This window comes from Astatotilapia calliptera, chromosome 13 (assembly GCF_964374335.1).
Source record: "Astatotilapia calliptera chromosome 13, fAstCal68.1, whole genome shotgun sequence".
Classification (NCBI taxonomy): Eukaryota; Metazoa; Chordata; class Actinopteri; order Cichliformes; family Cichlidae; genus Astatotilapia; species Astatotilapia calliptera.
In genome coordinates this window covers 10435171-11538893 of record NC_137434.1, presented here as the reverse complement: position 1 = coordinate 11538893, position 1103723 = coordinate 10435171, and the positions used below count along the sequence as shown (strand labels likewise).

Here is a 1103723-nt window from a genome sequence, read left to right as displayed (position 1 = left end):
ACTGCCCCTTCCTTTCTATGGCGTTATTTTTGTGCCACTATTCTGAGCGCACGTAAAAAAAAATGCAGGTGCAAGTGTTGCATTTTGAGGAGAAATTTATTTTGAGCGAAGAAAAGGTAAATTTGAGTGAACTAAATTCATTGCTGCGTGCAAAAAATGTATTTCAGTGTTTGCTATTATCTAAACACACACACAATAGCAGCCCCTGTCGCTCAGTTTTTGCACTTGTGCTTGTGTTGCTTGCGCTCTCAACATTTCTGCCTGTGCACGCTCAACTCTTTCTGTACACCGTTATATTTGTGCCACAAAACCAGCCAATCACAGACTTGGATGCAAAAAAAATCTGATTGCCTGTTTTTTTGTTTTTTTGCAATGCATTTATTGAATAACAAAAACACGGCACAGTGCAGACGTCACAAACAGACAAGTGCAGATGACATAAAGGAGCACAAAAAAGGACAAATCTGATTGCCTGTTCTGGTCTGCAATCAGCTCGAAATGACGAAATGCAATATCCCAGAATCCATTTCGTCCAAAAACTCAAATGAGGCAGTGGCGGAGGAACACAGAGTGGCGGAGTTTGAAATATTACTCTTTCTGGGTCACAAAATAAACTTTTTTCTTTTTACTTTTGTAAAGTAACCTAAAATTATTATTGCCTCAAAGGGATTTAGTATTTTGCAAGATTGTTATTTACATACTTATTTGTATAACACTTTTAACAAAATACTCGTGTTACCTTGTTTTGTCTAATTCATACTGGCTGCAAGATTTACCCACGGTGGTACCACAGGGGCTGTGCCAAGAAGCCCCGCAAGACCAAAAAAAACCCCATTTGTTTGTGAAGCATGCTGGTCAGAAAGTTAGGGTCGCTGTCAATTTTTCAATGTTTTTGAAATGTTTCTTGTTTTGTATCGTTGTCTCCTATAATATTTATTGGTTGTTTATTTGTTTATTAATTCATTAATTTATGTTCGTGTTGCTGTGTGTGTTTCTGTGTTGTTCACAACATTAGAGTTCAGCTTTGATTGCAATTTGTTTGTAGGATTATTCAATTATTTTGTGTTTCCTAACATGTTAGCATAGTTACTGTATGCAAAGAATTAATATATATGTTGTTCCATGGTTTACTGGTGTTGAGCTTCCGCTGTACCCCCTGTTTCTGGTCTATTTGTTAGTTTATTTTAACTGGTGGTTTCTTCTTTAATTGGATGTAATTGTTATTTGTTTTTGGTTTTCGTTTCAATTAATAAGTGCTGTATTGGAATGACATTTTTATTACCGTTGTTTTGTCTTTCCTATTACTTGGTGTTCCTAATCCTTTTTTTGTATTATTTTTGAATTACAACATTTTTGAAATTTGACTTTTTATGCACAGGTTGAAAATGACATATTATCGGTATTAATGTTCTTTTAAAAGTTATTCAGCAGTTCTTGGAGAGTGTTTGGGATATAATATGTCACATGTAACCCTTCTGGATGATATCCAACAAGTTTGAAGCAGAAATATTGTTTCAGTGACAAGTTATAGTCCACAATCACTTTTTGGCAGGTTTATTGTTCCCTTAATGGTAATTTAGCAGTTCTGAGGGACTGTTTGAGATGTAATATTTGACATATGACTGTTATGGCCCTGGCCATAATCTGTTTTGGTGGTTGTTTTGGTGGTTGTTTTCTTTGTCTGTGCCTTTAAGTCTTTGCAGGTCCCTGAGTGGATGAGCAGACGGCTGCCGATTGGTCTGCCGATCATGGGTCGCATTCAAAATCCCTCACCAGCAGTTGTCCTGGGGCAGCCACTGACAGGAGCAGCAGCAGACCTGACCCTGGCCCTGGCCTCCAAAACCTGAGACATTTGTGCGACCTTCTGAGTTCTGTATATAGTGTGTACATTAGTTTTCATTGTAAATAGCACATTGTAAATAGCACTGGAACAGAAGGGGTGAGCTGCCTTATTGTTTTCCTTGCACTGTTTTCTCCTGTTTATTTCAGTTAGGGAGTGTAGCGCTTGTCTTTTGTTTGATTTCACATAGGGTTTAGATAGCACCTCCTCCTGACTTAGCTTGTTTTGTTTGTTATTTTGGCCTTTGTTCACCCCGGAGCTTCATTTTTGCAGTGTAGAAAAATAAACCACCATTCACTAAGAGATTGGTTTTCCCTCTGTGTATGGTTTTGGGGACCAGGGCGGGGCAATTTTCCAAACCTATGTTGCATCCCTGTACCCCTAGACTGGGGCGTAACAATGACCCTTCTGAATGACATGCACCAAGTTTGAAGCAGAAATAGTATTTCAGTGACAAGTTATAGTTCACAGTCACTTTTTGGCAAGTCGAAAATGGCATATTATGGGTATTAATGGTCCTTTAATAGTTATTGAACAGTCCTTAGAGATTGTTTGAGATATAATGTGTCACATGTAACCCTTTTGGATGATACCCAACAAGTTTGATGCAGAAATATTGTTTCAGTGACAAGATATAGTCCACAATCACTTTTTGGCAGGCTGAAAATGGCATATTATCGGTATTAATGTTCTTTTAAAAGTTATTCAGCAGTTCTTGGAGAGTGTTTGGGATATAATATGTCACGTGTAACCCTTCTGGATGATATCCAACAATTTTGAAGCAGAAACATTTTTTCAGTGACAAGATATAGGCGGCAATCACTTTTTGGCAGGTTGGAAATTGCATATTATCAGTTTTATTGTTCCTGAACAAGTTATTCAGCACTTCTTGGAGAGTTTTTGGGATATAATATATCACATGTAACCCTTCTGGAATATATCCAACAAGTTTGAAGCCGAAATATTGTTTCAGTGACAGGTTATAGGCCACAATCATTTTTTGGTAGTGCTAAAATGCCATGTTCAGTCGTTATTCTGAACAAACAAGAAAGAGTCATGGTGATACTGGCACAATAGGTCTTTATTGTTTTAACTACTATTCGACAGTCTTATAACAAATATGAACAACAAGAGTAGACATCAGGGCTGGACTGGGACAAAAAATCAGCCCGGGCATTTTGACTAGAGACCGGCCCACCAGGTATTATAGGAAAAACCATAAAGCCTTTGAATGAAAACAAACGTCGTTGTGACAGTGATGTACACTGTCTTGTTGGTACATATGTATCAATCTAATAAACTTAAACCTACACCATCCTCCCTATTCTGGTATTCTAAGCAGTACTTAGCCGAAACCCAAAGACTGCTTGGTTGAGTTAACTTCCTGAACTATCTACAACATATGGTGGAAACCTGAAATTAAGACAGAGAAGACTAGAGGTGAGACATGACCATTACTGAATATTAAAAATAATAAATGACAGATTTAGTGATATTTTCATAAACTATTTATTTACCACATCAATAAACAGCATGGCAGGGCAAAATATTTTTTCTAACATGGCAACCTTTTAAAAGTGAAAGGAGACAGAAAGACAGGTGAGAAAGAATAAAACTTAACTGACTTGTCGATGGCATTTTACACAAAGTACTAGTACAGTATCTAGAAAATGTGGGAAAATACTGGCATCATGTACAGTACTTTCTTCTGAAGAAATTATGTTGGGACCCTGAAAAAAACTTACTATGTACAATAATGGATTTCTATAAATTTGACATCGGATGAAAACTTTGGTTGTAAGATTCGGATAATTATTTGTTGAAAGCTAGAAATTTTAAATGAGAATAAGAAAGAAAAGTATTTCTTTGTGCCCCCTTTCCCTGTTAATGCTCTACCTGGCCCCATGGCAAAACTTTGCTAGACCCGCCCCTGCACAGTTACCAGCTGTCAGCTACATAGAAAAGGTGTAAGTTGTCTCTCAGAAACAGTTCATGGCTTTCCTTCAACCCATTCATGTCACCTAAAAGGTAAAACCTGTTTCTCCATCACCTGTTCAGCGCTGATGATTCAGTAAGGACATCTCCTGGTTTCATCTTCATGTTTCCCTCTCACCAGATAACCAAACCGATATCATGGCCAGCAGCTTTTACAGCTGTGGCTCCAACAAACATCAGCTGTTACTAGAAAGTGATATTAAATAAATTCTAACAACAGCTTATCAGGTTTAAAGGCGCTTCTGCTGTTTAACACGACCTCTGCTAGTTTCCTCTTTCTGGCGCAAAGCGGGAGATAAACAAGCAAGAGAGACGGGACTTGTGGCAGAAACGCCGATCAGCTGATCATTGATCAGTTTCATGATTGAAGTAGCAGCAGGAGAGGGAGAACGAGAGAAGAAGAGGCAGCTGTGCAGCAAAGACACAGAATAACTCCAGCTTTTTGTCTTTTTTTTATTGTAGCTGAAGTACGGGACAAATCGCTTTTATTTTCAGCTCAATACAAAACGCATAATATTAACTCTGAATACCAGAGGATTCCGTTTTTTATGGCACGGTTGGCTCTACTAACTAACCATATGAATAAAATAAAGTTCACCAGTAACATCATAGCACCCACCCAACTGTACAGAAACTCCATCATGCTAGCTAGTACACAGTACGAGTTACTGTAACTGACTGTAAAAAGTTAGCACAAGGAAAATAAACTCCACCTAAACTTGGTTTGACCCAGATAGACTGCAGGTCATAACTTCTTACCTGAAGCTCATTTCACCTGACAGTCGGACTGGCGGCCGCCTTGCGTCTCTCCACCTCCAGTCCTTTCCCCCATCCACCTGCTGGCCTCCACCACTTGCTAATTTGACTGAATGTGTGAAAGCTCCACCATAGCCACTACCAAACAACTGAGTTATTTTTACACGTCTGCCAGCATCTGTCCAATCCGCCACCTTTCACTGTTTACACAGTTAGGAAAAAAAGACAACAACAACAACAAAACATTGGGCCATTTAAAAGGCAAAATGAGCATCGGCCCACCGGGCAAATGGCCGGTATACCCGATGCCCCACAGACAGACTGAGGCCCCGCCGCTATTTTTGAGTGCAAAAATGTGTGGTCTCCAGCTAATGGAAAAGGCTGATCGCGTAGTGCTCTTTAAATAGAACAATTTGCCCCATTCTCTTCGCCCGTCATGTGGCCACATGTGGCGGGCTAGCAGGCTAGCAACATACAGGCCCGGGTTCGAGCCCTCGGCTCACTTCCCTCTGTATGTTCACCTGCTAGGGGGAGGTCCAGGCGGGCGATCTTGGAGTGAAAATTCCAAGGGATGACCCCTCGTAGCCTGGGCTTCCCCTGACTTTTTTTCTTTGCTTTGCTTTTTTTCATTTACCTGCCAGCAACAAACACACCTCCTTGTTGTCATGGCTACCAACGACCACTCTTCTTGTGCCAACAAGTCTTTGCCTGACAAAACATTATTTCCTATGTTTCCCTGGCTTTTTTGCCTTTTTTATTTCTTGTGTTTTAGACAAAAACAAAAGAAAAAGATCTACAGATTCAGGCTTTTCTTTACCTGTGGTAGTCGGGTAGAATGACGTCACTGACACTATTTAATATGAAAACAAACTTTCTCAAACAAAAAACAAAAACAAAAAAGGAGTGGGTCGGTGTGTCATCTTTACCGAGCACCATACATGTTTTGCTTCACATTCAAATTATTATTTTTCCTTTTCAAAAATAATTCAGAGAGAAAAAAAACAGAGAAGTCAAATATATCAAATTTGCACGAATCTTCTAGTGAAGGTGCCTCCTCCTTCTGACCTTAGGGTAACTAATTTCTCAGACAGTGACATGACAGTGCGCTGGGAAGCTGCAGCTGATGATGATGTTTCTTACCTCACTAAGTGGAGGCGACCTGAGACAGGTGGGGAAGAACTATTGGATTGTTGGGGTACATATTATGAAGTAAAAAAAATACAATATCTCAATAAACTGTTGTCCTGTGTCTTAAGGAGTATGAGATATCACTGTCTGCACTCTATGGAGATGGAGCTCAGAGTGAAGCTGTGGCCATACGCTACAGCACCTGTGAGTCACACATTTTCTGATCCTGAACGTTTGTCAAACTCAGGAGGGGAGAGCCTGAAACCATTTACCTAAGTCACATTAGCAGCAGTGTTCAGCCTAAAAAATAGACAAGTTAAAAGTCATGCATCCATATTATTTGTTTATTTATTAAATTATTTTCGAGACACTGTTAGTTGTTAGAAGCCAGTGTTTTAATGACAGGACATATATGACAGTAATGAGACAACCTAAGATATCCAAGATTAGCACAAAAACACAAATAGAATCACAGAAAGCGTGTTTCTCTCCCGTTAGTCTTTAGGCCCAGTTACCTTTTACTTTTCTGTGGTCAGTAGCCCTTCATGTCATATTCTGTCTCTATGTACAATATAGCATTACTAATACAAGAACCTATATGTAAATGAACTTCATTGTGTAATTGATGGCAGTTCTCAAAGTACTAGTCACTTAAAGGTTAAATTTCACATCGAAATTCTCATATTATATTCTATTTGAATGTTTAAAAAGAAAAATATCACAGTATTTATGCTTTCACTGAGCATATACCTGCATCAATGATGAACTCTCAAGGCTGAAAAGTCCTGGCTTTGGTCAGCCACGGTCCACGCACACGCACACGTCACCAATCCCTGACTGCTTGATCATAACAGCAATTGGGCTGCTGGGAACATGACGGGCGTTCTTCTTGATGTTAACAAGGTGCTCACCAATCTCCCTGGGAACAAACGAGATTCCTAAGACAGACCGACAAAACAGATGTTAACAACGCTTATTCTTGTGTGTGCATGCAGCCCGTTTCAGTTGCTCCTGCTTCTTTCTCCACGCTTTAACTTTTATTACTTTCCCCCTCTGTCTTTTACTTAAGGGTTAATAAAGTATTTGGATTCTGATGAGTCTCATTGTTTAGCAAACTTCTCACTTATCAGACGGACACTCACCAATGTGAGCGTTACGCAGCATCTTCAGCAGGCAGGGCTCCTCTGGGCCTGAGGGTGTTGTAAGAGGGGCTGTCAGCTGGCTGAGGTCACGCTCGCCTATGTCCAGTGGAATATCTGCAGCAGAGCCCGCCTTCAGTGAAGTATGTTGGCTGGAAGGCTTTCAGGCCCGTCTTTGCCACTCCAGGGTCAGAGACCTTCACCTTGTTTGGATGACAGCCTGCTCTGATATTCATCTGTGGGCACAAACACCAAAACTCAAGAGACTTTTCAGTGAGAAGAAAAGGCAAACCTTGCATGCCAGAGTGAAAGTGAGAGTGTGTGAGTGCATACTCACCCTGAATGGACTCTCAGGGATGTTAGCGTCTCCCCAGGAGACCATCACAGTGTGCTTCACAGGCTTACGTGGGGTGCAGGTGTATGTGCTGTTGCTATTATCCTTAACCTGGACATCCACAGAATTGACTTCACCATCCTGTGCAGAAGACAAGGGATTATAGTTCAATCAGATTTAACACACTGTATTTTTCGGACCATAAGGCGCACTGTCGATGAACAGGTCTGGTTTCATACATGAGGCGCACTGGACTATAAAACGCATTAAGCGAAACAAAACAGCCAGATAAGTCAAACTTTACTCAACTCTTTCTTCTTGCTTCCTCCACTTCCGTACCATTGATTCATTCATGTTGAAATCTCTCGCAGCTGCTCTATTCTCATGTTCTACTGCGTGACTGACAGCCTTGAGTTTGAAATCCGCTTCGTCAGCATGTCTCTTAACAGGTGGCATTTTGGGGTCATGATCCACACACAATACAGTAATATTATGTTGCAGCACAGTACGTATCACTCCGCCAGGCTCCTGACTACGTAGCCGTAATGCTCCGACAATCCATCAAGCGGTGCGACTTCGTAGCTTACCAAAGTCGTACTAAAACATTTTTTGACAGATTTTTAAGCGCCGTGTATTACATAAAATCGGTTCAAGGTCAGTAAGCACAACCACAATTCATACATAAGGCGCACTGTCGATTTTTGAGATATAATTAAAGGATTTAAAGTGCGACTCATAGTCCGAAAAATACTGTACATACAATATATTTAACATATTTGTGATCATATACAAAGCCAGATATACCTGGGCTATAATTTTCAGAGGAGCTTTTCCTCCTTGCTTGGCATCAACTGTGAGTTCACTGGGTTTTCCAACAGCCAGACCACTGCTCTGTAGGCCTGGACCGTGCGCCTTAACCTAGAGAAAACTCTTTTAAACAAACAATTAAAAAAGGAACAAGTCAAAGATCTACTATAGCCAAAAGATCATTTACAGACTATAGCGCTGTGAAAAAATATTTGCCTCCTTTCTGATTTCGTATCTTATTCCATATTTGTCACACTTACACGTTTCAGATCAATAAATGTTAATATTAGACAAGAATGTCTAATATTAAACGGCAGTTTTCAAGGGGAAAAAGCTATCCAAACATACTTGGTCCTATATGAAAAAGTAATTGCACCGAATTAAATAAATTCTAACAACAGCTTATCAAGTTTAAAGGCGCTTCTGCTGTTTAACACGACCTCTGCTAGTTTCCTCTTTCTGGCGCAAAGCGGGAGATAAACAAGCAAGAGAGACGGGACTTGTGGCAGAAACGCCGATCAGCTGATCATTGATCAGTTTCATGATTGAAGTAGCAGCAGGAGAGGGAGAACGAGAGAAGAAGAGGCAGCTGTGCAGCAAAGACACAGAATAACTCCAGCTTTTTGTCTTTTTTTTATTGTAGCTGAAGTACGGGACAAATCGCTTTTATTTTCAGCTCAATACAAAACGCATAATATTAACTCTGAATACCAGAGGATTCCGTTTTTTATGGCACGGTTGGCTCTACTAACTAACCATATGAATAAAATAAAGTTCACCAGTAACATCATAGCACCCACCCAACTGTACAGAAACTCCATCATGCTAGCTAGTACACAGTATGAGTTATTGTAACTGACTGTAAAAAGTTAGCACAAGGAAAATAAACTCCACCTAAACTTGGTTTGACCCAGATAGACTGCAGGTCATAACTTCTTACCTGAAGCTCATTTCACCTGACAGTCGGACTGGCGGCCGCCTTGCATCTCTCCACCTCCAGTCCTTTCCCCCATCCACCTGCTGGCCTCCACCACTTGCTAATTTGACTGAATGTGTGAAAGCTCCACCATAGCCACTACCAAACAACTGAGTTATTTTTACACGTCTGCCAGCATCTGTCCAATCCGCCACCTTTCACTGTTTACACAGTTAGGAAAAAAAGACAACAACAACAACAACAACAACAAAACATTGGGCCATTTAAAAGGCAAAATGAGCATCGGCCCACCGGGCAAATGGCCGGTATACCCGATGCCCCACAGACAGACTGAGGCCCCGCCGCTATTTTTGAGTGCAAAAATGTGTGGTCTCCAGCTAATGGAAAAGGCTGATCGCGTAGTGCTCTTTAAATAGAACAATTTGCCCCATTCTCTTCGCCCGTCATGTGGCCACATGTGGCGGGCTAGCAGGCTAGCAACATACAGGCCCGGGTTCGAGCCCTCGGCTCACTTCCCTCTGTATGTTCACCTGCTAGGGGGAGGTCCAGGCGGGCGATCTTGGAGTGAAAATTCCAAGGGATGACCCCTCGTAGCCTGGGCTTCCCCTGACTTTTTTTCTTTGCTTTGCTTTTTTTCATTTACCTGCCAGCAACAAACACACCTCCTTGTTGTCATGGCTACCAACGACCACTCTTCTTGTGCCAACAAGTCTTTGCCTGACAAAACATTATTTCCTATGTTTCCCTGGCTTTTTTGCCTTTTTTATTTCTTGTGTTTTAGACAAAAACAAAAGAAAAAGATCTACAGATTCAGGCTTTTCTTTACCTGTGGTAGTCGGGTAGAATGACGTCACTGACACTATTTAATATGAAAACAAACTTTCTCAAACAAAAAACAAAAACAAAAAAGGAGTGGGTCGGTGTGTCATCTTTACCGAGCACCATACATGTTTTGCTTCACATTCAAATTATTATTTTTCCTTTTCAAAAATAATTCAGAGAGAAAAAAAACAGAGAAGTCAAATATATCAAATTTGCACGAATCTTCTAGTGAAGGTGCCTCCTCCTTCTGACCTTAGGGTAACTAATTTCTCAGACAGTGACATGACAGTGCGCTGGGAAGCTGCAGCTGATGATGATGTTTCTTACCTCACTAAGTGGAGGCGACCTGAGACAGGTGGGGAAGAACTATTGGATTGTTGGGGTACATATTATGAAGTAAAAAAAATACAATATCTCAATAAACTGTTGTCCTGTGTCTTAAGGAGTATGAGATATCACTGTCTGCACTCTATGGAGATGGAGCTCAGAGTGAAGCTGTGGCCATACGCTACAGCACCTGTGAGTCACACATTTTCTGATCCTGAACGTTTGTCAAACTCAGGAGGGGAGAGCCTGAAACCATTTACCTAAGTCACATTAGCAGCAGTGTTCAGCCTAAAAAATAGACAAGTTAAAAGTCATGCATCCATATTATTTGTTTATTTATTAAATTATTTTCGAGACACTGTTAGTTGTTAGAAGCCAGTGTTTTAATGACAGGACATATATGACAGTAATGAGACAACCTAAGATATCCAAGATTAGCACAAAAACACAAATAGAATCACAGAAAGCGTGTTTCTCTCCCGTTAGTCTTTAGGCCCAGTTACCTTTTACTTTTCTGTGGTCAGTAGCCCTTCATGTCATATTCTGTCTCTATGTACAATATAGCATTACTAATACAAGAACCTATATGTAAATGAACTTCATTGTGTAATTGATGGCAGTTCTCAAAGTACTAGTCACTTAAAGGTTAAATTTCACATCGAAATTCTCATATTATATTCTATTTGAATGTTTAAAAAGAAAAATATCACAGTATTTATGCTTTCACTGAGCATATACCTGCATCAATGATGAACTCTCAAGGCTGAAAAGTCCTGGCTTTGGTCAGCCACGGTCCACGCACACGCACACGTCACCAATCCCTGACTGCTTGATCATAACAGCAATTGGGCTGCTGGGAACATGACGGGCGTTCTTCTTGATGTTAACAAGGTGCTCACCAATCTCCCTGGGAACAAACGAGATTCCTAAGACAGACCGACAAAACAGATGTTAACAACGCTTATTCTTGTGTGTGCATGCAGCCCGTTTCAGTTGCTCCTGCTTCTTTCTCCACGCTTTAACTTTTATTACTTTCCCCCTCTGTCTTTTACTTAAGGGTTAATAAAGTATTTGGATTCTGATGAGTCTCATTGTTTAGCAAACTTCTCACTTATCAGACGGACACTCACCAATGTGAGCGTTACGCAGCATCTTCAGCAGGCAGGGCTCCTCTGGGCCTGAGGGTGTTGTAAGAGGGGCTGTCAGCTGGCTGAGGTCACGCTCGCCTATGTCCAGTGGAATATCTGCAGCAGAGCCCGCCTTCAGTGAAGTATGTTGGCTGGAAGGCTTTCAGGCCCGTCTTTGCCACTCCAGGGTCAGAGACCTTCACCTTGTTTGGATGACAGCCTGCTCTGATATTCATCTGTGGGCACAAACACCAAAACTCAAGAGACTTTTCAGTGAGAAGAAAAGGCAAACCTTGCATGCCAGAGTGAAAGTGAGAGTGTGTGAGTGCATACTCACCCTGAATGGACTCTCAGGGATGTTAGCGTCTCCCCAGGAGACCATCACAGTGTGCTTCACAGGCTTACGTGGGGTGCAGGTGTATGTGCTGTTGCTATTATCCTTAACCTGGACATCCACAGAATTGACTTCACCATCCTGTGCAGAAGACAAGGGATTATAGTTCAATCAGATTTAACACACTGTATTTTTCGGACCATAAGGCGCACTGTCGATGAACAGGTCTGGTTTCATACATGAGGCGCACTGGACTATAAAACGCATTAAGCGAAACAAAACAGCCAGATAAGTCAAACTTTACTCAACTCTTTCTTCTTGCTTCCTCCACTTCCGTACCATTGATTCATTCATGTTGAAATCTCTCGCAGCTGCTCTATTCTCATGTTCTACTGCGTGACTGACAGCCTTGAGTTTGAAATCCGCTTCGTCAGCATGTCTCTTAACAGGTGGCATTTTGGGGTCATGATCCACACAGTAATATTATGTTGCAGCACAGTACGTATCACTCCGCCAGGCTCCTGACTACGTAGCCGTAATGCTCCGACAATCCATCAAGCGGTGCGACTTCGTAGCTTACCAAAGTCGTACTAAAACATTTTTTGACAGATTTTTAAGCGCCGTGTATTACATAAAATCGGTTCAAGGTCAGTAAGCACAACCACAATTCATACATAAGGCGCACTGTCGATTTTTGAGATATAATTAAAGGATTTAAAGTGCGACTCATAGTCCGAAAAATACTGTACATACAATATATTTAACATATTTGTGATCATATACAAAGCCAGATATACCTGGGCTATAATTTTCAGAGGAGCTTTTCCTCCTTGCTTGGCATCAACTGTGAGTTCACTGGGTTTTCCAACAGCCAGACCACTGCTCTGTAGGCCTGGACCGTGCGCCTTAACCTAGAGAAAACTATTTTAAACAAACAATTAAAAAAGGAACAAGTCAAAGATCTACTATAGCCAAAAGATCATTTACAGACTATAGCGCTGTGAAAAAATATTTGCCTCCTTTCTGATTTCGTATCTTATTCCATATTTGTCACACTTACACGTTTCAGATCAATAAATGTTAATATTAGACAAGAATGTCTAATATTAAACGGCAGTTTTCAAGGGGAAAAAGCTATCCAAACATACTTGGTCCTATATGAAAAAGTAATTGCACCGAATTAAATAAATTCTAACAACAGCTTATCAAGTTTAAAGGCGCTTCTGCTGTTTAACACGACCTCTGCTAGTTTCCTCTTTCTGGCGCAAAGCGGGAGATAAACAAGCAAGAGAGACGGGACTTGTGGCAGAAACGCCGATCAGCTGATCATTGATCAGTTTCATGATTGAAGTAGCAGCAGGAGAGGGAGAACGAGAGAAGAAGAGGCAGCTGTGCAGCAAAGACACAGAATAACTCCAGCTTTTTGTCTTTTTTATTGTAGCTGAAGTACGGGACAAATCGCTTTTATTTTCAGCTCAATACAAAACGCATAATATTAACTCTGAATACCAGAGGATTCCGTTTTTTATGGCACGGTTGGCTCTACTAACTAACCATATGAATAAAATAAAGTTCACCAGTAACATCATAGCACCCACCCAACTGTACAGAAACTCCATCATGCTAGCTAGTACACAGTACGAGTTATTGTAACTGACGTTAGCACAAGGAAAATAAACTCCACCTAAACTTGGTTTGACCCAGATAGACTGCCGGGCCCTGTTTCAGGAAGCCGGTTTGGAAAACTCAGAGTGAAAAACGACACTCACGGTTGAGTAACCCCGAACTGTCCAACTCGGAATATTCCGTTCCAGAAAGGCTGATAACAATTAGTTCAATCAAGGCGGAGTTGCTTTAACCCCAAGTGAAGCGCGCGGACGAGGATACATAAAGCCCTGATAAGCGGAGCACAGATTAAGCGAGTCACCATGGAGACGGAGGGAAAGAAGGCGCGGTCAATGTATTTTACAGCGCTTGAGGCCGAAATTCTGATGGCAGCATATGCCGATAACATGCAAATTCCGCGGAAAAAAGTAACACAGCGACAGCTGCAAAAGAAAGTGAGCATGCATGGCAAAACATAGCCGACAGAGTCAATGCGTGAGTGTTAATTTAAACATTGATCGAGGGATTTCCACCCATTTAACACGTTATTTTATCATATGTTATTTTATACATTTTATTTTGTGACGTGATGTGAGCGCAGGTGCAACCCAACAGGCCCCAAACGTGCCTGGCAGCAAGTAAAAATGAAATATAAAAATATAGTCCAAACAGGTAAGGTGTAATTGTATTATGAGCCATAGTGCTTGGTCTGTTTGTCCGATGTAAATCAATTGCAGTTAGAGGCTACATTAATTTTCTGTCTGTAAGCACTTATTGAAATTATCTGAGCACATTACAAGTACATATTTGCTTACTCTGTATGCTCAAATGTGACCCGTTATAGCCAACAGAAAAAAAGCGGAGGCCCGAAAAACAGATGGGGGTCCTCCACCACCACCACTCACAGAGGCTGAGCAGTTGGCCCTCAGCCAAAACAGTGGGCGCCCTGTGGCCGAAGGCATCTCTGCGGGGACATCCTCTGAGGCAATAACCCCGCAAGACACAAGTGCCTACATAGGGGGTAAATTCAAAATAATACATGATGTGCATACATCCTTTCTTCACAGTCACCTTCGCAGTGCTACTCATTCATTTGATAAACTCTTTACCATAATGGATTATTTTGTAGTGAAGTTATTTTCCTACTGATTTTGCCTTGCCTCAGTCTTGGTTGTCTTTGAGAGCATAATGACAATGAAGTGTAAGGTGCTTGGTATGTTTGTTAATTGCCATTTGGTCCCTTGTAAGTTATAAGTGACCTGTATAAACCTCATATTCTATCAGTTGATGGTGTACTGCATCTGGTGCAGCCTCCTGTTGAGCCAGACCAACATGCAGTTGTGAGTAATACTCCACAGATTATATGAGTTTACAGTAGAACAGCAATGTTGTTTATTTCTTTACTACAGGAAAATAATGAAGAAACATTGACAGCTGTTACAGAGGAGGAAGCAACAGAGACACTTTATGAGGTTTACATCTTTTAATACTTTGTGTACAGGAAATACAGGCGACCAATAAAGCCAGTTGAACAAAAAATCTGTTTATTCTTCTTTCAACATGTTGAGGTGATGGGTCAAAGGAAATGATTGTGACATATGGTGTCTCTGACTGCTCTTCCATCTTGTATGTCCGTGGGAGGGTCAGGATGTTCATGGTTTGGATCACTGCTGATGTTTGGTTCAGAAGGACAGTGTTCTCCTCTAATTGTGGCAATGTTGTGAAGAATCACACATGCCACAATAATGTCACATGCCCTTTCTGGGGTGACCCTGAGTCTTTGCAGGCACTGGAACCGGGCCTTAAGCATTCCGATAGTCATTTCAACTCTGGCTCTTGTCCTGCAATTAGCCAGATTATATCGCTGCTGTGGGCCCGGTTCAGGGTCAGGGTAAGGGGTAAGCAAATAGGGTAAACATGGATACCCCCTATCACCAAGCAAGTAGCCAGTGAACTCTCCTAAGACAGAAGGATACACTTCAGTTCAAATGTCCCTGAAGCAATTGGTCTTTATATATTTTAAAGTATTTTCAACTCACCATGTCCAAATTTTGTGCTCAGTGTACATTCACGGAATATTTGTGAGTCATGGACAGAGCCTGGCCACTTGGCTTCCACATTTGTGATAATGTTGGCAGCATCACATATGATCTTCACAGTGCAGAGAACACAAATTAGCATCCATTACTATGATGAAATAATTTGTTAGTTTGAAATGCTACAGGGAACTATGTACCTGTACATTAATGCTGTGGAAAGACTTCCTGTTCACATAGTCTCCTTCATTTACTGAAGGAGCAATAATTGGAATGTGAGTACCATCTATACAGCCAATCACGCCTGGGAACCCTGAAAATAAATGTAAAATTTAAGTAGTAGTTCAAGTATCACCACATCATAAATTAAGTTTTGTTCATCCTGATACCTGCAATTTTGTGGCATCCCTCTTTGATAAATCTTGTGGGTCTATGACCGGGGAACACCACACACGAGTACAGGAGACGTTTCAGTGCAACTGTAACATTCCTGACTGCCCGACAGACGGTAGCCTTGGAAACGTGCTCAGCGTAACCAATATTATACAGAAAGCTCCCGTTTGCAAGAAACCGAAGTGCAATACAAATAATATGTACAGAACTGAGAGCATGTCCGCGATGTGTCACATGCGTAATATATGGCCTGAGGATGTTATCCAAATAAATTATAGATTGTGCTGAGAAACGGTAACGTTCGCACAGGAAATCATCAGGTAAGATGTCCAGACGCGCTCGAATCACTCTCTCCCGGCGGAGAGCTCTGCGGAGAATTTGGGCTTCGATATCTACCGGCTCTTCAAGGAAGGGACACGCCATGTCTGAGACTTCCTACTGTCAGGTTTCCGACAAAGGGGCGGAGACAGTCAGGGTTAGTTGTGGTAAACCTGCTAGGGGGCAGGTTAGCTTCACGGCGTGTGTCGTCATAGTGACTCACTCAGGCTGCAGCTGAACTCGCTTTGTGAAACCGAAAACCCAGAGTTTTCGTTAACTCAGGGTATACTTACTCAGTTTTTCCACTAAACCGGCTTCCTGAAACAGGGCCCCGGTCATAACTTCTTACCTGAAGCTCATTTCACCTGACAGTCGGACTGGCGGCCGCCTTGCGTCTCTCCACCTCCAGTCCTTTCCCCCATCCACCTGCTGGCCTCCACCACTTGCTAATTTGACTGAATGTGTGAAAGCTCCACCATAGCCACTACCAAACAACTGAGTTCTTTTTACACGTCTGCCAGCATCTGTCCAATCCGCCACCTTTCACTGTTTACACAGTTAGGAAAAAAAGACAACAACAACAACAACAACAACAAAACATTGGGCCATTTAAAAGGCAAAATGAGCATCGGCCCACCGGGCAAATGGCCGGTATACCCGATGCCCCACAGACAGACTGAGGCCCCGCCGCTATTTTTGAGTGCAAAAATGTGTGGTCTCCAGCTAATGGAAAAGGCTGATCGCGTAGTGCTCTTTAAATAGAACAATTTGCCCCATTCTCTTCGCCCGTCATGTGGCCACATGTGGCGGGCTAGCAGGCTAGCAACATACAGGCCCGGGTTCGAGCCCTCGGCTCACTTCCCTCTGTATGTTCACCTGCTAGGGGGAGGTCCAGGCGGGCGATCTTGGAGTGAAAATTCCAAGGGATGACCCCTCGTAGCCTGGGCTTCCCCTGACTTTTTTTCTTTGCTTTGCTTTTTTTCATTTACCTGCCAGCAACAAACACACCTCCTTGTTGTCATGGCTACCAACGACCACTCTTCTTGTGCCAACAAGTCATTGCCTGACAAAACATTATTTCCTATGTTTCCCTGGCTTTTTTGCCTTTTTTATTTCTTGTGTTTTAGACAAAAACAAAAGAAAAAGATCTACAGATTCAGGCTTTTCTTTACCTGTGGTAGTCGGGTAGAATGACGTCACTGACACTATTTAATATGAAAACAAACTTTCTCAAACAAAAAACAAAAACAAAAAAGGAGTGGGTCGGTGTGTCATCTTTACCGAGCACCATACATGTTTTGCTTCACATTCAAATTATTATTTTTCCTTTTCAAAAATAATTCAGAGAGAAAAAAAACAGAGAAGTCAAATATATCAAATTTGCACGAATCTTCTAGTGAAGGTGCCTCCTCCTTCTGACCTTAGGGTAACTAATTTCTCAGACAGTGACATGACAGTGCGCTGGGAAGCTGCAGCTGATGATGATGTTTCTTACCTCACTAAGTGGAGGCGACCTGAGACAGGTGGGGAAGAACTATTGGATTGTTGGGGTACATATTATGAAGTAAAAAAAATACAATGTCTCAATAAACTGTTGTCCTGTGTCTTAAGGAGTATGAGATATCACTGTCTGCACTCTATGGAGATGGAGCTCAGAGTGAAGCTGTGGCCATACGCTACAGCACCTGTGAGTCACACATTTTCTGATCCTGAATGTTTGTCAAACTCAGGAGGGGAGAGCCTGAAACCATTTACCTAAGTCACATTAGCAGCAGTGTTCAGCCTTAAAAATAGACAAGTTAAAAGTCATGCATCCATATTATTTGTTTATTTATTAAATTATTTTCGAGACACTGTTAGTTGTTAGAAGCCAGTGTTTTAATGACAGGACATATATGACAGTAATGAGACAACCTAAGATATCCAAGATTAGCACAAAAACACAAATAGAATCACAGAAAGCGTGTTTCTCTCCCGTTAGTCTTTAGGCCCAGTTACCTTTTACTTTTCTGTGGTCAGTAGCCCTTCATGTCATATTCTGTCTCTATGTACAATATAGCATTACTAATACAATAACCTATATGTAAATGAACTTCATTGTGTAATTGATGGCAGTTCTCAAAGTACTAGTCACTTAAAGGTTAAATTTCACATCGAAATTCTCATATTATATTCTATTTGAATGTTTAAAAAGAAAAATATCACAGTATTTATGCTTTCACTGAGCATATACCTGCATCAATGATGAACTCTCAAGGCTGAAAAGTCCTGGCTTTGGTCAGCCACGGTCCACGCACACGCACACGTCACCAATCCCTGACTGCTTGATCATAACAGCAATTGGGCTGCTGGGAACATGACGGGCGTTCTTCTTGATGTTAACAAGGTGCTCACCAATCTCCCTGGGAACAAACGAGATTCCTAAGACAGACCGACAAAACAGATGTTAACAACGCTTATTCTTGTGTGTGCATGCAGCCCGTTTCAGTTGCTCCTGCTTCTTTCTCCACGCTTTAACTTTTATTACTTTCCCCCTCTGTCTTTTACTTAAGGGTTAATAAAGTATTTGGATTCTGATGAGTCTCATTGTTTAGCAAACTTCTCACTTATCAGACGGACACTCACCAATGTGAGCGTTACGCAGCATCTTCAGCAGGCAGGGGTCCTCTGGGCCTGAGGGTGTTGTAAGAGGGGCTGTCAGCTGGCTGAGGTCACGCTCGCCTATGTCCAGTGGAATATCTGCAGCAGAGCCCGCCTTCAGTGAAGTATGTTGGCTGGAAGGCTTTCAGGCCCGTCTTTGCCACTCCAGGGTCAGAGACCTTCACCTTGTTTGGATGACAGCCTGCTCTGATATTCATCTGTGGGCACAAACACCAAAACTCAAGAGACTTTTCAGTGAGAAGAAAAGGCAAACCTTGCATGCCAGAGTGAAAGTGAGAGTGTGTGAGTGCATACTCACCCTGAATGGACTCTCAGGGATGTTAGCGTCTCCCCAGGAGACCATCACAGTGTGCTTCACAGGCTTATGTGCAGGTGTATGTGCTGTTGCTATTATCCTTAACCTGGACATCCACAGAATTGACTTCACCATCCTGTGCAGAAGACAAGGGATTATAGTTCAATCAGATTTAACACACTGTATTTTTCGGACCATAAGGCGCACTGTCGATCAACAGGTCTGGTTTCATACATGAGGCGCACTGGACTATAAAACGCATTAAGCGAAACAAAACAGCCAGATAAGTCAAACTTTACTCAACTCTTTCTTCTTGCTTCCTCCACTTCCGTACCATTGATTCATTCATGTTGAAATCTCTCGCAGCTGCTCTATTCTCATGTTCTACTGCGTGACTGACAGCCTTGAGTTTGAAATCCGCTTCGTCAGCATGTCTCTTAACAGGTGGCATTTTGGGGTCATGATCCACACACAATACAGTAATATTATGTTGCAGCACAGTACGTATCACTCCGCCAGGCTCCTGACTACGTAGCCGTAATGCTCCGACAATCCATCAAGCGGTGCGACTTCGTAGCTTACCAAAGTCGTACTAAAACATTTTTTGACAGATTTTTAAGCGCCGTGTATTACATAAAATCGGTTCAAGGTCAATAAGCACAACCACAATTCATACATAAGGCGCACTGTCGATTTTTGAGAGATAATTAAAGGATTTTAAGTGCGACTCATAGTCCGAAAAATACTGTACATACAATATATTTAACATATTTGTGATCATATACAAAGCCAGATATACCTGGGCTATAATTTTCAGAGGAGCTTTTCCTCCTTGCTTGGCATCAACTGTGAGTTCACTGGGTTTTCCAACAGCCAGACCACTGCTCTGTAGGCCTGGACCGTACGCCTTAACCTAGAGAAAACTATTTTAAACAAACAATTAAAAAAGGAACAAGTCAAAGATCTACTATAGCCAAAAGATCATTTACAGACTATAGCGCTGTGAAAAAATATTTGCCTCCTTTCTCATTTCGTATCTTATTCCATATTTGTCACACTTACACGTTTCAGATCAATAAATGTTAATATTAGACAAGAATGTCTAATATTAAACGGCAGTTTTCAAGGGGAAAAAGCTATCCAAACATACTTGGTCCTATATGAAAAAGTAATTGCACCGAATTAAATAAATTCTAACAACAGCTTATCAAGTTTAAAGGCGCTTCTGCTGTTTAACACGACCTCTGCTAGTTTCCTCTTTCTGGCGCAAAGCGGGAGATAAACAAGCAAGAGAGACGGGACTTGTGGCAGAAACGCCGATCAGCTGATCATTGATCAGTTTCATGATTGAAGTAGCAGCAGGAGAGGGAGAACGAGAGAAGAAGAGGCAGCTGTGCAGCAAAGACACAGAATAACTCCAGCTTTTTGTCTTTTTTTTTATTGTAGCTGAAGTACGGGACAAATCGCTTTTATTTTCAGCTCAATACAAAACGCATAATATTAACTCTGAATACCAGAGGATTCCGTTTTTTATGGCACGGTTGGCTCTACTAACTAACCATATGAATAAAATAAAGTTCACCAGTAACATCATAGCACCCACCCAACTGTACAGAAACTCCATCATGCTAGCTAGTACACAGTACGAGTTATTGTAACTGACTGTAAAAAGTTAGCACAAGGAAAATAAACTCCACCTAAACTTGGTTTGACCCAGATAGACTGCAGGTCATAACTTCTTACCTGAAGCTCATTTCACCTGACAGTCGGACTGGCGGCCGCCTTGCGTCTCTCCACCTCCAGTCCTTTCCCCCATCCACCTGCTGGCCTCCACCACTTGCTAATTTGACTGAATGTGTGAAAGCTCCACCATAGCCACTACCAAACAACTGAGTTATTTTTACACGTCTGCCAGCATCTGTCCAATCCGCCACCTTTCACTGTTTACACAGTTAGGAAAAAAAGACAACAACAACAACAACAACAAAACATTGGGCCATTTAAAAGGCAAAATGAGCATCGGCCCACCGGGCAAATGGCCGGTATACCCGATGCCCCACAGACAGACTGAGGCCCCGCCGCTATTTTTGAGTGCAAAAATGTGTGGTCTCCAGCTAATGGAAAAGGCTGATCGCACGATGTGCGCGTAGTGCTCTTTAAATAGAACAATTTGCCCCATTCTCTTCGCCCGTCATGTGGCCACATGTGGCGGGCTAGCAGGCTAGCAACATACAGGCCCGGGTTCGAGCCCTCGGCTCACTTCCCTCTGTATGTTCACCTGCTAGGGGGAGGTCCAGGCGGGCGATCTTGGAGTGAAAATTCCAAGGGATGACCCCTCGTAGCCTGGGCTTCCCCTGACTTTTTTTCTTTGCTTTGCTTTTTTTCATTTACCTGCCAGCAACAAACACACCTCCTTGTTGTCATGGCTACCAACGACCACTCTTCTTGTGCCAACAAGTCATTGCCTGACAAAACATTATTTCCTATGTTTCCCTGGCTTTTTTGCCTTTTTTATTTCTTGTGTTTTAGACAAAAACAAAAGAAAAAAATCTACAGATTCAGGCTTTTCTTTACCTGTGGTAGTCGGGTAGAATGACGTCACTGACACTATTTAATATGAAAACAAACTTTCTCAAACAAAAAACAAAAACAAAAAAGGAGTGGGTCGGTGTGTCATCTTTACCGAGCACCATACATGTTTTGCTTCACATTCAAATTATTATTTTTCCTTTTCAAAAATAATTCAGAGAGAAAAAAAACAGAGAAGTCAAATATATCAAATTTGCACGAATCTTCTAGTGAAGGTGCCTCCTCCTTCTGACCTTAGGGTAACTAATTTCTCAGACAGTGACATGACAGTGCGCTGGGAAGCTGCAGCTGATGATGATGTTTCTTACCTCACTAAGTGGAGGCGACCTGAGACAGGTGGGGAAGAACTATTGGATTGTTGGGGTACATATTATGAAGTAAAAAAAATACAATATCTCAATAAACTGTTGTCCTGTGTCTTAAGGAGTATGAGATATCACTGTCTGCACTCTATGGAGATGGAGCTCAGAGTGAAGCTGTGGCCATACGCTACAGCACCTGTGAGTCACACATTTTCTGATCCTGAACGTTTGTCAAACTCAGGAGGGGAGAGCCTGAAACCATTTACCTAAGTCACATTAGCAGCAGTGTTCAGCCTAAAAAATAGACAAGTTAAAAGTCATGCATCCATATTATTTGTTTATTTATTAAATTATTTTCGAGACACTGTTAGTTGTTAGAAGCCAGTGTTTTAATGACAGGACATATATGACAGTAATGAGACAACCTAAGATATCCAAGATTAGCACAAAAACACAAATAGAATCACAGAAAGCGTGTTTCTCTCCCGTTAGTCTTTAGGCCCAGTTACCTTTTACTTTTCTGTGGTCAGTAGCCCTTCATGTCATATTCTGTCTCTATGTACAATATAGCATTACTAATACAAGAACCTATATGTAAATGAACTTCATTGTGTAATTGATGGCAGTTCTCAAAGTACTAGTCACTTAAAGGTTAAATTTCACATCGAAATTCTCATATTATATTCTATTTGAATGTTTAAAAAGAAAAATATCACAGTATTTATGCTTTCACTGAGCATATACCTGCATCAATGATGAACTCTCAAGGCTGAAAAGTCCTGGCTTTGGTCAGCCACGGTCCACGCACACGCACACGTCACCAATCCCTGACTGCTTGATCATAACAGCAATTGGGCTGCTGGGAACATGACGGGCGTTCTTCTTGATGTTAACAAGGTGCTCACCAATCTCCCTGGGAACAAACGAGATTCCTAAGACAGACCGACAAAACAGATGTTAACAACGCTTATTCTTGTGTGTGCATGCAGCCCGTTTCAGTTGCTCCTGCTTCTTTCTCCACGCTTTAACTTTTATTACTTTCCCCCTCTGTCTTTTACTTAAGGGTTAATAAAGTATTTGGATTCTGATGAGTCTCATTGTTTAGCAAACTTCTCACTTATCAGACGGACACTCACCAATGTGAGCGTTACGCAGCATCTTCAGCAGGCAGGGCTCCTCTGGGCCTGAGGGTGTTGTAAGAGGGGCTGTCAGCTGGCTGAGGTCACGCTCGCCTATGTCCAGTGGAATATCTGCAGCAGAGCCCGCCTTCAGTGAAGTATGTTGGCTGGAAGGCTTTCAGGCCCGTCTTTGCCACTCCAGGGTCAGAGACCTTCACCTTGTTTGGATGACAGCCTGCTCTGATATTCATCTGTGGGCACAAACACCAAAACTCAAGAGACTTTTCAGTGAGAAGAAAAGGCAAACCTTGCATGCCAGAGTGAAAGTGAGAGTGTGTGAGTGCATACTCACCCTGAATGGACTCTCAGGGATGTTAGCGTCTCCCCAGGAGACCATCACAGTGTGCTTCACAGGCTTACGTGGGGTGCAGGTGTATGTGCTGTTGCTATTATCCTTAACCTGGACATCCACAGAATTGACTTCACCATCCTGTGCAGAAGACAAGGGATTATAGTTCAATCAGATTTAACACACTGTATTTTTCGGACCATAAGGCGCACTGTCGATCAACAGGTCTGGTTTCATACATGAGGCGCACTGGACTATAAAACGCATTAAGCGAAACAAAACAGCCAGATAAGTCAAACTTTACTCAACTCTTTCTTCTTGCTTCCTCCACTTCCGTACCATTGATTCATTCATGTTGAAATCTCTCGCAGCTGCTCTATTCTCATGTTCTACTGCGTGACTGACAGCCTTGAGTTTGAAATCCGCTTCGTCAGCATGTCTCTTAACAGGTGGCATTTTGGGGTCATGATCCACACACAATACAGTAATATTATGTTGCAGCACAGTACGTATCACTCCGCCAGGCTCCTGACTACGTAGCCGTAATGCTCCGACAATCCATCAAGCGGTGCGACTTCGTAGCTTACCAAAGTCGTACTAAAACATTTTTTGACAGATTTTTAAGCGCCGTGTATTACATAAAATCGGTTCAAGGTCAGTAAGCACAACCACAATTCATACATAAGGCGCACTGTCGATTTTTGAGAGATAATTAAAGGATTTTAAGTGCGACTCATAGTCCGAAAAATACGGTACATACAATATATTTAACATATTTGTGATCATATACAAAGCCAGATATACCTGGGCTATAATTTTCAGAGGAGCTTTTCCTCCTTGCTTGGCATCAACTGTGAGTTCACTGGGTTTTCCAACAGCCAGACCACTGCTCTGTAGGCCTGGACCGTGCGCCTTAACCTAGAGAAATCTATTTTAAACAAACAATTAAAAAAGGAACAAGTCAAAGATCTACTATAGCCAAAAGATCATTTACAGACTATAGCGCTGTGAAAAAATATTTGCCTCCTTTCTGATTTCGTATCTTATTCCATATTTGTCACACTTACACGTTTCAGATCAATAAATTTTCATATTAGACAAGAATGTCTAATATTAAACGGCAGTTTTCAAGGGGAAAAAGCTATCCAAACATACTTGGTCCTATATGAAAAAGTAATTGCACCGAATTAAATAAATTCTAACAACAGCTTATCAAGTTTAAAGGCGCTTCTGCTGTTTAACACGACCTCTGCTAGTTTCCTCTTTCTGGCGCAAAGCGGGAGATAAACAAGCAAGAGAGACGGGACTTGTGGCAGAAACGCCGATCAGCTGATCATTGATCAGTTTCATGATTGAAGTAGCAGCAGGAGAGGGAGAACGAGAGAAGAAGAGGCAGCTGTGCAGCAAAGACACAGAATAACTCCAGCTTTTTGTCTTTTTTTTATTGTAGCTGAAGTACGGGACAAATCGCTTTTATTTTCAGCTCAATACAAAACGCATAATATTAACTCTGAATACCAGAGGATTCCGTTTTTTATGGCACGGTTGGCTCTACTAACTAACCATATGAATAAAATAAAGTTCACCAGTAACATCATAGCACCCACCCAACTGTACAGAAACTCCATCATGCTAGCTAGTACACAGTACGAGTTATTGTAACTGACTGTAAAAAGTTAGCACAAGGAAAATAAACTCCACCTAAACTTGGTTTGACCCAGATAGACTGCAGGTCATAACTTCTTACCTGAAGCTCATTTCACCTGACAGTCGGACTGGCGGCCGCCTTGTGTCTCTCCACCTCCAGTCCTTTCCCCCATCCACCTGCTGGCCTCCACCACTTGCTAATTTGACTGAATGTGTGAAAGCTCCACCATAGCCACTACCAAAGAACTGAGTTCTTTTTACACGTCTGCCAGCATCTGTCCAATCCGCCACCTTTCACTGTTTACACAGTTAGGAAAAAAAGACAACAACAACAACAACAACAACAAAACATTGGGCCATTTAAAAGGCAAAATGAGCATCGGCCCACCGGGCAAATGGCCGGTATACCCGATGCCCCACAGACAGACTGAGGCCCCGCCGCTATTTTTGAGTGCAAAAATGTGTGGTCTCCAGCTAATGGAAAAGGCTGATCGCGTAGTGCTCTTTAAATAGAACAATTTGCCCCATTCTCTTCGCCCGTCATGTGGCCACATGTGGCGGGCTAGCAGGCTAGCAACATACAGGCCCGGGTTCGAGCCCTCGGCTCACTTCCCTCTGTATGTTCACCTGCTAGGGGGAGGTCCAGGCGGGCGATCTTGGAGTGAAAATTCCAAGGGATGACCCCTCGTAGCCTGGGCTTCCCCTGACTTTTTTTCTTTGCTTTGCTTTTTTTCATTTACCTGCCAGCAACAAACACACCTCCTTGTTGTCATGGCTACCAACGACCACTCTTCTTGTGCCAACAAGTCATTGCCTGACAAAACATTATTTCCTATGTTTCCCTGCCTTTTTTGCCTTTTTTATTTCTTGTGTTTTAGACAAAAACAAAAGAAAAAGATCTACAGATTCAGGCTTTTCTTTACCTGTGGTAGTCGGGTAGAATGACGTCACTGACACTATTTAATATGAAAACAAACTTTCTCAAACAAAAAACAAAAACAAAAAAGGAGTGGGTCGGTGTGTCATCTTTACCGAGCACCATACATGTTTTGCTTCACATTCAAATTATTATTTTTCCTTTTCAAAAATAATTCAGAGAGAAAAAAAACAGAGAAGTCAAATATATCAAATTTGCACGAATCTTCTAGTGAAGGTGCCTCCTCCTTCTGACCTTAGGGTAACTAATTTCTCAGACAGTGACATGACAGTGCGCTGGGAAGCTGCAGCTGATGATGATGTTTCTTACCTCACTAAGTGGAGGCGACCTGAGACAGGTGGGGAAGAACTATTGGATTGTTGGGGTACATATTATGAAGTAAAAAAAATACAATGTCTCAATAAACTGTTGTCCTGTGTCTTAAGGAGTATGAGATATCACTGTCTGCACTCTATGGAGATGGAGCTCAGAGTGAAGCTGTGGCCATACGCTACAGCACCTGTGAGTCACACATTTTCTGATCCTGAACGTTTGTCAAACTCAGGAGGGGAGAGCCTGAAACCATTTACCTAAGTCACATTAGCAGCAGTGTTCAGCCTAAAAAATAGACAAGTTAAAAGTCATGCATCCATATTATTTGTTTATTTATTAAATTATTTTCGAGACACTGTTAGTTGTTAGAAGCCAGTGTTTTAATGACAGGACATATATGACAGTAATGAGACAACCTAAGATATCCAAGATTAGCACAAAAACACAAATAGAATCACAGAAAGCGTGTTTCTCTCCCGTTAGTCTTTAGGCCCAGTTACCTTTTACTTTTCTGTGGTCAGTAGCCCTTCATGTCATATTCTGTCTCTATGTACAATATAGCATTACTAATACAAGAACCTATATGTAAATGAACTTCATTGTGTAATTGATGGCAGTTCTCAAAGTACTAGTCACTTAAAGGTTAAATTTCACATCGAAATTCTCATATTATATTCTATTTGAATGTTTAAAAAGAAAAATATCACAGTATTTATGCTTTCACTGAGCATATACCTGCATCAATGATGAACTCTCAAGGCTGAAAAGTCCTGGCTTTGGTCAGCCACGGTCCACGCACACGCACACGTCACCAATCCCTGACTGCTTGATCATAACAGCAATTGGGCTGCTGGGAACATGACGGGCGTTCTTCTTGATGTTAACAAGGTGCTCACCAATCTCCCTGGGAACAAACGAGATTCCTAAGACAGACCGACAAAACAGATGTTAACAACGCTTATTCTTGTGTGTGCATGCAGCCCGTTTCAGTTGCTCCTGCTTCTTTCTCCACGCTTTAACTTTTATTACTTTCCCCCTCTGTCTTTTACTTAAGGGTTAATAAAGTATTTGGATTCTGATGAGTCTCATTGTTTAGCAAACTTCTCACTTATCAGACGGACACTCACCAATGTGAGCGTTACGCAGCATCTTCAGCAGGCAGGGCTCCTCTGGGCCTGAGGGTGTTGTAAGAGGGGCTGTCAGCTGGCTGAGGTCACGCTCGCCTATGTCCAGTGGAATATCTGCAGCAGAGCCCGCCTTCAGTGAAGTATGTTGGCTGGAAGGCTTTCAGGCCCGTCTTTGCCACTCCAGGGTCAGAGACCTTCACCTTGTTTGGATGACAGCCTGCTCTGATATTCATCTGTGGGCACAAACACCAAAACTCAAGAGACTTTTCAGTGAGAAGAAAAGGCAAACCTTGCATGCCAGAGTGAAAGTGAGAGTGTGTGAGTGCATACTCACCCTGAATGGACTCTCAGGGATGTTAGCGTCTCCCCAGGAGACCATCACAGTGTGCTTCACAGGCTTACGTGGGGTGCAGGTGTATGTGCTGTTGCTATTATCCTTAACCTGGACATCCACAGAATTGACTTCACCATCCTGTGCAGAAGACAAGGGATTATAGTTCAATCAGATTTAACACACTGTATTTTTCGGACCATAAGGCGCACTGTCGATGAACAGGTCTGGTTTCATACATGAGGCGCACTGGACTATAAAACGCATTAAGCGAAACAAAACAGCCAGATAAGTCAAACTTTACTCAACTCTTTCTTCTTGCTTCCTCCACTTCCGTACCATTGATTCATTCATGTTGAAATCTCTCGCAGCTGCTCTATTCTCATGTTCTACTGCGTGACTGACAGCCTTGAGTTTGAAATCCGCTTCGTCAGCATGTCTCTTAACAGGTGGCATTTTGGGGTCATGATCCACACACAATACAGTAATATTATGTTGCAGCACAGTACGTATCACTCCGCCAGGCTCCTGACTACGTAGCCGTAATGCTCCGACAATCCATCAAGCGGTGCGACTTCGTAGCTTACCAAAGTCGTACTAAAACATTTTTTGACAGATTTTTAAGCGCCGTGTATTACATAAAATCGGTTCAAGGTCAGTAAGCACAACCACAATTCATACATAAGGCGCACTGTCGATTTTTGAGAGATAATTAAAGGATTTTAAGTGCGACTCATAGTACGAAAAATACGGTACATACAATATATTTAACATATTTGTGATCATATACAAAGCCAGATATACCTGGGCTATAATTTTCAGAGGAGCTTTTCCTCCTTGCTTGGCATCAACTGTGAGTTCACTGGGTTTTCCAACAGCCAGACCACTGCTCTGTAGGCCTGGACCGTACGCCTTAACCTAGAGAAAACTATTTTAAACAAACAATTAAAAAAGGAACAAGTCAAAGATCTACTATAGCCAAAAGATCATTTACAGACTATAGCGCTGTGAAAAAATATTTGCCTCCTTTCTCATTTCGTATCTTATTCCATATTTGTCACACTTACACGTTTCAGATCAATAAATTTTCATATTAGACAAGAATGTCTAATATTAAACGGCAGTTTTCAAGGGGAAAAAGCTATCCAAACATACTTGGTCCTATATGAAAAAGTAATTGCACCGAATTAAATAAATTCTAACAACAGCTTATCAAGTTTAAAGGCGCTTCTGCTGTTTAACACGACCTCTGCTAGTTTCCTCTTTCTGGCGCAAAGCGGGAGATAAACAAGCAAGAGAGACGGGACTTGTGGCAGAAACGCCGATCAGCTGATCATTGATCAGTTTCATGATTGAAGTAGCAGCAGGAGAGGGAGAACGAGAGAAGAAGAGGCAGCTGTGCAGCAAAGACACAGAATAACTCCAGCTTTTTGTCTTTTTTTTATTGTAGCTGAAGTACGGGACAAATCGCTTTTATTTTCAGCTCAATACAAAACGCATAATATTAACTCTGAATACCAGAGGATTCCGTTTTTTATGGCACGGTTGGCTCTACTAACTAACCATATGAATAAAATAAAGTTCACCAGTAACATCATAGCACCCACCCAACTGTACAGAAACTCCATCATGCTAGCTAGTACACAGTATGAGTTATTGTAACTGACTATAAAAAGTTAGCACAAGGAAAATAAACTCCACCTAAACTTGGTTTGACCCAGATAGACTGCAGGTCATAACTTCTTACCTGAAGCTCATTTCACCTGACCCCTCGTAGCCTGGGCTTCCCCTGACTTTTTTTCTTTGCTTTTTTTCTTTTACCTGCCAGCAACAAACACACCTCCTTGTTGTCATGGCTACCAACGACCACTCTTCTTGTGCCAACAAGTCATTGCCTGACAAAACATTATTTCCTATGTTTCCCTGCCTTTTTTGCCTTTTTTATTTCTTGTGTTTTAGACAAAAACAAAAGAAAAAGATCTACAGATTCAGGCTTTTCTTTACCTGTGGTAGTCGGGTAGAATGACGTCACTGACACTGCTTTAATATGAAAACAAACTTTCTCAAACAAAAAACAAAAACAAAAAAGGAGTGGGTCGGTGTGTCATCTTTACCGAGCACCATACATGTTTTGCTTCACATTCAAATTATTATTTTTCCTTTTCAAAAATAATTCAGAGAGAAAAAAAACAGAGAAGTCAAATATATCAAATTTGCACGAATCTTCTAGTGAAGGTGCCTCCTCCTTCTGACCTTAGGGTAACTAATTTCTCAGACAGTGACATGACAGTGCGCTGGGAAGCTGCAGCTGATGATGATGTTTCTTACCTCACTAAGTGGAGGCGACCTGAGACAGGTGGGGAAGAACTATTGGATTGTTGGGGGTACATATTATGAAGTAAAAAAAATACAATATCTCAATAAACTGTTGTCCTGTGTCTTAAGGAGTATGAGATATCACTGTCTGCACTCTATGGAGATGGAGCTCAGAGTGAAGCTGTGGCCATACGCTACACTCAAAAAAATGAACGGGATGAATTGTTCAGTTTAAAATAATTATTTATTTTCATTTTACTTAAAATATATGTCTTTGTTGAGTTAAAATATGTTTTTCTAATAAAGTCTACATAATTGTGTCTATTATTGTCTGTACAGAAGACTTGAAGACATAACATTTAATTTAAGTTAATTAGGATTGATATACTTCATATATCCACAAGGTGGCAGTAATCCAACAACAGAGGTCATAAAAAACCAAAGAATAACAGGCTTGGGCCTGCTCATGCGCAAGACTTGAAATTTATCGAAAAAACGTTGTTTTGGCGGCAAGCTGCAGTTGGATTTTCATTTGTGAGAGGTAAGACCACGTCTTTCTTTGACTATGTTGTCTAGTATCTTCATATTGAGCATGGTTATATGTTGTGTTTGTCGCACAAGACATGTTACATATGTTGTCTATGCTTGTGCTGCGTTAGTTTTACTGGGTCTTAGACAAGTTAGAGATGTCAGATATTTCATCCTGTCATCCAAACAAGGGAACCGAGAGACCATTGGAAAGTTGGTGTGTATAGGTATACATCTAGGGCGGTATTTTTGTGCCTCTATTCTGAGCGCACGTAAAAAAAATTTTTAAAAAAAATTCAAGCGCAAATGTTGCATTTTGAGAAAAAAATTCTTGAGTGAATAAAATTTTAATTTGAGCGAACCAAATTCATTGCTGCGTGCAAGAAATGTATTGTTTGCAATTATCCATCTACACATGAATTTGGACACGACGTGACCCCCTCTCACTCAGTTGTTGGTATTAGTGATGGGTCGTTCGCGAACGAAATGGCTCTTAGAGCCGACTCTTTGACGTGAACGACGAGAGCCGGCTCCTTATCGCGAGCCGTGACGGCTCGTGGGGTTTTTTTTTTCTCTCACCCTCTCTCTCGCACTTTTTTCCGCTTCACTCTGCACGCGAGCCTTGTGCTTTACGCTGGGCAGAGGGGGGAGGGGCGGTAGTTACACTCAGTAGCACAGGAACAGAGCCAGAAGGAGAGAGAGAGAAAGAGAGCCAGGGACAACAACTTCACATTAGAAAGGTATAGTAATCATCCACAACTATTTTCGGTTGCAGATGATAAAGGATTCAGAAAGTGCGGATTCATGCGGGCCCATATGACAGAGAATGTGCATGTTCTTTTTGTTTTCATATTATAATTTATATTTAATTGTGTTTTGCAGTGTTTTGTGTTGTTTTCACTTTAAATTTGTAAAAGGAAACAGCTGAAAATTTAAATAGTTAAAAGTTGAAATGTGAATAGTTGATTTTTGTATTATATGATTTATTTATTACATTTTATGTGGCGTGAATAAATAAAAGTATATTTACAGTGGTCCCTAGAGACAAAGCACATACAAACTTCAAATCACGTACGAACTCTGAAGCATGTACAAACTCCAAAACACGTAAAAACACGTACAAACTCCAAAACACGTAAAAACTCAGAAGCATATAAAAACTCAAAACACTTACAAAAGACAACAGAAGTGCTCCAGGATGCTGGGCGCAGTGTTGAGCTTTTGTTATCTTGTGGCTACACAATCCAGCAAGTACCAACGACCGGATTTGGTGTGTGATAGTAACAGGTAGATGAACTTTTTTTTAAATTATTTGAATATATTTGAGTGCCTGTGTATAAATACACAAACAATACACACATGCGTTCAATTGTGTAATTTAAGTGATCTAGTAGCTCTGCTTTGGAAGTTCAGTTCATGCTAGAAATGTGTTTTGGAGTTTGTACGTGTTTTGTCTCTAGGGGCCACCACATATATTTATATATAAACAAATAAAACCACTTTTTTACGTTAGTAATTCCTTTTGTGCATAATTTTATATTATTGTGAATAATAAATTAATTAAAGCAACAAAACAACCTGAAGAGCCGGTTCGGAGCCGAAAGAGGCGGCTCTTTTTAGTGAGCAGAGCAAAAAGAGCCGGAAATCCCATCACTAGTTGGTATTTGCTCTTGCTCAGATCTCTGCTCTCCAAACTCGATTTAGCTACATTCTGGACCGTGTTTCTGGAAAGTAGTAGCTAGCAAGCTGATTGGAGACTGTAGCAGCCAATCAGAATTTTAGCATCCAAGTCTGTGATTGGTTGGTTGTGTGGCACATTTAAAACGGTGTACAGAGAGTTGAGCGGATCTGATCAAGAGCAAATGCAAACAACTGAGCGAGAGGGGCTGTCATTGTGTGTGTATATGGATAATAGCAAACACTGAAATACATTTCTTGCATGCAGAAATGAAATTTTTTCGCTGAAATTAAACTTTTCTAAGATCAAAATAATTTTCTCCACAAAATGCAACATTTGAGCTTGCATTTCTTTTTTTTACTGCACTCAGAATAGATGCACAGATGAAGTATGTCCCTCATAGAGCAAACCTGGGAATAAGATGAGATATAATAGTACAAATGATAAAATTTAGTGTGCCTGTTTATCCCAGGTTATTGTAAACAATTGTATTAACTGCTAACATGTTAATATCCTTACTTTGCGGAATGTGTAAGACACATTTTTAATGTTTCTTTGCTTGTTAAAGTGATTAGCTAAAGGGGTTCTAGGATATTTTTCCACTTGCTTTATTGAGATTGCTTTATTGTAATTTGAGAATCACACAAATGTCTAATAGCATAACAATGATAGCATGAAGTTGTGACATTTAAAATCCAAAAATTGAGGGCCAGAAGCCACTGTGACACCATTGTTGTGCTCTATCAGTCATCTGTATTATATGAAAATGGTCTGTAAAGACAGCATGTTTCCTAGCAGAGTTATACATATCAACATGGTTATAAATTAAATTTTGTTAAATAAACACTACATTTTTTTTAAATGAAATTATTGACGAAAAATAACTGGACAGACAGAAGGTCAACAGACCTGATAATTTTTTCCATAGAAAGTTGGCACATGGCAGTGTCAATCTCTTGCTTTTCTTCTGAGTAAGCTTTTATTTACTTGTAATTCAATCAATAATTTTTAAGTTTTTTCCTGGCCTTTACCTGCTCCCTCTTATACTGATGTGGTGTATGTGGTATGCCTGTGCTTGCATGTGGTATGTGAACTGTCATACTTTTTTCAAAAAAAACTGTTTTACGAGTTAAGTTTTGTTTACTTTACTTTTATGTCTTCTCCAGATCTGAATGTGGCAGTGTAAAGGTTGCAGTGCAAGGACCTCAACTAGGGGCCAATTACTTAAACATTATAGATTAAAACATCCAGATTATGGGCACTGGCGCCCATATCCTTGCCCATATATTAGTTGTCCATGCACATTTAAGTCATGGAATGCACTCAGGTCCCATTTTTGTAGGATTCATAACAGAGAGAAATCACAGAAAACATTGTCACTGACCACATTCAGCTGCCATGTTTGTGGATTCTCTGAAGTTACCTCTGAAAAGGAGTATTTTAGTCACATAAATTTGCATCTGAAAGCAAATGAAACGGTCCCATGCGTGTTCAAGGGTTGTACATTTATGACAAACATCTATGGAACATTCAAATCACATAAAAATAGAAAACATCTTGGTTATTCTTACAGTGACTTTAAAGGTGGAATAGTAACAGTAAGAGACCGTTTTAACAGGCCAGCTCCTGAAGGGGAACATGAAGACAGTGAAGTATTTGACGAAGGCCAGGTGGAAGTGCAAGACTTGTCTCAGACTGGGATCTCTAAAAGTGATGAGAGGATGATAGAAGAGAAATTTGCAGTGATGTTGCTTAAGCTGGAAAATGTACTCCATGTTCCAAGCAGTGCAGTGGATGAGTTTTTGCAGGACTTGCACTTCCTGATGAGTTCTGCATCCCTGACTGCAATAAATGCCATAGTTACAGATTTTTGTACAAAGCAAAGTCATATTAATCTTAATGTGAAAGAAATTGAGGATTTGGCCTCTGCAGTCTGCATCTCTAACCCTCTGACAAAAACACTTGGACATATGGGTACACTTGGAACTGCTTTTAAGCGGAAACAGTACTTCAGCAAAAAGTTCCATGTCGTTGAACCAATTGAATATATTTTGGATAAGGAGAGCAACCACACCTACCAATATATACCATTACTGCAGACCCTACAACAGCTCCTAACAAAGAATGGTATAGTAGATGACATAGTAGAAAACTACAATGCTCAATCCAAGGAAACTGAAAGTATGCAACAAGAATACAGATCATTTCAAGATGGAGAATTTTTCAAACAAAATCAGTTCCTGTCTGCTGATGAATTGAGAATTACCGTGATGCTTTACATTGATGATTTTGAAGTATGCAACCCTCTCGGTACTTCAAGAAAGAAGCACAAACTTTGTGCAGTGTACTGGATATTAAGCAACTTATCCCAAGACCAACACTCCTCTTTGTCATCCATCTACTTGGCAATACTGTGTAAAAGCAGCTACGTCAAGGAATATGGGTATGAAAAAGTGCTTGAACCTCTTTTGTGTGATTTGGCAGTCTTGGAGGAGCATGGGGTATTTGTCCCACAGATTGGAAAAAATATTAAAGGCATGGTACAGTGTGTAGCTGCAGACAATCTAGGTGCTCATGGGATTGCAGGTTTTGTGGAGAGCTTTTCAGGAGAGTATGTTTGTCGATTTTGCACAGGACGCTTCAGCGACTTTCAGACCAAACCAGTACTTTCTGGAGAGTTTACTCTTCGATCCAAAGACCTGCACAAAGAACATGTCAAACATGCAGTAGAGAGTGGAAAGCATTGTGTTGGAGTAAAAAGGCCATGTGTGCTGACGGAAAATCTTTCTCATTTTCATGTGACAACTGGATATCCACCTGACATACTCCACGATCTTTTGGAAGGTGTTGTTCCAGTGGAACTTGCACAGTGTCTGGGTATGTTCATATCCAAAAAATACATCACTTTGGACTCTTTAAATAAAGTGATTGTCAGTTTTCCCTATAAGGGAAAAGATAAAACAAACCGTCCACACATTGTTCCACGAACATTGTTAAGAAAAAATACAATAGGTGGCAATGCAGCGGAAAATTGGACTCCGTTAAGATTGCTGCCCTTCTTGATTGGAGATGTTATACCTGACGGTGATCCAGTGTGGGAAATCATTTTGGATTTAAAGGAGATAGTGGAACTTGCTGTTGCCCAGATCCATACAGAAGAATCAATTGGATATCTTCAGTTCAAAATTTCTGATCACAGACAGAAATATCAAGAAGCATTTCCCAACAAAAAACTTCTGCCAAAGCATCACTACTTGGAACATTACCCTCAGATGATCCGATGTTTTGGTCCTCTTGTTGGATTATGGACAATGCGATTTGAGGGAAAACACAGTTTTTTCAAGGAAGTGGCTCATCATACCAAGTGTTTCAAGAATGTTGCTCTAACACTGTCAAGGAAACATCAAATGCTGATTGCCTATCACTTACACTCATTACATCCACAGAAATCTGGAGTTGAAGTGTCAAGTGCATCAAGAGTTCCACTTGAGGTTCTGAAAGATGACATTTCTCTGCCTATCAAAAAGATGTATCCTGACATGACAGAAGTAAACATGACTAAAAGTGCAGACTATAGAGGGATCAACTACAGAAATAGAATGATCGTTATCTGTGGTTTTACTGATGGGCTGCCTGAATTTGGAGAGATAATCAGATTATGTGTTGTTCAGGGTACACTGAATTTCATTGTCAGCAAGTTTTCGTCTTGGTTTAGGGAGCACTACCGGGCCTTTGAACTGCAACCATGTACAAGTGGCAAAATGTCCCTGATAACATATGATGAACTGGCAGAGAAGTACCCATTAAATGACTACTTCATTGGTCCCCTTCGAATGGTTACATTGAAAAGATATCCTTACATCAAAAGCACACAATGAATATGTGAGTAAACAGCTGTAATTAATACCTTACTCAATATGCACTTTAATCTCACTGGCATAAGCACCTAAAGTAGCATCTGGCTTTATTGTGATGTTCAGCCACTAACTCCTTGTGACTTGTTGAATCTAACAGTCTGTTAGGCCCATCAGTACATCTTCTAGACAAGAAAACCTTTAATCTGTGTTTATGTTGAGATTAGCCAGAATTTTTCTCACTTCTCTGTTAAGTACCGTTGTGAAACATGTTGACATCTCAATTTTAATACTTTCAATTTTGTACGTAGTTACTGGATTTATGTTCATGTATATATATTTTTTCTTTTCTAGACTGAAGCACGGAATCGAATGATGGCTGAACCAGTAAAACTGCGGATCATCCTTGGTTCCAACAATACTGAAAAACTGACGATAGCATCGGGCATGCCAAAGTCTGTGGAGGATCTTTCAGATGAGAGCAAACGTCAGTTTGATATTCAGGGGGACATTAGACTCCAGTACATGGACAGTGACTTTGATAATGAGTTTATCAACCTTAAACGAATGGATGATATTCAGGACAAGAGCACAGTGAAAGTCATCTGTCTGACTGATGCTTCAGACTTTGGTGAAGTTGGGATGAACCAAAGTGGGGAAGAAACGTCACTATCATCTTCTGACACACTATTACTTTCATCCTCTGACTCCGAAACTGCTCGATCTCAGTGGCCTGCAGAATTCCAAATACCAAAGTTTCCGTATGACGTGGAGATGCAACTTCAAAGTGCAAACCAGGCTTTCATATCAAATGGAATTCTTCTGAACCCAGGACACAAACTTAAGTCAGACATTTTAGAAGCTCTAGCTGAGAAAATCATGACGTTTAAGGCATATCCTTCAAACTTGGAAATAGAATCTGTTGCTGAAGCTTTAATCAAAGCACATCCATGCTTAAGAGAACAAGGATCTTTCAGTGGTTTCTACGGATGGAAGATTAGCCTCAAGTACAAGATGGCAAATTATAGGACAAAGCTTAGAAACTTGGGGTGCCCAGAAGTGAGCATTAATTCCCTCAAGCACAAACCAACCGATCGATGTCACCCAGCATATGCTGTCAAAAAACCTAGAAAGGCAGAGGTAAATTTTTGTCCTCCTTATCCGGCTGGAGAGACCCAGGACAGCCTTGAAAGGGAGAGATTGGCATTGCTAACTGAGGTCAAGAAGAAGCATAATGAGATAGTTATCAAAGAGAAGATGGCCAGGACCTTTGCATACAGGAGGCAGGAACTTGTCAAAAACAATCCCATGATCGCCGACTTCAAGATCAGATGGCCAGGACTATTTAGTGTGGCTGAGGTATGAATCTTTATAAATAACAATAAAAGCTGTAATGGCTCCAGTAGTATGTATATGTGTACGTATAGTATATATAAATATAGTTACAGTACAGTATGTTGTGTTTGTTGACATGTTTTTAGGTAGAAGCAGAATTTGTAAGGATTACTACTGCTCCACTGGTTCCGAGGTTTCTTGCACAACTTGACCAATACACTGACCAACTAATAAAAGTCTTCAAGAATAAAGGAGGCGCTGCAGGGAGGAAAATCAGGCAAATTTTGGCCCCAGCCACACAGGTGCGTTTTTCTGTTCGCAGCAAAATGTTATGGCATTATAAGATCACTTTCAAATTTAAACAGCTAGTGTATAGTACCTGCAAGTTCCATTTTGGTATGCAAAAAAAGATGCCGTATTAGTTTGTCTTTCCCTCTGTTGCTTAATATGGATATGTATAATATGGTGGAAACCCTGCCCACATGTTAAATATTCATGTGATCATTAATTGGTCTTGTGTACATGTCTGTGTCAGCAGTGGATATGTCATTCATTTTGCATATACTGTCAGTTTGTGTCATTCTAAAGTATTTCTGTTTTCTCTTTCTGTACCTCTGTCACTCTCTCCAGAATGAAACTATTGAAAAGAGGAGGGAGTGTGTCCTCAGGGCACTACCTCTTTACCTAAATGAAGACCCAAGCATCCTCTTTAAAGAATACCTGGTTGGTAATTTTAGCGTAGTCTTTATCTGTATTAAACCAAATCTTGAATAACTAATGTTGTCACATTGTTATAATTTGCATGGAATCTGTTTAAATGCTTTGGGGAAATGTTAGGAGTTTTCCTGTAATGCAACTCAGGTCAGAATAAATGACACTCAGACAGGTTTGCAGGTTTAACGTGCACATGGGTGAGAGTTCAAACGGAGACTCACACTCCGCAGCAGTCACCACCCTTTATTTATACTCAAGCATGTTTGCGTCACAGTCACATGAATGGAAGAGATAACATATAACAGTAGAGACTTCATCACATGCAGGAAGAGATAACATACAATGGCATAGACTTCGTGCTGAGCTTGCACAGTGTAACTTCTCTAGTAAAAAGAGCAAACACATCTAGAGAACCTCAAATGAAATGTACTTCTATACATAAACATAATAAAATCTTTCAACAGGAATCTTTATGTATACACACATTTCAGGAAGAGTTATGCAATGTAATGCAATCCAATACTAAAAAGTTAGTAATACATAATACTTAGAGGATGCATATATATATAATGGTGATTCTATTTAGTATTTATTTATTTAACATTTTTTGTTAAAACTGTAGTCGAAAATAATGGCGCACCAGGGTGCAGAATCATTAGTCTTCCTGATATTGTGTTTATTTCATTAAAGGGTGACTTTGGCTTTTTTTTTTTTTTAAGGATGCATTTTTCTGTGTTTTTGTGTCTAATTCCCAATGCGATGGGTTTTTGTTTTACTCTCTGTTTTAAAGGATTCTGATGCTACAGCTGTTCAAAGGGAGCTGGAACAAATTACCCTTGGTATCTTCACCATCAGTGTTGAAGGAGGTGATGCCAACACTCCTCCAGCTGATGTGGGTATAACCATCGAGGGTGTTGAAGTTCTGCATGACCTGGGAGACATGGCCTCTGCGTGTGCGGTCTTAATGGGTGTGATATATGCACTCAATCTCAGTTATCCTCGGGAACTGAAAGCTTTCTTTGAGGTACTTCAGAAGGTCTTCCTTCATCTGGATGCCAGCAGACTCTCAACAAAGGTACAGATGCTCAAGAATAAACTGTATGAATAATCCAACCCTTCTTTTATTTGGATGAATGTTCTGTCAGATGGACAGAAGTTTTTGGGAGGCGAATAAAATGGAAATTTGGTTTAAAAAATGTTGTTTTTTTTGGTGGGGGGGGGGAACCAAAATTTGAGAGAGATTTAAAACATTTGTTTGTAAACAATTGCAATTACAGAGATTTTACTCTTTTTGGGGGCGGGGGGGTTTAGGGCCTACTAAAAGATTATTCAAAGTATTTAGATTTAAATGGTTTCATTGAGAGACGATACAGGATGAATGTGCATTTTGCCGCATTTTAAAAAAGAACAATTCTTTCCATGTTAAAATGTTTGCCACTTGAGTTTTTTCCCTATACAGTGGTAAAATAAATGCTGTCAGTGGCAAGTGTTAAATGAGTTCTGTTAAGCTGCTGCAAAAAACTGAAAACTGGCAAGCTGTTTTATTGTCAGATCATAATGTTTGCATATTTTATTCAAGTTTTATTTGGGATGGTGATATCATTTTGGGAATATTAGTAGACTATTTGTTTTTATTATTATTATTATTATTATTACTTTTTTTTAATCTAACCTGGTGACTGGAACCTGTTTATTCTGTTCTTCACAAATTTGTCATGGGATGCCGTCCAGGATTGTGGCTGTTAAGGTGAACAGTTCATTTTGATTTGTTAAAGGTTTTGTGGTCAACCTATTATGTGATCTTAAATGTTTTTTCTTCTGTTTCTGGCAGAGACATTTAATTTAAAATCGTTATTTTTATGGTGCATCTGTGTGCATACTATTAGTTACTAACCTTAATGGGTTAATAATGTGTGGTGCAGCTGTTTTGTTAAAGAAATGTTTAATGAATGTCTTGGCAATAAAGGAAATTAAAGAAAATAAGTGGCTTGTATTAAATTCATTTGTGTGGAACCTGTTGACAAAATAGATTTGTGTAAAACTAATTAGTAAAGCACAATTTTGCTGAAAATATAATATTTTAATTAATCTAACTTAAATTTAACATTTAAAAACCACAAACAAGAAATGTGTTCACAAAACGAATCTAATCTATCTAACCTGTAAATACATAATTTATGTCCATACAACATAACTTGTTTTAGGTGGTCTTAAATATTGCTTGTTAATTAATCCTAAATAGATTTATAAAATTGGCTCACTTCAAAAGGATTGTTTTACTGTAATGCAAGTTTATTAAATTAGATGACCTAAAGATTTTTGCTTTAAACTAACACAATTCAATTTCGTGGAACCTGTTGACAAAATAATTTTAATTAAAGTCAACGTTTCATTTTTTTGAGTGTACAGCACCTGTGAGTCACACATTTTCTGATCCTGAACGTTTGTCAAACTCAGGAGGGGAGAGCCTGAAACCATTTACCTAAGTCACATTAGCAGCAGTGTTCAGCCTAAAAAATAGACAAGTTAAAAGTCATGCATCCATATTATTTGTTTATTTATTAAATTATTTTCGAGACACTGTTAGTTGTTAGAAGCCAGTGTTTTAATGACAGGACATATATGACAGTAATGAGACAACCTAAGATATCCAAGATTAGCACAAAAACACAAATAGAATCACAGAAAGCGTGTTTCTCTCCCGTTAGTCTTTAGGCCCAGTTACCTTTTACTTTTCTGTGGTCAGTAGCCCTTCATGTCATATTCTGTCTCTATGTACAATATAGCATTACTAATACAATAACCTATATGTAAATGAACTTCATTGTGTAATTGATGGCAGTTCTCAAAGTACTAGTCACTTAAAGGTTAAATTTCACATCGAAATTCTCATATTATATTCTATTTGAATGTTTAAAAAGAAAAATATCACAGTATTTATGCTTTCACTGAGCATATACCTGCATCAATGATGAACTCTCAAGGCTGAAAAGTCCTGGCTTTGGTCAGCCACGGTCCACGCACACGCACACGTCACCAATCCCTGACTGCTTGATCATAACAGCAATTGGGCTGCTGGGAACATGACGGGCGTTCTTCTTGATGTTAACAAGGTGCTCACCAATCTCCCTGGGAACAAACGAGATTCCTAAGACAGACCGACAAAACAGATGTTAACAACGCTTATTCTTGTGTGTGCATGCAGCCCGTTTCAGTTGCTCCTGCTTCTTTCTCCACGCTTTAACTTTTATTACTTTCCCCCTCTGTCTTTTACTTAAGGGTTAATAAAGTATTTGGATTCTGATGAGTCTCATTGTTTAGCAAACTTCTCACTTATCAGACGGACACTCACCAATGTGAGCGTTACGCAGCATCTTCAGCAGGCAGGGCTCCTCTGGGCCTGAGGGTGTTGTAAGAGGGGCTGTCAGCTGGCTGAGGTCACGCTCGCCTATGTCCAGTGGAATATCTGCAGCAGAGCCCGCCTTCAGTGAAGTATGTTGGCTGGAAGGCTTTCAGGCCCGTCTTTGCCACTCCAGGGTCAGAGACCTTCACCTTGTTTGGATGACAGCCTGCTCTGATATTCATCTGTGGGCACAAACACCAAAACTCAAGAGACTTTTCAGTGAGAAGAAAAGGCAAACCTTGCATGCCAGAGTGAAAGTGAGAGTGTGTGAGTGCATACTCACCCTGAATGGACTCTCAGGGATGTTAGCGTCTCCCCAGGAGACCATCACAGTGTGCTTCACAGGCTTACGTGGGGTGCAGGTGTATGTGCTGTTGCTATTATCCTTAACCTGGACATCCACAGAATTGACTTCACCATCCTGTGCAGAAGACAAGGGATTATAGTTCAATCAGATTTAACACACTGTATTTTTCGGACCATAAGGCGCACTGTCGATGAACAGGTCTGGTTTCATACATGAGGCGCACTGGACTATAAAACGCATTAAGCGAAACAAAACAGCCAGATAAGTCAAACTTTACTCAACTCTTTCTTCTTGCTTCCTCCACTTCCGTACCATTGATTCATTCATGTTGAAATCTCTCGCAGCTGCTCTATTCTCATGTTCTACTGCGTGACTGACAGCCTTGAGTTTGAAATCCGCTTCGTCAGCATGTCTCTTAACAGGTGGCATTTTGGGGTCATGATCCACACACAATACAGTAATATTATGTTGCAGCACAGTACGTATCACTCCGCCAGGCTCCTGACTACGTAGCCGTAATGCTCCGACAATCCATCAAGCGGTGCGACTTCGTAGCTTACCAAAGTCGTACTAAAACATTTTTTGACAGATTTTTAAGCGCCGTGTATTACATAAAATCGGTTCAAGGTCAATAAGCACAACCACAATTCATACATAAGGCGCACTGTCGATTTTTGAGAGATAATTAAAGGATTTTAAGTGCGACTCATAGTCCGAAAAATACGGTACATACAATATATTTAACATATTTGTGATCATATACAAAGCCAGATATACCTGGGCTATAATTTTCAGAGGAGCTTTTCCTCCTTGCTTGGCATCAACTGTGAGTTCACTGGGTTTTCCAACAGCCAGACCACTGCTCTGTAGGCCTGGACCGTACGCCTTAACCTAGAGAAAACTATTTTAAACAAACAATTAAAAAAGGAACAAGTCAAAGATCTACTATAGCCAAAAGATCATTTACAGACTATAGCGCTGTGAAAAAATATTTGCCTCCTTTCTCATTTCGTATCTTGTTCCATATTTGTCACACTTACACGTTTCAGATCAATAAATGTTAATATTAGACAAGAATGTCTAATATTAAACGGCAGTTTTCAAGGGGAAAAAGCTATCCAAACATACTTGGTCCTATATGAAAAAGTAATTGCACCGAATTAAATAAATTCTAACAACAGCTTATCAAGTTTAAAGGCGCTTCTGCTGTTTAACACGACCTCTGCTAGTTTCCTCTTTCTGGCGCAAAGCGGGAGATAAACAAGCAAGAGAGACGGGACTTGTGGCAGAAACGCCGATCAGCTGATCATTGATCAGTTTCATGATTGAAGTAGCAGCAGGAGAGGGAGAACGAGAGAAGAAGAGGCAGCTGTGCAGCAAAGACACAGAATAACTCCAGCTTTTTGTCTTTTTTTATTGTAGCTGAAGTACGGGACAAATCGCTTTTATTTTCAGCTCAATACAAAACGCATAATATTAACTCTGAATACCAGAGGATTCCGTTTTTTATGGCACGGTTGGCTCTACTAACTAACCATATGAATAAAATAAAGTTCACCAGTAACATCATAGCACCCACCCAACTGTACAGAAACTCCATCATGCTAGCTAGTACACAGTACGAGTTATTGTAACTGACTGTAAAAAGTTAGCACAAGGAAAATAAACTCCACCTAAACTTGGTTTGACCCAGATAGACTGCAGGTCATAACTTCTTACCTGAAGCTCATTTCACCTGACAGTCGGACTGGCGGCCGCCTTGCGTCTCTCCACCTCCAGTCCTTTCCCCCATCCACCTGCTGGCCTCCACCACTTGCTAATTTGACTGAATGTGTGAAAGCTCCACCATAGCCACTACCAAACAACTGAGTTATTTTTACACGTCTGCCAGCATCTGTCCAATCCGCCACCTTTCACTGTTTACACAGTTAGGAAAAAAAGACAACAACAACAACAACAACAAAACATTGGGCCATTTAAAAGGCAAAATGAGCATCGGCCCACCGGGCAAATGGCCGGTATACCCGATGCCCCACAGACAGACTGAGGCCCCGCCGCTATTTTTGAGTGCAAAAATGTGTGGTCTCCAGCTAATGGAAAAGGCTGATCGCACGATGTGCGCGTAGTGCTCTTTAAATAGAACAATTTGCCCCATTCTCTTCGCCCGTCATGTGGCCACATGTGGCGGGCTAGCAGGCTAGCAACATACAGGCCCGGGTTCGAGCCCTCGGCTCACTTCCCTCTGTATGTTCACCTGCTAGGGGGAGGTCCAGGCGGGCGATCTTGGAGTGAAAATTCCAAGGGATGACCCCTCGTAGCCTGGGCTTCCCCTGACTTTTTTTCTTTGCTTTGCTTTTTTTCATTTACCTGCCAGCAACAAACACACCTCCTTGTTGTCATGGCTACCAACGACCACTCTTCTTGTGCCAACAAGTCATTGCCTGACAAAACATTATTTCCTATGTTTCCCTGGCTGTTTTGCCTTTTTTATTTCTTGTGTTTTAGACAAAAACAAAAGAAAAAGATCTACAGATTCAGGCTTTTCTTTACCTGTGGTAGTCGGGTAGAATGACGTCACTGACACTGCTTTAATATGAAAACAAACTTTCTCAAACAAAAAACAAAAACAAAAAAGGAGTGGGTCGGTGTGTCATCTTTACCGAGCACCATACATGTTTTGCTTCACATTCAAATTATTATTTTTCCTTTTCAAAAATAATTCAGAGAGAAAAAAAACAGAGAAGTCAAATATATCAAATTTGCACGAATCTTCTAGTGAAGGTGCCTCCTCCTTCTGACCTTAGGGTAACTAATTTCTCAGACAGTGACATGACAGTGCGCTGGGAAGCTGCAGCTGATGATGATGTTTCTTACCTCACTAAGTGGAGGCGACCTGAGACAGGTGGGGAAGAACTATTGGATTGTTGGGGTACATATTATGAAGTAAAAAAAATACAATATCTCAATAAACTGTTGTCCTGTGTCTTAAGGAGTATGAGATATCACTGTCTGCACTCTATGGAGATGGAGCTCAGAGTGAAGCTGTGGCCATACGCTACAGCACCTGTGAGTCACACATTTTCTGATCCTGAACGTTTGTCAAACTCAGGAGGGGAGAGCCTGAAACCATTTACCTAAGTCACATTAGCAGCAGTGTTCAGCCTAAAAAATAGACAAGTTAAAAGTCATGCATCCATATTATTTGTTTATTTATTAAATTATTTTCGAGACACTGTTAGTTGTTAGAAGCCAGTGTTTTAATGACAGGACATATATGACAGTAATGAGACAACCTAAGATATCCAAGATTAGCACAAAAACACAAATAGAATCACAGAAAGCGTGTTTCTCTCCCGTTAGTCTTTAGGCCCAGTTACCTTTTACTTTTCTGTGGTCAGTAGCCCTTCATGTCATATTCTGTCTCTATGTACAATATAGCATTACTAATACAATAACCTATATGTAAATGAACTTCATTGTGTAATTGATGGCAGTTCTCAAAGTACTAGTCACTTAAAGGTTAAATTTCACATCGAAATTCTCATATTATATTCTATTTGAATGTTTAAAAAGAAAAATATCACAGTATTTATGCTTTCACTGAGCATATACCTGCATCAATGATGAACTCTCAAGGCTGAAAAGTCCTGGCTTTGGTCAGCCACGGTCCACGCACACGCACACGTCACCAATCCCTGACTGCTTGATCATAACAGCAATTGGGCTGCTGGGAACATGACGGGCGTTCTTCTTGATGTTAACAAGGTGCTCACCAATCTCCCTGGGAACAAACGAGATTCCTAAGACAGACCGACAAAACAGATGTTAACAACGCTTATTCTTGTGTGTGCATGCAGCCCGTTTCAGTTGCTCCTGCTTCTTTCTCCACGCTTTAACTTTTATTACTTTCCCCCTCTGTCTTTTACTTAAGGGTTAATAAAGTATTTGGATTCTGATGAGTCTCATTGTTTAGCAAACTTCTCACTTATCAGACGGACACTCACCAATGTGAGCGTTACGCAGCATCTTCAGCAGGCAGGGCTCCTCTGGGCCTGAGGGTGTTGTAAGAGGGGCTGTCAGCTGGCTGAGGTCAAGCTCGCCTATGTCCAGTGGAATATCTGCAGCAGAGCCCGCCTTCAGTGAAGTATGTTGGCTGGAAGGCTTTCAGGCCCGTCTTTGCCACTCCAGGGTCAGAGACCTTCACCTTGTTTGGATGACAGCCTGCTCTGATATTCATCTGTGGGCACAAACACCAAAACTCAAGAGAGTTTTCAGTGAGAAGAAAAGGCAAACCTTGCATGCCAGAGTGAAAGTGAGAGTGTGTGAGTGCATACTCACCCTGAATGGACTCTCAGGGATGTTAGCGTCTCCCCAGGAGACCATCACAGTGTGCTTCACAGGCTTACGTGGGGTGCAGGTGTATGTGCTGTTGCTATTATCCTTAACCTGGACATCCACAGAATTGACTTCACCATCCTGTGCAGAAGACAAGGGATTATAGTTCAATCAGATTTAACACACTGTATTTTTCGGACCATAAGGCGCACTGTCGATGAACAGGTCTGGTTTCATACATGAGGCGCACTGGACTATAAAACGCATTAAGCGAAACAAAACAGCCAGATAAGTCAAACTTTACTCAACTCTTTCTTCTTGCTTCCTCCACTTCCGTACCATTGATTCATTCATGTTGAAATCTCTCGCAGCTGCTCTATTCTCATGTTCTACTGCGTGACTGACAGCCTTGAGTTTGAAATCCGCTTCGTCAGCATGTCTCTTAACAGGTGGCATTTTGGGGTCATGATCCACACACAATACAGTAATATTATGTTGCAGCACAGTACGTATCACTCCGCCAGGCTCCTGACTACGTAGCCGTAATGCTCCGACAATCCATCAAGCGGTGCGACTTCGTAGCTTACCAAAGTCGTACTAAAACATTTTTTGACAGATTTTTAAGCGCCGTGTATTACATAAAATCGGTTCAAGGTCAATAAGCACAACCACAATTCATACATAAGGCGCACTGTCGATTTTTGAGAGATAATTAAAGGATTTTAAGTGCGACTCATAGTCCGAAAAATACGGTACATACAATATATTTAACATATTTGTGATCATATACAAAGCCAGATATACCTGGGCTATAATTTTCAGAGGAGCTTTTCCTCCTTGCTTGGCATCAACTGTGAGTTCACTGGGTTTTCCAACAGCCAGACCACTGCTCTGTAGGCCTGGACCGTACGCCTTAACCTAGAGAAAACTATTTTAAACAAACAATTAAAAAAGGAACAAGTCAAAGATCTACTATAGCCAAAAGATCATTTACAGACTATAGCGCTGTGAAAAAATATTTGCCTCCTTTCTCATTTCGTATCTTATTCCATATTTGTCACACTTACACGTTTCAGATCAATAAATTTTAATATTAGACAAGAATGTCTAATATTAAACGGCAGTTTTCAAGGGGAAAAAGCTATCCAAACATACTTGGTCCTATATGAAAAAGTAATTGCACCGAATTAAATAAATTCTAACAACAGCTTATCAAGTTTAAAGGCGCTTCTGCTGTTTAACACGACCTCTGCTAGTTTCCTCTTTCTGGCGCAAAGCGGGAGATAAACAAGCAAGAGAGACGGGACTTGTGGCAGAAACGCCGATCAGCTGATCATTGATCAGTTTCATGATTGAAGTAGCAGCAGGAGAGGGAGAACGAGAGAAGAAGAGGCAGCTGTGCAGCAAAGACACAGAATAACTCCAGCTTTTTGTCTTTTTTTATTGTAGCTGAAGTACGGGACAAATCGCTTTTATTTTCAGCTCAATACAAAACGCATAATATTAACTCTGAATACCAGAGGATTCCGTTTTTTATGGCACGGTTGGCTCTACTAACTAACCATATGAATAAAATAAAGTTCACCAGTAACATCATAGCACCCACCCAACTGTACAGAAACTCCATCATGCTAGCTAGTACACAGTACGAGTTATTGTAACTGACTGTAAAAAGTTAGCACAAGGAAAATAAACTCCACCTAAACTTGGTTTGACCCAGATAGACTGCAGGTCATAACTTCTTACCTGAAGCTCATTTCACCTGACAGTCGGACTGGCGGCCGCCTTGCGTCTCTCCACCTCCAGTCCTTTCCCCCATCCACCTGCTGGCCTCCACCACTTGCTAATTTGACTGAATGTGTGAAAGCTCCACCATAGCCACTACCAAACAACTGAGTTATTTTTACACGTCTGCCAGCATCTGTCCAATCCGCCACCTTTCACTGTTTACACAGTTAGGAAAAAAAGACAACAACAACAACAACAAAACATTGGGCCATTTAAAAGGCAAAATTAGCATCGGCCCACCGGGCAAATGGCCGGTATACCCGATGCCCCACAGACAGACTGAGGCCCCGCCGCTATTTTTGAGTGCAAAAATGTGTGGTCTCCAGCTAATGGAAAAGGCTGATCGCACGATGTGCTCTTTAAATAGAACAATTTGCCCCATTCTCTTCGCCCGTCATGTGGCCACATGTGGCGGGCTAGCAGGCTAGCAACATACAGGCCCGGGTTCGAGCCCTCGGCCCACTTCCCTCTGTATGTTCACCTGCTAGGGGGAGGTCCAGGCGGGCGATCTTGGAGTGAAAATTCCAAGGGATGACCCCTCGTAGCCTGGGCTTCCCCTGACTTTTTTTCTTTGCTTTGCTTTTTTTCATTTACCTGCCAGCAACAAACACACCTCCTTGTTGTCATGGCTACCAACGACCACTCTTCTTGTGCCAACAAGTCATTGCCTGACAAAACATTATTTCCTATGTTTCCCTGGCTGTTTTGCCTTTTTTATTTCTTGTGTTTTAGACAAAAACAAAAGAAAAAGATCTACAGATTCAGGCTTTTCTTTACCTGTGGTAGTCGGGTAGAATGACGTCACTGACACTGCTTTAATATGAAAACAAACTTTCTCAAACAAAAAACAAAAACAAAAAAGGAGTGGGTCGGTGTGTCATCTTTACCGAGCACCATACATGTTTTGCTTCACATTCAAATTATTATTTTTCCTTTTCAAAAATAATTCAGAGAGAAAAAAAACAGAGAAGTCAAATATATCAAATTTGCACGAATCTTCTAGTGAAGGTGCCTCCTCCTTCTGACCTTAGGGTAACTAATTTCTCAGACAGTGACATGACAGTGCGCTGGGAAGCTGCAGCTGATGATGATGTTTCTTACCTCACTAAGTGGAGGCGACCTGAGACAGGTGGGGAAGAACTATTGGATTGTTGGGGTACATATTATGAAGTAAAAAAAATACAATATCTCAATAAACTGTTGTCCTGTGTCTTAAGGAGTATGAGATATCACTGTCTGCACTCTATGGAGATGGAGCTCAGAGTGAAGCTGTGGCCATACGCTACAGCACCTGTGAGTCACACATTTTCTGATCCTGAACGTTTGTCAAACTCAGGAGGGGAGAGCCTGAAACCATTTACCTAAGTCACATTAGCAGCAGTGTTCAGCCTAAAAAATAGACAAGTTAAAAGTCATGCATCCATATTATTTGTTTATTTATTAAATTATTTTCGAGACACTGTTAGTTGTTAGAAGCCAGTGTTTTAATGACAGGACATATATGACAGTAATGAGACAACCTAAGATATCCAAGATTAGCACAAAAACACAAATAGAATCACAGAAAGCGTGTTTCTCTCCCGTTAGTCTTTAGGCCCAGTTACCTTTTACTTTTCTGTGGTCAGTAGCCCTTCATGTCATATTCTGTCTCTATGTACAATGTAGCATTACTAATACAATAACCTATATGTAAATGAACTTCATTGTGTAATTGATGGCAGTTCTCAAAGTACTAGTCACTTAAAGGTTAAATTTCACATCGAAATTCTCATATTATATTCTATTTGAATGTTTAAAAAGAAAAATATCACAGTATTTATGCTTTCACTGAGCATATACCTGCATCAATGATGAACTCTCAAGGCTGAAAAGTCCTGGCTTTGGTCAGCCACGGTCCACGCACACGCACACGTCACCAATCCCTGACTGCTTGATCATAACAGCAATTGGGCTGCTGGGAACATGACGGGCGTTCTTCTTGATGTTAACAAGGTGCTCACCAATCTCCCTGGGAACAAACGAGATTCCTAAGACAGACCGACAAAACAGATGTTAACAACGCTTATTCTTGTGTGTGCATGCAGCCCGTTTCAGTTGCTCCTGCTTCTTTCTCCACGCTTTAACTTTTATTACTTTCCCCCTCTGTCTTTTACTTAAGGGTTAATAAAGTATTTGGATTCTGATGAGTCTCATTGTTTAGCAAACTTCTCACTTATCAGACGGACACTCACCAATGTGAGCGTTACGCAGCATCTTCAGCAGGCAGGGCTCCTCTGGGCCTGAGGGTGTTGTAAGAGGGGCTGTCAGCTGGCTGAGGTCAAGCTCGCCTATGTCCAGTGGAATATCTGCAGCAGAGCCCGCCTTCAGTGAAGTATGTTGGCTGGAAGGCTTTCAGGCCCGTCTTTGCCACTCCAGGGTCAGAGACCTTCACCTTGTTTGGATGACAGCCTGCTCTGATATTCATCTGTGGGCACAAACACCAAAACTCAAGAGACTTTTCAGTGAGAAGAAAAGGCAAACCTTGCATGCCAGAGTGAAAGTGAGAGTGTGTGAGTGCATACTCACCCTGAATGGACTCTCAGGGATGTTAGCGTCTCCCCAGGAGACCATCACAGTGTGCTTCACAGGCTTACGTGGGGTGCAGGTGTATGTGCTGTTGCTATTATCCTTAACCTGGACATCCACAGAATTGACTTCACCATCCTGTGCAGAAGACAAGGGATTATAGTTCAATCAGATTTAACACACTGTATTTTTCGGACCATAAGGCGCACTGTCGATGAACAGGTCTGGTTTCATACATGAGGCGCACTGGACTATAAAACGCATTAAGCGAAACAAAACAGCCAGATAAGTCAAACTTTACTCAACTCTTTCTTCTTGCTTCCTCCACTTCCGTACCATTGATTCATTCATGTTGAAATCTCTCGCAGCTGCTCTATTCTCATGTTCTACTGCGTGACTGACAGCCTTGAGTTTGAAATCCGCTTCGTCAGCATGTCTCTTAACAGGTGGCATTTTGGGGTCATGATCCACACACAATACAGTAATATTATGTTGCAGCACAGTACGTATCACTCCGCCAGGCTCCTGACTACGTAGCCGTAATGCTCCGACAATCCATCAAGCGGTGCGACTTCGTAGCTTACCAAAGTCGTACTAAAACATTTTTTGACAGATTTTTAAGCGCCGTGTATTACATAAAATCGGTTCAAGGTCAATAAGCACAACCACAATTCATACATAAGGCGCACTGTCGATTTTTGAGAGATAATTAAAGGATTTTAAGTGCGACTCATAGTCCGAAAAATACGGTACATACAATATATTTAACATATTTGTGATCATATACAAAGCCAGATATACCTGGGCTATAATTTTCAGAGGAGCTTTTCCTCCTTGCTTGGCATCAACTGTGAGTTCACTGGGTTTTCCAACAGCCAGACCACTGCTCTGTAGGCCTGGACCGTGCGCCTTAACCTAGAGAAAACTATTTTAAACAAACAATTAAAAAAGGAACAAGTCAAAGATCTACTATAGCCAAAAGATCATTTACAGACTATAGCGCTGTGAAAAAATATTTGCCTCCTTTCTGATTTCGTATCTTGTTCCATATTTGTCACACTTACACGTTTCAGATCAATAAATGTTAATATTAGACAAGAATGTCTAATATTAAACGGCAGTTTTCAAGAGGAAAAAGCTATCCAAACATACTTGGTCCTATATGAAAAAGTAATTGCACCGAATTAAATAAATTCTAACAACAGCTTATCAAGTTTAAAGGCGCTTCTGCTGTTTAACACGACCTCTGCTAGTTTCCTCTTTCTGGCGCAAAGCGGGAGATAAACAAGCAAGAGAGACGGGACTTGTGGCAGAAACGCCGATCAGCTGATCATTGATCAGTTTCATGATTGAAGTAGCAGCAGGAGAGGGAGAACGAGAGAAGAAGAGGCAGCTGTGCAGCAAAGACACAGAATAACTCCAGCTTTTTGTCTTTTTTTTATTGTAGCTGAAGTACAGGACAAATCGCTTTTATTTTCAGCTCAATACAAAACGCATAATATTAACTCTGAATACCAGAGGATTCCGTTTTTTATGGCACGGTTGGCTCTACTAACTAACCATATGAATAAAATAAAGTTCACCAGTAACATCATAGCACCCACCCAACTGTACAGAAACTCCATCATGCTAGCTAGTACACAGTACGAGTTATTGTAACTGACTGTAAAAAGTTAGCACAAGGAAAATAAACTCCACCTAAACTTGGTTTGACCCAGATAGACTGCAGGTCATAACTTCTTACCTGAAGCTCATTTCACCTGACAGTCGGACTGGCGGCCGCCTTGCGTCTCTCCACCTCCAGTCCTTTCCCCCATCCACCTGCTGGCCTCCACCACTTGCTAATTTGACTGAATGTGTGAAAGCTCCACCATAGCCACTACCAAACAACTGAGTTATTTTTACACGTCTGCCAGCATCTGTCCAATCCGCCACCTTTCACTGTTTACACAGTTAGGAAAAAAAGACAACAACAACAACAACAAAACATTGGGCCATTTAAAAGGCAAAATTAGCATCGGCCCACCGGGCAAATGGCCGGTATACCCGATGCCCCACAGACAGACTGAGGCCCCGCCGCTATTTTTGAGTGCAAAAATGTGTGGTCTCCAGCTAATGGAAAAGGCTGATCGCACGATGTGCGCGTAGTGCTCTTTAAATAGAACAATTTGCCCCATTCTCTTCGCCCGTCATGTGGCCACATGTGGCGGGCTAGCAGGCTAGCAACATACAGGCCCGGGTTCGAGCCCTCGGCTCACTTCCCTCTGTATGTTCACCTGCTAGGGGGAGGTCCAGGCGGGCGATCTTGGAGTGAAAATTCCAAGGGATGACCCCTCGTAGCCTGGGCTTCCCCTGACTTTTTTTCTTTGCTTTGCTTTTTTTCATTTACCTGCCAGCAACAAACACACCTCCTTGTTGTCATGGCTACCAACGACCACTCTTCTTGTGCCAACAAGTCATTGCCTGACAAAACATTATTTCCTATGTTTTTTGCCTTTTTATTTCTTGTGTTTTAGACAAAAACAAAAGAAAAAGATCTACAGATTCAGGCTTTTCTTTACCTGTGGTAGTCGGGTAGAATGACGTCACTGACACTGCTTTAATATGAAAACAAACTTTCTCAAACAAAAAACAAAAACAAAAAAGGAGTGGGTCGGTGTGTCATCTTTACCGAGCACCATACATGTTTTGCTTCACATTCAAATTATTATTTTTCCTTTTCAAAAATAATTCAGAGAGAAAAAAAACAGAGAAGTCAAATATATCAAATTTGCACGAATCTTCTAGTGAAGGTGCCTCCTCCTTCTGACCTTAGGGTAACTAATTTCTCAGACAGTGACATGACAGTGCGCTGGGAAGCTGCAGCTGATGATGATGTTTCTTACCTCACTAAGTGGAGGCGACCTGAGACAGGTGGGGAAGAACTATTGGATTGTTGGGGTACATATTATGAAGTAAAAAAAATACAATATCTCAATAAACTGTTGTCCTGTGTCTTAAGGAGTATGAGATATCACTGTCTGCACTCTATGGAGATGGAGCTCAGAGTGAAGCTGTGGCCATACGCTACAGCACCTGTGAGTCACACATTTTCTGATCCTGAACGTTTGTCAAACTCAGGAGGGGAGAGCCTGAAACCATTTACCTAAGTCACATTAGCAGCAGTGTTCAGCCTAAAAAATAGACAAGTTAAAAGTCATGCATCCATATTATTTGTTTATTTATTAAATTATTTTCGAGACACTGTTAGTTGTTAGAAGCCAGTGTTTTAATGACAGGACATATATGACAGTAATGAGACAACCTAAGATATCCAAGATTAGCACAAAAACACAAATAGAATCACAGAAAGCGTGTTTCTCTCCCGTTAGTCTTTAGGCCCAGTTACCTTTTACTTTTCTGTGGTCAGTAGCCCTTCATGTCATATTCTGTCTCTATGTACAATATAGCATTACTAATACAATAACCTATATGTAAATGAACTTCATTGTGTAATTGATGGCAGTTCTCAAAGTACTAGTCACTTAAAGGTTAAATTTCACATCGAAATTCTCATATTATATTCTATTTGAATGTTTAAAAAGAAAAATATCACAGTATTTATGCTTTCACTGAGCATATACCTGCATCAATGATAAACTCTCAAGGCTGAAAAGTCCTGGCTTTGGTCAGCCACGGTCCACGCACACGCACACGTCACCAATCCCTGACTGCTTGATCATAACAGCAATTGGGCTGCTGGGAACATGACGGGCGTTCTTCTTGATGTTAACAAGGTGCTCACCAATCTCCCTGGGAACAAACGAGATTCCTAAGACAGACCGACAAAACAGATGTTAACAACGCTTATTCTTGTGTGTGCATGCAGCCCGTTTCAGTTGCTCCTGCTTCTTTCTCCACGCTTTAACTTTTATTACTTTCCCCCTCTGTCTTTTACTTAAGGGTTAATAAAGTATTTGGATTCTGATGAGTCTCATTGTTTAGCAAACTTCTCACTTATCAGACGGACACTCACCAATGTGAGCGTTACGCAGCATCTTCAGCAGGCAGGGCTCCTCTGGGCCTGAGGGTGTTGTAAGAGGGGCTGTCAGCTGGCTGAGGTCAAGCTCGCCTATGTCCAGTGGAATATCTGCAGCAGAGCCCGCCTTCAGTGAAGTATGTTGGCTGGAAGGCTTTCAGGCCCGTCTTTGCCACTCCAGGGTCAGAGACCTTCACCTTGTTTGGATGACAGCCTGCTCTGATATTCATCTGTGGGCACAAACACCAAAACTCAAGAGAGTTTTCAGTGAGAAGAAAAGGCAAACCTTGCATGCCAGAGTGAAAGTGAGAGTGTGTGTGAGTGCATACTCACCTTGAATGGACTCTCAGGGATGTTAGCGTCTCCCCAGGAGACCATCACAGTGTGCTTCACAGGCTTACGTGGGGTGCAGGTGTATGTGCTGTTGCTATTATCCTTAACCTGGACATCCACAGAATTGACTTCACCATCCTGTGCAGAAGACAAGGGATTATAGTTCAATCAGATTTAACACACTGTATTTTTCGGACCATAAGGCGCACTGTCGATGAACAGGTCTGGTTTCATACATGAGGCGCACTGGACTATAAAACGCATTAAGCGAAACAAAACAGCCAGATAAGTCAAACTTTACTCAACTCTTTCTTCTTGCTTCCTCCACTTCCGTACCATTGATTCATTCATGTTGAAATCTCTCGCAGCTGCTCTATTCTCATGTTCTACTGCGTGACTGACAGCCTTGAGTTTGAAATCCGCTTCGTCAGCATGTCTCTTAACAGGTGGCATTTTGGGGTCATGATCCACACACAATACAGTAATATTATGTTGCAGCACAGTACGTATCACTCCGCCAGGCTCCTGACTACGTAGCCGTAATGCTCCGACAATCCATCAAGCGGTGCGACTTCATAGCTTACCAAAGTCGTACTAAAACATTTTTTGACAGATTTTTAAGCGCCGTGTATTACATAAAATCGGTTCAAGGTCAGTAAGCACAACCACAATTCATACATAAGGCGCACTGTCGATTTTTGAGAGATAATTAAAGGATTTTAAGTGCGACTCATAGTCCGAAAAATACGGTACATACAATATATTTAACATATTTGTGATCATATACAAAGCCAGATATACCTGGGCTATAATTTTCAGAGGAGCTTTTCCTCCTTGCTTGGCATCAACTGTGAGTTCACTGGGTTTTCCAACAGCCAGACCACTGCTCTGTAGGCCTGGACCGTGCGCCTTAACCTAGAGAAAACTATTTTAAACAAACAATTAAAAAAGGAACAAGTCAAAGATCTACTATAGCCAAAAGATCATTTACAGACTATAGCGCTGTGAAAAAATATTTGCCTCCTTTCTCATTTCGTATCTTGTTCCATATTTGTCACACTTACACGTTTCAGATCAATAAATGTTAATATTAGACAAGAATGTCTAATATTAAACGGCAGTTTTCAAGGGGAAAAAGCTATCCAAACATACTTGGTCCTATATGAAAAAGTAATTGCACCGAATTAAATAAATTCTAACAACAGCTTATCAAGTTTAAAGGCGCTTCTGCTGTTTAACACGACCTCTGCTAGTTTCCTCTTTCTGGCGCAAAGCGGGAGATAAACAAGCAAGAGAGACGGGACTTGTGGCAGAAACGCCGATCAGCTGATCATTGATCAGTTTCATGATTGAAGTAGCAGCAGGAGAGGGAGAACGAGAGAAGAAGAGGCAGCTGTGCAGCAAAGACACAGAATAACTCCAGCTTTTTGTCTTTTTTTATTGTAGCTGAAGTACGGGACAAATCGCGTTTATTTTCAGCTCAATACAAAACGCATAATATTAACTCTGAATACCAGAGGATTCTGTTTTTTATGGCACGGTTGGCTCTACTAACTAACCATATGAATAAAATAAAGTTCACCAGTAACATCATAGCACCCACCCAACTGTACAGAAACTCCATCATGCTAGCTAGTACACAGTACGAGTTATTGTAACTGACTGTAAAAAGTTAGCACAAGGAAAATAAACTCCACCTAAACTTGGTTTGACCCAGATAGACTGCAGGTCATAACTTCTTACCTGAAGCTCATTTACCTGACAGTCGGACTGGCGGCCGCCTTGCGTCTCTCCACCTCCAGTCCTTTCCCCCATCCACCTGCTGGCCTCCACCACTTGCTAATTTGACTGAATGTGTGAAAGCTCCACCATAGCCACTACCAAACAACTGAGTTATTTTTACACGTCTGCCAGCATCTGTCCAATCCGCCACCTTTCACTGTTTACACAGTTAGGAAAAAAAGACAACAACAACAACAACAACAAGAAAACATTGGGCCATTTAAAAGGCAAAATTAGCATCGGCCCACCGGGCAAATGGCCGGTATACCCGATGCCCCACAGACAGACTGAGGCCCCGCCGCTATTTTTGAGTGCAAAAATGTGTGGTCTCCAGCTAATGGAAAAGGCTGATCGCGTAGTGCTCTTTAAATAGAACAATTTGCCCCATTCTCTTCGCCCGTCATGTGGCCACATGTGGCGGGCTAGCAGGCTAGCAACATACAGGCCCGGGTTCGAGCCCTCGGCTCACTTCCCTCTGTATGTTCACCTGCTAGGGGGAGGTCCAGGCGGGCGATCTTGGAGTGAAAATTCCAAGGGATGACCCCTCGTAGCCTGGGCTTCCCCTGACTTTTTTTCTTTGCTTTGCTTTTTTTCATTTACCTGCCAGCAACAAACACACCTCCTTGTTGTCATGGCTACCAACGACCACTCTTCTTGTGCCAACAAGTCATTGCCTGACAAAACATTATTTCCTATGTTTCCCTGGCTTTTTTGCCTTTTTTATTTCTTGTGTTTTAGACAAAAACAAAAGAAAAAGATCTACAGATTCAGGCTTTTCTTTACCTGTGGTAGTCGGGTAGAATGACGTCACTGACACTATTTAATATGAAAACAAACTTTCTCAAACAAAAAACAAAAACAAAAAAGGAGTGGGTCGGTGTGTCATCTTTACCGAGCACCATACATGTTTTGCTTCACATTCAAATTATTATTTTTCCTTTTCAAAAATAATTCAGAGAGAAAAAAAACAGAGAAGTCAAATATATCAAATTTGCACGAATCTTCTAGTGAAGGTGCCTCCTCCTTCTGACCTTAGGGTAACTAATTTCTCAGACAGTGACATGACAGTGCGCTGGGAAGCTGCAGCTGATGATGATGTTTCTTACCTCACTAAGTGGAGGCGACCTGAGACAGGTGGGGAAGAACTATTGGATTGTTGGGGTACATATTATGAAGTAAAAAAAATACAATATCTCAATAAACTGTTGTCCTGTGTCTTAAGGAGTATGAGATATCACTGTCTGCACTCTATGGAGATGGAGCTCAGAGTGAAGCTGTGGCCATACGCTACAGCACCTGTGAGTCACACATTTTCTGATCCTGAACGTTTGTCAAACTCAGGAGGGGAGAGCCTGAAACCATTTACCTAAGTCACATTAGCAGCAGTGTTCAGCCTAAAAAATAGACAAGTTAAAAGTCATGCATCCATATTATTTGTTTATTTATTAAATTATTTTCGAGACACTGTTAGTTGTTAGAAGCCAGTGTTTTAATGACAGGACATATATGACAGTAATGAGACAACCTAAGATATCCAAGATTAGCACAAAAACACAAATAGAATCACAGAAAGCGTGTTTCTCTCCCGTTAGTCTTTAGGCCCAGTTACCTTTTACTTTTCTGTGGTCAGTAGCCCTTCATGTCATATTCTGTCTCTATGTACAATATAGCATTACTAATACAATAACCTATATGTAAATGAACTTCATTGTGTAATTGATGGCAGTTCTCAAAGTACTAGTCACTTAAAGGTTAAATTTCACATCGAAATTCTCATATTATATTCTATTTGAATGTTTAAAAAGAAAAATATCACAGTATTTATGCTTTCACTGAGCATATACCTGCATCAATGATAAACTCTCAAGGCTGAAAAGTCCTGGCTTTGGTCAGCCACGGTCCACGCACACGCACACGTCACCAATCCCTGACTGCTTGATCATAACAGCAATTGGGCTGCTGGGAACATGACGGGCGTTCTTCTTGATGTTAACAAGGTGCTCACCAATCTCCCTGGGAACAAACGAGATTCCTAAGACAGACCGACAAAACAGATGTTAACAACGCTTATTCTTGTGTGTGCATGCAGCCCGTTTCAGTTGCTCCTGCTTCTTTCTCCACGCTTTAACTTTTATTACTTTCCCCCTCTGTCTTTTACTTAAGGGTTAATAAAGTATTTGGATTCTGATGAGTCTCATTGTTTAGCAAACTTCTCACTTATCAGACGGACACTCACCAATGTGAGCGTTACGCAGCATCTTCAGCAGGCAGGGCTCCTCTGGGCCTGAGGGTGTTGTAAGAGGGGCTGTCAGCTGGCTGAGGTCAAGCTCGCCTATGTCCAGTGGAATATCTGCAGCAGAGCCCGCCTTCAGTGAAGTATGTTGGCTGGAAGGCTTTCAGGCCCGTCTTTGCCACTCCAGGGTCAGAGACCTTCACCTTGTTTGGATGACAGCCTGCTCTGATATTCATCTGTGGGCACAAACACCAAAACTCAAGAGAGTTTTCAGTGAGAAGAAAAGGCAAACCTTGCATGCCAGAGTGAAAGTGAGAGTGTGTGTGAGTGCATACTCACCTTGAATGGACTCTCAGGGATGTTAGCGTCTCCCCAGGAGACCATCACAGTGTGCTTCACAGGCTTACGTGGGGTGCAGGTGTATGTGCTGTTGCTATTATCCTTAACCTGGACATCCACAGAATTGACTTCACCATCCTGTGCAGAAGACAAGGGATTATAGTTCAATCAGATTTAACACACTGTATTTTTCGGACCATAAGGCGCACTGTCGATGAACAGGTCTGGTTTCATACATGAGGCGCACTGGACTATAAAACGCATTAAGCGAAACAAAACAGCCAGATAAGTCAAACTTTACTCAACTCTTTCTTCTTGCTTCCTCCACTTCCGTACCATTGATTCATTCATGTTGAAATCTCTCGCAGCTGCTCTATTCTCATGTTCTACTGCGTGACTGACAGCCTTGAGTTTGAAATCCGCTTCGTCAGCATGTCTCTTAACAGGTGGCATTTTGGGGTCATGATCCACACACAATACAGTAATATTATGTTGCAGCACAGTACGTATCACTCCGCCAGGCTCCTGACTACGTAGCCGTAATGCTCCGACAATCCATCAAGCGGTGCGACTTCATAGCTTACCAAAGTCGTACTAAAACATTTTTTGACAGATTTTTAAGCGCCGTGTATTACATAAAATCGGTTCAAGGTCAGTAAGCACAACCACAATTCATACATAAGGCGCACTGTCGATTTTTGAGAGATAATTAAAGGATTTTAAGTGCGACTCATAGTCCGAAAAATACGGTACATACAATATATTTAACATATTTGTGATCATATACAAAGCCAGATATACCTGGGCTATAATTTTCAGAGGAGCTTTTCCTCCTTGCTTGGCATCAACTGTGAGTTCACTGGGTTTTCCAACAGCCAGACCACTGCTCTGTAGGCCTGGACCGTGCGCCTTAACCTAGAGAAAACTATTTTAAACAAACAATTAAAAAAGGAACAAGTCAAAGATCTACTATAGCCAAAAGATCATTTACAGACTATAGCGCTGTGAAAAAATATTTGCCTCCTTTCTCATTTCGTATCTTGTTCCATATTTGTCACACTTACACGTTTCAGATCAATAAATGTTAATATTAGACAAGAATGTCTAATATTAAACGGCAGTTTTCAAGGGGAAAAAGCTATCCAAACATACTTGGTCCTATATGAAAAAGTAATTGCACCGAATTAAATAAATTCTAACAACAGCTTATCAAGTTTAAAGGCGCTTCTGCTGTTTAACACGACCTCTGCTAGTTTCCTCTTTCTGGCGCAAAGCGGGAGATAAACAAGCAAGAGAGACGGGACTTGTGGCAGAAACGCCGATCAGCTGATCATTGATCAGTTTCATGATTGAAGTAGCAGCAGGAGAGGGAGAACGAGAGAAGAAGAGGCAGCTGTGCAGCAAAGACACAGAATAACTCCAGCTTTTTGTCTTTTTTTTATTGTAGCTGAAGTACGGGACAAATCGCTTTTATTTTCAGCTCAATACAAAACGCATAATATTAACTCTGAATACCAGAGGATTCCGTTTTTTATGGCACGGTTGGCTCTACTAACTAACCATATGAATAAAATAAAGTTCACCAGTAACATCATAGCACCCACCCAACTGTACAGAAACTCCATCATGCTAGCTAGTACACAGTACGAGTTATTGTAACTGACTGTAAAAAGTTAGCACAAGGAAAATAAACTCCACCTAAACTTGGTTTGACCCAGATAGACTGCAGGTCATAACTTCTTACCTGAAGCTCATTTACCTGACAGTCGGACTGGCGGCCGCCTTGCGTCTCTCCACCTCCAGTCCTTTCCCCCATCCACCTGCTGGCCTCCACCACTTGCTAATTTGACTGAATGTGTGAAAGCTCCACCATAGCCACTACCAAACAACTGAGTTATTTTTACACGTCTGCCAGCATCTGTCCAATCCGCCACCTTTCACTGTTTACACAGTTAGGAAAAAAAGACAACAACAACAACAACAACAAGAAAACATTGGGCCATTTAAAAGGCAAAATTAGCATCGGCCCACCGGGCAAATGGCCGGTATACCCGATGCCCCACAGACAGACTGAGGCCCCGCCGCTATTTTTGAGTGCAAAAATGTGTGGTCTCCAGCTAATGGAAAAGGCTGATCGCGTAGTGCTCTTTAAATAGAACAATTTGCCCCATTCTCTTCGCCCGTCATGTGGCCACATGTGGCGGGCTAGCAGGCTAGCAACATACAGGCCCGGGTTCGAGCCCTCGGCTCACTTCCCTCTGTATGTTCACCTGCTAGGGGGAGGTCCAGGCGGGCGATCTTGGAGTGAAAATTCCAAGGGATGACCCCTCGTAGCCTGGGCTTCCCCTGACTTTTTTTCTTTGCTTTGCTTTTTTTCTTTTACCTGCCAGCAACAAACACACCTCCTTGTTGTCATGGCTACCAACGACCACTCTTCTTGTGCCAACAAGTCATTGCCTGACAAAACATTATTTCCTATGTTTCCCTGGCTTTTTTGCCTTTTTTATTTCTTGTGTTTTAGACAAAAACAAAAGAAAAAGATCTACAGATTCAGGCTTTTCTTTACCTGTGGTAGTCGGGTAGAATGACGTCACTGACACTGCTTTAATATGAAAACAAACTTTCTCAAACAAAAAACAAAAACAAAAAAGGAGTGGGTCGGTGTGTCATCTTTACCGAGCACCATACATGTTTTGCTTCACATTCAAATTATTATTTTTCCTTTTCAAAAATAATTCAGAGAGAAAAAAAACAGAGAAGTCAAATATATCAAATTTGCACGAATCTTCTAGTGAAGGTGCCTCCTCCTTCTGACCTTAGGGTAACTAATTTCTCAGACAGTGACATGACAGTGCGCTGGGAAGCTGCAGCTGATGATGATGTTTCTTACCTCACTAAGTGGAGGCGACCTGAGACAGGTGGGGAAGAACTATTGGATTGTTGGGGTACATATTATGAAGTAAAAAAAATACAATATCTCAATAAACTGTTGTCCTGTGTCTTAAGGAGTATGAGATATCACTGTCTGCACTCTATGGAGATGGAGCTCAGAGTGAAGCTGTGGCCATACGCTACAGCACCTGTGAGTCACACATTTTCTGATCCTGAACGTTTGTCAAACTCAGGAGGGGAGAGCCTGAAACCATTTACCTAAGTCACATTAGCAGCAGTGTTCAGCCTAAAAAATAGACAAGTTAAAAGTCATGCATCCATATTATTTGTTTATTTATTAAATTATTTTCGAGACACTGTTAGTTGTTAGAAGCCAGTGTTTTAATGACAGGACATATATGACAGTAATGAGACAACCTAAGATATCCAAGATTAGCACAAAAACACAAATAGAATCACAGAAAGCGTGTTTCTCTCCCGTTAGTCTTTAGGCCCAGTTACCTTTTACTTTTCTGTGGTCAGTAGCCCTTCATGTCATATTCTGTCTCTATGTACAATATAGCATTACTAATACAATAACCTATATGTAAATGAACTTCATTGTGTAATTGATGGCAGTTCTCAAAGTACTAGTCACTTAAAGGTTAAATTTCACATCGAAATTCTCATATTATATTCTATTTGAATGTTTAAAAAGAAAAATATCACAGTATTTATGCTTTCACTGAGCATATACCTGCATCAATGATAAACTCTCAAGGCTGAAAAGTCCTGGCTTTGGTCAGCCACGGTCCACGCACACGCACACGTCACCAATCCCTGACTGCTTGATCATAACAGCAATTGGGCTGCTGGGAACATGACGGGCGTTCTTCTTGATGTTAACAAGGTGCTCACCAATCTCCCTGGGAACAAACGAGATTCCTAAGACAGACTGACAAAACAGATGTTAACAACGCTTATTCTTGTGTGTGCATGCAGCCCGTTTCAGTTGCTCCTGCTTCTTTCTCCACGCTTTAACTTTTATTACTTTCCCCCTCTGTCTTTTACTTAAGGGTTAATAAAGTATTTGGATTCTGATGAGTCTCATTGTTTAGCAAACTTCTCACTTATCAGACGGACACTCACCAATGTGAGCGTTACGCAGCATCTTCAGCAGGCAGGGCTCCTCTGGGCCTGAGGGTGTTGTAAGAGGGGCTGTCAGCTGGCTGAGGTCAAGCTCGCCTATGTCCAGTGGAATATCTGCAGCAGAGCCCGCCTTCAGTGAAGTATGTTGGCTGGAAGGCTTTCAGGCCCGTCTTTGCCACTCCAGGGTCAGAGACCTTCACCTTGTTTGGATGACAGCCTGCTCTGATATTCATCTGTGGGCACAAACACCAAAACTCAAGAGAGTTTTCAGTGAGAAGAAAAGGCAAACCTTGCATGCCAGAGTGAAAGTGAGAGTGTGTGAGTGCATACTCACCCTGAATGGACTCTCAGGGATGTTAACGTCTCCCCAGGAGACCATCACAGTGTGCTTCACAGGCTTACGTGGGGTGCAGGTGTATGTGCTGCTGCTATTATCCTTAACCTGGACATCCACAGAATTGACTTCACCATCCTGTGCAGAAGACAAGGGATTATAGTTCAATCAGATTTAACACACTGTATTTTTCGGACCATAAGGCGCACTGTCGATGAACAGGTCTGGTTTCATACATGAGGCGCACTGGACTATAAAACGCATTAAGCGAAACAAAACAGCCAGATAAGTCAAACTTTACTCAACTCTTTCTTCTTGCTTCCTCCACTTCCGTACCATTGATTCATTCATGTTGAAATCTCTCGCAGCTGCTCTATTCTCATGTTCTACTGCGTGACTGACAGCCTTGAGTTTGAAATCCGCTTCGTCAGCATGTCTCTTAACAGGTGGCATTTTGGGGTCATGATCCACACACAATACAGTAATATTATGTTGCAGCACAGTACGTATCACTCCGCCAGGCTCCTGACTACGTAGCCGTAATGCTCCGACAATCCATCAAGCGGTGCGACTTCATAGCTTACCAAAGTCGTACTAAAACATTTTTTGACAGATTTTTAAGCGCCGTGTATTACATAAAATCGGTTCAAGGTCAGTAAGCACAACCACAATTCATACATAAGGCGCACTGTCGATTTTTGAGATAATTAAAGGATTTTAAGTGCGACTCATAGTCCGAAAAATACGGTACATACAATATATTTAACATATTTGTGATCATATACAAAGCCAGATATACCTGGGCTATAATTTTCAGAGGAGCTTTTCCTCCTTGCTTGGCATCAACTGTGAGTTCACTGGGTTTTCCAACAGCCAGACCACTGCTCTGTAGGCCTGGACCGTACGCCTTAACCTAGAGAAAACTATTTTAAACAAACAATTAAAAAAGGAACAAGTCAAAGATCTACTATAGCCAAAAGATCATTTACAGACTATAGCGCTGTGAAAAAATATTTGCCTCCTTTCTGATTTCGTATCTTATTCCATATTTGTCACACTTACACGTTTCAGATCAATAAATGTTAATATTAGACAAGAATGTCTAATATTAAACGGCAGTTTTCAAGGGGAAAAAGCTATCCAAACATACTTGGTCCTATATGAAAAAGTAATTGCACCGAATTAAATAAATTCTAACAACAGCTTATCAAGTTTAAAGGCGCTTCTGCTGTTTAACACGACCTCTGCTAGTTTCCTCTTTCTGGCTCAAAGCGGGAGATAAACAAGCAAGAGAGACGGGACTTGTGGCAGAAACGCCGATCAGCTGATCATTGATCAGTTTCATGATTGAAGTAGCAGCAGGAGAGGGAGAACGAGAGAAGAAGAGGCAGCTGTGCAGCAAAGACACAGAATAACTCCAGCTTTTTGTCTTTTTTTTATTGTAGCTGAAGTACAGGACAAATCGCTTTTATTTTCAGCTCAATACAAAACGCATAATATTAACTCTGAATACCAGAGGATTCCGTTTTTTATGGCACGGTTGGCTCTACTAACTAACCATATGAATAAAATAAAGTTCACCAGTAACATCATAGCACCCACCCAACTGTACAGAAACTCCATCATGCTAGCTAGTACACAGTACGAGTTATTGTAACTGACTGTAAAAAGTTAGCACAAGGAAAATAAACTCCACCTAAACTTGGTTTGACCCAGATAGACTGCAGGTCATAACTTCTTACCTGAAGCTCATTTCACCTGACAGTCGGACTGGCGGCCGCCTTGCGTCTCTCCACCTCCAGTCCTTTCCCCCATCCACCTGCTGGCCTCCACCACTTGCTAATTTGACTGAATGTGTGAAAGCTCCACCATAGCCACTACCAAAGAACTGAGTTATTTTTACACGTCTGCCAGCATCTGTCCAATCCGCCACCTTTCACTGTTTACACAGTTAGGAAAAAAAGACAACAACAACAACAACAAGAAAACATTGGGCCATTTAAAAGGCAAAATTAGCATCGGCCCACCGGGCAAATGGCCGGTATACCCGATGCCCCACAGACAGACTGAGGCCCCGCCGCTATTTTTGAGTGCAAAAATGTGTGGTCTCCAGCTAATGGAAAAGGCTGATCACACGATGTGCGCGTAGTGCTCTTTAAATAGAACAATTTGCCCCATTCTCTTCGCCCGTCATGTGGCCACATGTGGCGGGCTAGCAGGCTAGCAACATACAGGCCCGGGTTCGAGCCCTCGGCTCACTTCCCTCTGTATGTTCACCTGCTAGGGGGAGGTCCAGGCGGGCGATCTTGGAGTGAAAATTCCAAGGGATGACCCCTCGTAGCCTGGGCTTCCCCTGACTTTTTTTTCTTTGCTTTGCTTTTTTTCATTTACCTGCCAGCAACAAACACACCTCCTTGTTGTCATGGCTACCAACGACCACTCTTCTTGTGCCAACAAGTCATTGCCTGACAAAACATTATTTCCTATGTTTCCCTGGCTTTTTTGCCTTTTTTATTTCTTGTGTTTTAGACAAAAACAAAAGAAAAAGATCTACAGATTCAGGCTTTTCTTTACCTGTGGTAGTCGGGTAGAATGACGTCACTGACACTATTTAATATGAAAACAAACTTTCTCAAACAAAAAACAAAAAAGGAGTGGGTCGGTGTGTCATCTTTACCGAGCACCATACATGTTTTGCTTCACATTCAAATTATTATTTTTCCTTTTCAAAAATAATTCAGAGAGAAAAAAAACAGAGAAGTCAAATATATCAAATTTGCACGAATCTTCTAGTGAAGGTGCCTCCTCCTTCTGACCTTAGGGTAACTAATTTCTCAGACAGTGACATGACAGTGCGCTGGGAAGCTGCAGCTGATGATGATGTTTCTTACCTCACTAAGTGGAGGCGACCTGAGACAGGTGGGGAAGAACTATTGGATTGTTGGGGTACATATTATGAAGTAAAAAAAATACAATATCTCAATAAACTGTTGTCCTGTGTCTTAAGGAGTATGAGATATCACTGTCTGCACTCTATGGAGATGGAGCTCAGAGTGAAGCTGTGGCCATACGCTACAGCACCTGTGAGTCACACATTTTCTGATCCTGAACGTTTGTCAAACTCAGGAGGGGAGAGCCTGAAACCATTTACCTAAGTCACATTAGCAGCAGTGTTCAGCCTAAAAAATAGACAAGTTAAAAGTCATGCATCCATATTATTTGTTTATTTATTAAATTATTTTCGAGACACTGTTAGTTGTTAGAAGCCAGTGTTTTAATGACAGGACATATATGACAGTAATGAGACAACCTAAGATATCCAAGATTAGCACAAAAACACAAATAGAATCACAGAAAGCGTGTTTCTCTCCCGTTAGTCTTTAGGCCCAGTTACCTTTTACTTTTCTGTGGTCAGTAGCCCTTCATGTCATATTCTGTCTCTATGTACAATATAGCATTACTAATACAATAACCTATATGTAAATGAACTTCATTGTGTAATTGATGGCAGTTCTCAAAGTACTAGTCACTTAAAGGTTAAATTTCACATCGAAATTCTCATATTATATTCTATTTGAATGTTTAAAAAGAAAAATATCACAGTATTTATGCTTTCACTGAGCATATACCTGCATCAATGATAAACTCTCAAGGCTGAAAAGTCCTGGCTTTGGTCAGCCACGGTCCACGCACACGCACACGTCACCAATCCTTGACTGCTTGATCATAACAGCAATTGGGCTGCTGGGAACATGACGGGCGTTCTTCTTGATGTTAACAAGGTGCTCACCAATCTCCCTGGGAACAAACGAGATTCCTAAGACAGACCGACAAAACAGATGTTAACAACGCTTATTCTTGTGTGTGCATGCAGCCCGTTTCAGTTGCTCCTGCTTCTTTCTCCACGCTTTAACTTTTATTACTTTCCCCCTCTGTCTTTTACTTAAGGGTTAATAAAGTATTTGGATTCTGATGAGTCTCATTGTTTAGCAAACTTCTCACTTATCAGACGGACACTCACCAATGTGAGCGTTACGCAGCATCTTCAGCAGGCAGGGCTCCTCTGGGCCTGAGGGTGTTGTAAGAGGGGCTGTCAGCTGGCTGAGGTCAAGCTCGCCTATGTCCAGTGGAATATCTGCAGCAGAGCCCGCCTTCAGTGAAGTATGTTGGCTGGAAGGCTTTCAGGCCCGTCTTTGCCACTCCAGGGTCAAAGACCTTCACCTTGTTTGGATGACAGCCTGCTCTGATATTCATCTGTGGGCACAAACACCAAAACTCAAGAGACTTTTCAGTGAGAAGAAAAGGCAAACCTTGCATGCCAGAGTGAAAGTGAGAGTGTGTGAGTGCATACTCACCCTGAATGGACTCTCAGGGATGTTAGCGTCTCCCCAGGAGACCATCACAGTGTGCTTCACAGGCTTACGTGGGGTGCAGGTGTATGTGCTGTTGCTATTATCCTTAACCTGGACATCCACAGAATTGATTTCACCATCCTGTGCAGAAGACAAGGGATTATAGTTCAATCAGATTTAACACACTGTATTTTTCGGACCATAAGGCGCACTGTCGATGAACAGGTCTGGTTTCATACATGAGGCGCACTGGACTATAAAACGCATTAAGCGAAACAAAACAGCCAGATAAGTCAAACTTTACTCAACTCTTTCTTCTTGCTTCCTCCACTTCCGTACCATTGATTCATTCATGTTGAAATCTCTCGCAGCTGCTCTATTCTCATGTTCTACTGCGTGACTGACAGCCTTGAGTTTGAAATCCGCTTCGTCAGCATGTCTCTTAACAGGTGGCATTTTGGGGTCATGATCCACACACAATACAGTAATATTATGTTGCAGCACAGTACGTATCACTCCGCCAGGCTCCTGACTACGTAGCCGTAATGCTCCGACAATCCATCAAGCGGTGCGACTTCGTAGCTTACCAAAGTCGTACTAAAACATTTTTTGACAGATTTTTAAGCGCCGTGTATTACATAAAATCGGTTCAAGGTCAGTAAGCACAACCACAATTCATACATAAGGCGCACTGTCGATTTTTGAGATAATTAAAGGATTTTAAGTGCGACTCATAGTCCGAAAAATACGGTACATACAATATATTTAACATATTTGTGATCATATACAAAGCCAGATATACCTGGGCTATAATTTTCAGAGGAGCTTTTCCTCCTTGCTTGGCATCAACTGTGAGTTCACTGGGTTTTCCAACAGCCAGACCACTGCTCTGTAGGCCTGGACCGTACGCCTTAACCTAGAGAAAACTATTTTAAACAAACAATTAAAAAAGGAACAAGTCAAAGATCTACTATAGCCAAAAGATCATTTACAGACTATAGCGCTGTGAAAAAATATTTGCCTCCTTTCTCATTTCGTATCTTGTTCCATATTTGTCACACTTACACGTTTCAGATCAATAAATGTTAATATTAGACAAGAATGTCTAATATTAAACGGCAGTTTTCAAGGGGAAAAAGCTATCCAAACATACTTGGTCCTATATGAAAAAGTAATTGCACCGAATTAAATAAATTCTAACAACAGCTTATCAAGTTTAAAGGCGCTTCTGCTGTTTAACACGACCTCTGCTAGTTTCCTCTTTCTGGCGCAAAGCGGGAGATAAACAAGCAAGAGAGACGGGACTTGTGGCAGAAACGCCGATCAGCTGATCATTGATCAGTTTCATGATTGAAGTAGCAGCAGGAGAGGGAGAACGAGAGAAGAAGAGGCAGCTGTGCAGCAAAGACACAGAATAACTCCAGCTTTTTGTCTTTTTTTTATTGTAGCTGAAGTACGGGACAAATCGCTTTTATTTTCAGCTCAATACAAAACGCATAATATTAACTCTGAATACCAGAGGATTCCGTTTTTTATGGCACGGTTGGCTCTACTAACTAACCATATGAATAAAATAAAGTTCACCAGTAACATCATAGCACCCACCCAACTGTACAGAAACTCCATCATGCTAGCTAGTACACAGTACGAGTTATTGTAACTGACTGTAAAAAGTTAGCACAAGGAAAATAAACTCCACCTAAACTTGGTTTGACCCAGATAGACTGCAGGTCATAACTTCTTACCTGAAGCTCATTTCACCTGACAGTCGGACTGGCGGCCGCCTTGCATCTCTCCACCTCCAGTCCTTTCCCCCATCCACCTGCTGGCCTCCACCACTTGCTAATTTGACTGAATGTGTGAAAGCTCCACCATAGCCACTACCAAACAACTGAGTTATTTTTACACGTCTGCCAGCATCTGTCCAATCCGCCACCTTTCACTGTTTACACAGTTAGGAAAAAAAGACAACAACAACAAGAAAACATTGGGCCATTTAAAAGGCAAAATGAGCATCGGCCCACCGGGCAAATGGCCGGTATACCCGATGCCCCACAGACAGACTGAGGCCCCGCCGCTATTTTTGAGTGCAAAAATGTGTGGTCTCCAGCTAATGGAAAAGGCTGATCGCACGATGTGCGCGTAGTGCTCTTTAAATAGAACAATTTGCCCCATTCTCTTCGCCCGTCATGTGGCCACATGTGGCGGGCTAGCAGGCTAGCAACATACAGGCCCGGGTTCGAGCCCTCGGCTCACTTCCCTCTGTATGTTCACCTGCTAGGGGGAGGTCCAGGCGGGCGATCTTGGAGTGAAAATTCCAAGGGATGACCCCTCGTAGCCTGGGCTTCCCCTGACTTTTTTTCTTTGCTTTGCTTTTTTTCATTTACCTGCCAGCAACAAACACACCTCCTTGTTGTCATGGCTACCAACGACCACTCTTCTTGTGCCAACAAGTCATTGCCTGACAAAACATTATTTCCTATGTTTCCCTGGCTGTTTTGCCTTTTTTATTTCTTGTGTTTTAGACAAAAACAAAAGAAAAAGATCTACAGATTCAGGCTTTTCTTTACCTGTGGTAGTCGGGTAGAATGACGTCACTGACACTGCTTTAATATGAAAACAAACTTTCTCAAACAAAAAACAAAAACAAAAAAGGAGTGGGTCGGTGTGTCATCTTTACCGAGCACCATACATGTTTTGCTTCACATTCAAATTATTATTTTTCCTTTTCAAAAATAATTCAGAGAGAAAAAAAACAGAGAAGTCAAATATATCAAATTTGCACGAATCTTCTAGTGAAGGTGCCTCCTCCTTCTGACCTTAGGGTAACTAATTTCTCAGACAGTGCGCTGGGAAGCTGCAGCTGATGATGATGTTTCTTACCTCACTAAGTGGAGGCGACCTGAGACAGGTGGGGAAGAACTATTGGATTGTTGGGGTACATATTATGAAGTAAAAAAAATACAATATCTCAATAAACTGTTGTCCTGTGTCTTAAGGAGTATGAGATATCACTGTCTGCACTCTATGGAGATGGAGCTCAGAGTGAAGCTGTGGCCATACGCTACAGCACCTGTGAGTCACACATTTTCTGATCCTGAACGTTTGTCAAACTCAGGAGGGGAGAGCCTGAAACCATTTACCTAAGTCACATTAGCAGCAGTGTTCAGCCTAAAAAATAGACAAGTTAAAAGTCATGCATCCATATTATTTGTTTATTTATTAAATTATTTTCGAGACACTGTTAGTTGTTAGAAGCCAGTGTTTTAATGACAGGACATATATGACAGTAATGAGACAACCTAAGATATCCAAGATTAGCACAAAAACACAAATAGAATCACAGAAAGCGTGTTTCTCTCCCGTTAGTCTTTAGGCCCAGTTACCTTTTACTTTTCTGTGGTCAGTAGCCCTTCATGTCATATTCTGTCTCTATGTACAATGTAGCATTACTAATACAATAACCTATATGTAAATGAACTTCATTGTGTAATTGATGGCAGTTCTCAAAGTACTAGTCACTTAAAGGTTAAATTTCACATCGAAATTCTCATATTATATTCTATTTGAATGTTTAAAAAGAAAAATATCACAGTATTTATGCTTTCACTGAGCATATACCTGCATCAATGATGAACTCTCAAGGCTGAAAAGTCCTGGCTTTGGTCAGCCACGGTCCACGCACACGTCACCAATCCCTGACTGCTTGATCATAACAGCAATTGGGCTGCTGGGAACATGACGGGCGTTCTTCTTGATGTTAACAAGGTGCTCACCAATCTCCCTGGGAACAAACGAGATTCCTAAGACAGACCGACAAAACAGATGTTAACAACGCTTATTCTTGTGTGTGCATGCAGCCCGTTTCAGTTGCTCCTGCTTCTTTCTCCACGCTTTAACTTTTATTACTTTCCCCCTCTGTCTTTTACTTAAGGGTTAATAAAGTATTTGGATTCTGATGAGTCTCATTGTTTAGCAAACTTCTCACTTATCAGACGGACACTCACCAATGTGAGCGTTACGCAGCATCTTCAGCAGGCAGGGCTCCTCTGGGCCTGAGGGTGTTGTAAGAGGGGCTGTCAGCTGGCTGAGGTCAAGCTCGCCTATGTCCAGTGGAATATCTGCAGCAGAGCCCGCCTTCAGTGAAGTATGTTGGCTGGAAGGCTTTCAGGCCCGTCTTTGCCACTCCAGGGTCAGAGACCTTCACCTTGTTTGGATGACAGCCTGCTCTGATATTCATCTGTGGGCACAAACACCAAAACTCAAGAGAGTTTTCAGTGAGAAGAAAAGGCAAACCTTGCATGCCAGAGTGAAAGTGAGAGAGTGTGTGAGTGCATACTCACCCTGAATGGACTCTCAGGGATGTTAGCGTCTCCCCAGGAGACCATCACAGTGTGCTTCACAGGCTTACGTGGGGTGCAGGTGTATGTGCTGTTGCTATTATCCTTAACCTGGACATCCACAGAATTGACTTCACCATCCTGTGCAGAAGACAAGGGATTATAGTTCAATCAGATTTAACACACTGTATTTTTCGGACCATAAGGCGCACTGTCGATGAACAGGTCTGGTTTCATACATGAGGCGCACTGGACTATAAAACGCATTAAGCGAAACAAAACAGCCAGATAAGTCAAACTTTACTCAACTCTTTCTTCTTGCTTCCTCCACTTCCGTACCATTGATTCATTCATGTTGAAATCTCTCGCAGCTGCTCTATTCTCATGTTCTACTGCGTGACTGACAGCCTTGAGTTTGAAATCCGCTTCGTCAGCATGTCTCTTAACAGGTGGCATTTTGGGGTCATGATCCACACACAATACAGTAATATTATGTTGCAGCACAGTACGTATCACTCCGCCAGGCTCCTGACTACGTAGCCGTAATGCTCCGACAATCCATCAAGCGGTGCGACTTCATAGCTTACCAAAGTCGTACTAAAACATTTTTTGACAGATTTTTAAGCGCCGTGTATTACATAAAATCGGTTCAAGGTCAATAAGCACAACCACAATTCATACATAAGGCGCACTGTCGATTTTTGAGATAATTAAAGGATTTTAAGTGCGACTCATAGTCCGAAAAATACGGTACATACAATATATTTAACATATTTGTGATCATATACAAAGCCAGATATACCTGGGCTATAATTTTCAGAGGAGCTTTTCCTCCTTGCTTGGCATCAACTGTGAGTTCACTGGGTTTTCCAACAGCCAGACCACTGCTCTGTAGGCCTGGACCGTACGCCTTAACCTAGAGAAAACTATTTTAAACAAACAATTAAAAAAGGAACAAGTCAAAGATCTACTATAGCCAAAAGATCATTTACAGACTATAGCGCTGTGAAAAAATATTTGCCTCCTTTCTCATTTCGTATCTTGTTCCATATTTGTCACACTTACACGTTTCAGATCAATAAATGTTAATATTAGACAAGAATGTCTAATATTAAACGGCAGTTTTCAAGGGGAAAAAGCTATCCAAACATACTTGGTCCTATATGAAAAAGTAATTGCACCGAATTAAATAAATTCTAACAACAGCTTATCAAGTTTAAAGGCGCTTCTGCTGTTTAACACGACCTCTGCTAGTTTCCTCTTTCTGGCGCAAAGCGGGAGATAAACAAGCAAGAGAGACGGGACTTGTGGCAGAAACGCCGATCAGCTGATCATTGATCAGTTTCATGATTGAAGTAGCAGCAGGAGAGGGAGAACGAGAGAAGAAGAGGCAGCTGTGCAGCAAAGACACAGAATAACTCCAGCTTTTTGTCTTTTTTTATTGTAGCTGAAGTACGGGACAAATCGCTTTTATTTTCAGCTCAATACAAAACGCATAATATTAACTCTGAATACCAGAGGATTCCGTTTTTTATGGCACGGTTGGCTCTACTAACTAACCATATGAATAAAATAAAGTTCACCAGTAACATCATAGCACCCACCCAACTGTACAGAAACTCCATCATGCTAGCTAGTACACAGTACGAGTTATTGTAACTGACGTTAGCACAAGGAAAATAAACTCCACCTAAACTTGGTTTGACCCAGATAGACTGCCGGGCCCTGTTTCAGGAAGCCGGTTTGGAAAACTCAGAGTGAAAAACGACACTCACGGTTGAGTAACCCCGAACTGTCCAACTCGGAATATTCCGTTCCAGAAAGGCTGATAACAATTAGTTCAATCAAGGCGGAGTTGCTTTAACCCCAAGTGAAGCGCGCGGACGAGGATACATAAAGCCCTGATAAGCGGAGCACAGATTAAGCGAGTCACCATGGAGACGGAGGGAAAGAAGGCGCGGTCAATGTATTTTACAGCGCTTGAGGCCGAAATTCTGATGGCAGCATATGCCGATAACATGCAAATTCCGCGGAAAAAAGTAACACAGCGACAGCTGCAAAAGAAAGTGAGCATGCATGGCAAAACATAGCCGACAGAGTCAATGCGTGAGTGTTAATTTAAACATTGATCGAGGGATTTCCACCCATTTAACACGTTATTTTATCATATGTTATTTTATTTGTTATTTTATACATTTTATTTTGTGACGTGATGTGAGCGCAGGTGCAACCCAACAGGCCCCAAACGTGCCTGGCAGCAAGTAAAAATGAAATATAAAAATATAGTCCAAACAGGTAAGGTGTAATTGTATTATGAGCCATAGTGCTTGGTCTGTTTGTCCGATGTAAATCAATTGCAGTTAGAGGCTACATTAATTTTCTGTCTGTAAGCACTTATTGAAATTATCTGAGCACATTACAAGTACATATTTGCTTACTCTGTATGCTCAAATGTGACCCGTTATAGCCAACAGAAAAAAAGCGGAGGCCCGAAAAACAGATGGGGGTCCTCCACCACCACCACTCACAGAGGCTGAGCAGTTGGCCCTCAGCCAAAACAGTGGGCGCCCTGTGGCCGAAGGCATCTCTGCGGGGACATCCTCTGAGGCAATAACCCCGCAAGACACAAGTGCCTACATAGGGGGTAAATTCAAAATAATACATGATGTGCATACATCCTTTCTTCACAGTCACCTTCGCAGTGCTACTCATTCATTTGATAAACTCTTTACCATAATGGATTATTTTGTAGTGAAGTTATTTTCCTACTGATTTTGCCTTGCCTCAGTCTTGGTTGTCTTTGAGAGCATAATGACAATGAAGTGTAAGGTGCTTGGTATGTTTGTTAATTGCCATTTGGTCCCTTGTAAGTTATAAGTGACCTGTATAAACCTCATATTCTATCAGTTGATGGTGTACTGCATCTGGTGCAGCCTCCTGTTGAGCCAGACCAACATGCAGTTGTGAGTAATACTCCACAGATTATATGAGTTTACAGTAGAACAGCAATGTTGTTTATTTCTTTACTACAGGAAAATAATGAAGAAACATTGACAGCTGTTACAGAGGAGGAAGCAACAGAGACACTTTATGAGGTTTACATCTTTTAATACTTTGTGTACAGGAAATACAGGCGACCAATAAAGCCAGTTGAACAAAAAATCTGTTTATTCTTCTTTCAACATGTTGAGGTGATGGGTCAAAGGAAATGATTGTGACATATGGTGTCTCTGACTGCTCTTCCATCTTGTATGTCCGTGGGAGGGTCAGGATGTTCATGGTTTGGATCACTGCTGATGTTTGGTTCAGAAGGACAGTGTTCTCCTCTAATTGTGGCAATGTTGTGAAGAATCACACATGCCACAATAATGTCACATGCCCTTTCTGGGGTGACCCTGAGTCTTTGCAGGCACTGGAACCGGGCCTTAAGCATTCCGATAGTCATTTCAACTCTGGCTCTTGTCCTGCAATTAGCCAGATTATATCGCTGCTGTGGGCCCGGTTCAGGGTCAGGGTAAGGGGTAAGCAAATAGGGTAAACATGGATACCCCCTATCACCAAGCAAGTAGCCAGTGAACTCTCCTAAGACAGAAGGATACACTTCAGTTCAAATGTCCCTGAAGCAATTGGTCTTTATATATTTTAAAGTATTTTCAACTCACCATGTCCAAATTTTGTGCTCAGTGTACATTCACGGAATATTTGTGAGTCATGGACAGAGCCTGGCCACTTGGCTTCCACATTTGTGATAATGTTGGCAGCATCACATATGATCTTCACAGTGCAGAGAACACAAATTAGCATCCATTACTATGATGAAATAATTTGTTAGTTTGAAATGCTACAGGGAACTATGTACCTGTACATTAATGCTGTGGAAAGACTTCCTGTTCACATAGTCTCCTTCATTTACTGAAGGAGCAATAATTGGAATGTGAGTACCATCTATACAGCCAATCACGCCTGGGAACCCTGAAAATAAATGTAAAATTTAAGTAGTAGTTCAAGTATCACCACATCATAAATTAAGTTTTGTTCATCCTGATACCTGCAATTTTGTGGCATCCCTCTTTGATAAATCTTGTGGGTCTATGACCGGGGAACACCACACACGAGTACAGGAGACGTTTCAGTGCAACTGTAACATTCCTGACTGCCCGACAGACGGTAGCCTTGGAAACGTGCTCAGCGTAACCAATATTATACAGAAAGCTCCCGTTTGCAAGAAACCGAAGTGCAATACAAATAATATGTACAGAACTGAGAGCATGTCCGCGATGTGTCACATGCGTAATATATGGCCTGAGGATGTTATCCAAATAAATTATAGATTGTGCTGAGAAACGGTAACGTTCGCACAGGAAATCATCAGGTAAGATGTCCAGACGCGCTCGAATCACTCTCTCCCGGCGGAGAGCTCTGCGGAGAATTTGGGCTTCGATATCTACCGGCTCTTCAAGGAAGGGACACGCCATGTCTGAGACTTCCTACTGTCAGGTTTCCGACAAAGGGGCGGAGACAGTCAGGGTTAGTTGTGGTAAACCTGCTAGGGGGCAGGTTAGCTTCACGGCGTGTGTCGTCATAGTGACTCACTCAGGCTGCAGCTGAACTCGCTTTGTGAAACCGAAAACCCAGAGTTTTCGTTAACTCAGGGTATACTTACTCAGTTTTTCCACTAAACCGGCTTCCTGAAACAGGGCCCCGGTCATAACTTCTTACCTGAAGCTCATTTCACCTGACAGTCGGACTGGCGGCCGCCTTGCGTCTCTCCACCTCCAGTCCTTTCCCCCATCCACCTGCTGGCCTCCACCACTTGCTAATTTGACTGAATGTGTGAAAGCTCCACCATAGCCACTACCAAACAACTGAGTTCTTTTTACACGTCTGCCAGCATCTGTCCAATCCGCCACCTTTCACTGTTTACACAGTTAGGAAAAAAAGACAACAACAACAACAACAACAACAAAACATTGGGCCATTTAAAAGGCAAAATGAGCATCGGCCCACCGGGCAAATGGCCGGTATACCCGATGCCCCACAGACAGACTGAGGCCCCGCCGCTATTTTTGAGTGCAAAAATGTGTGGTCTCCAGCTAATGGAAAAGGCTGATCGCGTAGTGCTCTTTAAATAGAACAATTTGCCCCATTCTCTTCGCCCGTCATGTGGCCACATGTGGCGGGCTAGCAGGCTAGCAACATACAGGCCCGGGTTCGAGCCCTCGGCTCACTTCCCTCTGTATGTTCACCTGCTAGGGGGAGGTCCAGGCGGGCGATCTTGGAGTGAAAATTCCAAGGGATGACCCCTCGTAGCCTGGGCTTCCCCTGACTTTTTTTCTTTGCTTTGCTTTTTTTCATTTACCTGCCAGCAACAAACACACCTCCTTGTTGTCATGGCTACCAACGACCACTCTTCTTGTGCCAACAAGTCATTGCCTGACAAAACATTATTTCCTATGTTTCCCTGGCTTTTTTGCCTTTTTTATTTCTTGTGTTTTAGACAAAAACAAAAGAAAAAGATCTACAGATTCAGGCTTTTCTTTACCTGTGGTAGTCGGGTAGAATGACGTCACTGACACTATTTAATATGAAAACAAACTTTCTCAAACAAAAAACAAAAACAAAAAAGGAGTGGGTCGGTGTGTCATCTTTACCGAGCACCATACATGTTTTGCTTCACATTCAAATTATTATTTTTCCTTTTCAAAAATAATTCAGAGAGAAAAAAAACAGAGAAGTCAAATATATCAAATTTGCACGAATCTTCTAGTGAAGGTGCCTCCTCCTTCTGACCTTAGGGTAACTAATTTCTCAGACAGTGACATGACAGTGCGCTGGGAAGCTGCAGCTGATGATGATGTTTCTTACCTCACTAAGTGGAGGCGACCTGAGACAGGTGGGGAAGAACTATTGGATTGTTGGGGTACATATTATGAAGTAAAAAAAATACAATGTCTCAATAAACTGTTGTCCTGTGTCTTAAGGAGTATGAGATATCACTGTCTGCACTCTATGGAGATGGAGCTCAGAGTGAAGCTGTGGCCATACGCTACAGCACCTGTGAGTCACACATTTTCTGATCCTGAATGTTTGTCAAACTCAGGAGGGGAGAGCCTGAAACCATTTACCTAAGTCACATTAGCAGCAGTGTTCAGCCTTAAAAATAGACAAGTTAAAAGTCATGCATCCATATTATTTGTTTATTTATTAAATTATTTTCGAGACACTGTTAGTTGTTAGAAGCCAGTGTTTTAATGACAGGACATATATGACAGTAATGAGACAACCTAAGATATCCAAGATTAGCACAAAAACACAAATAGAATCACAGAAAGCGTGTTTCTCTCCCGTTAGTCTTTAGGCCCAGTTACCTTTTACTTTTCTGTGGTCAGTAGCCCTTCATGTCATATTCTGTCTCTATGTACAATATAGCATTACTAATACAATAACCTATATGTAAATGAACTTCATTGTGTAATTGATGGCAGTTCTCAAAGTACTAGTCACTTAAAGGTTACATTTCACATCGAAATTCTCATATTATATTCTATTTGAATGTTTAAAAAGAAAAATATCACAGTATTTATGCTTTCACTGAGCATATACCTGCATCAATGATGAACTCTCAAGGCTGAAAAGTCCTGGCTTTGGTCAGCCACGGTCCACGCACACGCACACGTCACCAATCCCTGACTGCTTGATCATAACAGCAATTGGGCTGCTGGGAACATGACGGGCGTTCTTCTTGATGTTAACAAGGTGCTCACCAATCTCCCTGGGAACAAACGAGATTCCTAAGACAGACCGACAAAACAGATGTTAACAACGCTTATTCTTGTGTGTGCATGCAGCCCGTTTCAGTTGCTCCTGCTTCTTTCTCCACGCTTTAACTTTTATTACTTTCCCCCTCTGTCTTTTACTTAAGGGTTAATAAAGTATTTGGATTCTGATGAGTCTCATTGTTTAGCAAACTTCTCACTTATCAGACGGACACTCACCAATGTGAGCGTTACGCAGCATCTTCAGCAGGCAGGGGTCCTCTGGGCCTGAGGGTGTTGTAAGAGGGGCTGTCAGCTGGCTGAGGTCACGCTCGCCTATGTCCAGTGGAATATCTGCAGCAGAGCCCGCCTTCAGTGAAGTATGTTGGCTGGAAGGCTTTCAGGCCCGTCTTTGCCACTCCAGGGTCAGAGACCTTCACCTTGTTTGGATGACAGCCTGCTCTGATATTCATCTGTGGGCACAAACACCAAAACTCAAGAGACTTTTCAGTGAGAAGAAAAGGCAAACCTTGCATGCCAGAGTGAAAGTGAGAGTGTGTGAGTGCATACTCACCCTGAATGGACTCTCAGGGATGTTAGCGTCTCCCCAGGAGACCATCACAGTGTGCTTCACAGGCTTATGTGCAGGTGTATGTGCTGTTGCTATTATCCTTAACCTGGACATCCACAGAATTGACTTCACCATCCTGTGCAGAAGACAAGGGATTATAGTTCAATCAGATTTAACACACTGTATTTTTCGGACCATAAGGCGCACTGTCGATCAACAGGTCTGGTTTCATACATGAGGCGCACTGGACTATAAAACGCATTAAGCGAAACAAAACAGCCAGATAAGTCAAACTTTACTCAACTCTTTCTTCTTGCTTCCTCCACTTCCGTACCATTGATTCATTCATGTTGAAATCTCTCGCAGCTGCTCTATTCTCATGTTCTACTGCGTGACTGACAGCCTTGAGTTTGAAATCCGCTTCGTCAGCATGTCTCTTAACAGGTGGCATTTTGGGGTCATGATCCACACACAATACAGTAATATTATGTTGCAGCACAGTACGTATCACTCCGCCAGGCTCCTGACTACGTAGCCGTAATGCTCCGACAATCCATCAAGCGGTGCGACTTCGTAGCTTACCAAAGTCGTACTAAAACATTTTTTGACAGATTTTTAAGCGCCGTGTATTACATAAAATCGGTTCAAGGTCAATAAGCACAACCACAATTCATACATAAGGCGCACTGTCGATTTTTGAGAGATAATTAAAGGATTTTAAGTGCGACTCATAGTCCGAAAAATACTGTACATACAATATATTTAACATATTTGTGATCATATACAAAGCCAGATATACCTGGGCTATAATTTTCAGAGGAGCTTTTCCTCCTTGCTTGGCATCAACTGTGAGTTCACTGGGTTTTCCAACAGCCAGACCACTGCTCTGTAGGCCTGGACCGTACGCCTTAACCTAGAGAAAACTATTTTAAACAAACAATTAAAAAAGGAACAAGTCAAAGATCTACTATAGCCAAAAGATCATTTACAGACTATAGCGCTGTGAAAAAATATTTGCCTCCTTTCTCATTTCGTATCTTATTCCATATTTGTCACACTTACACGTTTCAGATCAATAAATGTTAATATTAGACAAGAATGTCTAATATTAAACGGCAGTTTTCAAGGGGAAAAAGCTATCCAAACATACTTGGTCCTATATGAAAAAGTAATTGCACCGAATTAAATAAATTCTAACAACAGCTTATCAAGTTTAAAGGCGCTTCTGCTGTTTAACACGACCTCTGCTAGTTTCCTCTTTCTGGCGCAAAGCGGGAGATAAACAAGCAAGAGAGACGGGACTTGTGGCAGAAACGCCGATCAGCTGATCATTGATCAGTTTCATGATTGAAGTAGCAGCAGGAGAGGGAGAACGAGAGAAGAAGAGGCAGCTGTGCAGCAAAGACACAGAATAACTCCAGCTTTTTGTCTTTTTTTATTGTAGCTGAAGTACGGGACAAATCGCTTTTATTTTCAGCTCAATACAAAACGCATAATATTAACTCTGAATACCAGAGGATTCCGTTTTTTATGGCACGGTTGGCTCTACTAACTAACCATATGAATAAAATAAAGTTCACCAGTAACATCATAGCACCCACCCAACTGTACAGAAACTCCATCATGCTAGCTAGTACACAGTACGAGTTATTGTAACTGACTGTAAAAAGTTAGCACAAGGAAAATAAACTCCACCTAAACTTGGTTTGACCCAGATAGACTGCAGGTCATAACTTCTTACCTGAAGCTCATTTCACCTGACAGTCGGACTGGCGGCCGCCTTGCGTCTCTCCACCTCCAGTCCTTTCCCCCATCCACCTGCTGGCCTCCACCACTTGCTAATTTGACTGAATGTGTGAAAGCTCCACCATAGCCACTACCAAACAACTGAGTTATTTTTACACGTCTGCCAGCATCTGTCCAATCCGCCACCTTTCACTGTTTACACAGTTAGGAAAAAAAGACAACAACAACAACAACAACAAAACATTGGGCCATTTAAAAGGCAAAATGAGCATCGGCCCACCGGGCAAATGGCCGGTATACCCGATGCCCCACAGACAGACTGAGGCCCCGCCGCTATTTTTGAGTGCAAAAATGTGTGGTCTCCAGCTAATGGAAAAGGCTGATCGCACGATGTGCGCGTAGTGCTCTTTAAATAGAACAATTTGCCCCATTCTCTTCGCCCGTCATGTGGCCACATGTGGCGGGCTAGCAGGCTAGCAACATACAGGCCCGGGTTCGAGCCCTCGGCTCACTTCCCTCTGTATGTTCACCTGCTAGGGGGAGGTCCAGGCGGGCGATCTTGGAGTGAAAATTCCAAGGGATGACCCCTCGTAGCCTGGGCTTCCCCTGACTTTTTTTCTTTGCTTTGCTTTTTTTCATTTACCTGCCAGCAACAAACACACCTCCTTGTTGTCATGGCTACCAACGACCACTCTTCTTGTGCCAACAAGTCATTGCCTGACAAAACATTATTTCCTATGTTTCCCTGGCTTTTTTGCCTTTTTTATTTCTTGTCTTTTAGACAAAAAGAAAAGAAAAAGATCTACAGATTCAGGCTTTTCTTTACCTGTGGTAGTCGGGTAGAATGACGTCACTGACACTGCTTTAATATGAAAACAAACTTTCTCAAACAAAAAACAAAAACAAAAAAGGAGTGGGTCGGTGTGTCATCTTTACCGAGCACCATACATGTTTTGCTTCACATTCAAATTATTATTTTTCCTTTTCAAAAATAATTCAGAGAGAAAAAAAACAGAGAAGTCAAATATATCAAATTTGCACGAATCTTCTAGTGAAGGTGCCTCCTCCTTCTGACCTTAGGGTAACTAATTTCTCAGACAGTGACATGACAGTGCGCTGGGAAGCTGCAGCTGATGATGATGTTTCTTACCTCACTAAGTGGAGGCGACCTGAGACAGGTGGGGAAGAACTATTGGATTGTTGGGGTACATATTATGAAGTAAAAAAAATACAATGTCTCAATAAACTGTTGTCCTGTGTCTTAAGGAGTATGAGATATCACTGTCTGCACTCTATGGAGATGGAGCTCAGAGTGAAGCTGTGGCCATACGCTACAGCACCTGTGAGTCACACATTTTCTGATCCTGAACGTTTGTCAAACTCAGGAGGGGAGAGCCTGAAACCATTTACCTAAGTGACATTAGCAGCAGTGTTCAGCCTAAAAAATAGACAAGTTAAAAGTCATGCATCCATATTATTTGTTTATTTATTAAATTATTTTCGAGACACTGTTAGTTGTTAGAAGCCAGTGTTTTAATGACAGGACATATATGACAGTAATGAGACAACCTAAGATATCCAAGATTAGCACAAAAACACAAATAGAATCACAGAAAGCGTGTTTCTCTCCCGTTAGTCTTTAGGCCCAGTTACCTTTTACTTTTCTGTGGTCAGTAGCCCTTCATGTCATATTCTGTCTCTATGTACAATATAGCATTACTAATACAAGAACCTATATGTAAATGAACTTCATTGTGTAATTGATGGCAGTTCTCAAAGTACTAGTCACTTAAAGGTTAAATTTCACATCGAAATTCTCATATTATATTCTATTTGAATGTTTAAAAAGAAAAATATCACAGTATTTATGCTTTCACTGAGCATATACCTGCATCAATGATGAACTCTCAAGGCTGAAAAGTCCTGGCTTTGGTCAGCCACGGTCCACGCACACGCACACGTCACCAATCCCTGACTGCTTGATCATAACAGCAATTGGGCTGCTGGGAACATGACGGGCGTTCTTCTTGATGTTAACAAGGTGCTCACCAATCTCCCTGGGAACAAACGAGATTCCTAAGACAGACCGACAAAACAGATGTTAACAACGCTTATTCTTGTGTGTGCATGCAGCCCGTTTCAGTTGCTCCTGCTTCTTTCTCCACGCTTTAACTTTTATTACTTTCCCCCTCTGTCTTTTACTTAAGGGTTAATAAAGTATTTGGATTCTGATGAGTCTCATTGTTTAGCAAACTTCTCACTTATCAGACGGACACTCACCAATGTGAGCGTTACGCAGCATCTTCAGCAGGCAGGGCTCCTCTGGGCCTGAGGGTGTTGTAAGAGGGGCTGTCAGCTGGCTGAGGTCAAGCTCGCCTATGTCCAGTGGAATATCTGCAGCAGAGCCCGCCTTCAGTGAAGTATGTTGGCTGGAAGGCTTTCAGGCCCGTCTTTGCCACTCCAGGGTCAGAGACCTTCACCTTGTTTGGATGACAGCCTGCTCTGATATTCATCTGTGGGCACAAACACCAAAACTCAAGAGACTTTTCAGTGAGAAGAAAAGGCAAACCTTGCATGCCAGAGTGAAAGTGAGAGTGTGTGAGTGCATACTCACCCTGAATGGACTCTCAGGGATGTTAGCGTCTCCCCAGGAGACCATCACAGTGTGCTTCACAGGCTTACGTGGGGTGCAGGTGTATGTGCTGTTGCTATTATCCTTAACCTGGACATCCACAGAATTGATTTCACCATCCTGTGCAGAAGACAAGGGATTATAGTTCAATCAGATTTAACACACTGTATTTTTCGGACCATAAGGCGCACTGTCGATGAACAGGTCTGGTTTCATACATGAGGCGCACTGGACTATAAAACGCATTAAGCGAAACAAAACAGCCAGATAAGTCAAACTTTACTCAACTCTTTCTTCTTGCTTCCTCCACTTCCGTACCATTGATTCATTCATGTTGAAATCTCTCGCAGCTGCTCTATTCTCATGTTCTACTGCGTGACTGACAGCCTTGAGTTTGAAATCCGCTTCGTCAGCATGTCTCTTAACAGGTGGCATTTTGGGGTCATGATCCACACACAATACAGTAATATTATGTTGCAGCACAGTACGTATCACTCCGCCAGGCTCCTGACTACGTAGCCGTAATGCTCCGACAATCCATCAAGCGGTGCGACTTCGTAGCTTACCAAAGTCGTACTAAAACATTTTTTGACAGATTTTTAAGCGCCGTGTATTACATAAAATCGGTTCAAGGTCAATAAGCACAACCAGAATTCATACATAAGGCGCACTGTCGATTTTTGAGATAATTAAAGGATTTTAAGTGCGACTCATAGTCCGAAAAATACGGTACATACAATATATTTAACATATTTGTGATCATATACAAAGCCAGATATACCTGGGCTATAATTTTCAGAGGAGCTTTTCCTCCTTGCTTGGCATCAACTGTGAGTTCACTGGGTTTTCCAACAGCCAGACCACTGCTCTGTAGGCCTGGACCGTACGCCTTAACCTAGAGAAAACTATTTTAAACAAACAATTAAAAAAGGAACAAGTCAAAGATCTACTATAGCCAAAAGATCATTTACAGACTATAGCGCTGTGAAAAAATATTTGCCTCCTTTCTGATTTCGTATCTTGTTCCATATTTGTCACACTTACACGTTTCAGATCAATAAATGTTAATATTAGACAAGAATGTCTAATATTAAACGGCAGTTTTCAAGGGGAAAAAGCTATCCAAACATACTTGGTCCTATATGAAAAAGTAATTGCACCGAATTAAATAAATTCTAACAACAGCTTATCAAGTTTAAAGGCGCTTCTGCTGTTTAACACGACCTCTGCTAGTTTCCTCTTTCTGGCGCAAAGCGGGAGATAAACAAGCAAGAGAGACGGGACTTGTGGCAGAAACGCCGATCAGCTGATCATTGATCAGTTTCATGATTGAAGTAGCAGCAGGAGAGGGAGAACGAGAGAAGAAGAGGCAGCTGTGCAGCAAAGACACAGAATAACTCCAGCTTTTTGTCTTTTTTATATTGTAGCTGAAGTACGGGACAAATCGCTTTTATTTTCAGCTCAATACAAAACGCATAATATTAACTCTGAATACCAGAGGATTCCGTTTTTTATGGCACGGTTGGCTCTACTAACTAACCATATGAATAAAATAAAGTTCACCAGTAACATCATAGCACCCACCCAACTGTACAGAAACTCCATCATGCTAGCTAGTACACAGTACGAGTTATTGTAACTGACTGTAAAAAGTTAGCACAAGGAAAATAAACTCCACCTAAACTTGGTTTGACCCAGATAGACTGCAGGTCATAACTTCTTACCTGAAGCTCATTTCACCTGACAGTCGGACTGGCGGCCGCCTTGCGTCTCTCCACCTCCAGTCCTTTCCCCCATCCACCTGCTGGCCTCCACCACTTGCTAATTTGACTGAATGTGTGAAAGCTCCACCATAGCCACTACCAAACAACTGAGTTCTTTTTACACGTCTGCCAGCATCTGTCCAATCCGCCACCTTTCACTGTTTACACAGTTAGGAAAAAAAGACAACAACAACAAGAAAACATTGGGCCATTTAAAAGGCAAAATTAGCATCGGCCCACCGGGCAAATGGCCGGTATACCCGATGCCCCACAGACAGACTGAGGCCCCGCCGCTATTTTTGAGTGCAAAAATGTGTGGTCTCCAGCTAATGGAAAAGGCTGATCGCACGATGTGCGCGTAGTGCTCTTTAAATAGAACAATTTGCCCCATTCTCTTCGCCCGTCATGTGGCCACATGTGGCGGGCTAGCAGGCTAGCAACATACAGGCCCGGGTTCGAGCCCTCGGCTCACTTCCCTCTGTATGTTCACCTGCTAGGGGGAGGTCCAGGCGGGCGATCTTGGAGTGAAAATTCCAAGGGATGACCCCTCGTAGCCTGGGCTTCCCCTGACTTTTTTTCTTTGCTTTGCTTTTTTTCTTTTACCTGCCAGCAACAAACACACCTCCTTGTTGTCATGGCTACCAACGACCACTCTTCTTGTGCCAACAAGTCATTGCCTGACAAAACATTATTTCCTATGTTTCCCTGGCTTTTTTGCCTTTTTTATTTCTTGTGTTTTAGACAAAAAGAAAAGAAAAAGATCTACAGATTCAGGCTTTTCTTTACCTGTGGTAGTCGGGTAGAATGACGTCACTGACACTGCTTTAATATGAAAACAAACTTTCTCAAACAAAAAACAAAAACAAAAAAGGAGTGGGTCGGTGTGTCATCTTTACCGAGCACCATACATGTTTTGCTTCACATTCAAATTATTATTTTTCCTTTTCAAAAATAATTCAGAGAGAAAAAAAACAGAGAAGTCAAATATATCAAATTTGCACGAATCTTCTAGTGAAGGTGCCTCCTCCTTCTGACCTTAGGGTAACTAATTTCTCAGACAGTGACATGACAGTGCGCTGGGAAGCTGCAGCTGATGATGATGTTTCTTACCTCACTAAGTGGAGGCGACCTGAGACAGGTGGGGAAGAACTATTGGATTGTTGGGGTACATATTATGAAGTAAAAAAAATACAATGTCTCAATAAACTGTTGTCCTGTGTCTTAAGGAGTATGAGATATCACTGTCTGCACTCTATGGAGATGGAGCTCAGAGTGAAGCTGTGGCCATACGCTACAGCACCTGTGAGTCACACATTTTCTGATCCTGAACGTTTGTCAAACTCAGGAGGGGAGAGCCTGAAACCATTTACCTAAGTGACATTAGCAGCAGTGTTCAGCCTTAAAAATAGACAAGTTAAAAGTCATGCATCCATATTATTTGTTTATTTATTAAATTATTTTCGAGACACTGTTAGTTGTTAGAAGCCAGTGTTTTAATGACAGGACATATATGACAGTAATGAGACAACCTAAGATATCCAAGATTAGCACAAAAACACAAATAGAATCACAGAAAGCGTGTTTCTCTCCCGTTAGTCTTTAGGCCCAGTTACCTTTTACTTTTCTGTGGTCAGTAGCCCTTCATGTCATATTCTGTCTCTATGTACAATGTAGCATTACTAATACAATAACCTATATGTAAATGAACTTCATTGTGTAATTGATGGCAGTTCTCAAAGTACTAGTCACTTAAAGGTTAAATTTCACATCGAAATTCTCATATTATATTCTATTTGAATGTTTAAAAAGAAAAATATCACAGTATTTATGCTTTCACTGAGCATATACCTGCATCAATGATGAACTCTCAAGGCTGAAAAGTCCTGGCTTTGGTCAGCCACGGTCCACGCACACGTCACCAATCCCTGACTGCTTGATCATAACAGCAATTGGGCTGCTGGGAACATGACGGGCGTTCTTCTTGATGTTAACAAGGTGCTCACCAATCTCCCTGGGAACAAACGAGATTCCTAAGACAGACCGACAAAACAGATGTTAACAACGCTTATTCTTGTGTGTGCATGCAGCCCGTTTCAGTTGCTCCTGCTTCTTTCTCCACGCTTTAACTTTTATTACTTTCCCCCTCTGTCTTTTACTTAAGGGTTAATAAAGTATTTGGATTCTGATGAGTCTCATTGTTTAGCAAACTTCTCACTTATCAGACGGACACTCACCAATGTGAGCGTTACGCAGCATCTTCAGCAGGCAGGGCTCCTCTGGGCCTGAGGGTGTTGTAAGAGGGGCTGTCAGCTGGCTGAGGTCAAGCTCGCCTATGTCCAGTGGAATATCTGCAGCAGAGCCCGTGTTTCTACTCTGGTCGAAAGAATCCACGCTTCGTACTGATGTCCACAATTCTTTTATTCCTCTCACAATCATGGAGCACCGTGAAAACTAGAAACAAGTAAAATAATATCGATAGCACATATGACATTCATCTCAGCCACTTATTTCCTTTCACAAGGTGCACAAGTGTTAAACAAATAACAGCATAATGATTTTTTACCGTGTACGCCTTGTAAAACCAGCAGTAGAAAAGTTGTATATTCCGAAAAGTCCGCCGTGTTACCGTTCTGTCTTGTCTCTCCCGCGCACAACTTCCGGTTCCCGCAACTCACAGGAAGTGACTACTTCACAATAATATTTTAACAGAAACATTTCTTATAAGCAGGATATATCACTGGATTCATAGATTACCTTTCCTACTGCAAATGTACACAAGCATGAGAAGCAAATAAAGAAAACAAATAGAAAACAATAACGATCTCAGATTCACTTTGGTGTTGTCATGGCAACCCACACAAACATTTCAGCGTCAGCTACACTCCCACCAATTACCTTTGATTATTACAATTGAGAACGTAAATACACTTGCATTTCTCATTATATCAATGGTAATTCCCAAGCGCCATGTTGTTGTTTTAAACATTCTTGCATTGACATAAACAATATTCTTTTCTCAACAAATGAATTCAACAATATGAACAGTAGATTTTACATCTCCATAACATGTGAATGAAGTACAGCATAATGACAACTTCTATTTTAGAAGGGAAATCTAATCAATGAATGACATTTTTCCCATTTAGCTGTTTTTCACCAGGACCACTAATTTCTGAATGGGTCTCTGAATGATTGAGGGTTGGACGAGGCGTTCGCCTCCCTTTCCTAACTTCCGATCACCAGTCTGGATTGTCACCTTCCGTACAAGTCCATCATCATCCTCATGTGCTTCCACAACCCTAGCAAGTTTCCATTCATTGCGAGGAACATCTTCCTCTTTGAGAATCACAATGTCACCCACCTCCACATTACGTCTTGGTGTATGCCATCGCTGTCTCAGAGCAATATTGGCCAGGTATTCCTTTCTCCATCTGTGCCAAAATTGCTCAATCAGATACTGTACCCTTCTCCACCGTTTCTTAGCATACAGGTCCTCCTTGACAAATTTACCTGGAGGTGGAAGTGGGACTGAGGATTTCATGGTGATCAAGTGGTTCGGTGTGAGTGGCTCCAAGCTTTTGGGGTCATTGATGTTATTCAACAGTGAGTGGGCGGTTATTCACGATGCACATAGCTTCATAAAGGAATGTCCTCAATGAAGCATCATCCAACCTTCCCACACTGCAGGCAAGGACCGTGCTCAGTACGCTTCTCACTGTCCGGATTTGACGCTCCCATGCGCCTCCAGCATGACTAGAGTGGGGCGTATTCATCTGGAAGTCGCACTGATTTTCTGCTAGGTATGCAGTCACTCTTTCCTTATCAAGTTCTTTCAGAGCCTTTGCCATCTCGTTTCTTGCCCCCATAAAGTTAGTTCCTTGATCGGACCTAATGTGCCTAACAGCTCCACGAAGGGCAATGAAGCAGCGCAAAGCATTGATGAATGCGTCAGTCGTCAAATCCTCCAACATCTCTATATGCACTGCCCTTGAGCAAAAACATGTGAAGAGGAGGCCGTACCGTTTTTGATCTTTGCGACCTTGTTTGGTGTGAAAAGGACCAAAGCAGTCCATACCACAATAAGTGAATGGTGGTGTGGGATCAACACGGTCACTAGGTAGATCTGCCATCCATTGCTCCTCTGGTGGCGCGCGGGTTCTCCTGCACTGTACGCACTGCCTGATGTATTGGGCTACAGCCTTACTTCCACCAGTGATCCAGTAACCATTGGCTCTCAGGGCATTGAGGGTTTGTCCTCTGCCTTGGTGTTGTATCTTGGTATGATGGTGTGCAATGATGAGGTTTGTAACAGCACCATCTTTAGGAAGGATCACTGGGTGTCTTAACTCAAGAGGCACAGATGCCTTCCTCAGTCTTCCTCCTACTCTCATTATGCCATCTTGGAGAAATGGGTCAAGCTGAAAGAGTTGGTGGTTGCAAGGCAGCCTTCCTAGTTTCTGGCTGAGTGTGTTTAACTCCTCTTGAAAGGCATCTTGTTGTGCAAGCTTGACGAGAGTCTGTGCAGCTTGCTTTCTCTCTTCCACGCTTAAAGGCTCAGCGGTCCTGATCCTCTTTGCCAGCCGCTGGATACGAGCAATGACGTTGACAGCTGTAGTCCATCTTGAGAACCGCAGCAGACGCTTCTGGATGTCAAACTGCCTTGCTACATCAACCTTCAACACCTGAGTAGTCCTCACCTCTGGGTCTCCCACCAGCAAATCTGAAGTAGCCTGTTTTGTGGCTATCTCTCTTTCCCATAGAAAGCTGGGACCAGAGAACCAATTTGACTTGATGAGGTCAGCTACTTTGAGGCCTCTCGAGGCATGATCAGCAGGGTTTTCTCCTGTGTCAACATAGTACCATTTCCGTGCATCGGTGGTTTCTCGAATTCTCTGCACGCGGTTTGCCACGAACACATGGAACCTTCTTGCTTCATTATTGATGTAACCAAGCACGACCTTTGAGTCTGTCCAAAAATATTCGTCATCAACCTTGAGTTCTAGCTCCTCTCTTAACATGCTGCTCACAGATGCCGAGGTTACTGCTGCAGTTAACTCAAGTCTCGGTATGGTAACTATTTTGGTTGGTGCAACCCTCGCCTTGCCCATGACCAAGGAGCAGCATACCCTTTCTCTGCTTACCACTCTGATGTAAGAGCACTGGCCATACCCTTGACTGCTTGCATCAGAGAAATGATGAAGCTCGACTCTTTGAATCTCGCCAAGGCTGTCAGGTATGAAGCATCTTTGAATTTCAATTCTTTCCAGGTTCTCCAGATCCTTCATCCAAGTCTCCCACCTTAACTTCAAGCCTTTGGGTAGTGGCTCATCCCACCCTGTGCCTCTCTGACACATCTCCTGCAGCACTCTTTTCCCTTCAAGAATGACTGGGGCTAGAAACCCCAAAGGGTCATACAAGGAGGCCACAATTGAAAGAATCCCTCGGCGCGTTGCTGGTTTCTCCTCAAGTGACACCTTGAAGGAGAAGCTATCATTTTCAACATTCCACCTTATACCTAGCACTCTTTGAACTGGTAAATCCTCGTGATTAAGATCAACATTCTTTACCTCCGTAGCACGCTCTGCAACATCGACAGAGTCAAGGACCTCTCGGCTGTTGGAGAGAAATTTGTGAAGGTGCAGCTTTCCTTTGGCACACACGGCTTGGGCTTCTTTGACCAGTTCAATTGCCTTACCCACCGACTCTACACTTATGAGACCATCGTCGACATAGAAATGTTTCTGGATGAAGTTAGCTGCGGAGGGGTACTCTTTCTCACATTGGCTGGCAAGGTGCTTCATGCCATAATTGGCGCAGCCAGGGGATGATGATGCTCCAAACAGGTGAACCTTCATGCGGTACTCTCTGGGTTCAGAGTTTGTGTCTCCATTTTCCCACCAGAGAAACCGCAGGTAGTCTCTATCATCCTCGCTCACATGAAACCTGTGGAACATTTTCTCCACATCACACATGACTGCGATGGGATGTTTACGGAAGCGGCACAGCACGGCTGTTAGGCTATTTGTGAGGTCAGGTCCTGTTAGCAGATGGTCGTTTAAGGAGGTGCCTTCATACCTTGCAGAGCAGTCGAAAACCACTCTGATTTTTTCTGGTTTTCTGGGGTGGTAAACTCCTTGGTGTGGGATATACCAGACTTTCCCCAGCTCTGCTTGGTTTTCCACTTTCTCTGCATCTCCATCCTTGAAGACACCTTCCATAAATCTCACGTAGTCTATTTTGAATTTGGGATCTCTGTCCAGCTTCCTCTTTAGATGCTTCAGCCGTACTAACGCCAGCCCTTTGTTGTCTGGGAGATGCGGACGTGCTTTGAAAGGGAGAGGCATCTCCAGGTGACCATCCTTATTTTGTTGGATTCTGTCTTTCAAGATCTGCAGGAAGCAAATATCTTCTTGAGATATGCTTCTGTCACCAGGTTTTGTGTCTGCAAAATCAGACTCCAGGGCCTTGATGACAGCAAATGGTGTTATGGGTGGCACCTCTCTGACAGACACTCGATGACAAAAACCAGTCACATCTTTAGCCTGCACACGCTGTGGTGCGCTTCCCACAATGCTCCAACCAAGATCCGTCTCAATAGCATAAGGCTCATAGTCACCCCCAGTGACGACCCTTCTTGGAATTAACGCTCTGGAGCAGTCGTATCCAATCAACAATCCAACACCACAGTCCATCAACGGGGGTATCTCCTGGGCCATGCTTACAAGGTGTTTCCATTTGTTGGCTGTCTGGCAAGTGGGAATATGTGTGCGGTCAAGGGGAATGAAGTCCCTTGTGTAGGCTGGAGGCAAACTGATGGAAACATTAGAGGAAAATCCTCTAACTTTGAGCTTGCATACTCTTTGACTCTTCACGACTGAGTCTCTCCCCATCATGGTGGAAAGTTTAAGTTTCACTGGTTCCATTGTTGCTTGTAGCTTTTCGCACACCTCCTGATCAACAAATGTGTGACTGCTTTGAGTGTCCAATAGTGCATACACTAGGGTTTCAGTGTCCGGAGCACTAAGTGTTGAGATCCACACTGGGACTATCATTGATGTACTCCCACCTTCACCTCCACTCACACAACATGATAATGACAACGTACTTTCTTCAACTGCGCCTTGTGTTGATGCTGCTGTAGAACGATCTTCATGCAATGGCGTTGGGTGACTCTTTCTGCATATGCCACACATGGCCCTGTTCCTACAGTCTTTAGAATTGTGACCCTTTCTTAGACATGCAAAACACAACTTATTTTCAAGTATGCATTTTTTCTTATCCTCTACAGACATGTCCATAAGCCTCTTGCATTTATGTATGGAATGGTTCTCACTACAGCAAATACACTGGCCATTATTGGAATTTTGTGTTGGTGTGGTCCATTTCTTTGGTTTCCCTGCATCTCCCAACTTGATTTCACCAGGGTCAGACTTGGCGGTGGAGCTTGATGGAATCGGGGGTTTCACATTTGTGGCAAACGTGTTTGCTTTTGAACGCTTCATCTCTCTTGCTGGTGCCTCTGCAGAGTGCCTTAAGGCATGTAAGGATGACACTGGATTGCATGCGATGCGTGACTCCTTAGAGATAAAGGAAGCAAACTCATGAAAGCTTGGATAGTCGTTGCCCCGATCTAGCTGCTCTGTGACATAACGGTTCCATCTAGATGTCACCCAATCAGGAAGCTTGACTAGTATTTTCTGATTCTCCTCACAGTCGTTAAGAACCTGTAAGCCCTTTACGTGAGGCATGGCATTACTACATGTTTGGAGGAAATCACTGAAATCTCTTAACTTGAGATATTCCTTTCCACCAATCTTCGGCCACCCATTTAGCTTATCTCTGAAAGCCCGCTGCACTACAAAGGAATGGCCATATCTAGCATTTAACCTATCCCATGCTTGTTGATAGGCTTCTTCATCTTTTCTGTAGAAGCTGCCTTCAAGAGAGGATTTTGCCTCACCTGCTATGTACTTTTGCAGGTAGAATAGCCTGTCTGCAGGGTCAGAGCATCGTCTCTCTATGAGGGCTTTGAAGCTTATGCTCCATTCTGTAAACTTCAGAGGATCGCCCGAGAATACAGAAGGTTCTGGAGTTGGCAAGCGAGTAAGAGCTAATGACTCTTGTAGCGATTGGACCAATGTCTCGTTTTGCACAACCTGCCGTTCTTGATCTGGGATGTGGTGAGCGAAGGGGTGTGCATCACTCACTTTGCTGAATGGAGGACTGCGTGTCCCATCCCTTCCCTCTTCTTCAGTGTAGACATTTAGCTTTGCCTGAATTACATCAATGTCCCTCTGATTTTCAAGTTTTCTCAACTGCTGACGTTGAGCTTCGATGGCAGCTTCCATATCAATTTCGGCTTTCTTTGCAGCCAGCTGAGCAGCCACTTCCGCTCTCATAGCTGGAATGCTAGGTGACTCTGAGAGATGGTTAGAATTGTGACAGCTGGGTGCAGTAACTCTGGAGGCTGTGGATCCATATATGGACCTAGCATATTCATTATCAAGTAGCATGCGTAACCTTGATCTTTCCGCCACCGTGTCAAACTCACCTTCATCTTCAGTCAGACGTACTCTCATCAGCTGCAGCAAGTCGGCCGTCACGGCTGAGCATGCATCGATCTTTCTTCGAAATTCTTGACTTGGTGAGGTTTGGAGTCGAATTCTGTCATACTGTTCCTTTAATTCAGACTCAAGCTTCTCAGCCTCATCCATCATATCATACATGTCACTCTCAGAGCATACTTGCTTTAACTTTGTGCGAATGTCTCTTACGTTGCTTTTCCATTTCTCGTATGTTGCTTTGAACCTCTTCTCCTTTTGAGTTAACTCTTGATCTTTCAGTTCCTGCATTTTTGGCGTTAATCGCCTTTCACGAGAGGATTTTCTTGCTTTTGTCTCAGATTTCTCAGACACTACACTTTTTTCCTCTTCCAAATCCCCTGCATCTTGTACTTCTGACATAACATCAGGGTGACTATGACCATCTTTAGACATTTTCAGACTTTAAAGGGGGTATCTTATGAAGAGGACAAGATAACTAAGGTAATTACAAGAATGGATGTAATAGGCGGAGAATTATTAAAATTAACACAAAGGAACCTTAGCTTAGATTCTTACGTATGACAGCAAATAAATTTTCAGTTTCAGCCTTCATGAAGCTTGCAAGCAACAGGTAAGAAAACAACAATAATTTCCAGAACTTCAACAGATTGTCCTTTTTTTTTTTTCTTTTTTTGTTTGTTTTTTTTTTTTTTTTTTTTTACACAATCCGAAATTTGAACACTATTAATTCCTTGTCCATTACAGCAAATTTGTAGCTCATGTTCTATCCATCAACTCATGAGGCATAATAACTGCGCAATATAGCCTGAGGACTCACGCTTTAGCCTGAAACCGCTTCTTGGAGTGTCCGCTGAATCTGCAGCTCCCGATTGGTTGTCACAAAATGCAAAGCAACGTGTCCACTGAAGCCTGTAGCTCGCTGCAGGATGAGAAGCAACCGAGACCTGTAGCTTGCTGCAGGATGAGAAGAGCTTTGCACACCGAAGCCTCCAGATGGATTGGGACACGTTTTCACTGTTTCTACTCTGGTCGAAAGAATCCACGCTTCGTACTGATGTCCACAATTCTTTTATTCCTCTCACAATCATGGAGCACCGTGAAAACTAGAAACAAGTAAAATAATATCGATAGCACATATTCTGCTGCCCTCAGGTGAATGTATGGCTATTCACCCTATGCAGCGAGCTTAACATAAGAGGAGATGGTTCCAGGAACGACAGGACACATCGCTTTGTCTTTGTGTCTTTAACTGAAGACCGTTTTTTCCTCTTTTAATTTGTAAGACTGTGAACATACAGTAAAATAATACGTAGCATCAGTATCAACATATTTTGTAAACAAAACAGAAGTTAGCAACATAGCTTTCCTTATGCTTTACATTCATCATTAACATCTTCCCTTATACGTTCAAATAACCTTTTAAGTAACATGAAAGTAACAATCTTACAGAAAATGAAGTTAGACATTGCTTACTTACAGATTATGGCTCAACAAACTCCCCAACGATGTAAACTGGGCTTAAAGTTGTGCAGCTTGTTTTCTGCTCCATGCATTTTCTCACACTGCCCGCGTGAACTTTGCCTGCTGCTTACAACACATCACCAAAGGGGGCAGTGTAGCGCACACCAAACGACCAAAGAAGAAGCCACAAACTGAAGGGGTAATACTGCCCACTATTGGGAAACCTGAGAAATGCGCCAGCCAAAGAAACCCAACAAAGTAACAACCGAGGGGCAGAATACTCCCCGCCTGACATCCATGGAATGTCACCCTCAACTAACATGTAAAAGGCAAGTGACATACAATGAAACAAAGTTTCTGCTCCTAAGTACAATCCTTAGACACCAATAGCACAACCTCACTTATAGGCCTTATGTAGCACTTGTTTTCACCCTTGCGGAAAATCCTCACCTCTATCTTCCTTACAAGCCCATCCTCACTGGGAAAGGTTTTGGTGATAAGTCCAAGTGGCCAGTTGTTCCTATGTTCGAGTGTCTCTCTTAAAAGAACAACATCTCCTGTTTGTAGGTTAGGCTTTACTGTTTTCCATTTGCGGCGGTCCTGAAGTCCTGAGATGTATTCTTTTTTCCATCGTCTCCAGAAGACATCAGCGAGATATTGTACGCGCCTCCATTGAGCTTTTAACAGATCCCTGTTTCCAAACTGACCTGGTGGGATTGGTGGGGTCGTAACCTTTTGCGTGAGCAGCATGGCTGGGGTAAGGATGACTGGGTTATCTGGATCTGCAGAAACTGCTGTTAACGGACGAGCATTCACTATTGCAGTGACTTCAGCCATTAAGGTCACTAGTATTTCATGGGTAAGCTTTGCATTCCTGTGTTCTAGGAGCATTGCATCAAGGATTTTGCGTGTGACCCCAATCATTCGCTCCCAGGAGCCAGCCATATGCGACGCATGTGGGGGGTTGAATAGCCATTTGCAGCCAGAGTCTTCAAGAAAGCTGTTTAGTTTGCTGTTGTAGCAGCCCTGTTTGTCTATTTGCAGCTCTTTGCAGGCACCCACAAAATTTGTCCCACAATCGGACCTAAGAAGTTTGACTGCACCTCTGATGGCAAAAAAACGACGCAGGGCATTGATGAATGATGACGTGTCCATTGATTCTATAACTTCAATGTGAATGGCCCGTGTACTCATGCACGTAAATATGACTGCCCATCGCTTTGCATCCGCTTGCCCACCACGCGTTTTTCTGACAGTGACAGACCAGGGACCGAATACATCAAGCCCTACATGTGTGAACGGAGGGTCAGTGGACAGCCTATCCTCTGGTAGCTCAGCCATAATCTGTTCCTGCTGTCTGCCTCTTAGTTTTCGACATGTCACGCAGCTGAATATCATTTTGCTTATTGCTCTTTTTCCTCCCACAATCCAAAAGCCTGCAGCTCTGACTGCTCCTTCAGTAAAATGTCTGCCCTGATGGCATACTTTCACATGGAAGTGTCTTATAATGAGCTGGGCAAGGTGGTGTTTGGCAGGGATGAGGATCGGATTTGTTTCATCTGAAGTCAACTGTGCTCGTCTTAGTCTCCCACCCACTCTGAGGATTCCATTTGTGTCAAGAAATGGGTTCAGTTTGCTAAGTGGGCTTGAACTTTTGAGGGGCATACTCTTTTCAAGCTGTCTTATGTCTTCTGCATAGACTTCTCTTTGGACAGTGCGAATGATAATGATCTTAGCTTGATCGAGCTGCTTTTCAGTTAAATGCTCACTACAGCTGTGCCAGCCCTGACAGGTGCCTTCTATGTTCTGCTTAAAGGACTGAACAATGTGTCGGAGTCTAGATATAGCCTTCAGTAGTACATTCCAACTAGAAAACCTTTCGAATCTGGCACTACTGAGAACATTCTTTGCAAGAGTGGTAACACAAGTAGTTACCTCCTGACGCAGTTCGTTGTCAGTCTCTGGGTCTACAAGATCAAATGACTCTGCCTGAGACTGACCTGTTTCTGACTTGGTAAGAAAAGCGGGTCCACTGAGCCATGTGGAGGTAGAAAGGTGCTCAGCAGGTAATGCGCGCGTGGCATGATCAGCAGGATTTAAGTGAGTGGGCACATAATGCCACTGGTGAGCTTGTGTGGATCGCCTGATGCGTTCCACTCTGTTGTGCACATAGATGTAAAAACGCCTCTTTGTGTTGAAGATGTAACCAAGGACTACTTTGGAGTCTGAATAGAAGCTCACCTGATCAACTGCGATGTCCAGCTCATCCACGACCAACTCTGCCACCTCGACAGCCAGGACCGCTGCACAGAGCTCAAGTCTGGGTATGGTGATGTCTGGTCTTGGGGCAAGCCGTGCCTTGCCGAGAAGGAAGCCCACTTCATTATGACCATCTCTGTCTGTGAGTTTAAGGTAGGCAACAGCGGCCACTGCCTTGGTAGAGGCATCGCAGAAAACATGGATTTCCTTAGTTACTGCTGCAGAGAGTGGTATTGAGGTGAACATTCTGGGAATATCAAGTTGTTGTAGATGTTTGAGGGAGTGTTTCCACTGTTGCCACTGTTGTAATTTGTCTTTAGGGAGTTCAGTGTCCCATTCACAAATGTCAGTGGAAATGTCTCTGAGTATGACCCTGCCCTCTACAATGACAGGGACAGCAAAGCCGAGTGGGTCGTACACACTATTAACGACTGACAATACTCCACGCTTGGTAAAGGGCTTCTCATTGACGGTTATCTGGAACCTGAACAAGTCTGTAGACAGGTCCCAGCCCAAGCCCAAGCTTCGCTGCATGGGTGTCTGCCCAAGGTCAAGGCCCTGCATGTCAGCTGCAAGGTCCTCACTTGGAAAAGCGTTTGTGATGGTAGGACAGTTGGATGAGATTTTATGCAGGCGTATGTTACACTGAGCCAGCATCTTCTGAGCCCCACAGAGAATGTTGATGGCCTCATCAGTGGAAGGAAATGATTTTAGTCCATCATCCACATAAAAGTGGCGTTCAATGAACTCTCTTACATCATTGCCGTGTTCTTTTTCTCCCTCCATCGCTGTTCGTTTCAGTCCGTAAATGGCCACTGATGGGGAGGGGCAGTTCCCAAACACGTGGACTCTCATCCTGAATTCCTGTACTTCTCCATCCAGATCATGGTTTTTGAACCACAAGAAGCGAAGGTAGTTGCGGTGGTCTTCTCTGACAACAAAATTGTAAAACATTTGCTCCACGTCGGCCATGACTGCATATGGGTCGGACCTGAAACGCATCAGAACTCCCACAAGAGTATTATTGAGATCTGGCCCTTTTAGTAGCACATCATTGAGAGAAACATTGTTGTATTGCGCACTTGAATCAAAAACCACCCTAATTTTTCCTGGCTTCTGAGGGTGATAAATGCCAAAACTAGGGAGATACCAGCATTCTTGTTCTGGAGCTAAAGCTGGAGCTGGTTCAGCGTGGCCCTTACTGAAAGTTTTGTCTAAAAACTCAATGTAATGTTCTTTCATTTCAGGTTTCTTTTTCAGTGTTTTGCGAAGCGTCATTAAGCGACTGAGGGCTTGGTCCCTATTGTTGGGTAAACGCTGTCTGGGGGAGCGGAATGGGAGTGGAGCTACCCAATTGTTCGCCTCATCTTTAGTAAAGTCTCTGTGCATAATTTCCAGGAATAATGCATCTTCTACTGACAGAGCCGTTTTGTCATCATCTGCTGTTTGCTGGAAAATGTGTCTGCCTACTTCTGCTTGTGTCTTCTCGAATTTAGGACAGCTTTCTGTGTATTTGTCTTTTATATAGATTTTGCTTGCACAGGGGCTAAGGAAGGTAGGGCGCCCGTTATTCAGAATGTCTGTCTTGAAAGAGTTTACTGTGGGTTTGTGGGCACCTGAGAGGCAGACATCGCCTACAACCACCCATCCCAGATCGAGGCGTTGGGCATAAGGTGCACTGTTTGGACCATTTACCTGACTGCGAATCTTGTGAGCTTGGATGATGTCCCGGCCCAAGAGGAGGAGAATGTCCGCGGCTGGGTCCAGAGGAGGGATCTGTGAAACGAGTGCGTGTAGATGAGGGTGAGCTGACACAGCCTCCTTGGTGGGTATCTCATCTCTATTATCTGGAATGTGATCACATTCTGTTAGTGTGGGCAGCACCATGGACACTTCCCCATTTACATCCTGAATAACGAAATTAGTTGCTCTGCGTCCTCCAGCCTCTGACAAACCTGCACATGTTTTCATGGTGTATGGGAGCATAGTGCCTTTTACATTAAACATGTCGAAGAAAGCAGACCTGGCTAAGGATGAGTTGCTTTGATCATCCAACATGGCGTACATCCTCTTTTTCTCTTCAGGATTTGTGCGGGGATACACGTCGACTAAACAAATCTTAGAGCAGGATTTACCTTTTAGACCTGGGCCACACACCTCTGTGCAAGCAGTTGTGGTTACAGGGCTTGAAGGATCAGACTCCCCGCCGTGGATTTGAGGCAGGAGGTTAGAGTCCTTGGTTGCCCACAGAGGTGGACCAGCATGCATGGCAGACACATGAGCGTCACTATTACATTCCGAGCATTGGATAATGGCTTTGCAATCGTTAGCTCGGTGACCTGTGGAAGAACAACACTTATAACAAATAGCATGTTCTTTGAGGATGCTTTTCCTTTCATCTAGTGTTTTTGACCTAAAACCCCTGCATTTGGCAAGTGAATGGGGCTTGTGGTGAATAGGACATTGTCTGTCTGGGTTGAGAACTGACGTTCGAGTTGTGACATTTGTTTGACTAATATCTGTTCTGTTCACTGCAACCGCACCTCTGTATTTAGTTGGTTTCAACAATGGCTTATCAGGTTTTGGAGCTACTATGTTTGGACTTTGTAACATAAAGCTAGGATCTGTTTTCATTTCTGCATAATCATTTATAAACTGAACAAAATATGAGAAAGGTGGGTAAACTGCACCGTTGTCCCTTTTGTATTTTGTCCCCTGTTTCACCCAGGACTCCTGGAGTCCGTAGGGGAGCTTTTCCACTATCGGGTTTATCCCCCTTGGGGTGTCCAGAAAGCTAAGGCCGGGTAGATAATTTTCACTTTGTGCATACTCTAACTCCAACAGGAGATCTGCAAGCTCCTGCAATAAGTGAGTGTCCTTATTAGATATTTTTGGAAAAGACTGTAAGCGTTGGAAAAGTGACGCTTCGACTACCTCTGGAGAACCAAAACTTTTGTCCAGGCGTTGCCACAAACGTTGAAGACCTGCGTGTGGGTTGTTCACATGGACCGCCCTGATCCTCAGCGCATGTTGTAGTGACTCCCCGCTGAGCCACTTCGTGAGAAGGTCAAGCTCTTCGCTGAACTTGAGGTTGAGGCCTTCTATGGCGTTGCGGAAAATGGACTTCCAGGACAAGTAAGACTCAGGACGGTTGTCAAAAACCTTGAATCCCGCTGTCAGCAGATCACGACGTGCTAGATAGGCTGTGAGATCTGAGAGTTCAGTCTTTGGAGGCAATGAAGATTTAGGCTCGGTTGAAATGTCAGTTTTTCTGTTTATAGGAGGGGACTTTGGTTGCTTCTGATTTACAAAGTCAGTGAGATGTTCACCTGGAGAGGAGGCAACTGGTGGTTGACTCTGTCGTAGATGCTGAGCGTCGTTATTACCAACCAGTTGTCCTGTATCAGGCTTTCCGTCTTCATTAACTACCAAGCTGCTGTTAGCGAAGTGAGCGTTCACATAATCTTGAGCGCGTCTGATGGAAGGAGGTGTTTTAGAGGAGACTCCTTGTTCTGTGAGGTCAACGGCGTCATGCTCCTCATCGGCTGCCGCTTCCAGGACATGAGCTGCGGCGAGCGCTGCTTCAGCCTCACCCTCCTTCTTTAGAGCGTTTAGTGTTGCCTCGATGCGTGCCTTCTCAACCTCCATGTCGATCTGGCGTTTGGCGTACTGTGCTCTAGTGCGGGCGGCTTCTGCTTCTGCTCTGGCTCGGGCTGCAGCTTGACTGGTGGATGAACGACGTGAAGAGCGTGAAGAGCGTGAGTGGCACTCTGACCGGACCACCATCTGGGAGAGAGGCGGTGACGCCTCAGGCTGAGACATCTTGGGTGCTTGATAGGTAGATAATCTTCTTACTCTGCTGCCCTCAGGTGAATGTATGGCTATTCACCCTATGCAGCGAGCTTAACATAAGAGGAGATGGTTCCAGGAACGACAGGACACATCGCTTTGTCTTTGTGTCTTTAACTGAAGACCGTTTTTTCCTCTTTTAATTTGTAAGACTGTGAACATACAGTAAAATAATACGTAGCATCAGTATCAACATATTTTGTAAACAAAACAGAAGTTAGCAACATAGCTTTCCTTATGCTTTACATTCATCATTAACATCTTCCCTTATACGTTCAAATAACCTTTTAAGTAACATGAAAGTAACAATCTTACAGAAAATGAAGTTAGACATTGCTTACTTACAGATTATGGCTCAACAAACTCCCCAACGATGTAAACTGGGCTTAAAGTTGTGCAGCTTGTTTTCTGCTCCATGCATTTTCTCACACTGCCCGCGTGAACTTTGCCTGCTGCTTACAACACATCACCAAAGGGGGCAGTGTAGCGCACACCAAACGACCAAAGAAGAAGCCACAAACTGAAGGGGTAATACTGCCCACTATTGGGAAACCTGAGAAATGCGCCAGCCAAAGAAACCCAACAAAGTAACAACCGAGGGGCAGAATACATATGATATTCATCTCAGCCACTTATTTCCTTTCACAAGGTGCACAAGTGTTAAACAAATAACAGCATAATGATTTTTTACCGTGTACGCCTTGTAAAACCAGCAGTAGAAAAGTTGTATATTCCGAAAAGTCCGCCGTGTTACCGTTCTGTCTTGTCTCTCCCGCGCACAACTTCCGGTTCCCGCAACTCACAGGAAGTGACTACTTCACAATAATATTTTAACAGAAACATTTCTTATAAGCAGGATATATCACTGGATTCATAGATTACCTTTCCTACTGCAAATGTACACAAGCATGAGAAGCAAATAAAGAAAACAAATAGAAAACAATAACGATCTCAGATTCACTTTGGTGTTGTCATGGCAACCCACACAAACATTTCAGCGTCAGCTACAGCCCGCCTTCAGTGAAGTATGTTGGCTGGAAGGCTTTCAGGCCCGTCTTTGCCACTCCAGGGTCAGAGACCTTCACCTTGTTTGGATGACAGCCTGCTCTGATATTCATCTGTGGGCACAAACACCAAAACTCAAGAGACTTTTCAGTGAGAAGAAAAGGCAAACCTTGCATGCCAGAGTGAAAGTGAGAGTGTGTGAGTGCATACTCACCCTGAATGGACTCTCAGGGATGTTAGCGTCTCCCCAGGAGACCATCACAGTGTGCTTCACAGGCTTACGTGGGGTGCAGGTGTATGTGCTGTTGCTATTATCCTTAACCTGGACATCCACAGAATTGACTTCACCATCCTGTGCAGAAGACAAGGGATTATAGTTCAATCAGATTTAACACACTGTATTTTTCGGACCATAAGGCGCACTGTCGATGAACAGGTCTGGTTTCATACATGAGGCGCACTGGACTATAAAACGCATTAAGCGAAACAAAACAGCCAGATAAGTCAAACTTTACTCAACTCTTTCTTCTTGCTTCCTCCACTTCCGTACCATTGATTCATTCATGTTGAAATCTCTCGCAGCTGCTCTATTCTCATGTTCTACTGCGTGACTGACAGCCTTGAGTTTGAAATCCGCTTCGTCAGCATGTCTCTTAACAGGTGGCATTTTGGGGTCATGATCCACACACAATACAGTAATATTATGTTGCAGCACAGTACGTATCACTCCGCCAGGCTCCTGACTACGTAGCCGTAATGCTCCGACAATCCATCAAGCGGTGCGACTTCGTAGCTTACCAAAGTCGTACTAAAACATTTTTTGACAGATTTTTAAGCGCCGTGTATTACATAAAATCGGTTCAAGGTCAATAAGCACAACCACAATTCATACATAAGGCGCACTGTCGATTTTTGAGAGATAATTAAAGGATTTTAAGTGCGACTCATAGTCCGAAAAATACGGTACATACAATATATTTAACATATTTGTGATCATATACAAAGCCAGATATACCTGGGCTATAATTTTCAGAGGAGCTTTTCCTCCTTGCTTGGCATCAACTGTGAGTTCACTGGGTTTTCCAACAGCCAGACCACTGCTCTGTAGGCCTGGACCGTACGCCTTAACCTAGAGAAAACTATTTTAAACAAACAATTAAAAAAGGAACAAGTCAAAGATCTACTATAGCCAAAAGATCATTTACAGACTATAGCGCTGTGAAAAAATATTTGCCTCCTTTCTCATTTCGTATCTTATTCCATATTTGTCACACTTACACGTTTCAGATCAATAAATTTTAATATTAGACAAGAATGTCTAATATTAAACGGCAGTTTTCAAGGGGAAAAAGCTATCCAAACATACTTGGTCCTATATGAAAAAGTAATTGCACCGAATTAAATAAATTCTAACAACAGCTTATCAAGTTTAAAGGCGCTTCTGCTGTTTAACACGACCTCTGCTAGTTTCCTCTTTCTGGCGCAAAGCGGGAGATAAACAAGCAAGAGAGACTTGTGGCAGAAACGCCGATCAGCTGATCATTGATCAGTTTCATGATTGAAGTAGCAGCAGGAGAGGGAGAACGAGAGAAGAAGAGGCAGCTGTGCAGCAAAGACACAGAATAACTCCAGCTTTTTGTCTTTTTTTATTGTAGCTGAAGTACGGGACAAATCGCTTTTATTTTCAGCTCAATACAAAACGCATAATATTAACTCTGAATACCAGAGGATTCCGTTTTTTATGGCACGGTTGGCTCTACTAACTAACCATATGAATAAAATAAAGTTCACCAGTAACATCATAGCACCCACCCAACTGTACAGAAACTCCATCATGCTAGCTAGTACACAGTACGAGTTATTGTAACTGACTGTAAAAAGTTAGCACAAGGAAAATAAACTCCACCTAAACTTGGTTTGACCCAGATAGACTGCAGGTCATAACTTCTTACCTGAAGCTCATTTCACCTGACAGTCGGACTGGCGGCCGCCTTGCGTCTCTCCACCTCCAGTCCTTTCCCCCATCCACCTGCTGGCCTCCACCACTTGCTAATTTGACTGAATGTGTGAAAGCTCCACCATAGCCACTACCAAACAACTGAGTTATTTTTACACGTCTGCCAGCATCTGTCCAATCCGCCACCTTTCACTGTTTACACAGTTAGGAAAAAAAGACAACAACAACAACAACAAGAAAACATTGGGCCATTTAAAAGGCAAAATTAGCATCGGCCCACCGGGCAAATGGCCGGTATACCCGATGCCCCACAGACAGACTGAGGCCCCGCCGCTATTTTTGAGTGCAAAAATGTGTGGTCTCCAGCTAATGGAAAAGGCTGATCGCACGATGTGCTCTTTAAATAGAACAATTTGCCCCATTCTCTTCGCCCGTCATGTGGCCACATGTGGCGGGCTAGCAGGCTAGCAACATACAGGCCCGGGTTCGAGCCCTCGGCTCACTTCCCTCTGTATGTTCACCTGCTAGGGGGAGGTCCAGGCGGGCGATCTTGGAGTGAAAATTCCAAGGGATGACCCCTCGTAGCCTGGGCTTCCCCTGACTTTTTTTCTTTGCTTTGCTTTTTTTCATTTACCTGCCAGCAACAAACACACCTCCTTGTTGTCATGGCTACCAACGACCACTCTTCTTGTGCCAACAAGTCATTGCCTGACAAAACATTATTTCCTATGTTTCCCTGGCTTTTTTGCCTTTTTTATTTCTTGTGTTTTAGACAAAAAGAAAAGAAAAAGATCTACAGATTCAGGCTTTTCTTTACCTGTGGTAGTCGGGTAGAATGACGTCACTGACACTGCTTTAATATGAAAACAAACTTTCTCAAACAAAAAACAAAAACAAAAAAGGAGTGGGTCGGTGTGTCATCTTTACCGAGCACCATACATGTTTTGCTTCACATTCAAATTATTATTTTTCCTTTTCAAAAATAATTCAGAGAGAAAAAAAACAGAGAAGTCAAATATATCAAATTTGCACGAATCTTCTAGTGAAGGTGCCTCCTCCTTCTGACCTTAGGGTAACTAATTTCTCAGACAGTGACATGACAGTGCGCTGGGAAGCTGCAGCTGATGATGATGTTTCTTACCTCACTAAGTGGAGGCGACCTGAGACAGGTGGGGAAGAACTATTGGATTGTTGGGGTACATATTATGAAGTAAAAAAAATACAATATCTCAATAAACTGTTGTCCTGTGTCTTAAGGAGTATGAGATATCACTGTCTGCACTCTATGGAGATGGAGCTCAGAGTGAAGCTGTGGCCATACGCTACAGCACCTGTGAGTCACACATTTTCTGATCCTGAATGTTTGTCAAACTCAGGAGGGGAGAGCCTGAAACCATTTACCTAAGTCACATTAGCAGCAGTGTTCAGCCTTAAAAATAGACAAGTTAAAAGTCATGCATCCATATTATTTGTTTATTTATTAAATTATTTTCGAGACACTGTTAGTTGTTAGAAGCCAGTGTTTTAATGACAGGACATATATGACAGTAATGAGACAACCTAAGATATCCAAGATTAGCACAAAAACACAAATAGAATCACAGAAAGCGTGTTTCTCTCCCGTTAGTCTTTAGGCCCAGTTACCTTTTACTTTTCTGTGGTCAGTAGCCCTTCATGTCATATTCTGTCTCTATGTACAATGTAGCATTACTAATACAATAACCTATATGTAAATGAACTTCATTGTGTAATTGATGGCAGTTCTCAAAGTACTAGTCACTTAAAGGTTAAATTTCACATCGAAATTCTCATATTATATTCTATTTGAATGTTTAAAAAGAAAAATATCACAGTATTTATGCTTTCACTGAGCATATACCTGCATCAATGATGAACTCTCAAGGCTGAAAAGTCCTGGCTTTGGTCAGCCACGGTCCACGCACACGCACACGTCACCAATCCCTGACTGCTTGATCATAACAGCAATTGGGCTGCTGGGAACATGACGGGCGTTCTTCTTGATGTTAACAAGGTGCTCACCAATCTCCCTGGGAACAAACGAGATTCCTAAGACAGACCGACAAAACAGATGTTAACAACGCTTATTCTTGTGTGTGCATGCAGCCCGTTTCAGTTGCTCCTGCTTCTTTCTCCACGCTTTAACTTTTATTACTTTCCCCCTCTGTCTTTTACTTAAGGGTTAATAAAGTATTTGGATTCTGATGAGTCTCATTGTTTAGCAAACTTCTCACTTATCAGACGGACACTCACCAATGTGAGCGTTACGCAGCATCTTCAGCAGGCAGGGCTCCTCTGGGCCTGAGGGTGTTGTAAGAGGGGCTGTCAGCTGGCTGAGGTCAAGCTCGCCTATGTCCAGTGGAATATCTGCAGCAGAGCCCGCCTTCAGTGAAGTATGTTGGCTGGAAGGCTTTCAGGCCCGTCTTTGCCACTCCAGGGTCAGAGACCTTCACCTTGTTTGGATGACAGCCTGCTCTGATATTCATCTGTGGGCACAAACACCAAAACTCAAGAGACTTTTCAGTGAGAAGAAAAGGCAAACCTTGCATGCCAGAGTGAAAGTGAGAGTGTGTGAGTGCATACTCACCCTGAATGGACTCTCAGGGATGTTAGCGTCTCCCCAGGAGACCATCACAGTGTGCTTCACAGGCTTACGTGGGGTGCAGGTGTATGTGCTGTTGCTATTATCCTTAACCTGGACATCCACAGAATTGACTTCACCATCCTGTGCAGAAGACAAGGGATTATAGTTCAATCAGATTTAACACACTGTATTTTTCGGACCATAAGGCGCACTGTCGATGAACAGGTCTGGTTTCATACATGAGGCGCACTGGACTATAAAACGCATTAAGCGAAACAAAACAGCCAGATAAGTCAAACTTTACTCAACTCTTTCTTCTTGCTTCCTCCACTTCCGTACCATTGATTCATTCATGTTGAAATCTCTCGCAGCTGCTCTATTCTCATGTTCTACTGCGTGACTGACAGCCTTGAGTTTGAAATCCGCTTCGTCAGCATGTCTCTTAACAGGTGGCATTTTGGGGTCATGATCCACACACAATACAGTAATATTATGTTGCAGCACAGTACGTATCACTCCGCCAGGCTCCTGACTACGTAGCCGTAATGCTCCGACAATCCATCAAGCGGTGCGACTTCGTAGCTTACCAAAGTCGTACTAAAACATTTTTTGACAGATTTTTAAGCGCCGTGTATTACATAAAATCGGTTCAAGGTCAATAAGCACAACCACAATTCATACATAAGGCGCACTGTCGATTTTTGAGAGATAATTAAAGGATTTTAAGTGCGACTCATAGTCCGAAAAATACGGTACATACAATATATTTAACATATTTGTGATCATATACAAAGCCAGATATACCTGGGCTATAATTTTCAGAGGAGCTTTTCCTCCTTGCTTGGCATCAACTGTGAGTTCACTGGGTTTTCCAACAGCCAGACCACTGCTCTGTAGGCCTGGACCGTGCGCCTTAACCTAGAGAAAACTATTTTAAACAAACAATTAAAAAAGGAACAAGTCAAAGATCTACTATAGCCAAAAGATCATTTACAGACTATAGCGCTGTGAAAAAATATTTGCCTCCTTTCTGATTTCGTATCTTGTTCCATATTTGTCACACTTACACGTTTCAGATCAATAAATGTTAATATTAGACAAGAATGTCTAATATTAAACGGCAGTTTTCAAGAGGAAAAAGCTATCCAAACATACTTGGTCCTATATGAAAAAGTAATTGCACCGAATTAAATAAATTCTAACAACAGCTTATCAAGTTTAAAGGCGCTTCTGCTGTTTAACACGACCTCTGCTAGTTTCCTCTTTCTGGCGCAAAGCGGGAGATAAACAAGCAAGAGAGACGGGACTTGTGGCAGAAACGCCGATCAGCTGATCATTGATCAGTTTCATGATTGAAGTAGCAGCAGGAGAGGGAGAACGAGAGAAGAAGAGGCAGCTGTGCAGCAAAGACACAGAATAACTCCAGCTTTTTGTCTTTTTTTTATTGTAGCTGAAGTACAGGACAAATCGCTTTTATTTTCAGCTCAATACAAAACGCATAATATTAACTCTGAATACCAGAGGATTCCGTTTTTTATGGCACGGTTGGCTCTACTAACTAACCATATGAATAAAATAAAGTTCACCAGTAACATCATAGCACCCACCCAACTGTACAGAAACTCCATCATGCTAGCTAGTACACAGTACGAGTTATTGTAACTGACTGTAAAAAGTTAGCACAAGGAAAATAAACTCCACCTAAACTTGGTTTGACCCAGATAGACTGCAGGTCATAACTTCTTACCTGAAGCTCATTTCACCTGACAGTCGGACTGGCGGCCGCCTTGCGTCTCTCCACCTCCAGTCCTTTCCCCCATCCACCTGCTGGCCTCCACCACTTGCTAATTTGACTGAATGTGTGAAAGCTCCACCATAGCCACTACCAAACAACTGAGTTATTTTTACACGTCTGCCAGCATCTGTCCAATCCGCCACCTTTCACTGTTTACACAGTTAGGAAAAAAAGACAACAACAACAACAACAAAACATTGGGCCATTTAAAAGGCAAAATTAGCATCGGCCCACCGGGCAAATGGCCGGTATACCCGATGCCCCACAGACAGACTGAGGCCCCGCCGCTATTTTTGAGTGCAAAAATGTGTGGTCTCCAGCTAATGGAAAAGGCTGATCGCACGATGTGCGCGTAGTGCTCTTTAAATAGAACAATTTGCCCCATTCTCTTCGCCCGTCATGTGGCCACATGTGGCGGGCTAGCAGGCTAGCAACATACAGGCCCGGGTTCGAGCCCTCGGCTCACTTCCCTCTGTATGTTCACCTGCTAGGGGGAGGTCCAGGCGGGCGATCTTGGAGTGAAAATTCCAAGGGATGACCCCTCGTAGCCTGGGCTTCCCCTGACTTTTTTTCTTTGCTTTGCTTTTTTTCATTTACCTGCCAGCAACAAACACACCTCCTTGTTGTCATGGCTACCAACGACCACTCTTCTTGTGCCAACAAGTCATTGCCTGACAAAACATTATTTCCTATGTTTTTTGCCTTTTTATTTCTTGTGTTTTAGACAAAAAGAAAAGAAAAAGATCTACAGATTCAGGCTTTTCTTTACCTGTGGTAGTCGGGTAGAATGACGTCACTGACACTGCTTTAATATGAAAACAAACTTTCTCAAACAAAAAACAAAAACAAAAAAGGAGTGGGTCGGTGTGTCATCTTTACCGAGCACCATACATGTTTTGCTTCACATTCAAATTATTATTTTTCCTTTTCAAAAATAATTCAGAGAGAAAAAAAACAGAGAAGTCAAATATATCAAATTTGCACGAATCTTCTAGTGAAGGTGCCTCCTCCTTCTGACCTTAGGGTAACTAATTTCTCAGACAGTGACATGACAGTGCGCTGGGAAGCTGCAGCTGATGATGATGTTTCTTACCTCACTAAGTGGAGGCGACCTGAGACAGGTGGGGAAGAACTATTGGATTGTTGGGGTACATATTATGAAGTAAAAAAAATACAATATCTCAATAAACTGTTGTCCTGTGTCTTAAGGAGTATGAGATATCACTGTCTGCACTCTATGGAGATGGAGCTCAGAGTGAAGCTGTGGCCATACGCTACAGCACCTGTGAGTCACACATTTTCTGATCCTGAACGTTTGTCAAACTCAGGAGGGGAGAGCCTGAAACCATTTACCTAAGTCACATTAGCAGCAGTGTTCAGCCTAAAAAATAGACAAGTTAAAAGTCATGCATCCATATTATTTGTTTATTTATTAAATTATTTTCGAGACACTGTTAGTTGTTAGAAGCCAGTGTTTTAATGACAGGACATATATGACAGTAATGAGACAACCTAAGATATCCAAGATTAGCACAAAAACACAAATAGAATCACAGAAAGCGTGTTTCTCTCCCGTTAGTCTTTAGGCCCAGTTACCTTTTACTTTTCTGTGGTCAGTAGCCCTTCATGTCATATTCTGTCTCTATGTACAATATAGCATTACTAATACAATAACCTATATGTAAATGAACTTCATTGTGTAATTGATGGCAGTTCTCAAAGTACTAGTCACTTAAAGGTTAAATTTCACATCGAAATTCTCATATTATATTCTATTTGAATGTTTAAAAAGAAAAATATCACAGTATTTATGCTTTCACTGAGCATATACCTGCATCAATGATAAACTCTCAAGGCTGAAAAGTCCTGGCTTTGGTCAGCCACGGTCCACGCACACGCACACGTCACCAATCCCTGACTGCTTGATCATAACAGCAATTGGGCTGCTGGGAACATGACGGGCGTTCTTCTTGATGTTAACAAGGTGCTCACCAATCTCCCTGGGAACAAACGAGATTCCTAAGACAGACCGACAAAACAGATGTTAACAACGCTTATTCTTGTGTGTGCATGCAGCCCGTTTCAGTTGCTCCTGCTTCTTTCTCCACGCTTTAACTTTTATTACTTTCCCCCTCTGTCTTTTACTTAAGGGTTAATAAAGTATTTGGATTCTGATGAGTCTCATTGTTTAGCAAACTTCTCACTTATCAGACGGACACTCACCAATGTGAGCGTTACGCAGCATCTTCAGCAGGCAGGGCTCCTCTGGGCCTGAGGGTGTTGTAAGAGGGGCTGTCAGCTGGCTGAGGTCAAGCTCGCCTATGTCCAGTGGAATATCTGCAGCAGAGCCCGCCTTCAGTGAAGTATGTTGGCTGGAAGGCTTTCAGGCCCGTCTTTGCCACTCCAGGGTCAGAGACCTTCACCTTGTTTGGATGACAGCCTGCTCTGATATTCATCTGTGGGCACAAACACCAAAACTCAAGAGAGTTTTCAGTGAGAAGAAAAGGCAAACCTTGCATGCCAGAGTGAAAGTGAGAGTGTGTGTGAGTGCATACTCACCTTGAATGGACTCTCAGGGATGTTAGCGTCTCCCCAGGAGACCATCACAGTGTGCTTCACAGGCTTACGTGGGGTGCAGGTGTATGTGCTGTTGCTATTATCCTTAACCTGGACATCCACAGAATTGACTTCACCATCCTGTGCAGAAGACAAGGGATTATAGTTCAATCAGATTTAACACACTGTATTTTTCGGACCATAAGGCGCACTGTCGATGAACAGGTCTGGTTTCATACATGAGGCGCACTGGACTATAAAACGCATTAAGCGAAACAAAACAGCCAGATAAGTCAAACTTTACTCAACTCTTTCTTCTTGCTTCCTCCACTTCCGTACCATTGATTCATTCATGTTGAAATCTCTCGCAGCTGCTCTATTCTCATGTTCTACTGCGTGACTGACAGCCTTGAGTTTGAAATCCGCTTCGTCAGCATGTCTCTTAACAGGTGGCATTTTGGGGTCATGATCCACACACAATACAGTAATATTATGTTGCAGCACAGTACGTATCACTCCGCCAGGCTCCTGACTACGTAGCCGTAATGCTCCGACAATCCATCAAGCGGTGCGACTTCATAGCTTACCAAAGTCGTACTAAAACATTTTTTGACAGATTTTTAAGCGCCGTGTATTACATAAAATCGGTTCAAGGTCAGTAAGCACAACCACAATTCATACATAAGGCGCACTGTCGATTTTTGAGAGATAATTAAAGGATTTTAAGTGCGACTCATAGTCCGAAAAATACGGTACATACAATATATTTAACATATTTGTGATCATATACAAAGCCAGATATACCTGGGCTATAATTTTCAGAGGAGCTTTTCCTCCTTGCTTGGCATCAACTGTGAGTTCACTGGGTTTTCCAACAGCCAGACCACTGCTCTGTAGGCCTGGACCGTGCGCCTTAACCTAGAGAAAACTATTTTAAACAAACAATTAAAAAAGGAACAAGTCAAAGATCTACTATAGCCAAAAGATCATTTACAGACTATAGCGCTGTGAAAAAATAAACAAGACCAACCGAACCAAGTAGAAGGCAAAAAAAAAGTCACACTTACACGTTTCAGATCAATAAATGTTAATATTAGACAAGAATGTCTAATATTAAACGGCAGTTTTCAAGGGGAAAAAGCTATCCAAACATACTTGGTCCTATATGAAAAAGTAATTGCACCGAATTAAATAAATTCTAACAACAGCTTATCAAGTTTAAAGGCGCTTCTGCTGTTTAACACGACCTCTGCTAGTTTCCTCTTTCTGGCGCAAAGCGGGAGATAAACAAGCAAGAGAGACGGGACTTGTGGCAGAAACGCCGATCAGCTGATCATTGATCAGTTTCATGATTGAAGTAGCAGCAGGAGAGGGAGAACGAGAGAAGAAGAGGCAGCTGTGCAGCAAAGACACAGAATAACTCCAGCTTTTTGTCTTTTTTTTATTGTAGCTGAAGTACGGGACAAATCGCTTTTATTTTCAGCTCAATACAAAACGCATAATATTAACTCTGAATACCAGAGGATTCTGTTTTTTATGGCACGGTTGGCTCTACTAACTAACCATATGAATAAAATAAAGTTCACCAGTAACATCATAGCACCCACCCAACTGTACAGAAACTCCATCATGCTAGCTAGTACACAGTACGAGTTATTGTAACTGACTGTAAAAAGTTAGCACAAGGAAAATAAACTCCACCTAAACTTGGTTTGACCCAGATAGACTGCAGGTCATAACTTCTTACCTGAAGCTCATTTACCTGACAGTCGGACTGGCGGCCGCCTTGCGTCTCTCCACCTCCAGTCCTTTCCCCCATCCACCTGCTGGCCTCCACCACTTGCTAATTTGACTGAATGTGTGAAAGCTCCACCATAGCCACTACCAAACAACTGAGTTATTTTTACACGTCTGCCAGCATCTGTCCAATCCGCCACCTTTCACTGTTTACACAGTTAGGAAAAAAAGACAACAACAACAACAACAACAAGAAAACATTGGGCCATTTAAAAGGCAAAATTAGCATCGGCCCACCGGGCAAATGGCCGGTATACCCGATGCCCCACAGACAGACTGAGGCCCCGCCGCTATTTTTGAGTGCAAAAATGTGTGGTCTCCAGCTAATGGAAAAGGCTGATCGCGTAGTGCTCTTTAAATAGAACAATTTGCCCCATTCTCTTCGCCCGTCATGTGGCCACATGTGGCGGGCTAGCAGGCTAGCAACATACAGGCCCGGGTTCGAGCCCTCGGCTCACTTCCCTCTGTATGTTCACCTGCTAGGGGGAGGTCCAGGCGGGCGATCTTGGAGTGAAAATTCCAAGGGATGACCCCTCGTAGCCTGGGCTTCCCCTGACTTTTTTTCTTTGCTTTGCTTTTTTTCATTTACCTGCCAGCAACAAACACACCTCCTTGTTGTCATGGCTACCAACGACCACTCTTCTTGTGCCAACAAGTCATTGCCTGACAAAACATTATTTCCTATGTTTCCCTGGCTTTTTTGCCTTTTTTATTTCTTGTGTTTTAGACAAAAACAAAAGAAAAAGATCTACAGATTCAGGCTTTTCTTTACCTGTGGTAGTCGGGTAGAATGACGTCACTGACACTGCTTTAATATGAAAACAAACTTTCTCAAACAAAAAACAAAAACAAAAAAGGAGTGGGTCGGTGTGTCATCTTTACCGAGCACCATACATGTTTTGCTTCACATTCAAATTATTATTTTTCCTTTTCAAAAATAATTCAGAGAGAAAAAAAACAGAGAAGTCAAATATATCAAATTTGCACGAATCTTCTAGTGAAGGTGCCTCCTCCTTCTGACCTTAGGGTAACTAATTTCTCAGACAGTGACATGACAGTGCGCTGGGAAGCTGCAGCTGATGATGATGTTTCTTACCTCACTAAGTGGAGGCGACCTGAGACAGGTGGGGAAGAACTATTGGATTGTTGGGGTACATATTATGAAGTAAAAAAAATACAATATCTCAATAAACTGTTGTCCTGTGTCTTAAGGAGTATGAGATATCACTGTCTGCACTCTATGGAGATGGAGCTCAGAGTGAAGCTGTGGCCATACGCTACAGCACCTGTGAGTCACACATTTTCTGATCCTGAACGTTTGTCAAACTCAGGAGGGGAGAGCCTGAAACCATTTACCTAAGTCACATTAGCAGCAGTGTTCAGCCTAAAAAATAGACAAGTTAAAAGTCATGCATCCATATTATTTGTTTATTTATTAAATTATTTTCGAGACACTGTTAGTTGTTAGAAGCCAGTGTTTTAATGACAGGACATATATGACAGTAATGAGACAACCTAAGATATCCAAGATTAGCACAAAAACACAAATAGAATCACAGAAAGCGTGTTTCTCTCCCGTTAGTCTTTAGGCCCAGTTACCTTTTACTTTTCTGTGGTCAGTAGCCCTTCATGTCATATTCTGTCTCTATGTACAATATAGCATTACTAATACAATAACCTATATGTAAATGAACTTCATTGTGTAATTGATGGCAGTTCTCAAAGTACTAGTCACTTAAAGGTTAAATTTCACATCGAAATTCTCATATTATATTCTATTTGAATGTTTAAAAAGAAAAATATCACAGTATTTATGCTTTCACTGAGCATATACCTGCATCAATGATAAACTCTCAAGGCTGAAAAGTCCTGGCTTTGGTCAGCCACGGTCCACGCACACGCACACGTCACCAATCCCTGACTGCTTGATCATAACAGCAATTGGGCTGCTGGGAACATGACGGGCGTTCTTCTTGATGTTAACAAGGTGCTCACCAATCTCCCTGGGAACAAACGAGATTCCTAAGACAGACCGACAAAACAGATGTTAACAACGCTTATTCTTGTGTGTGCATGCAGCCCGTTTCAGTTGCTCCTGCTTCTTTCTCCACGCTTTAACTTTTATTACTTTCCCCCTCTGTCTTTTACTTAAGGGTTAATAAAGTATTTGGATTCTGATGAGTCTCATTGTTTAGCAAACTTCTCACTTATCAGACGGACACTCACCAATGTGAGCGTTACGCAGCATCTTCAGCAGGCAGGGCTCCTCTGGGCCTGAGGGTGTTGTAAGAGGGGCTGTCAGCTGGCTGAGGTCAAGCTCGCCTATGTCCAGTGGAATATCTGCAGCAGAGCCCGCCTTCAGTGAAGTATGTTGGCTGGAAGGCTTTCAGGCCCGTCTTTGCCACTCCAGGGTCAGAGACCTTCACCTTGTTTGGATGACAGCCTGCTCTGATATTCATCTGTGGGCACAAACACCAAAACTCAAGAGAGTTTTCAGTGAGAAGAAAAGGCAAACCTTGCATGCCAGAGTGAAAGTGAGAGTGTGTGTGAGTGCATACTCACCTTGAATGGACTCTCAGGGATGTTAGCGTCTCCCCAGGAGACCATCACAGTGTGCTTCACAGGCTTACGTGGGGTGCAGGTGTATGTGCTGTTGCTATTATCCTTAACCTGGACATCCACAGAATTGACTTCACCATCCTGTGCAGAAGACAAGGGATTATAGTTCAATCAGATTTAACACACTGTATTTTTCGGACCATAAGGCGCACTGTCGATGAACAGGTCTGGTTTCATACATGAGGCGCACTGGACTATAAAACGCATTAAGCGAAACAAAACAGCCAGATAAGTCAAACTTTACTCAACTCTTTCTTCTTGCTTCCTCCACTTCCGTACCATTGATTCATTCATGTTGAAATCTCTCGCAGCTGCTCTATTCTCATGTTCTACTGCGTGACTGACAGCCTTGAGTTTGAAATCCGCTTCGTCAGCATGTCTCTTAACAGGTGGCATTTTGGGGTCATGATCCACACACAATACAGTAATATTATGTTGCAGCACAGTACGTATCACTCCGCCAGGCTCCTGACTACGTAGCCGTAATGCTCCGACAATCCATCAAGCGGTGCGACTTCATAGCTTACCAAAGTCGTACTAAAACATTTTTTGACAGATTTTTAAGCGCCGTGTATTACATAAAATCGGTTCAAGGTCAGTAAGCACAACCACAATTCATACATAAGGCGCACTGTCGATTTTTGAGAGATAATTAAAGGATTTTAAGTGCGACTCATAGTCCGAAAAATACGGTACATACAATATATTTAACATATTTGTGATCATATACAAAGCCAGATATACCTGGGCTATAATTTTCAGAGGAGCTTTTCCTCCTTGCTTGGCATCAACTGTGAGTTCACTGGGTTTTCCAACAGCCAGACCACTGCTCTGTAGGCCTGGACCGTGCGCCTTAACCTAGAGAAAACTATTTTAAACAAACAATTAAAAAAGGAACAAGTCAAAGATCTACTATAGCCAAAAGATCATTTACAGACTATAGCGCTGTGAAAAAATATTTGCCTCCTTTCTCATTTCGTATCTTGTTCCATATTTGTCACACTTACACGTTTCAGATCAATAAATGTTAATATTAGACAAGAATGTCTAATATTAAACGGCAGTTTTCAAGGGGAAAAAGCTATCCAAACATACTTGGTCCTATATGAAAAAGTAATTGCACCGAATTAAATAAATTCTAACAACAGCTTATCAAGTTTAAAGGCGCTTCTGCTGTTTAACACGACCTCTGCTAGTTTCCTCTTTCTGGCGCAAAGCGGGAGATAAACAAGCAAGAGAGACGGGACTTGTGGCAGAAACGCCGATCAGCTGATCATTGATCAGTTTCATGATTGAAGTAGCAGCAGGAGAGGGAGAACGAGAGAAGAAGAGGCAGCTGTGCAGCAAAGACACAGAATAACTCCAGCTTTTTGTCTTTTTTTATTGTAGCTGAAGTACGGGACAAATCGCGTTTATTTTCAGCTCAATACAAAACGCATAATATTAACTCTGAATACCAGAGGATTCTGTTTTTTATGGCACGGTTGGCTCTACTAACTAACCATATGAATAAAATAAAGTTCACCAGTAACATCATAGCACCCACCCAACTGTACAGAAACTCCATCATGCTAGCTAGTACACAGTACGAGTTATTGTAACTGACTGTAAAAAGTTAGCACAAGGAAAATAAACTCCACCTAAACTTGGTTTGACCCAGATAGACTGCAGGTCATAACTTCTTACCTGAAGCTCATTTACCTGACAGTCGGACTGGCGGCCGCCTTGCGTCTCTCCACCTCCAGTCCTTTCCCCCATCCACCTGCTGGCCTCCACCACTTGCTAATTTGACTGAATGTGTGAAAGCTCCACCATAGCCACTACCAAACAACTGAGTTATTTTTACACGTCTGCCAGCATCTGTCCAATCCGCCACCTTTCACTGTTTACACAGTTAGGAAAAAAAGACAACAACAACAACAACAACAAGAAAACATTGGGCCATTTAAAAGGCAAAATTAGCATCGGCCCACCGGGCAAATGGCCGGTATACCCGATGCCCCACAGACAGACTGAGGCCCCGCCGCTATTTTTGAGTGCAAAAATGTGTGGTCTCCAGCTAATGGAAAAGGCTGATCGCGTAGTGCTCTTTAAATAGAACAATTTGCCCCATTCTCTTCGCCCGTCATGTGGCCACATGTGGCGGGCTAGCAGGCTAGCAACATACAGGCCCGGGTTCGAGCCCTCGGCTCACTTCCCTCTGTATGTTCACCTGCTAGGGGGAGGTCCAGGCGGGCGATCTTGGAGTGAAAATTCCAAGGGATGACCCCTCGTAGCCTGGGCTTCCCCTGACTTTTTTTCTTTGCTTTGCTTTTTTTCTTTTACCTGCCAGCAACAAACACACCTCCTTGTTGTCATGGCTACCAACGACCACTCTTCTTGTGCCAACAAGTCATTGCCTGACAAAACATTATTTCCTATGTTTCCCTGGCTTTTTTGCCTTTTTTATTTCTTGTGTTTTAGACAAAAACAAAAGAAAAAGATCTACAGATTCAGGCTTTTCTTTACCTGTGGTAGTCGGGTAGAATGACGTCACTGACACTGCTTTAATATGAAAACAAACTTTCTCAAACAAAAAACAAAAACAAAAAAGGAGTGGGTCGGTGTGTCATCTTTACCGAGCACCATACATGTTTTGCTTCACATTCAAATTATTATTTTTCCTTTTCAAAAATAATTCAGAGAGAAAAAAAACAGAGAAGTCAAATATATCAAATTTGCACGAATCTTCTAGTGAAGGTGCCTCCTCCTTCTGACCTTAGGGTAACTAATTTCTCAGACAGTGACATGACAGTGCGCTGGGAAGCTGCAGCTGATGATGATGTTTCTTACCTCACTAAGTGGAGGCGACCTGAGACAGGTGGGGAAGAACTATTGGATTGTTGGGGTACATATTATGAAGTAAAAAAAATACAATATCTCAATAAACTGTTGTCCTGTGTCTTAAGGAGTATGAGATATCACTGTCTGCACTCTATGGAGATGGAGCTCAGAGTGAAGCTGTGGCCATACGCTACAGCACCTGTGAGTCACACATTTTCTGATCCTGAACGTTTGTCAAACTCAGGAGGGGAGAGCCTGAAACCATTTACCTAAGTCACATTAGCAGCAGTGTTCAGCCTAAAAAATAGACAAGTTAAAAGTCATGCATCCATATTATTTGTTTATTTATTAAATTATTTTCGAGACACTGTTAGTTGTTAGAAGCCAGTGTTTTAATGACAGGACATATATGACAGTAATGAGACAACCTAAGATATCCAAGATTAGCACAAAAACACAAATAGAATCACAGAAAGCGTGTTTCTCTCCCGTTAGTCTTTAGGCCCAGTTACCTTTTACTTTTCTGTGGTCAGTAGCCCTTCATGTCATATTCTGTCTCTATGTACAATATAGCATTACTAATACAATAACCTATATGTAAATGAACTTCATTGTGTAATTGATGGCAGTTCTCAAAGTACTAGTCACTTAAAGGTTAAATTTCACATCGAAATTCTCATATTATATTCTATTTGAATGTTTAAAAAGAAAAATATCACAGTATTTATGCTTTCACTGAGCATATACCTGCATCAATGATAAACTCTCAAGGCTGAAAAGTCCTGGCTTTGGTCAGCCACGGTCCACGCACACGCCCGTCACCAATCCCTGACTGCTTGATCATAACAGCAATTGGGCTGCTGGGAACATGACGGGCGTTCTTCTTGATGTTAACAAGGTGCTCACCAATCTCCCTGGGAACAAACGAGATTCCTAAGACAGACTGACAAAACAGATGTTAACAACGCTTATTCTTGTGTGTGCATGCAGCCCGTTTCAGTTGCTCCTGCTTCTTTCTCCACGCTTTAACTTTTATTACTTTCCCCCTCTGTCTTTTACTTAAGGGTTAATAAAGTATTTGGATTCTGATGAGTCTCATTGTTTAGCAAACTTCTCACTTATCAGACGGACACTCACCAATGTGAGCGTTACGCAGCATCTTCAGCAGGCAGGGCTCCTCTGGGCCTGAGGGTGTTGTAAGAGGGGCTGTCAGCTGGCTGAGGTCAAGCTCGCCTATGTCCAGTGGAATATCTGCAGCAGAGCCCGCCTTCAGTGAAGTATGTTGGCTGGAAGGCTTTCAGGCCCGTCTTTGCCACTCCAGGGTCAGAGACCTTCACCTTGTTTGGATGACAGCCTGCTCTGATATTCATCTGTGGGCACAAACACCAAAACTCAAGAGAGTTTTCAGTGAGAAGAAAAGGCAAACCTTGCATGCCAGAGTGAAAGTGAGAGTGTGTGAGTGCATACTCACCCTGAATGGACTCTCAGGGATGTTAACGTCTCCCCAGGAGACCATCACAGTGTGCTTCACAGGCTTACGTGGGGTGCAGGTGTATGTGCTGTTGCTATTATCCTTAACCTGGACATCCACAGAATTGACTTCACCATCCTGTGCAGAAGACAAGGGATTATAGTTCAATCAGATTTAACACACTGTATTTTTCGGACCATAAGGCGCACTGTCGATGAACAGGTCTGGTTTCATACATGAGGCGCACTGGACTATAAAACGCATTAAGCGAAACAAAACAGCCAGATAAGTCAAACTTTACTCAACTCTTTCTTCTTGCTTCCTCCACTTCCGTACCATTGATTCATTCATGTTGAAATCTCTCGCAGCTGCTCTATTCTCATGTTCTACTGCGTGACTGACAGCCTTGAGTTTGAAATCCGCTTCGTCAGCATGTCTCTTAACAGGTGGCATTTTGGGGTCATGATCCACACACAATACAGTAATATTATGTTGCAGCACAGTACGTATCACTCCGCCAGGCTCCTGACTACGTAGCCGTAATGCTCCGACAATCCATCAAGCGGTGCGACTTCATAGCTTACCAAAGTCGTACTAAAACATTTTTTGACAGATTTTTAAGCGCCGTGTATTACATAAAATCGGTTCAAGGTCAGTAAGCACAACCACAATTCATACATAAGGCGCACTGTCGATTTTTGAGATAATTAAAGGATTTTAAGTGCGACTCATAGTCCGAAAAATACGGTACATACAATATATTTAACATATTTGTGATCATATACAAAGCCAGATATACCTGGGCTATAATTTTCAGAGGAGCTTTTCCTCCTTGCTTGGCATCAACTGTGAGTTCACTGGGTTTTCCAACAGCCAGACCACTGCTCTGTAGGCCTGGACCGTGCGCCTTAACCTAGAGAAAACTATTTTAAACAAACAATTAAAAAAGGAACAAGTCAAAGATCTACTATAGCCAAAAGATCATTTACAGACTATAGCGCTGTGAAAAAATATTTGCCTCCTTTCTGATTTCGTATCTTATTCCATATTTGTCACACTTACACGTTTCAGATCAATAAATGTTAATATTAGACAAGAATGTCTAATATTAAACGGCAGTTTTCAAGGGGAAAAAGCTATCCAAACATACTTGGTCCTATATGAAAAAGTAATTGCACCGAATTAAATAAATTCTAACAACAGCTTATCAAGTTTAAAGGCGCTTCTGCTGTTTAACACGACCTCTGCTAGTTTCCTCTTTCTGGCTCAAAGCGGGAGATAAACAAGCAAGAGAGACGGGACTTGTGGCAGAAACGCCGATCAGCTGATCATTGATCAGTTTCATGATTGAAGTAGCAGCAGGAGAGGGAGAACGAGAGAAGAAGAGGCAGCTGTGCAGCAAAGACACAGAATAACTCCAGCTTTTTGTCTTTTTTTTATTGTAGCTGAAGTACAGGACAAATCGCTTTTATTTTCAGCTCAATACAAAACGCATAATATTAACTCTGAATACCAGAGGATTCCGTTTTTTATGGCACGGTTGGCTCTACTAACTAACCATATGAATAAAATAAAGTTCACCAGTAACATCATAGCACCCACCCAACTGTACAGAAACTCCATCATGCTAGCTAGTACACAGTACGAGTTATTGTAACTGACTGTAAAAAGTTAGCACAAGGAAAATAAACTCCACCTAAACTTGGTTTGACCCAGATAGACTGCAGGTCATAACTTCTTACCTGAAGCTCATTTCACCTGACAGTCGGACTGGCGGCCGCCTTGCGTCTCTCCACCTCCAGTCCTTTCCCCCATCCACCTGCTGGCCTCCACCACTTGCTAATTTGACTGAATGTGTGAAAGCTCCACCATAGCCACTACCAAACAACTGAGTTATTTTTACACGTCTGCCAGCATCTGTCCAATCCGCCACCTTTCACTGTTTACACAGTTAGGAAAAAAAGACAACAACAACAACAACAAGAAAACATTGGGCCATTTAAAAGGCAAAATTAGCATCGGCCCACCGGGCAAATGGCCGGTATACCCGATGCCCCACAGACAGACTGAGGCCCCGCCGCTATTTTTGAGTGCAAAAATGTGTGGTCTCCAGCTAATGGAAAAGGCTGATCACACGATGTGCGCGTAGTGCTCTTTAAATAGAACAATTTGCCCCATTCTCTTCGCCCGTCATGTGGCCACATGTGGCGGGCTAGCAGGCTAGCAACATACAGGCCCGGGTTCGAGCCCTCGGCTCACTTCCCTCTGTATGTTCACCTGCTAGGGGGAGGTCCAGGCGGGCGATCTTGGAGTGAAAATTCCAAGGGATGACCCCTCGTAGCCTGGGCTTCCCCTGACTTTTTTTCTTTGCTTTGCTTTTTTTCATTTACCTGCCAGCAACAAACACACCTCCTTGTTGTCATGGCTACCAACGACCACTCTTCTTGTGCCAACAAGTCATTGCCTGACAAAACATTATTTCCTATGTTTCCCTGGCTTTTTTGCCTTTTTTATTTCTTGTGTTTTAGACAAAAACAAAAGAAAAAGATCTACAGATTCAGGCTTTTCTTTACCTGTGGTAGTCGGGTAGAATGACGTCACTGACACTATTTAATATGAAAACAAACTTTCTCAAACAAAAAACAAAAAAGGAGTGGGTCGGTGTGTCATCTTTACCGAGCACCATACATGTTTTGCTTCACATTCAAATTATTATTTTTCCTTTTCAAAAATAATTCAGAGAGAAAAAAAACAGAGAAGTCAAATATATCAAATTTGCACGAATCTTCTAGTGAAGGTGCCTCCTCCTTCTGACCTTAGGGTAACTAATTTCTCAGACAGTGACATGACAGTGCGCTGGGAAGCTGCAGCTGATGATGATGTTTCTTACCTCACTAAGTGGAGGCGACCTGAGACAGGTGGGGAAGAACTATTGGATTGTTGGGGTACATATTATGAAGTAAAAAAAATACAATATCTCAATAAACTGTTGTCCTGTGTCTTAAGGAGTATGAGATATCACTGTCTGCACTCTATGGAGATGGAGCTCAGAGTGAAGCTGTGGCCATACGCTACAGCACCTGTGAGTCACACATTTTCTGATCCTGAACGTTTGTCAAACTCAGGAGGGGAGAGCCTGAAACCATTTACCTAAGTCACATTAGCAGCAGTGTTCAGCCTAAAAAATAGACAAGTTAAAAGTCATGCATCCATATTATTTGTTTATTTATTAAATTATTTTCGAGACACTGTTAGTTGTTAGAAGCCAGTGTTTTAATGACAGGACATATATGACAGTAATGAGACAACCTAAGATATCCAAGATTAGCACAAAAACACAAATAGAATCACAGAAAGCGTGTTTCTCTCCCGTTAGTCTTTAGGCCCAGTTACCTTTTACTTTTCTGTGGTCAGTAGCCCTTCATGTCATATTCTGTCTCTATGTACAATATAGCATTACTAATACAATAACCTATATGTAAATGAACTTCATTGTGTAATTGATGGCAGTTCTCAAAGTACTAGTCACTTAAAGGTTAAATTTCACATCGAAATTCTCATATTATATTCTATTTGAATGTTTAAAAAGAAAAATATCACAGTATTTATGCTTTCACTGAGCATATACCTGCATCAATGATAAACTCTCAAGGCTGAAAAGTCCTGGCTTTGGTCAGCCACGGTCCACGCACACGCACACGTCACCAATCCTTGACTGCTTGATCATAACAGCAATTGGGCTGCTGGGAACATGACGGGCGTTCTTCTTGATGTTAACAAGGTGCTCACCAATCTCCCTGGGAACAAACGAGATTCCTAAGACAGACCGACAAAACAGATGTTAACAACGCTTATTCTTGTGTGTGCATGCAGCCCGTTTCAGTTGCTCCTGCTTCTTTCTCCACGCTTTAACTTTTATTACTTTCCCCCTCTGTCTTTTACTTAAGGGTTAATAAAGTATTTGGATTCTGATGAGTCTCATTGTTTAGCAAACTTCTCACTTATCAGACGGACACTCACCAATGTGAGCGTTACGCAGCATCTTCAGCAGGCAGGGCTCCTCTGGGCCTGAGGGTGTTGTAAGAGGGGCTGTCAGCTGGCTGAGGTCAAGCTCGCCTATGTCCAGTGGAATATCTGCAGCAGAGCCCGCCTTCAGTGAAGTATGTTGGCTGGAAGGCTTTCAGGCCCGTCTTTGCCACTCCAGGGTCAAAGACCTTCACCTTGTTTGGATGACAGCCTGCTCTGATATTCATCTGTGGGCACAAACACCAAAACTCAAGAGACTTTTCAGTGAGAAGAAAAGGCAAACCTTGCATGCCAGAGTGAAAGTGAGAGTGTGTGAGTGCATACTCACCCTGAATGGACTCTCAGGGATGTTAGCGTCTCCCCAGGAGACCATCACAGTGTGCTTCACAGGCTTACGTGGGGTGCAGGTGTATGTGCTGTTGCTATTATCCTTAACCTGGACATCCACAGAATTGATTTCACCATCCTGTGCAGAAGACAAGGGATTATAGTTCAATCAGATTTAACACACTGTATTTTTCGGACCATAAGGCGCACTGTCGATGAACAGGTCTGGTTTCATACATGAGGCGCACTGGACTATAAAACGCATTAAGCGAAACAAAACAGCCAGATAAGTCAAACTTTACTCAACTCTTTCTTCTTGCTTCCTCCACTTCCGTACCATTGATTCATTCATGTTGAAATCTCTCGCAGCTGCTCTATTCTCATGTTCTACTGCGTGACTGACAGCCTTGAGTTTGAAATCCGCTTCGTCAGCATGTCTCTTAACAGGTGGCATTTTGGGGTCATGATCCACACACAATACAGTAATATTATGTTGCAGCACAGTACGTATCACTCCGCCAGGCTCCTGACTACGTAGCCGTAATGCTCCGACAATCCATCAAGCGGTGCGACTTCGTAGCTTACCAAAGTCGTACTAAAACATTTTTTGACAGATTTTTAAGCGCCGTGTATTACATAAAATCGGTTCAAGGTCAATAAGCACAACCACAATTCATACATAAGGCGCACTGTCGATTTTTGAGATAATTAAAGGATTTTAAGTGTGACTCATAGTCCGAAAAATACGGTACATACAATATATTTAACATATTTGTGATCATATACAAAGCCAGATATACCTGGGCTATAATTTTCAGAGGAGCTTTTCCTCCTTGCTTGGCATCAACTGTGAGTTCACTGGGTTTTCCAACAGCCAGACCACTGCTCTGTAGGCCTGGACCGTACGCCTTAACCTAGAGAAAACTATTTTAAACAAACAATTAAAAAAGGAACAAGTCAAAGATCTACTATAGCCAAAAGATCATTTACAGACTATAGCGCTGTGAAAAAATATTTGCCTCCTTTCTCATTTCGTATCTTGTTCCATATTTGTCACACTTACACGTTTCAGATCAATAAATGTTAATATTAGACAAGAATGTCTAATATTAAACGGCAGTTTTCAAGGGGAAAAAGCTATCCAAACATACTTGGTCCTATATGAAAAAGTAATTGCACCGAATTAAATAAATTCTAACAACAGCTTATCAAGTTTAAAGGCGCTTCTGCTGTTTAACACGACCTCTGCTAGTTTCCTCTTTCTGGCGCAAAGCGGGAGATAAACAAGCAAGAGAGACGGGACTTGTGGCAGAAACGCCGATCAGCTGATCATTGATCAGTTTCATGATTGAAGTAGCAGCAGGAGAGGGAGAACGAGAGAAGAAGAGGCAGCTGTGCAGCAAAGACACAGAATAACTCCAGCTTTTTGTCTTTTTTTTATTGTAGCTGAAGTACGGGACAAATCGCTTTTATTTTCAGCTCAATACAAAACGCATAATATTAACTCTGAATACCAGAGGATTCCGTTTTTTATGGCACGGTTGGCTCTACTAACTAACCATATGAATAAAATAAAGTTCACCAGTAACATCATAGCACCCACCCAACTGTACAGAAACTCCATCATGCTAGCTAGTACACAGTACGAGTTATTGTAACTGACTGTAAAAAGTTAGCACAAGGAAAATAAACTCCACCTAAACTTGGTTTGACCCAGATAGACTGCAGGTCATAACTTCTTACCTGAAGCTCATTTCACCTGACAGTCGGACTGGCGGCCGCCTTGCGTCTCTCCACCTCCAGTCCTTTCCCCCATCCACCTGCTGGCCTCCACCACTTGCTAATTTGACTGAATGTGTGAAAGCTCCACCATAGCCACTACCAAACAACTGAGTTATTTTTACACGTCTGCCAGCATCTGTCCAATCCGCCACCTTTCACTGTTTACACAGTTAGGAAAAAAAGACAACAACAACAAGAAAACATTGGGCCATTTAAAAGGCAAAATGAGCATCGGCCCACCGGGCAAATGGCCGGTATACCCGATGCCCCACAGACAGACTGAGGCCCCGCCGCTATTTTTGAGTGCAAAAATGTGTGGTCTCCAGCTAATGGAAAAGGCTGATCGCACGATGTGCGCGTAGTGCTCTTTAAATAGAACAATTTGCCCCATTCTCTTCGCCCGTCATGTGGCCACATGTGGCGGGCTAGCAGGCTAGCAACATACAGGCCCGGGTTCGAGCCCTCGGCTCACTTCCCTCTGTATGTTCACCTGCTAGGGGGAGGTCCAGGCGGGCGATCTTGGAGTGAAAATTCCAAGGGATGACCCCTCGTAGCCTGGGCTTCCCCTGACTTTTTTTCTTTGCTTTGCTTTTTTTCATTTACCTGCCAGCAACAAACACACCTCCTTGTTGTCATGGCTACCAACGACCACTCTTCTTGTGCCAACAAGTCATTGCCTGACAAAACATTATTTCCTATGTTTCCCTGGCTGTTTTGCCTTTTTTATTTCTTGTGTTTTAGACAAAAAGAAAAGAAAAAGATCTACAGATTCAGGCTTTTCTTTACCTGTGGTAGTCGGGTAGAATGACGTCACTGACACTGCTTTAATATGAAAACAAACTTTCTCAAACAAAAAACAAAAACAAAAAAGGAGTGGGTCGGTGTGTCATCTTTACCGAGCACCATACATGTTTTGCTTCACATTCAAATTATTATTTTTCCTTTTCAAAAATAATTCAGAGAGAAAAAAAACAGAGAAGTCAAATATATCAAATTTGCACGAATCTTCTAGTGAAGGTGCCTCCTCCTTCTGACCTTAGGGTAACTAATTTCTCAGACAGTGCGCTGGGAAGCTGCAGCTGATGATGATGTTTCTTACCTCACTAAGTGGAGGCGACCTGAGACAGGTGGGGAAGAACTATTGGATTGTTGGGGTACATATTATGAAGTAAAAAAAATACAATATCTCAATAAACTGTTGTCCTGTGTCTTAAGGAGTATGAGATATCACTGTCTGCACTCTATGGAGATGGAGCTCAGAGTGAAGCTGTGGCCATACGCTACAGCACCTGTGAGTCACACATTTTCTGATCCTGAACGTTTGTCAAACTCAGGAGGGGAGAGCCTGAAACCATTTACCTAAGTCACATTAGCAGCAGTGTTCAGCCTAAAAAATAGACAAGTTAAAAGTCATGCATCCATATTATTTGTTTATTTATTAAATTATTTTCGAGACACTGTTAGTTGTTAGAAGCCAGTGTTTTAATGACAGGACATATATGACAGTAATGAGACAACCTAAGATATCCAAGATTAGCACAAAAACACAAATAGAATCACAGAAAGCGTGTTTCTCTCCCGTTAGTCTTTAGGCCCAGTTACCTTTTACTTTTCTGTGGTCAGTAGCCCTTCATGTCATATTCTGTCTCTATGTACAATGTAGCATTACTAATACAATAACCTATATGTAAATGAACTTCATTGTGTAATTGATGGCAGTTCTCAAAGTACTAGTCACTTAAAGGTTAAATTTCACATCGAAATTCTCATATTATATTCTATTTGAATGTTTAAAAAGAAAAATATCACAGTATTTATGCTTTCACTGAGCATATACCTGCATCAATGATGAACTCTCAAGGCTGAAAAGTCCTGGCTTTGGTCAGCCACGGTCCACGCACACGTCACCAATCCCTGACTGCTTGATCATAACAGCAATTGGGCTGCTGGGAACATGACGGGCGTTCTTCTTGATGTTAACAAGGTGCTCACCAATCTCCCTGGGAACAAACGAGATTCCTAAGACAGACCGACAAAACAGATGTTAACAACGCTTATTCTTGTGTGTGCATGCAGCCCGTTTCAGTTGCTCCTGCTTCTTTCTCCACGCTTTAACTTTTATTACTTTCCCCCTCTGTCTTTTACTTAAGGGTTAATAAAGTATTTGGATTCTGATGAGTCTCATTGTTTAGCAAACTTCTCACTTATCAGACGGACACTCACCAATGTGAGCGTTACGCAGCATCTTCAGCAGGCAGGGCTCCTCTGGGCCTGAGGGTGTTGTAAGAGGGGCTGTCAGCTGGCTGAGGTCAAGCTCGCCTATGTCCAGTGGAATATCTGCAGCAGAGCCCGCCTTCAGTGAAGTATGTTGGCTGGAAGGCTTTCAGGCCCGTCTTTGCCACTCCAGGGTCAGAGACCTTCACCTTGTTTGGATGACAGCCTGCTCTGATATTCATCTGTGGGCACAAACACCAAAACTCAAGAGACTTTTCAGTGAGAAGAAAAGGCAAACCTTGCATGCCAGAGTGAAAGTGAGAGTGTGTGAGTGCATACTCACCCTGAATGGACTCTCAGGGATGTTAGCGTCTCCCCAGGAGACCATCACAGTGTGCTTCACAGGCTTACGTGGGGTGCAGGTGTATGTGCTGTTGCTATTATCCTTAACCTGGACATCCACAGAATTGACTTCACCATCCTGTGCAGAAGACAAGGGATTATAGTTCAATCAGATTTAACACACTGTATTTTTCGGACCATAAGGCGCACTGTCGATGAACAGGTCTGGTTTCATACATGAGGCGCACTGGACTATAAAACGCATTAAGCGAAACAAAACAGCCAGATAAGTCAAACTTTACTCAACTCTTTCTTCTTGCTTCCTCCACTTCCGTACCATTGATTCATTCATGTTGAAATCTCTCGCAGCTGCTCTATTCTCATGTTCTACTGCGTGACTGACAGCCTTGAGTTTGAAATCCGCTTCGTCAGCATGTCTCTTAACAGGTGGCATTTTGGGGTCATGATCCACACACAATACAGTAATATTATGTTGCAGCACAGTACGTATCACTCCGCCAGGCTCCTGACTACGTAGCCGTAATGCTCCGACAATCCATCAAGCGGTGCGACTTCATAGCTTACCAAAGTCGTACTAAAACATTTTTTGACAGATTTTTAAGCGCCGTGTATTACATAAAATCGGTTCAAGGTCAATAAGCACAACCACAATTCATACATAAGGCGCACTGTCGATTTTTGAGATAATTAAAGGATTTTAAGTGCGACTCATAGTCCGAAAAATACGGTACATACAATATATTTAACATATTTGTGATCATATACAAAGCCAGATATACCTGGGCTATAATTTTCAGAGGAGCTTTTCCTCCTTGCTTGGCATCAACTGTGAGTTCACTGGGTTTTCCAACAGCCAGACCACTGCTCTGTAGGCCTGGACCGTACGCCTTAACCTAGAGAAAACTATTTTAAACAAACAATTAAAAAAGGAACAAGTCAAAGATCTACTATAGCCAAAAGATCATTTACAGACTATAGCGCTGTGAAAAAATATTTGCCTCCTTTCTCATTTCGTATCTTGTTCCATATTTGTCACACTTACACGTTTCAGATCAATAAATGTTAATATTAGACAAGAATGTCTAATATTAAACGGCAGTTTTCAAGGGGAAAAAGCTATCCAAACATACTTGGTCCTATATGAAAAAGTAATTGCACCGAATTAAATAAATTCTAACAACAGCTTATCAAGTTTAAAGGCGCTTCTGCTGTTTAACACGACCTCTGCTAGTTTCCTCTTTCTGGCGCAAAGCGGGAGATAAACAAGCAAGAGAGACGGGACTTGTGGCAGAAACGCCGATCAGCTGATCATTGATCAGTTTCATGATTGAAGTAGCAGCAGGAGAGGGAGAACGAGAGAAGAAGAGGCAGCTGTGCAGCAAAGACACAGAATAACTCCAGCTTTTTGTCTTTTTTTATTGTAGCTGAAGTACGGGACAAATCGCTTTTATTTTCAGCTCAATACAAAACGCATAATATTAACTCTGAATACCAGAGGATTCCGTTTTTTATGGCACGGTTGGCTCTACTAACTAACCATATGAATAAAATAAAGTTCACCAGTAACATCATAGCACCCACCCAACTGTACAGAAACTCCATCATGCTAGCTAGTACACAGTACGAGTTATTGTAACTGACTGTAAAAAGTTAGCACAAGGAAAATAAACTCCACCTAAACTTGGTTTGACCCAGATAGACTGCAGGTCATAACTTCTTACCTGAAGCTCATTTCACCTGACAGTCGGACTGGCGGCCGCCTTGCGTCTCTCCACCTCCAGTCCTTTCCCCCATCCACCTGCTGGCCTCCACCACTTGCTAATTTGACTGAATGTGTGAAAGCTCCACCATAGCCACTACCAAAGAACTGAGTTATTTTTACACGTCTGCCAGCATCTGTCCAATCCGCCACCTTTCACTGTTTACACAGTTAGGAAAAAAAGACAACAACAACAACAACAAAACATTGGGCCATTTAAAAGGCAAAATGAGCATCGGCCCACCGGGCAAATGGCCGGTATACCCGATGCCCCACAGACAGACTGAGGCCCCGCCGCTATTTTTGAGTGCAAAAATGTGTGGTCTCCAGCTAATGGAAAAGGCTGATCGCACGATGTGCGCGTAGTGCTCTTTAAATAGAACAATTTGCCCCATTCTCTTCGCCCGTCATGTGGCCACATGTGGCGGGCTAGCAGGCTAGCAACATACAGGCCCGGGTTCGAGCCCTCGGCTCACTTCCCTCTGTATGTTCACCTGCTAGGGGGAGGTCCAGGCGGGCGATCTTGGAGTGAAAATTCCAAGGGATGACCCCTCGTAGCCTGGGCTTCCCCTGACTTTTTTTCTTTGCTTTGCTTTTTTTCATTTACCTGCCAGCAACAAACACACCTCCTTGTTGTCATGGCTACCAACGACCACTCTTCTTGTGCCAACAAGTCATTGCCTGACAAAACATTATTTCCTATGTTTCCCTGGCTTTTTTGCCTTTTTTATTTCTTGTGTTTTAGACAAAAAGAAAAGAAAAAGATCTACAGATTCAGGCTTTTCTTTACCTGTGGTAGTCGGGTAGAATGACGTCACTGACACTGCTTTAATATGAAAACAAACTTTCTCAAACAAAAAACAAAAACAAAAAAGGAGTGGGTCGGTGTGTCATCTTTACCGAGCACCATACATGTTTTGCTTCACATTCAAATTATTATTTTTCCTTTTCAAAAATAATTCAGAGAGAAAAAAAACAGAGAAGTCAAATATATCAAATTTGCACGAATCTTCTAGTGAAGGTGCCTCCTCCTTCTGACCTTAGGGTAACTAATTTCTCAGACAGTGCGCTGGGAAGCTGCAGCTGATGATGATGTTTCTTACCTCACTAAGTGGAGGCGACCTGAGACAGGTGGGGAAGAACTATTGGATTGTTGGGGTACATATTATGAAGTAAAAAAAATACAATATCTCAATAAACTGTTGTCCTGTGTCTTAAGGAGTATGAGATATCACTGTCTGCACTCTATGGAGATGGAGCTCAGAGTGAAGCTGTGGCCATACGCTACAGCACCTGTGAGTCACACATTTTCTGATCCTGAACGTTTGTCAAACTCAGGAGGGGAGAGCCTGAAACCATTTACCTAAGTCACATTAGCAGCAGTGTTCAGCCTTAAAAATAGACAAGTTAAAAGTCATGCATCCATATTATTTGTTTATTTATTAAATTATTTTCGAGACACTGTTAGTTGTTAGAAGCCAGTGTTTTAATGACAGGACATATATGACAGTAATGAGACAACCCAAGATATCCAAGATTAGCACAAAAACACAAATAGAATCACAGAAAGCGTGTTTCTCTCCCGTTAGTCTTTAGGCCCAGTTACCTTTTACTTTTCTGTGGTCAGTAGCCCTTCATGTCATATTCTGTCTCTATGTACAATATAGCATTACTAATACAATAACCTATATGTAAATGAACTTCATTGTGTAATTGATGGCAGTTCTCAAAGTACTAGTCACTTAAAGGTTAAATTTCACATCGAAATTCTCATATTATATTCTATTTGAATGTTTAAAAAGAAAAATATCACAGTATTTATGCTTTCACTGAGCATATACCTGCATCAATGATGAACTCTCAAGGCTGAAAAGTCCTGGCTTTGGTCAGCCACGGTCCACGCACACGCACACGTCACCAATCCCTGACTGCTTGATCATAACAGCAATTGGGCTGCTGGGAACATGACGGGCGTTCTTCTTGATGTTAACAAGGTGCTCACCAATCTCCCTGGGAACAAACGAGATTCCTAAGACAGACCGACAAAACAGATGTTAACAACGCTTATTCTTGTGTGTGCATGCAGCCCGTTTCAGTTGCTCCTGCTTCTTTCTCCACGCTTTAACTTTTATTACTTTCCCCCTCTGTCTTTTACTTAAGGGTTAATAAAGTATTTGGATTCTGATGAGTCTCATTGTTTAGCAAACTTCTCACTTATCAGACGGACACTCACCAATGTGAGCGTTACGCAGCATCTTCAGCAGGCAGGGCTCCTCTGGGCCTGAGGGTGTTGTAAGAGGGGCTGTCAGCTGGCTGAGGTCACGCTCGCCTATGTCCAGTGGAATATCTGCAGCAGAGCCCGCCTTCAGTGAAGTATGTTGGCTGGAAGGCTTTCAGGCCCGTCTTTGCCACTCCAGGGTCAGAGACCTTCACCTTGTTTGGATGACAGCCTGCTCTGATATTCATCTGTGGGCACAAACACCAAAACTCAAGAGACTTTTCAGTGAGAAGAAAAGGCAAACCTTGCATGCCAGAGTGAAAGTGAGAGTGTGTGAGTGCATACTCACCCTGAATGGACTCTCAGGGATGTTAGCGTCTCCCCAGGAGACCATCACAGTGTGCTTCACAGGCTTACGTGGGGTGCAGGTGTATGTGCTGTTGCTATTATCCTTAACCTGGACATCCACAGAATTGATTTCACCATCCTGTGCAGAAGACAAGGGATTATAGTTCAATCAGATTTAACACACTGTATTTTTCGGACCATAAGGCGCACTGTCGATGAACAGGTCTGGTTTCATACATGAGGCGCACTGGACTATAAAACGCATTAAGCGAAACAAAACAGCCAGATAAGTCAAACTTTACTCAACTCTTTCTTCTTGCTTCCTCCACTTCCGTACCATTGATTCATTCATGTTGAAATCTCTCGCAGCTGCTCTATTCTCATGTTCTACTGCGTGACTGACAGCCTTGAGTTTGAAATCCGCTTCGTCAGCATGTCTCTTAACAGGTGGCATTTTGGGGTCATGATCCACACACAATACAGTAATATTATGTTGCAGCACAGTACGTATCACTCCGCCAGGCTCCTGACTACGTAGCCGTAATGCTCCGACAATCCATCAAGCGGTGCGACTTCATAGCTTACCAAAGTCGTACTAAAACATTTTTTGACAGATTTTTAAGCGCCGTGTATTACATAAAATCGGTTCAAGGTCAATAAGCACAACCACAATTCATACATAAGGCGCACTGTCGATTTTTGAGATAATTAAAGGATTTTAAGTGCGACTCATAGTCCGAAAAATACGGTACATACAATATATTTAACATATTTGTGATCATATACAAAGCCAGATATACCTGGGCTATAATTTTCAGAGGAGCTTTTCCTCCTTGCTTGGCATCAACTGTGAGTTCACTGGGTTTTCCAACAGCCAGACCACTGCTCTGTAGGCCTGGACCGTACGCCTTAACCTAGAGAAAACTATTTTAAACAAACAATTAAAAAAGGAACAAGTCAAAGATCTACTATAGCCAAAAGATCATTTACAGACTATAGCGCTGTGAAAAAATATTTGCCTCCTTTCTCATTTCGTATCTTGTTCCATATTTGTCACACTTACACGTTTCAGATCAATAAATGTTAATATTAGACAAGAATGTCTAATATTAAACGGCAGTTTTCAAGGGGAAAAAGCTATCCAAACATACTTGGTCCTATATGAAAAAGTAATTGCACCGAATTAAATAAATTCTAACAACAGCTTATCAAGTTTAAAGGCGCTTCTGCTGTTTAACACGACCTCTGCTAGTTTCCTCTTTCTGGCGCAAAGCGGGAGATAAACAAGCAAGAGAGACGGGACTTGTGGCAGAAACGCCGATCAGCTGATCATTGATCAGTTTCATGATTGAAGTAGCAGCAGGAGAGGGAGAACGAGAGAAGAAGAGGCAGCTGTGCAGCAAAGACACAGAATAACTCCAGCTTTTTGTCTTTTTTATATTGTAGCTGAAGTACGGGACAAATCGCTTTTATTTTCAGCTCAATACAAAACGCATAATATTAACTCTGAATACCAGAGGATTCCGTTTTTTATGGCACGGTTGGCTCTACTAACTAACCATATGAATAAAATAAAGTTCACCAGTAACATCATAGCACCCACCCAACTGTACAGAAACTCCATCATGCTAGCTAGTACACAGTACGAGTTATTGTAACTGACTGTAAAAAGTTAGCACAAGGAAAATAAACTCCACCTAAACTTGGTTTGACCCAGATAGACTGCAGGTCATAACTTCTTACCTGAAGCTCATTTCACCTGACAGTCGGACTGGCGGCCGCCTTGCGTCTCTCCACCTCCAGTCCTTTCCCCCATCCACCTGCTGGCCTCCACCACTTGCTAATTTGACTGAATGTGTGAAAGCTCCACCATAGCCACTACCAAAGAACTGAGTTATTTTTACACGTCTGCCAGCATCTGTCCAATCCGCCACCTTTCACTGTTTACACAGTTAGGAAAAAAAGACAACAACAACAACAACAAGAAAACATTGGGCCATTTAAAAGGCAAAATTAGCATCGGCCCACCGGGCAAATGGCCGGTATACCCGATGCCCCACAGACAGACTGAGGCCCCGCCGCTATTTTTGAGTGCAAAAATGTGTGGTCTCCAGCTAATGGAAAAGGCTGATCGCACGATGTGCGCGTAGTGCTCTTTAAATAGAACAATTTGCCCCATTCTCTTCGCCCGTCATGTGGCCACATGTGGCGGGCTAGCAGGCTAGCAACATACAGGCCCGGGTTCGAGCCCTCGGCTCACTTCCCTCTGTATGTTCACCTGCTAGGGGGAGGTCCAGGCGGGCGATCTTGGAGTGAAAATTCCAAGGGATGACCCCTCGTAGCCTGGGCTTCCCCTGACTTTTTTTCTTTGCTTTGCTTTTTTTCATTTACCTGCCAGCAACAAACACACCTCCTTGTTGTCATGGCTACCAACGACCACTCTTCTTGTGCCAACAAGTCATTGCCTGACAAAACATTATTTCCTATGTTTCCCTGGCTTTTTTGCCTTTTTTATTTCTTGTGTTTTAGACAAAAACAAAAGAAAAAGATCTACAGATTCAGGCTTTTCTTTACCTGTGGTAGTCGGGTAGAATGACGTCACTGACACTGCTTTAATATGAAAACAAACTTTCTCAAACAAAAAACAAAAACAAAAAAGGAGTGGGTCGGTGTGTCATCTTTACCGAGCACCATACATGTTTTGCTTCACATTCAAATTATTATTTTTCCTTTTCAAAAATAATTCAGAGAGAAAAAAAACAGAGAAGTCAAATATATCAAATTTGCACGAATCTTCTAGTGAAGGTGCCTCCTCCTTCTGACCTTAGGGTAACTAATTTCTCAGACAGTGACATGACAGTGCGCTGGGAAGCTGCAGCTGATGATGATGTTTCTTACCTCACTAAGTGGAGGCGACCTGAGACAGGTGGGGAAGAACTATTGGATTGTTGGGGTACATATTATGAAGTAAAAAAAATACAATATCTCAATAAACTGTTGTCCTGTGTCTTAAGGAGTATGAGATATCACTGTCTGCACTCTATGGAGATGGAGCTCAGAGTGAAGCTGTGGCCATACGCTACAGCACCTGTGAGTCACACATTTTCTGATCCTGAACGTTTGTCAAACTCAGGAGGGGAGAGCCTGAAACCATTTACCTAAGTGACATTAGCAGCAGTGTTCAGCCTAAAAAATAGACAAGTTAAAAGTCATGCATCCATATTATTTGTTTATTTATTAAATTATTTTCGAGACACTGTTAGTTGTTAGAAGCCAGTGTTTTAATGACAGGACATATATGACAGTAATGAGACAACCTAAGATATCCAAGATTAGCACAAAAACACAAATAGAATCACAGAAAGCGTGTTTCTCTCCCGTTAGTCTTTAGGCCCAGTTACCTTTTACTTTTCTGTGGTCAGTAGCCCTTCATGTCATATTCTGTCTCTATGTACAATATAGCATTACTAATACAAGAACCTATATGTAAATGAACTTCATTGTGTAATTGATGGCAGTTCTCAAAGTACTAGTCACTTAAAGGTTAAATTTCACATCGAAATTCTCATATTATATTTGTTGGGGGAAAACTCTGTAAAAGACCCAGGAGAAATAAAGACACAATGAGACAAAGTTACTTTCTTTATCAAACGTGTACACGGGTGAGCTGCGAAGAACAACTCACACCATGCACAGTGGCTTGGTAATTTTTATAGGCACAGAGCACAGAGACAGTGAGAACAGGATAACAAATAATAAACAGATAAAATAAAACAACTCCATATATGGTGCTAGTCTCGTCAGCAGAGAGCTAGGGAAGATAAAACAATCTAAAACAATATGTCCCAGAAACAAGATGTGTTTGCTGGGAAAGTCTAAAAAGATAATTCTAAACTAATCTAACCATAGGCAGAGGGCAGACAAAAGGCATCTTTGTACATTTAAAAGAAGGTAAAGAAACATAGAATCATTTTTCCTGTAACATTCCCTCCTGTTTTAACTTATTTTAAATGTATACAACAATTGTCTGTGAAGGTTATTTATTAAGTATCTTAAGCAATTTTTTAATTTTCAAAATGTCAGCATAGCAGAAATGGAAGTCATTTGGTCTAAAGATTAAAACAAAATAAAATAATAAAAAGAAAAAGAAAAACATAGTAAATGAAAATCATAGTAAATGAAATAACAAGTGGAATAAACAAGAAAAAATAATAAAACTAAAACTACAAAAAATAAAGGATAAAAACCTTATATTTTAAAACGAAAACTACAAAAAATAAAAGGATGAAAACTAAAATGAAAACTTTGTATTTAAAAATGATGAAAACCTAATATGTAAAATGAAAACTTCAAAAAATACAAGGATGAAAACCTTATATTTAAAATGATGCAAACCTTAAATTGAAAACTTTATATGTAAAATGATGAAAACTTCATATTTAAAATGAGAACTTCAAAAAATAAAAGGATGAAAACCTGCATAACCTACTAATGTTTTAATCAGTGCGTGATCACTTGACAAGTCATTTTTAATCACCACGTCATTCATTAGCAGTTATTACAAGTTCTCCTCTAACAGAATTGCAACGGGATGCTGTTCTTCTTCAGGCACGGCAACATAAGCAGTCATTGTAGTTGTTATCATCTTTGAAATCATTACTCTTAGACATGGCGGTGTAGCTGCTCCAGATGTGTGGTCAGTGACATATTTCTGCAGAATGGTCAAATTCTGCAAAGCTTCATAAATGTCTCCGCTTACAAACTCCTCCTTGTGATGCTGTTAGCAGGTCTAGTGTCAGTCTGTTCTGCAGCACCATCGTTCTGATGGCCTGCTGTTCTCCTGCTAAGGTGGTTCCCAGGGTCTTAGTCAAGTTGATGTGTCGTAGCAGAGCATATCGGTTGATTTCCACATGATCCCGCACCTCGGCAACTCCAATGCCGGGGATCAAGCTCTGTAAGAATTTCACTCCTCCTCAGATGCGAAACTCTGGTTCCTTTACTGCTTGGTGCCGTCCGTGCACATCCTGTCTGGTAATGAGTCTTTGTTTGTAGTATCATTCGGTAGCTGTAGTTGGAGCGACAGTTGAGGCTCATCAGTGTCGCGTTACTGGCACAGGTTTCGTTGAGTGAACAGTCCATACACTTCCTCTCGTTCCTCGGTGGGCAGAAAGTGTATATGTTTTTGCATAGCAGTCAGTTTTATTATTCAAGTAAGCTGTAGTGTTCATAAACTGCCACCAGAAATTAGTGGCATAGCCATGGGGAAACTTGGTGTACTTTCCTTTGTCATACAGTGTCTGCCTTTTCTTCATATAGCGTGACTTATTGTCCCTCACGGAAGCAAAGATGAGGAGCCCGGCCATGGTCAGGGCCGCTGCAGTTGTTAAGAGCCACCACCTCATGACGACGGGACACACCCTCCTGTCGCGAGTAGACCCCCCGGCCAGGAGAGCTGACCCCTCCACCGGGCGAGATCACAACAAGTGGGCAAGCCTGCCGTCAGCTGTGTTTAGATGGCTTCACTTACTGGCTCTGATGGATGCAAGATGGTCGTTCCGCTATTTTGCAAGCTCCAGTTTTTCCTTTGGAGCACTTTGATCAGAACCCAGTCACCGGGCTGTGATCTGCAAGACACTTGATAGACATCATTACATTCTTCGTCATTTACAATCATCTCTTTATTTTCCTACAACTTAGACATACATTTTGCTACTGAAATTGTATCTGCCTTTTTCACTGGGTAGATTTCTGGCCACTTTGAGAATACATCTATAACCACTAGGGTGTATTTTTACCCTTGGCATTCATTTAGCTCAATAAAGTCCATATGGATTGTGTGGTCTCAGGTTTCCCTGAGCATTATATTTTTGACACTTCATGCACGTTCTGACAAATTGTTTTGCTGAGGTTTCAAAATTTACAGTGTAGAATTTACAGTGTAGAAATGAGAGTTGACAATACTGGTCAGTCCCCCCGTTGACAAATGCGTACAGCCATGAGTCACTAATGCCGCCATTTTGTGGAGGAATTTTGGCAACACTGGCTTGCCATAACACATCATTAAGTCGTTTGTCAGAACTGCACCGTGTTTTAGCCATTTTGCCTGCTCTGCTGTGCTTGCTGCTTTTGTTCATTTTTCAACACATCCAGTGGAATCTGATGTGTGTTTACTGCCATCAATGTGATGTTTGTCTTTTGTGCCGCCTATTTTGCTGCTCTGTCAGCAAAATTGTTGCCTGTAGTAATGAAAGAGTCAGTAGGCTTTGTAAGAGGTTGGCATGCTGAACCGGTTTTCCAGTTGGTGTAATCATTCCTCTGTTATGCCAAATTTTTTGCAAAATGATGTACAGCAGAGAAAACATACTGGCTGTCTGTATGTATATTTATTAGTTTGTCTTTGTGTATTTCACTTTCGCGTATCACAGCTATCAGCTCAGCGCTCTGTGCAGAACATGAAGAAGAGAGTGATTTTGCTTCTATTATTTTACTATCTGTGGTTACTGCGTAACCTACACAATTTCGGCCTGTGCTGTAAGGTCAAATAAGTTCTTAAGTGGCTGCCTCAAAACTGTTTTGCATTATTTCTCTGTGGCCTACTCCTACAATCTCGTGTGAAGTGACCTTCCTCTCCACGGTTCTAGCAGGCGTTGTCTCTATGTTATCTGCTGTTTCTGCGTGGCTGTCTGCAGCCTTGGTGTTTATGACTTTGCTCGCCTCTCTGTTCCTGATAGCCACCTGCGGATTAGTGTTTTAGCCTGTTGTCAACACGTCAGCCTTATTTTTAAGTTACAGAATGCTTCTTCTTTTTTCTTGGTTTGGGAGAATAGATGCAACACTACATGTTCACGTAAGGCAATTTTAAGTAATTTCTAGTTTTTCAAACAATTCATGGATCTCACACATTTCAAACTTTCAAGTTAGGGTTGTTTCCCATATATATATATATATATATATATATATATATATATATATATATATATATATTTAACTTTGCACTGCTCACAGCTCATAGCTCACAGCTCTAAACCTAGGCATTTTTCAATCATATGCCTAATCACTATGTGTCACTGTGATTCTCAAGTATTGTCACAAGTTCGTTTAAATTCGTTTCCAAAACCAACAAAATAATCAAACAAAAACAAAAAACATAAACGTGTCAGGACACAAAAGAGAAAGAAAAATGCTGCCACCCGAACAAGGCAGAAGTCTGCATATGTTGGCTTTTAATATCATGCAGCTTGTAACATGGTAGACTAATGTGCCTGTGTTAATTCAGCTCCATATTATTGTGTGAAGTTGCACTGGGTTGGGAGTGGTTTTGTGGTTGTCACATTTTTGGTGAGCCAATGGCTGGAATGGGGTTGGACTAATTAGAGGCAGGTGTACTTGATTGCACTGATCTACATATAGCCCACACTACAAACACTGCTGTGTTGTTTTGTCTCTCTGTGCAGTCCAGGGCCTATTATATGCCACAGCCTAAAGGCAGCAGAGTTCCAGAGGCTTGAGTGACCACTGACTATATGCTTGCAGGGTGGTGGGTCTCCAAGGACAACTTCTAACCCTGTTAAACTTGGCCGTGTGGCATAGCTGGCTCTGGCCTTGGGACTGTGTGTTTTTATACAATTCATAAGTGGGACACTGGACTGTTTTATCTTTTATCTCTTGATATATTTTTTGTCAATAAATTATCTTTTAGAATTTTATTGACTGACATCTTTTTCCCACGACTGAGACGGTTGGTCAGACCTAGAGTCTTTCTTTGGGTGTGTTACAGCAGCTTCTGCTCTAAAAGAAACAAATAAATAAAAAGAAAAGAAAATGTGGAACATGCTCATCAGCTTAGCAGTGTCTACATATTTAATTCAGCTTCTCAATCCTGTAGTTTTAGCTGTTGTCTACAGGGTTTTGCTTATTGGTTGTTATTATAGGTGTGCTCTATATCTCAGCAATGTGTCATTCTAGGATGATAGGTTTCAAGCTGGTCAAGTGCCTCTATGCACTTCATTAGTTTAGTTATTCTCTGTATTGTGTTCATCTCACATGTCATTACACTGAGTTTCAGCAAACCTTAAGCTTGATGCAGACTACTGCTTAACAATTATCCACCTCACATCATAACCGATTAAGGTGCCTCTTCATATTAATATTATGTCATTGTTAATATTATCCTCTTTGTCTTATATGACAGCAATAGCATATTATAATATTTTATCAGTGTGTACCACTATACTACTACTGAGCCAATTTGATAGTTAGGATCATCTTATTCAGCAAACAGATAATTTTGAATTCATCCAATCTGCGGTCACATTTGTTCTCTCTGTTGCATGGCGGACCAGGCAGTTCTATTATAATATATTATTTATATTTTATTTTGTATCCATCAAGGGCTTCAGATGACCTGCAGAATCATCCTTTTCCCAGGGTGGAGACAGTTACCTTTTCACACACTGTCCTTGGCTGAACAATGACACAGCCTTAATATACTTTATTTATGTTATTAAAATATTTTCGTGTGAATTATTTGCTTTATATTCATTTTATACATTGTGGGCATGGTCATCATGCCAACTGTGTTTCATTGATAATATCACTTTACAGGTTGTTATCCTTGCTATTATTAATTTCAAATACTCTAAAGATAATTTCTACTGTAATTTTCCCTTTGTTTATCTTTATTTCGTACTTTTTATATTTATATCTACTCAGTGGGGTCTGTTTTCAACCCTTTTAAACTACCTCAAACTACTTTGATCTCTAGTTTTCACTTAATAAGGGATTATTATGTTCTTCCTGATATGGGTGTTGCTGCACATGCGGCTGCAGGAATGAGTGATGGTTTACTAAAAGGATTGTGGACACTGCACAGTGTCTTGTCTTCTGGTTTTACTAAACTGGCAGTTGGATTCTGTTCTTCTGACTGTTTATATTTTGTTTTCTTAAATCTCTCTCTGTTTTTGTCCGGCGTCTGGACTTTTCTTTTCTCACCACTGCTCGTCAGCAGGAATGAGTTTTAATTTCACTTGCTTGATTACCCATCTTATTTATGTATTTACTTATTTTTGTTTATTAAGTAATATATACACGATACAGCTGCTATCACCTTCGCTGGTATTAGAGACGAGAGTGGTTGCTCACACGCCCTTCTACTTTCGGACTATTTCCAAAAGCGGTGTGAACTTTACGAGACGGAACTCGACCGTTCTCTCAACTCACCAGCACGTCAGTGAATAGCAGTAAAAGAAAAACACAGTAGGAGCAGCTCAGTCTCTTATTGGACCGTGAAAATTCAGCTTGCTCCGTTAATTAAAACAATACATACACACACACACACACACACACACACACATTCACATTCACACCTATTCGCGCGATCGGAACCCTTATCATAAGGGGAGCTGCCAGTCTTTCTGTAGACGAGCTACTTATTCCCTAGACCCTGTCTAGACCCAGCTGGGGGAGCTACCCAGAGCTCCAAACCTAACCCACAGAAGTGGGGAGCTTCCAGTCGACGAGCTCCAAGCTACCAGCCGACGAGCTACTTTAAACCCACAGAGGTGGGGAGCTTCCAGTCGCGACGAGCTACTTTCGCTATTTTAAATTCCCTGAATTTAAAATACGCTTTTACGCAAGATTGTGTCAGTGTGTCTGTATCTACCTGGTCGGTGTCGCCGGGTCTGGTCCACCTCGATCGGGCCCCACCACCGTGGGTCGCTTTCTAAGACGTTGGCCAAGACCCGAATTTAACGCTCTTGGTCTTTTATCACACACCTAGTATGTGAGCTGTCGACAGGCGAGCAACGTGGACTGGTCACGGAGATGGGACACGATGGAGGCGCTCCGGCTCCGAAGGACCAAGAAATGTTGGGGGAAAACTCTGTAAAAAACCCAGGAGAAATAAAGACACAATGAGACAAAGTTACTTTCTTTATCAAACGTGTACACGGGTGAGCTGCTAAGAACAACTCACACCATGCACAGTGGCTTGGTAATTTTTATAGGCACAGAGCACAGAGACAGTGAGAACAGGATAACAAATAATAAACAGATAAAATAAAACAACTCCATATATGGTGCTAGTCTCGTCAGCAGAGGGCTAGGGAAGATAAAACAATCTAAAACAATATGTCCCAGAAACAAGATGTGTTTGCTGGGAAAGTCTAAAAAGATAATTCTAAACTAATCTAACCATAGGCAGAGGGCAGACAAAAGGCATCTTTGTACATTTAAAAGAAGGTAAAGAAACATAGAATCATTTTTCCTGTAACACGTACTAAAACATTTTTTGACAGATTTTTAAGCGCCGTGTAGTACATAAAATCGGTTCAAGGTCAATAAGCACAACCAGAATTCATACATAAGGCGCACTGTCGATTTTTGAGATAATTAAAGGATTTTAAGTGCGACTCATAGTCCGAAAAATACGGTACATACAATATATTTAACATATTTGTGATCATATACAAAGCCAGATATACCTGGGCTATAATTTTCAGAGGAGCTTTTCCTCCTTGCTTGGCATCAACTGTGAGTTCACTGGGTTTTCCAACAGCCAGACCACTGCTCTGTAGGCCTGGACCGTACGCCTTAACCTAGAGAAAACTATTTTAAACAAACAATTAAAAAAGGAACAAGTCAAAGATCTACTATAGCCAAAAGATCATTTACAGACTATAGCGCTGTGAAAAAATATTTGCCTCCTTTCTCATTTCGTATCTTGTTCCATATTTGTCACACTTACACGTTTCAGATCAATAAATGTTAATATTAGACAAGAATGTCTAATATTAAACGGCAGTTTTCAAGGGGAAAAAGCTATCCAAACATACTTGGTCCTATATGAAAAAGTAATTGCACCGAATTAAATAAATTCTAACAACAGCTTATCAAGTTTAAAGGCGCTTCTGCTGTTTAACACGACCTCTGCTAGTTTCCTCTTTCTGGCGCAAAGCGGGAGATAAACAAGCAAGAGAGACGGGACTTGTGGCAGAAACGCCGATCAGCTGATCATTGATCAGTTTCATGATTGAAGTAGCAGCAGGAGAGGGAGAACGAGAGAAGAAGAGGCAGCTGTGCAGCAAAGACACAGAATAACTCCAGCTTTTTGTCTTTTTTTTATTGTAGCTGAAGTACGGGACAAATCGCTTTTATTTTCAGCTCAATACAAAACGCATAATATTAACTCTGAATACCAGAGGATTCCGTTTTTTATGGCACGGTTGGCTCTACTAACTAACCATATGAATAAAATAAAGTTCACCAGTAACATCATAGCACCCACCCAACTGTACAGAAACTCCATCATGCTAGCTAGTACACAGTACGAGTTATTGTAACTGACGTTAGCACAAGGAAAATAAACTCCACCTAAACTTGGTTTGACCCAGATAGACTGCAGGTCATAACTTCTTACCTGAAGCTCATTTCACCTGACAGTCGGACTGGCGGCCGCCTTGCGTCTCTCCACCTCCAGTCCTTTCCCCCATCCACCTGCTGGCCTCCACCACTTGCTAATTTGACTGAATGTGTGAAAGCTCCACCATAGCCACTACCAAACAACTGAGTTCTTTTTACACGTCTGCCAGCATCTGTCCAATCCGCCACCTTTCACTGTTTACACAGTTAGGAAAAAAAGACAACAACAACAACAAAACATTGGGCCATTTAAAAGGCAAAATGAGCATCGGCCCACCGGGCAAATGGCCGGTATACCCGATGCCCCACAGACAGACTGAGGCCCCGCCGCTATTTTTGAGTGCAAAAATGTGTGGTCTCCAGCTAATGGAAAAGGCTGATCGCACGATGTGCGCGTAGTGCTCTTTAAATAGAACAATTTGCCCCATTCTCTTCGCCCGTCATGTGGCCACATGTGGCGGGCTAGCAGGCTAGCAACATACAGGCCCGGGTTCGAGCCCTCGGCTCACTTCCCTCTGTATGTTCACCTGCTAGGGGGAGGTCCAGGCGGGCGATCTTGGAGTGAAAATTCCAAGGGATGACCCCTCGTAGCCTGGGCTTCCCCTGACTTTTTTTCTTTGCTTTGCTTTTTTTCATTTACCTGCCAGCAACAAACACACCTCCTTGTTGTCATGGCTACCAACGACCACTCTTCTTGTGCCAACAAGTCATTGCCTGACAAAACATTATTTCCTATGTTTCCCTGGCTTTTTTGCCTTTTTTATTTCTTGTGTTTTAGACAAAAACAAAAGAAAAAGATCTACAGATTCAGGCTTTTCTTTACCTGTGGTAGTCGGGTAGAATGACGTCACTGACACTGCTTTAATATGAAAACAAACTTTCTCAAACAAAAAACAAAAACAAAAAAGGAGTGGGTCGGTGTGTCATCTTTACCGAGCACCATACATGTTTTGCTTCACATTCAAATTATTATTTTTCCTTTTCAAAAATAATTCAGAGAGAAAAAAAACAGAGAAGTCAAATATATCAAATTTGCACGAATCTTCTAGTGAAGGTGCCTCCTCCTTCTGACCTTAGGGTAACTAATTTCTCAGACAGTGCGCTGGGAAGCTGCAGCTGATGATGATGTTTCTTACCTCACTAAGTGGAGGCGACCTGAGACAGGTGGGGAAGAACTATTGGATTGTTGGGGTACATATTATGAAGTAAAAAAAATACAATATCTCAATAAACTGTTGTCCTGTGTCTTAAGGAGTATGAGATATCACTGTCTGCACTCTATGGAGATGGAGCTCAGAGTGAAGCTGTGGCCATACGCTACAGCACCTGTGAGTCACACATTTTCTGATCCTGAACGTTTGTCAAACTCAGGAGGGGAGAGCCTGAAACCATTTACCTAAGTGACATTAGCAGCAGTGTTCAGCCTTAAAAATAGACAAGTTAAAAGTCATGCATCCATATTATTTGTTTATTTATTAAATTATTTTCGAGACACTGTTAGTTGTTAGAAGCCAGTGTTTTAATGACAGGACATATATGACAGTAATGAGACAACCTAAGATATCCAAGATTAGCACAAAAACACAAATAGAATCACAGAAAGCGTGTTTCTCTCCCGTTAGTCTTTAGGCCCAGTTACCTTTTACTTTTCTGTGGTCAGTAGCCCTTCATGTCATATTCTGTCTCTATGTACAATATAGCATTACTAATACAATAACCTATATGTAAATGAACTTCATTGTGTAATTGATGGCAGTTCTCAAAGTACTAGTCACTTAAAGGTTAAATTTCACATCGAAATTCTCATATTATATTCTATTTGAATGTTTAAAAAGAAAAATATCACAGTATTTATGCTTTCACTGAGCATATACCTGCATCAATGATGAACTCTCAAGGCTGAAAAGTCCTGGCTTTGGTCAGCCACGGTCCACGCACACGCACACGTCACCAATCCCTGACTGCTTGATCATAACAGCAATTGGGCTGCTGGGAACATGACGGGCGTTCTTCTTGATGTTAACAAGGTGCTCACCAATCTCCCTGGGAACAAACGAGATTCCTAAGACAGACCGACAAAACAGATGTTAACAACGCTTATTCTTGTGTGTGCATGCAGCCCGTTTCAGTTGCTCCTGCTTCTTTCTCCACGCTTTAACTTTTATTACTTTCCCCCTCTGTCTTTTACTTAAGGGTTAATAAAGTATTTGGATTCTGATGAGTCTCATTGTTTAGCAAACTTCTCACTTATCAGACGGACACTCACCAATGTGAGCGTTACGCAGCATCTTCAGCAGGCAGGGCTCCTCTGGGCCTGAGGGTGTTGTAAGAGGGGCTGTCAGCTGGCTGAGGTCAAGCTCGCCTATGTCCAGTGGAATATCTGCAGCAGAGCCCGCCTTCAGTGAAGTATGTTGGCTGGAAGGCTTTCAGGCCCGTCTTTGCCACTCCAGGGTCAGAGACCTTCACCTTGTTTGGATGACAGCCTGCTCTGATATTCATCTGTGGGCACAAACACCAAAACTCAAGAGACTTTTCAGTGAGAAGAAAAGGCAAACCTTGCATGCCAGAGTGAAAGTGAGAGTGTGTGTGAGTGCATACTCACCCTGAATGGACTCTCAGGGATGTTAGCGTCTCCCCAGGAGACCATCACAGTGTGCTTCACAGGCTTACGTGGGGTGCAGGTGTATGTGCTGTTGCTATTATCCTTAACCTGGACATCCACAGAATTGACTTCACCATCCTGTGCAGAAGACAAGGGATTATAGTTCAATCAGATTTAACACACTGTATTTTTCGGACCATAAGGCGCACTGTCGATGAACAGGTCTGGTTTCATACATGAGGCGCACTGGACTATAAAACGCATTAAGCGAAACAAAACAGCCAGATAAGTCAAACTTTACTCAACTCTTTCTTCTTGCTTCCTCCACTTCCGTACCATTGATTCATTCATGTTGAAATCTCTCGCAGCTGCTCTATTCTCATGTTCTACTGCGTGACTGACAGCCTTGAGTTTGAAATCCGCTTCGTCAGCATGTCTCTTAACAGGTGGCATTTTGGGGTCATGATCCACACACAATACAGTAATATTATGTTGCAGCACAGTACGTATCACTCCGCCAGGCTCCTGACTACGTAGCCGTAATGCTCCGACAATCCATCAAGCGGTGCGACTTCGTAGCTTACCAAAGTCGTACTAAAACATTTTTTGACAGATTTTTAAGCGCCGTGTATTACATAAAATCGGTTCAAGGTCAATAAGCACAACCACAATTCATACATAAGGCGCACTGTCGATTTTTGAGATAATTAAAGGATTTTAAGTGCGACTCATAGTCCGAAAAATACGGTACATACAATATATTTAACATATTTGTGATCATATACAAAGCCAGATATACCTGGGCTATAATTTTCAGAGGAGCTTTTCCTCCTTGCTTGGCATCAACTGTGAGTTCACTGGGTTTTCCAACAGCCAGACCACTGCTCTGTAGGCCTGGACCGTACGCCTTAACCTAGAGAAAACTATTTTAAACAAACAATTAAAAAAGGAACAAGTCAAAGATCTACTATAGCCAAAAGATCATTTACAGACTATAGCGCTGTGAAAAAATATTTGCCTCCTTTCTCATTTCGTATCTTGTTCCATATTTGTCACACTTACACGTTTCAGATCAATAAATGTTAATATTAGACAAGAATGTCTAATATTAAACGGCAGTTTTCAAGGGGAAAAAGCTATCCAAACATACTTGGTCCTATATGAAAAAGTAATTGCACCGAATTAAATAAATTCTAACAACAGCTTATCAAGTTTAAAGGCGCTTCTGCTGTTTAACACGACCTCTGCTAGTTTCCTCTTTCTGGCGCAAAGCGGGAGATAAACAAGCAAGAGAGACGGGACTTGTGGCAGAAACGCCGATCAGCTGATCATTGATCAGTTTCATGATTGAAGTAGCAGCAGGAGAGGGAGAACGAGAGAAGAAGAGGCAGCTGTGCAGCAAAGACACAGAATAACTCCAGCTTTTTGTCTTTTTTTTATTGTAGCTGAAGTACGGGACAAATCGCTTTTATTTTCAGCTCAATACAAAACGCATAATATTAACTCTGAATACCAGAGGATTCCGTTTTTTATGGCACGGTTGGCTCTACTAACTAACCATATGAATAAAATAAAGTTCACCAGTAACATCATAGCACCCACCCAACTGTACAGAAACTCCATCATGCTAGCTAGTACACAGTACGAGTTATTGTAACTGACTGTAAAAAGTTAGCACAAGGAAAATAAACTCCACCTAAACTTGGTTTGACCCAGATAGACTGCAGGTCATAACTTCTTACCTGAAGCTCATTTCACCTGACAGTCGGACTGGCGGCCGCCTTGCGTCTCTCCACCTCCAGTCCTTTCCCCCATCCACCTGCTGGCCTCCACCACTTGCTAATTTGACTGAATGTGTGAAAGCTCCACCATAGCCACTACCAAACAACTGAGTTATTTTTACACGTCTGCCAGCATCTGTCCAATCCGCCACCTTTCACTGTTTACACAGTTAGGAAAAAAAGACAACAACAACAACAAAACATTGGGCCATTTAAAAGGCAAAATTAGCATCGGCCCACCGGGCAAATGGCCGGTATACCCGATGCCCCACAGACAGACTGAGGCCCCGCCGCTATTTTTGAGTGCAAAAATGTGTGGTCTCCAGCTAATGGAAAAGGCTGATCGCACGATGTGCGCGTAGTGCTCTTTAAATAGAACAATTTGCCCCATTCTCTTCGCCCGTCATGTGGCCACATGTGGCGGGCTAGCAGGCTAGCAACATACAGGCCCGGGTTCGAGCCCTCGGCTCACTTCCCTCTGTATGTTCACCTGCTAGGGGGAGGTCCAGGCGGGCGATCTTGGAGTGAAAATTCCAAGGGATGACCCCTCGTAGCCTGGGCTTCCCCTGACTTTTTTTCTTTGCTTTGCTTTTTTTCATTTACCTGCCAGCAACAAACACACCTCCTTGTTGTCATGGCTACCAACGACCACTCTTCTTGTGCCAACAAGTCATTGCCTGACAAAACATTATTTCCTATGTTTCCCTGGCTTTTTTGCCTTTTTTATTTCTTGTCTTTTAGACAAAAACAAAAGAAAAAGATCTACAGATTCAGGCTTTTCTTTACCTGTGGTAGTCGGGTAGAATGACGTCACTGACACTATTTAATATGAAAACAAACTTTCTCAAACAAAAAACAAAAACAAAAAAGGAGTGGGTCGGTGTGTCATCTTTACCGAGCACCATACATGTTTTGCTTCACATTCAAATTATTATTTTTCCTTTTCAAAAATAATTCAGAGAGAAAAAAAACAGAGAAGTCAAATATATCAAATTTGCACGAATCTTCTAGTGAAGGTGCCTCCTCCTTCTGACCTTAGGGTAACTAATTTCTCAGACAGTGCGCTGGGAAGCTGCAGCTGATGATGATGTTTCTTACCTCACTAAGTGGAGGCGACCTGAGACAGGTGGGGAAGAACTATTGGATTGTTGGGGTACATATTATGAAGTAAAAAAAATACAATATCTCAATAAACTGTTGTCCTGTGTCTTAAGGAGTATGAGATATCACTGTCTGCACTCTATGGAGATGGAGCTCAGAGTGAAGCTGTGGCCATACGCTACAGCACCTGTGAGTCACACATTTTCTGATCCTGAACGTTTGTCAAACTCAGGAGGGGAGAGCCTGAAACCATTTACCTAAGTCACATTAGCAGCAGTGTTCAGCCTAAAAAATAGACAAGTTAAAAGTCATGCATCCATATTATTTGTTTATTTATTAAATTATTTTCGAGACACTGTTAGTTGTTAGAAGCCAGTGTTTTAATGACAGGACATATATGACAGTAATGAGACAACCCAAGATATCCAAGATTAGCACAAAAACACAAATAGAATCACAGAAAGCGTGTTTCTCTCCCGTTAGTCTTTAGGCCCAGTTACCTTTTACTTTTCTGTGGTCAGTAGCCCTTCATGTCATATTCTGTCTCTATGTACAATGTAGCATTACTAATACAATAACCTATATGTAAATGAACTTCATTGTGTAATTGATGGCAGTTCTCAAAGTACTAGTCACTTAAAGGTTAAATTTCACATCGAAATTCTCATATTATATTCTATTTGAATGTTTAAAAAGAAAAATATCACAGTATTTATGCTTTCACTGAGCATATACCTGCATCAATGATGAACTCTCAAGGCTGAAAAGTCCTGGCTTTGGTCAGCCACGGTCCACGCACACGCACACGTCACCAATCCCTGACTGCTTGATCATAACAGCAATTGGGCTGCTGGGAACATGACGGGCGTTCTTCTTGATGTTAACAAGGTGCTCACCAATCTCCCTGGGAACAAACGAGATTCCTAAGACAGACCGACAAAACAGATGTTAACAACGCTTATTCTTGTGTGTGCATGCAGCCCGTTTCAGTTGCTCCTGCTTCTTTCTCCACGCTTTAACTTTTATTACTTTCCCCCTCTGTCTTTTACTTAAGGGTTAATAAAGTATTTGGATTCTGATGAGTCTCATTGTTTAGCAAACTTCTCACTTATCAGACGGACACTCACCAATGTGAGCGTTACGCAGCATCTTCAGCAGGCAGGGCTCCTCTGGGCCTGAGGGTGTTGTAAGAGGGGCTGTCAGCTGGCTGAGGTCAAGCTCGCCTATGTCCAGTGGAATATCTGCAGCAGAGCCCGCCTTCAGTGAAGTATGTTGGCTGGAAGGCTTTCAGGCCCGTCTTTGCCACTCCAGGGTCAGAGACCTTCACCTTGTTTGGATGACAGCCTGCTCTGATATTCATCTGTGGGCACAAACACCAAAACTCAAGAGACTTTTCAGTGAGAAGAAAAGGCAAACCTTGCATGCCAGAGTGAAAGTGAGAGTGTGTGTGAGTGCATACTCACCCTGAATGGACTCTCAGGGATGTTAGCGTCTCCCCAGGAGACCATCACAGTGTGCTTCACAGGCTTACGTGGGGTGCAGGTGTATGTGCTGTTGCTATTATCCTTAACCTGGACATCCACAGAATTGACTTCACCATCCTGTGCAGAAGACAAGGGATTATAGTTCAATCAGATTTAACACACTGTATTTTTCGGACCATAAGGCGCACTGTCGATGAACAGGTCTGGTTTCATACATGAGGCGCACTGGACTATAAAACGCATTAAGCGAAACAAAACAGCCAGATAAGTCAAACTTTACTCAACTCTTTCTTCTTGCTTCCTCCACTTCCGTACCATTGATTCATTCATGTTGAAATCTCTCGCAGCTGCTCTATTCTCATGTTCTACTGCGTGACTGACAGCCTTGAGTTTGAAATCCGCTTCGTCAGCATGTCTCTTAACAGCTGGCATTTTGGGGTCATGATCCACACACAATACAGTAATATTATGTTGCAGCACAGTACGTATCACTCCGCCAGGCTCCTGACTACGTAGCCGTAATGCTCCGACAATCCATCAAGCGGTGCGACTTCATAGCTTACCAAAGTCGTACTAAAACATTTTTTGACAGATTTTTAAGCGCCGTGTAGTACATAAAATCGGTTCAAGGTCAATAAGCACAACCACAATTCATACATAAGGCGCACTGTCGATTTTTGAGATAATTAAAGGATTTTAAGTGCGACTCATAGTCCGAAAAATACGGTACATACAATATATTTAACATATTTGTGATCATATACAAAGCCAGATATACCTGGGCTATAATTTTCAGAGGAGCTTTTCCTCCTTGCTTGGCATCAACTGTGAGTTCACTGGGTTTTCCAACAGCCAGACCACTGCTCTGTAGGCCTGGACCGTACGCCTTAACCTAGAGAAAACTATTTTAAACAAACAATTAAAAAAGGAACAAGTCAAAGATCTACTATAGCCAAAAGATCATTTACAGACTATAGCGCTGTGAAAAAATATTTGCCTCCTTTCTCATTTCGTATCTTGTTCCATATTTGTCACACTTACACGTTTCAGATCAATAAATGTTAATATTAGACAAGAATGTCTAATATTAAACGGCAGTTTTCAAGGGGAAAAAGCTATCCAAACATACTTGGTCCTATATGAAAAAGTAATTGCACCGAATTAAATAAATTCTAACAACAGCTTATCAAGTTTAAAGGCGCTTCTGCTGTTTAACACGACCTCTGCTAGTTTCCTCTTTCTGGCGCAAAGCGGGAGATAAACAAGCAAGAGAGACGGGACTTGTGGCAGAAACGCCGATCAGCTGATCATTGATCAGTTTCATGATTGAAGTAGCAGCAGGAGAGGGAGAACGAGAGAAGAAGAGGCAGCTGTGCAGCAAAGACACAGAATAACTCCAGCTTTTTGTCTTTTTTATATTGTAGCTGAAGTACGGGACAAATCGCTTTTATTTTCAGCTCAATACAAAACGCATAATATTAACTCTGAATACCAGAGGATTCCGTTTTTTATGGCACGGTTGGCTCTACTAACTAACCATATGAATAAAATAAAGTTCACCAGTAACATCATAGCACCCACCCAACTGTACAGAAACTCCATCATGCTAGCTAGTACACAGTACGAGTTATTGTAACTGACTGTAAAAAGTTAGCACAAGGAAAATAAACTCCACCTAAACTTGGTTTGACCCAGATAGACTGCAGGTCATAACTTCTTACCTGAAGCTCATTTCACCTGACAGTCGGACTGGCGGCCGCCTTGTGTCTCTCCACCTCCAGTCCTTTCCCCCATCCACCTGCTGGCCTCCACCACTTGCTAATTTGACTGAATGTGTGAAAGCTCCACCATAGCCACTACCAAACAACTGAGTTCTTTTTACACGTCTGCCAGCATCTGTCCAATCCGCCAATTTCACTGTTTACACAGTTAGGAAAAAAAGACAACAACAACAACAACAACAAAACATTGGGCCATTTAAAAGGCAAAATTAGCATCGGCCCACCGGGCAAATGGCCGGTATACCCGATGCCCCACAGACAGACTGAGGCCCCGCCGCTATTTTTGAGTGCAAAAATGTGTGGTCTCCAGCTAATGGAAAAGGCTGATCGCGTAGTGCTCTTTAAATAGAACAATTTGCCCCATTCTCTTCGCCCGTCATGTGGCCACATGTGGCGGGCTAGCAGGCTAGCAACATACAGGCCCGGGTTCGAGCCCTCGGCTCACTTCCCTCTGTATGTTCACCTGCTAGGGGGAGGTCCAGGCGGGCGATCTTGGAGTGAAAATTCCAAGGGATGACCCCTCGTAGCCTGGGCTTCCCCTGACTTTTTTTCTTTGCTTTGCTTTTTTTCATTTACCTGCCAGCAACAAACACACCTCCTTGTTGTCATGGCTACCAACGACCACTCTTCTTGTGCCAACAAGTCATTGCCTGACAAAACATTATTTCCTATGTTTCCCTGGCTGTTTTGCCTTTTTTATTTCTTGTGTTTTAGACAAAAACAAAAGAAAAAGATCTACAGATTCAGGCTTTTCTTTACCTGTGGTAGTCGGGTAGAATGACGTCACTGACACTGCTTTAATATGAAAACAAACTTTCTCAAACAAAAAACAAAAACAAAAAAGGAGTGGGTCGGTGTGTCATCTTTACCGAGCACCATACATGTTTTGCTTCACATTCAAATTATTATTTTTCCTTTTCAAAAATAATTCAGAGAGAAAAAAAACAGAGAAGTCAAATATATCAAATTTGCACGAATCTTCTAGTGAAGGTGCCTCCTCCTTCTGACCTTAGGGTAACTAATTTCTCAGACAGTGACATGACAGTGCGCTGGGAAGCTGCAGCTGATGATGATGTTTCTTACCTCACTAAGTGGAGGCGACCTGAGACAGGTGGGGAAGAACTATTGGATTGTTGGGGTACATATTATGAAGTAAAAAAAATACAATATCTCAATAAACTGTTGTCCTGTGTCTTAAGGAGTATGAGATATCACTGTCTGCACTCTATGGAGATGGAGCTCAGAGTGAAGCTGTGGCCATACGCTACAGCACCTGTGAGTCACACATTTTCTGATCCTGAACGTTTGTCAAACTCAGGAGGGGAGAGCCTGAAACCATTTACCTAAGTGACATTAGCAGCAGTGTTCAGCCTTAAAAAATAGACAAGTTAAAAGTCATGCATCCATATTATTTGTTTATTTATTAAATTATTTTCGAGACACTGTTAGTTGTTAGAAGCCAGTGTTTTAATGACAGGACATATATGACAGTAATGAGACAACCTAAGATATCCAAGATTAGCACAAAAACACAAATAGAATCACAGAAAGCGTGTTTCTCTCCCGTTAGTCTTTAGGCCCAGTTACCTTTTACTTTTCTGTGGTCAGTAGCCCTTCATGTCATATTCTGTCTCTATGTACAATATAGCATTACTAATACAAGAACCTATATGTAAATGAACTTCATTGTGTAATTGATGGCAGTTCTCAAAGTACTAGTCACTTAAAGGTTAAATTTCACATCGAAATTCTCATATTATATTCTATTTGAATGTTTAAAAAGAAAAATATCACAGTATTTATGCTTTCACTGAGCATATACCTGCATCAATGATGAACTCTCAAGGCTGAAAAGTCCTGGCTTTGGTCAGCCACGGTCCACGCACACGCACACGTCACCAATCCCTGACTGCTTGATCATAACAGCAATTGGGCTGCTGGGAACATGACGGGCGTTCTTCTTGATGTTAACAAGGTGCTCACCAATCTCCCTGGGAACAAACGAGATTCCTAAGACAGACCGACAAAACAGATGTTAACAACGCTTATTCTTGTGTGTGCATGCAGCCCGTTTCAGTTGCTCCTGCTTCTTTCTCCACGCTTTAACTTTTATTACTTTCCCCCTCTGTCTTTTACTTAAGGGTTAATAAAGTATTTGGATTCTGATGAGTCTCATTGTTTAGCAAACTTCTCACTTATCAGACGGACACTCACCAATGTGAGCGTTACGCAGCATCTTCAGCAGGCAGGGCTCCTCTGGGCCTGAGGGTGTTGTAAGAGGGGCTGTCAGCTGGCTGAGGTCAAGCTCGCCTATGTCCAGTGGAATATCTGCAGCAGAGCCCGCCTTCAGTGAAGTATGTTGGCTGGAAGGCTTTCAGGCCCGTCTTTGCCACTCCAGGGTCAGAGACCTTCACCTTGTTTGGATGACAGCCTGCTCTGATATTCATCTGTGGGCACAAACACCAAAACTCAAGAGACTTTTCAGTGAGAAGAAAAGGCAAACCTTGCATGCCAGAGTGAAAGTGAGAGTGTGTGTGAGTGCATACTCACCCTGAATGGACTCTCAGGGATGTTAGCGTCTCCCCAGGAGACCATCACAGTGTGCTTCACAGGCTTACGTGGGGTGCAGGTGTATGTGCTGTTGCTATTATCCTTAACCTGGACATCCACAGAATTGACTTCACCATCCTGTGCAGAAGACAAGGGATTATAGTTCAATCAGATTTAACACACTGTATTTTTCGGACCATAAGGCGCACTGTCGATGAACAGGTCTGGTTTCATACATGAGGCGCACTGGACTATAAAACGCATTAAGCGAAACAAAACAGCCAGATAAGTCAAACTTTACTCAACTCTTTCTTCTTGCTTCCTCCACTTCCGTACCATTGATTCATTCATGTTGAAATCTCTCGCAGCTGCTCTATTCTCATGTTCTACTGCGTGACTGACAGCCTTGAGTTTGAAATCCGCTTCGTCAGCATGTCTCTTAACAGGTGGCATTTTGGGGTCATGATCCACACACAATACAGTAATATTATGTTGCAGCACAGTACGTATCACTCCGCCAGGCTCCTGACTACGTAGCCGTAATGCTCCGACAATCCATCAAGCGGTGCGACTTCGTAGCTTACCAAAGTCGTACTAAAACATTTTTTGACAGATTTTTAAGCGCCGTGTATTACATAAAATCGGTTCAAGGTCAATAAGCACAACCACAATTCATACATAAGGCGCACTGTCGATTTTTGAGATAATTAAAGGATTTTAAGTGCGACTCATAGTCCGAAAAATACGGTACATACAATATATTTAACATATTTGTGATCATATACAAAGCCAGATATACCTGGGCTATAATTTTCAGAGGAGCTTTTCCTCCTTGCTTGGCATCAACTGTGAGTTCACTGGGTTTTCCAACAGCCAGACCACTGCTCTGTAGGCCTGGACCGTACGCCTTAACCTAGAGAAAACTATTTTAAACAAACAATTAAAAAAGGAACAAGTCAAAGATCTACTATAGCCAAAAGATCATTTACAGACTATAGCGCTGTGAAAAAATATTTGCCTCCTTTCTCATTTCGTATCTTGTTCCATATTTGTCACACTTACACGTTTCAGATCAATAAATGTTAATATTAGACAAGAATGTCTAATATTAAACGGCAGTTTTCAAGGGGAAAAAGCTATCCAAACATACTTGGTCCTATATGAAAAAGTAATTGCACCGAATTAAATAAATTCTAACAACAGCTTATCAAGTTTAAAGGCGCTTCTGCTGTTTAACACGACCTCTGCTAGTTTCCTCTTTCTGGCGCAAAGCGGGAGATAAACAAGCAAGAGAGACGGGACTTGTGGCAGAAACGCCGATCAGCTGATCATTGATCAGTTTCATGATTGAAGTAGCAGCAGGAGAGGGAGAACGAGAGAAGAAGAGGCAGCTGTGCAGCAAAGACACAGAATAACTCCAGCTTTTTGTCTTTTTTTTATTGTAGCTGAAGTACGGGACAAATCGCTTTTATTTTCAGCTCAATACAAAACGCATAATATTAACTCTGAATACCAGAGGATTCCGTTTTTTATGGCACGGTTGGCTCTACTAACTAACCATATGAATAAAATAAAGTTCACCAGTAACATCATAGCACCCACCCAACTGTACAGAAACTCCATCATGCTAGCTAGTACACAGTACGAGTTATTGTAACTGACTGTAAAAAGTTAGCACAAGGAAAATAAACTCCACCTAAACTTGGTTTGACCCAGATAGACTGCAGGTCATAACTTCTTACCTGAAGCTCATTTCACCTGACAGTCGGACTGGCGGCCGCCTTGCGTCTCTCCACCTCCAGTCCTTTCCCCCATCCACCTGCTGGCCTCCACCACTTGCTAATTTGACTGAATGTGTGAAAGCTCCACCATAGCCACTACCAAACAACTGAGTTCTTTTTACACGTCTGCCAGCATCTGTCCAATCCGCCACCTTTCACTGTTTACACAGTTAGGAAAAAAAGACAACAACAACAACAACAAAACATTGGGCCATTTAAAAGGCAAAATGAGCATCGGCCCACCGGGCAAATGGCCGGTATACCCGATGCCCCACAGACAGACTGAGGCCCCGCCGCTATTTTTGAGTGCAAAAATGTGTGGTCTCCAGCTAATGGAAAAGGCTGATCGCACGATGTGCGCGTAGTGCTCTTTAAATAGAACAATTTGCCCCATTCTCTTCGCCCGTCATGTGGCCACATGTGGCGGGCTAGCAGGCTAGCAACATACAGGCCCGGGTTCGAGCCCTCGGCTCACTTCCCTCTGTATGTTCACCTGCTAGGGGGAGGTCCAGGCGGGCGATCTTGGAGTGAAAATTCCAAGGGATGACCCCTCGTAGCCTGGGCTTCCCCTGACTTTTTTTCTTTGCTTTGCTTTTTTTCATTTACCTGCCAGCAACAAACACACCTCCTTGTTGTCATGGCTACCAACGACCACTCTTCTTGTGCCAACAAGTCATTGCCTGACAAAACATTATTTCCTATGTTTCCCTGGCTTTTTTGCCTTTTTTATTTCTTGTCTTTTAGACAAAAAGAAAAGAAAAAGATCTACAGATTCAGGCTTTTCTTTACCTGTGGTAGTCGGGTAGAATGACGTCACTGACACTATTTAATATGAAAACAAACTTTCTCAAACAAAAAACAAAAACAAAAAAGGAGTGGGTCGGTGTGTCATCTTTACCGAGCACCATACATGTTTTGCTTCACATTCAAATTATTATTTTTCCTTTTCAAAAATAATTCAGAGAGAAAAAAAACAGAGAAGTCAAATATATCAAATTTGCACGAATCTTCTAGTGAAGGTGCCTCCTCCTTCTGACCTTAGGGTAACTAATTTCTCAGACAGTGACATGACAGTGCGCTGGGAAGCTGCAGCTGATGATGATGTTTCTTACCTCACTAAGTGGAGGCGACCTGAGACAGGTGGGGAAGAACTATTGGATTGTTGGGGTACATATTATGAAGTAAAAAAAATACAATATCTCAATAAACTGTTGTCCTGTGTCTTAAGGAGTATGAGATATCACTGTCTGCACTCTATGGAGATGGAGCTCAGAGTGAAGCTGTGGCCATACGCTACAGCACCTGTGAGTCACACATTTTCTGATCCTGAACGTTTGTCAAACTCAGGAGGGGAGAGCCTGAAACCATTTACCTAAGTGACATTAGCAGCAGTGTTCAGCCTAAAAAATACACAAGTTAAAAGTCATGCATCCATATTATTTGTTTATTTATTAAATTATTTTCGAGACACTGTTAGTTGTTAGAAGCCAGTGTTTTAATGACAGGACATATATGACAGTAATGAGACAACCTAAGATATCCAAGATTAGCACAAAAACACAAATAGAATCACAGAAAGCGTGTTTCTCTCCCGTTAGTCTTTAGGCCCAGTTACCTTTTACTTTTCTGTGGTCAGTAGCCCTTCATGTCATATTCTGTCTCTATGTACAATATAGCATTACTAATACAAGAACCTATATGTAAATGAACTTCATTGTGTAATTGATGGCAGTTCTCAAAGTACTAGTCACTTAAAGGTTAAATTTCACATCGAAATTCTCATATTATATTCTATTTGAATGTTTAAAAAGAAAAATATCACAGTATTTATGCTTTCACTGAGCATATACCTGCATCAATGATGAACTCTCAAGGCTGAAAAGTCCTGGCTTTGGTCAGCCACGGTCCACGCACACGTCACCAATCCCTGACTGCTTGATCATAACAGCAATTGGGCTGCTGGGAACATGACGGGCGTTCTTCTTGATGTTAACAAGGTGCTCACCAATCTCCCTGGGAACAAACGAGATTCCTAAGACAGACCGACAAAACAGATGTTAACAACGCTTATTCTTGTGTGTGCATGCAGCCCGTTTCAGTTGCTCCTGCTTCTTTCTCCACGCTTTAACTTTTATTACTTTCCCCCTCTGTCTTTTACTTAAGGGTTAATAAAGTATTTGGATTCTGATGAGTCTCATTGTTTAGCAAACTTCTCACTTATCAGACGGACACTCACCAATGTGAGCGTTACGCAGCATCTTCAGCAGGCAGGGCTCCTCTGGGCCTGAGGGTGTTGTAAGAGGGGCTGTCAGCTGGCTGAGGTCAAGCTCGCCTATGTCCAGTGGAATATCTGCAGCAGAGCCCGCCTTCAGTGAAGTATGTTGGCTGGAAGGCTTTCAGGCCCGTCTTTGCCACTCCAGGGTCAGAGATCTTCACCTTGTTTGGATGACAGCCTGCTCTGATATTCATCTGTGGGCACAAACACCAAAACTCAAGAGACTTTTCAGTGAGAAGAAAAGGCAAACCTTGCATGCCAGAGTGAAAGTGAGAGAGTGTGAGTGCATACTCACCCTGAATGGACTCTCAGGGATGTTAGCGTCTCCCCAGGAGACCATCACAGTGTGCTTCACAGGCTTACGTGGGGTGCAGGTGTATGTGCTGTTGCTATTATCCTTAACCTGGACATCCACAGAATTGACTTCACCATCCTGTGCAGAAGACAAGGGATTATAGTTCAATCAGATTTAACACACTGTATTTTTCGGACCATAAGGCGCACTGTCGATGAACAGGTCTGGTTTCATACATGAGGCGCACTGGACTATAAAACGCATTAAGCGAAACAAAACAGCCAGATAAGTCAAACTTTACTCAACTCTTTCTTCTTGCTTCCTCCACTTCCGTACCATTGATTCATTCATGTTGAAATCTCTCGCAGCTGCTCTATTCTCATGTTCTACTGCGTGACTGACAGCCTTGAGTTTGAAATCCGCTTCGTCAGCATGTCTCTTAACAGCTGGCATTTTGGGGTCATGATCCACACACAATACAGTAATATTATGTTGCAGCACAGTACGTATCACTCCGCCAGGCTCCTGACTACGTAGCCGTAATGCTCCGACAATCCATCAAGCGGTGCGACTTCATAGCTTACCAAAGTCGTACTAAAACATTTTTTGACAGATTTTTAAGCGCCGTGTATTACATAAAATCGGTTCAAGGTCAATAAGCACAACCACAATTCATACATAAGGCGCACTGTCGATTTTTGAGAGATAATTAAAGGATTTTAAGTGCGACTCATAGTCCGAAAAATACGGTACATACAATATATTTAACATATTTGTGATCATATACAAAGCCAGATATACCTGGGCTATAATTTTCAGAGAAGCTTTTCCTCCTTGCTTGGCATCAACTGTGAGTTCACTGGGTTTTCCAACAGCCAGACCACTGCTCTGTAGGCCTGGACCGTGCGCCTTAACCTAGAGAAAACTATTTTAAACAAACAATTAAAAAAGGAACAAGTCAAAGATCTACTATAGCCAAAAGATCATTTACAGACTATAGCGCTGTGAAAAAATATTTGCCTCCTTTCTGATTTCGTATCTTATTCCATATTTGTCACACTTACACGTTTCAGATCAATAAATGTTAATATTAGACAAGAATGTCTAATATTAAACGGCAGTTTTCAAGGGGAAAAAGCTATCCAAACATACTTGGTCCTATATGAAAAAGTAATTGCACCGAATTAAATAAATTCTAACAACAGCTTATCAAGTTTAAAGGCGCTTCTGCTGTTTAACACGACCTCTGCTAGTTTCCTCTTTCTGGCGCAAAGCGGGAGATAAACATGCAAGAGAGACGGGACTTGTGGCAGAAACGCCGATCAGCTGATCATTGATCAGTTTCATGATTGAAGTAGCAGCAGGAGAGGGAGAACGAGAGAAGAAGAGGCAGCTGTGCAGCAAAGACACAGAATAACTCCAGCTTTTTGTCTTTTTTTTATTGTAGCTGAAGTACGGGACAAATCGCTTTTATTTTCAGCTCAATACAAAACGCATAATATTAACTCTGAATACCAGAGGATTCCGTTTTTTATGGCACGGTTGGCTCTACTAACTAACCATATGAATAAAATAAAGTTCACCAGTAACATCATAGCACCCACCCAACTGTACAGAAACTCCATCATGCTAGCTAGTACACAGTACGAGTTATTGTAACTGACTGTAAAAAGTTAGCACAAGGAAAATAAACTCCACCTAAACTTGGTTTGACCCAGATAGACTGCAGGTCATAACTTCTTACCTGAAGCTCATTTCACCTGACAGTCGGACTGGCGGCCGCCTTGCGTCTCTCCACCTCCAGTCCTTTCCCCCATCCACCTGCTGGCCTCCACCACTTGCTAATTTGACTGAATGTGTGAAAGCTCCACCATAGCCACTACCAAACAACTGAGTTCTTTTTACACGTCTGCCAGCATCTGTCCAATCCGCCACCTTTCACTGTTTACACAGTTAGGAAAAAAAGACAACAACAACAACAACAACAAAACATTGGGCCATTTAAAAGGCAAAATTAGCATCGGCCCACCGGGCAAATGGCCGGTATACCCGATGCCCCACAGACAGACTGAGGCCCCGCCGCTATTTTTGAGTGCAAAAATGTGTGGTCTCCAGCTAATGGAAAAGGCTGATCGCACGATGTGCGCGTAGTGCTCTTTAAATAGAACAATTTGCCCCATTCTCTTCGCCCGTCATGTGGCCACATGTGGCGGGCTAGCAGGCTAGCAACATACAGGCCCGGGTTCGAGCCCTCGGCTCACTTCCCTCTGTATGTTCACCTGCTAGGGGGAGGTCCAGGCGGGCGATCTTGGAGTGAAAATTCCAAGGGATGACCCCTCGTAGCCTGGGCTTCCCCTGACTTTTTTTCTTTGCTTTGCTTTTTTTCATTTACCTGCCAGCAACAAACACACCTCCTTGTTGTCATGGCTACCAACGACCACTCTTCTTGTGCCAACAAGTCATTGCCTGACAAAACATTATTTCCTATGTTTCCCTGGCTTTTTTGCCTTTTTTATTTCTTGTGTTTTAGACAAAAAGAAAAGAAAAAGATCTACAGATTCAGGCTTTTCTTTACCTGTGGTAGTCGGGTAGAATGACGTCACTGACACTGCTTTAATATGAAAACAAACTTTCTCAAACAAAAAACAAAAACAAAAAAGGAGTGGGTCGGTGTGTCATCTTTACCGAGCACCATACATGTTTTGCTTCACATTCAAATTATTATTTTTCCTTTTCAAAAATAATTCAGAGAGAAAAAAAACAGAGAAGTCAAATATATCAAATTTGCACGAATCTTCTAGTGAAGGTGCCTCCTCCTTCTGACCTTAGGGTAACTAATTTCTCAGACAGTGACATGACAGTGCGCTGGGAAGCTGCAGCTGATGATGATGTTTCTTACCTCACTAAGTGGAGGCGACCTGAGACAGGTGGGGAAGAACTATTGGATTGTTGGGGTACATATTATGAAGTAAAAAAAATACAATATCTCAATAAACTGTTGTCCTGTGTCTTAAGGAGTATGAGATATCACTGTCTGCACTCTATGGAGATGGAGCTCAGAGTGAAGCTGTGGCCATACGCTACAGCACCTGTGAGTCACACATTTTCTGATCCTGAACGTTTGTCAAACTCAGGAGGGGAGAGCCTGAAACCATTTACCTAAGTCACATTAGCAGCAGTGTTCAGCCTTAAAAAATAGACAAGTTAAAAGTCATGCATCCATATTATTTGTTTATTTATTAAATTATTTTCGAGACACTGTTAGTTGTTAGAAGCCAGTGTTTTAATGACAGGACATATATGACAGTAATGAGACAACCTAAGATATCCAAGATTAGCACAAAAACACAAATAGAATCACAGAAAGCGTGTTTCTCTCCCGTTAGTCTTTAGGCCCAGTTACCTTTTACTTTTCTGTGGTCAGTAGCCCTTCATGTCATATTCTGTCTCTATGTACAATATAGCATTACTAATACAATAACCTATATGTAAATGAACTTCATTGTGTAATTGATGGCAGTTCTCAAAGTACTAGTCACTTAAAGGTTAAATTTCACATCGAAATTCTCATATTATATTCTATTTGAATGTTTAAAAAGAAAAATATCACAGTATTTATGCTTTCACTGAGCATATACCTGCATCAATGATGAACTCTCAAGGCTGAAAAGTCCTGGCTTTGGTCAGCCACGGTCCACGCACACGCACACGTCACCAATCCCTGACTGCTTGATCATAACAGCAATTGGGCTGCTGGGAACATGACGGGCGTTCTTCTTGATGTTAACAAGGTGCTCACCAATCTCCCTGGGAACAAACGAGATTCCTAAGACAGACCGACAAAACAGATGTTAACAACGCTTATTCTTGTGTGTGCATGCAGCCCGTTTCAGTTGCTCCTGCTTCTTTCTCCACGCTTTAACTTTTATTACTTTCCCCCTCTGTCTTTTACTTAAGGGTTAATAAAGTATTTGGATTCTGATGAGTCTCATTGTTTAGCAAACTTCTCACTTATCAGACGGACACTCACCAATGTGAGCGTTACGCAGCATCTTCAGCAGGCAGGGCTCCTCTGGGCCTGAGGGTGTTGTAAGAGGGGCTGTCAGCTGGCTGAGGTCAAGCTCGCCTATGTCCAGTGGAATATCTGCAGCAGAGCCCGCCTTCAGTGAAGTATGTTGGCTGGAAGGCTTTCAGGCCCGTCTTTGCCACTCCAGGGTCAGAGACCTTCACCTTGTTTGGATGACAGCCTGCTCTGATATTCATCTGTGGGCACAAACACCAAAACTCAAGAGACTTTTCAGTGAGAAGAAAAGGCAAACCTTGCATGCCAGAGTGAAAGTGAGAGTGTGTATGAGTGCATACTCACCCTGAATGGACTCTCAGGGATGTTAGCGTCTCCCCAGGAGACCATCACAGTGTGCTTCACAGGCTTACGTGGGGTGCAGGTGTATGTGCTGTTGCTATTATCCTTAACCTGGACATCCACAGAATTGACTTCACCATCCTGTGCAGAAGACAAGGGATTATAGTTCAATCAGATTTAACACACTGTATTTTTCGGACCATAAGGCGCACTGTCGATGAACAGGTCTGGTTTCATACATGAGGCGCACTGGACTATAAAACGCATTAAGCGAAACAAAACAGCCAGATAAGTCAAACTTTACTCAACTCTTTCTTCTTGCTTCCTCCACTTCCGTACCATTGATTCATTCATGTTGAAATCTCTCGCAGCTGCTCTATTCTCATGTTCTACTGCGTGACTGACAGCCTTGAGTTTGAAATCCGCTTCGTCAGCATGTCTCTTAACAGGTGGCATTTTGGGGTCATGATCCACACACAATACAGTAATATTATGTTGCAGCACAGTACGTATCACTCCGCCAGGCTCCTGACTACGTAGCCGTAATGCTCCGACAATCCATCAAGCGGTGCGACTTCATAGCTTACCAAAGTCGTACTAAAACATTTTTTGACAGATTTTTAAGCGCCGTGTATTACATAAAATCGGTTCAAGGTCAATAAGCACAACCACAATTCATACATAAGGCGCACTGTCGATTTTTGAGAGATAATTAAAGGATTTTAAGTGCGACTCATAGTCCGAAAAATACGGTACATACAATATATTTAACATATTTGTGATCATATACAAAGCCAGATATACCTGGGCTATAATTTTCAGAGGAGCTTTTCCTCCTTGCTTGGCATCAACTGTGAGTTCACTGGGTTTTCCAACAGCCAGACCACTGCTCTGTAGGCCTGGACCGTGCGCCTTAACCTAGAGAAAACTATTTTAAACAAACAATTAAAAAAGGAACAAGTCAAAGATCTACTATAGCCAAAAGATCATTTACAGACTATAGCGCTGTGAAAAAATATTTGCCTCCTTTCTCATTTCGTATCTTGTTCCATATTTGTCACACTTACACGTTTCAGATCAATAAATGTTAATATTAGACAAGAATGTCTAATATTAAACGGCAGTTTTCAAGGGGAAAAAGCTATCCAAACATACTTGGTCCTATATGAAAAAGTAATTGCACCGAATTAAATAAATTCTAACAACAGCTTATCAAGTTTAAAGGCGCTTCTGCTGTTTAACACGACCTCTGCTAGTTTCCTCTTTCTGGCGCAAAGCGGGAGATAAACAAGCAAGAGAGACGGGACTTGTGGCAGAAACGCCGATCAGCTGATCATTGATCAGTTTCATGATTGAAGTAGCAGCAGGAGAGGGAGAACGAGAGAAGAAGAGGCAGCTGTGCAGCAAAGACACAGAATAACTCCAGCTTTTTGTCTTTTTTTTATTGTAGCTGAAGTAGGGGACAAATCGCTTTTATTTTCAGCTCAATACAAAACGCATAATATTAACTCTGAATACCAGAGGATTCCGTTTTTTATGGCACGGTTGGCTCTACTAACTAACCATATGAATAAAATAAAGTTCACCAGTAACATCATAGCACCCACCCAACTGTACAGAAACTCCATCATGCTAGCTAGTACACAGTACGAGTTATTGTAACTGACTGTAAAAAGTTAGCACAAGGAAAATAAACTCCACCTAAACTTGGTTTGACCCAGATAGACTGCAGGTCATAACTTCTTACCTGAAGCTCATTTCACCTGACAGTCGGACTGGCGGCCGCCTTGCGTCTCTCCACCTCCAGTCCTTTCCCCCATCCACCTGCTGGCCTCCACCACTTGCTAATTTGACTGAATGTGTGAAAGCTCCACCATAGCCACTACCAAACAACTGAGTTCTTTTTACACGTCTGCCAGCATCTGTCCAATCCGCCACCTTTCACTGTTTACACAGTTAGGAAAAAAAGACAACAACAACAACAACAACAAAACATTGGGCCATTTAAAAGGCAAAATTAGCATCGGCCCACCGGGCAAATGGCCGGTATACCCGATGCCCCACAGACAGACTGAGGCCCCGCCGCTATTTTTGAGTGCAAAAATGTGTGGTCTCCAGCTAATGGAAAAGGCTGATCGCACGATGTGCGCGTAGTGCTCTTTAAATAGAACAATTTGCCCCATTCTCTTCGCCCGTCATGTGGCCACATGTGGCGGGCTAGCAGGCTAGCAACATACAGGCCCGGGTTCGAGCCCTCGGCTCACTTCCCTCTGTATGTTCACCTGCTAGGGGGAGGTCCAGGCGGGCGATCTTGGAGTGAAAATTCCAAGGGATGACCCCTCGTAGCCTGGGCTTCCCCTGACTTTTTTTCTTTGCTTTGCTTTTTTTCTTTTACCTGCCAGCAACAAACACACCTCCTTGTTGTCATGGCTACCAACGACCACTCTTCTTGTGCCAACAAGTCATTGCCTGACAAAACATTATTTCCTATGTTTCCCTGGCTTTTTTGCCTTTTTTATTTCTTGTCTTTTAGACAAAAACAAAAGAAAAAGATCTACAGATTCAGGCTTTTCTTTACCTGTGGTAGTCGGGTAGAATGACGTCACTGACACTGCTTTAATATGAAAACAAACTTTCTCAAACAAAAAACAAAAACAAAAAAGGAGTGGGTCGGTGTGTCATCTTTACCGAGCACCATACATGTTTTGCTTCACATTCAAATTATTATTTTTCCTTTTCAAAAATAATTCAGAGAGAAAAAAAACAGAGAAGTCAAATATATCAAATTTGCACGAATCTTCTAGTGAAGGTGCCTCCTCCTTCTGACCTTAGGGTAACTAATTTCTCAGACAGTGACATGACAGTGCGCTGGGAAGCTGCAGCTGATGATGATGTTTCTTACCTCACTAAGTGGAGGCGACCTGAGACAGGTGGGGAAGAACTATTGGATTGTTGGGGTACATATTATGAAGTAAAAAAAATACAATATCTCAATAAACTGTTGTCCTGTGTCTTAAGGAGTATGAGATATCACTGTCTGCACTCTATGGAGATGGAGCTCAGAGTGAAGCTGTGGCCATACGCTACAGCACCTGTGAGTCACACATTTTCTGATCCTGAACGTTTGTCAAACTCAGGAGGGGAGAGCCTGAAACCATTTACCTAAGTCACATTAGCAGCAGTGTTCAGCCTTAAAAAATAGACAAGTTAAAAGTCATGCATCCATATTATTTGTTTATTTATTAAATTATTTTCGAGACACTGTTAGTTGTTAGAAGCCAGTGTTTTAATGACAGGACATATATGACAGTAATGAGACAACCTAAGATATCCAAGATTAGCACAAAAACACAAATAGAATCACAGAAAGCGTGTTTCTCTCCCGTTAGTCTTTAGGCCCAGTTACCTTTTACTTTTCTGTGGTCAGTAGCCCTTCATGTCATATTCTGTCTCTATGTACAATATAGCATTACTAATACAATAACCTATATGTAAATGAACTTCATTGTGTAATTGATGGCAGTTCTCAAAGTACTAGTCACTTAAAGGTTAAATTTCACATCGAAATTCTCATATTATATTCTATTTGAATGTTTAAAAAGAAAAATATCACAGTATTTATGCTTTCACTGAGCATATACCTGCATCAATGATGAACTCTCAAGGCTGAAAAGTCCTGGCTTTGGTCAGCCACGGTCCACGCACACGCACACGTCACCAATCCCTGACTGCTTGATCATAACAGCAATTGGGCTGCTGGGAACATGACGGGCGTTCTTCTTGATGTTAACAAGGTGCTCACCAATCTCCCTGGGAACAAACGAGATTCCTAAGACAGACCGACAAAACAGATGTTAACAACGCTTATTCTTGTGTGTGCATGCAGCCCGTTTCAGTTGCTCCTGCTTCTTTCTCCACGCTTTAACTTTTATTACTTTCCCCCTCTGTCTTTTACTTAAGGGTTAATAAAGTATTTGGATTCTGATGAGTCTCATTGTTTAGCAAACTTCTCACTTATCAGACGGACACTCACCAATGTGAGCGTTACGCAGCATCTTCAGCAGGCAGGGCTCCTCTGGGCCTGAGGGTGTTGTAAGAGGGGCTGTCAGCTGGCTGAGGTCAAGCTCGCCTATGTCCAGTGGAATATCTGCAGCAGAGCCCGCCTTCAGTGAAGTATGTTGGCTGGAAGGCTTTCAGGCCCGTCTTTGCCACTCCAGGGTCAGAGACCTTCACCTTGTTTGGATGACAGCCTGCTCTGATATTCATCTGTGGGCACAAACACCAAAACTCAAGAGACTTTTCAGTGAGAAGAAAAGGCAAACCTTGCATGCCAGAGTGAAAGTGAGAGTGTGTATGAGTGCATACTCACCCTGAATGGACTCTCAGGGATGTTAGCGTCTCCCCAGGAGACCATCACAGTGTGCTTCACAGGCTTACGTGGGGTGCAGGTGTATGTGCTGTTGCTATTATCCTTAACCTGGACATCCACAGAATTGACTTCACCATCCTGTGCAGAAGACAAGGGATTATAGTTCAATCAGATTTAACACACTGTATTTTTCGGACCATAAGGCGCACTGTCGATGAACAGGTCTGGTTTCATACATGAGGCGCACTGGACTATAAAACGCATTAAGCGAAACAAAACAGCCAGATAAGTCAAACTTTACTCAACTCTTTCTTCTTGCTTCCTCCACTTCCGTACCATTGATTCATTCATGTTGAAATCTCTCGCAGCTGCTCTATTCTCATGTTCTACTGCGTGACTGACAGCCTTGAGTTTGAAATCCGCTTCGTCAGCATGTCTCTTAACAGGTGGCATTTTGGGGTCATGATCCACACACAATACAGTAATATTATGTTGCAGCACAGTACGTATCACTCCGCCAGGCTCCTGACTACGTAGCCGTAATGCTCCGACAATCCATCAAGCGGTGCGACTTCATAGCTTACCAAAGTCGTACTAAAACATTTTTTGACAGATTTTTAAGCGCCGTGTATTACATAAAATCGGTTCAAGGTCAATAAGCACAACCACAATTCATACATAAGGCGCACTGTCGATTTTTGAGAGATAATTAAAGGATTTTAAGTGCGACTCATAGTCCGAAAAATACGGTACATACAATATATTTAACATATTTGTGATCATATACAAAGCCAGATATACCTGGGCTATAATTTTCAGAGGAGCTTTTCCTCCTTGCTTGGCATCAACTGTGAGTTCACTGGGTTTTCCAACAGCCAGACCACTGCTCTGTAGGCCTGGACCGTGCGCCTTAACCTAGAGAAAACTATTTTAAACAAACAATTAAAAAAGGAACAAGTCAAAGATCTACTATAGCCAAAAGATCATTTACAGACTATAGCGCTGTGAAAAAATATTTGCCTCCTTTCTCATTTCGTATCTTGTTCCATATTTGTCACACTTACACGTTTCAGATCAATAAATGTTAATATTAGACAAGAATGTCTAATATTAAACGGCAGTTTTCAAGGGGAAAAAGCTATCCAAACATACTTGGTCCTATATGAAAAAGTAATTGCACCGAATTAAATAAATTCTAACAACAGCTTATCAAGTTTAAAGGCGCTTCTGCTGTTTAACACGACCTCTGCTAGTTTCCTCTTTCTGGCGCAAAGCGGGAGATAAACAAGCAAGAGAGACGGGACTTGTGGCAGAAACGCCGATCAGCTGATCATTGATCAGTTTCATGATTGAAGTAGCAGCAGGAGAGGGAGAACGAGAGAAGAAGAGGCAGCTGTGCAGCAAAGACACAGAATAACTCCAGCTTTTTGTCTTTTTTTTATTGTAGCTGAAGTACGGGACAAATCGCTTTTATTTTCAGCTCAATACAAAACGCATAATATTAACTCTGAATACCAGAGGATTCCGTTTTTTATGGCACGGTTGGCTCTACTAACTAACCATATGAATAAAATAAAGTTCACCAGTAACATCATAGCACCCACCCAACTGTACAGAAACTCCATCATGCTAGCTAGTACACAGTACGAGTTATTGTAACTGACTGTAAAAAGTTAGCACAAGGAAAATAAACTCCACCTAAACTTGGTTTGACCCAGATAGACTGCAGGTCATAACTTCTTACCTGAAGCTCATTTCACCTGACAGTCGGACTGGCGGCCGCCTTGCGTCTCTCCACCTCCAGTCCTTTCCCCCATCCACCTGCTGGCCTCCACCACTTGCTAATTTGACTGAATGTGTGAAAGCTCCACCATAGCCACTACCAAACAACTGAGTTATTTTTACAAGTCTGCCAGCATCTGTCCAATCCGCCACCTTTCACTGTTTACACAGTTAGGAAAAAAAGACAACAACAACAACAACAACAAAACATTGGGCCATTTAAAAGGCAAAATGAGCATCGGCCCACCGGGCAAATGGCCGGTATACCCGATGCCCCACAGACAGACTGAGGCCCCGCCGCTATTTTTGAGTGCAAAAATGTGTGGTCTCCAGCTAATGGAAAAGGCTGATCGCACGATGTGCGCGTAGTGCTCTTTAAATAGAACAATTTGCCCCATTCTCTTCGCCCGTCATGTGGCCACATGTGGCGGGCTAGCAGGCTAGCAACATACAGGCCCGGGTTCGAGCCCTCGGCTCACTTCCCTCTGTATGTTCACCTGCTAGGGGGAGGTCCAGGCGGGCGATCTTGGAGTGAAAATTCCAAGGGATGACCCCTCGTAGCCTGGGCTTCCCCTGACTTTTTTTCTTTGCTTTGCTTTTTTTCATTTACCTGCCAGCAACAAACACACCTCCTTGTTGTCATGGCTACCAACGACCACTCTTCTTGTGCCAACAAGTCATTGCCTGACAAAACATTATTTCCTATGTTTCCCTGGCTTTTTTGCCTTTTTTATTTCTTGTCTTTTAGACAAAAACAAAAGAAAAAGATCTACAGATTCAGGCTTTTCTTTACCTGTGGTAGTCGGGTAGAATGACGTCACTGACACTGCTTTAATATGAAAACAAACTTTCTCAAACAAAAAACAAAAACAAAAAAGGAGTGGGTCGGTGTGTCATCTTTACCGAGCACCATACATGTTTTGCTTCACATTCAAATTATTATTTTTCCTTTTCAAAAATAATTCAGAGAGAAAAAAAACAGAGAAGTCAAATATATCAAATTTGCACGAATCTTCTAGTGAAGGTGCCTCCTCCTTCTGACCTTAGGGTAACTAATTTCTCAGACAGTGACATGACAGTGCGCTGGGAAGCTGCAGCTGATGATGATGTTTCTTACCTCACTAAGTGGAGGCGACCTGAGACAGGTGGGGAAGAACTATTGGATTGTTGGGGTACATATTATGAAGTAAAAAAAATACAATATCTCAATAAACTGTTGTCCTGTGTCTTAAGGAGTATGAGATATCACTGTCTGCACTCTATGGAGATGGAGCTCAGAGTGAAGCTGTGGCCATACGCTACAGCACCTGTGAGTCACACATTTTCTGATCCTGAACGTTTGTCAAACTCAGGAGGGGAGAGCCTGAAACCATTTACCTAAGTCACATTAGCAGCAGTGTTCAGCCTAAAAAATAGACAAGTTAAAAGTCATGCATCCATATTATTTGTTTATTTATTAAATTATTTTCGAGACACTGTTAGTTGTTAGAAGCCAGTGTTTTAATGACAGGACATATATGACAGTAATGAGACAACCTAAGATATCCAAGATTAGCACAAAAACACAAATAGAATCACAGAAAGCGTGTTTCTCTCCCGTTAGTCTTTAGGCCCAGTTACCTTTTACTTTTCTGTGGTCAGTAGCCCTTCATGTCATATTCTGTCTCTATGTACAATATAGCATTACTAATACAATAACCTATATGTAAATGAACTTCATTGTGTAATTGATGGCAGTTCTCAAAGTACTAGTCACTTAAAGGTTAAATTTCACATCGAAATTCTCATATTATATTCTATTTGAATGTTTAAAAAGAAAAATATCACAGTATTTATGCTTTCACTGAGCATATACCTGCATCAATGATGAACTCTCAAGGCTGAAAAGTCCTGGCTTTGGTCAGCCACGGTCCACGCACACGCACACGTCACCAATCCCTGACTGCTTGATCATAACAGCAATTGGGCTGCTGGGAACATGACGGGCGTTCTTCTTGATGTTAACAAGGTGCTCACCAATCTCCCTGGGAACAAACGAGATTCCTAAGACAGACCGACAAAACAGATGTTAACAACGCTTATTCTTGTGTGTGCATGCAGCCCGTTTCAGTTGCTCCTGCTTCTTTCTCCACACTTTAACTTTTATTACTTTCCCCCTCTGTCTTTTACTTAAGGGTTAATAAAGTATTTGGATTCTGATGAGTCTCATTGTTTAGCAAACTTCTCACTTATCAGACGGACACTCACCAATGTGAGCGTTACGCAGCATCTTCAGCAGGCAGGGCTCCTCTGGGCCTGAGGGTGTTGTAAGAGGGGCTGTCAGCTGGCTGAGGTCAAGCTCGCCTATGTCCAGTGGAATATCTGCAGCAGAGCCCGCCTTCAGTGAAGTATGTTGGCTGGAAGGCTTTCAGGCCCGTCTTTGCCACTCCAGGGTCAGAGACCTTCACCTTGTTTGGATGACAGCCTGCTCTGATATTCATCTGTGGGCACAAACACCAAAACTCAAGAGACTTTTCAGTGAGAAGAAAAGGCAAACCTTGCATGCCAGAGTGAAAGTGAGAGTGTGTGAGTGCATACTCACCCTGAATGGACTCTCAGGGATGTTAGCGTCTCCCCAGGAGACCATCACAGTGTGCTTCACAGGCTTACGTGGGGTGCAGGTGTATGTGCTGTTGCTATTATCCTTAACCTGGACATCCACAGAATTGACTTCACCATCCTGTGCAGAAGACAAGGGATTATAGTTCAATCAGATTTAACACACTGTATTTTTCGGACCATAAGGCGCACTGTCGATGAACAGGTCTGGTTTCATACATGAGGCGCACTGGACTATAAAACGCATTAAGCGAAACAAAACAGCCAGATAAGTCAAACTTTACTCAACTCTTTCTTCTTGCTTCCTCCACTTCCGTACCATTGATTCATTCATGTTGAAATCTCTCGCAGCTGCTCTATTCTCATGTTCTACTGCGTGACTGACAGCCTTGAGTTTGAAATCCGCTTCGTCAGCATGTCTCTTAACAGGTGGCATTTTGGGGTCATGATCCACACACAATACAGTAATATTATGTTGCAGCACAGTACGTATCACTCCGCCAGGCTCCTGACTACGTAGCCGTAATGCTCCGACAATCCATCAAGCGGTGCGACTTCATAGCTTACCAAAGTCGTACTAAAACATTTTTTGACAGATTTTTAAGCGCCGTGTATTACATAAAATCGGTTCAAGGTCAATAAGCACAACCACAATTCATACATAAGGCGCACTGTCGATTTTTGAGAGATAATTAAAGGATTTTAAGTGCGACTCATAGTACGAAAAATACGGTACATACAATATATTTAACATATTTGTGATCATATACAAAGCCAGATATACCTGGGCTATAATTTTCAGAGGAGCTTTTCCTCCTTGCTTGGCATCAACTGTGAGTTCACTGGGTTTTCCAACAGCCAGACCACTGCTCTGTAGGCCTGGACCGTGCGCCTTAACCTAGAGAAAACTATTTTAAACAAACAATTAAAAAAGGAACAAGTCAAAGATCTACTATAGCCAAAAGATCATTTACAGACTATAGCGCTGTGAAAAAATATTTGCCTCCTTTCTGATTTCGTATCTTATTCCATATTTGTCACACTTACACGTTTCAGATCAATAAATTTTCATATTAGACAAGAATGTCTAATATTAAACGGCAGTTTTCAAGGGGAAAAAGCTATCCAAACATACTTGGTCCTATATGAAAAAGTAATTGCACCGAATTAAATAAATTCTAACAACAGCTTATCAAGTTTAAAGGCGCTTCTGCTGTTTAACACGACCTCTGCTAGTTTCCTCTTTCTGGCGCAAAGCGGGAGATAAACAAGCAAGAGAGACGGGACTTGTGGCAGAAACGCCGATCAGCTGATCATTGATCAGTTTCATGATTGAAGTAGCAGCAGGAGAGGGAGAACGAGAGAAGAAGAGGCAGCTGTGCAGCAAAGACACAGAATAACTCCAGCTTTTTGTCTTTTTTTTATTGTAGCTGAAGTACGGGACAAATCGCTTTTATTTTCAGCTCAATACAAAACGCATAATATTAACTCTGAATACCAGAGGATTCCGTTTTTTATGGCACGGTTGGCTCTACTAACTAACCATATGAATAAAATAAAGTTCACCAGTAACATCATAGCACCCACCCAACTGTACAGAAACTCCATCATGCTAGCTAGTACACAGTACGAGTTATTGTAACTGACTGTAAAAAGTTAGCACAAGGAAAATAAACTCCACCTAAACTTGGTTTGACCCAGATAGACTGCAGGTCATAACTTCTTACCTGAAGCTCATTTCACCTGACAGTCGGACTGGCGGCCGCCTTGCGTCTCTCCACCTCCAGTCCTTTCCCCCATCCACCTGCTGGCCTCCACCACTTGCTAATTTGACTGAATGTGTGAAAGCTCCACCATAGCCACTACCAAACAACTGAGTTCTTTTTACACGTCTGCCAGCATCTGTCCAATCCGCCACCTTTCACTGTTTACACAGTTAGGAAAAAAAGACAACAACAACAACAACAAAACATTGGGCCATTTAAAAGGCAAAATGAGCATCGGCCCACCGGGCAAATGGCCGGTATACCCGATGCCCCACAGACAGACTGAGGCCCCGCCGCTATTTTTGAGTGCAAAAATGTGTGGTCTCCAGCTAATGGAAAAGGCTGATCGCACGATGTGCGCGTAGTGCTCTTTAAATAGAACAATTTGCCCCATTCTCTTCGCCCGTCATGTGGCCACATGTGGCGGGCTAGCAGGCTAGCAACATACAGGCCCGGGTTCGAGCCCTCGGCTCACTTCCCTCTGTATGTTCACCTGCTAGGGGGAGGTCCAGGCGGGCGATCTTGGAGTGAAAATTCCAAGGGATGACCCCTCGTAGCCTGGGCTTCCCCTGACTTTTTTTCTTTGCTTTGCTTTTTTTCTTTTACCTGCCAGCAACAAACACACCTCCTTGTTGTCATGGCTACCAACGACCACTCTTCTTGTGCCAACAAGTCATTGCCTGACAAAACATTATTTCCTATGTTTCCCTGCCTTTTTTATTTCTTGTGTTTTAGACAAAAACAAAAGAAAAAGATCTACAGATTCAGGCTTTTCTTTACCTGTGGTAGTCGGGTAGAATGACGTCACTGACACTATTTAATATGAAAACAAACTTTCTCAAACAAAAAACAAAAACAAAAAAGGAGTGGGTCGGTGTGTCATCTTTACCGAGCACCATACATGTTTTGCTTCACATTCAAATTATTATTTTTCCTTTTCAAAAATAATTCAGAGAGAAAAAAAACAGAGAAGTCAAATATATCAAATTTGCACGAATCTTCTAGTGAAGGTGCCACCTCCTTCTGACCTTAGGGTAACTAATTTCTCAGACAGTGACATGACAGTGCGCTGGGAAGCTGCAGCTGATGATGATGTTTCTTACCTCACTAAGTGGAGGCGACCTGAGACAGGTGGGGAAGAACTATTGGATTGTTGGGGTACATATTATGAAGTAAAAAAAATACAATATCTCAATAAACTGTTGTCCTGTGTCTTAAGGAGTATGAGATATCACTGTCTGCACTCTATGGAGATGGAGCTCAGAGTGAAGCTGTGGCCATACGCTACAGCACCTGTGAGTCACACATTTTCTGATCCTGAACGTTTGTCAAACTCAGGAGGGGAGAGCCTGAAACCATTTACCTAAGTCACATTAGCAGCAGTGTTCAGCCTTAAAAAATAGACAAGTTAAAAGTCATGCATCCATATTATTTGTTTATTTATTAAATTATTTTCGAGACACTGTTAGTTGTTAGAAGCCAGTGTTTTAATGACAGGACATATATGACAGTAATGAGACAACCTAAGATATCCAAGATTAGCACAAAAACACAAATAGAATCACAGAAAGCGTGTTTCTCTCCCGTTAGTCTTTAGGCCCAGTTACCTTTTACTTTTCTGTGGTCAGTAGCCCTTCATGTCATATTCTGTCTCTATGTACAATATAGCATTACTAATACAAGAACCTATATGTAAATGAACTTCATTGTGTAATTGATGGCAGTTCTCAAAGTACTAGTCACTTAAAGGTTAAATTTCACATCGAAATTCTCATATTATATTCTATTTGAATGTTTAAAAAGAAAAATATCACAGTATTTATGCTTTCACTGAGCATATACCTGCATCAATGATGAACTCTCAAGGCTGAAAAGTCCTGGCTTTGGTCAGCCACGGTCCACGCACACGCACACGTCACCAATCCCTGACTGCTTGATCATAACAGCAATTGGGCTGCTGGGAACATGACGGGCGTTCTTCTTGATGTTAACAAGGTGCTCACCAATCTCCCTGGGAACAAACGAGATTCCTAAGACAGACCGACAAAACAGATGTTAACAACGCTTATTCTTGTGTGTGCATGCAGCCCGTTTCAGTTGCTCCTGCTTCTTTCTCCACGCTTTAACTTTTATTACTTTCCCCCTCTGTCTTTTACTTAAGGGTTAATAAAGTATTTGGATTCTGATGAGTCTCATTGTTTAGCAAACTTCTCACTTATCAGACGGACACTCACCAATGTGAGCGTTACGCAGCATCTTCAGCAGGCAGGGCTCCTCTGGGCCTGAGGGTGTTGTAAGAGGGGCTGTCAGCTGGCTGAGGTCAAGCTCGCCTATGTCCAGTGGAATATCTGCAGCAGAGCCCGCCTTCAGTGAAGTATGTTGGCTGGAAGGCTTTCAGGCCCGTCTTTGCCACTCCAGGGTCAGAGACCTTCACCTTGTTTGGATGACAGCCTGCTCTGATATTCATCTGTGGGCACAAACACCAAAACTCAAGAGACTTTTCAGTGAGAAGAAAAGGCAAACCTTGCATGCCAGAGTGAAAGTGAGAGTGTGTATGAGTGCATACTCACCCTGAATGGACTCTCAGGGATGTTAGCGTCTCCCCAGGAGACCATCACAGTGTGCTTCACAGGCTTACGTGGGGTGCAGGTGTATGTGCTGTTGCTATTATCCTTAACCTGGACATCCACAGAATTGACTTCACCATCCTGTGCAGAAGACAAGGGATTATAGTTCAATCAGATTTAACACACTGTATTTTTCGGACCATAAGGCGCACTGTCGATGAACAGGTCTGGTTTCATACATGAGGCGCACTGGACTATAAAACGCATTAAGCGAAACAAAACAGCCAGATAAGTCAAACTTTACTCAACTCTTTCTTCTTGCTTCCTCCACTTCCGTACCATTGATTCATTCATGTTGAAATCTCTCGCAGCTGCTCTATTCTCATGTTCTACTGCGTGACTGACAGCCTTGAGTTTGAAATCCGCTTCGTCAGCATGTCTCTTAACAGGTGGCATTTTGGGGTCATGATCCACACACAATACAGTAATATTATGTTGCAGCACAGTACGTATCACTCCGCCAGGCTCCTGACTACGTAGCCGTAATGCTCCGACAATCCATCAAGCGGTGCGACTTCATAGCTTACCAAAGTCGTACTAAAACATTTTTTGACAGATTTTTAAGCGCCGTGTATTACATAAAATCGGTTCAAGGTCAATAAGCACAACCACAATTCATACATAAGGCGCACTGTCGATTTTTGAGAGATAATTAAAGGATTTTAAGTGCGACTCATAGTCCGAAAAATACGGTACATACAATATATTTAACATATTTGTGATCATATACAAAGCCAGATATACCTGGGCTATAATTTTCAGAGGAGCTTTTCCTCCTTGCTTGGCATCAACTGTGAGTTCACTGGGTTTTCCAACAGCCAGACCACTGCTCTGTAGGCCTGGACCGTGCGCCTTAACCTAGAGAAAACTATTTTAAACAAACAATTAAAAAAGGAACAAGTCAAAGATCTACTATAGCCAAAAGATCATTTACAGACTATAGCGCTGTGAAAAAATATTTGCCTCCTTTCTCATTTCGTATCTTGTTCCATATTTGTCACACTTACACGTTTCAGATCAATAAATGTTAATATTAGACAAGAATGTCTAATATTAAACGGCAGTTTTCAAGGGGAAAAAGCTATCCAAACATACTTGGTCCTATATGAAAAAGTAATTGCACCGAATTAAATAAATTCTAACAACAGCTTATCAAGTTTAAAGGCGCTTCTGCTGTTTAACACGACCTCTGCTAGTTTCCTCTTTCTGGCGCAAAGCGGGAGATAAACAAGCAAGAGAGACGGGACTTGTGGCAGAAACGCCGATCAGCTGATCATTGATCAGTTTCATGATTGAAGTAGCAGCAGGAGAGGGAGAACGAGAGAAGAAGAGGCAGCTGTGCAGCAAAGACACAGAATAACTCCAGCTTTTTGTCTTTTTTTTATTGTAGCTGAAGTACGGGACAAATCGCTTTTATTTTCAGCTCAATACAAAACGCATAATATTAACTCTGAATACCAGAGGATTCCGTTTTTTATGGCACGGTTGGCTCTACTAACTAACCATATGAATAAAATAAAGTTCACCAGTAACATCATAGCACCCACCCAACTGTACAGAAACTCCATCATGCTAGCTAGTACACAGTACGAGTTATTGTAACTGACTGTAAAAAGTTAGCACAAGGAAAATAAACTCCACCTAAACTTGGTTTGACCCAGATAGACTGCAGGTCATAACTTCTTACCTGAAGCTCATTTCACCTGACAGTCGGACTGGCGGCCGCCTTGCGTCTCTCCACCTCCAGTCCTTTCCCCCATCCACCTGCTGGCCTCCACCACTTGCTAATTTGACTGAATGTGTGAAAGCTCCACCATAGCCACTACCAAACAACTGAGTTATTTTTACAAGTCTGCCAGCATCTGTCCAATCCGCCACCTTTCACTGTTTACACAGTTAGGAAAAAAAGACAACAACAACAACAACAACAAAACATTGGGCCATTTAAAAGGCAAAATTAGCATCGGCCCACCGGGCAAATGGCCGGTATACCCGATGCCCCACAGACAGACTGAGGCCCCGCCGCTATTTTTGAGTGCAAAAATGTGTGGTCTCCAGCTAATGGAAAAGGCTGATCGCGTAGTGCTCTTTAAATAGAACAATTTGCCCCATTCTCTTCGCCCGTCATGTGGCCACATGTGGCGGGCTAGCAGGCTAGCAACATACAGGCCCGGGTTCGAGCCCTCGGCTCACTTCCCTCTGTATGTTCACCTGCTAGGGGGAGGTCCAGGCGGGCGATCTTGGAGTGAAAATTCCAAGGGATGACCCCTCGTAGCCTGGGCTTCCCCTGACTTTTTTTCTTTGCTTTGCTTTTTTTCTTTTACCTGCCAGCAACAAACACACCTCCTTGTTGTCATGGCTACCAACGACCACTCTTCTTGTGCCAACAAGTCATTGCCTGACAAAACATTATTTCCTATGTTTCCCTGCCTTTTTTGCCTTTTTTATTTCTTGTGTTTTAGACAAAAACAAAAGAAAAAGATCTACAGATTCAGGCTTTTCTTTACCTGTGGTAGTCGGGTAGAATGACGTCACTGACACTATTTAATATGAAAACAAACTTTCTCAAACAAAAAACAAAAACAAAAAAGGAGTGGGTCGGTGTGTCATCTTTACCGAGCACCATACATGTTTTGCTTCACATTCAAATTATTATTTTTCCTTTTCAAAAATAATTCAGAGAGAAAAAAAACAGAGAAGTCAAATATATCAAATTTGCACGAATCTTCTAGTGAAGGTGCCTCCTCCTTCTGACCTTAGGGTAACTAATTTCTCAGACAGTGACATGACAGTGCGCTGGGAAGCTGCAGCTGATGATGATGTTTCTTACCTCACTAAGTGGAGGCGACCTGAGACAGGTGGGGAAGAACTATTGGATTGTTGGGGTACATATTATGAAGTAAAAAAAATACAATATCTCAATAAACTGTTGTCCTGTGTCTTAAGGAGTATGAGATATCACTGTCTGCACTCTATGGAGATGGAGCTCAGAGTGAAGCTGTGGCCATACGCTACAGCACCTGTGAGTCACACATTTTCTGATCCTGAACGTTTGTCAAACTCAGGAGGGGAGAGCCTGAAACCATTTACCTAAGTCACATTAGCAGCAGTGTTCAGCCTAAAAAATAGACAAGTTAAAAGTCATGCATCCATATTATTTGTTTATTTATTAAATTATTTTCGAGACACTGTTAGTTGTTAGAAGCCAGTGTTTTAATGACAGGACATATATGACAGTAATGAGACAACCTAAGATATCCAAGATTAGCACAAAAACACAAATAGAATCACAGAAAGCGTGTTTCTCTCCCGTTAGTCTTTAGGCCCAGTTACCTTTTACTTTTCTGTGGTCAGTAGCCCTTCATGTCATATTCTGTCTCTATGTACAATATAGCATTACTAATACAAGAACCTATATGTAAAAGAACTTCATTTTGTAATTGATGGCAGTTCTCAAAGTACTAGTCACTTAAAGGTTAAATTTCACATCGAAATTCTCATATTATATTCTATTTGAATGTTTAAAAAGAAAAATATCACAGTATTTATGCTTTCACTGAGCATATACCTGCATCAATGATGAACTCTCAAGGCTGAAAAGTCCTGGCTTTGGTCAGCCACGGTCCACGCACACGCACACGTCACCAATCCCTGACTGCTTGATCATAACAGCAATTGGGCTGCTGGGAACATGACGGGCGTTCTTCTTGATGTTAACAAGGTGCTCACCAATCTCCCTGGGAACAAACGAGATTCCTAAGACAGACCGACAAAACAGATGTTAACAACGCTTATTCTTGTGTGTGCATGCAGCCCGTTTCAGTTGCTCCTGCTTCTTTCTCCACGCTTTAACTTTTATTACTTTCCCCCTCTGTCTTTTACTTAAGGGTTAATAAAGTATTTGGATTCTGATGAGTCTCATTGTTTAGCAAACTTCTCACTTATCAGACGGACACTCACCAATGTGAGCGTTACGCAGCATCTTCAGCAGGCAGGGCTCCTCTGGGCCTGAGGGTGTTGTAAGAGGGGCTGTCAGCTGGCTGAGGTCAAGCTCGCCTATGTCCAGTGGAATATCTGCAGCAGAGCCCGCCTTCAGTGAAGTATGTTGGCTGGAAGGCTTTCAGGCCCGTCTTTGCCACTCCAGGGTCAGAGACCTTCACCTTGTTTGGATGACAGCCTGCTCTGATATTCATCTGTGGGCACAAACACCAAAACTCAAGAGACTTTTCAGTGAGAAGAAAAGGCAAACCTTGCATGCCAGAGTGAAAGTGAGAGTGTGTGAGTGCATACTCACCCTGAATGGACTCTCAGGGATGTTAGCGTCTCCCCAGGAGACCATCACAGTGTGCTTCACAGGCTTACGTGGGGTGCAGGTGTATGTGCTGTTGCTATTATCCTTAACCTGGACATCCACAGAATTGACTTCACCATCCTGTGCAGAAGACAAGGGATTATAGTTCAATCAGATTTAACACACTGTATTTTTCGGACCATAAGGCGCACTGTCGATGAACAGGTCTGGTTTCATACATGAGGCGCACTGGACTATAAAACGCATTAAGCGAAACAAAACAGCCAGATAAGTCAAACTTTACTCAACTCTTTCTTCTTGCTTCCTCCACTTCCGTACCATTGATTCATTCATGTTGAAATCTCTCGCAGCTGCTCTATTCTCATGTTCTACTGCGTGACTGACAGCCTTGAGTTTGAAATCCGCTTCGTCAGCATGTCTCTTAACAGGTGGCATTTTGGGGTCATGATCCACACAATAATATTATGTTGCAGCACAGTACGTATCACTCCGCCAGGCTCCTGACTACGTAGCCGTAATGCTCCGACAATCCATCAAGCGGTGCGACTTCGTAGCTTACCAAAGTCGTACTAAAACATTTTTTGACAGATTTTTAAGCGCCGTGTATTACATAAAATCGGTTCAAGGTCAGTAAGCACAACCACAATTCATACATAAGGCGCACTGTCGATTTTTGAGAGATAATTAAAGGATTTTAAGTGCGACTCATAGTCCGAAAAATACGGTACATACAATATATTTAACATATTTGTGATCATATACAAAGCCAGATATACCTGGGCTATAATTTTCAGAGGAGCTTTTCCTCCTTGCTTGGCATCAACTGTGAGTTCACTGGGTTTTCCAACAGCCAGACCACTGCTCTGTAGGCCTGGACCGTGCGCCTTAACCTAGAGAAAACTATTTTAAACAAACAATTAAAAAAGGAACAAGTCAAAGATCTACTATAGCCAAAAGATCATTTACAGACTATAGCGCTGTGAAAAAATATTTGCCTCCTTTCTGATTTCGTATCTTATTCCATATTTGTCACACTTACACGTTTCAGATCAATAAATGTTAATATTAGACAAGAATGTCTAATATTAAACGGCAGTTTTCAAGGGGAAAAAGCTATCCAAACATACTTGGTCCTATATGAAAAAGTAATTGCACCGAATTAAATAAATTCTAACAACAGCTTATCAAGTTTAAAGGCGCTTCTGCTGTTTAACACGACCTCTGCTAGTTTCCTCTTTCTGGCGCAAAGCGGGAGATAAACAAGCAAGAGAGACGGGACTTGTGGCAGAAACGCCGATCAGCTGATCATTGATCAGTTTCATGATTGAAGTAGCAGCAGGAGAGGGAGAACGAGAGAAGAAGAGGCAGCTGTGCAGCAAAGACACAGAATAACTCCAGCTTTTTGTCTTTTTTTATTGTAGCTGAAGTACAGGACAAATCGCTTTTATTTTCAGCTCAATACAAAACGCATAATATTAACTCTGAATACCAGAGGATTCCGTTTTTTATGGCACGGTTGGCTCTACTAACTAACCATATGAATAAAATAAAGTTCACCAGTAACATCATAGCACCCACCCAACTGTACAGAAACTCCATCATGCTAGCTAGTACACAGTACGAGTTATTGTAACTGACTGTAAAAAGTTAGCACAAGGAAAATAAACTCCACCTAAACTTGGTTTGACCAAGATAGACTGCAGGTCGGTGGAGGTGCGCAGGTGCGCGTAGTGCTCTTTAAATAGAACAATTTGCCCCATTCTCTTCGCCCGTCATGTGGCCACATGTGGCGGGCTAGCAGGCTAGCAACATACAGGCCCGGGTTCGAGCCCTCGGCTCACTTCCCTCTGTATGTTCACCTGCTAGGGGGAGGTCCAGGCGGGCGATCTTGGAGTGAAAATTCCAAGGGATGACCCCTCGTAGCCTGGGCTTCCCCTGACTTTTTTTCTTTGCTTTGCTTTTTTTCTTTTACCTGCCAGCAACAAACACACCTCCTTGTTGTCATGGCTACCAACGACCACTCTTCTTGTGCCAACAAGTCATTGCCTGACAAAACATTATTTCCTATGTTTCCCTGCCTTTTTTGCCTTTTTTATTTCTTGTGTTTTAGACAAAAACAAAAGAAAAAGATCTACAGATTCAGGCTTTTCTTTACCTGTGGTAGTCGGGTAGAATGACGTCACTGACACTATTTAATATGAAAACAAACTTTCTCAAACAAAAAACAAAAACAAAAAAGGAGTGGGTCGGTGTGTCATCTTTACCGAGCACCATACATGTTTTGCTTCACATTCAAATTATTATTTTTCCTTTTCAAAAATAATTCAGAGAGAAAAAAAACAGAGAAGTCAAATATATCAAATTTGCACGAATCTTCTAGTGAAGGTGCCTCCTCCTTCTGACCTTAGGGTAACTAATTTCTCAGACAGTGACATGACAGTGCGCTGGGAAGCTGCAGCTGATGATGATGTTTCTTACCTCACTAAGTGGAGGCGACCTGAGACAGGTGGGGAAGAACTATTGGATTGTTGGGGTACATATTATGAAGTAAAAAAAATACAATATCTCAATAAACTGTTGTCCTGTGTCTTAAGGAGTATGAGATATCACTGTCTGCACTCTATGGAGATGGAGCTCAGAGTGAAGCTGTGGCCATACGCTACAGCACCTGTGAGTCACACATTTTCTGATCCTGAACGTTTGTCAAACTCAGGAGGGGAGAGCCTGAAACCATTTACCTAAGTCACATTAGCAGCAGTGTTCAGCCTAAAAAATAGACAAGTTAAAAGTCATGCATCCATATTATTTGTTTATTTATTAAATTATTTTCGAGACACTGTTAGTTGTTAGAAGCCAGTGTTTTAATGACAGGACATATATGACAGTAATGAGACAACCTAAGATATCCAAGATTAGCACAAAAACACAAATAGAATCACAGAAAGCGTGTTTCTCTCCCGTTAGTCTTTAGGCCCAGTTACCTTTTACTTTTCTGTGGTCAGTAGCCCTTCATGTCATATTCTGTCTCTATGTACAATATAGCATTACTAATACAAGAACCTATATGTAAAAGAACTTCATTTTGTAATTGATGGCAGTTCTCAAAGTACTAGTCACTTAAAGGTTAAATTTCACATCGAAATTCTCATATTATATTCTATTTGAATGTTTAAAAAGAAAAATATCACAGTATTTATGCTTTCACTGAGCATATACCTGCATCAATGATGAACTCTCAAGGCTGAAAAGTCCTGGCTTTGGTCAGCCACGGTCCACGCACACGCACACGTCACCAATCCCTGACTGCTTGATCATAACAGCAATTGGGCTGCTGGGAACATGACGGGCGTTCTTCTTGATGTTAACAAGGTGCTCACCAATCTCCCTGGGAACAAACGAGATTCCTAAGACAGACCGACAAAACAGATGTTAACAACGCTTATTCTTGTGTGTGCATGCAGCCCGTTTCAGTTGCTCCTGCTTCTTTCTCCACGCTTTAACTTTTATTACTTTCCCCCTCTGTCTTTTACTTAAGGGTTAATAAAGTATTTGGATTCTGATGAGTCTCATTGTTTAGCAAACTTCTCACTTATCAGACGGACACTCACCAATGTGAGCGTTACGCAGCATCTTCAGCAGGCAGGGCTCCTCTGGGCCTGAGGGTGTTGTAAGAGGGGCTGTCAGCTGGCTGAGGTCAAGCTCGCCTATGTCCAGTGGAATATCTGCAGCAGAGCCCGCCTTCAGTGAAGTATGTTGGCTGGAAGGCTTTCAGGCCCGTCTTTGCCACTCCAGGGTCAGAGACCTTCACCTTGTTTGGATGACAGCCTGCTCTGATATTCATCTGTGGGCACAAACACCAAAACTCAAGAGACTTTTCAGTGAGAAGAAAAGGCAAACCTTGCATGCCAGAGTGAAAGTGAGAGTGTGTGAGTGCATACTCACCCTGAATGGACTCTCAGGGATGTTAGCGTCTCCCCAGGAGACCATCACAGTGTGCTTCACAGGCTTACGTGGGGTGCAGGTGTATGTGCTGTTGCTATTATCCTTAACCTGGACATCCACAGAATTGACTTCACCATCCTGTGCAGAAGACAAGGGATTATAGTTCAATCAGATTTAACACACTGTATTTTTCGGACCATAAGGCGCACTGTCGATGAACAGGTCTGGTTTCATACATGAGGCGCACTGGACTATAAAACGCATTAAGCGAAACAAAACAGCCAGTTAAGTCAAACTTTACTCAACTCTTTCTTCTTGCTTCCTCCACTTCCGTACCATTGATTCATTCATGTTGAAATCTCTCGCAGCTGCTCTATTCTCATGTTCTACTGCGTGACTGACAGCCTTGAGTTTGAAATCCGCTTCGTCAGCATGTCTCTTAACAGGTGGCATTTTGGGGTCATGATCCACACACAATACAGTAATATTATGTTGCAGCACAGTACGTATCACTCCGCCAGGCTCCTGACTACGTAGCCGTAATGCTCCGACAATCCATCAAGCGGTGCGACTTCGTAGCTTACCAAAGTCGTACTAAAACATTTTTTGACAGATTTTTAAGCGCCGTGTATTACATAAAATCGGTTCAAGGTCAATAAGCACAACCACAATTCATACATAAGGCGCACTGTCGATTTTTGAGAGATAATTAAAGGATTTTAAGTGCGACTCATAGTCCGAAAAATACGGTACATACAATATATTTAACATATTTGTGATCATATACAAAGCCAGATATACCTGGGCTATAATTTTCAGAGGAGCTTTTCCTCCTTGCTTGGCATCAACTGTGAGTTCACTGGGTTTTCCAACAGCCAGACCACTGCTCTGTAGGCCTGGACCGTACGCCTTAACCTAGAGAAAACTATTTTAAACAAACAATTAAAAAAGGAACAAGTCAAAGATCTACTATAGCCAAAAGATCATTTACAGACTATAGCGCTGTGAAAAAATATTTGCCTCCTTTCTCATTTCGTATCTTGTTCCATATTTGTCACACTTACACGTTTCAGATCAATAAATTTTAATATTAGACAAGAATGTCTAATATTAAACGGCAGTTTTCAAGGGGAAAAAGCTATCCAAACATACTTGGTCCTATATGAAAAAGTAATTGCACCGAATTAAATAAATTCTAACAACAGCTTATCAAGTTTAAAGGCGCTTCTGCTGTTTAACACGACCTCTGCTAGTTTCCTCTTTCTGGCGCAAAGCGGGAGATAAACAAGCAAGAGAGACGGGACTTGTGGCAGAAACGCCGATCAGCTGATCATTGATCAGTTTCATGATTGAAGTAGCAGCAGGAGAGGGAGAACGAGAGAAGAAGAGGCAGCTGTGCAGCAAAGACACAGAATAACTCCAGCTTTTTGTCTTTTTTTTATTGTAGCTGAAGTACGGGACAAATCGCTTTTATTTTCAGCTCAATACAAAACGCATAATATTATGGGGCGCCGTTTGTAAACTGAAACATGCCGAAATTAACAGCAACATTTTTCCACATTTAGCTCTAAATCTTACAAAAACATGTTTTTTCGAGTCATTTTTTACAACATTTAGTAAAATATTTGTAACTTTTCATATTTAAAACAGGATTTTAAATGTTAAATCTAAATGCTAAATGTTAAATCTAAATGTTAAATGTTAAATCTAAATGCTAAATGTTAAATGTAAATATTATATTTAAATGTAAATGTTAAATGTTAAATGTAAATATTATATTTAAATGTAAATGTTAAATGTTAAATGTAAATATTATATATAAATCTAAATGTTAAATGTTAAATCTAAATGTTATATATAAATCTAAATGTTAAATGTTAAATCTAAATATTATATATAAATCTAAATGTTAAATGTTAAATCTAAATGTTAAATGTTAAATCTAAATGTTATATATAAATCTAAATGTTAAATGTTAAATCTAAATGTTACGGGAAACTAAATATTTAGCTAATATGCAAATTTATTGTACGGGTCAACGGAAATACCAAAATAAAAGCTTCAAGAAAACCTCCCGCGCTAAAGTGTGCCGGTCGCGGTCAGGTTCTGTGTTTGCGCTCCTCTTACGGTCACTTTTGACTGCCATGAGCTGCTTCGACTATTCCCTACCAGCATGTCCAGCGATTTAGCTGAAAACATTGGAAGAGCCGTTTTGTCGGCCATCCAACGATTCAGCGGTAATGCACCCTCGACCTCACAAACGCCGCAGCACTTGGTAAGTTTATTGTATAGCATTTTGGACGGGTTGATAGCAGTGTTAGCAAAACTAGCAAAGCTAAATTACTTAGCTAGTCCTCAATTATTTCATTTGGTAGGCAGCAGACAGAGATCGAACATCATACAACTCTATTTATTTATTTGGTAGGTAGGTAACAGTCGTTCTTGATGTAAATGTTTCCTTAGGAATCCAGCAATGCACCTGGACCAAGTAGACCTGCCGTCTCCACTGGGATACCATACTGCACGGTAGGCCTTCTTACACATATCATTTAGCTGACTAATTTTTGTTTTTTCTTTGGTGTAATATGTCACCTTAAATTAAATCCTGTCAAAGTAATGATTCTGATTCTACATACATTTCATCTTCTTAGGGGTCCATCACTAGCAGTGTCACATCACCACCAACAACATTCACAAGTTTTACGTCATATTTTATTACTGTTTTTGCTCTGAAGTGTCTTTTGATTGCTCACTTTCATATTTTAAAACTATTGATAAAATATTACTCTAGCTAATCTGTCACAGTACAATTGCCTCAAATTACCCATCTTTTGTTATAGAATTGTGCTCATTGAGATTTTCTGTGCCGTGTTCTAGGATGGTTACCAAGGAAGGCTTCAGATTTCCAAAGAGGAATTGGAAAATGTTCTTTCCCTGAAAACATCTTTTACTGAAGCTGCATCTATCCTTTCCATCTCCAGGCCCACTCTGTATAAGTTACTGCAAGACTATAATATCTCAGAGTCAAAATTCAATGTAATCAGTGACCATGAGTTAGATCAGATAGTGTCCCAGATAAAAACTGAACATCCAAATGTTGGAGAAGTGATGCTGATGGGTCATCTGCGTTCCAAAAACATAGTGGTTCAAAGATGGCGCGTAAGAAAGTCACTGCGGAGGGTGGACTCTGCTGGTGTTCTATCCAGGAGAAGAACTGCAGTTGCTCGGCGAGTATATTCTGTGCCTCATCCAAATTTCATATGGCACATAGATGGAAATCACAAACTGATTCGTTGGAAGTTTGTTGTTCATGGTGCAATAGATGGATACAGCAGGATGTTGATGTTTCTTCAGTGCTCCAGCAATAATCGAGCTGAGACTGTGAAAGCCCTCTTTACTGCAGCTGTTGGACAATTTGGCAGACCCCTGCATATCAGGACTGATCACGGAGGAGAGAATGCTCAGATTTGGGAGGACATGCGAGCAAGCAGGGGTGAAAGCTCTGTCTTAATGGGAAGTTCTGTGCACAACCAGAGGATTGAGCGTTTCAACCGAGACTTAAACAACAACTGTAGCCGCATTTATGCACCTATATTTTATGAATTGGAATCACTTGGTATCCTAGACTTAGAAAATGCAACAGACCTATTTTGCCTTCATTATGTGTTTCTACCACGAATCAACCGCACTTTGAAGGAATTCAAAGCTGGATATAACAATCACTCTGTTTCCACTGAAGGTAATAGAACTCCCATCCAGCTTTTTGCCTGCGGAACTCATGTGTCTCATCGTCACAACCCAGAACTTTCTACAGCAGAGGTCTCCATACCCTCCTTGTCAAACTCTGAAAGTAGGTTTGTCCCATTAAATGACAGCGATTTACAAGAGCTATATACAAGCATTCACCCTTTTGAAGAAGACAACAATAATGGTAAAACATTGTTTCAACGAACACAGCAGTATATTTTTAACAAACTTGTAAATGTGTGACCTCAACCACAGGATACCAGCGATGTTCTAAAGAGTGATGACACTTAATATTCTTAAATGCTGTACAGCAAATGCAGTTTTTGTACTACTGCAGAAGCCCCTCCCCTCTAGCAGTGATGCCTCCTGCCACATAAGGACTCAGAGTTAATGACTGACAGTGACTCATAGGCTATTCAGAAGGCTACAACCACTTTTAGTTTATGGGTAAAACCAGTTATTCAGATTGAAGTAAAGATCAAATTCACACTGTAATACAGTATAACAGTGAAAATTATCAACACGGAACAGTCAGTCTTTAAATCAATTCACAAGATTATCTACAGTATTGTTTTAATCATTGTAAAGTTGCAATAGTCTTAATAAATGTTGCTGTTAGATGTCTAAGTAATCCTGGCTTGTTCTACAAAGCATGTTTAGTATACTCTGTGCATAAACTGTTTTGAAGTGTCCTTGTTTAAAAAAGAAAAGCTTAATAAAATTGTATTACACCAGTGACTTTATTGATTTGTCGTTGAAAATACAGAGTTAGCATTTTTATAAATCTATTGAAGCTTTGAAAATTATTACATTTCAACATTAAATGCAGTCAGAATTTATTTCAACTATCTTGTATGAAGCAAAGTTACTTGAAACTACAATTAATGAACAGGATTAGAGTTAACAAACCCACCATTTTAATTTCACTTTTTTTGGAACATGTTTAGATGGTGCTGAATAAAGCTCCATTCATGAGTGCTACTAAGAAGCAGTAATGAAAAGCATCATCATCAGCCATTGTTGTTTCATTCACAAAAAGCTGAAGCTCATTTGCACATGTGTGTGCAATCGGGAGATGTTTGCTTTCATCGTGAATGAATGTTATTTTAGGAGCTGGTTGAAAACCTATGGCTGGAACCTTGCTGCTCCCGGTGGCAAAAGCCAAGATGTGACCAGGCCTCAAAGCCTTCACAAATGCCTCTTCATCCTTGGTAAGAGTCCTTTCTCCAAGTGAGTCTCTCAGCTCTTCATCTAAAAACAAAGAAAAACCACCGTTAACCTGGGGACACTAAAATAGTTAAAGCTTGAGCTAACAACTAAATGATGGCTAATGTTTTTATAAAAAATACAGAGGTTCTGTCTTTGCCTTGCTTGTCAGTTGTAAGCTATCATACATCTTTATTCCTGTTTTGTGTGCGCGCATGTGACATAAAAAGACAAAGTTTTACTTTAGTGTCCCGAATTGTTTCATGGCCAGACTACATTATGTGAATTTCTGCTTACTTTCGACACACTGGAGAAATTCCCGAAATTTGACCACCATCAGCTCCTCTCTAACTCTTCTGTTGCTCCCAAGGACAGAATAGCTTGGCCTGAGAACCCCAGCAATTAAACTGGCTGTCAGATCTTTGTCCTCCCCCGATAGGTCAAGCAGAACACGCAAACTGGGGTTCTCTCTCAGGAGTGATAAAATCTAGACAGAAAAGTTTAAATAATGGTTAAATTCCAGTTTTAAATATAAAAAGTAGCTCACTCTAAATGATTATAAAATAATGACCAATTGATACAGAAAAAAAATATAAATCTCACTCCATAGTAGGACAAGCCATCAGTTAGTTGATCAAAACAGCTTTGCCGTTGCAGAACTGCAAGGTATAGAGCTGCATTTTTCACAAACAGATCTTTATTGGCCATGGTGACTGTGAGTGGAAGACCTTCAACTTGATATCGCCATGAGTCGCAGCAGCTGACTGCTTCCTCCAAATCATGTTGAGTTGTTGCATTTACAACCTAAATATTTAAGAAAAACACTTTAAATGTTTGTTTTTTACCAGTGTACACAAATACTGCAGATGGTTCATTTTAATTGGACTCGAAACGTTTTTGTTTTGGTTTATTTGGCTGTATTTCACCAATATTTTTTTTTTTTTTAACAAAAAGGAAACAAATTGAAAATATAATACATGGAATTGCCTCTAATAACCAAAAGTGTATTTATTATATATTATAAAAGAAGACCAGAAGACTTGTGAATATAGGAAATATTACAATATTCTTGTTATAATATTGCAATTCACCTTTTTCAGATTCTCTCTTAACTCAGGGTCACCTATATCATCCGGTGTTAGGTGTACTTGAAGAATGTCTCCTGACACAATGTAGTCTACTACATGTGGAGAGAGAAAGGCAGGTGCTTCTCCACCTTGCACTATTATCGTGGACAACATCCTGCCAATGGTTCGATATACTCCATTTTGCAAGTGTAGGATGTTAAATTTCAGTGTGCATCCATTTGGTGTAGCTGAAAAATAACACACAAAAAAGTATATTCTGTACAGACCCCAAACTGATATCTTGAGATTGACAGACAAAAATGTATTACTTTTTTTTTTTTTTTTACTGTTTCAGACACACAGAACATAACAGATTTATTATCTGTAGTCATTTATTAACTTGTTAATGTTCTGTCAAACAATGTTCAGATCAGGTGGTTGTTGCGTTTGTAACATTATAAAAACGAGTGTCGTCAACAAGCCTTTAGGCCTTGAGTAAGTAAGTTAGTTTGACTGTGAAATCCTATTACCTTCAAAAGCACCACTGTCCTGAAAGATGGCCTTCACCAGTAAACGGAAAAACTCCCGCCTTGGCCCCCCAAGGTCAGCAGCATCTTCCTCTGTATCATGTTCATCGCTTGCAAATGTGACATAAAGCATCTCACAGCTTTCTGCAAACTTGGGTCTCTTGAACTGACGCAAAGCAGTCGACCACACATTGGCTCGACTGATATGGAGTTGTCTTGTTCCTGGTGTAATGACTTTCTCACTATGAGCTCTAAGAAGACCTTCAATTTCTTCTTTGCTGAGCTTCTTAAAAGACCTATATAAAAAAGGGACAATGACAAACAGATCTTGGGGAAAAATGGAAATTTGCTGTACATTTGACTCAAGTGCACAGAGTTACAACATATAATTATGTTGTGATAGTCCATATTAAATTAGTCAGAAATGAGCAATTACCTTTGTAATTGTGTAACTGCAAAAAAATGATGCAAGTAAAGATGCAAATAAAATATTCAATTATCAAAGGTTACTTTCAAATCTTACCTTGAAATATGAACTTCACTCTGTCTATCAGACTCTTCTAGGAGGCTACGCTGAATTGCCTCTTCAAGAGCTTCATCTTCCTCCAGAAAAATAGGGCTAAGTAGATAAGAGATATTAGAAATCATAAAACATGTCAGCCTTGAAGAATTTCTCACACTACATCATTAAAAAAAAAAAAAAAATTAAATGTAAATCCTAAAGTTGCAGTCATTCAGCAAAAAAAACCCCAAACATGCAAATTGGAAACTTGCATCAAAACAATATCCTAAACAACATCTAAAATGAAGGATTTCTTTAACCCCTAGACAACAGCTTACACAAATTCTGCCACATTATATGGAAACATCTGCTGTCCCTCTGCCTGTCCCTCATTTTCACTCTCTTGAATGCAGCTCTCTGTTTCCTGATGCTTGGCCTCACTTTCACCTGGTGTTGTAGACAACGCATGATGCACTGAACAAAGGAAAGAAGGTCAGCATGACTTGCTTCATAATGTTAACAGCCTTTATATATCCTTATATTAGTTTAAGTGAAAGTTGGGCACATATTCCTCCTTGGCTGTAATCACCTGTGATAATTCGTAAACATTAAAATGGTAAATGGCCTGTATTTGTATAGCACTTTTACTAGTTCCCCCTAAGGACCCCAAAGCGCTTTACACACCCAGTCATCCACCCATTCACACACTGGTGAAGGCAAGCTACAGTTGTAGCCACAGCTGCCCTGGGGCAGACTGACAGAGGCGAGGCTGCCATATCGCGCCATCGGCCCTTCTGGCCAACACCAGTAGGTGAAGTGTCTTGCCCAAGGACACAACGACCGAGACTGTCCGAGCCGGGGCTCGAACCGGCAACCTTCCGATTACAAGGCAAACTCCCAACTCTTGAGCCACGATCGCCCCAATCGGACAAATTAACGATGCTCTCATCAAACAAACCCCCCAGGAATTATTACGCACTGCAGTAACAAAATCTAACTGGTCATCGAGCTTAGAACCTCACTAGGTTTTCATTCACATCACATACCTCGTCTTCTCCGGCAGACTGGACTTTCAAAGTCACTATCAGACAGCTCTTCTGGTTCCTCCTGAGGGAAAAGAAAGCATGTTCTACATAAAATCAAATACAGTTGCACCAAATCACTGGTAACACAGAGGCACATGGCTGCACTAAAAACTGTTTACACCTGCTGAAACTGCAATATTAATTAATACAATTAATAAAATTATGTTAAGGGAACAGACTCACTTTTTAGACAATAAATATTTCTGCACTGCAATATAAAATGTTTACCTGTGCAGGTTTTTGTATCCCTGCCATTATATAGAGGCAGGTGGTGGAACAAATCGAGCCAACTTCTTGGCCACCCCAAAGAAAACTGCTAGAAACATTTGGTTTCATTAGTCGTTTACATCCTCTAATTGTACTCAAATACTCAAAAGGGAATGTCTGGCCAGTTGACAGTGCAAATGTTCTTCTGAAGATTGCTGCTATTTCTTCTCTAAGTTGTGCTTCAGACCAGTCAGATGTAAAGGAGATCTTCCCAATAAGGCCATCTTGTGCTAGTTTTGCTCGTGAATCTCCTCTCGGTATGAGAAACGTTGATGTTGAAGACAAGGGCAAGCACACAACATCTTTTGTATAGTGTTTGCAGGTCTTGTTTTTTCTCACAAAATGTGAGCGCGTAGCATGAGCTTGAGGAACTGATGGAAGAGGAACCTGAAATGAATTCAAACACAGATACAGATAGACACCTATGCATTACAATACATCCGTAAGGTTTCTGTTATCTGTTCATTAAAAACAAACAAACAAACTGTAGACTCAGACCATCTTACTATTGTCTACCCATTACACAGAAAACTGAACCTTTTGTATCTTGTAGATTAGCATTTGGTGATTGTTGGTCAAGTTGGTGATTCAGTTCCCAGGTGCTCTAATCTAGAGCTCCCAATGAGTTTATCCGACTATGACTGTGTGCGAATGTTGGACAGAAAAAGTGCTTGTATTAATCTGTGCATGTGAATGGGTAAATGAGATCTGTTGTATAAAGTGCTTTGAGCACTCAATTAGAGTAGCAAAGGCCTGCAATTAGGTCAGTGTGTATTTGGACCCTAACAAGTTTTATTTTGTTGCCCGTTTACTGAAACATATTCCAATCAAAATTATATCATGGACATGATGTGCAGACTAAGCTTTAATTTAGGGTATCCATATTAAAATGATGATGTCATTACCAATTAAGCAGATAAAAGGCCTGGAATTGATTTGAGACGTAGTGTTTGCATTTTGAAAATTTTACTGTGAACAGACAACATGCGGTCAAAGAGAACATAACAGAAAAAAGAAAATTAAGAAATTAATACAGCCACTACAGTGACCATCAAAACGATGAAAAATATTGACGTAAAATTTATTTTGCGACACCACAGAACAAATGATAGCGTATAATATGAAATGATAGATGTTTTCATATCGTCATATCGAACAGCCCTAATACAGAGGGTTCACTGCAAGGTGCAAGCCACTCATAAGCCTCAAGAATAGAAAGGCTAGAATGGACTTAACAAAAAAAAAAAAAAAAAAAAACATCTAGTAAAAGCCAGCTAAATTTTGGAAAAACATTCTTTGGACAGATAAAACCAAGATCAACCTCTACCAGAATGATGGCAAGAAAAAAGTATGGAGAAGGGTGGAACGACTCATGATCCAAAGCATACCACATCATCTGTAAAACATGGCAGAGGCAGTGTGATGGTTTGGGCGTGCATGGCTGCCAGTGGCACTGGTAGTGTTTACTGAATATGTGACACGGGACTGAAGCAGCTGAATGTGTTCAGATACATACTTGTCTGCTTAAGTCCAGCTAAAAGTAGTCACATTGATTGGGCAGCATTTAATAATAAAGATGGAAGATGACCCAAAACATACAGTCCAAGCACCCCATGACTTTAATAAAGTAAAGAAATAGAATATTCTTGAATGGCCAAGTCAGTCACTGGATTTTAACCCAATTGAGCATACATTTCAGTTGTTGAAGACTAAATTTAGGACAGAAAGGCCCACAAACAAACAGCAACTGAAAGCCAATGCAGTAAAGGCCTGGCAGAGCCTTAGTAAGGAGGAATGCCAGCATCTGGTGGTGTCCATGACTTCAAGACTTCAGGCTGTCATTGCCAACAAAGGGTTTTGAATAAAGTAATAGAAATTATCATTTTATTTTCAGTTATTTAATTTGTCTAATTACTTTAGAGCCTCTGAAATGATAGGATTGTGTTTACAAATTAATTTTTCCCTCTCACATTTTTATGCATTCATTTAGTCCAACCCACTGAATTAAAACTTAAAGTCTGCACTTCAACTGCATTGGAGTAGTTTCATTTTTAATTCATTCTGGTAATGTACAGAAGCAACATTAGAAAATGTGTCTGTATCCAACTACTTATGAACCTGACTGTATATCAAAACCAGTCAGCTAAGATAAGATAACATACCTTTATTAGTCCCACAAGGGGAAATTTCATGATAAATGAATTAAATGATATGTGTAAGAAGGCCTACCGAGCAGTATGGTATCCCAGTGGAGACGGCAGGTCTACTTGGTCCAGGTGCATTGCTGGATTCCTAAGGAAACATTTACATCAAGAACGACTGTTACCTACCTACCAAATAAATAAATAGAGTTGTATGATGTTCGATCTCTGTCTGCTGCCTACCAAATGAAATAATTGAGGACTAGCTAAGTAATTTAGCTTTGCTAGTTTTGCTAACACTGCTATCAACCCGTCCAAAATGCTATACAATAAACTTACCAAGTGCTGCGGCGTTTGTGAGGTCGAGGGTGCATTACCGCTGAATCGTTGGATGGCCGACAAAACGGCTCTTCCAATGTTTTCAGCTAAATCGCTGGACATGCTGGTAGGGAATAGTCGAAGCAGCTCATGGCAGTCAAAAGTGACCGTAAGAGGAGCGCAAACACAGAACCTGACCGCGACCGGCACACTTTAGCGCGGGAGGTTTTCTTGAAGCTTTTATTTTGGTATTTCCGTTGACCCGTACAATAAATTTGCATATTAGCTAAATATTTAGTTTCCCGTAACATTTAGATTTAACATTTAACATTTAGATTTATATATAACATTTAGATTTAACATTTAACATTTAGATTTAACATTTAACATTTAGATTTATATATAATATTTAGATTTAACATTTAACATTTAGATTTATATATAATATTTAGATTTAACATTTAACATTTAGATTTATATATAACATTTAGATTTAACATTTAACATTTAGATTTATATATAATATTTACATTTAACATTTAACATTTACATTTAAATATAATATTTACATTTAACATTTAACATTTACATTTAAATATAATATTTACATTTAACATTTAACATTTAGATTTAACATTTAGCATTTAGATTTAACATTTAAAATCCTGTTTTAAATATGAAAAGTTACAAATATTTTAGTAAATGTTGTAAAAAATGACTCGAAAAAACATGTTTTTGTAAGATTTAGAGCTAAATGTGGAAAAATGTTGCTGTTAATTTCGGCATGTTTCAGTTTACAAACGGCGCCCCATAGCCTTGCGTCTCTCCACCTCCAGTCCTTTCCCCCATCCACCTGCTGGCCTCCACCACTTGCTAATTTGACTGAATGTGTGAAAGCTCCACCATAGCCACTACCAAAGAACTGAGTTCTTTTTACACGTCTGCCAGCATCTGTCCAATCCGCCACCTTTCACTGTTTACACAGTTAGGAAAAAAAGACAACAACAACAACAACAACAACAACAAAACATTGGGCCATTTAAAAGGCAAAATGAGCATCGGCCCACCGGGCAAATGGCCGGTATACCCGATGCCCCACAGACAGACTGAGGCCCCGCCGCTATTTTTGAGTGCAAAAATGTGTGGTCTCCAGCTAATGGAAAAGGCTGATCGCACGATGTGCGCGTAGTGCTCTTTAAATAGAACAATTTGCCCCATTCTCTTCGCCCGTCATGTGGCCACATGTGGCGGGCTAGCAGGCTAGCAACATACAGGCCCGGGTTCGAGCCCTCGGCTCACTTCCCTCTGTATGTTCACCTGCTAGGGGGAGGTCCAGGCGGGCGATCTTGGAGTGAAAATTCCAAGGGATGACCCCTCGTAGCCTGGGCTTCCCCTGACTTTTTTTCTTTGCTTTGCTTTTTTTCATTTACCTGCCAGCAACAAACACACCTCCTTGTTGTCATGGCTACCAACGACCACTCTTCTTGTGCCAACAAGTCTTTGCCTGACAAAACATTATTTCCTATGTTTCCCTGGCTTTTTTGCCTTTTTTATTTCTTGTGTTTTAGACAAAAACAAAAGAAAAAGATCTACAGATTCAGGCTTTTCTTTACCTGTGGTAGTCGGGTAGAATGACGTCACTGACACTGCTTTAATATGAAAACAAACTTTCTCAAACAAAAAACAAAAACAAAAAAGGAGTGGGTCGGTGTGTCATCTTTACCGAGCACCATACATGTTTTGCTTCACATTCAAATTATTATTTTTCCTTTTCAAAAATAATTCAGAGAGAAAAAAAACAGAGAAGTCAAATATATCAAATTTGCACGAATCTTCTAGTGAAGGTGCCTCCTCCTTCTGACCTTAGGGTAACTAATTTCTCAGACAGTGACATGACAGTGCGCTGGGAAGCTGCAGCTGATGATGATGTTTCTTACCTCACTAAGTGGAGGCGACCTGAGACAGGTGGGGAAGAACTATTGGATTGTTGGGGTACATATTATGAAGTAAAAAAAATACAATATCTCAATAAACTGTTGTCCTGTGTCTTAAGGAGTATGAGATATCACTGTCTGCACTCTATGGAGATGGAGCTCAGAGTGAAGCTGTGGCCATACGCTACAGCACCTGTGAGTCACACATTTTCTGATCCTGAACGTTTGTCAAACTCAGGAGGGGAGAGCCTGAAACCATTTACCTAAGTCACATTAGCAGCAGTGTTCAGCCTAAAAAATAGACAAGTTAAAAGTCATGCATCCATATTATTTGTTTATTTATTAAATTATTTTCGAGACACTGTTAGTTGTTAGAAGCCAGTGTTTTAATGACAGGACATATATGACAGTAATGAGACAACCTAAGATATCCAAGATTAGCACAAAAACACAAATAGAATCACAGAAAGCGTGTTTCTCTCCCGTTAGTCTTTAGGCCCAGTTACCTTTTACTTTTCTGTGGTCAGTAGCCCTTCATGTCATATTCTGTCTCTATGTACAATATAGCATTACTAATACAAGAACCTATATGTAAATGAACTTCATTGTGTAATTGATGGCAGTTCTCAAAGTACTAGTCACTTAAAGGTTAAATTTCACATCGAAATTCTCATATTATATTCTATTTGAATGTTTAAAAAGAAAAATATCACAGTATTTATGCTTTCACTGAGCATATACCTGCATCAATGATGAACTCTCAAGGCTGAAAAGTCCTGGCTTTGGTCAGCCACGGTCCACGCACACGCACACGTCACCAATCCCTGACTGCTTGATCATAACAGCAATTGGGCTGCTGGGAACATGACGGGCGTTCTTCTTGATGTTAACAAGGTGCTCACCAATCTCCCTGGGAACAAACGAGATTCCTAAGACAGACCGACAAAACAGATGTTAACAACGCTTATTCTTGTGTGTGCATGCAGCCCGTTTCAGTTGCTCCTGCTTCTTTCTCCACGCTTTAGCTTTTATTACTTTCCCCCTCTGTCTTTTACTTAAGGGTTAATAAAGTATTTGGATTCTGATGAGTCTCATTGTTTAGCAAACTTCTCACTTATCAGACGGACACTCACCAATGTGAGCGTTACGCAGCATCTTCAGCAGGCAGGGCTCCTCTGGGCCTGAGGGTGTTGTAAGAGGGGCTGTCAGCTGGCTGAGGTCAAGCTCGCCTATGTCCAGTGGAATATCTGCAGCAGAGCCCGCCTTCAGTGAAGTATGTTGGCTGGAAGGCTTTCAGGCCCGTCTTTGCCACTCCAGGGTCAGAGACCTTCACCTTGTTTGGATGACAGCCTGCTCCGACATTCATCTGTGGGCACAAACACCAAAACTCAAGAGACTTTTCAGTGAGAAGAAAAGGCAAACCTTGCATGCCAGAGTGAAAGTGAGAGTGTGTGAGTGCATACTCACCCTGAATGGACTCTCAGGGATGTTAGCGTCTCCCCAGGAGACCATCACAGTGTGCTTCACAGGCTTACGTGGGGTGCAGGTGTATGTGCTGTTGCTATTATCCTTAACCTGGACATCCACAGAATTGACTTCACCATCCTGTGCAGAAGACAAGGGATTATAGTTCAATCAGATTTAACACACTGTATTTTTCGGACCATAAGGCGCACTGTCGATGAACAGGTCTGGTTTCATACATGAGGCGCACTGGACTATAAAACGCATTAAGCGAAACAAAACAGCCAGATAAGTCAAACTTTACTCAACTCTTTCTTCTTGCTTCCTCCACTTCCGTACCATTGATTCATTCATGTTGAAATCTCTCGCAGCTGCTCTATTCTCATGTTCTACTGCGTGACTGACAGCCTTGAGTTTGAAATCCGCTTCGTCAGCATGTCTCTTAACAGGTGGCATTTTGGGGTCATGATCCACACACAATACAGTAATATTATGTTGCAGCACAGTACGTATCACTCCGCCAGGCTCCTGACTACGTAGCCGTAATGCTCCGACAATCCATCAAGCGGTGCGACTTCGTAGCTTACCAAAGTCGTACTAAAACATTTTTTGACAGATTTTTAAGCGCCGTGTATTACATAAAATCGGTTCAAGGTCAATAAGCACAACCACAATTCATACATAAGGCGCACTGTCGATTTTTGAGATATAATTAAAGGATTTTAAGTGCGACTCATAGTCCGAAAAATACGGTACATACAATATATTTAACATATTTGTGATCATATACAAAGCCAGATATACCTGGGCTATAATTTTCAGAGGAGCTTTTCCTCCTTGCTTGGCATCAACTGTGAGTTCACTGGGTTTTCCAACAGCCAGACCACTGCTCTGTAGGCCTGGACCGTACGCCTTAACCTAGAGAAAACTATTTTAAACAAACAATTAAAAAAGGAACAAGTCAAAGATCTACTATAGCCAAAAGATCATTTACAGACTATAGCGCTGTGAAAAAATATTTGCCTCCTTTCTCATTTCGTATCTTATTCCATATTTGTCACACTTACACGTTTCAGATCAATAAATTTTAATATTAGACAAGAATGTCTAATATTAAACGGCAGTTTTCAAGGGGAAAAAGCTATCCAAACATACTTGGTCCTATATGAAAAAGTAATTGCACCGAATTAAATAAATTCTAACAACAGCTTATCAAGTTTAAAGGCGCTTCTGCTGTTTAACACGACCTCTGCTAGTTTCCTCTTTCTGGCGCAAAGCGGGAGATAAACAAGCAAGAGAGACGGGACTTGTGGCAGAAACGCCGATCAGCTGATCATTGATCAGTTTCATGATTGAAGTAGCAGCAGGAGAGGGAGAACGAGAGAAGAAGAGGCAGCTGTGCAGCAAAGACACAGAATAACTCCAGCTTTTTGTCTTTTTTTTATTGTAGCTGAAGTACGGGACAAATCGCTTTTATTTTCAGCTCAATACAAAACGCATAATATTAACTCTGAATACCAGAGGATTCCGTTTTTTATGGCACGGTTGGCTCTACTAACTAACCATATGAATAAAATAAAGTTCACCAGTAACATCATAGCACCCACCCAACTGTACAGAAACTCCATCATGCTAGCTAGTACACAGTACGAGTTATTGTAACTGACTGTAAAAAGTTAGCACAAGGAAAATAAACTCCACCTAAACTTGGTTTGACCCAGATAGACTGCAGGTCATAACTTCTTACCTGAAGCTCATTTCACCTGACAGTCGGACTGGCGGCCGCCTTGCGTCTCTCCACCTCCAGTCCTTTCCCCCATCCACCTGCTGGCCTCCACCACTTGCTAATTTGACTGAATGTGTGAAAGCTCCACCATAGCCACTACCAAACAACTGAGTTATTTTTACACGTCTGCCAGCATCTGTCCAATCCGCCACCTTTCACTGTTTACACAGTTAGGAAAAAAAGACAACAACAACAACAACAAAACATTGGGCCATTTAAAAGGCAAAATGAGCATCGGCCCACCGGGCAAATGGCCGGTATACCCGATGCCCCACAGACAGACTGAGCCCCCGCCGCTATTTTTGAGTGTGGTCTCCAGCTAATGGAAAAGGCTGATCGCACGATGTGCGCATAGTGCTCTTTAAATAGAACAATTTGCCCCATTCTCTTCGCCCGTCATGTGGCCACATGTGGCGGGCTAGCAGGCTAGCAACATACAGGCCCGGGTTCGAGCCCTCGGCTCACTTCCCTCTGTATGTTCACCTGCTAGGGGGAGGTCCAGGCGGGCGATCTTGGAGTGAAAATTCCAAGGGATGACCCCTCGTAGCCTGGGCTTCCCCTGACTTTTTTTCTTTGCTTTGCTTTTTTTCATTTACCTGCCAGCAACAACACACCTCCTTGTTGTCATGGCTACCAACGACCACACTTCTTGTGCCAACAAGTCATTGCCTGACAAAACATTATTTCCTATGTTTCCCTGCCTTTTTTGCCTTTTTTATTTCTTGTGTTTTAGACAAAAACAAAAGAAAAAGATCTACAGATTCAGGCTTTTCTTTACCTGTGGTAGTCGGGTAGAATGACGTCACTGACACTATTTAATATGAAAACAAACTTTCTCAAACAAAAAACAAAAACAAAAAAGGAGTGGGTCGGTGTGTCATCTTTACCGGGCACCATACATGTTTTGCTTCACATTCAAATTATTATTTTTCCTTTTCAAAAATAATTCAGAGAGAAAAAAAACAGAGAAGTCAAATATATCAAATTTGCACGAATCTTCTAGTGAAGGTGCCTCCTCCTTCTGACCTTAGGGTAACTAATTTCTCAGACAGTGACATGACAGTGCGCTGGGAAGATGCAGCTGATGATGATGTTTCTTACCTCACTAAGTGGAGGCGACCTGAGACAGGTGGGGAAGAACTATTGGATTGTTGGGGTACATATTATGAAGTAAAAAAAATACAATATCTCAATAAACTGTTGTCCTGTGTCTTAAGGAGTATGAGATATCACTGTCTGCACTCTATGGAGATGGAGCTCAGAGTGAAGCTGTGGCCATACGCTACAGCACCTGTGAGTCACACATTTTCTGATCCTGAACGTTTGTCAAACTCAGGAGGGGAGAGCCTGAAACCATTTACCTAAGTCACATTAGCAGCAGTGTTCAGCCTAAAAAATAGACAAGTTAAAAGTCATGCATCCATATTATTTGTTTATTTATTAAATTATTTTCGAGACACTGTTAGTTGTTAGAAGCCAGTGTTTTAATGACAGGACATATATGACAGTAATGAGACAACCTAAGATATCCAAGATTAGCACAAAAACACAAATAGAATCACAGAAAGCGTGTTTCTCTCCCGTTAGTCTTTAGGCCCAGTTACCTTTTACTTTTCTGTGGTCAGTAGCCCTTCATGTCATATTCTGTCTCTATGTACAATATAGCATTACTAATACAAGAACCTATATGTAAATGAACTTCATTGTGTAATTGATGGCAGTTCTCAAAGTACTAGTCACTTAAAGGTTAAATTTCACATCGAAATTCTCATATTATATTCTATTTGAATGTTTAAAAAGAAAAATATCACAGTATTTATGCTTTCACTGAGCATATACCTGCATCAATGATGAACTCTCAAGGCTGAAAAGTCCTGGCTTTGGTCAGCCACGGTCCACGCACACGCACACGTCACCAATCCCTGACTGCTTGATCATAACAGCAATTGGGCTGCTGGGAACATGACGGGCGTTCTTCTTGATGTTAACAAGGTGCTCACCAATCTCCCTGGGAACAAACGAGATTCCTAAGACAGACCGACAAAACAGATGTTAACAACGCTTATTCTTGTGTGTGCATGCAGCCCGTTTCAGTTGCTCCTGCTTCTTTCTCCACGCTTTAACTTTTATTACTTTCCCCCTCTGTCTTTTACTTAAGGGTTAATAAAGTATTTGGATTCTGATGAGTCTCATTGTTTAGCAAACTTCTCACTTATCAGACGGACACTCACCAATGTGAGCGTTACGCAGCATCTTCAGCAGGCAGGGCTCCTCTGGGCCTGAGGGTGTTGTAAGAGGGGCTGTCAGCTGGCTGAGGTCACGCTCGCCTATGTCCAGTGGAATATCTGCAGCAGAGCCCGCCTTCAGTGAAGTATGTTGGCTGGAAGGCTTTCAGGCCCGTCTTTGCCACTCCAGGGTCAGAGACCTTCACCTTGTTTGGATGACAGCCTGCTCTGATATTCATCTGTGGGCACAAACACCAAAACTCAAGAGACTTTTCAGTGAGAAGAAAAGGCAAACCTTGCATGCCAGAGTGAAAGTGAGAGTGTGTGAGTGCATACTCACCCTGAATGGACTCTCAGGGATGTTAGCGTCTCCCCAGGAGACCATCACAGTGTGCTTCACAGGCTTACGTGGGGTGCAGGTGTATGTGCTGTTGCTATTATCCTTAACCTGGACATCCACAGAATTGACTTCACCATCCTGTGCAGAAGACAAGGGATTATAGTTCAATCAGATTTAACACACTGTATTTTTCGGACCATAAGGCGCACTGTCGATGAACAGGTCTGGTTTCATACATGAGGCGCACTGGACTATAAAACGCATTAAGCGAAACAAAACAGCCAGATAAGTCAAACTTTACTCAACTCTTTCTTCTTGCTTCCTCCACTTCCGTACCATTGATTCATTCATGTTGAAATCTCTCGCAGCTGCTCTATTCTCATGTTCTACTGCGTGACTGACAGCCTTGAGTTTGAAATCCGCTTCGTCAGCATGTCTCTTAACAGGTGGCATTTTGGGGTCATGATCCACACACAATACAGTAATATTATGTTGCAGCACAGTACGTATCACTCCGCCAGGCTCCTGACTACGTAGCCGTAATGCTCCGACAATCCATCAAGCGGTGCGACTTCGTAGCTTACCAAAGTCGTACTAAAACATTTTTTGACAGATTTTTAAGCGCCGTGTATTACATAAAATCGGTTCAAGGTCAGTAAGCACAACCACAATTCATACATAAGGCGCACTGTCGATTTTTGAGAGATAATTAAAGGATTTTAAGTGCGACTCATAGTCCGAAAAATACGGTACATACAATATATTTAACATATTTGTGATCATATACAAAGCCAGATATACCTGGGCTATAATTTTCAGAGGAGCTTTTCCTCCTTGCTTGGCATCAACTGTGAGTTCACTGGGTTTTCCAACAGCCAGACCACTGCTCTGTAGGCCTGGACCGTACGCCTTAACCTAGAGAAAACTATTTTAAACAAACAATTAAAAAAGGAACAAGTCAAAGATCTACTATAGCCAAAAGATCATTTACAGACTATAGCGCTGTGAAAAAATATTTGCCTCCTTTCTGATTTCGTATCTTATTCCATATTTGTCACACTTACACGTTTCAGATCAATAAATTTTCATATTAGACAAGAATGTCTAATATTAAACGGCAGTTTTCAAGGGGAAAAAGCTATCCAAACATACTTGGTCCTATATGAAAAAGTAATTGCACCGAATTAAATAAATTCTAACAACAGCTTATCAAGTTTAAAGGCGCTTCTGCTGTTTAACACGACCTCTGCTAGTTTCCTCTTTCTGGCGCAAAGCGGGAGATAAACAAGCAAGAGAGACGGGACTTGTGGCAGAAACGCCGATCAGCTGATCATTGATCAGTTTCATGATTGAAGTAGCAGCAGGAGAGGGAGAACGAGAGAAGAAGAGGCAGCTGTGCAGCAAAGACACAGAATAACTCCAGCTTTTTGTCTTTTTTTTATTGTAGCTGAAGTATGGGACAAATCGCTTTTATTTTCAGCTCAATACAAAACGCATAATATTAACTCTGAATACCAGAGGATTCCGTTTTTTATGGCACGGTTGGCTCTACTAACTAACCATATGAATAAAATAAAGTTCACCAGTAACATCATAGCACCCACCCAACTGTACAGAAACTCCATCATGCTAGCTAGTACACAGTACGAGTTATTGTAACTGACTGTAAAAAGTTAGCACAAGGAAAATAAACTCCACCTAAACTTGGTTTGACCCAGATAGACTGCAGGTCATAACTTCTTACCTGAAGCTCATTTCACCTGACAGTCGGACTGGCGGCCGCCTTGCGTCTCTCCACCTCCAGTCCTTTCCCCCATCCACCTGCTGGCCTCCACCACTTGCTAATTTGACTGAATGTGTGAAAGCTCCACCATAGCCACTACCAAACAACTGAGTTCTTTTTACACGTCTGCCAGCATCTGTCCAATCCGCCACCTTTCACTGTTTACACAGTTAGGAAAAAAAGACAACAACAACAACAAAACATTGGGCCATTTAAAAGGCAAAATGAGCATCGGCCCACCGGGCAAATGGCCGGTATACCCGATGCCCCACAGACAGACTGAGGCCCCGCCGCTATTTTTGAGTGCAAAAATGTGTGGTCTCCAGCTAATGGAAAAGGCTGATCGCGTAGTGCTCTTTAAATAGAACAATTTGCCCCATTCTCTTCGCCCGTCATGTGGCCACATGTGGCGGGCTAGCAGGCTAGCAACATACAGGCCCGGGTTCGAGCCCTCGGCTCACTTCCCTCTGTATGTTCACCTGCTAGGGGGAGGTCCAGGCGGGCGATCTTGGAGTGAAAATTCCAAGGGATGACCCCTCGTAGCCTGGGCTTCCCCTGACTTTTTTTCTTTGCTTTGCTTTTTTTCATTTACCTGCCAGCAACAACACACCTCCTTGTTGTCATGGCTACCAACGACCACTCTTCTTGTGCCAACAAGTCATTGCCTGACAAAACATTATTTCCTATGTTTCCCTGGCTTTTTTGCCTTTTTTATTTCTTGTGTTTTAGACAAAAACAAAAGAAAAAGATCTACAGATTCAGGCTTTTCTTTACCTGTGGTAGTCGGGTAGAATGACGTCACTGACACTATTTAATATGAAAACAAACTTTCTCAAACAAAAAACAAAAACAAAAAAGGAGTGGGTCGGTGTGTCATCTTTACCGAGCACCATACATGTTTTGCTTCACATTCAAATTATTATTTTTCCTTTTCAAAAATAATTCAGAGAGAAAAAAAACAGAGAAGTCAAATATATCAAATTTGCACGAATCTTCTAGTGAAGGTGCCTCCTCCTTCTGACCTTAGGGTAACTAATTTCTCAGACAGTGACATGACAGTGCGCTGGGAAGCTGCAGCTGATGATGATGTTTCTTACCTCACTAAGTGGAGGCGACCTGAGACAGGTGGGGAAGAACTATTGGATTGTTGGGGTACATATTATGAAGTAAAAAAAATACAATATCTCAATAAACTGTTGTCCTGTGTCTTAAGGAGTATGAGATATCACTGTCTGCACTCTATGGAGATGGAGCTCAGAGTGAAGCTGTGGCCATACGCTACAGCACCTGTGAGTCACACATTTTCTGATCCTGAACGTTTGTCAAACTCAGGAGGGGAGAGCCTGAAACCATTTACCTAAGTCACATTAGCAGCAGTGTTCAGCCTAAAAAATAGACAAGTTAAAAGTCATGCATCCATATTATTTGTTTATTTATTAAATTATTTTCGAGACACTGTTAGTTGTTAGAAGCCAGTGTTTTAATGACAGGACATATATGACAGTAATGAGACAACCTAAGATATCCAAGATTAGCACAAAAACACAAATAGAATCACAGAAAGCGTGTTTCTCTCCCGTTAGTCTTTAGGCCCAGTTACCTTTTACTTTTCTGTGGTCAGTAGCCCTTCATGTCATATTCTGTCTCTATGTACAATATAGCATTACTAATACAAGAACCTATATGTAAATGAACTTCATTGTGTAATTGATGGCAGTTCTCAAAGTACTAGTCACTTAAAGGTTAAATTTCACATCGAAATTCTCATATTATATTCTATTTGAATGTTTAAAAAGAAAAATATCACAGTATTTATGCTTTCACTGAGCATATACCTGCATCAATGATGAACTCTCAAGGCTGAAAAGTCCTGGCTTTGGTCAGCCACGGTCCACGCACACGCACACGTCACCAATCCCTGACTGCTTGATCATAACAGCAATTGGGCTGCTGGGAACATGACGGGCGTTCTTCTTGATGTTAACAAGGTGCTCACCAATCTCCCTGGGAACAAACGAGATTCCTAAGACAGACCGACAAAACAGATGTTAACAACGCTTATTCTTGTGTGTGCATGCAGCCCGTTTCAGTTGCTCCTGCTTCTTTCTCCACGCTTTAACTTTTATTACTTTCCCCCTCTGTCTTTTACTTAAGGGTTAATAAAGTATTTGGATTCTGATGAGTCTCATTGTTTAGCAAACTTCTCACTTATCAGACGGACACTCACCAATGTGAGCGTTACGCAGCATCTTCAGCAGGCAGGGCTCCTCTGGGCCTGAGGGTGTTGTAAGAGGGGCTGTCAGCTGGCTGAGGTCACGCTCGCCTATGTCCAGTGGAATATCTGCAGCAGAGCCCGCCTTCAGTGAAGTATGTTGGCTGGAAGGCTTTCAGGCCCGTCTTTGCCACTCCAGGGTCAGAGACCTTCACCTTGTTTGGATGACAGCCTGCTCTGATATTCATCTGTGGGCACAAACACCAAAACTCAAGAGACTTTTCAGTGAGAAGAAAAGGCAAACCTTGCATGCCAGAGTGAAAGTGAGAGTGTGTGAGTGCATACTCACCCTGAATGGACTCTCAGGGATGTTAGCGTCTCCCCAGGAGACCATCACAGTGTGCTTCACAGGCTTACGTGGGGTGCAGGTGTATGTGCTGTTGCTATTATCCTTAACCTGGACATCCACAGAATTGACTTCACCATCCTGTGCAGAAGACAAGGGATTATAGTTCAATCAGATTTAACACACTGTATTTTTCGGACCATAAGGCGCACTGTCGATGAACAGGTCTGGTTTCATACATGAGGCGCACTGGACTATAAAACGCATTAAGCGAAACAAAACAGCCAGATAAGTCAAACTTTACTCAACTCTTTCTTCTTGCTTCCTCCACTTCCGTACCATTGATTCATTCATGTTGAAATCTCTCGCAGCTGCTCTATTCTCATGTTCTACTGCGTGACTGACAGCCTTGAGTTTGAAATCCGCTTCGTCAGCATGTCTCTTAACAGGTGGCATTTTGGGGTCATGATCCACACACAATACAGTAATATTATGTTGCAGCACAGTACGTATCACTCCGCCAGGCTCCTGACTACGTAGCCGTAATGCTCCGACAATCCATCAAGCGGTGCGACTTCGTAGCTTACCAAAGTCGTACTAAAACATTTTTTGACAGATTTTTAAGCGCCGTGTATTACATAAAATCGGTTCAAGGTCAGTAAGCACAACCACAATTCATACATAAGGCGCACTGTCGATTTTTGAGAGATAATTAAAGGATTTTAAGTGCGACTCATAGTACGAAAAATACGGTACATACAATATATTTAACATATTTGTGATCATATACAAAGCCAGATATACCTGGGCTATAATTTTCAGAGGAGCTTTTCCTCCTTGCTTGGCATCAACTGTGAGTTCACTGGGTTTTCCAACAGCCAGACCACTGCTCTGTAGGCCTGGACCGTGCGCCTTAACCTAGAGAAAACTATTTTAAACAAACAATTAAAAAAGGAACAAGTCAAAGATCTACTATAGCCAAAAGATCATTTACAGACTATAGCGCTGTGAAAAAATATTTGCCTCCTTTCTGATTTCGTATCTTATTCCATATTTGTCACACTTACACGTTTCAGATCAATAAATTTTAATATTAGACAAGAATGTCTAATATTAAACGGCAGTTTTCAAGGGGAAAAAGCTATCCAAACATACTTGGTCCTATATGAAAAAGTAATTGCACCGAATTAAATAAATTCTAACAACAGCTTATCAAGTTTAAAGGCGCTTCTGCTGTTTAACACGACCTCTGCTAGTTTCCTCTTTCTGGCGCAAAGCGGGAGATAAACAAGCAAGAGAGACGGGACTTGTGGCAGAAACGCCGATCAGCTGATCATTGATCAGTTTCATGATTGAAGTAGCAGCAGGAGAGGGAGAACGAGAGAAGAAGAGGCAGCTGTGCAGCAAAGACACAGAATAACTCCAGCTTTTTGTCTTTTTTTATTGTAGCTGAAGTACGGGACAAATCGCTTTTATTTTCAGCTCAATACAAAACGCATAATATTAACTCTGAATACCAGAGGATTCCGTTTTTTATGGCACGGTTGGCTCTACTAACTAACCATATGAATAAAATAAAGTTCACCAGTAACATCATAACACCCACCCAACTGTACAGAAACTCCATCATGCTAGCTAGTACACAGTACGAGTTATTGTAACTGACTGTAAAAAGTTAGCACAAGGAAAATAAACTCCACCTAAACTTGGTTTGACCCAGATAGACTGCAGGTCATAACTTCTTACCTGAAGCTCATTTCACCTGACAGTCGGACTGGCGGCCGCCTTGCGTCTCTCCACCTCCAGTCCTTTCCCCCATCCACCTGCTGGCCTCCACCACTTGCTAATTTGACTGAATGTGTGAAAGCTCCACCATAGCCACTACCAAACAACTGAGTTATTTTTACACGTCTGCCAGCATCTGTCCAATCCGCCACCTTTCACTGTTTACACAGTTAGGAAAAAAAGACAACAACAACAACAAGAAAACATTGGGCCATTTAAAAGGCAAAATGAGCATCGGCCCACCGGGCAAATGGCCGGTATACCCGATGCCCCACAGACAGACTGAGGCCCCGCCGCTATTTTTGAGTGCAAAAATGTGTGGTCTCCAGCTAATGGAAAAGGCTGATCGCGTAGTGCTCTTTAAATAGAACAATTTGCCCCATTCTCTTCGCCCGTCATGTGGCCACATGTGGCGGGCTAGCAGGCTAGCAACATACAGGCCCGGGTTCGAGCCCTCGGCTCACTTCCCTCTGTATGTTCACCTGCTAGGGGGAGGTCCAGGCGGGCGATCTTGGAGTGAAAATTCCAAGGGATGACCCCTCGTAGCCTGGGCTTCCCCTGACTTTTTTTCTTTGCTTTGCTTTTTTTCATTTACCTGCCAGCAACAAACACACCTCCTTGTTGTCATGGCTACCAACGACCACTCTTCTTGTGCCAACAAGTCTTTGCCTGACAAAACATTATTTCCTATGTTTCCCTGGCTTTTTTGCCTTTTTTATTTCTTGTGTTTTAGACAAAAACAAAAGAAAAAGATCTACAGATTCAGGCTTTTCTTTACCTGTGGTAGTCGGGTAGAATGACGTCACTGACACTATTTAATATGAAAACAAACTTTCTCAAACAAAAAACAAAAACAAAAAAGGAGTGGGTCGGTGTGTCATCTTTACCGAGCACCATACATGTTTTGCTTCACATTCAAATTATTATTTTTCCTTTTCAAAAATAATTCAGAGAGAAAAAAACAGAGAAGTCAAATATATCAAATTTGCACGAATTTCATGGGCCGGCAGGTGGCGCAGAGCATTTGCCGGTGTTGTGCCTAAAAGTGATTGTCTGCCAGAAAGTGATTTCCGTCCGCGGGAGCGTGCGCAGCCTACTTGCACTAACACTTCCGCGTTCTATGTAGTCCTGCCCCAGTGCTTCCGGTGCGGTTAAACCATGGCGACGTTCTACACTCGATGCCTACAAGAGCTCCCAAAATTGAACATCACCGATGTTCATCGGATTTGCAGAGTGACGACTACCCCCGCCAGCAAATTAGATAAAGGATTTAAGTTATATGCTGCATCATATATACACAACTACGAAGGTAAGAAAACGTAAATTAACCGACAAAGAAACGCTAGCTAACGTCAAATGCAAACACTACGTTACTCCGCTATGTCCTTCATTTGATGTCAGTTCTCTACATTACATGTTTTCTTAAACGGTGTTTTATGTCGTCCTAAACTATAGTTGAGGTTTTTTTAACTAATGTCACTTTTGTTGTTAGACACTGTTATATTAGCGTTAGGTAGTTGGCTAACTATGGAGGTAGTTAACTACCTAATGCTACTCTTGCTAAGTGTAAAATATATATGTTTAAGACATGCTGAAATGAGTAATACAGAAATAATGCTAATGGTACTTGTATCTGTATTCAGTGTCCAATAAAGACAGGTTGTCAGGGGAGGTCGGTGTGAGAGCCCTGTGCTACAGGTCGATGAGGAAGAGTGAGGCACCACACAGACTAAGTGTAGGCAGGAAGCTGTGTAAAGTTGTTAATCCCCGTTCTGTGGGGTTCAGTTCATTTAAGCATTAGTTAAGTTCATTCCTAAAGGCCCATCAACTTGAATGTTTTCCTTGTCTCCCTGCTTTATCACTCCTAATTTGACTAGTCAGATAGTTAAATCAACGTGTGTTTGGGTGATCAGAAACATTTGACAACAAGTTAATACTGCAAATATACACAATCTAAGTTATTACAGTTATCAAGCATGGTTAAGTTGTTTTAATAGGGAGAGAAGGAAACACTAAGCATTCAGGAGGGTACGTAACCATAACACTGAACTATGTTCCTGTTCAGCTCTTCCATGAAGATGTTACATTTTTAATTTTCGTTCTTTCTTCTTAGATTAAGCTTCTGGATTCATCGCCGGTGATACTGACACATAGCCAGTGCTCCTGTGTGGCAGGCGCTGTTATGTGCAATCACACAGTGGCATTGCTCTTCCAAACAGCACACTACTCACAACTCAGAGTGCCGGTTGTCCCCCCTGTGCATAGCTGCACGGAATCTGAACAGCAATGGCACAAGCCACGGACAGTGGTAATTTAAATGAGGTTAAAGTTTTTGAATTAGTCCGTGTTTACATATGAACAGCAACACCATCCATAGTAAATGTGTCTTCTGTTAGGGTGTGAGGCCAGGACCCATCAACTCCATGGTCTTCACTAAGCCGGTACCAAATAGGATGGCCCAGACTGGAGTACGGTAATTACATTTGTAAAATTTGGTTTCATGTGTTACAAATGTATGTTGCTATTTTTTTCATACATACATGTGACAGAATAGGTATTAATTTACATACAACATTACACTTTCTGAAGACTGCTAACTCAGTCATGTACATCCCAGTCTCTAACTTATGCACCACTGTTTTACACCTTTTAGTTTTTAGTTTAGTTGTTGTTCAGTATAATAACCTTCTCCCTTACATTATTGTCATTGATGTTTTCTTTAGGAGTGGCTTCTACAGAGGCATGGTGGGTCCGTTACCAGATCCCTGCTTGTTCAGAATAACGGAGGCATATGCAAAATTTAATATTGAGGACAGGCCACTTGTGACCACAATGAACATGAGACCTGACAAGCCCCTTGTGGAAAGTGCCTTTGGGCTGGTGCAGGAGGGCAGTGTTCTGTCATATCAGCAGCCGGTTTTGACAACCTGGTACATCACACTACACCGCGATGCACCACCAACACCGCACTTGCCTCTGGAGGGGTATGACATCTTGCCATCAGATTGTGTGTTTGTGTGCTCAGAAGAAGAGCTTCTGCATCTGAAAAGCTTGTCTGTAACTCTGGAAATGGCTCACAAAATAGAGGAAGCTACACGTGAGCAAAGCTCTTCGTCTGAGTGGCATCAGCTCCGCAGGCCCAGAGTGACTGCCTCTAGGTTTCGGGAGGTGTGTCACGTCAGAGGCCAGAGCTCGGCCGAGTCACTAGCAGAGCGTATATTGAAGGGAACAAGGCAGACAGCAGACATGAGGAGAGGAACTGAGATGGAGCCTGCAATAGCAGCAGAGTATAGTAGGCTAATGAATGTTAACTACTCACCCTGTGGTCTGGTCATTCACCCCATTGCTTGCTGCATCTCCTGATGGTGTTGTTTTTGACCCCAATGAATACCCCTAGTTTGGCTTCGTCGAATTCAAATGTCCCAATGTACAAAACTTTATTGACTGCAAATATGTGCAGATGGAATGTGGTACCCCTAAACTAAAAAAGAGCCACGCATATTACTGGCAAGTGCAAGGACAACTGCTCATCAGTGGGATGCAGTGGTGTGACTTTGTTGTGTGGGCACAAGAGGACTACCTAGTGCAAAGAATATACATGGATATAGATGTGCACAATGCAATCAGAGAAAAGGCAGACTATTTCTTTTTTTACATATATATGCCAAGATACCTGTGTTTGGAAAAAATGAACAGTGAAAACAGCAAAAAGAAAAACAGATCCTTCAGGCTGGCTGGAACAAAATAACTGATGTTTTATTTTCAATATATTTCATGAATTCTTTTGTTGTTACATGTTACTTCTATGTGACATCAATAAACTGTTATTTAAGCAATGGCATCAATTTAATTTTTAAAAACACACATTAAAACATTGAATTTGTGCAGAACTTATTTACATGGTAAGTATTTAAAACTCCATGCCTAGCATACTGATATACATTTAGACAATAACACAACTGAACTGTAGAAAATGACAAATGGTATTTTTGATGTTACAAAAGTTCAATGTCACTTATGGTTTTAAAACGATTTAGTGATTTACTTTATAATTTTGATAAATAGTTTTGTTGAATCTGAATAGTAATAATAGTAGTATAATTAAACAGTATTATTAACATTAAACATTTGCAATGAATTTGAATTATCAATAACTGAAACTCAACTATCAGCACTCAAGTACCAGTTCTGTAATCAAGTATTGTCAGCTGAGAAGGAAGAAATTCAACTGTAGTGGCCTCAGCTGCAGGTCATTTTCCATAAGTTACTTGTACTGGCACTGGTGTCTTGGGAAAAATCCATCTTGTCTCACTTAACCCATTTAACTAATGCTGTGTTCTGGTAATTTGACAGCATACATGCCACTGCAAACAGTTGGTTGATATTATAAACATGTGACATGGTAATGATGCTATCAAAAAGTTTGTTCTGTTTGATCCTCCTAATGACTCGCTCCACATGTACCCTGAGTCTGGCTATGGCCTGCGTCTCCTTAACCTGGTATGCTGGCATCTGCTTCTGCTTAGATAGAAAAGGTGGGCAGTACACTTTGCATTTACAACAATCAGTGATTAGGAAGCCCTTATCTACCATCACTGCCATGTCTTCAGTCAACTTCTCAGCAATGCCTGATTGTTTGAATAGTTCCTTGTCACTAACCGAACCAGCATACAGATTAGAGATGAATGTCACTGGACCATGTGGAGCTATGCCAACCAGGGCTTTCATCGTACAGTGGGATTTGTACGAAGAGTACATTTCACTTTGGAGAAGTGGTGAGGATGGTGTCTGACACCTCAGCTCTGTACAGTCAAGGATCATCTGGGTGTCTGAGAAATCTTTGAATTCCTCAGGGAGGTAAGCTTGCACTTCTTCACGTGTAAGCCAGATGCACTGAGACCCCAGTGCAGTGGCAAGAAAATTTGTCCATGTTGCAATAATGCGGCTCACTGTGGACTGGTGCATGTTAAATCGGTGTGCCAGGTCCCTCTCCTTCAAATGTTTTGTAATGGTTAGGCATACCATACTGTACCATGGGGTAAACAATGGGTTTGCCCGTCTCTCTTGCTTGTTTATCTCCCGCTTTGCGCCAGAAAGAGGAAACTAGCAGAGGTCGTGTTAAACAGCAGAAGCGCCTTTAAACTTGATAAGCTGTTGTTAGAATTTATTTAATTCGGTGCAATTACTGTTTCATATAGGACCAAGTATGTTTGGATAGCTTTTTCCCCTTGAAAACTGCCGTTTAATATTAGACATTCTTGTCTAATATTAAAATTTATTGATCTGAAACGTGTAAGTGTGACAAATATGGAATAAGATACGAAATCAGAAAGGAGGCAAATATTTTTTCACAGCGCTATAGTCTGTAAATGATCTTTTGGCTATAGTAGATCTTTGACTTGTTCCTTTTTTAATTGTTTGTTTAAAATAGTTTTCTCTAGGTTAAGGCGCACGGTCCAGGCCTACAGAGCAGTGGTCTGGCTGTTGGAAAACCCAGTGAACTCACAGTTGATGCCAAGCAAGGAGGAAAAGCTCCTCTGAAAATTATAGCCCAGGTATATCTGGCTTTGTATATGATCACAAATATGTTAAATATATTGTATGTACCGTATTTTTCGTACTATGAGTCGCACTTAAAATCCTTTAATTATCTCTCAAAAATCGACAGTGCGCCTTATGTATGAATTGTGGTTGTGCTTACTGACCTTGAACCGATTTTATGTAATACACGGCGCTTAAAAATCTGTCAAAAAATGTTTTAGTACGACTTTGGTAAGCTACGAAGTCGCACCGCTTGATGGATTGTCGGAGCATTACGGCTACGTAGTCAGGAGCCTGGCGGAGTGATACGTACTGTGCTGCAACATAATATTACTGTATTGTGTGTGGATCATGACCCCAAAATGCCACCTGTTAAGAGACATGCTGACGAAGCGGATTTCAAACTCAAGGCTGTCAGTCACGCAGTAGAACATGAGAATAGAGCAGCTGCGAGAGATTTCAACATGAATGAATCAATGGTACGGAAGTGGAGGAAGCAAGAAGAAAGAGTTGAGTAAAGTTTGACTTATCTGGCTGTTTTGTTTCGCTTAATGCGTTTTATAGTCCAGTGCGCCTCATGTATGAAACCAGACCTGTTCATCGACAGTGCGCCTTATGGTCCGAAAAATACAGTGTGTTAAATCTGATTGAACTATAATCCCTTGTCTTCTGCACAGGATGGTGAAGTCAATTCTGTGGATGTCCAGGTTAAGGATAATAGCAACAGCACATACACCTGCACCCCACGTAAGCCTGTGAAGCACACTGTGATGGTCTCCTGGGGAGACGCTAACATCCCTGAGAGTCCATTCAGGGTGAGTATGCACTCACACACTCTCACTTTCACTCTGGCATGCAAGGTTTGCCTTTTCTTCTCACTGAAAAGTCTCTTGAGTTTTGGTGTTTGTGCCCACAGATGAATATCAGAGCAGGCTGTCATCCAAACAAGGTGAAGGTCTCTGACCCTGGAGTGGCAAAGACGGGCCTGAAAGCCTTCCAGCCAACATACTTCACTGAAGGCGGGCTCTGCTGCAGATATTCCACTGGACATAGGCGAGCTTGACCTCAGCCAGCTGACAGCCCCTCTTACAACACCCTCAGGCCCAGAGGAGCCCTGCCTGCTGAAGATGCTGCGTAACGCTCACATTGGTGAGTGTCCGTCTGATAAGTGAGAAGTTTGCTAAACAATGAGACTCATCAGAATCCAAATACTTTATTAACCCTTAAGTAAAAGACAGAGGGGGAAAGTAATAAAAGTTAAAGCGTGGAGAAAGAAGCAGGAGCAACTGAAACGGGCTGCATGCACACACAAGAATAAGCGTTGTTAACATCTGTTTTGTCGGTCTGTCTTAGGAATCTCGTTTGTTCCCAGGGAGATTGGTGAGCACCTTGTTAACATCAAGAAGAACGCCCGTCATGTTCCCAGCAGCCCAATTGCTGTTATGATCAAGCAGTCAGGGATTGGTGACGTGTGCGTGTGCGTGGACCGTGGCTGACCAAAGCCAGGACTTTTCAGCCTTGAGAGTTCATCATTGATGCAGGTATATGCTCAGTGAAAGCATAAATACTGTGATATTTTTCTTTTTAAACATTCAAATAGAATATAATATGAGAATTTCGATGTGAAATTTAACCTTTAAGTGACTAGTACTTTGAGAACTGCCATCAATTACACAATGAAGTTCATTTACATATAGGTTATTGTATTAGTAATGCTATATTGTACATAGAGACAGAATATGACATGAAGGGCTACTGACCACAGAAAAGTAAAAGGTAACTGGGCCTAAAGACTAACGGGAGAGAAACACGCTTTCTGTGATTCTATTTGTGTTTTTGTGCTAATCTTGGATATCTTAGGTTGTCTCATTACTGTCATATATGTCCTGTCATTAAAACACTGGCTTCTAACAACTAACAGTGTCTCGAAAATAATTTAATAAATAAACAAATAATATGGATGCATGACTTTTAACTTGTCTATTTTTTAGGCTGAACACTGCTGCTAATGTGACTTAGGTAAATGGTTTCAGGCTCTCCCCTCCTGAGTTTGACAAACGTTCAGGATCAGAAAATGTGTGACTCACAGGTGCTGTAGCGTATGGCCACAGCTTCACTCTGAGCTCCATCTCCATAGAGTGCAGACAGTGATATCTCATACTCCTTAAGACACAGGACAACAGTTTATTGAGATATTGTATTTTTTTTACTTCATAATATGTACCCCAACAATCCAATAGTTCTTCCCCACCTGTCTCAGGTCGCCTCCACTTAGTGAGGTAAGAAACATCATCATCAGCTGCAGCTTCCCAGCGCACTGTCATGTCACTGTCTGAGAAATTAGTTACCCTAAGGTCAGAAGGAGGAGGCACCTTCACTAGAAGATTCGTGCAAATTTGATATATTTGACTTCTCTGTTTTTTTTCTCTCTGAATTATTTTTGAAAAGGAAAAATAATAATTTGAATGTGAAGCAAAACATGTATGGTGCTCGGTAAAGATGACACACCGACCCACTCCTTTTTTGTTTTTGTTTTTTGTTTGAGAAAGTTTGTTTTCATATTAAATAGTGTCAGTGACGTCATTCTACCCGACTACCACAGGTAAAGAAAAGCCTGAATCTGTAGATCTTTTTCTTTTGTTTTTGTCTAAAACACAAGAAATAAAAAAGGCAAAAAAGCCAGGGAAACATAGGAAATAATGCTTTGTCAGGCAATGACTTGTTGGCACAAGAAGAGTGGTCGTTGGTAGCCATGACAACAAGGAGGTGTGTTTGTTGCTGGCAGGTAAATGAAAAAAAGCAAAGCAAAGAAAAAAAGTCAGGGGAAGCCCAGGCTACAAGGGGTCATCCCTTGGAATTTTCACTCCAAGATCGCCCGCCTGGACCTCCCCCTAGCAGGTGAACATACAGAGGGAAGTGAGCCGAGGGCTCGAACCCGGGCCTGTATGTTGCTAGCCTGCTAGCCCGCCACATGTGGCCACATGACGGGCGAAGAGAATGGGGCAAATTGTTCTATTTAAAGAGCACTACGCGCACATCGTGCGATCAGCCTTTTCCATTAGCTGGAGACCACACATTTTTGCACTCAAAAATAGCGGCGGGGCCTCAGTCTGTCTGTGGGGCATCGGGTATACCGGCCATTTGCCCGGTGGGCCGATGCTCATTTTGCCTTTTAAATGGCCCAATGTTTTGTTGTTGTTGTTGTTGTCTTTTTTTCCTAACTGTGTAAACAGTGAAAGGTGGCGGATTGGACAGATGCTGGCAGACGTGTAAAAAGAACTCAGTTCTTTGGTAGTGGCTATGGTGGAGCTTTCACACATTCAGTCAAATTAGCAAGTGGTGGAGGCCAGCAGGTGGATGGGGGAAAGGACTGGAGGTGGAGAGACGCAAGGCGGCCGCCAGTCCGACTGTCAGGTGAAATGAGCTTCAGGTAAGAAGTTATGACCTGCAGTCTATCTGGGTCAAACCAAGTTTAGGTGGAGTTTATTTTCCTTGTGCTAACTTTTTACAGTCAGTTACAATAACTCGTACTGTGTACTAGCTAGCATGATGGAGTTTCTGTACAGTTGGGTGGGTGCTATGATGTTACTGGTGAACTTTATTTTATTCATATGGTTAGTTAGTAGAGCCAACCGTGCCATAAAAAACGGAATCCTCTGGTATTCAGAGTTAATATTATGCGTTTTGTATTGAGCTGAAAATAAAAGCGATTTGTCCCGTACTTCAGCTACAATAAAAAAAGACAAAAAGCTGGAGTTATTCTGTGTCTTTGCTGCACAGCTGCCTCTTCTTCTCTCGTTCTCCCTCTCCTGCTGCTACTTCAATCATGAAACTGATCAATGATCAGCTGATCGGCGTTTCTGCCACAAGTCCCGTCTCTCTTGCTTGTTTATCTCCCGCTTTGCGCCAGAAAGAGGAAACTAGCAGAGGTCGTGTTAAACAGCAGAAGCGCCTTTAAACTTGATAAGCTGTTGTTAGAATTTATTTAATTCGGTGCAATTACTTTTTCATATAGGACCAAGTATGTTTGGATAGCTTTTTCCCCTTGAAAACTGCCGTTTAATATTAGACATTCTTGTCTAATATGAAAATTTATTGATCTGAAACGTGTAAGTGTGACAAATATGGAACAAGATACGAAATCAGAAAGGAGGCAAATATTTTTTCACAGCGCTATAGTCTGTAAATGATCTTTTGGCTATAGTAGATCTTTGACTTGTTCCTTTTTTAATTGTTTGTTTAAAATAGTTTTCTCTAGGTTAAGGCGCACGGTCCAGGCCTACAGAGCAGTGGTCTGGCTGTTGGAAAACCCAGTGAACTCACAGTTGATGCCAAGCAAGGAGGAAAAGCTCCTCTGAAAATTATAGCCCAGGTATATCTGGCTTTGTATATGATCACAAATATGTTAAATATATTGTATGTACCGTATTTTTCGGACTATGAGTCGCACTTAAAATCCTTTAATTATCTCAAAAATCGACAGTGCGCCTTATGTATGAATTGTGGTTGTGCTTATTGACCTTGAACCGATTTTATGTAATACACGGGGCTTAAAAATCTGTCAAAAAATGTTTTAGTACGACTTTGGTAAGCTACGAAGTCGCACCGCTTGATGGATTGTCGGAGCATTACGGCTACGTAGTCAGGAGCCTGGCGGAGTGATACGTACTGTGCTGCAACATAATATTACTGTATTGTGTGTGGATCATGACCCCAAAATGCCACCTGTTAAGAGACATGCTGACGAAGCGGATTTCAAACTCAAGGCTGTCAGTCACGCAGTAGAACATGAGAATAGAGCAGCTGCGAGAGATTTCAACATGAATGAATCAATGGTACGGAAGTGGAGGAAGCAAGAAGAAAGAGTTGAGTAAAGTTTGACTTATCTGGCTGTTTTGTTTCGCTTAATGCGTTTTATAGTCCAGTGCGCCTCATGTATGAAACCAGACCTGTTCATCGACAGTGCGCCTTATGGTCCGAAAAATACAGTGTGTTAAATCTGATTGAACTATAATCCCTTGTCTTCTGCACAGGATGGTGAAGTCAATTCTGTGGATGTCCAGGTTAAGGATAATAGCAACAGCACATACACCTGCACCCCACGTAAGCCTGTGAAGCACACTGTGATGGTCTCCTGGGGAGACGCTAACATCCCTGAGAGTCCATTCAGGGTGAGTATGCACTCACACACTCTCACTTTCACTCTGGCATGCAAGGTTTGCCTTTTCTTCTCACTGAAAAGTCTCTTGAGTTTTGGTGTTTGTGCCCACAGATGAATATCAGAGCAGGCTGTCATCCAAACAAGGTGAAGGTCTCTGACCCTGGAGTGGCAAAGATGGGCCTGAAAGCCTTCCAGCCAACATACTTCACTGAAGGCGGGCTCTGCTGCAGATATTCCACTGGACATAGGCGAGCTTGACCTCAGCCAGCTGACAGCCCCTCTTACAACACCCTCAGGCCCAGAGGAGCCCTGCCTGCTGAAGATGCTGCGTAACGCTCACATTGGTGAGTGTCCGTCTGATAAGTGAGAAGTTTGCTAAACAATGAGACTCATCAGAATCCAAATACTTTATTAACCCTTAAGTAAAAGACAGAGGGGGAAAGTAATAAAAGTTAAAGCGTGGAGAAAGAAGCAGGAGCAACTGAAACGGGCTGCATGCACACACAAGAATAAGCGTTGTTAACATCTGTTTTGTCGGTCTGTCTTAGGAATCTCGTTTGTTCCCAGGGAGATTGGTGAGCACCTTGTTAACATCAAGAAGAACGCCCGTCATGTTCCCAGCAGCCCAATTGCTGTTATGATCAAGCAGTCAGGGATTGGTGACGTGTGCGTGGACCGTGGCTGACCAAAGCCAGGACTTTTCAGCCTTGAGAGTTCATCATTGATGCAGGTATATGCTCAGTGAAAGCATAAATACTGTGATATTTTTCTTTTTAAACATTCAAATAGAATATAATATGAGAATTTCGATGTGAAATTTAACCTTTAAGTGACTAGTACTTTGAGAACTGCCATCAATTACACAATGAAGTTCATTTACATATAGGTTATTGTATTAGTAATGCTATATTGTACATAGAGACAGAATATGACATGAAGGGCTACTGACCACAGAAAAGTAAAAGGTAACTGGGCCTAAAGACTAACGGGAGAGAAACACGCTTTCTGTGATTCTATTTGTGTTTTTGTGCTAATCTTGGATATCTTAGGTTGTCTCATTACTGTCATATATGTCCTGTCATTAAAACACTGGCTTCTAACAACTAACAGTGTCTCGAAAATAATTTAATAAATAAACAAATAATATGGATGCATGACTTTTAACTTGTCTATTTTTTAGGCTGAACACTGCTGCTAATGTCACTTAGGTAAATGGTTTCAGGCTCTCCCCTCCTGAGTTTGACAAACGTTCAGGATCAGAAAATGTGTGACTCACAGGTGCTGTAGCGTATGGCCACAGCTTCACTCTGAGCTCCATCTCCATAGAGTGCAGACAGTGATATCTCATACTCCTTAAGACACAGGACAACAGTTTATTGAGATATTGTATTTTTTTTACTTCATAATATGTACCCCAACAATCCAATAGTTCTTCCCCACCTGTCTCAGGTCGCCTCCACTTAGTGAGGTAAGAAACATCATCATCAGCTGCAGCTTCCCAGCGCACTGTCATGTCACTGTCTGAGAAATTAGTTACCCTAAGGTCAGAAGGAGGAGGCACCTTCACTAGAAGATTCGTGCAAATTTGATATATTTGACTTCTCTGTTTTTTTTCTCTCTGAATTATTTTTGAAAAGGAAAAATAATAATTTGAATGTGAAGCAAAACATGTATGGTGCTCGGTAAAGATGACACACCGACCCACTCCTTTTTTGTTTTTGTTTTTTGTTTGAGAAAGTTTGTTTTCATATTAAAGCAGTGTCAGTGACGTCATTCTACCCGACTACCACAGGTAAAGAAAAGCCTGAATCTGTAGATCTTTTTCTTTTGTTTTTGTCTAAAACACAAGAAATAAAAAAGGCAAAAAAGCCAGGGAAACATAGGAAATAATGTTTTGTCAGGCAATGACTTGTTGGCACAAGAAGAGTGGTCGTTGGTAGCCATGACAACAAGGAGGTGTGTTTGTTGCTGGCAGGTAAATGAAAAAAAGCAAAGCAAAGAAAAAAAGTCAGAGGAAGCCCAGGCTACGAGGGGTCATCCCTTGGAATTTTCACTCCAAGATCGCCCGCCTGGACCTCCCCCTAGCAGGTGAACATACAGAGGGAAGTGAGCCGAGGGCTCGAACCCGGGCCTGTATGTTGCTAGCCTGCTAGCCCGCCACATGTGGCCACATGACGGGCGAAGAGAATGGGGCAAATTGTTCTATTTAAAGAGCACTACGCGCACATCGTGCGATCAGCCTTTTCCATTAGCTGGAGACCACACATTTTTGCACTCAAAAATAGCGGCGGGGCCTCAGTCTGTCTGTGGGGCATCGGGTATACCGGCCATTTGCCCGGTGGGCCGATGCTCATTTTGCCTTTTAAATGGCCCAATGTTTTGTTGTTGTTGTTGTTGTTGTCTTTTTTTCCTAACTGTGTAAACAGTGAAAGGTGGCGGATTGGACAGATGCTGGCAGACGTGTAAAAATAACTCAGTTCTTTGGTAGTGGCTATGGTGGAGCTTTCACACATTCAGTCAAATTAGCAAGTGGTGGAGGCCAGCAGGTGGATGGGGGAAAGGACTGGAGGTGGAGAGACGCAAGGCGGCTGCCAGTCCGACTGTCAGGTGAAATGAGCTTCAGGTAAGAAGTTATGACCTGCAGTCTATCTGGGTCAAACCAAGTTTAGGTGGAGTTTATTTTCCTTGTGCTAACTTTTTACAGTCAGTTACAATAACTCGTACTGTGTACTAGCTAGCATGATGGAGTTTCTGTACAGTTGGGTGGGTGCTATGATGTTACTGGTGAACTTTATTTTATTCATATGGTTAGTTAGTAGAGCCAACCGTGCCATAAAAAACGGAATCCTCTGGTATTCAGAGTTAATATTATGCGTTTTGTATTGAGCTGAAAATAAAAGCGATTTGTCCCGTACTTCAGCTACAATAAAAAAAGACAAAAAGCTGGAGTTATTCTGTGTCTTTGCTGCACAGCTGCCTCTTCTTCTCTCGTTCTCCCTCTCCTGCTGCTACTTCAATCATGAAACTGATCAATGATCAGCTGATCGGCGTTTCTGCCACAAGTCCCGTCTCTCTTGCTTGTTTATCTCCCGCTTTGCGCCAGAAAGAGGAAACTAGCAGAGGTCGTGTTAAACAGCAGAAGCGCCTTTAAACTTGATAAGCTGTTGTTAGAATTTATTTAATTCGGTGCAATTACTTTTTCATATAGGACCAAGTATGTTTGGATAGCTTTTTCCCCTTGAAAACTGCCGTTTAATATTAGACATTCTTGTCTAATATTAACATTTATTGATCTGAAACATGTAAGTGTGACAAATATGGAACAAGATACGAAATGAGAAAGGAGGCAAATATTTTTTCACAGCGCTATAGTCTGTAAATGATCTTTTGGCTATAGTAGATCTTTGACTTGTTCCTTTTTTAATTGTTTGTTTAAAATAGTTTTCTCTAGGTTAAGGCGTATGGTCCAGGCCTACAGAGCAGTGGTCTGGCTGTTGGAAAACCCAGTGAACTCACAGTTGATGCCAAGCAAGGAGGAAAAGCTCCTCTGAAAATTATAGCCCAGGTATATCTGGCTTTGTATATGATCACAAATATGTTAAATATATTGTATGTACCGTATTTTTCGGACTATGAGTCGCACTTAAAATCCTTTAATTATCTCAAAAATCGACAGTGCGCCTTATGTATGAATTCTGGTTGTGCTTATTGACCTTGAACCGATTTTATGTAATACACGGCGCTTAAAAATCTGTCAAAAAATGTTTTAGTACGACTTTGGTAAGCTACGAAGTCGCACCGCTTGATGGATTGTCGGAGCATTACGGCTACGTAGTCAGGAGCCTGGCGGAGTGATACGTACTGTGCTGCAACATAATATTACTGTATTGTGTGTGGATCATGACCCCAAAATGCCACCTGTTAAGAGACATGCTGACGAAGCGGATTTCAAACTCAAGGCTGTCAGTCACGCAGTAGAACATGAGAATAGAGCAGCTGCGAGAGATTTCAACATGAATGAATCAATGGTACGGAAGTGGAGGAAGCAAGAAGAAAGAGTTGAGTAAAGTTTGACTTATCTGGCTGTTTTGTTTCGCTTAATGCGTTTTATAGTCCAGTGCGCCTCATGTATGAAACCAGACCTGTTCATCGACAGTGCGCCTTATGGTCCGAAAAATACAGTGTGTTAAATCTGATTGAACTATAATCCCTTGTCTTCTGCACAGGATGGTGAAGTCAATTCTGTGGATGTCCAGGTTAAGGATAATAGCAACAGCACATACACCTGCACCCCACGTAAGCCTGTGAAGCACACTGTGATGGTCTCCTGGGGAGACGCTAACATCCCTGAGAGTCCATTCAGGGTGAGTATGCACTCACACACTCTCACTTTCACTCTGGCATGCAAGGTTTGCCTTTTCTTCTCACTGAAAAGTCTCTTGAGTTTTGGTGTTTGTGCCCACAGATGAATATCAGAGCAGGCTGTCATCCAAACAAGGTGAAGGTCTCTGACCCTGGAGTGGCAAAGACGGGCCTGAAAGCCTTCCAGCCAACATACTTCACTGAAGGCGGGCTCTGCTGCAGATATTCCACTGGACATAGGCGAGCTTGACCTCAGCCAGCTGACAGCCCCTCTTACAACACCCTCAGGCCCAGAGGAGCCCTGCCTGCTGAAGATGCTGCGTAACGCTCACATTGGTGAGTGTCCGTCTGATAAGTGAGAAGTTTGCTAAACAATGAGACTCATCAGAATCCAAATACTTTATTAACCCTTAAGTAAAAGACAGAGGGGGAAAGTAATAAAAGTTAAAGCGTGGAGAAAGAAGCAGGAGCAACTGAAACGGGCTGCATGCACACACAAGAATAAGCGTTGTTAACATCTGTTTTGTCGGTCTGTCTTAGGAATCTCGTTTGTTCCCAGGGAGATTGGTGAGCACCTTGTTAACATCAAGAAGAACGCCCGTCATGTTCCCAGCAGCCCAATTGCTGTTATGATCAAGCAGTCAGGGATTGGTGACGTGTGCGTGGACCGTGGCTGACCAAAGCCAGGACTTTTCAGCCTTGAGAGTTTATCATTGATGCAGGTATATGCTCAGTGAAAGCATAAATACTGTGATATTTTTCTTTTTAAACATTCAAATAGAATATAATATGAGAATTTCGATGTGAAATTTAACCTTTAAGTGACTAGTACTTTGAGAACTGCCATCAATTACACAATGAAGTTCATTTACATATAGGTTCTTGTATTAGTAATGCTATATTGTACATAGAGACAGAATATGACATGAAGGGCTACTGACCACAGAAAAGTAAAAGGTAACTGGGCCTAAAGACTAACGGGAGAGAAACACGCTTTCTGTGATTCTATTTGTGTTTTTGTGCTAATCTTGGATATCTTAGGTTGTCTCATTACTGTCATATATGTCCTGTCATTAAAACACTGGCTTCTAACAACTAACAGTGTCTCGAAAATAATTTAATAAATAAACAAATAATATGGATGCATGACTTTTAACTTGTCTATTTTTTAGGCTGAACACTGCTGCTAATGTGACTTAGGTAAATGGTTTCAGGCTCTCCCCTCCTGAGTTTGACAAACGTTCAGGATCAGAAAATGTGTGACTCACAGGTGCTGTAGCGTATGGCCACAGCTTCACTCTGAGCTCCATCTCCATAGAGTGCAGACAGTGATATCTCATACTCCTTAAGACACAGGACAACAGTTTATTGAGATATTGTATTTTTTTTACTTCATAATATGTACCCCAACAATCCAATAGTTCTTCCCCACCTGTCTCAGGTCGCCTCCACTTAGTGAGGTAAGAAACATCATCATCAGCTGCAGCTTCCCAGCGCACTGTCATGTCACTGTCTGAGAAATTAGTTACCCTAAGGTCAGAAGGAGGAGGCACCTTCACTAGAAGATTCGTGCAAATTTGATATATTTGACTTCTCTGTTTTTTTTCTCTCTGAATTATTTTTGAAAAGGAAAAATAATAATTTGAATGTGAAGCAAAACATGTATGGTGCTCGGTAAAGATGACACACCGACCCACTCCTTTTTTGTTTTTGTTTTTTGTTTGAGAAAGTTTGTTTTCATATTAAAGCAGTGTCAGTGACGTCATTCTACCCGACTACCACAGGTAAAGAAAAGCCTGAATCTGTAGATCTTTTTCTTTTGTTTTTGTCTAAAACACAAGAAATAAAAAAGGCAAAAAAGCCAGGGAAACATAGGAAATAATGTTTTGTCAGGCAATGACTTGTTGGCACAAGAAGAGTGGTCGTTGGTAGCCATGACAACAAGGAGGTGTGTTTGTTGCTGGCAGGTAAATGAAAAAAAGCAAAGCAAAGAAAAAAAGTCAGGGGAAGCCCAGGCTACGAGGGGTCATCCCTTGGAATTTTCACTCCAAGATCGCCCGCCTGGACCTCCCCCTAGCAGGTGAACATACAGAGGGAAGTGAGCCGAGGGCTCGAACCCGGGCCTGTATGTTGCTAGCCTGCTAGCCCGCCACATGTGGCCACATGACGGGCGAAGAGAATGGGGCAAATTGTTCTATTTAAAGAGCACTACGCGATCAGCCTTTTCCATTAGCTGGAGACCACACATTTTTGCACTCAAAAATAGCGGCGGGGCCTCAGTCTGTCTGTGGGGCATCGGGTATACCGGCCATTTGCCCGGTGGGCCGATGCTCATTTTGCCTTTTAAATGGCCCAATGTTTTGTTGTTGTTGTTGTTGTCTTTTTTTCCTAACTGTGTAAACAGTGAAAGGTGGCGGATTGGACAGATGCTGGCAGACGTGTAAAAATAACTCAGTTCTTTGGTAGTGGCTATGGTGGAGCTTTCACACATTCAGTCAAATTAGCAAGTGGTGGAGGCCAGCAGGTGGATGGGGGAAAGGACTGGAGGTGGAGAGACGCAAGGCGGCCGCCAGTCCGACTGTCAGGTGAAATGAGCTTCAGGTAAGAAGTTATGACCTGCAGTCTATCTGGGTCAAACCAAGTTTAGGTGGAGTTTATTTTCCTTGTGCTAACTTTTTACAGTCAGTTACAATAACTCGTACTGTGTACTAGCTAGCATGATGGAGTTTCTGTACAGTTGGGTGGGTGCTATGATGTTACTGGTGAACTTTATTTTATTCATATGGTTAGTTAGTAGAGCCAACCGTGCCATAAAAAACGGAATCCTCTGGTATTCAGAGTTAATATTATGCGTTTTGTATTGAGCTGAAAATAAAAGCGATTTGTCCCGTACTTCAGCTACAATAAAAAAAAGACAAAAAGCTGGAGTTATTCTGTGTCTTTGCTGCACAGCTGCCTCTTCTTCTCTCGTTCTCCCTCTCCTGCTGCTACTTCAATCATGAAACTGATCAATGATCAGCTGATCGGCGTTTCTGCCACAAGTCCCGTCTCTCTTGCTTGTTTATCTCCCGCTTTGCGCCAGAAAGAGGAAACTAGCAGAGGTCGTGTTAAACAGCAGAAGCGCCTTTAAACTTGATAAGCTGTTGTTAGAATTTATTTAATTCGGTGCAATTACTTTTTCATATAGGACCAAGTATGTTTGGATAGCTTTTTCCCCTTGAAAACTGCCGTTTAATATTAGACATTCTTGTCTAATATTAAAATTTATTGATCTGAAACGTGTAAGTGTGACAAATATGGAATAAGATACGAAATCAGAAAGGAGGCAAATATTTTTTCACAGCGCTATAGTCTGTAAATGATCTTTTGGCTATAGTAGATCTTTGACTTGTTCCTTTTTTAATTGTTTGTTTAAAATAGTTTTCTCTAGGTTAAGGCGCACGGTCCAGGCCTACAGAGCAGTGGTCTGGCTGTTGGAAAACCCAGTGAACTCACAGTTGATGCCAAGCAAGGAGGAAAAGCTCCTCTGAAAATTATAGCCCAGGTATATCTGGCTTTGTATATGATCACAAATATGTTAAATATATTGTATGTACCGTATTTTTCGTACTATGAGTCGCACTTAAAATCCTTTAATTATCTCTCAAAAATCGACAGTGCGCCTTATGTATGAATTGTGGTTGTGCTTACTGACCTTGAACCGATTTTATGTAATACACGGCGCTTAAAAATCTGTCAAAAAATGTTTTAGTACGACTTTGGTAAGCTACGAAGTCGCACCGCTTGATGGATTGTCGGAGCATTACGGCTACGTAGTCAGGAGCCTGGCGGAGTGATACGTACTGTGCTGCAACATAATATTACTGTATTGTGTGTGGATCATGACCCCAAAATGCCACCTGTTAAGAGACATGCTGACGAAGCGGATTTCAAACTCAAGGCTGTCAGTCACGCAGTAGAACATGAGAATAGAGCAGCTGCGAGAGATTTCAACATGAATGAATCAATGGTACGGAAGTGGAGGAAGCAAGAAGAAAGAGTTGAGTAAAGTTTGACTTATCTGGCTGTTTTGTTTCGCTTAATGCGTTTTATAGTCCAGTGCGCCTCATGTATGAAACCAGACCTGTTCATCGACAGTGCGCCTTATGGTCCGAAAAATACAGTGTGTTAAATCTGATTGAACTATAATCCCTTGTCTTCTGCACAGGATGGTGAAGTCAATTCTGTGGATGTCCAGGTTAAGGATAATAGCAACAGCACATACACCTGCACCCCACGTAAGCCTGTGAAGCACACTGTGATGGTCTCCTGGGGAGACGCTAACATCCCTGAGAGTCCATTCAGGGTGAGTATGCACTCACACACTCTCACTTTCACTCTGGCATGCAAGGTTTGCCTTTTCTTCTCACTGAAAAGTCTCTTGAGTTTTGGTGTTTGTGCCCACAGATGAATATCAGAGCAGGCTGTCATCCAAACAAGGTGAAGGTCTCTGACCCTGGAGTGGCAAAGACGGGCCTGAAAGCCTTCCAGCCAACATACTTCACTGAAGGCGGGCTCTGCTGCAGATATTCCACTGGACATAGGCGAGCTTGACCTCAGCCAGCTGACAGCCCCTCTTACAACACCCTCAGGCCCAGAGGAGCCCTGCCTGCTGAAGATGCTGCGTAACGCTCACATTGGTGAGTGTCCGTCTGATAAGTGAGAAGTTTGCTAAACAATGAGACTCATCAGAATCCAAATACTTTATTAACCCTTAAGTAAAAGACAGAGGGGGAAAGTAATAAAAGTTAAAGCGTGGAGAAAGAAGCAGGAGCAACTGAAACGGGCTGCATGCACACACAAGAATAAGCGTTGTTAACATCTGTTTTGTCGGTCTGTCTTAGGAATCTCGTTTGTTCCCAGGGAGATTGGTGAGCACCTTGTTAACATCAAGAAGAACGCCCGTCATGTTCCCAGCAGCCCAATTGCTGTTATGATCAAGCAGTCAGGGATTGGTGACGTGTGCGTGGACCGTGGCTGACCAAAGCCAGGACTTTTCAGCCTTGAGAGTTTATCATTGATGCAGGTATATGCTCAGTGAAAGCATAAATACTGTGATATTTTTCTTTTTAAACATTCAAATAGAATATAATATGAGAATTTCGATGTGAAATTTAACCTTTAAGTGACTAGTACTTTGAGAACTGCCATCAATTACACAATGAAGTTCATTTACATATAGGTTATTGTATTAGTAATGCTACATTGTACATAGAGACAGAATATGACATGAAGGGCTACTGACCACAGAAAAGTAAAAGGTAACTGGGCCTAAAGACTAACGGGAGAGAAACACGCTTTCTGTGATTCTATTTGTGTTTTTGTGCTAATCTTGGATATCTTAGGTTGTCTCATTACTGTCATATATGTCCTGTCATTAAAACACTGGCTTCTAACAACTAACAGTGTCTCGAAAATAATTTAATAAATAAACAAATAATATGGATGCATGACTTTTAACTTGTCTATTTTTTAGGCTGAACACTGCTGCTAATGTGACTTAGGTAAATGGTTTCAGGCTCTCCCCTCCTGAGTTTGACAAACGTTCAGGATCAGAAAATGTGTGACTCACAGGTGCTGTAGCGTATGGCCACAGCTTCACTCTGAGCTCCATCTCCATAGAGTGCAGACAGTGATATCTCATACTCCTTAAGACACAGGACAACAGTTTATTGAGATATTGTATTTTTTTTACTTCATAATATGTACCCCAACAATCCAATAGTTCTTCCCCACCTGTCTCAGGTCGCCTCCACTTAGTGAGGTAAGAAACATCATCATCAGCTGCAGCTTCCCAGCGCACTGTCATGTCACTGTCTGAGAAATTAGTTACCCTAAGGTCAGAAGGAGGAGGCACCTTCACTAGAAGATTCGTGCAAATTTGATATATTTGACTTCTCTGTTTTTTTTCTCTCTGAATTATTTTTGAAAAGGAAAAATAATAATTTGAATGTGAAGCAAAACATGTATGGTGCTCGGTAAAGATGACACACCGACCCACTCCTTTTTTGTTTTTGTTTTTTGTTTGAGAAAGTTTGTTTTCATATTAAAGCAGTGTCAGTGACGTCATTCTACCCGACTACCACAGGTAAAGAAAAGCCTGAATCTGTAGATCTTTTTCTTTTGTTTTTGTCTAAAACACAAGAAATAAAAAAGGCAAAACAGCCAGGGAAACATAGGAAATAATGTTTTGTCAGGCAATGACTTGTTGGCACAAGAAGAGTGGTCGTTGGTAGCCATGACAACAAGGAGGTGTGTTTGTTGCTGGCAGGTAAATGAAAAAAAGCAAAGCAAAGAAAAAAAGTCAGGGGAAGCCCAGGCTACGAGGGGTCATCCCTTGGAATTTTCACTCCAAGATCGCCCGCCTGGACCTCCCCCTAGCAGGTGAACATACAGAGGGAAGTGAGCCGAGGGCTCGAACCCGGGCCTGTATGTTGCTAGCCTGCTAGCCCGCCACATGTGGCCACATGACGGGCGAAGAGAATGGGGCAAATTGTTCTATTTAAAGAGCACTACGCGATCAGCCTTTTCCATTAGCTGGAGACCACACATTTTTGCACTCAAAAATAGCGGCGGGGCCTCAGTCTGTCTGTGGGGCATCGGGTATACCGGCCATTTGCCCGGTGGGCCGATGCTCATTTTGCCTTTTAAATGGCCCAATGTTTTCTTGTTGTTGTTGTTGTCTTTTTTTCCTAACTGTGTAAACAGTGAAAGGTGGCGGATTGGACAGATGCTGGCAGACGTGTAAAAATAACTCAGTTCTTTGGTAGTGGCTATGGTGGAGCTTTCACACATTCAGTCAAATTAGCAAGTGGTGGAGGCCAGCAGGTGGATGGGGGAAAGGACTGGAGGTGGAGAGACGCAAGGCGGCCGCCAGTCCGACTGTCAGGTGAAATGAGCTTCAGGTAAGAAGTTATGACCTGCAGTCTATCTGGGTCAAACCAAGTTTAGGTGGAGTTTATTTTCCTTGTGCTAACTTTTTACAGTCAGTTACAATAACTCGTACTGTGTACTAGCTAGCATGATGGAGTTTCTGTACAGTTGGGTGGGTGCTATGATGTTACTGGTGAACTTTATTTTATTCATATGGTTAGTTAGTAGAGCCAACCGTGCCATAAAAAACGGAATCCTCTGGTATTCAGAGTTAATATTATGCGTTTTGTATTGAGCTGAAAATAAAAGCGATTTGTCCCGTACTTCAGCTACAATAAAAAAAAGACAAAAAGCTGGAGTTATTCTGTGTCTTTGCTGCACAGCTGCCTCTTCTTCTCTCGTTCTCCCTCTCCTGCTGCTACTTCAATCATGAAACTGATCAATGATCAGCTGATCGGCGTTTCTGCCACAAGTCCCGTCTCTCTTGCTTGTTTATCTCCCGCTTTGCGCCAGAAAGAGGAAACTAGCAGAGGTCGTGTTAAACAGCAGAAGCGCCTTTAAACTTGATAAGCTGTTGTTAGAATTTATTTAATTCGGTGCAATTACTTTTTCATATAGGACCAAGTATGTTTGGATAGCTTTTTCCCCTTGAAAACTGCCGTTTAATATTAGACATTCTTGTCTAATATTAACATTTATTGATCTGAAACGTGTAAGTGTGACAAATATGGAATAAGATACGAAATCAGAAAGGAGGCAAATATTTTTTCACAGCGCTATAGTCTGTAAATGATCTTTTGGCTATAGTAGATCTTTGACTTGTTCCTTTTTTAATTGTTTGTTTAAAATAGTTTTCTCTAGGTTAAGGCGCACGGTCCAGGCCTACAGAGCAGTGGTCTGGCTGTTGGAAAACCCAGTGAACTCACAGTTGATGCCAAGCAAGGAGGAAAAGCTCCTCTGAAAATTATAGCCCAGGTATATCTGGCTTTGTATATGATCACAAATATGTTAAATATATTGTATGTACCGTATTTTTCGTACTATGAGTCGCACTTAAAATCCTTTAATTATCTCTCAAAAATCGACAGTGCGCCTTATGTATGAATTGTGGTTGTGCTTACTGACCTTGAACCGATTTTATGTAATACACGGCGCTTAAAAATCTGTCAAAAAATGTTTTAGTACGACTTTGGTAAGCTACGAAGTCGCACCGCTTGATGGATTGTCGGAGCATTACGGCTACGTAGTCAGGAGCCTGGCGGAGTGATACGTACTGTGCTGCAACATAATATTACTGTATTGTGTGTGGATCATGACCCCAAAATGCCACCTGTTAAGAGACATGCTGACGAAGCGGATTTCAAACTCAAGGCTGTCAGTCACGCAGTAGAACATGAGAATAGAGCAGCTGCGAGAGATTTCAACATGAATGAATCAATGGTACGGAAGTGGAGGAAGCAAGAAGAAAGAGTTGAGTAAAGTTTGACTTATCTGGCTGTTTTGTTTCGCTTAATGCGTTTTATAGTCCAGTGCGCCTCATGTATGAAACCAGACCTGTTCATCGACAGTGCGCCTTATGGTCCGAAAAATACAGTGTGTTAAATCTGATTGAACTATAATCCCTTGTCTTCTGCACAGGATGGTGAAGTCAATTCTGTGGATGTCCAGGTTAAGGATAATAGCAACAGCACATACACCTGCACCCCACGTAAGCCTGTGAAGCACACTGTGATGGTCTCCTGGGGAGACGCTAACATCCCTGAGAGTCCATTCAGGGTGAGTATGCACTCACACACTCTCACTTTCACTCTGGCATGCAAGGTTTGCCTTTTCTTCTCACTGAAAAGTCTCTTGAGTTTTGGTGTTTGTGCCCACAGATGAATATCAGAGCAGGCTGTCATCCAAACAAGGTGAAGGTCTCTGACCCTGGAGTGGCAAAGACGGGCCTGAAAGCCTTCCAGCCAACATACTTCACTGAAGGCGGGCTCTGCTGCAGATATTCCACTGGACATAGGCGAGCTTGACCTCAGCCAGCTGACAGCCCCTCTTACAACACCCTCAGGCCCAGAGGAGCCCTGCCTGCTGAAGATGCTGCGTAACGCTCACATTGGTGAGTGTCCGTCTGATAAGTGAGAAGTTTGCTAAACAATGAGACTCATCAGAATCCAAATACTTTATTAACCCTTAAGTAAAAGACAGAGGGGGAAAGTAATAAAAGTTAAAGCGTGGAGAAAGAAGCAGGAGCAACTGAAACGGGCTGCATGCACACACAAGAATAAGCGTTGTTAACATCTGTTTTGTCGGTCTGTCTTAGGAATCTCGTTTGTTCCCAGGGAGATTGGTGAGCACCTTGTTAACATCAAGAAGAACGCCCGTCATGTTCCCAGCAGCCCAATTGCTGTTATGATCAAGCAGTCAGGGATTGGTGACGTGTGCGTGGACCGTGGCTGACCAAAGCCAGGACTTTTCAGCCTTGAGAGTTTATCATTGATGCAGGTATATGCTCAGTGAAAGCATAAATACTGTGATATTTTTCTTTTTAAACATTCAAATAGAATATAATATGAGAATTTCGATGTGAAATTTAACCTTTAAGTGACTAGTACTTTGAGAACTGCCATCAATTACACAATGAAGTTCATTTACATATAGGTTATTGTATTAGTAATGCTACATTGTACATAGAGACAGAATATGACATGAAGGGCTACTGACCACAGAAAAGTAAAAGGTAACTGGGCCTAAAGACTAACGGGAGAGAAACACGCTTTCTGTGATTCTATTTGTGTTTTTGTGCTAATCTTGGATATCTTAGGTTGTCTCATTACTGTCATATATGTCCTGTCATTAAAACACTGGCTTCTAACAACTAACAGTGTCTCGAAAATAATTTAATAAATAAACAAATAATATGGATGCATGACTTTTAACTTGTCTATTTTTTAGGCTGAACACTGCTGCTAATGTGACTTAGGTAAATGGTTTCAGGCTCTCCCCTCCTGAGTTTGACAAACGTTCAGGATCAGAAAATGTGTGACTCACAGGTGCTGTAGCGTATGGCCACAGCTTCACTCTGAGCTCCATCTCCATAGAGTGCAGACAGTGATATCTCATACTCCTTAAGACACAGGACAACAGTTTATTGAGATATTGTATTTTTTTTACTTCATAATATGTACCCCAACAATCCAATAGTTCTTCCCCACCTGTCTCAGGTCGCCTCCACTTAGTGAGGTAAGAAACATCATCATCAGCTGCAGCTTCCCAGCGCACTGTCATGTCACTGTCTGAGAAATTAGTTACCCTAAGGTCAGAAGGAGGAGGCACCTTCACTAGAAGATTCGTGCAAATTTGATATATTTGACTTCTCTGTTTTTTTTCTCTCTGAATTATTTTTGAAAAGGAAAAATAATAATTTGAATGTGAAGCAAAACATGTATGGTGCTCGGTAAAGATGACACACCGACCCACTCCTTTTTTGTTTTTGTTTTTTGTTTGAGAAAGTTTGTTTTCATATTAAAGCAGTGTCAGTGACGTCATTCTACCCGACTACCACAGGTAAAGAAAAGCCTGAATCTGTAGATCTTTTTCTTTTGTTTTTGTCTAAAACACAAGAAATAAAAAAGGCAAAACAGCCAGGGAAACATAGGAAATAATGTTTTGTCAGGCAATGACTTGTTGGCACAAGAAGAGTGGTCGTTGGTAGCCATGACAACAAGGAGGTGTGTTTGTTGCTGGCAGGTAAATGAAAAAAAGCAAAGCAAAGAAAAAAAGTCAGGGGAAGCCCAGGCTACGAGGGGTCATCCCTTGGAATTTTCACTCCAAGATCGCCCGCCTGGACCTCCCCCTAGCAGGTGAACATACAGAGGGAAGTGAGCCGAGGGCTCGAACCCGGGCCTGTATGTTGCTAGCCTGCTAGCCCGCCACATGTGGCCACATGACGGGCGAAGAGAATGGGGCAAATTGTTCTATTTAAAGAGCACTACGCGATCAGCCTTTTCCATTAGCTGGAGACCACACATTTTTGCACTCAAAAATAGCGGCGGGGCCTCAGTCTGTCTGTGGGGCATCGGGTATACCGGCCATTTGCCCGGTGGGCCGATGCTCATTTTGCCTTTTAAATGGCCCAATGTTTTCTTGTTGTTGTTGTTGTCTTTTTTTCCTAACTGTGTAAACAGTGAAAGGTGGCGGATTGGACAGATGCTGGCAGACGTGTAAAAATAACTCAGTTCTTTGGTAGTGGCTATGGTGGAGCTTTCACACATTCAGTCAAATTAGCAAGTGGTGGAGGCCAGCAGGTGGATGGGGGAAAGGACTGGAGGTGGAGAGACGCAAGGCGGCCGCCAGTCCGACTGTCAGGTGAAATGAGCTTCAGGTAAGAAGTTATGACCTGCAGTCTATCTGGGTCAAACCAAGTTTAGGTGGAGTTTATTTTCCTTGTGCTAACTTTTTACAGTCAGTTACAATAACTCGTACTGTGTACTAGCTAGCATGATGGAGTTTCTGTACAGTTGGGTGGGTGTTATGATGTTACTGGTGAACTTTATTTTATTCATATGGTTAGTTAGTAGAGCCAACCGTGCCATAAAAAACGGAATCCTCTGGTATTCAGAGTTAATATTATGCGTTTTGTATTGAGCTGAAAATAAAAGCGATTTGTCCCGTACTTCAGCTACAATAAAAAAAGACAAAAAGCTGGAGTTATTCTGTGTCTTTGCTGCACAGCTGCCTCTTCTTCTCTCGTTCTCCCTCTCCTGCTGCTACTTCAATCATGAAACTGATCAATGATCAGCTGATCGGCGTTTCTGCCACAAGTCCCGTCTCTCTTGCTTGTTTATCTCCCGCTTTGCGCCAGAAAGAGGAAACTAGCAGAGGTCGTGTTAAACAGCAGAAGCGCCTTTAAACTTGATAAGCTGTTGTTAGAATTTATTTAATATCACTTTCTAGTATCAGCTGATGTTTGTTGGAGCCACAGCTGTAAAAGCTGCTGGCCATGATATCGGTTTGGTTATCTGGTGAGAGGGAAACATGAAGATGAAACCAGGAGATGTCCTTACTGAATCATCAGCGCTGAACAGGTGATGGAGAAATAGGTTTTACCTTTTAGGTGACATGAATGGGTTGAAGGAAAGCCATGAACTGTTTCTGAGAGACAACTTACACCTTTTCTATATAGCTGACAGCTGGTAACTGTGCAGGGGCGGGTCTAGCAAAGTTTTGCCATGGGGCCAGGTAGAGCATTAACAGGGAAAGGGGGCACAAAGAAATACTTTTCTTTCTTATTCTCATTTAAAATTTCTAGCTTTCAACAAATAATTATCCGAATCTTACAACCAAAGTTTTCATCCGATGTCAAATTTATAGAAATCCATTATTGTACATAGTAAGTTTTTTTCAGGGTCCCAACATAATTTCTTCAGAAGAAAGTACTGTACATGATGCCAGTATTTTCCCACATTTTCTAGATACTGTACTAGTACTTTGTGTAAAATGCCATCGACAAGTCAGTTAAGTTTTATTCTTTCTCACCTGTCTTTCTGTCTCCTTTCACTTTTAAAAGGTTGCCATGTTAGAAAAAATATTTTGCCCTGCCATGCTGTTTATTGATGTGGTAAATAAATAGTTTATGAAAATATCACTAAATCTGTCATTTATTATTTTTAATATTCAGTAATGGTCATGTCTCACCTCTAGTCTTCTCTGTCTTAATTTCAGGTTTCCACCATATGTTGTAGATAGTTCAGGAAGTTAACTCAACCAAGCAGTCTTTGGGTTTCGGCTAAGTACTGCTTAGAATACCAGAATAGGGAGGATGGTGTAGGTTTAAGTTTATTAGATTGATACATATGTACCAACAAGACAGTGTACATCACTGTCACAACGACGTTTGTTTTCATTCAAAGGCTTTATGGTTTTTCCTATAATACCTGGTGGGCCGGTCTCTAGTCAAAATGCCCGGGCTGATTTTTTGTCCCAGTCCAGCCCTGCCTAAAATTAATGTATATTTATTAGGGAAAAAAACATAGATTTTTCCATGTGACAGTGAGAACATTGAGCTTAACAAGTAAGGTCCAGTTATTTGTTTTAACAAACATTTCTGGCACATCCTCAACATCCTAACACCAAGACTTTAATATTTGAGACTGCTGTTAAGCAGGTCAAGTCAGAAATGAAATTTCATGCTCATCTGAGGCTACAGATATACAAAACCCAATTTACTTCACACCAGCTCATTTCTCATATGTAGGAAAAGGTAAGTTCATTAAATGAAACTTAAAGGCTCTTTGGCTCACGTCTTCATCTGGATGGTACAGCATAACCAGGTTAAGACAAATGCGTCATCTCTACAAAATATATTTGTGAGTGTTTTTCAGTGTTTTCAATTATTTGTTTTAATTTTATTTTTCATTGTTCACTGTGGCCTGGTAAACATTTTATCAATATATATTTCACAAGGCCATCGTTAAATATTTACAAGAAATCAGGCATTATACAGTGTGTAAACCTCAATCCAGTGTGATTTGGATGCTCACCAGAAAATGTAGCCAGATATCAGCTGGGTTTAGATACATTTCAGATAAGATAACCTTTGTTAGTCCCAGAGTTGGGGAAATTCAAATTATTACTGCAGCAGAGTACACAAGGCAGGAACAAATGAACACATGCAGCATACCTGACATCAATAATGCTATGCAAAAATAGAAGAAATATAGACTAAGAAATAGATATGTACTTATATATTTAAGTCTATATATCTATATCCATCTATCTATATATATCTGTATCATTGATCTGTATACATACATGTACATATATATGATGCAATAATACAGATTACTATTAGAAGAAGAATGAAACATTTCATAGTGCAGTGTTTGGGTGTTAATAGTAGCAGGTATTTAGTATTGCACACTGATATATGTAAAGAGCCCAGTGTGTGTGCATATGTGGTGTACATTCACTGCTGTTGTGCAGTGTACAATTTGACAACAGCTAGAGGGAAAGGCCTCCAAAATGTCCCCTTTGCACACCGTGGGTGCAGCAGCCTGTCACTGGAGGGACTGCTTAGTGTTGTCAGAGTGACCTGTATGGGGTGGGAGCTGTTATCTGACAGAGATAACTACCTCCACTGGGTCAAGAGGGCATCCCAGAACAGAGCTAGTTTTCGTGATCAACCTTTTCAGTTTCTTCCTGTCCCCAGCAGACCACACTATAAAACATGGACAATACCACCAAAGAGTCCTAGAAGGTCTTCAGGAGCTCTCCCTGCTCCCTTCCAAAAGACTTCTCTGTTGCAAATACAACCGTCTCGTCTCTATCCTTTTGTGTACATGGACTCTCTGTTGTTACTCCAGATCAGTTTATTGGTCAGATCACTTATATGAGTCAGCTATCTTAATGCCCATTCTCTGGATGTTCACTGGTGTAGGTGGAGTCCACTACCTGCTCCTTGGTTTTCGGAGTGTTGATCTGGAAGTGGTTCTGCTGGCACCAGTTGGAAAAAGTCCTCAGTCAGTTTCTCTGTATTCCCTGTTGTCCTGTTGTCAGTAAAGTACACAATGAGGAGATGCTGTCATTGCCCACTCATTGTTTCAAAATAGAGATAGCCTACATAGTTCATACATATGAGAGACTGTTATGAGTCAATTAGGAGAAAGCGTTAAATGAGCTGTGGGCCACTGCTGGCACTGTCATCACATTGGAGGGTCACTTTAGTTTTCAAGTAGTATAAAAACAAACAAGAAAAACCCCACAAATATTTCAGAAAATGTAGTGTTTTGTTTGTTTGTCACTGAATAGTGTTGGAATAAAGTGTGAAAATTGTGAAGGATTAAAATATTCCAAGAGCTCAAATTACTTCACCAAAACATGTTTCAATCATATTTTATCAACACAAATTTCACAGGTTTATTGAATATGAATAACTCGTGTAATTCAACTCAATTGTTCGAGCTCGTGCCAAAGCAAAACATCTGTGTGCAACCAATGTCGACTATTAACGGTTGGCGCCGCTTTGGAAGCAGAAACTGTTGGTTTGAAAGCCTTTAGTGTCTCCTTGTGGCGGGACTCTTATACTGCACTGCAAGATGTCGAGCAGTGTCAGCCGTATGCTAGAAAGTGATACATTAAAATTTCTGGGGTCACCATGAAGAGCTTACGTCCTTTCTTGGTCAGTGTGTAAAATGTGGCACAGCAGAATGAAGAATACTGATGGGCAGGGCTGGACTGGGACAAAAAATCAGCCCGGGCATTTTGACTAGAGACCGGCCCACCAGGTATTATAGGAAAAACCATAAAGCCTTTGAATGAAAACAAACGTCGTTGTGACAGTGATGTACACTGTCTTGTTGGTACATATGTATCAATCTAATAAACTTAAACCTACACCATCCTCCCTATTCTGGTATTCTAAACAGTACTTAGCTGAAACCCAAAGACTGCTTGGTTGAGTTAACTTCCTGAACTATCTACAACATATGGTGGAAACCTGAAATTAAGACAGAGAAGACTAGAGGTGAGACATGACCATTACTGAATATTAAAAATAATAAATGACAGATTTAGTGATATTTTCATAAACTATTTATTTACCACATCAATAAACAGCATGGCAGGGCAAAATATTTTTTCTAACATGGCAACCTTTTAAAAGTGAAAGGAGACAGAAAGACAGGTGAGAAAGAATAAAACTTAACTGACTTTTCGATGGCATTTTACACAAAGTACTAGTACAGTATCTAGAAAATGTGGGAAAATACTGGCATCATGTACAGTACTTTCTTCTGAAGAAATTATGTTGGGACCCTGAAAAAAACTTACTATGTACAATAATGGATTTCTATAAATTTGACATCGGATGAAAACTTTGGTTGTAAGATTCGGATAATTATTTGTTGAAAGCTAGAAATTTTAAATGAGAATAATCTGTTCAGCGCTGATGATTCAGTAAGGACATCTCCTGGTTTCATCTTCATGTTTCCCTCTCACCAGATAACCAAACCGATATCATGACCAGCAGCTTTTACAGCTGTGGCTCCAACAAACATCAGCTGATACTAGAAAGTGATATTAAATAAATTCTAACAACAGCTTATCAGGTTTAAAGGCGCTTCTGCTGTTTAACACGACCTCTGCTAGTTTCCTCTTTCTGGCGCAAAGCGGGAGATAAACAAGCAAGAGAGACGGGACTTGTGGCAGAAACGCCGATCAGCTGATCATTGATCAGTTTCATGATTGAAGTAGCAGCAGGAGAGGGAGAACGAGAGAAGAAGAGGCAGCTGTGCAGCAAAGACACAGAATAACTCCAGCTTTGTGTCTTTTTTTTATTGTAGCTGAAGTACCCAAAGTGTCGGCTGTAGCCCCCTGGGTGGGGTCACGTAATAATAGAAATTCTGTTTGAAATTACTTACAAGTTTGCACAGATACATGTTTAAATAAATGTATTTTATTTATATAAAAAGTGAGTTAAAAATTAAAAAAATGGAGATGGTTAAGATTGTGATGTTTCTCTTTACTCTGACCTACATTTACTGCTCTTGTAGTAAAATATGTGTCTCAATGATTGGACTTAACACTTTGCACATGACTCGGTAGCATTAGCGCTTTATACCGACCAGCCTGTGTTGTTTGCTTTTTGAATAAATTTTCAAGGAAAAGCATCAGTCTCTCTTGTATTGATTGCAGATTGGGTAGGTCCTTGCAGATTCTCTGGTTTTTAAGTGGACTTTTTATGTTTTAAAAATGGAGTTCATCATTTGGTTTTCTCTTACATATTTACACTGACCTGCTTACTATTGCTCAGGTTATCTGTTGGGAAAATCTGCTAATAGACTGGTTGTCTTTTAAAAGATCCTGGGAACTTCTGCAACTTCATGTAACGGTAAAAAGTGTGACAACCAACCCCAGTCTACCCCATACAAATGTGTTTTTTTTTAAAAGATATGTAATTAATTAATTATTGGGATGTTTTTACTTTTTTTTTTTTTAATGCACAAGAGTCCATGAAATGCTTTTAGCTAATGCAGCATTACATGTCATTATTAAAAACCAAAATGCAGGTGAATAATATAACAATGGGTAGTCTGCTAGAGATTCAATAAAATAAGACAGGCGCACACATTTATAGCTTGGTATGTGAACGCAGAACAAAGAGGAAGTGGCACCTACCTGGCAAACTAGAAAGAATGAGTCTTGTTAAGGATAACCTTTTGCTCAGGGGGAAATTAGTATTTTATGACAGCACCCAATCCAAAATGCCTTCTGGGATGTTTATTCAAACTGTGGTGTATTTACCACAGAATATAAAAATCTCCTATATTCTTCAAAATCAAAAAGTCCAGGTTACAACTCACAAATAAAAAATTAAAAACTAAATAAGTCAACATGTATAAAGACAATAAAAAGTTCAAAATCGAATCTTACCCAACCCAGCACTGCTGGATGAGCGCATGAACAGCAGGCATGTAACTTGAATAGCTCTAATGTATTTCTACTTGATCTAAGTAGGTCTAGGTCATGCTATTTTCAGTTTTGGCTGTATTTTGTTGAAAAAAATTGTTCACTCCATACTAATTATTTGAGCTTTCCTTACTTGTTATTTTGCAGATAAACTGCATTGTCATACATACAGCGACGCAGGGATATATAATCATTTAAACTCATCAAAAGCAAACAGCAACAGCAAATTCAAAAGCCCATGAGCCACGCATCCGAGTCCCAGTTATATATAGTTTAGCATTTTAAAAGCTTTCTCTTTTGATAAACATGGTGGTGATTTTAGTTTGTGGCAGCAGCTAAAGCTTGGCTGAAGCAGACAGTGAGACTGGAAAAGAAAAAAAAAAAATCAAGACGTTGCAGTGATCCAGGGAAAGTAAACCTGAATGAAACGCTCTGGTGGGATCCTAAGTGAGCTGTGCATAAATAAATCCCTGTAAACCTCAACAGACTGACCCTTTTTTTAAATCCATGCTTGTGTGGCGAGACGAGGTTGGGATATAAAGTAAATACTCTTTGCAGTTTTAAAGAACGACAACGCCACCCTGGGAATTTCACCCAGAGAATACTGAAAGTAACACTAAATCACCAGAAAGGCACTTAGGTTCGCTATACTCAGTCCAGAGACGAGGTTCAATGATCAACAAATTCACAATTTATTAATAATTATTTAAAACACCATATAAAAGCACAATCATAAATATTCAAATATGCTTAAAAAGGTATTCAGAGCTGAGGCTTACCAGTGGAGGGGCAGGGATGCCACACACAAACTAAAGAAAGAAAACACACCCAAAACACAAGTGCAACAGACTATCACACACACTCACACTAATAAACTAAACAAGGCAGGTGTGTACACTCAAGGGATCCCACCACCAAGGCACCCTAGTCTCCTCCACGTCGGCACTCCGCATCTGAATAAAAGAAACAAAGAAAATGTTAATATATTACAACAAACTAATGTGTAGCACCGGGGGATAACCCAACTGCAGGACCACACTGGTGATCCACAGCTAGAAAAAGGGCCTCCCACCAGTGGCGTAACAGAGAATCCAAACTACAAATCAAAAAGCAATAAAACAACATACAATCTGAATAAAACTCTAAAATCTGGAGCAAACGGAATCGCCGTACTGCTCCAACTTGCCGTCCACACGACGATAAGTTAACAGTCAATCAATATGCACGCCAGCTGACTCCGATAACCGGCATGCATATGGCCGTTGTCCACGCCGACGTCCACTGTAAAAGCTGACAGCAGCAGGGAAAGAATTCTCACAACGGGAACAGACGGTAAAAGCACAGCAAGGCAAAACAGCAGCACTTCAGTTCGCGTAGCTTGGCGCAAAACTAAGGCCCACACTTCCTGCAAAACATAATAAATAATTACTATAAAAGAACAATAGAAGGCAGAGAGCGTAACAAAAGTTGATTACGTACCAAGTAAGCCGGGTCACAGAACATAAGCAGAATAGCTCAGAGGAGGCTTCTATAGCTACGACCAGCCGCGATGGAGACTTTAGAGTAACCCACAAACGATCTCTACCACACCGAGGAAGTCAGGTGACCAAAAAGGAGATCACAGGCAAGCGATGCAGAGACACTCAAATGGCCACTATTTATACCAGCGCCCCCTAATGGGCCAGGCTGAAAGTGGGTTGGACCGAGGGATAACATTCATCCTGCCACACTTGACTGCAAGCGTTTATTTAACACGTTCCCGTCTGCTTAAATAAAGTTGGGTTTTTTTGTTTATTATTCGGCCTGTCATTGCTCACAGTTGAGGTAAAGACGGTTAATGAAATACCGACTGTTATTTGTCCGCGAGGAAGTAGCTAATCCCCTGCTGACCTCTCTGTGCTGCAGACCGTGCGGAAGCGCTGCTCGGTGTAGCACCTGTGAGCCTCAGGACCTCCGTATCTGGCATCCATTAATTTAGCTTTTTAGTTTTAGGATGGAGGAGCTGAGGTGCAGCTCCCCTGTGCTTAAGTTGGACCTGAACAACTTCGACTCTCCCGGAGCAGAGAGCAACCGACACGTCTTAACGAACTCTCGCTCGCTTGAGTCTTGCGCTCGGCTGGGTGTAAAACCGGTTCAGCTTTTAATTAAATCTCTAAACGACTTCACTGCTGAGCAACAGGACACGCCGTTTGAGACAATGAGAGTCATGCATGAATCTTATGAAAAGGAGAGGCTGAAGACTTTACAAAAGTGCGGCCAGGAACGGCGGAGGATTATCCAGGCGGCCGGGGACAGGCGGCCATGCTGCAGTAAAGCCTCGGGCTTGGAGGTGTTGCCTGACACCAGACTGGAAGAGCGCTCAACAGAAATGCCCTATGCAGATCTCTGCTCTGAAGAGAAGGCTGTTAGCAGGTCCTCCTGCTCTGCTCCTAGTAAAAGGGATCCAGAGAGGAGCACATTGTGCAGCTTCAACCTGGGAGACCTCATACACTCCCCAGCTACCGAGAAGAAGCTGAAGAGGCTCACCAAGAGCATCCAAAAGCAGATGTGTGTCACAGTATCGGAGAGAGACCAGAAGATAGCTGCTCTGATGCTGGTGAAGCATGAGGAGGAACAGGCTCGTTTGAAGCTCAGCCAGCAGGAGGAATGGGAGCGACAGGAGGCCCGCAGGCAGGAGGAGGCCCAGCAAGTTCAGGCAGAAAAAAGAGGAGGAAGAAGCTGAAACGGAGTATGAAACGCTGGAACGAGGAGCTGGAGGCCCGCAGGAGGCTGAGGGAGCATCGAGAAAAAGAGAAAGCAGAACAGCTTAAGCAGGAGGTGCTGCTGCAAGAAGACCGATGGAGAAGGCTAAAAGAGGAGGTGGAAGTGTACCGCAGGGCAAAGATGGAGGGTACACAGGAGGAGGCGGAAGAGCGCAAACGCTACCAGGAGAAGCTGCTGACCGAGAAGGAGGAGGCGGGGAAGAGGGAGCGAGAGAGGGAGAGACAGGTGGCAGCGGAGAAGGAGGAGAAGGTCCTGAGGAGCAAGATGCTGAAGGAGAAGGAGGAGCGGAAGAGGCTGCAGGAGGAAAACCATAAAGAGCTGCTGAGACACATCTTGCTGAAACACCAGGTTGAGCTGCAGGGGGAGGAAGAGGAGGCGCAGAGGAGGAGCACACTGGAGAAGAAGTTGCAGCGCTCCTGCCAAAGGCGTGCCAAGTCTGTAGAGGCACGACTCGAAGAGCTTCGGGAGCGGGCTGCCCGGGAGGAGGAGATGAGTCAAAGAGTGCAGCTGAGGGCCGAGCTGCAGAGCGTCCAGCAGCTCACACACAAGCAGATCCTGGTCCAGCTGAGCCAGAGACGCATGGAGAGAGCCGCCCTGCACGCCTCAGCGCAGCACAGACGCAGAGCTCAGAAAACCCGGCAGAACAACAAACACAGGCAGCTCTGCCACCAGAGGCTCAGAGAGGAACTACAGAGAGAGGAGGAGGCGGCGAGGAGAGTCAGAGAGAGCCGCATTTCCACAAAGGAGCAGAAGAGGGAGCAGCTGAGAAGGCAGCGAGAGCAGATACAGGAGGAGGCACAGAGGCTGGCTCGGGCCTCCTTTCACATGAGGGAGAGAGTGAGGCAGCAGACGCACAGCCGGACCTTTGATCAGATGGCGCTTGAGGCTCAGCTGACTGCGTCTTTAAACCGCATGAATCTGTGAACTCTATTCAGACTCTGTTTTGCACCTGTACACTCACCCAGAGCTGCTTAGAAAAGGATCTGCAGTCAAATAATAGCTCCAGAGACTTGCAGAAATACTGAGACACATCACTGTTCTCTGCACTTTGAATGTAAATGAATTTAAATTCATTATAAATGGTCCCCGAGATGCAAGGGCCCTTGAACATCATATCAGAGCTGTTCTTAAAAATCATTTTTGGCCATTGTAATGACAGACACATGAACATTTGGTGATTTTAATAATCCAAAAAGTCAACTTTTTATTTGATAGAGTGCAGTAGCTGGGATACAGTTTCAAAGACTTCCAAACGGTTTCATTTCATTTTATTTAGTTGAGGTTAACTGCTTAGATCAGCAAGACCTCTGAGTGACCTCCTGTCAGGGTAAACTTTACAGGCACCATTGTTTCCTCAACCATTTGTGTTCAGTACTTCACAGCAGTGTATTCATTTATATTTGACCCCTGGCTAGTTCTTAAGCCTGAGATGAGATTGATTGTGTAGCAACACATTATATGCAACCCACATTCAACTAGTGACAACAAATATAACCATCCGGCACTTAAAGATTGATGGCTAGAGCGTTTAGCTGTTAGTAGACTTCAAATAAGAGGGGAGGGGATAGTCTGCAGAGGTTGGAAAGGAATCAAAGTGCAGTCCTACTGCAATGCTCTGAATGAGCTATGAGGACACGAGGCAAGAGTTAATGTTTGCTAGACCACGGTGTTGCCTGTTTTCCTGTTAGTCTGACTACTGTGTGTTATAAAATCTTTATACCACTTGAAGATTTTTATTACGTGCAAGATTCAAACAGAACAACGCTGTATCACTTTAATGCTAGGCCATAACAGATGTTTGATTTCACCATTAGCAGCATGATCATGTGTGCCACATTTTTAATAATTACATGAACTGTAAACGGGAGCACTTCCTGTATTCAAATTGGGGTCACATGTAGGACAAATCATCAAAGAACTCCAAGGAACTCTCTTTTCAGACAATAGTAAAGAAATCTTTATTCTCATGGCATGGTGTTCAACTTAAAAAAAAAACAAAAAACTCCAGCAAATGAGCCCTGATCAGGGAGTTCATAAAAACACTGGATTTTATTCTAGTGGTGTTCCACCAATGGCAAGCTTCCACCGAGGGTCAGAGTGGAATTTTCCACCAGTAGGAGGAAACAGGAGTCATCAATATTTATCAGACAAACAAAAATTAAATAAGCAACACTAGACAGCATCAACCACAGACAGTGATTTAAGGCATTCTTGAAGACAAAGTTTTTTTTAAAGTAGTTAAAATCCAAGTCCTCGGTTGAATCAGGGTATTTGGTGGCCTGTCATTTATAAACCCAAAAACCTTCCTTTTGGCTAATACTCCTTTGTCATGTCTTCTGTGGTCACTTCCAAAGGTTTGTAGAGCAGATGGGTTACATTGATGCAAACCTAATTGGTCTCTAACCTGTGCATGTGTTTTCATATGGGTTCATACATGAACTGTGTTTAGAGCTTAATGAATAAAGGACAAATTTAAGTGTAAAATATCTTAACTTTGGTTTACAATACAAAAACTATGAAATTAAAATTCAATCTCAAGATATTTAGTGTAGCTGTTAAAAGGGGAATTCTGCTCCACACGTTAAACATAAGTAAACAAGCTTTAGGTCAGTCGATGCAGCAATGTACAGCGTTGTGTGACGAAAACAAAAAAGAATCAAGTATAAAGTAAATAAATAAGCCATTATAAAACCAGAAGACATTTCACGTGTTTCAATATTTCACATGTTGCACACACTAAAGGAGCTGAAAGAAGGAAAGTAAAGGTAAAAATTGCTCTAACTGGCAGTGAGTCAATAAAACATCTGTAACCTCCAGAATCTGCTTGATAGTTCTTGATACGTACCTCACCTGCTGCCAGGAACCCGTCTCCGTCTAACGTATCACCTAACATGAGAGTTGCTGGACCAGTTTACCGGTTGGTCTTCTCATTTGGCTGCAGTTATTATCACTTCACATTGAGAGGTTCAAACCTTTGCCCCTTTTCTGTGTTTGGATGTTCTCCGCGTGTCCCTGGTTTTGTCCCAGCCTTATTCCACACTGCACAAGCATGAATGCTCAGTCAGAGAGATGATTCTAAATTAGCGTTAGCTGCAGCTGTGAGTGCGAACAGTTGGCCCGCGCCTCTGTGATAGCAGACAGACGGTAACCTGTCCAGGCTGCCTCTCACTCAACACGATCCCCACCATAAACCAACTCAGACAAACAACATTATAAAAAAAACTTTGTAGTTTGTATTATTGCACATTTATAATCTGAAAATCCGGCCATATTTTCAAACTCTTAGCCGTAAAATATAATAATATAAAGTGTACGCCCTAGAGACCTTATTTTCTAGGTGAGAGAGTATCGAATTATTTGGTTGTTCCTGTAAATCTATTCACCTTTCAGGATATTTAATACCTCAACATACCTTCAGCGGACCGTGGCAACAAATGAGAACTGTTTCTGCTTCCTCTGAATGGAAACTCAATTCAGCTATGAAACTATATTAGTTACCCGATTCTTTATCACCTCCCGGAAAGCTTTTTGACACCCAAACAATAGCCTGACACAAATCCAAGTTACACTGAAATAAGAGGACCAAGGTAGACTCTGTCAAAGCCTATTTTGTCCTCTGATCATTGTGGCATACAGTACAGGTGCTCAGAGTTTTCCTTTCACCCCCTTTTAAAATAAATTGCCCTCATGTTTTCTTTTAGTCATCGTGCAGTCCGAGGGCCAGCAACATCGGAAGCCCCACACCGATGATGAGGGTGAGGCTCTCCAGGAGCCCCAAGTGTCTCTGCTGGTGGGCTTCGGCTCCAGACTGCTGCTCGGAGTCCAAGGGCAGCTCATCAGTCCTGCTGCTGCTGATCTCAGGGAGAACATGCACCGTGGCCACATAGAGAAACGTCCCCGCTGAGAAGAGCATTCCCACTCCCGTTGCACTGAGCTGATTCTCAGATGAGCTTCCAGACTGCAGACACAGCACACATCAAGTTAAATAACTCAGACCCAGCAACCGTCTAGTCACTGGGATTTAATGCATCTCCTTTCAAGCAGACACGACAGTCAGATTGTGCTTTCTTACTGCATATAATATGAAGTAAGTGGCAATAGCAACTATAGGCGCTGCAGCTGAAAAGGCCAGTAAGTGTCCCTGAATGAACTTCTTCTCGAGGCCTCCGTGCATCAGAAAGGAGACCAAGCCAAAAGCGGCGGGCGCCTAAACAGGAGACGGGAAAGACGGTCAATGGCATCGTGCTGGTCACCCAGACATCTGTTCATTTCAATGAGCCGTTCTCTCACCTTGTGCAGAATCACAGCAAAAAACACTACAACTTGTACTGTCACTTGACCTGTAGCCACAGCAGCACCCAGAGCAAATCCATCAGCTAAAAGCAAACAAAGAGATTATTACTCTATGGTACAGCTACTTCTTTTATGTGGATTTGTATAGGTCTCCGGTCTTTAAGATCTGCATCATGGATGATTGTTGTTTGATTTGTGACTGCTGTCAAGCTTGGTTGTCCCCGTTTAAATAACTGTAAAGTTAGATCCTGCAGGCTGTGCTGCAGAATCACATGCTGAGTCACACGGGGGCATAAGGAACGTTTCCTTATAAACTTTCCACCCCTGTGACCTCGAAGCCAGTGAAACAGTGCGTCTCAAGCAAAAGCAAGAGAATAAATATGCAGAGGAGAGGTTTGGCTGTGTCACGTACCTGCAGCGTGAATAACCAGGCCCAACGTGGCTGTGAAGTGGACGCTGTTGGACAAACAAGTCGTCTGGTCTGAAATTAGACATCGCACACGCTGAGGTGGTTAACAAATCTGTGGAGGCAACACTCTGCAATGTAAAGCTGGCGTGAGAGTTCTGATAACTTGCCGCGTGTGGAAAGGTAGCTTCCTATCTGATCGACGACAAACATGAAGGTGAACCCGAGCGTCAAAGCCACCCCAATGAGGAACCGAGGTGGGCCTCTCTCTGCCACGGTCCCATTTTCTTTACTGGAATTTAGACCGGATGACACATCAGAGGATGACGCTGGAGACGGAAGATGAAGAACAGAAAGAGCTTTTGATGAGCTTGTTTTTGTTGTTTTTACAGAGAGCAGCTTTTTCATCTGCCACCTGCCTCATCAATCATCTGGAGGCTACAATCAAACACATGCAAATTTGGTGGGTTAGCACACCCACATAAACACAAAGCTTGCACAGCAACCATTCTGCTTCGTTGTCATGTGCATGTTTGAGCTTTCCTGCTCACCTTTCCACGAGTCTTCCAGCAAACCCACTCCCTCTGGGATGGTGATGGCCAGCGCTGTCCCACACAGCAGACCTGCCCCCAGGATGGAAACGAACTGCAGGCTTTTCTAGGGTTAAGACACGTGATTTCAGCAGATGACTGAGATTCCCCTCACAAGTTCTAGTTGTTCAACAAGTTTCCAAAACAACAGCCTTGCACATTATGAAGGCACGACAAATAAGACAAGATGAAGTAGATCCAGACAGTCCGCTATAAACAAAGACTGTGGGAAATCACTTACCTCAGACAGTCTGAACAACAGTGGGATGAATCCGAGCAGAAAGGAGCCTACAAACATCGCCACAGATATAAATGTAATAATCAGCCCTCCGTCCATGGCGACGACTTCTTCCTAACACAAGTATTTACCCGGTTCGCCCCTTTGCTTTCATTTCAGCGTTAGCTCCTACTGAGATCCGGGACGGTGTGCGTTCTCATTGGGTCGCTGGAGTTTAATCTCTACCATCAGACAACACCAGAATGCTGTTCTGCCTTTCCACGTCGCACCGCCGTGGCCGCCCCCCTCGTTTGCTACACAGCTGCTTCCCAAGCAGCAGCACCAAGTGTCCGACAGCGAGAACTGCAACCTGAGTGGAAGCAAAACTCCATTCCTCTGTGCCCCAGTTAAACATAACCCAGGCCGGTTTTGACAGGGTGGGTTAAAAGGTATTTTCTGGAGAGGTTTTACGCGCCCATCCCACACTGTAGGACAACAAAGGCGTTAATTGCATCTTTTAGGGCTTCGATTGCGCAATTGTTCACCACCCGTTTTCAGTTTGGAGTAAAATCTCAATCTCAACAAAGTACTCCCAGACCACACTAAGTGGACACTATAAAGAGCACAGTGAGTGTGTTAAAGACGAATTCCTTCACAACGCGAGGCTCCTGATGGAAGAAGAGGGAGTGTAGGTCACTGGCAGGACAGGTTACATAAGAAGTCGATACACTCCTTTTTGCATACCATTAATATAGTTTAGTACGTAAGTAAAGTTTGTAAGTTTTATGTCAATTGCTATTAAAATAAAGCACTGTGCAACAATTAAAACACGCTATCAAAAGAGAGAGTAAAACACAAGAAAATGTATAGAGGGCCACAAGTGCCAAAATAAATTACATACAAATTAAAGAATTAAATTTCATTTATTCATTGAAATTGGAAATAATTCTTATAAATGAAATGAACAGATGTTTAATTATTTAAATATTTATTCATTTTCAATTTAAATTAATTCACTACACATTTAATTAATATGTTATTTTCTGTATTGGCCTGCCATACAGTTCAAAAGTGAGAAACAGATTGAGACAGAAAGGTGCTTTAGTTTGAGTGTTTCAGAAATGGCTGAATAACCATCTCTGGGGTTTACAGAAAATGGTCAGAAAACGAGAAGTGAGCAGCAGTTCTCTAAATGAAAATGTTTTGTTGATGTCTGAGTTCAAAAGGAGAATGACCAGGCTGCTTCGAGCTGACAGGAAAGCAGTAGCAGCTAAAATAACCACACGTTACAGCAAGCACAAGACCAAAGTGGGCGTCACTTCTGTCGGCTAAGAACAGGAAACTGAGGCTACAGTTTGCACAGGCTCACCAAAATTGGACAATAAAAGAAGGAAAAAAAAAAGTTGCCCGCTGGCGAGTCTTGATTTCTGCTGAAACATTTGGATGGTAGAGTTAGAATTTGGCATAAACAACGTGAATGCATGGACCCATCCCGTCTCATATCAAAGGCTCAGAGGTGGTGGTGGTGTATTTTTTTGGGCACACTCTGGTACCAACTAATCCATTTAAACAGCACTATCACGTCAACACGGACCAAAACCTTTGAGTAATGTTTCCAGCACCTTGCCGAATCTGTGCTACGAAGAATTAAAGCAATTCTGAAGGCAAAAGGGGGTCCAACCCAGTACCAGTGAGGTATAACTAATGAAGCTGCTGCTAATTGACCAAATAAACCTGCAACAGCAAAACCCCGATTGTATAGAACTGAACACAAATTCAGCTTTCATGTGCAACTGAATAAAATAAAATTATAATATCAGAAAGATATTACTTTAAATTCCTCTACCACTGGACGATTGAACAGAAACTCTTATCATCAACTAAGCTGATTAAACACATTTATTGTTGAATGAACTCAGGGGAAGTACAGAATATGTCTGTACAGACAGACCAATGGAAAGAATGATAAACGAGTAAGTCGAATGTTGAGATATGCCATTGTTACTCTCAATATCTAGAATGATCTAAACCTAAAAAAGGCAAAGCACAAACAGAACAAACAAAACATTGTGACTGTGCACTTTTTGAGATGCAGAGACAAACAAGCCCACAACCTCCGTTAGAGACCTGCTGTTTAAAAAAAAATTACAACCCCATTATTTGCATTAAGTTTATACAGATCTTACAAAGATAGTACAAAAGAAAAATCCATCATTACAGAAATCACTGAAACCATGAGACTAACAAACGTAGATCTATAAGCAAATTAAATACAAGAGCACTGGGCTGGACAGCAGTAAGGTTGAATACAGTATAAAACATCTGGCTTAGTGAGAGAACCGTCCCATTAAAGTTGCTTAAATACAGAACCACTCGTATCCTACCTTTATCTCACCAAATACGATATATTTAACTACATCCAGTGCTTAGTGGAGACATGGAAATGTTAGTTGAACTGAGATTAGAGTTACTGGAAAAGATGTGTTACCTGTGCTGACACATTCAGACAGTTCAAGCCAGCTCAGAGGTATATTTAAAAAACAAACAAAAACCAAACGAAATCACCTAATCGTGATACAAAGAGCACAGGAATCAGCGGTGTCATACAATTGTCTTGTTAGTACCATGATGATGAACCTATACGTGGTACAAATACACCAAGATGTGCCCTTCTCCATCAGTCATACAAGTGGAAGATCAGTTAGCGCACATTTATTTTGTCTATGGTTCCAAAAGCTGGTACAAAACGTGTTTTAATATGATCCCATATCATTAAGTCAACAGACAGCAGTTGTGCTTTGCCTTTTATCATAAATGTTCTTCATTTTTTAAACATTTCATAGGGTAGCTCGTAGTGTTGCAATGTTGTTAAAGTATTCTGATTAGAGTTGCTGCGTTTCTTGATCAAATGTGGTCTTTTAGAGCATGTCTATATGCTCACAGACACTTCTGGGTCAAACTCGATTCCTTCACAATCCCCTCTTTCCTATTAAAGACAAGTACGACACAAAAAAAAAAAATCTGTAACTGTTATAGTTAAATCTTGCCCATTATTTAGTGTTATCGAAGAAAAGAAAAAAAAAAGAAAAAAAAAAAAGAACAGTCTACACCCCTAATCTCTCCTCATTGACTACAGAAACTTAAAATAAGCTATCGGCATGATAAAGTGTCTACATAAACATTGACATTAAAGAGGGCCTGACAGGACAAAAGAAGAAAAATGGCAGCCACCTGAACTAAAACTTAATTTCAAGCAACTTACAGGAAAACGTAAACAAAAAGGAAACGAGAACAACGCGTACAGAAGCACAGTCAGCATCATCTAAAACTGACCCGGGGAAGGGGGAACCAAAAAGGCCTTTCTCTCCTTCCTCATAGCTAGACCTTCCACAGGCTCTCAGCTCTGGTCCTTCTGCAGCAACCGTGCAAAGGTTTCCTCCCTTTTTATTTGGAGGCAGCATTAGTAGCAGCATTCCAACTGCAGTCCCAACAAAAGGTTCAGACCCAGAAACTAAGATCATTATCAGTGTAGTGTGCTGAGACATGAATTATCTTCTTCCACAGCTTAAAGGGTGTGTAAAGCATGACAGCGTTAAAAACTCCATGCCTACCAATAAATACATGTCGAAAAAAAGGCTATTTTACAAATCCAGAGATTTTTTTTTAATAGCTGTACAGTGTCAAAGCTTCCTGGAGTGTTAAGTAGCATTTTTTTCCCCAGTTTTTCAAGGCTTCTATGGAACTGGAAGAATCATGTGAGACCATCTCATCTGGACTGATAGCACTATCTGGCATAAAGGCTGCTCCCATCATCTCATGCGCTCATCTCTCCTAATCTTCTTATTTTCTGAAAACATCTAGTGCAGTTAGCAATTATGGGAGAAATCTCTCCACGTTTTTGAAGCTGCATGCCATACTGCAGTACCTTAGTGAAAGTGGAGCGTACTGGTCCTGTCATTCGGGTGCAATACCAAGGTAACTCCCCTTACAAGACAAGGCAATGATTTCCTTATGCATTAATGTCTTCTTTCCATTGGTCCAGAGAAAGCGACTGGGGTGTGCCTCAGTTGCGTCAGGAGCACGAAGATGTTGCTACCCTTTCGATGCCAGAGTAGATTCCTTCTCCAGTAGGTACACATAGGATACGGCCTGGCGAGGCCCAGTAAAGGAAATGTGAGAGTCTTTGTGCGACAGTCCGTTTAATTCTTAGTAGACAGGGCAGGGTGCTTATGTTAGTGGAAGGTCCCCCAAGGAGGATGAGATGTTTCGGAGAACCGTTGGTTCAGTTCCTCATTTAATTCACTCATTCAGTGGGCTCCTAAAGTGACTTGGCTTTCTATTCCCAGGTGCAATCATTGCCGCACTTCATTATCAATTAGGCTGTCCTCACCAGACTGAAAGGCTTCATTTAAGCCATTGTCAACACTGATTATTTCCTCGTCTTGTGAGGACCCCTGGCCGTCGTCCTCACCGCTGCCAGAACCAGTCTCATCTGAATTTGGCTCTTGTAGTACCTCAGCAATGTACATTTGCTGTAGGGGACAGTCAGAAATAAAAGAGTATTACAGTTTGGTACTCATCTTTATGTTTCTCTACAAGGTTTTTTGTTTTTTTAAGGCTTGGTTCTACAGGTTCTACCATATGTGTGTGTTTTTCCTAATTTATCCTTAACTGAAATGTATTGTTAAACAAGAAGCATGCTGATTATACTCCCTTTGTCTCTTCCGTTTAACCTTGTCAGGGTTGTGGGCGGGGCTGGAGCCCATCCCAGCTACTATAGGGTGAGAGGCAGGGTACACCCTGGACAGGATGTCAGTCTGTCGCAGGGCTAACACAGACAACTATTGGCAATTTAGTGTTTCCAATGAACCCATCTCCACTAACTGCATGTCTTTGGACTGTGGGAAGAAGCCAGAGTACCCAGAGAGAACCCACGCAAACAAAAAAAGACCCTTGCCTGATGGTGGAATTGAACTCAGGGCCTTCTTGCTGTGAGGCAACAGTGCTAACCACCATGCTAACACGCTGGCCTACTGATTAACTGTACCCCACTAACTGCATGTCTTTGGACATGCAGGGGACAACGGGAGTATATCTCTTTGGCAATCGTGGTCTTGGATAGGTAGGTTTCTTAACAGATTCTGTTTGATGCATGCATCTTGTCTTCATATATGGATGTGTTTTGCCATCATTAAAAATACTAGCACCTGCCACTGCCACCCTTCAGCCTCCTAACAGATATAGCTACAGTATCAATTTCAAAATCAAGCAAGTTAGATAATTTTGGTTGTACAGCCTGCTGTAGTGAAGTTCTTCACAATCTCACCCCATCCATAATTCATCTGTAAACTAACATTGCTCCACATGCACTGAAAAAGCACAATTGTGCATTAAAACTATATGTTACCCATCTTTGTCCTTTGTTTTTGACTTCAGCTACTAAAGGCTTTGGCAGAGCATCCTGCTTTTTAACAGGATGCTCTGAGGTTCATGTTGACATTGATAAACCACTGAATACATACCGCTGCCTTGTTGGCAGCAGAAGGACACGCTGAGTCTCCATTTTCCGATCCGTCCACAGCCTCTGTTTCAATCTGACAGAGAAAACACACATTGAAAGTAGTTGAGCATGAGACTAGAGTAAAACACTAGAATGGCTAATCAGCATGATTCTAAACAGCAATACGCTATAAAAAGTGACCATCTACCAACCTTGTAGTTGTGAGCGCTGAAATATTTAAAATACCCAAAGATGACGTGACAGAGGCAAATGATGATTGTGATGATCAAAACCACAAATGTAAACATGGATGTTGCGGCTGAAAACCCTGGAGGAAAGAACCGGGAGAGACATTTATTGCACTGGGATCTGTCTTTCATAAATAACACCAGGCATGTGTTAAGGACCAGAGTGGCCTCTAGGTGGAGTCGTTTTCCTACCCGAGCGAACAGTGGAGAAGAAGAGAAGCCAAAACAGGCAGAGGATAGGAGCAGCCACCACTTGGTTTACAGCTCCAGAATGGATCTTCTTGTCCAATTTAGATGGCAGATATGCATAATACATGTTGTATCTGTCTGCTAGGTGTTTTAGCAGCATGTACATCAGCCCTGCACAGGGAACAGAGGCAAGCCAATCAGTAAAGCTAATCCAATTAGGCCTGCCGATAAGCCACTGTATAAAGAACTGAATCACTGCATGCTGTCTGTCCTCTACATGTTTATCCTGCTGTAATTTAATCAGCAAACCATGTTAAAGTGAAACAGGAGCAAGCTAGCGGGGCTATTAAACAGCAGAACTCACCGAAAGGGACTATGATTGGGCAGGTTATGCTGTAGGTCATAACCACAGTGAAGACACACATCATCCAGGCATAAGCTGCCCCAAACTGGAACTCATAAGCCTGGTGCTATAAAGAGACAACAAGCCAACTTAAAACAAACATTTTAACTACCAAATGTGGCTTTTTTTTTTTTTTTCTTTGAGTAATAATCGACAGTTGTTATAAAAAGGTTGGATTACATAGTTTTCACCATTGTATTTCAGCACACAGTACAAACATAAAAGTGGCAGTGAAACAACCGCAATCACACCAGGCGATTTAAAATATTACTCAAACATTTGATCCAATATGAAAATTGTCAGAGAAAATTTTTCTAACTAGTCAAGTATCTCATGTCAGCAATACTCCAAAAGCCCAAGACATTTATGTAAATATCTTTTCACATTAAGAGCACTGCACATAGTGCATCTACCCTTCTGTGCCCTTATTCCCATCATATGGTCTCACTAACCCTTTTGACATTCTTTCTGTCAGCTGCAGAGCGAGCCAGACAGAGGCGGATCATGTACATCAGTAAACCAGGAATCCTCAGCAAGTCCATGGCATTACCGATGAATGCAGATGCTATGACATAGTTTACAAAGAAGGCTCCATTGTCAGGAAGGAAAACACACCTAAAAAGCAAAGAAAAAAGAAGCAATCATCAAAAATACTAAAATGAGCTTTGAAAATTATTGCAGGATTCAGTTTCATTACAGATTAATTCAAGATGTTTTTGGTATTGCTAAAGGACTGATATAAATATTAAATACATTCAAATCACATACTGCTCTATATATAATAGCATAGCACTGTGCCGTACACTACTCACTCAAATCTTATTTTAGCTTCCTGCAAGAAACTTTTGTCAAAAAGCCACCGGAAGAAAACATCCAAACTGCAAAGAAACAGGAAATGAAATTAATTATCTGAAATATTTCAGATGCTTGTACTGCTGGGCAGCGCAAAATAAAAACATACTTTACCTGGTGAGTCCAAGAGAGGGCAACAACAGGACCATAAAGATCAAGAAAGTGTAGCATTTATGCATCGTAGTCCTGTTTTCTCCTGACCTATACAACCAAATAAAAAAGTGAACACATTAATTTATGCAATACACCAAATCACTTTAAACTTAAAATAAAGACTACATAACTCAAATACTGTTGACCGCAGAGAATTTAAACCGTACCGGGTCCAGTGCCTTTCGAAGAAGGCAGAGTAGTAGACGACAGTAGGAAGTAAGGCAGAGAAAGACCACAGGAGGAGGGTGGGGAAGAACTGGGTGATGATTGGATTCTGAGGAACAGATCAGACAGACGAGGATATGTTTATGTAACTAAACAGGTGAATTCATGTGCTTCTGTATTAGGATGCAGACTTGTTATGCCTTGAACTCAAATGCTAAGAGAAAAACATGAATATGCTTATAACTTAAAATTTAATCAAGCATTCAAATTTTGGGACGCTCACATTTAAGTACTCCACTGGTTTGGTAACATTGAACTTGTCCATGGTGGAGATGATAATGGCAGGAGTGGTGAGAAAGAAGAGGAGGATGAAGAGGATACTGTTGATTAACAAGCAGCGGAGCCACCACTTCAATCCTCCCAGTGACAGATGATCCCTGTGGGATAAAGGTTATACAGCGGTTAGACTGACACAGTCTGATGACCTGCAGTTACGGACACAGCTGGCTGGTAAACTGATACTGCAGCTTAAAAAACAATAGCTCATCTGGAGTGAGGTAGTATTTTTTTTGAAAAATGGACTCATTACATCCCAAGCAGCCCTACTGTGGTTTTGCTGTGTGGGGGTGTTGTGTAGATCTCACCCCACTAAGCAAGCCACAGTTGCTTAGTAGCAGATGTGCCTTGGCTGATTTTCTTAGAGTAGAACGGCTGATAAAATAAAACCTCAGTTTTAGTTCCCTTCCACCCACCCTGTCTTTGTGACTTCTATTTCACCCAGAAACCTTATTATTACTTCCCCACATCCCGTCGCCTTATATGGGTAAGTAATGGTACTGAATCAAATTAATCAGTTAAGAGCGTTATGAATAAACAGTTACGAACAGCAGCAGCACTTGTTACTTAAATGTGTTCCTACCAGTAAACATTTTGTGGATCAGGGGCATAGGCGATGGTCCATTTTTGTGTATGCAGTTTGCCGCTGAATATAGAGCTTCTGGGCTCACGACGGCACTGACAGCCATGACACTTGCAGGCATTGAAGTCCTTTAAAATTCTGGGAACAGAGATCGTTGGGTAATGAGCCAAAGAGCTTGTCAGTTCAAAAACAATGCAGCAGACACATATACATTTATTTTCCCATGAGGGTAAGCGTACGTACATTGCAGCTGTGCCTTCATCCTCGAAGGTGACAAAAGCCATTCCTAAAGGTTTCGAGTTGATCTTCTCCCTCTCCTTCCTGCATTGTTCTTTTAAGCTTGCCTCCAAACGGGTATAGAAGCTCACTGCCTCTTCCTATGAAAGACAAAAAAAAAAAAAAAAGTGATGATATTTTTTAATGGTTTACTGGGATACACTGGGATTACTGTGTGAATGGGTGGATGACTGAATGTGTCAAGCGCTTTGGGGTCCTTAGGGACTAGTAAAGCGCTATACAAATACAGGCCATTTACCATTTACCAATGTGAAACTGTTGCATTTAACCAGTAAAAGCCATTTAGTGTGTTAAGGGGTTACACAGTCCCATAGCTTCATGAAGGAGCAGTGGAAAAACCATGAATTTTTAACCTGATCAAAAAGATTCAGTTCATACCCATACCTATTCAACTGATCTCACTACAGAGTCCACACTTCATACATTATGTTTCGACATAAGCTACACCAGTATTAGAATGCACTGTTTTAAGGTAAAGTTATACTCACCTGTTCACACCCTTTAACGATACAACAGCACAGGTGTCCACAGGGCTTTGGGTTGACCATGGTAATCTTCCCCTGTGTCTTCAGGTCAATAAAGAATTTCTTACTGCGTTCTGTCTTTTTCCTGAAATTAAGGCATCAGCAATTAGGATTACTGAAGATCTTCAAACATGCAAACACATATTTGGTTAAAACATTGTTACCTTTCAGTGCTAAGATACATCAAATTGGCTACATCGTAACAGAGACGAGTTTCCAGTACACGACAATTATATGCCTTCCTGTGAACCAAGGGCAGAGAAGGAGACAAAATGAGTCCATTTTAAAGTACAACGATTCATAACACATTCCTTATATCAGCACAGGGACTTTTCAAATATTACAATACCATCTGCAAGTCAAAATACCAGGGACACATATACAATTGCAGTTAATACTGTTTGGTCAGGTAGGATCTGAGCCAAACCACCCCAATCTCAATCTTAAACCACTGTGGCACGTGTCTTACTTAATTCTGCTCATCTGCCTTCTATTACGGAGAATTACACATACAGTCCTGCCATTGTCTGATCCTAACCTTAAAAGCCTTAAAAACCCTAACCCTAACAGAAAAAGGAATGGTTCTCATCTAACTTAATAGAGTTACTGCAAAGCAGCCATGACACCAAAGTACTGTACCATTTATATACACAGATAAAGTCTCATTATAGTTAAAATTAACCGTGGAGCTGGGGGCAAAATCCTTACTCAAAGTGCTGGTTTATCTCCTTTTCTTCTGCATATTTGGAGATCCCATTTATGAATAAAGTGCGTTTAACCTACATGGAGATGAAAAAAAAAAAGCGACAATCACTAACACCACACAGACTGACGTGTATCCAAACATGGTTTTCTGAAACCGTGCCACCCACCAGGTCATCCTCCTTGTATTGCATTTTGGATGTGTGCCGTCTCATGCTGTACACCGTGAGTAACAAGTAAAGAAATGCAAAGATGGTGTGCAGCCACAGTAGTGCGTTACTTGAAAAACAGAATGTAAAAAGGATTTGATTAGTGGCACAAAGGGAAGACCCAATTAACTTCTTTAATAGCATTTTATGCAGTATAAAAGGGACGCTCCGTTACTCACTCTGCTCCGAGATTTCCTATAGTGGTTCGCCCAAAACTATAGGCATTGTTTTCTGTGGAAAGAAAAAGCGAAGCAAGAGAATCACTTGATTGAAAAGCAACCTCTGCACAGAACACAGCAAGGAAATGTGGAAAGTGGTTTTAATTGGGAGAAAAGTAAAAGGATCATTTTTTTTGTAGGAAAAAGAATCGTTTGACTACTGACCTTCCAAAAATCTAAAAAGTGCTTATACCCTAGTGACCAATTACCTGTTAGTTTAGCAAATGACTATCCTCGCACAAGTGAAAGAACATAACTGGTAACACACAACATTGGTCTGCAGTAACATATAACACCAACAACTGCATTGGTTCTGTGCATTATAGGTTTTCTAAAACAGTCACAGAACTGCGCAGATCTATGCAGCAGAGAAGGTTGTCAAAAGGTCAACCCCGCCCCCCAACAAAAAAAAAAAACCCCAACAAGAACCCCAAATCAGAATAAAGATAAAATACCAAAAACCAAAGGAAAAGAAATAAAATAAACAAAAGCAGCAAACTGGTCAAACATTTAGAGAAAAACTATCGTAAATATTTAAAATAAAATGTAGCCTCTTAAATGTTACTCTTATTCACCTAGCAGATTTCCAGAAAAGTTCACTGGCAAGATGATGCCAACAGAGAGCACGCCCACCACTACTAACAAGCCAATGATGTGGCGCTGAAAGGACAAGTAATACACTGCATCGTCACCGCACTTTTCCCTTATCTCGTCTTCCCTTTAGAAAGAAAACAGGGGACACCTTGATCATTATTCAGAACAAAGAAAATTGCAACCTTTTATATAAAATAGACTTTAAAACAGGCTGACTCACTTGATCCGGAATATAGAAGTTAACCAATCGCAGAACCCCTAAAGAAGAACAGCACATATTTCACAATGTTGTACCAGTTTTCCTGTTTTATTATTGTTACTATTATTATCATCAAGATTATGCAGCAGCAATAGCACACTTACTGTGTCTCTATGATCAAAATCCACCGAGCTAGAGACTGATGTGAGGCGCTCATAGCGTTCATGCATGTCAGATGTAGTAGGAGAAACCATGCTATATGAAAAAGACACAACACACAGCATTTGCATGACATTACACAACTACCCAACATCACCATATACCATACAAGGATATTAGCTCTAGCTTTCAGGACAAAGGATAAACCTTCAGTATGGCAAAGGTAATGACACAAAGCAAACACGCTGTGAAATGATCTGAAGAGATTGACCCAAGGTAATGCTGTGTGTGGTTCACAGCAGATTTAAGGTGGTAAACCAGTAAACCTCAGAAACAATCTCTGCAGCCACATCTCATGCAGTGTTAGGAGCTAAGCGCTACAGGTTATTTGCACCGTTGCTGTCAGAATAAATGGTGCAATAAAAATGACACGGCAGAAACCATTCACAGAGGAAGAAACAGAAACAAAGCAACAATCCAGAGACAGACTTGGGGAGTTCTTCCAGCAGAGCCATAGGTTGTCCTTGCTAAATCTATTTACTTTATACGAATTTAATGCATGCCCCTGAGAGGAAATGGCAATTGATTTTACATATATCATTATGAAGAGAACTCAGACTCTGCTGGAATTATTATTTTACTTAGAGTTCAATACTACTGTAAAAGATGACGTCACCCGGGATTCTAAGAAATCTGATGGAATGAGTAAGGAGCCTGACGCTGGAAAAATCAGTCCTCTTGCACATGCCAGGTCTAGTACACAGGTTACACTGTAGGTGCTCCATGTTAGGGCCTGTCTATGAATAACCACAGATCAGGGAAGTATTACCTTTCCCCGCAAGCATCCTGTGTGTCTTGCTCATGCGGTGTGCTCACACAGAAGAAGCCCGTGCTTCATAAAGAGGTCAATACACAGATTAGCAGACAAAGATCCGATTAGGACAGTGAGAGAGGACAGGGACACCCAACGGCAAAAGCATGAGAGCGACAAAGAGAGGAGAATGAGTCGGAGCCTGGTGCTAGGAAATGCCTGAAGAAGGAAAATGCCAAACCATCAAGAGTTTAAAAAAAAAAAAAAAAAAAAAAGAGGAAAAACACGAAGAAACCAGTGTACCCTGAGCAGAGAGTAATTATGAGTAAGACGGTCTACAGAATGTCAAAAGGAAAGAAGACAAACTCAATGATAATGAGAGATAACATACAATTCCTGTTCTTCCAGACGACTGTAAAATGTATCCCTTTTTCTTCTATAATAAAAAAGAAAAAAAAAAGTAAATCAAAGCCATTCAGTTTAGTTAAGAGGAAATCACTCTGTTGGGGAAAAAAACAAGGGAACTGGTTTAGAGAAAATCTGGGTAGGCATATTACACCACAAACATACCAATGAAGGTTTCTGTTCACACTAGGATACATTATCCAGCCATACACACGTGTTCAGGACCTGGGCCCTATTTCAGGAAGCCGGTTTAGATCAACGCGGAGTTGCTTTAACCCCAAGTTAAACGCGCGCACGAGGATACATAAAGCCCTGATTAGTGGAGCACAGATTAAGCGAGTCACCATGGAGACGGAGGGAAAGAAGGCGCGGTCAATGTATCTTACAGCGCTTGAGGCCGAAATTCTGATGGCAGCATATGCCGATAACATGCAAATTTTGCGGAAAAAAAGTAACACAGCCTCAGCTGCAAAAGAAAGGGAGCATGCATGGCAAAACATAGCCAACAGAGTCAATGCGTGAGTGTTAATTTAAACATTGATCTAGGGATTTCCACCCATTTAACACGTTATTTTATTATTTTTTATTTTATTTTTTATTTCATACATTTTATTTTGTGATGTGATGTGAGCGCAGGTGCAACCCAACAGGCCCCAAACGTGCCTGGCAGCAAGTAAAAATGAAATATAAAAATATAGTCCAAACAGGTAAGGTGTAATTGTATTATGAGCCATAGTGCTTGGTCTGTTTGTCCGATGTAAATCGATTGCAGTTAGAGGCTACATTAATTTTCTTTCTGTAAGCACTTATTGAAATTATCTGAGCACATTACAAGTACATATTTGCTTACTCTGTATGCTCAAATGTGACCCGTTATAGCCAACAGAAAAAAAAAGCGGAGGCCTGAAAAACAGGTGGAGGTCCTCCACCACCACCACTCACAGAGGCTGAGCAGTTGGCTTCCACATTTGTGATAATGTAGGCAGCATCACATATGATCTTCACAGTGCAGAGAACACAAATTAGCATCCATTACTATAATGAAATAATTTGTTAGTTTGAAATGCTACAGGGAACTATGTACCTGTACATTAATGCTGTGGAAAGACTTCCTGTTCACATAGTCTCCTTCATTTACTGAAGGAGCAATGATTGGAATGTGAGTACCATCTATACAGCCAATCACGCCTGGGAACCGTGAAAATAAATGTAAAATTTAAGTAGTAGTTCAAGTATCACCACATCATGAATTAAGTTTCGTTCATCCTGATACCTGCAATTTTGTGGCATCCCTCTTTGATAAATCTTGTGGGTCTATGACCGGGGAACACCACAAACGAGTACAGGAGACGTTTCAGTGCAACTGTAACATTCCTGACTGCCCGACAGACGGTAGCCTTGGAAACGTGCTCAGCGTCACCAATATTATACAGAAAGCTCCCGTTTGCAAAAAACCGAAGTGCAATACAAATAATATGTACAGAACTGAGAGCATGTCCGCGATGTGTCACATGCGCAATATTAGGCCTGAAGATGTTATCCAAATAAATTATAGATTGTGCTGAGAAACGGTAACGTTCACACAGAAAATCATCAGGAAATGATAAAATGTCCAAACGCGCTCTAATCACTCTCCGGAGAGCTCTGCGGAGAATTTGGGCTTCAACATCTACTGGCTCTTCAAGGAAGGGGCACGCCATGTCTGACACTTCCTACAGTCAGGTTTCTGACAAAGAGGCGGAGAAAGTCAGGGTTAGTTGAAGTAAACCTGCTAGGGGGCAGGTTAGCTTCACGGAGTGTCGTCATAGTAACTCACTCAGAATTAATCTAAACTCGCTTTGTGAAACCGAAAACCCAGAGTTTTCGTTAACTCAGGGTATACTTACTCAGAGTTTGCACTAAACCGGCTTCCTGAAATAGGGCCCTGGGATGTAGTAACCACTTTGTTTTTGCAGCTGTAACAAAACATTCATCATATGTAATCCCCGTTTTTGATTGTCCAACTTTCCTGGAGAGGTAACAGCCTCTTTTCAAAACATGAAAAAAAGACAATGATCTGAAGTCAGCACAGTGTCGTGGGACAACAAACTACATTTCCTGTCTGTTACAAAAGTGTTCCATGCTGCCACCCCCCTCCCATCCTCCCACCATGCTGCAACCTCATCCTCTGCTCACATGCAGCTGCAAAAATAGTCTAGCTGCAACATCACACAAACACAGCAGGGGGGACATGGGTAATGGAGCACTGTGTCATGTAGTTCCCAGAGTTCACAGTCAAAGAGGTCTGAATTCAGTCTCTTAATCCGATCCATTTAATTTTATGGTGTAGCCCTAAAATCATTCTTTGTTAATAGGCATCTATTTGGCTGCTTCCAAAACTTTTCTAGTTAAGCATCCTAATTTATCTGGCAATAATACATCATCATACAATAGCATGAACTACAGTCTTCCGGGCTTAGATGTGGACATTAATGTTGATGAACTAGGGGTACATAAAGTACCAATAGTTTAATTATTTTTTGCTTCTTTGTCAATTTCAGGCTTTTTCCTTATAATGTCAAAGTGGATAAACTATGTATTGAAGTACAAACCATCACATGGCAGACTGAAAGGGTGCTTTTCAAGGAAAAAGTGCTGAAACTGACTTCCTGTCTGGGCTAAAATCTTCACGATGTCTGCTTCTGTCAGAGGAATTAGCCTCCTCTTCGGGGTCAAAAAACATCCAAAAGGAAACGATGGCAGGACTTAAATTACGACCCTTGTAGGGCTAAATGATATAATTAATATTTTTACAAACAAATCAATTCTCTGTTTTCAGGCCTAATCTATTAGGTTATTTTATTATGATTAAAATTAGTTTAAAAAAAAAAAAAAAAAGCTTGAAAACTAGTTTGAAAAGTTGTAAAATGTAAAAATCAAATCAGCAATCCTGCGGAGCAGGTGTGTCAAACATAAGATCCAGGTGCTAGAATTGACACGGCCCAATGGAAGGCTGGAAATGTGAAAGATGGCAAAAGGTTTTGGACTTTTATCTCCATTTTCAAAGGTTTTGCAGCTTTTCCTATTGATAGAGACCTCCCTTTATTCACGATAAACCAAAGGGATTAAGATACACAATTATGTGACAATAAAGTTTCTGTCTATATAAATCTTTTTTGAAATTTTACTATTTTTTCCTTATAGAACCACATTTCATGAATTGAATGTGTAGTTAAATATCTTTACACTGATAGAGTGAGCCAGACACAGTATTACACTCGGAGCTGGGCCAAATGTCTAAAGGTAAATAAACCGCAGATAAAGAAAGCTGGATACACAGCAGAGTCAAATCTCTTGCAAATTATCCAGTTAATCCGTGCCCACAAACACACATAGTCATGATTTCACCATTTAAAAAAAGGCAACATTACAATCCAACTGTGTACACGGATAACCAAAGTCTGGCAAAGTCCTAAGCTGCTCACACCTACGCTAACAAACAAGCCTTGCATGAAACTTTGGTCCAAACCCCAGCAGAAAAATCAGGCTTGCTGTTTGCCATTTGTAAAGTTACACCTAATTTAGTATAAATATTTGGTGCATAAAATATAGCATAACCATACCAGTATAAATAATTTTGTAGTTAAATAAGTGTAACACAATGAGTAGGTTAATAATTTAAAAATCTGTAGTTTAGAGAACGTGGTAACAACTCAAAGTTCAACCCTGTGAACAATGTTTTCAGTCTGTTTTATCCACCAAAAGGTAATGAATATGTTTTTCAGCTCTGAAAAACATGAATGTGAATACATGAATGTTTTCCATTATCAACTACATTAAATACTAGGGGTGCAACGATACACAAAATTCACGGTTCGGTTCGATACTTTGGTGTCACGGTTCGATATTTTTTCGATACAAAAAAAATGTTCATGCATTTTTAATTTGTCATTTATTAAAATTATAAATATATATTTTAACTCAAAAGTACAGTTTTTAGATTTAACCCTAACCCTTGTGCGTGTTTTTTATTTTGACAGCGAATGCGCACCTGCGGACCACTTATGTGCAGCCCTGGTTATTTAGCTCATCATATCGCAGCCACAGAAATTCTTTTGTCCATGAAACCATAAAGCTGCACTTTCTTTTTGCCTTATAGTCTGATTTGTCATAACTTCTCTGTTTTGTGGTAAGCTTTTCTTTGGCTGTCACTTCTTCGCCCTGTCCTGTCTTATTTGGCTCAGCAGAACTGAAATGCTTTTACACACGCACTCACATAAGCTCAGCGATTCTCTGCGCGATCAACCTCTCACATGTTTAAGCTTGCTGTGGGAGATTTCACTTGTCATGTTTGCATAGTAAGCTAACGATTAATAAGACAATGTCAGAGGAATTGGTGCACAAATTGTCATCACTCACAGATCAGTGCTGTCGCTCTCTATACACAGTTCGCACGATTGCAAAGTGAAAGCAAAAAAACAAGCGCAAATTCAAACGTGATTTCAATATGTCACATATTGACAGTGGCTCACCGATGCCAATGACATAATTACCCAGCTACATTTCTGAAAGAATGCAAAAGCATTGACATATATTTTTCCTACAATAGCCCGACGGGCAGGGCAGAGATAGATTTTGGTAGCCCGACTGAAAAAAATCGCTAGCTCCGGGACGTCGGGCTAGCGATATTGCGAGCCCTGTATCTGATTGAGGAATCACTCATCTTTGGAAAAGAGAGTTTATTACAGAGAAATGTCTCTTTCCAAAATAAAAGCTATACTATCCGCTTCTTCTGGGCTATATTCTCAGCAGCATAAGGAGAATCATGCTGTCTAAATGACTCGGCTAAAGTTAGTAGCATGCTTGTTGTTTTTGTCTTTGCACTAGGATGATGTCGGTGTAAATGTGCAGTCATATTCGTTGTGTTCCCACTAGTGCTTTCAGGTTAATCTCGTTGAAATGACCTTAACGCCACAACACGGCAAATCTCCGTTAACGAGCTACCGCCGATCGCCCCGTGCATGGGGCTAGACGGCCAACACGTTCACGAGCTAACTGCGCTAACACACTAGTTCCCACCCATGTAATTGAGCATTGCATGGCACATCCAACATACTGTTTTACTTGAGTCCATGACTCGCTTACCTTCGGGGTCATACATCACATGAAAACCAAAATAATTCCAAACGCCAGATCTGAATGAGGTTCAATTTGCCTGTTGCAAGGAGAGCTTAACTTCTGTCTCGCTAGCTTGCCCTGCGCTCTTCCTTCTGACTATGCTGTCTGTGTTGAACGCTCAGTGGATCTGCGCTGGACAGTGCAGCCTAGGCGGAGTAGTCGAACGCAGATTCACTGAGCGCTCAACACAGACAGCATCGTCAGAAGGAAAATTGATAAAATAAATTACAAATGTTGTATTGTTCGATACATATGCGTACCGAACCGAAAGCACTGTATCGAACGGTTCAATATCAATACGAATATCGTTGCACCCCTATTAAATACATATTTTTAGAAGACCATCGTAATACCTGGTTACGTCATCCAGAGATATGAATAACCATTACCAATCATGTTAATCCATTAAATGTACGATAAAATGAGGTTAACAGCTTTGTTGCTAGACTGGTCCAGTCTAGCAGACCAGTGTGTTCTTATTACCTTTCGGCATCAGTCACTAGAGCGAGGCGCCCATAGTCCCATGCCACTTTTCTCAAGATAGAGAACACAAACAGCAGACCCTAAAAGCACAAGAGAAAGAGCAGGTCAACACCTTCAGTACCTTTATTTACATTACAGGGACCTACTGAACTAAAGTTGCATAAGTGCTTCGGGCTATTTATAGTTTAAAAACACTTTCCTGGAACTATTTTTATTTCAGTTCTTAGAATTGTAATGACAACACAATACACAATATTAAAGAGCCCACATGTGATGATGAGGATAGCATTATGCCTTACGTAAAAAGGTGCTCATAAATAGTAATGTTATGGTCCATATGAGTGACAGAAGTACTCACCAAGAAGCACATAAAGTCAAGGGCAAGGACAGTAGGCACCCCACCAAAGGGCAAACCCTGGAGTACAGTACTCCTAATTCGAGCAGAGTAACACATTTCCGTAGATTTATTGCGGGATGGTGCCGGCGATGTTCCAATGCAGTTCACTGTCACCCCCCAGAAGGTTAGTATTAAAATCAGTACCTTGTACATCACTGCAGCATGACAAGAACCTGTAAAAAGAAAGATTAATTTTAATTTATTTATTTTTTACACAACTACATACACTGAAATCAGTGTATGTAGAATAAATAAAAACCGATTGGGAACTTAAATGAGTCAAAAAGATCTCTGGACTACGGAGCCAGGCAGCATGTGAACCAAACCTCCTCACATCTACAGTACAACCAAGTCCACCTGTAAACCATTCTCCCTTCTTCCGTCTATGTCAGCTACTTTCAGAAGACGACATCAGTGTCTGCATACCCAGTAAATGATCAGAAATGGAAGGGGGACAACCAGAAAGGCCCTGTCACACAAGATAATGTCATTTTATTTCCCATTTTAATGACCAGCTGGTGTTTCCGTCATGTCAATAATCACATGTTGGAGAGGCAACTTCTGACCGCACAACAACTGAAATCCTGCTTTTAAAACATAGTACACTTTCTGTTCCCTCTTTACAGACACTTTTGGTGTTAATGACACATATTTAACTTTGTACTGAATTCATGGGAAACAACTGTGGTAAGCACAAATTATACTCTGCGCATCTTGGCAGTCAGCTAGCAGACATTTCCTTTTCATTCCAGCAACAGTAAAGAGACCAACACTGTAATCGCACGAGAGAATTGTTTCTAGACAACATCAAAGTCAGCGTTTACGTCATTAACATGAGTCCAGTCAGGCTTAAAAGATCTGGCCTACTGGGATAAGCCTACCAGTAGCAAAATTTCTCTAATCCATTTCAGAAGGAAACAAACAGCTGACTTAAAAATCTACTTAAAGGATAATGATGAAAAGATACTGACATGTTTAAAAGTCTGAGCGTTATAATGAATTATGGGAGAAGTATTTCAAATCCCAAAAAGGATTTTACTACAAACATTTCAAAGTGAGTTTAAGTTTAGCTTAATTTTCCTCTCTAGCACACAGAAAAATGATGGATTACTTCAGACTACTTAAGGTAAATATTTGCTGACCCAGAAAAAGGATAACATTTGTCTAGAAATAAAAGTAAATTACTACTACTGTATCAAATATTAGGGCCATCCTAATAAAACACTAGCCATCCATTCAGTGCTTTTACCCTCTGAGACTTTAACATATAGAAGCTCTGGACCCACCATGCTACAGAGTCGTCATATAAATGTAAAAGTATTACAGCATTCTGGCTGGCAGGGAGGACACAAAACATCATTTTTAAACCTAATTAAACAGGGCAACACATTTAGAAGACTGGTTATTTCACACATACTAACCAAAAAGCTGTTCTGAGAAGAGCTGGAGAGGGCGTTTTCATTATTGGACTGCTATACTTGTGCCCTTCTACCCACTATTATCAGCAGCAACCACAATGCTGCTCATCTGCCATAACACTAAGTCATTTATCCGCTCCCTGGAATGCTGTGACTTCACTCAAGAGGGACGTAGCCGGAGCTGAACAATACGCCGATAGAGACCACAGAGTTCAACTGGACCGGTCTCAACCCAATGAGGACACAACGCACATGCCCACGGTACATTCAGCAACACTGAACCACTGCAAAAGCAGACACCAGCAACTTAAGTATATCAAGAAGAACATACTGTAAGACCTGATACACACATTATATTATATATTATTTGTGATAGTAAGCCTAACAAATCAAGTATTAATTGGATTCTAGAGTGATGTCATCCACCATAATATACAAATCCCACAACTGTATAGATTTACACATCTGACAGTTTAACCAAGTACCGAATGTATTTTGTTATGTAATGTAGTTTAAAATAATCTGAACTCATCCAGTTGTGGGTTGAATCAAATATTGTTGGAAAATGCAAAAAGTTGACAGTTTTTAAAAAAAAGCTTTGAAGTAGAAAGTTGTTGTTTTTTAACAATACAGTAAAACTGCAATAAAGAATTTTCTTTTTATGCTTATTTTTGATTATACTATACTAAAAAGGTATTTTGGGGTTAAAAAAAAAAATGTTTTAATGGTGTTACTAGGGGTTCACGCCTGCCTGCCTCCCCCCCCCCCCACACACACACAATATTTTGGTCGCTACCGTCATCTTGTCTCCTTAAACCTGCTTTCTTACCCAATTATCTGCATTCACATCACACTGAGGTGTCTGTAAACATAACTTCCCTTCCATTTAGTATTTCTTGTTAAAAATGCATTGACTACACACTGGAATTTCATTGCATTACGTTTCTTATCAAGCAAAAAAAGACTGATGATTACGCCGATATACATATTTGAAGTGCATTTCTACATTGCCTCTAGAGACGTCAAAAGTAAAAAGAAATATTAACTTATCGACAAATGATCATCAAACATCAAGCATTTTATGTGTATTAATTGCTTTTAAATGGATTTTAATGTCTGAACGCATTGTAACAGATTTTTGGCTATAACAGTTGTGATTGATATGGAGAAAGGATGTGGCGCTCACATGTATTCCATGAGGTCATCGTCTTAATCTTTATTTTCCACCTTCCCTTTACTGTAAACAGTGTGTAACATTAGCTAACACCAGCTTAGGAATAGAGTCTGTGTACATCGACCAGCAGCTTCTTCACATTAGCACAGTGAAACTTGTGGTTGAAAGTTCAAAGGATCAGTAGCATCAGTAATAAAGTGCTTGTGTTCTGTAGAGAACATACAGTGTGGACATTTCTTACAATGATAATGCAAGGTTACTTTTTATTTCATGAAATCCAAAAAAACCCAAACAAAAACAAAACTATAACTGGCGCAATTGTTTCAAACCCAACATGTTACTTAGTAACCCAAGCCATTTTACAATCTGCATTAGGAATGTGCACTTACTCATCCTTGCAAATCACTTCAAGTCATAACCTAGCCCATCTATTCTGTTTAGGATCTATGCTCAGATATCCCATGAAGTGAAGTTCAAATATTGGGCACTGTGAGGGCCCAGTTTATGTTTGATGGTTCATGGGTGAACTACTAATACATTTTAGAGTGCAGCCTTCCTTTTAATGTCAGTATCTTCCCTAATGACACAGTATTTTCATCTGCAAAAACAGAAAATTTCCATCCCTATGATTAACAAGTACAGTACTGCTTCCTATTCTCTCTAAATATACCTTTGGCAACTGTGGCCAAAGGGCAGCATTTTAACTTATCTGTATAGAGCACTCTTTCCAGACCATCCTGTGTTGTTTACAGACATATGCGGTTTTTTTGCTCTGCCTCACAGGGATATTTTGTTTGACAGCTCTACTGCAGACATTTCCTTCAAATTTGTTACTCATATGAATGATTCAAAGAAAACAGAAGCCTAAAATTGCCTTTTTAGACCAAAACTTGCGACACCAATCAATAATAAGAGTTCGGTTTTTCCTGCATGGAGTCATTTTTGGCACAATTTGTTAGACCCAAAGCAAATCAGCTCCATTGTAATAATGTTTTAACCAGTTTTATTAATATAATGTATAGATTTCAGTCAAATAAGCAAACAATGTGTCACCACTACATGGTCCTTCCAAGCCAAACATTTAACATTGATATAATTTAAGCAGAAGACATTGACTGAAAGAATGACAGATAAATAAACTATAATGAAGATGATATACAACCTCAAACTTAATCCAAAACCTGGAGGTTTGTTTAATTTTTGTTAGTAAAAAAACTAAAAACGAATTATACTTGGAATACACAATAAGGAACTTTAATTTGCAATATTTCCTTAACCAATAAACCAATGAAATTTTCATCAAGGGCTGATTTTTCTTGCTTTTGGATTGCAACTAACATCAAATCCAAAGAGCATTTGAATTACTTAAAATTTGAACAGCGCCATCACTGTGTGATCATAGCATGACTCAGCGTTGCATAAATATTGTACAACCTTTCCACCTGACGCTAGTTGTCATGGTACCATCAGTCTGGCTTGCTTCCTCCAACTACAAATATGAGGAGGGTGAATGTAATGGGAGGATAGTCAAAGCTTTTCCATCTGAAGCTCGATGAAAATTCACTCTAGACCATTTGTCGCAGCTTAAAAGAAAGAAAAAAATTCTTTGTTTCAATTTCTCAGATACTATAGCCATTTAATTAGTCAGCAATAATCACAGGAAAATCTCTACTGCAACAAATGAAATGAAAACAGACAAACAGACTTCCTAATTCAATTTGATGCCTTAATACAGACACATACGCACACCCTTTTTTTTTTTTTAAAGGCCACATTCATCTTAATGCACAATGTTGCAAAACTCTCATATTTTACATGTATAATTAGCAACAGCACACATATTTATGCCATTACCGCATGCAAGTCATTTCTTCTTTAACCATCCTAAGTCAAATATTTGAACAGGCTTTTTTTTCCCTACCTGTGCTTTAAAACACTGGGTTAGGTCGCAGATTTGCAGCTGTCAAGTAACACTGGCTTACTTTGCCAGCTAAATATAGTGAAATATAACACATGGTGGACACACATGAGGCGCTTGCAGGAAGCTGAACTGGTTTTGGTCAACTCACAATAAGTTGCTATGACATGTGACTTGAAAAAACAAAAACTGTTATTTCATTTGTATTTTTTTACGAGTGTTGGTTCAAAGCAGTCACCTTGTAAATTATTTCCTGGCGCTCATAACAGCAGCACTCAATGTATACAACCAGTGAACAAGTACTTCTTATGCATGTCATTCCAACTGACTTTCTGCCATCAGCTTTCAAACACTGCGTGATAAACTTATCAGCAATGTGAAACTGGAAAAACAAAGAATCCGTGCACACCCTGTAAGAAAACTGCCAAGGGAACCTGGCAGAGACAGCATTTCCACAACTGCTCATTTATTCAAACTCTACTTTTGAATCCACTGATACTTTTTCCTCTTTGTGATCAAAAAACCTCCTTTACATTTTAATGAATTTGTGCTCTGCATTAAGACAATTATCAGACTTCACAAGAGCTTTCCAATAACGTTGATGGCTGATAATGCAGAATTGCATCTATTTGAATTGTTAGCCAGTAAATCATTGACAAACACACAAAGGCTCAGCTTTGATTATCACAGATTTTGACAATGTCAGGCTGATTTCATAATGTCTTCAAGCATTAAGTTACAGTGAAAATGCATAAATTCAACAACAAAGATAATTTGCTATCCTAATAAAACTAGACAACAAATTGCAGCTGATGCTATATTATAGAAGACTACTACACAGTACAACCGAGCCTTAAGAGTTACATAAATCCAATGAAATGCATTATGCCTGTAAAAGTAATCCAGCTACTGTAATTTAATTCCAATTTAAATAAAAATGAAAGGAGGCACATGTTCCAATCTACTGAATTCACTGATAGGACAGAAAATCTGTTTTTAAAGTTGTAGTGGTTGTAATGAGGTTTAATGCAAAGGGAAGGTTATCCATTTCAGTGTCATTATTAATTCAAGACTGGGCAGCTGGATGGAATTTAAGGCATCCATTTGCATTCAGACTGAAAGGTGCTTTTACGTATATTTTTCATATTTATGGAAGCAAGGCCTGGCCAAAGAAAGGCTTGTATTTCACAAAGCAGTTAAAATAAGGCATTTAAGAAGGAGAAGAAAAATGGAAGGGCCCTTTGTTTTGCAGCTTATATGAAAACGGTATCAGTGGCAACATGTCAGAGGTATACTTTTTCAAAGGTTTTCCCCATTTATGCTTATTCATGCTATTGCACCACATTATGAGCAAACAATACGCCTGGTAGCAGCCTGTGCTTTCCCTGTATAGGCTACGCACAAGTATAGCATTTAGTTTTATATCCAAGCTACCACCAGCCATCAGTTCGTGAAGAAGCCAAAGTCAGAAGAGCCAGTAGATTTTAGCTTTTTACTATGATGCAAATCCCAAGACAAAGCGATTAAAACCACCTTGATGGACATCCGAGTAATGTTCGGAATTATTGATCTTCTATTGATTAGCTAAACCCTTGTCAAACTACTGCCTTTGAACACGCAGCTTAATGTCACGACTGCAAATTAAAGCTTCATTGTCCAACGCCTCCAAGCACAAGCAGTCTCTGCGTAGCCATGAAATTATAAGGAACTCCAAATATTCTTAAAAGCTTTTATGACGAACACTCTGGCATGTCTCCATTGATCCACCAGATCGTGGAAAAAAAGAAAAAAAGATCATTAAGAAACTGGCTTGGTCTTGGGCGTGTAGTGCGAGAAGGGCAACTGAAATAAAACCAACCTTAAAGCACATTTTTTAACAAAATAATAACTATCAACGAGGTTAATTTTTGTTTCATAACTTCCATGAACTGTGTAAACAACCAGCTCTCAATACAGCTGAGGCTAGTTAGCCTGACGCTAATAGTAACTGCATGTTTACCCTCTTATTGTTTGACAGGAGCTTACGATGGGCTTTCGATACTGTAAACGACAAAGTAATATTTTTATTTTTTATTTCTGCGAACTGCTGGTATAAGTTTACTGATAAGAAAATCAACTTACCTTGATATGCTACGCAGAAGGGACAGAAACTTTAACAAATTGCTAAGGTGAGCTAGCAATCAATTCAGCTAACGTAGCCCCGTAACGTAGCAAATAACAGGTGGAGAGTGTCCAGCATTTAAAGACCGTCGACTGATTTCGACCCAGTGACTGTGTGCCCACCAACAGCCAGCTGGAAGTAGTTTGTCGAAGTGTCAGTACTAAGACAAAAGTTACTATCACCGTCTGTGAGCCGGTTAAACAACTATCGCTAACCCAACCAGTTACACTGGAGGCAGCCCGGGTTGGAGCGTGTCTTATGCAGAAGTAGATCACATAGGCATAGTCTCCATAAGGGAGCGCTTCACCGTGTAGCTTCTATTCTGTTTTATTTCTACAATTCCGCTGGCGCCTCTCTATGACGTAAATCAAATGACAAACAAGCTCCGTTTTTGTGTTTAACCTTTTCCTTTTTGTGAGGACTGTCTGTACGGAAATGAAATGGTTCGCAGTAATACGTATAAAACTAAATAAATAAAAACATATTTTCTTAAGTGCAATAAGAATTATTTAACAACAACATGATAACGCATATATCTGCTAGGTCGGTTGGTGGTCGCCTGCTGATGACGCCATACTTTTGACATTGGCATAGGGCGTAATTAAAATATAGGTAACGATTAGCGAGACATTTGTTTTAAACTTAAAGCTTCTTTCTATAATTATTATATGTGATATAGTATTTGTTGCAAAGACTATAAAGAAAGAAGTGTTCGGCTCTGTTATAAGCTTTAGTCTGGCTTCCATGTGATTGTTAGCTAATGCCTTTAGCTTACTAGCTGCTAACTACACACTATTTCTCTTTTCAGCGGACATAGTATTTGCTGTAATTATGGCTCTTCCCTGGCTCTCAAGATCCCTTTCTGGGCTACTCATGGAGACGGCGTCCCTAAATTGTCAGAGGAATTTCAGGTAAAATTCTTAGAAATGTTGTATTGTGTCCATTGTTAGACCATCTAAAGAAACCAATTCAGCAAAAATAATCCAGTTGACCAGAAAACGTAGCATTTTTATTGCAGCTTTAAATATATTGCGTAATGTGCGTATGTGACACCGCAGTGCTGTTTTTAAACTCTTATATATTTAAACTGCATTTACTGTAAATCTAAGTTTAAGACGTGGATGGAAACCCGAATAAACTTTTGAATAGTGAATGTCTAAAGTCATTAGTAGTCAAGCTGTAGTGCTGGGTTTTATGAGCTGATTATTTTCAGACATGCGGGAAAAAAGGATGTGAGGTTTGTTTGTTTTTTGTTTTTTATTATTTGAAGGGAAGGTCCTTCCATGTGTGAGTATTTTTCCCTATTCTTCTAAAGTCACATGTAAACAGTTTTCCTGAAATATATGCAAGAGCTGGTCTCATAGGACAGGCTGAACACTTTCATTTTACAGCAGTGGCGTGCCCCTCAGCCTCAATGTCCTATTATACAATTGAATTTTCTAATTCAGTTATCCGGTGCAGTTTGTGTCCTAAATTACCCCCATGAGCCAGCCCTGAATCATTTCTTTATTAAGTGCTTATGGAGCAGTATAAGAGGCAACTTGTTCAATTTACAATATCACATGATATTTAGCTTTATATTTTAGTAGAAAAGTGGATTACTTGCATACCTGCTGACTGAGAGATCTAAGTGACTGTCATGGTCAGTGATGCTTGGTAATGAGTAATGAACTTAACTCCTTAAGTTGGACAGGACTAATATACTCTTTGTCTTGTCAGTGTATCTGCTGTTGCTGCAGCCATTCAAAAAATGACAAGAGTACGTGTAGTGGACAACAGTTCTCTTGGAAATACTCCATATCACCGTCCTCCGAGAGTGATCCATGTCTACACCAAGAACGGCGTAGGAAAAGTTGGTGACAGAGTGTTACTTGCCATTAAAGGACAAAAGAAGAAGGCGCTTATCGTTGGACACAAAATGCCTGGAGAGCGGATGGCTCCACGCTTTGATTCTAACAATGTTGTACTCATTGAGGACAATGGGAACCCCACAGGAACAAGGATTAAAGTCCCTGTACCCACACATCTACGTAAACTAGAGGGAGATTACTCTAAAGTATTGGCAATTGCCAATTCATTTGTCTAACTGTGTCAAATATGTGAACATTTTGTGCTCAAGTTGTCTTCAATAAACTTTAAACGAACAGATGTTATTGCAATTGTTTTTGGTTTTTAACTTGGTACTGCAATTAGGTCAAATCTTTATAAACATGTCTTTTTTACAGAAGCATCCCAAAGCTTACAATAAATACAGGCTTTACCTTTAAAGCATAGACACTTCTTGTCCAGTAGCCAAAGAGAATGTGGGGCAAACTTGTGTTGTGGAAACAATGGAAAAATATCATGAGCCTTTGAATATTTATTGACGGCACGAAATACATTCGTAACACATGACTGGCACATTTTACTGGTTGTTCGTACCATGATTTTTTTTTTTCTGTGTGTATAAGGCAATCATCAGTATCATGTGATTCCTGTAAAGGTCACTAAAAGTGAACGGATACATTATTAATGTGAGGCAACTTCTCAAGCAGCTTCAACTATAATGCAAGTGCAATTTAGTTAAAAAAAAAAAAAAAAACAAAACCTAAGAGGTGAGTGGCTTCAATTCATCAACGTCATGTTAAACAGGTTCAACTCAGTACATATTAAATGTTTCAAGTTTGTCACTGACATCAGATTGGCTCCGTAGTGACACCTACAGGTGTAAGAGTGAAACTGCTGACTCAACACTAAAACTAAAACAAGATTTAAACAAATGAATGCACAATTACTGAGAAACTAAAGCACTTTTAGAAATAGCACAGAAACAGATTCTCAGACAGACTTCAAAGAATGAAATTGTCAGCAGAGAGTGACATCAAAATTAAAACATGTAAAACCAACTCGCAGTAAACATTGCAGCTAGTGATTTTCTACATGCACATGGCCATGCTCTGTAAATAAAGATGACACATTTATATCATATGGTGACGGCTACATGCTGTAGCTTTGCATAGATCCTAAAATATGTCCAGGATGCACCACGTTGGCTTTGCTGGACTTTGGTTTTCTGTTACACAGCTATTTTGCAACTTTTATTTAAGCTGAGGTGGGATGTGTAAAAGGATCTGAAGGTTTCTAGGGCAAAAGGGTCTTCATAGCTCCAGCTTCACGGCAGTCTGCAGGCACTGTGCCCTTACTCGATACACCTTAACAGAAGGTTCTCTTCAACCACACATGGTCAGATAAAGCCACTAGCAAGGTAACAAATAAAGTTAGACAAACAGAAAAGTTTGACAAAAGGATACTGGATACATTTTCTTTTTAAAACAGCACTCACCTCTGTCAGGGTCATCTCTGCCTCTCCTGATCCTGCCTCGTCAAATTTTCGGAAAGACCCTATTAATTCAAAGTTTTCATCATTTATTGCCACTGCATTAATAATGAAATATGGTGCCACTATGCTGCTTTTATTTCTAATGTGTCTGTCAACATTACTTACTAAACATGGCTTCAAGCTTAACCAAGCAGCATATGAAGCTGTCAAAGTCAATCATCTCATTCTCTGCATACCGGGCCACCAGAATCTGGTGGAGTCGATTATTCAGCTTGAAACCTACATAGAGTTTAAAACGGGTTAGTATTCACTTAGTGGTCAGTGTTACGTCCCTCTGCAGACTACTTTATAGCATAATTAGGTATGCCTTGCTACTGCCAGGTTGGATCTGCTTTTGCCTTCAGAGTTGCTTTAGTTCTTAATAGCACAGAGTCAAAATGCTTGAAACAATTCATCAGAGATTTTGGTCAAAGAACTTCTGCTCACTGGATATTTTTTTCTGTTTCTGACCATTCTCTGTAAACCTCAGAGACGCCATGGCTGTTAACCTATACTTGGTTTAACAAGCAGGCAAGCCAGTGTGTAGCTGTGTCAATATGATGCTTTGATATGAAAAATTATACCTGCTGCTTCCACAGCAAGTCGCATCTCATATGAGCTCATGGCCCCTGACTTGTCGAGGTCGAATTGTCTGAAAACGACCTGAGAGAAGGAGACGGTAACATAAATAGAAATACAGACAATCTAAGTATAACGTTCCTGTTTTAATCGCTCTTACCAGCCACTTTCGGATCTTGTTCCAGAGGATCTGAAACTCCACAAGTCCTAAACGAGCACTACCATCTTTCTAGGAAACATTTTGTCAAGGGGCCAAACAAATCACATGCTAAAGGCACAATTTAATGCCTAAAATAGTCAGTTTTGTAAGATTTAGGTGTGATAACACCAGAGGATACATCCATCAGGTTCACCATGGTCCTACAAGACTCCATACTGAAGCCATCGGTCTTCAGGTCTTTGTCTGAAATGACAAAAAAAAAAAAAAAAGACCTTCTTCAAACCATCTGGCTAAAAAAAGACACACAGTTAAAGGGAATGGGCACTACAGTGGAATCTAATACAGTAATGGGAGATGTATTAGTAATATGTGAATTGCACCCAAAATAAAGAGAACACTCACGCCGGGCGACGACTCTGTTTAGAATAGTCCTCAGCTCATGAATAGAAATCTCCATGTCCTGCAAAACAATGAAGGACAACTAAACTTTGCAACTAAGAGCAACTTTACTGGCTTTGTTCCTATCATGAATACTGCAAACGCAACTATTACCACTACATATGGTGTTTTATCAGATAATTATATAAAAGTAGTATGTAGGTGAAAAGATGCTAAGCAGTAAGAGAGATCTTTTCAAAACCTACCTCTCCTGCAAGTTGAGCAAACATGGCCTTAAAAGAGTCATCAATGTCATCTTCAGTTATTTCTTCCTGTAGGAAAGCAAACCATGGTAGGTACAGGGTGTAAAATCAAAAAGCCTTAGCATTCTTGCAATACGTGTAATAATTTAAAATTTCCAACTGATGTATACGTACATCCTCTCCCAAATCGGCAGAGACTTCATCATCCAGCTCTCTGCAACAGACAAACTCTATTGGTACAAGGCCTCCTTTTCCACACATTGTAATGGGTGAAAATAAATAACAAAATACAAGCGTAAACATACTCGGTCTCTGACTGCTTCTCAGTGAACACCCTTAGGACAAAGTCGGCCTCTTTACCGGCCTCAAAGGTGGAGGGAACGATGAGGTACTCTCCTGGAGGCAGACGGAGCCGTGTGCTCACCTCCCGGAGGTTGATGAAGGTTTCCGAGCGAGCACAGGAGGAATGGCTCAAAAAGAAATTCTTCTTCAAATGGACATTTTGGCAGCCTCTGTACTAAAGGCAGCAGCAAGCAGAACACTGGTTCAAATACATATGCAGGCTTTTAGCTCCATTTACTGTAATCACAGACACACATGGTTCACATTACACTAAGAGTAATGGTAATGAATTTTTTTTAAAAAGTAGTAAAGTGATGCTCTGCTTACCTCTTCTGGAATCTGCAAAAACAGGGGAAAGAGTTTAAGGAATGAGCATGAGGATCCTTTTAAACATACAAACAAGGCAAAGGGACAATACAGATTTTCTCTGTTCGCACCTCATACAGAGCAAAGCCAATGGTGTGCATGTCTTGACCTTGACGTCGATATCTGCGCCGGTCTTTCTGCATGAGGGCTACTAAAAAACTGCACGCCACCTCATCGTCCTCTGGGTCGTCGTCCTCCTCCAGCAGCGTGATCTTATACTGAGGGTTGATCCAAAACGTGTCTGCACAGACGGGACATTTATGTTAGCCTGCTTCATGGTCCAACAGTCACTCACCTGCGGAAACTGTGTACACTTGATTGTAAAAGTCATGTTTGTGGGGTATACACAGTTAGGACTCACTGGGATGGTTCCTGCAGCCCCCGGCGGTGCTCCCTCTCCTCCACGTGCCGTAGAACTTGATGGTGTTCCAGTGGCTCAGGCTGTCGTCACTCAGAGCATCTGGAGTCAAGTTGCAGATCTCTAGTCGAGAAAACTGCCTGATGAAATCACTGAAGGACATCCTGGAAGATGTAGTTGTAGCTTTCCTTAAACAGCTAGTTCAACACTGTGCTTTTTCACTCACTATAAGAGTTTGATGATCAAATTTGCAGCACTCTCATATCTGTGTGTTAATGATAAACCTGAAGCTGGGAAACAGTAAGCCTAGCACTATAATAGATCAGAAGGAAATAATTAACAGCACATTATACTCGTAATTACAGCTGTACAAACAAACCAGCTGGGTTTTTTTTACAAGATAACACTCCAGCAGCAAGTCACTGCTTTTAAGTTGTTTTTGGATGGAATAAAATCACATTTATATCTTTACAAAATGGATTTAAAGGCAAAGATTTTCTATCTATGGTCAGAGTCAGTTTAGTGTTTACTCTTAAACTTTGATTGTTTATGCTGAGTTTTTGCTAAAAGCCTTGTTGTAGCTTATTGTTAAGACAAAGACACAATATTCTCATCCAGGCAAAAATATCTGTCTGTTTCTTTAAAATCATCTAGTACCAAAACTCGCCATCTTCCATCTGCAGATGCAAGTCTTCTCGTTCAGAAGGGTCGATCTGATCCCATTCAGGAGAACTACAAATGACAAGAAAAGCAGGCGAGAACAATTAGTGAAGATGGTGCACTGTATTTGACCCTTCCTGATTTGTTATTTCTTTTAAATATCTGTCATGTTGACATGTTTCAGATCAAACTAAGTTAAAACAAAATGCCATTTTCAAATCATGATTTCGTCCATTAAAAGAAAAAATGCTGCCTGGTCCTTTGTGAAAAATTGCCCTCCTTGTTAAATCGTGAATTAATTGTGATTATCCACTTTTTTTGGAAAGCTGAGTTCAATTTCATTAGCCACACACCGGCCTGTTTGCTGCCAAACCTGCTGAATCGAGAGACCAAATAGACTCGCTGTAAATGATAGAACCATGAATTCTGCTCTACCTGAGAATGTGTGGCCATCAGTTCATGCTCTAAAAATCAAGCATACTTGGATTATGCACCAGGACAGCAATCTGAAACACCTCTGAATGGCTAACAGAAAACAAAGTGGAGTGGCCTATTCAATGTCTGGACTTTGAATCAGAGTGAGATGCTTTGGCATGACCTTAAACAGGGTGTTTATGCTCAAAAACACTCCAACGTGCCTGAATTAAAGCAGTCATGCAAAGTAGAGTGGGCCAAAATCCTTCGCAGTGATGTGAAAGACTCATTGCCAGTTATCCCAAAGGCCTGATTGTAATTATTGCTGCCAAGGTCAGCACAACCAGTTACAGTTTAAGGGGCAATTACCTTTTTACACAAGGTCAGGTAAGTTTGAATGACAAAGTTTCAGTTTCCATAAATGAAATCATAATTTAAAACTGGATTTTGTATTTTCTCAGATTATCTTTGTCTAATACAACAAAGTGTTTGATCCAAAACATGTAAGTGTAATAAATATACAAAGAACTAAGAAATCAAGATTATTATCATTATTAATATTACTCATATTTGAACACACTCACTTGTCACTCCATGCACCAGTCCACTCCACCTGGCCCCAAGGGTTACGTATTCGGATGAGGCGTTCGGTGTTGCCATGGAAATTAACCTACATAACAGCAGAATGACAGAAAAATTAAAACCACAACTTTCACGGTCAGGCAGAGACTAAAAACGATGCCCAATCCAGCAAACAACAGCAAACAGACCTCCTTCAGCCCAGTGACTGAGTAGGCGTGGCCTTTCACAAGCTTCTTGAATGTAACAGCCTCCATGTCAAAGGCACTGGTGATCTGTATTTATATAAAACATGATTAGTGCATCTCAGTATGAGCCTTTTAGCATGGAAAGAAACAGGGGTGCTTTTAATAAAATGTGTTCAGCACTTACATCGATGGAGCAGCCCAGCAGGGAGCCTCTCTCCAGCGCTTTGCCAATTATCCTGTAGAGATCTCTTGGAGCTCGGCGGAGCTCATACATCTCAGACACACCACCAGTGAAGTCCTCAAACCCTTCAGTGGTGCTCCCTCCAGACAAAGCCTCATAGGAGCCATTCAGCCTGATAGCACATCAAGAACACACTTCACATTGATTGCCGTACACAACAGCTCTTCAGATTATGGCTTGCTGTTAAATGCTAAGCGATGTAGCGGGCAGACACCTACTTAGCATAAGCTTTCTCCAGGAGTGCACTCCAGAATTCATTACCCTCAGCTGAATGGACAAACATTAGCTCCCCGTCCTTTACTGGCAACCTGTCATCAATCACGACATCTACCCATTCGCCAAACTGCCAGAACTGCAACACAGAGCAATAATCAAGAACTCCATCCAAATGAAGTGCTTGCAAAGAGAGATGATGTGAAATTACCTGAAAGTGGAAGATTCCTGCATAGTCATCTTGGAAGGACTGACCGTGTGGGACAACCCGATGAAGAAGCTTCTCATTCAGCGTGAGAGAAGCAATGGCTGCTAAGAGCCAGCAGTCACCTGCAATTTAAAAAAAAAAAAAAAAAGCTTTAGGAACCTCCATCCATCTGTGGCGTCCTGGTTTTCATGGCAGATTCAGCATTAATGACTCACCCAGTGCTCCCTGACAGATGTCTGTTCTGGTTGCACCACCAACGATGAACTGAGGGTCTTGTGTTAGTTCCTATGGAGAAAAAAAGAAAATAAGTTGTTCTGAGAAATATTTTTGGAAATCAAAAATCAAACAGTCAAAGATTTGAACATTTTTTAATCTACAGTCATTGTATAAAGAAAGCACACCCTCTTTAAATTCTGAGGTTTTTATGTATTGGGACATAATAAAAACAATACAGCCTTTAGCATGTCTGAGAACAACACAGAAGTTGACTGTGGAAAACCCTTACTGCTTCACTGAAGCAAGTGTGTTAAAGATAATGCTAAGCAAGAAAGATACAGGTGCTGTTTGTCAATCTGGGAAGTGTTAGAAGGCCATTTCCAAATGAAATGTAGGGCATCATTCAACAGTGAGAAATATTACTCTCAAGTGGCAAACATTCAAGGCAGTCACCAATCTTCCCAGGAGAGGAAATCTCGCCAAATTCACCCCAATGTCAAATCATGCAAGTTAAACTGCAAAAACAAAAAACCCCAAGAGCTACAAACTCTACTGACCTCAGTTAGCATGTAAAATGTTAACGTTCATAACAGCACAATTGGCAAAAGACTGAAAAAGTGTGGCTTATTTGGAAGGGTGGCCAGAGGAAAGTCTCTTCTCCGAAAAAACAAAACAAAGGACGTGTCAGCATGGCTTAAAATTGCAAAGTTGCATTTGAACAAATCACAAAACTTTGAAACAATATTCTTTGGACAGATGAGACCAAAGGGGAGATGTTTGGTCTTGATGCACAAACCCAAACACAGCATATCGGCACAAACACTTTGTAGCAACTGTCAAGCACGGTGGTGGAGGAGTGATGATTTGGGTTTGTTTTGCAGCTGCGGGACATGAAGCTATCTGTCTGACTGTTAATGCCTGGCCCAAACTGGATCCAGCAACAGGACAATGATCCCAAGCACAGCAGCAAACGTCCAGACCTCAACCTGACTAAAATGCTGTGGTCGGTCCTTAAAAAGCTGTGCATAAACAAATACCAGCAATGAACTGAAGCACTGCCATAAAGGAAAGTGGGACAAAATTCCTCCTCAGTGATATGAAACTAATAAAGTCATAAAGAAAGCAAAATGTTATTGCTCCTAAAGGTGGCACTACAAGCTAATGAATCATGGGCAGTGCTTAGTTTTTCAAACACTGTTTCTTCGTAACGGCGTCATCTTTACTGAAGAATAACATTGTGTAACGCATTGCGTGTTGCTGTTCATGTGAGGATGTATTTATTTAATTCCAAGAACTGGAGAGGACTAGATAATGTTTATGTCCTGATATGTAAAACCTTAGAAAAGACGGTGTGTTTTCTCGTTATCATGACTATAATGTTTGACGCATCATATCATTTATGTGCCAACTTCCTGCACTGTAAACAAATGTCCCGGGGAGGGAGCGGTCAGAGAATGTGTTACATGCCAACAGCTGCTGTGGTCAGAGAAGTCCCTGTCTCTACTTGTCTTATTCTGTCTGAGCTGGCAGACATGAAATGAGAAACTGCCATCGATATGTTTGCTGGCAGGTCCAGTCATGTCCAGCGACAGACAAAACAGCACACAAGTTGTGAAATATCATATGAGATGGGCCAAAAGCAATAAACTTTTAATTGTCTTTATATAAATGTCTGCAAAATAAATGTTATTTTTAAATTTCAGACTCTCATATAAGACTACAGACTACGGTGCCTGTGCATCCTCTCGGTTAGCTCACCGTGGGCCTCATCCACTCCACATCCTTTGTTTTAGAGGAATAGGGGGCAAGTTCCTTAAAGCCCAGAGATGGAGGCTCGGCAGGGAAATAGGGGTCTTCAAACAGGCAGCCTGACTCCAGACATTCCTGCTCCAGTGCCTCGTAATCCTGGCCCGCAAAGTGCACAGCTTGGTCCTTGGAACCCATCCCTTCCGCCCGGAGCCTGTTGGCATATATGCTTGCAGATATCCCTCCAACTGAATACATGCTGGTGCAAGATAAAAATACAGAGTTGGTGGTTGGGTATGCACGGTGTCATCTATAAATAGCAGCAAGCTAATCTGTGACACACTCATGTCTAAGAGTTATAATACAGCAATCAAAACCTGCATTCAGCTAGCTGGGAACCCTTTGTGACGCAGAAATTCAGCATTATGATGTTAGCTTGCATCTAGCATAAAAGTGAAGGCTGTAGGCTCTGAGAACACTGAGGTCTGTCAAGTCATTTATTATTATTATTATTATTGTCCCTTATAGGTAATGTAAACAACTTAAAAAATAGGCATTTCAGATTTTTTTTTACATTTCATATGCAAAAAAATAACAATTCCTTCACTTAATAAAATGCATTTTTTCAAAATTTTTCAAAATGTTTAAGAATTGTTTTTCTGAGTGTAGTGAGGTGCAAAGTGACCAGATTTATGACCTCAGTATTTCCTCATTCCAGGTTACGGCCCCACAGAAAGCAAATCCTGCGAGTTTCCCTGGTAAAACCTGTCATAACTCAGTTTTTTCATTCTTAGTTTAGCTCCAAGTTCATTTTGTATTATCATGAAAACCAAATGATAAGTGATGGCATTAACAAAGAATAGTGACTATGGGTAACTGTGTTATAAGAATCACCACCCTGAACCCAGAGCAGCAAAAGAAGAAATGTGATACCTTGTCTGTATTTGCAAGCTGAGAGGGGGAATCAGACAAAAACAGAGAGAAAGGTTATTCACATAAGCTGCTTTTTTTTTTCTTAAATCAGATACACAATACAAGGTAAATGCAGAGTTTAAAATTGATTGGGGGGGAGCGGTGTCTTATTTTCCAGGCTATATTCAAATCTTCAAGGAAAAGAAAAAAACCTATGCAAGGAAATCATGAGTTCAAAAGACGTAAACTTCCCTTAGACTTGAATTTGGTACCTCATGAATCAGTGCTGACTAGATCCTTTGGCTCTCTACTTGCCTCAAAAGGAATCCAAATGAGCCAAGTTAGGTAAATAATCTGGGCGCTGAAAGTTGGAAGGGTAACTGGGCTGGAGCTGCAGTGGTGAGGGGGCCAGGACATTCGTGAGAAAAATGGTTAGGTTGGAGAATGAGCTGGTGTGCAAAAACAGGCTATGCTTTTGGTAAAAACAACCCGCAGACAGGAACATTGTTTAAAGGGCCATCGTGCCCCCGCTCTGAGGCCCCACTCCCCATTGAGCTGCGGGAATTCCTCTCTGCTCTTTCAAAGACTGCTGATCACAAGGATCTTTTTATTTCCTCCAAATAAAGTAATCAATAGGACTTCAGCAGCACCCTAACAAAAAACAACAGTCTGTCAATAAAAAAATAAAAACAAAAAACAGAGGAGCAGTATTAGTGTCTGAGTAATGCACGTTTGCTCCTTCAGTTCATTTGTGATTTCACAGGCCCCAGACTTAAAAGTGACATTATGTCATTACACAAATGGTTTAGAGCACCTGTTCAGAAGTGTGCTGCAGGCCTGTCTTTACGCGCACCCGCTTTAAAGATTTCTGGTAACAGCAGAGCACATTCACACTCTCATTTAACCCTGGATAACGCAGCTGAATTAAATCTGTGATCTCAGAATTAGACGGCTGTTATTTGTCTTGACTCTTGCGAGAGATAAAGCATGCATTAAATCAAATCAAACAAACCGCACTGTGGCCTGCACTTCACAAGGCACCGTTAACTTCAAGCTCTCCAAATAACAAAGAAATAAAACGCACAAAACGACACTCACCGCCGCTTTCACGCTAATTTCCAGCTCCTTGCAAATGAACTGGATACAGTAGTAAACTGTATAAATCTGGTGGAGACACTGGTTCCGTTGGATCGCAGGTCCAGGCCAAGGTCCAACCCCTCTGCACCGTCCACACTGCTGCACCGCCCACGCCCCTACAGGAGGAGGGGCCACCGCTCACACCCACCACACACTGCCGCTGGAGGCGCTAAAGATGGCAGTTAACCATGAACAAAACACTTACATTGGTCAATATCACGCTATGAAAATATGAAAGGCTGAAATTACAACTGACTGCAACATTATTCTGTAATACTGTATAACACCGTCAAATTTAGGCCTAAATAGAAATCTTCTTGATTATTGTACCTGACTATTTTGAGCTATTAGCCTAAAACCTGGTATATTGGCACAGTGTGAGGTGGGTCCTGACAACCTGAGGGCAAAAGTAGAAGTGGCAGGCCTAAAAACTATCCTTGGGAGAAGAACAGTATCTGAAAGTCATCTCTTTAAGAAATAGGAAAAGGTTAATCAAAGACCTGAGGCAGGATTCATCTGGCCCTTCAGTTAAACCATCTGTTTTCTGAAGTTTTATCAGAAAATTAAGTTTTTCCTGTCAAGAAAAAAGAAAGGAAACGGAGACAGAGGCTGAGATATGACAAATTACACAAGAACCGGACTAAAAACCATTAAGAATGGAGTGATGAATCCAAAATTTGGAGTTTCTGGTTCAACTTTTGATTGACATGTACAGACAAGGTTCAGGAGAGGTTGCAACAGAGAGCCTCTGCAGCCATCTGCGGCTCTGTCATTGTTTTCGGATATTTTTCTGCCAGTAATGTTGGAGATTATGAACACAAAAAGTGCCATCAGATTTTGATCCACCATGGAATACCATCTGGAAAGCATCTGATTAACAGTGACTTCGTATGGCAATTATCCTAAACGCAGTGCCAGCGCAGGAGAAGCATGATAAATGAACTGCAGTCAAGTCAGAGCTCTCAAGTCTCTTTAGTCAGTTTCTGTAGTTGTCATTTTTTAGGGCACATTGTCTCATATGCTTACAGTACATAACCCTCTGCCCTGCACTGACTTCAGGTTGTCTTTCTAACAATGAAGAGTTTATTTTGATCATTACATCAGTGCTTATCTTGGGTTAAGAGTAGATGAATAAAACACTAACAATCATGCTTTTCTGAAAAAGGTAACCAAATATTAACCAAATAGTAACCAAATATTAAATACCCAATAATAGCTGAACCGCACTCTTTAAGTGCGAGCTAAAGAAACACCGAAATACAAACAATGTGTAAATGCAATCCTAAATGATTCTGTCTTCAGTTCTCGTGTTTATATTCAAAAGGTGTTTATAGGACCGAAAGCAAAACTACATTTGTGAGAGTTTAATATCATCGCTATAAAGGTTAATCATAAGCTTGATAACACCAAATAATTATTACCAGGGAGATAAAGTGTTATAAATGACTACAAAGATTAAGGTACAAATATAGCTGGTGTAAATATGATCTCATCCTTTGTTCAGGTTCAGGTATTTGAACTGGCCTGTTTTTAACGGAAGTTAAAAATACGCGACTATCACAGTGCCTCCAAGTGGCCAAAAAAGCTAATATTGCAGTTCAAGTCTGTGAATCGGCCGAGGCCTTTGCAGAGAACTAAAACAACATGTCATAAACACACAAGAACTGTTGTACTTATAGATGGATTCGATTTATTTAGCTGTAAGAGTGTTGGTTTGTTGTGTTCTGGTAAAGCAATGTTGCAGTAAGATCAACATTACATTTTGCTGACACAAAGACAGCAGGTGAAGTCTGTTTGTCAAAGGTAACAGACATCATGTGATTAATGTCCTGTTTTTGAGTCCGCCCCTGGAAATCTGTATTGTGCCTTCTTCCTGTTTTTGTCTCTCATGCAAAACTTTTGGTTCAAAGTAGCTGCAACAGGGAGCTCAGTGCAGTCCCACCCTGTGGTAAATAATAATGAATTATTATGTCTGAAGGCTATGCTTGTTTTTGACGCTCATTTTCCATGTTATGTTTATAAACAAGACAGTGTAAACACAGCGGTTAGGGGTTTATGATGCAACGTTCATGAGCTGCTTTTGCTCCAGTGTTGGATAAGATTTAAGATGGAAATCGTCTCTTAAAAGAAGTCGTATGTATTCAGGTGTCTGTTTTCCTGCCTTTCGCACATGAATCGTGTTCTGTTAAAAGAGAAAAAAACAACAACAACAACTCGTGCCAACAGCTTGCAGTCAGTGTAACTCCTGATCAAACTGACTTCAGGAAGTGTTTGACTGAAGCTTAACTTTGCTGTGCTCTGCATGGAGGATGTGATGAATAAGAGTATATGTTTACACGCAATTGGATCTGTGCATCAACCAGGCTTAGTGTTGCAGTGTCATTTAGATCCCAGTTGTTTTCAAGCTCAGTTTGATGGTTGCTTTATTCTATATGTTTTTAAGAGTCCCTTTCACAACTCTTAACTATAGTTACCACATGTAATCACGCTTGGAGAGAAAACATCTCTATTTTTTGGGTTATGGTACTTCTATAGATTATTACAGAATGTGTAAAAGTCCAAATTTAAAGTGGGAGGCATACCTATCTCCACCATACATACAGATGAGATTAAAATGTAGGATAAGAATGTCCCTTGGGTGTAGTCCGTATTTGTCTTTCAGTTGTGGTCACTGCCATATTAGTGCAGATTTGCTTAGAGCTGCTGTTGGCTGCTGTTTGCCTCACCTGTCCTAGCAGCCCCACCCTATTTGTCACCTGACCCCGTGTTCCAAGAACCTGAGAGAGCTATAAAGAAGGCTGACACAAAGGTACTTCGGATTGTGTTCACCTGGCGAAAGATTTGTTCATCAGTGAAGCCTGAAAGAAAGGACAAAGAAGGACATTTACTGCGACCGGATTCTTGTGACGATGACATCTACAGCAAGTCGACTGGCCCGTCAGCAAGACAGGGAATTGGGCATTGGCACCAACGCACAGGCAGTGAAATTCTACAAGCAAGATTATGAGGCTCTGCGGCAGCAGTGTCTGGAGACCGGCCACCTGTTTCAGGACGATCGCTTTCCTCCTGAGCCTAAATCACTGGGCTACAACCAGCTGGGACCATACTCATCAAAGACTAAGGGCATCGTTTGGAAGAGGCCAACGGTAAGAGGCCAACAAAGCAAACAATCATTTTTAACACAAACATATCATATTTACAAGATTTTCATTATTTTATTCATTAATCTAATTATACTGTACTTCCCATTACTGAAGGATGTTTTGCTTTCATTGCAGGAGCTTTGTTCCAACCCTCAGTTCATTGATGACGGCGCTACAAGGACGGACATTCGGCAGGGAACTCTGGGTAAGTGATGACAGCTCAATAATGAGGTGAGCTGTGTTTTTTAGACATTTGTGAGTAGCACAATGGTTGTTTGTTGGTTGCAAAGCTGCTACGCTGTTGAGACCAGCACATGTTGCCCATGACCTCAGGGCATGTAGTCATATATCTGTCCTTACCGTGCAGGTGACTGCTGGCTCTTAGCTGCCATAGCTTCTCTGACTTTGAACCAGGACATTCTGGCTCGTGTGGTGCCTCCTGACCAAAGCTTTACTGAAGGTTATGCTGGGATATTTCACTTTCAGGTCAGGAAACTTTTGCTCCACTTGCTAATTTTCTTATCTGGTTTTGTTAATAAATTCTAAATACAATTACACTTTTGGTAAGAAGTGACATACATATAATACTAATTAGATTACACTCTGCGGTACCTTGTGGCAGTTCAAACAGATTTGTACTGTCATTCAAAGCACTTCAGTTAACTTTTTTGACCAAAATGCTTATTCCCACCTCTGCCAACTACTGAAGGGAAGATCAGTCCAGATGTGACTGCATCGATACAAATGCTGGTATTGGTATCAGATTGATACTAGGATCAATACTGTTTATATCCTCTTAGTTCAGTTTATAGCCAACTGTATGGTGTCAAATAAATTATGATTTACTTTTGGCTATGAAAAAAATATACCTTAGACATACACTATTAAACATGTCTGAACCTTTTTGTGCTGACTGTATATGTTATTTATAGCCTATTTAAACAACAGAGGTTGAGCCAAAGACCTTGTGAAACAAGCACATTTACATTCAGTGTCTAAAAAAATTGTTTGTGTTTTGTGGATTACTATTTGTAAAATTAACTAGTATAAATCACAAAGATTTAGTGGTCCTTAAAATGTCTTCAGAATTTGAAAACTAATGATGATTCATCTCATAACTCTCAGCACGCAGATCACCACTACAGTTCCCTTTTTAATTTGAAAGTATCAAAAATACTGGCTCCGTATTTACTTGCTATCAGATCGGCACCAAATTTTGCAATATCACACAGCACTAGTGTTTGGATAAGTTTTAACAGGCCCCAGCGCTTACTACATGTCACAATGTTGACAGTGTTGACAACCTGAGGGCATGTCCAGGTGATGCGCTTGCTAACACCCCCCCCCCCCCCCCCCACACACACACACACACATACACACATATACAGTAAAAATGTATGAGAAAGCATTTAGAGAAGTTACTTATTATCTGCCTAGTTAGATGATAGAATAATCACCCCCGAGGAAAAAAGTCTCCTTGCACTTTTACAAGACGAGTGTGTATTTAATGTTTTCAGAGGTTTAGGGTGCTTTGGGTGTGCAAACAGACTAGGAAAGTGTTTTAAGAACCTGTCCGTTCACCAGATCATGTATAACCTGTCACTAAGAACCGACCAGAAGCTCGGGTAACAGTGCTAAGTTAACAGTTCAACAAACTTGATCTCAAAATCTTGTTCATTAATAAAAAAGCACTCACACTTATCAATGTTTTCTATCAGTTCTGGCAGTTTGGTGAGTGGGTGGATGTGGTGGTTGATGATCGTTTGCCCACCAAAGATGGAAAGCTGCTGTTTGTTCACTCAGCGGAGGGCTCAGAGTTTTGGAGCGCACTGCTGGAGAAGGCCTACGCTAAGTATGGATAGCTCTTCATATATTTTTTTGCTTCATCATAATGGCGTGTATGTGTACACATATACATTTACACTACCCATGTTCCTTTGTGCCTGACAGGGTGTATGGCAGCTACGAGGCTTTGACAGGAGGAAACACTATTGAGGGTTTTGAGGATTTCACCGGAGGAATTGCAGAAACATACAACCTAAAAGAGGCTCCAGCAAATCTCTTTCACATTATTCAGAGGGCCCTGAGCCTGGGTTCACTGATGGGTTGCTCTATTGATGTAAGTCTTATTTGCATCATGATTTGCATTACAGTTTGCACATAAGCATGACATCAGTCTGATAGACATTATCACACTGGATTTAAATTTCGCTGTTTTCAGATCACCAGTGCCTATGAGTCAGAGGCAGTTACATCTCTAAAGCTTGTAAAAGGACATGCATACTCTCTCACCGGTGCAGAGGAGGTACGCGGATTATATAGACTGTGAACTGGTATTCAAATTAAAAAAGAAAACAAAAAAAAAAGCGTGCACTACATTGGATTCCTATTAAATGTGCTTTATTCTTCAAGGCTAATTTTAAAGGGCAACAAGTGCAGTTGGTTCGCATCAGGAACCCGTGGGGTGAGGTGGAATGGACAGGCCCTTGGAGTGATGGGTGAATATTTATATTTTGTACATATAAAGGTTGTGTGAGGAGCTCAGAATATAGCCACTGGTTCTCTACATTGATGGAAGTCAGTGGCGGTGGTTCGGGACATGTGATTTGGATCCCACCTAGATGCTTCTTAGGTGAGATGTTTCTGGCAGACACAAGGCAACCTTGAGATATTATATCTCTCAGTTGGCCTGGGAACACCTCTGTGCACCAGGAATAAGTTAGAGCTGGATAAGTGGCATGGATGGATGCTTGGTTGGATGGATGGATGGATCATTAGCTACTATTTATTAATACTAGGATTCTTCCTAATATCAAAATTAGATCCAGTGAATGGAGCCATGTCACTGAAGATGAGAAGTTGAAGTTAAACAATGTGGCTGAAGATGGAGAGTTCTGGTAATTCTACATGCTTCTACATTATACTGACTGAAAATTACAATTTTATGATAATAGAATAATATCAAAAAGCTCTTTATGATCAAAACTGCTTTAAAAAAGCCTTCATTGAAGAATCGTGTAAAAGTTTCTAAAACAAGCCAAAACGATCAAAAGAATGACAAACCATCCAGGTATTATGTTGCAAAAGACATCATCTCAAGTTGAGTTAAAGCTGGACTGTATGTAATACCACTTTGAACAACAACATAGAAAGAAAAATATTTTAAAACTGTAATCCTGTTCAAGCTGGTCAACTACTTTCCGATAAAATGCTGCCACCTTGTGGTTTCCTTAAATCGTGCAGAGGTTTTGGACAAAAAGTACCTTTAACATTAAGACACATGCTTTAAAAAATGATCCGAATATTATCTTAAGGAGAAATTGTTCTTCTCAGGATGTCCTACTCAGACTTCATCAGGAATTTCTCCAAGCTGGAGATCTGTAATTTGACCCCAGATACACTCACTAGTGATGATGTGGGTCACTGGAACTACTGCCAGTTTGAAGGGATGTGGAGGGTCGGCTCCACTGCTGGCGGCTGCCGGAATCACACAGGTTAGAATGAAATCAAAAACCTTGTATGTCTGAATAAGAACTCCTTTCATGGTCCAGATTATAAAAATTATTATTATTTTGACTTGCTGTCCAGCCACATTCCCATCCAATCCTCAGTTCCTGTTGCGTCTAGAGGATGTGGATGATAATCCTTTGGATGGGAAGCACGGATGCACCTTTCTGGTGGGGTTGATGCAAAAGGATGGACGACGGCTGATGAAGGTTGACCCCAACCTCGAGACAATCGGTTTTGCCATTTATAAGGTACCTTAGCTTCATTTCATATTGCTCATAAAATCACATACTTTTTTTGACAGCTGACAAATTTTCTAAGATATATTTGTTTCCTTTCTTGCAGGTTCCAGATGAGGTTTGTATGTCTACTTTCCTTTAACTCTTTCCTTCTCTTTTAAGCTGAAATTTGAAAAAGAAAGTGGAAATCACAAGAATCACAAACATAGCTCGACTGATTGCATTGAGAGGAGCCTGACTTTCTGTATCTGTTCAGTACAAAGGTTGCAAAAATGTCCGCCTTGGGCCTGACGTCCTGCTGCGTCAGAAACATGTAGCCATGAGCCCCAATTTCATCAACACACGGGAAGTGTGTGGCCGCTTCAATCTCCCACCGGGAGAATATGCCATAATTCCCTCAACCTTCCATCCCCACAAGAACGGCAGCTTCATTCTCAGGGTGTTCACAGAAAAAGAGGCTGCAACCAGGTATCTGTAATGTGACAAGCAGAATAATTCCTCAGATTTCAGCACTTTACTTTCTACTGCCACTGAAGTTGAAAAGCAAAGCTAAAGCTAAAAAAGTAAGCTTTTTAATCAGAAAGACTGTGCTAAAGGTGTGTTTCTCTTTCCTCAGACGACTGGAGCAGAAAATTGATGCTAAGATAAAGGAGGTAATAATGTGACACCTGACAGCTGTTCGTGCATAAAATAAAACTGCTTTTTTGAGACTTACTTTTCTTTCTTCGTTACATCTGAAACTGAAGCATATATGCCATCCTGAAACTTAAATGCTTAACATTCATGGTCCAAATTGATCAGTTCGTTGTTTTTATCTTCTCTGTTTTTCTCTCACAGGACAAGGTATCTGAAAAGGATGTAGATCCTCAATTGAAGCAACTCTTCAAGCAGCTGGCTGGAAATGTATGTTGAGGGACATAAGAACCTTTTATTACTGTTATTTGGCTCTGAAGTTAATGACTGCCACTTTTCAAACAGAACACGGAGGTGTCCGCCTTTGAACTGATCAAAATTTTAAACAATGCAGTTTCTCAGCGTGAGTACAACAAAAGTTTAAAGCACTCTTTTTTTTAAATGAATTAATAGTTGGAGTGAGAAATATGTTGTCATTTTCCTGCAGGGTCTGACATTAAAACTGATGGATTCAGCCTTGAGACAGGTCGCCTTATGGTCAGTCTGCTGGATGTATCCTATTAAGGAGTCGACTGCAATTTTTTTTAGGTTTAAGTAATCGTATAATCTGGAAGTTAAAGTACATAAATAACTGATGGTGAGCTTCATAGTAACCTTGACATTGTCCAGAAAGATGAAAGTGGGAAGTTGGGACTGATGGAATTCCAGTTGATTTGGAAGAAAATCCAAAAATACTTGGTGAGATTTAAATAGTTTCAAATCCATGCTGCTTATCCTTGAACACATCTGTGTATATGTTAACGCAAGGCATGGCTTCTTGGCTCATACAGGAGATCTTCAAGAGTCATGACACAGACAAATCTGGTACCATGAGCTCCCATGAGATGAGAGATGCTGCCAGTAAAGCAGGTAACTTTAACCATCCAAAAAGTCCCGCTTTTGTCCCGTCAGTCCACAGAATGTTTTCCTAAAGTCTCGGGGATCATCAAGATGTTTTTGGCAAAAGTGAAACGAGCCTTTGTGCTCTTTTTGGTCGGCAGTGGTTTTCTCCTTGGTACTCTCTCATCGATGCTATTTTTGCACAGTCTCTTTCTTATTGTTGGATCATGAAGGCTGACCTTAACTGAGACAAGTCACACCTGTAGTTTTGTTGTTCTGGGTGCTTTTGTGACCTCCTGGATGAGTCCGTGGTCACTCCTGGGAAATGTCACCGCTGTTCCAAGTCTTCTTCATTTGTGAATAATGGCTCTCACTGTGGTTCACTGGAGTCCCAAAGCCTTAGCAGTGGCTTTGACACCCTTTCCAGACTGATAGATGTCAATTACTTTGTTTCTCATCTGTTCTTGGGTTTCTTTTGACAATGGCATGATGTTTAATAATTAATAATTAACACTTATGAACATAGATTCATTTTAGTGGCCAACAGGTGCATCACCTTTTGACTGCATTAAGTCTGACCTTACAGAAGTTTGTGGATTCAAGTCTTATTTAATGGTCCCAACAGTCAAAAAGAGCATAAAGAGAATGCTTTAGGGTGTGACTACACTGTCACTCCTTGTGGCATTGTGGCTATAGGATGATATACATATTAGAAACTGCCAGGTCTGATACGCTTGTGAAAAACCAAGAAATTCACATTTCAAAAGTTGATTTTTCTGGGATTATATTGTATTTGACTACTGAGACTTACACAAACAGACAAAAGCATGTGTGTGCATATTAATGTTTATCTGTGTTTTAATTTGTGTGACATGGAAAAGAAGTGATAGAACTATATCAGCCAGTTAGGGGACTGCCGCCTTGTATGTACTATTCAGGTGTACTGTTCCACAGGAACTAAACATGCATGGGTGAGGCTGTGTAACACGACTCCTAAGCTATTGTAGAGTTTACGTATATATGAAATCTTTTCAACACTGTACTTCCCCAGCATCAGATCTTCCTCAAATATATGGAGATAAGATTACGGTTCCCTGGATATGTCCACTTTTAAAGTTCTGTCCGGGGCATCCGGGTGGATTTTTGAGATTAATGAAAATGTCCCGGTTTTTCTATGGGCCTACAGAGGACCCATATGTGTGACGTCATCGACGAGCTGCTGCTTTGTGAGTGGTTGTTCTGCCTCACAGACGGGACAGAGCGCGCCTCTTTAAAAGTTTAAAAGATGCCAAAGCGCAAGTGCAGCTTTTCAGACGAACTGCAAAAGAAATTTCCCTTGTCCCGACCCAATACTGGTAATTTTTCTTATACAGATAAGGCCTTATTTCTGTACCATTATTTAATTCCAGAGGTTTTTAAGTTATTTTTTTGCACTTGTTGACTTGTAAATGCCTACATGACATTTTTTTATTTCACCATTCATTAACAGCACACAGAAGGCATCGTTTAAATATGTTTTTAAAATTTTTCTTTAAGCAAACAGTATCATTAAAGTTCTTCATGACTGGGCCAAGTGTCCTCTTTTTTGGAAATCAAAATATGGTCACCGTAGATAAGATGGAAATGTTTTTGTTTCCCAGGGTTCCAGATCAACAGTGCTGTGCTGAGAGCTGTTGTGAATCGTTACGCTGATGCTCAGTATGCCATACACTTTGACAGCTTTGTAGGCTGTCTCTTTAAACTGGAAATGCTCTTTAGTAAGTGTCACTAAACACAGCAACATCACTTCTACATGTTTTATCGCTGTCTGAAATTTATTTTTGTCTTTGCTGCTTTACCAGAAGTGTTTAAGACCCTGGAAAGGGATGACTCGGGCAAGATTGAGCTGAACATGCAGCAGGTGTGTAGGAATATAACAAAGGCTGCTGGTTTTTCAGCACTTCTCATTCGGACCACTAGCTGCATAATGTTGTTTTTTATTGCAGTGGCTGTGCCTGGCAATCTACTAGCCCTGACAGCGACACAACAAGGACCCCTTTCAGATGTGAGCACAGAGAAAGATCAGCTGATCAACAGAGAGTTCCTTTATTTCTGATTTACTTTTCACACAGTATATTCCAAATGCTAAAGTCCCTTTGGGCTATACTATGACTGACATGTATAACATGCCATGTTAGTTGGTTTTTCTGCAAATATTTCTGTTCAGTAGGGAAAAACTTGGTAGTCTTGGTGGGTATTTTGCTTTTCATTTCTTACAACTTCTGTCAAGCTATAAAAACATGTTAAAAATAAAAAATAAAACAAACTAAGAAACTATGGCATCTGCACTCTTTTTTGTTACAAGTCAAATGTTTAAATTACTCAGCAAAATTCAGAAGGTGGTCTGTGACTGAAACTGCTGAGCTGGAACAAGTTTTCTGGCATGCAAAATAAAGGGTGTGGTGACAGGTGAACTGCACATATGACACTCTCTCACAACAAGAGAGATGCAGAACAAAGTGGCTGCACGAGCTCCTCTGAGATGCGAAATGCTGTCGAGAAGTGCAAGATTTCACCCTTTTTGTTTCTCTACCGTTGCCTTAACATTTAAGAGGCTTTCAGAGATTGGAAAGGTCTGAAAGAGTAAAGACTGAAGCAGTCAGGTATGTTTTGCCTTTGTTTTTTTCCTCAGGTTTCACAATCAAAAAACCTCTGAATTACATAATTGTGGCCACTACACTGAAGCAAATCCCACCATTGACTTTGACAACTTCCTGTGCTGCCTGGTTCGCTTGGAGTCTCTCTTCAGGGAGTTTCTGTCCTCATGATCATATTTTTGTCTCACTGACATGAGACAAAATATTTCAATGTTCACTTAACTTCAACAGACTCCTTTAAAACTTTGGACAAGGATGGGACAGGTCAAATAGAGGTGAATTTTTCAGAAGTAAGAACTCATCTGCTACAGATTTAATCATGAGTCTCTACACTGCAAAATAAAATACCAACCATCGTTGTAATTTGATGCCATATAAATAAAACTGAATTAAACTCAACTGAACTGAAGTGAATGGATGGATAGATAGTAACTTGTGCCTGTTTTTGTTTTTTAATCCACAGTGCATAAATGTTGTAGAGGACCTCAGCTGAAGAATTCAAGCTTGTGCTAAAAAGTCATATATATATATATCTACACATTTGTTTGTTTGTGTTTCATGCAACTCAATTAGTTGATGGAAACTTTGTGTGAGAATCTGAAGATTTTAAATCTGCAAACATAGCACAGTGCATTTGCTCAAAGAATCTTTATTCGGGTAAAAACAACAACAACAGTCAGTTGTTTCTTTTTCCACTTTTTGTCCTTTAAAAACTAGCATGAAATAAATGTGATGTTTCGAGGAATATGCTTGAAATAACTTTTCAATTTCACACTTTTGCTTTTTGTTGATCAGAATTAGGCAAATTCATTTTTGATGTAAATCATTCTTTCACTGTTACTTTTGCCTGGAAATTATGTCTCAGGTCTATATGACATTCTTTCCGTTTACTTTGACAGTTTGGTTTTGATGCCAATTCCTTTTCAGCATTCACAAAGTCGTTACGCAAAGTAAAACCATTCTCATCTGCAAAAAAAAGAAATTGGATTCACCTTGGAAAAGTGCTGACCACACCCGACAGCAACAGTACAGCACACTTGAATAGACTAGAAACTTAAACCAAGGTCAGAAGAACAATGGTTTTTGACCATGCAAGTGTGGAATTACTGTTTAGAGATCAAACCAAATCCACCCAGATGAAAACAAACTCTCCTGAAAAACAAATGTAAAAATTTGGAAATGTAATTCTAAACCGCACCGTGCAGTGGGCCTGCATACATGCATCAAATAAGGCCCAGACAACTGCGACTGCAGCTTTAGAGCTGTATAGTCACTGTATATATCATATGTTCTTCCAGAGGCCTAGCCAGAGGTGGCAGAGCTAGCGATCAGGATGGACAAGACTGGAACTGAGTATATCTCAAGGACAGCTTCAGTTGAGCGGTTTGGAGAGAAAGGCTGAGATGTTTTGGACATGTGCCGTGGAGAGTATAGCGTGTGTAGCCTGGGAAACTAGTTGCCACACAGGACACAATAGCAGGAGTTCTTGAAGTGATTTAATGGCATACAGATAAGATACGAAAACAAAAAACACAAAACATCCAATGAAAAAATATGCCTGTGGCTACACACATAATCAAACTAATGCCAAACCAAAACCACGCGATCACGCGACACACTGGAGATTGCAGACTATGTCTTTCTACACATGTAAGGACATGGCGGTCTCTAGCACCTGCAGGTGCCGATCACTAATAACAACTACAAACATATAAACCATCTCATTAAAATGTTGCTTTATAACTTTTTTTTATTGACACAACAAAGTCTCAACACATTCCAAGCACATTTACTAGGAACTCTGTCCGTGTCGTTGGGAGAGAAAGCCGACATCTCGCAGATTCTGATGCATTGGGTCCGCGCTTTGTGTTCACGTCTTTGTGTGGAATCAGTTTACCTGCTCTGATTTGCTGTTTTAGCTGTTTGGTGGTTGTAAAATCGATTTGAATTGGAAAATCGATTATTGAAACCCAACCCTCGTAGAAACTACTGTTCTTGGCAATTCTGCCACCTCATGGCGGAGGTTTGTAACATCAAGTAAATGTACCTAACAAACCCCAAATTAAAACCATTTTTAAAAACCAAAAACAGATTCAAAAGAACATGATGAGAGAAAATGTTTACGGGCACTCTAACATCCCAAGAGAAAACCTATATATCTCAATTATTAAATTACATTTTAACCACTCGACTACATTTGGACCGTGGAGGTTGAGGATGGAGCTGCCAGGCCGAAGGAACAAGATGAAGAACACAGAGAAGATTCATAGATATAGTGAAGGAGGACATGCAGAAGGTTGGTGTGATAAAATGTAATGCTAAGGATAGAGTGAAAAACAGGCAGATGATCGAGTGTGGTGACCCCTAAAGGGAACGGCCGAAAGAAGAAGAGGATACTGACAAATGCCATACATACAACAGAAAAGCCCAGCAGTGTCAACCATGTTAGTACCCATGATTTACCAGCAGATGTCACAGTTCTCACAGATTTGGTTACCGGCTGTTCTGACGTGGGTTGTGGCAAAACTCCAAATATGCTTGCAGCAGCATGAAATATTCAACTCACAGAGAGCTATGCAGCAGCCATTTCCTGCCCTGTGTGGTTCAGGGTTGTATTTCCTCTTTTAAAACTTTGAGAGTGGCTGCTGCTGGCTGCCTTCAGCTCTGGCAGACAGGCCTTGCAAAAAAATTAAAACCAAAAGAAAAATCTCAGGAACACTGATGAAAGAGTTTTCTGTGCTCAGTTCGATCACACCTTTTGCTAAACAGCTTCCCAACTGTGGGATAAATATAAGTCTTGTTCGAGACACAAATTCTGATGTTAGGCGTTGTACTTATTGCACACCCTGGCTTTTTGGAACAGACGTTAGTCCGGATGTGGGGCGGGACTCTTGACTCTGTAAACCACGAATCCACAGAGAGGAAGAGAGGCCACTGTGCTGCTGAAGCAGAGTATCTGCATTTAAAAATAGTGTCTGAGGTGCCATTAAAAGGACAGGCCTGACAAAAGCACCGTGCCCTTTATCTATAAAGGATTAGAAAAGAAAAGAATGAAAAAGTTATCTACTGATACGATAAGATGCTGACAGAGAAAGTATGATTTACTACATGAGTTACTGAATGTATTGATTGGAGACTCAGTTTTCTTCTGGCACGGGTATGATTTTAAAGTACACAAAAACAAAAACTTTCAGTAAAGTTATTCTGACAGGACTGGAAGCCTTTTCAAATTTGCATGAATCTCATTTGGATTTTGTCCTGTTATTTGTGATTAAACACTACTGGGATGAATTTATTCATTGTAATCTAAATTAATCTTAAATACCTCGCTCTGGAGAGGAGCTTGTGTACTTGAACTTCCCCCTGGAATCAATTGTCCTATCTAGATCAAGAATACTACTTATCCTAATCTAAAAAAAAAAAAAGTATAAAACATAAAAAATAAATGTGAACATTACATTTGTCTCTGAATTGCAGTGGGCATGTAAGGCAGTAGGGCAAAGAAAAGTAGAGAGATACTCAGTGAAGTACACCCTGTAGCCTGGACCTGTCGTTTTAGCACATTACTTGCTCAAAGAGTCATGGCGCAGGCCTCGTAGGGGCCAGTCAGGCCCCTCCTTCCTTTTACACTTGTATGTCATGTGCATATGATTACACTTCTTTTACATGTAGGTCAATGCGACAGAGAGAAACACAGGGCTTGTGGTGCTATGACTTTAAGAGCAGCGGTGCAACTTTTCTGAGCTATTAAAAACAAAACTGAGTCATCACCGAGTCACACACAAAAAAAAAACCTTTAAGAAACGAAGCCGGCAACTCAACATTTACACTAACATGCTCTTCTAAACCGGCCCTCACGAGTTGCAAATATGCATGCAGATATAAGTGTGGTTTTGGCCTGAAACAGTCATTTGTGTATCTCACAGCTCACTGTGCAGAAACAGTCTGGTTTCCACAGGTAGCTAAATAAGTTCTTTTGACACATCTCTTTGCTCATCCTACCTATTACCATATAAGGCCATAGAAATCCATCTGAGCTGCAGATGGCTTAAAAAGTGTAGACGCGGTTGTTCTCCATATATGGACGTCATGTGCCGCTCCCGTCTATAACACCTGGGAGCCTCACCTGAGAAAGATAAAAGATATCAAGCTTAACAAGACTAAAGCGCATAGAAGTAAAAGTAACAAAGAAAACAAAAAACACTCACGTTGTGTGAGGCACTTAAGCACACGCACACCTTTTTTGTGATTTAAGCTTCAAATTATAATTGTGATTAAATGCAAATGCTGAGGTTGCAGATGAAACTGTGTCACACCTGGGAACGGAGGGCTGGGCCGCCTTCTGGAGGTGTGCTCAATTCAACAGGGCTCCTCCTCTATGAGTCAACCTGCTCTCCTTCCTTATGACCCCTCAGCTTTTTAACTGCTGCTGCCATTTTTCTCTGCTGCCTGTTTCCGTCACACATCAGAAGCAAAATGGTGAGTACCTCTCACAAAGAATTATGCTAGGATTTTTTTTTTTTTTGCTTGAGCTGCCACTCTTGTGTGATTTGTGCGCTCTGCTAAACAATGCAGCCTTAGAAGTGATGACAGCTTTAAGCCTCCTTTTAAAACCAAATTTGGAGGGAAAAAGGAGGAAAAAAGTGAAAACTGTGTGAAATTGGTTGTCGGTAGAGCAACGGTGTAAGGCTTACATGTGATTACTGTGGAGTGGAAGGAAATAAGAAGATGGCTTGCTCTTGGTGCAGAAGGTTTGTTCATTCATGGTGTGGCTTTGCCTCCAAAATGGAGGAAGCTCCGTTCGTGCTTCAAACTTGTTGAGAGAGAATCCCTTGGGGCGGTGTTTCTTGTGCTAACTTGTTCCACAATGACTGGAATGTGACAGATTCAAGGCCTTAAACTGGGGAAAGAATAGCAACACCCTTTGGCACATTGCTGCTTAAAGAAAGTTGGTTAAATGTTTGCACATTTTAATTGCCTGAACAGCACGTCTCACCAAAGCTGAACTCTTTTTGAAGAGCTTCCTGTTTCTTCATCTTTCATTTCTGCTTTTTCTCTCGGAACAAACTGTCGAAGTTGAGAATATCTGCAGATGTACGACCCAAAGCCCAATTTATTTTAAAGTGCTCATTTTGCATCTTGGTATTTAATACAATTACTCCCAATACTTAACTTTATAAATCCCATTGTTTAAATGAGAGGCGTGTCACAAATCTACATGTCTGTAGTAGGAGCAGGTGTGTGTGTGTGTGTGTGTGTGTGGGAGGTGTTTTTTCCTTTTTATAATATCTTGTCTTTTTACCAGGCATCTGGAGTTAAAGTCACTGACGCCGTTAAGGACCTCATCAATGAAATGAAAGTAGTGAAAAATGATGCTGACCAGAATGAACGCGTAAGATTGGTGATATTCAAAATCGATGACAGCGAGGGCGCCATCGTCGTCGATAAAATCTACCGTCAGAAAGACCTGGCAGACAAGGACGATGTCTTCAAGTTCTTCATCAGCCTCCTGGATTCTAAAGTCTGTCGCTACTTGATGTATGACTGCCACTTTGAAACAAAGGAATCAAGTAGAAAAGAAGAACTGGTCGCTGTGATGTGGTAAGTCCTCAAATTTCTGCTGAGTGTTCCCTCCACTTTTACATGTTATTTCTTTTTATTTTTATTTTATTTTTATTTTTTTGCCTGCACCCAACTGATCTGCAGGAAGTAATAAAAGAACTAAGCATGATGTCTGGATTCTGATGCTTTTGAGAGTCTGTCGTTTCAAGGAGACGTTTGCACGAATAGGAAAAATGTTTAAGCAGTCTGTTTTGGACACACGGATAATGGCTTCTCTTCATTAGGGCTCCTGATACGGCACCAATCAAAGAAAAAATGAAATACGCTAGCTCCAAAGATTCCCTGAAGAAGATCCAAACAGGTTTGTGTTGGTTTTTTGTGTTTTGTTTTAATTTTTTAGAAAATGTTTTAACATGCCACGTTCTTATTTACGTGTATTTACTTTGAAATTCTATGATATTGTTAACACAAGCTGGTCTTTCCCTTTTTGTTTTATTTATCTTTTCTAACAGGAGTCAAACACATGCTGGAGATGAATGACCTTTCAGATTATGGAACCAGGGAAAGTTTTGCAGAAAGAATGGGAAAAGGTGTAGTCAAGCTTGAGGGCCACGCTGTGTGAGATCACTGAATTAAGCAATAAGGAATAAATAAATGAATGAAAAATATATATTTTTTGCTTTGTTTCTTTGTTTCAAAATGAGGTCAATTAAACAGATTTGAAATGGTACGTCAAAGGTGATTTTTTGGGGGTGGGGTTGGGAGATGGTTGACAAAGCTTAAAGTAGGGGGGAGGCTTGGGCTCTGAATGGGATTTTAATAGTGTTAACACAGGGACACAAAACGATCTGGGCACACAGTCGGACTGTGAAATCAACCTTGTTCAGATGGTATTTTACTCATTTTTGGTTTTGTAGGGGGGATTTTTTTTTTTTTTTTTGACTCTTGGTACCTTGAAATTTCTCCTTTTTCCCCCTGTGTAAATACAAACTTCATGAATCCCTGCATTTGTCAGTATATGCCACTTGTCTTCCTTTTTTAATATTTCTCCACAACAAGAAAGCAAACGTGTGCTGTAAAACAACATTAACAACCTACTGTAGTGCCAAAATGGCTGGGATTTAAGTTTGACAGAAATATTCCTAGGGGTGTTTCTTTGACGGACACCTAGAGTTATAGTACAGGGAAAAACAAATCACTGGAATTGCTGCACTGTTGATGTGTTGTCAAATAAACTCAATGCAATGTTTGTGTGATCTTCTTTGCCTCTTGTTTTGATTTACCGGTGCAATTATGATTTGGTATCAACTATCATATTTCAGTGTTCAGGATATGACTTATAAATATTACAGGTAGAAAAGTGGGTGCTTTTAAGAGGTGGGAGTAACTTAAAATGTATAATCAAGAGAGCTGGAGCCTGGATGTATAGCAAACCGAGCGATATTATTTGCTGATTACTAGTTGTAGCATCACATCCCTAAGAACTGCTCCTTGCATATTATGTCACGTCCTCGTAATTCAAAAATGAGTCGTCTTCGACTTTAAATTGTCGAGATTTCCCACAGAAACAACATGTGAATGTTTCTGAACGTCATGAGACTTTCGGGGATCTCGATTACAAAATATAATCCAGTTCCGGCACTTGATTTGTGAAAACAGGAAGCAGTTTTTAAAGCCGTGTGGGAGCACCGCCTGCCCCCCTCCCTGTCTACTTACCAAAAAATGCATGCACCACAGTGGACCTGAAACACAGGCAGGTGGCTCTTCGAGTATTGGGGCTAAAAGAAACCATCGCACTAGAATTTGGCGGGGTTTGATACGACACTGGATGAACAAGAGGGGCGCTCTGGTCGGTTCGTGATTGGCTGTTTTGCTTTCAGGGAACTAATGACGCACGGCGATTTAGAAAAAGTCGCGCGGCAGCGACGCCTTTTTTTTTTTTTCCTCTAAGTGATTTACGGCAGTTGAGTAGTTTAACAGTCCTCGGAACTTTGACATCTCTTATTGAAAGCGCAATTAGTGAGGCTTTGACTACATTTAGATTTATATTTTTCTTTTTTATTTATAAAGAAGTCGCACTTTGAGCTTTCTCACTTTACTTGAACTAAAAATGAAATTAGTCTCTTTTTCAGAGACTCTACTCTCCGTAAAGTCCTTGAAGTGGTCATAAAGGAAACAGCCAAACACTCTTGGGGGAATTCTAACAGTTTTATTGAAATTAAAGCTTTAAGAAAATACAGTGGCACCTTTTTCCCCCCTTAAAGGTGTCTTTAGTCTGAGCACTATGGCTGGATTTCACATCTGCATTCAGTTGTATGACAAATGTACACGGAGCATGTTGCTGTCTAACAGGACTTCCTGGTAGATAGCAGTAGTCTTTCTCCACATAGCAATGGTTTGGCAAACAGCTTTTAAGCCTGACACAATGATTTAGAGTGTAGTGGTCCTAAGCCAAATGTCAAAACTTATCACATTCTTCTTTCTTACCAATCTTTCCTTAAAGATAATTAGAGGAAAAACAAAGAATTGGAGTTTTCCTCTATAAAACCATAAGGTCCTTTACAGTAGTGCAATGCCAGGGACTACTGTTGTGAGAATCGGTGCAACATAAATAAAAACTCTATTGAATGCCTTAAGGTAAATGTACTGTGCAGGACACATGACTGAAGATGTGTGGTTTTTAATCACACCGGAACTAAAAATGTGCCATTATGCTTCGCTTCCTGCCAACATTGACTGCATTGCAGCAACAACACACACGCACTGAACACCATTACAGAGTGCCAACACTGTAGTTTATTCATTCATACAAATTCAGATTCAATGTGTGTTAATGGCAACCAGCTACAGAGGAAAAGCAGGCCCTGCACTGATGAACCACATTATGTTCCCATCATTCAACCACATAGAAAAGACATACAAAGTAATTGCACAGGTTGATGCACGTTTGACGTACATTCGGTTTCCCTTTTAACACTGAACTATGGGGGAATGTCAGAAATAGAAGGCAGGGGGATAAATAACTTCTGACATAGCCAGAGTTGTTGAGGGAATGTGGGTTTTAATAAAGATTGCAGCAGGATTATCTCCTCTAATCTTAGTTTGAAATGTTTTTAAAAATATCAAATACTTGATTCCTACAGCTGCAATAAATGCAATCAACTACAGTACAAGAAAAGAAATTTTTGGAATGCATAACTATGGTAATTATAAGGCATATTTGGCAGTTTTGTAGTGTCTGCAGTGAACTTCCTCTCACACAGACGTTCCTTCCTTCAGTTCCACGTATTCTCCCTTGAAAAGAAATATGAGAAATGGTAGCATGAAGATATGTAAGAACAAAAGGTTATGAGCGTACACACTGGGAGTGCATTTACTCACCTTGTTCTCCAGGTGCTCCTGTAGTGTTCTCACCGTCTCCCGCTCTTTGGTTAGCTGCTCCCGAGTAGCTTTAAGAAGCTGCTGGAGCTTAGTGGCTGCCTGGCCCAGGTCTTTGGACAGTTTCTTCTCCTTCGCCAAGCGCTCCTGTTCAAACAACCAGGAGCAAACATGACACCAATGAACTAAGGTAAAAAAAAAAAAAAACACTTTGAAAGAGCTTTACATGTTTTTATAAACAGATGTATTCTTTTTTTATTATATATTATACATATTTGCACATCTTGTTCTTGCTTATTCATTCCATGTTCTATATCAAGTCAAGTGACTTGACTCATGACCTCTTTATACTCTCTTTTGCTGCACTATTCTGAGCCAGGTGATGTATTTTCATTCTGCACTGTTTGGTGTGTAGACTGCATGACAATCAAGTTTCTTTTGTTAGAAGCAGGGCCACTGTCATCCTGACATACTTTGCAGGGTTAAAGATTTATAATAGACCAGCACTCATCCATCCTATACTGTAACCCTGCCACACACTCACCTATGAAATACTACAACCCTATTCATGTAATATGCTCACACTATGCTCGCTATATCTGTATGTTTATGCACAGTTTCAACCATATCAGTAGTTTTTATAATAATAATAATAATAATAATAATAATAATAATATTATTATTATTAATAATAATAATATGCAGTAATGCGGACGCTGCACCGGTCAGTCGTGGTGAAGAGGGAGCTGAGTGTAAAAGCGAAGCTCTCAATTTACCGGTCGATCTACGTCCCTACCCTCACCTATGGCCACGAGCTGTGGGTAGTGACCGAAAGAACGAGATCGCGGATACAAGCGGCGGAAATGAGCTTCCTCCGAAGGGTGGCTGGCCTCTCCCTTAGAGATAGGGTGAGAAGTTCGGCCATCCGGGAGGGGCTTAGAGTAGAGCAGCTGCTGCTCCACATCGAAAGGAGCCAGCTGAGGTGGTTCGGGCATCTGGCAAGGATGCCCCCTGGGCGCCTCCTGGGCGAGGTGTTCCAGGCATGTCCCACCGGGAGGAGGCCCCGGGGCAGACCCAGGACACGCTGGAGAGATTATATCTCTCGGCTGGCCTGGGAACGCCTTGGTATTCCCCCGGACAAGCTGGAGGAGGTGGCTGGGGAGAGGGAGGTCTGGACCTCTTTGCTTAGGCTGCTACCCCCGCGACCCGACCTCGGATAAGCGGATGAAGATGGATGGATGGATGGAATAATAATAATAATAATAATAGATTGCATTTATATAGCGCTTTTGAGACCCTCAAAGCACTTTACGATTCCACTATTCATTCACTCTCACATTCACACACTGGTGGAGGCAAGCTACAGTTGTAGCCACAGCTGCCCTGGGGCAGACTGACAGAAGCGAGGCTGCTATATCGCGCCATCACCAGTAGGCAGACAGAGCTGGAGATCGAACCGGCAATCTTCCGGTTACAGGATGAGCTTCCCAATGCCTTGAACCACGGTCGCACTTTTTGTTTAATTTAAACAAAACAAACAAACAGTGGTTGCTATTTTCTAACAAAACGCTATTGTAGCCATTGCGCACCTTCAGCTGAGCTACGTCTTCAGTGTCGGATTGTGGCGACTCTGAGGAATCCTTTAAAAGATCCAGTTGAGCCTGAAGTTCTGCTACAGTTTTTTGGGCCTGAAAGTTGACAGCACACATCTCTGTTATCCACTGCGAACTTAAGAGAAACGTAAAGGTGTAAGAAGAACATAAATACTGCACAGACTGTAGCTGATACCTTCTCATACTCTTCTGAGAGCTGCTGCCTGTGGGTTGCCTCCCCGTGCAGCTTCTCTGCCGTCTGGCTCAACTCGTTCTGGACCTGGCGGCAGACAGAGGCACACTATAAATACACATACACACACACACACACTAATAAGCAGCACAGTGATGCGTAAACAAACATTCTTTTGTTAAATTGCCAGCACTGTGCACACACCAACATACATAAATCAAAAGCTGCTCAACCTGTGGACCGAGTTAGTACTTTCTCTCGCTGTTTCTAGGTGAAAGACTAAAATCAAACACGAGGTTTCTGGGCTTTTAAACATATAAACAAATATCAGGAAACAAAACAGAGGTGAGCATGCAAGTGGAGAATCAGCAGCAGTTAAGAGTTAGGCTCACTCTGTTAGTGCAAGCAGTGGTTAGCATAAACAGCTGCCCTGCTGGAGGAGTACTGGACGGACTGGAATTACAGCCCCACTATATCGGAGTCATCAGGACTTGTTTTTCATGGAAGATCCGTCATTTAGGAGAAGGAAATGACTAAATGTGTTTCTAATTCACATGACAACACACATCTGGATCCTTGCAAATTTAATTCGATGTCCTATTAAATGGAACCAAACCCAATTGTGAAGGAAATGTTAAAAAAAACAAAAAACAAAGGAGATTTATTTAAGCCGTTCATGTCACTGTCCAGTACTCTCTAACAGGAAGTGAAGGGTGACATTTGCACCCTGACCTGAGTGGGTTGAGCCTCAGCCGGGCCATTCTGTTCTTGCTGGGCCCGCAGCGTGATCTCGCTCAGCTGCTCTCTGACCTGAAAAAGGAAGCCGCCGCTCGTCACTGTTTACGTAACCTCCATCCATGAATCTCTCGCTTGGCACTCATAAGTCAGTGACAGCTTACTGAGCTGGTTCTGCATGTGAAGTCATGAGTCGCATGGATTCCTTAACGAAAATTCCCTCCTCTCAACTCAAGTACACTTTCATAAGAATGCTTTACATATTATTGGCTAGACGATGGGAAAGTGAGTCACGGCGGTGTAGTCACCTGTGCGAGCTCCTCCTTGTGTGCCTTGGCCTCCTTCCGGGCCAAATCCAGCTGGCTCTGACACTCCGACAGCTGCAGCTTCAGCTGAACGCAGAGCAGAGCACAGGCAGGAGCCAATGTTAGTGTTGTTGTTTTAAGTGGAACAAAATATGTAAATGAACACATCATTTTAAATATGAACAGATAACTCAGCAAATTTATTATTAGATATTCTCCAGCTTAACCCCTTAACTCTTGTGTATCATATTTGATAAAGGAAGCTTTTGTACGTTTTTGAGACTTCTACATCAGTGTGTTACATTTGCACTTTAATAAATGCATGGAAGTTGTTTTTTAACTAGTCAAGAAACCAGGTGTATAGCCTGAATGCAAGAATAAAGGTGAAACTATGCCAGTAATATACAAGTTTCTGTCATTTAATATAAATATAATACAATTCTAGTAAGCCTGCTAAAGATCTTAGCTGCTTGTGTACCTGCTCCATCTCCTCTGAGATTAGATGACTGTCTGTCTGCTTTTCCAGCTGGGCTTCCAGAAGCATCATCTGCTCCTTCAACTGTAGAGAAAAAAAAAAAGACAACTTAAAACATGCCAACTTACCCCCAGGAGGTGATTTAAATAGAGTGGAGAAATCCTCACCTGTTCTATACTTTGGTTTTCTGCTTCCAGCTTACTGACTTTCTGCAAAGCCTGGCAATGTAACAAGATACCGTAAATTAGTTTTGAAAACCCCTGAAAGTGACATTGTTTTTAAAGTCAAGATAAAGATAAAATTTTTAGTAGGTATTATTAGTCACCTCTTTCAGCTGTTCCTCTGAGTTAGCCATCTTGGATTTCCATACGAGCTCTTCCTCCTCCACACTCTTCTGAAGATGTTTCAGCATTCCTTCCTAAAGGACAAAATGGAGAGATCTATAGATGGACCATATCAACTTTGTAATCCGTAATTCACCACTGGATTTTAGAAACGTACAGTTTCAGCCAGTACTGTCCTGTACTGTTCACATTCAGCCTGCAGGGAACCATGGCTTTCCTCCCCCTCCTTCAGTTTCTCAAGCAACTCCTATAACAAACCACAAACATTCACAACCTCTTCTGCCAGGTTACTTTAAACCAGTATGTGGAAACAGTGTAAAGTGGCTTACTGAATGTGCTGTGTTTGACTGAGACTCCTGGCTCAGAGCTCCCTGAGCGTTCTGTGTAAACACTTTTAACCAGTTTAACTAAGAGGAGAAAAAGTAGGCATAAATGAGTCACAGGCACATTATCACCTGTTTTGGAATAAAAAGCTCATTCAGCAACTCTCCCAGTGAAATCCCCCTTTCTTACCTGCTCTGTCTCTACAGGTATCTGTGGGAAAAGTGTCTGGAGAGCTTCTTTGGTTTCATTTTGAAAAGCTGCCAGTTCTGCCGCAGTGTTCTGTTTAAGCAGTGAACGACATTATCAGTAAGGTGACTGGCAGCAAACTGGTTTCCGCTGATAAGCCACCAGCAGGTGAAAAGACTTACCGCGTGAGTGGCAACCTTCTCTTTTGCTACCCTCAGTTCATCTTGTAATGACGTGACCAGAGCATCCTTTTCAGTCAAACTATTAAAGCAAACAAAAGACAAAACGGATGTAAATAACTGACCTAATTTTATGCGAGGCTGATCTTTACATGTGGCAGACTTATTAACCTGTGTGTACGATTTGCCTGTTAAGGCAGAACAGCAACATTTAAGTGCATTACCTGTTCTGTAGTAGTGCAAGCTCTGCAGAGCCATCTGACTGCTGAAACAGGAACAACATGCAAATCAATTTTTTTCTTTCTGGGCAGCTCTAAAAGCAGAATCATGCACATCGACAGGAACGCTTACTTGTGTGTTCTTCAGTGTCACCATTTCTTCTTTGAGGTTTTTGAGTTCATCCTGAAGTGCTGTGACCTGACTGGCATCTTCACTAAAAGGTTACACAATTTACACAGAGGTATAAATCATAACAAAACCAACCTGCACTTTCTATTAGCCCAAGATAATTATAAAGCACCTTACCTCTTATTTCTTTGCTCAAGCTCAGCAATAGTGTTCTCCTATTGAAAGGGAACATTATTTGCCATTAGCCCATTTTTTGCGATCTATATTTATCCTGAGAAACTGAGAAGTGATACTTTTTGGTAACAAATTAAATGTCAAATGCATGCAGTGCTTACAGCAGCTTCCTTCTTTATCTGCAGTTGCTTCAGTTCCTCGTGAAGCACATTTAACTGGCTCTCTCTCTCTTGCAAGCTGTACATAAGGGCGTGATATTTAGAAAGTGAATAAACCAGCATTGGATGTGATATTGATTTATGAGAGAGGAAGAGTAAACACCTACCTGATCTTTAGACGTTCCACATCTTCAGAGTTCACCTGGAAAATGTAAAAATAACAAACATCTTTAGGTGTGACTACATACTAGTCAGCAATTTTAGGTGTGGTTACGTATTAGTCATCTCTTTCATAGAGGTCAAACTTAAAATACTTTTACCTGTTTGTTATCCTCCTCCTTTTTATTCTGACTGGCCTCCAACAGGGAGTTGATTGACGCCACCTGCTGTTCAAGCTGTCTTTTCTCTTTCTTTGTCTCCTCCAGCTGGACAGTGAAGGCATCCACCTGAGCAGAACGCTCCTTGAGCTCAGCCTCCAACTTCTTAACACGTACTTGAAACTCTGTAGAAATAAAAACTTGCACGTTAATCTTTAGCTTTAAATACTTTGACTAAGACTTGTCTAAGATTAATTTTTCTATTTAAACTACTGACATAAAAAAATGCCAACACTTAAATATGATAGCCTTTGCTCACTGACCTGAGAGTGTGCCACTGTCCTGTTGGGCCTTGTCCAAAGTTGCCTGCAGGCTGCCATTTCTACTCTGTGTTGTTCTGAGTTCCTCACACACCTCCTCCAATTTCCTCTGCAATGCCTGTTCTTTCTCTGCGTGGCTGGTCTGAAGAAGAAATTAAGTTGTTACAAACAGCAGAGGGCAGCAAAGTATCACTAAAACTTTTCTTGTAACTGACAGCATTGAGTCATATGCATCCTTAAAAGTTCCACAAAAAGAAAGAGCCAACAGAAAATGTCACAAAAAGAAAAAATATTAACAGTTACATTAAACAGACATCTTATTTCTAAGCTAAGCAGTTCTTTCTACGAGCATCACAGGAGGAGATTTGATTTGGAAATGACAGAATTTCCTTTGTCTCCATGTTGTTGATAGTCACAGTCCAAAAAAATATAACTCTTTCATCATGTGAGCGTGATTTGTTGCATAATATGTACAAAGACTTTAGACTGCTGGGAGGGCAGTAAGTAAATGATTAAACAAAAGGCACACTTGACTTGTGAGAAGTGCTGACTCACTTGTTCCACATTACCAGTAATAGCTCAGAGCAGCAGCATTCCATGAGTGGGACTGTGTGGGCTGATAGTGCATAAAACAAGGAAATTAACAGACCAAAACACACTGTTGTACTTCCTGCCTGAAAACTGGAAATGGTGTCACGTTTTTATGGCCGATTACAACAGGCTGGGGAGGAGCGATGCTCGGACATGAACGCATTCCAGCTGGCACCTACAGCCCCCGTCATTGTTACAGCTGCATTCCATTCTCGGCCCTAGGCTCTATGATTACAAGGCAATTAGACGTCCCTTAACATTAGAGAGTCTAGAGATTGGTGGGGAAAGGCCTAGGCTTGCATTTTGTAGATGCTCAGACACCAACTCGCTGCAGAAACAAGATTATATAAAAAAAGCTAGAATAAATGTGGTCCCATAGCAAAACAGACAGGGAAAAAAAAAAAATCAGGTCTTATGTAGTGATAATAAAGATAATGCAGCCAACCTGAAACTGTGAGAGCTCCTTCTCAGCAGCAGAGACCTTGGCCTCCAGCCCTTTCCTTATGTTCTCATCTGCAAGCACACTCTCCGTCTTCTCTCCGAGTTCCTTGGTTAACTTTGCACATTCCTGTCGCAGCTTGGCCAGCTCTGCATTTTGTCTGAGGGCAGAGGGGAGACAGACATCAGCTCAAGAGTAAAGACACATGCCTTTCAAGCCTGAGTCAACCTTCAGACCTGTTATAAAAAGAATCTGAATCAGTACACACTGTACTGAAGTTAAAACTTAATGTATTTATAAAGAGGTAAAAATCTCTTAATGCCCCATACTAGTCCAGTTACCGTGTCAGCGTTTGGTAAAAACTCACTTGCTCTCGGCTTGACTCGTAGCCTGGTTGAGCGCATCACGCAGGATGGAGTTCTCCTGCTGTAGGCGAGCAAGTTGGGCATTGGGGCCTTTTTCCAGCTGGTCCTGAAGGCTTAGGATCTGCAGTCATTTTTAAGATTTTTTTTTAATGTTGCTAAAGAAACCATTAAGCCTGGTGCTACTGCTCTTTCACAAGAGTAATGTTTAATGTGTTTCAAGAGTAAACTAAATCTTCCTTTCTAACAGGAGTCAGATTACTCAGAGAACCATAAAATAATACAACGCAAACACAAATATACCTGTTTGATTTTTAAATTCAATGTAATGTGTATTAAACTGACCTTTGCATTGAGTCTCTGCGTTTGGGCTACGTGGTCCTGGTAGCTGGCCTGCATGCGAGCCTGCAGAGCAACCATTTCTTGCTCTCTCTTACTCAGCTGAGAACTCAGCCTCGTCTCTACGCTGGCCACCTTGGCCTTCTCAGCAGACAACTCCTGATAAATGGACGGCACAATCAGAGAAAGGATTCACGTTCATTGTGTTACAACAAGTCACTTAAGAATGAAATCTCACCAACTGTCCATCAATCTCACGAGAGAGGAGAGGATTATAAATTTTGGAACATATTATTGGCTTTACCTCTCACTTAGCACCTACCAATCAGGTTTTTAAAAAATATATCATAATACGGTGTAAAACAGAGCAGTGGCTACCAAATCAAAGTGAAACTACTGCCCCTGCATCTTAAAGATTTTTTTCTCTATTGTAACCTGATAAAGTTAGCTTCCCAATAGTGCCACCCTCAGGACAAAAGAAGACTAGTGCGGCTGTCAGTGCACAGTCATGGCAACAGGATATTAGTCCTTTTAATTTAGTTTCTTTATCTGCTGCCACAATGCCAAACCACACTTTCAGGCTTAGTTATAATAAGGATTTAAATGCAGCTATGATTCTCGTCCATATTATGAGTAATAATAGTCTCACTGGGCAGACCTGCTGTTTTTGAGACTCTTCTATGTCTGACCTTGGTGAGCTCTCGAAGACGATTCTTTACTGCAGAAGCATCCTCTTGCTCTGCTGCCAGCTGTTTCTCTCGCTCGTCCAGCTGCTTCTTCAGCATGGCCACTGGGTCTCCTTTCTGAGTGGCCTAAACACACAAACAAACACACAGAGAGATGCAAAAGAATGAATCTTTCTTCAACTCTCAAATGTATTCAGTGAACTATGTTCTTTTGTGAGGCTTTTCCTTCACTGACTCTGCTGTTCCATACCTTGTGCCAGGTGTCCTGGATGATGCCAACTTTCTCAGACAGAATCTCGATGAGCCTGTGTGCCTCTCCCTCACTGAACACCATGCTGCTGATGGTTGATACCAGGGCCTTATAAGGCAGGTACAGCGGAGCATCGGCAGAATCCACTGCTGCAACTGCAAAGGCAAACACAGAATAATGCAGAAGAATTAAATAAACTCAGAATTAATTAATATCTAAAATAAGGTGGTCTAGACAAAGGTGACTGAATTCTCTCACACCGCCTTAGGAAAAGGACAATGCTACAACATGTCCTTTGGGTCTGGGGCCCTGGGCATTTTCAGATGGCAAAATAATGGGGCATTGTGGCACCAGGCGGAGACAAGCCTCAGGCAAGTGAGAAAGCCGACCCCACCTCTCTTCTCATTGTCAGCAGCACTGAGAGGCTTTGTAAGTTAACAAAACAGAGCAACAGTGTTTGGACAAGCTGGTGTGCTCTCTGCCCTCCAGAGCTAAGTGCCAGACGTTACCCACCACTGCCATTGGCACTATTTCCACAAGTCCACAGCTCAAGTTCATCAGTACTGACAAGTTATTCCTGACTTAGATTGTAAGTATGTGTATGCAAGCCAACTCTTAAACATTAAACTCTCACTACAACAACCAGTGTTATGGCTAATGTAGTTCCTGCCATTTCCATTGATTTAAATGAGAAGGTCTATTATAGAAACTGTAACAGTAACAGCAGATAGCTGCATAGCATAATAGCAGGCCTTTGCGTTGAGCAAACAATGTCTTGTTTACATTAAAGAATAGCTGCTTGTAGAGTTAATCAAAGAGCAAACAACCAGCTTCCCAGAAAAAAATGTCGATATCTAAAACATATGAAGGGTTACCAAGGAAGTAAAGACAGTGAGTACTTCTCATTTTGGAACATGTACAACATTAGATCTTCTGTTTTACACTGATGTGAACTCATTCCTCCTCCACCACCACTGGAGATGGACCAGTCCCTTAAATGTGCCTCAAAAAGAGCAGGGAGGAGGCTTCGAGAGGAGCTTAGAGCAAGGAAACACGTGCATCCTAAAAAGTATTCTGTATGCACACACAGAAAATCACCAGCACTGGAACCAAGGATTCCCATTCATCTCTCCCTCACATCTCTTTGGAAGAGGTAAAAGATGCCAGAAAGACATATGTGAGGGAAATGAAGGGACATATTAGCATAATAAAAAGCAGCCAGTGCAGCACTGTGGTCATATCTGAAACTAAAGCTGCGGTTTCTGTAGAGCTATGTGCATTGTCATCTACCGTGTGTAGACTGCCTGTTTCGGAGCCATTCCTCTTTCTTTAATAACTTTAAAATTAAACTATAGAAATATTAAAATAAGATTAATAATACTACATTTTGCAACATCTAGTACACAGTAATCAGAGATCTCTAAAATATAAATGCTTACCAGGCTCAGTCTTCTTCTTTGATGCCTTTTTCTTGGGTTCTTGTGCTTTTGCTGCAACAGAGGGAGCCTGCTGGGATCCCACCGGGGGCACAGCCATCACTGGGACATCTTTAGTGACAGCCTCCAGCACCGGAGCAGTTTTAGATGGAGCTGGTACAGACTTGGTTGGTGCTGGAGCAGATTTGGATGTGACAGGGGCAGGCTTAGCTGATGCAGGAGCAGCAGAAGTGGAAGATTTGGTTGAAGAGGACTTGGCTGTTGTAGAAGTTGGAGCAGGAGCAGACTTCGTTGAAGCAGGTGGAGGAGCGGACTTGGCTGAAGCAGGTGAAGGAGCGGCCTTGGCTGAAGCAGGTGGAGGAGCGGCCTTGGCTGAAGCAGGTGGAGGAGCGGCCTTGGCTGAAGCAGGTGGAGGAGCGGCCTTGGCTGAAGCAGGTGCAGAGGATGGAGCAGTTACCTTCGTTGGGGCAGAGACTGGAGCCTGGGTTACGGCAGAAGCTGCAGAGGACTTGATCGGTTCAGACACAACTACAGATGACTGGGTTGAAGCTGGCTCAACCTTTGCCACTTTCTGCTTCTTCTTCTTCTCTTTAGGTGAAGGTGCAGGTGAGGGCTCAGGAGCTGGGTTTGGTTCAGCAGCAGACTTGGGCTGCATCTCTGCTGCAACTTCAAAAGTGGAGACAGGCACAGAAACAGAAGGAGCTACAGTTGGCGCAGTTACACCCTCACTGACTATGTCAGCGTCAGTGTCGGCATCGCCTTCAGAAACGTCTTCAGCTTTCTCCTGCTCTGGGATCTTCCCATTGGGCTTTTCATCTTTCTTCTTTCCACGGTTCTTCTTCTCAGACACTTTGTCCTTTTTCTTTTTCTCAGTGCGAACAGACTGTGTCTTACCCAGTTCTCTGCGCTGTTTAGCCAGGGCCTCCTCATAAGAGGTCTCCTTCATGGAGAAGGTGGAGACGAGGGCAATCCCAACAGCAGAGATCACCATGAATCCACCAAAAACCATAATCCCAAGGGTCTGGGGGTCATAGATATCCATGGCTAAATTTTAGTAAACCTGGAAAATAAAAATAAAAGGGGGGGGGGGGGGGGGGATTCACTTTGTCATTCATACTCAGACAAAATTGTAATATTACCAAAGAAAAAAATGTAAGTAACATTAGCTGCTTTAGCAAAGCAACTGATCAGACAGAATTACCATTAATGCTCTTAGGAGAAACAATCCTAGCTTTTACATCAAACGGCCTCAAGGTGTCACTGTCAAGTCCAATAACTTGTGGCCACAGAAAGCAGAACAATAAATCTTGAACTCTGAAACCAAATAGTTGCTTACTTTCGGGTTGAATGCGTTTTTCTCACATTTATTTGCATCTCATACAGTCAGTTTAACACTGAATGCAAGAGCGATAACCTCAGACAAAGTGTCATTTAAAGCCATTCACTTTTTTAACATTAGAATTATCATTTTGATTACTGCATTTTTATAACAGAACAGGTCCATACTTTTGGGCACGATATCTTCTGAAGCAAAATCAAAAACTTTTTTGAAACAGATGCTCAAAAAATTGATCGATCATATCAAAAATGGTTACAAACCAATGTAATACACACAGAAAATGCAGAGATTTCCATAAGCTGACTTGTGGTTAAAGTAAATGCCTTCAAGAGTATTCAGCTTTTTCTTCAAGGCTCTTAAAAGTTCTTCTCACAGACCAGAACATTTCACCTGCAGGGTGAAATGTTGGCTGACTGTTTTTTGCGGGTCACTAAAACACCTTGATTTATTCTAGCAGAATTATCATTTATATCTGGAACAGATATGTTATCTTAACAGAAAATGCATAAACACAAGAAGCCAACACATGTAGAGGTTTATTGTTTTAAAACAAAGCAACGTGACACGGAAAGGAAAAGTGCAGAATAAGAGTCCAGAGTCCCTGTTCATTGCAGGGTCTATAAGCTAGACTCAAAGGGGAAGGTACGGCCCTGCCTCCTATCTGTGATGTCACACACCAGCGCATCTTTACTCAGGCTGAACTGAAGAAGAGGACTGAAAGAAAGCCAACTCGACCCCAACTGTTATATAGAAGTGCACCTTTGTTACGAAAAACACATCCCTCAGACAGAGCCTAAGATATCTGACTTTAATTCATGGCTATAGTGGTTCTCATAGAGGGTGTACTGAAGATATTTAAACTGTCTTCAGATAAAAGGCGTGAAATTGAATAAGTCGTGAAGGTTTTAAAAAGATGTATATAATAACAGCTTACTTGTTCCCCATAATCTAATACACACACATCGACTTCAATAACTTCAAAGATAGTTTATTCAAGCTAATCCTAAAATTATCCCAAAACCACAAGTGAAAGGGATTATTCAAAGTTTACAAACCGTTATGAGCACCCTATTTCTCGTGCCGCGCATTAAAGCACAGTGATGTGCAAATGCTCCAAGTATTTCATTTATTTATTTATTTTAAATTTTATATGGTTTTAATCAATACTTACCAGCTAGCACTGCAGCTAACACTATGAATCAATGAAATTGGCTAACGTCCTGCACAATAAGCGTCGCTTACGCAACAAAAATGGACAACACAAGCTGTAATAAAAATGCAGACTAAACAGTTAGCGAGAAAAAGGTCTAAAATCATTTTAAATAACTTCCGTCTGGTCTGTTTCTATGGCAGTAGTTTTCTTAGGGGCTAACAGTTAACAGCTTTCCAAGCTAGCTAAAGATGGTTCAATGAATAAAAAAATTCCAAGAATCCCACGCTTACCCCGGCGCTGATAACGCTACGTCTGCTCGCTTCAAAGGGAATATACTGAGGTCGAGTTATAGATGAAGTGGCTTTTGAGCAAAGCTACCTATATTTCCAGCTATCTGGCTAACTTGTCTTTTTTTCCAGTGCTCTCCTCCTGACTCCGCTGGAGAATCCTCGGTCTGCTGTGAAGTCGTGGCACTTTGAGCTGGCTAGACGCGCTGGCCCCATGCCCCAGATAGCTACCATAAATCCACAAGGTTTCTGATTGGCTGGAATGTTCTCAAGACGGAAATGAGGCTGCTGGGAGTTGTAGTTTACTGCGGTCATGGAAAAAGTTCGCACAGTGAGATGGTTTTTCAGTCAAACAAAAGCGATTTGTTTGAAACGGAGAGTAAGTAAGTAAGTTTCCTGTTACTATGTCTTTTAACTGCGCTCATTCTGGAGGAGGGTATGCTTTGTAAAGTTGAGAAGAAACACTTTTTTACACTTAAAAGCGCCTTTTTTCGTTTTTGAGGACTGCCCTGTTCTGGCAAAAGGAAGTATTCAAAATATCCACATATTTAAACAAAGTGCTCTTATTTGTAAGGCCACAGCAACTTTGAAAGGAGTAGGTCTATGGGAGGTATCTTTTCTTTAATGCAAAGTACAGTGTAACCTACTGACCTCTTCTTTTGTCAAAGTATTTTTGCTGTGAGCAGGACTTCTGCTTTTCACCACTTCCATTTATATTTTTCTACACTTTCACAATTTTGTGTCAAGAGAGTTTCAGATTTTTCCAATACACAGATACACAAGTGCACATCAGGGTCTTTTCACATCCCATAATAAGCCTTTCTGAAATCCTTGACACAACCACTTCTCAAAGTCCTTTAAAAAGCAGTTTGAGAAGTGGTGGCACTTGTTTGTTCAGGTAAGCTCGCAGATTGTCCTTGTCATTCTTCAGCAATTGTTTTGACTTTGAGATGACGGTGTGTTACTAATGCGAGCATAAAAGCAAACGATTCCCTGAGCAGGGCAGGGTGGACGAACCCAGAAAAGGTTTGGTCATAACACGCACCTTGCTTTGAGTCCTTTTGATGTTTTGTTAATGATGGAATTCCATTACTGAAGGACGAACATGCACTGTCCTCCAGACATTCCTTCACACTTTCACACCCAAGATGTGCCAGTCCCCTGTGCTTCTGTGTCAGGGGGCAGGCAAGGAGGCAATGTTAGATATTTATATTGCTGAGGGCCAAAATCGAAGTGCTGCTTTCTCTTCTTACTCTCAGAAGCTGAGAAGAATTTCAGAAATCTTTGCAGGACCAGGAAGAAGCATCCTAACCCGTTTCAATAAGGAAGCACAGATGATCCAGTTACGTCAATAAGCCCTGCAGGTGCGGTTAAAAAAAAAAAAACATTCAGAGAGTACATTCTCTTTATGGGGAGGTTTTCATGCGTCATGGCTCTGAGTCCTACTGTAAGGCTTATATCAGCATTTATGATGATTTTCTGGTGACCACTGCTGAGCTCTGAGCCATGAGGCAGGTGCTTTCACAGGCTCACTCAACCATGAACAAAACCAAAGTGAAAAAAGACTATATGACACAGCAGACAAACGTACACCTGAAGCAGTGTCCCTTTTTTCTCGCGCTCTATTGTGCTTTCTTAAAAAATCCTGGGCCTGATTATGTAATAGTGCTTTGCATGCCACTGAGGATTAAAAGTGGAATATAAAGATGGTACTGAATAAATTATTACTGGCAAATCACTAACAATCTATCCAGAAGTTCTAAGAATGCACAAAACCCATTTCTTATCACAGCCTGTAAATGATCTAAGTTTGCCTAGGAGGAGATACAGAAATTCACAAAATCATCTAACTACAGTCTATCTTTGAAGCAAACACCATTTATCTTTTTTACACCGGTTTACGCAGCCAAATTTCACACAGTGCGTCCTTTTCTCCAACGGTTTTGTTTCTGAGGTGACTTATCAGATCAGTGGAGCTGCACAAAGAGAACATGAATAGACTAAATTTAGGACTGATACTTTTCTGTTTCATGTAGCTGTGGTGAAGGGACTTTAACCCCACATAAGCAAATGTCTCTTCTTTGGCAACCTTAAACACACGTCTACGGTTGACATCTATGCCTTTTTTTTTTTTTAATCTCATCTTGTTCCAAAGGCAGGTCTTGCTTTAACTCTTTGATGCTGCACTTCTAAATCCTGTTTGCTCTTACCACAGCTGGCAGGCTCCTTTGTTTGTACTGATTATTTGTTATAATGTCATTGGCTACAGTCAGCTGTTTTAACCAATCAGTGACTAGCGCGAACCTTACAGGTCACTGTGACTGAAAGACTGGGGCTGTCTAATATTGACAGATCCCCCACGGATGTATGAGTAGACTCTACGTGCATTATCATTGCAATTCTGCTTTTCTACAACTCCAACAGCAAAAGCTTCGTTAAAGAATCTGTATTATCTATTAGGATGTTCATCATAATAATGGCTTTAAATTTTTTGGGTTTAAAAAAAATAAATAAATATTTACTGAGTGCATTGCATACTAGCAATAAGTCCTTGACCTGTTACACAAAATATTGGTAGTTCTACCTGAGCTGTACGTTGCTTTGTGCAACTGCTAAAGTAGGTCACACAGTGAGCACGTTGGTCATGGTAATTCCCATAAGCCCCCTGGCATTTCCTCAAAGGTTACCTAATACACGATACCGTCCAATTGCAGGATCCACTGTGGTCGATGGATTTAACACAAACGTGCATACAGCTGTGTGTAACTTCAAGGACACCGTAGAAATGCTGACAGTGCCACCTAGAGGTAGTAGTGGAAGAGCTTCAGGCTCTTGGTACGTGAGTGGAGAATAGTAAGGATCGAAGTAAGAGACTGCATGTGTGGCATAAAAACAAAAAACCAAGATGAAATTTGGGAAAGTAGGGTTTACTAAACAGCCTTAATAAGAATTTTATAAAATGCTAATGTTCTGTATGAAAAAACATCATGTGAAGGAATTCACACAGCTGGAATCCATTAGAAATACATTCAATTTCTTAAAAAACTATAATGCATTTTTAACACTTCACCAAGCCTGGTCGTGATTGTAAAGTAGTTTTCAGCTTAGTGCATCTTTCATTTTTATTCCATTTTATTTTTTTCCAAACAAACTGTTGAGGGGATCAGGAAAATATAGGAGGTCTCCGTGAAACTATCAGTAACAAATCGGAAAAAGTAAATAAAGATAAAATAACCGCAAACTGAAAAGGAATAAGCAATGGACACAGCGGGAGTAAACAGGCAGGTGCAGCGACAATGAGTGTCTTTAAATGAAACCAAAACTATAAATGTATACTTTTCTATGCTCTATGCTCAAACAGCCTACTATTTGACTCCATCCCACATCTTTGATAACTGTGAGATTTCAGGCCACGTCTTACAAACCAGAATGCGGGAAACCAATCCAATTCCTGAGGAGAAGTTCAGCTATTTTCGTACACTACGATTTTCTGTCTTATCTTCTATGTGAGTCATGAGTTTTCTTACTAGAGGGTTGGTTTGGCTGTTCACTAATCTCAGAGCCCAGGAATGCAGAGCATGAGGATGTTTTTTTCCAGGCATCGGTTTTGTTTCTGTAAAACTGTTTAATTAACAAAAAATAAAAGCCCCAAAAGAGAAAACACATAAATCATAAATCAATCAATTATGTGGAAATGATTATCTAAGTATTTTAAAGTTGTGTAAAAGTATATATAAAGAAAGAGGTTAGAGTGGAGGAAATGAAGGCAGAAACATGATCGAAAGGCAAGAAATATAATATGTGTTTAAGGTAAAAAATCAAAACAAAAAACCCCCAAAATGATTTGATGCTGCAAAAATATATGGAAGACCTTGATGTTGGGCCGCCACATTCTCTTCTGGAGCCATTCACATTGAGCTAGACTTCCTTAAATTAATGGAAAAGGTTGGACCACAGACCAGAGGACAGGGACTCTGTAAACATGAAGACACTGTGCATACAAGACACTTAATCTTGTGCAGGGTTTAAAAGTGGCATCAGATCCAGGCGAGAGCGGGCACAGAGCTGAGATTCATGTCCATGCAAGGCCCCCTCCCCCGGGGACGCCCAGTTTCCGTTCTTTGACTGGTCACTTTGTGATGGCAGCACAGGAATACTTCAGCGCATCAGTTGCTCTTGAGCAGCTCGATGCAACCCTGCAATAGAGCCACGCTGTTCTGTGGACACAAAAGCAACAGAACATTCATTGGGCTTGAGCAAAGCTTTGTATCACATGCTTGTAATGACATGTAAGCTATTTATAACTTTTTTTTTTTACTTAAATATTTGTCTTTATTAAAATTTTGCCATTTGTCTCTTGGAGCGTTGAAGGGAAAAGATGATAGTACATATGCATCTTCCTTTACTTTGCTGCTCACCTTGGCGTGCTTTATCTCAAGCTCAGCCATCTCTATGAAGTTCTTTCTGAAGGCCACGACTCGTCTGCCCTTGAAACTGGTGAGTTCTGTCAGGATAAGATTGCGGAGTTTAAAAAGAAAATGTCACTTTAGACACAAAGAAACGAGTACAGAGGCAGTCTGCATCGGTTACGCATGAACACACACACCTTTCTTCCCAGATTCTGAGAGCTTGTCAAATTTCTGCAGGCACTGCCGCTGGTGTTCCTCCGCCTGGGGAATATCCTTGCTCTTCAGTCGGGCCTTATCCAAAGCTTTGTTAGAGTTCTCGTAGTCAGCCAACGCCCGGGCTCGTCTGTACAGAAGGTCCTAAAAACCATGTTAGAAATAGTTTTACGAGATGAATAAAAGTTTGGCAGTAGACCTAAAGAAGCCGTTCAACATGCAACATTTTACAATATTCAAATTGTTACTGTTATAAAAAGGCATGGACAATATTGAGTTTAATTCACAGAAAGCAGGAAGTGCATTCCTCATCTATAGTTTCTTTCAACTCTTTCACATACTGAGGAAAGTAGTTTGCGATTACTTGTGCTTAGTGACATGGTGTGCTCTCCTGCTGAAAGTGGCCATCAGAGGATGGGTTCCCAAAGAGTACCAAGAAAATATCCCTCGCACCATTACACCACCAACAGCCTGAACCGCTGATTCAAGGCAGGACGGATCCTTGCCTTTATGTAGTTTACACCAAATTCTGGCCCTACCATCTGATGGTCGCGGCAGAAATTGTGACTCATCAGACCAGCCTACTTTCCAGTCATCTATTGACCGATTCGGTGAGCCTGTGTGAACTGCAGCCTCAATTTCCTGTTCTGAGGTGACATGAGTGGCACCCACTGGAGCTTTCTGCTGCTGTTGCCCATTTGCTTTAAGGTTTGATGTCCTGTGCATTCAGAGATGCTCTTCTGCGCATCTTAATTGTAAGGAGTGACTGTTTGAGTAACTCTCTGGGTTACCAAGCCATATTCACCGGGGGAATTCCCACTCGTGGGATATTTTCTCTTTTTAGCACAGTTTTCGGTAAATGCCAAGATGGTTATTTGTTAATATTAATGAGCAGTTGAACAGCTGCACCTTATAAAGTGGCCATTAAATGTATATAGAGTGAGAGATACAGCGACTGGGCACAATGGTTATAAATCTGTCCAAGCTGTGTGAAGACAGAAGATGAACATGTCTCACCTTAGCAGCTTGGATGTCTCTCATGTAGTATCTCAGCAGCTCTGTGAGTTTTAGGTCCTGGTCAGACGCCACTCTTCCCTCCACTTTCTGCAGAGACAATATTATGTTCAAACTAAACCAGAGCAGAGTAAGTGTCACTGCTTGTTATTAGTTAAAGCTCTACTTACTCTAAACTTCTCAAACAAGTCTGACAGCTTCTCAAGATTTCTGCAGGAAAAAAGAAAAGAAATCACTACAATGTCACACAGAGCCATGCTCTACATCTGTGTAATAACACATATTTCACGTGTTGCACTCACTTCTTATTTGCTGTCATATCATCAGCTGCGAGACTGTTCAGAGTGGCAGAAATGTGAATATAATCATCTGCAATATCTGTAACAAGAGAAATATCAAAATGTAGAAAATTGCACACATAAATTAAATCATCCAAACCGAGTAAATGCTCTAAGATAAACATGACATACTTTTGTGTGCACGGGTCATTTTCTCTGCTTTGGCAGTGGAATCTTTGATCTTGCTGTAATAGTCAAGCAAGAAGGTTTTTTCCTGCTCAAAAAAGTCATCAACTTCCTGCAGGCGAAACAGAAAGACACAAAAGTCATTAAAGAAGTGGCTATAATGCTTCACGTGGGACACTATCCAACATTAACTGCAAGCAGACTGTGCATAAGTCTCACCTTTACTCCTGAGATAAGGACTTCATCAGCTGACTTTACCATGTTTTTAAAGAATCCTCCAAACATTTCCTTTGCATTTTTTCGCCTCACACTGAGCTAAAATGACAGAATTTGAACACAGTAATCAATAATTCTGTAATTTATTAATGAGAACTTTATATATGATGCTTTGAAAAATAAGGACTGAAATAAGGCTGCAATGATTCATTGAGTACCATGTAAGTAGTTTGACATGGAGCGTCTACACACGTTGAAGAACAGAAGCGGAGCTGTTATCGTTAGCGACCACTGCACTCCCTATTAAAACCTTTATTAGGAAAAAGCTGGCGGGAGTCCCTCATCAAACTGCTTGTTCAACAAAGCTCCAGTGTAAAGAAAAGAGAACTCTGTAGCTGCCCCCATTCACCGCCATTTGTTTTACACAGGATTTATTTACAGTAAAGCTACAGAAGTTAAAATAAAAGTGTATGTGTGCAGGTGAACCGTTAGCTTAGTGTGACATGATGTTTAAATTATGCAGCTGCTGAAGGCTGATGGCAGCTGTCCTACTTTCTATCACAGCGATACCTGCAGCAAGCAGGGGTGTGTCTAAGGGGGAGCATGGGGTGTACTAGACAATATTTGTTTCAGGGCTTAAATGACATTATTCTACAGACTTAGATTACCATAAATATAAAAAATTATTTATGAATTCAATTGTATTAAGTGCTATTAAAATTACAATTTCTAAAATAAAAACCAATGAGCAGTGATATTATGATATTTCTTTTTTGATTATTTGTTATTCCTCATTAATAATGACAGAAGTATTTTTATCCAATTAATTGATGGGACAAACTACATGTTTACTTAAATAATCAATAGTTCAAGCCCAAGACTTTAGTATTATTTGTGAATCTACCAACATTTCATTACTTTGCATAGACATTTCTAAAAATTGTATACAGAATATTTAACACTTATCTGAACTCTATGGCTGCTGCTACTGACAGACCACACAGATAAGTGTGCTGATCACAGCAGGATGCAAACCATGTGTCATAAACTCTACTTCCTCTCTTTCCAACGAATAACCCGTGAAAGGAAGTCAGCACTAAGAGGAACTCACATCCTGGTCATACTCCAAGAAAATCTGGAAGTTTCTGTCTTTGCTTAAAACAGGGTGAGAAGACAGTCTCTGCAGGAAGATTTCATGCACTTGGACAGTTTTCTTAAAGACGGCCAGGTATTCACTAAAAAAATACAAAACAGAATATATTACATGGACATTTTTGGTGAAGTGGACAATATTTTACATACGTAGCTTGCTAATAGAAATCTAGCATGCCATGAAGATAAAAGGATACAAAGAAAAATCCAGTTTTTTGATTTGAGTGTCACACTCACGCCTCCAGCTCCTGTTTCATTTTAGTGTACTCCTCTTTGGTCATAGTGGCTTCACCTTCCCCCAGCTTGTGCATCTTGTCTCTTGGGCTGTCAAAGTCAGGCTTCGGGGGTGCTGGTGGAATCTGTGAATAATGAATCAGGAAACAAATAAATTTTCACTGATAGTTAAATGGTTGTGAGGCTTCAAAAAAAGAGAAAAAAAGTCTATTTTATACTTTTGGAATTTAAGTTTGCGTTTATGGTTTCTGTTGGTTTCTGAGTGCAAACGATTTAAAAGTTAAGTTGAACTGTGAAATCAACAGCTTCTGTCTCTGGGTGTGAGCCATCTCTGTAAATAGTTCTACGCACTATTAGGCCAGCATAATCCTCCGTCTCCACCAGAGTGTCATGTAACCAGATGAAATCTTCATGCTGCCTGGGAACAGAGAAATCCGGCTTCTGGAAAGAGCTCAGTGTGGTCTGGGAAAACAGTTAATAGCACTTTGTAAATATTACTGACAACATATCAGCAAACACTATTATAGAAGGGATTAAAGGCTAGGATTAAGTTTAAACGTTGTTCTTTCTCACTGTTGAGACACAAACATTCTTTTCCTTTTTACCTTTGTATGAACTGTAAACTTGACTTTGTCTCTTTCACAGAGTGCATCGGGAATGTCAATAAGAAGAGAGGCATCATGGTTTAGGTCCACAGACACAGAGCGCAACTGAGGAGAAATAACAGACCAAAAAACATAAACACATTGCTTTTGTGTGTGAAGTCATTTGGTTTTTAAACATTGCTTTTAGGACATATTCAACAGTTCTTGCCATTTTTGACTTATTACCCCCGATGTTTGGTTTGTGTAGCTCGACAATAAGACAGGCAGAGCTTATTGAATCCTGTATTTTTAAAAGATGGCTTAATAATACTCATCAAAAGACTGAGATTTTGCATTTGGAAAACGAGAAGTGTCCACAGAGAATCGTATGTGTCTACCAATACACATTCTTTCAGCTCGATTTGGTAATCAACAGACCTCAATAACTCTAGGGTCACTTCGCTGACTATTTCTTTGTATTGGATATAAATATTTTATGCAACGGGCACAAACAATCTCATTTGCTCATATTTCATATTTCCCAACTGCAACAGTACCAGTAAAAACTTGCCACTAAAGCACTTCTACAAATCCTCAGTGGCTGCAACTTCACAATATACAAACATCTCTGAGGCATATTGTAAGCAGATACAGTGCTGAGCCCAAAGCATTCATCCTGATTCAACACCCAACATGGAATTAAGATACAAACCGAATGAAAGCAACTATGAAATCTACTGAGCTCAATCTATAGACATTATCAATTTTAAAAAAGAACTAAACATTTTATCTAAAATGCACAGGGATTCAAGACAAGTGTACAGAACTGTGCCTCCAGATGCGCTAGTCCTGCTTGAGCTTAAAAACTAGGCCCACACCCTTGGTAAATAAAGAGTAAACATATCTCATCATTTACAGTCTTGCTGGACGAAGCGACGTGTTACACTTTACTGACAGTTTATAAGATATAGCCATCTAAAATTCCTGCATTTCCTCAGGTTTTGTTGCAACTTGTGATGAGGTTTTAATGCTACTTTGGTATTTTTTATTTTTATTTATTTTTTAGCAGTCTAACTCGACTGACATAAATGGTATGATTCAGCAGCACCACAAGCTACATCTGTCAAAGTTACTGTGAGGTTTAATTAGCATCTGTCAAAACAGCAGAAAAAAAAACTTCACATACAGACCACACTGCGATGCCAGTGAGCTTTGTGCTGCACAGCAGCTGAATACACCAGTTTGTTGGACACAAAAAACAGCAGAAGCGCCACATTCATGACATTGGTGCCTAGCCGAAAATTACCGTCTTTTTATTATAAGCGTTGAATTACGCGGAGGAGGTGGGGGAGTCAGAATTTAGCACCGGCTAAGCGACTTTTCTGTCGCAATGTGTTGCATGTTTAGACGCGTTCGCTGCAACAAATTTTATTAGAAAACAAAATCCCCACCCCAACCAGGAGTTTTAAAATACCGTTCCTGACAGTCTCGTCAATAAACTGTTGGCTAGCGTTAGCCGGAGGCTATCGTTATGTAGAACGAAAAGAACTCAATAACTTAGCCAGAAAGCAATCGTTAACGTTAGCTGTCTTGGTGCTGACTATTAATGCAATTTTTATTGCTACGAAAGGTTTAACCTACCTTTTCTTTACTGTTTTCATCTATTGATGTCATAATGGCACTCAAATCGAAAGAATGCCAGGAAGACGATCACTAGAATAACACAACTATTTGCAGGAAGCGAACTCTCTGGTGGCTAGTTAGCTACCAAAACGAACTGTCAAAACGTTTTTTCGCCCACATCCCAGTGACGACAAATTCAATCCCGCCTCACATGAATATGACTGGACAGTGTAGGAATTTACAAACGCTACGATTGGCTCTTCGCTTACTCAATCGCATCACACTCCTGTAAAAAGTTTTCATAAAGCACGGGCATTGTGATAACTTATTTTTTTATAAACAGCAGTGTCACACCTTTTTAAGTAACGGACAGTTGCGTACTAACGAACAAAAAAAGTAAAAGGACAGCTCAGTCAACTGTGCGGCAGAGTAAATAATTCGACGGATGTATTTTGATGTTACACCGCACATTATGGGTAACGTAGTTTATAAGGTCGCAAGTTTATTCGTTGAAAGCACCGCTCGGAACTCCATTTCCCAGCTACAGGATATTGTGTAACGAAAAGGCGCGTCGTTCAGAAACTGTCCGATTTGTTTGGAGTCACATGAGAACATGTTGGGGCAAGTACCACCGGTGGTGAAAATAAATACAAAATCCTTAAATATACTTTGAAGCTTCAGGCCCGCTGTAGTTGCCTGTAGTAATTTAGCCAATAAGATATCGCCTTGTTGGCCAATTGTGTGAAAGTCTCCAGAATGTTCACTTTTAAACGAGTTTTATGCGTCAGAGGCATCATTGTACCTCAAAGCACCTCCCTCCCCGTGAGCCACTTTTCTGCTTATCATTGTTTACGATCGTCAAAAAGACGCAGTCCGTACAGTTCAGTGGACACAGAGCGCTACTCTTCTCTCGTGAAGTCCGTCATGTCGACCAGGGTCAGTTCTCAAACTCCGGAGACCCTCCAAGCGGAAGATGACCAAATGTATGGACCTGTTGTCAAAGCCCAGACTCCTACAATTGCAAAGACGAGGGTACCTAAAGTCCTTCATCCATTCTTAGACTGTCAAGAACCTATAGAAACAGAAGAGCCAGAGTCAGGACCTCCAGCTCGGATTTTGTTAAACAGAGGGCAAGGCAGGTCTCTGGTACCAAGCGTGACCCGCATCCTTCAGCAGACCCTCTCCCCAGACCAGATCTTCTACCTGGAGAGGTGGAGGAAGAAAATGATTGCGGAGCTTGGAGAGGAAGGCTTCAAAGAATACAGCCAAAGTAAGATATGAAAGACTTGAGTTATCTTAGTGTGAATGTGGTGAGATCAAATGAAAAAGTGACTCTGTCTTTTTGTTGTACTTAAAAACAGATTTATTTAGGCAAGGGAAGCTTTTCCATTCAGCCTTGGAGGATGTTCTTACTTCACATGCAACATGGAAGGATAGAAGTCCTTCAGAGTATCCACCTGAGGTACAGGGATACATGCAGAGTGTCTCTGACATCCTGGAGGACATCCGAGCGGTGAGAGCTATAGAAAGCACCGTACAGCATGAAACACTGAACTACCTGGGAGTTGTGGATTGCGTTGCTCGCTACAGGTGAAAAAACTGATTTCCAGACCTCTTTTCCACACCAGGCTTGAGTTATTTATCTTTTTTTAAACTAATTTCCTTAACTTGACTCATTCAAACTTTTTCCTGCAGGGGTGTACTATGTGTTATTGACTGGAAAACTTCTGATAAACCCAAACCGTTCCTAAGCAACACGTACGATAACCCTCTTCAAGTGGCGGCCTATGCTGGGGCTTTGAACAGTGATGCCAACTACAAGTACCAGGTGATCTACTAAGATAAATGATGTGATTAGCTTGTATTTTTTTTACAAAGGTTGCACTGTTCAAAATATATCTTTGTGATTACTGTGTGCTGCTGATCTGTTCCTGCTGCAGGTTGAAAATGGACTCATTGTTGTGGCATACAAGGATGGCTCTCCTGCCCATGCTCACCAGCTCAACTCAGAGCTGATGTTGGAGTACTGGAAAACATGGCTGCTACGACTCGAAGAATTCACAGAACAAAGGTAAAGCAGTCAAGAGCAGTTTCTCATTTTACTACATTTTGTCACATTGTATATAAATTTTACAATATATGTATATGAAGTAATTACAGTTACAAAAATCACAAATGCCACCAAAAGATTGAGTTTGTGTCTGGATGCTGGACGTTAAGCACTGAATTACATTCTTATGCTCATTTGTAGTGCAAATAATTTCATGTTTTTTCCTTCTTCATTTCAGATCCAGTGCAGAAAAGAGATAAGCTGTAGAGACAAAAAAAATCAAGCATATTCCAGAGCAATAAGAGGGCCAAAAAAAAGAGCTATTAACCCATAAATCTAGCTACTATATTTATTCCAACTATTTTCTAACAGAATTTGCTCACGTTGTGACTGTAACTTATTAACAGAAAAAGGTGTAGCATAATTTTGTTTTACTTCTACTCTGTCCCTCATTGAAATATTTGAAATTCATTTACTCTAAACCAGGCTTCCCTGTAAGAGGGATCTTCAGTGAAGCCCAGGTTTGTAAAGAGCCTGTAGGACACAGCGTTCTCCTCTTCTATGAAGCTGTAAACTGGGTAGCCCAGTGCATGATTCCTCTTGGCCAAGCTGCTGACCAGGATTTTGGCATAGCCTTTCCCTCTGTGCTCTGGCAGCGTGTAAAGCATTCCTATAGCGCCTGATGCATAGGTCAGAATCCAGGATACAGGCTTTCCTTCAGCATCCAGCACGCAGCAGGAGGGGAAGTTTGCAATCATGTTGCGGATCAGACCAACGGCCACATCGTCCTTTCCAAACTTCCACGTTTGGCTCACCAAGCCAATGTGCGATTCATCAAGAGAGCTGACTGAGATCCCTGAACTGACATGGAACAGAGCAAAGCTTGTATTATTATCAGGACGTAAAAGTTATAATTATGCGTATGTGTAAATAATACCTGTCAACAGGAGGAAGCCTGCTCACATCTTCCAATGTCATCAAGTAACATTTTGCCACTCTTTTACAGGGTACACCCTTTGCTGATGCCACTGCTTTGAATATCTCAGTGTGGGAAACACTGGTTCCTTTAACACAAGTAATCAAAACCTTATACATGTGAACCTGTTTTTGTCTTAAAACATGATTTATTAAAGATTAACTTGCTCCCAACATGGGAAGTGCAAAGTTTAACCATAGATGTGTCCCAACTTTTTTTGTTTTGCAGTGCCATATCTTTCTATCACTAAATGACATACCATAACACTTTGAACACAATGAAAGACAATACCATTTTGAAAGATATAATTCCACTTTGAAGGTAGAAGTACATAAACACCAGGCATTAGGATGACTTTTCATTGGCTGGTCTAATTATTTCATTGAAAATCACTTGCAGTAATAGACTTCAGTGACCATATGCAGGGCTGCAGTGTGGGAGCCAGCGAATAAACAGTTTGAACTGATTCAGTAACAATGCAAACAATAAGAGAGCTTGTTGCCATTACCAACACAAAAGTACTTGCTCCAGTCAAAAACAGATGACTTGCTGAGGATTTCTTCTAGAACAGCAGCATCAGTTGCAAAAAGCAGTGTATCTTTGAAGAGGTCACTCTTCTGGAAGAAAAATAGACACGTGATCTGTATTGGCATTTAAACAATGTATTGTGTGCACGCAAGCCCCCCCTGCACAGACAGTACCTGTTCACCGTGTGGTTTGCACATAATGACGCGGAACTGTGGCCACTTGTCCACTAAAACCCGGCGTACAGGGTCGGATCTGACTCTGTTTCTGATCACCAGGAAACCGTAAACCTTAAATTAATTCAGTAGTTGGTTATTTGCAGTACATTCAGCTCCTTGTAGAAATAAACATATAACAGATTTAACCGAGCATACTTGCTGCGACATGGGTAAATATTTCTTCAGCTCGTTTCCCGCTGTTTTTAACTGATCTTCGGACAACTCAAAAGCCATTTTTCTCCACTCAGGAAAAAATGAAGCGTACAGTTCGGTAAATCGCGGAAGTGATCGGAAGTCGGGGGTCTACACGACGACGGAAACGTTAGCTGGGATTGTTTCTAAAGGCTGAGGTTGTGATTCGCACTTTCGAGGCTTAAAGTTGAAGAGGAGGCACAAAAAACCCGCCCCCACATAGAAACTTGTTGATTAACTTTCAGATTTGTGACGTTTAAAGATATTTTGAATGTACACGACCGCTTTATTAGGTACACGAGTGATGTTTCTGTCATGATGTTCCACCATGACAGAAAGTGGCCATTATTTAATTTTTTTTTACAATATTCACAGATTTTTAAACTTTTTTTTTCAAGCACATGTAGCCTAAAATGCCATGTCCCTAGCCGTCTATGTTTAACTTCAATTACCAATATAAGTTATATATAAAAATAAACAAATAAAAAAATATAATATTCTACACCACCAACATCTAGTGAGCAGCAGCTATCTTGTTGATGCCCGAGGTTAAAGGGATATATCCAGCCTGCTTTGATTTGATTGGATGAAAGAAATGATTCAAATAACTCATTACAGTCACAGTATGCAACATGCAACACATCAAACCTTGAAGTAGATGGGCAAAAAGACCCCACCGGCTGCCACATGTGACAGCTCAGAACAGGAACTAAGCCTGTCCACTGAGCAGTCTGGAGGTCACAGTGGAAACACCCACAGTGTACTTTTTGACTATGCTGAGGAGTTGAGCTTGTCTGTAGATTAACTATACAAGGATTAATTTTTAAACATGTTCAATGGATCACAGAAATATTGCAACACTGTCATTTAACTGTTAATAATTACACGTCAAATGGAACTCCGTGAAATTTAGACAGCACGGCCTCACGAAACTGGAGGAACATCTGGGCTTCAAACACCGTGTCTTTCATGTTGTTGGCTGATGTTTGCTACACACAGCTGAACAAAAAACACATAAAATTCAGTGTTGTTGAAAGGTTTTATGAAAACAGGGATTTTAAAACCTTTTTTTTTCTTTACAGCTTTCTACAGGTTGTGTCAGCTCTCCAGTTTGACCAGTTTAAGAAGCGTTTTAGCTTCTTCCTCATTACACACTATTTCCTCCCTTTACACCTCATTGCAAACAGACATTGAGGTGTGTGTTAGGTGGTCTGTGCTGTATGTGCGATAGTAACTCACTGTTCTCTGAGTGTGTTTTGGCTTCCTTCCATCAAAGGCTGATCATATTTTCAGCAGTGATGTGAGATTGGATCTAATTTCTCTGCTGAATTCTAAAATATTTGAACAATATTGTAAGCAAAAATAAAATTAAACATTTAAGCCTGACCTCTATCAGTTATTCAGAATTTACCAGACATGTTATGTCAGTTTGGCTTAGATGGATTTAATTGATCTCTGATTATGTCACACACCCCAGCAGGTCACCACAGAAGCTCGACACGCAGGTTTCATATTAGTACATTAGAAAACACACACAACACTTATTACTACATACAGTAGTGACCTAAGCCATCATTAGGTCATTAGTGTAAAAAGATGCATAAAAATGGAGGCTGGTCTCCTATCCTGAGGAGGTGAGGAGATCAGACTCCTGCTGATCTCCTCTCTGCACAATCACACAGAATGCCCTGCACCATATAACCTGCAGCTGTAATGGATGCTTTCCAAAAAATAGAGGCTTTTTAAAAATAAATGAGACTGATGAGAATGCCCAGACTTCTTCAAGCTGATAGAAAGGTAACTCAATAACTACTCATTACATCCAAGCATCCTGCACCGCAAACCTTGAAGCAGATGGGCTTGTGCGGCACAAGACCACACCAGGTGTCACTCCTGTCAGCTGAGAACAGGAAACTGATTTGATGCTATCCTTTCAATATTCCAGCATTTTACTGGCAAGGCATACCTAAAAAGAAAAAAAAGATTACAGAAAAAACAAAACAATGGACGACTTCTTGCACAGCAGAGGAGTAGGGGAAGTTGCTGACACATCTCCGGGAGTGTATGTGTGAGAAAGGGGACACAAAAGACACATTGAAGGCAACAGTGGCATGACATTCGTGACTGCAGGCTGAGTAAGCTGAAATCTATTGTGGTTCTTGTTCATACTGAGACATAGCAGGCTGTTAGTGGGGAATCAATGTAAATAGTTATTTAAAGCACATGAAACTCCCTGTGGACTCTGCTGTGACCGAGATAAATATCTCTTCTGCTCAGTTTCAGATATGATATGATCAAATATGATCTTTTGACAGTTCCAAAGACATTTGTGCGCTCATGTAAATCAAATCAGTGTGTGAAACTCTGGAAATCGCGGAAGTGATGTGAAGTGGACGTAAACGCTAACTGGACTTTTCCTCCAGGCTGAGGTTGTCGTGATTCGCACTTTCAAGACGTATAATTGAAGAGAACGTACGATAATCATTGTCACCACCACCACCAACGCTCAACGTCCCTGTTGCTCATTAATTTTATATTTGTAAAGTTTTAAATACAGTCACAGTTTGTTTGGTTTTTCCTGGAGACCACGGGTAAATCCAGGTGTAGCCTCTAATACTTCACCAAAACACTGAGACCCTAAACCCTCTCTCAGGAATCTGAACCCTTTATTTTAATGATAAAAAAAGAAAGTGGACTTTAAAAAGTGCTGTACCTAAACCTAGATTAACCAGGTGAAAATAAATGAGAACACGCAAGTACAGCGTGTGCGTGTTTGTGTTTGTGCGTGAAGCAGTAATAAATGACACCAAGATAACAATTAAATGTCTTTTACTTTGGAGAACCATGGATAGTATTACTTGCAAATTAATGCGCATCATACGTGGGAAAGACATCCAACAACAGACCACTTCTTTATTGAACAGCAGAAGAAAAGGAGAAGTTGTGAAGGATACACTTTTGCTAATCATTGTTATACAAGCCAGCAAACATCAAGAGCGACTTTCATTGTTCTTTTTGTTAAATCTTCTGGCTCCTGTGTTGTTTGATTGTAAGCCTCATTGCCTGGGGAATCATTTTATTGGGTCACCTTACTGAATTTGGTGACCCTGCTTTGGCTTATAAAGCTGCCAAATAAAATAAATTTCTTCCACCTCATTACTCCGCTTATAACATAATTAACCCCGCTCAGCTGTCCTCACCAGCAGATCACATAACTGTCTCATATTTACTCAGATGGGAACATTAACTGGTTCCTCAAGCCTTGGTCAACAGACAGGAGAGAACCTTCCAGTCTTGCCTACCTCATGGTTACACAGACAAGTTAGCTTTATTTGCTCCCCTCAGTTTTTAATGAAGTACTAAACTGTCCCCATTTTTAGAAGCATATTAGCTTCAGTTTGAAATGTTTGTACTTAATTATACTGTTAGTTGTTTTTTATGATTCACAGCTGATTTAGCTAGATAAATGCAAAGGGTTGTGTCAGGAACCCAGGAAGAAAGTCTTTATGCAGATCGGGATAATTCCACAATAGAGTGGCCAAAACTCGGATTGAGGTTAATGATCCGGTGTGGTGACCCCCTTAAACTGTTGTGCAGGTAATGTGATTGATTTGATTGTTTCTTAGCAAAATGTTATCAATGGTGGGGACTGATTCTACTTAGAGAAGATTATTTTTGGAGTTGATCCAGGAAGTTGTGGAAAGGTTCTTTACTATTCTGAAATAGGGGAAAATTGGACATTTCACACCATATTATGACAAATATATCAAAATGAAATTTGGAGAAGTTAGCTTGAAAATAATGCTACTTACAGGTGCCCTTTCTGACCCCAAAGCAAGCCCCAAGGAATTAGTGTCTTCTCCAAGAAATCACATACTCACTCAGATCCAGATGTGGATCCTACTGGATCCAAACACTCAGAACATGCATGTAATTATCATCTTTATCTGTGGTACGCAGTCTGGGACTGCTACGTTTGTATTATTTTTGTCAATCAACGCCTACTTCACTTACTCTTTGATTTTTACAGTCCAGGTTTAATGCAATTTTTCCAGGAGATTTACTGTACACTTAGAGCCCATACAGTCAAAATAGATGACAGACCAGAAGTGAAAGTGATCACACCTTTTATAAACGAGAGAAATGTTCCTGGGCAATAAGAGGGCCAAATAAAGAGCTATTAACCCAAAATTCTGGCTATCGTCTTTATTCCAACTATTTTCTAAAAGACTGAGTTCACCTTGTGACTTTAACTTATGAACAGAAAAAGCTGTAGCATTTTTTTTTTTTTTTACTTTTATTCTGTGCTTCATGGAAATATTTGAAATTCATTGACTACAAACCAGGCTTCCCTGTAAGAGGGATCTTCAGTGAAGCCCAGGTTTGTAAAGAGCCTGTAGGACACAGCGTTCTCCTCTTCTATGAAGCTGTAAACTGGGTAGCCCAGTGCATGATTCCTCTTGGCCAAGCTGCTGACCAGGATTTTGGCATAGCCTTTCCCTCTGTGCTCTGGCAGCGTGTAAAGCATTCCTATAGCGCCTGATGCATAGGTCAGAATCCAGGATACAGGCTTTCCTTCAGCATCCAGCACGCAGCAGGAGGGGAAGTTTGCAATCATGTTGCGGATCAGCCCAACGGCCACATCGACCTTTCCAAACTTCCACGTTTGGCTCACCAAGCCAATGTGCGATTCATCAAGAGAGCTTACTGAGATCCCTGAACTGACATGGAACAGAGCAAAGCTTGTATTATTATCAGGACGTAAAAGTTATGATTAAATATTTGTGTAAATAATACCTGTCAACAGGAGGAAGCCTGCTCACATCTTCCAATGTCATCAAGTAACATTTTGCCACTCTTTTACAGGGTACACCCTTTGCTGATGCCACTGCTTTGAATATCTCAGTGTGGGAAACACTGGTTCCTTTAACACAAGTAATCAAAACCTTAAATGTGTGAACCTGTTTTTGTCTTAAAACATGATTTATTAAAGATTAACTTGCTCCCAACATGGGAAGTGCAAAGTTTAACCATAGATGTGTCCCAACTTTTTTTGTTTTGCAGTGCCATATCTTTCTATCACTAAATGACATACCATAACACTTTGAACACAATGAAAGACAATACCATTTTGAAAGATATAATTCCACTTTGAAGGTAGAAGTACATAAACACCAGGCATTAGGATGAATTTTCATTGGCTGGTCTAATTATATCATTGAAAATCACTTGCAGTAATAGACTTCAGTGACCATATGCAGGGCTGCAGTGTGGGAGCCAGCGAATAAACAGTTTGAACTGATTCAGTAACAATGCAAACAATAAGAGAGCTTGTTGCCATTACCAACACAAAAGTACTTGCTCCAGTCAAAAACAGATGACTTGCTGAGGATTTCTTCTAGAACAGCAGCATCAGTTGCAAAAAGCAGTGCATCTTTGAAGAGGTCACTCTTCTGGAAGAAAAATAGACACGTGATCTGTATTGGCATTTAAACAATGTATTGTGTGCACGCAAGCCCCCCCTGCACAGACAGTACCTGTTCACCGTGTGGTTTGCACATAATGACGCGGAACTGTGGCCACCTGTCCACTAAAACCCGTACAGGGTCGGATCTGACTCTGTTTCTGATCACCAGGAAACCGTAAACCTTAAATTAATTCAGTAGTTGGTTATTTGCAGTACATTCAGTTCCTTGTAGAAATAAAAAATATAACAGATTTAACCGAGCATACCTGCTGCGACATGGGTAAATATTTCTTCAGCTCGTTTTCCGCTGTTTTTAACTGATCTTCGGACAACTCAAAAGCCATTTTTCTCCACTCAGGAAAAAATGAAGCGTACAGTTCGGTAAGTGATCGGAAGTCGGGGGTCTACACGACGACGGAAACGTTAGCTGGGATTGTTTCTAAACGCTGAGGTTGTGATTCGCACTTTCGAGGCTTAAAGTTGAAGAGGAGGCACAAAAACACCGCCCCCACGAATAGCTCACATAGTAAATGATGTTGATTAACTTTCAGATTTGTGAAGTTTAGAGATTTGGTGCCACCATGTAAGTCCCCATGACAGAAACTGTCCATCATTTGTTTTTTCAATTTGACAATAATTACAGATTTTAAAAACTTTTTTAAAGCAAATGTAGCCTAAAATGCCATGTCCATAGCTATCTAGTTTTTTCTTGAGTTACCAATATAAGTTATGTATTAAAATTAATATATGGATAAATAAAATAAATAAATATAATATTCTATACAATTTTTAAATGTTTAAAAGTATTTTAAATCTGTCGTGTTGCTGAATTGCCTGAGCCCCCCCTCCTAATTCCTTTCGATTTGTTCCCCTCGTTGGTCATCTAGTCATACAACTTACAGCGAGTTTTTTTGTTTTTTGGAGATAAAAATCATCTACCAGAACAAACTTGTGTGTCGTTGTTTCATCAAAACAAAAATTTCATGTTTTACAATATTTCACAAATGCATTAAAGGAAACATGTCCACACTGTTACCCATATTTACCGTATAAAAACAGTATAAACTGATATTTTTTTTTGTAATTTTGATCATTTGGTTGATAAACATGTTAAAACATTTTTTTTTTTGGTCTTCATGTGCTCGAAAAAAGAAAACATCCAGTGAGCAGCAGCTCTCTTGTTGATGCCCAAGGTTAAAGGGGAATGTCCAGAATGCTTTAATTTGATTGGAAGACAAAATGATTCAAATAACTCATTACAGTCACAGTATGCAACATGCAACACATCAAACCTTGAAGTAGATGGGCAAAAAGACCCCACCGGCTGCCACATGTGACAGCTCAGAACAGGAACTAGGCCTGTCCTCTGAGCAGTCTGGAGGTCACAGTGGAAACACCCACAGTGTACTTTTTGACTATGCTGAGGAGTTGAGCTTGTCTGTAGATTAACTATACAAGGATTAATTTTTAAACATGTTCAATGGATCACAGAAATATTGCAACACTGTCATTTAACTGTTAATAATTACACGTCAAATGGAACTCCGTGAAATTTAGACAGCACGGCCTCACGAAACTGGAGGAACATCTGGGCTTCAAACACCGTGTCTTTCATGTTGTTGGCTGATGTTTGCTACACACAGCTGAACAAAAAACACATAAAATTCAGTGTTGTTGAAAGGTTTTATGAAAACAGGGATTTTAAAACCTTTTTTCTTTTCTTTACAGCTTTCTACAGGTTGTGCCAGCTCTCCAGTTTGACCAGTTTAGGAAGCTAAAGTTTTAGCTTCTTCCTCATTACACACTCTTTCCTCCCTTTACACCTCATTGCAAACAGACATTGAGGTGTGTGTTAGGTGGTGTGTGCTGTATGTGCGATAGTAACTCACTGTTCTCTGAGTGTGTTTTGGCTTCCTTCCATCAAAGGCTGATCATATTTTCAGCAGTGATGTGAGATTGGATCTAATTTCTCTGCTGAATTCTAAAATATTTGAACAATATTGTAAGCAAAAATAAAATTAAACATTTAAGCCTGACCTCTATCAGTTATTCAGAATTTACCAGACATGTTATGTCAGTTTGGCTTAGATGGATTTAATTGATCTCTGATTATGTCACACACCCCAGCAGGTCACCACAGAAGCTCGACACGCAGGTTTCATATTAGTACATTACAAAAACAAAAGACAAACAACACTTTATTTTTATAGAAATAATTACAGTGTAGGCTATAGCCGTCATTAGGTCATTAGTGTAAAAAGATGCATAAAAATGGAGGCTCGTCTCTCTAATCCTGAGGAGGTGAGGAGATCAGACTTCTACCCAGGGGTCTCGAACACCAGTCCTTGAGGGCCGGTGTCCTGAAACTTTTCCATGTGTCCCTGTTGCAACACACCTGAATAAAATTTGTAGATCATTAGCAAGAGTATAGAACTTGACTGAATGCTGAAGTGGCAACCCCTTATCCTACTCAAGTAAATTTAAATAAATGTAAGTGTTTGGAAAAATGTACTTCTAAAATTACTTTTATTGCACTGTGTTCATTCACTCACAAGCTGCTGTAGCATGCATTCAAGTTCTATAGATTCTCGCTAATGACCTACTAATTGTACTCAGGTGTGTTGCAGCAGGGACGAATGGAAATGTTTCAGGACAGTGGCCTTCTAGGACTGGAGTTTGAGACCCCTGCTCCTGCTGGTCTCCTCTCTGCACAATCACACAGATTGTCCTGCCCAATATAACCTGCAGCTGTCGCTGTTGAGGCATTTTGAACAGAAGTTCAATAATGGTGATGCTTTCCAAAAAATAGAGGCTTTTTTAAAATAAATGAGACAGATGAGAATGGCCAGACTTCTTCAAGCTGATAGGAAGGTAACTCAATAACTACTGATTACTTCCAAGCGTCCTGCACCCCGAACCTTGAAGCAGATGGGCTTGTGCAGCAGAAGACCACACCAGGTGTCACTCCTGTCAGCTGGGAACATTTCTGCTTTCTTCTGGAGACCAAAGGAAAATCCTGGTATAAAATGTAATACTGCTCACGCAATACAATAAGTGGAAGAATGTCTGAAACACTTTCTGAGCAATGTGAAACTTATATTTTGAATTATTAAAACAGAAAATGGGACGTTAAACAATGGGTGTGCTGACAATTTTACAGCAATTCAAGTAAGAAAGAGAACATATTTCTGTGAGGTATGAATAAATTACAGCAAGATATGAAAAAATAGCTTTTGGAGACACATTTACTATTAATCTCAGTGGTGTTTAAAATAAAGGGATCGGCTCATATGAAGGAACAGGCAACCACAACAATGGACGACTTCTTGCACAGCAGAGGGATAGGGGAAGTTGCTGACACATCTCTGGGAGTGTATGTGTGAGAAAAGGGACACAAAAGACACATTGAAGGCAACAGTGGCATGACATTCGTGACTGCAGGCTGAATAAGCTGAAATCTATTGTGGTTCTTGTTCATACTGAGACATAGCAGCCTTTTAGTGGGGAATCAATTAGCTGTATCAGACTGTTTTGTTAATCCGTACAATAGTGGTCTACAATCAGTTTTTAAAATCGTTTATCTCTTTTATTTAATCTTTTGGCTCCTGTGGTGTTTGATTGTAAGCACTCAGTACCAGGGGAAAACATATTATTGGGTTACCTTATTGACATTGCTTTGGCCTACACAGCTGAATCCTGCCCTCTTTAACAGCCAAATAAAATAGTTTCTTCTCATTAGTCTTCCAATAACATAATTAACCTCACTCACCTGTCCTCGCCGTGTTACGAACTTGTATGTCCGAGAGATCACAACTACCTCATATTACTTATTTATTCTTCCCCTCAGCTGTGGACTCTCCACTCTCTACAGACACCCCAGTCTCTCTGATATAAGTGAGAATGGTGTGAGAATATGAGAAAAATAAATTAATTTTATTTTGTAGCACAACCCACTATAGTCCTTGTGCCAGTCTCATGTCTGGATAAATGAGTAGGACTGTGTCAGGGACCCAGGAAAAGTTTTGGCCAAGTCTTTATGCAGCTCAGAATAATTCCATACCAGATTGGTCAAAGCTGGGATGGAGGCAAATCATCCGCTTTGGTGATCCCTTAAATGGAGCAGCCAAAAGAAGAATAGGAAGATACTGGCTCAGAGTGTGAATCATTGGAGCTCAGTTTAATTTAGATATAACTTTTAAATTCTGTCCTATAATTTTATCTTTTTTTTTCTTTTTATGTTATGGCTGTTGGGAGTTGGCCCAACTTAGAAGTGATGGAGTTGATCCATATCCAGGAATTCTCAGAGGGATTTTTTTGACATTGTGAAAGGGAACATCTCTGGGCATTTCATACTATATTTCCATAGATCATATTCTGATCTAGATCCTATCAATTTTATAGGGATAATAAATAATAAATGTTAACAATTCTGTTTTTATTTGTGTTTCATTCATTTTATTATATTTTTACACATTTATGAACCTGATAAAAATGAGTACAGTTGTTTCATGAAGCTAATCCAAAAAATTGAACTCCAACCATGCAGCCCTGTAAGAAGGATCCTCAATGAAGCCCATGTTTTTAAAGAGCTTGTAGGACAGCACATTGTCCTCTTCTATGTAGCAGAACACCGGGTAACCCTCAGCATGGAGTTTCTTGGCCAAAGTGCTGATCACGATTTTGGCATAGCCTTTCCCTCTGTGCTCTGGCAGCGTATACAACATTCCCAGAGCACAGTAATCACATACGAGTATCCAGGACACGGGCTGACCCTGGCTGTCTGTGATGCAGCATGATGGGAAGTTACTGATTAGGTTTTCAATCTTCCTGTAACCCTTCTCGTCTCCTCCGAACTTCCAGGTTTTATTCACCAAGTCAACGTGGGAAAGATTAAGAGACGAAATCCTCGACTCAAGCTCACTTAAAAAAAAAGAAAAGAAAAGTTGTTGAGAAGCAATATAATTTACATTGCTCTGAAGCATATTTCATGTGACATATGCTTTTCAGATTATACCTGTTAATCGCTGGCATGTGCAGATAGTTGGTGTCTTGCAAATACAGAAGGTGTACTAAAATATCAGTTTTGTATTTTACTCTTCTGTCACAAGACACTTGTTTGAGGACTGGTGCATGGGAAACATCAAGTCCTGTTGGACAAAAATAATTTACATTGAATACTTTGTTTGTTGTTCCTTCCTTGCAAGAGGTTAAACAGTAATTTGTAAAAACAGCAAAACAACATAAAAAGGTGTAACTATCATTAGGAAAATCACCATATGACCATTAAATAATGCTGATCCAGTGCTATCAATGAAGCTGTTGTAACTTACACTTCTTTAGTAATAATGGATCACACTGTACAAAGTGTGTTGTGTCTATAAAACTGTGTAAATAGTAACAGCTGTCAAATGTAGTGACGTAAAAGCCACCATATTTATTTCGTGCTTATTTTCTGCAGTGATCTGAGCTCACCTCCTATCATGAAATAAGTGCTCCAATCAACTGCATTCTCGTCTGTCAGCATTTTCCTCAAACTCTGTTCATCCGTGCTGTAGTATGTCACTTTTTTCATGAAAATCGAGGCACGCTTGTTCTGTGAAATTAACAAAAGCTGTCACCATCATGCGACATGGAAAGATTTCAGTCTTGAAAAGCTATCCACAGTTTTCCGACGGGATTTAAACACACCTCGGGGTCCGGTCTGCAGATGATAACTTTAAAATCAGGCCACGCATCGACCACAACTTCCAGTGTAGTCGGTTTGTTCCTGTTGATTCCGTACAGGAAACCGTACACCTGAAAGCACGAAACACTTTTAAGCGCTGCTGAGGCTGTAAAGCACAAAGACACGCGGTTTATGTCGCAGATACCTTATAACTCTTCGGTAAGTGTTTGAGCAGAACTCCTTCAGCGACCTGCAGCTCGTCTCTGCTCAGGACCTTCATGTTTGGATAGTTGCACAGTTTTCTGACACTTTAACCTTTTCAGGTTAAACTGCGATGGCAATGATGACAATCAATGAAATGTAAATAGTTATTTACAGCACATGAAACTCCCTGTGGACTCTGCTGTGACCGAGATAAATATCTCTTCTGCTCGTTTTCAGCTGTTTTAAATATGATCTTTCGACAGTTCCAAAGACATTTGCGCGTCTTTGTAAATCAAAGACAGAGTGTGTGAAACTCTGGAAATCGCGGAAGTGATGTGAAGTGGACGTAAACGCTAACTGGACTTTTCCTCCAGGCTGAGGTTGTCGTGATTCGCACTTTCAAGACGTATAATTGAAGAGAACGTACGATAATCATTGTCACCACCACCACCAACGCTCAACGTCCCTGTTGCTCATTAATTTTATATTTGTAAAGTTTTAAATACAGTCACAGTTTGTTTGGTTTTTCCTGGAGACCACGGGTAAATCCAGGTGTAGCCTCTAATACTTCACCAAAACACTGAGACCCTAAACCCTCTCTCAGGAATCTGAACCCTTTATTTTAATGATAAAAAAAGAAAGTGGACTTTAAAAAGTGCTGTACCTAAACCTAGATTAACCAGGTGAAAATAAATGAGAACACGCAAGTACAGCGTGTGCGTGTTTGTGTTTGTGCGTGAAGCAGTAATAAATGACACCAAGATAACAATTAAATGTCTTTTACTTTGGAGAACCATGGATAGTATTACTTGCAAATTAATGCGCATCATACGTGGGAAAGACATCCAACAACAGACCACTTCTTTATTGAACAGCAGAAGAAAAGGAGAAGTTGTGAAGGATACACTTTTGCTAATCATTGTTATACAAGCCAGCAAACATCAAGAGCGACTTTCATTGTTCTTTTTGTTAAATCTTCTGGCTCCTGTGTTGTTTGATTGTAAGCCTCATTGCCTGGGGAATCATTTTATTGGGTCACCTTACTGAATTTGGTGACCCTGCTTTGGCTTATAAAGCTGCCAAATAAAATAAATTTCTTCCACCTCATTACTCCGCTTATAACATAATTAACCCCGCTCAGCTGTCCTCACCAGCAGATCACATAACTGTCTCATATTTACTCAGATGGGAACATTAACTGGTTCCTCAAGCCTTGGTCAACAGACAGGAGAGAACCTTCCAGTCTTGCCTACCTCATGGTTACACAGACAAGTTAGCTTTATTTGCTCCCCTCAGTTTTTAATGAAGTACTAAACTGTCCCCATTTTTAGAAGCATATTAGCTTCAGTTTGAAATGTTTGTACTTAATTATACTGTTAGTTGTTTTTTATGATTCACAGCTGATTTAGCTAGATAAATGCAAAGGGTTGTGTCAGGAACCCAGGAAGAAAGTCTTTATGCAGATCGGGATAATTCCACAATAGAGTGGCCAAAACTCGGATTGAGGTTAATGATCCGGTGTGGTGACCCCCTTAAACTGTTGTGCAGGTAATGTGATTGATTTGATTGTTTCTTAGCAAAATGTTATCAATGGTGGGGACTGATTCTACTTAGAGAAGATTATTTTTGGAGTTGATCCAGGAAGTTGTGGAAAGGTTCTTTACTATTCTGAAATAGGGGAAAATTGGACATTTCACACCATATTATGACAAATATATCAAAATGAAATTTGGAGAAGTTAGCTTGAAAATAATGCTACTTACAGGTGCCCTTTCTGACCCCAAAGCAAGCCCCAAGGAATTAGTGTCTTCTCCAAGAAATCACATACTCACTCAGATCCAGATGTGGATCCTACTGGATCCAAACACTCAGAACATGCATGTAATTATCATCTTTATCTGTGGTACGCAGTCTGGGACTGCTACGTTTGTATTATTTTTGTCAATCAACGCCTACTTCACTTACTCTTTGATTTTTACAGTCCAGGTTTAATGCAATTTTTCCAGGAGATTTACTGTACACTTAGAGCCCATACAGTCAAAATAGATGACAGACCAGAAGTGAAAGTGATCACACCTTTTATAAACGAGAGAAATGTTCCTGGGCAATAAGAGGGCCAAATAAAGAGCTATTAACCCAAAATTCTGGCTATCGTCTTTATTCCAACTATTTTCTAAAAGACTGAGTTCACCTTGTGACTTTAACTTATGAACAGAAAAAGGTGTAGCATTTTTTTTTTTTTACTTTTATTCTGTGCTTCATGGAAATATTTGAAATTCATTGACTACAAACCAGGCTTCCCTGTAAGAGGGATCTTCAGTGAAGCCCAGGTTTGTAAAGAGCCTGTAGGACACAGCGTTCTCCTCTTCTATGAAGCTGTAAACTGGGTAGCCCAGTGCATGATTCCTCTTGGCCAAGCTGCTGACCAGGATTTTGGCATAGCCTTTCCCTCTGTGCTCTGGCAGCGTGTAAAGCATTCCTATAGCGCCTGATGCATAGGTCAGAATCCAGGATACAGGCTTTCCTTCAGCATCCAGCACGCAGCAGGAGGGGAAGTTTGCAATCATGTTGCGGATCAGCCCAACGGCCACATCGACCTTTCCAAACTTCCAAGTTTGGTTCACCAAGCCAATGTGCGATTCATCAAGAGAGCTGACTGAGATCCCTGAACTGACATGGAACAGAGCAAAGCTTGTATTATTATCAGGACGTAAAAGTTATGATTAAATATTTGTATGTGTAAATAATACCTGTCAACAGGAGGAAGCCTGCTCACATCTTCCAATGTCATCAAGTAACATTTTGCCACTCTTTTACAGGGTACACCCTTTGCTGATGCCACTGCTTTGAATATCTCAGTGTGGGAAACACTGGTTCCTTTAACACAAGTAATCAAAACCTTATACATGTGAACCTGTTTTTGTCTTTAAAAATGATTTATTAAAGATTAACTTGCTCCCAACATGGGAAGTGCAAAGTTTAACCATAGATGTGTCCCAACTTTTTTTGTTTTGCAGTGCCATATCTTTCTATCACTAAATGACATACCATAACACTTTGAACACAATGAAAGACAATACCATTTTGAAAGATATAATTCCACTTTGAAGGTAGAAGTACATAAACACCAGGCATTAGGATGACTTTTCATTGGCTGGTCTAATTATATCATTGAAAATCACTTGCAGTAATAGACTTCAGTGACCATATGCAGGGCTGCAGTGTGGGAGCCAGCGAATAAACAGTTTGAACTGATTCAGTAACAATGCAAACAATAAGAGAGCTTGTTGCCATTACCAACACAAAAGTACTTGCTCCAGTCAATAACAGATGACTTGCTGAGGATTTCTTCTAGAACAGCAGCATCAGTTGCAAAAAGCAGTGCATCTTTGAAGAGGTCACTCTTCTGGAAGAAAAATAGACACGTGATCTGTATTGGCATTTAAACAATGTATTGTGTGCACGCAAGCCCCCCCCTGCACAGACAGTACCTGTTCACCGTGTGGTTTGCACATAATGACGCGGAACTGTGGCCACCTGTCCACTAAAACCCGTACAGGGTCGGATCTGACTCTGTTTCTGATCACCAGGAAACCGTAAACCTTAAATTAATTCAGTAGTTGGTTATTTGCAGTACATTCAGCTCCTTGTAGAAATAAAAATATAACAGATTTAACCGAGCATACCTGCTGCGACATGGGTAAATATTTCTTCAGCTCGTTTTCCGCTGTTTTTAACTGATCTTCGGACAACTCAAAAGCCATTTTTCTCCACTCAGGAAAAAATGAAGCGTACAGTTCGGTAAATCGCGGAAGTGATCGGAAGTCGGGGGTCTACACGACGACGGAAACGTTAGCTGGGATTGTTTCTAAACGCTGAGGTTGTGATTCACACTTTCGAGGCTTAAAGTTGAAGAGGAGGCACAAAAACACCGCCCCCACGAATAGCTCACATAGTAAATGATGTTGATTAACTTTCAGATTTGTGAAATTTAGAGATTTGGTGCCACCATGTAAGTCCCCATGACAGAAACTGTCCATCATTTGTTTTTTCAATTTGACAATAATAATTACAGATTTTAAAAACTTTTTTAAAGCAAATGTAGCCTAAAATGCCATGCCCATAGCTATCTAGTTTTTTCTTGAGTTACCAATATAAGTTATATATTAAAATTAATATATGGATAAATAAAATAAATAAATATAATATTCTATACAATTTTTAAATGTTTAAAAGTATTTTAAATCTGTCGTGTTGCTGAATTGCCTGAGCCCCCCCTCCTAATTCCTTTCGATTTGTTCCCCTCGTTGGTCATCTAGTCATACAACTTACAGCGAGTTTTTTTGTTTTTTGGAGATAAAAATCATCTACCAGAACAAACTTGTGTGTCGTTGTTTCATCAAAACAAAAATTTCATGTTTTACAATATTTCACAAATGCATTAAAGGAAACATGTCCACACTGTTACCCATATTTACCGTATAAAAACAGTATAAACTGATATTTTTTTTGTAATTTTGATCATTTGGTTGATAAACATGTTAAAACATTTTTTTTTTTTTTTTTGGTCTTCATGTGCTCGAAAAAAGAAAACATCCAGTGAGCAGCAGCTATCTTGTTGATGCCCAAGGTTAAAGGGGAATGTCCAGAATGCTTTAATTTGATTGGAAGACAAAATGATTCAAATAACTCATTACAGTCACAGTATGCAACATGCAACACATCAAACCTTGAAGTAGATGGGCAAAAAGACCCCACCGGCTGCCACATGTGACAGCTCAGAACAGGAACTAGGCCTGTCCTCTGAGCAGTCTGGAGGTCACAGTGGAAACACCCACAGTGTACTTTTTGACTATGCTGAGGAGTTGAGCTTGTCTGTAGATTAACTATACAAGGATTAATTTTTAAACATGTTCAATGGATCACAGAAATATTGCAACACTGTCATTTAACTTTTGATAATTACACGTCAAATGGAACTCCGTGAAATTTAGACAGCACGGCCTCACGAAACTGGAGGAACATCTGGGCTTCAAACACCGTGTCTTTCATGTTGTTGGCTGATGTTTGCTACACACAGCTGAACTAAAAACACATAAAATTCAGTGTTGTTGAAAGGTTTTATGAAAACAGGGATTTTAAAACCTTTTTTTTTCTTTACAGCTTTCTACAGGTTGTGTCAGCTCTCCAGTTTGACCAGTTTAAGAAGCGTTTTAGCTTCTTCCTCATTACACACTCTTTCCTCCCTTTACACCTCATTGCAAACAGACATTGAGGTGTGTGTTAGGTGGTGTGTGCTGTATGTGCGATAGTAACTCACTGTTCTCTGAGTGTGTTTTGGCTTCCTTCCATCAAAGGCTGATCATATTTTCAGCAGTGATGTGAGATTGGATCTAATTTCTCTGCTGAATTCTAAAATATTTGAACAATATTGTAAGCAAAAATAAAATTAAACAGTTAAGCCTGACCTCTATCAGCAACACGTTCTCACTCCCAACTCGTCAAACGTGTGACGCATGGTCAGGCTCCCTCTGCTGCACTTATGGACGCGCAGGGTACCCCTCTCGCGTCGGGAATTGACGTGAAGGGTCCTCCGATTGAAGAGATTGCCGGGAAGTGCCTGTTGTCGGTATATTTAGACATTTTCCAAATCACATTGTAGTGACGTATACAGAACACAATAAATTATATAATATAAACAACTACCTGAAAAACAGGTAGAACGATACTTTTGTATCGTTTATTGCATTTACGGAGGGAGTGATGTATGCTGGGTAATGGCACAGCTAGCGACTGGGTGACTTTATTCACCCGCTTCGGCTGTTATCAGTCCATACATTAGCGTTATTAGCACAAACCAGTCCCATAGATATGGGCCATCTCCTGCTAGATTGTTCAGAAGGTTGTTCTCATCCATCCAGATGGAGGATCACTAACAGGAGCGTGGGAAGACTCCAGAATCCACTCTGGCTGGAATCCGGTGGATATGCAGTGTGTACAGGTAAGACCATTTAAACGGACAGCATTTATAGAATGACTATTAAAAGTCAGCGAGTGTCAGTAATGTTAATGTGGTTATGTTAGTAATACACCGAGTGCTACTATAACAGCTTTAAGATGCATTTGTAGATATTATTACGTGTTTTACCGTCTTTATGGTGCTAGCTTAAAGTTACGGTGTAAACGTTAGCTTATATTGGAGTAAAGCTGTTACTGGTTAAACGATGTTAGCACAGAAATATTAGCTTCTGTCATGACTGATGAAGTTACCAGTTAATAAAGTTTTCAGTAAAGTGTTTAATCGCAGCCACAGATTGACAGCAAATATCTCGATTAGCTTCAGTGCATCTATAATAAATATGTGCAAGTTTCAGTGCTTCGTTTAAACTGTATGATACTTATACTGACCCAGGGTCAGTGTAAAATACAATCCTAGCTGTGTGAACAAAGCCTGGCTCCTTTAATCCTGCATGACAAACCTCAGGATGCAGGTTATTATTACTCTTTCCTGCTGGCACACCTGTCACACCTGAGAGTCAGCTAGAAACTTACAGTGACGTGGACATCATGCAAAGACTGCCAGACTCTGTAATACTGCAAATGATCAGTGACTCAGGTTAACACTAAACTTTAAACGGCACCTCTGTGTCTCTGTGTGCTGAACATCTAGGATTGAGTCAGGCTGCATCAGCTGAAGCTGTTATTTGTATATATCAGTATTTTTTATTCAGGTGTGGGGAAAATACGTAAGACTGCAGTGAAGCGATGCACCAGAGTAATCCCTGGCCAAAGGTATCGTACTTAAATCAGACTACTGATCCAGCCACATCAGCCTTTTGTGAGGTCTGTTTAAAGTAGACTAAAAGTGAACTGCAGGTTCCTGAGAGGTGGACTGTGAGCACAGAAACACATGTTCATACATACAGCTGCAGCAAACTTACATTAATTTTAAATAGATTTGTTACTCTGATGTCTGTCTCTGTGTTAGTCCTCTGACAGACTGGTGACCTGTCCAGGTGTGCTCTACCTGTGACTACTGGGACAGGCTCTAGCCTCTGTAATAGAAATGTTCTGTTATTCTCATTTTAAGTATTTAAGTGCTTATGCATATGCTTAGTTGTGACACTGTTATAGACTGTTCAGTGAAAGTTTCTAAAACTAGATGAACTTACTTCAGCGTCAGCAGTTTGAGAAAACAACTCCCTTTACAGGTGCTGATAAGGCCAAGGGCACAAAACAGCTTAACCATTGATCCGTTGAAGTGTGGTAGGATCAGTTTGTAACTTCCTCCCTCTTCCTTGGAATGCATAAAGGAGCAGGAGCACAACTTCTGTGGCAGCGCTGACATGACTGAACTGTGATGTTTGATGTGTGTTGGCGCAGTAATAAATAGCTTGATCACAGCTCTTTCTGTGTTGCAGACTTTATTTCAAAAATTCCATGTTGGATATTGTGTATCTCGTGTTCTCTGGGCTTTGTTGTCCTCAGTCTTTTTGCAGGATCAGAAAACAAAACCAGGAGGCGCGTAAATGTTTCTTTTCCATGATGTTTCTTCAAATGTTTCTTCTGGATGATGATAAGACTGTGACACAGGATGCCACCTTTGGTCTTGTGATGAAGCAAAGCTCAGGAAGAAGTGTGATTAAATGGTACCCACATGTGTGCTGCTGAGAAGGATGTACAGGGGCACCTGCAGCCAAATCCAAGCTTCAGCTTAGTTGTAGTTGCAGAACGCTATAGACTGAGACAGCTGAGGCATCAAATGTTTGATTAAACGGATGAAAAAGAGAAGTTTCTTCCCTATAATTATCACTTCTTAAAATCTGTAGCAACTTCAAGTCTGTCAGCGTGCTGAGCATGCTCAGAATGTGACAATATATTTTTGTTCAATATTTAATTTCTTTCAGTTGCAATTGTTAAATGAAAAAAAAATAAAAATATATTCTTATAATTTAGCAAACTAATTTATCAAAAGAAATATACATATATCTGTATTAGTTTTAATAAATTAATTTGACAGCTGTATTGAAAATACCATATTGTATTCATACAGAATCAGTTTGGTATCATTGTTTGTCTTTTCACTGATTGTTGAAACTAAGAGTTGCTTTGATCTGTTTAGATCTAAAGTATCCAAAGTTGAGCTCTGATGTTTCTTCACCCTTGTGTGTGTGATATGTGATTCCTACATGCTGGCAGAGCAGCAGTTTGTGCTCACAGATGGTGACGGTGTGGAGAGACGGTGGTGTTTCCTCAGAAGAACCAGCAGAGTCACTCACTGACTGATGCTCGTCTGCACTGCACAGAGGAAATCAACTGACCGAAGTTTGTCCAGTGACGTGTTATGAATGTATATTTGTTTTATGCTTACAGTTATGTTTTTCTTGACAGAGGCTCTGCAGAGGTTAGACAAAGCAGAGAAAACATGTGCTTTACATTTTACTGTGATTTATTGAGATATTTGTTGCCTGATGTTCAGCAGGAATGGAGAAATGGAATCAAAGGGAGATGTTTTTGCTGTTTTTGTAATGATGTAAGTAAATCTTCAATATTATTTATTTGCTTGGTTATATTAGGAGTGTTTCTGAGTGAGGGAGAGAGGAGTCATCATCCAGGTAAAGTGACGTGGATCAGTGGATACACTTGTCTCCCCTTTAAAGGAGACACTCTTAGAGAGAGACGATTAGAGTCATCCTTAAATGTTAGTGCTTTCAAATACACAAACATTTTTAAAGGACAAAAATGAACATCCAACTTTGACTGTAATACAAAATAAATCTTTGCATGTGTGTTTTCAAACTCTCAGATGGGCAGCATATCAGTCTTGGACTGTCTAACCTGCCGGAGCAGCACTGAATGACCACCACACATGAGCATGTTCCTGCAACATTCAGCATCTGATCCTTCATCTGTGTGCTGCTGCTTTTGGTAAGTAGAGTTACCCAACTACAGTAACTCTAAACACATGCCATCCATTTCTAACGGCCTGGTTACTTCCTGTCAGTTACTTTAGAAACCAAGTGGTCACCTGACCTAACACTGTTTCTTCTTCTTCCCCTTAATGTTCAAGTGTCACATGTCAAACAGCTGGAGAGGAAACTACACCAGTGTACTGGGATGTTTCACCAACACGTGCCAGATGCTGTTCCTTCATGGTGACATCACCAGAGACAGCCCCACCCACCTCAGGACCTCGCCATTTATAATGATGACAGCGAGCAGAACTAAGACTGTAAAAATCCACGACCAGAATTTTTCTTTCTAATTATTAATGAATACTGAGAGCCTCTTTCTGTGTTTTGTCTGTTTTGTTTTTTTTACCTCATTTGTTACTAACAAAGTTCACCAAACTCACACAGTTTACATTCTGTATGTTTCCATCTTTACCAGCCACTCTAACTGCATTTAAGAAAATGATCCTTAGAAATCGTCCTTTTTCTCTTTTGTAATTGATGATAATTCAGTGAATATACTGCGCTGCTTCCTTCTATTGCGTCACACATTGCTTTATGTTTTTCAGTGTCCAGTTATTTTTTACTGCTGTTTGAATTCTCTGTATGTTTGACCCTGTAGACTGTTTGATGGACTGCTTGTCTTCCTATTTGTAACCGCCGCCTGTTTTTTAATAAAGATTTGGATTTCTGACTTTAACACAGCCTCTGCGTGTCCTCCCTTTGTGTCCTCTTCCTCTGTGAATGTGTTGCATGTGTCACAGATTCCTTTTATTAACAGCTTTCCCACAGTGAGTTGCATCAGCATTCATTCACAGCACATTTCAGAAGGATTCAGATTAATACAGTGATCTTACAGTCAGAATGATCCTGACAGAGTGCCACTGTAAATGATCTTTCATCAGGTCAATTTTAAAGTTCAGTATTTCAAAGCAGGAGTTATGAAGACTCATACTGGCATTAGGACTAATAATATGTACTCACAAAGTCAAAGTTTTTTAATTATGCTAAAATATTGGAAGACAATCAACTTTTAGTGTTTTCTGCATATTAATTATTCTGAAATAGAGACGGTGACCCTAACTGTACAGAAGCACTAAACAACTGACAATCTAACAGACATCATTGGTCCGAGCTGTCATGCACAGTGAGTCTGATCCTTTGCTGTGAGAGTCTGACAAGCATGTTTCTGGTCAGTTTGGAAGAAATAATATCACAATGTTGATCTTTCTTTCCAATATTCCTTCTCTTTTACAACATAAACTGTGATCAAAGGTACTTATGTTCACAGCATGTAATAATACTGACAGTCCAGGGCATTGTGGTCTGTTGAGCTAGGGTTAGGGTTAGCAATTCAGACATATGTAATCAATATTAAACGTCTCTGACGTGGGCCACTGTCCGCAGTGTTGGGAAATCCATACCACGCTGGAACGAGTCAAGGTAGGTGAGCATCCACGAGAAGACAGCAGATGCATCCTACTAATACTGACAGGACCAGGAGACTCCAGAAACCCAGCATCTTCTCTTCAGTGCCATCCTCGCCTGTCACCCTCTCTGCCCGCAGCTCTTTGAGTATGGGGTAGATAAGGGCGCAGAGAAACCCTTATTACTAATTTGTATTATAATTCAATTTTCATGAAATATTCATATTCAGTATCGGTCCTTTTATATTATAACCACGTATCCACCCAGGCTCATGGTGGGGCAGGGCTCTGTTCTGGGATGCTTGAGTACAAGGTAACGTACACCCTGACCAGGTATCCAGTCTGTCAGAATTGTTTTCAATATTTGGTTCAAAAACATGAGTGACAACAAAAATCCAACTAGGATTCTTGCATATGATGAATGAAGTCTGTCTTTGACTGTATTGTCCAGCTGATCCATCAAACCCCCAGCAGGTGAACCTTATTCATGACATAACACGGCAACAATGTAAAAAATGAAACAGCAACAGTCTAAATGTAAAGTGCATTCTAAACTCCTCTTCAATGAATCATATGCAAAGAGTCATTCAGGACTGTAAAACGTGAACTACAGAACCCAGAGTCTTCATCATTAAATCTCTGGTTGCTTCATTTTTCTATCCTATATCAGATACTTTAAGGTTATGTAGCGCCTCTACTCAGGACCAGTACACTCTCACTTCAAATAGAGACCCTAGACATCTTTCTAGGTTCAGGAGGAGGTTTTGTTTTGGAGACTCACAAAAGGAGTTGGCTTGGAAGTGAATAACTGGGACCTTTATTGCCTCAGTACCATTTATACACATATACAACACAATAACCCAAATTGCACACTAATAGTGCATTTTTAAAGGTGAAGACATGTAAAACAAAACAAAATAAAGACATTTAAATGGAAGATTTATACTGAACAGTATCAGAGCTCTTTGGAATGAATGAAACAGATTAAAGTGTTCCTGTTGTGAAGTTTGAATTGTCCAGTCTGAATTGTCCTTTAAAGTCGTTGAAAACCCAAACAGGTGTACTGTAGGGGAATTGTCAGTGTGCAAACCCTATTATCCGGGTAGGAAAAGTAGTGCATAGGGCTTATCTGTAATCCAGGGTTGCTTGAATCAGTTTCTCAGGCAAATCCCACAATCCGATCGCATGGCTGGCCACACCATTTCACGATCATCCAGGATCTCATTTGGGCTGTTCTCGCCGTCAGTGGTTCTCCAGAATTCTTCTAGTAGTTCAAAAAAACCAATCGGGATTTTCAGACACAAATAACTTGACAGACGTTATTCCCTTTGTGGTCAGAGTTCGGGGCCAAGATACTTTTTCCATGCGCTCCGACACGTACTTGACCGCCATCAGAGGGAAGATCTCACAGGAAGAGAGAGGTAATACTTCCTGCGCACTAGACGCAAGGTCGTCAGAACACAAGACTGCATCACAGCGCCCCCTTGTGACAATAACAGGCTATAGCCTTAGATTACAAAAAGGGATTTTGCAGCCCTGTATTTCACATGGGTTACAGTTAGGTTAGGTAAACTTGCATTCTCATGGTGAGGCAAAATGCTTTATGTGTGTGTGTGCGTGTCATGAACGGCTATAAAAGGCCTATAATTAAAGAACAAAGCGGGGTTTGAGTTCGAGTTGCGGCAGACTGTCACTACTTGTAAATGGAACGCAGCCTTCCTGCGGCGGACAGCTAATAACAGGAATCGGACGCGGTCCACCCAAGTCCACAGCAACCACCATAGCAACCGCCTAGCATGACCTTAGAAACATATTCTGTCTTCATAACTATCAAAAACATGAAATGATTTGCAAAGTGTTTAAGTGTTACAGCTGCAGAGAGCTATGGCGGTATCTTTGGAAGCTGTTTACATAGCTAATAATATACGATGTAACCATGGAGACAGTCAGTCACGTGAGGTAGCGGGGCATGTTTACTACAGTGAATAAGGTGATTGCGTGCACAGCGTCCACACGCTGCACAGGGTAAAGACATTACTTCAATATTGTTTTATATTGATACAGTGGGGCAAAAAAGTATTTAGTCAGCCACCGATTGTGCAAGTTCCCCCACTTAAAATGATGACAGAGGTCAGTAATTTGCACCAGAGGTACACTTCAACTGTGAGAGACAGAATGTGAAAAAAAAAATCCATGAATTCACATGGTAGGATTTGTAAAGAATTTATTCGTAAATCAGGGTGGAAAATAAGTATTTGGTCACCTCAAACAAGGAAAATCTCTGGCTCTCACAGACCTGTAACATCTTCTGTAAGAAGCTTTTCTGTCCCCCACTCGTTACCTGTATGAATGGCACCTGTTTGAACTCATCATCTGTATAAAAAACACCTGTCCACAGCCTCAAACAGTCAGACTCCAAACTCCGCCATGGCCAAGACCAAAGAGCTTTCGAAGGACACCAGGAAAAGTATTGTAGACCTGCACCAGACTGGGAAGAGTGAATCTACAATAGGCAAGCAGCTTGGTGTGAAAAAATCAACTGTGGGAGCAATCATCAGAAAATGGAAGACATACAAGACCACTGATAATCTCCCTCGATCTGGGGCTCCACGCAAGATCTCATCCCGTGGGGTCAAAATGATCATGAGAACGGTGAGCAAAGATCCCAGAACCACACGGGGGGACCTGGTGAATGACCTGCAGAGAGCTGGGACCAAAGTAACAAAGGTCACCATCAGTAACACACTACAACGGCAGGGAATCAAATCCCGCAGTGCCAGACGTGTTCCGCTGCTGAAGCCAGTGCATGTCCAGGCCCGTCTGAAGTTTGCCAGAGAGCACATGGATGATACAGCAGAGGATTGGGAGAATGTCATGTGGTCAGATGAAACCAAAGTAGAACTTTTTGGTATAAACTCAACTCGTCGTGTTTGGAGGAAGAAGAATACTGAGTTGCATCCCAAGAACACCATACCTACTGTGAAGCATGGGGGTGGAAACATCATGCTATGGGGCTGTTTTTCTGCCAAGGGGACAGGACGACTGATCCGTGTTAAGGACAGAATGAATGGGGCCATGTATCGTGAGATTTTGAGCCAAAACCTCCTTCCATCAGTGAGAACTTTGAAGATGAAACGAGGCTGGGTCTTCCAACATGACAATGATCCAAAACACACTGCCCGGGCAACAAAGGAGTGGCAACGTAAGAAGCATTTGAAAGTCCTGGAGTGGCCTAGCCAGTCTCCAGACCTCAACCCCATAGAAAATCTGTGGCGGGAGTTGAAAGTCCGTGTTGCTCGGCGACAGCCCCAAAACATCACTGCTCTCGAGAAGATCTGTATGGAGGAATGGGCCAAAATACCAGCTACTGTGTGTGCAAACCTGGTAAAGACCTATAGTAAACGTTTGACCTCTGTTATTGCCAACAAAGGTTATGTTACAAAGTATTGAGTTGTATTTTTGTTATTGACCAAATACTTATTTTCCACCCTGATTTACGAATAAATTCTTTACAAATCCTACCATGTGGATTCATGGATTTTTTTTTTTCACATTCTGTCTCTCACAGTTGAAGTGTACCTCTGGTGCAAATTACTGACCTCTGTCATCATTTTAGGTGGGGGAACTTGCACAATCGGTGGCTGACTAAATACTTTTTTGCCCCACTGTATATATTTGCCTTCTGTTGACCATCACCTCAGGTTCACCATTACAGTTTCAGCAGACAGATGCACACTGTCTAAATATGAACACATTCAAAAACTCATGTCTCAGAAATAAGCACAGCTGTTCATGTTTGTCATTAGAGTTTTATTTGTAAGAAAATTATGAGCTTCATATTGTGTATCAAATAAAAGAACATTTCACAGATCCGAGTCAACAGACACAGGTAACAGAAATGTCTCTAATGTAGACATGTACAGTGTGGTGTAAGCATTAAAAGATCATAAAGGAAATACTAACATTCATGTGAAACTAATTGTAATAAAAAATGAGCAGGTGCTTTATAGATGTAAAAGAAAGAATCTGAAAACAACACTTTTTTGGTCTAAGTGATCAAAGTAGAAAACAGAACTGATGTTCAAGAACAAACCGTAGCTGCACTAATATTACACATCTCCATTGTTGTGGTGAACAGACATGTTGCTTTTAAAACCACATGCAGTGTGTGACCATGACTGTTCACTGAGACCATGAACGCCACTTCGCTGAAGCCTTCGCCTTCTTCTTCTTCTTCTTCTTCTTCTTCTTCTAAATTGGAAGCAGAAGGAGCACGAGCTGCTTTGATCTACTGAAAGGAAAAAGCAGAACATCTGAGCTGAAACCATTAAGACAGGAACAATCATTCAATGCAGTGTCTCAGGTGGCTTAGCCTGTTACAACTGTTGATACAAGCTAAATACGGTTAACACACAGTGTCAGGGAGCTCCAGTGTGGGAACTAGTGGCTTTAGGTTTGTAGTCATTTAACTTTCATCCATTCATTCATTTAATTCAGGAGGAAGAAATGTCAGGTTGATGCAGGCTGGTTACATGCATTTGGTCCCATGCTGTCTTTAACTAAATGACTTGGTTCACTTTATGGCTGGGCTGTATGTGGGGTTATATCATGTTATTTGGGCAGGAGTACCTGTCCCCTGTTAGACTTAGAAAGTTTCTCCATAAGTAGAGTTTCTAACTCTTCTAGCACATCTGTGGCTGACAGCTTTTTGGTGGCTCTTTTTACCCCACACTGGTTGTGAGTGTGTAAATAGCCCCACTAGTTCTTTTGGGTTGCAGTTAACTTGGGAGGAAGAGGTAGGTCTGCCATGACTAGATGTATAACAATTATCTGGGATACATAAATTTCATAATGCATGCATATATCTCTATAAACCTGCCTGAGGGCTGCCATTTTTTTACATTCAGTTATTTCTTTGTTGAATCTAAATAATGAATGTGTTACAGTTAAACTGACACTGATCAGTGTGAATGGCTCATTGGGACACAGAAACCTTTAAATTAAACCCTATCACCTGATATCGATTGTCAAACAATATCAAAGCTGTAAAAGCTGTTTACAGTCAGAATTTATAAAACTATGATTGTAAATTAATTCAAACAAGTGAGCTTTTCTCTTTGTGCTGAATATCAACACTGTGATTTCTTAGACTGTAAGCTTTACTTCAGCACAACCAGTTGTAGAAGCTGCCACTCCAAATGTCTTTTGATAACAAGAAAAAAATACCTTTTCAGTCCACGGCCTGAAGTTCTTCTCCGACATCTTCTGCCATCAGCTTTGTCTGCTGGTTTGAAGACAATAAACCACAAAAAAGATGATTTAGTCACTTTGTCTGCATCATGCAGCTCGAATGTGTCGTGTAACGATGTTGAATAGCCGTCGTTATCCCTCTGCTGTGTCAGCAGGATTGTACTGTACAGCATCTCATTGATATGTGAGGAATGCTAATGTAAACAGACTTACATCATTAAAACATAAAGGACAGGAGATATTTAGATATTTTTATATTTATATTACATTTTATAGCTGACGGATATTACTAAATAGATAGAATTTACTAAATAGCTGGATGAACATGAAAAATATGTCTATAATCACAAATGACCATGAGAGCCAGTAGAATTAATTCAACTGGACACTCGAAAGACGTCCTTAAATGCTCTTTAAGTGGCAGAACAAACGAACAAACACTTAATTGCTTACTTGAGATGAAATCTGCTCAGCTACTTTGAAAACAGCTTCTAACTGGTTCCTCCTGTAACAGGATGACTGCTCAGGGGTAAGGCCATCATGCAATCCAGCAACCTTTATGGTTCTGCTTTGATTCACCAGGAACTATTAGGGAAACCTTCCAGCGCCTCCTGTGAAAGACACAGGCATAAACACACAAACATTTATTAACATGTTCCACAGTCTTCCAGTTTGATTTTCTCATCCTGTGGACAACAACGTACATGGATGCAGGTTTATTGTTGACTTTTGTAAGGTTTATTTAGTGAACATATCCAGCTGCAGCTCCACTGTGATCCTGAGCTGGATAAGCACTTAAGAAAATGTGTCAATAAATGGACATACATCAACTTACTATATTTATCCAAACAGACGGGACCAATAATGCTTCACTGAGTTAGAGACTTTAATGTCTCTTCTATGTAAGAAGATCTCGTGCTGATATACCAGCAAACTTGACAACAAAGGTTTTTCAGACTGCATGTAGCTGTCCTCTATGTCAGCTCACACATTTACATTCATGTCACACTTATTTCTGCTTTCCCATTTTATAATTATTACTTACATTTTGATTAGATACCTTGAGTTTGTAAATGATCAGATTACATAATTGGAATACAATGTATCCAATTCAGGGTCGCGGGAGGATGAAGCCTATCCCAGCTGATACAGGACAAAGACAGGCTGCCAGTTTATCGCAGGGCTAACACAATATGTGTAACAGAAAATCCACTTAAATGTTTGATATTTCTTATAATAATCATAATTATGACTATTATTTAAAGGTTTCTTTATAAATACATTTTGATTTTTTATAACCTCTAAAATATAAACCTGAGCTGTTTCAGATTCTGACCTCTGACCTCACTGCAGCTCCCTCTTGGAAGTACGTCTGCTTCTTGTCTTCCCCCAGTGTTGACCGCCTGCCCTTGATATCACGTACTGTACCTGAGGAACAAAACAGGACAAACACTTGCCTTCATTTAAGAAGTACATTCATACAGAGGTAATCTATGGAAACACACTAGTTCAACCTTTGGGAGGAATCAGTTCCTGTGAAACATTTCTGTAAATGAACATCATGTGGAGAATGAATGAAATGAGTTCTTCAGGTGACTCAGCAGTCCCACACTGACAAATGAAATCTAGTTAAACTATTAAGCATATTTGCTCTTCTGAAATCTGTGTTAAACAACAACAAACATAAATTAGTAACAAAAATACAGCTGAGTAGAGGCTTTACAAACCACCAGCAGCCATAATGCTAAATTTTAATCTTCAAATGTTTCTGAGCCGTCTTCAACCTGCTTTTAACACATTAAAGTCCCACAGTCAATGCAGCCTGACTCAATCCTAGATGTTCAGCACACAGAGACACAGAGGTGCCGTTTAAAGTTTAGTGTTAACCTGAGTCACTGATCATTTGCAGTATTACAGAGTCTGGCAGTCTTTGCATGATGTCCACGTCACTGTAAGTTTCTAGCTGACTCTCAGGTGTGACAGGTGTGCCAGCAGGAAAGAGTAATAATAACCTGCATCGTGTGGTTTGTGATGCAGGATTAAAGGAGCCAGGCTTTGTTCACACAGCTAGGATTGTATTTTACACTGACCCTGGGTCAGTACAAGTATCATACAGTTTAAACGAAGCACTGAAACTTGCACATATTTATTATAGATGCACTGAAGCTAACCGAGATATTTGCTGTCAATCTGTGGCTGCGATTAAACACTTTACTGAAAACTTTATTAACTAGTAACTTCATCAGTCATGACAGAAGCTAATATTTCTGTGCTAACATCGTTTAACCAGTAACAGCTTTCCTCCAATATAAGCTAACGTTTACACCGTAACTTTAAGCTAGCACCATAAAGACGGTAAAACACGTAATAATATCTACAAATGCATCTTAAAGCTGTTATATTAGCACTCGGTGTATTACTAACATAACCACATTAACATTACTGACACTCGCTGCCTTTTAATAGTCATTCTATAAATGCTGTCCGTTTAAACGGTCTTACCTGTACACACTGCATATCCACCGGATTCCAGCCAGAGTGGATTCTGGAGTCTTCCACGCTCCTGTTAGTGATCCTCCATCTGGATGGATGAGAACAACCTTCTGAACAATCTAGCAGGAGATGGCCCATATCTATGGGACTGGTTTGTGCTAATAACGCTAATGTATGGACTGATAACAGCCGAAGCGGGTGAATAAAGTCACCCAGTCGCTAGCTGTGCCATTACCCAGCATACATCACTCCCTCCGTAAATGCAATAAACGATACAAAAGTATCGTTCTACCTGTTTTTCAGGTAGTTGTTTATATTATATAATTTATTGTGTTCTGTATACGTCACTACAATGTGATTTGGAAAATGTCTAAATATACCGACAACAGGCACTTCCCGGCAATCTCTTCAATCGGAGGACCCTTCACGTCAATTCCCGACGCGAGAGGGGTACCCTGCGCGTCCATAAGTGCAGCAGAGGGAGCCTGACCATGCGTCACACGTTTGACGAGTTGGGAGTGAGAACGTGTTGGCCAGTCTTGCCTACCTCATGGTTACACAGACAAGTTAGCTTTATTTGCTCCCCTCAGTTTTTAATGAAGTACTAAACTGTCCCCATTTTTAGAAGCATATTAGCTTCAGTTTGAAATGTTTGTACTTAATTATAATGTTAGTTGTTTTTTATGATTCACAGCTGATTTAGCCAGATAAATGCAAAGGGTTGTGTCAGGAACCCAGGAAGAAAGTCTTTATGCAGATCGGGATAATTCCACAACAGAGTGGCCAAAACTCGGATTGAGGTTAATGATCCGGTGTGGTGACCCCCTTAAAGAAAGCACCTTAATGAACAATACGAAGCTACTGAGTACAAATCAGTGCAGCTCTGTTTTATTTAAACTTCTCCTTTAAATGCTTTAATGTTATCAAAAGTTTACATCATTGTCTCTGTTGTGCAGGTAATGTGATTGATTTGATTGTTTCTAGGCAAAAAGTTATCAAAAGTGGGGATTGAGCCTATTTAGATAAGATTACTTTTGGAGTTGATCCAGGAAGTTGTGGAAAGGTTCTTTACTATTCTGAAATAGGGGAAAAGTGGACATTTCACACCATATTTTGACAAATATATCAAAATGAAATTCAGAGAAGTTGGCTTGAACCAAAAGCAAACCCCAAGGAAACAGTGTCTTCTCCAAGAAACAGACCAGAAGTGATCACACTTTTATAAATAAGAGGGTTGCATTCATTTGAATACTATTTTTATAAATGAAGAAGGCGCAACGTGATACAAATGTTGGACGTACATATAAAAGATGTTGACTCTAATCTGAAAAATTGAACTCCAACCATGCAGCCCTGTAAGAAGGATCCTCAATGAAGCCCATGTTTTTAAAGAGCTTGTAGGACAGCACATTGTCCTCTTCTATGTAGCAGAACACCGGGTAACCCTCAGCATGGAGTTTCTTGGCCAAAGTGCTGATCACGATTTTGGCGTATACTTTCCCTCTGTGCTCTGGCAGCGTATACAACATTCCCAGAGCACAGTAATCATACACAAGTATCCAGGACACGGGCTGACCCTGGCTGTCTGTGATGCAGCATGATGGGAAGTTACTGATTAGGTTTTCAATCTTCCTGTAACCCTTCTCGTCTCCTCCGAACTTCCAGGTTTTATTCACCAAGTCAACGTGGGAAAGATTAAGAGACGAAATCCTCGACTCAAGCTCACTTAAAAAAAAAGAAAAGAAAAGAAAAGTTGTTGAGAAGCAATATAATTTACATTGCTCTGAAGCATATTTACAGTCATAGTGAAAAAATGTACAGTCTCCTTAAAGTCTAATATTTTATATATAACTACATAATAAACATCATTTGGTCTTGATTAGAGCTTAAAATAAGGTAAATACAACCACAGATCAACAAAACATAAGATAATACACTGTGTCGTTGTTTATTGAACAAATACCGAGCCAAAATGCAGAAGCAGTATGTGAAAAACTAACTATACTATTACTATTGAACCTGATCTCGCTGCAAAACATGTAATAAACATGCCGGTCCACCGTGTCCATTTGTCGCTTTGCCTCTCCAAGCCATGAAATGTACATGCATGTAGAAGTTACGGTAAGTTGCAGTAATCTGCAGTAAGTGTTTAAAAAGAGAGTACTAACACATTTACATCATGTAAATACATACTAGCCGACTACCTTAATAGTTTCTGACGATTAATGACCCTGCAATGTACTTAATACATTTCAAATTTTGGAAGGGCTAAGTGTGAAATGACCACAGTGGACTGGCGTGTTTTTGCCTTCATACTGGGTTTTACTATTTCCACTGAATGAGGAAGGTAAGCAGCAGTCAGATGTTGATAATCAAAGTATCAGAAGAAAGTGTGTAAACCTCTATAAAAGCAGAAGCTTGAGCAGTTTGCTGGTAAGGTGCCAAGTAGGAATAATATTAAAGAGGCAATTATTAAAACCCATTAGTCTGGGAAGCCAAAGGACTGGGGCACCTTGCAGTCTTTGAGTAGACCACTGTATATTCCTCTGTATATTAAAGCATTGTAGTGTTACATGTGGCGACATCTGGCTGACAGCTAAAGACTGGCCTAAAATGGGTCATCCAACATGATAATGATCCCAAGCACAGCAATAAATCTACCACAGAATGACTGAAAAGAACAGATGGAACAAAGTCCAGACCTCAACCTGACTGAAATGCTGTGGCAGAACCTTATTACACAGCTTCTGTTTTATGGCTTAGTTTCTGTTAGGTCATGACAGTGTAATATGTTGTGTGACCTAATTTTAAGACTTGCTAAAGACAGCCATTAAAAAAAATGCCGATATGTATAACCTTACAACTGACACAGGATGGTCTTTTTTAACGTGTTTTTAAAATCATAACTTATACACAGATATAACTTAAAGTGCATCTTAATTATCAAATTATACCTGTCAACCACTGGCATGTGGAGATGGTTGGCGTCTGGCAAATACAGAAGATGCACCAAAGTATAGACTTTGTGGTTCACTCTTCTGTCAGAAGACACTTGTTTAAGCATTGGTGCATGGGAAACATCAAGCCCTGTCGAATGGAAAGTATTCACATGAATTTCTTTCTCTTCTTTTTCCTCGCAAGAGGTTATCCAAGCAGTTTTGTATTTAATTCAGGAAAAATGTCCACATAAATATTTAACTTTTTATTAGAATATTGTACAAAGTGTGTTGTGTCTATAAAACTGTGTAAATAGTAACAGCTGTCAAATGTAGTGACGTAAAAGCCACCATATTTATTTCGTGCTTATTTTCTGCAGTGATCTGAGCTCACCTCCTATCATGAAATAAGTGCTCCAATCAACTGCATTCTCATCTGTCAGCATTTTCCTCAAACTCTGTTCATCCGTGCTGTAGTATGCCATATTTTTCATGAAATTCAGGTCACGCTTGTTCTGTGAAATAAACAAAAGCTGTCACAATCACGTGACAAGCGAAAGATTTCCGTCGAGAAAAGCTATCCACAGTTTTCCGACGGGATTTAAACACACCTCGGGGTCCGGTCTGCAGATGATAACTTTAAAATCAGGCCACGTATCGACCACAACTTCTAGTGTAGTCGGTTTGTTCCAGAGGTGGGACCAAGTCATTGTTTTGCAAGTCTCAAGTAAGTCTCAAGTCTTTATCCTCAAGTCTCAAGTCAAGTCTCAAGTAATGTCAGGCAAGTCAGAGTCGAGTCTCAAGTCACTGGTGTAAAAGTCCGAGTCAAGTCACAAGTCTGAAACTTTGAATTTCAAGTCCTTTCGAGTCTTTAAAAAAAAAAAACGAAAAAATAATGTTGCAGTTATGCTAAATGTAAATGTTAGACCATGTAATTTTAAAATCTGTGTTTTTCTCAACACATGACAAAATAGTGAACTTAGAAAATATACACAAATTGTGAAATTGCACCTCTTTAAAATGCAGCTCAATTAAACCTAGCTCCAAGAATAATTTTCACCGACAGTTCTGAGATAAGCTGCATGTTATTCTTGGATGCGGTTGTAGGACCGGCTTTAAAATCGCATGACAAAAATATCATACACATTAAAAAAAACTGCATCACCAACGTAGCCTGGACAACATTTGCTAGTTAGATGAAGTCAGCTATCTCATTGTAGCATATTTATATGCATATTTATAATTATACGCTTCTTGGAGTGAGCGCATACACTCGTGAAGTTTAGTAACTTCAGGTCACTGCAACAAGCCCAGGTACAGTTTACCGACGGATGGGTGCAGGACCTTGAAATGCACCGTGTAGAAAGTAAAGACCATCGTACGTATCATAAGTTTACCAGTCTCACAAATTGTCGTCATAAATACACAATCGTTAACCGTTTATTAATAGGACCTTTGAGCTCAACGGTAATTAATTAGTAGTGGAAATAATTTCTGGTACCCATCACAGAAATGTAGCAGTGACAACAATATTGTATGCTGTAATCGTACTGGGCAATTAGTGATACAAAACAACTGTTTTATCCTGTGAATAAAAGTATATGTTTTTGTCAGTGTACCATAATAACAGAAGCGAAACGCAATATTGTGTCAGGATAATTTACTATTTATGCACAATAAATAAAGGAGCATAGCGCAACAATTTCTGTTCAGCGCCAGACTTGCTTGTAACCTATATCACCAATTATGTTATGAAAATGACGTATTAACTACTAAAAAACTCTGACCTTCGTGTAAATGCTTGGAGCAGACTAACCTGTGAGCTGGAGTGTTCTGGGACGTTATATTTGATCTTTGAATGGCTGCAATCCAGGCCATCTGTCGCCTCTTTGTTACTTCGGAAACATGGCTCGAACAATTTCTCTTCAACGACGTAATCCGATAACAACCGATCTCTTTACCCGTCGGCTTCCCGTGGCTGTCATGCGACCGGCTATTGCAGTTAATAATACAACAGCTTCTTGACATTTTTGTGTTTCTTTTTATCGCTGTGTGACTGATTTCAATTGAAAGCCTGCGTGCGCTAGTACCGCTTGCCACGAGTTCCCAGAATCCTTTGCGGTTCTACCCGTGAATGACGTCACATTTTCAATCTCTATATATGCATGTTAAATTTTATATTTGGGGTAAAATATCAAGTCTTTTCAAGTAAACCGGTTCAAGTCCAATTCAAGTCCCAAGTCATTGGTGTAAAAGTCCAAGTCAAGTCACAAGTCTTAGAACATTTTTTCAAGTCAAGTCTAAAGTCATAAAATTAATGACTCGAGTCTGACTCGAGTCCAAGTCATGTGACTCGAGTCCACACCTCTGGTTTGTTCCTGTTGATTCCGTACAGGAAACCGTACACCTGAAAGCACGAAACACCTTTAAGCGCTGCTGAGGCTGTAAAGCACAAAGACACGCGGTTTATGTCGCAGATACCTTATAACTCTTCGGTAAGTGTTTGAGCAGAACTCCTTCAGCGACCTGCAGCTCGTCTCTGTTCAGGACCTTCATGTTTGGATACCGGAGTTTTCTTACTAATGCACTTTAAACAACCTGCTGTTTTTAAAACATCCCAATCCACCAAAATGGAGAAACCTTTATAAATTATTAACAGTTTAGGCAAAGTCCGTAGGGTTACGATATGACCGCATTGCTCCGGTTGTGAACTTGTGAAATAAACGTAGCAGGCCACTTCCTGTCATAAAAAATAACTTTAACGTTAACTCTAACGTTAATTCACCGCCAGAAGTTTTTTTTTTAAAAAAATGTTTGTTTTATCTGTTAGCGTGTTTATGGAGTGTTCAGGAAAAATATGAAATCTAAAATATATTTTTCCAGCTCAACAACTTAAAAGTGGGACAAAGACTGTGCTTGCGTGGGACAATGTGACGTAGATGAGTGCTGACAGGTGGTGTGAATTTTGTGTTTGGAGTTTAGCACTCGAAATACAAATGCACATCTCAGCTCTCCCTCTGTAGTTGAATAAGCCTAAAGTGAGTTTTCTTTTCTTCACTGAGTTCAACCACTTACAAGCAGTCTTTATTTGTTGTAGTTCCATCATATTCTGCACAGCTTATCTTATTGGTCACTTTTAATGGTTTAATTTTGACCTGCACTTGACCTGTGATCTGAACCCTCAGATTAAAGAGACTTTCAACAGGCTTCTGGATTGACTTTAACTGAGATTAATCAAAATGTAAGATAGTGTCTCAGAATGCAGGGCAGGTGGGAAAAGGGTTAAACATGCAGTGTAGTCCTACATAAAGTGGGAACCCTGGTCACCCAAAGTCCAATATGTTTTATAGTGTTAGACAAAAACTCCCCTCTTTTCCAAAGTGATTAAAAGTGTAACTGCTCTATCCACCAACTCCTTATAGATGTTGAAAATAATGTGAATGGCATTTTCTGTTGTCAGTCATGTCTGTCCCAGATTTGTTCACATTCTCCTTCCTCTTAGTCAGTGGGTAGGTATCCAGAGAACTCATCACCATCAACAACAACAAAGAAGCTCTATTGAGCTAAAACGTCATCCTTGTGTGCATTTACCACACGGACACGTTAAAGTTTGTGTGCAAGTTTGACTTTATTTCAAAACTGAATTATCTGGAAAAAAAAAAGCAGCTCATGATCAGTTTGACTACACAACAGTTTGTTATTTGCTTGGTTTACTGATGAGGCAAAGTTGCTTCTTTAAAAATCGGGGAGACCTAGTTTGTAACACTGGATAGTGGATTTTGGAAATTTAAAACAAGTTTGATTAGTTAAGCAGTGCAGTAGTAAAGTAACTCAATGGAATTAAGCCATGGGCGGCTCCACACTTCGAATGTGCACTGGTAGGGCTGAAAGGAAAAACAGACAATACATTTAACATTAGGATCTTTCAGGTGGTGTTATTTACACATATAAATGCTTTAGGTTTTTTTTTTTTATCCAATAGCATAATGTCTATTAAGAACATGAGTATTTAACGATCAGATTAATATGCATTACACACTCAAAGGGATTCACAGCAACATCGCGACAAGAGGGCAGCAGAAAAGTTCTCTAAAACTATGTCAAGTATGCAGAAAAACTGATTTATTATTATGAAATAAAAAACAAAACATAGAAACATCAGAAATCAATTTGTTTCAGACGATCACTTTTCAACAGGACACCGGCCTTCAGCTGTAAAAAGATCTGCGTTGAGCAAATCACTTCCAGTGTGAATGCAGCTTTAGTTACAAGGCTGCTGCATGATGTTTAAGAACAGATCAAATATCTTGCTTCTTTTGAGAAGATGCCATCAGTACCTGAAACTTTGCCTGATCTGTGTGGATTGCACACACTTGATCGACGCCATACTTTCTGCAAGGGGTCTTTACCATCTTCACAGTTATGACGTACTTCATGCCAGCGACCACCTGTAATGGGAAAGAAAATTGAATACAAGACTTACAGCAAATGAACCCCTCCTCCTTCTCCTCTTTAAACACCCCTACTGTCCCCTGTGAGCCAAGAAGCTCACCAATGACTAGAGAAAACACAAACATCAACACATTGCTACGGTAGCCTTGCCTCAGGTTTCAAGAGGAGAGCCAAATAAACTTTTAAAAAAACATGACTCATCAGCATATTAACCAATCTTTAGCAAAGATGTGCTTTTGTCGGGTTCCTTTTTTTTTTAAAACCCACACTGCTCTTTTGTTCGGGCGGGCCAATGGCTGCCTCAACACAAGCATAAAAAACATTTCCGACCTACTGTTAAAGCTAGGATGAGAGGATGAGAGGATATTAACGTGACAAATTACGAAGCCAGCCATATTTGGGGCAGTACCAACGCCATTAAGAAGGCATATAGCAAGTAAATTGTATGTAACAGCCTCTAGGACTTTAGTTTAGTAGTTAAAAGTGAAACCTTTGAAGGGCGCTTCGCAGGCCTTTTCTTAAGGGCTCACATCACTACGATGGTTTACTGGATTGCTTTCCCCTAAAGAACAATTCAGTTATTCACGAATCTGACCGTTACTCACCTGTGACTGAACCTTGATCACTTCTACCACTTGCCTGATGTACAAGTCGTTGCTGTCTCTGTTGTGTTGGATGACGGCGAAGTGGAGAGCGTTTTGCACGTCTTCATTGTTGATATCAGCGTCTGTCAAGCCCCCGACCGGGGTCCCATACCCAACGGCCAAAGCGGCCGCAAGGACAGTCAAAGCGACCTTCCACATCTTGTTTCTGTTGCCTAACAAACACACAGGAGACGAAGTGAAACACTCCCCACCGTGCCCTCCCAGTTATATCAACATGAACATCACTGTGCCGGAGGAGTGGCACATCTGGCAGAGATCTTGCAGCCAATCGGCAATCCCCACAGCAGAGAAATGTGACTACTATGGAATGTTAGGGTTGAAAATGATTAAATAAAGCTGTTTTTATTATTTTTATATACACAACGCAATGTGCTCATAAACGAATTGGCGCTCTGGGTTTTGAGGGTTAAAACAACTTGTCCAGTTGTATGTCTGGGCTGAAATATTGAGAATGAACATAGAGCGCTTGAGGGTTTTTGCTACATGCTTACACGTCACACTAGATAATGTTTAGAAGGATATTCTCTCGCCAAAGGGAGTTTGAACAGAATGTCCTGAACTGGATATATAGAATCAGTAGTAGGATAATAATAAAATAATCAAGGCTAGGCAGGGAGGTGTTTTCGTGTCTGTCTCTGCCATTCCTCGAAAAAAGAGCAAACAACGGGATTGGGATGACCGGATGTAAACAGAAGAAGAAGACAGACATAATAATTATTTGTTATTGTTGGGTTACAAAAACTGTACGACCCGATCAGGGTTATCCTTCGTGTGAAGACAGATGGCTGTGTTCACATCGAGGTCCTTGTAATTCCAACTCCAGAAAAATCAGGTGGCGAGAAGACAACTGTCCCCAAACCTCAGTAATATAAAAACAAAACTAGATCTCATTGATTTACTGTAAAAGGACTTAAGAAGTGAAAGTTATCAGGAATTATTCCAGTGTGTAAAAGAGGGTAAATTGTTTGGGAGGATTTGAGTTTGTTTGTTTTTTTGTCCAGTTCATACTCCAGACCAGTTGATGGCAGTAATGCCCCATCTGTTGTTTGCCAACCGCCAATAACATTTAGAAGGAGAATAATAGGAAAAGTCCAGCAGCAGAGATCACGTATGATCCAGGCTGTTGCTGTGAACTCGTTCAGGCTCTTTGCGTCTGCACAAACAGCACTCAACTGCCCACGGTTAGCTGCGGAAATCAAACAACTTATTTGATTTGATTTCTGCACATGCAACTTTTGAAGCGCTGGGCAGCGTTAACAAAAAAAATGGGGAAAAAAAGCATTCTTGACCTCTGTCCCATTGTCCAAGTCCATAGTCACCTGTGGACGCCCACTCTTGGAACAGCATGATGCAAAAACTGCAGATTTTGGAGTAGGGACGCACTTAACTCTACACTTTAGACGAGTCGGAATTGAACCCTAACCCTCACTAGGCACAAGACACTTTAACATCCCACTCGCACGATGTACACTTTCAGATTTTCAATTGAAAATTTCCAGATTGTTATAAAATTCACTTACTTACTGTACATAATGTCCTCTTTTTGTATATAATTTACTTACTGTATATAATGTTCTATTTTTTGCACAGTCGAGGAGCGTTTCAGGACACATTTCACTGCTTGTTGTACTCGTATAACTAGGCATGTGACAAATAAAGAATCTTGACTCTTAAATTTGGGTCCTTTCCTGCTTGCCGCACACAGACGTTTCATGACAGACACAGGGTGTACTATCTTTTTGGGTTTATTTTTAAATCATGACTTATACACAGATATAACTTAAAGCGAATCTTAATGATCAGATTATACCTGTCATACGTTGACATGTGGAGATGGTTGGTGTCTGGCAAATACAGATGCACCGAAGTATAGACTTTGTGGTTCACTCTTCTGCCAGAAGACCCTTGGAAAACATCAAACCCTGTCAAATGGAAAGTATTCACATTAATTTCTTTCTCTCCTTTTTATTAGGTTTATTTAGGTTATCCAAGCAGTTTGTATTTAATGCAGGAAACATGTCCATATGATTATTAAACTTTTTATTAGAATATTGTACAAAGTGTGTGCTCTGTCTATAAAACTGTGTAAATAGTAACAGCTGTCAAATGTAGTGATGTAAAAGCCACCATATTTATTTCGTGCTTATTTTCTGCAGTGATCTGAGCTCACCTCCTATCATGAAATAAGTGCTCCAATCAACTGCATTCTCATCTGTCAGCATTTTCCTCAAACTCTGTTCATCCGTGCTGTAGTATGCCATATTTTTCATGAAATTCAGGTCACGCTTGTTCCGTGAAATAAACAAAAGCTGTCACAATCACGTGACAAGCGAAAGATTTCCGTCGAGAAAATCTATCCACAGTTTTCCGACGGGATTTAAACACACCCCGGGGTCCGGTCTGCAGATAACTTTGAAATCAGGCCACGTATCGACCACAACTTCTAGTGTAGTCGGTTTGTTCCTGTTGATTCCGTACAGGAAACCGTACACCTGAAAGCACGAAACACTTTTAAGCGCTGCTGAGGCTGTAAAGCACAAAGACACGCGGTTTATGTCGCAGATACCTTATAACTCTTCGGTAAGTGTTTGAGCAGAACTCCTTCAGCGACCTGCAGCTCGTCTCTGTTCAGGACCTTCATGTTTGGATACCGGAGTTTTCTTACTAATGTACTTTAAACAACCTGCTGTTTTTAAAACATCCCAATCCACCAAAATGGAGAAACCTTTATAAATTATTAACAGTTTAGGCAAAGTCCGTAGGGTTACGATATGACCGCATTGCTCCGGTTGTGAACTTGTGAAATAAACGTAGCAGGCCACTTCCTGTCATAAAAAATAACGTCGTTAATTCACCGCCAGAAGTTTTTTAAAAAAAAAAATAAAAAATGCGTGTTTGTTTTCTATTGCGTAGGAAAAGATATAATGAAATCTGCTAGCGTGTTCATGGAGTGTTCAGGAAAAATAAATATAAAATATAGAAATATTTTTTCCACTTCTTGTATCGCAACAACTTTAAAAAGTGGGACAAAGACTGTGCTTATCTGGGACACGTAGATGACTGCTGGGAAGTGGTGTGTTTGGAGTTGAGTGCGTGAAGGACAAATGCACATCTCCCTCTTCCTCTGTAGTTGAATTAGCCTACACTGACTTCCATCTCTTACCAGCAGTCTTTATTTGCTGTAGTTCCATCATATTCTGCACTAATCTGCATAGTTTGTCTTTTATTGGTCACTTTTAATTTTGAGTACAGGGCGCCAAACCTGCACTTGACCCATGATCTGACATCAAGCTTCTGCGTTGACTTCAACTGCTCTATCCACCAACGTTTAGGTAGACTGAGAGCAGTGGGAGAGAGGTTAAACAAAGCTCCTTATAGATGTTGAAAATAATGTGAATGGCATTTTCTGTTGTCAGTCATGTCTGTCCCAGATTTGTTCACATTCTCCTTCCTCTTAGTCAGTGGGTAGGTATCCAGAGAACTCATCACCATCAACAACAACAAAGAAGCTCTATTGAGCTAAAACGTCATCCTTGTGTGCATTTACCACACGGACACGTTAAAGTTTGTGTGCAAGTTTGACTTTATTTCAAAACTGAATTATCTGGAAAAAAAAAGCAGCTCATGATCAGTTTGACTACACAACAGTTTGTTATTTGCTTGGTTTACTGATGAGGCAAAGTTGCTTCTTTAAAAATCGGGGAGACCTAGTTTGTAACACTGGATAGTGGATTTTGGAAATTTAAAACAAGTTTGATTAGTTAAGCAGTGCAGTAGTAAAGGCAGCAAATACTAATATTAATATATTTATTCCACCTACAGGAAAGTGCATTGCAGTCTAAGAGAAGATTATTCTGACACAAAGGTAAGATTTCCCAAGCGTTCTCGTTCTAGCGTCCCACGTAGATCTCAGTGTTGGCATTCATTCTTCAGTAACTCAATGGAATTAAGCCATGGGCGGCTCCACACTTCGAATGTGCACTGGTAGGGCTGAAAGGAAAAACAGACAATACATTTAACATTAGGATCTTTCAGGTGGTGTTGTCAAATCATGTCAAGTACGCAAAAAAATTTTTTTTTGATTTATTATGAAATAAACAAAACATAGAAACATCAGAAATCAATTTGTTTCACATGATCACTTTTCAACAGGACACCTGTCGTCAGCTGCAAAGAGATGTGCATCGAGCAAATCACTTCCAGTGTGAATGCAGCTTTAATTACAAGGCTGCTGCATGATGTTTAAGAACAGATCAAATATCTTGCTTCTTTTGAGAAGATGCCATCAGTACCTTAGCCTTTGCCTGATCTGTGTGGATTGCACACACTTCCTCTACACCATCCTTTCTGCAGGGGGTCTTTGCCATCTTCACAGTTATGACGTACTTGATGCCAGCGACCACCTGTAATGGGAAAGAAATTGAATACAAGACTTACAGCAAATTAACTCCTCCTCCTCCTCCTCTTCCTCTTTAAACCACCCGTGAGCAAAGAAGCTCACCAATGACTAGAAAAAACACAAACATCAACACGCTGCTACGCTAGCCTTGTCTCAGAGTTCAAGAGGAGAGCCAAATAAACTTAAAAAAATTAATAAATACATGACTCGTCAGCATATTAACCAATCTTTAGCAAAGATGTGCTTTTGTCGGGTTCCTTTTTTTCCTAAACCCACACTGCTCTTTTGTTCGGGCGGGTCAATGGCTGCCTCCACACAGGTACACAGAACATTGCAGACCTACTGCTCAAGCTAGGTTGAGAGGATTAGGGAAGATTAAAGAGGCCAGCCATGTTTTGGGGAGTACCAACGCCATTAAGAAGGCATATAGCAAATAAATTGTATGTAACGACCATCGGACGGCCACTAGGACTTTAGTTTAGTGGTTAAAAGTGAAACCTTTAAAGGGCGCTTCGCAGGCCTTTTCTTAAGGGCTCACATCACTACGATGGTTTACTGGATGGCTTTCCCCTAAAGAACAATTCAGTTATTCACGAATCTGACCGTTACTCACCTGTGACTGAACCTTGATCACTTCTGCCACTTGACTGAGGTACAAATCGTTGCTGCCTCGGTTGTGTTGGACGACGGCGAAGTGGAGAGCGTTTTGCACATTTTCATCGTTGATATCGGCGTCTGTCAAGCCCCCGACCATGGCCCCATACCCAACGGCCAAAGCGGCCGCAAGAATAGTCAAAGCGACTTTCCACATTTTCTATCTTTTGCCTAACAAACACAGGAAACGAAGTGAAACACTCGCCCACCGTGCCCTCCCAGTTATATAAACATCGACGTCACCGCGCGCGAGGAGTGGCATATCTCGCAGCGAATCGGCAATCCCCGCATCAGAGATCGGGTCTGATCCAGGCTGTTGTTGCGAACTCGCTCGCACTCTTTGCGTCTGCACGACTAGCACCCAGGTTCCCGCGGTTATCTGCAGAAATCAAACTACTCATATCGAAAACAAGGTATGTTTAATCTCGCTCGGATTTAATTTCCACACGCGACTTTTGAAGCGCTTTGCTGCGTGACAAAAAGGGGAACAAAAAAAAAAGCCTTCTTGACCTATGTCCCATTGTCCAGGTCTAAAGTCACCTGTGGATGCCCACTCCTGGAACAGCACGATGCAGAGACTGCAGGTTTTGAAGTAGGGCGGCACTTAACTTTACAATTATACGGACAAATAAATAGATTGTTCTTTAAGTTTCCCCTAATATTTCCCCACACTTTGCAGGGACACTTTCTTTGGCTTGAGTGCTGCTCAGCAGCAGCAGCTACTGATCGGCTCAGCCGTGGCAGCAGGTGGAATAATGGCCTACATAGTGTACAAAAGAAAAAAACCAAGAACCATTCCTTTAGGGGACGGATGGTGGGGAGTGGGGGAGAAGACACTATCAGAAGATCAGAAAATCTACCCTTTTCAAGTGGAGACCTCAGACAAAGAGATCGAGGTAGGTTTGAGCTGGTAATCCAACTTCTGAATGAACAATATTTGGGCACAGTTATGCAAAGCAATCTTCTTGATCAACAGGATCTCTATGAGCGCATCGACAGGACACGCTACGCAGATCCTTTAGAAGATGGCAAGTTCCACTATGGCTTCAATTCCACTTATCTGAAGAAAGTTGTTTCCTATTGGAGACACGAGTTTGACTGGAAAAAGCAGGTGGCAGTGCTCAACAAGTATCCACACTTCAAAACCAAAATAGAAGGTACATAACAGCTCAGCAGTGAGTATACTGGATGTACGTCAACCCACACAGATATTTGCGCAATAATCAATCAGCAGTTATTATTAAAGTTGTTGTTTTGCTTTTCATGTGTCAGGACTGGACGTGCACTTTATCCATGTGCGTCCACCACACCGCGAGAATCAGAAGGTTCTGCCTATCATGATCGTTCACGGCTGGCCCGGCTCCTTCTACGAGTTCTACAAGATTCTGCCGCTTCTCACGCAAAGCCACGACGGTGTTGTGTTTGAGGTCATATGCCCGTCTATCCCTGGCTACGGTTTCTCAGAAGCCTCTCATAAACAAGGTAGAATACGTCTACTAATTCTAAATAAATCTGGCGGAAGATATTCACAAATGTGTCTCCACTGCCGCTCCAGGGTTCAACAGCCTCGCCGCCGCCCGGATTTTCCTGAAGCTGATGGAGCGTTTGGGCTTCTCTCAGTTCTATCTGCAGGGAGGGGACTGGGGCTCGCTCATCACCACCAACATGGCACAGATGAAGCCTCAGTGAGTGCAACAAAAACAGAAAACATGCCACAGGTTACTCGCTGGAACAGAAAGTCCCTCGCTCGCTTTGTGTTAATGGAAACATTGTGACAGTTCTTACTGGAACTGTGAAGCATTGTTTGCACTGTGCGGACAGATTTACAAAAAAACAAATGGCTGTGCAAATTCCTGAAGAGTGAAGCTGATTTAATGTGAAAACTGGCACTAACTAACTCGCTGTGACCTTGGTAACGTTTTTTCTCTCGTCTTTTTTCCCCCCCACCATTTCTCTTTTGCAGGTGCGTGAAGGGTCTCCACCTAAACATGTGTATGTCAAATAGGGGTTTCAAAGTCCTGTTGTCCTTGTTGATTGGCCCGTATCTGCCCTTCCTGGTTGGTTTGAGTCGGGAAGATGTTCGCCGGTTGTTCCCTTTCTTTGAGAAGAACGTCTTTGAGATGCTGAGAGAATCGGGCTACTTTCACATTCAGGCCACTAAACCAGATACTGCAGGTGTGACCATAACACAGTTTAGTAAGCTCAGTGTTTCTGATAGTCACAGTGACTGGATTAAAAGGTCAAACAGAAGCTAATGTAAGAGAATCGACCTTAAATTTAGTGATTTCAGCTCTTGATACCGCTTTGTCGTTGCAGGCTGTGGGGTGAATGACTCTCCTGTAGGCTTGGCAGCCTGGATTTTGGAGAAGTTCTCCTCCTGGGCCGATCTGAAGAACAGAGATCTGGAGGACGGTGGGCTGGAGAGGTACAGTTTCTAAATTCTAGGACTGTGGAGATATTTAAATTAACAATTTGATCAATAATTGATTTTATGCAAATATTTTAGTTTTTTAAAAATATTGGTAGGTGTCCCTTTTCCCGACACTAGTCAACAGGGCAAGGATCGACCTAGATCGGTGCAGCTCTAACAATTACGGATTATTGTTTTTCATTCAGCAAGATTTGTGATAGCTGCTGGTTTGTGACTGATAAGAAATTGTGTCATCTGTGCAGAAAATTCAGCCTGGATGACCTCTTGACAAATGTCATGATCTACTGGACCACAGGCTCCATCACCTCGTCCATGCGCTTCTACAAAGAGAATTTGGGGAGTAATCTTAACAACAGAGTGGATTTTAAGTACGTCACTGTGTACTCTCCACACTACACATGAGTGTTTTACCATGTCATGTGATGCCTCTAATTATACATTATATATTTTTTGTTTTAGGACAGAGATTTTTGTGCCCACTGGCTTTGCAGCCTTTCCTAATGAGCTCATGCACTGCCCCAAGTCATGGGCACAAATTAGGTACCGAAACATCCAGTCCTACACTTTCATGCCCAGGGGTGGCCACTTTGCAGCCTTTGAAGAGCCCCAGCTGCTTGCTGACGACCTGTTCAATTTTGTCAAGAAGGTGGAGAAGTCCTGAAGCCCTCAGTGAACTCGCAGACCAGTTATAGCACATCTGTCCTTTATTATTTCAAGCAGGAGACATACAAATCCTTAAGTTGAACATTTTTACACCACGCAGCATCTTATCACTTGATTCGTGACACTCAAATCATTTGCAAGCTTTTGATATATGTAAACATGCTCAGATGACACTGGCATAAAGAAGTCTTGGTCATTAAAAATGTATTGCACTAATAGTGTGTGTATTGCTCTGTGTTAAATGAGGACAAACATTCTTTTAAACGATCATTTGTAAAAGAAAAGGGTAGCACACCATACTGTTTATTTCACTATTGTTTGAATGAACATACTCTGAAACAAAAGAATACGTCGAAATTGATTAAAATATGTACATTTTAATAAAAAACACAAATGTTTAAAGTTCCCTTGGATTGCTGTTAACATTTACTGTAGTACACAAGCACCAGAAAGAAAGTGCTACACTCTAAAGACTTACTGTCCAACTTTTAGGGTCAGTTACTGAAGCCCTTAATAGTCACAGGTGCCTGAAACCACACATAATCCTCCCAGTCTGACCCTTCCGCCCTTGGTTCCTTGCAGACGTTTGGATCGCTAGACAGAACGATGATTTGTTTTTTTACACGAGTTGGGACTTTAAATTGGAGTTTGGGTCGAAACCAGCCTACACCACAGTCCCTGTGAGCCAGCACCAAGACTGTGGTGGGCATTAAGCGAACAGGTCTGGTGTCAGACAAAAGGTCAGCCACAAACAGTGTGCGGAAGATCTGCCTCAAGCACGATGACACCCGTAGACACAGATTCCCACCGGATGATGCCAGGGACTCCATGTTTATCTCGTACAGCTCTTTGGGGAGGACAAGCGAGCCACCCATTAACAGGAGCACACGGGGCACCCTGCTGAGGGAGAACAGCACCTCCAGATGCTGCAGCACTTCCTCCAGCTCCTGAAGGGTCTGCTGACACTTGCGCCAGTCCATGTCTGCTGAATGCACCGGTCTTCGATTCACTACGTCTTTATCCTGAAAAGCAAAAGAGACACCAAACATGTCGTGTTAATCTCACATCACCAACATTTCGTCAACTGAACAGCTGGAGGCATCTACCATAAACTTTTCCTGTTCACCTGCACCGACGCTTGCTGCTTCCTCTGGGAGTATACCAACTGGTCATACGTCATGGGCAGCTGCTGTCTTTGATAGAGGATGCACTTGAGGATCTCGCTGACGAAACGACAGCAGCCTTCCTGAGTTACAGTCCCCGGGAAGACCACGTTCACGCAGCCTTCCTCCTGTGCCCTCCTCACCACCTCGGCATCTCTGTCCTCTGCATCACTTTGTATACTGGCAGTCACTTTAATATGTTTAAAACCTCCCTGACAAGAAGCGTTATCCTCCTCTGTGTTATCTGGAAAAAACAACAACAAACAAACAAAAAATCAGCTTAACATTTATCTGAAAAGCCCATCTACTATACCACTAGATTATATATTTGTAGACTTGTAGGATGTGTTGGTCTGCAGCATTTCTGATGTAGCTGATAGAGCTGGGCTAAACAATCCCAATATCCATAGTATCGGATCACTACTAGTGTGAGAGTCCCGTCAGTTCAGTGTGTAAAACTGAATTATATTAAATAATTTTTTAAACCCTCAAACATGCACCATGAAAAATGCCTGAACGTCTTTGAGTTGACTGTCACGTCTGTTTTATTTATGACCTACAGCACATTTAAATAACAAACTATTTGCTTCAATTTCAAAATACACCAAAAACAGAAAGGTGTGTTTTTGGTGTATTAAATAATTATAGCAGAAAGTTAGAAACAAAAATCAGTGATTTAATGGTCGTTAAATGTGTTCATTTGCATATTGACGATAATTCATCTGATAAATCATGACACACTGCTCTCCCTACAAAAGTTGCCTCTATAGGTTAAAAGTATTTGCAAAACTGACTCTGTATTTACTCGGTACCGAGTCGATACCAAAATGTACAGTGTAGAACAACAGAAGTAGCTCTAGCTGTTTTCTCCCTTGAAATCTAATTTACATCAAGAAAATAACCACAAAGTACTAATATCCTTAGACCAAAACCTTAATATAGTTTAAGAAACGTGATCACAGCAGTGGGTCTACTGTGATCACCCCCTCCCTCGTTGGGGAACACATGCACTCACACCGGTTATGTCACCTACTTTGATCGGCGGGTATAGCGGTGTTTTCCTTATCGTCAGTGTCGTTCACGCAGTGCTGTCTAGAAGAGTCGTCTTTTAACTTTACAGCATTTTTACCCTTCAAATGTGTGTTTACGGGACTTGGGGAACGTTGTTTGCTGATTTCCGGGGAAACTCGGCTTGAGTTTGGGTCTTCGGATACAGCTTGGACCTCAGGCGGTGTCTTCGGTGCCTCCGCTATGCTAATATCCTTTTCCGAGGAGAAGGAAAGGCGTCTCTTTATCCCGAGGTCTCTGCTTTTATCAGTGGACACATTTTCCGTGTCCTCGGAGTTTGATATTATTTTTAATATGCTCGAGTCTTCTGCCATAGTTTTGAATATCCGCGCCGGGTTACGTCTTTTTTTCCCGGTGCATCATGGGAAATGCTCGTCAAAGGGAAAAAAAGCCACATTCACGTCACATATAAAAAAATAGAAAAACAAACGATGACTTTAAACTACCGACGGCCTTCTTATTGGTTCCTCAAACAAAACACCCTTAAATGCGTTTATTCTTACTGATTATAATTTCAAATAAGGCGTCAATTAAACTCCTTTAACTGTGCTAGCGTGTAACAGCTCCTTAAGTGGTTAAAGTAACTCAACGTATTTTTTCCCCTGACCATTTAAATAAACATTTTATTGGCTAAAATAAACTGAACTCCTGAGTCTCATTTGGAGCAATTACAACTGCCTCATTCAAATCACCTTAGGTTCACCTCTAGCCATTTAGAAAGTATTGGGTTTTATCAAATAAATCCTGCGTGTTTTTACATTGAATTTATTTACTGTTTTATTTATTAGATATTTAAACTACTTGAAACTCAGTTAAAGTCTCATTTAAATGCATAAATATTGACTGATCCTCATTAAAAAAAACATCAGACAGTCACGTTATTTGTAAAGGTGAGCAAAAATAAAATAATTTAGTTGGGGTGCACCCTAGCGGTTAGTTTGTGCAGTACATGGAGAAAACAAGGGCAAACCTCAGGTGTGATAATTAGCAGTGAAAACTTCTACAGATATCCAAACGTTTCTTTTAAAGAAGCACAAAGAAAGGTGGGGGAAGCGGCTGGACATTGTTTTGCCAGATTTCTTTTTAAAATATTAATAATGACTTCAGTGCGAGTAGCAGTCCGAGTCCGTCCATTGAACAAAAGGTAGGGAGAATGACTTCTTTTATTATCCAACAAGCTTTCAAAATGGGCTGTCTGTCACCCCCATACACTTTTCACAGAGAAAAGCAGTTATCCTCGAAGGTGATAATTCATATGAAGGAGAAGACAGCAACCATTCAAAAGGTATAGGTCTATTATCACAAAATGAAACGCACTATACTGCAGTAAATGAAGTTATTACTGAAAGTCAGCGGTACCTGCGTTTATAATTTTAGCCCACAGTTCGAGGGGACGAGCTCAAGGGCGCAGGGAAAACCTTTTCATATGATTTTTCATATGACTCATTTGACAGAAGAAGTCCCACGTTTGCATCCCAGGAGAAGGTATCTGGATTGTTCAATATCTCACCTGTTTAGAGATTTTATATTCCTTGTGAATTTTTAGTGGGGGTTAACGACCACGACTTTAGTGTGAAAGAACTGTTTTCCTCATTTTTAAATAATCTTTTCTCTGCTGCCTCAGATCTTCCGAGACTTGGGGTTTGAAGTCCTGAAAGCTGCATTTGAGGGTTACAATGCCTGCGTGATTGCTTATGGGCAAACAGGCTCAGGGAAGTCCTACACTATGATGGGTCCTTCAGTAAGGTCTTCTATTAACTTGGCAAACATTGTAACAAAAGTTTAAATGGAATTTATTGATGATTTGTGTGTGGTTTTTTTTCATTAAAATGCATTATTTATTTATATATATATATATATATATATATATATATATATATATATATATATATATATATATATATATATATATATAAAAGCTTCCAATCTACTGGCAGGTGACAAATTAAAAAAAAAAAAACAACCTTAAGTGCCTTTGTGGTGTCCCGGTACCTTAATATTGTTTCAAGTCTCTCAAAGTTGAATTGAGGGACACCATGGATCTCAAAGATGCTTATTTGGTGCTTTCATTATGATGACAGGGATGGAGAGCTCTGTCACACACATCAGTCCAAACTTTCACATAGAATTAGTTTGAGAGCTGGTGACTGTAAAGGTCACGGCGTACGGTACTATTCACATTCATTTTCACACTGTTTCTGTGAGTCATCGTGCCCTGTGGATAGGGACTGAATCCCTTCACTGTAGGAGTCAATGGTTCAAGTCTGTTCTTTGACATGCCATCAATAATTGTGATAAGCCCTTTTTGAAGGTGCATGCCTTTCATTCAGTTTTTTTTTTGTCCTTTTTTACCAGAATAATGTGAATAATTTGTGGTGAAAAATTGCATTTCATTCTTTTTAGTTTTGTTTTTATTCGAGGTACAGGGCCTATTTTTCATGCCTCATTTCAAAATGCATGCCGAATGTGACCTGTAAATAAACCCGACCATAATCAGGGAATTATGGGATGTCACAGCTCTTTACAGATAACACTGCAGTAGTGCTAACCCCACTGTGCACACAGCACTGACTTCTCGTCGCATTAGAGGCTGGCTGATAGCGGCCTCATCAGGTGTGTTTGTTTCTCCTTACTAATCAGAAAATTTGATGAGGCCAGCAACCCACCGCTTTTTTTTTTTCCCCTCACCTTGCGCAGCAATGGGAATTTCACATTATCAGTGAGGTTTCAGCTTGTCTACCAGGAGACTTTTGCAAGGTCATCACCAGAGCTGCTGTCAACATCCCAGATAATTATATATGGCTTTTAATGCTTACTATCTGTTACTTTGTAATTAAAACAAGGGGGCATGTAGCTCAGACTGGAATTGCTTTTATGCTTCAGTAATTCTATATCAGGATGAGCTGTTTGTGTTATTCAGCAGACTTTGCATATACTGAGTTGTGGTCATGGCACAGCATTACATAGTACGACACCCAAATTAAAAGAGCATAGCAGGAGCATAATTGTCATTTTAAAGTGTCTGTATCATTTTGTTTCCTTTCTAATGTGTCAGCACGATAAAGGTTTAATCCCACGGATCTGTGAAGGCTTGTTCTGGGAGATATCTCACAGGAGCAAGAGCGATGCCGTGATGTTCCACACAGAGGTCAGGTAAAGAACCATCACACTTAACTCAGAAATCATATTTCAGTAGAGAGAAACTTATTTTTTGTCAGTGATGAACCTTCAAGTTTTTTTTTTTCCTTATTATTTTTATAGCCTCTGACAGTGGACTTGTTTCAGGTTGTCCTGACAGACTTCAGTGTGGCATTGGATACCGCTGACCACAAAATGTTATTAGAGATTAAAACACAGCATTGATAATAAAGACAATGTGCTCCAGTGGTTTAAATCTGTCAGATTGTAATTTGTGCATGTAAATTGGGAGTCTTTAACACATGTAGCTTGGTCATTGTTCCACAGGGTTCTGTGCTGGGACCATTTATATTTACATTATATGTGCGTCATTAAATTGCTTCAGCAGTATCATTAGAAGGCATAGCATAGGTTTTCATTGCCATGCAGATGGTACCCAGCTTTCTTTACCCATGAGACCAGATAACAAAAATCAGTTATTAGGGTTAGCTTAATGACATCAAGACCTGGGTTACATTTAAATTTCTTCTAAATTCAGACAAACCCAGTGTTGCAATATTTGGCCCTAAAAAGGAATCTTGTAGTCCTTCACTGCAAAAATTAAATATGTTGGACTGCTTTCTGACATTTGTGTAATATCTCTAAGATTAGAAAGATCCTGCCTCAGAGTGATGCTTAAAAAAAACTAGTTCATGCATTTATTACTTCTAGGCTGTACTGCTGTAATTCATTATTAAGTTGTTCCAAAAATTTCCACCAAAAACTTCAGTTAATTCAAAATGCTGCAGTAAGACTACTGGCAGGGACTAGAAAGCACATTTCCTCTATATTAAGTTCTCTTCAGAAGTGAATTTAATATCCTTCCCCTGACATATAAAGTCTGAAATAATGAGGCCCCATCGTATCTTAAAGACTTCACACCATCATATTATCCCAATAGAGCATTCTGCTCTCAAACTGGCTCACTTGCTGTTGTTAAGTTTCTTAAACTGGAATGGGAGGAGGTAGCACCTTAGCTTTCAGGCCCCTCTCCTGCGGAGCCAGATCCCAGTTTGGTTCCGGAGACAGTCACCCTCTCTACTTTTAAGATTAGGTTTAAAACTTTAATTGTTAAAAAGGACTTTTTCCTTCCCACTGTCACAAATTGCTGCTCATAAAGAGTCGTCTGATTGCCGTGGTTTTATTCAGAATACTGTAGGATCTTTACGGTTTAAAGCACCTTGAGATGGCTCTTGTCAATTGGTGCTATATAATTCAGCTTGAGTTGAATTGAAATGAAACTTTATATAAGCATTAATCTCAGAGAGAATTGTCATCCAGTTTGAAGGGAAACAAATTTAAAGAGGTGGTTCTGCTTTGCTGGGCAGGTTAATTATCATGCAGAATGTGGAGAACGAAGGATATGAAGCAAAAACGTGTGCAATGCTGTTGTTTCACAAGAGACATGGAGGCCAGTGAATTAAAAAGACTTTGGGCATTAAACAGTTTTATAAAACTACTGGTGTTGCTGGAGAGCATCTGGATACAGACTTTTTCCTGTTGTTTATATGAAACTATGTACTTTGTGCAAAGGTCTACTGTTTTTAGCCGATGGTAACTCAACTCAGAAGTCAGAGTGATGTATCCGTGATGATTCTTATTGAGTTGTTCTTGATTGTAGAATATACATGAGCCAGCAGTAATAAAGGGTAAAAAAACCCATTCCTGTTCATCATTATTCTCACTTTGCTGGAACAGTCACATCATTTAGAAAAATTGAAAGGCCTAAATGTAATGAAACCAGAAAAAGGCACAACGTTTTATTGCTATAACCCTGTAATGTTCAAAATCCCAGATGAAATCTAGTCTCATCACAGTGTGTTTTATGTCCCAGCTGTTCCCCTAAATTATTATGTTAGGAGATTAGATTGCTGCTTTTAAGTCAAACTACTTTGAAATCATTGTTTTGCCATCTGTTTGCATGTGCACTGCTGGCACATTATTTGCATTTAAATTAACTCTGTAATTGGATTTTATTTGATCGCGTTTGCATGTCTGTGTTTTTTTATTTTTATTTTTTATTTTTATAGAATATCTTAAAAAGACTCAGGTACAACATTTGACAATTAACACATCTGTACTTGTTCTGTTTTTTTTTTTTTTTTTTTTTTTTTTTTTTTATAAGCGAAAGAAGCTGCAGAGCTTGACTTTGTGTTTTTTTTCCCTCAGAATACATCAAAATAAAACAACATCAACAACAAAATGCTAAGTTTGCTGTCTGAGTTCTCAGCCCTGTGCTGGGAAAAAACATACACGGCTACATGAGCAGGGCATGGTTCCTCCCATTTTATTACTGCCATGCATGCTTCTCTAAAGCCTAATTACTTTATGCCCCACATTGTTTGTTTTTGAATCAGACACTAGTCCCATTGCGTCTTGCACAGATGCACCATAACTTTGATTAACCTCATAGGACCTGCCGTCCACATATGTGGACATCACATTTTGGGTTATTTAGACCAAAATACTCAGTTTTGCTCTACAGGGGCCTGATATCCACTTACGAGGACATTATACTGCTACTGTTCTATCAAAATTTCAAATGAATATCCTCATACGTGGCTCTCATTTTTCTCAGAAACAAATTGGGTAAAAAAAAAAAATTTGGTAATTCTTTGTTTTGATATTTATCAGGTCCCAATCAGCCCAAATATCAAAGAAATTAAAAATGCATGCCGTGGAAGAGTTCAGGTCTTAGGAGGTTAAAGCACTCTGTCAAACCTGCTTTCCATATTTTTCATTATTTCTTTTGCCAGTACATGCAGAACGCCATAAGAAGAACCATTTGGCCTCACTGTGCATCTCTTTTCTTAGAGAGTTAATAGTAACTTTATTGGTATTTGGCATGCAGATTAACAATGAAAACAGATATTCCATTGCATCTTTGTCACCTTTTTTAAAAATAAATCATGGTTCTACATTGTATTTTTATCTTTGTACCAGCTATCTTGAGATCTGCAATGAGCGGATGCAGGATCTTCTCAAAAAGAGAGCATCACCTACAGATGATGGGGGCTTGAGCGTGAGGGAGCATCCTAGGCATGGTCCCTATGTAGAGAGTAAGACTGTTTTTATCCTGTATTCTATGTCCATCCTAGCTGTGTTTGCATAAAATCTGATGCAAAAAATATATATAACTCATAGATCTGTCCAAGCATTTAGTACAAAGCTACAGTGAAGTGGAGGGCCTGATCATTCTCGGCAATGCCAAGCGCACCACAGCCAGCAGGGGAGTGAATGACTTCAGCAAGCGCTCTCATGCCATCTTCACCATAATGTTCACCCAGGTGAAACACAGTGCTTGATGTTTGAATTTGGCCAAAGTAAAATGTTTGCTAGAGATCTGTGGGTGTTAACAAAAGCCGTCCCCCAAAACCGCTGAGACTTTTATGAGATAATGAGACCTGATCTGTTGTGGTGTTATTTTTCACAAGCTTTCATTTTCTCTGTTTGTGATATCACTTGTATACGGAAGTATATTCTTCTGTGATATTGCCTTTTTTGTTTCCTGGGACAGGTGTGGTGTGATGCAGAACCGTTATACGAGACGGTGAGTAAGATCCACCTGGTAGACCTGGCAGGCAGCGAGAAAGTTGATCCCACACGCACAGTAGGAGGCAGGTTGAAGGAAAGTGCCGACATAAACAAATCTCTGGTCACATTGGGACATGTGATCTCAGCTCTAGGTAAAGGCAGTCAGTCATTTTGCTGTGGAATTACTGTTTGGGACCTATTTACAACCCTATTTTTTTTTTTTTTTTTTTTTTCTTAGCTGTCAAATCAAACTCTTTACATAGAAATCTATATGAAAGATGGATGTAGCTGTGCAGCAGAAGGGCTTTTAGACCTATACTTTTTACAATGGCCAGCAGAGGGCGACTCTGCTTATTTTTTTTAAATGAGGTTTATTGTTGAGATGTTTGTGGGATGCTTCCTTGTAAAGACTTTAGATGGGTTTATGTCTCAGTCTTTACTTTCTAATATTAATACTAATATTTGTTTTGCAAATGACAGTCAATTACAGGATAAAAAAAGGATATTAAGCAAGATATGCTTAGACATAACTTCACTGACCAGTGAGGGATATCACATTGGCTGAATTTATCTTTTAAGTAGTCAAGTAATTTAAAACACAAACAACACAAAATAAACGACCCTTGAAATTATGGTTGAAATGCATATTCCATTGATAATTAGATGCCTTTTTCTGAAGAATACATATTTAGTAGTGAGCATTTAGTTCTCAGAATTTATATACAACTTGTGGATGAAACATTTTACCTTTCTAGTATTTGACTGAGTACTTTTGTTTTTGATACTCTCAGCTGACCTTGGTGTAGGAGTGTCAACAACAAAACAGATCTTCATTCCTTACAGAGACTCTGTGCTGACATGGCTGCTAAAAGACAGCCTGGGTGGAAACTCTAAGACTACTATGATAGCAAGTATGTATTACTTAATTCTTACCTGTTTTTGATATTGGAAGCATTATTAACCACATAATTCTTTTATTTTCCATCTTCTGTTTTCACACTCCTCATGAACATGTCCTCTCTTGATGACCCCCCCCCCCCCCCCCCCCCCGGCAGCCATTTCTCCTGCTGATGTGAACTACATGGAGACCCTGAACACTTTGCGTTTTGCCAGTCAAACTAAAAACATAGTGAACTCTCCCACAGTGAACGATAATGGCAGTATGAAGGTGATGAGGGAACTGCAGTCAGAGGTTACCAAACTCAATCAACTACTAAAAGAAGCCACTCAGGTCCTGCATATGCTCACATTCACAGGAGGCATAAACATCTTATAGTGTTTCTTGTTCAAAGCTTATTTTGTAGGTTGTATTGTTTTCTTGCTGTTACTTTAGGTTGGGCATGAGGTGCCATTATCCTCTGTGGATGTAAAGGAGGAGCTGAATGAGACAAAGGTGAGTCATCCTCTGCAGAATAGAAATGAAAGGCATTTTGAAGTTCCCTTTTGTAAATAATAAACCTGTTATTTCTGCAGTCCCTCCAGGCAGTAGCATTGACCAAGAACAGAAGCAGCACGTGGAGGGAGACACTGAATATTCTGCAGGTACAAAAATGATTCATTCATGCATTTAAATATGAACATCTGCTTGAGAATCCTCGGGGCCAATTTACCATTGGTGTGTTTGACTCACAAATGCCAGCGGGTTATATTTGATTCTTGGATATGAGCTAGAGGATAAGACCGGAGAGAAGTACTTGTTGCCCTGCATTGTTCCATTGAATAGGTTTGTTGTAGTTCTTCCATTTAATCAGATGTACAGACAGCCCAAACCCCTGTACCTGCTTTTCTTTTGCACAGAGTTGGGATAAACACTTTAGAATAAAATGTGAAGCAGTTTAAGAGTAATGTTAAGCGCCCTTGCTGCTTGCCTAATTTTCTATGTCCCTCTTTGGAATTATTTGTGTTATAATAAATTATGTTAAGAAAGATATAAAAATGATTCCACTTAAAGTTTGGAGCAGAAAGATATGTGATTAGAACAGGAGGACACAGAGTATAGAAAAGGTTTTTAACACTATTAATCAGCAAAGCAGCAAGCTCCCCAAAGCAGTCTTAGTAGGTTTTACTGCTTGCAGTGAGGAGATCCTGCCAGCTGGTGTCACTGCAAGTCTTGTGAATAACTGCTTCACAGGGAGTAGACTCAGTCTAGCATTTAAATAAAATTTTTACATCTATTTGGATGCAAGTGGCATCCAAAAGGGGAGCTCGTATAATGGTTGTAAAGTTGGGTTGCAACAGTGTTTGGGGAGCCTTACAAAGAGAAACAGAACAGATATGTCTTCTCCCTCAACAAATATGACTTTTCTGAGGCAAAAATGGGGTGGCAGCAGCTTCGAAAGACTCCAAGGTGAAACAAAAAATGGCAGTAATGCCAGCCGAAAGTGAAACTTAACTCTGTTCCTCTGCTGAGTTTATGCCCGACCTCCCAAAAAACACCAAATATCATTTGTTTGGGTCTCCTTGTGTTCAGCCAAGAAGCGTCTTGCATTATGCATTCAACCGTGAAGCGTGCCAGTCATGAAAAGTATGGCGTGACCTCTTGTCTCTGTCATTATACATGCTATTAATGCATTCCTTTTAGTGGTTTTTCATGGCGTTAAGCTATTTTGTTGTTGTTTCAGATTTTGAATGATGTCTGAATATGTGTGTGTGTCAGCCATTAGTAATGCAGCAGCAAAGTAAGAGGTTTACTTTGCTTTTATGAGGACATTGTGTAAGAATTTAAATACCATACACATGAATGTCAGCTATATGTGTACGGTGAATAATTAACATTCTATTCAGATGGTGGTTAGTAGGTGACATTTAGTGGTTTGACAGCCCTTTTATTCCCGGGCATGTATCGGAACTCATTAGCTTCTGTCACGGATCCTAATTAAGAGGTCTTGATTATTGACATATGGTACTTTCATTTCTGTCTGTCCAGCATGTTAATTAGAGTTACTATGGTATAAATCTGTTTGCATATTCGAGCAGTGATAACTTTATGCTCAAAGGCAACATCACCCATCTTATTTTTTTTTTTTTTTTTTTTTTTTTAAACAGCTGTGCTCATTCATGTAGACACATTGTTTAAAATGCATGATACAATGTGACACCTAGGTGAAAAGGCCAGTGCACTGGTGACCGGTAGGCACATTTGTGTTGGTGAAACTCTAAGTGTTTGATGATTGACTTTATGGATTTGACATTTGTCTTCTTGTGCATTTGCATTCTGCCTGGGTGCAAAATGATAAGTGGGATTCCTGCATGGAATGCTGCAGATATTAGAGGTGGAGTCTGTACTAGGATCAGTACAGAGATGCACCTCAAGTGCAAATGGAAGATGGTCATTTTAAAATTCAGCAAAAGCACCTAAGGGGGGAAAAGCTTTAGCTATAAGGTTGAATGCAGATGCAGTATGGCATCAACACGTTTCATATGAGGAAAAAGGGTTGGAAATGGGTTTTATGTACATTACCTGTTCTCTATATCTAGCATATGGTTTTTAATTTAAGAACCATCTTCTCCACATCTCCAAGTTTCATATATTTTGTGTTTAATTCAGGTCCTCCTGTTGCTGAAAGCTTGATGAGAATTTCTGCTCAGGCCTTAAGGAGACAAGTTGACCAAGAGCGGTGTAAACAGAATTTTGAATTCTGTATTCAAAGCAGATTTAGAATGCAAAGTTATTCATCGTCAGCTTCCCAGATTGGTTACAGGGCATGTGGGAAAGAGAAAGTAATTAATATGAGATGGATTCCGGAGCAGCCTCTTACCAGACGGAGGCGGCAAGAGATTGAGAGAACAAAAAAGGCAGGAAGAGGGTAAAGTTAAATGTTTTACTGCAAGGAGGCTGGTGGGGGTGGGGGGAACCTTAAACAAAATTATAATATACACACACACGCACAGATATTTGTAAGTAGTTCCTACTTCATGAGCAGAATTGCACCCTGCTCCCCCAGCCAACCTTTTGGGTCCCCTTGTAACACAGTGTTGTGGGAGGGACTTCTATTTCAGTAAGATAAAATGAACCACGGCTTTTCTTTGATCGTCGTAGTCTCTGCATTTCCCAGACATGCTACAATCAGCACAACAGCACAACTTAAACCCCGCTCTGAGCCTCGCTATGTTTAATGTGAATTTTATTTGTAGTGTCAGCAGTTAACACAATGTAATTATTATAGCATTTCACAAGCTGTATAAGCCTTTCTTCACATGTGGGCAAATCTTGGCACAAAACTGAACTGATTTTCCTTCTTTTTCATACTGAGCATAGTTAAAACAAACAAAGGTGTTCTTAACTGACTCCTGACAAATCAGCTGATGACAGTGCTAGCTCATTGCATTAATGTACACCTGCAATCCGCCAGTGTTAATTTTGTCAGCAAATTTTGATTCAGTTTCGATCATAGCCTTTTGTTAAAACGCCTTTTTAGTCGTACTTGAGGCATCTGAATTCTTTTAGTTTACCAGAGATCATGAGATCATTGATTATGAAGTTGATTCAGTTGATTTAAAATATAAAGTGTTTAAGTTTGTTCTGCTTTGACCTGTGAGTGTTGTTCCACAGGGTTTACAGGAAGACTTATTTTCCTTGACATCAAACGCAAAGTGTCCATATGACTTGTCTTCCTCCCCAGTGTTAATATTTTGTTGTTTTTGTGAGAAACTTTGAGCATGGGAGTTAGTTGTACAGTTTACAAATAGCGCCTGGGGGAACTAACCCGGCCTGCCTTTCTAACACAACTTAATTAGTTCTGATTGGATCTCATTTCTCCAGAATATTTTAATTTCATTTTTACTGTCGATGACTTCATAATAGTTTTTGTCTCTTAAGGATTAGGTTTTATTTAGTTATCTTTATTTTGAAGTTATTGGAGAACACGCAAGCCACTTTGCAACCTACCTCAACTCCAGGTACTGCAGGATTGTCTCTGACACTTGCTTGCTCCGTTCTGTGCCAGGTCTTGCTGCTGCTCTCCCCACCTTTTGCTTTCCATTTATGCACGTGGAAGGAGGAGAGGGCCATACTGCCAAATATAAATTATGCAGATGGAAATAACAATCTGTTTTTATTACAGCGGTCCTGACTTCACCTCTACACTCTTCTTGCTCTGTCCCTAAAATCAGTTAAACTTGACATATTGGCAAGATAACAGTTAATGTCGCTGCAGTCTCCTTGAATCGGTGAAAGTTCAGCATGTTATGTAAAGCATTGCATGTGACGGCTATTGACTGCATGCATGAATGCATGACCACATGCTGATGGCTAGAAGGCATATCAGGCTAATAAAACAACAGTTGATAACCAGTTGGTTGAAATTGAGCTCTCACATGTAGTATGCTCCCAGATAACAAAGCATATTAAAAATAAATCACTTTTAATGAGGTGCCAGGTCTCTTTGATTCTTATTCAATTCTTAACTAGCATTCATTGCAAACAAAAGGCTTTATGCCATTTGAAAACGTGCCTTTCTTTTACATGTCATTTTAACTTTTAAAAACATTGCAATCTGGGATTCAACCTTTTTAATGTGACAAAGAAATCTAAATGCCATTTATTTTTTCATAGACTGTTTTGGCAAGTTGCTCCACTTGACAAAGAAGTCGGAAAAGTCGATTGGTTGACTGTGTTTTGAAATGCATATTGTCTAAGTCGGGAACCTGACCTGTCAAAGTGCTGTAAAGTCCATTAAAATTCTACCCAACCACAAATGATGGCTTTTAATGGAATCCTAAATGCTGCCCAAGACTGGCTGCTGGTCCAGGCCACGGTTAATTACAGTATGTTCACCAGCTGCCTGAGTCTGAACACAGAGTGTGTCCTTGCGTTACACACAGAGTGACTGGGTGTGGTGAGGAGCCAGTGTGTGAATGTGAGGGGAAAATAAGAGGATCTCATCTGTTCCTGGTGTCTGAGGAAAGTGGACACAGTGCATTAATCTGCCAGGCTGCTCCTCACCTCCTAATGAAGTCTGTGAAAAATCCCTTTTAATTAAGTACAGGGGCTGTGGTCGATGCCTCTCCTTCTTCATTAGGAAAAAAAGGATTTCTTCCATCTCGCAACTGCCGATGAGAGAGGTGGTGCTGGTGGTGGACGCGTCTCTCGCTTCACGGTCCAATCTATTCGATAGAGCAGCAGGATGAGGTTGAAAGTTACTTTTCCTAATCCGTGGCAATGTGAGGCAATGGTCCACCAGTTTAACAGGAGGATACTTGTCATAGGGCACTCATACATGGGTAGACTCTGGGTTATTCAAGAGCAACAGCCATTACACTGCAAGGAAAAGGTTAAACGCTTAGAGAGCTGAGTTTCTCTCTTTATTGCTCAGTTCTGTGTCATTTAAACCTACAGTTCATCCGAAGCAAAGTGTTAAATTTCTTGTTTTATAATTTGCAAATGAACTGCTCTGTGTATTTACTCAGTCAGCAGCTTGTCAGGTCTTTTCTTTAACTGAACCATACCTTTTTAGTCAAGTAAAGAATGGAATTATACAAAGTAAAATGAATATCACTGCCTGACAGACACGTATGCAGTATAGCTGCCTGACTAATGCTGCAACATTTCCTCTGCAACAATTGCTGGAGGCAGTGAAGCGGAATATGAAGCAGATCAGACTTTTAAGTGTAGCTTTCCTGAGCTTTAGAAATGGCTTTTGAGGATTAAATCGATATTTCTACCTATCGGATTTCCATAGAGAACACTATCAAATTATTATTTAGCAGAGGTATCCTTAACAGATTTTTACAGTAAAGTAAATTCTTATTTTTTGACTTCTGATTTAACTTCTGATTTATCTACAACTACAGAGCAGTAATGATCCATAAGTTAAATGTGGTGATTTCTTTAATGCTGTTCACTAATTGATTTGTGATTTTATTTATTTTTTATTTATTTATTTTACATTTGTGCTGACTCATGCAATGTTTTATGGTGGAAAAAAAAAATCTAAAATAAGCACAGGCATTCACTTTAGTGTGACCTTCCATACAACACTGCTTTGGGCAACACTGTAAATTGAAATGAAAGCAGTGGAGGTTTGCCATCTTCAAGTAACGGCAACATACTTTACAAGCTCTATAGTATTTTGATTGCCATGTACCACTAAAGGCAACAGCACATGTTATAACGTGTGTGTGTGTGTGTGTGTGTTGGGTGAGCCGTATTGCGTCTGTCGCACTCACTGATCACGATGTACAGTTTGACTCTCGCCATGATAATCTAAATGATTTATAGTGTCTCTCTTGCCGGTAGCCAATCTGCTGTTTCATGGTGACACATGGTTGGAATGCTGCAATTCTGCTTGGCCTTCAGGCAAGGAAGAGCAGTCATAAAGAATTCAGCTTTCTGCTGGTTGCCATTAATTGTCTGTCAGCATTTTTATTTTATATTGTATGCCACTCCAGCTACAGGCTATTAAATAAGCTTTTTGTCTTGTGGTATGTTCTCTTGTTCTCTGTAGGAGGAGACGGTGACTCTGAGGAAGGAGGGGAGTGGAGTGGTGTTGGATTGCTGTTTGCCTCACCTTATCGGTGTTGGTGAAGATCTGCAAAGCACTGGAATCGCCCTCTATTACTTGAAAGTGAATAGTTTATTTGAGCTTCATATTTATGCACTACTCTTGATTTAATCGGAAAGTGTCTCAATTATTTTGTCACACAATAACTTTTTGTGTATTTTTATGATCTTCTAATCTATAGGAAGGCAGAACCATAATTGGCAAAGCATCATGCACCCAAGATATTGGTGAGTTGGGGTTTTAACGACATGCTTCTTACTTCAGATTGGCAGCTGCTTTCTTATACTGACTTTCACAATTGTACTGTAGTGCTCCATGGGCCTGGGCTCCTCAGTGTGCATTGTGTGCTTGAGAACATTGCTGGGACTGTAACCCTGTTCCCTCAGGATGGTGCACTGTGCTTAGTCAATGGCTCTGTGGTCACCGATCCTTGCCAGCTGACTCAGGGTAAGCAGTTCTGTAATATTTAATGTACTCTTGACATTCTTTAATGAACACTGGTGCTGGAAACCTATAAGAAAAAAGATTTCTCTCTCTCTCATTCATACATAATCCTTTGGCTTGTGGGAGCCAATACGACTTTCATCCATTTTGAATGCAGTTATATATGATCGCTGCATCACATCTTCAAATGAAATCCACTTTATCTCCCCGGTTCTCCTACTGCCGTGCACTCGGGGCATGAGCGGATTCTGAACACAGCTCTCCATAGGGCAGATGCCATTTCTTTTACTAAACATTTTGAAGGGCGAGAGGCCCCGGACAAAGCTCCAGACAAAGCCCCAGGCCCTCCATTTAATTGGCAGATGGAGTTGATAGGGCCGACAGGTTTGAAGTGGGCCAGAACATTAACCTTTCAAAGGACAGAGGCAAGCTGGGCTGGAACTCTGGCCCCCCTGAGCCGGCACTTCTTGCCAGGGCTGGGAGCTTTCACTGTTTCCTGCTTCCACATCCCCGTTGCTTGGCTTTTGAGAGATAAAAACTTTAAACAGAGCCAGGCAGCACAGGGCCTGGCTATGCTAGTCTCTTTCATAAGCATTTCAATTTATCCAATATCCCCTTCAGAAATGGCTGCATCTGAACCTATTTTCTTGAACAAATGATAGTAATTTTCAGCCCAACAGCAGCTGGATTCCATCACAGGCCGCTCTCTCAGGTACTTTGTCACTCGTCAGAAGTCATTAGTAGAAGCAAGATTAGTAGTCGCTCTGCTGAGAGAGGAGAAGGAAAAGCGGGAGAGACCTCGTGAAAATCTGTGGATATGGCCACATGAACGTGAGTCTGATATATATAAACCCCAATATCACTTCAATTCTATAGCTTTACAAGACTTCTCAAGTTTCCTTGGACCATTTTCTCTGGTAAATTATCGCCCTGGTCTTGTCCACTGCCAATCATGTTGGGGATTGTGTTCCTGATGGCAATTCATTAACTCACCAGACGAAACTGTGTGGGGGATTTTTGTGCTTTCAGTCGAGTTTCTCCAGTGTTCAGTGTAGATATGGGTCACTGCTATCCCACAACAAAGGGAAGATTCTCATGGCAACAGAAAAATTATGCAGACTGTGCCACACCTCCAAAGGTTTCCTGGCAGATTTGTCACCGGCATCTGTCATTGACTGTACCAGTTTTCCCTATGAATCACATTTTTTTTTATTTTATTTATTTTGTGCACCAAATAGTAATGAAGTTCATAATGACTAGTTAATTGGTATTTTCCCATTTTCTTTTCATGTATTATCTCTTTGGGCTCCTTTTAGGTGCCATCATACAGTTGGGAAAAGGAGCCACACTCTGGTTTAACCAACCGACTGCTTCCCAACTTAGACTGAAATACCAGGTATGGTAAAATACTAAAAACCACCGCATGCAGAAAAGATCCCGAGTCTTCTACTACTAGACTTTTTCTAAAGTGTAGTGTCTCTGGGGGGGGGGGGGGGGAGTGCCTCAGCTGCATTTTCTGCTGGTAATGTTGTAAAAGCAAGTAAACATGCTCTTTGTTGCCATAACTACCTGCTGTAATGCCTGCTACCTTTGACAAATATTACTCATATTGATATCATGTTCAAAATCTACATGAGAAAGTTCCACCACATCACCAGTGGGATCCATATGGCTTTGTTTTGATCAGAATATTAACTATGAGCTTTTCAGTTGGTGCAGGTTTTTGCTTGTTTATATAAAACTCTTTTTGTTTTTGAATAATTGGCTCATATCATGGACAATATGTTCCCAACTTTAGAACTTTCTCACGCTAGAAAAGCCTCCTGCTGTTCCTGAAAGGAGGCCAGGTGCAGTGCCTTTCAAAGCTGGCTGCTATTCGTCCTTTTTGCAACAGCTTCCTCTTGGCTTTTAGTATTTTTAAAGAAGCATTGTGTGAAAGCACAAACTCCCTCACACTCTTGGATACTGCAGGCACTGTTTTCTCTGCAGTAATATATCAATGTAAAGCATTCCTGATTTAAAATCTATTGAAGGCATATTTTTAGTTGGTGATAAAATAAATGTAAGAAGACTTGGATACATTTCATCCAGTATTAAAGTAGAAAAAGTTGACGCTATTAATCAATTAAAAAGTTAACGAGGATTTACTCGACAACTGCAAGTCTGCCACAGCATTTGTTACTGTTCAAATTTATTACGGTTAATTCAACTGTAACTAAAAACTGAAACTGGGTGTGAAAAACATCTCAGTTAATGAAATAAAACCTAAACATTTTAACAATATGGCTTTAAGTCTCATTTATCCAAATGTTGTAATGTAAATGCAACATGCAGAATATGCAAGTGCTCAGCTCTTATCCTCACTGTTCTGAACATTTTTAAACTGCATATAGCTACAGTCAGCAAATACTGATGCTAAATTAGTTTAAACTGAATGAAAAATAAATACCAGTAAATTAAAAACAACTCTAACATCAACACTGTGGCAACAAATAAATTGTCTTTTAAAATGACAGAGCAATCTCTCATTTACTTTTTATTTTCCATATATATTTAGTAGGGGTGCAACGATACACAAAATTCACGGTTCGGTTCGATACTTTGGTGTCACGGTTCGATATTTTTTCGATACAAAACATGTTCATGCCTTTTTTAATTTGTCATTTATTAAAATTATAAATATATATTTTAACTCAAAAGTACAGTTTTTAAATTTAACCCTAACCCTTGTGTGTGTTTTTTATTTTTGACAGCGAATGCGCACCTGCGGACCACTTATGTGCAGCCCTGGTTATTTAGCTCGTCATATTGCAGCCACAGAAATTATTTTGTCCATGAAACCATAAAGCTGCACTTTCTTTTTGCCTTATAGTCTGATTTGTCATAACTTCTCCGTTTTGTGGTAAGCTTTTCTTTGGCTGTCACTTCTTCACCCTGACCTGTCTTATTTGGCTCAGCAGAACTAAAATATATATCTGTCTGTGAAGGTTCTCAGTCATCCAGGTCATCGTAGTCAAATATAAATCCTGCTGCTTTTACACACGCACTCACATAAGCTCAGCGATTCTCTGCGCGATCAACCTCTCACATGTTTAAGCTTGCTGCGGGAGATTTCACTTGTCATGTTTGCATAGTAAGCTAACGATTAATAAGACCATGTCAGAGGAATTGGTGCACAAATTGTCATCACTCACAGATCAGTGCTGTCGCTCTCTATACACAGTTCGCACGATTGCAAAGTGAAAGCAAAAAAACAAGCGCAAATTCAAACGCGACTTCAATATGTCACATATTGACAGTGGCTCACCGATGCCAATGACATAATTACCCAGCTACATTTCCGAAAGAATGCAAAAGCATTGACATATATTTTTCCTACAATAGCCCGACGGGCAGGGCAGAGATAGATTTTGGTACCCCGACTGAAAAAATCGCTAGCTCCGGGACGTCGGGCTAGCGATATTGCAAGCCCTGTATCTGATTGAGGAATCACTCATCTTTGGAAAAGAGAGTTTATTACAGAGAAATGTCTCTTTCCAAAATAAAAGCTATACTATCCGCTTCTTCTGGGCTATATTCTCAGCAGCATAAGGAGAATCATGTGCCAACAGCTGTCTAAATGACTCGGCTAAAGTTAGTAGCATGCTTGTTGTTTTTGTCTTTGCACTAGGATGATGTCGGCGTAAATGTGCAGTCATATTCGTTGTGTTCCCACTAGTGCTTTCAGGTTAATCTCGTTGAAATGACCTTAACGCCACAACACGGCAAATCTCCGTTAACGAGCTACTGCCGATCGCTCCGTGCATGGGGCTAGACGGCCAACACGTTAACGAGCTAACTGCGCTAACACACTAGTTCCCACCCATGTAATTGAGCATTGCATGGCACATCCAACATACTGTTTTACTTGAGTCCATGACTCGCTTACCTTCGGGGTCATACGTCACATGAAAACCAAAATAATTCCAAACGCCAGATCTGAATGAGGGTGGGGAAGGTCCATGTTGTAAGGAGAGCTTAACTTCTGTCTCGCTAGCTTGCCCTGCGCTCTTCCTTCTGACGATGCTGTCTGTGTTGAGCGCTCAGTGGATCTGCGCTGGACAGTGCAGCCTAGGCGGAGTAGTCGAACGCAGATTCACTGAGTGCTCAACACAGACAGCATCGTCAGAAGGAAAGTTGATAAAATAAATTACAAATGTTGTATTGTTCGATACATATGCGTACCGAACCGAAAGCACTGTATCGAATGGTTCAATATCGATACGAATATCGTTGCACCCCTAATATTTAGAGCTATGCTGTGAAATGAACAGTGTACAATTAGCATTGAGTCCTTTTGACATTTTTGTCTTTTACATGGTAGCAGGCATTGGGATTTATTTTACGCTGATCAACAGAAAAAACATCTGAAAATCTGAATCATTATGCTTGAGTTATTTCACTCATGTGGCCATTTGTAGCTAGAAGTTGAATGTGGAGTGAGTCCCGGTGTGTTACAGATTCTTGTTAAAATCCTGTATGGTGCAGCTGCTGCTGAGTAGGTTTCCAAGGTTCATCTATTCAAGATATGACAAAACGTCTTTGTCGCAGATTTACTCAAACCACCTCAAAAAGGAAAAGTAAGGTTAGTTATTTAAAAATGCGAATACAGTGTTTTACCTTCTCTATGTAAAATAAAGACTATTCTCTGTGAGCCTCTATATGAGAAACACTAGGGGAGCATGTTAACAAAAGGAGCTCTGAAACCATTAGATGACGCTGAGAGACTGTAATGTTGCTTGGCTGCTCACTACTCAAAGCTTTATAGCACAGTGAAATCATGTCATGACACTGAGTGGACATTTTCAGACCTAGTCTCCAAGAAGATCATAATGTTGCACTTGGCTACACACAAGTGTTGAAAATGTAACTAAAGCATACACGTATTCCACAACTTCTCTCTCAACGTTTGTGTTTAAATGTCACATTTTTGGTTTTGGACAGTTAAAGAAATGTCAGATGCGGTCCACCCTAATGTAGTGGAAAGGTGGACGAGGGCTGAGTTTCTCAGGCTGTCCATGGAGCACTTAAGGCACCATACACTGAGCCTCTTTAACATTGAAAACTATATTTGTAGCTTGGTGTTTTCAGCCAAATAAACTGGGGGATGAATAATTTTATAAGCGTGATTGATTATCAACCCTGGTGCTTTGCACTTCGAATGAAAGGAGTAGTACAATGTTAATGTTGCTAAAATGATCACACTAAGAAATTGGAACTTTTATTAAAGTATCAGTGCTCAGTAAAGTTACGAGATGAAAAAAAAAGAACTTTGTCAGTGAATGGACTGTCAAGCCTGCGACTTTGAGCACCCTGTGCTTTATAGCATTTCATGTTGTAAAATTGATTCACACACCATTTTAGACACAGTTGTACTTCTGGCTTTTGACAGCTCTCTGCTCTTTGCATTATTGAAAGCGGCACGCTATTACAGCCAAGTAAAGCACCGGCATCCAGGCCCCACTGTGGTTCCAAGGAGACTCTTTAACATTCATTTTTAACATCGCTTCTAAATGAGATGGTCTCAAGAGTTTCACTTTCGCTTAGTCTGAATATGTGCTAGCACATCTAGACTGTAGCCTGTATCTGTTGTGTAAAAATATATATATATTTTAAAGTGTTCTGTCTGAATATTAATACAGTTTTACTAAATATGGAAATTTTATTGAAGAATGAAATACTTTACGTACTACCACTTTATTTTAGCCATGTGCGATGGATTCATACGGTATTTTTCTATTACCTGTTTAGACATTTCTGCAAACACTAAAAATGAAGACGCATCAACTAAACCTCTGGTCAAATGCAAATGTAACATAGGCAGCTGTCACTTGTTTCTTATACCGAGGCAGATTTCAGTGCTGTGTCATTCTGTTGTCTGCAGAGTGGATTGCCATCTGTGTTCAGCCCATCTGTGACCGACTCGTCCAACTCTACTGAGAATTTGTCCAAGGCGATGGTGCAAAATCAATGGTAAGACATATGCAGACATGTGTAATGGCTCTCTGCACTTTGTGAGCCCAGCATAACTGCATTCATTCCACCTCAATCTCCGCAACGTGCCTGCTTATTGAGCAGCATTCGTTGGGCACACAGACCAAATCAAAGACATAAATCATGGCACCATTTCTGTGAGGAGAGGTGGGAACATACAAAAAGCCATTCTGTAGTGCTTATTGCTGAGCCCATGGAAATCGGAGCAGGCAGCTCTCCTACAACCAAGGGCATGTCCGAGAATGGCACCTTGTTCACTAGGTAGTGACCTGCCCAGTGTCCCATTTTCAAAATTACTGCAACACACTTAAAGTTCAGCTCCCCTGAAAATTCCCACAATACAGTTAAAAAAAATAAAAATAAAAAAAAAAGTGGGGGGGGGGGGGGGGTTTACTAATGTTCATTAGTAGTTATGCAGTTTCCCTTGTTTTACTCCATCTGCAGCAGATTCTTCTCTTTTTAGGCCTTTCCCCCCCCCCACTTTCCTCTCTGTATCATCAGTAATGAATGATCCAAGGGGTGTTTGATTTATCTATTTTTAAAGTACAGTTCACTTGCTTCAAACCGTTCTGTCTTCTATCACATTTTTGGCATTTATTGGTATTTGATTTGTGAATTTGGTAGAGTAAAGACTGTTTTAATGAGCAGCAGTGATGAAAATAGCAGCCTCTTTTCTAATTTTGAATAGCTAACCAGGTTTGAGGTTTGACTATATGCCAACAAAAAAAAGGTACTTGCACTGCAGCCCCCCCCCCCCCCTTTTTAAAATTTTTTTATTTTTTTATTTTTAAACAATAGCGTACCATGATGTTTATCAGCGTTTGGTAAGGTGAAATCTTCATGCCCTGCCACTCCTTTGAAATTGTGAGTGTTGATTGATGCCAGTGTCTCAGTGTTCAGTGAATTAATGTCCAAAATCTTATTCACCACCTACTAACACTGAGCGTTTTGAGAGACATCCCTGGTCTCATGATCTGCTAACCCTGATGTTTTACAGCATGTGGAGCTGTCTGACACATAATTTCCTTCACACCGCAGTATCCCCATCCTACTCATGTGATTAATACTGCTTTCAGTCTGACACCTGCTTCCCGATCCACTGGTCTGGTGATGTTTGATTTAGATATGAAAGGGTGAATACACATGTATATGGGTTACTACACGGCTTATGTTGGCGGAATAGTGTCTTCATTATCCTACATCAGAAACTTGGTCTGTTGCTAAAGGGAGAAAGGAAGTCAGTCGTGGTGAGTGGTGGAGATAGATTGTCAGTGTTCATAGCAGATCAGAGAGAGACTGTCGACAGAAGGAAAAACTCATGCAATGCATATGAGGCACATTGCAAAATAAACTTTGGTTATTGGGTTCTGCTCTGGGTGTCAATTAACACACATCATAAAATATTAAATGATGTATTCATTGTATTTAACATCGCCTCCTCTCACCTGGCAAAGTGCCCATATGCACTGTTTGAGCATAATGGTTCAGTGAAGGACTTTTTCGCTTTGTATTCAGATATGTGTTCAATCTTTTTTTCTACTTATTTGCATAGCAGAATCTCCCTCGCAGCAAGGACAGAATGGATCTCACTTTACTGAGTCATTTTGGAAATGATCCTGAACAATAAATAAGAGCAAATCATTTAAATTCAAATGCTGGCTTTGGAGATCTGTTGGGGTCTGGGAATGACAAAAGCCATCAGTGAAAGGACTCGCAGCTACTAGGGGAGGTGCTCTGTTGCACCAAAAGCAACCTGCCTGTTCAGTGGGGTTGCACACTTTTGAGAGCGCTAATAATTTGGGCAGGAAGAGGCTTAATGCATCACCACAAATCGTTTTGTTTTCCTCACCTGGCTTTGCCTCCAAGAATAAGGTAAAATCACCTCTCCAGATGTTGTGACAAATCTGCATAATAACATTTCAAACTCAGTCCTTTCATTGATATCGAATTCCTAATTGAATATGATACAAAATTAGATGACTTTGTAGCCAGTTCAGATGTTTGAAGACTAAAATTACTCGCGGGTTTTTAAAAAACAGCAAAAATGCAAAATCTCTCTTCACTAGCCTTTTCAGGGATTTGGAATAAATATTAGAGGACAATATGAAATGTGCATTTGGAAGGCATGTACACTCTTTCCGATTTCAGATTTGTCTTTAAAAACGGTCTAATTTAATTTTCCCTGTTAATCAATCTACACATGATTCTGCACAATGTCAAAGCAAGAACTGTTCATGTGTTTTTATAATTTAAGAAATACTGAAAATATTTAATTTACAGGGTTATTCAGATCCTTTGGGCTTTGATTCATCCTCCTACCAGCAGTCCTTGAGATGCTTTTACAATTTAGAGTCCATTTGTGCCTGATTGTATTCATCGGACATGAAAGGTTTTTATGAAAGATCTCACATTTGATGGTTTAGGTCTTAAGTTTTAGGGCAAACTGGGATACAAGGTCAAAGTATACACCTAAATCTTGTGTAAAGGCACAGAACAGGCTATAACAAGCTGTAGTATTTATTATTCTCCAGTGGAAGAAGTTTAAAACCACTAGTTTGTCTTGGCCAACCAGGCAAGTGGGGTAATGTGGGACAAATGTGCTTGGTTAGACAAGCAGCCAGGAAGACGGTGGTCACAGTGAATGTTTCAGAGTTTGTATGGAGACAACTGTCATTGCATCACTTCACCAATCAGTCCTTTATGGTAGAGATGGAGAACTTGGTCCTAACTGAAAGGAACGTAACAGCCTGTTGTGAGGTAAAATACAGCCGAATGCCACGAGAACCAAAGTCCTTACTCACCATCTATTATGGGGCCAACTGTTTATAATCTAACAAAATGGCAAAATACAGCCGAGAAAAACCAAGTGTCAGTGGAGTCTAGTAGCCCACACAACAAAGGAAGGATATAATACGGTAGTCACACAAAGATGGTTATCAGTGGTAGGTCTGTACAGCTGTAGAATATTAAGGCACTTTATGATTATGTGTGCACTTTAACATTGTGGTCAGCTAAGACTGGGAAAGTGCTATATAAATGCTGACTATAATAGACTTATTAAGATGTCATTAAGACCTGAGGTGAAGGGAGTAATTATGGTTGCTTATTCTGTTAAATGACTGGGTGTAAAACCATTTTAGCCTTATTCTTTCATCTGCAGTTGTGGCAGTATTAAGTATCAAGAGCAATTAAAGAGAAAAACAAAAATAGAATTTATAACTGTAAGCAGGCTAAGCTGTTTCACTAGGAATGGTGATGTTATGAGTTTGGTCCGTATGTGATATCGTTCTTGTTTGTCTCTTCCCAAAACCAATTTGTTCTGAAGCAGATAAGGCCTGCAGCATAAGTTACCCTGCTGTACCCCTGTTAGCACAATGGTAACTTAGTGTACCGAAAACCTGTGGTTGTGATTTATTTTATTTTTTTATTTTATTTTTTATTCCCCCCCCCCCTTGCTAGACCCCAAATCCTTTGTAGTACAGGCTTCTGAACTGGTGATTCTCATCCAGTCACACTGAACTTGAAAGATTCGGGAGAGATGAACGAGTCTTTCAAACTAAAGGTGTGTCAGTATGCATAACGCTCATAGCTTTGTGTGTGGATTATTGAAGAAAAATGGACTGTATCCATGTGAAGATGTAGAAAAATTCAAAGCGTCTGAGAACTTTCCAAATGCACTATAAATGTCATGACTTGAGCTTTCAGTATGTAGACATAAGATGGATATTCCTAGGAGAGGCAGGAAAAGGGCCATGTTGCCTGTAGAGGCCAGGTCATATGCTTTCATATTGTGTATAAATCTATGCCCATAAGACTCACTTCTTCCCTTGTAAAAGGGACCCCACTGTGTTTGATTCATACTTTATTAAATGGACTGCGTAGCAGAGCCACAATTTTGAAGTCCAAGTTGAAATGCAGCCATTTCAAACCCAGAAAGTCTGGACTGTGAGCGCTTCCAGCGATGGAACCAGCCAACTGGTGTTTGACCCGAAACAACATTTAATGGCCCCCTATGCTCTGAAAGTCCCTTATCTGACAACCCTCTCAGTATCCTCCATCTCTGGTCAGAAGGCCAAGTGCCAGCATTTTTCTCTCTTCCATTTTTGACCGCTGACAAGCTGCTATTACGAGCTTACATCACCTGAAATGGTATAATTTCACTGGTTAAAGTTCCTCACTTTGGGAGCTCCTGTGTAACTTAACACTTGTCTAGCTCTGAATGTCAGTCTTTTTATTCTTTGTTCTTCTGTTCACTTTAAGTCATTAAGTCAACAATGAACATCTTTTAAAAATGGCCGCACAATGTATTTTTACCTAGATTATACTATGAGATCTGATGCAGGGTGCACGTCAACTGACCTAGGACTTCGTATATCACAATTCATAAAATCTGTGGTGGTGTCTGTATGACTACGTGGGTGGAAACAGAGCTTAGCCTGTGGGTTGGATAGCAGCAGGTCCAGGAAAACAGTGGGGAACGCAATCAACACAAGGATTAGGAGGCCATGGAGGAACAGAGGGAAACAACAGGGAGGCAAACTGTACTTTGTGGTGGTGTTAATGAATCAGTTTCTGTGTACCGATTTTATGAAGCCATGTCACAGAACTCTGAGCCTCTGCATGTGAGCTACAATTTGTGAACAGCAGGAAACACTGATTGCAAAAATGTGGTCAGCTTGGGAATCCCAGTACCTGTTTTCTCTTTTTTTCTTTCCTTTGGTGAGCAAACATCGCAGAGTACAGGACATCCTCTCTACTGATCCTCAGGATCTGCAAAAATCCTTTAATCATCAGCAGGACCTGCACTGTGTCCCTCTTGTTGATGCTGTCAATGCTTTACTGCTCCCGCTTGCACCCTTCATCAACCTGCTGCTTATATACAAATCTCAGCCAAAGCCAATGTTTACTGTCAGAAGTCTTTCTCAGCTGTATATTTGGTTTCTGCTCCTCCCTCTGGAGTGCTGAGTATTGTATGTAAATCCTCAAATCAACATGCACAGATTCTATTTAATTTCACAGCTAGTCGAGTGGCTCTAATCTCATCCAGCCATTTGGGCTGTTTGCTTTTCAAATCTAATGGATGGGTTTTGTGAGGATAGGGTCGGGAGGGTATTGCAGCCTTGTCTTTTCTATGCAAGCTGATGTCTCCAGTGTGACACTACAGCAAATAATTAAATTGCTTCTTGAAAACAAAGACCCTAGCAACACATATAAGCATATAACTGCAGCTGTATTGTGCTCCCACATCCTCCCATTGACACAGTTTTTGAATATTGTTTATGCTTGCTGTCTCTTCAGCCAACACATCCATCCGGCTAAAAATGCAGAAGTAATGTCCAAAGCCTCAAGCGTCTGTCTTGCCCCTACCCCAGCAAGAACGTTTGCGACTACAGTATGTATGCATATTTTTATATTTATTTATTTTTTTTGTGCAGTTGCCAAAAAGAAAATCAAACTTAAGATAATGGAGGGATTTAGTCATAAAGCTGCTGCTGATTTCTGCATGGAATTAGATATGACTTAGTTGTTTTGTTGTTTGTTTAAGGAAATGTATTAAAGCTAAAACACAGTGTGCCAATAGTGAGACTTGGATTTGCAGTTTTTGTTTAATGCAGTGCTATATCGTCGCTGTACAACTGAAGTTCTAGTCCCTTTTTAGTGTCAGAGCAAATGTCAATATCCACCCCCTCTCCAGCCAGGCTTAATATAGATTTTTATGAGCCATGAAATACTTTCTCTTGCTTTTTTATTATGCACATATTTAATGCCTATTAAACTTTCCTTTAGAGGTTTCAAAGAAAATGACACATTTCGTGAAAGCATTTTGCAATGAGAGTACACTTGTTCTATATTTGCTTCTTAATGCGGTGTTCTTCAGTTTGTTTTCCTATGCATGTCTCGATTCAGATATAAATGAATACACATGTTTTAAGGAGAGTTTATTGAAAGTCATTTTTAAAAATGTCCTTTTGTTTTCCACATACTCAATGTAAACTAGGACACTGGGCTACCTAGAAGACGTTTCATCTCACACGGTAGTTTTGAATCGGATGGAGAGAACCTGCAGAATGGAGTAAGCGCCAGGGATGGCCAGGAGCGGGACTTGTGTCATAAATCAGGGCCTGGGCTCAGGTCTGAGAGGAAAGCTCAAAGTGGGACTGAAGTTGCAAGCTGTAAGGGAGAAGAGGGCTGGTCAGGGGATGCCAACCTCCAGCAGACAAGTGTCCTGGGCCTGGGTGATGGATGTGGCACAAAGCCAGAGGGAAATGCTAATGAGATCCAAGATGATGGCACTGACTGCTACAAGGGGAGACCTCGCTCTGGTGGGAGCTCATTAAGTGGCATGTCCCACCTGCAGAGCAGCAGAGGAACCAGCTCCATGTCTATCCTCCCACAGAGCAACACTCATTCTCAGCTTGACACAAAGCCTCTTGACAGTCACACAGGCTTTTGTCCACCCAAAGAAACCACCATCACGAAGGAGTGTAGCTGTGGAGAGATGGATGAATCTGAAAATTTAGAGAAGATCCCTGGAGTGTGTGCGACAAAGGCTGCAGCAGCTGCAGTTCAGAATCTGAAGCTGAGCTCTTTGTTCAGCAGAGTTTTTTGGATTGTCCAGGATGCAGGACGTCTGCTTTGGAGCTCTTCCACTGTATTGCAGCAAGTCACAGAATTCAGATTTCAACCTGTTGGGGCTCGTTGGTCAAACAATTTTATCTCTCTGGTAAGAGAAAGCAGTGTTCTGTCTATTTTAAGGGACAGCCATGTCTTCTCCACATTTAGAAGCAGCTTTATCTTCTCTCTATTAAAGGACAGTCACATTTTTTCATTGGTGAAAGAGCTGCCTCTCATACAGCAGGTCCAGATGGATATAATTCAACTCCTTCAGTCTGAGGAGGCTGCTCAGATGATTCAAGGCTGCATTAATCCTGAAAACGCACAACTCCCTGTCCCGACACCAACACAAACCCTGAGTAAGGCTGATGAATTGCCAAATGATGTACAGCTTGTCTCAGGGGATATCTTGAAAAGGAATGAAAGTATGTGGGATATGGAGTCAACACGAAACATGGTTGATGGTAATGTGAAACAAGGAGATGAACTTATTACAAAGCGGTTGCAACTGAAGCACAGCAGTGTGAAAGAGGTTACCTGTGAACTTAAAAACTCAAAAACAGTTCAAATTTTCATTCAAACGTTGATAAAATTTCCTGATTCCCTTGCAAACCTGCAAAATCTGCCACCCCAAAGCATGATGGACCATCTACAGTCTGTCATCTCCACTTCAGGCCTCCCAACTCAGAAGATTCTTACTCTCTACTGGCTGAACGTAGCTAAATGCAACAAACCAGAGCCGCAGTCTGCCCTCTTGATCCTGATGGAATCTGCGCTTTACACACTAACCTCTGAATCTGGTCTCTTAGTTTTGTTCCATCACCTCCCTTTGTGTCAGTTGAAGGACATTCAGATAGGCCTAGCAGGCCAAAGTCTGCGTTTGATAAGTGCTACAGAAGAAAGCGTCCTTGTTGTCTATACCTACAGTCAAAAGCATACTCAGTTGTTGTGTAGGGCCATACTTAATATCATCTGCCCTGGGGACTGCAGGGTACCTCGGCACCCACTGCTGCATGGAAACTTAGCAGAGATGTCTCTAGGCTGGTGGGTCAGTGTACCTGAGCTGCTGCTGGATGCTGGTTTAAGGGTTTGCTGTCAATTTCAGAAGAGTCTTGCCGATCTGATATACCTTCTTCATTGTAATATGAATCACGAAACCACTCTGGGAGAGGTGCAGCTGAAACTTTACACAAGTGTAGCAGTGCATATCAGTCCTAGTACCCACAGTAAGCACGTGGCTCAGTTTTTACTTACAGATACACACCTCGGTCTGGTACGAGAGGATGCTGTCTGTCACTCACTTTCACACTCTGTCACCACAGCTCCCTGCCGTCCCCACTTCCACGGCTTAACTCTTCGGTGGTGCTCGGATGTTCGCTGCATACTGGTGCACGACGAAAACGAGAACCGGCCTGTCAGGCTGGATGTAATCTTTGCAAAAGCACAGGGCAGGGGTCACCCTGAAAGCGTGACTAAGGCAGCTACCCTGAGTGCACATGCTTTAAATTCATCTCCGCATGCAGAAGTGTGGAAATTAACTTTCAGTTGCTCCGCTGAGGCCGCCCGCCTGATTAATCACTTGTCAAATGTCTGATCAAGGACTGAACGGCCAGTAATGAACAGCCCAGCTTGAAAACTCACTCACAGGGAGCAAAAGTGCATCCCAAGCAGATAGTGCAAAGAATCATTTTTTTTCACTATGAAATTATAATGAAAATGTGAATTTTGAAGTTTGCTTTTTTAAATTTTGTGATATTAATGTTGCGTGACTTTGGCACTTGGAAGATTTTATCTTTAAAACGCTTGAATTTCTTTGTTCTTGCATTGATGTCTTTAGAAAATAGTTTGAAGGTCTAGCACTGAAGATCAAAGAAGTGTGCTTAGCAGTTTCATTTGTTTTAATAGACATTGTAATGTTTTTGAAGCCTTTTAAATGTCTCGTGACCAAATTCTTAAGATGACTTGCATTGTTTGTGTATTTATTATTCATTTTCAAAATTCTAATATTTTAAATTTTTCAATAAATCCCTGCATATGTTAAAGTAAAATCGGAGTTTGGTTTTTTTACCACTTAAAATGCAGATGAGCTCTGATGGTTGAGACTTGAAATGCAGACAGCAAAAATAGCTTGATGCATTTTATTGCTTCCTTTAAAGTCTGTCATTTTGTCTTCCTATCATCTCTTTTTGGCTCTTTTTGACTCATTTTCACTTTCGGCCCAGTCTCTTTACTTTGCATAAACCTGTGCCCCCACTGGATGTAAGAGTCTCCACTGCAACTGAGCAATCGGTTTCTGAGGTCAAGTTGTATTTGTACTACCTGTACAATTGGTCAATGGTTTTACTTCTGCCAGTCAACACTGCACTTGATGACAAGCCTTGTAGAAGAACTAAAATTACAGATGGGTTGCTCATGCTGTTTCTCCGGGAAAGAACTCGAGTTTAAATCACATTTCAAGGGTTAAAGCCAAAGATTGTGCTCCTTTTCTTGACTGAGTGACCCCATCCAAGAAGGAAAATTGCAGGGGCAATATAGTGCAATCAATCCCCTTGTCTGCTCCAGCATGAATGATGGAGATTTGGGCTCGACTCAAACTCCTCACACCTTGTAGCAAAGCGGATTGGACCAGAATGAAAGCTCGGGGATGTAAAAGATTTTCTCCCTTTTTGCTTGACAGTTAATTAGCATTCAAACGATCTAGTGTATATCAAACTTTCTTGCGAATAAAACGCAAAAGGCAGACTGATCATAATCTCATGTATTGAAAATGAGGCTTGTTTCTTACATGCCACACAAAGATTAGTGTTGAGGATTTTCATTTTCACATTAGATCAAGGCTAATTTATTGCAAATATTGTCACAGGTTATGACTAGTTTACATTAAACTGCAAATTGAGACTTTCCTCTTGCAGATTAGTTAATAAATTCTGCCAAAATCTGATAATGGCTTTAAAATAAATTCTCCATCCAGTATCACATAACACTTATTATTAAAATTTGGGGAACTGTACTCATTATTGTGCTTTTCATGTTTAATGTGGGCTGGTTTCCTCCTCGCAGCATTTGGCTGACATCTGAATAACCTTGCATCTGTATTGTGCAGGATGCCTCTTTTGGTTTTCATGTAATTATTCAGGATTGACAGTTGAGAGGCAAGTTGCATCTGGATAAATTTTCTTTTTTTAATCACGTATTTTTCTGTTAATCATGAAACACGGCTAATCTACTATCGCTGCGTGTTTGTCTATCAATGGACAGGAGCGCTTGTTGTGCACAGCCTGGTTAAAGGAAGCACTCACTCTGACAGCTGATACTTTCCCACTGACAGGCTTTGAATGTCTAGTGATTATAGTGTGATGTCCTACTGGGTTCTCCGGCCTTAAAACGCACCACGATTGACGGCACATAACAGTGTAATTTGTTTACCACCTCCTTTAGAATCATGAGAACGTGACCTATAGGCAGTTTGGACACTGCTTAGCTGTAACGGGCTAAATCTTTAAGGCTATTTTGATCTTTCCAGCCCCACAGTAGCCCCAGTAGTTCGATTGAGTTGTTTTGTTTTTCAGATTTTGGAGACTCGTTTTTACCCTACTGCATGGTGCTAAATTGGTCCTGAGGATGTTTATATAATTTTTTTAATAATTAAATTTGTTTCTCTCTGACAAACTGCCCCCATCTCCTTTAGTTTCTGTTGCCTGGAGAGTCTGTTTCCCACTTACAAATTAGGATACTCTTGAATAAGAAAACATCTTGTTAAGCCAATAAACAATCTGTTGGAGAAGCTGGTTTGCAGATTTAACCTGGTATTAACAGCGTGCCTTTGGAAAACAGGCTAACAGATCAGCATCGAATACTGATAAAGTTGGTGTTTTTTGTTTTTTTTGGGGGTTTTTTTTTTATTGCAAACCAACCTGTAAAACCTTGAAATAAATACAGTGCCAACTGTTATTTTCCAAAGTGCTTTTAAAAAAAAGAAGGTAATTTACAATAACCTTAAACACAGAGGATCAAAACTGTATTCATGTCTACCCAGTGATGCAGACATGCATAAAATTAGGCGAGTACAGGATTTGATTTGCCTTTCCTTGGCTCTAGTAGGAGTGCTACTGCAAGCATGCGGTGCTTGAAGGCCAGACATTTCTTTACCCGTGTACTCTGGTGATTTTTAAAGCTGCTTGTTTGGCTACTTAAGCATTTTCTTAAACTAAGAAGAAAAAACACATCCATGTTTCACTATCACGTTTCTAACTTTAACTATACACCTTCCGGTATGTAAGTCTGGGACTTTCTTACTGGGCACTGACTGACTTAAATTGGTTGTGGCTGGTGATATTACTCTGAACTGCTCAGGCTAGCTGCTAGCTACCTCAGTGCAAAAGTTGTAATGACACAATGATGTTTGTAATATCAGGGCTGGTTGTCTTTTGGTTGTTAATACACCTTCATGCTAGCATGCTGATGATTTAATGATGGGTATGAGGTATATATCTTAGGAGTATTTAAATTTGTGCTGCACACGCTCACTATTAAATGGCTAAATAATAAATGTCTGACTCTGATCATCTGTCAAGTCTTCCAAAAAGTTATGTTTTCACTTTAAGTCTTTGACTGTTCTGGACTCGAGCTTTTTATTATGCTGGGTTTTATATCAAAGGGAAGGTGAAGCAGGTGTGGGCGGATTTTGAGATCACATGTATCCATTAAATGGGCACAAGTAACAAAATGCGATTCATGGAACCTGCTTAAGTAAAGTTTCTTATCCTTGGCTTAAGTTCCCTTAAGAGAAAAATCTTGAGACTTTAGTTCAGTGAAAATCATTAAATTTGTTTAACTTTTTTTTTTTTTTCAATAAAAGATGCTCCATTTATAATGTACATTAACATATTTACCCAATCACTCATCTGCACCTCAGTGCTCACCATTTTTTCATGTTATTTATCCTTGGAGGACTTCTCATTGATCTGATACTTTGAAAAAGTAGCTTAAAACACTGAACTTTTTATAATTAACTCAGTGTGGGCGTGTGAAGCAGTGGGAAATCTGGATATGTTTAGTATATTTAAAAACAAAAAGTCCTTTCAGTGCCATTTTTGAAGGGTGACATTTTGTTTTTCAAGTTCAATCCAGCTGAGTGATGGTCTGTGTCCAGTATGTGCATCCATGCTTGTTTAAATTCATGTCACTCAATAGGAGGGCAATGTACTTAACTCTGTCACCATCCTGCCATCTAATGAAGTCTAGTGTTTGCCTGTAATGGCAGGTTTTATCCAGGCTTTTGATGGAACATGTTGGGAGGGGGTGGATCTCAAAGGAAACGGACACAATGGTGACCTGAATGTCACTGGCAACTTTCGACTGCGCTCATTTGTGCCTGTGTGTCCGCGGGCCATAGAAAACTCTCTGCCCTCTAGAAGAATGAGTTTGTCACACAGTGTCATTTTTAAATTGGGCTCCATTTCTCCCTGCCCACCCCTGCTCGGTTTTGGACCTCACATGAGCTTCATTAGCATTTGCAGGAACTGCGAGACATTTACCACCATGGATTGTGACAGATTTCACAAGCTCAATTTTACTGTTGCCCCAGGGGGAGGGAAGAGACAGTGCTCGCCATCTGTTGATTGTGACTGTACCCGGCACTTCCATAAGAGGCTTCCTTACCGCCATGGCTAATAGTCCAGTGACAGTTCTGGTCTATACACAAGAAGTGGAAAAACACTTAAAGTTTGATTTAACCAGACCTCCAGGCAAAAGCATGAATTTTGGGTTTTTTTTAAAAAAAAAAATCAGCTTTTCATTGAGCTTATAAAACATGCATTCTTAATTTATTAGATGTCAAAGTTAATTTTAAAGTTTGCGATGAAATGTGACATTTAAATTTGACTTGTAAAAGCTAGCATTTCAGTCACTGCTCACTCTGATAATATTTAAGGCTAGAAAACTGGCAGTGGAGCGAAAACGTTTAATTTAGTCTTGATTTCTGTATCACGGCAGTACAGTTGAACTTTATGGTGTGTAGTTAAACTGTTGGCCACATGAATAACCAAGCTTAGCCCCTGCTGATCAAAATGACTGGCACAGGTAACAGGAGAGAGACTTTAGAGCTTATCAGTGCTTGCGATGGCATAACAAAACAAACACCGTAGATGTTAATATACGAGCTCAAGAAGAACCGATTAAACACTTATTGCCAAAATATTCCTCAAGTGACTATTTAAGATGTTCATCTGTGTTTTTAATTGCTCCAGGGACCATTTTTGTTATACAGTAAGCTCATTTAGTTTTCAATACACAAATAAAAAGATTACTCTCACTGCTAATTAGCTTCAACTTAACGATTTTCTTGTATGGCCACCTTTTGTGCAACTCTTCCCCCCCTAAATGTGCCGTGTACAAGCTGACATATTAAAACGGCGGCCCAGATCATATTTTTCTGCTGCTGGCAGTGAAGTCTTTTGAGACCTTGAAAGTTTCTGATCATGTTCTAATAAAAGGAGATGGAGGTGCTGTGCAGCGGGTCACAGAGAAGAGGAGCTGCTCTGAGTGGCTGCACTTTTAGAGGAGTTTCTGAAGACTCTCATAAAAGTTGGAAAAAGAGAGATTTTCAGATATTCATGAGTAATGGTTAACTGAAGAGCTTTGCACATATAAGACAAAATAAATGAATATAAGGCAATGAAAAAGAGCGTTTTAGAGGGTAAATTATATGGGCTTGCAATGATCACAGACATTTGAAGTGTTAATGTGTGTCTCTTATTAGGAGTTTCCTGTTGTGTTTGGTGCGTGGAAAATGATATTTCACACGCGTGCCCTTCAATAAAGCTCGATCGCATCTCTGCGGTTTATGAGTCTCCAGTCAAAAAGTCAGCTCGTTGTAAATAAGCTGAGGGATTAGTGAATGATGAGAAGAATGGCTGACGGTCACATGGTGCAGCTGTCTGTATGTGTGTGTCATGTCAGCATATTTCATTTGGAAAGATGACACTTCTATTTCGACTTCTAGATTCATTAGCGGGCAAACGTCAGTGTCGTTGCCATTATAATGGTGATTCAATCTGGGCTGAAGTCAGTGGAGCACTGGTGGGTTAGCATAATGTCCATAAGAAGAGGCAGGGATGTCCTTTTAACTGGATTTTTGTTTGTGTCGCGCTGCATCTGATTGAAGTAGCACGAAGTTGAAACAGCCCTGTTTGCGTGTCCAGGCAATTCTGCGGTGGCTTCATGTAAACCACCCAAGAATAAAGAATGCGCTTTTTTGCTATTCGTGTTTGTTATGGATTTTTCTATTAGTGAAGTCTGAAATGCTATGCTCAGTGGAGCCTTTCTGGAGCATGGTGATCTGACCTTGAGGTCTCTGCTCGGGAGTCTCATTTGTGTCTGTGGAGATGGGACAGGATCTCGCTGTTCATTTCAGAATAAATGAAGGCGAAAGATTTGTGTTTATCCTGCTGGAAATAGAGTAGACTAGTGTAAAACTATAAATGCTGTACTGCCCCTTAGGAACACAGTCTTCAGTACTGCATGATCGTAGTTCTGGTCAATAACTGTATTCATCTTCTTTCTCCCAGGTACAAAGATGCAATAAAGCTTACTGCCTTGGTGGCTGACGAGTGCAAACCTGGCCTCGCAAAGATCTTAACATCAGCTGGTTCAGCTACAAATGTGAATTAAGGAAGACACTGAACGATGTGATAAATACTATCGTCACGCGTACGCCAGTGGCGAGGACTGTTGTTCAATGACGTGATTTTAAATCGGGCGTATAGCTCAGTTTCATGGTCCAACAATATACATGACTAAAGTATAGCTGGGAAAAATACAGGTCATCAAATAATGAGCCACCAAGCAGCCAACTGCAACAACACTGATAAATCTGTGTCATGGCTCCTACGGGGCGGTAATTGAAACAAATAATAAAGCCACATATTAACAAAAGAGATGAGTGATCTACTTAATTATTTCCAAAAGAAATTGAGTTAATTCATTACCAATGCAAGAGATGCTGATAGTAGTGCTTTATAATTTAGCTTGACAAAATTATGATTGCTTTTTTTTCTATTAAACCGTAACTGTCCTCCGCTGCTGAGCAGGTGAATTAGATTTTTTTTAATGTAATTACACACTGAAGGGGGGGAAAAAACGTTCATAATGGTATTGATCAAAAACCTTATCAAAGCTCTGCTGTTGTCATTTACACACTGCGAGTTGGAAGAGAAAAAAAATCATTGAGGCTGTAAGTAAAGGATTATCACCTTGCAGTGCCACAAATTAGCACTATCTGAAACAATCGTTCGCACTAAGTGAGGCTGGCACTAGCAGATGAAGTGGCATGGTGGTGATGACTGCTATCACCAAAGCTTTCTGCTGTGGGGCCCTGACAAACACGATATTTACGACAAGCCCTCTGACAAACAGGACAAGGCTGTTTTCCAAACCTGCTGCATTTTACTTTTATGGGAAGCGGGGTGAGAGTGGTGACAGAAGGAGTGGGTCTAGACTGCTGATGCTGGCGATGTGAGCTCCTTCTCCACACCTACTATTTCCAGTCTTCCAGCTTCCAGCGTGGTGCTATTAATCATACTCCAGAAGTTAAGTGTTACTGCAGGCATTGCTGTGTTATAAATTGCATGGGAAATGCATAATTAGTTTGCAACAAATCTATTTTACATTCCTACTGTATTCAGTTGGGGATGCATTTTGTTGCAAATGTTTTTCTGCAGGGATAATGATTGCTACTGGATAGCAGAAGTATTGCTGGCTCACCTGATGCAAATGAGACCAAAGAAAAAGGGAGCAAAATAACATGCTTGACCATTCAGCATATCTTGGAGGTCCTTCGTGTTTTCAAATGATTGCACTGTGCCAAACAGGAAGTGTGTTTACACCCAGTAAATCCCACTTGGCAGGATGCTAAAGGGATGTATGTTCCTGTTCTCTACAGTGTCATAAAGCCAAACTAAACTGACTCTTAGCCAACAAAAGCAATTTTCTGCAGGTCACACGCGCACAGTTTCTTGATAACCTTCTCATTCCTCCTTTAACTTGACAAGCTATGTCCACCTCCAAGTCCTCACTAGGTTCATTAAGGTCTGTGTTCCATGTTTCATCTGACGTGTGCTTGTCTTAAAGCCGAAAGAAGGAAAGCCAACACATTCACTCGTTATTCTCCGTGTCCTTAACCCATGCAGTTACTATTTCTGTGTAATTGGTGCTGGTGTTGCTTGTGCCTCCGTTTAATTTTTTTTTTGATACGGCGCTGCTGTCTCAGTGGAAGGAACAGGGTGCAAAGTGTCCCTCAATACAGGAGGCAAATTACTCCTCCGAACACCCGTGTACATCGCAGAGCTGCAGTAAAGGCAAAACAATTTGTCCAACATGAATAGGCTCCCCGGAGACTGTCTTAAGTGTTAAATGACCTGGGTGAACCCAATACTAATCCACGACTGGGAGTTATTCAGGCTTGGATGGCTAACACTTATACCCTCCGTGCAGCCGTTTGAAGACTGTTTATGCAAATTCAAGGTGATCTGATTTTTTTTCATGGCTTAGTTTACTGTCTCTCTCAGCCCCCTGGAGACTCCTGCAGTCACTTCTTCTTATTCCTCTAGCTCCTCGCCTAACCACTCGCGTCAGTAGGAGTGGGTATGAATAAAATGCAATAAAGGTGCTTCACATATAATTAAGCTTCTTGAGTCATAGTTGAAAACTTTCAGATTTATTGGATTCTTAAAACACCCGACTCCAGTGTCAAAGGGCTGGAGGATGTTGATAGAACACCAAACATGTCTGCCTACTTTTGTTATGCATATTCTCTGAATGTGTTTTTTGTATCCACACAGAAAGTGCTGACACGTTTGTGAACAGAGAAATCAATCTGCAGACTTGAGGCTATAAGAAAATATCAAGAATGCGTTTTTTGTCCCCCCCCCCCCCCCTTTTTGGGTCCCCATTAAAGCTGAGCATGTAGTGCACTGTGTGCCAAGTACCCTTATTAATACAGTAGGGGGCACCAGTGAGCCGCGCAGGTCTCTAGACTTGACTTGCTGCCTCTTCTCCCTCTCCCTTCTCATAAACATGATTGTGGTCTGCCCTCCAGACATCTGCTTGGTTGTAAAAGGAACAAATAAATAAAAACAAAGGCCTGTGAATGACGCTCCAAGAATTTATGTTCCATGCAAACATATATTCAGTTTCAATATTTTAATCCTTATTGGAACATTTATTGTTTGTGTCAGCGTTTGTGTTTAAGTGCATCTGCGTTGTGTTATGTCTTTGTAAAATGAAAGGAGGACGTAGCCTGCGAGGAAGGAAGAGGACTCAGGAGAGGAAGAGTGGAGCGAAGCTAGGAGAGAAGGTATAGCATGACAGCCAGTCACTGTACAATACAGAGAACAGATCATTAATTAATGCTGCTGAGAGTGTGAAGGGAATCGATTCGCCCCCCTCCCCTCAGCAGGACATGCACTAGTACCCTCATCTACCAGCCATGGTGGGTAGTAGCTTGGTGGAGGCAGGGGAATCGACACCATCCCTGTCAGTTCACCTCCGTTTTAATCACTTCTAATTGTTTCCAATGGCATGCAGTAAATATCCGGCAGGAAGAATGCGAAACATTCATACCCCCTGGTTCTTCTCATCAGGTCCTTTTCTTTCATGTTTTTGTGTGTGTGTGTGTCCTATTCGTCCTATTCATTTACTCCCTCGGTAAGTGCCGGATGCCTTGATTAAAGTAGTTGTTTCATAAGTGTGTTGTTTTTGTTGTGTTCTGTTTTGTTCTGTTTTGTGTGTTCACTGAGCCTGTGTTATCAGTTCACATCGAGGAGGGTGTGTGTGTGTGTGTGTGTGTGTGTGTGTGTGTGTGTGTGTGTGTGTGTGTGTGTGTGTGTGTGTGTGTGTGTGTGTGTGCACTCCTGTCAGGGGGTGACAGCTGGCTCTTTCTGCCCCCGTCACAAAGAGGCTGTGACGACTGGAGTGTGACCAGCCTCTCGCCCCCCTGCCCGCTTTACGCCCCCCCCCTCCACCACCCCAACGGCCTGGCCTGCCCTGCTACTTTGTTTGCGGGCCTCTCTCTCTTTAGATCCGCACTGCATATGGGTCTGGTCAGCCATGGAAACCTGCTCAGCCCAATTAGAAGCAGCCGCCAGCTGGGCTTCCCCTCCATTCTTCCAGCCCTCCTCTCTGGCCCTGCCACGTCCCTCTCTGTTCCTCTCCAGTGCCTTCACGCTCCAGCATCCCACAATCTGAGCCTCTCTCATGCCCGTAATCATGCTAAGCTGATGGGCACGCTGTCCCTGGCGCGTGGATGGAAGCAGCGATTTGTGACACATCTCCTCTCTGTGGACGCCGTGCACACACCCATTCCGTTTGCACATACCAAGACAGACAGACACAAATGCACGCCGTGGCAAGGGGTCCACAGTCTCCCCTGCCAGATGCTGCGTTTTGTCTCTGGCCTTACCAGCTGTTTGGAACATGTGGGTGTAGAAAATAAAGGAATGGTATCGAGTCCATATCTCTGTGGCTCGACTTTAGTGAGGATCACGCTGCTTAACTCTCTGGCTCCCGGACAAGGGTGCTGGAAGAATTAGGTTTCAGTGTTTGGAGCAATCAGGGCTCAGTAGTAACTGTGGAATAAAGGCTTTCACTTTTTCAGTACAGATTTCCTGTTTTATTTAAAGAGTTCTGCATTCTGGACTTGTATTCATTCACTTAGCATTTATGATTGCAGATTCTGCGGTCATTCTGAATTCGAGAGCTTCTTTCAGCAAGAAAAAAAAAGATATTTGAAGACGTTTCCTTTCTCTAATGGCTCTTAGTTAATTTCAGCTTCCTTACATGCAGTTCAGGGACTTATTTTATGCAAAACAGAGAAACATTAACACATGAAAAAGAGCTTTCATGCTGACAAATTTAATGTCAAACCCTGCTCTGGATGTTTTGACTATATTATTACCGCTGTCTCAAAACTGAGCTATTTTCTGGCTGTCAGACAGATAAATAGGCTTTGGCTGTGGCAGATAGTCATTCTGAAGGTAAATCCATTGTATACTAAATTATCAAATATATAACCGGTAATGTCAGAACGAAAGGTCAAACAAACGACACAAACAGACACACGGCTATTAATTTCTTTAATGGCAGCGCATTCTTTTCATAACTCTAGAAAAGTAGTAGCTAGTAGTATTCTTATTTTGTAAAGAGTACTTTTCAAAATTGTTTCAGTTTTCTCTCCTATTTCTTTGTGGTCATCAATCACTGATACAGGCCTGATTGCACATGAAGTGGCTGGATCCCATTTTGAGGTGTGACAGGGGCCTATTTTGCACCGGTGGCAGTGATGGCTGTGTGTCAGAGCTCGTGACAGGATGCTCTCCGCCCCGTCTCCTGAGGTTTGAGAGTTTGAGGGGCCACTGGCCCCTTTTGTCCTCCTTTTGTAGATGGTCTCCGACACGGCTTGTTTTAGGCGGAGGCAAAGGCAGTAATTGATTTCTCTCTCGTCTCTGATTCCGCCTGTGGCTCTCGGGCGCCGGCTGCATCTCTCCTCTGAGAAACAGATGAATAAAAAGACAGAGCGTGAAGTTTATAGCCAGCAGTCACAGCGCTGACAGATGGTCAAACCTCACGTTATCAGGACCTGATAGAAGTCCCGGAATGTGGTGGTTAGCTTCTGAATTGGCTTCTGAAAGGATCGGTCATATATATTAGAGCAGAGAGTATTGAGCCGTGAAGAGCTGGAGCGATGGGAGATATTGAGGTGCGCAGATGCTGAAGGTGAAAGAGGCCCAAGCTTCTATCTGACAGACTACATTAATAGATCGGTGAACTGATACATGCACAATGAAATGGTACGATGAATAAACCGATTCAGCTCCAGAAATTTAATTTTCATTCCTTCTGCTTCAGCCTCTGTGCGTGTATGTGTGTGGAAATGTGCAACATTGGGACGTGTTTAAGATTCATCCAAGTAAACTCTGAAATCTTTTTCATTTTCATAAATCTGGCATGAACAGGCAGAATTAACGCATGTTGACTGTCCAATCTAACAATCATACGCTCAACAAAAGCAGATTCAACTGTTTCCCCGAGTTTCCATAATACTAAAAGAATCAGCAGAGCATTCATCATAATTGTGACCTTGTGTCGTCCTGTCAACAAGACTGACTTAATCAATTGCAAAAGTTGTCAGCTGTGGCAGGAGGCGTTTAGCCTGCTGACAAGAGAGAGATGGGTTGCATGGACTGTCTGCAGACACTCCAGCCTCCCTCCATTAATGTCATTGTCACATCTCCGCACCGACAGACCCAAACTTTGTTAGGCAAGTTGCTCTAATCCCCGTTCTTTCATTTCTAAATAATAAATGAGCCAATTAACACCGAATGAGAAAATCTCCCTGTATTTTGCAGTCTGAGGTGTTTCTTGAGTCGCATCTAGCAGAGAAGCTGTGGCGTTCTGTGACAGAAAAGCCTGAAAGGAGGCATTTGGTGTCATTTTAATCAGCTCGCTTGAATTGTTAGCACCTCTCCAGGAGGCTCGACAATTTGACAATGATGCTAAATGAATCATATTTATTAATCGAGTTTAATGCTATGCATCATCAAAATAAATCAACAGCAGTGTTAAGCTCCCTGAATTGTTTTCCCATTACTGTCGTAGTAAACAAATGAAAAGTCTCACTTTTAATGAAATGTGAAGAATATATTTTGAGTTATTCAGCTTAACGAGAGCGAAGCGTTAAAGAGGACAAAAGACGACGGTGCTTAAAAAAGCAAAGGGGACACTGACAAATGTCCTTACTTGCTGTGCTTTACCCTCCACCCTCCCCTGCGGTAGCTCGGGATGATGACTGCTAGCGCGTCTGTAACCATCCACACTTCACTGCTGAATGACTCGTTGCGAAATGGCACATTTAAATTGCATGCTGTGCTGGAGTGATTTTTCTGCCTACCTTGATGCCTATTTTGTTATGGAAATTCATGATACATTAACATAACCAGCAGGAGTTGGGAACAGAAAATAATGAATCCTAGTGGGAAGGAACAGCGGCCTCCACCCTTATCTGTGAATTAATAAACACCCATACAGTGTGCACCTAAGGGTCACACCACGTACACATACTTACCACAGCAGATAGCTGTTTCTCACTGTTAACTTTCCACAGAGAGAAATGAATGCAATGGCGGCCCTGTAATAGGGAAAGGTGGCTTACAGGTGGTGGGTTCAGAGAGGAGCATGTCACCTCCACCACCTAATGGTCTGATATATCTAATTTGCCTTTCACAGCAAAGCAGCTCCTAGTCAAAAGTTAAATCCAGCAGTAGTGTACTGTTACCACGATCAGTTGGAGGTGTCATAACCACACTGCTACTCACCTGTGAAGTGTGAAATGGTTGTAGTGCACTATTCCAGCCGTGCATTTATTTATTTCATCATCACATGCAGTTTATTATTACATCAGCCTATCATAACTTGACCCTTTTGCGCATTTTCTCCGCAAACGGTGCCGCGGAAAATTGGACAGGATGACTGGAGCGTCCCATTCACTTTTCCTCTCTTCATTCACCTGAAGTTACCAACCTGATTCTGGATGCATACTACAGCCTGTTGCTACGGCAACAGTTCTCGGAGGCACCAGAGAACCCCGAAGGTTCCATCAGCGGTGACAGGCGAGATGCGAGATGCTGAAATGCTCGAGCAATCAAGCTTATCTGCTTCTCAACGAGATGTAATCTCAAATTTGTTGGAAAAAATAATTAAGTAAGCGCAATTCTTCGCAGCACTGTCAACAATCAGCTGTGACAACAGGAGAAAAAGCACGCAAAAAAAAAGAGGCTGGAATCGGTGTTACATTTTAGACTCATTTGTCAGTGCAAGTTTGTGGCAACTTTTTTGGCAACCGAGAGTGCTGACAATGGCCAACATGCTGCCTGGAGTGGTTAGGTTAATCACACAGGCACAGGACTCTGCCAGCATTCGAATAGCTCTTAAGATGGTGACTCGTTTTGTTGATTAGTGTTGTGAATTTGCCCATTTGCAACAAAAAACTATGTAATATTAACACACTTGTAGTTAAACTGGCAGCGCTAGTTACCATATTTTAGTTTTCAGGAGAATTATTAAAACAGATCCATGCAAATAAACACAAAAAATAATCAAGATTCATTTTCATACAGAGTGGGCTATAATGTTACTTGGTTTGATTGAGGCCTTGTCTGTAGTACAGATTTAGTATTCCTAATAAAGCCTGGTGTTGAATTACCACAATGGATTTAGTCACTACAGCAGCAGTATTTTTATTTATTCAGATAAAATGCCTACAGCACATTTCTGTTCATTTCTCAGGAAGGAAGCTCCGACTCCTCCTCGGGTTTAGATTTGAAAACGTTAGCATGAGCAGCACAGTTTAATGGCCAGAGATATCAGAAACCACTGCTTTATACTGTGATGCCCTGATAGCAGATAATACTGATAGTAAATGCACCATCACTGCTCGAGCTGTTTGGTGTCACATTAAAGTCGGTGAAATTCAGCCTCTAAGTACACAGAAGCCGATGAAAGAGCAAAGCCTGAATTCGGAGGTGCAGTCATAACTTTGCTCACAAAAAATAAACCCAAACAAACAGACCTTACCTGATTTAAATTTTGAATGTGGCACCAGCTGTTTGCTTCACTCGTAGAGTGTTCATAGAGCAAACAGCAACTTTTATGTCAACTGATCTGAGTCTGCAAACGAGAGACCAAAATGCAGACATAAGTGTCCAGACCAACAAGGTGGTGCGTTGGGTTAGAAGGACTCATAGTTCTAATACTGTAACATCTGCAACTGATCTGAGTGTCTCTGTCAGAGCTCAGTTATGTCACAGCAAGAGGGCTGATGGTTCAAGTTTCTGGATGTTTTTAGCTGGTTTCTTCTGCCATGGGACGAAAACATGTTAGTTGCCATTTGTGGCCCAGGAGACTCTTGCAAAAGACTTCCTGAATCTGAAGATTTTCACTTTTTGGGTAAATAAAGGTTTTTACCAGTCCTCAAACTGCTCTATTGTGTCACTACAGCTGCTGGTGCCTGACTGAATATGAGAAGTGGGGTTTCTGCCACGCTTTGACTGACATAAACATGCACACATCAGAGTATAGTAGGCAGAGGTAAGTAGTGAGATCAGCTATTAACCTGATAATGTAGTTCAGCACAGTGGAAAACCAGTGGAAACGCCCACATTTTAGACTTGAAATCTAAGTTTGAGAAATAACCTGGATCCTGTTAAAACAGTATTGTTTGTCTCAGGATTGGCACCGTTTCCACCTGACAGGGACATGCAGATTAACCCATCACACAAATGTATATATTATTATCTGTTTAAGTGTTTGCACATGTAAATGACACCTGACTTTGTAAAAACTGGCAAATGAAAAGTAGAGATTTAAATTGAACCCCAACTTGCCTAATGTTTTCTTAATGTATCCTTTTCAGTCTCTGTATACTTGAGTCCATTCATATTAGATGGCCAAGGTGAAAACCCCGGTCTCCCCTCTGCTTGGCTTGCAAGTTCTCGATCTTTCCGTGCATTGATGATTCATTCCCACACTTAGTGGTAACTTCAAGTTACAGGTGGCAGGTTTGGTTTTTTTTGTTTTTTTGCCATAATGAATTTGAACATCAGCATAACCAAACAGCTCAAAAAGTTAGAGCATAATAAAGCTAATGCATTTATTAATGTCCAGTGTAATTACTGAGGATTTTTAGAGCTGCTGCTTTTTCTTTCATTAGGCTTTCAGGGTGTTATTATCTGGTTTAAAAAAAAATCAACATGGAAAAAAAATATAATTACTTCTGAAATTGTAAAAAGGGGAGCAACATTTTTGTCATTCCTTTCCTAATAGCACTTAGTTTATTAGTGCTGCATAAAGAAATATTATCATTTAAATTTCTTGTTTCAGTGTAACTCCCTCGCAAAGGGCATACTGCACTCAAACAAGCTACATGCATTTATTCACGTGTTCCAAATAGAGGGTTGGTTCTCAACATAAAAGCTTTGACCTATAGGATAATGACGACAACGTGCAGCTAACGATGCCAATTTAACTAACGCTCATCAGCAGACGTTGCTGATGGGTGTCCAGTTAAACACGAGGCTGTACATTAGTCCTGACGGCTTTTTTCTGATCTCGCCTGTAAACAGCTCGAGCCATAAAGCAGCAAAACAAGTTAACTGCTGCACAGCCGCGCCACACGCATTCGTTTCACAGCCCAGTGAAATTACTTATTTTACACTGAACCAAGCAATGTTTTGAAAACGGCAGTGGAATGAAGTCAGGTGTGAACACCACCCCTGTGAATTATAAAGATGATGGGAAAACCATTAGAGACATGCTCTGCCCAGCCCTAATTTACTGCTCAGTGAGGAGCAGGGAAAACAGAGAGAGACTTGTACAGTTTCACTCTAAAATGTGCCCGATGAGTGCTGTGACATAACAAAATCACTATAGTGACAAAAAGCAGATAATGAGACATGTGAAAGTTACTAAAGACTTCTACAGTTTAGCAAAGGAAATGGCAATACAGTAAAAAAAAAAAAGTAAGTGAATCTTTTTATTATTGTGCCCAAATTTCACTGCTGTGTTTCCGTTGCTTCACAGCAGTGAAATGTTACTGTTGGGCTTTCTTGTAGGTCAGGGATGAAACTGCCTTTTCTGTCAGTGAAAACAGTTTGACTACACCTTTAATCCCTGTTTAAATATGACAAAAAATATTTCTTAGGTTTCTACATGAAAGGGCTTAAACTAAAGAAAAATGTGTAAATTATTCTGGTGGCTCTTTTTTTAAAAAAAAAAAACTAACTTTTCTTTAATTTACATGTTTATCTATTGCTTAATTACTTTGATGGTATCTTATCTATCTTATCTCCTATGCACGGTCTTTTTCAGCATGAAAAAGCTGTAAAACTTTTTAAAATATATTTTAAAGTTGAAATTTATGCCTTCTTTCACATTTGCCAATGCCATCCTGTGGGCTGAACTGGAGTCTTTGCTGGGCTCATTCTGGCCCCCGGGCCGTATGTTTGGCACCCCTGTTGAAGGTCCTGGTTCTCACTTTCCCTCTGCAGTATGTGTTGTACCTGTGCAACCTGAGTTCTCCCATCCTTCTTGCACGATCGTGCAGCCAAAAAGTGATAAGAAGGTGATGACGCCAGCGGCCTCCCTCTGGCCCTCTGCAGTCCGCGCCTCACTCCTCAGACTGCCTGCCAGTTCTGTGCTTGGTTAGAAAGTCTTACAAAGAAGCTGCAGCGATGAGCAGACACTTTATAGTATTTTGCGCTGAGGGGCTGAAGTGGATCCATTAAACTCTGAATTTTAATTCATTTCACTTTTACGAAGCACATTCAAATTAAAGTACTTTAAACTGTAAGTTCAAGTTAGCACTAATTGTAAGTTTAATAGAAACTATGAGCAAGTACACAAACCTACACTGGTTATTAGCATGAGTACCGTGGTGGCAGCCATTTCTGACCACAAAAAGCTGTGCACATCTATATAACTATGTGTAACCTCACCGGAATCCACAGGGGTAGGTTACATGGGTTTTCCACAATCCCTATGGTAGATAATAGCCTAGCTTTTATCCTTTTTCCCAAGGCAACTTTTTTTCAGAAGATGCCAGCTCATGCAGCAGTCTCCTAGGGACTAGGTTTATGCTCGCCTCGCTGGACGCATTTACATCTAATATTACAAATATAATCATTTTAAAAGCCCAAACACAACAGAAATTCTCCATCAAGAGAAATTCAGTTTCCGAGCGATGATTTAAACTTTTCATAAACCGATCATAAGAAAAATGATTTAACCTGATTACTTTCCAAGTTTACATAAAAGCAACATATGCTTCTGTTTTTTTTAAATAGTGACAGCTTCCAAGCCAAGCCGGTCCTGCTCCTCTTCAACAATTAGCAGCACCATAGTAACAGGAACTGCTGTGTTTAAAAGATGATTGATTTGACCCATATTTACAGAGCTGATCAAACGCGTAAAGCGAGATGAATGGTATTGAGAAAAACAAATGCATGAGATATGTGTTACTACCATTTGAAGGTTGGAGCTGCAGGTTGAAGCACCGTGACCATCACCAGCAGCCTCCAACGCTTTGCTGTGGAGCTGAATGGACAAGGCAACCCTCCTGCGAAAAGCATTCACGGTGGATTCAATGATCTCGTTCCACATGCAACTGCTTCCCCCCCTCGGAGCACTCGTTTTTTTTTTTTTTGAAGGCCACTTCAGACACTTTTCAAAAATTTTAATTTGCACATTGGAGTTGTACCCGGGGTTGTTCGCCACTGCCTAAATTATTTTTTTCCCCTCTATCTTGTCACTTTGAAGGAGAGTATAAATTTTTTATTGCTTAAACAAGATAAATCCCCTGCTGCCACCTCAAAATTTTAATATTCTTCAACTTGGAGGTGGGCGTGTTCTCGATGTGTGCTCACGAGCTGCAAGTCTCTCAGGACTGCACCCGCCAGTCCTGCTGCTTCTTGCTGAAATTTAATTGAATGGTACTAATGGGTGTCGCTTCCCATGCGATTAACGTGGAACATAAAACAACCTTTGGCTAAAACATGAGTGACGCTCATACCAACAACTTCAGACCTGACTGTGTGCTTTCTTCGGTTCCCAGCCGGACATCCCGTGTGTGTGCAGCAGGTCGGATGAACAGCTGTCTTCGCGCATTGTCATCATGCTTAGAGGTGGTTAAATTGTGCGTTGTGATTTCTGCAAATTTCGGTAGTGAGTCATCATCATCAGTTTTAATGACCACTAAATCACTATCATGCTAGTATCGATCGACACCAATATCAGCGTTGATATGTTAGGGTCCCTGGCTCGTTGACCCAGTGTTTTGTGTTTTTGGTTCTTTGATTTTGTTATTTCATTATTTTCTAGCTTTGCTTTATGGGTTTTAGGATCATTCTTAGTTTAGGTTCTCTGGGTGGGGTTTGGTTAGAGTTTTAGTGTTTTGGTTTTCTGTCTGTGTTCCATGTTGCTGTCTCCCCTGTCTGCTGTATCCCCACATCCAGTCAGTGTCTGTGTCTGCCCTGGTTCCACGTCTCTGTTCCCTTTGTTATAGTGCCTGCCTGTGAGTCTGTGTTATGTTTCCTGTTTTACTTTGGAAGTCCATGTCTGATGTTAATGTGTCTGGTTTTGCTTCCCCTGGTCTCGTTAGGCCTGATTTGTCCCAGCTGTGTTTCCCTCCTTTTACTCATTCCCTGATTGCTCCTTCTGTGTATTTAAGCCCTGTGTTTCTCTGTGTCCATGTCGCGATCTACTGTTTACCTTGCTGTGGGTTCTGTCATTCCTCCAGTTTAAGTTTATTTTGAGTTTTTTCAGTTATGTTATATTCTGAGTATCACATTAAAGCCATTTTGAGTTCACGACTGTCTCCGGAGTCTGCACCTTGGGTCCTATTCCTGTCTGCACACAGCCACACCTAACATGATATCGATATTAGGATTATCCACCCACCTCTATACTTTAATCAATGAGCTGCTCAGTCTTCTCTCTACTATAACTTAAGTATCGTTGAGAATTTGCTACATCACCTGAAGAAGCATATTATCAAGTTGATAATTAGAGCACCAACAGAAAGCCAGATAAAGAGATTGAAATCATTATTCGTCTTTCTGTTTTGTTCTTTTCGTCACGAGGGGCCATCACCACGGGACAAACATGCTTTTTTTTTTTGGTCCGACAGCAAACGGAATCTGCATAACCGTCTTGTGCTGGTGGAGTTTAATCGACATATTCTCACATGTTCAAAGCAAACCCAGCAACACTGCAAGTCAATTTCCTTTCAACATTTCAGTGGCTCTCGCCGCCTTTGAAGACAGGCATCCATAATGAACGGCGTCAATTTTCATCCCAATTAGAGTGTTTATCTCGGCTTAGTTCACCTATAGTGTTGCCTTTGCCTCTTGTGAGGACGATGAATTTTCATGAAGGACAAACTCTGCACTTCAGATAAAAACAGCTTATCTAGCGCTGGGATTTAAAGCTTTAAAGCTGTTTTTTTTTAACACTTTTTTTTTCTCTCCAATTTGTTTGCGGTGTGTTAACAGCTATTGTGGCACTGGGTTGCTGTAGTGTAGCGAGAGAGTTGGGAGAAGGTGGGTGGAGTTATAAGAGAAGTGGAGAGAGCTTAAAGAAGGCGAGAGAACATGGTAATTCATGGTTATATAAGAAGAGGTCCTCAGAGCTTTCATTTGTAAAATGGAATGAATGGAGCGAATCACATCAGCCCACAGCAGCTTAACGAGACGCTAACTCCTACACATGTCAATCAGCACAACTGTAACACACACAAACCACCCTATCGTGTGTGTTCATGATTTATTGGAGTGTGAAGCAGGTGTAGTAGCTTTACCTGTTGTTGCAGAGCTGCTTAACATCAAAAATCGTATGTAAGCAAGAAAATCCATCACTGTTTGTTATAAAGTAGGACAGAAGTGGGGGTTTTTTTTCTAACTAGTTTGTTATTTTAGCGTTGACATATTTTGTATGCAAAGGAGCGAGCGCGCAGCAGCGAGTCTGTGCTGAAGCCGTTTCCCCCGACACTACCTACTGCTCAGGTTCAGGGAACCCTCTGCTCCGACATGCAACATTTAAATGAAGACATTAAAATTTAAACAGTCTCCATTCCGGGGACAATCACTGCTGACATCTGCTTGGCATGCGACAAGTTAAGGAATACAAACACGGTGGCTGCTAACACCATGTGAAACTTTCTGGTTTTAAATTTGCCTTTCCCAGCAGATGGGAAACCTGTTTCTTAAAGCTTGCTTTTGATTGAGTTATCAAATATAAATGATCACAACACAATATTTAAAACATCACGTTTCCATATTTGATAGATGCTTCTCTGGTGGAAACAGCACAATATGTGTGTTTTGGAGTTTTTTTCCCACTGTTAGGACAAACTTTTTGTTTGTATGTTGATTAGCAGTCTGACGGTGTCCTCCTAGTCTTATAGTTTAGGTTGTGCATGTTTGTCACACCTACATGTTTTCAGATCATCAAACAAATTTTAATATTAGAGAAAGATGACCTGAATAAATACAAAATACATTTTTTTAAATGATGTTTTCATTTATTAAGGGAAAATCATCCATACTACTGGTTATGCCCCCCTTGGCAGCAAGAACTGCAATCAAGTGTTTGCAATAACTGTGGCAATGAGCCTATCAGATACAGTAGCTGTGGATACATTTTGACCCACTCTTCTTTGCAGAAATGTTTTAATCCAACCACATGTATAGAATTTCTTTTACTTGGGTATTAATCACATTATTTTATTGTATTAACATGTCTGACACTCATACTTAAGACAAATGGTAGGGGATGTAGTAAGGATGTTGGGGGAAACAGGAACTCCACAGGACCAGTCTTTTGTCTCTTCGAGGACTCTGGGAAGTAGCAAGGGAGTGTGAACCTTAAGGTGTGAAACAGCTGTGTACTGCCTTTTGTTCCTGGAGAAGGTATTTAACTGAGAGCCATGCTAGGCTCAGAGAGAGACTCTGCTGACCCTGCCCCGTGGTCATGTAGGCTCTCCATCAAGCTTGGTTGTATGCTCTTTGTGTGTTTGGATTAAAGAATGTTAGCTACCGCTCACCGCTCATCTGCAGGCTTTATTTAAATGGAAAACTTCCACAACACACATTAGAGGGCTTTCAAGTATGAACAAACTTTTTAAGGCCATACCAAACAAGCTTAATCAGATTTAAGTCCGGACATTGACTAGGCCACTCAAAATCTTTTTTGTTTTGTTTTTTTAACCTTTCAGAGGTGGATTTGTTGGTGTATTCTGGATCACGCCCAGGAGCTTAGGATCACCTAAGCTCCTGGGCGTGAACTGAGGATGTCCATCTCACAATGTGCCGCTCCAAAATGGGAAGTGTACACATCCAAAAGTTGTAGTGGCTTTAAATATATTATCTCCCTTTGCTGCTACTGTATGTCTGCTTCTGCATACATGTGAAATGGACATGGTGGGCTGGTGCGTCTTTTACAGGTTTTGCCGTGAAGCAGCGAAGCAGTCCCACATCGTCATACTACCACTACCATGTTTGACTTAATGATGTTCTTTATATAAAATGCTGTGTTAGCTAGTTAGTGAAACTTAGCTCAGCTTTCTAAAAACATGTGTTGTATTTCAAGAAGTTGGGATCTCAACTGCCCAACCATGCCAGCATGCGCTTGTAATGTAGTGATTACACTAATACAAGAGTATGCAACCCAGTGGTCTAACAACACTCATCTGCACACGTATCCATCATTTTGAGTGGCTGTTGCACAATTATGACACAACAAAACCTGTTGACAGCCATCCGGGCCAGCCATGGTGGACGTTTAGTGCAGTAGGCGTCTGCAGCACACAGTCGTCTTACCTTACCTCTCTCTGGAGTCACATTCTCATCTGAGCTCGGTGTTCTCTGAACTAAAGAGCATTGAGGTCACATGTACAGAAATGATATGTATACATAACCTGCAACCAGGGTTGAGCTAATGGCAAATACTGCAATCAGGAGAGCAGCTATGTTTATAAAGTACAGTTTTTCGCTTTGCACTCATAAAGTTTCCCCACCTAAAGCTCTTTGCAGCAGCAGCCTGTGTTGTCTCCTCCAAATTTTGTTTCTTGTCTAATTATTATTCTGTTTCGTGCTTGGATTACGGCGTAAATCAGCAAAGCCAACAGCTCTTGATGAATGCCCATTTCTGTTGGGTAATGAAACATGCAAGAATTTGTTTCCTTTTGGGGAGTTGGTGGCCGCCTAGCAAAGTAGTTGTAATTATACCTCACATGCTTGTTGTCACAGTAGTAACAGTAGATGTCCCCCTTTCTGAGTACCAAGAGTAATCAAAACAAAACAGTGGTTTGTTCAGTTTTTAGAGGTTTTGAGTGTGGCTGGGTATTTTCTCCTTTTATGTATCTATAACACTGCCTTAATGGTATTCAGACAACACCTTTGCTTATTTACACTGAACCACACAAAGCTGCCATACTGGTACTCTTGCTTGTGAATTTATATGGAAACCTGGCGTTGGTGAATCAGACGGGTGTCTAGGGAGGTGGAGTAAGATTTTTCATGATTCACTCCTTTAGATTTCATTAAGGCAAAAGGTTTTGCATTAGTAAGTGGCGTGACCGTTTTATTTGGCGTTGACTTGAGACTTCACCTCAGCTAATACAAGTTAATGAACTGTATCGACTGTTTGTAGTGTGGTGTTTTTCTAAAGAATGTGAACAAAAATATTGCTTACTGTGTCACTATTTGGTATAGCTTGTCTATGCTCTAATTTTGTTGACTGATTTATTAGTGTGTTAATTAGCACGGATTAGCAGGCACCTATGTCTGTGCTGTGCACTTTCCTGACCTAGTGTAAGGTAAGTACTTTGAGTTTCCTCTTCTCTTCTAAATGTGCTCACTTCTGGGTCCAAAAAGCTTCAACATGCAGGTCCACACACACCAGTAGGTGATGTCACACATTAATTTTTAATATGTGGGGTGTCATTAAGTCAGCAAATTTGATTCAAATTGGACAAAAAGTACTGTGCAAAAGTCTTCAGCCACCCCTCATTGCTTTGTATTCTTCTTCCAAGTAGCCGGACCTTCTTGTAATGTTTAAAGTGGTATTGAGAGATAGTTCTCCAGGCTTTCTTTTGGCTGCTTTTGCCACTCACTTCCATTCCAGTCCTTGTACCAGACGATTTTCCCAGGAATTGTTTATATTTTTTTATTTTAAATCCACTTAACACTAACAAATGAATCATTCAAGAATAAAAAGGCTCCTAACTCAAGTGCTGAACCTGTGCTGTGTCCACATATAATAGACAACTTAGCAAAGAACCAATTTGCAATTGTATCTTTAGGCACTTTAACACCAGCCTGTCAAGAAATGAATTAGTTCTCATTTCTTAGTTGAATCCATGAAAAATGCCAAACATAACACAGTTTGACAAGCATAACATAGTATTTTTGTAACGCAAGGTGATTCCCAAGGCGCTATTAGCTGAAAACCTGGCAGATCTAAGCATACTAAATAAAAAATAAGGAAACTGGACAAGTGGAGGACAAAAGAAGCAACAGCCTTTAAAAATGTATCTATAGCTGATGAACAGCATCCAAAAATCGCATCCTTAAGAAATCAGGAGAAATCCAGGAGAAATCCACCAAAGACAGGATCAGATAGATGCATCTGGCACTTCATCTGATCCATTTGCTGTTTACTGAAGCTTCATCAGAAACGGCCTCAGTGGGAGGGTGGCTGTCGAGAAGCCATTCATAAGGAAGGGAAGCAGGGAGAAAAGGCTGAGGTATGCTAAGTAACACAATAACTGGACTGAAAATCAGTGGCAACAGGTGTTATGGAGTGAAAAATCCAAATGTATACGTTTTGGTTCAGTTCATTGTCAAAAAGTATGAAGGAGGTCAGCAGAGATACAGCAGTGAGTGTCTACACACAGTGGACGCTTTGTTTGAGGCTGCATTTCAACCAGTCGTGTTGGAGACTGTGTCAACATGATGGAACTATGACAAGTACCATCAGATTTTGAGCTACCATGCAATACCATCTGAAGACCATCAAATGTCTGCACATTCCTGTACTGTAGTTGAAGTCTGTGTTTTATTGTGTTCATGTATTTTTTTCTCATTGCAGCATTGTATGTGTCAGGCAGTCACGTGATTTTGCGTTAAGTGTGCAGCAGAGATTCAAATAAAGGTGAGTTTAAGTATAAGGTGCTGTGTAGCCACTTTCAGGTTTTGAATTGTGGCCACAGCGACTAATTGTTTATATACGTGCTGGTTTTGTTGCAGATAAGAGCTTCTTTGATAACTTGAGACTGAGACTGTGGTAACAAGCTTTTTGTGAGGTCTCAGGCGTTTCTCAGAGGGTGGGAGGGCTCTGGGGTTAGAGGTTCTGCCAGATATCTTGTCTCGTTTGATACAAGGGAGAGCCTGAGGGCCAGGGAGTGAGCATGCAGGAGATCAAAGGACAGACTAATTGTTTCTGACTGCCCAGAGACACACGACTGATTGCTCTGTTACAGTTGTTGAATTTCACACACAGCTGAGAGGAAACCGACTGTGCTGGTCGCTATTAGAATAAAATAAAACATACGCTGCTGTCATGACGATGGCAACGAATCAAGACACAAAACAAGGTACATTAAAAGCTGACCCATTGCTTCCACCTTAAATTTTATTAGTTGTTTTTTGTGTTATAATTTAGCAAAGCAAACATCAAAGTATGAAGGCATCATTTCTAAGAACTGTAATTTCTCTGATCTTTAGTATGGCACCACTGAAAATAATTAATGACTCATACCAACATTTGAAACAAACCAAAACCCCTTTTTTAAAAATTAAAGAAAGGAAAAAAAAACAGGTGTTAGCCATTACATGTACTTAAAAATACAAATCATCTGCAAGCAATACACAACCAAGAACTCATACATCTCCTCCTCAGGTCTGTGATTGTGATGGTTTTTTTGTAATTTGATATGAAATAAGGCAGATTCATTCGATACAATTATAGACAATCTGGTAAGAAGACAAGCGAAAGCGAAGAAGACTGCAATTCTTGTTTATGTAGGTGAAGTTCAAAGCAATTTCCTGGCATGCACTGGAAATGGCAAAGAAAAAGGAAAGGGGAGGGAGGGGAAATTAAAAAGAAGACTCAAATCGATTTGTTGAAAAGACACTCACATCCTCGTTTATGTGCACGGGCGTTAATGAACAGTTTCCTGGTTAAAATGAGTAAAGCTGCAGTCACGGCAGCAGCGGAGATGAGACTTGATTAGTGATGTTCAGATGAAAGGCCTGGCAAGCGGCACGTCGCCTCACAGACCGCAACGCGAATCGGGGCATTGGCCGATCTGACTAAAGAATGGAAATCGAAGCTGCGGCGGTGTGTGAGGAGACGTGGCAGGTGTCAGTGTGTCGCACTCCAAAGCAGATTACAAATGCAGGCTGTCGTCCCACTACCGAGCGCCATCGTGACTGTACTGGTGGCGTCAGTAAAAACTAAAAAGGATGGTTGATGTTTAGCATCACCCAGCCGGGAGTGTCAACATGTAGGAGCTGTGGCTGTTGTCCAATGACAGCTTCGCCATGCTCTCACAGTGGGTTTATCAAATAGCAAGACTTGAACCTGGTTTATCTCATTGCACCCTTCGGGCAGAATGATGTATGACTCTAACACACAGTGAGGTATGGCTCATCTTTTCTGGTTGATATGTTCAAGTCCTATAAGTAAGGTTTTGTACATACATATACATATAGTACATACATATTTCAGGGATGAATAGTTTAACCAAGAGAGGGGAGGGTAAGTAAAGTTGGGAATGTGAGCATCTTGTGAGTAACTGGTTTTCCTGGGCCAGTGTCAGAGCCCATACTGACATGGGCCAGGCTGACACCAGTGTGGCCTTCGCACAGTTTGCTGGCTGTCAGATGAGGCTGATTGTCTTCCCTTCAGCTGGTCAGTCTTTCTTCTCAGTGCCTGGATGGAAACAAATGACAAGACATTTCCTCAACACTCTGTCTTGGAGGCGTACTAGGAGCAACCCTTGAAGCTCTTTTCTAAACTGAACGTTTTTTTGGGGTTTTTTTTTGGCGTAATCAGAATCAGCATCAGCATCATCAGAGGTTAGTGGAAAAACCCAAAAACTGTTGGTCATCAAACCACGTCTTTATTGATATATACTGATCATCATTAAGGGTAAAGGGGAGGTCGTCAAATGTTGTCTTTATTGTGAAAAGAGTTCAAGATTTCTGGCTGTGGATTGCATTAGACTGTAAAGGAGTACATAAATACAAGTCAAATGAAACAAAAGCACTAATCTGTAAATGCCAGTAAACAGGGATGACACGTACTTTATAACAACTCAAAGCTTCGTCAAAATCCAGCTCAGTGATGCTCGAAAAATTGTGTGCGGCAGACAGAGACATCGAGGCAGATCCGTTTCCTCTGTTCCCATTTCACCGCAAATGACGTGATTTTTGTGTTTGAAGATAAAACAACACATCAACTTTGCTCTAAAAATGTCATACAGTAAGTTTTGATGTTGTACTCTGGCTAATTTTAACGGCACACTATGAACTAACCATCTCCCTCGCACACAGTCCCACCCTGATGCACTCGGTTGTCCAGCAACAGGCTTTTTTTCCCCCTTTTCCTGGCTGCTTTGTCTGGCATTGTTTAAGCTCTCTCCTTTCTACACCAACCCACCTACCTCTGCCAAGTTATTTCATATGCTGCTTCCCTGTCCTATTTATTCAACCCCAACAATCTGTTCGTAGCAGTTGCTTAAATGAATTTTTTCTACCTGGAAACTATACGATGCCCAAATCCGAAAGCCATTTTTTTCTTTTTTGGCTCATCGCTTCTTTGGACCCACACAGAGAACAAGCGTGTTCACAGAAATTAATAGCACCCTCCATAGATGACTACATTCAAATTATATGCTGTCTTATTAGCCTAAATCTCAACGAAGACCTGAGGATAAGACCAGTGTAGTATCCTTATCAGATATGATTTATTGGCATTATTATTACCCCTACAGTCTGTTTTGGCTGCATGTTAAAACAATATGCTTTGCACACTTGATTTATTAAATGCCCAATAGTTGAGGGTGCAGGTAATTCATCATACTCAATCTCCAAAGACGTGCCGACGCGCATATACTAAAATATCAGGGTTATAGTTGCAGACCTGAAATGGGTACAGAGGATTTACAAATGCATTTGGCCCTGAAGGAACACGTACTGCCGGCTGCCTGCCCCTACAGAGACAAGGAGATGGAGACAGACGGGGAGGGGGAATGGAGACAAGTAGGGTGAAGCTGGGTAACACTTGGCTGTGCGCAGCGGAGGATTCTCGAAAAGAAGTGAATTTTAATTCAGCAGCTGTGGCCACTAATAAGAATCCACTTATAGAGATGTGTGTGACATCAGTGTGAGCCAGTAAGCGGGTGTGAGTGCTTCTTTCAAGCTTTTACCTTTGGACTGAGTTAGAGTTGAATCAGCTTGTTCCGAGTCCTCGACAGGATCGTTCGTCTCTCCTAGAAGGGAGTAAAAGAAAGGAGAGCGGGGAAATATTACAAGAGGCCATGAAAATCAGGCAGCCCTTCCCACTTTTCTGTGCCAAGAAGCATCAATATACCTAAACAAGCGCTGCCTCACCAAGCTTGTGAGCCTGAGTTCGGTTTGTAGTTACAGTGGAGCTAAGAGAGACGGCTTCAGATCAGGACTGAAGATTATGCGAACATCTCATAATGATTTTTTTTACATGTGAATTCATTAAAAAACCGACTTCTGATGCTGTCTGCAGCTTCCCAGCTCTAAAATTTAAATGCATCTTTTATATAATCAAAGGCTAATATGTACTGTGTTGTGAAAAAAGGGAAGAAATTGAGGAAGGGATGTGGCTGTCAGGCTGTTAGGGAGTCTCTACTCTGAAAACGCATAATCTCGGCTCACCTCCACTGCTGGTGCCAGTGTCGTTCGTCTGAGAATCTGTAACATGGAGAACACACAAATACGCACATGTTAGCTATTCTAAAAGTCGATTCGTGCACGCGGATACGGTTAAACAGACTCAAATTTGGGTAAACGCAGCCATTATTCAGGATTATTCAGCGACTCTTTGTGCTTTTGTCAAAATGCTTTATGACCAACAGAGTCGATCATCCTGGAACTAGTCCAGGATTTCATGAGCAAACATTTCCATTTATCCTGATGCTTCAACTCTCAAGCCTGGAATTTCAGCGCCCTCCTGAAGTGCAACACTTCAAAACGGAACAAAACAAAATCTGAGAAGGGAGAGAGATGCATTCAAAATTAATTACAAACCACCGTTCCCATAAGGCAGCTTGAGACCCCCCCAACATCCACCCACCACACACACACAGACGCCCCCAACCCTCCTCTACACGCTTCCCTCTCCCCGTCTATCCTCCCCGTTACCTCTGTAGTCGCACAACTCCTTCGTAGTCACTCCCAGAGCAAACCTTCGCGCTCCCCCCTTTCGCAACAGCAATCAACCAAACAAAGCAGACCATAAAAATAACCACACTCCCCAGGCAGTCTGGTGATGATGTAAACAAATACAACTGCTTCGGGATGATAGAAGCAACCATGGAGTCTAAGGCTGCTCCGGTGTTCTGTATGTTCAGAGGAACAAGGCTGCGGTTGAGGTCATTATACACTCACGGTTGTAATTGCAGGTATCTAAGGTCCTCAAAGCGAGATGAAAGTTTGTGCATTGCACAATAGCTTTCCCTCGCTGGCTGTCTCACTAGGACTCTGTCAGCTGTGTAGAAAATCCATTATACTGCTTCTTCAGTATAAAACTGATTTAATCTGTTGCAACATATTGGGATAAATTTCTCCTCTCCAAGACACCACCGGGACTCAAGGACTGCAGAAAAGCAGGAAGGATGAAGCAACAACAATATCCCCCTGCTTTCTTTTACCGTTTGATCTGTGGCATGGAAACGGCCTTGGAATTATATTATGTCCTTTTTATCTTCTGGTTATTTATAACTTGGATGTTATTTTTTATTGCTTTGGCACAATGCCTGTGATTTCTATCAGTAATAACGTAATTATACTTAGGAGCATAATTGATGTGGGAAAATAGTAACGCACGCACCATATGTAGACTACAAATCTTGATTCGTTTGTGCTTGCCAGCAGTGCGACAAGTGCGCTTCAAACTGTTTTTTGTCTCCTCCAAGTAGTAATTGGTTTAAATTATCTGGCTTAAATGAACTTATTTAAAACTTAATTTGAATTTTTTGCCAGCCTGTCCCCAGATCCCAGACGTGACTTTAAGTAAAACGCTATCAGAACCAACCAAAATGACTCATCCAGATGAAAAATAACCAGAAAAGGAAAGCAGCTCTAAATAACCCAGAATTTCCCTTTAATGTCTTCTGGCTTATTATAAATTAATCAAAGAAGCAGATTTTCCTGCTGTAATAGACTAAACTGACAGGAAGCATGACACGCACATTGTGCCAGATGTGTTTTGGATGTGTTACCCGTATGGCATCAATAGTGAAGTAATTAATTATGCATACGCATCAAATGATATGCCGTTCATTAACGCTTTTCCACATAATCTCTATGTGCATTAAAGCTGATGGCGAGACATGGGAAATGTGCCCGACACTGGAATACAGCCTCCGTCGTATGAACTAGCTTAGCGTGTCTACGCGTAGCAGCAGGAGCTCACTGAAGCAGCGGCCTCATTCCAGATGCTCCTTTTTTGTTCTCTCCTAGGTAATGACAACACGGTCTTGGAGCTTGGGTAGCATCCTCCTCCCCTTTCGATACCCAACACTGATCAAAACGAAGGAAAAAAAAGTTCAGATTTTCAGATGATTGTGGCTTCAGCTTCTTTCTGACTGAAGCTTGGAGGGAACAGCAGCATTGGTTTCTCTCGTTCTCTAATTTGACTCCTGTGTGCTGACAGTGAAAGGGCTATCATTTAGAGGAGCATCAGAGGGTGCTGTGGTAAACACATAAACAAGATTTTTTTTTGGGGGGGAGAAGAAAAATGGGCCTCTGGTGAAGGAGAAGCACAGTCCACAGAGGGCAGATAAGAAAAATAGAAGAAAAACAGAGTGAATTGACTACTCCCTCAGCGGGGAAAGTGGACAGCTTACAGCAATGTTTTTTAATACCAAGGACTTGAGGGGTCCTTGATGGTGACCCCTAGCCTCCATGCTGGTATGTAAATTACGAGCATTCAGCCCTGGTTACAGAATTTGTATGTACATGGGTTAATGTGAGTCTACAGAAAGAGGGCAAAATAATTGAGAGCTGGTGACTGTGCTGGCCTCTCTGCTGATTGCTTATCAGCTGACTTCTTCCACTCGAAATTCTTCGTGCATAGCTTGGAGCTGCGCTTTGGGTCGTTGTCTTGTTGTAGGAGGAAATTGGTCTTTTTCTTTGTACGCTGGTTTGAAGGCCAGGACGCAGGAGTCACCTTTTCAATTTTGACACCGAGGCTGGTGTTTTGCTGCTGCCATTTATTAAAATTGCCAGTTGAGGACCTGTTTCGTAAAACAGAGATTCTAATGTACTTGTCCTCTCGTACACTTGCGCAACAAGGTCTCTTAATTCTCTTTCAGCTCTACTAAAAGCCACTTTGTGTTGTTTTGTGAAGAAAGCAGAACACTTCAGGGCTGCGAGAGATCAGATTTTTACTTTCGAACGATCACGGCCACGAGGCTCATTCACGATAACATTATCATAGGAATAATTCAAATACTTCTATAACCTTATTTACTGTCTGTCTGTCAGCTTGTTAGCAAATTTAGTTAATTTTTGCAACAACGCATGAACAAATCTTAAAATGTAAAGATTTCACAACTTATAGAAGCCAAAGATTTCTGCCAGTTATGCTCCAATCTTACGGGTAAAGATAATGAAATCCATAATTTTAGTATGTTTTATGTTTTATGATGTTTTTATTACAACACACTGACATCTCTTGTGTTTTTTCTCTAATCCCAGACACCGAACTAGACAAATGCACTGCTTCTTTAATCAGCACAGCAGTTTTCAGATGTGCTGTCATAACTGGAATTACTGATCAATTATGCATGAAAGACTTTACATTAGGTGGCAAAATCTGCCATCCCAACAGATGAGCGACCCCAAATTTATGAGTGAGGGCGTGCAAAAGAGAGACTCGACTTCACTGAGACCGGCAAACTTGGATGAGGTGACTGGTAATGAGATTTTCCAAAAGGGTTTTTGATCTGATTCCACATATTTGAACTGTAATCAGTTATTATCGGTCATGATATCATCGTGTTTTGGTGAAGACGAAGGAGACGGAGATCAAGCCGGACTAATTTAGAGATGGGCAGAGGTCACCCGGAATATCAGAAACATTTCAAACGTTAACTAACTTTTAAGTTCTTTAACATTTTTTTCTGTCATTTCAGCCTTTTAGAAGTTCAGTTAAAAACATCCTGGAGAGAAAACCATCAAGAAGGAGGAAAACTGCATGCGCTCACATTTCCACACATGAGAGAAGGGAGAGGAAGGAAGAGAGTTGGGCATAAGTCACCCTCGCATGCAGACAAGCAGAAAATTACATCCCCCCACCTTCCATTCATTTATTAGACAAGCGGTAGTTAGCGTTTTGTTGGTCAGCATTAGTATACCGCAGCACAATATTCAGTGACGACAGCAAGTGTGTTTGAACTGCAGCAGCGACGAGTTAAAATGTGAAAACAATGTTTGAATAGGAGACGGATTTTTGATTAGCTGTAGCTTTTGTGTGATAAGTGTACTCATCATTGTTAAATGGTGTTTGTCATGACCACCAGCATTTCTGCTTTTACGCAACTTTTAATGGTCTTGTCATTCCAACTCAGCCGGCTCGCAAGGGAGGCAGTCCCCATGAGTCACCCACATAGCAGCATGGGAACCGTCTCTGTTTAATGTTCCAGACAGGAGCCGTGAGCAGAACAGGAGGTTCCCTTTGTCCTTTAGCCACAGGACATCTCACAGTCTTTTTTAATCTCGTCATCTTGAGCAGTTAAAAAAAAAAATGAAAGAGAAAAGAAAAGAAATCGATCGAGGTGTAGAAGTGTCTGCGCTCTACAGTGTCAGTTCCCTTAGGAGAATTTCTTCTGTTCATTTGATCCTTAAAGCATGGCATGGCAGGCTGGTCTGTTGTGTCTGAAAACATCTCGGAGCTTTGATCCCAAGCAGATCACACAGGTGTCCAGCTGCTTCCACTCTAACAATGAACATGAGCCATGGCGATATCAGTCTAGGAACAACTGAAAGCCATCAGCACATGAACGGTTCACTAGAGAATGCGCGACGTCTTGCACCGAGTGCATTAAGTACTTCTATTTTGCCTGAGTTCAGTCTGTTGTTTGGAGCTTTTGTGATGCAGTTGGAGGGCCACGGCTTGTTCAATGGCACGTTATCTTGAGAGAAAAAAGAAGGAAAATGTCAAGGTCGATGCCAGTATCTGTCGGTGCTCTATTCTTTTCAGGGGGATGAGAGGAAAATTATTTAAACTGGGTGGTCTATGGGGGACTCGGGACTGGTCTGTCCTGGGTTATGTATATTTAACAAGTATCAAAGAGTCCCTCATTGAACTTTGCATGGGCTAATAGCTTTGGGTCTGATATGCCTACTGCAAAGATAATTAAAGACATCCCTGCTCAGGCAAAACAAGAATGGGTGGAGCTCAACAAGTGCCCAACCAAAAGAACTAATGAGCTGGTAAATGTGGAAAGCAACCCATTTTCATATGTTAATTTTAAGTTTGTAGTACATGCTTGTGGAAATAGCTTAGCTGCATGAGCTGCCACTCTCAAAGCAGTAAAAAGAGGAGGGGATTTTGTAAAGGGAGGCAGTAGGGGGTGATGGTGGTGCTGGAGGCAGCATTTGATAGCTAGAGTTTTCTCTTCTACGAGATGGAACACTGTCTGACAATCTGAGCCAATTAAAGAGCATTGAGCTGTGACCTGCGGGCTAGGGAGATGAAAACAAGCCTGTTCAGTAAACACTGACCGCCCCTCTCTACTGCTATCCTCCTGAAAAGCCAAGAGTCTTCATTAATATTCTGCCTTTCTTCTCCCCAAGAAAAGGCCAAGGGGTTGTGGACACTAAGTAGCATTGTGCTCCCCTGCGGGTTTGGGTAACCTTGTAGTGGTGGCTGCGGTGGGGCGGCTCAGAGTTGTGTCAGGGTCCTCTAAACAGACTGAAAAGGCCCAAACTCATTACAGAGGCCTGGGCCATGCTTGACAAGATGAGAAAACACAAAGTACTCCGAATGAGTGAAAAGAGAACAGGACACCATCTGCTTTGGGGTTAAGCTACTACTCGGGGAGAAGTGAAGATGATTAAAAGGCAGCCAGCAATGGCAAGAGAAGAAGGGGGTTCAGATATGCTACAAAAATGACCAGTGGCAATCCTTTGATAATGCAAAGGGTTTGAAAGAAACACGAAAGCCAGTAAAAATGTTGTCTCCATTGGCAAAGTCTCTCCTTAATCTCTCTTTTTAGTCTTTTTCTATTACCCATTTCGTCCAAGGTAGTGTGAGAAAGTCACCACCGTCTGTCAGAAGACAACAGAGTGGATTTTTTTTAAAAAGAGCCAGAACACTGTGATGCAAAGAGATGAAAGGAATAAGTGAATAACTGATTAAGTAAAGAAGTAAGAGAGGGAGACAACACAAAAATAGACACGGAAGGGAAAAATGCAAAAAAGGCCTCCCCCTGTGTGACCTACATACCTGCTAAACCTGCTGTCAGTGGTGGCCTGCTCCTCTCTCATCACTCACTGAATTACTTTACATAATCTTTAGACTCTCCCTGTGCTGCTAAAGGGCCTGCTGCAGGTAGATGCCCGCTGCTGTTTTCAATACCTATTGTGGTTTACTATATCAAGACACAGACGGTCTTGCAGGGGGAGAGATGAATCCGGCGCTAGGTGATCCGGCTAACCCCTGTGATACATTAAAATGGGACACGTCACGTCTGAGCGAGGTGTGGAAGAGGCATGTTTGCAGAGGATGGCCCGGGTGTGTGTGTGTGTTGCCGTCTTTGCAGTTATGCATTGACTTGCAGTTATGAAGTGATGCCTCTTCTGGGCAGCTCAAGGTTTTCCTTATGGATTGGACTGGTCAATATAATCAAAGTGCTTGTCTAGACTGCAGAGAAAACAGAAGCCCGGGCAGAGCAGCTGTTTATCACCGAAAGGTCAGAAAAGGAGCAGCTTGATTGGCGAACCTCATTAAAAGCACCACGTATATTTCAGCAGTGGACATGGACGTAACGGAGACATCATGATAAAGGATGAAGCTGTTCACCCTCTTTCTCTGCAGATATATTTTCAGTGATACATTTTAATGACATAGCATGACGGCAAAAAACTGTATGGTACTGAAGTTGAAACTAATGAAGCAAGCGAACATTTTGTTCTCAGAGTTGATGTGGTAGAAGCAGGAAAAATGGGTGAGCGTTAGGGTATGAGTGAGTCTGACTAGAGCCAGACTGTGATGGCCAGACGACTGGGTCAGAGCGTCTCCTAAACTGCAGTAATCAGTATCTATCAAAACTGGTCCAAAGAAATTACAGTGGTGAACCACCGACATGGTCATTGGTCAGAAATGGCCATGTGGTCCAAACAGACGAGCTACTGTAGTTCAAACTGATGAAAAGTTTAAAAATAAAGTGCATCACAGCTGGTTGTGTGTTAGACTGCATAGCCGTAGAACAGTCAGGGTGCCCATGTGGACCCTGCCCGCCCAACTAAAGCGCCAAAAATTGGCACATGAGCATCAGAACTGAGCTTGACAATAGAAGACAATATTGGGCTGATGTTATATATAGTATAATGTTGGACTGCAGCTAATGAATATTTAAATTTTCAGTAAATCAGTTCATTATATTCTATAAAAACTGTAGACATCAAGTCTCCCATCAAGTCTTCCTCTCCCCCTCCAGGAGACAGGGAACCCATACAGAGATCACTCATCATCACTCAAACAGCGTCTTTTGTGTCTGTGTGTATTTTATAATACGTGTGCCTCGGTGACTGTGACTAAAATATGTTCCAGACATTTCAAAAACACATTTGTTGCCTCTCTTCTGGCTGACAAATTCTCTCTCTGCTGAGAGTTGATTCATTTGCCGTTTTTGTGAACCAAACAGTGGGTGGGGACGGGATAAGAGAACTGATCAAAAGAGGAGCTTCAAAGAAGAAGAGAAAAAGTGTAGCCTGTTGGATGAGGCCCCCTCTCTTTGAAGCCAGCTTCTGGGCCAAAGGTGGCCAACGTAATGGACACTAGACAGTGTGTGCTGCTCTCCATCTCCAACTAAATGACCAGCGTTCTGTGTTTCTCCACAATGCAAAATGATCCAGGCTGCTATGTGGGAAATATATGAACTGTTTAGGTGTTCAAATACAGAATATTTAGCTGCACACTGCTAGGTAGTAGAGTCAGTTGTTTCATGTGTCACCATGGCAACATCAAGGCTGTACCTAGCCATGTTCATCAGTTTTTAGTGCCCCTCGACAACAGTGCTTTTTTTGGTTGCTACTAACAGTTTTTCTGTATATTTGCAGCACGTTCCAGTATGTGGTTCGCTTTTCACACTTTGCAGCATAAATGATGCGCAATGGGCTGTCACATTAGTGAAGATGGTTCGTTTATTTCTCTGTGTTTGTGGAGTTGCAGTGCATTCAAAGCTCTCAGTGCCACTGTAAGACGGCTGTATCCTCAGCCTTGACAGGAAAGTGTTTACTGAGGTCACGGATAAAAGGAGCAGGAGGGATGTTTTCCTGTATATGTATACTTTTTTTTTTGCAGCCAGAGGAGTCACTGCCTATCGGTCATTAGAAAGAAGGTTCAAGATGCTTCTGTGTTGGCATTACGATTCTGACTAGAGGGTTGTGCTATGAAACGACGCGAAAGAGTTAACAAGCTACGTGGAGCGAGCTTCAAGTCAGAAGCGCCACAGTAGCTCTCTTTAACCTGGCTAAATCGCCATGGTAACTCGTAGGGCTGGGCCATATTATACCGTTCACGGTAATACCGGTATAATGTTAGGCAACGATAGGAAAATGATATATCGCGATAGAATATGAGTAAAACGCGCATGCGCAGTACCTTTGTTTTCATACGCACATGGCCGATTGTTGAGTGAAACAGATGAACCAGAATTGGTTTGTAAAAATGGTGCAACTTCAGTGATGTGGAACTGGATTGGTGTTTGTCCGTCAGATACACGACAAAGCACATTTTTTGCAGAACATGCAAGCGGCCGTTGTTATTGTCGTATTTGTCGGACTAAGATGCTCTTAAATCTGGGAGTAATCTGGGTCCTAAACTCCGTATCTTCAGGCCAAACGAACACTGCAGCATCACTGAGAGTTAAAAACTGTCTCAATTCTTTCATCTTTAATAAAACGATCAGCATTGCTGCTTAACCAGGTGAAACTATGAAGTTTAACTTCCAGGCATCCATGAAAATAAAATTTATTACATTTAACGGAGTTAGAAGTTAGCAGGAAGCTAGCGGAAGTTAGCTTGCTAGTTTCCCTAGTTACCTAAGCATGATATTGCATGTTCTGACTGAGAGATTTCTGAAAAAATTCAAACGTACAGCTCTGCTATCACTTCCAACATAAATGAAGACAGGAAACTAAACAGCAGTGACGTTTGTAGGGTTACTGAAGTTGGGCTAGCTGGTATATAATGATGTGCTACCTGATCGCTAGCGACACAGCTCTGTTAGCATAACATAAACAGTGAAGCTGGAGGATGAACACTAACACTTTTCCACTTATAAAAGTTAACGTTAAAGTTCCTGATAATTAGAGACAAATGCAATCACATGGCAGGATGCTGTAAACGGACCAAACTTCAGTCAGGAGAACAACTGAGATAATCCTTCCACAATACGAGGTTAGTCATTAATATACTGCAACAACATGGGAATAGAGCAGAATTCATTCATTAATAAATCAATGGTACAGAAGTGGAGGAAGCAAGAAGAATGAGTTTAATAAAGTTTGATTTATCTGACTGCTTTGTTTCGCTTAATGTGTCTTATAATCCCGTGCACCTTATGGTCTGAAAAATACGTACTGCACACTGCAGTTTAATGTTGCAAAGCACCTCTTTTTAACTTCAGTGGATATTATACATGGTTATGCTCAGGACATGTCAGCCCATTTCTAGTGGAAATGCCTTTTGGTTAAACTTTCAGCAAGGAATTTGCATTTGCACTGTTACATTTTTATAAAGCTTTAATGTACATAAAAACCAGCTTCTTGTTTAAGTGAAAATAAATGGAAGGTTGTCTTTTTGCGCTAGTAATGTTGTGGAGTTGTATTTTGTCTCGCATCAATTATATCGTCAGTTATATCGTTATCGCAAATGTTCAAATATATATCGTGATAAATATTTTTGGCGATGCGAACTGTGTGTGAGCAGCTTAAAGACGAAGTTAACTGCTGGTTCCATTATCGGTCTAAATGAACTGGATATGAACATGCTACACTTTTTCAGTGGGGATTTCACGATGAAGCTTCAGAAACGTTTGTGTTTTTATCTCTGTTATGTTTATTTGATACAGAGTAACCCAAAATTGCCAAAGTACATCAAAAGCAGGAGTCAAACTGATTTTAATAATAAGGAGAAAAGCTGAATTAATGTGACCACTCGGTACTCAGAAACAATGCCACAGCATGTGACTGGTAAAGCTGCTCACACTGAACTTTCACAGTCGGTATAAAAGGCTATAAAATATAAGTTTAGCCTAGTATCTTCATTTAGTGGCAGCCTGCTCCCCTAGGAGCCACACAGTGTTACAGTATACAATGTTATGCCAAAAGTTAATTGTGTGCTGACAACCCTTAGCCACAGGAAAGGCTGCGCTGCTCTCCAAAATTAGGTTTACATCACCAGTATCCCACTGTTCACAAAAGACCAAGACAAAGGGGTGCAATACAACCAATTAAGTAAAGCTTTTTTGCTTTTGTAGACAAAGGACCATAAATGCAAAGCGACATCAAACTCTAAGTGGAGTATACTAGTAACTGTGGGATAAATTCACTGGAACTTCGAGTCTCCGAGTGCGTTGGACTCAGAAGAGCCATTTAGGCTTGTTGTTGGTCTCTACCACTCAAGCTGCTACAATAAGGAAGTAAAATACATAGAAATCAATATCCCCCCAAATAAACCTTCCTAACAAGAAAATGCAACCAATTCTCCAGACGGTTGTTAGAAGGGGATTTTTTTGAACCTCTATTTGAAACTTTTTTTGTTATTGTTTGTGAAGTGGCGAGAGCTGGATTGTGTGCATGTTCTTGGGCACCATATGGTACTCATGGATGCAGCTGGGCTTTTTGATCATAACATCGCATACAGTAAGCTGTGAGTGGTTGTGGCGAAGCCACAGTGCTAAATAAAGCAGTCACGGCCATCAATACGGCATGTTCAAAACATCCCGGCCACCAGGGCAGCGGGGAAAAAAATACACATTTGGTGCTTGCAGTTTGTGACATGAAGGCATTCAAATAACAAGTGAAAACTTGGATAATTATGATGAAGTTGCGTTTTCTTTAGTTGTTGTGATGCTTTAAACAACAGAACAAGTCTGAGCAGTGAAAAGGAATCAAAGAAAAAAGGGACAGAGGAGCAGGGGGGATGTAAGCTCTGTATTTTTGTAATGGGGCCTTGTCTCTGCTGTGTTGAGGCTAAAATGTTTGTGATAACCTGCTGGGTATGTCTCTCTGTCTCCCCTGCAAGCTTCCTTCTGCTTGGCTTTAGTATCCCATTACAGTCTGTCCCTTATTTGTTCGTCTGGTCTGCACCCAGCCACCCCGCTAAAGTAGCCTCCTTCCATAGTCAAGGAGCTCCTTTCAACCCTGTTCAGCCTCTGCCAGAGGCCAGCTTAATCAAAGGTAGGAAAATTTTAGGATCACTTACATATAGAAGATTCTGGCTTCCTTAATTGCAAGGTTTCCTGAGCAATGTTTTCAAGGAATATATTGAGCAAGTCTAATGCTCACATACTAAATTGACAAGCACGTAACAATAAATATAATCAGAGAGCACAAAAATAAATAAAACATTTGCAATCTATTACATGCAAAAGCTCCTCGTAGGTAAAGCCAGCTAAAAACCTGATAAGAAATTATGGACGAGCTGCTGTTTATTCAGTGACATTGAACCTTTGCAGCCATTAAATCTTACCTTTGGAGCTAAGACAATAGCTATCGACTACTGTAGGAAAATCATGCTGCATGAAGGAAAAACAATCTCTGCTCACAATTCAGATTTATTTATTCCTAGCTTTAGGCAAAGAGTCTTATTTTAATTTATGAGTGTTCCAGGAGCTCACTGAAGCGGGTGCCCACTCTCACAAGTCACCAGAACAAGGCTTGCTGAACAGATCCTCCAAACACAATAACAATCTAGCCCCGCGATTTTCATTCTAAAGTGTGTTATGAATATTCATAAATATAGGCTGCTTAGGCTTTGATTCAGTATGTGGAGCCTTTATAGCATTTCTCCTATCAGGCAAAGAATCGTATTTCTCGTGCAAGATGATGTGTGTGTGTAGATATACATATATATTACTGTGCCTTCCTCCATATATATCTCTTCCTCGCACAGATACTCAAGATCAAAACCCATAATATAATCTTCACTTCAGTTATTGCTTTTAGATGCTTATAAAGTTGCATTGAGGTCAGACAGATATAGATATATAGTTAAGAACAGGAGGACTTGAACCGAGCAACATATTTACAGTATACAAACAGGCGAGAAAGATAAACACGAGATGGACGTAGTTGGTAATACGAAGTGATAAAACCTGACTCACTGAATAAATTATTACATTAACAAGTTACAAAGATGACGACAGTGAAAACGAACAACACAAAACTGTTTTATTCAGCTTTGCGATATTTAGTGTGATTCTTCTGGGACTGACATGCTTAGCTGTGATACACACTTCCATATGTGTAATATTGAGCTACGTGAGAGCTACGGGGTGTCAACCAACGTTGTTGGCAACTGGGAGACCACAGATATAAATGTGCAAGTGGAAAACAGGATGGCCTTTTAAGAAAATTGTAGAGACATACACAGTCTGTCTGTAATGAATCCTTCAATGTGAATAATAATATGAATATTGTAACCTGCTCATTATGAGGTTAATCAGCGTGGCCTCCTGGTATGAATGTTTAAAAGACTAGAAAATACCAAGTGGGTAATTTTTAAGTAAGGATGCATCCACAACCTCAGGAACAGTGTAGCTCTTTGATGTCTGCTACAGTTACTGCAAATCCTGCTCTGTGGTCAATAAAATGATGTACACAACGGAACAATTATCCCAGCAACAAATTAGAAAGCTTTACTCAACAAGAGCCAACGAGTCTTCCTTTCTCAACTGATTTTTTCCCTTGATTTTGTGATTAGGGGCATCCGAGTTATCTTTAATCTTGGATACTGATAGCAAATTGGCAACCATGGTTTCATCTTAACTCGTTAATGTTCAGACTGAAGTTTAGAGTTTTAATTTGCAATGCTTTAAAGCACTAGTTAAGCTCAACATGGCGTACGAATCCAGTCAATGTTTTGAAATTATAGGGTTACTACGCAGGTTAGAAAGTGTTTAAAAAATTCACGCAATTAACAACCAGATACATGGAGCTAAGAATTGTTTAAAAAAGATTTTGTAATACATTTGGGGAAGAAATATTAAACAATGTAGCTCCGTGGCCATCAGTTTTCATGCATTTTTATGGGATTCGTGGTAATTACCTCTCTGTTTCTTTTTGTTTTTCAATCACAAACTCAAACGCACATACACACACGCACCGAGCCCAAAGCCAGATGCTTGTTTACAAGTGCCTTTGGTCTTTGAAGTGCAAGTAAAGGTGTATTTTTGCTACTGTCAGTCTTCCTGGCAGGCGGCGAGGTAAGTCAGATATGGCAAATTCTTGTAAAAACAGACTTTTGGAGATGATTGAATTAGTAATGTTAGCTCACACTAAGAGGGCACATAATGGGAAATGGCAAGGCAAGATCACTGGTAAAAAACACATGTATATATATATAATTAACCATATTCCAATGATTTTGATCCTACGGATACACATTTGAGATTAGTGCATGCAGCCAAGTTACCCAGGATTGCACAGACTGCCAGCCCAAATCCATTTTATGGCACGTTCAGACTTTATCCAGAATGGATTTAGAAAGTCTGGACAACAGACAACATTCTTGCAGTTTGGATCCAAGATACATTTGGGAGCGATTTCCAATCAGTTTCAGCCCATACGCTCTGGCCACTCAAAGATTTAGAAGGGCTTTTTGTTGCACTTGCAATGCAACACACAACAATGTCAAACTCAGAGCGACAGAGTGGCGCGGACCAGAATCCATGCTGCTACTGGACGAACACTATGGAGGACAACAACCCATTGAGGGAAGGAGGGATACGAAAATAAAAGTTGTCTGTGAATAATTTGGGAGATGTAGTCTTGCAAAGAAAGGCTGCACTGGAAAGCCAGGCAACCAGCATAAGTTATTAACTAGTTATAGGCAGTTTGAAAAGTAAGGAAAAATAATTCAGCTTATCAAAGATTAAAAGTTAAATAAGACACATAAATCCTTTCTTGGGGAAATGAGGCAAATATAAGATATGATAGATGTAACGTCTGTTTGACTGAATGGCAAGATAATCTTCAAAGGTATTTATGTACTCTAGAAATGCACAAATCTGTTACAAAACTTAACCGAGGTACGTTGTGCTTTCAGTTACTGCCTGATGTTTTGACAGAAGCAATCAATAAGTAACATGAAGAGGAACCTAATGTACAGAGTGGATATATAATGTCATGTCAGTGTTGAAAATCCAGCAGAAGGTCACACATGGAAGCTCAGAAGATCCCTGTATGCACACACACAGGCTTCACATACAGACATATGTGTGTATATGTGCAGCAACCTCATATTATATCCTCAAATTGTTTGATTTCTCATGCATTCGTCCCATCATTATGAACTATTATATTACCTCTTTCAGTGAAGCAGATTTAACCTTTACAGCCATGAGCAGGCAGCCTGATTACACTTATGTTTAATAAAAGGTTATTTGCTCTGGAATCATTTGGTCTTGTCTTGTGAATAGCTGGTTACGCATGGCTAAGCCAAGCTGTGTTGGTCTGCATGATATTCAATATCTCAGACTATTTGGGTTTGCACTCCGTCCAAGGCTGCTGCTCATCTATACCAAATGCAATCTGCCTGCAATCAGGAGTGGCACCACTGTTTACCGCCCGACTGTGCCACCACGCAGTATGTAGCCTATGGAAGCCTAGACGGTGACAGACAGTAGCGGGCTCAGGCAAGAGGCAGTCAACAGGGTGGAGTGAAGCTTTCCACTGAAGAAAATCCTGTAGAGTTTGAAGGCTATATTTCACTGGCTTTCAGGGAGAACGGAGAAGGCTATCTGAGACAGATCTATCAGGAAAGTTCACTCTCACCCTAAATTAATTGAATGTCAGTCAAGGAGAAAGTGAAATAGAGGCAAGAGAGTGACTGAGACCTTTGTGTTAGTAGAAGTGGGGTGGCTGGGGTTCCAAACTTTAGCCTTAACTTCTTAAAAGAATTACTCAGCCAGAGAAAAATGTGGTAACAAAGACAGATAATCTATTTGTGCAGAAACAAACTGCCTATGCTGAGAGAAGCCCGTAAGTGAATGGCTTCAAGAAGTTTAATAAATAACGGCTACATATATGGAAACTTTGCTAAAAAAGAGATGGCAACAAAGTAACTATAAAGTACAATTTCAGCAGATTACTTTAAGAGATTGTTTTCTTCTATAGTAAAGCATACTTAGTGGTTTCATTCTGGTTAACAACAACAATGTCTGAATACTTGACATAACAATCCTTTATTTTACATCTAGCCTTAATACACTTTCTTACTGCACATGAAAATATTTTAAATAAGTACACATATATAGAGCTTAAAGTACTATAAAATATACATTTGTTTTCTTAAAAAGTTCCATCTGTGGATTAGTATATACTCCTTACTCTTAGATAGTCTGGTTAGATGGTGCGCTTTTCTATAACAAGTACTTTTTTTCCTACACATGCTTTATTTGTGTCATTCACACTTTAATTAATGAGCCCAAAGGTGCTTTGGCATGCACACTGGAGAAGCCAGGGATTGAAGCACCAACCTTCTGATCAGTAGATGACCTGCTCTACCTGAGCCTAGCCATCCTAGCAGCAGGAGGGTATATGGATGACCACAAATAAACTAGAGTGCCCATGCTCACACTGATGAAGTACAAATAACCCAATGGTTTAGCCCATTGATCTGTTTTTCAGTTGTTTGGGACATCAGTGTTGGTTTATAGGACAAAGCAATAAGCCATGCAAGGCCCTGGATATAGACTCAACACTTTTCAAAGGATTTGTTGACACAAGACTCTCCTGCAAAGTCTCTTCTAATCCTAGCTTCTTGCTACGTTAAGCTATCTATTACACAAATCAGAAGCTTTAAAATGTTACTCCATACCAGACTCTGCTAGGAGAAAATAAGAGCACTATTGCATTACGAGTTAAATAGTACGTTTTTAGTAGTAGTAAAAACCAAAGGCTGTGATTTAGCATGCTACAATTATGATACACAGCATCATTGCTATGCAAGGTATGGGGATAAATATGCTGATACCATTAGTCTGCAGAGCAAGCCTGATTATTGGAGTGGCTGCAGTTACTCAAAGCGATACCAGCTAATCAAAGTGAGAAATAGACGGTTTGTCGCCGTCTTCACCAAGCTGACAGCTAAATACAGTCATTTTTATGACTGAAATGATCAGTTCAGGGAAAATCTGCCAAGTAAAGAACAATGCCGATTCCACACAGTCATAATAGTCACTGATAACTTTAGAATATGCTGTAATGTGATGCTGGCTGTTCTCAGCATCACCATCATGGCTGCTGGAGATGTGTTTGGCCACTTGTGGTTCCCTGCAGTCGTAACTTTCTATACTGATTGATGTTTCAGGTGGGCAGAAACTGATTCCAAGTATAAACTAGTGCTACTAACAGACCAACAAAAATACAAATTCAGTATGCAAGTATACAAGTGCATCACACTGGACCAGAAAAGCACATTCATACAAATCAAATCCAACAAATCAGATCTTACCTTCCATATTGTCGTCAGGATTTTCCACAACATTTACTTCCATTTGAGGAGCCTGCACTTCCTCTGTTAAGGAAAAGAAGCAGATGTTACACTACACTACTCTAACATGACACAAGAGTCTTCATTGGCCTGCAAAAAACCCCAGCTCAGCCTGTCTAGTCTTCAGTCAGAGCAGCTCTGTTAATATGCCTTAAAACATGCATGTGCTGTGGACCGTGAGGCTCGGTCTGCATACAGTTTAGATCCAAGACCTCCTCACTTGGGTCTGTTTCTTCTGTCTGTACAGCTGAGACGTTTGTGCATTTATTACCAGCTCTGTACTGTAACATTACATTACTGATAAAAAGAAAAAAAATCTTAAAATCTGTTTTTCCATTTAGTTATTTTAGTTTTTAGTTATTTTACTATACTACGTTTCATGAACTGAACTGATTTATTCATATCTTCCTGCCTAATACCCTGCGGATATTAAACTGTAATTTAAGAAACAACAGAAAAACAAGGAAATCATCATCATCAGAAATCATTTTTATCATCAACACTGAGTATCTCAGAGGTTTTGATGCGAATGGATAAAACACACAGCCAAACTGCTCTCTTGTACATACCTTTCTTCCCCTCTGTATTGTCGTTGGTACCAGTTTCTTGACCTTTGTTTTCATCGTGGGCGGGGCTTCCTTCATTGATATTTCCAGTCTCTTCATCGCCATCGGTCTCTTTATCGCCATCGGTGTCTTTATCCCCATCGGTGTCTTTATCCCCATCGGTGTCTTTATCCCCATCGGTGTCTTTATCGCCATCTTTCTTTTGAACTTCATTCTTACTGTCGCACTGTTCTGGGTTTTGCTCTGCGTTTGCTGGATCACCATCTAAAGGCACAAATAAATAAATGGCAGTGCATTTTGAAGGATTAATTCAGACACTGGGAGTCAAAGCTCTTACTATTAAATCTAGCTACATGTGGCACAAAACCAACCTGTGCTTCATTACTGCTGACAGAAATCTGTCAAACATATTCACACCAACAGGTAGCTCTTTGTCAGTTTAAATGGAAGTAACAGAAAAGAAGGAAACATCGTCAAAAGAGTTGGAATGGTGGAGGTTTTAAGGGTGTCTTTTGGGGGCGTGCAGCCAAAAAGAGTTTTTAACTTTTTAAAGAAAAGTCATCTATATTCAAAAATATGTACAGTATTAGTAGTCAAAGAACAAAATATGAGTGTAAAAAATAACACAAAGCTAAATGTGGATGAAAACAGTATCTGATGTAGATAAATTGGCTAATATTGGTTTTTGCACAAAGACTACATTTTTTACTAAGTAACCAAGACCACAGATTGAACATCATATTGATTTGTGGTGGCTGGATTTCACCTGCAGTACACACACACTTGAGAATGATGTAACAGCAGCATTTTTTTTTTTTTTTGCAGAATTATCTTGCAGGTGTTGTTTTAAATTGTATATTTTTGCTCTTCCAAGCTCCTAACTCTCTGTTTATGTCTCATGAGAAAGTAATTACATATCTCAGCTCTTGGATACCATCCCAGGGTAGCATTTGCTATAACTTGCTCATGGAATATCTACAAAATTCATGTTCAGAGAAGCTCTATCTGTCAAATCGCTGTCAATGGGATTGGATTTGAATAAAACAAAAACAGAGGAGAGACGAGGCGCTGCCAGTATGCAAATGCAGAATCTTAATTATATACCAGCAGCACAGAGGATATTCAGAAAAGAGAAATGGTTCTGGCTCAAAGTTAATAGTTGCTCCTTTAAAACACATTCACACACACACACAGTTCATTTGAGGCTCTTGCTGTCAGCACAATACAACACATCAGAGCCTCTGGATGTGTTATACATACACATTTAAAACAGTGTGTACTACTTATTTCTGCTCTGCTGACAAGATGGCTCAGGTTGGATTTAAAAAGGAAGAAATACTCTAAAAAGATCGAGCGACTGAGAAGCTGGATGTTGGTCAACTCTCATTGTGCGCTTCAATCAAATTCAATTCGATTCAATTTCACTTACATATTACCAAATCACATCAACAATGTGGTGTATATATTGTAAGGTAAAGACCCTGCAATAATACAGAGAAAACCCCAACAATCAAATGACCCCCTTTTAGCAAGCGCTTGGTGACAGTGGGAAGGAAAAATTCCTATTTTAACAGGAAGAAACCATCAGCAGAACTAAGCTGGTCGCAGCCATCTGCCGCGACCAGTTGGGGGTTATGGGAGGAAGACAGGACAAAAAACAAATAACACACTGTGGAGGAGACCCAGAGATTAATAATAAGTAATGATTAAAATTCTATTTGAGTGAGTGCTGGGTACAGTAATCTACGTACGTGTGGCTACGTCCACACGTACGGGATATTTTTGAAAAGCAGATTTTTCTATTTGCACCTTTCATCCACACGTAAACGGCGTTTTCGGTCACTGAAAACGGGGATTTTTAATAACTCCTGCCAGCGTGGAAATTTTCGAAAACTCCGTTTTTGCATTTCCGTGTGGACGAGAAAACCAGCGTCAAAGGTGTGCGCCTTTTTTGACGTCACAATGTGAGTCACGTTATTGTTTCGGTGAAATGGATTTCTGCAATGGCGGTCTTAGACAAAATGCCATTACTGTTAATTCTACTCTCTGCAGTGTTTAAATGCTTATATATAGACACAGTTTCTGTCCTTCCAGACTGTTCCGCTTCAATGCGCCATCTTTGTTTACTCTTTCCCACCCAGGCTTCTAGACTTCTGATTGGCCAACATTTCTACACGGTTAGGAATATCGCCACCTGTTGCTTTGGCATGTTCCTAGCAGCGGTTTCCTTCGTTTTTGCGTTTACGTGTGGACGGGATTTTTAAAAAAAAAAACGAAAACGGAAAATCTCCATTTTCAAAAATACCGGACGTAGCTTAAGTCTGCACCCAGACAACACGTAATTCCACCGTTGGACCCTTGATTTGTAACTGTACTTTACCTTGACTCTGACTCTCCATCTCCACATCTTGAGGTTCATCTGTATTTAGAAAGACAAGAGAAATTCAAAAGAGAAAACATACGGGTTTAGCGCCAGCGTCTGGAGTTGAATAGACTTGGCTTTCGATATCACCTCAAACAGCCTTTTCATTCCATCTCTTTCTGTAGCTTTGCCTTTGTTCTACAGTATGAGAGCAATGGATCCACAAAGACATGCATAAATTAAGTGACAAAAACGAAGGGAAAAAGAATGTCACTTCTAAAGCCATACATAATTGAGGGATTTCTTTGTTCCACGCTTCTGTGATAAGAGAACTTTTTTTTGTTAGAGTGGTGACACACGGGATGGAAAGACTGTACTGAAACAAAGAAAAAAAATTCAATTTTTGATGACAAATGACATCAAGAAGCATCGGTAGAGCCGAGAGGCTCAGAACATGCGCTAATGGTCCGTAGAGCTACATTACCATTGTCACCGTTATCTTCATCACCTCCTCCCTCTGTACCTGAAAAGGGAGAGAAAAAAAATCATCAGCCAAACAGAGGCATCGGTATGAATAATACCAGTCATTCGTTTTAAAAAGCAAAGGAAACAGTCATAATAATGATCACTGTTAGCTCTTCATCTTCCTAATGCAAAGGATTTATTTTGAGGGTGTTGACGCCGCATTTTAAAGCAGCAACGTCCAACCTAAGTTATTTTTCATTACTGAAACAGCATTATACTGTTGGGATTTTCTGTCCATGTTTGAGTTTACAGATACTTGCTACTGATGTTTCTAATAACATTTTAATTACTCTATATTTTGCATAAACACAACAGGGGACTAACACAGGAGGTCTTTAACATATCTAGCTTTAAGACAGCAGTTTTGGGTCTTTGTTATAAGAAAGAGGCTCTTAAATTTGTAGCATTGGGGAAGTAATAAGCCACAGTAGTGCTTTGAAAATTTGCAGGGCATGTTACTTTATGTTGCGTGCATAAGGTAACATGCCGATGTTGTAGTGTTGCCCAAACTCACCCTGGTCAGCTAGACTGAATAAAAATATTTTTGCAGTTTTGGTTATAAACAAATAAAAATGAATCATCTTACAGCTTTTTATATAAAAGCATATATATGCTACACATATATTTGAAGAACGTTACTCGTACATTACACACAGGTGCTGCCATCACCAAACTATAATTTCAAGTCATTACAGCCTTTATCCTGTTACATCCTCCTATAAACTGAACTCCATAGAAATGTCCACCGGATGCACAAAAGGCAGAATTTGATATGAATAAAAATCCTATCTGTTACTACTCCCACCCTCCTCACCGCTTTCTTGCACTCTTGCACTCTTACACACAGACAGGCACATAAACCAATGACATTTGGGACAAATTGAGTAAATGAAAGCCATGACACCAATAAGAGAACATGCTTTACAATGGCTATTGTGCAGCTTCTATAATTGCTTTTTTAACAAGCTGCAGAGAGAAACCATTTTTCATATCTATGCAATTTTGCCCTGCACTCAGAACAATAAAAATGCCAGCCTCCATTAAATGGGAAAAAGGCCAGTTCTACCAGTGCTGCATGTTTGTCTCAAGTATCTCTGTCCATCATGCAGAATGCTGGTGACACACAGTAGATGGCGAGCCTTTCTATTAATCATGACTGGCATTTGAGATAGAGCCACAGACAGGGGGCTGAAAAGAATACTTCATTGGGGGAAAAACAACTTAAGATGAATCCTCCGCTAGCCTTGAGGTCACCTTTTTTGTTTAAAATTATGCGAGGGCCTTGTATCTGTCCAAAGTATCTATCTGTCCCAAACAACAATTTATCAGATATGACAAAAGGCAGACTGTAATTTCCTCTTTGTTATTTGATCATTTGTATTTGGCTTATTGAATGAAACTGCATTCAATTTGTGATAAAGGAAAACGTGGGACAGATTGTGGATGAAATGCACACACACACACACACACCAAAAGACCACATGCAAAAATGAAGGAAAAACAAATAAATGTATTGTGCAGATGTGACTTCTAAAGGCTCTGAGGTAAGATCAATTTAAATGCTGTCTCTTTAAAAGGTAAAAACCCAAATAACACCTTTAGGATATCGCTCATCCATGAATACGAAACACCAGGTGGCAGCATTGCCATAGCTTTCCTCCCCAGTGCTCGCTATACAATACTGTCATCACTGTAAATAAGGGTCTGACATACTTCACACAGAAGGGTTCGGGCAACACCTCGAGACTTTTACTGTCAATATTCTGATGAATTCCACTTCAAGAAACATGGTGACAAAAAGGCAATTTTAGGTACTCGCCTGCACTTCTGTTGACTGAGCAAAAGCGCAATGTTTTTCCGAATAAAATGTTCGTCTCACACACACTTAAATGATTTATTAATGTCTACATCACATTCAGGGCTACAGTATTACAAGGACATAAACAATTTATAGGCTGATATTCAACCTTCCTTTTGTACCCTACTTGCACGCCTGTTAAGTAAACATCACCTGTAGTTGATGTTTACTAGTAAATAAAAGCAATATCTCACACGGGAATAAATGGAAATGGGAACAAGTTAGCTGGAATGCGTGCACACTCACACACACTCACATCCAACCATTAGCTCGGTTCCAATCCCCCCTCCCCCTCCCCCAGGCCTTTCTACTATTCCTTTTATTAAAGCAAAGTGGAGCAAAGGACAGGAAAAAAAGATAAAAAATGAGGGAATGTGAAAAATTCATGAGACATTTGTAAAGGAAAAAGGAAAAACATGAGCAATAGCAATCGTTCAAAGACCTTTTGCACGTGAGGTATGTGTGCACAGAGTAAAGAGTAAGCACGTTTGTGAGAGATGCTTTATAGGGTACCACGGAGCTAGATGGCATCCCACAGAGAGGCTCACTGTCTGTCCACACGTAGCGTTATTAATCTGCATGTCCACTTTGTGCCATCTCTCACCATCCCCCCCTCTCTATCCCCGGTCTTTCCCACTACTCTCAAGCATTCCAGGCAAACAGGCATTGATTTCTGGCTTAATGTCCATATTTTACTGTGTCCTGTAACACACTAATCTCACTAATACCAATCTGATATCAAATAATGGGCACTGTAGTGCTGCTTGCCAACTCAGGTGTGCTCTAAAGAGGTTCGAGTCCAGCTTGGAACTCCGTGCCAGCTTTCACCTCCGTGTCTCAGCCACCTTTTTACCTCTCTTGGTTTTTCTTTCTATAGCTTGTGGCGTCTGCATGCTGTGCTTCTGTTTCATGTGGATTACATCACAGCACAGCTCATCACACACACACAGAGTCAGTCTGTGACCTCCACCTTTCAAATACTCCCCAGGGATGTTTGCCGATGACGTTGGATCATGTTAGCTTCATTTGAAGAAGAGATAAAATGCTGTTGATCAAACTTGAAAGCCACCTGCGTTGTTCTTTTAATATGACTTAATCGTGCATCATGTATGCTATGCTGTGTAGTGGAATATCCTTTTTGAAAATTAAATGAAATATATGCATTAAAATAAGCTGTATTTTGATGCTGTCTAGTGTTCAAAAACAGAAGCTGCTGTGTTGTTTGAATGGTGGGTGCTACCACAGGTTACTTGCTCTTTTATGTTTGGCCTGGGTGTATGTGTTAATTGTGTGCTTTTAACTGTCTCCTTCCTTGAGTCCACTGAGGCGAAAGAGGCCTTTTGCTTGTGAGGTGACAAAAGAGCTGTAAATGCAGCAGTGCTTCTGTGTGGGACGGAGAGATCCTATAATTACCTTCAGTCCACTAACCAGTGTATTTATCAGGGCAAAACATTGGTGAAAACCTTGATGTTTTCCCTTCATCGGTACTGTGACTAAAAGCCCCTCATATCTGACCCATGGACTGTGGCGTGAATTCCCTGAAGAGTAATGGATCCCACAGAGGCATATTGACAGACACACTTCATCAACTCTGCTGCAGAGTTGATGCTTTTTTTTACAAAAAGGTCCTTCACTACACCAATGACTATAGTGCATGAAAGAGTGAAATACATATTTTAGTTGCTAGAAGAGCTTGCTCTGGTACACACAAGTAGCACGAGGCTCTCAAGCACCTTATAATGTCTGTTTTATGTAACTGACAGGTTGTTTTTGCACTTAGCGTTTCCTTTGCTTTGTGCAATCTTGAGTGTTTTCGATGATTAATCCCACCTATGTGCTACATCGAACCAGACCTAACCTTTACAGTGCAGGCAGCACAAAATCATTTCATTGCCTCCCTGTGAGAGAGGTTGTGTCAAGGACTGACTGTTCCCATGCTAGAAAGCTGTGCCAAGGCCTTTTGTGAATGGATTAGTTACTATTAAGCTGCGGGGCCTGATAAATTAGGATTTATAAAGATTATTACAAAATACTTATGCCCTTCTAATGCTGATGATTGAATTTGTGAATCATACTGAATTACTGTGGATTATGGCAAAGGTATGTTGAAGAGGCAGGGAGAAAGACTTATTGTGCTTTGTTGAGGAACACAGAATGCTGTGGCGCCCTTGAAGTGACTGCACTATCTAGACCAGCCTCTCACAATCAGTGAGAGGAACGGTTTCCCCAAAGACAACAGCCATGACTGCTATCTTCAAAAAATTCCTTGCAACCTTAAGGCTTGAAGACAAATGGATGGTGTACGATTTTAATTGCCTACTAACACCCTCCAGTGTAAGAATCTAATTATCTTTGGTCCATCGTATCGGAGAAGCCTATAATTGTTTCAATATTACACATCCAAAGGGGCTGAAACTGCAGAATAGCCAGATAATGGCTTCTTAAACAAGTTTGCCTCTAAGAAAACATTCTTTTAAAAAGACCGAGCTTCATCTTGTATTCATTTCCCCAAAGAGGAACTTGGCATCAGAAGAGCAAGAGATTACTGACCAAGAGAACGCTCCTTTACTTTATACACACACAACAATTGTTTTTAAAGTAAACACATATCAGTGTTTCCTCTGCCAGTAAAGTTTCCCTGGCGCGTTAAGAAGAAGGAGCCGGAACAAACGTGCACAGTCAGAACGAGCGCACTCTACCTCTGGTGTTGTCCTCACTCTCTTCCTCGGTTGCTGCTTTGGTAGGTGGTTTTGTGTTATCTATAAATCAACAAAAATAAATGGTGATTCAGTTGAGCAGACACATCCTTATCCCAAAACGCTACCAGGAAGCAAGGAGCATGTCGTTCTGGCATCAAGGTGAGTGAGATGGTGTGAGTAAAGCTGACTCTTTGAAGCAGTGATTATTCTTGGCCGTTCTGTCTCTGTGGACCACGCGACAAAAGCCCGTGGGAGAGCATGATGGCTCTTGTGTTTTGTTTTATACCCGCCTGATAAAAATGACGCTGGTGGGAGAAAAGGGGAAGAATGTGAGGCTTTGACACCAACTCCAGACCACAGTCTGGGACAAAAGCGTCATTCCCGTGTGAGAATTGCAGTCATTTGAGCCTTTGAATAGCTTCCAGGCTGACTGATTCAAACTCTGGCTGATGGAGCAGAATAAAAGGCCAGTCTTTGGCACCAGTGCAGAAGCCCATCAAACAAGGCCAAACTGGACCAGGAAAGGGCTAGTATGATGATACAACAGAGCCAGGAATTATCAGGGGTTGTTTCAGTATAGTGTGGTACTGTATGCAGCATAAAATAGCTGGTGAGGAATACAATAATAAAAACCCAGCACACTTGGTCAAGACAAGAAAACAGTTCCTCTCGACCAAGCCTTTACGATTCAGCCACATTGTTTCACTTTGGAATATCACATTTTACAGTGCGCTTATAAAACAGCCCTTTTATGTTCACCCAAAGTGAAAACACACATGCGTGTAATTGGTAGATCATGGGGGTGACTTTTGGAGGAAAACATTTTGATAGCACCCTCGTTTCTACATCTACAGTAATCTGAAGACTTTCTTCTGCAGACTGTAAAACTAACATTGCTTTTCGCTCAGATGGCTGCACATGTACTATGAGGTTTGAGCAGTTAGATGTGGGAAAACCTCACTGCTAATCCCACTGTGATCACAATTAAAAAAAATAAAATAAAAGCTCTTCATGTACTGCTTTGCAACACTCTACCTTGGAGAGAATTGCTACAGGCGGTATCAAACATTTATCAAACAGCTCATAAAACTGAATTTTATACTGTACGTCTGCAAGTAACAACCAAACTGCTGTTATTGTTATTATGTTATTATGGCTATTGTTTCTGCTATTCAAACGCACACACGCGCTTCTATGTGGCCATCAGTTTGTGTCATTGCTTATTCAGGACATCAGCGCACAGACAAATGTCAGTAGTTTATCCTGATAAGCAGTATCTGGTACCTTCAGGCTTCGTTCCAAGATGGTGTGTTGATAAAAGCATTATGCGCTGACAGTTTGTGTTTGTGCTATCACCCGGTGCACGCTGTGGAGGGATGTAGCTCTGCTGCTTCTTTGTCGCTCGCTTTAGGTGGTCTGAAGGCATTGTGCCCGTAAGCCGGATGAAGAGAATGGTGTTGGGAATTGGCTTTGATATAAGCTCTTGTAATGTAATGCACCTGACATGAAGTATTTTTAACAGCGATGAGTCAGGCCTGGGATTCAACTTGTCGCTAAATGCATAAACATTCAATTTCGTCTGCTTCGCGAAACCCAGCAAATCACTGTCATAAGCTGAAGCTACACCACTCACTCACCCTCTGTGTGCTTTAATGGAGGTGTTAAGGTGAAAAGGCAACCATGAAATATTCTGTCACTCACCTTCCTTCGGCGGCTCCTCTGTAACCTCCATGTCATTGTCTGGCAGAGGGGGAGAAAACGACAGCGTGTCAAACCAGGCTCTTTTATAATGCACGAGCCGACTCATGGCAACATGATTATAATATTAGAATATCACAGTGTTATGATGCCGACTGCTGAAACCAAACAATGAAACTCGAACCTGCACCCACCCCTGTAAATCGGGGAAATACGATCACATTTGTGTGTTCCAAAAGCTTTTCGCTGAAACTCTTTCACCTCCTGTTCCTCATCACACTCAACAACCTCCTTCAATTTCCCACCAGATGGCCTTGGATATCGAGAGTTATTACACCAAATGACTGAGTATGTGGGTATATGTTTGGGGAGAGGGGGTCACATTCGTGAAACATTCTTTTCCAATTATATCTATGCTGGTAGGCTCAGCATAAATGACATAAAGCCTCCCATTTCCTGAAAATACAAGGACTCCAGGCTGGCGTGGACAACTGCGTCTTTAAAAAAAACAAAAAAAACCCCTTTGATTTTCTCTTCTTTTGTCTGTAAGTCTATTGTGTGAGACAGACTGAGTGTACTAGAGGTGTTCTGGGTGGATGAGTTGAGTTGCACAGTGCGAGATGAGACGGATGCTTTGGATGTTTATGCTTCAGGAGGAACTGCAGAGTGAGAGATGAGGCGAGAGAGGAACTGTGGATGCCTGCTCACGGCTCCTACACACGATACGCACTCATAGACACTCAGATCTTGCACAGCTCAGCATGCCTCTAGATGCCTTGTGTCAGGCCACTATATACACAGTACATGTGTACTTGCCTTTTTCATGTGCACAGTTCATATGAATGGATTACATTATTTGTGAGGGCACGTGTATTTTTATGTGTGTGTGTGTGGCTGTGCAGGAGTCTGTGAAATGATTGCACTGTGGTTAACAAGCAAAAGCAAGCGTTAGCTTTGATGAAAGGCTGTTGTCATCTGTTCTGTAGAAGTGTAACCATCAGAGCTCCCAGTGGATCCAGCGACAGGCTTTTCTTTTGTATAACACTGAATAAAAGGGTACAGTGCATTAATCTAACCCTGCTTGGGGAAACAAAGGAAGGTCCACTGATACAGTACTACAACAGCGCAAGAATGGAAACATCAGGTGTCTCATCTCCGGCCACACATGATTCTGCTATGATCACGGCTCAATACAGGGAAGGTGCAGTATGTTTTAGTCCAGAACGACCCGTGTGACACCTTTTTTTGGTTCTTGCTTTCTTTCTAGGCCATAAAACCAAAGAAATCGCAAACGCATACACATTTAAACAGGATGGCGTGATATGATAACTGATGAGAAAGGATCAGCTGTTTGACAGTACACAGGCTTATTCACGCTCTAAGAAATAGATGACAAGATTGATTCTGCTCTCATGTCTGCATGCTAAATGCGAAACAATAGCTGGTACATGGTTAGCTTAGCATAAACTTTCTAAGCAGGGGAAGAGAAATCTACAACCACGTAGCAAAATTAAATAATTATCCAATCGGAGTGACAGTGAAACTCCAGGAATGTTCCCGAACTGGACCAATAATAATGTATAGGTACAGTTCTGTGCAAAAGTTTTGAGCTACCACTCATTTCTTTATATTTTCTAGGAAAACTAGAAGTCGGTGCAGAGATTTATCGAAGCGTGCAAACATATATAGAAATTGAGTATATAAGGTAAAAATAGGGAAAACTGATTGTACAGTTTTTACTGTACAATCTAATGTGCAACTCCCCCCTTATATCCAAAGGGGTCAGCACAGTGGATCGGACATGTTGCCACTGATTATGAGTCCAGTTCTTGTTTAATTTAGCATACCTTAGCCCTTTCTGCATGTTTCCCCTTCTTATGAATGGCTTTTTGAAAGCCACGCTTCCAATGACAGCACATCTGATGAGGTTTCAGTGAACAGTAGATGGATCAGCTGAACGACCATGGTCGTGATTTTCAGATACTTGTTTTGTCCAGTTACCTGAGATTTTTTTAAGAACACACTGGACACCATATCAAGATCTGTCAAGTGTTTTGGTCAACAGCTCTTCGGGCATCACCCTGTTGGTGCAAAAATAATATTTTATGTCTGTCGGGCTGTGTTATCTTTGGCATTTTTCATAGCTTCAACCAAAGAAATTGGAACAAATGATGCGTTTTTGTGAGAAGCTTCTAGTAACAAAATGCCCAAAGATACAATTTAAAACTGTTTTTTTTTGTTAAGCTGTCTGTAGACACAACACTGAGTCATCCCTCAAGTTAGGTGCCTGTTTTATGTTTGAATGATTCATGGTTCAGTGTCCAGTGGCTTAACAAACTAAAAACCACTCCTTTGAAAATGGTGGTGTACAAATGAGTGAAAAAGATAAACATGCACAGACTATCAGAACTACTGTGCAAGACCACTTTAAAAAATGACAAGACAGTCTGGCTATTTGGAAGCAAAATAAACAAGAAATAAGAATTGCTGCAAGGCTTTTGCACGGTCCTCAGTATTTTTTCTCCACTTTTGATGGAGCTCAGCTCTTTTCCAGTGTTTTATGCTATGCTAAGCTTAGCTGTCTCCAGCTTTTTAACAAATAGATATGAGAGTATTATTGATCCTCTCATCTGACTCTTGGAAAGAAGTATTGACCCTATCATTAAATTCCTAATAGACGATGAATGAACTATTCCTTTAGGGTTACATATTCACGCACAAATAGGAATACCTTGTGAGAAACGATATGGCCATATTTAAATTTAAATAGTGTCCCTAAACCGAGCAATTCTGAACGTTTAAATTATCAGCGAGTGACCATGACCAGCCAACACCAAAAACACAGATAAGCAGCTCATAACATTTGTCCATTTTCATGTCTGATTTATTCACAGGCTTCCCAACATTTTTCAAATATGAAGGGCTAAAGCAGGAACCTCGTATCTGCCGAAGCTGACTGAGAGACTCAGTGTGCTCCCTGACAATAACATCACTAACACACCGTGGTCTCCTCATTTCCCTGCCCTGAGGGATAGCCTCGTGAAACCAACACAGACTTCATTTTCACCCCTCACAGGGATCCTGTAGCCCTTCATATGCTCCGTCAACAAATTACATGTGTGTGATAAAAGCCTGTGCATACCACAGCTTTACTGCTGTAACAGCAGTGGTGTGGTTTGAGGGGGTTCTTTTACTATGGACATTTGATGGCCGGGTGGGTGTGTGCATGTGTGTGTGGGTTAGGGGTTAAGAGGCGAGGAACATACAGTGTGTATTAAAAAGCTATGTAAATAAATGTCAACTGGAAAGTGGGTGAAACAGTTGGAGAGAATGCAGCAGCCTCTGCAGTCCTGTGGTCTGTGTTAATATTGTCAGCAGTGTGGCTGATTGAGGAGAAGACGAGATGGAGCCCAGCTTGTGGGCAGCCACCCGGATCATATTAGTGGAGGAGTGTACCCAGAATCAATTTCAACATGCTTTCACTCTCTACAACTACAGATGCCTGACTGCTTCCATACGCGCAAATAATATGTGGCACGGGAAGCGTGTGGTCAATCACGCCAATCAGAATACATAATAGAATCGTGTTTTATGATTAATTGCATTGATTGAGCTCTGCTACTTAATCAATTAATGTTCATACTTGATAGTTTCGCCTTCTAAAAAAACCCCAACAACAAACAGCTTGTGCTGCTGTGTGCTTTAGCTTGTTCGTGTATTTGCATGATTCACTGTTGATGTTAGAGGGGAAAACTCATGACTCCAAAAGATCCAAAAGCATGCCGATCTTCACGAGCTACATAAAATACTCTGTGTGACTGTGAGGACTCCGTCGTTACTCATCAAACAGCTGCTCCATTGCTCAAATACCAGGCAGTTCTAATCTTTAAAAAAACAAATTAAAAAAATCCACTTCCTGTTTTGTGAACGTGTGCCACAGTTTATGTGCCTGCATGCAGGTGTGTCTGAGTATTCATGTCAGCACAGGCTATTTTTCAGTTTCCTCCCTTTGCAAAGGAGTAACCGTATTTTGGCTCTCGCACACTGACAGCTTGTGGAAATGCACATTGTAATAAAGCAATTTCCTGTATGCAAATGTCCTGTTTACACATTCCTGCTCCAGTCATTGTCACTTGACAGATTGCTTGAATATGAGGAAAGCGGCTATACTGTGAAAAATGAGAATAGTAAGACTTCAATAAAAAAAAAAAAAATCCATTGTATGTGTACTTGCCACTGTAGACATCCTTGAAACTGATGTCACGGGGAAGATCCCGAGTTTCGCATAACCACACACACACATACAAATTACAGAAAGATCAAGGCCACCATTCACAAGAGCTCTATAACAGTATGCAAATAAAGGAGGTGATGGAGAAGCTTCTCCTCAATGTAATGGGGAAGAATGAAGGGTGTGAAGGGTTAAGGAAATGGGCATGTAGCACGGGAATAAAGGGAGACGTGTGTGAGAATAAGTAAGGAGAACAGGAAGTGCAGACGTGACAGAGGGTTATTGAAAGCGAGAGGATGCTGCAGGAGACAGAATGGTCTCAAGTCTCTGTGTGATGCATTCAGTGTTGCCGTAAGATCTACCTGACTGTCTATCACTAGCAGAGAGGATGATGAGACGTGCTGAAAGTGCTCGAGCACACCTGCAGAGCTAATTCACAGCCTCTGATTCACTACTGCCATTCTGCGCAGGCTAAATGCAAGTCTTTTCACACTATGGGGTTATGCATTACCTACCATGATGCAATCATACCAATCAGCACTTCTTTCTTCAAAGAACACCTTTCAACTACTGTTGGAAGCCATCTACGTAGTGCAGCGTGGCTGGATAAAACACACGAATCCTGTCGCTTCTGTGAGTGTCTACATTCACAGCATAAGTAATTATTTTAGTATTCTTTTCTTCCTTAAGGTAAAACTTGAAAGAAGTTTTGTTTTGACAGAGAATTAAATTCTTTCAACTTACAGATGAGGTGAAAGATGAAAAGAGGTGTGGGTGAGGGCGGTGTGAAGGTGTCTGGCTAACTAAGACAGTGACCCTGAGTGGGAATGTCATGCTTATTAAGCCAATTATCCTCTCCTGCCCACAAAGAGGAAAGATAGGCAAAGGTGGCCCTGACCTCAGGGGTCAAAGGACACGTGACAGGTAAGACACTGATGTCAAAAGCACTTGCATCACGGTGTGTGCTGTAGTAACCTTTTGAAATGACCCCAAATTTAATCAAAGACTGACCTCGGCCTCCCTTATTAGCAACTCATTACATTTTGGTACACAATAGTTTTTAAAGATTTTGCTCAGAGTAATGTGAGTCTCAAAACTTTTCTGAATGCCCTACGTGGCGCGCACACGCATACACACAAGCTGTCATTTTGCTTCTTCCCTGTTCCCAATCACAGGGAGATACAGGCCATTTATCCACTCACAGCACTTTTTAAATGGTGAGAGTGATAACTGGAGAACAACAGCTCCAGATTCTCATCTCAAAGCACTAATATGATGAGACGGGTGCTGGGTGCATGGGGGCAGGCAGTATAATTAAGGTCTCTCTTCGGAATGTAATCTTTTAGGGAAGAGTCTGGGCGGGGAGCGGGAGAGATGACGGGAGTGCAGGGAGAACAAAACACTCTCCATCTGGGAGCAGCGAGATGAAGGCCTGAGAGCCGGTATTCCGTTGGGGAGGTGAGGAGTGAAAAGTGAGGTAAATGGAAGGTAATGCTAGGCTGGTGAAGCCAGCCAGCCTCTTTCAGATCCCCAGCTATTCAACTCAATCCTCTGTGGAACCCCCATCAGAGCTGGTGACTGCTCCTGGTCCCCGGAAAAAAAGATGATGGCATGAAAGGGGGGAGGGAATTGAGCAAGGGACAGAAAGGAGAGTGGGAGTAGAAGATAATGGATGTTTGTTTATTTCACACACACACACACAATTGGAGAGCAGTAACCAAGAGGATGGTCACGGTTGCTATGCATCCCGGAATATTTTAGCTTTTTTCAGGAGACAATTGCTGTTGTGTACTATTATTACAGTCAATCAAATCCGGCATTAAATTCTCATCAAACTATCAGTGATCACGTGAAATATCAGCTCGCTCATTCACGGCAAGCACACGAACCATTAGACAGCTATTATAGGTCAGGTAGATCGTGAGGCAATATGTAGAGAACCTGACACTTATTTTATCAACCTTGTCGGCATAAATTCTCACCGCTAATCTCCCCAAAGGCTGCGCGGTTGGTTGCGCTGAATATGTTTGCATTTGAAGGTGTCACCCAAACCTGACAGGTCCTTACACTACTGCTTCCAGGAACAGGATAATTCTCGCTGCAGATGTTTCCAAGGATACACAAGGTCACTTCCTAACTAACTGAACACATGTATGCATATGTTCAGTTACTTAGGCGGTGACATCACAGGTTGTCCAAAACTTGGAAAACTTGAAGAAAGTCAGCGTGTTAATCAATTCAACAACAAAGTGTCAGGTAGCAGAAGAAATGTAATGATCCAGCAAGGATGCGAGTGATTACACGTACCTTGAAACATGACAGACATTTTCTTCTTGTAGATGGCAAAATCAGTCTCGAGGAAGACGCAGAAAATGACCCGTTTGATCTGCACGGGAAGAAGAAAAGATACGGAAGAGTAATTAACGAGCATGTTCATTGCTGAAAGGGCTCTCTGTGAATCTGATGAAGAAAAACTAACCGGACAAATTTAGATCTGACAATAGTGGTCGCCATGCGGTAATCTAATTAGTTACCCCAAAGACCATCTAAACAATACAAGCTGGGACAACTTTTGGCACATAGTACGGCACATTACATCAGAATAGGCATTATTTAATGGGGCGTGTGATAAGGGCATAAGCCTCTGTATGGGAACGGACATTAAATCAACATTAAAAGTTAAGGAATAAACTTGAAAATTACAAGAGGAGTAGCAAATTAATTATAAAGCCATAATTAAAAATGCTGAAAAGAAAAACACGGAGTAATTACATTTTGTACTGAAACCTCATTTAAATGCCACAGATACATATTTTGTGAAATCAAAAGCGCTTAATATAAAACAAGATTTTGACTTATTATTTCCTGTTTCGATTGTAATAAAAAACAGTATTCTGAGAATGCTTCCCAAACTAACAACAAGGATCGTTTCATTAGCTATTAAACTTCAGTCAGACCCTGAAATATCTGGAGCCGCTACCATTTCCCTTTAAAACAGGCAGGTCTTCTGCACTGTGTCAGTGCACTGTTATTTAGTAGGTTGTTCCAAGCATCTTGCCACAGTTCTGTCTCAGGTGCTTCTGTCTCTACGTGGAAGCAGAGCTCCACAGGGGTGGAGGGGGGGATACCATCTGTTTCAAGTTTCCTTGTTGTTTTTGTCACTGAAGTTAGTTCTTTATGCATCTGGCTTTATGCTTGCCATGCTAATAAATTTGGCCCCAATCAGACCCTCTGAAACTGTGTGATGCATAAGAGCCTAAAACAAGCCAGAGCTATAAAGTGACTTGACTGATGATGCCACAGCCTACTGTCTTCTGTTATTGCCATGGGTTTCTACTTGCTGCTAAGATAAAGTAAACAAATGTATTCTACTGTATGCCAGTGGGAAAAAAAGGTCTACAAAATTCAGCACAGGGGGTTATGAAGGCTCCTTTCTATTTTATAAACTAAACAAACAGCAGATAAATGGCGGAATGAGCTCACTGACTCCTACACTTCACTTGGCAAGAAGTTATAGTTGCAAATATTAAATATTAATTAACCTGCTATTTCCTCTGCTGTTTTTTTGGCCCAGTCTAAATTCATAATTGTTATGTTTTTCACTTAGGAACTCTAAGCACACTGAATACTGAATGGTTTCAACCTTAAAGCACAGAGAGGATGGATAGATGTTAGGTTACACAGAAGTCTGGTTGCCTGGAAGACTTAATAATATTAGCAAATAATCATGTAATCTGAATAAATCTGTATAAATGCATCAGAAAGATAAACTTTTGTTTTATTTACCTCTACATAAGTTTAATTTTTCACCTTCTAAAAGAAGAAGCCTGCTTTGGGTTTAAGACAGATCCACTGGCACTGTGTTTTCCACACTTTGACAGTGTGTCTAAAAACGATTCATAGAACTCAGAAGAAAGAGGTCACCTCTTTCAGTCTCACCCTTCTCCAGCAGAGTCTTAGATGTGCAGGCATCAGTCACGGTCACAGAGACGCATTACACACCACGGCAGCAGATAATCGCTTGACTGAATAATGGCAATTTTACACAACAGCCGTAATGCTAGCTATCTGCTCGCCATCCTCCTCCGTGCAGGATTTTATGTTCCAGTGGAATAAAGGGGGCCCACCAGCTTTACCCCCATTCCTGACCTAACCCAGCACAAGGATCCAATTCAAAGAGACACCCTTCTGGTGCTCATACAGACATACATCTATTAATAGTTTATGATCAGTGCTTTGGAGTAAATGTTAGGAGCTGCATCTCGGATGGTAACATTTTATTTTGCTAGATGTCTTGGGGGGGCTTTGTTCATAAAATGTAGACTCACTCTCTCAACCCTTCAACCCTGACAGAAAATGAAAGAATGTTTTAAGCCTCCTTTGAAGTCGTGGGCTCGCTGACAAACAGAAAAAGCAATAATACGGCAAGATAGTGCATACCACTGGGTGCTGGAAGGCCACAGGACAGCAGCTCCCCAGGAATTTCCATCACTCTTTTGTGCCGCTCCATTCTAAAACCGACTGCCCACTGTGAAACAGGATGAATCATGGATTCATGCTTTGCATCGCACAAAGAGGCTGGTGTGCGCGTGCATTTGGACACACACATACCAGGGGTGCTGATTACATTTTGCGTATGCACTATTAGATGCGATAAAATGGGAAATACTGCTCTGAGGGAATATGAGCTAAAGTCAAAAAAACAAAACAGAAAATCTTTGTATCCATGTCATGTATACGCTCTCTGTTTCTCTCTCCCCTGTCAATCTTTTTGTCTAGTTTCTGTTGCTCCGCGTCCACATTCTGCACAAGGCTCAGGCAGCGTCTTTTATTCTGCAGATCAGAAATACATTGTATGGTCTTTGACAGACATCAGCTAGACCAGGATGCCAAATGAAACCAAAAATGCCGGTGCTGAACATTGACATTCAGCCTGTATCTAAACAAAGTGTTGCAAAGAATTCATAAGAGCCAGAGAAGGTCTGATCTGTGACTCTTTCTTTAAAAAAAAAAAGTACATTTCACTAGTTTGTACCTTAAAAAAACAGAGGCAGCGTGTCACCTGCGTGCACAGGTATTGTAGCATAGTCATCGGAAAACGATCCATCTAACAGTTTCCCTGAATAACAGTCAGACTCCTGTGCACCTGATGTTTTAATCATTATTTTACATGGACAGGGAACAACACACAAATCATTTTATGGGATGATACACATAATGTGACTGCTGTTATTCTGGAAGGACGACATGGTGAAAATTGGTTCTACAAAAAAGCCATTTCTGGCCAACCAGGGTGAACGTGAGGATTAAATGAACACTGCAGAGTAAATAAACTGTTATTAAATACTTAATTTTAGATTTTTGACTTTGGAGTGGAGATCCCATATTTCAGTTTGAGGATGTGAATCGTGCATGTGTGTGTGTGTAAAGTGTGCACCCTGTGGTTACCAAGGTTGGAAAAGTTAATGGAAGACTAATTAGAAAGCTGGGATCACTGCATGATAACCTGCCCACTCATTACTCATCGCTGATTGGAGGGATTTTTGTTAGGGTGAGCACAAAAGGACCAGGTCCCCTGGCTGTACACAGTGCGGACGGTCATATTAACAGAAATGCTGCAAAGGTTATTGAGAGAAATGATGTGTTTTCTGTCTTTGCTTAGGCATGAGTAAGCTTGTGGATGCTTTATTAAAACAAAACAGGCCCTTCTTTAATTTAAAAGCAGTTAAAGTGAAATTTAAGATATCTTTTAATGTATTCCAGCACTGTTTTAAAGGTGTTGAGATCCTAATCACAACACTTTTAAAACAGGGCTAATTAAAAATAGTGCACAATGCTTATTTTAGCAAACTTCCCACAGATGAAAATCACCAAGTGTGAGAGTGAGTGATTTAAAGGATAGAAATCAAAATATTTGAATCATTGAAATTATGTTGTTTACTTCCTTTGACTTATTATGACTTATTATGGTTCTAAAACCCGTATATTCACAGACTGGCAAAGTCTCTTAAGCACCCCCCAATTGCATTACAAATCCTGGCTTATGAATTGTGAACTAAAAGTTGGATGGTTCTTCTACTCTTGAGCCCAAAGTTGGACTCCACCTCTGCCCATTTTAAATAAGCAAGCTTGGGCTCAGAGCAGGTGGCGATATTTCGGGAACTTGTTTTTTTCTCCCTCTCTCTCTCTGCGTGGCCAAGTTTTAATTATGATTTGTGGATTTAGCGTTGCCAAGGCATTGATTTCCTGCATATTGGTTTTCAACACAGTCATAGAGATTCTGTTTTTGGCCTTTCACTTTGCAAATGCGATTGCTGATATTTCTCCAGATTCTCAGAATCTTTAAATATTATGTATATGATGAAATCCCCAAGTGGGAAAACATTACTGTAAACTATAAACTGTTCCACTATTTCCCATTATCTGCCGAGGCCTCTCCCTGCCTTTACTTTTGATAGATTCTCTCACTAATTAAAACTTTCCAATAATATCTTAATATTTTAGAATTTGACATGATGCCTTTGAACTACGTTCAATTTAGTATCGGGTTTAAAGTATTTTCAAATTAGTTGGGTCTCTTTTTAGTTACATTTCTCACAAAATCTCAACTTTAAAGGAGACAAAGGTTGTTCAGTATTTCATTCCTGATGAATTAGTATTAATTTGTTGTGATTTTTACAACGAAGTATGCCTATTTTCTGTTGTTTCATTAAAATGCTCTCTAAAACACTTTGTTCATCTAGCCTAATCAACTCAAAACCTATAACTCTCTATTATAATTGTGAACAAACAGGTCTCAGCCAAACTGTCTATGTATGAGACTAATTAAAATGATAATGCCATGAGTTCACCCCATGCATTTGTAACTCATTAGCGTGGCACATGAAATGCTGAGAAACAAGATTTGGGAGTGGCTAGCTCTGTGACATGGTGCCAGACGCGTGTGCTGCTGTGTTCATGAGCAGCATGAGACGATATGAAATTGCCATTAGCAAACGTCTCGTGTTTTCATGAAAATCTGTACGTGATTTTTAATTTGTGTATCGGTGGTTCATCATTGTGGCATGCAGCTCACCAGGTGCAGCAGACACCTACTGGCTGGCTAACAGATAAGCTGTCATAGCTGGCCACCCATGCCCATAATTACATTGGAGGCACTGCCAGCAGAATCTGACATGCAGGATCCACGTACGCACTTTTGCTACTTGCATTTCCTTCTTGGTTCTGTCACAAACAATAATAGGGACAGGTTGCCCTAGCATGTCTCCGCCAGCTGGAGCCTGAACCCAAGGGAGAGCTGTGTCTGTGTATCCTATGCCGCCTCGTTACAGGCGCGCTGGCGGATGTAGAATCCTGAAAGCTTACATCCAGATGGACAGCAACAAGAGACTGATATACAGTATTTGTAGCAGAAATAATTAATTCCCTTTATTCAAAACATGTTCAGGGTTGTTACTGAATGGACCCTGGGTAGAAGTACACCTTGGCAGGTCACCAATCCATTAGCGCAGAGGAGCATATTACTGTATATACCATACGTACTGTATTGTGTTCGTTTTTTTGGGGTTTTATTCATCTCTGACGTTACATATGTAACATATGTGACGATATGTGACATATGGGTCTTTTACGTCAGTTATCATACACTACTAGCACATGTCATTGTTTGATACTGATTGAATAATTTCAGGGAATTATTCGTGAGACAGAAATATCTCCATAAAACGCTGCCGTCTAGCTGCATCATCAAAGCCATAATCAGTGCGCACTCGTCTCCTTTGTTGTCGAACGTGCTGGATTGGATAGAGGGTTCACTCTGAGGCAGGTGGACCATATCCAGGTTTATTACTGACGTAATTACACACAGCTGTGTCCCCCTCACCACTGATGCGCGGAGCCTGCAGCGAAGGAAAAACTCAGCTTGCATATGGCGTTTATGTATCGTCTATGTAAACACACAACCACGCCGAAACATCTAGGTCTTTCGCGACCACAATGGCGCAACGGGCCGTTGCACGTTTTGCTACTTCAAGTCTCCTTGTCGCTGTGACATCCCCCGTGCCTGCTCCGTTTATCTAAAGCAGAGATTAAGCTGGGAGCAGGACTGACAGTAGATGCCAGACGCTGGCACTGGTTACGCAGGCAAAGCCGTGAGTGGCTCCTCCATTTGACTTTGATTGCCCTCTCTGCCGAGAGAGCTCCGGCTTCACCTGCAGCAGACTGGTGAATTATCATTTCAAAGAAGTGCCCAGAAAAGGTTATCCCTTTGAACAAAATGCCTCCATCCATACATCAAAGGACGAGCTTGACAGTGGGCTTTGAGAAGGCACGGTTACGACCAAAGCCTGGAAGAAAGTGCTGAGCTCAAATTCTTACTTCCAAAAGCCAGTCGGCGTTAAATGCCCACTGTATCATGATAAGGGCAAGGGGATCGTCAATGGAGTTGGCTTAATATTGTAAAACAGACCTCCGATTTTGATAGACGCTTATGTACACAATTATGCATGAGTGCTCAGCACAGTGTGACTAAATAGAAGTGATAACATTCTGGTAAGCTGCCTGGTTATTTCATCAGTGTAAAACATCACTGCGCCGCTTCTAAGGCTGTACGCAGTGCAGAATATAAAACGTTTTGACAAGAAAACGCTGCCTTGCTAGATTTGGAAAATTCCATAAGATAATATATCAGCAATTTGTATGTTAATTCAACAAATGCTGCATGTGCCTCACATATTTTACACATTAGAGCTGAACAAATAGTTCCCACCGTATTATTCAGGCTTCATTGCTGCATGGCACTGTAGACGAAAATTGGAAGTACAGCATGCTTCAGGCATCGTGCATTTTACTGTAGCTCACATTTTCAAAAATTGTTCTCTCAGACTGAAAGAGACAGCATTTGACTTTCACAGGCTTTGAGCCGTTCCTGCCAGCTCCCACTGCCAGCAGCACAAGCTCTGTGCTATCTGATTTAAAAAAAAAAAAAGACATGACTTCGTCAGGGAAAAGTCACAGTTCATCTGGTGCATTTTACTTCTTTATGGACTCCTCAGTATGTTAAGAACATCCAACACAACAGCTGTAATATTCTGTAGTGGCTGCTTTACTTCTGCAAAATGAAGAAGAATGTGACTAATGGTGCAATAGCCACCGCTGATAAATTTGCCAGTTAATATGAATGCTCAAATAATTATAATGATGGAATACCTGTGTTGATTCTATAGGGAATAGCATAAGTGTGAAGGAGAAAGATCGGCTCGTTTTCTAATCCTAAAGATGAGAAGTGCAACAGCAGATGAGGTCACGAGGGAATGATAAAGGAAGGACGAATATAAGAGGTGTATCTATGATCCATGACTGCATCGGTAATGATCTGACCTCTGGACTGCCGCTGGCCTATAACAACCTATACTGATGAGGTGTGTGTGTCTGTGTTAAGGTGGAAGGAGGTGTACTGTGATAACTTCTTCAAACGCTCACGGATGCATAAAGTCAGACCTTTTTATGTAGCTAAAAAGGAAACACAATATTTCTCTTTTTGTTTTGAGTCAAGGTAATGTGGTTAACTTCTTTATTTTGGCTTCTTGAGCGTTTTACTTCAAATATCTTTCCTATTGTAACATCTTTCAACATTGCAACTAATGGCTGTCTGTAGAGCAAAAACACATATTCTATGAAAAGTCCAAAGACAGTTTATTGAAAAAGGCATGGCTTCATTAAGAGATGTTACTACTAGATATCTACTACCTGATTTATGCTGCTGTCTTCTTCTACGCATCTTTAAATTGTGTGAAGGGATGATACCAGCTTTTCTTTACAAAAATACAGTTTGTCTCCACAACTGGATGAAACATATGCATTTCCTACCTCACGAAACCTTGAATTTTCTGACGCTCTGCTCATTTTCTGTTTTCCTACCCTATCGTTGCTAGCTTTTATCGCCCATCAGTTGTTGATATGCATTATCTGTTATATGAAAACATGCTTCCACATGCCCACAATTGCACTTGCTGATAAAACTGGTTGTAAGCCTGGGAAACTACTCCCCCAAAAATGCCCCACATTGCCTCTAGTGGCAACAATAAATACACTCAATGCTAGTAGAAAAAAAAAAGAACCAAAAATAATAAGTGTAAACTCAGCTGCCTGTGAGGGAAAGTGGAGTATAGACACCCTGAACCTATAAGACCTTGCTGGCTGATGTAGTCATAACACAGTGGTTTATTTATTTATTTATTCTTTATTGTCAGATACTAGTTTCACACAAGAGTGAATACTTTTGGGTCCCGCAGCGGCAAATTTATGAAAACTGCGGTGTAATCTAAACCCAATGATGTTTACCGCTGAAAACAAAAATCTCTCTGTTTCCCAGATAAATCACTTTGGATGTTATCCCTCTGCAGTGCGCAGGATTTTGCAGCAGTCAGTGTGAGTCTCTGAATGATTTTTTGGCATGTCTGGCTTCTCCTTTTCAGCTGCATGTTTGCATTGCCTGTGCCTGACTGGTTCTGAAGGGGCTCTCCTTGGAGGAAATATGTGGTGTGATCCAGCCAGGTCCTCTCCACTTCGAGTATTACACAAAAGCTGCCAGATGAATGGAAATCCAATCACAGATCCCCAAAGCAGAATTCCCTGAACTACACACCGGCTGCCATGAACTGTAAATGGAGGACAAACAGGCCGTGGAGAGGCACAGAGGACACTGGTGATCTAAAATTTATCTTTAAAAAAAAGAAAAAGAAAATAACATATCCATGCTTCTTCAGGGAAAGAGAGTTGTGCTACAACTACTAGAAGACTGTACATTCATCCTGTGCATTACTCGTATATAACTAGCCAATACTTGAGCATGACGATGAGTGAGACAGCGTGTGGGCTCTCCTATCTCTTGCTACACGGGAATGCTAATAATTTTCTCTGAGGTGTTACCCACCTGTTTTTTCTTTTTCCTTCGCTTAATGCCATAAGGTCAGGAGGCGCAGGCATTAAAAAGTACGCTGCTTCGCACACACGTTCTTCTAAGTGAAGCTATTACCCCTGTGTTACGTTTATAATAAGCCACAATTTCAGGCGGAAATATGAATATTTTTTCCCTTTTGTTACTTCATCCAGTCTCTGCATTAGAATTGGCTGAAACCTCACAGAAAAGATTCATTAAAGCCCTTTTTTCCCTTTTCCCCCCTTCCAGTTCTTAACAGCGAGACAGTCTGAGTAATCCTCAATACTTCATTATTTAATGTCAAATTCAAAATCTGTTATTTTTCTTCTATCTGCCATTTAGAGACAAACTCGGAATTTAAATATTCTCATCATATTTCTAAAAACCATCCTGTGATGTCATAGGAATAGTTATCAGAGATTTTCATTACAAAAAAAGGGGACCCTGAGTATTTAAAAGAATTGTGTTAAAAGGGGCCGTTTTCACGTTAAAATACCGCGATAGCCACTGAGAGGATCTGACAGATTTACACACTGATGAAGAAAACACAGGATGTGAGTAATGGCAAGAAATGTAACACAAAAAAGGGGAAAAAATCCTGAGAGCAATACCATATGGTTGCGTGGGCGACATCAAACATGAAAGCAAGCCTGAAACCAGAGGTGGTGTTTGACATAACTTATAAAGTGGAATGAAGATCTGAAATGGGGACGCATTAAGCAAATTTAAAACGTCCCGTTTAATGCAAACGGTAGAGAGTGTGTTTATTTAAAGCGGCAGCCTTGTAGATTAGGACAATCACCAAAATAGAGATTATAGTTAAACATTATAAGACGCATAAATCGTGAATAAATAAAAGAAATGTAGGAGAATATTGACTGCAGACTATAATATGCTAAAAGGTAGTTAACACAGCTTAGTTGAACAGTACAACAATGATAGGAGATCCATCTGTTCGTGAGATAAATGAGTTTTACAGAAAGCACAAAACACAGTCAGCGATTAAAATACAGTTTTGTAGTTTTGCTTCTTTCTGTGTTGTAACTGACAGCAGGAGACTGATAGGAGGTGCCTGAAGGTGTTTGCTCTACAGATGGAAGCCTGATTAGATATTGTAGATGTAAGTGGCTCACGAGGTTTATAGCGGGTTAATCAACCAAAGCAGAGGTAAGCCATGCAGATTTGTGTAAATAAGTGTCACCCACTGAAATATTTCTTTTTGATGACAAACATCTGTGTAATAGAAGATCTCGTCACTCAAAGGCTCAGCTACGTGCTGTTATATTATGACAAAGTGGTTACCTTTACAGCTGGCCCCAACACGCACATCGCACATCTGGATATCTGGATTTCATTAGCATCTGAGATTTAAAAAAAAATTATCTAAGCATTAACAGTGAAATTTAATATGTCTTGGTATAAATTCCTGAAGGCAGATTACATCTCAGTTCTATCGTATGACTGAATATATTGAAAATGCAGATGGAGAGCCAAATAACTAAAACACTGAACGTGCTTTTTCTTAGTTTTTGACTTTATGTCCTGCTTGTGTTTACTCTGGATGTGAGTAGCTGCAGCTTACATGTGAAAGAATTAATGAGTTTGCATCCGGCTGGGATTTTACTGGCGTTTATGGCTGAGTGTTAACGTAATAAGCATCCAGCTGTGAGTGCCGTCAAGCTAAAATCCAACTTAGCTACAGATAAAAGAAAACCAAAGACCTCAAAAAGCCACCGATAACACTGAGAGCACATCGCGTTCAACTCTTCATGACCTTAAATTTAGAATACACTCCTGCAAAATGCAGAGTGAGGAAAGTCTCTTAAAAGTAATCTTTGTCATCATATATAGGCTAGCATATAGACTAGCACAATCATGAGGAGGAGGTAATACTCTTTACTCTCAGTGATTTGCATGATTTCTCTCAGACAGTAATATATCCATATATCCATATTACTGTCAGTTTTCTTATGTGTATTTGCATCCTGTGCACTTCAGGGAACAGAAACACACTTAAACTCACACCCAAGAAAAATAAGGAGCCTTTTCTGCACCACTGTATGACAACGTGTTTACTGGTTGCAGATTTAGTTTATTTTTTTCTTAAAGTTAGTAAGTAGGTAATCTCTTATCTACATATAGCAACTTTTAAGATAAATATCACAAAGTGCTTCAGAATAAAAAAGTAAAAAAAATTATAATAGTTTTAGAAATATAATAGAAATTTTACTTTTACATATCAGATAATGTACATGCAGCGTGCAGAAACACGTACTAATGTGGATGCAAATAACAGTTTAAAAGACAACAGAGAAAGTTGGAAGCCTGACTGATCAAAGAGTTCATGGAGGGTTACTGAAATAGGCGGGGCTGTGCCTTTCACACACCAAACAACAAAAACAACTTTCAAAAGTAATAATAAATTGATAAAGTGGGTCGAATTAGTGTGGAGAGGAGAAAAATCAAGCTCTGTGCTCAACTCCTGAATGTGAATCCAACCTGTCACTTGGTGCCAGATCAAAACAAAACATAAAAAATGCAGTGGCATCCAATGATTAGTTTACTGGTAAATAAGCAAAAAGCTAACGCACATTAGGGCGAGACAGAGGGATATCAGACAGTGCTGTTATGTTCTTGTTTTTTTTTCATTGGTAACTTTAGAGGGTCGTACCTCTAGAGACATGATGACTTCGCAGGGGGTTAAACTGGATTTTACCACGAGCAGCAGCGTTTGTCCTGTCAGTTTGAGGCTCAAGGATCAAATGTGATAGTTCATGGAAACAAAGGCACTAAATTAAAAATTTCTTAAACAAACAAAAACAGTGAAATTCTAGAGTAAGATATCTCAAATAAAATCTGTCTAAAAAGCTGGACAGCAGCTGTGAGAAGCCAATCTTTGTCAAGTTTGTTTTAGAAATGAAACAATATTAACTTTTGAAACAACCACAAACTTTTCAGATTTTGATGAAGAAACATATTTTTAAAAAAAACTGAAGAAGAAAAATGATGATATACCTAAATACCCCAAAACAGGCCTATACCTGTAAACAATGCAATGGCAGAGATGCTTATTAAGATTTGTATTTTATATATATTATATCTAAATATATTATAACAGTTTGCAATGATGACTGCTTCACTCGCAGTGCCTTCACTGCAACAACTGCAAATGTGTGCAGTACATCCACTGTTTGCTGTGCAGAAGAGTGTTTAGGTTAATAAGGCTAGGTAAGATCGCAATGGCATGCCAGAAGATGTAAATAATTACTTACTGAGGCTGTGCCACCTGTGCACACAGACCCTCGCTCAGTTCAGACAGCATGGAGCCTGCTGCTATGTGATGCTATGGCTAAATAATAGAAGCAAAAAAGAGAAGGAGAGGAAAAAAAATGTGTTTGTAAGACAGCGTCTGAAGGTGGCAGGTTCAGGGGTATAAATAAAAAGAGGTGTTTGTATTAGAAGAAAAAGAGCTGTAGAGTAGAAGGGGAATCTCTACAGCAACCAAATTAGTGCGAGATGTTGTGGTAGTCTGTGTGGACAGTCATACAGCACATATACAGACTTGTGCTTTAAAGCTTTCTGAGTCTCTTCCAGCTTTCTACAAATATCCCAAGGAAAACTCTAATCAATAGTGTGTCCTTTTTGGTCAAGCTGTCGCTTAGAAAATCAATGACCTCCCGTTGCCCAGCAAACTGTTTTCCACACTGTCTCCTGTAATCTTCCTTAAACTTGACTAGAACCAAAGCAAGAGCCAGTTGTCTTCCAGCCTAATACTTCAGTAACTACCCACAGGAGATGGGTGACACTTGGCGACAACTGTGTAACATGGGCTCTGTGAGCTGCTGTAATTAATTATGCTAATCCAACATTGCTTTATATGTGCACTTAGAAAAAGACAAACAAGGATAAGTAGGAGAAGAAAGCATACTGCAGAAAGGGTATATGATGAATGAGCAGACTCACCAAGTGGCTAATGCCAGGGGATGAGAACGAGCCCCCCCCCACCTCACTATTGGTAATACTTTAATAAACAAGGACATCCACAGCCCTCAAAGTAATATATCCAGTCTAGGTGAGCTACTAATTACTGTTTCTGATAAATACAGAACGTTAAAGAAGTGTCTAGGGACTAATTAGATCAATGGAATAAGAGTCACTAAGCATGCAGTGCTATCACATGGGACTGTGGAGTAAAGAGGGAGAGCATTCTGTCATGTGGCAGAGACCCAGCTGGTTCAGTCTTAAGGAAATCCTGCATGCTTTATCAAGAGGAAAACATGGACCAATATAAATCTCGAGATCGAAAAATAACAACCAGTGCATGAACCAGGAGGGAAAAATAATGCATAACGCGTGGATAATTGCAACTTTAAACAACATCTGAGCTGTAAAGATGAACAGGGACAGGCTCTACGAGGGAGTGAAGAAATGTGGTGTGAAAGCCTGTCTTAACCGCACCTCTAACCCGGTCCGGGCGGACACTAATTTTCTTACTTCTACCTCATTCTCAGAAATGGGTCAACCCAACACCACACATGGAAAATAAACTCTTGAGATAAATAGTTTAAAGCAATTTACAAAGTTGCTGTTACGTTTCACGGAGTGCAAAATCATTGGAAAATACTATTAAAAAGAACCCCTAACATACTCCATACAGCCATATGTAGGGTCGGAGTAGCACGGAGGAATAAAGCCCATATTGACCCTTGACCTCTGGAAGCGTACTTCTATATTACCATTCTGCATGCCTGTGCTTTGACCTTTTCAAATCCCTCTTTAAAGGTTGCGTGCTCCTGTGTCTGTGTGCCGCGCAGGCTCTGCAGGGGAAGCTGGCTGACTGACCTACAAAGCTATTGTATTAAAAGAACCATATTTATCACCGCTCTCCACACCACTCTGTTCTACCTGCTGCTCAGAGAACATAACCCTTCCTCAAACTCAAGTGCTCCGCCACTCAGCACTTTGGAAAGCTTTTTAGGCATGATTGGTTAGAGGGATCTCTGAAAGGAAGCCCATCGCTTGGCTGCACTGAGAGGTGAAAATGGCATTGAGGAGCCACTGAAAATTTAATCTGTCTGTGATATGTCTGTGCTTGGACATACGAAACACAAGGCTGAGCAAGTATAGGCCAACACTGATCGCTTATTACAACAGAACTGTGTCAGGTCCTTTGAACTTTCAGTGTTCTTTACACATGCATTAATATTCATCTCGAATCTTCATAGACCCAGATTCAGTGAAATGGAAACCATCAGGGCAAAAACATCTTTTTCTTATTTTGTTTTCTGCGTTTTTAGAAAAAGTCCAAGTCTCAAGAACAAAGTTGGAATATCAAGAATTAAGACACCACTTCATTCTCAATATTACTATTTTATTGTTGAAATCCCAAATTTCAAAGATGTTCTTTACTCACATTTGAACCTACGGCCAATTTAAAATCCCCAGTTAACCTAATCCCATGGGTGTCTTTTGGCTATGGGAGGAAACCGGAGCACCCAAGGCTCTGATGACGACTTAGCATTGCTGGAGCACTCGCTAGTTGCATCCATGTCACAGTAAGAGCATGACTGATACGATTTATGGTGGTAAAGGAGGGCCTTATGTATCTGGTTAAAAGGCTCGATCCAAGATACGACATCCCAGTTTCAGTTTTATCATGTGAAGAGTTACAAGATGAAGGTACTTTAGGTATTGTTTAGTTTGTTACTTTAGTTACTTTTAAACTAAAGTGTTAAGCAGATATTTTGTACTTTTGCTTTCTAGGCAAGCAAACATTCATTTTGTTTGCACTAATAAAAACTTCTTGCTGCAAGTCTTTCTGTATTTTTTAGCTATAGCATCATAATTATCACTATCACAAATTCTCTGGAAACATCACAATGTAATTTTGAGGCTATATTTCCCACTCTGGCTGAATATAAAGGATTATTAACCTGCATGTGCAAGTTAGGAACATGACCTTTCGGCTAAAGCTTTTATGTTTTCAGACAACTGAAGCTGAGAAGATTGCAACAGATGAAGAGCTCAAAAAAAAAAAAGGATGGAAATCCAAAACAACAAAGAGAGAATAGGTAACAAAGCAGGCTGGAATGATCTCACCTCTACTCTAACCCCCGAGCCAATTTCCTGATGTACTGTGAAATGTGTTTGCAAGTTTTGGTTTGATTGCAACAGAACATTCTCTATCTGTCTTCCTCCCAGACAGAAACAACACATTTGTATAAATAAATCAAACAGAAGAGAAGGAAAATTGTTCTGAAGCCGCAGTTGACCACAGAAGAGGTCATATTAAATCAGGCGGCTCTGATTTAGCAACAAAACAAAACAATTAGTTGGAAACAGTCTGTAACCAAACGTAAAGGCGCCCAAGGCAAACAGAGCTCCCAGTTCCCCATAATTCCTCCAATAATCTAATTAAGATACTAACTGGAACCATGGCAAGCTAATGAGAGGACTATGACACGTCTGCACTCCGAAGCACTCGCTCGCTTTATCTTTGTGCGCTGGGAAAATAGAATTATTTCCACAAATGCATCTTCAGTTTGATATCCGTTCTCTCCTGGAATGGTTTTGTTTTGCTTGGCCTATCTCATCTGTTCATCTCCACTTCAATCTTTTTGTTAATTCTTGCAAGACGGAGACGCAATACAATTCAATTTGTAGGATTAAAAAATAGAATTTTCTAGAAAATGTAAGTGGGTTAAATAAATGGCGGAACTTCAACAAGTACATATTGCAGTATGGTCCTTTGTCAGATATTTATAGCTCAGAGTGACAGTGGTATGCTCTGATATGTCTCTCTCCGCGGGGATATGGCTGTGGCTCGGTACTGACACAGAGTGCATCAGTGTCCTACTGTCTTTGTGACCTAAACATACAGAGAGGCATGTTGACAATAGCGATCACGCAGCGGTAACACGCTGTCCGTTGTGCATCCTTTGCGCTGTGCGCTGAAACAAAAACCTTTAATTCAAGTGTGCGCTCGACGTTTGGGTCCTCATTTTATTTTGGCTGACAGCCAAAATGTTGATTTGAACTCGGTAGGGTTGGGTACATTTAAAAACCGAGGCAGATGGTAAGATGTAAGAATCCGAAAGGCAAACTTCACTTCCTGCTTTGCGGTTTCTGCAGGTCGGCGGGGTCAGCAGACAGCTTTTCTCCTGCAGCCCATGCTGCAGACACGGAAACACAGCCGGTCAACTCTTTTATCACTATGACATATTGAGAAAGAAGCTGAGAAGAGATCACAGCAGCTCAAGGGAAATGCAGACCTGAGAGGTATATCTCTCCTGCATTCACTTAGATAAGCCGCCGAGTCTGACAGTGCTTTCATTTCTGCACCTTTCTTATTTCATTTGATTGAGTTTTAATAGGTTTCTGGGGATAACATCCCTGTGTTTTTCGATTTTTTTTTAAAAAATTACAATTCAGCACGACATAGTGAAGCCCTTCTGTTTTTGTAGCACGAGTCTATTGAAAAACGACGCCGGGTTTTTATGAAAAAGGAGTGCAGACTTCAGAGAGGAATTTATTTGCTCATTGATCTTTCAGCTACAATCACAATGTCTTATTCTTCATCTGTGCTGCTTGATTCAAAAAATTCGCTCTACAAAGAACAAGTAAAACAGCCAAAATAAATAACACAAAGCTGGGAAATGAACGGGTGAGATGGTTTTTCATGAAGCCCAAGGAAAAAACTGATAATGCCACGTACTACGCACGATGTTCACCGTATAATCTGAACACTGAGGCAGAAAGAAAATGTATACGGAGGCAGTATAAACTGTCACAACATAGAGTGATAACCCAAATTTACATTTTTTTAACCTATTGAAATTCATCGTGGTGTGTTATAATTGGCATACTTTTGTAATTGTGGCAACTGCATGAATATGAATGAAACAAAACTACCATATATATACATATACTATATTTTACATCAGCAGGCACATCTATCTTTCAGCACACCCCAATTAAATTTGACATTCAGTTTTTGGCAGCTTTGAGCAGGCGGTGTGTGTGTTTATGAATATGTATTCCTTTACGGTGTCAATTAAGCATTGGATAAACGTCCATGATACGCTTTTCATGAGCTTAAGTGTAGTCAAACTAATTCTAATTAGCTGGTTTATACGAGCGGCTCAGATTAAGCAGAAAGAGCTGTGGATGTCCCATCGGCGCAAGGCTAAAGCCGATATGTGGGACTGTGTATGTTTTGCAGGAATAATAAATCGTCTCACATGTTTTACACTTCAGACTTGTTCGGTTTTAGTGCTTTAGAGGATTGGCTTGCCAACATTGTCGAGGAAAAAACCCCCCAAACATCTGTAACACATTTAGAAAGTTGATAGTTGATGTGCTTTAGACGGTGTCATTTAAACATCCCAGGTTATGGTGTGTTATAAGAATGCCCAGCTATCCAGGTGCCAGGGGACATTTACTAGACTCCCAGAGGGTTTGTGAGAGAAAAGAGGATTTTGAAGTTTCACAAAAAAGACAAAAAACAGGCATGAAAACCTCTCCACCTAAAACTGCAGGAAATCTTCCAGAATGAGGATTAAGGTTCAACTTCCATCTGTGTGACGGACAGGCGAGTACTTAGCACACAATTATAATCCTTTTAAAGCTAATAAAAACACCATCATGCTGTTTCAGCATGAGGTGAGCTAGGCTGGGGCTCCCTCTGATTGGCTGCCGGCTGATGAGAGGTACACATCATAACTACTGCGCCGGTCCCCACAACAGCCTTGGGCTTAAAGGGGCAGAGGTCAGACCCGGGATCACATCAATCACACATCCACTGTGAATTCTACAGGAGCTAATTCGGTAACTAATTTATCTGGGATGGCTCCAGCCTCATGGATGTTGCACAGGTCTTTATTGCTCTGTTGAGGAGAGAGCAACTCCTGTGTGTCTGCTTCAACGGCACGAGATCAAAATAGGCTCGCTACAGTCTGACGAAAATACTAATAAGATGAAATCCTTATTATATACACAGGCACTTCGAGAAAACCGCGAGTAACAGTTGAAATCTGGCTTCGTGCTACTGCAGGACAACCGCTTTCATCTGCTCGCACATCAGGGAACTCATTAGAAAGCCGGTCTTTCACTCCAAAAACTCAACAGAACCTCAGAAAACATCTGTCTCTGTATGATACCTATCCCTCCAGCACCATCCACGCCCTGCCCAACAACTCAGGTTAGTGGGTTAATTGGTATTAGTGACACTCTCACCTCACATGTGTGATGCAGCGACATCTAAAGTAATGAGTTGACAAAGCTCTTTCTTTTTGTAATGTCCTGTTCTTCGAATGACTTAACTTAACCTTTTGTATAATTCATAAAACAACATCAAAAATACATTATTCACAAGGAAATGGTTGTTTTTCGGATCAGTTCGTGTTTCTCCAAAGCCTTTGGCGCAGGCACACTGAGCTTGCATTGGGAACAAAACTACAAAACACCTCCAGGAGCATGAATAATGTTGAAAAGTAAACGGATATGAGACATCTTATCGCTATCCTCTAGTGAGGGAGGCAGGATAAAAAGGGTGACAATGAGTCAAAGGTTCAAGATGCATTTAAAATGTGCCAAAGACAATTTTCTGTTGTTCAGTTTTTGTCTGAAGCTATATAAACCTATCGCAGATGTTGTGCCTTTATCTCTGCTGTTTGAATGTGAACGTGAGCCCGGAGGATGAAAATATTTACTCTCTTGCTAGCAGTGGATAATGGGTTGTACCTTTGAACCAATGGGTTTGCGAGAGGAGAACAAAAGAGCACATTGGTGAAGAATCAGTACTGAAGATAATATGAGCTGGACCCGGTGAATCAGCATGGGTCCGGGCTTTGTGACCTGTCACATTCAGACATAAACCAGTTACTTCAAAAGATTAAGGGGAGATTCAGGCTCTGCCTCTGTTCTCCGTCTGTAACTGAAAGGTTGTCCTTCAGATCCGTCCTGCATGCCACAAATCACAAACCAGCGTCTTGAGAAACGGCCGCGAGCACAGTCCTTAGAAGTGGATTGTGAAGAAACCTGATGTAAGTAAGTGCAGCTGCCAGCTCATGTGGTTTTGTTCACTGAACTCGACTTGCAAGACGAGAAGTGGAGAAGTACAGCGTGGATTTAAATAGCTTTACCATACAGCTTTGGGTTTGTTTTTTACCTCCGTTTGAAAATTAACCTCTCGAAAAGTGCATTCAACATCTGATCAAACGTTTAAAGAAGTGCTGTAAGTGGCGCATCTGAATAATTACAATTTATATTTGGTTTCTGAAGGTAGCATCAAGTCCTTTTAGCATCTGCAAATCTAGAATACACCGAGGCTGACAGACATCTTGACATCACACCTAATCTGCCAACATTACAAAAAGGGTGCTGCAACAGAAAAGAATAAATGCCTCTGTTCATGGAAGCTGAATCCACGGTCTCTCCAGGTTAGAGCAACTGTGTCATTTTTAAAAATAACAAATACAGACACGCTGCCTACAGGGACCCAAAGCTTTTACCCAGAACTCTAACAGCTATAGCAGGGATATCACACCGCTGATGGATACTTTCAAATCAGATATGAGGCTTGGTTTCTCAAGTGTGTTACTTCATAACCCTTCAATTATATATCTTCATAACATCGCGCCTTTATTGTCAGATGTGATGTTGATAAATGTCACAAACTGCAAAGAACACAATGGCTGCAGATGCTTTTGACTCTGCGGAAACAACGGTAAACCCAGACAAAACGAGAACGCGTCAGAGGAAGTTAGATGAAATATTGCGACAAGCATTTTACAATCACCCCTTAAATACATATAGATGTATTTTAAATTACAGCATCTCTGTTCCTCTATAAATTATGCATAGAGTGAATGTCATCTAGTTCATAGTAATTTGACTGCTTAAATGCCTGTTTTCCATCACATTCCAGGCTGGGATAGTGGGCGTGGAGATGAACTCTAATGAGTAAGACACACTTACATCCAGGCTATTCCATCCACTTTATGCTTTTGAAATTACATTAACCTTTTAGACACAAATTTTCAGAGGATTTTGGAGGCAGCTAAGTATTGCATCACTAATTGACTGCTTAGTAGAGGAAATGTGGTGGAAAATGACAAGATTATTAGATACAGAGTGAGAATGTAATGGAGTGCTGAAGAAAGAGCTCGCTGATAACACCTTCAAAAATGCCAGCAAATAACAGGAAAGCTGCAGCGGAAAGCCTTTTGTATGAGGGGGGGAAAAACAAGACATTTCGACAAGGGGAAAGTCACAAATGCACACCCACACAGGTTAGGTCATGTTTTGAGCGAAAATGTGAAAAAAAGATGACTATCTCAGAGAAAGAGCTGAATCCACACAGGTCATTTTTGTTGCCCTCACCTTAAACATGTTTAATTCAATAAGAGCGTCATACAATTTTAATAAAAGGAAAGGCTTGCGGCTTAAATAACTTTGTTTTTCTTCCACTGAGCCCCCCTCCCCATATCACATTTCTAAATTTCAGCCACCCCCCCATCCCCTGCAGGAACACTTGTACATTTCAGTCAGTGTTCAGCAGGCTGCATGGGTCCCCCTCCTTTAACTCTTACCACATGTGACCTGACTGAAGCCATACTGCACAACAGATAAAGCTTCTGAACAACACTGCCTTGCTTATCTCCCCGTTCAATTTTCCCAATTACTATGAAATAAAAGATCAATCCAGAGAGTAATACTGACATGCTGTACGACAGGCTTTACACGGCACACTCTCACAACTTTAAAGAAAAATCCAAATCAATTTAGATGAAGTATTGATATGGATTGAGTTGAAGGGGGGGAGAGGTGACTGATATACAGAGGGCATAAGAAAGTATTGCAGGAGATGATGTGGGAGAGACGTTTTTCATCTTCTCGCACAAAGGCAGCTATGAAAGTCTGCTGTGGCACGTGATTCCCTGTCACACTGACACAAGATCCTAAACGCCGTATGTGAAATATTTATGAATAAATTAATTGTTCTATGGGATGTGGCTGGTGCTAGACTGGCACACATTCATTTCTATACTTTTCTATTTTTATTCACTATAAATCAGAGCGCTGCCACATTTGTCACGTTGTGACCTGTTAATTTACTTCCCATCAAATTCAGCCGCATTTCTCCTTGTATAATATTTCTGAAACTACCCGTGTCGCGCATTAAAACAACGATGAATGAGTGTGATTACAAGCGCTAACGCCAGCCTTATTGTTTTACATGGTACACTGCACAAAAACAAGGGGCGACAGTCGCTGCGTGGCACAAACACAGCTGCAAGTAAAGACTGGCTTAAGCAAATGAAGACGTACTAATTCTGATATGGGCCATGAAATACTGTAGATTATCGTTGGTCGCGGAGAGGAGTTAATCAGTTTGCCAAGTGAATGATGAGGAGAGCTGAAGAGAGGTCTCCCACTTGCTCGCCCTATTATCCGGTGGCACGCAGAGAGGCTACCTGGTGTGAACACACAGGCTTTCGTGGCTGGGCACCCCGCGTGCATCAGATAATTGGCAGAGCATCGCCACGTGAAGCTGTGTGCCGAGGGGACGGCGTGCGGAGAAAAACACACAACTTTAGCAGATGGTTCGTCTGATGAACAAACAGCATGCGGACAGAGACGGAGCGGCAGAAAGAAGTGAGAGCTTCCTCGCTATAGAAGAAAAGCATTAGTCAGAGAGGAAAAGTAAATGGATGTTTCTCTGTGTGTGCGTTTGCACTTCCTGACTGACAACACAACAAAAGTGGAAAGATCTAACACTGACTGACAGCAGATTCGTTCATTATCACACGGCATTGGGTTCTATCAGCATTTCCTAACAATCCCAGGTGTCAGAAAATCAAAAGGCAGTTGAGCAGCCATGCAGGGAGGAGAAAATCAAATATGTCACAGAAATAAGAAAACACTACACATTGGGCTTTTGACGACACGATAAACAAGCGCACTGAGCAAATAAGAGTGTAAAGACTGCGACAACGGCAAAAAGGGATATCATTACAGCCCTTCAGCAGCTTTATTTCACAGTATGGGTCACAAGAAGCAAGCTAACAGCGCTGAATCAATGTGACAGGGTTAACGACTGTTTCTCTCTTCTAAACTCTGGCTGTGGAGCAGCTGGGCCTCGGGGACCCCAGGTGACAGTTAGACTTTCTGTCATATCCGCCCAGTCACACACCATTTCTTCACCTCACTTCACCGCCATGATGCTACGGTGCTTTCTCCTCTGACACTGGCGCTCAACCGGTTCTGGTGGTCAGGCTCGGCTAAACTAGCGCTCCTAATTTCTTGGTTTGTTTAATCCTAATTGTGTGCCAGATGGGTGAAGGATGACACGCGGCACAATAACAGCAAAATCAAAGGGGGATTATTTTATCTATTTCCCCCTCCCCACACATGATTGTGGAGATACTGCTTGCATAATATCATGCACATGCGGCACATCTCCACAGTATATAGCTAAAAAAAAAAACAGACAAATATGTATATCTGCATTGACTTCTTTAATTTTGATATTTCATTCTGTTAGAAGAGTTTCTTTGTACATTTATTCTGTTTGTTGTCACTAAACACCGCCTCTGCATTTCACGGAACATTCTGGAAAAACGATTAAAGAGGCATTGTGAAGTTTGAGTCTTTAAAGCTATCATGGCATGTGATTATATTCTCACTGTCGCAATATAGTATGTAACCTGCAACTGTGTGTATAAGTAGAGAGAATTGCATAAACCGTGTTTAAGTTGTTCTATTATTAGTTTAACTTGAATCCTTCAGCCAAAATGTCAGATGAGATATGTGCAGCCATTCATTTAGACTAAACAGTTATACCAGCCAACTCTGGACATTATAGAAATGCAGCACAGGCCTGTCAAGTTTCCATCTGTTTTAGGCCACAAAAATTTAGATTCAGTCCACATATACTGCAGCCAGGAAAGAAAGCAGTCTTCCACCTGGTGGAAGCATCTTATTTGTATTTTTTATGTTCATTTTTTCCTTTCCAAGGGGATGAAAATTTTGATTTGGAAGCCATGAATTTTTTTGTGGTTTTTTTCATTTTTGAGGGGGTTAAGTATTCAGCAACAATGGAAACAGTTCCAGCAGCGTGGGGTCGAGAGCAAAACACCAAGAAATGTGCAGCTGTGGCGTGCTACAGGCAAGGAGAGCCAGAGAGACAACTAAAAGTCAAAGAGTTTGGCGACAGCGGGTGAATTTTGTCCAGCAGTACGAGCTTTGAGTTCCTGATACATAGACAGGTTTTATGTTATGATAAACTTTATTATTACTTTTTAAAATATAACATCAAGAAACACTACTTTGACAATCACGCAAAAGCGGAATACTCAGAGGGTAAATTCCAACAGAAAGCCAAACCTTAAGGCTAAATGTGACAGAAAACTGGGTGTAAAACTGAAAATGACAATGAATGCTGAATAATAATGAAAGACTAAAATCAAGGGAAATGAAAGACTGCTGTGTAGGACTGGTTACTGTCAGTTGTCTGCACTGCCTTGCAGGGTGCTGATGATGCCGGTGGTGTAGCAAAGGACCAGAGAGGATTGAGTGAGCCTAAATGATAATGGCGTATCCACAGTGTTTGTGCTAGCTTAGACGCCCATGAAGAAAGACAACTAGTGCTGGTGTAGCTCCAGAAAATGGGGAACAGTTTATTCTTTCCCTTCATAGCTTCAGAAACTGTTGCACATCAATGGCTTTAACCCCCCCCCCCCCCCCCCTTTTGTATTGACCTGCCAGAAAGTTGTATTTTTCTTGCTCTTGGTCTGGCAACTAATTTATTTGTCATATTTTTAATATCCTTTTGTCTTTTGATGTCATTTTTTGTCCACTATTTTTTGGACTCTCTTCTTGTATTTTCTTGTTAGCTCCCTCTTTGTTTCTGCCAACCTAAGTAGAAAGACCACCAAATTTTTACCCTTGTTCTCTTTCCTATTTCATTACCTCCAATTCCCCCATTTTGCCCTAAAACGTCTTTTTAACAAAAGTCTACAGAGTTGTGTTTTTTTCTCTCCAGTTTTTGAGGTGAAAAAAATCTTTGTCAAAGCAAAGGCTAATGCTAGTTAGCTATCTATCTATTGACTAGCCGTTAGTTTCAGGGTAACTATAGTCAGTGTTCTGCAGAAACAGTGGACAGGTGCTAATATTGTGGATGACTATATCATTTCATTATTAATTAATTAAAGACCCACCAACTACAATCTTTGTTGCTTTAGAAAAGAAAGGAGTTCCCCACAGCTTTTACAGCATGTTAGCTCAGCTAAAAGTCACTGGCAGTAGCAGGTAAGAGGGGGGTGTTCCTATAAAACATAACCTTACTATAAATACTGAACTATGAATAGCTGGAAAGAATTGTAGTATTTTTACTATCATTATTTTATGCTGGTAACGCCACAGTTAATTCACATTTTTTCTTTTGAAATGATGAGCAATAAAGGAAAGCTTGACTAAGATGGTGAGTGAATGCGTGTGGATGACTGTACGTTACATGAGGAACAGCGTGTGAACCAACTCCATGTGTGTTTGACCACACTTTGGAAAAGCTGCTGATTTAGTGCAAAAGGCCATCTGTGCCATTTTCCCTGACCTTCATGGGAATGTGGCTGCGAGAGCGAGCAATTCCCTCTGTAGCTTGGCTGCGTTTTTATGTGTGTGTGTTTCTGTACGATTGCATTCGCGTGTACATATTTGCCTGTGTGTGCGAGAGCCACACAGAGGATCAAAACGCTCTTGTGAAGCTCTGAGTGTATACACTTCACAATAATATGTTTCATTGTAGATTTTGGGATTTTCTATTTGTCTGCTGGCTGTTATCTTCACTCCACTTTGAAGAGGTCAAACACAATTGCCACCATAAATAAACAGACAACGTTACAAAAATTGTTGAATTAAACATGCCCTAAAAAATGCTGCTCATGATTTGCTTCTTCTCCTAGGCGGAGAGTGTCTATTGGCTTCTCACTGTGTTTGTGTATGTGTGTGAGACCTCCTCCTGATTTACTCCTTTTTGCCCTGGTCACAGCACTTTGTCAGTACAGCTTCCACCATTCAGGAACACATCAACACCCAAGGACAGTCCACAGGCCTGGCTGGCCAGCCTGAACAAAATCCAAACAAATAACCTTCCACGCTGTCACCGATTTACAACTGTCTGACAGCACTGCCCACCAGAGGACGGCAACTACACAGCACAGTAGGGATAAATCACCCCTACCTGTTCCTCCTCACCTTTGATTCGGCGAAGCAGAGTTAAGAGCATTATCATTTTCACAAAGCAAAAGAAATCAGAACGATGTTCCTATTTAAAACGTGCCATTTAACTCATCTGGCCTGAGTCATTGTCCCGATACTGTCGCAGGACAGAATAAACATAAGACATTAGCAGGCAGAGTGACTCTTGCAGATGTGACCAAGTTGCCCCACTTTCTATCACATGCTCCACAGTTTTCTGTGCCCGAGGAGCCTGTTTCTCTTCTCTCCTTCCCTTCTGCGGGCGAGGGCAATGCTAGTGCGAGTTGTCCAGGGAATGGCGAGCAGAGTACTTCCCAGCTGGGCTGCCGCTGCTGAAGGGGGTGTAATCATCGCCATGTTGCCTTGAGCACGGCGTCAGTTCTCTTGATCACTGTGGTAGAAACTCATCTGTAACTATGCAGGGGCCAAAGAGACTATTCATGCCTAACTGCTAACATTGAAGCAGGCCAGAAAAAATAGCATTAACTTTGACATTAGCCAGTATAAAGAAATTAATATTTATACATCTGTGCTGGGGCTCATGCATATAACTTTATTACATTATAGGTTACCTGAGTCAGCACGTATTATTACTGATATACAGTGTCGCTTATATGATGAATGGTACTGTAATTTAACAATATGAATATTTTCAAAGACCCTTCGGACTGAAGACCAGCAAAACAAACGCTCAGAGAAGCAGACAGCACCTAACATGCACACATCTTTGCTCTGTGCTCTTGCTACAGTATTAGGTTTGAACTGGTGACATTGTTTCCTTGTAAATATCTTGTAGTTGCAGAGGGTAGGAGAATTACTGCCCCGGGTGCCCTGGGTGACAGTGCAATACTGTTAGAGTTACAAACAGATTAGTCTTCTCACCATTTCTGATATTTCTTTTTTATCATTTATATAACCAGAATGAACTCACTATACTATTGTGTCCACTCAAACTAGCCACATTTTCCACTAGATTTAGTAGTGAAGTATAACCGATTTCATATTTGTCGACTCATGTGATCCCTTTCCATTGTCTCTAACATAATAAAACATTTTTGGGGGGGGGTTACCAAATTTTAAAGATCTATGAAAAAACTAGTCATTTTCCTGCCAATGCCTCTCTCAATTTCATTTTCTGGTCAAGGTGAGCTCAAACATCATTTTGCTGTCACCATCTAAAGCAGAGAAATGCATCTTTGAGGGCTGCGCAGCCTTCCTCTAAAATGTCATCGTAGGCCTTGTGTATTAGCGCATGTTTTTTGGCAGTTATGGTTTTCCATCAGCCTAGATGGAAGGGGAATAACAACTGTATCCTGTCAGCCAGTGCAGATGAGACTTGTCTAGTCTATACCAGACGTTGTGCCGCTATGAAGAAGGGGGGGCAGTGAAAGATGTTGTCTGTCACTCTATCTGTGATATTGCTGTGATTAAGCAGTTCTTGAGGCTCTGATACAGTTATCAGCAGTAATGCTGGAAGCTGACTGAAGAGACACTCCAGCTCAGGGATGAGAGTGCCGGCTGATGGAGTGGCTCGGCTCCCAAGGCACTTGAACTGACATTACATTAACACCCTGTGCCAAGGCGCAGAGAGCAACAAACAGGAAAACAACAACAGTGCAAAATTAATCGCTGTGGTCAAGTCACACTGAGTGAAAGGCAGACTTGGGGAATAAAATGACATTCACGGGAAAAAGCGTTTACTGTGATGAAGGCAGGGAATGATATTTCAAATCACATTTGTCACTCTTGACATTCAACTCAGCGACTGACTTTTATATGCATTCCATTTCGCCCAGTTTCTCACTTCATTATACACAGTGAAGGTGGCATAAATATCAAGCTTATACTATTTGTCAAAGCAGTTGTATAAAAATGCTATTAAAAATAGATGCATACAAGGATGTCCTGTGCACTTTTTAAGAGAAGTAACTGATAAACCAGAGTAAAGATATAATGTAGCATATCAACCCTTGGCAGAAACCCATGGCTAGCTGTGTGTCACACTCACCTCAAAATGATAGTGATGTTCAAATACGAGCCTGTTCCCAGAAAAGTTTGGCTGCTGTGTAATATGTGAATAAAAACAGAACTGCTGATTTGCAGATCATTCAAAACTATATTTGTACTGAAAATACTACATATCAGATGTTGACAGCGTTTCTTTTGGAAAATATTTGTTCATTTTATATTTAATGCCAGCAACACGTCCACTCAAGTGTTTGGGACCTGAGGGAACCAGCTGCTGCAGTCTGGTAGTTCCAGTGTTACTACGTTCTTTCTTGATATAAGAGTTCAGCTGCTCAACAGTTCACATTTCTTTATGCTACAGTGCACCAAATTTATTTAGTGCATTACAGCCTGGACTAGATTCATGTCAGTTTAGCATCAATTCAATTCAATTGTCATTGGAAACAGAAGGATCCAGCCCTAACTATATGCTTTATCTAAAAGGAAACTTTTAAGCCTAATCCTAAAAGTAGAGAAAGTGTCTGTGTCCCAAATCCAAGCTGGGAGCTGGGTCCACAGACGTGAGGCCTGAAAGCTGAAGGCTCTGCCTCCCATTTGATTTTAAATATCCTAGGAACCACAAGTAAGCCTGCAGTCTGAGAGCGAGGTGCTCTATTGGGGCCATATGGTACTGTAAGGTCTTTAAGATAAGATGGGGCCAAGATTATCTAAGAACTTGTATGTGCAGAGAAGGATTTTAAATTTGAATATAAATATAACAGGGAGCTAATGAAAAGACGCTTATTATGCAGTATTAATAAAGGCAGAAAGTCATTTTTTAGCTAATGCAGAGCCATGCTGTTGGATGTTTCCTAAGTGTTTGCTGGCTGCCTGGATGGAAAAATATGTTGCTCCAAAATCTTTGTCCTTCAGCACTAGTGGTTTCTTGTCAGATGCGCAAGTTGTCGATACCAAGTACACTAACTAAACCACACAGAGGGTCTCTTTTGAAAAGCAGTGATGAACCTAATTAGTTGTAGGATGCTCCACTTTCTCAGTCTTTAGTTGCTCTTATCACAGCATAATAACAGTACATTACCACTGAATTATTTACAATTAAGCATGAGGTTAAAACGGTCTGCAAATCTTTGCAGTCTGTTGTTATTTACAACTGACACAGTGTCCCAACTTTTTGGGAAACAGCGTTGTAGTAAGCAAACATAGCAAATAGAGTGGGCGCGAATGCCCACTGAGTGGTGTGCAAGAAAAAAAAATGTCAAGGGCTGGTTTGGTGAGAGTTTTGGCTTCACCACTTGAGTACTATTTTTCTGCATTCTGCCCTGGAGAAAGTTAAAGTAACAGTAAAGGACATGACAAGAGCAGGCCTGCAGCTTTTGCTGTCAAGCTAGCCATCCTCCCTTTATCTCAGTCTCACCTGTGTCCCGGACAGTTTAATCAATCCAGCTCTTTGTGAATTTCCACAGTGACATTTGATTAGTTGCCCAATTAGAAACAGCATTGCTTCAAGGCTTCTTTTTTCCCCTGCAAGATGCAGACAGAGGATGTTCAAGACTAGTGAAAAAGGCCAAGGCTGGTTGATGACGTAATTCAGCAGGAAGAACATACAGTGGGATCACATTTTAATCTGAACCTGGAGGTATTTGGAATTTCCGATCAGCAGCTGAACATCTTTGTTATACTGGCCACTTTAATGCGGGATGTTCTTTATATAAAAGGTCTGATTCTTTAAAGAGACAGATGGGTTTTTTATCACATTTTGCAAACCCTTTTTAAAATGTTATAATTGCAGCTGTGTGTGAGGTTCAGAGGAGAACATCGCTGTCTTTACTAGCACTGCAATACCAGGAGACATGACTTCAGAACTGAGAGTGAAAACTTAGAGAGTCAGAAGACATATTATTATTCAAGGCAAAGAGGGGCTTATTCTGCATCAAATCTTAGCTAGACTGAAGGTTTCGAGGAGGGAAGTGCACGGCACTCTTAAACTCTTTACAGAAACTGGGTAATTTATATCGAAAGCCTGATCAGGCAGACCAAAAGTGGTCACACTATCAGAAGATCGATACATCAAGCTTTTCTCTCTGAGTGATAGATAAACAACTTCATCAGAAACACAGAATTTGCTCAATGAAGAAAGCAATACCCAATTAGAAAAAGTGGGGTCAATAAAAAGCTGTCTGGTTGTCTTCTCAACAGGATGAATACTAGTCTCAAAACCACTTCTCACCAGGTGAAACAACCCCTAATTTCTGGAGAGGGATAAAACATTGCTTCTCAGTGGATGAGAAAAAAGGCCCATTTCCTGCAGTAACAGAAACGTGCATTTAAGAAAGAATGATACTGCGGTCTATCACACCCACTGTGAAACACGGTGGTGGGAATAGTTTGCGTTCTCTAACTTGGACATCTTTGTGGAGAAGGATTCAGACAGCAGCAGGATAATAACTCGAAATACACCCCCAAGCTTTGCAGGAACTACTTAAGAGCAAAGAAGTGTTAGCTGTTACTGACTTTCCTCCACACTCACCTGACCTCTACACAAGTGAAAATTTATAGACCACTTAAAGATGGAGAATGCCTGAGAAAATTAAGCATTCCTGACATCACAAGACACTCTGGGGTAACAGGTTTTACACAAACATGAGAAACACCATGCCAGCTCAAGTGCATGCAGGATTATTCTGCTTTATGTAATTGAAAAACTGAATAGAAGTGTCGTAAGGATAGTCATTGAGAATCTCCACTACTTGAGTCAGACTTGCACTGCATTTGTAAAAACATAAAAGCTGTATTTATCCACAGTTTGTTAATGTTTCATCAGAAAACGTCTCAGTTAAAGGGTGGCTGTGAGGAACCCATTGTTAATAGTTATGAGGGCAGAAAAGTATCAGTGGATTTTGATCCATTCTCTAATAATCTGCAAAGTATCTGATTGGTAACAGATTTACAATGATCCTAAACACACTGCCAGTGCAGCAAAAGCATGCTTGGATAGAAAAGCTCAGAGCCAAACACTATCAGCCATGGACTGGCCTCCCCAGAGCCTGGACCTCAACATGACTGAAACAATGTGGGATCATCTTGATAGAGAACAGAACAAAAGGAAGCCGAGCTCCAAAGAAGAGCTTTGAATCTCCTTCAAGAAGCCTGGAAAATTATTCCTAAAGACTACTTAAAGAAATGACAGCAAAGCTTATCTAAGAGAGTTCAGGCAATGTTGAAGAATAAAAATAGTCGTCTCAAATATCGTCTATCAAGCGCATCAAAATTGTACAGGCCTTCAACAAATCTCTGGACTTATGTGGAAATATTGAATGATCCTAATGATGTCCTAACAGCTGTCTAAATGTGGAGCTGTCTAAATGTTATAATAATAATAATACCAATTATTATTATTATTATTTTCACAATAAGCACGAGGTTATACGAATAATAAATGAGTAGTAATGATGTTCCTAACTCCTCTGAGAGTCCTCACAAGGCTGATTCAACGCTACTGATGAAAAACATGTTTGCTTTAACTTATTTCCTCTGACAGTAGTATAGATTCTCCTCAAAGGCGGGTTAATGCTTATATTGGCTGGATCTTTGCCTTTTAACAATGCAATTAGCCAGGCAAAGGTAGCAACAAATCACTTTCACTTGCCCTAATTGATTTCTAGTCGTTGTAATTATGACTATCAATTGTGAGTCACTACAAGGAGGGCACACCAGCTTGGCCCCAGTTTTAATTTAGTCCAACTGAGTGGGAAAGCGTCATGGTACAAAAAAGGACCAACCTAAGATGTACACACACACACACACACGCACACGCACACACACACCTCCTGATTGGTTCAGTTTCTCACCAAATTTGCAGGGATGTGATTCGGCATATGTTCCTGCTATGGGCAACCGTGTGAACAGGTGGAGCAGAAGATGGTGTGAATGGCTAGATACATAGCATGATAGAGGCAGCGCCTTCTGTCACAGTCTTGAGAATAACTTAGGTCTAATGAGCCCCATGGCCACTGCTGACTTCAAGGGTCATGTTAATGAGAAGCAGGGATTGGTTAATCACACAGCTTTCACTGACAGATTGAGCTCCATCGGCTCTATCTTCCATCACTGCTTTGTCTTTGAGCACTGCTGAGGACTGTTGAACACCGAAGGCTGGTAATTTCATGCTATTGCAGGGACTCAAGTAGAAAATAGTGATTGGTTAATGCAGTGCCTTTCCTTTTCATTTTTTCTTTCCATTCAGGAAGAACGATAAAAAGACCAAAAACAATTACCTTTTGCAATTCGCTTCAGTTTTCTTGTAATGAGAAAGTGAAAATGACTTCTTATGAGCAGGGAAGTATAACTACAGGATTCACCCATGAGCACTTGTCCACATCCACCAGAATTTATAGTCCCACCTTGGTGAGCAACAAAGAGATACTTAAATGCAGTGCCAAACCCAAACACGATGACTTTATGTGCAGCTAAAAGCTTGCCTAAACTAATCAGAATGGGGTTTTGTGCCTCATATACTGTATGTTCCATAAATTGCTGCACCTACTACACATTTTCCATGTCTTCCATACAAATACATTTTGCACAGTACTATAGAATACAGACTGGTTGAAACAAACAACAACACATTTCACCCCGACAAGAAAAAAGTAGGAAAAAAAACATCAAAAGTGAGAAATGCACACATAAGCAAACACAAGCAAAGACAATGGCTGCAGATGACAGCATCTTTGCAGTGAACTGAGACTAAGTGTTGAAATAAAGATGCTAGCAGTAGCAGTTTCTACACAGATTTCTGACAATGCTTCCTTGTGATTGTGCATGGCTACGGCACATACAATATAGTCTCCAAATATCCGACTGGCACCAATGCGTAACCATGTTGGGCATTTTAGTGATGTTGTAGAGGAGCAGAAAAAGTAAGGGACTTGATTATTTCCTCTACCAGACCACAGCAGGCCTTGGTGGAGGCTCCTCATGGGGAACACTGTGTGCACTGTGGGAGAACACCTCGGACCCTCGTGGAGTGACTAGAGCTAACAAACACTTATGGAGCATGCTCTGCATAATGCAAATTGTGTCAGCTCTCACACAGCTCCACCTAACAAGGCTCTGGTGGTTTCACATGGCATCATCTGTAACAGTGACAAATCCCAGCATGATGCAAATTAAAACAGTGTATGAGATTATTTTCACTATAGTGTACCACCTCCACTGATTCATGAACCAATAAATTCCGCCTAACAGAAACTGCTCCGAGCTACTGCACTGATATATTCACTGCAGACGTCTGTTAATAGGCTTGTTAATAGCAAACATTACGACATGTTTCTGACACTCCATCACATGTAACTGACATCCTGATTAGAGTTTACAAGCACAGATACAAGAACACACGCGTGCACTGGACCACATGTGCGTGCATACATTTCATGCATTTTTTAGACAGTTCCCTGAATCCCAGCAGCAGGTCCAGAGCAATGTCTCTGGTCTTGGTCACTATTGAGGTCTTAGCCCCCAGCCCTCATTCATCACAGTTTCTGTCTGAATCACAGCACGGCTGTTTTTTTTTTCTTTTTTCTGCAGACTCTGCATTTTAAATTGCCTATGGGGGGAAGAGGCAATGATGGACGCACCAGTCTGGGCATCTGCTGCAACACACTGCAAGCCATCCAGTTGGGGTTTCTCTCCCTGACAGCGCAACTCTGTCGAACACATAATGCACATCTGGGAGTAGTCATCAGCAGACAGAGTAGTGCCTGAGTGACCAGTTGCACTCTTATCCCGAGACTGATATAACTGTGCCAGTAGAGTTTCTGCCTGACAAAAGAGCCGCTAACTCTCAAATAACATCTCTGCCATACATTCTCTGCAGTGTTGAATACCACCAAATATATTCCTCAATGTGAGTCAGGTTTGTCCCTAAACTATACACACTGGAAGGGCAAGATTATGTATTATGTTGGACAGTCATTCTAATTCCTCCTCATCTCCCTTTGGGGTAAATGAAAGCCTCCAGTGCACTGCTGTGACTCATCCAAGGCCATTTTTACACCTCGACACCTTGGCCTGATGAGAGAAACCATGCATGATAATTGCATGTGACTCAACAAGCTGCGGGGACACTGTTAAGTAAGCAGTGTGCTTCCAAACGCATTGGTTGATGTAACTGTGTTGACGTGTCTGTCATTACTCAATTCTCATTTAGCTGGTCGCTGACATCTTTAACCCCTGAAATAGGCATAGCAATGACAAACTGGGCGGCTCTGGTATTAATAAAGTATGAAAAAGGCGGTGTTCGAATCTAATTATTAGTCTAATGCATTAGATGTGATCACACGGGCTCTTCAGTGATGAGGAAATCATCTCCCGTAAGACTCCACACTGATAATTACAATAACATTAACCTTTGCCTTGTTAATTCAAGCCCTCATAGCAATTCATCTCAGGTCACAGACCTCTTAAAACATTCCTTCACCCTAGCTTTGCAGGGCGGTGAAAACATCGATGTGCGCCGACAGAAATCAACTTGTGAGAAGCACACACTGTTTTTTAAAATGACTAAAAGAGGAGAGCTGCATTCTTTGCCTCCTTGAGCATATTTCCTTGTTACCTTGTCAACTGTGGTTTAGTGCACACGCTCATGCACGTGAAAAAAGTTTTGAGCGAGGACAGGTTTCAAAGCGACACAATAATTAGAATACCTCAACGGCAACGAAAACGCTTCATTAATCCATTCAAGTCTCACTCTTAATGACTATCTTTATTGCGCTCGTGTTGCGCTGTTTGGATGCTTCTAATGATGTGTGTGTTGTGAGCAGACAGAATTTGCTGTTAGTTACACTTCCAAACACACACACGTGCACGAACTGCCTCCTGCACCTTCTCTCCTGCCACAAAATCAATCTCAAATGAGCTGCAATAACAGCTAGCGAAAATTAATATGGATACCACAGATAATAAACACTTGATAAGTCAAGCACGAGCATAAAAACACACGCGCGCAGGCACAAGATAGAGATCTCACAATAAACTCTGAATAGTGGAAAGGTTTCCAAGGTTCCAGGTTTCTGTTCCCCTGACAGCATTATTAGATCCTGCGCAAGAAAATCAATTATTTTCTCTTCATTACCAGATTAACTTTCAAATAAAAATATTAAAGTATCAAATTAAAGTTTAAAAATATGGTAAGTGAGCCTCCTAACTGATATTCTGATATGCGACCGGTGTAGCTTTGCTGTAAACTGTCTGTCTTCGACATGTTTGTTAAGCGTACATCGATTTTCACACGTGGAAGCTGAAAATGAGGCTGTCGCTTCACATGGTGTCAAGTACCGTAACCGAAAAGGCATGTGATTTTATGTGAGAAAAATACACTGAAATGAGCTGGCATTTGAAAAGCTGGAACGTATAGCATGCCTTATTACCCATTAGACAGGCAGAAAATTCTCAGCCTGAAACAGTGAGGGGGAAAAAAAAAGATGCACACGTCAAAATAATCAGTCACATTTGGGATTGACACAACTGTGTGATTTGACATGTGGGGTTATTACTTGCCAATCACACTAGGCTGCTTGGTGGGTTTTCTTCCCTTTTTTTCCCCCCAGTGCGCTGCACAATCTTTCATCTCTAAACGAATGATGTGAGCTCTGCTGCGAGCAAAAATGCATTATGTATCTTTTTAAAAATGTCATCATATTCATATCATGTTAACATTACCTATCTGTTCACCGATAGACCTGTTCTATTTGAGCTCAAATATGTCAGCCTTTGAAAGATGGCTAAAGCTGATATTACAGCTTCCCTTGAATGGGGGAAATGAAAACTTTGGGAGCCTCTACTGAGATGTATTGGTATATTCCTTTTTTCAGACACATCACACGTAATTAAGGTTGGCACAGGAAAATGCAACAATATTTTGTCTCCAATTCAAAAGTTTTTCCTGCATATTAAGTGATGTAGGGCTGATGGGGTAAATTGTCATTCTGAGACACAAGAGAGGGGTCAAAACATAGTTAACACCTATAATATTTATCCGTGGGTTGATTAATGGGGACAGCGCTATTAGCACAGAGAAAGTCACTGACAAAGAACAGAAGTTAATATGGAAATGGGGAGGAAAACCATAACATTAACACAAACAAGTAATCACATTAACATTTACGATTTACAGTCAGTCTTAATGACTTATAATTGATTGATCTCTCAACAATGAGGTAAATGAGCTTTAATGCACATGGAAATGTGCATATTTCATTACTTTAGATAAATAAATAAAAATAATAAATTGTCCAAGTATCTTTGGATAGTAAGGCTTGATATGCATATAGCACAAGATGCCCTCTGACTTTCCCTGATTTGCATCTAGATAGCTTTAATTATGAATAAAAGTCAAGTTACCCGATTGGATGGGATAGTGGAGAATCGATTGGGTAGCGTGCATAATGACAAAGGGCACAGCAACACACTCTATCAACTTGGAAACCATATCGGTGGTACAGCAAATAACGATTTCAGTGCACCACTGTACACGCAATTACTTTTAAACATTTGTAGCAATTAGAGGCTTTATCAGACCTAATTTTTGCATCAACAAATAAATTATCCAGTGTAATATGGTCTCGAGCCCTTTGATTCGAAAAGGAAAAGAGGGTGTTTGTGTCGAACAGGAGCCGTAAATTAGCAGAACTTCTCCAAACCTAAAGGGTAAAATATATATTCTGAAGCCTAACATTTCCATTTATTTTACATTGAAGGACACTTGATGATGATATATATTTTACAAATGTCTGGCTTTTCCCAATTAGTAATGGAACCTAAAAATTTGACCAAACTTTTGGTACTTTTTCTATTGGCACACAACAGACGCCACACTTTTAATTGCAATTTGATTCATGACTTTACTAGCAAAATAACAAATTTGGGTGTAGCTATAGATGTTTTTTTGTTACTTAAAATCTGACTATTTATTAAGCATGAAACTCATGGAATTAAAATTCTAACAGTATTGACAATGCTTGTTAATATTTAAGCAAAGATTTTATGGCCTTTCAAATTATGGTTAAATATTTTACAGCTTACATAATATGAAACAAGGCCCAGACTACTCTGTTTCATAAGCAACAACATAAAGGTATTGTTCAAGATGTGTCAGAAACCTGTATCTACACATTATGCATGCAGTTATATACAGACTCTGTGATTAAAATAGCTTCTGGAGAAACGAGGAGTGAGAAGTGACGAGACTTCCTGTAAGCCAACCCCTGGAAAACCTGAATAAAACCGTATTTTAATAAAACGTGAAAATATTTATTGAGATTTAAGCCAACACACACAGCAAACAGCTGAGTGGCCCTGCGTGTGTGTCATCCAAAGCCTTTTAAGTTTGACATATACAAATCAGAGCAAACATGTCAAATCCGCATCCAAACAACATAAAGAAAAAGGACATTTACCACACGAGCTGTCCGGTGAGACAAGACTTGGAAAATCTAAACACAATGTATCTTTAGATGTTGTAATGCAGATGGATGGCTGAAGCATTGTGTGTCCCACACGGGAGCACACAACACAAGATAAAATCAGTAGTTTAGACTGCACAGAAAAGGGCATTATTAAAGTAGTCATATGATGTTTCTCAATATTTTCTTTCTTATCTGTATTACTAGGGAAGTAGAGTGGTGTGTTGGTGCCTTTCTGCCTGCATGGGTTCCCTCCAAGAGTCCAGAGACATGCGTGATAGATTAACCAGTTAAAACTGGCCAAAGGTGTGAATGGTTGTTTGTTTCTTTGCGTGTCCCCTGCACAGATTGTCTGTAGAGAGTATACCCCACCTCTTGCATGAGAGGATGGATATATACTGTTGCAATAATGGATTTTCATACTATACATAGTCAAAGTTTCAAATAACAAGGTTAGCTTATGTACAAATAATCCCTAAGTAAGCCCCGCTCTAAATACTCAGATTTATTATTTATTTAGTTATTTCCACTCTTGGATCTGAATGGTGTCAAAGAAAGGGAATGTTCTCAATATGTTCGGGGAAAACAGCTCTGGCTGTGAGCACAGCAGTCCCACTCACCTCCTGTTCAAATCTTCTGTTTGCGGGTTAGGCAGAAGAAAGCTGGCTGCTGGCCTTTAAGAGAGATAGGCCAAAACTGCTAGTTTTAGACTGAGGCCAGTACGAGATATATAAACAGAATTGTGAACAGTAAAGTCTGAAAAGAGTCCTGGAATTAAAAAATAATTCAAAAAGAGCAGTAACGCTGGACAAAGGCTGTCCATTTATACCATTTATTCATCATCATCATCATCTACAGTACGGGACTCCTCATATCTCCTGCTCATATCTATGACACATTAAACTGTTGTTATATAGTTAAGGGTGGTAGGAGTTTCTCTCACAGAGATGATTCACCGCAGCCTCTCTGGAAGTGTCAGTCGTCAAGTAGCAACGTTGTAATGATGTAAACAGTTCGACTCTGAGGCCATTCTTCCTCCAGCAGGCAGAAAAAACACAAACTCTTATAGGCACATAAAACTTCACCGATACTGATATATGTCTGTGACAGGCCAAATGATATATCTGCCTCGCTCTGCTCTACTGTTGATCCATCTCTAACAGGGCCATAGCATCATTCCAAGAGCCTGATTGTACTTTGATTGTTTCCAGCCCACTTCATGAGCGTGCGGTGTGCCTGCCAGTCCTGGTGGACTGAATCAGGACATAATGGGTTCATTAAAAATCGCCAAGACTGCTGGCATTGGAAAGAATGATTAGTGAGATAAGCAGGGGATATGAGCTTAATGGAACAAGAGGTGGCTCACCAAGATTAAAAGCCTTTTCCACATCACTGACGTTTTCCCTCCAATTCAGCAAATCACTTAATTGAAATTCTTTTAATTTTCTTTTTAATTTTCTTCTCAAAACTCCTCCTGGAATTGCAACCCCAAGATGAATGGTAGACTGAGGTATGGTGGTGAGACAAATTTTATTACACTTAAGTCATTCAGTGTGTCGTCTAGGAGCCTTTTTGACTCATTTATTACTGGAATATGAAATAATTTATCAAATATTAGAATAAACCTGGCAATACTTACTGACTCTACAAAAGTAAAATCATGCGGTGCCCTTGCTTTAAAGTCAAACCTTTGAAGTGAACAAAAATAAAGAAAAATATATAATGTCAAATTAAAGGAAACCCCCCCTCCCGATGATCCAGAGAGCCGTTACTAAATCCAAGGGCACCGATTAGTTGCAGAGTCATAACACAACCATAAAATCCAGACATCAAACATGTCAAGAACCTGCTAAGAGCCAGATTTCATGGCAATAGAGACAGGGAAATTGAAGGTTGGCTGCTGCCAGTCAAAAATGAGTGTGAGGGCTTTGTAGTGAGATACTCTGTCAAGAGCTGTGCAGCCTCTGTGGTTTGTAGCATGGGCCTTCAGAGAGGCTGCACAGAGGATGAGAGACATAAATAAGTCTCCTTTGTCAGAAGAAACCACAAAGCTGTCAGCTGCAGCCCTCGCAGGCCTACGATGCACAGGCTCAGTATCACCCCGAAAAAAGAGAAAAAAACACAACAACAAAAAACGATTTGTTGGTATGACTCAAATTGATGCTGCACTATGCTTGGACCATTTTAGAATCGGCTCGTATTGCAGTACGATGTCGATGAATGTCGTATAATGCAATACAGCTGGCTGGATTGTATATAATTATGCATATGTGCACGAACATACTGTACATTCAGGTAAAGGCTATACTTACACCTAATCCTGAATGACGTCTTTGTTAGCGCCATTAAAAGAGAAAGAAAAAAACTTCTCGCTGCTAAAACCAAATCACGAGCAGCCAATGAGCCCTCTGTTGGCAGCATGTTTAGACAATAGTATCCCTGAAGTCTCTGTGATTATGAGACAGGCTCAATCTGGGTACGGTCCAACCTCTGGCTGATGAAGGGAGAGAGCATGAATGGGGTCTGATCAGGTCATGTTGAGAGGACTCAAACAGCACAAAAAACCCTCAAAGCCTTCTAGAGATCCCCCTCAGTCTCTCTGTCAGAAGAGGATGAAAAGTGGCTGTGCTAAAGCTACCCGGTGCTCGTACTTTAATCTCATTCAGTTTGCCTCAACAGCGGCAAACACAAAGTGGGTAATTATTTTGCAGTTTGTAGTTTTTCTTTTTTTAAAACGAGGCTTGTGTAAATTGTTTTCTACAGTCTGGAGCCAGTGTTATATAAACAGTGTGCTATGAAAACATCAGAGGATATTAGATGCAAAGAGGATGTGTGAGAGACGGAGAGCAGACCACTTCTAAAACAGCGTGTTTGGAGAGCGGAGCAGGTTCGAGTGCGCTCTGTGTGTTCTGAAGGTCATGCCTCAGACAGTCTGCCTATCTTCATTACGCCCAGTCTTGTTTAATGATATACAGGAAGAGAGGACAGCGTCTCAGTATAAGAGCTTGGCTGTGAATGTGACAGCACATTTAATGCCTGTAATGCTTTGAACTACACCATTCAGACCTTTTGCCTGACTATCTCTGATATAAGCTCAGTTCCCAAACAACAGCACAGGTGCTGATAAGAATCTTCGCTGCACTTAAGCAACAATATTAGACACGGGCACCCGGCTGATAACACTTAACACCCCACACTGATATTTGTCACAATATAATGTAGGTATCAACATATCAGCTTGATAACAGGCTTTTTTACCGGCTGACTATGAGTACTACAGACACTTCTAATTATTAACAATTTCAGTTCTCAGTATAATTGATATCATTATCAGCATACTCAGAGACCTCATTATTACATGTTACTCAGTAGATTATATATATATTGTTTGTCACCATGAATCCGTTTCATCTAAAGCTTGTTACTGCCTGTAGCATTTCCCAACGGACCAAAATGTTACTTACATTCTTTAAAAGTAAAAAAACAACAACAAAAAACCTCTTTAAAAGTTAAAAAAGAAGCATTTTTACAAAATCTGCTGGGTGTATGTAAAGGAATTCATTGTCAAACATAATTTAAAGGTTCGCCCCTTTGATGTAATGTAACACATATACGCTATATGGATTTCTCAGTGATTCTTTTACTGCCTTTAATGCTGCAGTGTAAAAAAACCCATCATCGGCTTTTTATTTTTGTAACATTTCAAACAATTTTTACAGCAGCTAGCTAAAAAGTGACCGTGCAATGTAGCAGCAGTCTGTCTCAGCACCGAAGAAAAGAGATTCGACATTTAACTTACAACGCTTTTATAACACTGAATTTTCTACGAGGAAGGACAGATATCTGACAGAAAACTCTGGCATGAAAGTGCTGAGAAATCTCATAGCCAGACAGATATGCAAGATAATCAATGGAGTTCCCATTGGAGAATGAATGTCTGCAGCATAACCTCATTCTCTGAGAAAATCTCGTCTGCTCAGTTTGAGGTTTGCCCTCTTCGGATGAGAAAGTAGAATTACTGCGCATCAAAGGCAGAAAATTGTACCAGATTTGCTAGAATACTTTGGCTCTGTGTCCTCCAGATTAGATTTGATGTCCATCAAAGCTTTTATGAAAAAACTCTGTCTGTGGTGTTCACATTACCAAGTGAGTGTGCTTTTCATCCCCTAACTGTGAACAAATCTAATCCGATGACTTCACGAAGAGGTACATTTTCATTTCAGCAGTCAGGAGAGACTGTTAGGAGTGATTAAAAAAGTAGCTGCAAACCTAATTTATTTGTTGCAGAAACATGCTCGTGTTGGACATCGGTAATAAACAATGCATTAGGAGAAAGCTGAAGGTGAATCAAAGCAGAGATTTCTGTCTTGATTGTGCAGCATGTGCAAGCCAAATCCGTTGTTAAGGAGTCCAATGGGATGCTTTCACACACTACCCCCCCACAACCACTCCAGCCCACCTTTTATTCAGCGAAGAGGAAGTCATGAAAGCAGAAGACAAGTAAAAAAAAAAAACCTCATAGCTACGCCGCTTTAGTTATGCTGGTTGAGCAGGGACAGACTCTGGTGTACTGTCAAAGTTCAGCACATAAATAGTAATTCAGTGCTTCAGGCGAGGAGAACACAGGAGTGTACTGGGGACCACTCTACAGGACGACAGCTTCTTAACAGCCTCCACTGAATGAAAAATAGGAAACATAGAGAATACAGTGATGGGAAAAGGTTGGGCACATCAAATGCTCTCTATTACATCTGTGACGAGGAAGGAAAAGATCCTTTGTCAGCCGAGTAAATGAGAAAGAGGAGTTTAGACAGTTAAAAACAGTAATGAATACTCAGACTTGAACTGCACAGATGGGCGTTGCAGATCAAATTTAGTCTTTTTTACTTATTTAAAACTGATATATAGTTCAGAATCCACATTAAAATGTTGGCACAACAGAACAATTTTGAGAGCTCTATACTCTTCAAGAGCGAAATTCGACGAGGTTCACACTGATTAGGCCCGAGCAAGGGAAAAGAAGCCGAGTGGATTCTACCAGTGCAAACAACTGAAATAAACAGCATTATGGAGCAGCAGAAAGGCAATATCAGAGATTGCCCTGAGAGAGCGTAATGGAAAAGGACTTGTTCTGTCACAGCCTCTCATGGTGATAGAATGCCACATGCTCCCTTCTGACAGTGTGATATTGGCTTGGCACGAGCTTGATGAATGCATCAGCCATAAGTCAGACAAACCCCAACCCTTCCTGGAACAGCACCCTCTAAGATGTTTATGCCAGGGTACAGAGGCAGACATTGTGTAATAGGACTGGAGCCATTGTCTGAAATAGGTTCATGGAAAGTGGGCATGCCCAATTCCAATTTTAACTATTATTTTGGATGGAAGGTTATTACTTTTTATAGTTGGCTGTTGCTTGGTAGACAGGATGGGCGTTTAGCTGGGGTGACTTTGCAGTACCCCACAGAGAACTAGCCAGACCTTCCTGGTGTTTGCTTGTGGCAGGTGGTGAAGTGAAAGAAAGAGGGGAAGAATGGGCGATGAAAAAAATGAGGGGCAACCTTTCCCTAGGCAGGTGATGACCCATCCCATACCACCTGGCTTCTTGCCAGGGTCAAGCAATTAATGCTGCCCTCCTTTGATTACTTTAGACAGCCTGAGGATACAGGAGGCCAGCGGATAGTGTCCGGTCCAGGAACGTTGCACAAGGCAAAGAGGAGACAGCTCTGAAGAAGGTTCAAGCTTGGGTCGCACTGTTAACATGCAAAGCTGTTATAAACATAAAAAAAATAGGCAGCTTTGCTTAATTATTTGCTCATTTGCATATTTATGTTGTATAAACACACTGTGACGGAGCTTCATCAACCTTTGTTTTTACTTCTCTGCAGTCACACAATTCACAAAACAAATCACAAATTTCACAGAAAATGTTGTAAAACTTTTCGTAACAGGTAACTGTGAGATGGGATGTTGAGATCTAGGATTTTTTATTTTTGTTGACAAGAACAGTGAGCACATAAAATCTTCCACCATCCAAATTGTGGTCCCAGAGCCTTCACGCAGCTTCCCGCTCTATCTATCACCTATTTTACCATTCTGTACCATGTTGCTGAGACTGATTTCTGTAGCCCTGTCGAGTTACAGCATGCACCACTCCTCTTGCTTTGCTGGTTGAGGACCCACAGAAACAGATTTCTCTGTCCATCCCCACTATGGAGATGTTCAACAACAGTCACACACCTGGATAATTTCAATATTCAAAGGCACGACATCATCGCATCATGATCTACCCATAGCTTTCTCCATCTTTCCTTCTTTCTGCTGCCCAAAGAAAGCTTACTGTAGGGATTAGCTCCACCGAACTCAGCATGACTCGAACTAAATCACGCTGTCAACCTTTAACACAACTTTGAAGAGCACCGACACCCTTTTCCGCTTAACCGAATCAATTGGCCATTGCTGAAAAAAATGACCTTGTTAGTCTTATCTTGAATATCCTTGTGTATACTCCTGCTTTGCAAAAGATTTAAATGTAGGTTTATTTAACAGAATCCACCAGAAAAGACAAGCGACTGAGACACAGGCAAACTATTTGCGAGGCCAGTTGATTCAGTTTGAAATTCTGTTATACCTATAGACTCGATGGGGACGCGTGTGACATGACATATGCAATCATTAGATCTTCTGCCATCTCTCTAAATGTGGCAAACCTTATTTCAGAATACAACCTTGGGCTAAAAAGTGCCCTGATCAAGTAATTTATGCTTAGAAATAAAACATTGACTTTCAAATGCACCACCGCCTGAAGCCAGGCTTTGAGGCTGATTTGATCCCCCTTTGAGATGGTGAGAGATATGGCCCATTCCCCCTAATCACATGCCAGAGACTGTGCAATCACACAGCAACAGCTAAAGTAATCACTGTGGTGGTCTCCACCCTCCTCCCTGAACCGAGCCCCAATCCTACAACATCGGTAGCACTGGGAAGGCCTGCTTATGTGATGCTCATACAGAAACGGACACACAGCTGCCTGTAGAACTGGACCCCAATACTCACAGTGAGAGCGTGTTTGTTGATGGGATGGTGGATAATGACTAGCTGTGAATGGCGAAAGAGCAGTGAACTCATGCAGCTACAAATATTTGAACAAGAAGGTTGAACATTGTTAGGTGCTTAGCTCTTGCCTTTCAGCGTCTGAACCCTCGACTAAATGCTGCAGTACATTAACTCACATGTTGCCACATGGTGCAAGCAACCAATGTCCAGCGTCTTTTATTTCTTTCATGATAGTTTTTAAGACAATGCTTTTGTTTATAGAACATAATACATAAGTATGCTAATACGAAAAAAAGAAAGCACACCAACCTGATAACTACAAACAGTTAAGCTGCTGAAATTGATTAGCTTACTGAGTACAAATCAGCCATCTTTCTCTTCTTCTGGTAGTTGGGTAATGATGTTGCTTACTGTATCAAAGCAAGGTGTGTTTGCTATATTTAATTATGGACTATTATGCCTTGCTACATCTCAGAACTTTTAAAATTTGCATGCTCCTCCTCCAAATATAATTGGTAGATGAACTGGTATTTAAATTGTGCTTTTCTACACTAAACCAACACTCAAAGCCCTTTTAATTACAAGCCACACTCATGCTGTGATGAATGTATTTTGGACAACTGGTCCTTTGTCTTGCCCAAGGATAGTTAGACATCAAGCCAACAACCTTCCAACTGGCAGACGGCCCGCACCACCTCCATATATATAGATGCCCCCCAAATATAGTGAACGTACTGTATATACTTACACTGAGTTGCAGGAGATAATGAACTGCTTAAATAATATGTATTCCATTAACATCTGATTTTAAGAATTCAGACTTGCTATATACAATGCAAATGCATGCAACTGTTTTACAAGTTGGATGCTTTACTGTCCACATCCACTTCATAACCAAGTGTTTACAAGTTTCTTTTGCAGTATCGGCGCACACTTCGTTACAGAAGCAATGCTAAGCAAGGTTATTTGTGTGTTCCAGACTTCATGGCTCAGTATCAGCACTAGTGAGTGAGAGGACAGTGGAGTAGTCACAGTGTTTCCCATCCTTTTCTGCAGGTCACAGATAGACTACGTAATTATCGTCTGTAATGAGCATTCTTGTGACAACACAGCCGACGATTTTGTTGTTGTTGTTTTTGTTGTCGTCTGAATTTGCAGTACACGACCCGGCTTACTCCTAACACTGCAAACACACATACACAGACAAAGCACCTCCACGGTAAAGGTCTCCATGCTTCAGCATGGGGCGCCGTGGTGTAAAATTGTCTTCAAATAGAGCGAATGAACTACTTGGACTTTGATGAGTCTCCTGTCCTCCTCTGAACCAATAGCTCGACCCACTCTTGCTTTATCACGGTGTGCCAGCCTACCGCTATCTGCGCTACACTAAATCAATTAGCATGTCATTAAGATAGCTTGTTCCAGCACAGTAAGCATGGAGTGGCACTACAGTATCTACAGGACCAGAAAGAGCTGAATTCAGAGGGCATCATATCTTACTGTCCATGTGTCAGAGTGCAGTGGGCTGTGTTTATTGGTGGGCTCGGTGCATGTGTAAAAGAGCACCTGGTTATGGAAGACGTCAGTTTCCAACTTCAAAAACATTGAGGGCTTTCTAGTCGTGCATAAAGAGTTAACATTGTTTTAAGCCTCAGAAATAGGTAGAGCCCATAAAGACAAGTGTGCATTATTGCAGAAGGTGCTACTTGTTAATAAGTTCTGTAATCTGCATTAACGGCCACGGCGATTTAAGTACTTAAGTCGTCACAAACAGCTTATCCATTACTTTCTGAGTGAGATGCAATCAATTCTGTGAGTAGAGTAGAGCTATATTTATTCTTTTATTATTCGTTTGAATCTAAGTGGGGACAGAACATTAATGGAGAATTCAATATTAATCTCCCTCAGTACAGAAAACTCTCAGTCATCTTGCATCAGATACTAAGGTGATCATTCTGCAATTACCAGGAGTAAAGCAACACCTTGGTCTTTGGGCAGAGATAAAGATGATAGGCTTAATCCTCATTCGTGCAGAAAAAGGATTTCTCTCTGATGGTAAGAGCTTCATGCAACCATTTAGATAAACACTGAAAATACAGTAACATTTGATCTTCATAATAAACTTTTTTTTAAAAATCCCTGACAGCGAGAGGACTTTATCAAAGCTGCGGCTCGCTCTGCAGATAACAGAGCTAAAAGCAAAAGATGTAAAAATTAACTTTGAAGAGTGTCGGTTTACAAACTGAATGTATCATCTTAAATCTATTTAAACACTGAAACTAGGAGTATATAACTTCACCAACCTGAGGTCAAGGGAATCAAAGGGCACACGCCATATTATCCAGAGTGAGTGAGATAATAAAATTGTCAGATCATAAAAGCCATAAAAGATCCATTCTACTGCCGTGGTCCAAATAGCTGCCACTAATGTATTAGACTACATGGTATGCATTAGCACTGGTGCCAGTAAAGTAATTCTCTCAGAGAGAAAACTATTAAGGCATTCATATACTCACTCTAAAGCATTTTCCCGGGAAAATCTGCAGGTGTTTGACAGACACGCATAGAGGAGGAATGCTTTTCTCGGAGGTCAAGCTGAGCTCCTCCATCCACACGAGACAGTATATCATGTGGATGCAGAATTGAGTGGTTAGGCATGTTCTTCTGATCAGGCCGTGTCTCCCTGATGCTCCCAGTCACAGCAAACAATTCAAAGGGGCTAGACGCTGACTTCAAAAGACCACGCTGGCTTTGAACACTATGCCAGTTGCACAGCCCATCAGTGGCACATCAGCATCCTCAAGGCATGCAGGGAGCAAATTTGAGCAAATCACCATCGACTACAGATGCATCATTTGGCAAAGAGTTTTCACTGGATACCAGACAATAAAAAAACACCATGAAGAGGCAATGCAGCAACATAGAGCTCAAGTACCACCCCACTTAGTAGCAGCTTTTGCTTCAATTGCTCTTGGGTCTCAAAGTATTTTCTCATAAAGGGCTTTGTTCATAACTTGAAGCTGAAATGACTGTTTCTGCTGTATTTTCTTTGGCTCTTATTCAAATGGATATCGAGGCCCATAATGTGCCTATTTTTTCCTTCATTATATGATATGTAAACAAGACTAATATATACACATACATGTAGACACAAACAACACTAACATCATTATTCAGCCTGTCTTTCACACACTGAATGAAAGCTTATTGATATCGGTGATTTTGATAAAGAAGTTGGTATTATCTTATTATAAAAAAGCTCAAATTTCTCACAACCGATAAAGCGATCATTTATTTTAAATCTGTTCCCCTGTTTCAGCCTTTTAGAAAGTCGAATAAAATGGATCTTCTCTGATATTTAAAAAAAAAAAGCTGACTGGATGAGGCTAATGGAACGAAAACTCTGTCTCGATTTTTTTGGTCTCTCTTTTGGGGAATTCATTACCATCATAACTGTCACGTATAGGAGACAACAAGCAAGCACCATATATTTAATATACTGTCTGCTTACCCAGCATGCCAGATAAAAATGGTCACAACGTTTAGATTTTCTAAATACGAACCACACAATATAGCCATCGTAACAGCAACCATCCATCTTATTCAACCGAATGACAATGAACGCCTCAAAGTTGACATGTTGCAGCTCCATCTGCCAAAACCCAGACAGGCTCCTAAGCTGATACGCATTCACGCAGAAAACCACAACCATACAAAGCATACAAAATATTGCATTTATTCGTAACAGACACTTGACATTTGTCACAGAGTCTACAGCCTTAGCTTGAGATGGAATTTATTATCAGGTGTCTTAAATGACAAATGCTACTAAGGTAAACAGATCATTGACAGAACAGGAAATAGGATGTAAACACCTGTTTTGGGAGCATCATTGGCACAGTGGAGTGCTTAATACTAAAGCCCAAACCAGAGTAATGTTGAAAGGTGAAATCTCTACACATCAATTCTGTCCTGAGCAGCACAGTGCAGCAGAGCTTATTACAGACTCTCAATCTGTCTCAAGTGTTCAGACTATGTCAGTAATGCTGGGCTGCGGGGCCCTCGAAACGCTTCATTAAAAAGCTTGGCTATCCAGAGCGCATCCGTGGCAGCCAAATAAAGTGTCAGACCGCATTTTTCATCTGCAGATTAAACCTATGTAAGCCTGAATTAAACCAAATTAGATCTGAAAATGAGAAATAAACCAAAGCCAGATGAGTGGAGAGGCATGTCTGCTGTGAGCCGGGGGGAAACCGCTCAAAGGCCATATGGAGGAGTGGGTCTCTAGGATGTCACTGCCTTGGCCCCTTATGTACTTTTTGAAGTCATTAGAGCTTTATGGTCTGTTGTTTACAAATACAAATTCTGTTTCATTAATTCACATGGAATATACGGGGAAGCAGGGACTGAGCCCCTTATTCTTTCATCTGTTATGATCTAAAGAATCAGTTCAGCACTCAAGTATCTCTAGATTAAAGGATCTGTTCTCCCTGACCACATTGAGGCTGTTTATTCCTCCACAATGGAAGTCTAGGTGCTTTCAAGAGTGAGTTTCAATCTCGAATTGGGGCCTTTGTGTGTAGCTGAGTGCATTAGGGCTACACTTTGCTGGCCCGGTAGATAAACTTTCTGTTAATCAATCACACAGTGTCCCGTTCTTTGTTTTCTTTTCATTCTATCTTCCCATCAAGCCCTGCACACACCCAAACATACACACACACCGTACACACACAAAGTCTTCTGCCACCTGACGTTACTGTCTTCTCAGACTTCTATGTGGACAATTACAGATCAATAGCTGCTTGTGACTAAAACCTGCCAGATTCGAATGCCTATAAACTGGTTGCTGTCTACACTTTTACCCTGGCCACGTTAGACGCTCAGCCAACCCACTGTGCTAAAATTCAGCCACACGGTATCTTCTACAAAACATGGCCCCGAGATGACTTGATTCTGTAGACGCCTACAACACAGACTGAGCGTACAGAGCTGGAGATGAGCCGGCATCGCATGCAACTTTGCACACAACCTCTGGATTGCCTTTGAAGCGAAACTGAGAAAGCGAAACTTGTAGAATACTGTACTTTCAAGACTTTGATTGAAAATGTCTTTACGCATGGTAAACAACTGCCCATTCACAATTTTCGAGTTGACAGCACCTAAAAACTGAATCATGTCAATTATCAATCATGCCAACACTGGGTGTGTCTATTGAGTAAATGTTACAGTGATAAATTGCTTTTCTAAACATAGAAAGAGGTATTCATCTTAAGATTTACTGCACTTCAAAACGCTCACATGCTTTTCCTTTGAGCATTGAGAATTCTATTAGACATGTATTTGGATTCTTCCTGAGCTCTTCAAACAAACAAAATAAAAAAAACATAATCACATCATGCATCCTTCTTTGTGGTACACGAAGATTAACAAAACGCCAGGCAACCGTGAATGAATCTGAATCTGCAAGGAAGCCCTCCTGTGCACGTCCATGTTATGCTGTGCTTCTGGGTAAAATATATCGCTATATTCTCCCAGATCTTATTAAAAGATCACTTTTGGTTTAGTTAGAGTTGAAGATCTACAGACTGTGCTCACAGTTTTGCCAAATACTGCTAAGGGAAGCCTCCGCAGATGTCTCTCACGCCCCCTCCATCACTTGTAAAACATTTCAAACTTGTATGTGGAACATCACGACTACGAAAGTCAGCTTTGAACATTAGCTTGTTATTTACAGTCAGCAATAACCTGGTGGAAATCTTCTTTCTGCCAAAGGCTTGATGGATTCCCCAACTACATGCTACAGGAATCATCAGGCAGCGCGCAAGTGCACAACAACGGCAAAATAATCAAGCAAGTCCGTATCGTTTGGCTGCTTGTTGAGAACATCCATAATACCAGCTGAAGGATGCTGCAGCACATCAAGCTGTGAGTTCTATAAAACACCTCAATCCAAAGTGACAGATATAAACAGTACCACAGTAAACAGAGACGACCCCCAAAGGTTAGCATCACTCACTGACTCACAAGCTGGCAAATGTTCTGCAAAGTCTTAAACAGTCTCCTGACAACTACAAATTTTTTTATCATCGTGGACTAAATATATATTAATCTGTTAAATATCACTTGAAAGTCACGATGCATGTAAACCACCACCATAAAAGCCACATGCAGCTATCTCCTGAGTTATTATTTTACAACAGTCTCATGGATTTTGACCCTGTTAATTAGTACTAACACATTAGCAATTAATAAAGTACTTTATAAAGGCGATAGCACCCTGGGTGAAGAACTTAAAATTTCACAAAACAAGATTACAACTTGATAATCGGTTCCTATCTGACATCAAGTCCACAGTGTGTTGAAAGCGTGAAGTAGGAGCTCTGTCAGCGAGCATATCAGTGTTTTTCTCAGCGAGTAAAATAACCTTGGCGGTAAAGATTTTTCTTGCAAATGTGGCATACATTTTAGCTCTGCACAATGCAAATGGATGCATTACGGTCATTGCAAATGACAAGAGACGCAACAGATAAAAATTGAAGATGATTGTCTGCTTTCAAGATTTTACCGTTCGTTTAAGATAAACGTGTGAATTTGTGTTTTTGACCAGAGAAATGTGGTAGTGCAGCAGATCTGCATCTGAGCCTTCAGTTCTTGGAAGGCGTGATTATAATTTATCTAAAACAAATAACAATTTGAGATTATTCCATCTGATGTGTTTATGTTCTTCTGGGTTTGACAGCTCGTCCCAGCACTGACCAATTAAACAGTCAACAGACCATTTAAGACCCGATTAGACACAGACTGGCTTTTAATTTGATATGCATGCAGACCAAGCAAGGCAGGTGGATAAGATGTCTGTCTGAAACAGAGACGCATGACAATTGGAGTTCAGTGTTTCTGCTGTGGTCCAATCATCTCAGGTCACAGCAAATCGGCGAACGTGAGAAATAGGCGGTTACTTCACAAATGAGGAAGTGACCTCAGATCGACAACATGAATCATGCAGGCGTGTCCTACCTTATCAGGATTGTCTTCGATCCAGCGTTTTACTGTTTTCAAAGCAATGTCAGCTGCAGGCTCATTGGGAAAGCCTAGACATAAAAAAGGAAAACAAAAAAAAAGTGTCAATACCTGTTGTATACAACATGCAGATACCAGAGGGAGACAAAAACAGACAGGCAAACAAACAGAAACGGATATCTCCAAAGGTAATGGCATTTCTCCTTAAATCAATAGAAAGCAGCACAATCTGCTCGGCACTGGCAGATGAGCACAGCTGACCGTTCAACTGCTGTAGAAGTTTGTTGCCAGATGCAGGGTGAAAAGAAGTGCTATTTTTGGAGGGTGAGGAGAGCAAATACAAGCTACATGTAAAGACACATCTGCAAGCATCTGGAAGTATAAAGCCCTATTCAAGCCCTCACTTCAAGCAGAACTGATTAAGATTTTGTCTTGATGGGGACAATTACACTTAGACGTATGAACTTTTAAGCGATTTTATTTTACCCGCATGCCAGAGTAACCATAAAGGCAGCGTGCCTAACAAGCAATGTGGTTGTATTAACAACAACTGTGCGAGCTGTTGTGATTGTATCGATGGAAAAAAAAGATTGTAACTTTATTAATTTTTAATAAGGGAAGGCTTTGCTAGATGCTGATCTCAGGATCATTTGCTTCCACTGTAGACAACTTCCCAAGTGCAAACAATCAGAATGAGCTATTGACTATAAAACCCTTCGGGCCAGCCTTGCTAAGAGCTAAAGAGTAGACAGTATATGCCATTACCAAAAGAGCTGACAATCTGCTATAGAGCAGTGTTTCAGCTCTCTTCATTTCAAAGTAATAATAGTTGAGTTTGTTTGTCTGTGTCGTTCACACTACTTGACTCAGGCACATTGATTTTAGATCCTCTGCACAAATGCACAAGTTAGTTTGCTGCTCTGTGAGTACAACCTTTACAGTTCAGTATGTCTAATTCAAAGACCACAAGCTAACAGATAAACACAGCTTAATTTTTTCAGTCACAGTGACCCTCTTCAAGATTAAAAACTAGTCGCTCATCTATTGTACAACCCCTGACCTCTGTAAGGCACAACAGGTTATGGGAGACGGTGTCATAGTCTAACGAAAGAGGTCAGGAATTCAATTTCAACCCACATAAACTGATACAAGGGCCAAGCCATTCTTGTAGCCTGCCGGGTATTGAACATGCCACATTTTCAAACACTGTTCCTGTCCTGGGTCATTGCCATGACTGTAGTGCGCTATGACCTATGAAACAGCCTTATAAGCACTGCAACAACCTTTATTTATTATTATTATTATTATTATTATTATTATTATTATTAACCTTTAATCATTTAAGTCAGATGTAAAGAAAAATTAAAAGCCAGAAATCGCTAACCTTACATTTCCTCTACTCTTTCATCGCACTCTCTCAGACCACCTGCTGTCACAGTTTCTCAATAACTATTCTCTAAATGCTTCACATCAACTGCCTTGACAGTCAAGATATAGTGTGCAGTGCTTTAACCCTACCACCTTCACCCATCTGACTGCTGCTGATGTCTCTTTTCCTTACTGCTTCTCTTTCCCTCCCCTTCCACAGTTTGACAGGAGTGGCCGAATTACACCGAGGAGAGAAGAGGGGTTGACTCGCTGCCGAGCCCTTGCTGAGCTCCTGTTCAAGCTCTGGGTGAAGCAAGATGTGAGCTGCATACCGGCCAGCAGTGACAGCCAGTCTGCTTCTATGGCTCTGTTAGACAGTGTCTGCAGACAGTGCACAGCCCCGTTCACAGCTCCTGTCCTTCAAAAGATGCCCCGAGAGCTGTGTGCTCAGAACCTAATCCAGAATGCCAAATTGGTCTGCAGGTCACCTGGCTCTCCCTGTCTCCCAAGCACACTTAACCTTTCCAGTGATATAATTTCTTTTTTGTTTAAATGTTACCTTTTGGAAAAGTGCTACCACACCTATGAAGGAGTAACAACAGATCAAGTAACACAAGCCAACAGATGTGTAGATGACAAGAAAGCTTAAAAAAATAGATCCACAAAGAAAACACCAGCTGTTTAGGAAACCGCAGGAGAAAAAAGAGAGGTGTCGGAGAAGTAGAACACAAACAAATGAAACAAATAAGTAAATTGTTAAAATTGTAAATAACTGCCTTTGTGCTCTAGCTCTATTCATCTTAAGAGAGAGATAAACAGGCACACATTATATTTGGAGCTAAAAACAGGTCTAAATCTCGATAATAGTACATGCTGGTCACCAGAAGTGTGGATGGCACTGAGTACATTTAATCTATTCTATGTGGAGTTTCTACAAATGCTTTATTGATTCGAGAGCTATACCTATTAATCATAGCGGAGAAGAAAAGAGGGGCAGAGAGAGCAGTTAGCTGGAGAAATAATGAAAACAGTAACAGGAAGGTGAAATGATAGACTTGGTAGAGATTTAGATGGAAAGCCTGTAAAAGGTGTCAGAGCAGCTGAGGGCAGCCTGGCAGAACGATCCTGCTCAACTGCAACATCAAGGTCAATGGCAGCATTTCGAGAGCTCTCTCATCATTTGTCTCCTTCTGCAACTTTTAACTTTCACCACCTCTCCTCTCTTTGTCCATTTCAGCCTGGCCACGTACGTTGAAACGGCGAGACAGAAAAACTCTCGGTCCACACGTCCAAAAGAGTCTCTCTCAGACCTGCGAGTCACAGCAGGAGTGACAACCCCGCTTCCTGAATGATGTTCAGCTCTGACTCTTTTATATGCTCAAGTACGCACAAAATGACAGAGTTCAGTGTTTTACTTCTCCATCTTCTCCTTTCAACACCTCCTTCTCATTTTTTTTGCCATTTGCTGTGTTGAGAGTTCGGGAAAAACCAATCTGTCAGGTGGCGGGCAGCTGGCGTCGGGCGCAGTGATGGTGGGCCCTCCAGGGTCCCTGCTCTACTTGGCTCGGCTCTCACCTATGCTGGGAATATGCTCGGCTTTGGGAGATTTGTCTTAGTGAGGTGCACTAATGGGATATGTGCAGCACAGCGCCGCTGATGAGGGCTCAGGTGGCGCAGTGTTATTTCTGCTGAAGGCTCCTCTACTTCATCACCAGCACAGGGCGAGGAGAGGAGAGGGGAGAGAAACTTGCATGTACCGTGTAAATAAAAGGACACAACAACACTATTGCGTAACATTGGGATATGCAGTCAACAATTTTGACACTATAGCAGCTACAAGCCAAGTGTTCATCCAGTAATTTCATGCCTTTGACTTAAAGCAGCATCATTGAACTGTTCGAGAAGGACTGCTTAATTTCCTTTTAATTTCCTTTTAGTTAAAGCTTTATTTTTATCCCCATCCAGCAAGTTACATCCATCTTGCGCGTATGCACACTTGCTTTGATGTAGCCAATCGACAGGATCTCCACCCTTTCTTTGCAAAGAAAGGGTGGAGACACTGGTCATATGCAAAAAGCACTTCTTGCATAAGTCCCTATGTCATTTTTCAGGCATATAGTAGGTTGTGTATTTTACATGAATAAAAACCAAAGAAAGTCCCTTGAGTTTGATGTTAAAGCTAAAAATTCAGATATTCTGTTCAGAATGCTAAACAAAAGCTTCCATCTCAATCGCAGTCAACTCTGTAACAGTTGGAAAATAGAAGTTCGTGGTCAAAAATATCCACTCAACTGTAACATGGGAGGAAAAAATATATATAAATGTGTACTCTGCCTTAGGGGAAATTTTGGCTTTAAGAACAAGCAGGCCCATTGCTCTGACTGTTGCCAGCATGGCAGCTCTTTCACATCCTAAATTTACTTTAACTCAACTTTCAGAGTTAACTTTTGCAACAAACTTGTACAGCTAAGGTGTTTTTTCCTGTGGTGAGAAGTGGATGCATCACCTGATAAAGTGAGCAGTAGAAAGTCAACAAGTTGAATACATGTCCGGGCTATGTTACATTCCCATTTTTTATTTGCAAATGCATGGGTAGCCTTGTAGGCGCACACTGCAGATCACACCACTTTTGCTTTTCCTGAGTGGGCTTATATTGTGCAGAGAATACCACAGCCTGCTGTTATTTTAGGGCTTCATTATTTCTAGTGTTTCTTTCTCTCTCTCTCTCTCTCTCTTTTTAGCACCTAGTCTTCTGATTTTTTTATTTTTATTTGCAAGGATATGGTGCCAACAGATAACAGAAATGGTGAAGTCTGATAAACTGAGGCTGTATGATGTTTGAATTCCTCAGAAATACAGAAAGTGCAGGTTTTCTCCCCTTGAGGCAGAAACTGTATTGTTGGTTCCACTCTCCTTCTCCACAGCTGTAGCTGGTCAAGTTCATGTCTCAACACTCGTCATTCATTTTGATGAGCTGTCTACCTTAAAGCTGTATATAGCCCGAGGCTGAGTTAGCTGGGGCTGGCAAACTCACCACAGGTGTTGGAATGACAGTAAACTACCATAGCGCAAAAAAAACAAGCACAAAACAAACATGCGAATGTTTGACCATGCGTAATATTCTGAATCACCAGGTATACATTTCTAGTTAAGTATTGTGTATTTTTTTTAATTAGTGTTATTACTTCTCAGCTCCATTTTTCTCTTTTTGTAACATGTAATTGCTCCTTTCATAGCTGTATTTTTAACAACAGTAATAAAGCAATTTCCCTGCAGGGATCAATACAGTTTTTTTTCCTGATTCTTCTTATTATTATATTATGTTTGGAACAGTGATCTGTACTTGTTTTAAAGGTCTTTGGCAAGATAACGCCTCACAGCTTTCCTTGAAATATCTTAATAGTATTTTTTATTAAAAAAAGGACTTTTTATTGCTGTTGTTTTCAATAAAATGTTGATAGCTTTAGTGCTATTATTAAAGATAGCTGTAATAAGAGACAGGCAGGCTGGAATCATTTAAGCTCAGTATAAAACAATGTAGATTAGGTGGATGTGGTTTGAACAGTAGAAAATCATTAAGCGTAGCACAGCTGAGCTCTGCTCTAGTTGGAGGCATCAATGCTGTGCGTTCATCTGAAAAGTGAGCGGGGGAACAGGGTAGTCACCCCATCAGGGCCCAGTGGAGAGGTGAGTTGACCCGGGGTGGAGGACAGAGTAGCGCCCCAGGACTCTAGACGCCATTGCGTGGGTGTCAAATGGCCCGGAGCTGCTCCTACACTAACACTGGGACACGACAGCAGGGCTGTGACCATGACCGACTTTGCAGCCCACAGAAGGAGACAGAGACAAAGAGGGATGGGAGGGTGTAATGTGAGGAAGAGAGGCAGGGGAGGGGGGGAAAGAGGTGAGAAGAAAGAGGGCAGAGCACAACAGCTGATGACCTTCCTTGGAAATAATCCATGTAGGTGATAGCATGCTTTGTCCTACATGCTAAAATTAACACCCGACGTTTTACTTTGTAAAAACATTCTGAGAAGTTTGTGGAATGAAAAAGTTTAATGCTCGAACAAGTTTCACAAACCCTTAAATCTATTGTCCTGTGGGTGGGAGGTGTTTTTACATTTGGCTTATCATCTGTGAAAAGTGCTGAGAACAAATGCACATTGGGCCACGGAGATCTTGCTTTCTTTGAGCACACACTCTGCTGCCCACTGATACAACATATTGCTCCTACTGTATGTGCCTTGAAATACCAAAAACCCAGCTAGATTAGGCTTCATGTATTTTGAGAGAAGGGGGAACCTGCCTGGGCCATTTCTGGCAAGCTAGCAGCAAGCAATCACTGTTTAAAGATAAGGTGCATGAATGTTTCCAGCCCTCCTAATCCTAGACAGGGATAAAGAGAGCCAGACCATGATGCTGGTTAGAGAAAAAAAATCTTAGCTGCTTGACACCTTTGATCTGGACGGTACAGCGGGATGGCAGTGTGGACATACCAGTAGAGCTTTGGTGGATTACATCCACATATCTCCCACAGCCACCAGTCAGTGCTAAAAGTCCTTTGTCAACAAATCTCGGATCAGTTACAGAGACAGATGAGCCAGAGGTGAGGGGTTAGCAGTAAACAGGAAGATATTTGTCCAAAGAAGAGAAGCAGCTTTGCCACATCAAGCGCCTCTGATTCTTTTGATAGCGTTATAAATACATGCGTGCAATGGCTTCTTATCCAGCAAACAGCAGAAGTAATATACGTGTCCTTGCTTATAAACTGCATGCCTCATTATGGGGTTGTTGAAAAGTGCTTTTTCAGCACTGCCTAAGACCTGATCTGCACAAGGTGCAAAAGTCTAAAATGCATCTGAAAATAGTTGTTTTTTCATATGATTTTCCTTGTATGGCTAATAAGACAGACTTGTCAGGGAGAACTAGAGACAAGAGGATGCATAGGAGGAAGGACAGAAAACAAAAGGATTGCAAAAGAGAAAATGACCTCTCTAAGTCGAGGTAGTTGGACTCTTGGCACTGATCCTGTGAGACGTTGAGAGGTGTCTCCTCCGTGGAAGGAATAATCCATTTAAACCCAGGTCGCACGGCTGTGATTGATGTGCAAACAGAAGCAGCACTTAATAACCTCTATCATGCTGGGTGACCTCGTGGCCCACGGAGGGCACCAGTTTGTTTATGGGTGGTACCTCCGACACACTATCGGTGCAGAAATTCTGTTGTGGCTAATGGGCCGGACTGAGGGATTGGACTGTCAGCGCAGTGTGATCTCTCATTTTTCTTTCCAAGCGTCTGAGGTACCCCCTGCACACCTCTACTACACCCAACCTCCCTGTTCTGCCATCATCTGTCAGTGGTGACTGAGTCTTCGGGAATATGGAGGCGTGAGAGAGGGTGTCAATTAGCATTAACTTTCCCTGACAAATCTGTTTGTCTCACCACAATGGCCTTGGATAACTTGTTCCTGATTCCTCTGTGTCACGATGTTTGGGGCACAGAATTTGTTTTCTTGCTCCAGTTCAAGTGCAGAAATAGGTCAAGCACGTGTACATAAGCATAGTACCTGCATGACCGTGAACGCATACTCAAAATGATGCACATTCAACAGAGACAGAAAGAGATTTCTTTTTTTAGAAAAAATCACAGGCAAACATCGGGATCGGGGAGATGTGACTTCCACGCTAAAGAGCTTTTGTTTATATTGCTAAAATGGAAGCTGACCTTAAAGGTTATCTAAAATGCACAGAAAATGTCAGAACTCCTGACAAGAGAGCAGAGGCCCTTTCAGAATATGGCAGTACTCAGGGGGCACACAGAGGACTCGGAGAACAACAACACAGCTCTGTGCTATCTATACTGTACTTCCTTTGAAAGTCCCTCCTCTATTTGCCCTCTGCTGTGTGAAGATCTTTAGTCTTAATCAGCTGTTGTTCTGTGGAGATCTAGTTATGGATGCGCTAAGCTGTTTATTTATTAAACAGGCTGTTTAATCCCCCCCTCCCACTCCACTGCATGCTTGGCTCTGCACAGACCATCCTTTTGATGCGAGGGGGCTCCTGGTGGTGTGGTATGACAGGCTCCCACTGGCAGTGCAGCACACAGTAGCACAGTGAATGGCAATAAGTGGTGCCCTCGTCAGCGGCGCGCAGTACAAACAATGACCCCCACCCCACTCTCTCCCCTGCATGTATTTGCACTACCTTTGTGCCACTACAGCTACTCTACTCCATATTTTTGCTTATAACACAAAACACTGTATATAACCATTAGCTGATGCACTTCACTATACTTCTTGAATTCAGCTTGTTATGTAATTTGTTACGTCACGAGAAGTCAGACACTCGTGTTTAAGCGGATAACATATATTTTGCAGGAAGAGGAAGGAGAGTGGACTAAAAAAAGAAGAAGCCCCTGTGAGATGTGTGCATCGGCAGGTGGAACGAAACATAACATCGCAGAAAAGATGTGTGTGTGTGTGAACTGCAAAAAAGTGACAGGGGGAATTTATTCAAAATCCCAAATGGGAAGTGTTCTATCAAGAGCATAATTAAACGTCTTGTGATTTATGAGCACGCTTTACTAAAGACTGGTCTTTATTAACACACATATGCAATAGCGCGTGTCAGGATAGCTCGCCACTCGGACTATCTTTTATCTATGCCGGGCAGTTTCAGCTAGTTTAATGAGCACTGCCAAAGTTTATCAGGCTCTATAATCAGTACTTTGCGTGTAGTATTTCAGAGTGCAACAGCTGGCAGTTAGTTATAGTCCAGGTTTGATAAAGGCAGAGGAGTAATGGCTTTGGTTGGAGAGAAAAACAAACAGATGTAAGGTACCCAGCATGTGGGCAGAGGCTTTTTTTTTTATGTTCCCCAGGGGCTGTAGATGAATCATTTTATTTTTGCATACTGTCTACAGTTGGAAATCAAAACACAAAACTCAGACTAAAACTTAATTACTTTGTTTTTCATTAGACGTTTAAAAAAACCCAAAGAAATATGGAAAGGTAGAGGCTTCTGTGCTTTCACTAACGGACTAGGACTACATCAATAACTAACAGGTTTAATCAATAACCAAACTGTCATTTTTCATACAGAAACAGTTTCCAACCATAGTCGTGAAAATTAGCTCATCCGGTTTGATCTGTGTCTTCACATCACATGTGACATGTTTGTTCAGGACATGAAACGGCAGCACAAATCTCTGGCATGTCAACTGGAAACGAGTCAGAACCGCCTGAGTATAATCACAGCTGAATGCACCTCTCAAGCGTCTGCACAGATGATTTTCAGGGTGTGTTTTACCAGCTGAATGCACTCTGTTTGCAAGTTATGGCAAATACTCTAGCACTGTAGAGACATGTGCCGCTGAAATGCACAGCAAATCACAAATAAGGTGCTCAACTGTCACTGATTATCAACATTTCATCATTTTCTTTATGAGCTGTGACCGGATAGTTGCACCGACTCACATGTGCACTACAGTCCAGTCCCTAGCTTTTAATTAAATCCAGTCAGTGGCTGTTGATGCTTCGCTTACAGTTTGAGATACGGCTTCAAATGTCTGCATTTTAAATAAAAAACCAGCATCAGGTCTTAATAGCACACTCAAATAGCTCAGATGTGTCTGTGCTTATCTACACCAATGATGTTGTTTAAAAAATCCTTTTAAATTAAATTCACACAGTGAAACAGCTGTGGAAGTAAGCTGCAGTAGGTTTAGTAAATTAGGTAGCTTTTATGTAGCTTTATTAGAACAACAACAGCTGCATAGGTGTATATAATAAATCTGAGCGAGGTCAACCACATGAAGAATAGTACAGAAAGCACCGGAAATATAACTCCCCGACGTAAAATGGACAAAAAACAAGTATCATCTAAAATGATCTGAATTACCGAGGAATGTGAAAGGAACTATCCACCCTTTGGTGTCATACATTTTAATTATCTGGTTTTCTTTGCTGTTTTCAGAAGAAGGTTTCGAGGGCTTTTGAAACTTTTGTTAGTTTTGCTTTCTGAGTTCAATATGTCACTTTTGAATTCGCATTACACTCGGCACGTGGACATAATAAATGCTGTGTTGTATGCCTATTGAGAGCGCGAACAGTGCACGCACATATCTTGAGGAAACAGTGTTTGTAAAATTGGCAGCACCTCGTCTTGTGAAATGATCAGAGGCACTTATCGACTCTCATGAGATCCCTGCCTAAAGAAGTATAGACCCAGAATCATTTATCAGTTGTTGCCTCGCACTGGCATTTTTTTAAATTGGCAGAATACTGTAGGTATCTGCAATTACGCATAACTTTACAGAGCAGTTGTGGCTGCTTATGTGGAACTACATTGCTGCTAATAGTCAGTTGCAAACAACAGAAATTAGCATGTTAATTAATCCTTACACATTTGGCACCTACTGCAAGTATTGGAGCTGTATGCAAATTCATAAACTGTACAGTGTACGGTGTGGGGTAAAAACAGGCAATTTAAATGATCAAAAGAGTCAAAGAATCAACATGTTTTCTTGCATTTAACTTTTTTTTATCTTCAAAACTCAAAAATTCTGTTCATATCAACAAGTCTGGTTTCTTTTCAGTGTGACTTTAAGTGTAATGAGCACATCAGCTCTCTGCCAGCAATGCCTTGCAGCTTATTTGGCTTGATCTCATGAGGGTGCATAAGCAGTATTCAGTATTCTTCTACGTCCTGCCTTTGTGCAACATGGTTTAAGGTGAACTTGTTGGTATATTTAGTATTTATATCTAAGTAACCTCCGCCCTATGTGCATCATTTTAAAATATTCAGCCACAAACTGGGGAATATGAGCAGCTTGTTATCATTGAGTTGCACTGAAAGAACAAAGCAAATGGATAAAAACAGAAATAAAAGAAGGGAGACTGAGCTTACCGTAGATGCCTGTGGATATACATGGGAAGGCCTGCGCAAAGAGAGAGAGAGAGATGGAGAAAACAATCAGCATGATCACACAAATTAAGACAAAAGTAATTCCTCTTTGAAGCCAAACGTTTAATTTTGTAGCAGAGGAATTCAAACGTCATCTACTGAAATAAAATGTTGCACGACTGCACCCATCTGCGTTAAACTGTAACTATTGTCAGGCATCTACTGTACACTTGTATGATTGCCATTTACCGCGACTGCTTCACTTGTTTATTCCCAGGAGCAGCAATTTCCACTAACATTTGACGAATTCCCTGCAGTGACGATGCAGAAGTGTGTCGTAAACCATATTCCAGATGCATAAATACAAATACTGAAGTGAAAAAGAACATTTTCACAGGATTCTGTGAAGTCCTGGGAAAAACTACAGTACAAAACAAGATTCAATAATTTGTTTGGGCATTGACTGGCCCATTACAATACCCTGATTCTTTTCTTTATCAGCCATTCTGTTGTTGCTGGGCTTTGGATGACACTTTGAATACTGGCCAAGCTTTAACTGTTGGATAATTATCCTCACGTGTGAAAACGTTGGTGTCCAGAGTTCATGGCTGACTCAAAGACCACAAGAGTCCAAAATCCTGTGGCTGCAGAATAAGCCCAAATCATCACCCCTCCATCATTGTGCTTGACCGTTGGTATGATGTGTTTGTGCTGATATGTTGGGCCAGAAATGATGTTGTGCATTATGACCAACAGCTCCACATTTTCCTCATCATACTGCAATGCTCTTTTTAGAGAAAAGACAACCCTCCTCCTGACAACCCTGCCAAACAAACCATACTTCTTCAGCTTTTTTGTAATTGTTCTGTCATGAACTTTAATATTTAACATGCTATCTGGGGACTGTAGAGTCTTAGATGCACTGCACAGCCTGACCTTGGGATGAATCTGCTAGGACGACCAGTCCTGGGAAGATTGTGTTAACAGACACCTGAATGCTCCAGACCAGCAAACTACCAAAGCACATTGCTGCTATTTACCCACTTTATTCCTACAGAAGATTAAGGATATACTTAATTTTCCACAGAACTGCATAGATACACAGTATACTTTTTGTTAGCATCCAAATAAAAGCTTATCAAACATCCCTCTTTACACACATATTTTATGTTTTTTAAGTTCCATCTTTGACTGTTATACCAATCACTGCATTATAATGCATGTATTATATGTATACTTGATGGCCGGTATAGCTCATTATGGAATAGTGGATTTCACATCTTATTAATCATGACTATCCAAATGAGATCGACCTTGTCTGTCACTTACTTTTAGTGTCTAAGGTTTAAGTGTCTTTGATGTCAATACACAGTCTGTGACTCGCAGACAAACAAACTTTATTGTGAGTAAAAATACAAACTGCCAGCAGTGACTCAGTTGTGTTAAAGTAGCAACAAGGGCATCCCAGCAGGAGGTTTTTTAGTGCATGATGATAAAGCTAAACACAAAATCCCAGTAATCGCTGCCACATTTGGATCAATAGTACAAATCAATAATATAGCAGCCACCAAACTGCAGGAAAGCACATACACCAAACAAAAGAGACATGTGGAGAATGAGAAGAAGGATAAATAGAATTATCTTCATGACCCAAAGAGCCAAAACTAACACATATTTATTTATGGACGTCTTTTCCAAAAAGATTATAAAAAGTAACCACCTTGTAATAGTTCTGGCTTTGCAGCACTTTGCAGCAGACATATTATTCAAGCATGGCTTTATAGCTGAAAATAGTTTCATTACTCTTTACTTCTGTGAGCTAATATATTATGATACATAGGCCTTGCTATAAGCTCCCCTATTTCACATTCATCTTTTTAAGTATATTAATAAACACTAAAGAGAAAGAATTTTTTTCAAAGGTCCCATTTGTCCTCAAAACAAGCTGAATACGTGCTTTAGTTCTTGCATTCATCAAAAGGCGTGGCTACAACATTAATATAATAAGATGACAAATGAAGAAAAAAAAGGAAAATGTTTCCTCTAGCAGCTTATAAAGCTGGATGAATATAGAACAACAGAACAGCACAGAGATTAATCAAAGAATAACACCCGTACGTCAAGTTCTCTCAGTGCCAAAACTAAGCCCAACAGTTTGCTTTTCTCACACTGACCCTGTCAAGTTGCATTTAGAAACAGGCTGTTTCTATTAGCTGTGCCAAGATCGCTTCGTTTTAGAAATGAAAACACGATTAATAGATCTGAAAGAGAACGAACCATACATGTCTCCTCATAGAGTGATTATACAAATGCCTTAATCAACGCATTCATCTTCGAGCCGTTTCAACGTATAGCATTAAGAAAGCAAATAGTTAATTACAAGGACAAAAAAGATATTCAAATTTTTTTTTTGTTACTTCAAAGCATCACAATCTGTGACTCTAGCTTTGAAATGCAATGGTCTGTTTTTCCTTGGTTTGGTTTAAGAGGAAAGACTCTGTTTGCATTCTTATTTACCAGTTTTCAGGTTCCGCCTGTCAAGGTAAATCTTTCTTCTGTGGGCTGATTTAAATCTTTTACTGATGCTTTGACCTTTCCAGATGACTGTCTGGGTCTGACACAAACCACAGATGATGAAGCGTGGAAAAGCATGGCCGTTTTTAGCCCTGTGCCAGGCTCAGACCGTGGCACGCGCAGAGGCACACTGAGATTAAAAGTGCAAAACTGTTACATATATCCTAACACAACAAACAATATTTCAAAGAATTACTGCGTGCAAATAGGATTACTTATAATAGACTGACTCATTAGAGGCACGGAAAATCAGAGTATCTCAATTATAAAAATTGATGACACTTTTACATATAGGCAATAGTCTATTGAAGCTGGAATCTAAATTACCCCAGCAGAAGAAAACGATATGAAGGACTATCATAATAAGGAAAGTTACTTCCTGTCAGTCAGCCAAGGTGATCCTGAGCCAGAAGCCTCGTTATCCTCTCTCAGCTTAAAGGCCAAAGTGTCAGTCACCTGACGTTGAACTTCTGCTCTGATTGCACCTTTAACATATAACAGGCTGTGGGAGTGACGGCCTATCAGCGTAATCAATTAAAATCCTTTTTATTAGTTCCTTGGCTGATCCATTAAAGGACTATTGATCACGCTGGTGTGAAATTGCACCAGGTAATCACTTAATGGGATGCTGTCAAAATGTGACACCACTGTGACACATTCATTTATTTGTTTGAAGGGCATTTGATTGCAAGAGGGAAAAGTAGTACACAGTAATGTGGAAAGATTTTAAGCACTTTACGAGGGTTAGATTCATATTCATCACTCAGCAACGTCAGGGAGTTGCCTAATCGGTCCAAAAATCAATCAGTAGCTCGACAATGACCCCAAGCATGCAGCCGGAGTGTTTTCTCAGATTCTCAAGGATCTCGAGGATGACATGGAGAGATAAACATTCAAAATATCTGCCAAATATTGTACCTCGAAACACTGCAGCCAGTGCCCAGAAAAGACCCTTTGCAAAACAATGACACAACCTATTTATCATAAAATGAGCTCAATTTTTAACCTAATATATAGGGAAACAATGGAAGAACTAGTATACAGATTTAATCTGCTTTAGTAACATATTCAGTCAAATTAATGCAGAGTGATGATTATGGCGAGAACCTTAGATGAAAATGAAATGCTACAACATGTCTGTGAACGTTCTCAGTCATCCAGGTCATCGTAGTCTAAGGAGCGTCTGGACTTCTTTAGGTTTCTTGAAGACGTTTCACTTCTCACCTGAGAAGCTTCTTCAGTTCTAAGAGCAACTGGTGGAGAGTCCCAGATTTTGAGCCCTATGGGAGTGTCCCCAAGAGGGTCATGGACCCCCTATTGATCCTCTACTTAATCACACAAGCCAAGGTGTGAAAACGAGTGTGGGTCACAATCAGCCAAAGTTTCAGCTCACTGTGAAACCTAGCCCCACCCTATCATGTGATTTACTGAGGTCAAATGGCCCAGGATGTGAGTGGGTGTTAAGGCATTTGGGAAGGGATCTCAAAACTGGATTATAGATGGCAGACACTTGGTGTCGTAAGCCACCATCCCTGTTCAAAGATGGTCGTTCACAGTGAACATAGATGGCTTCTTTCACCCCTCTTTCAAACCATCTGTCCTCTCTGTTCAAAATGTGAACATTGGCATTCTCGAAAAAGTGACTTCTAGTTTGAATGTTACAACATTCAAACTTTAGTTAGGTTTCATTTTTAAGCACCCCTCTGAAGGACACAGAGAAATGGTTCTGCAAAATGAAGGGCTTGTCTTTTTACAACTGCATTACATTGGCAATGACACGAAGAGCTCCTGACATGAGCTGCTGCTCATGTTCTTGATCAAACTTAATTTAGGTTGTGATGAATTTTCAACCACCAGATGCAGTTGATACAAGCCACCTTATTTCATAAGGTGATAATTTAATTAATGTTTTTAGATGGTAATATACATTAATTTAAGAAGGCAATGCATTTCAAAACCAGGTGACAGAGGATGCTAAGAGGAGTGACCAGCAGTTGAAGTACTTAAATTTCAAGCAACCATTTTCTGTCAAATGAATTAAATGCAAATCTGTCATTTGTCAACACAAACAAACAAACAAACAAACAAAAACCTGAACATTTAAATCAATGACAAAACAGATTTCATTATATCTGTATTCTACTCATTCTGTGAATTAGTCATTTTGAACATGTTACAATGTTAAAGAGTGCTTTACCATAAACACTCAAATTTAGAGAGCACAGGACAACCTGGTGATCAAGCAAAATACCTTAAATAGCCATCAGCATCACATCCATAAAAATTCATCTAGTTACACTAAATTGATCGCTCTTTGCTACTGTAGTGCAATTTTTGCAGTGAGACAGATGATAATGGTAGCTTTACCATGCCTATGCAGTTTTGGATTGAAAATATTTCGGAGAACGGTAGAAGAGATAAGGAAGAGCACGCTGAGCAGCAGGAAACACTAAGCGTCCATATGAAGGTGCAACAGCGGGAACCGAGTTACATAAAGAGAAAGGTCGATACTGTGATGATGTCATTGTTAATGCACATTATAAGACTTTGTCAGCAAAAATCATGCTGAAGCTCAATCTACTTTATATGGATCTATCAGGCAGTAAGCGTGCAGTGTAATATTTAAAACCAGTTTACTTTTATTTTTCACTAACCAAAGATATTTCATAGATTTTATATAAACTCTTTAAGAACAACCTCAAAATGCTTCTGCACATAATACTCTATAGTATCACATATAGCAGTAGTGCTTTTAAAGACAGAAAAGAAATGACGAGCGGAATTTAAGCCAAAATCACACTAAATGCAACAAAGTTGCTACAGTAGTTTTCGGAGGCAAACCAGAGAGTGCAGCAATGTAAGAATAGTAAAGCATAACCCACTTCTCATCTTCTTTCCCCATCAACCCTGGGCCACCATTGACGACATTTTTGCATACATACTTTTATATCTGCTTACACTGAATAAGGTCTAATGTTAATTAAGGCCGTCAGCACTATATTTGCAGTCATGACCTATGATTTGTTGTTTAGGTTATTATTTCTATCTCTGGCTGCTCATTAGAAATGAGTCAGCGTGTACGCCTGCACCCTGGTATGGGGCTATAGCTGACATGTAGGCTTGTTGCTGATTTTCTTTGCTCAGAGTGTTCAGAAATTGGTCACCAGGGAAATTACTCTGTTGCCAGGGCTCCTCCCTAATCTATCACATCACTTTAAAGTGGAGCACCTTTCCTCTCAGTATTTCTACACACTTATTTGGTTCAAAATGCATTAGATACAGCACAGAATGAATAAAGTGTGCAATGTTTTCAAGAAAAAAAATTATTTATTTGGACCTTTGGTGTTACGTATAACTCAAACGCACTGACAAATATCTGCATGTTTACAGAGACTGCATTTTCATTTTAAAACTGACACAACAAAGCTTATTAATGCATGATTTATTGAGTGCATATTGTGACTAGAGTTTACCAAATATAGAGCTCATAAAACTTAGTCACTGTTACCGCTAAGTTTGATGGCCTGCAGCTTTTTATCATTTGTTAAACAGCAGGAAATGGCACAATAAAGATAGTTCAACCTGTGGCAAAATGCTGTTGCGTTACTGTACCTGCTGCAGGCACTTCACAGTAGCCACGAGCAGACAGGTTAATGGAGAGAAAAGCATGCATGGGCACAGTGACCGCAGGATCCTGCCGGGGGAGCACCTCGTCTCGGCTGGCTGAGTAAATAGCACTGGACCCGGGGTGGTGCCCCAGTAGGTAGGAGCCTCCTAGCCTGTTTGCAGATGGAAGGTATGCTTATAAATCACAGCAGCATGGGGAGATCTTGCGCAAATGTGACCACAAGTATGTTATTATTCACCAGTGATGCCACAGTGTGGGCTTACATCAGGGGATCAAAAACAGGAATCCAACAGAATCCTCTTTGTTGACTGCTGTAATTCTTTAAGCATGTAGGTCATGCCTGGTTTTTCAGTTTCACAAATTGGCTACCTGCTACTGCAGAAAGGAACATGCCACAGTTACAGATCAGGATATTTAAATATGACACATTAACACCCTTTTATTCTGCATAATACCACAGTCAATACTCTGTGTCATTATGCTAAATGGAGGATGGAGAAATGCAGAGGCTAGGAAACCTGGCACCTAATGGCCCGAGTCCCACCTCAGTTTTCATATGTGCCAAGATCAAATACAACTATTATCACAATTACATCTGTCCATTAAGGTCTCAGCATCATTGGCTGTGTAGGGAATTACTCGCGAGCCAGGATGGATCTTTGCTACTCAAGGGATGATTTCACTTCCCAGGTAGAGTGCACAGAAAGTGCACAGAGTTTCAGGAACGGCACGCTCACTTTTAGGTGCCACTGATGGAAAGCACGTGTGCAAAATCCAGGAGTGACTATGGCAATTCCAGCTCCTCTGATGAGCAGCTGTAAGGGTGGGGATAATGAAACTCGGAACATAAAATGACCGTTTTATGTTCCTGCTGTGTGGACATTTGACGTGTTTGCGTGATCACAAATTGTTACGGTGTCTGCGAAGAAATGCCATGAATCAGCCTTCAGGTAGAGCATTCGTATTGTTACAAACAGAACAGAACATCTCTTTCCTCCTTGAAGGTCCTGCCAGCAATAAATACAAAATTATGCTGCCACAAAGCATTTTCTATCCTTAAGAAATAGTAGGTAACATTTAACAAAAACAGAAATGAAAATATAGACCTTTAGAAGAGTAGTTATCACAATGTTTTTTCTTCAAATCCAGATCCATCTATTTTTTTGTGCAAATGTGAGTCCAAAGGAGCAAATAATCAAAAAGTGGAATCACTGACAGAGGCTATCATTTTAAAGTTTACTTCAGATATACTTCAGTACCCTGAATATTTGCATTTTACTATTGAATCCCCAGCCTATATGGATATAATTATATTACAAAAATAATATACTATAATATATACAAAAGTACATTCTTTATTTTCAGCTCAATAGAATGACTCATCCTCATCACATCCCTTCTCAATGTTACTATAAAAGAAATCTGTAGCTTATTTGCTCAAGCCGTGTTTACTCCAGACACGAGGAAAAGTGGGCTTAGAAAGTTTACAAGTGAGCCCTTAAGCACTTGCTAATGGTACAGCGGGACAATCCCGAGTCCTCGCTGACTTAACTAAACACAGATTCGGAAGTAAACAACGGCACACTTTGGGATTGGATCAATGGTAGATAGTAGCTGGACATAATTAACTTTCTTTGGATATAATGGAGCTCAGGCTGCTCTATGATTACCTTCACTGCGCTCACTTCCACAGCACTGATCCCATCTGCACGTGCAAAGGATGCAGTGTTACAGGGGAAGAAAGGCAGGCTGCAGCGTGTCTGTCAGCCAAACAATGACAGTGCTGAGATGGCTGGGCAGAAAAAAGGTGTAAATGCTTCAGCCTTTGGACGGTGCAGAGCGGTGAGGCAAATACACAGAGATGCCGAACTGATGGCTTCTTGATTCATTGATCCATGACCAGCTTGTATGGTTGATCGAGCACAGTTTACCCTGAAGCCTACAGTGCAAAGGTACACAAAGAAAGTGTTTTTTAATACAATCTGATCATGCACTAATAACTATAAAACAACTTTAAAACATTTACAGCTACACTCTATAAGTTGACACGCTTCAAAGATTAAAAATATACATATTGTATTCTGAACCAGTGCAGCGAAAATACAGCAGGAAACCGTTCTCTTTTATTTCTCGTTTCATAGTGAGTTTTCACAGAAAAAATTGTCAACTCATGACAATGATCCCGTCAGTGTCAAGTGGGAACATGATGTGAATCTGAGCTGAAGGTGCATGCAATCAGACGTCGGCTTATATTTATGTATGAGGCCTCCTGCTCAGGATTAGCTGAAATTATATCACTGGCCACTGAGCAACAGAGAGGCAAAGACAAAGGGAAGAAATTCACATCTGTGAGAAAAACTGACCTGTACATGACCCGCACACGGCTGACAGAATTCAAATGAGTGTAGGTGAGAACCATGTCAAGTAAACTCAAAAGCAAAATGCATTCCTGCTGCTCCACTGTACCTCCTCTGTACAGCTGCAGGCAGACTTCTTCTTGGATATATTCAGTTTTTTAAAGTCATATGATATTGATTAAATTATCATGCTTGTGGTGGGTGAAATCAAGACTGCTGTGAAAAGCTGAGAAAGACAGACTCGGATTCGGATTGACAGCCGGAGAATAGAGCTGTGGCTTCGTTCTTCATAGAGCAGTAAATTCATAAATAGCAGCTTGTGGTATTACACTAGTTTACAGTCAAAATGCATTTGAAATGACTGTATATCAAGCATACAATAATCTGGCTTGAACGTTAAGAAAGGGGTTGGCAGGCAGACTAATCTCAAGCAATTTTTGACTGACTGTAAAGGATGCCCATTCACACCCAGTTAGTCTAGCCAGTACCAGTCGCTCAAGCCAGTAAACACAGAAACCAACATGAGCATCTGAGAACACTCACTGATCCATCAATTGCTCATTTACACAGCTTAATGACTGCCTACGAAGACAAATACTCGGAACAAATTGTTCCGCAAGCCATAAAGTAAACAAAAAGTCCTACAAAAGGAAAACGCCTCCGCTTGGTTTAGCCCAGTGACCTCAAGCATGACATCACCAAGTCAGGAAATGGCAGGTAGGCTCCTTTCCTAACCTTTGACCTGAGTATGAGTAACAGGAAGTAAGAACAAAGGAACAAACAGTATTTAAGTTTAAAGCATAATAAAAGAAATGTTGACAACATATGGCTGCACATTTGTTTTAACCTGCTAAACTGCTTTCATGCAACAAAATGCTAACACAAACAAACCGGGGATGGTAAGTGAAGTGGTGTTACCTTAGCAATGGCAAATCAGAGCATGTGTGCAAAAAGCAATATGCTGTGATGTGTAAAATTAACATGCACAAAGCGAGCAGTGAGTATGAAAGTCCTCACCCACTCGTCACATCAAGACTTACTAATTTTGGGTTACTGAACTGAAATTGATGGTTGGCTGTAGTTTGTATGTTATGCTGCTAGGTCAGTCCTGATGCCAAACGTTCTTCATTGACACTACAAATGACTAAAACACATTTTGAGCCCAGAATATTGGCAAGAAAAGCCCGAATGGGGGCAGGTGCTAATTTTCGAAGCGCCACTCTTCCTAAACTATTCATCCAATTTTGATTGCATCATCGAAAAAGCAGCTTGTGTAAAAAGCGGTTGTCAAATTTCTTCTTTTACTTGGATGGATGTAGAGAAGGAAGACATGCAGAGAGTTGGTGTGACAAAAGAGGGTCTTAGGGATGGGATGAGATGGAAGTAGATAATCCGCTGTGGCGACCCCCTAAAGAGAGCAGCCGAAAGAAGAACGTGCTGCTGAATGTACCGTCAATCACATTCAGCAGAACTTGCACAAGTAAATGCCTGAACTGTTCACACTTACTCTATGGGTACCCCATGCAGACTGGAGGAGCCAGCGATTGAACCACCAAACTTCTGATTAGTAGAAGACCTGCGCTACCTGCTCTTCCTGATCTTGCAGCCACCTCAAGTGATGACACAAACAGATCTACTTTCTTGACATCCTACCTAACACAACATCTTGATCTGACCTGGCAGTCTGGCCTCTAAATAAAATCTGTGCAATGTTTGTGCTGGAATAACCTTACTATGCTTTCTAATATTTCAGAATACGTATTCTCTAGCTAAATAGACTATTTCAGATTTTTATGATGTTACACAATGAAGAAAGCTAAAAAAATCACTGCATGAAGCGATCAGAAACAGATGAGAAGGTTACAATTTAGGATTAAAACAAACTGAAACAGCGTCCATAAAATGTAAAAAGTTAAATATCTTAAAATGCCCAATAAGCTATTTTAATTATCATACTTGGAATCAGCTCATAAATATTTTAACTTCAAAGCAGATAACATCTGAAAAACTGTTAACCAATGTTATTTACTGGAAAGCTAACACTTAGACTGTTGTTAGAGGCAGAGCAGAGCACATTTTAAAGCAAAAACTTGTATATTTTGTATCGGGTGGCTGTAGCTCAGGTGGCAGAGCAGGTCAGCCACTAATCAGAAAGTCGGTGGTTCGATCCCAGGCTGCCTCCTAGCTGCATGCCAAATATCCTTGGGCAAGATACTAACCCCATGTTTGCCTACTGGTGGTGGTCAGAGGGCCCGGTGGCGCCAGTGTCCAGCAGCCTCGCCTCTGTCAGTGCGCCCCAGTGTGTGAATGTGTGTGTGAATGGGTGAATGACTGAATGTAGTGTGAAGCGCTTTGGGGTCCTTAGGGACTAGAAAAGCGCTATACAAATGCAGGCCATTTACCATTTGTATCTGTCTGGTTGTCCTGTACGAACAATCAATCAAACACTGCATAAATAGTGGAAATTAACATACACCAGTTTAGTTCTCCTACTAGAAATAATGGTGCAAAAGCAAATACTGCCCCAAATTTACACTGTGGGCCACTAGGGTATCAAAAATCTTTCATTTTAACATGCAGCTTCTGTTTGAATGCAGGTTTTTATTTGACAATTTATAGTATCTAACATCCGCTTCCTTTAAAGCCTTGAACTTTGCTTTGATTACAATCCTTAGCCTGACATAATTATGATGATCTTATGAAATTTTTATTGTATTTAGCACAAGAGGCATGACATTATAAACCAAAGAGGCATTTTGATTGAATCCTGAGATTGGAGGAAAGAAAGTGATAAATAGAGGAAAATGTATTTGTGGTAATTTTGAGCATCATGTTTGATTTGAATATTTGAGCCTCAGCGCCGAGCAGAGTATAAGACATCATTCAAAATGCCTCGGGGCCTCTAAAGCCTGTGAATATTTCAGCGAGAGCTTAAGATATGTAGAGCATGCGTGCGTGGTGTTTAGCATTAGGAGTCATTTGCATTTTGGTGGGTTAAATTACAGGTGGTCATAAAGAAAGTGATCAAAGACATGAATAGGAGGATTCTGTCTGAATCTATCAAGCTGCTGTTTCATGGGGTATCTCAAAGAGAGAGAGCCTCTGAAATACTGAAGATAAAACGGCGTTAAAGGAACAAGCCAAGCCATATATCCTATGAAAGGTAAAAAGGGAGCATACATGGATTTTCAAATATCCATACCCCGTGTCAAACTGTCTCAGTCGAGATTAGCAGCATATGGAGCTAGAAGGTTAGTATTATCAGTAATCCTAAAATATAGCTCGTGATTTGTACCGTAAGAACAGATGATTCCCAAGTGGCTGATCTAAACGAATAGTAAAACAATCAGCGAGCATTTTTCAAGAGACACTAATTTCCATTCACAAATCAACTTCAATAGCACATTTAATCAGGGAAAGGAAGGGGAGGAAGGGTGCTGGTCATGGCGAGTGAAAGCCAGCCTATGGTACCCTTCCAATGTAAGGCTACTAATTAAACATTTTTCCTTTCAAGCCGCCCTTCAACATTTCAAAAGCACCATATCAAAGTGGCTTCAAAGTCAAAATCCCACTCTGAATTTTGAGTTGACAGAACGGCACGAATATGAAGACTGTATGCCCCCTGTCTTTGTGGCAGGACCGATGTGAAACTAAAATCACGTCAGCTGCAGCATGCATACTAATGGCCCGGTCACACTCAGGCTGTGTCCAGTTACAAGAGCCCCAAACCCACCCAAGTGCTTTCAAGTGCCACCGTCAACACAGGAATGATTGCTCGGTTGAAATCAACCCCTTTTGTTGCCCTGCATTATTTACAGTAGTAAAGGGTCACCTACGGCTGAACTGTACACTGGTTTTTAAGGGAGTCAGTGTTACAAGATAACACGCAGAACGAACAATAGCGTGTGGTCAGCGGGGTGGCAAAATGTGGTTGATGTGAAAATAGAGATTAGGCATAGCTGTGCACCAGCAGTCACCCAGAATCAAGGAGGGACTGTCACTGAAGGAGCTGACATCACGAGTGACTACACCAGATAATAACTGAATATAGCATTTAGGCCATTCCCACAGTTAAAATATGACTAAGTAGTATTTTCCCAGCAAGGCAACCGTATTAGAAGCATCAAAGAGAGTGGTTTCACTTCTATATCTATTTTCCTTAAGATAATGAGATAAGTTTGTTTATATAAAATCACCTTTGGGAATTATTTAAGGTTTCTATGCTTAATTAAGGAGCTCTGTGATTCATTTTTGTTGGATTACTCTATTAAGTTTCTAAATGTATAAAATAGTAAAGCTCAGTGAAATATTACCCAGATGAATCAAGCAAAGAATCATAACATATGATAAAAGAGGCCATAACCACATTCCCCACAGCACTATATACAGAATAAAAACTAACATTCATTAAAAGACCCAACCTCATTAACTGCAAATCGAATTGCACACTCCGCCCTGGTGTAGCACTGACCCCTCGGATGCACAGTAAATACATAATTATTATTGAATCACAGGGACACGTTTCCCAATTAGAAGAGTGAATGTTTGTCTTTTTTCCTGCGTACTTTACGGCAATGCATTTGACGTAAGACGAGGTTAAGTCTGTTTCTTCCGATTTCTTCTTTGGCCTTGTGCTTTAGGAATAATTACTCAAAGACTCGAAGCAAGCAGCGTTTTTTTGTTTTTTTTTCAGCTGGGATTTTAATGGACTTAATGAACTCCCTTTGTTAACAGAAGCTCAGGGTGCTCTGTGATTGCCTTCATCGTGCACAGTTCTGCAACACTTGATATCTCGTCTCATTTGCTCCAGTGATACATAGCCTGTGTGAACTCCGGTGATGCAATATTGTGAAGGAATAAAAGACAGGCGGCAGCATGTTTGTGAGCCAAGGTAGACCGGAGCGAGATGAATAGGCATTAGAAAAAGATGCACAGCGGCAGACAGATAACCAGTACCCAGGATAACTGGAAAGATTTTTTGTTCCTTTTCTAGCCGTTTCCCTCTGCTGCCACGGATTGTGCTTGGGTAGGCTAAACGTGCGACTGATCTATCTCCCCACTGAATGTGCAGGGATGAAATTGATATCAATCTCCTACATGGTGCTTGATAAATCCGCAAATAAATCCCACAAAAAACAATAAGAATAATAATCTCAACATGTTAAAGTTTCCTTTAATGTATGCAGAGACTAAGCTATGAAATTGGCAGAAAATGAAACGTATAAAGCCTGTGCTTGATTAAACAGTTAATCTCAAAATTAATTTGCTCATTTGAGATCCATTTGCTAAAATCTAAGATTTCAATATCACACATGCAGTCAGGGAATCCACAAGAAGCATATCAGTGCTGTGGTTTGAGTATGAAAACCTGTTTATCCATGTAGTTCATGGGCAGACTAGGCCCCAGCAGCGCACGTTCGTTTTAAGCTCCCACAACATTAAGCCATAAATCTGAGCTTGCCCAGAGGTAAGAGCAACCAACACTAATTAACAGCAGCGGTATGAGAGGTCAAGGCCTATGTCGTTTTAGCGTGAGAAAACATTATTTTTCAATTTATAGTATATGCGCTGGCCTGGTACGCTTTAAGTAATAAAGCTTGCGGTAGTGTGGGCATGAGCACGAATGTATTTGCTTTACTGTATACTAAAGGGTGCATGTCTCTAAAGTAAATTAATTCCAGCAGTATGAACATAAGTGCTTTCAAATGAGGTGGCTAAATTGTCCTTATAGAAATGACACCTTAGATACAAGAGCCACCTCGGGGAATGTCCATAAAGCCAGATTGCTGATACAAACTAACGCTCAATTTAGGCACACAGCTCAGAATCGGTTTTCAATGAATATGTCTAGCCCTTAAAAGGACTTTGGTCCAAGGACACAGTAAGCTCTGAGGAGGTCAGCTCTCCCTCTGTGCAGACCTGTGGGCCATTCTCTCACACTTTGATCTGGGCTCTGATGATGCTGTGGCAGGCACAGACTCAGGAGTAGAAGGATTAGGGACAGGAGGGACATGGAGAGTGACAGCTTGCTTTGTATTCATTTTATCCCTTATTTTGGGCATAACGTCAGACAGCATGCATACCGATAGCTTCTCTGAGGTGTTTCTTTTTTTAGCTATCAAATCCTCAACCCCTTAAAAGAGAGATCAAAGGCGAGGCAGGCTCATTGATAACTGTATAATGGCTCACTTTGAGAGAACAGGCTTTTTGCTAAGATGGGCGCGTGGTGGAAACTGCAAACTATTAGTCATGCTGTCGGCTCATTTCCATATGTGTTTTATTGTCTCGTGAGCAAAGGCTACTGCACCTACTCACACTTATTGCACTCATGGTAGATCTAATGATATTCGTACCTACGGCAAAAACAAAGGGCCTTGTATCTCATTGTCTCTGTATGAAATACGTCTTGAAAGGTGACAACAATAATACACGTTTCATTTTATGCGTCTCTTTGATGAGCCTATAGCACCTCTGCTTGTCTGGGAACATGGAGCTACATAAAAGCACAGCTTTCTCAGAAATTACTGTTATTACTGGCTGAATAACAGTTCACTAACTCACAGAGCTTACACAAGATCTACAAACAGCAAGTTCATATACGTGTTTTTTTTCCATTTTTCTTTTGTTTCTTTTTACAGTGTCAGCAGTGGTGATATGTGCGAGGCCAAATTCATAGTTAAACATGAAACTAAAATAACATTTATTGAAAATTTCCTTTCTTCATTTTTAGTTGATGACACTTTAAGATATAAGCCACAGTTTGAGTATAAAGTGATCACATTAATATTGTAGCATAGCAGGCGTCATATTGCATTATGCATCAAGAAATGTCGCTCTCCTTTATTTGATGCCAGCTGCCAAAATAAAAAAATCCAATAATGCTAAATAATATTAGCTTTCCTTGGAGCTTCTATGTGAGATTATACACAAAGTCCCACCTGATATCACTGTGTGTTGTTAAAGCCACAGTAAAGAGAGTTTTACGACTACCATTTCATTGTAATATTGAAAAGAAAAGTATTTTCAGTGGGACTACAATTTAGGTGGGGGACTCGTCCTGCTCTCGCCTTCTCCCTGACTCGTGCTTTTTGAGAACTTTGCAGGATAGACACCGGGTGTTTTAGATGTAAACACGGCATGAAAGTGATTGCGGTGGAATGAACTGCACTGAGGATACCCTTCAGACCTTGTCTCATCCATTGTCCCCACATTTTTACTCATCTAAAACTGCACAGACACTGAACCTATCTGACATCTGAGGTGTCTTCTTGCCAACCTCGAGGGGAGAAGATAATAAACTTGTCACGTAGCAAACTTCCTTTATTCATGACAGGTACAGGGATATTGGGGATCAACAGATGTGAAAGAATCGGTAGGAGTGCTCCCGAAGGCTTGTTGCCATCTTCAAGTAGTCCTGTCACTTTTACACTACAGTGCAGGATATGGATATAAAGTATGAGGCTATAAAAGCAGTGTTTTGAAACATTGGGGCGTTAGTGGATTTATTGAGTGTAAAAGCCTTTTGAAGGATTGCCTGTTCAAAGTATCTACCTTTAAATCCCAGAGGAGATTTATTTCACCAAGGATTCTGGCCTAATCAAAATCTGCCCACAGACAAGCTGGTTACAAGTTAGATAGCTTTCTACAAGCATGGTGACTCAGAGAAAATATACACTAATATACACATTCGGCACCGCAAATTATGGAGGGATATGAAGGAGTGAGGGGCTATTGTGTGACTGCATGAGGCGGTGGTCATCATTAAAGTGCTTAATAGACCATGACGCCTGTAGGACCTGACAGGCAAGCTGGGCAGAGTGGAGGTTCCAGAGAGAGGGTCACCTTCATGTAGAGACAGCTCTGTCACACTGGGGTCGTGAAGAGAGCCACTCTGCCACTGTGGCCTGGCTCAGACAATACATGTATACGGTCAGCCAAGCAGAACAACAAGTCCCCCGCCTCTTTCAGATTCCAACCAAAAAGAAACAGACCTGCAGAGAATTTAGGCCCTGGACAGAAATGTACTTCCAGCTGCTGCACAAGCTTACCGTGTAATTATTTATACCAGATATGTGCAACAATATTGCTTAAAATAGTCTCCTAAATGGATTATAATCTACAATTCTTACCTCAATAGATTTTAGATAACTAGGTAACTATTCACTAGAAGTACAATTAGTACAAATAGTGACTAAAATTGCCAAACTGTGGTAATATCTTCTTGTTTAATTATGCAGAGGTGGAGCATGGAGCTCATTTTAAGGTCGCTGGGTCAAAGACACTCTTATTTCTGTCAGTGTAAAGAAGTTTAGCTGCACATTGAATCCCTCAGATATCTTGTTAGCGACAGGAATTTCAAATAGTATAACCCAGTTTTTCTACATGCTAAAGAAATGTTGCTGTAGTAAATGAAAGGCATCTGCCAGAACGACTCTTTGGGCTTAAATTGTAAGAAAGAAAATGCGCTACAGAATAAGTTGTGGTAGCTCTTTCCGCAGTAATTATGAAACAGAAGGCTTTTGATAATAGAAATGTTTGTTTGAAGAAAATTACCCTTTTTATATTTAGTTTACCGTGAACACATTGTAAACACTTTTTACAGTAGATAATGAAAAGGCAGGAAACTCTCTCATTTTACTGTTTATTTATTACTAAATTACTTATGTGTGGTATAAATGGCCATGCAGGAGATCTTGATCAGTAGGAAAAGCTGTAAAACATATTATCCAAAGCCATCCAGTGGGCTAGATTATAGTCTTTGACAGGGCTAATTCTGGCCCCTGAGCCTTATGTTTGATGCCCCAGATATAGAGCAAAACGCTAAAAATGGTGGTAAAACCTGCCACACTAACATTAAGAGCAGTAGAGGACCTGCTGTCTAATGTATGTAGATGAAGATTCTTGTTGATCACAGTAAAATCTCAGAGCTGCATCACAAAGAGTTGCTGTCTCGGTCTGAGCACAGGTGCATCCTCAAAATGAGTAGGAATAACGTCCAAAACGAAAGAGAGGGGACATATTACTCAAGGTCACGGTGAATTGCAGAAGCATTGGCACTGCGGATTGATTAGGAGTACAGGGAGCAGGTGGCTGAGAGGAAACCGGAAGGTGACTGAAGGAATCACCAGGTGGCTCGTGTGAATTATTACACTATCCTCCCAACTCTGCCTGCCTTCATAGCACACAATGCTGGTGTGAAGTGATCTTGTCACATGCAGTTTGCATCTGGACTGATCTGATCTGATTTCCATGCAAGGTAACGTCTAATGACGCCGTGTACAATTTGGTGAGAAACTAGATTTGTGTCTCTGGTTTGATTCGAACTATATGGATAACTTTCCCCCCCACAAATGGCCAGAGGATAATAAAGCTAATTACAGTTTTCTAAATGTGGAGTTCATCATGAATATTGATAAAGAATTAATTAGTTGCTAAAAGTGGAAAACCATTTTCTCCACACCAAATACATCACATGTTTTTGGAGCAAAACTGCACTGGATCCCTCTAAAGGAAGTCTCACATTCGGCTACAAGAAATAATTTGACCAAACAATCCTGCCACTTGGGAAATATCATTTCTTTGAAAAACTAAAAGAGTGCATCTATTTTCAAATAATTTCTCTTAATCAGTAACTGGATGCAAGCACAAAAAACCCCACAGCTCACTGATTAGTATTTAGTGTGAATCATAACATGGATAAGAGACTATTATGTACTTCCTCATGACTTAACCTCGTCCTGCAAGACTGGACTCATTTACAGTAGGAATTTAAAGCCGTGATCGTCTTAATTAATCCCAAACAATATGTTGCGTATCCTTATCTCAACTCACTTCTTTTCCAATTTCATAATAGGGCCTTTTTACTGCATCAGTGTGTGGTTAGTATACTGTAGCGTGCTCATTCTTTTAATTGCTCAGTGACTTTGCTGTGCTGAGTCCAGATAAAGGGAAGAGTTCCTGTAAGGGAAATTATCAGATGAAGTGCTTTCTCAATATCCCAATTGATCGGTGTCCTTTGTGCTCAGTGCTCTGCAGATCAAAAAGCGCCGTCCTCCTCTGTGCAACAAATACTGCACGCACACACGCACGGATACACATATCCAACTCTGTCGCAAGAATAAGACAGTTGTTCAAAGTCACGCTACGCAAACACTGCGCTCTATTACACCTGATTAATCTTCTGCGACAACTTCTGGCATATTTAAAAAAGATTTTTAATATGTCGTTCCATGTTCAACTCGTTACGGTTTTTGTTCTCCTACGACGGGGCTCAGATCCTACAGAAAGAGCACATAACATTTTATTCCTTGCATGTCGTCGTTACCGGGGGTTTATGAATGTGACATTTGACATTAAGCCGAGTAAGATTTGGAGGTTATCTGGCGTTCCAAGCTGTGAGTAAGAAGTCAAACCATGAAACACGATTCGCCCATGTGTTCTTTCTGGCAGATAATTCATTCAGGAGATGGCACGGCGACTAAATCTTTGAGCTAACTACATCTATATGGAAAATCAGTGTATAGGTGCACTAATGGCTGTTTTAAATTTAAAACTGTCCTATGGTAAAGACACTTGTGGCATCATTCATAAAAGGCTACTGTGACATTTATGATGTTAAGGTCGCTGGATGACAATAAAAGGAATCTTTTAAATGACCCCATTTAAATTATTACTACAGTAGGCCTACTTCATAATGATTTAATGCTAACATCCTGTATAATTCTTAATTAACTTGGAGCAAGAACGTGGACGGACTAGCTGCACGTTGAAAATCAGGTGTCAAATATTCAGCTGCTAAATGCCTTCGCTATCGAAAATTGAATCACCAAAATAATCAGAAAACACTTGTCCACAGAGAAATAGCCTGTTTCCAGCAGAGTGCAGATAATTCAGGTAAATGTTAGGAGTCAAGCAACAAGGCCATGCTTATATTTTCCTTTATCTTTTTTTCAAATATTACTAAACGGTAAGATAATTTTGTGGAAGTAAAGCTGAATTCTCTGTCCAAACACAAATGTCACTGATAGTAGACAGGAAGTTAAAAAAACAACAACAGAAAACATTTGCTGGGGCAGAAACAGGTATTTTACATCTCCGTTGAAATCTTCAGCATCAAAGCAATACAATTCTGCAGCGTGAGACCCAATATATTTCTCTCATAAACCTGTGAAAGGTGCTGCATTGCCTCCTGAATTGCTGAGTAGGATCAATCTGAGCCAGTTTAACATCGTGAGTCAATCAGCTCAGGCCAGGCACAGCGCATCAGCCCTCGTTAGCGATGACCTTGGGAGATAATCATGGCACTAAACCGGGTATATATGTGTGGGGTAATAGCACTGTAATTAACAAAATATGCAGGAGAACATAAACACTGGCTTGTCTGCCTATGCGCACAATTATTCCCCTGCTCAAGCCTGCAGGTGGAAGGCTGCGGATCTGATAACAAAATGATGAGTGGGCAAGACTTTGTCCCTGTGTATGTTTGTGGATAAATCAACGATTTTGCATAGAGCGTCCTGATATTCTCATAAGCTAGAATAAATATGGTCTGGACAAATGGTCATCTAATCATGTTTTGTTCCAAGTTTGCTTTCACCAAATCGAACATCAATGAGCACAATATGTACGCAGCTGATAGGCAGTATAATCTAAATTTCTGACTGTATAGCCAGGATGAAGATATGTAGTTATTCATATCTAAAATGCACAAAACACTACAGAGACTCCCAAGGCTTCCAGTACCTGTCAGCTCTCTATGTTAAGCATTCTCTTTGATAAAACACATGGGAACCGATGCATAAACAAAGAGTGGTGCTTAGTATATTTTAGCTTCTAAAGTTTAAGCATGTTTTATGGGAGGGGGAAATGCATGTATTGAAAAGGAGCCAGCAGTATGATATTAAGATTTAAGTCGCTGTATGTGCTCAACAAGACATGACTCACTAAAAAGTAAGTAAAATAAAATATCAGAGCCTAATTAAGTCAGAAAGGAGGAAATATCAACGACAAGATGAAGTTTAAGAGGATTGAAAGGCACTATCTCTTTTTCCAAAGGGGATTTAAGAGGATCAAAGGGGTGGCTTTGTTTTCTTCTTCTTCCTCCTCTCTCTCATTTTTAAACAAACCCATTCTCTCATTAATAAACCAATTACTACACAGTCTGCTTGTCATTTCAATTTCTGTGTTCCTGTGATATATATTTTTACAGTACTTCTAAAATGCAAAACCAACTTTGAGCTATGGACTTCCCAGTTGCACACCATACAATAAAGGGTGGAATAATCAGGAAAACCCTTCATCAGACTACTAACGTGATGTTCATACAGTGCATAATGCTGTGTCTTGAGATACTGATCCAGTATAAAAGAAACTCACAGAACAATAAACTTTTGCAACATCCATATTAACCTGATATGCTATCTGGTTTTTTTTGCCTTGAAAAGATGCCATGTGTAGTGAAATAAATGTCCCCAATGTGCCGATCCAGGGCTAGAGAGACCTTGTAGTCCAACCAAACACGTCTGTAAGTCCAGAGACTATGATTGAAGGATAATTGGGTGCAAGCTTGTTGAAATGGAACCCTGTGATAGACCAGGAAATTCCAGTTTCATGGACACGGCTCTGGCAAGGTCACAACTGGGTTCGACACCTGGCTTCATAAACGCCCCAAATGAAAACACCTCGAGGGAGCGTTTTGAGGCTAACTAGATTCAACACTAGAGTAAAGCTGGCTTTCACACCCGTGCTAAAGCTACTAACATTGCTAATAGATCACATGTTCACAATGATCTTGTGTTTTTTTAATTAAAAAAAAAAGCATTTTAAATGCTGTGCTTTAAAAGATTAGATATTCTCAGTGCCCTACATGGAAAAAGCAAACAAAAAAAACATGAAATGTATTTTCTGATACAGACTCGTGTTAAAAGTCTTGGCTTTTAGGTTTAAGTGCATCCATCTGCGAGTGCTAAATTGAAACTGTTCCTATGCATATCACGATCACAGATGCACCATCTGGATGTCTGGATTGGTGGTAAAAGATTAGCTGCTGATTTGCACATGATACAAAAGGTTTTCTGTGATTCTTCCTTTGTGTACTCTGTTTGAACAGACTCGCCCACAGGCATCGTCTCAAATTGAAATCATAAATTGTATTGAGTATTTCTCATTTATCTATTTGCTGGCAATCAATTGCCATGGGATCAAACTGTCGGCCACACAACTTGTGGAGTACCCGCTCTACCACCCGAGCCATGACTGAATAAACTCAGGGGACACTTTTGCATCTGTAACAAGATGACCAGGAGTGTTAGAGGCGTCTCTGTTTTCACACACACACACGGCACAGGCGTTGCTGGCTGGACTGATTCGGCATGGTAATTATCTATAATGATGTAAACAAGAAGTCATTCCACTGAGTTTGCTGCCGATGAACACCAATCTGTTGCAGTATCCATGAGACTGCTGGGATTTACTCAGTTGAAGCGTAACTGTCAGGCTATGAGAAAAGCCTTCGTATGTACAATAATGTATCTCACATCCCTCCTCCATGCTCAGTTCCTTTGATCAAAGAAGAAGCATTTATCAGATGGTGGTGGAAATGTTTGATGACACAGGTATTTCAGACTCGAGCACGACTCGAAACAGATGGGAGCCTACTGGTGGAAAAACAAGCTTTGAGCAAGGACCAGAACATTTTTGTCTGTACTGGTTCAGGCTGAGGAGATTTCAAAGCAAACAAATGCCACCGTCCACGTATCGTCTGTTCGAGAGTTTTTCTTTTGTCACAAACAATGTGATTCAAACGAAGCCTCCTTCAGGCAAATGACTTGTGAGTTTCTTTGAAAATCAGCATTGTTCCAAATGGCCCGTTCCAAAACTGCGCTTTAGCTGAACGAGACACTGCTAATCAGACCTAATTATCGCTATTATTCTGTTGGGTTGATCTCTAAGCTCGTAGCCTGTTTAAACTCTCTGCATTCTCTGAAAGTCAAAGCACAGGTAAGGAGCGACTCACTTTCTCATTCCTGTTGTGAAGCGGCGACAAAGGTAGACAGAAATGCCTTTTGTTCCCCTGCATTGCCCACATTCTTCAGGTATGTTTAATTAATGCATGCTTATTGTGGTGTTCATTCTCATGGCGTCTGGTGGGAACGACATCTGTTCAATCAACAACTTCCTCTGACAGTCCCTCAGTTGGGTGCGAGCTGTCGCTTCTATTCTCAGATGGTACCACAGAGAGATGTGAGCTTCATAGAAATTCAGGAGACTCCTCACAGTCAGGTATAGCAGAAGAGAAAAAGATGAAGTAAAACTAGCCTGAGAGCTGAGTGGGTCTTATACTACTTGACTATGCTTTAGTACTTAAATTATGGGAAGCACTTTTATTATTGTCAGGGAATATTAACATATCATGCAATTGCTGCCATTTTCCTCATAGAACAACTAGATGGAGTAGCCTTTAGTGGAAGACAGAGCTTAGTGTGATTGATGTGGGCTCACTCTGCTTGTAATCAAGACACTAGCATGTTCGTATCAGCCCTCTGCACATAGACACTCTGGAGATTACCTCTTCTATACCCATCAGCTGTGATTGCCCCTCTCAAGGTGTGCAGAAATGTCACGTTTTACATATCCTAACATTTCACCTCACATAAAGTTCTGAAGTTTTCCCCGAGTGAAGGGCTGTCACGGGAAGGTGATACGGCGGGGCTTTGACTTGCACCTGAAGCTCCTCCTTCCCCCTGTGGTTGACTCCTTCTGTATTAGGTTGCTCAGGTAATTGGGGTTCCAGTGGTCATTAACTCCGACTAGGTGGCATACCACGGCAACCACTATCACTATAATTGGATCTAATTGGCCCAGTGTTGCCAATGATTTGGATCAGACAAATAGAAATGACTAATTTAAATGTCGGTGTGACCTTTTGAAAGCTTCAGACTAATTAACTTTTGTCGATGCAAGCAGGTAATGTAGTGTATGTGGAAGTGTGCTCCTAGCAATGATTGGTTACAGAAGGGGCCTGTGTTATAATCACATACTGTGTCTAATTTAAGAACAACACCCTATAAATTCAGTGCACTACAGTTTCTCCATAAAGCCTTGGTGTCTCGATTTATTCTAGATTTTTCATTGCACTAATACGGATTTTAAAAAGCTATATTGCTCACATATTAACAAAACAAACCAAAGCCTAGCTGAAAAATAAAGCACAGTGTCTGCACAGATGAGTATAATAATCACAACTGGAAAGCTAAATTTACAAAAATAAATTTCTGCTGACATCGAGAAAATGAAAATGGACTGCAAATATGTCTCGCTGTGGACCAAAAAATATTTACATGTCATTAAAAAATTATTTCAAGATGTGATTAAAAACGTCTGGGACTTGTTCCATAAAAATCATTAAAAAACATCTTATTTAAATTTGGTCAATGTCCCTTTTAGGGCCCACTTCTCATGTACCTCTGGACTTCAGCACGACTGCTATTTTTGGATCACTCCACTGAAGTCTTAATCTGGCCCTTTGCGCTTGTGCTGCTGCAGTGTGCTAAGGATCTTTTCCATGGTATCAAAACAGTAACCCTTCGTGGCAATTTTAACTTTGGGAACATGGATGAACATTTGGATGCTCTCACCCAGAGGAACGGCACAAAGCAAAGCAAAAAAAAAAGACAAGCTAGCTCCTGGTGGCAACTTTGACTGCACTAATAATTTAAAAACAATAGAGTCCTGATGAGGTCACGGTCTCATCATCAGACATTATCCTGCATACAAAAGTCAATCTGAAAAGGAGATTTTTGTTTGAGTTGTGCACATTTTACATTCATAGTGAAACTGCAGAAAGGCTAGCAATCTAAAAATATCTGTAATGCTAAAAATGCGCGAGGAGATAATCTTGAAGGGCAAACTTTTTATTACACCTAATAAATTATATGAACCAATCATATACATCCAGTATACATATCCACCAATTACACATATGAGTGGACTGGTCTGCAATACATTTAAGTGCAGTAGATTTTTACTGCAAAGTAAAGTAATAAAGTTGTACAACAAAAAAGGTACCGTTTGTTAGTCACACAGTTACTATGTATCTCTATGAAATATATGGGGGTTTATATTTATAACTACAATAACATTAACTAAATGCAATACCAGGTGATGAAGGTACAAAAACAACTATATTTTGCAAGCAGATAAGCAGGAAACATCTTAAAAAACAGAAAGAGGAGAGAAGTACACAGAGGAATGGTTTGTGCGTGACCTGCTCAGTACATAAATGAAAATTAATTAATCACTTGGGAAGTGGGTACACCAAAATGGAAAAGGATGAAGTACAAAGTCGTTAAGTTTGATATGGCAATATTTAGACACATAAATAAGAACAAAGACCCTCTAGTGCACTTAAACGCAGTAGTAAAAAACACATTTTCAATATCACGGGTGACCCACATTAAGAAAGATGGAACAGTAAATGTTATTTACTGCATATTTTATATCATTCTTGAGAGCCGATAGGATGCTGTTAAAACTCGAAGACCAAAACAGCACATAAGTCAAGGTTAAATTCAACTTCTCACGCAAATCCCAGAGTGTCTCTATCTTGACGCCACCTTGGGGGCAAGTTCACTATAATACAAGGGTTTGTTTTGTCACTGTCATGTCAAACACATTATCCAGTAGGAGCTATCAGCTGTCATCTTCTAGCCGAGTGTGCATGTTTATAAGATATTGTTTGTGGGAATGCATTTTGGGAACGCTCTCGGGCAAAATGAATGAAAGCTAATGCTCCTAGCAGCCTTGGAAAAAGCCCACAGAGAAAGGGGGGGAGCTAATCCTATCATTCTACACCATTCATCTGCAATCCACTTGGCTTTCAGCATTTTCCTCAACGGGCAATTTGTGGCTTCCCTGCTGGATCTCCTCGAAGCCTGTGTGTTATGACTGCTAAACACTTCCAGGCCGCATGGGAGTCAGAGAGGAGGCCACTAAATACAGTCTGCGACCCTGTCACTGTCCGCACTGGCAGCTGCCAACCCACGATATGCTGCCAGAAATAGCTTAATGACAAACAGTTTCACAAGCCATCAAACTGTGGCCCGTCAAAGTCAAATTGTGAACAAAAAAGAGGCACGCAATAGCCACAAAATCACTAGTCAACAAGTAAAACGCTCCCTCTATCTCATGTACCATGACGTAAAATCTTAGTTCTAATATCTTGACAAGATACTCTCCGAAAGGATAATACAAATAAAGACTTGGGTATTTTTTTATGTTAAAAGTCATACTGTAGTATAAGTGGTTAATATAGTTTCTGAGCTTGAATCTGAATGACTTCCAGATGGTGGCGTCTCCCTCCATATCTCTTTCTGCCTGATAGACGCTATACTTGCTTCCAGGGAAGAATCTGAGCAGCTGTCCATGACTAACTATAATGGGGGACCTGTATTACCGTCTCCTCAGTTCAGGCTTTTCAGCTCTTTGGAGACAAGCCCCCATATGCATGTAAAGCACACACACTCCCAAGTGTATTAATAAAATATACATGTACACAGGTGAATGACTTTACTTTTATCAAGTAATGAAAACCTTAACTTGAAGAAATACCCTTTGAGTTATGAACTTCATTAGCAAGTTTCTTGGCTGCAAAAGAACTGCATGTCCTATGATTTGTTAGGACCTCTGCACACAGACACATTACAGAAAATCTTTATTTGTCTGATTTCCTTTAGGAAAAACCTTTTCATATATCACAGAAACCTTTATCAGAGCCATCTAGAATATTCTTGCTGTAAAAGGGCAGTTAGTGTTATTATCACTTATTACTACATAACTACAATCAATCTTTAAACAAGTCCAATATTTCCTCTTTGGGTCTTCACCTGAGTCTCCTTTGGAAACAACAACATAGTGTAGTGTAACAAGCAATGAGCAGAGGAGGGGGCTGTTTGACAACATGCTGCTCAATAGTCCAGAGCTGCAACTTTCCTGCAAAGCTCCCATAGCTCCCCTGTGTGTTGCTGGAATGCTGGCATCCTGGCTGTGGGCTATGGTCAGTCAGAGCCCAGGGAGCTGTGACAGCCTGCTGCTCTTTCAGCCGCAGAAAAAAAAGAAAAAAAAAAAAAAAAGCACTGAAGCATAAGAGTCCTCTAGGCAGAGAAGAAATGAGCAAAGATGCTGCAGTAACACAGGCACACTCACATATGCCTGAGGATGACGCACGTAAAAGGCAAAGTTTATGTGTGCACAAACACATGCTATCACTATCCTGCGTGCACTGCAGTCAAATGATTTGGAAAAACACGCTTCAACGGCACATCGTCCAGTCTGCTATTTATCCAGAGAACAAGACAAAATGCAAAATCGGTCAAGCGGTAAAAGTATTCTACTGTATATCCTACAAGTGTTGCAGGACATTTAACCCATACAAATATTACGCTGAAAATTTACCCCCAAAAAATCAGAAACATTTCTGCAACCCATCCAGGAACTGCCTGAGGTTTTCTAAAAGTCATACTTTCGATCTTCCTCACTTCCATTCCAGCAGAGCTGCAAATCAGCCCAGCACAGTGTAGGAGAAGGAATGCTCTTCTATCTAATTTCTAACCACTGGAATACTAGTAAGCACGCACTCACGCACTGAGCTGCCCTAAGGTAAAGGAAGTGCATTTTCAGTCCTGAAATTTAGTGGTACTCTCTGTAAACTCCCCATCTTGACATGCTACATGCACAAGAAGTTTCTGATATGATGACTGTGGTAGCCATACCGTTGTGGAGCCCGAAGGGTGGCTTTGAGCTCAAAGAAATGGGGATTAGCAACCAATCGGTTCTCCTTTCATGCTCAAGTTTATCTTGTGTTAAGCTTTGTTTTGACTCCTATTCCTGTGTAATGCCCTGGAATCCCCTTTAGGGAGGCAGCCATCTACGATTCCCTGTTGTCCTGCCTTCCTTTGCCCACTTTACAGACCCACTTGGCAGCGGGCCTGTCGTCAGTGGGATCTCTCAAACAGCAAACCTCATAGTGAGACCCTTTCAGAGAGGCTGAAATGAGCTTAGAGCTGAACAGCTAACCAGAAACTTAGACACATTGTGTTGTGCACCAAGAGCCTGTGAGATAGTCGGTTAACAAAGAATTAGCAGAGAACCCTTTCAGCCTCTCTTCAAGTGTGTCTTGCATATCAAGGCAAGCTGGACTAAAACTAAATCAGGGCCACAGCCTTGCTTGAAGAAAGAAACAGCTATTTCCTTTTCGGTTTGGTAAAAAAGGCTGTCTATTGTCCTTGCAGCAAGGAGAGACCAAATGGACTGTGGCTAAGATAATGTAATGTTCATCCTACAAGGCCAGCCAATCACAGAAAACCACTGTTTTCACTGAAGGCCTGCTCAACTCACAACAGCTGTGTAAATATATTAGACAGAATCCTGCCTGCTCCTAGTAAAAACAGAAACTCTGTTTCTTATAAATATATGGATTATTGTATAAATAAATCAAGAGATAGACCTAATCTAAATAAATCTTTGGAATGTGCAAAAAAACAAGGATTTTGTGGTTTGTGGATGAAAGCACGTAAGCAAGGTGGTGGGTTCCCGTGAAGAGGCCCGAGATGCCAAGTGATTTTGCCGAGGTGCTCCCTTTGCCAGTGAGTTCTTGAGCAGAACACAGTGTAATTGCGTAATATGCTAATGCAATGTCACGCTTGTGACTCATCTTTAGTGGATGTAACTATTTGAGAAGTTGCAGAATACTTGCCGCTCATTCTCATACAACCTCGAAGCAGCAAAACCCAACTACTTCAGACATTTGGCTTCACAATCCATTTAATTGCAACATAGAGGTGTCTGTTGCACTCACAATAAGTCATCTATAGAGCAGGAATTTGTCAACATCGTCTTTAATGAAACCGGCACTCATGTATGTCTCATTTTTCTTCCATCGATTGACTTCTGATGAGGCTGCAGGATAGTACACTGACACAGAAAGTGGGATTTGTGGATATTTGGTGTGACACTGTTTTGTTTACCCTCTGTGGGCAGGGCAAATCCATATATCACACAGCCCAGCCTGAAACATACAGTCCGCGCATGGCTAGAAGCTTAGATAGTGTGTGAATGATCATCTGCCAGCTGTGGATTGTGTGGGCATTGTCTCATCTAAAGCCCTTATGATTCAGTCGCATGCACCGTACCCATTGTTCTTCTGCTGTTTTAAAGAAGAAAATTCAGCTTGAAGAGGTGGCACAGATGTGTCCAAGAAACATCACAAATTACTTCTTGGTGCGGGAGACTTAATTTCTTGAAAACAAAAATGACACATCACAAATCTACACCAAAGCCTTTGTGGAATTTGAGAAAGGGCAGAGTTTTTTAACCTTAAAGTGGGTTGCCAAACAAAAAAAAAGAAAAATAACAGCATGGTTATTCACAGTCGTAAAATAGAGAGGTGGGTACAAAGGCCTGCCTTTCATTTAATCACAACCCAAAGTAGTCTACATGAAAAGCCTTCATTTGACAAACATGAAACATTACCATTTTGTTGTGTTCTCTGTTGCTTTTGTTTAAATAAAGAAGATTAAGGCTTTTCAGAACTGTATCTAAAATGAAAGATGCTAAATCCTTTTGTTCCCGTACCTTTTCCAAATTTCCAAAATTTTCAAACACAGCTTTTCTCACTGAAGGCTTACTCGCTGTTAAACAAAAACACCAAAAGCATATAATTTGTGTGTTTTAAACTGCTCTGAACAGAGTCCAGTTTTTCCTCAGCCTGGCAGTGCACTGTACTCACCACAGTCTTCAAGTCATGCTCCTTCATCAGGTCGAGGGAGTTCTGGTAGCAGGAGGTGAGGTCATTAGTCTCTGTAGGGCCCACATGACCTCTGGCCACCGGCCCCACGGTGTGGATCACATCTGTCGGAACAGGACAAACACAAGCTCGTTTGTAAGTAAGCACGGCCTACTTTTAGCAAGGATAAATGTTTGAAGCTCTGTGGTGGTAAGTGGAAGGCTATAAAAACAATCTGCAAAATCATCAGCAAAATACACAACGTGGGAAAGTTTGTCTTCACAATGAGACAATGAAGAAGGCAAGATGAACCTGCTACCTAAGTGAGTGCATTTATTTAGTAAATGAAGCAGCAGCTTAGATAGAAAATCAATTACAAGATTCTTTTATGCTATCCACTCAAATATTCATATCTCTCCCTGTACTCTCTTTCCCTTCGCATAGTAATGTCTTTACCTGTCAATCACTGGTCTCCTTGTCTGGCCTGGCCAGACCGAAGAATGCAACTTCTTAAATGAATCATAGGCGCGATGACAGGAAAGCAGAAAAGAATCGACTCGGTGACTTGACAGAAACATAATCTTCTGCATTCTGCGTGGCTACCCTTGGCCTTCTCAATGTTGGACAGGCCAGGTCAGCATCAATATACAGGATGTTACTCTGCAACGCCCACATAGCATACCGGGTAGATCACAAAGACTAACTACGAAGAAAAATAATTTATGCAAAAAACAAAAGTCTGCAACAAAAATGATTATATACATGATGACTCACCAAAAGTCATGATGCCATTCTTCTGTTTATTCAAACCCAGACAGTACTAATATTTCACTATATCCAGCAGTGCGGGCCAGTAAATCTTCATTTTTAAGCAAATTAAATATAGATCATTTCTGACCCTTGGATTTGTAATTTAATGCAGCAAATTCTCATTACTAAAATATTAAACCCTCTCGAAGGACTTACCCAGAGCTGGTTCATGTAAGAACTTGCAAATAAATCGCAGTGCAGCCAGCGTTTTCTTATGTTTTCTTACATGCGACCTCAATTATTTGATATGAAACACTCAGCCTCATTTTCCTGCTGAATAAATATCAGCTACATTCCTAATCTACTCTGCCATAAATAATTTTTGGATAAAATTTGATTCTTGGTTCACTCTCAAAGCACATTGTTAAACCACAGCTCATAAAGGAGCATTTTTACAACAGAAGGTTGTAAAGTTATGACATGCATATATTTATGGGGCATATTCATGGGATGGGAGTCATCACCCTGGCAAGTTAGCATAAAGGAAAACGTTTTGGTTTTCCCCCCTAAAGGTGTGGTTATGGTTGTGAAAAGATCTACAGCAGTGGTTCTCAGACATTTTTCTGGCACGGGCCACTGCAGAAGCCAGGGAAAAAGTTCACAGCCTACACCACACAAGTTTGAGAACCACTGGTTTACTGTAACCCAAACTCCTATTTTTTTACTAAATACTGAAGAAAAAAGACTGAACTAAAAGAAAGTAAACAGCGGCTAACGAGTAGAATATGTCAGAAAATACCAGAAAGGATATGAACCCCAGACGGAAAGTGCAGCATATCAGTCACACCGCCCACAACACGACTTTCAAGTCACAATTTGTTGAGATGAAAGCAAAGAGTAGCTATTACACATTTTAGTGTGACAATCATTAATACTTCATGATAATAAAAAGCAGGGACCTTTATCATCAAGAAGAGTTTTCTAATGTTGCTTAAGGGGTAATATTTAGTTTTTGGGAGAGGTCCGAAACAAGGGGCCAGGTTGATCCCAATGCTAAACCGAGGTTGTGTTGTAATGAGAATAGAACTGTCTGAACTATTCCCTTTTTCCAGAATTGCAGACTGAAAATTGCATAGCACAATGTGGTTATAATGGGACACGTGGTAAGTTGTTTTTCGTGCATAATTCATGAAGTTCACTACAAGAACGGCCACATGCCAATTATAGTGTGGGCAAGCGCCAAAAACCAGACTACTGGTGAATTCATGAAAATTTAAGCAGTTCTTATTTCATCAGTATGGATGCCTCCACTTGTATCCTCAACTCTTCCACATCAAATAAATATTTATACAACTGTGTTTCTGTAAGGTGAAAGACATGTTTCCCTTTGTGACTAAGGAGGGTTATTACAGGAAGGACAGTTTGTTACGGTAGAGCTCAGAGAGACTCTGGCAGCTACTTCACCGTCTCAGTAAACTTCAACACAAATGACCTTTCTACCCCCGATTTATAACGACCGGAATGCTCCATTCAAAGGAAAACCCAGTATTTCTTTAAATTCAAGGAAATCCAAGAATTAAATCCAAGTATTTGCAACAAGGTGATAAACTCCGTCAAGCTAATATCACTAAAAATATAGGCTCGTGACTCAACATCATACTTTTTTAAAGGCTTTTGAGTGCACAGTGGGGGTGTGAAGTCAATCCTTCTGCACAGACTCGCTGACGTACAAAAGAACTATGTCAACAACAAAAACAAATATAACCTTGTTAGTATGGTGTTTTAGCTATGGACAGCTTAACCTTGCTTAAAAGACAGAAGTCTCTCTTAGCATAAAAAGTTATTTTTCTAATGCTTTTGAATGATGTTTTTCCAACAACCTAAATTGCACACAGATGCTCTTCGCAATAAGAGCTTGAAAAGCTCTGACGGGTCATTATTAACATTCTTCATCATTTTGCCTTTTCTCTCCTGGTAAAACCCTCAGCTTTTATCATCAACTGCACCCATTAGCTTACAAACACATCAGTGTTTTTCCTTTTTCCCCTTTGTAAGAATACTGACACATGTAGACCATTCTCTCAGTGCTGCCTTTCTTCAAGAGGCAAATAAATTTCTATCTTTACAGGGCTGAAAAGATTTCTGGTGATTGTCTTGCGCCGGTTGGGCTTAATTGTGGAGATATACAAATACAGGCCATTTTACCATAACAAGCATGGAAAACAGAGTTAAATGTTTTCATGAAGCACATTTAAAGGTTGCTTTCTTTATACTAGACAAGCCAGCAGAGTTTAATCTATGAGCATACAGAAAGTCTTTAGAAATTTCACAGATGTCTTCTTTAGCTTTCTCACTCATACAACAACAAAACCCATGCACACGCTTTTGCCTTCAGCTTCCATTTTCAGCAAAGATTCTTTTTTTTCTTTTTGGCAAATTTTTGATCGACTGGATTTGTTCATCTTGGTCTTGATGGTTGCTCGGGGCTATAACGTCAGTGACATGATTGCACCAGCAAAGATTGATGACTGCCATTCAAACTTCGTACTCTCTCCCCATGAGACTACAGACTCCTCAAAGAAAAACAAAAGCAATCCCAAGGTTTGTTCCTTTTCCCGTGAGACTCAAAGAATATTTATGCGTTAAACCTGCGGTCGCTGGACAGCATTAAATACCACAACCGGACCTCAAGATCTGATCTGTTGTTCTGTGATGATAATACTGGGTTATATTATTTTTTGTTGTTTTTCCTCAAGCATAAACAATTTACTTGATGTTTATCTTGTCTATTATGATTACTCAGTGTGGGCAGGTTTACTCCAAAATGCCTAACCATTAATTCTAAGTGGGTGTCTTGATTGCTGAAACTGGTAAGTCCTCCACTATAAATTAAGGAAACATGTCACATTATGTTGCTTGTTGTACTGCAGATGTGGCACAATTATCATACATTTCCCCCCAGTCAGTTCTTAGCAGTCAATAAAAAACAGAAGTGAAATGGGAAAACGCACAGCAAGCCAATAGAGTAGAAAAAGAAAAGTTCTACTTAAGAAAAAATAAAAAGTTGCTGCTGGTCTTTTTGTTGTCGTTAAAGCCCAATCGACACTGAAAATTACAACAAAAATGCATTATTGGATAAAATAATAATAATTTCTGCCTGAATAACCTGAGAAATTGTCCTGTGATTCCCATTTTCCTTTGCAAGGGAGATGCGTATGTTCATTCAACAGCAAAAGACTCCAGGGAACACCGCAGCAAGTATAAAGGTGAAGATGCTGTTAAATGTTTATGCACTAGACACAAACTAGCCATCCGACAGACTGAAAATGATCCTCGTTTCAACCAAAATGATCATGAATTTAGAAAATGACTGTGCTGTTGGCAGGATGACAGTGCCCTTATCTATAAGGTGTGGGGGGAGTCACTGAATGGTTTGATAAGAAACTGATGTGAAGTATTTTATATCACAAAACAGCCGTCACAGTTGCCATCTCTCAGTCCAGTTGAACACCCAAGGGAGGATTTGGTCAGACAGCGCTCTCCACTATCATCCTTAAAAGACCAAGAATTAGAAGAAAGGTGTTTCTGCCCCCAAAGCGCACTCGCAGAGACACGCTACTGTTCTTGTACCATGTGATGTCCCAGTTAAGACAATGTTGTTGCTTTTTTGTCTTTCCCCTCTGTAATTTGTTACCTGTCCATATAAAAGCTCGCTGCGTCCACATTCTGTTCTCTCCTCTTCTAGGCCATCATGTATTATAGATAATAGTGCACTACACAAATCTATAGGAAACCATAAGAAGGTAAATGTAATGCAGTCTATATTTAGTTCATGCAGACCTTCAAATGTCAGATGTACTTTCACATATTCCGGTGAATTGCACTCTGTGCATAGTGCGTCTGCGTTACACATGGCAACTCGAAACGTCGACTCAGTATTGGCATTATTGATAGTGTTCATAGAATTCAGCTATTTGAGATCCTCAGATCAGGGGCAAAAACATAAAAGAATTAAAAAAAATAAATCCTGAGATGAAGACATCCCTTGTGGTGAGATATTTCTGTTATCGGAGAACGACTGGACACAAAATGACCCCCGAACACACCAAATGTAGCGAATGTGTAAGAACATGTTAGACAAGCCCACTAAAGCGCTCCTCGGCTCTCCCAGAGCTCAGGAATAACTACCAAGGGGACATGCTCACTTCAAAGACGCCACTTTCTTAGCAACTACAAAATCTTTTGAAAAATCTAGACTTCATTTAGAAGTGAAGTACCATGTTATTTCAGAGAGCGACCAGCACTCCACAGCCTAATCAATCTTTCATTTTTATATGCCACGTACCATCCCAGATAATAACTGTTCCAAAAGGCTAAAAAACATTTGAACACATTTACTGTAGCATGGCTTCTTCTTCTTCTGAGTAATCTGATTCTTGGCAACAGAACGGGAGATGCAAACCTGCGTGCGTCATCCTGACACTGCACAAGGACATAGCAGTCTTATATATAGCCCATTATTTCCAAAAGATCATTTACACTTTATATTTTATTAAAATTGTACAAAGAAAAGATGAAAACTTATGACTAATAAGTTATTGTTTGCTGTTTTAGAATGAGCAGGATAAACTGCTGGTAGAAAATCCCACCACTAGGTTAAACAGGATTGGGTATAAAATGAGCATCAAAGAGATGCTGAGTAATAGAGAACTAAAGATATGCAGAGCTTTGCTGCTCTGAAAGACACAGTTAACATTTTCAGGATCATTTTTCTTCAACATAAAATTGTATGAAGTTGGGGATCATCATATGTGCCCACAATAGAGGAATTCAAGAAAATCTATGTATGCAAGTGTGGGGTTGACAACTACTACTGAACGGCCATGCTGTTTGAGATTTCAGGGATCAGTTACATGTTTCAGCAAGACAGTTACACAGCAGAAACAGCATGGCTCACTAGTAGTAAGAGCTTGTAGTCCAGACTTGTCACCTGCTGAAAACACTCGGTGTACCGAGAAACGGCACATATGACAAAGGAGGATGTGAACTGTTGAGCAGCTGAAATGCTGAATCATGCAAGGCTATTGAAAAAAATCACATTAAAAAATGAGTGCAGTTTGCCCCCTAAATTCCCAGACAATTACAGGATGCTGTTAAAAGAAAGCGTGATGCAACACAGTGGTAAACGTGCCTAAACTGTCCCGGCTTTGTTGACGCATGTTGCTGGAGTCAAATACAAAACGAGCATATTTTTCCACAAAGAACATAAAACCCCTGTAAACACTGGGATTGTGTTGTCTTTGTTCATTTCGTAGTTAAACACGGGGTTTAATCACTTGCAAATCGATGCATTTTGTTTACATGTTGCAGCTTCCTGAAGTCTTTAAACAGGGGTGCAGCTCTATTATGATCCACAAGCAAAAGACAGTAATCAAACCACTTTGCCTGTTGGCAATTATCTTCCACACTTAAGAATCAACAAAGCACATAATGACTTACAGTCCATTAGGAAATTCAGCCAAAACTGCAGTCGCTATTTTTATGTGCTAAGTCATATGTTATATGGAGAGTGAATTGTAGTCTTATTAGTTTGTATGATCCTTGCTAATAGAATTAAGTGTCTCTATAAAGTTTATGACTGATGCCTAAAACTAGTGACTGTGTTTTATGTGTGGTACTCATGATTTCACTGCACTGGCTAAGCTGTCTTCAATTCAAGTCAGAGGTAGCTCACTCACTAACTGTTCTCCATTAGGGCAGATAACAGTATCATTGCTATGTCATTTAAATGTATTGATTTATATATTTCTTACAAATATGTCGGGCGATCGTGGCTCAAGAGTTGGGAGTTCGCCTTGTAATTGGAAGGTTGCCGGTTCGAGCCCCGGCTCGGACAGTGTCGGTCGTTGTGTCCTTGGACAAGACACTTCACCTACCACCTACTGGTGATGGCCAGAGGGGCCGATGGCGCAATATGGCAACCTTGCCTCTGTCAGCCTGCCCCAGGGCAGCTGTGGCTACAACTGTAGCTGCCTTCACCAGTGTGTAAATGTGAGAGTAAATGAATAGTGGAATTATAAAGCGCTTTGAGGGGTCCCGAAAAGCGCTATATAAATGCAATCTATTATTATTATGACAACATTTATCACAAATAAAGCTGTATTGTGCGTCAACTGGAAGTCTCCTTTTATAAGACAGTGAAAACTTTACAGAAATACTTCAGGGTGAATTGAAGAAAAAATGATCAATAAAGTAAAGAAACAGTCAACTGCAATATGTCGTCTGTCTGCCATTAACATTGATTTTTCTCTTTTTTAAATTTCCCACCAAAAAACCTAAACAGAGCAAGGAAGTTGTTGAAAGGGAGGTTCAGCAGTGATTTCATGGGGTAGAAATCTGTTAGCATCTGTCGCTCTTTGACAAATCTATCAAAGCGGGTCATTTCCTTTTTACTGGTTGATGAAAAAACACAAGAAGTCACATCAGTGTGGACATATCTGTTCATAATGTTTAGCTTTTTTCTTTATTCTTATATAAGGAGCTAGGTATCTTGTTTATGTGCTTTATTCTATTTATTTGTTCTGAATAAACTTGCCATTTAAAAAGCCCACTTACTTTAATTGTTGATTACATGACTTATTAGTAATTGTAACATTAATAGGAGATAATACTAATAATCCCAGTATTATTGTGATAACATACACTACACAAATGCTCTATAATTTCATGGTCTTGGCAAACCAATCAGAACGAAGCAATGATACTCCAACTTTCTTTCCAGCTCTTTCATGCTTGTATTAATTAAACACTGCTTCCACATGATAGCAAGTACGTGCCAGTCACTGTGAGCAGAGAGGATTCATCCATCTTTTGTCAGTCATGAGGCTCTTTTCAATGTGCTCAATGTCCCATGAAAAAAAAAAAAAAAAAAGCAGGTAGCATCTCACACTTCCTATTCCACAGTCTCTCAAAGTAACTCGCTGTCAGCAAGCCAGCCTAATCCACTGTGTGAGTGTACCATGGGGGTTTTGCAGGCGAAGCTCCACCCACTACATAGCTTTAAAAAACAGAGTGAACGACGTGTTTTTTTGTTTGAATTTAGACATAAACTCTAGCACTCTGTGTGTACACACAGTGCACATGTGTTGAGGTAGAAACACACAACGGAGCTCTTGCCACTTACAGTAAGACCGGCGAGTGTGCCTCTGTGACGGCTCAATGTTAATAGAATTCAACATTAATCAAGTGATTGTATTTGTATTTCTCCTCTTAACATACTGTAGCGCTGAGGCAAATAGCCATGGCAGTAAGAGAGTACCTGTTCAGATAAAGATCGAATTTCCTTCCAGTAAAACTGTAATGTATACAGTAGTTGCCAGGCATTGCCACTCAAACTCTAATTCCATAATACCCACAAGAGTGACCACATTTCCAGAAATTAAGTGTATTTTGGCATGATTGCTAGCCTAAACCCTCTCAGCATGCACACAGCTGTCCCACGTTGCTCGCTAAGGATTACTAAATGAAGTGTGTACACCCACTCGGACATGGAACTGGTGTTGTCATGGTGACAGAGTGCAGAGCGATCCCCTAATGCTTGCTGAAGCTCCAGTATGAAAGAGGGGGCTTTTTGCAGACCTGGAATCATCTGACGCATACTGAGCAGATACAGTTGTTAGTGCATTAATATTCCCTTCTTTAAAAATGGATTAGGGGTGTCTTAGTGATTATTCATACACTTGGCTTTCAAAGAGCTTTCCCATTGTGAGTGTCACTGAGGTTCTGTCACACTTAAATAGGCTAAGGGGGTAAAGAGCAAGAGGGGGAGCAGTTACAAAAGGATGATGACAGACCATCATACACACATGCAATATCACACCAATGTTTTCCAATGATTGTGACAAAAAGTATTAAACACGCTAAGCTAACATTTTACTGATATATTTTATGCATAAAGTGAGCTATACATTCATTTCATTATCTTGTGTGTCTTTAGGTTTGTCTGCGTGAGACACTGAGGCTCCATCTCTACTTTTTCCACATTTTAGGTGGCATTTTTATGATGCACCGATCAGCGCTTGTCAATCATAACAATTCACAAAGAAATGTGTCATCCTTCTGGAGTCACGCACATGCGGCACCGACACACATCCACGCCAGCATAAAATACAGTACAATTCAGTCCGCGCTGCTTTCAAATGTCAAGAAGCTCTCTGAGTAAAAGCAAAGACCACTCTAATTGAAAGCCAACTCTCAGCCCGCTGGCACACTTTTTTTTTTACTGCTTTACTGTACTGAAAAGAAGGTGAGGTGTGTGTGTCTGTGTGTGTGTGCATGACTGAGTGAGTATGCACTGGCTCCACACTGAAGGACAGTGGGAGTGCAATGATTGTTTTGCTCTACACATGCTGTAAGAATGGCCCTGGTAGTGTCTACAGGGACGATGGGCCCAGAGTAAAAACGGAGGGAGAAAGTCACCGAGCAGCACTGCCAGCTGTTTCATTGCTTTGGGCTTACTATAATATTCCCCTAAGCCTGAATGAGCTACCAGGTGACACTGCTCTCGACAGCTTGTTGCACGCTCCTTTTCCCCCTTTGCAAAACATTTTTGAATAAAATGTGAAAAAGAGTGTATTTTTGCCACGTGTGAGGCAAGACTGGCTGAAAAAACAAACAGTACGGCCACAATTCACAAGCTCAAACAAAAAAACTTCATGTATACAGTGTGAACACATTTCTGTAAAACCATGGGCGTAACTTTGTGCTGAACATTGGGGGGGGGTCAAGATCTCTCTCTCTAAGTAAATAAATAAATCTGGGTAAATTCCCAGATTATTAAACATGCAACTATTTTGCTGGTAATAACTGAAATGAGCAAAGAAAACCAACAGCCTATTTATGCAAGATAATATTGGCTGGGTCTGATGGGGGGGGGGGGGGGGGGGTCATAACCCCCCTAACCCCCCTGGAAATTACGCCCCTGTGTAAAACAACATAACAAAATCACAACACACAAAGCGCACTGTTTACTTATGTTTGCCACCTTAATGACTGATACAGAAACTACAATCCTCATTACATGACAGCCATTTATGACATCACAACAACTTTGATTTCACTGCACCGTAAGGAGGGAATCTGGATGTTTCATTAAGAATATTTAAAGCAACAGCGCATATATGTTGCCTACATGCCTGCATGTGTGAGAATAAGAGTATAACTGGAGCTTTGGTTGAGAAAATTCAGCATCAGATACATCATCTCTGCTTTTACAGGCCTCGGTTTGTGTAAAGGGGCTGATGAAGCCTCGATCCAACATGAAGTGATAATGCAGTTTGTAAGAAGCAGCCCTGCCGGGTCACATCAACCACATATTTTTTGATTTTCCGCTACGACGCGGAGCCCCTCAGACACACCTTTGAGGGATGCGGTTGATGAATCTGACGGGGCCGGTAAACTACGGGTAGACTGCAGATATTTGAATTCCAGAGAAAAAGATGTCATCTGTACAGACCCATGCAGCAGGGATCTACAATATTTATTACTCTCTTGGTGCTTTTTCTTGCAGCAAGGTGCCCTGCGAAGACAGAGCTTTAAAGGCAACCTGCTTGTAAAGCTTCTTTGTTTGTTTTGAATTAAATGTACAAAAACAAAGCGCACACAGCCACAGTGCAGCCTTTCATCTCCGCACTGCAACATTACACTGTGATCTTGTTACCTGAATTCGGCGATATCCCATTTCTACTTTGATTAGGGCAACCCAATCGCTCGGGCGGTGCATCGTAATTCTGCTGGGGGTCTGTACCAACAGGTCCTTGAGTTGGGCTTCATGAATCTTTAAATGGCAGTAGATTTCCACATACACACATGTATTTGTGGAAGCACAGCTGCAGGAAGAGTGAAAGTGATGTGGCCTTCAAAAATGCTATTACCGACGATTTTAATTAAGATATGTTCACTCAACGTGGATTTGACGGAGAAAAAAACAGCGGGTGGAGAGATTACGCGTGCTCTCGTTCCAGCAACATGTGCCACACGCTTTCCAAATTATCCTAATGACAGTAATTACAAAGGCATATTCAAATTTATGTTTAGTAAGTAAGGCTTAGGAAATGGGTATAAATATTATTGTGAATGGCTTCGCTGTATTTCACCAATAGAGATAGAGACGATGAACAATCACACTATTTTTATTTTAGTCATTAAGAGGTTTTGCCTGATGTCTCCTTTCCCCACAGCTATCAGTGTAAAGTGCAGAGCAATAACTCAAACAAATGCCCAAGAGCTGGAAAGCAACACAACTTTTAAATGGTTAAAATTCAGTAGAAATGCAAATGAAAAACAAATCTAATTAAAATAAATAAATATTATTAAATCTCTGTGCAAGAATTGGAATCATTCGCACACATTTAGTGTCACAAACCTTTAAAAAAGTACTATTTAGCCAGGCTAGAGTGTGTATCTAAGCAGTGTGAAACAACTAAGATGAGCCGGCAGATTTGTCCTGCTCATAGATATAAAAAAAAAAGTAAAGTAAATGGAGCTGAAACGATCCAATAGTTTCTGCGGTCTTTAATGTGCTTTTGACTTTGTCAGTTTTTGCTTCTAAAAACTTCTTAAAACTGAGTTGTTGTTTGTTTTGCATATCTCAGCCTCAAGCAAATAAATATTTTTGCTAATCAGAGCCTTTTGCCTTTTTCCTTTTTTCAAATGAATGATGAACTTGACAAATGCAGACCTAAGTATGACCCCCCCCCCCCCCCCACCTTTTATTTTTTTCCCTCTTCCTCTTTCTTATTTTTTTAGTTCAAAGTAATATGATAATGCCACAAGCCCTTTGAAAATCCTGTTCTTACATATCAAAAAAAAAGTGCCAGACATGGCTAACATGCTGACACTCACAAGGCTGCTCTGTCCCCGGGGCTTTACTCAGGCCTGTCTTCATGAACATGTGAAGAGGTGTTTTAAAATTTCTCCAGGTTCTGAAAGATTCATTTCACTTATTACGTATGAGTTAAAACAGCTGGAGAAGAAGGCTACAAAACAAATACTAACACAAGAACATGCTTTTTTATGAAGCCTGTCCTTTCCACAGTAACATTAAAAGGAAAAAAAGATGGGAAAAGGCAAGAAAACAACACAGGTAAGCTTGAACAAAAAGGAAACTGGTGGGCAGTGACCTTTGGGAGCTACCTTTGAGTCATAATAGAGCGGTCAGCACTTTTCTTATTTCCCGGTTTAGCTTCCTCTCTGTCAAAAGCTCCACTACAGAGACAGCCTACTTATCAACTCCTTTCACATACAGGGTGCCACTCATTACTCATGTATTCATAGCCTTTGCGGTTTAATTACGAGACTAATCACAACAAACTATCTCCTTCACTAGTGAACCAGCTGCTTGAGTAATGTGGGCCTGAGGGATTGAATGCGGCTAATCAGTTCAACGTACAACGCGTTTTTCTTCGAGATTACTACTACAGCTACGTGGCGTTCGATTCTGCGAATTATCTAATTTTGATTAACAACGCCGTAACACAAGAAAGGGGAAACACTTCATGCATTTTCTCCGTATAGTAGGAGAGAGAGAATCTGCAGCAGTCGCTGCTGATTTCGTAGCAATTTTCAATGCCTTACTATTTTTCTCAAGAAATGACAACAGTCTGAAGAAGCCAGTGCAGCACAGGCAACATCATTTACAAAAACAAAAAGACAAAAATTGGTGGTTAAGATGTGTCTTTCCACAAGGAGAGAATGCAGCTAACCGCTAAATCACCATGTCCACCCACCACAATATCAATAGTACAATTGCTTGCTTGTTCAGAGTATGACCTTGTAGAAATGACAGAAGAATGACTACGGCGGTCCTATTTTTCCAAGACACGTGAGTCAGTGGAGTGAATATGGCCCCATTACGACTCCATCTGTGAGAGCACGCTCTTATCTGTGCCTTTTTCAGGTACCTTCACTGAAGAAGCTGTAACAAGGACCCATCCAGCCAGTGAGATCTCACAGTACCCGGGTCCCAAAAGGTAGGATCTTCCATGCACTCGCACACATGCGGATTATCTACAGCAGCATCAAAACTTGCCCGACGGTGTGTCTCTGCAGTGATTTCTGTGAGAGGTCCCCATCAAAATAAATAGAGGTCACTCTCAGACTCGTCTCTTCTCTCAGCCCTGCTTCACCTGTGCTTCCAAACACCCACGTAGACAGTTTCAGAGTCCCATGTGGAAGAAGCAGAACTGTGACCAAACTCCTCCAGGGAGCAGCTAGCTAGCAGCGGTACACCTGCCACATAATATATCAAAAGACAGGGAACACACATACACTCTGTGCTCGGTGACTTCCCGTGCAATGCAACCAAAAGCTATAAGAAACATGCTCTTATGGGAATACATTACTCATCGGATAACATACGGCCACGTTCGAATGCGGATCAGACTCGCTGGGTACGGTTGACGTAAACCCACTGGAAGTACACCCTGGATAGATGGCAGAATAAAATCTCATCAGGTGCCAGTTTGGAAGCAGGCCAAGCTCTGTCTCTTTTTCAATTCTCCTTCCTTCTCGTTTTTCTCTTGCTTCAAATCAATCTCTCTTTCTCCCCCCCCCAATTCCTCCTGAATGGCTCTGTCTGTCTCTCAGCAGCGTTGTAAATGAAATACGTTGAACTGCAGAAAGGTTTATGTCTGGAAAACACAAGGTCACGCGTAGCATCAGTCAGCTCCCCACCTGCTTTTACTGCAATCTGTTTGCCGTGTGTATTTATCACAGATGCAGCCATTTCTGCACCGAGGGCTGTGCCACGCTGTGCATACGCTCACTTTGTTACCCCCAACAGAAATGTCTCACCGGGGAGAAGCCTTTAGTAGAGCACATATAAACTCTCGCCTTTTAGTAGCATGGGAAATGCTGAAATGCATACATTTATGGGGCCTTTTTCTGAGTGCTGCACTAAACTCAGAGTTTGACCTTGCCGCCGCTCTGCGCAGGCCTTTCGGAAATGCTGAAGTGACTGTTTTAAACAATGGATAATTAATGGTCTTTATCGCATTTGTAGGAGTGACTTAGATATGTGGTCGTGTCATCATATGGAGCATATGGAGTTGGGTTGACAAGTATTTTGTCTTTGCTTTCTTGTAGTTTGTGCTTTGTCCTATTTGCAGTCTCCTTATGCTCTTCTTTCCCCTCTTTTCTGTCTCCTCATCCTCCTCAGATGTCTCGCTCCTGCAGGAGGTTTTGTCACCACTACTGTTGTGGTTTGATGCTTTATAAATGCAACTGATTTTTTTCTTTTTTAAAAAAAAGGGGAAAGACTTGCTGATGCAGTTTAAAAGTTGAAAGAATTGGCGCAGCAACCTGTCGGCCTTCCGTGTGCGCTGATGTATCGCTGTTAGATAAGAAACACAAACAGCAGATAACAGAGTGAAGCTCAATCTCTCAGCAGGCCTGCATTAATGTTACTAGTGCACTTTAGGGTTAGCTTTGATGACACAGGCAGCCGGTTGATGTTTCCATATGTTCAACAAACATGGGAGGCCCCGTATGGCTGAGTCACAGACTGTGTACCCAGAGTGCTGAGTGCAGCAGCCTGATGGACGGGAGACCATCCCTGGTCCATCCCCGCCTCCACCCCCCAGTCCCTATAATTCACAGCAGCCTGGACTTTTGCACAACAGTCTCTTGTTCTTCAGAGCAGTTTGGCAATCAGAGCCACATGCTGCATGGACATTTATCTTACTTTCACAAAAATGTGGGCTTAATGAAATAATTTGGGCTACTATGCTAGATTGGCAGGGCAGAGACGTTCCGATGTGTGGTCTCTACAAAGCAGAGATGAGGTCAGGGCTATGAGAACTTGGTAGTTTCGCTCAATAAAGGGAACAAGCTGGCTATTTTAGGTGATGCATACATGGGAGAGAGAAGGAGAGAGGGAAATTGCAATGGAACTTTAGTGCTGGATGCAAGATGCAATAGGATTAAAGAAATTTTTAACAAAAAATTGTTTTTACTTACAAAATTTATACGGTGATTAGAGCAATCAGTTTCATCCCTACTAAGAGAAATCATTTAGCCCAGAGCCTTTAAGCACACAAGCAGGTCTCCCTTTCTGCCAGATCCAACAGATGTCTACTACTACCACAGTGACCTTTAAAATATGCCTCACCATCTGATTTTAGATTTAAGCCCACTGTAGGAAACCAAAATAAATAAATAAATAAAATAGAGAGGCACGGGAATACGCCCAAATACTGCTGGTTATATAGTTAAACACTAAGTAGTGAATAAAACCCCACAAAGAAACAAGAATTCACATTCATGTTAAACAAAGCGTTTCCTTCCAAATAGCACCAGCTTATGAAAACCTTTGTTCAGGTATCAGAGAAAAGTCAAACAAATGCAGTTTTTCATTTAGCTACGTCGGGGCAGTTAGACTGTGGGGATCAGAAGGCTTGTAAAAGCCAAGGATTTTTTTCTTTTTCAGTAGAGTCAAAAAAAAAGGAAAACAACCTCTTAAATCCAGCCCAAAGCAGCCAAAAAAACAACACAGACACATCAGCCAGATAGCACTTCTTCAAAGTAAACACTTTCAGGATATGAAATGAAATGATGAAGAGCAGGTGAAAAACATTGCACACATCAGTGCTGCCGCTCTGGCAGAGCTGAAAATAGTTCTCCACACCTGAGTGAAGAGACAGTGAGAATCTAAAGGATGGACAGCAATTCGAGGTTGCTGTCGGTGTGCCTGCGCACTTCAGGATAAATGATGGAAACAGATGAGTTTTACACTCCAAAGCCTCACAGCTGACAATTATATAACTCGGTAAGGTGAGATAAAAAAGATGCGAGTATTAAGATAAGTTGACATTTTTAACATCTTAAAACTACGAGTTACGCGCAGTTAAAATTGTCTGTGGGATATGTGAAGCTTCTCCCAAAGCACCAGCTGTCCAAACATCTGTCTGCAGACAGGGGTATACTTTGGGTTTCTATGGTTAACCACATATATATATTTCACTGACAGCCTTTGCTTTACCATGTTTGATTTCTTTATAACAACACAAATGAAACACTTTTGTTTTCATGAAGGATGATGCATTGGAGCTATCATAAAAAAGGCTAGCTCAGTGTTTGGCTTTTTAATGCCTTGCCTCGTGCTGTTAAAAAGACCCTACCTGAAACACTGTGGAGGACTGCCTAAGGCACTTTGAATGACAAACAAAAAATGTGTGACGAATAAAAAAATGAATAATAACAAAAATTATGAAGACCTCAGAGAGCCGTTACAGTTCAGCACTAAAGCGGCTGTGAATGCGGCACATATCCCTGTTTCTTTTACTTCTGCTACAATCCCAATTAATAATGCAAATACGTCAATCAACATAAAAAACAAACACATGGCACCGTATAACTGCGCAGCAATAACTTGCGAGATCAGTGTCGCACTGATTACCATGTTGTCATAGAAACAGCGGCCAGTAAAATCACAGTGTACCAACATATAGCTAGAAATGAGATTCACACCTTGTTTAGGTTTGTACACAAACTCAGCTTAATTTTTCATTTAGCACTTCGCATCTCTGCAACAATCCAACTGTATATCCATAATCACGTATGCTGCACACTGATATGACTTGTACTGCATGCAGGAAAACAATTACAGGTATATTTTGTAATATTATACAGCATCTGTAAAGTACGCAATAACAAATGAGGAACTGCGGCCCTGTGAGGGCCTAATCTTATTGGCTGTTTACAAAGCACTGCTCCTTTGAGACACTTGATCAAAGACAACTTACTTCTGCACTGGCAGTGACATCGTGTGTAAACAGTGAGCGCTGCAGTGGTTGTGTGCGACTGTGTGTGTATGTGTGTGTGCATATCTGGAAAAGAAAAGACTGGAGGCAGGGGCCTTCTCCCATGTTGAGACTTGGATGAACATTTTGTGTTAATACAGCAAAAAGTCTGTGACAGCATGCTTAATTATTTTTGGCAGTAGCAGGTCCTTCCACAGCCCGGTGGTGCCCAGCGGTGCCTGCATCTCATGGGGGCAGAGAGATGCTGCCATCTGGGGGCGTGTCTACTCTGGCCTTGTTAGCATAAACCTAACTACAGATTCATGAAATTACCTCTGAGACTTCTTCAAAATACACACGGATTTGTGGCTAAGGTAAACACATTGCCCCTTACTGCAGTTCTCATAAATAAACAGGCAACAAACAATTTTCACCTTGCAGTATCTGCAGTGGAGAAGAAAATGGAAAAGTAACCTCAGTGGACACGAAAATGAAATATGAGAGTGTGAAATGGGGGTAAATGCACTTGCTGGTGTTTTCTTTAAGCATCTGCTAAGGTGGGATGTGACATTGCTGAGGTAGGCTACTGGAAGGGCACGATGTCTCCCAGGTGACTTAAGAAGGGAAGTTTCTCTTCCTTGCACCTTGCTCTCCACACACTTGGAAAAGAGCAGCAGGAAACAATATGTTTCCCAACACTCTTGACACCTGTGAAAATATACCTGAAGACCAAAACTTTTTGGTTTTTAAATCCGTTCTAATGGGAACTGACAGCCTGAAATGAGAAAAGGCGAAAACAAAATCTCTGGGTTATTTTTCTTCTGCTAAACAGTAAGTAACCTCTTCTCTTCGACTGTCCTCCGCTGTGCTAAGAGAAGAAGCAGGTTGCCTGATGATGTCAAGCACCACCACTGGCCTGGGAAATAAATCCTTTAACAGGTGGCCAGCATGCAGGGTGGAGAGCTAAATCAGCAGCATACCTTCCTGCCACCGGAGAGGCTAGCTGTTTTTATGTGCCTTAATTACCCAGTCCTCCAAAACCATCACCCCTATCCTATCTTCCCTGCACCCTACTGCCCTTCATCCACCCTATGACACCAAAGAGCAACGCACGAACACAGATATAATGACCTTATCATGACTGCTGCTTTAGGCAGGCATTAGCAGCTCTCATCTGCCATTATTCATCCTATATTTACGCACATGCTGCTATGCAAACAGCAAACATGCTGTTACTAAGAAATAATTAAACTCAATTCACCGCAAGCTTGGCCAACATTTTTCAGTACTGTCCCTGCAGTTGCCTACAGATCCCTCAGATTCTCTGTCACCCTCCTCCTGGTTTGTCTGTGTTTACATTAATTCGCCTAACTTTTACGACATGTCTTTGTCCAGTCTACGCCTCTATTCCTTATATCACAAACGTTCCAGAGCGGTTTGCACGGACAATGGTGCAGGGGAAGGTCATGACCGGTATTGATCTTGGTTTCGGAGCCGATACACGCCTCTATCTTGGAGATATGAGACAACCGGTGGCAACTACTGAGTATGTAAACAATGCAATGTTGTTGCAATATTCATACTGAGGTTTCACAGCTAAGAGAACGCTGTGTTGTGTCATCTATTATAACGTGCTCCCATTCAGTTATCAGTTTTGGAATGACACTACCGGTTTTTGGTCCTTAACTCCATGGGGAGATAAGCCGTGTGTAGTTTTGTCAGTGTCTGTAGCTAAGCAACTGAGCATTACAGTGAAAGAGACCAGCGCTTGCGGCGGTTGCTAGGGAACTGCTAGAGAGTGTTACCACTTGTGAACGGCACTTCGATAGATCAGCCTCTAATGGTTCAGGTCTGATGGAGCTTCGTCTAAAAGGAGATGAGGGATTGGCAAGTAGGCAGCATCCTCCATCTCACTAGCTTTACCATATGTCACACCCGACAAGTCTCAAGAGCCACACGCATCAGCACACATAACAACCGGATGAAAATAACGGCAGATTTTTTTTTTCTTCAATAGAAAAGCATTTGCATAGAAGTGCAGACTGAATAATTGAGAGGTGTGTGAGAGAGCAGGGTGGCTCAATTGGGAAGAAGGGATGTATGCCTGCCAGCCAAATCCATTAGCCAGGCCTTGCTTGGCTGAGGCAGGCAGCTGATGGGAAGGCTCTGTTATCGGACACTAAAGGACACTAGGGCTGGCCATCACCACGCCTGCCCTCTCTACCCTTTTTCCGCAGGGGGAGAGAAAGGAAGACGGGGAGAGAAAGGAAACGTGGCAAAATGACAAAGACAAAAAGGGAACGTGAGGGGGGGACCAGTGAGGTTCAATAACAGAAAGACTGAGGAGGTGTTGCCCTATTACAGATTTATAATTGGCCTGCAAGGGCGGTCAAATGAGAGGCTACTTATCGCACATTGCAGTTGCACAAGAATACTTGTCCATCTCTACACCTGGAGCCCATTTAAAAGAGCATTAGGACAAATGAAGCGTTGAAAAAGAGGACACTAGCTCGCAATTTAAGCAAGGATATTTCAAAAAGAAGTGTTAGACAATGGTGTCCCATAGAAAAAAGTATAGCTTTGATGAGTCTAATTGCTCTGCAGAATATCTCCAGTAGAGTAGCAGTTCCAGAGAACCTCTCTGCATGGTTTCCTGTAGCATACAGAGTATAATATGTTGTAGGGATTATTAGAGCTTTATCTTCTTATGTCTAATAGTGATCCTTAAATTTATATTGTGAGCAAATCCCCATAAGCATTATCTGGATTAAAGCATTATCTACTAACAGATTCTTTAAATATACCTGTGCAGAAAGTTACATGTATCGCCATGAGAAAAAAAGAAGCTGCCCTCTGCTTTAACTCGTTAGCCAAGAAAACTTAATGAAGTTACTATATAGTAAAATATACCATTTCCTAGGTTAAAATTTTAAAATGGCTATAAAAGAGAGTTTAAGGGAAAGGTTAGCATCAAACACCTGACAACTGAAAACAAGGAGTAACTGTTTCAAACAAATATCCCCACAAAATTCGAACATCTTTTTCAATATCCTCCCCGTGTTTGCCATTTCAGTGCGTCTCTGTTAGCAGTTTACACATCGTATGTGTGCGTGAAAGAAAAACACATTGCTGCAGTGATGCATTGCCAATCAGATTTATGCTGCACAGTCTGGCGATCCTGGAGAGGGAGACATCCAAACAGAGAAAAGCAGATAGAGAGGAGCACCACACTGAAACTGCTTGTACAGAATCCAGTACAGCATGGCTAAGTCATGGCTTTGAATAAACACAGAGACAAGTCAAAATAACAAGCTTCAAACAAAAACACTTTTTTCCCCGTAAAAGTGATTTTGGGCGAGGGGGTTTGATCTTTTCTTTGCTCCTGCAGCACAATGAATTTAAGGGAAACCAACACCAAAACAGTACGCAAGATGCCCCCTCTAAGCCATAGGAACAGTTGACAAGATAGACACAAGGAATGAGCAACAAAGAAAAGGAACCGCAGAACGTAATTTATGTTCATTTGAGCCTTGAGTTTCATCGGCTCTTATCGTGACAGAAGAGTATGATAGCTTACAAACAGAGAATAAGAGGGGACAGCCACGGGGTCTGCTTTAAGAGGATACAGCTGTGTGTGTTTACAAAGCTCGCATCTCCTACAGCTCGCTCTCCTGCTCCTTCTTTCCTTCTCTCAAACACACACTGAAACTCGAGCATGAACAAATATGCGCAATTGAATTAGTTCCAAGGACTGTTTAACCGCATATACCATTAAGGAACATTATAAGAAATACCTTCCTGTCTTCCTGTCCCCGTAAGATCACTGGATATAAACATAACTTAAAGGACATGCTGTTCATTAAGATGAAGAATATTTTTAATGGTAGGTATTCATCCTCGGTAAGTGAATACTCATACTCATCAATTTCAGCGGCCGTTTGGTGGATGCCGTTAGCGTATGTGCTTTAGTTCACTATGTATAAGTGCGTAAATGCTTAAACTGAATGGGCCCAGCAGGAATCCGACTGGTAAGTCCCGTTCAGCTGCAGCATACATGAAACATGCTGCCACTCCAACCGCAGTAAACTTGCAATTAAATACTCTCTTTCTTTGAACTCTAAGAATCCCCATAAGATTTCAAATAATTGCTGCAATTTAAAGCTTTTTATGCCGTAACATCGTTTTACCGCCTCAGCATAAGCAAGTCTAGAAGCCCGTATTAAAATAGGCATTTTGCAAGAATAAATAGCAGCTATCTCATACCAGTGGCGCCGCATCTCAATGAGCTTGTTATAGGGCTACAGGAAGCGCATCCTCGCAAAGCGCTGAAGTCTCATTTGCATCTTTTCATATTTAATTCTGGACAACAGAGACAGGTCTTGATGCGGCCTAATGTAATGCCTGACATCGCCGGAGCCCTGTAATTATTTTCCTGACCTGCCCAGCAATCATCTTTCTTGCAGTTAATTTCTAACATAAACAAATCCTCAGGTGGTCCAAGATCTTTGGGAGTGTTTCGCATGCATAACAGCAGCCTGATAGCACAGGCTGTCAAATTCTCCTGCGACACATCCCAACTTGTTCCATTAGTGCTTTATGAAATGCTAAATTACGGCTTCTCCGAAAGAACACGATAATTGTTAGATATGATTATAAATGGATAATCTTTTTCCAACTAAGATTGATAATAGAAGGAGGAAAGCTCAGAATTAATAATTAACATGATTCAAACTTTGCATTTTTAGGCTCACTGGGGTTTTAAAGGCACTGGAGCAGACTGTTCAATTTTTGAAAAAGTTGGAAATGAGGTGAATGTTGTTTTCTTTCGATATAGCTCGATGGTCTGCCTAAATATCTGCACACTGGAAGTTGTATTGTGCTTCTTTTGTGTCGTGTCTTTGTGTGTGTGTTGTTGCTGTGAGTGAATATTTAATGAAGCCATGGCAGGCTCTCCACTGCTGTTCGTCTGGGCATGGAGTCAGCGGAAAAAAACTCTCTGGTTCTGCCATCTGTTGGAATCAATAAGGGGGCTTGAAAACCCCCAGCCACCATTCAGGGCTCCAGCATGTTGACGATTAAAGGTAACCCCTCTCTCTGTTCCTGAAAGTCCTGCTCACCACCAGCAAGGTTAAAAGGCAGGTGTTGAAAGTAGTATATTACACCCTGCACAGTCATACTAATCCCTCAATTAAATTACAGCTCCTAAGCAGACAGGCATCTCCTGGTGCGGCAGCTCCAAAACCGAAGCCCTGTGACGTGCTCGAGCACTACAGTCCGCACTTCAAGCTTTGGGTGGATTTATGTAGGGAATGATGCTCTGCAGAAAGACAACAGTAAACAATGTGTTTGCGCAATGTAACTAGACATTAAAAGCTTTGGGATGTGTTTGTTTAGCATGACAGACGCATTTGGAGGCTTCCAAACACAGGAACACTCAAAAATCCGCTTTGTCCTGTTTGCCTTCCCTCTGATGTTTACAGTATGTGGCTGTCATGACTGCAAAGTAAAAATGTCTGTCTGTGGCAGATGGGGAAAGACTGAAGCAATGTCCCTCTGCTCTAGCCCAGAGGGGTGCCTCTCCTCTAATGGGGAAAAATAAGGTTGTTTAATTGTAGTTTATTTCAGAGCCTGATTGCTTTTATTGAGCTCCATTATTCTTGTTAATGAGCTTGTAATGTGAATGCTGATAATGTGAGAGCGAGTCTTTTTCTCACAACGTGAGATCCTAGCACTTTCTGCCCAGTAAACCCTTGGCTACTTTTGTTCCAGCCCGAACATCTGCTTTCTGCTCCCCGCATCATCGCCACTGACCTAGTGATCAGTCGGGAGTGAAACTTTATGTCCCACGCTTAACATTTCTTACCTGCAAAACTGCAAATGGAAAAGCACTGAAGTGCTCTGACATAAAAATAAGTTATACTGGACGACTCTCAAGAGGAGCCACAGAAATTCATATGAAGATAGTGGATTATGGGGTGGTGGGGGTTACTCTTCTAGAGCTATGAACGAACATTTAATCAAAAGTCGTTCATGTTTTTTTGTCTTTCGTGTCCACAAAGACTGTTCAGAGACATTAATATTATGAGTGGCAATCTCTATTTTTCTAGACGGCAACTTTTTGACTGCCATTTGGAATTGGGCAAGTGGATTGGCATTAAATTGGGTTATGCAGTGACAAGTTTGCTAAAATGTAATTGGCATTTGGAACAGGGAGAAAGCATTAGCATTACACAAAGAGTGCATTATGAGTGAATAATGCACTGTGCTACCAGTTTGGACATGCAGCAAAGTGAATGTCAAAACTCATTCGAACACACATTCCTCAGCCCATAGTGCTGCATATCACACTTAAACAAGGATACAAGGAATCCTATCTTCTCCTCATTCCTTCATTATGATATCCACAGAAACGGCGCCGGAGGAGGGAGACAGCGGTGCCAGAAATGCAGATATAGATGATAGCAGATAGACAGCATGACAGATCATTGCTCATCACGGGTCACAGCAAGAGTGAAACCTACCTCAACATGAATTAGGCGAACGGGAAGAAAACGTCCCTGTCGATCATACGGCTGTAGGCTCACCGGAAAAAGGCACATAAATGATTTACTCAAATCTACTTTACACAGTTGTGGGTTCAGTTCACATGACCCAAATATTTTTGGATTATGCAACAAAGGCACAAAGCTCCATAGCATAATGTCAGGTCCAAAAACTAAAAAGGTCTAAATCCTGTGCTTTGGAGCTGTAATTACCAACACACACACAAAGTTTAACAAACTTCAGACAAGTTCTTGTTTTTGCACATGGTATAGCTAATTCCAATATGCAGAGGAACTCACTAATCTTGTTACTGCAAAGAGAAAAGTGCTTAAAAGATAATTAATGACATCAGATCCTCATAAGAATAACTGGTGGATCTGGCCTGCCAAGGAGGCTCCACTTATTCAATAATGTAATGTTTGCCACACAGTGTCATGCTTGGTGGAATACAGGGCAACACAGCGTATTGTATCATTGGACTGTTGCTCAGGAAAAGCACCAACTGATAATGGCTCTGTAATATAATGACAGCCCGATCATGGCAGTTATTTGAGAGACTTATGAGAACACATTTTGCTTCCAAAAAAATAAATAAAATAAAATCCTGTTCTATTATTTGAATAAGTCATTAAACAAGCTTCGGGCTGTCAGACCTATCCAGCTTAAATCCTTAAAATTATAATGATTAACTTGTCCTTGCAAACTACCAGAGAACACTAATACTATGCTGATACATTTAGAGTGAAGGAAGTTAAATGAAAGACTTGGAAAATGACTGCTAACAAACTAAAAAGAATTACTCAAGTATTTTAAATCTCATTCCTTCCGCAAAACCCAAATCTTTTTATGAAACTTTCCCATCAGCTATTACTACTACCGAGACTGTACAATAACACCCTTACAGACGTACTCAGCCAGCAAAAAAGGAGGCACTTTTCTTTGTGCAGAGGCCTCTATGACTTCTGAGAAAATGTAATAGCTGATATTATCTCAGTAGCGAGAAATAATGGGGTCCTCTCCATTAAAGACCATATCCACATGCTACAGCATTTCTTGTTAATGTATGTTTTAGAAACACATGAGAGGAGAAAAGTAATCAGTGCCACTGTATGAAATCGCTCCGAATCTGAGCCTTTTCTTTTTTGATCTTGCCTCCGCCACATTATCTGTTTTTCTTGTGAACTAGACTGTATTCATTTTCACAGAGGGTTTATCAGTGATGACATGCTGCGTATGTGTGTTGACAGAATAGGGGGTTGCTGCTCTGCATGAGGCCCACTGAGCATGGCCATACCCAGCTTGTCTGCTTCTAAGCCCAGGAGAAAAACCTTTTCACCCCCCCCCCCCCCCCCCTTTTTTTTTTTTTGCTTCATGGCTCTTAACTGTACATGTTTAATGAGCTGGCATCTCTTCTTCCAGTTTACCCCCCCTCCTCTTCACTTTGGTTTTCCTTCATTCTTGCACTCACTTTTTCTTTTCCTCTTTTTCTTCTTCATCCAATCTTCTTCCTGTTGGCATTCATAATACCCCAGAAGGGATTGAGGAACACCGCCATCCTTTGCTACAAGAAATATTTTCTGCCATAGTACTTCATATTCTTTGTGCTCACATTCACTGTCCCATATTCCATGCCAAGGGTGTGAGGTATGCAAGAGGAGAAGAAGAAGAAAAAAAAATGCAGGCCTTACAATGAGGTGAATAAAAGCTTTAGAAATTTGCAGATAATCATAAAAACGGGCATATCTTGCATTTCAATTTAAGTACAATAATAAGTTCTAATCAGGACCCGTCATCATTTTTGTACCATGAAAAAAAGAAAAACTCAAATTAATTCTTTGTGTTGGGGAATTGTAAAGCAGATGGAGAGAAAGGCCTTCATAAAAAAAAAAAAAAAAAGCCCATCTTTCTTGGACGATTAGGTTTTTCCATTTTGTTACTTCCTGTCAAAAGCACCACTCCATAAAACAGGACAAATGGCATTCCATGAATAGATGAATGGTTTCTTCATACATGTTCAATTTAAATCTATCATTAATGAGTTAATTTGTCAGGGGTCCAGCATAAAGCTTCATCACACAGACCACATTGACTCCATTTCTTTGACAGGGAGAGAAATGCCACTTCACGAGTGCAAGAGGGTTCAAAGAACTGCATGTGGAGCACTTTAAGACACAGGACTGTAAACACAGTGCAGCATCTACAGCTTCCTGCTTTCTCTTTGCATCGAGAAAAGGTGCCAGGTCACACATTTTCTCCTTTGTGACCTTAATGAATCTGTGCCAATCACAGATCAGGTCTAATCAAATCTAGAACTACTCGATTAAAGGTTATAAGTCCATAATAAGAGCAGTTTTAATGAAGAAGTCTCTGCAAAAGACCACTGTGGTTGACTTTCACTGCACAATATCTCATGGTATGTTATTACCCTCTATCTAAACTGTGTGCAAAGGAAAAAATAAATACTAAACCTCAGTGCTAATACTAAACCATAGGATAATAAAAATCTGTCCAAAGAGATGTGGAGAGAAGATAAACAGCAGAAATGAAAGAAGAATGAAAGTGCTAGAAGAGAATGATCTGATTTATCTGAGGTGGCTCATATGTGAATAGCGGAGGAGACCAGAGTCTTCCAAAAGGGCGGTGTTGTCTGAGGAGGCCTTGGACAGTGATTTATGGATCAGAAGTGGATGTGTTAATGGACTGGGCCTTTGGACCATATCCATCTCAGGTATGCAGCCCCATACCTGAGATGGATATGTTCCATGGCAGCATTTCAACAGAGCATAAGACATCATCTCATTGACTGAGTGCATTACGGATCTATGTAAACACAGAGCCTAATGTCAGCCACTGTTGAAGAATGAATAGGCCACTGGTGACGCACTTCACAAACAGACACTTTTAAAAAGCGCAGCGGGAGAGCAGAGATCAAGACAGGTGAGAAAGGTTACAAACAGCATGCACATTTACACTGTTTTGTTCCCAAAAGCAGACAGCAACTGTGACAACGGCAATGGTGCAACATTTCAAACTTAGTTAAAAAGCAAGAAGGTGGCCCGTGCTTGATAAATATTAATATGATTTAGATTGTTCAAACACAGAGGGTATGTATTGATGCTTCAACCTTGCTAACCTGCCTAACCACCCCCCCGGGGCTGAAATAAATCAGAGGGAAAATGCAAAGAAGGAAAAGCCCCAGAAGTGTAAAGGGCATTGGAACTGAGTAGTATGACACACTGGTCATTCAGTAGTGTGTTGATACTGCAAGCCCTATCTGTAGCTGTTCTTAAAGGGAAACAAACCCTGACTATAGAAAATATGTGCTAGACCGATTTGAAAGAGGATTAGTCCAATTAGGAGCAATCATCTTATATTTCTTAAACATTTTGTTTATGCTGTGATTGACAGAGCTCGACAAATTTGGGGGTGCTTCAAATATTCTATACATTTGGAGCTACAAATAAAGAGTGACTATGGTGGATTCAATAATATCTCATGTATACAGACTATTGGCATAGATCGGTGTCACTAGGTAGCATTAACTGTAGCTCAGAGTTTGCTTTCCATTTCTTCCATGAGCATGGACTGTAGGAAAGGTATCTGAATTCACCACACTCCCGCTGTAGTGTACTGCAACTTCCTCAGTGCTTCCTTACCGACTTGTCTACAAACTGAATAATTGTGATGTTTTCTCAAGGCATAAAACAGGTTTGAAGAGAGCTGAGTGCCAGACTGCAACAGCTGAGCAGCACTGATCACGAGTCTCAGACAGAACGCTTGCGTTCATCCAAACCTTGTAAACACCATTAAAACATCAGGGCCTATAAAACAGTTTTATGAAGTAAAGAGGCAACTTTACGGCTTTTGTACCACGGCTCCTAAAAGAATGTGACTCCTAGCGCTGGTGCTTGCCCGAGAAGTGAAAGAAAAACGAGAGCGAGCACAAGACAGGTTTCAATCACTTGCTGTCCGTGGAGGAGAATGGGGATGCTTATGACGAAAGGGACCGGACATCTCAACACAAACTAAAATCTTTATTGTTACCGGTGCACTGATTCTGTTTACTGTGAGCTGAAGGAGTTTAATACACTGTCTCCACACAGTGCATTTAGAGAGCATGTCGGGAGGTGCAGGGGGTCACTGTTTACCCTTTACCAGTGCTGTTAGAGGCACTCTGACAGAGACCAATATCCATTTGGCCATTTGGCGAGTGTCCTTTGCGGCAGCTTTCTCCCCTCCTTTCTCATACAGTAGCATCCTAATCAGATTGGTCAAAATGGCCCCAATTTCATGGAGTATATAAATAAATAAAGCACAGAAAATCACTTATACTGTATTTTGGAGCCAACATTCATCATTGTCAGCAGGCATATACAGTTCATATGCCCCTAACACGTCCCATTTCCCCACCAGCAGCCATCTTGCCTTTTGATAGGACAGCATACTCGCTCATTTATAGAAGAGCCTGTCAGTTTTGTGCTATTTACTAATGTAAATGTCCCCCGGATGAAGTCATTCTCAGGCATACCCTTGCTGTGACAGGAAAACAGGCAAGCGCAGGCGTTTTGAGTCATATTTGTGTCCATGCTGCATAGATTTGAATAGTCTCACAAAAGTAGCTGAAGGTCAGGGTGACCTCAAGGCAGTGCATGCTACAGTGCTCGCTTCCATCACAAAGTTAACGAAGTCCATGCAAGCACAGGCTTAATTGCAGAGAAGTCGGCCCAAGCTCAGGATTATTGAAGTCTCTTTATAAAATATGGAAACCCTCAGTGAAAAGTCTAATATTTCATTCACGCCTAATCTAATAAGCTGAGTCAGGGGAAATATTCTTGTGTTTCTTTATTGGTTTCAAATTCCATAGACTGGAAGTTGTACTGTTTACAAATTATTAAAAAAAAAATTAACTTCACAACAACAAAAGTCAAATGGTTTATATAGTCCTATATATAAAATACTACTACTTCCATATATAAAGTAAAAGTTTATTTAAATATACTAATTTATACAGAGAGCAGAAGAACCAAATGAGGATCTTATGAGGTTACCACCAAATCATTACAGAGAGAAGTCTTTCCTTTTGTTTATAGTGAAACTCCATCATATCAGTTGCACTCCTATTGAGTTACAGGACAAATAAATTACTGGGCATTTAGTGTGGCAAGCAGCAGCGTCTCTTAAAGCTAGGGGGGAAATCTCAGGACTGAGCCGAGGAGAAATGCCACTGCTGAGATCCATTTCCAGCTACGTAGGAGGGGAACTAAACAGTTTTCTTCCTCTCTCTGCTGCTCTTTCAATTTATGTTTGAATGTGCTCTGTGGCCTGCCCACTTGTTTCTGAAGCTGATAATCGGCTCAGGAAAATTAGCTTATCTACATTTAGCATTCAGGAAGACAGAGGAGTCTTGTAAACATAAATAAATAAAATCCTGCACTGTACGATACTTTGTTGTGCTTAAAAGAAAGAGAGAGATAGCTTTTCTGTGCACAAAAAAGAAGGGGGGGGGGGCTTCCAAAGGTCTTTAAAAAAACACACTGAGGATTTTAAATTGCGTGACTGATATTCATTTGTCTACATGTGGAAAAAAGCCATGTCCCAAGGACAGGATAGATAATCAGTGAGTGGCTTCTGTGTACTCTCCACAAGGAGTACACCTCCCTGTCAGTCAAAGTTGTGACGTTATAGATGAAGAATCAGTTCCCCACTGGGGCTCTGCAGGTGAATTACAGGAAGGGCAAGGCGCTGCTAGGATGTAGATCACAACTCATTAAAGCATCTTGTTACAGATCTGTGCATATGAAACACCAAAAATCAATTAGGAATATATTTGCATGTATACATACATCAGATCATGTCCTATTTTCAGCATTATAACCTTTAACAATGGGGCTCAACCTGCAGACGAACACCACTGTGGAGAATGTGTGGGTGGCGAGCATTATTATCTGAGTATATATGGCTCATCTATTAGTTTTTCCAACATGAGAGCAGGAATATGCCGTCATGCAAAACTGTTCACTAGAAAGCAAGTGTCACATCACATTCAGGGTGAACGAACATCTGACAAAGGGCCAGTGGTGCTAGAATAAAGAAAGGCATGGGTAGTCAGCAGACACTATAACCTCCCCAGGCCAAATCCCCCATCACATACAGAGACAGACCCAAGCTGTCACAACAAATAAGATTCTTTCATGACAACAAACAGCAGCAGCCTGACTCTGTTTGCAAAAAGGAAACGACGCTGACAGGCAGGCGAGGGCATGGACAAGTGAGGGATTTCCATGTTAATGTTAAAATTATGTTGACCATACCTATCAAATATCTACTACATAAATCCCTCATGATGGCTGATGCACAAAATCCATTTAGGCAATTTCCACAGCAGGCTGTTGATTTCCACTGACATAATAACAGCCAATAATCCCTGATGAGCTCTTAAACAAACACAGTTTTATGTTGCCAGGCAAATTGCCACCTCTGTTAAGGGCTAAGTGACATCTCTGAGCAGAGTCACTAAGTGTATGAGTAAAATTAATTCTGCCTTGGCGGGTACAGCAGGAGTCATTAACGTACTTAAATTTCACCCTGCAACTTGTATCTAAAATGCCCACCTAAAAATTATCGCCCAGTGAGGTCAGTGCAGAATAATGACTCCAATGAAAAACAGGTAAGTTTAGGAAGAGAACCTTGAGGGGGGTATTACCTCTTTGGCAATATCTTAATATGAAGCATATCCTACACTGCAGGAAAAGTTATATCAGTGTCTTGACCTATACAGCTTCTTGAAATGCAATAAAACCTTTGCAGTGAATCAAAACAGACACGCTGGATAATTTATCTTAACCTTCCTGCCTTCTTGGGACCTTTTTGTGCCACTGCTATGTGTTAAATGGCTGCCATTTCCACTGTGTTCAGTGGAATATAACCAAACTTGCCACAGGATAGTTTTTACCTGTCAATGTTAATATTCCAGTGTGAATTCCTTAAATCAGCCTAAAATGGCTGAGCAGCAGAAATCCCCACACCCATCACCCTGGGGACCATTTTCTGCCCATTGACTTCCATTATAAATGCTATTTTTCAACCCCAAATTATCATCATATGATTTTATTTTTTCTTCTTTTCTTGGATGTCAATGAAGACTCAGGGCCTTGAAGTTTTAATTTTTAAATTGCAAAAAAAATGCAAAAAAAATAATGGCAAAATGCATGTTGGTGCCAATCTTTGGTCCATCTAAAGGCCTACTTATAATGACAATCACATATTACTTCAACTGGTTTTTTGTGGAAATATTTAGTTTCGTTTTTTGGTTTTTGGGGCTTATAACACAGGGCGCTCATGTAATAACACTGGGATTTGAAGGGTTAAAACAACGAAAATATAATTAAAACTTTACATGAATATTTCAGGGAGAAGTAGTTTTACAAGGTTGGCTAATTTAAAGTGGAATAAAATATGGATATATGGTCTTTTTATGGCGTGGCTGAGAATGGTCCCTAGGGTGATGGGTGTGAGTTTTTTAAAGGATGGCAGGAGGGTTAAAAGAGATCAAGGAAAAGACTCATTATCCCAAATGTTTCAAGCATTGCCAGGCTGGTATATATTTTTAGATATTGTAGTATTGACTCTCCCTGAATGATTTGCCTTTGCACTTAAAAATTCAAACCTTTGCTTTACTCGAAACTGCAGGTCTGCACAAAGATGCACTGATGCATTCATTTAAAGTACTTGCATTTTTGTTTCACGAATGTACAAATTCTTTTGAATTGGTAAGAATATTATATTAACGCATTTAAAAGAAGAACATAATGTAACAACAGTGTAAAAAAGGGAAGGGGTACTGGCAGCACTGGCAGACACGAGCTGCACAAGCTCTTGGCAGCTTTGATTCTTCACCTTGGACCAAAGCTTCAGACCCCAGTATGGTCAGATAAATCCTGACTCAGTTCAGTGTTTCAGGGATTTTTCATTCCAGGATACAAGTGTATGCCAAATGCATGAATAACCAGTCCTTTGAGTGGGATTCAAGGATGATGCTGATGAAAGTATCTCAACCCATTCAGCAGATGGCAGATTCATTCACACAACCCAAAAATTCCACTGTGAGACAAAGAAGGTATTATAAACAACAGTTTGGCAAGTATAATGGAGATAACATTTGTACACACACTTTTCTTCAAGAGAATAGTTTATTTGGAAACTTTCTGACTTCTTTCAAAAACCAGGATACATTTCAGTTCAAAATAGATCTGCTTAACCTAAATCTTAAGTTTAAAGTTAAAGACAGTATGTGACAAGGTGCTGGATGGGCCTAGGTTTGAAAGACACATTGTTTTTCTTCTTTTTTTAACATAGTTGAATCTTCACATAGTCATGGTATAAAGAAAGCGCACCCTTTTTCAATTCTAAGGTTTTACACATCCGGACTTTATCAAAAAATCCTCTCTTCCTGAACAGGTGGTAAATTTGGTTCAATACAACCTCAGCTGAAAAACACATGACATATTACGCCGTGCTATTATTCATTTAACAACAGCTGAGCCAAAATGCTGAAGCAACGTGTGAAAAACTAAGTACGCTTTTACGGTTGCCATAGGAATTAAGAGGGTAAATAGCAGCCAGGTGGTGATAATCAAATACACTCAACTAACAGATCATCAGCATGTGTGACAACCTCGCGAAAAGCTGAAGTTTTGACAATGGAGCATTCAGGTGCATGCTAACACAATGCCAAGGTGGAAAGACATCCGCGATGATCTTAAAGAACCAGTTGTTGTTGACCATCAATCTGGGACAAAAATTCTAGACAGCTGCCAACCTACCCAGGACTGGACACCATAGTAAATGTACCTAAATGTCAGAACATGCACTGCTCAGAGATATTACAAGAGCACCAAAGAGCTACATTTAGGACTACAGGTCTCAATTACCATGCTAAATGTTACATTTCTTAAATTTCAAAGACAGTACCTGTACAATGATCCCAAGCACAGCAGTCAATCTACAACTGAATGACTGAATTAAAAAAAGAATCAAGGCGTCAACATCCAGACCTAAACCTGACTGAAAGGCTGCTCCAAAGACCTTAATAGAGATGTACATAAATGAACCTCAATGCACTGAAGAAACGCTGTAAAGAAGAGTAGGTCAAAAAGATGTGAATGACTGATGAAGTCTCTCACATTATTACCAAAAAAGTCATTATTTCAAGATATTGCTGCTAAGGGTGCTTCTACAAGCTATTAAATCATGGGGTGCACAAGCTCTTAAGACAATTATGACTGTAATACCATCAACTAGAAAGCGGTACCATGATATGAAATAGTAATGCTTCAAAAAGCTGGAGAGAACATAGGATAGATACAGTGTCTAATGTATGCAGGAAAGAGAGCTGGGGTACATTTTGGCCAGAAAAAAACACAAAAAACCCCATCAAAGTCATCCTCCAGTATGCATGCTGTACAAGAATAACAGTGGGAACCAGAGGAGTCCCAAAGGGATAAAGTCCTGTCCCTTGTTGCATTCTTTACATTGTAGATCTCTAATTAGTCACAAGTCTTTTCCCTGAGAACTGATGAGAAATATTTGCATTTCATTATTTTGGGATGAAAATTAATGGCAGAAAAAGGAAAAAGAAGAAAGATTAGATGTGGCTTGAAAGGCACTTGGGCAGTTTTTGAAGTCACCACTAAGGATCATCTCACTCTGCCATGTTCTTTATTCCCTTTGGAAAGAATCCTGGTTTCTATGGCCAAATTACCACTGAAAAGAACTCAGATGCTGGTTATGACTAAGGGTTTTTTTACACTCATGCTTCCAAATGCAAAAGCTACTGAGAGCCAAAAAAACCGACTATATTGACTACGTCCTTTTAAAATCATTCTAAGATGCTGTCAGATTGAATATCATTAAAATGTTTTATTTCTTTTCATTTCACTTTTCTCCTGTCATCAGCCTTGTCATGAACCGCCACCAAACCCCCATTAAGCCCCCTAGTGCAGTCAGACGAAGTACAAAGCAATCATATCTGCTGATTAAAGCTCTAATGCATTCTGCTGCACGGGGCTGGGCCCTGCATCATTAATGAAGAGCAGATATTATATCCTATTTGGAGGGAGAAGGGAAGCAGCTCATATTAAGCATTAGTGCTCCCCTTGCACTACTTCCACCCACACACACACAGAATAGCAGGCACCTGGCTGACCTGCACTCTAGCTAACATGTGGAAGGCATCTGCATCATGACATCAGTGAGCAAATCCTGCTAGGCTAAATCTGAAGGTTGTTCGACTTAATGTGTCTGTGCATAGCATCCGTATATTTCTGCAGGTTTGCACGGTTAAAGGAGATCATCTAGCTTAGCTGACTTCTGGTTTCCCCTCCCATGGCATTCCTCTTGTTGTCTGCTGCACAATTCCTCTCCCTCCCGCTTTCTCCTTCTCTCTTGGCATCAGCACAGTGGATGTAAGGCCAAGTGGTCAGTCTCTGAGGAGGGACACCCGCGCGGCATGGTGTTTGGGACAAACACTGCAGCAGCATTTCCTCTGCTCTACCCATCTGTTGGTTTTGGCCCGCTCCTCTGGAGCACAACACAGATCTGGCCGGGCTTTAGCAAACATGCTTGTACAGCAGCCAAACCACTTTACACATGACTTTTCTGTAAGTACGGTAGGCAACAATTAAATATGGGAATTGAATTGGAATTCTGATCTTTGAACAGTGGGATTGTTAAAACACTGAGTAAAGGTCATTCCCCACAGCTCAACTCATAAAGTATTTTTGACATGTCTCCAGAGAACTGCGCATCCTGTTTATATACAGGCATTAGCACATATTTACAAGTAAGGGCATGGAAAAAAAGTTGACTAATATTTCTCAAAAGGACTTGAGTTTAAGCTGTTGCACAATCCTTCATATCACTGTGATTTGTCATTAGTCCCACTGGCAATCTTCCTAACAACTAGTGCACTATTGTGTTAGAAAGTGATTAATATACAGTGAGTTAATCATTATTGGACACTCTAATTGGATTATCTTCCAAGAACACAAAAAGGACTAATTATGAGCACTCTCATGTAAACACTGTTTATTTCTCTCTGATTTGTGCTTTCCCCTAAGCCATTCTTACCTCCAGAGCAACAGAACTGTCACTGCAACACAAAGTCAAGTAAACAGTGACAATGAAATCATGAGACAAATCATTTGAGCCATCTGCATATAAAACAGTAGCAGGCCCGAGAGCAGTCTGTGCTATGACAATCTAATTACAAAACTTCACTGGAGCAGAAAAGAGAAGTGAGGAAAGGAGATTCAGAGCAGCATAACCCTCCACCTCCAAACCCCCTGCAATTGCATTACGTTAAAATGCCTGGCCTTTAATTTATCTGTATCATCTAGCGCAGGTAATTTTGAGTGCATAGCAGGGAGTAATACAGACAATCAATAAAAAGGAGCCACGAGGAGGCAACAGAAGTGATTGCTTCAACCAACTAGACAGCTAGAGGATATGAGTTGTCCACATCATTTTCATGTGAAATTTAAAAAAAAAGTACAGTAATAAACAGTGCAGCTATTACTTACCTGCACCGTGTTATACAAGAAAGAGTTGAGGGGTTCAAATGAATGACATTGAAAAATGAAGGAAAACGGCACATATTAGGGAGACTGAAGAATGGCCTGTTGAATGATGGCTACTGCACTATATGAATATATTAAACAAACTAAGGATTTAAACATATCAATATTTACTGTACATGACCAGATTGATAAGCCTTCTGAATTATGATCCAACTTCCAGACACAATCTGGTCCAACCCCTACGAAAACTGGCATCAGATGTGCAAGCCAGAAAACACAAATCCCAAAATTAGCTGGTAAAGTACGCTCTACTCCACCGTTTGTCATCTGCTCTCTACAATAAGGATTAAATTCAACAAAGATGGAGGCGTACTCAGATGTTTAGCCATTTGTCTCCAAGAGTTTTATGTTACCTGAAAATAGACTTGGTTTTAAATAGATGCTTAAGCGAGTGAAAATGTTCAGAGACAGAGAACCAATCGCATTACAAAGAATAGTAAGTGCTGTATATTTACCCAACCAAAGCATCTGCCGGATAATGTGGCTCCCTTTCTTTTGTGTGAGATTTGATTTAAGAAAAAGTCAAATTAAAAGTATACTTAAAAGTTACAGGGGTCAGAAGACTAAGCAGATATCTCACAGCAGAAGCAGATTAATAAGAAAACCTTCTATATTTACTTGTACACATTAAAGGTACACTGAGTAAAATATCACCACTAGATGTCAGTAGAGTGCAGACCGCAGTCAACTGAGTTCTGTTTTCTTACCACCTACCAATTCAAGCTACGGTGGCCACTGCAGGACAAACATGTTTTAGTTAGCCAAGCGAGATCAACATATTAACTGTAGACTGTAACGGTAGTCTCCTTCTGCTGCTGTTTGTGTAAGAGACACATTTTTGTACACACCATATTTTAGCATATTTGAATAATATCAACTTCAAGTAATCAGGAAACAAACAAACAAACAAACAAACAAAAAAAACCCCACATATGTGTCAATTAAATATTTTGTAGTATTTTAAGTTTTCACCCCAAGTCACCTCAAAAACTTTGAACAAGGTTGATCTGTAGTGACTGTACCCATATATCAAAGTGAGTTTTTTGGCTTCTGGGTGTTGGCCATTGTTTACCTCACCTGTCAATCTCAGATGAGACATGTCCACAACTATTTATTCTGTCAGAGGCTGTAAAACTTTGTAAAAAGAGTCCAGTGACAGTCAATGAGCCAGTGACACTCACTCTTGTGAAATAACAGCAAAAGTGAGGTGAGTCTTTGAGAATATGGTGAACCTTTCTGTTGGTAAACAATTCTGTTTTTGCCACTGTTAGCCTCTATTAGCTGCTGTTAGCCAGCATTGGTAAACCTGTCTTTGCTTTTGCATTTTTGCTTCTTTGGTGAGGGGGAACCCTTCTCGTAAGATAAAATATGGGTATGACTCTTCATATCTTGAGGCTGAAGGTGCAGGCACAAGTTACAACTTGCCTCCACCACATGCAAGCGCCTATGAGGTCTCTTCTCCATCTTTGGTGTACTCTATGTGGTCGATCTCTAGCCAACATTGCAGTTCTACCAAAATAGGTAGAACTGCAATGTCCAACGCAGCCATCTCATGTATTCAAGATTGAGGGACAACATGGTGACTTTCTCAAACTGAAATAATTAATCTATGTAACAAGTATGCTTGTTTTGTATTAAATAAACTCAAAAATGTACTAACTGCACCTTTAATATTTAGAGGTAAGTCACTGGTTTTTCAGTCCACTTATAGATCATAAGAAGCACATACAAATCTAGCATTTAATTAATTCTCCATGAAGACAGGGCAAATGGCGTGTCTTGTTTATTCAGTTTTCCCTTCTGGAAACACACAAGAACAGAGACTATACCAAGCAGACAGGTGTGAGCTACCCCTAAGCTCTAGCCAAGGGCAAGTTTTGTTTTCCTAGGATGTAGTTGTTATGCTTTGGAATGGATTAGGACAACGTGATCCAAGTCTACAGTAGAGCTTTGAGGCATCTTTTCTCCAGAGTGTGGTCCCACAGCCTGAGGAAAGGTAGATACAGTTGCCAGTGATAAAGTATGGTTGGTGCACACATTGTAACTGGATTAGGCCTTCTGGCCATGAGGTATTCTCTAGAGGTCAGCATGCAGTGAATTCATTGCCACAGAAATATGAATCAAGACTGTGAAACACTTGCACTGCTAAGGATGTTTTACACCTTTATAGAAAACTTCTGAAGGTGGTGATTATAAAGTTTTGCACCAGTTATTTAAAATCAGATGATCCTGCTCTCAGCAGATGTGGCTTGGAAACAAATGCAAATGGCTCAACAACCAATTAACACAGGCACTCTATTTTAAAGTCTCGACTTTGTTGAACAATGTGGTGGCTATTAACAGCTACTGGTAATTTACATCCAGTTGACAACAACACACGAAAACTGAAACATATTTGTAACATTAATTATTATGCTGAAAAAGATTCAGTTTCCCTATGCTTCCTTATCCTTCCTATGTCTGTGTGAACAGTATTGTTGCATTTCTGCAGGTTTGCATATTAATGGTGTGAATTGTTCATTTTATCACATCTCAGAGGTGTTCTATTGAATTCACATCTGCAGCTGTGGATGCCATTAAAGTACACTGAACTCATTTTAACATGAACTATCATGCTAGAAGTGGCCAGCAAAAGATGGGTAATCTGTGACCATGTATTGGATGCACATGGTGAGCCACAATACTCAGGCTGTAGCTTCCAAGTGCTCACTGACTGACTTTATCCCTATCACACCAACACAGCAGCTTGGACTGTTGATTCAAGGCAGGTTGGAGTCGTGGATTCATACAGGCGATGCCAAATTCTGACTTCACCATCAATGTGCATCAGCAGGAAGCGAGATTCATTAAGACCATGTGATTTTAGGTCTTCAGCTGTCCAATTTTGGTGAGTATGTGCCCACCAGTCACAGATTTTCTGTTTTTGGCTGACATGGTCTTCTGTTGTAGTCCATCCACCTCAGGTTTGGACATGTTGTGCATTCAGAGTTTGCTCACCACAGCTATAGAGAGTGGTCATCTGAGTTAAAGTTGCCTCTCTGTCAGCTCCAACCAGTCTGGCAAGTCTCCTCTGACCTCTCTCATCAGTGATGCTGTCCATAGAACTGCCTGTTACTGCTTTTGTTTTTGCACTATTCTGTATAAAGCTCAGAGCTTGATGTGCATAAAAATCCTCACATGATACACAGTTTCAAAAAGACTCAAACCAGCTTGTGTGGCACCACCTATTATGTCTCGGTCCAATCTAATTACCCCCCTTTTTTCACATGTTGATGTAAACACTGACTGTAACTCCTAACCCCTACCTTTATGATTATGCACTCCATAGCTGCCACATCATTAGCCAAATAAACGAGCTGCACAAGCTTTGCTAAAAATGGGGAAATAGGCAATAGCCTATTGTTCTTCGCTTATCAAGACTATACAACATAAAACATCTGTATGGCAGGACTTCACGTGGCTTTGCAGGACAATACAGAGATCTGCTGCTGCTGTTTCCACTTACTCTACAGTGGGAAAGCTCACTTTCACATTATCCATCTGGCAAATCCCATACTCAATTGCTATCTTAATTGGATATCAAGCTCTTGATAGATCATCTATTTAATAAATGTGAGGGATGTGATAAGAGTTGAACCTATTATAACGCCTGGTACTCAAATAGTAATGTTAGGAAACATAGAAACATTATGCATACTATTAGCATGATTAAAAAAAAACACAATCCCAACATAAGTCACAAAAATATGCATTTGTTATAGTTGGAAACATGTTTTAAAATAGGTTGCCATTGTGCTGTCACTTAATGACAGCCGAGTGCTGCCAGTTGATTGGGATAAATCTGTTTCTTCTAATGACCATGCATGGAGCAGCTCAAGAGATGCGTGCCCTGTCCATTCCTGGGAGAGATAGCGAAACGCCAGAGGTAATTAACAGCAGAAGATGTGGTAAAGGGCCGCATGACATCCAGAACCAGATAGCATGTTTCTCTCCTCTGTCTTTTGTTAATTAGTAGCATTAAACTAATCCTAGCCTCATCCTTTCTTTTTCCACCATCAAAGTCTACCAGGCTAGTGCAATGGCACAGTGAAGCAGAGCAGCCTAAAATGAGGAACTGTAACAATACCAATTTGCCACAGCTCTGAACACTGCAGCATTTCCTAAATATATGTTTGCGCTCGTCTCCTTTTTTGTGGCTGATGCTTTGATAGTGTCCTCTGTGTAAGCCTGAGTGCTGCAGGGTAGAGGGTTGGAGTGAAATGAAAGAGATCATAGGGGGCTGGAGCCTGCTACATAGGTGCTCCTGTATCAACACTGCTGTTGTTATACCCCTGCCTGTAGCACAATGCTGTAGACTGCTATAGTATGTGATTTATTAGCCTGCATAGATAGTGGCAGGAGAGCATGGGAATAGCAGATGCCACTAATGTAGACTATAGCTGTCTAATAATAGCCTTCAAGAGGCTTTCTGCAACACTCTAACAAACCAGCAGTGTGTTTATTAAATCTAAACATCTAAAGTAATTACTCAGATAATGGAGACACTGGTGTTTTTGCATCATTAGGAAACTTGATGCCGCATACAAAATGCTGAAAACCATTTAGTTTCTATGAGCTTTTCTTTCGTTATGGCATATCTGTTTTCGATGAGAATGCAAAAGTATACGTTTGAAATCTTACTTCAGTCAGTCTGTGAGGGAGTTTGCTCCTGTGAGAAATCGTTTGAAACCAGGCTACAATATCTCAGACAAGTATCGAAGTGTGCAGCCTGCCTGCAGCCCCAAAGCTGCCTTCACAATGTTTCAGGGTATGCAGGAACCGTGACCCTTCACTCCCCGACTCCTTAAATTATTTACGCTTGCTTGCCCCATGACAAACCTTTTACTGTCCTCACCTCCTGCCACAAAGGTGTGCTGTCACTCTGCTGAATATAAACCAGCAAAAAGCCATCTGCCAAGTTCTATTCAAATAAGCATCATTTTATTATAACTGCAACTAAATTTTAAATCAAAACTCGAACAATTGAGCTTGTCCAAATCCACAATTTTATTTCCCAAGCAGATGAGAGAGGCAAGACTGGCTTTGTGATGAAACGTAAACTTGGGCTGACCACAAAGACAGTGAACTTGCACTCGCTCAAGAAAGATAAAGGATGGTAGGGGGAAAAAATAGGGGAAAATCACTCCCTTATCTTTTCCCAACCTCTGTGGTTTATGCTTTGAATCCGACTTCAAAGCAACGAGAGGGTGAAAGTCACCCTGTTGTGTGGGTGGGAAGCTTTTACTTTCTTTGTCAGTAACACTGCAGCACACTGCATACCTGTTAGAACAAGACAATAATGCTAATGAGTTAGATCATTTTAGTTTGTCATAGGTAATTTAACTGGCAGGAGCACGGTTACCAGTAAATAAGCATAACAAGCAAAATTATACGAACGATACAACACGCCCCGGAAAGTGAAACTTCCAAAGTGTTGTTGTTTTTGTCAGGCATCATACTTACGGCGCTGTAGTGTTCTTGCACCACTGTATTTCTTTTATTATATCTGAAATATAATCAATCCCTATTTGACACAACCGTCACTGATGATCTGTGACTGATCCAGCGGCTGTGTCTGGCCGAACAAACAAAATGGGACTTATTCCTCTGAAAAGCAAAACAAGCAAATAAACAAACCAAAAAAAGTCAACAAAGCTACTATATCAACCAAAACTCTTCTGACAACTCGCACTTTTACAGACAAGCATGAGTTTGGGTGTTTCATGTCACTGTCAAACCACAATGTTTTCTTTATGGATTTTCCTGTCTCATCTCATCACAGTCAAAAACAAAGGGAGGTAAGCGGAGAGACATAAGAAGCAAAATATCAGAAATAAAAGTAATTTAATCCTGGGAATGTTGAGGTTCAACAGAAGCTATTCTGTGAGTGTTTAGAGCGGAGGATTGCTTTATAAAGCGCTGTTATGCATGTCGTGTCTCTCAGCATGTTAATGGAAGCGCTACAGCAGTTGGAGGTAGCGTCGGCTGGCATCTGGCTGAGATGCAGCCTCCCTTGGGGACTCGCATCCTTCCACCAGGACATGTGGTGAAGCATTGGGAGGGGGGCCTGTTTTGTGAGCTCCAGTGGGTGCCAGAAAGATCACAGTGACCTGCTCCAGGAGCGAGCATCCCACTGACAGAACTCCTGTAGCCAAAATAGACTCTTCAATCAGTTTCTGTAGCAGTCTGCGGGTGATGTCATTACTATCACAGGGTTTCTATTTTTCTAAGAAGAAAACCACATCAAAAATGCATCTTGTATATGCCTTGCAGGAAGCACAGGAGTCCTCTGATGAAACACACCTCTATTAGGCAGAGTCTGACTAGAGCCTAGCATTGAAACTGACCTTCAGAAGATAAAAAGGGTTTTTTTTTTCTCCATGATCCTTCATGATTAAAGAAAAAAAGCAAGGTGAATGCAAATGCACCTGTAGGGAAAAATAGCAGTGGATCAAGATAAGATATCCTGAGTTATACTGGGAAAATTGATGCATGCAACGCACCTGTTTACCGAAGAATAAAAGGTGCATTTCACTGTGCAGAAATTAAATAGGGTCATAAAATATGCTACAACAATATCTAAAACAATATATATCGCAGAATTACTGAGGGCCTTCTCTTTTGGTTTGACAATGCATTACAATTAAGCAGAAGATTATAATCCACAAACTGGCTGCATCTCCTAGTATTCAGTACAGCTCTAATGTTGCCATTTAGTTTGTCTCGCCAAGTGCTTTTGAAGCTTGAGTTGAAAAGCAGTGAGAATTTCTATTTTCAGACTCTTTTCAAAACACATCTTTAACATGAATGGAAAATATAGGAAGCCTTGGGACAGTTAAGTGATTTGAATACTAAAACGGAACTTTAAATGTGGACTACAGGGCTCAATTAGTTCACATGGATTTCTCAGAATACTTACAATAATTGAAAGCTTTTGATCCTGGAGCCTAAACCGAAAACTCGTGAATGGAAGTATGCAGTGTACTGAGAAAGATTTGCATTTAAAATAAGGAAAACATTTACAATACAGTACTGTAGAAAACGAAAGTATAAGAAAACAATTGTTACGTTGTTTTATTATACTACTATATATTCTTCCCTGCACAGTTTCCATATGGCTATGAGCTTCTTCCCCCACGTTAGCTCAGCTCTATCAAGAAACATGATTAATATGTTGGGCCAGGACCAAGGTCTGTGGCATAGGCAGATAATTGAGTTCTAATCTTCACACTGTGGTGATATCATTAACTAACTCACCCCTACAGGTCCATAAAGAGGCAGAAAACCAATTGACAGCTCTTTGGGCATAGGTGCAAAAGCCACATTAAAATTAGACCTGGGAAAAGCAGGTTTTCATACGGCTATTGCCTGAATCGATAAAGGCTATTAGGTTCAAGTCCCTAAGGCACATCTGGCTGAACTCAAGCCCAGGAAAGACTAAAGAGGCCAAAAAATGTCCAGATAATTTATTCAGACTAATTGAACATGGAACAATAAATAACAGACATATGTTAATCATAGTGTCACGGAGACAGGGTTACCTATTTCTTAGTAACAGTGTCTTAATACTGTTCTACACAGTGATGTTGACAGCTAACATTTTGGTACTGTTAGTTTTTTGTTTTTGTATATAGAATAAAATAGTGCACAGAGCTAGTAGACTCCTATTGTTTCTATACGAATAAGGGGAGTGACTAAAGAGTGTGTTAAGCACAGTGGTGGAGGGGTGATGACTTTGGGCTTGTTTTGCAGTCAGGACATGTGCACTTTGAAGTCGTTAAGATAAGCAACTCCTCTGTATACCAGAGTCTTCTAGTGTTAAATGTGAGGCCATCTGTCTGAGAGCTAAAGCTGGGCTCAAATTGGGTCATGCAACAAATCCCAAAAACAGCAGCAAACCTACAAGAAAATGACAGAACAGGAAAAGAGTCCAGAGTCGCAATGCCCGAGTCAAAGACCAGACCTGAATCGGACTGAAATGCTGTGGCGAGACCTTAGTCAAGTTGAGTCAGGTCAAGTGGCTTTACGAGACAACGTTCCTCCCAGACCATGCTGCTATATATGACATATAATAGACAATCAACGGAGGACTGCATAAAGTGCAATGTGCAAAAATTGCAAAAAAACAAAACAAAGACAGTGGAACACCAGACAGAACAGAACGATACAGATACAAGACATTGCAGGCACAACAGTGCAATAGAAATGTGCAAAGACTTAGCATTGTTTAATGCTCTTAAGAGAGCTGTGCATAAATGAATTCCTGCAAAGGTCAGTGAACTAAACCAGGAGTGGGCCAAAACACCTCCGCAACCATGTGAGAGACTGATACAGTCATACAGAAAACTATTGCAGCCACTCGTTGTTGTTTTTTTTTACAGGAACGCACAGACTCAGGCGAACAATTTCTTTTCCCCACTTCACTGTTTATATTTGTAAGAAATGTGTGCATTTTCCCTTTCAGTTCACTCCATTCCAGGCACAGAACTCTGTGATAACACTACTACTTATAAATCCTTTTAAATAATGTATTCTGATCACAGGTGTTCCTATAATCAGTTGTCTCATCTGCACTGCATTCTTCCATGTGTCATCACCAGGTGATTTGTTTAGCTGCGGTTTGCGATAGACAACTCTGTAATGCTGTCTTGTTGTCAGCATTGGAAATAAGGCAATCAGCACTCAAATATCTTCAGTGACAATCACTAAGATTATCTGTTTTGTGGACTTTATTCATCTTTTTTTTTCCTAGCCTAAGGCTGGGAGAAGGCATTCGGAATGTCAAAGCAACACATCACTACCATACATAATGTTTAGACATACATCACACTATTTTATAATGTAAATACAAGGTGCAAATTAGTTTCACACGAACTCAAACAGGTAAAGAAATAACTTTAAATACACATATTTGAAGACATATTAAAGCAAGTCCTCGGGCAACTCGTTGTGCCTTAGGCTAATTTAAGAATACTCAAGATCAAGTGAATGCACAGGCCAATACAAACACACACACACATTTTAAGACTGCCGTCAACATCAAAGATATATTAGAAAAATCACAAAATGTGTTTTAAATTTCAACCAAAACACCTTCCCTTGGTTTGAGCACATTAAACTGACACATGGTGCTCATAAACATACATCTGTTATGTTTGCTCTAAATGGGGCCAGGTGTTCACTTGTGCAACTTGTCAAACTACCTTTTAAACAGAACAGGAACTTCAATTAAATGCCCAACACCACTTAATGAAGTACTGTTCGTGAGAACAGAACAGTGTCCAGAAACATAATGAAGTCATTAATGCTAATTTATACAAAGTCTAACATTTGAGCCCTTTGTTTATTTGTGAGGAGTCAGAAAACATCCTATGGGTTCATTATGATCTGGAGAGCTTCCGCTAGCTGTGTGTTGGACATAGGGGTCAGGACAGGCATGCAATCAGCCAAGTGCCTCATCTAGTGTATGCAGAGCCCTTCCTGTTCTATGCTAATGTCATCTCGGTGGGCAGAAATGAGAAAGTAGTGATGCAAGATAATTACCAGGGCACACCAGAGACAGGTGGTGCCCTAACTGTGGTAATTTAGCATTTTGAATTCCTCATTCTCATTAGGCCTGCACTATTCCTCAGTCAGGAAGCAAACTTTGTGACACTAGTCTCTAAATCTTTCCACAGAGTCTCAGAGGAATGGCAGGTCCCAAGTGCCTTCGGAGCACACTAATGGTTGTAGTTACTACAAAGGGTCACAAACAAATGTGGTGTTTACCTCCAGTCAAGGTCAGCTTGCAGGTCATCAGTGGTTCTCAATGGCAGACTCATTTCTCAGGGCTACTCCTGTACACATTTTCAAAAGGTCAGTCATTAACCATGCCATGAGAACAGAACACTGCGTAACTGCCCCTTCTTCACTGTTGGGTAACGACCCATTTATGTCACTTTCAGGGAGGAAAGTGTAAGGTGTACAACGCCAGGACGCTTTTTAAAGCACAATCTTCGGGGGTTAATTTTGCACTGAGCAAGCTGAATCAGGCCGACATGATGCGAGTACATGATTCATGACCCCCGCTGATGTTGAGCCGAACCACTAATTGTCTACTTATCACTGGAAAAATGTGGGAACAATGGGTGGCCATCACATCAAGCACGAAACACCTCGCTTTGGTAAGGATTCACTATTAGCCGCCTGACTTATACCGTTGAGTTATACCTGTTTAGCTCAATAGGAACTGTCTGGAGCTGCAGACAAAATGGTCTGTCGCAGGGTGGAGATCGCTTTGGTTCCTGCCTTGAAACAAATGGATTTCACACTCCACCTGCGGGGATGTTGGTGAAAGGTGTGAATGGGCACTGAGGAACAGCCATAGGACAGGACCTGGCAAACTACGGAGTGAGCCAATTAGCTGCGGATCTGCGGGGAAGCTTGCACACTCTCCTTTGCACCACAAAAGCAATATTGACACCGCATGGCATTCCATTTTGCAGACTATATTCAAAATAGTATTCCTGTACCTCCGATGAATATTATACACCTGCAGAGCTAGGCTTTTAATGAAGGGAAGAAAAGTGTCATTGGCTGAATTCAGCTGAGGTGAAAAGTGGGAGCAGCAGATTATTTTCTCACCATCGCTTTTGACCCACAGTGGCCATTTATTTTTGTTGCCAAGGAAGTTATTTTGTGCAAACACTTTAGTGTCATCCAGCCTCTAGTCCAAAAGCCAGGCAGGACACTTCTGCAAAGCTCTAATCATAATTATGCTCCTACACCTGCCGTCCTCCGAATCACGTCTTGTCCCTTTTAGCTCAGAGAAAAAGCTTGAACTCATTCCAGTTTGCAGTGAGAATTAGGAAAAATAACGTTTTCTGACTTTACTCATCTCGGCCAGGAAATGCCATTAAATATAATGGATTGTTGAATACAGAGAGGCATAACCAGGCGAGAGAAGAAAAGGGAAGAAAAGTGACAAGGGAAGGGTTAGGCAGGAGAAATTCATGTTGTCACATAGCAACAGAGTGGGTGAATTTTAGCTGTCAAGAAATGGAGGTATTGTCAACTAAGATGGTTAAAAGCCAGGGACTCTCCAAATCCTGACACTAAGATACTGTCAAGCTGCTTGCTGAGAGAGAGTGACAGTGATGTGAAACAAAGAATTCTCACCTGGTCCTGCCTGTTAACTAGTACAAACCCACTGCACAGGACAGTAGTGCATTATTCAAACATTTGATTATTATCGATATAATTACACTGCGATACACTCAAGTATTTCGTTTAAGGTGTCGAGGTAACGTGCATGGTGCCATTCTAATTTTAGCACACAAGATCTAAGCTAAAAAGATAAACTTGCACATGCCAAGAGTATATACAGATGGGGACAGGTAAATACTGTATAAAATGTTCCAAAAGAAGAGAATCTGATAATCACTATGTTCTTTGTTAATATAGATTTAATTTCATCAGATTAAACTGGATGCGTCTTTTGGCTGCCCCTCGCTGAGCCTGGACGTTTCCTCCTGTAAAACGCGGGTTTTTCCTTCCCACTGTCGCGAAGTGCTTGTTTATAGGGGGTCACCTGATTGTTGGGGTTTTCTCTGTCTTATTGTAGGGTCTTTAACCTACAATATAAAGTGCCCTGAGGTGTCTGTTGTTTTGATTTGGTGCTACATAAACAAAACTGAATTGAATTGCTTGATCAAAAGATATGTGAAGACAAAATCATTAAATTCACTCTTTCTACAAGATGAGACAAAACACTGTGTTATGCTGTATTTTACAGCATTTAGTATAAAATGTCCTGCTTGGAATGATAAACAGGACAGCTTGAGATTTCTGCACTGTGATCAATCTCCTTTTGATTGACTGTGTTGTATAAATAACAAATTAGCACTAAAAAGAGCACTGTAACCTTGCTCAGTAAATTACATTAATAATATCTGCCATCATATTTTCAGTGTTAAATTATCTCTAATAGTATGTTTTTTTTAATTATTTTCACAACAGTTAAAAAGCAGATATCTACCACTGCTACTACTAGTTAATTATGAGAGCTTTCGACTGCAGCTTTCATCTTATATTGTCATTATTCATGTACGTAGATTTCCCTTTCCATGATGAAGAGCATGTGTCATAAGGCTGTGGCCGCCATGTTGACCTGTATACGGTACCTAAGACTCTGTAGACAGACTTCAGAGACAACTGGGTTGACACTCCAGGGCCTTTCCACTGTCACCGTGCTGCTACACAGAGATTTGTGTACATGTGTCTTCCAGAGTACGGTTGATACTGTTGGCCGCAAATCCCCTCCTCTCATCATTAGGGCTCGCTGCCTGCTTCGCCTTTGGGCCCCAAGTCCCTGACTGGACTCCTTTGTGCAAATTTAAATCTAAGGGACAGCCTGGGTTGTACCTCAGGATACAGAAAACGGGTCACTGAAATGGAAACACAGATGTATACCTTATTTGGACAACATTTCGCACTCAGCCAACAAGATGAAAATTCAGCAGGAAACTCAACAGAGTGACAAGTCGACAGAGCAATGACCCACCGAGAAGGAAAGGCCTCTTTCAGGGCACTGAACTTGGTTTCTTTGCTAAATTAGGAAATTAGGAAATAGCAGTCCCGTGTTGTTTCTTTCTTCTGGTAATTGCAAAGCTTGAGCCTTCATGCCCGTCCTCTCCCCAGAATTATTCCTGAATACACACTCAATCCCTTACTTTTCCTTGTATCTTGTTGCGATGTGTCCAATTGGAAATGTAATTACCCAGCTCTTTCACCGTGTGCACAGCCTTTCTTTTCTCTACATGCCTAAGCCATATGCTGGTCCAACAGTGAGCTTTACAAAGTGTCCCCCTTGGTCCAGAGGAGTCCTTGGCCCAAGGGCGCTTAAGTATACAGCATTTACCTTTAACCATGTCTATTTGGAGAGAAATCCCACATGTGAAATGCTGATATGTGCTTCAGTCTGGTACCCCTTAACAACACTGGGGCCATCATACAAGCTGCACTCATATCCACACTTCAAGGTATAGATGTAAAATTAACCTGTTTTCACCAGGTAATAAGAACTTATTTCAATTTCCACACAGATTCCCAAGAAAAGATAACACAGATTTTGCAGTAGAACTCAACTGTACTCAATTTTCTCATATTTAACATTTTAGCTGGCTGACGCATACATGAAGGAATGGAGTTTTAGCTCCCAGAAGATGTCCAGCAAGAGCAAAATGGTTACGCCAGAGCAGGAATCCAAGAGGAAAATCACCATGGGGACACATTCAAATTATTTCTGTGCAAAACCAACTTTCACGGCTGGTGTATGACATCGCTGTTGATTTGATTTAGCTCAGCCATGTCCAAATATGCTCTATGGCTGCGACTCTGGAAGGTCCTCTAGCAATATATTCAAGGTCCACCGTGTTTTCATTAACATGTGACTGAGGCCTCGCTGTGTGATTTTCCTTATGGAATCCAATGGTCAATAAAAAAAATGAATGACTTTAAGCCAGCGCCCCTCTACTCATTATAGAGGCCACTAAGATGGATTTGACATTTCCAATACGCTGAGTGATTCCAGAAAAAAAAAGAACCGCATTGATTGAGGCCAGGACACTGCGCTGAAACAAAATATACATTTTTATAATAGCATTGTGTATTTGGTGGGTTCAACCAAAAAGCTCGCATGTGAATAAGTTAAACCTATTGTTTCAATTCATCAATATATGATCATGTAAACAGTTTTATTTCATAGTAGGAAGATAATACAGCTAATTCTGCTACTTCCTTTTAATGGAAATTGGCCAAATAATATATTTCATCAAATACCAGCTAATAAACATTAGCAACAAAATAAAAGCCCGTTCGAAATCCCTACTCGCTCTGCTGGCACTGCAATAGTGAATATCTACTCCTGATGAAAAAGATTTGTGAGAGGCCTCCTAAATCTTAAAGAGCACCCTCTTAAAAAAAAAATGCTGTCATTGCAAGTCTAGACTCCATATTGCAGTTTCTCAGAAATTCTACATTTGCTCTGCAATACATAAAAATGCCAGCGATGTAAATATTAATACAGTTCAAAGCAGCATTTCGTAAATCTGACGTAAATCCAAGCTTTTCAATTAACAGCAAATCCATAAATTGACACAGCACTGGATGACACGGCCAGTCTATCCTCCTTTGTCTGACAGCAGTCGATCACTCCCATTCATCCCATTCATTTAAGAGCTTTTTCAGCCTGTCCCAAAGGGCCTCTGCAACCGTCACATGAATGCAATGTTCCTCCAAAGATGCTCTTTGTTGTCCATGTTGATGTTTCTTTTGACTAAAAGGCAGTTGGTCTCCATCAGTCACACATATGTTATTTGTAATGACGTCTTTGTAATGCTGGTTTAGCGCTGAGTGCTGTGGTCAGCGGGGTCCCACAGGGTTAGCCACGGGACGTCGATCATTTCCTGCTCCCGCTAAACTGAGCTAGAGGTGTGTGGGATGTACAAATTAGTGAATGAATAGAAAACACGACCACAGCAGAGCTGATCAGACAATAGGTTACCCCTCATCTTCATTGTTTAGCAGGATACAAGTGAAACTAATATTAAGTGTGAACTTTCTTTACTTCCAGCTGTTATTCCCTTACTTCCCGTTTTGTCATTCGAACATATGTCCTATTCACTGGGAACCCACATAGATCTAAACTGGAGGTGGGACAATATGTAGGAGGCCACATGCAGTGTAACAGAGTACAGTTGGAAACACCGTGGGAGGTACGGCTGAGGATATGTAGCATGACGGAACGGCTTGACTCACAGGTGATTGATACAAGGATGGAGAGACTGATAAGCCCCTGGGAGAGAGCAGCTGAGGAAGATGTCCTCTCATCAGTTGCACTAGATTAGGAAGTTCCACGCCGATGTAGCAAGAAAGAGCAATCTGTGGTTCTTTATTGCAGTGGTCCACTACGTTGTACTGAACGCCCATCTGTTCCACTAGTGCCATACATTAACGCTTTCCAGGCCCATCACACTGAGATTAGCGCCAAGGTTAAGTAGGGAGCAAGAGAAAAACATGCCTCTAGCCAATGAAACTAAACTTCTCTGGCAGAAATAAGGGCATGCAGCCATTAAGGAAATGTTTATATAACAAAAGCTTTGTCTTCCTCCACATCTCAGTTGCAGCAGTTTACAGTACACGCTGAGATGCATGTGCAGCTTACAGCCTAATAAACATTCAACATAAGATTCATCAAATGTACAGTCATTAAATTTGAATTATTATAGGTGGATTTTTTAAAAATATGTGCATTGTACATAATATAAAAGTGCAAACAAATAATGGTTACAGTAAGAAAGACACTGTAGGATCAAAAAGAATTACGACAGTTTAGCATCATTACCTTTCTATATATAGAAATTAATGATAATGCAAGAAACTGTACGTGCATCAAGTTAAGCAGAAATTCTCAATAAGACTTGTTACATTTTTAGAAGATTATTCTTACAGCAATTTGCCTTGGCTACTACATAAGCAGAGAGGAACAGGAAATATAGAAAAAGAGAGCGCTGGGACCAGGATGGCAAAGGTTCATGGCCTGATTCACACTCTCACCCTCACAGCACCTCAGGCTGTGAGGCAAGCAGTGCATCCCAGGTTCACAACATTTGACAGATGGAGTAAACCATCGTCTGAAGAACACACACAGTGCACCTAACCCTGCTCCATGATGAGGGAATTTCTAAACGTGTACACCGCGCGCATGCATACGCCGAATAATAAATTACGTCAGCCAATGTCAGACAACTCTGGAAATAGGCCCACGTTACTGTTTTATTTCCAAGAACTGTAACATATTTCCTCTCAAATCCCAGCATGAAAAAGGTGACGTCTGCCTTGTTTCTTCCCAACAGTGACGCAGCAACAATAAAACAAGCAAACAACACAAGTGATATAAAATCAGGGCTTATTAGTGCAGAAAAAAAATTGTTCTGATTTCTCCTAAATGCAGCAATTAAGCAGATTCACAATGTAGTCCTAGATACTTAACTGCTCATTTTCTGCTACAAGCACAATTAAGCACATAAATAGGAAAAAGAATGTAACCGGCTCGCTGCAAAATCCATTTATTTGGGATGCAAATTTAAATTGTGAGTGTTGTAAACTTTATGAACTAAACCAAACTCAAAATGCCACACGTGTCCATCAATGGCACATTTGCAAAATGTGTTTGGAAAAACAAGTCGTTCCATCTGGATGCTTTTTTTTTTATGTTTGCAGAGGGTGGAGAGGCGGGTTAAACGAGGTGCAGCTGAAACTCGTGTAGTCGGGCTTTCGCTGGACTGTACTTTTTCCTTACTGCCAATGTATGCAAGATACAGGTGAGTGAGTAGGAGAGGCTGCGCGCTATTATTTGATACAATAACAGACACGGATGGTACTGTGGATCTTTACAAAACAGAACTTAGTTTTGAGAGTTGTCAAAGTATCGATCGGTCCACTTCGCTTCAAATGTAATTCTGAAATATAAAAAAAAAAAAAAAAAAAAAGGAGAAAAGCAGGATGTGTGTATTTAGGTTAAACCCCCATGGGTCTGTGTTGTGTTTGGAACATAAAACAAGGAAATCCTGTTAAGCCTGCCAACACTCTAAATTAGCCTTCCACTATTTTTCTTCGTAGACATTTGATGGCAGCAAAAACTCGAAGATTGTTTCTGAGTTTACACCAAGAAGAGATTAAGCTTAGCCTATTCATAAAACATGAAAATATATTATTCATACTTGCACTTTTAAAACCTTTGAATGAGAATCCTTCAAATTGCAATTAGAAAAAAATTCTAAAAATCGGATTCAGCTGTTGTCTAAATAACATGCTGGCATGCTAATCTACAGGAGCGATCAGCGCAGATACATGAATCACCTTAGTCTGCTATTGATCTCCACTTCTCATCAAAAAACAACTTAATGAACATTCACCAAGGCACTGCACAATGCATCTCTGTGTTCCTGCAGTTAAGTGTTCTAGTGGATTGACAAGAGGAAAAATAGGAGGCTGATGGACACCAGAGTCCAGTCAGGGCAGGATTCATAGATTTATTGATCCCGTCTTCAGATAAGAGATGCGAGAATAATGATGCTTGGAACGCTTGAGCTGGTATGGCCCAAATCCTAAAGGGCAGGAAAAGCACTGCAAGGGGGTGAGTTCAGGACTTAGCTGGGAGCTGAAAAGTCAATTTGTGGACTCTTCTCCTGACGCTGGGATGTCATTACTATTGAATGCTATTGGCATCCGCCGAGACCCTATATAGCCTCTCAATGAGGGCCTCTGCATCTTGACCAGTGATATGTAAAGCTCTCCTCACAGCACAAGCATTCATTAACAAATGAAAGGGGAACTTAAATTGATGACCTTTGCAACCACACAAATGCAACTTCCCTGAGGAATATCTAAAAATAAAGAATGAAAAAATAAGCATCTTTACCTAACTATTTCAGAGCGCTTGGCTCTCCCCAGCTCCAGCCCTAAAGGCCAGGAGAGTTATCCACTGTTCCCTCTAAAGTACACTTTGTCCCAGTTTCCTCACCAGATGGGCACACTTTTTAACTACTGAGGCTTCTTTGCAATGATTATCATGGGCACAGCAAAAACGAACGCAAAGGCAGTTCGCTGCATCCTCTCACTCCATTTGTCCGTAAAAATCCAAACAGTTGGGAAGCAGAGTTCAGAGGACGCTGGCAGCGCCATCATTAACTGATGACAGGATTTAAAGGGCCGCAGTGAAAAATAGGCTCCATCACATCAACCATTATGTACTAGCTAATATTTTCAAAGGCACCTTGATATGACTGTGGCTTTTCAGACCTCACATCTCTCGCCGTTGACACAAAGCTCGAGTAATCGTGATTTATTTTACTCGCTTTCCCGATCGGCTCATGTGAAGCACTTTGTAAAGCTTGGGAAACCTATCGTAGGCTAACCAACTTCATCAAGCTGCACTGATATCCTCATTCTGTAATGTCTGTAAAGGTGACATTCTCCGCTGTTGAGTCGTTTTCCCACAATATCGGACATGATTAGAAAGCTACAATAATCCATGCGATGCTGTGCACATTTGCAAAGAATCTATATCTCATTTGCTGTGACGTGCTCTTTGTGTGCGCACGAGTCGTCCAAAGGTCACCTGGTGCAAAGCAGAGGAAACAATGAAATCCCAGATGCTGGTTGTCATATTCGCGAAGGACTCGACAGCAATTAGATCAAACAGTCGTTTGAATCGTTGCCCTGAATATTGGCTATTTGGAAAGCTGTTATTGTTCTTGTCAATGCGTCTGTTTCTCCACTAAGAGGGATTTTGGTGCGTTTAGGCTCCTCATTTATTCTTCATTTCACATTTGTTTTTCAATTACTTTGCATCTACAATGTGAAGATGACTAAAGCAAGAAATGCATGTCTTTTGTAAATTATTACAAAAAGCGCATTAATAAATATCAATTTCACTTTAGGAGCTGAGGATTTCTATGTACATGTGTATGGTTTTAATGTTCACTGACCAGCATTCCTGCTGTGAGGGCTCATCGCTTTTCAATTACAAGGGGTATTACTTTGCGTTGAATCATTTCATTCTTGTGATATGCCTGCCTTCTGTGTAAATCCTTTTCTTTAGAGGGAACAAGCTAGTCGACAGAATTTTTGAGACACGCTTGAGAGGAGCTAACCGCAGTACGGCGGCACACAGGCGATTCGTGTAAAGTACGCGGGCGGGGGTGGCGGGGGTGGGTTTCGGTGGGGGCGATATCTAAGCTCAACAGTAAACACCGGCATCTCCCCGCTAAACCGTCAACATCTTCTCTGGTAGGGCAGATCAAAGACGCATGCTCTCACAAACTCTTATCGACGCACAAAAGCACTTGTGCTGCACTGTGGAGAACTAGGCTGTAAAGGGGATTGCTGCTTTCAGAAGCAAGTGTTTCAAGAGAAAGGAGGGGAAAAGAAAGAAAAAAAAAACTCCAAATAATTTTCAATATAAACATGTGGCTGTTGGAGATATCAGAAGACGAGAAATGGCTTGCATTACGTTTGCCTTCCCTCTTTTCAGAAATCCGCAAGGGTGAAAGGATACTTTCCCTCCTTCGCCAAACTCTACAGCTGATGTTAGCGAACAGAAAACCGGCCCTAAATACATTAAAACTACAGCAAAACTTCTGCCGTGAGATAATTAACCCCAATTTGAGGACGGCACAATCTTTAGTACACAGACAATAATCTACTGGTTGTCTTATCTTAATCGAAACCTCAGCTTTGGCACAGCGTTGACTAATTAGGACACAAAAATATTAGATTATCATGAAATAAGTGTTCTATCATCAACTCTCTAGTGGAAAATTAGTCTAGGCAAAGGCATTAGTGTAACCAAAAAAGACAGAAAGAAAGAAAAACCACCAAATATAAAAAATCCTCACATTTCAGCAGCTGAAAAATTTGCCTGTTTCTTTTAACAGTCTCCGATAGAGGCTGTTATTAACTCCAGAGACTGCTTTCCCTGGCACACAGAGCCTTCATCTGGTGTCACTCCAAGGATCCCATTCCTGTTTTAATTGTCTGTCACTCATGGGCTGCAGTCAGCAGTAACACTTGGATTTTGCAGATTCTTTTATAATATCCTTGACAACAAATCAATAAAGACGAAGCTTGAGCGGTAGGCAAGACTTCCTGTCATTAAATCTCGCTGTCAATCCGTCTCGTTTCAGAATCAGCCGTCTTCGTCATTTTTTCCACTCACAGGTGACAATTTCATAGTAGAATTAGGTGTCTTTTAACTTACTCGACACGGAGCATATAATAATAAACATCTAGCATCTACTTATAGCAGTTGTTTCTATTAATCATTTATTCCATTACATTGTACTGTCATTTGGCTGTTATATATATATATAGCCATCCTGAGCCTAAAAAAAGCTAAAAATCTTCTAAGTGTGTAGACCCAGTCGTGATGAATTTATTGATGGATCGATTTTTATAAAAAATAAAAAGGCAGAAAACTAATGTTCTGCAGACTTAAGAATGATGAATGAAATAATAGCATATGATGAAAAAATGAGACTGAAATTATGAGCATTTTATGCTGTCTTTTGGTGAGAAGCACACCAGCACACAGACAATGGTACCAAATGACACACTACAGTTTCAGGCATTCAGCGCATTGTCTGAGTATCTGTCGAACTCCACAACGTGATGGACAAGAACCACTCAGATGATCAAATAAATACCTTCAGGCTAGTTTCCTCTAATGACAAGCTGTTACTAATGTTAACTATGGCTTCTTCCTTTCTGTGCAAGGCTGCTGTGTGCAAAGCAGTAACAGCATAAAGAACATGTCCACAGGCGCCCTATGTCAGCCAGCTGACCTACTTTATTCTCTGTAAGGTCTTGCAGCTCCCTCAAGATCCCCTCCACAACAAAGACACCATTTTGTCTTCATTAAAATCCAGAAAATGTCATTGCATAGAGTTCGCCTGCAAATGATATTAGCATTGTTTACAGTGTGTTTACCGCCAAATCAGTTACAGGAATAAACAAATGGCTTGCGATGAAATAAGCTTCAGCTAATGATTATCGCCGTCTCAGAAGCGGCAGTAATGCCGTGATCGGGATTACCTGCACGTGTAATTGGAATAGTCTGCTAGCAACAGCGAGGGTGAGCCCTGTGAGATGTTTCCACTGGCACTCTGTGTCCCTCTGTTGGTCCCCGTCCCAATTAACATTCAAACCACGCAGCTGCGGCTTTTAATCATTAATACTTTTCAAATTAAATACAATTACGAACCGTGATCAATGATGGGAGTTTTAATTACTGTTAATAACTGACCATCTGCCTGGTGGGCAAGGGCTAAGAAAGAGGCAACAAGATGCACCCCGAACAGCGCACCCCAAATGTTAATCAGAGCCATGAAATGTGGGGGTTAATTAAGAAGTCTTATTAACACGGCCCACCCACGCCATGGGGCTAGACGAAGAACAAAGGTGAGATGCTGGGGAACCGTCGGGTATGTTTCATTTATCCCAGATGTAAAAATACATAAAGAAACGAAACCAATACTGTTTGCATTTCGGTTAAAGTGTCACGTATCACTGTCCTGCGAAAAAAATAAAAATAAAAACAAACAAAAAAATACCATAACCTCTCCTGCTCTGACAACATTGCTAGTCACTGTCTCTGCACTCTAACCTCTCTGAAGGCTGTTGTCATTTTTTGTGTGAAGTTAGCATTTTCTTTGTGTCCCACTTCTGTCGGAGGAAATTTTAAAGCATGTATATGCGCTCAACTGAAAGCTGTGCAGAGCCATCCTGCTAGGCCTCTGCAGGTCTGTGTTTGGGTACAGCACAGAAAAAGTGAAAGTACGATCGTTTATAATAATTGAGTAAGTTAAATGATGTTTTTCATGTAACACCGAACAGACAGCTTGGTGTCGATGTCAGGGATCTCGTTCGGCCCGAGCTATCAGCAACAATGCAGACCGGAACTGTGAAGTGAAATATAATAATTTCCTTTGCTTGGGCATTAAAGGTCATTGTACACCAGAAAGGGAATGCCAACATCTCTTTATCCTTCTGCCTTCATCAAGGCCACTCACTAAGTGGGAGACTGCTCAACTAAGTTGGTAGCTGTGTGCAATAATTACCTTGTCTAAACACTACAGTAACAACCATAACAACCATCTGCACAAACACTTTGGACCAGTTCACAAGGCCATAGCTGAGGGAGTCATAATGATGTTGTTTACTTCAAATTCTTTCTCTGCCTGTTGCTCATTTATGTTTCTTTCCCAGCCTTTCATGTATGCACAGTCATTCCCTTTACATTCTTCCCCTTTTTTAATTTCAAAAATTCAAGTGGAAGACGGTGGCGGCGGCTCCGTCAGGATAGCAGGGGGGCTGAAGCAGCAGGGGATATGCCAGAGGGTACGCCGCTGAAACATGCCTTAACGACTAAGGCCAGATTGGGCTCCGGGGGGGAGAGAAAGGAGATGGCTGCTCTTTGAAAAGCCTCCATAGTGTCTGGAGATGTGGTCCTCATGGCTAGGGAGCTTGTTATCCATGGAAAAAAAAAAAAGCACAACTCGGATGGGGCCACGTGTCTTTTTTCTTAACCCACACACTTCTGCCTGAATGGGCTCTCTTCATCTTTTATTGTCACTTATACTGGAAAAATGGGAATGCATTCACATTAAGATAAAGTTGCCATTCATTAATTCATCTTTTTTTGTAGCGCCTTTCTAAACTTTCCTACGGCATAAAGGAAACGAACTACTCTTTAAGTCTTAAAACACCTAATTAATCACTTTGTTGAAACGGAAGCACTTTTTTAATGAAACGACATGAATTTTTTGAATTTTGCTGCTGCTGCTGTAAGATCGTAGCAACTATTTATTTCAAACTGCTTTAATCCCACAGAGGTCTGCAGTACGATGAATCTGTGGAAACAAATGACAACGACGCTGGTAAACATTTTAAAGTCTGAGCGACTACCACTGCCAAGTTATGCAAACTTGCCACACAAGTGTATTCAAATATGCTAGGAAAATGGTTTGGTGATGATGATGCTGATGAGGATAATAAATTCTCGAGTGAATATGCAAGCCCTGACATTTAGCAGCGGTGCAAAATTATCTTGAGCTTACATATTTAGGATATTGTTTTTTTCCCCCACCCAGTTTCATTGTTCTGCACAAAAGACTGACGATGAATGACGACGACGATCGTACGATAATGCCGACCTGGCACAAATGATTGCGTCCATCAGCGTCAGCAATTTTTGACAATTCCTTCATACATAATTGTCTTTGTGTCCATCAAACAAATGGCTGCAGTAGAGTGAGGAATCTAGGACACCTATTTATGAAACCCACTGTGTGAATCCTCTCCTGTGCACACAAGCATTCATCCCTTTGCCACTTTCACATTGAAATATGGTTTTGGAGACAAATGCACATACCTGGAGGTCCCATTGATATGACACAGAAAATCACACATTGCTGAGGTGATATTTTTAGACCCCTGCTCCTCTGCAGGGCCAAACAGAGGGATCTCTGAGTGATTGCCCATCTAAATAATGCAAAGTGTGTTCTCCTGCAGACCCAAGAGGCTCCAGATGCAAAATGAATTGGATGACAGGGAACAGCTGATGAGATGCCATCCCACAAAAGTCTTTCCATGTTTCCTTTTTCCACATTGTGTCTTAGCGGCCTCAGTTGGTCTGCGCTTTCCACAGATATAGACCGGCTGAGAAGACACAGCTATTAACTATATAGCCAGCAGTCAGCACGCGCAACTAACAGCCATCGGTTTTGTATTTTTTATACTGAATGAAAAGCCTTTCTTCCTTCTCTGGATAGGAAAAAAGTAAAACCTCTTCACAAGAAAAGAAATTGTTATCAGAAATGCGCACACAGTATTTCAAATATTTTTAATTAATTGACACAGCAAATTAGATTCTCGTTTAGAACACAACTATTTGAAAAAGTTTTGTTTATTATCCACGTGAGAGAGGAAAACATAAGGGAAAACAAGTCAGGGCTTTGAAAACGAGGATTAAAAAGCTTTATCAAAGCAGGAGGTAAACAGGCTGGAGATTGGTAACACTGCCAGTAAAATTAAAAAGCAGCTCTCTGAATCCAAATCCTCATTTGTCTGAATAATGACAAGATCCTGACTGTAGCTGTTGCATGAATCACAGAGCAAAATTTCCATTTGCGATTAAGAGGAGGATATTATGCATGCTTCAGATTTCTAAATATCTTTCGAAGGACATGAGATTATGGAGATGCAACAAAGTGTTTCAGGATGCAGCTCCTATCAAGCAGATCCTCTTATCGAAACGCACCGGTGTTTGACTGCTCTAATGCACAAAGCCATTAAATTTAAACTATCACAGGGATCAATGCAAAAATGAACGGAATAATTGTTGATTCTATCATTTACACGGGAATCTGAAGTGCACACCATCTGCATGCACAGTGCAAATGGACTTGATGGACACAAAAGATCTGGCTGACTGACTTTGCACTTTTTAATCACACCACAAAGTGGATTCTTTTCCTGTGATCCATATATATACAGAGAGAGCGATATAGTGAAGTACAAAGAAGATTTAGTTTCAGGACGAGCCTATGTTGAGAGCCATCAGAGTGCCACTCTGAAATAAGCTTCGAGCTGACAGCAGTTAATGAATCTTTAATGTTTCTGCTTAGTTGTCAGAGAAAAAGAAAATGGCTTCACTCGTACTCATGATGCTAAAGCAGTAATACAGACTGCTTCTCTCCAACAACGGTGCCAGAAATGGTGCCCAAGGTAGCCATCTTGTTCTCTTCACTCTGAGCTCTCAAGCTACCAACCGCAGACTAGCCTAAAACCACTGCAGACACAGAGAACACATAATGAATATGCCTTCTGGCTGAACTGGTGTCTCCTGCTGCTCATGTCCTTATTAATAATTACCTGATGACAGGGCTGTGAAGAAAATGAAAGTTCGCTGGATAGAATTCCAGTTTAAATAGCTCTAAGTTAAATAAATCAAAATAAGAAACTAGTTTCTTGGCATAAGCTCCATTAGCATTTACATGATTTCACAGGTCACAGGCAAGATAAACAAGGAGGTAGGAGTAAGCTGTAACACTATCTAGACTACAGATTGCCTGCTTTCAAGAAAAATGCAGCTCAAAAGAAAAACCTGAACGTTCTCATGATATTTTCCTCACGGGAGCAGGGTCTGCAGGAGGAACGCTTCAATGGGGGCCGAGGGAAAGATTAAGTTCGGCCATGAGGGGAAGTGGAGTGAGACTCTGTCTCCGAGCTGCCACAAACAATGTACTTTGACATGACAGAACGGATGCTATGCTCACCTAACCTGGGTCCCCCTTTACATCCACACAAACACTGGGCTGTCGGGAAATTTAGTATCTAAAAACAAACCGTCACATCATCACCGGCTGACAAACCTATCGCATTTCTAAACTATGCATATGATTAGATAAACACCCTTTAAAGGGCTTCATGCCGCTTGAACCACATGCATGAATCCAGCAGAGACAAAACACATTCTTCTGTTTTGCATATAATGGACATTTTGAAAAGCAAGTAAATGTGCTCAAGTGAAAAATGTCACTCACAATTACTTATTGCTGCCCCGTTTCATCTCATACAGAATATCTGGCATGCAGAAAGGCAGCCTGTTAGGCTCTCTATCTGGAAAGAGCCTCTTTATGTTAAACTGATAGCATCAGTAGGGCTATAACGCTATTTATTCCCCCCTAATTCTTAGCAGGCAGTATAAATGATAGCAGGTATGAATCTAGCCACGATAGACGCAAAGTAAAGTTGAACAAATTCAAAAAGGATAAAAGAAAGGTGAGAGTGTGGAAAAGCAAATCTCTTCTGATTAACTGGAGGCATGGTTTAGATTGTCCTTTATAGCTGGGATTAACGCGTTGGTTGAGGTATTTGTTTTACACTCATTAGTAAAGTATAAAGATTGATCGCATCAGCACAGAGGCTGCTGACAAAAACCTGAAATTGTCATGTTGTGATTACTGTTTGCTGCAATTATTGAAAACACGGGAGCTGAATTTAACGAATCAAAATCCACCTGAAATTAGAGACTCGTTTTCATATCTCGCTGGCAGTTTGTCAGAGTTATTTTGCTAAAGGGTTACAATTTACTTGTTTTTTGATTAAAGTGTTGTTTGCAAACAATAGATGTTCATTTAATTATTTCACTTGCTGTTAAAACTTTTAAAACTGTTGGCATTTCAGTCAACTCAAATATATACTGTAGCTGACATGCCAATTACGTATTAATAAATTATCTTCATTAATACTACCGGATGATGTGTAATATATCCAACTGTTGTGTGCAACCACTGCAAATCTGTAACATCTTATTACTTTTTTATCAATACTGTAATAGCGCTGCATCAATTGCTATGATGCAAGCAAAAAATATAATTATGAAAAAAAGCATTTAGAGCTGATTTGTAGAGAAGTGAAGCTGTTCTAGGGTTTTGTCTGAATGACCAGAGCGTAAGCAGGATAATCCATTCCAAGGCATGTGTTTACGGATTAAATAATGCTGTATTGTGCATTAAATGGATCTTGTTGCATTTATTCTTCTTTCTTTAGCCAGCAATGCAGAACCAGCATTGTACATCGTAGCCTGGCTCACAATCAACGATATAAAAAAAAAGAAAAGAGAAATAAATAGCAACAAAGTCTGAGCTTTACCTACATGTGAGTAAAAACAGAAAACGTCAAAGAGAAGTTTTGTGTGTGTTATGTCTACGGTACAGCGTGCTTCGTCCTGTTAGGCAGGTGAACACAGCATGCTAATGCCCTGGGGAAAACAGAGAGGGACACATGTGTTTGTGAATGGAAAAGTCAATATCTGGGAGCCAGGGTGTAAAACAACACAACTGCGTGTGGTTATGGGCATGCTTACAATGGAGAGGCATGAAAGATGAAGCACAAAGTAATTAAAATTCTGTAGAAATATAAATATCAAAAGCAGAGCTGTCAGAACAGACTCGGCCTGCCTACAGAGGGGGAAAAAAAGTAAGGTCACACTGGCAATGGTAGACAACCCTGGTAGAGCTTCACATTTGGACATGTGGAAAAGGAAACACTGTTTGTGTGTGTGTGTCCTTTTGTGTGGAGGGAGGAGTGCTTTGTGCTGTCAAAACTGTGGAAGTCAGGGATAGAGGAAAAAGAACAGCATATAAGTACTGCCAGCAGATAATGTCACTCAGTCTTTGTATTTACGGGTGTTTCAGTTCTGACTAAAATATATGAATATAGTGAATAAAAGTGCTGCAGTGAAAGAATACGGCGAGTCAGTGCCTGTCCATTATGTGTCCTTTCTGTAAAAATCAGCCACTCGTGTCAGTGAAAACCCACTGTGCATTAGATATGTGTTTATTAAATAAAACTTACATTTTGGGTCGAAAAACTCTAAACAGACAGCAAAGATAACAGTGAGGATAGAGGCTTGTCTCACTCAGTTTTGAATCCTGCATCGAACAATTTCACTTTAAGGCCTGATTAATCCGCAATTCCAATCATTAGTCTTTCTTTGACTTAATAGGCCTGTTAACTAACAAACAAAATGCCAAATACATAAAATGGATTTTAAAAGTCTTGTATGTCAAAACCATCTGCTAGTGAGACAATTTATGAATTTAATTTCAATTGGACACAGTCTGTGCGCTACCAAATTGAGGCGGTTAAAAAATGACACGGAAAGCCCGAAGCGGGTGGATTTCAGGAAAAACGCTCATCCATCAGTGACTCGGTAAATAGAGAAGCTAAAGATCCACTAAACTGAACAGACATAATAGTTAATAATCAAAGGTTAAATCTACTGGGATAGTGTGAAACAAAGGAGAGGAGCATCGTTTATTGCTTTCAGTGTAGCTGCTCTATAAAAAAACTACTTAAAGTCAGATCAACTAAGGTTCACAGTTAAAAGAAGCTGTTAATACATGACGCCAAACGATACTTCAAAGTAAAGATGTCTCGCATCGATTATGAGGTTTCTTTAAATGCATTTAACTCGTGTCAGAAACTGCGAGTGCGATGCACAGCATACATCAGAAAAGATTGAAATATATATATACGACGCACATAACAGCATAACTTGGCACGCAGCTGTTGTACGATACAATACAATGCTTTTTCACGAGCCTCTTGTGGACCACAGCGACTACAGAAACAGGCAAAGCGCAGCATTTATGCATGAGGCAGCCCGCTGTGGAGTATACGCATGTGCCTCCCATTTATTAAAAATGTTCTTTTTACATGAGGGCGAGCACCAGAGTATCATGCGACGCACCGGGGTGCCAAATGAAAAAGCAATAGTGCAGGTGGTACCATAAATGCAACTTTCCATGTATTTAACCATAAGGGTTGCTCACAGAGAGGATTCCCATCACCTAAATAAAACAGAAAACGAGGGCTGAGAACGTAATTGAGCTGCCATGTATGCTTATCGTCACTGTCAAAACACATGCAGGTGCCCCAAGTACCAAAGAGATGGCCATTTCTTTCCTTCTTTATGAAAATTAATCGTTTCACAGCCATAGTAAATGACATGCCACATTTGTTTATGGGCTTGGAGCGAATTGATAGTGAAGAAAACAGGTATAGGGAGGGGGAGTGAAGCTACTGACCCCTGCTAGTTGCACAGTGCATTTGCATTCATTAGCTCAATCAGGGAGCCTTCCTAACTCTCTCCATCATAAATGATAGATGACTGAGGAGGCTGAATAGCCACTGAGATCACTGAGACACAGAATAGATATATTTTACTGATATAAATTATTCATGTGACTTTCGTGCTGGAAAAAAAACAACATCTGATTGGTTCTTGAGGAGTAGCTGGGATAAAGATTATGCAAATGTTGATCACCCATAATTAAGCATAATTGCATTGCATATGTTTGTGAAGCTCTTAACAGTCATTACTTCCCCTCAAAATTTGTTCTAGCACACAAGAGGGGTGACTCATTCACAGGCACCTGTTCGAGGGACACGAGAGAGAGAGGCGCACAAATGCCGAGGATGACATCTTTGTCCAGGTCTTTCCTGGAAGCAGCAGGAAAGACCAGGTTCAGCTTGGAGAAGAAGTTTAAAAAAAAGTACAGCCGAGAGGATATGAAGTGTTTCTGTGCAGTTTTTTTTTTTTTGGTGAAAACAATGGAGATCATAAATGATTCAAAAGGGTGTAATTGGTGCTCTTTGATGGGCTGCTGTGGTTGCTCGGTCTTTTTCCATCAACTGCCACCCGCCTGCCCAAGGCTCTCTGACAGAAGCAGGCTCCAGTCAGGCTGTGGAGTTCAGCACAGGCGCAACAGTGTGACAGCAACTCAATTACTACGATACCAGTCATAATCAACGATGCTGCAGGGAACATCGGCATCTGTTCGGCGCAGGAGCACAAGGCGTTGCCATGAATGGAGAAAATTCCACACAGGTTCAACCAATTAAATTGAATGCTTAAGCTATTTGGCTCATTCAGGGGCATTTAAGAGGGAAAGGCTGCAGACAGCTGACTGACATTATAAAATACAAATATTCGTTTAAAAGAAAAAATGACACTAAGGGTTATTTATCTGCTCACCTGCCAGACAAGTGTGCCTGTTCAGAAACACCAAAACAGTGATAGGACCGGTGTGTTACTTACTTCAGCCCCACTGCCACACTTACAGTGTAATCAATAGTCTTAATATAGAACTCAACAATGACACTAAGCCTGGGCTGCTGAATCCCACAGCACAAAGGGAGAAACATCGCCCGAGGTGGCGAAACACTGAATAAAAACACAGCACCCAATCAATCTCTGTGCTTCCAAAATCAGATGTGTCCGACTATCCCGGCCGGACTAATTCTTGCACATGAGCCAAAGAATGAGATAAGAGCCAACAAGGTCACGTATTTAACATTTAGCAAAGTTGGAAACTTTAAGAAAAACGATAACACAAGCTTCATTTAGTTCGTTCTAACATACAAAAGGATGGAAAAAAATTTCAAATAATCGAATTTTCCACACAATGGAACATTTCTCCTATTGAAAATGCTAATAAGACGTTCTTTGAAGTGCCCTTATTTGCATTACAAACATTTTACCCAGAACTCTCGGAAAAAGAGAGTGGAAGCATGAGAAAAACTCAGCATTCAGTTCTACATCTATCAGAAATGTTCAGCAGTCTCAAGCAGTGCACCCGCCCCAGTACTGCAATGCAAGATACCTGCCACAAAAACATTGCATTACAGTAAAATGCAACAGCTCCATTCAGTCACACACTTAAATGCTGGTTCTCATCGGGAAAACTTGTAGAGTTACAAAGAACAGAGCAATCCCAACAGAGCAACCATACATATAAAAAAAAAATCCTTGTTCGGTATCTACAGTATAAGAAGTCTCAAGCTTTTGAATCACTGAGACTTCACAAAACAATCGCTGTTTTACAATAAGTTTAACTCACAGGGAACAAGAGTGTCTTTAGAATCAAGGTGGGTTTAAAAGTGATGGGTCCCAAGACAAAATTCAAGCTGCTGCCTAACTAGGCTATCTACAAGCCCGAGGAGGTTTATGATTTTATCATTACGGTTATACTGGATACATTTGATATAGCACGTCTACTGTGATGTGGCAGAGTTCTTGCTGTGAGAATCATATGAGATGCTCCACTAGATTCACACGTTCATTCTCTGATCCTCCGAATAGACGCCTGACAATCAAAGCTCCTGGAAACAAATTTATGCACATGGGCTCTTTTTACTAACTTTTGATCGCTGCAAACTCATGATTAAGATGGCAAAAATAAACCAAAAAGTAGAAAAGGGCAAAACAATGGCATTTGATTGCATGCAAACAAATTATAACATGTCTAATCGAGGGGGAAAAGGAGGTCATGCAGGATGACATTTGCAGCCCAATTGCCTGCTCAGATAAATGATGGACCAAAACGCATGGAAAATTAGAGTAGCAGTGCAATCAATGTTTTTTATAACACTGTGTGGATTTTTGAAACAGCGTGTTCGCTAAGGGGGTGCGGCACATTCAAAGCATAATGACTCATCTGTGCCAAAATATGCAAACATTAATATGCAGGCTCGCTTTTTGATACTTTTTCCAACATCAGTCCTTTTGTAGCACAGATAAGTACGTATTTACAATGGTGCATCTGCCTTGTTGAAAGGGGAAAACAGACTTGCAATGTTATGTCCGTTATGTCCGTATGAAAGTGTATCCAGCTATGAAGCTGAAAAATGATCTGTCTGGAGAGGCACGCAATCAGAGATGAAGACATAACATGCTTAAGGTAGTGCGGAGAGGTCAACTCTGACCACCTGTCACAGCTAGGCAAGCAGCTAATGACTGTTCATGGTAATTCAAGTCATCTATCAGCAAAAGCGTTAACATCATAATCAGTGACAATAAGCAAACTGGGATGCGGCGCTAAAAAGAATACTTACGGAACAATGTAATAAAGATTTGCTTGCAAGCAGTCAAATAATATGAGCGCTGTAGGCTCCACAGTGACAGGAGCTGTCAGATCACTGTGACAAAGGAGCACACTTAAATCTCACAGAAGCACACTCGTATTCTTTGGAGACACGTTCAGATGAGTCGCACTTGTTTGGATGCCTTTTTTTTTTAAAGGCTTTTTCTAAAGTGCTAGTACTGAGGACTTTCTCATGCATTGATAATCCAATGGCCCTTCAATGATTCAGAGAGCAGTGTGGTGAGAGGCAGCCAAGAGCTCAAGTTCTTTGGGCCTTTTAAAAATTTCAGTAAACTAAAGCAGGATTTGGAGCAGCAGGGCCTTTGCAGACACTCGCAATCACAATTCACCTCGTCAAGCCGATCGCTCCAAAAGAGCCGCAGTTTCCAGAGTCACTCAACTTACCCATAAGTGCGCGAGACACGGACCTCTGCCTGGAATCTTTGAGTTTACCAACCGCTGAGCCTGTCTGCGTGCATAGTATCAGGCATGTACGCAGTACAAGGGAAAGTTTTTGGCACAAAGATGGTTACATAATATATTTCATAAGACGAAAATCAAAAGATAATTTAATAAATCATGATCCACAGTGCTTTCTGACAGCCAGAGACATCCAATGTGGTTCGTCTTTTGATCATCCTGTCAACTCTTTCAAAGTTGCTGTGCGTGAGTGATATACTAAATGACTGCAGTGGACATTTTCAAGGTTCAAATATTGTTTTTTTGCATTGCTTAATTTAGTGCCAAATAGTGCCTTTGAAAAACAACAACAACAACAAAAAAGACTGGCACTGATTAAAGGACTCCTGATAGATGCACCATAATCAACTAGCTCTCTTATGAGATTGCCTGTTTTTCTAAACGGGGTCAGTTACATACAGTTCCAAGTGCCAAGGCTCTTCTTGTAATCTAATTGAGCTGCAATAGTTTGAGAGTATTTTCCATTCTTTTAAGCAGGACAGTACTGGCACACACTATCCTTCACAGAGAAGCCACCCGCATTTCTAGTGAAGTAAGGTACAAAAAAAGGAAAACTGATCAAAAATATTCCATTGTAGGGCATCTTGTATTCCACCGCTAAAATAATGGAAGCAGAGGACCAATTAATCAGGCACTTGTTTACCATTCTCAAGGCTCTCTGTGTTCATTAGTCTGCCGAAGCTGCGCTCTATGGGGCTGGAGACATCCGCAGGAGAGGAGATCCATCTACATGCCGTGGGTGACATCCAGAGATTTACGAGGCAGAGCGTGCCACACGCCACATTTCCCATCCCCATAAGACAATAAACGCTTCATTATGATTTCAAATTGCTCCTTTTGTTTCTGGTAACGAACGGCGTCGCTTTAAAGCAAACTGTGGTTCTGTAACACCCTCGCCGTCCAATCACCAAATACACGATCTTTAAATATGATGGAGGGATGTATATTCATGTGAAATGTCTCATTAAGGAGCTGTAAGGAAAATCCAGCAGAGCAAAGAAAATCCACGATTTATACGACGGAGTAGCTAAACAATTAGTATTTCCGCTGTGATTCGTGGTATTATTTATGCTTTGTACACTTGTGAACCATAATACTTTTTCAAACCTTGCCAGCTAATAAAAAGAACATGTATAAGCTGACCAACATGTAGATAAAAAACATCCAATCTTTAGAAATCTAAACAATCGCATGTAATAAAAAAAAAAGAGCGCTGTGAATCGTGCAGGGCATAAATGGATGTTCCTTTTCTTGACAACAGAAGAGAAAATGCTCCTTTCTTGTCAGCAGGCCAGCTGCATTGATGATCATTTTCCACAGCCCATTTCCCCACTTAGTCATCTGAGCAGCACAAAGGAGCAGCAGAAGGTGTGAATTATCAGAGAGAAGTAAAGAAGTGCAGTGAGACAGGGACAGCCAAAACTGCTACCTCACGCTTAGGTAAGGCTCCCTGTTTATCTTGCAGAGCAGGACATTTTCCTCTGACTAAATAGAGCTCAGTGTGGGCTAAAGTCTGTGTGTGAATAATGAATACTTCAGGTTGGAGGTGAGTGGGATCAGTTCCTAGTATGCAGGGGGAGATTAGCCACTGGTGGCCCCTGACAGATGGAGGCCTTACAGCCCGATGCAACACAGACCCAAGAGAATATCAGGTGTCACCTCATTACACACTTCACAGACTTTTTCAACTTCCAATGTTACCTCCTCTGATTGGAAAGCACGCTCAAAACAACGTCGAAACACTGCTCTTGAAGAATATAAAATCATCACTTTTTGATTTTACTTTTTTGCCGTGCATTACCGTTTGGTTGGGAATGCTTTCATCGATCATTTTTTCATCAGTTTTCTTTGATAATTTTTTATAGCTTAGTTCTGTCTACAGTAAGCCTGGAAAAAAACAGAGCCTTCATCACTCCCACCTTTCCCTGGCCCTATGAAAAACAGCTCTGCTTTATTTTCACAGGGTTGCGTTGCATACACAATCAGTTTGAAGGGCTCGCTTTTTCTGCTGTTAAGTTGGTTGCCTTTTCTACTAAAAACAGTGGGTGGAATTGTCTAATTTAAAAGGGGACTAATTTACTCAATGCAATGAATGAACGAGGTGAAAAAGATTTTATTCAGAGGGTAAACAGATTCTTTTTCTCTTTTCATCAGACTCAACTCAAGTCTAATGGGCAATTGGACCAATGGTGAGAGAAAGCTTCGTATTTTCAGCCTTAAAAAAAGCAGCATGGTGATTTCTGCTTGGATTGGTATTTCATCAAATATACACCAGTTAAGTAGATATTTAAAAGGGCAGTAATGAGCTTGTAAACTGTTTTGAATGCAATATCCTCCTCCTCGTGTACTGTGGGCTCAGGCTTGAATTGCTATTGCCTGGTGACCCAGAAAAGAAAGATCAAATATAACAGATCAAATATAACAGGATTGGATGTAATGTCCCTTTATTACAAAAAGGAAATTGATTATTTTGAATTATAAAATATAATTTGAGCAATCCATGTGTCAGTGAAATTATTAAAACTTGACAACATGTTTATTACGATTATGTGATGCGGTACTGTGCAAAGGTCCTGAACCAGCCATCATTTCTTCATATTTTGCTTTTAAAGAGCCAATGACATCATGCATTTTTCAATCAATAGAACTGGAGGCTTTCTGAAGGTTTGTCAAAGTTTCATTTTGGACACTGGATACATTTTTCACCCATTTTCAGTCCCATCCTTGCACAGTCCCATTTTCAGAGAAATGTGTTGTTTGATAAGCCACTCAACAGTGAAATCTGAGCCATAAGAGCTATCAACCAAAAACTTGACATAACTCATGGTGTGCAGTGAGTCCTTAAAAAAAACTGAGGAAATGGGCAAGGGGAGGACGAAATAAGAAGTGACAGTGCTTAGTCCTCGAATATACTGGTTTCTGTCAGTACCAGCCCTGTCAGTACCCCTCACCCTCCTAGTAGATACAACTATGGTTCAATTTGATAATCCGAGGTGACTATGCCGCCTGGTGGGGTGACAAAAATACCCCATCAGCCTTTTAGACCTGAGCCCTGACACAGGACCTGAGCGATGCACCTGGCGCTTCTGGTGATCCATCTACTGTTCACCGAAGCCTCATCAGAAATGGTCTCAGTGGAAAGGTGGCTGTCAAGGAGGGAAGGGAAATGGGAAGAAAAGTCTGAGGTATGCCAAATTACACAAGAACTGGACTCTTATGGAGTGATGACTCCAAATCTGAACATTTTGGTTCAAATTGTTGTCAGTATGGACAGAGTGAGAGCTCTGCCATGGATCGGGGCTACACGTCAGCCAGTGGTGTTGGAGATCTTGTCAAAATTGGTGGAATTGAGAACACAGAAAAAAAATATATTTTGATCCACCTTCTAATACCACCTGGAAAGCATCTGAATGGCTTCAATTTTTAGCATGACAATAATCCCCAAAACACTGATAATACAGTAAAACCCAACAGTGCAAAAAAAAAAAAAAAAAATTCTAAGTCCACTTGGAAAATCTGATTATTAAAATACTTTTTTATCTGATCTACAATGACGAGTTCACTCGATAACCAAACAACAATCAACAAACATTCTAGCTGCTAAGCTGTGCAGTAACGTAGTGCACATTTTATACTCGGGCATCAGTTGAACTGAGATTTTGTTCCATGTAAATTTAAGAAATAAAAATACCCGGTAAGATTTTAAATTTTTATGTTGAATTTAAAAAGAAAAACTAAACTGGTAACAGAGCAATTATGTGTCACTTTGACTTCTACATTCTTTGTTTCTTTTGGAGAGGGAACACAGCCAATGTGACACGCTGTGCCTATTAAACCAAGAGACTGGAAGTGAAAATTACCTCGCCTTAGCTGAAAAACATCTCCCGGTGAGACACCCTGGGGTACTCCAGCTAAACCGAAGGGGGTATTCTGCTTTTAGTTATCATCTTATCACTAAAATGGGACATAAGTGCAAATACGGTGCAGTAAGAGTCAAAAATGTCTAATCTGGAAAAAGACTGATATTATTCCTCTAAATGTAGTTTAGCACATGCATCAAAAACATGCAAAGATTAGCTAAACTCATTCATTTCCAAGCTCATACAAAGAAAAGGAAACGAAAGGATATCTCCACATAAACAGACACTCATATATTATATTTATTTTGGGTAATAGTTTGCACGCACACTGCCGTAATGCTTTGAAACTGTTTACTCTGTGTACTGAACCAATTCAATACAGCATCTATTAACTTGACTAGTGCATATTACTGTATATTTCAGGTTTCTTTAAAATGCTGGTAGGTTTACATTCAGCCATGGGAAGACAATGCTGGTGTAAAGTCATTTTTGCAGCACTAACTTCTTGCAACATAAACGCACAGCCAAGAATAACTGGAAGAGGCTTAAAATAACACATAGTGCATCATGTGTGGTTACAAATGATAATAATATGGTGGTGTATACTTAATATCTGATACTAATAAATATCCATGTATTACTTGGAAGGAAAACAGGGAATGGAGACAAAAAAAATCAGCAAAGTCAGCACACCCCAAAACATCAGTGAGATTAATTTAATATAATATGAATAATAAATAATGCCCTCATGCGGATAAGTGATCACATAAATTAAACTGACAGGCCAAAAAAGATCGAATGAATGAAAGGTCAGCATTTAAAAGAAAATGTGCAAAGAATCTACTTGGTCTTTGCTGCTGGTCTTTTCAAGTCCAGTGGGAACCACTCCCTTCAATATGGTATCAGGGCACCAACAGCACTTAAGCCTCTCTGTTAATATCAACTTTTCTAGTGGGAAGTGAAACAACTCCAGTCAGTTAGTTGACAAAATAAGCTGCAGGATGTGCTGTTGGGTGTTTAGTGTCTTTAAGGGATTAGCTCAGTAGTTTGGGATACAAAACCTAAAATGCTATAAGTATTCTGCATCTACAGTAAATGTGACAGTACACAGAGTCATGTTATACAACTCATTTAAGAAAGCGAATGAAATCATTAACAGAATAGGGAAAACTGCGTCCACGACCAGGCATTTCAGTTCTCTCTCTGGGCCCGCTGATGAACTGTAAGTGACCTCAAAACACTCCCACAGATCGGCAGAAAACAATATGGCTTTTATGTTTACCTGCTTGTCTTTTTTTCTGCTGTGTCAATCAGTGCTCTACCACCAGAGGCTTGACTGACAAAGGCCCTGCAGGGTGGAGGGGAGATGTGGGCTGGGCTGGGCTGAGCGATGGATGCCCTATCCATCATGGCGGCCCTTGCTGGTGGGCTAAGGAGCCGACGTGTGGTGGTGAGAGAGAGGTGGTCAGTAAGGAGTCAGCAGTCTTTGACTACTCCAGATCCATCATTTAGACAACAGCAGCCCAGAATCTGTCTGCGTGGTGACAGCAAGCAGAATGGCTTCTTCCACTCTGGGCAAAGAGCAATGTGCTGACCGTAAGAAAAAGGCAGCAAAGGGGGCAGCAAGGATGTTTAGAGCAGTTAGGGGAATCATCTCTGTTAAATAGTTTTGGGAAGCGATCGTGTGCTGCCAGCTGGAAGATGAGGGTCACGTTTTAATTGTAATTTACAGAGAAAATGAACATTTTTAGACAAATGTAGTGGGGCTAGTAAGGGTTAAGGGGGAAAAAATTCAATCTAGAGAAATGGAGAGACTAAAGTAATTTGAGAAAGGGAAGTAGAGGAAATATATGAGATAAGGTCCACAGGAATACTGCAAGAGAGTTCACAGTGGGTGTCAACCTCCTGTAGATCAGAAAAATGTGAGTCACAGGGGATATCAGCAGGGGCACAAGTGCTGATCTCATTCTATGACACATTACCTTGGTAAATAGAAAAAGTTTGTTGAGATCAGAAGAGAAACAGTGTTTCCGCAACACTGTTTAACATGTCGCCATTTTATTTCAAAATGACATGACTCAGTATGAATACTGTAATGTTGCCAAATAATTTCAAGAACACTGTGATCATAAAAGTCCAGAAAATGAGGTGAAAAAATTGAAATTTAAGTTTCTTCACATAGAAAAGATTTGAAAATATATGAAAAGACCTGTTCATAACTCAAAAAAGCTAGAAGTCATTCTCCTGCTTTTGCTTAAGACTCTGAAAACTCGTATCTGTTCATCAACATGTCATTTTAATAAGAGGTTTTTAGAATTACTTCATGCCTTAAACTAACCAAAATGTAACTATATACATCTGTCACATTTAGTATGCACAGGTCAATGAATATGCAAACAGGTCTATGGTTCCACAGAGGGAGAACTGTATTGTCATATTGCTGAAGTATGTGTTTTATTAAGCAGAAAGAAAAAAATCAGGGGTCCCAGAACACAGTGAAGGCCCCGTTTTTGGCAGAACAGGTCATTCAATGCATAAAAAAGCATACTGGACAATGACTAGGTGCTAGTTGCTAACTTAACCATCTAAATGTTAATCCACAACCAAATTAACCACAGCTAATTTTGTGGCTCTTATTTTATTAATGTGCAACAGTTTAAAGATGTTACTACACCACCACTCAATGACTGTTGCTGCAGCCCTGACAGACGGCTGCATCTCTCTCTCTCTGTCTGTATGAAGTAAAGTTGTAAACGAGGGAAGTAAATAGATGACGGCGTACCAGTGTTTCTGCAGCACTTTAATGTTTAAAAAGAAAAAAAGAGCGACTGTATGTTTGCTGTATAAGAATAAACGAGACTATAATGAATATGGTGACGTTCTGCAGGGGGGGCTGGGGACAATAGCCTGGAAGAATGCAAGGCTACTGCTGATTGCGCTGCTAAGGATAGCCAAATTCTGCAAACTAATCCATCGTTATATGTGTTTTTGCAACATTATACACAATTCAGCAGTATTTAACGCCTTTTTAAATTCTTCATTCTGTATTCAGTTCAACAGAAGTTCAAACAAAATTCCTTTGCAACACAGATTTGGATGACCGTTAACTAACGTATGAACATAATTTATAGAAAAAAACCCAAAAGAACTGGGATTTGTAATAAACATTTATCATGTAGATGTTAATAACTGCAGTATGCGTGACGAAGTGTGCGTAGCTTTACTTAGCCCACCTGATAAGAAGGGGACAGAGTCCTTACAAACATATTTATATATGCTACAGTGATTATAATAAGATTATTGTTTGATTGTCTAGTAATGTGATTAATAGTGGTTTCAGTGGTGCTTACTCGATGAATTTATTTTTAGAAATTCTGAATTAATCAAAAATAAAGCTAACAGCAGAGACTATTCCAGGCTAGCACTTTATTCCTACAGTAATCCAAACCTGGGAATTACTAAAGTCAAACTGCACACTCTTCCATACTGCGTAGGAACCTTGTTAGCTGAGCAGTCTTTTTGGCTGTGGAGGTGAATATGTTAGCTTACATGCAGGGAATGCTAAACACACCAAGACTCTCAGGTCAATTTGCAGAGAAGATCCATTAGGACATGAGCTAGTTAACCTCTGGCACTCCAGCCCTCGGCCCTAACCTCCTCTGGTAGAGAGCTTTTGATAACACTAGTTAGAACTCCACACACTGTTAAGGCAGAGAGCAGGAACGGTAAAAGTCACTGTAGCGGATGTGAGTTTTAAAGAAGCAACTGCATAAAGTATTTTGGTTCTTGTTAGCATCTCTCATCCATGAAAACTCAAACGAAGCCTTCTGCCACGATACTTCCAGATATAGAGACACAAATGATCTGTTGCTGAGATGGCTGCTTTGCTAAAAATGTCACCTATGTGAGCCCAACGCTGGAGTCTGACTCATTACGGCACGAGCTGCTTGCACAGACAGGTATTTTATAAGCAATCCTTTTTCTGCAAAAGAACAGAAACCACAGAGGATACAAACCTAATTGCATCACTGCAACATGACAAGAGGCGGATATAGAAGCCTGCAGCCATACAACTCATCAGAGGAGAAAAGGAGAGGAATAAAGGTAGAAATCATCTTTATGCAGTTGACGCAAGGGGATGGCATTCGAGAACAGGGATTACCTTGTGCTCTGTCATTTTGGAGCGATAGCAGATGAGATGTGCTTTCATTTTGCAGCGTAGAGAGCAAGCAAGGATTAGAAAAACCACCGCGATGCTGATTGTGTTTTGCAGACACAGATACAGGTTGGATACCGCACCCATTGACAAAATGAATCACAACCCCCCCCCCCCCCCCCAAACACACCTGTTTCCCACACAGAAAAACATGGCTTGATTTCAGGTTCACAAATTCTGTGTAAATAATGCATGCTGTTTCTCACAAACACACACATGCGCGCACACGGCACAGCACATACAAAGTGCACTGAACCAAAGTAGAAAATACAGAAAGAAAAGGAAGCTTCACAACAAAACAGGGCGAGAGTGGTGTGAGGAAAAGTCGACAGGAAAATATCAGTCATGATGTCCTGTTTTATTTTCACACAGACTCAAACTGGCACTCACTGGAGCTGGGTGCATATGTGTTTGTTTGTTTTTTTAGGGGGGGAGGTTGTCTTATACCAGTGTAATGTGACTCACAGTAGTGGTCTAATCTAAATCGGCAGTTCCAGTCAAGCTACAGGTATTGCTAAAATTCAAATGTTCAATATCCTGATGACTCGACTACAAAAACCACGTTGCCGGTTTTCCAAATAATCTTCAAACATTCCCTAACAAAGCTTCAACCTAAAAAGGCACGGCCGCTCAGGGACTGTTTTTTAGACTTCTGAAGGCAAAAGAAAAGCGTAGTTGCCTTCTTACAGCTATTAACTGAGTCACGGTGAAGGAAGAGACACTGTATTAATCGCTTCTCATGAAACTGTTGAGAAAAATACTCGTTGTCTTCATTTTAAGACATTTTAACACATCACAGTGAGCGGCAGCTACAATGAACTTGTAGCAAAGGGTTTAAACTACATTCCATGTTAGCAGAAAATGCTAAAATGTCAAAGTTTCTATTTAAACTGGCAGATTATTCTTCACTAAAGTGTTTATAGACGCTGTATCATACTGCAAGATATTTTTAAAAAGTAAGAGAAGGTAATAAAATGATGATTTCGATTAGTTAAAAACGCAAATGGTTACAAGAGAGAAACCTATTCTGGGTTTTTCCTTTAACAGAAGATTATCATGTGTCTGGGTTAGGGTGTCTATAAACTTCCAAATCACCAAGATTTTTAAGATCTTTATGGTGACTGATATAGATATTGACTTCAAAGTACAGTTTCTTTTCTGTGTGTTTATATACAGAAACTGCGTGATAGAGGCCGGCTGGTAAATCGACATGTTTTCACAAGGGTAAATCAAATGTAACGTCTGCATATTCATATGAATTATACATACGTTTTAACTGTCACCAGAGGGTTTAAGTTTTAAGAATTCACAAGTTTTCATTTTCCTATCTGGCGAGCCTTTACCGCTCTGCACCATTAAGTGAGGGTGAAAGACAGTCAAGATAGCAGAGAGAGGGGAATCTTTCTGGGAATATGTCCAAAGAACCATGATCCAAATAAAAGGCTGCCAAATAAAGGTAGTCGTTCCTTTGAGGTATTGCCTTGCCTTTTCAGTCATTTGCGTCTTAATTTCTATATTCGCAGTTAAAACATGTGAGTCTGAGGGTTAAAGTTTCTGACCTTTGCTCTTTTAGTAAACATGTAGTTTCTGCTCAAAATCCTATTTAGTAGTAATAAAGTAGTAATTAAGCTATTTAGGCTTAATGTTTATAGTTAGATCAACATCTACAAATAACAGAAGAATAATTGATAAGAAGAAGTAAATAGCTGACAGTAATATGATCAGAAAGGGGCCGTTGACATTCTGCCTTTTCTTACAAGTTCCTCCTGCCTGTTTCATTTCTAATGGTTTGAATTTGTTAGTAATTAAATATGTTTTCAAAAATGTAGAATAAAATCCAGATTGTGGGTAAAAACCCAACCGCCTGTGTCAAGGTGATAATGAAACCTGGCAGTGTCGGGTGCTTCGCTGCAAATGTAATAATTCCACAGACGTGCAAAAACCAACAAATCTCTCTCGTTTCGCGACACATGACAGTTACTTATATTTGTCTGGGTACCTACCAAAAAAAAGTGTCTACATAAAAAAGATTAAATATTTATCGGTATTTCTATGTGATATTCTGACAGAATGGCGTTTGTGTTGCTTATAAATACATTCTGATAAACAACTGCCAGTGGAAGCGGTTGTGATGCAAATACCGTCTATATTTGATTAGTTTGCTTTGTACAATAATTATGGCGCTTGGAAGAAGAGTAAATAAACATATACATTTATTATTCTGTTATTAAGTTGTCACAAACAACCGTTTTAATATAGAGACGCTGAGAATAACAAGATAAATGTGCAAATGTGCCAACAAGCACCGCAGTGCTAGTAAAGAATAATGTACTTTATGGTATTAGTTTATAACAAGGAGTTAGGACCCACCTATTGTCTTCTTGAGCAAGAATTGTAACCTTTTGTTCCCTTTTTTTTAATAAGCAACTTAGACAAAGAAGAGAACCTCGGGCTAAACCTGAAAATAAATGAGTTGGCTCCCACTAATTGAGCAGTAATCATGATGTGCCGTTTGTTTCTGTTGAGGAAACATCATTTGCTGATAAACATTGTTCTAATCACAGCTGCTGCAGGCACTGCTTCCCTGTTTAGTGCCAAGGTGACCTGAACAAAACACGAAATAATGTGACATGAAATAGGGACACTGCCAGGAGCAAAATGGCCTGTCACGCTTCCCCAATATGAGGAAATGATGAGAGCTATTTTCCAAATAAATCTGGCACCACTACTATTAAAAAGGTGGAAAACAATCAATAGCTTTCCCACAATGCATTTGTGTCACTGCTAACTAGGAGCTGGTCGCTGAATAGATGAGCGAGCAGATGTAAACTGTTTCCCGTAGTGGTGATTATGAGGTGAGCGCATCTCATAAAACTTGTCTTGACAGCCTAATTGATCACAGCGGGGGGTATAATAAATGCTTTGTACAAACTGAGACGTATATCATGGGACCTTTGTATTATAGCTTAATTTAATTACAAAGCATAATCAAATTAGACCTGAAAAAGTAACCCGTCTTATTACAATGTCTATGTTCTTACTTTAAGCGAGCCAAGTTTTTTAATGAAGACACACTTCTTAAAGTGTTCCTGTGGGCACCTTATCTTCACAAAGAGTTTACTTTAAAGTGTAAAACAGACATGGCAACACATTAACGGCAGCAACGTGGAACGGCAGCTTTTTTGCAGCTTTCTACTACTTTCCAGGCAATCTTCTTTTCTGTTTTCCAGCACAGCCGGCTCCCGGCAAGCTCCCCACCTATTCACCTGCTGTGCATACAAATTTGACTAATGGTTTTATTCGGTGGGAGTGAAGAGGAGATTATTGGTCCGATTTTTCTATAAGTACGAGGAAAAGCCAATCGGAGCTCAGTCGTTAGGCGGCTTGTTTATGGAAGTGAACTGGGCCTTCATTCTCGAGCTGTGAGCAGTCACGGCGTTGGAAGAAACCAATTGTGAAATGTTATTAAGCGGGTCTCATCAACAAGTCATGCCATTCTCTCACGCTAACGCTGGCACGAGGATGTGAACACACACAAACAGCATGCACACCCACGCGCACACACACTCGCAGACAGCCGCAGACTTTACTGCCCCCTAACAGGATGCACTTCGACAGACAGTAATGAAAGTGTCTCATTCGCAATTCCAATCAAAAGCTCATCAATCACAAGCTGCATCTAAAAAAGCCTCACGCGCTCGGTTAGAAAGGTGGAAGGAGGCAGCAAATCTGAGCTAAATTTAATCATGTGCTATCAAAAACAAACAGGTCGTGTGGATAAAGACAGAGCTCCTCAGAACAACTACAGTTTACCAAACCTCATCACTGACGCGGAGCTGTTCAGGTGATAGCAGATAATAAAGCAAAAGACTGGATAAAGCGACTGTAAAAGAAACGAGCACCTGAAGCACATATTTCTATGTCGATATAACCTTTTAGTTCATGTTTTCTTTTTGTGCAGTGATAAAGTGCTGAAAAAAGGCAATAAGAAGCATTCGCACTGATAAAATGTGCTGCAGCACAATACGGTGCAGGTGGGGGGGGGAAAAAGAAGAAGAAGAAGCTCATTCCAAAATAATCAAACGAAAATAAACTGACCCATATTAAAAGTACGAGCTAAGAGTGCCGAAATGAATACAGAGAACGAAAGAAACAAACAGCAGAGGACGAGATACTTTGCTGCACGTCTTCCCCATTTTCCATCAAAATAAAGCCAAAATAAATTAATAAAATATATAAAAAATATTTAAAACATAATAAATAATGTACTGAAATGCTTAAACCTGCTGTAGAAATCAGGGTAGGATATATATTCTATATTATTCCACTGATTTTAACAAATATGTACACATATTCTGCCACATTCTGCAGCGTTATTCCTGCAGCTGAACTCTAAAGGTACTAGTGGGCAATTAAAGCAGACCTATTGTGCTTTTCCTGATTTTGTATGTGCAAGTAACCCCTGTTGCTGCTTTTTCCCCGCCAGCTGCATCAGGTGTTTGGGTTCTCTGGTTAACCTCTGCTTGGTGATGTCTAGAAAAGTTCAGAGCTATAATGCATGAGTGAAAACCACTTACATCTAACATTTTGGAGAGCTTGATCCCACTTTGTGATCTTCAGGTTTTTTTCCAGTGTTGACTCATACGCAAAGCAGGACATCCTAAACGATAGCATCATGCCATGCTTACTGTTTTTGCACTGTTATCATTCACGCTGTATAATTGCACTCTTGGTGTATTATCTTCTAAATTACTGCCACATACTGGAGTAGAGTGGAGCAGCTTGCTGTATAGTCATACACAACAATACCTGCGGCAAAAGTTTCAGGTGGTTTGGGCGGAAACATGGAAAAACAGTGGCTATTATAAGAATTATCGCTAAAGCTGAAGTAGGTTGGAGCCAAGCCGAGCAAAGGTCTGCAATGATGGTTGAAAACCAGAGTTGTGCATGAAAAACTCTTTTTGTCTCTCTTATTTCCAACATGTGAAAACATATTTTGGCAAGCATTTCTCTATTTTGATTTATGCTACAATACAAATTGAAAAAACAAAACAAAAACAAAAACAGACAACGGTAAAAAGGGAATTAAAATGTCAACTCACCCACTCATACTGGGCGAAAGGCGACAGAGAGAGAGGATAATGTGTTTTTGCTTTGAAACCAGTGCAGCTAAAAAACAAACAAAATCCATAACATCTTTATTCTGTTCTACAACCAACAACTCTGACGCCGAGTAAGCTCTACACTGATATCCCATAAGGAGACATTGTTATTGACAGTGAGGGTCAAATACTGGCAACAATAACTAATCTAGTTCTCTGACAAACTAAAAAGCTCCTTTAGGGTTTCTATAATAGGCTCATTGGGAAAGCCTCTGCTTCAGTATCATCCAGTTTTAAATATATATCTATCTATAAGAGAGAGAGAGAGAGTAAGGAGGGGGACAGCAGCTGGTACTACTACATGTAAGAGATAAGGTCAGCAGAAATACTCACACTGAGTCTCAGGGGACAACCAGAGAAACATTCAAATCTTAAAATCTCAAATAAACACCTCTCTAGGGGAGAGGGGTACTTTCCCCTCATCTCATTGCATTCAGTAGGCCTCCACCCATGGTTATTATTCACTGCTCATTATCACTGCTCTGATTAATAAGAGCAATTTCAGGGTCCCCTGGCATTAGAAGAAGAGGTGGGGAGAGTGGTGTGTTTTGTGTTATAAACATAAAGTGAGTGTGCTACTTAAAGTAGGGGGGGGGAAGGAGGGGACGCAGCAGGTGATACTGTATTTGTCTAAGCTTCTTATCCAAGTGACTGTGGCTTAAGAGGGCAAGGTTTGCACAGTAATTCTCTATAAAAATGAAAACAACTCGCAGTGGTCAAGAACTGCTAAAGTTCAACCTGCACCAATAAATTTAACCGAGTATGCGATCACTCACTCAGGTGCAGGATGCTTCACGGTCCCTGAGTATAACAATGTCGTCATATTCTGAGGGTATTTTGTCCATGTTTACTGACTATGTCCACACTGGAATACGCAGATTTTCTGTGTCTGTGTGTGTGTGTGTGTGTAACAGGTCTCAACAACATAGCTGTACCTACTATACTGCGCAGACAGACCTGTAATCATTGGCGGTCAGCGTGGTCGGTGCTTTTTAACACCGTCGCCCTCAAATAGTCTTGTGGTGACAATAAAAAAAAAAGACTCCTGGAGTGAAGGAGCCGACATTTAGATGAGCGGGATGGCTCAGATCAGCAGTTGGCAGTAGATTTTAAGCTTCAAAAGAAATATGACCTTATTTAATGTCAAATTTTAATCTCATTTAAACCGACCAAGAGCGTACAGAAAAACACGAACTTTTAGAAAAACAGCAGATTTAGCAAATGTATTTAAATTCGGCGTTTCCTGCACATAGAGTTGGTTAGAATAGCATGAATCAAACATGCAGAGCCACACAGTATATTGAGAGGCAAAGATCAAGTGTAACATTGATGGAGGCACCACAGATGCACAACTCCTCTACATGCCCCTCACGGACCTGCGTGTTTCGAAGACGTGGAGGCAATTTGTTTTCTCCGCAGCCATCATTCTCGTAACTTGATGTAGCGACAAAAGCGGCACTGGTCACGTTGCCCTTGTTTAAGGGAGCTTTTGATTTTTCTTATAGGCATTTGTGAGGTGTTAAAAGAAAACTTGCTGTGAAGTCACCTTCAAAGAAATGCCCTAGTGCCAGGGAATTACAAAGCTAAAATAGTTTCTCAGGGAGGAGGCAGCGATTCTATTATTCTTTAAAATGCAGCGCAATGGCTTTTATGAGAGTGTGGAAAAGCCATTTGAGAAGCAGGTCAGGGGAGTGAGCAGCTTGGCCCTGAGCACATTGTGTCTTATCCTTCTCCATTTCCACCACCTTGTCCCTGAATAATGGGCAGACCTCGTCACTGCCCCCGGAGGCTAATGGCTTCTCATGGAGGAGAAATCAACATAGAAATACCTCCGTGGGTAATCCGCCACTTTAACCAGCAAGATGCCACGTGTCCGGTCCTACTGTGTTCAAAATAGCATCAGAGAAATAAGCGATTCTATCCCTGTGGGATGCTGCCTTAATATGCTCTGTGAAAGCTTTCGATGAAAATATATAATCTTCATGGCAATCTACCCCCAGAAAAAGCCCGCTGAATACCTTTCTCTTCTGGGAAGATATCTCTTGAGTTGGGAATTGCGAGTTTTCTTTTAGAGACAGCAAATCCAAATTTGGAAAGCAACTTTGGTGTATCAAGATAACAAAAACATGCAAAAAGGTGGAGTCAGTCTGTTATTAGTTTGCAATTAAATGGGGTCAAGTTGGCAATAACATGCAAACACAGCAATTAAAGTAAAAATCTAGTCCAGCCAGACCTCATAGATTTGAAACAATAAAATCCAAAAATTCCTCTACATACTGACATAGTTGAAAAATGTCATTGGCACTCATATGACACTGGCTAACCAGTTGGCAAACATTAAAGTTGAGCCCACTATTGAGTCAGATGATCTGTCTGCGCTTATAAATTAGGTGGCTATTTTCAAGAGTGATTGTTTGGAGAAAGGTTGCTTCCTACAAGGTGACTTGTGACTTGAAATTAAACGTGGTAACCCAGACGTTGATGGTGTTGAATGCTCAACCTCTGAGCATTCAACACCCTCAATTGGTTGCTGCAACTACTTGCAATTGGACACCAAAAGTGGAAAAAAATTCAATGCAACCACTGGGCAGCCACTGATTTTTCCTAGCCTCTAGTGTGACTGAGCTACGAGCAACCAAATTGAACTGGTTGGAAAATGTGCAACATGGACGTGAGAGATAAAAAATGCAAGAACCATGCGTAGATACATAAATTGGAATCTCGCGATAATGTAATGGAATTTTCTTTATAATCGCACGAGCCAGTACACGAGTAATATACGAGCGCATGCACATTTGGGAGTGCAGAAACTCACAAATAAATCTCACTAATAATAACCCTGCTACTGGCACACTCCAGATGATGAATTATTTAAGAACTTTACAGAAGTGTGGGTGAAACTTGGTGAAGGTGTGAGTGTGTGCCAAAGACAGCATATCTGTTCTAAAACACAAGCTCCACTTAGAATTTTAAAATTAACATTTAAACCACAATGATTTTGTTAAGGCCATACCAACCACTTGAGGTAAAATATTTAATTTCAGGGATTAATGAAAGGTCAACACCATCTCATTAACAGTTGATAAATATCAAACGCAATCAACACAGATGAAAACACCTCCAGTGTTTTCCTGTGAATGAACACACTGACGTCACTGCACAATTTTCACATTAATTCACACATTAGCCGTGCTTTTCTGGAGTACCTTGATACAATGCTAACTTAATTTAACAAGCTGCTAATATCTTTAAAAGGAAAACTGGCATGAAGAAAAGCAACACAAGTGAACAGGACTATTAGACCTCAGTGCAGCGAGATTTCTAAGGCCTTTAACCAGGAAGGAGACGTTTTGGATGACGTAGCATTTCCTCTAACTTTACGAAGAACGTGCTTCCAATGTGCACTTTAACCACCCACCGTCTGCCAATCAAGTCCAAGGCTACTTGCTAATCCATGAAAGGAATCTACTTGATGTTATTTTTGTTTGCGACACAGAAAAGCAGCTCTGCTGTGAGCCAGTGTGACGAAGTAATGAGCCAATGAAGGCAAATAGCGAAGGGTCAATAAGCCTATCTGTTTTTGTTTGTTTTGATACGGTATAACTGACATTTTGCCTCAGTGATCTTTTTTCTTCAAGCATTTTTAGTTAGTTAATTAGTATTCAGACTTCAAAGTCTAATTATGCTCTTTTGATGAAATTTTAAAGCTTACAATTGTCTCACTATTAGCGATAAATTAAAAACCAGCTCATCAGTGATTAACACACAACCCCAAAACACAGAAAAGAAAAGTAAAAGTTTAAACAAATGCATTACTTTTATAACAGATATCCAAAATCAGGGATTGATATTGTGTGATATGTGGGTGGCCACTCCATCACTCTGGGGGCAGTTAATACTATGGCTGAGGTCAATTTCACACTCGTGCCTGCTCTAATGTCTACTAACACATACAAATATGCCCCCACGCATGTATGTGCACTCTGTGGAGAAAGCGCACACACACCCACCGCACACATGCTGACTTGAGGCGAAACAGGTGGGTTTAATGCCAGAATCTCATCTTTCCCAAAGACCGCCCAAGGAGTCTGACAGAGATATTGCTTTCATATAATTCTATCAATAACACAATAAAAGTGAGAGGAAATGAAATAAAAGTTCTGGAGAAGTGCTTTGACCAGCAATAACGCAGATCTCCATCCACCAGGTTTACTAAAGAAGGCAAAGAAGACGTGTTAAATACGTGACAAGCTGTGGGCCTCCAGGAGGATTTCACCTTGGAGATAATTCTACAGTGGCTGCTGGCCAGAAACACCACACAAATTAAATGTTTGTTTTTTTGGTTTCTTTCCCCAAAGATTTATGCTGAGAATGAATTTGAACCTGTTTTAGATAAGACACTCTAAATATGTTTTCACACTGAAAACATACAGTACTCTGCAAAAGATCTTAAAAACCCTCATTTTTGTAGTTCTTTAAAGTGGCCTTGGGCTTGAGGCTTTCTGAAGGAGTTTCAAGGCATGGACCCGTGTTGTTTCTACACACACAGTGGACAGGCAACTTAGCAAAGAACCACTTTTAAATTGTATCTTTAGGCACTCTGTTACTAGCCAGTCAGTTAGTGTTTACTTTGCTCTTTATTTTTCTTTAGTTTAATCTACAAAATTTTTCCAAAGATAGCCGAGTTTAACTGGATCTGCAAATGGATTTTTGCACCAACAATGTGAATCCTTAAGAGCTAATAGATAAATTTTTTGGCATATCTTCGCATTGTGTGCAGTGTTGTCCTTAGAAATTTGAGGACAAGTAGAGGACAAAAGAAGACATCTCTGGGCCAAAAGAACTGCAGCAGATTAAAGTTTGAACATTTTAAAGTTCATTTGATAGCTCTAATGTTCACCAAAGACTCATCAGAAATGGTCTCAGTGGAAGGGTAACTGTCAAATAGCCATTCTCAAGGGAGGGAAACTGGGGGAAAAGGTTCAAGTATTCCTAATTATTACTAGAACTGGACCTAAAACCAGTGGCAATAGAGTGATAAACCCAAATTTGAAGTTGTTGGTTGAAATTGTCACCAATAAGTAAGAAAGAGACAACCAACATCCAACAAAGAGCTTTGAATGTTCTTCAAACTAGAAGAATAACTTAAAAGAGAGTTTGCCTCAGCGACTTCAGCTTGTGTTGAAGAATAAAGGTGGCCAAACCAATTATTGCCTTTGAAGCTTGTTGGGATTGTGCAAACTCTGATTTTTGCCTTATATCCTCCATATATTCCATTCATGCTTGCGCATGTTTTAAACCTCTCAGGCTCAAATTAAACTTTTTGTTGCTAATGCACAACCAAGTCCTGCAGTGGTACTTCTGAGTAAAAAAAACCTCATAAAATATGTACATGGGGTAATCAGGTTGTTAGTTTTTAACTGTTGCAAATCGGCAACGCCTGCCTTGAGAGGGTTAATCAATCACTGCACCTAATTTCTACTGACGGCTGGCTCAACACTTCTGCACAGCACCGTAATCCAAAAATGAATCCTTACAGTAACATTCATGCATTACAGTAACTGATTTGTTTCATATGTCATACATCATGTTTTTTTCTATACTTAAGCAGCAAAGACTGCTGCAGTGTTTGCTGCTCTCTTTGTAGTATTAATTACTTTTTAGTAAAAACTGGCATCATTATAATGTATTAGTAAGTCGCGATAACAGCAGAACTACAACTCTCCATGACCTGATTTATGATTGAATTGATGTTAATTTCATATTGAGGTATCTGAAAAATAGCAATTCGGACTGTAAATACACACAGTTAGATGTAGTCAGAAGAACTATTCTCTTTCTGAGTTTCTCCTCTCAGCCAAAAAGAAGGTTTGAATGAGGTACTTGGTGCAAAAAGGGCTCTGGTGCATTTTACATCAGTAGAGTCATTGAACTGACATAGCTAGTCAAAGACCAGACATCATCTAACATCAAAGTGTCTGGTTGCTAAGGGACCATCTGTTTCATAATGTACTCCACCGAATTCGAATCCTGTTGCATATGCAAAAGAATTATAAAGCGGCCCGAATCCGGGCACTCTGACTTAAATATTTCAAGAATGACAAAAATAATGATGTTTTGTCCAGTGGAGAGAAAAAAAATGAAAGAAAAATCTTGAGTGTGATGTGTATGATACTGGGGTAATCATTCTGTCATCTTTGTAACAAATGTTCAGTCAATGCCTCTTTATTGTGTGGTACATTCTACAGCAGATGGTTCACATGTGATGGTTTACGGAGAGAAGCTTCCTGTTAAAGATGACAATCTCAGCTGTTGTCATTCATCCAGCTGATGCAAATTATTTGTCTTTTCTAGCATTATGTGTGTGTTCAGCTACAAACAAACCGCTTAGAAAAAAAAATAAACGATGGGATGTGGTAGAGATGAATGTGTTTAAGCAACACCAGACGACTTTTGTACCTCTGGTGTTGACTTCAAATTCAAAATGAACATAGATTTAGATTCATATGTGTCATTGTTCTTATTGAAGCTGTTAGATTAGTTACGTGTATACGCTGAATATGAGCTTACAGTGCATAGCTAAAATTGGATCGATGGAACAAAAATTAATAATTATGAATAATATAATTGTACAAGAAACCATATTTAGTCACTTAAATGGACATTTAAATTGGCCTCCCCATGACTCACTGTGAGGCTGTAGAACCGCATGGCTCTCTTCCAGATAAACAGCAACGATCAGGTCATGTGAGAAACATTTGATCATGTACAATATTCACTTAAAACTAGTGTAAGTGATGGTAAGTCCATTTTAGACATGGATCATATGTATCTAATAGGCCATATTTGTGTTATTTCTGAAAAAAAAAACCTGTGATAAATGTAGGACAGTAGTAAATAGTATACTGGATAGTAGCGTATAGTTGTATATATAGTGATTCAGTGAGTAACCCATTTTCAGGCTAGAAATAGTGAAATATGTTACTGCTAAAATGAATTTAATAATTCAATATTTTTAATTTATTTAGTTTTGATAAAAAATAAAATAAAGGCTACAGGTTGAAGACTCACCTGTTCTCAGCTGCATTTGAATAAAGCACCAAATCCACACTTTAAGCTTAAATTTCAAAACTTACATTTAACTACTGATTTTATCTACTGTTCTGATTTTATCTGTTTTGATTTTATATACTGTTGTTTGTTTGTTTGTTTGTTTGTTTGTTTGTTTGTTTGTTTGTTTGTTTGTTTGTTAATTAGTTAGTTAGTTTATTTGCTTGTTTTATTCAATTTTAAATCATGCTTTTTATTTGTTCTTGTTTCTAATGTCTCTGTAAAGCACTTTGAATCACCTTGTTGTTGAATTGTGCTATACAAATAAACTTGCCTTGCCTTACCACCAGTAGTTATATTGATGTTTTTTCACTTCTTGTTACATATTTACAGTTTGTCTTTCAGTATATATTTTATTTTTAGCAGATCTGCACTTCACTGTTACTGTTTTCCTTCACATTTGGCTCAATATTGACTAAAAAAATGTACTCACTTTTCTTTTGCAGCTGTCTACTCAGCTCTTTTATGAAAGCCAGCCCATCAAGTGCCATGCCATAGAACAGAATAACCCTTATTTGACATCTTGACTAGACAGGGCTAGTCATGACACTTACGAAAACTGACAGTGTGAATCAAGAAAAATGTTTCTGAATAAACCATCCTTTAAATTCATGTGTTTTCCTTATGGTTAGCATATACACATTTTTAAGGAAACATGTATACCTTAAATGGTCAATGAAGCGTATACTGTAACTTCACTGACTTCAATTTGCAGTACAAAAAGGAAACATTTTGAAAAAAGTCACACAAGTTAAAAAAACGTCTCAAAGTCACAGTCCAGTAGGGGTGGGGGAAAAAATCGATACTGTGTAGTATCGTGATATTTTGTTTGCTAATAATGCATCGATACGGGGACAGCAGAAATCGATATTTTGTTACAAAAAAGTTTTTGTGGAAAAGTTTTCCTCTGACTTCAGAGCATGTTGATCCTTTTTCTGAGCAAGAATCCTGACATTCCTTCACTGTCCAAATCTGTTTAACTTTTTTTATGGCAGCAATAAACATGACAGTTTACTTATTTTAATTTAAGACATGTTTTATTTTAATTAAGTTTAAAACATTTTTATTTAATGTAAAATTATATTTTGTTTTAATTTACTTTCTTCAGTTGCTGAAGGGGCTGCATAGTTTTCACAAATTGCATAGTTTAGAATAGTTAATATAGTTATATATAGTTAATAGTTAATAATTGTACCAGATGTTTGCATTCAGTTAAGTTGGACTAGACTGTAATACAAACCGTTCAGTTTGTCAACAATAAAACTGACTGAAATGAGAGAAAGACTGAGTGTGAGACTTTGATATTAGATAAAATGAATATTGATAAAGTTTACCTTTATGTACAGAATCTGAATATCGCAAAATATTTTTAAAAAATTGCAATAATATCGTGCGTTAAGTATTGTGATAATATCGTATCGTGGGATGTATGGTGATTCTCACCTCTACAGTCCAGGACTGAAAGTTTGAATTTTCATGTATTTCAATGAGTGCAATTTTACACAGCATTGCAACTTTTTTGTTTGCTAACAGATCTTTACCACTAAGCGGTATATTTAATACAAACAAGTGTGCTACATGTTCTAGTGGAGATATGCTGAGGAAACAGTGAAGTCCAATGGCAGTGCAAGTGGCAGACGAGACACTATAATCAGATACCCAGATATTAAAAAAAAGAACCCAAACAGCACATCCTAAATTTCTCTGCTCTCCCTTAATCACTGTGTAGCCACACACAATGAGACCACTGTTTACTTTGAAGGAAATCAATACAAATACCTTTAGGAACTTTTTCATGCAAACACGTCTGGAAACACCCTCAGATCTTTTCATTTGATCTCCTCCTCATCCCACACACCACAACGAGAACCGCGGGCGCACCAGCTGCTGCCTTATTCCTTTTCAGCGAACTTAGCCATTGTGCTGTAATTGCTGTAGTATCCTCTTATTCGAGAGTATTGACATATATTGACTGGATCCCCGACTCTGTTCAGGTTTCCTGTCACAGACCACTAGTATTGCTCAAAAAGATAATAATAAATTATGTCGAGTAAGAACACTCTGAATATGAGGCGATATCTAAAGAAGGATTATGACTGACACAAGCATAGGTTTTAAGAGCGTGTGAAAAAGCCACTCTGAGCAATATTTGCTGCTTTTATACGGTTTAAGTGAGACTACAGACGATTTCAAAGTTTAGAAATCAAACAGTGCAACATATATTTACCATTTTGTTTTTGCAGATCTTATAAATGCTCAGTGACATTAAGCCATGATGAAGATTTATTCAGAGAAGCTTTACTCATACTGTCTGTCTACAATGTTGCAAGTGATAGCTACATTTTAATTTTTTCCAAACCCCATTCAAGAGCTGTTTTTGTTTCATTCTTCCCATCTTCCTAATTACTGTGTATTGTTTCACATAATCTCAGTTTTATGCATCTGATTCCAGGTTGTCTCCACCAGTCTGATGAAAATGCTAATCAAGTCATTACTTGCCGTCCGACAGAAACAATGCTCCAGGGATGATGAATGGAACAATGTCTTCTCTTGTAGCGGGATTTGAGAAGACCTCCGAAGCAAAGAAATACAGCCAGAGGTCACGTCTTCTTCCAGGTTCAAATTAACCATTTATTTCACGAAGCTGAGTGAGAAACCTGTTAAAAAGTTTTGTGATTCAGTCAGAGTGGTTCGCGTAGATTCTTGTAAAGTCTTTGTGATTGGTTTTAATTGAAGCCCTTGAACGACAACCCGGCCATTTTTGATATATGATCACGTAGACTTTTGCATTGAAATGTGCTCTGAATAACATTTATTCTAATGTAATGTCAGTCTGCCATAGCACCAATCATTAATTCCTCTCATTCTAAATTAATGTTATTATATATCAACCCACACATCCACAGATTAAAAGCAAGGTGCATTGCTTCTATTCCATCCCTGGCCTTATAAAATGAGTAATCATCTGAGTGGCTGATTTTACAATCTGGTCAAAAAGACCGGACGTTAACATAATTCTACAGTTTCGTAATAAATTAATATTAAATCTCTGAAAATGAAAAGTATAAATGAATAAATAAGTGGACGTTATTAGATGACTGGCAGATTTGATAAGGAGAAAATAATACGTGCTATAACAGGCATCCTGCTACAATCAGTGCTTTAATTAAAATGCATATTACAAAGTAACAGAAGAAATAATGGGAAGTAACAGAAACACTGTTTCCTGCCTAACCTGCCTACTACAAAACAGCTTTATCTTCTTTACAAGCAACCGAAGCCATGTTCATTATTCCATCTGTGTTCGTGTGTGTGTGTGAGTGTGTGTGTGTTTCTGTGGTGAGAAAAGGGGGCTCAGAAGGAGTATCCAGTGACACATTACTGACTGTGCTACAGCTGTTCTGCAACCGTCCCCATCACACGATCAGATAAGCGCACTAAAGGCTCCAGCATGTTACTGTGTTGATGCTACACATGGCTTTGCAGGCCCGTGTCTACATGTTATAGCTGCATCCTGTTACTTGCGTGGACAAAAATATGTGAAATGAAAAAGTAGGGCACTTTTTTTTTTCATGTTTATGCAGTTGCTGGCCCTTTAGCTGTTTTGCACTTCTTTGTGCTAAAATCTACTGTGGTAGTTTCTTCTTCTATTCAACCTAAACTCTCAGCTAATCAGCATGTGATCTACATGCCGCCAGCCTGTTGGAGAACTGTGTGCAAGCATGTTTTTGGTGAAATAAATAATCCTGCAATTATTTAGAAAGATCTCAAAGCACATCTTGATTCCAGCCAATCACAAATCAAAACCCAACAGATAGAAAACAGGGAGGTAAAACTCTGTGACGGTCTCCGGTCTACCTTCTCTACAAAAACCAAAATATCAAAAGAAACTCTTCTGGACATCCTGTGCCAGAGTGAGAGGAACAAATTAATAAATCCAAGCAAATCCAGAAAATATAATAAAAAGACATCATCTCCCACAGATTCTCCAGTGTCCTAGTAAAAAGTAACACTTGGGCCAGTAGCTATGATTGCCAAAAAGCAAAAAATTGGTAGTAAAGAGCAGACTGCCACCAATCATGAAACAATAATGTGAAGAGGGAACAAAGAGCTACACTGGCAAACATCACAACATGGCTATTAACCATCTGCACCTGATTCCACCAACACATCCTACTTCAGTCCAAAACAGATTAAACTCTTTACATCCTTGAACATAAATATCAGTTTATAATATAATGTAGGGCTGTATATTTTATTCCATATAAATTCAGCTTAATTAAAGTAATTCTCGAGTTGAACATACAAGAAAAAATAATAGAAAGGGACAAAAAAGGCACATCAACATATTCAAGAACAAACTGTGCCAAAAGATGGGCAAAGTACATGTTACAAATAGTAGAAAATAAAGATGAAACAGAGGGATAGTAGCACTTTAGCAGCAGTGTCTCTGCGTCTCAAGTTTTTGGATTTGAGCTCAGAGAACCATTATCTATTCCTTGTCTATCCTCTGGGGCTCTGAGGGCTGACCAGACACACTAGGGTGACAGAATCAGGAGAAAAATGAGAAAAATAATTGGAAGGTCAGATTTGATAATGGCCACTCCAGTGAAAACCATGCTCTTAATTGGTATAAGCGCCGTTTGGTGAGTTTTCAAGGTAAAAGTAAAAGCACTCATTATCTTTTCCTTCTCGCGAAAGCTGACGCTGCCTCGCAAGCCATGGCAGCGATCCCCTCGCAGTGTTTGAGCCGTGACATAAGGCTTACGGCGTTTCTCTCGGACTCGGGCTCTACTCTAATGAGTCGCTGAAAAATCATTAAAACCCACCGCATGGAAATATTTTAGGTGAGAAGTAAAGTTGTGTTCGAGATTCGCAAGTGTCAAAGTAATTACTTTCCCATTTTCACATTCTTTTTTTGTTCATTCTTTGAGCAACAAGTTGAAATTCCACCTTCTTGAGATAACATGTCTCCTCTTCTTTGTATCTCTTTGTTAAACTCATCAGGTTGCAGCACGGGTACAAGCTTGTATAGCGAGACTGAAAACATGAACTTCAGCTCTCTCTGACTGTGAATCCCACTAAATCCCCGGCATCACCTGTGAGAGCGGGCAACTTTGGGAACCACAGTGAGTGTTGTGCAGCAGAATGAGTGTCACCCTTGCAGGACGAGTCCTTTCATCAGGCTTCACTATTACCCTGACCCTGCCATCTGGGAAAACAGATGATACTAATGAGGGATGGCTTCTTGTCTCATGGTACCAAAGGCACACACTGCCCCCATTGTGCTACACTGTCCCTGGGCCCACTGGGAGTCACAGACACTGCTCATTACGCAAACATACTCCCAGTGATGGACAAAGACAGGTAAGAAATAACATGGGGCAGATTAACAGCATGATAAGATTGGGTGACGATTCATCATGAGACGGGAGGCTTAAAAAAAAATCCCTTTTTTAATTCCAACAAGTTGCAAGACTTGTAAGGCAGACAAGACTTCTCTACTTCTGCTCTGTATTTGTAAAATAAAACCGACAGTGACGGTGAATGGGTGTTGGGTAGACAGCAGGGGTGGTGGGGTGGGGGTGTTACTTGGCTGTGGATTGCTTCTGCACAAAACTGGAAAGGAGCGACCTCTCTGAAATGTGAGGGTCAGACAAGGCTAATTAGTCTGCAGCAGCCCCTCAAATTTCTGCCCTGGGATATTAATGAAGTGATCCATAGGAAAGCAGCTGCTCGCCACACAACCCGCCACCACGCTCCCCTTCCCACTGCAACCTCCATTCCCCTAGCCCCCCTGCTGCGCCGCGACTCTCCCTGGGAAGGGCAATGCTGTGCCAAGAAAGAAGCCCACACTGCCCCTCCAACCCGCCCCCCCACACCCTGGAGCGTGACAGCATCCGATCGATGGCCCCCGGAGCAGGAGGTAGATGAGCAGATGGGTGGGGTGTGCAGCTGTGCGTGTGTCGCTATGCCAGGAGAGGGTGACAACAGCCTGGCTTTGTGTCCTACATCAACAGAAAAATAATGTTTCCACTAGAGCGAGCACAACGGGTTGAGGAATGGATGTCTTGTGCCGATGTTTTATCTATTTCTGCTTTCCTGTGGCGTGTCGGAGGCTTGCCATGAGTAACTAGTGAGGTAAAGCTTATTAGAGTCTTGACTGGTAGATCTGCTCATAAGAGGCGTCATCATGCTTTGCTGTCATTTCTTCCATGTGCTCAGGGCTCACACAGCAGAGGAAATGATGTGCCTACGAAATACCTGCCTGGAGACCGAATATCAGAATTTTTCAGAGACAAGGAAATGAAAAAATAATTCAACACGCTGCCTCAAATTCACACACGACAAACCTTTTGAGACAGAGAATAAACAGGCCGGGTTTAATTTTGAAAAATTCACACCTATCAGCGTTTGCTCACATCAAAACTTCCGCACATAAGCGAGTTTGAACCAAAAGAAAGCTCTGATCTCAACTTCCCACAAAACAATAGAAAGAAAAGAAAGAGGTTCTTTTTTAGGGAGGGAATGTGGAAAATTACAATGATTAAAAATCATTTTTCAAGGCTTTTTGAGACTAACGAACCATGATGAACACAAATCAAAGATGACCGTTCTTTTGTAACATTTTTTTAATAATTACAAAGAAGTCAGAAGTCCTGCCTACAAAGACTTTTTAGTTATTAAAAAAAATAGAAGGATGAAGCACGTTCCTAACCCATCTCATCGCTTCGCTGTTTCAATCTGGGCCCTCTCATCTATTGAGCAAATGTGTTTTGTGGACTATGAAATATAATGTTGTAAAACATTTTGCTGAAAGTTGAGCCTCATGAGCTGTAAGCTGCCTCAACAATCCAACAGCTGCCGCAAAAGGTTTAATTCTTCATCCCTGACGTGACTGTAGAACGACAACCACAAAGGCTCAACAGTCAAACTGCTTGTTGTGGATATTGAGACAAAGAGCACAATAACGTGCAATTCCACAGCCATAATAACCATATTATTAGTGTCGACTCCTTTTATGAACATAAAAACAGTTTTTTCTTCTTTCTTTGACAGTCGCGGCATCTTTTAACAAAAAACAAAAACCGCAGGACGAAATACACATTTTCATTTTCACTGCTACCGGTGCCTGTTAAAGCCAGGGCACTGCATAATCTTTTCCTAATTTGTCACTTAAAATAACAACCTTTGGTGAAGTGCGGGAGGTTAAAATTCCCAGTGTGGAGTTTTCCCCTACAGGCAGCGGCATCATTCAGTTTTTGCAGGTTCGGGTCCTTAGAAATGCAGAATTAAATCTCCATCCAGTTACAGCTCTGACAGCTTATTTCGCACGCATCGATGTGACTGCAAGGGTACTAGAGAGGGACCCGAAGACCAGTAGGCCAGTGTCCATGAGAGCACCTCTGCAATTGACGGTGTGTTGTTGTGAGGGGTCACCGTATGAATACTGAATCAGCCGCATGGGTCCACAAGTACTGAATCAATGAGTCTTCCGTGACCATGATGATGGGAATAACAAACGGATATGCAAAGTAACCTGCAATTCAACCGGGGGAGAAAAAAAAATAACCTTAAAATCCTCAGCTGTTAAATAATGTTTTAAAAGCAGTGCAGATGGTGATGGTACTCTTGAGCGCTCATGCAGACTGCATAAACATGAATTTTTCCTACGTCTCGTGTGTCACGACAGAATGTACTGTCAAAACGCAGTGGTGTATAAGCCTGTTACTGTGAGCAATATGAGATTCTTTTGATCATCTGCTGAGTTCCAATCTGTGGGCAAACAATTGCCACCGGCATCTAGTAATGACACATTTTATAGATATCATATACTGCCCTCCGAGAAGCACCTCCATTACAGCGGGGTGTCAAAAAATGTGACCCCTTCTCTCTTTCATCTTCACACCTCTTAATGAACACTCACACTCCCTGAACCTTTTCCTCCTGATTGAGTTTTACCTTTTTCCCTGCCTCTGGACCCTTCCTCGATGGAAGCATTGGTCAAATCCCCGATGAGAGAGTTAACCCTTGGTCGGCTCTGATTCCCCAGTAAACAACGCCGGGCCTCTGGTTCATGAGTAATTGAACACTATTGATTCTAAGGTCTGGGGGTGACAATAATGAGGCCACATATTAGGCGACAGTAAACACGAGCTGTGAAGACAGCTTTACCTCTCGCTGACACAGAAGAAATCTTTTCACCTACATGCTCTGTGATAGCATCACTATCCAGTGTCTTTCACAGCACTTGCTTTGGCTTTCCTTATCGGCCTTGCTGTCAATACAGACAACCCTCTGCTCCACTGGGGGCATGAGGAGGTATTGACATTCAGCTCAAACCCACAGCTCTGAGTGGAGTCCAGGGTGTTACACATGAATTATGCATGCCTTGACGCCAGGATGCCGAGCAACACCAGTGCCATCATAATTGAAACAATTGAAAAGACAATACCAGATGGGTCAATAATTAGACAGCAGGAGGGGGAAACTTGATCCGGACGCTCCCCTGCTTTGCCCTGCCAACCTAACCACCACGTGCACGGAGGGGACCTTTACAGGCACGTCCTGGTCCCCTTCGGTGCCCTGCCACGTGCTGGGCGACATGCTGAATCGGGTGTGTATGTGTGCAAGGCAGTGTGCGTGCAACTATTTGGAAAGGATATGGCAAACTTTCTGGGCGAGATCACTTCCCAGACAGTGGCTTGTTCCCAATTAAAAAATTGAACGTGTTGTGTTTGGAATGTTAAAGTTTCTAGAAGTGCCGGGATAAGTGAACTTTTGTGGATCAGTAGCAACCGGCAGAAAGCATCTGCGAACTGCTGTCAGAGCGCTGCCACCTTGGATTAGCTCTCTGACGTTATTCACTGACATCTTTTGGTGTGCAGAAAACAGAGGCAGGTGAGCGATCCTTTTACCCAGCTCTGCGCTTTCATAAATCCACACTGAGGGCTCCCAACTGATCCATTGCACTCACTGGTCTCCTGGCCAGAGCGACTGGCTCAAGGTGATCACCATAAAACTGCTTGCCACAGAGCCATTTCTCACGTTGCCCCTTAAAACAACCCAGGAAACGGAAGCAGTGTGATGCAACAGCGACACTTCCTTGAGCCAATATGTGTCATAAAAACTTAAAGTCTACTGTGATCATTTTAAAATGGTTACAAAAGAAATCTTTGATGTATTTGGTTTCTTACTTAATTGATGCAGACATAGAAACTGTTTTGACTAAATTCAGAGTTTTCCCTGGAATGCTGTTAATCTTTATGTGTATAATTTCTTCTCATGAGCTTTTTAAAAAAAACTTTATTATAAGCAATATTTAAAAAAGAAACAACAGCTTAACGTGGAATTGGGGATAGCTCACATTTATTAATTTATTCAATTGTGAACTTGCAGCATAAGTGATTATTTTTCAGTGCTGAGGCCAAATAATTAGAGTATTTCTTAATTATGCCCCCCAAAAATCTTTTAGCACAATGTATGTATAAAAAGTTTGATATTCAAACAGCCTTGGGCCATAAAATCTACACACAAGTATACAAACTTGACTATCCTGGGAACATATTGATTGGGAAAGCACTTAAACCAAGGTAGGAATCCAGCCCATAATGTTATCAAAAAGGAAGTTTTATTTTCCTTTTTTATGGAGTCTCATTTCCGTATTTCTCAAAGCGGTGCCCCTGAAGGAACACACTGGCTCCAGTGTATTGGTCCCCATTAGAGTTTATAGAGACCCATATGTACTTTTATGGGTAGGTTAATGGTTTTTAAAGGGCCACAGCGCAGTTCTGGATCCACAGCATTAAACTCACGAATGCCAACCAGGGATATACATACAGGACACGTGATTATATTTAGGAATGAAATTTAGCATATACCAATGTCACCATGCCTGTGTATCTTGAGCAGAGAGATACTGGGATGCACAATGAAGAAAGGAAGGCAAAACCTGTCAACATTTACAATCTTAAAAGCCTAATGAGCGGAAGTAACCATAGCAATTTAGTGAAAAGAACATCAAAGACTAGGGAGCAACTATTTAGGCAGGCTGTATTCATGCATAATTAGCTGTGAAAATGGCACTACAGGAGTCTGCTACTCCCTGTTCTTAATTAGTTTTTATCCTTAGTCTTGGATGAGAAGTAAACAAAGCCATCAGATTAAAACTTTGCTTTCTTCTCGTGACAACGACGCTGTCAACGGTGGAGACATGCAGAGTTTTACCCGAAACTGTGCACTGTTGTCCCCCAGGAATGACTGGCAGTGCTCTGTATTGGTCTTGGTGGTGGCATAAGGAAGCCCGAAGCCCCGCTTAACACTACAATGCTGTTGTTGTAGCACGACAGTCAATCTTCAGAACTGAGCATATAAATAAAATTGAATAAAAACAAGCTAGCTAGTGGAGCGGAGGGGTTTCAGTGTTTAAAAATATTAACTTCGGGTGTATCATCGCATCATGCTCCGGCAGCTTTTTGTGAAAGACCTGGAAGTCTTTTGAGAGTATAAAAAGGCTGATAAATTTCGTAAAAATATATATTTGAAAGTCAAATTGCGCAGTCTCTTTTTCTTCTGTCACATTTGACTTATTAAAGACAGCCTGGAATAGACTAACTCCAGACACCATGTGTCATTTTGCAAGTATTCCACATTTATTCAGGCTGGGAAATAAACACGCACCACATTTGTTTCTTTCAGTTCCCAAACGCACATCTCAGCTATTTTATCACAAAAGAGTCATTTGACTTAGGGTGAAATATTTTTTTTATATCATCCCTACCTGATTGCAATAAATTGACAATATATGTACACAGATTGGTCATTATTTTAGATTTTAAAGGAGCGCTTTATTTGGAGCGGCAGTAATCTACAAAATCCCCTATTCGATGATGCAAGTATGGGAAGTAACAAGAAAGACCCGTTTCATGCATTCCCATGCCAAAAGTAAGTCTTCAAAGAAGAGAGACTAAAGGTAGAGTTTAAAACAAGAAAAACTTTCTAAATGTGTTTTTATTTATTCATTTATTACTTTTATTACCTCCACCAGGGAGGTTGTGTTGCTGCTAGCATTTACATGACTGCGTGTCATTCTGTAAAAACTGTAGCTCGAAAACTTTTGAATGAATTCTGAGTGGGGTCATGTTAACAATCCATTCAAATCTGACTCACTTCATCCAAGATCTTCAAGGTGAGCTCAACAATTTATTGTGATTTATTGAAAATTGACAAAAAACTTAGAAACTATGATTCTTACAACTGTGGTGTGTATTGTCAACATATTGAAAGTATTGTATTAAGATTTAAAATAGGTGATATTTGACCTTTGACTTTTCCTTCAAGGCCAAATTCTTAATAATGCTCTATAGAGCTATTGAAAACAATGTTTTTACTGCCACTGCTTAAATTACCAACATATAAGGAATGATATGAGGCGGTGCTACACATGTGATCTGCCCTGTATAGGAATTCTAATATTATCATTGCTAAAGAAATAGTATTAGCTAGAACCATCCCTGCTACTGTGGTATGAAAAAAATAGACTCTACATTAAAACAAAATGCTAAAAAATACAACAGATTTTGGCAGCTGCAACACTTCACCAGTGATGGTTTTCTCTGTATGTGTAAATGTGCCACCGCTGGGTGATGAGCCCTTTGTAACGACAGCCTTCATTAAGCCTGGCTCACTCACGGACAGATGGGAGCTGTGTGTGATAGGACGGCAGTACTGCATTAGAACTGCTGCCACATTCCACTTCAAACCTGACCCTCCACTGGTCCCACTTCATCTGCCACCCACAAGCCCCCTCCCGCCGCCACCAACCCACCCCCTCCTGACGCATCACTGTCATCCTGGGGCTCGGGCACGCCTTGATTTCACCCCCTCCTCCAGAAAACAACCGCTGCCACTACCACCTCCCACCCCCACCCCATCAGTCAAACAACCAGTCTACCACACAGGCTGCAGCTACTCCTGCACCCCATTACTCCAAAGGCCTCTCACCTCCTATTTTCAGCCATTTTTGTGAGAGACCACCGCACTTTCTGACTGCTCGTGTTTACCCGATCAGTCACGACCAGCCCACCACCAACCAAACACACAAAGAGACACACACACACACTTCTAGTTTCCCGGTGATGAATGACCGTTGGCCGTCTCACTGACAGCTAGGCAGCTGATGCCACATAATTACAGTATCGCCGTTTAGGCAAAATTACCAAATTACTCCGGTTCTCAAGAGGCCTGGAAGACTGACAGGCCAGCCAACAAAGGAAACCCAAATATCTGAAAGGAGAGCGACACAGAAGAGTATGTGAGACTTCACAGATAGAGTGAATTTAGTTTTATTCTGTTCTTTGAGCTAAAGAGTGAGATGATTAGTGTGGAGAAGCAGTTTTTGTCTCATAAATAATACAAAAAAGGCCTCTCCTTGATATACTATTTTCCTTTTCATACTCAGTTAATTCTATCATTAATTCATCTTGGAAATCTAGAGTGTATAATCACAAACAGCTTAAAATTTCATCCCAGCAGCAAGGTCTGGCCATTTTTTCTTTTCTTTTCTTTTACAAAGGTTTATTACTTTTTTTAAGAGTTTCTCACCTTTCCTTGATTTAATGCCTTCCTTTATTCAGACTAAAGATTGTAATCACTTCAGCCACTATTACAACAAAAAGTTCAGCTTTTATATTTAAAACTAAACAACGACCGGCAGGCCGAGCGACCGAGCTACCAGACAAAAACATTAAAACAATCAAGACTGTCTGAGAAAGTCCGTGGCAGACCCTGCTGGTAAATGGAGTGTGGGTGAAGAGATGAAGTGACATTTATGATGTGAGCGCTAACAGTGCGCAGCAGAGAAGACGTTGACTTAGCACTGTGTGCGTGTGGCTGGGACTGCGATGGCCACCGGGGTTGATTTAACCCCCGCTAATTTATCTGCTGCAACAAAGGATTTCTTTAACTCCACACTTGAATTCAAAATGAGAAAAAGAAACACCTTGTAGCAGTCTCACCACTTCTGTTTGATGCATTATGAAGAGATAAAGCCATTAGCCATTTCATTTGTGAAAAGGGAGGCCAGGAAATTGCTTACTAACTGCTTTTGCAATAAAATGTCTCTATCTGTTATATTTATACTTTGGCTTCAAAAGAGTGGGCGGACACTGAATGCCTAAATAATATGTTATTGTTAAAAATCCAATCAACCTAACATGTTTTTAACATTCCTAAAATAATCAAGCAAGAAAAAACGACAACCTCTTCCTACATAGTTGATTTAACCTTTCAATCACTGCTGATCACACCTGAAGCGAAACCTTGGCCGACAGAGCTACTATATATGATGAAATCTTTCTTGTAAACAGGTTGCATCCAGATTAGCAAATTATGGGCTGTCCAATGGTCCTCCGAATGTGTCAGAATGAGCTATATATGCCACTTACTAATAGCGAGTACTTTGTTGTGATTTATCTGTGTTTGCTGAGTGGAAAGAGACGAAACAGACGGCCTGGTCTCCCAGATTAAATAGGGCATGGGAAAGATTCCTCATGCTATTACGGAGAAAAATTTATCACAGGCGTGTGATTAGTATTGTTAGCACAGGTGCAGTTACAGTAAACACCAGAGACTCCCATTTTGTACTGAGAGAGAGCAGAAGATAAAGAAGGAGGTGAAATGAACTAGGGTGCATCTCCCAAAGGTGCTTCGTCTAACTGCGGTCCTGTAAGTTCCACCAGAGCTCGCAGCAATAGCGCCGTTTCCACACACTGACGCTGAAACAAACTTTTGAACCCACCATCACAGCGTTTGGTCATTTTGTCCATGTTTTGTGTTGTCGTCCAATTAAAGTGAGCAGTTTTTGTCATTAGACCGATTTTTCCACAGAACGGGAAAGAAACGGGATTATCAAAAAAAAAGACTTTGATGGTTTAGTTCAATAGGTATTACGTCTAAAGAGTTTTAACTGGAAACTAGAATCAGTTCTTGGCATTTAAATATTTTACGAAAATAAACCAGAGCAACATGGCAAATATTCAATCTTTAATACATCACTTGCTATGAGATTTGTTGTAGACGAGAATTACCGAGAGCAGGGATGTCAAACTCATTTTACATCTGGGCAACATTCAGCCCACTTTGACCTTAAGTAGGCCCGATCAGTGAAACTCCCCTTTCTGTCAGTGTAAATAAGTTTAACTACACATTAAAATACTCAGATATCTTTATATATGAAAAAAAGAATTCCAACAGTACGTCTCTTTTTCTAGACGATAGAGAAATGCTGATGTGGTGAGCGACTCTTTGGAGTTAAATTATAAAAAAGAGATGTGTAAAATTACAGAAAATGTTTTGTAATAATACAACAAATTCTTTGTTAATTCACAGAAATTTTTTTTAGTAGATAGTGAAAGAGATTTTGGTCATTTAAATGTTTATTTATTACTTTGCAGGAGGAACAGCCATGGGCGAGGACTTTATCAGTAGGAAAAGCTGTAAAACGTATAAAAATACAGTTAAAAGTCCAAAATTTATGCCCTCCTTCAGATTTCCAGGTCGCACTGGACCTAGAGTGATTACACTGATAACCTTCCACCTTTTTCAGCTACTGTTACAGTTCAGAAGGCTACAAAATAACAACATAATAATATATATAAATGATCAATTTGTAGACACATAAAATATACATGATTGTATGGACACTTATTTTATAAATATAATGATTTTCTACTTAGCGGTTAAGTCATGGTGGTAAGTGAGACAGATACAGAAATAACATCCTTTAGATCTAGTCGCTCTGTCTGCCAGATGCTGCCAAACTACAATGTCATGTGAAAACAGAAGGGTAGAGAGCTCTGATATTTTTAAAGCTCTTAGATCTTAGTAACACACACTGAGAAGCTAAAACCACAGTATGGTTTCAGTGGACACAGGATGCCAGGAGGCTCATGTGGTAGCAGTATGAAAAAAAAATACATGAATGAAGTGATGTTGTTGAAGCAAAGCCTGAGTGCGAACTGGAGAACTGCAAAGTCATTGCCGACACGGAGCGTCAGCTGAGTGTGTCAAGAACAGTTAGCATCTAGTTTTAGATAGGAGGGTAATCAAAGGTTTGCCAGGATCTCAGTGCTGCATGGATAAGGTTGTGTCTCCACACTATCAGAGCGGGATGGCTAGAGGCAATACTCCAAAGGCTGAAATCTAAAACCTTACCACTGATAATGTAGAGTGAATACAAACGTCATATGAATCTCAATGATCACCGTTTCTTTTAAAGAGTTTGTGAAATAGCGGACTGAACATGTTCTTTGCTCAATGAGACTACAGACGTTTTAGATATACAAATAAATGAATACAGCACTGTTGCATTCATGTAACAAAGAAGCTCAATAAAAACATGTTCACAAATAATTAAAGATTAAAGTCGAAAGAGGCCACTGTTATGACAGAAAGACGATAAAACTAAATCTTGGCCCATCTTTCTTGGATCCAAATATGATTTATTATTTAAAGCATATACTTAGAGCTCAAGGAATAATGGATTCGGGGGGTGGGGGGGGTGGGGGAGGCAAAACAATAAACAGTGCAAATGTTTTGAACTGTCAATCTAAAGTAGCCCTAGGGAGAAAAACAAAACTGGGTAAAAGATTTCAGATGAAACTGGAGAATGAAAACATCCAACCTCTATCTAAAAGTTCCTCTGGGACATTAACTTTCTCAAGCAGACCTCTAGTTTGAACCCTAAATACTTTCTAGGTCTACTGTGACAGCTAGGGCTGAAATGTGCAAGTGCTGATTAACCCACGAGGTCTTTGCTAAACGTTATTAGAGTGGACTAGTGGACCAGCATAATAATGATAAGATTCAGACATCTCCATTGTCGAGTTCAGCCGCTGCATATCATCCTACAAACTGTCACACATTTAAATTACCGTAACAGCACCAGATAAATGCAGATTATTACCATTAAGCGAGTTATATTTTACTTAAAGGATTATTCCAATTTGGCTTTTCAGACGTTTGCCTGCTCTGTGAGTCGTAGTAATTTGGAATAAGTGCGCTATATTTATGTTTTTTTATAATAATGATGATGATTTTTCATTAAAGGGTAAAACACTAAGTTTGTAACATATACAGTCATGTAAAAAAGGTTTCACAGGTCTCTGTGCAGTCCTGTAAAAATTAAGTACATGCCATGATTCAATAGCTTAGTTTTGCACCACCTTTAGCAGAAATAACTTCAGTTCATTGGGGTTTGCAGGGATTCTTCATGCACAGCTATTTTTGTGGTCTCACCTCAGCATTTGACCTTGACTCTTCTCCTTTTCAGCCATTCAGTTAAAGATTTGCTGGTATGTTGGGATCATTGTCCTGTTGCACACTTTAGGTGCTAGCTATTACTTATTATTACATATTTAGGTGTTTATTTTGTTGGTTGACGCAGTGACTGCAATGTGCCCAGGTCCTGGAACTATAAAACATGTCCAAATCATCACCCCTCCACCACTGTACTGACAGTTGCTATGAGTTTGTTTGTGCTGTGAGGTTGTTTGTGCTGTTATGCTGGGCTTGTTTTCACCAAATGCGATGCAGTGCATTACGGTCCGACGTCTCCATTCTGTCCAAAGCACATTGTTCCAAAAATCTTGTGTTTTGTTCGGATGCTGATTCAAAACTTTGCAAACCAAAGACAGTTATTTTCAGAGTGAAGAGACTGTGCTCTGGCAAAAAAGCCAAACTTGTTCAGTCTTTTTCTAACTGTACTAGCATGTCAGCATTGAACATGCTAAACGAGGCCTGAGGAGCCTGAGATGCAGCTCCTGTTTTTTGCATTGCATAGTTTGCTGGGGTGTAGACTCCTGAGATGATTGTGGCATTCGTGTTAACAAACACCTGAATGCTCCACACCAACAAACAGCCCAAGCTTCTATTTTATAGAGGTGCTCCCACTTACTGTTGATCACTTAATCAACTGCATTTGATAAGCAGCACCTGGATGCACCTCTTAATTCCTATGGAGGCAATAAGAGTGCTTAATTTTCAGCAGCCTACACAGAGTCCTGTGTAAACGTTCATGTTCACATGGCTGTAGAAGGCCAATAAAGGCTTTATTTAACAGTGTTGTTCCAGACTACTTGGACCATTTGTAGAACTTGAAGGATTTAAAGAAAAGCTAATAAATGTGTTTAAGTTTTAGCAATAAAGTTGATCTTGATATGAGACAAAGTTGTAACAGTGACATTAAAAAAATGCTTTGCATATGGATATATTTCAAACGAAGCTATAAAATCTTAAGATAGGTACGTCGAGTACAACTTTAACCGGGCAGAGAAGAGCAACTGAAGTGGTGCATGGTGCACATTTTAACGTAAATGCTAACTAATGGAATAACTGCACAGTGTTGAAACTCAGCTTCCAGTAGGAAAGTCGTAAATATGAGACATAGCTGGTTACACTTGACATTGTATTTTCGTTTGATCATTAATCTGCGGACGGATGAGTAACTTGTCTAACATGAGGTCAAACAGACAATTTCCTTGTCAGATTGATGTAATAGACAGTTTTCTTTTGTTGGAGTCTTTCCGCTATGGTAGGTGGGTAATTACTGTCATTGATAAATAATCTTGAGCCAGCCCCATAATAATCAGTCCCACATGTGCTTGGCCTTCTTAAAGGAAAGGCTCATTTGCCACTGGGATTCACAGTCTGAACTGCTTAGAAGGATGTAATGGAGAGCAATTTTCTTGTCTTGAGGGGGGGAAAGGCTGATATGGGATAGGTTAGCCCGGTCATTTTCCATTGCCTCGGCACATCAAATCTCCAAACAAGGACAACTCTGATTTCAGATCTACTTCTTTTCTCCCCATGGGCACTAAGTAGTTTTCCGGGACACAAGGAAGCATTTTATTGCTTTACCAGTGACTTCGAGTGTTAGGTTTAAATTGTCATTTCTCAATTTCTTACAAAAACAACAAAATTGACCAGTCTAATCTTCTTTTCTTTTTCTCCTGAAAAATGATACACCTTGGCTGATATTTTTAAATAACACTTAAGACTCCGCAAATGCTATAATTTCAAGAGAAACAGCCGAGCACATGGCGTGATGAATGGCTTTCTATGCATTGTTGGCAAAGTCATTAAACGACTTCTGGACACAGAATGCCAACCCAAGCCTAAATCCCTGCAAACCTAATTAAAAGCAAAGAAATATACAGTTGGTTCTTCGCATTGTATGTTTAGACTGTCTAATTACATCCAGTGGAATAGATTCCAGAGAGGGGAGTCCCCAAAGAAGGCTGCAATCCTCTAAGAGATTTATATGTTTATAGAAAATTGTGAGAAGCCGACTAATGTTCAGGAAAAACTAGAAAGAGAATGCCCACGCTGGAAATATTGTGCTTTGCCAAGATGTAAACGCTAAATAATCCATCTGTCTGTGTTCTTCTCACTTTGGAAGAGCCGTGGAGCCACCATCTGCAGATATGCGTCAGCAGAAGCGGTTTTGCATGCAGTGAAACACAAAAATTATATTTTGTTGTTGACAATTTAAAAATGAAAAAGTTTAATTTATGCTGAAATTACTAAAGCTGCTTTTGGCTGCTCGCTCATTCACAAGGGGTCACCGCAGCACAGCATGTTTGATTTGGCAGAGCTTGTAGGCCGGATGCCCTTCGGGTCGCAACCTCAAAGGATTTATGTCTCCTCCGGGGATTGAACTGGGGATCTTTCGCTTGTTGATACAGTATGGAGTTACTACATAGTGAAAATGCTAACAATGTAAAATAAAATATGTGTTCACTTGTTAGTTCAATAACAGGTTGGTTCATATGATATCTGTCTCACAAATTAAATCCAGACACCGCAGTGTTGTTTGACAGCTTAAATGTCTTTGCAGCTACAGAAATCAATATGTGGCAAACAACATGTGCTGTGAACATAACAACAATTTTGGTTGGTTTGGTTTTGAGAGGCAACACAATGAGATATGAACCCTAACTCAGCTCCCACACCTTTGCCTCTAATGCACACTTCTGCACTGTTCCAGGAAAAAAGTGTGAGTCCAACCAAAACCTTCGAGTCTGGGTTTTTGAGTTGATCAAATCAGAGTATTTTACTCTGGATCAAGAAAGTGTATCAGTAATTAAAGAAAGCCATCATCAGCGGAGCTCCAAAACCAGGATTCACTATATCAATGGGTAAATAAAGAGCAGAGCCTCCATTTTAATCCAGAGGACTGAAAATTATGAACATGTGTGAGCCATGAAATTTATCTTAAAGAACAGGATGGGCAGGGAGGCTGGCGACTACCGCGGCCGTCACAGGGCAAGAGACGGCATACACCCTGGACAGCCCCTCAATCTATCATAGGGCCAGAGATTGGATTTTTAAATCTAATTACTCAGGTGTAACGTGATAGGGGCGAAACGTGGCAGGAACTGAAGATAAAAATATGGAGAAACAGATAAGACACCGTTTACTTGATATTAGGCACACCCAAATTAAGGTGCTTCGCTACGTGTGTTGACATCCATATAAGTGCGTTAGTTACCTGCTTCAAATGTAGGAATCATGGAGTGGATTTAAATGTGTGTATCCTTAATCTGAATCAGAGTTTTGTTAAATGTATTTCTAGTGAGTTTTACTGAACCTGGATTTTGGCACGAGGCCCAGATCTGTGCCTAGTTTTGCGTGTGTGTTTTTTTGTGTTCCTATCTGTGTGTTCCTAAAGTTTTATTTTCTGCACCTTTGCTGCTGCTGTTCTTGTTTGTTTTCATGAACTTTCATGGAGTTATTTATTTTATTCAGCTTTGGTTGATAAAAACTGACCTTGTGTTTTTGAAAGTAGCCTCTGTGCTTGCATTAGGGTAGTAATGTGCAGTAATGTGATAGGCTGACTCAGTAGGATCAATGGAGAGACACGGTGGACCATCACATTGGGATTTCCCTTCATTTGTCACACGTCTATAATGCATTTCTTGAATTTTCACTCATGTATGTGCTTGCTCTTCCTTTGGCATCTGTATCAAACAACCTTATGTTATTTAAAATCCAGGGATCATGTTCCTCAGTTTGATTTTACCATATGTTATAATTAGTATAAATGAAAATAAAAAGAAGCAGCCTATGCTTAGATGTTCTCTGGGGGGGAGTTGCTTCTAAGCATGAGACTGACCACAGGGCTACTTTTGCATCGTCAACAGACACTTCTCTCATCAATGGTGATGATCCATCTGCTACGTTCAGTTCATTATACACATTTAAAAACTCATTTTATCCAGTTTATGTATTCAGCTTTAGCCACAGCAGAGGGCCATTAACATCATATTAACTTTCAATTAATGAAAAATATATTCTGCTATTTCACTGCAAGCTTTTGCCCTTTTATTGATACGCCTACATGTGACATCCCTGAATTTAGGGAAATTCAAAAATGAGAAAATTGTCTGCTGTCGTGTTTGTTTACTTTGTTCTGTGGTGAGTGGGTGGACAGACTATTATTTGAGATTTTGTACAGTGAAAAGATGTTGTTTGCAGTCACGGCAGCTTCATAATGTGTGTGGAGGTGGAACAAATAAGTCAGAGACAGAAATTAATGCAAAAAAAAAAAAAAAAGAATAAAATCCAAAGTGTGGATAGACTTTAGACTTGTCAAAGCTGAGCTCACAAAGAAGAGTAAAGCAACTGTCAGTCCCCGAGAGCAGACGAGAGACGACGCTATTATGACAGTGATCAGAGCTAGAAGATGATACCGGCTCGGAGTAAAGATGCTTTAATATAAAATAACATCACATTCAAAAACGAACCGGCTGTTCCTGGTAAAGAACTACACAATCTATAACGAGTTATCAGCGTAGAGAAGGTGTTTTGCCCCGAGATAATTACAATAACAGTACCCAATGGCAGCGTGATTGCTCCCAGGTGACATTGCAGGTTATTAAATTGTCACGGTGCACCCTGCTTTGGATCTGCAGACACTTAAACTTGCTGCCCACAAGACAGACTCGCAGTTTATCTGCTCCATTTGTTTGACATCTTTACGACATACCGTATTAACACAACCTAATTTCATCTGAGCCTCAATGTCTTCTCTTGGCTGTCTCACGGAAATCCTTCAGGGTTAGGTTAGGACTGCTGGGACGTTTGTCTCGACCGAATTACACCAAGTGACATTTCTTCACTCCTGTCATGTTTTCCATTTCAAGTTTGCAAGGAAAGGAGCTTGTGACAAAGTTTGAAAAGAGACACGTGTATTAAGGACGATTAGAAAAAGAATTTCGTTTGGAAATATCTACGACAAACACACGTTGGCTTTCTTAACTTGATTAAAAAACATTATGTCCGTTACAGAGGGAAAAGGAAAACTGTGCAGTCCAAATTCTAATCGTTTATTCGTTCATCTTCATGATAGCAAGATTTATGTGATCTGTTAACGGAATAAATCAGGGATGAAAAATCAATCAAATTAAGCAACTAATAGCTTCGTTAATGTCTTTGTTTGTGTGCAGACGACACTCTCATCCAGCAGTACAGCAAGCACCAATCATATTAATTATCTTCCAAATAACAATTCCCTGTTTATTACAAATGAGCTCTAAAAACTAAGTAATTTGGATTCACAGGTTCTTCTGTTCAACATCAAATGCGTCCCACTCTGTTTTTGGCACTAATGACCTCAGTCATTATATGAGAGCATACAAGCGTGTATATAAGACATGTGGGGCCATGTGTGCTTGTGTTTAGTTTGCAAAAGCGATCATCTTTATCCAAAAATGACAGGAGCAATGGCCTCAGGTTGAAATATAATACACATATACACGTAAATGACAAAATTATTTAAGTCTAAAAGCAATCAAAAGACAAAAAAGTATTTTTTTTTATCCCTACAAATGATTTTTTTGGCAATATTGCAAAGTAAGAGCAATCTGCCAGCTGGTTCAGAAGCCTTGTGTTGGAAAAGAAATGAGCTGTTTTATTAAAAACTTTACAGATTAATGCTGGAAAGTGCACTTAACGCTAATTCTTAATGTTCACTGTCAGGTGATGTAGCTCTCAATGGCAACAGTTTTAATTAGAGAATTATCCTGGAAGGCACCTCGGCGCACATTACAAAAACAAACAGAAAAAGCTAATAATTACTGATACTCACATCTTGCAGGGAGATCATAGCCGCAGGTGATCTTGGCTTTGCCGGTTTCACAGCCATTTAGCGAGTGACACTCGTCATACAGACAGGACCCAGCCGCTTTGTGTATGCAGCCATCAACTGAAACAAACAGACATACAAAGAGAGGTAAGGGCCTACCTGAGGAGAAGCATGTAAAACCAGGCACTCGACATATCCCAAGCCAGCTGGGCTAATTAGGACTTTGCGTGCTTTATCATGAGAAAACAAACAACCAGCAACAAGCTGAAAATTATGTTTATGAGTTTGATTCCGGTTAGTGAATGTCTACATTTTCAAATCAGCTCCCTGGTGCTCTATCTCCTCTCTATAGGGAGGCTGCGTCTGCCATAGAGTGCTGTGCCTATTGCTGGTAAATATTGACAAGCTTAGGAATGAAATTAGCTGGGCTAGGATCTAATAACGCCTCCGCACACAGTGAAAATGAGACTGTTCTTCCTGTAATCTCTCTCCTCTGTCAACAGCGATATGCAGTCCGATCATTAACTGTATTTTCTGGCCCGTTGTGGAATCCACCGTCTTCTCTGCGGTGAGCCTGCCACGATGTGGATCTGTGTTCTGATTCTGTCATGCTCCCGGTTGATGTGTGTGTCCTGGTTCTACGGAGACCCCTGCCCATCCCCCCACCTATCTAAGGTTTTAATTTTACCAGGTTAAGGCCAGGATACATCTGATTGATGGCACGTCTTACAGGAGAAGGCAGAGAGATAGAAATCCGCATTATCTGTCTCTGAAAGCCTGACATCCCCCCAAGAGCATGTTATCAATCACACTGAAACATGATAAAATCCTCTTCAAGTTGTCCTGTAAAAATCCTCACAGGCCATTAGAGGAAAACAGAGGTAGGAGGAAACAGTGGCAGGTGGACAACCACACGTACCCATTTTTTTGGTTGCTCTTCGTTAAGACGAGATCAATGGAGGGCAAAAGCCTCCCAGACTAACTTTATCTATCAAAACTAAAAGAGTTGAGATCAGACAATTAAGAGCCTGCAGGATAACATTAAACATTTTTGTAATATTCAGATTAAAGAAAAATGTGACTAATCACCATCTTCATCTATAATCTAATAATTATTCCTATACAAAGCTAGAAAAAACATCTTAAAAAAAAGGCTGGAGATTAGTTATAACCTATCTTCTAAAATCTATTTTGCTTCACATCGTCAACACAGACAAAAGGTCTTTTGATGAGGGATGGTCTTTTTCTCCGCTCCTTTCAATCTCTCAGAGATGAGTCAACAACAACAGCTGGGTGGAAGATTTTCTAGCTCTATCAATCATCTTTAATGGACTGAAGGACAGGCACTTGACAGAGACAAATCCTGATGGCTTTTCAAAAAAGTAACAAGAGTTTGACAGTGATGTGGATATGAGGAGGGATCGCTGTGGTGCCAATGAAAGCTACTTAACACAACAAGAGCAGATGTAGCGCTGGCTGTGGGCTTGGCATTTTTATAATATCCACTGTGCGAACAAGATTGATCACAAATGTCTAGTTGCATCTTTGCAAACATGAATTGTTCAATTCAAATTGGTACACCTATTTAAATGTGCGGTGTGTTAATGTGCATAATATCCAATTAGCCAATCATGTGGCAGCAACTCAATGGATTTAGGCAATTTAGGCATGTAGACCTGGTCGAATTGATCTGCTGAAGTTCAAACCAAGCATCAGAATGGGGAAGAAAGCGACTTTGAACGTGGCGTGGTTGTTGATGCCAGATAGGCCAGAGTTTTTCAGAAACTGCTGATCTGCTGGGCTTTTCCCACACAGTCATCTCTAGGGTTTACAGAAAATGATCCCAAAAAAAGAGAAAATATCCAGTAAGTAGCAGTTCACTGGGTGAAAATGCCTCGTTGAAGTCAGAGGTCAGAGGAAAATGGACAGACTGCTTCGGGCTGATGGAAAGACATCAGTGACGCAAATAGCCAAGCTATGCAGAAGAAGAACGTGCAATACTCTGCACCTTGAAGCAGATGGCTTACAGCCGTCACTCACCACTCCTGTCAGCTAAGAACAGGAAACTAAGCTATAATTCACACAGTTTCACCAAAACTGGACAGTAGAAGATTGGAAAAATGTTGCCTGATCTGATGCGTCTCAGTTTCTGTGGTGAAATTCAGATGATAGGACCAGGATTGCATCCATCTATCCTACCTTATATCACCTAGTTCAGGCTGCTGGTGGTGTAATGGTGTGGGACATATCTTCTTTGTACACTTTGGGTCCTTTAGTATCAACCGAGCATCATTTAAACACCACAGCCTACCGGAATATTGTTGCAAACTATGTCCATCTATTTACGCTCACAGTGTACCCATCTTCTGATGGCTGCGTCCAACAGGCTAAAGCAAAGTGTCACAAAGCTCAAACAATCTCTAACCGATTTCTTGAACATAGTGTACTCAAATAGTGATAGTGAACATTGTGAACTCAGTCCAACAGATGGATGTGATGGAGCGGGAGATTCACATCATGGATGTGCAGCTGACAAATCTACAGCAAATGTGTAAGGGTATGGAGCAAAATCTCTAAAGAATCTGTGGCACAAAGAATTAAGGCAGTTCTGAAGGCAAATTATCCCTTTAATAAAAAAAAACTTGCAGCCTGAAATAGGGAAGGAGACACAGTTTAGCAAATATCAATATCAATGCTTCCCTTGCACAGGTGAAAAGCAAACTACCATCTTCTAATGGTCATAAGAAGACATCCAGGTTTGGAAAATATTATACTGCCCTTCTCTGTTGTGCAGAGTTCCCGTGGGAGTCCGCCCTCCACAGACACTCTGACTACACTCATCACTACTGAGCATAACCGATCTTTTTACCTACGAGCACCTCAGGAACACGGTGAACAAATGCACATGGGATTCTGTGTTTTATCTCAGTACCTGAAAAGTCAGATTGCAGATAATAGTTTCTGATTTTATTTCACCGCACCCCCTGTTCATAGTTGCATTAGCTACTTTTTCTGATGTTACTGAATGTGTCGCTGTGCATCGTGTGCCCCTAAAAGCCTGGAAATTTCTTCACAGTGCCTGGAAATACAGAAGGAGATGCTAAACTGATCTGGGTGATTGCCAGAATCTCGAATGGCAAAGCCACAGATTTAATTTACCTGCTTTACTTTAACCACTTCACAGAAATGGATGGAATACAGCAGATGCATTGTGGGTAATATGCGTGTTTATTTCTGTGTCTGAGAAAGAGCTATAGAGAGGAGCAGAGAAGCACAGAAACAGAGAGAGGTTTCAGATGTACTTTGTAATTTGAAATTAAATTGCAGAGTGGAGGCAATCTAAACCTGAATGTGAGTACAGTTTTCTCTGTCCATTATTTAGGCAACTAAAAGCAGATCTGAGTTCCCATAAGTGGAGATATGACCCACATGCAATTTGGCCATCAATTTATTTTCTCATTTAAGTGGGATCTCACCATTATTCCCTGCAGATTTCTATTATGGATGCCTGCAACATTACAAAGGCGGTCTCAGAGTTTCATTAACTAAGAATGGCATTAACATTCGTTGGAGAGAAAGGACAAGTCTGTTCACTCTCCGTCACAATAAAACATCAAAGCAACAAGAAAAAACAATGAATTACTTTTTATTTTGATTATCGACGTATTTAAGCATCAGTAAAACATCATTTGTTGTCATATTTTGCAGCTGCGCCATCTAAGCTCAGTGGATTTCAATTCTATAGGTCTAATGAGCCACATGTTTCAGCAGTCTCAAAAGACTCGTGCGCGCCATTATTTCTGTGTCCCTGTTTTCATTATCCTTAGATGCAGTAATCATTCAAATGCTAAATCATCATCCTGATGCTGCACCTGCATCACGGCACTAAGAGACGATCAAAGTGACCTCTTTTTATCCCAGCTTTTAGGCTGAATCACATGTCAAGTAGCAGCCCTGAGATGAGCATGTGCTCAGCTCCGTTATGCACAACCAGTGGAGCACAGTGCTATATTTTAACTCCTATTAAGACTTCTTTATAGAGGACATTTCATTTAACTGGTTTAATATTCAGGCGGCAGCATCTGCTTCTATCAACCCCACCACTGGGCTTCCTCGGCCCCCGCTGAAAAATATAACAGTTAATACCTCATCTATCTCTCTCCTCGCAGCCTGCCACTGCTTTAGGCTGGGCCTATGTGGGACAAAACATTTATTCATCTTCTCTGAGTGCCTTGCTCAGAAAAAAGCTTCCCAGAGCAGCCACTCCAGCAAGTCCACACAGCTAATGAAGATAACTTTGAGCAGTGGCTGGACGGCATCTCTCTGAACACATAATGGGAACTAGGAGAGAGCAAGAGACAGAGGGAGAGACATATTGAGAGAGACAAAGGAGACAAGAGTGTGTGCGTATGAGTGTGTGTGTCAGTCTAGAGCAGTTTGAATTAGTTACTCAGCTGTAACCTTGGCTCCTGCCATTGTTGAAGACACCTCTACCTCGTCCTCTCAAGGCTCCGTTCCCACATGCATTAAGGGACTCAGCAAAGCTCTGCTTACTCTCCCTGGGCTTCTCCCAGGCAGCCCAAAAACCAAGGGCTTTCAATCGCTCCCTCAGACACAATGAATACCTGCTCTGCTCTCATTACAATACCCTGCTTTTCAGAAATAGTGTCAGCAGCAATTTTCTCTCCTAATTATTTTCCACTCCTCTGAGGGTTAGGTTCAGGACTGGAGCCAAAGAAGGCAGGCCAGGGTGGGCAGGAAACGGGGGGAGGGTTTCTGTATTTTACCTGGCAGGAAACGGAGAGGTCTGCATATCAGTTCATAATCTAACGGAGATAAATAGTCACTTATATCAAGGTGGATCTAAACTTCAGCCTCTGCCAACTCTATGCGAGGGCAGATCAGGAGATAAGAACCGAAACTTTTGTCAATACTTTTTCCCACACCGAGAGTTGCTGTTTCCACACAAAACCAAGCATATTCCTGAAACCACTGAGCCATATATTGCCTCTCACCTATTTTTTTGTAGTATCCATGGCAACAACATATTTCAACTCTCCTCCTAGCTCTTTTAGAGCTGTACACTGATCAAAGCCCCTCCTTAGTCCTACCTCTGTGATTTACGACACCATTTTCTACTCAACTAATTTCACTGAAGGAGATAATGACATGGATTAGTTGCTAATCAAGTGCCAATCAGAGATCTGGCTGAACTAAATGTCAGGTGGAATATATTCAAGCCATTGTGGTTACTCCCTTGTGATACTGGATTATGTGTCCTAATCACAGCAATTTTGGATGCAACAGGAGCCTGATCTCACTCTGCACTGTAACCAAGTTCCCAGGAAAGGGATAATAATCTCCATTTTACCTGTAATACTCAGGTAAACAAGGGATTTGGGCTAATAGCGTGCCAGGCATATAGTCACCGATGTTACTCTCCAAAGTGATATAAAATACCACAGGCTTACTTGACACTGGCACTGCGATGTAAGCAGGAAGCAGAACGAGTGACGCTACAATCGAAGGTTCCTGTAAGTTAATACTCTTACTGAAGAAAATCTCTGCAAAGACTGGAAGTGTTTTCTATAAAATAGCTGACTGAACGCAGTATGCTGTAACTACAATTGTATAACTGCTAGCCTTAAAAAGGACAAAATGGATCGCAGCTTTATTTGCAACCCTTAGAGGGCATGGTGACTTCACTGTCACTCCTTTTAATCCTACCCCACTCAATTAGGGTGGGCTTAATCTCTCTCGTGACCAGAAAATGAGGGAGAAGCTTCTAACATCTGGTTAACATTATGCACAAGTGTATTCTAATTTAAACCATGTACTTTTTCCTGAAGCTAACAAAGTAATTTGGTATCTAAACCTGAGAAGCATGTCAGTGGGTTATTAAACAATTAAATGTTGCTACCCTCAGTAATCAGAATGGAAAATACTAAGACTTTGATTATCAGTTTGTTCTCTTTTTTTGCACAGTGCCGCTTGGGTGGTGAATCTCTGTAGTGTTACTCCCCCTCTCCCTGTAGTACTGTCTGGATGATTTAAAAAGTAAAAATGAGACAGATGGAAATTGTAAAACCACAACAGTTTGACTTAGAAAACTAAAACACAGCTGTGTGTAAAGTGCCGTGTAACTGACATATACATAACCACTCAACTAGAGCAGTGTGTCACCAGACTGAGCGCAGGAGTGTTCAAACACACCTGCAAATGTAGAAGGTTGTCAGTGATAGCTGCTAATGTTAGCTACACTCTTTTCTTACTCTGAGACTTAATTATAAGTCCAAAATTTTAATTTCCACGTAATCAACAAGTAATTAGTCACCAGGAACAGCTTAATAAATTATTAGTGCCTAATGAAAAAAACCCTACAGATGATACAAGCTCCGTCTCATGGCTGGAAATGATGTGTTTAATCAGTGATTCAGTGAAGCAGCTAGCAGCAAAACAGCGATCAGTCCAGGACTGTAGCATATGCCTATCACTGTAAATGAGTATATTCCTCCAGGTGTCATTATCCCTTACATACAGGAACATACTGTCTTCTCTGTACATAAAGGTAATGCTTTATGTAAGTGTAGTACATGTCTAGTTCCACCAAAACCTGCTTTTTGTTGTTAGTTATTTTCATGGATCAAAACAAGACTTTAGGTGGTGACTGTGCAAGTAAGCATAACTCCTTGTCTATGTGACCTTTGTTATCTTAAAAGTCACTGTATTTTAAGGTTTAAGCAAATAAACTCCAACTTAAAAAAAAAAAAAAGATATACATGTATAACTCTTTTTGCAAAGTTTTTTTTAAAATTGCATTCCTGATGATTTTCCTTTAGTGTAAGTGTTCATTGCAATTGATTAAGAAACCTCTTTATATCTAAGGATCATAACATAGATCTACTTGTTGGTTTAAAATACTTGATGCAACCATTCATGAGAATAATGGAACATAACGTTACTTAAGTAGTTTCTTTGATATCTCTAGTCATACTTCTCAAACCTGCACTGAAGCCCAAGTGTGCATTTGCAGAGCTTAAGCTTGACTTATTAGGAGAACAGAATCTTCATGTTGTTGTTCGAGGTCAGCAAAGGAATGCCAGGTTAGGTTACCAAAGGCCATGCGACAGTGTCGTCGTCGCAAATGTAGAGTCTGACAGCTGCGGACGACTCGGTGCCAAACCCCAGCCGTGCTGAACTTTCCGAGACAGTTGCGACGGCCCCGGCGCTCATATAAAGATGTTGTTTTAACTGTTGTGCCATCATGCTGAGGCATTCCTTGTCTGAAGCAGCGGAGTCACTCTGTCACAGTGAAATGTATGATTTGCATTCTTCATATGACGGGGTGATTCTTCTTAACTTCAGCCAGGTTGGCAATACTTTATTTTGGAGAATCTAATACAATGAGTCTATTTAATGAAGCGAATCCCTTTAGCATCCTAAATCCAACCCCCAAAACGAGCAGCTCACGGTGAAAACATACAGACATAATAATGAGAATCACTTAAAGCTCGGCTGGGATTTTAGTCTCAAACTGCACGGAGTGGACAGAACACAGAGTATCAACAAACGATTATTCAAATTAGTTGTGACAAGCTGCCCAGTGTGGTTTCTGGAGTTCTTTTGTAGTTTCCATACCAAAGTTATAATGATTTGCATTCCCTCGCAGCACAGGTAGACTATACACACCCAAACAGACATGAATGCATGATGTCTCTTACATCATATAATCCTATAGTGAAATGCCTGTCTCAATAGTTATGGACGCAGAGGTGAAGTGCAAAAAGTGTGCCAGCCTATCATCAAGGCACCATCTCTCAGGATACGATTGTGTCATTTATAATCACACTTGGCATGTCACATCACATTGTGCTTACAGAATGGCATCCGTCTGGAAGGAAATCCAAAATTTCTCTGTTCTATTAGACTTCCTGGGTCTGAAAAGCCTCTTTCATCTCAGGGTGTGAGGTGCGTTAATAATCACAGATAAACACAAGCGTCCTTTTACAGCTTTCTCCCTCCTTCAATATCTCACTCATTTTTCACCTTTGACTCCTCACCCACTCTCTTATTACAAACAAGCACTCTGCCAGTGTGGCTATTATCGCCCCTTCTCCTAGGTTAGATTACCTTTGGAACCTGAAGCTTTACTATCACTGTAACGTTAGAGAGAGGAAAGAGAGTTTCCACAGACTGAATCATATGGGAGGCCAGTGTATTGTGCATGTATGATTGTGCAACCAAGTACATGCGGTGTCTCTTGTGGGCAAAGTAACATTAATTCCCATAAATGTGGCATCATATCATACTAAAATGAAAAAAAAAAATCATCATGGCTTCCATGCCTGTGCACATATGTTAGATGTTTCGAAAATTAAACACTTTATCAATGCTTCCTTTGTGCTCCCAGGAGGAATCAACCCATTTCTGATCAATCTGAGACATTATAAACAAGAATAATATGACATGACAGGTAATTCTGACATCAAAGAGCTTTCGGACGTGTACATCTGTGGTATAAAGGTAGTTAAGCCAACACCAGGAAGCATCTCCTATCAATAAGCTCGCCACGTATCTCAATGGGTCGAGAGCAAATCAGCTGCCAGAGAAGATAACATAAAATATTCTTTTTCCTGATTTCAATTCCACCACTGACCATTAAGGACTCCCTATGGACTACATCAAGAGTCAAAACCAGATTTGAATTATTGATTAGGTACAGCTTATTCTCACTTAATATTAATGCAGATCTATCACTTCCACCACTAACACATCATCAGCCTTTCATGTTTTTTAGTAATAAATTAAGTATAGGAAGCTCTATCAGTTGCTTAACACATGACAAGCCCTCCTTGGATAAAGAACTATCTGGAATCGATAGAACACACCTATTCACACTCCAAACATAATTAAATGCCGCCTCCTGGAGAAATTGCTCTCTTTGAAAAGTTCGGCTAATGGGGGACACGCTAATGTTGAGAAAACATGGCTGGAAAACACAATTCCCCCCGAGCAGATCCTGGCCAATTACATCATAAATTACTTCCCTGCACAAAGTTCATCTTTTGATTTTCCCAAGAGAGCCGGCTGTAGGAAGGTAAAGGATGACTTTTCTAGGAACAACCTGACTAGAGGTGAGAGTTGGAACAGAAGCGCTTTGTTCAATGCAAACGGGCTCTGAGAACAATCAGGACAGGACAAGACAAATGCATGTAATTATTGGACAATCCGAATAGTAAGCTTTACGGCTCATGAGGAGAGAAAACAAGCATGGCTGCTGCTTCACACTCTTGGATCTTGAGGCCAAAACTCTGTGGCAAGTTCGTAATTGCGGAAATGAAGAAAGATGGACCCGTTCAATGAAAGGCCACTGCTTTCAATTAAAATGCATGAACAGCTGTTGCTATTATGCATGGTTCTTTGAGTTTACTGGTGCAAAGCGCATCTTCAGCAAAGCCTACAGCTATGTACGATACATTTACATTTGTACAAGTATGAGAAGCTTGCAAAGCCACAGAAAGCTACACAATTAAAATATCATCATAGTTTTGAATTCCTTTATTTTAGCCTCGCTCTGTAACCTGCAAAAAATACACTGCTTGAATCTCTTCTTTGCTTCGGCTAATTAAAAGTCAAAAAACACCATACTCGCTCATGGTTTCGGTATATTACTAGGAACTGGGATTCGATATTTATTTTTTCCGTCAATCTAATATTAATAGTTTTTATTTTTCAACACTAAATATTACTATGGAGGAGTTCTATTCCAGCTTTCATGGTGAGAGCCATGCCATCCACAAATCGCCACAGCTCAGTAGTTTATATAGTAGCATTCAATTCATTTCAATTTTCTTTATATAGTGCCAAATCGCAACAACAGTTGCCTCAAGGCAATTTATATTGTAAGGTAACGACCCTACAATAATACAAAGAAAACAAAGAAAACACCAGCAATCACATGACCCCATATGAGCAAGCGCTTTAGCGACAGTGGAAAGGAAAAACTGCAGGAAGAAACCTGCAGCAGAATCAGGATCATGGAGGGGCGCCCATAGTGGCATGTAGTTTATATAGTATAGTTTACATTGCATGTGCTGTTAACTGAATCCTTATTTATTTCCATAAGAACTAGAAAAAATAAAATTACTGCTTAAAAAAAAATCAAAGGAACACTTAAACTGCATCAGCTCTTGTTGAATAAAATATTCAAGCCACAGACGTACAGTACACTGTGTATCACACTGAGAAGAAAATGACGTAGAAACAACGGGGGCCGACAGGGGGCCACACAAAATAAATCTTTAAATACTGCAAAAAAAGTTGAGACTGATATATTTAATATAAAATACATTAAAAACTAAATGTAAACTAATGTCAATAACGCCAGGGGGTAAGTCATTTTCTTCTATTAACGCTTACTGCTGTGTTACAATAATGAACACATTATATTGTGTAGATAACAGCAAAGGTAGGGTGATATACCCTAAGGTATAGAGTTGACTTAATTTGATTCCTGCTCCTGCATAGCTTCAAATACCTCAGAAATATCAAAATTAAGAATTTAAAACACATAAAAACTAAAATAATGGTAAAAAGTACGAAATTAGATTAGACGGTGATAATAGTGGTAGAAAGGATTATGTAGGTTCCCATCGTATCTATTTAGTCTTAACATTAGCCTCAAATATATTTTAGATGTGCGGCCAGTGGGGAAAGAGGCTGGATATGAAGGTGTACAGCAGTTATATTAATGTGTTTCTTCTTTCATTATAAACATTTTTGTGATATCTGCCAGAAAAGGAAAAAGCTACAGACTTAAAGTTAAAGTGCTGAAATCAATACAATCATACCTAAGTGTGTTCTTTTCTTTTAAAACAGGTACTGAAAATAATGTCTTTTTTCCATCACCACGAAGGAACTGAAACAAAATGATTAAAAAGAGCAAAAACTGAATTAAATCAGGGAAAACTCCTGGCAGATATTGTTATTTGAATTTTATGATCCTGAGATATGGTTTTTCTAAGAACAAATAGACTTGATAGATCTTCACAGAATTATATGTTTGCTTGAGAGGTATAAAAGTCTAAAATGACTGTATTAAAGTTCTCAAGTGTTAGTCAACAATTATACTGATTGCTTTTCCATTAAAAACAAAATTATAATTATGGATATTCCTTTAACTGTAGCCTATAATTCAGGGCAATCACAGCACTTGTCAAGCAGACCCCCGGTGTGCCTCGATGCTATAAAAATCATTACCCTTGTGTAACTCTGAGTAAGCAAACAAAGAGGAAAAAGGCCACTGGGGCTGAAGCTTGAGATAGCCAGAGTGGATTCCTCTCCTGTGATTTATCTGACAGGGCCCTGACAACTTTCTTGCAGAATCCCAAAGTGCGCCATCTATTAATTGAGCCTGTGTCAGCACAGGGGAGATTAAGCATCCACAGCTGCCCACTGAAAAGTCTTCCCCAGGCCCAGCTGTGAGACACAAATCAAAGGCCTTGCCACCGAGATGAACAGACAAAAGACGGAGCCCACCTCCATGCAACGCAAACACAAAGATCAGCAGTAATGTCCTGCTGCGATTTATAGTTTAGTAAACATCTCCAGTGACACGCTTTGGTGGGGACAGTTAAAAGTTGCATTTTTAAACAATAATTCAGATCAATTCAAGGTGATATAACGCCAAGTGTGACTAGTGGTTGCCACACTAGTCACTGAGCTAACTTTAAACATGTTTTGCCTCTTGACTCCCTGTCCTTCATAAATGATCTCACTGTCCTTTTTTCCCCAGGCTCCAGTGTAGTAAAAAAAAAAGAAAAAGAAAAGCCTTGGGCAGACTACTGGGCCTGCTCAGCTCCGTAGATCTTCAGTTAAGGCCTGTCATCCTAAAACTGCCTCTTGTAAAAGACCTGTGTGGTCTCAGTGCTTAACCAGCAGCCATGGCCTGGCTTCATCATGTGAGGCTCCTCACTGCAGAGCCAAGGATTAACCGAAATTGGGCTTTTATAATTATACTGTCATGATTCCAGGCCTTTCCTGCTGGTCTTTTTAATTAAGTAGATAATTTCTCTCTGGGGATGACCAGCTTTAACATACTTACAGGCTATTTCGACAGTGGCCTCTTCTCAGAGCTGTGGCAAAAATCTGATGAATCAAAACTATTATTTTGTCATGAAAACCTAAACAATATCACATGCGGGGCTACCGCAGGACTGCATTTGATAGAAATAAATCAGTGGGGGGGGGGGGGGGGGGTGGTGGTGAATGATAATGAGACTGCTCAAGCGTTGTCCTGGCGTCCCACCCACCCACCTCAGTGACAACTATAAAAGCTGCCCTATCTCTGAAGGGTGGAGATGAATCTTGGGAGGGTAATAGGGTCTTCTGTCACTCATGCCTTTGTGAGTGACAGTGACAAGTCTAATAATGAGAGAGATGCCTGGTCACCCTTTCATTCAACCATTTCACTGAAGAGACCTATCTCTGCCATCCGGTGAGCAGTCATGCACCCATGCAGCACCAGCCTTGCTCGAGCAAGGTTTTATAATTCAAATGGAACAATATAATGGCCTCTACAGTGGCAGCATTCAGATAGATGCTTGTCCACAGCTTGGCTCACTGCCCATTAATTTTAAAACCCCCCACAAAAGGAAACCAAACTGTTTTATGATGTACCCCAGGAGGGACTGAAACAGTAGTGAATATGGTCATTTGGGGGGGAAAATATACTTTTCTGGTAAAACATTTGGCATAAAAAAAAAAAAAAAAGCTGAGCATCATAAGTCAGAAAGTGTTCAATTTTTCCACTGAGCTTTCTCTCTTTAGAGAAAAGCCAGCGTTATACATTACATTTAGTGTCAAGATTTTATGCTTTGGGGATTGCAGAAGAGTAATATCTGTGTTTACACATTACACACTAATGCCGTCGCACACCACTTTCTGTATCACAAACTGGCAGGATATCAGTTATTAAGGCTATGATGGAAGCCATTGACCTTCCAGAAATGATATGTGGACTTACAATGAAGTGCGCTTTGTCACCTCTGAGAATATTAGTTATCAATTCTGACTCTAAATCTCTCAGGTCAGCATATATGTCATCAGGGCGGTGAAGCAGCAGTGATGAATGTAGACAGAACAGCGAGCCACATTCTTTGTTTTGGAGCCAATCTGATCGTTTCTTTATAGCTCTTAAGCAGGTTATGATCCATTTTTCATGTCTTATACAAAGATGGGATATACTAAATCCATTTATGGCATAATTGCTGATGCCATTAAAGAAGAGCTTAAGATATATATTTTAAAATCTGATTATTTTTATAATAAAGACCGCACAAATTGGAAACAAGAATTACTGATGAGCTGCTTAATCTCAGTGCGGGTAGACGTACAGTCACGTTGCATGGTTTTTACGTCATAATGTTTGGTAGGAAAACTGCCAAGAGTGAACCGTTTTTTGGTTACACTTTAACACTCACAATGATTTTACTCTGTGCATGTCTAGGGGACTTGAAAGATTGGTTTAGCGCTATTCAGATCTGGCACTGATATAAAATCTTTATCCAAATGCACTGTTTGGACAGTTATCAACTCCCAATCACTGTGCATTACCAGTCTAATAGTTTAAATCTGGAAATGCTCATTGGAATTGAATTGCTAATGTTTAACTAAAACACAGAGACAACCAAGTGATGGGCCGAATAGCAGCTGTACCGAGTATAAGGGTTGTTATTTTGCAAATTACATGACTTTTTGAAACAGTCCTCTACTGGTAAACACACAATTAGAGCAACTCGTCTACAAAGTGTCTCTTTGCGATAGCGATTTCAATCAGCTGGTTGTGTTCTGGTTATATTTGTACATAAAAGTAAGGTTACTGAGCACCTGGGATACTTTGCAGTCAAATCAATGTCCTGCTGCAAATATGTCACTATTTGTGGATTAATTTATGCCAGTAATGTCAGTCAGTGTTCTGAGTTTTTGCATGCTTGATTTTTGGATCTTCAGGTTTTAAGCTCTCGTTACTATTGTTCTCTGGTTTCTGTTTACATTTTGTGTATTAGTTTGATTTACTTCTTTGCGTGTGTTTCAGTAGTTGCTTCCTGTTATCTGAAGTCAAGTATCTCTGATGCTTTTTATTTAGTTTTACTTCACTTTTCTTGTTGTTCCTGATTAATGTTAGCTCTGTTCCTGTTTGCTTTCCTTAGGGTCAAGATTTCCCATTACCTCTTGTCAAGTTTTCCATGTTGCTGTGTGTTCGGCTTGCTTGCTTGCTCTGCATTTGGATCCGTAACCTCACACACCAGACACACAGCGGTTCATGACAAGAAATTATTGTAAAATTCAGTGTATATAGATGGTAACAGGTTTTCACATTCCACTCGTCATATTTACTCACCATCACCATCAGGAGTAACCCTTACAGAAGCAATGAGATTGCTAGTTCATTGCACACAGTTGTGATAATTTTGGCTGCGCTCTGGTCTCTAACCACTATGTTCCTCAGTGTGTATGAAGCATAAAATTTCACAACTACCTGTCGTCACCAGGATATTATATCACACAATAATATATTAAACTGAAACTATTTCTAAACTAATAGATAGGCATTTGCAAAATTACACGCTTGAGGGGCATCCAGATATCTGTAACACTGTTAGCATTTGGGAGAGGCTCTGTCACTAAAATTGAAGAAGAGTAAAGATAGACAGAGGAGGAGAAAAAGAAAAACTCATTTTTGTATCACTTCTGATCATGATGCTTCTGTGCTGGACTCTATACACACTGCAACAGGAAACTAGATGACGCAAAGATAAGGTGTTTCTCAAGGCTAACACATTTTTTTTTCTTTTAATCAAAGAATGATTTGTGCACGGAAGTTTAAAAGAACACGTTCACAGTTGCAGTTTGTTTAAAGCTGCACTTCACAGCTCTGCTAACATCCATATGTTGGCCTTGTTTAAAAACAGGTGCATCGCAAGTAGCACGGCATAAAGACTGATAAGCATAACATGCAGTCTGTTAAGGACTGAGTCTATAGCCCTGTGCTAAATATTACATTCTTATAAAAGTCCTTAAGTAAGTTACTTACTGTTCTTCTTATTGTTTATTTTTTTAAAACCTTCATTTCTGATGAATCTATACAGCCCTTGAATAAGAATGAGCTTTTGTACACAAAATTAATCAAAATGATCTGAGATATACATAATAATATCCATCCATCCATCCATTCGCTTCCGCTTATCCTTTTCAGGGTCCCGGGGTACATAATAATAATAAATTATATTTATATTGAAAAGAGATACTAATGTTGTTACTGTATCTTTTCAGGCAAAATAACTGAGCAGGAAGACACAGCTTATCTACTGTCTCCATAGCTGTTATAACATTTCTGCTACATATGCTGCAGACAGTGCTAAATGTGTGCTTAAAAAAAGTCAAAGCAGCTCTTCTGCACAAACCATGTATTGGTATGATTGTTAAATTACCCCACAAGTTAGTTCCCCGTCATGTTTTGCATAAAAAGATTTGAAGTTGGTGCATGCTAGCAGTTCGTGGTATGTGAGATGGGCCAATAGCAGTGGGTAGAATTGATCAACTCCTATAATGGCTGAGTGGACACTGCAATGAGTCAGTGTATTTTGACCTATTGAATTTATGCCGACGCATGTATGTCATATGTAATGCTGAACAACAGTGAAAAACTGTTTTCTTTCTCCATTTGCAACTGTAAACGATGCAATGTGCTCTGCACCTGTAAATATACTCTAACTATATAAATATATAGTTGCAAAGAAAATGAACCTTTCCAGTGTGCGATGTCAGTTGATGCACCATTAAAACTGCAGATCTGGTCAACAAGAAGGGGACAAACAAAAGCCTGTTGAGAGCACAGATGTGGCACAGCCTTAGTAAACACCATCAAACTGGCAGTGCCAGTGGAGCTGACACACACACAGAGACCAACAGCTGTGGCTCTTTTTTTTCTCCATCTCATTTTAAGTAAAAGATGTATTACAGTTCTTTACACTTTTGAATTATTGATTCAGCTAATAACCAAACTACAGACACTTTGAACCCGCTATGCTGTAAAATACTACATTAGGCTACTTAAAGATAATACTGTAAACCCTTGGTTTTTAGCTACTGTCTACAAAATAATCACTTGCTGCAAGACATCTTGTGCTCAAACATCAGTTATGATTCCTGGTTAGGCAGAGAATAAATAAACCTTGGACCACACATAATGTGCAGTCAGCTATAAGTGTAATTAGTCTGTGTGAATAATAGGTTGTAGTGGCAGCACCAGAAAACTTTGATCAAGCAAGAGAAAATAAAAGCAACACACTATGGTTGTCTTTAGTCTGTGAAATTAGTTATAAACAAACTCTGAGCTATTAAATATTTATGCCTAAAACTTTGAGGGATTTGTTAAGGGTTTCTAGATAAACGTATATGTTTTGTAGAATTATATAAAGCCAGCAACAGCATTAATAATATTACATGCATTTACAAGAAGAACTCTGTGCAAGTTACAACGTAATATGATTATTGTGGAAGCTAAAAGCCAAGCAAAACAGAATGATTTTTACTTTGTGGTCAGCAGTCTATTTACCAGTGAGCCGGCATGACTGATGTATTTCATTTAAGGCTGCCTCAAATGTTTGTCTAGTGGCCAGGTGTACTGGCACTCCCATATTAATGAAAGGGTGAGAAGCATACTGGGCCGCTAGCCAGGGATTATGCTGGGTTTAAGACAGCGACAGCGTGGAAAGCTAGCCAGGTCCTCTCCAAGTCTCTCCAATCTGCAATGCAAATCAATCAACAGTGTGTGGCCTGTGCAGCAGCACTGCAGCACAACCTGACTGTTAGAAGTCATTGTTAGAAATCATCTTTTTTCCTGAGTAGCCATCAGTCCCTGTCAGGCGCCGTGGCCATCTCATCGCCGTCACTCTAATTAGATGGGAATCCCTGGAGCAGGCAGCATGATCGAGGACAGAAACACCAATATACCAACTCATCTCAATCAGGACAGGAGTTTCTCTTTTCCTGCACTATAAGCTAAATATTTGAGAGTTTGCAGACTTGGATATTTGTGTAGATATTATCTAAATTAGGATTTTAAGACACTGTGCTTTTAATCAGTGCATAATCTAATATATACTTTATGACTGTATTGTGTACACATGCCAAAAACTACCCACAGATTTTAATGATACTGAGGGTCAATCCAAAGGCTACAGCTTGCACCTTTTCAAAGGGCTCATGGTAGATTTTGGGGTATTATCTGGACCATTGTATACTTCTTCACAGTCTCACTTTCTTATACGACTGTGTGACATCTGCATACAGAACTGACTGATATTAAGCTGAATTATTTTTCGTGTACTCTTGTGTCACTTATCTAGATTTTACTTTGATTACTTAATACATTTCTAATGAGGTGGAAGGTAAGGTTTCACAAGGGTACACATGTACATATGTTATGTGTCCCAACCTTCTCATGACTAGGAAAAATCTAGTTTTGGTGACTGATTAGATGTAGCTGTGGTGAGCAACTGGTCACTCAGTCATTGACCATGCAACGCCTTAAACCTCTAGATGAAAACTTCCCAATGAGATTGCACAGGTTGCTTGGTGGGAGGCAACAATCATGGTCTAACTCAGACTGACTGCAATCACTCTCAGACAGGTTACATCCAGAACACCAAAAGCACCTCTCCAGCTTTGACTCCTCAAGACTAAATGTGGACATTTTGACTGCTAAGAGAGATTAAAAAAATAAGAAGATATCTACACCATGTAGCTCTCCTCGACATGCCATTCATTCCACTATTGGCCAATTTGCACGTCTGCCACTTAAATAATATGCAAAGCATCTTAACGACGTAAAAACACTACACTACACTGTAGCATTTTCATCCTGGCAAATTGTGAGCATATCTGTCCTCATCTCAGCAGAGCCAAAGACGAGCCAGGCATCCTGGTTACAGGCTAAATGGTAATCATTTCCATTTCCACTCACATTGCTTTAGTAAAACCAGGTATGAGGCAAGCAATTCATTTCTCTCAGATCATTTCTGCTGAAAATTGGTAGAGGGGGAAATGGAGGAATGGCGCAAAGCAGATGATCAAATCTGAGGGTGATTCTTGTGTCATTTCACTAAATAGAAGATTTATCCTTGCCTTGTTGCCATGGTTGCATTGCAGTTGGGGGGGGAAGAAGGCAAAGTCTAAATCCCTTCATTGATCACTTGGTTATACTTTCATTATATCTGGTGGTTAAGGTGAAGTGTGTTATTGGATTGGCAGCATTACAATGAGCTACATCAAAAAGTTCAATAAAAATGGTGATACCAAGGGGGAAAGGTCTTCACTCCCTGTGAGATTTTAAAGGCTGAAACACCTCACTGAGTGCAAGACAACAACAAAGAAAAAAAAGGGAGGGGGGGAGGGGACATTTAGTAACCTATTTATTAAATAACTGCAATATTAGAGTGTATTTGTGACACGACTGGAGGGCAGGCATAATGAATGGGTTCTCTGAAGTCATTTAGAACAGATAAAAACTAGTTTTGTTTAATTAGATTTTCAAACGGGTGGGAGTGTTGTCCCAGTTCTGAGATAGAACAGTCTCTGTGAAGTCTCTGCATTTAAAAGCACGAGTGCACAGGCTACTCTAAAACACATAATTGTGCATTTTCATGAGCTTCAGAAGTGTAAATCAAAACAAGCTGGAACCCATCTCCCTGACAAGAGATACTCACGTCATAGTGTTTATGACATACTGGGTAAGGTCCAGTTAGTCCAGCCATGTTACGAATAATTAATTAACTGTTTAAGTCAATTATTATAGACCATTTTTTGATAAATGATTGTATGTTAAAAAAATGGAAGTCAGTCAGTCAGCGTTTTTTATTTTTCACAAGGAAAAAAAACAAAGATCGATCACACACACAGAGATACTGATTGTTTCCAGTTGTGGTAAAAATAAATAAATAAATAACAGTGTCTCCATTGTAAGGTACAAATAACAGGTTGTGCCTTCCACATAGCCTGTAAATTGAGTGGATGATTGGCAATCACTCCAGAGTAATGTCAGACAACCCTCACCTGCAATGAGGAAAGTATCACAGCTAGAGTAAAGGATCCAACAGTAAGGTAAAGGCACACGGTGAAGCTGAGTGTGTTCTCATACGTTTAGACACCCACCTGATTTAGTGTGCAGCTTTTCTTCCAAGTACCCATGTTACAAGTCTTTACGTGACTGCAAACAACAAAACGACTGTCGGTGGAGATGAGAAACAACCGTGTCATTGTGTGGCGCTCAGAGGACACTTAGTTGAACTACGTGCCAATCAATGAGCACAATTAATGTTCCAATGAACACCAGGCACCGATTCAGCTGCTGATGCTTTAATTGGATAGAACTAAAGAGGGCGAGGACGACCCTTTCAATGACCCTTACCAATAGAGCTGTGCCTGGAGCACAACCTCATAAGAAACCCTGGTGTCAAAGGTTGATGAGGACAACCCTGCTTGACCCCTGGACACATCATCCTTATGAGCCCATTTAACATCACTTGAAATCATGTGTCAAAAGACCGCTAGCATCTGGCAAACATTTTTTTTTTCAATAGGATTCAAAAATGAGCTGCAACAATTGAAACAAGACTCGTGGGCATCCTGACAAACTCAGAGGCTTGTAGTCTAAATGCAAAATGTTCAGGTTCACACAAATTAAATTCTTCATTCACATAAACAAATGAAAAACCAGGGCGAATATTAACAATGCAGCACGGAAATAGTTAACTGCTTTTTTATTATATAATGAGAGAACATCACCCTGGCCTGTCATCAAAAAAGATTTTATCACTTAGTGCTTAATACAAAGTTCTTCAGATGACCATATGCCTTATTTAAAACTGCTATGCTAATTGCTAACGTCTCTTATTCCTCCAGTTGACCAATGACGAGCACGCACAGTTTGAACAAGTGCTCAAATAGCGTCGCTCACTAGTCAGGTTGAAATGGGCTATGCAGGCTGATGATAAAATAGTAAAAGCAAGTGCCAACTCATGGAAAATAAAATCAGTGCAGAATAGCAAATTGCATTTCCTCTTATGGCTACTTGAGGCTGTCTCCAAGATGGACATAGGCTCCATAGTCGCGAAAAGACTTCCAGTTGTATAGAAGCATAGAGGTAAATGACACTTGGGAGCTCAGTAAATGCTTTTCTAATGACTTCATGGGCTCAGTTGCTATTTTCAAATTATATTGAATAAAACATGAAGTTTGTTCTTTATGTTCTGGTCTTTATTACAGTCAGAAAAGAGTATTCTTTTTTGGATATGCTAATTGGCTTACAACTAGCGAATCACAAAATGTTAGTCAATCAGCTGTGGTTTCCGTGGTTTCACAATTAGATCCATCCCTCGCTCATCACGTCCAGTTTCAAAAAAAGTCAGCTTAATAAGTAATCACGTTTGCTGCATCCATGCTTTGGCCACTTGGATTGCCATGAGTCCCAAGAAAGGCAGTTGTGGCCAACTGGTGACGTCTGATTTTTGCCTCCACTAACTTGTAGTGACTGACTTGGACTTTTCCACTGTGTTTGTGCTGCATGCTATTGGAATTATCTGACCATAATCAGCAGATATGAGTATCTGTGCATTGCAACAGAGTTGTTTATGGATCCATCTTGTTAGCCAAGTTGCAAGCATTAGCTGATAACTCAGAATTAGTTGACAGCTTCACCATCACAAATAAATACAGTAATTTTTCACTACAAAAACTAACATGGTAGTGCCCAAAAAACACTCATACTGAGTTGAAAAACAGTGGTTGTCATTATAGCTGTTTTGCCATCTTTTACATACAGTTTATGATTAAAATATCTTGTCTTTTAGGGTTTCTTATTTCATCCAAATGACTTTTCTAATAAGAGAGAGTTAAACTTAAATCAGTAATCTTCTATGACCCAGCCAATTGCCTTTACGGGGAATGAGAGGTCTTTGGGTGAGAGAGTAATTACATGCACAAAGTCAGACTGCCTTTAAAAAGTTTCAGCTTGACTTAGCAGGTGCTAATGGGATGTTTGAGAGCTTAGGTTTTGTGGAGTGGAAGCAACCATCACAGACAGTGAGCTGACTGGAGCACGAAAAGACACCCAGCCTTTTACTGATGCTGCGACTGACACGAGCTGACAGTCGGCTACAGGCTAGCCACTCAACTCACTGAACAAAACACTACGCTGGGAGTAAAATGGAAAACACATACAACTGGCGAGAAAAACAGATTTTTTTTTTCCTGACAGAGAGACAAAGCTTGTCTGGAAAATGTCAGCCTCCTTTGACAATGACAAAAGAATTTCTTTTGCGCTGCAGTTGATTTCAAAGTTGTTAATTACCATTCTAAGAAGTGAAATCGATGCCGACACACTTGCTTTATCTTATGATTTCTTTCAGTTACGCAATATGTCAATGTCACAGCTAATTCTCAGAGTCCCACTGTAGCAAAAAAAGAAAATATGTGAACATCCCTATCAAAGGAAATGTGTCACCTTTGACAGGAAGACCTCTACCCTGCGCCTAGTGTGAATGTGTTGGCATCCTTTGGCCCTTCCACATCAATAGTGCCCAGCAAATATACAGTGAAAAATATTTTAAAATAATGAGATCTGCAGGAAGTGCTTGTCACAGATAGTCTGCACATATTGTATAATAACAGAAGAAAAACTGGCTCAGCGATTACCCTAACAAGCTGTTGCTGTGGCCATTATGAATATAGAGGATGCCATGTGTTTCTCCAACAGAAGGAACCTGGGTGCTTAGATGAGGGAACAAATTGCCTGTATCAATATGCATCGAGTACAGTGGAAGGCAGAATTGCAATGTTAATTATTTACCAAGGAAAATGTTGCCCTGTTGCTTTCACTGACAGGTCAGGCTTCAAATACTGAGACACTTAACATATGCTGCTGAAAAAAACATTAGCATCTCACTCTTGCTGCTCAATTAAACCGAGTATAATAACAACCCTGCTATAAATAAAGAATACACCTTGCTTTTGGAAAAGACACTTCAGAGTTGTTTTTTGTATGACACATCACCACTTAGCTACAAAGGTAAAGCCAAAAGCTGCTATATTTCAATAAAACATGTACTTATGCTGTCGCGAAACAGCAAGCCCATAAACTCAAGCGTCCAAGATTTATTAGAGGCTTAAAACTTGTAGAGTACGCATTTTCTAGCATAGGAGGCAGATGTCGCAAGGTAAGACAAGCTGCATTGTGTCTGAGCGGTTACACTAGCTGGAAAAATAGCAGCAAAAATAAGCAATAGCTGAGTGCTGCAAAAAAATTTGCCATGAAAACATAACTGTGAGTCAAAAACTGAATCATTAATGAAAAAAAATTATTTTACAGCAATCATTTATCTATTCTCAGTTGGAAAGAGTTAGATAAATAAAGTATTTGTAGAAATATTTATACTATAATGCTAATAAAAAAGCTCTAGACTCATTAGTTAACATCATTTATTAATTTGTTAAAAAACCACAGTAGCTGATTATAGATTACTGCTGTGAGACAAAGAAAGCCTTAGTTTTGTCTGTAAAATAGAAAGAATTGGGGATACTTGGTAAAAAGCAGGTAAGATGACATGTGTCAGAGAAGTGCTGCATCAAGAGACACGTCAACAAATATCAAGCCGTGAGCAGAATCCAGATCCGCTTTTAGTTTTTAAAAAGAAATGGTAGCCTAAGCACCACAAGCTGATGTTTAAGTTTTACTTAAGTGCTGCTGATCACCGTGCATTGTCCCTGGGAGGAAGAAAAACTGAGTAGTCAGCATGTCTGACTGATGTAAAGACACAAGCGACATCATTTTGTTCTCTCCAGATTTGCTTAATTATGACTGAAACTATGTGAGGGATTAAGTAATGATTGGTGAAAGCCCGTACTTGTTTGCTGCCATTTATTATTATAGGTTCATGTGTAAGATGAAAGCACAAATTATGCTATTTACCTATTGTAGCAAAGTTATCTTAAAACGGTCACAGCTGCCAGCTCTAACAACTTTTCTGGCAGTATCCTCAAGTCTGTAATCACAATATATTACTCTGGATTTAGTGAAGTTCTGTGAAAGCAAGAAAAGTTGTATAATTGGAGACTGGGCCAGACTACTTCAAATTTAATATACAGACACAAATCTCAATACGATTAAACAGAAAAAAAACAGAAGACTTTAATTCTAAAAGTAGCATTCGTCAGTGATGAAAAGGTTTTTGTAGATTAGATTAGTATGGATGGAGAGTTATACATATATAGATTAGAGATGGCACGATACCACTTTTTTATGTTCGATACCGATATCATAAATTTGGATATCTGCCGATACCGATATGAATCCGATATAGTGTTTTTTAATCAACAAAACTGTTTTTTAAATATCTTGCTGCATTTTGTATAAGTTCATACTCAAGTTTAAAACAACAACTACACTAAAGCTATTCTGTTATACCTGTATGCAAAAAAAAATATTTCATAGTTCAGCAATACTGATCAATCTAATAAACTTAAACCTACACCATCCTCCCTATTCTGGTATTTTAAAGAGTACTTAGCATAAATATTAAGCAACCTAACTAATAGGGTTCCAACTCCCAGCAACAACAAAAATAAGTAAATAAAAAATAGGGAACCACCCCTCACACTCCACCTCATGATGCTTAATCGACGTAATCAACCTTAATTTGATGCAGTGTGAAAAAAAATGCACAGAAATCAATTATTTTTCAAGAAATATTAAATAGATTCAACATCTTTCTTCAACAAAATTGCAGACTGCACAGATGGTACCTTCCCAAAGGAAAAAGTACTATAGCTTACTAGGGTATATATATTAGACTTAATAGTCACTATATACAGTAATTGACTTCTATTCATTTTACATCAAATTAAAACTTTGGGTGTCAGATAATTATTTATTAAAAGCTAGACATTTTAAATGAGAATAAGAAAGAAAAGTATGTCTTTGTGCCCCCTTTTCCCTGTTAATGCCCTATCGGCCCCCCTGGCTAAACTTTGCTAGATCCGCCCCTGCACAGTTACCAGCGTCAGCTACATAGAAAAAGATCCTCGAGTAGAAAGTAATAATAAATAAATTCTAACAACAGCTGATCAAGCTTAAACGTGCTGCTGTTGTTCAGCCACTGGTTTCCTCTTTCTGGTGCAAAGTGGGCCAAAAGCAAACTAGAGACACGGACTCGCGACAGAAAAGCCGATCAGCTGATCGTTAAGCAGTTTCATGATTGAAGTAGCAGCAGGAGAGGCAGTCGCTTGTTAAGCTTAACGCAGGAATGCTTTACAAACATTCAGAGATGGACTTACACACTTGCTTTACTTCTCTCGGGATAACTTTGAAATGCCGGGTTGCTAGCGAAGCTCCAAATGCTATCCAGACCACCGACAGGTCCCGCATGCCACAGCCGCTCTATCAGGTGATGCATACTGCTCCGACGTGCTAACGTTCTGAGGTGAGTTACGGCGTGTTGCAAGTTTTGTGAGGTGCTTTCGTGATATTTAATGGATTGGATTACATTTTTTATTTTTCTCCGATATCCAGTAATTTAGGTCAGTATCGGACCGATACCGATACGTAATATCGGATCGGTCCATCTCTAATATAGATATAGAGTAGGTCAATGTTTTTCCACTTGGTGTTACCCCGTGTTTCTGGCCTCAACCTTGTTCTAATAAACAGCATCTTCTACCCTGCAGGAGTGGAGAAATCATTCTTTTTATAGATTTCCTGCTTTACCATCAAGGATTACTCTCTTAACCTTAGCCTCTTGCTTCCTTATTGGCTTTGCTATTGATTGCCCTCCATCCACTCCTCAACCTTCAAGGTGACCCATAACTAATAAACACTCTGGAAAAGTGTGCCATGCAGCAACCCGAAATATGCCTCTGTTTGCTTTTTCTGTTTTGCTCTGTTTATGCTTGTTTTAATGAACGCTCACTGAGCTGACGGGACACCTTTCATTTGTAGCTCCACAGCTAAACTGAATTAAGCAAATTATTGGGGGTCAACATGATTAGCAGGCACGCTTGTCTTACAGAGGTCCTCTGGTACTTTAGAACATGCGAACAGCAATGTTGGATTAAGCTTTGAACATGTAAACAGCTAAAATTACTGCAAAAGGATAGAGGACGGCATATCTGTCTAATATGATTTTTCTCTTTCGGGTCCCTCCCTTTCCTTTCAAAGAGGGTCACACTGATGAGTGTGATGAAGAGGGAACATCTGTCTCTAAAGTGTTCTTCCATTATCCGCCCATTGTGAAGGATCGGCACCTGAGCAAACAAAGAGCTTCCATTATGGCATATTCACCAGAATCTCAACAGCACCTTTACAAGCTGAGAGTGCGAGACTGAGAAAAGGAAGGGAGTGAAAGAAAAAAAGAAAGAAAAATATTGTATGGGAGCTCTGGATGTCTCAGTCTAGTGTGCTTCTTAAACCAAACTAACAATGACCATTAGTTACAGGAAACCTTTGCTCACCATCATTCCAGCTAAAATGTCTCCCTCTCTGCTGAATGGCTCTCGAAGCTAAGAGTAAGGAAGACATGGGTGTTTGTGTTGTTTTTTTTCCACAACTCCACAGATAACCCCTTTTTAAAATAAGCGCTTGACCCACTTCCACACTTTGGAGTGTCCTTTTGAGGGTAATGGTATTTTGCATAATACCATTACTAAGCTGAAAGCATAAAATCACTCTGCATCCATCTAATTTTGAACAAGCAAAATAAAAAAATTAAAAAAAATGAGAGAATAAAAGAACAATGGGGTGGGTCGGGCCTGTAACGCAGAGCAGAAAAAGCAGCTTCATCTCCAATTTCATCTCCTCTGAATAAACAGATTAGTTAATGAGATACGAAGGGGAACACGGAAATGTTGCAGTTTAGGAATTACCCGGCCCGAGTGAAAAAGAAAAACATGTTTTAAATAACTTATCAAAGTTAGATGTTATCTGAGTTGTTGAAAGTTTCATCAGTAGCTGAGAGCCAGCAGGTAAAATGATATTAAGAATATCAGCCAGGCCAGCCGGTCTTGTCAGGCCCCGGTTGAAGACTAAACCTCAGCTGTCAGTAAAAAGACTGATTTCAGAGTGCCCGATCTTACCCTAAACACACCACAGGGAGTCTGGGAGAAAACCCTGACCTCACCCCCCTTCTAGTCCTCTCTGGGATCTCTCAGGCCAGCTGCAACATTGATCTTGCAGGGTAAAATTTCAATGGCTGAAAAACAATCTCCGTGTTGGCAAACTGATGGTACTGCATCCTAGTCTGGGGTCGCCAGTTCGAGAGAAGCGTGAAGGATGAGCACGTGGTTGTTGATGGGTAGGTATGCTGGGCGAGTAAAGGAAATAAGAGAAGTATCCAGCTGCCCTTTCATAAAGACATCTGATGGCTTTATCAGTGACCGGGTGAAGAGGTCATCATCACCATCACACCCTCCAACACTCATTTCGCAGAAACTATATATATGAACTTAGGGCAAGTGGGATTTAACGGCTAATATACAGCACAGCATACTGAACGTGTTCTGACAAATTCATTACTTTTGGAGTGTTGAACCTTTTGGTCTCTAGAGATTTACAATAGCGTTATAAGATTCTTCTGACCAGGAGATGAGAAACTGGGCAGAAGACTGCATATAAAGGATAATACATCGCAACTCAGAGAGTGAAACTCCCATTTTAGCTTGAGATTGCATTTAAAAAAAATCTAAATATTAAATATTTTTCTTTTTGTGACATCTGTGACATGTATTTCATAAAGGATAAACACTGCGCACCCATTACCCGTCTCAGACTGAGGGAGAACTTAAAGGCAAAGAGGACATCTCCCATTTGCTGATTCTCTCCCTCAGATTTGTAATTTTCTCTCTTTGCCCGTTCCATCTAAAAGTCCTGTCAAAATGATTATCCTGCCGCTCAATGAGTAATAGGAGTTTGTTTCATAACATTTTTGGGGCCCTAATAGCCACACGGCAAAGTGGAGTTTCTGGTGTTGAACATTTTTTTAAACCTGTTTCCCCCACGTGTAAACGTCCATAGTATTAATAATGATGATGGCGGCATTTACAATGAATGCATCATCTCTCTTGGTTCAGCCCTTTGTAACTATAGCAATTACTGATGCTAGCATCATTTATTAGTCAATTAAGAAGGGAAAAAAGACTCCCGACTGAGCTCAAGCCGATGGATGAGGTTAAACAGCGTATTTGTATTTAGGAGCCATTGAAAACAATGAACCACATTTTAAATAATCAAATCGTATTTCAAATACAGCTGAAATGCGTCATATTTATCTAAAGAGAATGGCTAATGTTAGCAGTGCTATCACCAGGTTCCCTGCAGATTAACCTGAAGCTGAATGAATGCATAGCATATAGTTAAGTACGGCCTTGTTCAAGTGCTTCTATGTCAATTCACTGTGACACAACATGCATAAAACTGTTTTTCAGGCTAGAATTGCTGAGACGTAGAGATAGATAGAGATAGTGTGTGCCGCCGTCTGCCTGAGCTGCTGCCCCAACCAAGGGCAGGTGGCTACATAACATCCTTTGAGTTGTACATTATTAAAATATGAATAATTTGTTTAACCTACGCCTACGAGCGTTTCAGGTGGACTAGCAAGGGCACTGAGTTTAATCATCTAGCTGACTATTCACATACGTTCCTAATACCAAGGAAGAGTGCATCTGCACCCCCTGTGCTACATGTGAGAAAAGATAACATGGAAAAATAATCCTTCCCTCATGATTCTCCTGATCTTGACATTGAGTTTATTTCATTTACCACATATATCCACATATGTCTTATTTAAAAAAAAATGTATTTATTATGTGGTACATAAAAGTCAGTAAAAATCTCAGCGCAGTGTGCCATAGCCATGTGTAGCACACTGTGTGACCCTCACTCAAAAGCATTTTACTTCCTGCCTGTTACACCAAGTAAAACACAGAAAGTACCAAGTTGCTGATTCCTTTCAGGGCTCACTATCAAACTTGTAAGTGCAGGTACACTATATGTTCAAAAATAAACCAAGTTTCAAAGATTTAAGAATCCAAACAAAGACCAAAGTTTAAAACTGAGTACATGCTGGTGAAGCTTCACTAGAGCAGCAGGTAGCTCCATGTGTACCACTCGAGACATGTGTTGGTCTGTTACCTGCACAACATAGCAGTTAGTAGCAATAAGAATTGAAGTCTTCAAAGGAAAACGGCATTTTATCATATTTAACAAATGGTAGGTCCTGGGTTCGAATCCACCAACCGGCTGAGGCTATTCTGTGTTCCTCCCACAGTGTGAAGAAATGCTTGTTAGATAACCAGTGATTCTAATTTGGGCGTGAATGTGACCGTAAATGGTCATCTGTCTCTATGTGTTGACTGGCAAACTGTCCAGGCTGTACCCCACCTCTTGCCCTGTGATGTCTTGGGAGAGCCTTCATCTCCAATGCAACCATGAATTGGATAAGTGGTAGAAAATAAATGGATGGATGGATACATAAAAACGCAGACACACGGGAAAGCATATTCATGGAAGAACATAAACTTGTATATGTACGGTACTCATATCACCTTATGTCATAAATCCAAGCAATTCATTTAGACAGAAGCATATTTTATGTCTTATGTGGGACTTTGGGCTATAGTCAGTAACTTAAGAGTGTCTAAGTTAAGATACCAAAGAGCCCTGATATAAAGATGTAGGAAAGAATGCAGGAGATAAAAAAAAAACAAGACAAAAAAAACATACACACAGGTTGAAATAGGGGTCCTATTTTTTAAAAATGATATAAAAGTGGCTCAAACTATGGAGAGCTTACTCTGCATCCAAACAGAAGAGATCAGCAGCAACATGGCAAGCAAACAACATCAAAAGTCAATAACATTCATCAACTTCATCAACACTGTTAACATGAAGTAGGTAGGTCCCAGTGCAGGACTGCTGGTGACTAAAGCTCAAGTCACACAGGCATTGAGATCAATCAGTAAGCCCCTGAGAAACACCAATCATTACAAATAAAAAGGTAAATTCCCCAAACAGCTGCTTTGGTCAACAGCAAATTGCCAACTTGTCTGCAAACACTTACCAACTGCTCTCCAAGTGGCCATGAAACTGTAAAAAGTGTGACCAAAGATACCTTTTAAAATGCAGCGCTGAGGCAACTTTTACTTTGAAGGCGAACACTGTCCGTTTGTGGTTTGTATCACACTTTCTGAAGTTTTACTAATCACTAACCTGCTTGTTAGCAGACAAGCTGGCATGTTCCATGCAAACTACAGCCAATCACAGCAATCTGCTAGCAAGCAAAGCAAGCCCAAAGAGGTTTCTGGCGCTGCAGGCTCTAGCAATAGCCAACAGCCTGCAGGAACCACTCATCAGCCAATCAGGGGATGTACCTTTTTCCCTGGGAATCAATGGTTGTGTCACATCCAACATGGTGGACAACTCTCGAGCAACGTGATGTCATGCGAGAAGCCTGTGTGTCACAGGGTAGTAAATATACTGTAGGGATACCTAGGCACTCAGATTCAGCTTCAATGCAATGCACGAACAACAAATCGTTCTCTGTGTGGATGCAGCTTCAAACAGCACTGAAATCATACCTGTGGCATCAATACAGCTGAAGTGCAGGTAAAGAGTGCAACACAAACCACCTAGGCGCAGAAGCCTGGGGCTGTGAGTAAAGCTTGGTTTAATGCTTTTGTATAAAGGGCTTTATATGGGTTTGGAGGATGTATTGAGAGAAACAACAATCCATTATTAATGTAAACTTGTTGATTTTTTTTAACTCTCTGTTATCTTACATAGTGTTTGGATTTTTTTAAGCCCTTTATTGACTACACTCAAACAAAAATAGAAAAACCAGATCATATTGTGAAGAGTACAATTAACAAAAAATATGCCAAGGTGGTATGTTATTTTTGGCTGCCGGGTATTTTGAGAGTTTTTTCGGGATTTTTTTTTTACGTTTTCCATAGCTAACCTTTTTTCCCTCTTCTCTCTCTAATGCCATCCTCTTTCATTCACTTCCTCTTCCTCTGAGAGACAGATCTGTGGAGCGAGAGCGTTCTTGTCTGAAGCTTATCGCCTGTCTCAACCCAGCAGAGAGAAATTCCTTGCCATTTGTTGAATACAAGTGTGATGGTGTGCGTTAGTGGCTCATCTGCGGCTGCTCTTCCTCACCTGGCACTCATGTGATTAGATTTCATATCCCAGACTGCAGCAGATAAACTCTATCTCCATCGGCCAGGCCCCTCAACATCAATCTGCCCCACCGATGGCCTGTGTTGTGGCAGCAGTCTCATAACACATTCCTATCACCATGTTTATACATAATAAAAACACTGATTTCCCATAAAGTACACTATTTAGAGTTTACTATATATATATATATATATATATATATATATATATATATATATATATATATATATATATATATATATATATATATATATATATATATATTATATTATATATACATATTATATTATATATTATAAATATATAATAAAACCCTCACCCAGATGTGCTGGTCTAATAATGGCACTAAGAGGGTCAGTGCCGGACCCAGATAGAAGCCAGCCATGCCCACATGCTGACCTCTCTGCATGCAGCACTTACGCCATGTGGCTGAAGTGGTACAGAAGAAAGTGGTGGTAGAGTAGATGAGGACAGAGCGAGTCTGTTTATTTATTGTTCTCCTCTGGTTTAACTGCTCATGACCAGCTAGCTTTATTAAACTGGGCTTTGAGCACACACATAGCAGCACTAAAACTTCCTGATGGCTGAGGGGGGATCAATTCAAGCTGCCGCCTGCAGGAATTACTGCAAAGTAATGGTACCATCACACAGGTAGGTCTTGCCTGTGTTAGGGGTTAAATGGACCATTTCAATTCTTTAATCAGCTCCAGTCGTTGCTGCAATGAAAGGAATGCTGCTCGTGTATGGGTGGTTACATCTGTCAAATAAGGAGGTCAACGCTACGCTGTCATCAAAACAGTTCATATGTAAAAGATGAAACACTTCAAATTAATGCTTCTTCAAAGGAAGGTCAATAAATATGCAAGTATTATTGCATGTTTTCAAATTACAATGTAATGATCCTTTTGGGTGTTTTAGTTTATGTTATTTACAAGACTTTTTTATTAGTTTCTTAAGTCTGTCTGCTCTTATTTACATAGACAACCAGCAGACGTGTCAATGTATAAGATAAAGTATCGCAATAAAGCTCGAACACAAGCACAGCTTCAACATTACCGGAGGGATGAATTATAAATATAAAAACATTGGGGAACTAAAATTAGATTTATAATTCATTATAGGTCTGGTGCACCGGATCTCATGAGACCGTTCATCCTATGTAGCAACCACTTTTATAAACTGCTAATTGGTACGATCAATAAATGTTACATCAGTATTGTCAAACAACATAAAAAGTTATTTACAACAAGGTTGTTTTCACAAACATCTTCTATATTAAAATGTGAAATATAGGCAAATAAATGTTGTTACATTTTTAATTCGGATTACTTCTGAAAGCAGGGTCTTATCAGGCTGCTATATTGAAAACAGATGTACTGACTGTGTGTTGTGTGTGCTCTGCAACCACTCCCCCAATTTGCTTGTTGACTTCGTGGTCCCCCGGACTCCCCGCTGCCTCTGGAAATTGTGTTTCACGGCTTGAAGGTTACAGAGAAAGGCTTGTGTTTGCCGAGGAGGCCCGATTAGTGCTCATCAGTCGTGGTGTTTGAGATCCCTGCACTGACCCTAGGGGCAAAAAGCCAAGCTGCTTTCACACTGCAGCACACAGGGAACCCGAATGAGCCTACAGCTGTCTATTGTCTCCCCTCACCAAAAAGAAAAGACAGCAAATTGCCCTGTCAGGAACTTTGGCCTCCATACTAACATAACACATAGCCTTTGTCCCTCATTTTGCCTGCTAATATGAAAAGATCTGGAAAGGCTATATGGTGCAGCAAAATTCACATGACAAAATAATGAATAAAGAACGTGGGCTTATGTAGGAGTTTGCATGGGTGTTCAAAAGAGTTCATTTGCAACAGTTTGAACTGAAATAGAATTGCATTTAATGCAAATGAATATATATTCAAGCTCAAGCAGGTTAAAGGAGGGTGTTGCACTTGGATCTGAATGTGGATGTGCAAAAATATAAACAGATGGGCATAAACCACAGTTACAGCAAGCCAAAAACAGATACTTTAAACACCGAATTATTTAATTCTAATATCTGCTTTTGCATAACATTCTTATAGTGCATGCTGAGACATACAGCATATCGTGTGTTAAAGAAACGCGATGAAAAACAAAGGCAGCACCAAGTTGGATCCAGTAACCGGTGAAGCCTTGCTAAACCACAAAACCGCTGGCTAGGTTTGCAGATTAAGTTGCATTACATACAACTTCATCAACATTTTCTTTTTCCATTACCTCCTATAGTTTCGCAGTTTCGTTCTCAAGCTTTCTGCTTCTGTATGCACAGGTCCAGACCAGAGTCACCTTGAAGAGATTTGAACATTTGTTTCTCGCTTTACTGCGGTAGCTGGTGGAAGTCAGCAATTTAAATGCCAGCTAGATGACATACATCATTAAGGTGGATTTCCATTTCTGGTCAGTAGCCAATCATACAGAGGTAATTAGGGATTACTGTCTCCGTGATGCTTACTGACACTTAGGCGAGCTGCTGAAGCACAGCTGACTGGAGTTCAGAGGTCATCATTATTGCTCAGCTGGTGAGCAAGGTTCTGTTAGGGTTTGTTGGCATCTAAAAACAGTGAGCTTCTTCAGAGCAGGCCGCATACCATTTTACACTATTTACACCTTAAACACTTTTTTTAAAAAGTACATCCTATAATCAATAAAAATTTAAAGGCTAATCCTGTCTAATGGTTATGTCTCTGTAAGCAGTGGACGTTCTGAGTGAGAATTATGCAAGGTCTGCATGCACATTGTTGTTGGCTCTATTGGCATATTCGCAAAAAAAAAAGTCTCAGCTTGTTTACAATCAGCATGCTGGCCATCTTAAACAGCAGCAATAAAAGCCCAGAGATCTTGCAGGAATGTAAAAAAAGCTCCAGTAAAATATAACGCACGATTTAATGACCATCTGTTGGGTGCCTGTGCAGACCTTGCTACGACATGCTTTGTGAATGATCAAAGACAACGTCCGCATCGACAGCGATTCACCTCAGGAGGCACACCAGGGAATTAACAAGCCACCCAGCACAGATCCATTTTCCGTGCAGTTAGGCTCTTTTGATTCCTTAACTGGCCTGCCTCAGTATTACATGTAGAAAGAGAGAGCGATTGAAAAACTGAAATATATGCAACAATCTCTCCCCACAAACCGTTAAGCTCCTCGCTAATCAGCAACACCCTTAAAAGTCTAAAATGCATTTGTTGAATATCCCCGCAGAACGTTTCAAAATAAATGTGTATTATCAAGATTATTATTTTTCTCCCCCCTCTTTCAGATAGCCCCGCTATCAGCTGCTTATGTTTATAGCCTTCATGAGTTGCTCCAAGAGTCCATTTTGGTGTTGAGGGACGAATGCCAAATGACCAATCAGCACTTAAAAGAAGCGTACACACACAGAGATGTCCTCAGACAGACATTCCAAAACACCCGGCTCTTATCTCATCAAGGCTCAGTAAATAAAACATTTAACAGCTGAGCCAGACTCAGGATTATAGAGTCAGTGTGTGTGTGTGCGTATTTTTTACACATAAAGCACAAAGAAGCATCCGAACGTAAGCCAGACACAAATTACAGGATATCAATATTCATGAGGTAATATGAAGTCATATACAGACCAAGAAATTCTCAGTGGATAACAAAACAGAACAAGTACTCCAGCGCTTCAGCTTATGCTTCAGTAAATTTACCATAAGGCATGACAAATCTCTGGTGGGATCCAAAGAAACAGCATAGCTGCAGAAACGCAGCAATCCTAGAATAAGAACGTATATATATATATATACATCAATAACCGTGTGAGACATGGCTTTATCACTGCTGCTTTGTTTGCCTTTCTTCATTTTCTGTCTCTTCCTCCGTCTTTCCTTAATTATTCTTCATTTTTCACCGCCTTCCTGACTGTCAGTTAGACTGGGTGCAGTATTTAACATGCTGAGGGGACACGTGTCCACCCCAAATGCCACAGAACAAATTCGCTACTTTGTTTGCATTCACAGCTCATTTGGCCCAATCCGTGTTTTGGCATTCTGTTATTGTCACGCTTGGTGAGGTTTTCTACGCTGCCCCACCAAGGGGGAGAAACACGTTCCAGGGGCTGTCAGCTGAGGCTCACATCTACCCTCTATCCTGCTGGATTTCCTTCAGGTTTACCCTGTTTATGTAGAACGCGGCCTGCGAAAAAACGGCGACACCGTGATAACTTTCGCTCATTATTTTAAAGACGGCGGCAGGAAATTTTCAAGAGTGAATCTTCAATCTGAGTCGGGAAGAAACGTTCCAGGGAGGTGAGTGGTTGGAGAAGTGACATCAAAGTCAACTGTGTCGCTTCCCACCCACATCTTGACCTACAGCTGTGTCTGCTTTCATGCGCCTCCACCATCAAAACAGTCACACGCTCTCGTGTACACCGGGTCTCACTTTAATTTGAGTGACCAACCTCGCAAAGTGTCAGTGTCGTGCTGATCACTCAACCAGCCACGGAGGTCGAGGGGAGGGACGTGGTCTCGTTTGCAATTTCACAGGTGGAGTTGCACGGTGGTGGGAATGTCCCAGCTGGTCTCAAAGGTCTAATCTCCCCCAGCTAGCAGCAGTCTATCCACCCACTGACTGTAAACACAATGGCTCCCAATGGCACTGAGCTGATTGCCGTTTCATCAGGGCCAGGACTAGAGTCAGTGGAGAGGAGCGCTGTCTCGCACTGTTTGATGAACTTGTTTATTTTCCCTGCACATTGGAGGCCCAGAACAAACCGATTGGCAAGCGGCGTGTTTATCAGAGAAAGCATTCCCGATGACACTGGACAGTCGCTGCTGCACCAAAGCCACAGCAAAAAAGCTTAATTAGAGCTTTCTGAAAATAATGTCTTGATACCACCCCCTATAAAGCCCATGCCCATTATTACTGCTAAGTATGCTCCTCCATCAATTATGGCATGTGCTAATGCGAGTCTCACAGTAGAGAGCCAACATGTTTCAGTGGGCTCAAATAGCTTTGCTGCACTCTCCCACTCAGAAATTAATCTTCTTCCCAGCAGACGTCTCTGCTCATGCCCGACACAGAAAACAACAAATATACTGGTATTAATTGGTCTGTATACATTGAAAAATCAAGTCCTATCTAACATCTTCTCCTAGAATACATGTGATCGTTTAGTTCAATTTGTTACTTTTATGTAATTTGTCAATTTTAAACCCTACAAAAATGCTTATTAATTAGCTGTTTAGCTAAATCCACTAATGGTTTATTCACTTTAATTGATAAAGTGATGTGTTTGATGGGGTGACAGTTTGGCATCCTGCCGGCTTCTGAAATGAGGGGGAAAAAAATATATACATATACATATATATATGGATATATGTGGAGAGAAAATGAGAAGACATTAAGCCGACTGTTTACCTCTCACTACCACCCACTATGTCTGACATCTGTTCTCCACCTCCACCACACCTTTTACTCTGCGTATCCACTGTCATTCTTCATACCGCCATCCTCCTCATCTTTCTCTCGCTTTTTCAGTGCTCCTTCCTCACACTGCACTTTTACGCGAGCTTCTGTAGCTTTCCTCGGAGATCTGCCAGCACACACATACTGTGGCTGCAGAATGCAGGTGATAATGAAGTGTCTGGGAAAAGAGGATTAGGTGGAGTGGCGGGCATCATCCCCGTGGTATAAACGCTCATCTTTCCCTTAAGAAGGACACATGGAGCGTCTTTCACCTCAGTCTAACTGCCTGTCCTGGTGTCACTCTCAGCTAGCATACTGGGATGGCTGCTGCGGCCCTGCAGGAGAAAACTGCGAGTGGGTTAAAAAAACGGTGGGCCCTGCTCCTCGGGGAAGCTTGGTGTTTCATCCTCTGACACCCATCTGTTTATTCTGCACAGTCAGGCTAAGAGGAGCATAACAGGCAGTGGGAAAGTGAAGATCTTCACCAGGGGAACAGGCTGATACAGAGGGAAGGATGGGAGGGTGAAAAAGAGAGAGACAGAGAGAAGAAGGGAGAGAGAAACTCCTCCTCTTCCCTGTGGTCTGAAAAAAAAGATGACAGTTTTCCTCTGGAGCTTGCTCTGCCCTCCCTGGACTCAAACCTTTCTTGTAGGCAAGAGGCCTGTCAGACACAGCTAACTAGGCTGCCCCATGAGAGATGCAGAAAGCTTGACAGTTTGTTACTAGTTGGCACGAGGCTGTAGCGGGTCAATTTCTGCACAGATAGCGTAAAAAAACAGTGCCACTAATCAGCCACCAGCCAGAATTTAGATATTCTCACCTAAATACTCCCGCTGCGATTTTTATCAGTGCAGTGTATGGATTTATATCTATATACCACCTTAATCTAACTGTACACTTTTATAGTCAGGAGCAGTCAGGCCTTTGGATGTTTATTTGTGGGGCAAAATGCAAACCTCGGCTACGTGCAGTTTGCACGTGTGCGTTTTGCTAAATCAGCCCATACGGAATTGGTCCAGCAGCTAACAACAGTTAACATAGCAGAATAGTACATGGCACATTAACATCACAGAATGCAGATTAGTAATTGTACCAGCTACCACACCTATTTGGTTCCCTCCCATCAGTATTGTGTGGTCTCATGTTAATAACAGTAACTGGAAGCTGAAGGAGAATTATACCACAGACCACTTCAGGGCCACACCGGTAGCATGCTGACTTTATTAAATAATCTGTGTAGTATGTGCTAAATTAAGCATTTAGTTAAAACAGATCATTCTGCTCACTGTGGCTGGCTCAAGGAGTGAGCTTATTCGAGAGTTAGCTAATGGCTCTGCTTAAAGGCAGAGTAAAAATACAATATAAAGAGTATAAAGGGTACAGGAAATAAATTGAACCACCATGTTAAGAACATTAATTGTTAAACTTTAAAAGAAAGTCATCACAAATTCATTTTTTACCTTTTTTAATATTATAGTGAGCCTCAGTGTTTGGCTGATTTTTTTTAAATACCTGAACGTATATTTCAGACTATCTATTTCCCTTTTGTCCCTTCTGTGTTATTGGAACAAAATATTTCTCAGGATGCAATCCTGGGTAAATGTTTTCAAAAATGACAGGGTTTCATATGATTGGTATATTGGCATGTCAGCCAGTGCTGAATCACTTGTGAGCGTGTGTCTAAGCTCTTGATGTCCTTGTAATAGCCTTGCCATGATTGGCGGGACTATGGGATGGGGTAGTGCCCTGCTAAGAACTGTTCCCGTCTGTCAGATCTCATCACTCCACAGTGCGTTGCTGGGGGCAGCAGGACCAAAACTGACCACTGAGTCAACTGACAAGACAACTCAGCATCCAGTTATGCCAGAGTAAGGATCACACACACACAACACACACACACACGCACACACACACACACACACGCACACACACACACACACACACACACACACAAGCACACTGGCGTTTAAATTCAGGCAGGCACACAGACATGCCATCATGCAAGCAAATGCTTCCATAGTACCACTTAGACTCACAGCCACTGTCATGACAGTGCACAGTTAATAGGAGGCATATATGTAATACACACAGACACATGTATGCAAAAACAGACAGCACCTTTAATTTTGTGCAGGATCCACCCCCAAAACGGCCACTATAAAGCCCGTGCACGATACAAATGTGCTCTGACACTGTGGTTGGCAATGCACTGAGTTGTCTAAAATCTTAACAAGTGACCCAGAAATGCTGGTGAACAAAAGGGACGTTTGGGGTACGTGGGGAGGTCATGTGTGATGCAGTGTGGAAGAGAACTAAATTGACACTTTCTTGCCTGCTCCTTGAGCCCTGTGGAGATATTCTCACGTTGTGTTCAATGAGGGGCGACAGAATAAGGTGGACGATTCTTAAACGAGGTTGAATATCCATTATTGTACAAAAGCAAGTGAATTACCGAGAAGCTGAAATCTACATGTTGTGGGAGTGCAAAATATCTCTCCTTTCAGAGACAGCAAGAGAGCACAAAACGCAGAGAGAGACGCTGCAAGGGTGGAACATGAAGTAAAACAAGCAGTTCCAATATGTTTAGAACAGCAACCCTGAGGGAAGCAGAGGCCCTGACTGTAATATCACATATATTTATTTGCAACAAAATGATTCAGAGGTAGGAACATTCAAATGTGTGCAATAGCAAAGAAAGGTGGACGCCAAAAGGTATGTACCACAACTGTTCAAAAAAGCGAGGACTGCTTATATGCATTTTATGCACTTTGTACTTTGCCATGATTGTAAGTCAAAGTGTAACAGCACTCTGTGGCTGGCAGAGCTAGCATTTAAAACCGATAAGGCTCCGGGGTTTCTCAGTCTTCTCGCTCAATAGGCGATGGACGAGATTCTAGAGAAGTAAAGCTCTTCACCTCAAATGACTCTTTAGTGGCAAAAGGCCACGTAAGACTCTGGATCAGCCTGAAAATGACATAGAAAATAGGTGATCATGTTTTAGAGAACCTCTGGTGTAAGTCTCCATCATAGACACCTAATTTTCTCTCTGCTTTACTCTCAAAGGCCAACAAAGTCAGACTTGTAGTAACCTTGTGCTCTCAAAAAGCACATTCAAATTACAGTGTTGAAAGATCATTTTTACACCCCGATGGCAGATGTGAGAGCAGTTTCAAGAAAACATGCATAGGAAACATGCTTCTTTACGGCTCCATAAAGCTCACTATACCACAGCCCCCAGCAAAAGCTCTACAAAGTTTGATATGTTTCTGCTATGTGTGCTGTTTAAAGTTAGACCCCTTCCCTCACCTGCACTGCAGTGCCAGAGATCAAGCGATGCCATCAACGAGCTAATGACATGACTGCCGCAGGCAACAGCGGGCAGCTTGATTTATACATGGGGACAGAGATGAATGATTCATAGGCTGAGCGAGGGATACTGGGACACGTGGAAACTATATGCCCCTCTCACCCGCTCTTATTCGTGGATACTGACCACACCATAAACTCTCTGGAACACTCCCTTATGCCTCATAAGCTTAGCATTTCACAACTAACCAGTCCTGTTAACGCTGCTCGTAACAGCTGCATGAGTGTTTTCTCTCTTCCTCTTTTTGTCTCTACATTTTTTATAACTGTTCCTCAGAGTGTCCCTCTTTACCCCCCTCGAATTCATTCGCTCGCCGGCCATGTCTTCTTCCCTTCCCATTATAATGCAGCGCTAATCCTAAATATGGAACCCACTGTTGTAGGATAAAATAAATGGCCCAATCACTCTGCATCAATTAGTCCATCCATCATTGCTGATTGGAGGATGAGGAGCAAGAGAGGGGGTTGTTCATCGTGGCTGTTCTCTGCGGTGGCATGGGAAGACAGAAATGGCACGCGAAAGCTTTCACACGGCAATGTTATCTTCACCACTATTTGGGTATCGCAAACTGCAGTCCAGCAGATAACCTTGTCCTGTTACTTTCACTGGAACGCCCTCTAAATCACAGCACCTCTGTCATAAATGATCTGGCGGCATGAGGACGCTTCTCACGCAATAATTACTCAATATGATGACTGACGCGCTGAGACGCTTTAGGTGAAGATGCAGTTGCAAACAACACAAATAATTTATCATCTTGCTGCAAGACACTAAAAGCACTTTTGATTTTAAAAAAAAGGAAACGGATCTAGATTCCAGTAAGACGAGGAGATTGTTCTGGCTTTATAGCATATAACCCCTGCATTACACTGTGCTACACATTTAATAAAGGCAAGGAAACACTTCAATGGTAGCACACAGTGCAGTTTTAATGCATACACTCACTTAAAAGTTCACTACACTTGAGATTTGTAGAGTTAAGTTGCTTTATAATTTCACTAAGTAAGTGCAATTTACAAAATGACTTTCCTTGCTTATGCAAGAATGGGGCCAATTCAAATATATTTTTTAATTCAATTATTCAAATCAGCCTGACTGGCTAAAACCAGTGTGAGAGGGCACTCCCATACTTGCATGCACATGTCCTGACCCAAGCCTACTGAGCTGCTGTCACTGAATTACACGGATAAAGAGAGAGAATTGCTGAGTGCTACAGTATACAGTTACAGTACATCACTGCTGTTTTGAACACGCTTAAAAAAGAACATGGAATATTGCACCACGAATACAGGGCAGGCCTAGATCAGAGTGTAACTAACTCTTCTCTAAATATGAGGAGATAAGTAAATCCCAAGGGTGCCCCACTGACTGAGGAATCTTTGCATTCAATTTATCATTTTACATTATTTAGGTTACTCCATGGGGAAATACGCTATCTCTCTCATAAGTTATGCTAATGGCTGTTACTACCATCTGTGAACTGAGGACCATCAGTCAAGCATAGTGTGTAATCTTTGAGTTATGAGAATAATACGTCATCTTTGAGCGATTAGTCTGGGGGCTTCCAGGGAGCTGTGTAAGGGACAGAAAGTCATCTCGCCCAAACCGTCACCCAACACCACCCTATATCTCGACCTATACCCCTCCCCCTGCAACCGCACAGCGCCCTGCATGGTCCCCTCCAATCGACTCAATAAACAAGCCCCGGGTAAGAGCCAGACAGAGGATAATGGTTCACCTGGAGGTGACAGGAAAAGAAAACAGAGCTCTTTGCATAAAGAATGGAGATAAAGATAAGCACAGTGGAGCACTTAGGAATCTCAGCAAAGGATTATTCAAACATGTCTTAAAACTGAACACGTGTTTTGTCTTTTTTAACCGTTGTGTTGCGATAATGGCCAGCCTTGCATTTACAGCATAGTGCTGGTGCATCCGTATTGATGATGATGCTCTGCGCTTCTGATCGGATAATTTCACCATGAGCAATCTTTTCTCATATTTCACTTAAAGGCCAGAGCTCGGAACATTTTGTTTTGCGTCTGTTAACTGTGTTTGTAAAGCGCGGTCGTCATGCAGGCGTTTTCACATCATTTCACATCTGAGGAGAGGCAGAAGCGATTGCCTTGTCATATCTTCGGGAGCCTGCATCCCATGACATGTTTAGTTGCAGAAGAGGACAAAGGACGTAAGCACCACGACAGCAAACATAATTATTCTCATCTATTATAATGTGTTAATACCTGCCATGACTCATGCCAGCGTTTAGGATAGGAAGAGTGCTAAAGGCCCGCGGCTCTTGCGTAACGAGTAGCGCAGGCATCGTCGATAACCACGTCGACATTGATATATATTTGTTTTAGGGCTCACTTAAAATGCAGACTTTTTTAATGTTATTAGCCCTGTTTTAAAGAATCTTTGTGTCATTCTGGACGGGTTGAGAGAGTGACCACAGTCGTGGCTGAATTAGCCCAAGCCAAGACACACACAACAAGCCATGCCAGTGACCCACTGCTTGACTGGAGCACAGAAAGGAGGTCCAACCTGAGAAGAACGATTTGTTTGGGTGGTCTAGTTAAAGCCTAGTGCTAAAAGGGCAATGGTTCTGGTTAGAATGCTAATGAGCAAATTCCCCTCCTGGATGGAGACATCAAAGGCAAGTGAAGCTCCCCCGCTCCAGCTACACAGGGCTTCATGGTATCATTGCATAGCCCTGTTTGCACTTGAATGCTTGTGTTTGTGTGTGTGTGGATAAAAAAAAGACAAAGGGACGGGGAAGGCAAAATAGGCAATGTGATGTTTACATTAGGTCTATTCTTTTGGGACAGCATCCAGCATCCAGCCATGCTGTGACACACATCACAAGAGCAACCTGGTACCATTCATAATTACCCTCTATTCACAGAGGCCCTATTTGGGATGCTATTATCAGAGATCATTGTTATTTCCCTCTATGTATGTTTGAAATCCCAGTGAGACCAACATGTCTAAAGCAGATAACAGTGCTATTTTGGTTAACCCCATTGCGTACATAATACTGAAGAGGCATAACCCAGAGAAAATTCCCATCAGTGATTTCTAAGGATTTAATAGAGCATCAGGGCGTAAGAATCTTTTCTTATGAATCGTTTCTCTGTATAACTATTGCAAGAAATATAATGCAGCGTTCCTGTGCATTGAAAAAGGCTCAGAAAGAGCTTTGTTGTCATTTATTTCCATCTTTTCACATTACTCTGACTGCGACAAAACAATCACCAGCAAAACTCTGTTTCTGTTTTGCTGTGACCACATGCCACGCTTGAATAACTGATGCATTCTAGAGAAGTAAAACCTTTTTCTGTGAAAAGACGTCTAAACGAGACCAAATAACAGAGACCATGCAAAGCCAGGGGTGCTCAAAGTACACCTAGGTGGTAAACTAACTTAAATAAAGTAAAGCCTATGTCCAGTTTTCCTGAGCTGTTCAGAGTCCTACTTCCCGAACTGTTAAGAGTTACACATGGCTCAGGTGTGTGAGGCCAGCATGATGGATCATCCTGTTGTGAAGCTACCCCTCTGCAGAGCCCCGAGAAGACAGCTGGGAGATAAGGAGGACCCTATATGAGAGCACATCTCCTCTCCACATCGATCCTCGCCGCCACCAGGCAGGAGGTCTTCACATGCCAAACCGCAGATAGAGGTGGAGAGGGAGAGCAGGGTGACAACAGAGAGAACAGTTTTGCAGGTTTAGCAGACACCTTCGAGTGATAAAGACACTGGAAGATAAAACCCCTCTTGGCCTCATGCAGATAAAAGACAAACGGTGTAGTGCTTTGTTTTAGGGGGAAAATAACAATTTCAGCTCCCTGGTAGATAATAGTAATCTTTCTCTAGTTATAGTCATCGTTGTTTACCACGGCCAAAAAAAAAGAAGAACAGAAAGACTACCCGCTGTGGCAAATTGTGGCAAAGTGGAAATTGGCTTCTTCCTTTACTCTTCTTAAAAATACACATAAAGGACGTATGACATACATGTTGTTCACCTCATGGTCATTTTTGAGTTAACCGACCTCATATCCTGTGCCAGTAACTTAGGAATAGCATCGCTGGAAGTCAATTAGGAATGAAAAGAGGCTTTGCTCTCAAAAAAAATGGCACTTGCTACAATTAGAAATTCCTCTGGAGTTAATAAGCGCAGCTGCAGGTTACAATCAGCTAAAATGTTTTCTTGCAAAGTACAACATTAACTGACACATAAGATCTCACGTTCTCATGTTGACAGCCTCCAATTCGCCTCCGTTTTTCGCTGCTGCTGTTATGAAACAGAGCAATCTGTAATATCCTCAGAGCTATTATTAGTTGAAATAGAAACTGGATCAATCACCAAGGCCGGGATTTAAAGAACTGTAAAAAGGTAATCTGGCACAAAATAACAATAATGAAAATGTAATAGCAAAGAGAATTGCTTCTTGTGTTTCTTTGGACACGGCAAATCGATAGCGCGAGTCGCAGCGGAGACAGACACCATTCAGGCGGACAGTATACCTGCTTTACAGGGTCTGGCTTGGTTATGGAGAAGCATGTTTGTGACCCTCTGATCTCAATCACAGAAATTCCTAAGATGGCTGTGCGCTGAGGGCCTCTTCATGCTGCTGATGGATTGAGATTCTACACGGCAAGTTTGCAGTCTTAAAAATGTATCAGACGAGATAAGGGCCACTCCAAGCTGCATGATTAAATGCGAATAAGATTTCAACAGCTCAATGTACACTCTAATGGACACCATGTGCACAGAGCATATAACCGTTGAGTGGCTTTGATCTTCCTTTTTGCCCGTCCTTTGCTTCTGATGAGTCATCTTTGCCAGGTGGTAAACCCTAATGACTGAATAAATGCAGAAGCATCGTAATCACAAGGTGCAGCATGTGCCTTTCTTTTTGGTACACAAAATTATAAAACCTATATAGTTTTGCCCAGAAAGAAAGCAGATGAACCAATCATCCACAATACTGCATTTTTCTCACTAAAGAAAACACAGGAATGAAATGATACAGGCTATAAAAACCTACACATTGGGAAAAATGGCAATATACGATACAGTGAAGATGCTGTTTGATGGTTGCATTAAAATGTGGCGTAAGAAATAAAATGTTTGCTGTGATAGAGACCTTCATAAAACACAACACAGGGAAGAATTTATCTATAATACGTATTTTGATTAGTTATATCAGACAGATAGTTCTGCTAAGGCAGACTGTCATAGTCGTGATCCGACTATACAACTGAAGGCTGTTAATGTGGCTGGATAAACATATAAGTCTGAAGCAGTGACCTTATTTCATTGTCATACCATCCCTACATATGAAAAATTTCCCTGGGGACTAAAAATTAACAGTGTAACTTGGTGCATTTTACCCAAAACCTCATCTCACTGCAGTAAAGAATGATTATTTCAATCATGTCACTGCATAAGTCAAATTTTACAAAGGAAGAACCGTGTGATTGGGCGGTAGCATTCCACTCCCTAACCATTGTTCCCACACCACAATCGGCTGCCTCAGATTTCCAGCATTGCCTTGATGATAATGTCCTTCGGCAGGCTGCTAAAGTAATGACCATCTCTCAGTGTGGTACAGCGCAAGGTTGCTCTGTACCACGCTCTAATATTTTGGCCTTACATTCAGCCGCATTTAACACAGACACTTGAAGTAGACACTGAAATCTGCCATGAACTCAATGAAACAGATGGGCTGAATGCCTGATCTGATAAGTGCAACTTTAATTGCTTTACCATAGGAGCAATCAATGGGACGCGATAGTGAAAAACAAAAGCGTTCACTCACCTCCGCCTCCTCCCAGAAGACTGGAGTTTGCTGAAAAGAGAAGGAAAAAAAGTGCATTTAGTAAAAATAAATGTAAAAAACATACATAAATATGGATAATTCAACAGCACAGGAGATCACAGCGTGACGAGCCTGAAACTGGCTCGAATAATAACAGTTATTTTACAGATTTTTGCATGGCTTTGAAAGGAAAAGCCTATAATGACACATTTCAATAGCTCCGTCTAGCAAATATAACATGAATGTCATCCAACAGTTTGTTTATCAAATCTCCAGTTGACAAAAATGATCAATGTGTGAGGCAGTTTTTTTTTTCTTTAAATATCAAATTAGCAACTTGGCAACAAATGTGTGATTCAGTCAGCAGCTACTCAATATACACTCCTTGGCGGATTTTCTTTGGCAAAATCACAGCGGTTGTGCTCAATAAGACATGTGATTCATTAAAAGCAATTAAGAGTAGTGTGCAGTCTGAGACAGTTGTATACTACTGTGCAACAGTGAAATCCAGATATTGTCATGGCTTTGCAGGGTCTGTTCATCTCTCTGGGGAACATGTCACACAAATTGATGGAGACACGGTAAGAAATTATGGTACTACTGGAAGATATATTTGCAAGCAATAAACTGTTTCTACTATGTGTGTCCACTGTAATCAACACTAACAGTATGCTGTAGGTAACTGTGCAGTATATGAAATATAACCTTGGCCTAGAGTTTCACACTATTGCAAAAATAATAAACAAAAATAAATTTCTATCACTAGGACAAGGTATCAGTTTTAATAGTGATGCAACAATCAACCGGACAATAACCAGGTTGAGCTCATTTCCAGCATTCTTTGACCGGACCAGTGACCGACCTGCCATAAGTTGAAATACGAGTCCATCCCTTTCATGCATGTGAAAAAAGCACGCAGCAGCACAGGCAAATAGTCACGTACACTCACAGCTATGTGCTAACATGTCATCAGTGTGGAAGCCTTTCACTGCAATTGAAGTTCCCCAAAGTAAACCACAGGGGAACCAACAACATAACAACAACCCTAATCAAACACACTAAGGTAGTTGAACATGGACATTTTAAAGAAGCTGACGAATGGAAAGTGGTTAAAGTCGAAGATAACCAATCATCAGGTCAGAGTTGGCCACGAGCTAGCAGCCTCTGTATGAGCAAAGGATTAAAGCAGTTACAAGGGAAATTATGGTAAGTAACTGACATTTGTTTTGTTACACAAATCTGTTGTACCTACTTTAATTTGACATGATTAAATATGTCAGGTTAAGTTGTGTGTACAGCAACTCATTTACATGTAATTATTTTTTATCTACTTGCAATTGCAGAGCACCTATTTTCAGTTGTTTAAATTAAAAAAAAGAAATTAAATAACATAAATGTATTAAAAAAAAAAGATCCTGTAATTTATTGCAGTTTAATATGAAAATAACTTAGACATAGACTTCATTTAATTCCACATTGGTTAAATTCACTACAATGTAGTAGGAGCAATAATGATACACATGTATTTTTTAGACAGTATTTATCCTGCGTGGGTATTAAACAGTCTGACTGCTGACAGGGTGAAGGACCAAGAAAAAAATTGTATTGATGGAAAAGTGCTTTTTGTTTGTTTCTGTCAGTTATAGCTCCTAAATCTGAATGAGAATCAGCCAATAAAACTGCAGCTGGTGGAACTCTATGCTTTAGCTTCAGTTTTTCCACGAATGCATTGCTAAAAGAAAACCTAATATGTTCATTTCCAACTTTACATTTTTATTTCTGGACTTTGTAGCTTTTCATGATTAACAAATTTGAAATAATTAAAAAATAATCCCCTTGTTTTTCACTGTGCACTTCAGTCCCTCAGTGGGTGAGTGGGGCTGTCCTCTCACCTTCTCTCCCTGACGTTATGTAGACTAGAAAAGAAAAACTGACAAAGAGCAGCCTGCTGGCGTGAATTCTGGCTGGATGAGAATATTGGCAGCAGCGATCGTATTGTTATGCCGTTCTTGGTCACATAAATACTGGACACTACCATCACATATCCACAGCAAGTTTAAACACCAAATAACTGACATGATCGTCACAATATGCACTTGCCAAAAAAGAAAATGTGTTATGTACCATAAAAGTGTACAGTAGCTTGCTGTCAACACTCCCTGTCTCAGGTTTGCTGCATTTCTAAAGCAATTTGTTCCAGCACATTAGCTGAGAGGAAGGCTTTAGCACGAGGCTTCTGACATACTGTAGATACGTAGAAGACCCCTGAGGTAAAGCGTAGCTCACTGATGTCTGTTGTTCGCTTTCAGACCATTTAGTTCATCACCACTCATACGATGACCTGTGCTGTTCACGAATGGCCGAGTCCCCTCCATTTACTGTAGTTTACTGGTAGTTAACTGTCACTGTGATATACCAGCTGAGAGAGTATCATTAAAATGAACCTGTTTTCATTCTTGCCCCGTAAGATACATTCTTTATACACGCGAGAAGGAAGATTAGAGGGGATTTAAAGTACATCTGTTAATTTGAAAGTTTCTGGAAGAAGGTAGACTATGTGTTTGAAGCGGAGTTCATACAGCGGATATTGGAGGAACCATGCACCGTGCCATGCCTTTAATGATCCTCAGATCCAGCTATGCATCGGGTATCATTAGCAGTCAATGCTTCCCTAATAAAAGCTTATTATTTCTCAGAAATGCTCTGTGCTGAAGTAATAGATAATGAACGTGTGCTATCAGGGAGAGTAATCCAATCACAGCAAAGTCCTGTGGCTTTTATGATTTTTTTTTTGTTGTTGTTGGTCTGATTACATGTATAAGTGATTTCTGGAGTTCACTCAGTTTCTGGATGTTTCTGTGGAAGCATTACTGTTTTGTTCTCACTTGGGCACCCAACATGAGTGGGCATAACTTCAGTTGTTAAAAAAAAAAACACAACCTCTCCCACTGCAGAATGTGTTTCATCAAAGGCCCTTTGTTGTGTGTATGTGTGTGCACATACAATATGAGCACCAACATACACAAACAAAAAAAACAGCAACTCAAACAGGGATGTACTGACAATGCACTGTCATGTTTACAATAGCACCTCTCCAGGTTTTTCTGTGATGAAAAAGACACTCGTGCTCTCCCAGCCTTTGTTTAGCTCAGGAATCTGACAGCCATCAACAGAAAGCACGCAACTCGAATGTGCGTCGTTTCTACAACAGCCTCTCGTAACCAGGTCGGGACATTTTTCTGTTCATGTTTGAAGATCACAGAAGAAGCTCAGAAGCCAAAAAACACTAAACTAAAGGAATTTTCATCAGTGTATATCTTTCTGCATGATATAAATTTTCAAAGTTTGAAGTTATTCGTGTATAAAAGCACAGTGTAAGTGGTAGTTTCAGTGCCAGTTTAAAGAAAGCTAATACTATGCTAGTTTTCAGCAAAGTCTATCATCATTGTCTAGTCTCCTGGGGAGTCTTCCTATTCCTGAGCTATTAAAACACTGGGGTTTAATTACCTGACATTATGGAAATGCATGCCTGAGGGGGGCGCTTCATTTACTCCACACCTAATCAGAGATTGGAGATGTGGTTGCTAATCAGTCTGACACAACTCTCCTGCATGTGTATGTGTGTGTGAGGCAGAGCAGTGGTAGTAGTGAACAGGGTAGGCCAGGGGTTGAGATGCGAGATACTTTTTTAATGTGTTTATGGGAATAGCCCACTGGGAGATGAGGCGTGTTCTCATCTTTGCAGTCAGTTCGATGAATGTGTGCTTGCGGGGAAAGGTAAAAATGTTGCTATGTGCTTTTATGAGCCCCCAATCCACCCACCCCCATCACCGTTTCCTGTTTTCTCTCATTGAATAATTACAATGTCTTTCTTTACACAAAATACTGTATCGGTAACACGCAGATTCAACAAGCTCAGCCCACATGCATATCAACAGAAACACGTAAAAGTGAAATAGAACGGGGACTTGGTTTAATAACAGGTCTTCGACATAAGACAAATAAGAAGCAGCTGGCAGAGAAGCCAACGCTCCTAGCAACAAAGGCTATGAGCTGGTGCTTTATTCAGTATGACTTGCCTAAGAAGTGCGTCAATTATTCTGAGTGAAAATCAAAACAGAAATCCATATTTGGCCACATCCATCCCATAATGCATATTTTACAGTGTGCGTATTAATTATAAACTAGACCTCCTTGCAGTTTTCCCTGCTCTCGGCTCAGTCTGGCAATCTTTTGGACCAACACATATCAATTCATATTATCTGTTTTGTTTGTTTTCTACCTTTTGCCTACATGTTGAGTTGTCTCTTTAAAGCATGTTTATGCATTTCCTTTTTTGCGATCCTCTCTTTAGCGGGCAGAACTGAATATTTCTTCACCTTTTAAACAGGGGAAAGGATCCCATCACAGCAGGCAGAATATAGGTGCCAGCTTGAGTTTTCAGCCTGGTTGTAGTGAAGGTAAGCCTTGACTGTTGGCAGTGACAAGAAAGAAAAAAAAGCAGAAGCAGAAGCTCTTACAACTAGGAGTTTTTCAGGAGTGCTAGTGTGTCATTCCAGGAGTAGCCATAACATGGGAGATAAATCTCAGTGAAAAGGCTCCCCAGATTGCCTGCAGATGGTAGGTCATTTGGAAGTGCCGGTCCATGCTGTTAGGCTGGCTCATCAAACACGTGTCTGGACTGTCACTGTGGGAACACCTACTTCCTTTCTGCCCTTTGAACCCTTAACCCCAACTGCAACCTCATATACCCCTCACCCAATGAAAACAAAGTGGTGGCACTGCTGTGTATTTTTAGGGCAAGAAAATATTGATAACAGAATCTCCACCAAAGAGTGTGACAGGCATAGTATCAAGAAGCCAGCACACATGCACACACACACACACAATGAAAAAAAGACTATTAAAACCACTGTCTCATCTCAGTGTGTCAAGATATTTGCAGAGCATTCATAAAAATGGCTTTTGTGCACTTCAGTGTATGAGTCCTGTGTGTGTATATGTGTGTGTTTGTGTGCAGAGGGCACCGAGGCATGGATCTGGGTTGCATGTTTGGTGTCGTCAGCAGAGCCCTAGATCATGCAGTTAAATAGGAAGTGCTAGACCGTAACCACAAAACCTCAAGGCAGTAAACAGATCCACTGTCTACCTTCTGCTCTCTGCCACCTTAACTGAACCTTTTAAATATGTTCCATCAAATGCACATTCACCTTATCCTTAGCAGCCTCGCACACGCTTCTCAGCAAGCTCAGACGTTAATAGTGTGCTCCGTTGTGACTTTGGGATAAAAGGTGGGCTACAGAAACTAATAAAAAATCTTTATGGGTCAGGTTGCCTGCTCTGTTGCTGAGTCAAAAGAAATCCTTGTGCAATTTTTCACAGCAACCAGAGCCACCACAGCAATAAAACGCTGCTGGGCCTATCTGGGTCTACAAATCTTACCAGCATTTTCTTAGATTTTTTTGTTGTTGTTTTTTTTTAGTAAATACATCCGAGAACAAATGAACTGTCATAAGCGCGCTCTTTGCTTTGTTCCACATCACTCACTGCTGCTTCTGAAGCGTGCCTTACCTGTCCACAAGGAAGGAGTTCTGATTTTATCAAATGTGACGTTACACAGAAAAACTGTCCCAAATAAAAGCACTAACTAGGTCAACAGAGCTGCTCTTTGTTACCAGGAGCCATATTATCTATTATTCGGCTTTAATTAGAAATCTTACTTACAGCTAGTCTGACAGGCAGATGATAAGCATCTTGTGCACAATGAAGTGCAAAAAAAAAAGAAGTCCTTGAATAATGAAAAAAAATGAAAAAGTTGGAGGAAATAAAAGCTAATCATTTGAAGGCTTGACTGACACTTAGACGGTCATTAGCTGTTCCTCTTTTTGGTGTTCTGATGTTTAACATGTCAGCTCTGAAAGTCGATCTTCAAAGACTCAGCGGAGTGAAGGACTTTCTTTTAGAGTGGAATAATGTTTGCTCCATACACAGCCGACTTTTCCACTCCACCGGCCTTCCTAACAAGCACTGATACTGTGTGATAGCATGCGTGCGCATCAAATGCATACGTGCGTGTACATGGAAGCATTCCAAATTTGATATCTAGAGCAACCCATCTCATGTCTGTGCAGCTCCGTGTTAAATCGAGACTACTCTAAGCGTCAATGATGGAGGCTGTTCGCTTTTAGTAGCTGCTGAAATTCACACAAATAGAAATAAAATTTAAATGAGCCACCAGTTGTGAAATGAGAGAGAGGACACAGTGGTATTTCTTATTTGTGGCACATTAAAAATGCATGTGGCACCACACATGCTGCCTCGCCTGATAATACTGGTTGGCACTTTTGTTCTTTATATCTTACAGAGGTCCCTAAGGAGCCTGACTGAGGCAGGCAAACTCATAGCCGAGGTGGCACAATCCCAGAAGTCCGTTCACGCACAAAATGGCTTCATGTGGGGAAAAAAAGACTGTCTCAAACAAATAAGTCATGGTTGTAACAAGGTGTGCGTGAAATGTGGATAAAATTGAAAAAGCTCTATCGTTATCTCGACGTCAATATGTCAAACTATTTACTGAAATTTTAATTGCGAGTCACTGGCACGTTGATGAAGATGAAAGGAGCACCAGGAACGACAACAGGGACATTGATATGGAGTGTGTGCATCAATTAAAGCACGATGCACAATGAATTCAAAGGATTCTGGCATTTGTGTGACTGTGCCAGATGCACAAGAAAAGTGGCCCAGCCCTGAGTGCTGTATTTGGCTTTAACATCTATAGTGCGAAGTGTCTGGCAGTTCAATATTCACAGCCTTGTTAACTGACGTGATTGATTTGGATCGTCAGTTTTTTGTTTAGTTATGAAAAAAATCTGAAAACAGGAGTGTGGTTTCAAAACCGTGGCCTACGCTGTGAGAATATCCACATTTAAAATCAAGGAGCACTCCTAGAGTTTCAGTATTTCGCTATAGCAAATTCAATCTCATAAAAACACATTTGCTATCTACATGAGTATCAGGGGTGGATTTAAAACAATAATTCAGACTGAGAATTTGACTCCATTTCAGGTCCACTCTATTCACATAAAGCCTTACCCTGTTATTTAGGGCTGTCATGATATCACATTTTCTCTACTGTGGCAAAATACTGTTAACAATATAGGAGGATGCCTAGAATAGAGAACTGCAAAAAAGAGCAACTGTTCTCTCTGACAGCTGTGCGTTTCGTCTTTTTACACAAGAAATAAGAGACAAGGGAGGCGGAAAGAGAGTGTATCCATAAATCCCCAAACGCTGTACAAGAAGAAATGACTGGTTAAGATATTATATGCGTTATTAACAATATACAGTACGTAACTCTTAAATATTGTAGTTATTTTCAATACAAGCAGGTATACTGTGAAACCCCTAAGAATCAAATATGTTCAGCATCCCAAATACTAGGACTAACAAAGAGGCCATTCTGAACACTGAGTTTTCAAGGGCACATCTTCAAAAACTCCACAAAATACAGCAATCATAGCACAAATATAAAAGCATAAAACTCTAAAGCCAGATTTTTATATATAAAAGGGTTAGCATAGCCTTTTAAAAACAGAGAATTAGATACTTTCAAATGACTTTCAACTCCATATCAAGTACCAAAAAACGACACATACACACATTCGCTGAAAGCTAAAACGCAAACACGCTTAGCATTTCTGATTTTGCTTGTGTTTTTGACTGACTTGAGATCAGAGGTACCTCACCTATAGGTAAGGGTGACAGAGTTTCATCATCTCATTCCTGCTTTTTAATATGGCAACTCAAGTTCACAGGAGGCCAGTATGACCAATCAGGCCAAAAGGAAATGACTTACTGCTGTGGACACTCCACTAACCAGCAAATATACACTTAGATCCGAGTGATGTAAATTATGTCAGAGGGTGAACAACTTCTTTGTTTTGACTCATCTGTGCAGACGCTACACTTGTAGAGCACCACTACCCAAGCGTTGTCTAAGTGAACCCCGAGCACATTAGGGAAAAACATCAAAACAACTACTCATCAGTGGTGTCTCCAGCTGTGAGTGTGCACACACCACTGAGAAGAGTAAAACAATGGTTTTGGTTCACATAATTTAAAGTTCTTCTAGCTTAAAAACGCATGTGGTACCCTTTGCTTCCCCCATATGGGTTAAAATGTTACTACCTACCTCAGCTGTGCGGCGAGGATGTCATGTGAAGAACTTTTTAACTTGTATCCCCAGATTTGAAAGATAATTTGCTTATGAAAAGAAACGAGGCTTAACTGCTCAGAATCACTGATAGCTTAATGTGAACCCTTCTTTAAGATGTATTTGACTTTGAAGTACAAATTACAATATGAGAGCGCCCTGTTAGTCGCTTCTTAAACCTATTCATAGTCTCAATTGTACATGTCATATAGTGCTGATAGTCGAAATTATGTTGTTTTTACAGCTTCTCTCAGCACCAGTGTTATGATGTCTGAATGTATCAATGTGACAACAGGCTTGTGTCACAGTGATTAATCCCTTTCCTCCGCAGGCTTGTCACCATCATAACAAAGCAACAATACCAGATGCCAAAGCCAGCCCACACGTCTATTGTTATAATTACCTGACCTTCAAATCCACATTAATGAGCCCAGGATGATCCCATTCTCTTTCATCATTTGGCTTCCGAGCCCTCCTTTTATCTAACAAGGTCACCTTTCACAACACCGCTTCTCCCTGAAATACACATCCCCCTCATAAATATACATCCACCTGCATCTGCTCAACCCCCAGTCCTAAAAAGGAAGCTTGAAGAAATTACAAGAAAATGAAGATGTAGGTGGGCCGTGCAAAGCGCGCATTTGTATTTCTTCTGAAGTTGACACCAAGGGAAAAGTCAATGCCACCAAAGTTAGACGCGCGCAACAACTTCCCGACGATTGACGTGTTAGTTAATAATCGTTTTCAACATTAAAGACGCAGCCTATTAACATGAATGAGAAAGACTCGCTGCATGGGCTCTGAAGGCACAATGCAGGGGGGCATCGTGAGAGTAGGGTTCATTAGATGAGTCGTTTCAATCTGCTTCCACAATTTTAATCTCAAACGCACAGTGGTAGTCACAACAGTGACAAAAAAAATCTCTTTGGTTTGTAACAAACCACAAACAGTTTCAGAAAAGTGGCACACTCACGAATTCATTTGTTCTATTATTCCAGCCATTTTTTGCATTGGTGCGATAGAGTTTGCTGAATATTAAAAAGGTGAAACTTCCACATGATATAAATGCGGAAGGACTGTCAAGAGTCCTGCAATGAAAAAATGAACAACTTAAAGCTTAATGGTACACTTCAAGTGCAATTGGTGCGTGCATCCTCTGCAAAGCCCAATGACCTAACTGGCAATTTTACTTTAAGCTATTCAGATCCACACCGACATTTAATGGCTTATTCATTCATCTATGTCTTCATGAAGTGTTCTGAAATTCAGCTTTCATGTAATGTTGATACAAACCAATAGCAATAATTTCCACAAATACCAACATAAATACTCAAATTAAAGTGCATTTACTGACACGTTTAACCATCCAGAGAGGCAAAGACTTAAATCTTTTTAATGACATCTAAGGAAACCGCAAATCTCACAGACCTTTCATAAGGGAACGCTAGTATATATTGCAAGAGTAGAAGTCTAATGCATAATGGGGAAAGAAATCTATAAAGAAATTCAGTCAGGATAGGTATTCAACATTAAACTTTCTTCATTTGACATAATGTTACGAGAGAGCATGATATTCCAATTCACCCTGTGCAAGTGTTTAAAGAGTTGACCCTTATACTGCGGTTTAGATTAAACGGGTTATCTGCAAACTTCACAGGACCTAGTGTCACTAGAGAGCTCCTGGAGGATTTGAGCCAGCAGCTGCACATTTCTGGATTTATCAGCCTCATGTTAATACAGACCCTTCTTTACTGATGATCAGGCCTGCTGGTATGGTAAAGACTCACGGGCTCCTCTGGGTCTTCACAGTCCACTAACCCCAGTGCATAACCCACCAGACAGCCAGACAGTTCCCCTTACTATATCCAAAAAAAACACGGCTGGGATTTCTCCAGATGCAGAAGCCAGGACAGCATTAAATTGGAGATCCTCAGCTACTGAAGTGTGGTTTCAGAATCGACTTCCCTTTTACATATCGCTGCATTCTCTTTGTGGAAAACAGAAGTCTGGAAATAAGGGTCTCGACCTCGATAGCCTGGGCAGGGTATATACACTCAGTATTAGAGTCCATATAGCTTAAGTGCAGAACATTGCATTAAGGAAGAGTGCATTGTCTTTTTTAAAGCTAAATGTATTTTAACTTCTCTTACTTCCTTAGCAAAATGCACTTAACGGGCACTCAAAAGAATCCATTCCCACCAGCGTCTATTTGATCACAATGATCTAAGTGTTGAGGTGATGTGTGAAGCGAGCCCCGGATGCAGAGGCACACCGTTTATGTCACAGAAACTAATCTCCCCGGAGCGCCAACTGCAATCAGAGTGAAGCATCTTCTTTTCTGCTTATTGAGCATGAAGGCTAAAATGGATTGTGCTTTAATTAAAGGCACTTTATCAAAATGCTCTTAATCCTTTTACAGTTCGAATGTACGTTTCATGCCGTGGAGCAGAGCGCTGGTAATGCATCACTGTTTTAGTTTTGCACAACTGCAAACAGTAAGGTTAGGAGTCTTTTTTGCATAAATATACGAAATACAGGATCTAGTGCTCTGAAATAAAGAGCAACAGAGTTAAACTGAACTGAGCAGATATCTAACAAAGACATGTTAGTCTGCTGTAGTGCATCATGAAGACTTATAAAGCTAGGCCATCCCATTCTGATGAGAAATAATCTCATAAAAATCAAACCTGCATTAACATTAATAGCAGCAGTTGTAGTGATTTGACTATAATGGGGTGTATTTATTTTGACAGAGCTAATACTTTGAGAATATTTTGTCAATATAATTCGTTTGACACCTCAAAAACTTCACATTCGCTGCTGTTTCAGACTCGGTGTAACTTCTTAATCTATGACTAGTAAGATTCTTGGTTTAATCATTAGTTATTATTAATCTCTGGTTCTTTTCCACGGCTTGTCTTTTATCCTGTCTTCCTCATTTCACACATCTCAGCAGATGCCTGAGCCTGGTTCTGCTGGAGACTTCTTCCTGTTAAAAGGTAGTTTTTCTTCCCACTGTCACCAAGTGGTGACTGTTGCTGTTTACCAGGACTGGACTGGGACAAAAAAAAAATCAGCCTTTGTATTTTTGGCCCAAGTAGCCCACCCTGAGCGATCAAAATGTTGCAGATGGCCCAGTTAAATATTTGCATGTATTTGTGCAATTCCTCAAAGCAATGGTAAAGCTGAGTAAATAGAATAAATTGGTCAAAGTAGCCATTCATTTCACTTGAATCTTTGAATCTCCGCCTTCTTAATAATGTCCCTCCGTTTATTTTCTTACCATGTTAACTACACCTTCCTCCATTGCTTCCTCAATCTGTTGTTGGGACTGGTGTCCACCGCCCTGCACTCCTCCACTCCCAGTGCTAGTAACAGTAGCCTGCTATGACTGCGAGGACTTGTTATTACTTATTGCAGGTACTACTATTGACGGTATAGCTGCTAACATGTCAGTTAATTTGACACATATCGCTCCCATCTATTTGCAGTTTCTTTTCCTCTCTTACTTAGCTTTTCACATCCAGTTTTTCACTTTTGTGTGTCCATCTGTATCAACCACTTCTTCCACACTATACTGTGGTCTACAAGGTACATAAGTGCACAGGGAAGGTAGGGGTGTGGGCTGTTGCGTTAAGAGATTTGATTGAGCAATCCAGTGTCAGTAATGAAAATGAATGAACAGGCTGCTGTCAGCGCTTGTAGGGCCGGTGCAGAGCAACTTTAAGCCGGCCCGTGGCCTGTAAAATTATATTAGCAAGGGAAAAAAATTATATCGAACCATCAGCCGGCAAGTGCGTCGGTGCCTGCCTGGGTCCTTACCCTAGAATTTAAAGCACTTTGGGGTGACTGTTGTGATTTGGTGCTATATAGATATAAAACTGAATTGAATATGTTTTCTAATATGCACCAATATGTCAGAACTGGTGTCATTACAAATAGTTTGTCCAGCAGAGCAGCTCTGACCTCATTGCTTACTCACTCTCAGCACTGCCTGCAGCACATGTAACAGTGCATACTACAGCTGGGCAGAAAGCAGTGTGCAGTCAAGCACTGTGCTTAAGCAAGCTTCTAACTAGTTTGTGAAATACACTGTAACCGCCTCTTACCTGCCAATGTCCTCGTATGGCTTTTGCTTGAAAACTAATATGTAATTTTACCAGGCGTGCCCAAACTTGTGAACACAACTGTATATATCTCCCAGACTGCACATTTTTGAAGAACAGTGAGAACATCATGTTCAGACACACCATTAATATAATATTTTTCTGTGCGTGTTTCCTTTGAGTCATATACGGACTGTTTTTCTTTTCTCGTTCAAACAGAATCCCAGTGGCTAATTTCCTTCTCTCTGCCATCAGTAGCCTTTTGTGAAAACAGAAGAAAAAAAAAAGACAACCGGTTTCAATTGCCTATTCAAGTGCACTCTCTGAAGTAGTAAAAACACATGGCTAAGACTAAGAATTATACAATCAGACAGGCAGCATTTTGTCTCGGCAAGGTCACTAAATAAATCTAAGCCTGAATAAGAAACACAAGTGGCGACATGAAGAGCAGAAAAAAACCTGTGCGAGTGTTTCCACCAACCTCACTTTTCAACAGTGTGCTTCTGCTGAGACTCATTTGTGTTTCTTAAACGAATTGATACAATCCATCAGTCAGCTCAAATCAAGTACTCTTGCCTAAAAACTTCTTCATCAAGAACAAAACATCTACTGTGAAGTTGCGCTGTGGTCATCGCAAGCCATGTTGGCAAATTTGCAATCATGTTTCAGGCTCACGGGAAATTAGCTACAGAGACAAAAACTATTATCCACCATAAGGAGTCATCAGAACACTCAATCCTCTGTGTTTGATAAATAAGGCATGGCAAGGAACTCACTAATTAGCCATCATTTTGATTGATAACGCAAGTTAGCTTATTACAGCCCTGTTGTATACACATTGCACTTCACTTCAGAGCATAATGTTTGCATCCGTTTTGCTATCCAAAAGTCTTCCTCTAACATACTCAGAAGACAGGGAACGCATAATCAGCCACATCAAACTAAATAATTTACAGACATGTTGTCGTCTGAGAGACTGAAGCAGTTATCTTGGGGATGCTTAACTAGCAGAATAGATTGACAATGGTTCTATCTCTCTAAACGATACTGCCGTCCTCCTGCTGAACTTTGCAGTACTGCTTAATTGCAGCAATTAATTGGCTCGCCTCCAAGCTCTTTACTTCATTGTTGAACCCAAACACATAGCCACTGCAGCCAGGGTTAGGTGCTATAGGTGCTAAAGAGTAGATTTTTAGTGTCAGCAGGTAAAGAAGAATGTAGCTAATAGACCGCACTAGTTTTACATAAGTCTGTTAGCTTTTGTGTTCCTGTGTTAAGAGTGCAAAAGGAGGCGGGGCAGTAAACAGAATAAAACTATCACACTGGTTACATTGTAACAGAACAGAGACGATTAGCGATTCTTTCACAGATGATGACTATAGAAGAGAATGTTCAAGAAGAAGAAAATACAGCTAATAAATGGGAAAATTAGTGGGGGCTGTTTGGTGCTGGTGATATCGCCAGATTGCTGGTAACAGCATTCTGCATAAGAATCAAACAGGTTGTGATAAAATAAAACCTGGGAAAGGTGTTCAGCATTTTATTTTTTTTTGGAATTCAGATTGTGAGGCCAAAAACTGAAGGCGAGAAACTGAAAGAGGCAGATGATTAATTCTCCTCTTTTGTTGAATAGAACTAGTGAGAAATAAAAACAGACTGTGCCAAGTCTTTTTCTCACATGCATTACAAGTTGAAAAAAACACCACAACTTATGACACGTAATTTTGCTATTCAACAGAACACACCAAACTCATTTTATTACTGGAAAAAGGTGGAAACTGTGAGCAGGTAAAGCTTTAACTCAGCTGGAGAATAATGAAAAAGAAAGACAATGAACAATAAGATCTTGTCATTTAGGAAAAAACTTTTTTTTTGTTGAGTTGTGAGCTTTTAAACTGGTTTCTAGCAACATTTCTCCAGGCTTTCTAAAGGACTTTCAAAGTGTTCTTTAGACAGTTGCTGCTTTTTCACGCATTCTCAGCCCAGCTCTTGTACCTGACCATTTTCAAGGAATGTTTTATTGTTTGTTAAGCCACTAAACACAAAGCTATGAATCATTCAAGAATATGAAATGCACCTTACTCAAGGGATGAAGCAGTGTTATGTCTACACATAACTGAAAACTTAGTAAGCGACCAATTTTAAATGGTATCTTTAGGCACTAAAGTGCTTCCCAGACAGCAGGTATTACTCGTATACTGCCACAAAACCCATCATTTGTTCCCACTTCTTTACTTGAATCCATGTAAAATGCCAATGACAACACAGTTTAACAAAAACAGCATTTTTGCACTAACAGGGAGATTCCCCAAAAACGATTAGATGAAAATCCGCCACAACTGGATGAACAAGATTTATAAATTCTTAGGAAATGAGAGATGCATTTGGGCCTTCAGTTGATCCATCTACGGTTCTCTGAAGCCTCATCAGAAATGGTCTAGTGGACGAACAGCTGTCAAGAAGCCATTCTTAAAGAAGAACACAGAGGCACAGAGAAAAGCCTGAGGTTTTTAAGCAAGAACTAGACAGGCAAGAACAGGGTGAGTGCTGTTGATGTTGGTATAATAACGAACACAGAAGACTATGATCCATCATGCACCATGCAATCTGGAAAGCATCAGATTGGCAATGATTTCATTTTTCATAATGGCCATGATCCCAAACACAATGCCAATGCAGTAAAATTATACCTGGACAGAAAAACACAGAATGGACTTTGACATTATTGAAGCAATGTGGGATCATTTGACAAAGACAGGAACAAAAGAGAGCTTTGAATGTCCTTCAAGAATCCAGGAGAACTATTCCTAAGCACTACTGAAAGTTATGTATTAGAAATATAGATCATTAGAATGACAAAAACTCAGATTTTAGATTTCTTCATAATTCAATAAATTGCTGCACATATTTCCCATTTTCAGAGGAAAAGGATAGAGAATAGAGCGGCGGCTCAAGACTTTTGCACAGTAGTGCATGTCAACACACCATAATGGTATGCAAATTCAATCACACTAGTAATTACTGCACAGCGCTACTATTCCCCAATATCTAATATGACCGAAGACGGAGTTGGCGACTATATCAACCTGCTGTCCCTTAGACAACTTGCAGAAATACAGAGGCTGTTGCAGTGGCACACTGAATACATTGGATCCCAACAAAGAAATAAGCTTTGGAGAATTCATCAAAAAATATAATGTCAGAGGGCAGACAAACCTTTCATGTAACCACACACTCTGCACAAATCAACAGAGCTTTTTCATAGATAGGCCTTTCAATAACACAAAAAAGTTACAAAGGCTGTTTCTAGGGTGAGGACTCAGCAGTAACCTTGCATCCCAAGGACACATCATTTGAAATGCATTGGGTGCCACAGCGCTCTGATATATCCTTTTTTCCAGAATTAACCTTAGCTAGTCTTTCCTGTCACCAACCAATCAGGGAGTATGAGCGGGGACAGGTCCCAAGTCCTGACACGCAAACACGGAGCACTCCTTGTTGTGCCTTTTGTATCTTTACAACTTCCTAGGGCAAGAGGTAAATATGACAAATTGTGCGATAGATTTAACAGGTCAGCACAACACATGTCTGACAAATATAATCTAATTGTAAAACATTTGTTTGGAAAAGCGTTTTTAGAAACATGAAGGATGGAAATGTCTCTGTGACCTCTATTAGAGGCACAGATCTATCTGTATTCCAAGGTTACCTCAGTCGTGAGTCAGGGCAGTCTGTGTTGCAAAAGGGCTCCTGTGTCTCCAAATTTGAGTGCATTGAGGAGAAAAGAGAAAACTGAAGCTACGGATTGTTTAAAGCATTCATGATCAAAATGCAGTTCAGTTCGGAGGGCGAGATGGATGAATGACCTAAATGGAGTCGGCAGCTTCACAGGTAGACTGACTCTGACTAAACGAGTGTAGAATAGTGGCTTTTAATCTGCCTCCCATTTGCCATCAGTTAAAAATGTGGAAAAAGAAAAGTTAAGCAGATGATCAAACCAAAGATTATTGTGCGCAGATTTCACACATGAAGAATTTGATCACAAAGTGAAACCACAAAATTTTAATGATCTAATTTTTTTTATAGAAGACAAGTTTCTGTCTTGTTAATTAATCGACAGAGGCATCCCTTTACAGCATAATAACTGCTACACTGCTAAATTCAGATTTGGCATCAGATTAGTGTCTTTGAGTTTTCTCCCTGAATACACTGAAAGAATGTGACACTGTCTGGATTAAGGAGCTACTTCAAAGAACAGGGAATTTGTGATCATTAATGGAAGTTCTAATTACTGAGGAGCCACCAGTAAAGGGCTACTGCTGGCTCTTGCCACGTTCATCATTTATGAAGCCGGGCTACAGTTTCAAACCTCCAAAGCGTTTAATTGGCTTATCTCTCTTTCCGCTATACAAAGCACAAAGGAAACACAGCTTCAGTCACATTTGGAGAAGCACCATCTAACAGCCCTAATCAAGTCAGTGTCACAAAGCCAAGTCACGTACTGTACTAATCAACAAGGATATCTTATATAAATAATCCATAAAAATATGAGGTGGCAGACAGCCGCAAAAAGAGAAAATAATTCAGTACAGACCAGAATGATTTAGAATGGTGATGCATGATGATGCATCCAGAAAAGCTCTTAAATGCATTCTTCATGACTCCCACCACAAGCTTTTATCACACTATGGTTTATACTAGTCTTTCTGCAAATACCCACTGCACACTTCAGGCCCTGCTACATCCAAGTCCTGATAATAGTGTCCAGAGCATCTGTCAGCTTGTCTGATTAAATAAACCCATCACCGGTGTGGCAAATAAGCATTATTTTTGCCACTGCAGGAACTGCCTGTTCAATCTTATTTATGAGTAACACAAGAGAAGAGGATGCCTCCTGACCAGTGCCGCAGAGTGCTAAAGAGGATGTGGTTTAATCTTCGCTTCCATCTTTAATGAGATCTGGTGCAGGATGAGGCAGGATCCTGTGGATGCTGCTAAAACAACGCTAAAGCTGCACATAGAAATGGAAGAGACACTGTGAGATAAGCTGATATATAGAAACCCATTAGTACTGTAGTAAATACGTTTTTGTGGTTAGCTGCCTCAGCCTCGCCGCGCAAAGCTCTGTGAGAGAGTAGTAACTTAAGTAAAAACAGCCCACAGACATGAGAGGTGGAAATTCAAGAGCTATGCTAGTAGTGCAGGATTAACCTCTCCACGCACCTTCTGCTTAAATTAAATGGATCGGCCCAAATTCATTGCCCTCTGGCCGGCATTCCCTGTCATGTTAGCGTGTCCGTTAGGAGGGAAAGCATGTGCGTATACTTCTCTCCTGTGACATGTGAAACAGGACCATGAAAGACACACTAGATTTATTGGACATTATTTTTTTTTTTTCATCCATCTAACAGGGTGTGCAAACATTCAATCTACAACCTCGGTGCATAGACTTTATATTATCGTTACAAACGCTGACCTCTTTCCCAGAAGGCTTTGATGTATAAAAAGAATCATCTTTGAGCTCTGTGGCCTGCTCGGGGAGCACTGATACCCTCTCTGTCAATACCTCTCTTTGCTTTTCCTCCCCCTTCTTCCTCAAAGAGAGGCAGCATTCATTTTTCAATTTGGGGTAATCAAGTTTGAATTGAGTTAACAGTCGTATGTCAATCTTTTCTAGCACTCCAGTTGCAGATATGTAATCTCCAGCGGTGTCTCCTGGGCATATTTAACTCATACATAAATACAGGGATTGTCTCCTGCAAATATATAATATGTCACTGCTTCCCAGACAGCAGGTATTGGTTACAGCCAACCAGTCTAGACTGGCGGCATACTAGCTTTGAGAAAAATGATATGTATTTATGTATTTTCTCTTTCGGGCTAACATTTTGCAACCCAAATATGGAGCGAGGTAAAGATTTGATTCCAATACGTTTTTTTGAAACAAACACATGTTCTCCTCTTGCCAGCATGCACACACACACAGAAACTTAAAACTAAGAGCCATAAATAATAGGCTCTCCCAGCAAAACCTGCTCATACAGTTGTCTCTCGCACGATAATAGTTAGGTTGGTCCGCGAGGGCCGGTGCTCCATATGGGAGGGTGATTAAGCAGGAGGCTAAGTTGAAGCTAGCAGCCCAGAGGATGTTAAAAAAAAGGGAGGGGTCCCACTGTGGGAGCCCATTGGCCCACAGAGTCTTCTGTTCGACTAATGTAATCTATGATCTCTCCCATCCCAATTAAAAGACGAAATGGCCTCAGAACAGCTGTAAAGGGAGGCCTCACAGGAGCGCACTAACCGCTGTTAATGTCAGAAGTCTCATTTAAAGAGCAGCATCTGTTTAGGCTCCACGCAGGCCTCATGCCTCTGAGCCCGCTAACTGCACATACAGCCCTGCCCATCTGGAGCATTGTAGCAACACTCTGTCCCCGACTAACACAGGCTACTGACACTTGTTTTATTTAGGCAGTTAGGGGCGCTCTCCTTCGAATGTTTACCAAAGGGTTTAAGGTCAACTGGGCTATTTAACAGGTTACATCTTATTGATCTCACTGTTAAAAGTTTCCCCCCTTGAAATGTATGTGATATATTAAGAAGAATACTGAAATTGAAGACATTCAGCTCTAAAGCCGCGGGAGGTGCGAAAGGCTCAGGAAACATCAATAAGTGAAAAAGAAAAAAGAAAAGAAGCTGCCACTGTTCTTGGCACATTAAAACAAAGTACTGCTCAAGAGCAATAATAAACACGTCTAGCTTGAAACATTTCATTGTTCAAATCACAGTGAAGGCTGACTGAATTAGATGATTACAGTGTTTTTCAGAGCTTTGTTCAGTAATAGCATACAGTGCGGTGTATATAATTAATTGATTTCCACGGGTAAACAACTCTGGGTTTGTAAAAACCCCGAAGTCACCTCGGTATGCAATTTTACACAAATTGATATGTGCAGAAATGACCAAACAGAAAGCGCAAATTAAGTGTGCGTGAGCGTCTGATTCTCAAAGTTATTAAAATGCACTCGGCTATGATTTGATTCTCCTTGTTTGATTTCTCCGAACTAGCCTGTAGATCCCCTCAGATCGCTCTATTGTCAGTCCACACTCCACTGATTCGGGGAACAGGAAACAACAGTGCATGCAGCCAGGAAATGGGCTGCCAAGAAAGAGGAACAGGAGGTCCAGAAAAAAAAAATGAAATGAAAGTTATTTGTTTAGGAAGACAGCGGCAGGATGTTCACTTCAGCAAATTTGATCAGATAATTCCATAGTTCAGCGGCTTTCAATGGGAAGTATGCCAGAGCATGTTCATCACTCCTGTCAAAACGAGAACACTGATTATGTCAAATCTGAGTCTGGTCCTTTCCAAATCAAGTATCTAGCAATGCTGCCTCACATCTTCACTTATGCTGCAATCTAAAGCTTCATATGTGCACTGTGTGTAGATGATTTTAACTCTTTCCTCCATAAAAACACTGACTACCTCCCCATTACCCTTAATGAGGAATTCTAACACCTCCGTCTATATCAATGAAGACGTGGTTTGACGACCATAATAACAGTTTCAATGTTTTCCCACTAACTTCTAATGAAAACCCAATCATTTTGTGCAATAAGCAGGCCTGAAATATCACAGAAATCCCTCAGAAAAGAGCTTCAAGGGTTACTCCTAGTACGCTTTCAAAGGATAAAGACTTTTTTTTTTTTTTTAAAAGAAAAGAAAAAACCTAGCACACTGTGTATCTGATAATATCACCGCCAAATTAAAAGTCTGCCAGCAGCAAAGGCTATTGACTTTTCAAAATTTCTCTATTTGGGAACAGAAACTGCCTACAATCTGCACTTGCAAGACACTCCCAATTCCCCACCTTCCTCCCCCAAAACGGCTTTCCACAACCACTCCCACAAGCTACACTTTGAAGGAGTGTGGAAACAACAGTTCATGCCTGGCGTCCCAACACATGTTTCAACTCAACTGAGAACACATAATGAGTATTCAAGCCAAGAAAAGGGAAACGAGAAGTATTACTGCTTTAGAAATTTGCAGTGTGCTGTCTGCATTCGCCGAAAGACTCCCGATTGCTAACCTCTACACTTGTGCCTATATGTGTGTCTTAAAGCCATAATAGTGTAAAGCCTAATTTTTACATGTGGCACCAAAAAGAAGCAACCAAAACAGTTGTATTGTCCCAGAGTGCCCTAACCTGCACTCTTCCAAGGGATTAGTTGCACTTTTACAAGTGGTTCTGGGCTTAAGTGTTTTCATATCATCTCCAAACTGAATAGATGGAACAGCTCTCTAAATGAAATGAATCTATTTCAAGCAAATTTAAAAGAAATCCGTCCTTCATCAGCTCACTAACTACACATTGACTAAGTGTGTTTTGTTTACACACGTTTCATTAGCAAAGATGTAAGTGCATTATGAAAACACTCAAAATAGTCATTCAAGTATGCATGCAGCCAGCAACATAGCAACATAGCAACATAGCTCCCCTCTTAGGTGTCTGTATTTTTTAAAAAAAAGTGAATAAAGCCAATAATCAAATGTGTGTACCTGATTTATCACTCTGTACAGATGCTCTGACTCATCAGAAAACAATAGCACAGAGCAGCTGGTCAGTATGCATTCTCAGCAGCTTTCTGGTATCCCAGCTTAAGGAAGAAGTATTGGTAATCAACTTTATTGTATACTCAAGCCTGTAATTTACAGATGTCCATATCCATGACTTCTACATACAAACACTTAATCAAAAGAAAACGCAGTAGCTACACACAGTTTAACAGGTTACTTAACCTCACGTCTAACTAATAAAACATTAAAGTGGCAGCAACTCAATACAAAACTCAACTGAGACATCAAGATGACCTGCTGAAGTTCAAGCTGTGACTTTAAATGTGACACAGTTGCTTACACAGAAGGAGTGGTCTGACGAACTGCTAATCTAATGGGATTTTCCCATGTAGACATCTCAAGAGTTTACAAGGATTCGTCCAAAAAAAAGGAAAGCATTATGGCTGCCAGAGGTCAAAGGGGAATGGCCAGACTGCTTTAAGCTGATAAGAAGGAAACAGTAACCCAAATAACCACTCGTTTCAACCAAGGTATGTAGAAGAGCATCTCTGAATGCACAACAAGTGACCCTTTAAGCAGATGGGCTACAGCAGCAGAGAACCACACGTGTCACTCCTGTCAGCTAAGAACAGGAAACTGGAGCCACAGTTTACACAGGCTCATCAACATCGGACAATAGAAGATTGGAAACATGCCGTCTGGTCTGATGAGTCTTGATATCAGCTGCCAAGAAACAAACAAGAGGTCCAGTAGAAAAAAAAAAAGATCATTCAATAGTTCATGGACTTTCACTGGGAAGTATGCCAGAGCATGTTCGTCACTCCTGTCACAATGAGAACACCGATTATGTCAAATCTAAATCTGTCCCTAGTTGGGTATTGTTGCTCACCACGTCCATCTCTTTATGACTACAGTGTGTCCATCTTTTGATGGCTGCTTTCAGCAGGATAATAAACCATGTCACAAAGCTCAAATCATCTCAAACTGGTGTCTTGAACATCACAGTGAGTTCACTGTACTCAAACGGCCTCCACAGTCATCAGATTTCAAACTAGACTTTGGAGATTCACCTTTGGAGTCCCATCATAAATGTGTATCCAACAGATCTGCAGAAGCTGTGTGCTGTTGTCATGTCAAGCTACTATCGGCTTCTCCCTTATTAAGATAAGATAAGATAACTCTTTATTGTCATTGCACAGTCATACATAGTACAGTAGTACAATGAAATTGGAAAATTCACAACAGGTTACCATAGCGGGTAGCTCCACATGTTTGATGTGGCAGATTTATATGCCGTACCCTTCCTGATGCAAACCCAAAGGGATTTGTGTCTCCTCCTGGGATCAACCTGGGGATCCTTTGCCTGTGAGGTGAATGTGTAAACCACTGCACTATGGAATAAAATCTCATAGGAACGTCTCCAGCTTGAATCTGTGCCACGAAGTATCAAGGCGGCAGGGGTCAAATCCAACACTAGCACCATGTCACTTATGCAATAAAAAAATCAAATTTAGTCTGCTAGAAAAGAGTCATTGTAAAAATACTACTTAGCATCTCTAGGATCAGAATTATGGCAACAACTTTCTAAACATGCTGCAACTGAAATTTATTTTTTAGGGTCTTGTGAATTTGATAATAATGAAAATGTGCACATATTATGCATTTCTGTAATTGCAGAGAAGAAGAAAATAGCTTTCTATCAAATCTAGCTGAAACCAACTCAGTAGCAAAGGTAATTATAGAACAACTGAACCAAGGACATACTCTCACTAGCCAAGTTTAAAGCTTAAATGTTTAGAATGTGACCCCAACACATCTGGCAGAAAATCAAGAATCAAAGCTATATGTGCAACATATTAAGATCACATTTCTGCAAAAGCGTTTTCCAGCCCCTAATAATGACTCTCTTGTATACAGCAGGGCATAGGCTAACAGTTGCATTCATTTCCCAACAAACAAACAGTTTGTGCTAGCAGTTCTTGCATAAGGTCTCAGCATAAGGTCACAATTACAGTTAGAGAGCTCCTAAAAAGATGGTTTTAGTGCAAAGTTAGGACCCTCTGCCGCCTACAGCACTCTAGCTTTTGGAAACGAAGAGTTAGTCATGTCATCATTACGTCCAAGCAAAAAGAAACAGGGTCCCTTAACATAGGGATTCTTTTGCTTACTGTTCTTATATTTATGAGATGGTCACTGCTGAACACCAAAATCAAAGCACCAGGTCACTCAGTTGGTTTAAATTTAAATAATAATAGAGAGCTGGCCTCTACTTTTGAGAAATAACAATGCCGTGCCTAATTACTGACTATACAAGCCACTAGTGTCCGTGTTTACCCCTGCTCTGTGTCATCTTTCAAGAAGTTGTGCAGGAGTATTTTTGGCAGGACAAGCTCAATTATTTCCTGTGAGATTAATTGCCTCCTACAATCATGACAGAATTTTGACAAAGTGGGTTGACATTAGAGTTATTTTTTCTCTCTTTGTTTCCCTTGTCTGGTTACATAGGGCTCCTTTTTTAAAATACATATATTTTTAATCAAGGTTGGTTTGGAAGGGGAGCACAGAGTTTAAGATAAGACAACATGGACAGTGCTGCGTAGACAGGCAGGAATTATAGGGACAACAAGAACAGCTCAGCCTGCTTATGCTATGATAATACCTCGGATATCACTTTGATTCCTCTCATGATTAAAGAAAGCCTTCATTTTTCTTAATTAGGCTTTATAATGGCCAATTTCCTCTCTACTGAGAATCCACTTACCACATCTCAAGCGCACTGCAAAATATGCCAATTTTATTTCATAATTATCAGCTCATGACTACATAACATTTACTATATAATTATTTGTGTGGCTAATAGTTCTGCAGTCATGCCCCCCCCCCCAAGCTCCATGTTCTTGTTTCCCAAATGATTGCATTACATAAATAATGCTTTAGGCCAGATTGCAAATTAGTACAATAGGACATTTGTTCCACCTCCAATACGAGGCAGGCTATTTACAGCTCAGCTCACTGCAGAAAGCATCACACTTGCTGTTTAAGTTCTTATCAGATTTGGAAATTTTACGAGTGCATGGTGAGTCTTCGCCCTCATGAGAACTACAGGAGGGAGTGAAATCTCGAAAACTGTTGAACTGCTGCAAATGTGACAAGGATTTTTAAAAGAAAAACACTCAGTAAATAATGCAAAAGAAAAGAAAAACAAATCTCGAAGAGCCAGAGAGATAATAGCAGCCATTAGCAGATGAGTGGCTACTTTTGTTTAGGAAATGTGATGAATCCCCTCACCTGAACTTTTAGGAGTATTGCTTTGCAAACTCCCGAGAGGAAGAGGAGATATTTCAAAAACACTTAGTTAGAGGAAGGGAACGTGAACGCGCAGGTTCCGACTGGCTTAATCCAGCACTAAACAAGCAAATGTAGAAGGACACCATGCCTGGCTGCAGCTCTAATCGTCCTGAAAGAAGGTCTATGTGTTGCTGTTAAATCCAATTTCTATTTAGCATGAATGTCCTTTGAGAGCTCCTGTATTTCTGCTGCAAAGAACATTATAACCACAGAAACGGCCAAGAGCAAGACATTATGTTTATTCTGTGCAAAACACAAAATCAGAAATTTTTCATCAGTTCTAATTTTGTTGTAATAAAAGCAAATAAACCGCAAAAAACCCACAAATAACTGTGTGAATGAAGACTTGTAAAAAAAACCTTTTGTTTTGCCACAACAGAAAATGACAGTTCCTTCTTGTGTTTTTATGGCTATTTAACTGTTATGTTGCTTCTTAATAGTTTTGACCTTTTTGTAACATAACGTGAAGAAAAGAGTCAGTAAATAAGAAGAAATGTATTTGCTGCAAATATAAAAGTTGAAATTATTTCTCAACGACAGTGCTGCTACAGTAATAGATTTGGCAGTTGTGTAGATTCATGCATGAGCTGTTTTATCACTATGTTTTAAGGGTCTTTGCTCAAGAGGATTAAAAACTCCTTAAGATGCGGGTATTAGAGTTTTACAGTTCAACAGCCAAAGAGTTAATGCTTTTGGAAATTGTGACAATTCTTAAAAAGAGCAACAGGGACTTCACAGGGGGGCTAAAGACAGGATACAACTGACCCTCAACTAATGATGCAAGCGTGAGAGAAGACCTAATGGCTGACTGAGCGAGAGCTAGACTGAGAAAAGGGGGATTAGACCTTTGCATCAGGGAAAATTCAACTTTGTGGCCCGAAGCAAAAGGAGTTAGAATAGTCACCCATGCCTGCTCCAACACTGCTTTGTTCTTAGAGACAATAGGCTTAGCCTCCCTGATCTGAAGCTCTTTGGTTATGTTCGCCACCCATTACCGATGCATTGCTATTGCACTTAAGGCAGCAATTTACTGATTGCCTTCAATTTCATATGTAAAGATTGCATCTCGAGTTGCCCATTTTGTAGTGATTTTGGCATGATGTGATTGGCGCGCTGTTCTCGGCTAAAAGCAGAACCTGCTCTTGATTTAGACAGATGATAAATGCACACGGTGAATGAAGGTGTCTGAGAACACTTTGTGAAGCTTTGACTGCTGCTCTAAATGAAATGCTCTGCCGCAGAACTTTAAGTAAATCTCAGAGTTACCCTCTGACCTCGAGACAACGGGAGGGGGTGCAATATGTCGAGAGCGCTCCCAGAGATTCTTCCCTGGACTAATTAAATGGGGATTCACATTACTATAAACAATGGGAAAAATATGGGCCAAATCACCTTAAGCTGCTCCGCATGTACTGCATAGCCTGCTGGTGCCATGACAAATCCTCTCTTTTCAATGGGATGCATAGCACTGCTGGCTGAAGTGACGGCTTTGTGTCATCGTTCCTCATTCATTCAGTCACATCCACAACAGTGATGGAGAGAGCTGCGGTGCACACGCGATTTCTGCCATATGTGCAAAAAGACTCATTGCACATGTGGCAACGAGCACAGTCAGCATTGACTCCAGTGAAGTGTAACCACACTTCTAAACTTTAAGATCTCGCCTGCACTGTCGCTAAGAGCAGGGTCTCTGTGTGTTCTGCAGGATGTGGCGATGAGTAATGCTCACTGGCTCAGAGAGGGACAAGAACGTCTTCTGGATTCAGACTGACAAAAATGCAATTCAGAGTTAGACAAATAAAAAAACGACGGGGTGAGAGACAATGCAGTCATGTACATTGTTATTTCTATTTAGGGCATTCTCCAAAACGATTGTGTTTCATAGGAGAAAGGATGATCGGGCCTGGAGATGCCTCAAAAAGGGGACAAACCCAGAGTGATAGCAGCAAAGCTGACCTAAAATGGACCCTCTGAAAGTGTTGTTATTTAAAAATCCTTCACTATTCCCACAACCAGAGAAAATCCAGATACTAAGTAACTGTCAAAGATGATGAGGAAACTTTTTGGTTGTTTGTTTTACTTTCCAGAGAAAGCGCTCACTGTCACGCACTGTCCCATAAGAGCCTATTGCACACATAACGCTCAAACAGAAACACACTGTAGAAGCAGGGATGTCAAACTCAGTTTACATCACGGGCCACATACAGTCACTTTGATCTTAAGTGGGTCAAATCAGCGAAAATCCCCTTTCTGTCATTCTTACGTAGTTTAACTGCACATTCAATCCTTGAGATCTCAAAGTAAGAAAAAGAAATGCAATTTCAACAGTACATGTCATGATTCGGCTGTGTGGCAGGCAGGAATTGGACCCAAACGCAAACTCACAGGGACACGGGGGATAAACTCAAAAAGCACAGCTTTATTGCTGGAAAAACAGATCACAAGTTATAGAAAACTACACTGGGAAAAACTAAATATAAAGCTCACCAGGAAACACAGGGAGAATCACACAGCATGAGTGAAATCACGACACTGACACAGAGAAACACAGGGCTTAAATACACTGTGAAATAACGAGAGGAACGAGGCACAGAAGGAGAGCACAGCTGGGAGAAATCGGACATAACGAGACCCAAGGGAAGCGAAACTCAATACATTCACGTAGGACACAGACCTTCAAAGTAAAACAGGAAATGTAACATAGACGCAGACTTGACTAGGGGAGACAGAGCGACTAAGAAACACAGAACAATAACAGGGAGACACAGAGGGCGGCTAACTAAATACTCAGAAAACTAAAGAGAATACAAGAAAGCCAAACTAAGACACTAGACTAAAGAATAAACTGGGGCAACAAAGAGAACTAAGATCATAATACAAAAACTCAGACACAAGAAACTCAAAACACTGGGTCACCGACCCAGGACCGTGACAGTACATCTCTGTTTTTCCACATGATAAAGAAATGCTGCTGTGATAAATGAAAGAAATCTCTCAGCATGACTATTTGGGTTTAAATTCCAAGAAATAAATATGTAAAATTACAGAAAAAGTTCTGGTAGCTCATTGCCCCAACTGTGCTGTAACCTTAAAGCAGAAAATTCTTATGAATTCACAGAAATTTTCCGGTTTTATTTATCTTATTTTACAGTGGACACCTTGTAAAAAACAGACATTTCTATAGTTCATAACTGTTAATCTATTAGTTCAATAATACTTACCTCTTCTAATAAACAGAGGCAGTTGCGCCCATAACTTAAGCCTGTTGGTAAGTGACTTATTAAGTGCATTAAAAAGTTAAAACACAAAGCTTTTGGATTACTACATTATTAGATGAATGGTATTAATTGCTGGTATTGCTTTCACCATATCTGTCACTCACTCACAAACCACTGCAAGTGTCTGACTCAAAGTGAAGGCTAATTTCAAAGCCGGGTGCGATCCGACCCATTAATTCTGAGCACTCTTGCAGTAATGTAGTAAAGCACTCATGGGTTGGAATCTCAGCATGCTGACAGCCATTCCAGTTGGTGAGACCTCAATGTGAAATTTTTGCTAGTATTTATCTTTGACACCACTTATCTATGAGTCCAAGTGTGCTTTACTTTTCACATTTCATCTTACAACAACTGCATCCAGCAGGCTTTGAGTGAAATTATCTCTGCAAGCACAAATTAAAATCCATTTCAACAACAAATTACCATACGAGGCCAGTAAGGTCTAGGCTAATGAAACACCAGAACTTGTTGGAGTTTCTCATTTCTTTTTTGCACACCACCTTGCGAAGCAGACGGTTGTGCGCTAGTCACTGAAATAAACAGAACACTCCATCTAAAAGGTCACAGGTGCTTAGCAGACTGTTAGAGCTGTGGCTCTATAGCTAAGAAAATGCTCTGAGAGGCACAGCAAATAAGAGCGACCATACGAAGGATGGACAGTGACAGCACAGCTACATACAAGCAAGACATGCATAAAGATTTCACTTACACCTTGCCAAAGCACTTATCACCTGTCACTTTGACCGAGCATCTGCTCGCCAATCCAGCTGAGTGCAAAGGTAGAGCCCCACCCCCTCCCCCAACCCCACATCTCATCAGAGATGCATTGAAATCCAATCGCTCGTATGGACTCGGTGGGTTTGAGAAGAATTACCTGTGCAGATTAGAATTAGACGAGGCTGGGAAAAAGCCACTGTCTGATCATTCCAGCTTTTCCTGCTTTGTTTGTTTTCCCCACACTTAAGCTAAATAAGTAATTGCAGCCACACAGCCAATCTCACCGTGGACACAGCAAAGCGAAACGCACACCTGCGGGAGCGCAACAACACTGACGGGCTAATAAGAAAAACTCTCTTCTGCAATTTCCATGACAAGCAGTGCAATCAAAGGTGTACGGTTTAAGAGAAATTCAGGTGAATTGTATATCTTAGACACAACATGCAACATGTGTGGACATATACGCAAAAAGCAGTAGACCAGTGTTCAATTGTTCAGTGATTTCACGTATCTGGGTCTACTTTTATTTATTTTTCTGAAGATAAATAAGCTGAGCCAGCTTCCTTTTAGTAACACGATACATATCATATCATTTTCTTAATATTTATATAATATAAAAATGTGCCCTTGGCTTTATTCATTAATTACCTAATTTATATTCATGGCCACCACATGTAGAGCCTTACATAAAATCCTATCTGTCGTTAGTGAGTTGGTTAAAGAGAGGGAAAAAGAAAACAAACTGCCAACTTTTATAGTATGGCAGTACTTTTCCCCTCTTTAAGATTTTTCTCTGTTATGTCTCTTTGTACATGCTGTAATTCATACATGAGCAGTGTTAAAGTGGAAAGGTTTGTGCATGAAACCTAATGTAGCTTTGTACACTACAACCACCTGCAGATTTAAAAGGGATTTAAGCTCATAGAGTATTTTCTGTGCCTGTGTAGGGATCAGGGCAGCGGTGACTGCACATTTTGCTTTTTGACTCTGTGTGCGTTAACACATCTGCTTCTGCAGACTTCCCTAGCAGGCATGCACAGTAACGAGTGCATGGCCACTGTCCGCTTCAAGCTATTGAATACTTGAAAGCGACAGAGCTCTCGTGACAGGTCTCAGGTCTCAGCTCATTAGGTAGTAGGAGCTCAGGAAAAACTAGGACCACTTTGTCTTCCAGTATGACAAAAATAGCCTTCTGTAAATAGATGAGCCAGTGGCGCTCTAGCATCAGTGTGTGACCATTTAAATAATCAAAGAAACACACGCTAATAAAGAGGGAGATGTATTTCTAAGCTGTTGCTTACTAGATTAAATTGTAGAAACATGACTCACTTTGATCATCATACTGGTGTCCAGACAGGAATCAAAAATATAAGAGATCAGACTGTGTTTCTTCATTGTGTCTCATCCTAAGAACACTAATACTGTGTTCCAGGGTTATTGTGAAACTGTTGTGGACTTTTGCTAGGCTAGCTTGGCCTACTGAGGCTGCAAACCCATGCCGTTTGGGTTGATTCAGCTCTATTGCCATGGAAACATGGCTTCGTAAACAAAGGAAGACAGTTTGTTAAACATGGGGGGGGGGTGCGGGGGGCGCAAGGTCAGCTGGCCATGTGATGTGGGTGGAAGCAGCAGCAATCACACGCAGAGGGTGCAGGGGCAAACTTGTTGCATGAAACTAACAACAGAACTTCTTTGACTTAGAAAACCTTCTGTTGCTGTGACTGAATTTGCGCTGAGGAGTAACAGTGAGAAAACTTTCCTTTTGTTGCAGTTTACTGCCATCGTGAGCGGCGCACCGAGCAGACCTTATGTGGTGTAAACCGATGCTTGACACTTGTATCCCCACAGTCATACACAAGTCTCCCACTGACAAAAACAGACATGAAGAATGGCTCAGGTAAACTGACGGCTGGATACGTGAGAAGCTTCAGACGCCTGTCAGACTTTGAGAAAAATCACACAGCAAGTCTCTATGGAGGATTCTGTGTCACTGCCTTCAGAAGAACCAGGCAGGGGTTCAGCAGCCTTAGCCCCAATTGTAACCCAGCAGATGACTGTGTAACATACAGAAACCTGTTACGCTACAGTAAGACGGGGACTGAGTACTCCTCTATTACTTCTGACACACTCAGCTTCAGATGACATGAATGATGTGACTGCTCCCTGCCATCCCACTCAAAGATCTGGTGACAGAAAAGAACTGGGTCTCTCCACACTGCATGAAAATAAGAACCTCCTGCTTGCCAAACAAGAGTAAAAGCCACCTGATGCAACTGTAACTCACTTAGTCCAGACTCTAATTACTAATATTCTCAATATTTCTTTCAGGCAGCACCAGTGTTCTTAGATAAACGTAAAAGAAAAAATGCGCTAATACTCACACACAAGAAATCATAACAATCGATCAGGCCGATCAGAAATGAGTCTTTACAGCTAACACTGACATGAGTATGCTCTTGTGGATAAACAGACAGGAGAAAAAGGAGGCATCCTCCTGGGAGGGCAAGATAATTCCCAATTGATCCCATTGGCTCCCACACACAACTACATACACGCAACTGGAGAACAGACAAGAGCGAGAATATTCATTAGGAGGACACCGAACTCTAATTAAGCAAGGTGGAAGGAACACATGCAGGTGTGGGGTGCACCTGGTTTCCAAAACTCTCGCTTATCCCTGTTGCAGCCGCACTGGGATGTTACCACTGTCCCTTTCTGCAGTTGTGATGTCACTCCCAACCCAACACCCCCACTGCTAACGACCCAACACCCTACATTCCTCTGTTCCTCATACAGCACCTCAGTCGCGCCTGATGCAGGCGCGAAATTTGTCAGGCTGGAAAGCTGTCCACACAGACAGGCAATCTAAACCGGGAGGAGACGCTCCTCCTGCTTGACTGGCAGATGCATTCCCGCTGGCCGGCTCCAACCCGTCAGCTCCGACAGAAAAAAATGTCCAAGGCAGAGTGAGACCAAATGTAAAAGCACAGGTGTCTTTTTGTTTCCTTTTTGAAAGGAAATAAAGACTTTACTTGTTTTCTTGCATTTTACTCTACAGAATCAAATAAATTAGAAGAAACATCAAACTACATTTTTTTAGTCATTGCCGGATATCTCCACATTATGCACAGCTGTAAATACACTCAAATATAAATGTCTGGTATATTTTTTATGATAACTGTTCTAAAAACACTAAATATGGCTGCTAGAGTTATGGCTCTATATGGGGTGTCACCTGTTGCTATGAAGTCAAATTGAAGTCTGTCCATACGTGTGTGTGTGTGTGTGTGTGTGTGTGTGTGTGTGTGTGTGTGTGTGTGTGTGTGTGTGTGTGCGCTTCTCTGCGAGTTACTGAGAGAATGTGTTTTCAGTTGCCAGCGTTTGTTTGAACAGCGCCCTGATGAAAGCCTGACAAACGCGAGGGAATGTCAGTGGACAGCTAAAGTCAACACACAGACTTTACCAGGGACCCTTGTGAGAGGGGCCACGTCCTCTGACACAACACCGGACTGTCTCTATGCCTCTCCTCTCCCACAGCCTCTCCAAGCAAGACAAGACAGAGATACTTAACAGAGGAACAACTATGCTGTCTGATAAAATATAGACATGTAAAAAGAGTGTGAATCGTGATTTAGAGAGTGACAGAGATGAAAAGAAACCCATGAAGAAATACGACAAGGGTGGCAGGATGTTGATGCTAAATCAAATAAAACATATCCCTTTCTACAATCCGTGCTTTGCTGGTGTGAAAAAAAAAAGTGATAATCTCCCTTCCACTTTAAGTGGACTAACTGATGCAGACAAAATATTCAAGGCAAGCTCCACATACTTGCTTTGAATATATTGTTGAGATTACAGCCTCGTATTTTTGGTCTGGTAATGTACTGTGAAGGCCGGGAAGGGCAAACGGTAAAGCAGGCTGGGCAAACATCTAGCCCTATTCAAGTCAGAGCTAAAGCTTCACTTTTTTTCCCCTTGGTCCATTTTTGTGTGGGAAGCTAGCGGAGCAAGCCTGAGTCCCTATTGACTCAATGTGCTGAGACGTTTTCCCTTTTACCATTGCTAAAGTAGGCATGAGCACTAATCCTAAGGGGTTAAATGGACCCTCCTCTGGGATTGCCCTTTCCTGGGAGAGCCGGGGGCGGCTGCTGCTGTGATGCACACTGAACTTTAATGGATTTTGGCAGAAATTTGGCTTAACTTTTACGAACTGTGCAAAAGAATTACAGTTATTAGTGCGACACTGAAACAGCGCGTAAAACAATTCATGTTGGATTTGTATCCGCTTATATTCAAGGCTTCCCAAGGAAGATACTCAGGTGACAAGCAAGAGTTAGAGGAATGCCGCTTATCATGGTAATGAAATTTTAATGATCAAAGGCGGGAAAAAATGGGTCACTGGTGAAGCAGAAAGGAAAGTTGTAGTTAAAAACATAAAAAGTAAAGAAGATTCAATGCAAAATAATTCAACTGGGCTACATTATGAGAGCATAGCTGAAGCGCTGGAGGAGAGAAAAAATGCAGAATCTGTGTTGCACATCAGAAGCTGCAACAGAGAGAATATAACAAATACCTTTGTTGGTTGCATTTTTTTAAATATTATTACAGTATACGAAATAATATGGAAGACTAGAGATGAAAAAAAAACATAAGTTTAGATGATCATAGCAAAAAGGATCATAAACTACAAATTACACCCAGAGAGCGATGGATGCCTAAATAGGAAACGCTAGCATTTTCAATATTCAACAGTGACCTTTACAAAGAAAAGAGTGTGTTTTTGAGAGCCTCTTGCAATGTTATGCAGAAACGTAATGCAGTCAGCTACGATTCAATCAAGAGAAAGACTGTTCGCCAATAACACCCACTAGAGAAAGGGACCATTTCCATTTCAAATCGCAGCCATTCTCACACCAACACTGAGACAGCATCAGCGCCTGCCAAAGTCTGGCAGCTCCTGCCCCCAGTGTTTATTCCTATGGCTGTGTATAAATTCACGTCTCTGTTATTGCCTGTGTGATTGATGTTGGGTATAATGACACCGCTTCTATTTACCCAACACACCTACCCATCTCTTCTATCCACGATTTGCTTGGTTGACTTCCTCTGACTTTTACTGGTTGTCTTTGATGGGTCAGCTGTAAGGAGTTCTTACCTGCCTGAGAAATGTCACAGCTTTGTCTTTACTGTTCGTTTGTGAGACTGGAACGCAGAGGGTTATATTACAAGAGGAAAAGCACAGTTTCTGTGCACAATGCCTTTACCGCAGCATATACAGCAAATCTTTGTTTACTTTTGTCTCTGTTAGTGCACACTTCTAAGTCTAAAGAACACAAACAGTCAAGTTTTTACTAAATGACACCCAGAAGCACAGAAATCTATACATTCATAGTTTCTACATCAGTGAGTCAGTACTTTATGTTGTGCTGTGCAACACTTTCCAATTAAATGGGAGGCAAACCCTCCTGGTATACTTTTCTCTTTAAAACTTTCTGATTTTTAATTAACTAGATTAACTTACCGACTGTATTTAATATTGAAAGAAAATGCATACCTCGCTGTAAGTTCACCCTGAACTTTAACTTAATGCACATGTACACGAGAAGCATATTACCATGCAAGATCAAGGTTCTCATTCCCCCCACAGAGAAATCCACCAACACTTCATCCCCGTCACCACTAATACAATACACAGCTAATATACACTTCTTTTTGGTGAAGGTTAACCTCAGGAACACCCCAGCAACAGAAAAGCATAAAAAGGGTCTACTCCAGTTACTCCCGGTTTAAATATAACGTGTCATTCACAACTCCACCACAAGCACCTTACACTCTTGCGCTAATAGGTAGGTGGCTACTCGACGTCTATTTCTTTCAGGAAAGTCAGAAATGTCCCCTCTTCTCAACCATTCCTTTTCTTCCCCTCATCACTGCTTTCTATGGAGCTTCCTTTGATGTGGCTCCTGGCTGTAGAGGAATAAGATACCTGATATGCAAGCCACTCGAGACGAGAGCTGTAGCACTGGTGTCAGACGCTGAGGCATAGACGCGACCTTTTTGTTGGAGTGGTTGGAGGTGTTACCCAAAAACACCTTCAAGTGGCGTTTAATGTCAGTCAAGCAGCCCCAGTAAAGTGGAGTGAAGTAAAGTGAAAACCCTTTGTAGAAAATGTCAACATAAATCTACCCAGCTTTGACAGAAAACCTCATCAGTGCTGAATTATTTCATTGTAGACAATCATGCAGAATCAGTGAAGTAGATAATGTAAATGTGTTTTGAGTAGATGACTTAAAAGTATCATATCCCATCTGAGAGTACTATTGTGCTCAGCAGTGGAAAAACCCAAATAGAAATGATTTATTTTTTTTAAAAAAGGTAATTTTTGATATGACTCCAGAGAGTAAACAGAGTGATCCAGATCACACACTAAGCAAACTAAGCCAGTGTTTGGCATAGATAAGTGAAGAGTTTGATCTCAATGGTGGCAGCTCTGTGTGACAAGAGTTCCCCTCTGTATTCTTACACCCCTCCCACCCCCCACTCACACTTTACCCAAAATGCTGTTCCCATAGAGCCACACTTCCTGTTTGTGATCCAATCAACAGGGCCATTACAGACTGTGAGGTGCTGTATAATCTATCTTATCTTATCTAGAACAGAAAAGACTCAGTTTGTTTCTCTAGATAACATTAACTCACAGTTCCTCTTCTTCTTCTTATAGCTTTAAACCCCGAGTGACCCTTTCATAAGCCATCCAAAGTCCAAGGTACTAAATTCACCCATATACTGAAAAATTGCATTGCTCTGTTAAAGCATTGGGAAACTGCATGTTTGTCTTTGAGGCCCTGTCTGTGCCTCCACAAACAAAGATGCCGAGTAGGGGTAATGACACGTTTATGGCAGAAAAAGGAAAACAGTTACAAAGCAAAAGAAAAAGGTTTCAATTAGCTGCACTGGAGATGTACGCTGAGCTGCGAAAACACTGTATGGTAATTCTACCTTTTATCTCCTTTATTGTGCTGATTAGTGCGGTGGGGGGAGAGTGCTCTATCTAATCTGATCACAGAGCATTGTGTTTGGGGTCATTAACCTATGGGAGGTCCTATGGTTGACAAGTCACCTCCTAGCCCTCCCCCCTTTTACCTTCTTCGTGGAACTCGTTCATCCCCGAGTTCCTCTGTGTCTGCAGAAAACACAACAGCAACCACAAAAACAGCCAAAGAAAACAAAAGACGAGAGGAAAAACAGCCGATGGGGCTATTTGCATGCCTTGTCATTCTTTCACAAACACAAGGCCCAGATGACTACTGACCGAGGCCACTGGCTTTGCATGAGCAGCAGGATGTCAGTCTCTTTAGTCTAGCTGCTGTTGGCTCTTTTTTCCACCCCTCTGACCTTCATCCCAGTACCAAGAGATTAAGGGGTTAGGCTAACCTTTGACATGTGGGATCTGCATCAGAAAAGACCAGCATCTTACTGTACGGTAGCAAAACATGCCTGTTGCAAAGCGACGTTTCATCTCACTGGAATCTGCATATGCATACAGATCCCACAAGCTCCATCAGTCAAAGCTTCCTCTTCATAACCGTTTTGGGCAATGCTAATAATCTTTACAATTACATGTATACAAACCAGCACTAATGAAGCCTAACATATGTCTGCTCTAACCCATTCAATGATATTATATTTTTTATAAGTCTCTTTTTTATGTCTGTCACAAATGACATACTCTAACCGAACCAATAGCGCCTCTCATCCACAAATCGTAGGTAAGCCGTTGTGATACTGTGAAAGGCTGCCTGTCAGAATGACAAAGTGCAGATAAAAAAACCCACAGCAAAGATCGCTGCAGATTGCCTGTAGAGGATGAATATGCAAATAAAGCAAGCGGTAAATGAAAAACAAAGTGGGGGTTTTGGCAGCACCTTTTTACGTGTTCCCCTTAATTTGGCATCATTTAAGAACACAAAGTCTATCGATACTGAATTCGGGTCAGAGCACAGGGAAAAAACCCAAATAAATAAAAATCAGTCTTCCTTTTCCCCTGCGAGCCCCTGAGCAGTTTCGAGGACTATTGTACACATAAGCTTTTCTGTGAATGCTAAGCTTAAGTGACAAATAAATGGAAAGTTGAGGGAGTTAAAACAACAACATAATAATGATATCTATAGCACTGAGCTTACATAGCACCAATCAGACTGGGTCCATGTGTTCTGGAAGACAGTCAGAAAAATAGGACACCTAAGCTTGCCAACTGCAAACCCAATCCATTGACCACAGCATGAGCACAAAAGTAAATCAATTACCTGGTCGAACGCCTGTCGTGAGCGACAAAAACTGTTCTCAGGACAGTCAAATAAAAGAACAAGACCAAGTGCACTTTATCACCTGTTAGTTGCTATCAGACCCCAAAAGGCACTTTAGCTAGCATTCCCAAAAATTAAGAGGCAAAACAAAGTGTGTTGTCTAAACAGAGTGAAACTAGCCAGACAGACTGAAGCACGTCCTTGGGAAACCACAGCACATATCTTGAACAAAAAGATGAACAAGGCAACAGATTTTTCCCCTGGTTCTGAGATAACTGAAACCCAACACCATCACCCTCCAGTGGGACTCTTTGTACATCTAAGAGAAGGTCTATCAACAGCTGCTGACAGATGTGTCTGCAGTCAGTTTAGGAGAGGAAGCCACACTGAGGTCAGGCTCGGGTTTTGCGGCTCTGCCCATCAAGGAGGAAGACACGGATCAGCCCGTGATGTCCGAGACTGACCTTTTCTCACCTCGCAGTCCTCGTCACCACACCTGAACTAATAAAAGATAGCTACTTTTGTTAATAAAGCAGCCAAAAAAAAGAGAGCCTCAGTAGGACCTTCTTTACACAACAGAAATTGTATTTCATACAGATTTGCCTCCAAGTGAACAATATACAGACAGACAGTTTATACTTGTCTAGAGATCCCTTTGTGTTTCAAACAAAAGTGAGAGCCACTCCAGCTGGAAAGCAAACAAATCTGAAAAACACCACTGGAGGTCTAAGTAGTTTTGGCAGATGCTCCAGGCTTAAGTGTCTGTTCAATCAGCCACTCCAGTTAAGATGGCAATCATGGTTTAACTGTGTGCTGATGTGTTGAGGCTGGAGTTGGATCATGTTCTATCCTGGCAAAATAACTGGGCATGAAATGTCAGCAGTGGTCAGACACTTAGTCATTGTGGTTGTAGCACTCCCTATCCTAACGAGGCCGTAACAATTACTAGGAGTAGAGGTCCTCATTGGCTCATGAACAGACGATGGGAGACCAAATAACAAAAGCAGAGATGGCGTTTTAAACGGTATAATAATTGACTTTTGCTCTTGATTGTATGCTAGGAATCTAAATCCATTAACGGCATTTTTCTAGGCATGCATACTTTGTAATTTTCTGCAACCGGCCTCAGTCTGTACAGTGTCAGTTTAATTCCTTTCAGCTGTTGTAAGAGCGTGCTATTATTGAGCCTCTATGCTACTTTACTGCTTTTCTTTCTCTTTGCCTTTTCTTTAAACTGTCATTAATTATTACAGGGCAACTGCTCTCTCTTATGACAAACAGAATGCATGATAAATTTTATGCTTGATATTTTAGTCTCCTTAGAACAAGCGAATAACACCTCTCTAACAAACCTGTTTGTTTACTGAAAATGGATGCAGACCCTCCAGGCACTCAGAGCTGAATAGTATAATAGGCTTGAGGTAATTAACAAAAAGTGGTATTGGCAAGAGTGAATGACACGCAAGAGAGGAGTCTCCACATTGCACCGACAGCTGCATACATCACGCAGATCTGATTATTGACCCAATGCCACTGACAGGAAGCTGATATTCAGCAGCAGATGAACAGAGCTGCTCCACTACAGCTCAATGCGCCCGGCTGTGGTGTCTGCCATGTCAGTTCGCCAGAGGGGGAAACACTGGAGATGACGCAGGGCAGGACAGAGTGTTGGTTGGGTCAACTCTTCTGTACAGTCCTTTGACTAACAGGATGAGTCACTGATGCTCGGGACCCAGAAGGAAGCAAACCAACTGTTTGGCCTCGTTTAACTATGAAACCGAACAGGGTTAAAGAGAAGGCACGAGCGGCAAGAAACAGTTCAGGTATCTCTGAGCAACCGACACCTCATTCATGTATAAACACACAGACACACTCTTACAGATCCTCTATTAGTGCTTAGCCACACAAACAGAGTCAACCACATATTAGGAATTAGCAACACGGCCCTAAATTCTTGTGATGAATTATTCTGGCTCACTGCGACAACATCATCCAATATTCATTACCTGTCAACTTTTTTTTTAAAGATATAATCCTACTCTTGTTGCATGAAGCAGGTCATGCATTTGAAATGCTGGATTTCTTTACTTTAGAAAAGAAGAAAAAGAAACTGAAAAATGATGACATCTGACATCCGACCCAAACTGATCATCAACTATCCTGGCACATCTGAAACGAACACCCAATGATAATAACAGCTGCCGATATCTCTTCCTTAAGCAAACCACTGCCGCCAAAGTGCTTAGGGCGTATCTCATTTCCACCAGCATGCACACACATACTGTACATCTCCAGTTTTTTTCCCACCTCTTTGTCTTTTGATGCCAGCCAGCATCGCTTTCCAACCAGTGACTACTCGCTCATCTTAAGTGCACACATCTAACAAGGATGTGAGTGGCTTTCCCCTTTCCTCCACTCCCTCTAGTGTATCCAAACAACACTGCATCGTGCATCTCCAAAAGAGAGAGAGAGAGGGAGAGAGAGAGGGGGAGAGAGAGAGACCCCGCCTCCATATGACATCAGTGCTCTATTGAAGCAAAGCTAGAGGCAAACACAACTCCACATTTGTATTGAGATCTATCCGTGCACCTATGTCCTCGCACAGCCAGCAGATTGTGTATGCGTGTGATGGGGTCACCAGTAAACATAGCAGTGGCGCTTCTGATAAACTCCGAATAGCTCTAGCCTTGTGAGGGAGTGTGGACTTTTTTTAATTATATTTTTTTTTATTTGTATTTTTCGGGATCTGAATTTAAGCGTGGATTGGATTATTATTTTTCACGCTGTGAAGCTAAATATAAGAGGATACCTGTTACTTTCCATTTTTGGTTGATTAAGTTGAGGTAAGTGCGGAGTTGCTTTTTTTTTGTTTTGGGTTTTTATTTTTTGATGGTACAGTCCTGTTGGGAATGCATCCTTTTCATCTTTTTTGGATCTTCTTTCTGGCAGAAGGAATTGAAAGTAATGCGGAATCCTCAGGAGTTGCTTGTATCTAATTAGTTGCCCTCTTTCCCTCCTTATTTCTAACACTCGGCTCAGGCGAGAGATACTGCGTTTCTTAGAGGTGATTGTCTCAGGGCGATCTTTATTTAAAAAAATCTCAAGTGCACTTTCTTTTCTTCTAAAATATCCAAATTAGGCACTCATACGCGCGCGCACGCACACACTGAGCGTAGACACTCTTCCCAGGTTGGCAGATAGAAATCAGACAGAAATCATTCTTCTCTTCGTCTCAACCCCCCCTCTTGGTGCCAACAACTTGCTGCTATCGGGTACTGCGTCCCTCTATTTTTTCCAGCGTGTGTCTCTGAGAGCAAACACCCGGTCTGCTTCTCCTGTCTGTTTCTGCCTCAGTGTCGCAGCGCGAGAAGACACCCCGGCGTGCTGCTGGAATTGCAGCGCAGATCCCGCGGATTTAGACACGGAGAGGCAGCTGGAAAAAAAAACAACTCCACTGAAAGCGTCTGCACAATCACAGTCTAGACGACTTGGATCGGACCCGCTACTATTGATGCAACCTACTAGGGAGTGAAATTTTTAGGCTGCTGTGCAACTGTAAACTCAACCCCAGGTTTGGACGCCCCATCGCCACCCTCCTCTGCTACTAAAATAATAACAATAATAATCATAGGCAGTGAGAGCTTTTCCCTGCTGCACGGGCGTAGTCAAAAAAAGTAGAAGCCCTTCAAATGCACAAAGTTAAATCCACTTAAGTTTCATCAATTCGCTTATAATCAGCAGCTCACTCAAAGCACATTATGTTACATTAACGAGTATTTAAAAGAAACGTGTGGCATTTTGCTGCAGCTGCAGCTCTCTGCGACTCCGTGACAGCCGTGTTATTAAAGCATCAAGAAATAAAAGCGCCTTTACAGTCAGCGATAGCTTCACTCGATCAGTCTGTCACGTTAACGAAAAGCCGTGTTCGTCTCTGTGCATGCAAACTGATCACCATCCCAGCAATACAATAAAAGTGGACGCCTTCTTAGCAGCAGCACCAGGACAAGGACAGTGGTTAATCCAATTTAACACAGCTTTTTATCTTCGTGAGACGATAAGTTCATCCAGGCTTTGAACAACATATGTGTATACGTGTATGTGTGTGTAGGCTGGAGCCTAATTTCCGCACATCACCGGCAGTGGATCCAAACTTGACCCGACTTGTCATGCAATGCAAATAGTAGCTCATTGTTTTTCGGTGTGTTTGACAGACAGTAAAAATAAATAGCCTTTTAAAACGTGGCAGACTTGTGAGAACAGAGCCAATTGTCTTCACTGATAGCTGCCCGAGGCAAAAGTCCCCAGTCAGTTGTTGTGAGAGGGAATTCGACAACTAACCAGGTCACCATGATTGAAAAAAATCAAAGCATAAAAAAAAAGTGAAATTGGTTTGGGGGTGGGGAAAGGGGGAGGGGGGTGTCTTTCATTACCACCAAGGCATATTTCTGATTCACCACCGTGCTCTGAGGAGGCCTAATCCACTTCTTTTCATAATTTATCTATCCACTCGGCAGCATCTTTTATGATCAATCCTAAACTGCAAGAGACACATCATTTCATACTGGTTACTGAAAGTAAAAGCGTAAACAGGGCTTCAAGGCCTAAATGCTGCAGGGGGGGGAGAAACTTAGCCATATGACTCAGAACAAGCTGTAGTAGGGCCAGTAGGGAGGCTGAACAAATCCCCCCTATTTTGGGTGGTTGTCTGGCCTGTGCCGAGATAGGCTCTTGGAGCTTAACATGAATATTCTGCGTTTGCTTGTCGCATACAGACACACACACACACACACACACACAGATTCGCACACATTTTTATCTTGCAGTGCCTACCACCCCCATGTGGAGAAAAACAATTGCCGCTGCTACAGATCTTTCCTTTCAGGCTATTACAAAAGAGGGACCCCCGTCTGTCCCGGGCCTATATATGCTCTTAATGGTCCAGCAAAAGTATCATCTGTTCAGCCCATCTAAAGACAACACCAGGAGGCCACATACCAAATCCGTTAAACGAAGAGATTTCTACCCATTTTCTATTTGGCTGAAACGTGTTCTGTGTCCCTGTGCATTCAGATGTGACCATGAATGTTCTGTTGTGTCTCAGCGGCACACAGTAGGCCGCTGCCAGGTGTCTTGACATACAATCTCCTAAATTGTTAATCAATGCTTCGTGCAAGCGTTCCCACTGACAAAATCTCACCTCTGTTAAAAGCAGGGAAAACTATTCATTTTGCTTTAAAATCAGCTTAAAGGGGTCCGTTTATTTTGATACAGCCCCAAACAATCTTTGTCCACCTTGACTGTTTCCTTAAGTGCTATCGCTGTGCCAGCTGATGTTGCAGGCACACAGCTTAGAGAGCGAATCTGAGCAAAACATAGCCCACAATGACTGTACTGTGCAATCTATCATAATTCTAAATTATGAATTAGAATGAAAGATCAACAGCAGATACAAACAACAATGATTTCCCAATGGAAGGCTCTACCGTGGTTTCAAAATTAATTTCAGGGCTTATGAATAATTTAGCAGCCAGCCATTACTACTTCTTGAGCTTCACCCCCACCAATGCAGCCCATGTAATATTATTCTGTATTTTACTGAACTAAAAGTCATTATAATCTGCAATACTTTTGACAGGCATGAAATTGTTCCTATATGAATTTTTTTCTACCAAAGCCTTTCTTGTGCAGTGTATGCCTACAGGGCACAGAGTCTTGGGCTCTGTTATTGCAGCTTAATGTGCATTTATGCGTGTTCAGCTCACAATGGCTATCGGTGTCCAGCTTTGTGCGAGCCTCCCACGCTCTTCACTGAAAGGTAACTTGCTGTACACCAACATGCAATTTTACTAGGATGCTCAATTTAACTTTGCCAGTTCGGATTAAATGAAGCAGAATCCACTCTGACTGCTGGAGAAATCCCTTGTCCTGCCAGCGGAGCTTATTAGAACGATGGAGAAAGACATCCATCACTAAAAACGTTGAACCCACCGTTTATTGCTCTCAGAATGATTGTGTGCACGGGAAACAAAGCACTGCGTGCGCGCAACTGCATACATTTGGCTGGGCGTGCATTTGTAAATGGGAACACAGGAGGTTTGCATAATGCACTGTTTTAAGTTAAGGCATTTCGTAAATTGTCTGAATAAAAGTTCCAAAAACCTTAGACCCCCCCCCCCCCCCCTTTGTGAGGCTACACGGTCCACATGCTTGCCTTGTAGTGAACAATGGAGAGGGGGCCACTCTCCTGAAATCCGAAGAGCATGGAAAAAAATTGGGGTTGGGTGGGGGTGGTGGGGGAGACCATCAAGCGTCTAGGCCTGACTGTTTTTCTTGTAAAATAAGCATGATGTGCTATGTTCAAAGCACACTTCTGATAAATCACACACATGATATAACAGAGCACACCGAGGCCGACAGATTATTCTACCACATGTTCTTAATGAATACCCACATCTCATCATCTCCTATACTGGACACTGAGCTACATTCTATTATGCTAGGGTTTTTCTGGCTAAAGAAAGGAAATGTTGTGCCATATCATTTTTGTGACAATCACCCTTTCTCAAACCCCAAAAGTCTATTATTTTGGAGTACAGCTCTTCCTTCGGCAGAAACGTAGAGGCACATTTTTTTCTTTTACCTAATGCCAACATTTCCAGTATTCAAATCAAGACGGCACACATTTAGGGAAAGAAGAACTTTTAGGTGAAAGAGGCTATTTAAAATTGAAATAGCCTGACTAAGTGCTGCACATAAAGTTCATTCCACCAGACAGACAGCACATATTCCTCTATCATCCCACCATTTTCTAAAGAACTCCATTACTAAATGTAATCTTTTTTTCCCCCCCATCAGACTCCTTTAGTCTACAAGTTAGTAGAGGTCACATCTGGTGCTTTTTTTTCTCTTCCCCAGACTCTAATCTACTACTAATGTAATACTGGACCGAGCACCCGTGTTTAGATGGAACAGAAGGAAGGGGGGCGTTATTATGAGACAGCATCTCAGGAGTTGTAATCGAGTTACAAGCCTCTCAATTCCCTAATCTTCTCCTTGTCATGGGTTACAACTGTTAAATGGCTGGGCCTCTTGTTCCTAATTTACCTTTACATGTTTTACAGCATAGAGGCAGCAAACAGGTCACATGGATGCTTAGGACACAAAGCTATTGTGTTGTAAAAGGGAACCATAACATTTTCCTTGGCAAAGGAAATTCTATTTTTACAAACAGAAGGAGCGTTCACAGAATGTAAAGAGAGGATGGGGTGGAGGTAAGAGGTCACAGAGAGGTGCTGGGATTGACAGGGATGGACGCACCAGACATCCTCTTCTTAGGAAATTCGAACAGCCTTCATTTGTCATGAAAGCTTTTTAACAATGTGAGTAATTCAGCAGGCGCCGACTGGATCGTTTCTTCTTCCACTTCTAATATCTGGACTTTCTAAACCGTTTTTTTTTAGTTTAGTTTTTTTTAAATCACAGGATCTGCTCTATTTTTTAAAACACGTACTGAAGTAAGGAAGGAGCTCCACCCGTAGCCATTGTTGAGCTGTGGGGTTTGAATCAGTGCTGGCTTTTTATCCACGGACGTTCTTGTAGCGGGATAGAAAAGAAATGTGGTCTGTTGGAGTGGCTCACTGTAAAAGGTCAACAGGCGTATTTTTAGTATTGCATTAGAGGGTTCTTCTAAATACAAAGTCACAATATAAGGCCGGGCAGAAGCCATGATCAAACATCTCTAAATGCAATTACATTTTTTTGCAATTTTACAAGGTGAAGTCAATGAAACCTGATCATTTAAAAACTGAATGCATTGCTCTTTGGTTATTTTTCAGAGCATCATCCCAGGTGTGAGGAGTGCACAGCATGACTCAAGCTGCAGATACGTGAGAGAGGCTGTGCCCAGAAGGATAAGCAACTTGCCTTGTTTCTCTCCTTAGTGGAGAGGAGAACACTGGTTATCTGCTTCAGGAAAAAGGACCAGAGCCCTGGATTAATGTGTATACAGGCTCAACAAGGGAGCAGAGGATTCTGGGTTACCTGAAGACTTGGAGTACACAAGTGAACAGGCCTGGATTGAGCCTGTGGCAGAGGGGATTGGCATGGCTCAGACCAGCTTTGTGTGAACTCATCATGCCTGCCGGCCGTGATTGCAGACAGGAGCCTTTGCAAAAGTCCGCCACGTACAACAAACGGATAACAATACAACACCCCAAAAATCTAATTTGCGGTTATGGCTGTTAAGCTTGACAGCTGCAGCAATCGTTAGGATTTTCAATATTACCTGAGAGTACATGCTTTGTCAGTGGCAGGGGATGCTTTTTGTACAGGCTTATCTGCCATGGTAAATTCATTGAAGGCATGAGCCTCTGCCCACACAGAGGAGGTCATCGTCCAAACAAGGATCAGCTCAGCAAACACTGACCAGGTCAGGATATCACAAGAAACCCCTTGGACAAACTTTTTCCTTTGAGAAAGGATAAGAGCAAATTCAAGAGGAAATCTTGATTGGATTTTTAGGTGGCTGGAAAGGATTTACCACATCGTATAAATCAGGTATGACAAATACAGAAGGCTTTGCTTCTTTCCACTTCACTCACCAGATCAGCATTTTCTAATTAGATGTACAGGAAGAGAGGTCATGGCAGGAATGCATAATGAAAGAAATAATTCAGTAGTACCTAAAGTAAAGGGCAACGTACACATAGCTGACGAAAAAAGAGACAGATGCTTTCTGCTTTTGCCATTTTGTTGATGTCAAGGCTGTCTGTTTGAAGTCCACAACCCTTAAATATAATATATATATTTACTATAATAATGTAACAGTCGCTGTCTTCTTTTTTTTTAGCATTTTTAACATGCCATACACACTTACAGCAAAAATCATTAACACACTGCTGTGCAAAATTCTTGTGACTTTAGAAAACCTTATTTGAAAAATAACTTCTTAAATCTAAAAATTTAATATGTTAAACATTTACAATCAAGCCTTATTCAAGAGACTAAGGACATTGGTATTAATCTGTCAGCATTTAAGGTATGCCAGGTTCACGACAGTTCATTGAGACAGCCTGACTTTTTTCACCCCTGTGATCTGTGGCAATGAGAGAGAGGCTTCAGATTGAGAAATGTGTAAAGCTTGGGAATGCATTACATTTCAGAAGTCGTGGGGAAAAAGTCGATGCACTCAGTTTTAATTCACAGAGGTGCAAAGGTGGAACATTTTTTATTTAAGACAAAGCATCATTTAACTATTTGGAATGCAGGGTAGTAAAGATGTAAAGTTACACAAAGATTAGAATATTTATGTAATGAGTATATTGTGAAACAAAAGATACATTTTCACTGTGTGATAATCCTGATAAACAAATCATATAAATTAAATATTAGGGATTCAAATGATTCTTTCAGCACATATTTAATTGAGCCAGTGCTGCAGGCAGCTTTTCAAACACCCAGCAATTCTGAAAACAGGAATTTGGCTGCGCTTTCAAGGCATTGTGCATTAAATGTACACTTGTGTATTCTCCCCAGGGGCTCTTGAGTGATTAGACTGCCAGGCAACACACCCTCAAGATGGTGCGTCAGTGCAAGTCCTTCATCCTCTTCCTCATCAGGATCGGGCTGCTGCTGGGTCTTGCTAACCCCTTGGTGACCTCTGCCTCATGTCCCTCAAGTTGCCGCTGCGATGGGACCTTTATCTACTGTAATGACCGTGGCCTGACTTCCATCCCTACTGGTATACCCCAGGACGCTACAGTGCTGTTTCTGCAAAACAATCGCATTAAGAGTTCGGGCATTCCCTCAGAGCTTCGAAGGCTCATAAAGGTGGAGAAGATCTACCTGTACGGCAATAATCTGGATGAGTTTCCTACTAACCTTCCCCTTGGGCTAAAAGAGCTCCACCTTCAGGAGAACAACATTCGGATGATTACCCATGCCTCTTTAGCTCAAATTCCCTACATCGAAGAACTGCACCTGGATGATAACTCTGTATCAGCAGTCAGCATAGAGGAGGGGGCCTTCAGGGACAGTAATCATCTCCGGCTGCTTTTTCTTTCCAGAAACCACCTTAGCACCATCCCTTCAGGCCTGCCTATGAGCATTGAGGAGCTACGCTTTGACGACAACCGCATCTCCACCATCTCAGAGCAATCGCTGCAAGATCTCATCAACCTGAAGCGACTAATCCTGGATGGTAACCTGCTCAACAACCGTGGGATTGGTGAGATGGCTTTCATCAACCTGATCAACTTGACTGAGCTTTCGCTGGTGAGGAATTCCCTCACTATGCCGCCAGCCAATCTGCCAGGCACCTGTTTGGAGAAGCTGCAGCTACAAGAAAATCATATTAATCGGGTTCCACCTGGGGCTTTTGCCTTCCTTAGACAGCTGTATCGCCTGGACCTTTCTCTTAACAACCTGAGCAGCCTCCCACAGGGCGTATTTGAAGATCTGGACAATCTCACACAGCTCCTGCTGCGCAACAACCCCTGGCAATGCACCTGCAAGATGAAATGGGTGCGTGACTGGTTGCGGTCATTGCCATCTAAGGTGAACGTACGGGGTTTCATGTGCCAGGGTCCTGATAAGGTCAAAGGGATGGCAATTAAAGACCTAACTACAGATATGTTTGACTGCACAGATTCAGAGCTCTTCTCCACATACGAGACGAGCACAGTCTCCAACACTCTACGCCCATCACAGCCCCAGTGGCCCGTGTTTGTGACTAGGAGGCCTATAATAAAAGGGCCTAACATCAGTAAAAATTACCACAGCACTACCACCTCTTCAGGCAGAAAGATCATCACCATCAGTGTGAAGTCAAGTGGTGCAGATACCATACACATATCATGGAGGGTGTCGCAACCCATGACTGCCCTGCGGCTCAGCTGGCTAAAGCTGGGGCACAGCCCTGCCTTTGGCTCTATTACTGAAACCATCGTGCAGGGGGAGAGAACAGAGTATCTGCTCACGGCGCTGGAGCCAGAGTCTTCCTATAGAATATGCATGGTTCCCATGGAGACCAGCAACAGTTACCTGTCTGACGAGACCCCCGTTTGCATCGAGACAGAGACTGGCTCTCACAAGTCATACCACCCGACTACAACTTTAAACAGAGAACAGGAGAAGGAGCCTTACAAAAATTCCAGTCTGCCTTTGGCTGCTATCATTGGAGGGGCTGTGGCTCTTTTGGCAATAATCATGTTGGCGCTGGTGTGTTGGTACGTCCATAGGAATGGTTCACTTTTTTCCAGGAACTGCACCTATAACAAAGGCCGTCGGAGAAAGGATGACTATGCTGAGGCTGGCACTAAAAAGGACAACTCCATCCTAGAAATACGAGAAACTTCTTTTCAGATGATACCTATAAATCACCTGCCTGTGTCCAAGGAGGAATTTGTGATACACACAATTTTCCCACCTAATGGCCTGAGTTTATACAAAAGTCCACATAATGACAACAGTATTAACAACAGGAGCTACAGAGACAGTGGAATACCAGATTCAGACCATTCCCATTCATGATATTGCATACGGACATTCATGAGGTGTGCTTGACTCAAACAGAGTGGCAAGACTTTTACAAAACACTGGATCTATAAGACTAAGGAAGCAATGTTCTGTACATTTGCCATATAATTTATATTTAAGGACATTTTATGGAGATGGAGAACGTTCCAGTTGCGGGCCATCACTGAACCATCAGTGGGTATGGTAACCAACTGCAATTCTATATTTTAGGGATTTGTAGTAATTTGTACTGTATTTCCTTTGCTTAAGGTTATCGACCAACAAAAGAAACTCTGTGTTCTACTAAGATATGATGACTTGTCAACTGTGAAAGTGGGTTTTCATTGCTGTGTTGAACAATCAGACTTTAGAAAACCTTGTAGTATAAGCACAGGTCATTCTTTTAACTTTGTGGCTGTCAGAAAAACAAAAAGGCAAAAAAATGACATGACGTAAACTAAGGCACAGCTGATCAACTAATATACAAAGCAGGCATGTTGCCATCTAAAACAATGAGCAGTCAGTAGCTGTCTCCATTTATTATGGACCAAGAATCTTACTCCAGTATTCACCAGGTGTGGAGTACGGAAACTAAAGATGAGGTGTCATGCTTTTTTTTTCTCTTTGTTCGGTGTGTTATTTTGTTCTGTTTGCAGGAAGAAGAAATACAGCAAGGCAACCCAAGCAGGGTTAAAATGTCTCTGATAGGATTGTAGGCCACAGCACAGGGCAGATAAAGCACACTGACCTAAAGGAGCCCTCTGCTCCTCGAAACAAGTAGACAGGACAGGCTGACACAGAGGACCCCCACTATCTCTATTTGTACAAGCCAACAATGGCTAAATGACAATGGCGGCATTCTTCAGTACCGTGTACCATACGTCATTGTAGTCACCAGGCCAAAAACACAAAACATGCTGGCTTTTATTAGAATTACACCGTGTCAGCAGCTCTTTCTTGTTATGAGTATTATTTTGTAGTATTTTTTTCTTTCAAATGAACACACTTATGTTGCCACAATTTGAAGTCAACTGTTATTTACAATTGAAAACCAAAGTGCATTGTATGCCCTTTGGCCAGTCTTGTATGTGCCTTGATCCAATGCTTATTGTATTTAGCTTTTTAAGAAACCAGTGACTTTTTTTCATACACACTTGAATATGAAAAATATTGGTCATATTACAGAATAAAAGTGAAAAAAATATCATTGCTCCTCCTTACCTACTTCTTAAGTACAACAAACACCATTTAAGAATAATATTTCTTTTATTCTGTTTAATTATTACCATCGCACAAGGCGTTGATGAAATTTCTGATTTATTTTTTGCACTCAAGAGAGCTCAATCTAAGTGCAGTTAGGTAACAAAGAAGGCTACACGGGACCTGTTTTATTGATTTATGTCTCAAATTACAGAGTAGGCACAAAATCTGAAAAATGCTTTATGGATGAAAAACATGCTGTATTTTTTATCCTTCATCAAGATCACTACTCTGAGGCTCTCGCTCACAGCCGCATCTCCCCTTCAGAGACATGCTGAGCCCTTAAACAGAAACTCGGATAGTATTCTTGAAATCACTTTTCCACTCCACGGGCAGTGTACAGAGCAACATCTGCTTGAGGCTGCTGTTGTTCTTTCGTGCAGTTAAGTCATGTGTGACTTATTCGATTGGCCAGAAAGAGAAATATCGCAGTGGAGTAGAAATTGGGCTATGCAGACGCTGGACTCTAGGGTTAGATGAACCTCCCTGGCACCAGGGCAACTGAAAACTAATAACAAGCCACCATATGGAGGGTGGTACAAGCAGACCTGTTTCTGCAGAGGACACAGCAGAAATATATATACACAGCTCGGGTGCTCAGCACAATTACTGACATGGCTGCAGCTCCTCCCATGAAAAACTATGCATGCAAAAGCAATAAAATCACACGTAAGCCCACTATTAAAATACAACATATTATCTAGATTATACTAGTTTTAAAGTATTCAGTTCAAATAAAAAAAATGTACACACCCACAAGCTCTTAACACTGTGAAAGCTTTAATTACAGCTAAGGAAGCCACTAAAAGCTGCAGAAGTGATCTAAACCTTAAGTATACGGTAAGCCTGCCCCGTATGCTAAAAATATGACATTAACTGCAAATTAAAATAAACACGGTTCAATTTTAGTACACTGAATAGTCACAGCTGTCATGCGTCTGCCGTCTATAGTTTTTTTTGTTCTTTGATCAGTCGCAGTTTTGTCACATTTGAATTAGAAATTTGAGGGTAAGACAGCTAAAACATTAAAAATAATGTGCCTCCATCTGCCTTTAAAGCAACCAAGAATACGTTTTCTTATTTCTCTTATCGAGCACGACTCAAAATATTTAAGCAAGGATCTCGACTAGCTTCACAGCCATCAGCTTCTCACTGATAACTTGGGTGGCTCAAAAACTTTTTGAGAAATGGAAAATCACTCGTGCTTGAGCAGAGTGTCCAAATGTGGAGCACTTGCAAGAACCTCTCAAAACACTTCAGGTGTTATTTTTGAGCCGCTAAGACTATGAGCGCAGTGCAAATCCTTAACTGATGCAGCAATCTTAGCTCTTGGATTAAATAAATTAAATTAGTTTGTAGTGACTGAAGTGAGATGATCGCTTTGAAGCTGCAGGCCACTCTCACAAATTCACGCAGCTATGTGATAAATTACAGTTTATCTAAAAGGGGGATTGGGGGGGGTTTCAGGCTATTGTTGTGGCTTTCACTGCAAATAATACATAACAGAGCTGCTTTGTGCATTTCGGCTGATCCAAGTATGAGACAAAATTGATGAACCAGACTGCTGACAACCTCGTGTGACCTCACTTATCACTCATGACCCCTGACTGATCTCTGCCTTTAAACAATTCCTTAATCACACTCAAGTGCTCGCTGAGGTCAGAGAACTCTCTGCTAAACAACACAAGGTGCCCCATACATTTGTCTCCTGTGTGACACACCCAAAGCTTAATTATGTTTGTCTTTTATGTAACCCAGCGATTAAAACTAATGGGGGCAGCTGCACTGTCTGCCCTAGGCTGCTGTTATTCCTATTGTAATGTACTGGTCAGGCAGCCGGTCACATTTGCATTCCTATAGATGCTCCCATCAAACCACCCCTGGATGACCTCACCGTTGCCTGTAGCTGTTTTTTCTCCATCGTCGCCATTATTAGGATCAAAAAAAGTACAGGCCGTGTAACCTTATGACTGATTAGAGGTCAGTGAGGTCAGGTCAGGCACAGTTCAAAGATCTCGAGAGATGAAAAATCCAATATGTGTCAGTGTCCGCAAAACACAGCCAATCACAAGGAAGTGCGACAGGCAACCTGTCCACAGACATCCTGCTCAGGAAAGACACTCTGGAACTGATTACAGGACGTTCTTAGCAGGGATCCTAGAAATTATGGAAAAATATACTAAGGAAATAGATCAGATCTTTATCTAATGGCTTAATACAAGTTTTTTTTCTGAGATGCTTTATCATCTTGATAAGGCATGCTAGGCTGGGGCACCTTAATTAACTACAAAATGGGAGTAATTGATTGACTACAGGCAACATAAACCAACAGAAACCTGAATGTAATGAAATGATAAAAAATTAATATTCAGCCCAGGACTAAAAACCCTTTTGCATGTAAACCACCGAAAAAGTAAAACTTGTGAAAAATAAAAAGGGGAGCTTGTGGTACCCCGTCCCTTGCTTCCTGTTCGATACACTTTGCACATCATACAGATCCATAATTTAATGGTTTCCTAATAGCGAGCTATGCTGAAACCAAACCAAGGCCTCAGGGTCTCCCCATAAATTTGAACTTGTGCCAGTGTGTAAAATTAGCATGTGCTATGTTTGCTCATTTGGTATGTGGATTAGAAGAACATGGAAAAAGGGAATATCAAGGACTTGCTTTTTAAATTTTTATCCACGTGTACGATTCATACGCATAAATCAGGTCGAAATTTAGCGCTTTTCTTACATCGTTCAAATGTTCCCCTTTTCCCAGCAATTGTAAAACTTTTTTCCATCATTTGAGGATTCCTGTGCACTCTCCAATGAACAAAACAAGACCAGAGTCTTAAAAGGGTTCAGTATGTTTTTTTAATTTTTCGAGCCATCTTCATCGCTCATTCATGATTGCATTTGTAAGCGAGAGGCTCACGTGAAGGCTTGCATGTGTGAGCACGCTCTTGTCTATATATGTTATTATGAATATTTTAGTAGTTTCTGTAGCGTTGCTTGTGCGCTCATGTGAACCAGTGCGCACTGTTCACACATGTAATTAAAACAGACTAACATGCAGGCAAAGCTAACCTAAAGTCATCAGCACCCTTCCTCGCGGCTCTCCCCGAGACTCTCACGTGACTGTGACGCTCTCAGTAACACACACGCACGCGCACAGACACACAATCTGGTCCAGCAGTAAAAGTGTCTGTGGTGTGAGATGTGTCAGTGTGAGTGATGCGGTCCTATGCGGGGGTGTTGTCCTCTCCCCTCTGTCTCTGACCAGCTTCCCCCAGCCTTCAGGCCGGGACCCTCTCCATCTCTTCACATTACTCAGTGACCTGAAACCACAAGGCCAAAAAACTTAACCAGCTCCTCCGTCTTCTTAATGAATCCAATTTTTTGCCTGAGAGCACAAGGCGTGCACATATATCCATCGTAACTCTAAATTATCTGACATTAATACAAATTAACAAGAAGCACTGCCATCAAGATTGCGCCACCCCACAATAGCAGACAATGACACTGCTTTTATATCACTGTTTGAAGACGGCAACTTATTGTACGGCCAAAAATACAAAGTCAATAAACTCATTTAAAACAGGCTATAACCAAAACAAAAGCAGAGGGGCTGATTGGTGTTGATGCCATTACACTATAAATTATACACAATATGTTATGAAAATATCCATATAATTGACTCGGCTCTATGGCAGCCATTAATTCCTGTCCTCCATTAAGTGGTTTAAATGATCTTGTAAGTAGCCATACATCTCCTGCTGCCCTTTATGAGATCAACACCACGTCTCCCTTAGAACTTAATCGACCCTCGGTCTCATTTGTCCACAAAGTCTGATGCAGGGGAATAATTATTTCATTCTGAAAGGTTCTGAGAGTCCAGCTTGTCCATTTCACCCAGCAGGTCTGCAGCACTGCAGTGGGAGGCAAAAGTTCCTCTTCGATTCATTCCCGTCTCTCATTCATGTTAAGCCAGCTTTGAATGTCAGTACAGTATTTGCATGCCAATGTGGCTCTGTCTGCAGCTCATTATTTTCAGATGTTGACAGCCTAATCGCATGCAAGTTTAGCCCACTTTACGAACCTAATGCTCGCTACAGCCAAGTCATACTGAATAGCAGGGCCAAGTTTGCATCTGCAGTGTTCGTCTGCAGCTGTCTTATTCACTTTGGCTTTCAGGAAGGGGAACGCAAGAAAGGCAGCGAACAAAAATAATGAGCTCATCCGCAGTGACAGGAAACATTTCAATGCTGACCATCAAACAGCGCTGCCTCCACCACATCTATTTAACATGGATGTAACAAGAAGGCCGACACATATCTATCTCATGCTTGCAGGCTTCAGTTCTCCCACACGTGTGCCCGAATTTGTTCTATTAAGATGACCTTCAGGCGAGAACTCAGTCCATCTCTCCAGAGAGGTCTAGCTTGCCCCGCATTCACCGAGACAGCAGCCCCTTCACACCTCAATGACAGCCAGCGCGCACAAATTTGCTAAAGGGTACCAGTGTTTTGGTATTTCTCCAAGAGGCGGGGAATTCAGCAGTGTCAGCACCTTTTAGGATTGTAAATACAACTTGTCACAATTCATAGGGGGACCAGGAAGACAACACAGACACTTCAAGGTATCATTTCTTTACAGTCCTCGAGCAGACCAGCATGACTCACTGCGGCGCAGCAGAGGGCCAACATCCCTGACCTCGTGTAGGCCAAACACCATAAAGGGTTATTAACTTTACATGTGGACTTGGTCTCCTAGGGTTCAGAAAGTGTACAAACTTTCAGAGGCAGAATCGGTGGAGTTGACACTGAAGGGTTTAAGCATGAATGCAGCTAGCAGGCTATCTTCTACTTTCAGAAGTGTGGAAAAGTGACAGCGCTGTCATTCTGTAACTACACGAGTTGTGCACAGAACGCTGCAGTGGGCTGACAGACTGAAGTTAGAGAAATGCCCCCCACCGCAACACCCAAACACACACACACACTCACACACACACTCACACTGTCGAACACAGAGGAAAAAAGTTAAGTCGTGAAAAGTTTGGGGGAGAATGGCACAAACGGACAAGGGAGGGTGGTGGGATTAATTAAAAGCTGCTGTAACTGTGGTGCGCTGGTGACACGCAGCCACGCGATTACTGAGATCTCTGTGTGCGAGGAATCTGCTCCCACAACTCATTTCCTCCCTATTGAGGAGGGTAGAAGGAGGGGCCAAAAATGGGACCGTCTGTTGTACTAAACACAAAGGAGGAATCGTTTTTTATTTGGAAGAATTTAAAAATCCAACGCCCCCCCCCATCACAAAAAAGTTGAGGAGAAAGGGAAAGGTGGCGAGGGGTGAGAGAGAGGAAGAATGAAGTGAAATTCTTATCTTAAATAAAAAGTCTGCCGAATCTATTTCAATCAAGTGATATACCCAGCTTGAAGGGAGGGGAGGTCAAAGGATGTAAGCCACTATAATCCCAAGCTTGCACTGCTTAAAACCTGCTCGAGTTAACAGGGTGGTGTGTGTGTCTATAGACACTGTGACACTCACGCAGCTTAAACTAACATCTGGCAAGCGTACTTTATCCAACTTTGGACTTTCTCTGCATGCTCGGTAATCCTTTTGTCGCATCTAATATGCCGACACAATTATCAAATCAAAAGATACAATAATTCCATAGCAATTTAACACAGCTCATAATCGTGTGCTGCAGCGATTAGACACTTTTTTTGAACATGTGACACGTTTTCCGCCCTTCTAACACTAAAAAAGTTATAGCTTTGGTTTTGGAAACAATTTATTAAAAGTTTATTAAAAGTTATTGTTTCTATGTTCTTGAACATTTAAATTGCCTTAGACAGCAATGCAATCACTGGCATCTGATGTTTAATGATAACAATTATTAATTACATTTAATTATACTATACTATCATATATAATTATATATTTCTTCTTTTTTTTTTTAAACCTCTAATCATAACTATTTAAGACTAATACCAAAAGCACGCCCTCTCCTTTATAGGCTCTCCATAGACTGTGCTACTTTCCAGCATCAAAGAGAGCAGTGCATATCAGCTGTAGCCAGTTAATGTTAATGTCTTTACAGCTACACTGAAACTCTCCTCTGTTGGTTAATGCACTCTTTCCCAGTGGCCGGCTAAAAGATTGCTCATGAGTGAAAAGACACTTTCCTCTGTAAAGCCATTACAAATCTATGAGTGAACTTGTACTTGAACAGAGTGGAGGCTTTTCTCTGATGAGATGATCTGACAAACTTTACAACAGTGGAGGTCTTTCCCACCTCTAATATGCAGTTGTCACATTAGAAGAGAACAGAAAATGTATATGGATATACATTTTCAGCAATAATGTTTCTTTTTGCCATAATAGTCTTTTTATTCGTTCTCCGTGATCTGTGGCTCTTCACTGGAGTCATCAGCACTCTGTCGGGAGAATAACTTTGCGTGAGTGTGGGCGGAGCCTTAAAGCAGAAAGCCTGGGTGAGCAAAGATAACTCGTAACCAACGTTCAGATACCCATCAACTCTAAACGGGGATTTAGGTTTTGTCGAGTCAGCAAACACAAAGAAAGCTGGGCTATGTCAAACTTGCTTCGTCGAGCCGTCCTCTGATTTCTCAGCGACATCTGGTTGCTGTTAGCATATGTAAACGGACTGAAAGGGATTTTCAGCTTCTGCTGTGCTAGCTGTCAAATTGTCGAGTGTGGCTTAGACGAGAACACGTAAGGAAATCTAAAAATGCACGATAAAACCTTAAATGTGTAGAAAGCTATACGAGCACAAGATCGTCATACAACTGAAGCTTGTTTGTTTGGTAATGTTTACAGTACTGAGAGAAAAAAGAAGGAAGGAAAGAAAGAAAGAAAACACATGTGGAGTGAGCAGGCAGCTGACATCTGTTTCAGCACTTCTGCCTGCACTTTCGGAGGATCTTAATTGCAGATTCAGTGACTTAATTAGCAGCAAAGTTGAAAAGTAAAATAAAAATATCTTGGGAAATTTTGAAAGACATCCCACCTAAGCTGTGAGAAAGCGACGTACAGCAGTCGGGTTGAAGTGCTAAAGGTTACACCATAGCCACAGATGTCATTAACAAATATTCTTATTACAGGTGATAGCTACGGTGAAAACAGGATCCACTAGATGAAGAAGGCAGCAGTGGGGCTTATTAATTCACATTTCAGTGTTTCTGTTGAAGGCAAACAGATATGTAAAGTGGAAGTCTGACAGGAAAAAAATAGCCTATTTATTATGGACGCGATCTCAGTTTTGGGCAGCTGCATTATCTGCGAAAAATAATCACGCTGCCTAAATCATACGCACTTTCCTTTCACTTGTGGGACTGTTTCCTTTACCAACTAATAAACTAAAGATGGTGAGCAGCTCACAAATTAAAGGCTCTTCAGGAGTCAGATAAAAATTTTATGTAACCTGAAGCTTTAGGGCTACAAATTATTCATCTCCTTGCAGATATTTCATTTAAACAAAAAAACTGAAGCAGAAGAAGGAAAGTTTCCACTGTGAGAAAACACTGCTGGGAATGCTGGCAGCGCCATTCTTCATTTTCTAATTATGCTGGATTATTATTAGCTGGAGACACAACTGACAAAGAAGACATACACTGATGGAAACGAAGCACTAATGAAATCAGAAGATGCCAGGAAATGCACGCCGGGCAAATAACGTTATTATAAAGGGATACTGTACTGTATATGACACAGAGGCCAACAAACAGCTTTAAGCTTTGCTGGAAAACAGAAGAAATACTGAAATAATGAAAAACTACTTTCCAATATGACTATGTTTAATTTGAGGCGGACATACTCGGTACACATACATTTGTCTACAACATATTGGCCGTGATACAGGCCAACAGCCAAATGTTCCCAGACTGGTGCTAATGACAACGGTGATGGCTTTTGTTTGGAGTCACCAGAAGATTTCAATGGTACCACGAGCTCGGTCATTAATCACTCAGTCGCCCGGTTGTGCATACATGACATGAGGGCAAGGTTACAAATGGAAGGGGGCTGGGCCCTGTAACATGGCTCTTGCCCCAGGAGCCCCAGTGGACTTGAATGAAGAGGTCCCATATATTCATAGTTACCAGGTCACTAATCAAATTATTGTGATAGGCAAGAAAAGCACAGAGGACAACAGAATTCATTTAGTTTCATCACCTCTATTGTCTCTCTGCCAGCACATCACCAGGGTATGGGATAAATAAGTAACCCCCCGCACCACCTCCCCTTTTCAACTCAATTTATTTGAATCCTTTCAGATGAATTGTGTGCCTTGCGAGAGAAGCATGAATTAAACACAACAATGAGAGGAGGCAATTTGGAAGTTCTGACATACACAGTTGTCATCTGATCAAAAAAAGGAAAGAAACTATGCAAATGCAAGTGAACAACATGAGCCAGATGGTCATAGTTTGGGGGCAAATTCACTTAGACATAAGTAATGTCTCACATTATAAACATACCCGCTGTATTTTAGGACAACACATGCGAGAAGGGATTGCTGAGGTGAAATCTGTCCATCAATCAACAGAGGTCATTTGTTATATGTCTCCTAAGGTACAACAACTTGGCAATATGTCAGACAGGACTGCGTGTGTGGGCACACACACTCATACATGTGCGTGCCGTTCACACACGCGGCACAATCCCAAAGGAATCCGGTTCCTTTGCTCTGTAGCATTTTAATTAATCCTGCGATGACAGAGCGGGTCTGGCAGGTTATGTATGTCTTGAGGCTCGGGTGAGAGGGTAGCGAGGAGAGAGAAACATGACAGTGGGGTTAATGCCAAACCCACCCAAAGGCAAAACATAGAAAGCAGCAGGTCCGCTCTTGGACAGGTGCTCCTTCTGGGGTCACTCGCCAACTCCCTAACCACACAAAGCCACCGTCTGTCACCACAAATCTGACCCGTATGGGCAGAAACAGAGAAACACATGGCCTCAGATGACTTTGGTAAATGTTAAGAATATTTAATGAATGCAATAATAATACAATATTTACCTGTGATTGAGTCTCCTCCCTTACAGGCTAAGATATACCGAGTGGGAACTTGCAGATATATTGTCTGCTCATTTCCCCTGACTCCAGGTCTGGTCTTGAGGTGCAGTTAATTTAAGCATCTTTAATGTGAATTTCATAGAGCGTAGAAGATGTACTATCACCATTGGGTTCTTTGCATTGTGAAATTTGTCATTTCAATGACCATTAGAGATCACGTTTCACACAAAATGTGATTTGAATATAAATTCGATCATACATTCACCACATCTAAAGAAATCCTTGAGAAATGCAAATCTGGTCCAAAGATGATTAATTGAAACTCTTAGTGTGACTGCCATTGTTTCATGCCTTGGAGTGGGCCAGAGTGGGTGACTGCATGCATTGGTAGTGAAATTCAATATGGCCACCTTGTCCGGTGTGGAGTGAGAATACTAAATACGGTGAAGGTGAACAGCAGGAGCGTATCCTCATGAGAAATTTGTATTTCAGAGTCAAATGAGAATCGCTTTAATCAATCACTGCAATAAACGCAAAAGGTGTTGGGAAAATTAAACTGCACAGTTTGAAGGTACATACAGGCACATACGGTGCAAGGTCAATATAAATTCAACCAGCTGTGCTAAAGACCACGACATACATAAAAGCAATACTACTTTATGCTTTCCATGTCCATCAGAAGAATATTTAAAATTGATTGAATGCTTAATGAAAGCTTAAATACACTGAGCATCCAATTCTCAAGTATCCCTCCATCCTCCGAGCGGCAGTTCGCCTTCGTCTTTCAATCTTGCATTGAAATATAAGTGGGTCCCGTGCAATAACAGAAAGACACATCATTATTAGAGGTCTCAGGGCAACACTGTAAGAGCGTGGCAAGCAGAAGAACAAACTGATGAAATATTGACAGACACTCAACCAAGACAATGGGCCTCATTGGATGCCTGTCATTTAAAAGACAGCAATTAGCAGGGCTTTTTTAGCAGATCGCAGAGGCTGCTGAAAAAGAGCAAAGTTGCTCACTTAACCATTGTGAAGTGAGAGAAACATGAGGGAATGTCTGTGGCGAAGACGTCTTTTGTTCCTAGGCGCTGGTGTTTGAGTAGTTAATAGAGTTGGAGTGCTCCTTTTATACTACCAACATACAGTCAAGGTGGTATTAAAACCATTACAAGGATAGAGAAAAAAAGAAATCAGAGATAAGATGATAAAAGAAAACAACTAATTAACAGAGCATCAACCAAAAAAGGAGGCTGTGTAAAATCAACTTAGTTACTCTGTGTCGATTGTTGAAGATCAAAACGTTTGGTGGAAAATCCCAAATGCAGTTGTCCTGCTGTTGTTGACATACCTATATTTGTGACTTTTGACTCAATAATGAATTGAGTTATGAGTCATTTGTACCATGTATTACCCACAAGGTATGCTAAACACCAAAAGACTGATTTTACGAGGTTTTGTGAGTGTAAGAAACAGGTGAACTCACCATTTTTACCATAGTTAAACCATTTTTACATATTAACTGAACAATTGCATCACTAATTTTCTTAGTATCACTTAAACTGTCTGAAAACTGTAAAAAAGCAAGGGCTTTTCAAATATTCCTTAAGAATAAAAGAAGGGGACGTGAAGAAGCCAGAAAAGGAAAAAGACGCTGCCTCCTCAGGAGCTTTGAAAGCTAGCAAGCAATCAGTGTGGATAGTTAAAGATGAGTCATCATCATTGCAAGAAATATTTTGCAGATAAAAGGCACTTGCAGGCAGTCCTTTTCAAAGAAATTACTTAGCAGGTGATTGAAAAGACCATCTGTCTATCTTCCTACCAAAACACATCAGCAGTTCCAACCTTATTGGCTGGTAGGTGCCTATGGGACCCTGATTGGTCTCAACTACCCGCTGTTCAGTTAGTCGTTAAACACATAAAGCCTGGCAAGTATTCTGTTACAGATATCCCCCAAATGTGGCACAAATCCAACTGCCTTGTAAGGTAAGGTGTCAAAGACCTTACAACAATAGAGAGAAAGCCCCAACAATCGGATGACCCCCTACTAGCAAGTCCTTGGTGACAGTGGGGAGAAAAATTCCCTTTTAAGAGGAAAACACATTCAGGAGAACCAGGCACCAGGAGTGGCAGCCATCTGAAAGTAGACAGGAAAAAAAGACACTGTGGAAAAGAGCCAGGGATTAATAATAACATAATTATTAAATGCAAAGCTAAACATAGAGAGTGGAAAGAGGTGAGTGAAGAAGAAACCTCCAGCAGCCTTACTGCACCATAACTAAGCAAGGGTCACCTATGGGCTTTATAAAACCGGAAAGTTTTAAGCCTGATCGTAAAAGCAAAGAGGATGTCTGTCTCCTCAACCCAACTGGGAGCTGATTCCACAGAAGAGGGGCCTGAAATCTGAAGGCTCTCCCTCCCAGTCTACTTTTAAAAAACCTTGGAACCACAAGTCAAGCCAGCAGTCCGAAAGCTTAGACAAAGAATACTATGTGGGTATTGTTACTAATGAAGGTTTCTTTTTGACATAAACCTGTAAAACGCACACCTAGAAAGCATGAAGTAAACTGTGATATATTGAGAAAAGGAATGAATGGTAACAGACCAAATGTCCCCAATGATGGTCATTCTGGCCTTATCCCCCAGGCATGTACATTTCTAAATGTTAAGCTGGAAATACATTACACTCCACAGAGGTTCTTACCACGAGTTTCATGTTTTATACCTCTTTTAATCTTCTACTGTATGTTGTGACCTATTCAAGAAGCTGCTAAAACTCAAACTTCATCCACGAATGAACAAAGAATAAGCTCAGAGAGACAGGTGACCTTGCGTCTAAGCATGACATTGTGCTTTGTGAACGGTGTTACTTATTAGGCCCTCAGTGACTAATTCACAGCTCAATTTAATTTTAATAAAATGAATCGAAACCTACTGTTGCAGTATTGACCATTAAGTTAATACTATGGTGTTTGGAAATTTTTATAGTGACACAAATGAGATCCCATCAGCTAATCTGCACTACGCAGTGGCCAGATGTTACCAGATAGCTGTTAGTCTCGGTGTGTTCTTGGCCGAAAACGGACATTTGGTGGGGGGTGGCTACCCACAATAGCACAGTAGCATTAAGGCATAAAAGGCAGTTAGCTTGTGTTACCTACTCTGACGTAATTCTAGGGACTGTTCAAACCATGTGTTAAACAAAAACATCTGTTATGCTTAACCAAATTCACAACACCGTTAAACAAAGGCTGTTCACATGATAGTGATATTCTTCCACTTGTGGTTAAAACCGCTTAGTAGTGCACCAAAAATTCTTCTATGCAGGAAAACCCCGGTTGGTGAAATGGGTAGAGTAGAGGTTAACTCCCGTGTCAAAACGCTTTTGCATTTCAAAACAATGCAGTTTTAAAACTTGATGTAACAGATTCTTTCTTTTTTTTTAAAAAAAAGCAAAACACTGACTTTATGAGGAAGATTGATTTTGTGTCTGCTTGATACTGCTGGAAAATAACAATGAAAACCATCAACCCATATAAACTATTAATCCAAAACCTGCAACTCCAAGCAAACTGCAAAATGGAAACAGTTGTATTGCACCTTGGTTAAACTGATCATGTAAATACATCACATAAAACTGTGAAAAGGCCAAAGAGTAAACATTGCATTAGTCAGTAAATGCAGCAGGTTGAAATCACTAAATGAATTATCCACCAGGCCGTTGCATATTAGAGTACGTTCACTGTCTGCAGTAATTCTAAAATCTATTTTTATAGCAGCATTTAGTGTCCCCAATTGTTGTGTCCATGAAATGTTGCATTAATAATGAAACTGAAGTAATAGGCATCAGTGTGCACGTTGATATTAAGGTTTGGGGTTTTTTGGATGTTTTTTTCTTCTACTTTTGGGTGCATGCTGAAAAACATTTGTGTTTTATACCAGTAAATAATACATGAGGTGTCTAGCTTTTCTGAAATCTGACCATTAGGATGTTATGTAAACAGAAAATAACAAAGGAGTAATGATTATATTCACAAAGAAATCAGTGCATTCAGTAGGCAGCCCACATTACATGTTTGCTGATGTTTTATGCAGATTTTATGAGCAGTTCTTTATATTTTCATAATTAATTTTTGTCCTATTATTATTTGATGGTCTTCAAAAAACCCGAGTGCGATGTCCAAATGCAAGCGTTAATGCGGCGATTGTGTTGAGATAATGTACTTGATGAGGCTATTTCACGGACTGGCTTCATTTTTAGCCGATGAGCTTCATTAGTCTCAGCCTCTAAACTGGCACTCAAACTGCATGGCTAAATGGTTATCAAGTGCTAAGAGCCTTGCCGGGACCTGTACCACACACAATAAACCTCTGATATTAATTAACATCAGTTGTTCATACATTTTATTGGCTGATGTTTTTTTAATAGACGCTTGGTACGACGGACAAATTCAAAAAGGTACACTTCACTGTAAGAGGTCAAAAAAGACAATTTAAAGTCAATTAGTCTGCGCAAGGCTTAAGGAGGAGATGGCAGTGCAGATGAGAGAAACAGTCAAGCCACGGGAGCTCTGGCTCAGACGGAAATCCAGACTATGGGGAGACCCTGTGTCTGCCAATGTGAGATAAGCATAGTGCACATACTATGGCGCGCTGCCTCGTACTGTTGCTTTAGAAAATGGAGTGGAGAGAAACGGTCGGGGTCAGGCCTGCTGCAGGATCAGTTTTACGAAAGCTCTGTTCCCGAAGAGGCCCTCTGATAATGCGTAGAACAGGCAACTTTTGTTCTTTATTTACATTCTTGTTGGATTGCCTGGGATAAATTATAGAGTCAATTTTGGTTTGCATAAGGGTTGATGAGGAGGTGGGCCAAAATGCAAGTGAAACCGCAAAAGCTTCAGTACCCCAGAAGTCAGTGATGTTTGTGCGCACGCTCTCCTGAAAGAGGCAAAGAACTCCCTGCCAACATGGAAAAGCCAGGGTGAGAGTGCGCCTGGCCTCAGCGAGAGTATCGAGGCCAGCTGGCGGGAGGAGGAAAAAAAGGATCAGAGGGAAGCTTTACAGGTGTTTGTTCTAACACTGTGTCTTCTTATGTGAGTGTACGGGAAACGCAGGAATCCTGTATTTTTGGCGACGGTTGATACCTCCTTGCTAAAGCTGTTCTCACAAAAAGAAAAAAAAGACGAGATGGCAGCAGCTCCTCAAGATGAAATCTCTGGCACGTACACCTTGTCTTTAAAGTGCTCTTTGATTAGCTTAAAAATCCCATACATCATCTCTTCTAATTAAGTGTGTTTTACTGTTCTGATACAATATCCATAATGGTAAATCAAGTTCACACATACAAGTTCAACAAAAAGTTTTTGTTTGTATAAAAAAAAAATTCTTTGTCAGTAAAGTGTAACACAAAAAAACTAAAAAATAATAATGTGACTGTAACCATCAGTGGAGTATGTGAATGAGCACAAACATTCAGCTAAATTTAAATATTTGGGGATTCTTGCAAATGGACATTTCCTTGCATTACAAAACGGAGAAACAAGTTGAAGTTTTGGGATTTTTTCTTTTTTAGAAACCATTATGTGTCAAGCTACATAAAAAAAGCAAAAATGTACCAAAAAAGGGGGGCATGCCCCTATCCTTTCAATTGTTATGCAGCTTTGTGTGCATGCAGAAAGTTTATGTCAGAGGGAGTTATTCTCTCCCACAGAAAGCAACTCTTAAACCCCCCGAAACACCTCACTGCTCACAAAAGCATACCAAATGTTTTGTTGGCTGCGAGAGTGAGCGTAAAAGTTTACATGCATTCCCAGCATCTGAAGAACTAAAGACCTGGCGGTTGGCTTCAAGCGAGGGCTTTCTTGGGAAGTCTGACATTAGAGTCAAGCCAGTTGCATCATCTAGCTGTAAGCCTTCTTCTCGCTACAACTCTTATGACTAGTCAGGAGCCGGCATGAAGCCAAAATCTAACTTAGTTTCTCTACAGTCTGCATTAATGTAGCAGTGTCGTAAGCCATATCTCAACTTTACAACATGCAGACTTTTTGACATCAAGGGACAGAAGCAAACAGCTGGATACTTGCCACTGCATGATGTGCCATGAAAGGGTTCTATTCTGTGCAAGACATCTATTTCGACTCACTGAAAAGCTGTTGCCAGACATGCAGATTGCATCAGATTACAACCCATCGGTTGGTCGGCACTGCTGCTATTCAAATGACCAAACCAAAAAAAAGCAAATATTGAGCAAATGTATAGAAGTATAATGATGTGTTTTGGGGGAAGAACCCCTCCAGTTCAATGATTTTTTTTTCTTTTTTGTTTTTAGATCATTCAGACGGTTTTTCCACTTTTTCTGAAAGCCCAGGTCAAACACAGACAGATAGATAGATAGATAGATAGATAGATAGATAGATAGATAGATAGATAGATAGATAGATAGATAGATAGATAGATAGATAGATAGATAGATAGATAGATAGATAGATAGATAGATAGATAGATAGATAGATAGATAAGGTCAATTCCTTTTTTTCTTTTGTTGTCAAGTTGAACTGCTTGGCAATCAGCATGTTCTTGTACTAACTGTACAGCTTTATTGATGTTCTTATTCCAATATCAATGAAAGCAAGCTTTTTCTTTTGCTTTGACACAATCAGGTGTGTCATGGTTTTAACAACTGGTTGTTAAAAACCAGACTGGTTTTTAACAACCAGTTGTTACAACCATTCCCAGAGGATTACTTTAATTTGTAATGGCTATGCCCCCAGTGCAGCAGAAAAGCTGTGTCTAGCCATGTTGCTAGGCTAATGCTAGCTACAGCTAGCTAGAGTTTTTTCATGTTCAGGCTGTGACCCAAGTTAATATATATGTGGTTCAACTTTTGCTACCAGCTGGCAGCTATCAGAGACCAATACCTATACTTAAATCTGACTTACCATAAGTAAGTAATAACATTTTATCTTGCTTCTGGCTAATCAGGGAAGGCTGGACAAAGGCCCTTAAACAGACATGAGCTAAAGTGGAGTGTTTAAGACAGCGAGGGAAAAGAGGTCCTGCCACTATGTACAATAATTATACTTGATTTAGGTTTTTTAGGCATTAAAGCACAAAAACCTAAATATTAAACCAATATAAAGTATAAACGTGTAAATGATAATAACATGGGCTCTTCAAATCAATCAACCTCCTAATAAATATAAAAGCAGAGTGGTTGCTCAAATTGAACACTGAAAACTGTCTTTGTTCTGTTTCATCTCCAAGTCTGGGACAATTACAATGATTTGGCATGACTTCAGACAGTGTGGTGCAGTCAAATGAGCAGTTTAGACAGTGAGCCTTCATTAAAAATAATGACTGCAGCACAATTAATGTAGGTTATATACAGAACATGGAAGCTGCTGCACCTATCACGGCATCAAAAAAACATAAATATCACTAAAATGCTCCATCTTTCCCCTTTGAGTCACTAAGTCGGCATAATAAATCAGCATAATTTAAAAGGCAATAATTTCTGTGGTTCCACTTCTTAAATTCTTAGCTGTAATGATTTGGTTTTGTTTTCCTTCAAGAGCTTTTTGCCATTAACAATCTCATGTAGGCAGCCAAAGTACTAAAGGGGAACATCTGGGGAGCAACTGTGCAACAGTACTAGTTTGAGAAATACATTTTTATATCATGACAGACATGGCATGTTTATATCTACAAGGAATATTAATTAATTTATGATGCCAGTAGTAATGAGCAGACCCTAATAATAAAGTAATTCATATTTTGATAAATGTAGTATATTTATATGGTGCTTTTCTACTCTAAATGACCATTTAAAGCACTTTAGGGTATACTTATTGTTTTAACCACACACAAACTTAAATCACATTATCTACCTTACAGCCAACACCAACCTGGAGCTGTCTTGCAGTGTTAACCACTGTACCAGCACACATATTTGAGTAAATCCAATGTATAGCTGTTGATATATTATTTGAGCTAATAAACATGATAGCTTTGAGGTTGTGTCATATCATTCTGGCATCAAAAGATGAATATGAGTACATGAAGCATGGCTTATTTGATGCTAAGCAAGGGAGCATGTCAAGAGCTAACTGCTATTTGAATTTTAATGAGTCAGGTAGAGGTTTCTAGCAATTTAAATTTTTTTTATATCCAAACAATATGCAGAAAATCTGAGCCAATCACAGGTGTCCCAGTGCAGCAACACAGTGGGGTTAATTTGCATGTATTTTCTTTGAATTTTATTTTATTTTTACAGTTCAACACAAAAAATGAAAGATTAATGAATGTCATTACTATTAATCCTTCATTTTATAGATTAGCATGTGGCATTTGCTTTTAGGGAGCTTTCAAACATATCAAAACAGAGATATGCACATCCTTTTGCATGTTAACTGCAAAAACTAGAAAATGTGAGCATAAAAGAATATCAGTAATATTTGTAGCTTCACCAGCCACTGAAATGCTTTAAAAACAGATAGCTCAGTAGTACTGGGGTGATTAAAAAGGACTGCGCTTCATGCGGAGACCAACAAGAAGCGATGCCCTGAGGATCAGGACCCAGAGCACAGCGAGAAGACACTCCTGGTCTGCTCCATACAGTCATTAACCTTTCTCCAGCAGGGACTGCCACGTGCTTTCTTCTTTCATTCCATTCACACACTTCATTAATAAGCTCCTTTTCATAGACTAATTCCCGTTTCAAATTCGCTCTTTGTTAATTAGAAGCAGGTTCAACCTCACAAAAAGCTTCTATTGTGTTTACTTTTTAATAATATTGCCCCCATGTAAATGAATTATAACAGGGGGAAAAAGAAAAGGGAAAAAAAATGGTGTCCAAGGAAGACACTTGAAAAAATGCATTGGCAAGTAATTGAGTGTGGATGCAAACACATTTTGTGCTTTTTCAGTGTAAAAGCTGCGTCTTGCCTTGGATTTCTCTTCTGTTGGTGTTCCTAATTAACTCCTGTTTTCAGGGGGGGATTTAAAATAGGCCAATGGAGAGACTCGCTAAAGGGAGAGTTATAACGGCCTCCTCATCCAGTAAATTAACCTTGGCTGCCTTTTTGCATCCAAAATGTAACAGGTTTCTAATCAATGCTGGCTCCTGAACACGTCCTTAAGCTGGGAGAAGAACGATGCTCAACATGAGGCGCGCGCTGATAACGAAATAGCCAAATATACATTTCCTACCACAAGACGCTTTTGTCAGAAGCCGTGGATATGTGGATCCACTGGTGTCAAATGACACAACAGTCAAACCTCAGCTGGGATGTAGTCTGTATCACAGAAACCGAACACAGATGTAATAAAGATAACAGCGAGAACGTACAGTTTGGAAAATCTTAAGGGATTTCTGCACTGAGTGAATCTCTGTCAATGGAGAAAGCCAATTTATTTACAGATATTTATCACCAGTGGGAGTTCCCCTCGAACGGCTCATCTCTCCTCGACCGCCTTCATCTCTCACTGCAGCACCCGTTTGCTGCTCCAGAACAATAAAATTAACACAGTCATGCAGACCTCGCGTGTCCGTAGGTACAGATTTAGGAGGACGGTATCCTTGAAAATATGTGCTTTGAATTTCAGGGCGCGTATATTAAACAGGCTGAGGAACGGGGGACTTTTTACTTCATCCCACCAGTTGTAATTAAACAAGACAATGAACCCTCCATTCCACTGAAGCGCCCATTCTTTTCTAATCAAGGGCCAAAGAAGCGTGTTACAGCCATAGTTAGAAACTTGCTTATTTATCTTGCTGTACGTTCAGTGTCATTACTCTTCACTGGGCATGGCATAATTGTACATAGCTGTCATATACTGCATATGTAATATACTTTGTATTATGTGAAAAGGGAAGCAGTTCATTGCCGCTTCACCCAAATACAATTATGATATAACCTTCAACTAAAATTACATCATAACACAGGGGATATATGTGCTATCCTGTCAAACACAGTGGGAAAATTTACATATTAAACACTATATTTCTATTCGATAGCCTAAAATGAGTCAGTCTTGTTTTAAAGCCATTTCTTAATTGGCAGTGTTTGACTAGCACTAGCGCAGTCACTACCAAAACACATGAGTATGGATGGAGTGAGTCTAACATGTATGAATATATATATATTTTCTGCTTATGGAGCTATTTCTTTGCACCCTTTACACAGTGAGAGGAAGCAATAAACAAGGTAATGTTATTAGAGTAAATAAAATGAATTGTTGCATATATTGCACACATGTGTGTTTAAATGCAAGCGAGACAAGTTTAAAGACTTCATACAGTAAGCTGAGAAGCGTGGAGCCAGACAAACATTTCCCCAATTACCGTCCATGCAGGGTTTTCATTAAGTACTTCCACATAAGAGTCTGACTAGCTACTCTTTGTCTCTACAGCCGTCTACAGCTAATCAAATTCACAAGCCGTCTCAGAAGCCATCTCAGGCTCCCATTATCATTAATCTGGATGGCCATCTCATCGGCACCGTGGTTAACGAACAATGTTAGGGCTAGAAATTCAATTTTCTGCAGTTAGCAATTGAATTGGTGATCAATTGTAGCATCGCTGAGATGAAGGATTGTCAGAGCAGGGTCTTCCATTGTTCCATTATCAGAACGCTCAGATGAGCTCCTGAATCCCATTAATAAAGCGCCAGTACAGCAGCTGTGCATCACAGACTGGCCAACACTGAAACTGACCCTCGCTGTTATTTCCGCTGTGGGAGAAAGGATGGGAATGGCAAACCCAATATTTTTACAAGGTGAAATATAGCATCGCTATACATTCCTTAGCAGTACAGTGCTAGAGATTAAAGATTAATTGAAAGTTTATTATGTGGGGAATAAGTCCTGTAAGAGTGTAAAAAAAAAGTCCTTCTGTGAGCTATTGTCAGTGCATGTAGCAGCATAACAGAAAAAAAATTCACACCATGTCCCCATCAAATGCTATATTATTGGTTTCAATCGTTTACTGAAAAAAATACATTATTTAACCAGACCGACTGATTCACCGTGTTCCTGTTCAGGCATGCACAAACAATAGGACGAAGTGTAAGGATGCATAGGAGCCCCGGCAGACAAGAAATGACTAAGACGAAGTGGTAATAACAACCGAAGGATGCAGGTTTGTACCTTTATTCTGATTTTGCAACAAGCAGGAAGAACAGCATTATAAGTACTTTTCCTTACGCCCTAGAAAAGACACGAGTGAGCATACTTTCCCCCAAGAGCAGCTGTTAATGTTAATAAATTTATTACTGTTCGGGATTACGAGAAGTAATATATTATACATGTAATGTTTTACCTTAACAACCTTGGAAGAGTTCTTTATTGCAAAATTATACAAAAGTATTAAAAAGGGCGGCATTTAAATGCTTGCAGTGCTCGTCAGGAGGCTGACGGCATCCAGTAAGTGGGTCTGGTCTTGTGCGCTGAGGGAATAGAGAAGATGTTGTGTGTTAGGGGAGCACCAACCCTTTTTGCAGTGCTGCACAGGCACCGTCTGACTGCGATGAACTCTATTGAGACAGAGTGCCTGCCAGAAGAGCATAAGACTAACAGCGTGCTGCCATTTCTTCTCATATTATTGCACTTCCCCCGAAGGATGCAGTTATAATGCTACGAAATTACACCACAAGAAGTGCTGTTGCGACGTGCTGGTACCATATGAAGCACAAACTGATAGCAACAAGTACTGCCCCATGTTGATCTACAGCTGGAACATCAGTAGTAGATGTAGGTACCTTACAAACAGAACGCCTGAAATTTTTATGATGTATTTGATGAATTTGAGATTTTGTTGGTCACTAAAAATAACATTTAAATAACTGCTGAGGCACTAAATACCACAGATTATATCAGTATCACAAAAATCAGACAGACAGACAGACAGACAGACAGACAGACAGACAGACAGACAGACAGACAGACAGACAGACAGACAGACAGACAGACAGACAGACAGATAGATAGATAGATAGATAGATAGATAGATAGATAGATAGATAGATAGATAGATAGATAGATAGATAGATAGATAGATAGATAGATAGATAGATAGATAGATAGATAATGACATATATAATAAAAAATACACAGTTAAAGAGATCCCTACAAGTATATTGCACTTTTTAGAGTTTTTTGATCATTTTTGTTTTAATATAGTGAAACCATAATTACGGGTCACCAGTGATTACGTGAGCCAGTAAATGCCACATGTCACGAGTGGCGTCACCCTCGCAAAAGAGCAACATGTTTGAGCATTGTAAACTCTTTTGGGTCTGGAAACCATGATAATCACTGAATATTGTGACAAATAAGCAGTGACAAAGATATTGAAAGAACAAACAAGATTTCAAAGCCATCCTGATTTCATCACAACACGCCAAGAAAACAACAAGAACACAGAGCCATGAAATTCTGCAACACAATGTTCCTAACACTGGCTCCCCTATACTACCCTGTGACCCCCCCGCCCCCCAAAACCCTGCTTTCCATTCAACTCCTCAACTGTCCCAAAGAAGGGGGAGGGTAGATATGAAAGCGCTTATTTGTTGGCCTTTGTGCAGTGAACTGCTCTGTCTGCGCGCGTGCTAGAGTTACACACCAGCTCGCCCGCATACTTATGGTTGTTAGCGCTTGTATCTTAGTAACAGCACAAGGAAAGCAGCACTGGTTGAGGGTCTTACTGTAGATATGATAGAAAACTGAGTGAGAGAAAAGAGCTTGCTGCCTGTCTGTGAGAAAATGAAATTGTCAATACATTTTTTGCCAACTTTGGTGCCAAGGGTGTGTTTCAGACTGGGAAGCAAAATCAATTGTGCTAACAAAAACCGAACACATCCTGCTTTATTTCTCAAAGCGTCTTTGTTACGTGAAGGGAGAATAGCTACGCCACCTGGAAATGCACGAGCGTCAGTGTAACCTTTAGCGCGCATGCTTTTAGACTGTCTCATTCAGTTCCACCCACTTCCTCAGCTTTTGTTTCAGCGGAGTTTGTCACAGAAGATATAAAAAGGTATGAATTATAAGATGAAAAGCAGATGTGGCTACCAACAAAATGGCATCCTTTTTGTTTTCTTTTTTCCTTTTTAAGTCCAGTCAACCAGAACACAAAACCTTCGTGAGAGAACTAACAGGTAGCAGGTTCTCACCATCTAAATGCACACTTACAGCTACATGTTCTTTCTAAACAAGGGGAAAATGTAGCAAATATGCCCAGTAGTCCATGTTTGTATTGCTGAATTTTATCTTTTTCACCAGGGAACCAGTCTTATATTAACCCAAGCAAGATAATTTAATGCAGGATCTGAAAAGGTGTCATAGTCGAGGGGTTATACACAGTGAAGAAGAGGGAAGCTAATGCTATTAGGATATGAGGGGGATGTGGGCAGAGCCAGAGACTACACGGGACAGTGGCGTCCTCTCTCCTACTCGGTTGGACATAGACTAAGACCCCCTTCGAGGACACTGTGAATTGATCCTGATTATCCCAGTGGGTCTAATCCTCAGAGGCTAGCACTGCCTGGCCGTCTCCCCCCCAAAAAGACTCACTTCAGTGGACAGAGAATCCCAGACACTGTGCCCCTAAACTGTGAAAACTCTACTCACAATGGGGACTGTGAAGAGAAAGAGATCCAAAATCCAAACTGTTCCCCTCATCCCCCGTACACACACCCCACCGTCACACTTGGGAAAGCAAAGGAGCAAAGCCTCATCCTAGGAATCCCGCTCAATATCCTGGGATTAGCTGCAGAACCTCTCAGCGCCCCTTCTCTCCCTCCCGCTAAGGCTAATTCCGACTGAACTCATCTGGTCAGACCCATTTTAAAAGTCCCACCACTGAGGAGAAACAATCACATATACTAAACTTTAATCTCTTACGAGCTCATCTCAGTCTGCCTCGCTTGCGATAAAATCTTATTGAAAGCGACAGCATGAGAGGTTGTTATATACAGAAGTGTGCACCCAGATAGACGCCCACACTAAGATATCAAGAAGGTGATGCAGCATCATTTCTCAGGGGGATCAATGAGCAAATCCGAGCTCAAACGTGTCCTTTTGAATTGCATTACAAAGCAATTTCAACTGTAACTAAATTTTTAAAAAGGCCTATGGCTAGCACTTTGAGCTTGTTTCACTTTTGTGAGTGATGAGCAAGTCGAATCACTCAACAGACCGAATTATTATTCAGCAACCTGCAGTAACTTTATTGCACATTCAGAGGCAATTTTTGTGTCTTGAGCAAAAGATATCCTTAGGTGAAACGTGCAACTGGCAGCTTCGAATGGTGCTACGAAGCATCTGTGGACGCCATGGGATCCAGAGTCCAGCTGTAAAAATATGAGTGCGCCAGGGCCTGCCACCCATGCTGTGAGCGACTGTTTGGGAGACTCCTGTTGCTACCATTTCCATATCGTGTCACTACCCCCCTCCTCTTCTACATATAAATATAAACACACTCTGTGAGGTCTAACTCTAAAGACTGCAGTCATCATTCATGCTCATCCGGATACTCGGAGCTTCCCACTGACAATCAGAGTTCAGCAGCACTATATCACATATGCTCCTTTACTTAGGTAACTTTTCAGGCACCAGGTTACTTTGAGTCTATATATATCTGTATGCTGTCATGCACATTCCATTGTTGAGACTGGTCTGTTGATTCAAGGTCTGATGGCACTGTTATCCAGTCGCAGCCATGCTCCATTATGCCTCAGCTACAGCAGAATAATTGCTGAAACGAGAGTGGGAGATTTAGACGAGTGTACTCAAGAATCTGTTTCCCTTCTCCAGTGTTGGAGTCTGGCTTTCAAACACAGAACACAGTGAACTCCGGCTGTGAACACTGGTCTGAGGTCACAACATCAGAGAAACTCACGGACGCTGAACCGGCAGAGAGCAGGAAGTGCGTCTGCTGTGTTATCGCTAATAAGCGACTATATATATATGCACACACAGTATGTTGTGCTTCAAAACAATGCACAGTGTTGTGAGAAAAGTTGAAAATGTGTATCTTGGCAACTGTAGTAACCGTGATCGTTCGTGTAGCCAGACGAAGGCAGTGGGAAAAGCAGAACACAAATTATCGACGCAACTTCTTTTATTTTCCGTGAGCATGTCTGATTGTGTTTGAAGCCTCTGTCGGTGCAAATACGCGAACAAACTTGTATTATTTTACACACAGTTTATGACTCGTTATATTCTTATAATGCATAGCCTTCAGGAAGACGTCACAACACTAAAATAACGGCCTGTTATTGCGCAGGCCTACATTGTGCTACTTGAACAGCTCTGACCCAACACAGTATGGAATCTGGGTGTTCCCTGGTGTCTAGTGACAGGATGTCAGCCGCAGATCCTTCGGGTATGAGGTTGCAGAGTGGACTCTTTGTTGATCACGCTTGGTCTGGCACGATGCACAGATCCGCGATCAGACCGGTTAACCCGTGGGTGCAGCACCAAAAGCTTGATCTCTTTGTTATTGTTTTTAAGCTGTTTTCCAGTTTGGAGTGTGTAAAAATAATATCCACACAGCACGATCACTGTAAGGAATCAGGCAGGCCAAGAGATATGGCTCCTTGTAGACTGTTTGCTATTCCTTACGCTGATGAAGGATGTGGATGGCGGTTTATCTTCAGAAGAATTAGAATGATTTGGGCACTTCTGTAATCTTATTATTGTCCAATTTTGTCAGTGTTTAAAGACACTGTAATAACAAGTCGACACTCCTGATTTAATAGACATGCCCTGCTTATCCGTTTTGGTCATTTATTCCCAGATCGTAATGTAATACAGTAGTGAAGACAACAAGAAAAGTAATGAAAATTAAGTGTAATTAACATTAATAGAGTATAATATGAATGTAATTTTCACATGGGATTCTCAGCGAGAGATAAAAACTAGCAATATTGTCTTGGTTTACACATGGCAGATTATCTAATCAAGAGATGATGTGATATTTCATCACAGAATTTGCATAAGTACAGGTATATCTTCACTTTTTTTTTTACCTGTGGATGACAGTATGTCAATCAAAATCATATCAAATAAATGAAGCAGGAAGCAGAACAGCTGTGCCTGTATATTTTATTCACCAAAAACAAAATATAAAGTCATTTGGTAGTCAATTTTTCAAGTACTTAATTCGAACACTACTTTTATTTCTACTTACTACTATTATACTTATTATAAGTTAACTGTTACCTCCCTTGCAGTCTTGGCTGCTCTGCTGCTCTTTGTTGAGCGTTTGCTCGGCCACAAATAAAACGCGAGTGTTTTTCTTTCACAGGAACCAAAACAGATTGACAAAATTGATAGCTCCGCAGCTGAAATCACATTAGCCTTTTTGCTCTATCAAGTTTATTTTGCCTCAAAGGATGCCTCTCTTGCCTCCATGAAAGGTAACTTCCTTCTGAAATTGTATTAGACACATACAATAAAAGGCGAGAACATCAAAACATCGATCAAATATAAATGCCTTTACAAAGCACAGGCAACAGAAAACATAACACAAAAAGTAATCCCATGTCCATTAAAATTGTATTAAAACAGAGTTTACTGTAATGATCCATCAAGATTAAGTTGAGTTCTATGGCTCGGGCTGTCTGATCACCTCCACGCTGCGTGCAGACTGGACTTACAAGCACTGTATGGCTGGGGGAATCAGGTAAACTGCACGGCTGCTTTTTGTTGTGGCCTAGCCATCTCTTGCTACACAAAATGCCTGTTGACTTTAGCCATTTTGAGACAGACACAAAGCATAGCTGTTAATTGGGGTTTTCCCAGGCAAGTGGCCAGGAGACATTTTCAGTCCAATGTAGCACCTGCAAAAACAGTTTACACATTTTGGCTTACATCCTGTTTTGCTGTTTGCCCGCCAGCCTCCTTCCTGTTCGGGTGGCAAGACTGGTATACAGTCATGGATTGTCTTCGCATACTAAACGTAATACATACAGTCTGCTGTTCAAAAAGACAGATCTATACACAAGTGAAGGGAGAAAAAAGGCAGAAAAAGACCGTTTAGAGCAATGAAAGAAGCAGAGGTACAGACCTCTGAAACGACTAAGAGCGGTGGATTTTTGTACAGTATGCAAATCTGGCCACTGGGAATACGCTCTGGCTCTATCGCACCTTATTCTGATGCGGCAGTTCGAGGCAGTGGAGGAAGAAATTGAGTTTAGTCAGGTCGAGAAGCTGAGTTAACATGTGGCCTGAGGGAAAAGAAGGAGGAGTCACCTCCTTCCCACGGGTAGAGAAGCAAAGTCCTCAAGAACCCCAGTTAAGGCATATAGCTCTTAGGAGACAGGGATGTGGAACTCAGTGGATTGGACCATAATGACATTCAAATGTATAGTCCACTGGGTTGGAAGCAGGAGGAGAAATGAAAGATCTAAGGCTTAAAATATTGAAACTCTGCGGGTCAAAGCATTTAGACTTAGCAATTCTACTTTTGGTGATCGTCACCTTTCTAATGAGAGCCCACAACAGGCTGTTCCCACTTTTTCCTCCCTGATGGATGCCTGTCCTTGGAGGCCTTTATCCACTGAACCTTACTTTAATAGCTGCCAAAGGCAGACTTTCAGCTCCCTCTGACCTGAATCTGAGAAACTTTGTGAGAGCAAGCATCCACAGAAGCAGAAGAGGTGGAGTGGGTGAAAAGTGAAGAGGATAGAGAGTCAGGGAGGGAGAGGAGGGAGGTTGAGAAGAGAACTTCACTGAGTGTCTGAAATCTCCCCTTGGGCATGGAGTTTTAACTGAGGACTGGCACACAGTAAAGTGCAGTATTCAGCCCTACACTCATTCATTTCATTTCCTCTGCTTGATTCATTACTACATCACCCTGACATCCAGAGCAGGTATGAGCTTCCTGGCCACTGATACGTCATCAAGACTTGAAAAACAAGGCTTGAGAGATATGACAGGTTTATGGGACAGGTGCAGAAAAATCTGACAGCCTTTCCACCTTGAAATAAGTTACCGTAATATGAGCAGTGGCTGCTAGAGTAAAGCCTTCAAGCTGATTGCTTCACCTACCTCATTCACGTCTATTTTCATTTCAGTAATTTTAACAGAAATACCCTGCAACACAAATATATTTGGCTGTGTTTTGATAACAATAGCACTTTGCACTAAATAATCAATTTAATGAGCAATATTTCCATTAAAGGTAGTTAAGAAATTAAACTGTCACCGGGCTTAATAGCGAATCTATTAGTCTTCCTCTGACGTGAACATTACCTGGCCCAAAAACAACATGCAGCCGACAGCTTGTGGACATAATCAGTAACGAGGAGGCTGCCTATTCTGATTGGAGAGCACTCCTTCTGAGCTGAGTAATCCTGCCTTGGTTGATATCATTCATTTGTGTCACTCTGCTTCTGATGAATGTGTGGACACCAGCTGTCACTGTCTGAATGTAAATTATTTGTCAAGCAATTAGTCACACAGTTCTTCGCACAATTCAACATACAAGAAAACTTTCTTTGTCCGCGGACAACTACCAGGTGGCCTTAAGGCGACTTCTGCTTGTTAGGTTAACCGTTCATGCATGAGGTGGGCAACTAAAAAAAAGGGGGTCATGTAAATAACACATGTAGGATAATATTTGAGGAAACTACCTGAAGGAACATGTCATTTATATAATAACTGAATAATTGAAAGCACATCGCACTGAATGATGGAGTAAATGTTTGATCTTAGCACCAAAGTTTCCACTTTTTGTTTAGTGTTCACACCTGTGTATGCAGTGGATAAAGAAGGTGCTTTCACATGAATGCTGTATGATCTTACCTTGACTTTGCACAAACAAAAAGGAACTTTTTCTGTTGTGCTTCCTGTTTGCATTTTCTAATTTCTGCAAAGAGAAGCATTTCCTGCATCCCCTGCAGAGAGAGGAATGTACCTCCAAAAACTCTTGCGGCAATAGAGGGTTTGAGTTCAGGATGTATTGTGACTGCTAAAAACAGGTGGGACGCTGAAACAGGGCAAACAACTGTAACATTCCTCAGCTAATTTACACAGAAGTCGCAGCAGCATGATTAAGAGTGGTCATTGTATGAAACATGTTCAACAGCTTACATTAGGGTATCTTTGTGTACTGCTCTGTCACTTCTCTTTGTGCTGCGGAGAAAGAACGATGGTAAAAATTGAACTTACAACCTGTCAGATATCCAACTGCTTTTATTCCTTTTAGTCCACAAACCATTTATCAGCAAAGCACATATTGGAACAGGTGGCTAGTCCTCACCACTGCGTATCTGAAAGACGGAATATTTTGAAACTTGGTTTCTGATGTCCTACACTTTGCCATAACTTCACTTCTCCTGGCAGTTAGTCTTCTCCCGCTGCCTTGGATCAGTATCAGTATTAGCTATCAGTATTTTAAAGAAACCCTGAGGTAGACCCATATCACCACAACCCAGACTCCAACCATTATAAAGATAATATAAACACAAACATTAGCTGATAAGATTTAGTTTCCACATAAAGGGAACATAAAGGATAGCTCTTTGGGTTAGAAATCGAGTTACTAATCAAATTACTTAAAACTGCACTAGGACGAAAAGGCAAAAAAAACACAGAGAACCTAACAGTAGGTGCAATGATATCATCTGTCCTTTTTCAGATCTTAACAATAGCATGATAATTTTAGTTTTCACAGCCAGAAAAAAACACAAGCAAGGACCCCTGCAACCCGTATAACTGTAAGACTGTACTCTAATGTACTGAGCTATCTGGCTGTCACACAGCAGAATCAGTCACCATAGTCTTATATTGGAAGCTTGACGTGTTCATTATGCAATGTCTGTAAGCCTTTGCCAATACAGACACAATTGTGTTTCTTTTCAGACTCTTCCAGTCCATCTTCAATTTTTTTGGGTTGCTTTGCAGTGTAGATAGTCGCTGCCAATACTGGAATAGCAATCCTGTAGGATTTCGAGCCATTCAATAAGGCTTTCCACCATCTGAACAGACTTGCATTTGCAGAACAGCCAGTAACAAGGCCAAGAAATTTTTCCCAACCCAGATTTAAAGATTTAAATCCTAAGGGGCAGTCAAAAGTTAGTTTTCAGCATGCTTTATATAGGTACACCACTATGGCTGCTACTGATCCTCTGGGTGTCAAGCGATGCACTGCTTGACTACAATGTTGCAGTGTCTTCATCCTAAAAGTTAAATTCAAAGGTAGAAGTGTCTGGGTGAAAAAAACAGACTCTTGCATCCATATTTCTCAGCCTGCCTGAAAGTTTTCTTATCACGTTGTCGTCGCCGTCTTTCAAAAGCACAGCTACTCCTGGCACAAAGATTAAGAGAGAATCTGCAAGTATTTTGTGTCACGCTGCTTAGAGCCTACATCGGAACCGGTTGCCAGCCTCGGCTCACTGCAGACGCTCCTCAGACGTGCGCACCAAGACCGTGGTTCCACTTTATGGTTAGTAGAGAACCAAGAGAACGCTGCCCATTCTTGCGCTGAAATAAAGGCCAGCAAAACATGAAAAGCCAAAGATCTTTCTGCCTGAAAGCGTGTGATTTATTCATGGCCTTTAGATTCACCCTTTCAGATGTTGGATCATGTGAAACAGAGCATTAGCATCACATGTGCAGGTGCTTTTATGGGCCTTCATCCATTACTCCTGATTTACATTTCTTAGCTAACACAGAGTTGTAACTGGGACTACACGGATGCCTGTTTATCACCAGCAGCCGATACGTGTGGGACGGGGTTAATCAATAAAAGCCAACGGGATCTACGTGTTTGTGCAGGGTCATTTGCCCCCACAAACACACTACTCTACAGCTGTGTAAAAGATACTTTGATAGACAATTTTGCAGCTGGGCACCGATATGAATAAAGTGAAGATATGGTAACTAAACAAAATATGGTTAATGGGGAAGAAAAATCACATTTTAGCACGCAGTCTGTGCTGAACTTTCATTTGAAACTTCTCTAAATTTCAACTGCATGAGTAAGCTGATATTTTGAGCATGTATGAGGTCCATTTATGCATGTTTACTTCTAAGAAACACTGGGGAGTAGGTGTTTTTGTGAGCAGAGTGTGGGTGGGGAAGCATCAAAAAGGCCAAATGAAGCACTTCCAGTACCACTGAGAGATTAGATGGCAGACTCTAGCTTCAAGATATCACTATTGATTTCCCTTTCTTTCTCCCATTTCTCACTCTGAGGAAAAATAACTTCATTATGGTTCTAACTGACTCATCGCTGCACGGAGAGAAAGAAGCCATACATTTTCAAGACAACCCATCTGAGAAATGCATTTTCTCATGAAATGCAGCACACTGTCAAGCTAATAACTGCGACCGAGTTATTTGTTTCGTGGCCGGCTAGGTTTACGCATGCATACACACGGGCGACAAAAAAGCAACCTTATTAAAAATCTGCTTAAAAGGAGACGTGCTCAGGTGCGATACTCAATCTGTGACATAAAATATCAGTTTGGTTCATTACTGCCATTACCATTGTAAAAATATTCAATAGGCGGAGAAGAAAAATCCTCTTTCGTACCCCCACCAGTTGTAGTCCAATTTGCCTTTGGGGAAAAATTATTTTTACTCATTCATTCTTCAAGCTAACCTTGGACTTAAACTTCTTATCAGACCAAGTCAATTTAATTAAAGCTCACCCTTTCAAACCTGAAATTCAAAGCTGATTACTTGGCCTGCCACTTGGTCCATTTGTCTTGAACTATCCAGGATGGCTATGCCAAGTAAGCACCAGATAACAAAGGAGAGGGGCTGAGGGAAAGCTGAGTAGTTCTGCTCCAGCGCCCACAACTATATCTAGATTTAATATTTTATGGAAGGGAGCTGCTGATTAATGGAGGGATTTGAAGAAATCATGAAGAGGGAAATATAAATTGTAGACCATAGCAGAGTCACCTCCTCAGACAAGCCTCTTCCAACTCTGTATTATTTAGGTTTTACGTAACATGAGCAAAAGAGTGTTTTGAGACTTTCTTTCATGGGCTTTCTGACAAATTCAGGGTGGCAGGTCACTAAAAAAACTCTTATCTAACTCACAATTATTCTTGTCCTGCAAGAGAGAAAGTTTTCTTTCATATCCAGGAAATATGAGGCACACAAAAAGCCATAAACTAGAAAAACATCATAAACAAAGGCGCAATCTGTAATTTAAAATACATCCCACCCACACGCTTAGCACCAATTACTACATTTTTTGCCATTTATGTCAGTATAATGGAATAGCCAAGTTAGAAAAATGAATTCATTATTACCCCGAGGACTAACTTTACAGTTGCCTTTAACGTAAAAGAAAGAAACTAATAATGACTGATGGCGTAAAACTAGAAGCTACTGGGTTTTTAGGTTTTATTTTAACCGAAAGCCATCCCACCTTCTCTGCACCGAATGTCAGCCCTTTTAGACAGAAGAGCAGCAGAATGAGGGGAATATGTGGTAGTGCTCTACCTGCTGATTGAAGTTGATGTTAGCATGGAGACAGGTAATAGGATCAGACTGCCCCGGAGTTAGAGTGCGCCTACAATTTTCCTCCAGGGACTGTCTACAAAAAAGGCCTCCTACAATTAGGGTGCTGAGAGGGAGAATAGAGACAAGACACATTTCTGTCTCATTAACACTTTCAGTCTATAACCTTTATTACCAGGCGTGCTTTAAAATGTCATACCTGTTTCTTTCAGATTTAAAAAAGGAAAGAAAAAACATTTGTGGCCGCACTTCCAATCTTTTCATGCTGTGCTGAAGATTGAGACTCAAATAAGATGAGAGCTGCTCTAAAAAAATAAATAAATAAAAACTTTCAAATATAATCACACCTCACTTGAAAGACAGTGTTTCACAAAGCTAAAGCTTATACTAATAATACGACCGCACGGGCTATTTTCTAAACTGTACTCTTTGCATGCAGATTATGCAATTTATCTGTTGATTAAAAAAAATTGCATGACTAATAACTTAAATATTAAAAACTGTACAACATACATTACTGAACTGTGCATTTGGTTGCAATCGTCATTTCACTTCATCTCGGTCTGTCTCCGTGTTTCCCTCTGCTACTATGCTACAAACCCCAGAAGTAATTTTACTTTGATCTTTGATGTCTACTTGAACTAAAAAAAAACTGCCTACTCCTTTGCAATGGAACATATTTTCCTTTTTTAAATTTACTCTATAGGTCAAAACAAAACCATTCAAGTGTAGGTTCAACAGCAAAAACACAACACCAGAGACAATGCACAGAAAATTAAAAGTCAGCGCTAAACCGACAATTCGTCTTCAAGAACATGACTTATCATAATCAATCATTTTATTGAGCGATGCTCCTTTGACGAAGGAATTCTAAAATGCTGGTCCAAATCAAAACAACATGTATGGTAGAATCCAAGAAATGTAAGATTTCCACTGCTGCATACACATGGCAAGGTGAAGTGAACTCTGCTGGTCGACGGACCACTTTTTATTTATTTTTCGTGATGACTGTGCGAATGCACTGACACATGAGCGAGCCAATTTGATACTGGAACTACTTGAAAAACAGCACACAGGTTGTGAGCGGTGCCTGGGACACCTTTAATTAAATCATGCTGTAATATATCGCATTATATTTCATAACATCTCTCTGAGCAATAGCTGAATTGAATCTTATTGAGTTTACCTTTCAAGGTATCTATTAGAGAATACGTCTCGAGACACAAACCGAGCCAATCTAATAACGTGTAATGTCCGTCCATCATTCATGCAATCGACTTCCAGCTTGGTGGGTGTATTTCTTGGGACTCTAGGACGTTGGATGTAAAGATTTTTGGATGAGCAGTAATCTTATTTTTTGGTAAAAAGCAGGCCTCTCAGATGATGTCACAACTATCCTTGTGACATCACTTGTTCAGATACAACATGACCCTTTGCTCACTCCAACATGCCTGTGACATTGACGGCTACACGGGTAACAAAAATGACGTCGACCTCCCGTGCTGCTGCGATATCAATACTTGCGGTGTCAGGTCATCAGCAGCAGCACTTTGCTATTGAATTAACCCGTGGTTCAATAAAGCAATGTTACTTCCCCTCAAATAGTTATTACAAAAATGCCTCTCAAATAGAGATAGAGCCCCAGCTAATATAAAAGACCTTTTAGTAAGCTGGATGGTTTGTAATGAAAACCTTGTGGGGCTGCATCAGTCAGGCGAGTCAATATGGCCTGTCTCGAGCCATTACCCAATAAGAGTAAGATGTGTCAGGGTTCAGTGTGGCCAGCTCAGAATTATCCTTTGTGCTTAGGGCAGTGGGGAAGACCTGGATAAGAATTAGAGATTAAATTCTGTATAAAAACCCGCCTATTAGCTCATGTGAGGGCACTTAAAATGTTTTGCAACTGAAAGATGAATGACTGTTCTTTTTTATCCAATGAATTAACTTTGCAATGGGAGGCCAAAGAATGAACAATGAATTTTTCAGAAGGATTACGACCGTGACTGAGAACATAAAAACGCTGTACCTGAAACCTACTTTAGAAAATGTTTTATTATCTTACACTATTAAAAATATTAAACTCCCCTTGCATTAAACGATGTCCATGCCACGATTACATTTTGCCGTATCACCACTGTCCCTTGTGAATCTCAGTAGCAAAGCAGTAAAATGTTTAAAAGTCAGAGAAAATGTATCGAAGAAGAAAGGCAGGCTTTCTCATTTTTACAGGATGTTCGGGAAAAATAATCTAAGGCAATAATCTTAAATGCTTCAGTAACAGCAGTGGTGTAGCCAAAATGTCCTCGACGCCTGTGAAACATTTCCACTATCAAAGCAAACAACAAAGCAGTTACGGGGATGGTTCATGTTCTGCCCCTGCCTTACATAAGCTTTAATTCTTCTCTTGTTCACTCTAACGGCATAAAGTTATTCTACGTGGGAACAAAGCGTTCCCTCTTGACTTAAATCATGTCGAAACATTTACACATGTTTAAAAAAAAAAAAGTCTGTCAGCGAAGTAACAGATAAATGGCCAGAATCCTCTGAGCATGTAAATATAGCTATTAAGGATTAAAAGAGTTTCTGGGGAGACCCAAGTAAGCAGAAAATGAGCACTCTCATCTCCACCTGCTGTAGATCTTGTAATCAGGGGGCAATCATCTGAACCTCACTGACCTCGCCTACCCTGCTGTCACTTGGTCATACCCATTCATTTTAATAACAAGAGGGCACGTAAAGGATGCTTAGAGATGCTGGCAATGGTGTCACCAAAGCACACTCTCATTATGTCTTGATGCATTCTCAATCATCCAGGAAAGTAAATCTTTAATGAGAGTGTGTCTCATCCACTTGGATGAGTGACGAAACGTTTCTCCCACAAAACGCTACGTCCAGATGAACAGAATCAACTTTTGGAGACACACTCTCATTAAATATAACTGTCATTATATAATTTTATAGTACTGACTGACTACCTGTTACTGTTTATTCAGCTTTTGATTGTCCAATCCAAAGTGAAAGGTCAGGTGATGTAATGGCTCTACAAACATTGTAGCTCTTATTTAGGGACAGTTGAGTAATGCAAACTGTGGACGCACCGGTTCATCAGACAAAATCTGTATCAGAAAATATGCACGTTCCTGAGCACCGTAAGCCTATCTTTATCTGTAGGGTATCATAAATTTTGTGGTCCCTATATTTGGAATCGAGTGTTCATACATATACTGTAATGAAGGGCTGGAAGACTTTAAAAGATGTTTATTCATAATGAAAGTTTCTTTGTTTCCCCAACATAAAAATGGGAGAAAATAACAAAAATAAAATTGAATTTTAAAAAAGTTGCAGCACAGAATATCACATCTCTAATGCAAACACCAGCAAATCTGGACTCCATACTCCCCACACAATCATTCAATATTTTTTACAAAGACTATGAAAAAATATCTAATTAGCTCCCACCATTAAGACTGGCTAAAATAAGTATCTAAGAATAGAGCCTCAGAATTAAAGGGGAAATAACTTTCTACTGACAGGCAATGTTTCAAACGTAATTGGGTCAGAGAGCTCGAATTCCTCAGTACAGGAAAAGACGGCAAGCGCCTTGAAAGCAACATGCAATAAAAAAAACAGCTGAAATAAGCAAGATGGAAGGGTGAGGAGCAAATTTAAAGTTCAGACACATCTGTTTCTCTGTCTAACCTCTCATTATGATAGTCTGCATACTACCTGTCACAAAATGTTTGTGACTTTAACAATTATATCAGTGTCTCCATTAAGATTCGACCAAAAAGAAGAAGGAAAACAAGCATTCAGCTCGAACCAATTGCAGTAAATTTCTTATAAGAGCTGAAACTGGTATTACATACTTGACAAATGAAGCAATTATCAAGAGTGAAACCAGAGAAAATGAAAATGAATTAGCACTAGAACTGCATAACTCTTCCATGACCAAACTGGGATTTTACCTTTAGTTAAAAAGAAAAGAGGAAAAAAGAAGAAAGAAACCCTGCACTTTCAAAAAAACCAGCTGAATAAAAGAAAGAGCAGAGACATTTCTTTTTCTAAACATACTGAAAGATCTGAGATTAAAGGAGGAAAATGGCAAAGAGAAGGAATTTTGTTCCAATACAGAGGCACCGTGGAGAAAGAAGCACAAGAGACTCGGGCGCTGTAAATACACTTCTAAGAGAAGGAGGCAAATTAACGTGTTGCAAAATGAATGCAAATATATGCAGATTCCTTCTATCAGCCTGTACTCTGCTTTTTTTTTTTTTTTTGGGAAACCTTTGGTCTTTTAAAACTGCAGGCGGACAAACAGCAAGCTGTTTAAAATTCATGAAACATTTATTTAATTCATCGGGCAGAGACCTTCCCTGACAACCTCTTACTTCTTCCACTTCCCGCTCTGCCAATCTGACATTCGTCAGGACCACGTTGGACAATGATGTATGTTCCATGACAGATTACTCTCTGGCATCGTTCGCGTCTCTCTCTTGGGTATGCTTGGATCGGGGGAATAAGCATTAGTATCACCCACGTTACACACACTTCCCACTGAACGCTACTGACGTAAGTGCTGGACGAATTGTGACAGAGGAGTGCCGCAGACACAAATGAAGAGACCAGCGAACGAAGGTATCCCTGCAAACACACCGACTCAAATCGCAGGGAATTTATTCGCACCAATCTGATTCTGACGTAAGTCAAATTTGCAGCTGAAATCAGAATGCACACATCAACACTGGCCTGGTTAAAGAAGAAGCCTCATGGCCAAGAGGTAAGTTTTATTTGACTGAAAGGATAAATGTGGGCAAGGGTCATTAGTTGTTGTTCACTGGCCAGACTAGCTTAGGTCAATACCAGAGAAAGCTAAATAATTAGTGATATAGATTGTTCACACAGCAGAAAATTAATATTTCATATAACACCTCGAGATATTTCGTTATCCACTACTGCAGGAAGTCTGAAAGTGCACTGCTGCACATTTTCTTGACTATGACCAGGCCACAACCACATCACTCCAAATGTTTGAGCGTCCAGGCAATAATCGTGGTTACTGGCAACCTAAAGGTTCAATAAAGCTTTATAGCCACTCTGACAAATCCTCTGATTGTTCTACTCATCTTCGCTTTCTTCCCTGTGCAGCAGCATGACTCAGACTCAGTCCATCGCTTTCCCATCTACTGGTTGAGCTTAACCCAGCTGTCTATTGAGTTTCTCAGCTGTGTAAATGACAAGGAGATGCAGCGAGAGGCACTGAACCACTGAATGTGGAGGAGCTTTCTCAAAATCCTCCAGGCTCCTTTCTTTAAGGCCAGGCAGTGTGAAAGTCCACGCCCTCTATGACTTCCCTCCTCCCTGTCCACTGTGCACCTAAACTAGTTCTCATTCATGGTCTGCTCACATCCTCTGTGCGCCCCTCTTCTTTAAAAGAAATATGCTTTGCTATAAATATGGTCAGTGCTTCTTATTTCCAAAAACCTATGGGTGGTACTTGATGTCATCCAAACAGCTATTTTTGTGGATTTACCTCAGATGCTGGAATCTGACCATATGGCTGCAGGAACAAAGAGCTGTGGAAGTAAATGCCAAGATTAACTCAAAGCCAAAAAGAGCATTTAAAAACAGCAAACTGATCAACAGTTTGACCCTAATGTCACTAGCTTTGTGTAAAACCCATATAACACTTAGGATACCTGAAGAAATAAAGAGGGTATTTAACCCAGAGATTTGAGCAGATTTTAGCCATCTGTTTTGAAGGGCTTAACCTCAGACTGTCCTTCACTGTCTCGATGTATTCGGTGAGAAGAAAACCAAACAAACAGGCTCACTCGGCGAACATTGACGCATGTCCAGCTATTGCTTCAGTCTTTGCTTAGAGCATTCAGGAGACATGAGCCATATGTCTCTAAATTCCTGTTTCACTTTGCAGTGAATAGAGGTGCTCAGGCCATCTGCAGCAGTGGGAATTCCCCGGGTGAGATAGTGAACGTGTACGTAGCCTCTCAGTGAGCCTAGAAAAGAAAGGCAACACTTGGAAAGATGGTTTTTGAACCCAGCATTAGACTGCCTAAGCTAGCTCCACATGTGTGTGCTTTGGGTTATTTATTGAATCTGATGCTTCTGATTTCAGTTCAGTACACTCTGCCTTTGAATCAAAAAAACGGCAGACATGAAGGTCAAAAAGTAGATAAGATCCAAACTTAAACTTGCTGTTTTAAGCCATTTCTATTAAGAGGCCTATCTGGTTCATAAATCCAGCAGTGTGTTTTTATAGTAATATTATCATTATTATTATTATTATTATTATTATTATTATTATCCTAGAATGGTGAACAGAGGGAACTAAGAAGAGTAATTCTTCTAGTCTCACACTTTGCATTAATTTCTACTGGCAAAAATAGCTCCATGTCACAAAATATGAAAATGGAATTAGCGATTTGTGTTTTCTGCCTATTCTGACATCATCTACCAACATCCACACAGCAGGCAGAACACATCCGTCTTCACAGCTGCATTTTGTATACTGCTGAGATGTATGGAGGGACTGTTGACAGGTGTCAGAGGGATTGTGTGCCATGAATGGCAAATGTCACGGTAAAGTGAGGGATTACACTGTATTACTCTCTGAATAATTCTTCGGAGCCAATAGCTGTCGAGTGAAGGAGTAGTAATCTGTTGTGGCCAGACCCCATCTGGACTGACAGCGGCTTAGTTCCACAGAGTTCAGACCCTGTGCTGCCCAAAAGGAAAACTTGCCCTACCATGTCACAGTCCATCAGAGACCTGAAATTTGGCTATTCACCCCTGCTAATGAAACCAGCTCCCTGTCCACGCCACACCACCTCTGGCCCATGACCAAAGGAGACAGCCGTGTTCATTATAAGCGAATTTAAGCACCCCAATGTCAAGACCTGCCATGCGAAAAGACAGCTGAGACTAGTTCTCAAAGATGGGGTGGCGGCTATTTTTTCCTCAATTTCAGAACTGTCTGGAGCCTCGGGGACATAATAGCCATGTGTTTGATGTACTGTGCCACTTTTACAGATAAAAGAAGAGAAATAACATCACCTTTCAGACTGGCTCTTATTTATTCCTATTGTGCTATTGCATGAATATTGCATTACTGACACATTTGTTAGATCTATAGTTTATGGGCTGTGTTTTTAACCATTGCTTTCTTATAGGCCTGTCCTCCAAATGCTTGCAAACTATGCATTACGCAGGTAGGTGCTCATTCTGACTCTCACCTAACATAAATAGTGCTAATCATCAGGGATAAACGCTAAAATGACTAAAAAAAAAGTTTTTTTAATCATACTGTCCATGTTCTAATTTCTCTTGATAACAAAATGGTCACATGATGACAGCTGCCTCTTAGCAGATATAGCTTGATTAAACTAAGGTAATTATGTAATTAGGCCAGATAGTATAAAAGGATGTTGCATTGACCAAAGTGCTAGACCAGACTGATAAATGGAAAGCTAAATTGGCAGCTCTGGAAGGTGGGATATTGACTCTGGTCAAATGGCTTATTGATTGATTATAGCCTTCTTTGGTGATAAGCTGATAAACAGAGTGGATACTGGACATAATCTCTAAGCCTGACCGATTGACTAAAGGACAGTGGATTCATTAGATTAGACGCTGTGGACAGTGATAGAAAAAAGAACCTTTCTGTTTGTAAGCTGAGACACCATCTGACAATATTTTCAAATAATTCTGTTTTTGTGCATTACGTGGAAAAAAGAGGAGAAAATCTCACACTGAGACTAACAAAGGCAGCGCTGAAAGAAGCTCAAAGAGGTTTGTAATGAGGTTGCCTGAGTCTTGGGCTTCTCCTCTGTCCAAGCTTTCGATGCATGTTGACAGCCACAATATGAGTTGTAATAGCTAAGCATTCAGGGATCAAATTAATTCATTCCTCATGAAAACTTTATGAATACACTCTGAGGGACTGAATATAAATGCGCACGTTCTGTAGAGCTAGTGCACAGTGAAAGCCGACGTTCATCTGAGAAGAAATATTATTAGGCAATGTTGGCTTTATATTTTGTATATTAAGCTGCTTTTATTGTGATTATAACGCGTGCATAACTACTTTTTAATGGGTTCAACAAGAAGAAAACAGCTAGTTTAGCAGTGAAGCATGGACAAAAAATGTCCACATTGTCTTTATTAAAATAGCAGCAAAGTGTGCAAAACTTTGTGCAAAGTCCTCACTACTTCTCCATCTATTTATCACTTTATCATCGTCATCATCATCATCAAAAAATTTCACATATTCGTAGACGTTCTTCTTAGTCATGTGCAATAATAATCCAACTGAAGCAGTTTCTTCTGAGTGGCACCACAGGGGAAAAAATCTTTGTAAATATGCAATTTAATTGAAGCCTTGGTAGCCTCATTTACATGCAAGGCAGGGTTTCCTCAATATTTAGGATGCTCATGTATTCCAGCCATCATGTCCTGTTTATAATAACCCAGTTAAGATCATATCCCAGTTGCTAGAAGCCCGAATATACGAGCTGGGTTATTATCTGGTATGCTGAGGCGTGTAAACACTTTAGTCCAATTACTGTTGTGTTTTAAGACCAGCACAATGTGATTTGTGCAGTAATATTCCATGGTAATAGTCTGATAGCGCTTTGTTATTTCCTTTAAACAAGTACTGCATGTTTCAGAGGATTCCTTACTGGTTAACCCAATATCGAGCACAAAAACACTGTTTTTATACAGGGATTCAACAATTTATTTTTGGGAATCTCCATATGAAACAAATCCAGTTAGTTTTTGCTTTAAAAGGAGATTGAGGCTGCTAAGCATAATACTGAAAGTGCAAAACAGCTTAAAGGAGAAACATAATGGATTGTGCAGGAGGGCAGTTTGTAATTTCTCCCTGCTGTTGAATTATAGGGTGGAGAAGAGAGGAAAATGAGTTACGGAGCATTAACCTCTTCATTCACAATTATCCCTCTCTCCCTCTCTCTTTGGATACATGTCTCTCTCTCTCAGTCTTGTATTACACACCACTTAATGGCACTAAACTGACCAACGCTCCCTGGAGGCGTCCTCTGTCAGCCAAGCGCCTGATGGCATTTTTTCACAACACCCCTTTGAATCCTAAGGGAGGGGTAAAGAAGCACCTTGATGATATCACTGATATTAAGTTTCACAGAAGCCATTGCTCACCGCGTGAGGGGCAGAGAATGGAGGTGGGCGAGGAGAGGGCAACTGGGCTGATAAGCATCTCTTTGTCTCAAAGTGATGACCTGGACTGCCAGGTCAACATCCTGGGGCGCTAACTGGTGCGAGGCATTTTTCAACCTCGGAAAGGTGTTGAGACATTAAAGGGTGGTGTGGAGAGAGCTACCAAGTTACTCATATGGGGAGCAAGGTGGGGTGCAAGTTAGCTTGATGGCTTGAGGCACTTATAAGACAATAATAGGGCCAGCAGCTCTTGTCTTTTTTCCTCCAGTGTCTGGTGTGTATCACAAGTGTGTGATATATGCTCTCTTAGACCTGAAGTAGGACAGCAGCTAAGGGCTGATGCTAATCAAACTCTACACATGGAAAACTACCCTAGGTACACAAGGTTGGCTTAATGTCTTTATAAAGGTGAAATATGGAAAAAGCTAAATGCTAACAGGAAACTACAAATTCATGCATCCAGTAATGGCATAATGATTGCTATACATGCTGGATTGGATCAAATATCATGAGACTGAATTCCAATTACACTTTTCTTGGACCAAAATCTGATAATTTAGGAATTATAAAGACTCCACCTTCATGGCCATCCATTCCAAGCTACTGTAATAAACTGTCTTTGCCAAAGTCGCTTCAGTCGCTGTCTCCTAGCAGCCACCTAATTGAGAAAACTGATGAGTTCTGTTAGCCTCCAAGTAAGCCCTTTTGTTCTACCTGCTTGCTAATTCCTTACAAGTCTCCATCTTTGTCCACTTAAAGCTAATTCAGCAGTTCTCGGGCATATGAGCTCCTGATGACCTCCCAGTGGTAAGGAGAAAAATAGAGTACAACCTTGCGACTTGGCTAGAAACTCGTGGTCATGTATCCTTGTGGCTTTGTAAAGTTTGGGGGACTTCCTGCATATTTTATAAGCTAGGTCTGTGCAGTTATGAGGTTGCATTTTTGTAAATTATGTTTCCTATGCCAAAGCCTAAATAAAGTAGGAGTTGTCTGACGTTTCTTTTTCAGTTTTTTATTAGTTTATAATGTTTGTGCAAAGAGCAGGCTGTCTTCTTTGGGAAAGATCAAGCCTTAAGAAGCAACTAGCCACAGCAGACTTTCACTAATTTGGATGGCAGAGCTTTTCAGAGCTTTTTCCAAGGTGGAGTGCAGTTTCTATTTTTCCACTCTGACAAGAAAATTTCTCAGGGACAAAATCTGCATATTTCACATGCAAATAGTCAAATTAAAGATTTCAATTACCCACTGAAAACATGTGCATCTTTAAGTGTCTCCCTTTTAAAATCTATGCTGCTTGCACAGTATCGTGCCTCACCATTGTTAAATGTGAAGTAAAATCAAGCCAGGGGTGACAGGGTTGATAAACATAATATTAACAGAAAGGCACCAAGGCTCCTCATCAAGAGCACCTAAATAGCACGACATTAAAAGTCCTGTGGAGAATGAAGCAGTTAGCAGACACCAGTAGGTTTTTTTTTTTACAGTAGTGCTCTCACTTTAATTGCTGCCTGAATAATAAAGCACCGGAACATTTCTTGTCCTCTCTGATCAAACTGACATATTGGCTAATGAAATAAAAGCTTCAACATTCTCCCAAGCTTTGTTGCCATCTCCTTTTGGGCTGTAAAAGAAAGTTGGTGAAATGTGCAATGATAAACACCCATAAAACCCTGTCTCATTTTACTGAGAGGCCATTATGGTACCATCCTGAGAGGTGCTTTCATTCTCTGACAGTTAGTGAGATTCTTCTCATCTATAAAACATGCAGGTTACGTTGAGAGGCAGCTGTAAACTGCCAGTTTGCTCATTTAGTAATGTCTGGGGAGTGTAGCTATCAGGTATTCATCTTCCGCCTCCTTCCGCTGTGGCCCTGACTGGGAGGACACTGCCTCACAGTCATAAATGCACAAATGAATGGCTAAAATCTCTGTCATACCAACCACTACCCCAGTAAATGGCTTTATCAGCACTGTCACCACTGAATATGCTTTATAGGGAATTATTTTTGCTTCCCGTGCCCTGAAAGATTACATAATCATGTCACATTTGTCAAAAAACTCCCCGTTTTGCCACTTTACTACAGTCGGCTCCAAGAACACACTGTATATTAAAATGGAACCTATTATGCTTAGTTCCAGCTCCACGTTTTTATTAGTTTTACTAGAGATTCACAGATCAAAATAATCCTTATTTACTCTCCACTAGGCAGCCCCTCAGTTGAACTGCTGTCTGAAACAAGGCTATTTTGCTCCATTTCTCCTGTCTTTAAGTCAGCTTTGCTCTAATTTGGTGCACCTCACAAGCAAACGATTTAAACAACAAGCATGGGAGATTTCTGTGCTGCTCTAACTGACATCATCCAGAGCCTAGAATATAAAAAACATCCCAACCTGTGTGTTTAAAGCTGATATCATTATTTAAACCTTTGTTTAAGTTCAGGTTTTGTAATGTTGAGAAATCTCAGGAAAAAAAAGAAAAGCATAATAAATAATTTAGACTTCAGAGCAAATTGGTGAATTCGGTACTAAAAAGGATGAGAAACCACAACGTCCTCCATTTGTACCATCCAATCTTCATTTGTAACATCCAATGTGTTCTTAGCTAAGCTAACTGTTAATGAATTCAAGCCTAACTTTGTTCTCTTCAGGTTGTCTGCCTCTCATTGTGTGCCCCTGGGACACATAGCCACAGATCCAGAGAAGTTAGCTAATTGAAAAAGTACAGAGCGTCAAATATACAGCTATCCATCTTGCCTTTGTGCAATAACAATGCAATCAAACGGTAAGTGAGCGGAAGAATATGTCTACCACTAATTGCAATTGAGTGCATTTCCTTAATGAAGGCCAGGCTTGACCTAATGTTTGCCTCCCCTTGGAAGCCTGTACGGGCATGTGTGAACCCGAACTTCCTGGGCCTTTGTGGTCGTTGGCGTAGGACGTCAATGTGTCCCTTTGTTTTCATTATCAACGTAACTTTTTGCTCATAAAGCTGCATTTTTGATTGCTTTAGCAAGAGAGAGGAAAGAAAGTGAATGAACACATGCAGCCAGAGAGTGCTGGCAAGAATGGTGTGTTCCACCATGCACCATTTGGCAGTATAAAGCGCAACCCCGCTGTGTTTTATGATGATTAATCTGCAAGCGCACAGGTTTTCAAGACCTCTCCATCAACTCTCTGGGTGAAGGAACCCAACAGCAAGCCTAAAAAACAAAGAGTACAGATGTACCCTCCTCATTCTTAACACCCTACTATGAGGGAACAGCGTGTCTCACAGGGGACAAGGCTCTTAAGTTCATCCTTCACAGAGCAGAGGAGCAAAAGAGAGCAAGTGAAACAATTACTTCAATGCTGGCTATATATAAAACCCTGCTTTACCTCTGAAACCATACTGCTTCCTTTAGGAAACAAAGAGCGGATAAAGAGGGTCTCGACAAGAAACTCTGATTGTTAATTATAATATACCTTAAGACTATCACAGATGTAAGCAACTACAACATTGTGCAAGATTGTACACAGCTTGATAAGAGTCTTTAAAAAAAACAGGATGTGATATGTTGGGTTTTGAAGGTTTTGAATCCAGCAACAGCCTATTGTACTCAGCAGAATAACCAACATCTTTCACCATAAATCATACTATGATTGCCTGCAGCTCCACAGCTCTGGGTCAAATGAAAAGGAACAGGCTAATACTAGAGTGTGTTGCAGCGGGAATGGCACAAACAGAGGTCTGTCTGTCCTTTACTGACAAAAAAACCCACCAAAACATAGATGAATGAGGGATATGAACTGATATTGGACTGTGCTACAGCTTGTTTTTGATGGCACGCAATATAATTACCTCCACAGTGCAGAGTAATTGAGCAGATTGGGGAGATATTATTATCGATATTGTCAAACGTGCTATCTGCAGATACAAGGAAATTCAATTTTAATTCACGAGTCAAAGGTGGAGAGAAATAACCAAAGTGTCCACATTCTGTAGGCTTTTGAAACTTCCCCCAAATGATTCTAGGCAAACGCAACAACCTAAAATCAAGCAAGTACGCAAAACTGTCATCTCCAAAAATTCAATGTCCATTTTTTAGGATGATTACATTTAAAACAATAAACCAGGCATTTCTTTCTTTTTTTGCAACAGAAATGGAAAGAAACACTCGTAAGAGGAAAAAAAGCGTTAACATTTAAATATGTTGACATACCGCAGCAGACGGTTGTGATTGAGACACCAGCTGGTGTTTAGAGCGAAAGCCTAAATCTAGTTTACCATAATGAAGCTCTCAGAGGGAAGCAGTGCACTCCCCGCGCCATTTTGCTTTACTTGGCTTCTTAACGCGTTCAAACCTGAAAAGTACACACATAGATTGGGACAAATACAATATCTCCCTCATCGTCGCTACAACAAAGTGGTGCTGGGTGTGTTTGCACAGCTTGAAAAGAGCTCCGCTAAACAAATGACTGAACAGTTGAAGCCAATTTGCATGTGTCTAAAAAAAACAACACAAACGATCTTCATTTTGGGGTGCCAACTTGTCGAAGGATGGGTAAACATAATTTGCCCTTTCTCAGTTGGACATGCTTTACTTGTTTGTTGACAGCTGGCTTTTTTCTAGAAAATAAAAAGTCTGTTCCAAGAATGTTAGAATTTAAAATAAAAATCAATTGAAATATGCTTATTACTGCTAACAGCAAGCATTATGGTGGTGCCTTCCTGCCCTGGATAATTACCCCGTAGCTCTGCCTCCCTGTGACTAACATCACTCTTCCGCCAGCTGACGCACTCAACCAACCTCTTAATTGCAACAATTGTGTTTTGGCGATTTGAGATCAGCTTAATCGCAGACAGGATTTAGGTGATTCCAGGCCAAACCTTAGTTGGACGATAGATTAGCAATCAGTCAAACCTAGCTTCTTACAGCAAATTATTTTTCCAAGAATAGCAAAATGCCTTTGAGTTACATTTAATCGACTGGTTTAGCTGAACTGGTTGAACAGGTGACCCATTTGCTGAAAGGCAAATGAAGAGACCCGGTTTAAAATCTGCCCAAAGGGAATTTACCGCATGCCTTCCCTTCTCCCTAGCTTTCCTGTTTTCTCTCCACTGTCCTAATAAAGGCTAAAAAGCCACCATACATACAATTATGGTCAATGACACAAAATCCATCCTCTATCTCTGGTTTTTCACACTGTAAAATGCCACAAAGGCATCTCACAGAAGAGTCAGAAAGTCTGTCTGTTACCATGTTTTCTCATTGAAATAACTTTCAGGTTAAATTAATAAATGGTTATTATTTACAAATCTCTTTACCTTGAAGCTAAATATTGGGGTTTTTTTTATTACTGGCCAAAAAAAGAGTAAAGCGGAAGTGATAGTAATACTAGTAGTAGTCCAAAGGTCTTAGAGTGGATTTTTTTAACATAATAGGAAGAAGGGAGGAGAATGGAAGTCAATTTACAAATCCCCCCACCCCTGATTTCTCACAGCTTTAAGCTGTCTATAAGCTGTATTTTTTAAGTATACCATTTATTTCTGCTTACAGTGGAACGCACGCTTGTTTTTCATGACATGTGCAGGAGCACAAATCTTAATACTTAGTTCCACTTGTTACAAAGCTGGGATTACTTTTTTTTTTTAATCAGAGACATTGTGACCTCAGCTTCTTGAACGCAACATTTTCCGTAGCTGAGCTTCCCTTTCCTCACACATGCTGCACTGGCATGCCTCTTCATTGATTTCAACAACAGAGGCAGCATTAATTGGACAGCAGTTATCTGGGGTGTCTTTTAAATGAAAATCTAACGCACACCTCGTTTCAGTGCTTTATTGCGTTGACATACTAATGTGTAATGTGAAACACATTTTCCAAAGCACTTATCTTACATTACCACATTCACAATATTATACAGTTTTACAGTGAAACCGAATACAGGTTGATTTATGTTTTAGATAAGGTTTAGAATTACTGAGGTACAGTATATGCACTGAGTTATTTCAGTACTTTAATAGGCAGATCTAATCTACTGCAGTGGAATACAAGAACAGTGGAAAAACATCTCGCTGAGACTTTTAATTGTCGGTTTATTTGACGGTGTGAGTTTCAGAGATCAGAGAGGTGCTGATTCAAATGGAGGATTTTTCCATTGTGCTGTTTTATCGGATTCAGATATACTGAGAAATGTTTGTTGTATTGTGTTCACATTCATTTACATACAATCAAATAATGGAAAACAATAGTAAATTAGTAGCACTGCAGTGATATCCTTTTGGATATCTGCAAATTTAAATCTGCAAACAACCGGACACCTATTGTTTTAACATTGTGCTACACGAGTGGACGCTACGCGTACAGCGAGAAGCAAAATGAGCTCTCGAAATATAATGATGCTATAAGGATTCATGACACTTTCATTTTACCACCGACACACACACACACACACTTTCTCTTTTAGTAAGTAGGAAACACATCAAGAAAAATAAAAAAAGACAAGAAAGATTTCAGATTTCACATTCGAGCTCAAAGGGTAGTCATCTTTAATGTCTTCCTAAATATGTTTACCTGCTATACAACCATTTACACCACCTTGCATCAGATGGCGAACTCTAAAGATTTAGCTCCCAAAAGCACAAGAAAGGTAAATGTTCTTCCCCGTGTTTGCATTGTTTCAGTTGTTATCCCCAAATGTGCAATTTCTCACTTATTCAGAGAGGGCCAGTGAGATGAGAGAAAGTGAGAAAACAGCATTATGTAGCATTATCACATTCAGTACTCTCCTAAACATAAACTGGCATACAACAGTAAAAGTAGAAATGCATTATGCAGCGGCTGTTTAATTACAAATTAAATGCCCCAGCTTTATCCATAAATGTGTAAAGAGCTAAGTAGTGATGTTTGTCTTTGTCTAAATGTATCATAATTATACTAACACTGAAGCCTGTCATGCAAAACTGCGCTGACTCTTGTATAAATGTATGTCAACTGTATTCAAACGAACAATTTTTTAGTTTTTTCATACACCAGTGTATGCATCACCTTCCCAACCCTGCAACTCTTTAGAGCTGCATTTCTCTGTAACCGACAGGAACAAAGTCACAAACAACAGATGCAAACAAGCAAGCTCATTACAGCAGAGCTCCAGCAAAAATGTTTTACTGAGGAAGCAGTAATCTTTACCGTGATCTTAAATGCTTAAATAGAAACACTGTTTTGTTATTTTCTTTTTAGGCTTGACAGTAACGTTTGTTGAGACGTAACTGAATGCGATCCCTCACTGACACTTATTTATATATCTTTGTTGGCAGCCACATACCAAATTGTAAGGCTAGAAATATTTTCCACACGTGGAGTGATCAGAGTCACGTCTCAAAAAGTACAGTGTTTATGTAAAAGCTTGATTTCTGTGGTTTTGCTGCATACAGGCCATCTGGATTTCTATTCTAAAGAGATGTTGCGCAATTGAAACAGTAATCAAGTCTATTAGCCAAACTTCTTCCAGCCCTTTGGTCAGACAATTTGAATCCAACTTGTTTCCCCTATTGACATGGCATGTTTCATCTGTTACATGGTGCAGCCCCTTGGGGAATGCAGTGGCAGGAGGAGGGCCATGTGGTACCTGATTATCCAGAATGCATGAAAAATTAAATCTGCTGAGAGTAGACAAAAGTCTCCTCTCGGTCTCCTCTCATTTCTTCTTATATGTATTATTTCCAGTTCTCTGCCTTCAGCTTTTCATTATACCTACGAGTACACAGCGGCTTAACATTTGTCTTAGTGAGAAAAGCTATGAAAAAAAAAACACACACCAAAAAAACCAAAAAAACTCATGACTATGACAAACACTAGATTTTTTTTATATCTCCCACATTCATCCTCATCAAATTTCCTGCTTGCAGATTAATCAACACCTGCTCGTGGCAGAAAAGGAGGCAAGAAAAGATAAAGAAGGATCACTTCCTTATTGGTCATATCAAACACAGAATTATGTGCAAACTGCTTATAAGCTGACCATTTATAACAGTCCGAGTTTCACCAACTTGAGATATAATTAGCTGTAGCACAACACAATAATGCTGTAACTGAGCTGAGATCTTGCTGCTATGCAGACAAGGTAAAATATCTTTTTATGTTTTATGCCGTCTCTTATTTCCATACATGCATCTACTCGTCTGTAACTTATATAAGATGCTGTTTTTTGACCTGGCGGGTTATGCAGTGGAAAACAAAACCCAGTGCCATCTGCAGTATTGTGAATTCAGCTGCACACAGCATAGCCTTTGCCTTTTGGAAACCTTAATCTGCTTTGTTTGTGCATGGTTGGGGGGGGGGTGGGGGGAGAACTAAGTTTCTATTAAAAGAGATAAAATTATTTCTATAGCTTCAAAGGCCAACCAAATTGAAGCCCCTTACTTGAGTGGGTTTCACTAAAGCCACTTATTTGTCCATTTCATCATTCTAATGACAGAAGCTATCATCCCATTATAGCTGCACAGCTGAGTGAGGTTAAACAAATGCAGTTTGTCTGAGGTCACACTACCTCCAAGTCAGGTCTCGCCGCTCCCCCAGGTACATCACAACAAATCATCAGCTTGCCTATAACTACTTTATATATGCAACCCTGTGAACCCAGCTCCATTAACCCCCTTTCCACTTACTGGCACTTAAGGAACAAGTATTCTCGTTCCAGTCTCTCTTTTTCTCCTCTTTTCAAAAATTCTTTCTCATGCATCACACTTTTATGAGTATAATATCCAATCTCATGGCCTACCCGGTCAATCTAAAATCACTTTGTTCCTCCGGGGAGTTTGTAAGACGGCATGACATGTCAGGCATCTGACTGAAAAATTTCAATATCCATGGGCTTGTTACAATAACTGCTGTCTTAAATGGCCAACTGAAGAAATAAATCCTTGCAGTATGGAGTACCTCCTAAAACAGCATGGAATGAATAGGGTTGTGATCATTCTGTCATAAGTGAGCCCAAATGGGTTCCAGTTTGGGAAAACTGATGCAGTTCATTAGTTCTTATTGTTTGCAGCCTACTTACATCAAACACTGACTTGTAAGCTGTAAGGCCTTTCAAAATAATAACTCAATCACGCCTAATAAAATCATATCTCCGGGACATTTCACATAAAGCTTACCGTTCATCATAACCAACAGAACATCGCCTCGCGTCTAGTACCAGTCCACTGAACAAAGGTCTTTGTATATAATGAGTCCACATTCTCTAAGCCCTACAGTAACCATACAATCACTCGTGTCAACAGAGAGGAAATCCATTTCATCAGGATGTCCAGTCAGTGCTTTATTATCATACGCAAGGGCAACATCCGTACAGCCGTGTAGCCCCTGAGAGCATCTGCTGATCGTCTGCCGATCGCTGCACTTCCAAAGAGTGCGTTTCATTATAAATGGCAAAAAGATGAAGCGAACTCAATTAAAACATCATCACAGGTCAGTTCGTTACAATGACAAATTTAATCAGAAGTGCTTTCCAAAATCACAACATAATGCTGTGACGTTAATGTGTTCTTCTTCTTCTTCCTCCTCTTATTATCATTATTCTTATGATTCTTCTTCTTCTTCAGCTTCAAAGCGCATAAAAGTTATGTTGTTCTGAGCGCATGCTTTATTTGTTTCAATCTCAGCTGTTGTTTTTATGAACCAGGTTCATTATGGGAGATCGAAAGAGTCTCTCTCATACCTTGGGTGATTTTTTACGATAATGTGAGTATTTTCTGGTTCAGTGGTATTAGTGCTGCTATAAAACATAATTTGGTGAAGAGGGAAAAAAAAGAAAAAGAACACGCTATAAAAATCTCCAACATAATAGGGCCTCTCATTTAAACAGACTGATGATGGCTGGCTGACATCTTATGTCGCAATGCAATCTGCTAAACCAATAATGTTTACTATTACTACTACTACTACTACCATTGCTGCTGCTGCTCGTATAGGAAATGAGACAAAACAAACTGCAGGTTACAGCTGAGCAAAAACTACCTGTAACACGAAAGAAAGTAATGTGAACATCAGAATTATTCTACTTAGAAACCCAGAGGCTTATTCTGAGAATTATCACTGTTATTACATACATTGCTACAGTGCAAGAAATTATCTCTCAAGTAAAACTTTTTAAAGGCAGAGTAAAACAACAGTTATTTTGAAACGCATTCAAAATGGCCAGCTGAGAGCTACTTTTATGAATGCGGCCCCCCTCCCCGATTCCTCAGAGAAAACATGCAAACTCACAAACACTCACAAATATTGAATGAACTGCCCTCGGTTATGAATTGCATTCTCATTTAAAGCTGCTCGGAAAGCATCAGTCTTTCATTTGACTTGCTTAGAGGTCCTCTATACCAGCCTTTTTTTCTGTTTAGTAAACAGAAAAATGGTGAAGAGGATATAATTTCACGAATACATGAAGTTGTGATTTCCTGGAGTCTAAAGAGTGATTTAGTCACTCAGTAACGCTGCATGTGATTGTTTTATTTGTGGTATTTTATTATGCTGTATAGCATGATTCTTTCTTATTGCTTCCCCTCTGAAGAAACTGAGACTGTGAAGCCCAAGCATAAAATTATAAAACGGAGTGTCTGGAGGAACTTTATATTCCTTTACTTACTTGTAACATTATGTTGCTCATTACCTGGACCATTACCATTACCTAGCCATTATACATAGAAAGCCATTATAGAAAAACCGTGCCACTGCCGGCCTGTAACCAAGTAGCTCATCAGTATTTCTGCTAAGGTGCACACTTTTCTGGGCTGGCTGTGTACATGCTGTGCATTTGTTTGTTTCTGCAAAGGTTTCCAGCATTTTCAGGCGTACATATTAACTGAGACAAAATGAAACAAAGAAAATGAGGAAACTACAAAAAATATAAAAACAAAGAGAGAATGATTTGATGTTCAAAGACAGGTAGCGAGAATACCAGTGAATCGCCTGCTAATGACAAAGCAGAGCACACTGCCTTGGGATTGTGCAGGGAAACAGCCAGCAATCAGAGGATGATTTCTCCAACCCTCTCCTTTCACCCTTGCTCCACTCTACCAGTAAAGAGCTAGTCTCACCCAGCATCTCTCCACATTCTCTTATAGATACAAGAACTCACTCTCTCTCCCGTGCATTCAGCTACACACATGCTGCTTTTTTCACATCTCCACCGCTTCCACACGGACGTGCACAGACACACTCTCGCTTCTTCGGTGTTAACGTAGTCCAACAGCTGAAACCTTGTACCGAGCACCAAAATCCACATCTGTTTTGTAAAGGGTTTTATTTTGTTCTAAAATAGTGCTTCTGGTTCCAAAAACAGCACGATTATGGGCATATTTCTCTCCTGCTGCAGATGCCGAAAATGTGTAGGATGGAATTTCCAGTTGTCACCGCAGACATTTCTAAAGAAACATCTGTGAAAGCAAGGCAAAAAAGGGGGGTTTATCTATGTGAAATGCAGAACCAGCTCAGTCATACCACTTCTCAAACTAACTCTGCTATCAAAAGATGTGAGTGATACTTGAATGGATCCACAGTGCCCCCTACAGGTCGATAGACAGATAAGCTCCATGAGTACTCTATCCATTCTTCTGGTGGTCTGTTTCAATGTTACCGGTTACACTGAACTTTGTGCTGCTAAAAATGAGTCAGTTCATCCACTTGAGAGGCTCATATCCTTACCCCACATAAACACACACACACACGCAGGCAGGCAGTCTTTCTCACAGTGTATGCTTGAGGATAGGATATGAGTCATTTGTAACCATCGTGTTCTACCTAGCCACTTAAAAAGCACAGCATTTGGTTTTTTATGAAAACACTTAAAGTACTTTTTTATTTTTAACAAAAAATAAAAATGGCAATTAATTATTTTTTTTACTAGATAAGTGCCTTGCTGTACTCAGTAAGTGACCTCTACTGTTATTACTATTTTTCAAAGATCTTCAATTTTCATGGTCCTATCAGCCCCTGTCGATTAATCCTAGGCCTGGTGGGCAAAATCTGGCATGTGTGCAGCAAAAGGCATAAGGTACTGTGAGAGGTTTGTTTCATGAGAGCCAGGAACAGAGACGACAGATTAGGAAGAAAGGCGAGAAAGCAAACAACAAGCAAGCAACATTTCTGACCTACAATGACTTTCAGTGAAGTTTCCTCTCCACTGGGGAGATGAGTGTAGGCCTGACCTGAATGACAGGTCTCCTCATGAGCACTGGCAACTGTCTCCAAAAAATCCCATCCACACTTTCACGGTCTTCGCTTTGTGCGGATATGTGCGGCTTTTATGTTTTCAACTGTGGGTGGGTCACAAAATGTATGACTGGGAACAAAGGGTAGGCTCATTCTCCCAAATGCTCAATACGGTCATAGACCATTAGCGGTCCAAGCAATTGCAGACATTTCTCTAAGTGGGAGATGGACACACACTGACAGCACAGATTCCCATGATTACTTTCCATTAGCAACACCTCATGAAAAATGATTTCTATTTGGCCAGGTTGGCACACAGAGATCAGGTGAACAGCGATGATGAGCAAACACTGCTACAGAAGGGATGCACGGATCATCGCTGGATGCTAGCAGGGGAGAAATCGAGCTGAAATCGGGAGAAGGGGAAGCTCGTCAGCTGGTTTGTCGCCTCAGTTCACATTTACGACATTACGTTTACATTTATGACGTGAGGGAAAACCCTGTCCTTGTGCCGTACCTCACTCAGAGGTGATACGATTACCTGGACCTTTTAGTGCAGGGCCCGATGCAACCCACTCACCAGAGTCATTTCACTGTTCATCAGAGCAGCAAGTTCTCTCAGCCAGAGGCATTGATTTTCATTCTTGGTGTGATAGCACAACAATCACAAGTTTGTTCAAGAAGTTACCACCCTTCTGCCATGGTTTCCTATGTACTGTGCATGTGTGTGTGTGCACTTGCACCATTATAGAATCATATGGTGGAGAATGTCTTCCATTCTGGGGTCTAAAATCTAGTCCTTAAACATAAATCATTACATTTACATCACGATAAAGTTGAGGTTCAATCAGGCAAGTAGTAGTTATCATTATGATTTGTGCCTAGGAAACAGATGTAGGCCAAAAAGCCTCTGAAGTGCCTTAAAGACAGGCTGCAAATGTGTGTTTGGTTGTGAGTGTGCACAAGCATGTGCGTGCGTCAACAAACAGAGAATGAGAGACCTCCAATTGCAGTCATATTGCTGTGAGCATGGCTGCATCACTCAGGGAGGTTATGGCACAGGGTGTGAATCTGCAGAGAGACAGATAGGCCTATTGAGCAAGACTCTCCAGGGGCTGAGTGTGCTGTGCAGCACATCCATGGCCTGACACCAAATCTAATGAAGAGTCTACGCTGACAAGATCCATCAACAGCAGGAAACAAAACCAGATACCTCAGGCTTTATCAGTCACAGGAAAATGCTAAAGTAAAAGGTGAATAGTACATTTCACACCAGTGTTTGGCATGTTATGCCACAGTCAGGTATCCATACTGGTTTATAAGCTGGGACAAACTATTCGATATAAGAGGGGAAAAAATCCTCCCTTTGATAAAAGTGATGTTGAGTCTCCGCAATATATTAGTTGCAGTAAAAGAAGGAGTTCATGAAGCGGAAAAGAAGAATATGTAGACATATATTACAACCAGATCTTTAAAGGCACCCTAGCTGGGAAGAGCAACAGTGAAATGTCTGTCATTTTATCATCTATCTACAGACTGAGAATTCAGCAAGAGAATAAAGAGGCCACCATTTTATTCTGGAAAGTCGCTTTCTTTGTTGGCTAAAATATTATCAGAGCATTCAGAGTCATTCCCCAATAAATAAGGCTGTGGTCTCCATTAAAGCTTCTGCCCCAGAGAAGGACATAATATTCTCTGGACATTACACACCATTATTGCGCATTGTTGCAGTGCTGCTGCAGCTACTGAGGTTTTCAATAAATGGGGGAAGGACAAGCCTGAACCACGACTGTCTTTACTCTTTAAAATACAAACGTACATATCCTCGCCTGCGGCAGCTGAATTTCCTATCATGACAATAATGTCAGATGATTCAAATTTTGCAAATGTTACTATTTGTCATTTTCATGCATTTATTTGCTGATTATCCAAATTTTAATTCAAATATAGGATAAAAAAGAAAAACACACACACACACACACACACACACACACACACACACACAATATGCTCAAAAAACATTATACAAGAAAGTGTTGTACCTCTAGACATTACTTTGCTCTCACCACAGAACAACATTGTATTCTATTCACTATTGACCACACCAGGACATGCAGGATTCTGTACCACAGATTATGAATGAATGACCGTGAAAGTAAACAACGCTGCCTTTGTGCTAAGCAAATCCCATAGGCGAACACTGTTTGAAGCGGTGGCATATCAAAAAGATATATAAAAGTCAATCTCTACTGGATCATGCTATTCTGCCCTCCGAGGGTCACTGCTCTCATCAAACCTGTGATGACTGCAGTACAAGTGGCCCCATACAACTGAATGCCAATTGAATTTCTTGAACTCATTTCAAACCATTCAGGTTTTTTATGGCATTCATAACTCGATTTTCTATGCACATTAAATTGGCTCCTGTAAAAAAATGATCCAATACAGAAAGATGGGAAGGTTTACAGCAGGTAATGGATTAGGAGTCAACCCCATATGCATAATTACCACAGTCATCATGATAAGAATGGTCCTTTTTACTTTGCACTGCTATCTTCGCTATCTCATTCTGAACTGAGAGGGCGGTGACACTCGTGTGAACTCCATCCAGAAAGACAAGAGCGGAAAAAAAAGAAGGCCGATATTTTCTTGTGTTTGCCATTTAAAACCAAAATAAATTATATACATTAAATTTAACACCCACTTTTAGTGAACCCTGTAATTTTCTATGAAGCAAGGCTTGATTAACTGTGATAGTTGTCTCTTTCCATTGATCATCCTGCTATCAATTTAACCATGGTCTACACAGTCTACTGTAGTCAGTGAATTAGCAATCAGAGAAATTGCTGGGTATGTTTTAAAAAAAAACAAAAGATCATTCTACAGTTATTATACAAAAAAAAAAGAAAAATGCACTAAGTACAAAAATTTGGGTAGCAAATCTTTATACTAATGGAATACACAGGATTAGAAATGTACAGGGCCCAAATCTGAGCAAATCCAGATTGTAGGATGTGTGTCTCTCAGTCATACACGAGCAAATGTGCCGTTCACGTCTGACATAACTCCCCATCCTCACCCTCGCCCTTTTGTCATGTTTACCTCCAAACCTTCAGTTTGTCATAGAATAAAACAAGTGAAAGAACTTAATTCATTTTTAGTCTTAAAAGATCTTCAAACATAGCCTGAATGCTATTATTGGAAAAACCTTATTTATCACCATTAGACGTAGTGATAAGCAATTGCATTGTAGTGACATAGCGGGCTATTGTCTTCAATTATTTTGACAGGAGTCTTCAATCTTATAATTAGTCATTCAGCCTCTTTGAAAGGAGAAAAGTAATCACTGTGCTCTTAGTTTCACTGCATGCACCAACAACAACATGAACAAGAGAAAGAAGATTAAAGAGTTGTCTGAGGAGATTGGGAAGAAAGAAAATACAAGCATATTCAAAAATAAGTCTAAAGAGCTTTGCTAGTTGTTAGTTATAAATCTTGAAAACACACATAAACAAGATGACAACAAAAAAATTGTATGGCTTCCAGTCACACCACATTTTGCTTTGCAAAAAAATACAAATAAATTGTATTTTATATATATACATATATATATATATATATATATATATATATATATATATATATATATATATATATATATATATATATATATATATATATATAGCGAGAGAGAGAGAGAGATAAAACCAGACTAGGGTTTGCTAAAATGCATGTTGTCAAGCCACAACACTTCTTAGGAAATATGTTCTTTGGACAGCTGTGGGCAGATGAAAGAAATGTTCACACAAGAAGAAAGAGAAACATTATGAACAAAAAAATCCCAATGAAATACACGGAGGAGGCCCAGTTATGTGATGCAGTTGGTTTCCAGAGTCAGGCACAAAGTGCTTTGAATCAGGGCAGCATAAAACTAGAGGACTAACAAAGCATCCTGGGATAAGAACATGAAAAACTCTAACAGAAAGTGAAGCAACATCGATGATATCATCCAGACAGGAGGACTGCATGGTACAGTGACGTAATTATATCCAATCATGCTTTGTGGCACTACTGAGCATGCCCAATTGATCTAACTTTTTATTTAAAAGGCAATAAAAAACGACCGATGTTTGAAAGCACAAGGTGCTTCCCGTCACAGAGACTGCCTAAATGGCTCATTAGGAACAGTGACTAAACCTTCAGCCTTGATTGAGATCTATGGGAACGATCAAATTATATCAAAACATTTGATACTTGTGATCATTTCAATATATAGGGAGAAACAGAGTAAAGGTCTTCCTCAGTTAAATAGAGGATGCCTGACTCTAAACACTTTCATCTGTTTCACTTTATTTTAGAAAACTGTGTGATTTTTATTTTTAACTGGTATGTCTGCATCTGTACCCATTCCTATCATTTTCATTATGTTTTCCGAGAGGACTGCAAGAAGCATGAGTGTGGTCTAACATCACTTTTACAGCAGGGTCATTCTATACTCTGGGCTAAGTCTCAACATCTGCTGGGACAAGATGCTGCAGCCTGACTCACCGTGTCATGTTATAGCCGCTCTGCCCTCTAACCCTGCACTTAACTGACACCACCTCCCACAGGTTCGCACACGGGTGACAGTTTAAGCGCCTCCTGTGCAACCTCCAGCTAAACAGAATTAGAGAAGAATTAAAAACTCAATGAGCCCAATAATTAAATTTTAATGGAGCACATAAAGCAACTTGACACCCTCTTAAAGCTATAGGCAGAAGCCATAACAGGTAACGGCAAGCTGGACATTTCTTATTTTATAAGCCGCATACTGCTGCTGTCGAGACAAAATCTTGTTGTAAAGTCTTTTCCCTAAGAAATGGATGAAAATGGAACATAATTAAAACAAATGTGTCAGCTTTAACAAGCTGATCGCTGCAATGAACCGCACCTGGAGAACACATTGCTAATGCAGTTTTAAAGTAATAGTTAAGGTATGCCATAATAAATAATGAGCTGTGTCTTCCATATCACATCACAGCCCAGCACAACAGGATATTAAACTGCCAAATAAATGAACCAAAGGACATAATTAGTAGCCTAAATAAATATGGGGTCACAAAGATGTATTCCTTCACACCAACCTCCACATATACCTACAATTTGCACTCGTAATATCTCAATTTATAAATCACGTTGGACCGTAGTGAGAAAAAGTCATTCGGACTGTTTATTAAGCTTGTGAGTAATACTTTCAAAAACTCCCACAATTCACACACAGCAGTCTGCTGGTGCCAAGCCCAAGTGAAAAACAGCATGAGAAAATGGAAGTACTGCAGGCCAGAGATTGGAACCATTGAATAGATGAAAGGCAAGAAGTTGAACAAGCTATCCAAAAGATCTTATCAGTGCATGTTGCTCAACATCCACAATGCCTGCTCAGAACTGTGTTAGTCACAAAAAATTTGGGCAAGATCCACACGACCAAGAGCATGTGCAGCCTAATCAACTAAATCGTTTGCCAGCAATATTTATATAGCACAATGTCATCCTGTAAAATGTTTTGTTACCAGTGACAAAAACATTGGCACTGGAACTTTCCATTTACATTAAAATTCCCATTCATAACAAACTACTGTGCAAAACTGCCCCACACTATAAACAAAACTGGACAGTAAAGTCCATCACTGTGTTCTTATCAGTGCTACCACCTGTACAAAGACGAGTGGCTTGACAGTATGAATGGAGGTACAGAGGGCCAAATGCTGAGACCTAAAAAATTATAAAAGGCTTCAGCAATTCATTTGACCTTTCGAGCACCTCTGACAGCCTGCTAACCAGAATCAATTGCCTCCTAGCCAGCATGTTGCTCAATCACAGCCTGGATGTCTGGCTGCATTAGCTGATGAAGTAAACAACCTTCCTCTGCTGCAATAGCATTAAACAGTGTAAAACAAAAACCTGCAACGTTGCATCCTGAACCTTATTTTCTCTTCTCGTGTGCCCTAAGCATCCAGCCACAAAGCACTGCTCATTTTATCCATAACCTAAATACTTCATTTTGAGGCCACAGACTTACATGTAACAAATTTAAACAGTAAAATTAGGTAAAATTGCAAAGAGAAGTTTCCTGACTTTCATACGAGTATGTGATATACAGTATGTTTATAGCATTATACTCAAAAAATATGTATGCAAAAATGCAGATTTTAAATAATTTGTTTACATGTCAATTTTACATGTTTTTTGTTTTACATGTTAAATTTAATGGCATCTGTTCAAATGAAACATACTTTCACTTTACAGCAGGCACGTTTTCCTTAATGATTAATAATTTAAACAAACGCACCTTTATTTTTTTAATATTTTGGCGGCATTTTATGCAACGTTATTGTGGCATGTTCATGAGGACAAGGAATCATTTTTGAGTGCAACAATTGATTATCTATATCAAAGTATGTATACAGAACAGAGATACTAGTTGTACAGATAAGTACCTCAATAAGCTTTCATTAATGTAAAAGAATAATCATTGTTTTTATCTTTTAGTAAAAGTTCAAAGTAACAAACTTTAATGTTGTGGTCATTTTCCTCACAATAGTATCAAACATAGTGTTGAATATTAATATTTTTCATATATTGTATCAAAATTAGTTGATTCTGTCACAACACCAAAGTAAATAACATGCAACAATAAAACTAGTGGAAGAATCTATTTGACCTCTATAATAATGCATGTGATACATTGTAGGTCAACATGCTGATGAACAGACACAACAGCCATGAGATTAAGGTTCATGTCAGTTGTACTCTTTTTACATAATGCTGACACCATGCCAACCTCATCAGCATGGCTTTTTACATAATACATTAAGTTCATTAGCCTCATCCGATGGAGCAGTCTGTTTTTCACATCTATTAATCTTGCATAAATTATAGGGCACTAATTTCACACAAGGTGAACACTGCCTAGTAGACTCTAATGAGAATATGAATGTATTTGCAAACACTTTGTGAGAAAAGAAAAGTTGTGAAACAACAGAAATCCAATATATACTATATTAATATTCTGCTCCTGCACAGTTATTGAGGTACCACAACTTTAAGCTGAAACATTCTCCTCTGGATCAGCTGTAGCAACAGGTAAAGCAATTCTTCCACACTTATAACTCTGTGTGTAGGTTGTGAACAGAATGCAGAATATTATATAACAGTGATGCAATAATGAGAAAAAACACACACTTCTGCTAACCTTTCTTCATCCTGGTTTTTCACTCACTTTGAAAGATGTTTATGTTGTTTCCCCCAACAGCAGCACTGAATAATCACTGACAGATCTGTGTCGCATCACTGACAAACCAGATAAACCTCACCAAAAGCAGCTGGTCGTGAACCCTTGTCTGTCACTTTCACGAGAAAGGCCATGAGCTGCAATTATAGTCTCAACAGCACTGTATTTTAACTTTCGGACAGTCAGATCAGCGAGAGCAGATGTGTACTTTAACATTTGTCTCAGTCATGCTGACCACTGTGTAATGCCATAACAACCAGTATTTCCCAAGTCTTAACAGCAGAGGGCAGCCAAGGACAACTTAACAGCCTTCAGGCATCAAACACCATCCACCTGTTCTAAAAGGTCAGAGAACAGAGTGCCTACCAGCATTGACTATGGCATCCACCTCCAAGACAGTAATATCTCCTTTGTAAAGAGATACTTTATCACTCAGCCCTCCTCCGCCTGTCACCTCCTTCCCATCTTCTTGGTCATCACCTGAAATAAGAAAACAAAGACTGTAAGGATCACTTTGTCAATGATTCCAGTGTCCTATACATCAATACTCACATTTTTATTCTATTTGTAGAAGCTGTCTAAAAATACTTGTGTGATGCAGTGTGTAGTATTGATTTTTGTTGTGAACCAGTTAAGTACAGTGGACAAGCAAGACAAGTTCACTTATAACCATTCCACAGTGTCTATTAATAGTAAAAATCAACAGCTTTCTTTGATGCAGAGTTTTTTGTCATAATCAATTTAAAAGCCTGTGTTGGTTTTTATTAGCAATGAGTTTTGCTTCTTGCTTCACATACAGCATACACAGTCACATACTGAATGACAGGTCGATTTATAATATTAACATATTAAGCCTTCCATTAACTCTTATCTTCAACTTTAAAATGACTTTTTTTTACATAACAAATGGCTTATTTTTTTAAATGTGCCATTTAAAGGTAGCTTCATACGTTAAGAAAATATAATTCAGCTTTCTGAATCTAAATGAGTTCTGCTTATTATTTCTGACACTATTACAGGGTAATCACGCTGTTTCACAATTAAAAAATTATTTTTCATAATCTTTCACTTGCTTCTCTATTTTACATCATATTTTGATATGTTTTGTGAATTGTAATGTTAATTAAATACACTAATTCCAACTTTAAATCAATACAATTCCTGTCCAAGTAACTGAATATAGGAAAATACACTTCACTGGACAATTTTTAAGGGAAACCTGTTTAACTGTTTGTTAATGTAACTATCTTATTAGCCACTCAGAAACTAGATAAAATTCCCCATGTAGAGATGGTTGAGACAACCTGCTAAAGTTAAAACTGAGCATCAGGATGGGAAAGACTCTGAACAGAATCTTACAAAAACCCTAGACAAATTTTTAAGCAGCAGCAGAAGACCACACCGGTTGCCACTTCTGTCAGCTAAGAACAGGGAATTAAGCCAAAAGAGCTGGTTAAACATGTGATGATCACCCACTAAACTGCATTTGATTAGCAGGCGCTGGCTGATCCTTACTCTCTCAATTGCTATGGAAGCAATAAAGGTGTGCTACAATGCATTTCCATTTTGGCATCCTTCTTACTCACAGCTGTAACCCCACCATTTCACTTTACCTTTTTGGCCAGATGAAGAAACTAGGGCTGCTCGATTATGGTAAAAATGATAATCACGATTATTTTCACTGAAATTGAGATCACGATTATTTGACGATATTTATTTAACCCTTTAAGACCTACTATAGAACCAAGTCCACCAGAGCTTATATTATTTTTTTACATGCTGTAGTGCCATTTGTGGGAGCATTTCAAGTTGCTATACATCAATACAACTGTTATAGCCCATATTTTAATAATATGTATGCATTAAGTACATAGTAATTACATAAATTGCAAAAAAGTGCAATAAACTACAAAAAAAATTGAAAATCGCTTTTGTTTTGTTTACATATATTTCTACTTGGAGAAATTTAAGAGGTTTATCCCTCAAAACTTTAAATACAATAAAGTTGCAAAAAATAGTTTTCCACCACAGGAAATTTATTTTGAGTGTCTTCATAGTTTTATTTTGGAGATACAACAATTTTTATATACTGCAGGAAAAACAAAAAACAATCCTATGATGCAAATTTGCAAAGAAAACAGCATGTGCATCATTTCACTGTGGGAAGTGTTACGAACAGCTGATAGGAACGGCAAAGCGTGTTTCTGGAATATTATGTTTTTGTTCCTGCAAGCGCTTTTTATGCAATTTTTGCAAAGCTATATGTGGAACGAAACCATGACCGAGGACAAGCTGATGGCATCAGATGTAAGTACAACTCCTCCGGTTTCATATGCAAAACAAATTATTGCGCTAGCTTACACGGTTCAGGTTCTACAGGGATTTAACAATAGTTACGCAAAACGGAGCGTGCTGCTCTGACCGGCTTTAAAGGGTTAACAATGACTTTAAAAAAATAATATAACATAGTGTGCAACACCACTGAAGTTTTTTTTTTTAAACTCTCTTTTCAACCAACGGCAGTCACTCTCCAAATAACTTCTGCTTAGCTTTCCGAGCTTCCCTCGGGTCCTCTTAATCAGCGGTCTCCAACCTTTTTTGCGCCACGGACGGTTTATGCCCGACAATATTTTCACGGACCGGCCTTTAAGGTGTCGCGGATAAATGAGGGAGGGGCCAATAATCGGCTCAGTCATTTTTAATGATCGTTGAAAGCCCAGATCGTAATCGTGATTAAAATTCGATTAATTGAGCAGCCCTAGAAGAAACCATTCACACCCTTTTAGCAACAATTTTTTTTAAAGGAAAGGGGTCTGTGACATCACTATTTTGCAACAAGTTCTTGCAAAACGTTGTCTTTCTGCCTCTGCTCTGTTCAGCAAGTGACAGAGCACCAAAGTTTCAGCTATCAATAAAGAGCAGTAGTCCACAGTTTGAGATAAAAGACTAAGTAACATACTGTTGTTTACAAATGTCTCTTTCAATTGATTAATGTTCATGTAGCACAGCCATTGTCTAGGGTTAATTTTGTTACAGCTATATAATCCAACACCAGTTTCTCATTTAGGTTTTGAAATGGGCAACAAATAAAAAAGATAGATAATACATATATTTTAGATAAGTGAAATTATGAAAATACATCTGTTCAGCTTAAATTTTTAGCTTAAATTAATTGTACTTATGCTGGCGCAGCTTTTCTGACAAACAGCACTCCTGGTTTCTGATTGACCTGTAAAAAATACCACAATGTGTACGACTACACACTTAGAAACACTTCAGCATCCCAAATGGCACACTCCGTCACTTACATCTGTTTTTCTCTCTCCAGGTTAGTATCTTGTCCAGAGAAATGAAATCTTGACGACGATACTCCTTGCGCCTGTCATCCAAACTTAGATGGAGCAGTCTCTCTGTGAAGACAAGTTGCATACACGTGACAGAAAATAAAAACAGTTTTACTAAAAAAAAAACCTGATAAAAACAGGCCAAAAATGTAGTCCTTGCACAAATAGGTGCTGTACTGATTTATGTTAAAAATCACAAACATCCTTCCTTCACTTTAACTTAATATAGTTTTTTTTCTTCTCTTAACCAAAGTCATAGAAAAGTGCTCTTGCTTTACTGAAGGCCCCCACCCATATCAGTAATAGTTTCAGGCCTTGATGCGAATGTGGAACTTCCCCTCCACAAGTTAGTTGGATCTGTCATGAGACAGACCCTTCATCAGTAGCATTGTGATGGAGGTTGTTTAGCCATCGCTTATGGCTTTAAACTGGCAGCTGTGGACACCACACGCCTGTCAGACAAGCATTATTTTAGTGCAGGCTTCGTGCATGAATCCAAGCTTTTAGTCCTCCCTGTTCAAAGCTCTGTGTTGCTTTTTCTCTGCACAAACTCCTATACGACTTACAGGTCATTGAAAATACAGTCAAGGTGTATAAATATTTGAAAAGTTAAACAATTTTTGTAATTTTGCCTCTGTACTCAACCACAGTGAACTTTCAATTGAACTGAACTTAATATATTGCCCCAGAACCCGATGATCTTCTAGAGAAAACCCTAAAAATCAGACAGTCCTCTGTGAGCAAGCACTTCATAGTGATAGTGGTAAGGAAGAAACCTCTGGCAGAAGCAGGCTCAAAGAGGGCTAGCCTTCTGCTGTGACCCGTTAGCGGTGAGGGGAGGAAGCAAGGAGTAGAGGGAGAAAAGAAAGTGAAAGTAAAAGGAACTAAAAATGGAAAAAATGTTCAGTGCAAGAGGGAGAAATACGGTGTCTCTTTATCGCCCCTGTTAGTACTCTAATGCAGTGTTCTGGAGCAACTTTTCAGAGTGTTTTTAGAGTGACCTGATAATAATCAAGTACAACAGATCAGTCTCATAGTAATAAATCTCATCTGGCTATATTGATAAATAAAGCTGGAGATCATCTACAAAGCAAAATGATTTACATAAACAATATGGAATCTGTCAGATAGATACGACTCAAACAACTGCAACTCATTTTCTTTATACCAACAGTGGCTGCAAGTTCAAACAAACCATTCCTCTGCAGGGGATCAACAACCTGTTTTACAACTACTCATTCAAGAATTTTTCAAAATAAAATGAAAGGTATAAATCCTGCCTGAGCCAAGTAGCAACTTATGTGGTTTAATTACAACCACCTTAAAAGCCTGTGATATGTAGCCTGTTAATAAAGATAAATTGATCGTATTAAAAAAACAATGGTTAAACTTCTTTGAACAGTGTTGTTGGAATGGGGTACATTAGACCCATCAATAGTCTTGTAGGAACTGAGTCTAATCGACCCTATTCCTGCAAGACTGTTGATGGTTTGGAGCTAGTAAACACATGAAGTTAAACTTTAAAGATCAATATGAGAGAAAGAGCCTAAATATATATCAGCATTTATTAAAGTTGCTTTTCTTCATGTTAGCTCTGTGGGTCAACTCGGAATATCTTTTTCCTGTAATGGTTATCATTTTCTTTGTAAAGAAAATACATTAATGAAATCAATAGAAACTCTGAAAAAGAGCAAGAAACAAAAAGGAAAACAGTTTTTTTGTGTTTTTCACTTTCAAATGAATTAGAACTTTTCTAGATCTTTGCACTTTGGCTTATCAGCTGCTTGATTAAACTAAGCTAGCGTGAAAGATTGCTCCTCCTCCTGTGCTTCTGACAGTTAGTATGACTTAAGCGTGCTGATTAATTTAAACTAACATATTTATCCTGCTGCATCCGGGCTTCTGTAGGGGAAATAAATCAATAATGTTGATCAATTAATTAATAAATCATTTACTAACAGAGATTTAGAAGAGAAAAGCTTAATGTTCAACAGTCTACATTTAATTAATTTACTCCTTGATGTGGTCGAGAGAGTTATATTAATGATTTTTTTGTGAATTTTTATATTTACATTATTTTTTGCTGATTTTTGGTTTGTTCTTTGTTGGTCTCACAGGAAATTTATACAATTTAGATTTCTAGAATTGCAACCTGCTCCATCCAAAGTGAGATGAAGTCACCTCTTCTAATAACACCAGAAGTTTTCCAGTTATCTATAAAGTTTAAATTAAATTATACGTTTTAAATCAGGCAAGCAAAATGTGATCAAAGTTCAGATTTCAGCTTTAATATGAAGGGTTTAACACAATTTTTTTGCATTAAATCTTTAGGAAATACAACAGTTTTTTTACACAATCCCCCCATTTTTAGAGACTCAAAATTAACTGGACCAACTAACATCATTTTAAGCAGAAGGATTGTTTTTAATACCTGAATGAAAATCCTTTGCAGCCAGTGAGTGAAATACAGAACCCATCAATAAATACTAACTATATCTACACTGTCCTGCCCTTTGTCTGTCAAGAAACTATTTCAAAGAACTTACTTCTTAAAATCTCACTACATTTAAACTCATACTAGGCGCTATCTAATCAATGTACAGGAAATCTCAGTGCTTTGTGCTGCTTATGTGTTTGTTTTTAAAACAACCTACATTATAATTGTCTAATATCAAATAACTTCTGCTGCTTTTCTGCTCTGACTGCAACAGAGCCTTTGCTTGCTACTGGTTGACAGCATTGAGCTGTTGCGCAAAAGCAAAAGCAAATCATCCTAATTATGTGCTACTGTGAAATCATTGCCAGATAAGTAGCCTAGTTTACACTGTGTACTTTGAAATCACCTCTGTAACAGATCAAATAAAATGCATGTCATATCAACCTTGTATTGTTTCTTTTTAAATGGCACTATGGGTTATGAGACTGTTGCACAAATAAAAGCCTACATATTCAGGGAAAAAGAGATGACTATGTTCTGGTCAGAAATGTAAGCTTCTTTGGATCATCGTTACACAGAATATCACAGGAGGTCAGGCTTACATTGAAGGCCTTGCAGCAATAGGGGATATCTGTTGTATCCCTGATGTATTCTCTCTCCCTCTTGCCCACTGCTGTTACTCCTAAAATAGCTATTATTCTACATGGATGAATAAAAAGGCAGTTCTGGAGTTGAACACAGAAAGGCTCTCTGGACTACAGTGAAGCACTTTGTTGCTGTCCTTTGCAGAATCCCAAAGATTGGGTTAGAGGTCATGAGATTATTTCACATAGTATCATATCAATCAAACGGCCTGAATAGTTTTCTAAACTCCTGGCTGAAAGGGCAAGTCACCTGTGCTGCACACATATAACATATATCACAAGTACCGTAATTGTCGGGCTAAAAGCCGCTACTTTTTGCACAAGCTTTGAACCCTGCAGCTTTTAGTCAGGTGCGGCTTTTCTATGGATTGTCCATGATTTTTGTCATATCGTAAGACGATTTGTTTTGTTTGTTCCGCTGTTGTACGGCACTACGTTGCCTGGCAGAAGGGCATGTGATCAGACACACAGTATCGGGGTTCAAGAGTGGTGGTCACATGTCCATCCGCCAGGCAACATAGTGCATTCAGACACGGAACAAACAAAACAAATCGTCTTACGATATGACAAAAATCATGGACAATCCATAGAAAAGCCGCACCTGACTAAAAGCTTGCAGGTTTCAAAGCTTGTGCAAAAAGTAGCGGCTTTTAGCCCCAACTGTGATATATGTTATATGTGTGCAGCACAGGTGACTTGCCCTTTCAGCCAGGAGTTTAGAAAACTATTCAGGCCGTTTGATTGATATGATACTATCTGAATGACCTCTAACCCAATCTTTGGGATTCTGCAAAGGACAACAATATATCACCTTGTGGCCAGAGACTCTGTGTTCAACTCCAGAACTGCCTTTTTATACACTGGAGAAGAGGACTTTGGTGGTTTTAGTGCGCAGGAAGATGGTGGTGAATGACTGACTTTTCTTCTTGTTAAAGCCATGTCACTGCACCTGAGCCGAATCTATTTTTCTGGTGTGCTGTAGGTTATTGTTATGTACTACATTTGTTACTCATTTATGAAGCACAGCACATGTTTCGTAATATGTACCCTTAACTTGTTTTTCAAAATATTAATAAAAGGGGTGTGTCTCCAAACAGCCATCTCTTTCCTGACAATTCGCTTTGTGCATATTCTCTTACATATGATAAGTCAACATTGAAACACCTGCGGCTTTTAGTCAGGTGCGGCTAATGTATGTACAAAACAGGATTTTCCCCTGATTTTAGCTTGTGCGGCTAATATTCAGGTGCGCTTTGTAGTCCGGGAAATACGGTAGATCAATGAGTTTTGGGCAATTTCTCTAATTTTGCCTCCAGTGGTTTTAAAAGGTGTGATTGAAAACTTTCAACTTTGTTGAAGGTGTTTAACAAAAAACCTTTAACATATTTCATTTTTATGCATATGGCCTCATTTTCAGAGGTTCAAAACTGATGGGACAAACTGACATAATTTGAAATATAATGACTGGTTTAAATACTTCAAGACAATCACCATAACTAGATACTGTGTTTCCTTCCTTGCGCTTCACTAACTGAAAAGCTTGCTCTACTGAGTTGAGACCAGGTGACTGGCTTGGCAGTTGTAGAATATTTGCCTTGAAAAGCTCTTCCATGGCTTTTTCAGTATGCTTTGGTTCATTTTGCACACTGAAGTGCTGTCCGATCAGCCCTGCGGCATTTAGCTGAACCTAAGCGGAGAGTATAGCCCACTACGCTTCAGAATTCATCCCGCTGTTTCTATCAGCCGTCACATCATCAACACTAGGCCCATTAGGCAAATGGCAACCACACATGCCCGTGACATAACATTGCCTCGTTTATGTTCAATGGATAATGTTTTATGCTTTGGATCAGGGTTAGGGTTATGCATTTGGAGCAGATCCTTTCATTCTCCAGACTTTTCTCTTCCAATCAATCAGAGCTGTGCAGGCTCTTTTAGATATTTGCTGCCAAACTCTTCATGAGTGTAACCAGTGGTAATGATACACCAACCTCCTTGAAAGTGTTTTTGCTAGATGCTGTGAAGCGTTTTTCTTAACTAAGAGAAGAATTCATCTACTTAGTCTTCTGTGGTCTCGCAGACCTTTTGGTATGGCTGAGCTAGTGTTTTCATTCTTTTTGATTGATCTGGCCACTCAAAAAGTTTTTACTGTCTCTCTGATAGGTTTATTTTTTGGGTTTTCAGCCTAATGATGGCCTCCCTCACTCCCGCTGACATCACTTTGGACATCACATTTAGAGTTCCAGTGAAAAGTTACCATATTCAAGTTCAGCATTTGGAATAATCTCCAGATCTTTTATCTGGAATAATAAGCAAACTGACTTCATCTAACCATGAAACATTTTGTCAGCCAGTTGTCCAATTACTTTTGAGCCATTGGAAACAGTATTTCCTCAATAGTTAATGCAAAAAATTATGCAAAGCCCCTTGAATTAAAGTTCAAAGTGTGAATTTTAAATTCATATTGACTGTTTGATTTAAATTCCAGTGTCGTGGCGTACAGAGGCAAAACTACAAAAACTGGCATTATCCAAGTACCTGCAGCCTGAACAGCATATGCTGTCTTTTTATTCATGAATATTCTCGGTTATGTTTCTATATGTTGTTCATTCTTTTTCATAAATCTTCCTAGTTTTACTACAGTCAGAATTCTGGTAAATGTGGCAAATCAGATTTTCAACCGCTTCAGAAATAAGGCTGATCTTTCCAGAGAAACTAAAAGTGTCAAAATGAGGGAAATTATTTCATCTTTGGTGTTATTACATAGCAGGATTTCCCAAAGCCTAGAGACTCGCCCAAGTCAAGGAGCATTTTAAGAAATAAGAATGTTAATATCCTTAAGTTTAAAGGGTTTTTCTTTCTTTCATGTTTTGACTTACCATGATCTCCTATTAAAGGGATTTGACGTAGATTAACAATAGTACTTACATTGATATTCATTCTGTGGTGCTTCCTGCTCAAACTGGAAGCATTTATAGAAACATCCTTTAGACACAGACTGAACCATAAAACAAATGCATAATTCAAATTGACAACCAAAATAATGCAAAACAAAAAACAAAAACATCGTTTCATTTACTGAATGAGCTAGATCAGATAAGGAAATTTGCCCCCATTGTGACATTATGTAGCACTGCTTCTCTCTATAAGCATGTCATAGCAGGGAAAATACATGTGCAATCGACATGCATAATTGTGGCTGCAGTCTAGTTGCTGTTTGCTCGTTTTTAAGGTGGCAGAAACGCAATGCAACCAGTGACTGCCACACTAACCACAGCTGCTAAGCCAAAAGAAAGAAGTTTACCCCGAAAAAGCTCTGCTGTGAGTTACAAAGCTACAACTCACAAGTAAACTTCACAAAGTGCTGAAGTCTCCCTTACTGCCTCTGCCTCTGTCAGACAACAGGTCTGTCCTGTATGTCAAAGAGAAAAGTTTCACAATAACCTGCTATCGTTGTATGCTTCAAACTGTGGTCGGCTTTAAGAATAAGTGCACGGTTTATATTAATGCACGCTAATTCCTAAGAGAGCTGTATACCTACAAGGGCATTCAGTTGCAGAGAATGCTGTTTGCAACTCAGCGAACTGCTGCTGCTGCTGCTGCATCATACAGGTGGGAGACGGGAACTGTTAGTTGGGGGTGGTGGGGTACTCTGACAGGTACGTGAAGACTCGAGAAAGATCTGTGAGCACCTTAAATGTAAGCTAATAAGCAAGCACTGTGTCGGCAGCGTTGTTGCGAATGTCAAACACACATTACGGCGGCACAAACAGGAGGCGGAACATCATTACAACATCTGTACAGTCCGCCCTGTGGGATTATCAAGCAGTCTAGGAAACAAGTAGGCTACTACTGCAGCACACGGACAAGACGGAAAGAGTGTCTGTCAGTCTTCTGGCGTGGTAAAGATTCACGCCGTCTGCCATGGAGATGATGATAGCCTCATTCCACCTCCCCCCCTTTCCAAAACAAGCCTTACCTTTTTCAGTCTTCCAGTCCTTTTTCTTTTTGCTCATGCTGCCGGAATGATTAGACTTCGAATGGTTGTTTTTTGACTGTGGCAACCCCAGGCTCACAGTGAATAGAGTTCCGAGAGAAAAAAAAAACCTGGAAGCTAAAGTGAAACAGCCTCTGGACGGTTGTCTCACCTGTGAAGCTGTCAAATTTCTATGGACCTCAGTCGGCTCAACCTACCGTGACTGCGCCGTAAAATTTTCTGTGTACTCGTCCTGGGCAAGTGATTGGAGCGCGGGAAAGGGGAAGTAGGCGTGCGATTGGTCCGGCTGATCCGTCAATCACGTAAGGTTCACGCACGGAGAAGGCAGGGTAGGTTGTTTCCGGCGGTTCACCCTCCTGGCGTGTGAGGCGGTAGTCTAGTTACAGCCACACTGCAAAGAGTGCAGTTTACTTTCAGTTACTGCAAGCAAACATTTGTTTTTATTATTATTAATAATAATTACGGTAGTTCGAAATTAATTTCTGAACACACTCCGGAAACAAACGGAGTAGCCAGTATAATTAAAACATAATAATCAATGAATATGGGCTGTAGGCTGATATAACCTCCTGTCTTTTATATGTAAACAGCTTGTTAAAAACCAAGGAACACTGTAGTTATTACTTTGAGAGTAATGTAAAGGGTTGTTGCTTATGAGTAGCAGCCTTTTTGACTTTTTGACTTTTCTAATCATGTTAACTAAACTTCCCTTTGCTAGTATTCTTATGACATGTCATTATCCATGATGGAGCAACTATTTGCAGTGTGTGAGGAAGTAATGTTGCCTCAATGCAATTGTGCAATCTATTTGTAATTCTTAACAGCATTGGGTGATTTTTGTGATAATTTGGCTGTAGTTGTGGCTGATAAAAATGATATTTATACAAATGGACAGAGATGGAAGAGGACTGGAAAGACCAGATCAAACCAGTAAGTGAGGCTGTCATATGTGAGAGACTGGTTCCAGAGACCACCGTCTGTCATCTGTTGTATTAGCCATGGTCTGGTCCAGACCCATCTGCTCCTAAAACCACTGACATTATGCGATAGTGGAAAATTTCTTTCATCCAATCTGAACTATAATCCCTATCCATATTTAAAACAAACAAACATTTTGAGCATCATTTTTGATGAAATGCATCCAGATTAAATGCAGTTCAGTCATTTCAACTGAGGGAAAAATATAAAAGAAAGGGGCAGCATAAATGGACGCCATCGCGGTTTACAATTTGCTCATAGTCTATTTTAAACGTGCTCGCCAGCCGCCTCTTAATGCAGTCAAATTAATGATCTTTATCACACTGAGCTGGTGCACCTTTTAGGAAATTAAGACAAAGTAATCAGCTCTCACATCTGGCACAGAAACTCGTAATTTCCTCATAATTTCTTAATTAGTTTCCAATCTCACTGCCTATTACGGATTTACCCAACTGTTGAACACCATCCACACTGGGAATAGCAAACTTAAGTGTTTGCCTCTGACCTGTATTTGAACAAATATTGTATTTGAATAAGGCGGAGATTGCGGGTTTACAGCTGTAATGTTCGGATCAAACCACTGGGTGTCAACCTTGCTACATTTTAGCCAGCGGGACTGATTTTGGACTTTAGAGTAAATATTCAGGTTCAAAAGCTCTTATACACTCTTTAAAACATAGCGTCTGTTTACACGATACCCAATATAATATATCTATTATACTAAAATATAACCAACTATAACATAGGTCTAGTATTCACATTCAAGTACCTATATCCGCATTTTCTTCTTATGTTATCTGTTTGGATCTTATTTTATTGTTCACTGGTCTTCATTTCACTCTTAGAATTGTTGTGTCTGTCATGTTGGAATAACTAACGTTGTTTGTTTCCTTTGAAAATTTGTGACAGCATATTTTTCAAAACAGAGCTCTGGCCTAAGTAGATATTTAATCAGCCAAAGTAGATGAAAGTGTTATTTAATGTTGTTTGCATGGCTTTCTGAGTTTGATTGCGATGATGGTAATGTCTTCTCTTTTTCTAATAGGGTGATGAATTAGAAATCAACAAAAATACCATTGTCTGGACTTTTTTTTAAAAACTGGAATCGATTTAAATTAGTTACATACTGTATGTATTACTTAACTAATGTGTTATAGTTTGCGTAATAGGGAGCAGTAATTCAGACAACCTGTCTGCATGTCTGGTGAGCAGCAGAAAGATAAATGTTGACTGTCTTGGCTACAGCGAGGACATGATTCTGCAAAGAGCAACAAGATAAGTCTTGGCTTGCTGGCCACAGTGAAGAGTTGATTCTTTAGGGCAATCTGTATACTCCCAAAAGAGGAGGATCTATATTTGTAAGTTTGCGTAGGCTATTGTTATTGTCATGGTTACAGCACAAGAAGATTAAGCCGGAGGCTGTACCTACAAGTCACTGGCAAGAACATTGCATCGTCTGATCTGTTTTTGGCTATATATGTCATATCCCACTTATGACAACAGTAAAATAATGCAATTATCTACAGAGAAATGCACAAAATTATACCTGACTTAAAGTGAGCCTAAAGGCTATAGTAATTATAAGTATGCAATTATGTAATTATTGTTTAAATGTGTTCTTATGTCAATGTCCACATACCCTTTGAAGGTTTTTTGTGACTTTTTAATTTGTTTTATCTGAAGGGATCATGTAATCATATCTGTTCTCAGTCAATGCCTAATAATAAAACACATAATTACTTAATACAATAATTAGTGTTTTCACTGTCACAGATCAATCAGTCAGTGTAGACAAAATATTTCAACTTCAGTGGGATCTCCGGCAGAAAACAAGGTTTAAGCCTCTGTGCAGCTGGCCCACTGAAGCTTTTTCTAGATGCCTTCCCTTATCTGGTGTTTTTCCATAAATTTCCATATCTTGCAAGGGACTTTAACAGGGTTACAGGACACAGCTCTGAAAGCCTTAGATAATGTCTTAATGTGTCCCTAGACTACATAAATAATGCATGTATTGGCTTTTTTTTCCTTCTCCATCCTACCTGATCAATCAAGCATTTGTCTGACCATATTAACTATTATGTGTTATGATAGTCTCTGCTCATCTGAAACAAAAAACCTCTATGTACTGTAGGTATATATTTATGTAGGACCTTGATTGTTTAGTCTTAATCTAAGATCTGTTCTGCATGTTGCTGAACCCAGAACTTTAAGAGGAGCCATATGGTCCCTGAACACTTATGGAACCATCTATCCATTTTCTCCTGCTTATCAAGGGCTGGTTCGCGGGGGCAACAGCCTAGCAGAGAAGCTCAGACCTCCATCTCCCCAGCTACTTCCTCTAGCTTGTCTGGGGGAACACCAAGGCGTTCCCAGTTCAGCAGAGAGATTTAGTCTCTCCATCATGTCCTGGGTCTGCCCTGGGGTCTCATCCCAGGCACGTGCCCAGAACACCCCACTCAGGAGGCGCCTAGGAGGGATCCCTGTCAGATGCCCGAACAATCTCAACTGGCTCCTTACTTTGAGGCCCTCCTGGATGGCCAAATTTGTTACCCTATCTCTAAGGAAGAGACCCTTCAGAGAAAGATCATTACCGGCGCTAGTATCTGTGATCTTGTTCTTTTCAGTCACTACCCAGAGCTCGTAACCATTGGGAAGGGGAATGACGTAGATTGACCAGTAAATTGAGAGCTTCACTTTTACACTCAGCACTCTGTTCAGCATGATAGACCAGTACAGCATCCACATCACTGCAGCTGCAGTACCAATCTGTCTCGTGATCTCCCGCTCCCTTCTCCCGTCACTCGTAAATAAGACCCCGAGATACTTAAACTCCTCCACCTTGGGGATCAATTCGTCCCTAACCTGTATTGGGTACTCCATCCTTTTCCGGACTTTTCCTTTTGCGAGGACCATGGCCTCAGATTTGGAGGTGCTGATTCTCATTCGCACCACTTTACACTCAGCTGGGAACTGCAACATTGCAAACTGGAGTCCACTACCTGATGAAGCCAGCAGAACGACATTATCTACAAAAAGCAGAGACAAGATTCTGAGCCTTCCACCACTTGGCTAGAAATTCTGTTCATACAAATTATGAACAGAATCAGTGACAAATATTATATAAATATTTATATATTAACTTTAGACTAGTAAATGTGATAAACTGTCAAAACTTCACATTTTTAGTTTCTTAAGCACATTGCAATGGTGCACCCTTATAGATTTTTTTATCCAAAATTTTATTTATTGGATTATATTTCATCAGCTGAGACTTAAGAGTAATGAAACGATAAACTGTCTCTAAAAGTTTTAAATGTATGTTTGTTTTTGCTACTTTGGTCACCTTTTCAATATGTTTTTCCAATTTTGAATTCTAAAATGAGATCAAGATTTTTTATTTGAATCCAAATCACATCAGTTGCCTCAATGTGCTAGTAGGCTCATAGACCTCTTTTAAGCAGTGAGCCCTGGAGGGAAAGCAAACTGACACACTTTCCTTGATGTTCAGTGTAAGACAACACTTTTCAAGCTATGCTACCAAGCAATGCAAATGATAAAACAGTTGCAAGAAGACAGACAAGGCATTTTTTTCCTGATATATCACTTTATCATCAGCATATATTTGAAAACCTACTAAAGCACGACAGTGGAAAATCATTCCTATACACCGAGAGGCATAACATTATGGAAAAATAGGCAATCATAAAGACTGGATCTCATGGTCGTGGGTCAGTGACCCAGTGTTTTGTGTTTTGAATTATTAATAGGATTTGCTTTCATTATTATGTAGAATTTCTAGTCTCTTGATTTCTGTGCTTTACCTGTGATCCATGTTCCCTCTGTCTCCTTGTGTCAGAGTAAAGTCCGTGTCTCTGTGCCTTTGTTATGTTTCCTGCTTTACTTTGATAGTCCTGTGTCCTTTGTTAATGTTTTTAGTTTTGCTTCCACCTTTGTCTAGTCATGTTTGATTTCTCCCAGGTGTGTTTCCATCCTGTTTCCCATTCCCTCATTATTCCCCTGTGTATTTAGGCCCTTTGTCTTCCTCTGTTTGTTGTCAGATTGTTTGCATATCATCCATGTCCTTTCTCCATGTTCTTCATCCAAGCCATTCATGTGCCGTGTTCTACGTCTTCTCTCAGGTTTCCGATTCCTTTACATTACTTTTGTAGCTGCCTCCTCGTTTAGGTCTTTGTTTAGTGTAGTTTTTGTCATGTTCCGCTTTTGTTTGTTTTCTGTCCCCACTGCAAATAAAAGCTCATTCACAGTGTCCGCACTTGGGTACAATTTCTCTACACTCCACACGTCTGCCCAGGCAGCCGTGACACTGGAGTGAGCTTGGCAAGGACCAAATTGTGATGGCTAGATGACTGGATGAGAGCAGCTCTTGTGGGGGTATTCCCTGTCCGCAGTGGTCAGTATCTATAAAAACTGACCCAGAACAGCTATTGCTCTTTGTGGCATATGATGCTGCACAGACATTGACCAGTCAGGGTGCCCAGGGTGACCCTGTCCATCAGAACTGGACTACCGAGGTATGATCTGATGAATCCCATTTTATTTTACACTACATGGAGGGCCAGGTGTGTGTGCGTCACTTCACTGGGGAACATCTGACACTAGGATGCTCCACAGGAAGAAGACAAGGTAGCGGAGCAATGTGTTGCTTTGGGTAATGTTCTGCTGGGAAACATTGGGTCCTGTTACTTTGGCACACATCACCTACCTAAGCAATGTCGCAGACCACATGAACCCTTTCATGGAAATGGTATTTCCTGATGACGGTAGCCTCTTTTAGAAGTATTATGCACCCTGCCACAAAGTAAAAACAGTCCAGTAGTTCAGAAATGGTTTGAAGAGCACAATAAATTTGAGATGTTGACTTGGCCCCCAAATCCCCCAGATCTCAATTTAACCAAGCATCTCTGGAATGCACTGGACAAACAAGTTTGATCCATTGAGGCCCCACTTCACAACTTAAAGGACATTTTGATTCCAGATACTATAGCACAACTTTGGGGATCTAGTGGTGTCAGTCCCACAACCATTTGGGACTGTTTTGGCATTAAAAGGGGGACCAACACAATATTAGTCAAGTAGTTCTAATGTTATGCCTGATTAGTATAAAAAAGAAGTGTGCCGAGAACAGGTCCTTGTGGAACACCTGCCTTAGAGATTAGAAAAGATTAATTTTTCATTAATAACACATATTTCCCAATAAGAAAGATAAGATTTAAGCAGTTCTAAGGTTTTGTCAAGTTATGTAACCTTAGAAAGTCTGAAGATAAGAATGTGCTGATTTAATGTATCAGTTGCCTTTTTAATCTCCAGATAGACAGCACCTACATCACCTTTTTATACTGATGAGTTAAGTTGTTTAGTAAAAAAGCATGTGCAGTCTCTGTGGAATAATGAGGCTGAAAATCAAACTGTAGTTGATGCAGACTATTATTTGACTCAATATTTAGAGGTTTCACCAAAACACTTGCTCAGAGGGAGTGTCTTCAAATTTTCCACGAACTTTAACTTCAGCTCCGTGGCATACGATTAGATTTTGGTTGCCAAAGGTTGCTGTGACCTCACAAAGCAAATTTTTGGCAATAAAATCAAGTTTTTGTGGACTAAATTATGAAAACATTCCACATAAATGTCTAAAAGAATAAATGAAAAAGTAATGACATTTCACATCCAAATGTCAAAAGTTTGCATTACATCATTATGCAAAAGAAACATACAAAGAAAAAAAAAAAGACCAACAAAAAACAAAACAAAACCCAGAACAAGATAAAAGCCCCACTTTTCTAGCCAGTGTTCAATACCAGGACAGTGTGCTCAGGAACAGAGCAAGAGACTGATTAAATATCAGATTTGTTCAGAAACTAAGTAGGTGACAGTAATTTTTAAAGGCTGCCTATTTAATTTCTTCCATGTCATACAGTGTATTACACAGATTTGGGCAAACATGGATGTAAACCTCAACTTGACTAGCTGGCATACATTTCACGTCAGTAATTCAAGTAGCTGTAGATTCTTTTCTTGTAACTTTCCAGAGAGCTGATTAAAGGAATAGAAAAATTGTAAAATGTTGCCAAGATTTTCATTATTACTCATTGCCTCTCCCTAATGTAGAACATGCAGATCGCTTATTAAGCCCCATTTATAAAACTATCCCGTTTGCAGCAATACACTAGCTTTTATACATATAATATATCTCAAAGTATCTCAGAATTATAAATTTGAATCACCTAATTAACTTTTTTTTCCCACTTGCTTTTGCTCCTGAGTTAGTCCTGATTAAAAATGTAACTAGAATGATTATGTGAGCTGTTTGCTGATTGGTAATGTGCACAGCCCTCATCCCTTGCGTGGTTTCGAGGTTGGATTAAATAAGCATCACACTGCAAGTGTTCTTTTCATGCAGAATTCTTGTGGGTTGTAACTTTAGAAAAATATGTTGCAATGACTATGACTGTTTATTTTACTTTATTTAATAAAACCCATATCCAGCATGTCTCTTCATACCAGAACCCGCCTGCTTTCTGCCTACTCAGAGCAGCAGGGATTTCATCTTGATCGCTGGCTGAACTCATGCTGATTAGATTTAGCGTGGAGAGATGCTCAGATGTTTTTTTAAAAAAAGGACACAAGATGCTTCCAAACTTCTTTGTATCAAAGCTTTTCTTTCCAGGAGAATGCTGGTCACAGAGAGTTGAGTTATTTCTCCCCATTTTCTTTTTTTCTTTCAGTACAATAGCGCCAAAGCATTTCAAACTTTTGCTTCTTTGTGTTTTTCTTTAATGAATACAAAACATGATGTAGGTCTCATCGAACTGTTGCATCGGGGCTGTTTTTATACAACTCAAATTCACTATCTTTCTGTTCCATTTTTGCTCTTCTGGATAAACCTAGTACAACGCGATTCAAAGACTAACAAAGTCTGTTCTTTGTGACCTGGGTCAAGATAACGAAGTGGAGAAGGCATCAGATGAATCTTATCTCCAGTCTGTGTGGTCATGGCAGATATCATGTCTATTAAAATGAAATTTACTGGCATTTTCCCTCTGCACACCATTAACAACAGCTAGCAGAAGTTTCCACAGAGATTTGATGGTATGCAATACTAAAGCAACCCTCTAAAGCCTGAATGGCCCCTCTTTGGCACTGTGCACCCTGGCCCCAGCCCTCTTTCCATTAATTGGTCAGCAGCACTCTTTCATCTCTGTTAACGTGATCCAAAGCAAATAACATTACAGTTCACATTATGATTAGAGAATGTGCTTCATTTTGGTCCAACTCTAGAACTTCTGCTGCGCCGTAAATATAAAAGTCTGTGTTAGTAATGAATGGGTCTTATGGCAAAGCACAGAATAAGTGTAACTAATTTGATTTAGATAAAAATAGTTTTGCTACATTTATGGTGAATTTTTTTAACGATTTTTCGTTTCTTCAGACAGTATTAGTTTTGTCTCAGCAACAATCTTTGCAAACGTTCAACATGTGCATGGAGCATATTTTATTTACATTGCAGTTCTTGTGTCGACCAAGAAGAAAGAGGGAAGAGGAAAATGACTGGAGAGTTCCTGGCCTGGAAATTTAAAGAGCTAATTGTAGTCACGGATGCTGTAATTGTCTGTGTCTACAGCAACACTGAGTCATTCTTCACAGTGAGGCAAGAACTGAATGCTTCTCTCAGTGGTTTAATTATCAGCTGCCTGACAGGCTCAGCAGAAAATGTTCAAGATGGACATCCCATTCTTTCCTCAACCTCCCCAGGAAACTCCCCAGTAATGCTCTTGAGAAAAACATGTGTAACTGGCTTTGGATGCTGTGGGACTAAACGTTGCAGTAAAAACCTTGAGCAGAAAAGGGTTGTTGATTAAAAGTTTTCAACAGTCTGGTGTCTTGCAAAACACTCAAGTTATATAAGAAGACTGAAGAACCTCAACAATGCCAGTAACAATTCTGGTACTTTTGAAGGCCAGGAAACACAGCAAGAGAGGTGAAATCGGGTCACATCAAGTCATTTTTCGTTTTACAAAATGGCACAAATTATGAATTTGTCCCATGGAGCTTTACAATCTGCCTTCTGTTCTTGGACATTTGATGCTAAGTGAAAGAAAAGAAAGAGAGGATTCCATACAGCAATGCTCCATAACCACATTGAGACAAGGCCTGTCACAGTTATATAATTGTGTGCCTTTTTATTTTTAAAAGAATTCCATTTTGCAGTTTTTGTGTAACCACATTATAATCCAAGACAAAGTGCTTAGTTCTGTTCATGTTCTCAGATTTTTTCACACAGAGTTTAACCCATAAAGGGAGAAATCTATTGTAGAAGAACATGTAAGACTCTCATTTCCTTAATGTTTGTAGGCAACTGTCTTTACAACTTGGTCTAAAGGTATTATTATTACGATGACCACAGGGACATGTAAATGCTGAGCTAGTGACACGAACACATTAACAAGACTGCCGAGCTGTTATTACTCAGTCAAAAAAAACGGTTTGTCCTATTCTCTCAGTTTACAAACTAAAAAGTATGTAGAAGTAATAGTCAAAAATAGTGAGATATCTTGCAGAGGGATGCAGCAGTCTCAAAATTGCGAAGCTTCTGAAGCGTGATCATCGAACAATCAAGCATTTCATTCAAAATAGTCAACAGGGTCGCAAGAAGCGTGTGGAAAAACCAAGGCGCAAAATAACTGCCCATGAACTAAGAAAAGTCAAGCGTGCAGCTGCCAAGATGCCACTTGCCACCAGTTTGGCCATATTTCAGAGCTGCAACATCACTGGAGTGCCCAAAAGCACAAGGTGTGCAATACTCAGAGACATGGCCAAGGTAAGAAAGGCTGAAAGACGACCACCACTGAACAAGACACACAAGCTGAAACGTCAAGACTGGGCCAAGAAATATCTCAAGACTGATTTTTCTAAGGTTTTATGGACTGATGAAATGAGAGTGAGTCTTGATGGGCCAGATGGATGGGCCCGTGGCTGGATTGGTAAAGGGCAGAGAGCTCCAGTCCGACTCAGACGCCAGCAAGGTGGAGGTGCAGTACTGGTTTGGGCTGGTATCATCAAAGATGAGCTTGTGGGGCCTTTTCGGGTTGAGGATGGAGTCAAGCTCAACTCCCAGTCCTACTGCCAGTTTCTGGAAGACACCTTCTTCAAGCAGTGGTACAGGAAGAAGTCTGCATCCTTCAAGAAAAACATGATTTTCATGCAGCACAATGCTCCATCACACGCGTCCAAGTACTCCACAGCGTGGCTGGCAAGAAAGGGTATAAAAGAAGAAAAACTAATGACATGGCCTCCTTGTTCACCTGATCTGAACCCCATTGAGAACCTGTGGTCCATCATGAAATGTGAGATTTACAAGGAGGGAAAACAGTACACCTCTCTGAACAGTGTCTGGGAGGCTGTGGTTGCTGCTGCACGCAATGTTGATGGTGAACAGATCAAAACACTGACAGAATCCATGGATGGCAGGCTTTTGAGTGTCCTTGCAAAGAAAGGTGGCTATATTGGTCGCTGATTTGTTTTTGTTTTGTTTTTGAATGTCAGAAATGTATATTTGTGAATGTGGAGATGTTATATTGGTTTCACTGGTAAAAATGAATAATTGAAATGGGTATATATTTGTTTTTTGTTAAGTTGCCTAATAATTATGCACAGTAATAGTCACCTGCACACACAGATATCCCCCTAAAATAGCTAAAACTAAAAACAAACTAAAAACTACTTCCAAAAACATTCAGCTTTGATATTAATGAGTTTTTTGGGTTCATTGAAAACATAGTTGTTGTTCAATAATAAAATTATTCCTCAAAAATACAACTTGCCTAATAATTCTGCACTCCCTGTATTATACATCAGCAGAAACTATAAGGACATCAGTTCATAGGGGAACAACAGCAACATTGTTATGAACTTCTTCCTTAACCAGACGCTCTGCAACTAAAGGAAATCCGATGATTTTTCAAGTAAGTACCTCAAAGATATAACAGAGTTCCTTCATCTATGTATTGCTGAAGTGGTAGATTCTGAAAAAGCACATAACATGGGCAAATAACAACAAAAACAATATAATAATACACAAAAACTAATCAGTTGAGTGAATGGCACTTAACCATAGGTTGCGGACGTTAACGCATGCGAGAATTAGAATAATTAGTTTTAACAGAAGTTTCTGAATTGGATGAGAGACTAAATGAACTGAAATTGCTCTTGCTTTTCAAATGATAAAAAATACTGACGTCAAATTAATTTAAAAAAAAAGCATTCAGCGATGACTTTATTTACCTTTATTTTAAAGCTGTCACAAAGTTGCCAACATCAGTACCAGCGTTTACTCTTTATTCCTCTAAAAGTGAGTCTCATCCACGTGTACCAATGTTTGCGCTGAACGTACTTCCTTAGCAACGTGTATCTGAACCAGGAAGCACTTGTGTATCCTTTAGCTAACTAGCTAGCCGTGGATAGCACAGAGTGAAACTGTCTGACAGTAAAGTTTGTTTCAGTTTGATTCATGCTACGTTTTTGCCTGTAAGACATATGCCAGGTGAATGTCGTGATTAGCAGACAGTCGTGTCGCTTACAGGAAAGAAGGGCACGTTGTAAGTAAGGATTGTTTTATTGGTGTGTTAGCGAGCTAACAAGCAAAACACAAGACTGCTAGCTTGACTCGAAGTAACTTATTTGTCTGCAGTGTCCTTCTTATCAACCGTGCACGTAACACAAACGGAATAACGCCTCTTTATTATAAAACAACGTAAATCATAAAGTGGCATGCTTTGCATTAAGTGAAACGACTGTTTTGAAAGTTATTGATAACGTGAACGTTAACGAGATGAGTGATGTCATGGGTGAGAATGGGTACATGAAATGTGTTTTTTTTTATCCACCTCTGGCCCCTGACAATTCAGGATGATCCCCGAAGTTTATTGTTTTTTGTAAATGTGCAAACAGTAACATTAAAAAGAATACAGTGCACGTGAAATTATAGTTTTAAGTCAATGGGAAATCTGTGTAGTTTAGAGCTACTTTGCTGGTATACAAGAGGCTCTTTTCCATAGTGTCGTATTAGACAGAAATGACAATGTCCTTTCCTCTTCCAGGTATGCGATGAAAATGATTTTCTTACCACTGTGTGATAGGCAATGATAGGCTTGACAAATTATGCGGGGGTTATGGAAAGTCTAATGAATTCTGCTGAAGAGAAGCAGCCCTCCTCTCCACTGACCAACTCATGGGCCAAAAAACAGGAATCAAGCAAGAGTCAAAAGCCAAATGGCGTTGGTGGCTTTGTTTTAGTGCATGCAGGTAACTATATATACCATAATTAGTAGGCAGAATCAAGCACAAATATAAATGCAAGTATATTTTTGTTGTATGATATTCACAAAACACCTGCTCACATTTTCTCTTTTCTCAAAAGTATTTCCTGGTTTTAGGGGGTCGTCTATGGTATTTTTAAAGCCTCTTTTGTTCTTTTTCTTTAACGATTTACTTTTAGGTGCAGGATACCATTCAGAATCTAAGGCCAAGGAGTACAAGCATGTATGCAAAAGAGCCTGCCAGCGAGTAAGTTTACCTTTATGCCTGCTATAGCAAACTGCAAACTTGCTATGCTACCCATAATCAGTTCAATGTTAGTAAATGTATTTCTTCTGTCTAAATAACTTGACACTATTCTGCAAAATACTAGCTGATTACAGATAACCTCAACATGGACCATAATTTGAGGTAGCTTTTTATAAAGAATGACCTAATTTGCATGTACATTTACTTTAAACTGTAAATAAATATGTTGGTAGTCATATTTTGTTGACACCTTAGAGTCAATTTTTTTTACTACTGGTTTTCTACTCTTGATTTACTTTATGTAGAGATAGACTTAGTTGTTTTCTGTTTGAGATTGTTTACCAAACTTTTAGCATTTCATCCTAAAAATCAATTTATTGGGATTTTTTGTTTGCTCAGTTTCTCTCTGGTCAGATGGGGAGTCTCTCAGAGCACCTGTCTCCGCATATTTTTCTGTGTTTTGACTGTAGTACTCATACAGAATCATTCCAGTTTTTATTTGCCTGTGTTAATTTCATTTTACAGTGGGAAAGCCTTTGTTGTTTTGCATTCTAAAGCACCCTCTTTTACTTATGTTGAGTTTTATTTATTGTGCTTCCATCCTTAATATTGAGCCCCAGGTTATTTCCAGCACTGTTACAACAAAGCAATACAATAAAGCGGTAGATGCATAAGAAGCTTGTTTCAACACGATGCAGAAACAGTTCCCTTTGAAAATGAGTCTTTTGCTTGTATGCCAATGATAATTTCTTTCCTTGTTAAAAGATTTTAGCAGTCTGTCTGTGTTCTTTTCCTCTCATACACAGACAGACGTGTATCTTTTGATTGATTTTACGGGGGCAAAGTGAAAAACAGCATTTATCTAATCAAACGCATTCTTCATCAAACGAAAATGATGTGTCATGTGACAGAGATATTGTCACACACACTTAGATTAGAAAGAGTGATGTGTTATAATGTTCCATTATGAAATTCCTAATAGTTTCTTTAAGTAGTAAAACATGAATTGTGAAAACATAGTTTTGCCAGTTTTGAAGCAATGTGACTTTTAGACAAGTTGTGAGTCTTTTTAATCTAATGTTTACATCCTTTATGCCTCTTTTTACCTAAACCTGTTAATGTAGAGAGTTTTTTTGTATCTCTTTAGGTTAAATTCAAAGTGTATTTGATAATTGCTTTAAGTTGGGTGCTTCAGGGATATTAAAAAATAACTGACATTATTGTTCATATGAACTGAGTTTAGTTATATATTTACTGTTTTTCACTATAAACCTGTTTTGTTTCTTTTGCAGGCTGTTGACCAGCTCAAAGCTGGGGCACTTGCCGTGGAGGCAGTGGCTGCAGCACTAGTTGAACTTGAGGTTGGTTGGTTCTGATCCAGATGATAGAAAATTAACTTATATTGACACAGTTTTCAGTTACACGAGATCTACAAGTATGTTATGTCCCAGATACACCTTAAAAACAAGTTAACTTTGAAATCCCAGATCACTGGAATGGTTTGCCTTTCAGGTTCTTGAAATAGTCAGACTATTGAGGGGTGACCACTGCACAAATAAATGCTTATTGAGACTAACAACAGTGTCAAGAAAATGGCAGGAGAAGACAAATTTTAAATAAGTCCACTGGGAACCTATTTGACTGCCACCTTACTCTTGAAATATACCCTCCCTGGAGTGTTGAGAAAGTACAAAGTTTCAAGTGTTTGGAGATGTGGCCAATGAAAGAAGGGTGAAACACAACTGCCACTAAATAAAATTCGTAACTTGAAGTACACTAGTAAGACCTGGCCAAGAAATACCCAGCGACAGATTTTCTTTTAAAAGATTTTATGGTCAGATGGCAAGAAAGTGAGTCTTGATGGACCAGACGGATGGGCTCCAGTTTGGATCACTAATATCCGCAGGGCAGCACTTTAAAGCGTAAAGTGTGATGGTATGAAGTGCTACCACTGAGGATGAGCTAACTGGACCTTTTTGTGTTGAATAGCGACTAAAATAAACCCCCAGTCTTACTGACAGTGTCTGGATAATACTTTCTTTAAACAGTAATACAAGTTTGCATTATTCAAGATAACCATAATCTTTGCTGGCTGTGGCAATCCTCCATTAAGATGAAGTTAAGATATACTTTAAGAAAAGCTTTTTTTAAAGTAGTAAAACAAAAAGCTAAAATAAGCAGAATGTATATATAGCTTAATAAATATACATTATATGCATTCAAATAATGGTCTTTTGGGCTGTTCTCAAATCCATTTGAAAGCCTTTGATTGGAGCTTCAGTGAAAGACAGTCTTACAGAGTGAGTGCTTTTAGGGCTCAGAGCAGCTATTCTATATAAATGAAGTGTGGCTACACAAACTGTACTGACTGTTTTTGAATAACTGGCAAAATATTAAAAACTGTATTTTTATTTTGCATTATTTATTTGTTAAACTTCCTCTAAAAATTGAGCACAGCCTGTCTGGAATAAATGTATTTATGAACTGAACTATAGGCTTTTAAGGCAACAATAGTTGAAGTTATTACTTTAGCTCTCTTAGCAAATTATAGGCTGCTTTCTAACCTTCCTTTTATTTAAAAGAAATCTTGAAAGAGCAGTTGTTTCCTTTGCAAACTGATCATTTGCAAAGGAATGGTTTATTTGAAGAGTTTCTGTGCATCATAAGACAGAAACAGCAGTTACAAATTGCTGGACTTAACCTCGAGTACAGTTTGGATGAAGACCCACTGTGTGCAAGTTCTGACCAATACTGTAAAAGGAGTAGCGATTCTTGTGAATTGTGAATGGAATGATTGATAATGGCCGTCTTGCCACAGCATAAGCTCATCAGTCCTTTGGCCAAATGAGCTGACTCTTAATGAAACACTTTCCTCTTGATGTGTCCATATTTCATATTACATACTTGTTATTTTCTGATTTAAAAAATTATTTTTTGTAAGCTTTCCATGCTAGCTGAGATAGACGTACCCTTTTTGTCTTTGCGAAACTGAATACATAAGAAATTCCTTAGAAAGCAGGCAATTAAGAAGTAAATCTAGAATGAAATCACTGAATTGGCCTCAAAAACAAATCATAATTGGATGGTATGAAAAAACACAGGCGTCTGCTTTATCATTCTCATTTCCCCAGAATCTCACAAAATGTACAGTCAGCAGAGTAATAACAGTGTGCGTGTCCCAGGGTCTGATTGCTATTGTGTCACAGAAAGAAGTTTCACAACAGCGGTTTTTGGTTCATAACACTTAAAGTGGTGCTAATTATCTTTCTTTGATTGTTGGTTTTTGGTTGATCATTGTAGCAGTTTTCCTTTAGCAGATCTGTTTTGAAAGTATCCGTGTGTTTGTAAGTGTTGTTGCCTAACCTTCTCTGTGGTAAACATGCTAAATCTGAACGATTTGACAAAGTGACATAGACTTACAATGACCAACTGAAGATCATAAAAAAACAAAGAATGAAGCTTTCTTTTGTGGTTAAAATTTAAAAAAAAAAGAAAAATTTTTCTTCATCATATTCACACTGACAAAACGGTTCATGACAGGCACTGTCTTATTCTGGACTCTGTTCTTTTAATTGTCCTTAGGACTCTCCTTTCACAAATGCTGGCATGGGCTCCAACCTTAATTTGTCAGGGGAAATTGAGTGTGATGCAAGTATCATGGATGGAAAGTCTCTGCATTTTGGCGCCGTAGGAGCTCTTAGTGGTGAGTTACTACATGTGTGGTGATACTTGCATAATACTCATACATTATTGCGCTACATGCACTTCAGTCACCTGGACATATTGACAGTAAGACAAGAATCTAGGTCATATTTTCCTGACAGACTTTTCTACTATTTAAAAACCGCTGGCACCATTAATCATTCCAGTGTGGGATCACCTCATTTTTTTTTTTTTTTAGATGAAGGGCAACCAGGAAGTGTTTTTAATATGTTAATGTTAATACAATCACTGTATTCTGTGTTTTTCTTTAAGGCTTTCAGCAAATGCTTTTTTTTTCCTTCCTTTTTTTCTGCTTTTGCAAGAACTCCAAACAACAGATAAGGTGTGAAAACTGACACTTACCATGCAGTCCAAAATACAACAGATTGTTTTGTTTTTTTTAGCCAGGTCTGCATCATGTTAAGCATTTGGCTTAGCTAGCCAACATGTGCTTTTTATAAAGTCTCGGAATTCTGAAAAAATGAGTTTAAATGGGCTGAAAGAGATTCAGAATTCATAGCTCTACATGTGTGACGATTACTAGCAAAAACAAAAATATGTTACAAAGTAAAAATGTATATATTCATCTTCTAATCTGTTTAGTCTTTTTATTGATTTGCCTCAAGGGTCACAATGATATATGATGTTTAAAAAAAAATAGTTTTGGTGTCTTGATTTATTCACACAGTAATACCATCACTTACTGTGAACTGCAAGCCCTGTAAAAATTCTTCTTCTTTCAGGTATAAGGAACCCAGTAATGGTTGCAAACCGTCTGCTGAGTGAAGCACAGAAAGGGAAACTTTCAGCTGGCAGAATACCACCCTGGTGATTATTGCGGTTAATGAATAACTTTGCGTTAATGTGATGGTGTCCACCCCTAATTTAATTGTTGTTTTCTCAGCTTTTTAGTGGGGCGGGGAGCACATGATTGGGCTGTCAGCCATGGAATACCACCATGCCCTTCAGATAAAATGGCCACCAGTAAGTACTTTTGCACTGATTCGCAAACATAAATTATCCAAGACGCGAATTAACCGCAGTTATAAAGTGACCCCAAAATACTTGCATTTAAAAATATCTAGAAAAACATGGTTGAATTTCTGTGGATGCAGGAAAAAAAAACCTATTTTGTCACACCCAGAGTTCAGTTTATCTGCATACAAGAGGAACAAGCGAAAGATGGAGCTGGCAGAGAAAATGGACACAGGACATAATCAGACAAAGAAAAGACGACAATCAAGTGAAAACGTGAGTGATATGTTGTCAGTTAAAATTTTAACAGTAGTAAGTATATTCTTTCTCAGCTGTGTTATATCCATTCTAACAGTCAGCATGGATAGTTTGCTTTTATTCAGGTAGTTTTTCCTCTCAGCAATCAAATTGTCTTTTCTTCATTCCACAGATTTGACTGTTTTACCATTTATGTCAAACAAAATGCTCTGAACAAGTAGCATTCATTATAATAACAAGGTTATACAGACTTTAGCACTAGCAGTTTTAAAGTGATGGCAGGAAGGAACAGGGACTTTAAAAAATAAGACAGATGGAAAAGTAAGAGAAAAGTAGCAGTTTAACAAAATAAAAGCTTTCAAAAGTGGGATAACAGCCACATATCCACAAAATTCCTTCTGAATAATTCTGAATTTTATAAGACATTTGAAAAATGTAGCAGCTAGAACTGTTAAATAAACTTATAAAGGCAACATCTAATCAATATACTTGGAGCTGTTTGTAGCATTGAACAGAGCAAGCAGTACTCGGACTGTGCGCTGGAATGAAACCTAATGTGATAAACCCAAACCTTCAGACTAACAAAGGCTAGAAAGGGCAGAAACGACAAGAAAAAAGTGCATGTGATTATTATATCGGCAGAAAGTTGAGTCTTAAATGGTTTAATTAGAAATCAGCATGACTCCACATATGACGACTCCACTTGGTGTGTGTTTTTGGTGGTGATTGATGTGGTCAGAAACTCAGGTTATTAAAGGTTATGCAATAAGATATACAGTTCCTATAAAAGCTGTTTACCTATTTAGATTTTTCCCCTTTTGTTCATTAAAAAAAAATAATGGTCATTATAATTTGGCTTTTTTGTTTTTTATGAGAATTTACAAAAACACCTCTTTAATTTATTAAAAACACATGATGTAAAATAACTGAATATTTTCACCCCCTTTAAAGTGACTGACCTATTTCAACTGAGATCCAGCCAGTTGGTGCTAGCAGTCTCACAATTAGTTAAATGGAGGTAACCTGAGTACACTGTGTCTCATGTGATTGTAGAATATAGACATCTGTATCTGGACTGTCCAGGCATAGGTTAATTGGCATTCCTGGCTACAATAACACCATGAAAATAAAACACTCCAAGCAGCTCTGAGAAAATGCAGTTAAAGAAGGAGTTCTTTAAGAAGCGGAGGATATATGGCATGTGTCGTCATAAACTGATTAACAAGGAGGAGACAAATGTGAGATGCCACTAAGACACCTGTGACTGCTCTGAACCTGTTGCCCAGGTTCTAATGGGACAGCAGCACAAACAAAGCCAGTCTGAATTAAAGTTTACCCAGAGGCATGTGGGAGACTCAAAAGTCAAGTGGAAGAACAGAAGGGGTTGTCTAAGAAAGAGTTTTGCGGGCATCAGACTCAATGCTGACACCAAACACCAAACACGTCTGCAAACACGCCACCCCATCGTGAAGCATCATGATGTGGGGATGCTTCTCAGCAGCAGGCCCTGGAAGGCTTCTAAAGGTAGAGAATAAAAGGGAAATCCTGGAGGACATTCAGACTCAGTCTGCAAGAGAACTGCTACTTTGCAGAAGATCTGTTTCTCACCAAGTCAGTCTCTTGAAGCACACTGCGAAAGCTACATGGAAGTGGTTTAAAGACAAAGTGAATGTTGCGGGGCGTCCGAGTCAAAGCTCAGATTTCAGTCTGATAGGGAATTTGTGGCGGTTTTTGAAAAGGGCTGTTCATGCCTGACACAAAGATACATTTTCTCAGTTCTCATGTTCTTCCCAGGGCATCAAAGACAATTGCATTACGAGACAGCTGTGTGGACATTTCCAGGAAAGATTGTTGAGAGTTAGTGCTGACTTTCAGGGCTCCTAGGAGCACAGCTGAAGGGTGGCCTCATGATGAGCTGAAACGCTAACTCCCTCTGCTCCAAACTCACGAGCAGAGGAAGCAGCACAGAAGAGGGTGGGAAAGTTTATCTTGGTTCAGATGTGATTTGTGTTAAATGGAGTAAAACGTGTAAACAGACACAGCCTGATTTGCTTCATTGGATCTGTTTTTGAATTCTATTGTGGTTTATTTAGTTCAGTTACATCAATCGTCTTTATTAATGATATATCCATTAAATGAAAGACTAACATCTAGGACCAGCTGTTTGTTGACTTAGCCGTGATCAAATGGGGTTTGATTCGGTGATTGATTTTTATGTCAAATAGCTAGTTTGCTTAATTAGAGTTAAAAGATTGAGTCACCCAGTTTTCATCTGTCTGCTATGTTTATTTAAAACTTACATATGACAAACACTTAAGATTAATAAGTGGCCATTTGGTGCAGTTAAAGCTGATCTGGAAATAGCTTGTACTCTGATGGGGACGGTCCATGTTGAGAATTTTAATATACTTTACCTCATCTTTAATGTTTCCTCTGCCACTGACATGTAAAATCAGCTAATAGGAAATAACATTATGTATCAAGAATGACTTATGAGAGAGGGATCTCAGAAAAGAATGTTATTGCAGCCTGATTTTAATTTACATGCAAGGCCTTTTCTTTATGGCTCTGTCTTTTTGCCAGCCAGTAAAATCTTTCCAGGGTTGGTACCTGTGTCCTCATGGCGAGATTAAGTGTTATTTTTCCAAAGATGTTCACAAGTGTTACGGTCGTCATTTACTGTGGGGTTCAAATACACTGATCATGTATGACAGGATGGTGTCTGTAGCATTTGAAAATAGCTGGCCTTGGATCTTTTTGGCCTCTGGAGCTCAGGTCCCAGGGGTGATTTAGGAGAGCTGAAAGCAGAGGAGACAAGCTGATCCATTGTTGTTTTTTTTTAACTGTTGTCTTTTTAGTCCAAGGTGTAATCTTCAGTTTCTGGTAGAAGCTGGGTTGTGATCATGTGTAATAATGCCAGTTTGCACATTTGCCCTGTAGAAGTTCATTTGTCATGCAGTCTGACTCATGATGGTTCACAAGGAAGTCACTTCCAAAGCAAACTGCAATCAAGGAAGAAAACAGAGGACTGGAATTCCAGCAGCACATCTTTATGAAATGTGAAGAAAGAGTGGTTCATATTTTCATGCAGTGCTGTCTTAATTTTGGAGTCAGTTCCCTTTTAAAATAGACAAGTAGGCAGCTGTTACCCACTAATGATAGCATTTACTTGAGTTTAGCACTATTGCCAGCATGCACAGTGTAGTGATATTCCATTTTCATTTTTTTCCCTATAAATTCTTTTACTGCGGTGCTAAAATTTGTTGATGTGTTTTCTAAACGCTTGTTAGTTTACGAGTGTTGGTGGATAACACAACATGTGCAGGGAAGTGTAGCCTAGGTCATTTTATGCCGTGCCCTAAAAACACATTATTGCAAGGTGCTAATATTTACTGAAATGGTGGTTAAAAAAGCCTAATAGAAAACAGTTTTTAACAAAAAATAGGAGAACAGCTCATTGACACTGTCACTTCTTCAGGACTGGACTTAAGAGGTGCGAATTAATGAATAGTTGTGAAGACGGTACAAGCAAACAGATGCATACAGAGGTTCCTTCACCTACTAGTGTGATTGTTAGTCAAAAGTTAACATCTCAAGTTCAGAAGGTGATGTTTTTTTGTTTTTTCATTTTGCCACCTCTTATAGTTATAGTTACTTAAAATTGTCATTTGAAGATGTCCTTTTGAATTTCTTAGCTCCTTTTTTGCAGTTCATGTGACTCTTTTCCTTTACTGTCATATAGGGAAATGGCTCAGGGTGCCTCGACACAGTTGGAGCTGTTGTTGTGGACCTGGAGGGGAATGTAGCTGCAGCAGTGTCCAGTGGAGGCTTGGCTATGAAACATCCCGGCAGGGTTGGCCAGGTAATGAAGCCCTTTCCTTCTTTTTATTACAATATCTTTGTCCAGATAATGTCTTTAAATAAATGTTTAATGTAACTCAATTAAATGATAGCTAAAATTATATTTGATGCACTTATTACTATAGACATTTCTTCTGTAGTGAAATATTTCAACATTGTGAGATATCGTTTCTATGTCGTGCATACAGGGCTCTATTTAGAGAACAAAATAAGTGCACTGTGCACCTACATACTGTTTGCGTTTAATGCTAATGTTATGCTGCTGCCTGTAATTGAAGCTCAAAAGATGTCTGTCCGTATCCAAATTATTGCCGTCTAAAAGAGGGAGAATTATTTTTTTTTTTTGCTCCAAATTATGGGCCTCTGGCTTGGGGATAATTTCAGTTTCATGTGTGGCAAGTCAGTAAATCCATTGGAAATGTTTGTTTTTAGTTTGCATGTTCTCCCCGTGTTTGCGTGGATTCTCTCCAGGCACTCGGGCTTCCTCCCAAAGACATGTAGTTAGTGGGGTTAGGTTAATTGGTATTTCTAAATTGTCCATAGGTGTGAATGTGAGTGTGAATGGTTGTCTGTCTCTTGTGTTAGCCCTGCGACAGACTGGCAACCTGTGCAGGGTGTAACCTGCCTCTCACCGTATGGTAGCTGGGATGGGCTCCATCCCCCCCATTGCGCCCCTGACAAGGCTAAGCAGGAGAGAATGGATGGACGTATGCCTGTTTGACTTTAACAGGCAAACATTTTCCTCTTCTTTAATACAGACTTCTTTTCTTCAAATAAAGGTGATATACTAATATAAAAAAAGGCTGAAAAGCTGTAATGTAACATTCTTCCGTGGAGGGGTAAATCTTGGTCTCAAAGCTAGTGTGCCTCCTTCAATTCTCCATAAATGTCCACTGGTCATTGATATTGTTGTAAGTAATTTTACCACCAATTTTTTTTTCAACATTTAGTTGGAAGAGATTTTGTTTTTATTGTTTGTTTGTTTGTTTTTTTGTTTTTTTTGCAAGTAGTGCCTGTTTAAAATCATCCAATTCATTGGGATTCAAATCTGGTCTTTGATGGTGTTTGCATAACCTTCTATTTCTTCTTTTTTGACCCATTTCTCAGTGAATCTGTTAGACCCCTTATGATCATTATTCTGTTAGAAGAGCCAGCTTTACTTTAACTTCAACTTTTGAACAGATGGTCTCACATTATCTTCAAGCACTCTTTGATACGATGCTGGTTTATAGTAAAACCGATGCCTGCAAGCTGTCCAGTCCCAAGGGCATCAAAGCACATTCACACCACGATGTTTTACAGCTGGCATGTAGTTCTTCTTTTTGAAAGTCTGTCTTTGCTCTGTGCCGAACATGTCTCCTCTCACTGTGGCCAAAAAAAACCTCACTCTTTGTTTTTCTCTACCTAGGTCACGTTATTCCCAGTGGTCTGTTCTTAGTTGTCCAAAAACAACAACAGAGCAGTACTATAGTTTTGCCAGTGAACATATAGAGACTTTTTCCTCTTTTTGACATCAGTGTGTTTCTGCAGCTTTTGTTTAATTTTTTTGTAATCAGTCAATTTTCCATGCTTATGTGTTTTTTTTTGTCTGAAGAACAGTGTTGCTTGAAAAAAAGTGTCATTTTTGCTTCAAATTTGCTGCAAGCTGTTAAAAGAATTCCAACCGTTAAACGCAGATATTTTTGGGCGACTTTGGTGGGGACCAAAGCAGAGCTAAAAAAGAGTTGTATATTAGCTTTTGCATTAGATTCCAATCCCATAGTTGGTGGGGAATCTGGGTATAATGAAACTGAAAGCTCAGCAACCATTAAGGACATGCTCTTTAAATGTAACCTGCTTTTGGAGGAAAGTCAAAAAGGATAGAGTTGGAGTGCAAAAAATCACCCTGGGCTTTTTAGACTTGACCAGAAATGTGTTATCAGTAGAGAGGTGGCGCGTCTGCAGTATGTTCTTTGTTAACTCACTATCCACTAAAATCATAGGAGGAAAACAGTGTGCCAGGGTTGTGTGTTACGTGAGTTTTGATCCCCTCTAGTGGCCATAAGTCTAACTGATCAGTGCACCTTATGAAGGGTTAAGGGCAGCAGATTGGACTTTTTCAGGAAGCAGCGGTTGCCAGTAAAGACCCCCAGAGTTTGGTTCCCTTTCTTTTATTTCTCCCATTGCTGCCTGTAATTAACAGAGCTGAAATTTTACTTTTTAATGGAGATAGTCAAAAATAACAACTAGTGGTCTGGGCTCTACTTAATGTTAATTCAAAACTTTTCTTTGAAGAAGAACTTTTACTTCGAGGAAACAAAGGAAGTTGTCATTTTCTATTAAAAGCAGCTTTACGGGAAAAAACAGCCATGTAACAGTTGAGGCTGAACAGAATGAATGAATCAGTGGGATTTACTGCCTCAATCTAATTATCACTTGTAGTGTTAGGAAAACCTGAAGCTCAGAGCAATAGAGCTAGAAAGCCTGGCATGCTGCTTTAGTTAAAGATGTGCAAATATAAATAAGTCTGCTATAACCAACCAGTAACCAAAGTTACTCTTTAAGAAATTATTCTGCTTATTTCAAGGCAAAAGCAATAATCCTTTTCATCTAAGATGTCTTTTTTGTTTTCCATTTCTCAGGCTGCTCACTATGGATGTGGCTGCTGGGCTGAAAATGCCTGTCATATGAACTCTTACTCTACAGCAGTGAGTACCTCAGGTAAACCAGCACATTCTCTGTAATCCACTTTTATAGTTGTGTGTGTTTGTGTGTGTTTGTTTCCACTCTGTTCACTCTGGGTTCACTATTAGCCTCTCTTTTGTTGTTGAGGATGATATGAATCAGTCCGAGCGAGTCAGGCTTCAAAAAGCCTGATAATACTTTCCGATGACCTTCAACTGTTCCCGCTGAGTGATTTCTCATCAGTCACTTCCTCAACTGATTGAGTCATCTTTCTCTACTCTGTGTTAGTCAGCTGCACGCCAGGTGCATTGCAGAGCTCTTTGGATTTTCAGTGACTTGTGACATGGGACACCTGTTGTAGATATGATTGAAGGAGAGCTGCTGGAAGGGCATTGCAGTGTTAAAATGGTGAATTTGTAAAGTGTACTTGTCCAGATTTGGATCATAACTTGACTGGTATAATAGTTGGCAGTTAAATCAAGTATCAACTTCTGCATTTCATGTACTTTTACTTAGCTTTTACTTAGAGTACATGTATAATATAAAAATCTAAATAAAACTAAAAACAAATGCCCCCCCCCCAAAAAAAAAAACAACAACAAAAAAACAAACAAAAAACTATGTGGTCGAGCAGCACTCGACAGGACTTTTACTTGACATCATTATTGTAGTTCAGGATGGCCTAATATGCTTTCTGCTGTCCACAAGCCCTAGAATTTATGATTTGGGTGGTTAGTTCTGCATTTATCTAGAACATTTCACTTAAATTATTAGCTGTCTTGTGGTTTTTATTGGAGCAAACAGTCATGTGAAAATGAATGCTTTTTCGAGGTTTTCTCTATCAGCATATAATTTTAAAAAATCATTTGGTCCTTGTCAGGTTATCAGGTCTAAAATTATTTAAATACAACATCAAATAAATTGCAAACCATGACATACACACACAGGGTCATTTTTTATTTAACAAAAATGAAGCCAAAATGCAGAAGCAGTGTGTGAAAAACACACGCACACAAAATGATTTGGTATCTTGTAGAACCACCTTTAGCAGCAATAACTTAGTAACTTATAAGTAATCATTTTCTGTTTGTTTTTATCAGTGTCTCTTATCGTTGTAGAGATCATTTTGGCCACTTTTTACGCTTTTCAGACATTCCCACTGTTTTTTTAAGGTCTTTGCACAGTATTTAATTCAGGTTGAGGTTCAGACTTTGACTGGTCCATTGCAACATCTTGATTCTTTTCTTTTTCAGCCGTTCTGTTGTAGATTTGCTGCTGTGTTTGGAATCACTGTTTTCTCACAATATCCAATTTGGGTTAAGTTTTAGCTGTTGGACAGATGGCCTCACTTTGACTCCAGATACTTTGATATACAGAAGAGTTCATGGTTGACTCAAAGACTGCAAATAGCCAGAATCATAACCGTCGTTTGGTTATTGCTAAATGTGGTGCTGTGCATTAAGTCCAGACGTCTTGGTCTCGTTCTGTCCAAAGAACATCATTCCAAAAGTCTTTGTTCAGATCTAAACTGTGTTGCCACAGTGTTTTTTAGAGAGAAGAGACTTTCTTCTGCAAAGCCACACTTATTCAATTTTTTTCCTAATTTTATTGCTATGAACTTTAACATTTAACATACTAACCGAGGCCTCTAGAGTCCGAGATGTAGCTTCATTGGGGCTTTTGCAGTTTGGTTTGACCTTGGGGTAAATTTGCTGGGAAGATCGGCACAAATGTTTTCCACTTGTAAATAAACTTTCTCACTGTAGAATTGATGGACTTTAAATTGTTTGGAAATGGCCTTATAACCCTTCCCAGATTGATAGGGAGCAACAGCTGCTTCTCTAAGATAATGGCTGATGTCTTTCCTCCTTGGCATTGAGCTAACATGCACCTGAATGCTCCAGACCAGCAAATTACCAAAACTTTTGCTTTTATAGAGGTGTCACACTACCTTAATTCCTATAGAAGCAGTAACAATTTACTTAGTTTTTCACAAATGCTTTTGGCGTCATTTTTGTTAAATGAATAAAGACATTTGACAAGTTTCATGTGTTGTTGTTCATCTGAAAGTGTATTTAACTAATTTTAAGACATGCTAAGGACTTTATGCTTTTTCATCCAGTCTGGTTTGGTGAGGATCTGTCATTTGCTTGCCGTCTGTAGGTTAAAGGTGATAGGCCGGATACATTTCAGCAGCTCTGTTCAGCATTTCTTACATTAAACAAGCAGTATATGACAACTGTTGTGGTAGTGGTCTGTTGTTCATTAATTATCCAAGAAGATCAAGTGTAGGCTGCATGTTTGATATTTGCGCTGTGTGCATTCTCACCCTGTCTTCCTATATTGTGGCTTTGTCTTTGAAGTGAGTGAAAAAAAGGAGCGAGCCGTATGGGTTCAGAGAGCATAATGTGTGTTCCAGTACAACACCTGTCTTTCATTTCCTAACATGAAAGATGTTTCCATCAAAAAGAAACAGAAAGAGTCATTTCCATTCTGACACAAGGAGTGTGATCCTCACCCCGAATGTCCCTTTCTTCCCTCCACCACACCAACACATTGCCCGTCCACGCACCCGCCCTCTCTCCTTCCCACCTCTTCCACTGTAGTCAGTTTTGTAATATGCGGCTCATGTGTGTCTTTGTTTTATTGCTTCATCTGGCCTTTACTTTGCTGCGGCCAGCGAGACAACAACTCACAAAGTTTACTGTTTACTCGTGCCGCTGTCGGCTGTCACATACTGTGTCCACATTTGTTGGTCTTTTTGGGGTTTTTTTTCCTGGTGAGTTGCTGCTTTAGGTTTCTTTCTGCCGTCCTAATTCAACTGTGTTTGCGCTGCCATAATATCCAGTTCCCTTTAGACTCGTGGGGGTTTATGGTAAACACAGCACAAAAGGCACAGTACATTGCCAATACAGTTTTCTACTTGCCTTAAAAAAAGGACTTCAAATTGCTCCGGGCGTTTGTTCTCCACAGTTACTGACCTGCATTCAGTTCTGTTGTAGTTACCTGTTTTTTATGGGGCCTTCATTTGTGTTTACAGAAACAATGAGGCCATATTCTTCAGTCTTTATGGGTTTTCACAGGAGCCTTTGCCAGATGTGTTTTGTTTACAATTTAAGATTTTTTTGTCTTGTTCTCCGGTACGTGCAAACTTTACATGTGAGAAAGGCTTTATTGTAAGCATGCAGTTTGCATTCAGCAACTGTCTTTTCCTTAAAAACAGCAATATGTTGGATTTAATGTTTGCTCTTTAAGGAATAAGTAGCATATTATCTCTGATATAAAAAGGCACACCTGCTATGTTTTGACTTGGAAGTGGTTGAAGGTAATGTGAGAGACTGAGCAGGCTGCCCATGCTTTTATGGTTCCTGGTTTCCCTGAATTCTTAACAAAATGCTTTGTTTCTCTCCTTGGAGTATTTACCGCATGCACCATGAAGGAAGCACATCAGACAGATTCAGGTGGCTACCACAATCAATTGGAGCTAGCAGGGTTAGCGGGGTTAGGTTTTTCTTATAGCAAACAACCTCTATACTGCAGTTTTATTTCTGTGTACTCTAAAATTATTATTATTATTATTTCTATTTAGTTGTACATGCAGTCACTACACTGCTTTTATAAATATTAAACAGTGATCTGATCAAAAATAGTTTCTTTTCCTTAGACAAACTTGTAAAATCTTGTTTCTAAAAATGCATATTACAGTAACATAGAAATTCTAAACCTGTTTAAATAAAAATGATGCGTGAATGTGTCATGACGATAGAAGTAAGTATGGCTCTCTGCACACCCTGCAGTTGTGCCGGGAGCCAGCTACAGCACAGGATTTACAGAGGGGGAATTAATACTGGGTGTTTGGCAGTTTTAAAGCTCCAAAACTAGCTGGGATCAAGGCAGGGAAAACTGAAACAAAAACCCTCTCTTTGTAATCACTGTCAGTGTACCCATGAGCAAGGCAGCTGTACTTTAGAAGTGATTTCAGTATTACCTGAAATAAAAACTGCCTAATTACACTTGTGAGAATATGCCAAAGGATTGCATTATCATTTTTATTTTTATTTGAACTCAATAAACAAAACTTAACCCTTTGATATTTAGAATAGCTTCCATTATATACCTAATAACCAGATAAATAATATAATCTAATAATAAATAAAGATTTTTTTTTTTTACAAGTTTTAAAAGACTTTTTTAAGACTTTCACGTGCTTTGGATTTGAAAGGAAGTTGTTTAGTCTAGATGTGCCAAAAGTCTCTAAAAGTTAACTCTGTTTATTATGTGTGTCATTTTGTGTCTTTTGCCAGGCTGCGGGGAGCATCTGATTCGCACCATGCTGGCACGGGAATGCTCTGCTGCCATGCAGTCTGAAGATGCCCACCAAGCCCTGCTGGAGGCTATGCAAAACAAGTTCATCAGTGAGTCACACACATGTAGCCTGATTACCGCTCTTTTCCATACACACAGATTTGTCAGCCAAGAACGTGTTTGTGAGAAACACGTGGAGAGAATTATACAAACAGATGTTGCATAACATAAGAAATGAGAGAACAACTGGAAACGTTGGAAATTATAGAATCAGAGACAGCTTTTGATTTATGGTTCCTTTTCACTGTTTAAAAAGGGCCTTCAAATGGTGCACACATCATAGCTGACAGCCACAGATAATTTTGGAAGACATGCTTGTTTTGTTGAAAGTTTATAGGTTTATATGAAGAGCTTTTTTTTAGTTTTTTGACTTATTCTCAGAAGTGGTCAGTTTTTGAAAGCCTTGTTAACCGTGTTTGCTGTGCCTGTGAATGACCACTGGGATAGTTCAGAGCAGAGGGAAAAAGGACATATGGAAACATGTGGTGGTTTCTGCCTTGTTCCGGCCTTCTTTAGAAGTCCGTCTCAATTTGGCTTCGTCCGTCTCAATTTATTCAAACAAAGCTGCGCAAATCCTGTCTTTGCAGAACGCATGTTAACAGTAGGAATGAGACAGGAATGTTGTTATGTTATTAATATTGCCACAACATCATATTAATGTTGCTTCTGTACAGTCATGGCAATTTACCCGTTGCATTGTTAAGATGTCATAGGTTTGTGTCAAATACAAAAATGTGATTTATGCAGCAGTGGGACAATGACAAACTCAGCATGTTCCTGTTGGATAAATGGATCAAACAGGACTTTCGCCCTGGACACTGCGGTTTGATTTTGATTTGCATTTTTTTGCAGTTTTTAAATGTTGCCTGGTTAAGGTTAAGATCCTGATTTTTCACTCTCTTCGTTCTTGTATGTGACCATTTTCAGAGGAATGTTTTGTTTGTTTGTTAAGCCATGGAAGTTATTAAGGGATGAGCAATTTTAAATAGTATTTTTGGGCAAAAACACATCATTTGTTCCCATTTCTTTAGTTGAATAGATGCAAAATCCCAAATCTAACATAGTTTAACAGGCATAAAAAAGTTTTTTTTTTTGTACCAAAAAGGTAATTTCCAAAGAGTTATATACCCAAACCTTGGCATATCTCAGCGTGGTGTGCAGTGTGTTGTTAAAAATTTTGATGAAACTCGTCAAGTGGGTTACAAAAGAAAAGTGAAAAGAAAGACAAAAGAAGTGGCAGGTCTAAAAAAACAGTATCTATAGCAAATGAACAGCATCTGAAAGTAAGAAACAGGAAAAAATCCAACACAGACCTGACACAGGACCTGAGGGATACATCTGACTAACAGCTGATCCATCTACTGTTCACCAAAGCCTCATCAGAAATCGTCTCAGTGGAAGGGTGGTTGTCAAGAAGCCATTCTTAATGAAGGGAAACGGGGAGAAAAACTGAAAATCTGCAAGAAGTGGACTGAAAATCAGTGATAACAGGTCTTATGAAATGTTACATTTCTGGTTCAGTGTATGAAGTGTCAGAAAAGGGAGAGTGAGTTTTGTGTTTTACAGCCATATTTAAAACATGATGGTGGCTCAAAACCTTTACACAAAACCGTAGATAGAACACGGCAATGTCAGGTGATTCAGTCTATAGCAGCGGTCCCCAACCCCCAGGCCCTGGACCGGTACCGGTCCGCTGGTCTACAGAATAAAACACTTTTAAACACTTCAAAAAAATATTTTTGTTTAATGCTAATAAAAGATTGTAGTGCCATAGACACACCTGCCAAGTACATATCGAATGGGGTGATATTTCAAAAATGTTCATTTCTGTTTATTTATTGTTAAATTCTTGCTGCAGGCTAAATAATGGAGTTTTTGATGGAATATTTTGCCTTTTTGAAAATGTAGAACAAATATCTGTTCTTGTGTGTGAACGCTGTCCAAGCTACACAAACACAGACACACACACACACACACACAGTGTTTTATAGAGTGAAGGGAACATTACGACATGGAACCAAAATCTGAGTGAAATGCAACAAAAGAACAATGGTATGCAGACACAACAATATTTATATCAGTTGCACCAAATAGTCCTGTTTTCCTTTGCTCATTGCTGTGTTGAGACATTTCAAGTCATGCTATAGCTGTTTATAGATTGTTTTTTTCCAAACCGAGCCCTTTCTTCTTTTATTGCGCTAGGCTAATGGCCGCGTCCAAGTTTTTCTGTATATACAACACCTCATTGAAGTTTGTCTCTCCTGGAATTTAGTCAGGGAGCAAGAACGGCCCTTTCTTTATGTGTTATTAAAGTCAGCTGAAACATATTTGAGCATTATTTAGATCTTAAAATGAAGCCTTGTGTTATAACAGTACATACAGTATGTAGAGTTAAAATGACACTACCTGTTATTCACTATTTCTGGGTTAAATCCTGATAAAACTGATGTAATTATTTCAATTTGTATAATTTGGATATAAAGGGAGAGAATTGGATTGGAAAGTTTTGTTGCTCGTACATCAAAGGTTGTGTATTGCCTAATTATGTCATGCTATGCTTGGTTTTATGTTTTAGGGTTGGAAAACGAAAAAAGTATGAGACATTATTGATTAACGAGAACCTTTCTTTTCCTTTTTTTAAACACATATGCCATTTTCAATCATCTTAAATGTATTGTTTTTCCTCTGTGTCCAGGTTCACCCATTCTGGCCAGTGAAGATCGTGTTTTGGGGGGAGTAATTGTCTTGCGATGTTGCAGATGTGTGGAGGCTCAGCCGTCTCAAAATTTTCAGGGTATACTGGGTAAGATGTTAATAATTTCAAGACTTGGCTGGTTAAATTGACAGGTTGGTAATAAAATGGATAAACAGACAAAAGTCGTCTCTTTTCGTGGCAGCTGCCAGCATCAGATGGTTCGTGAGCCATATATAAAAACTTTAAATCCAAGCAGACGGTAGTAACACTGGTGTCCAGTCCATCTCCTCCGTGCCTGCGACGGCATCATTACAGAAATTTACGTTACATTTTTTTGATTGGCAGCTGGAATTTAATTTACAGCTGTTCCCTAAATGCCGCACATGACTGCAGTAGTTATGAAAGTACAAAAACAAGAAAAAGACAACTTTGATCCAGACTTCAAACTCGACACTGCAATTCTTTGGGTTCCTTGTAGTGCACCCACCAAGAGTGAAGTGGTTAGGATGAAGTGTTGTTGAGAAATGTGAAGAAAGCACAGACATAGGGTGACTCCTTGATTTATTAGTGAGATGTTAAGACAGAAGAGAAGGCACTGTGGCTTTCCTGGCAGGTGGTCTGTGTTTTAACTTGCACAATCAGGCTTTGGTTTCACACCCTTCATCTCAGATTTAAGCAGAGACCTCCCACTATGGAATCAACCACTAATCTTCAGAGAAGTGGAGGCCTTCTGAATACTGCCAACTGATTGTATTGATAGATTTGGTTTCTCTGCCCAGAGCTTAGGAGAATGATCCTACTTTCTGGATTTCTACTATTATGGAGTTGACCTCAGTGCTCATTGTGTCCAGTTCAAAGTTTGGGCTCTTTATGTTTTCATAAATCTTTTGTTTTAACTCCAAATCATGGAGTGCAACATAAAACATTAAGTCTGCATGGATAATAAAATATTTTCAGTTGACACTGAATGATGTGCAGACCCCGTTTTGATGTTGTGTACGTAGCGCAGCTTTTGTGCTGTGTCACCTACCACAGATTGCTGTTGATTTACATGAATAAACATCATGTCGACCACATCCTTTTGGTGCAGTAATTGAGTTTACATTTCACCTCTCAAGTTCTGCTATTCTATGCAATTATGTCACAACTGCCAGTCATATATTTTCATTGTAATGGGCATGTTCGGTGCTAAGTCCACCGGCTCACCCGCCTGATGTTCTTCTTCGGCAGGATTACTCATTTCTGTTCGCTTTAGGAAATCGAACCTTTCGTTCTGTATGGTTTCCTGTTTCTATCAAACCTTTGCTCCGGCTGCTAAATCTGTGTATGGATATTTGTGTATGAAGACTTGGTGTTTGTAACCTGTATCTGTCTTTATTTACAGTGGAGTTCCTGTGGAGTCACACCACAGAAAGCATGTGTGTTGGCTACATGTCTGCTCAAGATAGCAAAGCAAAGGTGAGATTTGAATTAGCCAACCAACTAAACTGAAACATATTATAATTAAATACAGTCTTAAAGTGAGCTTACAATGGTTGCATCTTTGACCAATGCCAAAGGCTGGCTTTAAATAGCTTGTCTCCTTTTTTAGCTTTCAGTTCAAAGATTTTTTGGTAGTTTGTGGTATATGCTTCGGTCCTGTGCATTGTGACGGGAACTTTTGCCCACGTTCACCAAACAGGAGCCACATGGGTCCACCCTCCTCCCTCAAGAGGGTCCAGTGCTTTATGAGTTGAGTGAATGAAATGAAGCATATTTTTGTATTTTAGCCGAGCACTTTTTATTTAATTTCTTATGAAAAACAAAAAACTTTTTCTTTTCTTTTTTTTGCGGTGGGGTGCATTGTGTATTGGTATGGTATACTGGGTAATAAATGTCACTTTTATGTCTGCTGTCATAGAATGATATTTAAAAAAGGCATCTCTGAGCCTTTTTAAGATATTGTTGCTGTGGTTTCTTAAGCAGTAGGGGCCAGTGGCCTGGTCTCCTGGCTCTAAGTGGAGTCTCAGCTCGCACTGATTTGTTTGGCTAATGTATCTTTGTCACTCTGTATGAAGAGAGGGCACTGTTGTTGAAGTCTGGTTCAGATTTCAAAGTGTTTGTCCTGTGTCCCCTGGCTCCACCTCACTCACCCGTCTTTTCCACCCTCTCTCTCTCTCTTTCTTTCCCTTTATTTCTCTCTCTCGTGGTCTGCCTCTCTCATCACCCTCTCTCTGTGGCCACTACCTGGTCTTAAAGTACCATAAAGTTTACAGAAAGTCATGCGCCACTGGGGATATCAGTATCAATCTGCATATTTGTCAGATTTGCTCTGTGCATGGGGCTCTGGGATGGAATGTGAGCTTGCACGCTGTCCTGTCATGGCAGTGCCAATAGAGAGAGGTAAGCAGAGGACAGTGAACATAAAGTCCCTGTTTGTAACTCTGTTTTGTTTGCTTTGTTATGTTCAATTTGCAGTCCTCCACCCGCTCTCCCTCCGCCCCACACACTCACATAAAGTTAACATGTGGGGTGGGTTTACTGCTGCTACAGCAAAATGTCAGTTCCATAATCATTTGTGAATGATTCAGCCATAAATAAAGTACAACATCAAAATCCATCTGCTGCTATTTTTTTAATGTCAGTGACAGGTAGGAGGCATTAAATCATCACGTGACTACTGAAGCACAATATGTTTTGATATTAACCAGATAATAGAGAAGAATTTGATTCCCAAGACAGCTAGCGTCATGAAAGCAGGATTCAAATGTGGTGGTCTTTTACTGTTCCACACATTTTCTTTTTGCCCCTTTGGCTCAAGCTGCTGTGTTGACAGAGTTCGAAGTAGTGCAGTGTGCTCGGGAAGAGCATTTGTAGGCTACCCTTTAATCTAAACAGCAGAAACGTCTAGGGTCTGGGTCCCAAAGAAGCACTCAAGTAGCTTTAAAATCTACTGTGGTGAAGTCACCAAGCATCACTCCATTGAGATATGCATGCAAAAATGTTCTTTGTAAAGTGCTTGTGCTCAGTGGGTGGAGATCCAGAAATATCATCTGTCAGTAGTGGTTTCTGGGTCTCTTGGGGGAGGGTATCCACTTCCTCTTGTGGGGCGATTGGTGATACAGTGATATTGGAGAGTGCAGCCAAGAAGACAGCTGCTCCACCAAATCTCACACGGCTCTAACAGAGACTGAGTAGCTTGTTGTTGTGAAACTGAAGTTATGATGTGTCTCTGTGCCTGACCATCTGCATACCAGAGCAATGTGGCAATCCTGTCCTTTATGCCTACTGAGAACAGAGCCAAAGAGGAGCACTTTAATGCTGCCGGGCTCCAGTCGTGTCTCCTGTGGTCTCTAGAGTATGGAGGCACAGGAAGTGCCACCTGCGTGTCTTTACGGCAGACCTGTGATGATTCTGGCTAACAGGCAGGAAGCAGAAGAGAATAGGCTATGAGTTTGGGGGACATAAGTCATCTTGAGAGGGAGTATTCAGTTCAGTTTAGGTCTTACTTTGTAAGAAGAAAATTTTTAATTTTAATAGTATTTTGGATTTATCAAGGAGCCAATTGAGAGAAGCTAATATGGGAGAAATATGATTTCCTTTTCACGTCCTGCTGAGTACTTTTGCTTAATAATGCATTACAGTAGTCTAGTTTAGAATTTTAAACCTTCGGACCGAACAGGATGTTTCTAATTTTAGCAGTAGAGAGCAGATGGAGGAAGGCAGTCCAGTGTATTTGTTTAATGGGACTGTTATAGGATATATCCTCATCAGAAATGCTCCAAAGCGCCTCACACTAATATGGAAGGCTAAGGTCAAGCTATCAAGAATTAAGAACCAGGTTAGAAGGCCAAGTCTGATAACTTTTGTCTGAATTTGAAAGCAGAAAATTAAACATCATTCAGGTCTTTATGCCTTTAAGAGTTGCCCGTACTTTAACTAATGTATTTGTAGCATTTGACTTCATAGATAAATACAGTAGGGTGTTATCTGCATAGTAATGGCATTTTCAAATAAAATTGGCTAGGGGAAGCAAGTATAATGCAAAGCCTTAGTCTTAGAGTCTAAATCTTGCTCTTTAGCACCAGGAGCAGAGCAAGTAACAGGGAATGAGTGCCTCTAGTGAAGATTTGGCTGACTGTGTTGCTGTAAATCTGTTATAAAGAAAATCAGTTGTATGGAGTCATATTTTGATTTGATTTTAGTCGGCTGGCCTAACATTTCTGAGTTTAAGCCAATTTTCTGTGCATTTGGTTGCCTGTTTTCTAAGCATAAAGAGTCACAGCCATACACTGGCTCAGCTGCTGTTCAGCAGACATTCCTCCCATTCCTATTCGCTGGGCATTTCAAACCACCCAGAGTCCATCTACCGCTGCTTTTCCATGATAAGAACATGAAAGAGCTGAGCAGGAGTATTTAGGCCAGAGGTCAGGTTGGATTTCTATTCTTTTACAGTGTTTTAGTGAGATTTACATGCATGTATTTTTTATGACCGATCAATATCTAGATTGAATTGCTGCAGGCCAGTCAAAAAAAATCTCAGGCCAGATTGTTTGACACTGCTGGAAACTCTGCTCCGGTTTTTCTTTCTTCTCAGTCAGATGTTGTTTCTAAGGAAAGTCGAGTCTGCGTCCTAATCTTTTAGACGTTAGACTGTGAAATGGCAGCGGTGCAGAAGAGTGAGAGCATCTGGTTTTATTCAAACACTCACCTTTGTTTGCATTGGATAGACATCAGAACATCAAGCTGTGTTTTACAGAAACACACAAAACTGCACGGACAAGCCAGTGGCGGTACTTCTGAAACGGACCATTGTTATATGATGATTGTCATGATTGGACAGATGAAAGAGAAGTAAAGGATCCACAACACAGCGAATATGGCTCTGTTTCCTCCTTGTGGACATCATTACCACTATAAAGATTTTTAAGGCCAGACACAATCAAATGGCGTGCAACTCAGGCCTTATGGTTATTGTCTGCTTTGTGTATTACACGACAGACGTCTTTTCTTATGTTACATGCTGTTTTTATTATCCATTTTGCAGGGAGAATAAATAGCATATGATTGTTTTTGTTATTTATTTTTATATTTTCAAAGAATGTGGAAACCACAAGAGAAAAACAACAGCGTAGTCATAGAGCTAAATTTACCCTTTGGTCTATGCTGTGGTGTTAATGAGTGGCTTCTCCTCACTCCTAAACACATTCATATCTCCAAAGAATGTTGTTTTTCTCTGACAGATACAATGGAAATGTGTTTTTCATGTGATATTTTAACTCAGTCGTAGTCCTGTCATGTGGTCACTTTAGTCACAGGGTAACGAACTGACAAGAGGCTCACTGTAGGTTTGCATGCTGTCATTTTCTTTCTGTCTGTCCTGCCCCGCTGTCACATAATTCTACATCTCATTGCTTTACTTTTAACCTGTCTGGCTTTTATATTTAGCTTGTGCTGCTTTTTGCAAGCCTGGGTTTTGCATCAAGGAATCATTGCAAACTAAACTGGAAGACAAGTTATGTTGGGGATCGCCAACAGATGGTGTTACAATCACGGTTACAAGCTCCTGTTTTTAATTAAACTGGTTATCACCGGTTGCTGTGAAGTGAATTGGTCACTGATATTGACTAGCACAGCGACAAGGTTTGAGTCTTAGCATTTGTATTAATGAGCATAATAGCTAAAAGAATGTATTGTTTTTGTTCTTGTGAGTCAAATTACTGCTGCAGACTAAAATAAGTTATTATCAAGGTGATAAGGAGTATTTTTTCAACTGATGGTAGTCACTAAGTTTGGAAAAGGCCTGTATACACTCACCGTCCACTTCATTGGCTACTTTTGCCAATGAAAAGTCTGAAGGCAAAAGGGCCTCGTGGCGTAGATTCAACGAGATGCCGGACATTTTTCATCAGAGAGCATTTTTTCAGTCTTCTATTGTTCCATTTTTGTGAGCCCATGTGATCTCTAGCCCTGGTTTCCTGTTCCTAGCTAATTGCATTGACATCGAGTGTGGTCTTGTGCTGTTATAGCCCATCTGCTTCAAGGTTCAGCAGTCAAAGATGCTCTTCTGCATACATTGGTTGTGGTTATTTGAGTTACAGTTGCCTTAGGTCAGCTTGAAGCAGTTTGACTATTCGCTTCTGACATCGACGAGACCTTTTTACCCAAAGAACTGCTGCTCACACGATGTTTTCTCTTTTTCAGACCATTCTCTGACAACCCTAGAGATAACTATGTGGGAAAATCCAAGCACATCAGCAGTTTCTGAAATGCAGGCCAGGCTGTCTGGCACCAGCAAACATGGCACATTCAAAGTCACTTAAACCACGTTGCATTCTGCATTCGTCAACATTCTGCTGCTCAATTTGAATTTCAGCAGGTCGCCTTGACCATGTCTGCATGCCATGTGATTGGCTGATTAGGTATTTGCATTAATGAGCAATTGAAGTACCAGCCCATAAACCGTTAAGCATTTAACCAAACATCGAGGTGGAACGGTTGTTTATTTACAGTATTTCTGTTTGCAGTTGTTTCTCCACACTTCACAGGTTGTAGTGTATTTTTTTCATTCATACCTCCCTTTTTAAAAACGAATATTTATACCTTTTTAGTTTTTGATTATTCCTCCAGATAGAGAGAGACCTTTTAAATATGAGTGAGCTTTTTATTGTTTGCACATAAGGCTGCAGCGTTATTTGTCTGACTTGTGCCACCAAAGTGTCGGGACATCTGTTGTGTGATTTCTGAGCCTGAAGCATCCTCGCTACTTTGTCCCAGTTCATGTAAAACACATGCAGTGCTCTTGGCCCTGCAGTGCTGTCATTACTCACTTGTTTGGTTTACTGAGCCTTTGACTCTTCCTGCTGACTAAGTCGCGCTGTCCTTTCTGTCAGCTAAAAGCAAAATTAAGATCTTAACATGTGGCACGAATTTGAATCGGAGTGGGAGCAGGGCACAAGATCATTGTCAGACACAAGCACGGATATATGCATTGAGAAAGCTAGCAGGTAACTGCACACAGTTTGAGCTGTATAGTCAGTGAGGTAAAGACGTGTTTTTTTCTCCTTGGCATGCAAACATCTGAAGGAAAACATTTAGCTTGTCAACATTAGTTTATTATAACTCACTACAGACCTTCACTCAAAACCATTTAAATTAGGGCTTTCCTTAACCTTGTCCTCAGAAAATGAAGGGAAGAAGATGAGTCCAGAAACGTGTACTGGAGGCAGAATGGGCCCCTCAGAGTGTTACCATGTGTGCGTGGCCTTGTCTGGCTGTTGTCCCATTGAAGTGACAGTTGCCCTCAGGGTGCTCTGGGCCATAGTCGCTGGCTACACAGAAAAAGACCAGTAGAGTCCTGGAACTGAAAGAGAGATGTCAGGCCAGTTCAGTGCCCCGGTAAATAAGTGGCTGTATTATTCCCCTAAGGCTAGAGCCAGCGTTACCCTCTGTGGGAAGAGAGGAAGGAGCATGACAGCCATTATTGGCGCAGGGAGTGTCGGTCACCTTTGATCCCCCAGTGGAAGTATCACTCCCGTCTTCACAGCTGTGTTTGCCCCTTCCCTCCTCTTCTTACTCCTTTTCAGTGTTTGCTCAAACGAAAGAAAAGAAACTCAAAAAAGAAAACACCAGCAGTTTGTTCTCTTTCTCCGTTTACTCTGTGTCTCTGCAAACACCGACTTGGCACCTTTGGACTTCAAAGGTAAAAATGCATGATGGCACAGTAGTAGTGTGTGTTTTTGCTCCCTCTGATTGCATTGTATTTATTTTTTCTAGCTTCTACTTAGATGTGTCCTTTCATGTAGCGGTTTACACATTTGCCTAAAAAGGGAAAGATCCTTGGTTTGATCCCAGGAGGAGACACGAATTCCTTGTGGGATTGTGTCAGGAAGGGCATCCAGCGTAAAGATCGGTCACATCAAACACGCAGAGCTATCTGCTGTAGGGACCCCTTGAATGATCCAAAAGTAGCTTCTTACGTAGATACTTTCTCAACATTTCTGTTTACCCACCAAGCAGTTAAAAACTTCATTGTGGTTGTGTGGTTTGGTTGTGCCGCTAATCTCCGGGAGCTGTGCAGCATCAGGCGTAATGGGTTTGGGTGCTGGTGTTGGATTTGGAGTTCACTGAGTGGGATGCAGTAGTTAAGCTCGGTGCTAAGCCACTCTCACCAAATACTGGCTCAGAGGAAATTGTTGGGCTTTTCTCTGAAATCGGTATTAGAAGACCTTAGTTTGTAAAGTGCCCTGAAAAAGCTTATGTTGTTCTTTGGTGCCAATTGAACTGAACTTTGATGATTGTACAGGAATCTAAGAAATCAAAATCCTATCAGCATTTCTTTTTCTCCATATAGATCTGCCTTTTTCTTTTTCTCATTGTGTGAATGTTTTCTTTTGCTGCCTGCAGACACACATATCCAGATTGCCACCTGGGACAGTTCCTGGACAGTCTTTGGCCATCGAGGGAGGGGTGTGTCGGCTGACGGGTGTAGTGGAGTGAAGCGTGTTTTCCTTCCTTCTGGGCTTCTTCAGCAATACTCCAATATAAACTCTTCCATCCACCCTCAAATACACACACACACACACACACACACACACACACACACACACACACACACACACACACACACACACACACACACACACCACCCTCACCTCCCCATGGCCTTTGTGATGCCAGAAGTAATAAGGTTTCGCTGTTTAAACAGGTGTCCAGGAAGGAGGGAGGAGTGTTGGCTTCTACTTAGTGCACTTACAGGACTTCCCTTTGCCACTGTCTGCCTCCAGCATGTACTCTATGCCAATTTATCCCCGAGCTCTCCAGTGTCACCTGGACTAGACTTGATGCACCATTGCCTTGATGCGCCGTTTTATGTTCTTTTCTTCGTTACTGTTTTTCAACTAAAAGTGGCTTCTTTCCTTTTGTATATAAGCTATAATTTTGTTTTTTTTTGGCAAAACAGGGTGGATATTCATATTATTTTATATTACTGAACAGATGTGACTATTTTCAAACTTTTAGGAATTTCAAATGCAAAACCTTGTTGCGTTTTTCAAATACTTTTCAATGTTAAAAAGATGTCAGATTGCACCGAGTGGAATGCCTGCGACTCGAGGTTATCAGGAATTAAGAATTAAAGCTGCAAGGGTTGGACGGTGACACAAAGCCTACTTAGTTTTCCACGTACAACTTCCACACATACTCGTACACACATGCTCTTATTAATCCTCCAGCGTATTGTTTAATGTAGCATCATGTGCATCTTTGATGAACTTTCTAACCGTTTCAGCCATAGACTTTGCTTTATTTTTGTTTTTTAAATGTGAATACTTAGATACTGCATGTGCAAAATCCACAATAAGCCACTTTCTTTTCTCTGATGTGCAGAAATGCTCAAGAAGCAGGAAGCTATGCACTTCCAGAGTGATGCTTATATATACATATATATCTATATATAGTGCTCAGGCAGCAACATTTGACCCAAGCGCCAAACAGGACTGTTAGTCATCATATAGAAATCGCAGTTTATATTTGTACAGTCCCAGTGACAGAGACGTGTATTTTCTTGCTAAAACAAAGTACAGTTAAAAACTAATGTATGCATCAAGCCCATGAAATGGTGCTGTCGAGAATTGTACTTGAAAAGAATAATTGTCTGAATTGAAACTTTTGTTGGGATATTTGGTTTCTCTGGTTTTGCTTCTTTTCTTTTTTTCTTTGCTCAGACTTTCAGTCCCAGCGAAACCACGGTATAGCTTGTTTATTGTTTACTTGAAAAAATGCAACTAATATAAAATGGTATAAGCTATGTAAATCATACGTGCACCGCTTTCTAAAGTGCTCAGAAGGTAAAATAAAATGTATGTTGCTACGTATCCGCGTCTGTCTTTGAGTCCTTTTAAACTCCATGGCATGAGGCGTATTCTCCCAGCCGTACCTTTTTTCCGAAATAAGACGCTCACTGCTATTTGGAGAGCAGTTTGTGTAAGCCCTCGCAGACAGAATAAATATAATCTAAAGTGTGGACTCCCAAAAATGTATAGTCTGAGAATAAATTACATGCTGGAAAGTAACTGAAATGGGAACAGAAAATCTGCAGGAGGAGGAAAGAAAAAGTAGAAGAAGAAAAGAAATCTGTGTTGGTGAAGGCATTGAAATTTTCCATTTTAAATGTTTCTCAAAATGTGTTTTCTTCTTAAGTTGTATTGTTTTGATCCCTCATAAATAAACATTTCGAGCCTCTGATTGGAGAGAGAAGCTATTTATGTGATTTGTATCAGGCTCCGGGGCAGGGTTCGTCAAAGTGCTAGCCCTCGCTCTGGATTGTGGTCACTGTAGTGTCTAGGAGGAATGTGCAATAGAGCTGCTCAAGAAGATAAATATATATTTGTTGTTTGAAGGCTGAAATGCCTCCCTGTCAGTGCACCGTGCCTGCTTGTGGAATGCTTCCCAGCCAGTTTTCCAATCACATGGAACAGGTTACAGTCATTAGATGTTGGTGAAGTGGAATAATATGCAGGAGTTGGATGGCGAGGTTGCTTTGGGAGGTGCTGTGCGTGTTTGTTTTTATTCCACACTTGCCTCACCCTGGGTTTCATCTCGAGAGTCCATCCAAATGGACACGTGTTACCTTTCCCCTCACCCACCCTCCCAACATTGTCCGTCAGCTCGATCATGTGTTATTACAGAGCGCCCCCCTTTTCATCAAAGCTAATCTGTGTTGCCGGGAGACCCTCTGCCCCATTCAGCTCCAAACCTTCGCCTTCAAACATCATCCCTCTTCGTCCTGAATCCCCTTAGCTTTGAAAAAGGATCCTGGGTCTTTAAAAAGTGGACCGTGATCCTGAGCCATTCAAGGTGTATCCAGTGCCTCGCGCTCAGCAAGGCTCTTAAATGCAAAACAGACGGTGGAGCAAATAAAGATCAAAGGCAGCAGCCTTGCCTGTCTGGCTTGCTGTCCTCACATGCCAAGCGGTGCTGTCACAGTGAGTCATGGCCTTGCAGCTTCCGTGCTCATGCTGACTCCCCTCCTTCACCACCTCAGGGACACCATCCCGTCGACACCGCTTTTGCTACTTTGTGCCAGTGTCTAACATCAACACGTATTCACAGAGGGGGTTGAAACCAGGCAGTGCACGTGGCTCCCTTAGAAACGAGCCACGGTTTCAATAGTTCTGCAATAGTTTTACTCACTGAGACCTCACAGCTTTTATTTCCCTTGTTTCCTATATTGATTTCAAAGATGTTGTGTGTGGTACTTGCATTATTATTATTTCTTTGTTAAGATCCGATTGATTTAAAATGAACTCTGTCTTTTCAAATACTCTACGTTTGCTGTTTTTTTTTAAATGTATTTATTGTCTCATATCATTTTTTTTGTTTGTTTAAATTGTGCATCTCTTAAAAAATCAGTTCTGCAAAGTTGTGATCAGTGCACAGTTAAAACCAGCAGATCTTCAAGTGGACCAGACTTTGCCAGTACAGAGCTTGTATGTCTTTAAGGCACTTCCAGTGTCATCTCTGTAACTGGAAGACCGTACTCCATGTATGTTTTGTAGAAGGTGTCTGTGGGATGGACACGTGCATGTGGATTTACTTTTGACCTATAGAGGGAATGAGACAAGAGCAGGTGTCACAAAATGTGTGTTCATGAAGTTGCTCTGTCATCGTTCTGCCTCAGATGCTATAGCCGAGGATCATGCCCTCTCAGCAATGTCATCGCAGCAGGGGTTGAGCAAGGCACCGTTCTCAGAAGTTCCATATCTGCTCGACCTGTTTGTTCAGCTGTACGAGCAGGCACTTACGCCCCTATGCCCCCATGACCCACTCCCTCCTGTGTCGCTGTGCCACAGATGAGAGCCTGTGACGGGCAGAGTGCCAACGGCCCGTCCTGTGTTACAAGCGGAGCATTGCTGGCGAAGGTTGGGGTTGGGAGGTGGAGGGAAGGTGGCTGCTAGATAAGCAAACGCCTGATCCAGGTCAGCTATTCCAGATTAGAAGACGAAAGACTAACCTTTTAATTAAGTTTGCCGTGCAATTAGAGCCCTGCGGTATTGTGGCCCAGACACTTCCTGCATTGTGCTACACCACCCATAAAGTAGCAGAGCTAAGGCGGCGAGTGAAGGAAAGTGAGAGAGAGAAAGAGAGAGGCTAAAAATGGCCCCACCACATCTGCACCACACCACAAAACAAAGAGATGCCCAATTGCCACCATATAACCGGGCTCTTTAACTCCCAAAGCATGGCAAACAAACCACCTGAACTTGTCTTAATGTGAACCATTTCTAGGAAAAAACCCACAGCAGAACACCTAAAGCTTATCTTGATGTACTACGTGAACACATCCAAGTTTCCACTGCTTTCTTCTTTCTTTCTTTTTTGTTTTGTTTTTTACTCCCGCAGTTCGCTGAGAACTCCCAGAGCCGACCCTGTCAAACTTGGTCTAAAATTGTTTAAGTACATTGGACGTGATTTCCTTCTCATAACAAAAATAGAGACAAAATCCCAACAATCATATATTGGTGATGCTTAATGAGCCCTTTCGGATCCTTGACAATATACCACTAATATGGTGCTTTGCGTCCTTTGAAACATACCAGAGTAGACTCGTGGAAATAGTAACACAAAAGCGAGGCCTCGCTGACACCCTACGGTCAGCACAGTTTATACATTTTCATGCCAGTTACTCTCACAACACTCAATCTGCTACGCGGGCCAAAATTGTGCCTTGTGTTCGCGGGGGAGGGGAGACAAAACGAGAGATGAAAAATGAGTCGGGTGTACGAGTAATCGCCTGCTCTGGAGACACGTGGAGCCTGTCTGGAGAAGAGATACTGGGTTAAGGTGGGGTTGGAGGTATGTCATCAATTTGAGCTTGGCACTAATGGTTCAAAATAAAGACGAACACCCCGCTTTGATCTTCGTGGCCTGTTCACTAGACCTGCTGCTAAAGATAACGATCCATGCAGGTTACTGTAATCTTAGCCTTAAACTGCTCAGGAGGAGGACAGGAGAACAGGGGAAGAATATCTACATTTTAATGGAATGTAATTTGCAGCGAGTATTTGAAGGTGGGCTGCTGATAAAGCATCGTGTTTGAGGAAAAACAAGACGAAAAAGGCGTGCGGAGAAAATTTCTACGAATAGTGGGAGAAGAAAAAAAACTAGGCGTTTGCGAGTTGTGCCTGAGGGGTGTGGAACGTGCTGGGGCCTGCTGCATTATAAAGACAAGCCCTACACCCAGCCAGCTGTGCTGCACACAAAACTGCAGGAATGAGGGCACCATGAATGGCTTTCACTGTGTGACAATGACTGCAGCATTCAGTGGAAAGGCAACGGTCAGGGGTCTCAGCTGCAGAGATGCAGCACCGAGTGTGTGTGTCTGTGTGCGTGTGTACACTGAGAAATTACCCAGGAATGTGAGGATACATGCCAAAGACAAAGAATTTGCATTCTCCTCGCCCTCTGAAGAAATATCACAATCCCATCAAAAAGCCTGTCCCGACAGCCACACTGGATAGAACTAATTAAAGTCTTGTGATCGGCTAAAGATGCTTTTTCTTTTCCCGCTGATGCCAAGGGAGAACTGTTAGGACTGTGTGATATGGCTTGAAATTTCAATTTTCTATCATCTTACACATTCACTGGCTTTAAAAAAATTTATTTATAGATTTATATCTCAAAATAACAAAAAAAGAAACATTGTCACGTACAGTTCACACATTCTTTCTGCTCTATTTAACCCTAACTTGAGACATGGATACGCACCCTGATGGCGAAGCATGAGCCAGAGAGGAATCTCAACTTTGGCCACAGACGCTCGACTTAAACTCAGCTACGACTTAATAAATACTTTACAAAAATAATGCAGGCTTTTTTTTTTTTACAATGAAGATCTGCCTCAGAGACACACAGTTAAATTACGGGGGGGTAAATGAATGAAAATGAAAACGTGTGCATGCTAAATAAACAATCAAGCGTACAAAAAAACCTGGATAACTGTGAATGACAAAGTTAAGGGAAACTGGGTAACACATTCCTGAGGGAGGTGTCGTTATTCTATTACCACAGGTCTCTCCGATCCGAACGAGCCACACACGCACACAATCGACACGGGCACGATAACAATAACAGTTCTACAATGACAGTTTTCCCTTTTAAGAATATGAAGTCAGTCCTCCCTTTAGTAACCAAATCTCGAGTTACAATTGGCAACATAATTACTGACAAAATTTCATTTTCATTTATTAAAAGTGTAAAAACCAAATAAAAAAATAATCAGATAAAAAAGACTTTCACGCCTGGTTGTGATGATGTTGAGAGAAGTTCCTTGTGAGAAAAAACAGGTTCTGACTCTGTTAGAATTCTTTGTGGTTCAATAAGAGCAGTATGTCTGTCCTCAGAGCCTAAAAGTTCATGTGTTAATTGACCTAAAACAGAATTAAAAAGGGTTTCAGCGCCATTTCTGAGGTTTAGCTGGATATATGGGCAGTGTTTTTGCGGGCTAGAATTCCCTTGCCTCTTCAAACTGTTTGTAATAGTCCTCATCCTGAGGGTTTTCTGGACACGTCTGCCCATTGTTTGGTGGCCTTGCCTGGTTGTAGCGGCTCCAGTCACCTTTGCAGATGATCCAAGGCAGGATGTCCACCTTGTAGTGAAGGTCGGCAGAGAACTCGGTGCTGATTAGATTGGGTGTGCCAGCTCCTTTGCCGCGGGTGATGAGCTTCATGTTGTCGTCGTAGCAGCAGTGCTGCGCAGCCAGCGTGGTGGATTCAAGGGTCAGCATGGAGCGGATGCAGTAACGAGCCGTCGGCTTGTAGATCTCCAGCTTCTCTTTGGGACCGCTGGCGTCTTTCCAGCGGAAATTTCTGCGCGTGGGGGCGTCGTATACGTCCGCCGTGCTGTAAGCCACCTCGGTCGGGTAAGAGCAAGGGCAGCTGGGAAGGTCGTTTGCCACCTTGGTCATGTATTTCTTCAAGAAATCACTCTTGCAGTTCATCCAGCGCTCACAACTGTCTGTGTCTGGAAGAAATCAGGACACAATTTCTAACACTTTCCAACTGCAGAGGATGAAACCAGAAGTGAGATGTTTAAAATCAAGGTGTGCTCGCTGAGTTTAGTAAGAACAGAAAGCAAAGAGGGAGTGGGCAGCTGCATGCTGTGCTCTTCCTGTCCTGTTGCACAGTAATGGAGCACAGCATGAGCATGAGGAATGCTGAGAGTGTGCAGGAGCACTGCTGCCAGATGGAAGAAAATACCTTTGATAGAGTAAGAACATCTGAATGAAGGATAGTGTGGAGTAACACATGAGGAGGCAAAAATCTTACCAACTCCAAAGAGCTCTGTGGCATTGAACTCATCTGTTCCAGCTAACAGGCTCACTTCAGTAGCTGCCGTCCTGAAGGCATCTTCAATACCTTCAGAGAGATGAAAGTATAGTGAAAGCTGGATCAAAAGATGAAAGACCACTAAATCAACACATGGACATACATACCATGTGTCCTTACTATGAATAATGTATTTAGTGATGTGGGTTTTTGTCTGCTATTGATAAGATTTTACCTGGGCAGTTAGGCATGTCGCAAGTTCTGGACTCGGTGGCTGTGCAGGCATAACCGCATGACCTCGTTCTCTTCTGGTTTCCGTTTCCACAAGTGACACTGCACGCTGACCAGCTACTCCAGTCCCCCTCTCCATCCATGTAGTCTTGGATCAGAGAGAAAGAAAGAAACATCCTCAGCCCTGTTGCAGGCCATATGCTGAACTTACATCAGTCTAGCCTGGACAGTTTTGGATACGGGCAAGTGAGGGGGTTCGCTCTATAGTGTGCTCCTCAAAGCACATACAACATACGCTCATCTATCCACATGCACGTGCTCTCTGTGCTGATGCAAAATTATTGTGTCAATGTGCAATTTCAGTGAGCCAGTTAAAGCATTTTGGAAATTCCATAAAAAGCTTCTGTGCATCCAGGAGACAATTTAAAAATCAACGTTTTCTTTGCTACCTAAGCATCCCAGGCACAAAAGCACCGGATGCCACTGAGCTGCTCTGTCTGTGATATATTAGTTTGAAAATGGGAAGTGAAATGGGAAGAAATTATTGTTTAAGTTCAATTATCATTGAGCCCATCACCGTTATGCACATAGTGTGGGCATTTTGAGGTGGAAGTATTTCTGGCTTGGTTCCAACCTTCCTATAGGCCCCCCGCTGCCATCTGCCCCTCATTATGAGCTTTTTTTGTATGAATACAGGCCAGATAGGCTTCTTCTACTGCTGCCCTTTCTCCCCTTTTAAAGCATATTACAGAGCTGGGTGCCAACACTAACCAGAAATCAAGGAAAAAAATAGATAATAACCTGTGCTGAGACCACAGATGAGACGATTGAGTGGATGATCCTCACTGCCTGTCCACAATTATGCTTATAAAGTTTAAAGCCGAGACAGTAATGATGATAAAATATTCCCTCGTCCATTTGTGTGGTATGAAATGACCGACGAATGAGATCTGACCACAGCGATAAGCCAGAAACATTAATCGTGGGCTTTGGTTTTACAAAAAAACAAAAAACATTATATCTCTGGCAGCCTAATCACTGTAGTGCAAGTGAATAAAATGAGATTTTCCACAGCACACGCATTCCTGTTCAACCACGTTGGTTTGGGCATGCTACAACACGGGCCGGACGCATACTGCCTGACAGCGAGCGTAAATCCTTCACCGGCAGATTTATCTGTGGGGTTACTTTGGGAGAGTCTTGCGAGGACGGTGTGGCGACTTTAACGGCGCCTCTGGCCCGGCTCCTGCTCCCGAACTTTGATGTAGCGAGGCGTTCAAACCGTGTCACATAGCGAGCTCCACAACACAGAGGAATCCATCTCATAAAAGAGTGTTAAAGGCTTCAATCAAGGGCTCCCAAAGGCTCGCCTGGGATGACTGCACTTATTATGGTGACAGCTTAAATCAGCAAATCTGCAAATTACAGATTCCACGTCAGACGACAGCCATGTGTTGAAACGCCGAGGACTGGTGCTCGAATAAGACGCGGCCAAATATTGTGCAGCGTGCGTAAATTTCCCTGTAAACACACACACACTGTAATCCTCACCATATTCCGTTTGAGCTTTGCTTCCCCTCCTGTCCCAATCTGCCGGTGGCCTGAGGAAGTTGCTGTCCTCTGTGTTGCTCCCATAAGAGCGCTCATTCTCCTCTGTTTGATGAGTGGAGGAAGACGAGGAGGAGGAGGAGGAAGAGGACGACGACGAAGTGTGAGGCCACCAGTTCCTCCAGTTTGGCGAAGCCCAGTTGGGCTTGGTTTCCTTTCGGAGGCCTTTCTCTGGTTCATGGCCCTCTAGTCCATCCACCACTTCAATGGTCACCTGCATTAAGAGAAGTCGACTCAAAGTCAGTAAGAATTGAAGAATTGAACTATCGATGGTGGCACTTCCTGGTACCCCGACACACAGAGTTACCCACTCCCTGTTTTCTGTCCTCACACATGTGCCTCCCAGATGAGGGGGGAACTCTACCCCTGCCCCGCAGTCACCCTCCCACCTCTCGGGCTCTCTCCACCTAAACACAAAGTTCAAAGGGCGATTCAGCCTCCTCCAGACCATGAAAGCCAGATGAATCTCAGGATCAAAGACACCCCCCCACCCGACCCCCCCTTCTCCCATAGCTCACGCCCTTGCTCAATTGGTTGCTCTGCTCTCTTCCCACATCTTGAGATGTTAATACACTTTGTTCGTGCTCAGATCTGGCAGCGATGCCCTCAGAAATGGAAAGACCCCCTTGCTAGATTAGACAGGAGAATGATTTAAACATGGCAGCGGTTACTCGACCATCTGCATCACTGAGGGACTTATGGGCAAGGGTCTGCCGCACATTTACATAAGCTGCTGTCTGTCTCCCATCACACGGGTTAGCAGTGAAGCATTGCCGGTTAGCATCTGCTTTTCAGCTGTCATTATGATCGACGTGAGACCTCACCGTGTCTCTTCAGCTTTGCTGCGAGCCAGGAAGTGTGAAAAGGGACAAGGGGGGCAAAAGGAAGGAGGAAAGGCGACAGAAGGGGGTTAACGACGTGCGCCAAACTATCCTCCTTCTTCCTGTTTGATCTTCCTGTCCTGTGTGCTTGAGTAGTCTTGTCTTAAGCGGCAAAAAGCGGCAAAGCATGCTGGCAGATGGGGAAACACGTGCGTTTACCTGAATGTTGGGATTCTGTCCGTTGATGTCAGCTTTGGAGAGGTCGGGGAAGTTGTGCAGATCTAGGAGGAAAGCGCCGGGGCCGTCCTTGTGTACGCTGCCGCCCTGTGCCCAGGGGAGGGTTGCAGGCCGATGGGCCAGTCGGTGTTCTGGACCAGACCGTCGGTCTTGAGGGGCCAGCTGGGCTGAGGAGCTGCTTTTTGCATTTATGTTGTTCTGTTGAAGACAGAAAGGAGGGCAATGTTAATTTGTCATCACTTCTTTAAAAAATCGAATTGGTTTGGTTTGGCTGTAAAAACTAAGTAGCCCTATATGTAAGAAATCCAGGGTTTGCACATTCAGCAACATTAAGATTGATCTCTCGTGTTGACAGAGGTTCACTCAACCATGACCTCTGTCATAAATCCTGCAGACAGTGGACTACTGGGAGCCCAGAAAGAAGGAGCCACTGGGATAAACATTCTGTGTGTCTGCCTGCTTAAACCAAAATATAATCTGTCAAGAACTTGCATTCAGAGCCAATGTCACAGCTAGACTGTATATTTTTCCATTTTTAACTGACAGAGTATACTTCTGCTATACCATAGAAATATAACGTAGACATATATAGCATGTGCTGATGGTGGCTGGGAGAAAAGAGCCATGTAGGACCTATGGTTTTCCTGCTTTGGGGCTACACAGAGAAACCTAAGCAAACATTGCAAAAATAATTACATCTGCCATCTTGTAGGCAGAAAAACATTTGGTGCACTGACAGGAGTGTTGTAAATTCATCCCAGAAGGACACTTGAGGCGTTTGTCCCCGATCAGGTATGCACAGAAGGAGCAATTGGACAGCCGTAAGCAGTCGGCAATCATCCCCGTTGTGGGGTGGCAGAAAATAAGATCAAAAAAAGCCATCAATCACGCTCCTTGTTTTCTTTTTTCACGTCCCGTTTCTTCCTGCCTAGTGTTTTTGTGGCCAGGCTGAAGCCTGAGAATATGGCAGCGGCGCTGTACGGTTGCGGTGGCCAGTCACAGACAAAGTGTCAGTTCAGCCACATTGTGGTGGGTATAAAAGCCCCCAGTGGAGCTGTTTGTGTCCAGCCAAGGTGCACTCCGGGGCAATATAGGCGCTGTAAATGGAACGGCACAGCAAGGGAGGAAGGATTATAAATGTAACTTGTATTCAAGCGAGGCGGCTGCACAGAAAGACTTCCACATCCACTGAGCACTGCGTTCCTTAGTTCAAAACCAGATGGAGATAATGTGATAATGGATTTCAAAGAATTTTAAAACGTTCAAATCCCATCTCTTAATTTGAGCGATTGCTTTAATTACAACGATTATACCGCTGGCCATAACTTTGAGAAAGAAGAGCAGATGCATCTAAATTGTTGCTTTGAACCACACACACAAAAAAAAGGTTATAACTTACATATGACGACAAGGTTTTAATGACAATTTATGTCCATAATTGTAAAATTTGACATTCTGAAAAAGGAGATTCCAGCTAAAAACCACAGACGTCTTCACAACCAGCCAATTACGGCAGAGAGCTCAGTACTGGAAAACATCATTCCAGCAGCGTCGGCTATCGACCCTTTATGCGAACATCACAGGGCTCTCTTTGGATGTATCACAAGTACTTGGACTTTGAGATGCCCATGTGATAACCCTGCCTTTCAAGTTCCCAGTCTTCAGATTTCAGTGGCTGTAATTGAGCCCCGCTGAGGGAGGAGGAGGAGGAGGGGACGAGGGGGGGCAGCCCTGAATGCAACACTCACAGCTTCAGTCCACTGTGTAAATGCAAGCACACATCTGTAAACAAATTAAACAGGTGTGGTTGATCTTATCTGGGAGGCCACCTCTTTTTTTATACAAATGCTACGAAAAGTTACTTTTTTGCCGTTTCCCTACAACTCATCGTTTATGGAAACTTATCCAAAGACTCTAAGACGATTAATCAAAGCACAAAAATGACTTTTCCCCACGTGTTTGTCTTGCAAAAGAAAGCATGGAGGTAGAAATCTTTTTTTTTAACCATGAAAACCCAGTCGCAGTGTTTACAAAGAGATTATTCCTCAATTATGCCATCTAGTCATATCAGAATCTTCTGTTGTTTCATATTATGGGTATTTACAGACTTATTATTTAGTCTTGACACAAATATGAATACTTTACAGTCAAGCTTTAACATGTTCTCCATTATGCTGGAGTCACTGCTGCTCAGTGTTGAAGCTTGCTGAGCTGCAACTCGATTGTAAACACAGAGTTTGGCAGCTAATAGGCAAATATTGGTAGTTTATCAGCACTAATTCCACCTAATCTATGGCTTAAACATTAATTATATTGCAAACAAGGGGGGGGGGGGGAAGCACTATATTACAGAACTTTTTTCCATTTTTTTCCATTTCAAACTGAAATAAATGTGAACTATTGTGCTGCACTAAAAATAAAAGCAGTCATTTACTATCAAATTGTATTCAGTAAATTTTCCACTGTATCCATTTGCAGTAAGAGCCATCTTAAAGATAGTTTCCAGACTAGATCATTTAAAGATTGTTGCTCAAATGTCACAGAAAATGGAAGGAGAGCTTTTGCTTTGCTGTGATGGCAAATTGTGTCTCTGTACATGTGGTAGACCTGCAGTAGATTAAAAACTGAGCTAGGATCACATACAGAAGTTAAAAACGTGGAATTCCCAGCCTGTAGATACTTCACTTCAACATCTCTGTTATTTACAAATCACTTGGTCTTATCGTTTCTCTCTCTGCCACCAAAGACCAAAGAAACATTTACTTTTTCTGGCCGTCCTCACAAAGTTGCAGCCGTCAGCTTGACTTAATAATTCATGTTGTTTCATGCTTTCCTTTTGCCTTTGAACAGCCGGCTTCTCGCTTTCCTTGGTGCCACGAGCAGAGATGATGGTTTTCTGACTGCCATTGAGCATTGAACAGCATTCTGACATCATCGGTCACCAATATAAGCTGCTTTTTGTCGCTCTAGATTTCCGTGTTATGAGCTCGGCAGTGTTGAAGGACAAGTCATGAAATGTTACACCCCCAAATTATTGATTTTATGTTTTTTTCCCTACTTGCCACTCCAAGAATGTGCTTTTTTTCTACGTCTAACTTTGCTCTCATACAGTAACAGTACACAGAAAAAACTCATTTGAATGTTAAAAAAATCAGCAGTGTTCCCGATCACTCATCTGAGATCTGCCTCGACAAAGTAAAATGCTTTAATTTGAAGATCAAAAGTCACACACAAGTCTTTGGTTCATCTGGGGGGCCTCCCAGGATGCCCCCACCACCACCCCACCCCAAAAAAAGCCATTAATGAACACTTGCACACACAAGCCACCCCCTTTACATCCTCACAGTATCTCTTCTTCTTGTCCCGCTTCCCCCTTTTTCACTTTGTGAGGGCTGCTTAAAGGGGCATGACTCTATTTTCAATTGGGAGCAACTCAGGGGTCCTTCCCCCTGGGAAGCTGGCAGGAAATGAAGGCCGTCCACATTGTGCCAGATGCTTTTCAACACTACGCTTCTGTAGGTGGAAGAGAAAATCATCCTTTCCCTAGTCACATGGCGTACCCAAATGTTTGCTTACATGAAGAAACGGTGAAGATACAAGCCATGGAGGACCTCTTGAAAAGAAAAGCACAATTTCATAAAATCTGACTGCATGCATTTTCATTTTTAAATTTAACTGATTTCCCGCAGCCACAGAGGCCTTCCTGCTCCAGCGATGATAATAAGCCTCAGACAAAAGAGTTTTCTCTTTCCACTTCAGGTGCATGGAGCTGCATCCTGACAATTGTTCTTCTGTGAATGGCACTTTAAATATGACACCTCGGGATGACAATACACCCCTTGGGCTGTGACAAGCACGGCTGAAAGATGACATCACGGTCTTCAGTGGAGGGTCAGTGAAGCGTATCTGCAGTTAGTCGCAGCGTTCGTGAGCAAAGAAAATTTACAAAAAAGAAACCTCAAGGCTCGTCTGGCTTCTTCTCCCTTGTAAATCTGGACGAATGTCAAACGGGATCCTGAAGCTGGGATATAAGTTGGCATGAATGAAGTTTATTTATTTATTTTTACTGCGATTCAGCTGGAGAAACTCCCTGCTACTCCTCATCCGATCCAGCATTTGGCCATGTGACAAATATTCAATAAATTCCTGGAATATTTCCTCAGCTTTGCATGGCCTTATATCCCACACAACACGGGCTTGTTTGGCATATACGCGGGTGTCACAACGATGGCAGTGATCTGGTGAAGTAAAAATTCTTTCCATTCATTTCCCCTAAGCCCCATTAAAGCATTTACACAGGGATACCATTCCAGTAGGCATAAATACCCATTTATCACCAGGAGAAGAACAAAGTATTTCAGTAGCATGCTAAATATACATCAAAAAGCAGCTGAAGGATGCTTAACACTCTCTAAAAAAGCCTGTTGATCCCAGACCCGTCTTAACCCGCAGGTCAGGATTTGGGGCTCTGCTGGAGACTGTGCGCTTTATGCTTTATGTTAAAATGGGCAGTTAAAACCATTAAACCTGCCTTAAGTGCTGTCGTGTTGACAAATGTCTCCTCCAGTGAACTTTTGTTGGGACGCCTTCTAAAGTGGACCATAAGCTTTTAGCAAAACTGTCTTTTGACCATAGTGTCTTGAGATTTCCAAACTTTACAGTCTTGCTTACACTAGATTACACCAGATTTAAAAAGTGAAGTTTAAGGTTTGACCTGAAGCGGGTAAATGTCATGACTTGTCCTGCAAACACACCCTGGGCAGGAAGTGGGCACCTTTAGGGCTTCAGCTCTGACCCCTCTGCCTTATCAAGTGTTGGCCTGGATGACAGTGATGAGCCTGTGATGACAGAGGAGTGCCTGCAGCTAGCATTTAAATCCCCGACAACAGGGAGGTGTGTCTGGTGTGGGGCACTGATCTCTGACCCTGCCTCATCTTCTACCCCTCGGCTGGCTCACCACAGATCCCCGGGGGACATCCCGTGCGTATGTCAATCTCCATTCACTCACAGGACAACCCCCCCCAGGTAATGAAGGTTTGTTTTACCTGGGCTGCATAATCATATGAACATTTGATCAGAACCATCTGCGAGTGGACACCCCTCAGATTTCCCAAATTTAGTGTCAAATTTCCCTGAAGATGTCTCCTTATGGAAAAACTAAACTAAACAAAACAAAAAAACAGCAACGAGGCTACTCACAGATTTCCCCCACTCACCTCTGTAAGCGCTGTGCTCTGATCCAGGCTCACAGTTACATTCCCTTGGGGAAGCGGATTGCTCCGCAGCACCGTGATGTGCAAGGTAAGGAGAAGAAGTCCCAGGAGCAAGAGCAGTTCCGCCGCCAGTCGCACCATCCTCTTGACGCGACCGCTCTTTGGAGCCCGCGGTGTGGTCGGAGCTCCGACTCCGCCTCCTCCCGGTGCAGAGACTCCAATCTCCGGATCCGCCGGGGACGAGGAGCCGCAACACCACTTCGAAGCCACTTCGGGAATCACAATTGCAAAAAAATAAAAATAAAAAAATAACAAAGAATGAAGGGAAACGGAGCGGAGGTGGGGCAGCAAAAATAGTTGAGAGAGAGAGAGAAAGAGTTTTTAGTTTGGATCCAGTGTTTTTTCTCTGCAGATGTTTGTATTGTCCTGCGTGAAGGTTGTCCCTCTCACTGAAGGTTCACAAAGTTTGATCTGAAGACAAACGCGGTGAGCCAACGCTGATGTGCCAATCAGTGCGGTGCAGCGAATCCTGCAGGGCCGATCCAGCGTGCAGCATTAACGCTTTCCTTTCTCCGAGCTCGGGAAACTTGCAGCCCCGTGTCTCCCCCACACGCTGAGCCTCATGCTTCAGTTTCCCCAACTTCCACCTCAGCCGCTTTACGCATTTCTCGTCATGTGCGCGCTCCGCGTTAACCGGCGCATTCTCCGGTGAGCCCTAACTTTGGAGGGAATAAAGCAAAGTGCAGGTAGTTTAAAAAGTAGCTCTTCACTGTTCAAACTTCTCGACGGAGTTGTGTCTGCTTCATAAACAGCGCGCATCCATCCCGCGGGCCCCGCAGAAACGGAAGACTCAGGCTCGCGTGCGTCTTAACGAGTCGTAGGCCGCTGGTGGAGAGAAACCGAATCACACTACCGACACACGCTGTACTTGTTGTGCGCTCTTGAGGTGGTTTTATACCAAACGCCCCCGTGCAGGCGCCCTCCCCCCGGTTAACTCTTTCGTCCCTCTGAACCAGTCCTCGCAAAACTGAAATCCGGTGGAGCTTTTCACGTCCACAGCATTCCTGAGAAAGGTGAAAACTGAAACACCCAGAAAGTATATTGGTACCCTCTGCTTTCCGCTGCAGGCGATTTCCAAAAGTGCGCTCTGGTCACCTGATCAAAATATTTAAAACAGAAGTAAATTTTATAAGTTACATTTTCTTAAAGGAGCATGTTTGATATGTGAGATTAATTAATATGACATAATTTCTTATCAAATCAGACAAGCAGGAAACCCCCCACTATGTTTGGACAATGGAGACTTTAAGTATCCACGGTGGTCCTGGGAGGCTCTGTGGTATACGCAAGCGCCTCGCAGCGCAGAGGTAGACACCCAAAGCGGCTCTGCAGGAGGTCTGCACATGTTGGCGTGTGTGCAGCAACAGCAGCAGCAGCAGCCACGTCTCAGATTGTGGAGAAGGTGTTGTAACATCTCACTTAAGCAGGACAAATGGTACATAATGTGATTAGCTGTTGTGAGACTATTTATTGTCCGCTTCAAAGGACAGGCCGCTGTGTCAAATTATGCACCAAGCAGGGCCGCTCGCTGCTTTAACGTGGGTGACAGCTCTGCTTGATCCACTTGGCCCGGAAAAGACCACGCTTTCCGTGTCATCTATCACCTGACGACGACTAACAAGATCCTATTACCTAGCGGTCATAAATGATTTGTAAGCGCCGTAACAGCTAAAATAAGAATAATCCTGACATTGGTTTTCGTGGCACAATTCAACCCGCAGGAGAAAGACGCTTTATTTCTGTGCATGCGTAATCTGGGATCTTGGTGTAGGATAGCGATGAGTTAGAAAAATCCACAGGTCTGGTGAACTGAAGCCTTGCGTTTACCTCTACTGGTGTAGCTGCAGAGTCTCCTGATGCCCGTTTGCACCAGAACGCATCATGGTCATTCCAAAGAAATCTAATGACCAACGTTAGGGAATAAAGAGCAGGTGCTTGAAGAGTTCAACAACTTAAATATTTAATAGAGTACCCCTGACATCATGTATAGAACCCCATGAATATCTGATGAGGCTGAGTTGGGTTTAAAACACACAATAAATGCTTTCAGCTGTCTTCTGCATTATTGCCCCAACCTTGACCTTTTTCATTATTTTCCCTTATATCAGTAGTTTCCAGCCCAGCTCTATTCCAGGCTTCAGTCTTTCTTAGCCCAGGAGAAGCATAGCTGTCCAAAGCGTGCAAGTTCTGTCCTGTTTCACTTCAGATCTCTCGCTCTCTTTTTTAGACTAGAAAAATCTCTGTCTAAATGGAAAACAGAGAGCGGTAAGAATGGCTTGCCTGCTTTGGACACAGTGGTGGACATCAAAGGCGTAGCAGAGGATCCCTCTTCAGAATAGCAGCTACATGCCATTCCAATAAGTGCAGTGTATTTGGATCTGCAGTTCAAAAGAGGCTGGTGCAGGCAGGCAGGCAGGTCTCTGGGGCCTTGCCACCAGTAGTCTGGCTGCACAGATGTTTTGAATGCCAGCGCAGACCATTTGCCACTTTTGCTGAAGCTGAAGGCAGTTACAAGTGACTGGAAAGAAGCTCGGAAAGACTCGCGCTCCCCACCTTGCCTGGCAGTCAGTGTGTATTACTGAACTCTTGTCAGTTTGCCTCAGGAGCCTGTTTGAACTTGACATTTTTTGGAGTAGATTTTTTTTTTAAAGTCCATATGTCAGTGACAGCTGTAGCTTTAAAAGTAGGTCGATTGCCAGCATGATTGCTTTTTTATCTAAACAGTCTTTTAAAGATTAGGACACATTTAACTAAAAATGACAGTTTTGTTGCTCATAGCTGTAGGATTTTACAAAAATAAATAAATAAATAAAATAAATTATGCAATCTGCTTCAAGTAAAGTAGAACTTTTCTTTTTTCATGTTTTAGGGCCATGAGTCCGTTGAAATGTATCCTGCAGCAGTCACTGTCATTCAGTTTCTTAACATGTTAGTGTTGCATAATGAATAATGCAACAAAAAGATGGAAAAAAAAGCCACAGATAGGCTGTCCTCTCCCAGCTTAATTTTAAGCTCAAAAGTCATCGTCAAATATCAGATTTTTGGAGTAAACCTTTCTCCAGCTGTGCAGCTATGCAAAAATATTGCCGGTAAGTCTCGGCACGTTAGAGTTTGCCTTTCTGCATAATAACACTGGAGCTTAGTATTTGAAGACTCCATGTCTGTGACGCACCGCGTTAGGGCAGAGGATGAATTCAAGCTTTTCAGCTTCTATCTCCACACGTCTCCCTCCTGCTGCAAACCCACGCTGAATTTTTAACACTGCTCACGTTTAGAGTTAAGGTGAATGCAAACAAAAATGAATAACAGGCATCCGTTAGACGTTAGAGCACCCCGCTGGGGTGAGGCCACCTTTCCCCATCTCCTCCAGATCTTTATGAAACAGCACATTGGTATGACATCACAGATTTGCGGATTAAAGAAACTGTTTTCCATTGTTGCTGGCTATAGGAGCCAGATGTGAGATATTCACTTACAGCACAAAGCGATCAAGTACAGAGAACAGATTTCAAGAGTTAGCTGTTTTTTTTTGGAAACTTTTATCTATGTTTGTACTTCATTATGTTTCCCAAGAACTGCATATTGTTTTTTTTAATCTCCTCTTGTTAAATGTTATCACTATGCTGTTTATGGCGAGGTAAACACAAACATAGAAACATCCCGAGGAAAAACAAGTGCAGACAAGACCAAATCCGACACACTGTGAACACACATTCATCATCTATCTATAATCCTTCCTGTGTTAATCAAATGATTACCACATACCACGAGAATTTAGAGTTCAGAGCTAATTGCTGGGTAAGGTTTCTGTTGGCTCAGGTGCCGCATGCTCGGCATGCTTACCTTCACGACTGTAACGCAGTGTTGTGCGTGAAAGGGAACAGCAGGTCTTTAAAACATCAACAATTAAGCTGGTAAGACGTGGTGAATAAGAGCAGTCTCGCCACAAAACAAGCCATAACACCTTTTTTATTCTGCACGCGGGCTGTTGAGATTTAACTGCATGTCAAAGAAGTAATTGCTGCATGATCTATTATTTACAGAAAGGCTATCATTTACTGTGGAGATGAAAGTGGTGTTTCACTGGGGACGTTTTTATAAAAACAGTTCACCGTGGAACACAAAATCTTCCTTTTGCTTGATCTGTTCAGCCACAAGTAGTGTAAACATTCATGCATCAGGATATAAGTTACAAAGGGAAGACTCTTTGGGAAAAAAACAAAAGAAAACATGCCATCTGGAAGGTGAATTTATTATTTGAAAGGCATTCGTGCACAGCATTTGGGAACAATGGGTATAAAAATCCTCAAAATTTACTGAAACAGCAGTTTGGAGATTTGTCAGTTTCTTAAAGTATAAGTAAATAGGATTGTGTATTACTATCTAACTATTACTGCCATTGGCATCTCTAAAAAACTTCAAATATTAATTTAAGAGAAGCAAAAAAGTGCTTCCATAAAAACCCGTCAACGTCTAAATATAGACATAAGTAATTAGAAAAAATCTGCAAAAAAGTGAGCCCTCTTTTAATCTTTAAAAATGCCCTCAGATGTCAGTGCAGAGGAGGTTAACATCGAAAATGAATAAAACAACATATGATTTTCTTCCACGAATAAATAACTCAAGAATCTTGAGATTTACACCAATCCAAAAGATGCTCGTGCATTCATTTCACATATACATATATTCATAAAGAAACGGCATTTCAAGAGTTCAAAACATTTGTCTTTTAAAAAAGAACGAATACACAGTCCAACATTATGATTTAACACACATAAAAAACAAAAAAAAAAACCCAAACAGCTGCCAAATATTTGGCTCTTCTCCTGCTGTCTGATGAATTCACTGTGTGCTTATGATTGCTCAGTTTAGACACTGTGAAGTCAAAGGGTCAAAGATCATATCAGCTGTCCAGCTCGAAGTCTGTCTCATCGCACAGGTCGGGCTGAGGGGAATATTTCCGCCGCGAGAACTTCAGGCAGAGAAGATCTCCCACCTCATTCATACAATCGAGCACCTGAGGACAATGGAAAGTCTCAGAGCATGTATGTTTCATATATATCCAAAGTATCAAAGTGGGAAACGCTCGTGTGTGTTTGTACCTGGTTCAGCATATCCCGGGTGTGTGCAGCAGATACACAGAAGCGAGCTCGGGCCTCTGTGATCGGCGTTGCTGGAAAGCCGACCACAACTACGCCGATTTTTCTCGCCAGCATTTCTCGCGCAAACGCCCTGATCAGCATAAAAAAAGAGAAACGGGTTAAACACGAAGCACACAAATGACTTTAGCAACAGGAGGGCTTTTTTTCTACTTCTACTTCTTCTTTTTTTGAGTCCTCCTTTTCCGACTGAATGCAGTCAGTTATAATGTTGTCACATTATATTTGTTACAGCACCTACATAACACGGCAGTGTAACTCATATTTACGAGTTCTGAGTTCACCGAAATGAGCATGCAAGTCACATTACGATGGGAAATGTTTTGGTGCTATGCCTCATCAAATGTAAAATCCATAGGAACGCTGTTCCTTCTAGCCTTTCCAAATGTTTAAATATGCAATCGGGACGTGTGGTTTGCGAGGCTTGTGATAATTTCTGCAAAGTACCATAAATTAAAAAGGGTGCAGTAATTGTTTTGACGACCTCAGAGCAAGTCTGTTCATTTTAACAAAGCCAACCTGCTCTGGCGCACTTTACCGTGGACAGTTTGAAGAGGTAAAAACCTTCAAACGAGTTCTGAAAGTGGTTTGATGAATCTGACCCGGTATATTTTATATAAACATGGTGATGAGTATCTACAGAAATATGTTCAATGCTAATAAACGGACTTCAGTGTTGTTATAGGAATAAATATTATGGCTCTGGAAAAAAAATCTTTTTTTTTTTTGAAACAAGGTTTGGGGACCTGTGAAATTTCAACTTTATTACAATTAACACTGATACTCACGATAGCAGAGCGATCTAAAATCACAGGCTATATGATGATGCCATCTGATTAAGGCAATAACTGAGCAGAATTTGTATTTGTGCAGATATTAATGTTGACTGTCATATAATCAAGGACACTTGATTACATACCAGCGTGGGAGTCTAGGGTTATACCAAATCAGTACCCGATGTTGCCTCTTAAGAGGTTAAAGACATCATAACACTGCACAAATGATTGATGGAAACTCTGGAGACACAGCTGATCAGAAGACGCACGTGATGCTATACTGAAGCTAAGAACAAGGAACATCGTGATCATCTGGCTCTGTAAAAGTGTTTTCATGAGTGTTTCTGTGTGCTTACACCACTTTGGCTGGCATGTAGAGCAGCACTGGAACCACAGGTGAGTCATTATTGCCGTAGATGATGAAGCCCATCTCCTTCAGTCTGGATCTGAAGTATTTGGTGTTCTCTGCCAGTTGGCGAATCCGTCTCAATCCTCCAATTAAAACAAGGACACCAGCAGATGTACATGAGTAAAGCACCTTTTTTCACTGAATTTCCCCTCTATATTTGTACCGCGCCCTGTAGGGAAGGACATTAACTGTCAGTAGTAGCTAATGTACTGTGAGTCCTGTGCAGTGCCATCTCATTTTGAGTCCTGCACCTCCATCTGGGCCATTCCAGCCTCCTCTATGAAGTTGTTCATGATTACAGCTCAGCTGCAGCAGCAGATGGTTCAGTTTTGTCCGCCTGACAGCATGGTATATGCGCTTGCATGTTGCCAGAGTGGGGGTCTCGCAAATTGGATATGATGGATTTTGCGTGGAATTAGTGACTGTGGGCTGCCACGTGAATGTAGCCGTGACATATAGTGAACACGAATAATGCTTAAGCATCACACGCATTTCCTATAAATTCACTGCACTAGAAGATAAATCACAGGCAGCAAAGGCGGCTTGTTCTGCTGACCCTCTGTGTTCCCGAACAATGCGAATCACTGGGGAGCCCGCTTGCTCTGTAGCTGCTGCAGAGTTTGGCATGGCCGGCCTTGGAACACAGCTCTGTTTCCCTCTGATTACCTGGGAACAGATTGGCAGTTCTTTCAAAGGGACGTAAGAGAGCACTTTAAATCCCCTTATCTCAGAAGAGGGAGAAGGAGAGAGAGGGAGAGAAAAGGGGGGGGGGGGGGGCATAACATTCGGACATCTGCCAAAAAAGCCCAGGCCCCATTTTGTAAATTGTTTCTCTCTGCTAAGATAGAGGTCACGAAGGTCAAAAACCTGCTGCCAGACACAGGAATCGTACGAGCAGGCGAGAACGTGTGGACGTTGCTGTCTGTCGGACTTGTGTGAAATTCAACATCAAAGAGAAAAGATGAAGAAGACAGAGGAGGACTTGGAGGAAGAGGAATAAAGACTTATGACACAGATATTCAAGGGCTCTGTTAGGTTTCTTGTCACAGTGAGATTTTAAAGTTGTTGTTTCTTTTTTTTCTATGGACACTGGGACTGATGTTTAGAAAAACTGCCTTCCCTCTCATCTATAAGACAGGTCAAGGCAATTTTTTTCCACAACAGATATTTCACTGGACTACGTCAGATACAAAGCATGTCTGCTTCAGAGTCAGATGAAAAAGTTACTCATCTCAGCAAGAAACTGCAGCATCTACCTCGACCGCAACACAGCAGGGTCTAGTCCTTGAAGTGATGACAGAAGTGTTTCATTTTGTTTGTCACGGCTGCCTAGCTTTGCCTCATGGCGCATGCTGTAAATACTGTAAATTTGGTATAACTCTAATGTGTAATCTGTCATTACTTACTAGGCACTAGATGCACTAATGCTACTCCCGTTAGCACTCCTTCCATTACCAGGAGCACAGCTACAATAACTCAAGAGAGAATTGCCCCGGTGGTATCGCGTCTGGTCTGGTAACGACTGCTTCCCCTGCCCTCGTGTCTGATGCCATTAGAGCAGCAACTTTTCAGAGCAGCAGCGTTCTCTACAACACACACATGAAAATGATTTCCTCCACGATAGGGTCACGTGTGCTCAGGGACTGCACGTCTCCCTGCTCCTTACCGCTGCAGACCCCTGTAATTGCTTCCACATTTTCTGACCAGCTGTTTGCATTTCCCTGCAGGTCTCACTGCTAATGTTAACATCGGTGGTGTCCTCTGGATTCCGTTTGCTGTTGTTTCCATAAAAATTATATAAAGGTGTAGAAATTTTTTTAAACCAGACATGCAAAGAACGTGTGACGGCTGCTATACTTACCCTCTGTGCTTCCATCTTTTCCCATGATGCACTTCATTGCACGTATTATCTGCTCAGTCGCAGGAGGGGACATGGCCGTGGCGTATACTGCACTGTGAGAATGTGTCCGCAGGTAGTCCACCAGTTCCTGCAACATGGGATACAGAGTCAAACGCTGAAAAAGCACAACTGCACAACTATTCACAGAAAACAAAGCAACAGTTCTGAACCTCTTGTGTGACCCTGCAGTATATTCAAACACCACTAGGGAGAGCTCATGTATAATCAACACCTGAGAAGCAATTAAAATACTTCAAGTCGTTTCTCTGTCACTGTGACTGTCTTGGCACTGACTGTAAAATAGTCCTGGATCCTTTCCTGCTCTCCACTCTGGGGTGGGGGAAGCCAACACATGAATATGAGAAAGAACCAAAGTCAAAATGAGCCAGAATGAGGTCTGTCGTGCTCATTATTCCTAAATGTCAGCAGGAGATTAATTCTGCTAGTGGCTGACAAGAGAAGAGGAGGATTTCAGGAAACCGATTTGGTCACGGGTCCCTAGAGCGTATGTGTGTAAGCGGCCTGAGGTTGGGGAGCTGTGACGGGCTGCTGCTCGGTGGCAAGCCGGGGTTGCGGGGTGATGACACGTAAGCCGGAGATGCTGTCTGGCCACCGCTTCCACTCACCACCATCTGTCCCTGCTGGGCGGTGGCTGCGGCTTCCTCAAGCGCACGAGGGGGAAAGGATTTCAGGGGAAGTGCTTGAATGTAGGATAAGAACCCTGAAACAACCTGACATCTGTTTTCGTTTAAGGCGGGAGATTTTCACAGCTTTGTGGTCCTGCAGGATTACGGTGCAACCAAGATAAACCGTTTAAGAGGACACGTCCAAAATTCATCTCATGCTTGGGGCACAGACTGACAGCTCAGAGGGTTTCCTCAGCCGCACGGTGGCCACAGCACCGATGTGGGAATACGTGTTCACAAAGCCCTGGAGTAGAGGCGCTTCCAGAACAGCAAGCCCACTTGAACTTCAACAGATTTATTTAATAACCTAATTTCAATCTCATCCACATTTTCAGAGATGGCCTAATGAATAAAGACTCCTAAATATAAGTTTGCAGTGACATAGAAATAACTCTGGGTGTATTTATTGGGGTATTTATTTTTGGTACCCTCATAAAATAGCTATAACATGACTGTTTTCCAGAGCACATCTGCACAGTCTTTTGTTGGTCAACCCAAATCCAGTTAATGTAGGACTTGGGGTATTTCACCACAACAACAAATACGTCAAATCTAAAGGTTCTCTCTCTTTTCCTGCCTTTTTTCCTTTAGGACTTTACTGCAGCCAGCTGTCACACCAGGAAGAGTGTTCATACTTCAAACATTATCATGCTTGTTAAAAGTCATCCTGTTAAATCTGGAGCGCAGTTCTGATGCCTGCCACAAGAAGGGGCTGGCCCTCTGCCAGCTTTACCTTCTTATTATGGCAGAGCAGGGCTGGGGGAAACTGAAGGGGAAAGAAGGAAGGGTCCCTCTCTGAATACCTAATTCAAACAACATGGTCGTTTCTGTTGTTGCTTTCTAATCAACTGCCACAAAACTGGTGTGGTTATGTACCAAAGTGTACTATTTAATGGAGTAAAAAAAAAGAAAAGGAAAAAAAAGTGCCCAGAGACGCAGCCTGGGGAACATTTGTGGGACATGTGAGGGCTAAGCGAGAGGGAGTGCGTATACCGGTAATTGACTTCCATACATTTTTAATAAACAGCCGTGGCGCAGAATATAACATGCATCATAAAAATTTACATTTCAAAATCTAAATATTTGAAAATACTCTTGTGTGATGTTTAAACCTGCTCCGGAGCCAGAAGGGTTAATTGTGTTACACAGTGCTTGTCAGGTTATTTAAACCATGTCAGGATTTAAAAAGCCGGCTCATTAATTTGATTTTCTGTAATGCTAATTCACCCAAGGCTGTTGGGATTGTTTCAGTGCGATTAATCCAATCAGCTTATTTTCTTAAAACATTCTGTCACGACCCTATTTTGTCCAAGGAGTGTTCTTTCCATTTTTAATTCTTCTGTAAAGCAACAGGTCTGCAGCAGTTCTTCCCTTTCACAAGATTGCTATGAACTGGCGATGTGGAGGGAAATGAAAACAGCGATGATGGATCGTATTCTTTTGAGAAAGCCGGGGAAGCTGATAAATGTAACAACATCACTGCCGTGTTGACGATAGAGTCTTATCTGTCCAGTACCCCTAAAAAGGTCAGAAAAGTGTCAAGTCTGGAGTGTCCTGGAAAGCTTATATGCATTGGGAAGCAGCACTGAGGACCATGACTGCTTACTTGGTCCCTTGTATGTAACATAAATACACGAATACTGAGAAGCACTGATCAAATGAGAGTAAACTTGCAGTAACCTTTTTCCCTGCGATATAGCCTCCAGACGCCCCGAAGCTCTTTGTAAAAGTCCCCATCATCACGTCCACATCAGCCGGGTTCACATTAAACAGCTCGGTCACACCCCTCCCTGTTTGGCCCACTGCTCCGATGCTGTGGGCTTCATCCAGGTACAGGTACGCTTTATATTTCTTCTTCAGAGCGATGACTTCAGGCAGTAGCACCACTGAACCCTCCATGCTATTGGCAGAGAATCGCACACACACACAAAGCATACGTGTAAAAAGGGATCAACATGGACACACACTTTTAAGAAATTACAAATCAAATTGTTAAAGTGATTAACTTTAAAAGGAAAGAGTCTGACCCTGAACTAACCATATCCACAGCAGAGCATCTCTGCTTCTACAAATGCATATTATATAATCTCACACGCCACAGTCTTCCAAGAATCTTTCCTGCTGGCCTCTTTCACTTTACTCCCACCTTTCTTCCTTTTCTTCCTCCCCTCAGATGCAAACCTTTTAAGGCTACAAATAGACAGCATGAGTGATTATACGGCTGGGGACTGGAGCAATCCCAGACCTGCTCTGGTTGCTATGGCTGAGAACGTCTGCAGCCCAAATGACATAAGACAGGGTTTCACCAGGACCGATGTGGACATCAAAGGCAGACTCGGGCTATAGCTAAAGCATGCGTACTCTTTATCCAAGCCTTTTGATGTTGCTGGGAGGTGATAGACGGAGCATTAGTTCTTTCTGTGCTTTGCTGAAAGGCGCCATTTCATTCTCATGTCTTAGACATTACTGTCTGACAAAGACAGTCTGAGGATGTGCAATTAGGTTGTCTTTCAAAGTACCAGGATTGTTGTGGGACTAATTACATTATATTAAGACCAGCTGATGGCCACGTTTAAGGCTTTCTTCTTTTTTTGATGAAAAAAAATTGACATAAAACAAGTAATTTTCACAGCATCATATTTTACTTTAGGAGGACTAAAATGCAAGTGCAGCTGAGAGCAAAAAGAGGGAAGAAAGGAGAACAGAAAATGGCCATGATAAACAGTTGGAGCTGGGGGTGTAGCCAAGTCAATCTCTATGGCTCCATTTGGCCTTGATTTGGAGCTAATGAGCAGATGGAGAGGGTCACTAAGACTCAGGATAGCTCACTGGCAGGAGAGGCAGACAATACCTTTCTCCTTTCTACGGTAATCAAATGGTACCCGACCACATGCACATGCACACACACACCCATGCACTGCCATACGCTTGCATACACACAGACAATCTATTATTCAAGAGCGCAGAAAAGGAAGCGATTGAAAAAGAGACCATAACAGGGACGGCTAAGCACAGGATCACCTCAGGTTATAAATTACAATTTCTACTCAAATCGGGCTGTGCAAAACCCTCCGATAGACCACCCGGAAGCTCATAGTTAGAAAGACTGATACAAGAGACCCAAGACATGTGTCTGTGAAAGTAGCTATGTTATAATGTGTGTGGGGTGTAATGATGGCTGACCTGTAGATGCCTTCCACCACGATGAGAATCTTTTTCCAGGGCCTGTGGGTCCGAGGCTGTCCTGAGCAAACTGCTTCTTTTAGCATCTTCTCCAGACTCTGCATGTCTGGCATAGGTGCACACAAAACATCACATAAGGGAGAATAAGAGGAAGAGACACAGCAAAAGAAGACAGACCCTAACAATAAAAAAAAGTATGCCGGCAATCCTAGTTTGGATATGTGTTATGACACAGCATACAGGATAGCACTCCAGTGCTATAGCTTGTGCGGAACACCGAACATCAACGCAAACCCGAGAGTGGGAAGAAATCATTTCCACTGGGGCAGATAGTTCACGGATTTCACAAGACACTACTTTATTTGCCAAAGACACCTTTCACAAACAACACACCGGAAATACCCTTGCACTGTGACGCTTACAAACACCTGAGATATCTAACTAGGTTAAAAATGTGGCTAAGCCTGTGCGATCTGCATATCTGCATTGTTTTTGTTACAAAAAATTTACATGGCAAAAACATTTCCCGGTGACTAAAACTCAGTTATGACAATACTAATGATCCTTTAGTGCATACCAGCAGATGGCAGTATTAAACAGCTCCAGTTGTTATGAAAGTGTGTTATTCAAAGTATGACTGCAATCCAACCATTTCCTGCTGAGGAGTGAGGAAAGCTGTCGTGGCTAATAATCTGTCATAGATGATTGATGCTCCTACTTCAAAACAAAAACAGGTTCACTTAAGAGGCAACAGATGCTCCGCTGCTAAAATTCCTTCCCGAGGCTTAGCAGAACAATGTCTCGGCTGAGGAAAGCAGAAATGAAAAAAAGGAATTCACTGTGGCTTTCTGTCTGCACAGTCAAGAGTGAGCAAAAGATTATTTCACAGTGAAACACTGATATAAGATAAGCCACAGCGTGATATGAGATACTGTATGACTGAGGATGGTTATCTTCCGCTTCGATCCATAAAATGATTCCACGATATCTTATCTGTGCTCTCACCTTCGGGGTACACACCACGCTACTGGCTTAATAAATAAAACATAAATACATTTGATTATTCGAAAGAGTAGGACTACTGTCTGTGCATTATAACTAAACAACGTGGTAATTCTCACGCACATGTATGACAAATCTGCTGGACAAACCAGTTTGTCTGCTCCATAGTATGAGTTCCATCTCTGCTAAAAATAATCCTTGAGAGATTTTAGAGAGTGCTTGCACCAATAAGTATCACTACAAAAAAATACAAGCATTGGAGTTGTTCATAAATCTTTTGTTGTGGCATAACCCTCTATGCAAATATTAGAAATAAAAGAGTTTCTGAGTGCCTAGCGCAGGAGGATTAGTGGCAAGGAGGGGTCAGCAGCTCAGGTGCCTGAGGGCTCTTTGCCTTTAGACAGGCCTCTGGGATCTGCTTTGAGGACCCATAACTGACTCTGCTTGTACCTGTCAGGAAAAATTTGCTGCCAGAGGACTGGCTCATTTGTGCTGTCTGCTGAAAGGACAGGGATGTATCTAATGCGAGCAATGGATGTTGTACCATCCACGCTTGATATTTTTCCTCTTGACAATATACCAGAGAACAAAAAGTTTAAGTAAAGATGATGTTTTGTTTAAAAAAAAAACCTCAACCCCCCCCAACCAACTTCACTATTGCTTCACGGCTGCTGCTGCTGCTGCTGCTGAATAAAACATAAGCATGATTTCAAACCAAACCTATTGCATTAAACACAGAATGTAGGTCTTTCCTAAGGTAAATCCTGTACCACACAAAAGAACAGGAACTTGCTTCTCACAGCAGCACCAGTATACAATTAGGTGAAGAAAACACCCGATACTGTGAGCAGAAGTGGCTGCAAACAGTAACTGAAACTTTCTCAAGAGTCAGTTTGATGACAAAAAGGCACAAAAAGGTTAAACGTAAGAATAATAATAATAAAAAAGGTGTTGTTTTGTACTATGATGCATGGACTATTTATGTACTAGGTGATTGGACTCACTGTTATGTTTGAACACTCGGATGGTTGCTCCTGACAGTCTGGCTCCCAAGATGAGAGAAGTGTGATTGAGCTCATCGCTTAGTATCAAACAACCCTGGAGAACAGCAAAGAGAAAAGACTTTATTTAAATTTCACAAGGTATGCTTTGTGCTTTTGGGGTAATAGTCAATTGTTTTGCTACTGCAATGCTGAATCAAAAATTTCTAATCTAATGCTCAAAATGCCTCTGCAAACACATTAAATGGGGTATATGACATAAATTTTTCATTACAGATAAAAAGGTAAAACTTGATCTGTTGATCTTTTCTTTCTAACTGAAGAATGTGTGGCTAAATAAAGGTAGTTCACACCTCTTCACCTGCCCCTTAATCCAGGCCTCAATCATAATCAGGTCTGGTTCTCTGTGCAAAATAAGTTGTATGTACTGCATGTTAGCAGTTTTTTACTTCTTTGATGTCTGAAGTTCTGACCCACAGACGCATTGCAATTTTCATAACCGACAGCACAGTACTCCATGTTCCTTATAAAAAATCAGTATGCAAATTAATTCAGTTGTTCCACTGAAAACCTCTCTGGTGCATTAGCATATATATACGGCACAAGCTCTAAGCATTTGACTTCATTAGTCTGAATGAGTCTTGTAGAGGCTATGTTGACACTGTCTCAGTGACAGATCTGCTTGGTTTGGCCTCGGGTCCAGCCAGCCTGCTCCCTGGTCTACCAGCAGCTGTCACTCTAATGTTGTTCTGCCTGCACAGCAAGGCCTGTCCTGGCACAGCCTGTCCCTGTAGGATAGAGCTGGCAGTGAGGGTTGACCTCCAGCCTCTGCAGGGTTACTGCGGGGGGCTGCAGCCCAAGGGGCTGCTACACCTCTTGAGCTGCATAAACGACCCTGTTCTCATCACTTAAACAGTCAACCTCCTCTTCCTCCTGTCCAGTCCAATCACAGATATTCATGCTGTGTGTTGCCCCTGGTAACCCACAGGCCTCTGCATCAGCCACTCTGGTGCACCGAGAGGCCAGAGGATGGGTAATCCCACCCTTGAGGAGTGCTCTTAACAAAAACTGCCCTTCCTTGTATATCTGACTGAAAGCAGCTATGCATGCCCAGATCCTCATCCTTCTGGCTACTGTTTTGTGTAATTATGATTTTAATTAGCAGCTGTGGGTCAGACTGTTTGCAGTTAAGTTTATTTGACTGTTCATTAATTGAGACAATACCACAGAAGAGAAAAAATCCAGACTGATATCTGCTGCATTGTGAAAATTACACTTGCAAAGATGTTCTGTATAATGCTGAGTGTATAAAATCTCACATACCCTGCCCACAAGTGCTGGAATATTCATTGAGTTGGTGGCGAAACCCATCCCATAAGTCATAGCGGACTCGACTCCAAGGAAATTGGCCACAAGTTGTTCTAGCTCTTCATGGATGCTCAGGTTGCCTATATGATAGAAATCAGAAAAAGATGACTCACCCCGACAACATCACTGTACCTGTTGGCACATCTGGTAATCCTTTAGTCTCTAGGCTTTGCCGGTCTTTGTCACCCAATCACAAGGTTTGTCAGAGATGAATGTCTCCTGATAAAAAAGTAAGAGACCCAGAAGCAAACGCCTGGATCAGCATCAGCGGCTCTTGCTGTCTGGGGATCTGAGGAGATTTATAAAGATCCAAGATGGGGTAAATTTGTAATTTAGTTCAACTGCCGTATTTCATCCCAGTAATATTAAGGGAGGTCTAGCGAGGACTGAAATGGTTCTGTTGTACATTTTAGGACTGAGCCAGCTCAGGTGGTGATAACCCTATGTGACAGGTGGAGACCAGAATTCATTTGGAAAATTGATCAGATTGCAATCTGTCACCTGATGTGGCATTTTTTCAATTTTGTACAATAAAGTGGGATTTTCAGGTACCTGCCCTTGTGCTTATCTGATAAACAGAAGAATTGCTGTTATAATTGTGAGCTATGGGGGGAGAAGTGGGCAATAAAAGGTGCACGTACACTGTATTTTATCTCTGCAGGGATGATGTTGTATTCTGTACGGCACAAAAACATTACAACATTTCAGTGCATCTGTGTTTACTGTAATACTACATTGTAGTTACCAGGTATTGCACACTGAATTAAAGCTACTTTGTAAAGCAACTTTCTAATGAGTGCTTATATAATACAATATATCACTACTGCATTAACATTTAAAAAACGGGGCATTAATTGCACACACGTGGGACACTAATCAATAACAGTCAGTAACCACAGAGAGCGAGCTTCAAACAGCCAGGATGGTTCAGGATCAGGAAGGACTGGAGAAATGGTTATTGAGTTATGTGTATAAAAAAAACATAACGCAGAGAAGCAGTTCTGTCTTTATGGCGATTCCTATTCACTGCTTTCCATCAGGCCTTACGCCAAAATCGATTCATACATTTCCTCGACCGCTCAGGCTCACAGGCCCTGCCGGCATGTGCAGCGTCTTCTTCTTCTTCTTTTTTTTTTTTTAAATCAGGCTGCATTGACATTTGCTCTCTTAATACAACATTTTACTGAGCTGTGGCTTTTTAAGCGTGCCATGCCTTCTTATTGATATGTTAACCTCAGAAGGCCACTCTAGGTCCCGATACTCTACAGATAAGACAGTCAGGACGGAGCCTGATCACTTTGCTTAAAATAAAACCTACACACCTTTTAAAAATTGGTCACTGTTCCTCTGAGTTACCATGGTCACCTTTGTGCTATCAAGGCTGGTTGATGAGAAGGGCAGCCACAGTGAAGACTGTGCATGCAAATCTGATAGTTCTCATAGTTAAATCTGTTCCTTTTATTGGGAACTATATGACCGAGGAATTTTTAAGGACAAGAAAAGAGACAGAATAACAAAGGTTAATCATTTCTGACACAAACCTTGAGTCAGCGAACCATTATAAAGTTAGTGTAGCATGTTTTAATATATAAAAAGGCACAACAGCCCTATTGCACTAGTATACTAATACCAGAATTTTACTACCTTGTGTTTGATAGCTGTACCCAGTATATTTTTATGCATCTGAATGTTTGACATTATTATCTATTAATGATTACAGGAAAAGCAGTGCCAATAAGCTACCCATTAAGGTAACTCTATGAATGTTTGACATGGGTGTTTATTCACAGGGTGTGCTTTCAGTGCACTTTGTGTGTAGTTCAAAATGCCTTATTGATAATAAAAAAAAGAAAAACACTCCCTGTGTGGGCTCGAACCATATTGTGAGTCATTTTTATTTAGATGTTCGGAACTGGAAGTTGACCTAAGTGTTTAACTGCATTTTCTAAGATGATTTAATATTGGAAAAGGTGAGAGGCGAGATGAGATGAAATTAAATTAATGATGTCAATGACTGACAAGAGTGAAATAGAAAAAAAAAGAATTACATGTCTAAATGTTTTTTTAATTGCATTTTTTGTATTTTTTCTAAATTGCTGACAATTCAGTCAAAAGCAATGCTGACAATTTGACTTTGAAGATTTTCCACATGTCAACAGTAAAAACTGCTGTGTGTGCATCACTAGTGCAACAGAGACGCTGGGATCTTTAATAATTTATGCACAATAATGTCTCATGGGAAGAACGCTTGTTATTTCTTAAGCTTCCCGGTGAGCCAGCTAAAACACGCATTAGAAACCCAGGCTAAAACAGTTGAATTTTGAAAGGGAAATAAACATATAAATAAATCACATAGATGAATAATAGATGGTGTGAAGTGTGCATGTGCACACTCCACACCATCCATGTGTGTGTGTGTGTGTGGGGGGGGGCTTCAGCTTGTAGTCATACTTGCTCTGCCAAACATACGCATAACTAACAATCACATGTCCTTAAGTTCCTCTGATTTTCTCTCCTCTTGTCAAATAGCTGGTATCCTGCAACGCTCAGTGACTCCGCTTGATCTGAACTTGCATGTCAGCTAACCTACTGCTAGCCTGCTCTCTGCAGAAATAGCACATTGGTCTCTGAAGTGTCACAACGCAAACCTCGCTGAGAGGTTTGCTTTGTGAGAGAGAGAAACACTTTTCTGCGTCGCCTGTTCCTCAAGCTCTGTAAAGTGTATCAGCGGGGCTTTGGTGAAGAAACACCCAATTGATGGCCAATCATTCGATTTCCTCGCCGCACCATTGCAATTCTAGAATGTTACATCCACATAGACACTTAAATACCATCAAATCCAGAATGAAGTTCAAAGGACTTTCATCAGAAGCCACAGATCCCATTTACTTTCTGATCCTTGCTGTTATAACAGTTCCTTTGCATGCATGTACATATAGGTTTTTAATGTCAAGAGTGCTTTACAATGTTAGGTTCCTCAAGACTGTAGCCCCCCAGCTTCTCACTTTGGACCGATATATAATGATCTCAACATATGCCCAAATGCTATATAATTTTGCAAAAGGTGAATAATTCATACAACACTGAAGCCACTGGCAGATATTTAAATGTGCACGCCGTATGCAGGAAACCTAAAAAATGACGGTGACAAGTTTCATTTTCAGTTTGATACTCTGACCATTCAGCGTCAACAAGGCCTGACAGATAGCTTTTTTAAATAGAGGCACATATAAGATATGTAAGGATAATAAACACTACCATATAGCTGTTATGTTTTTGTTGTATGGTGGACTTTTTTCCTCCCTAAATCAAATCAACTGCCACAAACCAGCTCACAGAGAGAAGTGACACAAAGCAAAGTGGCAATAGTTTTTTTTTTTCATCTTTACAACAGAATCGTAACCACAAACTCACCTATTTCCTGTCTTGTGCTGCAAACCCCAACCCCATACTGGCGCACTTTGTCTGCCACAGTTTTCAGGAAATCAGCATTGTTCTCAGCAAAGCCAAGGTAGTTGTACGAGCCCATATTGATAACATTGTGTATTGTCTTCCCGGTAAACCTGCAATTACACAAACATCAGGACTCAATTAGTTTGTCTGTTTTTTCCTGATTCATACACATGCCCAGTGAATTCATTACATATCAAATTTTTAAATAGCATATTCAATTAAATATGTTATTTGCTAATCAAAAACTCCACTTATTCTATTGATAGGAGTCTGCTAATGGGAAATAGAATTATAAAACATGTTTTGAAGACAACAGTGGCACTGACTGGATCCACAAGCAGTAGTAGTTATGTATTGTACAAAGAACATTTTAGTGTTAATTAAGAGATTATGCTTCACTATAAAATGTAGGATTGTGTGTGTACACTGGGAACTGTTGTAATCATTTCAGGCACTAAAGCAAGTTCAGGTAAACATCACACGAGTTCAAGAGTGCGCATCCCTATCAGAGGTAATCTGAATCTAAAACTATCTAAAAAGAATTTTTCCTTTTTGTCATCTGACCTACTTCTTCTCAAACTTCACGTACCCCTTTATACCGCTACGAAACCAATCAAAACTATGCACCACAGTACCACGTCTCTACTTTTTCCAGTCACATTAAACATGTTTAAATATGTAATCCACGTTTACGTCACACTCATAATGTCATATTTCTACCCTGTGGCTCCCTTCATACTCTTTTCCATACTATATTTCTCCAACCCTGTTCTGTAGCAAAGAGGAATATCAACTATGACCCAGATTCTTTGGAGTGGCATATCTTTACTGATGACAAATAACCATGTTTCCACCTTTGCAAACAGCTTATAGAGGTTACCAAGCTAGTTAAATCTGGGATGTCCACTCTTTACCCTCAGAAGAGAGATGATTTTGTGCAAAAAGACTGTCTGGCGAGTTTTAAGCATTTTTAAGGTGAGCGGTATACACTGATAAGCCAAAACACTTTAAGCCAGCATGCTATTAGCCTTTTGTGTGCTGCCCAAAAAAGGTCCACCCCACTGAGCTATGGACTCTACGAGACCTTGGCGGATGCCCTGTGGTATCTGGAGCTAGGATGCACCACATCCTTTCAGATTTTTTCCAGCAAATTACCCAAAACCCAGTGGGGTCAGCTCACAAGCCTTGTCGTTTTGGAGGTGCTCCAACCCAGTCGACTGGCCATAACAATTTGGCCCTTACTAGACTAACTCAGTTCTTCACACCTGTCCATGTATCTCAGACCTCGACATGTGCTTTTAACAGGACACAATGTTTTTCACCTTATCTGTGAGTGATCGTAATGACTCACCTCCTCCATGATACTGTTTATGCTATTTACAGTATGTCTATCATAGATCAATCGATTGCAGTACCTGAATGTCCAGTTGTAGTCATCAGATACCCTTTCCATCAGGTCAAAGACAGGTCCTGGTAGGCTGCATATGGGGCGGTTCCAGTTGTCTCGTACCCTCATGTACAGGTTTCGAGTGTAAAAGTTCTCAAAATCTTGATAAAGTGGGACAAAATCCTAAGGAGGAAAAGCATAAGCAGGATTCATTTAATAACTGGTACTAGATCTAGCATTTTTGTGTTTTTATGTTTTCATTCTAGTCCAAGAAATCTTCATTGATCCAATATCCAATGTTTGAGTATTTTCAAGATTATGTGAGACTTAGTCTTTACGGTATGCCCATATGCCATATCATAAAGTGACTCCTGTCCAAAAACAGGGCAGAACTCACTGGTTATTTCTTTTTAGGTTTCTGACTAAAGAAATAGTCACAGAAATAAGGACAGGGTACTGCTTCAGATTTTTCTTAAAGGCTTTTACCTTTTTAATAAGGCCTAGACAAAAACAAATCTGACAACAACAAACATCCTAACTCTAATTTCTGGATTTGGAAAATCAAATCTGTGGCAACACAAAGGCTACTATGGCAATGCCAAGGCCTTATCTAAAATCTGAAGCACAGTAACAAAGAAGGCGCTTGAATCCTCTGAGATTTAATTAGATCTTCAACAGATATTCTCTGCGGTGTCCTGCCTCACTCATGGCAACGTTATAGTGTAGAGGAACACAGAGGATGAAAACAGAGGGAGAGCTTAAGGAAAAAATTGACATAATTAGAGGAAAACAAAACGTACTGACACCACATGCATGTTACTCTACTCCAACTGTCTGCATGGGTATTTGTGTCTGCATTTTGTGTGAGACCCTACAATATGCCTGTTTGTACTATTTGCATGTGTAACCTACCTTCTGTTTCTCTCTTTCCTGGGCAATGTTGCACTTCTCCAAACCCACAGCTCTGAGGAAGTCTCTGAGGTAGCCAAACAGGGTGACAATGCCAAAGCCCAGGTATGTTAGCACGGCAACATACATGGGAGCCTGCTCAAAAGGCTCATGCTTGTGGCATCTGGAGGCAACGTCGGTCCCCTGGCCGTTTTTCTATACAACAAAAAGCCCACATAAGCTGTCTTACATTCTACACAAGAACACAGACACACACTTTGAGTTCAAATAAAGGGTTTGTAGTTAACGTGCCAATTAACCTGAAAAATAGAGAGACTGTGGCCTAGTCTTCAGTAACATGTAGACTAGGACTATTATTACAAAAGAAACCCCTACAAGATCATCCACAGAAATGATAACTGGACAAAAATACATTTTTCTGGAAATGTTGAATTTGTTATAATATTATATACTACATGTAATAGGTTTTTCCTTCACAAAAAGAGTTCTGGCAACTGACTGTCGAATCTATGCCTAAAACTGGAATCACAAGGATAAATATTGTAAATGTTTTGTTATGAAGAATACATTTTAAATAGATAATATTCAGTTTATACATTTTGGTTTAATAACTTTGGTCTAAGTACTGTTTACCAATTTAATGCTGCTTTACTCTGTGGACATGTTTGTCAGCAAAATCGTGAAAGAAGAAAGCAATGCCATACATACGTCATACCAGAGGTATTTAGTAGAAAATTTGATTATGCCTCATTACATATATTTGCATATTAGTGAGATATGTGCATATTGAAGTACTTGTGCTGCCTTTGTGCAGGAAGACAGCAGCATGAGTTAAAGGAAAGGTTTACAAGATAGTAGTGAAAACTCCTGTGATGTATGGTTTGGAGATGGTTGCATTAACAAAAAGACAGGACACCGAGCTGGAGGTGGCAGCGCTGAAGATGTTGGGATTTTCATTGATTTCCAATGGACAATATTAGAAGTGAGTATATCCGGGAGGCAGCTCAGGCTGAGCAGTTTGGACATGAGAGGCAAGGTTGAGATGGTTTGGACTTGTGCAGATTAGAGACAGTAGAAACACTGGACAAATAATATGGAATTGGCAGCTCCACATTGAATATGGAGCTGCAGGCAGGAGGAAAGGAGGAAGACCACAAAGGAGGTTTATAGATGTAGTGAAGGAGGAGGGCTGAGGCCTGATGAGACCCCTAAAGGGAGCAGCTGGAAGAAGAAGGATTACTTCTCCTTCACTTTGTGTTTGTATTTAATTCAATTCAATTTTATTTATATAGTGCCAATTCACAACACCAGTTGTCCCGCATCCCCAACTGGTCAGGGGAGTTGAGGGTGAGGGGAAGAAGACAGGAAAAAGACACGCTGTGGAAGAGAGCCAGAGAATAATAATAATAAATGCATGCATGGGTATAAAAGGTGAATGAAAAAGAAACACTGTGCACATCAGTGCATGATGAGAATCCTCCATCATCCTAGACCTATTGCAGTGTAACTACATGGGAAGTCAGGTTCAACTGATCCAGCTCTATAAGCTTTACCAAAAAGGAAAGTTTTAAGCCTAATCTTAAAAGTAGAGATGTCGTCTGTCTCCTGTCTCGGGTTCCACAGAAGAGGGGCCTGAAATCTAAAGGCTGCTCCTCCCATTCTAGTTTTAAATAAATACTCTAGGAACCACAAATAAACCTGCAGTCTGAGAACTAAGTGCTCTGTTGGGTTGACACAATAAGGTCATTAAGATAAGATGGCACGTGATTAATCAAGATGTATGTACGTGATGAGAAGGATTCTGGATTTAACAGGAAGCCAACAAAGATAAGCCAGTATAGGTGAAGTATGCTCTCTCTTTGTAGTTCCTGACAGTAATCTTGCTTTTTGGACATCCTGCTGTACATAATAACGAATTAGGCTACGTTCACACTGCAGGTCTCAATGGTCAATTCCGATTTTTTTGATCAAATCCGATTTTCTTGTCTGCTTGTTCACACTACAAACAAAATATGACAGCAAACGCGCGCTAGTGTGAACGCTCAAAGCGGCCCGCATGCGCAAAAGAAGACGTCACTCACGCGCTCTGTTTAGACCCAGAGCAAACAATATTGTTTGACTGATGGCCCTTAATATAAAGACTATTTACATAATAATGTAAATAACATTATAATTGGCGTCTGTCTCGTGTCAGTGACGTAAAAGACGGATTTAAGGCGACATGACCGTTCAAACAGCAGTCGCTTTCTAAAACATCGGATATGTATCGGATTCAGTACCACATACGAAAGTGACCCAGATCGGATTTGAAAATTTGTACCATTCACACTGTCATACCACGATCGGATGTGGGTCACATAGGGTCAAAAAAAAAATCGGATTTGACGCGCTTTCGCCTGCAGTGTGAACATAGCCTAGAGTCCTCCAGCCTAGAAGTATTAAATGCATAAACTAGCATTCTTAATAACAAACTAGAACAAGCATAGTGGTTGCATGTGTGTCATTGGGGTTTTTGAAGGGCACAAGGCAACCAGAAAGTCTTGTTTTACGTTGTAAAACCAGCATGGAGGCCTTGTTGAAGCAATATGGCCGACAGCTAACCCACTAAGATATTTATCTTCAGGCAGGTTATGTCAAGCTAAAGACATTTTTTAAATTCTTTTATGACATTTTAACAGAAACATTTTCAGGAGTGCGAAGAACCCTTAAGACAGTGACTCAACAGTAGGTAGTACTGGAAATAGCTACAAAAAAACTAGCAACCACAAAAATGATGCTAAGCCATAGCTTGTATACTGTATACTGTCAATTTAGCAAACTATGCTACGACATAGATTGTTTGTATGTAGGGTTATACAAACTTAACTTGTAAGGCAGTTAAGACTGTCCACGTTTTCAATTATTCAACTATTAAACAATATGGACATTGCTTGAACCTTCATGTAGTTGGCTCAGATAAATCAGCTACATCTCACTCACCAGCGACTCACCAACCAGCATCCTACACAAGGTTTCAGGGCGGGGTATTGCATTATTATTGCTCTTTACATTGTCCATTTTTATATGCAGGGGAACTAAACAGCACTCATCATCCTGCTGTCGATATTTTACAGTTTAAATCGATTGTAAACTAAGCACTGGCACATTATAAAACTCGTATGGCATATTACAGTTGTAACGACACAGTTATGCTGTTGCAGTTGTGGGTGTTCCTAACTTTCGTAGTGGTGTGATACTTTTTTTTTTAAAGTAGGTGAACACTTACAAAACATGCCGACGTCATATTTGTCTTGTTTAGCGAAGAAGAGCTCAAAATAAAAGCAAACTTCCTGTGTTATTTTTATTGTGTTAAAATTCTTGCCACTGCTGTAAAGCCGGCAGTCACGCATAGAGCGCACGAAATAAAACAAATTATCTTCATAAATACACTGCGCTGACAGGCAGACAGACATACCTCCTTGTGGTTATGATAGCCGTTTTTCCCGATATGTTCGCGTTTCACTCCATTCTTTCTCAAGTATGGTTTTAAGTTTCCGTCTGCAGCAGTTGTTGCCATGTTCTTGAAAGCACGGGCTCAGCTCTGACTGACAGGTATAACCGGTGTGCTGTGCCCAACTTCCAAAGGTGACTTCCTCCTTCTCTCTTACGCTGGTTAAGCCTCTTTTGAAACGCTTCAGCTTTTACTGACGGCTTCTCCAAAACAAAGTCACGCTTCCGATTCTTACTGTTTCGATTTTGTTTAAATAGGACGACTTCTCCCTTATTTTGAATCCCCCCCCCCCCCCAAACTTCCGCTTATTACAAAATGCTGCATTACAAAATGAACGCTATACAACTGCTTTAATTCTTAAAATATTATTTTTATTAAAAAATAATTGGAAAGTAAAACACATTTACTCAGGCTGCGTTAGTGATTAGAGTTCTAGTAATTTGAGTACTTACATTTAATGGAGCCTAATAATAGAATACTAGCTAAGCATTGTGGTGGACTGGTAACGTGTACTGGTAATCTGGGACAAGCTCCAGCACCCACTGCCATTCTCAGTTAGATAAATTCTTATGGATAGGTGCAACTTAATATATACTCTCATATTTGCACTCTTCATTTACTACATTATTAGTTATTTGTTACCTAGCAGATGAATAGTCTACATATGGTAACCTGTTCAGTAGTTGTCTAACATTGTTTTACAACAATATAACCTACTTGAAATGAACTCCACCTACTTATGACACCTTAATGCAGCATCATCATCAATGAAATCCAGAAATATAACTGATAATACAGCATAGCTATCAGTGTTGACATTCATATCAAGTACTTGTCCTTTGCTTTTGATGCTTAACTCATATTTTGCTAATTTTAATCAGACTTTTAGATTAACAAGCTTTTAAAAACAGTCCTTTTACTGCAATATAGCATTTTGACACTGAGATAGTTGTGTAAGAGTAAATATTAATAGAGGTTTACGGTGGTAGTCATTCAGCTACACCAGACAATGAAATAACACATGATTAGAGTGTAGCAAAGCAATTTTTATATCTTGTGTCTAGTTTGCAGACGTCATTTCCTCTAGCTTTATCTTACATTTGAGTGTGTGGTGTACTAGCATTGCTTAACAACTTTTATCATTAGCAGCTTTATTGCCCACATTAATCTGATCACAGTGTAATAGTAGTAATAAAATTCACAATCATGCTAAACACATTACTTATTACGTTTAGGCTTTCTATCAACATTGCACAATTCAGTACCAAACTGTATTATTTTGACATAAAACAGCTCAAAAAAGAATATATGATAGTCAACATGGGTTTTTTTCTCAGCGCATTCACGGGTTAGAAGACCTGTTCAGGTTCATCTCTAGCTGATAAACTGTCTCAATCTGACTCAAGGATCATCGAGGCGCCATTCTTCCTCATACCCGAGCTTGAACTTGTTGGACTGTCACTAAGCAAGTATTAAGTTTGCAGAGCACAGAGAGCCGAAAAGTGCGCGACAATTATCGGTCACCGCAGTTAGCCTTGGTAGTTGATGATCTACCAAAGCGTCATAAATCAGACACACTGTTTCTGACATAAGCCAAATCAAAACAGCCTCGTAAACGTACTGCTGCATGCGGGCTGCTGACAGTTTGGTGTCTGCCTGCATTTTTGAGATTTTCCCCTTTGGGCAAACACAAAGCGATTGTTTGTTGGTGAAAGGTCAGCACCTACACAGTGGTCTTGTGGCGGACTTAAGTTTTCTGTGCATTGTAAATCAGAATATCGGAGGTGCTGTGGCAGTAAATGTGATGAGAGATATAATGAGGGTTTTTTTCCTTGGCGTGTTCTTTAGGAGAGTTTGTCTCAGTGGGTGTTCACAAGCTGAACATGTGAACCAGAACAGTGATAGTGTTAAGAGGAACTTGTAGTTTGGAATGCAAGTGCGTGTCTGAACATTATGCTAGGAAGTGTTTTGTATACTAGCTTCTTTCTTTCTTTCTTTCTGGCTCTTCTGCTGGCAGTGTTTGAACTGCAATATGGGGCATTTTGCACCATCTGATACTTTTCATTTTCATGTCATTTAAACACCAATCACTTATAACTATAGATATGAGACTATAGCTTTCACATTCATTTGACAGACATCATTTCTTCCTTTCCCAACCCAGGGCAATCGGAAATTGTGCTGTCTGTTTGACGTGTGTCTAGATTTCTTAAAGTCTTCATTTAAATTGCAAAGCTGCTAGAATCAGATCTTCTTTGAATGCATTGTATGATGTTTTGGCTGAAAACACTAAAGCCCTTTGGGATGACATGTGTCATCCACCATCATCTCAGAGCTGCCTTTTCATGACACTAACTGATGAGGTTTGGTGTTGTCTAATAACTCAAGACTGCTGTCAGGGAGGGAGGGGGGGAAACACAGGCTGACACTTGCATGAGGGTAAACTAGGAAAGCTGACAGAAGAGTGCTGGGAGACGGTGGGTATTGCAGTTTGAGTGAAGCGTAGAGAAAAGGACGTGATGAATCCAGACCAGTCAGCCTTGCATCCAATCGTTACGGAGAGAATGATTGAATGGAGGGTAGCATTCAGCAGGCTGAGTAAATTAAAGGTATCCGCAGCTCTCACCTCCTCTTAGCTTAGCTTGGAGTCTTAAATGGAGGATTGCTTTTTACCAGTGGGACCAGATGTAACCTACATCTGTCAGGCTTCATTAGCTACGTCAATCTGGAAAGTACTGTTCCTTTTGGGTTTACAAATATTATTATTTATTAATTTTTCAATCAGTTCGCACTTTTAGGCAAACACAATTTACAGTTTGAAGTTTCCAGCACTGAACCTTTAGATATATTTCAGCTTGCACTTGAGCGTGCTGTCGCTCTGAGTTTAACTAAAGGTGATCAGTCTTTAAGGAGGATCACAGAATTAGACTAATTTCCACAGGGAGAACTGAATGTTACACTTCACTGAGCATTTTTCGTGCTATGCGGTGTGACTGAGGATTGGACTTAAATTCGTCACTTGAAACCTGTCCTGTTAAATACCCTATTGATGTTTTAGGTCTTTTACAGCATGTCTTCTTGTATTCATCACCTTGACGTCTCTTCTCTCAATTCCACATTATTGCATTACTGGTGTTTTGTTAATTAAGATTTGGTGGTTAAACCATTTTTGAGGCTCAGCACATGAGTTTTCCTAACATGAATACAGATGATTGGTGAGGCACTATACAGGGAATAAGCTGCCTGGTGGGTTTTTGAACACACTGATTTCATATGAATGTAAAATAAGACGGGTTTTTCTTAAAAAAACAAAAAAACATGATGAATGCTAATCCATATTTATTCTGCTTGCATGTTTTTCAATAAACCTTCATTCACTGGGTTACTAGCTTAACTAATTACATTTTTTCTCATTTATTTCTGTGTGACTCTTGTGAAAGAGGAGCAAGGATGAACACACTAATAAAGATTTTTCATGTGGAGCAGATGTGTGTTGTCCTGCCACCTTGTGGCAGTGCAGTAACAGCACCATAACATGTACAGCCACACACAGAGCCTTCACTTTCCTTCACCCACACCCATGTTTTCCCTATAATGAAATGAATGAGCAAATGTGTTTACAATAGCAGATGAGCACGTCATCCCTATCATGCAATATTTGCTCACAGTAATACTTAAAGCCAAGCCCATCCAGGCTTTGGACACTTGTTTATGGATGAACTGATGTCCTGCTGTGCCGTCGGAGGCTAGTTGGAATGCAGAGCTATATTTAAACTTCCCCTGGGGTGCCATTAAATCATGTAATTTCTTCGTCAGGCCTGGCTGACCCCATTACCCACATCAGAGAGAATTAAGAAAGAAAAATCATTATTTGTTGAATATTGAAATTGTATCTATGTGCTATGCTACATTTTAAATTTATGCACTACTGTAGACATTCACATCGTGTGAGACTAACAAACAGAATAAGCTCCAATTCCTTAGATGTGGATGTTGGAATGGTAGGAGAGGTGTGATCAGTTTTGGCTGGTTTTTCCAGTTGGGGCTTTGCCATATCCTACCACTCTTAGTAACAATCCCAATATAAATCAAAAAAGTGCAAATGAGCTGCTTTTTCAAGTGTGCGTTGTTAGATGATGCCAACAGTTAAGTAGAAACTCACACATAGAACCTTCGAATAAACTAACCTGGAGTAGTTTATAGATATGGACCAGACATAAACAAATAATGCTCTCTGTTTTAAATATTACATAATTATCACATAAATTATCCCTGTGACAGACTGGTGACCTGTCCAGGGTGTACCTCCTCTGGCCCAGTGACAGTTTGTATTGATGGATGGCTTCAGATATAATTAAGAATATTACATAGTTTGAATGATTCATTAGAGAAAACAATGCAATCACTCTTTTCTCAGGGTGACTCCTTATAAGTCTTAAGTGTTTTTGTGTTTTTCTTTGAGTTTGCTAGGAGGTACAGATCATCAGATCAAAAGAAATCAATCCTTTTAAACCACCAAGAGAAATGAGAAAATGACAAAACTTTGATGCATAAAAGGAAGATGTTGTTGCTTTTGCTTTGCAGGGGTAAGAATACAAACTGTGCTTTCACTCAGCAAAATGGGATGTACAAGTTTAATTGTGTTTCTGCTGTATTATTTTGGAGAAAGCGGGAACAGAATGAAAAATTAAAGAATTTAATCCAGCTATAGTTTTTTTTGGCTTTTTGTTTTTTTGGTAGATAAGTGACTTAGTACTTGGCAGTGAGGGCTATTAATGCAATGGCCTGTACAAATGTCTTAAGTTCTATGTGATGGTTAAAAGCCTGATCTGTTAGCTCCTGCATCTGTAGTACTCCTAACCTTGAGTGGGTGTTCAGATCCACAGGGGATAGAAGATTCCCCTGTTCTCTTCAGAAGCAAGCGGGAGAAGTGGGGAAAAAGACTGTCTCAGAGACAGATATTTATAGAGAGAGTGGGAGAAAGTGAGATTGTGGCTTGAAAGGTTAGAGTAAAAGAGAGCGGCGGAATGACAGAGAGGGAGAATGACAGAGTTGTCGAGTGAAACAGGGAGATGGTGGAGAATATGAAGCAGGAAGATTTAGAAATAGATAATGCTGCAGACACCACCAGAGGCTGTGTGGACCCTGCTGTAAATTTCTGGGCCTCTGTAGGTCAGGGTGGCACTTTATTGTCTATGTTGACCCTAATTAAATCCTGCAGATATTGCGAATGAGTCACTAAAGGGCTTGAGAAACTATCTTCTCAGGGTATGTCATGTATTTATGTGCCTATTGTTTCCCTATTGTCTCATCTTGGTCTACACCACACGAGTTTATTGCAGTGATCTTAAACACAGATTATTAACACCATGAGAGAATTTAAAATATCCTTTAAGAATAATATAGGTAGCTAAGCATTTTGTGAAGTTAAATTGGCTCTTCTGAAGTGTTATTAATCTTAAATAACTCATACACAAGTAATAATGTCAACGTAAAGTCTTAATGTTCCCATCTGGGTAGAATTATGGGACTAAGTAGACAGCTAAACCACTAAATCACCTCCTCTGAAGTCAAATTTGCTCAAATCTGTAGCTCTTTTTCTGCTCTGACAGCTGAAGCAACCAGGTACCCAGGAATCTATTGGCCTTATGACACTGAATCTCTGCAAGGCTCCAGACTCTCAGTGAGCCTTCTAGCTGTAATTACGGTTTCCCATCTACTGGGATTGTTCAGACCAGGCCCACTGAGACTCTGCTCTAAATCTCCTTGATGTTGTCAGTTGGCCGTCCAGATAGGTAGCTGGATAGGCACAAAAAAGGGAGGGCCTCCTGGAAGCGAGCTCCACTCCAGGGCAGCTGATGTATGGACCGTCGTGGGCCAAATAACAGATGATTTCTCCTCACACACTAGGCCGTTCTGAAGTCATTGTCAAACTCGGCAAAACGTGTCCGGGAGGATAGATGGGAGTTTGCTGCGTTCAGGATAACGTCGAAAAAATGTTGTCTCCTGTGATGAGACACACAGTGGCACAGATAGCCATTTTCCCGCTGTAAAAAGGAAGGAGTTTATAGGAGCTGGGCTGTCAAGAAAAAGGAGTAAATGAGGATATGTGGAGGGAAGTGGTAGCTCAGCCTCAGATGTTAGTCATTATACTTCTGTTTGTGGTTTTAGTGTCCAAACAGAGCAACTATATAACAGTTTAATCAGTTATTCTTTTGCAAGAAAAAAAGCTGATTGAATCAGCAGCACAACACTCAGGACATGCTGTTTTAGAAATAAAAATTAATGAAGCAATTTCAAAACAATAGAAATGAACAGAGGAGAGTAGACCTTTTTAACGTTTGGCTGTTATGAACAATTCAAACTACGTACCGATGGAGCTTCCACACACTGAATTAACCTTAAATAAATGAACAAAGTCTGAAATTTGTGGCTCCACGAGTGCCTCCAATTAAGTCCTCTGTTAACTTGTTACAAACAACGATTCTATGTTGTTAGGTAGATCTATATTCAGTCACAGTTTAAAGGAAATTTTATATTGTAGACGTAATATCACCATATGCTCTATTAATTCACCAAAAGCTTGCATAAATTATATAGAGTGGTATAAACTGTTGCTCACATTGTGTCCAATGTCAGCTGGAAGTGCCACCTTTGCAGCTGCAAATGTATGCTTGGTAATTAGATTGTTAACTTTGTTTTTACTGTGTGTCATATTGAGCAAAACCTCGAAATGTAGCCTGATAAGAAGTGAACTCTAGTTCTGAATTATTTCATTTAGTCCATCCAACGATTTACAGTCAACTGTGTTTTTGCCTTCGACGACAGTATTTTGTTCTGAAATCCAGCAGGACTTTTGTTTCTGCTGCTTTTCTCCTGATCGAATGTACAACTCGTGCGATGTAACCATTGTTTCCACTCCAAACTAGCCTATAGAGAGTTTAGCGTGAAAACTGTCTCCACGATCGATTTGCATTTTCACGTATTTGAACTAGCACGTATTTATATAGATGGCTTTCTGACTGAGAGCACAATTGTTGTTTTCTAAGCTTCCTGCTTCCTTTATGTTAAAAAAATGTCTGTTTACAGGAGCATGAATTAGACTAAGATGTAAAACATTTCATGGAGCTTTGTTGCAGACTGAGATGGGCTGATTGCCTCAGTCTCTCCAGTTTGAAATATTGATTTGTTTTTATGTTGTTGTTCAAAAGTAAATTAAACAACTTTCAAATCAAATCAGTGTGTGGCTTTTGCAAAGAAAAGATAAAAGGACAAATATTCAGACTTTCTCTGTGAAACTAAACCAGTGCTCTGTTCCAACCACACCGCCATTGTGTGTGTGTAACAAAAGTTGATTAAAACAAGACACTAAAGTGACACTGTACACACTATGCAGATATATTAAACGGCAATATTTCATTATATGCAATCACTCACGGCTGTGCACATCACGTCAGGCTACAAGATAAGTGAGACCAGTTGTGGTTGGAGTTGCCATGCAGTCGAAGTGAAAGAGAAATAAAAAGAGCAGGAAAGACAGATAGCTGAAGGGTTTTTTTTTTTTTGGTTTTTTTTACAGTGGAGCATGATTATTATGAGAGCATCAATCCACATTATGACACACTGCAGTTCCACTCATTTTCAACACTTTGCCTCAATGGAAAACTAAAGTACTGCATTTTATATTCACTGTTTGTTATTATTCCAACTACAGCTGGAAATTACTGTTAGTAAGCCTTATAAGCTATGTGGGGCTTTGCACTTTCCTGGGTTGTGTGACGCAACCCTGAAAGCTTGACGTTCGTGTCCCTCATTTACCTAAAACTGGGCGCAAATGCAATTACCAATGCAAATATTTAGATTGTGGGAAAGAAGAGGAATGTGCCAGCGGTTGGCGTTCTGGGAAGCTTGAGGAAAGAGCCAGTTGACTTAAAAAACACATGAAATTCTCAGTCTCTATGTTGTTCAGTGCTTCTTGTCGTTTGTGGACATTTGAGTGGCTGGTCACACTTTGGAAGAATCCCAAAGTCAATACAGGAAACTCCTAAAGCAAAGAAAGACGTTAATGGTTCACCTTCACACCATGAAATAAAGATCAATGCAAACAAATGGATGCATTTAGCACAGTTTTTCTCAAGCGTCTAGCACGTCCTCTAGCTAAGCTCCTGTTACTGTTAGTGCATAAAGTAAATCTACTACTCGGTCAACTACACCAAGGGAAAAGATGTCACAGTACTACTCTGTCTTGTTTTACAGTGGTCACAGATTCTGTGAACAAACTTACATCAGTAGGTGATGCTTTTTTAAAATCGTGCCTCTTTATTTGATACTAAAAGCTGCAGTATTAGTAGTAGTCAGTAACGCTTTGAGTTGAGTTGGAGAAATTGCACCGCTGTGCTCCACCTATGTGCCACCAGACTGCATTCGTTGTAGCTCAGGCTTCACATGAATATCATTATCGTATGCTGATATAAAGATACTAGCTATTTTCAGGCTACCTTTGCAATTTCATTTTAGAAAGAGCCAGACAAAATAAAAAACAAGCGCCTCTTCAGAGCTGCTTTCCTCCAGCGATATTGGACCGACTGGTAAATAGATTTACTAGCACTGAAAAATACATATTTGATTCTGGCATATGGAGATTTTCATATTCTTTATTTTGCTGTGCCGTTTCTCAGTTTGCATTTGGAAGAAGGGAAAAAGAGACGTCGAGACTGATGCCAGCTGGCTGTGACACTGGTGGCAACAGGCCTGCGAGTGTGAAGGCGATGGGGGAGGGTTGTGTGCATTCGGAAGAGGGGCAGAAGGAGAGGTGATTGACTGACGGGCATGTGTCAACCCTTCTCCGATAGTAAATGTTAAGGGGGGACAAGAGTGTCTGGTTAATTAGGGCGAGATGTAAAAGTCCCTGTCACTCATCATCATCTTCACTAATATGTTTGGAGGCTAAAGTCAGCTGAAGCATAGAACTGAATGGTTAGTCACTACGGAGTGAGGGGCAGCTAAGGGAAGGATTGCATTACCACTCAAAACATCTTATCTGGACATTTAATACAGCTAAGATCTGTACTACACTGTTCGCTGAATAGAAAGCTCTCTACTTTAGTTACTGAACGTTTGTACACTTAATTTGAAAGGCAATTTTAGAGTGCATCCCTGTGAGACCAAGCCTTGTCTCTTTTTTTTCCTCCGTTTTTTGTTTTAACAAACCCATCCAACTTAATATCAGCAATGATTGTCATAGAGGCCATAATAGAGTACAGGTCTTAGCCTTTCAGTGTCTATAATTTTTCATTGACCTTGATTTGTCCCCTGCTTTTAGAAGCCCTCGTGTGGTGCCCTGAGGGAAATAATGGCAAGAGAAGAAGAGTGCCATTCAGCCTCTGGAATTGACTGTGAAATTAACAGGAGACACGTTATTCCAGAATGCCAGTGTGAAAAACAGATAGTGACAGCGATAAGTCCTCGTGCTACTGTTTTGTTTACCATGTGCTCCAGTTTCTCAATCTTGCCAGAATACAGCTGAATAACAATGATGCTGCTTCAGCAATTGCAGTAGCATGGAAACGGTTTGTTTAATGAGAACACGTTCAAGTTACATTTTAAATGTTTTTTAATTAATTCTTTTCCACAAATAAAATGATGTATTAAAAAGCTGCAACACTATAGGCTATAAGAATGTTTCAACAGGTACAATTAAGCTTAATTGAGCGTGTAATTAGATTAATATGTTACCGAGATTCCCTAATTCATTTAAATGAACATTTAATACTAATATCATAGTTGGCACGGAGCAATTCCTGCTCTTGAATCTAACAGTTCAAACAAAGCTGACCAGTTATAAAGCATGGTCTAATTTGAGTGGCACTTAAGATCTCATTTCCATAACCCTCTAACTGGGAAAACAACAGCAATTATAGCACTGGTATTAGGATGAAATGACACCCCTGAACTGCAGTCATGCAGCAGGTGGGTAATTGGCCATGAGCTGCACTGTGGAACTGTCCTTGTCTCTTGATGGTGACACCAGCCACTCCACAGGGTGGTCTTATCCGCTCAACGCCCTCTGAGCCAGATGCAGCATTTCATAATTAACCAAGTGAGACGGGAAGGGTCAGAGGGAGGGGCGGCAGTTCACTACTGTAACTAGCTCTGCTGAAATTGCAATTATACACACATACAGTAAATGTGTCTCTCTTCTTTTCTTTTTCGTGCTTGCGTTTATTGCATCAGATGTGCAGTGTGTGTTTCATTTGCATGCAGAAAGTGTGCTAGTGAGAGACAGAGAGTTTTATTGCCACGAATGAAACTGGACTCCAGAGGCCTCCCTGGTGTTAATTGAGGTGTAATGTGATTTGTTTTGCTGCCCCTTCCAGCAGCCCTTCCCAGTACATTGAATCAGATCCCCAGTGATTACTCTCTAATGGCCTCAGTTACGTCTGTGTGCTTTAAACAACCCACGACTGCTAAAGATAAAATGACAATGTGCGCATTTTATGACCATTTACACAGCATCTTTATAGTACCATTGCAGTTTGTACTTAAGAGAACTGTCCTTAAACACAACAACCAAAAGGGTGATGATAACATTTGCAACTGGTGCTCATGCATATTTGTGTGCTTACATAACAATGTGACCAATAAGTTGCTCGGTGTTGCAAGTACATTTGTGCGAGAAAAGGAGCTTGACAGCAAAAAGTTATACTTGGAGGAAGCGCTCTATACAATATAAAAGACCTCGCTCTTGCTTCATTAAATGCCTGAAGCCATTGTTGGACATCATTTGCTGAACATAATTATGCACTTCAAAAGAGCCCATTAATAGAAGTACTGTACTTTATACTAATGTGCCTTTTTTGGTGCTCAAAGCCCGAGAGAATTCACATCTGCCAGCTGTTCAACAAGGAAACTTTAGCAGTAACTTTCTACTCATTTTGAATGTCGGGTATTTTACTGAGGATAACTGTTGTCATTTTATCCTGACAAGGCATGCTGACACTGATATTTACAAATGCACATTTTTGAACTACTACTATCATCCCCAAAACTTCAGCTAGTTACTCTGAAACTACCTGAGTTGTAGACTGCAGTCTTCATTCTTTAGGAGAAAGTTCCGCTATGTTTAGGGTGAACTGCCCCTTTAACGGTGCAATTAGTGTCACGGGTGAGATTTGAGTGAGTGAGGGATGGTTTCAAATTATTTTCTTCAATGCAATATTCAGTAAAGAAGACGTGCAGCAATACCATCTTCTGTTTCTGTTACAAAACAAACAGGGTACCAGGTGCAGGTCTGTGATGAATGCATTTATTTATTAAAAGTAGGCATGTTGTTGCAGGGTGCTGTATACGACTAAACCGATCATTCTCGAGTGACCTTTCTGCATTGGTGCCACTGCACTGCGGTTCATGAATGTTTAATGGAAAGGCAGGCTGTTTTGGGCCTGCCAAGCTGGGTTTGCTGCTTGACAGAAACATTCTAACTCAAAGGCAGAGCGGAGGTTAAAAACAGTGGGTGCTACAAACGCAGGGTGCCAGACACAACTTCTGACAAATAAACACCCCTTAGACTCATATGAATCAGCTGTGTCTGGGATGAGAAAGACATGCACCAATACACACACTCACACACATATTCCCGTTCTCCCTTTTTTGCTCGTAGACGCACACAGTTTGACACACATTTGATTACAGGGACTGGCATTCCATATTAATTAACATCCTTAGAGATTACTTAGAAAGGCTAGATTGATAAATAGATAGCCATCTAACAATCTCAAGCGGTGTGAAAAAGCCTTGATGTGCATTAGGCAGAGGTGGCAAAGGTACATGCAATCATTTAGGTACAGATCCCTGTGTTAGAAAGTGCCCCGATAAAAGCTTAAGTACTTATTTATCTTCTTTACACAAGCAAAAGTGAAACAGTACAGGCTCTGAAATGTACTCAACATATATGAGTAAAAAGTAGCTACTGGAGCTACTGAACCTCTTGTGATGTTAACATCATAATAAAATAATATTAACAGAAGTGAATATAAACTTTATTTCAACTTAAATTCAAACTGTAATGAAGATGCTCAGCTTGAACATCTGCTAAGTGGAACACAAGTAGAGAAAAACAAAGAGCATTAATAAAAAACTAACTCTGGTTGCTGTTGCTTATATTGAAGATGGGTGACTTTGCCTCCATATCCAAAACAGGAAAGTGAGTGTAGAATGGGGTTAAAGTGGGATCCAACAGATGTGGGAACCCCAAGATCAGCTGTAATGATGCAGTGGGGGGAAAAGAATCAATTAGAGATAGATCAACAAAACACATTTCTGCTGCGAGCTCCAGTAGATACTACCTACAGACCGTGATCAGTTGCTGGTCCTGCTTTTTGAGGCCTGATTTCCAACCCCTATGCACCATAAAGCTTGTATAAATGTGGGATTCTGTGAGCCAGTCTAATCAGCACCACCTTAAATTTAGTTTTAACTTAAACTTACACTGACCATGACCACCGCAGCTACTCTGCTCCAGTGCATTACTGCAACTGTGACCACAATACTGTAAAGTAAAGAGTTTAGCCTTCACAGTATGATCATGCAGCGCTTGAATAACACAGAGTTAGTTAGTATACTTTAATTTGTTTTGCTGGACATTTCACATTGTGAGAAAACAGTTACAACATTACATGTAGGGTTAAAATTTCCAGTTTATCAAATGTCACTGAGCAGTCCCTATAATCTAACCTCTCTTCTTCTTCTCCTCTCTTTCTTACATCTTTCTCCATCTTTGACTGAAGTTATTTCTTATTGTTGTCTTTCCCTTGAACATACAGCAGCTGTACCTTTGGCTAGCAAACGTTTTATGTTTTCAAGACATGTAGTGATGGGAAATACTAAGTCCTGTCTTAAACCTAAATTATTGAGCATTTTGAGTAGAAAGCAGACATATTTGTGTAAAAATGTAGGGCGTTACAGATAAATAAAGACTCAAGTAAAGTACAGATACCTGAAAATTCTACTTAAGAACAGTAGGAAACGCGCAAATTAGCTAACCGTGCTAACGTGTTGACGCCGTGAAGACCCACGCATGGGGCGATCCGCGCTAACTCACTAACGGAGATTTGCCGTGTTATGGCGTTAACGTCATTTTAACGAGATTAATTGTCAATTAATTGTCAAAATTAACGCTTTAACGCAGATTAAGCCGTCATCACGATTAACGCCATAAAAAAAAGAAATTACGCTATTAACGCATCTGGAGTGCAGAATGACTTAAAATCCCTGAAATGTTTCTGTCAACGCATTTTGGGCAGTTTGTCCAAGTAGAGTTACCTTTGCGCAGACGCAAATGGGCAATTGGTCTGGTAGCGACGGGCAGCTGAGCCAATCAACTAAATGATGATAAAAGCACTTTGGCCCTCTCGATGGGAAATTTGAGTATTAAAAAAATAACAAGACGGAACAGTCGACCGACATAAAGTTTTATGCACTTTGTGCAAGGAGGAATTTTCTTTTCACTGTAGCACTTCCGGCTTAAAATATTACATTGAAGTGAAGCATACGTATGCTGCTAGCACTTTGGCTAATGCGTCACCCAGCTTGTGAAAAATCACTTACGGAGCATCAGGGACTCAGTAAGTCTACCTCGGACACATTGCAGACCTGTTAATATCGTTGAGAACACGCGCTTTACATAGCTTTGGTTCCTCGTCTCAAGGACTTGAAGTGCCTCCCAAAGAGTGACAGAGAGAGAGAGTGGATAAATGTTTACAGAATGTTTTTGTTAACATGAATGTTCAAGATGTTCAGTAAACAAGTTAATTGCGTATATTTTCCCTTTTTTCTTGATTTTGTTTGCTCATGCAAAATGAAATGCGATTAACATATATTAAAAATGAATGATATTTAATCGTGATTAATCAAAATGTATATATAAAATGTGCAATATATATATGTATTTATATATTTGTGTATATATATATGTGTATATATATGTGTGTATATATATATATATATATATATGTGTGTGTGTGTGTGTGTATTTATATATATATGTGTGTGTGTGTGTATATACATAAATAAAATGGAATTCATTCAATTGAAAAAATAGGATGTAGTGAAAATACTTTTGTGCGGATTTCTACTTTACAGTATAGCTCATGGCCATCTTTTCCTGTTTCTGGGTTTCCAGGTTTATTTCCTGCATATCTCTACATACTCTCAAGCACTGAAAAGATTTACTACAAGAAAAATAAGAATACCAAGAAGCAATTTGCGTGAAGGGATGATAATGCTGAAAAAAGATGAGAAAAATAATTAGGTTCGAGAGTGAATGAAATTCGTGGAGGAGAGACACTGGTACGGGCGGTGGACAGTAACGCATATGACAGTGAGTGAATTTAAAAGCAAACAAATAAAAAAAAACCCAACAAAACCTACAATTCTTTGTTGATGTCATGTTTGACTGTAGGGGAACAAAAAAAAACATCAAATCAAAGTCCTGTACTCTCTGTTTGCAAGATAAACACAATCAACTTTTCACATCTGTCTGACAGCATCTTTCTTTTTCAGCTTTACAGACAAGACAGCACAAAGGGAGCACTAGTGAAGTGTGTCACCCAGAGAGAGGGAAAGAGCAAGACTAAGGCTACCTCCAAGTGAAGGCAAACTTGCTTCATATATTCCTACATTTTACTACCAGGGTGGCACGATGCGAAATAACCCTTCCACTCTGAGCTGAAATCTGAGGGAGAGAACAAGCAGATGAGTCAGCTACGCTAACAGAGTGGAAGAGCGTTTGAATATGATTTCAATAAAAACCCCACTTTAGAACTCCTACATATTCAGTGAGTGGTCATTCAGCCTGACAGCTTTAGCAGAATTATTAAAGAAAGGGAAACAATAAAAAGAGAATGGGATTTGAAAAGGTCAGATGGAAACGTATGTTTTTTTAATCAGATTTTTTATACTTCTACTTTTGTATTTTTCATGGATGTATTTTGCATGTAATAATAATAACAATGATAATATGCCAATATTGTAATAAGCTCATGTTTTTACCTGGCAACATAAAAGACATACAAGTGCCCATGCTACCTCAAAGACAGCCTGCTACTTAAAGATTCAAACTTCACCTGAAGGTGTATTTTTAAATTTCCATTGGTTGAGAGAAGCACTGAAGAAGGAAATAGATGATAGAGCCCCGTCTGGCGGTGCTGGAGCCGTGATGCGGAGAGCAGCTCTCATTGATAATGCATCAGGAGAAAAAAATCCATCAGGACCACATCCATTAAATGTATGAAGCAGACATTTATGCATGAAAGTGTCCGTGGCCTCTTTCTGTGAACCAGGGGCCAGGTTAAGTGGGACTGTCCTCTCTGGTTGTCACCGAGTACAGCTGCCCACTTCTCATGGCCGTGGCGGCTCCCCCCCATGGTCATGGCGGTCCCGCCCAGCTCCAAACAAAAGAATAAAACATTCATGAGGTGTATTTTTTTGACAATGGCAGATTCAGTATTGTTTGGTAATGTTGGCCTCGCCACCTTTTCATCATAGCATGCCTCCCTCCCCTCTCCGCATGCATCGTATCTGTTGGCCCACTTGATAGAGCTTTCAAGGTGAAAACATAAACCCAGTATGGAGTAATTACCAAGCGCGCTCCTGCAGAGGAAGGACTGGCATTTCTCTCTCTTTGTTGTGCATCTGACCTTTGAAAATATCACAGATTAAATCTTTAATTATTTATGAGGGCTGGAGGTGGTGATGAGAGGAGAGAGGCGGATGTTGCCACATGTGATGGGGCATTTTTACTATAAGAGAAAAGAATGACTTCTTTAGCTGTCATTTTTATCCCACTGGACATAATTTCAGCAATTTGAGGAGAATTTAGGTTGGGATATTTTCCAAACTTGCTCTATAGCAATGCCCTTCAGGCATATTCGTACTTCTGGAAATGCATGGACTTGAAAACTGGTCAATGTCCAGTAAAGCTGTATCTAACATGCACTTCTTTCTAGTGATATCCAAATAAGATCAGGCTGTTAAAACATCAGGCTTTAATATGTTGTGAAATGTAGTAATGTAGAAAAGTAATCTACTATGTAATGTATTTTTTTAGGTCTACCTCTAACATAGAATTAAAGTAGGGACATTTTCCCAGTGTGTGTTCCACGCTGTCTACTGAACTTCAAAAGAGCAACACTCAGATCGTGTCACTTACCTTGTGCAGTAAACAATCCTGACACATTCATTTTGAAATAATCAAATAATCATGGTGCAAAAATAATAAACAACAGTGAAAAGATCAATGTTATATGAATAAAAAATTGCATTTCCCTTGGGAATAGTTTAACCAGTGTTTGAAATGCAAATTCTCTTTTTCATCGGAACTGCCAGTAAATGTCACTAAGGGACGCTGGGGAGGAGCTGAACAGCTCAATTAAACAGCGCTTACATGTATCATCCCAAACAGACCAAGATATGAAAGACATCGTTTAGATTGATATACATTGTCTGTAAGAATAAATCAGAGCGGCAAGCTAATAATGCACTCCGGGGGTGCACGCTAAAATTGCAGATAGGAATTTTTGAACAGTAGCCGCATAATGGTGTTCTAGTTGAAGTTCTGGATGATTATTTGGAAAATGGCCACCGCCACTTTGAAGTTATATGCTGAGATATTTCTTAGAGAAAAGACTGAGTTTACAGCTGTAGCTCTCTAATGTCTGGATCATGGTTATCATTAGTTTCTCACTTTTAGAAGTGTGAGTGGAGAGGATAAAATAATTCATATGCACAAACATTTTACCTTCTCCGGCTTTCATGCCCGGAGAAGGGCACGGTGGCATGGTGGTTAGCATTGTTGCCGCACAGCAAGAAGGTCCTGAGTTCGATTCCAACACCAGGCTGGGGTCTTTCTGTGTGGAGTTTGCATGTTCTCCCCGTGTTTGCGTGGGTTCCCTCCGGGTACTCCGGCTTCCTCCCACCGTCCAAAGACATGCAGCTTGTGGGGATAGGTTAATTGGATAACCCAAATTGTCACTAGGTGTGAATGTGCGAGTGAATGTGAGTGCGAACGGTTGTTTGTCCCTGTGTGTTAGACTGGCGACCTGTCCAGGGTGTACCCCGCCTCTCGCCCTATGACAGCTGGGATAGGCTCCAGCGCCCCCTGCGACCCTGAAAAGGATAAGCAGAAGTGAATGGATGGATGGATGGACGGCTTTCATGCCAATGCTTTTTGGTACACTGTGATAGCAGGCGTAGTATACCAAAATGTATAGCGGCCATCAGAAGATGGGTACACTGTGGTTATAAGGGAATGGATATGATCAGCTGCAATAGTAAGGAAAGAGACATTTAAACTATGCTCAGTCGGCACTGAGGGGTGAAAGTGTGCCAGGAAAATATTCCCCACAGCATTATACCGCCACCACCCCAAACCTTTAACCAAACCTTTGATTCTGACTCTGCATTCTGAATGTCATCGTGGCAATTCAAACTGATGAGACCTGACAAGTTTTTACAATCTTCTATTGTCCATTATTGGTGAGCCCATGTAAATTGTGAATTCTAACCTCAGTTTCCTGTACTTTCCTGATTGCGGGGCGATCGTGGCCCAAGAGTTGGGAGTTCGCCTTGTAATTGGAAGGTTGCTGGTTCGAGCCCCGGCTTGGACAGCCTTGGTCATTGTATCCTTGGGCAAGACACTTCACCCATTGCCTACTGGTGGTGGTCAGAGGGCCTGGTGGCGCCAGTGTCCGGCAGCCTCGCCTCTGTCAGTGCGCCCCAGGGTGGCTGTGGCCACAATGTAGCTTGCCATCACCAGTGTGTGAATGGGTGGATGTGTAAAGCGCTTTGGGGTCCTTAGGGACTAGTAAAGCGCTATACAAATATAGGCCATTTACCATTTTACTTAGCTGACAGGAATGGCATCCTTTATGGTCTTCTGCTGCCATAGCCCAGCTGCATCAAGGTTAGACATGCTCTGTGTGCATAGATGCCCGTCTAGTAATAGTAATTTAAGTTACTTTGAGTTTCCTTCCTATCAGCTCAAAGCATTCTGTTCATTCTCCTGTGATCTCTAGTATCAACAAGACTTTTCAATCCAGATAACTAAAGTGCATTGAATATTTTCTCTTTTTCTAAACATTCTCTGTAAACCCCACAGTTGGCTAAGTGGGAAAATCCCTGTTGGCAGTTTCTGAAATGCTCAGACCAGCAATCATGCCACATTCAAAGTCACTTAAATCTCCTTATCTTTGCCGTCCTGATGCTTGATTTGAAGCAGGTTGTCTTCACCAGGTCTACACGCTTACTAAACATAGTGACTTGTGTACCTTCCTGAGATCAGATATTTGTGTTAATTAGCAGCTGACAGGTGTACCTAAGAAAGTAAATGGTGAGTGCTTATTAACAGAGTGCTTCAAAATCCCTCTTGTAGTATTGTTGTATATTGTCTAAGAAAAGCCATAACATAACATTTTCACTTGCTCTGAAAGTTTTTTAGTTTTTATCTGTACTTTTAACAAACTCCACTGATCCAACAGCAGGCTAAACAAAGTCTCCCATGCAATGTTTTCAAGCTTCTTTTAGTTGCCAGGCAAGAAGAGTTTGGTTTGTTTGGAGTGGACATCTAACAAATCTCCATCTGATCTTTTTTTTTTTGAAACAACAGAAGAGTTAAAATTTTCTGCAGCATTGCTCTGTTGTTTGCAGTGTTGGATCTTGCTCTACTACGTTGTCCATATCGCTCCATAACCTGTCCATCTCAATTAGCCGGCACATTGGGTACACTTTTGCAGAAGAAGATTTAAATGATGCATCAAATGTCCCTTTCATGTAAGTGCACATCGGCTTTATTAACCCAGGATGTAACAGGCATAGAAAGCCTGGCTATGTTGAACTTGTTTTGTATTAAAAGATCGTGATGCTTGGCTTCTAGCTGCAGTTGAAAAGTGTCTGAGACTGACCAATAAAACAAAAAGGTTAAAAGATGGAAGAAAAAAAAATCTCACTGAAGAGTGGCTGAAGTGGTGCTTTCTTTGCAACTCTGCTCAAAAGGCCAACATCCTTGTGTTCACCTCGTTATTGTTGAAGTTGAGACGAGTGTCTTGGTGCTATCATTTAATGAAGCTGTCTGTTCAAGACCTGTGAGAAGTATGTTTTTCATACTAGCGACTGATGTCCATAGCTCCTTGCTCAGTTGCGTGATTGGACCTCACACTTGACTTCCTATTCTGATTAGAGCAAGTTTGCACTCTTGTACGAAGGCACTAGTACATTGTATTGCATAAAATCTTCAGTTTTTCATTTTGTTTGGCAATCTCTCTTATGAAATACCATGTCATATAAAATCTATTTCATTCCTTTGGAGTGGTGGACAAGTCTTTTGGCCTGAACCAACAAACTATTCAAGGCTTTTGTCCACTATAGTAGCTTTATAAAGATAACGGGCTATGATTTGCAGAATATTAGATAACTTTAAACCGCTTATTTTAACCCACAATTACATGATCCCTGCATGAACTTTTGAGAGGTAGCATTAACAGCCCTCATGTAGCCATAGTCTCAGCTGTGGCTACTGGCAGATGCTGGACCCATTTAAGCTATCAGTGGATGTGCTTCCTGTTATGAAATGATTATTAGATCAAACTATATTGGAATCTGCAAACACTAACATCTTCAAACTCAAAGCCTCAAGTGTGAAAATGAAAAGCAGCGGAGCACCTAAACACAGAGGCCGTCTTTAGATGCCTTTTTGGTCACTGAGCTGTGATATGCAAATGTATAAATGTAAATGTATTTAGCAATCTGTTTTAGAGTTCATGGCAACGTAGTGCTCCTTATGAATACCAAAGAGGATATATCAGATCAAGCAGAAATGAGGAAATATGAAATACACAGCATATGAGAGCATCAAGGGTTACATTAACAAATCCAAGTGAGAATGACCCAATTAGCTGACCAAGGAGGGGGTGAAATGTTAGGCCACAGCATGAGATGTCATGCTATTAATGTCACCTCAGGTTTGCCTTGTGCATGCAAGTGAGAAGAGCTGTTTGAGCCATTTAGGGGTGTTTAGAAATATCTTAATAGCATAAAGAACATATAAAAACAGTTTTTCCCTTTAATGTTTTTGCCTTGTTTTGCAGTAATTGAAGGATGATGTATACTTACCTTCGCCATGCACTGGGATTGTACACTGCTCCATTCACAAGTACCATTTCTCAAGAAGCTGTTGTGGGCCATGGTTACCAGTTTTGCTCAGACTGTAATCTTATACAGCCTTTGCTTGTCACATTGCTCTCCATATTCTACAGCATGTAGTGCAAATGCAAATGCAAGATGTTGAAGATTAAAAGAATTACTTGGAATCTGAAAAAAGTCTGCATTTAAGGCTTTAGATGACCCAGTTTCCAGGCATGCATCCATCCAGTGGCTTAGTTGCTCTTGAGGCTTCTAAATGTAGTATTTTTGGATTTACTATGCAGTGTGTATATGTGCACATGTGTATATCTCTTGTCTGCACAGGCACACAAACATGCAAATTCTCCTTTGTGTTTGCATTCTTCCTATGTAGCTTTTTTTCTCAGTTGTGTCAGTGTTTTACTCATACTTAGAACTCATAAAAAAACAGTGACCTAGATATAATTAACCCCCTCAAACCAGCATCAATCTGCTTTGCTTGTCATTATGGGGCTGCTCCCTATGTTAAAGTCAAGTTCCTAATAGAGGGTGATATTATGGACTCCCCGCAGCATGGCAGCACACGGGGCAAGTGCTCAGAGAAAACATGTGATGGAATGAATAAGCTTGTCTAAAGGCAGTCTCCCGGCTGACAGGTATTTCAAATGAAACATGGGATTTCTAGAAAACAAGAGCTTCTCCTTCTGTTGAAATGAGTATCACTTACTGACTAGAGAAAATAAAGGGAGGATGCCCTGAACCAAGACTTGCTTCTGTAGTAGTATGACACGCAGTCACTTGAGGGAATAAAATCTAATTTATTCTCGCTCAGATAGCCACTTGTACCACATTATTTAGGCTGAATGAGCACACAATCCACTTTAACCTAATAATATAACATCATTTGTTCATGCATATAAATGTGTTTAAAGAATTTTTTTTTCAAAATGGCAGGACTGTATTATAGATGGTGATAATAGCTGGCATAACCCAATCAGATCATTTTAGTGTTCACATTGTCATGAAATTGATTTCTTTATACATTGATCTAATTCTGTAAATTAGGAAATAGATCAATTTTTGCTCACATTCTCATAGTATATCTTAAAGTAGATCCTGTTAGTAATTTGAAAAACACGGTATTGAATGGCGGGAGATATTGCATGACACCAGTCGGTAATGCGGGGCATTATGTCATTAGTTGTGAACATTGGGTAATAAGGCACAGCAACTTAATAACTAGATTGTGGCCATCTCTTCATAACAGATGGCATCAAGGTAATGGATCAGTTATTTACTGACCACACTGACAATATGAGCTCTGCAGACCTATAAAAAAAGGCCAATTTTTTTTTGAAGAGTCAGTGTAGAAAATTTTACCCACTCTTCCCTGCAGCTCACTCTAATCGTTGAGATATTTTTAGGATGTCTTGCATGCACAGCATGTTTAAGGTCTATCCAAAGATTTATTTGAATGGTGTTGAAGTTATGTGACAGTAAATGCTGTTCAAAAACTGTCATCTTAATTTTAGCAGTTCGTTTGGATTATGAGGTGCGTTTCAGATCATTGCCCTGCCAGCCTCTGTTCACTTGTGAATCCCTAAAAGTAGGTAAGTTACTCACTAAATGCTGCTGATTGTGCTCGACTAACAAAAGAGCTCAAGTTGAAATTCATTGATCTATCAAACTTGCTTCCAAAATGACTGTGAATTCTGTGATTTAATATACACTATATGTAGGAAAGTATCAGGCCACACCCCGTAATCTTTGAATTCAAGGTTTTTCTAAAGAGCTCACTGAGTTCTGCAATCCAGTCTTTAAATGATGACGTATGAACCCTGGTTCTGGGTCCAAACTACTCTTCCTTTATTAAGGCTGTTGTGTTTTTAACGTGTTTTAGTGCTTTGTATCTTGTTCTATTTAATCTGAACAAGTCCCTAAAAATAGTCAGTGATCACAGTCGGTCTCTCTCGGTTTTTATTACCACTATTCATTTTAAAGCTCAGTTTTTAAAACCTTACATGTAACTACAGCCCAGCCCATGCAGCAGTATATGAATGACTAACCTCGTATTGTGGATGGATTATCTCAGTTGTTCTCCTGACTTAAGGTTGGTCCGTTTACAGCATCCTGCCATGCGCTTGCATTTGTCACTAACCATCAGGAACCCTCACATTTACTTTTATCGAATGGAAAAAAGTTAGCATTCATCCTCCTGCTTCATTGTGCTAATGTGTTTATATTATGCTAACCATAGCTGAGTAGCTAGCCACCATGTAACACATCATTATATACCAGGTAGCCCAACTTTAGTAACCCTACAAACGTCATTACTGTTTAGTTTTTTTGTCTTCATTTATGTTGGAAGTGATAGCAGAGCTGTGCGTTTTAATTTTTTCAGAAATCTCACAGTCAGAACATGGTGGAAACTAGCGAGCTAACTTCTAACTCCGTTAAATTTCACAAATCCTGTTTTCATGGATGCCTGGATTTTATACTTAATTGTTACACCTGGTAGAGCAGCCACACCTATCATTTTATTAAAGATGAAAGAATTCAGACAGTTTGTAACTCTCAGTGATGCCGCAGTGTTCATTTGATTTTGGGACCTGAAGCAGAGTTTGGACCTGGAAACGGCTAATGATGTCAGACTTAAAGACCGGATAGGATGCCACTGTTGCAACAGTCTAAATATTCCATGATGAACTGCAATTTCTTTTATTGTAAAGTGGAAGCTTTCAGGAACTGTGGCAACTCAACCATCAAGTGGCAGACCAAGTACTGTAAAGTTACAGATTGGGGTCGCTGAGGCGCAGAGTGCGTGAAAGTCACCAACGCTCTGCTGACTCAGTAAGTTCTAAAATCCCAAACCTCCTCTGGCATCAACAAATGCACAAAAATAGCATTCTTCCACATTTCATGGCATGGGTTTTCATGGCCCAGCAGCTCCTGTAAAGTGTACTGTGTAGCTGGAACAGTACTGTTTTCCATTTAGTATATTTTAGGCATTAGCTTTACTGATTCAATTTTTTGTAGACCCCATCTTTGTATTAAGAGTATCCCAATTCTTGGCCAGCTAAACCTTTGTCTGTGTTGAACTAACACGCAGTTTTATTGGAAATTTTCTTGGTCTTCCTGATCTTATCTTGAATTCTCCACTTCCTGTTTACTTCCATTTCTTAATGACATTACAGTCACTGGAAACTGCCAACTTGAAGTCCTTTGATATGTTTTTATAGCCATGCTCTGCAGGTCCTGAGTCAGTAGGTCTGAGGAGCCCAGAATTTCTAAGTGTTACTGCAAGGTTTGAAGAGCTGTGTTCACAGAGAAGGTATAATGTGGGCAGCACATTAGCAGAACTGAAGCAGCAACTTCGCTGCTTTGTCAGAAGGTTTCAGGGATTGTATTGAGTGGCAGCCACCCATGTGTGAAGGGCCCGAGGTAGAGACATTGTCCGAGGAATTAAAAAGCTCTGTAAATGTCATCAGGTGGCAAATTGTAATGAAAGGTACTGACCTGTCCAGCAAGACATACCAAGTTAGGGAAGTTCTGATGCTTTAAAAGCAGCAGGTGTCAAGCAAATGAAAAGGTCCCCAGACGTCTGCACATCTAAAAGATTTACAATAAGAAGACTTTTATTATCTGTTTTCTGTGAAGCTGTATTTGCTAGTTTTTGCTATTACAGTGAGAAAAATATGTTCCCAGACCAATGCTATTGTGCATGAGCGTATATGTATGGAATTTAACATATAGCAATAATTAATTACTTTTATCTGTGATATAGGCATCTGTGTCATAAATTCATCCACTGGTGGAATTTCTTAAGTTGACAAAGGTATTAAAAGATTTGCCTTTTTAGTCCCAGTTAATGCATAAATTAGTGACTAACTCTAGCTATACTTGTGCTTCTGGAAGAGTGCTGTATTCCTGCTTTTGTTCTCCTGCACAGTGCAGCAGTGCTGATGTGTTGTTTCCTCACCCTCCCTCTGGGAGGTGTGAACCAAGGGAAGGGAAAGGTACGATAGGGGAAAGAGGAGGGGGAAAACACACAGGCAGAAAACTTTGATAACCGCTGTGCCCTCATCTTCTAGTTCAGAGAATTTCCAGTTCTTTTTAGGGGAAATGAAGCATTATCCCTCATGCTCTAAGTAGTATCTCTATTTCATTGATTAGATGAAGGGGTTTAGCATGCAGAGCTGCACACTAAGGTTATACCAGGATCTCCACGCACTCATTAAACCTGCTGATTTTATTTGATGAATCAAGGCAAACTCACTTGTAGGCTGAGATGCAAGCAACCAAACTAAGCCTCCAGAGTTATTTAATTATGTAGCTAAAACATAAACACAGAACCCTGAGTCTGTTGGACTTTGTGGCACGTATGAAAAATCTGTTATGCTGCAGCAAGTGCTTAGTGAATGTTGTTACAATAAAATATCTTTTTTCAGTCCTCCATCAGAATGGAAGTTATATTGAGAATCCTACTGGCACGCAGTCCTATCCTGGAGCTTGGGGATTACATGTGCTGCGTACATGTTAAAGCCTCTAAACCCTCGCCTCCGCAGAGCCAATCTGACTGCACAATCATCTTCCTCACTCCCAGCTCCACTACCTGAGCTTCACAGCTACCGGCAGTGAGGCCTCCGTTCTCCCAGGATGCAGAGCGCTTGCGGTCAGACTCCAAATCCGTAGGGTTCTGCAGTGCAAGCGAAGGTCGGACTATGAGTAAATTTATTATCTTGCCTCAGTGTACACTGGGACCCTCTGGGAGCTGACACTGTAGCACACCACAAGTTTGTGTAGCTGAGCTGAGCGTTCTTCTCCCAAATCAGTCTATTTTTGTATATCACTTTATTTTTAGACAAAACCAATACCGGAGAACACTTGGGCTTTTTGTTTTCCTCATTGCACCCCAGCTTACCGAACACTTCGACAGGTGCTTGTGTTGACACACGCTTATTTGTAATGCAGTCACGCATTTCCACACAAACTCACGCACACTGACACACACACAACCACACAACACATCTGCCAATTTCAAGGAAGGAATTGAGGACCTAGAGCCAAGGAATGCCATGCAGGGAAGAGCACATTCAGTTAGCCCCTGGCAGTTCTTCACCCTTACCTATCGTCATTGCATCACATTTCAATATTTCACAGAGGTGTGCCGCCAACGCACTGCTGACACATCAAAGGGCTGCAGCAAATCCACACTCCTCCTCGGAACCTCAGAGCTATGTCGCAGCCGTTCTTGGATAGGCCAGACAGACGCAGGGAGAGGCCAGGCATGACTAAAGACCTTAGCAGGCATATTAAAAAATGGATTCTCTATTTCCCACTTCGATGAGTTGAAGTTGTCAGGCCAGCCTGTGGGTAGAGGTTTCCTGGTTCACTGTGGCGTGGTTAACTCTGAGGGATAAGGAGAAGGATGATCAGGATCATAAAATGTGTACAACAGGGTTACGTTACTTTTTGCACATACAATACTTTTTCTTTTAGCTTCAAGTTACTTTTCCAAAAAAACTCAACCGTGTCTAAGGAGTGTCTATGCAGCAGCAGGGCATACTGGTACACGGTAAGTAGTCCATCCAGTAGACATAGAAATGACTGTCATATTCTCAGTTCTTACAATAAAAGGGCTGGAGAAACAAAAGAAACTAATAATGACATCCCCTCAGTACGTCACAGTTGATGGACAAAATGTAGCAAAGAGTGTCTCACTGAGTTTTTCTTATAGATGCAGCAGAAACAGTTATATTTGCTGGAGCAGCATTACCACGGAGCAAGTCAAAGTTAAAACAGCGTGCTCGTTTATTGCTGCTAGGTTTGCCTCCTTACCTCTGCGCTGTCTCTTCCCCCCTCTCTTCTTTTACTGTTGGCCAAATGAGTAAGGGCTCTAAATTGAATTCTATCTTGATGTATTTCTTCCAGAGGGCTCGCTAATTAAGAATTTAATTATGGCTGAGAGCAAAACACAGGCAACAAAACCCCCTCATGTTTAAAACATCTTTGGACTTGATCGCTCCTTCTCTCTTCCTCTCTCTCTCTCTCGTGTGTGTGTGTGTGTGTTTAAGTTTTGAGGTGAACAAAAAGGTAGGACAAGCTAAGAGATGCTAATCAAAAAGGATTATACCAGAAATTCTCAAGAGTGAGATCGTAATGCATGCAGGATCAAAGCGATTCAGGATATTAAAATGCTTGTTGATGTTTTTAAAATTATAGGCCTGTTTAGAATAGCTAGGAATAAAAACTTACAGTTGTTTTTCCCCAAATATGAAATTAATTATTGATGCTTGTAGCAATTGAGGAAAAAGTACAATTTTATTATCATCCTGTGTTTTGCTTTTCTCTCCTAAGCACTGCTTAGTGTGTTACTCTGCAGTTATGACAGTGTATCCTCTGTTTTAGCACTTTGCACATGAGCTGCTTGGAGAATCATTCTGCCTGCCTGCTTGGGGACTTTCCACCCAATAGGTGTCTTCTAATCTATACAGTGCATTTGGCAAACCTTTTGAAGTGTTCCACAATTTGCAAGATTTCAGAATTCACTTCAATTGGATTTAATATATATTTTTCTTAAAACGGGTGTATTAAAATCTAGAAGAGTACCTATAAAACAATGCCTTTTGGGGACGTGCTTGGCTTTTGGTATCTGCTTGTTAAGTAATGACATACCAACCCTGTTGCTCTGTCCAAGCTCCTGCTTCTTTCATTAAGGCTGCTGTCTTTTTAATGTCTTGCTGTGCATCTTGTTATATTTAATATAAAGAAGCTCCTAAAAATAATTTGTGATCATTGTAGGCCTCTCTAGCTTTTTATTAGCAATACTCATGTGCATGCCATCTTTAAGCTCAATCTAAACAATTAAAACCTTGCAACGTAACTACAGACCGCTGGTTCACAGGCTGATGCTAACAAAAATTTGAATGGGTACATGAAGCTAAGAATTAGGAGTAATCCATCAGGAATACTCCAAACCAGTATATTAATGACTAACCTCATGTTGTGGATGGATCATCACAGGTGTTCTTCTGAGTTTGGTCCCTTGTCAGCTTCTTTTCCCTGCCATACAATTTCATAGTATATCACGTTTAGATGGAAAATAGCCAGCTAACTTCCTGCTAACCGCAAACTCTGTTACACTTCGGAAATTTTCTTTTTTCATGGATGCTTGGATTATTTATTCACTGATATTTTATTGGAAGTGAAAGCATTTGGAGTGTTTTTAACTCTCAGTGTTTGATTGAGTTTGGACCCAGTAATGGCTAATGATGTTAGACTTAAGAGGCGGATTGCTGCTTACAGCAATGATCATCAGCTCATCCAAATTACATCCTGGTACACTGACTATGTTTAACATTAAATATTAACATTAACATCCTTGTATTAGGTGCAGCCTTGCAATGTTGGCTCTTTAATCCATTTTCTCACACGTTAAATTAAACAAAAAATACAAAGCAACTTATTACAGTGTTAAATGGCCCTTTGTGTAATGCTCTTATCTTATCTTATCTTATCTTATCATAGTTTCGAAAACTGTGCTCAGTGAGAACAACTTTACTTGTTCCAAATGTATCATGTACGGTTGGGGACAAAAAGCAAATAGGAAGCTGGTGTAAGTACACGGTGTAATAATAAGGAACATTTCTCAAAATATTTGATCATCACCCCACCCTCTGCTTCATTTGGTTGAAAGAAAGAAAACTGCTAACAAATGGATACATAATAAAGTAGGCACATACCCACTGATAATTAACATTCACAACAGAGCTCTGAAATAGTCAAATCAGCATAAATCTAGTCCCAGAATTTTCCAAACCCAAAGAGCTCAGCTGAGAAAAGAGTCCTCTCTGTTCATCGTTGCTGAGACTGCTGGCCCATATTAAACCTATTTGGAATACTGGAGAGAAGAAAGTCAAAATACACTTGAATGTCATCTAGGCCTAAAAAGGGATAAGATGAGATTCATGTGTTTTAGCAGTCAAAATTTACAAATGTCTCATTAAGGTAAAAATTAGATTAAGAGGACATAAGGGGACAATCCAAGTTTCTGTTTTAAATAGATTTTAAAGATCACCCAGCCATCCATTTTTTCAGAAGGGCTGGAGCCTCTCCCAACTGCCATAGGGTGAGAGGTGGGTTACACTCTGGAAAGATCACCAGTGTTTTGCAGGGATGACACAGAGAGAATGAACCTAACACCACTAACTGCATGTATTTGGTGGACTGTACCCAGAGTACTCTGTGGAGAACTCTGGTATGGAGCAAACATGATTATTCCACACAGAGAGGCCTGAGCCTGATGTTAGATTTAAACCCAAGGTCTTCTTGCTGTGAGGCAACAGCGCCGACCACTGTGCCGCTTGTTTTATATTCCAACACTGTAATATAAGTTTTTATGCATATACAGGACATTTAATATGAGGTGTTGTTTTTTGTGTTCTGAGACCACTGGTGTGGAAATGCTTCTTTGAGCTTAAAAGTGATGAAATGAAAGGTGGGTTCAAAGCAAAGCTTAAAATTGATATGAAACTTTTGTTTCTTTTGCTGAAACTATTAAATATCCTCAGATGATACTAAATTATAGGGGAGAAATCGACCACCGAAATAGACCTGTACGCATTACACCCATTACACCCATTACACCCGTTCATTTCAATGTTTAATTTTTTTAAAAACCATCTCACCATTTAACAGTCACACCAGCAAAATCAAAACTTGATGCTTCTTTCAGTCTTGAGCAGTACAGCAGCCACGTGTGAAGAACATTTTATAACTGGTATTTGAGCTAAAAAAAAATGTTGGAGAAGCCCTGTGAGAGACAAAACCTAAGAGAACATCTCTCAGACAACATCTCTGAGACATAAAAATGGCAATGACCCGGTGCTTCAGATCAACCTATTGGAGTGATTCTGGTGAGCATAATGTTTGTCAAGCTTGTAGGATCATTTCCAAGAACATTTAAGAGTCTCATTCCTGTCAAAGGTACTTTGTATTCAAGTAAATGGCTTGAATACAAAACTCTTTATTGTTGTAGACTGTTGTGGGTTGTGGATAAAAACAAACCTGAATTAAATCCATTTAAAATGAGTCTGAAACATAAAAAAATTACAAAACTTGAAAGTGTCCTAAGATTGCTCTGTGCCATTCTTTACCTCCCTGTCTCCTTTATGCAGACCCATCTACCTCTAAAAGCTATTTGTCACAAGCATATTTTATAGAGAACACTGACCTCCAAGTGTTGTTGCTGAGGAAAAGAAGCTTGGTGCCAGCTCTGATTGAAAACCCTCAAACACATAGAGCATGGTCAAGGTAAGTAATACCAGCTCCTTTCAGGTCCTGAGGTCAGCTAATCTCCCACGGCAATCAGAAAGGCAGTAGAACGAGTCAGACACAGTAATGATGAAGTCAGACTGGGACTGACTTTCAGGGACAATATTTTAATGCCGCAAGATTTAAAGTTTGTTCAGAGTCACGTAGTTGCATTTGAAATATGCAGATGAAATGTCTTTGTGGAGACACTACGAGGGTTAATTTAAAATCATTTGGACCGGCTTGGATAGGCAACAACTACAGCTACACCAAAACACATTAGAGGAAAAACACACAAAGTCTGGTAAGCTGCATGCTGGCAGAGCAGCTTCAGTGCTCTTTGGCATAGATGCTGCAAATTTTCTTGATTGTGATGATGTTGAGAGAGAGTCCTGTGTAATTTACATTCTCATCAAACCATTTAATGAAAGCTTGCGCTATCAGTGATTGCGTGTGTGTGTATTGAAATAGCTTACTTTTTCCTTTTTTGAAAGTCTTTAATGTGCATGTGTATGTATGGTTCAGCTTCATTAGCCTGCCAGGAGCTACTCTGACCTCACCGCATTTGAATTCTGCCACTGCTGAGGATGGAGAGCGGCAGACTATTGTTGGTGCCATGTCTTCTATCAGTGTGTTTGCAAACATGCACACGCAGGCCGTGATCACTAGACAATGTGACTCTAATTTCCTCCAGCTGCACAGGGTGTTAACGGTGGCAATAATGCACGGCAAAGTGCCAATACGCCAGTAAAAAAACAAAAAAATAAGACAACAAGCCAGCATGAACAATACATAATTTAAAACAGTTAAAAAACAAAGACTTTCCTTTATGAGGGTGGGAATGCTTTCCGCATGTTTAAGTACACAATGTGAAATTTACTCGTTTTTCTCTTTCATGCCCCTTCTTCACACAATCTGTTCAGTTTGTGAGTTTTGCTGTGTTATTTCGGCTTGTGGTTCTTCATAAAGGTATGGACATTTAACGGAAGGGAGACTCGCTGGAGTGCCTTTTAAGGTAGCAGCGGATAAAGCGAAAGAACTACTTTTTGTTGGGCATCATGCCTTTCTGATTCCACAGTGCCAGCATCTTAATTAAAATCACACACCGGGGTAGCAAGCTTTATGCCAGCCTGGTGTATTTTCATGTAAACAAAACGTTTAGCTTGAAAGATTGTTTGAAGTTTCCCCTTTTATATGCAGCACACAGGAGATAGACGCTTCAGGAGCACTCTCACCTCTGGAAATTAATTGAGGGAGCTGCCTAGATAGAGCGTGAAGGAGGCAGGACACATGATGCTTAATTTCCAATCCAACTGTGTCAGACATTTTTGTTCTCACATATAGCTCTTTCAGGTAATGCCTTGAGGCTCCTCTCTCTCTCTTTCTCCCTCTCACAAACACAAATGCGCACACACACATGCACGCGCACCCACACACACACAGAGGCACACACAAAGACACATTGTACCTACTAATTTGGCTGTGGCTGGCCATCTTGGAGAGGAGTTTTGCTGTCACCTCACACCTTGAAGGTCATGTGTTATTACAGTCCATTGTTGTGTTCCCTCCACCACAAGCGAAATGATTTCCCAGAGGCCAATTGCCTATAATTTCGCTTAAAATGGAGAAAGGCACAAAAAGACTTGAAAGATATGGGAAAGTGCTTTATGAGGCAAATTCAAACCATTATTGTCTTTATATACCTCTAGTCCACCGACTTAATATCCACACTGGTTATAAAAGCTACACGGTGCACCTTTAAAATAGTGTATGATAATAATAAATGAAGTTTAATAGATGAGAAACAAAAATTGTTGTAACTGAATTGAAGATTCATCAGTAACTTCATATGCAAAACTCCCAGCTTACGTAAGAAGAAAAGCAAGTTTTACAGCAACCATGAGACTGACTGTTTGATTTTCAGCACCTGCACATGCTGAAGTGTCCTTGAGCAGGAAATAAAACCTCTTTGTGATCCTCCAGGAGGCTGATAGTAGGTTGATATGTAGAAGAAGGAAATGAAATAAAGTAGTTGAAATCACTGGATCATGTTTTAGAAAAGAGTGACTGTATGTCAGGATCCTGGGTCTCTCGACGCAGCGTTTGAGTTCCTTGCGTCTTTTATATTATGTTTGATGTTTAAGGTTCTCTTTGTATCTTAGTTTATTTTATAGTGTCCAGTGTTCTAGTTTAGGTTTCCTGTATTCTGTTTAGTTCTCTGTGTATTTAGTAATTTCCTCTCGTATAGTTGACCTCTGTGGTGTTAGTTCTGGTGCCGTGTTCCCACTACTTGTGTTCTGTGTTTCCTCATCCCGTCATGTGCTCCTCCATGTTCTCTTTCTCCCTCCAGGCTGTCTCTGTGTACTTCCTGTTTTACCTTGAAGGTCTGTGTCTCGTGTTAGTGTATTCTGCTTCGCTTCCTTGTCTCGTCAGTTCTGATTTCTCCCAGCTGTGTTTCCCTCCTGTTTCCCGTTCCCTGATTGCCTCTGTGAATATATAAGCCCTGCGTTTTCTCCTGCTGGTTGCTGGTTTGTCTGTGATATCTTCCCCGAGTCTCCCTGTGTTTCCTCCGTGGTCCTTCCTGTGTTCCTTCCTGTGTTCCTTTGCATGCCACTATGTGAGTTTTGGCTTCATGTATTTAGGTTTTCCCAGTTTAGTTATTTTAGTTAACCTCTGCCTGCACTTGGATCCTCACTTTATCTCCACACGGCCTGCCGCGCCAGCCGTGACACTATACCAGTTTGTTATGCAAATATTCTTTTATCAAGTCTTTTGAGTTTCACAGTAATGTAACATATATAAACAAAATATATCCAAGCATATTATTAAGAATAAGCCAAACGGTGTTAACCATCCAGACCTTATTATAGGCACAGTTAACTTTTTACATCTCATCTCATGTCCTACTCTTTTAGTCACACAGTACGTAACTCTATACGAGCCCTGTTATGCTTTACTGCTTTACGTAACTTGCACCACTTCTGTGTTAATCATAATTACAGCGAGCACTCTGAGAATCTGATTTCAGTCTGTAAGTATGAAAGGCTTTTTAGGAAATTGTTTTTCATATTTCAAATGGTGTTAGGAAGCGATGTGATGAGTCAGACTCTCATACCCATGATAAACAGTCAGGATTCCAAAGTGTGCAAATTAATGCGATTAAAACATAACTCACAGTTATGTTCAGTTCGTGTCGTCAAGTAGCGCCATTCTCAAAGAGACGAGGGAATATGGTGTGACAGATGATTCTAATTTTATGAAATACATCCAGTAATTCAATGAAGGATGCATTTGGTGAATAACATCCCGACTTACATAATGAACATGATAGAAGAGCACTCGCTCCTTTCTCTTGAAATCACTAGTCATAGACTGTGGTTGTGTAATTACTGTGTTCTTAAATCATTAATTAATAGAAAGTTTGGCATGCACATAGTTCTGTGATTTAATCTATTAAGCCTTGGATTTCAGAGTTAAATCGCTGTGCCGTGAAACCACTTTAAATTTTAATTTGTCCTTACACAAGCTGTTGTTAGCGTTTACATCTCCCCTTCTCGCTTACTTCGTCTGTCTCTCTTTAGTTTGGGTTTAATGAAGATTTTGAGGCTGGAGCTGATGACGAGTCTATTTTGCTGGACTTGATTCAGCTGTTTCTCCATCTGGCGTTTGAGCACCTGGGGTAAGCCTTCCGCTGCTTTTTTCCCCGATACCAGTTTTTATATGCTTTATATTTCTTATCGCTCCCTCTGTTTTTGTTTTTGTTTTTTTCATTTGGTTCCTATGCACTCTCTGGTAGTTCTTAACCCTATTGTGTGTGTTTTAACCATGATATTAATATAATGAGAAAGCATGACTTATTTATAGAAAATAGCATGAGCTCTCCAGGGAACATCAGTAGTTATTTATGAAAGGATTCAGCAAAGCGTAAACTGGATCTTAATGAATTTACATTACATTTTCTCTTCTAAAATTAGTCTAAAGGCTATTCAAGTTCAATTTTTGATTTGTCCCAACATGAATCTAAGCACTGAGCTCTGGAAACTTGCTTTGCATACTGAGCAGCCTGGGAAGTCAGATTTGTTAACACAGGATAGCACAGGGCTCCTCGGCTCTAATGAACACTACAGATGTGTCAAGCGGGGGAGGAGGGGCATGCCAAGGGCGGTGTAAACATCAGCCAATTACCTGCCTGGATGACAATTCTGTACTCCTGCTTAGTGCACGTGAAGAGGCCAGCGCATCTGTTGTGTGACGCCAGCAGCAGTGTACCACGAGCACTGGTAACAACCACAGATCTGCTATTAGGTACGTTGCACATAAGCATTCTGTCATTGTTACTGGTATAGTTCTGTTGGTGTGAAGAGTAGTGACGAGCCAAACATGGAGAAGAAGACAAAATAGAGAAAAATGTGCTGGGCGGGTCCTGATCAGGCAAGATTTGCCGATATGAAGGGCGGCTCAGCCATAGATACCATCTAGCTTGGTTTTGTTCTGGTTTGTAAAAGTTATATAAGACCTTTACTCAAGGTCCTCTTGATTCCACTTTTGGAACCACATCTTGAATGTTTCATCCTCCTAAAAAGCTTAATGACATGCAAATACATACACCGTTTTTTACATTTAGCAGTACTTTTTGCTTGTAAAATCTATGCAATTTTTCCATTCAAAGGTTTGATTTATTAGTTCACTTGCCAAATAAAAAGAAGATCATCTTTAAAAATTAATGCATCCAAATTAAAAATGACTTAAATAGTTAATAAATTTAAGTTTTAACATTCGATGCTCTTTCAGGGTGAGACATTATGCTCAGATAAAGCTGCAAGACAACTGAAATCAACTCAGTCCTGTATACAATCTCAAAAAAATGGAACAGTTATATGCATAGCACCTGGTATTCCTTTTCTCTTCTCCATTCTCCTCTCTAAATGAGTTCCTTATACATGCACATAAATGCGGAGATGTTCATATGCAATTCTGTTGCACAATTTTTCTTGTTTTCCTGGCTGCCTGCATGCAGTTATCTAGTTGTATTTCATTTAAAGTGCCTGAAAGGCAGCATAGCTTTCATTTCGTGTGGTCAGGCAGTAATGCATGGTGACGGGTCTTGACTGAAGGGAGTTCATTATACCGCAGTATAAAATATAAGAAATCAATGTTAGTGATGCCTGGATTCCCACCAAAGAGTAATACAATGCTGCAGCAGTCCTCTCACTTTCATGTTCACAGTGCAGTGCGTTTAAAAAATGGAAAATGTGACACTTGGTACAGGTAAATTTAAGTTATATGGCTTGAGAAAATTACAGTGTGCTTATCAGCGTGGAAGGGATGTTTGCTGAGATTCATCTGTTTGAATTCAGTGAGCTATTATTGCAGCAAATGTGGTATTTTGTCCTGCAAGGGAAAGTGGAGCTAGTGAGTGCGCTATTGAGAGATATCCTATGTGACAGCCAAAATATCACTGACAGAAGGAACATGCCTCTCTGGAGTCCATAATCATTTCTCAGTGTAATATGTGGTGATTCTGATATTATGTAAGCCTGATTTGTGCTCCTAGGCTGAACAAGGGCGCCACTGTCTCAAGGGTGTCCATACTTTATGATGCAGAAAGCCTAAATCTCATTACCTTTGAGTGCTGTAATACTGAGACATAAGTTGACACAGTCTCTGCTGTGTGTGAAGCCAAACACACCCAGAACCGAAGTGGCCTGACTTTGTTCTGCTGGGACAAAACCCAGTGCCCAGCCAAGTCTCCCAAGGGTTTAAATTAGTTACACCCCTGGCCTCTGAAACTCTTTATTTTTTACTGCATAGGGTAACACTGCATCTCTAGTGGCAGGTCTGACTTAAAGCCCAACCCACATACTGTACTAAGACATGAGCTATCTTTGAAAATAACCTTGAGAAAGTAGGGCTGAAGGGGAGGGTTTTGGTACACTTGATTTGTCTCCTCTATAATAAGACTACATGATTTGGCCTCTCCAGAGGGCCCATCAGAGCTTTTGAAGCTGAATGCAGCCTCCTAAAAGTGTTAGGGGGCAACAGCGCTTTAAAGGCTTGGCTTAATATTATATAATGTGTGGGTGACAAGCAATGTTATTAAACTGAGAAATATTTGTATTTTTAAAATGATTTAACAGGATCCAGTCACAGTAAGCAGTATGCTCGGTCTTCATAAGGAGGACTATTTTAGAGAGAAGCTTTGCAGGGGACTTTTTGTATAAATGGACGTGACGGGTCAACATTCAAACCGCCTTATGAAGCCAAAGAATTTTTCAGAGACTTTGTTTCTGCATTAGATAGTTTATTACTCTTCATATGGTGTGCACATGCCTGTTTATAAACTGCCCATACTACTGTATGAATACTAATCCCCCCCACCACTCTATCACCCCACTCTACACATGCTTTCTTCTGTCTATCAGAGCTGCCCTGTGGCCAGCACCGCTGTCAGTTCTGTGACGTTTGACATGAAATATTCACTATACCATGAGTCAGGTTCTGACCGCAGGGAGAACTCTGCTTACTATCCTGTTCCCACATCAGACCTGGCTAAGAGAAGTCACTGTTCACTTTGATCCTTTGCAAGGCCTCCAGACTACAAGCTGTCTCTTCCCATGCTAAGCTATTTCCTTAAACATCGCTTCCTTTCTGTGATGCTATGAAGGCATCATACTTATATCTTACTTCAGCAGTGACTTGTGGCTGTGTTGGAACATTCCTGGATATTGTAGGGTGTTGTAAAGCAGTAAGAAGCTTTGCTGTCATGAAAGCAACTATATTAGCCCTTATGCCTTATTTATGTCCAGCCCATCTTCTTGTTGCTGAGAACATTTGCTAAAGAGGCGCCTAAGGAGCCGCGCATGATTAGTGGCAGAGTATGTACAGTATGTGAGAGGCGTGATGTTGGTTCAGGGTCTCAGTGGTAAAGAGACCATAAATTACCAGATACAAAGAACATCATCCCCTTCAGCAGCAGTGATTAATCTCACTTTAGGCTTTTAGCTCTGGAGCTGGGTAGCAGCATGTTCTTAAGTCGGGCGGCATTTGCTTGGCCATTTATTCATTAGAGGGCCCCAAAGAATACCCAGAAAACACCTCAATTGCTGTTGTTGAAAAAGCGGCTCTTATGTTTTGCCCCTCATTAAATCCACTGCCACATGGTATTTAAGTTACGTCATGCATTTGAAATTCACATAGAAACTATTGCATAGACAAGCACTGGCTTTTTATAACTTACCTTTAATAGTAGAACAGTACTGTACATGAATGCTGCCGTGTTGCTGGTGAATCGTGCACACAGCTAGGTCCAAATATACTTGGACACTTACACAATGTTTAACATTTTAGCTCTGCTCCCAAATATATTAAGGTTAAAGTTATACAGTGATATATATATATATATATGGGCTTAAAGGGCAGACTTTAAACTTTAATTCAATGGGTTGAACAAAAACATTTTCTTAATCACTCAGGGAGTTGCAGCCAGTCCAATATTTTCAGGGGCTCAAATGTAATGCACACACAATTCACTCACTCCAATAGCTATTTCATAGACAGGTGTGCTCTTCATTTGTTCTTCATAAATGACGGTTGTGAAAGGTCTGGGGATGATTCAAAGTGTGCCAATTTGTTAGAGAAAAGGTCAAAGCCTGCAAAAAAAAAAAAGAACTCACAAAAAAAAAACAATTAGAGAAATAGCAGGAACAGTTAAAGTGTCCAAATGTGCAGTTTTGTGCATTATGAGGAAAAGAAGAAAGATTTGGCATCATAAAAATGCCTGGGGTCTACAAAAGAGTGCACAGAATGTACACACCTGCACGCAGTGTTCAATTTATAAATGTGCACACATGAATGAGCCTTATATCCTGCCCTCTACACTTTAGAATTTGTTGATTTGTGAGGCTGGTGATGAATGGTTCTTCAGTTGCAAAGTTGTGTAGTGATCGCTATCATAAACTTTCAACTTTTGCATAACAAAGTGGTGTAAGCCTCTTTCAAGTGCTCTTTTGTGCATAAGCTACATTTGCAAGTAAAACTGCTGGGCACCTATAAACGACAGCAATGGTGGATGATCACAGAATCCTTTCTATGGTAGAGCAACACAAACAAAGCTTCAGGACATCCAGTTGAATGAAGAAGACTGCATAGCAAGGCAACATTTTCAAAGTTTACCATACAGAGAAAACTTGATGAGAGCAAAAAGAGAAAAGAAAAACACCAAACAAACCAAAACAGACCACAAGGTGTAAACAATTCACCAGTATGCAGAACAGAGAGGATGGATTAGATTCTGCCAGGAAAGCATCTAAGAAACCAAAAAGCGAGACTGTCTCTGAAACATCGTTCTTTGAACAGGTGAAACAAAGTTTCATGGCGGGAAGATAAAAGCATGAGGAGGCTGAAAGCCTTTGAAACATAATTTACTTTTATAATCAAGGTTTCATTGTTTTCCTTCTTCAAAATAGGAACAATCAAACATACAAAGACAGACACATGCAGACGTGAAAAACATCGTTGTCAACATTGTCTGTGTGCATCAGTATCAGTGTCAGACTTTCATATTGTGATACATTCCTGTGTTTTACTTTTCATCATGTCCAAATCATGTATTACCGCCACCTGAAAAACAAAAAGAAATTTTGGATTTTATCCTGTTGTTGTTATTGTGGTAGTGCTGTTATCACTTCATATGGCTTGCTTATTCTATTATTCCCCCCACCTGCTCAATTCAGTTTTCAGTGTGTTGTGCTCTCAAAACAGTGCAGGCACAAAGTCCTGCAAGGACAAAACAGGAGCACCCGGAGGCTTCACAGACAGTATATTTTTTGTCCAAGATAGTGGGCTAATGACTACTTTAGGATTAGATCCAGGCAACCTTAGTGTCTTTACAAAAAGTCCTCTACCTTGTCAGCTCCCATTTGTGAACTGGTAAAGGCCGGCAAACTAATCAATAGAATTTTCTCGCTGTGTTTCTGTGAGCAGCTGTGTGAGTAGGTATACTTTCTTGCTAATCCTTTGGTCTGTTGTGATATGTCCTAATGTCATGAAATAAAAATTGATTCTGATTTTCATTCTAAGCCCCCATGAAGAAGAAAAGCTTTTATTTTTTTGCTTTGAAAGTCAAAACTTTTAAAGAACACTGTGGCCTTACTTTTTTATCCTCTGGTCTACTCTGAAAAAGTGGCTGATATTGACTTTTAGAAGAAGAATGTCAATCAAGATGAAAAGAAGGAGCTTTGCATGCTTGCGACATGCAAAAAGACACTCTAGCCATGAGAGCAGAGGGTGGTTATTGAACCTGGCACTTTCATCACAAGAGAATTGAGATGTTAGTGCATGCTGTTAACAGACACTCCTAATCAATAATGGACAAAAACCAGCAATTCCCAGCAGGGGCTTTGACCAAGCAAAGACATCTTGTGATGTCCCTCTGAACAGAAACAAAAGACACCTTTCAAAACACAGTTTAAAATCATTCTCCACACCGAGAATACAATTAAAACTCTAGGGGTATGGTTAATTTGACTTGATTTTTAAACCATTCCCAAACTTGTTTGAATTCTTTAATAGCACATAATTATATAAGTGTCCTTATATTTGAATGGCCCTAATGAATGTAATTTGGAGCAGTTCTCCTGGCATCAAGAGCCTGCGCTGTTGTTCTTTCAACACCTGCTACCCTCGGGAGAAATGGGAAGCCCTTTCCAAAAACGCTCTACTAATAGAACCAATTAACTAGTTTGACAAGATTTTATAGCAATCACCAGTAAATGGTGATTGGGTAGCACTTAAACTCAATCAAAGAGACAGGGAGTTGGAAGTTGAAAAAACCATTAAATGTTAGCCTTTAGATGGACTGACGGTCTGCTACAGAGTAGATCAGAGAAAAATGTAATTTTGACCAGTGGAATATAGTTTTATATAAAGATGGATATTTTTTCTTCTGTTTTATCTTCTTTTTCGCTATCTACTTTTTAATCTATGTAGTAAAAGCATACAGTACTGTGCAAAAGCCACCCTGCATTTCTTTACAGGGGAAAAATGGGTACGCTGTGTTTTAGTGACATTGAGTGAACATTTATGTCCTCCATAGAGGACAAAAACAGAGTTTTTAAAATTCGGAGAAACCTGAACGTGAATATTTGATACCTACTTTTATTCTTAAACACAGCATGAACTCTCTTAGACAAGCTTGTAATTCTTGAAAGTAGTCTTTAGAAATAGTTATTAAGGCTTCATGAAGGACATCGGAAGCTCTTCTTTGGATCTTTACTGCCTTTTGTTCTGTTCTTGTAGAGATTATCCCACACTGCTTCAACAATGTTGAGATCCGGGCTCTGCAACTCCGCACTCCTGGTCCTCTCTGCACATGTTGAGAATGATTTAAATGAAAACTTTAGAATTTGGATTCATTACTTGACTTTGTTTTTTTTTTAATTTTTTATATAGACATGACTACCAGATACTGTTCATGTGCTTCAGGACAAGTTTTTCAGGACACATTGCATCCTACTCTGAGATATATCCGTTTTTGACTAATAGTTCTTTGGGAATCGCTTAGTTGGAGAAAAACTACTGTTTGGTAACAGATTTTTTTGTTTTGTTTTGTTTGTTTTTTTGCAACAGGACGCTGGTGCCCAAGTGTCTAAAGATACAATTTAAAGTTGATCATTACCAACCAAAAATACCAGGCCTGACAAATGTGGACAGCAGGAAAAAAAATACAATCTCCTGTCTATGATTTCTTATTTTATTTTATTTCTCTTTAAATCCTTCATTTTGAGCTCAATGTGCTCTAACTTTAAATGTTATCTATAGCTTTTTTTAAAGCATTTTTTTTGGCATTTGCATTTTATGTAATCTGTAAAATAGGAGAACAAAGTTCCCTCAGAGAAGCTGATGAATTAAAGCAAAGACATGGATGGGAACAAAAGACGTGCTCAAAAATCCCTCAGAACTCCAAAGCATGACAAAAAATAGCATCTCCTGATACAATATATGTTGTTTCTTTCTTTTAACTCGTATGCATGACTATAACAGTTGCAGTGATCAAGGTCAGTACTCATCCTCCAGACCTGACTTTTCTTGTCGGTATTCCAAGCACCTCAGAAGATGCTGGCAGCACTTTTTACTTGGTAGATACCTCCCCGACCCAGTAGGGCACATGGATGAGACGCACACTGAATAGTCGATTCTTCCAGCCTATGGTCAGCATTCCACATGCGTCCCTTGGAGCTAAAAGCTCTTCCTCTGCTCTCCTTTTAAGCACACTGACAGGAAGGATGTGATATTGCACCTGGCCTCTTTCAGGGCTCCCTACCCCCTCGCCTCTGCTTGTCATGGAACTGTTCCACCACTCTACACTAATTGTTCATTCCTTCTCTCCTACTTATTCCGCTCTGACACCTCCTCCCTGTAGAGCTCCACTGCTCACGCCTTATGAAAAGAGGACAACTCGTTATTCAAACTGTTAAATAGTTCATAGGCAAAACAGCTCAGCACACTAGCACGCAGAAAAATAAACCTGCTATAAATCCGCTTTGATCTGGGCAGCAGTTCAGTGCAGCAGTCCTTTCTGATGCCTGAGTGATGAGCATAAGATTTCTCAATAAGTCAGTGTTGTTTAATGAAGCCCAATCAGCGGGAAAAACCTGGAAAATATCTTAATCAAACCTCATCTTCTTACATAATGACTCCCTGTGGGACTTACAGGTCCTGGCCTGATGCACCTGATGGGTCTAGCTCCAAATCTGTCTTTTCTAATGAGGAAGGGCTTGACTCAAATGTGAACCGCTAATTTGTGCTCATTAAACTGCACTAAATCAGACAAAAATCACACGCAAAGTATGCTTTGTTTAGTTTTTAGGTAAACATTTGAATGGCAGTTGAAAATTGTTACTGAAGTCAAATGAACAACAAGAGCTAAATCCTGTTAAAATTGTTGAACAAGCAAACATGTGAGACAGTTATCCATATACTCCAAATACTTAAAACAAATCACTTAAAATTGTTCAGGTGCCTTTTTAAGACTAGTTTTCTGCACCATTACACAACCTTGGTAGTAATGCAGGTGGATAATTAATTCTGTTTTTTAGGTCACGGTGAAGTCAGCACTAATGTAATTTGTCACCTTTAAGTGTTTGCTTCACTTTAACCAGATGCTAGGACAGTATTTAACATTCATTAAGCAAAAGTAAAGTAGCAATGTTATAATTATTTCTAGATCTTTGTATTAAATGTCTGTGATCCTCCTGCCACATACGAGACCGATTAGGGATTTATTAAAACATGGTCTGTCAGTGCTCAGCCTGTGTACATATGTGCAGTGGATCAATGCTGATTCTCCACCAGCACGGAGCCTGGTCTTGTCATGTGGAGGTTGGGGAGGGGTGGGGGGGGGCTGCAGGGAAGGAGCGGGCAGATTAAAGCAGCTTTGTCTGTGCGTAAGTGGATTATCAGCAGGTAGAGTGCTCCCTGTGTTTCTCTAGCAATTGTGTTAGTGCACTTCCTCCCTGGCCACAGAGAAGACCATCTGCCATTTAGCTCTGATGGATGGTCCCGAGCAAACGTCAGTCTCCTTCACGCAGAACACCTGCTGAATCCTGATCAGACATTTGGCTCATATTAGTAAAGCCTATCGCTTTGTCACGATAGCATCCGCGTCTTGCTGCTGAGGTTCAACAGCAACAACTGCAAACAGACACACACGCACACACACACACACACACTCTTAAACCTGTAAAACAAGGTAAACAGATTCAGGTGCTTAATCCACGTGGCACTATTCCAACTCATACTCCACCAGGCAAACATATAAACAAATCTCATTATGGACAGCATAATATCCATTGTTTAATATATCAGTGAACAGACTGTAATATTTTGACTGGCATCAAATGGACGAGGCTGTGCCAATTTCTAACAGGATTGTGTGTTTTGAAGCAGAAGCTCACCCAGTGACAAAGTACAGTGTGTCTACTTCTTCACATGAAAGAGAGAGCGAGAGAGAGAGAGCTAAAACAAAAACCAGAAGGGGAGAAGGAGAATAAATATAAACTCCCATATATTAAGAGAACCCTTACTATAACATTAAAATATCGGATTATACAAGGGATATCAAAGAGACACATTTAGCCCACAGATCTGACCAGCAGATCATTCAGATAGACACCAGAAAACTCAAAAGAGGAAGAAATAATGGCCTTTCATGTGACAAGCTTAAAGACATGAATGAAAAAAAATCCTTACATATTTTTAGAAAAGAGAAAACATTTCAAAGTTGAATTCTTTGATGGCAAAAAACTATCTCAGGTTGCCAAGTGACCGTCAACAGCTGCAAGATGGAAAAAAATGTACAAATGGAAATCTTTTTACCACCCAAACTTTGATGGTACACATTGTGATACAGTAGTAGATACCACTTGACAGCTTATTTATCATAAGAATATGCAAAATACTGCATATTCTGCTCTATAGCGCTGTATTGAGGTCCTGTCATCCAGATACATGTTTGTTAATAGATAAGAGTGAAAGCTCTAAGGTGCTACGATAATGTTTTCTACCACTGTCACATTGATTAGTTTCTTTCAGATTATCCAATATTTAATACATTTTCAATTTTCACCTTAAAGGTTTTTTTCCTATCAAAAATCCTCAAATCCTATTTCCCATTAAGACATTGATACTCAGCAGGAACTATATATGTGGTGACTCAGTGTCAGTCACCGAACAAAAACCGGTTTTGTTGCAGTTTGAGGGCTATTGAACCTTTCAGTGTGACAAGCATTGCTCTCAGCCAGATCCGAACCCCTGATAGCCACCAGAAGGTACAGAGAAGAAAGAACGTGTCTTCTCCTGACAACCTCCTTTTACCACGTGTCACTTTATCATCATCAAGCTTGACAAGGAATAAATGGGAACACACCAAATGCGGGGGAAACAGAAGCCGTGTCCTCGGTGACACGCGTGTTATTGGCTGACAGTCTTGTTTTGCTATAAGTCAATAATTTTATGCATGTGCATTTTAAGATTGTTGACAGCCGGATGCACACTTTGGATGTGATATTGAGATGGTGCTGCCTATTCAAAAATGATATTCCATTATGTTGATGTGATCTAGTGAGTAATTTCACTTTTCATACATGGACGCGGATTTCATGGGAAAAAACTTACATCCTTGTTATGAAAGTCACCTTGAACTGCTTGCAGATAAAGTTAATAAATAAATAAATAGGAAGAAATACACTTCTATGACAGTAGATGTTTCAAAATAACATATTATTGTTATGTCTCCAATTCCTCACAAAGTATAGTATGAAATAATGTGACCAACGGGAAGAACAGAGCTTGGCAGGTAGCGGTGTGGCTGGTTAACGAGACGTACATTTAGCAAATCAAGTGTGATGTTCACTCATTTTTGCCCATTAGGCACCGTTAGAGTAATCAGGTATGGGTATTTTTCCTGCCCTCCGGCTTCACTGGGTTGTAATGAGCATCATTACAGCTTATTGCAACAGAATAAGGCAAAAGAAAAGTATTTCAAAGAAAAAAAAAAAGACTTTAAAGAAATCTACCTGGCTTTTTCAGCAACTTGCTAACTTACTCGAGCCTTTCTATGAGGAATTAGAGATATTCATGTTTCTCAAAAACATTCAGAAATAGTGCTGAACAATTACCATCTAGTCTTTTTTTAACAAATGCATAAAAGGAGAAGTATAAAAATGTACACCGTTACTACTTTTACAATTGCTGGCTAGCTATATTAGCACTAATGCTGTTCAAAGTAAATAGACAGAAGCACCAGCTGTCTTTTACTTCAACATCACTAAACTGGAATTTCAACAAATTTATTCCGAGACGTTCTTTAGCAGATTTGCGTCATTAAACAGAGAATTATAGAAAAAAATTAATAAATATCTGTTTTCATGTTAAGCTAATTAACCCTAACAGTTTAACTATGGTCTTACAACTGTCTACATTTTTTGCACTTCGCACATGTGTAAATGAATTGAATGAACACTTTTTTCTGTCTACTGCAGATATAAATTGTTTAACTATGTAAACTGTGTACACGGCCTAGACTCTGCATGTCTTATATTTCCACTATATTTGGTTGGAGACTTAGAAGGCTGGGTGATCTCTAAGCAGACCTGCTTTTAAATTTAGTCACGACAACCATCATGATGTGAATATTAATTTATTAAACATATTTTCATCTGGAGGCAAATTCATAAGAAACCTCAAACCAGAAGGTGAATGTAGAGATTCCTTACAGCACTCTGGCTTCCAGCTGTTCCTGTAGCTTTGTAAACCTGGTCACCCACACTCACAATAATAATTTCTTCTCCTTCTATTCATTTCCAAATGTTGTTTATTTGACCAGCCTGTGAGGGAAATGTGTTTTATTCAGTCCAGCTAAACAAATAAGTCTGGGAACCGAAATATCCACTCATGGATTTTAGCTTTCTTAGCAACAGCATGTAGATAAGAGTAAGATCATGAAAATGTCCTTTTTTGTGTGTAGCTAAAATGATACAGAACAGTGTTTCAGTGTCTTTCTGATCAGACAGTCTGCGTCCTACTGACCATTTGTGTACTCTGTACACCTATGGTACCATCCCAGAATGCAAAGCATACCTGGGTGCAGAAAGACAGGAAAGGCATTTAGCTCAAACTTGCAGCATACACCTGCTAGTTGGGTCAGATGATGTTTGGAGACAAGGTTCAGCAGAAACCCCAGACCAGAAGGTGAATGTGCAGACTCTTCATAGCACTGAAGATCTCAGTAAACCTGGCAACCCACACGCACAATAATAAACTCTGTAACTGAACTATTTTAAATTCAGGGAATTTAAAATAGAAAGTAGCTCGTCCACAGAAGGACTGGTAGCTCCCCTTACGATAAGGGTTCAGATCGCGCGAACAGGTGTGAAATGTGTGTGTTTAGTTAGTTAGTTTGTTTGCTTGTTTTAATCAATTTTAAATCATGCTTTTTATTTGTTTTTGTTTCTAATGTCTCTGTAAAGCACTTTGAATCACCTTGTTGTTGAATTGTGCTATACAAATAAATTTGCCTTGCCTTGCCTTGCCTATTATTTCAGTCTTGTCATGCTTATCTGGTGCAGCAAAGTGATTGTAACTCCGTGCAATCAATCCTGTAGTGGAAGTCTCCTGTCTCACACATTTGATATAAAATCTATACCTGTGTGTCTGCCATTCAGTCAAAACCTTATATCTTCACTACAGCCCTCCATTCAGCTCTCACTGCCTCAGGCATTTATATTTTCAAATATGAAAGTAAGTAAGTTAAATTTATTTATAAAACACAGCATTCACCAACCAAAGTGCTGCGCCGACTGTGTCACACGAACACAAGCATTTAACTGCATTAAAAAGTAAAACGTGCATATTTAGAGTACACAGTCGAAATGGGCCTGTTTGGTCTTTCGCCACCTGCTGTGCTTTCCACTGCCCTTCCCATGAGGACTGTGGCATTCATGAACTGACGTACACACCCACTGCCGTAATGACAGACCGCTGGAACTGGTGACACTGTATTCCGGTAATGTGTTGAACTGAAAAGTGCAATTTTACTTTGTTGCCCCATAATTCTGATTTCAAGTCATCCCAGAGAATCAGTGAACCTTTTGAAGCTTAACCACAAGAGTTCATGCTGAATGGTGAGAGTCACACCCAGCCAGAATCTGAAACCAAAGGGTTCTGGGTCTCAACCCTCCCCCCTTTCCTCTTTCTCCCCTTCCATCCCTATTTGACCCAGTGCTGCTTTCATCTTCTTCCTCCCAGTACAAAGTGAATGCTGTGCTGCTGCTGGGATCCAGCCAGCCAAGGAAGGACTCTACCACGCAGACACTACAACCCCCCCACCAACTCCGCCCGCCTCATCTCTGTCTCGCTCTTCTTCCTCTCCCTGTCTCTCTTTCCCCAAGCTCATAAATGCTCAGGCTTCCATTTTACAGAAAATACATTTTGCTGTAACTGCTGTGCTGTTCGTTTTCAGGGCTGCAGGATTACAGGTTATATCCAGGCCTTCAGATATACACTGGCAGACCAGTGTCCCACTGACCCTCCAAAGCCTGCAATTTAGCACAGTTATTTATGGAGCGAGGAGAACACATCCTTCCCTCCTGCCCCTGTCTGCTTTCATGATGCTGGACAGCCGCAGAGGCGTTCACACTTGTGCCTCAGCCCTTCCCTGCATGGTAAGCATGGCACTTTCTCTGTGAGTCACAATCCTATTACCCCTCTGCGGCCTCGTGGTGGGGCGATAAGAACGGCCCGGTGCACTGCAAGAGTGGCAGTGCTGAGCCTCCTTTAGCTGCGGTAGGTGGCTTAACCATGAGAAGAATGCTCGTCAGAGCTTTCAGTGGGAATTAGCTTTTTCAAAGATGTCCGTATGTTTGTTAAATATGAAACCGCGTGGAGAAAAATTAACTAGAATACGGCTGTCAAAACATCTGTAGCATAAAGATAAAAATAGGATGGGAATCAGCAATGTTGGTGGAATTGCTTTTCAGTTTGCAAAAAATAGAGCAACATTGTGGTTGAGGAATACAGTGGAGCACAAAAATCCAAGAGAATGAAATACAGTTCATTTTTCATTGCAAATGATGTGACCACTTTTCATATGAAAAATACATCAGATTCAAGGGAACATAGTACTTATTTTCTCCTTTTCGCTGGACTGGATAAGAAGTTAAAGCCTAATAACCCATGATATCCTAGAATGATTTTAAGTGTAGTAGTTTCCTCTTTTGCCTAAAATGTGAAAGATTCCCGATTTGATCCCAGGAGAAGACACAAATCCCTTTGTTTAAAAATTCTGCCAAATCAAACATGCAGAGGTACCCACTGTGGCAACCACTTGTGAAAAAGGGAGAAGCTGACAGTAGTTTTATCCTAGAGTGATTTGACAGTTCATAAAGAGCTACTTAACATCTTGGGAGTACTTAGGTTTTGGGGGTCGTTACTGTATCCATAAATAGTCCATGATTTTTAGGTCAGGTGAGTGCGCTGGAAAGCCAGTGACACTTAGTTCTTCCAGTGCCTTGAATTGTGTTTGGGGTCATTAACCTCTTCTAGTCCTTCTTCTCGTGGATGCATACCACTTGCTACTTTGTTAGGGTGGCTTTGTGCGACTCACAGGTAAAAATAATCTTATAATGGACCTTTATACAGCCCTGCAGTTTAGCAATTTTTTTTGGGGGGGGAACAAGCCATTAAATGTCTTTTCTGGCTTTAAGCCAGGTTTCTTCTGATAAGGGGTCACTTGCAAACAAAAGGTTGGGTGGGGCTGCTCTGTACATAGCCAGAACCTTGTGCCTGAGAAAACCAACCAAAGAAGTAAAAACGCCGCCTCAAGCCTCATCTCCTGAACCGATGATGTCTGTAAACCTGCTTATTTAGTCTCGATATTGTTACAGTCACCAGATTAGACAAACGACCGTGCCATCTCTGGGCCAGCTAGACAACAACAACATCTATTTATAAGCTATAACATTATGCCAGCTACTGCTTACAGAGAGTCTTTTTACATGCAGTGACTTCATTATGTGAAACTTTGGTCATGAACATTTACCATGGTAACAGAAAAGAAGGAAATCCATAAGAAGCCTGCTTTTGATTGCTGCTCCAAAAATAGTGCAGAATATTTTCTTCCTTGGTTTAAATGTTGCATCCGTTCACTTTTTAAAAAATATTTCTAAATAATTTTAGAATAAAAAAAAAAACAGTATTTAACATCAACTTATATATATTTTTTGAGCAAATTTGTGAGACAAAGACAAAAGGTCGAGCAAAGACAAAGCGTGTGACCACGTCTGTGCAAATGTCATCAATTTCTGTCAAAGCCCTGAAAGATACAGTGGACTGCACCTCCTCATGTGCTACAGGGGACAGTGCTATAGATGTATTAAAAAAAAGCAGACTGCTTATCTCACCTTCCTATCACCAACCACTAGGAAATTAATGTCACTAACTGAAACTAGCGCCCTTATTTGAGATGCCTATATGCTATCTTGGACTACCCTCTGTTCCCTTCATTTTGAAAATGCACCAAATGCAGTAGACATTGATCACTTTGAGATATCTTAATGCAACAATGCATGTGCTGTCCCAGTCCATATTAAGTGGTCTGTCTATATGATTAGTATGCAGGTTTTAATTGCAGCTGACCTTGTGATTCTTTATAACATATGTAACTGTGAGAGTGCTGACGGTGCTCTTAACTATCTCATCAAACCCCATCTTTCCCCTGAACCTCTTCCCCTCCTCCTCAGTCGGGCCTTTATGTGAGCATCAATCCCTGTTCAACCATGTACATTGTGCCTAATTATTGCAGAGGCCAGCATGTGAAGCAGAAGCAGAGCCTTCACCATATGACTGTAACCCTGTCAGAGCAAGAAAAGGGAATAGGAGGAAATAGGCGGATAATTAGGAATTTGGTTCGTATTCCTTTTCCACTTTCACTCCTCTTCTTCTCACCCTGCTTCATCTGCATTTTTCAGAAGGCTTCTCCAATTACTGAGGCAGTACCCCCAACCATTTCTCCATCCGCCACCAGGGTGGAAAGTAGAAGGGTGTGTGACGAGATGAGAAAACGATGGGTTTCTGGGAACAGTGTGAGTTCAATTTAATGGATGAAATTAGCAATTCTATAGGATAAAGTAAACCTGCAGGAGAAGGATATCTATTATATACAACTTGCAGAGTTAGTAACAGAGTTTGAAGATATTTTATCATTGATGGCTTGATGCTGTCTGGGAAACGTCTTGAATGCACTGCACTTTAAGTGCAGCTAAGTGTTGCGTAGTGTTGTGTAAATGTAGATATACATTTATGCAGGTAATTCATTTGTATGTAGCACTCATTGACTATCTAATAAATGATTGGTTATCGGTGTGGACAACAGTCATTAAATGGCAAAGCAGTAAGTTCAATTATATTCACTGAGTAGAAAGGTTTGAGTTTTCAAACACTCACCACCATATGTTTAGGGAGTAGATTACTACACAGGTAGACACACACACACACACACACACACACACACACACACACACACACACACACACACACACACACACACACACACACACACACACACACACAGGTGGAACCACCCTCACGTCGTGTCTCATTTCTCAATTTTGCAGAATCAGCTGTAGTAGAGCTGACATTATCATAGTGGTGAGAAGAGGATGGTGTAGAGGAAAATGTAGTCCTGGACAGTGTAGTGTAGTTTTCACACTTACTGGATTAAGTGCTAATAAAAAAAAACCCCTCATGAATACCAGCTTTGAGCAGCAGTGGCTCAGAAGGTAGGAGGCCGTGTACCAATCAGGGAAAGTCTACGTGTCGAAGTATCCTTGGGCGAGATACTGAACCTCGAGTTGCCCCTGAGTGTGTGTGTGTGTGCCACTGTTAGACAAGGTGTGAAGGTAAAGAAAAAGTGCTTGTATGAATGTGAATGTGATTGGGTGACTGAAGATTGTAGAAAAAGGTGCTTGGAGTGGTCAGCCTCAGAGTAAAATCTTTATCATTTACTAGTTAAGCAGTGCTGCCACTTCTTTATGAATCAAGGAATTAACAAAGCTAACAATTGAAGTTTTGTTCATTTTTAAATAGAACGATTAAGGATGAAGGCACGACAGCAAAATACAACGTTTTTTTTTTTTTTTTTACAACATCTTCAATTCTTTCCCTCATTTCCCAGCCTTTAAGTCCAGCCTGGAAATTCTGGATGTGCCTAAAAAAGGAATTAAAAAACTGTTTTAACAGCCAATTATTACACTCTATTAGCCCTAGCTGTTTAAAGTGTCAGCTTGGATGGAAAATGGTTCTTTGATGGAAGAGTTAGGTGCACTAGGCTGAATGATAATAAAGCATTTGTGGCACTAAGCATTATCTTACATTTTCACCTGTAACAGATTCGTACATGTATCCGGTTCTTTTGCTCCAAATCTGGAGTCATTGTTTGGCCCTTTAGTTTGTGCCTTAAAATAACCTCTGTAGCTAATGCACTTCTTCCTCGTTGGGCAGTATCCCCCACTTCCTTGCTGTGCAGCTCATTTCCAGCAAAGATAAGGATTTACAGCATGAATTCACTGCTCTTTCAGTGGCTCCAGTATAAAATGAACAAGTGTGATCCCTCTAACCAGCTCTGCTTGCTACACATCCACAGATACCATATCATTTTATAAAATTTCAGTTTACCCCATGTTGACCATGATTTATACCTGAGAATTGCTACATATATCCCCTCTGCCACTCTGCATTCGAAAACAGAAACCAAAGAGAGGCAATGTTAATTATATGGATAACATTATAGAAGTTTCATTTCAGCCATGTAATGTTGCTGTCATTCCTGCTTCTCCTAGCCCAATGTGTACCTCACTGGAGCAACATCCCCCAGATCCCAGGTGAGCAATCTCATTCTCACACAGCCATAAGTCGTGCAACGTCCTCAGAATATGAAATCAGGCACCGGGGATGGAAACAAAATTGCCACTGGGAGGGTATCCAAGGCAGTCCTGTTAAAAACATACTGTGGTCATGGGAGGAGTTAGTGTGGTTACAAGGTCATGGTGGGGAAAAACTCATTTACTCTGGGTAGTAAGGTTGACTTGGAATGAGCTGCAGGGTCAGGCTCACAGTGCCTACCTTTCAGTAGTGTGAGAGAAAGCATCTCCACTAAGACCTGAATATCATGGCATTACTAACTGCTAAATGGCCTCTGTGGTAGCAGTATGGATAATGCCCTTTTACAGATTTGAACCTAATAATTGAGCCAGACAGTGTGGCAATGCTTGGTGCTCTTATGTTAAAAATAATATGTTGCATTACAAGAATTAAAAGCTTAAAAAAAATAAATGTCTAGCTCAACACACATTCAGTTTGTTTTTCACAACAATGTCTATCTACAAATGTGAAATAATAACACTTCTCATAATATTGATATAATCACCATGATGTTACCCATTTCTTTTTTGGATTTCTGTGATGGTTTATGGATTGTTATCTTCTGGCTGAAGGTATTTCCTGTTTTATTTTGTGATCTTTGGTCCTTGTCTGTTGCTGTCAGTTTCAGTCCTTTGGCGATTGTCCACTTGAGTTGTTTCAAGCCTTCTAGCGCTCTGTGTGTTCCCAACAGTTCCTTTTAGAGTTCCCACTGTTACTGTTGATGTGTTTCTGTTTGACCTTTTGGACTGTTTTACAGACTTTGACTTTGCCTGCTTCTCTTTTGAAATTGTTTGCCTTGCTGGCAGCTTTGTGGTTTTGACCTCTGCCTGTTTCTAAATAAAGGTTTGGATTTATTTTATTTAATTGTGGTTCCAAGTGTCAGGCATTTGGGTTGTTTCCCTTTGAGTTGTCACAGATACGTCGCACAGCTTCCATTTCAGCTTTATGATCACCATCATCTTGGTTTCTTGAAACCAGAAGTGACCACATATGAGATTAGGGGCTGAAATAAAACATAATCATTTAGAAAGGTACAGCCACAGACTAAAGTGGTGCAGTTCACATGCACGGATAAATACGAATAAAACAAGCACTCCGAGAGTGCAAGCCTCTGCCAAGGCAGCTCACTCTCTGGGCAGTGTTTACTTTTAATAGTATTGTATTTTAAAAATATTCATTCTTTTTCTTTTTAAGTGTACTTAAATAATCAAAGAAAGACAAATCTAAAATGTAAAAGTGAGATCAGAAGTCAAATGTGATATGATATTTGTACGCAAATATGATGTGATATTTAGAATTCACACATATCAGGATCATTTACTAAATGTTAACAATTCAAACAATAGTAGTAAGAACCATCGTTTTAAATACCTCTGTAGCATTATTATCACTTTGACCTTCAGCTCAATCTATTAACCTTGAACAGGAGTCAGAGGTCAAATGTGACATGTTATACGACATAATCTTCATACGGCATTTCCTATATGTTGACAATACACATCACACTTTTGCCAGTTCAACCTATAAATCATTCAGTTGACCTTGAAGAGCTTGTTAGACATAAGACATATTTTAATGGATTGTTAACATGACCCCACTCTACAGCTCAATATCAATATTCATTGAACGTTTTTTGAGTCATCATGTTTACAGACACATGCAAACACTAACAAAAATACTAGAAATTCACTCACCAGAGCTATACCCCAGACTTCTTGAGTTAGCTTTTAGCTTGGTTAACTGCACAGCAAGTCATCTTAACGATTAACTGCAACGAAAAAGTATGACTCTCCAAACCAGCGGACTTGAATTAGCTAAGGTGATGCCTAGCTATAACTATTGTTAACTGCAGTTAGCAACCTGTCAATAAATCCTCTTAAAACGACTTAACGTTACGCCTTAATACAAATTAAACAGTTATGTTATACAAAAAATACAAAATCCCTTCTGCTATTAAACATTCTCTCTGGAGACCAAAACAGGTTTTTTTGTTGTTGCAGGTTTTAAGTCTGTTCTGATGGACATTTGGACATTTTAACATGGGAGTCTTTGAGGATTGACTTGCTTCTTTAGTTAACCTCAAGTGACCATTCAAGCGTTCAGCATTTCCACGCTGGCTTCTTTTTTCACCTCAAGAGGTGCAGACTGATACTTCATTGACCAAGGGACTGTCCTTTCTACTGTCTCACTAACTGAGCTACTCGTGCATGCTGATACTCTCCACGCAGGACTGGATATCTCCTGCTACGCAGATCTGCTAAGAAATAGGAGAGAATAAAATGCAAAGGTGAACAGAATGCAAAACCGTTGACCTTTGCAAAGGTTCATATGTATATATTTCATATATATTTGGTGGTTTAGAGCAACAAAAGGTTTAGGTGAATGTGGTAACATGTTAACAGTCATTGCCTGTTCACAAGTGATAAAATATAAAATAGCAGTTTCCTCAACTGTAAAACTACATTAAAAATGGAATCTAAGTCCTTAGAAGTGGGTAACCTCCAACATGCCACTATGTCAGAGCAGCGCCAGCATATGCAGTAAGAAAAAATAGTGAAAACCACAGAGAGGGTTAGTTTTAGACAGTGCAAGAGATTAACAAAGCACCATATTAACCTTCAGGTGCATCTAATTGTTGGGAAATTGAATGCAGCTCTCAGTGAAGGGAGATCAATATATTGACCTGGCCCAGCTTACAACCTCTAATCCTGCAAATCTTCTTGAGGACCTGAAGTGGTGTATTGAATATCTTAGTGACTTGGATAGCATTGCCGAAACGCAATTTATATAATACATCTGCTGTTTCTGCGTTCGTTCCAACTGGTTCTCGGTGATTTTTCAAGTTCAGTCAACCTTTACCTCATCAGAATAGATTTAGCTGCAGTACTCAATGAGGCTGTGGCACAAAAACTTTGGACTTTATTTGCTGCTTGTCAAGACGATTGTGTCCAGGCCGTCTGAACTGTTCAGACCTTATCTGGATTACCTTTATCTAAATAGTAATTTTACACAGCTACAGCTACACATACAAAGCTTATGACCACAGTTGGTTCTGCAACAGAGAAAAAAAGAAACCCAATATGGCACAGAGAATCTGGAATATCTCATTTCTTAAAAGCTGTGCAAAGCCTGCACATATGCTCTACCTCTCATAACCATAATGGTTAGCATGAAAACAAACTGCCGCTTCTCTTTTTAGAAGCTGCACTGGTCCACTTGCTTCTCTTTTCCTACATTTTAAATGATAGAAATTAATTTCAAATTTCTGTTTGTTCACACACATTCGTATCTTCGCGCTCCTAAATCCTCTCATGGTTTGCAGGTTGACGCTTTCCCAAATCCTACTGTCTGTCCCTTCAATCACAGGTTAGCCCGCCACTTGTCATCTGCAGTCAGGCCTGTTATTGAGAGGCTTCCCTCAGGTTCGCTCTTTGTCTTTAGTGCCTCGATTAAATTAGAGTGACACCTGGCATGCATCCTCAGCAGTAATGGTCCTTCTTTTCATCCCATCCCTTTTATCAACTTAATATACCTCTGATGAAATATTGCAAACCTACAGCCTCTTCTCTGTGCCTGACTAAACTCCGTGTGAGGCAGAAAGAAACAAGTCACTGGTTAATCAGGCTTTAATGATATAGCATGTTAAAAGGATGTATTCAAATAGGTATGAATAACATCAAGAAATAGTAGGCTGTCATCCTCACATATTGTATTCACCGGATGAATTACTTTTGAAATTACATGAGCACTCTAATCACATTAAATGTGTGGTTAGTGACTCATGCACATTGGTGGCGGTCGTGGGTGGTGATATTTTTAACCTGAGTAAGGCAATGGCAACAGAGTTTGATTCCATTCCCGAAAATAGACGAGTGTTCTGGGGTAATCTTCTTGTGGTGGTTTACAGTTACACTTATATATAATGAATTTTATACACCTTTGTTATGCAAAAGAGGCATGATGAAAAGGATTTCATCTTTGAGAAATGAAATTCCAGCTGCCCCTCCTCCTCGGTGTTGCTGGAGGTGCAGCACTGCACACTGGAGGAAAATCCCCTCCACTCCAATCTCTTGAGCTCTGACGTCTTTGGCCTTTTGATATTTCATGTTGCTTTTCTGTGCACTGGAGGGATAGATGGGAAGATGCTGAGGGGGGGAGATGTTCAGAGCTGGCAACCTTGCTTTAAAACCCATTTAGTGTAATGGAAAACTGAGAATACAGAAAATGTGTAAGAGAAGAAACTCCAGGATGCGCCTTTTCAATGATCCCAATATTTTAAAAAGGGGGGAAAAAGTACTTTATTAGTATTAATTGCTCACATTTTCCTTGTACCGATGCACATTTCTGGACTGTGCACATTTTTTTTCACCTTTATTCACAAATGCTAATTCTGAAATCGGCAATTCTATTTCAGCAGCAGATGCTGGCAGATGTTTTGTTCTTGCTCTGCTTGCTTTAGTGCTGCCTTGGGTGACAACACAAGAATTGATACTATGGTGGAACAAGATGCATTGCTGTTTGGTAGATATTACACATGACTGCATTGACTTTGTCTTGCCTTTGGGTGGACAAGATCTTCTTCAATACTGAGAATCCAAATAATTCATTCTGTTAGGTTGAAGCCATAAGCAGAAGCAAATCTACAAGTAGTAATTATACTGTATACAGTACTGTGAAAAACCTTTGAACCCTTATTTCTTTACATTTTGTTTCCAAACAGCCAGATTTTCTTATATTTTTTAAATGTCATGAGTAGTTCTCAAGGCTTTCTAAAGGTCTTTCAAAGTTCAATCCGGTCCTTATTCCTGACCATTTTCAGAGAGATGCTTTGAATTAATGTTTGTTAACCCACTTAAGACTGACCTATGAATCACTGAAGCATCGCTGAAAAGGCCCCTAACTCAAGGGATGAGCAAGTGTTGTCTACGCATGACAGACAACTTAGCAAAGAACCAATTTTAAATTGTGTCTTTAGGCACTTTGGTACTAGCAGCCTGTCACAAAAACACATCATTTGTTGCCATTTCTCAAGTTGAATCTATGATAAATGCCAGTGATAGCACAGTTTGACGGGCATAACAATCATTTTGCAGTAATTTTAACCATGATACTGTAAACCTGAGAGTTTGAAAAACGTTCATAACATAAATTTAGATCTCACTTTACTCCTTGTTTTATTTTCTTTCGTCCAACTTGTACTTTTTACTTGACAAGCATGACATCATCGTGGGTTCAGCTGACATGCAGCTGAAGTGACATCTGCCCACAATCTGACAGTTACATATAGTATGTTCAGTCCTTTACAACCATGTGAAAAAGCATCTGTTCATCTGTTCTGTGCACATGTATGATTGCCTGCCAGCATACAGTAAACATGCATTACTCACATTCATGGGATGAACACTTCAAGTCAGGGTCTGATGCTCTTTATATGTCTTTCCTGTGTAATTGCATTGTCTTTGTAGGTCCTACAGTATGAAGGCCTGCATTTATCAGAGCTGTCACCTGCCTTTCTTTTGTACAAAGCATAAATAACGCATTAAACTAAGGGTAGACAGCCAGGAGGAGAATACAAAACACATAGTCAAGGAGGAAAACTTCTACAAACAACACTCACATTCATCTCATGTCCTGTGATTATTTCCAGCAGCTCACACAGAGAAAAGCTTTGGTATCTCAAAGGGAAGTGAAAATAGGAGGAAGGTGAGGCACAGCAAAGCTTAAATTGAGGCCATTATTGAGGGCAGAGCGGGAATAGTTTCAAGTTTTACTCAAAAAAAAAAAAAAACCTTGGGAAAAAAAATACTTTTAGTTAGGTCAGATGTACGCTGATGGCAGATGCTCTAAATCTCTGGAATGATGTATAACACTGAATTTTCCCCATTACCTGCCATTCTGACAGACATCTGGTGAAGTGCAATAATTGAATATCGCTGTGCGTTTAATCCTTGCTGATATCATTTTTCATCTGACTTGACACAAAGAAATAACTTATGACAGCTTTGAAACGGGTTTTCTTCCTGACAATCGAGGCAGCTGCGACTAATGATCTGCGTTAACGCTAAGACGAGAAGCGATCCTTTGCTTCGCCAACGTCGGATTCATCACCGGCTTGACAATAAGGCTCGAATCGTGCAGCTGCGAGGATGTTCGTGTAGACACAATACGTAAATGTGGAGCAGCTGGGAATGCGGGTGTACTGCTCCCAATCCTCTCTTTGATTGGATGCTTCAAAGTTTCAAATGGATTGTATGACACCAGATTTTGAAATTAGACCATATTTGTCTATGTTATGCCTTTTTGAACTGCTAATCGCACAGATTTTTAGTCCCAGTCACTGGTGCTTCTTGCAGTAAGCAGGACATAAAGAAAGGGCAGAGGAGCAGGAGATAGAGCAGCGCTCCACTTCTTAAATTAGGCCACAAAAGCAGGCTGTTAAGGCTAGGCTTCTCTATAGGTGTTATTGTACTTTTTCCAATAATTCAGATGAAAATTGCCATTGTTGGAAAATGTTCGGTCACTTAAAGGTTGAATAGTGAGAAAAACGGGCATTCAGTGGATATAATTCACTCCTGTAAAAGGATATTCAGGGATACAAAATGTATTCGAGCGATACTGTTAAATTGTGCTGACTCCCAGATGGTTTGATAGTTCTGATTTGTTTGACAAAAGAAATACCTTGTTGCCAGTATAATGTCTCTGTTGATTACCAGGCTTCCCGCTGCCAGGTGATAAGATCCTGGAACAAGATAATCACCGAATATGAGAAATGGCAACGTTAAACTATTACCCTGACAATAACTGCAGAGAATATTTCTATTCATGTGTGTACAAATGCAAACCGCGAATGCAATCATTTAAAATCTGTCGCTTCACGATTTTCTGGGGAGTTTTTTGTTGTTTTTTTGTGCATGCAGGAAATAATTAAACTGGAAATCCAGATTTCTTGTGTGACTTCTGAATGGATGCACATGAAGCTAGACTACTGTGCCACTCTGCACTCTTTCTCCATCTCTCCATTGCTCTCTCTCTGCCACGCATTAAAACACATTAGCCCTCCAACCCCCCCAACCCCCCATGCGGCGCACAGGAGACAGAGCGAGAGCATGTGTACAAATGAATCAGCGCTGTTTGTTGTACTGTTTCAGACTCGAGCCATTTCGAGTAGCTTATTTGAGAGAGCTGCAGATCATGTTTAGTAAGCTTACTCTCATTATATCAGACCCTGGGGAGAGGAGGGCCCTCTCACTCCATACTATCAAAGCCACGGAGCTGCCTTAGAGGACATGCTTCAGTGTGAATAGAGGCTCTAGAGTACACACAAAAAAGTAGCATGCTCAGCCCACATCACCTCTCTCGGTGGGAAGCTGCCAACATTCAAGGTTTTGATCAGGCTTACTGTAATGGCTGTGGGTGACAGGTATACGAAACCACAGTTGAGGGAATAAATAGCTTGATTAGCATAATGCATCACCAACAAATTTAGCTTTCAGAGCCCGTGAAAGAACTACTTTCTTTTTTGGCCAACTGCAGCATTCACATACCTTCTGGGATCCTGTTTCATAGGAGAAACACAATTACATAAACAGGTATTTACCTCCGCGCCATTGGAAACTAATAAAATTTGCTTCCAGCGTGTCGCTGATACACTCGCCGCTGTTGTCTGTTATTTTTGCCTACTTTGAATAGGCTCTGTGTCTCCCATTGTCCACTAAAAGCACATTTCTACTCTTTTCAGCAATCATAATTAACTTGATACACATATAGCACTTACCTCCAGAAATCCAAGCTGTATTGATCCATCCGGAGCAGAGCAACATCCCTATAAACAGGCTAATCTAACATAAAACGTGGCCTCTCCACATCCTGGCCTGTTGAAGCGATTTAGCTCTGTCTGGTGGCAATGAATAAATAAATAGATAAATGAAACCCACTGGGGCCCTGCAGTGCATCCCAACCATGTGCGTCGGGAAGCAACAGCTAAGAAACAGGAGATTATTTGGCGAGATATCCCTTACACTTCTGCAGGTCTTCAGCACCACAGGGTTGCGAATGGCTACAAAGTGACAGCAACTATCATCAGTCAAACGCCTGCCTCGACCCGCATCCTCCATCTGAACTTCGTGACTTTTTGCCATTCTGGCTTGTGATTAATTACGACTTTGGCTGCTTGCTGATAATCTATGTGATAATCACCAAGGGAATGACCACATTACTTGAATACTAGTCAGACCACGTTTGCTGCTTGCCTCTGTTGCCTCCTTTCCATTCCTCCTTGTTTGACTTCCTGCCAGTAGTTTGAGATTAGACCAGTAAGGGTAGTCGAGGGCTCAGATACCCTTATTTTATGTCAGGTTTACAAGCAGTTCGCTGTAACCTTTGCCAAATGCTCTCATTACACTTAGCGGGCAGCTTTTGCACCTAGAATCGGGCAGTATGTGGTGAAACACAACCTGCTCTTTAAACATTGTCTAACATATGGTTTAAGGGGACGTAGGGGAAAAGAGGATTTCCTGAGAGATTTGTTGAATTAAAAAACATATTTTTAAATCATTTTCTTTGATGAATTCTTTAAACCCACAGCTGTGTTTCCCTCCTCTCTTTGGCCATTATTAATTCATTGACATTTTGCTGGGATGGAAATTATCAGGATGTCGAGGATTGGATATGTGATTGCCTGCAGTGAACAGAGCAATGTTTGATGCGGTGCCACAACTCAATGTGCTTTCTCTTGCTATTTTCTTTCCTTCTCGTATGTTTGAATTGCTGTTTTTCTTTATTTTTGTCTTTTTTTTCCCAGCGGCGTGGGTTCGGGAGGCTTTTCTTTCCTATATAGTTTCACACTACAAACTGCACTAACGTTCACAAAAGTCAATGAGGAGATCTTTTTGGTGAGGCATGTTAAGCGAGCGAAGAGTAAGAAAACAGCACCATCCCTCTTAAATGCTGCATGACCTTTTGGTTCGTTTCTCAGGCATATCTGCACTTGAAACAATCAATCTTAGAGAGCATTAAGAATGTTGATCAATGGTAATCCACAGTTCTCCCTCAAGTCAGACCGAATCTTTTCATCCTTAATTTGTACTGAACAGTAATTAAACCCCGGGAGGTTTTCCTGGGCAATATGTGCCCAGTCTGAGTCAATACCCACCAACCCCCGTTTTCCCTTTTTGCCTTCCCACGCTGAACCGTGTTTTTAAATTTTTGTTTTGAAAATTACAGTCAATGTTCTGCATTTATATTACTGTGTGTGTGTGTGTGTATATATCTATATATCTATATATCTATATATATCTATATATATATCTATATATAGCAAGTTCTTATCCAGCATTGTTTTTTAGCAGTTTGCTTATTTGGATGAAAGTACTGAGTTGCTTATCAGTGATATGTTTCCCTCTATTGACAAAGTCATCCTAATTAGAGGCCTAACCATGCATTTTATTCTTGGCCAAGTAGGATTTAATTGCATTTCATTCTTATAATTAAAATGGGTTCCCATAGTAATTGTCACCTCCCATAAAATAAAAATATTGTTTTTATTAAACATAGCCTAAGCGCATAAGGAGTGCGTGATAGATTTATATCTTTGAGGGTTTTGAAATATATAGCGTGCAATTGTGAGTAATTAGAACCCCTGATTCAATTGCTGATTGAAGTCTTGTTATTGATCCAGTAGTCGTTTTTGGTAATGTGCGCCACGTAGAGCAGAGGTGTTCCCACCGCAGCTCTGGCAGTGAGCTGGTAGCCTCTGGCAGATCTCCTGCCATCTGAGCTGACTGTGAATAACTCCGAAAAAAAAAAAAAAAGCAAATTGATGGGCTTGAGTAGCTGCTGTTCCAGGAGAACAAAGTGAGGAGAGCTCTCTCCAGTGATGTGGGGGTTTTGCTTTTGCATCGAAGGTGACACGAATTCAGTAATCCCTGCACTGGGGTTGTTTGTGTTATAAATGTTAATTAACATTCTGCGAAATCGAAAGTGTACTTGAATTGTCTTTTTCATCAGCCGATCTGTCACAGTTATAAAGTGTGTGTGTGTGTGTGTCGAATGGAGGCCAGGAGTCCTGGCACATTTTAGTCCCCGACCTCCTTTAATACAATTAATGATTTTGCTTACAACATCAGTGCCACAGTCATGAAAAATTGCACTAAAGCACCAAGCAACCCCAACTGATTTAGCTCAATTCATCAAGAACCTTATGCTCATTGCCAGTGTCAAACCTAGTCCCGGTATTATCGAGTGCCTTTGTAATCAAGTACCTGCCCTGAGTTCCCAGGAGGGATTATCATTTTGAATGCACAGCTCACAAAGATTTGCTTATATATATTCCACCAATGACACTTGTTTGGGAGTTTTATAGCATATCAGGCAATCGGAGAGAATTAAAAATCTGCCTTTACTTTATTGTTTTATCATCTATTAAATTTTTGGGTTCATCTCAGGAGACAGATGCTTCAAGATCAACTCTGGGTCAAGCAGCCAAGCTGTGAAAGAAAAACTTTGGTGCTTTGAGATTGTTTTTCGATTTGTTTTCTATCTTTTGAATCATGAGATGTGATGGCCTTAAGGAGCCATTCTTTATAATGGCAGGCAAGATGGCATACAATATTGGCTAAGCTGTGAGGTGTAATATTGCGTGTTTAATCAGGAGACGGAGTTAGTTTGACAGACAGGATGTAAAAGTTGGATGAAGACAGGCATCATCAATCAACAGAGTTCTTCTTGGCATTGTAAATCACTGCAGTGCCGATGGGCATCATCTGTCGCCCCTCCTAATTTCAGGCAAAGTACGTAGCTTTATCACTTTTTACAGATGGGCTACACAGCCAGCACGCACCACTTCTTTTTGTTTATTTCCATCATCAACAACCATACACATTCGTCGGTCTCCCAGCACTGTAGCACGTAAACACAGGACATGAACACCAGTTTACCCGTCCACTGTCATCAGCAGGCGAATATTCAGTAGCACAGCAAATAAGAAAATAAAATCAAAACAAACTCCCTCGCTGGAGTAAAACAAAACAAATTCATTTACAAACCAACATCAGTGCAATTCTGTAGCATGTACAGTATGCTTCTGCAAATACTGATACTGTACGATCACATTGGGAGGGAGTGCTCAGCAGTTCAGAGTGCGCAGGGTTTTTAAGGGAAGTAAAAGTCCATAAACGGCTTCTAACACAGAATCAATGTTGATCTTTTTCACTGTAAACAAAACCAAGGCGCCAGAACAATTAGTAGTACACATCAGATGAAATGGAGCCGCTTTGCCCATGCTGTAAGTACTCCAGTGCAGACAGGTTTAGATAGAAAATCAAAGAAATCCCTTGGTCTACCATGTAGTAGTGAGTAGCCAGAAGTCCTAATGTTAACTGTAAAGATAATGGAACCTCAGTGGAGTGGGTGTAGGTGTAGAGCAACATGCTACAGAGGGGTTGTGTGGCTTATATCTAGTGCTCCCTAATCTAAGACCCCTTAAGCCCTCATTAAGTGCCCTGTTACTACAGTCAAAGAATCAATCAAGAGTCAGATTGAAACTTCTCAAATGGTTCGTACATACAACAGGAATCAGTAGTGCGTTTTTTGTTGTTGTTGTTGTTTTTTTTTTTTGATGGAATCGTGACTTGAAATTTGGTGTTGGTTTTGAATGTCACACAGCCACTTTCACTTCCTTTGTGATGCCGATGATGTCGTGACATGAAATGTTCATCATACAATGTAGAATGTGAAGTATTGCTGCTCTATATGTGCCTTCTATGCAAGCATAGAAATAATAAACATACTGTAGCGTATTCATTATATATGATTTCTTTGTGGGCAGCACTGGCCACAGTTGTGGAATTATATATACATTTCAGAATGTACAATATATTACTATCTACAGGCACATTTAGTGCAAGATGTCTGCTTTTTTGTTGTTTTTTGGGAGGTTAAGACCAGTTCATTGGTGTATTTGTGTAAATCCACATCTTGAAACATATACAATATATGGTCCTACTCAAGTGGACCACTTGCTAAATTCCAAAACACATAAGACCCTTTCACAGGTCTGAGATCTGATTTTTTTTTTCCTGCACAATAGTGACAAAAATAAATAACAGAAGGTGACACTATGCACAAAGTGATACATTTCCATTTTCAAAAGTGCACTGAGAATCAGCCAGAAGGTTAACCAGGTCTCGTCAAGCATAGAAGATAAGTTCTGGGATCTGCCCTCCTTGCACCCCAGTGCCGTTAGTGCTGTCTGACGAGCACTGGAATTGAAATGTTACTTTCCCGCACTGTACTTCTGTCATTCCTTCCTGTCCAAAGTAGCTCAACTCATTCCCGTCGAGAACCACGCTGGCGGTGTAGAAGGTATCTGGCTCAATCTGGACCGGATACTCAAACCACACCGGGAAAGTGTTGCTGGAACCGTCAGAGAAGTATTTGCTGAGGTTTTGTCCAAGCAGTACTCCTTGACGTTTCAGCTCAATCTTGGCGCTGTACTCTGCTGAGCCACAGCTAGATCCATACAGTCCAAACCCAGCAATGAAAACTCTTTTATCCACTGCAAACTGTATACTGTCACAGCGGCCCCGATAGCGCCACTGATTGCTTCGGTAGGCACAGGACTGGAATCTGTGGCAACGCTGGGGGGTGAGGCCCTTCCTAGGCTGACTGACAAACTGCATCTCTGGCTTCTTGGCAGCTGTATACCATAGGAAGATGTCATTGGTCTCATTAAGCGTCAGCACGCCCGACTGGGCTGCTCCATTGGCGAAATCATCCAGAGCCATCGTAGGGATACGTATCAGGTACATGGCCTTGCCCAAAACCTTACGCTTGTTGTCAGTCGATGAGGTGAGCTCTTGTCTCTGACACTCGGCCTCTGCCCAGCTAAGTGCAGCCTCAAATACCACTATCTCTTTAGCGTTGAGTGTTTCCCGCTGTAGGATACTCTCCAGGGTTTGGGCATCAATGTCGCAGAAGCCCTCTGAACGTAACGCCAGCTCGGCCTGGGCATCAATCACTTCCCAGCAGCGCTGCGTCAGCTCTGGCTCCTCGAACAGGCAGCTCTGAGAGAGCAACACGCAGGCGTTCTTGGCACTCAGGCTGGTCTCCAGGAAGTTGACACAGGCACGTGCCAGGTGAGGGACAATGTACTTCTTGGCAGCATAAAGAGTGGCCAACACTGTGTCAGCACTCAGGTCAATTTCATCACAGTAAATGTACCTGTTGACATAAAATAGGAATTTCTCAGCAAACACCGGAGAAATGACAAGAAAACGGCACGGTGTAAATGTGTTTTCTATGATCGTTAATTTAGATGACATGATTCAAACAATAATGCATTTGAGGTTTATTTTTAGTTTCTTATGACTGAAAGTGATTGACATTGAAGTGCTGTAAGCAAAACTTTCCTGTATCTGTTCAAAAATATTTAAGAGAGGAACGAAACGAGATTCTCGCCAGATAAAAAAAAATCGCAGCGCAAACTTATCAAACTGGCCAACATAATAGTATTCCTCCTACGTCTGTGTCTACCACCTATCACAGTTTGCCTGCAAGGACAGAGAAACAAAACTCAGAAATAAAAGTGATGAAAGGAAGGCAACGAGGAGGTAGAAAAAATATCCTGGGATTCAACAGGAAAATTTGAAAGTATAATGAAATGAACAAGTACAACAGACAGATATAGATTCTGTCCCTGAGATATATAAAGAACACTTCATCTCATTTGTCTGTCAAGGCTTACTTAACAGTTTTATCTGAGATTTGCCAGAGAAATAGATACAGATCAGTCTTATCAAATTATTCTTTTTTTTTTACCCATGGACCGCTTGTTCAACTAAAGCACTACGAGGTCAACGGGCCCAGTCGAAGGAAGAATTTAGAGAATCCTTACTTCAGCATTGCCAGAAATGCTGCCGGTTCCACATCTGGTATGTGGATTTCATCCTTGTTCTCAGCAAGTTCACCGTAAAACATGGCATGAAACACCGAGCTGCCCACAGCCAACACATACTGTTGAAAGAAGCAAAGAAAACAGAGTGACGGATGGGAAAAACCAAAATGAAAACAGTTTATCTGTGACGTCAGTGTAATTCATGTGACATGTACTAACATCTGGAAAATGGAGGAAGATTATTTGAAGTGGGGAATCTCAGTGCATTCACGTAACAACACAAATCCCTTTGTGCGTTGGCAAAATCGCACCTGTTGATTTTCTCAGCGCTGCTTAGACAATTACTGTGTCCCCTCAGGGCACGGATGCAATTTTCTAATGAAGAAGACTTGTATTTGCTTGTGACACTACTGAACCGAGTGCAGCAAAAGTTCAATTTCTGAAACTAATGAGTCATCTAAATGTATGATGAAATCACATGCAACTCAATATGACTGTGTGACTAATAGTTTATTAGACAATGCTATGAATTCTGTTATTAAACCTGAGTTTAAGGTCTCTGTGTTCATGCCTGTGTTGTGCATACGTGTGTGTGTGTGCGCGGCACAAGTGTGTGTAGGTGGATATGTGGGTGGTATAAAGAACACAGAATTTCTCCAAAGTGAACTGCATGCGCACTAGTCGAAAATAAACCTTGCAAATCTAAGGGTTTTTGGAAACAATGCCGTTGTTTTTGTGGCTGTTGTCATACTCTGAAATTCATGCTTATTTTCATTAAGCAAGGTCAGCTGAAAGACAGATGCTCTTTGATGTGCGTTTAGAGACAAGAATCCATACGCTGCATATTGGAATAATATTATTCTCACCTTGCGGCTCTTTATTTTTTTAAAGATATCGACATAAATGACTGTTTCTACTTCCACCCTCCATCCCACTATGATAGAGCTGTTAACAAAAAGCAGATCATGAGGCATATTCAATCTCCTGCCTACTGGACACGATAAAGATTGTTGCACTGAGTGTCATATCTCGTTGCCATAATGCCTCAGCATAAAGCACAGTCGAGTCAGTGTCCTTCCATAACTGCGCTCTAAAGTGTACAAAGTGCATTGCAGCTACCATTCATGGATTACACATTTTGGTCCCATGTAAAGAACATTAAAAATGACCCGTGCAGAGCCATTCGGAGCCTGTTGATGTGGAAATTTGTGCGCTTACAAATTCATGCGACTGTTCTAATCACAATCAAACAGCAGAAATGACTTTTAAATGATTTATGCGCTAATCATAAAAAAATAATGAGGTCAGATGGTGGACTAAACAGTCCAACAGCTGTATTTACACTAGAAATTGCATTGTCGCGTCAAACCTAAAGGATACTCGGTTAAAGACAAAAGTTTGTGCAGGGTGCGAGGCGCACACATGGACGTGCCTCACTCTGCGTCTGATCATTGTTACGGTGTGCTGTTGGGGGTGTTTGATTAAAAGTTGAGTAATTGCAGAGCATTTTCATGAAAAGCTGAGCTAAAGCGGAGACAAAGACGCTCCATCCTGCGCGAAACGACCGCTGAAGAGGATAGCCCTTCCTCCTTCGCTCACTCTGTGCCTCCATCCTTCAGCCTCATTTACATAAATAATTGAGGACTGTCTCGAAAAGACACATGGTGCGGAAGTGATGGTGGAGCACAAAAGGAATCAGTTTCATTATAGCTGGCAAAGAGGAAAGATGTTTTTTTTCAAGCTTCTATGATATGAGCAACAATGGGCCAGCCTGCGTGGCTGCTTGTTTGTTCATTTTCCAGCCTTTTAGTGCAACTTCACTTGATGCTAAAATTCTTACTCTGTGTCCCGGAAGTCGCTGGGTCCTTCCAGGCTGACCCACAACAAAGTGAACATCTGCCATCAGCTCATTGTTGAACATCACAGAATTTCTACAAAGGGAAAGAAAAAAAAAAAGGAGGGAGCGGGAGGAGGGTACAAACAGAAAATTAGGTGATTTTAAGGCACATTAAGGATTTTCTTTCTGTTTAATTTAACCTTTTACCAAATAGGGATTGTAGCTTTTAGCAGAAATTAAACCAAATATCATACATCACATTTACTCTGATCTTTCCTGTTATTCTAAACACTCTAAACACAAGTTTTATGAGTGTGCAAAGTGTGCCAGGTGCTTAAATTAAAATTTAAGTCTCGCACAGAGCAATGAAAGCTCATCATTTTTATCCTTATGTTCTTTTATTCATTCTTTCCACATAAAGACAGAGGGAGAAGATGATGAAGTCAGTGGAAAATCCCCACCGTGAAAGAATGGGACCAACAATAAAGCTGCGTTCATATATTATTGAGCAGTGGAACATGTCACAGGGGTGGGTAAACAGCCCCATGATGTTCTGGAGAGACAACAAAGCCGGGTCAGAAAACACACATTTTGCGCTGGACTGCTGGGATCCTTTACTGATAGGCCAAGGTAAATATTTTGCTTTTAGTACAGATCGGCCCTCCGCCTGTTGTGCATTAAAAAAACGCACTCGCTGTGACTGTCCGCCCTCTGTTGTGTCAGAGCGGCAAAGTCTGCAGGAGGCAAAGAGGGTGTAAACAGAGTTCCCCTGTCAGATGGAGGGCAGGGCAGAGATATCACCCACCCCTGCTCAAACCTACATGCACTCACAAACACAGGCACCACCCGTCACGCCTACTACTTTAGTAGAAGTGTTTTGTTGTACATTTTTAATCGTAAGACGGGTGCAATTCAGTAAACCAATTAGACTTTATGGGACATTCTCAAATTTAATCGTCCAATTCATCTTTTTGATCTAAATGTTAATAAAACTTGCAGATTTTCCTTACCTCTCTCTTATAGTGGAGTAGAGTCCCTGCCAGTTACAGTTCTGAATTGTGTTGTTGTTGTTGAGGTTCTGCTGCTGGTACTGTTGCACTGTGGTGGTGGATGCCGGCTTTTTGGTGGGGAAAATATCCGCTGCCATCTTCTTCTTTTTCTTGCTCCTAAGTGTGATTATCTCATAACAGACTGGGGGCAGCTTGGAGCTGCCACTCGCATTCCCTTTCTTGGAGCTTTTACTTGACTTGCTTTTCACTGACTCAGGAAGCATTAAGAAGAAAGTCAGACATTTCATGTTCCTTCCCTTGGCATCGACCATGAGTGTGTTCAACTGCCGAGCAGTGAGTGTGCATGCAGAGAAAACATTCACCGGGAGCAGGCAGGTGCGATGGGGGAGCGAGGACAGCGGAGACTTGAGCTGCACTCAGCAGCGCAGCAGTCAAAGATCCTGTGCGAGGTTTGTATGACCTTTAGGGAACTAATAGAATAACTCCCTTCTCTCCTCTAAAGAGGCAGGTTCACACTGGTGATTGAAAGGCACTTTTCCTGTGTGAAGTTTGATCTGCTGACGGAGAGGCTCTTGTGGGTCCCATCCCTGTTAGTCCAGAGTGATGAGATCAGCTCTCTAAATCACTTCTTTTTCTCTCCTCTGCTCGCCTCTCTCACTCACTGCTTCGCTGAGGGTTGGCCTGACAGCTCCAGATTTAGTATAGCTGCAGTGGTCCTCAACAACGCTGTTTAATCAGTTCCTTTCATTTCGCGCTCTTACTCCTTCTGTGCTTTCCCTCCCCTCTCTGCTCTCTTTTCATGTGTTGATCTACTCGTTTTTCTCCAACACGGCCTCTTTCCCCTTCCTCTCCTCCATGGAGCAAGAGTCCTCTGCAGGATGCTGTAGCCGTGGATGCCGTGTTGCTCCGCTCTGCTCAGCCTCTCATTCTGCTGACTACAGAGGTTGAATGAGAGAGTGCAGAGAGAGAGGAGGAGGAAGAGGAGGCGGAGGAGACCCCCCCACTACCACCACCACTCCCCACCCTCTCTCAGCACAGTACATGGCTCTCTCCGGAGCTCAGCCAATGGCAACACACAGCATTCATGATTGGCTAATGCAGCCTATAGCAGCACATACTTGAATATGCAATAGTGAATGTCAATTAAACTCAATTAAAGTGACAGCCATGCCCCATAACAATGATATATTTATCTCCGGCTTTACTGTCTGTGGTTCCTTTACATGAAGCAGCAGCATTGAGTCCAGTAAATGGAGACTATGTTATAATGCAAAAGAACAATGTAAAGTTACAGGGGCTTTTTAAGGGCAGGATTTGTCTAATTCTTGAGTGGTCTGACAATCACTCGTTATTTAAATGAGGTTTCCGTACATTTACACAAACAGTTGAATTTGAACTTCATTTTTCACCTGGGCTGCTTTGATGAGACTTCTTACCTCTGCAAAACCTTAGTAGACTTCAATCAGTAAAAGATTTACAGCATGCCCATTCATGCCAAAAACCTAGTTATACTCAGGATATTTTTGTTTGTAGAATTTGATCTTGTAACATGTTACAATGTGTAAATATCCCCAAAGCATTTAATATTTCAGTTTTAATTAATAGCTTTTTTTCTTTGCTTTTTAGTAAGAACAAAGATCTTTTCTTAGAGCCTTTTTTGTTTTGAAGTACTCAAAAGGCAAATATGTGCTTGCACTTAGGCTTCCTTGTTAGGTCATCTCTTCAGGAGAGTACATGAATCTCTGAACTCTCTACACAGTGTACAACATGATGCATATTTTCCCCTCTGCTCTTTTACGCTAGTTAGACCTGAGCACAGTGGGGATTCTGTTTAAACTGAAGGGAGGATTTAGCCGCTTGGCGGCGGTGGTGGTTTAAAATATTTCGCTGACATTCAGTATTATACAAAAGTCTTAAGCCAACCATCATTTCTTCATGTTTTGCTTCCAAGGAGCCAGACTTTCTTATATTTAAGTGGTTTTGAGCAGTAGTTCTCCAGGCTTTCCGAATGTCTTTCTTATGATTTTCTTTGGATGTTGGTTGGTTGTTCACTTTTTTTCAGTCCACTCCTGGTACTTGACCATTTTCAAAGAAATCTTTCTTTTATTTGTTTAACCACTTAATACTGACCTATGAATCATTCAAGCATAAAAAAAGCACCTAACTCAAATGATGAACTAGTGCTGTGTCTAAGCAGAACAGACAACTTAGAAAGGATCCTATTCTAAATTGCACCTTTAGGGACTTATTTCCAGCAGCCTGTCACAAAAACACATAATTTCTTCTCATTTCTTTGGTTGAATCCATGAAAAATGCCAAAGACAACACAGTTTAAAAGAAATAAAAGATTGTTTTTGCAACAAAAAAGAGAACTATTAGCAGAAAACTTGGCATATCTTGGCACAGTGTGAAATGTGTTCTTAGAAAATCTGACAAAACTGGACTAGTGGAGAACAAAAGAAGAAATGGTAGTACTAAAAACAACATCTATAGAGCCTGAAAATCATGTCCTTCCAGTAAAGACCTGACACAGGACATGAGACATCCAATGGAGCATCATCAGAAATTATTTCATTGAAAGGGTAGCTGTCAAGAAGCCATCTTCAAAGAATAGTAAACAGTAGATGAATTAAAATGCATGACTCATATTTTTCCCTGCTTTTTTTGGTTTTGTTTAGTTAATCCTGAGCACAGTAGGGATTCTGTTTAAACGTCTGGGACGATTCAGTAGTTTGCCGGTGGTTTAAATGGCCTTGCAGACATATATTGTGTAGCGATCCGGCGTTTAATTTCCTTTATTTCATAGCATGTTGCTGTTGCCACTCCTGCTACTGTGTACACGTACATTTATAACAGTACTATTTTAGGCAGCGCTATCACAGCTATTAAATGCTGTTCATTGGTGTAAAATAACATATTATATTTGTAAGAGTGAGAATAAAACTGACAAAAAGAACAAGATAAGGTGAATAGATTTAATAGAGAAAGTCTTCCCTGAACCACTGTCACTGTATTGATTTTTCCATAAACCTTAATTAACTGTCTTAGTGTTTGTTGCGCTGAGGAGCATTAGCCCACTAAGTCCCCTCTACAGTGCACCCTGTAGAACACAGAAAATTTGCTATGGTAACATGGAGCCAGCATTACAGGGCAACATACTCTCAAATTGCAGGCCACTAGAGATGTTACCCTGGTAACCACTTCCACAAGCAACAGCAGGACAGAAATGTAACATGCAGACCAACAATAGGGACAGTAAATGAAAAGGTCTAATGTATCTGTGCATCTTTTGATTTAAATATTTCACAGCAATCCAGTGTCACCACTAAACGCTACATTAAAGCTGTGTAGTGTTTTTAGGAGGCAATATGGATAACCGGTGACAGAATACACATGTTAAAACTGACAGTTTTGTGATTTATCTGGCATCGTGGTGAAGCAGCCGTACAGTACACGATAAATAGAGTGTCACTATATATCACCTTAAATGGCTTCCTGCATTCTTTAATTACATTTTCCCTCCATTCATCAGCAGAAAATGTAATCTTGTTATTCACACATTCAGACTGGGAGTGAGAGGAGGAAATAATGATGGTGTTTGTCACAGCGTCAACATCACCTTTTTGTCTCACACTTTCTAATCACACAGTCAGCCTTTTTCACAGAAAAGGAAAACATTAACGTAGAGCAGCAATCAGCATTGTGGACAAAAATTTATAGCAGTTCTTGAATCACCGACGATTAAATGTTGATGATTTTACTCAAGAATAGGCTGACACTACAAGTCATATTTTAATCTTTAATAATTAAAAATAATTACTGATAGAGCCAGTGCCAAACGTGTTATTCTTGCGTGTTTTTGAGGTAGTAGTATGAAAGCAGTGCACTTAAAGTATTAAATCGTCTTATTTTCTTCATGCAGGTATGCGGTTTAAACATTTCCCTCATATTTTCAAGGCCCCGCGTTGCTCCAACCTCGGGTTTATCAACTTCAAAAGGCGAAGTTAATAAGCAGCAGAAGTCCAGCTGTGCCTTTGTTGATTGCTTCTTGATGACCGTACTCAATGCAACACCTTTATCTTCAAAGTAGGTATACCAGGACACCTTCATCTTCTAAGAAGTAACCGGTGCAGCCGGTGTGCAATGCATACAAGCCAGAAAAGCTGGACAAAGTAGAAACGGATACGGCAGTTGTTAGGAAGATACCTAAGTATTTGAAAGTTGCTCTTTAGCTTATTTAAATTTCCAAAAAGTTTCCTATACAGAACAAATAAACGAGAAGTGATGTGCAGGGCTACATTTTCAGAATGTAGCCAGACAACTGCATGCACTTATGCAAGAGACCAGAGTTGTAAGTTTTCGGTGTTAAAATATTAGTGAACATGAGTGATATTAATGGAGTTTTGTGGGAGGATCTAAGTATAATTTCTTCAAAACTCACTGAGTACTAGGGTCATTAATTATGTTGCGGAAGTGGCTGCTTGCCATTTGTGAGCTGGAGCACAGAGATGCTGTTCCGAGTAGTGGCAAAACTCTTCTGCAGAGAGACACCTGCTGAGAGGCTTGGCTGAGCACAGTGGAGGAAAGAGGAGGCTGCGAAATGAACTGTGATGCACGCCTGGCACACGAATGCAGGGACAGGATCCAACAACTCGTCCAGTGCCTCCCCCCACATTCCCAGTAGCCTTCCCCCTTCTGCTGCCACTGTTAAAGCAGGCAAGGGCACCTGACAGGTGGAATTGGGGGGGGGATGATGGCGTCTGCCCAGAGATGGGGCTTAAGGCTCCTGAAAAATAGAGCTGCTAGTCGGCGGCGTCCAGGAGTGAGCAGGCAGTCAAACACAACACAGTTTGTGTGCGTGTGTGCGTGCAAGTTAAAACGCAACGTGATGCGTGTTTATGAAATTAAAACGTGTCATTTATCGATACCCTCTTTCTAATACTGCACTCTCCAGTTTTCCCTGCTTCTTCACATCGAGCATCAGAGGATTAATTTTGCCTGTCATTCCAGATTTAGCCTCTGTTGCATAATCAGCTTGTCAGAATTAGTTTTAACAATGGCACATAAAAGATTTCTTTAGAAAAACCAATCAACGTCGATTATCAAAGGGAATTTTTAACAACGTCCTGTCTAACAAATAGCCTAACACACCAGAGAAGACAACAAGACCATAGATGAGATGATAGCCTCTCCTTTGGCTCACAATCAATATGTCACAGGCAGAAGATGTATGGGGGTAATTTTACTCGCCTAGAAAGCACAGAAATACACAGAAACTGTTGGTGGGCTGGAGGAGCCAAAAGACTCTTGGATCACATGCACAGGAACAGCTGTTTTAGCATGGATACATTCCCCCACACATTTCCACTATCTGTCTTTTTCTATATGTATCTGCCTATCCTTATGCATCTGTCCCGGAGCTATGCGATTGTGTGTCTGTGCATGTCTATTCGTGTTTATGTGCACGCGCTGCTACTGCTGAGTGCGTGGACACAGTAATGACAGTGTAGAGAAGACCTTATAACCCTGGCCCACCACATGCTCACACGCTGACTCCCACACACTTTCCACCATTGCTCACTCATAACCCTCTCGCTGCTGTCACATAAAACCCAATAGCCATAATTTTCATTGTGATTAAATGTTTTGCATGTGATGTGAGATGGTCTTCGCAGATGTTTTACGTATTGTGCCCTTCGGGTAATTTGGCAGTGTAGCTCAATCACGGCACTTTTTATTTGTTGTCTAGACCATTGACCTTGCAACTTATTGTCGGAAACTGTTACTGGCTTGTGTGTGTAAACCAGCTTATTGGCGCTGCATGTATTAAATTGGTAATTAAGCTGAAAGATCTTGACATTTGTGTTAGCAACTGGGAAACCTTGAAAGACCTTGATAGATGGTGTTTGGTGTGTGCGCGAGCTATGCTGCAGGATGGGTTTTATTACTATCTGATGTTGTATCCACCTGATTTCTCTACTGTTTTACTGTACTTGAAGTTTATTTGAATTAGCTGTTTTTCGTGACTCAGTTTTCACTCATAATAAAAGACATGTACATTTGTTTTTAAAGTTTCAGTTGTGGCCAGAAGTTAAGATAAACTAATCATGGGCATGAGTGTCCTAGTAATTTCAATCTTTTAATTATTTCTTTGAACAGGGTGGAAAGATTGTACAGCATAGGTCTTTAATGACAATTTGATGAAGAAATGTGGTTCTCTTTTGGATTTTATCCAACCCACACAAAGTCAAAATATATATACATACAGGATCAAATATATCCATGCACCCCCACTAATATTTGGTCAAATAGGTAGGAAGTTGTGCATCGACTGGACCCTTTTGGTAGCCATAAACAAGCTCCTGGCACAATTCTGGTTGGATATTTTTCTACGCGTCTTTGCAGAATTAGACTGCTTTAGCTATTCCAAAACCAGTTTTGGTGTGTGTTTGGGATCAAACATCCAGTTGTGTCCAAGTTTCAACTATCTGGCTGTTGATCTGATGTGAAATTTAATTATTTGAAGGTAGTCCCCCTTCTTCATTATCCCATCCACTTTGTGCAGTGTACCCTACCACTTCCAGCTAAACAGCCCTAGTGCATGATGCTATATACGCATAATTGACAGCTGATATAGTGTTCTTCGGTTTGAAAGCCTGACTTTTATCAAACATACTGCTTCGATGTGACCAAATAGCTCAAATTCAAATTTTATTTGTCACACACACACAACCATACACAGTATGACATGGGGGTAAAATGCTTGTAGCTGTACAATGCCCGACCATTAAATGACAGAAAAAACGTTTTACAATATTTACAATTTACAGTTTACTACAAAATTTACAAATTAACTTAGGAATTTACAGTAAAGAATGTGCAAATAGCAGAAGAGATTATAAAGATTATAAATTATAGGAATTATAGGATTATAGGAAATGTGTGGTGGTGCGTGTGGTGATGTGTGTGAGAGTCCAGTCTTATAGTGACGTGTGTGGGAGAGTCCAGTCCTACACCTGGTTCAGGGCCCGAATAGCCTGGGGGAAGAAGCTCCTCCTCATTCTCTCTGTTTTGGCCTTAAGGGAGCAGAAGCGCTTCCCAGACCTCAACAGTGAGAAGAGTCCATTGTTGGGATGGGAGAGGTCCATCATAATCTTCCTAGCTTTGGACTTGCACCGCTTGGTGTAGATGGACAGCAGGTCAGGGAGCTCTGATTGAATGATGCGTTTGGCTGAGCGCACCACTCTTTGCAGATCTCGTCTGTCCTGCTTGGTGCTGTTCCCAAACCAGGTGCAGATGTTTGCCGCCAGGACGCTCTCGATGGTGCAGGAGTAGAAGTTCTTGAGCACCTTCAGTGGCAGATGGAAGTCAAATAAGTGACAGGTCTGAACTTGTATTCACATGCAGAATTGTTTAGAAATGACGCCACAAGACGTTCACAACTTATATAAAGCTACAATTCCCCTTTGTGCATCTTCACTGAGTTCAGTCTACGCAATTAGTGCTGTCAAACTAATCTTTTTCAAAGAAAAAGTACCATGATGTTAATAATCTTTGGTCTTGTCAAATTAAAATACATTGTGGAACTTTCAGCTCCACTTATTAAAAGATGATATGTAGATATTTGCACCCGTATCTATACGTTTGACCCTGTGGGGTTGACAGAAAATCCAAAATAAATACAAACGTGTGCAAATCTTGTTTTTTTAGAGTAATTAATGCTGTACAATAATTCCATCCCAGAGAAAGAACAGTTCAAAGAAACTATTAAAAGCCCCGAATTACCATGAAATTTATGCCTGTGATGAGTGCATGTAAATAATTGTAAATACAGAGGTTAAAGAACAATCTAGCATATTGGATTAATAAGCATATTGGATTCATACATAGAGTTTGTTTGCTTCAGCCCGGTGTTCCTTTCAGCTGATGACATCGAGATATTTACACATTATAAATCAGAAAATAATTACACCCCCCCAGTTCGATCCTCACGCTTAACGCGCATCATTTTTTTCCAGCAGTAGCAGCACAGGTCAGCAGTCCACAAAGAAAACAGCATCTACAAAGAAAACAACACACGGAGATTTGTATATTCCTGTACAGGAAGACAGAAGATTTGTATACCCTTTCACAGTTTCACACTTTCTTTAATACACTGTACTTGCAAATGTGAACACATTTGCACTTTCCTTCACACAGTCACAAATTTACACATATTTACAAAACTCTACTCAGGTGCATAGTGAGACACCGATTTAAAACTCTTCACACATACTTTGCAAATATCTTTGTTACAATAATATGTCTGAAATAACTGAGAATGTCAAGTGGTATGTTTTCCGCTCCTCACTCGACCCAGTGAGAAGTTGTTTCAGATAGTAATGAATGTGTTAAATTAAAACCTAACGATTCAATTTAACTTAAGACTGCAACGACAGTTAGGGACATCCTGACCAAAATGTCTCATCTGGAACTCGTATTCTGGCTTTCCAGTGCAAGCTTGCAGCTATTGGACACAGAGTAGCAGGTAGGCTGCAAAAACCAGAGGACCGGCTGTTCCACAAGTGACAGCTCATTATAGGAAGAGTTCAGGGGGGTAATGGAAAAGGATTTTTAGTTTCTGATTTCTAAACCTTAAAGTGTTTTTGTTAAAGTGTAGTGGGAGTCAGGATATTACTCATGCTGAAATTTGTCTGGGGAAAAGTTTTTAAAAAGCAGAATGTACCTGAAAGTGCAATCTCAGTCTAGTCGGTGATGCTGCAGTGTGGCGCTTCTGTAAAACCCTCTTTCAGTTGCATTTAGTGCTGGCAGACAGTTGGAGCAGTGAAGGCTTTCACTGGTAATTTTCAGCAAGTGTAGTCCTGTGAAGATCTAGATTATTTGTGATTATCACTGGTCATACATCCACACAGGAAGTACAGGATTTCTTTCATTCACTTTCTAATTCTACTATCGTTTACCTAAAATCAATATTTGAATTACAAACACTTTTGGCAGCATTCTGGAGCCTGACTTAAAGGATATGCTTCCTCGATAATTTATGAGAATCATAAAGCAGTACTTTATGAGCTCATATTATTCATTAAAACCACTGACGTGGAATGTGCTAAATTACATAACCAACATTGATTGTCCTGCAATACTAATCCAGTCCGGACACAGCTTATCTGCCTTGCATAGATCACTGAGGCTGTTAGAAAGCTTTGCAGCAGAAATGCTTAATGTTCTCTCAGCGTGATGTTCCTTAAGATCTCTGATGTGTGGGCGCTGAGGCCGCTACAGGAAGCTACCCAGGTCTTCTACACTCAGAGTGATAGCTGCCAGGTCCTTGGATTGATTTTCACTGGCTGAAGTCCAGGCGCTGCCACGGTTTGGAAAGTATCCTTTTCTACCTTGTTTCAGTTTGACCGCAAATATGCAAAGATGGGGAGAGACCCCAACGCGCTGTCTGTTTTCTCTTGGCAAATATCTTTAAAAGATTTATTGTGATTAATTGTTACATGATGCAATCATAATATATTAACAGGAATCTAATCTTTACCCCAACACTGATAGTCACACACAACTTTTAGTTTTTCCCAGCATTAATTTAACACTGAAGTGACAGCTCATGTCACTGGACACCTCTGCAGAGGTTTTGGTAAACCCGGCAGGAGGAAGGATATTGCCCAGAGCAAACAGACCACACTCAGTTTTATATAGACAGCAATGCAGCCTCCAGTCTCTGAAAATATCTCTGTGAGTAGTTCTTGAAGCAGTGTTGACTTTTGATTTTTTTTTTTTCATTCCTGGCCTGTGATGATCATGATTGTTTGTGGATTTGTTTGTTTATTATTCATGTAATTTTTGATTCGGTGAATTAAAATTATTCACCGCACCTCTGCTTGTCTTTCTGGTGTCTCCCAAATCATGAATCTTTCATTTAGTGTAATATCTGTTATTTTTAAATGGTTAAAATACTTCCTCACTGGTACTAGAAAGCATGCCTCTGTCACCCCCGTTTTTGCTGATTTGCATTGGTTACCCATAAAATATCGTATCGAATTTTAAATATTGTTGCTCCCCTTTAAAATTATAAATAATTTAGCCCCTAGCTATCTTGTTGATCTCCTGTCCATATCTCCCTGGGCGAGCCCTCAGGTCTTCAGCCCAATTACTCTTGGTTGAGCCTAGATCTAGACTTAAATCTAGGGGTGACTGTGCTTTTGCCCTGGTTGCACCTAACCTGTGGAATAACCTTCCCATCACTATCCGTGGTCAGACTCCCTTTTATCTTTTAAATCTCGTTTAAAAACTATCTATGTACTTTATCTTTTAGTTATATCAGTTCTCAGTAACTTTATCCTTATATTCCCTTTACTCCTGTATAATTAGTGCCCTCAAGCTGTTGACATATGTGTTACTTTGTCAATATTCTTTTCTTTAATCATGTCTTAATGTTCCTGTTTCTACTGTAAAGCTGTTTTTTTTAAATGTGCTATATAAGTACAGTTGTATAGTGGGTTTTCACCGTGCGTCATCAAACCGGAAGTCAGCATATTGGAGATACTGGATGTAAACAAAGCGCGCGCACTCAAACAGATTCCAAACGTCGAACAAAAGGAAATGGTGAATTATTGCCGTGTTTTTGGCTGTACCAATCGGTCAGACCGTGAAAAACATTTGCAGTTTTATAGACTGCCAAAAGTTATTACAAATCAGGGAGAACAATGCCGAAAGTTATCAGAGGAAAGGAGGCAGTTATGGTTGGCGAAGCTAAACCAGGATCTACAAGGCAAAATTCGGACAACATCCGAATTTGTTCTGCTCATTTCTCTTCTATAGTTAAGCATACTTAATAAAATATACTCGAATTACACTACTTTTTGATAAGGGATGATATCATACAGTTAAGGTTTGGTTGATTAAAGATGTTATTGCATTACTTACTTTAGCATTCACAACATATCTGTCGCTGATGACTTGATACTGCATATCCCTCACCCATCCATACACCATCTGGTTATAGGCCTCCAAACCTTTATAAGATTTAAGGTCTTCTGCTGTCTTCTGGGCGAGAAAACCAGGTCGTTGACGATATCAGAATACGCAATAGACGGAAGACTCTCCGGGTCGTCATTGATCCAAGATGAAGGAGCCAACTCGTTTGGATCTGCACCACCAATAAACCTTAACTTTTCCAAATATCGTGCCATTTCCTGCGGAACAAGTCCTGCCCTGTATGCCTTTGCATCTATAACGCATTTTGAGGAGCTTTTCTGTGGTTTCGGGCATTGATCCATTGCAGTGTTTACCTCCGAGTGCCTCCAATATGGCCGCGCATGCAGGTTACTGCCCAGAATTGTATTGTATTTGTATTGTATTGTATTGTATTTTCATTTCATCATTTTAAGCTACCAAACAATGTAACCTCATATGCTCATTATCAGGCAACTACGGTATCCAAGACTTCTAGTAGGTCAGCATTGGATTTCTAATCCACAACCTCACCTGGACAAACTCCCCTGCACATCACGCAGTTTCTGATTTCACTTAGTGACAGCTTAACTCAAACAGGCCGCAGTTCCGAGCGAACCTCACATCGGCAAATGATTTCACTGATTAGCATAATGTCAACCAGGCAGGAGGTGGTTGTCAAAGAAAATCAGCTGCTTAGTGATCTTTAGGTAAAGCCTGCATGCTCTCTGGAACACAGATGCTTATTTCTGCAGTACAGTACCAGACTCTCCGATACCTAAAAATATGGAAAGCAATGTGTTGACGAGGCTGCTATGATGGTGGTGGGAGTCCCATCAGCGCTGAAAAGGCTGAACATATGGCTCATCCTGTGATGTGATTTAGAATGTCTGCAACCCAAGCAGATGCAGGAATCAGAGTATTAACACAAAATGCCCAGCCATCATGCAGATCGTAATGGATCGTCTGCTAATACGTATTTGAACTGCTCATTATTTTAGCACTTCTACTGTGTTAGACGGTGATAAATACTGTATGTGCATTTGCTAATGTAAACAGGCTTCATATGTATTCAAGCTGCACCAAAGGAGCTGAGTGCTGACAAGGCACATACAGGCATGGAGAAAACAAAGAGAGCGCGAGGGGAAGAATAAGGAGACGAAGAAAAGGCTTGTAATGAGGATCCTTTTGCTAAGGAAGAAGGGGGCGTCTCCTGGCTGTCTTAATAAAGCAGGAGGGAGGCAGCAGTGGGACAGTATTAATGATGTGCTCAGCTGTCTAGATCATATCTGTCATGTTCATACAAAAAGAATGAGAGCGAAGGGAGGATGGTGAACATATCCTAAACATGAAAATAGACATTTATGTGTTTTAATATCAGTTCAATGTGATTATTAAACCGTGTGATATATTTTAGGTTGGAGGAAACTTTAAATTGATTTACTTAACAGTAAAATAGTGTAATCGAGTTGTCGTGTGGTCAGATATTTTAGCCTCCTGCGATATGGATGCTGTCAGGTAATCCCAATGTTTTATACTGCAGCATAAAACTCTATGTGTGTGTATATGTTTGTGGTCCACATGGTGCTTATCATACTGGGACCTAAATCTGTTTACACGGTCACATTATGGAGGCTTGTCATCGTTATTGGGACATAAAGTAAGTCCCCGTAACATAAATCATTAAATTTTAAGTTGAAGACAGCAGATATTGCTGGGCAAGAGAAGGTCAGAGAGGAGATTGAGTTTTCTGAGTGAGAACAGTCCCTATAGAAACCAGGAGAAAAGCAGAAAGTGAGATATGGTTGTATGGAGCACATGGGAAAAGCCCTTCAAAGCTGCTTCCTAATCCTCTTCTATCCCAGACCCCCTCCTTTCTCCTTCTCTCAGTTTAATCTCCGACACTGCATTAACATTTAAATTTTTCCACAGCTATTTGAATCTATCCTATGCTGCGACCACCTAGATTTATGCATTTATACTAATTACCTACTGCTGGGGAGGGAGGTGGATGGTTTAACCTTCTCACAGCTAATTTCTCATGATTTCTCCAAAGCCTTGACGCAGCCCGCAGGGGGGGAAAAATGACCTTTTCTAATTTTATTATCAGCAATATAAACAAAATGACACTAATAAGGATAATGTGATGACACCTTTAAAAACATCTCATTCCATTTCATTTTGGAGCATCAGATGGTAATAATGAAGCTGACCAAATATTTGATTGGCTTTTATTTGCAAAACATGATTTGCATTTTTTTTTTTTAATCTCAGACATATTTTCTGAAACAGGATGGATGGTAGGAAAATATAACCATTACCAAACCAAATGGAATTTCAGATCCGGTGTGCCTGTTGTCAGGACTTCCAAAACACGGTTGATTGCGAGATTTTGTATGACATCTTGGATTAGCTCATTCCTCACTCCTCATAGGTTTTAGTCCATATTGACATGACAGCATCACACAGTTTCTGGAGATTTGTTGGCTGCACGTCCATGAGCTTTGTACCATGGTGCATTATCCTGCTGGAAGCAACCATCAGAGGATGGGTACACTGTGGTCATAAAGGGATGGATAACACAGTGGTGTTTAAGCAACGCTCAATTGGTACTAAGGGGTCTAAAGTGTACCAAGAAAATATCCCCCATGTCATTATACCACCAGCAGCGGCCTGATACGAGGCAGGATGGAGCCATGCTTTCATGTTGTTTATGCCAAATGTGAAGAAATCACGATTTATCAGACCAGCCAACGTTTTTCCAGTCTTCTGTTGTCCAATTTTCCAATCCAATCCAATCCAATCCAGCTTTATTTATAGACCAATTAAAACAAAACAGCTTACTTGATCAAATTCCAATTAAAAGACAGAATTAAAATAAAAAACACATATTAAACAAACATAAAAAATAAGACAATAAAGTAACAATAAGTTTAAAATAAATACAATTAAAAAGTCTTTAAAAGGTTTTATTAAAAGTAGAAGATTAAAAAGTGTCCAAATATTGACTCAAACTGACTACAAGCTAATTGTCATGGAGAAAATGTGTATTTTTAAATGTGATTTGAAGACCTCAAGTGTTGAAAAGCAAACAAGTCTTTAAAAGCAAACAATAAAACTTCAAGAACAACAATGAAATGGACAGGCAACCATTATGAAGAGCCAAGCACAGTTGTAATGTGCTCATGTTTTGTGAACTGAAGCCTTGGTTTCCTGTTCTTTGCTGACACAAGTGTTCTGCTGCTGTAGCCCATCTGCTTCAAGGTTACATGTGTGGTGTGTTCAGGTTTCCTTCCTATCAGCCCAAAGCAGTATGGCCACTTTCCTCTGACGTCTGACATCAACAAGGCATCCAAACCCAGAGAACTGCTGCTCACTGGATATTTTCTCTTTTCAGACAGTTTTTTATAAACCCCAGAGATGGTTTTGTAGGAAAACCTCAGCAGAGCAGCAGATTCTGACACACTCACACTAACAACAACGGCAAGGTTTACTGCCACTTAATTCACCTTTCTTCCTCATTGTGATGCTCGCTTTGAACTTCAGCAGGTTTTCTTGGCCGTGTCTATGTGTTTAAATACACGAATTACTGCCATGTGATTGGCTAATTAGATATTTCTCCTAAAGAGCAGTTGGCAACTCTTTCAAGTGTGCCTAATGAAGTGGCCAATTAGTGTGCACTGTTTTGAGACATTTGGACAACGTTTGTTTGTTATCTGACCCAACAACACCGGGATCGGTGTCACTGTGGGAAAAGCTGTTAGCAGTTAGCAATCCACTGGATCTCTAGTGGGAAGGTTTTTCAAGTGTTCAGCAAGTCAGCAGCGACACAAAAGTTCAAACCACAAAAAAATGGTAGATGTTAAAAAACTAGTGAGAGCTCAATGACTTTTCAAGTTGTTTTAGTTTCTCTTGGGTTTGAGAGATGCTCGGGTTAGAGGAGGAGGAGGAGGAAGAGACTGTTGTTTTGGTGCTCTGCCACCAAAAACCTTATCTGCCCTGCTGCGAGGCTGTAGTGGAAATGAATGTCATCAAAGCTCGGCTTGGATAATGGCCACAAAATAGCTATCATATTATGGTTTCAGCTGTGCTAATGAAAAAAATACCCTCTCTGAGGCCTCAAACAAGGCAAGGTGTCAGTTCTACTTGACAGTTCAAAACAATATTTTTTTTTCATTGTTGTGTGTGCTCGCCCTTTGGGCATCTGGTAATTTCTCAGCACAATTAATTCAAGTAGACTTTGTTAAAAGGTCAATAGTGAATGATAGATTATGTTGTTTTTAATTATATTTTTTTCTGTAACACTGCTGAAAACGAGATAACGAATGAATTCGAATACAAGCCCTTTTTACTGTGTGTGCTACCTGCCAGTGAATGATAAATAGTTCAGGTTAATTTGCTCACGCTGCATGTATCATTCCGCTGAGGGTTTATAAAGCTTCACTGATGCACATTTAAACATCTTTTTATACCGCTGACTGCAAAAATGATTCGAGGTACATTAGATAACAGGCGTCGTACACCTGAGCAATGTCATATTTGTGAATTTACATTCTCAAAGGTGCTGACGTCAATCAAGTCCAACGCCATTATGAGGAAAAAAAAATGTTGAGACCTTTTACATCTCAATTTGTTTCTGAAGCGGAGCCAAAGCTCACTAATTAGAATGATACTGCTTTTGGAGCTGCATGCCACAACTATGCTTTCTAATTTCAAATGTGTGTGACGGTGGTGCGGCCCATGTGGGTGGTGTAAATCCCTCTCAGCTCACGTTCAACACCGCCGAGAGAAAAGGCCGAACATCACTGAACGTTGTCACTGAGTAACACGATATAAGACCGTTTTTGTCTTAATGCGTTAAAGCCTTCAGCATCAACTTGTCATTCTTTTGATTTTTAAAAGGTTGCAAAACAGCAAAAATATAACAAGCATGCATGTGACTGATTTTATTATGACAGTGATGCACACTGAGTGAGAAAAGCAGGTGATGGTCATGATTCTAAATGTTACATTTTGGCCAATATTCCTGTATCACTAGCACAGCACGACAGATATATGGACATACAGTTTGCTGCAGAGTACCTATGCGGTACACTAGGTGTGACACGGCTTGTCGCTGCTCTATTCCACCCCTGAGTGCTGTGAAGCTGATTTATAAGTGGGAGGAGCCCGCGAGCTGCAATCAGCCCGTTTTCATCAGCATTATAGCTGCCTGACAACATCCAGCTGTCCCCGATGTGCCACAGAGGGCTGATGGTGCTCATCGCAGCTCTGCAATATTACCACAGCACTCACTGTGATAAAAATATATAGTCGACACACACGGATACTTTCCTAGAGTCAATCATGCAGACAGACACTTGTAGAATAGCTTTGCTTTGTTTTTGTTGTCTTTTTATTTATTATTTTTCTTCATCTAATAATAAAAATAATAATAATGTCGTTATTATTAATATTTTTATTATTCTACAACTTGTTTCTTAATATGAATCTTAATCTTGCATAGTTTGATTCTTGTGGGTTACACTTGATAGTTGCTAGCAGCTTGTGTCAAGGGACTTGGAACAAGTGAATGAATTTTACAAAATGATGCTGCAATCTACTTCCAGGATGAGAGCACACCTAATCAAAGCCCTGACTCAACAATGCATCAGCGTTAGGCAATCTCTCTCTCTTCCCTTTTTCCTGATGCCGCCTCTCCAGCTGCTCCCACTAACTTGTGATATAATGACATTATACTGTAACCTGATAAATTGTGAACCCAGCTGGCTATATCTGGTTTTGCTTTTACAACAGCTGGGATGCTACATGCACCGGGCGCTGCTGGTGCAAAGCGCAAAAATCAACAGAAAACATCCAAGCACAGCTATAAGTCTTCGTTTGAGCCGAGTTTGAGAATTGACGATGTTGTTAAATCATTAAACAGTGTCGTTTGTTTGGAAAAAACAAAACAGATCGGTCCTGTTTTGTACGTGCTGCTTTCAAAAGTGCAAATTATGGTCCTGAAATTGTTTTTATGTCATTATGTCCACTATGTTTGGGTACAGTTTTGGTTAATTGTCAGGGTGCTAGTGTGAGCATTCATGTTAACACAGACAAAGCTGCACTGTCTGAGGTTGCTGTCAGGAGGTCCAGCCTCTGGTTGCAAAAGGAAGTCTAAAGATTCTACAAATGTACTTGTACTTGTATAGTACTTTTGTACTCTAACTGAGAATTCAAAGTGCTTTTTAATGTTAGTCACATTCACCCAATCACACACATTTATACAAGAGCTTTTTTTCTATGCCTAAGCGCCTTGCCTAACATTCACACACACACTCACGCTCATAATCCAGTGGATGCATCAGGGAAAACTCTGAGTTTAACATCCTAGCCCAAAGATGCGCCTGAGCTTGTAGGCTGGAGGAGCCAAGGTTCGGACCACAGGCCTTCTGACTGGTGCCCTACCTCCTGAGCTACAGCTACCCCTGAAGTCTATGAGAAAACAAACTTCCTCCTTACTTGTTTGAGACCCAAGGGGGAAAAACTGATGATTTTATGGTCTCTGGCTCTGTTTAACAGAGAGAGAGAGTTGGAGTTAAATAGACAGCAAACAGAATGTGCTTGTGGACATGGCTACCTCGAGAGTGACAGTATTCTCAGTCCGGTCCACCCTTTGCTCCTGCGTGTGGTTTAAGAACTGAAACCAAGAGCACAACAGAGAAAATGCCAAAATCAAAGCTTCAAAAGGACAGTACAGAAAGCAGCATCCAGTGTCAGAGCAACTATGTCCATCTTTTGTAAACACTCCCTGTTTTCTTCAGCGCATTAAAGGAACTAATTCTTACCATAACCTGAACTTTAGAATAGCAGGTTAGCTTGTTACAGTGAATTCACAAAGTATTCCCACTCATGCAGATTTTGTCTACTTTATTATCTTGTGTATTTAATTCTAAAATGAAGACAGTTTTTAAAAATGGTCATTTTCTCCAATCAATATTTTATGTATGTGTTCCAGTAAAGCAAGAGTAGTACGATATGAACAGAGGGTCACAGCAGTCTGATTTTGATTAGACTGATTTGTAAAAGCAGCAGTTACAGCTTTATGTCTTCTTAGATTAGTCTACAGGTGGTTTATTTCATTGCTGATGTGAATGCAAGTGTGGTTACTAACTCAAACTATATAATTTCTTCATGTCAAACAAAATTAATTCATATGAAGGTTATTTAAGACATTGCGTGGAGGACTTCCTGACTTTAATCATTAAACTGTTATTCTTTCAGAAATATGTAGACAAGCTAGATAAATTCTTAATTGCACGATACAATGATGGTATGTAGAATTAATTAGAATAGGGCTTTGTGTGGCCAGGAGGATGGCCACACAAATGCAAAAATGCCTCAACTTAGCCATGGTTAAATTCTGTTTTCTTGGCAAATTAATTTTTAGACAGAGCGTAAAATAAAAAAATATGTTTTCCTCTGCTAGGCTGAACAGACATTTATTGATTTTTTTTCTCTCCATCTAATGCATTCAAGATATAACAGTACCGCTCCGCTCAGCTGAGGAACAGTCTGCTTTTGTTCTATCAAGCATAACTAACAACCGTCATTTGTATCATTGTTGCCGCAGCTGGATGACGGTTGTCTAAAAGAAGCGGCTCTGTCTTTCCTGCACAAAAAATGCAGACTTGTTAATGTGCGCAGCCCTATTACTTAATAGATTACACTTTAAAGCGCGCATACAATCGTGGCTTTATTTGCAGGTAAATGTTGTCATTAGTGATTGCAGCAGACACCGAACTAAACGTGTTTCAAACAGATGCGCCTCTATTGAGATCAAAAGCAACAAACAGAAGTCAGTAATTTGGCACACATTTAATGCAGCGGGCTTTCATAGCAGGAAAATGATAGTAATTGAAATGCGGTGTCACTTGGCAAACTGCTGATGTGAGAAAGGTAATAAATGAAGAATCAAATAGTCCTTAACATCTTCCCCTCATTGTCATTTTATCTCCTGTTATCATCCGAGAGACAGTTACCGCTTTGTTGCTACCCAGAAGGAACCCTGTTTAAAAGTGACGCCGACGTTCCCTTGTTCTCGAGCAGAGGGCTTCAGATCTCCGTCTAATCAGATTTAATGGACATAAAATGAATCAGTCTAACCACAGTATCAATCTTTCTCTTTCTTTTCATCAATATACCAGAGACTCGTCGCTTTGGCGGTAGGACTTGAGTGCTGGTGAAACATCCAAACCACTAGGTAAACAAACCACTGGTAACAGTGCAGTCCCACTGAAAGAGGACATTTTCTCTAAACTGTTTTGTTTTTTTTAAACTATCACGTTAAGGATGATAATTTGAGCGAGCACACATGTTAGACTCATACAGTGACAGAAGTGATGATTGCTGCTGAAGATACAGACACAGTGACCTTTCTCTATTTTCTTTTTAAGGACATAAGAGTGGAAATGATGGAGCACGCTGTGGGAGAGGAAAAGGCCACATACAGCCTCTGGGCTCCTTCATGCCTCCTAGAAATGGAGCCAGACTGATCAACATAAACAAGGATGAAATTATTTGCGGCTGTCTCACAAAAGTATGTAACTGATCGGGTTACTCGGATGATCACAGCATAGACATTTCACATCTACCTTTTTCATTGCTGTTTGCCTGATGTGGTCCCGTGTTAAATAATGCTCATTAACAACAATGCTGGGTTAGTTTCAGCATTAAGCAGAGATTTCTGTCCGTTCTTCGCTTTCACAGCACACAGTATGAAAAGAGGATTCATTCATTATCACACCACAGACAAATTAACAGGGGTGTTTCTAAATACCCCGGGTTCTCGCAAAGACACCCAGCCCCTCCATGCATTGTTGATGTTGTTTGGGCTCAGTTCGTCTGTGGCAGATTGGCTCACGGGGAAGCTTGCAGACATTTGAATTAAAGCTGCAAAACTATTAAAAATGTATGGCCCTGTATGAATGCATGACCTATATTTTCCATGCAAATAAATAAATAAACAGGGTTTAGAGGGGATGATGCAAATCTTCAGAAGTGGGACACAGGATGAGCTAATGACAACAATAAAGAGTTTGGATTTCACACTGAGAGCATAATGGAGACCAATCCTGTGTTACTCATTCCCTCACCTCCTCTCTTTTGCTTCCCCCATAATCAGGCTATCCCACAATGCACCCTGCAATATCCATCCCAGCGTGGTAGTGTTTGAATTGGCCTCTCATGGTTCAAGTGCATATTGTGACTCACCTCTCTCTGGCTTTCATGCGGTGTGTTTTTTACAGACTTGACATTGACACAAGGTGGTTGTTGGAGTCTTTTTCTTATTGACGGTGATGCGGCCTTTCTCCTTTATTCTGTCCCCAGATCATGTCTGTCTGTCTTCTTTTTTCTGCCTCTCTTCTTCACTCCTCTCCCCTCGCCCTGTCTGCCTGCCTCTGTTGTCTCGGTAGATTTCTTCTTCACTGCCATTCAGACGATGTCAAGGACCATGGCAGGGAAAATAAAGGCCACTGGTTTCTTGCTTCATGATGGGCTGTCGTCTTGTGACTGAAGCAGCTTCTAAAATTCACTGTAGGGGGAAAAAAAAGGTGGTAAACAAATGCATCAACCATCAGCCAAAGAAAAAAGATCTGCGTGACACTTTCTCTGCTGGGTTTCTCTGCCAGCCCAGGGTTGCAGCAGTGTCTCTCTTCTTAAGCGAAACCAAAAAAAAGCCTTGCAGTTAAGAAGAAGACTAAAAGGCTTTCGAGTCAAGGCATTAACATCAATTTGTCGTTTGCGTACTGTAGATGAAAAGGTCATCTTGTTATCTCTCACATGGTCTTATGTGACATTAGTGTTCAGCCTGAAATCTGTCTATAGACCATTGAACCGGGGACGTTATACTGACTCTGTGACAAGTGAATAACCTTTTACCTTGTGTTTTTGGCAAAGGCCATCCTGTCTCAGAAGCAACTCTGAAGCTAGCACTCCTTCCTCTCAGTAAGTTTGTGCCTGTGTGTATCAACTAATGTGTGTGTGTATGTCTAGGTTTAGGCAAGGCTGTGGGCTGTTTACACGAAGCATAAAAGTGTATCCATGCTGAAATGACTAATTGGGAAATACAGTGCACAACCTCATTTGAGGCACCAAGCAACTTCCTTCCTTTGCATGAATAACTGCAGGCTTGTGCCCTAAATACAGTACCTATGTGAAGCTTCCTACACCATGGCAGCCAGTAGAGTATTGATCTTATGAGCACTGCTAGATGATGAGAATCCCTGCACGACATTGTGCTTTTTAGCCTTCTTGTGTGCATTTTGGCTTTCACTCCGAGGGACTTTTCACCCCGCCTTTTGCACCTCTGCTCTGGCTTAAGCCACAAGACTGGCATTGAAGGGCCAGTAAAGAAGCTTCTTCTAAATAAACCTGACAGCGAAGCCAAGGTGTGGTGACATGCAAATCAATATTTCACAACATCAGCCACCGGCTGGTGGAGCACGGAGGAGGGGTGACAAGGTGCACCCAATACTGTCAGTGATTTAGACCGCAAGGGAAGTCAAGGGAATCCAGTTAGTGGTTGCATCTTGGTTACAGTTGCACTACACGCAGTAAATATAGTAGGGCAAATCACAAGCCAGCTAGCATGAAGTCATTTCTGGTTCAGCACCCAGTCCACATTCACCACTGCTTTTGCAGCAGTTTAGCTCCCAATTTACCGGAAGATAAGCTGGAAGTTGTTGATCACACTGAAATGACATCTGCGCTTTGTTTATCCACCATACGTGCCATAGCTGTTTGCAGTCTCATAGTGGAAAGAAAGGATCAGCGAAAGCAAAGCAGATGGCTCGCATATGGATGCAATTGCTCCGTCGTTGAATTGTACAATTTAGTTGTACAGATCGGCTAAGCGGCATGTCACAACACAAGCGCTGCTGATGCAGCTTGGCAGCCGTTTGAACGGCAAACATGTCATTCAGTTGTAAATTATGTTTCACGCAAGGTCACCTTGTGTAAAGGTTGGGAAGGAGAAGGAAATGAGCTGAGGGTGTAATTCATCTCTTCACGTCAGAGATATATATATCACAGTTAAACTCCCAGATAGCACCAGCACAAACTCAGCACAGATGTCTATATTTATTAGCCTTTGGAGCCATGCGTCTAAATAGTGTCAATTCAATGTTTATTGCTCTAAATTTCCACTTTAAACTTTTCACTGCAGCGCTATAAAAAGTAGGCAGATTTTAGCGGTGATTGTGTGCTGAAGAAATATCAACGGATGTAAACGTGGCTCTTTACACAAATTTATGTAAATGCAGGGCTGTGCGTCATCCAGGACTTGTAGCTGGTATCCTTTTATTGGCACTGCTAAATCTCCGTCCTTGTGTGACATTCAACTCCAATCCATGCTCCCTCAAGGATACATGTCTTAGCATAATACAGACAGCTTAGGAGTCATTGAGATGTGGCCCATCTACTCCAGTAGAAAGACACTGCCAGGCAAGGGACCCCCCCCCCCCCCAAAAAAAAAAAGAAAAAATGCTCGTTGCCAGCTTCATGCCAACTCTGTGCCTCTCCAGCTTTGGCGCTCTTGACCGCTCACTCAATTTCATTCACACCTCCCCTCCCCCACTCGCAAAGGATGTAAAGAGACAGCATACGGTCCACTTTGGCTGTCCTGTCTGGTCACATTACATTCAAATGCTACGCAAGAGGTCACCTTGTATTCTCTAATAGAATTGCCTATATTTTTTTCCCAATAAACCACATGTTTATCGTCAACTAATATCATCCTTGTGCTGAGTACTGTGCCAGATACAGGGAGACGGGCAAGGTCAAATCCCTCTCTACAGTCCCCATCTGGCACTAACCCCAGTGACAAGGGTGTCTGGGAGAGGGAGCGAGTTTCATGCTGGATGCACAATTTGTCCACTGTTTACTCTTCCGTCCATTTGCATCACTGACAGTAGATCTGAGTGACATTAACACGAAGCTACTGTCAGAGTAGTGCCGCTTTCCTCGTACTTGGAGATCATCTCCCAGATTCTGCATATGATGCTTCCATGATGCAACATGCAACTCCACATGTAAGCTAGACGCCTAAACAGCCTCGAGCATCTTAAGAGATCGGTTCTGAGAAATACGATGAGGGGGAAAATTGATTCTCAGCAAAAAAGTGGAGCAGAGTTTAAAGTATGAATTTTACCCAAACAGTGTGGAGCAAAGAGTGGACTATTTCTTTACAAGCTGCAGTGATTATCCCAGAGCCATGCCAAAAGCTAGCACACAACAGGTTCATTGTACAGTTAAATAAAAGAGACACAACTTGTACATTAGTGGGCTTTAGCTTTTAACCTTTGGAGAGAGCTGAGCTGCCTGTTTCCCTGCTGTTTCCCGACCAAGCTTCCTACCTCCTTGCTGTTGCTTCTCATTAGCGGAAAAGACAGAAATAGGAGTCGAATCGATCTTGTCGGTAAGGAGGGGAAATATGTGAAAACTCAAACTGTTAAAGCATTTCTGAAAATCTAAAACCAATTTCAAAAGCAACTGCAGACACATTTTGAACCAAACTGTGAACTGAATATGTGCGTCTCCTCACTTATACAGGAAGGTTATGTTGTGCTTCAGACATGCATCCTGAATAAAGCATCAGAAAAAGTCACTGCAGTATATGTAACTCGTTTAGGCAGATTTTCAGGACACGGCACTGTGAAAAAAGCTGCAGTTTGTCAGGCTTGTTGATTCCAAGAAAATCCATTGATTACAAACAGCTGCCTTACAGCTTTTATGTCACTCCAACATCTTTGTTTTCTTTTTCAAAAGATCAACTTATTAAAGAAAAGAAATGATCTGAGCGTATAGCTGGATGCGCTTATTGTACATTCAGGTGGATTGCTGAGAAGTGCGGTCCTGTGTTATGTATTACATAAGCACAACAGGGTTCCTCAACCCTGCTAGCGAATGAATAGTCACACCTGATGAGGAACAGAATGACCTGATTTCCTGTATCTCCAGAGACATCTGTGCAGATGAAGGAGCACGGTGCATCAGGCCTCCTTTTGCCTTTTTCTCCAACCTGTCATGGCATCAATCCTGCCTTTAGATGTGCTCTCCATAGGGAACTAATCAGAGAAGGTACAGTGGTTTAACCTTCTCTGTCGTTCTATTTCTAAACGTGAACATATCTATCCATCCAGCCTTATATTTTGTCAACCTTTCTCTTCTTCCTCCTCGGAGATTACGTTTTTCTTCCCTCCTTCTTATGCTGACTTTCTTTCTGCCGCTCCCTCTCTTTTTATCTCTCCTTGCCCCCCTTCCCCTCCCCTCCCCTCCCATGTTTTGGTAGCGCTGCAGCTCTTGGAGCTCAGGGACTATGATTAGGACAGAAGAGAACTGGCTGTAAGACAGAGACAAACTCAGAACTGGGTCATCATTGTTTCTGTGTGAGGGCCCGCTCTGCAGATGAAAAGCTTGAAGACAAGAGCAGCAAATGATGCTCAATACAGTACCGGGAGCCGCAGACATTTCTGTGCTACAGAAATACCCGCGCAAAGGAATATGAACTACGACGCAGAATTTATGTAATAAGAGTTAAATAAAACATCTTACTGGCCTGCTTTTCTATGTGTGAAACCTCCGAGTTAGTAATCGCCCGGCGGTCTGCTGTAGCCGCGCGACAGAGATGGAGCACAGTCACTGTGCTCGTGAACGAGACAGGGGAAACCTTGGTTGGTTGTCACAGAGTAATAGAATTTTGACACTGATCATCATTTTGCTCCTGCTGTTTTGTGCTCTCTCTGTCTCTCCTTCTTGTCCTCTCTGCAGCCATCTCTCTCTCTGTGTCTTCCACCCCTTTAGCAGACAGTCTGACAGGGTCTGTCCCACTGGCCAACCATTCAGCACTCATCATGCGCATCATTTCCTCTCATCATTCCCCCCGGTGTGCTTCTTCCATCTCTTCTGGCCTGTTCACTCGCCATCAACCACTCCACGTAAACCCTTTTATTTGTTCGTGTGTGTGTGTGTTTGTGCCTCAGTGTGCAGCCCATAAAATCACATTAAATAATATATAGTCAAGCACACTGTTTCATGCAGCTTGCTTCGTCACACTGTCTAAGTGTGCATTTGTGAAGATAGTGTGTGATGTCAGTTTGAAGGAACTAGCTGGGGTTATATTTCATATAAAATGTGTTAAAAGCAACAAGTATGGCACCAAAGACATCTTCTGTTGAAAGTTCACATCTACTGTTTTTAGCCTTTTGAGTTCAGTTGAATTTATTCTGAAACTAGGATGCAAACAGCATGTAGTAACTCTATTTAAAGACTATGTCTCTAAAATCAGTTACTTGAGGACGAAGAACCTTAACCTGATATTCGTATATCAGAATGTCGGTTCTTCAGCTTGATATGTGGTTTTTTTTTTTTTTTTTATTCTGGCTTGTGTTAAACCTTTATTGCAAATCCGAATCAGTGGTGCCTTGGCCTACTTTCCAAACCATCGAGGAGCAAATAATCAGCTCGAGCTAAGGATTTGCCTGGCACTCTTTCAAACGTGGATGCTTGTGAAACATCCCTGTTTGCAAGTGTTGGGTTTCACTGAGAGACTTTCAGAGTGTTTGCCATTTCTTGTAGCTAACAGGGAGGATTTTGAGACCTCTACTGCCACCTAGAGTATAATCAGAGGAGGATCACGAGGGACTGAGCTGCGTGGCTAGACAGGATTTGTAATCATCTTTACAACACCAAAGTGAATTGCAATGCAGTACACGAAATCAAGCTCTTACTTGAATTATGCACATCACAAGTCATAACATGGACACCCATCATTTCCCTGTGTCGATCGTTTCAATACTGGATACTCTGTCTTTATTGTAGGATTATTTATGCCAAACACATGACAATTCCTGGTTTGGTTTTTTTGTGGATTTGTTCTTTCACTGCCTCTCCTTTCCTTCCTCGATGAGCCTACTCACAGCATAGAAGTAATGCCAGAACGGTTCCCACTGCCAGAAATTGCCCGGAGGTTTATAAATGAACTATTTGTTGTTCAGAGTGTGGGAAGATATTTCTTTTTATTATACAAGTAAACCCAACAGCAGCGACTAAAAGAAGAGAGGAAACCACGGATCATCAGAGGCTTAAAACCCTTTTTATGTATTATCCACCTCATTTTTTTCATATGATTTCCTTCCCCCCTTTATAGTCTGTGCTACAATTCTTCTACACAATTCAAAATATCCCTGCCACTCATCCCACAATGATTTTTCTTATCACCAGCTTCATCTCCTTTTAATTAAACCTTTCACTGGACGGAGACACGGACCATTATGTTCTCTATATTTCAGAGAATAGATGGGAAAATGACTTAACACCTTATGCTGACCTTTCTCAATCACTGCCCGCTGGCAAAGCTACACAAAGCGATTTCCCCAACATATTTATCTCATCCAAAACACACCTTAGACTTAATCCTAATGGCCTTTTCATTACCCTTTTAATTAAGCTGCACTGTGAGTGTTAAATGTCTCTCGGGAGCTTATGTCATATCTAACCTATACACGGTCATTTGGGGTAGTTAAGCCAACATTAAGCACAAAGTATAGCCATCAATTACTCATGTTGTTCTTTATCATGCTTGTGTTGCACAGTAAATAAGCTGAGACGAGCTCTCATTTACATAGCAGCCGTGCTCGTGTTGCAGGCATAGGGGAAAACGAATAAATGCAGGGTTTCAATATATTCAGTGATCTCACTGCAAATGCTGATTGTTTGAGTTCTTGGATGAGTGAGAAATTGTTGATGGAGTAAACAGGGGTTTATTTATATTTTTAAGAAGCGATGCATGCAGGGTTTTTCAGACGAAGCTGAAATTAGCCAGAATTCAGAAATATGATAATAAATGTTTGACTTAATTGTTTTTTATATGTATATTAGATATGCAAAAATCATGAGGCCACTGAAGTTATTAAAGTCTGTGTAATATCAGCGTTATGAGCCGTTGTGCAGAAGTTGCAGTCGATTTGTTTTGAGCTCAGCACCTGGACAAGGAAGACGTGCATCTATTTTGCGCATTATTCAAATAAATCTATCAGAAGATTACATTACTGATTACTGTTCAAAATGTGTTTTTCCCAACCTCGAGAATTCATCCACACGAGGAGGATAATTGTTATACATTCCCTGTTCTGTATGAATAATGGGATCTAATCAGAATCACTTCATAATCAAGCCCAAGAGGCATTTTCTCATGCGCACCAACAAGACAATTGTGGGAGCATCACTGATGTTTGTGGGATTCCCAGTAGATGGCAGTATTTCCTCACATCCTCCTTGTGGTAATGAACGCAGGGGAGAATAAACCAGAGACAAAGGTCAAATAATATAAAATAGTGGTCACCAGGAGACCGGGGACTTTCTCAAGTGCCTAGTGGAGCTACTTAGTGTGAGATCTGCCGGAGGAAAAGGCAGAGGTCCCATTTCCACCTCAGCAAAATGAAATCAAAAGCCCCTGGGATTTGAGGCTGACCTTCCTAGCTCCCACTGCACTTGAGTGATTACTGAAATATAAGAGACGGGATGGTGCAGAGCTGAATTGTCACATAATCCTTAACCGCAAAGCTACATAATCGCCCGAATATGAATTGTTTTACATGAATTAACAATTATTGTGTACTGTAATTAACATTTGCAGTGAACTGTAATTTGGAGTCTTTGGAGCGGATACAAACACAACACACAAGAGCATTATTATTACAAAGAAAACAAGGAGGCCGAGTTGTTTCTGCGTTAGGAAACAATGCTCTGTACTGTAAAGTGTAATATGAGGCTAAATGCCAAACTTGTTTGTTTAACGTTTCAGTGAAAAGGAATTCCTTTGGTTCGCTTCAGACCTGCATGCATTTTATTGGGTTGTGTGGGATTTGGGCAGGAAACCAGAGCTAATGCCCCCTCTCCCACTTCAAACGGATGCCAGGCACCCTTAAATGTCATGAGGTGGTTAGAGAGTTGACGGAGGTGGGAGGGAGCGGAGATTGAGGAGTGGGAAGCTCGGGCTCGCTGGGTGGAAGAGAGAAATCCAGCCACAGCGGGCTCTTCTCTGAGCTTATCAGCATGTGCTGGATGTAGCTTTATCGAGGCTGCTAAGGCAAACCAGATGCAGCGTAAGCTGCTCTGTGCCACTATGTGTCAGGTACAGCCTGGGTCAACCTGAGGCGCCTCAGCAGAATAGGAAGAGGCCAGTATACATTTCAAACTCACTGCAGATGTTCCCGACTAGTGTACAGTAGAATGTAAGCTCCCGCAGCTCATCTTTTTGACTTTGAAGACTTTAGCAGGTCTCATGTTGTCACTTCAGTTACTCACCCAGATGGATTTCTCCTAATTTTTTTTTTTTTTGTCAGATTGACAGCCTGCAGTAGTTTATAGCCGGGGTATCAAAGCCTGCGAGTGTGTGTTCTCGGGTGTGTTGGTCACTGGGAATCCCATGTTCTCTTTCCAGCAGTAGTGTTTATAGGATTTTGCCTCATTTTCTCCAGTGTTAATTTATTTCCATGAAGGCAGCCATGACACATTCTCTCCTCTGCCTTCTGTCTCTGTGTGGCTTAACTTTACTGAGCTATGAATTTCTCTCCTCGTCTCTCTACCCCGAATGGAAGAATAGGCTAGACTGACTTCAGTTGCTGCTACATGGTTATTTTGACAGCGAGCGTGATCATGATTTTTAATTCCTCTCCCACTCTTCCTCCCTTTCTCAGTTCTTTCAGTCTCCCACAGCCTTGCTATGAAGCTATAAGTGTCCACACCCTGCTATTGCATTGTTTTGTGGCTTTGGATAACTTCTCATTGTATTGTTATCCTTCCCAAAGTATGTCATTTTGGTTCATATGTGTCAGTGGGTAGATGAACATGTTGTGGCGCGGTTGACTTCAATTTCCCATGCCTGTGACTAAGCATTTCAAATCTCCAGCTTGCCAGTATCACGCTCCTCCCTCGCTGCGGGTCTGTTTGGCAACGAGAAAATACCATCTCTCTCATCATCTGGATTATATGGAGCTCATTTGGCTTTGATTGCAAAACCATTAAGGCACAAATGTGTCGGTGACTGACCTGTGACCTTTCTCATCAACTGACAAGCCAAACTGGTCTCATCACTCTTCCTCTCAGGCTCTTTGGACCCTTGGGGTCTGGGTCAGGGTTTGGTAGTGTTTTTGCTGTCTTTCTGTCAGACTTGCATGATCCACTGCCACTTTACGAGGGAGAACGAGGCTGAGAAATGAGGCATTTCCGGGCTCAAGGGTTTATTCCTACAGCACAGTGGATTACATTACAAGTTAGAAAGGGGATGGGGGGTGTGACTCATCTTTTTAAGAAATATTTTGCTCCGAACGCTGACCAGACGATCTAAGAGACAAACCTGTGCAGGCAGGATGCTTTTGGATGTGCCTGTAAATTAGATCACTTTTGTAAGACTATTTCCAGCCTTACATGTGTTTTTAAAAAGTTGAAGCATGCACAGTAATCAGTCTTACATTGTGACACCCTCAGTAACTACTCTGGTGGATGTTAAAAGAAATGCTTATCACATATCTAGTGGAGTGAAACTGTCAGACTCTGTGCTTCTTCGTTTTAGTTGAAAACAAAAGAGGATATAAAACAGGGAAATGTAGTCTTTTCTTGTCTTGCTTTTTTTTTTTTAAATAGCTGTTCCTCCAGGCATACATTGAAATGCATTTCATGCTAATAAATACCAAAAACAAGCTGGTGCACACATGGTGAAAAACAGGCGTATTGCTATTTGATATTCTGAACTAAAAGGCAGCTGTCAACAACTTATGATGAATAGTGTCATCAGTACAGTAAAAACAACAAAAGACGACATGGCATCTCACATTACTGGACATCATATGGCTATCACCCTGCGCTGAGGATGGGTTTCTGTGCTGCCCACGTCTCCCCCTGGGCAGCATGTTTGCTCCAGATCACAGCTGACCATGTGCTGCAGGGACGGAGGGGAGGGGAGGGCAGGCGGAGGCTGACGAAGGACCACGACTTGAATGCTGGGGCCCTGCCGCAGGAGGTCGGTCAGCTCTCCGTGTGTTGAGTTGACCACCGACACACCGTTCACCTCCACCAATCTGATAGCAAAACACACACATGCAAAGATAACGTGTTAGATCTTTATTTCCAGTTATGTATGGAGAAAAAATACATCTTTGCAGGTAAATGTAAGACCTCGGCTTATGTAACACACAAAAAATGCTCTTCAAATCACAGAGCATTAAAACTGAAAAAGCTACACATTTACACAGAGCTCGTTAAAAGCCCTCTATTAGTTTTTCTTTATAGACACCCAGGTTAAACTTAGAGCAGCTCCTTGTATTTTTTCATTAGCTGTGTAAAGAGCATTGGCGCGAATGCTGCGATAAAGGAACACAAACAGCGAGCCTGAAAGACTCTTTTCAGCTACTGTGATTCTGTCACACAGACTTCTTTTTCCCCTGCAGTATTGTTTTAAATGATGGGCAGTGTCTCTAAGCACAGTTCGTACCCGCTGTAATTCTATAATTTCTTAATTGCATGAAGTTCTTTTATCTGTTCCCTCTCACTCTCTTCTGCATCCAAGTATTGCGTTATGTTGCTTGTTTTCTGATGGGTTGCCATCACTACCACGCGCAGAGACAGAGTGAATGAAAGAATGGGTGAAATGAGTAAGATGCTGAGCTCCGCTCTCACTAACTAGCGTGCATTTATGAATACGTTTTTTGTTTTTGTTTGAGTCACCTGTCATCCACACAGAGCTGTGAGTTGTCCACCTCGACCACCACAAGTCCGCTGCCTTCCCCATAGCGACAGGAGAAGCCGTAACGGCCATCAGGGTTCTGGTTCTCCTGTACGACCAGCAGCATGGCCGGACGCTGCGGTGACACCAGCTGGCTCAAGCTACCAATGGGTGAAGTCTTCTTTCGAGCCTTTTCCTGAAAGCAGAAAAAGAGCGTATTCCTTAAAGCAAGCAATCAGAGACAGCTTAGAGACAGATGGTTGAGATTTGAAGGCATTTGCAGTGGAGTGATACAAATTTATTGCAAAATCTGCAGCGTCCCATGTCTCACTTACAGTAAATAGATACACAAACCCTGAGTAGTGAAGTCTCAGCCACAGCTGATTTTCAGGAAAGTTCGGAGAAGATTAATACCACTCAGTAATACTCATTTACAGACGGCCTCCGGCTTCATCATAGATTTTTACAAAATAATGAGAGACCATTCTCAGTATAGGGTTCAGGTTTCCTCTTCTTCCTCTGTGTAGGTTGCCAGCTATACAAGGACTGACTTCCAAACCAGCTTCTGTGCCAGTGAAACATGAAGCTAACTCAGTTACCATTTTCTTAAGATAAACTTTTAACTTCATTATTTTTGTTTCTTAGAAAACAAACTAAAAAGATTACAGATATCATGCGTGGAAATCTACGGGAGATAAAGGCCCAGGCTGCGTCAAAGCCAGGAGACCACCAAGATGTAATGATTAGCTTGGGAAGCGATCGCACCACAAGTAGCTTGCAGGGATCCGAAATAACTTGTGAGTCCGACCGCTGAATTCCAATGTTCACTTATCCAGCCTCTTGGCATACTCCCCTCCCCCCCTGCATGGCGTGTGAATGCCTCGGAGCAATGGATGCCGCTTTTTCGGGGTCAGGGGTCAAAGCTAAGGCTTCTCTTTTCTTCAGACAAGTGGGCCAGACAGGATATATCCACGGAAACGCAGCCGAAGCCCCTCGAGGAACAGACTCTAATGCCCAGCGTTTTCCCTCTCGGCTTGCTCCGTTTTGGACGCACGCCAAGAACCCGAGGAATTTTCTCTTCATATTCTTCTTGTTTACCTACAAAAGCTGATCAAATCCCAGCCTACCTGAGCTAGACATGGAGCACATCTCCTCCCCCACCAGACACATGAGCAGACCAAAAGCAGGCAATTAAAACACAAACAGAAAGATCACAAAGGTCATTCAGGTGGGAATCACTCACACGTCTGCTCGGCGACAAGAAATATTGCCGTATATTGCACAAATGCGACCGTTTAAAACATCATCTGTGAAAGAGTTTTGTTTCAGAGTGAGAAAAGATTCTCTGACAGGCTAAATAACATAGACGCTAAGTGGTATGGATTATATTTCATTTGAAATGATGGGTGTTAGTAGATCTACATTCAGTCCTGTCACTGTGAATGCAGATGCCCTGGCTGTGCACAGAGCAGAGGTCTTATGGGAAAGAAAATGAGGGATAGAGAATTGGGAGACACTGTGACCACACTGATAAACCGCAGCTTGTACGATGACTTTGTCTACATAAAAAGCGGAAACACACTCTCCGTTTCCTAAACTCGTGCATGTCACTGCAAAAAAATAGAAATAAAAGGTGGGAGATTCTTCTCAAAACGTGACCCACGCTCAAAGCGCGACTCAAGCCTGGGTGAAACATAATTCTCCCAACTTCCCCACTTTAATAATCTCTCTGAAGTTTTTGAGTCGTCCAAGCTAAACTGCTTATTTAAAGTCATTTCCTCCATTTGTTGTCGTTCCCCTCCTCCCTTCGCTCCGCGCCTCTGTTTCTCTTTCGCCTTCCCCTTCGGCTGCTTTATTGATGCTCTCCAGTTGCAATAGATCCGGGAGATTAGACTGCCGATGATGAAATATTTCCTTATTGTCTGTAATGTGGGGCAGTCTACAAGACCAAACACAAGGCGGTCTGTTCCTTATTTGAACAGCAGCTCTATCAGTTCCCAGGCTGCTCCTCAGCTCTGACCTGTGTGTTAACTCTGATTAGGTCATATGATAAACATTAGCACTGCTGCTTTTCCCACAAACTCACCACCTAAAAAAGCGTTGCCTTGGGGTGGCAACGTGACACGGGGCACCTTTCAAAGCCGAAGCCGCGCGTGTCCTTTCATGGCACCTCGTTAGGGCTTCTCCAGCAGGATAAAAGGGCCACATTAAAAAAAAAAAGTGGGCACCTCGGGGGATAGATGGAGATACTTTTACACACGCTGGCCCGTTTCGCCACTGCTCTCTCCAAGTGGCTTTTGTCACACGCATTCCATTGTTGGTATGGTCACAGGCTCTCGAATGTCAGCGCTAAACATCATTTCTCAGGGGAAAAAAAAGTGCATGTTCGTACAATGGATTTCACTCTGCATTGTGTACTCATTCTCACAGCGGGGATAAGTGCGCAGCTTAATGAAACAGAGCAGACACTGTGTGTCACTCAGAGGACCAAAGTTAAGAGTCTCAGATATTGGCCTTCCACTTCAAGAGGCCAAGACCACCCCTCCCAGTGTTGTCTAATTCACTCACCAGTCGGATCAAATGTGTGAACGTCACTTGTTTTGCAGGTAAATTTATCCTCTAAGTCTGGCTTCAATTTTTAGGGCAAAGGTCAGGAACACGAGTTGCTCTGATATGGTTAGGGACAGCATGCGCAATGGCATGAAATTCCGAAAGCTCCAAATTTGACCTTTTTTTCTCCAGTAGCATTTTATTATCCCATACCACGCATGCCTTTCTCAATATTTAGAGTTGTTTTGGTGCAAACATCAGCTTCTCATTGTTTATTTTTAGCAGTCAAAACATTCTCTGACTCAGACCATAGAGCTTTCCCACATATTGGTGTAACTGCAGTTCACATGCTGTTGATTAAAGTCCTGCAGGCCTTCGCTGTGCCAGTTAAACTCTACGGCAGCACTAAAAATAAATCGATGAAAGGTTCGTTTTATCAGCAGTACCTTAACGTGGCTTTCTTGCAAAGCGCTGTGGAGCTGAGCCGCCTGTCGATTGAGATGCACGATGCAGATTTCCTCCTTAAACACGTGGCAATTCAGTTTCATCTTTTCCAAGAGATGAACCTCCAACTGCCTGAAAAGCAAAGGAACCACATTTCGTGGAAGTTCAAGCTCACATACACAGAAACAAATGTGGTTCTGGTAAATGTCATTTACTACAGTCTCAACAGATCATTAACTACTACAACAGGTGCTTGTATTTCTAAATTGTACTTTGGTGAAAAAAGCTTCTTCTTTTTTTTAAGTATTTGTGTCGTTAAATAAGTTGCTAATTAAAGGTGATGGTCCTCCTACTTCTGCTTGTCAGCTGTGAAGTCGGTAATGTTGTCTCTGAGGGTCTGCAGGTTCTGCCTTTTGTCTTGCAGTCTTCTGTTAACCAGCTCCAGTCTCTGCTTCAGCTCAGCAGAGCCAAGTGCATCGACATTCGTGTCTCCATCCATGCTCTTCAACTCTGAGCAAAAAGCTACCAGGCCATGATGGAGCTCTTGGACCTTTTGGGGACGTAAAGATCAACCAGATCACGATGTTTAATATTAATTTAGTACAATAATTTTAGTGTTACGCATTTTTTAAACACAGATATGGACCTGACGGATGACATTTTGTAGTGAGGCCACTTGTTGGTTTAATTCCCTGATCCGCTCTTCTTTAGCCAGCTGTTTGCCTCGGATGTCATTGTTAATGTTGTGATTTTCATCAGGGCTGTTCTCCTCTGGACTGTCTTGGGATGCAGAAGCAGTCGGTTTATCCTACAATTGAAAAAAAAAAATCATACAGAAAGCTTTGTTTTGGTGTTTTTGAGTTTTATGCTGGACTGTTTATTATGATTGTTTTTAATCTACCCTTTTAACCAAGTGCAGTTCCAGCTGACTGCTCGCTGCTGCTGCTGCAGATGATGATGATGATGATGGAAGTAGAGTCCCAATCTGTTGATCTGGTGAGAGCTCCTCCGACGAACCTTCAAATTAAATCATATATTTAACACGTTTACTGCGTAAACAGTATGGCTTAGTGTTTTTGAATAACGCTCAGTGAACCTTGCTTGTCTTTTAGTGTGAAGAGACTCTTGTCTTCTGTCATTCCCAGCATCTTGATGCACGAGTCCATAATCTTTCCCACTGTTGTTTCCTTCGGGGTTCTGAGATGAACTATTCGCTCTGACGCTGAAACACAAAAGTAAATCACAGGTAAAGATGACTCCTGTTTCATCCTCAGTGACTGTTGCCTATGCAAACATAATTGAATATTTAACATTCACATCCATTCATTGCAAAGAGTGCAGACACTGAAGATCTTAGCAAACTGAGCTTTAGTACTCACCGTTGATAGTAATCTCTATTAGTTGAGCACTCCTCTGCCCTGCGTTGTTTAGGCTGTTGTTTCTGTAGCAGAATTAGATTACCAGGTTAAAACGATGAATTGTTTTTGTGTTTGTTTTGCTACTTTTTTTAAATTTCTGGAATTCACATTACATGAGTGGCTTCACCTCAGCTTGAAGGAACGCCGATTTGTATTCAAACAGCTCACATGGGGAGAAGACTTGGACTTAGTCATTGACACCAGCGTTGCAGTGAATGTCTCCACATCACCAGGCCCCAATGATTCTGTTTAAAAAGGAAAACATCAATAAATTACATTGTTACATTGTTCATTGCATGAATTATTATTTGACATAGTTTGACATAGTAACTATACCGAGCAATGAGTCGATTCTCTGAGTCACCGTGCTGGGAGGGTGAAGCTCATTATAAATGGCCGACAGCAACTTCTCCCTGTCCTCCACTGTGCTAATGTGGAGGGTGTCCAGAGTGTTCACATCTACAGACGCCATGTCTGCACCACACAGATTTGCCTCTGCAACAAGCATTTATTCATGTATCAGCTGATTTTAACAGCCATCAATAAACTGTAAACGGCAACAATCAAGACCTGAAAATCAGGTATTGTTAAGACATGTAATATTCAAAATGCAATCAAAACACATGCATCATATTTTAGAGGGCAGATACTATGGATAGTAGGCTGTTTGATTTAATCGACAGGACTTTCTTGAAGACGTTCCTCTTTTTATGCATTAGACACTGACATGTTTCAGTTTTAAGAGGTTTAATACTCTTATATCCTCATCTATTTTTCCATCTCAATTTAATAGCATTCATTAATTACAGTTTATTCCATCTACACTAAAAAGAAACCAATATGCATTGTCAGTAGACGGTGTTTTACCTTTGATGAGAGGGATACACTTTTGTAGTCCAGTACTGGTAAACCACTGGCACACCTCTTCAGTGTTCAGATCCATGAAAGATTTGGCCACTTGCCTCTCTACATCCTGGGGAGAAGGAGAGGCTAGACAGCTGCTAACTTGTACCAGATTATACAAAGGCGTGGAGCAAGTGTGTGAAAACACACCACACAAGTATATACACTCAAAAAAAATGACTCTTTGCCCTCATAAACAGGAAGCAGTAATTTTAAGTAAAGTGCAACTGAAGTACATCAAAGCAAAGGTTTATTTATTCAAATGGTTAAATATTAAGAAAAAAAAACCCATGCTTGATTCCATTACATTTAACGATTTACACTGTACCTATGTAACAAATTCCATGGGAAATTTACGTGTAATCAAATTACTTAAAGTCAGCATTTTGGACATTCATATTTTTTGAGTGTATAGCATTACACCATACACACAAGCATCTATAAACCATTGGTTATGAGTTTTGGCATACAGCTGTGTACTAAAAAATGTGTATATCTCTGTGTATTTCAACTAGAATGGTGAATTATCCAAAATGAAATCATATTTTTGTATTATTTCATATTAAATCTCCCTGATATAAGTCTTGCACAAATCTGCTTTCCAGCAAGTTGCAAAAATTTTGTAATAATTTTCATACACTTCTCTTTAGCAACTCCTTGCTGTAGGAGTTTTATTATTTTACCTTCTTCTTTGGAAAAATAGTTTTTCCCAAAAAATGTTGACTGTTGGGGTGTGTACTTGGGTGTGTACTGAAAGCTTTATTTTGATATTATCTGACTAAAGCATGCGCTGCCCACACATATGGGCTTCTTGCTATGCTGCAAGTTCACATAAACAGCCATTACTGTGTGAAATAATTTTGCAAGGATGGCTGCGTTATTGGTAGTATGACTCCTCTGATATCATCTAAGTGCTGCTGCAGCTGTGTTTTGGCTCATTCGTTTTCGCTTCAGTCAGTTCTTTGCCATGAGGAGCCATGATGCATCAGGCACAGCTCAGGCCAAAACTTAACACTCTACAATACTTTTACGTTCTTTTGTAATCTTGTTCGTGCAGTTACCACTTCTACTGAATTGCAGTCGTACCGATCTTATCTGTTTGTTGTTGTTCTTGTTGTTGTTTTTTATTTGCACAGATCAGATCACTTTATTTTAACTTCCTAAAACGATCTGATTACTGTTTGAGTAGTTGTTCTGTACTGTTTTGGGGATTTTGGGGGGTCTTTTTTCAGTCCAAACAGTAGTAGCGGTTGGAAAATCCTGAGAGCAGGAAATGACGCACAAAGACGATTGTGACTCAAACATCTGGATGCAAAAAAAACAACAAAAAACCCCAACAACAAGTCAGTAGGTGGTAAAACATCAAGACATAACAATGAAATTCCAGACGTGTATTCATCTGAATCACAGCTTTAATGGAAATTAGTATGACTACGTTGGATATAAGGGTTTGGACATATTACACCAAAAAGACATATTTGTGTGTTTAACTGTAAACATGTTTTTTGTCAAAGACAATGAAATGTTTAGTTAAGTGGGGACCCTAAACACAGGGTTTTGTGCAATTGTTCCCTTAGTCAGATTTTTTGTCTTTTTTTTTGTTTTGTTTATGACATTCCTGGAAGAAAAACCTACAATGTCCCCTTCAAGGAAAGCTTTACAGAGTAACTATGATTAAATATATGAAGTCTGCCTCTTCTGTGGGATTTCCCCATTATGTTGCATGACACAGCAAAAACAACATATTAAACCATGCAAATAATCCATAGCATCAGCACTTTTATGGCGCTCCAGCGTGAGATGTGGCTGCTTAAGATACAAGTTGCACAATTGCTTAAATGACTGTTAATGCCTGGAGATAGCAAATACCGGACGTGAGTGATTGGCCTTGAAAAAAAATTGTGCTCTCTTGTGTTTCGGCTAACACGTAGATTGCTAAGGATACAAGCAATCTTGCTTGGCAAATCCTGGACACAAAGACTAAAATCCTGAGACTATTTGTTGAGTCATTGCTTTGACAGATCAAGGGAGCTGGGAAATATAAACAGAGTATATTCTATAATTGCAGCAGCTCTGGGCTGTGTGCTGATGCCACCCTGAAGGCTCGGCTTTGATGATTTACAGTACCTTCTCGGAAAAGTTTCCATTCTGATCCTTAGAATGAGGCATATAGGATGCTGTGCAAAATACACAAAGAAAAACAGATGAGCTTCTTGTAAGGTTGTGTTTCTAATTAGTTGGAATAGTAGTATTATGTAGTAACAAAGCTTGCTTGGCCATATTATATTACCAGAATCACCGACAGTTATTCGTCGCTGTCTTGGCGACCCCTCCTCTTCATGGCGTCGATCTGTGGTCTGAGTTAAACCGTGGAAAGTGGCACTCCTAGTCAGCCTGTCCTCGAGACTGCACGAACGAGTTATCGGCCTCTGTCAAGGAAAAAGCAGATTCACTTTACAGACAGTCTGTAATTTTGACTTCATACAGAGCATCTCTTGAGCAAAGGTCAGATATCTTAAAGTAGATGCTCTGTATATTACCTGAGTCTCGTTAAGCAAAGATGGAGACTATAGACTACAGAGTATGAAGCAATCATGAAAAAAAAAACTTTGGTTGATAGCCTTACCTTTTGGTGAGCAAATGTAGCCATCATGGTGGTGTGAGGAAGCGGGCAAAGTTCATGCTTGAGAATATCTGAGAAACTTGAGTCTCTGTTGGTCAGGTCATCTGCAAAGAAAAAGTCAGTCAATAAATGCAAAATTCATTATTAGAGCTGTGTTTTTGTTTTGTTTTTAAAAAGAAGAGGAAGAAGCAATTCAATCAAGTCCTTTTTCTTCCTTTTAAGCAAGTGTGTCCTTTTTCTGGCGCCCAGGTCACCAGGTTTACTTGCAGTGCTGATACTGGACGCAGCTAGATGGAGTTGCTGGGCAACACAGTAAAGTCTGTCTGGTTGATGACATGTTTCTCTGACAGCCCACGTTCTTTCCCACAGAAAGCGCATATTCTTCTATTTTCCAAATGTCACTTGGTCAGCGAGCAGATATGTTTATTATCTGCTATCATAACAAGCAAGATGAATGAGGCTGAGAATATGACATCAAAGCCTGGCTTTTTCAGGCAGCACAAGGCAGTGATGTGATTGTGACTACTCTGACTTAACTATATGTTTTGAGACTAAAGTGTCAGGACCCCTCTGAGAACTCAAAAACAGTAGTCTGTTCAAATAGATTACAACAACACAAAAATCTTTAACGCGTGTTTTTCATTTCAGGGGCCTGTCTCTGAAAGGCTGGTTTGACATGGATTGGGGTTCAGATGGAGTCAGAATCAGATAAGACAGCGTAATTGGTTTATGCGTGTCAGCAGTGGAATCTTGTCTGAGAGCTGGAGAGACAGTGAAGTGCATAGAGGGGGGGCAGCGAGCTGGCACTCTCTTCATCACCTGGCTGCTCTTGAGTCACTCTGGGAAGGATCAAAAGTCTAGTCTGCTGCAAAGCAGATTCAGAACACTCAGTGCAAAACACAACCGCCTTGACTTGAACAGCCACCTAAGGAAAGTGATGAATCTTGGCTTAATGCGAAGACATGTAGGAGCACCATCCTCTAGCCGACCTCAGACATGACAGTGTGTCTTTGAAGTGCTGAGAAAATCGCTTCCAGTCTGAATCCATGACTTCTTTTCACCATGAATGGCAGAATGGGCACAAGATGGAGATGTGTCTGAGAATGGTAATGGAGGGTAGCTGTACCCCTCAATGCCAACCAAAACAAAGGACAGGGAATTTGGTGCAGGCTGAGGGACCCGGCCTGATGTTGCCTTAAAAGGGTGAAAACTCCAACAATGGAACGATGAACTTCATTCCTAGTCTGAGTCGGCTCCATCGGGACACGTCAAAACGCAAATAAGATGTCTTACCCTTGACTGGTTGGCACAGACAAACACATTGCATCCTTGCACCCACACCTGCAGACACACTAAACGCTCCAAGTTTGTGCGTGACAGAGTTTGGCAACTGTTTAAACACACACACACAGGGTCAGTGACAAAGCAAAGCTTGAGATTCAGAACTTTTCAGCACATTTATGTAATGGATAGGCAAAAGCGATGCTTATCGTTTCCAGTGTTATTGTCCAGCTCTGGTTTGAAAAGAGAGTCATCTCTTTGAGAGAGGGAGGAGAGCATGCTGAGTCACAGGAACCCAAAACCTGGGAACGGCTTGACCAGTTACACACTGGGAATACACACACAATGGCAAAAAAGAGATTCCAACAAAGGGGAACTTCTGCAACTCCCCAAGGAGGCTTTCGAGGTACTGTAACCGTGTCAAATAATGCCTGCAATTTTAATGTGAACAGGGAGCTAAGATCAAAACCACGAGGCAGCACAGGAGCTTTAATGGTTGGATGAAGAGAATCATCATCTGGTGTCATTTACCTCACACCTAAGTTTTTTTTCCTAAAGCTTACAAAAAAGGTTTAAACACAACCACTTGCAAGTTCATGTCATCAAAACTCACCCAAGTTGTGCTCAGTAAATGGTAACAGATTTATTCCAGTGTTGAAGCTCCCTGTGATAGAGAAGGAAACAACAACTTAAATCTGCTTGAAATAAAACACGATAAAGGAAACACATACTTTTCTTTTGTTCTTTCTTTCTCTTTTGCCTCATTGCCAACTTTATATTTAGCTGTGCTCTATTTAGCTGTGTCAGCTCGTTACGTTGCAGGATGGAGCGGATGCAGAGCACGAGGCCGCTGATGCAACTCTGACATTTATTATTTGCATCTGTGCCTTTCCTTCTGTGATGCATCAAATGTGTTTTATGAGATCAGTCTGCAGTGCATTGAAAGTCTTACCTGGACAGAGTTTAATGCAAAAACACGAGATATTTTGACTTTGGAGTATGCAACATGGAAACAGGACTGCTTTGGAGTTTTTGAAGGGACACTATTCAAAGCTAAGCTAGGTGGTCTCAGTGTTTTGGCCAGGCTGGGCTGTGCTACCTCACCACTGAAAACCAAAAAAAAAAAAATCCTTTGATATTTATCTTCTCATCCAACTAGCTCCTGGCAGAAAAGGACTAACTGTAGTGTACATTTAAATAAAACTGTTAGACTCACTTTTTTCCTGAAGCTCAGGGAGAGGAGCCACCTGGAAGGTGGTTCGGAAGAGCTCACCCTTAGTTTTCTCTTTATTTTTAATTGACACAGCCTCTCTTTGTTCTCCAAGCTCATCCCTAAGGCCCCTCTCAGGTTCGACTTCACTATTGGCCGTACTCTCAGCCAGTACACATACTTTTTTTGGCTGCTCAGTCTCCACACTCTTTGTTTTATCCTCGTCCTGGTCACAAGCAGCAACGCTTCCGTCAATGCCAGTTGTGTATGTCACACTTTCCTCTGAATTCATTTCAAAGAATTTATCAATCTCTGCAAAGTCAGAGGGCGTAGGTGGAATCAGATTGATGACAGGTGGTGTCAAAAAGTTTTCAGGATCCAACTTGCTTCCAGACAACACTTCATCCTCTTGCTCATCATCTTCTCCATTGCTAGAAGTGACTGCTGCTTCAGCCTGGGGCTGTACAGAGAGTGAAGACAGAGGCTTCAGCCTTTTCTTTTTCAGAGCTCTTGAGCAGGCATACACAGAGCTTGCTGAGCGAGACATGCTGTTCCTCGGGGTCAGAGAGTCCTCATCAAACAGGCTGAAGTTAGTGTTAACTATTCCCAGATCCTCCACTGTAATCTGGATAGTCTCCTTCTCACCTGATCCCCGTTGATCCGAGTGTGCATGCAGAGGGGCCCCATTAATCTTTTTCTCCTGCTTCCTCAGAGGATCCTTTTCACCACGCAAACACGAGCAACAGAACAGCCTGCCCGAAAAACATTGAGGGCTCTTTCTCCACGGGCACCTCCGAGCTCGTTGTTTTACTGCATTTGCTTTTGCCATGCCTGTGACTGGCTGCTGATTATACTACTAAGCACACTTATTTCACAATAACCAGCTCAGCTTCTGTGGACTGAAATAAGACAAGAAACCGTCCCGTCCTTTGGCATAAAATGCTGCTGTGTGATAAAAGCCATAGTGCCTGCACTCAGCACAAACACCCGGCTACAACATATGTTGCTTAGCCACCAATTCATGCTCCTCAGCTTAGGTGAACACTTGAAATGAATGCTTGCCTTAATCAGCATGCTTTGATATGATAAGCAGTTCAGATACACTCTTGTTTCAGAGGACCTCGGTATTACAGCGGTGCTCGTCACAGCCTCGTAACCTCCAGTGGTGCCTGGCACCGTGATCTTGATACCTGATACATCAGATCGGATCTTGGGGCAGTTTTGTCATGTTTAGAGCAGTATATAGGGGTGTTAGTGAAACATATCAAAGTAATATCCACATTGGCCATGACCCAAGGTGATGAGATGATAACTTTTTTTTAATGGTTTAGTATGTCTTTAAATATGTTGTAAATGTATGTGTACATATATGCATGTATATATATATATATATGTATATGTGTGTGTGTGTGTGTCTAGTGCAGATTGTTATATTAATATGAGGCAGTGTTCAGTTTCTCTGGAGGTCATCAGTCAGCGTGTTTGGACACAGGTGAGAATATGGGCTTGCGGATGCTTGGCTCATACAACCCGTATGGCATCAGATGACATTTCCTTCATTCCACAGGCCCAGTCCTGTTCTCTGCTACTTGATAAATCATCCAGCATCAGCTTAAAACCATTTTACCACACCACCCACATCGAAGGCTTGTATGAAAAGATGATATGCGTGCTTTTTTTCTCACGCCCATACAGTGACGGTAGAGTGATGGGAATAATTACTCCTCCCTGAGTACCCACCTCTCACCTTTCCTGGAGCGAAAGGAAGCCACTGCTGTTTGTTTCTTTGACGCTGTTTCTGTTTGCGTCTCACCTTTCAAGTTTCAAGGTGTTTATTCACCTACAATTAATGAAATCCCAGTTTAATATTCTTTTTTTTTTTATCTGTGATAAAATTAATTGTGTCGACCATATTCAAATAACAGGTTCAACCCAGTAAAGCTCCAATAAAACTGGATTTTTGCTTTTGGTAATATTCCAGAAATTATTTTTTTTTTAACATAAATAACAGAAGTTTGAAATGATTTCAGTGTGAAGCCAGTTGACTATTGATAGGCTTAGCGCCAAGTTGAAGACTCTTTGTTGCTTTCTGGTGCTTTTATATTGCCTCACTCAAAGACCTGCATGGTAGTTTCTACTGGAAGAAAGGTAATCTAAAATAAGCACCCTGACTTTTGCTTTTAGCTGCAGATGAGAACGTATATGGTTAGTTTTCCTCAGACATGAATATGACAGCAAAGCTACACAGCACAGAACCAAGCTGAGAGCTACTGGCTCTATAGACATTAGACAAAATGACATACTTTCCACTGTTTTGGGGGTTAAAGATTTACGAGAAAATAATCTAAAATCAATATAAAATGGCACAAGTTGGTGTGCATCATCAGAAATATGCAGTGCTTTTATGAGGGGAACTAGAAAATAGGGTCTCTGACATAATCACTATCAATACTTCAAGCCCAACAAAGGGGGGCAGTGGAGAGCAGATGCACAACGCTGACAGGACAGAAAACAGAGCCCACCACTTCTTAAAAAGGACCTCCACTGGCATTCACAAGTCTGGATAAAGTTAAACCACACAAGTGCTTTTCATTCGCAGCCTAGTGCGGCTGGCTTTTATGATATCTTGATCTGGTATTTGCAAGAATATCAAGTTTTGTCATAATCCTTTTTACATGTTGTTTGAATATACCTAAGCAGTAGGGGAACGAAAAGATATATGTAGGATTAATGTTCCGTCTCCTTTATATGGGTTGTGTTTGAAATTAGCTGAAAATCTGCGACCTTACTGGCAGATTTATGAAAAATGAGTTCCTTATGATGAATGCTGAGAGACAGTGTAAGTGACAGAGCAGACAAAGATGAATGCTTTACAGCTGCTACAGCCTGGGGCAAAAAAGTGGGAGAGATGACTGAGACAAATATGGAAACCCAACAGTCTGCACTCCCTGAGTGATGATATAAATTCCGAGCTACTCTAATTATTTGTCTTTAACTTTGCCTCTTGGGTTTGTTTGACGTTTTCCTTACATTCATAAAGTTACATCACTTAGTCCTCATCGCTCTCTGTGAGTTAGCCTACATGTCCAGACATAGGTCTGTGAGCATCTGAGCATGCTCTGAGTGTTTTTTTACTGGCCTCGCAACCAGAGAGTGGTAAACTCTGGGCATCCCCGAGACAACCGTGAAGCCAACATCAACACTAGCCCGCAGCACTGGGAGGGCGCCTCTCTAAAACGCCCTCACCTCTTGCTCGGCTGCGTTTCTGTGAAACATGTTGAACATTTCCTGTGACAGTCATGTTTCCATACACGTAGGCCCTGTGTCCATACTGTGAACATGACCCTGTTTGGTCATACAGAGCACTCACACGCACAAAAAAAGGAAAGAGAAAGAGTATTTTTCGTGACTCTTTTTCAAAGAAAAGGAGAACGGTTCAACCGGTCCATAATTGCATTTACTAAACAAAACGGCAGTGTGAGTCACTTTCCAGGGGCAAAGAATGTCACATCTTCCTGTAAAATCAGGATGAACGGAGTGAGTTATTTCATCAGAATAACATCCACTGAGCTGTCTTTATATTGTGAAGGATGCTGAGTGGCCACACAGAGGCCAAACAATGTGGCGGCATTCGGGAACCATCGATGTTGGGGGAGGTCTACAAAAATAATCCTATTCATTCAAGGATGTTGAGTTCCTAAATCAACACATTGCAAACTCTGAGCCTTTTCGCCATCGTGTTTCTCTTCAGCAGATGCATCCATTTTGCTTACGTAAACCATCCTGTTTGTGCTCGCCACCACCAAACCTCTTGGAAGTCATACAGAGTGAGCCAAATATTTGCAGTTTCCCCTGTGGCTGATACCTAATAGCATGAGAAAAGAAGTTCAGACGGGGGAAGAAAAGGGCAGTGACCTTGAGAACTTCTGGGCTGAACTTTCCCCTCCATTCCCCCCTCCTCGCCAACCAGCGCTCCTCTCTCTAATCAATTACCGTTGGCAGTCAGGAGACCACCAGTGATTAGCAACAGCAAGGCAGACGGGGTTTGGCGGGGTGGGGGGAGTGGATTGCGGGATGTGTGAGGCTGGGAGGGTGGCATGTGGGGGTGGGTGGAGGGGGGAAGAGAAAAAACTTCCTCCGAGCAGCTTTGATCAAAATGCTGCCTCAAATAAAGCGTAATGCATACCCCCTGGTTTAAATGATGCTTGAAGAGCTTTATTTATCCACGAGAATGAAAGATGACATCCTTTTGTGTCCCGTGTCTCAGTCAGTTGCACGTGAGCAGACGGTTGTAGATCCCCGATATTGTTTGCACTCCCATCCACTCAGCTGAGACTGACAGACCCAAGACAACAACAGAGAAACACCACATGTAAACACATATCTTTTTCTTTTCAGTTGTTCAGGTCTTTGAAGCAGGAGGGAAATAATTTACAGGCTCCTTTTTTTTATGAGAATCTGCGCCGTTCCCACGCCCAGTGTGGCAGGAAAGCTTAACAAAATCATTTGTCTTAGACTGGCTGATTGGCTGTCTGGAATCTGAGTGTGTCTTTGACGGTGATTGAGGTTTAATTTGATGAGAGGAACTCTCCCACCATACCCACCCACAACTGCCCTCCTCACACTTTTACTCATTTGCTCTCGATATCTCACTTTAATCCTGCCGTGTCTCCCCTGTGCATTTATAGGTTTATCCATTTTTATAGGGCGAAGGTAAGGCTGAAGGAGAAAAACTGGCTCACACGGCTGTAAACTGCAAAAATGTTTGTGTCATTAATCTAAAACAGTGAGAGAGCGTTTATGTGTCAGGAGTAGGGGTGGATGAGAGATATAAACAGAGAAAGATTAAATAGGGAAAGATAAGAAAGGAAAAAAAAGGGATAAAAGATAGAAGACGTGAGCAGGAGAATCGGGGTTGTAACTCAGCAGATTGCAGCGGTCTCACACAAACCTGCTTTACACAATGTGGCTTCCTCTGGAGCTCTCTGCGGCCAACCTCTTTCTCCAACTCTCCCTGCACACAATTAATGGCATTATGAGCAGTACTGGAAAGCTCAGCTAAACAGTTGTGTCTCTGATTTTCCCATGGGAACACCATTTTGTGTTGAAGCCAAGCTCTCTGAAGCAATACAGTTATCTCTTTTCACTGATGTGGTCCGGCGGGAGCTACGCTGTCGAGATAGCGCGGAGGAAATAAAGCAAGAAATAAAATTAAGCTTTATCTGTAAGTTCAGATTGAGATACATCACCGGGGCAGTGCAGTCTGGACTCTGACTGGCAGTTCTGGAATCTGGTCCTTTTCATTGTATGCTGTGCTGACTTTGTCTCTGTCATGAGATGTTTTTCACAGCCGGACAAGTACGGTCACTGTGATGTCCCCAGCCAGAGCATCTGAGCCTCATCAGGCAGGCATTTCAAAGCTGCTGTCATGGGTATTTAGAAAGGGGCAGGCTGAGGACAAAGGCCCACTATTGGCAACTTGTCCATTTGTTCTCCCTTTGAGGTTTCCTAACGACGTCTCTGCCCTCATAGAAATCACTGCAAATTAATTTTAACACTCAGTGAAAAGACAGATTAGTGCCGAGATGGTGGCACAAAGGGTGTTAAAGACGACGAGGGGCGTGCTGGACCACAGGCCAGGCGAGGGACATGTTACCCACAGCTGCCAGCGTTGACCTATTTTCACCAAACCAGCTTAAAGATTTTTAGCATCCTCTATTGTGCAAAGACCTTGCAAAGCACACGCTGAAGTCTTATCTGCACGACCCCCTTCGGGCACCGTGCCCTTCGATGGCTCTCGTAAAGCCACTGATGGGGGTTTTAATTAAGTGTGGCAGGTGATTAGATGGTCCATATTTATCTGGAAGGCGAGGGGCAGATGTTGCAAGAGACGACCACGGGGTGAAATAGCTTCATAAAGAATACAAACAAGAGCCCGAACTATTGTGGTGGAGACTTTAGTCACAGACACGACCCTCGCTCTTAAACCAAGAGAGAGAAGTGATTTCAGATTCAATTATCTTCTTTGCAGGAGGAAATGGTGAGCAGATGGCAACAATAGTCACGGGCCTCAGCCCGATCAGCGCTGTTCGTGGACGTCTTTTCTTTGCAACAAATTTACCGTGGCCTCATGAGGTTTTCATTGAAGTGTTAGCACTAGGAGGTGAAGCTTGCCAACAGGTCAATGGCATTATAGATATGACAGAGGTCCGAAGCTTCAGAATAATTTTAAATAACCCTTTCAGACACCGTGTGCGTTTTCTATGAAAGATTGGCTTTGTCTGTTCGCGTTTTGTTAGCCTGATTTTTTTTTTTTCGGAGGGGGGGACAAATTGTCAGCATGTGGTCGAGTGAGAAAAGTTATCCTTCTTAATGCTATGAGTCATCGAAAATAATATAAATTCTAGTTAGCCAAGGATTTGTTATTGGTTTTGACTGAGTTGACAAATTTATAGTTTATATAGTTCATGGGAGAAAGTTCTGAACAAAAAGGCTTGAAGGCAAGTCTGAATTTGTCTGCTGACTTAAGCTATCGGAGCAGATTAAGAAAGATATTTGAATGCTGATCAAGTTTTTTTTCACACAGATAAATTTCCTCCTTTTAAGGACACATAAATCAGATCTTTTTCTTTCTTTTTTTTTCGAAAGGCACTGACCCCTCTGAGAGAGCTACAGGCAAAACTTCTAATTAAATTCATGTCATGGATGAATGAGACGGGAATGTGTTTACTTTTTGGAAATAGCCGTGAATAAAACAAATGGGACCAGAGAGAAATCCTGCAACTTTTAAAGACTAACAAAGAGTAAAGAAAGATTCAGTGAGCTCTAACAGACAAGTTATGTGAAAGGCCGTAAAGTGCGTTACAAGTGTGTATACACCACACTATTATACTGTGTGTAGTCGTACTGTATACTGTAGAAGTATATCTGTCTTTGGTTTGTCTTAACAAGGGCTGAAATATAAACAGCAGCCAGTTTTCAGTGTAATTCTTATTGTGTATTATTATAATTGTTATTGTCTACATGTTTTCATTTTTTTGCCGTATGTCCATAGATAGTTCCAGTTAATGAAAAAAGCTCCATTACTTGCAAGTCTCTGCTCTGTTTCATCTTGCATAGGTGTCTGGGAGGGTGTGGTTCACATCAGTACAAGAGAACAGTAATTTGAGTTTAAGGTCAAAATTGAACTATAGGCGGATTTTTCTATATGTATGTTTTGCTCGGAGCAAATCTAAAAATAAATGCAGCCTGTCATGGAAGACTTTTGAGCTTGTTTATCCACTTTACTGTGCCAACCTGTCTGATTAGTACAGCATGTCCTATGCTACAAAGAATCAATAAAGCATGTGCTGTTACATCTGATATGTTATTTTCCCTTCTCTGGCACATTTCCCTTCAGGACTTGTAGTCCGTTCGTCATGTTTTTAACTTGTTTTTTTATTGCGTGTGTGCATGTGGGTGCATATTTAGCTGGATATATCTCAGGCTGAGGAGAAGCCCACTGAACACTGGAAAACAAACAAAAGACTGCACAAAATCTTTGTCCAAGATGTTAAGGAAGCAAAGGGAAGGGCACTTGAACACTTTTTTTTCTATGTCAGTCTAACAAAAAAGCTACAAAAGCGCCACAAAGGCCGCCTTTGAGAGCACAATATTAGAATTAATGACTTTAGCAAAACCCTGGAAACACAATGAGATCAAATGTACTGTGTACGTATAAATCACCTATGGCAGGCACCCCGTGTTCACGCACATTTGCCAACATTTGAGGAAGCAGGGCTGTGATCGTTTTAGTCTTCATGGACTGAAGTGACGACAGAAACCTGAACCTTCGGCTGAATTAAAGAGGAGGCAGCACAATAGTTGCTCATTTCCTGCTTCCTGCTTTTCAAATGACCACAAGCGCAAACTTGTTGCGGCGATCAGAATTTACATGACACAAGGCAGCTTTTTTTCTTCAGAACTCGCAGCGTCCTATTATCAAAAATGTTATTTATGTCATCCTTGCACAGGAAATGACATGTTGGAAAATTACATGTGTGGTGGTTTATCTGCTATAAAAAAACTGTTTAGAGGGGGAAAAAAACTATCATTTGTCTCAGATATCATCAAGATGCATACGTTTGTCATTTCCACTACATCTACCGTGTCCATTGTTCAGTCACCTGGCATGCTCTGGAAACTTGGATCAATTTGGTGTCAGTGCTCTACGCTGCCACTCGTATAAGCTCCTCGGGTGTGAGAGGGGAGTATTTGTGTTCTTTTCCTCCTGTGCTGAAGGTCCTCTCAGGAGGCCATTAATGCTGAATGTCTAGTCATGCTAGACAGCAGCAGGCTGTTTTAGTACTCGGGTTGCTGAAGGTTGCTCTTTCACCTTGACCCCAGTGAAACAGGAGACCATGAATGCTGCCTTCCTCTGTTTCTTCAGATAGCAATATCAGGGTTTTTTTTTACGTGCTATATTCTTTACATTTTCGAGTGTATGTTGTTCTGCGGCTCCTTTTCTGTCTTTTTCTCTCTAGGTCCCCTTGTTGTTACTGAATGGAATAAAGGATTAAGCCTCTGGCCTCTTATATTCCACTGTTTGTTGTTTCAGCAATATTGCTGCTGGGAACATGCGCTTATTGCCTACAACCTTTTTTTCTATGACAAGCAGAACACATTTCTAGCTATACAGCAACTAGTTTGTCACCAGACTTGCGGTAGAGCTTTAAGAGAAATGCTGACATCAGCAGTGTGAAACAGGGTCTTGACAGCCAGGCTCAACGTCTCCCTAAGGCTGTTGGAGCACAGGAAGCTAAAATCCATACAACTTTAGCAAATAGCAGACCGCTGTGGCTCTGAAATAGACAGCAGATCAGATTGAGGGTCAGCTGGTAGGTCAAAAGAATGGAACAGGCCCATGGTGTCAGTCTGATTAGGACTTATATTCTTTCACAAAACCACATCCACGGCTCCGCCTCGCCTCATTCCGGGGCCTGGGTCGAATGCCGGGGAATCTGATGGCAGACAGGAAGTCCTTATTGTACTAGCGCAGAGATCCCGGAGCCAGACAGCATACAGGAGCGATGTCATCGATGGCCAGGCCCGGCATATCTTTGTGCTTGCTCACCGCGTAACAAAGACGTAAATAAACACTGTTACCCCCACTGGTCTTCAACTGTCATTTCAATTAGGCAGAGTCGTCATCGAAAGCTGCGGCCTCTGTTTTTCGCAGCCACGCCATTACCTCTGACCCCTGCGGCTCGTGCCCGAGGTGATTTTCTTTATTAGTCCATGGGGTCAGTATTTAGCCCCGTAGCCATCAGTAGCTGGCTGAAATCTGCAGAGTCAACACTCTGCCTTCCTGGCTCTTAGTTGCATTAGCACACTGAAGCCCCACAGCCCTTCCACTCCCACTCCGCAAACATCCTCCCTAAGGCCAGATAACATCTCTGTCCTGTCCATTCACGAGCCAGCCAAAAGCCTGCGCTCTGAACCCGGGGAGCTGCACATGTCGATGTAGGGAGGCTTTCTAGGAAGCCTTTTCAATTAAAACGTGTGAGGCTACACAACAGTTTTACAAGCAGTAAACAGTTTAGAGTTGTTGTCAAGATAAGAAAACTCTGACAGCTTGTAATGGCTAAAACTCGCTGCATGATTAAACTCGTTTGGTGTTCGGGGGTTGCTAATTAATCACTTACCTTGAATGTTTGTATAAATCCAAATACAGCGTAATAAAACTTTATTGATGTAAAAATGGCAAAAGCAGGCACAGAGGCTATAATCTAGGTCATATTATACTGGCTGTCAGGAGGGTTTTTTTTTCCCGAAACCCTCAGTGCAACCCAAACTGAAGCGAATAAGTTAACAAAGCTGTGACCAAATGCTACATTTTCCAGGAAGCCGAGCCTTTGGGATTGAAACAGTAAATGTTTTGTTACTGACAATAAATCATGACATTGTTTAATTAGCATCCTTCAAATTCTCATTCATTGTGGTGTGCCTCTGAGATGTTTCCTTCTTTGGCTTTTATTCGCATATTTCTCAAGATATTCCACCCATCAATTTTGCCACTGAGAGAGAGAGGGAGAAAGAGAGATAGACGCAAATGGCAATTATGGAGGAGGGAAAATCTGGTGAGGAATAAAATGGGCCGTTGTGATAATCCTCTAAAAGGGATTTACAATCCCTACGAGATAAAGAAACAGTCATTTTGCTTATCTATTGGGGGGGGGGGTTCTGCGTCGCACATTTTTCGTACTTGAACAAAAGTGTTCAAAAGTGTTCATCAATTACAACTTCTAATGCGTATAAAACTCTGAAGCTGCCATTTAAACATTGGTATCAAACTGTCCTCTATTCTGGCAGACACAGCCTACAACAATGATGAACTCCCTTTTCTGCCCACTCTGTTCTAACCCCGAGGTTCACCTGAACCTAATCTCTCAGGGAATCTTAGCTATACAAAACTCTGTCAACCCGAGTAAGACGATGCCTTGTTAGCGGTGGTCCCTAAAGAGCATCAGAGACAATGGATCAAATACAAACCAAAATACAAAGAGGCTTTGAAGTATTGTTGTTAGTCTCTATTGCTCATGCCCACCATGACCCTCTGCTCCACCTCTCCTTGCTCGGTAGCCAACCCAGTGAAAGTGCCTCATTCTAAAGGAGGAGGGGATCTCTGATTTGCCTATCTCATTTACCTGTGACCTAGATAACAGTGTCTACTCAATGAATGCATGTTAGTTTAACAGCCTTCGCTCTGGCTTGCTAATGTTTTAAAACTCTGATAAAAGTTCTGTTTCCTGGAATTCCCCTGCATCCATCTGACTGAAGAGTCATAAAACAAATGCAGTTTGGAAACCATGGGCGTGTAGGTAGATCACATTCACTTCCGAGCAAAGAGTACGATTTTGAAAAAAATAGAGATATTACATGCAGTGGGATTACATGCAATCCATATGATTACCTTTTACAATGTAAAGAAAATCCCACGCTTTTGTCATCCTTTAGTCGAGTTTATTTATTTTATTTTTTTGCATAGTTCTACTCTCTTTTGTTCTTGCCTTTACTCACCCATTAAAAACATGAGCCATGAAACATTAGACGATTAGTCATCCACAAACCCCTAAGATACAAGTGTACTCGGGAGAAAAGGCTTTGCAAATTCAAAAGATTTCAGCATTTAACTGTAACAGCCTCATAACTTAAAAAAAAAAAAAGTCATAAAGATTTCATTAAGGATATTCAGAAAGGAGCCGTGCACTGATAAATGTCAAAAAGCAACTTGGAAAACGAGGCGTTCATTTGTGTGTAGATATTGCAGAGCGCTGCCAGCTTTCACGGGTAACACAATAAAACAGTCGAGCGGTGCTACAGAAACCTTTCATGTTTCCAAATGTTTGAAAAATGGGACTTTCTTTTGCAGGAGGAATCCCAGGGAATCTGATCCTTGGATATCAATCTCTGTCTGCATGATAAAGACACTGATGACAGAGGAGTTGATCACTAGCCTAGGGTGGGGTCCATGCATATTTGTCTGCAGTTCTACAGTAAATGCTGCTGTCTCCACCCAAACTCAAACCACTCCACAGACTTGTCTCCCTTCCCGAGCTGTCTGCAGACATCAAGTCTAACACATTGTACACAGCGCATTTACCTTCGTTCCATCAAACATTTCCATGAGACAGGACCACGTGGAGCCTTGGCTAATGAGAAAACAACATGTATGTAATCAGCTCGAGAGAACGGTGGGGGGAGTTCTGCAAACCTCAGTAAAGCTATCGCTGGCAGGGGTTGCTTATGATATGGGCCCATCAGTTTCTGCCAGCTGGCACCGAGGCCCTGGCAAAACCGTCCCTGGTGGTTAATGGATCATAAAGGTTTGCTGGGAGCCGCTTCACAGCTCGAGTTGATTTAGTAATGTAACACAAACCCATTAGTACTGCCTTTTTCTGCAAGCGAGCATGGCGTTTAGACTCCACACAGCAAAACACAGACTTCTAGCTCTTGTAAATCATCATGGCTGGGCAACTCTCACCAAAAAAAGCTGTAACACATTTCATCAGAAGAAGTGATAGAGCTTATCACATAATAACTGTAAAATTATTGGCACGCCTAAGGCAATTAATCTTAACTGCTCCATGTTAAACTGTAGGAGCAATTTCCTAACCATTCAGTCCACAAAAACAACCCAGTAAATTCAAAATTAAGCCAGCATTAGTAGCCTTTTAGAAGGAGAAGCGCTCCTTCTGAACACTCTACACAAGCCCTGAGTCAAGAAACGAAAGACGAGTGCATTAAAATGAAACGGAAGGTTCACTCTTACCTTAATATGAACAAAAACAGCTATTCCACGAGTGTGAAGTTCAGCTGTGGAACACGAGGAATATGTTATTGGATGCTTACTTTCTCTGTTTGAAGACAAGAGACACACTGGAGATGGTGTGTTTGCACGAGGACAACCCTGGCCGGCTGACAGAGGGGATTAAACAGTATTAAGAGTGTCCAGATGCATTTGTTCAAACTAATACGCTGACATACTGACACACTGCACTGGAGAATAAACAATGAACAAAACCATTTCTATTGTTTCAGTACTCAAAACCAGGGCCCATCCTTTCACTGCCCCGTGTCAACATTGCACATTGGATCTTGAATCCAGATTCAAGAGGATGTTGGCTACTGTAGCTTGAAACCTTGGTTTTCTACATGCGCCTTGTATCCTTCATTTGTCTGTAGCACCGTTTTTTGTTTTTTTGTTTTAAAGCTGATTATAGTCGGCCAGATGGGCCCCAATGCCCACACCCAGTCTGTCAGTGTTACAGCTCCTCCCCCCCAGTGAATTATGCACATCTGGATGAGCGGATGAAAAATAGAAACAAACTGGGTCATGTCTGTATTTGAAGATAATAGATTTTGTGTTTGTTTTTCAGATTTCTTCATCATAACTGCTGCTGCGCCATTATTAAAGTGTTGCTATAATGCAACATTCCCACACAAGGACACCCACAAGATTATTTCATTTCTTTTATGGCCTGTTTAAATACAGTTCTTCTATATAATGTAAATTTCCTCCGGGGTCACTGAAGAAAGGCAGGGAGTTTATGAATGTACTTAGAAAGCCTAGAAATTCCCCCAGCTGCAGCTCAGAGGCTAGCCCTGCTCCCTGGATAGTCTCCCCTGGAAGTCTCCTGTGACCCTTCAGACTTTCCATAAATCTGCTGAGTGATTGCGGTGGTCAATTAACACTATGAATTGCTCCCAGTGGAGAGAACGGTCACATCCGTAACAGCAAGAAACCAAAGCCGCGCGGGTTCACTCTGAGTTCTGCGCTAATAACACACTGGACCTGGTACAATGAAAAATGGGTTGAAGACCCAAAACTATAATAGCAGCTATTGTACTGGTGGTAACACAGTCACTCAAGTGCAATATTCAGGAAGGCCATTTCATTACATCCAATAGAGCCTCAATCATGTGTAAAATTTGCAGTTTGAATGGGCTTGCTATCATATCAATCATCAGTGGCTGCAGCGAAGGCTAATGGAGGCTTTTTCTTCCTGCTTACGCTTTGTGTATTTTGTTCCCATTTGTGGTATCAGAGACTGGACCAATTTAGACTTATTTTAATCAAGACTAAACTCTCAGTCATTACTGGTGTGCTGAAACAGGTTGTTTGCATCAGTATGTTTCCTTTTTAGAGGAAAAAGAATTTTCTCTGTTGGAGCAAAGACATTTGTCATAATAGAGTATCTGTTTAATGTCAAATACAGCAGTTTACCTGCAAATGATTTGTTTGCTTATTTTTCAGTTGTGACTTTGAACAGAAACAATGACAGACCTTTTAAACATTTCTTTATTTTAGGATTTTGGAATATATTTTTAACAGAAAGCTTCTGTTAGCAATGGCAGTTTCATATTGGCTAGTCCCCAACCTTTTAGTTAAGTGGTTAAATGTTTTTTGTTATCCTTTGGCCTTTATTTTTATGCCATCATAATAAAATTATTTGTTAGGCATTTCTGTACTAATTGTCTTTCCAGACAAGGGCGAGCAATTAATCCAAAGCACACAGAGTTGACAAGCTGGGATTGCTGTGGTGGGCCACATGAAAAAGCTACTACAAAGAGTAGATTATGCTTTAATTAAATTAGATTCAGTTTCTTTTTGTTTATATGGCACCAATTCATAACAACAGTTGTGCCTCGAGGTACTTTATATTGTAAGGTAAACCCTACAATATTAGAAACCCTAACAATTCCCTTTTAACAGGAAGCAACCTCTGCCATCATCCCTATTTAGCAGCTATTTAGCTTACACAGGACCACCTGGTGCATAATACAATACAAAAATACCAGTTTCAGTTCTGGGATCATTTCAGTCATTTTGTACTGCAACCACTTCAGAAGTCAGATATTTTTCCCTGCCAGATTTAGACAGCCATCAGTTGTAACACCTGCCAGTTTAGTCCTATTTCTGCCTCAAAGTATGCACTTACATCCACGAACAAGTCATTTCCCATCTTAGTCCCTTTCATTGCTGCCAGCTCCTCAATAATCTCAAATTCTTTTGCTATCTCACGTTCAAAAATTAGCTACTGGCCTGAGACGCGAACATCAACGCGGTAATCCAGAGCCAAGGAGGAAAAAGTTCAAATTTATTGTCAGATTATTTGCAGTGTCATTGATCAGTCTTGTTATGATTCGTTAGGAGAGTGGCCCATTTTCTTTTTCTTTTTTTTTAAGGAAATATATCAGGGTGGCATTCTTTGGGAATTCATAAAGCTATTCTTGATTGATCCATGGATGTGTGAAGCTTCATTTAAAAAAAAAAAAAAAGCTTTACAAGCTTTAAAGCTTTTATTGCAAAGGTTCAGATATCCGTTCCAGCTCTGCATCAGTCAAGTTCTTGCATTTCCCTGCATCTTTTATGCCTAATGGCGATTCATACTGTAATCCTTCTAAACAGCAATCTGCTCTCCACAAACTAAGCACGTGGTCTTACCTCGGACTTCAGTCAATAAATACTTAGAAGTCCATGCCATGTCCAAAATATATGTCCATCTCTTTTGTTCAGTGCAGGCAACTTCACATTTCTCATAAATGTCTGTAAAACACATTTACAGTAAAACAGCATTCTCTCGCACACATGTATGTACATACAGTTTAAAAATATAGCAGTAGCCTTTAATGCCCAGGTTGTACAGCACCATAAAATTCCCGGGTCAGGCCTACATTATAACAGGGGCCATGGTAAATAATATCTATTGAACATCTGCCTGCTTAATTAAGTTCAAAGATCTGATGTTAAGTGTCTTAATGTTGGAGCTGCTGAATCATAGCCCTAATTGTGAAATACTTTTTCTGTGAACACGTAAGCATATAAACACGTATGAGTATTTCATAAACTGTTACGACATTTATGAGCAAAAACATATTCAGATCAGGACTTCACAATCCAGTGAGTGACATCATGATAGCTATGGCTTTTCCATGGGAGAAAGCATCCTTTATATTCCACACTCGACGACTTATACTTGCAAAAGCATTCATAATGTTGCACTTGACGCAACCGATACAGCTAGCTGTTTAAAGTCCTGCTGTTTTTCTCACCTCGGTACACCTTGCAAGTCTCTCCATAAAGTATGAGTCCTGTTATTCGATTGATTTCCAGCATTCTGTGACACACTCCCCTGAATTCCAGCAAAAGCTCCGGGGGAGGATTATTTCAGATGCCGTTTGTCAATCACGCAAGCGCTCCTTTTGCAGCATACTGAGGTGCTGACGTGTCCAATGACAGTCCTTCTCTCCTGAAATATATCAGGCACCCACTGTGCTACACATGAACACAAACATGGGGAAGCACAGAGTTGACAATGCTGACATTTGAGATTCACTCAGCAGATGTAGGAAGCTGAGGAAGTCCCCAAAGGGAAGTGATGCATCATCACATTGATGAATCACACAGGCTTCTTTAAAAATAACCCAAATTATTTCATTGTGACTGAGACATTAGCTTTTCATACTAGAAAGCTTTCCTTTCATGGTAATAGCTGGTTTGAGCAGATGCAAACGAGATTAGTAAAGATAGGCAAGTATTAAACATGTTGTTTTTTTCCATGAAATGGAATTTTGTGCTCTGTTTCGCTTAATTTTGATTCTTTGTGTTCGTGCACTCTGTTAATTGTGCCAAAAACACAACAGCTTTATATTCAAATAATAACAAGAACCTCGTTTTTAATTGAATGCACAGCTTGGCCCTCAGCTCCAAATGTTCATTAGCCTTGGAATGACATCATGTGCGGTCACCCTTTTGGGTGTGTGTTGATGGCTCAACACATTTACTTTGTTTACAGATGCTGTGACTTGGAGTGTGGAAAATAGGTGGTCAGTACCCCCACAAACCCTGTAATTTGCACTTTGTTGGCCATGTTTTTTATGATGCTGCGAACAATTATGTATACAAGGAACATCCAATAAAAGACACTAATATAAACATTTTATGACGGCAGACAATCTTTTTCCCTAGTACAAAGACATTATAGGAGGTAAACACATGACTTCATCAACTACATTTTATCTGGGGAGTTAAAATATACACCCAGCAAGGTGCTTGACAGGAAAATCAATAACAGACACTTGCTTTAATTTAACATGTAGTGCAGTGTTTTTGAAGGATCTGAGTCTAGTCCAGCTTTGCATAACCCAGCTGTGGCTTTTGGTTCCTAGCAAAATGTTTTTATGTCTAGACGTTGCACAGAAATAGAAACAGTGAATGGATTTAGCCGAATGTCAACTCTGTGCTTCTCTTCACTTTCTCATGAGTGGAAGTAAGCACGCCCTTCAGTAGTGCTGGCAATTGGGATGGGATGCTGAGGATCTATGAGATGCAACAAGGATATCTGGTCTAAAGTTGAAGGCCGCTGCACTATTTTGCATGATAAGGTAATGCTGATTTAAAGTGAAATGTTTGAGCAAGGAAAAAGTGCATGTCAGCACAAAAAAAAGGGTCCTATGTGCATAAGAATCATAATTGCGACAGTTGTAATGGGTAATAACTTTAGTGCATTTTTGTGAATATTTAAAAAAAAAAAACATAATTGAGGGGGAAAAAGTTGGAAGTAACATGAAAAAGGAGTAGAATTGGGTGAGAGTTTCCCTTTGCTGCTCACAGTGATGAAAAGCAGGGAGTGCGTGCGTTTGATGAATTGCCCAAAATCTATTATTTCACTGGTCCTTCAGCAGTCTATTTCTTTTAACTGCTGTCACGTTGTTTGCTTGAAATGCCTCTGGCTTTTGTTTTTCCTCTCAAACATAAATGCAAAAATCCCAAACGTTTTAAATGAGTGTGCAATTTACATTTCCACTTGACTGTCTTTTGCTAAATTCTATTTGAAAGGTGCTTGCCTTATGAGTCAGGCTTTGGGAATCCCCTCGCCTGTTCCTAATGCACAGTGACAAACTGCAAGTATGGATCAGGATCTCCTAGCATTCGCCACAGGCCGTATAGAGCAATCAATTTATCGCAGGGCTGGAACAGCGGTTCCAAGGCTTTTAACTGCAACACAAGACGTGGTCCTGTGCTGCTCACAGGGAGAGAGAATGAAGATTGATGGCCAGATGAAACTCTATTATGACTAACCCCCTTGGTGGCTTTAAGGGGGTGCCGCCAGGCTGCTTTGAGAGTGCCAGTGGTGCTGGTGGAGCGAGCACGGCCCTGCCAATGAGAGCGACAAGGAAGACGTTTGAATGTATGGCAGAGTTAAATGCTAAAGATGTTTTATGGAGTCTCGGTGATCTGATCTGCATTGTGTTGATCAGCAGTCAACAGACAGTGGCCCGACTCTGGCAGAGGTCCACGCTAACAAATAGCAGCTTTAACTGTGGAGAACAGATAGTCTCCACTCTTATTCTGAGTAATGTCTGCCTCTCATTCACTGGGGCGGCGCATAAAAAGCTTTCAGACACCGGGGCCATGCCAGAAGTGACATCACACCATATTTTCTCCTCCTATGAGGCAGCCTGTAGCAAGATGTTAAGGAGGGTGACATGACAAAACCACCTCTGCTTATGAACGTGTATGTAGGTGTCAACGCCCTTTTTACACGTGCGACAGTGTGTGCGTGCCGTTACTTGTGCCAGATTGTACCGTACAGCCGTTTGATGTCAGTGCAGGTCTGTAAAGTCATTTTCCCCTGAAGCGGAGTTAAACAGGGTAGAGGTAAGTTGTATGAAGAAAAGGGAGATTTATAGGACCGCTGAGGCATTATTCAACTTTTTTTTTTAAAGAAAAGGTAGAATAACTGATATTTCTGCAGGCTACAACCAGACAGAGAAATTGGTGACTAAAATTATGCCTCCCACATTCCATATATTGTACTTTAGAGGATAAATTTGCTCATTAAAAGATGTTCTTGCTCACGCTTTTTTCAGTGTTTTTTTTGTCTGAGTCAGTCAGGAGACAAACTTGTGCCTCGTTTGCTGGATGCTCAATTAATCCAGTTGGAAATGCACAACCCGCTCGGCTGGAACATTAAAGGATACTCTTAAATCCTTATGATTTTTTTTAAGGCATTTGCACACCACATGTTTGTTTTTTAACTTGCTGTTGGCAACGACTGTGATTCTACACTTTTATGTTCCTTCCATTGTAAGCTTACTTTTGCCCGAGCCACTCTGCAGTGTAATTTATATTTCAGCACTGACTGCAGATAAAGACAAGAGCCTTTGTGTCTGTGACAGATGGAATGTAACCAGGAATTAACTGAGCTTCAAATGACCTAATACAGCTAAATAATTACCCGCGATGATTGCAGTTTGCTTAAGCACTAGAGGGCTCATGTTACAAAACACTGTTGCATCACACGCTCTACTTCTGATCATTACCCGGGCTAGACGTGTGGTCGTTTCTGCGGGTTTATATATGGAAACATGAAACAGGCATCACACCTACAACTTCCCCTGTGCAATCAGGGCTTGTCTCTGTGGTTGTCACAGTGGCTGACTTTCATTTTCATACTTTTAAATTACCCTCCTCGCTGCACATCATTTAGGTATTACATTGGGAAGGAGAGTGATGTCGGAAGAGAGAAGGTGGGGAAGGAGGAGTATGTTTGCAAATTTTTTTCCCCCTTAGTTTAGCCTCTCTTCCTCGCCTTTCTGCTGCATTCCCTTGTCCTCACTCTGCAGTCTCTAACAGAAGAGGGCTTCAAGGAGAGGCTGGTCGAATTCAGACAGGGATGGGCCTGAAAGAGATATATTGTGAGGTCACATTCTTCCCAAATGCAGACAGGAGCCAAGTCAGTAGCAGGCGGAATTACCCCCATGAATCATGCCCATTGTGATGCCTACCAAGGATGAGAACATGGAAAGGAATTAGGTACGGCAGAGCCTTATCGGCTTCCCATTCGGCACCCGGCAGCCACTTGCTGCAAGCAGCCTGGTCAGCCCGTCGCATCCGCGCTCATGTAGAGTGTCCATGAATGTGGAATTCCTCCACTGCCATGTGTTGTTACTTAAGGGTGTGCTGCAGCCAAGTTACTGCGCACTTTTCCATCCACACCCGTCCTCCTGTCTGTGCACTTCCTTCCCTCCCATTTACCCAGAGATCTTTGTGGTAGGTCCTGGAGTTCAGGCAATATTAGATTGCACCTCTTAAAACATGTCAGGCTTTGTGGTGAAAATTAAAGAATGGAAAAATGTTGAAATGTAACATTTTGCTTAGGGCTTTTTCACGTTTGAACTGTTAGAAAAAGGGAGAAAAGATGAGACACATGGAAACACATTTGACAAGTTTTATCGTACTGGGTTTATTTTTCATGTGCAGCCCCGTGTTATTTCCTCTTTGCAGAGTCAATGCCAGGCGGCATGTCTTGGGTGGCATCTTTGTTTTCGAGATCAAACGGTTAACTCTCTGAAAAACTGAAAGAAAACCTGAAAAACTAAAGATGTTTTCAGCACAGTCCCGGGGGATTATTTCACCTCAAAACTTCCATTTAAATTCACTCAGACTATGCTGTGTGCAAGGAAATCCCCTTTGCATCTGCTCTTTGTGTCCTGAGATTCTTACATGGTATGACAAATGAAGCGGATTTCATAGCGAACAAAGAAAGGATAAAAAGAGACACAAAGTTTTCACTGTGAATAAAACTCACTAATAGAAAACACTCCATAGCAGAGGAGTGCACAAAAAAATGACCCTCTGGTGGTTTGAATGTAAAGAGCCAGCAGAGGATAAATGAGTCTCTGTGTGATAAACTATTTCATGGTTGTATTGAGCTTTACATGACTTCAGCTAAAGGCTTGTGGGATTCTGTGATGGATGGTAAGCAATCCTCAAACCTTCTGAAGCCTGGATGAATGAGGTAAGACGGGCAGCCAGACAGGTAAACAGACTGACCCAGGAAGTCCCACATAAGCATTTTCAACTGTCCGTGAGGACAACAAAAGCTATAAAAATGGCTTTTGTCAGTTGAATCTAGCATTTGTGTGGTTGTGTGTTAAGTTTCCATCAACACCAGGCAGAACAGGACAGGGTATGAGCAGGAGTCACCCCCTCCAACCTCCTCCAGCCCCTCCTCTCCGCTCTCTCTGCCTGGGAAGGGCAGGCCGGGTGGGGCTGGTAGAGCTGTGAGGGCCCTCATACCTCATAAGGGCATGACACAAGCACTGACTGCATACATCCGGGGAGTGAAGGCCTTGTCATAACACAGCTCTGTGCAAAATAAAATAAACACATGAGGTGAGAGGGTGAGGAGCGATAAGGACACACGGGGAGGGAGCGCAGGTAGGAGAGAAAATAGCTGCGAAAAGTTTTTCCTGGAGAAAGGTGACTCATGAAACGCAGCCAGAAGCCTGTGCCGCCACCCCCTTCCACTTGATTACTATTGAGTAAGCCCCAAGTCCATTAGCCTAAATAACATCCAGGTGTTGCTGTGGCTATGGTGGCTTTTTCACTGGGGTGTAAACGACCTGCTCCTTTTCATGCTCCAACACGGGAGGCCGGGAAACAGGCCAGACAAGCACCGTGTCTCCTTGGGCTATTCCTCTCTCCTTCTCCCCTCCATCACAAGCGTCCCATCAGGAGTCCCGCTGCTCCTCTGTTCATCTGCCACCTTGAGCATCACCCGAAAAAACAAAAACAAAAAACACCGTTGGTCTCTGATCTATGTGTGCGTTGAATGTGGGTGTCTTCTCTCCCTGGGTGAGACCTCCCTACATAAAGCGTTCGCTTCCCACAACTGAGCGAGGGGGCCTCTTAGCTCACACCGAACATGCTTTCTTTTTTTTTTCAGCATTTTAATGAGGAATAGGAGAAAGAGAGAGGGAGAAAGAATGCTTGGCAGAAAAAAAAGGTGGATGGATTTTTCAAAAACAGCCACAGAGGATTTATTTGACAGAGGGAGAATGGAGAGAGGGGGAGAGTCAAGAGACATTCTGGATGTGGAGACAAATATGTGCACATGGAACCGCATTACACCCATGTTACTTCTCATTACCGCCAGATAAGCAGCAGTTCACCGCAGCTGGCTGCTGTCTCTCACTAATGGCCACTATACTACAAATTAGTGGCTGTGGCCAAGTCCAGTCTTTTAGGCTATTAGGCCTGGACTCTGAGTATATGTTTCACAATTGAGAAATAAGCTTGAATGTTTGTCATTACATCCCATTTGAGGCCACTGGTCATTCAGGCAATAAAACCCCCTTTTTTCTTATTCTCAGAGATGAGAAGCCAGTGTAACCGGACTGCAGTAATGTAGTTACAAAACAACTACATATGTTATAAACACAATAAAGTTCACCTTTATTTACCAAGAGTAATGTCACTTGTTGGTATCATTGAACGTCATCACCAAAGACATAAATGTGTATGGGTGGCACAATGGTGCATTGGTTAGCACTGTCTACTCACAGCATGTGGGTTCCTGGTTCAAAACCTCTTTAAGTTTGCAGAGTTTGCATGTTTTCTCTGTGCCTGAGTAGGTTTCCACCAGGTGCTGAGGTTTACTCCCATATTCCAAAGTCATGCATGTTGGAGTCACTGGTGATTTTATGTTGGTCATGGATGAGTCATGTGAAACGCAAAGTTTCGACATGACTATGCATTCTTGTGAAAAACAAGTGAAGCGCCCCCCATGATTCAGTAGCTTGTAGAACCACTTTTAGCAGCAATAACTTTGAATTGTTTAATTGCTTTTTCTGATCGGCTGTATCAATCTGTTATACCTCGTGGTATAATGCTGCTTCACTTTTTTGAGGTTTGCAGGCATTTATGCAGAGCACTTTTAAGGTCCCGAGAAAGCATTTCAATCGGGTTGTGATCTGAATTTTGACTGGCCCACTGCAACACCTTAATTCTTTACATTTTTCAGTCATTCTGTTGTAGTCTTGCTGCTTTGCTTGGGATCACTGTCCTATTGCAGTTTGTGCCAAGCTCTAGCTATCACACAGATGGGTTCACATTTGGTATACAGAGGAGTTTATGGTCAACTGAATAAATGCAAGGTGTCCAGGTCTTGTGGCTGCAAAACAAGCCCAAATCAGCATTCCTCACTGTGCTTGACATCTGAAATGTGGTGCTTGTGGTGTGTTTAGGTTGCACTAAATGTGACACTGTGTATTACCGCCAAACACCTCCACTTCTCACCGTCCGAAGGACATTATTCCAGAGGTCTTCTGGTTTGTTCGGATATAACTTCTCAAATTGCAAACTGTGCAAACAATGTTCATTTTAGAAAGAAGGGGCTTTCTGTTGGTAACCTTAAGAAATAAGCATACTTTCAGTCTTTGTGATTTAGCTTTTGTGTTGCACAGTCTGACCTTGGGGTAAATTTGCGAATATACCTTCTCACTGTAGAATGATGGACTTCCATCTTGGCATTATTACAACAAACCTGAATGCTCCAAACCCGCAAACTGACAGAACTTTTGATTGAGGCGCTCACACTTGCTGATTAGCATTTGATTAGCCTGGCTGCTACTTGCTCTGTTAATTACCATGGAAGCAGTAAGGGTGTACTTTTTCCCACATGGCTTCTGCAATTTGGTTAAGTTATTGTTAAACAATCACTAAGGGTATCCTCTGTTTTTTATTTTATTTAGATGGTGCCTATCCCAGCTGTCATGAGGCAACAGGTGGGCTACTCCCTGGACAAGTCACAAGAGACAGACAATCATTCACACATACATTCACTGCTTTGACCAATTCAGAATCACCAGTTAACCTGAAATGCATTTCTTTGGACTGTGGCAGGAAAGCTGAATCCACACATGCAAACTCCATACAGCAAGGACACAGCCAGCAGGCGGAGTCCAAACCTTCCTCTTGTGAGGTAACAGTTCTAACTACTGCATCTCAAAAATTACTTAAATATTATGTATAATGAAATTTTGCATGTATAGTTGTGACCACCACTGCACTTTATTTTACATACAACTCTAAATGCTGCTATTTGAGTAGTTATATAATAGCAGTTAATTGCTTTATATAGAAATCAGCACAAAATGACATGTAAAGATGATCTTATTGTGGTGCAGAAGAGCTAAAGTTCTGCTTTGCATAGATTCCCATGTATATCTCATATATAACAATTAAATATCATCAAATTGCTCCAGCTTTCTTAAAGAAACTAAATCTTTTCGAGAGAGGGAGAAAGTTACATTTGTGTACACAAGATTGTGCTGTGTGAGACACTGTGCATACATGCTTGATTCAAATACTGCGTGCAGGATTTTTATCAGCCATGTATGGGTGTGTAAAGATAACAAAAAATGGGCCCTTTACCCAAATGATCCATGTTATACAATGTAATATAGCTGTAATAACTACATTTCTGTTTTCTGTAGGTAAGTATTATTAGATTATTTATGGTTTATTGGGGCATTGTTAATTAGTAGTTCACTTGCCAAAGTGTACACATTTTTTAGTTTAAGTTGCAAAATCATACCAGACAAAAGTCCAACCAACTAGTACAAGTATTAAATGAAAGCATTTGACTAACATTTGAAACACATACTCACAGGTATCCAAATTTTGTAAAATATGAGTGCGTATTCCCAACATAATGCATGTCAGGATAAATAAGTTGAAGGGGTTTTTATTAAAAATCAAAGAAGCACGGCGGTAGAAAACAAAAAGGGAATAAGAACTAACCTTTTCTGTGTGTGTCTGACCTCACACTGCCTCGCTCAGCATTGTCCTGAGCGAGGCAGTGTGGAAAGCATCGTGTGGAGTGTTGAATTTGAGCATAAATCTGTAAGTTGTGCTAAAATTTCACAAATAGTTTGGCAAACTTTGGCATACTGAGTTTTGGTGTAGCAGATGATCATTACAGGCAGCGTGTCATTTTTGTGTGGTTCATGAACACACAACAAAAAAATAAATTATAATACAGGGACCCTGCATACTCTGCTGAGGGTTTTGCATGTTTCCTCAGGTGATTACACACTGGATGGAGGTGCTTAATCACTCCACCCTTCACCGTCTCCAGTGTTCTTTTCTAGGTAGTAACATGCATGTTAAAGCAAGAAACTCAATCCTTGCACTTGCACTTAGTGCTTTGTTTATACTATTTACCCATATTGCTTACAGCTGCGCTTCACCTCTGGTTTGCCCTTGCTTTCAAAGTAGTTGGTGTTGTAGCACAAGCTCTATTTTGTCCTCCGTCAACTCCCTATGATGAGGTCTGTGAAACATTCACTCAGCAGGGATACGAGCGGTTACAGGAGGCTGCATTGGGGACAAACCATGCAGAAAATCCACTCATCTCTGAGGTGACCATTACATGTGGTATGTTGACATGATATAGGACTAGATGGTGTTTTAGGTGAGGAGCACCTCACATGGGAAAACACGGGATTTCAGCCTTAAACAGCCATGACAAGGGAACAAAACCCGTGCTCTGATCCTTAAGCTCCATAATGACCGGGTGCATGTCCTCCATAGGGACTGATCTGTGTTTGCAGTGTTGAGGTCTGTGATCCTCGGAAGCACTCTATAGTACAGTGGAGTACAATGTCAAGTATTGTTGCAGTGCCTGGAATCTGTCCAGCTTCATTAATGCTAATATACAGATATGAGAGGTGCATGTACATATTTCTTAGCAAAATCTGCCTACATAGTGTTTTGTGGACATCAAACAGGTAAAAGTAAAGCATGTGTGTTTATTTATAGATGTGTTTGTGCATGCTAGACGTTCAGAGTTGCAAGTCTACATAAGGCATACATCCCCTACTGAAACCACGTAGGAGGAAAAGCTACTTTAGCACTGGATAAATGTTATTTATGGCTACTTTGACAGATGATCATTGAGAAACTGTACACACGGAAGCCGACTTCAAGTACTTGGCAAAACAAACCAAGAGGAGAGTCCTAAAAGTAGCGCAAAGCAAATTTTTCTTTTTGCTGAGAATGAGTTTGTAATATGTAGGTGAAGTCAAAATGTTCGCTTCAAGCAAAAACTCTGTGAATGAACAGTTTGTTTAATTAAATGTGCAATAATGGACAAAGCATATAGCCAGGTGTCTTCCGTCAAGCTCTTCTGAAAGCTTCCTCTGCATTACGGTCGTAAATGCAGAGCAAGCTTTGCTGAGAACCTGAAAACCAAGCATGGCATTTACGGTCGTAAATGCCATGCTTGGTTTTCAGTGGAAAACCAAGCATGTATTGACAGGTCAAGCATAATTGCAGTCATTGCCAAAATTGAAAGTCACTTTTGGCATTGCAGCATCACCCGAAGGGTTGGGACCGAATGACTTATGATCATATAATGTGAATAATTTCCTTTAGGCTCTTCGTGATTACAGTGTTGACGTAATATTTTTAGTGTTACACTCTCATGCAACATCGCTGTAGTTGGCCATTCTTAAAAAGGGACAGTTTCACAATACAGAATTTCAACAGAGCACCCACACATGTGGACGGGATTAGCTGCTGATAGACTTCTCATTCACTGTGACTTTGCTTTTCATGTTAAGAACCCTGTGTTCGAGCGAATCTGCTCCGCATGTCATTGTCTCGAACCTTTTTAACTCCCCGTTATTAAACACTCTGCTCTGCTGCAACTCACTTGTATTAAGCTAGCTTGTTTTTACTGTATTGTGTTTGACTTGCACACTAAAACACCCAGTTTCCATGGCAATGGGGTGAAAGCCTTATTTGTTTGTAGGCTGACTTGCTCACCCTCAATGGTTCAGTGCATTGGGTTGGACTTGCATGTTTGGTGGATTTGATGAGTGAACAGTAAATGTTCACAGTGTTTTGGAACTGGTCCATTTGTGAGCCAGTTTTCTGGTCTACATATTAAAAACAACTGTTGCTGGTGTGACAGCGTAACTGGAGGCACACTGAAAAACAAGTGTGTGGCATTGTTGTGTTAATTAAGTACATTTCTTTCACTTTACATGCCAGCCTTGAGCACATGGCAGTTATAGAGAAGGCATCAAAATACTACAGTACCTAAGTACCACATAGCCCACAATTAAAGCCATGTGTGCTATGATGCACTACATTGTTAAAAAGAAAATGTAGACATTAAGATGTCACATCTCGATGCCCACAACTTTGATGCACACACGGATGATAAGCAGATTAGCCGTGCCAACATTTTTTCCCCCAATAAAGAAAATGCATCACCCTATTTAACTGGAGGAATACAGCATCATTAGCTGGAGCTTCTCAACCAAACTACAGGGCATTTTTACAGTGGGACGGCTGAATAAATCAGCTCTCTTGGAGTTCTCAAACTAAGTAGGTTTTACTTGGAGTCTTTGATCTCAGCAGAGCACCTGCATCCGATGTCTCAGGGAAAATCCTTTAAAAGTCAGACGCATGTTTATGTGGCTGCCACAGAAACCTGCTTTCTCATCACTTTATTATCAAGTCTTTTAACTCTGTCTGTAAAAGAGGGCCAGACCGAAGCTCCCAAGCAGTACCAAAGCATAAGCATGAGGAAATACCTATAGACATAATAATCATTAAATGATTAAACCGGGAAAACAGGCACTGAGTCATCTCATGTGTATTCAGCGTTAAGTGCTGCAACTCTCAGGAGGCACCTGTGTTCCATCAGGATGCCATTAGAGTCTAAAAAGATCACATCTAGGATCCTACTAACATCCTGTTTCTGCTGACTGTGTGTGTGTTTGTATGTGTGTGCTGTATAGGGGATGGTGAGGGTCACAGTCCATGTGTACTGTACATGTGGGGAGGAGGGGGGGTTAGGGTTGTTTTGTTTTAATCAGTTTCGCCTGTAATCACACTACTTAGAGTTGGCAGGCGACAAGATTGGAGATGGGCCCAATGTGGGTAAAATTACTTCCTGTCTCTTGCTCTCCCTCTTGTGCTCTCACTCTCATGGGCTGACTCATTGCCGGGGAGCGGCCGTGCATGCGAGTGTGAAGACAAGGGGAAGTGAGCTCATTGGTGGGCTGGCCTTGCCCTCTTGGGGCCAAATCACTACCCGCTAATTAACCACAGAGTGGCCCCATCCCAACAGCACCCAGCAGGGAGTCCACTCACCGCAGTAGTTTAGCTTAAAGACGCTGCAAACCCCAGTACTGTGCAATACTTTCCTGCATCCAGTGCAACAATAGCGACAGGATCATTTATGCATAATCTGAAATATACCTGACGTCTTCATTTGACACCATGACATTAGTTGTTTTCTTTGAGAGTCAAGTTCAATGATGTGACCTGTGGTCAGACGACCCTGTTGCCTATGTTGCCATGACAGTGTGTACAATGTGTTGGTTAATGTGTTCCAGATGCATAGGTAAAGCCAAACATACTGCATTTCACCAGCGTCTGGTAGAATAATCGCCTACCATCTCCAAAATGCTTTCCTTGGATGCAGAAAGGAAGTGATGATCACGATTTACAACAATTTGCTTTGATTTCAGGAAATCTAGACCACCACCTTGTCTTGGCTTGCTGTGACTTATAAACTGGCAAGATGGGAGTCTGTGGCTTGAAGCTAATAGGCTGAAGAAGAGCCAAGCCCACCCACACCTGACAATCCGGGGGTAATATCCAAAATAAAAAAATGGAAAGGAAAGGAAAAGCAGGCATTAATCAAACAGGGTTTTAAAAAAATAATAATAATAATTTACACACTTTTGAAATGTCGGGTCAGCTGTTTAGCAGTTCAGCAGGGTGTGAGGTATATTTATGCTCTTATAATACTTAACAATATATAGCAGTTCTGGTTCATGAGGAAAGCAAAATGGCGATCAAAAGACAGTTTCCAGGAAAATGAATCCAACAAAGACGGTGATGATTAATGTGGTAAAAGCAAACAGAATAATCTTCTTCTTGCAGTTCCTTTGAGATGGGAGAAGACCTTGAATAAACTTTTCTCTAGACTGATTCTGTGTACCAGCGTTACAGCAGGGCAGGTACTGTACAGTAAACAAATGGAAACTAAAGCAGAGATTTTTTTTCCCTTTATTTTAAGGTTTATCTACCCAAGACCATGCATAGTTGTAGATACAGGCAAATTAATTAATTACAGTACAGGGAATCATCACGCTTGACAATGCCATACTCACTCATTTGTTTTTCAGTTGTGTTCAAAATTAAGTTTCATGCCTCCCAAATGCTTCTGAGGTGTGAACAAGGCACAGGTGAAAATAATCAACAACAGGCAAAGACAATGAGGGTGGGCCAGATAGTTCCAAAGGAAAGAAACAAAAGCAAGAAGTAAAGCAAAATAAGGCACAAGAGAAAGCTAATCTTCAAAATAAGAGCTGGAGTGAGACAGGCAATGAAAACTACAGGCACCAATCTAACAACCTGTCAACTGAAACACAATAAAAGCTATTTCTTAAAAACAGAGGCCATTTACTGGAAATTAAGCAATTATTTTACACAAAATGGCATCTCCTATTTTATGCTTGACGTCTCTATTATAATTGCTGCAAGGAGTGTTCATTTATTTGGAATGCCATGGGGGAAATGTAATCAGATTTGGATGTAACTGACACTTGGGGTGGCTCAAAGTTGTGCAGGAACTTTGGGGTCATCCCAAAGCTCTCCACTGAGTCCTCGTTTAGAAATTAATGTGGCGTAACAAAAGGAAGACACGGAGTAGCTGTCCAATAGAAGACACGAGCCATGGATGCATTAAAAAGGAGCAGAGGTACTTTTTACAGTGATTTGGGAAGTCTGCAGTGTGTAGAGTTCTAACTAACATTTCTACACAGACAACAGTCCACAATGAGCACAAAAGATCGACACAGGGGACACACGGAGCACTGCAACATCACAAACTAACTTTTTTTTATTTATTTCCCTTCAGTTTCATATAATGTGAACTGTCTCCCATTGATCTGAATTACCGTGCTGCTCATATAGTGTTATTTTAGTTAGTAGATTACGCATTATGATATCAGGTGTGTTTGCGTTTGACCTATTCTGCTCTTGGTAGATTGCGTGGTTCATCGTGAAAGTGAACTGACTGCATCTGTGGTTAGAAATTAGTAAATGTTACCAGAGCAAGGTGTGTAGATGCCCTGCAGTTAGTCGCAGTTGGGCATGGATGCATTAAAAAGTAGCAGAGCAGCAATTTGGAGATGGTAGGAGATTATTCTGCCAGATGCTGGTGAAATGCAGTATGTTCGGATTGGTGATTATTGGTAGATGCTTTGAGTGTAAGGTAGCAACGTCAAGTTTTAAAAACTGGAAAACTGCTACATTGTGCTGGGTTGACTCCTGCCCTGGGTACACTTACACTATTACTGCTTTGACTACTGCCCCTCTGAGAGCTGGACTAGGAAAAGCAGAAGAAAATGGATGGATGGACAAACTCTTCATGTCATTTGTAACACTGATGCATATTGATATTGTTACTTTTTTAACATATCAGTTAAGTACACATGAAATATATGAATGACTCTTTAATCCCTTTGGAGCTCCCTCTATGTACTTGAAAACTGTTATTGTGTAACTGTCTGTTGCTACACAGCTTGAGAAATAACTAGTATTGAGAGCCGTATGACAACCATTGACGGGAAACGTATTAAAGCTTTGCATCATGGGATGTGTCATCAGTTGAGCAGTTGGCATGGCACTCTGTTGATGTAATATGGCAGTCATTATCTTCCACAGTCACCGCCAAAGGAGGAATACCCTCTCAAATGTCAAGTCAGATCATCGCTGTGGAAAACCGCACTGACTATGAGAGCCAATTTGTCACATTTTCAGCATGTGGCACCACACCAGCTCCGGCAAGTTTAGTTATTGGCCCCCATTTAGAGAGAAATAAAACGAGCTGACTGCCTGCACTCCCACTAATCATAAAGATATTGCATTTTGTTTTCATTGTCAAATTCAACTGTTTTAGCCAGAAGATTAATTTCATTTTTGGCTTGCACTTTAATGACTTCCACTCTCAAAATGATGGCAAAAGGCAAAGCAAAGCAGAGTTCATTACCAAGACAAATAAATGTACAGGAAACAGAACATACTGACAGACATTCAGTAAAACCAGAACAATGGTTTTTAATTTTTGATTAGCTTCACACCAAAGGGCAGTAGTAACCAAAAAATTAATAAAAATAGTTCTACTGCTAGTGGCTCCGGGTATACTTGCACACAGTTTTTCCTTGAAAGGTCTGCTGTTGAGCATCGTGGTGAACTTTCCGCACTTCTTCTGAGGATTTGGTGTAATCCCAGCCTGACCCAGAGATGTTGAGATTGGCGCTCTGTGGCGACCCTACCATCTGTTGCACAACCCGTTCTTGTCACTTAAGATCTTTATGACTGGCTGTATGTTTGGCGTCGCTGCCATGCAGCAGAGTGTATTTGAGACTAAATCGGATGGGTTCTTGGCAGTGCTGCACAATGCACAACGATGTAAAGATCTAAAGTCCCTAAAACGCAAGTGAGTATCATGTATGCATATACAGAGCGCTTAATTTTTTTTCTTTTGTTGTTTTTTTTTTTCTTTCTGTACTGTTTGTTTTAAATTTATAAGTTCTCTGGCAGATGCAGATACCATGACCTCCTTCCACGTTTCCATGTGTGCTGCACTGAAACCCCCTGGCGGTTCTGTTCATTGTTTTCTGTAACATGATGAATCTATCCCTCTAACATATGGATATGCTTCACGTTGGAAACCATAACTGCTCTCGTTTCGAGTTTTCATTTTTGTCCTATACAATTTTACGTTGCAATGTTGTCTTTTGCAAGTGCGTGTGTGCGTGCATGTTTGTGTGCGTGCATGTTTGTGTGTGTGTGTGTCTGTGCGTGTGTGTGATGTATCCGGAGGGCAGAGATGGAATCGCTCTTAGAAGCATCCGGAACATACCTTTCTGTTGTGATTGGGCTGAGATTAAACTACTGAGGCTACAAACACAAATGTGGACCACATATGAATTAATGCAAACTGCAACCATATGAAGCTGATGGCAGACAAATGAAAGAAAGAGAAAATAGACAATGACTGCAAGGTCTATTGTAATTACAAGCAGTGTGCTTGCTGGAAATACCCCGCTGAATTGATGATTGATTTTGTCTCACACACACACACCTTTGAGTACACACTTGTGCATGTACAGTATACATGCATAGACTTATATGTGCATGCACAGAGCTTTGGAGGATTTACTTTTCCTGGCATGACCACCACACTAATACTTTTATACACTGAAGTGAAAAAAAGAGCTTGTAGCCAATCTCTGTTGCCAATGGCTGTTGCAATCCTTCTCTCATGCAGAGTGAAAATTTGGGGTTGGGAATATGAATCCACAGTGTTACAGATATACGCTACACAGGCAGGCCAGAAACTTCTCTGCAAAACCACCTCTGCTTTTCTGGTGCCGTTAGACTCACTGAACAGCACTGAGTGTTAATTCATGTTCTGTGGAAAAGTATAGCACAGCTGGAGCATTTTTAAAATAAGCTGCCAAACTGCTTGAATTAATTGAAATTACAAATTTAGTTATGGCTCTCTCGTGAATTCTTTGAAAGCAGCCTGTTCTCAGTTTTGTGCACTTAAATAAGACTTGTTCTTTTTGCAGTACTGATCTCTGCTAACTGCAGAAAATTCCCCTTACTGAGATAAAGAAGGACGTGAGTGTGGAAATGCACTTCAGCTCTTTGAGAAAATAATGAAATCGAGTCACTTCTTTAAAGGATACACTCTTTTTGCACAAGTTTATACATACAGCTAAGCTTTCAGTCTGCTTCCAGTACTACAGCAGCTGGCAAGCTACGACACACACCTGGATAAACACACTAGGATCTAGCTCTTGTCCTGCTCGTTCTCTGTCTCTCTGCGTAACCAACGAGGACCACTGGCTGCTGCGGGGACCTTCGTTTTGTCTTCATTCTGCTCACTGTCACACAGACGGGGCTTGGTTCCAACCGCAGATCAATCTCAATTCACCAGCACTGTCACTGTGGACACGAGAGGGGTGCCACAACAAAAGGCCCACCCGAAATCCCTGCAAATCCTCCTCATGCAGAGCAAGCAGGACTCACAGCAGTGTGAATTACCTCAGGAGGCAGACATAGGCCAGCCCCTCCGCTCTGGACTGGAGGGCTAGTTTAAAACCAGATCTTTGATTGTATCAGCTCGGGTGATGTCAGCCCGCTCTGCTGCTAACAGCTTTATGCCACTCTCTCCCAATTCCTCCTTTCACTCTGTGTATCAGTGCTGCCAGCGGATTAATCCGTGGCTCTCCACCGCACACTCATCACTTTCTCAACTGCATGTACAAACTCAGGCTGCCAAGACCAAGAATATAGCCTATTAATGTCACACCTGACTGAAATTTACATTGTGTAAGCTGCCCTCGCCCACTTCCATCATGGCCATTTGGTTCAGCTATTTATTTCGCAGTATTGAAAAAGACTGCTCCTCCACTGACCTTCCCTCAACTGCAGCATGGGCTTCCAGATGCTGGTGACTTAACCCCTCGCCTGTAAAACAAGAGTAAGAAAAACACCCTGGTTATGATGGCTATATTGGTGGCCTTGTTCTCCCAGGGAGCAGAGGCTTGGCTGAAGTTCTGTGCGACTACAGAGGGCCAGAGGGTATTAGCGGTTACTGTAAAGCTTTTTTGGGAGTCATTTAGTTTGGTATCTGACCAGTATGCCTTCGCTCACCCTTCACTTTCTGTTGTGCCCCTTTGCTGTTTCCCCTCAAAGTGCGGAACTCCGTTGTTGGGGTTTGTGGATCTCACCGTTATTTATGAGTGTTTAAATGCCACAGCACCCTGGCAAGGACTTTAATGGAGGTGAGACACTCCCATGTCGCACTACTCCCCTCAGTAAAGTTTTACAGCGTCCCACCACACTCTCCATAGAGGCCAGGGGAAAGTGACGCCATGGCCTAGGAAAATACTCTGTAGTCATGCCTGGACTGACACTCTGGTGCAGTCGGGGGCTTTGAGGTATCTGAAAACTGTGAAAGTTTGGTTTTTCGATATTGCTTTTCTTTCAGCTTACTCCAAGTGTTACTGTAGTCAAACATCACGCCCTAAAAGCAGAACAAAGCTGCTAAATTACAGCACGCATCACATATGATTGCTGTTATCACAACACGATATCCCTCGTGTAATGTCGCGCTCTCGACTTGCGCTTATCAGCCCACAAGCCAATTGTATCTGTCAGGCTTCACCACCACTGCGGCTAATGGATTGGTACTTTATCACATTGATTCCCCCTGTAAAGCCAACCCCTCTGTCAACCCACCCACCTTCTCCCCTTGCCTCATATGGCCTTGATGAGATCCAGACCCTGTGTGGAAGCATATTAAAGTGGCCCAACAGTGTCAGCAGGAGAGCTAAATGGAAGGTAGTGAAATCTTTTGAACCTCTTTTACATTATAACAGTTCTAAACACATCCAGCTGGGTCCAAAGTTCAGAGAAGACATAAAAGCGCTGTTGCATGTTACCTTGGAGGATGATAATAGCTGAGCACCACTAAAACTACTAAGAAAGTCCACAATCAAAGGGCCCAAATGAAGGACTCCCCACACTTCTTACTGGCTGCTAATGGGCTGAGTATATCAGACACAACCTATCTGACAGTTGTTATATCTCCTGTAACGCACACTTGGTGCGTTGTAAAGAGAAGGAACTTTTTCTGTGTTAGTGATTAAACTCCATTAACTTTGGGTTAATTAAAATACAAAAGACTCAGAAGAGCAGTAATTACCCTGTGCCAGCCTTGTAGGTCACCCTTCAAGCAAGTTAGCAGTACACTGATCTTAATGGGCGGCTGCTCATATCGTGACTTCACAGCTGCCAGACGTCTTTCCAAACTTGTTTTACAGGAGTTGAACTGCTGACTTTGACAATACTGCTGATTCTTTCTATATTACAGAGGAGAGAAGCTGGACAGACAAAGCAGAACGAGGCCAGACTGTGTGTGTGTGTGTGTGTGTGTGTGTGTGTGTGTGTGTGTGTGTGTGTGTGTGTGTGTGTGTGTGTGTGTGTTCCTTGAGCCATGTGTTGGCTTTGGGCTCCTCTGTGGCGTTTCAACCACACACGATAAATATGAGCTTGTGGTGAGGCCGTGGTGCCCCAGGAATGCTCACATGTGGTGGAGCGGCTCTCACCACCATTGACAAGAGAGTTGGATGGCTTTTGGTCATCAAGATTCCTGGTGGGGAGAGCTGCATAGGAGGCCATTTAACTTCAAGAGTTGAGGCCGTGGTTGCAAATGACAGTTTCCTTTTAGGCTCAAGTCTTACTAAAGCGTGTTATTTGTTTACTCCATACTCAACGCAACCAATCACACTATTGTTTACTGGCTGACAGAGCCAAAAATGCACTTAATCACCACTTACCAGGATCTGAAACAAACATGGAATGACATGACCAACAGCTACATTTCCCAGATCAAGTGTAATTCTATGAATGTCTTTCTATATTTATTCATACAACTAAGAAATGCTCTCACAGTCCCAGCGACTCTGAAGGTCTCTAACTACATCAGTGTTAGGCTCACCTAATGGGGACTTTTTTTTCCCAAAAAGTGTGAAGTAAGAACTTTTAGGAATGTTAAAGCATCTAGATAGATGTTACACACAGTTTGCTGTCCACTGACAGGCATAACCATCTGTGGCGATTCTAACATGCTAAAATGTGTTTACTTCATCAACCAGGCCAAGTATGAAAAAAACAATATGTGTTTAAATATATTTACAGTAAGGTTTTTAGAAACCTGGTGCGAGCTTCTGCCTGATATTTTATATAAATATAAAACCAAGTTATTTGCTACAATCAGCAATTTTCAGGATGAGACTTACATATTTTTAACTGTAATTTTATATTTTAAGGTCTTACAATACCTTACACTATGAAGTGCCTGTAGAAATAAAATAGAATTGAATAGAATTGAACGCATTTTTAATTGAACTCATTAAACAATGGGGAATCAGCAGCTGACATTTGAATGTTGTTCGCAAGAAAAAGAATACAGTCAAAGTGATTTACTTGGGTTAATATGGCTAAACTATGATGTTTTTGTTGTTATTTTGTTTTAAATTTCATCAATCATTAGTGGTTATTGTAAGAAGTCATCGTAACTCGTTAGACTATGAAACACTCTCTCCTTCCACACATCCGTCATTGGAGACCGATCTGTTGTCTCCCATAACTTCATGGTTGACGAGGGGTCATTCGCCTGAGGCCCAGTTGGAGACTAGATCCCCTCTCTGGACAGATGCAATGGCATAAGGGGCCCCGGATGCCCCCCTCTTCTCCTGTTGACCTCTCTCTCTCTTCCAGAGTCTGAGAAAGGGTCCTGAGGTTGAGAAGGTCCCTGGGACTGGACGCATTGCGGCATTAATTACACAGTCAGTTACCACTGAGTCCAATGTTTAGTCCCCCCCCTCGGGGTTAACTCCTTCCTGACAACTAGGGAAAGTAATGGGGCCTCTGTGGCTCATTTGCCAGCAGTCAGCCAAGACAGTTCCTCTACGTCTTCTTCTGTAGCCCTGTTCTCACTAACTGACGGCGGCTAAACGCTTCAGTCCTACGTGGCTGCACGTGGGGATCATACACAAGGAGGAGGAGGAGCAGACAGAGATAATAGGAGGTGTGTGGCAGTGGGTGATGGACGGGACACTTCATCCCATCAAAGGCTTTTTGCTGGATGTCTTGTGCAAACAAAGAGCCTTTTTTGGAGTGTTATCTATGAGAGACTTCTCCCACAGACATCCTCAACGCAGCCGAGAGGTGTGACCGGCTGAGGAGACCAGGGCAGAAGAAAGAGAGAGTGCACCGGCAGGATATCCCCCCGGTTAAGAGCAAAGTAAACACAGTAGACAGAAAGAGAAAGGAAGTCTACCTCTGTCACAGAGACTCGAGATGAGATACTCACAGATGCTTTTCGATGTATAAAAGATTAGTTCCTGAACTTTGGCAAGCCCAGAGTTCTTCTCCAATAGCGCTGCTGGCTACAGCTATAATCACAAGTGTCTCTGCCTATTGCTGAAGTAATCCGATTTCTGTTGACAGTCGGTAATCTGATAGGAGAGTACTTACAATATCAAGGCTTGTGTTTCGTTTGATTAATTCATAGCCTACAGGGTCTATGAAGATAGCGAGAGCGAGCACAGCATGAGATCATGACCCTGGAATTCTAAACAATAACCATCTGTGGTGAACCATGTTGAGCTCGAGCCGACTCTCGCTTTTCCTCTCACTTCCTTTTCTCTTTCTCCCCTTCTCCCACACACCCTCCACAAACACACACACACGCGCACACCTGCAACAGCTGTTTTGTATGTATCACCAACCATGCCTGTACCAAAAATAAGTCACAACATGCACATGATTAAAACTTCATACTTCTCACCCCGAGGCACATAATACCTGAGCTGAAACAGAGACTCGGTGAAACACTGTGTCTGATCGGTATTACAAGCAAAGTTAAGGACAAAAAATGATGCAAATTCCTGCAAGTATAAGCAGCTACGCTTAACCAAGAGTAACACCAACCCGCTGTAATGTGCAAGAGAAATTGCTTCTGTGCGGTGCAGGCTTAAATTTGACATTTTAAAAGCAGGATGGTCTGAATTAAACATTTGAAAAATGTCTTTTCTTTGTTCCACCAAAAAAGAAAACAACATCTCTGTATATGTCAGAGCTCTTCCAGCATCTCCTTCGGTGTTGAGAAAAAGTGACGTGGTTTTGTTCTCTTTCAGCTGGTTGCCACAGAGCTGAGAGTGATAGATGAAGTGTTACTTTATGGACTATTTTTAACTTTTCCAAACCGGCGTTCAGACATCCCATCTGGACGGGGTTAGGGGTAAGGCAGCGCGAGCTCTTCGCCAGTTACAGTAAGAGACACCGAAAAAGTTCTCCTCGGAGGTCACAAAGAAAATGTTATACTTGTTTATGTGCTGTGGCACGATGAGCGCAGCTTGGGTAACGGCATTCAAGAGGTGATACGTGATTGTTTAATAAGCTTGGACAAAGCTCCATTAAATGGAGAAGATGGTTTCAAAAGCTACAAACAGCGCTCTGCGCTCATAAAAATGCTGTAAAGCTAGATCCCGTTAGATTATTGTGTGAGAACATACCATATCATCGTGTTTATGGTCAGGAAAACAGTATATTAGGCTGGGCAACAGGTCTGCCAATGCTTTGTATACTTTCCGCACGGATGCTGTGATTACATATTGGAATTAAAGCTGCAAGCAGCGTTATGAGGGCCCTCGCACCCCCGGCGCGTCGAGCCACGCCCAACACCTAAAACCAGCACGTCCCATCTCATGTCACATTGATGGAATTCATGCATTTAACCACCAGCTAACATTTCAACTCATTCATTCATGATTTGTTAGTCGTTCCACTAGGTGGCGCTCTAACCCTTATGCACAAATGGCATAACAAACATTTCCGAGCTCGAGTCTCATCACGCCTATGAGCTTTGGGAGAGATTGGACATTGTGTTTTTGAGTGACAGCAGATTACTGCTTTTTGGCGAGTGATTGAAACTCCACGTGCCGCCATGACCACCCCGTTTCCCTGAATGTAAAAAGCTTCGCAATTTAACATCACAAAGGTCTTTAGATTCCACACACAGGAGATCGCATCAATCTGATGAAATCCCTTGCAGGAGTACGTCAAAGAACGATGCCTGGAAAGACGGGAAAATGTTGCCAAAATTAAACATTAATTTTAAAATGGCTGACTTCCTGTTGGATTTTGGATATTGCTCCAAGAGACTTTTTTGTACATCTTGATATCTCCTATAAGCTTACCAGGTTTCAGACTCATACATAAAACACAGAGCTGGGGCTGTGGTTTTGAAATTTTGTAGGGGGCGCTGTGGAGCCATTTCGCGCTATTCAATAAAAATGATCACATGACAACAAAGCCTTCATCCATTTGGAGGGGTGTGCTAAATTTAAAGCCTCTATATACTTTCCAAGCCCCTCAAAAGCCACTTCATCTTTCCTGGTGGACCACGTTGCCACCAGGGTGCGCCGTTCAGTTTAAAGTCACAATTTTTGCACTGAAGCATCACGAGGGACTGATGTTGATATTCACTGCTTTTGAGGTGGCCACGATGAACCTGTGAAAATCAGTACAACAAAATTAAAGCCATGACATTTCCTGTTGCCACTAGGTGGCGCTGTACGTATTCCCGACAATGGGCACATCAATCTGTTCAGGGCGGGTCTGACATCATGCCTGTAAAGTCTGGTACTGATCAGACTGGATTTCATTGAGTTATACTAATTTGTTTCTTCATGGCGTGACATCAAAGTTCGCCATGCTGCTGAGGTCACACCCTTTCGTGAAAAGTCACAGTTTTCACTGTAACCCAAGACCAACTCCTTAAGGCTTTCCTGGAGAAATTTGAGGCTGCAGATGTCACCCATCACAATACTGTACCCCAAAGTGTAAAACATGACATTTCCTGTTCCCACTAGGTGGCGCTGTACCTGGTGTCAAATATGGCAGTTGAAATATGTTCAGGGGTGGAGCCTTATCATATGTGTTCACTTTGGTCAAGGTCAGAAAATGTATGACAAAATGAGAGGCAATAAGATTTTCATGGCGAGTCATCGAAATTCGCCATGGCGCCACGGCCTCATAGTATTGTGAAAACTCAAAAGCTCCGCAATTTAACATGGCACAAGGGTGTAGTTGACACTGACCAAATATGAAGGTTATGAAATCAAACCCCAAGGAGGAGTTCGCAAAAGTTCGAGGCATGGAAATGGCAAAATTAGAGCCAAAATGTCACCTTCTCTTCCAAATGGCGGACTTCCTGTTGGGTTTGCGTCAATGGGCCCACAGACTTTTTTGTTCGTCTTGGCATGATACATATGTGTGCCAAATTTCATACATGTAGCTCAAACGATGTGGTCGTAGGGCTGCATTTAACAAGGCATAGGTGGCGCTCTAGAGCCATTTCCCAGTGCTCATATGTAAAACCATTAAAATACAAAATTTTTCACCAGACCTGGCATGTGTGCAAAATTTCATGAGTTTTTGAGCATGTTTAGGCCCTCAAAAAGGCCCTTGTTTCGCCTGAATAATAATAATAATAATAATAATAATAATTAAAGCTGCAAGCAGCGTTATGAGGGCCCTCGCACCCCCGGCGCGTCGAGCCACGCCCAACACCTAAAACCAGCACGTCCGATGTGATGTCACATTGATGGAATTCATGCATTTAACCACCAGCTAACATTTCAACTCATTCATTTATGATTAGTTAGTCGTTCCACTAGGTGGCGCTCTAACCATTATGTACAAATGGCATAACAAACACTTCCAAGCTCGAGTCTCATCACACCTGAGACGTTTGGGAGAGATTGGACATTGTGTTTTTGACTGACAGCAGATTACTGCTTTTTGGCGAGTGATTCAAACTCTAAGTGCCGCCATAACCACCCCGTTTCCCTGGACGTAAAAAGCTTCGCAATTTAACATCACAAAGGTCTTTAGATTCCACAAACTGCAGATCGGTCCAATCTGATGAAATCCCTTGGAGGAGTTCGTCAAAGTACGGTGCCTGAAAAGATGGGAAAATGTCACAAAAATTACACATTAACTTTAAAATGGCTGACTTCCTGTTGGATTTGGGATATTGCTCCATGAGACTTTTTTGTACATCTTAAGATCTTCCATAAGCTTACCAAGTTTCAGACTCATAGATAAAACACAGAGCAGGGGCTGTGGTTTTGAAATTTTGTAGGGGGCGCTGTGGAGCCACTTCGCGCTATTCAATGAAAATGATCAAATGCCAACAAAGCGTTCATCCATTTGGAGGTGTGTGCCAAATTTCAAGCCTCTATAAACTTGCCAAGACCCTCAAAAGCCACTTCATCTTTCATGTTGAACAGCGTTGCCACCAGGGTGCGCCGTTCAGTTTAAAGTCACAATTTTTGCACTGAAGCATCACGAGGGACTGATGGTGATATTCACTGCTTTTGAGGTGGCCAAGATGAACCTGTGAAAATCAGTACAACAAAATTAAAGCCATGACATTTCCTGTTGCCACTAGGTGGCGCTGTCCGTATTTCCGACAATGGGCACATCAATCTGTTCAGGGCGGGTCTGACATCATGCCTGTAAAGTCTGGTACTGATCAGACTGGATTTCATTGAGTTATACTAATTTGTTTCTTCATGGCGTGACATCAAAGTTCGCCATGCTGCTGGGGTCACACCCTTTCACGAAAAGTCACAGTTTTCACTGTAACCCAAGACCAACTCCTTAAGGCTTTCCTGGAGAAATTTGAGGCTGCAGATGTCACCCATCACTATACTGTACCCCAAAGTGTAAAACATGACATTTCCTGTTCCCACTAGGTGGCGCTGTTCTTGATGTCAAATATGGCAGTTGAAATATGTTCAGGGGTGGAGCCTTATCATATGTGTGCTCTTTGGTCCAGATCGGAACATGTATGACAGAATGAGAGGCAATAAGATTTTCATGGCGAGTCATCGAAATTCGCCATGGCGCCACGGCCTCATAGTATTGTGAAAACTCAAAAGCTCCGCAATTTAACATGGCACAAGGGTGTAGTTGACACTGACCAAATTTGAAGGTTATGAAATCAAACCCCAAGGAGGAGTTCGTTAAAGTTCGAGGCATGGAAACGGTAAAATCAGAGCCAAAATGTCACCTTCAATCCAAAATGGCGGACTTCCTGTTGGGTTTAGGACATTGCCATAATAGACTTTTTTGTTCGACTCTGAACGTTATATAGGTGTACCGACTTTCAAACGTGTAGGTCATACCCATACCGGGGGCTCGCGTTTTTCATTTTTCTAGGTGGCGCTCTAGAGCTAATTTTCCCTGGCCATGTCTGGGAACATTAAAATACGTAAATTTTCACCAGACCTGACGCGTGTGCAAAATTTCATGAGTTTTCGAACATGTTTAGGCCCTCAAAAGGCCAATTCATTTGCCGGAATAATAATAATAATAATAATAATTAAAGCTGCAAGCAGCGTTATGAGGGCCCTCGCACCCCCGGCACGTCGAGCCACTGCCAACACCTCAAACCGGCACGTCCGATGTGATGTCACATTGATGGATTTCATGCTTTTAATCACCAGCTAACATTTCATCTTATTCAACCAGGATTATAGTCATGCCACTAGGTGGCGCTCTAACCATTATTGACAAATAGCATAACAAACATTTCCAAGCTCGAGTCTCATCACACCTGCGACCTTTGGGAGAGATTGGACATTGTGTTTTTTAGTGACAGCAGATTACTGCTTTTTGCGAGTGATTGAAACTCTACGTGCCGCCATGACCACCCCGTTTCCCTGAACGGAAAAAGCTTCGCAATTTAACATCACAAAGGTCTTTAGATTCTACACACTGAAGAATGCTTCAATATGATGAAATCCCTTGGAGGAGTTCGTCAAAGTATGAGGCCTGAAAAGGGGGGAAAATGTCATCAAAATTACACATTAATTTTAAAATGGCTGACTTCCTGTTGGATTTGGGATATTGCTCCAAGAGACTTTTTTGTACATCTTGATATCTTACACAAGCTTACCAAGTGTCAGACTCATAGATGAAACACAGAGCAGGGGCTGATGTTTTGAAATATTGTAGGGGGCGCTGTGGAGCCATTTTGCGCTATTCAAGGAAAATGGTTACATAACAACAATGCCTTCATCCATTTGGAGGTGTGTGCCAAATTTAAAGCCTCTATAAACTTTCCAAGCCCCTCAAAAGCCACTTCAGCTTTCATGATGAACCGCGTTGCCACCAGGGTGCGCCGTTCAGTTTAAAGTCACAATTTTTGCACTGAAGCATCACGAGGGACTGATGGTGATATTCACCGCTTTTGAGGTGGCCACGATCAACCTGTGAAAATCAGTACAACAAAGTTAAAGCCATGACATTTCCTGTTGCCACTAGGTGGCGCTGTCCGTATTTCCGACAATGGGCACATCAATCTGTTCAGGGCGGGTCTGACATCATGCCTGTAAAGTCTGGTACTGATCAGACTGGATTTCATTGAGTTATACTAATTTGTTTCTTCATGGCGTGACATCAAAGTTCGCCATGCTGCTGGGGTCACACCCTTTCGCGAAAACTCACAGTTTTCACTGTAACCCAAGACCAACTCCTTAAGGCTTTCCTGGAGAAATTTGAGGCTGCAGATGTCACCCATCACAATACTGTACCCCAAAGTGTAAAACATGACATTTCCTGTTCCCACTAGGTGGCGCTGGCCCTTATGTCAAATATGGCACTTGAAATATGTTCAGGGGTGGAGCCTTATCATATGTGTGCTCTTTGGTCAAGGTCAGAAAATGTATGACAAAATGAGAGGCAATAAGATTTTCATGGCGAGTCATCGAAATTCGCCATGGCGCCACGGCCTCATAGTATTGTGAAAACTCAAAAGCTCCGCAATTTAACATGGCACAAGGGTGTAGTTGACACTGTCCAAATTTGAAGGTTATGAAATGAAACCCCAAGGAGGAGTTCGCAAAAGTTCGAGGCATGGAAATGGCAAAATTAGAGCCAAAATGTCACCTTCTCTTCCAAATGGCGGACTTCCTGTTGGGTTTGCGTCAATGGGCCCACAGACTTTTTTGTTCGTCTTGGCATGATACACATGTGTGCCAAATTTCATACATGTAGCTCAAACCATGTGGTCGTAGGGCTGCATTTAACAAGGCATAGGTGGCGCTCTAGAGCCATTTCCCAGTGCTCATATGTAAAACCATTAAAATACAAAATTTTTCACCAGACCTGGCATGTGTGCAAAATTTCATGAGTTTTTGAGCATGTTTAGGCCCTCAAAAAGGCCCTTGTTTCGCCTGAATAATAATAATAATAATAATAATAATAATAATAAGAAACGGAGCAGATACAATAGGGCCTTCGCACTCTCGGTGCTCGGGCCCTAATAATAATAAACAGAGCAATTACAATAGGGCCTTCGCACTGTCAGTGCTCGGGCCCTAATAATAATAATAAGAAACGGAGCAGATACAATAGGGCCTTCGCACTCTCGGTGCTCGGGCCCTAACCAGTGTGTAGAACAACTGCTAATTGGCATCTTTTGTCAATATTACATATTTTATTTTCATGCAACAAAGTGGCTACAAATGTGACTAAGTGGTGTTGGACTAAACAGAATTTACAACATGCTCTTAAAATGGTGCAGAAAAAAGACGGTGAAAGACAAGATAAAAGGAAATAAAACTGACCTCCTCTACGAAAGGGATTTAAATGATACCTTGTATGAAACGTCTAAATTTCATGACCTACAAATGGCCTCCAGAGGCTTTACTTCGACCTCTGACTGAACATGATGAATGACCTGTGAAGGAGAAGGACTGCCGAGCTATCAGGCTGGAATCTCTGAATGTTTATGCTTTAAGGGGTGTGTCAGGATGAGAGCGTTCAGCTGAGAGGTTTTTTTAAGAGGTACACCCTGCATTCATGGCTAGACTTCAATGTCAAGTGTAGATACGCTGCAGAACAATGAAGCAACAGCGCGGTCTCTAATGAAAAATGTCCTCTTAGTCTGGAGCAGGAGCAGACGTGGCCCCACAGAGCTGCTCTGACACACCAGATTTCCATTCTTTTCTTTTCCAGACAAATCACAAGGTTCACAAATAGCTTTATTTTGCACATAATGCATTTTGAGAGTGGAAGACTCTCACTTCATACGACTATTTTTGACTTTATAGTGAGAAAGGGTGTTCCCTTGATCATGGTTATGGCACAACAATAACTGAAGTGAAGTTTTCCTCTGTGCCCTGAGACTCTACCGCAGAGAGAGTGTTTTAGGTTTTCAGTTACACTCTAAGGGTCCACAGTGGCTCCCCTTGGCTCAGGTGTTGGGATGTTTAAGCAATATGTGGGAAAAACAAATCTGAGCCTTATGTGTTTAGAGTGCTTTATGGTTAAATGTGTGTCTCTCTGCTCTAGTGCTACTCCAAACTAATAATGTCTCTGCTCCTCTTACCCACTAATTACGGCAGCTAAACCCATCGTTAGAAGTTGGGCAAATTATCACATAGCAAAGCCAAAGAATACAATTGTCTCTCATTTTAAGATATGTGACATATTATGATATAAAAACATAATCTGATGAGTACTGCTGCCAATTTCAATTAGGTTTAAAAGTTCTGCAAATTTCCATCATTTTTGCTGCCATATTAGTTAATTTTTCTTTAATAATCTCCATCATAATTCTCCACAGCAGTTTTTGTCATGTTGTGCATTTCCACGGGTGGCCCCTAATTGCTTTTGGGGGGTCCTGAGCTACACAACACTGTAAAATCCCACCCACCTTTCTCTCTCGCTCTCCACACTCATCTGCATTACATGTGTTATTTGGCGTTTGCGTCAAGCCACCAATGTAGAGCCCAAGCTCCCCTCTTAAGGAGCTTTGTTCGGGACAAAAAGAAAGGAAAAGAGTACGAGACAGAGTGAGAGCATTGTGTCTCCTCTCCTGATCCAGAGAACCACAGTTCTCCTCCAGAGGAGCAAAGTAGGGGAAGCCCACACAGCAGGAACTACAGCACAGCACAGTCTGATGGGAAAACATGCTTGGATTGATTTCCATCAGTTATAACAGACAGCTAGAAAAAAAAAATGAAAAAAATGCTGATGTGCACATCATGCTTAAACATGGCTGGCTTCCTTTGCAATATGTCATGTATGAAACTATAGCCTGTGGTTCTGCTCGGTGGTCCCCCACCAAGACTTGGAAGAAAACAGCAACCTTTACCTTGGACAATGAAAGATCAACAGACAGAGGAAAGGTTGCCCGTCTGACTGAGATCATATTTCCGCAGCTTAAAGAATCTACTTTTAAAGGCAGGAACAGGAGCATCTACTGCATACACAAGTAGAGTTTATTTTTTTTACCACAAAAAATGTGTAATTTTCAGGGGGGAGGAAAGCACATTTATATATATATATATATATATATATATATATATATATATATATATATATATATATATATATATATTAGGGGTGCAACGATACACAAAATTCACGGTTCGGTTCGGTTCGATACTTTGGTGTCACGGTTCGATATTTTTTCGATACAAAAAAAAAATGTTCATGCCTTTTTAATTTGTCATTTATTAAAATTGTAAATATATATTTTAACACAAAAGTACAGTTTTTAAATTTAACCCTAACCCTTGTGCGTGTTGTTTTTTAGCTCGTCATATTGCAGCCACAGAAATTCTTTTGTCCATGAAACCATAAAGCTGCACTTTCTTTTTGCCTTATAGTCTGATTTGTCATAACTTCTCCGTTTTGTGGTAAGCTTTTCTTTGGCTGTCACTTCTTCGCCCTGACCTGTCTTATTTGGCTCAGCAGAACTAAAATATATATCTGTCTGTGAAGGTTCTCAATCATCCAGGTCATCGTAGTGAAATATATATCCTGCCGCACTCACATAAGCTCAGCGATTCTCTGCGCGATCAACCTCTCACATGTTTAAGCTGCGGGAGATTTCACTTGTCATGTTTGCATAGTAAGCTAACAATTAATAAGACGATGTCAGAGGAATTGGTGCACAAATTATCATCACTCACAGATCAGTGCTGTCGCTCTCTATACACAGTTCGCGCGATTGCAAAGTGAAAGCAAAAAAACAAGCGCAAATTCAAACGCGATTTCAATATGTCACATATTGACAGTGGCTCACCCAATGACATAATTACCCAGCTACATTTCTGAAAGAATGCAAAAGCATTGACATATATTTTTCCTTCCTACAATAGCCCGACAGGCAGGGCAGAGATAGCCCCGGGACGTCGGGCTAGCGATATTGCGAGCCCTGTATCTGATTGAGGAATCACTCATCTTTGGAAAAGAGAGTTTATTACAGAGAAATGTCTCTTTCCAAAATAAAAGCTATACTATCCGCTTCTTCTGGGCTATATTCTCAGCAGCATATTAAACATATCAGGTCTCCATAAGGAGAATCCTGTGCTAACAGCTGTCTAAATGACTCGGCTAAAGTTTGTAGCATGCATGCTTGTTGTTTTTGTCTTTGCACTAGGATGATGTCGGTGTAAATGTGCAGTCATATTCGTTGTGTTCCCACTAGTGCTTTCAGGTTGAACTCGTTGAAATAACCTTAACGCCACAACACGGCAAATCTCCGTTAACGAGCTACCCTATACAGAGGGGCTAGACGGCCAACACGTTAACGAGCTAACTGCGCTAACACACTAGCTCCCACCCATGTAATTGAGCATTGCATGGCACATCCAACATACTGTTTTACTTTAGTCCATGACTCGCTTACCTTCAGGGTCATACGTCACATGAAAACCAAAATAATTCCAAACGCCAGATCTGAATGAGCGTGGGGAGGTCCACTTCTGACTCGCTAGCTTGCCCTGCGCTCTTCCTTCTGACCATGCTGTCTGTGTTGAGTGCTCAGTGAATCTGCGTTCGACAACTCCGCCTAGGCTGCACTCTCGAGCCTAGGCGGAGTAGTCAAATGCAGATTCACTGAGCGCTCAACACAGACAGCATCGTCAGAAGGAAAGTTGATAAAATAAATTACAAATTTTGTATTGTTCTTTTTTTTTTCTCCCCTTTGGTTTTCTTTCTTTCTCTCCCCCTCTTTCTTTCATTCTTTCCCCCTGTCCTATCCCACAGTCATGTCTGTCCCGTTTGCAACTGAAAATAAAATAAATTCATAATTATAATAAAGGTCAATCAAATGGACCAATATGATGATCCACTTAAAATAAATCCTCTTGGCATCTTTCTTGGCCTCAAGACAACAATTCTGATGGCTATAGATCCAAACGGGACACAAAAAAAAAAAAAATTGAAAAAAAAAATTGAAAAAAAAAAATTGAAAAAAATTGTATTGTTCGATACATATGCGTACCTAATATATATATACATATATATATATATATATATATATATATATATATATATATATATATATATATTAGGGGTGCAATGATATTCGTATCGATATTGAACCGTTCGATACAGTGCTTTCGGTACGCATATGTATCGAACAATACAAAATTTGTAATTTATTTTATCAACTTTCCTTCTGACGATGCTGTCTGTGTTGAGCGCTCAGTGAATCTGCGTTCGACTACTCCGCCTAGGGTCGACAGTGCAGCCTAGGCGGAGTAGTCGAACGCAGATTCACTGAGCGCTCAACACAGACAGCATCGTCAGAAGGAAGAGCGCAGGGCAAGCTAGCGAGACAGAAGTTAAGCTCTCCTTACAACATGGACCTCCCCCACCCTCATTCAGATCTGGCGTTTGGAATTATTTTGGTTTTCATGTGACGTATGACCCTGAAGGTAAGCGAGTCATGGACTAAAGTAAAACAGTATGTTGGATGTGCCATGCAATGCTCAATTACATGGGTGGGAACTAGTGTGTTAGCGCAGTTAGCTCGTTAACGTGTTAGCCGTCTAGCCCCATGCACGGGGCGATCGGCGGTAGCTCGTTAACGGAGATTTGCCGTGTTGTGGTGTTAAGGTCATTTCAACGAGATTAACCTGAAAGCACTAGTGGGAACACAACGAATATGACTGCACATTTACGCCGACATCATCCTAGTGCAAAGACAAAAACAACAAGCATGCTACTAACTTTAGCCGAGTCATTTAGACAGCTGTTTAATATGCTGCTGAGAATATAGCCCAGAAGAAGCGGATAGTATAGCTTTTATTTTGGAAAGAGACATTTCTCTGTAATAAACTCTCTTTTCCAAAGATGAGTGATTCCTCAATCAGATACAGGGCTCGCAAAATCGCTAGCCCAACGTCCCGGGGCTAGCGATTTTTTCAGTCGGGGTACCAAAATCTATCTCTGCCCTGCCCGTCGGGCTATTGTAGGAAGGAAAAATATATGTCAATGCTTTTGCATTCTTTCAGAAATGTAGCTGGGTAATTATGTCATTGGCATCGGTGAGCCACTGTCAATATGTGACATATTGAAATCGCGTTTGAATTTGCGCTTGTTTTTTTGCTTTCACTTTGCAATTGCGCGAACTGTGTATAGAGAGCGACAGCACTGATCTGTGAGTGATGACAATTTGTGCACCAATTCCTCTGACATTGTCTTATTAATCGTTAGCTTACTATGCAAACATGACAAGTGAAATCTCCCGCAGCAAGCTTAAACATGTGAGAGGTTGATCGCGCAGAGAATCGCTGAGCTTATGTGAGTGCGTGTGTAAAAGTAGCAGGATATATATTTGACTACGATGACCTGGATGACTGAGAACCTTCACAGACAGATATACATTTTAGTTCTGCTGAGCCAAATAAGACAGGTCGGGGTGAAGAAGTGACAGCCAAAGAAAAGCTTACCACAAAACGGAGAAGTTATGACAAATCAGACTATAAGGCAAAAAGAAAGTGCAGCTTTATGGTTTCATGGACAAAAGAATTTCTGTGGCTGCAATATGACGAGCTAAATAACCAGGGGTGCACATAAGTGGTCCGCAGGTGCGCATTCGCTGTCAAAATAAAAAACACGCACAAGGGTTAGGGTTAAATTTAAAAACTGTACTTTTGAGTTAAAATATATATTTATAATTTTAATATATATATATATATATATATATATATATATTGCAGACATAGAGGACAGTTACAAGTACCTGGGGATCCCGCAGGCGAATGGGAACCATGAAGAGGCCGCTAGAAAGGCTGCAACCACCAAGTACCTGCAGAGGGTCAGGCAAGTCCTGAGGAGTCAGCTGAATGGTAAGAACAAGATCCAGGCCATCAACACGTACGCCCTGCCCGTGATCAGGTACCCTGCTGGGGTAATAGGCTGGCCAAAGGAGGAGATAGAAGCCACCGACATAAAGACGAGAAAGCTCCTTACCATGCATGGAGGGTTTCACCCCAAGTCCAGCACCCTGAGGCTGTACGCTAAGCGGAAGGAAGGGGGCCGGGGACTGGTGAGTGTCAGCACCACAGTCCAGGATGAGACAAGGAACATCCAAGAATACATTGGGAAGATGGCCCCAACTGACCGAGTGCTCAGTGAATACCTCAGGCAGCAGAAACCCAAGAAAGAGGAGGGAGACGAGGAACCATCATGGAAGGACAGGCCCCTGCACGGTATGTACCACCGGCAGATAGAGGAGGTGGCTGATATCCAGAAATCCTACCAGTGGCTGGACAAAGCTGGACTGAAAGACAGCACAGAGGCACTAATCATGGCAGCACAAGAACAAGCTCTGAGCACAAGATCCATAGAGGCTGGGGTCTATCACACCAGGCAAGACCCCAGGTGCAGGCTGTGTAAAGATGCCCCAGAGACAATCCAGCACATGACAGCAGGGTGCAAGATGCTAGCAGGCAAGGCATACATGGAACGCCATAACCAAGTGGCCGGCATAGTGTACAGGAACATCTGTGCCGAGTATAATCTGGAAGTCCCGAGGTCAAAATGGGAGATGCCCCCAAGGGTGGTGGAGAATGACCGAGCTAAGATCCTGTGGGACTTCCAGATACAGACGGACAAAATGGTGGTGGCTAACCAACCGGACATAGTGGTGGTAGACAAACAGAAGAAGACGGCCGTAGTGATCGATGTAGCGGTTCCGAATGACAGCAACATCAGGAAGAAGGAACACGAGAAGCTGGAGAAATACCAAGGGCTCAGAGAAGAGCTCGAGAGGATGTGGAGGGTGAAGGTAACGGTGGTCCCCGTGGTAATCGGAGCACTAGGTGCGGTGACTCCCAAGCTAGGCGAGTGGCTCCAGCAGATCCCGGGAATAACATCGGAGATCTCTGTCCAGAAGAGCGCAGTCCTGGGAACAGCTAAGATACTGCGCAGGACCCTCAAGCTCCCAGGCCTCTGGTAGAGGACCCGAGCTTGAAGGATAAACCGCCCGCAGGGGCGTGCTGGGTGTTTTTATATATATATATATATATATATATATATATATATATATATATATATATATATATATATATATATATATGGTAAAATGGTAAATGTATGCTGTTAGTATGATAGGCTAAGGTAACTGACTGCTGACCCTAACTTACAGTTTCACTTATGTTACAGTCACACCAGGGAAAACATTAGTGGGAGACCGCAGCATGACCAAAATTATTGCAACCATGTGCAACGAACATTGCTTTAAAGATGGGGACCAGGTCTTGGACTGCTTGCAATTAGCTGCCACCTTGAATGCGACTTTGGTTTGATAACAAAGCAATACGACAAAGTCACTGAATCGGGTCAAGTTGGCAATTACATGCAATCTGTTTGTGATAATAAAAGGATAATACAAACTGTGAATCCAGTGCAGCTACATATTTACATTATCTGTGCTAATTCACATTAACCGTTTACATTCAGCAGCACCAGTGTAGCTCACTGGGTTCAGCAGGTGACCCATGTGCTGAAAGGCTATTTCCTTCATGTCTCTCCCCTGCACTCTCTCCTTCCTTTCCTATCTGCTCTACAGTCCTGCTGAAGAAAAAAGGCAAAAATAAATCTTTTTTAAAAAAAAAGAAGCTAGTTATATTCAGAGTCCAGCCAGAAGCTTATGATTTAAAGCAGACATTCGTCAACAAAATGTGACATAGTTGCTGTAGGACAGCACTTTAACTGAAAAATTGCATAGGTGCTTTTATAGTGGATTAAAAACCAGTTAAATGGAGTCCCTGATTATTTAGAGACAGGTTGCCTCTCACCAGATGACCTGTAAAATTTACCGTATTATACTGTATATTTTGCAGAGCAATTTGGTCAACTAAGGCTGTTTAAAATGTGCTACATAAATAAACTTTGATTTGATTTTAAAGCGGTCATTGAAACTACTTGTAATCGCTCCCTAAAAGCAAAAAAAAAATCAGTCACTGTTCAACCACTGATTTTTTTTTTAAGTTGCAAGGAGGTTGTCATCCCCTTTCCACTCTATTGTGACCGAGCCATTACAGTAGTACAATCTTTTTATCAAACACACAAGAAGAAAGTGTATTTATTTAAATCCAGAATGATTGCTTCAGATTTTATGCTCGTAAGCAGCAGGCAGGCAGGAGGGGAAAAAAGCTGCAGGAACCGGTCCTTAAAAATGGAAATGGGAAAATGGAAGGGGTCAGAGGCCCCCTTCCTCCGAGGGTCACAGGAACACACATCTAGACGCACAAAGGAACACATGCTAATACTTCACCTCATTAGCAATTAGGACGCTTTAGAAAATGGAAATTTAATAGTGGTTTTAGATTGTCATCGGACCGCATTTCCTCTTTCTGAATGCCAGCCACGCAGGCAATGTGGTATCTAACGCCTGCTAGCAGAAAAGAGTTTGAAATGGAAATGCTGTTGTGGTCAGCCTCCACACCCCTCTATCATTTGTCTTAACCAAACCCACCCAGAAAAAAAAATTACTCAAATGCAAGGGGATTTTCAATTTTTTTTCACCTCTGTCTCGCTCGCAATCTTGCACTTCTTTTTCTTTTTTCTTTTTTTGCTAGTGGAAAAGCAGCACGCTTTGCAGAATTCAGTCGCCCACGCACCCTGTCAGGACACTTGATTCCAATTAGATATTTTTCTTTGCTTTCTTGTTCTAGCCTGTCTGGGCCTCCTGCTTTTACCCCGCCCTCTGCCCTCCCCACCAACTCCCTCACTGTTGAACTCTCCCCTCCTCTCTCTCTCCCATGTTTCCTCGCTCGTGTCCTCATTCTCTCAATCCCTATCACAATATGTACTTTTGTGAACCACAGTATCCTGGTTTGCTTTTGTGCACTCTCTCAGTCGCGGAATTCTCACAGCCTGACATCCTGTGTCCGTTTTTAAACTTTGACACTGTCGCACACAAACGCATCGGGGCTGCAGCCAAAAATTATCACAGCAGACAAAACCGAGCAGTTTCCATAATGATAAAGAAGGGATTGAGAAGTTTTCAAACCACCTTTGTTTTGCTTCTAGGCACTGGATATTTATTAACCTATAGATCTACTTGATTACAGTGTGAGGTCAGGTCCATGCTCTGAAGGTCCTCCCACACATTCACTAATGATAGGCTAGCCGTGGAGTGCATACAATACATTTCGCCCAGAGTGCAGTAGCCACATGCAATTCCTCACCCAAATGACTGTAATTAAAACATTCCACAATCCTTTATGTATTACTTCTCCCTGCTGGTGTTGTTAGATCTAGTCTCTTTTCTCTTTTTCAGCAAATCAAACAGAGCCTTTGAATTTTGTATTAACAATTCTGCTGACTCACTTAGACTTTACAGAATCTTATGCAGCCAAAGTACACTAATATTATGCTAAAATACACCAGTATTATGTTAATATTCACTAATATTAGCATAAGAAAGATGGCAAGTAACATTTCTGCAGCGACAACGGGGTCAGCGCACTGAATTTTTGCAAGCCACACACAGATGATTTAGAGTGCATCCCCTCAGCTTAAATTACTTCCAAGTTGGGGGTTCCTCTGCAGCATCCAGCCCACCTCTTCATGACTGCGGCCTCAAGTTTCTACTCCATGTTGCACGGAATTTTCCAAGAGCCAAGCTATCATATGTGTGAGCAATATTTATCATGTAGTTGTACAACCCTGGAAAAAGTTCTCTCCTGCAGTGTGCAGTTTCATGGCTAACCACAATAAAAGAATAATAAGAATATCTGGGGCCAGAGTTGTATCATTGGCGGTTGGAGACAGAAGGCTTGAGGTTCAATTTGTTATTGAGCTTGCAAGGTTGTGTTTCTCGCTAAATTAATTTCCATTGAAAATAAAAAAAGGAGCCGGGCTCCAGAGTCACCTCTGGTCGCCCACCTCCTATTAGATGTGATTCAGGATGGGATTATGTTACTGATGAGCCAGCTGAGGTAGTGAGCTCTAATTAGGACTGATGCTCAGGGGAGAGATTGATGCTGAAAATGCATGAGGGGGAGGCATGTGCACGCTTGTTTATCCTTCACCTTCAATTGAACGTAATGTTGGGCTGCAAGCACCGCACACCACCTTCAGCTATAAAAACTACTTATTGCTCACTCGGGACCGAACCATTCATCACATGTTAAAGAGGGATGGATGAAAACATACCCCCTGGTCAAGGAGAGAACACATTCAGTAAGTCAAAAAATCATCAGATTGCTTCCAAGCCCAAAAACACATCCACCTCATCCGGAAGATAATATCTAATGTCGTGCCTGGGCTGGATGTAGATGTAGATAGCAGATGGACCTTTGTTATGTACTTTCCAGATGACAAGATTTACCCGCAAATTCAAAACTCTCAGTTGCACTATAAAAATCAGACCGCCTTTTGGTGAAATTGTATTTGAAAGATGGCAAGTAATATGATAAATTTACTCCCACCGAGGGCAATAGGAAAATAGTCCATGGCCGCATTTAAGCTGAGCAACATAAATCTTTGCAGCATTTGATGCACAATGTTTTTCTTTCAGCTCGCTAATAGAAATAAAATTCATTACGATGATTAAATAATTGTGCTCACTATTAAATATAAATGTTCTCCTGCAGTCCTTCATGCAAATAACTGAAAAGCTAAAGAGGAAATAAAAATGTTTCCAGGATTTCGGAAGTGCCAGCAGGTGGGATTTTGTTTTTGTTTCACTGAATATCATCTTAATCTAAATAAAGAACACATGTCTTCAACTAATATTGATTTAAAAAAAATTTTTTTCCTTGAAAAGTTGACTCAAGAATCTGGTTGCACCGCGCTTAAAAAGAAACGCAGATGAAATGCTGCATTGACAGCTGTGTCATCAGAGAAAGCTCGGACCACACACAATAATCCATAATGGCTCTTCAAGGCCAGAGCCAGGCAAGCATGAAAGATCTACAACTGGAAGCGAAGCCTAGCCTTGCACCGTGCCTTTTAAAAAGCACCCGCTCTCCTTGAGTGTCTCTAGAGTGGGACAGATGCAACAAGGCAAGGTGACCTCTTGGAAGGGTCAAGGATAAACACAGGGAGGCTTGGGGGAGGGGTGTTGACCTTACTGGAGTTGTCTTTCATTCGCTGAAGATGTTGGCACCTTAACCGGACACGCATACATGTACGCCACAGCATACACAAAGAAATAACCCAACCCCACCCCCTACAGACACACACACATCTGTCCTCTTTTCATGACAGGACGTCTCTAATGAATGTGGTGCTCAGAAGACTCTCGAGAGGAACCAAGGCCACTCTCACTCTTTACCGCTGACAATGCTGCACACAGAGAAACCCTCACATGTCCACATTTCAAAAGATAGTCGGACTGCAAGCTGCCCCTAGAGTGGCATGCGTTGTCGAGGGCTGAGGGATGTTTTTACATCTCTCAGTTGTGTCCAACAGATACTTAGAAGCAGCGCTTGTTCACGACTGTTACAGTTACTGGTCTGGTGCACTGAAGAGGCCCTTTGGCTCGACAATACCCACATTATCAGTCTCTATCTGCCTCTGCCGATGTGCAGCAGGCACTCTGTCTTGATATCCAACACACACTGTCAGCGTGTTATGGCCCCACTCAAGTGACTGTATAAATTGAGATTATGGAAGAATTATTCTGGTCTGTCTGGCAATTAAGTACGCTCATGTGTGGCTTTTCAAGGCAGCCTGCCAAACTCTCATCGGCACCAGTCCCAGTCTGATCTAATTCTACCAAGCGACTCCCCTTTGTCTGTGGTAGTACATTTTTTATCAGAAGGGAATGTGTCTCATAGTATTGAAGGATCTCGTTCCATTCGTGCTTCCTGAAACCTTCAGTACAACAGCAAAGGCACCAGGCATGTCTTTGTTTTGTGCTGCTTTGTTGGTGAATTAAAGCAAGACAGGTTTGTCTTGGGGTCATCGGAAGTTTGTGTGAAAACAGGGGTATTTACTTAAATGTCACTTAACACTAGAAAAATTATCCTGAGATATTAAAATATTCTCTTCTTGTGCTGCAAGAAACTGTCTAGAGGGTGTAATAAGTGGCTGGCAGTGAATAAAGCACAGTGAGAATGTATTAAAAGACCGAGTGGATATTCTGAGACATGGTGCAGGTTACTCTTAGTCTCTGGGTGTGTAGAAGATACATGTTTATTTTGGACGCGAGCGACAATGAACCCAATGCAAGGCCCAGATTTGAGAGGCAGGAGACATCACGTCAGAACTTTCCTCACCACAGCTACTAACGAAGACTTTGCCCTACCAACATGCTTGAAATGCACACGCACACACTCTCACACCATCACCTTCAGAGGGGACCCACCACCCTGCCGCAGAGCCTGGCACCTCACCAGCTGAGAGGGAAAGGGAGGAGGGGTTTAAGTGCAGAGCCTGCCCTCGCCTCATTCAAATCCCAGAGACCACTTAAAACACATTCCTGCAGCTATTTAACGCAACGGCTCAACACAGCTCAACAGCTGAGGTCTTACAAACTCTTAGAGCAGTTGAACTGGTTGGGGTCGAGTGCAGAAGGCTGAAAACAGTGTGGGGGCTGTGGGATTAAGCTATTACCTTAACCACAGGAAAAACGCTGAAATATGAAACCTAATAATGTCCCTAAAACGCCTCTTGAGCTATTTGTTCCTGCCTAGGTGCTTTTGATAAACCCTAACTTAAGGTTTCCAGGGAGCACTTGTCGTCACTGTCCTCTTATCACAGAGTAATTATCAGATGGAAAAAATGTAACCAACAACAGTGGGAAAAAGCAAACTGATCAAACTGACAAACTGATCACAAACGAAGAAGCCATGGAGCATAATGTCAGCGGGGGTAAGAGCTTTGGATTGTGGAATAGAACTTCTATATTACAGGGACAGGTTGGACCTTGCCATGTCTGGATACCTACCTATTATAAATCAGTGTACGTTATTTCTTATACAAAAATCATAAGCACACAAGAGTAAGGCTCCAGTCACACCAGAGGCCAGTTGGCAACAGCCTGGCAACCTCTGGTAACTAGGAAAAAATGTGTATTCTCCAACTGGTTGCTGAGAGATTGGTACTAGTTGTTGTGAACTCAATTACTAAAACCCTGTCGCACAGCCATAGAGATTGATCAGTGACTGCTTGGCAACCACAAATCACTAGGGAAAACATGTTATCCCCAGACACATTGGTAGATGGTTGTAGGAAGCTGCTGACAATTACAAGGTGAAATTGGGGCCAAGGAAGTACAGGGTGCTGCAACAACAACAACAAAAAAAACCCTTGTGACCGTTTTGTTCCAGCTGCCTGTAGTTTCCATGAAATATGCCAACTTGTCTGCAAGCACTTGCAAACTGCTCTCCAAAGGGTAGTGAAACTGAGAAGTGCAATAATAACAGTTGTGCTATTTGAAAAACATTGGCTGAGCTGAATTGTGGTGAAGCACAACTTTTATTTTGAAGGTAAAGGTTTTAAACTGAGTTTTAAGTTTTACTACCACTTCGATAGTAGTTAGAGAGTGTGCCAAATACTCGTTGTCTTCCATGCAAACTACGGGTGATGACAGTAGTCTGCTAGTAAAAAAAGTAAATGACAAGGAATTTTTTTTGTTCTTTTTTTGCTTGGTTGTTTGTTTGTTTTATGGGGGGGGGGGGGGGGGGGCGTTGTTGTTGTTTGGTGCAGCACTGTGTTTGCAACTGATTTCATGACTATCATCAACCTCCAATAACAACCCGCCAACTTGTAGCGGTAGCAACCAGAGGTTGCCAGGAGTTGACCAAGTGGTCCTTAGGCCTGTATGACTGGCACAAAAATATGTACAGTCATACTAGCAGCAATGTTCTTAACTAACAAAATAACTTACCATGTCTACTGTCAATTTAGTCATAGGCTGTATATAAAAGGTGGACAGGCTACACATGACACATCTTATTTCTTTGTTTCTGGACTACTGTTCTGAAGCATCAAGGTAAACAACTTGGCGTATATTTCGTTAGTTTGTTCATTGGTTTTAAACTGGGTATGAACTTATTTGGATTACAAGAGAGTCCAGGAGAGTTACGTGCTAATGCTAGCACTAGCTAGCTTGTCTAGCAAGGTACAACTCGGTGACGTTAAATGAGACATTAAAGTTAGAAAGCAAATATCTGATTTGAGTTTATATAAGGCCCTTATATTTTACTTAGGGCAACCCAGTTAATTAAAATGCAGAACTTTATGTTTTAAGACAGCATTTAAGGAACTTGGCTTTGACATGGTACACATGTTAACATTAGCCATACAGTGCTCAAGAGAGTTTAGCAACAGTGTTCTGTAGATATGCTGTAAAACAAACTGATTTATTGGTATATTTGTGCTCTGATCTTGCTCAATGTCTGAAGAAAGGCCACTTTTACAGTCTGGAGAGCTTTTAAACGTGGTCAAATCACATCTATACAAAATTAATCAAATTTTGTGCAGAAAAACACACCAGTGCTCCGTTTCTCTCAGAAATGCTTTGAATAAATCTTTCAATTATTTATGGTTTGGTGGACTCATGCAATGCTTTCATTCCCCAGTAGATCCATGTTAACATCAAAGTAATGTAATCCAACATACACACAGTTACAGCAAATTTAGATAACAAATGATTTGGATCGAAGTCAAAGCATTCAATACTCATCTCTCTAAGAACTCACGTGAAGAATTCAAACAGAACATCCCAGCGACACACAACTAAGGGCACTGTTATTTTATTTGTCATAAAACATGTGGTCTCACTTTGTGGTTGATTATATTGGCTTGCTTATAGTGTCACGACAGATGATTAAGAGCACACAGACTGGACAATACGTTATTTCTTTTTTCTTTTCTTCTTTTCAGGAGCCAGTCTAATGATCTGAAATGGCCACTATTAATAAGCCCCTGAAATTACTCACTTGTACTGACAGTGCCTCGAGTCTATAATGAAATCCTTTTGAGAAAAAGCATAATAAGCATTCGGCCTTGATGTTTGGGGGGAAAAAGGAGTTACACAAACTATCTGGAAGAAAACAGAAAGGGAGAAAGTCCCTCTGGTTAATCTGACATAGGTGGTAGTTATTATGAGGAGGACAGATAACACATGGGAGCATGTGGAAAGAATCACAATCACAGACTCGAACACACGCAAGCACAGGAACACAAACTTCCTGTCACAAACACTTCTTCCACATACAATTATAACCATACACAAAGGCATTTTATATCCCACTTTACTGTGCAACTTTGCACAACTCTTAACTCTTCCTTGCTACTTTCTGTTTGATCATTGGCACAGACGTACACAAATGCACATGCACATGGACAGCTCGGGCAGCTTTTTCCCCTATCGCACTGGAGCATGGACAAACCAAAGCTCACTTTCAAGAGGGGATGCTTTGAGTTCCAGAGGGGTGCACATGAAAGAGCAGCAGAATATAAAGGAGTGCCCAAGGATACACTGCAGCGCTCAATGTGAGGACAATTTAGCCCTGATGGAAAACCTGGATCAAAGGCCTGGCCTCCATAATTGCACATTCCCCAACAAACACTGTGCCATTTGAAGAGTGGGCCAGACCTCCGGACTCCTGAGACCCGCTCCTGTTCACAGACATAGGCAGCACCATTCCTTTCACCTTGCTATGTTCTCTATCTCAATGTCTCGCTAAAAGATTAGAGAAATGCTTTCATTCCAAAAGTGCTCATAATTTCTCTTTGAATGTCAAGATACTGACAGAGGCTGAGGCAAGCTGTCTGACTTTCTTCACCCTTCAGTCAAAATTCACAAAGTTATGATTATCACTGTGATAGCTTACCCTACAAAATAACAGGACTCATCAGATGACCTTAAAATATTTAAAGTTGTTTGAATACTTGTATTCTGCAGAGATCACCAAGAAAGAAACTGTTTGGGTTACATAAGCAGGTCACATATTCATGACTAACTCGCTGAAATATGTCCCTGCTTTCCACCTTCACTGTACTTAAACTGAGGTGATCTGTGCAGGTTTACCTGTAGGAGATGATGTGACAGGATACTGTTTTAAAAGCGAATGTTTTTCACTCCTTTGAGTGTTACCCGCAGGTTTATTCTTCATGTGCATGCAGGTCCAACCAAAAGAAAGCTTGTAAATCAAACTTGGATATTTTCATGCACTGCAGGTGGGAAACCTCTAGATATCGTGGAATTCCTCTGCTGCAAAGAAAGGCATAAGTTGGAGAATAAAAAAATCTCTTACGCTGCAAAAGACTTTGATTGTGACCGGGGAAATCGATTGTAGGCCAAAAGACTGACAATGACTGAAATTTAGTTTGTGCTCTTATTGTCCCGCCACAAAGTTTGCACTAAATCTCTCCTAACACTGCGCAGACAGCAGCAGAAAACCAGCATGGTTAAACAGACACTGACAGCTCTGTCCACGAGAGCCTGCGAGTGCTTACTTCAGGACTTCTGATGGTTTTATGTTGCGTCTAGACTTTAATAAGTGGTTGTGTTTTCCTGAACGCACACCCCAAATCTGCCCTGAAAGTCCTATGGCGATGCTTTAGTAATAAAATACTACATGCATGTGTTGCTGGGATGAACTCAAATAAACATGCTTCTAATAGGCCTGAATGTGGTAAACCCGAGAAATTGCCTTGTCATCAGAAATCTTCCCCAGATTGTGTGTGTTTTTCTCTGTTACTACATCCTCGCACATGCTTTGAAGGCTGAGGTTTTTCAGAACTAGATGTTGTGTATGGAAATCTCGGAAAGTAGAAAACACAAAGTATAACTGTGCTTGAAGTCAGTATTAGTCCATTTGGTATGTTAATTCTGTTATCATTGCCATTATTTTTTATTTACATTTCACTTGTTAAGTTAAAAAAATAGAAATTTGCAGCCCAACTATCAGAGCACACAGTTTGTTTTTATTTTAAGGTCTAACCTGAAACTCTTACTTGTGTCAAGGCTGTAATTCTTGGGTTATTTGAATCATTAGAAGTATTTGTGAAAGTGCAGGGGAAAAAAGCACAATAACGTCACTGAAACCCTGAAATAGTAAATGTTTACTATTGCACATTTAGGAGACATGGTGATATAGCCGTGGCTCATCTGTGTCCTTTCATATCTGTTAACCACACGAACCATTAGATAGTCCGTCTCTCAGGACTTTGGAGTGTATAGATCTTAAACCCCCCATCAGATCAAATTTCTTGTTTTTTGTGACATTCTAGTTCAAAGTAATCACTTTGTAAAACAGGTCGGAGAAAAATCACGAAATTTAATAGCCGATTTGATCATTGTTCAAAAGACGCATGATTGGACTCATGATAATTTCCCGGAAGCTTTACGCTTTGAGAGGGGAAAAAAACACCTAAATGACGGACCAGGTCTAATTTGTATTCCTTTTTGGCTTCGGTAAAACCCACTGATGTGCGAATAACGGGATACAGACTGTCCGCAGACTCAGTTTTGACAAGTCCATGGTCTCCATTTCACTCCAAGGGTAGAGATGAAAGGGGGAGTGGAAAACGGGAGACCTTTGGTGTTAATCAGGTGCTGACTGGCAGCTTGGGAGCCTTTAAGAGTTTGGAGAAAGGAGGCATTATCCCTGGACACCACTTCATTTCCTCCACTTTGTTCTCAGTGGCAGCCCTGAAATCATGACAGATTCATGACGTTCTACTTTTATTATCTACCTTTCAACAACACCTGGAACAAAGAAGCTGCATGGTACTTACTGTGTACATTTTTTCATCATTGCGTATTTGGGAGTTTAGACTTTCCCCCTTGTTCTGATACAAATCGGGAATATATGCACTCACCAGCCACTTTATTAGGTACTCCTTGCTAGTACTGGGTTGGATTCTCTTTTGCCTTCAGAACTGCCTTAAACAGATTCAGTAAGTTGCAGAAAACATTTCTCAAAGCCCAGATATGGTTGTGAGGGAAAATCTTAGCAGATCAGCAATTTCTGAAATACTCAGCTCGTCTGGCACCAACAACCATACCACATTTAAAGCACCACAAAGCAGCTTTATCCCCATTCTGATAATCAGTTTGAAATTCAACAGGTTCCCTTGACCATGAATAAATGCACTGAGTTAACTCCATGTCATTGGCTGATTAGATATTTGCATTAGTAAACAGTTGAACATGTGTACTTAATGAAGTGGCTGGTGGATGTATTTTTCCTGTGAGACTAGTTTAATGATAGTATACTTTCCCACTTTATTTAATGGGATATTCCATTTAACTGGCACAATACTTCCTCCCATGTCGTGGCTTGTTTCTACACATTTAAGCTTTTTGTTCATCATTTAAAATCACTGATGGGTAATCCTAGAAGAACAGAACAGTGCGATCAGAGGTTTGTCCGTTTTATTCCTAGTGAGCGAGTTAGGGTTGGAGAGTGGAGGCGCTGCATATTTCTGCACTAAGATTAATGAACAAAGTTTGTAAAGACAACACATCATGAAAGGAAAAGCAAACAGAAATGCAATGGTATTGGACAAAGTGACTTAAAAATCCTTGGCTCACAATTCCTTCTTTTAAAATCAGAAGATGTTGGTTGAAAAGTAGCATCTAGCTAAAAACGGTAACTTGAAGCCTACTGCGGACAAGGACATGCCATTGTTTCGTGGCCAAAATAAAGCCCCTTTTCAATAAATATGTTCTCAAGATCTTTAAGGAAATGGGACATAAGTTGTCTAATTGGAGAGGTGGTAGGGGTTAAATACTTCCCTCAGCATTTCAATCTGTCTCTCCACACTGCTGCATGCTTCGCTAAAGCCTGGACCTGTGTATGAGAGTTCATCTGAGCCTCTCCAAGGACATTAAATATAGACACTCCACGGAGGCTGCCACTGCCGCCTCGGAAGAAACACACTAACCAGCTGTGAGCCCCCCACACACACCATATCACCCATCTCCTCTATCTGCACACGCTTCGTTCCATTGCAATGCTAAAATCCAGAATAAACATGAGATTTGTAACTCAAACCACCTTACAGACATTTCCAACTTGAAACCACACAAGTTGAACCTAACACATTTTCTCAGCTATCGCTGTTCAATTTCCGTCCCAGCTAATGTCGTTCACAATCGACTGCCAGCGGTGGATTTTTCTCCGTACCCTACTGGGGCCTCACGCTGATTGAAGTCTCGTTCTTGTCACTAAGTCTGCCTGTTTAACCCCAGGCCCTCACAGGATATGGCATGAATTACATGCACACACCACACTGCTTAGATTGTAATCTTTCATAATATACAGCCAATTTCCACACTGCTACATATATCTGATCGGTGCAGAGCTGGCCTTGCCTTATTCAGGATCACACTCCTTTATAATGAACAGTATGGGTCCAGGTCCCCGGTGCTGCATTATAAACAATCAGATAATTGAAGCCTTTCATCTGCTGTGCTCCCATTACTTTTTCTCAAAGACTAATCATTGCTTCTTTTTTAATTAAGCAAACACAGTTCTTTGTATACGAGACTGTGCGTGTGTAAATTACATTTTAATTTATTTTCCATAAATATGTTGCAATACAGCAGCGCAAGCTAAGGAGGGTGGGGCGTCAAATATTTGCTGCTGTCGTCTCTAAACTAGGGGTGTTCTCCATCTTTGGCAGTTCCTTCAACCACTTATATGATTGGATTGTTCTATACTTTCTCACTCTGTCATGTCGTGGCATTAATCATTTTTTTAGTCGCGCATTTAAGCTGCCACCCTTAATATCTGCCTAATGATTTAATGTCGACATATTACACAGTGAGTTGTTTTTCTGCCGCTAATATATTCTGATGCTCTAATGCAATGAAGCAGTCGTAACTCATTTTAACCAAATTAGTGCTCCACATCGTAGTAGATTTGATATGGTGAGGCGCGGGGAGCATTCTTTTGAGGAGCATGTCTGGAAAGTCATTCTACAAAAGTCACACTACTGGCAACGCTACTTTTTTCACTTCCACTTGTTTTAGACCTCAAGAATGTCATCATTATTATCCTGAGTTCTCACGCTCTCTCTTCCAGCAACATCTTATGTCTCTTGCTGGTTTCTCCATTTGTTGTTATGCGATGATTTCCCAACATTGTGGCCACTAGCCTCAGTTACCACAGCCCAGCTGACTCCTGGTCACCACACCTATAGGCAACACACAAACAGGACATTGTTGAAGCCTCAAAATATTGGAAGTATTGTCCATGTTCCTTGGGTTGGGTAAACAAATATTTCGTTGGCCGTAAAAATCCATCAATTTATGTTAAACATTCAGCGGCTTTTGCAATAAGTGACGAAGTGTACCGCTAATTTATTGCCGCTGGTGACACAGAGAATGAGAGAGCAGGTCGTGCTGCCCTGAAAGTTTTTTCTTTTTTGTTTCTGCCAGAAACAAAATCTTAAGTTAAAGCGTACTCAGGATTTATCTTGTAAATCTTTATTTTTGCTTTAAAAAAAAACCTTAAAAGTTTACACAGAGGCACAGACTCTTAATTTCATCATCTGCTTGTTGGCGATGGCCTTTTGAGGAAAAGCACAATGCCTTTTGTTCATAAAAACACTGAGTGACCATAAATCAGAGGAGGAATGCATTCCTCCGTGTGCTTTTTTAGCGAGGGTTTGTTAAAACAGTAAATTTGGTTTATTTGCTCTTTTACAGCTTTAAAAGAGAAAGAATGTTCTTCCATTAGGACTGATATATAAATGGTCTGACACCTTGGAAGGAGGCAGGCCAGCTACGGTTCTGATCCAGCTGTTCACATGTGTGGGTCCAGACAGATCAGTGTGAGGGAGGGCTTGCTGCTGTGAGGCTGCTCCACCTAATCCCAGGCTGCATTACTCAACCGGCTCAGTCAAACAGCACACAGACGCGGGGACTTCCCCTTCCCTCCAAAGATGTAGAGGAATACTGTATTGCCTCATCCACCACTGAGGTAATATCATTACTTAAACCAAATGCTGCAGTCTAACCTCAATATTGTCTTAAGAGTCCAAGACCAAATTAAGTGAGAGCATATACAAAGGCCAATTTGTCTTGACAAATATTAAGGCAGTAACATTACTGGGATTGTTGCTGGAGCTGAATACATTTTAGTGCTGTGTGACAAAGTTTCCTCTGGTTGTAACACGAGCTTGTGAGAGTCCTGCAGCAGAACGCATCACCCCGACTCCTGCCAAGAGCATCAAACAATGCTTTTAGTCATTTTTTTATGTTTCCCCCCTGATAGATACCAATGAAACCTTCTTGAGGGGAAATCCATCACATGGGTGTGCAGCAGCTCCACATGGTAGTGTCTCTTGCACGCAACTCTAAAATTACTGCTATCCCCTGTTACTGGCGCTCCTTCAACACCTTGAGGGCACTTATGTTTGTCGTGTCAATTTTTTTTTCTTTTTTAACTGCAATCATATCTCTTGGAACGCGGCTCATAAAATCCACCCACCGTCTCATCGTATGGCGTTCACAGGGCATAATCGCGTGTAATTGGTGTAGTTTGCTGTGAGGAAAAATGCAGGAAGTCAGTCAGAGCTTGGTCAGAATCTGGTTTATAATCCCACCCTGGTGAGACTTTTAATGTACTAGAAATGCTCCTCGGCGGCACGATGAGGAGAAGAGACTGTATCTGTGCTGAGATATTTCCCTCCATAGATGAATATGAACTTGAAGCAAAGCATTGGGTCTATCTCTGAAAACAAACAGGACCATATATTTCACTTGGAATAACAGCGATCAGCTGTATCAACACTGGTCCTCCTACTGCAGCCAGCCACCTCAAGACAGAAACCGTCGAGTCCGAGACCGTCCTGACAGACAAGAGGCAAGCGCTGTCATTCAGGCTGAGTGGGATTAGAGTTTTACATCAAAGGCTGCAGTTTGGTTTTTACCGACACAACTGTCATTTCCAGAAACTGCTCAAAAAAAAAAGTGTGTAAATAAACACAGCTGAAGAGCACTTCATGGCTGCTATGATTTTAGAACAGTGTTATGATAGTGAGGCCTGCCTAACTTTTCTCTCACAAATAATCTGTCTGCTGTTTGCACTGGCACAGCTGTTTGCGTTGCCTTTGTTCAGCTGTCTGCGCGCTCCCTCCCTTTTCCCAGTTTGATAACATAATACTCTGAGCATGTTTCCAAAGGGTAATAAAAAGAGAAGGAGATGCTATCGGCGCTTTGATTGAGCAACGGCAGTTTTAAACACGTCCCATGAAGCTGGAACATTTTAGCATGCAGTGTTTTCTCTCCGTCTTTCACACATCCTGAAGATGTGAAGCACGCAGCGGAGTTGAAAGGCTCGGAGAATTATTTTCTTTTTAACCCTCAAAGAGATTCACGTTTGTTTGTGCATTTGATGTTGAACATTTTTGATTTATTAACTGGCTGCAACCATGTTAAAGAGCTTCGGCCTAAAAAGGTAAAATTCTCATTTTTTAAATTCTTTTAGGGAAACACCTTACAAGAGGTACCAGTATCATTAGTTTAACATTCTGTTATGAAAATGTTTCCAATTCTCTTTTTTTCTTTGCATGAAACAAAAGAAGAAAAACTTATAGTTAAGATCAACTGAGTATTATTATTTGTTATGCCAATTTACAAATCCATGATGTGATCAAGATTCAGTGTGGGTCATTGGTACATCTATAACAGCGGTCCCCAACCTTTTTTGCGCCAGGGACCGGTTTATGCCCGACAATATTTTCACGGACCGGCCTTTAAGGTGTCGTGGATAAATACAACAAAATAAAACTAGTACCGGTACCAAAAAAAAAAAAATTTATTCATAACACACGTGAAAAGACCCAGGAAAAGCGAGTTAACGATAAAAACGATAACAAAATAACGCTGAAAACCAATAAAAACCCTGAAAACCATACATTTCACACCTGAGCCTCAAGTCTCGCGGCCCGGTACCAAACGACTCACAGACCGGTACCGGTCCGAGGCCCGGGGGTTGGGGACCGCTGACCTATAACGTGCAACAGGGAAGTCATTCCACATACAGCATAGAGTAAAGTCCTAAGTCACCTCTCATTTCTTTATATTTTGCTAGAAAAATAAGAAATAAGTGCAGTAGCACTTAAATAGAAGATGCAAGGCAAAAACAGCTGTACTGTACAGTTCTAAGGGCTTGAAAGTGAATATTTGGTATTACTATCTTTACCCTTAATTTATTTAGTTTTCTTATTTCTTTAGGTAGTCTTCAGGAGTAGTCCTTCAGGCTAAAGGAAAAAAATTCAAAGCTCTGTTTTGGATGTTGGCTGTCTTTTGTTCTGTTTTCTATCAAGATGATCCCAAAATGCTTCAATAATGTTGCGGTCCAGGCTCTGGGGAGGCCAGTCCATGACTGATACTGTTTCATTGTGTGTGTGGTTTTTTTTTTATCCAGGTATGCTTTTACTGCATTGTCAGTGTATTTAGGATCATTGTCGTGGTGAAAAATAGGCCGTTACCAAGCAGATACTTTCCAGATGGTGCTAAGTGGTTGACCAAAATTTTGTACCCCACTTTTTCTACGTTCATAAGTCCATCAATTTTGACAAAATCTCCAACACCATTGACTAAAGTGCAGGTCCAAACCATGGCAGAGCCTCCACCGTGTTTTACAGATGGCTGTAGTCACTCACTGCTGTGCCTCTCTCCAGACTGTTCCCGTACCTACTGATGACAATCTGAACCAAAACTTTCAAATTTGGATCCATCACTCCAAAAGACCTGTTGTCTTTTGATTTTCAGACCAGTTCTTGAGTAATCTGACAGAACTCAGCCTTTTGCCTTGTTTCCTTTACTTAAGAGTGGCTTTTTGACAGCCACCCTTCCAATGAGATCATTTATGATAAAAGTTCAGCAAATTCTAGCTGGATGAACCAAAGGGGAAGCTGCATGTACTGTGTCTGGTCAGTGTCAGATTTTTTTAAAAAAAACAACTTTTTATTAATGACTTTACTTTCAGATCCTGTTAATCTGCTGTATAGTTTTTTTTAGGCCTCCCACTTCTTCTTTTTTCTTCCACTTGTCAATTTCCTCAGTTGTTTTAAAGAAAATAAATTCTAGCTAAAAGCTCTTCATGAATGACCTTGCAAAAATACTGTTTTATGCCTGCCAGACTTTGGCAGCTTTGAAGATTTAACTAAACTATTTTGCTAGTTTAAAAAAAAAGTGGCTAAAGATAAAATGGGTTCATTGCCAAATTGTCTGATATGTGTGGACACAACACTGGTTCTGCGCTTGAGTTAGGCGCATTTTTTATGTTTGAATGATTCATAGGTCAGTGTTAAGTGAAAAAACAAAAACATTCCTCTAAAAATGATCAGGTCTGGACTGGAATGAAAATGAGTGAAAAGCAGCCAATGTCTAACAAAAAAGAAACTTTCAAAAGGCCTTCGTAAAAATTACTAGATGGTCTGGCAAGCAAAAGATGAAGAAATGAGGGGTTGCTCAAGACTTGCAGAGTACTTCAAATATGTACAACTTTTTATGAAAGCTACAATAACAAGTGAAAAGGGATAAAGATGTTGAACATTTTTCATCAAGAAACACATGATTGTGTGTGGCTGCTCAGAATAAGTCATGTCAAACTTTTCACTGTGAGGCAGCATGATCCCTGTTGTTGATAACCAGTCAACTTCCATGGGTCCAACGTGACACTCAGATGCAGTCCTGTTACTCTTTGCTTTTTCTTGGGACTGTTTTCTACATTTCTTGATGCTTTATGATTTCCCAACACTGAGGCCACTCAATAGCCACAACCAGCTGAACTGCTGGTCACCACACCTATAGGAAGCACACCCACAGGACATGGTTTATACCTCAAAATATTGAAAACATCAATCATACATCCAACTGTTGGGTAAACAAATACTTTACTGGCCAAAAAAATGCATCAGCTATAGCGTTAAATCTTCAGAGGGAGCAAAGTGTCGCCGCTTTCAACTTGTTTTTAAATGACTTTCGCAAAATAACAGCGACAGTGACGAACTGTCATCCTGTCATTGCAGGACCTTTTTTGTCGGGTTCATAAATGACTAGTAAATAAAGAAATCAGTACTTATTTGCCTACAAATGAACTTTTTTGTGGCCAGGTGAAGTTGCCATGTGGTCCTGTCTCTCTGTATCGCTTCCAAATAGATCTGATGGTATGAAAGCATCGCAGTCCATGAACTCAGAAAAAGAAACACTGGAAGTTAAAGTAATCGAGGCAGCAATTATGTTTCCTCCCAAAAGTATTTGGCAAAGAAATGTCGTAGTCTAGAAATGTTTTCTAGGCGACATGGAAAGAACATTCAGAACGTCATTAGAATTCATGAGAACAGCGTTTCGTTTCAGAGAAGTGCAACTCCTAACCACCTTTGACCCCGTAAAATTACTGTCATTGTCAAGACTTTCCAGCCTTCTACTCACAGTCTCTTGGGAAAAACTGCAGCGACTGTTGATTGAAAGTGTACGCTATATCAGCTTTTAGAGTGGGTTGTTGGTGTATGTCTGAACTAAACACCTATAGCAAGGAAGGGTGCACTCATACTCAAAGTCTGGTAGCTGCAACCCTCAAGTTAGCATGACAGCTTGCTTAGTCACAGAGCCGCAGGCTGTGGTCCGAGGGGACTCCCGTGTTTTGTTTCAATCATCAAAGCTATTGGGTTTAGGGTCCCTTCTCTTTGCCTATCACTCAGCAACACTCATGGCCACTCAGACCCTGAAATCCTACTCCAGGCTGCTGAGAGGAGTGGGGCTGGAGAAATGTCTCCCTGGCCTTGCTCGGCACTGTCGGGGGTTACTCTGCCATTCTTCTGTTACACAAAAGACTTCTTCAAGTGCCTGAGTGACAATGGCCTTTAGATCAGTGGAGCGTAATGATTACTGGTTAACGTGAATGCACTCTGTATTAATTGAGCCAGAATTAATATAAAGTTTGTTTTTCTTTTTTTTCTCCCTTTCTTTTTCATATATAAGTTGGCAAGGAAACCTGTTGAGTAACCATGACTAAATGTTCGTGTTTTTCTTATTCATTTATTTTTTTCACATAGTAGTTGCATGGTAGTGGATGATCGTTAAGACTGGATAGACTGGTCCCCGAATGGGACTTATTGTAGTCTTGTTAATGAGCACAGCCTCTCACTTTCAACCGTAAGAGCTAACATAATGTCACTCACAAGCTCCTCCTAATGAATGTGCACAAACCACAACTCCACAATAGCAGCGAGGCATGATTACGCGAGACAAGCCTTTAACTTAGCACAAAAGAACGTCAGATGTGCTGACACAAAAGATCTCTCCTTTTCCGCCTTGATTTACATAAAGCATAATGCGCTGAGGGGAGATGAGACATCCAGGGATTTGCGCCCCACATTAAAATGCATTCAGGAATTCTGACTAGGTCAGAGTGAAAAAACATTATCAAATGCAAATAATTAAAACAAGGTTTTGACTCTATGGTTTCCAGACTGCTTTTGTTACGCTGCTGTAAACAGAGTTAGCTGTGTCTGTCAGTGAATTAAGAAAACACTGGGCCCCTTCTGCTGCGCCGACCTTGATTCACGGATCCCGTGAGACTTGCCAGCGCTTCGCTCTCTTTCTGCACAAGTTGACTTGGCCAGTGACAGACAGGCACTCTCATGTCAAAACAGAGACTGTAAGCAGCAAAACACGGTTACTGTCACCCTATGTGCTCACGCACTTATGTATCCAGTGCATTCTTGTACGTATGACGACAACATAAAAGAGTAACACGTCTTTTTGCCCACCCCAGCAAACAGTCATGTATTTTTACTATTAAATGCTTTGTGAAGTTCTTCCATACACCATCCCCTCTCTGATCTGCAGACCTCATCTTCTTATTCTCTTTCAGTTAAAAGTTTGATCTCTTTGCCTTCACTATTATCTTTGAATTTCAACATTTTAATGTGATTTTTTTCCCCCCTCTGTTCTATTTGCTAATGAGCGTGCTTTGCTTTAGTGTTTCGGGCCATTTAGTGCGGAGTAACCACAAGAGGACAGAGCCAGGCAGAAATGCCAGCTTGTTGCAAGCTGACACCTTTTCAAAGGGCTGAGAGTCTACCAACCATGCAGAGGTATCCTCTTTCTGACATTCACACTTAAAGCTGATGGAATCTTTAACTTAACAGCACGATACGTTTTAAAACTGCATTGTGTTTCAGACTTTTGGACACTTTCAGAACTGCATGCTTAGGTTTTGTTTTTCCTGCGTTTGTCTAAATAATCAGAGGTACGGGGTGAAGGAAATTTTGAGCCTTAACATTAACATTTCCCACGTTTCATGATGTGCTGGATTCTTTTTACACACAGGCTTCCACTATCTTCAGATGATGAAAAAGTCTTAGGGAGGCAACATGTTTCAACCGAAGAAAAACGGATGTTTTCTTTCTTATCTTTGTTATGATTTTTTTTAGAATTGGGAACCAGACTGTTTTTTGTTTTTTGTTACTTTGGCTTACATCGACAAACACACACACACAGCATTCAGACGACAGCCCACTGATGCAGACTGATAATGAAAAAAAAGAAAACTGCACATTACGGTATGTTGTCTGTTTAACACCCACACATGTATGGCCTACATGCTATTTGTCATCAAGCCGTGTGGAAAATATTCCTCCTACTGACAGCTTTATGATTACTTCACAGCATTTTGAGACTCATGGCCAAGAACAAAAAGACATGGCAATAAAACCCTCCTGTTGCTTATTAAGCCATAGTGAAATTTAACCATACTGAGGCTTACCATTGATGGTGTGTCACTACTACTATTGTGCAGACAGAACAGAAGCGTGACGTCCTCTTTGTGTTTCCCAAACGGCCTGAAATATGTCGAAGTTTCTTACGAAACAAGATCTGTCAACAACAAGTTGAAAAAAAAACACACAACAACAACAAGGCAGTCATATTAGCAGTGTATATTAACTAGTTGTATAAACAACTAGCTGAGGCGGAGTGATAAAGTTTATTTTGTTTCAGTGTTATTGCGCTAAGTACTTAAATTCAGATTCAGAATTTCATTTCAATTTCGAATCATGTCAATTGGGGGGGGAAAAATCGTACTGGATATTTATACTGATATGGATTGGGTACTGTGTTAGGAACAATAGGATGCCACATCGCTTGATGGAAAGGAAAATTATCAACCTGCACAGGGCTGAAATCAAAGACACCCCAAAAATCAAAGTGAAAAAATGATGCGTCGGGCTAGTCATTTTGTTGAAATTTCATTACAAAAGCTCAAAATAGTATTCAGAAGTTTCAGTGAGCCCCGCTGTATCATATGTATGTCTGACAACGCCGGGGCCTGCCCCTAATGAGATGAGAGGTGGTGCCCTGGGAGATTTCCTCACAGCACTGGGCCAGGGCACTGGTCACTGAGGTCCTGGACAGTAAGAGGTGGAACCTGGGGATGTCGGATGGACTGAAATATAAAGATCCCAGAGGAGATCTATTGGATTTAGGTCAGGCAGGTGTGGAGGAAACTCAGTGGTATCGAGTCCTTCATCTTCCAGGAACTGCAGGGATACTCTCACCACATGACACCATCCATTGTTGTGCATCAAGGATTTCATCCTGATACCTAATGACACCCAAGCTGCCACTGCCCAGCATGTAGAAGTCTGTGTGCCACTCCAAGTATATGCGTCCCCAAACCTTCACTCACCACTAAACCAGTCATAATGTTCTCCAAGACGTCTGTCACATGTGCTCAGGGTGAACCTGCTCTCATCTCTGACAAAGCACAGCATACCTGCCAGTTGTGGTATTCTATGCCAAATACCAATCGTGCTCCTGCTGGATGTCATTCTGTTCATCCTTGCAAAAAGGAGCCAATACTGGTCCTGCTGATGGGTTAAGGGCCTTCTACGGCCCTGCCCAGCTCTCCCAGAGTAACTTCCTGTCTCCTAGAATCTCCTCCATGCTGTGACACAGCAAACCTTCTGGCACATATTGATGTGCTATCAAGGAGGATATGGACTACCTGCACAACCTCAATAGGGTCCAGGTATAACCTCATGCTACCAGCAGTAACACTCACCCTAGCAAAATGCAAAACAGAAAAGCCCCGTCTACTACTTAACTGATCAGATCAATATCCCAGAGGTCTAACTGACATCATGAGTACTCTGATTAAAAAGTGCTCCATTAATTTTTTTGAGCAGGATAATTTAAAATCAGATTACAGCAGCTGAACAGCTTTATCAGTACCTTGGGAAAATTATGGTGACAGCATCGTAAAAATTTTCTGGCTAAAAAAAACACAAACACAGCTCGAGGTGGAGATTAAACGAGTGCATCAACAAAACATTAGTTAATCCAATTTAAAAGAGAAGTCAGTATTTTTATGTTAACCGCGGATTACACTGCCAATTATAAATTGTATGAAATGAGTGACTCACAGCGATGAACTCTCAGAGGATTGTCGTGACTCTCTAAAAGCCTTACAAGAAGATTCGGCTAACACTTAAACACTAAGCAGCAAAACCGCATTTCAGTTTTGAATCTTCACAGAAATAGAAACTTTTTTTTTCACTCATCGAAGAACCAGACTAACTGTTTCCCTGACGTTATTTTTAGCACACAGGCAGGATGGTGTAATCAAGACCGCCGCTAAGAAAGCAAATAACCCGCTTCTCCAAAATGTCAGTTTGTTTCATTAAAGTCATAGCAGATAGCTGTTACAGTGTGTAAAAGTTGCAACACATGCTGCAATAATCAGCTCTGTTCCACCACAGACTAGCACATGGTGATTTACATTGTGCGTCAGCCTTTTCACAGAAATGGGAAAGAAAGTAGACTCATTAGTTTAACATTAACAGGTAGTTGACATGCTCCAGCGAACTGGACCGTCCAATATTCAGCTTCGCAGTGCATCTTGTAATTGCGCTGTTCCCACATATTTCCATGTTCTTTGTGACCGCTCCGCCTTTTACAGCCCAGCCTCTCACATATGTCTATAAACAAACTGGATGTTGTCCTTCCTTTTTGTTAGTTGACACTAAATAATCCAATTGTCAGTATATTGACTCACTAAATGTTGGCATTGGGTCTTAGCCCAGGAGTAAGTATGACAAGAAATTGGTTTATTGTCATATAAAATTAACAAAGCGCACTTGAGCAATGTTTTAATTTATTACCGTGAGGAAAAGCGTAAGGTAAACTCTCTGACAGGCTTCCTCTAAGCAAAATCTCTTTAGATCCACCACATACTAGCGTTTAACACCATGTCATGGACTTACATCCATGTTTCCTGAAATAACACCGTGGCTCTCAGTCTGCAAACTTACAAAAACAACATCGATTCAAACTGCTTCACTCAAGAGTGAAAAGATTGACCATGAAAACATATATCAGCTCACAAATGCCTGTTCTATCTCAAAACTCATTCCTGGAGTGTGATCGCACATCTGTACGTGTGTGTGTGTGTGTGTGTGTGTGTGTGTGTGTGTGTGTGGGAGAGAGCTAGTGGATTTTGTTTACTTTAGAGGAAAGTGAAATGCTGGTTTCTTCTAGGGTATATTAAAGCTGACAGAACCATTTTGAAGCAATCATCAAATGTGTCATGGAAAAACCGCTACGTCATGGTGCGAGTGGACGTCAAGACTTTGCCAGCATCAATATTTTCCCCTCAAGGCTGGCAGTGGATGTCATTTTGATGGGCCTCATGTTCGAGTTTAGAGTCCTCTCTGCAAGTCTACAGGCTGTTTTTCTAAAACACTGTGAGGTCTGAAGAGTAAGGGGCTCTTTTCAAGGATCCAAAGTGTCAGGCGACTGACTAAAAAAGGAGACAAAAGAAAGGAAGAGTTTTATCAGTGTCACCTCCTCCAGATAGGAAGCTCAGGTAATTAGCTGCACTCACCTCAAGCGAAGGCAAATATCCTGTTTGAAGAGAGCACTGTTCTGACTCACTGATCCTGAGGGGGACACTCACAGTCCCTCCTTACCAAAGGGAGACCACCTTCAATGGTGTGATGGGCAAAGTATCTAATCTTCCTGCACGGATAGTTTGCATCCTCCCACCTAAGAAATTGTCACCCAGATTAACGATTTAACCCCTAAACATTCCTCTGTGTCCTGCAGGGGCAATCAAATGCGTCTGTAAACTCACAGTGACAACAATTGTGCTCTGACGTTACACACTCACAGACAAATCACTTAATCACATGATCCCGAGGGTCAGCTCGGGACCACGAGACCTGGTGAGTAGCAAGCTAGTAGAGTAAGAAGGGATAATCTGATTTCTTTCACCAACCGCAGCCCTCCTCCCCTTAGAGGATCGAACACCTCTGGCCATTAACGATGTGCACTGACACACGCACGCACACAGATGATCCATTCAAAGGTTCTTAACCTGAGTGCTTGTGCAGACTGCTGATCCACTCATCTCTTATGACGCTGTCACTGTGCTCTGTAGTTCATCTATATTACTGACACACAACACGAATTTGGAAAGAAAAGAAAGAAAGAAAGAAAGAAAGAAAGAAAGAAAGAAAGAAAGAAAGAAAGAAAGAAAGAAAGAAAGAAAGAAAGAAAGAAAGAAAGAAAGAAAGAAAGAAAGAAAGAAAGAAAGAAAGAGGAGAATAAACACGACATAAAAGACTCACCCACAGCATCACCACAGCAATTAGGCACAGTTTGAACCAATGAAAATCAAAACCTATGCTCTCAAACAAACCCTCCATAATCCAATTTTTACTTAACCTCTACAGAGCAGCTGGACTCCCTGTGCACTAACCGCATTGAGGTACTTACCACATATACACTCAGACATAAAAAAAAATACCATCACCTCACAGAAAGGGTTTTTGGATAAATGTTGAAAATAACAAAGAGGCCGCCTTTAACGGTGGAAAATAATATTTATCTCAGTGCCGACTGCTGATACCATCTGTCACACGTTCTGTAAAAGCAGGTCCCATAAACACGTCATGTAAACACTGTGATATTTTTAAATGTCACTACAGAGAGCCTCCCTTTTCCCTCTATAGTGGTCTAGGCACTCATCTCCTTCTCCTGTTTTACCTTGCACATCTTTGACTCACATGCAGTTAAACTAGGCCTGGACCATAAAAATTGACATAAAGAAAACTTAATTTACAGTACGGTGCTCTGCAAAAGTTCTTTATATTTTCCTTCCAAGGAGCCAGACGTTCTTGGAGTCTTTTAAAGTGCTCTTGAGCAATAGTTCTCCAGACTTTCTGAAGGTTATTCAGTTTTTCTTTGGGCATTGGCTGCTTTTTCGCTGTTTTTTTCATCCAGGCTTTGTACCTGACCGTTTTCAAAAGTAAAAATGGCTCCTAACTCAAGCAAATCGTTGTTGTCTACACATGACAGAAAACTCAGCAAAGTACCTAAATTGTATCTTTAGGCACTTTGTTGTGTGTTGTCTCTCACTAAAACATAATTTGTTTGATTTCTATCTACAAAAATGATAAAAGTAACACAGTCTGACAGTATCTTAAATCCTGTCCTTCAGAAAAAAAAGACCTGACACAGGGTGTGGGAGATGTACCTGGCTCTTCAGTTGATCCATCTACTGTTCAGTGAAGTCTTATCAGAAATGGTCTCAGTGGAAGAGTAGCAGCCAAGAAGCTATTCTTAATGAAGAGAAACACGAGAACAAGCTGAGGTATGACAAATTACACAAGAACTGGACTAAACACAGTGACAGTGGAGGCTCTGTCATGGTTTGTGTATTTCAAAATTGATAGAATGATGAACATGGAAAAGTACCATGAGATTTGGTCCACCATGTAATACCATCTGGAAAGCATCTGATTGGTATCAGCTTCATTCTTCAGCATGAAAACGATGGCAAACACAACCCCAGCCCACTAAACACATAACCTGGATAGAAAAACGCACACTTGAACAACGTCAGTCATGGATTGGCCTCCCCAGAGCATGGATGTCAACATTGTTGAAGCAGTATGGGATCAGTTTAACAGAGGACAGAACAAAAGGCAGCCGGCATCCAAAAATGAGGTTTGAATGTCCTTCAGGAAGCCTGGAAAACTATTACTAAAGACTACTCAAAGAAATGAGTCGAAATTTGTTTGAAATGAGAGGTGGTGCAAGACTTTGACATAGTACTGGATTTCTTTAAGCTAAAACATTTATGCCCTTTTTGATGTGCCTGTGGCTAATACTAATGTAAGTGATACACCTCCTTCAAAGGGTTGCAAGAAAAATCAGAGGAAATGTGATAGTGGGAGGTTTAAGCCACTTTTCCCTCCTGCCTGGTCTGTTTGTGTAAAATCTCAGCCCAAGTTGTACACAAAAAGCAGTTCCTTAGCATGCAGCATTATGAAGACATTAATATAATGAGGTACTTTTATGTAATTTACAGCACTGGCAGAGATGAAATCATCCGAGAAGTTCAGAGGACAAACCCAGTTGCGTCTATGATTCAGAGGTGTTGTGTTTTCACGAAGAACTGCAGTACAAAGGAGCTCATACATAACTACAGCTGTCAGTTTCCAAGTTTCCAATATTTCCCCCAACGGGCAGCAAACTTTTGGAGTATTTTAATGCACAGCTGTTCTTAAATAGACATCTTTTACAACAAAAAATACTCTGTTGCTATTTTAAATCATAATTTGTAATAATAAGCTGGAAGTCAGTACTGGGCCAACATGCAATCTGCCACATACATACACTGAATGAATCTTAAGACATCTTGTATAGAGTGGTTACAATTTTGAAACCATGAAAAAACATTATTTTAGATTCTCAGCTAAAGATTGTGAGTTAAAGAACTCATGAGGGGGAAAACAGGATTTATGTTTAGAGCATTGTGATAGTCCAACATTAGATTTTATGGTGAGAACAGAAAATCTTGCAGCCTTCAGCAGATGACCACAAACAACCTTAAAGTGTAACTCCGCACACAGTGTAGTATATGCTGTACACCAGGGGTCCCCAATTTTTAGATCTCACCCTGGGTCAACACACCTGAATCACATGATTAGTTCATTACCATTCCTCTGGAGAACTTCAAGACATGTTGAGAAGGTAATTTATCCATTTAAATCAGCTGTGATGGATCAAGGACACATCTAAAACCTGCAGGGAAACCAGCCCTCGTGGACTGGGATTGGGGACCCCTGCTGTACACTACGGAGGTGTAGTTACAAGAAAACCACATTTCTGAGTGGAAGGGGGACTTCCATTTTGATCTACACACTCGTCACCAACAAACAAGTAGTCCTCTTAGCCCTGATGTGCAGCCGCATGTCTGTAGTAGTGCGGCGTCACTTTTACTACCCCGTGATCAAATCCACAACGTGTGTCACACGGTGCTTTCTTGCCTTTCACTGTTGACTGTCCACAATAAAAGTCCACGTTGAAACAACAGAGCCACGTAGTGTTTGGTTACAGAGGAAAGTAATTATTCCGTTCTCTGCCTTTGGTGGCTGGACATTAAAATGTGAACAGGATACATGTTTTAAAAGATAGCACAAGGAGTAAATCTCTTTAGGAGAGAGTGCACAGATCTTAGTAAAAATAGGGGGGAAGGGAATGCTCACTAACCATCTAATCCACCGCATTCTTGTTAGGGGTCTGAGTCTGAATTCAGGCAGGCTTCAATGCCATGCCCTGTGATAGGAGGGGTTGCAAAAGGCTGAGGTAATTGGATTGGTATACGGCACTGAGTGTCAGACAACAAAAGATATCCATCTCTCTCATGGCCGTTCAGCTCTTTTGTGGCTGGCTGGAATTTATTTGGTCATTCACTCTACTCTTCCAAGCTCAGCAAGGACATAAGAACAGAAGTGGCCCACCAGGACTGGTTCAGTCCGGTGGTCTCTTATGCTGGCCAATGGAGTCACAGTGCCTTTGCAGCCCATGTGTGGGGATCTATGAAACACAGATCCCCCAAAGCCCAGGGGTCATTTGTGTGATCATTACCATAATCACATTAAGGCTGCAGGAGATTATCACCGTGGCCTCAGAGGAGAAACCCTGTCTGTGCGCCGTGTCGGCTACGAGCCATGCTTACAGGGAGCACCAATCATCGGTGGGGGTGGAGGCTTCCTGTGCAAACGTGGAAACACAAAAAACATCCCGTCTTTGTTAAAAAAAAAAAGAAAGAAAGAAAGACCCCTCTTATTTTTCTGGATGTACTCTCACTTCTCACACCACTCCTGTCATCAACCCAAACACCAGCATCACCTCTGGGCAGATAGTGAAGACCCGACAGATTTCCCCACCCCACTCAAAGTGTCCGCAAGATTGGCTTTTCCCATCAAGAAGAAAAAAATGCTCCCTGAGGTTAAAAACTTCTCCAATTAACCCTAATTACCCAGAACAGCATTGAAATTAGGCCTGTAACCTGAGATGCTTATCAGGTCAGTGAGTGGAGCTGGGGTAGAGGAAGCTGCACCTTTCATCTTGAAGTTCAACCACAGGAAATGTGACACCTGAATATTGACAGCGGTGATTTAAGACCACTTAGAGTGCTGGGCAAAAGTCTTGAGCCTCCCCTCATTTTTTAAAAATATTATTCTTCCAGTGACATTTTGGTATTTTTTTAAGTGGTTTTGAGTAATAGTTCTCCAGGTTTTCTAAAAGTCCTTCAAAGGTTTTCTTTGTACATTGGCTGCTTTTTCCCTCATTTATAGTCCAGTCCTAGTACAGGCTCATTTTCAGAGGAATGCTTTTGGTTCGATTTGGTAAGCCGCTTAGCCTGCGAATCATTCAAGCTTAAAAAAGGCTCCTAACTCATGAGGTGAACCAGTGTTGAGTCTACACACAGACAACTTAGCAAAGAACCAATTTTTAATTCTATTAGGCACTTTGTTACTAAGAGCCTGTAGCAAAAATACATCATTTGC

At 40.9% G+C, this 1103723-nt stretch overlaps 29 protein-coding genes and 5 long non-coding RNA genes across 69 annotated transcripts; 11 read left to right on the top strand and 23 right to left on the bottom strand.

Annotated features, from left to right (window-relative positions):
* Nucleotides 1-2903: 2903 nt before the first annotated feature.
* Nucleotides 2904-242087, bottom strand: LOC145419609 (uncharacterized). Its single transcript, XR_013900910.1, has 2 exons — nucleotides 241806-242087; nucleotides 2904-3875 (listed from the first exon to the last, which is right to left on the bottom strand). It is a non-coding gene; the product is annotated as an uncharacterized LOC145419609 (long non-coding RNA).
* LOC145419608 (sterile alpha motif domain-containing protein 3-like) lies at nucleotides 30314-39971 on the top strand. 2 transcript variants are annotated; one of them, XM_080287750.1, is made up of 5 exons: nucleotides 30314-30423; nucleotides 36297-37301; nucleotides 37424-37579; nucleotides 37908-38000; nucleotides 38782-39971. In XM_080287750.1, the coding sequence occupies exons 2-5, from the start codon at nucleotides 36315-36317 to the stop codon at nucleotides 39097-39099; spliced, it is 1554 nt and encodes a 517-aa protein (XP_080143876.1). In that variant the 5' UTR covers nucleotides 30314-30423; nucleotides 36297-36314; the 3' UTR covers nucleotides 39100-39971. The 2 variants fall into 2 exon arrangements, with proteins under 2 accessions (XP_080143876.1, XP_080143877.1); XM_080287751.1 differs by lacking the exon at nucleotides 30314-30423 and adding an exon at nucleotides 35162-35970.
* LOC145419643 (uncharacterized) lies at nucleotides 137094-142720 on the bottom strand. The gene is made up of 2 exons (XR_013900954.1): nucleotides 137695-142720; nucleotides 137094-137649 (listed from the first exon to the last, which is right to left on the bottom strand). It is a non-coding gene; the product is annotated as an uncharacterized LOC145419643 (long non-coding RNA).
* Nucleotides 190004-197568, bottom strand: LOC113025419 (uncharacterized). Its single transcript, XM_026173134.2, has 11 exons — nucleotides 197111-197568; nucleotides 196860-196922; nucleotides 194592-195017; nucleotides 194325-194385; nucleotides 193617-193752; nucleotides 193300-193395; nucleotides 192780-193072; nucleotides 192274-192497; nucleotides 191786-191986; nucleotides 191480-191669; nucleotides 190004-191227 (listed from the first exon to the last, which is right to left on the bottom strand). The coding sequence occupies exons 1-11, from the start codon at nucleotides 197210-197212 to the stop codon at nucleotides 190920-190922; spliced, it is 2100 nt and encodes a 699-aa protein (XP_026028919.1). The 5' UTR covers nucleotides 197213-197568; the 3' UTR covers nucleotides 190004-190919.
* On the top strand, nucleotides 212114-214822 carry LOC145419741 (uncharacterized). Its single transcript, XM_080288129.1, has 4 exons — nucleotides 212114-212273; nucleotides 213078-213272; nucleotides 213361-213437; nucleotides 213688-214822. The coding sequence occupies exons 1-4, from the start codon at nucleotides 212244-212246 to the stop codon at nucleotides 214325-214327; spliced, it is 942 nt and encodes a 313-aa protein (XP_080144255.1). The 5' UTR covers nucleotides 212114-212243; the 3' UTR covers nucleotides 214328-214822.
* A 3209-nt stretch (nucleotides 242088-245296) lies between the features above and the next one.
* LOC113035297 (uncharacterized) lies at nucleotides 245297-248180 on the top strand. The gene is given in 2 exon segments (XM_026190782.2): nucleotides 245297-246097; nucleotides 246100-248180. Coding segments are annotated over 2 exon segments (1692 nt in total). The 5' UTR covers nucleotides 245297-245391; the 3' UTR covers nucleotides 247086-248180.
* LOC113035298 (zinc transporter ZIP9) lies at nucleotides 248095-252416 on the bottom strand. Of its 2 annotated transcripts, XM_026190783.2 has the most exons (7): nucleotides 251692-252416; nucleotides 251412-251517; nucleotides 251031-251189; nucleotides 250867-250935; nucleotides 250452-250537; nucleotides 250234-250368; nucleotides 248095-250119 (listed from the first exon to the last, which is right to left on the bottom strand). In XM_026190783.2, exons 1-7 carry the CDS (start codon nucleotides 251785-251787, stop codon nucleotides 249859-249861), a joined length of 912 nt encoding a protein of 303 aa, XP_026046568.2. In that variant the 5' UTR covers nucleotides 251788-252416; the 3' UTR covers nucleotides 248095-249858. The 2 variants fall into 2 exon arrangements, with proteins under 2 accessions (XP_026046568.2, XP_080143874.1); XM_080287748.1 differs by lacking the exon at nucleotides 251692-252416 and having other exon boundaries at nucleotides 251031-251298; nucleotides 251412-251502.
* Nucleotides 252417-253548: 1132 nt separating this feature from the next.
* On the bottom strand, nucleotides 253549-277227 carry LOC113034578 (mechanosensitive cation channel TMEM63B-like). 3 transcript variants are annotated; one of them, XM_026189252.2, is made up of 24 exons: nucleotides 276883-277227; nucleotides 270213-270424; nucleotides 269855-269934; nucleotides 264201-264245; nucleotides 263004-263094; nucleotides 262861-262898; nucleotides 262622-262764; nucleotides 262008-262059; nucleotides 261790-261898; nucleotides 261626-261696; nucleotides 261082-261159; nucleotides 260882-261002; nucleotides 260340-260473; nucleotides 260097-260234; nucleotides 259461-259614; nucleotides 259180-259286; nucleotides 258974-259060; nucleotides 258820-258885; nucleotides 258460-258622; nucleotides 257969-258074; nucleotides 257608-257775; nucleotides 257380-257495; nucleotides 257190-257261; nucleotides 253549-256199 (listed from the first exon to the last, which is right to left on the bottom strand). In XM_026189252.2, exons 2-24 carry the CDS (start codon nucleotides 270402-270404, stop codon nucleotides 256020-256022), a joined length of 2511 nt encoding a protein of 836 aa, XP_026045037.2. In that variant the 5' UTR covers nucleotides 270405-270424; nucleotides 276883-277227; the 3' UTR covers nucleotides 253549-256019. The 3 variants fall into 3 exon arrangements, with proteins under 3 accessions (XP_026045037.2, XP_026045036.2, XP_026045038.2); XM_026189251.2 differs by lacking the exon at nucleotides 264201-264245 and adding an exon at nucleotides 263828-263890 and having other exon boundaries at nucleotides 276883-277136; XM_026189253.2 differs by lacking the exon at nucleotides 264201-264245 and having other exon boundaries at nucleotides 276883-277134.
* A 1446-nt stretch (nucleotides 277228-278673) lies between these two features.
* On the bottom strand, nucleotides 278674-289366 carry LOC113034579 (calpain-1 catalytic subunit-like). Its single transcript, XM_026189255.2, has 23 exons — nucleotides 289202-289366; nucleotides 288125-288142; nucleotides 287204-287450; nucleotides 285445-285514; nucleotides 285233-285351; nucleotides 285027-285160; nucleotides 284752-284920; nucleotides 284571-284654; nucleotides 284385-284470; nucleotides 283384-283458; nucleotides 282730-282890; nucleotides 282440-282609; nucleotides 282330-282341; nucleotides 281966-282177; nucleotides 281835-281874; nucleotides 281664-281729; nucleotides 281422-281479; nucleotides 281198-281262; nucleotides 281020-281088; nucleotides 280865-280943; nucleotides 280407-280520; nucleotides 280245-280303; nucleotides 278674-280158 (listed from the first exon to the last, which is right to left on the bottom strand). Exons 3-23 carry the CDS (start codon nucleotides 287447-287449, stop codon nucleotides 280132-280134), a joined length of 2115 nt encoding a protein of 704 aa, XP_026045040.2. The 5' UTR covers nucleotide 287450; nucleotides 288125-288142; nucleotides 289202-289366; the 3' UTR covers nucleotides 278674-280131.
* Nucleotides 289367-292012: 2646 nt separating this feature from the next.
* Nucleotides 292013-299957, top strand: LOC113035206 (calpain-2 catalytic subunit-like). The gene is made up of 21 exons (XM_026190579.2): nucleotides 292013-292386; nucleotides 292519-292588; nucleotides 292751-292869; nucleotides 294102-294235; nucleotides 294334-294502; nucleotides 294605-294688; nucleotides 294796-294881; nucleotides 295206-295280; nucleotides 295717-295877; nucleotides 295972-296141; nucleotides 296236-296247; nucleotides 296386-296597; nucleotides 296746-296782; nucleotides 296967-297032; nucleotides 297108-297165; nucleotides 297250-297314; nucleotides 297432-297500; nucleotides 297593-297671; nucleotides 299282-299398; nucleotides 299483-299541; nucleotides 299627-299957. Exons 1-21 carry the CDS (start codon nucleotides 292150-292152, stop codon nucleotides 299648-299650), a joined length of 2103 nt encoding a protein of 700 aa, XP_026046364.1. The 5' UTR covers nucleotides 292013-292149; the 3' UTR covers nucleotides 299651-299957.
* Nucleotides 299958-304567: 4610 nt separating this feature from the next.
* On the top strand, nucleotides 304568-306509 carry cfl1l (cofilin 1 (non-muscle), like). The gene is made up of 4 exons (XM_026189816.2): nucleotides 304568-304756; nucleotides 305583-305878; nucleotides 306124-306200; nucleotides 306352-306509. Exons 1-4 carry the CDS (start codon nucleotides 304754-304756, stop codon nucleotides 306459-306461), a joined length of 486 nt encoding a protein of 161 aa, XP_026045601.1. The 5' UTR covers nucleotides 304568-304753; the 3' UTR covers nucleotides 306462-306509.
* A 2103-nt stretch (nucleotides 306510-308612) lies between these two features.
* rrbp1a (ribosome binding protein 1a) lies at nucleotides 308613-321954 on the bottom strand. Of its 3 annotated transcripts, none has more exons than XM_026189812.2 (27): nucleotides 321753-321954; nucleotides 318974-320030; nucleotides 317535-317689; nucleotides 317288-317410; nucleotides 316605-316757; nucleotides 316265-316383; nucleotides 315904-316057; nucleotides 314871-315009; nucleotides 314551-314732; nucleotides 314398-314432; nucleotides 314234-314309; nucleotides 314076-314113; nucleotides 313902-313983; nucleotides 313775-313815; nucleotides 313554-313632; nucleotides 313375-313464; nucleotides 313191-313268; nucleotides 313019-313108; nucleotides 312843-312935; nucleotides 312685-312735; nucleotides 312521-312601; nucleotides 312046-312129; nucleotides 311735-311812; nucleotides 311006-311089; nucleotides 310807-310905; nucleotides 309221-309364; nucleotides 308613-309133 (listed from the first exon to the last, which is right to left on the bottom strand). In XM_026189812.2, the coding sequence occupies exons 2-27, from the start codon at nucleotides 320010-320012 to the stop codon at nucleotides 309095-309097; spliced, it is 3426 nt and encodes a 1141-aa protein (XP_026045597.2). In that variant the 5' UTR covers nucleotides 320013-320030; nucleotides 321753-321954; the 3' UTR covers nucleotides 308613-309094. The 3 variants fall into 3 exon arrangements, with proteins under 3 accessions (XP_026045597.2, XP_026045598.2, XP_026045599.2); XM_026189813.2 differs by having other exon boundaries at nucleotides 313775-313812; XM_026189814.2 differs by lacking the exon at nucleotides 311735-311812.
* Nucleotides 321955-324660: 2706 nt separating this feature from the next.
* On the bottom strand, nucleotides 324661-332077 carry snx5 (sorting nexin 5). The gene is made up of 13 exons (XM_026190189.2): nucleotides 331677-332077; nucleotides 330057-330161; nucleotides 329803-329913; nucleotides 329455-329576; nucleotides 329177-329300; nucleotides 328069-328164; nucleotides 327856-327961; nucleotides 327688-327763; nucleotides 327556-327595; nucleotides 327389-327475; nucleotides 326356-326515; nucleotides 326168-326253; nucleotides 324661-325966 (listed from the first exon to the last, which is right to left on the bottom strand). The coding sequence occupies exons 1-13, from the start codon at nucleotides 331707-331709 to the stop codon at nucleotides 325916-325918; spliced, it is 1197 nt and encodes a 398-aa protein (XP_026045974.1). The 5' UTR covers nucleotides 331710-332077; the 3' UTR covers nucleotides 324661-325915.
* On the top strand, nucleotides 331882-334883 carry mgme1 (mitochondrial genome maintenance exonuclease 1). The gene is made up of 5 exons (XM_026190191.2): nucleotides 331882-332928; nucleotides 333020-333248; nucleotides 333354-333486; nucleotides 333599-333729; nucleotides 333947-334883. Exons 1-5 carry the CDS (start codon nucleotides 332415-332417, stop codon nucleotides 333966-333968), a joined length of 1029 nt encoding a protein of 342 aa, XP_026045976.1. The 5' UTR covers nucleotides 331882-332414; the 3' UTR covers nucleotides 333969-334883.
* LOC113034985 (glycine N-acyltransferase-like) lies at nucleotides 333739-335830 on the bottom strand. 2 transcript variants are annotated; one of them, XM_026190195.2, is made up of 5 exons: nucleotides 335584-335830; nucleotides 335386-335499; nucleotides 335193-335301; nucleotides 334646-334772; nucleotides 333739-334569 (listed from the first exon to the last, which is right to left on the bottom strand). In XM_026190195.2, the coding sequence occupies exons 1-5, from the start codon at nucleotides 335659-335661 to the stop codon at nucleotides 334158-334160; spliced, it is 840 nt and encodes a 279-aa protein (XP_026045980.2). In that variant the 5' UTR covers nucleotides 335662-335830; the 3' UTR covers nucleotides 333739-334157. The 2 variants fall into 2 exon arrangements, with proteins under 2 accessions (XP_026045980.2, XP_026045981.2); XM_026190196.2 differs by having other exon boundaries at nucleotides 335193-335298; nucleotides 335584-335787.
* Nucleotides 335831-339897: 4067 nt separating this feature from the next.
* Nucleotides 339898-341587, bottom strand: LOC113034986 (glycine N-acyltransferase-like). Of its 2 annotated transcripts, none has more exons than XM_026190198.2 (5): nucleotides 341353-341587; nucleotides 341157-341267; nucleotides 340964-341072; nucleotides 340417-340543; nucleotides 339898-340340 (listed from the first exon to the last, which is right to left on the bottom strand). In XM_026190198.2, exons 1-5 carry the CDS (start codon nucleotides 341428-341430, stop codon nucleotides 339929-339931), a joined length of 837 nt encoding a protein of 278 aa, XP_026045983.1. In that variant the 5' UTR covers nucleotides 341431-341587; the 3' UTR covers nucleotides 339898-339928. The 2 variants fall into 2 exon arrangements, with proteins under 2 accessions (XP_026045983.1, XP_026045984.1); XM_026190199.2 differs by having other exon boundaries at nucleotides 340964-341069; nucleotides 341353-341574.
* Nucleotides 341588-343242: 1655 nt separating this feature from the next.
* On the bottom strand, nucleotides 343243-344801 carry LOC145419607 (uncharacterized). The gene is made up of 2 exons (XR_013900909.1): nucleotides 344748-344801; nucleotides 343243-344082 (listed from the first exon to the last, which is right to left on the bottom strand). It is a non-coding gene; the product is annotated as an uncharacterized LOC145419607 (long non-coding RNA).
* Nucleotides 344802-345518: 717 nt separating this feature from the next.
* LOC113034984 (glycine N-acyltransferase-like protein 3) lies at nucleotides 345519-347176 on the bottom strand. Its single transcript, XM_026190193.2, has 5 exons — nucleotides 346957-347176; nucleotides 346775-346882; nucleotides 346559-346679; nucleotides 346101-346233; nucleotides 345519-346006 (listed from the first exon to the last, which is right to left on the bottom strand). Exons 1-5 carry the CDS (start codon nucleotides 347029-347031, stop codon nucleotides 345601-345603), a joined length of 843 nt encoding a protein of 280 aa, XP_026045978.2. The 5' UTR covers nucleotides 347032-347176; the 3' UTR covers nucleotides 345519-345600.
* Nucleotides 347177-348916: 1740 nt separating this feature from the next.
* On the bottom strand, nucleotides 348917-350883 carry LOC113034987 (glycine N-acyltransferase-like). Of its 2 annotated transcripts, none has more exons than XM_026190200.2 (5): nucleotides 350642-350883; nucleotides 350447-350557; nucleotides 350253-350361; nucleotides 349706-349832; nucleotides 348917-349625 (listed from the first exon to the last, which is right to left on the bottom strand). In XM_026190200.2, the coding sequence occupies exons 1-5, from the start codon at nucleotides 350717-350719 to the stop codon at nucleotides 349214-349216; spliced, it is 837 nt and encodes a 278-aa protein (XP_026045985.1). In that variant the 5' UTR covers nucleotides 350720-350883; the 3' UTR covers nucleotides 348917-349213. The 2 variants fall into 2 exon arrangements, with proteins under 2 accessions (XP_026045985.1, XP_026045986.1); XM_026190201.2 differs by having other exon boundaries at nucleotides 350253-350358; nucleotides 350642-350838.
* A 4263-nt stretch (nucleotides 350884-355146) lies between these two features.
* On the top strand, nucleotides 355147-356606 carry LOC113034990 (uncharacterized). Of its 2 annotated transcripts, none has more exons than XR_013900908.1 (4): nucleotides 355147-355280; nucleotides 355438-355488; nucleotides 355762-355883; nucleotides 356026-356606. It is a non-coding gene; the product is annotated as an uncharacterized LOC113034990 (long non-coding RNA). The 2 variants fall into 2 exon arrangements; XR_013900907.1 differs by lacking the exon at nucleotides 355438-355488 and adding an exon at nucleotides 355532-355656 and having other exon boundaries at nucleotides 355151-355280; nucleotides 356026-356251.
* Nucleotides 356607-361122: 4516 nt separating this feature from the next.
* On the bottom strand, nucleotides 361123-370735 carry LOC113034982 (glycine N-acyltransferase-like protein 3). Of its 14 annotated transcripts, none has more exons than XM_080287736.1 (11): nucleotides 370494-370735; nucleotides 370392-370419; nucleotides 368624-368703; nucleotides 368407-368527; nucleotides 368031-368163; nucleotides 365457-366801; nucleotides 365086-365164; nucleotides 363920-364011; nucleotides 363037-363194; nucleotides 362560-362617; nucleotides 361123-361624 (listed from the first exon to the last, which is right to left on the bottom strand). In XM_080287736.1, exons 1-6 carry the CDS (start codon nucleotides 370566-370568, stop codon nucleotides 366396-366398), a joined length of 843 nt encoding a protein of 280 aa, XP_080143862.1. In that variant the 5' UTR covers nucleotides 370569-370735; the 3' UTR covers nucleotides 361123-361624; nucleotides 362560-362617; nucleotides 363037-363194; nucleotides 363920-364011; nucleotides 365086-365164; nucleotides 365457-366395. The 14 variants fall into 14 exon arrangements, with proteins under 14 accessions (XP_080143862.1, XP_080143867.1, XP_080143866.1 ...); XM_080287741.1 differs by having other exon boundaries at nucleotides 361123-361621; XM_080287740.1 differs by having other exon boundaries at nucleotides 362560-362614.
* An 886-nt stretch (nucleotides 370736-371621) lies between these two features.
* On the bottom strand, nucleotides 371622-376429 carry LOC113034988 (cystatin-like). 2 transcript variants are annotated; one of them, XM_026190202.2, is made up of 5 exons: nucleotides 375696-376429; nucleotides 374940-375051; nucleotides 373070-373281; nucleotides 372350-372460; nucleotides 371622-371896 (listed from the first exon to the last, which is right to left on the bottom strand). In XM_026190202.2, the coding sequence occupies exons 2-5, from the start codon at nucleotides 374944-374946 to the stop codon at nucleotides 371819-371821; spliced, it is 408 nt and encodes a 135-aa protein (XP_026045987.2). In that variant the 5' UTR covers nucleotides 374947-375051; nucleotides 375696-376429; the 3' UTR covers nucleotides 371622-371818. The 2 variants fall into 2 exon arrangements, with proteins under 2 accessions (XP_026045987.2, XP_026045988.2); XM_026190203.2 differs by lacking the exon at nucleotides 375696-376429 and adding an exon at nucleotides 375300-375446.
* A 265-nt stretch (nucleotides 376430-376694) lies between these two features.
* On the bottom strand, nucleotides 376695-378339 carry cst3 (cystatin C (amyloid angiopathy and cerebral hemorrhage)). Its single transcript, XM_026190204.2, has 3 exons — nucleotides 378142-378339; nucleotides 377422-377532; nucleotides 376695-377119 (listed from the first exon to the last, which is right to left on the bottom strand). The coding sequence occupies exons 1-3, from the start codon at nucleotides 378337-378339 to the stop codon at nucleotides 377039-377041; spliced, it is 390 nt and encodes a 129-aa protein (XP_026045989.1). The 3' UTR covers nucleotides 376695-377038.
* A 117-nt stretch (nucleotides 378340-378456) lies between these two features.
* ephx5 (epoxide hydrolase 5) lies at nucleotides 378457-381492 on the top strand. The gene is made up of 10 exons (XM_026190188.2): nucleotides 378457-378595; nucleotides 378711-378774; nucleotides 378862-379078; nucleotides 379159-379339; nucleotides 379455-379664; nucleotides 379738-379867; nucleotides 380146-380357; nucleotides 380499-380607; nucleotides 380856-380981; nucleotides 381073-381492. The coding sequence occupies exons 2-10, from the start codon at nucleotides 378752-378754 to the stop codon at nucleotides 381272-381274; spliced, it is 1410 nt and encodes a 469-aa protein (XP_026045973.1). The 5' UTR covers nucleotides 378457-378595; nucleotides 378711-378751; the 3' UTR covers nucleotides 381275-381492.
* Nucleotides 381300-384065, bottom strand: mad2l1bp (MAD2L1 binding protein). The gene is made up of 3 exons (XM_026190190.2): nucleotides 383473-384065; nucleotides 382403-382683; nucleotides 381300-382298 (listed from the first exon to the last, which is right to left on the bottom strand). Exons 1-3 carry the CDS (start codon nucleotides 383819-383821, stop codon nucleotides 381771-381773), a joined length of 1158 nt encoding a protein of 385 aa, XP_026045975.1. The 5' UTR covers nucleotides 383822-384065; the 3' UTR covers nucleotides 381300-381770.
* A 205-nt stretch (nucleotides 384066-384270) lies between these two features.
* Nucleotides 384271-412860, top strand: kif16bb (kinesin family member 16Bb). The gene is made up of 19 exons (XM_080287733.1): nucleotides 384271-384651; nucleotides 384729-384792; nucleotides 384885-384992; nucleotides 385132-385248; nucleotides 386563-386660; nucleotides 389628-389743; nucleotides 389829-389971; nucleotides 390202-390370; nucleotides 391010-391129; nucleotides 391274-391449; nucleotides 391552-391611; nucleotides 391692-391760; nucleotides 397664-397783; nucleotides 397902-397947; nucleotides 398030-398167; nucleotides 399481-399560; nucleotides 404088-404176; nucleotides 409496-409589; nucleotides 410196-412860. The coding sequence occupies exons 1-19, from the start codon at nucleotides 384605-384607 to the stop codon at nucleotides 412404-412406; spliced, it is 4065 nt and encodes a 1354-aa protein (XP_080143859.1). The 5' UTR covers nucleotides 384271-384604; the 3' UTR covers nucleotides 412407-412860.
* A 10069-nt stretch (nucleotides 412861-422929) lies between these two features.
* LOC145419606 (uncharacterized) lies at nucleotides 422930-431228 on the bottom strand. The gene is made up of 2 exons (XR_013900906.1): nucleotides 430445-431228; nucleotides 422930-423355 (listed from the first exon to the last, which is right to left on the bottom strand). It is a non-coding gene; the product is annotated as an uncharacterized LOC145419606 (long non-coding RNA).
* Nucleotides 431229-437032: 5804 nt separating this feature from the next.
* Nucleotides 437033-836716, bottom strand: macrod2 (mono-ADP ribosylhydrolase 2). Its single transcript, XM_026190215.2, has 18 exons — nucleotides 836470-836716; nucleotides 829374-829475; nucleotides 826432-826545; nucleotides 716576-716605; nucleotides 671649-671765; nucleotides 562878-562999; nucleotides 533540-533570; nucleotides 523263-523336; nucleotides 472872-472950; nucleotides 466337-466375; nucleotides 464636-464695; nucleotides 460038-460076; nucleotides 459572-459610; nucleotides 457195-457455; nucleotides 456587-456649; nucleotides 440332-440367; nucleotides 439851-439913; nucleotides 437033-438352 (listed from the first exon to the last, which is right to left on the bottom strand). Exons 1-18 carry the CDS (start codon nucleotides 836504-836506, stop codon nucleotides 438333-438335), a joined length of 1326 nt encoding a protein of 441 aa, XP_026046000.2. The 5' UTR covers nucleotides 836507-836716; the 3' UTR covers nucleotides 437033-438332.
* Nucleotides 755682-765802, top strand: flrt3 (fibronectin leucine rich transmembrane 3). Its single transcript, XM_026190210.2, has 3 exons — nucleotides 755682-755963; nucleotides 760956-761676; nucleotides 762655-765802. Exon 3 carries the CDS (start codon nucleotides 762697-762699, stop codon nucleotides 764647-764649), a length of 1953 nt encoding a protein of 650 aa, XP_026045995.1. The 5' UTR covers nucleotides 755682-755963; nucleotides 760956-761676; nucleotides 762655-762696; the 3' UTR covers nucleotides 764650-765802.
* Nucleotides 836717-847426: 10710 nt separating the features above from the next.
* On the top strand, nucleotides 847427-877419 carry tasp1 (taspase, threonine aspartase, 1). 5 transcript variants are annotated; one of them, XM_080288300.1, is made up of 15 exons: nucleotides 847427-847445; nucleotides 848580-848784; nucleotides 848978-849045; nucleotides 850338-850406; nucleotides 852628-852748; nucleotides 853491-853575; nucleotides 853652-853731; nucleotides 853892-853998; nucleotides 857723-857842; nucleotides 860463-860541; nucleotides 864810-864920; nucleotides 867566-867673; nucleotides 868950-869023; nucleotides 869804-869947; nucleotides 875951-876077. In XM_080288300.1, the coding sequence occupies exons 2-14, from the start codon at nucleotides 848622-848624 to the stop codon at nucleotides 869939-869941; spliced, it is 1323 nt and encodes a 440-aa protein (XP_080144426.1). In that variant the 5' UTR covers nucleotides 847427-847445; nucleotides 848580-848621; the 3' UTR covers nucleotides 869942-869947; nucleotides 875951-876077. The 5 variants fall into 5 exon arrangements, with proteins under 5 accessions (XP_080144426.1, XP_080144425.1, XP_080144424.1 ...); XM_080288299.1 differs by lacking the exon at nucleotides 847427-847445 and adding an exon at nucleotides 847877-848082; XM_080288298.1 differs by lacking the exon at nucleotides 847427-847445 and adding an exon at nucleotides 847894-848078 and having other exon boundaries at nucleotides 875951-876076.
* A 3769-nt stretch (nucleotides 877420-881188) lies between these two features.
* ism1 (isthmin 1) lies at nucleotides 881189-891906 on the bottom strand. Its single transcript, XM_026190214.2, has 6 exons — nucleotides 890984-891906; nucleotides 885750-885965; nucleotides 884653-884923; nucleotides 883106-883249; nucleotides 882871-882960; nucleotides 881189-882565 (listed from the first exon to the last, which is right to left on the bottom strand). Exons 1-6 carry the CDS (start codon nucleotides 891119-891121, stop codon nucleotides 882048-882050), a joined length of 1377 nt encoding a protein of 458 aa, XP_026045999.1. The 5' UTR covers nucleotides 891122-891906; the 3' UTR covers nucleotides 881189-882047.
* A 3365-nt stretch (nucleotides 891907-895271) lies between these two features.
* sptlc3 (serine palmitoyltransferase, long chain base subunit 3) lies at nucleotides 895272-916041 on the bottom strand. Its single transcript, XM_026190212.2, has 12 exons — nucleotides 915728-916041; nucleotides 912277-912468; nucleotides 911393-911547; nucleotides 909939-910087; nucleotides 906480-906604; nucleotides 905160-905253; nucleotides 903154-903259; nucleotides 901651-901870; nucleotides 899246-899372; nucleotides 897332-897467; nucleotides 896143-896272; nucleotides 895272-896057 (listed from the first exon to the last, which is right to left on the bottom strand). Exons 1-12 carry the CDS (start codon nucleotides 915827-915829, stop codon nucleotides 895944-895946), a joined length of 1650 nt encoding a protein of 549 aa, XP_026045997.1. The 5' UTR covers nucleotides 915830-916041; the 3' UTR covers nucleotides 895272-895943.
* A 61514-nt stretch (nucleotides 916042-977555) lies between these two features.
* Nucleotides 977556-984433, bottom strand: btbd3b (BTB (POZ) domain containing 3b). The gene is made up of 4 exons (XM_026189324.2): nucleotides 983460-984433; nucleotides 982453-982543; nucleotides 980613-980731; nucleotides 977556-979939 (listed from the first exon to the last, which is right to left on the bottom strand). Exons 1-4 carry the CDS (start codon nucleotides 983768-983770, stop codon nucleotides 978907-978909), a joined length of 1554 nt encoding a protein of 517 aa, XP_026045109.1. The 5' UTR covers nucleotides 983771-984433; the 3' UTR covers nucleotides 977556-978906.
* A 5720-nt stretch (nucleotides 984434-990153) lies between these two features.
* Nucleotides 990154-1037076, bottom strand: LOC113035388 (uncharacterized). Of its 8 annotated transcripts, none has more exons than XR_013900846.1 (20): nucleotides 1024613-1025578; nucleotides 1024010-1024060; nucleotides 1022119-1022219; nucleotides 1021783-1021921; nucleotides 1021620-1021669; nucleotides 1019457-1019562; nucleotides 1018926-1019084; nucleotides 1018717-1018834; nucleotides 1018551-1018612; nucleotides 1018268-1018393; nucleotides 1018073-1018188; nucleotides 1017818-1017979; nucleotides 1017525-1017721; nucleotides 1017174-1017303; nucleotides 1014180-1014373; nucleotides 1013288-1013533; nucleotides 1012506-1012702; nucleotides 1003668-1003989; nucleotides 991346-991518; nucleotides 990154-990808 (listed from the first exon to the last, which is right to left on the bottom strand). XR_013900846.1 is itself a non-coding variant. In XM_080287558.1 (16 exons), exons 3-16 carry the CDS (start codon nucleotides 1022143-1022145, stop codon nucleotides 1013299-1013301), a joined length of 1821 nt encoding a protein of 606 aa, XP_080143684.1. In that variant the 5' UTR covers nucleotides 1022146-1022219; nucleotides 1024010-1024060; nucleotides 1036917-1037063; the 3' UTR covers nucleotides 1013068-1013298. The 8 variants fall into 8 exon arrangements, 3 of the variants coding, with proteins under 3 accessions (XP_080143684.1, XP_080143682.1, XP_080143683.1); XR_013900848.1 differs by having other exon boundaries at nucleotides 991452-991518; XR_013900844.1 differs by having other exon boundaries at nucleotides 990154-991518.
* Nucleotides 1037077-1103723: the final 66647 nt, after the last annotated feature.

Excerpts from the sequence above, each read along its gene's own strand:
- LOC145419608 (XM_080287750.1), top strand. The coding sequence starts at position 36,315 with ATGATGGCTGAACCAGTAAAACTGCGGATCATCCTTGGTTCCAACAAT. Across the intron at positions 37,302-37,423 it reads GACTATTTAGTGTGGCTGAG|GTAGAAGCAGAATTTGTAAG; the intron begins GTATGAATCTTT and ends ACATGTTTTTAG. Across the intron at positions 38,001-38,781 it reads TCCTCTTTAAAGAATACCTG|GATTCTGATGCTACAGCTGT; the intron begins GTTGGTAATTTT and ends TCTGTTTTAAAG.
- LOC113025419 (XM_026173134.2), bottom strand. The coding sequence starts at position 197,212 with ATGTCCAGCGATTTAGCTGAAAACATTGGAAGAGCCGTTTTGTCGGCC. Across the intron at positions 192,498-192,779 it reads GGACAGTGGTGCTTTTGAAG|CTACACCAAATGGATGCACA; the intron begins GTAATAGGATTT and ends GTTATTTTTCAG. Across the intron at positions 191,228-191,479 it reads ATTTCTCCAGTGTGTCGAAA|ATGAAGAGCTGAGAGACTCA; the intron begins GTAAGCAGAAAT and ends CTTTGTTTTTAG.
- LOC145419741 (XM_080288129.1), top strand. The coding sequence starts at position 212,244 with ATGCTGCATCATATATACACAACTACGAAG. Across the intron at positions 212,274-213,077 it reads ATATATACACAACTACGAAG|ATTAAGCTTCTGGATTCATC; the intron begins GTAAGAAAACGT and ends CTTTCTTCTTAG. Across the intron at positions 213,273-213,360 it reads GGCACAAGCCACGGACAGTG|GGTGTGAGGCCAGGACCCAT; the intron begins GTAATTTAAATG and ends GTCTTCTGTTAG.
- LOC113035298 (XM_026190783.2), bottom strand. The coding sequence starts at position 251,787 with ATGGACGGAGGGCTGATTATTACATTTATATCTGTGGCGATGTTTGTA. Across the intron at positions 251,518-251,691 it reads TGTTGTTCAGACTGTCTGAG|AAAAGCCTGCAGTTCGTTTC; the intron begins GTAAGTGATTTC and ends TCTTAACCCTAG. Across the intron at positions 250,538-250,866 it reads CCTGGTTATTCACGCTGCAG|CTGATGGATTTGCTCTGGGT; the intron begins GTACGTGACACA and ends GTTTGCTTTTAG.
- LOC113034578 (XM_026189251.2), bottom strand. The coding sequence starts at position 270,404 with ATGTACAAGGTACTGATTTTAATACTAACCTTCTGGGGGGTGACAGTG. Across the intron at positions 261,697-261,789 it reads AATACAAGGAGGATGACCTG|GTTAAACGCACTTTATTCAT; the intron begins GTGGGTGGCACG and ends ATCTCCATGTAG. Across the intron at positions 257,262-257,379 it reads TCAGCGCTCACAACTACAAG|ATTGAAACAGAGGCTGTGGA; the intron begins GTTGGTAGATGG and ends TTTCTCTGTCAG.
- LOC113034579 (XM_026189255.2), bottom strand. The coding sequence starts at position 287,449 with ATGTATTCAGTTGGAGGGATATCTGCAAGCATATATGCCAACAGGCTC. Across the intron at positions 285,161-285,232 it reads CAGGAATCTTCCACTTTCAG|TTCTGGCAGTTTGGCGAATG; the intron begins GTAATTTCACAT and ends TCTGTGTTGCAG. Across the intron at positions 281,730-281,834 it reads CTGCCGATTTGGGAGAGGAT|GAAGAAATAACTGAAGATGA; the intron begins GTACGTATACAT and ends GCTTTCCTACAG.
- LOC113035206 (XM_026190579.2), top strand. The coding sequence starts at position 292,150 with ATGACATCTACAGCAAGTCGACTGGCCCGTCAGCAAGACAGGGAATTG. Across the intron at positions 292,589-292,750 it reads CATTCGGCAGGGAACTCTGG|GTGACTGCTGGCTCTTAGCT; the intron begins GTAAGTGATGAC and ends CTTACCGTGCAG. Across the intron at positions 294,689-294,795 it reads CTCTCACCGGTGCAGAGGAG|GCTAATTTTAAAGGGCAACA; the intron begins GTACGCGGATTA and ends TTATTCTTCAAG.
- cfl1l (XM_026189816.2), top strand. Across the intron at positions 305,879-306,123 it reads GAACTGGTCGCTGTGATGTG|GGCTCCTGATACGGCACCAA; the intron begins GTAAGTCCTCAA and ends TCTCTTCATTAG. Across the intron at positions 306,201-306,351 it reads CCTGAAGAAGATCCAAACAG|GAGTCAAACACATGCTGGAG; the intron begins GTTTGTGTTGGT and ends CTTTTCTAACAG.
- rrbp1a (XM_026189812.2), bottom strand. The coding sequence starts at position 320,012 with ATGGATATCTATGACCCCCAGACCCTTGGGATTATGGTTTTTGGTGGA. Across the intron at positions 314,733-314,870 it reads GGACAGTGGCACACTCTCAG|AGTTTCAAGTACGTGTTAAG; the intron begins GTCAGTGAGCAA and ends TTATTTCTACAG. Across the intron at positions 312,936-313,018 it reads GGACAGTACTGGCTGAAACT|GAAGGAATGCTGAAACATCT; the intron begins GTACGTTTCTAA and ends TTTGTCCTTTAG.
- snx5 (XM_026190189.2), bottom strand. The coding sequence starts at position 331,709 with ATGACATCAATAGATGAAAACAGTAAAGAAAAG. Across the intron at positions 329,577-329,802 it reads AGGATTATGCTGGCCTAATA|ATTCCACCAGCACCCCCGAA; the intron begins GTGCGTAGAACT and ends CATTATTCACAG. Across the intron at positions 325,967-326,167 it reads TTGAGATAAAGCACGCCAAG|AACAGCGTGGCTCTATTGCA; the intron begins GTGAGCAGCAAA and ends TTGTGTCCACAG.
- mgme1 (XM_026190191.2), top strand. The coding sequence starts at position 332,415 with ATGTTCACTTTTAAACGAGTTTTATGCGTCAGAGGCATCATTGTACCT. Across the intron at positions 332,929-333,019 it reads CTTCAAAGAATACAGCCAAA|ATTTATTTAGGCAAGGGAAG; the intron begins GTAAGATATGAA and ends ACTTAAAAACAG. Across the intron at positions 333,730-333,946 it reads GAAGAATTCACAGAACAAAG|ATCCAGTGCAGAAAAGAGAT; the intron begins GTAAAGCAGTCA and ends TCTTCATTTCAG.
- LOC113034985 (XM_026190195.2), bottom strand. The coding sequence starts at position 335,661 with ATGGCTTTTGAGTTGTCCGAAGATCAGTTAAAAACAGCGGGAAACGAG. Across the intron at positions 335,302-335,385 it reads GCAAACCACACGGTGAACAG|AAGAGTGACCTCTTCAAAGA; the intron begins GTACTGTCTGTG and ends TTTTTCTTCCAG. Across the intron at positions 334,773-335,192 it reads GAGCAAGTACTTTTGTGTTG|GAACCAGTGTTTCCCACACT; the intron begins GTAATGGCAACA and ends CTTGTGTTAAAG.
- LOC113034986 (XM_026190198.2), bottom strand. The coding sequence starts at position 341,430 with ATGGCTTTTGAGTTGTCCGAAGATCAGTTAAAAACAGCGGAAAACGAG. Across the intron at positions 341,073-341,156 it reads GCAAACCACACGGTGAACAG|AAGAGTGACCTCTTCAAAGA; the intron begins GTACTGTCTGTG and ends TTTTTCTTCCAG. Across the intron at positions 340,341-340,416 it reads AGGCTTCCTCCTGTTGACAG|TTCAGGGATCTCAGTAAGCT; the intron begins GTATTATTTACA and ends GTTCCATGTCAG.
- LOC113034984 (XM_026190193.2), bottom strand. The coding sequence starts at position 347,031 with ATGAAGGTCCTGAGCAGAGACGAGCTGCAGGTCGCTGAAGGAGTTCTG. Across the intron at positions 346,883-346,956 it reads ACTTACCGAAGAGTTATAAG|GTGTACGGTTTCCTGTACGG; the intron begins GTATCTGCGACA and ends TCGTGCTTTCAG. Across the intron at positions 346,007-346,100 it reads CACATGCCAGCGATTAACAG|TGAGCTTGAGTCGAGGATTT; the intron begins GTATAATCTGAA and ends TTTTTTTTTAAG.
- LOC113034987 (XM_026190200.2), bottom strand. The coding sequence starts at position 350,719 with ATGGCTTTTGAGTTGTCCGAAGATCAGTTAAAAACAGCGGAAAACGAG. Across the intron at positions 350,362-350,446 it reads GCAAACCACACGGTGAACAG|AAGAGTGACCTCTTCAAAGA; the intron begins GTACTGTCTGTG and ends TTTTTCTTCCAG. Across the intron at positions 349,626-349,705 it reads AGGCTTCCTCCTGTTGACAG|TTCAGGGATCTCAGTCAGCT; the intron begins GTATTATTTACA and ends GTTCCATGTCAG.
- LOC113034982 (XM_080287734.1), bottom strand. The coding sequence starts at position 370,568 with ATGAAGGTCCTGAACAGAGACGAGCTGCAGGTCGCTGAAGGAGTTCTG. Across the intron at positions 370,420-370,493 it reads ACTTACCGAAGAGTTATAAG|GTGTACGGTTTCCTGTACGG; the intron begins GTATCTGCGACA and ends TCGTGCTTTCAG. Across the intron at positions 368,528-368,623 it reads TCTGCAGACCGGACCCCGAG|AACAAGCGTGACCTGAATTT; the intron begins GTGTGTTTAAAT and ends TTTATTTCACAG.
- LOC113034988 (XM_026190202.2), bottom strand. Across the intron at positions 372,461-373,069 it reads TGATCAAGGTTCAGTCACAG|GTGGTCGCTGGCATGAAGTA; the intron begins GTGAGTAACGGT and ends TTCCCATTACAG. Across the intron at positions 371,897-372,349 it reads CAGATCAGGCAAAGTTTCAG|CCCTACCAGTGCACATTCGA; the intron begins GTACTGATGGCA and ends TTTTCCTTTCAG.
- cst3 (XM_026190204.2), bottom strand. The coding sequence starts at position 378,339 with ATGTGGAAAGTCGCTTTGACTATTCTTGCGGCCGCTTTGGCCGTTGGG. Across the intron at positions 377,533-378,141 it reads TGATCAAGGTTCAGTCACAG|GTGGTCGCTGGCATCAAGTA; the intron begins GTGAGTAACGGT and ends TTCCCATTACAG. Across the intron at positions 377,120-377,421 it reads CAGATCAGGCAAAGGCTAAG|CCCTACCAGTGCACATTCGA; the intron begins GTACTGATGGCA and ends TTTTCCTTTCAG.
- ephx5 (XM_026190188.2), top strand. The coding sequence starts at position 378,752 with ATGCAGAGACTGCAGGTTTTGAA. Across the intron at positions 379,340-379,454 it reads CTTCAAAACCAAAATAGAAG|GACTGGACGTGCACTTTATC; the intron begins GTACATAACAGC and ends TTCATGTGTCAG. Across the intron at positions 380,358-380,498 it reads CACTAAACCAGATACTGCAG|GCTGTGGGGTGAATGACTCT; the intron begins GTGTGACCATAA and ends TTGTCGTTGCAG.
- mad2l1bp (XM_026190190.2), bottom strand. The coding sequence starts at position 383,821 with ATGGCAGAAGACTCGAGCATATTAAAAATAATATCAAACTCCGAGGAC. Across the intron at positions 382,684-383,472 it reads CGCTATACCCGCCGATCAAA|ATAACACAGAGGAGGATAAC; the intron begins GTAGGTGACATA and ends TGTTTTTTCCAG. Across the intron at positions 382,299-382,402 it reads AGCAGCAAGCGTCGGTGCAG|GATAAAGACGTAGTGAATCG; the intron begins GTGAACAGGAAA and ends TTTGCTTTTCAG.
- kif16bb (XM_080287733.1), top strand. The coding sequence starts at position 384,605 with ATGACTTCAGTGCGAGTAGCAGTCCGAGTCCGTCCATTGAACAAAAG. Across the intron at positions 384,652-384,728 it reads GTCCGTCCATTGAACAAAAG|AGAAAAGCAGTTATCCTCGA; the intron begins GTAGGGAGAATG and ends CACTTTTCACAG. Across the intron at positions 384,793-384,884 it reads AGACAGCAACCATTCAAAAG|CCCACAGTTCGAGGGGACGA; the intron begins GTATAGGTCTAT and ends TTATAATTTTAG.
- flrt3 (XM_026190210.2), top strand. The coding sequence starts at position 762,697 with ATGGTGCGTCAGTGCAAGTCCTTCATCCTCTTCCTCATCAGGATCGGG.
- macrod2 (XM_026190215.2), bottom strand. The coding sequence starts at position 836,506 with ATGAGCAAAAAGAAAAAGGACTGGAAGACTGAAAAAG. Across the intron at positions 456,650-457,194 it reads CAATACAGAGGGGAAGAAAG|AGGAAGTGCAGGCTCCTCAA; the intron begins GTATGTACAAGA and ends TTTCCTTAACAG. Across the intron at positions 438,353-439,850 it reads AACTCTAACTCAGTCCAAAG|GCACTGAGAAGAAAGACTGA; the intron begins GTAAAAGCTTGA and ends GTTTCCATCCAG.
- tasp1 (XM_080288300.1), top strand. The coding sequence starts at position 848,622 with ATGATAGGCTTGACAAATTATGCGGGGGTTATGGAAAGTCTAATGAAT. Across the intron at positions 853,999-857,722 it reads GACGACAATCAAGTGAAAAC|GGAAATGGCTCAGGGTGCCT; the intron begins GTGAGTGATATG and ends ACTGTCATATAG. Across the intron at positions 860,542-864,809 it reads TACAGCAGTGAGTACCTCAG|GCTGCGGGGAGCATCTGATT; the intron begins GTAAACCAGCAC and ends GTCTTTTGCCAG.
- ism1 (XM_026190214.2), bottom strand. The coding sequence starts at position 891,121 with ATGGTGCGACTGGCGGCGGAACTGCTCTTGCTCCTGGGACTTCTTCTC. Across the intron at positions 884,924-885,749 it reads GACAGAATCCCAACATTCAG|GTGACCATTGAAGTGGTGGA; the intron begins GTAAACGCACGT and ends CTCTTAATGCAG. Across the intron at positions 882,961-883,105 it reads CGACATGCCTAACTGCCCAG|GTATTGAAGATGCCTTCAGG; the intron begins GTAAAATCTTAT and ends ATCTCTCTGAAG.
- sptlc3 (XM_026190212.2), bottom strand. The coding sequence starts at position 915,829 with ATGGCAACAACTGCTGCAGACGGAAACTTAAAACCATACTTGAGAAAG. Across the intron at positions 906,605-909,938 it reads CAGCACAAGACAGGAAATAG|GCAACCTGAGCATCCATGAA; the intron begins GTGAGTTTGTGG and ends TCTATCATATAG. Across the intron at positions 901,871-903,153 it reads GTGGTGGAAGGCATCTACAG|CATGGAGGGTTCAGTGGTGC; the intron begins GTCAGCCATCAT and ends CTCTGCCAATAG.
- btbd3b (XM_026189324.2), bottom strand. The coding sequence starts at position 983,770 with ATGGTCGATGCCAAGGGAAGGAACATGAAATGTCTGACTTTCTTCTTA. Across the intron at positions 982,544-983,459 it reads TACTCCACTATAAGAGAGAG|AAATTCTGTGATGTTCAACA; the intron begins GTAAGGAAAATC and ends TTCCCTTTGTAG. Across the intron at positions 980,732-982,452 it reads AGCGACTTCCGGGACACAGA|TATGTGTTGGCTGTGGGCAG; the intron begins GTAAGAATTTTA and ends TTCTTTCAACAG.
- LOC113035388 (XM_080287556.1), bottom strand. The coding sequence starts at position 1,025,435 with ATGGCAAAAGCAAATGCAGTAAAACAACGAGCTCGGAGGTGCCCGTGG. Across the intron at positions 1,017,980-1,018,072 it reads AACTGCACTTGGTTAAAAGG|GATAAACCGACTGCTTCTGC; the intron begins GTAGATTAAAAA and ends TTTCAATTGTAG. Across the intron at positions 1,014,374-1,017,173 it reads TGCAAGAAAGCCACGTTAAG|GAAAAGGCTCGAAAGAAGAC; the intron begins GTACTGCTGATA and ends TTCTGCTTTCAG.